At 48.7% G+C, this 807,671-nt stretch overlaps 1 protein-coding gene across 1 annotated transcript; it reads right to left on the bottom strand.

Moving 5' to 3' along the window:
- Positions 1 to 185,216: 185,216 nt before the first annotated feature.
- Positions 185,217 to 799,572, bottom strand: IPO5 (importin 5). The gene is made up of 26 exons (XM_085622105.1): positions 799,415 to 799,572; positions 777,539 to 777,619; positions 773,738 to 773,930; positions 757,421 to 757,523; positions 712,074 to 712,170; positions 680,213 to 680,317; positions 658,858 to 658,980; positions 658,636 to 658,756; positions 628,412 to 628,499; positions 606,263 to 606,369; positions 568,503 to 568,627; positions 568,332 to 568,421; positions 553,432 to 553,605; positions 552,537 to 552,755; positions 527,090 to 527,173; positions 509,687 to 509,819; positions 509,469 to 509,590; positions 508,527 to 508,623; positions 507,960 to 508,132; positions 480,393 to 480,504; positions 422,370 to 422,425; positions 405,145 to 405,267; positions 318,852 to 319,071; positions 261,264 to 261,492; positions 215,863 to 216,004; positions 185,217 to 185,920 (listed from the first exon to the last, which is right to left on the bottom strand). Exons 1-26 carry the CDS (start codon positions 799,490 to 799,492, stop codon positions 185,834 to 185,836), a joined length of 3,282 nt encoding a protein of 1,093 aa, XP_085478231.1. The 5' UTR covers positions 799,493 to 799,572; the 3' UTR covers positions 185,217 to 185,833.
- Between the last annotated feature and the right edge of the window lie 8,099 nt (positions 799,573 to 807,671).

Here is an 807,671-nt window from a genome sequence, read left to right as displayed (position 1 = left end):
TATACACACACAGACACACATATATATATATATCATTCATTCAAATAATCTTTATTTCGGTCAAAAAGGCCATAAAAGATACATATAAAACAATCATTAAAAACCTCATTCCTAATATAAAATAAAAAAAATACACTGTCACTTTCTATAGAAAAAATGCACAACATTAAAATTTAAAAAGATAAAAACAACATATAATTTTTTTTTAAATATCTATAGAATACGAGACAGATTGGTAAAAGAAAATGCATTTGGGTCTCTATCTGTTGATGTATGACCTACGCCTTTGCCACATGGCATTTAAGTAACGGGAAACAGAAAATACCACTGATTGGGAGGTGTCACTTTTTAAAACCCTATATGCTTGTTCATACTGCCTGAGCCCCAGGTTTCTGCATAATTGAATAAGCCATCGCTGTCTAATGTTCTTATAGGATGGACAAAAAAAGAAAACATGGGGAACAGATTCCACATTTACACCACAGGCTGGGCATTCTAGCAATTTGTCGCCAGACCATTTGGATGTAAAAGACCTAAGAGGTAGCGTGCCATGCCTAAATTGTACATACAGTTTCCTTGCTTGGGTGGGAACAATTTCATCCAAGAAGGACTCAAATTTGTAAACATCTTTGTACATAAGAAACTCTAAGGTTCGGGATCCCGGTACTGAGCTAGAAATAACTTCGTCGTACCGATGGTTAAAATAAAGATTCTTCAGGTCAGCTCGGGACAGATTCATACATGTTATCTCTGGATTACTCCAGAGGCCCGAAAGACCCAACCGATTACTCTCTTCCCTCATGTAAACCAACCATTGGATTTTATGTGATTGATGATATCTCATAAATTCCATTAGTTCCTTTCTAAAATATCTCAATTCTGGGGTAGTCCATAATCTGCACCAGTATAATAGTGGTCGAAGACCAATTACCTCATTTATAGCATTGATATCTAAATCCATTCTAAGTGGAATAAGAGGAGTGCTGGCTGGTAGGGACAATAAAGATCTCAGAAAGCGGTTTTCCACCATAAGAATATCTTCAGTTCTGCAGTGGCCCCATAACTCTGCACCATACAGGATGGCCCCTCGGGCTTGCGCTTTGTAGATTTCCAAAACAGGGGCCACAGGTTTGGAGGTAGATTCCCGATGTAATTTTTGCACCCCCCTGTTAACTGTGCCAGTCTAAGTTTGGCCTTGAGTATCTGTGGGCCCCACTCCATGTTGTCATTAAGGGTGATCCCAAGGTAGTCAAATACAGCGACCCTGTCTAAAACTATGCCATTCAAAGATGGGATGGAACGAATAGTCTTCGGTGGATTACCGATCATATATTTTGTTTTTAAGATGTTAATTTCCAGCCCTCTTATCTTACAGAAACTGGCAAAGCTATCCAGGGCACGCTGAATTCCCATCGGGGATTTGGACAAAAGGAGGGTATCGTCTGCAAACATTAGGGCCGCTACTTGCTCGCCGCATAACTTGGGCGCATCGATGTTTTTAGTAGCCCTAAGGTGAGCAATTAGGGCATTAACAAAAAGGCGGAATTGTGTGGGTGCCAAGACACATCCCTGTCTTACACCCCTATTGACCACAAACCTGGGAGTTAGTACACCATTTTTTCCGCTTCTGACCTGTGCATAATTGTCAGTATGGAGTCTCCTCAAGATATTTAAAAGATAGGATGGTATCCCCATATCTGCCAGAATATCCCACATGATGTCCCGGGGTACCAAGTCAAAAGCGGTTTTAAGGTCGACAAAGATAAGGTAGAGGCTGCCACCCTCCACCTTAAGTCTTCCAGTACAGGATTTGCAATCTACGGAGTTGGTCAACAGTTGATGTTTTTTCCCGAAACCCAGCTTGATAAGGGCTGAGTATCTCCGATTCCTCCATCCAAGTCTGAATACGATCTAATATTATTCGGGCAAACAGCTTTTGACTCACATCGATCAGACTGATCGGGCGGTAGTTTGCTGGGATTAATGGGCATCCCTTTTTAAATATAGGGATGATTTCTGCTCCCAACCAACTTTCTGGTATGGGCGAGCCCTGCAGTATGGCATTGAACAGAATACAGAGATACGCAGCCCACATCTCTATCTGGTCCTTGTAAAGGTCTCCCGGGATTTTATCTATGCCAGGGGCTTTCCCTGTCGGGAGTCTTCTTATTGCTCCTTCCACCTCCAGCAATGTAATTCTTATGTCCATTTCTACATTATAGATGGTTGCTATCGGGATATCTACTAATCTAGACTTTGAGTAAATATCGCTAGTCTGAACTGCTAACAAATCTTTAAGTTCTCCATTTTCCTTAGAGTACAGTGCCCCAAAGTGCTCTATCCATCTTTCTGGTGCAATATTCAGCTCTGTGGCAGTAAATCCTTTACTGCTGCCAGTTCTTACAATTGCCCAAAATTCCCGGAGATTTCTACTCCCCAGCGCATTTTTTATGTTCTCCCATCTGTTACTTTCCCATTCTTGCTTTGCCGCGGCAGTTACCAGCTTATATTCCTGTCTCCTTAATTTAACTAAAGATCTTGACGGAGATTTAATTGCCTCAATTAATAAGGACTTTTCTGCTTTGCAGTTATTATCAAACCATGAATGAATCATTTGGTTTGACCTACGTCCAGACATTGCTGGATTAAGTAGATCACCCAGAGCACTAACCAGTTTCTGATGTATTATAGTTATTTCAGACCCCCCCTCTTGTCCAGTTTCATTAAAATCATTAATTTCCAAAAAAGACTTAGTGATAATTGAGTACAAAGCACTCATTTTATCCAGTGATTGTTTTACCACGGGCCATTTCAGTCTTCTCCTATTATTTGTAAGATTCAATTCGCTAGTCTGTCTTAGTATGCCCCCCACTGAGATGCCAGGATCTGGCAATCTCAGATTTAGTACCAGGGCGTTATGATCGCTGTCACATCGAGATAGAACTTCAAAATCAATTACCATAGGCCATGATTTGGTCTCTACCATGATGTAATCTATTAGTGATGATTGACCAGGACGGTTGAACGTGGCCCTTCCCATGGTGTCAGAGTGGGTCCGACCATTGCAGGCTTTCAGAGAATGGGCCATTGTTATCGAATTCAACTGAACTACTAACTATGTCCAAGTTTTAACTGGAGGACTTTGAAGCTCGGGTATAGCCCATTGTTCATCTTCTTCTAAGTTAATGTGATTGCCTATAATGGACAAAGGTTCACATTGACAATTAAAATCACCAGCAATGATCAGTTGGGAATTTCTAGATACTGTAGGAATAAAAGTATCCAAAAATGTCAGAGTCTGAGATTCTTTACCAAGACTAACCGGACGTGAGTAAACATTAATAAGGGTCAACCTGAAATTAGTCGGAAACTTAAGCGTAATACATTGTATGTCTACAGTTGGGGTGGCTAGTTGTGTAACCACACACCCCAAATGTGTCGCAACCCATATGGAAAGACCCCCAAAGGGCCTTCCCCTTTTCCCCATCAATGCTAAATGGTTAAAAGAGGCAAAGCCCGACCTTACTATTTCTTCCCTCGCCCAAGTCTCCTGAAATATACATACATCAAATTTGTCTATAAAAGATCCCCAATCGGGGCAATCAGTTTTTTTTGGCAAACCCGCCACATTCCAAGACAAGATCTTAATTTTATCTAAATTAGTTGATTCACCCCTTGGCAGATGTATGAGAGTTGGGTCCGTGTCTGTCACATTAATCTTTTGTAAAATATTGATTTTAATTAACCCCTCCTGGGTGGGACTACCCTGATGTTGTTTTTCTACATGCTCCTCCATATGGGCTACCGTTTGACTCTGATGCTGTGTTAACTCCGGGAGCTCGTCCAAATTTCCCATTCCTGATTTGAAATCATTATGGAGTACAATGCATCCCAGTCAATCGATCTCCTCGAGGGGGGTAAATCTATTTGTTACCGGTATATTATATAGCGGGAGAGCACTTGGTGTCATCCTGTAAAAGTCCCCACGCCGGTTACCACAATCCCAATAGGAGTAATCTTCAGAAATATTCCGGGGAAGAGGATAAAAATAATCTAATGGCAAGGTTTTAATGGTAGTCTGGGGGTCCATAGGGTGCATCGGATAATTTAGCAATCTGTGGACAACTTCTGGATATTTGAAGTTGATTATCACACAATCTCCTTGTGTAGTTTTTTTAGTTTGGCCCACCCATGCCACCCGACGCACCATTAGAATCTCATTGGTCCTAGTATATGGAAATTGTTTGTACCTGACCAGCCATGACAGAGTTTTATTTCTAAGATCTAATTGTGACTCGTACTGGTTGTGTTTAAGTTCGGGTACTCCAGCAAGAATATGGGACTGCCGCTGGGGGTAAGTTAATTATTGGAAGTAAGAATTTCTGTTTTTCTTTCTGACGGGTGACCACATCTCTATTTTCCTCCATTGCTTTATTACTCCTCACCTCCATGTCAATTGGTTTTACTCCTTTACCTAAGGTTTGACTTGGGTCAGCATTTCTCGTTCTCATTTGTAGGTCAGTGGTGTTATCTCTCATGTTGCTTATAGCAACTACCTCTTTAGGTATTGGTGGGGCCAATGTCGTATGGGGACTTGGACTTTTGTGTACTTGTTGGATTTCTTTAGGAATCTGATGGACCTCAGCCCTAATATGCTGCCTTTGTGGTGAATTACTATTAACACTCGGTTGCTTCGGCAACTGAATTTTACTCACACTAGTCATTAAGTTTTGGACATGATCATATAGCGGAGCAATTTCTTCCTTTATAATAATCCTACATTGTATAAGGAGGTCTGCTAATAGTGCTTGGGCCCAAGGGGGATATGTGTGGTGTCCCATCATTCTATTATTACTATCGAGATCACTGTCTAAGCCTGTATCAATTAAAGATTTTTTCATACTACCCTTCCCTCCTTTTTTCCCCTTAGTCTTAACCTGTCTTTTTTTATTTTTACTGCTTATCTTAGATATGTTAGGATTGACTTCTTCAACTGAATCTATTTGTAGTTCGATGTTTTGTAAAGGAAAACAGGTTACAGAAGGTTCAGTACAATTAACTACAATAGGTGAAATGGGTGTTACCAAAGTTGAACAGTCCGGTGTAATTGATAAGCGTCTTTCTGTAAGTTCAATCTCCGAATTCACTGCCCCAATAGCTTTTTGCAACATCAAATCAATTGCTGTGGGCATCATAACTGAAGTAGTGTCAAGGGTGGTATGAGAGGCTTTATCAGTAAATGCACGCTTCCTTTTTATACGAGCAGGGATGCCACTAATAGACATTATAGCAGTTACCTTTCTTTCCAGAGGTCAAAATACTAAAGGGAATGGCCCAGCCCAGCCACCTCCGGTCAGTGACGGGCAAGGACGGGCCCGCCCTTGGCCCGGGCGCCGCCCGCACGCATCCCGCACCGCGGAGAGTCTGTGGCAGTTTTGTTAATGCTGGACTCCTCCCCCTGCAGCTGTTATCAATCGAGTAGCAGCGCTGTGTACCCTGGGACATGCAATCCCACCAGGGGCTATGCAACTGTGCTCTGCAGCCAAAAGATGAGGCACAGCCTTTTCAGAGAGAGGTCGCTGACTCCAGCACTCCGTCAGCACCGTGAAGACAAGAAAGAGGGGACTCAGACCCCCGTTTTCGCTGAGAAACACCTCCTGCGCCGCGGAGAGTCTGTGGCAGTTTTGTTAATGCTGGACTCCTCCCCCTGCAGCTGTTATCAATCGAGTAGCAGCGCTGTGTACCCTGGGACATGCAGTCCCACCAGGGGCTATGCAACTGTGCTCTGTAGCCAAAAGATGAGGCACAGCCTTTTCAGAGAGAGGTCGCTGACTCCAGCACTCCGTCAGCACCGTGAAGACAAGGAAGAGGGGACTCAGACCCCCGTTTTCACTGAGAAACACCTCCCCATATATATATATATATATGTGTGATCAAGGCCACTTGCTGGCCGAAACGCGAAATGGCGGAGGTGCAGGGCGCTATCTAAATAAACCTCAATAGCACCAAACGTTCGGGTCTGCATTCGTCTTTATTCTATGCGAATTCAACTGGCGAAGTAAGAAGAAATACATATATATATATACACATACACTGTATTCCAAAGATTTATGCAGTGGAGTAAGAATGTGCCAAGGGCCCTAAAACGCAAGCAAGGAAAATGGGGGACCCATCACTTGGTTTGGTAGTAAAATAGCTATAATTGTGTGCAGTAAGCACCGCGGCCCTGGTGCCCCTGCACACGCTACACTATTGATAGTGTCCATTAAACCGTGGGAGAATAGTCAAACTATTACGCAAAATTAGACCACTTCAATCATTAACTACAGGAGAAATAAAATTAGTTTCTTTCCCTGACAAATCGACCTGCTCAGTGGCTTGCGTAGAGTTCTGGTCAAATGTAGTTCCAGCTATCATAATTAAAGAACAAGACATTCTTCATAAAAACAGATTCGATATTGTCATAGTCAAAAAGGCCAGCTCCGCCTGTGACCAGCTGAGAGATGACAAAGAAATTATAGATAATACTAACAATAATTTCAACCAGCAGTGCGCGGGAGGTGAAAAAAGGAAGCCCGTGAAAGACAGCTCGCTGCTGATCTCTATAAAAGATGGAGTAAGGCAAATCTGGAATAGTTCTGATTCAAGGCAAAAGCCGCTATTGGATGAAAATTCCTGGGCTTGGATAGCGGGATCTCTGAACAGGAATTAGCCGGGCAAGGAATTGAAATTGCCTTTTTAGAGATAGACAATTAATAGTGTCATGGAACATCGCAGGAAAGACTACTGACAAGATGCTTTCTATTCTGGAAAATTCACCTTCTATTGTGTTACTGCAAGAGACATGGTCCTTGGAGACCATCTCTCAAAAAGAATATTTTGTGTTTGTTAAAGAAGCAGAGGCCTCTAGAAGAGGCCACGCAAAAGGAGGCCTTGCAATCCTTCTGAGAGAGGAGGTAGGCTGGGACCCGGAAGAAATTGAGCTCTCACTTCCAAATGTCCAATGCATTAGCATCAAGTGCTGGAAAGAAAGAATGGAGCCTTCATCAAATCTCTTACTTTTTAATATTTATTTCCCGCCAGGAACCTCAAAAGATTATTTCTTGACCAAAGCATTCAAGAAAATCGAATTAATCTTAGAAGTCAGGCAATATCCCATGATGATAATGGCTGGGAACTTCAATGGAAAGATTTCAAACGCATTGCTTAATAACAGGGGGAAATCTCCACAAGAAGTAGCATGTTCAATACCAACTCCCGTCTTTCCCGATAAGATAAAAGTAGGTAAAAGGGGGAATATGCCCTTGTCATCTATCGAAGCAATTAACGGCGTTATAATAAACGGGAGAATTGATGGTGATACTCCGACGGCATACACCAGACTGGGTCCAATCAAGTCCTCAATTATAGATTATTTTATCTGTAGTTTAGACCGATTATCGAGGGTCTAATCATTTTTCACCAAATATACCCACGAAAGCGACCATGCATTACTTTCTGTAGAAATTGATGTCTTCACATAACATACATCTTCGTGGTCTCTTTGCTCTTTGGAAGGACGGGCAGTTATAAATCACAAAACTGGTAGGATCCACTGGAATTCCGAAAAAATCAGTAAAATAAACCATAAAATCTCCCAAGTTCTGCTAACAGTGAATAGTGTAGGCAATCATATAAACAAATTTGAAGCTACCATTCAGTCGGTAGTTGCCTCTCTCCAAGGAAACACAGCAAGGCGTGAAAACGTTAAAATACGTCAAAAAGGAAAACAAGCTGATAATAATTCTCAACAACTAAATAAATTAACTAGAATTCAATTCCGTTCTTTCTGTGTGGTAAGACAAGGTGAAATAAGGAAACTGAAAAAACTCCACCAACTGAAAAAGGAGAGAGAAAGGCAAGCTCTAAATGATCTTGTCTGGGTCGACATCCAATCTGCAGTGAAACACAGAAATAATAAAACATTTTGGAACATAATCTCTGTACAAATGGGGATACGGATATCTGCTCAAGCCACACCAGTATCATGATCTGACTGGGAAAAGTATATTCGAAGGCTTTCTAAACCTAATCATCTGATCTTCCCCAGACAGTATCAAACGTTGAAGAACCAATGCGAGCAGGAACCAATGAAAATCTCAGCCACACAAATTTCTACTCTTATATCCTCTGCCAGGTCATCTGCAGCAATGGGACCAGACAAGATCCCAATTAAAGTTTTACAAAAAAACACAGACGACTGGAGTAAATTCTTAGCCCCACTCTTCCAACATTGCCTGAAAAGTTCAAGAACGAATCCTGCAAACTACAGACAAATAGCTCTTCTCGACGCCACCGGTAAGATCTTTGCAGCTTGCGTTTTGGAACACTTAAAAGACTGGGCTTTTTCGAGAAAAGTGATCCCTATGTCCCAGGCTGGGTTTCGCCCAAAGCATTCAACATTGGATAACATCGCTGTGTTCCAAACTGTACTTGACAAATATGTTACGTTAAATGCCCAAACTTTATATTGTGTTTTTATAGATTTTTCGACTGCTTTCGATAGTGTAGATAGATTGACCCTATGGAGAAAATTGGCGAATCTGGGGATTCCTATAGATCTTTTAATAATAATAATTTCCCTTCATACATCAACATGGTGTAGAGTCCAAATGGGGGGAGTAAAAGGCCTAACTTATTAGCCCCCCTATTATTCTCTATATTAGTGATTTACCGGGGTATCTCTCCCAAATTAAAAATCACCCTCCGAAATTAGCACAAGTTGACCTACATTGTTTAATTTTAATGTATGCCGATGATATCGTTATACTCGATCGTACTCCGATAGGCCTGCAAAGAAACCTGAACGATTTAAATCAATATGTAACTGAAAATTTCCTGGTGCCAAATATTACTAAAACTAAAGCTCTCCCTTTCAGTGGCAGAAGGAAACCTTTATCTTATATATGGTCATTCATTAGGAGGTGAACCAATCGAGACAGTAAAAGAGTATGTGTCTATTTGGGTCGTATTTTTACATATAATTTACAAGACACAGCCCACCTCCAACATTTAAGTCGGAAGGCAGAATCCCACGTTGGGGCTCTACAGAGACGGTATAATTCTACGGGAAATAGACATTTTATGCCAATGCTGGAGGTTTATGGCATGAAAATCCCTCCGATTCTATCATATGCCATGGAATACACACAAATTAAAACATAGCAATCTATAAAAGTAAAGGAGGGAACCATACTCCGAAAATTGGTAAAAGTATCGCAGTCGGTACCAGTCCAAGCTCTCCGTCTCGAGCTATCTCTACCTGGAATTTCTGCTGGAGTAATTTTCAATATCATAAGGTGGGCATACAACCTCTTACATGCAGCGCCAGACACATTAAGGCATTTGTTAAAACTGGAGACTTTGAGAGACGGCGTCTGGGTATACTTTCAATAGGAATATGTTAAAAGCCTTTGAGGTTTCACAATGCACTGTTGCACTTTTACAGGAGTGGTCTCCAGCGCTCTTGAAATTGTTTTTAAAACATTTGGCCCCTAGAATCAGCTTTGAAATGGATAAAGATTATTGCATTCAATTGAAGCATTATAAATCGTTCGTAGAAAATGTAGAATTTAAAACCGATGCTCCCTATTTACGATTTCAACTAGAGCACGGGGTAAGGCGCTGTATTTTGCTTTTACGTTTGGGTATACTTCCGTTAGCAACATTCTTAGCTAGCTGGGACAGTACAAATAACTCCAAAGGCATATGTGAATTGTGCAAAGGTGGTCCACAAGATTTGCTTCACGTTTTATTAATCTGTCCTAATGTGAGTGTGGTAGAGGCTCGACGACGATATATAACCCCAATTCAACTAAAGTATAATGCTATCTTGGCCCATGATTTAATTATGTTGTATAATTCTCCAGTCAATGAATTTGTATGCCATAACTTGTTTAAGTTTTTAAAAAGTTTCTTGAAGCTGTTCTATAGGTAAAGCACACAATCTTAACATCTTTAATTTATTTTATTGAATGTTGTAGAAGTAGACGATAAAACATTATTACTTTTTCGTTCTATAGTGTGTCTTAAAAGTTTTACCATTTTAATTATTTTAAACTCAATAATAATCATTTTATATCTGTATTTGTTGATCTCAGTTGAGGACTGAATCAAATAAACTACTGATTGCATTTTGATAGTGATTATGGATTTATCATGGAGTTGAATATACATATTTATTTAGTTTGCATATTTATAAACGCAAACATGCCCCAGGGGCATTAAAACACTTTGCAAGAGAACAAGAATGCGAAAAAGGATAGACATAGGAAAAGTGTTTTATAAGCCTAACAGTGCCGGCCCAGTTTCACCATTGAGCTCAGCATAAACCACAAAAACTGTTTGGTCACTTTTGAATTGTTGTAGCAAATTTCATGCAGATTAATCTAGAGGGGCATATTTATATGGGATTATTATTAACATTTGCATTTTCAAATTACACGTTTAGGAATTATTTTTGCTCAGACTCATAGCAAACAAATCTGCACAAAATTACAGCAGGTGGAAGGGTATTGAAGGACGAGTACGGAACAAGAATGGAGGGAAGGGTGGTAAATTGATGGCTTTTTCATGTTGTTTATTTCAGTTCTATCATCCTGTTTCTATATCTAAATTGATAATTACAGAGTTGACAATCCAAAAGTCATTAAAAATGTATTCAAATCTAAAGTCTACTGAGAACCCCCGCAATTCCGGGTACAGTAACGCAGATCAGTGCTCACTCAACTTTCTAAAGGGGTACCATATGACTACTGGGTCCCGTACGTGTTGTGACCATAGACATTTGCATAAACACTGGGAATCAGGCAGAACATCTCCAGTGAGAATGTCATTGTTAGACTTGGCATCTTTTGGTGTGTTTACCCTGACGTTTTTGCTTTCTGACCTCCCAGTTTTGACTCTATTTTTGCTGGCGTAACGTTTCTGCGCACTTTTCGCACTGCTGATCAGTGGTAAAGTGCAGGTGCTCTGTGTAAATTGTGCTATCGATTGGTGTTTCCATGATTGGATATTTGATTTACTTGTTAGTCCCTAGTAAAGTGCACGGAGTGTGCCAGGGCCTGTGAATCAAATGCTACTCGTGGGCCTGCAGCACTGATTATGCCACCCACGTGAGTAGCCCTGAAAAAGTACCTCAGACCTGCCATTGCAGAGTCTGCGCGCAGTTTGTGCACACACTTGCCAGTCCCCAACCTTCCCTTTTCTTACATGTCAGGGATCCCTAAGGTAGGCCCAAGGTACACCTGTGGGCAGGGTGCAACGTATGTGAAAGGTAGGACATGCCCTGGTGTGTGTAACATGTCCTAATAGTGAATTACAGTCAATTTTGTTTTTCACTATTGCAAGGCTACCAGTTCCCCATAGGACAGAATGGGAGGTTTCTTTATAACATCTTATAAACATAACTGGCCCAGGGAATTCGGTAAGAAAATAAAATTTAGTATGCTCGAACTCAGAATCTAAAGATGCATCTTTTAGTGAAGGTGCTTTTTACATTCTGCGTTTGAAAATACCACTTTTAGAAAGTGGGTATTTTCTTGCTCAGTCATCCCGTGTGCCTCTGCTGGAATATGGATTGCCTGTCTGGGTTTTGGATGACAGACGGCTGGGGGGCCAAAGGGGCTCCAGATAGTCTAGGTAGGTCAGGAAAGGGTTGAATAGACCTGGGCTACGATGGGGGAAGGGGGAGGAGATTTCCTTGCACTTCAAAGGGCCTGGTCTTCCTCTGACAAATGTCGTCTCCACCTCCTGCCAGGAATTCACACCAGAGAAGGCCCAACTGGTTCTGGCCGGGCACAGACACCCTCTGCCTGAAGGATCAAAGGATTTTTAGATACAAATACTGGGTCGCAGACCCCTGAACTTTAGAACTCATGTGGATTTAGAACTCATCTGGATCAAGAAGACTGCCAAGAAGAAGAGCTGGAGAAGCTGTGAAAAGGAACGACTGCTTTGCTGGGTGCTTTGCCGGGCTTACCTGTAGTGGCTGCTTCTGTCTTGGGTAGTGAAAGGCCTGGACTTTCTGCAACCTAACTTGTGAGTCTCGCCAAGGGCTTGAGGTAGAGTTTGCCCCCTGTTCACAAAGTCTCAGGAACAGCAAAGACTTCAAGTTCTTCGACCTGCAGCACTGCCGACTCCGTGTCCTGAAGGCACCGCAGAGGCCACCTCTGCAACGCCGCACCGCAACCCTGGTCTCACCGACGACGCCTGTTGAGCCGCCACCGGCCGCTGCTTGCCCCGCGACCTGTGGCTACTGCACTCCCCACCGCCTTGCTTCACGCCGAAGCTTTGGCATCGCAGAGAGCACAGCCGCAACGCCGCACCGCGACCCTGGTCTCACCGACAAAGCCTGTTGACGCTGCCACCGAGCCGCTGCATGCACCGCGACCTGTGGGCATCGCACTCTGCACCGCCTTGCTTCACGAGGACGCCGTGGCCTTCCCGACGCCGCCACTTCCCGATGAAATCGACGCCACTGCTTGCACCGTGGTTCAAGGGCACCGCTCGTAAGTCACAGGACGCACCGCCCTCATTCCGCACCGCAGCCTTGGCCTACCGACGCCGGCACCATCGGCTCCAGTTCATCAGCTGACGACAGCGCTTCAGCAACGACGACGCCGCTGCTTGCACCGTGACCTGCTAGCACCGTGGCGAACGCCGCCTTTATCTCGCACCGTAACCCTGGTCTCACCGACGCCGCCATCTGCCGCTGCCACCGAGCTGCTGTTCGCACCGCGACCTGGGGGCACCGCACGCCGCACCGCTGCACTTCACACCGCAGCACTCGACGCCCACCGACGCCAGCGCTCCTGATTCCACCAAAGAGGAGCTCGACCTGCAACGCGAGTGACTTCAAGGGTCTCAGCGCCCTGCATTTCTCGCAGGTACTGTTTGCGGGTCTTCCCAACACCGTAGCTGGTCCGTGACCCTGCGACCAGCCAGAACTGTTGGATTTGTTGTTCATGACGCCGTGGTAGCCCAGATGGAGCTATCCACACAAGGAACTCTTTTTAATCAGCATATTTTGGAACGGTAAACTTTTAAGTATAGTATTGTAGATTTTTATCGTATTTGGTCTTGTCTTAAAGTATATAAAAATTTTGGCTATTTTTATAAACTGGTGTGGTGTCCTTTTGTAGTGCGTACACTGTATTACTGTTGGTTATGTGCAAATGCTTTACACACTGCCTCTAAGATAAGCCTGGCTGCTCGTGCCAAGCTACCAAGGGGGTGAGCAGGGGTTATTTTAGAAGTGTAACTCCCTTATCCTCACTAGAGTGGTGGTTTTTGCCTGGCTTTGGCCCATGCCCTAGCCTACCAAACATCCCATTTCTAACAGTCATCATCTGGAACACTAAGTCCCTTTTTAGGTCGAGCCTAAGGGCAGCGCGCATGCTGTACTGGAGTATGTTCTTGAAGCCTTGCCCACTCTCTCCCCTTATTTGTAATTGGCTTATGTCATTGTCCTTCGTAAATGCTGGCTTATGATTCGTACATAGGCTTGTTAGTCCCTCCTTAGTGCCGCCTTGTCTTCACTTGTAACCTCCCACGAGGACTAGCCCTTTTATTCCGGTTGTTACACAGTCTGCTTTATAAGTTGGTGAGCCCTACTTTCTTTAATGCTCTTCCCCTATTCCACTCACGGCATCGGAGCAACCGTCTGCTTTGTTTTGAATAGTCATTTATTTTTATTCAAATCACGGTGCGGCCCGCTTGATAGTGGCCGCACTTATTTAATTATTAAAATATGCAGCGCGGTCCACATTCTCTTTAGCGGCCTTTCAAATAATTATAATAATTTAATTACCAGCGTGGGCCGCTTTCGCTTTAGCAGCCACGCTAGAGAGCTTTTGAATTTTTTTTTTTTAACTCTGGGTGAAAGCACCATACGGGCTTACACTATAATGGTGGCCACGCCCCTTTGTTTAGACGCTGCTCACGGTAACCTGAATATGCGAGCAGCGTCTAAAAAAGGGGCGTGGCCACAATTATAGTGGTCTCGTATTTGCGAGAAATTGAGCTCTTGGCATTAAAAACAACAATGCCTTTTATATATGTGTTCCTTTTAAAAACACATAAATAAAAGGCATTGTAATTTTTAATGCCAATAGCTTAAACGCTCAGAAATGTGAGACCTATTACATCGAAAATGCTTGTTGATATTTGACAGTACTAAATACCCTCCCCTTACATATGGGGACATATCAGGCAGGCTATACTGTGCACACCTGATGAGCCTAGAGTACATTGTCGAAGCCTGTGGTGACCCCCAGTCTGCTGCTCCTAGCAGTTCACCACTGAATCACCATCACTTTCAGCCATCACTTTTGCCTTTAATTAGCCCGCAGTGATCCTCACTCTGCTACCTCGAGTGGATAAATACTGAATCACCATCACCTTCACAATACAATTCTAACATGGCAGCAGATCACTCTCAAAGTGATGCTTTCCTGGCCTGCAGACCACAGCTCATCTTTAGAAGTGGTGCAATGTGCTGCGAAAGGATACAAGCGTGAGTGAGACCCCCACCTTCCTTGGCGCTTTTTTAATTTACCAACTATGTTCCGGTCTATTGCCATTCATGCGATCTTCCGTTTTTGTTACCTTGGGAGCCCACTCTCTCCAACCAGCTCACCACCAAGCACTCAAATCGTAGCTGCACTATACTTCTTATCTCTTCGAGGCTGTCTGCCTCAACATCTGGGATAGTGTTATGACTGCCAGACTCAACTAAATCCATCAGGCTGATCATCCTACAGTTGGAAGAGAAAGCAGCAACCATTCTCCCATAGACACCTTGCAACACTGTGTCTCAATGTCTAAATAATTATTGCTGTGGACTGCTCCATCCCCGATATACATCACTGATCTATGACTGAGCTACTATTACCTGATATCTTGACCACAAAGCACTTCATTTATTGTAATACTTTGCTTTGTGCTACACCCCAAGTACCCAACTGCATCTCTGAAAATCAATAAAGCCATGAGAGAACAATACAGCTTGCTGCAAGGGTTTGAACTGTTCTAGATCTTATAAACCAAACTACAGACCAAGTTAAACTTGAGATTAAACCAACTCAATAATAGCACATGAGCCACTGACCCTAATTCTAGACTCAAAATCTAGACATGAATAGCAGAGAAAAAAGAAAAAGAACAGAAGGCAGGCACTAAAACAACCAAACCACATCCTGCTATCCCAGAATCTACAGTCAAAGAGAAGGTAGACTCAAGCATCAGCTTGGAGATGATAGTGAGAAAGCTCACAACCCTACTAGAACTTGTTCAAGGGACTTAGATTAACAGTACAAGCACAAGGAGATGATGGACAGAGCACTGAAACTTTTCAGACACTCACCCCCAGTCACAGATCTGGGTTGAATCCATCGTCGTTCTTTAGCTCACTTTGCTACCCCAGTTTGGACCCAGCCATATGCAAATCAGTCTTGACCCTGTTCCTTTCAGGAACAGTCCATTCAGAACTAGCATGCCAGGTCCTCCCTGGACCGAAAACAAGAATCCTGGGGCCAGTTTCGGGGTACCACCCCTCATCAGCCTGGCTAGCTTGAATCCAGTGACAAAGTGAGCGAGGGACCCACATTTGGGCATACCCTGCCAACTTAGGGAAAACAAAGCAAACACAAGGAGATGATGGACGGAGCGCTGAAACTTTTCAGACATACCGTCTAGAGTAATGATTTTCAAAACACCAATATAGCATCATGTTGAGACAATTCTATCCCAATTGAGGAAAGTACAAAATGTCATTTGAGAAGGTGAAAGAATAAACATCTTGCAGTAAACTCCAGAGATACTATAATGAAACAATGAGGCTTCCTTGCGCTAAGGAAGAAACTGAAAGAAAACATCCCTTGCTCTTTCATGGGACCATCAAGATTTACAATTGTGAGAAAAGGGAAAACATACATCTTCATGGAACCAGCTCAGCTAGAGACCTATCTAACACCAACCCGGATGATGGTGCACTCTCCCTCGAATGGTGGATGAACGACTGTGCCAACACCATCGCGCCGCTGAAAAACCCCACCAACAGAGGCACCAGCAGAAGAGTCAGCTGGTTCACCCCGGAACTCCTCGACTCCAAACGCACCTGCCGGAAACTGGAAAACACACGGAACAGTAACAAGATGCCAGACAGCCACACTGCCTACAAAGACGCCATCCGCAACCACCACCACCTCATCAGGACTGCCAAAAGGACCTCCTTCACAGACCGCCTTGACAACAATGCACACAACAGCAAGGAGCTCTTCACCATCGTGAAGGAACTCTCCAACCCCAGCTCCAACGCCAACGACATCCCACCATCACAAGCTCTGTGCGACTCACTCGCCACCTTCTTTCACCGGAAAATCACCGACATCCACGACAGCTGAGGACCCCGGACGACCCCTGCCGACCACACCGCACAGAACCCACCGCACCCCACCACCCACGACAACCTGACAACCTGGGCCAACGTGAGCATCGAGGACACAATCAAGACCATGGGATCAATCCACTCCGGTTCCCCATCCGACCCCCTCCCACACCACATCTTCAACAAACCCAGCAAGTCCATCGCACCCCACCTGCACAAAATCATCAACCTCTCCTTCGAGACCGCCACCTTCCCTGAGAACTGGAAGCACGCAGAGATCAACGCCCTACTGAAGAAACCCAAAGCAGACCCGAGCGACCTCAAGAACGTCTGGCCCATCTCCTTGCTCCCGTTCACCTCGAAGACAACAACATCCTAGACCCATCACAATCAGGATTCCACAGCAACCACAGCACCGAGACCGCCCCCATCGCCGCCACAGACGACATCAGGATCCTGCTAGACAACGGCGAGACGGCGACCCTCATCCTCCTAGACCTCTCCGCCGCCTTCGACACCGTCTGCCACCGCACACTACGCACGCGCCTCCACGACGCATGGATCCAAAACAAGGCCCTGGACTTGACCACCTCCTTCCTCTCCGGCAGAACTCAGAGAGTCCGCCTCCCCCCGTTCCGCTCTGAGGCCTTCAAGATCATCTGCGGCGTCCCACAGGGATCCTTCCTCAGCCTGACGCTGTTCAACGTCTACATGGCACCACTAGCACGCCTCGCCCGACAACACGACCTCAACGTAATCTCCTACGCCAACGACACTCAGCTGATCCTCTCCCTCACCAAGGACACCCTCACCGCCAAATCCAACCTCCACCAGGGAATGAAGGCTGTCTCTGACTGGATGAAGGACAGCTGCCTCAAACTGAACACAAACAAAACGGAAATCCTCATTCTTGGGTCCAACCCCTCCGCTTGGGACGACTCTTGGTGGCCCACATCACTGGGGTCCTCCCCGGCCCCCACCGACCACGCACGCAACCTGGGAGTCATCCTCGACTCGAAACTCTCTATGACCAAACAAGTCAACGCAGTCTCCTCCACCTGTTTCACACCCTCCGCATGCTCCGCAAGATCTTCAGATGGATCCCGACAAACACGAGGAAAACAGTCACCCAGGTCCTGGTCAGCAGCAGGCTCGACTACGGAAACGCCCTCTACGCCGGAACCTCGTCCAAGCTCATCAGCAGACTACAGAGAATCCAGAATGCCTCTGCACGCCTGATCCTCGACGTCCCGCGCCGCGACCACATCACCCCCCACCTGAAGAACCTGCACTGGCTCCCCGTCGACAAAAGAATCTCCTTCAAGCTCCTGATCCACGCACACAAGGCACTCAACAAAACCGGCCCAGCCTATCTCAACAACCGACTGTCCTTCTACGTACCCAACAGAAAACTCCGCTCCGCTGACCACACCCTGGCCGCGGTCCCACGCATCCGGAGAACTACTTCCGGAGGCAGATCCTTCTCCCATCGTGCCGCCAAGACCTGGAACAACCTCCCCCTCCACCTACGTCAAACCGAAGACCTGCTGACCTTCAGGAGTCAACTCAAGACCTGGCTCTTTGACCACTAACAGCTCCCCCCTCCAGCGCCTTGAAACCCGCCCGGGTATGTAGTGCGCTTTACAAGTTACATGATTGATTGATTGAACAAACAACATTGAAGCAAACTTTACTCGCTATGGTATAGCATCATCGATAATTAAAGACTCAAGTCAGATAACATGCAAGCAATGATGAGTATAATATGGTGGTTATTGAACCTGCCAAATAACATATTTGTGTGTATTACTACATGTATTATTAAGTACCCCATTGGACATACACCCTGAGATGCAAGATAGCTCAACTAGATAATGCCTCCTGTCCATATTACTGGAAATATATACAAACCATTATATCTCAATTCTCACATTTGTCTTTATGTTAGTTACCAGGTCAGATATACATTGTTTATATAAAATAACTGTGCCCTGGTGTTATTTCTTATTCTGGACTGACCGTGCTCAACAACAAATCACAGGTTTTCGATGTCTGCATATCTGTTGGTTACTGCATGTACTGTGACGATTTCAGTTCTTACTTTATTATGGTTACTGTTTGGCTTCACAGGTGTACTCCTCTTGTTACAAATATAAGAGAGGAGACACTGGAGGTGGGCTGTTTCTAAAGCCCCCAATGCTTCTGCTTACTCATACTGGAGGGATGGGGGAACGGGTGGGGATAGATGCGATCTTGGGCGGGATGGTTGCTTCTTACTTATCCCCACTGTCTTCTCTTCTCTGCTTTTTCTACTTTAATCTTTATTCATCTATTCTACTAGACATGCCTTGAAAAATTATATACACCAACTACTGTCTTTAACCACGACTTACCCATCGCTTAACAATGTTCTTGTCTGTACAAGACATCATTGTAGTTCAAGATAGGCCCACCAGTATTTACTGCAGAATAGTTGATATTAAAATCCTTTCACTCAACACTAAAGGCCTCAATCACCCAGTCAGGAGAAATAAGATTCTTGATTACTGTGCTAGACTCATAAGCAATATTATCATATATTGAAGGAATACAAAATTGAAAATAATGAGGCTGTACTGATCAGAATTGATTGGATGGAAGAATGTACTTGTAGTCCTGAAGCTAAAAAAACAAAACCTGTCATTACTGTTATCTCGAAAAAATAAAAACTGAAATGTAATCTCTTCCGAGTTTGACTCCGAAGGTAGCCGGCTTATAATGAGATTACAAAGAGATACGACAGATCTATGTGTAATCAATATCTTTGTACCATCAGTGGATCACCCAGAATTTCGGATCTTCGTTAACAAACAAATAACGTCTCCCAGATGGATCATACCTTACGTTGGGAGGTGACTTTAACTTCTCCATGGATGGGATGCAAGATAAACCCTCCAAAGGTCAGTTTAGATAAACTAGATAAACACAGACGGATGCAGGGTCTCTTCTCCTCTCATAATCTTAAAGATCTTCGGAGACTTCTTAAACTAACAGGAAAAGATTACATACTCTAGTCTGCCCGTCACCACAGCTTATCCAAAATGTATTATATAACAGCAACTGACCCACTCTTTCAAGTAATATACGTCCCAACAATAGAACTCAATCATTTCAGACCAAGCATGTATCACAATTAAACACAAGGCATTGCCAACACATATCTCAAAGAAATCATGGAAACTAAACAAAGAACAACTAAATGATCCAATCGGTATCAACTCTATCAAAAAGTCTATCACGGCCTTTATGAGAGGAAATGAGGACTCTACTTGCACGTAAGTACTTTGGGACTTATTGAGCTATGAGGATTAGAAATCAACATCTAAAACAAAGAAAATCTCATGTGTCGCACAAAAGTCTCCACACTACGGTTGTATTTGAAATGTAATTCTTTTACCACGTGCAATTACCGTGCTCTATCCCCCTGTTTTCCTTATAGTTAGCATGCATGGCCCCATCTTTATTGGCACCATATTGTTTCATAGCCAAGATCAAGTGTCTGTCTCTGTGAGGCTTGCCTCCACGAGCAGGCCACCCCACCTCACTCATTCGCCCCCTTCAAGGTTGGAGCTTTCCTAGTGAATGTGCTATTCATTGTTATGTGTTTTTGCTATTAGATGTGCCTGTTCTCACAGTTTTGCATGGTTGAGAGCTGCTGCCTGGCCTTGAGACCAAGATAGCGTGTTCTTTGGCAGGTGGCACAGCCCATCTTATGTGTTCCCCATTGTTCGCGATGGCCTGACCTAGAAAATTCCAGTTTGGGGGGGTCTCTGAAAGTGTAAGAAATGTATAACTGATGTGACAAGAGGGAGAAAAATCAGACCCCTCGACAGTTCTCTTCAGAGGCTGATCAGATTGGGCTCCGCTGCAGTATATAGCGGATAAAGTAATTGGTTTTTATGCTCTGCTTTCTGACCGACTCTTCATTATTTGGGAAGGCATATAGGTGGTCGTGAGCGGCCCGAGTGACCCATTTTGGGTCACTTCCTTCACTACTAGAGGACATCAAAAAATGAAGGCATGAATAAAATAAAATCCTTAGCTCCAGTAAACAAAAACAAAAGATATTTGTCGGAGAAACAAGGCGGGTATAATACTAATTGGAAATAGAAAAACAATAAACGATTATTTTATTTATTTATTTATTTATTATTTTTTTTTTGAAAACCTTTATTGACAGTTCAGGCAAAACAAGTATGGGCCTACAACCCCCCGGGGCCGGCCGCTAAGCAATCAGAGCAGTAACAACAAGTATAAACACAGGCAGCACTTCGGGGAGCAAAATCGTACTGCTAATACTGTGAACAGTGTAAGTAGGGCACCAGGAGAAAGAGGTTTTCATTTTATGATGAAACGAGGCAGAAGGATCAGGTGACAAGCAATTTTAAAAAACAACGATCACGGATATGCGGAGTAATGAACGTTAGCGATTTACAGCAATCTATTCGGTCAATGGCGCAAACACAAGAACATCAGGATGGGGAAACACATAATATACAGTTGCGCCCGCAGTCACCCGCCAGAACTCCCCAAGAACACCCCGGAAGTTGTGAACACATGGAACGGCAACGAGGCATAGCAAAAGGAGGTGTATCACGCTGATCCCAGAAAAGAAAACAAAAAGAATCAGAGAAGAAAAAGGAGGCCATGGAAAAAAAGATGAAAGAATACAGAATCCCCTCCCCCAACCCCCCACCCTGCACCTCTGCAGATGAGTACGGCCCCCCCCCCAGCAGTGTGCCTGTCGCCCTGGAACCAGACCCGAAATGTAGGAGAATAGGGAAAAAGAAGTAGGAAAGGACCCCCACCAGACGGGGGGGTAGAGAAAGTATTTATAAACTGGAGGAGGGCCTTCATAACAGACCCCCGGCTTCTCCCTCCCGCACGGTAAGGTTCCCCTAAAGTGAACAAGGAACAGCACAAAAACAATCGTCTCTAACCTCGATGGGGAGCATTATGCACCTATTGTGCCAGTAGCCATGTCAGGAGAGCACACCACCCCATGCCCGCCCGTCCACTAGGCGACCACCCCCGAGGGGCTAGCCTCATCCCTGACCACTCTTTGGAATTCTGCCCATGCCGACCCCTCGACCCAGCACCATACCCAATGTTCCTAGGCAGAGGAATGTCCAATAACAACAGAGAAGCGACGCACACAGGTGGGGTGGAAGTCTCTGAGCATCAACACAGTCCGCCGCTTGAGGAAACAGGCTTCCCAGGGCTGCCTTAGGATCTGCTCCGCACGCAAGGTTCAGGAAGGCAGAAGCAGCCAAAGCAGACATTAGGTGCTGGAGTTGTCTCTGGGTCGCAGGAGGGCATGCACGGGATGAGGCCACCAAATCCCCCTCAGGTCCGACGACTCCGGGAAAGATCAGGCCCTCAGAAGGTCGAACACACTGTAGCATACTGGCCGGGGCGTCCAGTCGTACACTAACCTCAGGGGTGGCCGCCACAGCGTCCTCCTGCGCGCAGTGTGGGTAGACTCTGTGTTCGTGCGGACAGGCGGGCCGCCACTGCCCCAACTCCGACGCCACACCATCAAGCTTACTCCCCAAGATCACGAAACCATGAGCCAAGGAGGAGTGAAGAGCACCGATAGCCTCGAGGAGGTCGCCGTACCCCAGCTCAGCTCTTTGTGATCTCGCCGCCACACTCTCAAAAATCGTACGCTCACAGGCCCGCTGCGGCCCAGCGGACAGGATGGTAGGCTTCATCGACCCAAGATGGCCGCCAAGTATGCCCGACCCTCACCGGGGCCGGGACCCCGGGACAAGCGTCGCGATGTCCACGTCGCGGGTGACCGGGTTCCGGGGGCAGGCAAAAAACTATCTGTGGTCACGGGCAACAGTCGTCCCCACCACGGACCAGCTCCCGCAGAAATCCGGGGGCGGCCCGCAATGATCGGGGCAGGATACGGACGGCGGCCGGGCAGCTCACCATCAAGGCAGGGGCAGCCACCGGAGGATCCAAGATTTGCGCCCCCGGTTATGCACTCGGTCAGCTACACTGGGCAGTAGAAATGACCACGCCGAGGTGCAGGCCGAGTTTGGCACCGCTCCGGTGGGCCGACTCCACCCAGTCACCACCAGCCGCTGTTGTCACACTGCCACCCGGCCACGGCGTCCACTCGATGTCCCGGCTCCAGGGTCGCACAGGCCGCAAGGTTCAGATGCAGTTTTCTCCGGCGATAGCACTGCTAGAAGCCTCGGAGTCACACAGTCGGGAGCCCCTCTCCTTCAGAGACAAGACCACGTAGCACAGGTTGAGGATCTCAGGCAGGATATTCGTGCGGGATGCGGAGGTTCACGGAGCCGGGAGTCTACGCTGCCGTCCCGGTCGCCATCTTGGCTCCTCCCCCAACGATTATTTTATTAATGACTATAGAAGATTGTTTCCTTCACAAAAAAAGGCAGAAAAAAAATAGCAAGATTCCATACTTACAATTCTAAGATATACAATCCAAGCTCACCAATACACCAGGAGTATTGTTTAGACATTTCTAGACCTTGAAAACTGGAAACAAGTGAGTGAAGAAGAACGATTGCTCCTAAATATCAACAAATTGAGCCCATCACAGTTATAAAAATCACTGACTCACTTAAATCAGGAAAAGCACCCAGACCCAACTGCCTCTCAGAAACAATCTTTACATCTTGTTAAGGGGTACTGATTAAACCTGTGGAAAAAATTTCTCACTTTACACTGATGTGAGAGAACGGAAGGTCTTTGGTCAAAGCTACTATAGTAATTATAAACAAAGATGTAAGACACACTCCTCACCAAAGACTACAGACCAATCTCACTTATTAATATGGACTGTAAAACATATGCAAACTGTTGGCTACAAGCTTGGAATCATTCCTGTAAAAAAGTTCATGAAGGACAGATTCACAAGTGACATCACCTGCCTCTTCTTTGTATTATAGAAAAAGCAAAACAGTTGGTGATCTCAACTGCAGCTGTGGCGCTGGGCAAAGAAAATGCCTTTGCCAAGGTGTCTTGGTCTTTTGTGAGTTAAATGCTACAAGAACATGCATTGGGTGACTCCTTTATCTGATTGGTCCTTGTCCTGTATGCCACACAATCCCCTCTGAGTCAGAGTAAATGACCTCCTGGCGGACCAGTGGCCTAACAAAACCCCCGCAGCCCCCGTGGTGCGGGGGGGACCCGAGCACCGGGGGCCTCCTCTGGCAGGTTCCTGGCCTGAGATCTCCAAACTGGATCCGGAGTGTCGGGGATCCCCTGCATGTACTTTGCAGGGGGCCCCCTCACGTTTCGTTACGCCACTGTGTCGGACTCCTTCCATATGGGTCAAGGCACTCAATAGGGCTGCACTTATCAGTGCTCCTGTTCTTACTTACCATAGAACCATTTTACAAATCATCAGGAACAATCAAAGAATTCAAGGCATAACTTTTGGGCCAAACACTTAGAAAGCAGCCACTTATGTCGATGATGTGCTAGTGCTTTCAGTGATGCACACATTGCTACCACAGAGCTCTTGGGTACTATCCAGGCATAGGCTAGAGTCCCTGGATACTCAAAGAACTTGGACAAGACAGAAGTACATCCCCACAATAATCTATGCAACTCTACATGCATAGAGGGCCTTGATCAGAAATGGTGACCAAGCCATACTAAATATTTAAATAAACCGGCTTAACAATAATCTAAAAGAATCTGTGAGGCAGAATGAGACTATCGCTCGAACTAAAATCAAAAACCTATCCCAGTCCCTTATTTCCCACCAGTTAGCGACAAAACGGCAGGATTTAGACCGAACTCCCCAGTGCATGCGTGCACTCACTCCAAACTCCTTGTAACATGTAACATGAAAGGTGAATAACACTGTGTATTAATGAAGTACCATCGTATAACTGCAAATCGCGATGGTTCGCTTTGTCCTGTTGGACGCCAATATCTGTTACTGTAGTTGGAAATATTTGTAAAACTCAATAAAAACATTTTTATTAAAACCAACTAAAATCAAACACCTACTGGTCTTGTGGTCCTCCAAATTCATTACCTGCAATCAAACTTATATCTTCCAATCTCCCTCTGAGACTATTTAGTGACATTTTTTGTAATGATAAATCGGGAGATTAAAAATTCATATGGTCTGATTCAATCAGAATATCCTTTAATAAATGAAGCCTAAAATATGAACACAGACAGCTGAGTCTTGCTGATTTCTATATATATCGGTCTGCCCTTCTAATCAGACAAGGCAAATACTGGTTCCAAGCTATGACACATTGGATGTCTCCATGGGTATCAATTGAGCAGTCTGTCTCGCTCATCCCCTCCAACTAGCCTCCTCCTCACAACCTAACCTATAAAATCACCACACTCAGGAGATCCATTCGCAGCTACCAAGAACCCTTTATTGCTACTAGACAAGGAGCTCCTAAACAGGATGTCCAAATCTAACTCTCTCTCTCATCCATCTGATACAATACCCAAATCAGAATGGAAGGGCAATGCATCTTCTGAGCCTGCTGGGCAGATAAACGTATAGTAGCTCTCGGTGTCAAGGGTTCCTCAGCCTTACAAGATTTGCTGAGCTACCAGCTTCATTTTATCAATAAAACCATATAGTTTAATGAAAACTTGAAGCTAAAAGTCTTAACTTCAAAATTGGCCAAACTATGTATCATCCACCCTACAAAAACTCACCATCAGCAGCTATTTAGCCTAAAAAGTGTCTAAACTTTTAACACGTGCACCAGGACTCTGCGGATCCGCCAGCCAGTGAAAATCAAAATCTGGTGCTGGCCGGTATGGCGACGATGCAAAATGAGGGAGTAACAGAGCACGTAGGGGCAGAGGTGTAAAAGGACAGAGTGCCTGGAGAAGACAACTTGGCCGAGTGACCGCGGCCTGGGGTAGTTGGTAATGCCTAGGATACTTGCAGCCTGTGAAGTCACACACTGGGAGCCTCTGATTGCTGCACCCCATCTGCTGGGAGCCAGTAGTCCAGTATGCAATCCAAGCAGATGAAACTTCTTTAACTTACAGAGGTCCACCCCATCCCAATGCCATGAGGAAAAGGATGAACAGAAGACCATGGTAGTGCCAGCCTGACCCAAGGGGAATGTCTGCTATGGGATATGCTGCTGCAATAGGCAGCCACAACCAAAAATGTGGAGTGGAAAGTATCCTAAATAGAAAACAGCCTGGAGGAATTGAAGGGTAGGATGGCGCAGACAAAGGCCAAAGTGGATGGGCTTGAGAAGCAGCGAACAAAGTTGGAGGGAAGATAGGCGAAACAAGACGAGACCCTCCAGCTGCAGAGAGCATTCAGAGAGTGCGCTGTACCATCAGTGATCCAACCGTAGTGTGAAATGGAGGTGCTGGATGATGCAGGTCGAACTACGAAACTGAAGATCCTTGGTGTGCTTCCTCAGCCCTAATCTCAAGACATCAGGAAACTGATGTTGTAATCCCCACTGTTTGAGGTGTTGGGATCAGGGGCACACACAAAAATGGAGGTCTACAATGCTCTTCACCTCCCAAATAAAGGAATTGGAGAGGAAATGCCTAGATCCAGAACTAATATACCTAAACTGGGATTACCAATACAGTGTGAGGTTGTTGCCCGTGCAGCCTCCAAAAAGAGAGGCCTACAATATCCAGACAACAAGATGTTGGTGTTTACTGTCCTTAGCATAACCACCCAAAAAAGTGGTGGTGTTAGATGCAGTTTATGAAAAAAAATAACTGCTAGCAGCAGGGCACAAGGCCTCAGTGTGATATCCAGCCAAACTTCAAATTAGGTATGAAGAGAGAACCTATCACTTTATGGATCCACATGCGGCTGGAATGAGAATATAGACTCCAGCATGTGCAAAGACTGCAGCATCTGTAAAGGCAATACGTGTGGCCAGATGTACATAGACTTCCGTTTGCGATTTCCTAAGAGGGAATTTTTGAGATTCGCTATTAGGAAATCGCAAACAGCTATGTACAACAGTGTGTTTTACACAGCAATTCCCAATGGGTCGCATGGGACCTGCCTCATTAATATTCATGAGGCAGGTCACACTTTGCAACCCATTGGGAATGGCTGGCACTCACAGGGATGGTGGCCTGTTGAGGTCAGCAGACCACCATGTCTGTGACTGCTTTTTAAATAAAGCAGTTTTTTTACTTTGAAATGCAGCCCGTTTTCCTTAAAGGAAAACAGGATGCATTTAAAAAAGTAAAATTAAAGTTTCCTTTTAATGTTTTAAGAGTAGGCAGTGGTCCGAGGGACCACTGCGTGCTCATAAAAAATGTTGGTGCCCGCATTCACAAAGGGGAAGGGGTCCCTTAGGGACCGCTTCCCGTTTGCGAATGGGTTACTACCAACTTGAAGTTTTGCAATTGTATTCCCGGTCGCTAAACATTCCTAAATACGAATGTAACACGCCCTTGGCATGCCCCTTCCTAATAGCGCTTTATACATTTAAAAATGCTTTTTTCAGCTCACAAACAGCCTTATTCTTTGAATCGGGCCGTTTGCGAGCTGAAAAAAGCTTTGTACATCTGGCCCGTGATGTTTTCCAATTTTCTATTATTACTGTAGTTTGTATGTCTGCTCGGAGTGTCAACTGCTGTAACAGCAAAATCACAAGATGTATCTCTGCCCAACGGTAGCTCTACAAAGTGTGTTCTTGGTTTCCTGGGACGTCTCAGTGCGAACGGTGCCATCCCCCCCTCCCCCCCACCCCCCCACGGCACTGACTTTGGGGGAAGAGAGGGGTGCAGTGTTTTCAAGTACAATATGGTTTTAAAAGCATCTGCTGCTGCGTTCCTTGCCTCCAGCAATTTTCAGGCAACCATAAAAATGTCAAGATAACTGTGCCGATTGATGGGCCTGCTGCAGAGAGATCGGAGTTTTGTGTACTGGAACCTTTGACTCATAAAGTTGTGCAGGAGGTTAAAGTGCCTGCTGCAAAGCACGTGTACCATGCAGATCACACAATGCATACAATGTAAATAGGTCCGTGAGTTACTGCTTCTGTCAGAGAGCCCCTTTTGTTCCTTGCAGTTTATAAGTTTAAGTCCTAATACAGAACAGTGAGCTATTAACTGTCATCAAAGATCTGCATACAAACAGCAAGGTATAGGAAAGAGCGTTATGATTTTCCCCCAGTCTTTCATTATCTTAATGTTGCAAAAAGGGTTCAATTCTTATTAGTAAAGCCAACCCCCAACCATGAAGTTATGTTTTAAATTCTGAGTTTGTGCTTCTGCAGACCAAAAACTCTTAAACTGTACTTTCTACCAGTAAGGTAGAATTATGACTCCTACACCTTATAGTCCTCTGTCTGATAACATTTCCTATACACTGATTTACACACTTATGATTCATTATCTCTGTGTAATGTGATTTAAAGTGCCCCGACAGCTTACACTGGTATGAGTGGCACTATAAAACAAAAGAAATGCATGAGAGAGAGTGGTTATGGAGACTTGAGGGCACAGTTGATGGGTGGTAGTGAGTGAATCTGGGGAGTAGGAGGTCATTTGGGGCACCAACAGTGTCGCACCAGGCGCCACCAGGGCTCAAGCCAGCCCTGTTGGTTTCTCAGACACCACAGAGGTCACTAGGTCAACTATCAACTGTCTCAAAACCCGATCAGTTTGAATGACATCCTCAACCTGTGGTCAAACATCTGAGAAGAACACAGAGTCAGCTGAATCACATCATCCTTGCAGCAAGAACAATCCCTGGCACATGAAAGGAGCATATAAAGAACAGACTCTAAGAATAAACCTGTGCAACTTGTGCAGATTTGTTGAATTTCCTAATAAGGACTACAGTAATAAGAAGATATTGTCCCGATAATCGATGGGGGTGGGAGGGGGGCAGAATTCCAAATCTTAGGAGCATTCTAAGAGATGGATTGCTCTAGTGTCTTTCTGAATGAGGGGATTTCAATACAGATAGAGCCTATACTCCGCCTTTGGCACTGGCCACCTAAAATGGTCATCTGAAACCAGTGCTTAATTTGTAAACAAAATAATAATAAGTGCCAGGGCTCTGGTCAGGAGGCCACTGCAGTTTGCACCACACATTGCCCCTGCCATACTGCCAATGATAGTACCAACAGAACTACTAATCCTCACACCCTACAAGTGTAACAATTCAGATTTTTTTCAGGCCCCCAAAGCAATAAGAATGGCTTGGGCGGCAGGTAATAGTCATTTGCAAGGTATATTGAATTAATAATTACCTGTTATTGTGGTCATCTCTAAATTAGTCAAACAGCGCCACCTTGTGGCAGACTCACAAGCTCCAGTGTTGACAGTTAAGTGCCGATGCCGAGCACCGGAAACCACTGGCTCAAATCAGCACTGTGACTGGACCTGAAACCCAGAGAGGTTGGAGAGCCAGAATGAAATGCTGTGAGGGCAATGCATGCTAGCTTATAGATGCTTCTCGCCTCGATGGAAAGCTAGTTTAGTATGAACAGGATGGGGGAAGCTGCCATTGTGTCATTTTGAACCACTCTGTAATTGCCAGAAAATACATTAGAACTGACTTCCGGTGCACTAGGAAACATTGTCGTGTTAAAGAGCAGGGAAAGGAACAGAGAGGTATTTTTCAAAACAACAGATAACGTTGTGGAGGATTTGAAAAGCTCTGGTCTGTTGCCCGTTGTGTTTTTATGGTTATGGTTTAAAATGTATTTTAATTATTTGTTGTTTTCTTCTCATGGAACTTGCCACAAAGCTTTTTAAGCACATAGGTTTTTATTTGAGCCAATTAAATAATGTTGATGTGTTTGTTATTATTGTTTATGGTGGACTGAACGACTGAGGGGCGGATGGATTGATGGGCGGATGGGTGCTTGAAGAGTGAGGAGATTAATGTAGAAGGTGTAGATGAGTGGATGGATGAATGGATATTCCATTGATCTGGAAAATGGACAGACAGATGGATCTGGGTGTTAATATGTATGTAGGTAGATGTATGGATGGATAGATGCATGGATTGGAACATTGATGGATGGGTGATTGAACAGATGGGTTCTTGGTTAGATTGACGGACGGACTGATCTGGGTAGGTGAGCGAAACCTGGTGGGTGCATAGATTGGTGGCTGGATTAATGGATGGCTGGGTTTGGATGGATGGATCTTGCTGGGTGTATGGATGGATGGATCTAGGTGGGTACATAGGATACATGGATGAATAGATAGGTATGCACAATAAACTTTATTGGCATTTTCAATAGAACGAAGCACATATCTTTGCGTCCTCCTGCAGCATACCTTCTCAATCGGAGAAAACATGTGGACAAATCAGGACAGTGGCACAACTAGAACAATAGGCAGTCGCAAATACGTTTCCATTGGCCATCCTCTCGGTAAGCCCTTACCACGTGTCTGTCCCTCCTACATCTTTCACAGCATAATTTATCTGGGAGCCCCAGGAATAATAATAATTTGCATGGACCCTATATTTTCCGAAGCTTGTGAGGGCAGGTTTGGCGCATGTATACCAAGATCTCAACTCTTATGCAGTGGCCTAGGCTGCGTGCCCAAGTTTCTATGTCTAGACGAGTCGCTCTATGCCATTTGTGTGCAATGTCTTGAATTGCCACTATGACACTGATGTGTAGAAATGTTCTGGTTTACTTATTTGTTTCACTGTCCAGTAGAATATTGAGCAGGGCAGATTTGGTGTGTGTGATCAAGAGATCACCCTAGCCCTTGCAACACTGTGTAGGCCACACTTTGCAAAATGATCTGTATTGTAGGGAAGAGCCAGGTTTTGTGCAGAAAATCACACTCTGCAGCATTATATCTTAAGCATCAAGGAAAGGTGTCACGCTGGAAGATACAGGGTTTCCTCTGTCAAGTAGATGTGGTGGAGGTACTTTAATTTGATTAATCTGATTTGATTAAGTGGGGGAGGTGATGGCGAATCCTGCCACCCACTGGTGTCTGGTGGGTCTGAAACACCCGACTAGGAAGGTTTTGTGGCAGTGGTGGCAGGGGTGGTGGTGGATTGACCCGCCCGCTGGTCTCGGGAGCCACCACGGTTGGCTCCATGACCGCGGCTGCGCTGGCCGGCGGTTCTGAAAGGAACGCGCTTGGGCACCTCGACCCTGACCTCGAAAGGAGCAAAAAGCAGACTCCGAGGGGGGTGCGCGTGGTGGCGAGACCTAAGGATTGGGCCGTAGCCCGAGAGTCCTTAAAGCGTTCCAGGGTGCTATCCACCTTGTCACCAAAGAGGCGTGTGCCATCAAAGGGCACGTCCAACAAAGTGTTCTGGACATCCCCGGAGAAGCCAGTAGTTCTGAGCCAAGCTTAACGGCGGAGCGCCACCTTTGTGGAAAGTGCCCTGCCGAGGGAATCGGCCATGTTAAGTCCACAACGGAGAGTGAATTTAGCAGCATCTCTCCCCTCGGTAATGGCCTGGGAGAGCACCGCCCGAACTTCCACAGGGCACTGAGGCAGCACCTGTGCCACGGTGTCCCACACAGAATGTGAATAGCGGCCTAACAGGCACGCAGTATTCACCGCCCGCGATCCGGAACTGGCAGAAGTGGAAATCTTTTTCCCAAACTGCTCCAGTTTCTTAGATTCCTTGTCCGGAGAAGCAGAAGGGAATGCGCTCGGCGAGGCAGAAGGCTGGACAACCAGACTCTGAGGCATCGGGTGTTGAGTGAGAAAGCTGGGGTCGCCCGGCGCCGGGCGATGGCGGCATGCCACACCCTTATCCACAGGAACCCCTGTGTTAGGTTTGTTCCAGGTGCTCAACAGGATGTCAGTAAGTGCGTCGTTGAAGGGCAGCAGCGGCTCCGCGAAGGAGGACGCTGGCTGCAGCACCTCAGTCAGGAGATTGGTCCCGATAGGCACAGAAGGGAGCTCGAGGTTCAGAGCCTCAGCCGCCCTACGCAACACCACAGAAAAAGTCCCCACCTCCTCCATAGCCACGGAAGAAGGGGACAGTGTACCAGGGTGTGGAGAGAAATCCAGATCGCCTGGACCTTCCATATTACCCTCCCACGCCGGCTCATCCTCGCATTGAGCTGCGAGAGGGTCCTCAGACTCCCTCCCAGTACTCCCCTTCATCCACCGGCTGTTGAAGAGGCCGGTAAGGATGATGTGCCCGGGGAAATGGGATAAACTCCCCACCTGGAATGGAAATTGGGGGATAATAGACCAATCCAGGTTCGACGCAGTCCGGCGCCGGAGACGGCGCAGAGGCCGGAGCCGGTTGCGCCGCAGGGTATTATGCCGGCGTAGCCGGGGCCAAAGGTGACGGCACGGGGGCAGAACCGCCCCACGGGTCCACGGGGCCCGAAGGCACTCCGGAGGGATCCGACATGGGAAACAAACGGCACATGGCCGACAGGAATACCTGTATTTCTTCCTGCGTCGCGTGTGGACCGGGGAAAGGTGGGTAGGCCGCAGGCAACGATGGAGGCTCCACCGTAGCCGTGGGGGAGTGACCACCCGACCCCTTCACTGCGGCCCGCGACCGGTGAGGGGTAGACGAAGAGCGACGTTGTTCTTCGACTTTTTATGGTGCCTTGACTTACCTGTCCCCGAGTCCGACGAGCGATGGTGTCAGCTCCGCGACCGGTCCCTCAACCACCCACTGGAGCGGGACCTCGATCAGCGCAGAACCGATTGCCGGGCCTCTATCAACTTTCGGGAACGCTCCCGCAAAGCTTTCGGCACCATGGCCCAACAATCGGGGCATGCCTCGGGGTCATGGGCGTGCTCCAAGCAGAAGAGACACACGTCGTGCGGGTCCGCCACCGATATGTTCCGATGACAGTGCCTACAGGACTTAAACCCGGGCAACCCTACTGCACCAGGGGTCGAGTACTCGACAAAACAAGAGAAACAAGTTCTCAAAATCCAATTTAAAGTTATAACTAGGAGTACCGCTCTCTCTCGGTCCTGCGCTTGCTGGCGCGGAAAAAGAAAGAACTGACATCAGCGCGCGTCGGAGTAGCTCTGGCAACGTCATCTTGGCGGCTACGATTGTAATTGTAATTTTAATTGTAAAATCACTTATATAGCGCATGGCTACCCGTAGGCATCCCAGCGCTCTTGGCACACAGTGACCCTGGGCTGATCCGATCTGCATTCCTACGATGCCAGTGATGTATGCAGAGCTGCACGACGACGCCTACTGACGCGCAGGGGTACTGCTGACGAAAACTTTCCGGATCCAGTCTGACGCCTGGGGATATTCTAAGGTAAGGAATCTATCACTAATGTGTCTCTTTCAGATTTGTTTTACAAACTGACAGCTGCCAGAAGATGAGCTTTTAAGAGACAAACTGTTGTGTGAATCTGATGGCTGTGGTTTATGTACTTTAAGTTGTTAATGGCTACATTACATTAATAACAGTACTTTCACTATAGAGTCTTTAATGTAAAGCTTTTGTTTCTTTGAGTTGATTCGTTTTTTTCCTATCTTTTGGAAACCATATTTAAGAAAGTTGATTGTAATTTTCTTTCAAGATTAAATCAATATTATTTTGATCCATTGCCGCTGGGCCCCTAAAAAGTGTGGAGCCCATTAGCCAGTGCCTACTTTGCCAATTTGGTAATCCGGCACTGTGCGTTTGTAAGCATATGCACTCTTCTATCTGTGTCTCCTGTACCCTTTGCATCCACATAAACTAAACTCTAACTTGTCCTCCAGGGTTGGGAGAGCAACATCTCAATGACCGTTAAAAGCAGTGGTGGCTGGCACGGTTCGGGGGTGGCAGGGCAGAGGAGGAGGAAGGGGGCAAAGTAAAGAAGAAAAAGGAAAACTTACCTTACCTCTTCGCCGCTCCCTTGTCGCAGTCCCTACGCTCAACAGGAACCAGGAAGCACACCCAGGCTCCCCTGACCAATCACAATGCTGCAATGCAGAGCAGTTATTTGGTCTGAGCGCCGTGGTTCGGCACTCAGCCACGGAACGGGGGCCTGGGCATGTTCTCCATGCAGGCTGCATTGCATGCAAAGTGCGCATGACTGTTTGGCCAGCTCGAGAGGGCCGGCCAAACAATCATTGCGCACTTAGGAAGGTGCCACTACTGCTCCCCAGCTCCGAGAGCAGAGCAACCGCCCCCACCTGTCAAGCCACAGCAGGAACAAATAAAATGATAATAACAACCAGTTATTATCATTTTATTTTTCCTTTATTTCCACTGCTGGAAGGAGTGGGGCGACGCTCCTCCGCCTTAGTGGAGTCGCCGCCACTGAACAAATGCCAAGGGTACAACACTCTCTCAACATCTTTTATACCCACGTGGAGCTTTGGGGGGTGTAAATCTATGCTAACAATAAAGAAATGATTTATAAATATTTTTATTGGGTTTTGGGAGGCTTTTACATTGATCATAAAGAGGATACACCCTAGGAATTTTGTTAGATTCTGATCCTATAGAGTTTTCACTGAGTGTCGGTCTTGGCTGTTGCCTTCCTGTCCTGCCAGAGCCAGGGCTGTGGTTGGTTTCTTGATATGCGACGTCTTCAACATCCTGCGGGGTCACAGTTTAGGCACCTGGCCCAGCCCGAGGAGTGTTCTTTATGAGCAGCTCTAAATTTATCTTCCCAGTCCCAAGCCTCTTCCGTGTTAGAGAACAAGCACAACATGAACACAAAAACAGCGGTTTAATAATTTTAGATACATTAATAATCACTAATGGGTGCCACCCAAGCCATTCCTATAGCTTTGGGGGCCTGGAACAGTATGCACTGTCACACTTCTAGTTGTGCTGGCACTGTAATTGGCAGCGCTGGCAGGGGCAATGCATGGCGCGAGCTGCAGAGGTCTCCCGACCAGGGCCCTGGCACGTCTTGTTTTACAAATTAACCGCTGATGAGATGTGCTTTGAACTGGAATGTAGCGCCGATCACAGAAGGATTATCAAAGAGCTCAATACACATTGGCACTTATTAAGTCAAGATAAGATCTTCGATGCCCATGAGCATCCATCCTTAACGTACAAAAAATTACCCATTCTGATAGATAAATTGTTTGATTGCTAATTTGAAATGCCGAGAACACTAGAAAGAAAATGACTCCCTCCCCCGCCCAAGGACTTTTATGCTTGTCGGCGCTGCAAGATGTGCATTCGCAAAAAGCTCTACAGTCGTTTTAAATTAATATTAAAAATAAACCATTTGATTACGAAATTCGTTTGTTTATTAACAGTTTAGCAACTTTTGTGGTGTCGTTTGTATTAAGCCCTTGTGGTAAGCAATGCAGTGGGAGCAGAATCATACGTCTAAGAATACGCATTGTTTGTGAAACATGTCAAAATCATTGAGAATAAAGGAGATCTCAGCTATGCCACGATGAACCGTTTTAAAGAACACATGAGGGTAAAAGAGACGGCTTTACATTTTTTTGCATTCGATCACAAACTATACGGCGGTTTGACAGAAGTAACATGGACCTGTTGGCTAAATCTGAAAAGAAATTCTTATTTAAGTCTGTGGGTTTTACGAGTTTCTGTGATACAAAGTAGAGAACCTTGCTGTACGGCGTTGTTAATGAACTTGCTGAAATATATCCAGTAGATGGCGCTAAAGACTGAAAGAAACCTTTTTGGACCTCTCCGTAATATGATAAAGAACATCTTGCTTTTGCGAAACTGGGTTTTAACAATGTGACGTAATAAGTTTGATAAGGCGAACCAATAAGAAGTGAATGACTAATTATTTAATTTGACATTTTGAATTCTAGAATTTTATTGAACTGGTTTAAGAATATTGATCAATAATGCCTTTGCAATACTTGTATTTAACTGTGTCTTGAAAGGCAGGGGGTGGTTTACCGACTCCTACGTGCACGTGACTGTTTACTGTTTGGCCGGCCCTCTGTGGAGAGCCAGTCATTCGCACTTTTCCTGTTCTCCGCGCAGGCTGCATTAGAGCCTGCATGGAGACCATGCCCAGCTTCCTATTCCCTGGTCTGAGCGTCCTGGTTTAACGCTCAGCCAATCACAATGCTGCATTGCAGCGTTGGGATTGGTCAGGTGAGCCTAGCTGCGCTTCCTATTCCTAGAGTCCGAAGGAGGAGAGCTGGAGCAGAGACGTGGGACCCGGAGACAAGATAAGAGTTTATTTATATATTTACATTGCGCACACACCCCCTGCCCCGCCACCTATGAGCCATGCCGGCCGCCACTGCACTTGTGTTGCTTTCTCTCACCCATATGCTTCTGTCTCTGGGCTCCACCTTGCTCTCTTTTGCCAATGTTCTCTCTCTCTTTTGTTGCTTCTCCCCTGCCCGCCTGTTGTGTTGCTTCTCCTTGATCTAACATGTTGCTTCGCCTCCCTCCCCAACCCGCTCATCCATTATACTTTTTTTTATAAGTCTTATTAGCAGGCCCTGCCACACCTTCAACAGGAGAGTATTAATACTTCTCTAGCACTGACCCTTCTCAGCAGAACAGTTCTACCTCCAATGGGCCAACCTAACCCTCCCAAGCAAGCCACTGTGGAATTGTTTGGCACCTTCTCATGAGGAGATTTCATATTTATTATAAGAATATTGAGATCTTTCAAGAGGGCGGATATTCTTTCCAGTAGGGTTGGCATTTTGTGTCAAGTAAAGACATCTCACACTTGAGGCGTCTCCTTCCATCGGTCACGCGGATTGTTTTTCAGCTTTCAAGGCAGGCATTGCGGAAGATGGGCTGGTGGAATAGATTGACTCGGGAGACCCCATTATGGCACAATGGCAGCTTTCCGCAGTTGCTGAGTCTCTCCGGTTTTCGCGATTGGGACAACATCGGGATATCTACTCTGGGGAATGTTCTGCGCGGCATGATTTTGAAATCCTTTCAAGACATCCAGACGGCTTTCCAGATGCCAAAGACTCAGTTCTTTAAATATTTGCAATTTCGCATGTTATCGCTCCCAGCTTGGAGGGTCTGGACTCGCTGCCGGAGTTTATCCCTGTAGAAGCTAAGGTATTTATGGGGGACCTCCTAGACCATAAGATCTCCAAAATCTATCAGTCCCTAGTTACACACTGTTCCCCTTCTTTGCAGCGTCTGAAGAAGACCTGGGAGGGTGATGTGGGTCAGATGGAAGAAGAGGACTGGACAGAAGCTTTGGCTTCCCCGCGTGGGGCAGCTAATTTAAATACCTCCACTGGTTTATTTTACCAGGGTTAGACTCTGGAGGGCGGGCTTGGTGGCTTGCCCGCTGTGTCTCCGCTGCGGGCATGAAGAGGGGACCCTGATGCACACTATATGGCACTGCACAGCGCTGGCACGATTCTGGAGGGGGGTTCTGGTCTGCCTCTCTGAAGTTCCGGGGTGGGAGCTTCCTCACTCATCGAAGCTTGTTCTCCTTCATGTGATGGAAGGGATCGGGGGCAACATCTATAAGTGACATCTCATGCTCCTAGGCTTTACCTTAGAGAAGAGAGATATAGCTAGAGCCTGGAAGGCGGTGGTTGCCCCCTCGGTCTGGATTTGTAAAAATGGTCTTTACTTTTGTATGGGCCTCGAGCTCCTCATTTTTGAGGCTAGAGGGTGTCCTCGGAAGCACTATAAGATCTGGAGGCACTGGGCGGATTATCGATGCCTGGAGCTGGAGCCGCCACCGGGGGCCGGGGCCGAGACCCAGAGTAACCTGTTGGCCTCTCCCGTTCCTTGCACTTCCTTATGTGTGGCTCGCAATTCCGCAGCAGAAAATGGTATTGTGGATGTTGAGCTCTTGTGTAGATTAATGGCAGTCTGGGCAGTGATATGTTGTTCCGGAATAAGGAGACGGTGCGCAGGGAGGTGGGGAAGTTGGTTGTTTGCAGGGATTGATTTTATTTGTAATGCCTTTCATATTCTCCCGTCTTTAAATTATCAAAATGGCGAAAGTCAATTTTTGTATCTTACATGCGGCAGCTGTCTCTGGGATTCAGAGGTCTGCATCATATGTGCTATTTTGACAAATAAAATCTGTTTAAAAAAAAAAAAGATATCTCACACGTTTGAAAAGTCCTGTAATGGGCAATCCCTGGAGACTTTATGCTTCGATCTGTCCCTAAACTGAGCATCAGAATGCTGCAGAGTTGGCTATATTGTTTGTGAGAAAGTGGCTCGGTATATACTGTTCCCAAATAGGTACAGTGTGTACAGAGTCCACAGTCCCCAGAGGTTTGGTAGAGGCTAAAGTTAGATATAATCTTACTCTCTAAAGTGGTAGCTTGGTCGAGCAGTAAGGCAGTATCAGAGGACAGTGTAAAGCATTCTGTTGTACACACTCAGTCAGCAAATGGTTTCACACACTCAATAACTGAACTCTATGCCAATGGTTTATATATATAAAATATATGCTTGTTTTATTTTAGAACCAACAATAGGTATTAAAATATGCTTTCTCGAATGAGATGCTTTAGGTAAATACTTTTGCAATATGCAATTGACTTTTGTAAATAATTACAAGTTGTTGCAATAGGCAACACAATTCTAAACACAATAATGCATTGAGTTCAATGGAAGTTTCAAGTTATTTGCAATAGATTACTTTCCGGATTACTTTGGTGATTCCAGGACTGGATCCTAGATTCAGTCCTGGGACAGTACTTAGAAACAAGTGATAAAAGTCGACTTGGTTACTACTAGGATTTTTAAGTAATATTTTGCTATTTTAAAAGTTGACAGAAGAAATTTCATAGATAACAGTCAATGATTCCCTATGGAAGAAAATTCAAGTTGCAGGTATAGTATGTTCTCGTTACTTTTGTAATCCAGTACTGGGTGCCTAGACTCAGTACTGGGACCTTTATCCAAAACAGGTAAGTAATTACGTTTTCATAATTTGTACGATTTTTAAAGAATATTTCAAGTTTGCAGAAATCGACACTTTAGAAGAAATTTCACAGAAAACCAGACAATGATTCCCTATGGAAGAAAATTGGGTTACTGGTAAGTACGGTTGTGAATATCTTTCAGGGTCAGTGCTGGGCACCAAGATCCAGCACTGGGAGCTCACCTAATAGCAGGTGAGTGTTTTCGTTTTCGTTACTTGGCTGATTTTTGGTGAATATTTTAAGTTTTGAAAACTCCACACTTAGAAGAAATTTCAGAAGAAACCAGTCAATGTTACCCTATGGAGAAAATTGAGTTATCGGCTTACAGGTAAGTACTCGACTGGCAAAGTTAAGGTTCTGGGCACAGACTCAGGGGTCTCCCAGGGTCAGGTAGGTACAGTTGTTACACCCTCAGCGGCACAGGGGCAGCCGGGTGCAGAGTGAGTTAGGCCCAATGTTATCCTATGGGAGGCAGGGGGGGCCTTGGTTGGTGGCTGCTGACTAGCAGGCCACGCGGCTGTGGGAGCTGGGCTCCTGGTCACTTGCTCAGGGCAAATGGGGAAGTAGATAGGTGCAAAGGTTACACTGCCAGGGCCACTCAGGCGGCTGGGTGCCGAGTGCTTTTGAGCCTTCAGGCGCTCAATTGGTTTCAATGGGAAAGCTCCGGTTTAGAAAAAGACTGCAAGCTCGGGGACGAAGATTCTTCAGGTGCCACCACCACTTCGAGAGGTAAGTTGGGTAGTTGGAGGATAGGTAGGTACCCAGGAGTTGGGCACAGGGGGCCGCAGGGCGCCGGGTGCAGGGGTGACTTTTGGTGTCAGGAAATCTTACCCTCTGTTGATCGCGGTTGGGGGGGTACCTGGTTCTGAGGCTGCAGGCGTCATCAGGAGCGTTGAGGGAAGTCCTTGGGTGTCGGACTCAGGGTCACAGTCGCCGGGGGGTCGTCCTCGTGGTCTTTGTCACTCCGGCACAGGCCAGGCTTGGCGGGTGCATAGTGTGCAGGGTTCGCGGTTCCGGCTGATGCCAGGGATTAGGAGCGGATTTTGAGTAGAGCCTCTACTCATGGGAGTCCCAGGTGCTTAGATCCCAAAAGGTTTCCAGGTCCTCCGGGGTTTGTGAGGTTGCTGGCCACAAGAGATGCTGGGATGGAGCAGGAGCAGGTTCGAGGGTCGACAGGCTGGTAGGGCTGGGGCCAAAGCAGTTGGTGTCTTCCTCTTCTTAGCAGCTGCAGGGCAGGTCTTCTTTCTTCTTGCTCTTCTTGGTAGTTCAGAATCGGGAAACTGGGGAAGGAAGGTTCAGGGTGCCCCTAAATACTAGATTTAGGGGCGTTACAGGTAGGTAAAGGACAGGGACCAATGGGTTACTGTCTTGGGATGGGTACACCCCCTATCCTGCGTCTCTCCTGTGGGAGGGGGGCAATAGCCTAGTCCTGATTGGGTAGGGCCTCCCATCTTCAAGATGGCGAGTGCCCGGAGATGTGCTTCACCTTGCCTCCCCCACCTGAGGGGTGGGGTTGGCAGGCTGGCAAATCCCCTGTCCTTATTTGGGGTTTCCGGCCAGGCTTCCCGCCAGAGTGGGGGCTGCCAGTGGCCTGGGGAAGCTCACAGAGGCGGCATGCCTTTGAAGCTTCCCCCTGGCCATCCTTGGGGAGGAGATTTAGCACCTCGCTCAGGATGTGCATTGTTGCAGGCCCAGGAGAGCAGGGGCTCTCCTACCCAGGGGTCCAGCATCATGTCTGCTGTGTGGCAGCCTAGACAGCCTCCCAGACCAGACGTGGATTGTAGGTTAGGTTTCAGGGGGCATCTCTAAGATGCCCTCTGGCGTGCTTGGTATATTAAATCCCACACTGGTATCAGCGCGGGTTTAATGTGCTGAGAAGTTTGATACCAAACTTCCCAGTCTTCAGTGTTGCAATTATGGTGCTTTGGAGTTCGTGTTTGACGAGCTCTCAGCACCATGTACTCTTAAATGGCAGCACTGCACTTACAGTGCCCAGGAATAGACCTGGGTACTGTAGGGGCACAGGGCTCATGCTCCTGTGCCCACACCACTGGCATAGGGCACCCAGCTAGAGGGGTGGCTGATGTATGCCAGGGGAGTGTAGGTGGCGGACATGGCACACAGGGATGTGTGCCATGTCGACTCTGTTTTGTCTTGTACCCAGACACTCAGTCTGCAAGGGCAGTGTGTGTGTGTTAGGGTACAGGGCCTCTAAGGGTGGCACAACAAGTGCTGCAGCCCTTAGAGGCCTTCCCTGGTCACAAGGCCCTGGGTACCGAGGGTACCATTTACCAGGGGCTGACATGTGGCCAGGGTTTGCCAATTTGGGTTTTAGAGAAGGAACATAGGCCCTGGGCACCTGATTGGCAGAAGTCCAGGGCACACTCAGTCAAAGTACATTCAGCAAAAAGTGGGGGCATACCATGCAAGAAAGATGGCACTTTCTCACACTGTTACACTAACTTGGATAGAGTGAGTGCCTAGTAAAGTCTGTCCTCGCCATGTTATGCGCCTTGCTCCCTTTTCCTGGATAAAGAAGTGCTCAATAGTTCAGCCTGATCTTGCCAAACGCGGCAGGTCTTACTGCTTCTTTTGGATATACATAGGCGGTGTCACTGGTTTTGTACATTCCAGCAATCATTTTGAGAATTTGTGTACCTTTACTCAGACGTAAAGTACGAAATAAAAGGTGACCCTGCACCGTTTGATAACTGATGCAGGCCTGTTTCAAAGTAGATGTCATATTTCAGTCCTCCTGATATATTAAAGTGCTACAGTTTATGAGTCCAGCGCCTCCCCACCAGATCACAGTTTCATAAGACACCAGTGACCAGGGCTGTGTAGGAGAGGTAACTCCAATGAAATGTTGTGTTGCTGTGTGATTTTCTGAAATTAAGATTTCAGGACACCCTTTCTAATTATATCAGTTGTATTCTATCAATCACTGTAACTTCATACAGCTAAAGCTCTCTTTGGATATAGTTAAGAATAATAACAATAATAGAAATACAGGTGGAGCATACTATGAGGAGAGGGGCCACATGCAGAGGGAGACGAGGGGAGAGAGAGGTAGTGAGAGAAGGAGAAAGAGTGAGACAGAAGAGGTGCTTAGAAAAAGCATGAAAGGGAAAGAAGACATAGGGGGAGAAAGCAAGTGAGGGACAAATTGATAAAAGGAGATAGCAAAGCACAAGGGAGAGTGTGCAAAAGTAACACAAAAAAGGAGAATACCAGTGGCAGCTCCTCCGCTAAATCGGAGTGTTGCCCCACTGCTTTTTGGCAGTGGAAATAAAGGGAAAATAAAATGAAAACAACAACGTTATTATCATTTTATTTATCCCTGCTGCTGCAGCTTTGCGGTCGGGCGGGCCTGCTCTGGTGACAGAGGAGCAGGGGGAGGAGTGGTGGGTACTCTAAGTGCACATGAATGTCTGGTCAACCAAACATTCATGCGCACTTTGCATGTTCTTCTCCCAGGCTGCATTACAGCCTGGGTGGAAAATATGCACAGGCTCTCATTCCCTGGCTGACCGCCGAACCACGGCGCTCAGACCAATCACAATGCTGCATTGCAACATTGTGATTGGCTCATGGGAGCCTGGGTGCTTCCCTTTTCCGGCCGGAGCGGAGGGATGAAGAGGAGGGACAACGAGGAGACGCAGGGATCAGGTATGTGTATTTTTCTCTATTTTTAACCCACCCCCAACCCTCAATCTGTGCCGGCCACCACTGGGGAATACATATAAGAAAGAAGGAACTAGAAAGCATAAAACATATATACAGAGGAGGAACAATATGTGTAAATAGGACTAATTAAAAGAGGGAGAGAAAATGGAAGGTGAAGTGAGGGCTGTGTTAGTGATGTACAAGACGGAGAAATATTATGATTGAGAGTGTTGGAGAAAGAATGGGAGAAAACGGGAGTGATGCAGTGAAAATTAGTGAGGTGGGGGAGAACATGAGAGAGTAGAAGGAAAATAGACATCTATAGAGGAAAGCAGAGAGAGATAGAGCAACAAAGGAAGAGAGAGGAAGAATAGGCAGAGTTTAAGAGGAAAGTTGATTGAGAAATAAGAGTGAGCATAAAGGAGTAAAATGAGAGCCAGAGGGGAATCGAAGATAAGATATGAGAGTCTTCAGGATGAATTGAAGGTTTATCAGGTTTTGAGCAATGCTAGTAGCCCAATGCACTTTCGAATGAAAACATGCACTCAATTTCTAAAAATGGTTGTAAGCCACTACCCAGAAATCCCCTTGCAATCCACTTGAAGCTCTATTAAAGTCTCACCGATGACAACTTTCCAACAGTGCTTTTTGGCAATTCTCTTAACAATGGCACTCCACCTTCCCATGTTACCTGCTATTATACTCTCTTTATGAGAAGTGTTGCTGCTCTCTTTTTTTAAAGGTATGGCAGTCTTGCTAGAAGGAGAGTTGGTATTGTCACTGAAAATTACACCTGATATTTTGAGAAGCGGTGGGTCTTTTACAGAGGTGATATGATGGATTTCTAATTTGAATTACAACTTGGCAGCCAATCAAACTGCCTGATACAAGGACATCTGACAATGGCGTTTGTAGCTCTCATCTGTAAACCCATTTTTTATATTACCAGTAAAGGTAGCAGGCCCTCAGTCCTTCTACATTCACCATGCAGAAAAATGTGTTTTCACAAGTAAAAGACCTTGAGGAGTCTAAGCAAGGATCCAGCTGCATACGAATGAGACCGGGGTGTCTAGTTTTGTGGAAGTTGGATATTTTTCCAAATGAAGGCATCATGCATGCAGGAATAAAGTGATGCTGAGAAGCTAGCATAGAGCAAGAGCCTTGTCTATAATTGTGAATTCACTACTCCATTGTAAAGTCTGATGATTCCCTAGACCACTCATGTTTTTTTGCTGGCGATAGAACTAATGTTCCCATCCAAGCCACAGGCCTTAGATGGACCGGCCCAAGCCGCCTCGCAGTGACCCACCGGCACTCATGTTTACCTGTCTTGTTGCTGACTGTCCGATGAAGATTTCATATTGTACAGACTCTTCACAACAAACGTCTTGTAGCATTGATGGGGCCTGCTTAAGTTGTAACAAAGGACCTGATTTAGAGCTTGGCAGATGGGTACTCCATCACAAATGAGACGGATATCCCATCCATCTTATTGCAAGTGCCCTTTTTTTTTTTAAATAATTTTATTATTTTCGATTATAACAGTACATTGCATTAGTATTCGAGTACACAATTGTGCCACATCATATAACAATTTCGCACTGGACGTTAAATCCCACCCCTCTGCAGCACTTCTGTGCAGTTTTCCTTTTCCGACATCCACACCCCGAAAGTTCGTCCCAAAATCCCTCTCATCAGTCAGAGTCAGAGGCTTCATCTTCTGGCATTGGTGGTGGTTCGCATATGCCCCCTCTATATTTATTCCATGCCCCCCACACTTTATCCCATTTTCGGGGGCACCCCCGCCTGATGAACACTGATCGCTCAGCCAGCATAGCCCTATCCATGTCCCTTCCCCATACAGACCGCAACGGCACCTCCCCCGTACCCCATTTTTGGGCTATGTTCCGTTTAGCTATCACAATCCCCAGCGTAGCTCAGCTCTGAGCCTGACGGCTAAGGTCATTAGGTTCCCACACATTTAGCAGGCATCGCCTAGGCTCCGGCACCAGCAACACTCCCCCCGACTGGGATAGCGTCCGCATCACCCGCCTCCAGTATTCTTGGATTATGGGGCACTCCCATATGGTGTGAAAGAAGGTACCCTCCTCCCCGCAGCCACACAAGCAGAATGGGTGCGGTGCCCTACCTATTCTGTGTAGAGTGTGTCTGGTGTAATATGAACGATGGAGAATCCGGAGCTGCACCAACCTAAGCCTAGAAGGTATCCCCGCCTCCCGTGGCGACGCCAATGCCTCCCGCCATTCAGGGTCGTCAAATTCTCCTACATCGCTGGACCATTTCTCACGCAAGGGTCCCATAGGGTCCGGCAGGTTATTTATTAGCTTACGGTACGTCAGGGATCTGGCCTTTTTGGGCATGTAATCTGTTAGCAACCTGTCCTCCATTGGCGATGCCTCTGGAACAGCAGTGCCTGGCTCTAGTTTCGACAGTAGGGCGTGTTTAATTTGCGTGTATCGGAACCATTCCGATGGCGCCAGTTCGTATTGTTGTTGCAGGCGTGTGAAGGGAACTACTGCACCCCCATGCCACATGTCGCCCACCGTGGAAATTCCGATATCGTCCCAACTATCGAAGCCCTTGCTGTTCCTAAGCCTCCCAAGCCGCTTCGTATCCCACAGAGGCGTGAGCTGGGTCAAAACTCCTCTCCACCCCAGCCTAGTCTGGGCTGCGTGCCATATGGCCACAGTCTGCCTCAGAGGGCCGAAAAATTCTGGGGTTAGCCTCCCGTCGTACAAGGGCGCTAACATACCCCTTGTTCCCAGTATGTCCCTGTCCGCCTTAAATGCGGGGTCGTATTGTGAGACGTGGAGCCATTGGCTGATAACCTTCAGTTGTGCCGCCCAGTAATAAAGCTGGATGTCGGGAAGCGCTATCCCTCCGTCGTACCAACCGCGGGTCAGTTTGGACTGTGCAATACGTGCCGGCTCATTATTCCACAGGAGCCTGGTCACCTGTGCCGCAATTGTGCGAAAGTACGCCGGCGGTATTTGGTACGGCGTGTTTTCCAGCACGTAGACGAAGCGGGGCAAGGCCATCATCTTAAAGAGCGCTGCTTTCCCCAACAGGGTCAGCGGTAGCGCTCCCCAATGACGTGCATCTCGCTTGAGACGATCCAATGGGGGCCGAAGATTTTTTTGGAAAAAATCCGCCTGATCTACTGTGATATATATACCCAGATATTTAAATGACCCTTCCGCCAACCTAAGCGGGCAGTCTGCCGGTAGTTGCGGTGGAGGGCCATGCAACACATACATGACAGACTTGGTCCAGTTTATCGTGTACCCTGAGGCTTTGCCGAAGTCTTCACAGATGTTGAGCAGCGTTAGTATGGAGCGGCGCGGGGAGGCCAGATACAGCAGCACGTCATCTGCGTAAAGGGAAACTCGGTCTTCCCAATCGTCCGACCATTTAAGTCCCCGTATCATGGATTCCCAACGTATCCACGCCGCCAGAGGCTCAAGTACCAGGGCAAATAACAACGGCGATAAGGGACAACCCTGACGCGTGCCCATTGGCAATAACATGAGCCACCGGCTTGGTGTATAGAAGCCGGGTCCAGGCACAACATTTGGGCCCAAATCCCAGGTGTTGGAGCACTGCGAATAGAAAGGGCCATTCGACCATGTCGAACGCCATGTGAGCGTCCAGCGATAGAAGCACCGCTGGTTCCCCCACACAATCCGCCCGCGCCAGCGCACTGTGTAACCGCCTCAGGTTATGGGACGTACTTCTGCCGGGCATAAAACCAGACTGATCTGGATGTATGATTTCCGACAGATGCGGAGTTAGCCTAGACACCTGTAGTTTCGCCAGGATCTTAGCATCCGCATTGAGTAATGAGATGGGGCGGTAAGATGTACACTTATCCGCCGGCTTGCCCGGCTTTGGTATCACCACTATAGTGGCTGTGCGCTGATCAGGCGGGAGTTCACCTTTTTGCAGACTATCCACAAACATGTTGAGCAAGTGAGGGGCAAGTATCCCCACCGTCCGTTTGTACAGCTCGACCGGTATGCCATTGGGACCTGACGCCTTACCCGACTGCAACGCTCCTACCGCAGCCTGTATTTCTTCCACTGTGAGATCGGCTTACAAGGCCGTCACTGCTTCAGGGGCAAGTCTGGGCATATCCAAATCATTAATATATGTCAGCGCCTCCTCCACCGTCATGGAGGAGGCGGAAGAGTAGACCGCTTGAAAATGACCTGTAAGGATGCGCACTATTTTGCGCGGGTCAGTTGCTACCTGCCCTCCTTCGGAGCTAATCTGCGCTATCCACCTAGTGCTTCTTTCCCTTCTATCTAACCATGCCAACAGCTTCCCAGTCTTGTCCCCGACATCATAAATCTTGTGCCTTGTGGCTTCCAACTGCTGTCTGGTACGCTCCGCGAGGTGCTCCTTATACCTTGCCTGCGCCGCTCGCAAGTTGCGGGAGGTCTCAGGAGTCGGGTTTGCAGTCTGTTGTGACTCTGCCGCAGTGAGGTCCACCTCTAACGATTGCAGCTCAAGGTGTTTCTCGCGTTTGTGCGCTGTAATGGATGCTATAGCCTGCCCTCTCAGGACTGTTTTGTATGCCTCCCAGAGGGTAGTTGGGGAGTCGACAGAAGAGGCGTTTTCCTGAAAGTACAGGCTCGTCGACTTCCCAATTGCATTATGAATTGCGGGGACCTGGAGATAACCTGGGTGGATTGAATAAATACGGCGTCTAGTCAGTTGATAGTGTGTATACTGTAGGAGTATCGGGGAGTGATCCGAAATGCCCCTGGGCCTGATTTCCACGCTTTCTATATTCTGGAGACCGCCAGCCGAACCTAGGAAGTAGTCTATCCTTGTTCAGCTATTATGCACCCCCGAGTGATACGTGTACTGATGTAGTGTTGGGTGATGTAGCCTCCATATATCCGTTAGCCCGAGTGTTTCAAAGAAGCTCCCGAGTCGGGATGTCCCCGTGCCACCGGACCGCGCTGGGTAGCGATCAAGTAGGTCGTCTATAACCGCATTAAAGTCTCCGCCCATTATGAGCTCCCCCTCCGGCAGATCAAGCAGGAAACCGCTCAGCGCAGGGAGCACCGTGGAGTGTAATGCAGGGGGAATATAGACCGAGACAATATTTAAGTGCCGCCCTTCCAACTGGGCGAGGATCGCTGCAAATCTCCCTGAGCCATCAGTTTTAACTTTGTGAATGATTAGTGGGGACTGTTTTTTCACCATTATGCCCACCCCTCGGGAACCGGAGGAAAATTCAGAGTGTGCTACCATCTTATATCAGCACCTGTCCACTGCCTTACTAGTATTGCCTGTGAGGTGGGTCTCCTGCAGCCGAACCACCGCTGGGGAGCACCTCTTGAGACTCTGTAGGACCAGACCCCGTTTAATGTTGTCACCTAAACCGCGCACGTTCCTCGTGAGCAGAAGAGAGGCTGTATCGGAGTTAGAGGGATCTTATCAGACTGTCCTTGCGCTATATCAGCTATCACAGAAGCTGGGGTAGTGGAGAACTGACAGTGTGGATGTATCGGTGCAGATCGTGCATGCTATGCTAGGTGCTTGTACTGTTTGTTGAAATACCATTTGCATCATTAACGTGAACTTTTGTAAAAATCCTTTAAACAACCCCCTACCCCCCCACCCCCTCCCTGCCTCCCTGCCATACGGACTCCGAACTGCCCTCCACCCCAACTCAGCAGAGTGCTCAAAGCCTAAACCCCCGAACATTACTTGCGTGTAACGGAGTGGGAGGTCCGAGGAAGACCAGGTACTTCCCCAATTCCACAGTCCAACTGTCCAACTGTTAAAGCATTACTGAGTAGGCACCGCTTGTTCCAGTAGACCTCCTAGTTCCCTGCACCTCCGTAGCTCAAGAGAGGCACATAATATGTTACCATAGTGCATCCTACAGCCGGTCCGAGTCCTCTCCTCGACCATGGTCGCCGATGTCCTCCGTCCCCCCCGGGCGCCGCCTCCGCCTCCGCCTGTCCGAGCGCCCAGAGCTGCCCACTTGCTGCCATCCCTCGAGCCAGTCATACGCTTCCTCCGGTGTCTCAAAGAACCATGTCTTCCCATCCGCCACCACCCTCAGTCGCGCCGGAAAAATCATGGAGTAGGGCAATTCCCGGGCTCTCAATTTCTTCTTGATCTCCAAGAAACTCCTCCGTCGCGCCGACACTGCCGCCGTGAAATCCGGGAAGAAGGAAACCGTCGAGTTCTGTATGCGCAGGGGCGGCGCCACCCGGGCCGTTTGAGGAATGGCATCCCTGTCACGGAAGTTAAATATACGAGCCAGCACTAGCCGGGGGGGCGCCCCAACTTTGGGCCTACCTCCGGGCACCCTAGGTGCGCGCTCCACCGAGAAGAAGGAAGAGAGGTCCCTTGGTTGCAATTTAGTTTTTATCAGTTCTTCCACGTACAGGTCAATGGCGGGATTCCCTTCACTTTTGGGAATTACCGTGATTCGCACGTTGTTACGCCGGGAGCGCCCCTCCTGATCGTCCATCTTTGTCGCCATGTGCTTGTTTTCTGCCTCCAGTTGGGACACTTTTTGGAGCAGGAAAGTAGTGTCTTTTGTCAGAGCGGCTGTCACTTGCTCCACTTCCGTGACCCTGGTCGTCATTTTCTGAAGATCTGCTCTGAGGAGGGACACATCCGTGGAGATGGACCCCACTGTAGTCTGCACCTTAGTAAGAGCCGCCATAATGTCCTCCAGCGTCACTTTAGGCGCCCCGGCCTCCTCTCCGACCTTTTCCGCTCGCCCATTCTTCTCTGACATTGTGGAGGCGTCTTTAGTATAAGCAAATTTGTCCAGTTTACTCTGCTGGTGTGTATGAGTCCCTTTCCCACTCATCTCTGGGCAGGTGGATGCCGTCCCAAGAGTTTTCGCGCCTCACCGGCAGTTTGGGGGGAGCAGGGGGCCCCGGGCAGACACCCCCACGCACCAGACAGCTGAAATTGCAGCGACGTCGCAGCCCTCAATTGGCAGCACACCTCCCTCACCAGTAATCCGGCTGCCGGCTCACCTCCCAAACGCCAGCTCGTATCCTCTCCAGCCCTCCGATCGCGCCGTGCGACCCACGTGGCCCACCTGAGGGCGTCAGCGCCCGGGGCGAAGGATCTCCGCAGCCGGTGGGACCACGGATCGAGCCTCATCCGCTTCCTTCGCGGACCATGGCCCCAGGGCAGGGGAAAGTATTGCTCCGTCGAATTATGCCGGCGCCAGCCCCCCGTCAGGGCCGCCACCTGATGCCCGCGGTGCGGTCTCACGGTGCTGCCGCGGGGCGATTCCAGGTCAGAGCGGCGCAGCTATCTCCAGCGCCCCCGGCGGGCAGGCCGGACGCCCTCCTCAGCGCTCCCGGGCCCGCAGCCAAATCGAGGCCCCGGTTGCAACCGGTGGCCCAGGCCTCAAACTTCAGGACGGTGCCGTCCAAGTTCCAGAGCACGGAGGAGCCTCCAAGACGCCTCAGACGGTGTCGCTACCTTCAGGCTTGCAGCTCATGCTGTTTGGGGACAGTTTCTGTTACGGATGAGTGTCCGGATGAAAGGAGAGTCGGCCTCACCCTCGGAGCTCCTTCAGGCTGCGGCCATCTTGCCCGGCAGCTAGCCACGCCCACCCGCAAGTGCCCTTTTTAAAAACTGGCATGCAAAATGCAAAACTTCACTCTTCTTTAATGTGGCCAGAGTTCCCCAGATTATTGCCCAAGGCAAAGTTTAGGCCCTCAGTCAATGATGATTTGCTGCTGCAGGCATTCCAACACACACAGGGCAGAAATAGCAAAAATTGCTTTTAAATAAGAAATACAAGAAACCTACAGTTGCACTGAAAAAGAAGGTACTCACTGGTCAATTCTGCTTCACAAGATCCCATTATTTGAAAACACTCTATTTGAATAGAGTAATGCCAATAATTCATAGTATGCATTAAGACCTATACTTATTTCCCTGTTCTCTCCACAAATATCAGTGATTGAATCCACCCCCAGGATACCTCTCTTTTGTCTTGTCATTACTGGGGGCCAGGCACCCCAAAATATGCACTCCTGGCTACAGGCCTGGCTAAGACTAAGCCCAACATTTTGTGTTGGTTGGGGGTATTATTTATTGGAGATCTAAACCGATGTATTTGCTGCAAAAAGCTACTTTAACATTTTAAGAATATCCTCTGAAATACTTATGGAACTAACCTGACACGGAGAACCCTTTGCTTTCTGAAACCTAGTACGTTGTTCACCATTTTGAATCCAAGGGACATATTGTCTCTCCGAGTTGAAATACATCATAGACTGAGTTCTCCCAATCTGTTTATTTGTAAGGAAGGACGAAAGATGTTGCACCGCCGCGGTTTAATCCAGAAATAGGACTTCAGCATTTTCAATCTTACAATATCCCACAAGTTTAGAGAGTGGCAGAATCACATCTCTATAATTCATGGTCTTTGCCACTACTGCCCCTGGGGTGATCCCAGTGAAGCTGGAACTCCCTGCGCTTTCACTACCACAAAGAAGTTAGCCCTTGTTGTACTATGCTTCACATTAGCCATTATTTCAGGTAGGGCCGCATGTTCGAGCCTCCTATATTTTCTTGCAGGGTGACCACGCCTAGGTTATTATGCTTGATTTTCCTTCGGAAAACCTTCCACATTGTGTTCCAGAAACTGGACTCATTCTGTTGAATCATTTCTTTTTTTATACCTCTGTTTATTGACTTTTGAGTATAATTTTCATTCTGGCTGGCAAGATCAGCATATATGTAAGCTGCATGCCTCTCTCAGTTTACGAATAATTTCAGAGAATGATTTTCGCTGGTTCTGCATCTGTAGTTATCATCTGGATATATGGTAACAGTCTCTCAGTCGAGCTTAAAAGAGGACTGGAGTCTGGCATGTTTCAAAATAGTGTCTCGGTTAGCGTAGTTAAAAAATCTGGCAATTATCAGTCAGTGGGGGACCTGTGTGCCCTCTCGATAACAAAGCATGCTGAAAGTGCATATGTGGGCATCAATGTCTTAAGCCAGGTAATGAGAAACATTTCTTGATTGGTGCCCTCTGCGACCTCTGGTATCCTGACAAATCGAAAGTTGTTTCAGCTTAAACGTTCCCCTGCGTCTTCTGCCCTGTGTTCATGGTAGCTCACTTTTTTTCATCTCGGCTCTAGATGGTGCACATGCCATGCGCTCTTTCTAGTGTTGTGGGCTTCAGCTCACCAATAGGCTTGCCATCTGCTGGCTCCCACCTTGCTACGTTATTCCTTCTCCCCATTGGTCCATGGCATGCATGTGTCATGCCTCTTACAGTGTTTAGCCCTTCCTGAGAGCAGTGACCAACTACTTCTAAGCATCCAGGACTTTTTTGCATTTCTCACCCAGAGTGAGACGGGTATGCCCAGACGTGTGTCCTGTGCTCTCCATGCCACGGGAGTCAAGCTAGCCTAGCTGATGAGGGCTGAAACCCCGAAACCGGTCCCCTGATGCTTGTTTCCAGTCCAGGGAGGACCTGGCCTGGCAGTTCGGACTGGACTGTTCCCATTAAGATCAGAGTCAAGACTGATTTGCATATGGCTGGGTTCAAACTGGAATGGCATGGAAGCAATAAAAACAATGGATTTAGGCCCAGATCTCTGTACTGGGTTGAATGTTTGACATTGTTCAACATTCTTCCCATCAATTGTTCATTTGCCACCTGAGTGGGATGTGTATGCCCAGACGTGGGTCCCATGCTCTCCATGCCACTGGAGTCAAGCTAGACTTGCTGATGAGGGGTGAAACCCTAAAACCGGTCCCAAGATGCTTGTTTTTGGTCCAGGGAGGACCTGGCCTGGCAGTTCGGGTTGGACTGTTTCAGTGGGGAGCAGGGTCAAGACTGATTTGCATATGTCTGGATTTAAACTGGAAATGCATGGGGAGCAAACAAATGATGGATTTAGTCGAAGATCTCTGTACTGGGGTGAATGTTTGACATAGTTCAACATTCTGTCCATCAACTGTTCTTTTTGCCATCACAACTGAGACTTTTTTTCGCAGTATTATCAGTGCAGCTCACAACGCTTACATATGCCTGCCTGAAAACTCTGCACTGGCTGCCCATGCGCAAAGCAGCTAAGTTTAAGCTTCTCTGTCATATTCACAGGATTTTGCACAACTCTGGTCATTTGCTTCTAAGGCAGATCTGGTTGTAAACCTTGCCCTGGCCGAAGCTAAAAGGATTAGGAGGGCAGAGCAGGTGATCGCTCCTTTACCCACTTGGGAGAGGCTCACTTGAATGCTCTCCCTTTGGATCTCCGCCTTACTGAGGATTACCTCTTATTTAGGTAAAAACATGGGGGGCATATTTACTAGGAAATGGCACTGCGCTGCGAGACGTTTTGCAGCGCTGCATCATTTAAAAAACATACAGATGTGTAGGACTTACAAGAATAAGGCGCACCTCTGTGTTTTCCCTTGCACTGGCACTAACAATAGCTGCCTAGCGCCAACACAGACACCCTTACGCTATAGTGCAAGGGTGCCTGTATTGTGGGAATGATTTCCTGCAATACAGACACCCTTGCAACATAGTACAAGAGTGCCTGTGTTGCAGGGAATCATCCCTGCAATGCAGGCACCAATGCAGGCACCCTTGCACTATGGTGCAAGGGTGTCTGTGTTGCAGGGAATGATTGTTTATGTGGAGGAAGGGACACCTTCCTGACCATAAACAATCTTTAAAGGTGGTTTGCTCTTTCTATGTGTGCTTCAGAATGCAGCACACATGCAATGAGCAGAAACAAGGAGAAATAAAAGTATTTCTCCTTGTTGCTCCAATCTAATGCCTGTTTTTGAATGGTGTTAGTTTTTTGGCACTGCTTTAAATTTACACATCCTTGTAAATCTGGGGCAGTGTTAAAAAGCAATGGGTGTTGCAGTAGAACCCATTGCATGCCCCTTTCATGCAGATACCTGCGTGGAAGGGTACCATATTTACAAAGCGGAGTTAAGCCACGCAAAGTGGAGCGACTTGGGGCTTTAGAGCAGGCCCTGACCGTAGCTACTCCCCCGACCACATCAAAGGACAGAGCGGATCTGCTCCAATAAATGACATGGTTCAAACGTCCAGACCACTGCATTTGCCCAGTGAGAGCGCGTGCGCTGTTTCACATGCCCGTCCACTCCCAACCAATTAATGCTCGATAATCATGCCAAATAAATCTGAGGAGGCTTGCTAGGGAGCCACTGTCCCTTTAGTCTCCACCGACGTGTCCAAAATATAGTTAAACGATCATTTGTAACATCTTCACTGTCTTAATCGCTGCAAACAAATTCCTCAGCAGTTGAAATCAGTAGCCAGACTGTTCCTTGGCATGTGACACAGTTACACAACTCAACCCTGCAGCTGTTAGTCACTTCGTGACAGATGTATGACCCTTACAATTTCTGAGTCACAAATTGTGTTGTTTTGCGACTCGCAAATTGTAATTTACAACAGTGTCTCAGACACTTTGCGATTCCTCATGGGGTTGCAAATTGCATGCCTCATTAATATTCATGAGGCAGATGCAAATTGCGACCCCATTGGGGATGGCTAGCATTCCCAGGGATGGTGGCGTGAATGTTTTTAAATAAAGCAGTTTTTTTATTTATTTTTTAAATGCATCCGGTTTTCCTTAAACCGATGCCCTGCTTTGCGACCACAAAAAATGGTCGTACATCTGGCCCTTCAGTCAGTGTTATTAAAACAAAAGTCTGCGCCGGGAGGGTGGAATTCGTGCTCTGGCCGCCTGCTCCAAGGCAAACCAATAACCACAAGAGCTTTTGTCCACCACGGTTTGCTGACGAAGGTACAGTATTCGGAGAACTTTCACTGCATGTCGCAAATTCCACAAAACATTAAACAAGCGAATCAGCATGCAGACCGAAAACACAAAGGAAAAGGACTGAATTCAAGTATACACCACATTAAATCACAAGCAAAAAACGGCACCTAAGGAAATGTTGACAGCAATGATACGGCCCACTCGATGTCCTAAAAATACAAGCGTCTGTATGCTATTTACATTTGTAAAAGTTTAACTGTCATTATTGTAAAGACCTCGTAGCACAAAACCACAAGAGAAGAAACTGGAAGAGGGATATTAATAATGGTTGAGTGCTTGTTTCAGGGAGCAGAGTCCACTGCACCTTAAACCCTACAAACACGGGAGTATACAATTTCTGTCTCACTTGCCCTGTGCAGTGTGCTTTGTACTAGTTTAGGTTTGGTCTCTGGCCTAAAACCTTAGCGCCCACAAGTTTGCGCCACTTCTGGGATCTTTCTGCAGAAGTCATGTTTAGGCTTGGCTGCAACGCGGCCAGCAGAGGGAGCCTTCTGTACGATACTTCACGGACTGTATGTGCTCCTCGGATTAACGCATTGCACTTTGTCTGTAGCCTTAATATCATGTCAATCAAAAAGGAGGGGTACTAGGAGCAAGATTAAGGACCAGAACCCATGCTTCCATAAAGCAATGCATAAATACAAAAGGGGGTAACTGTTCCTATAGAAAGAGGTAAAGTCTAATGTAAAGTATACACTTTATATTAGACTTTATGTCTTTCTATAGGAACAGTCACCCCATTTTGTATTTATGTCCTAATATCATGCCCATGTAAATGATGGAAAAACGCAGAAGCCAAGCACAGCACTGTGGCGTTAATTATTACAATCTCCAGTGGTGTTGATGGCACACAGTAAAACACCAGCATATGCTGAACATTTATAATCGCAGCATGGGGTTGATAATATTGTGCACCGATAGCAAGATAGCGTGCACCGCAATTTGCTGCAGCACCATGGTGCTCCCCCTACTTTTTAGGTCTCGCCTGAGCAAGCGTGCATGCGCTGCAAGGCTTTAGTAAGGGCTTTAAAACTCTGAACACAGGCTCGTGCATGTGCTTTTTTTAAAAAAAATCTCCCCCTATTGGCCTTTGCATGCGTCTTTCTAAGACAGACAGCACGCAATTGGCCCAAGGCGGGTGCATGTCCCGCCTTCTCTAGTCCCTGGCCTAGGGTCCTCGGGAGCGAGCAGCAGCGCCATCTGTTTCCAATTATTGCGTCTCGCGGTTGCGTTAATTGGAAACAGATGGTGCTCGCGCTGGCCCTGGTGCACTGCAAGCTGCATTCCTGACATTCCTCGTTTCCCTCACCTTGGATCCCTCTGCACACACGCCCCTCCCCCTCTCCTTTTCCTTGCAAATGAGGTCGGCAGTAATCCCTTGAAATTGGTCGTTGCCGGGCGCTTAACAAATGGTTGGTTGTTTAATGGCGCGAGTCAGCACCCGGGAAGGTTAACGCAGTGACAGAACAGACGTTACCTGCAATAATAACTGTAATACAGGGGGGATTATCGGCACGATTAACCTTGTTCTTCAGCATAATACCTGCAATCATTCCTGCTCAGAAAGAAGCCGTCACTGTTCTACCCAGTGCCGCCGCGGTAGACTCTCTCGGGGAACTCACTCCTGGAAGCTGTGAGCCGGCTTCGAGAAGCCGCTAAAGCGGATGGTTCGAAGCGATATATCAGCACACCTGCAGGCCCGTCCCTGGCGCTGCATATCACATCAGCAGACAACTGGCAGGGCCGCTTTCACAGCACCTAGTGATTGATTAACACTGTATGCTGCGAATGGCGTTATGGACTGAACACCTTCGGCAGAAATCTGAGCTAAACGTGCTCGCCACAGACCCCAATCTATGTTTAGGATTAATGTTCTTTACACTCACTGGCACGGTGTCACTGGCAGGGTGGCCCAGAGCGTTGAGCGCTCGCTGCTGACAAACTCGGTGTTCTGAAGGTTATTGTGCTGAATGCTGACAGCAGACTCAGCCGTTCATCCTTCTGAGATAGGTACATTAAGTGCCATAAACTAAGCAGCAGTAATAACGTATGCTTTACAGCACTTAGAATAAAGACATTGGTTATAAGTGATGTTGCTCAGTGGCTTAACGCACCTGCTCGAGAGATGAATGTTTAATCTATGGGTCACGTGTGTATTCCAGAAAGACATGCGAGTAGAATAATGAACATTCTGAAGAAGGATTAGAGTAACCCGCAGGTCAACTCACAACTGGGTTTTATAAGTGCAAGTACAACAAATCTAGAAGACATTTTTTATGTTAAAATCTTTTTTAATCAGGTTTTTTAGTTGTATATAATGTCGTCTTCGTTTGTATAAAGGTAACAAAAATGCTTAACACTTTTTATTATAACTTTTCAACATAATGCACAGCAGCCACAATGCTCTACAACATAGCCAAAAGTTCTGGCTAAACACATAAGGTCCCAAAGGCGAGACCTATTGGCTATGCCAATGCTTGTTTTCTTTCTTTTTAGATCCCAGCTCTCGAAAAGAGACCGGTTTAGAATTTCATCTCCTAAAATTTCGTTTTTTTTGTATCTGGCCATAGACAGCATTAGATGTGTTTTGCTATTGAGGATAATGCTCCTGACCCACAACATTTTGCGGTAGTGAGGAGCTTCCTCCTCCGGCATCCATAGATCAACACACTAGCTGCCATCAGGGCACTGCTTAACTTTCACATAGTGCCACAGAAAGGGCTGCAAATATTAGTATGCAAACACACACATTACACAGGCACACCCTAAAAACGAATAACATGCACATTTTAACACAGGCACACATTACACATTCGTAACCTCACAAACATACTGCTAAAAACATTCAACGCCAAAATATGGGAGCAACGCCACGGCAGAGTGATTGGATTTGCCAATGCTCATTTATTCAGGCGGGCAACATCTGTGGTTAAGGTACGAACCGTGCCCTCTGCCGTGGAGATGGTCTGCTTGGCTTCTGTAACTCTATCCACACTTTAAACAGATCTTGGCAGGGCAATCCCAGCTCTAGGCCAAACCCCACTACATCCGTGTTTCCATGGTGGAACACATCTCGCATATAGCTTGCAGGATTTGCTCTGGGGTGAGTTGGTGGCTTCTATTGGGGGGTTCCACATCTCCTGGTGCCTTCAATGTGGCGGTGGCATATTTGTATATTTTGGTCTGCTGGGTTGTTGTCACTTGAGTTTTCCCCAACACTGGAGTGAGGTGGGGGGGGGTTATCTGTGTCGTGGGTGATTCCAGGAATTGGTGATAGCCTGAGTTAGTTGCCCTTCTGTCTCAACTCCCCTCTCAATCAATCAAACAGCATTTGTAAAGCACAACACTGTCACCCCTAGGGGTATCTGGGATCTGTGTTCCTTCAAAAAGCGAGGTCATGAGTCTCAGGGGCAGCTCCTCCTCAATGGCAGAGGAGCATCGCACAACTGGCTCAAAGCCAGCAGCTGAAAAATAAAACAATATTTTACTATCATTTTATTTTTCAGTTGCTGGCTGAGCCAGTGTGTTTGTAGGGAAGGGCAGGGCTGGGCCATGAGAGGGAGGAGGAGGAGTAGGAGTAGAGTGGAATGGAATGCACTTCTAAAAGCGCAAGTGTGTTCGGCCAGCCGTTTTAACTTGACCAAACACACATGCGCAAGTAGGTTTCTTCAAACCCAGCTGTATTGCACAGTCAGGTTGGAGAACCAGCACAGACTCTCTGTGCCTGAGTGAGTGTTAAACCAGCCCGCTCAGACCAATCCCTGTGCTTCTCTCATAGCACATGGAGTCTCTGCTGCTGTCCCAGTGTCTGCTAGGACTAGAAAGCAGAGGAAGATGGAGGCGCGAGGCGTCCACAGCTTAAGGTAAGTTAAAAAAAATATATATATTTTTAGTAACCCCCTGTTTGCTCCCCATCCTGCATTGCCCCCGCCCCCTCTACTCATCCCACCACATTTTGCTTGTGGCGGCCAACACTGTCGAGTCTCTTTCTGAAGTCTGCCAGCAAGGGGTCTGCACGGAGCTGGAGGGGAAGGTCGTTCCAGGTCTTGGCAGCAATGTGGGAGAAGGAGCGGCCACCGCTGCGGCTGCAACAGATGCGTGGAGTGTGTGCTAGGGCGAGTGAAGAGAAAAGCAGGTGTCTAGCGGGTTGGTGGAAGTTCAGTCAATGGTTGAGGTAGGCCGATCTTAGGTCATGGAGGGCTTTTTAGGCGTGCGTGAGGATCTTGAACTGGCATCTTTTCTGGATTGGGAGCCAGTGGAGGTCCCTCAGGTGGGCGGCGATGTGTGTTTGGGCTGGTCCAGAATAAGTCTGGCTGCAGCGTTTTGTATGGTCTGGAGTCCTCTAAGGAGCTGGATGGAGATACCGGCTTAGAGGGCGTTGCCATAGTCGAGGCGGCTGGTGACAAGGGCCTAGATGACAGTCTTTCTGGTGTTTGTTGGAATCCATCTGAAGATTCTACGGAGCATGCCAAGTGTGTGGAAGCAGAAGGAGGCGACTGCATTAACTTGTCATTTCAAGGTCAGTTGGCTGTCGAGGATGATGCCAAGATTATATGCGTAGTTGGTCGGTGTGGGTCCGAGTTCTGCAGCCCACCAGATGTGGTCCCATGTGGAGGTGTTCTTTCCAAAGATCCAGCACTTCAGTTTTGTTGGAGTTGAGTTGGAGGCAGTTGTCTCATCCATTCTTCTACATTGGTCAGTGTTGCAGAAGTTGGTTTTGGCGTTGGAGGGGTCTTTGGTGAGCAAGAGGATCAGTTGAATGTTATCTGCATAGGAGAATATGTTGAGCCCGTGGGATCTGCAGACGTCTACGAGGGGGGATGTTAGACTTGGCATCTTTAAGCGTTTTTCCCCTGAGATTTTTGCTTTCTGACCTCCCGGTTCTGACTCTGTACTGGCTTAGTGTTTCTGTGCACTTCTCTCACTGCTAATCAGTGGTAAAGTGCAAGTGCTGCTGTGGTAAAATGTGTTATGGATTGGTGTTTCCATGATTGACCTGTTTGATTTATGTGTCAGTCCCTAGTAAAGTGCACTGCACGTGCCAGGGACTGTGAATCAAATGCCGTTGGTGGGCTGCAGCATGGGATTGTGCCACCCCCACAAACAGCCCGTAAAAGGTAACTCAGACCCGCCATTGCAGAGTCTGCGTGCAGTTTGTAACTGCCATGTCTACTTGGCCAGTACACACACTTGCCAGTCCCTCACCTTCCCTTTTCCTACATGTCAGCCACCCCTAAGGTAGGCCCAAGGTACCCCTGTGGGCCGGGTGCAGTGTATGTGAAAGGTAGGACATGAATCACAGAAAAATGTGGAGGGTCCAAGGGAAAAGTTTAAAGACCTGCGAGAAGTGATTCCCCATATACAAAATCAAAGCACAATACTTCTCGGGTCTAACAAAGTGAGGTGAAAAATGTGTCTCTCAGTAAAGCCCCTCTGGAGAGCAATCCCTTTCAGGACGAATGCCCTCATCCATCATAGGTGGCATGCTTCATCATATGGGCTTCTCCTCCCAGTGGGAAAACCTAGTCCCACTGCGGGTTACAACTCCCTCACTGTGAGGTAGGAGCTCTGGGATGTTTTTTTCCGAATGTCCTAAGATGTTCAGGATGCTAAGATCCCATATGTGAGTGCTAGGCGTTGTGAGGGTGCAGTGCTAGATGTGATTGGAAGGATAGATGTGAATCTAAAACTACCTAGTGGGGACAAAAAACTTTTTATTGGCTTGTCCCAACTGGCAGGATTAAAAAGTAGTGCAAAGCAGTGTAAATTAGACTGCTAAAATGGTAAGGTCGGTCGACATGTTTCAGCCTATCTGGTCTTTCAGAGTGTCCAGGCTTTCATCAGGACCATAAGAAATCAACAATGCTGCTGCAATATGTGAGGAAAATATAACTAATTAAAAAACTAAAATAGTGATACCAAATCAGTAATCCAATGTAAAGCTCGGTACTACTGGAACTTATCTGTGAATGTGAGACACAAAAAACAAAGTGCAACAAGTCAAACAACATTACAATACGATTCTCTTATTGTCAACGTTTGATGGACATGGATTAGGAGCATGTCCATAGGGTACTATTATGGTACCTATTACAACTCTACTCACCAAAATCGGTGGATAGGTAGACCCACCTCTACCTGGTAACAACTCAGGGAAGGGGACCCACTCTGCAAGAAACAAAGGCCATGTATTACTCGTATGTGGTGTGAACACGTCTATAAGGAAGACGGTAAGTGTTGGCGGAAAACCTCTAGTTAAGATAATGCAACAGGAGGACTCTAATTTTTGACTCATATTTTGAACAAAGAACAAAAGGACTCTACAAAGTCTGCTTTGCCATGTTCGTAGGAGGCCAGGGTTGATAGTACTTTCATGCTGCTGTGTTTGGACAAGGTTTCACTGAGGTCGTCAAACCCGCCTGACTCTGTGTTGTTGAGAAATCTGACCGAGTGGCATGCTATTAAGCGCGCCGCATTTAAGTATAGGCGTATGGCACACAGTGATAAAAATTAAAGGTGCCCTGCTATTGCTAGCCGCTTGACCCTATGACTTGTAATGCTTAGGCTCGCAAAAGTATGTTACTCCTGGATGTGTGTTGAGTAAACACAGATAGGTGTCTATTACCCCAACTCCATCTTAAAAAACACGCTATCGAATTGAACTAAATATCAAGGTTAATATTATTCAAAGTGATGCATAGAAATAGAGGCTCGTAGCGCTCAACAATTCGCCTCGTGGTGCCTGGGCTATTCTCTGTTATTACTTAATGCCTAGCACCAATGACGTTTGACAAAATATGGCCAGAATGAGATGATGCTCGCAACAGTATATCGATACTGGATGCGTGTAGGGGTAAAAACAACGTCAGGTTTGAAAAGCCCCAAACATATCTACTCAAATGACGCTAACAGATTTAGACTAAGAATGATAATATTAAGCATAATGCATCTAATTAGACGCTCGTAGCGCTCAACATTTAACCATGAGGTGCCTGGGGTATTCCCTGCTGTTAATTCATGCCCAACAACATATAGGTATAGCGACCATGGCTATCTTGAGATAGGTTTGAATGCACGATTGTCTTGAAGGCAATCCGCTATAAGTTCGCCCTCTAAAAACTAAATATATTAGTCTTCCATAAATACAATCATCCACAACCTAGTGCCCAACTTACCTGTCCGTCTGTACCCCGTTGTGGTACATGAGCTGCAACCGGAGGCACCGACGGGAGGGTTTCATCGCACTTAAATACGGATAATTATGTCCAGTCATCGCGGAATATGTCCATCACGGAGTAAACAAAATACTGGCCTGCTCACTCGCAGAACACAAAACACTATTCCTCGCGCACAAGCGTTGATGAGATCGGGCACACACTGTAGGCACCCTTGGGTCCTTCACCTAATATTGGGTCCCAGACCCCTATCTTTTAGAACTCTTTTGGATCAAGAAGACTGCCAAGAAGAAGAGCTGGAGAAGCTGGGAGGAGGAACTACCACTTTGCTGTGTTGGCCTGCAGTGGCGGCTTCTGTCTTGGGCAGTGAAAGGACTGAACTTTCTGCAATCTACTTTTGTGAGTTTCTCCAAGGGCTTGAGGTAGAGCTTGCCCCTGTTCAAGAAGTCTCAGGAACAGCAAACACTTCAAGCTCTTCTGCCCTCAGCACTGGGGACTGTGTGGTTTGTGCTGCAACAGAGGAAAAAGCAACCTGACGCCGTCTATGACGCCGCTGCCGACTCCGTGTCCTGAAGGCACCGCCGCAACGCGACACTGGTCTCACAGACAACGCCTGCTGATGCCGCCACCGAGCCGCTGCTCGCACCACGACCTGTAGGCACCGCACTCCGCACCGCCTGGCTTCACGACGACACCTTGGCCTCCTCGCCGCTCCATGCCAAAATCAACGCTGCTGCTTGCACCGTGGTTCGAGGGCACCGCTCGTAAAGTTACGACGCACCGCAGCCTTGGCATCCAGACGACAGTGCTCCAGCAACGACGATGGCGCTACTTGCACCGCGACCTGCCAGCACCGCATTCACTTCGCACCACAACCCTGGTCTCACCGACGCTGCCATCTGATGCCGCTGCTCACACCGCGACCTGAGGGCACCTCACGCCGCACTGTTGCACTTCGCCCCGTAGCACCAGACGCCTGCCGACGCCAGCGCTCCTGATTTCAACAGAGAGGAGTACGATCGGCAACGCTTGTGACTTCGAGGGGCCCCAACGACTCCTGCGCCGACCTCCGGAACTGATGTCTGCAGACGCCGTGCTATCGGAAGCTCAACAAGAGGTCACCAATGCCCTGCATTTCTAAAAGGTACTGTTTTGCAGGTATTCCCGACACCGTATCTGGCCTGCGACGCCACGGTCAGCCAGAACGGTTTGGATTTGTTTGTTCATGACGCCGTGATAGCCCCGGACGGAGCTATCGACTTCAAGGAACTGTTTTTCAAGGTTATTTTGATAACTGAAGATTTCTAATTACTGTATTGTGGATTTTTATCGTTTTGGCCTAGTCTTAAGTATATACAAATATTGGCTATTTTTCTAAACTGGTGTGGTGTCCTTTTGTAGTGCTTACACTGTATTACTGTTGGTTATGTGCAAATGCTTTACACACTGCCTCCAAGATAAGCCTGACTGCTTGTGCCAAGCTACCAAGGGAGTGAGCAGGGGTTATTTTAGGAGTGTAACTCCCTTATCCTGACTAGAGTGGTGGTTTCTGTCTGGCTTTGGCACATGCCCTAGCCTACCAAAAATCCCATTTCTAACAGGGCACATGTAGATGTTGAACAGGGTCGGGCTGAGGGATGATCATTGTGGTACGCTGCATATGTCTTTGGATGCAGAGTTGAAGGGAGGCAGTCGGATGCTTTGTGTGTGTCCTGTGATGAAGGAGGTGATCCACTTGTGAGCATCTTGCTGTTTACCTATGTTGTGAAGTCTGCCGCTTCATCGTTCCCCTGCCGGGCACATCACCCACTGTGACCGTGTCTTTGCTGCTGCACAGTGTTGTCTGTGTCGGATTGGGGGGACCCCTCAGGTTCTTGTTTAGGTTGCCACAGGTGGGGTGTATGAGCCCAAATGGTATGGGGGCAAGGGGTTCTTCAGTTCTGCTGCTTCAGAGAGGGAAGGCAACCCCTTACCCATTTTGGGAGAGTTGTGGTCTAGTGCACCCAGTAGTGTTTGCCAGGCCTCTCACCACTGTGTCCTGAGAGGGCGGAGAATACCCTGCAAGACTCTGAGGGTCAGGGAAGGTCTCGGTCATCCTTTGGGTGATAAGTGTCACTGGGCGGGGAGAGCACAGAGGCCACACATTGCTTTGTCTCATGGAGTGTGGTGGCTAGGCCATGTCCCAATTGCTGACTGCTGATGCAGTGCTCACCAGTCCTCCATTATTCAGCTTGAGTCAGTGGGGGGCAGAGGGGATCTCTGCTGGCTTCCTCCGTGTTAAATCAGTATCTATGGCGGCAGCTAGCAGCCCCACATCATGACCAGGAGAGGTCCAAGACATGTCCACGTAACCCCCAACTTCCTTTTTTAGGGAGGTGGGGTTTATTTTCCTTGCAGTGCCTTGGGACCGTGACTTGACTTGCTGCAGCCTCTCATTTTAATCTTTACGGAAAATAAGAAAGAACATGTGGAAGTTCTCAAAGAAGTCTGCAGTCGTGCAAAAAGGACTTGCCACTGAGAAATGCAATATTTTCAACGAAAAATTCTACTATTTGGGACACTTCATATCTGCTAATGGAGTGTGTGAGAAAGTGTCCTCTTTCTTGCATGGTATGCCCCCACTTTGTGCTGAATTGCTGATGTTCTTTGAATGAGTGTGCCCTGGGCTCCTGCTAATCAGGTACCCAGGGCCTATGTTCCTTCACTAAAACTGCATTGAAGCCTACACCCAATTGGTATCTCTGGCCACATGTCAGCCCCAGGTAAATGGTATCACAGGTAAGCCAGGGCACTGTGACCAGACAAGGCCTCTAAAGGCTGCAGCACCTATTGTGCCATCCTTAGAGGCCCTGTACCCCGACACTCACACACTGCTTTTGCAGGCTGCGTGTCTTGGTGCAGAACAAAGTGAGGAGTCGACATGGCACACATCCGTGTGCCATGCCCAAAAACCACTGCCCTGGCATACATCAGTCACCCCTCTAGCAGGGTGCCCTATGCCAGTGGTGAGGGTACAGGTGCATGAGCCCTGTACCCCTACAGTGCCCAAGTCCATTCCTACGCACTATAAGTGCAGTGCTGCCATTAAGAGAATATGGTGCTGGGAGTTTGTCACTACGAACTCCACAACACCATAATGGCTACACTGAAGACTGGGAAGTTTGGTATCAAACTTCTCAGCACATTAAACCCACACTGATGCCAGTATGGGATTTAATGTAAAATGCACAACAGAGGGCATCTTAGAGATGCATCCTGAAACTCGATCAACTTCTAGAGACCTGACTGAGTGGCTGCCTAGGCTGCCACCACTAGACATGTTTCTGGACCCTTGGGTCGAGAGCTGCTGCTCTCGGGGGCCTGAAACAAAGCACATCCTGGGACGAGGTGCCAAGCCTCCTCCTCCAGGATGGGCAGGGTTCACAAAGGAGAAGCTTCAAAGGCATGCCGCCTTTGTGAGCCTCTCCAGACCATTTGCTGCTATCAGCAACTGGTCCCCACTGGTTCTACCCCCCACTTTGGGCAGGAGAACCGGCGGGAAAAACAAGTGAGGAAGAGAGGTGTGCCCACCTCTGCCAACTCCACCCCTCAGCTGGGGGAGGCGAGGTGAAGCGCAACCTCGAGTCTCTGCCATCTTGAGAATGGGGGGACCCAGCCAACCAGGGACGGGCTCCTGCCCCCCGCCCCCCTCCCACTGGAGAGTGGCAGAAGAGGGGGTGTGCCCACCCCAGGGAAGGGACCCATTGGTCCCTGCCCTTTACCTACCTGTAACACCCCTACATTTAGTATTTAGGATGCACCCTGAACCTTGCTTCCTCAGATCCTGACAAGAAACAAGAAAGAAGATAAGAAGGACTGAAGAGCCATGCAGAGCTAACAAGAGGACGACGCCCACTGACTTGGCCTCAGCCCTACCAGCCTGTCTCCCCCTCGAACCTGCTCCTGGTGTGTCCTGAAGCCAGCAACCTCAACAAACCCGGAGGACCTGCCTGCCTTCACTTCTAAAGACTGCAACTCCTGTGAACACCAGATTTGTTCAAACTGCAGCTTCTGGCACCAGCCAGAGACCGCGAATCCAGCCCACTCTGCACCCGCCGAACCTGGCCCGAGCTAGAGTGGAAAAACACCACGAGGAGGTCACCTTGCTGATCCTGACCCAAGATAGGGTGACCCCCGACCTGCCTCAAGCCGACAACTGCAGCCTAAATCCAGAAGGCCCCCCTAGCCGAGACCAGGAGCTGGTAAGACGGTCCGACCCAAAAGGCACCTCTGCACCCGACGCCCCACGGCCGTGTGTGCCTAAACCGACGGTGCCTAGCCAACCCTTAACTTCCCAACTTATCTCTCCAAGTGGTGGTCGCACCCAGAAGTCCTTCGTCTCCCTGCCTGCAGTGCTTTTGCAAACCGGAGGTTCTCCATAGAAAACAACAGGGCGCCCGACGTCAAAACCGCACTCTGCACCTGGCCGCCCCAGTGCCGCTGAGGGTGCACCTTTTGTGCTACATTGTTTCCCCATTTGCCCTGACCTTAACCCTAGGAGCTTTGCTCCCACAACCCAGTGGCCTACTTGCCAGCAGCCACCAACCGGAGGCCCCCTATTCCCCATTGGATAACATTGGTCCTCAACACTCTGCACCCGGCCACCCTAGTGCCGATGAGGGTGCAACAACAGCACATTACTGACCCTGGGGGACCCCGGAGTCTAACCCCAGAACCTTAACTCCCACAGTCTATTACTTACCTGAGAACTGTTAACCTGTTTTCCCTCCATAGGAGAACATTGACACTTTTTCGCCAAAAAGTTTTTAAGTGTGGCGTTTTGAACTCTGAAAATATTCTTTAAAAATCACACGAATAACCAAAACATATTTTCTCACCTGTTTCCAGGAAATGTCCCAGTGCTGAATCTAGGCATCCAGCACTGAGTTAGAAAAGTAATGTAACAACTAACCTGTAATTTACTGAAAAAGCCTATTCATTTCAATGTAGTGCATTTGCTAAGTGTTGCATACTACTGCTCCCCTGTAAATCAAATAAAGTACAATTTCTATTGCATTTTCAAACTGTTCTATATCCAGTAACTTATTACTGAAAAGTCATTAATGCTTACCTGTGCCAGGCTTGCTTGGTTCTAAAAGTAAACAGTATATTTTTATACAAAAACATTTGGCCTAGAGTACAGTTCTTGAGTGTGTGAATTCATTTGCTGACTGAGTGTGTACATCAAATGCTTAACACTGTCCTCTGATACTGCCTTACTGCTCGACCAAGCTACCACAGAGAGTAAGGTTGTATCGAACTTTAACCTCCGTCTACCTCTGGGGACAATTGGACTCTATACACACTATACCTCATTTTAGTGTAGTATATATAGAGCCAGTTTCCTACAGAGTGGTTCTTAAGTAGTTGCTTGTTAAAGCCATTAAGGAAGCACCTCCTATGGATGACAAGAAAAAAACTGTTATCCTTTATGGGCTTTATGAATATTACTCTAAATGTGTACAAGACTTTGCCACACTTATGAAATCCTTAAGGCAATTACTTTGCAATGATGAAAAGTTTGTGCGGGGCGAAAATCAATAAGATGCCGTATTAGACGGTAAAGGAACAACTAACTTCTGCCCTCATGCTACAACCATTTTCAGCAGGCAAACAGTGTGTTTTACAGTTGAAGCCCAGTGCTTATTCACTGGGAGCAGTGTTGTCACAGAAGAATGGCAACAACAATAACTGGCTTGCAGCTTATGCTTCCAAAACCTTGAATGAAACGGAAAGACGCTATGCAGTGATTGAGAGGGATCTGCTGGTTTGCAGGTGTGTCATTCATTATTTCAGACATTTTATTTGTGGCAGCTGGTTCATATTGCTAATTGTCCATAAATCTCTTGTACGTATATTGTCCCTGGGAGGAGGATTGTCAGCCACTGCAAGGGTTACACATCTGTGTTCTAAGGTGCAATAAATAATACACTTTCAGTGTAGTTTACATTCCAAGAAAAAAAAGAGTATTACAGCAGATTGCCTTTCACGTTTACATGCTTTTATGAGGAGTGTGAGAAGTTTATGGGGAGGCATTGGACATGGTGACTTGAGTTGGGGAAGTATGTGCTTTACCTTGCGTTTCCTTAACAGAAAAAGATGTGAATCAGGAGATGCCAAGGACGAGGTTCTTAAAAAAAGTCAAACAGTACATAACAAGGGGTTGGCCTGCAACAAAAGTTCTTAAGGGTTCTTTACATTCTTTTAGGCACGCTTCTGGAGAATTGAGTGTGGTGGAAGGATTAGTCTTCCATAGCAATTTGTGCGGGAGTACATGCCTGTATTCTCAAGGCTATTCACCAAGAACACATGTCAGCCTTGAAGAGTTTAGTGAGAGACCACTTTGGTGGACAGGGATGGACTTAGAGGATGAACATTTTGTTAGAAACAAGGAAGAATATTCAAAGTGTGCCAAATGTTTAAATGTTCCACCCCTCCCTTTCCAATGGTCCACTGGTGAGAACACGATTGGCAGAATTTGGGCCTGGATATAGTAGGTTAGTTTAAGAAACTACAACCTTCACTTAAATCTGCCATGGTAGCAAATGATTATCATTCTAAGTTGCCCGAAGTACGATTTACTTACCTTCAGTAACGATGTATCTGGTAGAGACAATTCTAGCCGCAGATTCCTTCATGTAAAATTATCCCCAGGCTTGAGACTGTATCTGGAAACTTTTTTGCCACAGCATCCCTGCGTGCCAGGGGCGGGGCGACACCACGCAACTCCGCTCAGGCATCGTCCGAGCACGTGACGTCAGCCAAGTCACAAAAGCCCCACCCGGCGCGCCCACCTCAGTTTTCTCCGGAGAACTTTTCTGCGCCGCACCGCGGAGCCACCAGGTAAAACTGTGAGAGCAGGGGAACAGTGTGCGAAAGAGTAGAAACAAAGAATGAAGACAAGCGACACTATAAGGAGCAGTGCCACACAGCCACCCCCAAAGGCAGGGGCAGAGAAAATAACAGAGCAGAGCCCCAAGCAACCACCCTGTAAACACAAACCGCCCACCCCCCGCCCCGCCCCCCCCCCCCCCACCGCCCCTGGAGGCAGGGAACATATGTAAAGGCAAGACACCTGCAGCAGGTCCACAACTCCCACCCAGAAGGAAGGGGGGGGGAAGGGGGGCCAGCCCCAGAACAGACAGGGCAGCGACCACCACCACAACAAGAACAACCATCACCACCACCACCACCCTCCAAACCACCCCAGCACAGAGGGCAACCAACCCCCAAGAAACCAGGGCCGGCCTAGCCAGGTGACCCCCGCCCCCCCCCCCAGATAGAGGAGGCAGAGGGGCAGGGGCCCCCAGCAGCAAGAGGAGGGAGGGCAGAGTGTGAAGGGGGAAAAACCCCCGAGGGAGGGGAAGCCCGGCCACGGGGGCACAGAGCACCATAACCCCATGCTCCCGAAAACCAAGGGGAGGAGGGAACAGCAACAAGACGGAGCAACCCGCCAAGAGCAAGAATGCACTCACTAGAGGCACAGCTGCCCACCAGGAGGCGAGTGCCGAGACCAACCCACGGGTCCTCGCAGAACCGGGGAGGAAGGGCGGGCCGTGAAGGAATCTGCTGCTAGAATAGTCTCTACCAGATACATCGTTACCGAAGGTAAGTAACTCGTACATCTGATAAGAGACTACTAGCCGCAGATATGTTCACGTAGAATAGATACCCTAGCAATACCCACAGGGAAGGACTGTCTGCGAAAGGTCCCCCCCAGCCATAACAGGACAGAGGGTCACCCACGGAACCGGACCTGCGGACCGGGTAACAACCCGGCCCCTCGCAGGCAAGAGGCCCATAAGCAGAACACCACCGACCCTAGAGGGATGGAGGGAGAAGAAGCGAGAGAGAGAAGAGAGGGAGAATAGAGGGAGAGGGAGAGGGAGGCCCCACTCACGACAGAGGAAAGAAGGGCCAGGCCAGAGAGGCCGAAGCACCCCACACCCCCTCAAGGCATGAAACTTCCCTCCAAGACAAGGAAAGGGCCAGAGGACCCAAGGAAACAAGGGAAAAGAAGGCCAGGCCACACCAGATGGGAGGGAACAGGCCAATCAGAGCAGCGCTAACAAACTACCGCCAGAAACAAGACAAAACGGCCCAGGGCCCAGAAGGCCGAACGGGCAACACCCGAGAAGGGAGAGCACAGTACAATCAAAGCAGGGAAAAAAAGAGACAAGCGGCCGGACACGCTCCACGAGCGGCCGCGCACACAACCAAGAAGCAAAGCAACATACATAACGCCATGGAGAACAGGCACCAAAGGGCCACCAGAACTCCCCAGCAGACCGTAAGCTGTATAACAGCTACCACTACCCCACACAGGGTACGGCAAGTCCCAAGACATGGGAACCCTCTTTGGAAGAACGTCCGCAACAGACGAAAAAACAAAAGAGCCACAGGGAAACACCCTGCGAACGGCTTAACATCAGCCCAAGAGCAACAGGAGGCCTAATCTCTGGCCGACCTGCCAAGAATTGCAGCACAAAAAACACACAGCAAACAAGGGCCGTCCAGCAGCCAACCACGCCAAAGGTCTCGCAAGAGAACGCAATGGCTATTACACTCCATCGCAAGCGCAACCACCCCAAAAGGGACCAGAATCAGCTCTACTCCTCAAACCGAGGAGGAGGAGGAGGAAGCTCCGCCAGCAACCTCTGGATGGCAGAGTCAGCTGGTGCATGGAACAACCGATGACCATCAAACGGGAGATCAATGAGCCGCTCCCGAACATTCTCAGGGAACACACCATCCCGGAGCCAAGCATGGTGACGGAGAGCAACTGAGGAAGCCATGGCCCGGCCCAGCACCACCGAAATGTCCAGAGCTGAGTGAAGGATGAATGCCGCTAGCTCCCGGCCCTCCACTGCAAGTCCACCTGAACAGGCTCCTGAGAAGGGGCGGACCCCACAGACTCAACCGAGTCCCACAGACAAGAGGAAGCCCTAGCCAGGACACACAAGGTGTTCAGGGCCCGCAGGGCTGCACTGGTCGAGGCGAATATGTGGCATCAGCATGATTCCAGCCAGCGGGCCTCCCGGGAGGGTGGAGTCAGTAGGGTCGGCAGGGAAGGAAAGGCTGTCCGCAAAAGAGGACTGGCAGAGGGGTGGAGGGAAAGGCATGCGGCGCCGGAAGGTGCCGGTGTAGAAGGTGGCGAGGCACCGGATCCCTTGAAGCGGGACGCTCCTAAGCCCCCGTCAGGGATAAAAGGAGCGATCCCTCAGAGGGAAGCAAGAGCTCCCTCCCACCAGAGCCCTGGTGCAGAACCTCCAAGAGGTGTTCCGGGGGAAAATGAGCAACGGGATCACCCATGCTCAGGATAGCCACGGCAGTGGACACCGCGAGAACAAAAGCCGCACCCACCTCTGTAGGGCCCTGCGGCGGGGAAAAGCAGTTCCTCCGTGGGCGACGGCTGCAGACCAAGGCGACCATCTCCCAAGCCCAGTGAAACGGGCAGGGGCCAGACCTGGCAGGCAGGAGGGGCTGAGGAATGGGGGACCTGCCGCTCCTCCGGCGAGCCCAGCGGTTCCAGACATGGCGGGGAGCCATCCTTTGACGAGGCCGGTGAAAAAAACATCACTCTGCAGCCAGTCTCCGGGGAGGACGATACCAGTATGCAGGCAGCCTCCGGAGAAGAGGGGGCGTCAGAAGACGAATCCGCAACCCGGCGCCTGTCAGGAGCCGTGGAGTCCGCCGCCTGAGGCAGAGCTCGGACACCAGCCGGCGCCAGAGGAGACGCCACACGGGACTCGAAGTCACACTGCGCCGGGGACCAGAGCGGAACCGGAGTCACAGTGGACAAGGGGCGACACCGGAACGGCGCCGACTCGACCTCCACCGAGGCAGCTGCCTGTGGGGGGGGGGGGGGAACGAGAAGGACCAGGGAAGCAACACGAAGCCCTCCACCAGCCATGGCCCTGCACACTACCGAGGTGGGCCGGCGAGCCCCGCGGCTCCGCCAGGGCCGACCCAACCTCCGACCCATCCGCCTGCGAGGCAACCGCCTGCGCGGGGGAATGAGAAGGGCCCAGAGGAGGACGAGGGGTGCGTGCCCAGCCTCGGCCCAGAGCGGGGCGAGGAGAGTTCACGGACCCCCTTGGCACCGCCCGGTCTGGCCGTAGCGGCGTCATCGCGACCCGAGCCCCGGTGACCTCACACGACACCACAGGGACTCCCGCAGGAGTGTGCGGTGAGGCAGAGACGCCGCGGGGTGAAGGAGGGACCCCAGAGGAGCAGCACCCCAACAGCACCACATCCTCCAAGTCTGGATCCGACTCAGTCGGTCCCGGGGCCGGAGCCACCGCATAAGGCCCCGCGCAAGGCAGGGGAACCGCAGACGCCCCAGAAGGGGAAGGAGGAGGAGATACCAGCGACGCCTGCAAAGCCGCCGTGTACTGCTCCATCCGGACTCCTGACGCTCCATCGTACGAGTTACTTACCTTCAGTAACGATGTATCTGGTAGAGACGATTCTAGCCGCAGATTTCTTCACATAGAATTATCCCCAGGCGTGAGACTGGATCCGGAAACTTTTTTGCCACAGCATACCTGCACGCCGGGGGCAGGGCGACATCACGCGACTCCGCCCAGGCGTCGTCCGTGCATGTGACGTCAGCGAGGTCACATAAGACACGGCGCGCCTACATGAGTTTTCTTCTGAGAACTTTTCCGCACCACAACACGGAAACACCAAATGAAAAACTGTGGAAGCATGGGAACAGTGTGCGAAGAGCAGAAAAATTGAAAAGAAACTGTGACTAGCAGCACCCCCAGAGCAGTGCCAACACCGCAGATCCCAAAGGCAGGGAAAGAAGGAAGAACAAGCAGAAACCTGTGCAGTCACCCTGCCAGCACATAGACAACTCCCCATCCCTATGCCCCGGAGGCAAAGAACATGCGTAAAAGTCATGGCACACGTAGTAAACCAACTCCCCCCATCCTGAACAAGGAATGGGACCAGTCCCAAGACGGGGACAACAAACTTCCAAGGCACCCCAACCTAGAGGGCAACCACCCACAATGGACAAGGGCAAGACATGGCCAGATGACCCTTATCAGAGGATAGGAGGGGAGGGAGGACAGGGATAGAAAGCAATCCCCCCCCAAACCTGGAGTAGCCAGAGCAGCAGGGAACCGGAGCACCAGAACCCCATCCTCCAAGGAACCAAGGAGGAATGAACCGCCCCCAGACGGAGCCACCCGTCAAGAACAAGGAGGGCACTCACAGGAGACACAGCCCCCCCACCGGGAGACGAGTACCGAAGACCAACCCAAGGGCCCTCGCAGAATAGGGGAGGAAGGGGGGCCGTGAAGGAATCTGCGGCTAGAATCGTCTCTACCAGATACATCGTTACCGAAGGTAAGTAACTCGTACATCTGATGGAGACTACTAGCCGCAGATTCCTTCATGTAGAATAGATACCCTAGCTATACCCCCTGGGAAGGAGGGTCTGCGAAAGGACCCCACCAGACAATGCAGAACAGAAGGCCCCACAGGGGGACCAGACCTGTGGACCAGGTAGAATCTCGCCCCTGCCAGGCCAAGGGACCCCCCATAAGCAGAACCCCACCGACCCAAAGGGGATGTAGGAGGGAAAGAAGGCTGAAGAGGCCCGTACACTCACAGCAGAGGAACCAAGGGCAAGGACGGAGATGTCGAAGCACCCAGCTCCCCCACAAGGCAACATAGCTTCCACCCAATGCCAAGACAGGAAAAGCGCAAGGAGAAGAAGCCTAGAGGGCCCAAGGAAATGAGGGAAAAGAAGGCAACCCCAACTCCAGATGGAGAGCAGCCTGCGAGCCAGAACAGCGCCGACAGTCAAAGCCACCAGAAGCAAGGAGAACAGCCTGAGGCCCCAGGAAGGCCGAGTAGGCAACAACTGGCAAGGGAGAACAGAACATCATCCAAGACCTCAGGACAGGAGCAGGGAGAGGAGATGATGCCCGCGCACACCACTACGAGTGGCCGCGCACACGCCCTCAGGAAGCAAAGCAACCTACCTAAACACCATGGAGAACAGGCACCCGAAGGCGACCAGAACCCTCTAATAGAGCGCAAGCTATATGACAGCTACCACTACCCACCTAGGGTAAGACCCAAAATAAGGGAACCCTCTTTGGAAGAACTTCCGCAGCAGAGGATAAAACAAAAAAGCCACAGGGATAAAAATACCCCTGCTGAAGGCTTGACAAGCAGCCCAAGAAAAGCAGAAGGCCCAAACTCAGGGCCATGTCTGCGCAATAACTCCTGCAAAAACCACACACAATAAACACAAGGGCCGTCCAGCAGCCAACAAAGCCAAAGTCCCCAGAAAGGACGTAAAGTCCAGAAAACACACTCTACAGCCAGACCAACCAGCCTAAGAAGGCCCAGAGTCAACCCAACTCAGAAGTCACTGAGGAGGGGATGGAAGAGGAGGGGAATAAGGTGGTGGAGGAGGAGGAGGAGGAGGAGGACGGAGCCCCACCAAAAGCCTTTGGATAGCGAAGTCGGCCGGGGCATGGAACAACAGGCTGCCATCAAATGGAAGGTCGACAAGTCGCTCCCTAATATTTTCAGGGATCCCTCCGTCCCGAAGCAAAGCATGGCGATGGAGAGCGACTGAAGATGCCATGGCACGTCCCAGCACTTCTGAGACGTACAGAGCAGAGCGGAGAATAAACGCCGCAAGCTCCCGGCCATCCAATGCATGATGCCGCAAGTCCACCTGACCAGACTCAGAAAGTGAGCCACTGGGTCACCCACAGCCGTGGACACCGCGTGAGCAAAGGCCGCACCCGCCTCCGTAGGGTTCCGCGGTGGAGAAAGCAGCTCCTCTGTGGGCGACGGCTGCAAACTAAGGCGGCCGTCCCCGAGGCCAAGCGGGACGGGCAAGGGCCAGACCGGCAAGTCAGAAGGAGCCGAAGAATGAGGGACCTGCCTCTCTTCCGACGGACACCTTTGCCTCGGGAAGGGTGGGGAGCTGCCCTTTGACGCCGGTGAAAAGGACACCACACAGCGACCAGTCTCTGGCGAGGACGACACCAAGATACAGCCTGCCTTCGGAGAAGGAGCGTCTGAAGACTAATCCGCGGTACGACCCCTGCGCGGAGCCGTAGAGTCCGCTGCCTGAGGCAGGGCGCCGGCACCATCCGGAGTCACCGGACAAGGTACCTCCAAGTCACCCCGCACCGGAGATCGGAGCGGGGGCCGGAGTAGAGCTGGAGCTGTGCCGGCCCGACCCCCACCGAGGCAGCCACCTGCGTGGGGGAATGGGACGGGCCCGGGGAGTGGCACGAAGCCCTCCGCCGGCTGCGGCCCAGAAGGAGGCGAAGATCGCTTGGCAACCCAGATGGTGGTGCCAGGGACGATACAACCTCCGACTCGCCCTCCGACGAGGCAGCAGCCTGCGGGGAGGAACGAGAGGGGCCTGGAGAGGGACGCGGGGTCCTCCCTCGGCCTCGACCCGGAGCGGGGCGAGGAGAGTCCACCGACACCTGTGGCTCCGCACGGTCTAGCTGCTGACGGCGCTGTAGTGGCGTCACCTCAGCCTTAGACAGGACAACCTTGTCGAAGGACCGAGAGGGGCCCGGGAATGCGTCCTGAGCCCCGGCGACCTCCCGCGACACCACAGGGACTCCCGCAGGAGTTTGCGGCGAGGCAGAGACGCCGTGGCCTGAAGGAGGTGCCCCAGAGGAGCCGCACCCCAACAGCACCACATCCTCCAAGCCTGGATCCGAACCAGTCAGCGCCACGGAGGGCCCTGCGCAGGGCGAGGGATCCGCCGACGCCCCAGGAGGGAAAGGAGGAGGAGGAGCCAGCGAGGCCTGTAAAGCCGCAGCGTATGTCTCCATTTGGACTCTCTACGCCCCAGCACCGGGAATCGGTGGATACGACGACACATGGGGCCGCATCACCCGCGGAGAGTCCACACCACCGCCCCGGGGACAAACTGCGACACTTACCCACCGAGGAGCGACGCTCACGGGACATCGGAAAAGGGCGAGGTTGACGACCACGGCTGTGTCTGGAGCTGTCCGCCGAAGCAGACCGAGGGGAGGACGTCGACCTGGAGAGATGCGCAGAGAGAAGTTTCATCTTGCGCTCCCACTGCGACTTTGGCTTCAACTGTTGGCACGCCGCACAATCTGTGGTGCCGTGATCCTCCCCCAAACATCACATACAAATGAGGTGAGGGTCCGTCGCCGACATAGGACGCCCACAACTCGTGCAAGTTTTAAAGCCCGAAGGCATTTGCACACTGTTCCACCAAAGAAATGGAATAAAAAAAAAAAAGAGCCTAAACATGCCCGAGCAAAGACCGGATCCGCGTTGCATGCGGAAAAGGAAAAAACTGACGTAGGTGCGCCGGGGGGGGGAGGGTCTTATGTGACCTCGCTGACGTCACGTGCGCGGACGACGCCTGGGCAGAGTCGCGTGATGTCGCCCCGCCCCCGGCGCGCAGGGATGCTGTGGCAAAAGTTTCCGGATCCAGTCTCACGCCTGGGGATAATTCTACGTCTAGGAATCTGTGGCTAGTAGTCTCTAGTAGTCTAGGGCCGCATCACTCACGGAGAGTCCATGCCTCTGGTAGGCCGAAACCCGGCCCCGGTGACAAAATGCGACACTTACCCACCGGTGAGCGACGCTCTTGCGACATCGGGGAAGGGCAATGACGGCGACCACGGCCGTAGCTGAAGCCGCCCGCCGAGGCAGATCGAGGGGAGAAGGCCGACCTGGAGAGACGCGCCAAAAGAAGTTTCATGTGGCGCTCTCGCCGTGACTTCGGCTTCAGCTGCTGGCACGCCTCACAATCCGCAGAGCCGTGATCCTCCCCCAAACACCACATACAAATGAGATGAGGGTCCGTCGCTGACGTGAGACGCCCACACGACGTGCAAGCTTTGAAGCCCGGAGGCATTCGCACACTGTTCCACCAAGTAACGAAGGAAAAAGAGGGCCCGACCAGGCCCGTAGCAGACCGGATCCGCGTTGCACGTGGAAAAGGAAATAACTGAGGTGGGCGCACCGGGGCGGGTCTTCTGTGACCTCGCTGACGTCACGTGCGCGGACGATGCCTGGGCGGAGTCGCGTGGTCGCCACGCCCCCAGCATGCAGGGATGCGGAAGCAAAAAGTTTCCGGATCCAGTCTCACGCCTGGGGATAATTCTACGTGAAGGAATCTGCAGCTAGTAGTCTATCAGATGTTACGTTTGTACAGAACAATACCACATCCATAGTCATCGAGTTCCTAAAGGTAGTTTGGGGTAAAGAAGGATGTCCTAAACCTCTAGACCCTGAAAAAGGGGTACAATTAAAGTCACTGGAAATTACAGAGTTTTTAGTAGCACAAAATATAAACTATTTTATCACTGCCCTGTATGGCCCATAAACTAATAGGAAGGTGCAGAATTTTAACTGCTATCTCAAGGAGAGTGTGCATCTTGCAGGTAAACCCCTTATTTCTACAATGAGGAAAAGACTTTAGTCATACCGCATTACACCTAATACTGTGACTGGTGTAAGCCTTTCTTTTTACTTAAGGGAAGGCAATCTGTTTCTGATCTGTATCGTTGGTAGTTAAGAAATACACTGTCAATTTTTGTTAATGGGAGAGAAAATGTAAACCTCAGCAAAATTAGAAATAGAGTTGGTAAACATTAAGATCGATCCTGTGTAGGTTGTGATGTATTAAACCAGACCAAACGCCAGTGATATCCAGGTGGGATATATATAGTCAGGATTAAAATACCAGGAATTGTTAAGCATGGGATATTCTAAATGTTCAAAGCCTATTCAGAAAGTCAAGGTTAACTAGGTTAGTGTAATTACTCAGGATGGTAGGTGCTGGAGTGTCGGGCATCTAGCCAAATGTGACCAGTATGGTATCAGGACTGAGAGTAATATTGTCAGGGCAAATGATACGAAAAAACATTAATCGGGTGATGTAGATTGTGATTCAAGCGACAAAGGGAAAAAATGTCTCCTTCTGTTCAACTTGTAGAGAATGTTACCCATTCTCCAGAACAAATTGTTCCAACTCATGAAACACCTGACAATGTAATTCTTCTGAAGGTTCAATTGCCCAATGTGTAAAATCACCTCCAAGAATCAGAATACCATCTTGGAGAATCAACAAGGAGTAAGGTTCATGAGATTTGTTGCATGGTTTCTATATCATTTTAAAGGGAGAAAACGCGATGATTTTTTTTATTGCATGATTTAGCGGTTTGTCCTCAATTCTCCCTTACATTGGTATGGTCGGTTAGAATGCACCGTTTGGAAGTAAAGGAGACTTATTTGGCTCTATCTTTTCAGGCATTTTAACATTATGATTAATAAAAATGGAGACTTGGTTAGCTTGAGCATATTGTTGCGTGTTATACAACAGACTCAGCAGTACATACAATGCTAACCAGGTTTCCCTCCCAACTGATGCCAATTTATCACAATCTAGAATTTGACCTAGCCTGGACAGTATCCTGTTTCGATCATGGAGCGGGGTGACCACAGATGCCTCTTTGATATGCTCCAGGGAGCACAAGTAAGGAAATTTGAGGACTGTAAGAAAAGGTTTGGTCTCTCAGAGAATGAGAGGTTCAGATGCCAACAGCTATGCCACTGTGTCACCCAACCAGAATACAAACTTGCCAGTACCAGACGATTGACACGTTTTGATGAAGATGTCACAAAATTCAAAAGTAAGAAGGGTCTGTTATTGGAACTGTACAAAGTGGTGACAGCCCCAATGAAAGATAAAATAGTGGGGGGAAACCTTAAAGAGGGAAATATCCAAATAAAGTGGGAAATTTGTGAAGAGGTATTAGGAAAAAGAACATAGCAGTAAAACACATTGTCCACCTTTAAGGCCATGACGAGGGTGTAGGAGAGTAGGGTCTGCTTTCTATGTTCACCCTCACTTTTTGCTTTTGCTCCACTGGTTTTCGACTTAGATGTGGCTGTGGGCCTGCTAATCAGACCCACAGCCCAGCTGTTCTCTCTCTAAACTATTACTATGTACTTTAGGTGCATAACCCAATTGGATAGGATCACCTTATTGGCCCCTGTACCCTTAGGTACCCAGGGCATAGGTGTACCCTAGGCCTACCAGGGGCTGCAGCATGTATTATGCCACCCCTGGCCTGGCCTTCCATTATGACACAACTGGCTGATCACTCAGCTGGGGCAAGGTCGTGTAATCACCCCTTGCTTAGGTGTAGTATTCCTATACCTACCTTATATATAGACACATGTGTACCTATCAGCCACTCCTATGGCAGGCCTTAACAATCCTGGAGGCAGAGTGCTTGGTAACAAGAGAGATGGTGCTCTAGCATGAGCTGAGCCTGTCTGCAGCTTTCCGAACCATGTCCTTATAGCTGTTCTATGATATAGCCTACCATATACTCTTAAAGTACCTTATAATCTTATACGGTTATGGTAACTATGGTTTGGCTTTATCAAAACATGTCGTGTAAGGTGTCTAACACTTTGGAATAATACCCCCATACCATTTCTGGCAATGAGGATATTATTCCTCCCTTCTAGAGGGAGAAGACATGTTGAAACCTACTTACCCGGTTAAAGTTAACCAGAGCCCCAGCATCACAAAGTGGATGCTGCTGCCACAGACACCAGTCTGACCTCCTGCTGCTGGGAGTCCTTCCAGCGAGGGAGGCTTGGACAATAGGTTTCCTGCCTCGGGAGGTGCGAGCACCACCCTAGACAGGATTTAGTGTATTGGGGCAGGGAGGGTTGAATGAAACAAGACACTGCCTGGGGCACACAAGGTGTCCCATGCATAGTCCAGTTCAAACCGGTGCTGGGGCACTCCAGCCCCAGCGCGAAACTGGACAAAGGAAAGGGGGTGTAGCCACCCCCCTTCCTAGTCCCACCCATAGGAGGGACCTTGCAGGTAGCCCAGCCCACTAGCCCAGTATATTAGTAGCTAGTTGGGCCCTGCTAAATTAGATTAACCTGAATCTGCAACTTGAACAGAAACTCTGGACCTTCAACATTCGACCTCAGGAAGAAGACTGAAGAAATCTCCCTTGTGGCCAAGGAGTGACCACCCTGGGCAACCAGGCACCATCCAGCGACCGCTGCTTGCTTTGCGTCTGAATCCTACGAGGGACGACTGCAGAGACTGACCAGCGCCGAGACTTCCAGACACCTCTGAACCAGATCCACATCTCCAGCGAAGCTGAGACCCGTGGAGGCGACGAGGGACGTGGGACCGGCGACTTGGGAAAAGTGGCTAGTAACTGACTAGCGCAACTTCTGAGGCATCCTCGAGGCTGTGCTTGGGGAATTGAGAAGCCCCACTCCCGAGCACCATCTGCAAAGAAGATCAGCTCCCCACACTTCACGTGTTCTGCGTGGGGCCCTTCTGCACCTGTGTTGCTCGACGTGTTGTCCGGTTGCTGGCCCATTGGCTAGTAGCCTCTGCGACGACGAAACTTTACTTTCAACTTGCTGGTCCGGCTCCTCCAGGCTGGCACCCGCTCCTCTGTGAAAGAGAAGCACCCCAGACCTCCCTGGTCTGCACCAGAAGCAAGTCCTCCATCCTGCGTGGGTTCCGCTTGCCAAGGCTTGGTGGGTCCTGACTCGACTTCGACGCCGCCGACAGCAAGAGCCTTCGTGGGACAGCTCACCTCCTGGTCCTGGCCGTCCTCGACGTCTCCTGGTACCCGTGGCTGCTGCGACAAGCTTCACCTCTTCACCTGCATCTTCACAACATCGCCTGGTTCCTTCCTGGTTCCTTCCCGGCTCCTGGCTGGTGACCTAGACTCTGTCCCTTCTGCTTGCAGGTTCCTTCCTTCTTGATCCCCACCTTGGGATCCACCAGACACTCTTCACTGACTGCCTGTCAGCAACTTTCCTTCAGGCATCCATAGAAGTCCACGACGAAACCAGATGCAAGTTCACACCTATGCACCCGCAGCCCGTGGCTAGGTAACTTGGGTACTTCGGTGCTCACAAGGGTATTGACTATCCTAGGGTCTAGTTTCCGAGTCTCGACTTTCTAGCTATACCAGAAGTGTCCTAAAACTGCTCATTTCTAACTGCTAGTGATTCGATCGACTTTTACGCTTTACGCGTGAGTGTTTCCACTCTGCACCTGAATCCCGTGGGCCTCCCACTTCCTAACTGTTGGTAGTATAGTGTAGCCCCAGCGATTCCCTAGGCCTATCCTGTGTTTGTGACAGTGGTCCTTATACCACTTACTTAGTATATGGTTTGCGTAGCCCCTAGGGCCTAACTGTATTACTTACCTGTGTGACTTAATTTATGCTTAAATAAGACTGTGTTGTACTTACCTCGAATCTCATAAAGAGTGCTGAGGGTTTGCCTAGAATAAATACATTCTATTTTTATATATATCTGTTGTGGTGTCCTTTCATTTGGTATTCAAGGGATTACATATGGTATAACAGCTGGCTTCACATGCCATTCAGAGTTTAGCCTAAGACTGCTCTTGTCCATGCTACCACTAGGATAGCTGGTCTATAAGGTTGACTTTACAACCAATCACCATAAGGGTTGTTTGGACTGATACAAGGTGTACACTAGAACTAGTGACATCATATATCAGGCCAACTTCTCACAGAGGGCACCTGTACAAGTGAAGCAGAATGCTTGCAGGGTAGTTAATCTTCGTTTGAGAGGATGTGGAAGAGTTGGAGACCTGATTGCAGAAAATGGGAGTTTATTGAAAAGGTCTTGCTGCAATAAAGGATATAATGGGATTTTCGATATCTGAAGTGTCTGTTACAGTCATACTAGGCCTTAGGTCAGTTGAGTAGGAGAATACAAATTTAAAAGAATGGACAATTGTACATCGGGTGATTCCAGGATGATAACAGCAAGGATGTGAAAACAGATCTCCGTCTCGCCATTTGCGGACATAGAAAATGTAGGAAACTTTAGAAATGGAGAGACTGTCACACCACTTAAAGATATATTTTTTTGCAAAATCACCATTCGGTATTGCTCTACATCACGGGTACTCATAGTACGGCCCGCGGGCCTGGCCAGCCTTTATTGGTGGCCCGCGGACATTGTTGCCATATGCCAGTTCCTTCCTGGAAGTAAACAGAGAAGATGGCCGCAGGAGCATACGTAGTAAATACGTATTCAATACAGATTCTATGTCAGGACCGGAGGCTTCTGATTATGCGGTCTCAATTTCTTTACTGACTCACAGCAGCCAATTGAAAGTAAACTACACAGGTAAAAAACATCACATCCCATGAGGCTTTGAACCACGCCTCCTCATATCAGCCAACAGCAAGATGTCAAAGTATACAAAATAGAGAGACACCATCTTGGCTTCCTCTTTCTTTGCTGCTCCGCAGTCAAGATAAGTGTCTTTATTTTGTCTACTTTGACTCTGTATTGCTTGCTATTTGCTTATGGATCACTTTATTAAGGTGTTTTGAAATATTCATATGGAGTTTATGTTGTTTGCTTACTGCGTCTTGATACCACTCTGTGCAGCGCAATATCTTGCTTTACTGCCGAGCGGTGCTTCGCTTCGTGTTCAGAGGGACTTGGCCCCCCCCCCCCCCGTTGGGAGCGAGACACATGCCGGAGCCCGGCCGGGCTGCCAGCGTGCGTCTCGGAAGCTCGCACGCGCATGTGTGTCCTCCATTCACTGCCGGACCGACGCCCTGCCCCAGGCTGAATCGGGGAGTTACGCAGCAGGCTCTGGAGCCATTACGGGCCGTTTTGTTTTTTTTCAACAGATAAGGCAGCGAGTAGGCTCAGCTTTGCACAAATATTAACCCCTCAATTACCAGAGAATCTGGGAAATAATTTTTGGCACCTCTGCTCTGCGCAGGCAGGTGGGGGTTTTAACTCTCTCCATTAGTCCTGCGTTATATTTGATATTTTGACTGGATTAGTATTATATATTGGCTCCTTTGCCTCGGCATTGCTCCCACCGACACCCTACCTTGCTTTTGGGCTGATAACTGTGCTTCCCACTGGGGAATTTCTGATTGAATATTTATAATATTCACATGGATGATGGCAGAAAGCGAATTCTACCAAGAGGAGGTAGCTGCGTGTGAGGACCAGGGTGATGATGAATACTTTTATGACGAGTCAATGGAGGACATTATTGATAAAGTTGGATGCCACGCTTGTTAAAAAGCGCTTTCCTCCGCCTTGTTGCCTATAGCCCAGAAGTTAGAACTTCTTGTTCCTCCTAATCATACCCCCCCCCCCCCCCCCGGGCCTTCCTCAGTCCCAGCGCCCCTTCCCACACCGTAACCCCCAGGTCTTCCTTGGCCACATGTTCACACGTATTCGAAGCTCTGCAAATCCAAAGAACAAGCTCAGGATGGCGCCCCCGCCCTCCCCCTCTTCTCCTATTCATATCCCCAACACCACTACCGATACAGACACCGACACGGACTCGTCTCAGGGGTCTAGGCCTCGCAAATGCGCTAAGAAGCGCAAACACTCATCTCCCCCCCGTCCAACCCTCCCCCTTTATGTTCGACCCCTCAGACATTGTCCACCCACGTTCAGCTGATTGGGTCCCTCCCCCTGCGGTTGCAGACTATATGCAAACACATTTACGTAAAAGCTTTGAAGTACTGGGTATTTTAGACCCAGCGGTGCAGGGGCACACACCCTATGACTTCTGGGTTCACCCTGTTCCGGACCTACAGAAACACAGAGTCTTCTGGGTGAAGTCAAAGAATCGTTTATTGGCTGCAGACCAATGACAGGTATCCTAGAAGTACAACAGCGTGTATGTTCTCAGGAGACTGCTGAAAATCATAGGAACGGACTTCTCCTTAAGTACAAAATATCATGCTCCAGGCACACATTCCTTGGTTTACGATATGGCCATATAAAGGTATACATTACAAACGAAAAAGCAGAGTCATGATGACCATCCCACATTCCAGTTCGGCCAGCCCACAATGATTTACACAGTAAGGTTCAGATCCCACATCGTATGTCAATAGACCCCCCAATAAACATGAGCATCTCCTGTTTTGGGAAACAAGTCATAAAGCAGGAACAAGCAGGTGTGGAAGAGATTAGCCAGGAGATTGTGTAGAATGAAAGGGTTTTATGACGGGTCAAGCCCTGATGCTAATCACAGGTGGATGGAGGAAGGGGAGCTCGTGAGACCGGTTTGGCCTGGGGCAGCAGAGCCAGCTGCCCAGGTCACAGAGAAGTCAGAGGGAAAGCCCATGTACTGTGAGGCCCGTATTTACTCCATTATAGCCTATGTGAGGGCAATGACAAGATGGCCACTGCTTCCAAAATGGAACCCGCGTAGTGAAGCTGAATAACGTGTACACAGTGCATTCATAGCTAGAACGATATATAAAGCACTCGTACATGCCGCATTTACCATTTGCGGTTCGCTAATACCAAGATAGACAGGGGTAGGGCCCTGTCCCCTACGCGGTCCCGAATATTAAAGTACGACAGACCCTCCTTTTGCCCTTACATAGGCAATCACTATACTCATCTTAATCCGAGTCTAGGTCAATGTTCACGAAGTCATGGAGATGTTGCTGTAGCATCATCCTATTACTTAGCTCGTCCCTTGATACAGGTTTCCTTACACATAAGGTAGTACAGAGGCCACATATCGCGGGAGCACACTGTATACACAGACAGAACAGGAAAAGAATGGCTAAGATCATTCCAATGACCATCAGAACTTTCCAACCCCAGGCAGATATCAATTCCCAGAACCACCCCACCAGTGACCAATCTCCCTTATCCACGTGTATGGCTTCAGATATTTTATGGAGTTTGGAGATGGCTTGATACACTGTTGGAGCATTATCTGGTATGAAAATGCAGCAACTGGATTGGATGACCTTGCATACCCCACCGCGGTCTGCAAGAATAACGTCTAGAACCATGCGGTTCTGCAAAGTCATAAGGCGATCCGCTTGGAGCTCAGCTGTCAGATTACTAAGGGCACCAGCCGTTACATTGACAGTGGATTCAACCACACGTGTCAGCTGTCTCAGGTTCCTACTATTGACCATAGGTCCCCAAAACGGCAGGAAACCCAGGAAGAAGTCTCCCGCTTCCTGACCGGCAGTGTCCTCCTTACTAATCACACCTCTCACAACTCTGGTCTTGTGATAGTCAGAGGCAGCAGTAAATGTCGGCGGTAGCAAGTTCGCAATATAACATGTGCCCGAGAAATCAGGGGGCAGCCATGTATATGCTCGGTCATGACAGATGAAATATGTGCCCTTGGCAGCCAAAAACGCAGGAGAAAACTGTGACGGGAAGGTGTACGTTTCAGTACAGTCACTCCTTCCCAGTAGAGCTCTAGGATTCTGACCATTACCCTGTAAGCAGAACCGACCCATGTGGGGTACGACCCAGATTGGAGATGAGATTTTTCGCTGTCTTTCACCCAGACTAATACTATACCCCGTCGCGTTCCATCCTACATAAGGTCTCAGCTCTTCTTTGGGAATGGATGAGTATGCATCAATATCCCTACTCATATCGGCAACTCCTTTCATCAAAGCCTTATTATTGGTGATAGGTCTGATGGAACGCAGTTGGCGAGGGGAGTATGTATCTAGAGCATAGAGAAACATGGTTTGGAATGCCCAGGACGATCCATTGTAACTGTACGGCAGCACCAGGTAGGGAATACCTTTGTTAATGGTATGGGGCATTAACCCACACACCCAGCAATTGGTCGTATTCATTACCAGTTGGTGCTGGTGCAAGAGCTGGATAAACGAGTTATTTACAAACTCTGATCGTCTGGTCTGTTCGTGCTCAGGCAAAGGGTGAAAAGAGTGAGAGGAGGCAGTAGAAGGAGATATAGGCTGTTCAGTGGGTGCAATGGGCTTTTGAGCGGAGAAGAACACAAATCCTACAATAAACATTATTATACTACACAGTGTAAAAAGGCACAAAAAGACAAAACATTTACTTTTTACAATTCTACACATCCTTGCGTTAGAGTTCATTTCCTCAATCGGTCTCTCCATCTTAAAAAACTCCATCCTCTACTCGGGCCGCTCGCGGCGGATGAGTTTCTTCTGCTAAGGAGTACGCCTGTCAGTCCAGGGAAACGCCCTAGACCAACCAGAACCGTTGACCTAGCGTCTTCGGCCTGTACCCCAAAGTCTTGGCACCGCGACCCTGCGGCAGAACCCGGATGGTGGTTCGAAAAACAAAAATCAAGAAAGTCCTTCAGATGGGAGAGCAAAAAATGTCAAAAGGAAAATAGTGAGGAAATCTTTATTTGTCCATGGGCCTAGGTCTCAAATTATAGCGGAGACGGCCAGGTGCTGTTTGGTCTTGAAACAAAAGTTCAGGCTCAGTGGTGTCCAGTCGAGTTGATGGTGGCACAGCTTCCTGCAGAATATTGTCACTCTCTTGGTCTGAAACAGTGCCTCTTAAGCGTGCGTCACTGAATGGTATGGAACGAGGTACAGTGTCTGTCTCTGAGTCGGCGATACCCTCCTTGACCCACTGGTCATATGGCAGAGGCAAGGGGACTACTTTACAGTGGGTACCATGAATCCAGTGTTTCTTCCCTTTCACTCGCACTGCTGATCTTGTCGAAAGAAGAACAAGATGAGGGCCGATCCAGCGAGGCTCGTCGTTGCTCTTGCGCTGGAAACTTCGGACTAGCACCCACGTACCAGGGTTGATAGGGTGTCCAGGAGGTTCAGAGGCTTGGGGAAGAGTATCATGTACCTGTTGGTGCAAAACACGCAGTTTAACAGTCAAATCATACAGGTAATCGAGCAGTACTGGATGTTCTATCTCACTGAACTTCATGGGCCTCGGTACACCCCATACATTGGCAGGACGGCCAAAGACAACCTCATAGGGACTAAGTCCCACTTGTGAGTGTATGGTCATTCTGGTGGACAGGAGTGCTAGAGGCAGAGCGTCAGGCCATTTAAGACCGGTGCTCGCCTGGATTTTGGCCAGCTTGAGCTTTAAGGCTCCATTGTAGCGTTCTACTAATCCAGCTGATTGGGGGTGATTTGCAGCATGGAACTTCTGCTTTATCCCTAGCCCTTCACATACATTCTTCATCACTTTACCCACAAACTCACTTCCGTTATCACACCACACCATTCTTGGCATCCCAAACCTAGGGAAAAACTCTTTCACAAGGGCTTTGACTGTGGATAGGGCAGTGTTATCTTTCAGAGGATAAGCCTCTATCCATTTTGAGAAAGCACAAACAACCACCAGTACATATTTCAGGTTGTTGCATCTTTCCATGTGAATAAAGTCCAGCTGCAAAACTTCAAATGGACATGATGGGGGTGCAAAGTGACCAGCTGGAGTTGGGGTTCCCCTACCAGGGTTGTACTTCAAGCATACTATGCAATTCTTGACCACATTCTCTGCACACTTGGGAATCCCAGCATTCTGCCATACTGGAGCCAACAACTTGCATATACCTTTCGTACTGATATGTGCCATTCCATGTGCCATAGTAACCACTGGAAGCACATATGCATCAGGCAACAACCATCGCCTATGTTCTGTCAGATCAATCCAACAACCATTCTCATCCAACTTACCCATACTTTCTCTCCACTTGCTTAACTCTTCCTCTGTGGCTTCAGCTTGAAGCGACTTCACACTCTCTATTGTGTTCTCACACATTCCCACATCATTAACCCATCTTGCGGGACCTGCAACATACATTCTAGTCTTCACATTCTGTGCTGTTTCTTTCGCGGTCTCATCAGCAAACGCATTCCCACGTCCAACATCATCTGTGACTTTCCTGTGCGCACTGCATTTCATGATCGCAACTTGCAACGGTAGGGTCAGTGACTCAAGGAGATCATTCACCAACTTGCCATTCTGAATTTTAGCTCCATGCGACGTCAGGAACCCACGCTCCTTCCACAAACGCCCAAAATTATGAGCCACGCCAAAGGCGTACTGGCTATCTGTGTATATATTCACTCTCATTCCTTCGGACAACACACATGCTCTCGTGAGGGCGATTAATTCTGCTGCTTGGGCCGAATTATGTGGCACTCGTGCAGTTTCCACGACCGTGTGCAAAGTCGTGATAGCATATGCAGCAGTCGTGTCACCATTAGGGAGCTTGAAACATGACCCATCTACCCATAAAGTGCCATCACACTCAGTCAGGGGAGTATCTTTTAGATCTACTCTCCCTTTCGTCTCTTCTTCTGTTCTGAACAGACAGTCATGTTGCTCAATCTCATCTGAGTCTGCTGGAATTGGCAACAATGTGGCTGGATTCAGCGTATTGCATCTTTTTATGTGTATATGATTAGCTAACAGTGTAAGTTCATAACCTGATAACCGCGCACTAGTCAAGTGTTGCGTCTTGGTCCTATTTAATAATGTGTCTACAGCGTGTGGAACCATAACGATCAATGTGTTGTCCATTACCAAACCAGCAGATTGTCGGATAGACATCGCTGCAGCAGCTGTCGCTCTCAGACAGCTTGGCAATGCCCTCGCTACAGGGTCCAAGGTAGATGAAAAATATGCGCATGGGCGCGGTCTGTCGCCAAAAGGCTGTGTTAACACTGACAACGCACATCCATCTTTCTCGTGAACATACAATGTAAAAGGTTTGCTGTAGTCAGGAGTACCCAACACAGGTGCTGAACATAATGCATTACGCAATTCCACAAAACTTTTCTGGCACTCTTCAGACCATGGGATAGGATTCGGTGTGTCTTTGCATGTTAAGGCTAACAAAGGTTTTGCCAATAAAGAAAAACTAGGGATCCAATGCCTACAGTATGAAGTGATGCCCAAGAAAGCACGTACTTCTCTCTGTGTTTTCGGCACACTCAACTGTGCAATGGCTTGAATTCTTTCTGGGGTCAGTTTCCTTCCCTCCTTCGATAAGAGATGACCTAAGTAGGTCACTTCTTGTCGACAATATTGCAGCTTAGAGAGAGACACTTTGTGATGGAAAGCGGATAAATGGCGCAACAGTGACAATGTGGCTTCTTTACAAATCTTCTCAGTATCCGCAGCGATCAGTAAATCGTCCACGTACTGAATCAGGATAGCGCCACTAGGTAAAACAAGTGCATCAAGCTGCGCTTTCAAAGCCTGACTGTATATGGATGGACTCTCACAGTAGCCCTGTGGAGCGCGTTTGAAGCGGAAGCTTCGGCCTCCCAGACTAAAACCAAAAATATCTCTGCTCTCTTCTGCAATTGGGATACTAAAGAAAGCATTCTTTAAATCAATCACTGAAAACCATGCAGCAGAGGCTGGAATCATTGTTAACAAGGCAGTTATATCGGGGACAACCGGAAACTGTGGCACAACAATCTTATTAACCTCTCTGAGATCAATCACAAACCTGTAAACAGGTGGCTGTGAAGGATCCGTTCGTTTTAAGACAGGTAAAATCGGACTATTGCAAACGTTGCCTCTTGTCTCTTCAATCACACCCTTATTAATCAAGTCGCTGACAATGTCTAACAATGCTTTCTGCCCTTCATTAGAGATCTTGTACTGGGGAATACGTGGCAGTCTGACATTAGCCTTTAAAGTCACCACATATGGCGGTATCTCCAAGAGGCCCACATCATTGGGACCAGTAGCCCAAAGGGCATCCGGAAGGGATGACAATTCAGGCGGCATTGCATTTTTAGACAAATACATTGGGGAAATCACTTTCTTGCCTAATGTAAGTTGTACTCCTGAAGGAGAACAATACAGTGTAGCGTGCAATCTTTTCAACAAATCTAATCCCAGCAAATTCTCACCACAACCTGTTGTCAGAATCAGGGGTGCTTTCAGCTCGCAAGGTCCAACAGAAAGTGACATGGGACTAGAAATCGGGTTCCTAACTGGGGCGCCAGAAAAACCTACTGAAACATTTATATCGCCAGACAAAGGTGCGCCAGGGAGTTTTGAATGCATGATTGAACTCTTTGCAGCACCAGTGTCTAGCAGAAAAGGCTCCGTTATATTTGCTGTAGTCACCTCAACATACGGTCCACTCTGATCCACTGGCACTGAAACAACTCCCTCTCTCTGTCTATGGCTGTCCTAGTAATCATTACTCTCTGCATCACCGTCCTCTGCATAATAATCATTATTATAATACTGGGCCGTATTACTAATCGCGTTAGCTTGCTGATCAAAGCTATTGATGGTATTTTGAGGCGGCAGAGGACGCGCGTTCTGGGGAACACTTCCACGCCCTCTGCCTCTAGGAGCTTGCTGACCACCCCTACCTCTTGCGCCATACGCATTACCGTTCCGCTGCATTAATTTAGGGCAACTATATTTGAAATGACCTTCCTCTTTACAGTATGAGCATTGGTTGGGACCTACAGGGACACGTGGTTGATAATACCCGTTCATTTGCTGGTTGTTCTGAAACTGTTGGGGTTGGTGATAGACACCTTGGGGTTGCCTATAATTATTCTGACCTCCACGTGGCGGATAGGCCTGCTGTAAGAGGACCTTTGTCTTTAGTTCCTTCGTTTTCTTTTCTGTTCTATCTTTCTCGTCCTTATCTCTGTTTTCATAATACTGTGCAGTAGCCAGTATTTGCGCTGAAGAAGAAACAGCCCAAGAACTTTCTGAATCTTTTAACTTTTTACACAGGTCAGGAAGTAAATTCTGCACAAACTTATCCACAAACAGCCGTTGGCCACCCTCAGTACTCATATCCTGCCCACTGTGGTCAATAAATGTTTCTTCAAACCTAGTAAAGAAATCTGACACTGTCTCATCTTTCTTCTGCTTGCATGCAGATAACTTGTCCCAATTTACGCGCATTGCAGGCATTATTGTCTTCATATACGTGATGATTCTACCAGGCAATTCAGCTACTAAAGGTTCTGGTTTCGCACCACCAGTTTGTCTAGCATCAGCAGCAACAATGTTAGCCCATGTATCCCCTAGTTCTGCATTGTGATCTACATTACGAATTGATCCCCATAGAGGCTGTGGAACAACATTACCAAACAACATGTCTATGTCGGCCAGATTCATAATGCATGACCCTGCCGTCTGTGACAACTCTTTATAATAACCTGCTGGGTTTTTACGGGGATCAGGCAAGGACTGCTTAAGCGCTAACACCTCAGAGCGCTTCCATGGAACATGCACCCAAACACGCTGGAAATGCGCTGCCACAGCGGGGTTACCACCGACAGCTGCAACCGCTTCCTTCCATACCGGGGGAACTTCTCTCATAGGGTATTGTCGCGCTTTCGCCCTTTTCCCCACAAGGACATCTTGTTCAAACAATGATTGTTGGCAATCATCATTCCTGAAGGACAATACAACCGCAACTGCTTTATCTACTTCGCGGTCCACAATTATACCAGTTCCAAAATCGAACCTCACTCTACACAACTCCTGCGGGTTCGGATTTTTACCACTATCCTCCAATTCTTCACAGAGAACTTCGCACATTTTCTCAAACACATATCTCTGTTTCGGGGCATCCCATTGATGGAAAACGTTAACAACTGATTCCACATTATACAGTGAAGGAAAAACGATCCATCTACGCGCCATGTTATCTATTACCTTTTTCTCATCGGGGTTAGGCAATTGGCTGCGCAACTGCTTACGCTGTAAACCAGGAGTCGCACCAGACGACTCAAAGAGAGGAGACATTAATGTAGTAACCACATTAGCTAAGCGCTGTCGCGCTGAAGGAGAAGCTGAGGCGAGAACAGGGGGAAAAACAGGGGGAAGAAAAGAGGATGTAGAGACAGGTACTGGAGTGGTGGAAGGAAGAGTGTTAGGGGAGGCAGTTGCTGTATTAGACAAAGTCGCAGGAAGTGCGGGGGCAGTTGGAAGCACAACTGGCGGCGCTTGAGAGGGCTGCGCTACAGGGATAGCAACCGGCTGCAAAGCAACTGGCGGTTGCGGCAAGGCTTGCAGTATATGCACTGGAGGCGGCATATTTACAAGCTGGGGAGGCGCCGTGGCAGTTTGAGCATACGGGGGTGGCGAACTCAACAGATGTGACATCAGGGGATCTTTCTCCTTTTCTTCTAACTCATTCTGCTTAGAATGTGGTAAAGCTGGGTAACATTTGTCAATTCCTAACTTACGCTGCCTGTGCAATTGCTCGCTCATCTGTTCCTCCTCATGGTCTTTAAATTGTACAGCTGCTTGCATTACTGACATACCTCTCTCTCTCTTATTCTTTTTTGCTAGCTTAATTTCCTTTTGTTTGGCTTCCTTTCGCCATAAGCGGAAAGAGTCAAACATCGCCGGCCGGGCTTTCTTCTTAAACAATTTAATTTCCAAATAATCTAAAATATCGGTATCGAAACTACCATTTTGGGGCCATTTTAAAACACCATCTTTCCTGGTGTAGTGGATCCACACTTTGTTATATGCAATGGGGCCTACGCCATGTTTTACATAGAGCTCATAAGTTGGAGTTCCAACCGGAGGAACCGGACATGATTCCTCTAGCTGGAAATATTTTCCACAACCCAAACAGAATAATCTACCAAATAGTCCAGAACCAGGCATCTTTGCTCACTAGTCTAGATCCAAACGTCAAAGGATTATCGAATACGATATTCTCGTGAATACACGAGTCCTCTGGTTTTGGCGTTTGCAAACTCCAAAGTACCAAATTACCAAATCAAACGATCCCGAAGGATACCAAAAACAAATGGGAGACGCTCCACTTATACTTAACTGAATATTGCTGATCGATGGCGTCACCAGAAGACTCTCTCGATTGTTTCGCTCTCTCAAAACTCGTCAAGGGTCCAAAACAGGTCGATTAATCAGGGCAGCAGTCCTTCGTAGCCGTCGGGACGCGGAGAACCCCGCAGAAAAGACTTTCGGACCACGTCGACATGCAGGGGTCGATGAAGTGGCGGCCTTCCTCCGGAATTTCCACACGAAGCTCCTCACGAACCTCTGGTTTGGACTGGTACCGCTGAAATCGTCCCGAGTTGGGCGCCAAACTGAAGTACTGGGTATTTTAGACCCAGCGGTGCAGGGGCACACACCCTATGACTTCTGGGTTCACCCTGTTCCGGACCTACAGAAACACAGAGTCTTCTGGGTGAAGTCAAAGAATCGTTTATTGGCTCCAGACCAATGACAGGTATCCTAGAAGTACAACAGCGTGTATGTTCTCAGGAGACTGCTGAAAATCATAGGAACGGACTTCTCCTTAAGTACAAAATATCATGCTCCAGGCACACATTCCTTGGTTTACGATATGGCCATATAAAGGTATACATTACAAACGAAAAAGCAGAGTCATGATGACCATCCCACATTCCAGTTCGGCCAGCCCACAATGATTCACACAGTAAGGTTCAGATCCCACATCGTATGTCAATAGACCCCCCAATAAACATGAGCATCTCCTGTTTTGGGAAACAAGTCATAAAGCAGGAACAAGCAGGTGTGGAAGAGATTAGCCAGGAGATTGTGTAGAATGAAAGGGTTTTATGACGGGTCAAGCCCTGATGCTAATCACAGGTGGACGGAGGAAGGGGAGCTCGTGAGACCGGTTTGGCCTGGGGCAGCAGAGCCAGCTGCCCAGGTCACAGAGAAGTCAGAGGTAAAGCCCATGTACTGTGAGGCCCGTATCTACTCCATTATAGCCTATGTGAGGGCAATGACAAGATGGCCACTGCTTCCAAAATGGAACCCGCGTAGTGAAGCTGAATAACGTGTACACAGTGCATTCATAGCTAGAACGATATATAAAGCACTCGTACATGCCGCATTTACCATTTGCGGTTCGCTAATACCAAGATAGACAGGGGTAGGGCCCTGTCCCCTACGCGGTCCCGAATATTAAAGTACGACAGCTTTGATAAAGATGTGAGGGCTCACCTAAAATCTGAATGCCCCCGTCCAGATTTAGCCCATAAAGTGGCTGTTACCCCAGACATTGACTCTTCTATGACCACCTTCTTAAAGTACAAAAAGGATCCAAAGAAAGGGATTGACCGCGCCCTTCGGGCGTGACAAGATAAGGTGCTAGACCTTTCAGGACCCCAAGCCAAAATTCTTGAGTTAGCCCTCCAGGTACAGGAGACAGGGGCCGCTATTCACCCCTAAGTCCTGACTGGATGGGCTCAAAGAGCGATCTGTAGGATTGGTAACGCTAACTGCGCCTTGGTATCCGAACGGCGCAAGTCTGTCCTGCTTAGAATTGACCCTCAGTTGGTGGAGTTCGCCTCGTCTGAACCGGGCCTGCTAGCGGAAGGACAACTTTTTGGCGACAAGTTTGTAAAGGACATTGCCAAATTTGTGAGCACCATCGCCTCCTTGGATAAATCACAGTCCTCATTGAAGAGTGTTTCATCAGGTCTCTGGTAGGGCTGGGCGTGGCAGAGGACGCTCGACTGGCCGCTACACCAACCCCAGTCCTCAGAGAGGTTTCGCGCCCAGACGCAGGGGTTACACCCAGGAGTCGGAGCAGGCCGGTTTCTATCCCTCCAGGTCTCGAGGATACAGGGGCCGCTTCAACAGGTGTTAACCAAGGCTACAAAAACTGACTCCCAGTCTTCTGGTAAGTCATGCGAGTCCGACGATTCCCCTTGGGGGCAGGTTGTTGCATTTTGTTGTAAATTGGGCAAATCGCACCACAGATGTATGGATTCTTCAGGCTGCTCAAGGTTACCGTATAGAACTTCTGGGTTCCCCGTGTCAGACGACCCCTCCTCGTCCTCTCCTCTTTTTCCCTTCAAGAACAGATTTTTAAAGACTCCGAACTTCAGGAGCTTTTGGCCAAGCGGGCTATTGCCGTAGGATCCTTCATTCCCGGAGAATTTTGCAGCAATGTCTTCCTGGTACAAATGAAAGGAGGAGGTCAACAGTTCGTTTTAAATCTCAGAGATTTCAATCCATTTGTAGTCTACAGGCATTTCAAGATGGAGGGCATCCATCTTCTGAGAGATCTCCTGCTGGAGAGGGACTGGATGGTCCGGTTGGACCTGAAAGATGCCTACCTCACGGTCTCAGTTTGCCCCTCGCATCAGAAATTCCTTCAATTTCAATGGAAAGGGCAATGGTATCGCTATTGCACACTCCCCTTTGGCCTGTCGTTAGCCCCGTGGGTCTTCACCAAGCTATTGAAACCAGTAGTTTCCCGTCTTCGGGAAATGGGTGGGCGCTTGATTGTCAACCTCGACGATATGTTAATCCTGGCTCAAGATCGAAATCTTCCCCTCACTCACTTGGAGTGCACGATGTCCCTTTTACAGGATCTGGGATTCGCCATAAACATCAAAAAGTCAATAATTCCGAACCAACAGATAGAATTCCTAGGCTTTCAAATAAATTCAGTCTCTGCGCAACTTCTCCTCCCATTGACCAAGATCAGGTCTATCAGAAGGGAAATCAAAACCACTCTGTCCAAACAGATGATTTCTTTGAGAGTACTAGCGAGAATAGTGGGCCTTCTGGCCTCCTCTATCCAGGCCATCTTCCCGGGCCCTCTGCATTATCGGGCCCTTTAGCGCCTCAAGATTTATTACACTCAGAAGAAGTTTCATTACGACCACCTCATTCCCTTGTCTCCAGACGCACGAGAAGAACTTCTTTGGTGGCTGGAACACATGACGGCCTGGAATGGAAGGGCGATTTTTGGCACATCCCCAGACGTCATTGTCGAGTCCGACGCCAGCCGCTGGGGCTGGGGCGCTCGATGTGGAGACTTTGCCACCGGCAGATGTTGGTCTGCAGACGAGTTAAAGTTGCACATCAACTGCCTCGTGTTACTAGCAGGCTCCTTTGCGATAAGGTCAATATCGCCCCTGAAAAGCAATTGTTGCATCCTCCTCCGGATGGACAATGTGTCAGTGGTGAGATATATCAATCGCTTAGGGGGAACGAAGTCCCGTATGTTGGTCAACATAGTAAAGGAGTTCTGGCACTTCTGCCTAGAGCACAAGATCACTGTCATAGCAGAGTACCTGCTGGGCAAACTCAATCAGGTGGCAGATTGGAATTCCAGGTTCCTCAGGGAGTTCAGCGACTGGAGGCTTCACCCCACGCTGTTTGCGGAGATCATGAGTATACAAGGCATCTGCAAGATAGATTTATTTGCCTCTCGCCTCAATACTCGGCTTCCGTTGTTCTTCAGCTGGAGACCGGACCCGATGGCGATGGCAATGGACACGTTCCTTCACCAGTGGGGATCGCAGAGGAATTATGCGTTTCCTCCTTTTGCCTTGATCCAGAGAGTGGCGGCCTTCGTCCGTCGTCAGACGGCCTCAATAGTGTTGGTGACACCGTTATGGAAGTCTCAGTCGTGGTTTCCCACACTATTGGAGTTGTCTGTGGATCTCCCTTTTCAACTTCTGATTTTTCCGACGCTTCTCCAGGACCCAGTGGGAGCTTGCCACCCCCTGGTCCTGCAGAACCAACTATCTCTCAGGGTGTGGACGCTCTCAGGAGACATGAGAGCATTAAAGGCCTTTCACAGGCAGCTGCTGGCTTTATACAACAAGCTTGGGCTCCATCCACCAGGAAATGATATTCAGCTTCCTGGAAGCGATGGGTGGGTGGATGCCTTCAACGGCAGGTGGAACCCGTGGGATCGGATGTAACAGATTTTGAACTTTGTCTGAATGTGCGGAATCGGGCCTTGCCTACAGGTCAGTTAACTTCAGGTCCGCAATTTCGGCAGGCCACGATTCTATTGATGGCAAACCAGTGGGGATGCATCCCCTGGTATGCAAACTTCTCAAAGGTGTCAGGGTGGCTAATCCCCCTCTTCCCAGATATTCAACCTTATGGGATGTTTCTAAGGTTCTCTCATTACTTGAGTCTTGGCCAGATAATCCAGACCTCTCCTTGAAACAGCTTTCTGCCAAACTCACCATGCTGTTATGTTTAATCTTCTGTCGCAGAGTATCGGATGTACGGGCTCTGGACCTGGCAGGCAGAATGTTTTCTCCACAGGGTGTCTCTTTCATCATCACGAGACGGACAAAAACAATGTCACGTTCGGTAGAGTATCCTGCTTTCCCTCATAATAATAAATTATGTGTCTTGCAAGGTTTGAAATGTTATGAGGAACGCACTCTTGCGCATAGGTCTGATCCCTTGGGTCAGTTACTATTAGCCGTTCAAACCAGTATCAGCTGCCACCTTGGCTAGGTGGGTGATGTCAGAAGCAGGCATCGATATTTCGGTGTATGGTGCTTATTCTGCTAGAGGTGCTATGGCCTCTAAAGCTTACATGTTGGGATCTCGCTTAGAGGATATCCTGAAAGCGGCTGACTGGTCTATTGATTCTATGTTCAAAGTTTTTTATTACAAGCCTATCTCTCATGTTTCTTCGGTTGTTATTGATGAGCTTTGAACCAGCATAATCAGAAGCCTCCGGTCCCGACATAGAATACAAACTTTTCCAGCTATCGTGACAAGAATTTTAGATTCTATTAAGGACACGGATGCGAGGATTATCCCACCCGTTGGGACAGTTTATATCAACTGTTAAGTTGTATTATTATGTTAATAACAGTATTAATTGCTCACCCTAAAAGATTCAAAATTGTGGGTTCCCTATTTTCAACCTGGTTTCTATTTTCAGGAAATGACTAACAAGAATTGACGTGTTATTCCGGCTGGAGCTGGATCACCTCCTTGTGAGAAGATCGATGTCGATCACTGGACTGTTGCATTATATTCTCTGTTGAGAATGAAAAGGAACGGTTTGTCTCTCCGTTGAGTTGGAATTGTGTTTTGGTTCGTACTTCTAGACTGGTTTTTCGCAAAAAAGAGAGGAAGCCAAGATGGTGTCTCTCTATTTGGTATACTTTGACATGTTGCCATTGGCTGATATGAGGAGGCGTGGTTCAAAGCCTCATGGGATGTGATGTTTTTTACTTGTGTAGTTTAATTTCAGTTGGCTGCTGTTAGTCAGTGAAGAAATTGAGACAGCATAATCCTCGCCTCCGTGTCCTTAATTCTTAATAGAATCTAAAATTCTTGTCGCAATAGCTGGAACATTTTGTATTCGCTAAGTTTGCTCCTGCGGCCATCTTCTCTGTTTACTGCTTGCCTCTGATTGGCCCGCCTCTGTGACGTCACACATGGCACCCGGCGGGAAGCACAGGCTGTGAGAAAGTGGCTCTGTATATACTGTTCCCTAATAGGTAGAGGGTGTACAGAGTCCACAGTCCCCCAGAGGCTGATAGAGGTCAAAGTTAGGTATGACCTTACTCTCAAAAGTGGTAGCTTGGTCGAGCAGTAAGGCAGTACCAGAGGACAGTGTAAAGCATTTATTGTACACACTCAGTCAGAAAATGGTTTCACACACTCAATAACTGAACTCTAGGCCAATGGTTTATATATATAAAATATATGCTTGTTTTATTTTTAGAACCACAAAGGGGATAAAAATATACTTTCTCAGAATGAGAGGTTGAATATAAATACTTTTGTCTTAAGCAATAAATTTATGTAAACAGTCACAGTTGGTTGCAATAAACAAACCTATTTCCTAAACATAACAATGCATTGAGCTCAATGGTAAATTCAGGTTATTTGTAATAAATTACTTTTCAGATTACTTTTGGAATTCCAGGTCTGGCTCCTAGATCCAGCCTTGGGTCAGTATTCAGAATCAAGTGATGAAAGTCGACTTAATAACTAATGATTTTTAAATAATATTTAGCTGTTTCAAAAGTTAGCACTTAGAAAATATTTCAAAGAAAACATTCAATGGATCTCTATGGCAAGAAATTCAAATTGCAGGTAGAGTACTTTATCGTTACTTTAGTAATCCAGGTAAGTAATTTCGTTTGCAGAAATGGTACGATTTTACAAGAATATTTCAAATTTGCAAAAATAGACACTTAGAAGAAATTTCACAGAAAAGCAGACAATGGTTTCCTATGGGAGAAAAATGAGTTAGAGGTAAGTATAGTTGTGGACACTTTTCAGAGTCAGGGCTGGGCACCAAGATCCAGCACTGGGAGCTCACCTAGGAGCAGGTGAGTAAATTCATTTTTGTCACTTGGCTGATTTTTGGTGAATATTTGCAGTTTTGAAAAGTTCACACTTAGAAGATTTTTGAAGAAAAAGTCAATGTTACCCTAGGAGGAAAATGAAGTTAGCGGTTTAAGGGTAAGTACTCGACTGGCAGAGTTGAAATTCCGGGCATAGACTCAGGGGTCCCCCAGTGTCAGGTAGGTACAGTTGGTTCACCCTCAGCGGTTTCAGGACGGCCGGGTGCAGAGAGAGTTAGGCCCAATGTTATCCTATGAGGGATAGGGGGGCCTTGGTTGGTGGCTGCTGTCTGGCAAGCCACGCGGCTGTGGGAGCTGGGCTCCTGGTCACTTACTCAGGGTAAGTGGGGAAGTAGGTTAGTGTAGAGAGTGCACTGCCAGGGCCACTCGGGCGGCTGGGTGCAGGGTGCTTTTGAGCCGTCGGGCGCTCAATGGAAATCAATGGGAATGTTCCGGTTTGGAAAAAGGCTGCAAGCTCGGGGACGAGGATGCTTCAGGTGCCACCACCACTTCGAGAGTTAAGTTGGGTAGTTGTAGGTTAGGTGGGTACCCCGGGATTGGGCACAGGGGGCCGCAGGCCGCCGGGTGCAGGGGTGCCTTTTGACGTCGGAAATCTTACCCTCTTGTTGATCTTGGTTGGGGTGGCACTCTGTTCTGAGGCTGCAGGCTTCTTCCGGAATGTCGAGGGGGGTCCTTGGGTGCCGGACTCGGGGTCACAGTCGCCGTGGGGTCGTCCTCAGGGTCATTGTTCACTCCGGCACTGGCCAGGCTTGGCTGGTGCAGTGTGTTGGGTCCGCGGTTCCGGGCTGCTGCCAGGGGTTAAAAATAGGTTTCTTGAGTAGAGCCTCTACTCATGGGAGTCCCAGGGGCTTAGAGCCAAAGGGTAGCCAGGTCCTCCGGGGTTGGTGAGGTTGCTGGCCACGAGAGATGCCGCGCTGGTGCAGGTTCGAGAGTCGACAGGCCGGTAGGGCTGGGGCCAAAGCAGTAGGGGTCTTCTTCTCTTTTTAGCAGCTGCAGGGCAGGTCCTTGTTCTTCTTGCTCTTCTTGTAGTTTTCTATCTGGAATCTGGGGAAGGAAGGTTCAGGGTGCCCCTAAATACTAGATTTAGGGGCGTTACAGGTAGGTGAAGGCCAGGGACCAATGGGTCCTTGTCCTGGGGTGGGTACACCCCCTATCCTGCCTCTCTCCTGTGGGAGGGGGGCAGTAGCCTAATCCTGATAGGGTAGGGCCCCCCATCTTCAAGATGGCGAGAGCCCGGAGATGTGCTTCACCTTGCCTCCCCCACCTGAGGGGTGGGGTGGGCAGGCTGGCACATCCCCTGTCCTTGTATGGGGTTTCCGGCCAAGCTTCCCGCCAGAGTGGGGGGTTGCAGTGGCCTGGGGAAACTCCAAGAGGCGGCATGCCTTTGAAGCTTCCCTTTGCTGATCCTGGGGGAGGAGATTTATCACCTCACCCAGGATGTGCATTGTTGCAGGCCCGGGAGAGCAGGGGCTCTCCCACCCAGGGGTCCAGCAACATGTCTGCTGTGTGGCAGCCTGGGCAGCCTCAGAGCAGACGTGGATTGTAGGTTAGTTGTAAGGGGGCATCTCTAAGATGCCCTCTGAGGTGCTTGGTACATTAAATCTCACACTGGCATCAGTGTGGGTTTAATGTGCTGAGAAGTTTGATACCAAACTTCCCAAACTTTAGTGTTGCCATTATGGTGCTGTGGAGCTCGTGTTTGACGAGCTCTCAGCACCATGTACTCTTAAATGGCAGTACTGCACTTAGTGCCCGGGAATGGACCTGGGTACTGTAGGGGCACAGGGCTCCTGCTCCTGTGCCCACACCATGGGCATAAGGCACCCAGCCAGAGGGGTGACTGACATATGTCTTGGCAGTGTGGGTGTTGGGCATGGCACACAGAGATGTGTGCCATGTCGACTCTTCATTTTGTCCTGCACCCAGACACTCAGCCTGCAAAGGCAGTGTGTGTGTGTGTAAGGGTACAGGGCCCCTAAGGGTGGCACAAGGAGTGCTGCAGCCCTTAGGGGCCTTCCCTGGTCACAAGGCCCTGGGTACCTAGGGTACCATTTACTAGGGGCTGACATGTGGCCAGGGTTTGCCAATTTGGAGTTTGTGTGTTTTAAGGAAGGAACATAGGCCCTGGGCACCTGATTGGCAGGAGTCCAGGGTACACTCAGTCAAAGTACATTCAGCAATTTAGCAAAAAGTGGGGGCATACCATGCAAGAAAGATGGCACTTTCTCACACAGGCCCTTTAAAAGTCAGCTGTAACTAGCGCTTTTACAGCTGACTTTTAAAGGACCTTTTGGGGAGCTTCCTGTGTCCGTGGTGACGAAGTCCTCGCAGCCCACAGAATCTTCACTGCAGCCTGTAATCTCCCGGAGAATCTTCAGTGTCACTTTACCTGCAGGTACGTTTAACAATGCCAAGTTTTAAGGGCCTCAACTACACACCTTTGTACGTCACCACTTTATTTAGGCAAAATGCTTCGTGCTGAGACAGGAAAAGATAGAAATAAGACTTTCATCAACAGAAACGGGAACCTGCCTGCCCAGGATCTCCATTTGCATAAGCCCCCAGTTTGTCAGTGCCCTAGTATTTGATGCATGAGCACTGACATTAATGTATTTTTAATCTCCCTGTTTGCCGAAAATAAGCAATGTTCACAAGCATACACTTTCCCGAAGTATGTACGGCCTGGAGTTAGAACAGTAAATAATTCTTGCCTCAAATATTTGGGGGCATTTCTAAGCCTCTCCTCCCAGCTTCAGGAGAAGCATAGAAATACAGGCACTTCCGGGAGGCACAGACAGACGGGACATCTCGGATGGTTAAAAAACCGGCATAACTGCCCACAGAAAAAACTTACCGAAGAAAGTGGAAAAGGTTAAAGTCAGCTTCAGTTTACCGAAGGATTCATTTCCACGTCTCTTTCTTTTGAATATGTTTTATGATAACACTGCAGTTCTCCACATAGATAAATCATGGCGCATTTTCCTTAAAACATATTTAATGAAGAAAAGCCTTGGACGACAGAAGGATGCGAGTGGATGCATTGGGGCCCCCTGCTGGCAGTGCAGCCTGTGCTGCAGCATTTGAAGGCCTATCGGGCACATACAGTGCTTTTTCAGCTAGGCTGGGGTCAGAGTAAGTAGGGTTTCGCATTAGGTCTGCCTAATACGACGTCTCAGGGAAGTGTTTTATGTTGACGTTAACCAGGTGTTTGTTCAAATCCGGCATCTGTTCTCCGTCATAGAGGGAAAGAGCATTGACAAAAGCCAGTAGGTCAGGCTCTGTGATCTTGCAGTGAATACAGCCATCCTGTTCACTGCGAACTTCCCACTGAACTCAAAACTGCTCTCTGCAAAAGTGGCATCGTTAAAGCAATGCTTCGGGGTAACACGCTGGTAGGACGAGCAGTGTGCGACAAATTGGATTTTGGCATCATTAAAGCAAGCTCTTCTTTCCCAGCAGAAGATCTTCCTTTGCCAGATGCAGGAATCCAAGGCTGTTGCAGAAGCGTCTTTCAAAATATACCACTTGCTTGCCAAACATAAAAAAACATTTACAGATGCAGAGCTGGTGAAGAAATGTTTCCTTTCAGCAGCCAAAATTTTATTTGACAACTACACTAATAAAGCCACGATTTTAAAAGAAATCGGTGCATTGCAGCTATCGGATTCCATATGTGCACACAGAATAGAGGCATTGGGTCAAAACGTCCAGGAGCAGGTGATCAAAGCAGTCAGAGTCACCGTTCTTCAGCATTGCCATGGATGAGTCCACAGACATAGGCGATGTGGCCCAGATATTAGTTTGGGTGAGGTATCTGGACCAATCGCTTCTTCCCAAAGAAGAGCTCCTGTGCCTTCTACCACTGCAAGGGCACACAAGAGGAGAAGATATACTGGACAGCATGTGCAACTACTTTAAAACAAATGACATACCACTGAACACTTGTCAGCATATCAACAGATGGGGCTCCTACCATGGTAGGCCATGACAGAGGCTTCGTATCTATGCTTAAAAAGAAGCCCATAGGCCAGACTGATCGACTACCACTGCATTATTCACCACGAAGTATTGTGTGCAAAATTAAAGCATGGAGAACTGAATTATGTCCTAAAAGTTGCAGTGAAAATTAATTTTATCTGTGCCAAAGCTCTGAACCATAGACTTTTTAAAGCAATGCTGCAGGAATCTGAAGCGGAATATACAGACCTCTTGATGCACACTGACGTGCGATGGCTAATCAAAGGGAAGGTTCTGGAGCAGTTCATCGCATTGCTTCCTGAAATTGAACTCTTTGTGAACAGTAGAGGCCGATCATTCCCAGAACTAACGGATGTGAAATGGCTTATTATGCTCCATTTTCTTTCAGATCTTTTCATACATTTTAATGCTCTCAATTTGACCCTGCAAGGTAAACAGCTTGTGGTATTTATGCTTTTGAAAGTAAGCTTGTGCTATTCAAAGAACAACTGGATGATAGTGACTTCACCCACTTCACAAAATTGTTGGCTGTGATGCTGAGGTTTCCAGATGCACAAGAAATGTTGTCAAAGCTAGATCATGGTGCATGTCTTGAAGACATTTCTGGGGAGATCAAGCGCCCATTTTCTCAATTCAGAGCCCTCACTCCTCTGTTCAGGCTGGTTGAAAACCCGTGGATGGTGAGTGCACTAAATCTTGACGTTTTGCCCTTATTAGCATGGAAAGGGCTCAAGCAGAAATAGACCTGATTGACATGCAGCACAATTCAGCGCTCGAAGCATCTTTTTTGGGGCAAGCACCAGAAGAATTCTGCTAAATTGTGCCTTCTGACAAGTTTTCTCTTCTTTTTACAGTGGCCCATAAGGTAATTTGTATGTTTGGGTGAACATATACTTGTGAATGTTCATTTTCCACAATGGGACTGTTGAAGAGCAAACTCAGAAATAAACTTACAGACATGCATCTGGATCAGCTCTCAAGGCTTGCCGTTTCAGACTTGGTACCAGATTACAGAAAACTAATTAGTGACCTGAAATGTAAAATAAGTTCGTAGTGTTCGTCTTTGACATACCCATTTTTTGGACTCTGAAGCCTGTGCTGCAATGGGCATGTGCTGAATATCCCGTTACTGCAAATTGACATGCAATCCCACTTAAGATTGCTATTGTCTGATGATAAAAAATTATTATACAAATGTGCTCCTTGTAGATACATCTGCTTTGGAAATACAGCATTGTCTAGTAATGTTTCGAAACGGTAGTGATTTCTTCCCCCTCTAGCCCCGCCCCCACTGGTGCAGCCCTCGGCCACAAACGACACTGCAAATTTGGCCCCAGAGAGAAAGTTTGTGAGTACCCATGCTCTACATGAACAAGGGATGCAGAAAAGCTACCTATCTGCTGGACTCAAGAAGCTACACCTGTTTGATTGACGGTATGGTATGTGGGGGAAAGCATGGGAAACAGGCCATACAAGACTGTTAGGAGAGGTGAACACATGGACGACCTCCATTAGGCACCTACCTAAAACATTGTCTGCTCATGCACTTGTTTTAGTGATAAGTATTCCTACACATACCCCACCCCCAATTTCAATGGAGATTCCAAGCGTCCTCCTCATTAGACCAGTTTTTTAAAGGAGTGAGGGCGCGATTGTAGACTACTTCGATAACAATGTGGGCTATGTACACGGTGACAATACTATATGGAAGGCATTTAAGGTGACACTAAGGGGTGCATGTAGGGGTCTTTAGGCTGGGGTTCTCAAATCCATACGCTCCCGTCTCAAACACATAGAATCCCTACTATTGGAACTAGAGAGGATGTAAGAATCAGCCCCTGGTCCGATACTCCTCAGGATTCGGGCGACGCTATATGGGGTCCACCTCTCGACGTCACCAACTTCCTGCACTAAAGGCACGGAAGACTGGAGCAATCAAGCGAGGGAAGGGAAGGATGGGAACAGCGGGGAGTAGAACCTGTAAAGAAAGAATTAACATACAAACAAATAACATAGATACACTGCCAAATCAGTTAACTACTCTCAATAATTCTCGCTACCAATTCAGCAGTTCTATTAAAGTATTTCCTTAATTCATCTTATACACGCACACCAACACTCGTTTGTGCAAACACTCACACTTGAGCCTGCTGACCCAAAACAAATAGTATCCCCCGTATCTTTGGGGTATTTTGGTGAAACTATATATATAGGTAGGACAATTAAAGAGGATCTGTCGTCTCCTCCTCTGATCCTTAAGTGTAGAGAATTATCAGGGTGCTGTGGCTGGGTACCTCTAAAGCGTACTGAACACACCCCTCTGGGAGGCCCCCTATCAGAGAACCTATATTGTCTGTTCTACTGTTCCTGTAGGAGATTGCCTGATGGCTGCCGAAAATGTCCCTTCAGCGCTGGCCCCTATGCTAATTGTCAATGACCCCCAGCCAGGACAGAAACAATGAACAGGTCCTAAACTAAGTACTGTACATGGCGGTTACTTCACCGCTTTATTGCAGACACCCACACTGGTGAAATAATATCCAGACCTTTCAGGTAAAGTAATTTCAGGGATTCTGTCTTTTACCCGTAGATTAGGTCCATAACCCCCTCAATTGCGACCCTGTGACGGTATGCTAAAGAGATATCAAACTCCTCTGGGGATTAACACATGTCACCACTGATACTTGCAGTTATTGGATACTCCGGATTCCGTCTTACTCCTACACGCTACCTTCGCGTGTAACGCGGACTCCAGCTGCAACACTTCTTTGGTGCCGAAGTGAATCGAAAATAGCCTTCGGTCCGGCCTCGTAACAGCAAGCCAGTACAGTCTGTAATGCCCCCCTCCAGGGATTGCGGACTCCGCCGCCTGTGACTTCGATGCCGATCTCTTCGGCCGACGCGACCAAAATGCGGGAAAAACAACCGTAACAAGTTCCCGCTCCTCAAGTCTTCAGATTCGATAATTACGCACAACGTCGTGCGTGCGTTCAGGGCGTTTTATGCCCATGGCTCCTCCCAATCATGCACATGGCATTCTGGGAATTGTAGTCGTGGCAGGCGCTCTGAGCCCAGATCCTGACAGAGAACACATGAAATCATCCCAAGCTTGGCCACATTGGTGGAGATATGGGAGAGGGTCACTGAATACAATGACACGGCAGAACAGGTAGTCCAGCACATGTCAAGGAGGTGGAAAGCCAGAGTTTATGGTGAGGGAGGCAGGCCAGGCCACACTTTAGCCAGCAAAATTAAAGAGCCCTGGGCGAGGTCACATATAGTTGAGGTTGCAACTGAGGCTGGCGCATTGTGCCATGATACGCCGGGTGTCATTAACGCCTTTGTTAGCTTTCATGAGTGCATGTACGCCAATGGCAGGTCTGCAGAGGAGGAGGAAACAGCGGACTACCTTGAGGACTCTGCTTTGTTGTTGGTTTCTCAAGGTCACAGAGAATTCCTGATGCAGCCAATTACTATAGAAGAAATAAAGGAGGCTATCTGCACTCTAGCTAACGCAAAGCAACTGGGAGTGATGGAATGCCTGGGGAGTTTTATAAAGAGTATGTTAATATATTGGTGCCATATCTACATCCAATGTATTTAGAATCATGTCAAAAACAGATTCTCCCATCAACACTCCGGGAAGCCCTTATAGTCACTTTAATCAAAACCCGATAAATCCCTACAGAAGTGTGAGTCATATAGACCTATGTCCCTCAAACAGATGTCAAGGTACTCGCCAAACTACTAGCCATACGGCTCCGACTCCTGCTACGGAACATGGTCCTCCCAGATCAAACGGTCCACGGCACAATCTGCGCACCTTATTCATGGTGCTCCATCAATTGGAACCCACACTATCGGACGCTGCAGAGGCTTTTGACTCCATCCAATTGCGATTTATGTTTGGGATACTACACCGAATGGGAGTCCCACAAGCCTTCTCGTGCTGGATTAAATTGTATGCTGCACCTGTGGCGAGAGTGAATAGGCACACATCCAGGACCTTCCCGATATTTAGAGACACACATCAGGGATGTCGCCTCCTACTCGCAATAGCGTTGGAGCCATTGGCGTGTATACTGCAACAGTGGCATGCAAATGCAGCACTGCACTTTCGCCAGCGACTGTTGGCCATATCGTTGTACGCTGACGTCATGGTGCTGTATGTGAGGGACCCTGGATCCAACTTAGAACCCCTTATGCCAGAATATCTATGATACAAATGGCACTCAGGCCTGGGTATAAATTGGTCGAAGTCAACAATATTTACCCTGGCACGGGACACCGTGCCACAAGCACTGTAATACCCTCTAGTGTGGTGTGACGACCCTGTCAAATACATGGGGATATGGGTACACAGAGATCCAAATTAAGTCATAAGCTACAATTATGGAAGGGCAATCTAAGGATTTAAAAATCAGGTATCGAGTTGGTCCAGGCCCCCCGCTGTCTTTTGCAGCCAGAATAGCACTTATGAAAATGGTAGTGTTGCAGAAATGTCTTTATTTGTTTACAAATATTCCTATACTCCTGAAGCAGATTTTTTTCCCCGTACAGTACACTCCCGATTAATTAGGTTGGCATGGGCAGGGAAGCAACCTAGGATAAGCTGCGATGCATTGACACTACCATATAGTCGGGGAGGGTATGAAGCCGCATTTCTGCAACTATATTATCTATGGGTGCACGCGCACTTTGCCCATTAATGGCAATGCCCACCAAAACCCACTCAACACATGGCAGTAGAAACGGACGATACCCATCTCATTCCTCTCAAAACAATGATTCCAAACACTCATGCAAGTCTGCCACAGAGGGAGAAAAATACAGTAGAAAGCACCACGCAAGCGTGGAGAATGTTGGGACAGAGTGCAGATAGACCCGCTCTATGCACCACACTTACCACAAATGTTGGGGGCACTCCAGCTGTTGCTTACAACTGATGTGTAGGCATTTCAATACATGATTGTACAATGCATCCCAGGTGGATAGGCGACCGATCCCTTTGGGACTGCTTGACAAATGGAATACCACACTTGCAACCCTGCTCGGTACTGAACACTTGTACACTAAGGCAAATTAACTTTAAACTGTAACCTTAGAATCATCCACTTTAAATATTTACATCAAATGTACTATATACCCAGATTCAGCGATGTAATTTTGGGCTCCGGGAGGCAGCAAACTGTGTTTGATGCGGAGCACCGGATGCTGATTTTTTTTTTACAGCTGGCATGGAGTTGCCCACTGGTTCACCTATATAGAGGACGCATGAACTCTCAGAGGTGGTTCTGGAAACAGTAGAGTGCGCTCCTCAAACCTGCCTAATGGGTCGGGTTGACCTCTACAATGAGCAAATCGCGAACTGGCGGCTATAGCACTGTTGTTGGCAAAGAGTAGGGTCGCCATACACTGGGGTAAAAATATTTCTCCAAAACCAACACTGGCTAAAAGACGTGGCATACTGCCATGCTCAACTTGAAAGTTATGTTGAGGAACTCCCCCAAGCATCTCGACCAAAGGGTATATGGAGCAACTTCACCACATATCTACTAACTGTCCAGAATGAAAGGTAAAAATGTGAGTCTAAATAAACCTTGAACAGAATTTAAAATGCTGTATAACTTGATTTGAACAATGTGGGTTATTACTGATGTACTGTGATGATACATTGATACCAATGTTTGTTGTGATATGTTACTGGAAAAAATGCATTAATAAACTAATAATAAAAATACATGACTGTTAGGCTTGGCTATGGGCTGTAGCAATTCTGGCCTCTCTAGAAAGAACACTGAAATAGGGAACGTTCGGAGTAAGGGAGGTGGGAGTTAGGATAGGCGAAAAAATGATCTAGGCTTATTAAAAGACCTGTAGTGCGAGACACAATTTCAACATCTGGTTGTTATATACATTTTTGTCTTTGAATAAAGTGGTTTAAAAAATTTGGGAATCCAATGGATACAGACTCAAGGAAAAATCAATCAACACTAAACAAGTTAAGGTCAAATAGCTGTGCTCCAGGACCAGCTTCCATTAGTGCACATAACGTATCAAAGTGAAGGAATTCACTTGATAGAAATTTCAGTGGTAGATCCTGCTGCTTCAGCTGTTCATACGTGTTGGGTAGCAGCGGTCATGAAGTCATAACCTAAAATTGACCCACATGTCACACTACCATTAAAGGCATTTCTCGAAAGTCGAGCCACACCATCAGGATTCCGAGGGAAGTTTAAATCCTCCCTGCGTCACGAAAGGGCACAAACGCTCTCCATCACGACAGTGGGAGACTGACAAATTCCTAATGAATCTATAATTATTCGCTTAATTACAGAAGCCACAAAGGTAGTCCTTCTGTTGGCTTCACAGATACAGATTACCAGGACCCTGTACCAATTTAGTCAGCAACATCTCAGACTTTGTTGCATCCCTTATCGTTAATGCCAGCGCCTTCTTCCTCCTTGCAGACCTCAACTTTCACCTAGAAGACTGCACTGACCCAAAGTCTACTAGAAAACCCTGGAAACATGGGCCTCACTCAGCCCACTACAGAACCCACCGACACTTCTGGAAACCTATTCAATCCAATTTTTACCTCAATCAGCAACATCACAGCCAGCAACTATGAACTGGACAGAACACACCCATATCCATTTCAGAAAAGCCATCCCGTACCATCACAGACCTACCACTACTGGAATCATCCGCTGCAGCTTGAAAAGCATCTCAGAAGAGTAGTGGACCTCCGCCCTCTAAGAGAATCAACCCAAGCACTCCAGCGACTTGCTGAAAGCCGTCAAAAACCTCAATAGCTGGATCACAGCATGCGCCAACACCCTGACTCCCCTGAAGTACAACCCAACGTCAAGAGCCTGACCACAGGCTAGCTGGTACACAGAAGAACTCAGGCTGCCAAAACAACTGCAAGCAACTGGAGCACAAATGGAGAAAAAGGCAAGACAATGCTGATAAAGACATCCTCAAATCTGCCCTAAGAAACTACCATCAGCAGATACAGAACACTAAATGCACAGCTCTTGCAGATCGCACTAGTGCCAACACTACCAGCAGGAAGGAAATCTAAGCCATGATCAAAGAATTCTCCACGCCTCCAGCAACATCAACCCCTTACAAGACCTTTCCAACAAGCTCTTTGAAAAATTCTGTAACAAAATCACCTCTATATACAGCAACTTCGACCCTCAACCAGACCTCGCCACCTTTGTAACTTGGCATCCCATTACAGTTAATGAATGAACCCTGACCTCGTGGCCTGCCATCACTACCATTAAAATCGCTGTCAGCTTGAAGCCCATTCACTCGGGCGCTCCATCTGTCCCTTACCCCCACCATAACTTCACAAAAGGACTCCTACCAATCAGCAAAGCACTAATACCTATCCTCAATGCCTCTATCAACTCGGCCACATTCCCAGACACCTGGAAACATGCCACCGTCATGGCCCTGTTCAGGAAAAACATCTGCTGACCCAGCCATGTTTTCTAACTACAGGCCCCTCGCCCTTCTACCACACCCAGCAAAGGTCTTGGAGAAACTAAACAACTGATGCCTCATTGACCACCAGCTCCTCAACACCACACATTTTGGATTCAGGCCCAACTACAGTATAGAAACAGCACTCATCGCCGCCACAGACAACATCCACATGATCCTTGAAGAGGAGACATGGCAGCCCTCATTCTCCTGGTTCTCTCTACAGCATTTGACAGTCTCTCACTCCATCTTCATTAGGCTTCTGCACGAGATTGGCATCCAAGGGCCCGCTCTCCGCTGGATCTGTTCCTTCTTAACAGATAGAACACAAGGTGTGAGCCTGGCACTTTATTCCTCTGAAGCCCACAAACTCATCTGAGGAGTGCCTCAAAATTAATCGCTCAGCCCCACCCTCTTCAACGCATACATGACCCCTCTGTCCAACGTAATCTGCACGCACACAAAATCAACATCCTCTCCTACACAGACATGCAACTCATACTCTCCTTCTCAGACAAGACCACCCAACACAAGAAAGTTCACCGCCTGCATGTCTGAAGTTGCTAACTGGATGAAAGACAAGTGTCTCAAGCTCAACAACAACAAGACCGAGGTAGTGAGCTTTGGCAAGAACTTACTATGGGACTCCAACTGGTGGCTGGCTGAACTCAGAGTCACACCAAGAACCTACGCCAGAAACAATCAACAGCAAACTGGCTATGACCGAACAAGTGAACGCTATCACTGCATCCTGCTTCCATACCCTGAAGATGCTGAGAAAGATCTTCAAATGGCACCCAAACAACACTAGAAAAACTAATTCATACCCTAGTTGCCATTAGATTGGAAAATAGGAATACCAATGTGAGGAAGCATTTCCCAAACCCCCTACATACCATATTTCTGACCGACACCTCCCTCAGCTGACTCGCGATTCCAAAGAAAGACCTTTGCAAACAGAAAAGACAATTAGTAAAAATAAATCACCAACGAAGGACTATCGTAATCTTGGACAGAGAGGTGAAGTCAGTGGGAACAGCAACCAATCACCGGATCCTGGAGGGAGTGAAAACGACAGGACGGAAGGAGAGTGAGGAGAGAATGGGAGCCGTATTTGGAAGACAGAACAAAATGAAAAGCGAGACACCTGCCGGGACTACTGATCAGAGGGAGGAAGACTCGGAGCCTGCCGAGGTCTCCGACCTGTGGAGTGAAGAGTGGTGGATATGTACCGAGTGAGCAGATGAGCAGCCGCAACTCAGAAGAGTTGCGGCGTAGTGAGACATTGCAGCAGGAAGGGTTGGGAATGTATTGCAGGAGGGAGGGAGGCATTGGGGACATGGTGAAGGGGAGCACCATATTGTTTTTTTTGTTTCTGCGTCGTATCACGGGGGAGTCTCTCCCGGCCATCCCTTTTTGGTCCTCTTATACTACCGAAGCCCAGACAGTGGGCGGAAGCCTTAATTAAGTTAACACATTGTCACCCTGGTATATAGTTAAATCCTTAAGTTCCAAAAGGAAGGCACTTAAACCCTAAAACACTGGATAAGGATTACCCAAATTTAGAGAGGAAAAGTTGGGGTATAAACTGCCTAAACTAGTTTTTATCATGGTTTTGATTCAATAACAATATTACAAGGCAATGAAATCAAACTTAGATGATAGTTACAACATTTAGAAAGTGACTTGAATGCATGCCTGTGTACCCATATGGGTCCTTTTCTCCTTGTACATTAGGTTTTATATAGTGGAGTCCACCATGATGAAAGGTTGGCCATCTATGATGTGACTCTTTTCCCCATTCTCCCCAGATTTTCATGTATTTTTGTGGCAGCCTTGGCATTTATATAGCAGTGTGATCTGTCCTTATTTTATGTCCATTCTGAGATCATTGGTACCTCTGAGCAAGCCCATTTCTTAGCAATGCCCCTTTGGCCACAATGAATCCCTGGTTCATCAGAAGCGTCTGGTATTTGTTCAGATCTGATGCCTCCCACATTCCCAACAATACCAGGATACTGCGGTGTCTATTGATTGATCCACTGTTCTTCCTAACACTCGGCTTATCTTCTGCCAGTTGCTTTGTGTCACAGGACTTTCCCATAATGTGTAAAAAGATACCTTTTGCCCCCACATCCTCTATAGGTACCTGTTGCTCTGTGCCCTCCCACATTTACGCAGGTATTTTCTTGGGCAATGGACTCTATTGAGGTCCTTGAGTTGTACCATCTTATAAATGGCATCTATCAACACTTCCGTAGGGGACCTGAGGACCTCCACCTACATGTCATGTTCAAGTTTTCCCAATGTCTTACTCTCACTTACTTCATAAGTTGTCCAGCCACCCCTTTTGTGTTGACCATCAAAGTGGTGTGTTAAGGATTTTGCACTCTGTTACATATTCGTCCAGTAGTCTCTTTTCTAAAGGCGAGTACTCCACAGCCTTGTCATGTGTCCATATGATGGTGCACAATGCATGCCTAATTCAAAGATCTTCATAGGTCTGCGCTTTACGCTGTAGGTGCGCACAAGGGGAAATCCCATTGGTGTACCATACTTATTTCAACGTGATATCCAGATTCATCCAGTTTGTCTGAATCCCTCAAGGGTAGCCACTGCTTGAGGCTACCTGGTACACACCCATAACAGTGTTTAGGTGGGAGCAAACTGTTTTCCTAACCAGTTTTCTTGTCAGTAGAGGCTGCTACAGTGCAGTAGTGGTGAGGCGGGGGATGAAAAAGAAAAAAAAGAAACATCTACTTACCTGCCGCCTCTCCTCCGTCTTACGTAAAACACAGGAAGCACACAGGTTCCCCATAGCCAATCATGTCGCTGCTGTCACCAGCATGACCGCAGAATCAGGATTGGTTTGAGTGCCGTGGTTAGGTGCTCAGACAGGGACTGGGAGCCCGTGCATGGTCTCCACCCAAGGTGGGTAAACAGCCGGGTGGAGAACATGCTAAGTGTGCATGACTGTTTGGCTGACCCAAGACGGCTGACCAAACCGTCATGCACACTTAGAAAGTGCCCATCCCGCCTCCCCCCTTCTCTTTGAGCTGCCCAGCCCCGCCTGGCACTACTTCTGCAAAGAGAACATGCAATTACCCTTTGGTACTGAAGGCATTTCTATCCATTCTGAAGGCTGGTTCATCTAAGGGGTGTGTACCATATTATTTACTGTGCCAAGTGGGGCTGCTTCATAGTATTTTTGCAATGCTAGGGAGCACTATTCTTCGGATACTGGTCTGTGTAGTGTCTTTAGTGATAATCTTGAGTGAGACGTAACCTGCCCAGAGTAATCTCCTTGTCAAGTCCCTCCAAAAACTTTGTGAGGATCATATGGTATATGATGTATAAAACGTATATGAATCTTGGGAGGGTGATCATTTTAGGAGTGCTGCCCTGCCTAGCAGCGACAGTGGAAGCCTGACCCCGAGAGCTATATCATTGTCAAGTTGGTTTAGAGCGGGTCAAGGTTGCCATGTGTAGTATGTTTTTTCATCATGCGAAATTCATATGCCTGAAATGCTTATATTCCCCTCTACGGAGTAGAGAGGTCACTTCACTTGGCATTCAATGCCCCATGGAGAAAAGTAGCATTTTCTCCCAATTTATGTCAAGCTTCAAAAATCTTTCAGATGTATCAAATATGCATTCAAGCTAGTTAAAATGTTGTCTGATTTGGCTACGTACAATAGTTTACAGTCCGCCTAGAGCAAGACTATCATGACAGTTGGCATCTCAGACCCACCTTCTTATTTAGGCATCCTTTCAAATCTATTCTGCCAATGGCTCAAAAATGAATGCATTGGGGACAGCCTTGGCTTGTCATCCAATTGGAAACATTCAGGACTGTGCTCTATTAACCGTCACCCTGGCTTTGGTTCCGAATATAGAAAACAAATCTATGATAGAAAGTATGGACCAAACGTACAAGTTACTTACCTTCGGTAACGATGCATCTGGTAGAGATGATTCTAGCCTCAGATTCCTTAACGTAGAATTATCCCCAGGTGTGAGACTGGACCCGGAAAACTTTCTTTGCCCCAGCATCTGTGCGCCAGGGGGCGGTACCACGCGATCCCACCCTGACGTTGTCCACGGGCGTGACATCAGCGAGGTCACATAAGCCCCACCCCGGCGCTCTGACGTCAGTTTTATTCGGAGAACTTTTCCACGCCACAACGCGGAGCCATCACAAACAAAACTGTGGAGAGTACGGGAACAGTGTGTGAAGAATTAGTGAAATAGAAAAGAGAGAAACGAAAAGGTGAGAAACATGACCAGTTGGAAAAGTGCCAATACGAAGGTACAAACAGCCATAGCGGCGAAAGCCATAGCAGCGAGAGAGCAGAGCACCGCTCTGTGGAACACCCTCTCCAGCCAAGGTGACTGCCTCCAAGGAGGCAGAAAGCATAAGGGAGAGCACAATGCACAACATTGAAGGGCAACAAGCCCGGAACAGAACAGCAATTCACCCCTAGACGACACCATCAATGAGGGCCGTATCCCCTGAAAGGAGCGAAAAGGCAGATGTAGAGGCAAAACAACCCTCAACATAGTGGACTGCAAGGGAATCAGAAACCCTATACAAGCAAAAGGGAGAAGAGTAAAAGGAGGCCCGACACCAGAGAAAAAACCAGGGTGTAGGGATGCAGAAGGACACATGAACCAACAGACCATGTATCATAAAGGAAGGGGTGGAACAATCAAGCAGAACGAAGCATCCTGCCCGGGAGGAACGAAGGCGGACACCCACAGAAGACAAGCCACCCGGAGGGAGAGAAGTGCAGAAAACCAACTGAAGGTCCTCGCAGAACGGGGAGGAAGGGCAGGCTGTGAAGGAATCTGCGGCTAGAATCGTCTCTACCAGATACATCGTTACCGAAGGTAACTTGTACATCTGATAGAGACTACTAGCCGCAGTTTCCTTAACGTAGAATAGATACCCTAGCCATACCCAGAGGGGAGGAGGGCCTGCGAGAGAACCTCCCCAGTATTAGAACACAGGGCCCCAGCAGGGGACGTGTCACAGGGACAAGGGCGGCCAAGCCCCCACCAAGCAGAAGTAAGCAAGAACAAGGCGAAGGGAAGACTAGGAGACCCCAAGCCCATTCAAGGTACAACGGCCACAAACCCCCGTAGGGACAGAGATTTGCAGAAGAGCACCCAGGCGGAAAGAACGACCCCAACTCCAGGGAGAAGAGGCAGGGCCGAAAGCAGGGCCTGCTGCAGGAAAACCGACAGTGACAGAAAACAGCAGAACAGGCATCATCCGCAAGGAAGCAGGCAAGGCAGGAACAGCTCCGCAACCAAGGAACGCAGGCCTAAGAAGAAAGGCGCAGGCGCGCAAAGCCCCAGCAGAACAAGAGGCAGGGGCACAAAGTAGCACAACAAGGGCCACGACAGTGGGCCAGCACAAGCAGGCGTGCACAGCCGGAAGCGGACAGCACCATGGAGCAACGCACCCAGAACAAACCAGGCGCAGGCCGAGGCCAGGAAAATGCAGAACAAGCCCCAAAGGAGGATCGTGCAATAGACACACACCGGCCCACGAAGAGAAATGGAACCAGCCATAAGAGAAAAAGGGGAAGACACAGAAGATGGACCAAGCCACCAACCAGAACACAGGAAAGCCAGGAGAATCCCAGCCCCGCTGGAACACCAGGCAGAGGACCAGCCTGAAACGCCGGACAGGAAGGCGAGAACGCCACAACACCATAGACAGCATGGCAAACAGGCATGCAATGTAGTGAACACCGAGACCAACGGAACCCGGAGCAGCGCAAGCTGCGCCCGTACAAGACACAAGATACCACACCAGCAGAATACAGTGAAGCCAAGAAAGGTAGGGAACCCGAAAAAAGGGGCAACCATACCTCCCCAGCGCAGGACAGAGCTAAGCAATAGCTACAAGCACCCCACATAGGACATGATACGTCCCACTAAAACATGGGAACACCTCATAGGGAAACACCCGCAGCAGAGGACCAGAACATAAGGTTAGGGTGTGATACGTCCCAAGAAACATGGTAACACCTCTTAGGGAAAAATCCCGCAGCAGAGGACAGAACATAAAGGACCTGCAGATAGAACCACAGACTGCTTGTCAATCAGCCAATCAAAAAACACAAAGAAGGCCCAACCTGAGGACACAGATGGGGGGGGACCACAACCACAAAAACCACAAAATCAGAAGGGGCTGTACCAGCAGCCAACAGCACAAAAGGGGTCAACCTAAGGACCCGAAGGCACGCCAACCCACCAGAACAGAGACGGTCCAACCAAACAACGCCGCCCATAAAGCAGCAGAGGACCGACAAGCCAAGTTTACGGAGGGGGAGGAGGACGGAGCCCCGCAAGGAGTCGCTGAATGGCAGCATCCGCATGGGTGTTAAACAAGAGCACCCTATCAAAGGGCAGGTCAACAAGACACTCCCTCACATTCTTAGGAAAAAGTCTATCCCTCAGCCAAGCATGACGACAGAGCCACTGAACTGGCCATTGTGCGGCAAAGAGCATCAGAAACATCCAGGGCCGAACGAAGAATGAACGCGGCCAGCTCCTGGCCATCTAGCACATGGCGTCGGAGGTGGGCAGAGACATCGTCAGGAGAGGCAGAAAACAGAAGGGACTCCACGGAATCCCACAAGCTGCAAGTAGCCCTGGGCAACACACTGTAGTGGAAGAGCCACTCTTGTAGTCTGGCACCCTATGATGATTTCCGACCACCACCATTTTAACTGACTTTAGTGTGTTATTTTACCCTAACCTTAATGTACGATGGCCCTGCATATACTTGCTTCTCTTCCGTCCTGTAATCTTGCTGTCTTTCTTTGACATGGCCTCATGTCACCCTGCTTTCTGACTTTACCTTGCTTCAAACTTTTCTGTGTGCACAGTGGTGCTTGTAAGTTGTGCGGATGAGAATTATAGGAGCTGACTATTGCCTTTGACAGGGCCTCATGTCTGATTCTGCCTTGCTGCTGGGTGCACAGCAGTGCTTGCAAGTTGTTTGGGTTATTCAGATTCAAGGTCTTGCTGTTTTCCTGAGCGATTGTTTTTGTTTAAATGTACTCTGGAAGGCCTAGTGAGAGCTTCGTCAAGACAGAGGCTGGAAGAAGTGCGAATGGAGGAAGGCACTTGAGAGCTCCTTACTGCCATGGAGATGCTTGCTTGGAACTTGGCCAGTTCTGGTAAAATTCCTTTGGTGGTGGGAGGAGGTCTTTCACGAATCTTCTAGTGTGTTTAAAGCTGAGGGTTGCAGGCTGAGAAACTGGGAGTTTGGATTCCGAGTGAGGGCAGACTTGTCTATCTTGGATTAAACCCCGATTGCTGAGCTGTGTGTGAAGACTTCCCCCGGCCAGAAGTGGGCAATGTATGCATCAGGTGATGTATTGAGTTTTGTGGTAATTGCCATTGTGATGTGAGCCAGTGACTGTGATCGTTTGAGGTGTTTGCTTTGTGGTGTGGGAGATGCACATCCAGAGTGATCCTCTAATATATAGATATGGCTGAGATTTATTGACGACATTTTCTTTGTGTGGGAAGGTGGAGAACAAGAACTTTGAGTTCCTGAATGAACTTAATGAAAATGCTCTTAACTTAAAATTTACCATGCAACACAGCCAAGAAACTGTTGATTTCTTGGACATTAGATTGACAGTAAAAGACAACAAACTAGAGACAGATCTATTTAGAAAGAGTACTGCGGGGAAACTCAGTACTATATGCAACTAGTTGTCATCCTCAGAATTTTAGGTGGAGCATACCCTTCGGTGAGTTCCTCCGTGCCAAGAGAAACTGCAGCACGGAGGAATCATACGAAAGAAACAAAAAGGAAATGTCAAAGAGATTTCTAGCCAGAGGGCACCCCTATGCAATGCACAAAAAAGGTGAGAAAAGAGCAGATGAAATTAACAGAAGTGAGGCACTTTACAAAGCACCTAGGAAAAAACAATCGGAGATAGATTCACCCATTAGACTTATCACAACCTTCAATTCCCAATATAATCAATTTAATCAGATAATCAAAACGAGATGGGACATCTTGATCCAAGACAGGGTACTGAAAGAAAAGTTAGGCCCATACCCTGCAATAACTTACAGAAAGGGAACCTCTATTGAAGAAATGATTGTTAAAAGCCATTTCAGTAATTTGAAACCAACATGGTTGGACAAAGTAGGAGGGTTCCATCGATGCGGTAAGTGTAAGGCATGCAGCCATAGTGAAAATGTCAAAGAAGTTGTCCTAGAGAGATCCAAAAGAAAGTGGTACATTCGCAAGAACATACAGTGCAGTACAGACTTTGTAATCTATGTAATCACTTGCCCATGTGGTAAGTGGTACATAGGTTCAACAACTTTCCCAGTGAAAAAGAGAATATTGGAACATTGGCGTGCTGTAGGAAGGTGGATATCTGACTATGGTTACCCCCAAATTTTTGCCTAGTGTCTAGCTGGTTTTTCGACTTAGTTGGCCTGAGATCCTGCTATTCAGGATCTCAGCCTGGCTGTTCTCTCTTTAAAATGGACTCCATGTACCCTAGGTACATACCCAATTGGTTGGATCACCCTGTCAGCCCCTGTACCAGTGTACACTAGGTACCCAGGGCATTGGTGTACCCAAGGCCTGCCAGGGGCTGAAGCATGTATTATGCCACCCCAGGCTTGGCCTAACAATTTGACAACTGGCTGATCACTCAGCTGGGGTAAGTTGGTGTAATCACCTCTTACTTAGGTGTAGTATACCTATACCTAACCTTAAATGGGACACCTGGTAACCTATAAGTCACTCCTATGGCAGGCCTTAACAATCCTGAAGGCAGAGTGCTTGGTTCCATGTGAGATGGTGCTCTGGCATGAGCTGAGCCTGTCTGCAGTGGTCGGAACAACTTCCTTCTACTATTTCCAGATATCGTCATACCATATACTCAAGTGCATTATGAACCTCGCGGTTAAATGCTATCTTTGGTTTGGCTTTATCAAAACATGTCGAGTAAGGTGTCATACGAATTGGAATACTAACCCCTCGCCAATTCTGGCGACGGGGTTAGCATTCCACCCTTCTAGAGGGACACGACATGTACAGTACCTGAAACCCAGGTAAAATCAGACATAGCCTCAGCTCCACAAAATGGATGCTGCCACCACAGACACAAGTCTGCCCTCCTGCTGCTGGGAGTCCTTCCAGCTTGGGAGGTGTGGACAAAGGGTTTCCTGCCAGGGGAGGTGCATGCACCACCCCAGACAGGATTTTGTGTATTGGTCAGGTAGGGCTTGAAAGAAACCAGACATGCCTGTGGCTGACAAGGAGCATTGGTGCATATGCCAGTTCAAACCGGTCCTGGGGCACACCAGTCCCAGGCCTGGGGCGAGCTGGACAAAGGATTGGGGGTGTAACCACCCCCCTTCCTGGTCCCACCCATAGGGAGGGACCTAGCAGGTAGTCCGGCCCCTAGAATCCGCTTAAAGGTAGGAGCTGTGTCCTAAGACTTCAGACATCCTGGAATCAACTTGAAACTAAGAAGAAGACGGGAACTTCGACATTCTGCTGCACAGAAGACTGAAGGAAATCTCCCCTGTGGTCAGGGAGTGACCACCTTGCTAACGCAAGCACCATCCAGCAAATCAACGTCTGCTTTGCCGCCGCCTCCCGCCGGAGCCCGAGCCCAGAGACTGACAAGACCTGGACCTCCAGACCTCTCACCGCCCGATCCACAGTCCCTGAAAAGAGGAGACCCGTGGAGGCACCGAGACACGTGGAGCCAGCCATCTTGGAAACGACGACGACAAGCTGCAAGCGCAACAACCGAGGCTCCCTCCAAGTTGTGCTTTGGGATCTGAGAAGCCCAACCCTCGAGCAGCATCTGCACCAAAGGTGAGCCCTCCAGCATCTCCACGATCTGCGTGGGGCCCTTCTGCATTTTGCCACTCGACGCGCCTAACCGGTTGCTGGCCTGCTGGCTAGTAGCCATCTTGGCGACGAACTTTACGAAATACACCGCTGGTCTGGTTGCTCCAGACTGGCCCTTGCTCCCCTCCAAAGGAGCAGTCCTTCTGACCTTGCTGGTCAGAACCATCAGCTTATTTCATCTCCTACAACAATTGCTTTTGCCAAGGCTTGTTTGCTTCGATCAAGTCGCCGACACCGCCGACAGCGAGAGCCTGCGTGGGACAGCTCGTGAACCGACTCCTGGACGTCGTCGACCTCCAGGGACCACGTGGCTGCAGAGACAAGCTACACCTTTCTTCCTGTTTGCACCCGACATTGCCTGGTACCCACCTGGTGCCACGCTGGTCACTGGCTAGTGACTGAACACTGTCCCCTCTGCTTACAGGTCTTCAACATCTCCGATCCACTCTTGGATCCACCGCATCTCTCCCGGACCGACCGCCTGCAGCATCTTTGTCTTCAGGCTCCACGGAACAGATAGAAGAAACCCGACGCACTTCGAGGCCTATGCACCCGCTTCCTGTGGGTGAGGTAAAGCTGGCACTCCTGTGCCCAAGTGTAGTATTACATCTCTAGTGCCTGTGTTCCAAATCTTGAGTTCCTAGTCCATCCGGAAGATCCTCTTTGCAGTAACTTTGTACTTTTTACGCACCCATTGAAACCTATGGGAGCACGCGTGTGACTATTTGCTCTGCACACGTCACCCGTGGACCTCCTGGTCACTAACTGAAGTTAGCTCCTTGTAGGCCCAGCGATTCTAGAGGCCCTAGGCCTTTTCCCTTTTCTGTTCGTGGTACTTATACCACTATTTTAGTATATGGTTCGAGCGGCCACCAGGGCCTATCCATATAAAGTGCAACTTCTGTGTATTCTACTATAATCTTGTTTGACGATTTGTGCTCCTGTGCTCATAAAGAGACTAGGGGTTACTTTGAGAAATAAATACATATATATTTTCAATATATATATCTGTGTGGTGTCCTTTCATTGGTATAAAAGGGGGTTGCATTTGGTAAAACAGCTGGCTTAACACGCTTCACGAGTTTAGCCTCAAAGACTGCTTAGCCTACGCTACCACTAGGGCAGCTAGTCCGAAAAGGTTGACTTACAACCACACCATAAGGGTTGCTTGGCATGGTACAAGGTGGTCACTTACTAGTGAACATCATATACCAGGCCAACTTCTCACACGTGCCATTACCAATAAGGACTTTAGTTACAGTACAGCAAGACATTTCCACAATGAACATAATGGAGACTGGACAAAGGCTAAATTCTTTGCCCTTGATACCATTACAAAGAACCCCAGAGGAGGGAATAGAATCCAAGCCTTACGCAGAACAGAATCGAGATTCATCCTGCAAGCTGGAAGTGTAGCTCCTTTTGGGATGAACAATGACGAAGAGATGCACGTACATCTTTAAATCAATTAACTTAGATCAATGTAGCCTTCGTTTTCTACCCTTTAGAAACTCCGGTTCCTTTTCATAGGAGTTTAGTTTCGGTTTTTTATTTTTGAGCCAGTTTATTTTAGTTTTACATGTGTACTTGTAATAAACTTGAGCATTTAATTCCCTGTTATCTGTAATTTTTGAGAATTTTTACACATTGCTTTCATGCACATTCTCATTGGTTGTCATCATGGCACATGTGTTTTGGAATATATTGAATGCAAATATTGAGATGCATTTCTGCCTAACCTGACTTTGTTTTCTACGACCGAAAGTCTATCAATTGCCTTAGCTACGCTTTGTCTCATAATCTGAAATTGGAGTATGTATTATCATTTTTGGATTCTGTACCTGTATTATGATTAAACCTTTGTCCCCTTTTTTATTTTTCCCCTCTAGACTGGACCTGTGAAGCCCACAAGCACTACCGTTACCGCTAAGTGATACGAGCACGGAGTCTTAGGTGGTTGTCTTACAATCACCTTCTCCTTTTCTTTTGTACTCTTAGGAACATGGGCCACACTTGTGTTGCACCTTTTTGATTAAAGATATGTGCACCTTATACAAATATATATATATCCTGTGTGTATATATAGTGGGGACTGTTTATAGAGACAAAGGTTCTTTACTAAATCTCCCTTCACACTGAGTATTCTCATTGGGAATTGGGGTACTATACCCCGAATTTTCTGATTTCTTGACATTAATAACGAAAAAGTGCTTTCCTTCTGAAAGAGAGGAAAACTAAATATCTTAAAAAAAAGGCGATTGCTCTATCAAAGACAGCGAGCAATTTATGTTTATATGAGGTTTGAAATACAGTCTAAACAAGATATGTTTAACTATACATTCCGAATTTAATTGACACTGTGACCATGAGATGCATATGTAAATCCTTAAGGAAGAATAATTGTAATTACGTAGATCTTCACTATCGCATGAATACGCTGTTGTGCATGAATTTATATAAATATTGTTTACTATTACAGGGTTGAGGGATTACATTGTCTTACAAGTCTTTTGTTTATGTCTTTTGATTTCCCTTAAGAGACTGAACTCTGAACTTATGGTCATGTGACCAAGAGCTTGTTTGCTCGAAACGCGTCTTTTTTTGCCCTATTGAATAAATCGAACATTATCTAAAACTGGATTTGTGTGGCTCGTGCTTGCAGAAAGAAGGTACTTGCGAGCTTTTGGTGGATATATATATATATATATATATATATATATATATATATATATATATATATATATTTTTTCACTGAAAAAACCATAGGCTTCACACACGTTATAGTTAAAAATTAGCATTTAAAAAACCTTGCAAATTCACTGAAAAAACCATAGGTTTCACACATGTTATAGTTAGCTGGACATTTCACTCGTACAAAACCATTGAAATAACCCCGTTATAGTTAGTTCAGCTAACTATAACTCGCGCAACCGCAATCCACTGCTGAGGACGTCACATATTACATCACTCATGACATGGTCAGTGACATCACTCATAACATCATCCAGTGAATGTGTTTTTCTGAAAAATGTATATTTTTTATATATGTATATCTAAAGGTTAATGGAAGAATAAATGGGTAAATAAGTGTCTAAATGGATGTTTTTTTTAATAAAATTAATTGTATAACTGACTTATTACCAGTATCTTAGTGAATACAGTGATGTAATATGTGACGTCATCAGCAGTGGATTGCGGTCGCGTGAGTTAATGCTGATTCCTAACTATAACGTGTGTGAAACCTATGGTTTTTTCAGTGAATTTGCAAGGTTTTTTTAAATGCTAATTCCTAACTATAACGTGTGTGAAACCTATGGTTTTTTCAGTGAATTTGCAAGGTTTTTTAAACGCTAATTCCTAACTATAACGTGTGTGAAACCTTTGTTTTTTTTTTAGTGAATTTGTAAGGTTTTTTAAATGCTAATTTATGTATGTATTATATTTTTTATATATTTATTTTACAATAAACTACCTATGTATATAGTTATAGATTGACTGTATCCTGTAATATGGAATGGCAGCTCTTTTTTTGAATTTGGATAAAGTTGAACAGCATAGTTAATATCTTCTATAAACTTATAAACAGTTTAAAATGTATTTTTTATGGGTTTTTCACGGTGCGTGCACCGTGCGCGCACCCCACGATTTTTTGAAAAAAAAGTAAGTTTTTTTCACCCTTCGGGGTCCTTCAGGGACCCCCTGACAAAGGCTAGGGGGTCAGGAACTCTCTACCCTGCCCCCTTTTCACGTTCTCCACCTTTCTTTTTCACTGTCACACACAAAATGGCGTCCGACACTTCCTGATTTCGACCGATTGGAATGTTGACTGACATCTAACCACCAATCAGAATTACGCTCGCGGACATTTGGTGCGCACCCCGATATTTATGTACTTTTAACTGCAATTTTATCAGGAACTACTGAACAGATTGACACCATATATGCAAAAGGCACATGCCTGACCTAAGGACTACCTCTTTGCCAAATTTCCAGTAATTCTGTTCAGCCGTTCGGGCTGTGCCTTCGACTAAAGGTCCTATGGGAAAATGCATGGGAAAAACGCATTTTGGGACCCCCCTTTTTTCTCAGCCCCCGCTTGACGAATCACCTCGAGACTTTCAGGGTAGGAGCTGAGCGGAGCACCCCATTAGTTTTGAAAGTTTCACGAAGATAAGTCAACCGGCGCCAAAGTTATTAAAAATAGAATTTTCAGATTTCCTATGGGAACTCGGTCCTAACTATAACTATCTACTGGCGACCGCCAGTAGATTATATATAGATTATATATATATATATATATATTTGTTCCAATGTGCCTTGCGCAAGGCACATTGATTACTATATATATATATATCTTTCAGGAAGTCCAGTGTATCTTATCTATATCAGTTATTGCTGGTTTATTAATCAGTATTATAGTTTGCTCAGTTATTGATTCATGCCTTTAGATTATAGGTTTGCTACATACATTTGAATCTTATGCATTTGGTATCTGAGATACCCTTTGTTTAGAGAGTATTATGTAATAAACCCCAAGCCTTATTCTAAAAAAAGTGATAGTCTTTGCATTCTGTTAAATAAAACCCCTTTTCAAAAAGGTGCTGTTTGTTTTGTGTTGAAGTCTTGCTGTGCCAGGGGTGGTAAGACATGCTCAGTGGTATATTTGCCTCCCAGGTGGGAGTGCAGGGATTGGGTGTGGCTTATTGGTGAGAAGCCACATTCAAAACACACACAAAGCGTGTTGAGCGCACGCAAAGCAGCACTAGAGGAAGCGAAGAGATTCCACCCCCATGAATCTAAACACCAGGACTCCCGTGACGGAGGAAACCCCACCAAAGGCAGGAAAGGCAGTCTGCAGAAGATGGCCCTGGATAGAAGAGTGGAAAGAAAGGCAGACTGGGTCGTGCGGAGCAGGACGGTGGTGGTGGTGGTGAAGGAGCGACTTGGGGACCGGATCCCCCCCCGCGCAGGACGCCCCCAGAAGAGAATTATGGAGCGAAGCTTCGAAGGGAAGAAGCAGCTCCCGTCCACCTGATGGAGAACCTCCAGCAAATGGTCCGTAGGGAACAGAGTGGCAGGGTCGCCCAAGTGCAAAATGCCGGCAGCCGTGGAAATGGCCAGGGCAAAGGCCGCACACGCCTCCGTAGTGCGTCGGGGGGCAGGAGCAATTTCACCGTGGGCGACAGCTGTAAACTAAGCCTGCTATGCCCGAATCTAGCTGGAGGAAGAAATGGCCAGCCCCGGAATGGTGGAAGATTGAGAGATGAGTGGGTACCTGAGGCACCTCTGGTGAAGGCTGAGGCCACAGGGACGGCGAAGAGCCCTCCCTGGAAGACACCGGGGAAAAAGCCACGACACGGCGTCCCATCTCCGGGGAAGAAGAAACAAAAAGTTGACGAACCTCCGGAGAGGAGGGGGCCTCCTGAGACAAGTCGACGGCCCAATGCCGTGGAGTCCGCCACAGGTGTCGGCGTGACGTCCAGCGTCACTGGAGGGGACACCGAGACGACCTCCTCCACCACTTGCACCCCAGGAAATTGGGGCGGGGCTGGCTCCGGTGCAGCGAAAGAACGGCGCAGAAAAGGCACCGACTCGACCTCCGACGAAGCAGCCGCCTGCGTGGAGAAACGAGAGGGACCCGGGGACATGCCCCGGTCCCTAGCCAGCACCCGTGGCACCAACAGCTTCAGGCAAGACTGCCGCCTGTCCAGAAGACCGAGGGGAACCGGGGGACAAGCCCAGAGTCCTGGCGACCTCCTGTGACACCACAGGGACCCCCTCGGGGGTTTGCGGCAAGGCACCGTGGGCGGAAGAGGGGAACCCCGCAGGGCCGCACCCTGACACCACACCTCCAACACCTGAAGCCGAACCAGTCGGCGCTGGAGACTCAGCGGAAGGCCCCGCACGTGGCAAGGGATCCGCGGGCGTCCCGGGAGGGGCCAAGGAAGCCTGCAGAGCCACAGCATAAGCCTCCATTTGGGCCCTAGTCGCCCCGGCGCCGGGAAACGGAGCGTAGGGTGGCGACGAATGAGGCTGCATCTCCCGCAGAGAACCCGCGCCCTCCGCAGAGCGGGGACCAGGCCTCGGGAACAAGCTGTATGACTTACCGACGGGCGAGCAACGCCCTAGGAGCCTCGGTGACGGGCGATGTCAGAAGCGAAAGCGGCAATTCGTGGACCCTTCCGTGGGAGACGGACGCAGAGATGATACAGACCTGGACAACCGGGCCGAAAGGAGCTTCATCCGGCGCTCCTGCCAGGAATTAGGCTTCAGATGCTGGCAAGCGTCGCAGTCCGTGGAATCATGGTGCTCACCCAAACACCACATGCAAATCGGATGAGGGTCAGTCACCGACATGTGACGCGCGCAAGACTTGAACGCCTTAAAGCTCGAAGGCATTCGCACACTGTCCCCACCACACGAAGCGAGAAAAGAGAAGGCCTGAGAACAGGCATGGACACAATCCGGATCCGCGTTGCACGCGCAAAAGAAGGGAAACTGATGTCAGCGCGCCGGGGTGGGGCTTGTGACCTTGCTGACGTCACGCCCGCAGACGTCAGGGCGGGTCGCGTGGTACTGCCCCCTGGCACGCAGAGATGCTGGGGCAAAGAAAGTTTTCCGGGTCCAGTCTCACGGCCGGGGATAATTGTACGTTAAGGAATCTGCGGCTAGCAATCTATCAGATTGCATCTTTTCCAGTACTTAAACAGGAATGGTGTAATAGTTAGTCCTGCCACAAAACGAGGCTCATAATCGTAGGAAGACTTGTTGATTCACCACAGTCATTTAGTAGATAATCAATTGGCATGGACTCCCGGTAGAGTCCAGGGTAAAAGATTCGAAGAGGACTTTAGGGACGTCATATTAAGATCACATTACAACTATCTAGGAAGGTAGGATCCTTCTACATTGTTACCCCCACTTTTTGCCTGGTGCTAAGCGGTTACTGACTAGTCTGACTGGGATCCTACTAATCAGGACCCCAACCTATCTGCTTTCTCCCTTAAACTGCTGTATTTAGTACTTTAGGTACATCCCAGATTGGATACTGGGGTACCCTTATAAGCCCCTAGTATATGGTTCTACGGTACCCAGGGCATATGTACCAGAGAGGTCTCCCTTGCGCTGAAGCATGTAATATGCCACCCATGAGAGACCATTCAAAATGGAACTACAGGCCTGCCCATTGCAGCCTGTGTAAGCAGGCGCTAGCACCACTTACTAAAGATATAGGCTTCCTATATTTAGGGTCACTGCACTTAAAACCCATAAGTCCCCCCTATAGCATGCCTGATCGCAGGGTGATGGGTTCTAAGCGTGAGGGTGCCCTTGCATGAGCAGGACACCCCTACAGCTTAAGGAGTCCATTATCCTGGGTTGTAAGTGAAGCAGCCACATACCATATAGAGGGGCACCGCTTAATCACACGATGACCATATCGAAACTGGCTGCAACAAGACTGGACGGCTGCTGGATGGAGGGCCACGCCTCTGTGTAGCCAGGTGACCGCTGCTCCATCGACCCGCCCACCGGAATGGTGGAATCGGCATTCCTGCTGTCCGCGTTTCTGCTGCGTTTCTGCTGTTCGCGCTGTTGCTCCTAACGAGGAGGAAGAGAGGAGGAGAAGTCGTAAAAATCCCGCCGCCTTGCCTGCTGCCTGTGCAGAGGTTGCCGAGGGTCGGAAGGAGGAAAGAATGGAACGGTGCGGTGCAGAGGGGTCCGGTGAGCGAGCCGGCATGCTGATGACTGAATTATGAGACTGACTCGGAGATGCTGTAGACATTGAGCCTCTCAGGTGTTTCAGCTTCCGCATTTTCGCCGCGGATATTGTGGAGGCGAAGAGGAATCCAGTATCCAGTATCCGGTATCCGGTGTCTCGGTAAGCGGTGAACAAGCCGGGGAGGCACCGTGCTCACTCTTTCCTGCGAATCGTGCAAGGGGAAGGACACTGTGCAAGTTTATCCCCGTCTTGACTTTCCCCACCCCGTATTACCTGAAAAAAGCCCCCCCTCGACGCTATGCCATACTGAAGTAACGTAGGTGTACTGGGGTGAGACCGTTCCAGATTTAATTCAAATTAATGTGAACACCTGCTTTGAGGGTTTCCAGAAGGTGGGGTGGATGGAAATTTCACTGCCTTTGTTGCCGCTGGCGCTGTGGTCTGGGAGAACAGCGGCGATTGGTGTTCAGAGAAGGAGGAAAGAACGTAACGGCCCGGCATGGAGGAGTCCAGCGCCTAGAGAAGGAGGAGGAGAAGGAGGGAAAAAGGAATAAAGGGGGAAGAGCAGCAGAGGAATCTTTTTTCTTCTTTTTCTGAAAGGGAGAGGAAAAGGTTAAAGAAGAACTGTGGACTGAGAAGTTCTGAGGTAATTAACCACAAAGATAAAAGAGGGGAGCTTAAGATATGGGCAAACCACTGAAACAAGGAGGCACGGCCATAAAACTCGACAGCAGCACGGTCTAAAACCAAAACTCGGCGAGCCTTGGCTAAAGAAAGTACACGACTAGCCACCAAGGGAATCCGAGAAATTAATATTAACACTCAAGGGCTTGACAGCACTTTGGAAAGCTCTGAAGAAGAACAATCCCCTGTCATATCCCCGGAAACCGAGGTGACAGGGATCGATGCAGATAATGTGGTTCCAGATAGCCCAAGGGCTAACTCGAGTGGGGCCAAACAGTTTCCACTGTTTTAAAAAAAAATTATCCCTCCATCGCCCTTGATAGAGTCAATCCTAGATCTATCTAAAACTGGGCCAGTTGAACCAGTACCTCTCCCAGCTGCCCTAGGTTCCCCAAACGCAGAAAAAACTCGAATCAATAAGGATACTGTCCATCGAGTTATCCCAGAAGGCACAAAGGATGAAGATCATAGCCAGGCTAGCTATCAAAAACATGAATCTAATATCTTACCGGCAGTAGCTGATCTTCTAGAGCAGGAGTCAGTATTACAGAATGCAACCCTGCCTAACTCCCTAGCAAGAAGCTATACCCGGGGGGGCAACCATTACCACAGCTGAAAGGCAGAGCTATCCCGATCAGACGGATCAGTCTATCGATACAACTAGTACCCATCAATTGGATGTCAGGGACATGCTAAATTTAATATTAGACGAAGTTCGCGAAATTAAAAGAACCCAGAAACTGGAAATTGCGGCTTTACATGCACGTCTGGTAAAGATCGAGGAGGTAATGTCTGGATTTCCTGTCAAACTCCAGGAGGCTGAGGCTCGGATCTCAGTGCTGGAGGACCAAGTCAGTACGGTCTTGTGTGAGGTGAAGGAAGCGACAAAAAAGAGGAAACACTTGGAAAATAGACTGGAGGACATTGAGGGCCATTCACTAAGATCAAACCTAAGAATAGTGGGGGTTCCGGAAGGCATTGAAAATGCACAGACGCTACAATGGGTCAATACATTCATTAAGCAGACTGTGCTTCCTGAATTTGAAGGGGACCTCACAATCACCAGGGCTCATCGGGTCCCTGCACATCCTTTTCCGAACTCTACTATGCCGCGAACAATCCTGCTAAATTTTGCTGATCATCGAATCAAGGAGAAAATTTTGATGAAAGCTATTCAGCAGAGACAGTTTTCTATCAACGCAACCTCAAAATGTCGTATATTTGCAGACATGACTGCTTTAGCAGCACGAAGAAGGAAGGAATTTGTTAAACTCCTCCAGTTATTTAAATCTCATGGAGCCCAAGCCTCAATAGCTCAGCAATCCAAACTTAGAGTGCTAGTAAAGGGCAAATTTTTTATTTTTTCAGATCTGGAGGAGGCACAGGCGTTATTGAAGGAGATCTCGCAGGGTTAATAATTTGAAGAAGCACATTTCGCTATAAAGGAAAGAAGGGAAGAGGTTGAAATAGGCAGGGGGTGCCAAGAAGAGAGGGCTAAAAGAGCGGCATGATGGCTCTGCTTAATTCTGTTTTGTTTGTTCTTTTTTTTTGGTTTTGAGGTTCTGGTGGGGGGGGGGGGGTCACGGGTAGAAGGGTCACCCGGGTGTAATACCATGAAACCCATGAACAAAGGAGGGAAGGGTGAAATGTGGTTGGCGTGGTTGGGGTATCCACATTCTAAGGGGAGGAAGGGAGGGGGGTGGAATCGGAGCAAAAAAGAAAAGGAGCAGGAGTAAACGACATAGGAATTATAGGATTAGAAATTTAAGTTTATCTGTAACGAGAAATCTAAATGAATTTTAGCAATTGCAAAATCTTATCAGTCAACGCCAATGGAATGTTAAATAAGCAAAAATACGGCGCTCTCATAAAATGGTTAATTTCATTTGACCCCCAAATAGTATATTTTCAAGAGACTCGCCTAAAATCAAATTCTCCAAAACTTTTTTTACCCAGATTTTTCTCCCACGCTTTCTTCGCATCAGCTGGTTTGGCTCAGAGGGGAGTTGCAATTTATCTTTCTAGAAAAATACCCTGGGAAATTCTACAAGTTCAGAGAGACACACAGGGGAGATGGATATGGGTAATGGTTAAAATACAGGGAAAAATTTTCAATCTTGTTAATTACTACGGTCCTGTTACTGACGAGACTGAAAGTCTGATCAAAATCCATGAGTCTTTGAGGGGAATCCCAGGACAGAACATACTAGGAGGTGATTTTAATTTTATACAAAACTTGAGGAAAGATACATCAAATAAAAATAAAAAATAATTAAAACCAAATACTTTAAGAGTGGTGGAGGCCCTCAAAAAAGAATATCAACTGGTAGATCCTTGGCGAATTAGGAATCCGGAAGACACAAAATTCACTTGTTATTCATACCGCTTTGCCACTGCATCTCAAATCGATTTTTATCTTATATCAAGATCTCTTCCAATTTTAAAAATCGATAGCGGGTGCAATCCTTTTTCTGACCACGCCAGAATCGAACTTGCGATTGTAATAGATGGTGGGAAAGGGGAGCGGCCAAGGTGGCAGCTCGACCGTACTCTCCTCCAAAACCAGAGGATTTCAGGGAATGGATTTTGGAATTTTTTAACTTAAATTCCAACACCGCTAATGTGTTTTCGGTCTGGGGTGGGTTTAAAGCTGCTGCCCACGGTCAGATTATTGCCTTTACGGCAGCCCAGGCCAAAGCAAGATCCCTCAAAATAGCTCAACTTCAGGCTACAGTCGAGAAAGAACATTCTTCGGGATCGGAAATGTCCCAACGAATTCGAACAGGCAAAAACCATCTTGCGGGATTTTTTCATTTTAGAAGAGATCTGTAGTTCCAAAATGTACCAGCAAAAGGTCTATGAAGAAAATCAGTTAATAGGTAAATTGCTAGCAAATGCAACAAGGAAAAAACAGGAGTCAGCATTCATTTTAAAGATACAAGACCCTCAGACCGGGGGAGATGAAGTCGACAGGGAAAGGATCTCACAGATCTTTGTTAAACACTACCATAGTATTTACTCAACGGAATATTCAACAGCCGACGATATGATTTGTAATTATTTTTCCAAAGTCGCAATTCCTAAACTTTGAGAGTCGGGTTTCCCAACTAGAATCAGAGATCGAAACAGCAGAACTATCCACCTCTGTAAAAGAAACCGCCGGGGGAAAAGCATGTGGGCCAGATGGATTTCCCATCGAATTTTATAAACTATTCTTAAAAGAATTGCTGACCCCTCTGAAACAACTATTTAGTAACATTAAAGAGGGAGGTCGCATACCGGCAACTTTTAAGGAGGCGACAATTGTGTCATTCGTGAAGAAAGACAAAAATCCCGAAAATATTAATTCCTACCGGCCCATAAGTCTTTTAAATTCGGACTATAAAATTTTAATGAAAATATGGGCTAAACGTTTTACATTTGCGGCTCAAGAGGTGATTAGTAGTGACCAGACCGGATTTATAGCCGGTAGATCCATGGCAGCCAACACCGAATTCTTAATTCAAGCTTTAGACTATTTTAATACCAACTTGACTCAGGCATGTATCGTCATGGTCGACGCGGAAAAAGCTTTCGACTTAGTCAATTGGAGCACCCTGTTTTTTACCCCAAGACAATTTGGATTTCCAGCCCAGATTGTTAATATGTTACGTAACATTTATGAAGACGCCTCGGCCCAAATTTTTATCAACATGAAAACGGCCGGCTCGATAAAAATTAATAGAGGGACCAGGCAGGGATGCCCTCTTTCACCGTTGCTATTTATCTTTTTCATTGAACCCTTAGCAATTAAGATTAGAAATAATACGGCTATTCGATCTCCGGTTTTCCGAATGCCCAAAATCAAATTATTTGCCGACGACATTATTTTATATCTGAGGCCCGATAAAGAAAATATTGAGAGTGTGTTAACAGAATTTAGAGAATTTGAACTAATTGGTGGTTATAAAATAAATTCCAATAAAACGGAAATACTAGCTTTAAATACTGATCTTAATTATCTTCCATCGGACTTAAGAACACAAGCAGCCAATAAAGATCCGATTAGGTATTTAGGAATTTATATTAACTCTTATTACCACCAGCTCTATGAATTAAATTACATCAGGATGAAAGATAAAATCAAGAAGCTTTTTGACCAGTGGCTTTTATTACCACTCTCAATTGTGGGTAGGGTATCTCTTATCAAAATGTCAATACTTCCGTTGCTTATATTTTTATTTAGCAATATCCCTATAAAAATCAAGTTCTCTTTTTTTAGAGACAATGTTCAGAAGTTTCGTATGGGGGAAAAAATGTTCTAGGGTCAAATTGCCAATAGTACAATTATCCACCTCACAGGGCGGTCTAGCCCTACCAGTTGTGAAAACATATTATGAGGCCGCCTTTTTAGATATAGTGGCGGGACTGATGGGATTGACATCCAAGCGAGATAGCTTCTTTTTGGATAAAATGCTACAGGAAAATAGCTCCAACTTACAAGTGTTCCTAAAAACTTCCAAATATCCCCAAAGAAACCCGATATAAGACCTTAAGGGAATATTCTTTTTTTTTTTTTTAAACCTTTATTACAGAATGCAAAAGATATACAAGGATGGGCCTACAACCTTCAGGCCGGCCGCTAGCAAACAGTGGGAGCATGGACACAATTATTAAACACAAGCGACAAGTGAGAAAGGTCCCAGAAGTCGAAGGAAGCGTTGGCGGCCACACCGTCCGGAGCCCCCAACTGGCGGTTCCATTTTTTATAAGAAACTACAAACAAATCCACAAGGCATCAAAAGTCAAAGCAGCATTATGAGCTTCCCTGGGGAGGACCCTACCGATCCACAGGAATAGGGGGGGGGGACGGGCCAGGACAGAAACAAAGTGAAAACGATACCCAGAACCAAGGGAACAAGCAGACTAGGGAGACTGGGCCACTGCCAAATCAGGCGTCAGCGACGGGGTGCAAATCCCGCCACGATAGGAGTTCCAGGGGCCCCACACTTTCACCCATTTCCCAGGCTTACCTCTCGCCACATACACCACCTTCTCCCGAAACATACACCAATCCATGTTGTCCTTCCACACCGAGACCGTTGGTGACCTCTGGGAGCCCCACAATTGGGCTATGTCACGCTTGGCAACCATATATCCCAGAGTCACCCACCACGTCTGCGGCGCCGTGTAATCAGTCGGCTCCCACACATTTAGCAGACATCTCCTAGCCTCGGGAAACAGCGTCACATGCGTGACCGCTTGCAACACCGCATGTTCATCACGCCAGAATCGCGCCACCTCCGGGCATTCCCACAAAGTATGGAAGAAGGTCCCCAGCGAACCACACCCACGCTTACACAGCCCATCTACGGCATATCCCATACGCATCAGACACGGCCCCGTAACGTAGACCCTGTGGAGTATTTTGAGCTGGACGAAACGAAGGCGGGTCGGTATGGCCACCTCTTTCGGGGAGGCCACCGCAGACACCCAGTCCTCGTCATCCAGCTCCAATCCATCGGCAACCCATGCCTCACGAAGGCCAGTCAGCAGTCCCGAGCGATCGTTGATGAGCTTTTTTATAAATCAATGAGATAGTGCCATCCGGTACATGCCCATCTAGCACTTTATCTTCCAGAGGGGAGCACTCCGGGATGGACGCCACATCCGGGAATACAGAACACAGCGCGTGACGAACCTGTACATACCGGAAGTACTCCCTGTCTTGCAACTGGAATTCCGCCTGCAGCACATCGAACGTTTTGAATCCCCCCCTCGTCCAGAGATCGCCCACCCTACTGATGCCTATCATGTCCCACTTCTCAAAGCCTTTCGAGGTCCACAAGCAGCCCAATCGCTCAGATGCATACAGTGGCGTCGCCCGGGTCAACCGATCCTTCCACCCCATCGCCAAGTTTGCCGCGTGCCACACCCGTACCGCAACCCGCGTAGGACCCGTCAGGCGTGCGTCGAGCGATCTAGAGTAGAGCGCACGATTGTAGTCGCCACCCGGCAGTAACAATTTATCCATTTCAAAAGCCGGGTTAAGGGCGGGCCCATAAAGGCCGTGGTTTATCGCAGCCAGCTGGGAGGCCCAGTAATACCGTTTGATGTCTGGGAGGGCGACCCCCCCGTCATACCACGGGAGCGTCAGCTTCGCGAGGGCGATACGCGGCCTCCCATCCCAAAACAGGTGGCGCTGCAGACCCTCCACCTCCCGAAAGTAGCGTGCCGGGACGACGTCCATCGTGTTTTGTAGAGCGTATAAGAAACGTGGCAACGACATCATCTTAAACAGTACCGCACGGCCGAGCGGCAAGTGCCTCCAACGCGCCACATCCTCCTTCAGGCGCTGGAGGGGGGGGGGGGGATGGGGAAGTAAGTTCTGGTTATATCGGGCCGCAGCGTCAAGGGTAATAAAGATACCCAGGTACTTAAATCCCTGCGGAGCAACCTGGATAGGACAACCCCGCGGAAGGATAGGAGCCTCCCCCGAGAGGACATACACACAGGATTTAGCCCAGTTGATGACTAAGCCGGAGTTGCGGCCAAATGAACGCAACACATCCACTAACACAATCAATGATTCACGCGGGGAAGCAAGGTACAAAAGAATATCGTCCGCGTAAAGGGAAACGCGATCCTCATACTCGGGGGTCCATCGGAGACCATGAATCGAAGGGTGCCACCGCAGCCACTCCGCCTGGGGCTCCAAGGCAAGCGCAAAGAGGAGCGGCGACAGCGGGCAGCCCTGCCGCGTGCCCCTGCCCAGTTCAAAAGGAGCCGATACTCTACCATTCATCGCCACCTGCGCCAGCGGTCCAGAGTACAACAATTTCACCCAGCCAATGAATCCCGGGCCAAACCCAAACTTAGCCAGCGTCGCCCAAATATATGGCCACTCAAGCGTGTCGAACGCCATAGTGGCGTCCAAGGACGCCAAAATGGCTGGCTCTCGTATGAATGGGACCCTCGCGAGCACCCCATGCAGACGCCGCAGGTTGAGCGCGGTGTTGCGATGAGGGATAAAGCCGGACTGGTCCTGATGGATCAGATCGCACACCACGCCAACCAGCCGATTCGCCAGCACCTTGGCGAGAATTTTCGGCTCCACATTCAACAGAGAGATAGGCCTAGAAGACGTGACCCGATCCCGCAGCCTCCCCTCCTTATGAATAACCACAATAGAGGCAAGACGCTGGTCCAGCGGGAGGGAACCCGCCAACCGGGCCGCGAGGAACATATCACGGAGATGCGGAGCCAGCGTATCTGGTCGTAATTTGTACAATTCGATGGGAAGGCCATTAGGACCCATGGCCTTGCCAGAGGCGACCGAACGTATGGCGAGGGCAATCTCATCAGATGTCGGAGCCGCGTCCAACAACAGTTTATCCTCCTCCGAAAGGGAAGGCAGCGCAATGTCTTTAAGCAGGTCATGGGAATCCTCTTCCGAGCGGGAAGATACCGGGGAATACACCCCACGGAAATACTCAGCGAAACAGGCAACAATTTCCTCCGGCTCAGTGACACACACACCATCCAGTCTCTCAATCGACGGGACCACTCGACTCGCTCTCTCCTTTTTATCCAGCCACGCAATCAGTTTACCAGCCTTATCACCCACATCATACAGCCGCCCCTGTTGCTCTCTACTCAGGCCCCTGGCCGCCTCCGTGACTAGGGCCTTGTAGTCTGCCTGTTTGAGTCTGAGAGCATGCAGTTTGTCGTCCGTGACCCCACACTCCAGATCACCCTCCAACTCAGTTATCTCAGATTCGATACGGGTCACCTCCTCCCGCTCGCGCCTCCGGGAATGGGAAATGAGGGATAGGGCCTCCCCCCGGAGTACCGTCTTGAACGCCTCCCACAAAGAAACAGCAGACGACACAGACCCCACATTGTCTTCAAAATATCGCTCAAGAGATTTAACCAAATCTGCGCGAATTGTGGGGTCACGCAGGTACCAGGGGTTGATCGGGACCACCCTCCCCTCCCCCCTCGGGACAATGTCGAAGTGCAACAGGAGCGGGGAGTGATCTGAAATACCCCGAGCCAGATGTCGCACCTCCCCAACCCTCCCCGCCTGTGCTGCTGGAATCAGAACATAGTCAAGCATCGAAAGACTGCCATGAGCCCCAGAATGAAAGGTGTATTGCATCTGCGTAGGGTGTTTCAGCCGCCAACAATCCACCAGCCCCAGGGTATCCAAGAGGCCATATAACCAAGCCTGGGCGCGGGGGAGATCCCTGGGCGGGTGACGATCCTCAGTTCCGGAAATTACAGCGTTAAAATCCCCCCCTACCACTAGGATGCCCTCCGGCAGGCCAAGAAGAAGGCGCCCCAAGTCAGCGAAAGTAGTCGTCTGCAACCCTGGCGGGACATAAACAGAAACCAAAACAATCACTTTACCCTCCAGTCTACCCACCAGAGCCGTATATCGTCCCCTATCATCATGGAGCACCTCATCAACCTCCAACGGGAGCGAGGTTTTAACCATAATGCCCACACCCCTCGAACCAGATGTGAAGCCCGAGTGAGCTACAAGGCGATAGCCCCGTCTGTTCATGGCACGAAAGGAATTTCCAATGAGGTGTGTTTCCTGCAGAAATACTATATCGGGTGAAATCCGTTTTAAGAACTGCAGGACCACCCCCCGTTTTATCCTGTCCCCCAGTCCATTAACATTCCAGGACAAAAGGCTCAGTCCCCTACCCCCCATCATGGCCAAAACCGATCAGTCTCCCCCCAGAGAGCACTTTAAAGATAGCACAACAATACTCCTGCCTTGTGGTATAAATAAACAATATCCAACCCCAACCCAACATCCCCAACAAAACTCCCCCCTCCCTGCACCCCTGCATGAGCCCAAACAGCCCCCCCAACTTGCAGTGTGCCTGTCGCCCCTGTATAAACTAAACTACAAAGACCCCCTAGGGGAGGAAAGAGAACCCCCTCGAGACACAGCACAACCTCCAATGGAGGGGAAACAAGACACAACAGTCAAGAGACCCTAAGCTTGGCCGAAAAGTGGCATCATCAAGAATGAGCCCCAGTGTCAATACCTCATACCCGGTCCGGTGGGCACTCTCCTCCCGCTGCCCCCATCCCATCCCGATCATGTCCCCCAGACAAAGTGTCCAACCAGTCCCCGGCCGTCTCAGGACGGTCAAAAAAGTGAGTGCGACCATCAGCCTCCACACGCAGCCTGGCCGGGAAAAGCATTGCGTATTTTAAGTTCATGTCTCGAAGCCGCCGCTTGACGCCCATGAAACTCAGTCTCTGCTTCTGGACCGCCTGCGTGAAATCAGGATAAAAGTTCACCTCCATGTTCTCCAGCTTAAGCGGCCCTTGCAATCTGGAAGCCTGCAAAATCGCATCCCTGTCCCGAAAGTTGAAGATACGGGCAATAAGAGGCCGCGGGGGAGCTCCGACCTTCGGTCTACCGCCAGGAACCCTATGGGCCCTCTCCACCGCAAAGAATTTACTCAGTCCTCGAGGCTGGAGATGGGTGGAAATCAGGTCCTCCACAAAGGGATCCGCCGCCGCATCCTCCCGTCCCTCAGGCACTCCGATAATACGGACGTTATTCCTCCGGGCCCTGCTCTCGGAGTCCTCCAGGCGCCGATCCGTGAGCGCACTTGCCTGCCGGAGCTGGCGCACCTCCGTCTGGAGTGCCGCTACCTCAGTCGTAAGGCCCGACGCGGTATGGGCCAAAGAGTCAACCCGGTCATTTGTCTTAGATAGATCTGCTCTCACAAGGTTGACATCGATGAGGACCGCATCGAGTTTGTGCGCCAAGGTGTCGAATTGTTGGCCCACTGAGGTCTTCATCTCGGCAATGGCGCCCATGACGTCCTGCAAAGTCAGATCCGTAGGCAAATCCGGGGCATCCGGGGGGCACTCGGAAGACTTATGCGATCCGCCGGGAGACCCCTTCGGGAGGGTGTAGCGATCCATAATGTTGACTTGAAGTGCCGTGCCACGCCGGGTCGATTTGGCCTTCAGCCGATCTCCATCCTGCTTCGTGGCCATCGTCGTGTAGCTCGCACCCTCACTAGTCACGCAGTGGAGAGCAAGCAATCAAGGCCGGAGGCCACCTCAGGAAGGCGCAGCGGGTCCCCACAAACAGGCAGGCAGGGTCCCCCAGCGAGGCCACCACCACACAAAGAAGCGCCGTAATCCCACTCGCGATGACGGCAAGGGGACTCAAAAGCGAAAGTGTGGGGTACGCGACTCGCCGGGCTCGTCCTGCCGTTGTTATTCACTTCTCCACTGGATCACCCCCAAACTCGAGTCCGGGGTCAGGAGAGAAGCAGGCCGCAAACTTCAGTCGATGCTTATCCCGGCACCCGGGGTCCGATTCAAAAACGGAAAACGGGTACCACCTCGGCTCAGGTTCACCGACACAGTCCCCTCAACCGATTCAGGATGAAGACAGGATAAACGTAGGAGGTTGCGGAGGTCCTCGGGAGCCTCGCACCTACGCGGCCATCTTGGTTGCGCGCTAGGCTCCTCCTCCCTTAAGGGAATATTATTTTAGACTTCAGTGTTTTTTAAAAAAAAATAGACTCCTCCGGCATGCAATTCTTGAGTCTGAGGGAATGTTTAGATCTCGGGCTCCAATTGAATAAAAATCATTTAATTAAATGGGAAAAGTGTGGGCTAAAAGAATTAAGACACTTTTTCATCCTCAATCGAATGATTTCGTGGCAAGAGGTGATGTCTAGAGCTAACAGCCCGAATAGACCTATTTTTTTTCGAATATATACAGATTGTATATTTTATAAGGAAAATACATGGCATTATTAATTCTCCATCCGAACTAGCGGTAGCCCTATACGGGGCCAAAATAATGGGTATAGGGAATTGGTATAGGCTGCTACTTCAACAGAATCAAACGCCACTAGTTGAAAGCCACGCAAGAAAAATAGACCACATGACACAATGCAGTCTTCAATGTAAGGACTGGGAGACGATCTGTCGTTTAGGCAATAAAGCATTAAGAGCGGCTAACTTTAAAAGGATGGCCTTTCTATCACGTTGGTTAGCCTATTTGACACCGGAGGCCTTGGGGAAAAGATACCCGGAAGTCGAAAATAAGTGTTTCAGCTGTCTTGCTAATGGTCAGGGTGGCTGGCACCATATTTTCTTCTCTTGCCCGAAATTAGAAGTATTTTGGAATGCAATTTGTGGATCTTGGAAGGGCAATCGGGATAAGTACTCAGCCAGAGGCCGAATTGGCTTTGTTCGGCATCGTTTAAAAATAGAACGATAACTAGTAGGGCTGAGGAGACCTTTATATTTATTTCTTGCATGGTTGCCCGTTCCTTAATTCTACAGAATTGGAAGTCCACCGATGCTCCCTCTCACTTGAAATGGTGGATGAAAATGAGAAGAACCTGTAATTTTGAAAGAGCATATGCAAGCCGGGTGGGTGCCATTAAGAAATTTGAGAAAAACTGGAAGTATTTTAGTGATCTGGAAAAAGATAAAGGAAACTGAATAATGTCTGGGTCATGTTGGTAATAATTGTAGCAGTTTCTACAATCAATTGTTTTTCTTTGCGATTTTTGCACTTCCTCAATCGAATCTATTAATATTTGTGGGGTTTTTTTTGTTTTTTTTTTTAGGGGCAAAGCTTAGGAAATTGAATTTTATTTTGTTATAAAGTATAGCAGTCCCTGTAGATTGCTGCACTAGCACCTCTTTAACAATCTATACTTGAAAAGCACTAGCACTTTCCTTTATGCAATTGCTGCTACAATGATAGATATCACGTCTTTTCCTATAGCACTTTACTGCTGTTTGGTATAGTGAGTTCCCTCCCAAACATGGTCGAGATTTTTGATCATTATTTTTTAGTAATATAAGGGAAGGAATGAAGGAACTTGCTTGGGAAGGCTATCCTATATTTTATAAATGGACGCACTCGCACTTTGTCTCCAAATGACTATACTGGAGAAGCACTAGCACTTTTCTATATACAATTGCTGCTCACGAATTACGGATTTTATATCTCTCCCTATAGCACTTTATTGTTTGCTGTTTAGTATATTATGTCACTTCCTTAATATGGATGAGATCTCTGATTATTACTTTTAGTAACATAAAGGAAGGAACTTAGTTGGGAAGGCTATATAACACTTTTTAGAGGTTTCAATTATTGTATTTTTGTATTTATCACATCTTGTCATCATAAATTGTATTCTGTATATGGATGCTATAACGTTGCTCTGCTCTATATAAAAAAAAATATATATATAAAAAAAAAAAGAAACTGGCTGCAACAAATCCCATCATATTTGGTATCAAACATGTTGAAATCATACCTCCACACCGTAAACTGTGTGGGAGGTATGATTCCAAGCACTGGAAGAGCCCTCCGTTAAGCTCTGTGTTCCTGGTGCCAGCCTTCTAGACCCAGACAGCACAAAATGGTTGCTGCCGACTAGACACGATTCTGCCCTTCTGCTGAGCCAAGCTTGAACAAGGGAAGGCGGAATAGTTATCCTGTCACAAGGAGGCGTGACCACGTCCCAGGCAGGATTTAGTGTATTGGGACCTGGTGAGTGCCCTTGCCAGTGCCACAGAGTCTGCACGAGCAGCACTTTTGGTGCCCTCCGTGCATAATCCAGTTCAAACCAGTCCTGGGAGCAGTTGGCTCCTGCTCTGGCACGAAACTGAACAAAGGACATGAGAGTAACCTTCCCTCTGTCCAGACCCTGCCCTAGGAGGCTGCCCTGAATCGTCCCAACCCTTTCCTTAGGGTACTTAAGGGGCTTACCTGTGGTTGGGTGTAAGAAAGTGGCTCTGTATATACTGCACCAAAGTAAGGTTGTGTGCACAGAGTCCACAGTCCCCAGAGGTTTGGCAGAGGCTAAAGTTAGGTATAACCTTACTCTCTAAAGTGGTAGCTTGGTCGAGCAGTAAGGCAGTATCAGAGGACAGTGTAAAGCATTTGTACACACTCAGTCAGCAAATGGTCTCACACACAAGAACTGAACTCTAGGCCAATTGTTTTGTATATAAAAATATATAGTTTTATTTTAGAACCACAAGTAGGTATCAACATACTTTCTCAGAATTAAATGCTGTAGTTTTATACTTTCAATAAGCAATATACTTTTAAAAGCAATAGTTACAGTTGTTGCAATAGGCAACACAATTCAAACACAATTATAACATTGAGCTCAATGGGAGTATTTAAGTAAATGCAATTTCAATTACTTTGCGCGTGATTTTCTTACTCAGGGTTGGATCCTGGATTCAACCCTGGTGCATTTCCTGTAAACAGTTGAAAAATAGTTTGTTACACAGTCGATTTTTAAGGAATATTTGTATGTTTCAAAAATTGACAGAAGAATTTCTGGCAAAAACCAGGCAATGTTATCCTATGGAGGAAAATCAAGTTAGCGGTAAGTACAGTTGTAATTACTTTGCAGGGCCAGTGCTGGGCACCAAGATCCAGCACTGGGATCTCCCTGATAACAGGTGAGTGTTTTCGTTGTTCGGCTGATTTTTAGTGAATATTTTAAAGTTTCAAAACTCGACAAAAGAATTTCCAGGTGAAACCAGTCAATGTTACCCTATGGAGAAAAAGTGAGTTATCGGCTTTCAGGTAAGTACTTGACTGGCAGAGTTAAGGTTCTGGGCATAGACTCCGGGGTCTCCCAGGATCAGGTAGGTACAGTTGTTACACCCTCAGCGGCACAGGGGCAGCCGGGTGCAGAGAGAGTTAGGCCAAATGTTAGCCTATGGCGGGCAGGGGGCCTTTGGTTGGTGGCTGCTAGCAGGCAAGCCACGCGGCTGTGGGAGCTGGGCTCCTGGTCACTCACACAGGACAAGTAAGATGGGATAGAGCTTGCACTTCCAGGGGCACTCGGGCGGCTGGGTGCAGGGTGCTTTTGAGCCGTCGGGCTCTCAATGTATTTCAATGGAGAAGCTACCAGATGAACGAAGGCTGCAAGCTTGGGGACGGCGATTCTTCAGGTGCGACCACCACTTCGAGAGGTAAGTTGGGAAGCTGTAGGTTAGGTAGGCACCCAGGAGCTGGGCACAGGGGGCCGCAGGGGTGTCTTTTCGCATCGGGAAATCTTACCCTCTGCTGGTCGCGGTTGGAGGGGTCCCTGGTTCTGAAGCTGCAGGCGTCAGGAGCACCGAGGAGGGTCCTTGGGTGCTGGATTCTTGGTCACAGTCGCCGGGGGGACGTCCTCATGGTCTTTGTCCACTCAGGCACAGGCCGGGCTTGGCGGAGTATGCAGGAGTCGCGGTTCCTGGCTGGCACTAGGGGTTTGTTACTTGCTTTGAGCAGATCCACTGCTCGTGGGAGTCCCAGTCTTTTAGATGAGCAAGGCAGTCAGGTCCTCTGGGGTTTGAAGTTGCTGACCACTGGAGACACCGGGTTTTAGCAGGAGCAGGTTCGAGGGTCGACAGGCCTGTAGGGCTGGGGCCAAGTCAGTTGGGGTCGTCCTCTTGTTAGCAGCTGCAAGGCAGGTCTTTCTTGTTGTTCTTTCTGGTTTTGGGATCGGAGGAAGGAAGGTTCAGGGAGCCCCTAAACACTAAATTTAGGGGTGTTACAGGTAGGTAGAGGTCAGGGACCAATGGGTCCCTTCTCTGGGGTGGGTACATCCCCATAACCTGCCACTCTCCAGTGGGAGGGGGGGCAGGAGTCTAGTCCTGATTGGGTAGGGCTCCCCATCCTCAAGATGGCGAGAGCCCGGAGTTGCGCTTCACCTCGCCTGCCCCACCCCACCTGAAGGGTGGGGTTGGGACATGCATTGTTTAACCCACGAGGGTGGATGGCTCTCTACGCAGGGGTCCAGCAACAGGTCTGCTGGGTGGCAGCCTCTCAGTCAGGTTGTTGGTTAGGTTCACGGGGCATCTAAGATGCCCTCTGTCGTGCATTCTACATTAAATCCCACACTGGCATCAGTGTGGGTTTAATGTGCTGAGAAGTTTGATATCAAACTTCTCAGTCTTCAGTGCAGCCATCATGGTGCTTTGGAGCTCGTGATGACTACCTCCCAGCACCATATACTCTTAATGGCAGCACTGCACTTAGTGCCCAGGAATGGACCTGGGTACTGTAGGGGTACAGGGCTCATCCACCTGTACCCTTACCACTGGCATAGGGCACCCTGCTAGAAGGGTGACTGAGGTATGCCAGGACAGTGTATTTTGTGGGCATGGCACACAGGGATGTGTGCCATATCGACTGTTTTGTTCTGCAACAAGACACTCAGTGTGTGTGTGTCAGGGTACAGGGCCTCCAAGGGTGGCACAATAAGTGCTGCAGCCCTTAGGGGCATTCTCTGGTCACAGGGCCCTGGGTACCATTTACCAGGGGCTGACATGTGGCCAGAGATGCCAATTGGGTTTAGGCTTCATGCAGTTTTAGGGAAGGAACACAGGCCCTGGGCACCTGATTGGCAGGATCCCAAGGCACAATCAGTCAAAGTACAACAGCCATTCAGCAAAAATTGGGGGCATACCATGCAAGAAGGATGGCACTTTCTCACAGTGGGTCCCTAGATTCATCATGGGACAAGATTCAGATCAGACATCACTTCTACCGTCTGAGCACTCTGGACTTCGTTTGGGCTCGAATTAGTCTCCCTTCCAGTTTGCTGCATCGTCTGTGTACCATACAGGAACCTTCCAAGGCCTGTGGTCATCCAAGAAACCTGAAGGAATCTCTTAAAATGAGGGAGACACTTCCCTGCATCTGCAGGCACCGAAACGAAGCAGACCGGTCTACTGATCCTAGGCTCCCATGGGCTCCAAAAGGCTCAGCAACACAGGTGGTGGTTCTTCACATCCCTCGAGGCCTGCCCTGTCCTCCCACCAAGTTTGAAGAACTGAACCCTTGTGCACTGCGTCGACTTGCAGTTGCAAAGGCTTGTTGGCATCCTTCCACCATGATCTTCGGGCTCCAAGTAGCCCCGACCTCAAGCATCTACAGTGACTAAGATCTTTGCAGTCACCGCATCACTTGCACCGTAGGCCTGCATCTTTGGTGAGCTGCTCGGGGTCCTCTTGCGACTCCAGTGTCTCCGGCCTGTGGGTCCTCTTGGGGGACATCTTTGAATTCTTTGGGCTCCCCTGATTGTTCGGGGCCTGCCCAGACTCCCCTGCTTGTGGCGAGTCACCTGGACCTTGCTGGTCCAGACACTGCACATTCTTCGCTTTTCCCCTCAACTCGCAACAGCTCGTGAATAGCTCCTGGTTTTCCACAGCATCGGCTGGTCCTTACAGCTGCAGCTTCTAGGTCAGTCATCTCTCCTGCAGCACACTCGAAATCTGTGGGCATTCGTCGTCCGTGCCTCCTGGGAGCATTGACTCAGTCCCCTCTGCTTACATGTACTTCTCATCTTGAATCCACCTTTGGGTTCCACCGGACACTTTCACCTTCCCCAGCAGCAACATCTTTCTGAAGTCCTCCACTAGGTTCGACAGAGGTTTCAGACACCACTGCACACCTATGCACCCAGCTTCCCTGGTCTAGGTATACTGGTTCCTAGGGTATCCACGGGTGGGATGGCTCTCCAACCCTCTGTCTTCCACAGGGTTTCTTCAGGGTCCACTGGGTAGGGTCCTTCTTTAAAATTGGAACTGCGACTTACCAATTGACTTGCATTGATCCCGCAGTCATGTTCACAAACTGCACCCGGCCTCCTGGTTACTTACCTTGGGTCGTTCCTTCGGTCCCCGGCAATTCTACGTCTTCTGGGTATAGTCTTGACTCAAGTTGGGATTCGCATACCACTATTTTAGTATATGATTTGGTCTCCCCCTGGTGACCACTGTGCATTACGTGCTAGTTACCGGTTTCTATTGAAAAGTATTGTGTGCATTGTGTACATCTCTGGCTAGGAGATATCTGTATGTGTTAGTGTCTTTAAATAAATACATATTTTTATAAATACACTGTGTGGGTCCTTTTCACTTAATCTATAAGCTTATATTCTGGTAGAACATGCTGCTTTACACTCTTTCAAGACTAAGCCTGAAGGCTGCTCTCCACAGCTACCACTTAGAGAGCTTTCTAAGGTTGTCTAAGGCCACAAAAGTCACCATAAGGGTTGTCTGGATTGGTGAAAGGTGCCCACTTACATAAGTGTACACCATATACCAATCCAGCTTCTCACACCAGGTTTGAGCTTAGATTTGACAAAAAGCCTTGATAAGAGAATTACAGGAGTAGGTCTCAACACCACACCACGTAACACACCCTACTTTCTCACACATACCAACAAACAGGTGGGGTTAACCGAGCGGAGGGTCAAGCTGGTAGGATAAAAGACATTTGCCGAACATTTCCAATCGCTTAGATTCCCTATCAAAGGGAGTGGTAGGAATTGTGCAGGGATTACAGCAACCGGTGGAAGCTTGCACCTCTAGACTTTCCAGTGAGAAGTACTGTAAAATAAAAGCTGGTCTCCCGGAGCAGGGGGATGAAGCCTGGCAATTTGTCTATTGACTGAGAGGGCAAAGTTTGGCCCATGCCCCCAATAGGTATCAGTCAGTACCTCGTTAAAGGAAAGAAGGGGCTCAGAAGAAGTTTGACCCAAAAGGAGGACCTCCTTTAAGACATTTATTTTAACCTCCAAGTTGGGGAGCTGCAGGTCAAGTTCTTCAGCCACCCTCAGCATCACCACAGCATACAAAACTCTTCTGTGGCTTGTCCAGTGGAAGAAAAAAATATCTTCAGGGAGATAGAGGCCACTAGCCTTTTAGACATCCTCCTTTTGTCATCTTTGTAGGGCTGAGAGACTTCATCACACGGGTCAATCATCAAATTGAGACCCTAAAAGGGAATGTTGTCTAGGCTGCTGGTAAGTCAAGCTGGGGAAAAAGCCCCTCGGTGGATTTGGGTGAGACTGCATAGGTAAGACTGGCATCTGAAAGGATATTTAGAGTGGCTTTTTCAGGTGGTGAAGTCTGCACTGACGGAGCCTGTGTGGGTTGTGGCACCGTTAACAGAACATCAAGTGCCAGAGGCAATGTAAGAGTGGAGGGTCCACTGGCGCGGAGGCTGAACCTACTGGCAGCATGAGTGGAAGGCCTCAACTCTTTAGGACCTGAAGGTGCACCAGGGGGAGTTGGCAGGAATCCAAAGAGCTTAAGCATTACTGCACGGAACTCTACAATCTTACGCATGGCTGAAGGACCTGGAAGCTCGGATTGTGCCGGAACCAGCAGTGGAATCAGCTCTAAAATCAAAAGACTTCGAAAGATCAAGACGGGTGACGCTGCTGTTCAGGCAAATGAGTGGTGTGAGGGAGAGGAACCCAGCTTCAACTTCTTCCGATTTTTGGATGCTTACCCGAGGACTTGAAGTGCAGAACAAGTTACTTACCTTCAGTAACGCTAAATCTGTAAGAAACATAGGTTAGTTATAGATTCCTAATTACCCCCAGGTGTCAGACTGGATCCGGAAAGTTTAGTCAGCAGTACCCCTGCGTGTCAGAAGGTGGCGTCGGTCGACTTTGCGCTAGTCGTCGTGGTCGACGGGATGATGTCACAGTAGCTACATAGACGCAGACCTCATGTGCCGACATCAGTTCTGTACACTACTTTCCACGCCAGAAGCGCAGAGCCATGCAAGACCACTGGTGCACAAAACTAGGGCCCTGAAGAACAAGTTACTTACCTTCGGTAACGCTTTTTCTGGTGGATACAGTATCTGCCTGTGGATTCCTCACCTTGTGAATATCCCCTGCGCCAGCAACGTTCGGAAACTTTTGTAGCAGTCCACGCCGATGTGGTCGAAGACGACGTCACAGAGACACGGCTCCGCTCGCGACTCCGCTGACGTCACCGGCAACGTAACACCACCTCATTGGCGTGATGACGTCAGTTCCGCCCCTTTTTTCCGTGCCTTCGAGGCACACGGACGGACTGACAGCAATATGTACATAAACAGCATACACAGTACACAATATGCATATTAACCCCTTGAGTGCCCATGACGCCCCGCCCGCTAATTCAACGCCCGGCACAGGGCGGGGAAAGGGCGGGGCACACAAGGGGTTAACACACAGTGTAGAGAATAGAAATAACATCACTTCCTTGACAGCAATAAACCAATTTGAAACCATCAATAGAAATACAGCATAGAAATACCGATATAGAATCACTGGTATAGAAGGATGGACAACGGGGAGGCGGGTGGGTGAGTGAGGAATCCACAGGCAGATACTGTATCCACCAGAAAAAGCGTTACCGAAGGTAAGTAACTTTTTCTTCTGATGGATACATCTGCCAGTGGATTCCTCACTTTGTGAATAGATTCCACAGCAGTCCCCACTCCCGGAGGAGGGTGTCCACCCTTCTACACCAGAACGTCCTGAAGGACGGAACGAGCAAAATGTCCGTCCCTCCTCACCTCGGTGTCCAAACAATAATGTTTTGCGAAGGTGTGAAGGGAGGCCCAAGTTGCCGCCCTACAAATGTCCTCCACAGGAACCCCCCTAGACAAAGCAGAGGTGGAAGACTTTGCTCTAGTGGAATGAGCTCTTAAACCCTCCGGAGGCTCCTTACCAGCCAAAGAGTAGCAAATCTTGATGCACAAGACAATCCACCTGGAAAGGGTGCGCTTGTGCACCGCTCTACCTTTCCTGCAGCCAGAAAAGCCCACGAAGAGCTGATCATCAACCCTGATGTCCTTTGTCCTGTCCAGGTAAAAGCTCACCGCCCTCTTAGGGTCCAAACGGTGAAGTCTCTCCTCCTCCTTGGAAGGATGAGGGGGAGGATAAAAAGAAGGAAGGGTAATGGATTGTCCCAGGTGGAAAGGAGTTACCACCTTAGGCAAAAACGCAGCCCTGGTCCGGAGTACCATTCGTTCAGCATGCACAGTCAAGAAAGGGGGGTTTGAACTAAGAGCTTGAAGCTCACTTACCCTCCTTGCCGAGGTAATTGCGATAAGGAATACTGTCTTGAAAGACAGCAGCCTCAAGGGACACTTATGTAAGGGCTCGAAGGGAGAACCCATAAGATAGGTTAATACAAGATTTAAGTCCCATTGGGGCACAATAAAGGGAGTAGGAGGAAACTTATTTGTAAGACCCTTTATAAAACGAAGAACAATAGGTGACTTGAACAGTGACGGCTGATCCGGCAGGCATAGGAATGCCGACAAAGCCGATAAATATCCTTTTACTGTCGCCACAGCAAAGCCTTGCTGAGCAAGAGAAAGGGCAAACTGCAAAATGTTAGACAAACGAGCCTTTAAAGTATCAATTGACCTCTCCCCACACCAGAGTACAAATTTAGACCATCTATAGGAATATATGGATTTGGTGGAGTGTCGCCTGGCCGATAAAATAACATCCACCACATCTGGCGGGAGAGAGAAAGAATTCAGGTTGCCCCGTTCAATCTCCAGGCATGAAGGTGTAAGCTCTGGAGGTGGGGGGTGTAGAACCTGCCCCTCCGACTGCGAGAGGAGATCTGCCCTCAGAGGGAGACGGAGCGGAGGGCACGAGGGGAGGTGGAGAAGAGCTGTGTACCAAACCCTTCTTGGCCAATCCGGGGCGACCAATATAACTTGGGCCCGGTCTTGGCGAATCTTCCTCAGAACCCGAGGAATCAAGTGTATGGGAGGAAACGCGTAAAGGAGTCGTGAGCCCCAACTCAACTGAAACGCGTCCCCTAACGCTCCCTGCAGCGGATACTGGAGACTGCAGAATGACGGGCAGTGAGCATTCTCGTGAGTGGCGAACAGGTCCACCCGAGGAGTTCCCCCACATCTGGAAGACGTGACGAACCACCTCCGGATGAAGCCTCCACTCGTGCTCGGCGGAGAACTGCAGACTGAGACTGTGTGCACGCACGTTCAACACCCCGGCCAGATGATTTGCCATCAGACAAATCCGATGGTCCTGAGCCCAGGACCATAGACGCATGGCCTCTCTGCAGAGACAAAGAGACCCCACCCCTCCCTGTTTGTTTATATACCACATCGCGGTCGTGTTGTCCGTCAGGACTTGAACAGACTGACCGCGAAGGGAAGGGAGGAAGGCCTTGAGTGCCAAACGAATCGCCCGCAATTCCAGAAGGTTGATGTGAAGCAACCTTTCCTCCGGAGACCAAAGACCCTTGATCTCCAGATCCCCCAGATGAGCACCCCACCCTAAAGTGGATGCATCCGTTATCACTGTGGCCACAGATGGAGGTAAATGGAAGGGCTTCCCTTGGGACAGATTGCCCTCCACGCTCCACCAAGACATTTCCGCTGCAGCTTCTCTGGAGATCCTCACAGACTCCCTGAGATCTCCCTTGTGCTGATACCACTGCTTGCGGAGGCACCACTGTAGCGTCCTAATCCTAATGTGCCAGCGTGCATGGTTGACCAACAGGATGCAGGAGGCGAACAGACCGAGCAGGCGAAGGACCTTCAGAACTGGAACGACCGCTCCGTTGAAAAATAAAGGAATCATTTCCTTATGTCGAGAATACTCTGTGGAGGAGGGAACGCTCGACACACAGTAGTGTCCAGTACCGCACCTATGAACAGTTTGCGCTTAGAGGGCACCAGGTGAGATTTGGGCACGTTGATCGAAAAACCCAATTTGTACAACAGCCGAGTTGTATCCTGCAGATGACGCAGTACCTTCTCCGACGACTCCGCCAGTCGTCTAAATAAGGGAAACCTGAAATCCGCGACCTTCTGAGATGGGCTGCCACCACCGCTATCACCTTTGTGAAGACCAAAGGTGCCGAAGTAAGACCAAACGGGAGGACCGCAAACTGATAATGTTCCGACCCTACCGTAAACCGGAGGAACTTCCTGTGCGACTTCAGGATGGGGATGTGGAAATACGCATCCTGCAAGTCGAGCGACACCATCCAGTCCTGATTCAGCGCCTGAAGAACCTGCGCAAGGGTGAGCATCTTTAACTTCTCCTGTTTCAGGTAAAAGTTCGGGATTCTGAGGTCAAATATCGGACGCAACCTGCCGTCCTTTTTCGGATTCAGAAAATACCGGGAGTAACATTCCTGACCCCTCTCCTGCTCCGGAACCACCTCTATCGCACCTTTCTGAAACAACTTCAGGACTTCCTCCTGCAGGAGAAGACTGTGGTCCTCTGAGCAAGCCCCTTGGCAAGGAGGGTAATTTGGAGGGAATTCCCGAAAGGGAAGGGCGTACCCATTTTCTACAAGATCCAGAACCCAGAGATCTGTAGTTACAGATTACCAATCTTGTAGAAAATGGGTAAGCCGGCCCCCCACAGGACCAGCATGATCCGGAATGTCGAATCTAGGGCTGCTTTGCGGAGGTGGGAGGGACTGAGGAAGAGGAGGAGGAGAGTTGACGGCCACGTGAGCGACCCCTAACTCTTCCTCTGTATCCCTTGGACAAAGCCTTGCTGTTGTTGCTGCAGCTGCTGGACTGGTCTGTAAGAGCGAAAAGTCGCCCTTCCAAAGCCTCTATACCTTTTGAAAGTTCCTCTCGGCTGGGATTGAAGGCCCAACGACCTAGCCGTAGCCTTACTCTCCTTGAATCGTTCGAGAGCAGCATCCGCCTTCTTCCCGAACAAACCAGACCCATCAAAAGGCAAGTCTAATAAAGTTGACTGCACATCAGAGGAGAATTCAGAGGACTTTAGCCACGCACCCCTCCTGGTGGCGACCGAAGACCCCATGACCGAGTCTGCTGTGTCCAGACCACTTTGGATAACTTGGCGAGCAGCCGCCTGGGCATCAGTCAGTACTTCATTGAAGCCGGCCCTATCCTCTTCTGACAGCTTTGGTGCCAACTTCTTTGCAGAGTCCATAAGCGCATGGATATAGTGCCCCAACAAACACGTTGCATTTGACGACTTAAGAGCCATACTGGCTGATGAAAAGACCTCTTTGGCCGATTGGTCCACCTTCTTGGCCTCCCTGTCTCCTGGAACCTGAGGAAATGCCCCTTTTGATCGTCCCGAACAAGCCGCCTGAACTACCAAGCTTTCAGGCGAAGGGTGCGAAGTTAAAAATTCAGGATCCCCCGGAGCCACTCTATACCTCCTTGCGACTGCCCTGGAGACTGCAGGAGCTGAAAAAGGTTTGCGCCATACCTCTAGCACAGGTTCCATAATAGCCTCGTTAAAGGGTAGCAAGGGTTCCGAGACCGCAGTAGGTGAATGCAACACCTCAGTAAGAATATTAGATTTAAATTCTGTTGTTGGTAATTGGAGATCCAACAATTCCGCAGCTATTCTAATCACCGCATGATACGGTGCTGCTTCTTTAGAGGGTTCATCCGATGGTGGAGTGATCTCCCACTCTGGAGACAATTCCAGTCCACTTGCCTCCTTTAACTCTTCAAACACATCATCAGATTCCACCAACTCTCCCTCTTCAGCCTCTTCCAACAGAAAGCGTCTCTCATCCACCACTCTGTGCTTCCCTCCTTGTACGAATCCGGATCTGTGGCGTCGTGTTCGAATCCAACGGCGCCGGCAGCGGCGTCAAATGCGGATCAGCCGGAGCAGCCGGCGTCGAACGTAGTCGAGTCGGCGCCAGTGAAGAGGGAAGCGGCGTCGATGTTCTCGGCGCCGGTAGCTGCCAAGACGGCGTCGCTGGAAAGAATGGCATAAACGGAGCTTGAGGGTAGACCTGCGGCACTCCCAAATTGAAAGCCATCGGACCCATAGGTGCACCAGGGTTATACATTGCCCTTGAAAACACCCCATACATAGCATTTAGGTAATGCGTAGGGTCCTGACCTGGCCAGGAAAAGCAGGATACTGGTCAGGTAACACCGGACTCGGGCCTGCCGGCACCGACGGTGGAACAAGCGGCATCACAGTCTCACCCGGAGCCTGACGATCCTCATCCGGGACCGGAGTCGGAGACGGAGGACTCGCTGGAGCCGGAGATGGAACCGGCGTCGGGGATGACACCGGCACTGGAGAAGCAGCCGGAACCGGCGAAGTCACCGGAGAAGGAGTTGGAGGCGAAGCCGGGACTGGAGAAGGAGACACTGACTCTCTCTGACGTCAAGTAGGCGACTTAGTCTTCGAAGCCGAACCTTTATCGGAGTGATGATGCGAAGAATGCCTCCTCTTCTTTTTATGCTTCTTACGTTTTGAAGCATGCCCCGAAGTCGACTTGGACGCTGACCTCGACCTGGATCCAGACCTCCTTCCTCTTTTTTCCTTCTTCATTCGGGTGATGAAGAGCTTTGCCTCTCTTTCTTTAAGCGCCTTCGAGCTCATTTTACGACGGCTTGAGCAACCTTCCACATCGTGGTCCGAAGACAAACACCAAACACAATCGTCGTGCGGGTCGGTGATAGACATGTGCTTGCCACATTCTCGGCAAGGCTTGAAACCAGACTTCCTCGCTGACATTTTCAAAGAAGAACAGAGAAATTACAGTAAATACACAAAGTAACAAGTAATGCCACTAGTAACGATTCCCGAGGGAACTGACGTCATCACGCCGATGAGGTCTTCTTATGGAGCCGGTGACGTTAGCGGAGTTGCGAGCGGAGCCGTGTCTCTGTGACGTCGTCTTCGACCACATCAGCGTGGACTGCTACAAAAGATTCCGAACGTTGCTGGCGCAGGGGATATTCACAAGGTGAGGAATCCACTGGCAGATGTATCCATCAGAAAGGAAGTCCTTAACCCTAGAAGTCAGTTCGCAGAACGGGGAGGATGGGTGGGGCGGTAAGGAATCTATAACTAACCTATGTTTCTTACAGATATATTGTTACCGAAGGTAAGTAACTTGCTCATCTGAAAGAAACAGTTATAGATTCCTTACCTTAGAATAGATACTCCAGCAATACCAACCCAGGAGGTGGGTCGGTGAACCAAGTTCACACCAGAAAGTCCTGGAGAACAGAAGGCCAAAGAAGCAGTCTCTCTGGACTTGGCTGTCCAGGCAGTAGTGTTTGGTGAATGTGTGCAGCGAAGCCCATGTAGCTGCCTGACAGATGTCATTAAGGGGGACTCCCCATCCTAAAGCAGTGGTAGCTGCAGTCACCCTAATGGAATGGGCGCCTTCTTTGCCAAAGAATAGCAAGCTTAGATGCATATAACGACCCCCCTGGAGATGGTCTGTTTGTGCACGGCTCGACCTTTCTTAGCGCCCACATAACCAACAAAGATGGTCGTCCAACCGGAATTGCTTTGTGCGATCCAAGCAGAAGGAAAGCGCTCGTTTTGGATCCAGACGGTGGAGCCTCTCTTCCTCTTTTGAAGGACGCAGACAGAAGGTGGGCAAAGTGATGGTTTGGCAAATGTGGAAAGAATTAACCACCTTGGGAAGAAAGGAAGGTCTAGTTCTAAGGACAACCTTGTCCGAATGGACGGCCAGAAAGGGAGGCTTGGAAGAAAGCTTGTAGCTCACTCACCCTGCGCGCAGAGGTGATGTCCCCCAGAAAGGCAGTTTAAGTGAGAAGCCTGAGAGGACAGTTAAGTAGTGGCTCAAAGGGAGCGCACATAAGATAGGTAAGAACAGAGTTCAAGTCCCACTGGGGCATTACGAAGGGAACAGGAGGAAAAAGATAAATAATGCCCTTAAGGAATCCATTTACAACAGGGGACTTGAAAAGAGAAGGCTCATCAGGAAGCCTAAGGAAGGCTGAAATGGCCGAAAGGTAGCCTTAGAGTTCCCAGAGCAGAGCCCTGCTGGGCCAAGGAAAGGAGAAACAAAAAAACCTCAGAAAGAGGGGTGGAAAGGAGATCCCCAGCCTTTGCTGTGCACCATGCCACAAATTTGATTCATCTGCAGGCGTATACAGTCTTAGACTTTGGGAGGCAGGTCGAACGTCAACTGCAGCTGCTCAATCTCGCAAGGAGGTGGAGGCTGGACAGGTTCGGGTGGAGGACCGTCCCCTGCAGCTGCGACAGAAGATCCTCCCGCAGAGGAAGTTGGATCGGAGGATTGATGGCCATGTTGAGCAGCTCGGGATACCAGACTCTTCGTGCCCAATCTGGAGCCACAAGAATGACTTGGGCCCGGTTGCGCTGGATCTTCAGCAAGTTGGGCAGAAGTGGTATAGGCAGAAAGGCGTCTAGACCGCAATTCCACTCGTGATGAAAAACGCCACCTAGCGAGTGCCGCCTTAGAATTTCCAACGCGCAGAACTCCTGACATTGCGCATTCTCTTCGGTGGCGAATAGATCTAACCAAGGCTCTCCCCACTGCTGAAAGACCTTGCACCACCTCAGAGTGAAGACGCCATTCGTGATCCATCACGCACCTGCGGCTGAGTTTGTCCGCGCTGGTGTTCAAGGAACCTGCAAGGTGTTGAACCACCAGGGATATGCCCTCATGTTCAAGCCATGTCCAGAGGCCGAGGGCCTCCTGACATAGGGTTCACGAACCCACCTGCCTTGTTTGTTGCAGTTCCACATGGCAGTGGTGTCCGTGAACACCTGCACTACTCTTCCCCTGACAGAGGGAAGGAATGTTTTGAGTGCAAGACGAATCGCCCAAAGCTCCAGAAGGTTGATGTGGAGTCCGGACTCCGCCAGAGACCAGAGGCCTCGGATCACTGTCTCTCTCCCCCCCCCCCCCCCCCCCCAATGTGGCAACCCAGTCCCAGAAGTGATGTATCAGTCACCACTGTGAACTCTGGTTGAGGTAGGGAGAGGGATCTGCCGTCGACCCAATCCTGGTTCGTTAGCCACCACTGCAATTGGTGTGCAGTGACCTCTGAGATCTGGCCACAATTGGCCAGATTCCCCTGATGTTGCGCCCACTGGAACTTCAGGTCCCACTGCAGAGCCCGCATATGCCATCTGGCATGGTCCACCAGCAGGATGCTGGAGGCAATCAGACCCAGCAGCCTGAGGGTCATCCTGACCAAAACCCGGGATAGAAGCAGAAAGATCTGAATCATAGCCTGAATATCCCAGACTCGCTGTTTGGGAGGATAAATCTGAAACTGCGTCGTGTCCAGAACCGCTCCGATGAAGAGGAGCTTCTGAGAGGGGGTCCGGTGTAACTTCGGCACGTTGATGGAAACCCCCAGCGAATACAGGTTAGCCGTAGTCTGGAGGTGGGAGGAGACAGCCTGGGGCGAGCATCTGCATCAGGAAGGTAGTGGCCCAGCCACGTCATAAGTGGGCCATTTTAACATAGATTGCCAGATACGTGAGCTATTTTATATTTTACACTGTTATTTGCCTTTGCTTGCATTTGTACAAGCCTACTCATTCATGTATTCTAAAACAGATTTTGAGAGTGGGGTGTGTGATGATTTGGGGTCCAAAATGGGGTAAGAACCTTTTATTTCCTGTAATTTCTCCAGCAGGTCTAGTATTCTCTAAGCTAGTTTACTTCAATGTTGTAAAGCTCAACAAGCAGTGGGTGAAATACCCATTTCACCTTTCTCTATAATGATAAAGCTATACTTCTATTTAGAAGGCTTGGGAAATCTAACTAGTCAAGTCCCCAAAAAGGGAAAGGTACAGCAACAATCTTGAGTTCGCTGACGGCACAGTTAAACTTCACGGTCTTGTATTCAGAATCCTAGCTATAAGCAAACCGCTTTATATTTACTTAAAAGATATGGCCTATTAATGGTAATTTACCAGAAGAACATGTTACTTACCATCGTTAACACATTATCTGGTAGAGACAGGATCTAGCCGCAGATTCCTTACTTTAGAATCCTACCAAGAGACTGGATCTGGAATTTATTTCCTACAGCTTGTCCACGTGCCGGCAGAGGGAGTTGTACGACTCCGTATTGACTGTCCACTGGGTGTGACTTCAACGGAATACATATAACCCCCGGCAAACGTCAGTTTCTTCTCTATTTTCCGCACTTGAAATGCAGACACACAAAACTAAAACGGTCTATTGAACAGTATGCTTAAATAAAGGACACTCGTGTCAAATGAATGCCAAATTTATTATATCAATATCACAATAAAAATCTTGATGAAAACATTTCTACATCCACTGGTCACTCGATTCTCTCCCTTTTTCTTTAAAAAAAAAAAGAACCCAAATAAAACGAGACCGAAAATGACAGTTTGCGGGGAGGATCTAAGGAATTTGCGGCTAGATCTTTTCTACCAGATAATGTGTAACCATAAGTTAAGTAACTTTTTCATCTGATAGAGACATCTTGCTGCAGATTCCTCACTTTAGACTCAAATGACATCCCCGGAAGAGGGACTGCAAACTAACCATGAAAAATCTCTAAGACTAACCCGGTCCAGAACAAGAGAATAGACCAGAAATGTATGATAATGTTGGTGAGCAGAACCATACTAAACCATATGAAGTCCCTTTGAAGGGCCCATAGGTAAATAAAGTTGCAAGACATTTAAACCATGGGAATAATCTACCCATGTCAGTAAGACCAAACCGCTTTAGAAGCTCTCACCTCACAAGAACTGTAGATATAACCACAGTAATAAACATATATATGAAGACATAGGAGCAACATGACCAAACGCCCATGTATCCACCAAAGAAAAGGTTATATTAAAAGATAGTAAATAGACAATAATTTGCAGGCAACAGTGACATAACAGTATGTGAGTATAGTGGAATCATACCCATAGAAAAGCAACAGCATCAAAAACATCAGGGTAATGCAAATTGCCTAAAAGACCACCATTAAACAATGGTAGCATAAGATGGACTAAGATAAAGAATAAAAAGAAATTATACGGGGGGAGGAGGGGTAGCCGACAGAGGGGATAAAGCAGTCATGCCCGGGGATAATTGTGACCCCTTCCTGTACTCCCGAATATCACAACCGGAATGGCCGAAACACACCAAAGTGGTAATCCAGTGTTGGAGGGAGGCCAATAAACTACTGGGCTGGGCAATTGACAGGCAAAACCCCATTGTGGGTGGGTAATCTTTGAAGTGAAGTGGCTGCGCTGTCAGGTTTTAAAGGATGGAAACTGATAGGCATAGAATATCTGGGAGATGTATGGAAAGGGTATTCCCCCCTTACGTTCGAAGATCTCCAAAAAGAGTACGACTTGCACCAATTGCAGAGGTACCCACATCGGAGACTCTTCCACGTTCTGCGCACACCTATACACAGTGGGGTTTCAATTCCAAACTACTACCCGTTAGAAGATAGGACACTATTGGATGCCGTTAAAGAAAAACCAACCTCCACGATTTATCGTAAATTGATGAACACCACACCAGACCCCTGATTGCTCTTAGAGAAGCCTGGGTCAAGCATCTAGGGACCATAGACTAGGACTGGCAAGAGACGGTTCAGAGCCCTAGGGAGGTTGCCATACGCTCCAGATTTCGTCTAGTACACCTCAATATTCTTCATCACACATACTAATCCTCGCACTCACTTATACTCCTGGGGTAAGGCACTGACAGCGCTGTGCGTCAGAGGATGCGGGGAGGAGGGGACCTTCATGCACATTCTGTGGGATTGTCCAGAAATATCCAGATTCTGGCAGGGATTCACAGACATTATGACAGAGGTGGTGGGAGAGACTGTTCCATTATTGCCGAAATGGCTTTTATTACTGATTCGAGACGATGCTGACTGGTCCAGATACGAGAGAATATGGCTGGCTCTGTCAGCGGGTGCAGCAAGGCTCAATATTGCCAGGAGCTGGAGGGCACCTTCACCTCCGCAGGTGGAGGAGTGGAAACGAAATCTTGATTGGTGCCAGAGGGCCAAAGAAATAGTGTATAAAAGTAGGGGAAGAGTAAAAACAAAAAAAAAAAAAAAAAAAAAAAGAAGAAAATCGGAAAAAAAGTGTGGATGCCGTGGCATAAGTATAGAGGGTTGAGGGCAGGGGACTAGAGAGGCATCGGAAGGTAGCAAAACTGCCCGGTTTACTCATAAACATACTGTCATCGATTCTGTGTTCGATAACTGATGTACTTATGGAAATTCTTATGCATTATATGGTCTTTCAGGCTTTGTTAATAAAAGTTTAAAAAAAAAAAAGAATAAAAAGAAATCTTAATAACCTAACTAAAACAAAGGTCTGACAACACCTTGCTTTATGAATAAAGACCATCTACAGACGGTCTGGTAAAAGAACAAGTTACTTACCTTCGGTAACGATACATCTGTAAGAAAAATTAGTTAGTTATAGATTTCTTACCTGAGAATTACCCCCAGGCGTCACACTTGATCCAGAAAGTTTTTTAGTCCGCAGTACCTCTGCGCGTCGGAAGGTGGCGTCTGTCGGCTCTGCGTCAGTCGTGGTCGCTTGGATGACGACGCAGCAGCTACTCAGACGCCACCCTCCCGCGTTGACGTCAATACTGTACACAACTTTCTGCGCCAGAAACGCAGAGCCATGCAAGACACTGACTGGTGCACAAAACTAGGGCCCTGAAGGGATGTCCTCAACCCTAGAAATCAGTTCGCAGAACGGGGAGGATGGGTGGGGCGGTAAGGAATCTATAACTGAGAAAGTGCCATCTTTCTTGCATGGTATGCCCCCACTTTTTGCTGAATGTACTTTGAGTGTGCCCTGGGCTCCTGCCAATCAGGTGCCCATGGCCTATGTTCCTTCCCTAAAAACTGTGCTGAAAACCTAAACCTAAATTGGCAAACCCTGGCCACATGTCAGCCCCTGGTAAATGGTACACTAGGTACCCAGGGCCTTGTGACCAGGGAAGGCCCCCAAGGGCTGCAGCACTTATTGTGCCACCCTTAGAGGCCCTGTACCCTGACACAAACACACTGCCCTTGCAGGCTGCGTGTCTGGGTACAGAACAAAACCGAGTCGACATGGTGCCATGCCCACAACACACACTGCCCTGGCATACATCAGCCACCCCTTTAGCTGGGTGCCCTATGCCAGTGGTGTGGGTACAGGTGCAGGAGCCCCGCCTCTACAGTGCCCAGGTCCATTCCTGGGCACTAAGTGCAGCGCTGCCATTTGTGAGAAAGTGCCATCTTTCTTGCATGGTATGCCCTCACTTTTTGCTGAATTGCTGAATGTACTTTGAGAGTGCCCTGGACTCCTGCCAATCAGGTGCCCAGGGCCTATGTTCCTTCCCTAAAACACAAATTGGCAAACCCTGGCCACATGTCAGCCCCTGGTAATTGGTACTCTAGGTACCCAGGGCCTTGTGACCAGGGAAGGCCTCTAAGGGCTGCAGCACTCATTGTGCCACCCTTAGAGGCCCTGTACCCTTACACACACACACTGCCCTTGCAGGCTGAGCGTCTGGGAACAAGACAAAACAGTCGACATGGCACACATCCGTGTGCCATGCCCACCACCTACACTGCCATGGCATACATCAGCCACCCCTCTAGCTGGGTGCCCTCTGCCAATGGTGTGGGCCCAGGAGCAGGAGCCCTGTGCCCCTACAGTACCCAGGTCCATTCCTGGGTACTGAAGTGCAGTGCTGCCATTTCAGAGTATATGGTGCTGGGAGCTCGTCAAACACTAACTCCACAGCACCATAATGGCAACACTGAAGACTGAGAAGTTTGGTATCAAATTTCTCAGCACATTAAACCCACACTGATGCCAGTGTGGGATTTAATGTACCAAGCACCCCAGAGGGCATCTTAGAGATGCCCCCTGAAACCTAACCTACAACCCACGTTGGGCTGAGGCTGCCACACAGCAGACATGTTGCTGGACCCCTGAGTAGGAGAGCCACTGCTCTCCTGGGTCTGCAACAATGCACATCCTGGGCGAGGTGCTAAATCTCCTCCCCCAGTATGGGCAGGGGGAAGCTTCAAAGGCATGCCGCCTCTGTGAGCTTCCCAAGGCCACTGCATCCCCCCACTCTGGCGGGAAGCTTGGCCGGAAACCCAAAATAAGGACAGAGGATGTGCCAGCCTGCCAACCCCACCCCTCAGGTGGGGGAGGCGAGGTGAAGCACATCTCCAGGCTCTCGCCATCTTGAAGATGGGAAGCCCTACCCAATCAGGACTAGGCTACTGCCCCCCTCCCACAGGAGAGAGGCAGGATAGGGGGTGTACCCACCCCAGGACAGGGACCCATTGGTCCCTGCCCTTCACCTACCTGTAACGCCCCTAAATATAGTATTTAGGGGCACCCAGAGTCTTCCTTCCCCAGATTCCAAAATCCGAAGACGAAAGAAGACCTGCCCTGCAGCTGCTAAGAAGAGGAAGACACCAACTGCTTTGGCCCCAGCCCTACCGGCCTGTCGACCCTCAAACCTGCTCCAACCCGGCATCTCTTGTGGCCAGCAACCTCACAAACCCCGGAGGACCTGGCTACCTTTTGACTCTAAGCCCCCTGGGACTCCCATGAGTAGAGGCTCTACCCAAAAACTACTTCTAAACCCTGGCAGCAGCCCGGAACCGCGAACCCAGCACACACTGCACTCGCCAAGCATGGCCTGTGCCGGAGTGAACAAGGACCACGAGGACGACCCCACGGCGACTGTGACCCAGAGTACGGCACCCAAAAACCTCCCTCGACACTCCTGAAGAAGCCTGCAGCCTCAGAACCAGGTGCCCCCCCCCCCCCGCGATCAGAGGGTAAGATTTGCCGACACCAAAAGGCACCCATGCACCCGGTGGCCCCAATCCCGGGGTAGCTACCCATCTTCCAACTACCCAACTTACCTCTCGAAGTGGTGGTGGCACCTGAAGAATCTTGCAGTCTTTTTCTAAACCGGAGATTTCCCATTGAAATCAATTGAGTGCCCGAAGGCTCAAAAGCACCATGCACCCAGCCGTCTGAGTGGCCCTGGCAGTGCAACCTCTACACCCATCTACTTTCCCACTTGCCCTGAGTAAGTGACCAGGAGCCCAGCTCCCACAGCCGCGTGGCCTGCTAGTCAGCAGCCACCAACCAAGACCCCCTACCTCTCATAGGATAACATTGAGCCTAACTCTCTCTGCACCCGGCCGCCCTTGTGCCGCTGAGGGTGAACCAACTGTACCTACCCGACCCTGGGAGACCCCCCCCCCCCCCACGTCTATGCCCAGAAACTTAACTCTGCCAGTCGAGTACTTACCTTTAAACCGATAACTCAATTTTCTCGATAGAAGAAATTTCAGGAAAAGCCAGTCAATGTTACCCTAAGTGTGGACTTTTCAAATCTTAAAATATTCACCAAAAATCAGCCGAGTAACGAAAACACTCACCTGCTCTTAGGTGAGCTCCCAGTGCTGGATCTTGGTGCCCAGCATGGACTCTGAAAAATACTTACAACTGTACTTACCAGTAACCCAATTTTCTCCCATAGGAAATTGATTCTTTTTCAGTGAAATTTCTTCTGTCAATTTCTGCAAATGTTAAATATTCTTTAAAAATCGTATATTATCTGAAAACGTAATTACTTACCTGTTTTGGATAAAGTTCCCAGTACTGAGTCTAGGCACCCAGTACTGGATTACAAAAGTAACGAGAACATACTATACCTGCAACTTGAATTTTCTGCCATAGGGAATCATTGACTGTTTTGTATGAAATATTTTCCAAGTGTCAACTTTTAAAATAGCAAAATATTGTATAAAAATCATCACAGTAATTAAGTCGACTTTTATCACTTGATTCCAAGTATTGACCCAAGACAGAATCCAGGATCCAGTCATGGAATTCCAAAAGTAATCCTAAAAGTAATCTGTTGCAAATAACTTGAAATTTCCATTGAGCTCAATGCATTGTTGTGTTTAAAATAAGAGTTGCCTATTGCAACCACTTGTAACTTTCTACAAAAGTCAATTGCATATTGCAAAAGTATTTATATAAAGCATCTCATTCTGAGAAAGTATATCTTAATACCTATTGTTGGTTCTAAAATAAAACAAGCATATATTTTTTATATATAAACCATTGGCCTAGAGTTCAGTTATTGAGTGTGTGAGACCATTTGCTGGCTGAGTGTGTGCAACAAATGCTTTACACTGTCCTGATACTGTCTTACTGCTCGACCAAGCTACCACTTAAGAGTAAGGTTATATCTAACGTTAGCCTCTGCCAAACCTCTGGGGACTGTGGACTCTGTACACCCTGTACCTATTTGGGAACAGTATATACAGAGCCACTTTCTCACACCATTTAAGTGTAAATGGTGCTGGGAGATCGTCAACACGAACTCCACAGCACCATGATGGCTCCACTGAAGACTGAGAAGTTTGGTATTAAACTTCTCAGCACATTAAACCCGCACTGATGCCAGTGCAGGATTTAATGTACAATGCACAACAGATGGCAGCTTAGAGAACACCCCTGAAGAACAAGTTACTTACCTTCGGTAACGATGTATCTGTAAGAAACATTAGTTAGTTAGATTCCTCACCTTAGAATACCCCCAGGCGTCAGACTGGATCCGGAAGATTTTCCGTCAGCAATACCCCTTGCGCGTCGCTAGGCGTCGTCTGCGGCTCCGCGTCCGTCGTCGGCGTCGGAATGACGTCAGAGTACTTAGACGCCGCCCTCGCGCGCTGACGTCAGTTCTTGTACATAGCTTTCCGCGCCAGGAACGCAGAGCCATGCAAAGACCGACACTGGTGCCAAAAATCAAATCTAGGGGCCTGAAAAGGATAACCTTAACCCTAGATGTCAGTTCGCAGAACGGGGAGGATGGGTGGGTCGGTGAGGAATCTAACTAATGTTTCTTACAGATACATCGTTACCGAAGGTAAGTAACTTGTTCATCTGAAAGAAACACGTTAGTTAGATTCCTCACCTTAGAATAGATACCCAAGCAATACCATCCCCGGTGGTGGGTCTGCGAACCAAGATCACACCAGAAAGTCCTGGAGGACAGAACGGCCAAAGAAGCCATCCCTCCGGACTTGGCTGTAAAGGCAATAATGCCTGGCAAACGTGTGTAGCGAAGCCCACGTTGCCGCCTGACAGATGTCCTGCAAAGGGACACCCCGCCCCAAAGAAGTAGTAGCCGCCGTGGCCCGAGTAGAATGGGCGCGCAGCCCAACAGGAGGGTCCTTTTTTGCCAAGGAGTAACAAATTTTGATGCACAAAACGACCCACCGAGAGATGGTCCGTTTGTGCACAGCTTTCCCCTTCTTAGCACCCACGTATCCAACGAAAAGTTGGTCGTCCACCCGGAACTGCTTTGTGCGGTCCAAATAAAAGGAGAGCGCACGTTTTGGGTCCAGACGGTGGAGCCTCTCTTCCTCTTTGGAAGGATGCGGAAAGAAGGTGGGCAAGGTGACAGACTGCCCAAGATGAAATGGAGTCACCACTTTCGGAAGAAAGGAGGGACGAGGCCGAAGGACAACCTTGTCCGGATGAACAGAGAGAAAAGGAGGCTTTGAAGATAAAGCCTGGAGCTCACTCACCCGTCTAGCCGAGGTGATGGCTACCAGAAAAGCAGTCTTAAGAGTCAGAAGACGAAGAGGACAATTGTGAAGAGGCTCAAAGGGAGCGCACATCAGGAATGTCAAGACAAGATTCAAGTCCCACTGAGGCATTACAAAAGGGACAGGAGGGAACGTGTGAATAATGCCTTTTAGAAAGCGTGCAACTACAGGGGACTTGAAAAGAGAAGGCTGATCAGAAAGCCGCAAGAAGGCAGAGATGACAGCAAGATAACCTTTCAGGGTACCCAGGGCAGAGCCCTGCCGGGCCAAAGAAAGAAGAAATAGTAGAACCTCAGAAACAGGGGCGGAAAGGGGATCCACAGCCTTTGCTGTGCACCATGCCACAAGTTTGTTCCACCGGCAGGCGTATACCGTCTTTGTGGAGGGACGCCTGGCTGCCAGAATGATATCACAGACTTCAGGAGGCAAGTCGAATGGCATCAACTGCCGCCGCTCAATCTCCACGCATGGAGGTGGAGGCTGGACAGGTTCGGGTGGAGGACCGTCCCCTGCTGCTGCGACAGAAGATCCTCCCGAAGGGGCAGACGTATCGGAGGATCGGTCAACATACTGAGTAGCTCGGGATACCAGTACCTTCGTGCCCAGTCCGGAGCCACCAAGATGACTTGGGCCCGGTCGCGCCTGATCTTCAGCACTCTGGGCAGAAGTGGTATAGGCGGAAAGGCGTACAACAGACCGCAACTCCACTCGTGACGAAAAGCGTCGCCGAGCGAGTGCCGCCTTGGAAATTCCAACGCGCAGAACTGCTGACATTGCGCGTTCTCTTCGGTGGCGAATAGATCTAACCAAGGCTCTCCCCACTGCTGAAAGAGACCTTGCGCCACTTCGGAGTTCAGACGCCATTCGTGATCCATCATGCACCGGCGGCTGAGTTCGTCTGCTCTGGCGTTCAGAGAGCCCGCCAGATGTTGAACCACTAGGGTGACGCCCTGGTGTTCCAGCCACGTCCAGACGCGCAGAGCCTCCTGACAAAGGGTCCACGACCCCACCCCGCCCTGTTTGTTGCAATACCACATGGCGGTGGTGTTGTCCGTGAACACCTGCACGACACTTCCCCTGACAGAGGGAAGGAAGGCTTTCAGTGCAAGCCGGATCGCTCTCAACTCCAACAGGTTGATGTGGAGGCGAGACTCCGCCGGAGACCAGAGGCCTCTCCCATATGGCCACCCCATCCCAGGAGGGACACACCCATCACTACGACATGCTCCGGTTGGGGAAGGGAGAGGCTTCTGCCCATGACCCAATCGCGGTCCGTGAGCCACCACTGCAACTGCTGTGCAGCGCCCTCCGAGATCAAGACATGGTCGGACAGGTTGCCGTGATGCTGGGCCCACTGAAACTTCAGGTCCCACTGCAGAGCCCGCATGCGCCGCCTGGCGTGATGCACTAGTAGGATGCAGGAGGCCATCAGCCCCAGAAGCCGCAACACTAGCCTGACCGAAACCCAGGATAGAGGCCGAAAGATGGGAATCAGGGCCTGAAAATCCCAGACCCGCTGTTCCGGTGGATAGACCCGGAACTGCGCCGAATCGAGAACCGCTCCGATGAAGAGGAGCTTCTGAGAGGGACTCAAGTGTGACTTCAGCACGTTGATGGAAAATCCCAGCAAATGCAGGAGATCCGCCGTAGTCTGGAGGTGGGAGACTACTGTCTGGGGCGAGCCCGCCTTCAACAACCAGTCGTCGAGATAGGGGAAGACTGGAACCCCTGATCAGCGCAGATGAGCTGCGACCACCGCCATCACTTTCGTGAACACCCGAGGGGCACTGGTGAGGCCGAAGGGGAGCACGGTAAACTGAAAGTGCTCTTGGCCCACCGTGAACCGCAGGTAACGCCGGTGGGCCGGCAGGACGGGGATGTGAAAATAGGCATCCTGCAAGTCCAACGCTACCATCCAGTCTCCGGGGTCTAGGGCAGCTAGAACCTGAGCCAAAGTTAACATCTTGAACCTTTCCTTCCGGAGGAAGGCATTGACGTTCCGGAGGTCCAAGATAGGGCGGGGGCCCCGTTTGCCCTTCTTGGGAACCAGAAAGTAGTGGGAATAACAACCACGACCTACTTCTGGGCTTGGAACGCGCTCGACGGCCCCCTTGGTCAAGAGGGCCGAAACTTCCTCGTGGAGAAGATTCAAATGATCCCCCAAGATACGGTGGTGCTGCGGTGGCATGGCTGGAGGGGTCGTCTCGAAGGGGAGGGAGTAGCCCCTTCGGACGATTTGCAGCACCCACCTGTCCGATGTGATGGACCGCCAGTGGAGCAGGTGATGGCAAACTCTGCCGTCCACTGGCGTGGAATTGGCCTGAAAGCTCGGACTAGGAAGGCTTTGAGGCGGATGCTGCCGGGGTGGATGTGGGCTGACCTCGTCGTCCTCCAGAACCGCCTCGGCGGAAACCACGTCCGCGCGCAGGTTGGTTCTGCGGCTGGTGGCTAGGCGCACGTGAGGAGGCACCCCTTCCTTGGCCACGAAAGGCGGAAGTTTGCGACCGCGGGGCCGAGAGGCCCAAGGACTTGGCCGTAGCCCGGGAGTCCTTAAAGCGATTCAGCGCACTGTCCTCTTTCTCGCCAAAAAGGAGAGTGCTCTGGACATCGCCCGAAAATGACGTGGACCGCAGCCAGGCGTGACGTCTAAGCACCACTGGGGTAGAAATGGCCCTACCCAGCGAGTCCGTGGTGTCAAGCCCACATCGGATAGCATGTCGCGCTGCATCCCTCCCATCGGCCAGAGCCTGGGTAAGTCGTGTCCGGACCTCCTCCGGACACAGGGGCAGCGCGTCCTCCACCGCATCCCACAGAGAGTGGGAATAACGGTCCAAGAGACAAGCGGTGTTCAAAGACCGCAGGCCCAAACTAAGGGAGGAGAACAGCTTCTTGCCGAACTGTTCCAGTCTCTTGGAATCCCGGTCCGGCGGGGCGGTCGGGAAAGAGGATTGGGAGGTAGAGGCCTGGATAACCAGGCTCTCAGGGGTAGGGTGTTGGGACAGAAAACTGGGGTCGCCCGGAGCAGGGCGGTGGCGCCTGGCGACGTTCCTGTCCACAGGAGGAACTGTGGAGGGCTTGGACCAGGTGCCCTGCAGAACGTCAATGAGGGCCTCATTGAATTGCAGCAGAGGCTCAGTGGAGCTTGCTGCAGACTGAAGCACCTCAGTAAGGACGTTAGTCCTCACAGCCACAGCAGGCAGCTCGAGCCCAAGGGCTGCGGCCGCCTTGCGCAGCACCACAGAGAAAGCAGCGCCCTCTCCGAAGCCACAGTCGGAGGAGAGACAAATCCAGTGTCTGGGGAGGTATCCAGGCCACTGGCCTCCCCCAGTTCATCTGCCCAGTCCTGTGACAGTTGAGCCTGAACGGCCAAAGGATCCTGGATCCCTCCCAGTTGTCCCCATCATCCGATTCCTGGTATACAGGAGGAAGTAACGGAGCCGGGCGAGAGACATAATGTGTCTCTAGCGGCGCCGAACGCGGCGTCCATCGACGCCGTACCGGCGCCGGGCCCGGAGTGGGGCTGAACTGGGGCTCGACGTCGAGCGGAGTCGACGTCGGGGGTGGTACCGGTGTAGACGCCGGCGGAGGAGGCGTGACGAGGTCGACCGGCGTCGGCAGGGACTCGGGAACGGGTCCCTCGGGCGCTTGCGGCGTCGAGGCCGGAGCCGTCAACGGCGCCGGAGCCACCGGCAGGCAAGGCAGCCCAGTCGGGTCTGCGGGGCCCGAAGGCGCGCCAGCGGGCGTCGACGGCGGAGCCAGGTTCCTCATGGCCGAGAGGAAGGCACTGACTTCCGCCGGCGTCGCGTTAGTCCCAGGGACCGGAGGGTATGGGGACGGGCGCGGCGCCTGCGGCTCCGCCGGAGCCGCAGGGGTGGAACCACCCTGACCCTCGGCCGAGTCGCACGACCGGCGAGGGGAGTCCGAAGAGCGGTGTCGCCCCTTGGACTGCTTCGACTTACCCGAAGACTTGGATCCCGACGACCGATGGTGACGTCGGCTGCGGTTCCGCGACCGATCCTTGGACCTCCTCCTGGACCGGGATCGAGAGGTGCGCGGAGCCGAGTGGCGAATCTCGAGAAGCTTATGGGACCGCTCCAGTCTAGCCTTTGAGGTCAGGGCCTTGCAGTCAGAGCACGACTCCACGTCGTGGTCGAGGCCCAAGCAGTAAAGGCACCGGCGGTGATGGTCCGTAACCGACATCAAGCGGCTACAGTCAGCACAGGCTTTAAAACCAGGCATACTACCGGCACCGGAGTCGAGACAAGATCAAACAGGATAAAAAAAAAAACTTAGTCAAAAATTGACTAAAGGGGTAGCTCTCCCGGATCTGCGCTTACTGGCGCGGAAAAAAGAATAACTGACGTTAGCGCGCGAGGGCGGCGTCTAAGTACTCCGACGACGTCATTCCGGCGCACGACGCCGACGACGGACGCGGAGCCGCAGACGACGCCTAGTGACGCGCAAGGGGTATTGCTGACGAAAAATCTTCCGGATCCAGTCTGACGCCTGGGGGTATTCTAAGGTGAGGAATCTAACTAACGTGTTTCTTTCAGATCCTAACCTACAATCCACGTCTTGTCTGAGGGGCTGTCTAGGCTGCCACACAGCAGCACAGCAGACATGTTGCTGGACCTCTGGGTAGAGAGCCATCCGCTCTCCTGAGCCTGCAACAATACACATCCTGGGTGAGGTGCTAGGTCTCCTCCCCCAGGACGGGGAGGGGAAGCTTCAAAGGCATTTCGCCTTTGTGAGCTTCTCCAGGCCACTTGCTGTACTCAGCAACTGGCCCCTACCGGTTCTAAACCCCCACTCTGGCAGGAAGACTGGCCAGAAACCCCAAGGAAGGACAGGGGGTGTGCCAGCCTCTACCAACCCCACCCCTCAGGTGAGGGAGGCGAGGTGAAGCACATCTCTGGGCTCTCGCCATCCTGAAGTTGGGGGAGCCCTGCCCAATAAGGATTAGGCAACTGTCCCCCCTCCCACAGGAGTGGCATGATAGGGGGTGTTACCCACCCCCAAATTTAGTATATAGGGGCACCCTGAACCTTCCTTCCTTAGATCCAGATTCCGAAATGGCAAAGATCAAGAGACAAGACCTGCTGTGCAGCTGCTCACAAGAGGAAGACACCAACTGCTTTGGCCCCAGCCCTACCGGCCTGTCAACCCTTGAACCTGCTCCTGCTAAATTCCGGCATCTCCAGTGGCCAGCAACCTCACAAACCCTGGAGGACCCAGCTACCTTGTGACTAAGCAACTGGGACTCCCACGAGCAGTGGTACTGCTCAAATCAAGTAACTGACCCCTGGCCATCAGCCAGGAACCACGAACCCTGCACACTCTGCACCTGCCAAGCCTGGCCTGGAGTAAACAAAGACCCCGAGGACGTCCCCCCGGCGACTGTGACCCCGAATCCAGCACCCAAGGACCCACCTCGACGCTCCTGACGCCTGCAGCCTCAGAACCAGGGACCCTCCAACCGCGACCAGCCGAGGGTAAGATTTCCTGACACCAAAAGGCACCCCTGCACCCTGTGCCCATCTCCTGGGTGCCTACCTATCCTTCAACTACCCAACTTACCTCTCGAAGTGGTGGTCACACCTGAAGAATCTTTGTCCCAGAGCTTGCAGCCTATGCTCGTTTTTGAGCTTCACCACTGCAATCCATTGAGCACCCGACGGCTCTAAAGCACCCTACACCCAGCCGCCCGAATGCCCCTGGCAGTGCAATCTCTACTCTACTTCCCCATTTGCCCTGAGCAAGTGACCAGAAGCCAAGCTCCCACAGCCGCGTGGCCTGCTAGCCAGCAGCCACCAACCAAGGGCCCCCTGCCTCCCATAGGATAACATTGGGCCTAACTCACTCTGCACCCTGCTGCCCCTGTGCCGCTGAGGGTGTAACAACTGTACTTACCTGACCCTGGGAGACCAGAGTCTATGCCCAGAACCTGAACTCTGCCAGTCGAGTACTTACCCAAAAGCCGAATACTGTTTTCTTCCATAGGGTAACATTGACTGGTTTCACTTGGAAATTCTTCCAAGTGTGGAGTTTCTAAACTTTAAAATATTCACCTAAAATCAACCGAGTAACGAAAACGAAATTACTCACCTACTATCAGTAGAAATCCCAGTGCTGGATCTTGGTGCCCCGCACTGGCCCTGAAAAGTAATTACAACCATACTTACCGCTAACCCAATTTACTTCCATAGGAAACCATTGACTTTGTCTGTGAAATGTCTTTTAAGTGTCGATTTTTGTAAACTACAAATATTCTTTAAAAATCGCACCAACTGTGCAAACGTAATTACTTACCTGTTTTAGATCGATGTTCCAGTGCTGAACCTAGGAGTCCAGCACTGGATTACAAAAGTAACGAGAACATACTTTACCTGCAACTTGAATTTCCTTCCATAGGATAACAGCCTGGTTTTTCCTGAAAAAGTTTGTGTGTCGATTTTGCAAACTTAAAAATATTCGTAAAAAAAATAAAATACAAAAAAACCCCGTATAACCAAAACACATTCTTTCAACTGTTTACAGGTGGTGCCCCAGTGCTGGAACCAGGAGTTAGAAAAAGTAACAATAACCCCACTTACCTGCTAAGTGAAATTCCTCCCATAGGATAACATTGGTGATTCGAAGTGTGAACTTTTAAAATACCAAAATATTGCTTAAAAATCACTACTGTAACCAAAACGCTTTTACTCAACTGTTTACAGGAAATGTCCCGGGACTGAATCCAGGATCCAGTCCTGTGGTTAGAAAAGTAATCCTCAAAGTAACTAGAAATTCCCATTGAGCTCAATGTATTATTGTGTTGCCTATTGCAACTGTATATTGCATTCAAAAGCCTACTGTATACTGAAAGTATTTATATAAAGCCTCTCATTCAGAGAAAGGATATTTTGAAATCTAATTTTGGTTCTAAAATAAAACAACCATATATTTTTATACAAAACAATTGGCCTAGAGTTCAGTTCTTGAGTGTGAGACTATTTGCTGACAGTGTGCAAGAAATGCTTTACACTCTCCTCTGACACTGCCTTACTGCTAGACCAAGGTACAACTTTAGAGAGTAAGGTTATATCTAATTTTAGCCTCTGCCAAACCTCTGGGGACTGTGGACTCTGTATATACTGTTCCCAAATGGGTACAGTGCGCACAGAGCCACTTTCCTACAATAACTAATGTTTCTTACAGATATATTGTTACCGAAGGTAAGTAACTTGTTCATCTGAAAGAAACACGTTAGTTATAGATTCCTTAACTTAGAATAGATACCCTAGATCTGCGAACCAAAAATCACACCAGAAAATCCTGGAGAACAGAATTGCCTAAGAAGCTGTCCCTCTGGACTTGGCTGTCAAGGCAGTAGTGTTTGGTAAATGTGTGCAGCGAAGCCCACGTAGCTGCCTGACTGATGTCGTTGAGAAGCACTCCTCGCCCCAAAGCAGTAGTTGCTGCTGTCGCCCTGGTGATATGGGCACGCAGACCCACTGGAGGCTCCTTCTTTGAAAGAGAATAGCAGGCTTTGATACACAGAACGACCCATCGGGAGATAGTCCGCTTGTGTACGGCCTGACCTTTCTTGGCGCCCACGTACCAGACAGAGCTGGTCATCCATCCGGAATGGTTTGTAGTGATCCAAATAAAAGCAAAGTGCACGTTTTGGGTTCAGACTGTGGAGCCTCTTTTCCTCCTTCGAAGGATGCGGAAAGAAGGTGGGCAAAGTGAAGGTCTGCCTGATGTGGAAGGCAGTGACTACCTTGGGCAGGAAGGATGGACGAGTCCTGATGATAACTTTGTCTAGATGCACAGATAGAAAAGGAGGCTTAGAAGAAAGCACCTGGAGCTCACTCACTCGTCTGGCAGAGGTGATGGTCACCAGGAATGCAGTTTTGAGAGTTAAGAGCCTCAGAGGACAGGTGTGAAGCGGCTTAAAGGTAGCGCACATTAAATAAGTTAAAACTAGGTTTAAGTCCCACTGAGGCATAACGAAAGGAATCGGCGGAAACAGATGAGTTACGCCTTTCAAGAAACAATTTACCACCGGGGACTTGAAAAGGGAAGGCTGATCTGGGAGCCGAAGGAAGGCAGAGATGGCAGAGCGATAGCCCTTGATAGTTCCCAGAGCAGAGCCATGCTGAGCCGAAGAAACAAAAGAACCAAAGAAAGAGGAGCAGAGGGGGTGGGGTCAACAGCCTTTGCTGTGCACCATGCCACAAATTTGTTCCACCGGCAGGCGTATACCGTCTTAGTGTAGAGACGCCTGGCTACCAGAATTACATCACATACTTCGGGAGGCAGGTCTAATGACGTCAACTGCCAATGCTCAATCTCCATGCAAGGAGGTGGAGGCTGGACAGGTTCGGGTGGAGGACCGTCCCTTGTTGCTGCAACAAAGATACTCCAGAAGAGGCAGACTGGTCGGAGGATCGATGGCCATGTTGCGCAGCTCAGGATACCAGACTCTCCGTGTCCAATCCGGAGCCACCAGAATGACTTGGGCCCGTTTGCGCCAGATCTTCAGCACTCTGGGCAGAAGTGGAGTACATCAGACCGCAACTCCACTTGCGACGAAAAGTCGCCTAGCGAGTGCCGCCTTGGAAATTCCAACCCGCAGAATTGCTGACAATGCGCGTTCTCTTCAGTGGTGAATAGATCTAACCAAGGCTCTCCCCACTGTTGAAAGAGACCTTGCACCACCTCAGAGTGAAGACGCCATTCGTGATCCATCATGCACCTGCGGCTGAGTTCCACGGCCCTGGCGTTCAGCGAACCTGCCAGGTGTTGAACCACCAGGGATATGCCCCGATGTTCCAGCAAAGTCCAGAGGCGGAGGGCCTCCTGACAAGATCCACGACCCCACTCCGCCCTGTTTGGTGCAGTACCACCTGGCGGTGGTGGTGTCCGTGAACACCTGCACTACTCTTCCCTGGACTAAGGGAAGGAATGCGTTGAGTGCAAGACAAATCACCCGAAGCTCCAGAAGGTTGAGGTTGATCCCAGACTCCGCCGGAGACCAGATGCCTCTGATCTCTGCCTCCTCCATGTGGCCACCCCATCCCAGATGGGACGCGTCCGTCATCACCGTGTTCTGAATGGGGACGGAAGAGGGATCTGCCGTTGACCCAATCCTGGCTTGAAAGCCACCACTGCAATTGTCGTGCAGTGCCCTCCGAGATCTGGACGCAATCGGACAGATTCCCCTGATGCTGCGCCCACTGGAACTTCAAGTCCCACTACAGAGCCCGCATATGCCACCTGGCATGATCAACCAACAGAATGCATGAGGCCCAGCAGCCTTAGGGTCATTCTGACTGAAACCCAGGATAGAGGCTGAAAGATCTGAATCATAGCCTGAATATCCCAGACTCTATGTTCGGGAGGATAGACCCGAAACCACGTGGTGTCCAGAACTGCTCCGATGAAGAGGAGCTTCTGAAACTGAATCAGGTGTGACTTCGGCACATTGATGGAGAACCCCAGCGAATGCAGGAGGTCGGACGTAGTCTGGAGGTGGGAGACGACTGCCTGGGGCGAGCCCGCCTTCAACAGCTAGTCACCGAGATAGGGGAAGACTGAAATCCCTTATCTGTGCAGATGAGCTGCGACCACCGCCATCACTTTCATGAACACCCGAGGGGCACTGGTAAGGCTAAAGGGGAGCATGGTAAACTGAAAATGCTCGTGACAAACCGTGAACCACAGGTAACGCCAGTGGGCCGGCAGGACGGGGATGTGAAAATAAGCATCCTGCAAGTCCAACGCTATTATCCAGTCTTCCGGGTCGAGGGCAGACAAGACCTGAGCAAGCGTCAACATCTTGAACTTCTCCTTCCGGAGGAAGCGGTTGATGTTCCTAAGATCCAAGATAGGACGCAGGCCCTTGTCCTTCTTGGGAACCAGAAAGTAGTGGGAACAATCACAACCTAATTCTGGGACAGGAACGCGCTCAATGGCTTCCTTCGCCAATAGAGCCATAACTTCCTGTTAGAAAAGGGCCAGGTGATCTTCTGACATGCAATGGCTTGGCTGGAGGGGTAGCCTCAAATGGGAGGGAGTAGCCCCTTCGGACTATCTGAAAAACCCACCTGTCTGATGTGATGGTGCGCCAGTGGGGGAGGTGATGGCGAATCTTGCCGCCCACTGGCGTTTGATGGGCCTGAAATGACGGACTAGGAAGGTTTGGAGGCTGTGGGGTGGGGGGTTTTGGTGGACTGGCCTGCCCACTTGCCCCCGGAACTATGACGGTTGTTCTCACGTCCCCAGCCGTGCTAAGGTTGGTTAACTTGCTGCGGCCTGTGGCTCTGGGCGGGACATAGCGGGGCACCCTTTTTGTAGCCATGAAAGGGGTGAAAAGCAGACTGCACAGGGCGGGTGGAGAGGCCCAAGGACTTCGCAGTAGCCCGTGAGTCATTGAAATGCTCTAGAGCGTGGTCTGCTTTGTCTCCAAGGTGTTCTGGACATCCCCTGAAAAGCCAGTTGATCTCATCCAGGCTTAGCGACGAAGTGCCACGGATATTGAAATGGTCCTGCCTAGAGAGGAGTCGGCGGTGTACAGCCCACAACAGATATTGATGCTCGCTGCATCCCTCCTGGCAGCGACAGCCTGGGAGAGGACTGCCCGAGCCTCCTCCAGACACTGAGGCAGCACCTGTGCAACTGTATCACACACCGAGTAGGAATAACGGCCCAAGAACATCCGGTGTTTACCGACCGCAGTCCTAAGCTGGCGGAAGAGAAAATGTTCTTTCCAAGATGGTCCAGCTTCTTGGATTCCCTTTTCGGTGGAGCGGTAGGAAATGCACTCTTGGAAGTGGAGGCTTGGACTACCAAGCTCTCCTGGGGGGGCTGTTGGGAGAGGGAAATGGGATCACCCGGAGCCGGGCAATCATCCTGTCCACAGGAGCCCCCGTGTTGGGCCTGACCACGTGCCCAAAAGGACGTCGGTGAGGGCCTCATTTAACGGCAGCAAGGGCTCCGAAGAGCTCGCAGCCAGTTGAAGCACCTCTGTCAGGTGGTTAGTCCTGACCGCCACCGTAGGAAGGTCGAGGTTGAAAGCTTCGGCAACCCTACACAACACCACTGCATATGATGCTCCCTCCTAGCCATGGTAGGAGGAGAAAACATGCCAAGGTCAGGGGAGGTGTCCAAACCACTGGCATCCCCCAGTTACTCTCTCCAGTCCTGTTCACTGTCCAACTGGTCAGTCAGAGGGTCAGTCAGAGGGTCAACCGACCCCTCCCAGTCCTCCTCCTCTGGGTGCCATTCTCGTCGAAAAGGGACCCCAGGAGTAAACAAGGACACAGATTGTGTCGTGCGGCGCCGGTCTAGCTCCACGTCGGGATGGAGGCCGGGGTCGACGCTGGCCGGTGGGCTGACCGGCATCAAACGCAGTAGTGCTGCTGGAGAAAACCGCAACAGTGGAGGCATAATCAGGTCAACCGGCGCCAGTCCAGGCCTAGATCCAAGGGGGCTGTACCGTGCCGGAGCGGGAGTCTGCGGGGGGCCCCCATAGGGGAGTCTGTGGGGGCCCCCATAGGGGAGTCTGCGGGGGGCCCCCATAGGGGAGTCTGCGGGGGGCCCTGTGAGAAAGTGCCATCTTTCTTGCATGGTGTGCCCCACTTTTTGCTAATTTGCTGAATGTACTTTTACTGAGTGTACCCTGGACTCCTGCCAACCAGGTGCCCAGGGCCTATGTTCCTTCCTTAAACCACACAAACTCCAAATTGGCAAACCCTGGCCACATGTCAGCCCCTAGTAAATGGTACCCTAGGTACCCAGGGCCTTGTGTCCAGGGAAGGCCTCTGAGGGCTGCAGCACTCATTTGTGCCACCCTTAGAGGCCCTGTACCCTTACACACACACACACACACACACACACACACACACACACACACACACTGCCTTTGCAGGCTGAGTGTCTGGGTGCAGGACAAAATGAAGAGTCGACATGACACACCTCTCTGTGTGCCATGCCCATCACCTACACTGCCATGGCATCTATCAGCCACCCCTCTGGCTGGGTGCCTTATGCCCATGGTGTGGGCACAGGAGCAGGAGCCCTGTGCCCCTACAGTACCCAGGTCCATTCCTGGGCACTAAGTGCAGTGCTGCCATTTAAGAGTACATGGTGCTGAGAGCTTGTCAAACATGAGCTCCACAGCACCATAATGGCAACACTAAAGACTGGGAAGTTTGGTATCAAACTTCTCAGCACATTAAACCCCCCTGATGCCAGTGTGGGATTTATTGTACCAAGCACCCCAGAGGGCATCTTAGGGATGCCCCCTTACAACTAACCTGCAATCCACGTCTGCTCTGAGGCTGCCACACAGCAGACACGTTGCTGGACCCCTGGGTGGGAGAGACCCTGCTCTCCCGGGCCTGCAACAATGCACATCCTGGGTGAGGTGATAAATCTCCTCCCCCAGGATGAGCAAAGGGAAGCTTCAAAGGCATGCCGCCTCTTGGAGTTTCCCCAGGCCACTGCAACCCCCCACTCTGGCGGGAAGCTTGGCCGGAAACCCCAAATAAGGACAGGGGATGTGCCAGCCTGCCCACCCCACTCCTCAGGTGGGGGAGGCGAGGTGAAGCACATCTCCGGGCTCTCGCCATCTTGAAGATGGAAGGCCCTACCCTATCAGGATTAGGCTACTGCCCCCCTCCCACAGGAGAGAGGCAGGATAGGGGGTGTACCCACCCCAGGACAAGGACCCATTGGTCCCTGGCCTTCACCTACCTGTAACGCCCCTAAATCTAGTATTTAGGGGCACCCTGAACCTTCCTTCCCGAGATTCCAGATTCAAAAGACTACAAGAAGAGCAAGAAGAACAAAGACCTGCCCTGCAGCTGCTAAAAAGGGAAGACGACACCAACTGCTTTGGCCCCAGCCCTACCGGCCTGTCGACTTCCGAACCTGCACCAGCGCAGCATCTCTCGTGGCCAGCAACCTCACCAACCCCGGAGGACCTGGCTACCTTTCGGCTCTAAGCCCCTGGGACTCCCATGAGTAGAGGCTCTACTCAGAAACCTATTTCTAACCCCTGGCAGCAGCCCGGAACCGCGAACCCAGCACACTCTGCACCAGCCAAGCCTGGCCAGTGCCGGAGTGGACAAAGACCCTGAGGACGACCCCACGGCGACTGTGACCCCGAGTCCGGCACCCAAGGACCCCCCTCGACATTCCGGAAGAAGCCTGCAGCCTCGTAACAAGGTGTCCCCCCAACCGCGATCATCAGAGGGTAAGATTTCCCGGCACCAAAAGGCACCCCTGCATGCGGCGCCCTGCGGCCCCCTGTGCCCAATCCCGGGGTACCCACCTAACCTACAACTACCCAAATTACCTCTCGAAGTGGTGGTGGCACCTGAAGCATCCTCGTCCCCGAGCTTGCAGCCTTTTTCCTAACCGGAATATTCCCATTGATTTCCATTGAGCGCCCGACGGCTCAAAAGCACCCTGCACCCAGCCGCCCGAGTGGCCCTGGCAGTGCAATCTCTACACTAGCCTACTTCCCCCCTTGCCCTGAGTGAGTGACCAGGAGCCCAGCTCCCAAAGCCGCGTGGCCTGCTAGTCAGCAGCCACCAAACCAGGCCCCCCCTATTCCTCATAGGCTAACATTGGGCCTAACTTTCTCTGCACCCGGCCGTCCTGAAACCGCTGAGGGTGAACTGACTGTACCTACCAGACACTGGGAGACCCCAGAGTCTACGCCCAGAACTTCAACTCTGCCAGTCGAGAACTTACCCTTAAACCGCTAACTTGATTTTCCTCATAGAAGAATTTCCAAGAAAAAGCCAGTCAATGTTACCCTAAGTGTGAACTTTTCAAAACTCAAAATATTCACCAAAAATCAGCCGAGTACCAAAAACGAATTTACTCACCTGCTCTTAGGTGAGCTCCCAGTGCTGGATCTTGGTGCCCAGCACTGACTCTGGAAAGTACCCACAACTATACTTACCTTTAACTCATTTTTCTTCCATAGGAAACCATTGACTGCTTTTCTATGAAATTTCTTCCAAGTGTTGATTTCTGCAATTTCTAAATATTCCTCAAAAATCGTATAACATCTGAAAACGTAATTACTTACCTGTTTTGGATAAATGTCCCAGTACTGAGTCTAGCCACCCAGTACTGGATTACAAAAGTAACGATAACCTACTGTACCTGTAACCTATATTTCCTTCCATAGGGAATCATTGATTGTTTGCTCTGAAATATTTTCTAAGTGCTCACTTTTGAAATAATTAAATATTAGTTAAAATCACTACAGTACCAAAGTCGACTTTCAACAGCTGATTCTGAGAACTGACCCAGGACTGGATCTAGGATCCAAGCCTGGAATTACAAAAGTAATCTAAAAAGTAATCTGTTGCATGTAAATTGAATTTAGCATTGAGCTCAATGTATTGTGTTTAGAAATAGAGTTGCCTACTGCAACTATTTGTAACTGTTTACTTGAAAGTCTATTGCATATACAAAAGTATTTTTATGAAACATCTCCTGTCGAGAAAGTATATTTTAATTCCCAAGTGTTGGTTCTAAAATAAAACAAGCATATATTTTTTTATATACAAACCATTGGCCTAGAGTTCAGTTATTGAGTGTGTGGAACTATTTGCTGACTGAGTGTGTACAACAAATGCTTTACACGTCCTCTGATACTGCCTTACTGCTCGACCAGGCTACCACTTTGGAGTGTAAGGTTATATCTAACTTTAACCTCTGTTAAACCCTTGGGGTCTGTGGACTCTGTACACCCTGTACCTATTAAGGAACAGTATATACAGAGCCACTTTCTCACAGGCCCCCATAGGGGAGTCTGCGGGGGCCCCCATAGGGCAGCCTGCGGGGGGCCCCATAGGGGAGCCCGCGTGATCGGGCCGCCAAAAGATGGCATGCATTGCCCCGTAGAACTTAAAAAGCTTGGCGGGAGGGGCACCACCCGTGTCCCTCGTCAGGTCGGCCAACTGACGAGAAGTCACCGACCGATGAGAGGAGAAGTTGAAGAGCGACGATGCTTCTTCGACTTCTTATGCTTCGACTTACCCGAACCCGAATGCGATGACTTGGACGAATGGTGGTGGCTCCGCGACCGGTCCCTTGACCTCCCTCGCGACCAGGACCTCGAACGGCGCCGACTGCCTGTGCTCAAGCAGCTTTCGGGACTGCTCCTGCAAAGCCTTCGGCACCATCGACTGGCAGTTGGAGCACGACTTTGGGCCCTGGTCGCGCTCCAGGCAAAAGAGGCACACGCGGTGCGGATCCGTCACAGACCTCATCCGATGACAGGAACTGCATGGCTTTAAGCCGGGCATCCCTTGTGCACCAGGAGTCGAAGAGTCGAAAAAGAGAAAAAGTCAGTCAAAAAGTGACTGGAGGTACCGCTCTTCCCAAATCTGCGCTGGCTGGCGCAGAAAAAGACAGAACTGACGACAGCGTGCGAGAGCAGCGTCTAAGTACCTGCCGCGACGTCATCCCGGCTACCACGACGCCAACGACGGACGCGGAGCCGAATGACGCCACCTTACGGCGCGCAGAGGTACTGCCAACGAAAAAACTTTCCGGATCCAGTCTGACGCCTGGGGGTAATTCTTAGGTAAGGAATCTATAACTGACGTGTTTTTCAGTTTCTAAAATTTTAAAACTGGATTTAAAAATAAAAATCTGATCACTGAGAAAATCAGACAAATATGTCTAACCCTCTAGGAACCACACTTTACGTGTGAACCCTACTAGCTGCTCCTAGAGAAAGGAAATAAGGAAAAGAGCTGCCTACCAGCAACTATAGACAGATGCATCATAAAAGCAACTGTCCCTTAAGAGAGCAAAGATCCTGAATGTCGGGAATAAAAGTATTCTACTCAGTGTAGAAACCTCCAGGCCCATGCCTCTCCCCCCTCAAGCATCAATCTATATTAATTTGCAGAGAAGAACTGGTACATCAGAGAGAAATGTTCAGGACTAAAAAAGGTTTAGTAATAACGCACAGCATTATGACATTCCTGAAAAAGGCAAAATAAACAACCTTTTCCAATAGAAGGAATAGAATCACGTAAGATACTATACCCGTTTGTAGATCTACAATATGATCTAATACCAAGAAAGTCGGCAATGACTAATGGTGAAAAACATGAACATGCCCAATATCATGGGCCATAAGACAGAACCTGTATAACAATACAACGCCAAAGCTTCGCAAAACAAACATATGATAATAATGTTTTACATACAGCAGACACAGAACTTCATATATTTCGTAAACGGAAGGCAAGTACAGGGCAACAGCCAAAGCCACATCAATAATAATGTAGGCTACCACATACCTTCTGTGGAAATGTCAGAAGAAATTTTGGGATAGACACCCTAATGCCATACCCTACAAACACATAATAGACAATAGGCATATTAAGAGGGTCTTCGTACCTAAAGGACAACTCATACCCCAAGGCTCCAGTGGGGTACAAATTAAAAAGTACCACAGAGAACTAATCCTACACATGGAGTAGAATTCAGTCCACTTAAACGTGAGACAAATAATGCATAAGCCAAGTAAACATACACATATATACACGAACCAGGGTGCCTTGCAACAACACGCCCACTGAGGCGGGATTAAGAAAAACCATATCACCTGCTTAATCAAGTGCACGCTTTCGCCTTTCCCACTAACGCCATGCCATGAAGAAGGGACAAGCTCTCGAAACGCGTAGGCAAGAGGCGCTTCACTACGCTGTGGGATGCTCTGTGAGTCCGCTGCTGCCTCTCGAATTAAAGGATGAATCATACGTTGTGTGGGTGTCGTCATTTGCATGGCAAAGTACATTTGGAATATGTGGTGGCCAGCCAGGGTCACGAGGACAACCCCGCTGCTCTTGCGGATCCGAGTGTTGCGAGTCAACACAATATGCGGAACAACGTGCCTGTTCGATTGGGGCATCACTAAAGCAGTGGAAGCAACAGAGGATCGCCAGCGACCCACTGGGGAGAACAACAAAGGGATTCAGCAAAGCAGCACCCACTATGGACTGTCATTATTGCCCAGAACTACACGAACCAGGGTGCCTTGCAACAACACGCCCACTGAGGCGGGATTAAGAAAAACCATATCACCTGCTTAATCAAGTGCACGCTTTCGCCTTTCCCACTAACGCCATGCCATGAAGAAGGGACAAGCTCTCGAAACGCGTAGGCAAGAGGCGCTTCACTACGCTGTGGGATGCTCTGTGAGTCCGCTGCTGCCTCTCGAATTAAAGGATGAATCATACGTTGTGTGGGTGTCGTCATTTGCATGGCAAAGTACATTTGGAATATGTGGTGGCCAGCCAGGGTCACGAGGACAACCCCGCTGCTCTTGCGGATCCGAGTGTTGCGAGTCAACACAATATGCGGAACAACGTGCCTGTTCGATTGGGGCATCACTAAAGCAGTGGAAGCAACAGAGGATCGCCAGCGACCCACTGGGGAGAACAACAAAGGGATTCAGCAAAGCAGCACCCACTATGGACTGTCATTATTGCCCAGAACTACACGAACCAGGGTGCCTTGCAACAACACGCCCACTGAGGCGGGATTAAGAAAAACCATATCACCTGCTTAATCAAGTGCACGCTTTCGCCTTTCCCACTAACGCCATGCCATGAAGAAGGGACAAGCTCTCGAAACGCGTAGGCAAGAGGCGCTTCACTACGCTGTGGGATGCTCTGTGAGTCCGCTGCTGCCTCTCGAATTAAAGGATGAATCATACGTTGTGTGGGTGTCGTCATTTGCATGGCAAAGTACATTTGGAATATGTGGTGGCCAGCCAGGGTCACGAGGACAACCCCGCTGCTCTTGCGGATCCGAGTGTTGCGAGTCAACACAATATGCGGAACAACGTGCCTGTTCGATTGGGGCATCACTAAAGCAGTGGAAGCAACAGAGGATCGCCAGCGACCCACTGGGGAGAACAACAAAGGGATTCAGCAAAGCAGCACCCACTATGGACTGTCATTATTGCCCAGAACTACACGAACCAGGGTGCCTTGCAACAACACGCCCACTGAGGCGGGATTAAGAAAAACCATATCACCTGCTTAATCAAGTGCACGCTTTCGCCTTTCCCACTAACGCCATGCCATGAAGGGACAAGCTCTCGAAACGCGTAGGCAAGAGGCGCTTCACTACGCTGTGGGATGCTCTGTGAGTCCGCTGCTGCCTCTCGAATTAAAGGATGAATCATACGTTGTGTGGGTGTCGTCATTTGCATGGCAAAGTACATTTGGAATATGTGGTGGCCAGCCAGGGTCACGAGGACAACCCCGCTGCTCTTGCGGATCCGAGTGTTGCGAGTCAACACAATATGCGGAACAACGTGCCTGTTCGATTGGGGCATCACTAAAGCAGTGGAAGCAACAGAGGATCGCCAGCGACCCACTGGGGAGAACAACAAAGGGATTCAGCAAAGCAGCACCCACTATGGACTGTCATTATTGCCCAGAACTACACGAACCAGGGTGCCTTGCAACAACACGCCCACTGAGGCGGGATTAAGAAAAACCATATCACCTGCTTAATCAAGTGCACGCTTTCGCCTTTCCCACTAACGCCATGCCATGAAGAAGGGACAAGCTCTCGAAACGCGTAGGCAAGAGGCGCTTCACTACGCTGTGGGATGCTCTGTGAGTCCGCTGCTGCCTCTCGAATTAAAGGATGAATCATACGTTGTGTGGGTGTCGTCATTTGCATGGCAAAGTACATTTGGAATATATACACACATATACACATTCAAAAACGCTCACGACAGCATACAAACAATACTCCACAGAGTACAGTGTATATACTATAATGGTATCCCTCGAGCCTAAACTCTTCTCCAGAGTAAATCAAACTGAACCCTGTAGAACAGACTCAGATAAACACCATAGTAGAAGTTAAACACTGAAAACTCATTGCCAGAGTCCAGCACTTCTGCAGCTAGCAGAATAATTAAGAAAAACACTTTTTGTGGAACAACTTTTATAATCCCAACTGCCCGGGTTTAAACACACTAGGAATCAATACATCTTTGCATTGAGCAAAACACTATCCTGGATGTACCAGATGAAACATATCTACATCTCAGTCGTGTAGATAACTCTAAAAAAAAACAAAATCAAGCTTACAAAATAACTCAAGTGGGCTTATAAGATCGACCAGCTCTGAATCGCCTTAAGGCCCAATCAGCCTGTTCACCAAATAAATGGATACAATCAAGCCACATTTTTTAGGCTCTCCTGCACAGACTTCGAAAACTCCGCCATGCATGCCTGAGCAACAGCTCATCCACAGAATCAGTGGTGTCCAAGCTACATTTGATTTTAAATCTTGCTGTCTCCCGGCCATCTTGCTCCACCTGCATTAACTGGCTTCCTCTGACAGAGAAGGTAGCCTTTGCGTCACGGAGTCCCAACCAGCACGAGAAAAACTGCCCATAACACATGTAGTGTTTAGAGCTCTCAAAGTTGAGCTTACAGAAGAAAATATATTCCTCCCACAGCCTTTACAAACATCTGGATTCTTTGCCTGATGGAACCAAAGGAAGGGCATTAGGGTCAGAGCAAGCTGTAGCAGCTTGAACCACCCACCCTTTCGTAGTGGGCTGTCACAGGAGACAAAGAGGGACCCCAGGGGCAGGTCGAGACAGAGACCCCCAGTGGCAGGTCGATGCCTATAGACCACAGCCCGGTCAACTGGAGCTCCTCATGTGTTTTGCCCAAGCTCCTAATAGCAGGTCACACATACTCATTAAATGAGAGCACAGGCTTTACTCCTGTCTCACCTTGATGAAGAAAATTATTCAAGGGATCCGTGGACAATTCCACTGAGGGAAATTGCCAACCCAGCACCACCGCTGCTTTCAATAGGTTGCTTGTTTCTGGTCCAGGGAGGACCTGGCCTGGCAGTTCGGGCTGCACTGTTCAAATGAGGAACAGGGTCAAGACTGATTTGCATATGGCTGGGTCCGACCTGGGGTGGCATATTGAGCAAAAGAACAATGGATTAAACCCAGATGTGTGACTGGGGGCTAATGGTTGAAAAGTTTTAGCACCCCATCTATCATCTTGTGTTGGCTCTCTTCAATATTACAGTCAAGAATGAACTTTCCTCCATTGCTATACCAAGTGGAGAAAGTAAATCTGAAACTGGAGAGGACGCTAATCCACTAACCTCCCCCCAGTCCAGTAAGCCAATTGTCCTCCACAGTAGACTGGACAGCATACAAAGGGTTTTGAACCTCAATATTCTCTCCTTCAGTTTGTATTGCTGTAGGAAAAACAGATAAGGGCTGAATATGCCAGATGAAGAGTCGTCCAAAGAAGACGGAACTGTCAGCGCCACACCCAGCGCTGTCTGGCGGCAGAAATAGGAATGAGATCGGCATCAATCAGCAGCGCTGACGTCACTGGCTGAATGGACTCTAAAGCACAAAGGTCGATGCAGACTGCCACAGCCGACTTAGACAGCTGAACAGACACCGAAGGTGTAAATCCCGAAGGACTGTGCACTGATGCAGTCTCGAATCTGATAGCGGAGTCAGGACCCTCTGTCACCGAGGTTAGGTCCAGCCAGGTTATCTCCTACCTCCTTGGGGCCAGAGGGCGCATCAGAGGAAGAAGGAAGACTGATGCCCAAAATATTCCTGCATTTGGGCTTCTGTCGCCCCGGTTCTAGGATATTTAGGGAGGCACTTCACAAACTCGTAAATGCTCCTCAGCCGACGGTTGGGAGACTGCATAAGACTTACGTTTTGACTGTTGGGTTCTTTAATCTTTCCTGGACGTAGATGACCCCTTTCCAAACGACTCCTCGACCAGTCCCTAGACTTTGGTGGGGATTGAAGACGCCGTGGGTTTTCAGAAAAGCGCACTGCCAGGAGTTTCAGGACGCTCTACCAATGCCTTTCTCAGAGGCACCTCAAACAGTAGGCATATCCATGATATACATTGGTCTTTCAGAAGTTCTGCAGGGTTTAAACTCACGACATGGCTTGAAAAAGTGCAGTTTTCTTGACAAGATGTCATGACGTGCCTGAGAAAACTGCCCTTAACCACTTTGGATCTGCGTTGCAAGCACAGGACAAAAGAAACTGGCATCGGCAAGGGGGTTATACGGACTTAGTTGACATCACATCTGGTGGACGACATAGATATGGAGTCACGCGACGCCCTCTGCCGGCGTGTGGACGTTTGATAATCTCGCGCCAAAAGGAGGATTCTAAAATAAGGAATGTGCGGTTAGATGTCCATCATATCTTGAGTAAGCATTAATGTCCAATGGTGGTAGTACTAAGTCCAAGCAACCTTTTCCCCAAATATTACATGGCTTTCCCTTATTCAAACAGTTTGGAAGCAAACAAAATAGAGGACTTTCACAGTAAGGTAGATAATGAAGCCCATCATGAATTAAAAGTTTGACATGTGAAAATATTTATTTTAAATACAAAAAATGTAATATGATAGATGCCTGTTATTTTGAATGACAATAAAACATTCAAGAGCTGTACACAGTCTACTTGTTAAATTAAAAAAAATTAAACTTAAACCAGTGGTCAAATTTCGATGAGCAAAATGTCTACATAAAATTGTTCCATATAACACTGCAAATCAGTTCATTAAAAACATTTTGAAGCCAATTGTTTTCCGTGGCAAACAAAAACAACCCGACTGCTTTATCAGTTTGAGCGCAAACTACGGAACATTAAAATGTTGAGGTTTTTGAAAGAAAGTTGCTACAGGCTTGATTTACAAGTGGGTCACCAGCAGGAAAAGTTTAACAAATACTGAATGTAAATAACTCACATTTGAAAACTGAATGTTGGAAATTATAAAATGGACTCCCAAACGTACAGACATCACAGTACGCTCGCAAAATCTCTGGAACTATGTAAATGAGAATGCTAATACAATTCAAAGAAAATGTCAATAGTTCATAGCCCTGAATCTCCTTCGCAATGCAGCTTTTACACACTTAGATGTGTGACTTTAGTATTAAATGTAGATGCCACTGAAATAAAGAGCTCAACTAACTGAACAAGTTTAAAACAAAAATGGGTGTAAAGATAAATACTGCTAATACAGTGTAAGGGAACGTGGACAACATTCATCAAAGACCCCAAACTTAAAATTAATTTAACATCTTGGTGCTAACAAATTCTTCCTGCTTGGAAGAAGGACTCCCAACATTAATTGTGAGCATCAAACTTAAATGAGTAAATCAGAAATGCACATAACTTTCACACAAAATTCATTTTGTAATTCAACGTTATTTATTGAGGGGTGAAGGACATAGTCAGACATGCCAAAGACACTTCACATTCAAGAACTGGAAGCTGAATTGCTTTCCACATTGAGTCACTACACAAGCCCTTTGCAAAAAAGAACTAAATGTGACATCAATAGGAAATCTTCAGGTTTATTTCCTTAACTTCACTTTAACTTTGGATTTAATATTTTGCTGGGTAGAAAGTCTATTTCTACCATCAAAGTATTCACACTCCATTGAATGCATTTAACACCAGATGTACCAATATGATTTTCTGCTACAACGCACATCACTTCTTAGGAACTTCTAGCTTTGTCAAATGACATAATTTCCACTCTGTCCTCATTTAGGTCATACTGGGAATTACTTATTTTAAAAAAATACTCTGCGTGGTTTGTAGGGCTTTACAATGAACTTTAGTCCTAAACACGAGTCTTTAAAATTCATTTGCTTCTTGCTACGGACAACTTGTGGTCTGCATAAGAATGGCCTACAAACATTACAATTCTTTTGCTCAAAAAAGAAACAAAGAAACCTAAACGAGAGGGGTATGATTTATTGAGTTAGTTATCTTAGATATCTTGTACTGATATTAAGGCTCTTCATGCAATGCAAAGGAGGTCCTGTAAAGCCTTCAGCTGTGTTGTATCCAGTTGTGATATGCATTCTGTCCACAATCCCCCAGAACCCTAGGGGAAGAAAAAAAACGACATTTCATAAACCTCCAACCAAACATTTTGTACAGCACATTTAGTTAAACTGAGCGTACAGCATGTCAACTATACAGTACTGAAATCCGTTTGACTTTCTTGATTCTGATAAAAGAAATAACCCACTAATAATGCGGAGGAAAAAAGGAAATCCAACTTCGTTCTGACCGTACTTTAAAAAAAAAAAAACTCCCTCACATTTTATTCTCTATTACTAAGATGTGAATTACAATTGAATGCCATTAGCTGGTGAAGCAAGAAAGACTAAGTGCACCACTGCAAGAGACATTGTTATTCCACCTCCCAGACGCCTGGCGGTTAAATACGAGCAACTCAAGGACCTAGTGTAAATGCTTACCTCACATCTGAGTTTTGTAGGCTGATGAGAACTATTCAAATGCTGTGATAATACTGCCACAGGTGTACACAACTTAGTAAATATAAAAAACACTCCAGCATGCCACCAGACTTACCCTCAGATATCAAACCAAGGCCATCAGTCACAATTCTAGAAGTATTGAACAAATGAATTTCCTTTAGTAACACTCTTCCTGGTAGACACTCTACCCGCATATTGCTCACCGTTTGAATGTTCCCCCAGGCATCACACTGGATCCCAAAAATCTTCAGCAATACCCTAGTGTGCCAACAGCTGGCATCACCTGCTTTGGGTCAACACTGTTCCGTGTTAGAAGTGACGTGCGTGGGTCTATACAGTGCCAACTATGTATACTGGCATCAGTTGCACTCTGACTTGCCCGTGCCCACAGATAAGAAGCTTAAATCAGAATGGTTGAGAAGAGTGTGCAGAAATATAATTTGGGACCTTGGTGGAAACTAGTCCTGTTCACAGAACAGGAAGGATGGGAGAGATGGTGAAGAATCTATGGTTAGAGGGGCTACCAGAAAGAGCATTACCGAAGGTAAGTATCTTGTTCTTTAGATAGAGACTTCTAACCAAACATATTATTTATGCTTGGAAGAACAGCTCTCACTCCCAAACTCAAACTTAAATGAGTAAATCAGCTAAGCACTTAACGTTGAAATACAAAATCTATTTTGTGTGAAAGTTATTTGAGGCGTGAAGGAAGTAGTGTCAGGCATGCCAAAGATAGTTTGGCAGAAAGAGCGTTACCAAAGGTAAGTAACATTCTACTGATAGACTTCATCTTTTGAAAAAATACCAAAGTAGAGCCTCCCAAGTAGTGGGTCTTTGAACTGGCTCCAACCAAAAAGTCCGCAGGAAGGAAGAGGCAAGATGCTCACCTTGAAGTATCTGGTTATCCAAACAACTGTTTCATGAATGTATTCCGTGAAACCCACATAACCGCTTGGAAAATGTCCAAGACCGGTACCCTGCATGCTAACATAGTGGTAGCTCTTGTAGACTGAGCTCACAACCCTGTCAGGGCTTATTTTTTGCAAATGTGTAGCAGGTCTTAATGCAGAGTACAATCCAGCGAGGGACTCCTGTTTTTGCACAGCCCTTTGGTCCAGTGAATCTGAGCAAGAGCAGATCGCCCACTCAGTTTTCTCTGGTACAATCAGCATAGAAGCCGAGAGCCACTGGAGTCTCTTCCTCAGAGCGGTGAGTAGGATTAAAGAAAAAGTTACTTACCTTCGGTAACGATGTAACTGTAAGAAACATTAGTTAGTTAGATTCCTCACCTTAGAATATCCCCAGGCGTCAGGCTGGATCCGGAAAGATTTTTGTAGCAATACCCCTTGCGCGTCGCTAGGCATCGTCTGCGGCTCCGCGTCAGACGTCATTCCGGCGCACGACGCCGACGACTGAGTACTTAGACGCCGCCCTCGCGCGCTGACGTCAGTTCTTATACATAGCTTTCCGCGCCAGGGACGCTGAGCCATGCAAGAGACCGACACTGGTGCCAAAAAATCTAGGGCCCTGAAAGGGAGAACCTTAACCCTAGATGTCGGTTCGCAGAACGGGGAGGCTGGGTGGGTCGGTGAGGAATCTAACTAACTAATGTTTCTTACAGATACATTGTTACCAAAGGTAAGTAACTTGTTCATCTGAAAGAAACACGTTAGTTAGTTTCCTCACCTTAGAATAGATAACCCAGCAATACCAACCCCGGAGGTGGGCCTGCGAACCAAGATCACACCGGAAAGTCCTGGAGAACAGAACGGCCAAAGTGGACATCTCTCCGGACTTGGCTGTCCAAGCAATAGTGCTTGGCGAACGTGTGCAGCGAAGCCCACGTCGCCGCCTGACAGATGTCCTGCAAGGGGACTCCCCGTCCAAGGGCAGTTGTCGCCGCTGTGGCCCGGGTGGAATGGGCTCGCAGCCCAACAGGAGGGACTTTTTTCGCCATAGAATAGCAGAGTTTAATACACAACACGACCCATCGCGAGATGGTCCGCTTGTGCACAGCTTTACCCTTCTTCGCACCTACATATCCAACAAAAAGTTTGTCGTCCACCCGGAACTGGTTTGTGCGGGCCAAATAAAATGACAGCGCACGTTTTGGGTCCAGACGGTGGAGCCTCTCTTCATCTTTTGAAGGATGCGGAGGCGGAGAGAAGGTGGGCAGCGTGACAGATTACCCGATGTGAAAGGGAGTCACGACTTTAGGAAGGAAAGAAGGACGGATCCGGAGGACAACCTTATCCGGATGAACCGAAAGGAAGGGAGGCTTTGCTGAAAGAGCCTGGAGCTCACTCACCCGCCTAGCGGAGGTGATAGCCACCAGGAAGGCAGTTTTCAGAGTCAGTAGACGAAGTGGACAGTTGTGAAGGGGCTCAAAGGGAGCACACATCAGAAAAGTAAGAACAAGGTTCAAGTCCCACTGAGGCATTACGAATGGAACAGGAGACAACAGGGGACTTGAAAAGAGAAGGCTGATCAGGAAGCCTTAAGAAAGCAGAGATTGCAGCAAGATAACCCTTCAAGGTGCCCAGAGCAGAGCCCTGCTGGGCCAAAGAAAGAAGAAAGAGGAGAACCTCAGAAAGAGGGGCAGAAAGGGGATCCACAGCCTTTGCTGTGCACCATGCCACAAATTTGTTCCACCAGCAGGCGTATACAGTCTCTGTGGAGGGACGCCTGGCTGCCAGAATGACATCACAGACTTCAGGAGGCAAGTCAAATGGCATCAACTGCCGCCGCTCAATCTCCACGCATGGAGGTGGAGGCTGGACAGGTTCGGGTGGAGGACCGTCCCCTGCTGCTGCGACAGAAGGTCCTCCTGAAGAGGCAGTCGTATCGGGGGATCGATGGACATACTGAGTAGCTCGGGATACCAGTACCTTCGTGCCAAATCCGGAGCCACCAAGATGACTTGGGCCCAGTCGCGCCTGATCTTCAGCACTCTGGGCAGAAGCGGTATAGGCAGAAAGGCGTACAACAGACCGCAACTCCACTCGCGACGAAAAGCGTCTCCGAGCGAGTGCCGCCTTGGAAATTCCAACGCGCAGAGCTGCTGACATTGCGCGTTCTCTTCGGTGGCGAATAGATCTAACCAAGGCTCTCCCCACTGCAGAAAGAGACCTTGCGCCACGTCTGAGTTCAGAAGCCATTCGTGATCCATCATGCACAGGCGGCTGAGTTTGTCTGCTCTGGCGTTCAGAGACCCCGCCAGATGTTGAACCACCAGGGTGATGCCCTGATGTTTCAGCCATGTCCAGAGGCGCATAGCCTTCTGACAAAGGGTCCACGACCCCACCCCGCCCTGTTTGTTGCAATACCACATGGCGGTGGTGCTGTCTGAACACCTGCACGACACTTCCCCAGACAGAGGGAAGGAAGGCTTTCAGTGCAAGTCGGATCGCCCTCAACTCCAATAGGTTGATATGGAGCAGAGTCTCCGCCGGAGACCAGAGTCCTCTGATCTCCGCCTCTCCCACATGGCCCCCCCATCCCAGAAGGGACGCATCCGTCACTACAACATGCTCCGGTTGGGGTAGGGAGAGGGATCTGCCGCTGACCCAATCGCGATTCGTGAGCCACCACTGCAGCTGGTTCGCAGTGCCCTCCGAGATCAGGACATGGTCCGACAGGTTGCCTCGATGCTGGGCCCACTGAAACTTCAGGACCCACTGCAGAGCCCGCATCCGCCACCTGGCGTGCGGTACCAACAGGATGCCGGATGCCATCAGCCCCAGAAGCCGCAGCACCAACCTGACCGAAACCCAGGACAGAGCCCGGAAGATGGAAATCAGGGCCTGAATGTCCCGGACCCGCTGTTCCGGCGGATAGACCCGAAACCGCGCCGAATCGAGAACCGCTCCAATGAAAAGGAGCTTCTGGGAGGGACTCAGGTGCGACTTCGGCACATTGATGGAGAACCCCAGCGAGTGCAGGTCGGCCGTAGTCTGGAGGTGGGAGACGACTTGCTGGGGCGAGCCCGCCTTCAACAGCCAGTCGTCGAGATAGGGGAAGACTGGAACCCCTGATCTGCGCAGATGAGCTGTGACCACCGCCATCACTTTCGTGAACACCCGAGGGGCACTGGTGAGGCCGAAGGGGAGCACGGTGAACTGAAAGTGCTCCTGACCCACCGTGAACCGCAGGCAATGCCGGTGGGCCGGCAGGACGGGGATGTGAAAATAGGCGTCCTGCAAGTCCAACGCTACCATCCAGTCTCCAGGGCAGGCAGAACCTGAGCTAAAGTGAGCATCTTGAACCGGTCCTTCCGGAGGAAGGCGTTGACGCTCCTGAGGTCCAAGATCGGGCGTAGGCCCCATTTGCCCTTCTTGGGAACCAAAAAGTAGTGGGAATAACAACCACGACCTACTTCTGGACCAGGAACGCGCTTGACGGCCTCTTTGGCCAAGAGGGCCGAAACTTCCTCTTGTAGAAGATGCAAATGATCCCCCGACATACGGTGGTTCAGCGGTGGCATGGCTGGAGGGGTCGTCTCGAAGGGAAGGGAGTAGCACCTTCGGACGATTTGCAGCACCCACCTGTCCGACGTGATGGAACGCCAGTGGAGCAGGTGATGGCGAACTGCCGCCCACTGGCGTTAAATGGGCCTGAAAGCTCGGACTAGGAGGGCTTTGAGGCGGATGCTGCCGGGGTGGATGTGGACTGACCGGCACGTTGACCTCCAGTACCGCCTCGGCGGAATCCACGTCCGCGTGCAGGTTGGTTCTGCAGCCGGTGGCTGGGCAGACGCGAGGAGGCGCCCCTTCCTTGGGACGAAAGGCGGAAGTTTTGCGGCCGTGGGGCCGTAAGACCCAAGGACTTGGCCGTGGCCCGGGAGTCCTTGAACCGAGCCAGCGCACTGTCCGCCTTCTCACCAAAAAGGCGAGTGCCATCAAAGTGCATGTCCATGAGGGAACTCTGGACATCCCCCGAAAAGGACGTGGACCTCAGCCAGGCGTGACGCCGAAGCGCCACCGTGGTGGAAATCGCCCGACCCAGCGAGTCCGTGGTGTCAAGTCCACACCGTATGGCATGCCGTGCTGCATCTCGACCGTCAGCAAGAGCTTGAGTGAGTCGTGTCCGGGCCTTCACCGGACACAAGGGCAGCACGTCCTCCACCGTATCCCACAGAGAGTGGGAATAACGGTCCAAAAGGCAAGCGGTATTTAAGAAACAGTCCCAAACTCAGGGACGAGAACAGTTTGTCAAACTGCTCCAACCTCTTGGATTCCCGATCCGGAGGAGCGGACGGGAAGGAGGATTGGGAGGTTGAGGCCTGGATAACCAGACTCTCGGGGGTGGGGTGTTGGGAGAGGAAACTGGGGTCGCCCGGAGCAGGGCGGTGGCGCCGGGTAACGTTCCTGTCCACAGGAGGGACTGTGGAGGGCTTGGACCAAGTGCCCTGCAGAACGTCAATGAGGGCCTCATTAAACTGCAGCAGAGGCTCAGTGGAGCTTGCTGTCGGTTGAAGGACCTCACGGCCACAGCAGGCAACTCCAGCCCTAGGGCTTCGGCCGCCTTGCGCAGCACCACTGAGAAGGCTGCACCCTCCTCCGAGGCCACAATCGGAGGAGAGATGAAACTAGCGTCCGGGGAGGTATCCAGACCGCTGGCATCCCCCAATTCCTCTGCCCAGTCCTGAGAAAGTTGGGCCTGAGCGGCCATAGAGTCATCTTACCCCTCCCAGTCGCCCTCGTCATCCGATTCCCGATAAACAGGAGGAACGATCGGAGCCGGGCAGTAGATGAAGTGTTCACCAATCGGCGCCAGACCCGGACTAAACTGGGGAACGACGTCGTCCGGGGACGGCGTCTGAGGTGGAACCGGTGCCTGCGCCGGCGGAGGAGGCGTCGTGAGGTTGACTGGCACCGACCGAGATCCAGGCCTGGATCCCTCGGGGACCTGCGGCGTCTGGGCCGGAGCCGGCACGCGCGGTCGCCCAGTCGAACCTGCGGGGCCCGAAAGCGCGCCTACAGGCGTCGACGGCGGAGCCAGGCCCCTCATGGCTGAGAGGAAGGCACTGACCTCCGCCGGAGTCGCGTCAGTCCCAGGGAGCGGCGGGTATGGGGCCAGACGTGGCTCCGACCGAGCCGCGTGGGGGGGTGGGGGTGGGGGGGTTGACCACCCTCGGCCGAGTCGGGGGGGGGGGGGGGGGGGGGGGGGATTGACCACCCTCGGCCGAGTCGCGCGGCGGGGGGAGTCCGAAGTGCGATGTCGTCTCTTGGACTTCCTGGAGTGCTTCGACTTACCCGAACAGCGATGACGATGGGTGTGGCTGTGGCTCTGCGATCCTGGACCGAGAGCGGCGCAGAGCCGAGTGCCGAAGCTCGAGAAGCTTACGGGACCGCTCCCGCCTAGCTTTCGATTTCAAGGCCTGACAGTCGGGGCACGACTCCGCGTCGTGGTCGGCCCCAAGGCAGTAAAGGCACCGGCGATGGTGATCCGTCACCGACATCAGGCGATGACAGGCGTCACAGGCTTTAAAACCAGGCATCCTACTGGCACCAGAGTCGAGTCAATAGACCAAAAAGAGTCAAAAAGGTAGTCAAAAAATGACTAGGGGTAAGCTCTTCCCGGATCGGCGCTTACTGGCGCGGAAAAAAGAAGAACTGACGTCAGCGCGCGAGGGCGGCGTCTAAGTACGACGACGTCATTCCGGCGCACGACGCCGACGACGGACGCAGAGCCGCAGACTATGCCTAGCGACGAGCAAGGGGTATTGCTACAAATATCTTTCCGGATCCAGCCTGACGCCTGGGGATATTCTAAGGTGAGGAATCTAACGTGTTTCTTTCAGATGAATGCCAGGAAAGCAAAGTAATCAACCATCGGGAGGAAGGGGAGACAGTTTACAGAACCAACTTGTTGGGGTAGAAGGTGGTGTAGGCTGTGTTGACCGACTGACTAAATCCCTTACCTGCCAAGCTAACTTTATGGCGACAAGAGAGATTGTCTTGAAGGTAAGGAGCCTGAGGAAGCAACAGTGTAGAGTCTCAAAGGGTGCACACGAGAAGTGGGGGGCTAAATTTAAATCCTATTTGGGCAGAACATACAGAGAATGGGTAAATATATTGTAACCACTTGAGGAAACGCATCACAACTGGTGATTTTGCCTTTTTACGGTTGAACCAGCCCTCCCTGTTCAAAAGAGCTGAAAAGAGACCCTTTGACAGTGTCCAAAGTAATTCCTTGCTGGGCTAAGGACACAAACCACAAAACTTCAGAGAGCTTGGAACGGAATGGGTCAATCTCTTTGGAAGCTCAACAGAACACAAACTTATCTTGGCAGCCAGCATTTTTCAACCAAATCTGTATACTCCGGTCATTGGGATGACAGTGACTTAGAGTAAAGGTCAAAGGAACTCAACTGTCGCTGCTCAATCACCAAGCATGGAGATGTAGCTTGTGCAGGCTCAGGTGCATAAAGCTGCACTAGTGCTGCAAATGAATCTCCCTGTTGCTGTGCCCACTAGGACTTGAGAAAACACTGCAGTGCCTGTATTTGCCACCGGATATGCTTGACCAGCAGGATGTTAGAGTCCATAAGTCTCAGCTGCCTCAGTCATCCTCACAGAGATCCAGGGCATAGGCTAAAACATCAGGATCATAGCCCAATTTCCTGGACTCTCCGCTCCAGGGGTGTAGGTGCAAAACGAGTCCGGTTTCTAAAGCACATTTATAGTGAACCCCAAAGAGGACAGGAGGTTTGAAGTAGTATGAAGGTGGTCAACTACTGCCTAGTCTAGAATCGGCCAGAGGCCTCCGTTCTTCTTGGGGATCAGAAAGTAGAACAGCGAGCACACCCTGCTTCTGGCCCAGGCCAAAAGGGCTAGCACTTCCTGCTGCAAAATGGACAGATTGTGCTTGGACAGATGTTGGGTAGGTGGCGGAAGGTGCAGCTGGGAAGAAATGAAAGGGCGAACCTTTTCTGACAATTTGCAAGATCCACTCATCTGATATAACCTCTTGCCAACTCGGATACCAACCAACTGGCAGAGGAAAAGAGATGCTTCTCAAAAGGTCTCTACGGGTATAGATTCCTTATTGGAAGGAGTGGTTGGGAAGTTATTAGGTAAGGACCAGCTAGTAGAAGTCGGCACCACAAGGCTCTCTAGAGAAGGGTGCGAAGCCGAACAAAAAAAAAAAAGTTGCCAGGAGCAGGGCGATGGTGCTGAGCAATCTGCCAGTTGACTGGAGGATCAGTGCAAGGCCTGGCCCAGAACCCAAGAAGAACATCTGTGAGGGCCTCACTGAAGGACAGAAGGGGCACATAGGTGGTCTGACCATGCTGGAGAGTTTCTGTAAGAATATTTGTTTTCACCTCCATGGTGGGGAGCTGGAAATCGAGGATTTTGGCCAACCTATGCATGAGCATAGCTTACGAGGCAGATTCTTCTGTGGCTGGGCAGGAGGTGTAGTTTAGCTAGGTCTACAGCGAAGTGCCCTCTTGCAAGTCTCTGTATAGGGTTCAGCGAGTTGGTCCATTCTTTTCGCAGTTATCCGAATCCATGCCAAAAAGTGAATGTAAGGAATGGTGCCTGCCTTGTGGAGGTTGAAGTACAAGCAGAAGCACCTCAGTCGGAATCAGGCACAACGTTAGTGGATTCAGCCCTGCATAGACTCAACATCTGAGAGGATAAATCAGGACCAACCCCACGGAAGGAGATGTTAAGTCTCCAAATACAGTTGGAGCCCGAAGTCAGCATAGGCACAAAGTGCAGCGTTGGAATGGGCTCGGAGGGTCCAGCTGGTGCAGAGGGCAAACCCACTGGTGGTGCCCCAAAAGAAGAGCCTCTCGACAGTGTGGGGCCTCAAGGCGCACAAAAGGGAGTCAAAGAGCCAGAGCATAGCTGCACAGAATTTGTTGAAATGGCGATATGTCCTGAAATTCAGCCTGTGAAGAGACCAGCTGTGGAATTGGTTCTCAAGTCTGCTGACTTCGAGAGCGCTAACATGACGGTTGGCACTGTCTGAGCATTGTCAGGGTAAAGCGAATGGGGGGGGGGGGTGGAGGGAGGGTGGAACTAAGTTCGGCTTCTTGAGCTTATCAGACTACTTTGCACGTGATTAACAGCAGCCCTATGAGCCGCTCTGGGAATGAGACTAGGCCTTAGAACGCTCATGACAAGTCTTTTTTGTGCTTGGCTCCCTGATGGACTTGGGATTCATGGATGCATGCTCCTCAGATCTTGGAGTTGAGGTCCGACCCGGACAACCCAGGTATACCTGGTAGGGATCTGTCTCAGATCTCCTTGCAACAGTCCCTACAGGATTTAAAACCTTTTGTCTTGGAGGGTGAAAACCCTTAACACAGAGGAGAAAATGTTTAAGTTAGCTAAAAAGACTGGGAATAGAGCTAGGTCACACTTGACACCTTATATCCCTCTAGGCAGATGACCCATTATTATACCTTGGAGCTCCCAAGACGTCCCTGGCGATTTGATTGGACATGGTCCTTGGCCTGTGGTGGGAGACTGATCCTTTTTGCTACATGGGCATAGAACAAGTTACTTACCTTTGGGAACGATATATCTGTAAGAGTTATAGTTATAGATTCCTTACCTTAGAATTAACCCAGGCGTCAGACTGGATACGGAGAATTATTTGACAGCAGTACCCCTGCACGTCGAAAGTTGGAGTTGGTCGGCTCCGCATTAGTCGTTGGCATTGTGGTCACCGGGATGACGTTGTGGTAGCTACTTAGACGCCGCCCTCGCTTGCGGACGTCTTTTACACAACATTTCACGCTAGAAGCGCAGAGCCATGCAAGACACTGAACACTGGTGCATAAATCTAGGGCCTTAAAAGGCATTCCCGGACCATAGAAGTCAGTTCACAGAACCTTGGAGGATGGGTGGGACGGTAATGAATCTCTAACTAATCTAGGTCTCCTACAGATCTATTGTTACCGGAGGTAAAGAACAAGTTACTTACCTTCGGTAACGCTTTTTCTGGTGGATACAGTATCTGCCTGTGGATTCCTCACCTTGTGAATATCCCCTGCGTCAGCATTCCACGAAACTTTTTTCCCCCAGCTCTACGCCAACGTCATAATACCTCTGCTCCGCTCGTGACTCCATGACATCACCGGAGCCTTAAGAGCCACGTCAGCATGATGTCAGTTCCACCCATTTTTTCCGTGCCTCCGAGGCGAACAGGTGGACCGACAACAGATTCAAAGTATACACAGTAGCCAACATTCGAACAAATATACACAGTACATGTACAAAAAGGAAAGCTAAGGAACATAAGCATTGCCTATAAGTGTACCAGATAGAAAGAAGACACTATGTAAAACACGTCAAACAAGACAACCTTTAAGGTATACAAAGGTGGACAACGGGGAGGCGGATGGGCCAGTGAGGAATCCACAGGCAGATACTGTATCCACCAGAAAAAGCGTTACCGAAGGTAAGTAACTTGTTCTTCTGATGGATACATCTGCCAGTGGATTCCTCACCTTGTGAACAGATTCCCACAGCAGTCCCCACTCCCGGAGGAGGGTGTCCACCTTCCTATACAAGAAAGTCTTGCAAGACAGAGCGCGCAAAGGGGCCCTCCCTCCTCATCTCAGAGTCCAAGCAATAATACTTTGCGAAAGTATGGAGGGAGGCCCAAGTCGCGGCTTTACAAATGTCTGCCACAGGAACACCCCTGGCCAAAGCAGAAGTAGAAGATTTAGCTCTAGTTGAATGAGCTCTAATACCCTCAGGTGGAACCTTACCAGCAAGGGCGTAGCAGATCTTGATGGCTAGGATGATCCATCTGGACAGAGTACGCTTGTGCACAGCTTTTCCTTTAGAATGTCCAACATAGCCCACGAAGAACTGATCGTCCAAACGAAAGTCTTTCGTTCTGTCCAAGTAAAAGCTCACAGCTCTTTTTGGGTCCAGTCGGTGAAGTCTTTCCTCCTCCTTGGAAGGATGAGGAGGCGGATAAAACACAGGGAGAGTAACAGACTGCCCCAGATGAAAGGGAGTAACTACCTTAGGTAGGAAAGCCGCCCTGGTCCTAAGAACCATCCTTTCAGCAGGTAAGGTTAAAAACGGGGGTTTAGAACTAAGCTTGAAGCTCACTCACCCTCCTTGCCGAGGTTATGGCTACAAGAAAGACCGTCTTAAAGGACAAAAGCCTCAGAGGACAGCTATGAAGAGGCTCAAACAGGGACCCCATCAAGAAAGTTAAGACAAGATAAAGGTCCCACTGTGGCATTACAAAAGGAGTAGGTGGAAACCTGTTTGTAAGGCCTTTGATAAATCTTAGTACAATAGGAGATTTAAATAAAGACGGCTGATCTGGAAGATCTAGAAAAGCCGATAAGGCCGATAGATAGCCTTTGACCGTGGCCACAGCACAGCCCTGCTGAGCCAAGGAAAGAGCAAACTGAAGCACATTAGAAAGATGGGCTTTTAAAGGGTCAATGGATCTCTCTCCACACCATTTAACAAACTTAGACCACCTACATGAGTAAATGGACTTAGTGGAGTGTCGCCTGGCCGTTAAAATAACATCCACCACATCAGGCGGGAGAGAGAAGGAACTCAGGTTGCCCCGTTCAATCTCCAGGCATGAAGGTGCAGGCTCTGGAGGTGGGGGTGAAGAACCTGCCCCTCCGACTGCGAGAGGAGGTCTGCCCTGAGAGAGAGACGGAGCGAGGGTGTTATGAGAGGTGAAGCAGATCTGTGTACCACACCCTTCTTGGCCAATCCGGAGCGACCAAAATAACTTGGGCCTGGTCTTGGCGAATCTTCCTCAGAACCTGAGGAATGAAGGGTATGGGAGGAAACGCGTAAATGAGTTGTGAGCGCCAACTAAACTGAAATGCGTCACCCAACGCCCCCTGCATCGGAAACTGGAGACTGCAGAATGACGGGCAATGCGCGTTCTCGCGGGTGGCAAATAGATCTATCCGAGGAGACCCCCACGTCCGAAAGACGTGACGAACCACCTCCGGATGAAGCCTCCACACGTGGTCGGCTGAGAACTGACGACCGACTGTCCGCACGTATGTTCAGCGCCCCGGCCAGATGCTTCGCCATCAAGCAAATCCAATGATCCTGAGCCCAGGACCAGAGCCGTAACGCTTCCCTGCAGAGACAATACAACCCTACTCCTCCCTGCTTGTTGACATACCACACTGCGGTAGTGTTGTCCGTCAGGACTTGAACCGACGGACCGCGAAGGGAAGGGAGAAAGGCCTTGAGCGCTAAACGTACAGCCTGTAATTCCAGAAGGTTGATGTGAAGCAACCTTTCCTCTGGAGACCAAAGACCCTTGATCTCCAGATCCCCCAGATGAGCACCCCACCCCAGGGTGGAGGCATCCGTTATTACTGTGGCCACCGATGGAGGAAGATGAAAGGGCTTTCCTTGAGACAGATAGCCCCCCACGCTCCACCATGAAAGATCCGCTGCAGCTTCTCTGGAGATCTTGATTGACTCCCTGAGATCTCCGTTGTGCCGATACCACTGCCTGCGGAGGCACCACTGGAGTGCCCTCATGCGCCAGCGTGCATGGTTGACCAACAGAATGCAGGAGGCAAACAGACCGAGCGGACGAAGGACCTTCAGGACTGGACAACCGCTCCATTGTGGAATAAAGGGATCATCTCCTGAATGTCGAGAATTCTTTGAGGAGGAAATGCTCGACACAGTAGTGTCCAGTACCGCCCCTATGAACAGGTTGCGTTGAGAGGGCACCAGGTGAGATTTGGGCACATTGATCGAAAAACCCAAGTCGAATAACAGCTGAGATGTTACCTGCAGATGTTGCACCATCTCTGGGGACTCTGCTTTCAGAAGCCAGTCGTCCAGGTAGGGGGAACAATGGAATCCCCCGACCTCCTGAGATGAGCAGCCACCACTGCCATTACCTTCGTTAAGACTCGAGGTGCGGTAGTAAGACCAAACGGAAGGACCGCAAACTGGCAGTGTTGCGACCCAACCGTAAAACGGAGATACTTCCTGTGCGACTTCAGGATTGGGATGTGGAAATGCGCATCCTGCAAGTCGATCGACAACATCCAGTCTCCTTGCTGCAATGCTTGAAGAACCTGTGCAAGGGACAGTATCTTGAATTTCTCCTGTTTCAGGTAAAAATTCAAGCCTCTGAGGTCCAGCATCGGACGCAATCTGCCGTCCCTTTTTGGGAATAAGGAAATACAGGAAGTAGCATCCCGGACCCCTTTCCTGCTCTGGAACCACCTCTATCGCACCTTTCTGAAGCAATGCAAGAACCTCCTTCTGCAGAAGAAGCAGATGGTCTTCTGAACAAAAACCTTGGCAAGGAGGGTAAGGGGAAGGAAACTCCCTAAAGGGAAGGGCGTACCCATTCTCCACGAGGTTCAAAACCCAAAAGGTCCGCCGTGACCGATTTCCAACCTCGCAGAAAGTGGGACACCCGAGCCCCCCACAGGTCTCACATGATCTAGGATGGGGGATCTAGGGCTGCTTCCCTGAAGCTTCATTAGGAGCAGAGGAGGCAGAAGATGAAGATGGGTTGCGGCCAGAACCTCTTTCCCCTTTGTCTACCTCTATACGACCTATAGAGGGGATTTTGCTGCTGCTGAGGTTGCCGGAAGGTACGAAATGAGGACCTCCCAAATAGTCTAAATTTTCTGAATCCAAATCCCTTAGCAGGAGTCTGTACACCGAAAGACTTCGCAGTAACCCTGCTATCTTTAAACCTTTACAAGGCGGAATCGGCCTTCTCCCCAAACAGTTTCTCTCCATCAATAGGCAAGTCAATTAACGTGGCCTGAACATCCGCAGAAAATCCGGAAGAACGAAGCCAAGCTTGCCTCCTAGTGGCTATCGAAGACCCCATAATTCTAGCCACAGAATCAGCTGTGTCTAGACCCGACTGAATAACCTGCCTTGCAGCAGCTTGAGTGTCCGTGACCACCTCCATAAAAGAGGCTCTCTTCTTCTGGCAGCTTAGGGGCTAATAACTTCATAGAGTCCATCAGTGCATGAACATAGCGCCCCAATAAACAAGTGGCATTGGTCGATTTAGGAACCATGCTTCGAGACGAAAATAACTTTTTGGCTGTTTGATCAGTCTTCTTAGAATCGCTATCCGCTGGCGTTTGAGGGAAGGCGCCCGACGATTGCTTCGAGCATGAAGCTTGCACCACAAGGCTCTCTGGAGAAGGGTGAGAAGAAAGAAAGCTTGGATCCCCCGGAGCCACCCTGTATCTCCTTGCCACTTGTCTGGATACTGCAGGCGAAGAAAGAGGCTTGCGCCAAACTTCCATCACTGGCTCTAATATAGCCTCATTAAAAGGTAACAAAGGCTCTACAATTGACAAAGGTGAATGCAGAACTTCAGTCAAAAGATTCGGTTTATATTCAGCAGAGGGTAACTAAGTCCAGCAACTCTGCAGCCTTTTTGATGACCGAATGATAAGGGGCCAATTCTTGTGCTGGTGAAGACCTAGCAGAAGAATGCTCCCACTCCGGAGTAGTATCAAGACCGCTAGCATCCTGAAGGCCTTCAAAGTCATCAGAAGATCCATCAACCTCACCTTCTTCCACTTCCGCCCTATAACGCTCCTCTTCCAAAACCCTCTGGGCCTCTCTTCGAGAACGGATCCGAGGACCCAGCGTCGGTGGCGCCGTACGCGGAGTCGACGGCGCCGGGCGTGGAGCAGATGAGTCGGCATCGAGGGAGGCTCCGAAGAAGGCAAACGATCCAGACGAAGCCGAGATAGATCTCCAGACAGCACCGGGAACTGCCATGAAGGAGCCATCAGCAAGAAGGGCATAAAAGTAGCTTGAGCATAATGCTGCGGCACTCCTAAAGTGTATGCCATAGGACCCACGGGGCCAGATGGGAAGGCAGCCCTTTGAAAAATCCAATACATCGCATTGAGGAAATGCGTTGAATCCGCACCTGGAGTCGGGAACTGCGGGTATGGGATTGACCCTGGATCCGGTCGAGGAGTACCAGGAACCCGAGTGTCCTCAACTGGTGCCGCAGGTTCAGCAGCACTGGAGAAGGCTCTTCCTCCTGATCCGGTTCGGCGTCAGAAGCTGGAGACTCCACTGGCGCCGGTGACTGCGCCGGAGACCGCTTCGGCGAAGGTGACTTCTCTGGAGACATTCGAGAAGGGGAAGCAGATGGAGATACAACTTCCTTGCTTCGACGGCGACCACGAAGCCTTACTCCGACGTCGAGAGCTATGCTTCCTCTTCTTATGATGTTTTTTCGACTTCGAAGAGTGTGAAGTCAACGACTCCGGCCTTTCTTTCTTCGCCTTGGCCATGATGAGTTTCGCCTCACTCTCCTTCAGGGCCTTAAGGTTAATCTTTCTACAGCTGGAGCAGTCCTCCACATCATGATCTGAAGAAAGACCACAAACAATCCTCGTGGGGGTCAGTCACGGATATGAGGCCCCCACATTCCCTACAAGGTTTAAAACCTGACTTTCTTGTCTAAGACGTAGCTTATCCAGAAACAGTAACCCACTACAAGACTACCAAGTAGCAGGAGAGTGCTGGAAAACTGTTACGCGTTGACCGTGCGGAAAAAAGGGAACTGACGTCATCACGCCGACGTGGCTCTCTTATGGCTTTGGTGACGTCATTCGGAGTCGTGAGCAGAGGTATTATGACGTCCACGTCGGCATAGAGAGCTGGGGAAAAAAGTTCCATGGAATGCTGGCTCAGGGGATATTCACAAAGTGAGGAATCCACTGGCAGATGTATCCATCAGAATAACTTGTTCATCAGAAAGAGACAATTAGTTATAGATTCCTTACCTTAGAATAGATACCCCAGCAATACCAACTCAGGAGGCGGGTCTACGAACCAAGTTCACACAACAAAAAGTCCTGGAGAACAGAAGGCCAAAGAAGCAGTCTCTATGGACTTGGCTGTCCAGGCAGTAGTGTCTTCTAAACGTGTGCAGAAATGCCCACGTAGCTGCCTAACAGATGTCTTGGAGGGGAGACTCCTTGTCCCAAAGCGTAGTAGCTGTCGTTGCCCTGGTGGGATGGTCGCGCAGTCCCACTGAAGGCTCCTTCTTTGCCAAGGAATAGTAAGCCTTAATGTACGAGTTACTTCCTTCGGTAACGATGCATCTGGTAGAGACGATTCTAGTCGCAGATTCCTTCACGTAGAATGATCCCCAGCTGTGAGACTGGATCTGGAAACTTTTTTGCCACAGCATCCCTGCGCGACGGGGGCGGGGCGACATCACGTGACTCCGCCCAGGTGTCGTCAGCGAGGTCACATAAGACCCACCCCGGCGCACCTACGTCAGTTTTCTTCGGAGAACTTTTCCGCACCACAACACGCAACCACCAGATAAAAACTTTGGAAGCATGGGAACAGTGTGCGAAGAGCAGAAAAATTGGAAAGAAACTAACTAACACCACCACCAGAGTAGTGCCAACACCTCAGAACCCAAGTGCAGGGAAAGAAGAAAAAGCAGAAACCTGCGCAGTCACCCTGCCAGCACAGACAACCTTCCATCCCTGTGCCCTGGAGGCAAAGAACATGCGTAAGCGCCATGGCACACGGAGTAAACCCCCCCCCCCTCCCCCCTTCCTGAGCAGGGAATGGGACAAGTCCCAAGACAGACAAACTTCCAAGTCACCCCAACCCAGAGGGCAACCACCCACAAGGGACAAGGGCAAGACACGGCCAATGACCCTTATCAGAGTATAGCAATGGAAGGAGGACAGGGAGAGAAAGCAATCCGCCCCAAACCTGGAGAAGCCAGAGCAGCAGGGCACCGGAACCCCATCCTCCAAGGAACCAAGGAGGAATGAACCGCCCCCAGATGGAGCCACCCGTCAAGAACAAGGAGGGCACCCACAGGAGACACAGCCCCCCACCGGGATGCGAGTACCGAAGACCAACCCGAGGGTCCTCGCAGAATAAGGGAGGAAGGGCGGGCCGTGAAGGAATCTGCGGCTAGAATCGTCTCTACCAGATGGCAAATGCTACTTACCAGTATGCATCTGTTCTTGGCATGTAGAGCTGCAGATCTACACACTGTGCATAGATTGTATAGCAGAACCCATCCCTAGCGGCGACCACCAGTATGTGTTGCAGTGGTTTGAAACAATGTTTTGAGTACAGCCTGGCCCACACTAGCTTGTTACTTAGCCTGCACATCTACACAATACTGTTTAGTGAAAGTGTGCAGTGTTGACCATGTAGCTGCTTTGCAGATATCATCTAAGGGGATGTTCCCTAAGAATGCCATGGAAGCCCCTATCTTACGTGTAGAGGGGGTTTTAGGGGGAACAGATCGCGTTAGTTTTGCTTTGTGGTAGCAAATCTGAATGCATTTGACCATCCACCTAGCTATCCCAGATTTGGAGATGGGGTTGACTTTATGTGGTGGTGAGAAGGAAACAAACAGTTGTTTGGTCTTACGAAAGGGTTGTGTTCTCTCGATGTAGTAGAGTAAGGCTCGTTTTACATCTAATGTGTGGAGAGCCCTTTCTGCAACGGTTTGTGGTTGCGAGAAGAATACAATTAGTTCTACAGATTGGTTTAGGTGAAAAGGAGAAATGACTTGTGAGAAAGTGCCATCTTAATTGCTGAATGTACTTTGAGTGTGCCCTGGACTCCTGCCAATCAAGTGCCCAGGGCCTATGTTCCTTCCCTAAAACACAACAAATTGGCAAACCCTGGCCACATGTCAGCCCCTGGTAAATGGTACCCTAGGTACCCATGGCCTTGTGACCAGGGATGGCCTCTAAGGGCTGCAGCACTCATTGTGCCACCCTTAGAGGCCCTGTACCCTTACACACACAGCAGGTTGAGTGTCTGGGTACAAGACAAAACAGTCGACGTGGCACACATCCCTGTGTGCCATGCCCACCACATACACTGCCATGGCATGCATCAGCCACCCCTCTAGCTGGGTGCCCTATGCCAATGGTGTGGGCACAGGAGCAGGAGTCCTGTGCCCCTACAGTACCCAGGTCCATTCCTGGGCACTAAGTGCAGTGCTGCCATTTAAGAGTATATGGTGCTGGGAGCTTGTCAAAAGCGAACTCCACAGCACCATAATGGCACCACTGAAGACTGAGAAGTTTGGTATCAAACTTCTCAGCACATTAAACCCACTGATGCCAGTGTGGGATTCAGTGTACCAAGCACCCCAGGGCATCTTAGAGATGCCCCCTGAAACCTAACCTACAATCCACGTCTGTTCTGAGGCTGCCACACAGCAGACATGTTGCTGGACCCCTGGGTAGGAGAGCCCCTGCTCTCCTGGGTCTGCAACAATGCACATCCTGGGCGAGGTGCTAAATTTCCTCCCCCAGGATGGGCAGGGGAAAGCTTCAAAGGCATGCCGCCTCTGAGCTTCCCCAGCCCACTGCAACCCCCACTCTGGCGGGAAGCTTGGCCGGAAATCCCAAATAAGGACAGGGGATGTGCCAGCCTGCCAACCCCACCCCTCAGGTGGGGGAGGTGAGGTGAAGCACATCGCCGGGCTCTCGCCATCTTGAAGATGGGAAACCCTGCTCAAACAGGACTAGGCTACTGCCCCCCTCCCACAGGAGAGGCAGGACAGGGGGGTGTACCCACCCCAGGACAGGGACCCATTGGTCCCTGCCCTTCACCTACCTGTAACGCCCCTAGATCTAGTATTTAGGGGCACCCTGAACCTTCCTTCCCCAGATTCCAAAATCCGTAGAAGAGCTAGAAGAAAGAAGACCTGCCCTGCAGCTGCTAAGGAGAGGAAGCCACCAACTGCTTTGGCCCCAGCCCTACCGGCCTGTCGACCCTCGAACCTGCTCCAACCCGGCATCTCTTGTGGACAGCAACCTCACAAACCCCGGAGGACCTGGCTACCTTTTGACTCTAAACCCCTGGGACTCCCATGAGTAGAGGCTCTACTCAAAATCTACTTATAATCCCTGGCAGCAGCCCGGAACCGCGAACCCAGCACACACTGCACTCGCCAAGCCTGGCCCGTGCCAGAGTGAGCAAAGAGCACGAGGACGACCCCACGGCGACTGACCCCGAGTCCGGCACCCAAGGACCTCCCAAGACACTCCTGAAGAAGCCTGCAGCCTCAGAACCAGGTGCCCCCCCCCCCCCCCCCCCAACTGCGATCAACAGAGGGTAAGATTAGGCACCCTGTGGCCCCCTGTGCCCAATCCCGGGGTACCTACCTATCCTCCAACTACCCAACTTACCTCTCGAAGTGGTGGTGGCACCTGAAGAATCTTTGTCCCCGAGCTTGGTCTTTTTCTAAACCGGAGATTTCCCATTGAAATCCATTGAGTGCCCGAAGGCTCAAAAGCACCCTGCACCCAGCCGCCCGAGTGGCCCCGGCAGTGCAACCTCTACACCTAGCTACTTCCCCACTTGCCCTGAGTAAGTGACCAGGAGCCCAGCTCCCACAGCCGCGTGGCCTGCTAGTCAGCAGAAACCAACCAAGGCCCCCCCTATCCCTCATAGGATAACATTGGGCCCAACTCTCTCTGCACCTGGCCACCCTTGTGCCGCTGAGGGTGAACCAACTGTACCTACCTGACCCTGGGAGACGCCAGAGTCTATGCCCAGAACCTTAACTCTGCCAGTCGAGTACTTAGCTTTAAACCGATATCTCAATTTCCCCCATAGGGTAACATTGACTGGCTTTTCCTGAAATTTCTTCTAAGTGTGGACTTTTCAAAACTTAAAATATTCACCAAAAATCAGCCGAGTAATGAAAACTAAAATACTCACCTGCTCTTAGGTGAGCTCCCAGTGCTGGATTTGGTGCCCAGCACGGACTCAGAAAAATACTTACAGCTGTACTTACCAGTAACCCAATTTCCTCCCATAGGAAATTATTGATTCTTTTTCAGTGAAATTTCTTCTAAGTGTCAATTTCTGCAACCTTTAAATATTGTTTAAAAATCGTATAATATCTGAAAACGTAATTACTTACCTGTTTTGGATAAAGGTCCCAGTACTGAGTCTAGGCACCCAGTACTGGATTACAAAAGTAATGAGAACATACTATACCTGTAACTTGAATTTTCTGCCATAGGGAATCATTGACTGTTTTCTGTGAAATATTTTTTAAGTGTCAACTTTTAAAATAGCTAAATATTGTCTAAAAATCATCACAGTAATGAAGTCTACTTTTATCACTTGATTCCAAGTATTGACCCAGGACTGAATCCAGGATCCAGTCCTGGAATTCCAAAAGTAATCCTAAAAGTAATCTGTGGCAAATAATTTGAAACTTCCATTGAACTCAATGCATTTTTGGGTTTAGAATTGTGTTGCCTATTTAAACCACTTGTAACTTTCTACAAAAGTCAATTGCATATTGCAAAAGTATTTATATAAATCATCTGTATATTTTAATGCCTATTGTTGGTTCTAAAATAAAACATTTTTTATATATAAACGATTGGCCTAGAGTTCAGTTATTGAGTGTGTGATACCATTTGCTGGCTGAGTGTGTGCAACAAATGCTTTACACTGTCCTCGGATACTGCCTTACTGCTCGACCAAGCTACCACTTTAGAGAATAAGGTTATATGCAACTTTAGCCTCTGCCAAACCTTTGGGACTGTGGACTCTGTACACCCTGTACCTATTTGGGAACAGTATATACAGAGCCACTTTCTCAGACACTTTTTGGAAGAAAATTGTAAATGTTATCCTAGGGAGGAAAAACCAGGTTATCGGTTTGCAGGTAAGTAATCGACTGTGGGAGTCAAGGTTCAGGGGTTAGACTCCGGGGTCCCCCAGGGTCAGTGATGCACAGTTGCACCCTCAGCGGCACTAGGGCGGCCGGGTGCAGAGTGTTGAGGCCCAATGTTATCCTATGGAGGATAGCGGTCTCCGGATGGTGGCTGCTGGCAAGCAGGCCACAGGGCTGCAGGAGCAAAGGTCCTAGGGTTAAGGTCAGGGCAAATGGGGAAAAAGTAGCACAAAAAGGTGCACCCTCAGCTACACTGGAGCGGCCGGGTGCAGAGTGCTGTTTTGACGTCGGGCGTCCTGTTTTCTATGGAGAACCTCCGGTTTGCAAAAGCACTGCAGGCAGTGAGACAAAGGACTTCTGGGTGTGACCACCACTTGGAGAGGTAAGTTGGGAAGTTAAGGGTTGGTTAGGCACCGCCGGTTTGGGCTGAATATGCTACTTACCAGTATGCATCTGTTCTTGGCATGTAGGGCTGCTGACATTCATAGCTGTGCATAGATCGCCGCCTAGTGTTGGGTCCGGATGTTTGCACGTTGTTGTCCTGGAAGAGTCTTCGAAGTATCACGAGCTAGGTGACTCCTCCCCTGGACCACAGTGCGCATGGGCATCTTCTCCATCCTTAGATTGTTTTTCGCCATTGTGGCAATGATGGAGTAGATACAGAAAGAGATGACCATGCTATACAGTAATTCTGAGAGCTGCAGCTGCTACAGGCGCCGGGGAGGAGGGTGGGCGATATGAATGTCAGCAGCCCTACATGCCAAGAACAGATGCATACTGGTAAGTAGCATATTCAGTTCGAGGCATGTGGGCTGCTGAATTCATATCTGTGCATAGAATACATAGCAGTACCTCCTATTAGCGGCGGCTGCCCGTGCCAGCTGCAGCAGTCTGAAAAAGGGTCTTGAGAACAGCCTGTCCTACAGCTGCCTGCTGTTTTGAATGTACATCTACGCAGTAGTGTTTGGTAAATGTATGTATAGTGGACCATGTGGCTGCTCTACATATTTCCTGTAAAGGAATGTTTCCCAGGAAAGCCATGGACGCCCCTAACTTTCGTGTTGAGTGGGCTCGTGGGGGAATCGTTAATGTGCGTTTTGCTTTTTGATAACAAATTTGAATACATTTAACGATCCATCTGGCTATACCTGCTTTGGAAATGGGGTTGCCCTTGTGTTGTGGAGAAAAGGCAACGAAAAGTTGTTTTGTCTTCCTAAAGTCCTTAGTTCTGTCTATATAGTACATGAGGGCCCTCTTTACATCTAGTGTATGGAGCATTCTCTTAGCGACATTTTGTGGATTTTGAAAGAAAACAGGCAGTTCAATAGTTTGATTCATGTGGAACTGCGATATTACTTTAGGCATAAATTTGGGGTTGGTACGTAGTACGACCCTGTTTGCGTGAACCTGTATGAATGGCTCTTGAATGGTTAGTGCCTGGAGTTCACTAACTCTTCTTAACGAAGTGATTACTACTAGGAAAGCTACTTTCCAGGTGAGGAATTGAATCTCACATGAGTGGAGAGGTTCGAAGGGTGGACCCATCAGTCTGGTGATGACCAAGTTGAGGTTCCACACCGGTGCTGGTGGGTATCTTGGGGGAATTACTCATTTAAGTCCTTCCAAGAAGGCTTTGATGGCAGGCACTCTGAATAAAGAGAGGTGCTGCCTGTTTTGGAGATAGGCTGCCATTGCGGTTAAATGGATACGTATTGAGGTGTATGCCAGATTGCATCGGTATAGGTGTAAGAGGTAACAGATTATGTTTTGAATGGATGCGTCTAGCGGGTTAATGTTATTGTTGTTGCAGTAAATGACAAACCTCTTCCATTTAGCTGCATAGCAAGCTCTGGTAGTGGGTCTCCTGGCCTCCTTGATGATCTCCATACAGTCAGGTGGCAGGTTTAGGTAGCCAAACTCTAAGACTTCAGGAGCCAGATTGCCAGGTTCAGCTGTTGCGGATCTGGGTGCTGAATTTCACCATGGCTCTGCATTAGGAGTGCAGGTTTGATCCGCAGCCTTTGATGCGGCACCACGGAAAGTTCCAGAAAGGTGGTGTACCATGGCTGGCGCGCCCACGTTGGAGCAACTAGGATGAGTGTGTGAGTGCTGTCGCAATTTGCGTGCCACCAGCGGTATTAATGGCGCTGGGGGAAAAGCGTACGCAAATCTGCCGGACCAGTTCATCCATATCGCATTGCCCTGCGACTGTGGAAACCTGGCGGCAAAGCTTTGGCATTTTGCGTTTTCGTTTGTGGCGAATAGGTCTATCTCTGGATGACCCCACTGCTGGAAGTACGGTTGGAGTACTGATGGGTGTAGCTCCCACTCGTGCATCTGGTGGCTGTGTCTGCTGAGCAGATCCGCCATCTGGTTGTCCTTGCCGGGGAGGTGTTCCGCCATGAGGAATATGTTCCTCTGAATGGCCCACTTCCACATGCTCTGAGCCAGATGAGACAACTGTGGAGAGTGTGTTCCTCCCTGCTTCTGTATGTAGTACATGGCAGTCATGTTGTCCGTCCGGATCAACAAGACTTTGTTGCACAGGTGTACTTTGAATGCCTTCATGGCTAGGAAGATTGCCATCAGTTCCAGAAGGTTGATGTGCATCTTCTTTTGTTGTGTCGTCCATATCCCTGCACTGTGTAAGTGAGTACATGAGCTCCCCAACCCTGGAGAGAGGAGTCCGCTGTCAGTATTATTTGTGGAACATGCTCTTGGAACGGTCGGCCCTTGCAAAGGTTTTGTGGATTCCACCAATGCAGAGTTGTATACCCGACCGCTCACCAACACTAGGTCTTTTAAGTGTCCGTGAGCCTGATTCCATTGACGTGCCAAGCACTCCTGAAGCGGGCGCATATGTAGTCTCGCATGCGGGACTATGAAAATGCAGGAGGCCATCATGCCTATCAACTGCATGAACACTCGCGCAGGAAGGGAGTGTTGAGGTTTGAACTTTGAGATCAGCAGTTGCATGCTGTTGATCCTCACTAAATTTGGCTGAGCTGTGGCTGCCAGAGTGTTTATGGTCGCGCCCAGGTACTGTCGTACGTGCGCGGGTTGGAGATGTGATTTTGGGTAATTTAGTGAGAATCCCAGACTGTGAAGAAGGTGGATGGTGAGGGACATGTGGCTGGCGCATTGCTGGGCTGACTTTGCTTGAACAAGCCAGTCGTCCAGGTAAGGGTAGACGTGAATGTGTTGTCTCCATAGATGTGCAGCCACTGTAGCTAGGCACTTGGTGAAAACCCTGGGTGCTGTTGTCACGCCGAAGGGGAGGACTTTGAATTGATAGTGCTGTCCCTGAACAGTGAACCTGAGATATTTCCTGTGTGATGGGTGTATGGGTATGTGGAAGTACGCATCTTTGAGGTCTAGTGTGGCTAGGAAGTCTCCCTGGCTGAGCAGCGGGAGAACCTGCTGTAGGGTGAGCATATGGAAATGCTCTGACAGAATGTAGTGGTTGAGGGGTCTCCGGTCTAGTATGGGTCTGAGCGACCCGTCCTTTTTTGGGCTTAGGAAGTACAGAGAGTACACCCCTGTCCCCTGCTGGTTGACGGGCACGACCTCTATTGCACCCTTTTGCAGCATACTTAGCACTTCCTGCTGCAATAACGCTAAGTGCTCTACGGACATAGGACGGTGCTTTGGCGGTATGTTGGGTGGAGTGGAGGTTAATTCGAGACCGTAACCGTGCTGGATAATGTCCCTGACCCACCTGTCTGTGGTGATGGTTTTCCACGTGGACAGGAACCGCTGGAGTCTCCCCCCCGACAGGTGTTATGTGGTCGGGGGGAAGGGAGAGGGCGTCACTGTTTGTTTTTGGGTGAGGACCTGGTGTTGCCGTAACCACGTCCTCTGCCCTTGGTGCTGGAGCCACGATATCCACCTCTGTTGGCTTTATCGTAGGTACTCTGTGTGCCCCCTTTAGTGTATTGCTGCTGTGACCCCTGGCCTCTAGCTGCTCCTAGTCCCGGGGCGACTAAAGGAGCCACTACGAAATTGCTGCATTTGCAGAGCCCCCATTGACTTCGCAGTGTCAGTGTCTTTCTTTATTTTTTCTAAGGTGGTGTCAACTTCTGGGCCGAATAAGTAGTCGGGGTTGACTGGCTGATTTAGGATGTTGTTTTGAATCTCTGGTTTGAATCCGGAGATTCTTAACCAAGCGTGTCGGCGTAACATGGCGCTGGTGTTAATTGCCCTTGCTACTGTGTCGGCAGCATCCAGTGCGCACTTAATGGATGCGTTGGTAAGAAGTTGTCCCTCTCTGATGAGGAGCTCTGCTGCCTCTTTATATTCATCTGGCAGATGCTGGAGTAGTGATTCTAGCGTGTTGTAGTGTGAACGATCATAGCGGGCCAGGAGGGCCTGTGTATTGGCAATGCGCCAGATGTTTGCTGCTTGAGCTGCAATTCTCTTGCCTGAGGTCTCCAGCACCTTGGACTCCTTGTCTGGGGGAGAAGCATCACCTGTTTGCGAGTGGGCTCGTTTGCGAGCGTTAGCAACCACCATGGAGTCCAGAGGTAACTGACCTCTAATGTACATAGGGTCTCCGGGCGCATGTTTGTATTTTTTCTCAATCCTGGGGTTAAGCACCCGTGCCCTGGTTGTTTCTTTGAAAAGGTCCTTTGCAGGTTTGAGAACACCTTTCAACATGGGCAAAGTTTTGACAGTTGTCTCGGAGGAGGCGAAAGTGTCCACTAAGAAGTCTTCCCCAACCGTGTCAGAGTGGAGTTGTACTCCATGATTGGCGGCAGCACGTTCTATGAGGGCATTGAAGGCAGCAGTGTCCTCTGTGGGAGATGTTTTGGCGCTGTAAAGCTGCATGTCCTGGGTATCTGTCGCGGCACCCTGGTCTGTAGGGTCATCCCATGCTTGATCTGGGTCCTGCTGCTCTTCAGGATCGATATCCCCAGGGTAGGTGGTATAATCACCCATGTAGTCCTCCATGGCGTCTGTTTCGGAGGGCGTAGGAGAAAAGGACTGGGGATCCTGATAGGAGGTTTGCAAGCGTTCATACAGAACCGGTTCCGACTGCTGGCAATTTGTGCTTCAGAGGTATTGTGTAGGAGTCCAAGGCCTTCTCTGACGTGATCTTCCGTTTGCGGAGCATCAGTCTGCCAGTGTCGGCGTCGATGAATTGTGGCTGTGAAGGCTCAGAAGGTGAGTGTCCAGTAGATGGGGACTGTGTCTGGCGGACACAGTGTCCAGTAGATGGGGACTGTGTCTGGCGGACACGTGTTCGGATCTCGAACATCTCAGCGCCGTGGATGGCGGCAAACCAAAGTGATGTTGGTTGGCGCCGAGGGTGCTTTTGGAGCCTTGTTCATGTCGGGGCCCGACGTGGATCGGAGGGCTGCCCGTTCCCTGATGCGTTGCAACGACGCCGCGACTTGTTGCACCGAGAACGCCGAAGGTTCTTTGGTGCCGGTCGGTACCATGGAGGTAGGCGTCGACTGCTTTGGAGCCACAGGGTCATCGATCCGAAGAGAGGTATCAGCGGTCGTTGGAGTCGATGACTTGGCGTGTGCCGCCGTCTTCGAAGTGGACTCAGATGGAGCGGCCATTTTGACTTTGGTGGTCGGGGCCGACTGCTTCGGTGCCATGGGCCGAGGCGCTTTTGTGGGACCGAGGGCCTTCCTTTTCGGGTCGGTACCGATATCCGCTGCAGCGAGTTCGGCGCCGAAATCCCTCTTAGTGCGTTTGGAGCAGACTGTGTTGGCGTCGAAGGAGTGGAGGTCTTAGAGGGCTTCGAGCCGACCACGGCCAGTTTCACTTTTGGTTTCGGTGGAACTGGTGCGACGATTGGTTTCGGTTTCGTTGAAGGGAATCCAGTCGTCTTTGGTAATAATGGCTCGTGTTGGATGTTCAAGGCCGGGCCCGAAGAACTTTGGGATTGATCTCGGGTAAGGCCCGGAGGCGATCCCTTGACCTGAGCTGTAAAATGATGCACTTTGACGGCCTCCGTATCGACGGGTAGGCCTGGCTCTTCGCTAGAGCTATCTTCTTCGGCCCCAAAGGCCTCATCGTAGTCTCCTACCTCGTCGACGGCTTCTTCCCTGTGAAAAAGCACTTCATCGGCGTCTTCCGATCGGGAATAGTGTTCGGAAGCGGGGCTGGAGTCTACTTCTTCCACGCTCTCAACATCCTCGTCCTCGGTGCTGAAGATGTTGGCCGGGGCAGGCGCCGATTGCTGCGCTTCTAATCTCGCTGCCCGTCGATTCCGGAGAGTCTTCTTCGATCGGAATCTGGCACAGGCCATACATTTTGATTCGTCGTGATCCGGTGAGAGACATTTGTTGCATACCGGGTGGACGTCGATGTGTGGGCATTTGGCGTGGCATACAGGACACCGTTTGAATGGGGTCCTCGATTCCATCGATGTAAGGTCGATGTTCGGACCAAACGGATCCGAAAGGCTGGAAGAAGTTTCTAAACTAATTAAGAAAGCAGTCGATACCGAACGGGAACAGTACCGACGAAAACTAAAGGCCTTGTGGCCTTAAACTAAATTTTCCTAACTTGAGCTAAGATAAGCACATCCGAACCCAATGGCGGAAAAAAACAATCTAAGGATGGAGAAGATGCCCATGCGCACTGTGGTCCAGGGGAGGAGTCACCTAGCTCGTGATACTTCGAAGACTCTTCCAGGACAACAACGTGCAAACATCCGGACCCAACACTAGGCGGCGATCTATGCACAGATATGAATGCAGCAGCCCACATGCCTCGAACACACAAGGCCGTGGGGCCTCTGGTGCAGGGGTGCCTTTTGGGGTCTGATCTTTTTGCCAGCTCCTGGTCACGGTTAGGGGGGCCTTCTGGATTTAGGCTGCAGGCGTCGGCTGGAGGCAGGTCAGGGGTCGCCAGATCTCAGGTCAGGATCAACGGGGTGACTTCATGGTGTTTTTCCGCTCAGGCCGGGTTCGGAGGGTGCAGAGTGGGCTGGATTCACGGTCTCTGGCTGGTGCCAGAAGCTGCAGTTTGAACAAATCCGGTGTTCATAGGAGATGCAGCCTTTAGAAGTGAAGGCATGCAGGTCCTCCGGGTTTCTTTTAAATCCTTTATTAAACAGCTTGCACATATAGATCATACACCGCCCCAGCAATAGGGGTAAATAAGGCCCAGAGTACAATATCCTGATACAAGCTGACGTTTCCTTGCAGTTACATATCAAAACAAACATAGAACCCCATCAAACAGTGTGCACGCAAGCCATGGCTTTTCTGCAGTGACGGTCCACGAGCAGTTTTTCGGACGGAGACGACTTTTTGATCTTTGGAACAGGGCTAATTGTACTTGTGGTCCAATGTTTTAGGGAAGACTCGAACCTGGCTGAATCTTGTTCCATGTCTGAACCGGTTTTGTGGCTGGATATAGATTCCTCTTGCGCTACTGAACTCTCTTCCTCCTGTTGACAGAAGGTGTCCGGTGAGTAGTCTCCTTGTCTGCGATGCATTACTTGGTGATGGGCACATCGATCCCAATGTGTCTTTTTGGATCAAAAAGATTTGCAGGCCTCACAGGTGTCCTCTTGATTGGGCGAGAGGCCTAGGTTGCAAACGGAATGTTGGTTGTGAGAGAGTATTTCCTATGGCAGCTCATTCTCTGATAAAATCTGTCGAAGTTAAAGAGGCCAAGCTGGGCGTAGCACATAGGCAGTGGAAGCGAGTTGAAGAACATGGACGCGCAAATTGTTATTTGCTCAGAACGCAAGAGTAACTACAAAATTGAGAATACCTTTGATTGAAGGATCTACTGGCGAACTGAAGGGAACCCGAAAGTCTAAAACCGGCGTGTGAGAGATTACATCAAAAGTAGTCGGCAGAAAAAAACTAACAATGGAGTCAATGTCCATGTGCAGTATCACCTACAGAAGGAGACACAACCTCGTGACTAAAATATTTCTTTAAAAAAAAACAAAAAGACATGTAATCTGAGCCCAATACTGGATGGCAGACTTGAGCAAAGCATGTTTATCTACAGCACACATGCCTCGAACCTTAATGTTTCAGTAGGTAGTTTATCCTCTGTAATGTCCATAATACAGCAAGCTAGAATTCTATAAGGCTACTAAATAAATCCCTGTGCTGAATAAGGTCTGTTGCTCTGCTTACTGAACCTTGCCTGCAGATTAAATTATATCAAAGGTCACAATTAATTCAGATAGAGGGGACTGGACTCCAGGAGACTGTCAAAGTCTACTGCTCTACTAACAGTCTGCTTACAGTCCTAAATCTAAGCAGGAGTGGAAAGAAGGGGGTAAGCTACACATGAAGGGAAACATGAGAGAGATAAGCACACAAAAATTAGTGTAAGGGAGGATGCGTTTGGAAGAGGGAAGCATTACACAAAGGAGAGAGCTAGAAAACACATGCATTCTCATGATGTGCTGAAAAGTAAAATAGTCCCCTAAAATTGAGCACTTTAAGAATAAAAGTCAACTAAACAAAACGATGGTCACGAGGCGATGGTCCTTGGGAATGAAACACTATGGATAAGGCAAGTCATTGCAGAAGAAGCAAACACACGCTAGTGACGAAGCAAATCAATTGTAATGGGTCTTTTACAACTACACAACTATAAAGCTGTCTGGTATGTGAGACCTAAAAAAAGGACATAATTAGCTTTTGCCACATCTGGTGCCCATCAAAAGATGGCAATCATAACGCTAAAGGTGGTGTGCTGTGGGCGACAGCAGGAATTTAAATTAATAGCCTATTTTAGTTAAAACAACTAAAAAGGTTCACTGGGATTTCACAATAAATTCCTAAATTAAGACAGCTACAGTAAAGCAGTTTAAAATATAACTAAATTCTAATTGTAAAGCAGGTGTTATATCTGCAGGCAATAACGTACGTACCTGTACTTGGCGAACTACATTGGCTAGCCGTTTGCCACATGCATCGTCGTTCTTCAGTGAATCATTAACAAAGCCATCGGAGATTATTCTTAGAATTTTGGGCAGATTGGAGTTATTGGGTCCCAGGACTGTTGGGTGATTACTAATGAAAACAGAACACAATAGACATTACGAAACAATAGCAATTACAATAGTATAGATAAACCAGTTGCACACATTAACTGGGGTTAGAACCTTTGGGGTGCATGTAGGTCAAGTATAATGTAGTTATCACTGCACGCAGGGCTCACTGGCCATGAGCCACTCCAAGACATGTGAAAGACACATTAGACTGTGCTCAGTATAAAGAGACCAGCCCTTCCTTCAATCACACTGCACCATCTCCACATTACAACAATTTCAAGTGGAAAGCATTCAATTTCCATGTCAGAACATAGGATTTGATGGTGGGTCTTAAGATGGAAAAGGCAGACATTGGCTCCGATTATAAGCTGGATGGAGCAGTATTCCTCGTGATATCCTTACACCCAGCCAAAACCATAACCGGCTAAGTCCATCCCCACCCAGATTACTCGGGTGCAAGAACTTTAGACCAGATTTTACCGGCGAGAAAATCCAACTGATAATCACAAGGCAAGTATGTAATACTCCCTCTGGTGTACTCTCCAGCCCTGCACACAAAGGGTAAATGAAAGCAGATTAAACCCTCGTATGGGATCACCACATGCAGATTTGGAACTGAGATTCTAGGTCTGCATGTTACACCCCCCATTCTGGGGGCCAATACTCCCAACGCACGAGTTACTACTTGTGTAACGATATATCTGTAAGAGACATTAGTTAGTGATAGATTCCTTACCTTAGAAATCCCCAGGCGTCAGACTGGATCCGGAAAGTTTCGCTTAGCAGTACCCCTGCGCGTCAGTAGGTGGCGTCGTGCGGCTCCTCGTCCGCCACTGGCGTTGTAAGCGCCGTGATGACGCCACGTTGAGTACTTAGGGGCCACCCATGCGCGCCGACGTCAGTTCTGTACACGACTTTCCGCGCCAGGAACGCAGAGCCATGCCAGATACTGACCATTGGTGCAGAAAACTAGGTCCCCAAGAGGGATGACCTTAACCCTAGTAACCAGTTCGCAGAACGGGGAGGTTGGGTGGGGCAGTGAGGAATCCATCACTAACTAATGTCTCTTACAGATACATCGTTACACAAGTAGTAACTTGTGCATCTGAAAGACACGCTAGTGATAGATTCCTTACCTTAGAATAGATACCCCAGCAATACCAACCCCGGTGGTGGGTCTGCGAACAAATTACACCAGCAAGTCAGAACAGAACGGCCAAAGAAGCCGTCTCTCTGGACTTGACTGTCAAGGCAGTAATGCTTGGTAAACGTGTGCAGCGAGGCCCATGTAGCCGCCTGACATACGTCCTGCAAAGGAACACCGCGTCCCAAGGCAGTAGTGGCTGCAGTCGCCCTGGTAGAATGGGCACGCAGCCCCACAGGAGGCTCCTTAGCAAAGGAGTAACATGCTTTGATGCACAGAACAACCCATGGCGAGATGGTTTGTTTGTGCACAGCCCGACCTTTCTTGGCGCCCACGTAGCCAACAAAGAGCTGGTCATCCACCCGGAACTGCTGTGTACGCTGCAGATTGAAGTCAAGCGCACGTTTTGGGTCCAGACGATGGAGCCTTTCCTCCTCCCTTGAAGGATGCAGAAAAACAGGTGGGCAAAGTGATGGTCTGCCCGATGTTGAAGGGCGTGACAACCTTTGGCAAGAAAGAAGGACGGGTCCTTAACACCACCTTGTCCGTATGAACAGAAAGGAAAGGAGGTTTGGAAGAAAGCCTGGCGCTCACCCACCCTCCTGGCAGAGGTGATCGCTACCAGGAAAGCCGTCTTGAGAGTGAGAAGACGCAAAGGACATGTATGAAGGGGCTCAAAAGGAGCGCACATTGGATAGGCCAAAACGAGATTCAAGTCCCATTGAGGCATGATGAATGGCACGGGAGGAAACGTGTGCATAATGCCTTTGAGGAAACAGTTAACAACCTGAGACTTAAAAAGAGAAGGCTGATCAGGAAGCCGGAGAAAGGCAGAGATGGCAGAAAGATAACATTTAAGAGTGCCCAGAGCAGAGCTCTGCCGGGTAAAGGAAAGCAGGAACAGAAGAACTTCCGAAAGAGGGGCAGAAAGGGGACCCACAGCCTTCGCTGTGCACCATGCCACAAATTTGTCCCACTGACAGGCTTATACCATTTTAGTGGAGGGACGCCTGGCTGCCAAGATGACATCACAGACTTCGGGAGGAAGATCGAAAGCTGTCAACTGTCGCCGCTCAATCTCCACGCATGGAGGTGGGACAAGTTCGGGTGGAGGACCGTCCCCTGCTGCTGCGACAGAAGATCCTCCTGAAGAGGCAGCCGGATCGGGGGATCAATCGCCTTGCCGAGTAGCTCGGGATACCAGTATCTTCGTGCCCAATCCGGAGCCACAAGGATGACTTGGGCCCGGTCGCGGCGAATCTTCTTCAGCACTCTGGGCAGAAGTGGTATAGGCGGAAAGGCGTACAACAGACCGCAACTCCGCTCGCGATGAATAGTGTCACCGAGCAAGTGCCGCCTTGGAAATTCCAACGCGCAGAACTTCTAACATTGCGCCTTCTCTTCGGTGGCGAACAGATCTAACCAAGGCTCTCCCCACTGCTGAAAGAGACCTTGCACCACGTCCGAGTGAAGACGCCATTCGCGACCCATCATGCACAGAGGGCTGAGTTTGTCCGTCCTGGCGCTCAGAGAACCTGCCAGGTGTTGGACTAGTAGGGACATGCCCTGATGTTCCAGTCATGTCCAAAGGCGAAGAGCCTCTTGACATAGGGTCCACAATCCCATCCCGCCCTGTTTGTTGCAGTACCACATGGCAGTGGTGTTGTCAGAACACCTGCACTACCCTTCCTTTGACAGAAGGAAGGAATGCCTTCAGTTCCAGACAAATCGCCCAGAGCTCCAGAAGATTGATGTGGAGCCCAGACTCCGCCGGAGACCAGAGGCCTCTGATCTCCACCTCTACCATTTAGCCGCCTCATCCCAGGAGTGACCATCTGTCACCACTGTTTACTCTGGTTGGGGAAGGGAGAGGGAACTGCCGTTGACCTTATACTGGTTTGATACCCACAACTGTAATTGGATTGCAGTGCCCTCTCAGAGCTTTTGACTCAATCGGAAAGATTACCCTGATGCTGCGCCCAGTGGAACTTCAGGTCCCACTGCACAGCCCACATATGCAACCTGGCAAGGTCCACCAGCAGGATGCAGGAGGCCATGAGGCCCAGCAGCCTCAAAATCATTCTCACCGAAACCGGGGATTGAGGCTAAAACATCACTGCTCAGGAATATAAGCCCAAAACTGCGCTGTATCTTAAGCCGCTCCGATGAAAAGGAGTTTGAGTGTGAATTAGATGCGACTTCGGCACATTGACAGTGAACCCAAGTGAGTGCAGGGGGTCCGCCGTAGTCTGGAGGTGGGAGAGGACAGCCTGGAGCGAGCCCGCATTCAACATCCAGTCGTCAAGATAAGACTAACTCCTGATCTGCACAGATGAGCTGCGACCAAGGTCATCATTTTCGTGAAACACCCAAGGGGTGCTGATAAGGCCAAAGGGGAGCACGGTAAACTGAAAATGCTCGTGGCGTACCGTGAATCATAGGTATCTCCTGTGGGATGGCAGGACGGCGATGTGGAAGTAAGCGTCCTGCAAGTCCAACGCTACCATCCAGTCTCCATGGTCAAGGGCAGACAGGACCTGAGCTAACGTCAAAATTTTGACCTTTGCCTTCTGGAAGAAGCAGTTGACGTCCCTGAGATCAAAGATAGGACGCAGGCCTTTTTCCTTCTTGGGTACCAGGAAGTAGTGGGTCTAACCACCATGACCTACTTTTGTGACAGGGACTCGCTCGATAGGTCCCTTGGCCAAGAGAGACGTAACTTCCTGACAGAGAAGGGCCAAATGATCCTCTGAAGTGCGATGGAGTGTTGGTGGCATGGAGGGAGGGGTAGTCTTGAAGGGGAGGGAGTAGCCCCTTCGGACTATCTGCAAAACCCACCTGTATGACGTGATGCATCAGTGGGGGAGGTGATGGCGGATCCTGTCAGTCACTGGTGGCACTGAAAGGTCAGACTGGGAAGGTTTGGAGGCTGCTGCAGAAGGGGCACTTGTGGACTGGCCCATCCGCTGGCCCCCAGACCCACAGCACTGGGTCCCACGTCAGACTGCGCAAAGGCTGGGTTGCTTGCGCCTGCCAGTGGTCCTGGGTGGAATGTGGTGGGGCACCCCTTCCATAGCCACAAAAGGCAGACTGCATGGGGCGAGAGGTGGCCACGAGGCCCAAGGATCTGGCCATAGCTCTAGAGTACTTAAAGAGCTCAGGCACATTGTCCACCTTGTCGCCATACAGGCGACGGCCATCAAAGGGCATGTCCAGAAGGGTCAATTGGACATCTCCGGAGAAGCCAGTGGACCTCAGCCAGACATAGCGCCTCAAGGCTACGGACATAGAAATCTTTCTACCCAGCGAGTCGGTGGTATCTGGCGGCACGGGCCTCCTCCGGGCACTGTGGGGCAGCACTTGCGCAATCGTGTCCTACACAGAGTGGGTGTACCAGCCCAAGAGACTTGCGGTGTTCACCGACCGCAGTCGTAAGGTGGCAGAAGAAAATATCTTCAAGATAATCCAGCTTTTTGGATTCCCTATCTGGGGGAGAAGTAGGGAACGCGCCATTGGATCTTGAGGCTTGGACCACCAAGCTCTCGGTCGAAGGGTGTTGGGAAAGGAATATGCTACTTACCAGTATGCATCTGTTCTTGGCATGGAGAGCTGCAGATCTACACACTGCATAGATCGCCATCTGGTGTTGGGCCCGGATGTTTGCAGCTGTTTTTCTCTTGGAAAGTCTTTGGAAGTCACAAGGTATGTGACTCCTCCTTTGGATCATATTGCGCCTGGGCTTCGGCTCCATCCTCAGATTGTTTTTCGCCAGCGGGGAAATGATGGAGCTTTGTAAGAAAGAGGAAAGATGCCCATGTGTGCTGTATCTAAATAAGATAAAACTGGAACAGATAAAGGTTGCCGGGTGGGCGTGTGTAGATCTGCAGCTCTACGTGCTAAGAACAGATGCATACTGGTAAGTAGCATATTCTGTTCGAGGCATAGGAGCTGCAGATTACACACTGTGCATAGATTATATAGCAGTACTCGCTCCTAGCGGCGACCACCAGTATCTGTTGCAGTTGTTTGAAACAATGTTTCAAGGACAGCCTGGCCCACACTAGCTTGTTGCTTAGTTTGCACATCTACACAAAAGTGTTTAGTGAAAGTGTGCGGTGTAGACCATGTAGCTGCTCTGCAGATATCATCTAAGGGGATGTTCACTAAAAATGCCATGGAAGCCCCTATCTTACGTGTAGAGTGGGATTTAGGGGGGTGTGAGAAAGTGGCTCTGTATATACGGTTCCTTAATAGGTACAGGGTGTACAGAGTCCACAGACCCCAAGGGTTTAACAGAGGTTAAAGTTAGATATAACCTTACTCTCCAAAGTGGTAGCCTGGTCGAGCAGTAAGGCAGTATCAGAGGACAGTGTAAAGCATTTGTTGTACACACCTAGTCAGCAAATAGTTCTACACACTCAATAACTGAACTCTAGGCCAATGGTTTGTATATAAAAAAATATATGCTTGTTTTATTTTAGAACCAACACTTGGAATTAAAATATACTTTCTCGACAGGAGATGTTTCATAAAAATACTTTTGTATATGCAATAGACTTTTTAGTAAACAGTTACAAGTAGTTGCAGTAGGCAACTCTATTTCTAAACACAATACATTGAGCTCAATGATAAATTCAAATTATATGCAACAGATTACTTTTTGGATTACTTTTGTAATTCCAGGCTTGGATGCTAGATCCAGTCCTGGGTCAGTTCTCCGAATCAGCTGTTGAAAGTCGACTTGGGTACTGTAATGATTTTTAACTAATATTTAGCTATTTCAAAAGTTAGCACTTAGAAAATATTTCAGAGCAAACAATCAATGATTCCCTATGGAAGGAAATGTAGGTTACAAGTACAGTAGGTTATCGTTACTTTTGTAATCCAGTACTGGGTGTCTAGGCTCAGTACTGGGACATTTATCAAAAACAGGTAAGTAATTACGTTTTCAGATGTTATACGATTTTTGTTGAATATTTAGAAATTGCAGAAATCAACACTTAGAAGAAATTTCACAGAAAAACAGTCAATGGTTTCCTATGGAAGAAAAATGAGGTAAAGGCAAGTATAGTTGTGGGTACTTTTCAGAGTCAGTGCTGGGCACCAAGATCCAGCACTGGGAGCTCACCTAAGAGCAGGTGAGTAAATTCGTTTTTGGTACTCGGCTGATTTTTGGTGAATATTTTGAGTTTTGAAAAGTCCACACTTAAAAAAGATTTTCCAAGAAAAAGCCAGTCAATGTTACCCTATGAGGAAAATGAAGTTAGCGGTTTAAGGGTAAGTACTCGACTGGCAGAGTTGAAGTTCTGGGCATAGACTCAGGGGTCCCCCAGTGTCAGGTAGGTACAGTCAGTTCACCCTCAGCGGTTTCAGGACGGCCGGGTGCAGAGAGAGTTAGGCCCAATGTTATCCTATGAGGGATAGGGGGGCCTGGGTTGGTGGCTGCTGTCGGGCAAGCCACGCGGCTGTGGGAGCTGGGCTCCTGGTCACTTACTCAGGGCAAGTGGGGAAGTAGGTTAGAGTAGAGTTTTCACTGCCAGGGCCACTCGGGCAGCTGGGTGCAGGGTGCTTTTGAGCCGTCGGGCGCTCAATTGATTTTTATGGGAAATCTCCGGTTTGGAAAAAGACTGCAGGCTCGGGGACGAGGACTCTTCAGGTGCCGCCGCCACCACCACTTCGAGGGGTAAGTTGGGGGATAGGTAGGTACCCCGGGATTGGGCACAGAGGGCCGTGGGGCGCCGGGTGCAGGGGTGCCTTTTGATGTCGGAAATCTTACCCTCTTCTTGATCGCGGTTGGGGTGGCACTCTGTTCTGAGGCTGCAAGCTTCTTCAGGATAGTCGAGGGGGGTCCTTGGGTGCCGGACTCGGGGTCAGTGTCGCCGTGGGGTCGTCCTCGTGGGTTTAGTTCACTCCGGCACCGGCCAGGCTTGGCGGGTGCAGTGTGGGCTGGGATCGCGGTTCCGGGCTGCTGCCAGGGGTGAAAGGTAGGTTCTGAGTAGAGCCTCTACTCATGGGAGTCCCAGGGGATCAGAGTTCAAAGGTAGCCAGGTCCTCCGGGGTTTCTGAGGTTGCTGGCCACAAGAGATGCCGGGTTTGGAGCAGGAGCAAGTCCGAGGTCGACAGGCCGGTAGGGCTGGGGCCAAAGCAGTTGGTGTCTCCCTCTCCTTTGCAGCTGCAGGGCAGGTCTTCTTTTCTTCTCGCTCTTCTTGTAGTTTCGGAATCTGGAATCTGGGGAAGGAAGGTTCAGGGTGCCCCTAAATACTAGATTTAGGGGCGTTACAGGTAGGTGAAGGCCAGGGACCAATGGGTCCTTGTCCTGGGGTGGGTACAACCCTATCCTGCCCCTCTCCTATGGGAGGGGGGCAGTAGCCTAATCCTGATAGGGTAGGGCCTCCCATCTTCAAGATGGCGAGAGCCCGGAGATGTGCTTCACCTCGCCTCCCCCACCGGAGGGGTGGGGTGGGCAGGCTGGCACATCCCCTGTCCTTGTATGGGGTTTCTGGCCAAGCTTCCCGCCAGAGTGGGGGGTTGCAGTGGCCTGGGGAAACTCCTAGAGGCGGCAGGCCTTTGAAGCTTCCCTTTGCTCATCCTGGGGGAGGAGATTTATCACCTCACCCAGGATGTGCATTGTAGCAGGCCTGGGAGAGCAGGGGTTCTCCCACCCTGGGGTCCAGCAACGTGTCTGCTGTGTGGCAGCCTGGGCAGCCTCAGAGCAGACGTGGATTGTAGGTTAGTTGTAAGAGGGCATCTCTAAGATGCCCTCTGGGGTGCTTGGTACATTAAATCTCAAACTGGCATCAGTGTGGGTTTAATGTGCTGAGAAGTTTGATACCAAACTTCCCAGTCTTTAGTGTTGCCATTATGGTGCTGTGGAGCTCGTGTTTGACGAGCTCTCAGCACCATGTACTCTTAAATGGCAGCACTGCACTTACAGTGCCCGGGAATGGACCTGGGTACTGTAGGGGCACAGGGCTCCTGCTCCTGTGCCCACACCATGGGCATAAGGCACCCAGCCAGAGGGGTGACTGACACATGCCTTGGCAGTGTGGGTGTTGGGCATGGCACATGTCGACTCTTCATTTTGTCCTGCACCCAGACACTCAGCCTGCAAAGGCAGTGTGTGTGTGTGTAAGGGTACAGGGCCCCTAAGGGTGACACAATGAGTGCTGCAGCCCTTAGGGGTCTTCCCTGGTCACAAGGCCCTGGGTACCATTTACTAGGGGCTGACATGTGGCCAGGGTTTGCCAATTTGGAGTTTGTGTGTTTTAAGGAAGGAACATAGGCCCTGGGCACCTGATTGGCAGGAGTCCAGGGTACACTCAGTCAAAGTACATTCAGCAATTTAGCAAAAAGTGGGGGCATACCATGCAAGAAAGAGGGCACTTTCTCACAGGGGGGGGGACAGATAGCGTTAGTTTTGCTTTGTGGTAGCAAATCTGTATGCATTTAACAATCCACTTAGCTATCCAAGATTTGGAGATGGGGTTGCCTTTGTGTGGTGGTGAGAAAAACACGAATATTTGTTTGGTCTTACGAAAAGGTTGTGTTCTCTCGATGTAGTAGAGTAAAGCTCTTTTGACATCTAGGGTGTATAGAGCTCTTTCTGCAATGGTTTGTGGCTGCGAGAAGAATACGGGCAGTTCCACAGATTGATTGAGGTGAAAGGGAGAAATGACTTTAGGAAGGAATTTTGGATTAGTTTGGAGAACTTTATGATGCATTTGCAGAAAGGGTGCTTGAATGGCGAGTGCTGACCCTTCTGAGCGAAGTAATGGCTACAAGGAAAGCAGTTTACAATGTTAAAAATTGAAGCTCACATTTATGTAAAGGTTCAAATGGAGGCCCAATTAGTCTTGTGAGAACTATGTTTAGGTTCCACACAGGTGAGGGTGGCACTCTGGTGGAAATTATTCTCTTAAGGCCTTCCATGAAGGCTTTTATGGCAGGTACTCTGAAGAGTGATAGATGCTGTCTATTTTGTAGATACGCTATGGCAGCAAGGTGTAGTCTAATAGACGTGTAGGCTAGGTTGCATCTTTGTAGGTGTAGTAAGTAGCCTATGATGTGTTGGATAGAGATATCTAAGGGATTGACGTTATTATTGTGACAATAGGTCACGAAACGTTTCCACTTTGCTGCGTAGCAAGCTCTAGTGATAGGTCGTCTAGCTTCTTTAATGACGTTCATACAGTCAGGGGGAAGATTAAGGTAACCAAATTCTAGGATTTCAGGAGCCAGATCGCAAGGTTGAGCGGAGCTGGGTCCGGGTGTCTGATCTCTCCATGGTTCTGGGTTAAGAGGCGTGGAGAGAGGTAACTTTTGGTGTGGGACTACGTAGAGTTCCAGCAATGTGGAGTACCACGGTTGTCTGGCCCAAGTCGGAGCAACTAGGATGAGGGTTAGTGAATGTTGTAGTTTGCGCACCACTAATGGAATGAGTGGGAGAGGTGGAAAAGCGTACGCAAATCTGCCCGACCAGTTCATCCATATCACATTGCCTTTGGACAATGGGTGTGGATATCTGGCGGCGAAGCTTGGGCATTTGGCGTTTGTGGGCGGCGAAGAGGTCTATCTGTGGTTGCCCCCACATTTGAAAGAATGGTTGAAGAACTTGTGGATGAAGTTCCCACTCGTAGATCTGTTGTGTTTGACGGCTCAACAGATCTGCAATGGTGTTGGACTCCTGGGACATGTTGGGCTAGGAGAAATTTTTTTTGAGGTATGGCCCACCTCCATATGCTCTGTGCTAGGTGAGAGCTGCAGAGTGTGTGCCTCCCTGTTTTTGGATGTAGTACATGGCTGTCATGTTGTCTGTGCTGACTAAGACAGCCTTGCCGGAGACGTGTGTTTGAAAGGTTTTTAGGGCTAGGAATATGGACAGTAACTCCAGATGGTTGATGTGGATTAACTTTTGTTGAGGTACCAGCTTCCCTTGGGGCGACCCGGAGGAGGAGCTAGTGGAGTGCGGTCCATTGCGGTTGTTTATAACTTTTGTTGAGGTGTCCACCTGCCCACAATGGTGTGATGTAGTAGGTGAGTTCCCCAGCCGAAGAGCGATGCGTCCGCAGTTAGAACTATTTGAGGAACCGGCTCTAGGAACGGTCACCCTCTAGGTTTTTGGTGGTCCACCACTGCAGAGAGCGATGGGCACGACCGTGATAATTGACCCTGAGCCTGGTTCCATTGGCGTGCTAAGCACTCTTGGAGAGGACGCATCTGGAGTCTTGCATGAGGTACTATGAATATGCAAGAGGCCATCATCCCTAAAAGTTGCATAAACACTCTGGCTGGAAGAGTGTTGTGGTTGAAATTTGGCGCGAAGAGCCTGTATGCTTGCTATCAAGGGGTCGGGTTAAGAAGAGAAGATAGCCTGTCTTCATTCAGCAGAGGAAACAAGGCCAGGCGCAAAGAGGCCAAACGCCCCTCACCCACGCGAGGCAACAAAACCTCCCCCCCAAGGCCAAGGCAAGGAAAGGAGACCCGAAGGAGAATAGCAACCTAGAGACTCCAAGGAGAAGAGGCAGAGCAAAGGCAATCCCAGACAGGACGGCACCAGCAGCAAGAAGCAGGCGGAAGCCGAAAAGGGGAACTCAAGGTCACCCAGGAAGAATCGTCCAACACCCCTCAGGGACAAACAGCGACCGCAAGAGGGTCCAGAAGTCAGGGACCATCCCCCCCACAGGGAGAAAACATATAACCGAGTGTAAGGCCCACTGGAAGCAGCGGAGAAGGCAGGATGACAGTCCCACTAAAGCCCCAGGAAGGCACAACGGTGCAGAAACAACAAAATGGTGGCACTGGCAAGCACCGCCAGACGCCAGGGACACCACAGAACGAAAAAGCAAAAAGGCAAAGAAAGTGGTTGCATCCGCAACATACCATAACGCCACGAAGAGCAGAAGCCCGCAGGCAACCACAACTCCCCAGCACACACCAGGGCTATATAACAGTCAACCCTGCCCCACATAGGGCATGTCATATCCCAAGACATGGGAACCTCTTAGGAAGAAACTTCTGCAGCAGAGGACAACAAAAAAGACCTGCATCAAAAAAACCCAAGCAGCCAGAGGGAAAACACAGAAGGCCCAATCTCAGGCCCAGCATGTTGTAAAAAAACCCAAAGGAAAAACAGTCAAAAAGGACTGGCCCGCAGCCAACAAAACCACAGCCTCAGCAAGGAGGACTTAAGTGGCCATGAAGTACACAGAACAGACAACTGGGGCGACCCACCCCAACAGAAGAACAGCTCCAAGAACCAGATCAACACGCAGGTCACTGAGGATGGGAAGGAGGGGGAAGGAGGAGGACAAAGCCCCGCCAAAAACCTCTGGATGGCTGAGTCCGCAGGAGCATGGCACAAAAGAGCACAAACGAAGGGGAGGTCCACCAGCCGTTCTCGAACATTCTCCAGTAACACAATGTCCCGAAGCCCGGCATGGGGACGAACGGCAAAGAAGCCATGGCACGACCCAGCACCTCCGAGATGTCCAGAGATGAGCGAAGGATAAACGCCGCTAGCTCCCAACCATCCAAGACATGGGGTCTCAAATCCACACAGGCACCCTCCTGAGATGCGGCAGACATAAGGGACTCCGCCGAGTCCCACAAGTAAGAAGTGACCCTAGCCAAAACACACTTAAGGGCTCGCAGAGCCACACTGGTCGAGGCAAACATTGAGACCACAGGGGTCCAGCAAGCGGGCCTCCCGTGACGGGGGAGACAGCAGCGGCAAAGCAGGAAAGGCAGACTGCAAAAGGGGGCCTCTGGTCGAAGAGAAAGGCACACCGGATCACGCGGTGCCGGATGGTGGCGGTGCAGTAGGTGCTGGGGCACCGGGTCCCCCGTGGCAGGACAGCCCCAAGTCCCCAAGAGAGAAAAGTGGAGTGAACCCTCGAAGGGAAGCAACAGTTCCCTACCACCAGAGCCCTGATGGAGAACCTCCAGAAGATGATCTGCGGGGAAATGGGTAGCTGGATCACCCATGCGCTAAGTTCCCAAGGTCGTGGAAACAGCACGGGCGAAAGCCGAACCCGCCTCCGTTGGGCCCCGCGGAGGGGAAAGCAGCTCCTTGTTAGGTGATGGCTGCAAGCTAAGGTGGCTATCCCCCAAGACAACCGGAAGGAAGGGCCAAGGCCAGAAGGAAGTAAGAGGGACCAAGGAGTGGGAGGGACCTGCGGCTCCTTCGGCGAAAACCGCGGTCGGAGACCATGAGGAGCCGCCTTTAGAGGAAAGCCACGACACGGCGGCTCGTCTCCGGTGAGGATGACACCAGCAACCGCCGAACCTCTGGAGAAGAGGAGGCGTCCATAGAAGAGTCAACAACCAGATGTCGGCCTGGCGCAGTAGTCTCTCCAACCTGAGACAGGACACTGTCGTCATCCAGCGCCAGGGCGACCTCCGACACGGCGCAGGAAACCGGAGCGGCGCCGACCTGACCTCAGACGAGGCAGCCGCCTGCGTGGAGGGACGAGAAGGGCCCGGGGAGGGACGAGGAAATCCCACCAGCCGCAACCTGTGATAGGGCAAGATGGGCCCCCCGCCGACCCCTGTGGCGCCGCCAGGGCCAGCAGCCGCCGGCGCTGTAGCAGCGTCACCTCAGCCTCGGACAAGTCCGCCGCCTGTCCAGAGAGGGGTTTGGGGGTGTGACCCGAGCCCCGGCGACCTCCCGCGACACCATAGGGACTCCCGTGGGAGTTTGCGGCAAAGCAGAGTCACCGTGGTCCAAACGAGGGACCCCCGAAGGGCCGCACCCCAATGGCACCACATCATCCGAGCCTGGATCCGAACCAGTCTGCGCCGGAGCCGCCGGGGAGGGCGCTGCACACTGCAAGAGATCCGCCGACGTCCCACGAGGGGGAGGAGGAGGAGAAGCCAGTGAGGCCTGCAGAGCCGCCGCATACGTCTCCATCTGTGCTCTGGTCGCCCCCACGCAAGAAACGGCGGATAAGGAACGCGTTACTTACCTGTAACTGCGGTTATCCAGTATTGGTATCTTTCATAGATTCACATGCCTGAATCATTCCCCGTCGTCGGGAATGGGAGTCACCGGTAAATAACAAAGTAATGTCCAGAAGACATAAGACAGCCATAGGCCTCAGAGGCCTTAGCTTAGTAAGCTATCCACGTCCTTATGTAAAAAGGACCACATTTTGGCCAGAGCCAATCAGCTAACACCACCCTCTAGAACCTTCCTGGTAGGAGCTCTAGTCCCTCAGATTTTCGTGAGCACAGTGCTAAGCAGCTGTATACTGAGAGATCCGAGAGAGCCCTTCCAGGGGAGGCGGGTGGGTTGCATGTGAATCTATGAAAGATACCAATACTGGATAACCGCAGTTACAGGTAAGTAACGCGTTCCTTATCCAGTATTAGGGTATCTTTCATAGATTCACATGCCTGAATCAGAGTAGCAAGCAGTGAAAAAAAACACATTTCGAAAGATATGGATAACATACAGGTATTAGATAACCACATCTATCTGAGATAAACAACAGTGCTACTGTAAAGCAATGAACAAGTAATGCATACATTATAGTGCGAAATGTGCATAAACTCAGGATGGTGGGATGAAAGAAAGGGCTCACCTCTATTTAAAAAGATGACGTAGTACCGCTTGGCCCACTGACGCATCCTTCATGATCTCCGCATCCAGGCAGTAATGCTTGGTGAAGGTATGCGGCGTCTTCCATGTGGCCGCTCTACAAATGTCCACAATGGGCACCCCAGCAAAAAGAGCCATGGAAGTAGACATGGCCCTTGTGGAGTGGGCACGGACCGTTGTTCTCAACGGACGTCCTGCCTGTTGGTGGCAGAAAGAAATGGCCGAAGAAATCCAGCGGGAAATGCTCTGTTTTGTGAGCGGAAGCCCTCTTCGAGGTCTGCTGTAGGCTATGAATAGCTGATTTGATTTACGAAAAGATTTCGTTCTCTCAATGTAAAATTTCAAGCAACGCTGAATGTCTAGTGAATGTAGAGTTCGTTCCGCCACTGTCTGTGGATTTGGGAAGAATGATTGTAAAACAATAGGTTCGTTGAGGTGGAAGTGAGATGGAACCTTGGGAATGAAAGCTGGATTTGTGCGGAGAAGGACTCTATCCTTTTTGAATTGCAGGAATGGGTCCTGGATAGAGAATGCTTGGAGCTCTCCCACTCGCCTTGCCGAGGTAAGAGCTAGTAGAAGTGCCACCTTCCAGGAAACAAATTTAAGGTCAGCTCTGTGGATGGGCTCAAACGGGTGCTTCATTAGTTGAGCTAGAACTATGTTAAGGTGCCAGGCCGGTGGAACAGGCTTTACTGGAGGGAATGTGCGAAACAGTCCTTTCATGAATTGCTTTATGAGTCTATGAGACCATAAAGAGGGGCCGGAAGAAGATCTTCTGAAACGTGAGATTGCAGCTAGGTGAACTTTAATGGAGGCATGAGCAAGACCAGATTCTGCCAGATGTAAAAGGTAGGGTAAGATTTGTCCTGGGGTGGAAGAGAAAGGATGCAACTTATTCGTCTTACACCAGATACAGAATCTTTTCCACGTGAGTGAGTAGGTCTTGTTGGTACTATCTGCTCGAGCCCGAGCTAGAATTCGTCTGCAGTCTGGAGTCTGGAGGAATGTCTAGGCCCCGAAACTCTCTGAACTCAGGAGCCAAGCTGATAACCTGAGAGAGGCTAGATCCGGATGTTGAATCTGCTGATCGCTGAGCGTCAGAAGAGATGGAAACGTTTTCAGCCTGATCGGAGGTTCCTGGGAGAGGAGGTGAAGTTCCGAGAACCAGTGTTGGCGTGGCCAAGCTGGGGCTATCAATATCAAAGTGCAAGGTTCCGCCTTCATCTTCCGTAGTACCCTGGGGATCAGGGGAAATGGCGGAAAGGCGTATGCAAAGACGTTGCACCATGCTATCGAAAAGGCATTCCCCAGGGATCCTGGTTGGGGATGCCAGCTTGCAAAGTATTGGCATTTGGCGTTGCGTTGGGTGGCGAATAGGTCCAGCTGAGGTGTGCCCCATTGGGCGAAGATATTGTTGAGGACCTGCTGATCCAGTTCCCACTCGTGGCACGCTGCCTGCCTCCTGCTTAGATAATCTGCCAACACATTGTGGGTGCCTGGAACATAATCTGCTCGGAGAGAGATGTTGTGGCAGAGCAGCCAGTTCCAGATTTTCTGCGATTCGCGCGAAAGTGTCAGTGAACGAGTCCCTCCCTGCTTGTTCAGGTAGTGCATTGTCGTGGTGTTGTCTGTCCGGACAAGCACTACTGAGTTCTTTATCCTCGGGAGGAAAGCCACTAGAGCTAGGTAGACTGCTCGGAGCTCTAAAAGGTTGATATGAAGCATTTTCTCCGAAAGGGACCACTTTCCGCTTATCTGTAGCTCCTGAAGGAAAGCTCCCCAGCCTTCCAAGGAGGCGTCCGTGGTGATTATATGAGGAGTAGCAGGAAGCAAGAAAGGCAAGCCTTGCGAAAGGTTCCTGGGGCGAACCCACCATTGCAGAGCCTGTTTGATCGCCGGGGTTACTTGGATGACGTCGTCGAAAGACCCTGTACACTGGATCCACTGGTTCGACAGAGCCTCTTGTAGGGGTCGCATCCGTAAGCGGCAATGTGGGATTAATAGAATGCAGGAGGACATCATCCCGAGGAGGGATTTGAAGAGGCGCACCGAGAGTGTCTTTCTTGTCATTACCTGGAGTGCCAGGGATTGAAGTTTGTCCTGGCGTTCCTGTGACGGGAATGCTTTCCTGTGGATGGTGTCTAGTGTGGCTCCCAAAAATTGCATGCATTGGGATGGTTGCAGGACAGATTTGTCGTGGTTGAGAGTGAGCCCCAGTGACTCGAAGAGTGTCAGACAAGCGTTGGAAGATCTCATCACGCCTTCTTGTGATGGGGACTTGATAAGCCAGTCGTCTAAATACGGGAAGACTTGGTGGTGGAAACGGCGTAGGTACGCCGCCACTGGTGCTAGGCATTTGGTGAAAATGCGTGGCGCCGATTTGAGCCCAAATGGCAGAACCCGAAACTGGTAATGCCTGCCCGCCACCATGAAACGCAGGAACTTCTTGTGGTTGCGGTGTATTGGGACATGAAAATAGGCGTCCTGAAGGTCCACCGACACCATGTAGTCGTTTGCGTTGAGTAAATGCAAAACCTCCTGTATGGTAATCATTCGAAACGACTGTTTTTTCAGAAATTTGTTGAGATTTCTGAGGTCCAATATGGGTCTCCATTTTTTCTCTTTCTTTCGGATGAGAAAGAAATGGGAGTAGAACCCTCTCCCTCGTTGGCTTAGGGGAACTTTCTCTATAGCTCCCTTTAGAAGCATAATCTTTATTTCTTGGAGTAATGGGCGTAGGTTTTTGTGAGCCCTTTGGCGGGGAGGAGTTTGAGGAGGAATTTGTATGAATTCCAGGGAATGGGCGAATTGTATTAATTGGAGGACCCATCGGTCCGTAGTTATCGTTTGCCAATTTTTGAGAAAATGGGAGATTTTTCCGCCAATCTTGTAGGGTGGAGACAAGTTTGTGACCGGCTGCATCTGGAAGTCATTGCCGCCGCGTGGCACCCTTTTGTCTTCCTCCTCTGTTACGAAAGGAAGTTTTGTGGTAAGACGACTGTTGTCGCTGCTGAGATTGTGGACGGTACTGCTGGGAAGAGGAGAAAGAGGAACGCTGTTGAAAGTCTCCTCTGGAGGAAGTCTGACCTCTTCCTCTGGACCCACGAAAGGAAGGGTTCCGAGATTGCAGAGACCCCAGGGCTCTGGCAGTATCTGTATCTTTTTTGATACCTTGCAATGCCTCGTCAATAAGAGGACCGAATAGAAGCTGGCCATCATAAGGCATGTCCAGGACTTTTGTCTGGACCTCCGGCCTGAAAGAAGTTGCCTTGAGCCAACCCTGGCGCCGGAGAACAGCCGCACCAGCCAGCTGTCTAAAACCTGTGGAAACAATATCCATTGCACAGTCTATCAGTTCCGTGGCAGATCGTTCACCCTCCAACAGAATCTTCCTTGCCTCTTCTTTTAAGTCAGAAGGCAAATCCGCTAGATATGGGGCAATGTCCGCCGCCCACATTTGTCGGTTGTACCGTCCCAATAGTGCAGTAGCGTTGGAGGCACGCACTGTCAAGGCTGACATAGAGGAGAGACGTTTCCCTATGTTATCCATACGTCGCCCTTCTTTATCCGGCGGCGCTGTCAACAGCGCAGCTGGGTTGTTTGCCCTCCTCTGCGCAGCCTGAGTGATAACCGAGTCCGGCTTTGGATGGCCTGTAAGACAAACCGGAGCCGTGTCCGGAGCTTTATATTTCTTGTCCAGGCGTGGTAGAACCGGTGGCACTGATGAAGGGTTCTGCATTATCTTTATGCCCTGGTCCCAAATATAATCAATTATCGGAATTGCCCGGACGGACTTCTTGAAGGGTTCCTTAAAGTCATATAAGAAACAGTCTTGTTGATGCGAAGGCATCGGGATCTGGAAGCGCTGGGCCGCTCTTTCAATGATGTTGTGGAAACCGCCGATGTCGTCGGGCGGTGAGTCGGCTGTTGTAGGGACAGGCGAAACAGGAGCCGGAAGGATGTAATCGTCCCATTCATCTTGTTGGGATTGGACGTCCTGGAGTTCTCCTTCCTCAGGTTCCTCCTCCTCCTCCTCCTAGTCGTCCGTGGTGGGCCGAGGCGGAGGTTCCGTCCTCTCCAAAAGCAGTGGAGGCGGTCGTGGCCGTGGAGTGGAAGGCCCCGCAGGCATCGGTGGAGGTGCCGGAGTCGGAAAACGCTGCTTATAGTCCGTTATTAAGAGCTGAAGGTCTGTGACCAAGGCTGCCGGTAGACACACCATGGAAGGTGGAGGCGGCATGTATTCTTGATGAGGAACCTCCTCATAGTCCTGGGGATTGTCTTCGTAATCCGAGACATCCTGGTACTTTACATGGAGCTGTGATGGACTAGTCGCCGCAGGAAAGAGACTAGCGTCGTCCGAATCCTCCTCTTCAAAGAGGCGAGTGGGAGGCAAGGTTGAGACCTTACTGGGCGAAGTGAGGGCCGGAGTTAATGCACGCTTGGTTATTTGTACATGCACAAATGTACCCTGGTCGTCCGTGTCCATACCCCTCAAGGGGCTCGATGGTATAGCTGTAACCGACGTTACAGGTATCAATGCCGTCGACGAGATCGTCGTCGGGGTCGTCGTCAACGACGAGGATGATGAAGACGGTCTCCTCGTCGACGAGGGCGTCGACGGTGATATTCTCGTCGACGGTACCGTCGTCGTCGACGGTGTCTTCGTCGTCTGTGTCTTCATCGACGATGATGAAGCTCTCGTCGACGGTGTCGTCGTCGACCCTCCCGTCGACAGCTTACTCGACGACGACTTTTTTATGGCTAACGTCGACGGAATTGTCTTGCCTGCCGTCGACGATGGAGTTGTCGTCGTCGAGGACATGGAAAGGGATGTCATCGTCGATAGAGTCGTCGTCGACGATGTAACTGAAATCGGTCGATGGAGATTTTCTCGTCGACGCTACTGTCGACATTGTCGTCGACGAGGTGGCAATAGGCTTTTTGAAGGTGTGGGGCATCACCTTAGGAGACGAGCTCCCTGGAACAGGCGAATCCTGGACCTCTGAAGACTTTCTGCGTCTTCTTTTGAGGTGGCTGCGACGAAGGGCCCGGCGATGCCACCCTTGGTCTTTTAGATGAGGAGTGAGACGCAACTGAGGAACTCTCACTCTCCTCAGAGGACACCACATCCTCCTTGTCCTTTAGCCTTTGCAGCCAGATTAAAAGGCGCCCCTCTCGGTCTTTCAAGGTCTTAGAAGAGAAAGTCCGACATACCTTGCAGTCCTTAGAACTGTGACTGGGATAGAGGCAATACAAGCAGTCCTTGTGTTGGTCGTCGATATGTAGCCTCTTCTTTCCGCAAGAGGCGCAGGGCCTGAATAAACCCTTCTTAGGTGTATCAGCCATGCTGAAAATCCAGAAAGTTGAGAAGAAATACTGTCAAATCCAAAGAAATGAGCAGAGCTCAGTGGAGACTCCCTTAGCACGACGTGCGGTAGAAAATCTGAGGGACTAGAGCTCCTACCAGGAAGGTTCTAGAGGGTGGTGTTAGCTGATTGGCTCTGGCCAAAATTTGGTCCTTTTTACATAAGGACGTGGATAGCTTACTAAGCTAAGGCCTCTGAGGCCTATGGCTGTCTATTGTCTTCTGGACATTACTTTGTTATTTACCGGTGACTCCCATTCCAGACGACGGGGAATGATTCAGGCATGTGAATCTATGAAAGATACCCTAATACTGGATAAGGGGACAACACGTGGGGCCACACCACCCGTGGAGTGTCCACGCCCCCTACAGGCCGGAACCCAACCCTCGGGGACAAACTGCGAAACTTACCAAGAGGTGAGCAGCGCTCGTGACCTGGGAGAAGATCGGAGGGTGCGAGGTAAGCCGCAGGTCCGAGAACCCTCCGCAGGAGCAGGGCGCGATGACCAGGCCGACGTGGACACAAAAGCAGAGAAGTTTCATCCGGCGCTCCCACCGGGATTTTTCTTCATCTGCTGGCACGCCTCACCATCAGTGGAGTCGTGGTGCCCCCCCCAAACACCACATACAGATGGAGTGAGGATCCGTCGCCGACATGAGGCGACCACACGATGAGCAATTTTTAAAGCCCGAAGGCATTCGCACACTGTTCCCACACATGCAGCAATAGCATAAGGGAAAGGCCTAAACAGGCCCAGAGCACAAACGTGATACGCGTTGCACGCGGAAAAGGAAAAAAACTGATGTAGGCACGCCGGGGTGGGACTTGTGACCTCGCTGACGTCACGTACATGGACGACGCCTGGGCGGAGTAACGTGATGCCGCTCCCCCCGGTTACAGGGGATGCTGGGCAAAAAAGTTTTGCGGATCCAGTCTCACACCTGGGGATAATTCTACATGAAGGAATCTGCAGCTAGTAGTCTCTATCAGGTCAAAACGAGATTCAATTCCCACTGAGGCCTGATGAAGGGATCCGGAGGAAACGTGTGCGTAATGCCTTTAAGGAAACGGTTAACAACCGGGGACGTGAAGAGAGAAGGCTGATAGGGAAGCCTCAAAAAGGCGGTGAAGGCCGAAAGATAACCTTTGATAGTGCCCAGAGCAGAGCCCTGCTGGGCCAAAGAAGGAAGGAACAGAAAAACTTCAGAAAGAGGGGCAGAAAGAGGATCCACAGCCTTTGCTGTGCTCCATGCCACAAACTTGTTCCACCTGCAGGCGTATACCGTTATAGTGGAGGGACGCCTGGCTGCCAGAATGACATCACAGACTTCGGGAGGAAAATCGAAAGCAATCAACTAAAGCCGCTCATTCTCCACGCATGGAGGTGGCGGCTGGACAGGTTCGGGTGGAGGACCGTCCCCTGCTGCTGCGACAGAAGATCCTCCTGAAGCGGCAGACGGATCGGGGGATCGATTGCCATGCTGAGTAGCTCGGGATACCAGTATCTTCGTGCCCAATCCAGAGCCACAAGGATAACTTGGGCCCGGTCGCGCCGAATCTTCAGCACTCTGGGCAGAAGTGGTATAGGCAGAAAGGTGTACAACAGACCGCAACTCCACTCGCGACAAAAAGCGTCACCGAGCGAGTGCCACCTTGGAAATTCCAACGTGCAGAACTGATAATGCGCGTTCTTGGCGGTGGCGAATAGATCTAACCAAGGCTCTCCCCACTGCAGAAAGAGACCTTGCGCCACACGAGTGCAGAGGCCATTCGTGATCCATCAAGCACCTGTGGCTGATTTCGTCCGCCCTGGCGTTCAGAGAACCTGCCAGGCGTTGAACCACCAAGGTAATGCCTTGATGTTCCAGCCATGTCCAGAGGCGCAGAGCCTCCTGACATAGGGTCCAGGACCCCACCCCGCCCTGTTTGTTGCAATACCACATGGCGGCGGTGGTGTCCGTGAACCCCTGCACCACACTTCCCCAGAAATAGGGCAGGAATGTTTTCAGTGCAAGTCGGATTGCCCGAAGCGCCGAAAGGTTGATATGGAGCCAGGACTCCACCGGAGATCAGAGTCCTCTGATCTCCGCCTCTCCCGAGTGGCCTCCCCCATCCCAGGGGGGACGCATCCATTACCACTGTGTGCTCCGGTTGGGGAAGGGAGAGGGATCTGCCACTGACCCAATTGCGATTCGTGATCCACCACTGCAATTGTCATGCAGTGCTCGAGATCTGGACATGAACTGACAGGTTGCCCTGATGCTGCGCCTGATGCTGCGCCCACTGGAACTTCAGGTCCGACTGCAGAGCCCGCATATGCCATCTGGCATGTTGCAGTAGCAAGATGCAGGAGGCCAACAGGCCCAGGAGCTGGAGGGTCATCCTGACCGAAACCCAGGACAGAGGCTGAAAGATCAGAATCATAGCCTGAATATCCCAGACTTGCTGCTCGGGAGGATAAACCCGAAACCGTGTCGAATCCAGAACCGCTCTAATGAAGGGGAGCTCCTGAGAGGGGCTCAGGCGCGACTTTGGCACGTTGACTGAGAACCACAGCAAATGTAGGAGGTCGGCCGTAGTCTGGAGTTGGGTGACGACGGCCTGGGGCGAGCGCGCCTTCAACAACCAGTCGTCGAGGTAGGGGAAGACTGGAACCCCAGACCTGCGCAGGTGAGCTGCGACCACCGCCATCACCTTCGTGAACACCCGAGGGGCACTGGTAAGGCCAAAGTGGAGCACGGCAAACTGAAAACGCTCCTGGCCTACCGTGAACCACAGGTAACGCCGGTGGGCCGGCAGGAAGGGGATGTGAAAATATGCATCCTGCAAGTCCAACGCTACCATCCAGTCTCCAGGGTCAAGGGCAGCCAAGACCTGAGCCAGAGTCAGAATTTTTAACTTCTCCTTCCGGAGGAAGCCATTGAAGAGCCGGAGGTCCATGATAGGGCACAGGCCCCCTTTATCCTTCTTGGGGACCAGAAAGTCATGGGAATAACCACATCCTACTTCTGGCCCAGGAACGCGCTCGACAGCCCCTTTGGCCAAGAGGGCCGTAACTTCCTGCCGGAGAAGCACCAAGTGATTCCCTGACTTGCGGTGACACCGAGGCGTAATGGCTGGAGGGAAGACTGAAAGGGAAGAGAATAACCCTTGCAGATGATCTGCAACACCCACTCGTCCGATGTGATATCGTGCCAGTGGTGGAGATGGAGGCAGACCCTGACACCCCCCGGCGGGGGGTGCTCCACAAAGCTCGGATTAGGACGGTTTGGAGGTAGAAGCAGCAGGGCTGAGGTGGACTGCCCCCCACGCAAATTCCCAGAGGGGCCCTGCGGAAACCGCGTCCGCGGCCTCGCTGAGGCTGGTTCTGCACAGGCTTGGTGAAGTAACGTGCATGGGCGCCCCTGCCTAGGCCACGAAAGGAACGAGACCCAGGAGTGGCCGGGCTCTTCGCGGAAAGACCCAAGGACTTGACCGTCTCCCGCGAGTCCTTAAAGCGCTCCAGCGCACTGTCAGCCTTATCACCAAACAGGCGAGTGCCATCAAAGGGCATGTCCATGAGAGAGCTCTGGACGTCAGGCGAGAACCCAGTGGATCGCAAACAAGCGCGACGACGCAGCGCCACAGTTGTAGAAATCGCCCTGCCCAACGAGTCAGCGGTGTCCAAACCACACCGAATGGCGAACTTAGCTGCATCCTTACCCTCAGCAACTGCCTGGGAAAGCACAGCCTGGACCTCCTCAGGACACTGAGGTAACACCTGAGCAACCGTGTCCCACACCGCATGGGAATAGCGGCCCAACAAACAGGCGGTGTTCACCGACCGCAGCCCCAAGCTGGCCAACTAGAACAACCGCTTACCAAACTGCTCCAGCTTTTTAGAGTCCTTATCTGGTGGCCGTGGGAAAGGCACTCTGCGACGAAGCCTGAATGACCAGGCTCTCAGGCGTGGGATGAGTGGTCAGAAACGCAGGGTCACCATGCGCCGGGCGTTGACGACTGGCGACATTCTTATCCACAGGGGCCCCTGTAGCCGGCCGCGACCAAGTGCCCAACAGGACGTCGGTGAGGGCGTCGTTGAAGGGAATCAGTGGCTCCAACGAAGTCGTCTGGAGCACCTCAGTAAGGAGTTAGTTTTGAGGGCTACCGTAGGAAGATCAAGATTGAGGACCTCAGCAGCCCGACGGAGCACCATTGTGTAGGAAGCGCCCTCCTCCATCGTAGCCGGGGAAGAGGCAAACCCCGGGTCAGAAGAGACAGAGGTCGCCGGCGTCCTCCAGATTGTCCACCCAGTCCTGCTCGGAGTCACATTGACGGGCAAGAGGGTCCTCGGATCCCTCCCAGTCATCCTCCACCTCCGCAGCAGGAGGAACTGGTCCCGGCGGCAGAGCCGGAGCGGGGACAAACGCCATCTCCCAATGCGGATCCCAGGCAGGGACGAAATGGTCCTGGAATCAGGGCAAGGGGGGAACAAACGGCACCCACGGCGGAGCAGAGGGCGGCGCAGGGGCTGGAGCCAGCAGCACTGGACCTTGTGGTGCCAGGGCCGGAGCCAACTGTGTAGGATCCTGTGGAGCCAAAGCCAGATCTGCCGGCGGGCCAACAGGATCTTGACACGGGACCTGAAGGCGCGCCGGCGGGAGTCCGGGGCCTAAAAAGTCAGTCCATGGTGGCAAGAAACTCTTGCACCTGTTTGGGAGTCGCCGACGGACCCGGGTAAGGCAGGTAGACCGCGGGACTCCCCTGTCTCCCTCGTCCGCATCCAAGGACCGACGGGGGGACGTCGGAGAGCAAACACGCTTCTTCGACCTTATGTCGTTGCTTACCGGAATCCGAGGGCGAAGACTTGGATCCCAAGGAGCGACAACTGCGGCCCCGCGAGAAGTCCCAGGAAAGGGACCTGGAGCGGCGTTGGGACGAGTGCCGGACCTCCAGCAGCTTCCAGCGCCTCTCCCTCAAGGCCTTCGGGACCAAGGCTAGACAGTCCTGGCAACACCGGGAGTCAATTCAATTCAATTCGGCTTTATTCGGTACAAATTAATGACCATAAAAGCATACACAATCACAGAATCAAAATATACAAAATATGAACGACTTATAGCAGACATAATCATACGCTTAAAAAACACTATGATTAGTTAAAACAAAGATTTCATTTACACATTTAAAATTACATTTCGACATCTAAAAAAACACATGCTTTTCCTCGAATTGATGTATTGGTTTAAAAAAGTAGCAGTATAAAAACAAATATCCGCAGATTGTAAGTTAAAAATCAATTTCATTGCGTGCTCAACCGTACGTGTTCCATATTTGATAAACATGGGTTTTAACAGGGCAATACGAAAGTTAGAGTACAGCTTACAGAATAATAAAAAGTGCATTGTGCTCTGCTTGGAAATCCCGTCACATCTACAGGGTCCTAGTGGATATTTTTTCATTAATCGGATGAGCCACCAAGTGGTGCACTATTCCCAATCTCAGTCTGGTCAGCACAAATTTATGTGTCGGCCTGGTGACAAGGGTTAAATACACCGGAAATCCGTCCATGGCCAAATATCTGTTATAAAACATAACAGTGGACAAAGTACCAGCAATAACAGTTCTCTTCCTCTCAGCAAAAGCTAGAAAGACCCTTTTTAACTCAGCCTTGGGGATCAGTAAAACAGCGTTCGGATCAGTTACAATATTCAGGTTAAAAATATCTGAGAAACACACATTTAATCCAGGGTATTGCTATGGCTTTATCTAATCGCAAACAATCCTGGATAATAGACCTGGTGAAGGACTTTTCCTCATTTAACCAAATAGACCGCCAAACCATCAGAGGTCTAAGTGACAAAAGGTCAAGTAGGTAGTTCACAGATAGTTCCTGATGACATAAGGCATTAGAGGCCGAAATGGGAAGACATAAAAGTTTTTTAAGGAAAAAGTTCTCTTCCAGCTGCAATTCATATGCGCAGCTGTAACCCCAGATTCCTGCCCCATATAATGCAATTGATACACATCTAGCCTGATAAATTTTTATCTCTGGTTCTACGGTCCCCAATTTTCTGAGCAAATCTGAAAATTCCATGGGCATTTCTAGCCATTTTATTGCGTATGTTATTAAATTCATGTGTCCACTTTTTATCATTCGAAAAAGTTATTCCTAGATAACAGAATTTGTCCACTTGCTGTACTTTTAACTTGTCAATAAAAAACCCTTTCACTACATGTTTAGATTCATGGTTGGTCTCCAGGCAGTAGAGGCAAACATCATGGGGGTCTGCCACCGACATGTTGCGACGGCAGGCCCCACAAGACTTAAAGCCAGGCATCCCTACGTGCACCAGGAGAAAAAAGGGGAGACAAGTCTCAAAAGAGTAGTCAAAAAGTGACTAAGGTACTTGCCCTATCCAGATCTGCACTTGCTGGCGCGGAAAAAGAAAGAACTGACGGCAGCGCGCATGGGTGGTGCCCAAGTAGTCGCCGTGATGTCATTTCAGCACTCGCGACGCCAGTGACTGACGCGGAGCCGCACAACGCCACCTACTGACACGCAGGGGTACTGCTACAAAAGACTTTCCAGATCCAGTCTGACGCCTGGGGATATTCTAAGGTAAGGAATCTATCACCAACGAGTCTTTCAGATATGCAATTAAATTACTTCTCGGATTACTTTTACTAACATTGCTGGATCCTAGATTCAGCACAGGGGCATTTCCTGAAAACAGTTGAGTAAGTAAGTTTTAGTTAGAGGTACGATTTTTTAAGAATATTATTGTATTTCAAAAGTTGACACTTAGAAACATTTACACATAGAATCACCAATGTTATCCTATGGGAGGAAATTCACTTAGCAGGTAAGTTACTTTAACAATACTTTTCTTGTTCAGTGCTGGATACCTAGATTCAGCACTAGGACATTTCCTGAAAACAGTTGAGAAAATGCGTTTTGGTTAGTCGGGTGATTTTTAAGGAATATTCTCAGTTTTCAAAAGTCGACAATTTGAAACTTTTTGGGAGAAAAAGTGTCAATGTTATTCTATGAGGAAAAAGAGGTTATCGGTTCCCAGGTAGGTAATCTGTCTTTGAGTTAGGGTCCTGGGGTTAAACTCAGGGGTCTCCCAGGGTCAGTGATGCATTGTTGCACCTTCAGCGGCACTCGGGTGGCTGGGTGCAGAGTGTTGAGGCCCAATGTTGTCCTATAGGGGGACTCCGGTTGGTGGCTGCTGGCAAGCAGGCCACGGGGTTGTGGGAGCAAAGCTCCTAGGGTTAAGCTCAGGGCAAGTTAGGGACCAAGTTAGCACCAAAAGGGCACCCCCAGTGGCACTAGGGCGGCCGGGTGCAGGGTGCTGTTTTGAGGTCGGGTGCCCTGTTGATTTTAATGGCGATTCTCCGGGACAAAGAAACACTGCAGGCTCGGGACGAGGATCTTCCAGGAGTGACCACCACTTCGAGGTGGGATGTTGAGGGTTGGTTAGGCGCTGCTGGGTTAGGCACAAGACCGTGGGGCGTTGGGGTGCCTTGGGACGTCGGATTATCTTACCCACTCTGGTCGCGGTAGGAGGGGGTCCTTTGGATTGAGGCTGCAGGCGTCGGCTTGAGGCTTGCCGGGGGTCGCCAGATCTCTGGTTAGGATCGCCAGGGGGACCTTCTTGTGGTATTTTTCCCCTCTAGCTCGGGTTCGGCGGGTGCAGAGTGGGCTGGATTCGCGGTTCCTGGCTGGCACCAGAAGCTGCAGTTCAAACACGTCCGGTGTTCACGGAAGAAACAGCTTGGAAAGTGAAGGCAGGCAGGTCCTCTGGGGTTTGAGGTTGCTGTCTTCTGGACACGCCGGGGTTTTGCAGGAGCAGGTACGAGGGGAGACAGGCCTGTAGGGCTGGGGCCAAGTCAGTGGGTGTCGACCTCTTGTTAGCTCTGCACATTTTCTCGTCCATCTTTTTCTTATGGTTGCTGGATCTGAGGAAGGAAGGTTCAGGGTGTCCATAAATACTAAATTTAGGGGCATTACAGGTAGGTAAAGGGCAGCGACCAAATGGCCCCTTCAGTGGGGTGGGTCCACCCCCTATTCTGCCAACCTCCAGTGGGAGGGGGGTAGGAGCCTGTCCCTGGTTGACTGGGTTCCCCCATCCTCAAGATGGTGGGGACTCTAGGTTGTGTTTCACCTCGCCTCCCCCACCCTAGCGGTGGAGTTGGCAGAGGTGGGCACACCTCTCTTCCTCACTTGTTTTCCGTCTGTTCTCCTGCCCAAAGTGGGGGGTAGAACCAGTGGGGACCAGTTGCTGAGAGCAGCAAGTGGTCTGGATAGGCTCACAAAGGCAGTATGCCTTTGAAGCTTCTCCTTCGTGATCCCCTGCCCATCCTGGGGGAGGAGGCTTGGCACCTCGTCCCAGGATGTGCATGGTTTCAGGCCCTTGAGCGCGTCAAGCTCTCGACCCAGGGGTCCAGAAACATGTCTGGTGGTGGCAGCTTAGTAGAGTTTCAGGGGGCATCTCTAAGATGCACTCTGTGGTGCATTTTACATTAAATTCCACACTGGCATCAGTGTGGGTTTAATGTGCTGAGAAGTTTGATACCAAACTTCCCAGTCTTCAGTGTAGCCATTATGGTGCTGTGGAGTTCGTAATGACAAACACCCAGCACTATATACTCTTAAAGGCAGCACTGCACTTACAGTGCCCATGAATGGACCTGGGTGCTGTAGGGGCACAGGGCTCATGCACCTGTACACTCACCACTGGCATAGGGCACCCAGCTAGAGGGGTGACTGATGTATGCCAGGGAAGTGGTTTGTGGGCATGGCACACAGGGATGTGTGTCATTTCGACTCTTCGCTTTGTTCTGCACCAAGACACGCAGCCTGCAAAGGCAGTGTGCGAGTGTCAGGGGACAGGGCCTCTAATGGTGGCACATTAAGTGCTGCAGCCCTTAAGGGCCTTCTCTGGTCACAGTGCCCTGGGTACCTGTGGTACCATTTACCTGGGGATGACCTGTGGCCAGAGATGCAGTTTGGGTTTAGGCTTCAATGCAGTTTTTAGGGAAGGAACCCAGGCCTGGGCACCTGATTAGCAAGAGCCCAGGGCACACTCAGTCAAAGCACATCAGCAATTCAGCAAAACATGGGGGCATACCATGCAAGAAAGAGGGCACTTTCTCACAAGAACTCTCCTCTGCTGCTGCAACAGAAGATCCTTTCGAAAAGGCAGGCTCAACTGCTCGGTATACCAAACTCTGCAAGCCCAGTCCGGAGCCACAAGGATGACATGGGCTTGATCGTGCCTGATCTTCTTGAGAACTCTGGGCAGGAGTGGTACAGGTAGAAAGGTGTAAAGGAGGCCTGAGCTTAACTCAAGATCAAGAGCGTCTCCGAGAAAGAGCCACCTTGGAAACTCCAGTGTGCTGAAGTGCTGACATTGCCACAGCTGCAGACGCGTAAACCGATCTAACCAAGGCTCTCCCCACTGCTTAAAGAGACCTTGCACCACCTCCGGATGGAGACGTCATTTGTGACCCGCAAGGTATCTCCAGCAGAGTTCGTCCGCAATGGCATTCAGAGACCCCTGCCAGTTGTTGAACCAATAGCAATAAGCCCTGATATTCCATCAATGTCCAGACACGCAGGACCTCTTGACAAAGGGTTCATGAACTCACCCTACCCAGTTTGTTGCAATACCACAGGCCAGTGATGTGGTCTGTGTACACCTGCACTAGACTTCCATAGGACAGTAGAAAGGCTTTCAATGCCAGCTTGATTGCCCGAAGCTCCAGTAGGTTGATGTGGAGTCCGGATTCCGCCCGAGACGAGGCCTCTGATCTTCACCTCTCTCAGATGGCCACTGTAGGAAGCTGGCTCTGTATATACTATACCAAAGTAAGGTAGTGTGCACAGAGTCCAGTGGAAAAATCAGAATACTAAAGGCAATTTAAGAGTTCTGTCGTGTGATCAGGTGGTAGGTAACCAAGTAGTCCAACAAATGCAAGTTTAATATCCCACCGCTGATCCACCAATGTAGGAAACGGACATATATACACATATATATATATATATATATATTTTTTTTTTTTCCACACAAGTGTCCCGCACGGAAGGAGCACCTTTCCAGCCGGTGCACACGTCGAGATCAGGACACGATCTCGGTATTAATTCCACACAATTGAAAAAAGACGCGGCACTCCTCTCGATGATAGAGATGTTGGTTTAATCTCAGATAGTAACCCTCCTTACGCGTTTCGAACCGTAGTTCCTGGTCACGGTAGACTGTTACAATGGTCCCTTTTCCCTTTCTTGGTTTTATACAGTTACTTCAAAATGCCATTAATGTTGCATTGTGGGTGTTGTAGTTAAACAAAATGCAAAATATACGGAATTAACATCATTCCTTACTGAAAAGTGCTACTTATACAGATAAAGTGGGTATTGTTACTTCAATGTCTTACTAAGTGTATAGAATTAATTGCTGAGTGCAAAACACCTACAGTGCAAGTGATTGATTTGTTTATATACAAATAATGTGTCATTGTAAATGGCAAATATTTGAGGCTGAGTGCCCATAAGTGCAGCAAAGTCTGCTGTTATGTGTGTCTGTATGGATACAAAGCAACCTGTAAACACAAATTAGTATACAGTTTCATGAGAAAATTGTTGTTATTATGTCATGTGTGTGTGATAATACAGCGAGATTATTTACTGATACAGTTCTAGCCAGATGTTACTGTTATTGAAACGTTGTGGTGGAGTTGTAAAAAATGGTTGATGAGGTCTATAAATGTACATAAAGTTCCTCGTCCCCATTGAGGCCCCACGGCTGTTTCGTTTTGAACCTCATTATTAAGCGCGATTCAAGTCTGCGTAATTTTTGGGTGCGATTGCCACCTCGTTCACTTAGGGGCACTGTGATCAGTCCCGAGTACTTTATGTCCAACCATGATTTTCCCACATGTAGTGACATATGTCTGGCTATTGCATATGTCGTGTCTTGGTTCTGAATAGCACGCACATGTTCTAATATGCGCTTCTTGAGGGGGCACGTTGTACTACCAATGTACTGTTTTCCGCAAAAGCATTGGAGGAGATACACTACAAAGGTGGATTCACATGTGATGGTCTCTCTTATCTGGAAGTTCTTACCAACCGGATCATTGATGTTTTTAAGGTTTTTTCCAATCTTACAGGCTTTACAAGACAGACATTTGGTGAAGCCCTTCGATCTTGATTGTAGCCAGGTTTCAGGTTTTGTGGCTACAAAGTGACTCCGTACCAAGTGATCCGAGAGGTTAGGCGCTCTCTTGTATGATATCTGTGGATGTTCTCCTATAGACATGCCAATGTCGGGATCTTTTTGTAGTATGTTCCAATATTTGTTGAGTACTTTCCTGATCATAGGAGTTTCCTTACTGTAGGTGAGTATCAAGCGTGTTTGGTTGTCTTCTGTTGATCCTTTTGTCACATTTGATTTCTCACAGTTGGTTAACAGTTCCATTCTGCTTTTGTTCTTCATTTTCAATTCCCCTCTAACGGGGAATTGAAAATGAAGGGTTACTATCTGAGGGTTACTATCTGAGGGTTACTATCTGAGATTAAACCAACATCTCTATCATCGAGAGGAGTGCCGCGTCTTTTTTCAATTGTGTGGAAAAAAAAATATATATATATATATATATATATATATATATATATATATATATATATATATATATATATATATATATATATATACATATATACATACACACACAAACACACACACACACACATTACACCAAAATGAGGTATAGGGGTATAGTGTGTATAGAGTCCAGGCGACCCCAGAGATTGGCCCAGAGTTCAGTTCTTTATTGTATGAATGCATTTGCTGACTGTGTACATCAAATGCTTAACACTGTCCTCTGATACTGCCTTACTGCTCGACCACTACCACAAAAAGAGTTTAAGGTTCTAACTTTAACCTCTGCCTACCTCTGGGGTCACCTGGACTCTATACACACACTATACCTCATTTTGGTGTAGTACACAGAGCCAGTTTCCTACAATGGTGGCAAGACTCAGGCAGTTGAGTATCAGGTAGGCATAAGAAGCAGACAGGTGGGGGGCTGGGGTCAGTCTACCTTTTTGTCACAGGGCACTTTCTGAAACAAGCAATGGCATAGCCAGTAGGTCTCGCTTTTGGGACCCTATAAGTATTTAGTTATGCAGCACAATATCCTTGGTGCAATAACATCAACTGTTGCATGGCTAAAAACTTATAAGGTCCAAAAGGGTAGACCTAATTGGCTATGCCAATGCTTGTTTTTAGAGGCCTGGCGTGCAGTTTTAAATGTAGGCTGGTAAGAAAGGTGCCAACCCGAGGTGCAAGGTCTAGAGAAATAAGATAGGAAGAGAGGTGTGTTATAATGAGCTAGCACAAATAGAAAGGTGAAGCACAGAATGACAGGTCAGGTAAACAAAGTAGTGAGGCAGAGAGGCATTTAGAGCCGGTGGAATGAAAAATAGAAAGATATGAGAAGTAGAGAGTAAAGAGGTGCAGAGGAGGTAGAGAGATGAGGCTAATACAGAGGAAGGGCGAGGGAGAAATAGAGAATGATGAAAAGAACGGTAAGTGCTGTGGGGCACTGAGATTTATTGAAGGAGAGGTTTGACGTACAGAGAGAGTTTAAAGGTTAGAGCAATAGTGTGGTTGGTACGTAGCCATGTATAAATAGACAGGTACAAAGGGAGTGTTTAGGTAAAGGAATGAGACATCGGACAGAAAGGTGCGACAGAGAAAGAAATGTATTGGGTGGTATAAAGAAGTGACAGCTATTCACAGAGTGTGGTATGTAGAGACATACTTTACATCACACTGTACAGTCTGATGCCTGAGAAGAATTGAAGACAGATTGCAAACATACTGTTTTTGACTCAGTCTTAGATTCTAGATTTCCCAAACATGTGCGCTACTTGCTACCCATCTACCGGGGATCACTTCCCTTTTGTGGTATCTTCCACAGGTGTGAATATTTTAGCATTCAGCAAGGGCATATTTATTTTCAGATTTTCCAAAAAAGTGAGTGCCATTCTGCCATATTGTATGGTTCATGATGTCTTTAGAGATGCTTCCCTTCAGATCTGCCCCCCACACACATTGCACAGGAGATGGCTCAAGGAACTTAAAGGTCGAAAGGGATAGAAATGCTAACATTCTGCCATTATCAGGGTGGTGCGTATTTCACGTGTTGCCCAAATTGCCTCCAGAACTCCTTTAAGGGAAATCCTCTGGATGCTACAGACCTCTGTAGTACAGGAGGTCTGTTGTCTCCAGCAGGCATTCATCCCTGCACCATCTAAATGAGAGTAGCCAAAGAGTATATCTGACTTTGGCATATTCCCACGAAGTGAGATGTGCAAAGATGCACACAATAGCAGTCTCCCAGAAAAATGCAAGCCATTCTATTGAATTATGGGCTTGCACATTTGTTGAAGCTGGCGCAAAGTTTCAGAACATATTATGCATCACTTCTTTGCACAAGGGTTAAAGTAATTGAATAAGCATCTGTTATTCAGCGCCAAGATGCCTACAGCTGAACGTGCGGTGGCACACTGCTGAATCTAATTACAACCTGAATATGGGGGTGCTTATTACTGGACTAGAGAGCTCCATCTGGCTTTGTAATCACCTCCCCCTGTCTACTATGGGGCGGATGGCCCTGACTAAGATAGTATTACTCCTGCATTGCCTGTATGCCTTCCAGAATTCCTTCTGTTGTATCCCTCGTGCCACTTTCACCACCCTGAATAGTTTGCTAATATTTCTGATGTGGGCTGGTAAGCAGAGCAGGGCGAAACTAGAGGTGTGTGTTGAAACTGGATACGGACACTGGTGTCACACAGTATACTGTCAAACCACATTTTGATGTAAAAGTGACATTTTGGGAATTCACAAAAATTCATTAAAAAACAACAATTTCTCAAACCCTTATATTTTCGGCAGTAAACACGGATGCTTCTATGAATCGGCCCCACAGAGTTTCAGGTAGAAATACAAAAGTAATAGACAGATTTTACGATGCAGAAAATGGAGAGAAATGCAAAAAGTGGAAGAGAGACAGAGAAAGAGTTAGTAAGAAGAGATAGGAGGAGGCAGAGAGTAAATGATACGAAAGTACGCGGAAGCATGAACAGTGCGGTAAAAAGACAAGCCGAGAGAAAAGTAGAGACAGAGGCTTAGATAGAGATTGAGCGGGCGGTGGGAGGAAAGTAAGGGCTGGGAGAGCAGGCGAAGACTGAGCTACATGAAGTGATAGAAATATAAAAAGAGTGAAGCTCAGCCAAGGGCGGGGGAGGGCAGAAGAGGTAACGAGCGATGACATGAAAGGGTGCCCGGAGAGAGGCGCCTAATTACCCATGACAACAAAGGAAAGTCAGATGGGGGCTGCGCGCGTTCACATGCACGTGCACTCAAGCTTGTGGCCAGCAAAAGCCTGGATAGCACTTTGAAAATTCACTAATTAAATGTCTCGCCAGAGCAGCTGCGCTGCCTAGCGAGACCTAAAAAAGTAAACAGAGCTCAGTGCTGCAGGATTTTCACTGAGTAGCTGGAAAAACAAACACAACTGTCACCTTTCGGGCATTATAGGATAAAGGCATGGCACTAGTATTCCCTTGTTATGCTTTTAATGCAGCCATTTGGCTAACAAAGACTTTGTATTCCCTTGCAAGCTCTCTCTTCAATAAAGGATTTGTGTCACATTCTGTGCTCTGTTTTTCAGAAATGCTTGTCTGGTAAGAGGTTTATTGAAGGAAAACAAAGTAAATTGGGCAGTTTTAGCCGTTAATATAGGCTACATTGACATCTGTAAATATATGTCTAATAAAGTACTATGTATGTATTTTATGATAGATATGGATAATGTTACTTACACAGTAAGCATCTGTTCTTGGCATGTATTAGCTGTAGATTCACAAGCTTTGCATACTCCCGCCATCCAGTGTTGGGTCCGGATGTTTGCAATTTTTTCTTCGAAGTCTTTCCAGTCACAAGTTAGGCGACGACTCCTTTCGGTGATAGTGCGCATAGGCATAGACTCCATTATTAGACTGTTTACCCGCAGAGGGTGAGAAGAGAGTTAGTAAAGGTAGAATAGATATGTCGACGAGTATGCATGTAAAGTAAGAAAACTACAATAGGTATAGGTACCCGGCAAGGCGGGTGGGCGCATGTGAATCTACAACTCTACATGTCAAGAACAAACGCTTACTGGGTAAGTAACATATGTTTGAGGCATGTGAGCTGTAAAGCACATGCTTTGCATAGACTATACAGCAGTAAACTCCCAAAGCGGTGGCTAACCTGTAGCAGTTTGAAAAAGTGTTTTAAGTACTGCCTGGCCTACATTAGCTTGTTGCCTCGCTAACACATCTACACAATAGTGTTTGGTGAATGTGTGCGGTGTAGACCATGTTGCTGCCTTACAAATGTAAGCTAGGGGAATATTTCCTAAGAAAGCCATAGCAGCCCCTATTTTGCAGGTGGAATGCGCCCTAGGAAGTATTGTCAAGGTTCTTTTTGCTTTCCAGTAACATGTTTCGATACATTTCACGATCCATCTTGCATTGCCTGATTTATAACCGATTGCCTTTTTGTGGTGGCGAAAAAGACACAAAGAGCGGCTTTGTCTTACGAAAACCTCTTGTTCTTTCCACATTATAGTAGAGCTCTTCTAACATCTAGTGTGTGTAGAGATCGTTCTGCTACAGAATCAGGTTGAGGAAAGAACACCGGTAACAACTGCTTGATTGACATGAAAAGCAGAAACCACTTTAGGAAGAAATTTGGGATTGGTTCGAAGAACCACTTTGTCTCTGTGAAGTTAAAAGAAAGGCTCTTGTATAGTTGGTGCCTGGAGTTCACCAACTCTCCTTAAGGAAGTGATTGCAATAAGAAAAGCAACCTTCCATGAGAGAAATTGTAGTCGACACCTGTGCATTGGTTCAAAAGGTGGACCCATTAGCCTCTTAAGGACTATGTTTAAGTTCCATACTGGTGGAGCTGCTCTAGGTGGTATTACTCTTTAGTCCTTCCATAACAGCTTTAATCACTGGTACTCTGAATAGAGATAAGTGTCTGTTTTGTAAGTATGCAGCTACTGCTGCTAAATGCAATCGAATGGATGTGTAGGCTAATCCAGTTTGCGGTAAGTAAGATAACAGATGATGTTTTGAACTGAAGCATCAAGGGGATTGATATAATTATTGTTACAGTATATAACAAATAGTTTCTACTTTGCTGCATAACATGCCCTAGTAGTAGGTTTCCTAGCCTCCTATATTCATACAGTCTGGTGGTAATTATAAATAACCAAACTGACTTCAAGGGCCAAATTGCTAGGTTGAGTTCCTTGGGATTTGGATGCCGGATTTCTCCATAGCTCTGAATGAGGAGACTGGAGTTGAGATGCAGCTTTTGGTATGGAACTACTGAGCTCTAACAGGGTGGTGAACCAAGGTTGAAGTGCTCATGTGGGAGCTATGAGAATGAGTTTGAGGGATGATTGTCTGAGCTTCTGAACTACCAGCGGAATGAGCGGGAGAGGCGGAAAAGCATAGGCAAATATCCCTGACCAGTTCATCAATAGGGCATTGCCTTTGGAGAGCTGGTGTGGGAACCTGGAGGCGAAGCTTGGGCATTTTGCGTTTTGAGCTGTGGCGAACAGGTCTATGTGAGGAAATCCCCATTCCTGAAAGTAGGGAAGAATTTGGGGATGAAGTTCCCACTCGTGGATTTGCCGTCTGTCTGCAATTTGATGGTTTACTCCTAGGAGATGTTCTGCTAGGAAATTCATTTAGTGATGTATAGCCCATTTCTAAATGGCTGGTGCTAGGTGTGACAGTTGGAGTGTATCCCCCCCCCCCCCCCTTTGTATACAATACATAGCTGTCATGTTATCTGTGCGGACTAAGACAGTTTTGACTATTAGGTGAGTTTGAAAGGCTTTAAGCACTAGAAACACTGCTAGTAGCTCTAGGTGGTTTAAACAGAGGCTCTTGTACGAGAGTCCATAATCCTTGGATTGTGTGACTTTGTAATTGAGCGCCCAAACCAGTGTGCAATGTGTCTGCTGTTAGCACGGTCTATGGAATAGGGTCAAAAAAGGGCCGCCCAATGGATACATTTTGTGTGTTCCCCACTGCAGAGAGCGATGGGTGTGGCATTCTACCAACACTAGATCGGTCACCTGACCCTGCGACTGGTTCCACTGACTTGCTAAGCATTCCTGAAGGGGAAGCATGTGAAGTCTTGCATGGGGAACAATTATAATGCAAGTCACCATCATCCCAAGCAGTTGCATGAATACTTTTGCTGGCAATGATTGGTTGGGCTGAAATTGAGTGAGAAGGGACTGAATATTGTGAATCCTCGCTGTATTGAAAGAGGCTAGAGCTTTGAGAGCGTCTATCGTGGCACCCAGATAAGTTTTCGTGTTGGAGGGCTGTAGCTGAGACTTCAATGCATTCACTGTAAACCCTAGTTGGTGAAGTGAATATGGGTTTGAGTGTGTTGGAGAGATTTGGTAAATGCTGGCTTTGCTGAGCCAGTCGCTTAGTATGGGAAGACATGGATGTGCTGCGATTACTGCCAGGCATTTGGTAAATACCCTGGGAGCAGTGGTGACTCCAAATGGTAGTACTTTGAATTGGTAAGGATGACCCGCTATCATGATTGAGGTATTTGCGATGAGCGGGATGAATTGGCAGAACAAAAAAGTTACTTACCTGTAAACTGTGGTTCTCCAGTATTGGTGTATTTCATAGATTCACATGCTTGAATATTCTCCGAAGTGGGAGTCCCACGGTACATAACATAGCAATGTAGCAATAACTATAGATCGGTAAGAAAAAACCATAGAGTAGCATTGAATCAGAGTTTTTAGATAGAACTTGTCACTTTTACAACATATTACAGTCATTGTGAATAGTCCAAACTCCAGCCAATCAGGCGCTAGCACCCTCGAGAATGTTCTCCTCAGCGGCTCAGGCCCTCAGATTTTCGTAGCACAAGTGCAACAAAGAGTCAAGGAGAAGAGGAGAGCCTCTGAGGGGAGGAGGGTGGGTCGCATGTGAATCTATGAAAGACACCAATAGTGGAGAACCACAGTTTACAGGTAAGTAACTTTTGTTCTGCTCCAGTATTGGGGTGTCTTTCATAGATTCACATGCTTGATTAAGAATAGTAAGCAGTGATTCCAAGATGAAGCAAGGTACATATAAAATCATAATACACAGTACAACGAGATACTGAAGCATAAAGACAAAAAATGGTACCTTGTATACAGGAGGAGGGAGGCAACAGAGGCTCACCTTACGAGATTACGTAGGACCGCTTGCCCCATGGCTGAATCAGCGTCGTCAGCAGCTTCCAGACAGTAATGTTTGGTAAAGGTGTGCCTGCTGGGCAATGTTACAACCCTGCAGATGTGTTGAAGAGGCACACTAGCAAATAGCGCAGTAGAAGAGGAAACTTGTCTGGTAGAATGCGCTCGAACATTTGCAGTAAGTGGCTTCCCAGCTTGCTGATGGCAAAAGGCAATTGTAGTAGATATCCAGCGTGCAATAGTCTGTTTGGTGACTGGATGCCCCTTCTGCATCCGTCCGTAGGCCACAAAAAGCTGATCAGACTTACGGATACTAGCTGTCCTTTGCAGATAAAATTTCAGACATCTCTTGATATCTAAAGAATGGAGACCCCTCTCTGCTGACGTTTGAGGATTAGGAAAAAAAAAGTTTTTGAAATGACTGGCTCGTTAAGATGGAAATCGGATGGCACTTTGGGGATAAACGCTGGATTAGTGCGGAGCAATACAGAGTCCTTGGTGAACTGAAGAAAAGGCGGTTTAGTAGTAAACGCCTGTATGTCACTGACTAGACGTGAAGTAGTGAGAGCCAACAGCAGCAAAGTCTTCCACGTAATGAATTTGAGATCGACTTTATGGATGGGCTCAAACGGCTCCATGAGTTGAGCCAATAGAATGTTCAAATGCCAAGGAGGAGGCGGTCGACAAATTGGAGGAAACATCCTAAAAAGACCCTTGAAGAACTGTTGAATGACTCTGGAAGAGTAAAGAGGTGGAACCATCCTGTTGAAATCTTGAGATTGCAGCCAGAAAAACTAAGAGTAGAATGCGAGAGGCAATCTTTTGCTAGATGTAAAGAGAAAGGCAAAAGTTGGTCTGGTGTAGAATGAACAGGATGCACCTGAGCAGCATCGCACCACAGACCGAAACGCTTCCATTTGAGCTTGTATGTTTTCACAGTGGAGGCTGCCCTAGCCAGAACTTCCCAGCAGTCGGAAGAAATGTTTGAATTGGCAATCTCCTAGTGCTCAGGTTCCAAGCCGCTAATCAAAGATGCTGGGTCAGAATGACAAACCTGTCCCTGATCCATGGTCAGAAGGTCCGGAAGTGGACAGAGCAGAATCAGGTCACCTGGGAGCTATTAGAAGAATGCAGCAAAATTATTCCTTTTCCGAAGAACCCTGGGGACCAGAGGAATCAGCGGAAAAGCGTAGGCATATATTTTTGACCAGTTCATCAAAAAGGCATTCCCGGGGGGAGGAGCCTAGCGCGCAACCAAGATGGACGCGTAGGCACAGGGCTCCCCGGACCCTTGCCGCTCCTCGCAACTTATCCTGACATTATCCTGGATTTGTGAACGGATTCTGGAAGATGAACCTTGGCTGAATCCATAACTCTTTTCAGAACGAAAATCGGACCTGGGAGACCTGAAATATAGCGTCTTGCATTTTGGAGGCCCACCTGGAAGCTGTGCCCGGTGCTTTGGTGAACTGTCGGGCCGGGGAGTAGTTGAACAACAACGGCATCGGAGCCTTGCCAATGACCGCGCCCCCCACTTTCGGTAGCATGGTGCATACGCCTTTCCGCCATTTCCCCTGATCCCCAGGGTACTACGGAAAAGGAATAATTTTGCTGCATTCTTCTAATAGCTCCCAGGTGACCTGATTCTGCTCTGTCCACTTCCGGACCTTCTGACCATGGATCAGGGACAGGTTTGTTGCTGGACCCCTGGGAGGGAGAGCCCCTGCTCTCCTGGGCCTGCAACAATGCACATCCTGAGCGATGTGCTAAATCTCCTCCCCCAGAATGGGCAGGGGGAAACTTCAAAGGCATGCCGCCTCTGTGAGCTTCCCCAGGCCACTGCAACCCCCCACTCTGGCGGGAAGCTTTGGCCGGAAACCCCAAATAAGGACAAGGGATGTGCCAGCCTGCCAACCCCACCCCTCAGGTGGGGGAGGCGAGGTGAAGCACATCTCCGGGCTCTTACCATCTTGAAGATGGGGAGCCCTACCCTATCAGGACTAGGCTACTGCCCCCCTCCCACAGGAGAGAGGCAGAATAGGGGGTGTACCCACCCCAGGGACCCATTGGTCCCTGCCCTTCACCTACCTGTAACGCCCCTAAATCTAGTATTTAGGGGCACCCTGAACCTTCCTTCCCCAGATTCCAGATTCAAAAATACAAAGAAGAGCAAGAAGAAAGAAGACCTGCCCTGCAGCTGCTGAAAACAGGAAGACACCAACTGCTTTGGCCCTAGCCCTACCGGCCTGTCGACCCTCAAACCTGCTCCTGCTCCAACCCGGCATCTCTTGTGGCCTGCAACCTCACAAACCCCGGAGGACCTGGCTACCTTTTGGCTCTAAGCCCCTGGGACTCCCATGAGTAGAGGCTCTACTCAAAACCTACCTCTAATCCCTGGCAGCAGCCCGGAACCGCGAACCCAGCACACACTGCACCAGCCAAGCCTGGCCAGTGCCGGAGTGAACAAAGACCACGAGGACGACCCCACGGTGACTGACTCCGAGTCCGGCACCCAAGGACCTCCCTCGACACTCCTGAAGACTGCAGCCTCAGAACAAGGTGCCCCCCTACCGCGATCAACAGAGGGTAGGATTTCCCGATACCAAAAGGCACCCCTGCACGCGGCGCCCCGTGGCCCCCTGTGCCCAATCCCGGGGTACCTTCCGATCCTCCAACTACCCAACTTACCTCTCGAAGTGGTGGTGGCACCTGAAGAATCCTCGACCCGAGCTTGCAGTCTTTCTAAAAACCGGAGATTTCCCATTGAAATCAATTGGGCGCCCGAAGGCTCAAAAGCACCCTGCACCCAGCCACCCGAGTGGCCCTGGCAGTGCAACCTCTACACCTATCTACTTCCCCCACTTGCCCTGAGTAAGTGACCAGGAGCCCAGCTCCCACAGTCGCGTGGCTTGCCAGTCAGCAGCCACCAACCAAGGCCCCCCCCTATCCCTCATAGGATAACATTGGGCCTAACTCTCTCTGCACCCGGCCGCCCTAGAGTCGCTGAGGGTGAACCAACTATACCTACCTGACCCTGGGGGACCCCTGAGTCTATGCCCAGAACCTCAACTCTGCCAGTCGAGTATTTACCTTTAAACCGATAACTATTTTCTTCATAGGGCAACGTTGACTGGCTTTTTCCTGAACTTTCTTCTAAGTGTGGACTTTTCAAATCTTAAAATATTAACCAAAACTCAGCCGAGTAACGAAAACGAAAATACTCACCTGCTCTTAGGTGAGCTCCCAGTGCTGGATCTTGGTGCCCTGCACGGACTCAGAAAACTACTTACAACTGTACTTACCCGTAACCCAATTTTCTTCCATAGGAAATTATTGACAGTTTTTTTGTGAAATTTCTTCTAAGTGTCAATTTCTGCAATCTTTAAATATTATTCAAAAATCGTATAATATCTGAAAACGTAATTACTTACCTGTTTTGGATAAAGGTCCCAGTACTGAGTCTAGGCACCCAGTACTGGATTACAAAAGTAACAAGAACATACTGTACCTGCAACTTGAATGTTCTTCCATAGGGCATCATTGACTGTTTTCTTTGAAATATTTTCTAAGTGTCAACTTTTGAAATAGTTAAATATTGTTTAAAAATCATTACAGTAATTAAGTCGACTTTCAACACTTCATTCTAAGTACTGACCCAGGACTGAATCTAGGATCCAGTCCTGGAATTCCAAAAGTAATCCTAAAAGTAATCTGTTGCAAATAACTTGAAATTTCCATTGAGCTCAATGCATTGTTGTGTTTAAAATAGAGTTACCTATTGCAACCACTTGTAACTGTTTACAAAAGTCAATTGCATATTGCAAAAGTAGTTATATAAAACATCTCATTCTAAGAAAGTATATTTTAAACCCAATTGTTGGTTCTAAAATAAAACAAGCATATCTTTTTTTATATATAAACCATTGGCCTAGAGTTCAGTTATTGAGTGTGAGAGACCATTTGCTGACTGTGTGTACAACAAATGCTTTACACTGTCCTCTGATACTGCCTTACTGCTCGACCAAGCTACCACTTTAGAGAATAAGGTTATATGTAACTTTAGCCTCTGCCAAACCTCTGGGACTGTGGACTCTGTACACCCTGTACCTATTAAGGAACAGTATATACAGAGCCACTTTCTCACAGGTAAGCATTAAATACCTTTACAGTAATACGTTGCTGAATGTAAAACAGTTTGAAAATGCAATTGTACTAGGTTTGATTTACAAGTAATGCAGTAGGTTGCAATACTTAGCAAATACACTACATTGAAATTAATAGGTTTTTTTCAGTAAATTAGAGGTAAGTTATTTACGTTACTTTTGTATCTCCGTGCTGGATAACTAGATTCAGCACTGGGACATTTCCTGCAAACAGGTAAGTAAATACGTTTTGGTTATTCGTGCAAATTTTAAAGAATATTTAGATTTCAAAACTCCACACTTCGAAGTGTAATTGTCAATGTTATCCTATGGAGGAAAAACAGGTTATCGGTTTAAAGGTAAGTTGTCGACTGTGGGGAGTTAAGGTTTTGGGGTTAGACTCAGGGGTTCCCCAGGGTCAGTGATGCACTCGTTACACCCTCAGTGGCACTAGGGCGGCATGGTGCAGAGTGTGGAGGCCAAATGTTATCCTATGGAGGATATGGGGTCTCTGGTTGGTGGCTGCTAGCAAGCAGGCCACACGGCTGTGGGAGCAAAGTTACTAGGGTTTAGCTCAGGGCAATTGGGGTTGCAGGTCAGCACAAAAGGTGCACCCTCAGCGGCACTGGGGCGGCCGGGTGCAGAGTGCTGATTTGGCGTTTGGCGTCTTGTTTGCTATTGAGACACTCTGGTAGAAAGAAACACTGCAGGCTCGGGGACGAATATCTTCTGGGTGCGACCACCACTTCGAGGTTAAGTTGGGATGTCTTTGGTTGGCTAGGCACCGTTGGTTGGGGCACACAAGGCCATGGGGCATCGGGTGCAGGGGTGCCTTTTGGCGTTGTAAAGACTTACCCCACTCTTGGTCGCGGTAGAGGGGATCCTCTGGATTGAGGCTGCAGGCGTCGGCTGGGGTCTCTAGGCTGGTTCTAGGATCTCAATCTTGGGTCAGAATCTCAGGGGAGACCTCGTTTTTTTCCACTCAAGATCGGGCTGGGTTCGGCGGGTGCAGCGTGGGCTGGATTTGCAGTGTCCGGCAGGAGCCAGAGGTTGCAGTTGAACAAATCCGGTGTTCACGGGAGAAGCAGTCTAAGGAAGTGAAGGCAGGCAGGTCTTCCGGGGTTTTTGAGGTTGCTAGCTGCAGGACACACCGGGATTTCGCAGGAGCAGGTTCGAAGGGAGACAGGCTGGTAGGGTTGGGGCCAACTCAGTGGGCGTCGTCCTCTTGTTAGCTCGGCACGATTCTTCAGTCCTTATCCTGTTGTCGACATTTCTGGATCCGAGGAAGTAAGGTTCAGAGGTGGTGCCCCTAAATACTAGATTTAGGGGCATTACAGGTAGGTAAAAGGCAGGGACCAATGGGTCCCTCCCCTGGGGTGGGTACACCCCCTATTATGCCACCCTCCAGTGGGAGGGGGACATGTACCTGTCCCTGGTTGGCTGAGTCCCCCCATCTTTGAGGGGTGAAGTTGGCAGAGGTAGGCACACCTCTTCCTCACTTGTTTTTCCCGCCGGTTCTCCCGCCCAAAGTGGGGGTCAGAACCGGTGGGGACCAGTTGCTGAAAGCAGCAAGTGGCCTGGGGAAGCTCACAAAGGCGGCAGCCTTTGAAGCTTCCCCTTCATGAACCTTGCCCATCCTGGGGGAGGAGGCTTGGCACCTTGACCCAGGATGTGCATTGTTTCAGGCCCCAGAGAGCAGCAGGCTCTCGACTCAGGGGGTCCAGAAACATGTCTGGTGGTGGCGGCTGAAAGCAGCCACTCAGCCTGGACACTAGAAGTGGGTTAGTTTTTAGGGGACATCTCAGATGCCCACTGTGTGCATTTTTTATTAAATCCCACACTGGCATCAGTGTGGGTTTAATGTGCTTAGTTGATACCAAACATTTCAGTTTTGAGTGTAGCCATTATGGTGCTGTGGAGTTCGTAATGACAAACTCCCAGCACCATATACTCTTAATGGCAGCACGGCACTTACAATGTCTAAGAATAGAATTAGACACTGTAGGGGTACAGGGCTCATGCACCTGTACCCGGACCACTGGTATGGTGCAACCAACTAGAGGGGTGACTGATCTATGCCAGGGCAGTGGGTTGTAGGCATGGCACAGCCATGTCGACTCTTCACTTTGTTCTGTACCAAAACACGCAGCCTGCAAAGGCAGTGTGAGAGTGTAGTGGTACAGGACTGCTAGGGGTGGCACAATAAGTTCTGCAGTCCTTAGATGCCTTCTCTGGTCCCAGTGCCATGGGTACCTGTGGTACCATTTACCAGGGACTGACCTGTGGCCAGAGATGCAAATTGGGTTAGTTTTGGGGAAAGAACACAGGCTCTGGGAACCTGATGGGCAGGGACCTAGGGCACAACAAGTAAAAGTGCATCAGTAGTGTGGCAACAAGTGTGTGTGAGTGTGTGTGTGTGTGGGGGGGGGTTACTTCAACAGACACTTTCCTACAGAGCCCGACAATCCCAGTGTTTACTTTGATCAGAATGATCTGCCCGCATCGCAGTCCTGTGCTGGTCTCTGGAGCACAACAAACAAGTTGCACACTTCGTGTGAGTCGGTTCGCGAAAACTTGCCGTGGCACCGAGGGCAGAATTTGAATGGAGTCTGTTCCATCGACTGCGAAGTGGACCGACACGGTTAGGCTGGACAGCCTTCCCGAAGATCTTCGATCGAAATAGTGGTTTTACTTGATGGAGAAGTGGGATACGCATTTGAAACAATACAGATGTGGGTAGAGTGGATTGCGCACTGAGGGGAACCCGAAGAACGGCTTCGAACCAGAGCGCAGCAATACACGTCCAAACCGGATGGCGGGAAAAAACAAACTAACAATGGAGTCAATGCCCATGCACACCATCACCGAAAGGAGGAGTCACTTACCTCATGATTGGAAATACTTCTTCGAAGAAAAACAACTTGCAAACATCCGGACCCAACACTAGATGGCAGGAGTATGCAAAGCAAGTGATCTATAGCTCACGTGTCTTGAAAATATAAGAATGAATGTGCGATTGACTCCTCTTCCACCAGGCTGTTCATTGAAAGAGGGCTAAGGTTTCATTACACCAGCAGTGTCAAAGGGGTTGATCAATTTTCCACTAAGTGGCAGGCACCCCAGATGTCTGTATTTTAGGGATACATGTCCTCTTCCCCACCTCAAGAGGTCACATTCCAAGCTACAATTTACTATTTTACCTGGGTCAGGCTCTCTCCTAGAATGGAAAGAAATCCTAAAGCACTAATACAGTTTGGTTCATCTTGCAGATTCTCACATCATTGGGGAATGTGATATTACTCTACCTCAAGAGCCTCCATTCAAGTTCTCAAGATCGGGGAATGCAGAACAGAACACGGACTACCTTTGTCGTTGCAGGAGTCAACGTACACAAAACCAAACCTCTGCTTCTTCAAGAGGAAGAGCCTCATCATCTTGTAGTCATACCTCTACCACAAGGATGTTTCTGAACAGGGTCCTGGGAAGTAGGGATCATGTCTTTTGGCAGATATTGCTCCAGATGTGGTAATTCAAGCATACAGAGCTATGGACCATGGAGAATTTTAGTAAAATCTACTGAATCCATCCTGTAAAGTAAGATCTCTTAAGCTTCAAACTTCAATCACTTGACATCTTGCAGTCCAAATCTGTATCGATGCCACACTTCCCTGAATTGTTTTAATGAAGAACCTCACCTTTCAATCAAGTCACACAAGTAATTAAAGGTGTGAACAGCTTCTTCTTTGTCTTCTTGTAGTGGTAGCCAGGATAACCAATGAGGAAGGACTTCATCCACATTTACACATTCAGGCCTAAACTTCATTATCTTCCCAACTGCTGAAATGCAGTTCTCTGTGGCATTGATATTTTCTTTGGTTTTTGAATCTGGAGCCTGTATCACTCCAACCATTTGTGGAAGGGCCTCTGTAGAATTTGCAAATACAGTTTAGTTAAATAAGACCGTTACTGATATAAGCATAACAAACACTGCAAACATACAGAAGAAAATATTTACAGGCAATGAAATACAGTGCAGGCCCGTCCATAAGCTTTTAAACACTAAAATAGGCCAGATATGCTACCCATGTCAACACACTCACTTTAGTTGCCCCCCCTCTCCCCCCCCCACGAACATTACTAATAGAACGGCTGCAATGTCCACAACCACGAAACATATTAGATTATACTAGAATATACAAGTCAACAGCCAGAGCTGTGTGGGTCTCCTAATCTACGACAAGCAAACACTGAAGAATAAATTGCTATCTGTAGTCCTGGTTCCGTACTGCAAGAATATTATGCCCTTTATAATTTCAGTGAATAATTCCCTCCTATGTTAGTGGACTTCAGAACGGAAAGGTCATTTTTTAATTCAAATACATTCCTAGGATACACAACCAGGACAAGCAACCATTTCTTCAAAATCATAGGATATTGTTTGGTGGCCAAATGTTACATAGCAAGTGAGAAACTGAACACCCTTGCGGCTACCGGGCAGAAAGCAAAAGCTGTATACACAAGCAGACCCCCTACCTCTGATATTGCAGACTGGTTTGCCACGTTTTGTGGCCAAAAAAACCCCATAAAATTGCTGCCAAAAATAGCAAAACTTGCAGCATTTTTGCGACAAGCACACAATGTGCCTGTCGAACAAGTTACTTACCTTCGGTAACGCTTTTTCTGGTGGCTACAGTATCTGCCTGTGGATTCCTCACCTTGTGAATATCCCCTGCGCCAGCATTCCACGGAACTTTTCTTCCCCAGCATTCCACGTCAACGTGGGCGACGTCATAATACACCGGCTCCGCTCGCGACTCCGATCGACGTCACCGGAGCCATAAGAAGCCCACGTCGGCGTGATGACGTCTGTTCCCTTTTTTCCGCGCCTTCAACGCGCAACGGTTTTTTCTCCAGTGCTACTTTGTAGTTTGGTCGTGTATCTCTGTTTATTCGACTATGTCTTCGACTAGGAAGTCGGGCTTTAAGCCCTGTAGGTAGTGTGGAGGCCTGATGTCGATAACGGATCCTCACCAGAATTGTGGATGGTGCCTCTCCTCGGAACATGATATGGAGAAGTGCGGATGCTGTAAAAGCATGAACCCGAAGGCACTCAAGGAAAGGAAGACCAAGCTCTTCATGAAGAAGATTGGTGAGGAAAAAAGAGGGAGGAAGAAGGAGAGATCGAAGAGAGAGTCATCGACTTCGAGGTCGTCGAGGTCGAAGAAACACCATAAAAAAAGTAAACATTCTAGACGTCGATCCTCGAAGTCCAAGAAATCGAAGTCGAGGTCGGCTTCGTCTCATCAACGTCTGAGTAAAGGTTTGTCTCCTTCTCCTTCACCTTCAAGGTCTCCGGAGGGTTCTCCTTCGAGGAAGCAGACTTCGAATCAGTCTCCGACTAAGTCTTCGGCTCCGTCTAAGACGTCGACTCCGGTTCGTGTGGAGTCGGATGCTTTTATGCATGAGGAGCAGGAAGAGTCGGTTCCAGTACCTGAAGATTCTGAGGCTCCAGTGGAGGTTATTGCGGAGCCGGTGCCGGAGGCCCCACAAGAGGTTCCTTTGCCTCAGTTCCCGGCCCCAGGTACGGATTCGGCAAATTTCTTGAATGCAATGTATGGCATTTTTAATAGGGCGGCCTACCCATCCGGAGCACCTGCTGGTCCCGTGGGTCCGATGGCCTTTACAATGGGGGTGCCACAGCAGTATGCTCAGGCCCCCTTTATGCCGATGGCGCCTTCTTGGCAGTTTCCGGCGCCGTCTGGGGATCCGATTCGACCTCGGAAGGTTCGGCAGGCTTCGGAGCCTCCTTCGACGCCGAGACTGGCTCCGCCGAAGCCGACTCCATCGACGTCGAGGCTGACTCCATCTGCGCCGTGTCTGCGCTGTGAGCAAACCAGCACCATGCGGCAAGCACTAACTGGAAAGGGGGATGTGTGATGCCAGACAGTGCAGACTAATTTAAACATGCGTTCTCACTGGCACCATACTTGCATCTCTTGCCGGCATACTCTGCTGGAGGGACCCGATTATGTGGGTCCTTAACCCCCAACCCCATTTAAATGTAAGGTGAGAGGCTGGTGGAGAGGGCTACTTAACACCTCCCTGCAGCAGCATGCATTTCACGTTGGTCTGTGCATGAGGTTGATGCAATGGTAGGAGGGGGCAGGGATGGCAGGAAAGGAAAGAAAAAGTGGAGGTGTCTGGGGTAGGGTCTGGAAAAAATGTGATGGGGGGGGGGGGGTGGGGGGTTTGGGGGTGATTAGCAGGTTTTTTTTTTTCTTTTATGCTTCTTGAAGGCCAGCTCTGCCTCCAGGAAGCTTGTAGTGCTGTTGCCACCAACAGTAGGAGAGAGAATGAAAACAACTCTCCTGCCCACCCGCATTTTACTCACCCAGTGCAGCTCAATACAAGAAGGGTTTAAAACCGCTTATTTTTTCTTTTTAAGATTTTGCTGGACTTTTGTAAAAATCCAGAGACTTGCAAAATTCTCAATTTCACAATCTCTTTGCAAATCACAAGGTCCTGGAGGGTCTTACATCTTCGATTTTGATAGATGCCAAACTAACCAAATACATTTTTCAAGGTGACTTGACGGACAATGGAATCTGCTTTTTGCATCAGAATCAAGGCAGTAATGCCTGGAGACAACATGGACTGATTTCCATATGCTGCCTTGCATGTCTCCAAGAGGAATGTGTCTAATGCAAGCTGTGGTGGCTGCCATACCGAATGTATTTCATATTTTATTTGTTGGCAATTGGTATTAGACAGTATTAACAAAGCTTCAAGTATCAAGATGCATGCAATGTATATAGGTATACGCACATAGTACTTGCAGTTTAGCTGTAAAAAATGGTTCCGTCCAATTGCAGTCCCATTACAAACCCAATAGCTCCCCAGAATAACAAATAGACATATTGCCTTTTACACGGACATATTTAGGGCTGAAGGCAGAGTAATACAAGGGAAAGTCCCTATTTGGGGGGGGGAGTGCGTAGACCAGGAGTAGGCATCCTATATGTCTGGCGGGTGCTCTGCCGTCGTAGGGTAGGTAGAGTCTCTGCGTTGAAGACAGGAGGTAAAGGGTTCCCAAATATCTCTGGGGCGGGACCTCAGTGTCACAAGTTGCCAAAATTTAGACAATTGCTCTTGACAATAGGAGACATCGTTGAGCCACGCTAAGATTGTGGGGTCCCGCTGCCTACCCAAGTGCATCGCCACCCTATGTTTGGCCAATAAGAGCAACCTGGCGACACGCCTACAGGTGCTGTGCGGCACATTTTTCACATACCCAAGCAGACTGGTCAGCAGTGTTGCGGAAAGTGTCCTGTCGGCAATATTGTGCACAATGTTAAAGATCTCAGTCCAGAAAGTCACAACTCTGGGAAAATGCCATGCTAGATGTATTAAGTCAGCTTGTGGTGAGTGGCATCGTATACAGGGAGGGTCTACTGTCAATCCCATCTGCCATAGCTGTATGGGCGTTCAATATAATTGATTTATAAATTTGAAACGTATTAGGCGAAGCTGGTATTTTAGGGACAGCATTTCAAGTTGGCTACAGCAGAAGGTCCACTGGGTATCTGTCAGAAGGTTGTTCAGGTCAGGAGTCCAGGCTCTTGATGTGAGAATCGGGAAGGTCTGCTGCGTTTGTGTGTAAAGGTGTGTTATCAGTTTGTGCGGTGTCGAGATGGAATATACATATCCCACGCTGTCAGCAGCGGGGGTGCAGGGAAGGACCCATTAAGTGCGCAACAGGTGGCCCGCAGCTAAACGTATAGAAAATTTTGAGCAGCGTAGGGGCAGACTGGTCTGTAGCCGCTGGTGGAGGAAGGAAGTGGTCATCAGGATACAGATCCGCAAAAGTGTGTATGCCCATTGTGCACGCACATCTAATCGAACAAGTTACTTACCTTCGGTAACGATAGATCTGTAAGAAACATTAGTAGTGATAGATACCTTACCTTAGAATTACCCCAGGCGTCCAACTGGATCCGGAAAGTTGTCAGCAGTACCCCTGCGCGTCGGAAGGTGGCGTCGTGCGGCTAGGCACCAGTCGCTGGCGTTGTGGTCGCCGAGATGACATTGCGGCAGCTACCTAGACGCCGCAGTCGCACGCTGACTTCTGTTCTGTACACGACTTTCCGCGCCAGGAACGCAGACCCATGCAAAATACTGACCACTGGTGCCTTGAAACTAGGGCCCTGAAAGGGATGACCGTAACGAATAAGTTACTTACCTTCGGTAACTATGTATCTGTAAGAAACATTAGTTAGATTCCTCACCTTAGAATATCCCCAGGCGTCAGACTGGATCCGGAAGATTTTTCGTCAGCAATACCCCTTGCGCGTCGCCTGCGGCTCCGCGTCCGCCGGAATGACGGAGTACTTAGACGCCGCCCTCGCGCGCTGACGTCAGTTCTTGTACATAGCCTTCCGCGCCAGGAACGCAGAGCCATGCAAGATACCGACACTGGTGCCAAAAAAGTCTAGGGCCCTGAAAGGGATAGCCTTAACCCTAGATGTCAGTTCGCAGAACGGGGAGGATGGGTGGGTCGGTGAGGAATCTAACTAACTAATGTTTCTTACAGATACATCGTTACCGAAGGTAAGTAACTTGTTCATCTGAAAGAAACACGTTAGTTAGATTCCTCACCTTAGAATAGATACCCAAGCAATACCATCCCCGGTGGTGGGTCTGCGAACCAAGATCACACCAGAAAGTCCTGGAGGACAGAACGGCCAAAGAAGCCATCCCTCCGGACTTGGCTGTAAAGGCAATAATGCCTGGCAAACGTGTGTAGCGAAGCCCACGTAGCCGCCTGACAGATGTCCTGCAAAGGGACACCCCGTCCCAAAGCAGTAGTAGCTGCTGTGGCCCGAGCAGAATGGGCGCGCAGCCCAACAGGAGGGTCCTTTTTTGCCAAGGAATAACAAATTTTGATGCACAAAACGACCCACCGAGAGATGGTCCGTTTGTGCACAGCTTTCCCCTTCTTAGCACCCACGTATCCAACGAAAAGTTGGTCGTCCACCCGGAACTGCTTTGTGCGGTCCAGATAAAAGGAGAGCGCACGTTATGGGTCCAGACGGTGGAGCCTCTCTTCCTCTTTGGAAGGATGCGGAGGCGGAAAGAAGGTGGGCAAGGTGACGGACTGCCCAAGATGAAAGGGGGTCACCACTTTCGGAAGAAAGGAGGGACGAGGCCGAAGGACAACCTTGTCCGGATGAACAGAGAGAAAAGGAGGCTTGGTGATAAAGCCTGGAGCTCACTTACCCGTCTAGCCGAGGTGATGGCTACCAGAAAAGCAGTCTTAAGCGTCAGCAGACGAAGAGGACAATTATGAAGATGCTCAAATGGAGCGCACATTAGAAATGTGAAAACAAGATTCAAGTCCCACTGAGGCATTACAAAAGGGACAGGAGGGAACGTGTGAGTAATGCCCTTTAGAAAGCGTGTAACTACAGGGGACTTGAAAAGAGAAGGCTGATCAGGAAGCTGTAAGAAGGCAGAGATGGCAGCAAGATAACCTTTCAAGGTGCCCAAGGCAGAGCCCTGCTGGGCCAAAGAAAGAAGAAAGAGGAGAACCTCAGAAAGAGGGGCGGAAAGGGGATCCACAGCCTTTGCTGTGCACCATGCCACAAATTTGTGCCACCGGCAGGCGTATACAGTCTTTGTGGAGGGACGCCTGGCTGCCAGAATGATATCACAGACTTCAGGAGGCAAGTCAAATGGCATCAACTGCCGCCGCTCAATCTCCACGCATGGAGGTGGAGGCTGGACAGGTTCGGGTGGAGGACCGTCCCCTGCTGCTGCGACAGAAGATCCTCCCGAAGGGGCAGACGTATCGGAGGATCGGTAAACATACTGAGTAGCTTGGGATACCAGTACCTTCGTGCCCAATCCGGAGCCACCAAGATGACTTGGGCCCGGTCGTGCCTGATCTTCTTCAGCACTCTGGGCAGAAGTGGTATAGGCGGAAAGGCGTACAACAGACCGCAACTCCACTCGTGACGAAAAGCGTCGCCGAGCGAGTGCCGCCTTGGAAATTCCAACGCGCAGAACTGCTGACATTGCGCGTTCTCTTCGGTGGCGAATAGATCTAACCAAGGCTCTCCCCACTGCTGAAAGAGACCTTGCGCCACTTCGGAGTTCAGACGCCATTCGTGATCCATCATGCACCGGCGGCTGAGTTTGTCTGCTCTGGCGTTCAGAGAGCCCGCCAGATGTTGAACCACTAGGGTGATGCCCTGGTGTTCCAGCCACGTCCAGAGGCACAGAGCCTCCTGACAAAGGGTCCACGACCCCACCCCGCCCTGTTTGTTGCAATACCACATGGCGGTGGTGTTGTCCGTGAACACCTGCACGACACTTCCCCTGACAGAGGGAAGGAAGGCTTTCAGTGCAAGTTGGACCGCTCTCAACTCCAACAGGTTGATGTGGAGGCGAGACTCTGCCGGAGACCAGAGGCCTCTGATCTCCGCCTCTCCCATATGGCCACCCCATCCCAGGAGGGACGCATCCGTCACTACGACATGCTCCGGTAGGGGTAGGGAGAGGCTCTTGCCCGTGACCCAATCGCGGTCCGTGAGCCACCACTGCAACTGCTGTGCAGTGCCCTCCGAGATCAAGACATGGTCGGACAGGTTGCCGTGATGCTGGGCCCACTGAAACTTCAGGTCCCACTGCAGAGCCCGCATGCGCCGCCTGGCGTGATGCACTAGTAGGATGCAGGAGGCCATCAGCCCCAGAAGCCGCAACACTAGCCTGACCGAAACCCAGGATAGAGGCCGAAAGATGGGAATCAGGGCCTGAATAGCCCGGACCCGCTGTTCCGGCGGATAGACCCGGAACTGCGCCGAATCGAGAACCGCTCCGATGAAGAGGAGCTTCTGAGAGGGACTCAGGTGTGACTTCGGCACGTTGATGGAAAACCCCAGCAAATGCAGGAGATCCGCCGTAGTCTGGAGGTGGGAGACTACTGCCTGGGGCGAGCCCGCCTTCAACAACCAGTCGTCGAGATAGGGGAAGACTGAAACCCCTGATCTGCGCAGATGAGCTGCGACCACCGCCATCACTTTCGTGAACACCCGAGGGGCACTGGTAAGGCCGAAGGAGAGCACGGTAAACTGAAAGTGCTCTTGACCCACCGTGAACCGCAGGTAACGCCTGTGGGCCGTCAGGACGGGGATGTGGAAATATGCGTCCTGCAAGTCCAACGCTACCATCCAGTCTCCCGGGTCTAGGGCAGCTAGAACCTGAGCCAAAGTTAACATCTTGAACCTTTCCTCCCGGAGGAAGGCATTGACATTCCGGAGGTCCAAGATAGGGCGTAGGCCCCCTTTGCCCTTCTTGGGAACCAGAAAGTAGTGGGAATAACAACCACGACCTACTTCTGGGCTCGGAACGCGCTCGACGGCCCCCTTGGCCAAGAGGGCCGAAACTTCCTCGTGGAGAAGATTCAAATGATCCCCCGAGATACGGTGGCATGGCTGGAGGGGTCGTCTCGAAGGGGTGGGAGTAGCCCCTTCGGACGATTTGCAGCACCCACCTGTCCGATGTGATGGACCGCCAGTGGAGCAGGTGATGGCGAACTCTGCCGCCCACTGGCGTGGAATGGGCCTGAAAGCTCGGACTAGGAAGGCTTTGAGGCGGATGCTGCCGGGGTGGATGTGGGCTGACCGCGTCGTCCTCCAGAACCGCCTCGGCGGCAACCACGTCCGCGCGCAGGTTGGTTCTGCGGCTGGTGGCTAGGCGCACGTGAGGAGGCACCCCCTTCCTTGGCCACGAAAGGGGCGAAAGGCGGAAGTTTGCGACCGCGGGGCCGAGAGGCCCAAGGACTTGGCCGTAGCCCGGGAGTCCTTAAAGCGATTCAGCGCACTGTCCGCTTTCTCACCAAAAAGGCGAGTGCCATCAAAGGGCATGTCCATGAGTGCGCTCTGGACATCTCCCGAAAAGGACGTGGACCGCAGCCAGGCGTGACGTCTAAGCGCCACCGTGGTAGAAATCGCCCTACCCAGCGAGTCCGTAGTGTCAAGCTCACATCTGATAGCATGTCGCGCTGCATCCCTCCCATCGGCCAGAGCCTGGGTAAGTCGTGTCTGGACCTCCTCCGGACACAGGGGCAGCACGTCCTCCACCGTATCCCACTGAGAGTGGGAATAACGGTCCAAAAGACAGGCTGTGTTCAAGGACCGCAGGCCCAAACTAAGGGAGGAGAACAGCTTCTTGCCAAACTGTTCCAGTCTCTTGGAATCCCGGTCCGGCAGAGCGGTCGGGAAGGAGGATTGGGAGGTAGAAGCCTGGATAACCAGGCTCTCGGGGGTAGGGTGTTGGGACAGAAAACTGGGGTTGCCCGGAGCAGGGCGGAGGCGCCTGGCGACGTTCCTGTCCACAGGAGGAACTTTGGAGGGCTTGGACCAGGTGCCCTGCAGAACGTCAATGAGGGCCTCATTGAATTGCAGCAGAGGCTCAGTGGAGCTTGCTGCTGACTGAAGCACCTCAGTGAGAACGTTAGTTCTCACAGCCACGGCAGGCAGCTCGAGCCCAAGGGCTGCCGCCGCCTTGCGCAGCACCACAGAAAGCTGCACCCTCCTCCGAAGCCACAGTCGGAGGAGAGATGAATCCAGTGTCTGGAGAGGTATCCAGACCACTGGCCTCCCCCAGTTCATCTGCCCAGTCCTGTGACAGTTGAGCCTGAACGGCCATAGGGTCCACAGACCCCTCCCATTCGCCCACGTCATCAGATTCCTGGTAAACAGGAGGAAGGATCGGAGCCGGACGATAGCCATAATGTGTCTCCAACGGCACCGTACGCGGCGTCCATCGACGCCGTAACGGCGCCGGGTCCGGAGCGGGGCTGAACTGGGGCACGACGCCGAGCGGAGCCGGCGTCGGAGGTGGATCCGGTGTAGACGCCGGCGGAGGAGGCGTGACTAGGTGGACCGGCGTCGGCGGGGACGGGTCCCTCGGGCACTTGCGGCGTCGAGGCCGGAGCCTGCGACGGCGCCGGAGCCGCCGGCATGCAAGGTTGCCCAGTCGGGTCCGCGGGGCCCGAAGGCGCGCCAGCGGGCGTCGACGGCGGAGCCAGGTTCCTCATGGCCGAGAGGAAGGCACTGACTTCCGCCGGCGTCGCGTCAGTCCCAGGGACCGGCGGGTATGGGGACTTGCGCAGCGCCTGTGGCGCCGCTGGAGTGGAACCACCCTGACCCTCGGCAGAGTCGCGCGACCGGCGAGGGGAGTCCGAAGAGCGGTGTCGCTTCGACTTACCCGAAGACTTGGAGCCAGACGATCGATGATGACGTCGGCTGCGGCTCCGCGACCGATCCTTGGACCTCCTCCTAGACCGGGAACGAGAGGGGCGCGGAGCAGAGTGGCGAAGCTCGAGAAGCTTACGGGACCGCTTCCGTCTAGCCTTCGAGGTCAGGGCCTTGCAGTCCGAACACGACTCCGCGTCGTGGTCGAGGCCCAAACAGTAAAGGCACCGGCGGTGATCCGTAACCGACATCAAGCGGTTGCAGTCAGCACAGGCTTTAAAACCAGGCATCCTACCGGCACCGGAGTCGAGACAAGATCAACAAGCATTTACAATGCAATAGGTCTCGCATTTACGAGAGATTGAGATATTGGAATTGTAAATGACAATGCCTTTTAATAATGTTTTGGTTTTAAAAACATAAATAAAAGGCATTGTCATTTACAATGCCAATAGCTTAAAGTCGCGTAAATGCAAGACCTATTGCATTGCAAATGCTTGTTCATTTTGGTGCCCAGAACTGTTTTCTGTCCCAGTCCGACCCCCCAGACATATAATCTACTCTATAAATTCGCCTGGCAGCAGCGGACAGCCAAATGCCACGGCACGTTTGTGCGTAAAGGTCTGCGACTGAGTTGGGTGGATTCAACTCTATATTGTGTGCCAGGCTCTTCTATCTACCACCACGGTCTGTGGGTCAGGCTCTGCCATTCGAACACCCTCTAACTCAAGTGTGTACCCGGCCTTGCAGCTGTGTACCACGCAGATCTTCACTATGTCCGTTTGCCCGGCATGCCCCACTCGTCTTTCTAGTGTCTTTCTGCTAGCTCTGCCCAGATATAGAGTGCGCCACCCCTGAGCAGCACCTGGCATGTCTTCAGAACTCAGGCATTCCTCGTATTCGCATATGATATAATTGGCTTTGATGGACGGGGTAATCTGGTGGAATTTCACAAGCCTAGTGCTCGTGATTATTAACATATTAAAATGTCGGTGTGTGTGTTTAAGCGTGTGAAATGTGTGCCCCATGGGCTACTGTGGTTGCTGCAAGCCTGATAAACTTCTTCTGAGGGAGGCGTGTTCGGACTGTTGGATGTGACTGGCACCCTGTGTCAGGTCCGGCCTCTGCCCTAAGTAGTTCCAGGCGCGCCCCTCCAAGCCGGTCATCGGAGTTCTTCCGCCCCCCTGGAAAGTGTTTAGGAAACAGAAGTGCTAGGGATGCGTGTGAGCATATTCCGGACACATTTCTCATACCTTGAAGACGTGTGTATCGACAGCCCTAGATGGATGCAGACAGGAATTGATGATGGAGACGGGAGGGGCGGCGCGCAGACAGCAGACACGTGAAGAACATCTCTTCACAGCCATTCTTAGTACTGGCCGAGGAGGCTGGCTGGGTTCAGCCTCCCCATCGGTGCTGCATACTGAAACCCCTGGGTGGGGTGACCTACCTTAGGCCTTACACCGTACAGGACACACACTTTATAAAAACCCCAGCGCAATAGAAGGCAGCACATCATTCATGTCACCTAGAGGACATGAATGAAGCTGACTCCAGGGCTTGGATGAGGCACGCAGGATGCGAAAGGTGAAATGCTTTCGGTTTGTCTGCCTTCCTGGTTTCTGTTTACCCCACTGACACTTCCTCCTGTGAAGAAGAGCTGGGCCCCACCCCCTCCCCAAAGCCAGAACCGGCTCCTGCTGCATTCCTCACTCCGGGCTGGAGGAGTCATGCCCTGTAGAGGCACCGTGGAATGTCGTGTAGTGTAAGGCCCCGCCCCATCCAAACTGGTTCTTCAACAACCTGCCCAGAAGCTGTAGGGTCTATTCCCGTCTGTTTTATGCCCCTGGGAACACCACTGAGGCTGGGAGCAGGCCAGCATGTCACCCGCGGGTCAAGTTTGTCTCGGGGAGCTGCAGCCGTCCCGGGCGCGATTCCGCATTATCGGGAGGCAATGTCTGTGTGCAGAGCAAACACCGCCATCTGGCATACAATGTTATCAGGCGGGGGCCATCTCCAGCATCACTTCAGACAAGGAGCGTAATCGGGAGGAGGCCGCCGAGCTGATAGGAAGCAGGGCGGGGGGAGAAGGAAGGAGGTCTCATCTTTGTGAGATGTGGGAAAGGAAGAGGGGGGAGGGTTGAGGCTGACATTTCCGTGTCTCCACACTTGCTGTTGCTCCCAGACTTGAAAAGACGAGATAAATTGCTGCCCGTAGTACATTGTTCCAGCTGAAATATTATTGCAAACAAGCGGCCCTCGGCCGCGTAAGTGAAAGTGATCGGGATCGCGATCAAACACATCAAAGCGGCCGCGAAAGTGAAAGCAAATGGTGTGCAGGCTGCCAAATGGTGCGCGCGACGGCGCACATGCACTGTATTTGGAGGCCTGAAAGCACTCGTTTGCACTTCCAGATCCCCCATTTACAAAAGCTCTCGCGAGAGCAGCGCTAAAGCGCTGTCTCAGGCGAGACCTAAAAAGGATCAAAAAACTTAGTCAAAAAAGACTAAAAGGGGTAGCTCTCCCGGATCTGCGCTTACTGGCGCGGAAAAAAGAAGAACTGACGTCAGTGCGCGAGGGCGGCGTCTAAGTACTCCAAACTAGTAAGTAGCATTTTCCGTTCGAGGAATATGAGCTGCAGAATACATACTTGTGCATGGACTGTATAGCAGTGATCTCCCTTAGCGGTGGTCACTTGTGTCTGTTGCAGTGGTTTGGAAAAGTGTTTTAAGAACAGCTTGGCCTAAGAAGCTGGTTGTTTCGCCTGCAGGTCTACAAAGTAGTGTTTGGTGAAGGGGTGTGGCGTAGACCATGTTGCTGCCTTACAAATGTCATCTAAGGGAATGTTCCCAACGAATGCCAGGGAAGTCCCTAGTTTGCGTGTTGAGTGCGCTCTGGGGGGGAATTGTTAATGTGCGTTTTGTTTTTTGATAGCATATTTGAATACATTTGACTATCCACCTGGCAATTCCAGCTTTGGAGATGGGATTTCCTTTATGAGGTGGTGAGAAAGCTACAAACAGTTGGTTTGTTTTCCTAAAGGGTTTAGTCCTGAGCAATGTAATAACGTATAGCTCTTTTGACATCTAGTGTGTGAAGAGCACTCTGCTACAGAATCTGACTTTGGAAAGAAAACGGGCAATTATACAGATTAAGATGGAAAGCGGAGATTACTTTGGGAAGGAATTTTGGATTTGTTCTGAGAACCACCTTATTAGGATGTATTTGTAAGAATGGTTCTTGTATGGTTAAAGCCTGGATCTCACTCTTCTGAGAGGTGATCGTGACTAAAAATGTCACTTTCCATGTAAGGAACTGCAATTCACATTTGTGTAGAGGTTCAAACGGAGGACCCATGAGCCTAGTAAGTACAATGTTTAAATTCCACACTGGAGAGGGTGGGATTGTGGGAGGAATTATCCTTTTAAGTCCTTCCATGAACAATTTGATAGCAGGCACCCTAAACAATGACAAATGTCTGTTTTGTAGGTAAGCGGCAAGGGCAGAAAGATGTAGTTTTATGGATGTATATGCTAGATTACATCTTGTAGATAAAGCAAGTAGTAAAATAATGTTTTTAATTGAAGCATCCAGTGGGTCAATTGTGTTATTGCAGTAATTGACAAATCCTTTCCATTTGGCTGCATTGCAAGCTCTAGTAGTAGGGCGTCTAGCTTCTTTAAGAATGTTAATACAATCTGGTGGTACGTTGAGGTAACCGAACTCTAGGACTTCAGGAGCCAGATTGCCAGGTTCAGTTGAGCTGGATCTGGATGCCTTCTCGCCATGGTTCTGTGTATAGTTTTGGGGAGAGCTGTAGTTTTTGGTGTGGAACTACGGAGAGTTCCAGGAGTTTTGTGAACCATGGTTGCCGGGCCCATGTTGGAGCAACTAGGATCATTTTGAGAGACTGTTTGAGCTTGCGTACTACTAATGGAATGAGTGGGAGTGGCGGAAAATCGTATGCAAATCTGCCTGACCAATTCATCCATATCGCATTGCCTTTGGACAGTGGGTGTGGATACCTGGCGGCGAAGGTCGGGCATTTTGCGTTTACGTGTGTGGCGAACACATCTATGTCTGGGTGGCCCCACATGTGTAAAAACTGATGAAGAACTTGTGGATGAAGTTCCCATTCCTATCTGCTGTGTCTGACGACTGAGCAGATCCGCAATCTGATTGTGTACGCCTGGAAGGTGTTCTGCTAAAAGGTGTATCCTTTGTGGGATGGCATATCTCCATATGTTTTGCACTAGTTAAGAAATCTGCAAAGAATGTGTCCCTCCTTGTTTTTGTACAGAATACATGGCTGTTATATTGTACGTGCGGACAAGGACAGTTTTGTTGATGAGATGTGTCTGGAAGGATTTCAATGCTAGAAATATTGCTAACAATTCGAGTAGATTGATGTGGAGCACTTTTTGTTGAGGGGTCAACCTGCACTGAATGGTATGGTTTAGGAGAGGAGCTCCCCAGCCGGTGAGCAATGCGTCCGCTGTTAGCACTATCTGTGGAACTGGGTCAAGGAACGGCCGCCCTTTGGAAAGGTTTTGTGGGTTCCACCACTGCAGAGTGAGATGTGTGAGGCTGTCTACCAACACCAGATCTGAAAGTTGACCTTGAGCCTGGTTCCACTGACGTGCTAAGCATTCTTGTAAAGGGCGCATTTGAAGTCTTGCATGAGGTACTATGAAAATGCAAGAGGCCATCATCCCTACGAGTTGCATAAATACTCGAGCTAGTATTGAGTGTTTGGGCCGAAATTTTGTTATGAGATTTTTGTATACTGGCTATCCTGACTGGGTTGGGGTATGCAAGGGCTTTGGAAGGGTCTATTGTGGCCCCTAGATACTGATGTTTGTGGGATGTCTGGAGATGTGATTTGGTGAGGTTTATTGTGAACCCAAAGTTGTGAAGCAGGTAAATTGTGCAGTAAGTGTGGTGAACACACTGACTGTATGACTTGGTTTCTATTAGCTAGTCGTCCAGGTATGGAAACACATGAATTTGTCTTCGCTAGTGGGCGGCTACTACGGCCAGACATTTTGTGAAGACTCAGGGTGCTGTGGTCATACAGAATGGGAGTGCCTTGAATTGATAGTGTTGACTGTCCACTACAAACAGATATTTCCTGTGAGCAGGGTGTATAGGAATAAGGAAGTAGGCGTCCTTGAAATCTAGAGTGGCAAGGAAGTAGCCTTGTTGGAGCAGTGGGAGGACCGGTTGAAGAGTGATCATGTGAAAATGATCTGACTGTATGTAGACATTGAGTGGTCTGAGGTCCATTATCGGTCTGAGTACCGTCTTTTCTTTGGGATGAGAAACTAAAGGTAGTAAACCCCCGTGCCTTGAAGCTGGAGGGGAACTGGTTCTATTGCATGCTTCTGAGGAAGTGATAGAACTTCTTGTTTGAGTAGCGTTAGATTTTCTTTAGACATTGGACGTTGTTTCGGTGGTATATTTTGGGGAGTTGCAGTAAGTTCCAGGCAGTAACCATACTGGATAATTTGTCTTACCCACCTGTGTGTAGTGATTGAGTTCCAGACAGGTAGGAACTGTGATAGTCTACCTCAGACCGAAGTGGAATGGTCTGGAGGGAGAGGAGGGAAGTCATTGCTTGGTAGTAGGGGAGGTTCGGTTGTTACCTCGACCTCTCCCTATGTTATTATTTCCTCTGTACCCCCCCCCCCCCCCCAAAAAAAATATCCCTGGAGGGATGTTTGTGTAGGAGTCTTGTAGGAGGAGGAACTAATGTGTGCCAATGTTCTTGGATCCGCCCCTATAGAAGGAGCGCCGAAAATAACCTTGTGTGGTCTGAAATTGTAATGATCCCATAGATTTTGCAGTGTCCGTCTTTTTTCATTTTTTTCTAGAGCTGTGTCCATAGCTGGGCCAAACAGGTGTTCTTGATCGAACGGCTGATTTAAAATAGTTGTCTGCACTTCCTGTTTAAAACCGGAAATACGTAACCATGCAGGTCTACGGAGTAAGACACTGGTGTTAATAGATCTAGATGCAGTGTCCGCTGCATCGAGGGCACATTTGATAGATGCATTTGTAATTAATTTGCCCTCCTGTGAGAAAGTGCCATCTTTCTTGCATGGTATGCCCCCACTTTTTGCTGAATTGCTGATGTACTTTGAGTGTGCCCTGGGCTCCTGCCAATCAGGTACCCAGGGCCTATGTTCCTTCTCTAAAACTGTGTTGAAGCCTAAACCCAATTGGTATCTCTGGCCACATGTCAGCCCCTGGTAAATGGTACACTAGGCACCCAGGGCCTTGAGACCAGAGAAGGCCCCTAAGGGTTGCAGCACTTATTGTGCCACCCTTAGAGGTCCTGTTCCCTGACACACACACTGCCTTTGCAGGCGGCGTGTCTTGGTGCAGAACTAAACAGTCGACATGGCACACATCCCTGTATGCCATGCCCACAACACACACTGCCCTGGCATACCTCAGTCACCCCTCTAGCAGGGTGCCCTATGCCAGTGGTGTGGGTACAGGTGCATGAGCCTTGTGCCCCTACAGTACCCAGGTCCATTCCTGGGCACTAAGTGCAGTGCTGCCATTAAGACTATATGTTGTTGGGAGGTCGTCAACACGAGCTCCACAGCACCATGATGGCAACACTGAAGACTGAAGTTTGGTATCATGGTATCAAACTTCTCAGCACATTAAACCCGCACTGATGCCAGTGTGGGATTTAATGTACGATACATGACAGAGGGCAACTTGGAGTTGCCCCCGACCCTAACCTACAATCTACGTCTTGTCTGAGGGGCTGCCTAGGCTGCCACACAGCAGACATGTCGCTGGACCCCTGGGTAGAGAGCCATCCGCTCTCCTGGGCCTGCAACAATGCACATCCTGGGCGAGGTGCTAGGTCTCCTCCCCCAGGATGGGCAGGAGAAGCTTCAAAGGCATGCCGCCTTTGTGAGCTTCTCCAGGCCACTTGCTGTACTCCGCAACTGGCCCCCACCAATTCTGACCCCAACTCTGGCGGGAAGACTGGAGGGAAACCCCAAGGAAGGAAGGTGGTGTGCCAGCCTCTGCCAACCCCACCCCTCAGGTGGGGGAAGAGGAGGTGAATCACATCTCCGGGTGCGCGCCATCTTGAAGAAAGTCCTGCCGTGCAGCTGCTAACAAGAGGAAGACACCAACTGATTTGGCCCCAGCCCTACAGGCCTGTCGACCCTCGAACCTGCTCCTGCTAAACCCCGGCGTCTCCAGTGGTCAGCAACCTTAAAAACCCCGGAGGACCTGACTGCCTTGTGACTAACTGGGACTCCCACAAACAGTGGTACTGCTCAAAGCAAGTAACAAGCCCCTGGATTCAGCCAGGAACCGCGACTCCTGGTCACTCTGCACCCACCAAGCCTGGCCTGTGCCGGAGTGGACAAAGACCACGAGGACGTCCCCCCGGCAACTGTGACCCCGAATCCAGCACCCAAGGACCCACCTCGACGCTCCTGACAACGCCTGCAGCCTCAGAACCAACCGAGAACAGCAGAGAGTAAGATTTCCCGACGCCAAAAGGCAACCCTGCACCCGGCCCCCTGTGCCCAATCCCAGGGTACCTACCTATCCTCCAACTACCCAACTTACCTCTCGAAGTGGTGGTGGCACCTGAAGAATCTTCGTCCCCGAGCTTGCAGTCTTTCTAAACCGGGGATTTCCCATTGAAATCAATTGAGCGCCTAAAGGCTCAATAGCACCCTGCACCCAGCCGCCCGAGTGGCCCTGGCAGTGCAACCTCAACACCTACTTCCCCACTTGCCCTGAGTAAGTGACCAGGAGCCCAGCTCCCACAGCCGTGTGGCCTTCTAGTCAGCAGCCACCAACCAAGGCCCCCCTACCTCTTATAGGATAACATTGGGCCTAACTCTCTGCACCCGGCCGCCTTTGTGCCGCTGAGGGTGAACCAACTGTACCTACCTGACCCTAGGAGACCCCTGAGTCTATGCCCAGAGCCTTAACTCTGCCAGTCGAGTACTTACCTTTAAACCGATAACTCAATTTTCTCCATAGGGTAACATTGACTGGCTTTTCCTGAAATTTCTTCTAAGTGTGGACTTTTCAAAACTTAAAATATTCACCAAAAATCAGCAGAGTAACGAAAACGAAAATACTCACCTGCTCTTAGGTGAGCTCACAGTGCTGGATCTTGGTGCCCAGCACTGACTCAATACTTACAACTGTACTTACGAGTAACCCAATTTTCTCCCATAGGAAATCATAGACTGTTGTTCTGTGAAATTTCTTCTAAGTGTCAATTTCTGCAATCTTTAAATATTCTTTAAAAATCGTATAATATCTGAAAACGCAATTACTTACCTGTTTTGGATAAAGGTCCCAGTACCGAGTCTAGGCACCCAGTACTGGATTACAAACGTAACGAGAACATACTATACCTGCAACTTGAATTTTCTGCCATAGGGAATCATTGACTGTTTTCTATGAAATATTTTCCAAGTGTCAACTTTTAAAATCGCAAAATATTGTCTAAAAATCATCACAGTAATTAAGTAGACTTTTATCACTTGATTCCAAGTATTGACCCAGGACTGAATCTAGGATCCAGTCCTGGAATTCCAAAAGTAATCCTAAAAGTAATCTGTGGCAAATAACTTGAAACTTCAATTGAACTCAATATTGCAACCACTTCCAACTTTCTACAAAAGTCAATTGCATATTGCAAAAGTATTTATTTAATGCATCTCATTCTGGGAAAGTATATTTTAATACCGATTGTTGGTTCTAAAATAAAACAAGCATATATTTTTTATATATAAACCATTGGCCTAGAGTTCAGTTATTGAGTGTGTGAGACCATTTGCTGGCTGAGTGTGTGCAACAAATGCTTTAGACTGTCCTCTGATACTGCCTTACTGCTCAACCAAGCTACCACTTTAGAGTGTAAGGTTATATCTAACTTTAGCCTCTGCCAAACCTCTGGGGACTGTGGACACTGTACACCCTGTACCTATTTGGGAGCATTTGGTATACACAGTCAACAAATGGTTTATATAAAAGATATGGTTATTTTATTTTAGAACCAACAACAGGTATCAAAATATACTTTCTCAGAATGAGAGGCTTTAGTTAAAAACTTTTGCAATATGCAATTGACTTTTGTAGGTAATAGTTACAAGTTGTTGCAATAGGCAACACAATTTCAAACACAATAATACATTGAGCTCAATGTATAGTTTTAAGTTATTTGCAATAGATTACTTTCAGGATTACTTTTCTAATTCCAGGACTGGATCCTAGATTCAGTCCTGGGACAGGTCTTGGAAACAAGTGAGTAAATTTGTTTTAGTTACTGTTGTGATTTTTAGGCAATATTTTGCCATTTTAAAAGTTGACCCTTAGAAGAAATTTCATAGATAAACAGTCAATGATTCCCTATGGGAGAAAATTCAAGTTACAGTTAAGGAATATGCTACTTACCAGTATACATCTGTTCTTGGCATGTAGAGCTGCAGATCTACACACTTTTGCATAGATCACCATCTGGTGTTGGGCCCAGATGTTTGCAGTTTGTTTTTCCTCTTGGAAAGTCTTTGGAAGTCACGAGGTTGGTGACTCCTCCTATGGATGGTATTGCGCATGGGCTTCGGCTCCATCCTCAGATTGTTTTTCGCCAGCAGGGAAAGATGGAGCGTAGTAACAGTGAAGAAACCCATGTGTGTTGTATCCAAGTAAGATAAACTGGAACAGATACAGGTAGCCGGGGAGGCGTGTGTTGATCTGCAGCTCTACATGCCAAGAACAGATGCATACTGGTAAGTAGCATATTCCGTTCGAGGCATATGAGCTGCAGATTACACACTTTTGCATAGACTACATAGCAGTTCCCAACCTTAGCGGCGACCACCGGTATCTGTTGCAGTGGTTTGAAATAATGTTGAGTACAGCCTGGCCCACACTAGCTTGTTGCTTAGTTTGCACATCTACACAGTAGTGTTTAGTGAAAGTGTGTGGTGTTAACCATGTAGCTGCTTTGCAGATATCTAATGGGATGTTCCCTAAAAATGCCATAGAAGCCCCTATCTTTCGTGTAGAATGGGCTTTAGGGGGAACAGATAGCGTTCGTTTTGCTTTGTGGTAGCAAATCTGTATGCATTTTACAATCCACCTAGCTATCCCTGATTTTGAGATGGGGTGGCCCTTGTGTGGTGGAGAGAAAGAGACAAATAGTTGTTTGGTCTTTCAGAAAGGTTGTGTTCTCTGGATGTAGTAAAGTAAGGCTCGTTTGACATCTACTGTGTGAAGAGCCCTTACTGTAAAGGCCTGAGGTTGCGAGAAAAATACTGGTAATTCTACAGATTGGTTTAGGTGAAAAGGGGAAATGACTTTAGGTAGGAATTTCGGGTTGGTACGGAGAACAACCTTGTTCTGGTGCATTTGAAGAAAAGGTTCTTGTATGGTAAGTGCTTGCATCTCACTGACCCTTCTAAGGGAAGTGATGGCTACCAGGAAAGCTGTTTTCCATGTGAGGAATTGCAGTTCGCATTTATGCAAAGGTTCGAAGGGAGGCCCCATCAGCCTTGTGAGAACGATATTTAAGTTCCACACAGGTGAGGGTGGTACTCTGGGGGGAATTATTCTTTTGAGGCCTTCCATGAAGGCTTTAATGGCAGGTACTCTGAAAAGTGACAGGTGCTGCCTGTTTTGTAAGTAAGCTGTGATTGCTGCGAGGTGTAGCCGAATGGAGTTATAGGCTAGATAACACCTTTGTAGGTGGAGTAAGTAGCATATGATGTGTTGTATAGACACGTCTAGAGGATTGATTGTGTTGTTATGGCAATAAACAACAAATCTTTTCCACTTGGCAGCGTAGCAGGCTCTAGTGGTAGGGCGTCTAGCTTCTCTGATGACGTTCATACAGTCAGGGGGAAGGTTTAGGTATCCAAATTCTAGGATTTCAGGTGCCAGATCGCATGGTTGAGCTGAGCTGGGTCCGGGTGCCTGACCTCTCCATGGTTCTGGGTTAGGAGGCATGGTGAGAGGTGTAGCTTTTGGTGTGGTACTACCGAGAGTTCCAGCAGCGTGGTGTACCACGGTTGTCTGGCCCATGTTGGAGCTACTAGAATCAGTGTGAGGGAGCGCTGTTGTAGCTTTCGCACCACTAATGGAATTAGTGGGAGAGGTGGAAAAGCATACGCAAATTTGTCTGACCAGTTCATCCATATTGCATTGCCTTTGGACAATGGGTGTGGGTATCTGGCAGCGAAGCTTGGGCATTTTGAGTTTGTGGGTGGCAAAGAGGACTATCTGTGGATGCCCCCACATTTGAAAGAACGGATGAAGAACCTGTGGGTGAAGTTCCCACTCGTGGATCTGTTGTGTCTGTCTGCTGAGCAGATCTGCCACTGTGTTTTGGACACCTGGGACATGTTGAGCTAGGAGAAAGATTTTGTGGGGAATTTTCCATCTCCATATGCTCTGTGCTAATTTAGAGAGCTGTGGAGAGTGTATGCCGCCTTGTTTTTGAATATAATACATGGCCGTCATGTTGTCTGTGCGAATGAGGACTGCCTTGCCTGAAATCCGTGGTTGAAAGGATTTCAGGGCTAGAAAGATTGCTAGTAACTCCAGATGGTTGATATGGAGTAACTTTTGTTGCGGCGTCCATGTGCCCTGCACTGTGAGGTGTAATAGATTAGCTCCCCAGCCGGAGAGCAATGCGTCAGTTGTTAGTATTATTTGGGGAACCGGGTCCAGGAACTGTCGACCTTTGGAAAGGTTTGCGGCGTTCCACCACTGCAGAGAGCGATGGGTGCGACCATCTACCAACACCAGATCTGTCAGTTGCCCCAGGGCCTGGTTCCATTGGCGCGCTAAGCACTCTTGGAGTGGACGCATCTGGAGTCTTGCGTGAGGCACTATGAAAATGCAAGAGGCCATCATCCCTATCAGCTGCATAAACACTCGTGCTGGAAGGGAGTGTTGAATTACGAATTTGTGTCGTGAAGCCTGAATGCTTGCAATCCTGGCCGGATTGGGGTAGGCTATTTCTTTTGAGGTGTCTATGGTGTCACCGAGGTATTGTTTTATGTGGGATGGTGTTAGCTGGGACTTTTGGTGGTTCACCGTGAAGTCTAGTTGGTGAAGTAGTTGGATTGTGGTAGCGGTGTGGTGTACACATTGGTTGTATGAAGTGGCTTTTAATCAGCCAATCGTCCAAGTATGGGAAGACGTGAATGTGCTGTCTTCTGAGGTGTGCCGCCACCACCGCTAGGCACTTGGTGAATACCCATGGTGCTGTTGTGACTCCGAACGGGAGCACTTTGAATTGGTAGTGTTGTCAGGCCACTACAAATCTGAGGTACTTTGTGAGCATGGTGTACTGGAATGTGGAAGTATGCGTCTTTCAAGTCCAGTGTGGTGAGAAAGTCGTTCTGGGAGAGGAGCGGAAGTACCTGCTGAAGCGTTACCATGTGAAAATGGTCTGAGTGTATGTATGTGTTTAGGGGCCGGAGATCTAGAATAGGTCGTAGAGTCTCGTCCCTTTTTGGCATCAGAAAATATAGGGAGTAAACCCCCAAATTTTGTTGATTGGCAGGAACGTGTTCTATTGCCTGTTTTTGTAGGAGGGAGATTACCTCCTGCTTTAGCAATGTGGAACGTTCTTGTGACATTGGGCGTTGCCTGGGTGGAATGTTTGGGGGTAGATGTTAATTCCAGGCAGTATCCTGACCGAATAATTTGGGTCACCCATTTGTCTGAGGTGATGGTCTCCCAGACATGAAGGAAATTTGTGAGTCTGCCCCCGACTGGAGTGGAATGGTCTGGGGGGAGCGGGGGGAAGTCATTGGGTAGTAGGTGTGGCAGAACGGGCGTGGTTTGTTTTGCCTCTGCAGCCGCCTCTTTGGTAACCTTTTGTAAAGGTGGTCTGAGTAGGGGACTTGTACGATGTGGACGCTGCGTCTGAGGAGTAGCCTCTGGATGCACTCCGAAAGGATGAGCAGCGAAAGGAGCATCTGGGCGGGTGAGACTAAGGCCCCCATGGATTTTGCTGTATCTGTGTCCTTTTTCATCTTTTCTAAGGCCTCATCCACCTTTGGCCCGAATAGATGTTCCTCGTCAAATGGATGGTTAAGGATGGAGGCTTGTACTTCTGGTTTAAACCCAGATACCCTTAACCAAGCAGGACGACGGAGAAGGACGCTGGTGTTTTAATGGCCCTGGAGGCTGTGTCTGCTGCGTCTAGGGCACACTGTATAGAGGTGTTTGTGATTGTTTTACCCTCTTGAATCAACTCGTTGGCTTAACTTTTATATTTTTCAGGGAGATGTTGCATTATGCTCTCTAATTCGTCATAATGAGCCCTGTCGTATCTGGCCAGCAGTGCCCGAGTGTTTGCTATACGCCATATGTTGGCGGCCTGGGATGCTGTGCGTTTGCCTTAAGCATCTAGCAGTTTTGATTCCTTGTCAGGTGGTGGTGCATCGCCTGACGTTTGTGAGTTTGCCCTTTTACGTGCCGTAGAGACCACTAAGGAATCTAGTGGCGCTGGTCCTCTAATTTAAGAGGGATCTGAGTGAGCAGATTTGTACTTCTTTTCGATACGTGGATTAAGGACCCTGGCTCTAACTGGGTCTTTAAAAACTTCTGCTGCATGCTTTACCACCCCTTTGAGCATGGGCAGTATGGCGGTGGACCTCTGTGTAGTATCGAATGTGTCTAGGAGGAAATCTTCCACCACAGGGGCATTATGCATGTCCACCCCATGATAATGTGCTGCTCTTTGCAGAAGATGGTTAAACCCTAGGTAATCTTCAGGTGGAGATGGTCTAGAAGGGTAAATATAGTCTTGTGGGACGTTGGGGATATCTGGTATATGGTAATCGTCCCATGGATCGGGAGATCCTGTAGGGGTGGGGTATTGTGGCACATCCCCTGTATCATAATACGAGTCCCCATGATCGTCTGGAGACGGAGTAGGAGAACGATGAGGTGGGGGTGGAGGTGGGGAAGGAGGAGGAGGTGGAGGAGGAGGGGGAAGGGGAAGGTATTCTGAATGGAGAGGTAGCAGAGTCCTTCCTCTTTGGAGGTGGAGGCGGAGCAGGCTTTTCCAAATGTCTCTTCTTAGTAGAGCGCGTCAAATGTCCAGTTTTTGGATCCTTGGTAAGAGTTTTTTTGCAAGGGATCCGGTGTAAATAACTCTGGTGAGGTAATTTGGTCTGTCGGCGCCGAAGGCGTTGGGCCGATTTTTTAGGTTTTTCCATGCCGGTTTGATGTTTACAACCCGGCTTGGGACCCTCTGGTCTCTTGGTCGGCACCGAGATGTGCTTCAGCTTGGAAGTGTCGGTGCTGATTGCCTTGTGTGATTTGGTCGGCACCGAAGATGGCGTCGGTGCCGAAGGGCTGGGCTTCGACCCCGAGGGTTTCGGTGCGGAGCTCAGTGTTGAGGTGGAGGCCGTCTTCTTTTTCGGTGCCGAAGTGTTTTTCTCGGCACCGCTGGCAGGCTGGCTCAAGCCAGAGCCACCGGAAGGCTTACTTGGCTTCATCACCGGGCCCGAAGGTGGGGTGTGTGAAGCAGTGTCTCTGGTCTTGCCTAGGACCGGAGGGGAAGGCGTGACCGAAGCCTTTTTGGGTGTCGGCGCGGGTGTGGGAGGGGTAGATTGGTACTCACGACCCTCTGCGCCGGGGTGATGTCCTCCACATCGGACTCGTCGGCCTCGGAAGCGCTGACTAGGTCTTCTTCGGCACGATCATGTTCCGGATCGTCGATGTCGTCTCCGAAGATATCGACTGGAATGGACGTCGAGGAGTGTGCCATGTTCCTTCTGGCTCTTCGGTCCCGAATAGTGTTTTTGGATCGGAAAGACTTACAGGCCGGACAGTCTCGAGCCTCGTGTTCCGGGGAGAGGCAAAGGTTGCATACCTCATGAAGATGGGTGTGGGGAAATTTGGACCCACATTGAGGGCACTTTTTAAATGGAGTTCTTTCCATGAGCCGGGCCGGAGCTTTGGTAGGCCCGAAAACAGCCGTCGACGACTGGAACCGAAGGTTTGTGTTGATGAGAAGGCGCGTTGAGTGAAGAGATCGTGATCGAAACAATACAGCGATTGGGGTGAGGATTGCGCGTCTATCGTCGAACTGGAAGCTGTTCGGAACCGGAGCGCGAAGATCACATCCGAGCCCGATGGCGGAAAAAAACAATCTGAGGATGGAGACGAAGCCCATGCGCAATACCATCCAAAGGAGGAGTCACCGACTTCGTGACTTCCAAAGACTTTCCAAGAGGAAAAACAAACTGCAAACATCCGGGCCAAACACCAGATGGCAAATGCAAAAGTGTGTAATCTGCAGCTCGTATGCCTCGAACAGTACGTTCTTGTTACTTTTGTAATCCAGGGCTGGGCTCCTAGGCTCAGTACTGGGACCTCTATCTAAAACAGGTAAGTAATTACGTTTTCACAGTTGGTACGATTTTTAAAGAATATTTGTAGTTTCCAAAAATCGACACTTAGAAGAAATTTCACAGAAAAACAGTCAATGATTTCCTATGGAAGAAAATTGGGTTAGTGGTAAGTACGGTTGAGAGTACTTTTCAGGGCCAGTGCTGGGCACCAAGATCCAGCACTGGGATCTCTCCTAATAGCAGGTGAGTATTTCCGTTTTTGTTACTCGGTTGATTTTAGGTGAATATTCAAGTTTTAGAAACTCCACACTTAGAAGAAATGTCAGAAGAAACCAGTCAATGTTACCCTATGAAAGAGAAGTGAGTTATCGGCTTTTGGGTAAGTGCTCGACTGGCAGAGTTAAGGTTCTGGGCACAGACTCCGGGGTCTACCAGGGTCAGATTGGTACAGTTACACCCTCAGCGGCACTGGGGCGGCCGGGTGCAGAGTGAGTTAGGCCCAATGTTATCCTATGGGAGGCAGGGGGGCCTTGGTTGGTGGCTGCTGACTAGCAGGCCACGCGGCTGTGGGTGCTGGGCTCCTGGTCACTTGCTCCAGGAAAATGGGGAAGTAGGTAGGAGTAGAAGTTACACTGCCAGGGCCACTCGGTCGGCTGGGTGCAGGGTGCTTTTGAGCCTTCAGGCGCTAAATGGATTTCAATGGGAAAGCTCCAGGACGAACCAAGGCTGCAAGCTCGGGGACAAAGATTCTTCAGGTGCCACCACCACTTCGAGAGGTAAGTTGGGTAGTTGGAGGATAGGTAGGTACCCAGGAGTCGGGCACAGGTGGCCGCAGGGCGCCAGGTGCAGGGGTGCCTTTTGGTGTCGGGAAATCTTACCCTCTGTTGATTGCGGTCGGGGTGGGGTCGAGGGGTCCCCTGGTTCCGAGGCTGCAGACGTCAGGAGCGTCGAGGTGAGTCCTTGGGTGCCGGATTCGGGGTCACAGTCACTGGGGGGACGTCCTTGGGGTCTTGGTCCACTCCGACACAGGCCAGGCTTGGCGGGTGCAGAGAGTGCAGGGTTTGCGGTTCCGGGTTGATGCCAGGGGTTAGAAACTTGCTTTGAGCAGAGCCACTGCTCATGGGAGTCCCAGAATCACAAGGTAGCCAGGGTCCTCCGGGGTTTGTGAGGTTGCTGGCCACAAGAGGTGCCGGAATTTAGCAGGAGCAGGTTCGAGGGTCGACAGGCCGGTAGGTCTGGGGCTAAAGCAGTTGGGGTCTTACTCTTAGCAGCTGCACGGCAGGTCTTCTTTCTTCATGCTGTTCTTTGCTTTTTCGGAATCTGGAATCTCCAGAAGGAAGGTTCAGGGCGCCTCTTAATACTAGATTTAGGGGCGTTACAGGTAGGCAAAGGGTAGGAACCAATGGGTCCCTGCCCTGGGGTGGGTACACCCCCTATCCTGCCACTCTCCTGTGGGAGGGGGCAGTAGCCTAGGGCTCATGCTCCTGTGCCCACACCACTGGCATACGGCACCCAGCTAGAGAGGCGGATGATGTATGCCAGAGCACTGTAGGTTGTGGGCATGGCACAGGGATGTGTGCCATGTCGACTGTTTTGCCTTGTACCCAGACACTCAGCCTGCAAGGGCAGTGTGGTTGTGTTAGGGTACAGGGCCTCTAAGGGTGGCACAATAAGTGCTGCAGCCCTTAGAAGCCTTCCCTGGTCACAAGGCCCTGGATACCTAGGGTACCATTTACCAGGGGCTGACATGTGCCCAGGGTTTGCCAATTTGGGATTTTAGGGAACGAACATAGGCCCTGGGCACCTGATTGGCAGGAGTCCAGGGCACACTCAGTCGAAGCACAGTCAGCAAAAAGTGGGGGCATACCATGCAAGAAAGATGGCACTCCCCCCCCCCCCCAAAAAGTGATGAGACTAACCTTGCCCTAGGGAGTCTTCATTGTCTAAGTGGAAGAACCTGGAAAGTCCATCTGCGTTGGCATGGGCAGTCCCTGGTCTGTGTTCCACTTCTAGGTCCATTCCCTGTAGGGAGATGGCCCACCTTAGTAGTTTTGGATTTTCCCCTTTCATCTGCATTAGCCATCTGAGAGGTCTGTGGTCAGTTTGAACCAGGAAGTGAGTACCAAACAAGTATGGCCTCAACTTCTTCAGGGACCAAACCACAGCAAACGCCACCCTCTCAATGGCACTCCAACGCTGCTCTCTGGGGAGTAGCCTCCTGCTTATAAAAGCAACAGGTTGGTCTTGACCATCATTGGTCTGGGATAGGACTGCTCCTATCCCTAGCTCAGAGGCATCAGTCTGCACTATGAACTGCTTGGCATAATCTGGAGCTTTTAGAATTGGAGCTGAGCACATTGCTTCTTTCAGGGTGTCAAAAGCCTTTTGGCAACTAACTGTCCAGTTAACCTTCTTGGGCATCTTCTTCGAGGTGAGTTCTGTGAGGGGGGGGGGGGGGGGGGGGGGGGGGAGGGGTGTCACAGTGGACCTATATACCTTCACAAACCTTCTGTAGTACCCAGTCAAGCCAAGGAATGCCATGACTTGGGTCTGGGTTATTGGAGCTACCCAGTCCAGGATGGCCTGGATCTTGGGTTGTAAGGGTTGTACCTGGCCTCCACCTACAAGGTGGCCCAAGTATACCACAGTGCCCTGCCCTATCTGGCATTAGGATGCCTGGATAGTGAGGCCTGCATTTTACAGCACCTCTAAAGCCTTCCCAAGGTGGATCAGGTGATCCTGCCAGGTGGAGCTAAAGACAGCAATATCATCAAAATAGGCTGCACTAAAGGATTCCAACCCAGCCAGGGCATGGTTCACAAACCTCTGGAAGGTGACAGGTGCATTTTTTAACCCAAAAGGCATCACAGTAAACTGGTAATGCCCATCAGGTGTGGAGAATTGAATATGCTACTTACCAGTATGCATCTGTTCTTGGCATGTAGGGCTGCTGACATTCATATCTGTGCATAGATCGCCGCCTAGTGTTGGGTCCGGATGTTTGCACGTTGTTGTCCTGTAAGAGTCTTCGAAGTATCCTGAGAGAGGTGACTCCTCCCCTGGACCACAGTGCGCATGGACATCCTCTCCATCCTCAGATTGTTTTTCGCCATTGTGGCAGTGATGGAGTAGATACAGAAAGTGATGACCATGCTATACAGTATTTCTGAGAGCTGCAGCTGCTACAGGCGCCGGGGAGGAGGGTGGGCGATATGAATGTCAGCAGCCCTACATGCCAAGAACAGATGCATACTGGTAAGTAGCATATTCAGTTCGAGGCATGTGGGCTGCTGAATTCATATCTGTGCATAGAATACATAGCAGTACCTCCTATTAGCGGCGGCCACCAGTGTCAGCTGCAGCGGTCTGAAAAAGAGTTTTGAGAACAGCCCGTCCTACAGCTGCCTGCTGTTTTGAGTGTACATCCACACAATAGTGTTTGGTAAATGTATGTATAGTGGACCATGTGGCTGCTCTACATATATCCTGTAAAGGAATGTTTCCCAGGAAAGCCATGGATGCCCCTAAGTTACGTGTTGAGTGGGCTCGTGGGGGAATCGTTAATGTGCGTTTAGCCTTTTGATAGCAAATTTGAATTCATTTAACGATCCATCTGGCTATACCTGCTTTGGAGATGGCGTTGCCTTTGTGTTGTGGAGAAAAGGCAACGAAAAGTTGTTTTGTCTTTCTAAAGTCTTTAGTTCTGTCTATATAGTACAGGAGGGCTCTTTTGACATCTAGTGTATGGAGCATTCTTTCTGCGACATTTTGTGGATTCTGAAAGAAAACAGGCAGTTCAATAGTTTGATTCATGTGGAACTGCGATATTACTTTAGGCATGAATTTGGGGTTGGTGCGTAGTACGACCCTGTTTGCGTGAACCTGTATGAATGGCTCTTGAATGGTTAGTGCCTGGAGTTCACTAACTCTTCTTAACAAAGTGATTGCCACTAGGAAAGCTACTTTCCAGGTGAGGAATTGAATCTCACATGAGTGGAGAGGTTCGAAGGGTGGACCCATCAGTCGGGTGAGGACCAAGTTGAGGTTCCACACCGGTGCTGGTGGGTGTCTTGGGGGAATCACTCGTTTAAGTCCCTCCAAGAAAGCTTTGATGGCAGGCACTCGGAATAAAGAGAGGTGCTGCCTGTTTTGGAGATAGGCTGCTATTGCGGTCAAATGGATACGTATTGAGGTATATGCCAGATTGCATCGGTATAGGTGTAAGAGGTAACACATTATGTTTTGAATGGATGCGTCTAGCGGGTTAATGTCATTGTTGTTGCAATAAATGACAAACCTTTTCCATTTAGCTGCATAGCAAGCTCTGGTAGTGGGTCTCCTGGCCTCCTTGATGATATCCATACAGTCAGGTGGCAGGTTGAGGTAGCCAAACTCTAAGACCTCAGGAGCCAGATTGCCAGGTTCAGCTGTTGCGGATCTGGGTGCTGAATTTCGCCATGGTTCTGCGTTAAGAGTGCAGGTTTGATCCGCAGCCTTTGATGCGGCACCACGGAAAGTTCTAGAAAGGTGGTGTACCATGGCTGGCGCGCCCATGTGGGAGCAACTAGGATGAGTGTCAGTGAGTGCTGTCGCAGTTTGCGTGCCACCAGCGGTATTAATGGCGCTGGGGGAAAAGCGTACGCAAATCTGCCGGAGCAGTTCATCCATATCGCATTGCCCTGCGACTGTGGATGTGGGAACCTGGCGGCAAAGCTTTGGCATTTTGCGTTTGTTTGTGGCGAATAGGTCCATCTCTGGATGACCCCACTGTTGGAAGTACGGTTGGAGTACTGACGGGTGTAGCTCCCACCCGTGCATCTGGTGGCTGTGTCTGCTGAGCAGATCCGCCATCTGGTTGTCCTTGCCGGGGAGGTGTTCCGCCATGAGGAATATGTTCCTCTGAATGGCCCACTTCCACATGCTCTGAGCCAGATGAGACAACTGTGGAGAGTGTGTTCCTCCCTGCTTCTGTATGTAGTACATGGCAGTCATGTTGTCCGCCCGGATCAACACGACTTTGTTGCACAAGTGTACCTTGAATGCTTTCATTGCCAGGAAGATTGCCATCCGTTCTAGAAGGTTGATGTGCATCTTTTGTTGTATTGTCCATAGTCCCTGCACTGTGTAATTGAGTACATGAGCTCCCCATCCCTGGAGAGACGCGTCCGCTGTCAGTATTTGTGGAACAGGCTCTTGAAACGGTCGGCCCTTGCAAAGGTTTTGTGGATTCCACCAATGCAGAGAGTTGTATGCCCGACCGCTCACCAACACTAGGTCTTTTAATTGCCCGTGAGCCCGATTCCATTGACGTGCCAAGCACTCCTGAAGCGGGCGCATATGTAGTCTCGCGTGCGGGACTATGAAAATGCAGGAGTCCATCATGCCTATCAACTGCATGAACAGTCGCGCAGGAAGGGAGTGTTGGGGTTTGAACTTGGAAATCAGCATTTGCATGCTGTTGATCCTCACTAAATTTGGCTGAGCTGTGGCTGCCAGAGTGTCTATGGTCGCACCTAGGTACTGTTGTACGTGTGCGGGTTGGAGATGTGATTTTGGGTAATTTAGTGAGAATCCCAGACTGTGAAGGAGGTGAATGGTGATGGACATGTGGCTGGCACATTGTTGGGCTGACTTTGCCTGAACAAGCCAGTCGTCCAGGTAAGGGTAGACGTGAATGTGTTGTCTCCGTAGATGTGCAGCCACTGTAGCTAGGCACTTGGTGAAAACTCTGGGTGCTGTTGTCACACCGAAGGGGAGGACTTTGAATTGGTAGTGCTGCCCCTGAATAGTGAACCTGAGATATTTTCTGTGTGACGGGTGTATGGGTATGTGGAAGTAGGCATCTTTCGAGGTCTAGTGTGGCTAGGAAGTCTCCCTGTCTGAGCAGCGGGAGAACCTGCTGTAGGGTGAGCATATGGAAATGCTCTGAGAGAATGTAGTGGTTGAGGGGTCTCGGGTCTAGTATAGGTCTGAGTGACCCGTCCTTCGTTATTAAAAAGTACAGAGAGTACACCCCTGTCCCTTGCTGGTGGACGGGCACGACCTCTATTGCACCTTTTTGCAGCATACTTAGCACTTCCTGCTGCAATAATGCTAAGTGCTCTGAGGACATAGGACGGTGCTTTGGCGGTATTGTGGGTGGAGTGGAGGGTAATTTGAGACAGTAACCGTGTTGGATAACATCCCTGACCCACCTGTCCGTGGTGATGGTATTCCACGTGGACAGGAACCGCTGGAGTCTCCCCCCGACAGGTGTTATGTGGTCGGGGGGAAGGGAGAGGGCGTCACTGTTTGTTCTTGGGTGAGGACCTGGTGTTGCCGTAACCACGTCCTCTGCCCTTGGTGCTGGAGCCACGATATCCACCTCTGGTGTTTTTATCGTAGGTACTCTGTGTGCCCCCTTTATTGTATGTTTGCTGTGACCCCTGTCCTCTAGCCGCTCCCCTATTTCCGGGGCGACGAAAGGAGCCACTACGAAATGTCTGCGTTTGCAGAGCCCCCATTGACTTTGCAGTATCTGTGTCCTTTTTGATCTTTTCTAGGGTGGTGTCAACTTCTGGTCCGAATAAGTAGTCGGGGTTAACAGGCTGATTGAGGATGTTATTTTGAACCTCAGGTTTGAATCCGGAGATTCTTAACCAAGCGTTTCGTCGTAGCATGACGCTGGTGTTTATTGCCCTCGCAGCTGTGTCGGCAGCATCCAGTGCACACTTAATGGATGCGTTTGTGAGAAGTTGTCCCTCTCTGATGAGGAGCTCCGCTACCTTTGTGCTCGTCTGGTAGATGTTGGAGTAGGGACTCTAACGTGTCATAGTGTGAGCGATCGTAGCGAGCCAGGAGCGCCTGTGTATTGGCAATGAGCCAGATGTTTGCTGCCTGGGCTGCAATCCTTTTGCCGGAGGTCTCCAGCACCTTGGACTCCTTGTCCGGGGGAAGAGCATCACCAGTTGTCTGCGAGTGCGCTCGTTTGCGAGCGTTAGCAACCACGATGGAGTCCAGAGGTAACTGGCCTCTAATGTACATAGGGTCCCGGGGCGCAGGTTTGTATTTTTTCTCGATCCTGGGGTTTATCACCCGTGCCCTGGTTGTTTCCTTGAAAATGTCCTTTGCTGGCTTGAGGACACCTTTTAACATGGGCAGTCTTTACAGTCCTCTCTGAGGAGGCAAAAGTGTCCACTAAGAAATCGTCCTCAATTGTGTCCGAGTGGAGTTGCACTCCATGATTGGCTGCGGCACGTTCAATGAGGGCATTGAAGGCAGCAGTGTCCTCTGTGGGAGATGTTTTGGCGCCATAAAGCAGCGTGTCCTGGGTGTCTGTAGCGACACCTGGGTCTGCAGGGTCATCCCAAGTTTGATCTGGGTCCTGCTGCTCCTCAGGATCTAGATCCCTGGGGTAGGTGGTGTCATCACCCATGTAATCCTCCATTGCGTCCGTGTCGGAGGGCGTCGGAGAAAAGGACTGGGGATCTGGATAGGAGGTGTGGAGGCGTTCATATAGAACTGGTTACGATTCTGCTGGCAGTTTTTGCTTTAGAGGGATTCTGTAAGAGTCCAAAGCCTGGTCGGAAGTGACTTTCCGCTTTCGGAGCATGAGCCGGCCGGTGTCGGCGTCGATTAATTGGGACGGTGAAGGCCCAGTAGGAGAGTGTCCAGTAGATGGGGACATTGTCTGGGTGACACGTGTTCGGATCTCGAATAGGTTTGGTGCTGTGGACGGCGGCAAACCAAAAGTGATGTTGGTTGGTGCCGAAGGTGCCTTTGGAGCCTTTTTCGGCTCGGAGCCCGAAGTGGACTGGAGGGCTGCCTGTTCTCTGATACGTTGCAAGGACGCCGCAACTTGTCGCACCGAGAACGCCGAAGGTTCTGTGGTTCTGTAGAGGTAGGTGTGGACTTCTTCGGTGCCACAGGGTCATAGAGTCGAGGAGAGGTAGTAGCTGTCGACTGCGTCGATGACTGGACCATAGTCGCTGCCTTCGAAGTGGATTCCGATGGAGCGGCCATTTTAACCTTGGTGGTCGGGGCCGATTGCTTCGGTGCCGGGGGCCGAGGCGCTTTGGTGGTACCGATGGCCTTCCTTTTTGGATCGGTGCCGATATCCGCTGCAGCGAGTTCGGCGCCGAAATCCCTTTTGGTGCGTTCGGAGCCGATGGTTTTGGCTGGCGTCAAAGGAGTGGAGGTCTTCGAGCCGACCAGTGCCAGTTTCACTTTCGGTTTCGTTGAAGGGAAACCAGTCTTTTTCGGTAATAATGGCTCTCGCTGGATGTTCGAGGCTGGGCCAGAGGGCGGGGCCGAAGAACTGCGGGATTGATCTCGGGTAAGGCCTGAAGGCGATCCCTCGACCGGAGCCGTAGACTGACGCACTTTAATAGCCTCCGTTTGGACGGGTAAGCCCTGCTCTTCACCAGAGCTATCTTCTTCGGCCCCGAAGGCCTCATCGTAGTCCCCTACCTCATCGTCGGCTTCTTCCCTGTGAAAAAGCTCTTCATCTGCGTCTTCCGATCGGGGATCGGGAATAGTGTTCGGAGGCGGGGCTGGAGTTTGTTTTCCACGCTTTCAACATCTTCGTCCTCGGTGCTGAAGATGTTGGTCGGGGCCGGTGCCGATTGCTGCGCTTCTAATCTCGCTGCTCGTCGATTCCGGAGAGTCTTCTTGGATCTGAATCGGGCACAGGCCATACATTTCGATTCGTCGTGTTCCGGAGAGAGGCATTTGTTGCGCACCGGGTGGACGTCGATATGTGGATATTTTGCGTGGCAAACAGGACACCGTTTGAATGGGGTCCTCGATTCCATCGTCGATGTAAGGTCGATGGTCGGAGTAAACGGATCCGAAAAAAGTTGTTAAAGTTGCTAAACTAGCAAGTAAGCTGTCGATACCGATCGGGAACAGTACCGACGAAAACTAAGGGCCTTTTGGCCTGAAACTAAATTTTCCTAACTTGAGTCAAGATAAGCACATCCGAACCCAATGGAAGAAAAAAACAATCTGAGGATGGAGAGGATGCCCATGCGCACTGTGGTCCAGGGGAGGAGTCACCTATCTCAGGATACTTCGAACTCTTTTCCAGGACAACAACGTGCAAACATCCGGACCCAACACTAGGCGGCGATCTATGCACAGATATGAATTCAGCAGCCCACATGCCTCGAACGCGGGTTTCTCTTTTGCTCCTGGGGCCATGCCAATCTGCCAGTACCCTGCAGTTAAGTCCAAGGTACTGAGGAATTTGGCTGCACCCAATTTATCTATCAGTTCATTTGCTCTTGGAATAGAGTGAGCATGTGTCTTGGTGACAGAGTTGAGCCCCCTATAGTCCACACAGAACCTCATCTCTCTTTCCACCTTGTTGATGAGCTTTGGGGACCAGAACTACTGGGCCAGCCCAGGGGCTCTCAGAGGGCTCAATGACCCCTAACTCCAGCATCTTGCTGACTTCAGCTTTGATGCTTTCCTTGACTTGGTCTGACTGGCGATAGATCTTGTTTTTGACAGGTGCATTGTCACCAGTGTCCACATCATGGGTACACCAGTTTGTCAGACCAGGGGTCAGGGAAAAGAGGCTAGCATACTGTTGCAAGACTTGCTTGAAGTCAGTCTGCTGTTGGGCAGAGAGGGTGTTTGAAAAGGCTACACCATCCCCTGACCCATCTTGTGGGCTGTAGGAGAGGAAATCAGGGAGAGGTTCACACTCTGCTTCCTGTTCCTCATCAGTCACCATCAGCATGGTGATATCAGCCCCTTCATTGTAGAGTTTAAGGAGGTTCACATGGATAACCCTTTTGGGTGTCCTGCTGGTGCCCAGGTCAACTAAGTAGGGGACCTCACTTTTTTTTCTAGGATAGGGTAAGGGCCACTCCATCTATCTTGGAGTGCCCTTGGTGCCACTGGCTCCAAAACCCACATCTGTTGCCCAGGTTGAAATTCAACCAGTGCAGCTTTTTGGTCATACCAGTGCTTCTGAAGCTTCTGACTGGCCTCAAGATTTTTGGATGCTTTTTCCATGTACTCAGCCATTCTGGACCTTAGGCCAAGCACATAGTCCACTATGTCTTGTTTGGGCTTTTGGAGAGGCCTCTCCCAGCCCTCATTTACAAGAAAGTGGTCCCCTCACAGGATGACCAAACAGAAGTTCAAAGGGTTAGAAACCTACTCCCTTCTGTGGCACTTCTCTGCAAGTGAAAAGCAGGCATGGCAACAGGACATCCCATCTCCTTTTGAGTTTTTCAGGGAGTCCCATCATCATGCCTTTCAATGTCTTGTTAAGTCTCTCAACAAGGCCATTGGTTTGTGGATGGTAGGGCGTAGTAAACTTGTACTGCACTCCACACTCCTTCCACATGTGTGTCAGGCAGACATGAAGTTGGAACCTCTGTCTGAAACCACCTCCTTAGGAAACCCTACCCTGGTGAAGACACCCAGGAGGGCCTTGGCTACTGCAGGAGCTGTAGTAGTCCTAAGTGGAATTGCTTCAGGGTACCTAGTAGCATGAGCCACTACTACTAGAATGAATTTGTTCCCTGAGGCGTTGGGAGGTTCAAGTGGACCCACAATGTCCACACCTACCCTTTCAAAGGGCACCCCACCACTGGTAGTGTAATTAGGGGGGCCTTTGGGTAGCCACCTGTCTTGCCACTGGCTTGAAAGGTAACACAGGAGCTGACAAACTCCTTCACCTTTTGGTGCTCCTGGGGCCAGTAAAAGTGACTAGCTAGCCTTTCCCAAGTTTTGGTTTGCCCCAGATGTCCAGCTAGGGGGATGTCATGAGCCAAAGTTAGGAGGAACTCCCTGTGCTTCTGTGGCACTACCACTCTCCTGGTGGTGCCAGGAGTGGGGTCTCCCGCCTCAACATACAGTAATCCCTCTTCCCAATAAGCTATGTGGGTACCACTGACATCTGTGCTTCTGAAACAGCTTGCTGCCTCAGGCTTTCAAAGAGTGGGACAGTCTTGCTGACCCTGGGACAGCTCTTCCCTAGGGACCCTCTAAGGGTCAAGCTCCATGGGCTCAGTTCCCTCAGGGGTCCCCCAGTCTTCTTACCTTTTGTCTTGGTTGGTTGGGCCATTATTTCAGGCTCCAGACCTACTTTTTCACCCTTCCTCTTGCTCTGGTTTGCGCACACACACCAATTCAGGGATGCCCAGCATGGCCGCATGGGCCTTTAGCTCAACCTCAGCCCAGGCTAAGGTTTCCAGATCATTTCCTAGCAGACATGCAGCTGGCAACTTTGGAGAGACCACTACCTGTTACAGGCCAGTACCCCCCCCCCCCCCCAGGCCTAATGTCACCATGGCCATGGGATGACTAGTGGCGACACTGTCAGCATTGGTGACTGGGTATGTTTTCCCAATCAAATATTGCTCAGGGGAAACCAGAGTCCTTCACCATAGTGACACTGGAACCTGTATCCCTCAGAGCTTCTACCCTAGTTCCATTCATCCAGGGGTACTGCAAATATTTCTTTAAGTTGGGTGGCCACACAGCTACAGTGGCAAACTCCACTTCCCCAGTGTGTTCCCAGATTTGCTCAGGGCACACTTCTGATCCCATCTGTAAACTTGCTGCCCCAGGAGTAGCTGTACTGGGTACCGTAGGGGCTTTGTTGTGGGGGCAAGATTTATCTACAGTTAGGTGTCCTGACCTCTTACAGTTATTACACCAGGCCTTTAAGGGATCAAAGATCTTCCCCCAATAGGGTTGAGGCACATAGGGAGCAGTTTGGGTCCCACCCCCCTGAACAGGTTTTTAGGGCCCTTTGGAAGACTCAGACTATCTTGGGGATTCTCACCACCTTTCCACTGGGGAGGCTTTGTGACCACCTTCTTCTGGTCACCCCCAGCGGCTGTCCTGGTCACCCTAGTCTTGACCCAGTGGTCTGCCTTCTTTCCCAATTCTTGGGGAGAAATTAGACATAGGTCTACCAAATGCTGATGCAACTTTTCTTTTGTGCAGTTACTCAATATATGTTCCTTCATGAACAAATTGTACAATCTAGTAAAATCCTGCACACCATGTCCAGCTAACCAACCACCCAGTGTCTTTACTGAGAAGTCTACGAAGTCAATCCAGGACTGGGTCTGGGTTTTGTGAGCCCCCCTGAATTCAATTCTATACTCCTCAGTAGTGAATTCAAATCCCTCAATCAGAGTCTTCCTCATGAGGTCATAGGATCCTGCCTCTGGCCAAGAGAGGGTCAGAAGCCTGTCTCTGCAGTTACCAGAGAACAGGTCCCACAGGAGTGCCCCCCAGAGAGGTTTCTTTACTCTTCTTATTTCACAAGCCCTCTCAAAGGCTGTGAACCATTTGGTGATATCATCACCTTCCTCAAATTTAGGGACAATCCCTTTGAGGATTTTAGGATCAGAAGTTTCCTCCCTATCCTAGTTTTTATTATTGCTGCCACCATTGATGGGTGCTAAACCCATCTCTCCTTTCTTTTTCTAGGACCAGGAGCCTGGACTCTAGATCCAACCTTTTGGCCAGCTTTGCTAAAAAGCTGTCCTCTTCACTGGTGGGTCCCCCAGTGAGCTCTCTGGTACCTGGTTCAACTGTGTGATCTCTAGGTTCCCAGATACTAATTCTTGGATTATAGGGTATGGGGGCCCTTTCCTCCCTAGGGAATAGTGTAGGGGGGTTATTACCCTCCTCCTCCCTTTCCTCATCTGACTGGCCATCACCATGTTCAGATGGGTGGTCCTTAGCATACTCAGCCAAGAGCTCCTGGGGCCCCAGTTTGGTTGGATGCAGACCCATTGGTAATTTTTTAAGTTTGCATAGGGACCTCAATTCCTTGAAAGACAAGTGTAAGTAAGGTGTTGCGAGAAAGTGCCATCTTTCTTGAATGGTATACCCCCACTTTTTGCTGAATGTACTTTGCCAATCAGGTGCCCAGGGCCTATGATCCTTCTCTAAAAACCTCAAACCCAAATTGGCAAACCCTGACCACATGTCAGCGTCTGGTAAAAGGTACCCAGGGCCTTCTGACCAGGGAAGGCCTCTAAGGGCTGCAGCACTCATTGTGCCACCCTTACAGGCCCTGTACCCACACACACACACACACACACTTGCAGGCTGAGTGTCTGGGTACAAGACATAACAGTCGACATGGCACACATCCCTGTGTGCCATGCCACCACCTACACTGCCCTGGCATACATTAGCCACCCCTCTAGCTGGGTGCCCTATGACAGTGGTGTGGGCACAGGAGTATGATCCCTGTGCCCCTACAGTACCCAGGTCCATTCCTGGGCACTAAGTGCAGTGCTGCCCTTTAAGAGTACATGGTGCTGAGAGCTAGTCAAACACTAACTCCACAGCACCATAATGGCAACACTGAAGACTGAGAAATTTGGTATCAAACTTCTCAGCACATTAAACCCACACTGATGCCAGTGTGGGATTTAATGTACCAAGCACCACGGAGGGCATCTTCGAGACGCTCCCTGAAACCTAACCTACAATCCACGTCTGGTCTGGGAGGCTGCCTAGGCTGCCACACAGCAGACATGATGCTGGACCCCTGGGTAGGAGAGCCCCCGCTCTCCTGGGCCTGCAACAATGCACATCCTGGGCGAGGTGCTAGGTCTCCTCCCCCAGGATGGACAGGAAGAAGCTTCAAAGGCATGCCGCCTCTGTGAGCTTCCCCAGGCCACTTGCTGCCCCCACTCTGGTGGGAAGCCTGTCTGGAAACCCCAAATAAGGACAGGGAATGTGCCAGCCTACCAACCCCACCCCTCAGGTGGGGGAGGCGAGGAAGCACATCTCCAGGTGAGCGCCATCTTGAAGATGGAGAGGGACAGGATAGGGGGTGTACCTACGGTCCCTGCCCTTTACCTACCTGTAACGCCACTAAATCTAGTATTTAGGAGCACCCTGAACCTTCCTTCCTTAGATTCCAGATTCCGAAAAACAAAGAGCAAGAAGAAAGAAGACCTGCCGTGCAGCTGCTAAGAAGAGGAAGACACCAACTGCTTTGGCCCCAGCCCTACCGCCCTGTCGATCCCCGAACCTGCTCCTGCTACATCCTGGCACCTCTTGTGGCCAGCAACCTCACAAACCCCGGAGGACCTGGCTACCTTTTGGCTCTAAGCACCTGGGACTCCCATGAGCAGAGGCTCTGCTCAAAACCAGCTTCTAACACCTGGCATCAGCCCGGAACCGCGAACCCTGCTCACTCTGCACCCGCCAAGCCTGGCCTGTGCCGGAGTGAACAAAGACCCTAGAACGCCCCCCCCTGGCGACTGTGACCCCGAATCCGGCACCCAAGGGCTCACCTAGACACTCCTGAAGCCTGCAGCCTCAGAACCAGGTGCCCCCCCAACTGCGATCAACAGAGGGTAAGATTTCCCATCACCAAAAGGCACCGCTGCACCCCGTGGCCCCCTGAGCCCAATCCCGGGGTACCTACCTATCCTCCAACTACCCAACTTACCTCTCGAAGTGGTGGTAGCACCTGAAGAATCTTCTTCCCCGAGCTTGCAGCCTTTGTTCAACAAGGAGCTTTCCCATTGAAATCCATTGAGCGCCCGAAGGCTCAAAAGTACCCTGCACCCAGCCGCCAGAGTGGCCCTGGCAGTGCAACCTCTACACCTATCTACTTCCCCATTTGCCCTGAGCAAGTGACCAGGAGCCCAGCTCCCACAGCCACGTGGCCTGCTAGTCAGCAGCCACCAACCAAGGCCCGGCCCTGCCTCCCATAGGTTAACATTGGGCCGATCTCAGTCTGCACCCGGCCGCCCCTGTGCCGCTGAACAACTGTACCTACCTGACCCTAAAATTCACCAAAAATTACCAGAGTAACGAAAACGAAAATACTCACCTGCTATTAGGAGAGATCCCAGTGCTGGATCTTGGTGCCCAGCACTGACCCTGAAAAATATTCACAACCGTACTTACCATTAACCCAATTTTCTGTGAAATTTCTTCTGTCTATTTTTGCAAACTATAAATATTCTTTAAAAATCGTACCAACTGTGAAAACGTAATTACTTACCTGTTTTAGATAGAGGTCCCAGTACTGAGTCTAGGAGCCCAGTACTGGATTACAAAAGTAACGAGAACATACTTTACCTGCAACTTGAATTTTCTCCCATAGGGAATTATTGACTGGTTTTCTATGAAATTTCTTCTAAGTGTCAACTTTTAAAATAGCAAAATATTGCCTAAAAATCACAACAGTAACGAAGTCGACTTTTATCACTTGATTCTAAAAACTGTCCCACAAAGAAACACAATTTCAAACACAATACATTAAGCTCATTGCAAGTTTTAAGTTATTTGCAGTTGATTCCTTTCAGGATTACTTTTCTAACTTCAGGACTGGATCCTAGATTCAGTCCTGGGACAGTTCTTGGAAACAAGTGAGTAAATTCGTTTTAGTTACTGTTGTGATTTTTCAGCAATATTTTGCCATTTTAAAAGTTGACAATTAGAAACTTTCTGTTCAAATTACCAACGTTATCCTATGGATGGAATTTCCCTTAGCAGGTAAGTGGGGTTATGGTTACTTTTTCTAGGTCAGTGTTGGATCCTAGATCCAGCACTAGTGTATCACCTGTAAGCAGTTGAGAAACTGCATTTAAGTTACACAGGCGATTTTTAAGGAATATTTATAAGTTTGCAAAAATCGACAGAAGAAATTTCATAGAAAAACAGTCAATGGTTGCCTATGGAAGAAAATTCAAGTTACAGGTAAAGTATGTTCTTGTTACTTTTGTAATCCAAGGCTGGGCTCCTAGGCTCAGTACTGAGACCCCTATCTAAAACAGGTAAGTAATTACGTTTTCACAGTTGGTATGATTTTTAAAGAATATTTGTAGTTTGCAAAAAATCGACACTTAGAAGAAATTTCGCAGAAAAAGAGTCAATGATTTCCTATGGAAGAAAATTGGGTTAGTGGCAAGTACGGTTGTGAGTACTTTTCAGGGTCAGTGCAGGGCACCAAGACCCAGCACTGGGATCTCTCCTGTTTGCAGGTGAGTTTTTCCGTTTGTTACTCGGTTGATTTTAGGTGAATATTTTAAGATTTAGAAACTCCACACTTAGAAGAAATTGCAGAAGAAACCAATCAATGTTACCCTATGGAAGAAAGGAATACGCTACTTACCAGTATGCATCTGTTCTTGGCATGTAGAGCTGCAGATCTACACACTTTTGCATAGATTGCCATCTGGTGTTGGGCCTGGATGTTTGCAGTTTGTTTTTCCTCTTGGAAAGTCTTTGGAAGTCACGAGGTCGGTGACTCCTCCCTTGGTTCGTATTGCGCATGGGCTTTGGCTCCATCCTCAGATTGTTTTTCGCCAACAGGGAAAGATGGAGCGTAGTAATAACAGTGAAGAAACCCATGTGTGTTGTATCCAAATAAGATAGACTGGAACAGATACAGGTAGCCGGGGAGGCGGGTGGGCGTGTGTAGATCTGCAGCTCTACATGCCAAGAACAGATGCATGCTGGTAAGTAGCATATTCCGTTCGAGGCATATGAGCTGCAGATTACACACTTTTGCATAGACTATATAGCAGTTCCCAACCTTAGCGGCGACCACCGGTATCTGTTGCAGTGGTTTGAAAAAGTGTTTTTAGTACAGCCTGGCCCACACTAGCTTGTTGCTTGGTTTGCACATCTACACAGTAATGTTTAGTGAAAGTGTGTGGTGTTGACCATGTAGCTGCTTTGCAGATATCATCTAATGGTATGTTCCCTAAAAAAGCCATAGAAGCCCCCATCTTTCGTGTAGAGTGGGCTTTAGGGGGAACAGATAGCGTGCGTTTTGCCTTGTGGTAGCAAATCTGTATGCATTTTACAATCCACCTAGCTATCCCCGATTTAGAGATGGGGTTGCCTTTATGTGGTGGAGAGAAAGACAGTTGTTTTGTGTTCTCTGGATATAATAAATTAAGGCCCTTTTAACATCCAGTGTGTGTAGAGCCCTTTCTGCAACAGTTTGAGGTTGCGAGATAAAAACCGGTAATCCTACCGATTGGTTTAGATGAAAGGGGGAAATGACTTTGGGTAGGAATTTTGGGTTAGTATAGAGGACAACCTTGTTCGGGTGCATTTGGAGAAAAGGTTCTTGTATAGTAAGTGCTTGTATCTCACTGACCCTTCTAAGGGAAGTGATGGCTACAAGGAAAGCTGTTTTCCATGTGAGAAATTGCAGTTCACATTTATGCAAGGGTTCGAAAGGCGGTCCCATTAGCCTTGTGAGAACGATTTTTAAGTTCCACACAGGTGAGGGTGGTACTCTGGGGGCAATTATTAGTTTGAGGCCTTCCATGAAGGCTTTAATGGCAGGCACTCTGAAAAGTGATAGGTGCTGTCTGTTTTGTAGGTAAGCGGCAATTGCTGCGAGGTGTAGCCGAATGGATGTATATGCTAGGTTACACCTTTGTAGATGGAGTAAGTAGCATATGATGTGCTGTATAGATACGTCTAGAGGGTTGGTGGTGTTGTTATGGCAATAAACAACAAATCTTATCCACTTTGCAGCGTAGCAGGCTCTAGTGGTAGGGCGTCTAGCTTCTCTGATGACGTTCATACAGTCAGGGGAAAGGTTAAGGTATCCGAATTCTAGGATCTCAGGAGCCAGATCGTAAGGTTGAGCTGAGCCCGGGTGTCTGATCTCACCATGCCTCCTAACCCAGAACCATAGCGAGAGGTGTAACTTTTGGTGTGGCACTACAGAGAGTTCCAGCAGCGTGGTTTACCACGGTTGTCTGGCCCATGTTGGAGGTACTAGAATCAGTGTGAGGGAGTGCTGTTGTAGCTTTCGCACCACTAATGGAATTAGTGGGAGAGGTGGAAATGCATACGCAAATTTGTCTGACCAGTTCATCCATATCGCATTGCCTTTGGACAATGGGTGTGGGTATCTGGCGGCGAAGCTTGGGCATTTTTTTGTTTCCGTGGGTGGCGAAGAGGTCTGTGTGTGGATGCCCCCACATCTGAAAGAACGGGTGAAGAACCTGCGGGTGAAGTTCCCACTCGTGGATCTGCTGCGTCTGTCTGCTGAGCAGATCTGCCATGGTGTTTTGGACTCCTGGGACATGTTGGGCTAGGAGAAAGATTGTGTGGAATTGCCCATCTCCATATGCTCTGTGCTAGGAGAGAGCTGTGGAGTGTGTGCCGCCTTGTTTTTGAATGTAGTACATGGCCGTCATGTTGTCTGTGCGAATAAGGACGGCCTTGCCTAAAACCTGTGTCTGAAAGGATTTTAGGGCTAGAAAGATTGCCAGTAACTCCAGATGGTTGATGTGGAGTAAGGAGTAGTTTCTTACCTGTAACTCCAGTTCTGTAGTAGGGGATCTCTGTGTATAGTCATAATCTATGAATAGTCCCGCCCATGTGCGGGGACCCCGGAGCAATCAAAATATCTCTTAAGCTGTCCTGCATTTGCAAACCTGCAAAGACACTTAAGAGACAGACAAAATAATACAGCCTAATAACATGGCTGCACTGGCCAGCACTTCATCTGAAGCTAACACAAAAGCCAAAATAAAGTTTAAATGTCATTTTTATTCACATCTGACATGTTCCTTTATTGTTACAACAAACAAATGATGGACGGAATGCTGACAATGCAGACATTCTCCCCCAGTCAAGAGATCTGGGTTAAATCCATCGTTCTTTTGCCCACTACGCCACCCCAGTTCAGACATGGCCATATGCAAATCAGTCTTGACCCTGTGCCTCATGGGAACAGTCCAGCCCGAACTGCCAAGCCATGTCTTCCCTGGACCGGAATCAAGCATCCTAGGACCGGTTTCTGGCTATCAGCCGTCATCAGCCAGGATAGCTTGACTCCAGTGGCGTAGTGAGCACGGGTCCCACGTCTGGGAATACCCATCCCACTTAGGGCGAGGTGAGCAAAAAAACGATGGATTTAGGCCCAGATCTCTGTACTGGGGTGAATGTATGACATTGTTCTGCATTCTGTCCATCAATTGTTGTTTTTGCATGTTCCTTTATTGTAACACACTCCCTTCACCAAAATCCCTTTAAACAATAGAGAGGAAGGGGTGGACAGACCAGCCCTATAGGCTGTCATTATGTGTCTGCTAAAAGGATACCGTGCCTTTAAGGAACTCTCCAGAGACCCCCGGTATCCCAGGATGCACAGCCAAAGCAAGTTACTTTCAGTTCTTTTTGAAGGTGTACAACAGGCCTGATACTGTCAGGTTACTCCACCGGGGAGGAGGGAGAGTCGCTTATGACTATAACAGAGATACCCCTACTACAGAACTGGAGTTACAGGTAAGAAATGACTCCTTCTGTAGTAGGGGATCTCTGTGTATAGTCATAATCTATGAATAGAATGGCAAGCCCATCCCAACGAACAAACAGCGGTGGAGTAAAAACCCAACACCAACAAATCACTGTGCAAACAAATTCCTCAGCGAAGCCTGTCCAACCTGCGCATCCGCCCTAGCATCAGAATCCAGGCAGTAATGCTTTGTAAACGTATGGACCGACTTCCAGGTGGCAGCCTTACAAATGTCAGCAATTGGAACATTCCTAAGCAAAGCTGTAGTAGCTGCTTTGCCCCTAGTCAAATGCGCTGTAGGCTTACCCCCTAACGTCTTATTAGGTTTCTGATAACAAAGCTGAATACAGGACACAATCCATCTGGAGATGGACTGTTTTGAGGTAGCTAGACCAGTTCTTACTGAACCATAATTTACAAACAGTTGATCCGACCTGCGGATGTCTTTTGTCTTATCTAGATAGAATTTCAACACCCTACGCACATCTAGTGAATGCAGAGACCTCTCCGCCGGAGAGGAGGGATGCTGAAAAAATGTAGGCAACATTATGATTTGATTTACATCGAAATCTGATATCACTTTAGGCAAAAATTTAGGATGAGTACGCATCACTACTTTAGAAGCATGGAATACAGCTCTTGACAACACAGAGCCTGAATCTCACTTACCCTCCTGGCCGATGTAATGGCCACAAGGAAGGCAGCCTTCCAGGACAAATGCTGCAAAGAAGCCTTATGAATGGGCTCAAAAGGCTCCCTCATTAATCTGGACAACACCACGTTCAATTCCCATGGTGGAGAAGGTCGTCTAACAGGGGGAAACACCTTACGCAAACCCTCCAAAAAATCTTTAATCACAGGGATTTGAAAAAATGAGGTTTGGGAAGGGCCCTTTCTATACGCAGTCAAAGCTGCAAGATGAACTTTAATAGACTGAAAGTTAAGCCCAGATTGAGCTAACTGCAGCAGATAAGGCAAAATAACATCTTTACAGGATGTAGGGTCAATGTCCTTTGCCTTGCACCATAAGCAGAATCTCTTCCACTTATAGGCGTAAGAAGTCCTCGTAGACTCTCTTCGCCTCTTTCAAGATCTCCATACAGTCCTGAGGTAGGTTCAAGTGTCCATACTGCACTAGCTCAGGAACCATGCTGCCAAACTCAAGGACGAGAGATTGGGGTGAACCATCTGTCCTCCGAACTTCGTGAGAAGGTCCGGCCGACACGGCAGGCGCCGGTGAGGCAGAACAGACCGGTGAAGAAGGTCTGTGAACCACCATTGCCTCGGCCACTCCGGCGCAATCAGGATCATCCTGGCTCTGGATTGCGACAGCTTGATCAGCACCGCCGGAATCAGGGGAATGGGCGGAAAGGCATAGAGAAAGCTGTTGGACCAGCTGATCCATAGGGCATTCCCCCAGTGTCCCTGGTTGGTAGTACCTGGACGTGAAGTCGCGGCATTTGCTGTTTTCTGCCGTAGCGAACAGATCAATATCCGGAGTGGCCCACTCTGCGAAGACGTCTCTGAGCACATCGTCGTTTAGCACCCACTCGTGATTTTCTTGAACGAGCCTGCTGAGCTCAACGGCTTGGGCATTCTGCACTCCCGGCAGATGGGTTGCCGTGATCGTTAGGTCCCTGGCCACCAGCCAATTCCAGATAGTCTGTGCCTCCCGAGACAGCATGCGTGAACGGGAGCCCCCCTGCTTGTTGAGGTAATACATGGTAGTAGTATTGTCCGTCTGAACTAGCAGGGAGTTCGTCTTGAAGGAGGGATGGAACGCCTTCAGGGCCAAGTGTACTGCTCTGAGTTCCAAAAAGTTGATGTGGCAAGTCGTCTCAGTCTGTGACCATATCCCCTGAATCTGAAGAGGGCCCGAATGCGCTCCCCAGCCCTGGAGAGACGCATCGGTCACTATGGTCCGGACCGGAATATCCTTGTGAAAGGGAGTCCCCTTGCAGACATTCTCTGAGGAGCACCACCATTTCAGAGACTGCAGAGCGTGTTGGGACAGATGAATCTTGTCCTCCCAACGCCCCCGCCTCTGGTCCCATTGATCCTCCAGACATTCCTGCAGAGGCCTCATATGCAGACGTGCATTGGGGGTGAGAAAGATGCAGGAAGCCATCGACCCCAGTAAAGAGGACACCGTCCTCACTGTAGGAGAGCGGGCTGAGAGGAGGTGCAGGGCCTTCCCACGGATCGATAAGCGTCTCTCCTCCGAAGGACACACGCTTGCGTTCAAAGTATTGACTGAGGCCCCCAAGTACTGGAGACACTGCACAGGGATCGACACTGACTTAGACATGTTGATGTGCAGTCCCAGGCGATGAAGCAAGGCAGCTGTCCTGTTGAAATGACGCTGGGCTTCCTGGTACGTGGAAGCTTTGATCAGCCAATCGTCCAGGTATGGATACACAAACACTTTGTTCTTCCGCAAGTGTGCTGCCACCACCGCCATGCACTTGGAGAACGTCCTTGGTGCAGACTTCAGAACAAACGGGAGTACTGTATACTGGTAATGGTTGTTGCCTACCAGAAATCTCAGGAACTTGCGATGCTTTTGTGCTATCGGCACATGAAAGTAAGCGTCCTGCAGATCTATGGCGCACAGCCAGTCTCCTCGATGGAACTGAGGGTAAATCTGATGCAGGGACAACATACGGAACTTTTCTCTGCGGATCCACTTGTTTGCTTGACGCAGATCTAGAATAGGCCTGAATTCGTTCTTGTCCTTCTTTCTGACTAGAAAGAACCTGGAGTAAAGACCTTTTCCTTTTTGCCTCAAAGGAACAGTTTCTATCGCCTTCTTTAACAGAACGTCCGCCTCCCACTGTAGCTCTCGCACCATGTAGGGAGAGTGCACTGGTGGAATCTGTGGAGGCAGGCTGGTGAAACGAAGACTGTATCCATTGCAAACAATATTCAGCACCCACTTGTCCTGAGTTATTGTCCTCCACTCTGCCAGGTAGTATTGAATACTTCCCCCCCCCCCCCACCGGAGCGGGTAACGGATGAGGGGGGAAGTGACATTTCAGGGCTTAGACCCTGCCGGGCCTTTGTTCCCCGACGAGGATTGATGCTGGCCTCTGCCCCTTTTGAAAGGACTGCCTCGGGAACTGTTGTTGCTGGTGTTGTTGCTGTTGACCAGACTGACGCCCGTGGCCGCGCTGCTTAGAGTAACACCTGCCATAGGAACGGAATGACCTCTTCTGTTCCTTGGGTTTTTCCAACCCCACGGCCTTCAGGGTTTCTGCTTCGGCCTTCATGCGGGCCATCTCGTCATCCGCATGAGACCCGAACAACGTCGTGCCAGAGAAAGGCAGGTTAGCAATCTTCTGCTGCACCTCAGGTTTAAGAGAGGTAAGCCTCAGCCAGGAATGTCTCCTCATGTGTACTCCATGACAGTACCCATGGGCCGCCAGCAACGATACATCCCCCGCCGCACTGATCTGGTTGGAGACCATCATGCCCTCGTTACACACCTCCTGGAAGTCCTCCCTTTTATCCCTAGGCAGGGAGGCAGCAAACTGTTGCAGAGAGTCCCAAAGCGATCGGTCATAGCGACCCAGCAGAGCGGAAGAGCTAGCAGCCTTCATAGTCGTGGCCGACGTAGAGCACATCCTCCTCCCCAAGGAGTCCATCTTGCGACTCTCCTTATCCGGAGGAGCCGTGGAAGAGGGCGTCGTGGAGTGTTGTTTACGAGCCGCAACCACAATGGCAGAGTCCGGGGGAGGGTCCACCCTGTGGAACGCCGGGTCCGAATCAGGGGCCCTGTACTTTTTCTGCAACCGTGAGGGAGCAGACTTCACCACGGCTGGTGTCAAGAAGACCTCCATGGCTGGTTCCTCCAAACCTGGAACCAGAGGAAGGAGGGGCCGTGACAGGTGAGCCTTGTGCAATGTCTCAAATATCACAGAGGTAGTGGGAACCGGGACTGCTACTGAGATTCCCAATTTCGCCGCCCCCCTCATCAGTACATCCTGGAAAGTGGCAATATCATCCACCGGCGAGATTCGAGTAGGCGGTGTTTCCGACAACGAGGGGGAGAGCCGTCCATTGCCAGAAGAGTCCGTATACCTCGTGCCTCTGGAACGAGATCTACATCTCCGTCGTCCATGCCTTGTGTTAGTGGACGATCTGTGTCTGCTCCGTGACCTCCGGCGAGATCGAGAGCGTGACCTCGGTCTGCGTGGAGCCTTAGGAATTGCCGGCAGCCGAGGAGACGGCGGGAGCTGTGGCACCGGCGGTGGCGTAGGTCGCTTAGGAGGAGGAGGCTTCTGAGGCAGCGGCTGAGGGAGAGGCTGCGGAGCTCCATCACTCCTTGCAGGAGAACCCGGACCAGCACTGTCCGGACTCCTGTCCACCCTTCTCTTCTTGGCGGGCCTGTCCCGTGCTGAAGTGAACGAGGGGTAGCGCCTTCTCCTCCTAGATCCACGACTGGAGATCGTAATCACCGAGGACGTGTTACCAGATGTCCGACGTCGAACTGAGCGTTGACCTCGTACGGCGTCTCCTCGCCGTTCGGCCTCCCCCAGACGTCGAACGGTGGCCCCTCGACGTCGAACGGCAGGTCGACGGAGAGCCTCTCGACGTCGACCGATGCCTCGACGTCTATCCCCTTCGCCTTGACAGCGATCTGTGCCTCGACGGCGATCTGTGCCCCGACGTCGATCTCCTCCGCCTCGACGGCGATCTGTGCCTTGACGGCGATCTCCTTCGTTTCGACGGCATTCGCCGGCGTCGATGTAGTCAGCGTCGATCCATGAGTCGACGGCGAAGGAGACGAGCGGGGTCGCCTCGACGGCGAGCTGCGCTGTCTGTGGGGCTCGGTACGACGTAGATGGTGTGGCGAATCCTCGACGGCGACCTAGTCCTAGGTCTCGCCGGCCCCTCTCTCGACGTCAAACGTCGAGAACGCCGAGATCCAGAGCCCTGGATCGACGGCGAACACACCGGTGCTTTACCTCTCGCCGTCGACCGCGACCTACCAGCCAGTAGGTGTCGTTTCTGCTCCTTTTTCCGCCCGGAGGTCCCTCCAGCGGCTGAAGCATGGGCAGAGGAAGGGGAATGAGATCCTCCATGCTCCGAAGCCCCACCTGTCCTCTGCTTCTCCTGTCCCTGGAGGCGAATCTTCTCTGTCCCTCAGGGTCCTCTTGGAGAAGGTCTTGCAGATGTCACATGTAGCAGGGACATGTGAAGAGGACAAGCAGAGGATACAGACATCATGTGGGTCCGTCTTGGCCTTTTTCCTCCCACACTCAGGGCATATATCAAATAAAGCCATGCTAAGAGTGGGTCAAACTGCCCCAAATTGCAGGATGCAGTAGAGAAAGGCTCTAGACGTCGAATGAACAAACTATTTATCAAAAAACAAAAATTTTATCCAAAAATCCACCCAACAGGGTAGAGCTCAAGCTCCAGGGTCCTGCAAGCAGGAGCCGGAAAAAAGAACTGAAAGTAACTTGCTTTGGCTGTGCATCCTGGGATACCGGGGGTCTCTGGAGAGTTCCTTAAAGGCACGGTATCCTTTTAGCAGACACATGACAGCCTATAGGGCTTGTCTGTCCACCCCTTCCTCTCTATTGTTTAAAGGGATTTTGGTGAAGGGAGTGGGTTACAATAAAGGAACATGTCAGATGTGAATAAAAATGACATTTAAACTTTATTTTGGCTTTTGTGTTCGCTTTAGATGAAGTGCTGGCCAGTGCAGCCATGTTATTAGGCTGTATTATTTTGTCTGTCTCTTAAGTGTCTTTGCAGGTTTGCAAATGCAGGACAGCTTAAGAGATATTTTGATTGCTCCGGGGTCCCCGCACATGGGCGGGACTATTCATAGATTATGACTATACACAGAGATCCCCTACTACAGAACTTTTGTTGCGCCGTCCATGTGCCCTGCACTGCGAGGTGTAGTAGATGAGCTCCCCAGCCGGAGAGCCATGCGTCCGTTGTTAGGATTATTTGTGGAACCAGGTCCAGGAACGGTCAACCTCTGGCAAGATTTGTGGTGTTCAACCACTGCAGAGAGCGATTGGTGCGACAGTCTACCAGCACCAGATCTGTCAGTTGCCCCTGGGCCTGGTTCCATTGGCGCGCTAAGCACTCTTGGTGTGGACGCATCTGGAGTCTTGCGTGAGGCACTATGAAAATGCAAGAGGCCATCATCCCGATCAGTTGCATAAACACTCTTGCTGGAAGAGAGTGTTGAGGTATGAATCTGACGCAAAGCCTGAATGCTTGCAATCCTGGCAGGATTGGGGAAGGCTATGGCTTTTGAGGTGTCTATGGTGGCACCAAGGTATTGCTTTGTGTGGGATGGTATTAGCTGGGATTTTTGGTGGTTCACCGTGAAGACTAGCTGGTGAAGTAGTTGGATTGTAGTGGCGGTGTGATGTACACATTGGTTGTAGGACGCGGCTTTTATTAGCCAGTCGTCCAAATATGGGAAGACGTGAATGTGCTGTCTTCTGAGGTGTGCCGCCACTACCGCTAAGCACTTGGTGAATACCCTTGGTGCTGTTGTGACCCCGAATGGGAGCACCTTGAACTGGTAGTGTTGCCCGTCCACTACAAATCAGAGGTACTTTCTGTGAGCATGGTGTACCGGAATGTGAAAGTATGCGTCTTTCAAGTCCAGTGTGGTCAGAAAGTCGTTCTGGGAGAGGAGCAGAAGTACCTGCTGAAGTGTTACCATGTGAAAATGGTCCGAATGTATGTATGTGTTTAGAGGCCGGAGATCTAAGATAGGTCGTAGAGTCTCGTCTCTTTTTGGCATCAGAAAATATAGGGAGTAGACTCCTAAATTTAGTTGACTGGCGGGGACTTGTTCTATCGCCTGTTTTTGCAGGAGGGAGATTATCTCCTGTTTTAGTAACGTGGAATGTTCTTGTGACATTGGGCGTTGCCTGGGTGGAATGTGGGGGGGGGGGGGGGGGGGAGATGTCAAATGTGGGTCACCCATCTGTCTGAGGTGATGTTCTCCCAGACGTGAAGGAAATTTTGTAGCCTGCCCCCGACTGGAGTGGGATGGTCTGGAGGGAGAAGGGGGAAGTCATTGGGTAGGCGGTGTGGCAGAGTGGGCGGTATTTGTTTTGCCTCTGCCTTTATTGTTATTGCCTCTATATCCGCCTCTTTGATAACCCCTTGTGAAGGTGGATTGAGCAGGGGATTTGTAGGACGTGGACGTGCTATCTGAGGAGTAGCCTCTGGCCGTGCCCCGAAAGGAAGAGCGGCGAAAGGAGCGCCTAGGAGGGTGTGACTGCAAGGCTCCCATAGATTTCGCCGTGTCGGTGTCGTCCTTCGAGGGCCTCATCTACCTTTGGACCGAATAGATGTTCTTGATCAAATGGATGATTTAATATGGAGGCCTGTACCTCAGGTTTAAACCCTGAAACTCTCAGCCAAGCATGGCGATGGAGGACGCCGCTATTGTTAATGGCCCTGGAGGCTGTGTCTGCTGAGTCTAAGGCACAGCGTATAGAGGTGTAAGTTATGGTCTTACCCTCTTGAATAATTCATTGGCCCTATTTTTGTATTTTTCTGGGAGATTGTGCATGATGGTTTCTAGTTCATCATAATGCGCTCTGTCGTATCTGGCCAATAGCGCTTGAGTGTTGGCGATACGCCATATATTGGTTGCCTGTGACGCAGTGCGCTTTCCTGACGCGTCCAGTAGCTTTGACTCTTTGTCAGGTGGTGGTGCTTCGCCTGACGAGTTTGACCTTTTCCGTGCAGTGGAGACCAGTAGGGAATCCAGTGGCGCTGGCCCTTTGATATAGGCAGGATCTGTGGGGGCAGCTTTATACTTTTTTTCTATGTGTGGGTTAATGACCCTAGCCCTGACTGGGTCTTTAACCCGTTCCCTGTTCATGACGGAACCACTCCGTCATGAGCCACGGGCGCAGTGTGCTCATGACGGAGTGGTTCTGTCATGCTGCGGCCGTTGGCGGCCGCTCCGCCCACGCGGCACTGATTCCCCGCCTGTGTGGGCGATCAATGCAAGTGGGCGGAGTCATGACGGAACCTCTCCGTCATGAGCACAGCTCGCCCGTGACTCATGACGGCGTGGTTCCGTCATGAGCATGGCAGCGCCGTGCTCACCCCGCACCCCCCCAGCGCCGCGGCAGAATTCGTGCCGCGGCGAAGGGGTTAAAAACCTCTGGCACATGTTTTATTACCCCCCTTGAGCATAGGTAGTATGGAAGTAGACCTATGTGCGGTATCAAAGGTGTTGAGGAGGAAATCTTCCTCCACTGGGTCAGTGTGTAGCTCTACCCCGTGATAATGTGCCGCCCTCTGAAGTAGGTGGTGAAAACCTAATGAGTCCTCTGGTGGAGATGGCCTGGATGGATAAAGGTCATCTTGTGGGACATCTGGAATGTCTGGATTATTATAATTGTCCCATGGGTCTGGGGATCCTGTAGGGGTGGGGTCTTGTGGCACATCCCCTGGATCGTAGTATGGGTCCCCCTGATCATCATGGTCTGGAGACGGGGTCGGAGAGCGATGAGGCAGGGGTGGAGAAGGCGGAGGTGGAGAAGGCGGAGGTGGAGAGGGTGGAGGAGGAGGGGAAGGCCCTCTGAAAGGGGAGGTAGCACAGTCATTCCTCTTTGGAGGCAGTTTGTCCAAATGTCTCTTTTTAGAAGAAAGTGCCAAATGTCCAGTTTTTGGATCCTTGGTAAGTGTCTTTTGCAAGGGATCCGGTGTAAACAGTTCCTGAGAATGTTTGTTCCGTCGGCGCCGAAGGTTTCGGGGCCGATGACTTTTTAGGCTTGTCAGTGCCGTGCTTTTTTGGAACCTCCGGTTTTTTGATCGGCGCCGAGGTAGGCTTCGGCACGGTAGTGTCGGTGCAGAGGGCCTTATGGTGTTTGGTCGGTACCGAAAGGCTGGGTTTCGACACAGAGGGCTTTGGTGCGGAGCTCGGTGTCGAGGTGGAGGCTGGTTTCTTTTTCGGTGCCGAAGTGTGTTTATCGGCACCGCTGGCAGGCTGGTTCGAGCCCGAGCCACCAGAAGGCCTATTAGGCTTCTTCACCGGGCCCGAAGGTGGGGTGTTGGAAGCAGTGTATTTGGTCTTACCTAGGCCCGGAGGCGAAGGCGTGACCAAAGCCTTTTTAGGTGTCGGCGCGGGTGTGGGAGGGCGTGTAGTACTCACGACCCTCTGCGCCGGGGTGATGTCCTCCACATCAGAGTCATCGGCTTCGGAAGCACTGACTAGGTCCTCCTTCGATGTGCTGCTGTCCCGGAGCTTAGACGTCGTCCCCGACTGGAATGGAGGTCGAGGAGTGCGCCATGTTTCGTCTGGCCCTTCGATCTCGAATAGTCTTTTTCGATCTGAAAGACTTGCAGGCGGGACAGTCTCGAGCTTCGTGTTCAGGGGAGAGGCAGAGGTTGCACACCTCATGAAGATCGGTGTGCGGGAATTTGGACCCACATCGAGGGCACTTCTTGAATGAAGTTCTTTCCATCAGCCGGGACCGGAGTTTGGATAGGCCCGAAGGCCGCCGTCGACTACTGGAATCGAAGAGAAGGTGATTGAGGAGATCAGGATCTGAACAATACAGCGAGGATTCCGCTTCGATCGAACTGGAAATGTTCGGAAAAGGAGCGCGAAGTTTTACATCAGAGCCCGATGGCGGAAAAAAACAGTCTGAGGATGAAGCCGAAGCCCATGCGCAATACGAACCAAGGGAGGAGTCACCAACCTCGTGACTTCCAAAGACTTTCCAAGAGGAAAAACAAACTGCAAACATCCGGGCCCAACCCCCTGATGGCAATCTATGCAAAAGTGTGTAATCTGCAGCTCATATGCCTCGAACAGTGAGTTATCGGCATTTGGGTAAGTACTCGACTGGCAGAGTTAAGGTTCTGGGCACAGACTCAGGGGTCTTCCAGGGTCAGGTTGGTACAGTTGTTACACCCTCAGCGGCACTGGGGCAGCCGGGTGCAGTGCGAGTTAGGCCCAATGTTATCCTATGGTTGGTTAGTGGCTGACTAGCAGGCCACGCGGCTGTGGGAGCTGGGCTCCTGGTCACTTGCTCAGGGCAAATGGGGAAGTAGGTAAGAGTAGAAGTTGCACTGCAAGGGCCACTCGGGCGGCTGGGTGCAGGGTGCTTTTTAGCCTACGGGCGCACAATGGATTTCAATGAGAAAGCTCAAGGACGAACAAAGGCTGCAAGCTCGGGGACGAAGATTCTTCAGGTGCCACCACCACTTCGAAGGGTAAGTTGGGTAGTTGGAGGATAGGTAGGGACCCAGGAGTCGGGCACAGGGGGCCGCAAGGCGCCGGGGTGCCTTTTGAGGTCTGGAAATCTTACCCTCTGTTGATCGTGGTTGGGGGGGGTCCCCTGGTTCTGAGGCAGCAGGCGTCGTCAGGAGCGTCGAGGTGGGTCCTTGGGTGCCGGATTCGGGGTCACAGTCGCCAGGGAGACGTCCTCGGGGTCTTTGTCCACTCCGGCACAGGCCAGGCTTGGTGGGTGCAGAGTGTGCAGGATTCGTGGTTCCGGGCTGATGCCAGGGGTTAGAAACTTGCTTTGAGCAGAGCCACTGCTCAAGGGAGTCCCAGATGCTCAGAGTCACAAGGTAGCCAGGTCCTCCGGGGTTTGCGAAGTTGCTGGCCACAGGAGGTGCAAGGATTTAGCAGGAGCAGGTTTGAGGGTCGACAGGCCGGTAGGGCTGGGGCCAAAGCAGTTGGTGTCTTCCTCTCAGCAGCTGCACGGCAGGTCTTCTTTCTTCTTTGGTTTTCGGAATCTAAGGAAGGAAGGTTCAAGGTGCCCCTAAATACTAGATTTAGATGCGTTACAGGTAGGTAAAGGGCAGGGACCAATGGGTCCCTGCCCTGGGGTGGGTACACCCCCTACCCTGCCACTCCTGTGGGAGGAGCGCAGTAGCCTAGTCCTGATTGGGCAGGGCTTCCCATCTTCAAGATGGCGAGAGCCCGGAGAGCTGCTTCACCTCGCCTCCCCCACCTGAGGGGTGGGTTTGGCAGAGGCTGGCACATCCCCTGTCCTTACTTGGGGTTTCCGGCCAGTCTTCCCGCCAGAGTGGGAGGTCAGAACCGGTGGGGGCCAGTTGCTGGGTACAGCAAATGGCCAGGAGAAGCTCACAAAGGTGGCATGCCTTTGAAGCTTCCCCCCCCCCTGCCCATCCTGGGGGAGGAGACCTAGCACCTCACCCAGGATGTGCATTGTTGCAGGCCCAGGAGAGCAGGGGCTCTCCACCCAGGGATCCAGCAACATGTCTGCTGTGTAGAAGCCTAGGCAGCCCCTCAGACAAGACGTGGATTGTAGGTTAGGTTCAGGGGGCACCTCTAAGATGCCCTCTGTCATTCATTGTACATTATATCCCACACTGGCATCAGTGCGGGTTTAATGTGCTGAGAAGTTTGATACCAAAATTCTCAGTCTTCAGTGTTGCCATCATGGTGCTGTGGAGTTTGTGTTTGACGAGCTCCCAGCACCATATACTCTTAAATTGCAGCACTGCACACAGTGCCCTGGAATGGACCCGGTACTGTAGGGGCACAGGGCTCATGCTCCTGTGCCCACGCCACTGGCATAGGGCACCCTGCTAGAGGGGTGGCTGATGTATGGCAGTGTAGGTTGTGGGCATGGCACGCAGGGATGGGTGCCATGCCGACTGTTTTGTCTTGTACCCAGACACTCAGCTTGCAAGGGCAGTGTGTTTGTGTTAGGGTACAGGGCCTCTGAGGGTGGCACAATGAGTGCTGCAGCCCTTTGAGGCCTTCCCTGGTTACAAGGCCCTGGGTACCTAGGGTACCATTTACCAGGGGCTGACATGTGGCCAGGGTTTGCCAATTTGGGTTTTAGGGGAAGGAACATAGGCCATGGGCACCTGATTGACAGGAGTCCAGGGCACACTCAGTCAAAGTACATTCAGCAAAAAGTGGGGGCATACAATGCAAGAAAGATGGCACTTTCTCACAGGGGTAATCTCGAAGGGGAGTGAACAGCCCCTCTGGACAATCTGCAGAACCCACTGGTCCGATATGATAGACCACCAGTGGGACAGGTGACAGCGGATCCTGCCGCACACTATACAGGTGAAAGGGGGGCAGACTAGAAGGGCTTGGAGCCGGAGGCTGCTGGGGGAGTGGTGGACTGGCACAACCGCTCAGTACCCGACCCACAAGGGCCTGTAGGTACCATGTTCTTGACCATGCAGAGGCTACAAAGCTTGTGTGCCGCAGTGTGAGCGGGTACAGGAAGCCTCTTCCATGGCCACTTTAGAGCAGAAGGCAGATTGGGGGTGACGAGGGGCCATGGAAAGGCCAAAAGATGTAGCCACAGCTCTGCAGACATTAAGGAGCTCCAGCGCGTTCGACTTCTGCGACTGCTTATAACATTTATTATTAGTAAAGTGCATATAGATAAATAAAGCAAAATGTAAAAGTAAAACTTTTACAACTTTCTGTAAACGCGAAGGAGTTGAAATTGGAGTCATTATCCTCAGATTGATTTGTGAGAGCAGTGTAAGCGCATCAAATGGAATGTAATATGGACGATGAGTGGCCTCAACGGAATTCAGAAAAGCCCCATCCTTCCCATTAAAATGTAGTTTTAGTTTAGATTTGTTTGTGAATTCAATAACATTTCATAGTTTCTGTATTTCTCATTAATAATTGTTTCTACATATTTTGTGTATCGTTTTGCAGTTCAAATTTTAAATACTTAGAACAGGTCCCCAGCTTCCAGTAATGATTCTTTGGGGGGCACTAGATTCAAGTAATGATTCACAGGGTGTCCTTGGGTTCCAGTAATGATTAAATGGTGGGTCCATAGAAGTCAAAAGGTTAAGAACCACTGGACGAAGGGGTAGCACTTCTATGGATCTATGCTGACTGATGGGGAAAGAAAACCAACGTCAGTGCGCTGGGGTGACTCCTATATAGGCACCGCGCATGCCACTTTCGGCACGGACGACACCAACGCCACAGAGCAGAATGACGGAACCTACTGGCTGCTCACGAAAAATATCTGGATCCAGTCTGACATCTGAGGAGAATTTGAAGGTAAGGAACCTAAGGTAAGGAATATGCAGCTGGAAGTCTATCAGATATGTATATCTCTTGGCAGTAGTGGGGGCATGTGAGGTTCTCTTTCATAAACCCTGAGGAGTGCAGGTCTCCGGCATTTCAATCAAAACTCCTGTTCATAAACAGGAGTACCAAGAGCAGAAGAAACTTGAGTGCAAATTTTAATTCTGTGTACAGCATGTTTCTTGTAGCTGGAGAAAGATTCTCTTGCGGTGTGCCATCTGAAAGCACCACATGATGCAATATGAAGATTTTAGTTAACATAGTTCTATGGGCTGTTCGTCCTAGCACAACTGATTTCTTGATGTCTTAAATGCATATTAAAAAAAAATGCTTACCTGTGCAGAAAGGCCGGTAGTTTTCACCACCAAACTGGGCCATGACTCCGATGCCATATGCGGATGCTTGCCTGACTTCTGGGCTGCTATCACAGATAGACTGCAGCATCGGTCTTAAGAAGTATTCTACATATTTGAAGGAGGCAGGACTGCAGTGCTCTATAATGTCATCAAATATACACAATCCCCACTGTCTGTCTGGCCAGGGTCTGTGAGAACACTGAAAGAAACAGAACAAGGTTACTTTCAAGTCCGTATTATCCATATCAGACATGTTTAATGGTAAAACAATTACTTTCCAATAATGTGTGGTGTGAATGTATTTGTAGTTTGAGATTTTTCAATTGCATAAATGATTCGCTTTCTGTATATTCAGAATTTTGCAAATTTCTGACTTACATAAACTAATTTGCATTTAAACTAGGAATGGCAGACAGTAAAGAACAAGTTACTTACCTTCGGTAACGTTTTTTCTGGTGGATACAGTATCTGCCTGTGGATTCCTCACCTTGTGAATATCCCCTGCGCCAGCAACGTTCGGAAACTTTTGTAGCAGTCCACGCCGATGTGGTCGAAGACGACGTCACAGAGACACGGCTCCGCTCGCGACTCCGCTGACATCACCGGCTCCATAAGAAGACCTCATCGGCGTGATGACGTCAGTTCCGCCCCTTTTTTCCGTGCCTTCGAGGCACACGGACGGACTGACAGCAATATGTACATAAACAGCATACACAGTACACAATATGCATATTAACACACACAGTGTAGAGAATAGAAATAACATCACTTCCTTGACAGTAATAAACCAATTTGAAACCATTAATAGAAATACAGCATAGAAATACTGATATAGAATCACTGGTATAGAAGGATGGACAACCGGGAGGCGGGTGGGTCAGTGAGGAATCCACAGGCAGATACTGTATCCACCAGAAAAAGCATTTCCGAAGGTAAGTAACTTGTTCTTCTGATGGATACATCTGCCAGTGGATTCCTCACCTTGTGAACAGATTCCCACAGCAGTCCCCACTCCCGGAGGAGGGTGTCCACCCTTCTACACCAGAAAGTCCTGAAGGACGGAACGAGCAAAATGTCCGTCCCTCCTCACCTCGGTGTCCAAACAATGTTTTGCGAAGGTGTGAAGGGAGGCCCAAGTTGCCGCCCTACAAATGTCCTCCATAGGAACCCCCCTAGACAAAGCAGAGGTGGAAGACTTTGCTCTAGTGGAATGAGCTCTTAAACCCTCCGGAGGCTCCTTACCAGCCAAAGAGTAGCAAATCTTGATGCACAAGACAATCCACCTGGAAAGGGTGCACTTGTGCACCGCTCGACCTTTCCTGCAGCCGGCAAAGCCCACGAAGAGCTGATCATCAACCCTGATGTCCTTTGTCCTGTCCAGGTAAAAGCTCACCGCCCTCTTAGGGTCCAAACGGTGAAGTCTCTCCTCCTCCTTGGAAGGATGAGGGGGGAGGATAAAAAGAAGGAAGGGTAATGGATTGTCCCAGGTGGAAAGGAGTTACCACCTTAGGCAAAAACGCAGCCCTGGTCCGGAGTACCATTCGTTCAGCATGCACAGTCAAGAATGGGGGCTTTGAAATAAGAGCTTGAAGCTCACTTACCCTCCTTGCCGAGGTAATTGCGATAAGGAATACTGTCTTGAAAGACAACAGCCTCAAGGGACACTTATGTAAGGGCTCGAAGGGAGAACCCATAAGATAGGTTAATACAAGATTTAAGTCCCATTGGGGCACAATAAAGGGAGTAGGAGGAAACTTATTTGTAAGACCCTTTATAAAACGAAGAACAATAGGTGACTTGAACAGTGACGGCTGATCCGGCAGGCATAGAAATGCAGACAAAGACGATAAATATCCTTTTACTGTCGCCACAGCAAAGCCTTGCTGAGCAAGAGAAAGGGCAAACTGCAAAATGTTAGACAAAACGAGCCTTCAAAGGATCAATTGATCTCTCCCCACACCAGAGTACAAATTTAGACCATCTATAGGAATATATGGATTTGGTGGAGTGTCGCCTGGCCGATAAAATAACATCCACCACATCTAGCGGGAGAGAGAAAGAATTCAGGTTGCCCCGTTCAATCTCCAGGCATGAAGGTGTAAGCTCTGGAGGTGGGGGGTGTAGAACCTGCCCCTCCGACAGAGGAGATCTGCCCTCCGAGGGAGACAGAGCGGAGGGCACGAGGAGAGGTGGAGAAGATCTGTGTACCACACCCTTCTTGGCCAATCCGGGGCGACCAATATAACTTGGGCCCGGTCTTGGCGAATCTTCCTCAGAACCCGAGGAATCAATGGTATGGGAGGAAACGCGTAAAGGAGTCGTGAGCCCCAACTCAACTGAAACGCGTCCCCTAACGCTCCCTGCAGCGGATACTGGAGACTGCAGAATGACGGGCAGTGAGCATTCTCGTGAGTGGCGAACAGGTCCACCCGAGGAGTTCCCCACATCTGGAAGACGTGACGAACCACCTCCGGATGAAGCCTCCACTCGTGCTCGGCGGAGAACTGCCGACTGAGACTGTCTGCACGCACGTTCAACACCCCGGCCAGATGATTTGCCATCAGACAAATCCGATGGTCCTGAGCCCAGGACCATAGACGCAGGGCCTCTCTGCAGAGACAAAGAGACCCCACCCCTCCCTGTTTGTTTATATACCACATCGCGGTCGTGTTGTCCGTCAGGACTTGAACAGACTGACCGCGAAGGGAAGGGAGGAAGGCCTTGAGTGCCAAACGAATCGCCTGCAATTCCATAAGGTTGATGTGAAGCAACCTTTCCTCCGGAGAACAAAGACCCTTGATCTCCAGATCCCACAGATGAGCACCCCACCCTAAAGTGGATGCATCCGTTATCACTGTGGCCACCGATGGAGGTAAATGGAAGGGCTTCCCTTGGGACAGATTGCCCTCCACGCTCCACCAAGACATTTCCGCTGCAGCTTCTCTGGAGATCCTCACAGACTCCCTGAGATCTCCCTTGTGCTGATACCACTGCTTGCGGAGGCACCACTGTAGCGCCCTAATGTGCCAGCGTGCATGGTTGACCAACAGGATGCAGGAGGCGAACAGACCGAGCAGGCGAAGGACCTTCAGAACTGGAACGACCGCTCCGTTGAAAAATAAAGGAATCATTTCCTGTATGTCGAGAATCCTCTGTGGAGGAGGGAATGCTCGACACACAGTAGTGTCCAGTACCGCACCTATGAACAGTTTGCGCTTAGAGCGCACCAGGTGAGATTTGGGCACGTTGATCGAAAAACCCAATTTGTACAACAGCCGAGTTGTATCCTGCAGATGACGCAGTACCTTCTCCGACGACTCCGCCTTGATCAGCCAGTCGTCTAAATAAGGGAAAACTGAAATCCGCGACCTTCTGAGATGGGCTGCCACCACCGCCATCACCTTTGTGAAGACTCGAGGTGCCGAAGTAAGACCAAACGGGAGGACCGCAAACTGATAATGTTGCAACCCTACCGTAAACCGGAGGTACTTCCTGTGCGACTTCAGGATGGGGATGTGGAAATACGCATCCTGCAAGTCGAGCGACACCATCCAGTCCTCCTGATTCAGCGCCTGAAGAACCTGCGCAAGGGTGAGCATCTTGAACTTCTCCTGTTTCAGGTAAAGGTTCAGGATTCTGAGGTCAAATATCGGACGCAACCTGCCGTCCTTTTTCGGAATCAGAAAATACCGGGAGTAACATCCCTGACCCCTCTCCTGCTCCGGAACCACCTCTATCGCACCTTTCTGAAACAACTTCAGGACTTCCTCCTGCAGGAGAAGACGGTGGTCCTCCGAGCAAGCCCCTTGGCAAGGAGGGTAATTTGGAGGGAATTCCCGAAAGGGAAGGGCGTACCCATTTTCTACAAGATCCAGAACCAAGAGATCTGTAGTTACAGATTCCCAATCTTGTAGAAAATGGGTAAGCCGGCCCCCCACAGGACCAGCATGATCCGGAATGTCGAATCTAGGGCTGCTTTGCGGAGGTGGGAGGGACTGAGGAAGAGGAGGAGAAGGAGAGTTGACGGCCACGTGAGCGACCCCTAACTCTTCCTCTGTATCCCTTGGACAAAGAGCCTTGCTGTTGTTGTTACTGCTGCTGCTGGACTGGTCTGTAAGAGCGAAAAGTCGCCCTTCCAAAGCCTCTATACCTTTTGAAAGTTCTTCTCGGCTGGGATTGAAGGCCCAACGACCTAGCCGTAGCCTTACTCTCCTTGAATCGTTCGAGAGCAGCATCCGCCTTCTTCCCGAACAAACCAGACCCATCAAAAGGCAAGTCTAATAAAGTTGACTGCACATCAGAGGAGAATTCAGAGGACTTTAGCCACGCACCCCTCCTGGTGGCGACCGAAGACCCCATGACTGAGTCTGCTGTGTCCAGACCACTTTGGATAACTTGGCGAGCAGCCGCCTGGGCATCAGTCAGTACTTCATTGTAGCCGGCCCTATCCTCTTCTGACAGCTTTGGTGCCAACTTCTTTGCCGAGTCCATAAGCGCATGGATATAGCGCCCCAACAAACACGTTGCATTTGACGACTTAAGAGCCATACTGGCTGATGAAAAGACCTTTTTGGCTAATTGGTCCACCTTCTTGGCCTCCCTGTCTCCTGGAACCTGAGGAAATGCCCCTTTTGATCGTCCCGAACAAGCCGCCTGAACTACCAAGCTTTCAGGCGAAGGGTGCGAAGTTAAAAATTCATGATCCCCCGGAGCCACTCTATACCTCCTTGCGACTGCCCTGGAGACTGCAGGAGCTGAAAAAGGTTTGCGCCATACCTCTAGCACAGGTTCCATAATAGCCTCGTTAAAGGGTAGCAAGGGTTCCGAGACCGCAGTAGGTGAATGCAACACCTCAGTAAGAATATTAGATTTAAATTCTGTTGTTGGTAATTGGAGATCCAACAATTCCGCAGCTTTTCTAATCACCGCATGATACGGTGCTGCTTCTTTAGAGGGTTCATCCGATGGTGGAGTGATCTCCCACTCTGGAGACAATTCCAGTCCACTTGTCTCCTTTAACTCTTCAAACACATCATCAGATTCCACCAACTCTCCCTCTTCAGCCTCTTCCAACAGAAAGCGTCTCTCATCCACCACTCTGTGCTTCCCTCCTTGAACGAATCCGGATCTGCGGCGTCGGCGGCGCCGTGTTCGAATCCAACGGCGCCGGCAGCGGCGTCGAACGCGGATCAGCCGGCGTCGAACGAAGTCGAGTCGGCGCCGGTGAAGAGGGAAGCGGCGTCGATGTTCTCGGTGCCAGTAGCTGCCAAGACGGCGTCGCTGGAAAGAATGGCATAAACGGAGCTTGAGGGTAGACCTGCGGCACTCCCAAATTGAAAGCCGTCAGACCCATAGGTGCACCAGAGTTATACATTGCCCTTGAAAACACCCCATACATGGCATTTAGGTAATGCGTAGGGTCCTGACCTGGACCAGGAAAAGCAGGATACTGGTCAGGTAACACCGGACTCGGGCCTGCCGGCACCGACAGTGGAACAAGCGGCGTCACAGTCTCACCCGGAGCCTGACAATACTCATCCGGGACCGGAGTCGGAGACGGAGCCGGAGGACTCGCTGGAGCCGGAGATGACACCGGCACTGGAGAAGCAGCCGGAACCGGCGAAGTCACCGGAGAAGGAGACACTGACTCTCTCCGACGTCGAGTAGGCGACTTCGTCTTCGAAGCCGAACCTTTATCGGAGTGATGATGCGAAGAATGCCTCCTCTTCTTTTTATGCTTCTTACTCTTAGAAGCATGCCCCGAAGTCGACTTGGACGCAGACCTCGACCTGGATCCAGACCTTCGGGCGATGAAGAGCTTTGCCTCTTTCTTTAAGCGCCTTCGAGCTCATTTCACGACAGCTTGAGCAACCTTCCACATCGTGGTCTGAAGACAAACACCAAACACAATCGTCGTGCGGGTCGGTGATAGACATGTGCTTGCCACATTCTCGGCAAGGCTTGAAACCAGACTTCCTCGTTGACATTTTCAAAGAAAAACAGAGAAATTCCAGTAAATACACAAAGTAACAAGTAATGCCACTAGTAACGATTCCCGAAATCCGTTGGCGTCGTCGGCACGGAAAAAAGGGAACGGACGTCATCACGCCGATGAGGTCTTCTTATGGAGCCGGTGACGTCAGCGGAGTCGCGAGCGGAGCCGTGTCTCTGTGACGTCGTCTTCGACCACATCGGCGTGGACTGCTACAAAAGTTTCCGAACGTTGCTGGCGCAGGGGATATTCACAAGGTGAGGAATCCACTGGCAGATGTATCCATCAGAATTGTTCTGTTCATTTTTTTGAGGTCAGGACTTTTGATTAGTTTATAGCCCATTGCAATACGACTGATTACAGTGAAGAGCACATGGTTCAGGACTTCACCTCTATACCCCCACCCAAACATACTTTTTTATATGCTTACTTTGTCCTTCGGATGTCTTTTCAGGCCCTTGACAACTTTTTTTTCCCTTCAGTTGATAGCTTTCCTTAACCTACCCCTGAGGCTCCAGGCATTTCGAATGTTTGACAAGAGGAGATGGTGGGGGTGTAGGTATATCCTCCACCCTCTCCTCTCTTGTCAAACAGCCGAAATGCATGAAGGCTCTGGGGAAGGTTAAGGAAAGCTATCAACTGAAGGGGAAAAAAATGACAAGGGCCTGAAAAGACATCCAAATGACAAAGTAAGCGTAAAAAAAAGGAAAATGCTACTTCCCAGTATGCATCTGTTCTTGGCACGTAGAGCTGTAGATTCATATACTTGTGCATAGATCGCCATCTGGTGCTGGGCTCGGATGTTTGCACTTTTTGTCTTTGGAGAAGTCTTTGTAGTCAAAAGATAGGCGACTCCTCCCTGGGGCGATAGTGCGCATGGGCATCGACTCCATCTCCAGATTGTTTTCGCTATGAAGGGTTATGATGGAGTTAGTAAGAAATCGAAGTTGTCCATGTGTGATGTATCCAAGTAAGATAGTACTGGAACAGATCGAGGTATACGGGGAGGCAGGTGGGCGTATTGAATATGCTACTTACCAGTATGCATCTGTTCTTGGCATGTAGGGCTGCTGACATTCATATCTGTGCATAGATCGCCGCCTAGTGTTGGGTCCGGATGTTTGCACGTTGTTGTCCTGGAAGAGTCTTCGAAGTATCCTGGGATAGGTGACTCCTCCCCTGGACTACAGTGCGCATGGGCATCCTCTCCATCCTCAGATTGTTTTTCGCCATTGTGGCAGTGATGGAGTAGATACAGAAAGTGATGACCATGCTTACAGTAATTCTGAGAGCTGCAGCTGCTACAGGCGCCGGGGAGGAGGGAGGGCGATATGAATGTCAGCAGCCCTACATGCCAAGAACAGATGCATACTGGTAAGTAGCATATTCAGTTCGAGGCATGTGGGCTGCTGAATTCATATCTGTGCATAGAATACATAGCAGTGCCCTCTATTAGCGGCGGCTACCAGTGCCAGCTGCAGCGGTCTGAAAAAGAGTTTTGAGAACAGCCTGTCCTACAGCTGCCTGCTGTTTTGATTGCACATCTACACAATAGTGTTTGGTAAAGGTGTGTGTAGTGGACCAGGTGGCTGCTCTACATATATCATGCAAGGAATATGCTACTTACCAGTATGCATCTGTTCTTGGCATGTAGAGCTGCAGAGTTGTACACTTAGCATAGATCGCCATCTGGTGTTGGGCCCGGATGTTTGCAGTTTGTTTTTCTTCTTGGACAGTCTTTGGAAGTCACGAGTTTGGTGACTCCTCCTTCGGTCCGTACTGCGCATGGGCTTCGGCTCCATCCTCAGATTGTTTTTCGCCAACAGGGAAATGATGGAGCGTAGTAATAACAGTGAGAAACCCATGTGTTGTATCTAAATAAGATGTACTGGAACGGATACAGGTAGCCGGGGAGGCGGGTGGGCGTGTACAACTCTGCAGCTCTACATGCCAAGAACAGATGCATACTGGTAAGTAGCATATTCCGTTCGAGGCATATGAGCTGCAGATTGTACACTTACCATAGATTACATAGCAGTACCCAACCTTAGCGGCGACCACCGGTATCCGTTGCAGCTGTTTGAAAAAGTGTGTTTAGTACAGCCTGGCCCACCCTAGCTTGCTGCTTGGAATGCACATCTACACAGTAGTGTTTTGTGAAGGTGTGCGGTGTAGACCATGTGGCTGCTTTGCAGATGTCATCTAAGGGTATATTCCCTAGAAAAGCCATAGAAGCCCCTAACTTTCTTGTAGAGTGGGCTCTAGGAGGAACAGATAATGTTCTCTTTGCCTTTTGATAGCAAATTTGTATGCATTTTACACTCCACCTAGCTATCCCTGATTTAGAAATGGGGTTGCCTTTATGTGGTGGAGAGAAGGAAACGAACAATTGTTTAGTCTTCCTGAAGGGTTGCGTTCTTTGTATGTAGTATAGCAACGCCCTTTTCACATCAAGTGTGTGTAAGGCCCTTTCTGCAACAGATTGGGGTTGCGAAAAGAAGACAGGTAATTCCACTGATTGATTGAGGTGGAAGGGGGAAATGACTTTGGGCAGAAACTTCGGATTTGTGCGAAGTATGACCTTGCTGTGATGCATTTGTATGTAGGGTTCCTGTATGGTGAACGCTTGTATTTCACCAACCCTTCTAAGGGAAGTGATCGCTACAAGGAAAGCTGTTTTCCAGGTGAGAAACTGTAGCTCACATTTGTGCATTGGTTCGAAGGGCGGACCCATTAGTCGTGTCAGAACTAAATTTAGATTCCATACAGGGGAAGGTGGTGCCCTGGGAGGAATTACGCGTTTAAGGCCTTCCATGAAGGCTTTAATAGCGGGCACTCTGAAGAGTGATAAATGCTGTCTGTTTTGTAGATAAGCAGCGATCGCTGCTAGGTGTAGGCGTATGGATGAATATGCCAGGTTACACCTGTGAAGATGGAGCAGATAGCATATGATGTGCTGTATGGATGCATCTAGAGGGTTGATTGTATTGTTACGGCAGTAAATTACAAATCTTTTCCACTTTGCGGCATAGCATGCTCTAGTGGTAGGGCGTCTGGCTTCCATGATGATGTTCATGCAATCAGGGGGAAGGTTAAGGTATCCGAATTCTAGGATTTCAGGAGCCAGATCGCCAGGTTGAGCTGAGCTGGGTCCGGGTGCCTGATTTCTCCATGGTTCTGGGTTAGGAGGCATGGGGATAGATGTAGTTTTTGATGTGGTACCACTGACAGTTGTAGTAGCGTGGTGTACCACGGCTGCCTGGCCCACGTCGGAGCTACCAGAATGAGTGTGAGGGAGTGCTGTTGTAGCTTCCTGACCACTAATGGAATTAGTGGGAGAGGTGGAAAGGCGTATGCAAATCTGCCTGACCAGTTCATCCATATCGCATTGCCCTTGGACAATGGGTGTGGGTATCTGGCGGCGAAGCTTGGGCATTTTTTGTTTTCGTGGGTGGCGAAGAGGTCTATCTGAGGATGCCCCCATTGTTGGAAGAATGGGTGAAGAACTTGTGGATGCAGTTCCCATTCGTGTAGTTGTTGCGTTTGTCTGCTGAGCAGATCTGCCATGGTGTTTTGTACGCCTGGAACGTGCTGTGCCAGGAGAAAGATGTTTTGAGGAATTGCCCATCTCCATATGCTCTGGGCTAAGCGGGAGAGCTGGGGAGAGTGTGTCCCCCCCTGTTTTTGGATATAATACATTGCAGTCATATTGTCTGTGCGAATGAGGACTGCTTTGCCCGAAATCTGTTTTTGGAAAGATTTTAGGGCTAGAAAGATCGCCAAGAGCTCCAGATGGTTGATGTGGAGCGATTTTTGCTGTGGCGTCCATAGACCTTGCATGGTGAGGTGTAGAAGGTGCGCTCCCCAGCCGGAGAGCGATGCGTCCGCTGTTAGAGTCACCTGAGGAACCGGGTCCAGGAACGGCCGCCCTTTGGAAAGGTTTGTGGTGTTCCACCACTGCAGAGAGTGATGTGTGCGGCCGTCCACCAACACCAGATCCGTCAGCTGACCCTGGGCCTGGTTCCACTGTTGTGCTAGGCACTCTTGAAGTGGACGCATGTGGAGTCTTGCATGGGGCACTATGAAGATGCAAGACGCCATCATTCCTATGAGCTTCATAAACACTCTTGCTGGAAGAGAGTGTTGAGGAAGGAATGTTTTGCGTAAGGCTTGAATGCTTGTGATTCTGGCTGAGTTGGATAGGCAATACCCTTGGAGGTGTCTATAGTGGCCCCGAGATATTGCTTTGTGTGAGATGGTATGAGGTGGGACTTTTGGTAGTTCACCGTGAAGCCTAGCTGGTGGAGCAGTTGGATGGTGCTGTTTGTATGTTGCACACATTGGTCGTAGGACGCGGCTTTTATCAGCCAGTCGTCCAGGTAAGGGAAGACGTGAATGTGTTGACGTCTGAGGTGTGCTGCTACTACTGCTAGGCATTTGGTAAACACCCGTGGTGCGGTGGTGACCCCGAAGGGGAGAACCGTGAATTGGTAATGTTGCCCGTCCACCACGAACCTGAGGTATTTCCTGTGAGAGGGGTGTATTGGAATGTGAAAGTATGCGTCTTTCAGATCCAAGGTTGTGAGAAAGTCTCCCTGGCAGAGGAGTGGGAGGACTTGCTGTAGGGTGACCATGTGAAAATGGTCTGAATGTATGTAGGCATTTAGAGGCCGGAGGTCGAGAATGGGTCTGAGGGTCCCGTCTTTCTTTGGTATTAAGAAATATAGGGAGTAGACCCCTAGATTTTGTTGATTGACGGGGACCTGCTCTATAGCGTGCTTTTGGAGGAGTGAGAGTACCTCTTGTTTGAGCAGTGTGGAATGTTCTTGAGACATTGGACGGTGCCTTGGTGGGATATTGGGTGGGGTAGATGTTAGTTCGAGACAGTACCCTGACCGAATGATTTGGGTCACCCATTTGTCCGATGTTATGGACTCCCATACGTGGATAAAGTTTTGTAGTCTGCCCCCGACCGGAGTGGAATGGTCTGGGGGGAGCGGAGGGGAGTCATTGTGCGGGGGGGGTGGCAGAACGGGTGTTGTTGGTTTTGCCCCTGCCCTTATTGTTGTTACCCCTGTAACCACCTCTCTGATTGCCCTTTGAAAAGGTATTTTGAGGAGGGGACTTGTAGGAGGTAGAGGCGTTATCGGTGGAGGAGCCTCTGCCTGTGCCACGAAAGGACGAGCGTCGAAAGGAACGTTTGGAGGCTTGTGTTTGGAGTGCCCCCATAGACTTTGCTGTGTCTGTGTCTTTCTTCATCTTTGAGCGCTTCGTCTACCTTTGGCCCAAAGAGTGTTTCCTGGTCAAAGGGGTGATTGAGTATGGATGCCTGGACTTCAGGCTTGAACCCTGAGATCCTGAGCCAGGCGTGGCGGCGAAGCAGGACACTGGTATTTATGGCCCTAGAAGCAGTGTCGGCTGCATCGAGGGCACACTTAATGGAGGTGTTTGTAATTAGTTTACCCTCCTGTATCAGGTCATGAGCCTTGTGCTTGTATTTTTCTGGAAGGTGCTGCATAAGAGCCTCTAGTTCGTCATAGTGTGCTCTATCATATCGCGCAAGCAGTGCTTGTGTGTTTGCAATGCGCCACATGTTTGCAGCTTGGGAGGCGGTGCGTTTACCAGACGCGTCCAGAAGTTTAGATTCTTTGTCTGGCGGTGGGGCATCTCCTGAGGATTGGGAGTTAGCCCGCTTTCTAGCTGTGGAGACAACTAGGGAATCTAGGGGAGCAGGGCCCTTGATGTAAGCAGGGTCTGTGGGTGCCGCCTTATACTTCTTCTCTATTCTAGGGTTCAGTACTCTGGCTCTGACAGGGTCTTTGAACACCTCTGTAGCGTGCTTGGTGACACCCTTAAGCATGGGTAAAATGGAAGTGGATTTGTCTTGTATATCAAATGTATCCAGTAGGAAGTCTTCTTCTACTGGTTCACTGTGCATATCCACCCCGTGGTAGTGTGCTGCTCTCTGCACTAAATGGTGAAACCCTAAGGAGTCCTCTGGAGGAGACGGTCTTGATGGGTATAGGTCGTCCTGAGGTACATTGGGTATATCAGGGTTATTGTAATCCTCCCATGGATCTGGGGTCCCTGGTGGAGTGGGATCCATTGGGGCGTCCGCCGGGTAATTGTCCGGATCCCCATCATCCGGATCTGGGGATGGGGTCGGATCGTAGTGAGGTACAGGTGGCGGAGACCTGTGAGGTGGAGGCGGTGGAGGAGGTGGAGGGGGTAGGGGAGGCGGTGGTGGGGAGGGCACTCTGAGGGGAGAAGTAGCAGAGTCCTTCCTTTTGGGTGGAGGAGGAGGAGCCGGAGCATCAAGGCGTCTTTTCTTGGTAGTTAAAGTCAAAAGCCCAGTCTTTGGATCTTTGGACAAAGTCTTTTGTAAAGGGTCTGGTGTAAACAGAGCCAATGGTGTCGAGTCGTCTGTCGGCACCGGTGATTTCGGAACCGGGGGTTTCGATGGTCTGTGTGCGCCATGCTTGGAGGTCTCCGGGTGTTTCGGCGTCGAATGATGTTTCAGCGCCGGAGCATCGGTGCCGACGGATTTGTGTTTGGTCGGCACCGAGTGTCCAGGCTTCGGCACCGGTGGTTTCGGAGTCGAGCTGGATTTTGTAGTCTTCGGTGCCGGATGCTGTTTTTCGGCACCGGGTGTTGGCTGGCTCGATCCCGAGCTGCCATGAGACTTTGGGAGCTTCGACACCGGGCCCGAAGGTGGGGTGATCGAAGTTTTGGTTTTGGTTTTGCCCAGGCCGGCAGGCGAGGGAGTAACCTGAGTCTCTTTGGTTTTCGGCGTGGGGGTGGAAGGGGGCATAGTACTCACGGCCCGCTGCGCTGGTGTAATGTCCTCCACGTCGGAGTCGTCGGCCTCGGAAGCGCTGACGACGTCTTCCTCCTGCTCGGTGTGTGTTTGCCCCGAAGCTTCGGCGTCGTCTCCGAAGATGTCCGGTGGAGCTGCAGAGGATGAGTGCGCCATGGTGCGTCGAGCTCTTCGATCTCGGATGGTCTTCTTCGATCGAAAAGACTTGCAGGCGGGGCAGTCTCTGGCCTCGTGTTCCGGAGAGAGGCAAAGGTTACACACCTGATGGAGGTCGGTGTGGGGAAATTTAGACCCACATTTTGGGCACTTTTTGAACGGAGTCCTTTCCATCGGCCGGGACCGGAGTCGCGGAGGGCCCGAAGGCCGGTGTCGATGTACGGGATGGAAAAAGTGCCGCTTCGAGAGATGAAGATGATGAAGGAACTCGAAGAATCGAGGATTTTCCGTCGAGGCTGGAACCGTAGAAGTTCGAAGCCGGAGCACGAAGTATCACATCCGAGCCCGATGGCGGAAAAAAACAATCTGAGGATGGAGCCGAAGCCCATGCGCAGTACGGACCGAAGGAGGAGTCACCAAACTCGTGACTTCCAAAGACTGTCCAAGAAGAAAAACAAACTGCAAACATCCGGGCCCAACACCAGATGGCGATCTATGCTAAGTGTACAATCTGCAGCTCATATGCCTCGAACAGGAATGTTTCCTAGGAAAGCCATGGAGGCCCCTAACTTACGTGTTGAGTGGGCTCGTGGGGGAATCGTTAATGTGCGTTTAGCCTTTTGATAGCAAATTTGAATACATTTAACGAACCATCTGGCTATACCTGCTTTGGAGATAGCGTTACATTTGTGGTGTGGGGCAAAGGCAACGAAAAGTTGTTTTGTTTTCCTAAAGACTTTAGTCCTGTCGATATAGTACATGAGGGCCCTCTTTACATCTAGTGTATGGAGTGCTCTTTCTGCGACAGTTTGTGGGTTTTGAAAGAAAACAGGCAGTTCAATAGGTTGGTTCATGTGGAACTGCGATATCACCTTGGGCATGAATTTGGGGTTGGTACGTAGTACGACCCTGTGTGTGAACCTGTATGAATGGCTCTTGAACGGTTAGTGCCTGGAGTTCACTAACTCTTCTTAAAGAAGTGATTGCTACTAGGAAAGCTACTTTCCAGGTGAGGAATTGAATCTCGCATGAGTGCAGAGGTTCGAAGGGTGGACCCATCAGGCGTGTGAGGACCAAGTTGAGGTTCCACATTGGAGCCGGTGGGTGGCTTGGAGGAATTACCCGTTTGAGTCCTTCCAAGAATGCTTTTATGGCCGGCACTCTGAATAAAGAGAGGTGCTGCCTGTTCTGGAGATAGGCTGATATTGCGGTCAAATGGACACGTATAGAGGTGTATGCCAGATTGCATCGGTATAGGTGTAAGAGGTAACAGATTATGTTTTGGATGGATGCGTCTAGCGGGTTAATGTCATTATTATTGCAATAAATGACAAATCTTTTCCATTTGGCTGCATAGCAAGCTCTGGTAGTGGGTCTCCTGGCCTCCTTAATGATGTCCATACAGTCAGGTGGCAGGTTAAGGTAGCCAAATTCTAGGACTTCAGGAGCCAGATTGCCAGGTTCAGCTGTTGCGGATCTGGGTGCTGAATCTCTCCATGGTTCTGCGTCAAATGCGCGGGTTTGATCCGCAGCCTTTGATGCGGCACCACGGAAAGTTCGAGAAAGGTGGTGTACCATGGCTGGCGTGCCCACGTTGTGCAATAAATCACAAACAGTTTCCACTTTGCTGCATATCTTGCTCTAGTGGTAGGACGCCTAGCTTCTTTAATGATGTCCATGCAGTCTGGTGGGAGATTGAGGTAGTCAAACTCGAAGACTTCAGGTGCCAGATCGGAAGGTTGAGTTGACTGGGATCTGGATGCCTGATCGCTCCATGGTTCAGAGTAAGAAGCTTGGGTGAGAGGCGTAGCTTTTGATGCGGAACTACTGATAGTTCCAAGAGGGTTGTAAACCATGGTTGTCAGGCCCATGTTGATGCAAACAGGATCATTGTGAGGGATGCGGTTTGAGTTTCCGAACCACTAACGGAATGAGTGGGAAAGGCGGAATAGCGTAAGCAAATTTGCCTGACCAATTCATCCATAGCGCATTGCCTTTGGACAATGGGTGTGGAAGCCTGGACGCAAAGCTTGGGCATTTTGCGCTTTAGTGTGGTGAATAGATCCATTTCTGGGTGGCCCCACATGTGAAAGAATGGAAGAAGAACTTGAGGATGAAGTTCCCATTCCTGGATCTGCTGTCTGACGACTGAGCAGATCTGCAATTTGATTGTGTACTCCTGGCAGGTGTTCCGCAAGGAAATATACGTTTTGTTTAATGTCCCATCTCGATATGCTTTGAACTAGGTGTGAAAGCTGCAGTGTGTTGCCCCCCCCCCCCCCTGTTTTTGTATGTAGTACATTACGGTCATGTTGTCTGTACGGACCAGGACAGCTTTGCCTACCAGATGGAGTTGAAAGAAATGTTAACGCTAGAAAAATTGCCAACAATTCCAGGTAATTTATGTGGAGTTATTGCCGAGGGGTACAGATGCCCTGAAAGGTATGATTTTGAAGATGAGCTCCCCAGCCAGTGAGCGATGCTTCTGTTAACACTATCTGTGGAACCGGGTCGAGGAACAGCCTCCCTTTGGAAAGGTTTTGTGTTCCACCACTGCAGAGAGCGACAGTGCGGCTTTCCACCAACACCAGATCTCTTAGCTGACCTTGAGCCTGGTTCCACTGACGTGCTAAACACTCCTGTAAGGGACGCATTTGGAGTCTTGCATAAGGGACGATGAGAATGCAAGAGGCCATCATTCCGATTAGCTGCATGAACACTCGAGCTGGTAATGAGTGTTGAGGGTGAAATTGATATTAAAGCTTGCATTTTGCTTAACCTGACTGGGTTGGGGTATGCTAGAGCTTTTGAAGTGTCTATTGTAGCTCCTAGATGTGTGCTGGATGGTTGGAGGTGGTATTTGGTGAGGTTCACCATGAATCCCAAGTTGTGAAGCAGCTGGATTGTTGTGTGTGTGCTGCACACAGCTGCTGTGTGACTTGGCTTTTGTGACCCAATCGTCCAGATAAGGGAACACGTGAATATGCGGTCTTCGTAAGTGAGCCACCACTACTGCGAGGCACTTGGTGAAGACTGGGTGCTGTAGTCACCCCGAGCGTGAGGACTTTGACTTGATAGTGTCCGTCTGCCACGAACCGGAGACATTTCCTGTGAGCGGGGTGAATGGGAATATGAAAGTAGGCATCCTTTAAATCCAGAGTGGAAAGAAAGTTGCCTTGTTGAAGCAGTGGAAGCACCAGTTGGAGAGTGACCAAGTAGAAGTGGTCTGACTGAATCTAGAGGTTTAGCGGTCTATGGTCCAGTATTGGCCTGAGAGCACAGTCCTTTTTTGGAATTCGAAAATAGAGGGAGTAAACACCTGTGCCTTGATGAGGCAAGGGGACTGGTTCTATTGCATGTTTTTGTAATAGCAAGAGAACATCTTGTTTGAGAAGAGTCAGATGTTCCGAGGACATTGGGTGTTGTCTGGGAAGGATATTTGGAGGAGTAGAGGAGAGTTCCAGGCAATAACCATACTGGATAATTTGTCTTACCCAGTTGTCTGTTGTGATGGAATTCTAGACACATACGAACTGTGAGACGCCCCCCCCCCCCCCCGTGGAATGATCGGGGGAAGTGAAGGGAAGTCACTGCTTGGTGGTAGGGAAGTTGCGGGTGTTGCCACCGCAACCTCTTCCCTTACCATTGTTACCCCTGAACCCCCCTCGAAAATCCTCTTGGGGAGGTAGTTTGATTGGGACTTTTGTATGATGAAGAGGGATGCTCTGAGCCGGTGGTTTTGGAGCCGGCCCTGTAAAAGGAGCGACAAAATAACCCTCTAGGGGAAGGTAATTGCAAGGCCCCCATGGACTTGGTAGTCACAATCCTTTTTCATCTTTTCTAAAGCTGTATCCACTGTGGGCCCAAAAAGATGTTCTTGGTCAAAAGGCGGATTAAGAATAGTAGATTGCACCTCCTGCTTCAATCCGGAGATTTTAAGCCAAGCCTGCCGGCGTAATAAAAACGCTGGTTTTAATATCACGAGATGCGGCATCAGCCGCATCGAGGGCACATTTGATAGATGTATTGGTTATTAACTTACCCTCGTGTATAAGGTTGTTAGCTTTGTTCTTATATTGGTCAGGGAGAGGTTGCATAAGCTTTTCAAGGTCATCATAGTGAGCTCTGTCATATCTGGCCATCAAAGCTTGGGCATTGGCAATCTGCCAATGATTTGCCGCCTGTGACGCGATGCCTTTACCGGATGAGTCTATCAGTTTTGATTCCTTATCAGGAGGAGGGGCGTCGCCTGTGCTTTGTGAATTAACCCTCTTGCGTGCATTAGACACCACAACAGAATCTAAAGGGACCTGACCTCTGATGTAGATTGGGTCATTGGGAGCTGCCTTATATTTTTTGTCCACCCTGGTGTTGAGGATCCTGGCTCGGACTGGGTATTTAAACACTTCTGGTGCATGTTTGAGCATGCCTTTTAGCATTGGCAGGGTGTGCGTAGACTGAGGGTGCAAATGTTTCTAATAAGAAGTCTTCTAAGAGATCAGAGTGTAGTTGCGCCCCACGGTATTGTGCAGCCCTATTAATTAGTTGCGCAAACCCAATGTTATCTGGCTGTGATGGCCTAGAGGGATAGAGGTCAAGATCATTGTGTGGATCTGGATCGGCATTATAATCATCCCAAGGATATATATCGTGTGGGATTGTATGTGCATTATCATCCCTAGCTGTATCGGTGATCCCCACCTATGTCATTATCTTCATCCTCTTGTGGTTGAGGTGAAAATGTATTTTGAGGGGAGACTGCTGGAGAAATTAACAAATTTGGATCAGGTGAAGGAGGAGAGAAAGGTGGAGAAGTAGCATTTTCCGTTCGAGGCATGTGAGCTGTAGATCCCATGCTTATGCAGAGACTATACAGCAGTATCCCCTAAGCGGTGGCTGTCCTGTAACTGATGGGAGTTGTCTGAAATAGTGTTTAAGTATTGCTTGTCCCACATTAGCTTGTTGTCCAGCTAACACATCCACGCAATAGTGTTTGGTGAATGTGTGAACCATGTTGCAGCTTTGCAGATGTCAGTGATAGGGATATTCCCGAAGGCGGCCATAGTAGCTCCTAGATTATGAGTAGGGCTCTCGGTTTTCAGTTTAAACGGATTTTTACATATAAATACAGACAGAAAACAAGTTTTCCTTTGTCTGTATTTAAATGTAAAAACGGGAAAATACTACTGCCATGCTCCAGCAGAGTTGCCTCTCCATGCTCTCTTCCTGATTCCAGGGCTGTGCCTGCCTACAAGTAACATCAAACGTTTTTGCTGATGCCCAGCCATTTATTTCCGGGGCTCTGTACAGCCCCTGGAGTGAGCTCTTCACCAGCCTTTAGTAAACAAAAGTAAGTGCCCTCGGGGAAGAGGGGAGGGGGTGGGGCTGGAGTCGGTGGCTATGCAGTTTTGCGGGTGGCAAAAACAGGATTCAAATGCCAGCACCCCCTGGGGTGCAAAAGCCTAGCTACGTCAGTGAAGTGTTGCAGAGTTTTGGCCAGACTGCAGAGCAACACTGTATGTGTGGCTGCAAGAACAATCTGGCCACAAACTCAAAGCCTTTTTACGCCACTAACTGGAGTGTTTGCAGAGTTTGTGGCTGGACTGCATAGCTCATAACCGTTGCGGTCTCTTATTTTTTTTAACTGGTCAAGACAAGGACAGTGTCCACTTCTGCTGCCCCCCCCCTCTTTCTTACTCTTCTTCCCTCTTTCTGCTGCACTTCTCCTCACTTGTAGAAAACCAGGATTGTTCTTTCCTCTCCTTTCCGTCATTAGCTCCTCTGTGAAATGGATCCAAAAAAAAGGAGAAACACGTTTGCTGCAAATGTCTGTCTGGAATTTTTCTACACCAAAATGCAGCCTCATGAGGAGAGAAAAAAGGTTAAGATGCAAACAATGAATACATAAGGATAAGTTACTTACCTGTAATCCTAGTGCTCTTCCAGGGGTATCCTCATCAAAGTCATAAGCACTGAATATTCCCGCCCATGTGCGGGGACCCCGGAAATAATAAAAATTAATTATATATGAAGAATATATATATATATATATATATATATATATATATATATATACATACATACATACACACACACACACCTCTGTATATGTATACACATATATTATTTTTTCCAAGCAAATGTAGCCCCCATAGAAGACTAAAGAATGTAGATATAATTATCCAATAGTGCACCATAGGTATAAAAATACACCTAAATCTTTTTTTTTAAAAAGGTAACACTCATAACAAAGGAAAAAAGAGCACTGTGCAAAACACAGAATCAAACCTTGTTAGCCTGCAGGCTGCATTGCAATACAATACCATAGAGACTGAAAAGCCTTGTACAGGTAAAAACTGGCACCGTGCCTTTAAGGCAGCCCTGACTCCAATATCCCATCATGCCTCAGGGGTGACAGTTGGGTCAGTTCTTTGCAGGACTGTAGTCCTACATACAAAGATATATTTCCTCCATGTTAAATAATACAAAACTCAAAATTGCCTGGGGAGGCGGGTGGGTTGCTTATGACTTTGATGAGGATACCCCTGGAAGAGAACTAGGATTACAGGTAAGTAACTTAACCTTCTCTTCCAGGGGATCCTCATCAATAGTCATAAGCACTGAATAGAATAGCAAGCCCACCTTCCACCTGCAGGCAACTGAGAACTGCACTATACATGGAGTAATAAATCATTGACAAGTTTAGTTATTGAACAGATTCCTCAAGGAGGCTTGCCCTACTTGAGTGTCTGCTCTGGTGTCCGAATCCAGACAATAATGCCTCGTAAATGTGTGGACAGATCTCCAAGTGGCTGCCTTGCAGATCTCGGAGAGTGGGACATTCTTGAGAAAAGCAGCAGTATCCGCCTTCCCTCTTGTGGAGTGCGCTTTAGGTCGAGCGGCCAGTGGCTTCTGCGCTAGCTGATAAGCCAATTTAATGGCTGACACAATCCACCTAGCAATGGAACACTTAGATGCAGCAAAACCTGTGCGGACAGCACCATAGTTAACAAATAAGTGGTCAGCCTTCCTGACAGCCTTAGTCCTATCTAGGAAGAACTTTAGAACGCACTTGACATCTAAAGAGTGCAACGCCCTCTCAGCTGGCGATGAGGGGTTGGGAAAAAAGGTAGGTAAGGAGATAGTCTGGTTAACATGAAAATCTGACACCACCTTTGGTAAAAAAAAAGATTGAGTTCTCATCACTACCCTATTCAGATGAAAAATAGTGTAGGGCTCTTTAGAACAGAGGGCCTGTATTTCGCTCACCCTACGTGCTGAAGTGATAGCTATCAAAAAAGATGTCTTCCACGTAAGGTGCTGCAAAGTAGCTTTATGTATGGGCTCGAAAGGTGAACTCATAAGTTTTGATAGCTCCTAAGGCGGCGAGGGAGGCCCTACTGGGGGGGGGGGGTAGACCTTTTTGAGCCCCTGCAAAAAATCCTTAACCACCTGCAGCTTGAAGAATGACTGCTGCGAAGGGGAGCGCCTATATGCTGTAATGGCCGCTAGGTGAACCTTAATGGAAGAAAATTTCAACCCCAGTCTGGCTAAGTGAAGGAGATAAGGCAAAATCACATCCTCCTGACATTTTGTAGGGTTATACTGATGTTGCATACACCATACATAAAAACTCTTCCACTTACAGAAATAAGTGTGTCTTGTAGAAGGCCTCCTAGCCTCCTTCAGTATGGTCATACACTCCTGAGGAAGGTTTAAATGGCCATACTGGAGGACTTCAGGAGCCATGCTGTTAAGGTCAGCAAGGGAAGATTGGGATGGTAAATCTTCCCCTGCATCTTGGTTAACAAGTCCGGTCTGCACGGCAGGCGCTTGTGAGGTCTGATCGACATGTGGAGGAGATCCGTGTACCACCACTGCCTCGGCCAGTCCGGTGCTATGAGGATCATCTTGGCAGACGAGTGTTGCAACTTGGTCACCACCTTGGGGATCAGCAGGAGCGGCGGAAAGGCGTACACAAATGTCACTAGCCAAATCGATCAAAAGGGCATTCCCTATGGATCCTGGTCGATGGTATCTTGAGGCGAAGCCTCGGCATTTCGCGTTGTGTTCGTCCGCGAAGAGATCTATTTGCGGACGTCCCCACTCCTTGAAGATGCCCTCTAGTACCTAGTCGTTGAGTACCCAGTCTGGATCTTGAAAATGACGACTGAGCAAGTCCGCTTTTACATTGAGCTCTCCTGGCAGGTGCACTGCCTTTATTGAAATGTTCCTTGCTAGGCTCCAGTGCCACAGGGACTGAGCCTCCAGCGAGAGCGTCCTGGATCGAGTACCCCCCTGTTTGTTCAGGTAGTACATTGTGGTGCTATTGTCCGTTTGTACTAGAATGGGACTCGTCCTGATAGCTGGCAGGAATGCTTTGAGGGCTAGGTGGATTGCCCTGAGTTCTAGCATGTTGATGTGGTACAACCTTTCGCTGCTTGACCACCGTCCTGGAGTCTGTAGGGATCCCAGATGCGCACCCCAACCCTCCAGGGATGTGTCGGTGATCAACGTCTGGGATGGGGGTTCTTGATGAAACGGAAGCCCCACTTGTAGATTGAGTGGTTTCAACCACCACTTGATTGATTGCCTGGCCGCTGAGGAAAGAGACTGGTTCCTCGCACAGTGAATTCCTTTGGTCCCATTTGTCCTCCATATCTTGTTGGAGGACGCATCCTCAACCTGGCATTGGGCACCAGGAATATGCAGGATGCCATGGCCCCAGCAGAGACGAAATCTGTCGCGCTGTAGAGAGCTTGTTGGTCATAATCTGCTTTCCTTTGTAGATCAGGGATGACCGTCTCTCCTCCGAAGGAAACACTTTTCCTACTGCGGAGTCTATAGTTGCACCAAGGTAGTGTATCCTTTGGGTTGGTGTGAAGTTGGATTTCTTGAAGTTCACCCTGAGCCCCAATCTGTAACACAAGTTCAGGCAGCGTTCCAGCTGTGAGTGCACACTCTGAGGCGATGGTCCTTTTATCAGCCAATCGTCGAGATAGGGATAGACGAAGACTCCTGTGCGCCTCAGTGCAGCCGCTACTACTGCCATGCATTTTGTAAATACTCGAGGGGCCGATTTCAGGCCCAATGGTAGGACCTTGAATTGATAGTGAGAGGTCCCCACCATGAACCTTAGGAATTTCCGATGAGACTGTACTATGGGAACATGAAAATACGAGTCTTGCAGATCCAGCGAGCACATCCAATCTCCTTGCCGGATATATCTGGTGAAGCGCAAGCATGCAAAACTTTTCCCTTTTGATATGCTTGTTTAGTGTCCATGAGTCCAAGATGGTTCTGAACTCTGCTTTTGCATTTCTTTTTTGGATCAGAAAATATCTGGAGTAGACTCCTCTTCCTCTCTGCGCCCTGGGGACTTTTTCTATTGCTGATTTGAGCAGCAGGGTCGCTACTTCTTCTCTTAACATCTTGAGGTGTTGAGATGATTGTACCGGGTGGATCGAGGGAGGACGACTCCGGAAACGAAGCGAGTATCCAGGTCGCAGTATATTCCGAACCCATTTGTCCTTTGTGATGGATTGCCACTCTGGGAGATGGTGTGCAATACTTCCTCCCACCGGAGCGGTGGACGGCATTGGAGGAAGCAGGCTCTCGTTGCTTTCCTTGAGCCTCGTTTCCACCACCGGCCTGGCGGTTATTTCCACGTCCCCTGGATGATCTACGGGACTGAAATTGCTGTTTCTTTTGCCCTTGTTGATCTTGGTTTTTCTGCCAGTGAGGGGTTTGAACCCTCTGCTGGTAGCTACGCCTATCGGTTCCCCTACGGCGACAGAATTCTTTCTGTTTCTCTAAGCCCACGGCTTTCATGGTGTCGAGTTCTGACTTCATCCGAGCCATCTCTTCGTCCGCATGAGAACCGAAAAGCGATCTACCCGAGAAAGGCAGATTTAGAATCCTTGCCTGTGTTTCCGGTTTCAAAGCTGTCAGCCTGAGCCAAGAGGACCTTCTGGCGGAAATCCCGTGAGCATATGAGTGCGCTGCCAACGTTGCTCCATCCGCTGTTGCGCTGATCACTTGGTTTGAAACTAGACTGCCCTCGCGCAGGATCTCTTCGAAGTCCTTTGTCTTCGGAAGGCACTTTTTCTATAAATCGCTGTAGGGAATCCCATAGTGATCTGTCGTAGCGCCCCAGAAGCGCTGAGGCACTAGCCACTTTCAGACTCGAGGCCACCGAGCCACATACTCTTCTGCCCCAAGAGTCTTGCGATTTACTGTCTTTATCCGGCGGCACTGTGGATGATGATACCACTGAATGCGTTTTTCTGGCAGCAGCTGTAATCCCAGAGTCCGATGGAGGGTCCGCCTTGAGAAACAGAGGATCCTCGGGGGCTGGACGGTATTTAAGAATCCGCACCGGTGCAGATTCGATAGACGCTGGCGTTAGGAAGATGTCCATTACTGGTTTAAGCAACCCAGGGACTAAAGGCAACAATGGACAAGACACCGCTCTCTCATGAAGGGTCTCGAAGATGACCGAAGAGGTGGTTTCTTGAACAGGCATGGGAATGTTCAACTTAGTCGCCCCTCTGCACAGCACATCCTGAAAAGTGGCGATATCGTCCACTGGCGACACTCTAGATGGTGGAGTATCTGTGAGTGTGGGAGAGTAATCCCTTCTGGACGAACAGCTTGACAAGGAAGATGAAGGAGACCTCCGTCGCCTTCTCCCCGATCTGATTGATTCTCTCCTCTGAGAGGTAGACCTGGATCGCCTTCTGGGCGAGCGTGAGCGCCCTCGCAATTCTCTTCCTCGAGAATGGGATCTTGCTGGTCGTAATGTTTGATCCAGAGTCCTTAGCCTTGTTAAGGACTCCTTAACTGCCTGAATCATGGAAGGATTCGGAGACATTTCCCTGATGGGGCTCTGAGGTAGAGCATGGCCCTCGTCTTGAGATGTATGCTCCACCGGAGGAACTGGAGAGACACCCAACAGTTCTGGTGATCCGGATCTTGATCTTGAGAGGCTGAAGGGGGAATGGAGATCGGACGCGATGAATCGTGCTCCGATGTGGTATATATCACCCTATGAGGAGACTTGCGTCTTGATACTTTCCTAAGCGTCAGACGAATGTGTGACGTCTCCTGGTATCCCACCTCGGGGGACCGTCTCGACGGTGATAGGCCTATCACCGGAGACCTGGACTGGACCGGCGATGTGTCCTGCCTCGACGTCGAGAGCCTTGTCGTCAACGGAGGGCTTGTCCTGGACGGAGGTCTAGAACCAAACTGTGAATCTCGCCTCGACGTCACCATCTTCTCCGGAGATCTGGAGAACTTAGACGACGGAGGCACCCGCCTCGACGCCGACCCCGACGGAGGCACCCGCCTCGACGCCGACCCCGACAGAGGCACCCGCCTCGACGCCGACCCCGACAGAGGCACCCGCCTCGACGCCGACCCCGACGGAGGCACCCGCCTCGACGCCGACCCCGACGGAGGCACCCGCCTCGACGCCGACCCCGACGGAGGCACCCGCCTCGACGCCGACCCCGACGGAGGCACCCGCCTCGACGCCGACCCCGACGGAGGCACCCGCCTCGACGCCGACCCCAACGGAGGCACCCGCCTCGACGCCGACCCCAACGGAGGCACCCGCCTCGACGTCGACTGTTGTGCCGATGAACTGTGCCTCGGCGTCGACAGCACCTTCGAAGAGGATCATCTTTCTCTTGACGGCGAATCATGTCTCTACGTCGAAGATCTTGCAGGATCTTTTGACACCGATCTTTGCCTCGGCGTCACCGTTGATTTCGACATCGAACGCCTGTGCTCTTCCTGCGACGTCGACTTCTCTCTTGGTGTCGATTTTGACGTGGAGCGATGTCTTGACGTCGAACAGTGTTTTCTCGACGTTGATCGGCGATGAGCCTCCTTCGACGTTGAAGGATGTTTTCTTGACGTCTAAGTAGCCGACGACGAACAAATGCGCTTCGCCGCCGGATCGAGCGTCGACGTGGACTTTCGTTTGGAAGCACGACTCCCCCTGGACTCCTCACCTCTCAGCGACGATCCCGCCGCTGGAGTCTTTGACGCCGAGCCCGACGCCGATGGAGAACAGACAGGGACCAGCTGCTTTGACGTCGACCGCTCCGAAAGGCCATAAAGCCTAATTCTCTCTCTTCTTTCAAAGTCCTCTTTGAAAGGTCCTTGCAGTGACGGCAGGATGCAGGAGAGTGAGACTCTGGTAGGCAGACAATACACACCTCGTGAGTGTCTGAAGAGGCCTTCTTTTTGCCACAGGATGGACACGGCATGAATAAAGGCGGCATTTTTCTGACAGAAAAAGTTGTTAAATTTAGTCAGAAACCACAGATATACGCTTCCCTGACAGTTTACCAGAAGAAGTCCCAAAAATTACTAGAAAAGTAACAATTCTTGACTGAAAAGTCAAAAAAGAAGAGCTGAATTCCAGGGTCCTGACAGAAGGAGCCGGAAAGAACAACTGACCCAACTGTCACCCTGAGGCATGATGGGATATAGGAGTCAGGGCTGCCTTAAAGGCACGGTGCCAGTTTTTACCTGTACAAGGCTTTTCAGTCTCTATGGTATTGTATTGCAATGCAGCCTGCAGGCTAACAATGTTTGATGGTTCTGTGTTTTGCACAGTGCTCTTTTTTCCTTTGTTATGAGTGTGTTACCTCATTAACAAAAAAAAGATTTCGGTGTATTTTTATACCCATGGTGCACTATTGGATAATTGTATCTACATTGTTTAGCCTTCTATGGGGGCTGCATTTGCTTGGAAAAAATAATATATGTGTATACATATACAGAGCTGTATATATATGGTCTTCATATATAATTTTTATTATTTCCGGGGTCCCCGCACATGGGCGGGAATATTCAGTGCTTATGACTTTGATGAGGATCCCCTGGAAGAGAACTAAATAAAACAAGACAGAGTAGTCGCAAAGTGGCCAGTTTGGTTTTATTTATACCCAAACACATTAGCGCCACCTTTCAGAGTTTGCAAGTGAAGCACTACTTTTCTTTTCATATCGTTAGCTTTTCAAGCAAATACACTCATTGATTTCTGAATAATGAGTGTAAAAGCATTATGGTGTCTTCCCTGTGAGTGTTTGCTTTTTTCCAGTACGTTGTTACTTTTTTTTCAGGTAGCATATTAGTCTAGTCTAGTGCATATTTAAATTGAGTTGCTTCCAGGTGTTTATAGCGGGGCACAATTAGGTTGTAGCTGAAGTTAGTGCGTTTCTCTCAGTGAGGCAGTATGGTTCACTGAGGGGGAGGATGTGGCACTCTACTGATGACAGAAACTGCAAAGCTCTGAGACAAATGGCTTGTGATAGCACTTAAGCGTATTTGGGACATTCTGCAAATGGCAAATTTATCAGATGAATGTATTGTGTTGGCCAATAACAACGAGTGCATGTGTGAATTGTCAATTTAAATAAATGTGGAAAAATACTAGCTGCAGTGTCAACTTTTGCTTGTGGCCAATATAAATGTGGATAAATACAGATAAAATGCCCCAAAAATATATATGGATAAATACAGACGGAAATGGTAAAAAAATAAATACCATAAAACTGGGAGCCCTAATTATGAGTGGAATGTGCTCTAGGAGGTACCGTTAGAGGCCTTTTGCATAGCAAATCTGAATACATTTAACAATCCACCTAGCAATAGCTGATTTGATATAGGATTGCCCTTGTGAGGTGGTACAAAAGCAACGAAAATTTGTTTGGTCTTCCGAAAAGAGTTTGTTCTTTCAGTGTAATACAAGAGGGCTCTTCTAACATCTAAGGTGTGTAGAGCTCTTTCTGCAGCAGCCTCAGGTTGAGGGAAGAAAACAGGTAATTTAACCGACTGATTAATGTGAAATGCAGATACTACCTTAGGTAGGAATTTGGGATTGGCACGAAGAACCACTTTATCTTTGTGTAGCTGGAAGAAAGGTTCGTCTATGGTTAGAGCCTGAAGTTCACCCACTCTCCTTAATGAAGTGATTGCAATGAGGAAAGCGGTTCTCCAAGTAAGGAACTGTAGGTCACATTTGTGCATGGGTTCAAATGGTGGGCCCATGAGCCTTGTAAGGACTATGTTAAGATTCCACACTGGGGCAGATGGAAGTCTTGGTGGTATAACTCTTTAGTCCTTCCATAAATGCTTTGATTACAGGCACACTAAATAGCGATAAATGTTGCCTATTTTGAAGATAGGCTGCAATTGCAGCGAGATGCAGTCTGATGGATGTATAGGCCAATGATGACTGTAAATGTAAGAGGTAGCTGATAATGTTTTGCATGGAAGCATCCAGAGGGTTGATGTTATTGAAATAGATAACAAATCATTTCCAATTGGCTGCGTAGCAAGCTCGTATGGTAGGCTTTCTAGCTTCCTTAATAATAGTCATACAGTCTGGTGGAAGGTTCAGATAACCAAACTGACTTCAGGAGCCAGATCGAGAGGTTCAATTGTTTGTGATCTGGGTGTTTGATTTCTCCATGGCTGTGTGTGAGGAGACTGGGAGTTAAATGTAATGTTTGATGCGGTACCAGAGAGAGTTCCAACAGAGTTGTGAACCAGGGTTGACATGCCCATGTTGAAGCTACCAGTATTAGTGTGAGGGATGTTTGTCTGAGTTTCCGAACCACTGATGGAATGAGTGGGAGAGGCAGAAAAGCATAAGCAAAAAACCCCAACCAGTTCATCCATAGAGCATGGCCTTTGGACAACGGGTGTAGATACCTAGAGACAAAGCTTGGGCATTTTGCATTTTGGGGTGTTGCGAACAGATCGATGCGAGTGACTCCCAAAGCTTGGAAGTATGGGTGAAGAACTTGAGGGTGAAGTTCCCATTTGTGTATTTGATACCTTTGTCTGCTGAGGAGGTCCGCAATCTGGCTGTTGACTCCTGGGAGGTGTTCCACTAGGAGACATATTGTGGTGAATAGCCCACCTCCAGATGTCTTGGGCTAAGTGGGACAGTTGGAGAGTGTGTACCCCCCTGTTTCTGTATGTAATACATAGCTGTCATGTCAGTTTGAACCAAGACAGCTTTGCCAGAGAGGTGATCTTGAAAGGCTTTGAGAGCTAGAAAGATCACCATCAGCTCTAAATGATTGAAGTGGAGCCACTTGCTGGTGGCTCCACAGGCCTTGCACTGTTTGTTGTTGAAGATGAGCTCCCCATCCAGTTAGGGACGCGGGCGCTGTTACTGTCTGTGGAACTGGGTCTGTGAACGGACGTCCTTTTGACAGATTTTGTTTGTTCCACCAATGCAGAGAGCGAGGAGTACGGCCACTTACCAACACTAGATTGGTTAATAGACTGTGTGACTGGTTCCACTGACTGGCTAAGCATTCTTGAAGTGGATGCATGTGCAGTCTGGCATGGGGAACAATCATGATGCAAGAAGCCATCATTCCCAACAGCTGCATAAACACATGAGCTGGAAGTGATTGAGTGGCTTAACATTTGCAAATTAGCACCTGAATGTTTGGAATTCTGGCAGCGTTGAGAAACGCTAGACCCCTTTGAGTATCCAGAGTGGCTGCAAGGTAGTTCTGAATTTTGTTTGGCTGAATATGTGATATTAACACATTGACTGTAAAACCTAGTTGTTGAAGTAACTGAATTATGGAAGTATGGTTGCAGCATTGTTGGAACCTGCTGGCTTAGATGAGCCAGTCGTCCAGATAGGGGAAGACATGCATGCTTTGTCTTCTTAGATGCGCAGCTACCACCGCCAGACACTTTGAAGACTCTGGGGGCAGTGGGGACTCCAAATGGGAGTACCTTGAATTGGTAGTGTTGACCTGCTACCAAAAATCAGAAAAATTTGTGGTGAGCCGGATGGATTGGAATATGAAAGTAGGCTTCTTTCAAGTCCAGAGTAGAGAGAAAGTCGCCCTTTTGAAAAAGGGGTAGAACCTGTTGAAGTGTTACCATGTGGAAATGGTCTGACTGTATGTAAAGATTTTGTTCTCAGATCTAACATTGGTCTGAGAGAACCGTCCTTTTTGGGAATTAGGAATTTATTTCAAATGTTTTATATGGCGCTGGCTACACCCAGAGGTATCGGAGCGCTTTACATGAGTAGGTAGAATTGTTTTAAAACAGTTACATAATAACAGTTTCAGGTTGTAAGGAAGTGGGTTTCTGTTGCAGAACCCCCCCCCCACTTTTTGCCTGATAACTGATGCACTTTCCTTGGGGTGCCCTGGGCTCCTGCCAATCAAGTGCCCAGGGCCTGTGTTCCTTCCCTAAAACTGCCTAACAGCCTAAACCCAATTGGCATCTCCGGCCACATGTCCGCCCCTGGTAAATGGTACCCTAGGTAGCCAGGGCCTTATGACCAGAGAAGGCCCCTAAGGGCAGCAGCACTTATTGTACCACCCTTAGAGGCCCTGTTCCCTGAAAAACACACACGCACCACACACTGCCTTTGCAGGCTGAGTGTCTTGGTACAGAACAAAACAAAGTCGACATGGCACACATCCCTGTGTGCCATTGTGAGAAAGTGGTTCTGTATATACTGTTCCTTAATAGGTACAGGGTGTACAGAGTCCACAGACCCCCAGGGTTTGACAGAGGTTAAAGTTAGATATAACCTTATTCTCTAAAGTGGTAGCTTGGTCGAGCAGTAAGGCAGTATCAGAGGACAGTGTAAAGCATTTGTTGTACACACTCAGTCAGCAAATGGTCTCACACACTCAAGAACTGAACTCCAGGCCAATGGTTTATATATAAAATATATGGTTGTTTTATTTTAGAACCAACAATTGGAATTAAAATATACTTTCCCAGAATGAGATGCTTTATATAAATACTTTTGCAATATGCAATTGACTTTTGTAAACAGTTACAAGTGGTTGCAATAGGCAACACTATTTTAAACACAATAATGCATTGAGTTCAATGGAAGGTTTATGTTATTTGCCACAGATTACTTTTAGGATTACTTTTGGAATTCCAGGACTGGATTCTCGATTCAGTCCTGGGTCAGTACTTGGAATCAAGTGATGAAAGTCGACTTAATTACTGTGATGATTTTTAAACAATATTTAGCTATTTTAAAAGTTGACACTTAGAAAATATTTCAGAGAAAACAGTCAATGATTCCCTATGGCAGAAAATGCAAGTTACAGGTATAGTATGTTCGTTACTTTTGTAATCCAGTACTGGGTACTTAGACTTAGCACTGGGACCTTTATCCAAAACAGTTAAGTAATGACGTTTTTAGATATTATACGATTTTTAAAGAATATTTAAAGATTGCAGAAATTGACACTTAACAGTCAATGATTTCCTATGGGAGAAAATTGGGTTACTGGTAAGTACAATCTGAATTGGGGTAGTGAGGTTTCTACTGCGCAGAGTCAATAGGTTGAATCTTGACAAATCCAAAATTTGCATCAAAAGGGAAATGTGATCAGCCACCACCCCACGCTGTAAATTGCAATTGCAAGCAATTGCTAGAAATCAAAACAAAAGTTCATTCTCTGAGCAATAGTAAAACGGTATCAGTATTAGTTTCACATCAGTGTTTCAATCATAAGTTTCGAAATAGTGGAAAAGTCCAATATCCATTCAAAATCTTTATTTTTCAATTCTCGTAGTTGCTCACGGAGGACTTGTTAAACCACAAGTTCCATTCTTGAATCATACAGCAAACACGTGTTTCGTCTATGGTTACAAAATTCCATAAAGGCTTCTTCAGGGCTGTAACGGATAATTATACAAAAACATTACCATCTACCTCATACCTTATCATACTATAAACCTCCACCGAAGAGAAAAAGAATCATACAGCGGAAACCGAGAAAAAAGTCATAGATAACTTTAAATGTGCAGAGGGTTACCAACCACCAAAGGGCTAAGATATAAAACCATAGTCAGCGTAGCAGTACCAATAAGTAGATCACCACCAAACATTAAAATTGTAAACATTGTGAGACGGGCACCACACTAATGAGATCACAACCAAAAAACGCCCATATTTAAAGCGCCATATATTAAGGACTACCAACCTTAAACAGATATAGTAGATGATATCCTTGAGTCTTCAATGTCTAAAAAACGATAATCTTTTCTTATATATAAAATTCTGGGAGGGAAGAACAAACGAAACCTATGATTGGCAAAGTAAACCACATCATAGACACTAACTACCTTAGGGTAAAGAAAAGAATAACTCACCATATGTATACAAATTCATCCCACTTTCCAAAGGTATTATTCACCAAGAGAAATAATTCCACGGGCATCGTATCCCCAACATCCTCCTATATAATATCACCTGATACAAGAAGAAACATTCCCTGAGTTAGGAGCCCCCTCTCGAATACTGATAATGTCACCTAAAATCAATGTGTAATGAACTGCTAAGGTTACGTAATTCAACATAAGTTCATGTTTATTCCTAAAAGGTCCGCATAACGCAACAGTTCCCATAAGTATATATTTAACGAATCTCCCGCATCATATCAGCCCTACGATATGATATTTATCTTATATTAAAATTAGGTCCTCCCTCTCAATTCCCTTAAGAAAACACGACCAGCAACAGGATAAAAACCTCAGAACTGAGGTTTTTAGTCTGTTGCTTGTCGTGTTTTCTTAAGGGAATTGAGAGGGAGGACCTATGCGGACCTTTTAGGAATAAGCATGAACTTATGTAGAATTACGTAACCGTAGCAGTTCATTACACATTGATTTTAGGTGACTACATCAGTATTCGAGAGGGGGCTCCTAACTCAGGGAATGTTTCTTCTTTTATCAGGTGATATTATATAGGAGGATGTTGGGGATACGATGCCCATAAATTATTTCTCTTGGTGAATAATACCTTTGGAAAGTGGGATGAATTTGTTTACATATGGTGAGTGATTCTTTTCTTTACCCTAAGGTAGTTAGTGTCTATGATATGGTTTACTTTGCCAATCATAGGTTTTGTTTGTTCTTCCCTCCTAGAATTTTATATATAAGAAAGGATTATCGTTTTTTAGACATTGAAGACTCAAGGATATAATCTACTATGATATCTGTTTAAGGTTGGTAGTCCTTAATATATGGCGCTTTAAATATGGGCGTTTTTTGGTTGTGATCTCATTAGTGTGGTGCCCTTCTCACAATGTTTACAATGTTAATGTTTGGTGGTGATCTACTTATTGGTACTGCTACGCGGACTATGGTTTTATATCTTAGCCCTTTGGTGGTTGGTAACCCTCTGCACATTTAAAGTTATCTATGACTTTTTTCTCGGTTTCCGCTGTATGATTCTTTTTCTCTTCGGTGGAGGTTTATAGTATGATAAGGTATGAGGTGGATGGTCATGTTTTTGTATAATTATCCGTTACAGCCCTGAAGAAGTGTTTATGGAATATTGTAACCATAGACGAAACACGTGTTGGCTGTATGATTCAGGAATGGAACTTGTGGTTTAACAAGTCCTCCATGAGCAACTACGAGAATTGAAAAATAAAGATTTTGAATGGATATTGGACTTTTCCACTATTTCGAAACTTCGGATTGAAACACTGATGTGAAACTAATACTGATTTACTATTGCTCAGGGAATGAACTTTTGTTTTACTGGTAAGTACAGTTGTAAGTATTTTTCAGAGATAGTGCTGGGCACCAAGATCCAGCACTGGGAGCACACCTAAGAGCAGGTGAGTAATTTCGTTTTCGTTACTCGGCTGATTTTTGGTGAATTTTTCAAGATTTGAAAAGTCCACACTTAGAAGAAATTTCAGGAAGAAGCCAGTCAATGTTACCCTATGAAGAAAATAGAGTTATCGGTTTAAAGGTAAGTACTCGACTGGCAGAGTTTAGGTTCTGGGCATAGACTCAGGGGTCCCCCAGGGTCAGGTAGGTACAGTTGATTCACCCTCAGCGACTCTAGGGCGGCCGGGTGCAGAGTGAGTTAGGCCCAATGTTATCCTATGAGGGATTGGGGGGCCTTGGTTGGTGGCTGCTGACTGGCAAGCCATGCGGCTGTGGGAGCTGGGCTCCTGGTCACTTACTCAGGGCAAGTGGGGAAGTAGGTAGGTGTAGAATTTTCACTGCCAGGGCCACTCGGGCGGCTGGGTGCAGAGTGCTTTTGAGCCTTCGGGCGCTCAATTGATTTCAATGGGAAATCTCCGGTTTAGAAAAAGACTGCAAGCTCGGGGACGAGGACTCTTCAGGTGCCACCACCACTTCGAGAGGTAAGTTGGGTAGTTGAAGGATAGGTAGGTACCCCGGGATTGGGCACAGGGGGCCGCGGGGCGCTGCGTGCAGGGGTGCCTTTTGGTGTCGGGAAATCTTACCCTCTATTGATCGCGGTTGGGGGGCACCTTGTTCTGAGGCTGCAGGCTCCTTCAGGAGTGTCGAGGGAGGTCCTTGGGTGCCGGACTCGGGGTCACAGACGCCGTGGGGTCGTCCTCGTGGTCTTTGTCCACTCCGGCACTGGCCAAGCTTGGCTGGTGCAGTGTGTGCTGGGTTCGCGGTTCCGGGCTGCTGCCAGGGATTAGAGGTAGGTTTTGAGTAGAGCCTCTACTCATGGGAGTCCCAGGGGCTTAGAGCCAAAAGGTAGCCAGGTCCTCCGGGGTTTGTGAGGTTGCTGGCCACAAGAGATGCCGGGTTGGAGCAGGAGCAGGTTTGAGGGTTGACAGGCCGGTAGGGCTGGGGCCAAAGCAGTTGGTGTCTTCCTCTTTTTAGCAGCTGCAGGGCAGGTCTTCTTTCTTCTTGCTCTTTGTAGTCTTGAATCTGGAATCTGGGGAAGGAAGGTTCAGGGTGCCCCTAAATACTAGATTTAGGGGCGTTACAGGTCGGTGAAGGGCAGGAGCCAATGGGTCCCTGTCCTGGGGTGGGTACACCCCCTATCCTCCCTCTCTCCTGTGGGAGGGGGGCGGGAGCCTAGTCCCGATTGGGCAGGGCTTCCCATCTTCAAGATGGCGAGAGCCCGGAGATATGCTTCACCTAGCCTCCCCCACCTGAGGGGTGGGGTTGGCAGGCTGGCACATCCCCTGTCCTTATTTGGGGTTTCCGGCCAAGCTTCCCGCCAGAGTGGGGGGTTGCAGTGGCCTGGGGAAGCTCACAGAGGCGGCATGCCTTTGAAGCTTCCCCCTGCCCATCCTGGGGGAGGAGATTTAGCACCTCGCCCAGGATGTGCATTGTTGCAGACCCAGGAGAGCAGGGGCTCTCCTACCCAGGGGTCCAGCAACATGTCTGCTGTGTGGCAGCCTAAGTGGTACAAAAGGGGGTGGTGATGGACGGAGCATCAGAACCAATCAAACACTCACATCCAGTCAACAGATCTGGGTTTGATCCATCACCGTTCTTTAGCCCACTCTGCCACCCCAGTTCAGACATGGCCATATGCAAATCAGTCTGACCCTGTGACTCATGGGAACAGTCCAGCCCGAACTGCCAAGCCATGCCTTCCCTGGACCGGAAACAAGCTTCCTAGGACCGGTTTCTGGCATTTCAGCCATCTTCAGCCAGGCTAGCTTGAATCCAGTGGCAAAGTGAGCAAGGGACTCACGTCTGAGAATACCCTGCCAACTAGGCAGCATCAGAACAGACATGGATTGTAGGTTTAGGTTTCAGGGGGGCCTCTCTAAGATGCCCTCTGTGGTGCTTTGTACATTGAATCATACACTGGCATCAGTGTGGATTTAATGTGCTGAGCAGTTTGATACCAAACTTCAGTCTTCAGTGCTGCAATTATGGTGCTGTGGAGTTCGTGTTTGACAAGCTCCCAGCACCATACTCTTAGCTGGCAGTACTGCACTTACAGGACCCAGGAATGGACCTGGGTACTGTAGGGGCACAGGGCTCCTGCCTCTGTGCCCACACCACTGGTATAGGGCACCCAGCTAGAGGGGTGGCTGATGTATGCCAGGTCAGTGTAGGTTGTGGGCATGGCACACAGGGATGTGTGCCATGTCAACTCTGTTTTGTCTTGTATCCAGACACTCAGCCTGAGTGTGAGTGTGTGTGTAGGGCCTCTAAGGCTGGCACAATGAGTGCTGCAGCCCTTAGAGGCCTTCCCTGGTCACAAGGCCCTGGGTACCTAGGGTACCATTTACCAGGGGCTGACATTTGGCCAGGGTTTGCCAATTTGGGTTTTGGCTGTTAGGCAGTTTTTAGGGAAGGAACACAGGCCCTGGGCACCTGATTGGCAGGAGCCCAGGGCACAACAAGGAAAAGTGCATCAGCTATTAGGCAAAAAAAGGGGGGGGGGGGGTTACCGCAACAGAATCCACTTTCTTACAGCCATGCACACAACAAACACTGCCCTGGCATACCTCAGTCACCCCTCTAGCTGGGTGCCCTATGCCAGTGGTGTGGGCACAGGTGCATGAGCCCTGTGCCCCTACAGAACCCAGGTACATTTCTGAGCACTAAGTGCAGTGCTGCCATTAAGAGTATATGGAGCGGGGAGGTCGCAAACACGAACTCCACAGCACCATGATGGTTCCACTGAAGACAGACGTTTGGTATCAAACTTCTCAGCACAGTAAACCCACACTGATGCCAGTGTGGGATTTACTGTAAGATGCACTACAGAGGGTATCTCACTGACCCTTCTAAGGGAAGTGATGGCTACAAGAAAAGCTGTTTCCCATGCGAGAAATTGCAGTTCGCATTTATGCAAAGATTCGACGGGCAGTCCCATTAGCCTTGTGAGAACTATATTTAAGTTCCACACAGGTGAGGGTGGTACTCTGGGGGAAATTAGTTTGAGGCTTTAATGGCAGACACTCTGAAAAGTGATAGATGCTGTCTGTTCTGTAGGTAAGCGACAATTGCTGCGAGGTGTAGCCGAATGGATGTATATGTGAGAAAGTGGCTCTGTATATACTGTTCCCTAATAGGTACAGGGTGTACAGAGTCCACAGTCCCCCAGAGGCTGATAGAGGTCAAAGTTAGGTATGACCTTACTCTCAAAAAGTGGTAGCTTGGTCGAGCAGTAAGGCAGTACCAGAGGACAGTGTAAAGCATTTATTGTACACACTCAGTCAGCAAATGGTTTCACACACTCAATAACTGAACTCTAGGCCAATGATTTGTATATATAAAATATATGCTTGTTTTATTTTTAGAACCACAAAGGGGGTAAAAATATACTTTCTCAGAATGAGAGGTTGAATATAAATACTTTTGTTTCAAGCAATAAATTTGTGTAAACAGTCACAGTTGGTTGCATTAAACAATCCTATTTCCTAAACATACAATGCATTGAGCTCAATGGTAAATTCAGGTTATTTGTGATAAATTACTTTTTAGATTACTTTTGGAATTCCAGGTCTGGATCCTAGAACCAGCCTGGGGTCAGTATTCAGAATCAAGTGATGAAAGTCGACTTAATAACTGTAATGATTTTTAAATAATATTTAGCTATTTCAAAAGTTAGCACTTAGAAAATATTTCAAAGAAAACATTCAATGGATCTCTATGGCAAGAAATTCAAATTGCAGGTAGAGTACTTTATCGTTACTTTAGTAATCCAGGACTGGGTGCCTAGACCCAGGACTGGGGTCCTTATAAAAAGCAGGTAAGTAATTTCGTTTGCAGAAATGGTACGATTTTAAAAGAATATTTCAAATTTGCAAAAGTAGACACTTAGAAGAAATTTCACAGAAAAGCAGACAATGGTTTCCTATGGGAGAAAAATGAGTTAGAAGTAAGTATAGTTGTGAACACTTTTCAGAGTCAGGGCTGGGCACCAAGATCCAGCACTGGGAGCTCACCTAAGAGCAGGTGAGTAAATTCGTTTTTGTCACTTGGCTGATTTTTAGTGAATATTTGCAGTTTTGAAAAGTTCACACTTAGAAGATTTTTCAAGAAAAAGCCAGTCAATGTTACCCTATGAGGAAAATGAAGTTAGCGGTTTAAGGGTAAGTACTCGACTGGCAGAGTTGAAATTCCGGGCATAGACTCAGGGGTCCCCCAGTGTCAGGTAGGTACAGTTGGTTCACCCTCAGCGGTTTCAGGACGGCCGGGTGCAGAGTGAGTTAGGCCCAATGTTATCCTATGAGGGATAGGGGGGCCTTGGTTGGTGGCTGCTGTCTGGCAAGCCACGCGTCTGTGGGAGCTGGGCTCCTGGTCTCTTACTCAGGGCAAGTGGGGAAGTAAGTTAGTGTAGAGAGTGCACTGCCAGGGCCACTCGGGCGGCTGGGTGCAGGGTGCTTTTGAGCCTTCGGGCGCTCAATGGAAGTCAATGGGAATGTTCCGGTTTGGAAAAAGGCTGCAGGCTCGGGGACGAGGATGTTTCCGGTGCCACCACCACTTCGAGGGGTAAGTTGGGTAGTTGTAGGTTAGGTGGGTACCCCGGGATTGGGCACAGGGGGCCGCAGGGCGCCGGGTGCAGGGGTGCCTTTTGACGTCGGGAATCTTACCCTCTGGTTGATCGCGGCTGGGGTGGCACTCGGTTCTGAGGCTGCAGGCTTCGTCCAGGATGTCGAGGGGGGTCCTTGGGTGCCGGACTCGGGGTCACAGTCGCCGTGGGGTCGTCCTCAGGGTCTTTGTCCACTCCGGCACTGGCCAGGCTTGGCTGGTGCAGAGTGTGTTGGGTCCGCGGTTCCGGGCTGCTGCCAGGAGTTAGGAATAGGTTTCTCGAGTAGAGCCTCTACTCATGGGAGTCCCAGGGAATCAGAGGTCAAAGGTAGCCAGGTCCTCCGGGGTTTTTGAGGTTGCTGGCCACAAGAGATGCCGCGCTGGAGCAGGAGCAGGTTCGAGGGTCGACAGGCCGGTAGGGCTGGGGCCAAAGCAGTTGGTGTCTTCCTCTTTTTAGCAGCTGCAGGGCAGGTCTTTTTTCTTCTTGCTCTTCTTGTAGGTTTCTATCTGGAATCTGCGGAAGGAAGGTTCAGGGGGCCCCTAAATACTAGATTTAGGGGCGTTACAGGTAGGTGAAGGCCAGGGACCAATGGGTCCTTGTCCTGGGGTGGGTACACCCCCTATCCTGCCTCTCTCCTGTGGGAGGAGGGCAGTAGCCTAATCCTGATAGGGTAGGGCCTCCCATCTTCAAGATGGCGAGAGCCCGGAGATGTGCTTCACCTCGCCTCCCCCACCTGAGGGGTGGGGTGGGCAGGCTGGCACATCCCCTGTCCTTGTATGGGGTTTCCGGCCAAGCTTCCTGCCAGAGTGGGGGGTTGCAGTGGCCTGGGGAAACTCCAAGAGGCGGCATGCCTTTGAAGCTTCCCTTTGCTCATCCTGGGGGAGGAGATTTCTCACCTCACCCAGGATGTGCATTGTTGCAGGCCCGGGAGAGCAGGGGCTCTCCCACCCAGGGGTCCAGCAACGTGTCTGCTGTGTGGCAGCCTGGGCAGCCTCAGAGCAGACGTGGATTGTAGGTTAGCTGTAAGGGGGCATCTCTAAGATGCCCTCTGGGGTGCTTAGTACATTAAATCCCACACTGGCATCAGTGTGGGTGTAATGTGCTGAGAAGTTTGATACCAAACTTCCCAGTCTTCAGTGTTGCCCTTATGGTGCTGTGGAGTTCGTGTTTGACGAGCTCTCAGCACCATGTACTTGTAAAAGGCAGCACTGTACTTACAGTGCCCAGGAATGGACCTGGGTACTGTAGGGGCACAGGGCTCCTGCTCCTGTGCCCACACCATAGGCATAAGGCACCCAGCCAGAGGGGTGGCTGACATATGCCTTGGCAGTATAGGTAATGGGCATGGCACACAGAGATGTGTGCCATGTCGACTCTTTGTTTTGTCCTGCACCCAGACACTCAGCCTGCAAAGGCAGTGTGTGTGCGTAAGGGTACAGGGCCTCTAAGGGTGGCACAATGAGTGCTGCAGCCCTTAGAGGCCATCCCTGGTCACAAGGCCCTGGGTACCTAGGGTACCATTTACCAGGGGCTGACATGTGGCCAGGGTTTGCCAATTGGGAGTTTGTGTGTTTTAAGGAAGGAACATAGGCCCTGGGCACCTGATTGGCAGGAGCCCAGGGCACAACAAGGGAAAGTGCATCAGCTATTAGGCAAAAAAAGGGGGGGTTACTGCAACAGAAACCCACTTTCTCACAGTATATGCTAGGTTACACCTATGAAAATGGAGCAAGTAGCATATGATGTGCTGTATAGATGCGTCTAGAAGATTGATTGTGTTATGGCAATAAACAACAAATCTTTTCCACTTTGCAGCGTAGCAGGCTCTAGTGGTAGGGCGTCTAGCTTCTCTGACGACGTTCATACAGTCAGGGGGAAGGTTAAGGTATCCGAATTCTAGGATCTCAGGAGCCAGATCGCAAGGTTGAGCTGAGCTGGGTCCGGGTGTCTGATCTCTCCATGGTTCTGGGTTAGGAGGCATGGTGAGAGGTGTAGCTTTTGGTGTGGTACTACCGAGAGTTCCAGCAGCGTGGTGTACCACGGTTGTCTGGCCCACGTTGGAGCTACTAGGATCAGTGTGAGGGAATGCTGTTGTAGCTTTCGCACCACTAATGGAATTAGTGGGAGAGGTGGAAAGGCGTACGCAAATTTGCCTGACCAGTTCATCCATATCGCATTGCCTTTGGACAATGGGTGTGGATATCTGGCAGCGAAGCTTGGGCATTTTTTGTTTTCGTAGGTGGCGAATAGGTCTATGTGTGGATGCCCCCACTTCTGAAAGAACGGGTGAAGAACCTGTGGGTGAAGTTCCCACTCGTGGATCTGCTGTGTGTCTGCTCAGCAGATCTGCCACGGTGTTTTGTACTCCTGGGACGTGTTGGGCTAGGAGAAAAATCTTTTGTGGAATTGCCCATCTCCATATGCTCTGTGCTAACAGAGAGCTGTGGAGTGTGTGCCCCCCTGTTTTTGAATGTAGTACATGGCAGTCATGTTGTCTGTGCGAATGAGGACTGCCTTGCCTGAAATTTGCACCTGGAAGGATTTTAGGGCGAGGAAGATCGCCAGTAACTCCAGATGGTTTATGTGGAGTAATGAATATGCTACTTACCAGTATGCATCTGTTCTTGGCATGTAGGGCTGCTGACATTCATATCTGTGCATAGATCGCCGCCTAGTGTTGGGTCCGGATGTTTGCACGTTGTTGTCCTGGAAGAGTCTTCGAAGTATCCTTGGATAGGTGACTCCTCCCCTGGACTACAGTGCGCATGGGCATCCTCTCCATCCTCAGATTGTTTTTCGCCATTGTGGCAGTGATGGAGTGGATACAGAAAGTGATGACCATGCTTACAGTAATTCTGAAAGCTGCAGCTGCTACAGGCGCCGGGGAGGAGGGAGGGCGATATGAATGTCAGCAGCCCTACATGCCAAGAACAGATGCATACTGGTAAGTAGCATATTCAGTTCGAGGCAAGTGGGCTGCTGAATTCATACCTGTGCATAGAATATATAGCAGTGCCCTCTATTAGCGGCGGCTACCAGTGCCAGCTGCAGCGGTCTGAAAAAGGGTTTTGAGAACAGCCTGTCCTACAGCTGCCTACTGTTTTGATTGCACATCTACACAATAGTGTTTGGTAAATGTGTGTGTAGTGGACCAGGTGGCTGCTCTACATATATCATGCAGGGGAATATTTCCTAGAAAAGCCATGGAGGCCCCTAACTTACGTGTTGAGTGGGCTCGTGGGGGAATAGTTAATGTGCGTTTTGCCTTTTGATAACAAATTTGGATACACTTAACTATCCATCTGGCTATCCCTGCTTTGGAGATGGCGTTACCTTTGTGGTGTGGGGCAAAGGCAACGAACAGTTGTTTGGTCTTCCTAAAGGGTTTGGTCCTGTCGATGTAATACATGAGGGCCCTTTTGACATCTAGTGTGTGGAGTGCCCTTTCCGCGACAGTTTGTGGGTTTTGGAAGAAAACGGGCAGTTCAATAGTTTGATTCATGTGGAACTGCGATATTACCTTGGGCATGAATTTGGGGTTGGTACGTAGTACGACCCTGTTGGCATGAACCTGTATAAATGGCTCTTGAACTGTTCGTGCCTGGAGTTCACTAACTCTTCTTAAAGAAGTGATCGCTACCAGGAAAGCTACTTTCCAGGTGAGGAATTGAATCTCGCATGAGTGGAGAGGTTCAAAGGGTGGACCCATCAGGCGTGTGAGGACCAGGTTGAGGTGCCACATTGGAGCCGGTGGGTGGCTTGGTGGAATGACTCGTTTGAGTCCTTCCAAGAATGCTTTGATGGCAGGCACTCTGAATAGAGAGAGGTGCTGCCTGGTTTGTAGATAGGCTGATATTGCGGTCAAATGGACACGTATAGAGGTGTACGCCAGATTGCATCGGTATAGGTGTAGGAGGTAACAAATGATGTTTTGGATGGATGCGTCCAGCGGGTTAATGTCATTATTACCGCAATAAATGACGAACCTTTTCCATTTGGCTGCATAGCAAGCTCTTGTAGTGGGTCTCCTGGCCTCTTTGATGATGTCCATACAGTCAGGTGGCAGGTTGAGGTAGCCAAACTCTAGGACTTCAGGAGCCAGATCGCCAGGTTCAGCTGTTGCGGATCTGGGTGCTGAATCTCTCCATGGTTCTGCGTCAAATGCGCGGGTTTGATCCGCAGCCTTTGATGCGGCACCACGGAAAGTTCGAGGAAGGTGGTGTACCATGGCTGGCGTGCCCACGTAGGAGCAACTAGGACGAGTGTCAGGGAGTGTTGTCTGAGTTTGCGAGCCACCAGCGGTATCAACGGCGCTGGGGGAAAGCGTACGCAAATCTGCCGGACCAGTTCATCCATATCGCATTGCCCTGCGACTGCGGATGTGGGAACGTGGCGGCAAAGCTTTGGCATTTTGCGTTTTCGCTTGTGGCGAACAGGTCTATCTCTGGATGACCCCACTGCTGGAAGTACGGCTGGAGTACTGATGGGTGTAACTCCCACTCGTGCATCTGGTGGCTGTGTCTGCTGAGCAGATCCGCCATCTGGTTGTCCTTGCCGGGGAGGTGTTCCGCCATGAGGAACATGTTCCTCTGAATGGCCCACTTCCACATGCTCTGAGCCAGATGAGACAACTGTGGAGAGTGCGTTCCTCCCTGCTTCTGTATGTAGTACATTGCGGTCATGTTGTCCGTCCGGATCAACACGACCTTGTTGCACAGATGTACTTTGAACGCCTTCATGGCCAGGAAGATTGCCATCAGTTCCAGAAGGTTGATGTGCATTTTCTTCTGTTGTGTCGTCCATAGTCCCTGCACTGTGTAGTGGAGTACATGAGCTCCCCATCCCTGGAGAGACGCGTCCGCTGTCAGTACTATTTGTGGAACAGGCTCTTGGAACGGTCGGCCCTTGCAAAGGTTTTGTGGATTCCACCAATGCAGAGAGTTGTATGCCCGACCGCTCACCAACACTAGGTCTTTCAACTGTCCTTGAGCCTGATTCCACTGACGTGCTAAGCACTCCTGAAGCGGGCGCATATGTAATCTCGCGTGCGGGACTATGAAAATGCAGGAGGCCATCATGCCTATCAACTGCATGAACACTCGCGCAGGAAGTGAGTGTTGGGGTTTGAACTTGGAAATCAGCATTTGCATGCTGTTGATCCTCACTAAATTTGGCTGAGCTGTGGCCGCCAGAGTGTCTATAGTCGCACCCAGGTACTGTTGTACGTGTGCGGGCTGGAGATGGGATTTTGGGTAATTTAGTGAGAATCCCAGACTGTGAAGGAGGTGAATGGTGCGGGACATGTGGCTGGCACATTGCCGGGCTGACTTCGCTTGAACGAGCCAGTCGTCCAGGTAGGGGTAGACGTGTATGTGCTGCCTCCGTAGATGTGCCGCCACAGTAGCTAGGCACTTTGTGAAAACCCTGGGTGCTGTTGTCACGCCGAAGGGCAGGACTTTGAATTGATAGTGCTGTCCCTGAACAGTGAACCTGAGGTATTTGTGTGAGGGGTGAATGGGTATGTGGAAATACGCATCCTTGAGGTCCAGTGTGGCCAGGAAGTCTCCCTGCTTGAGAAGCGGAAGGACTTGCTGGAGAGTGAGCATGTGAAAGTGCTCGGAAAGAATGTACCGGTTCAGGGGTCTTAGGTCTAGTATAGGTCTGAGTGACCCGTCCTTTTTCGGTATTAAAAAGTAGAGGGAGTACACTCCCGTACCTTGCTCGTGGACGGGTACGACCTCTATAGCGCCTTTTAGAAGCATACTTTGCACCTCTTGCTGTAAGAGCGTTAAGTGCTCTGAGGACATAGGACGGTTTCTTGGAGGTATTGTGGGTGGAGTGGAGGTTAGCTCTAGACAGTAACCGTATTTGACAATATCTTTGACCCACCTGTCCGTGGTGATGGAGTTCCACGTGGACAGGAACCTTTGTAGCCTTCCCCCGACAGGTGTTATGTGGTCGGGAGGAAGGGAGAGGGCGTCACTGCTTGTTCTTGGGGGAGGACCTGGTGTTGCCGTAGCCGCGTCCTCTGCCCTTTGTACTGGAGCCACGATATCCACCCCGGGTGTTTTTATCGTAGGTGGTTTGGGTATTGCCCTTGTATGTCTGCTGTGACCCCTGTCCTCTACCTGCTCCTCTATTTCCGGGGCGACGAAAGGAGCTGCTCCGAAAGGACTGAGTCTGGAGAGCCCCATGGACTTTGCAGTGTCCGTGTCCTTTTTTATTTTCTCAAGGGCTGTGTCAACCTCCGGCCCGAATAAATAGTCGGGGTTGACAGGTTGGTTTAGTATATTATTTTGCACTTCAGGTTTGAACCCGGAGATTCGCAACCAGGCATGTCGTCGCAGCATGACGCTTGTGTTTATGGCCCTGGCAGCCGTGTCTGCAGCATCTAGTGCACACTTGATGGAAGCATTTGTGAGTAGCTGTCCCTCTCTGATAAGAATTTCTGCACCTTCTTTGAACTGGTCAGGGAGATGTTGGAGTAGTTGCTCCAATGTGTCATAGTGCGCTCTATCGTAGCGAGCGAGGAGCGCTTGAGTGTTGGCTATGCGCCATATGTTGGCAGCCTGGGCGGCAACTCGCTTGCCAGAGGTCTCTAACACCTTGGACTCTTTGTCCGGGGGAGGAGCGTCACCTGTCGTTTGCGAGTGTGCCCTCTTGCGAGCATTCGCAACGACAATGGAGTCGAGAGGTAATTGGCCTCTGATGTAAGTAGGGTCCCCAGGTGCTGATCTGTACTTTTTGTCGATCCTGGGGTTTATCACCCTTGCCCTGGTGGGTTCCTTGAAGATGTCCTTGGCTGGTTTGAGGACCCCTTTCAACATGGGCAGAGTCTTTACATGCCTTTCTGAGGAAGCGAAAGTGTCCATAAGGAAGTCGTCTTCCACGGTGTCAGAGTGAAGCTGCACTCCATGATTATTTGCAGCACGTTCAATAAGAGCGTTGAACGCTGCAGTGTCCTCTGTGGGAGATGTTTTCGCTCCATAGAGTTGTGGGTCCTGTGCATCTAGAGGTGCACTGGGGTCTGCAGGGTCGCCCCAAGTTTGATCAGGGTCCTGTTGGTCATCAGGGTCCATGTCTCCGTGGTAAGGGACTTGGTCATCCATATAGTCTGCCAACGCATCTGTGTCGGAGTGTGTGGGAGAGAATGATAGAGGATCCTGGTAGGGCGAGTCGAAAGATTCGCAAAGCACAGGTTCTGAGTCCACAGGCAGCTTTCTTTTTAGTGGGATCCTGAAAGGGTCCAAGGGTGGCTCTGAAGTTATCCTCCGATCATGGATAATCATCCTGCCGGTGTTGGCGTCGATGTAATGTGACGGAGACGTCTCAGCAGGTGTAACCGTGGTATGGGTGACCCGTGTCCTGAGTTGGAACATTTTCGGGATCGTGGATGGCGGCAGGCCAAAAGTTATGTTGGCTGGCGCCGAAGAGGCTGCTTGAGCTTTTAGTGGGCCGGAGCCCGACGTGTCCTGGAGGACCATTTGGGTTTTGCTGCCTTGTGCTTGCTGCAACGGTTCGCACTTGAAGCGCTTTCGAGGCCTTAGCGCCCACCAGGTTTGTAGAGGCGGCCGTGGACTTTTTCGGCGCCGGTGGGTCATCGGGTCGGAAATGGCCGTCGACGTTTTCGATGCAGGAGGCTTTGGTGTTGCCGTGGAAGCGACGTGAGACGCAGCAGGCAGTATGACCTTTGGTTTAGGAGTCGATGGCGTCGGCGCCGCGAGCCGAGCAGGTTTGATGGCACCGAGGGCCTTTTTCCGTATGCCGACTCCGACATCGGCCGCTTCAAGTTCGGCACCGAAGTCTCGTTTGTTGCGCTCGGTGCCGATGCGTGTCGCTGGCGTCGAAGGTGTGGAAGGCCTCGATCCGACTAGCGCCACTTTCGGTTTCGGTTTCATTTGTACCAGTGCAGCTTTCGGTTTCGGTTTGGTAGAAGGGAAACCAGCCGGTTTAGGTAATAATGGCTGCCGTTGAACGTCCGAGGCCGGGCCAGAGGGCGGGGCCGAAGAACTGCGGGATAGGTCTCGGGTAAGGCCCGAAGGCGATCCCTCGACCGGAGCCATAGACTGTGGCACTGGGCTCTCGTCAGTCTGAACGGGTAGGCCTTGCTCGTCATTGGAGCTACTCTCTTCGGCCCCTAAGGCCTCATCGCCGTCTCCTACCTCGGTGTTGTCTTCATCTCTGCGAAAGAGTGATTCGTCGACGTCGTCCGAACCGGAGTCACGTTCGGAACCGGGATTGGAGGGTAGGATTTCCAATTCCTCGACATCTTCGGCGTTGAAGATGTCTGCCGGGGCCGGTGCCGCGTGCTGCGCTTCGAGTCTCGCCGCTCGTCGATTCCGTAGAGTCTTCTTGGAACGGAACCGGGCACAGGCCATGCATGTCGATTCGTCGTGGTCCGGCGACAAGCATTTGTTGCACACCGGGTGGACGTCGATATGGGGATATTTCGCATTGCATACCGGGCACCTCTTGAATGGTGTCCTCGACTCCATCGTCGGTGTCGTCGATGGTCAGGTAAAAAGCGAAAAGTTGTTTCCAAAGTTAGTAAGCTAACAGGTAGAGTCGAAACCGATCGAGTGAACAGTACCGACGCGAACTAAAGGCCTTTTGGCCTCGATTCAAAGTTTTTCCTAACTGGAGTTAAGATAGCACATCCGAACCCAATGGCGGAAAAAAACAATCTGAGGATGGAGAGGATGCCCATGCGCACTGTAGTCCAGGGGAGGAGTCACCTATCCAAGGATACTTCGAAGACTCTTCCAGGACAACAACGTGCAAACATCCGGACCCAACACTAGGCGGCGATCTATGCACAGATATGAATTCAGCAGCCCACATGCCTCGAACCTTCTGTTGCGGCGTCCATGTGCCCTGTGCTGTGAGATGTAACAGATGAGCTCCCCAGCCGGAGAGCGATGCATCTGCCGTTAGGTTTATTTGTGGGCCCGGGTCCAGGAACGGTCGACCTCTGGAAAGGTTTGTGGTGTTCCACCACTGCAGAGAGCGATGGGTGCGACCGTCTACCAACACCAGATCTGTCAGTTGCCCCTGGGCCTGGATCCACTGGCGCGTCAAACACTCTTGGAGTGGGCGAATTTGGAGTCTTGCATGTGGCACTATAAAGATGCAAGAGGCCATCATCCCTATGAGCTGCATAAGGAATATGCTACTTACCAGTATGCATCTGTTCTTGGCATGTAGAGCTGCAGAGTCACACACTGAGGATAAGATCGCCATCTGGTGTTGGGCTCGGATCATTGCAGGTTGTTGTCTTCGGAAGAAGCCTTTGGTCACGAGATAGGCGACTCCTCCCCTGGACAACAGTGCGCATGGGCATCCACTCCATCGTCAGATTGTTTTTCGCCATGATGGGAAAAGATGGTGTATAGGAATGAAAGAAAGGATGTCCATGTGCGATGTCTAAGTAAGACAAATGCTGGAACAGATACAGGTCCCGGGGAGGCGGGTGGGCGTGTGCGACTCTGCAGCTCTACATGCCAAGAACAGATGCATACTGGTAAGTAGCATATTCCGTTCGAGGCATATGAGCTGCAGATCACACACTGAGGATAGACTATATAGCAGTGTCTCCCCTTAGCGGTGGTTACCTGTATCCGTTGCAGCAGTTTGAAATAAATTTTTTAGGACAGCCTGGCCCACTGAGGCCTGTTTGGCTTGCACAGCAACACAGTAGTGTTTAGTGAAGGTATGTGTGGTAGACCACGTGGCTGCCTTGCAAATGTCTTCTAAGGGAATGTTACCCAAGAAGGCCATAGAAGCCCCTATTTTGCGCGTGGAGTGCGCCCTAGGGGGAACTGTAAGAGTACGTTTAGCCTTTTGGTAGCATATTTGGATGCACTTAACTATCCACCGGGCTATACCGGATTTGGAGATGGGATTGCCTTTATGTGGTGGTGCGAAAGCAACAAAGAGTTGTTTTGTCTTTCGAAAAGGTTTTGTCCTGTCGATGTAATAAAGCAAGGCTCTTTTAACATCTAAGGTATGTAGGGCCCTTTCAGCTACGGAGTCTGGGTTAGGGAAAAAGACCGGTAGCTCTACCGATTGGTTAAGGTGGAAAGGGGAAATCACTTTTGGAAGAAATTTAGGGTTTGTCCTAAGAACTACTTTGTTACGGTGTAGTTGTAAGAAAGGTTCCTCTAGCGTACGGGCTTGTATTTCACTTACTCTTCGTAGTGAAGTGATTGCGATAAGGAAAGCTATTTTCCATGTTAGGAACTGTAATTCACATTTGTGCATAGGTTCAAATGGGGGACCCATAAGTCTTGTTAGAACAACATTGAGATTCCACACTGGGGAAGGTGGTAATCTTGGGGGAAGAATTCTTTTCAGACCTTCCATAAACGCTTTGATGGCTGGTACCTTAAAGAGGGACAGGTGTTGCCTATTTTGCAAGTAGGCTGCCAAGGCTGCTAGGTGTAAACGTATAGAGGAATACGCTAGATTGCATCTTTGCAAGTGTAGTAGATAGCAAATGATGTTTTGGATGGAAGCATCCAATGGATGTATGTCATTATTAGCGCAGTAGATGGCAAATAGTTTCCATTTTGCGGCATAACATGCTCTAGTAGTAGGCCGTCTGGCTTCCTTTATGATATTCATACAGTCTGGAGGGAGGTTGAGGTACCCGAACTCTAAGACTTCAGGAGCCAGATCGCTAGGTTCAGCGTTTGAGGATCTGGGTGTCTGATTTCTCCATGGTTCTGGGTTAATAGATCCGGGGAGAGGCGTAGCTTTTGATGTGGAACTAAAGATAGTTCCAGAAGTGTGGTGAACCACGGTTGACGTGCCCAAGTGGGAGCTACCAGAATTAGTGTTAGCGACTGTTGTTTCAGTTTGCGTACCACAAATGGAACGAGTGGGAGAGGCGGAAAAGCGTATGCAAATCTGCCTGACCAGTTCATCCATAAGGCATTGCCCTTCGACTGTGGGTGTGGAAACCTGGCGGCGAAGGTTGGGCATTTTGTGTTTTCGGGAGTGGCGAACAGGTCTATGTCTGGTTGTCCCCATTTTTGGAAGAATGGGAGTAGAACCTTGGGGTGTAATTCCCATTTGTGGATCTGCTGTGTGTGGCGACTTAGGAGGTCGGCCACTTGGTTGTGGATTCCTGGGAGATGTTCTGCTAACCGGTAGATGTTTTGGGGAATTGCCCATCTCCATATTTGCTGTGCCAGTTGGGACAGTTGGAGAGAATGTGTCCCCCCCTTGCTCCTGTATATAATACATTGTCGTCATGTTGTCTGTGCGTATGAGGACAGTTTTGTTCTTTAGGTGTACCTGAAAGGATTTTAGTGCTAGGAACACTGCTAGGAGTTCTAGGTGATTGATGTGGAGCAGTTTTTGACTGGTCCATCTGCCCTGAGTGGTATGTTGAAGGAGGCGGGCTCCCCACCCCGTGAGAGATGCGTCGGTAGTCAGCACAACTTGTGGAAGAGGCTCTAAGAACGGCCGCCCTTTGGACAGGTTGATGGTGTTCCACCATCTCAGTGAGCGAAGTGAGCGACTGTCCACCAACACCAGATCGGTAAGTTGTCCGTGAGCTTGGTTCCACTGTTGTGCTAGACATTCCTGTAAGGGACGCATTTGAAGTCGTGCGTGTGGGACTATGGAGATGCACGACACCATCATGCCTAGGAGCTGCATGAACACTCTTGCTAGAAGAGATTGATGAGTTTGAAATTGAGAGATGAGATTTTGTATACTGGTTATCCTGGCAGTGCTGGGATAAGCTATGGCTTTGGATGTATCTATGGTTGCTCCTAGATACTGGTGTAAGTGGGAGGGCTGTAGATGGGACTTGGGGTAGTTGATAGTGAATCCCAAGTTGTGGAGGGTTTGAATAGTGCGATGAGTGTGGAGAACGCATTTTTGGTGGGTATTGGCTTTTATGAGCCAATCGTCGAGATAGGGGAAGACATGGATCTGTTGTCTTCTGAAGTGCGCTGCCACGACTGCTAAGCACTTGGTGAACACTCTGGGTGCTGTTGTTACTCCGAATGGGAGAACTGTAAATTGATAGTGTTGCCCATCTACTACAAATCGTAGATATTTTCTGTGAGCGGGATGCATAGGGATGTGACAGTACGCGTCCTTGAGGTCCAATGTGGCGAGGAAGTCTCCCTGTTGTAATAGTGGGAGGACTTGTTGGAGGGTGGTCATATGAAAATGATCTGATTGTATATACTGGTTTAGTAGTCTGAGATCCAGTATGGGCCTTAACGTTTTGTCCTTTTTGGGAATGAGGAAGTATAGGGAATATACTCCTGTTCCCTGATGTTGAAGAGGGACTGGTTCTATCGCATGTTTTTGTAACAGGGATTGAACTTCTTGTTTGAGGAGAGAGAGATGATGTGAAGACATTGGACGTTGTTTGGGCGGTATGTTTGGGGGGGATTGTATTAGTTCGAGGCAGTAGCCAGACTGGATAATTTGTCTTACCCACCTGTCTGAGGTGATGGAAGTCCAGACAGGTAGGAATTGTTGGAGCCGCCCCCCGACCGGAGTGGAATGGTCTGGGGGGAGTGGTGGCAAGTCACTGTTTAGTGGCTGGGGAGGTGCGGGTGTTGTTGTTGCCCCGCCCTCGACCTTTGTTATGGTTTCCCCTATAACCCCCTCGAAAATATCCTCTGTTAGGGGATGTTTGTCCAGAATTTTTAAAGGTGGACGGGGTCTCAGTTCCCAGATTTTGAGGCTCCTCTATAAAAGGAGCGACGAAAGGAACCCCGGTTTTGAGGAGACTGCAGTGCTCCCATAGATTTGGCAGTCTCATCTTTCTTCATTTTTTCTAATGCAGTGTCCACTGCAGGGCCAAATAGCTGCTCTTGGTTGAAAGGTTGAGCTAGAATTGTGGTTTGAACCTCCGGTTTAAAACCGGAAATACGAAGCCAGGCATGTCGTCTGAGTAAGACGCTGGTATTTACCGCCCTAGAAGCAGCGTCTGCCGCATCTAAGGCGCATTTAATGGAGGCATTAGATATTAATTTGCCTTCTTGAATGAGGTCAGTAGCCTGGGATTTAAAGGGCTCAGGCAGATGTTGCATAAGGTCCTCAAGTTGGTCATAATGCGCCCTATCATACCGGGCTAACAGGGCTTGGTGTGAGAAAGTGGCTCTGTATATACTGTTCCCTAATAGGTACAGGGTGTACAGAGTCCACAGTCCCCCAGAGGCTGATAGAGGTCAAAGTTAGGTATGACCTTACTCTCAAAAGTGGTAGCTTGGTCGAGCAGTAAGGCAGTACCAGAGGACAGTGTAAAGCATTTATTGTACACACTCAGTCAGCAAATGGTTTCACACACTCAATAACTGAACTCTAGGCCAATGGTTTATATATATAAAATATATGCTGGTTTTATTTTTAGAACCACAAAGGGGATAAAAATATACTTTCTCAGAATGAGAGGTTGAATATAAATACTTTTGCCTTAAGCAATAAATTTTTGTAAACAGTCACAGTTGGTTGCAATAAACAATCCTATTTCCTAAACATAACAATGCATTGAGCTCAATGGTAAATTCAGGTTATTTGTAATAAATTACTTTTCAGATTACTTTTGGAATTCCAGGTCTGGCTCCTAGATCCAGCCCTGGGTTAGCATTCAGAATCAAGTGATGAAAGTCGACTTAATAACTGTAATGATTTTTAAATAATATTTAGCTATTTCAAAAGTTAGCACTTAGAATAATATTTCAAAGAAAACATTCAATGGATCTCTATGGCAAGAAATTCAAATTGCAGGTAGAGTACTTTATCGTTACTTTAGTAATCCAGGACTGGGTACCTAGACCCAGGACTGGGGTCCTTATCAAAAACAGGCAAGTAATTTCGTTTGCAGAAATGGTACGAATTTAAAATAATATTTCAAATTTGCAAAAATAGACACTTAGAAGAAATTTCAAAGAAAAGCAGACAATGGTTTCCTATGGGAGAAAAATGAGTTAGAGGTAAGTATAGTTGTGAACACTTTTCAGGGTCAGGGCTGGGCACCAAGATCCAGCACTGGGAGCTCACCTAGGAGCAGGTGAGTAAATTCGTTTTTGTCACTTGGCTGATTTTTGGTGAATTTTTGCAGTTTTGAAAAGTTCACACTTAGAAGATTTTTGAAGAAAAAGCCAGTCAATGTTACCCTATGAGGAAAATGAAGTTAGCGGTTTAAGGGTAAGTACTCGACTGGCAGAGTTGAAATTCCAGGCATGGACTCAGGGGTCCCCCAGTGTCAGGTAGGTACAGTTGGTTCACCCTCAGCGGTTTCAGGACGGCCGGGTGCAGAGAGAGTTAGGCCCAATGTTATCCTATGAGGGATAGGGGGGCCTTGGTTGGTGGCTGCTGTCTGGCAAGCCACGCGGCTGTGGGAGCTGGGCTCCTGGTCACTTACTCAGGGCAAGTGGGGAAGTGGGTTAGTGTAGAGAGGGCACTGCCAGGGCCACTCGGGCGGCTGGGTGCAGGGTGCTTTCGAGCCTTCGGGCGCTCAATGGAAATCAATGGGAATGTTCCGGTTTCGAAAAAGGCTGCAGGCTCGGGGACTAGGATGTTTCAGGTGCCACCACCACTTCGAGAGGTAAGTTGGGTAGTTGTAGGTTAGGTGGGTACCCCGGGATTGGGCACAGGGGGCCGCAGGGCGCCGGGTGCAGGGGTGCCTTTTGACATCGGGAATCTCACCCTCTGGTTGATCGCGGTTGGGGTGGCACTTGGTTCCGAGGCTGCAGGCTTCTTCCGGGATGTCGAGGGGGGTCCTTGGGTCACAGTCGCCGTGGGGTCGTCCTCAGGGTCTTTGTCCACTCCGGCACTGGCCATGCTTGGCTGGTGCAGAGTGTGTTGGGTCCGCGGTTCCGGGCTGCTGCCAGGGGTTAAAAATAGGTTTCTTGAGTGAGCCTCTACTCATGGGAGTCCCAGGGGCTTAGAGCCAAAAGGTAGCCAGGTCCTCCGGGGTTGGTGAGGTTGCTGGCCACGAGAGATGCCGCGCTGGTGCAGGTTCGAGAGTCGACAGGCCGGTAGGGCTGGGGCCAAAGCAGTTGGTGTCTTCTCCTCTTTTTAGCAGCTGCAGGGCAGGTCTTTGTTCTTCTTGCTCTTCTTGTAATTTTCTATCTGGAATCTACAGGAGGAAGGTTCAGGGTGCCCCTAAATACTAAATTTAGGGGCGTTACAGGTAGGTGAAGGCCAGGGACCAATGGGTCCCTGTCCTGGGGTGGGTACACCCCCCTATCCTGCCTCTCTCCTGTGGGAGGGGGGCAGTAGCCTAATTCTGATAGGGTAGGGCCTCCCATCTTCAAGATGGCGAGAGCCCGGAGATGTGTTTCACCTCGCCTCCCCCACCTGAGGGGTGGGGTGGGCAGGCTGGCACATCCCCTGTCCTTGTATGGGGTTTCCGGCCAAGCTTCCCGCCAGAGTGGGGGGTTGCAGAGGCCTGGGGAAACTCCAAATGGCGGTATGCCTTTGAAGCTTACCTTTGCTCATCCTGGGGGAGGAGATTTATCACCTCACCCAGGATGTGCATTGTTGCAGGCCCGGGAGAGCAGGGGCTCTCCCACCCAGGGGTCCAGCAACGTGTCTGCTGTGTGGCAGCCTGGGCAGCCTCAGAGCAGACGTGGATTGTAGGTTAGCTGTGAGGGGGCATCTCTAAGATGCCCTCTGGGGTGCTTAGTACATTAAATCCCACACTGGCATCAGTGTGGGTTTAATGTGCTGGGAAGTTTGATACCAAACTTCCCAGTCTTCAATGTTGCCATTATGGTGCTGTGGAGCTCGTGTTTGACGAGCTCTCAGCACCATGTACTCTTAAATGGCAGCACTGCACTTACAGTGCCCAGGAATGGACCTGGGTACTGTAGGGGCACAGGGCTCCTGCTCCTGTGCCCACACCATAGGCGTAAGGCACCCAGCCAGAGGGGTGACTGACATATGCCTTGGCAGTGTAGGTGATGGGCATGGCACACAGATGTGTGCCATGTCGACTCTTTGTTTTGTCCTGCACCCAGACACTCAGCCTGCAAGGCAGTGTGTGTGTGTGTGTGTGTGTGTGTGTGTGTGTGTGTGTGTGTGTAAGGGTACAGGGCCTCTAAGGGTGGCACAATGAGTGCTGCAGCCCTTAGAGGCCTTCCCTGGCCACAAGGCCCTGGGTACCTAGGATACCATTTACCAGGGGCTGACATGTGGCTAGGGTTTGCCAATTTGGAGTTTGTGTGGTTTAAGGAAGGAACATAGGCCCTGGGCACCTGATTGGCAGGAACCCAGGGTACACTCAAAGTACATTCAGCAATTTAGCAAAAAGTGGGGGCATACCATGCAAGAAAGATGGCACTTTCTCACACTTGGGTATTGGCAATACGCCTGTGGTTTGCCGCCTGTGCGGCGACTCGTTTGCCTGAGGCCTCTAAAAGCTTAGACTCCTTGTCCGGGGGAGGCGTTTCTCCAGTTGTCTGTGAGTTAACACGCTTCCTGGCATTTGACACGACCAAGGAGTCTAAAGGGAGCTGAGCTTTAATGTATGCAGGGTCCTGCGGGGCTGGTCTGTATTTTTTTTTCGATGCAGGGGTTGAGAACCCTAGCTCTAACAGGGTCTTTAAAGACTTCAGTGGCATGCTTTATAACCCCTTTAATCATGGGCAGTATGTGAACAGCTTTTTGTGACTGCTCAAAAGTATCGAGGAGAAAGTCCTCTTCAAGGGCGTCCGTGTGCATTGTGACGCCATGGAATGTTGCTGCCCTATTTATGAGTTGGCCAAACCCCAAATGGTCATCAGGAGGGGAGGGCTTGGAAGGGTAGGTAGCGGGGTGAGGCATGTCAGGTATTGGGTAAGACCAGTCATCTACTGGTGCTGTGTCTGGGAACGTGAAAGGGTCGAATGAGAAGGAGATAGTAAAGGTAAAGGAGAAGGAGGAGGAGGAGGGGGATGGGTTAGGAGGTAACACAGGAGAGGAAGGACGATGTGGTGAAGTAGCACAGTCCTTCTTCCGTATGGGAGCTGGAGGTGGTGTGATGCCCAGCTTCCGTTTTTTGTATGGGACTGCAGTCACATGTCCGGTTTTGGGATTGATGTAGATCCGCTTTTGATTAGGATCTGGGCGAAAAAGTTCATCCGGCTCCGAAAGTGGTGGTGGTGATGGCCGTTTCGGATCTTTATGAACTTTTTTCGGTGTGGACGGAGTTTTCGGTGCCGATGGATTTTTCGGTGCCGAGGGACTTTTAGGCATCGATGTCGAAGAACGTTTCGGTGCCGGTGGAGACTTCGGTGCCGAGGAACGTTTTGGTGCCGAAGGAGATTTCAGTCTTTAAGCCTGTTTCTGTGCCGACAGTGGAGTTTTCGGTGCCGAAGGTATTATAGGCACAATAACATGAGGTTTGCTCAAGCCCGAGCCACCTACAGGCTTAGATGTCTTTGGAGCCGGGCCCGAGGGCGGGGCTTCTGAAGAGGATTTTCGGTCGCGACTGGGCCCAGCTGGCGGAGTCTTGACCAATGTCTTTTTGGATGGGGCAGTGGCAGGGGCAGGGGGGGTGGTACTCACACGCTGCCCTGGAGTGATGAGGTCATCGGAATAGTCGGCCTCGGACAAGATCGAGATCTTCGGTGTCATCTTCAGGAACATCCTGAGCAAAGATGTCCTCCGGTTCTGGAGCTGGTTTAGCCATAATGTGGCGTCGAGCTCTTCGGTCCCGGAGGGTCTTCTTGGAACGGAAAGCGGCACAAGCTGGACAGTTCGATTCGTTGTGTTCCGGCGACAGGCAGAGGTTGCAAACCTCGTGGTGGTCACTGTGGGGGAACTTAGCTCCACACTGGGGGCATTTTTTAAAGGGTGTCCTGTCCATCAGCCGATTCCGGAACCGGTCCGAGTTGATTTCGATGTCGATGGAATGAAGATTGAGAAGTTATTTCGATTGCTGGAAGTTTTCTGCTGGAGCGGAAAAAAGTTCATCCGAACCCAATGGCGGAAAAAAACAATCCGACGATGGAGTGGATGCCCATGCGCACTGTTGTCCAGGGGAGGAGTCACCTATCTCGTGACCAAAGGCTTCTTCCGAAGACAACAACAACCTGCAATCATCCGAGCCCAACACCAGATGTTGATCTTATCCTCAGTGTGTGATCTGCAGCTCATATGCCTCGAACACACTCTTGCTGGGAGAGAGTGTTGGGAGAGGAATTTTTGACGCAGCGCCTGTATTTTTGCAATCCTGGCAGGGTTGGGATAGGCTATGGCCTTTGAGGTGTCTATGGTGGCACCGAGATATTGTTTTGTGTGTGATGGTACCAGGTGGGATTTTTGATGGTTCACTGTGAAGCCTAGCTGGTGAAGTAGTTGGACTGTAGCGGCGGTATGCCGCACACACTTGGTAGGTCGTGGCTTTTATCAGCCAATCGTCCAGATAGGGGAAGACGTGAATGTGCTGTCTTCTGAGGTGTGCAGCCACTACTGCCAGGCACTTGGTGAACACCCTTGGTGCTGTTATTACCCCGAACGGGAGCACCTTGAACTGGTAGTGTTGTCCGTTTACGACAAACCTGAGGTACTTTCTGTGAGATTGGTGTACTGGGATGTGAAAGTACGCGTCTTTCAAGTCCAGAGTGGTGAGAAAGTCGTTCTGGGAGAGAAGTGGAAGAACCTGTTGGAGGGTTACCATGTGAAAATGGTCCGAATGAATGTAAGTGTTTAGAGGTCTGAGATCTAAGATAGGTCGTAGGGTCTCGTCTGTCTTTGGAATTAGAAAGTACAGGGAGTAGACCCCTAAATTTCGTTGATTTATGGGGACCTGCTCTATTGCTCCTTTTTGCAGGAGGAAGATCACCTCGTGTCAGTAGCGCAGTATGTTCTCGCGACATAGGGCGGTGCCTGGGTGGAATGTTGGGGGGTGTAGATGTTAATTCTAGGCAATACCCTGACTGAATGATTTGTATCACCCATCTGTCTGAGGTGATTGTCTCCCAGGCGTGAAGGAAATGTCGTAGTCTGCCTCCGACCGGAGTGGAATGGTCTGGAGGAAGCGGGGTAAAGTCATTGGGCAGGAGGTGTGGCAGAGCAGGCGGTATTTGTTTTGCCTCTTCCCTTGTTATTATTGCCTCTGTATCCGCCTCTTTGATAACCCTTTGTGAAGGTAGACTGAGGAGGGGATTTATAGGACGTGGATGCACTGTCCGATGAGTAGCCTCTGCCCCGAAAGGAAGAACGGCGAAAGGAGCGCCTGGGAGTCTGTTTGTAGGGCTCCCATAGATTTCGCCGTGTCTATCTTTTTTCATTTTTTCCAGGGCTTCATCTACTTTAGGGCCAAATAGATGATCTTGGTCGAATGGGTGATTTAGTATAGAGGCTTGAACCTCTGGTTTAAACCCTGAAACCCTGAGCCAGGCATGGCGACGGAGAAGGACACTGGTGTTTATGGCCCTGGAGGCTGTATCTGCCGCATCTAGGGCACATCGTATCGAGGTATTGGTTATTATTTTTCCCCCTCTTGAATGAGTTCATTAGCCCTAGTCTTGTACTTTTCAGGGAGATGGTGCATGATGGTCTCTAGCTCATCATAGTGCGCCCTGTCGTATCGGGCCAACAGTGTTTGCGTATTGGCAATACGCCATATATTGGCCGCTTCTGACGCAGTGCGCTTCCCTGACGCATCTAGGAGCTTGGACTCTATCAGGTGGGGGCGCCTCGCCTGACGCCTGAGAATTTGAGCGCTTCCTGGCTGTAGATACCACTAGGGAATCTAATGGTGCAGGGCCCTTAATGTAATAAGGGTCTGTAGGGGCGGCTTTGTACTTCTTGTCTATCCGAGGGTTTAGGACCCTGGCCCTGACTGGGTCTTTAAAAACCTCAGGGGCATGTTTAATTATGCCCTTTAACATAGGTAGAATGGCAGTGGACCTATGTGTATCATCAAAGGTGTCTAGGAGGAAGTCCTCTACTGGGTCGGTATGTAATTCCACCCCGTGGTAGTGTGCCGCCCGTTGTAACAAGTGGTGAAAACCCAAGGAATCATCAGGAGGGGATGGCCTAGATGGATAAAGGTCATCCTGTGGGACATCTGGGATGTCCGGATTGTTATAATCATCCCATGGGTCTGGGGATCCAGTAGGGGTGGGATCTTGTGGCACATCTGCTGGATCATAGTAAGGGTCCCCCAAATCGTCTGGGACAGGAGACAAGGTGGGGGAACGATGAGGTGGAAGGGGTGGAGGTGGAGAGGGTGGAGGAGGTAAAGGAGGTGGTGAAGGCACCCTGAAAGGAGAGGTAGCAATGTCCTTTCTCTTTGGAGGTGGAGGTGGAGCCGGCTTGTCCAAGTGTCTCTTTTTTGAAGACAATGTCAAGTGTCCGGTCTTTGGATCCTTGGTGAGGGTTTTCTGCAAAGGATCCGGTGTGAAGAGCTCCTGTGACACTGGTTGTTCGGTCAGCGCCGATGGGTTCGGGGCCGACGGCTTCTTAGGTTTGTCGAAGCCGTGCTTCCTGGGAACCTCCGGATTTTTGGTCGGTGCCGAAGGGGGTCGTGATGTTTGGTCAGCGCCGGAGCAGGTTTCGGCACCGAAGACTTCGGTGCCGGGTTTGGTGTGGAGGCCAATTTTTTCTTCAGTGCCGAAGGGTGTTTGTAGGCACCGGTGGCCGGCTGGCTCGAGCCAGAGCTGCCGGAAGGCTTAGAAGGCTTCTTTACCGGGCCCGAAGGTGGGGTGTGAGAAGCAGTGTCCTTGGTCTTGTCTAGGCCCGGAGGCAAAGGTGTGACCGAAGCCTTTTTCGGGATCGGCGTGGGAGGGGGAATTGTACTCCCGACCCGCTGCGCCGGAGTGATGTCCTCCACATCTGAGTAGTCGGTCTAGGAAGCGCTGACGAGGTAGTCGTCCTCCTGTTCGATGTCCTGCTGTCCCGGAGCTACGACGTCGTCCCCGAAGATGTCGACTGGAGCGGAGGTGGAGGAGTGCGCCATGTGTCTAGCCCGTCGATCTCGAATGGTCTTTTTTGAGCGAAAAGTCTTGCAGGCGGGACCGTCTCGGGCCTCGTGTTCTGGGGAGAGGCAGAGGCTGCACACCTCATGGAGATCGGTGTGGGGAAACTTGGACCCACATCGAGGGCACTTCTTGAAGGGAGTTCTTTCCATCAGCCGAGACCGGAGCAGGAATAGGCCCGAAGGCCGCCGGCGACCACCGGAAAAGTGCCGAAGAGAAGATGAATAAGATGATTTATGTCTTTGAAGAAGCTCGATGAGCGAGGATTTGTGCGTCGATCGGTGAACTGGGAAGTTCGGAACCGGAGCGCGAAGTTTTACATCCGAGCCTGATGGCGGAAAAAAACAATCTGAGGATGGAGCCGAAGCCCATGCGCAATACTAACCAGAGGAGGAGTCACCGACCTCGTGACTCCCAAAGACTTTCCAAGAGGAAAAACAAACTGCAAACATCCGGGCCCAACACCAGACGGCGATCTATGCACAGTGTATAATCTGCAGCTCATATGCCTCGAACCGCTTTTTCTGGTGGATACAGTAGCTGCCTGTGGATTCCTCACCTTGTGAATATCCCCAGCGCCAGCATTCCACAGAACTTTTTTCCCCAGCTCTCTACGCCGACGTCATAATGCATCGGCTCCGCTCGCGACTCCGTATGACGTCACCGGAGCCATAAGAGCCACGTCGGCGTGATGACGTCAGTTCCACCCATTTTTTCCGTGCCCCCGAGGCGCACAGGTGGACCAACGACAAATTTAAAGTATACACAGTATACAACATACAATCAAATATACATAAACAAACGGAAAGCCAAATAAAACAAGTATTTCCTACCAATGTACCAGAAAGCATAATAACATCTCAAACAAGACAACCTTTAAGGTATACAAAGGTAGACAACGGGGAGGCAGGTGGGCCAGTGAGGAATCCACAGGCAGATACTGTATCCACCAGAAAAAGCGTTACCGAAGGTAAGTAACTTGTTCTTCTGATGGATACATCTGCCAGTGGATTCCTCACCTTGTGAATAGATTCCCACAGCAGTCCCCACTCCCGGAGGGTGTCCACCTTCCTATACCAGAAAGTCTTGCAAGACAGAGCGCGTAAAGTGGCCCTCCCTCCTCATCTCAGAGTCCAAGCAATAATGCTTTGCGAAAGTATGGAGGGAGGCCCAAGTCGCGGCTTTACAAATATCTGCCACAGGAACACCCCTGGCCAAAGCAGATGTAGACGATTTAGCTCTAGTTGAATGAGCCCCAATACCCTCAGGAGGAACCTTACCAGCCAGGGCATAGCAGATCTTGATGGCAAGGATGATCCATCTCGACAAAGTGCGCTTGTGCACCGCTCTTCCTTTGGAATGACCAACATAACCCACGAAGAGCTGATCGTCCAGACGAAAGTCCTTAGTTCTGTCCAAGTAAAAGCTCACAGCTCTCTTTGGGTCCAGGCGAAGTCTTTCCTCCTCTTTGGAGGGATGAGGATGTGGATAAATAACGGGGAGAGCAATAGACTGCCCCAAATGAAACAGAGTAACTACCTTAGGCAGGAAAGCAGTCCTGGTCCTAAGTACCATCCTTTCAGCATGTAATGTTAGAAAAGGGGGTTTAGAACTAAGAGCTTGAAGCTCACTCACCCTCCTTGCCGAGGTTATGGCTACAAGAAAGACCGTCTTAAAGGACAAAAGCCTCAGAGGACAGCTATGAAGAGGCTCAAACGGGGATCCCATCAGAAAAGTTAAGACAAGATTAAGGTTCCACTGTGACATTACAAAAGGAGGAGGAGGAAACATGTTTATAAGGCCCTTGATAAACCTTAGTACAATCGGAGATTTAAATAATGACGGTTGATCAGGAAGACATAGAAAAGCCGATCAGGCCGAAAGATAGCCCTTGACCGTGGCCACAGCACAGCCCTGCTGAGCCAAGGAAAGAGCAAACTAAAGCACATCAGAAAGATGGGCTTTTAAAGGGTCAACGGATCTCTCTCCACACCATTTAACAAACTTAGACCACCTACATGAGTAAATTGACTTGGTGGAGTGTTGCCTGGCCGATAAAATAACATCCACCAAATCAGGCGGGAGAGAGAAGGAATTCAGGTTGCCCTGTTCAATCTCCAGGCATGAAGGTGTAAGCTCTGGAGGTGGGGGTGTAGAACATGCCCCTCCGACTGCGAGAGGAGATCTGCCCTCAGAGGGAGACTGAGCGGAGGGCACGAGCAGAGGTGGAGAAGATCTGTATACCACACCCTTCTTGGCCAATCCGGGGCAACCAAAATAACTTGGGCCCGGTCTTGGCGAATCTTCCTCAGAACCAGAGGAATCAAGTGTATGGGAGGAAACGCGTAAAGGAGTCGTGAGCCCCAACTCAACTGAAACACATCCCCCAACACTCCCTGCATCGGATACTAGAGACTGCAGAATGACGGGCATTGCGCGTTCTTGCGGGTGGCGAACAGGTCCACCTGAGGGGTTCCCCACATCTGAAAGACGTAACGAACCACCTCCGGATGGAGCCTCCACTCGTGATCGGCGGAGAACTGCCGACTGAGACTGTCCGCACGTACGTTCAGCACGCCGGCCAGATGATTTGCCATCAGACAAATCCGATGGTCCTGAGCCCAGGACCATAGACGCAGAGCCTCTCTGCAGAGACAATGCGACCCCACTCCTCCCTGCTTGTTGACATACCACATCGCGGTAGTGTTGTCCGTCTGGACTTGAACCGACAGACCGCGAAGGGAAGGGAGGAAGGCCTTGAGCGCCAAACGAATCGCCCGCAATTCCAGAAGGCTGATGTGAAGCAACCTTTCCTCCGGAGACCAAAGACCTTTGATCTCCAGATCCCCCAGATGCGCACCCCACCCTAAAGTGGATGCATCCGTTATCACTGTGGCCACCGATGGAGGTAGATGGAAGGGCTTTCCTTGGGACAGATTGCCCTCCACGCTCCACCAAGATAGATCCGCTGCAGCTTCTCTGGAGATCCTGATCGACTCCCCGAGATCTGTTGTGCTGATACCACTGCCTGCGGAGGCACCACTGGAGTGCCCTCATGTGCCAGCATGCATGGTTGACCAACAGAATGCAGGAGGCGAACAAACCGAGCAGGCGAAGGACCTTCAGAACTGGAACAACCGCTCCATAGTGGAATAAAGGGACCATCTCCTGAATGTCGAGAATTCTTTGAGGTGAAGGAAATTCGACACATAGTAGTGTCCAGTACTGCCCCTATGAACAGGTTGCGTTGAGGGCACCAGGTGAGATTTGGGCACATTTATCGAAAAACCCAAGTCTGTTAACAGTCGAGCTGTTACCTGCAGATGATGTTGCACCATCTCTGGGGACTCTGCCTTCAGAAGCCAGTCGTCCAGGTAGGGGAAAATCGGAATCCCAGACTTCCTGAGATGGGCTGCCACCACTGCCATCACCTTCGTGAAGACTCTAGGTGCGGTAGTAAGACCAAACGGGAGGCCCACAAATTGGTAATGTTGCGACCCAACCGTAAAACGGAGATACTTCCTGTGCAACTTCAGGATTGGGACATGGAAGTACGCGTCCTGCAAGTCGAGCGACACCATCCAGTCTCCTTGCTGCAACGCTTGAAGAACCTGCGCAAGGGTCAGCATCTTGAACTTCTCCTGTTTCAGGTAAAAATTCAAGACTCTGAGGTCCAGTATAGGACGCAATCTGCCGTCCTTCTTGGGAATCAGGAAATACCGAGAGTAGCATCCCTGACCCCTTTCCTGCTCTGGAACCACCTCTATCACACCCTTTTGAAGCAAAGCTAGCACCTCCTTCTGCAGAAGAAGTAGATGGTCCTCTGAGCAGTAACCCTGGCAAGGAGGGTAAGGGGGAGGAAACTCCCGAAAGGGAAGGGCGTACCCAGTCTCCACGAGGTTTAAACCCCAAAGATCGGTTGTAACAGATCTCCAACCTTGCAGAAAGTGTGACACCCGACCACCCCCACAGGTCTTACATGTTCCAGGATGGGGGATCTAGGGCTGCTTCCCTGAAGCTTCATTGGAAGCAGAGGAGGTAGAAGATGAAGAGGGGTTGCGGCCAGAACCTCTCCGACCGCTTTGTCTCCCTCTATGGGACCTATAGAGGGGATTCTGCTGCTGCTGTTGCTGCTGTTGCTGAGGCTGCCGGAAGGAGCGAAATGAAGACCTCCCAAAACCTCTGAACTTAAGCCCAAATCCTTTAGCAGGAGCCTGCAGACCTAAAGATTTTGCAGTCACCCTGCTCTTTAAACCTCTGCAAGGCGGAATCAGCCTTTTCACCAAAAAGCCTCTGTCCATAAAAAGGCAAATCCACCAAGGTGGCCTAAACGTCTGTAGAGAAGCCAGATGAACGAAGCCACGCTTGCCTCCTAGTGGCTATAGATGACCCCATTATCCTTGCCACCGAATCAGCCGTATCAAGCCCCGACTGAATCACCTGCCTTGCAGCAGCCTGGGTGTCCGAGACCACTTCCATAAAGGACACCTCATCACCTTCTGGCAACTTAGGGGCTAACGATTTCATTGAGTCCATAAGAGCATGAACATAGCGCCCTAGCAAGCAGGTGGCATTAGTGGACTTAAGCGCCATGCTCCCAGAAGAAAAGGTCTTTTTGGCCGCCTGATCCGCCTTCTTAGACTCCCTATCCGCAGGAGTGAGGAAAAGCCCCTGAAGCATGCTTCGAGCATGAGGCCTGTACCACCAGACTTTCTGGAGAAGGGTGTGAAGATAAAAAACCTGGATCCCCAGGTGCCACCCTATATCTTCTCGCCACCTGCCTGGAGACCGCCAGCGAAGAGAGTGGCGTATGCCAGACGTCCATAACTGGCTCCAAAATAGCCTCATTAAAGGGCAGCGAAGGCTCACTGGTAGAGGTAGGCGAGTAACCCCTCCGTCAGAAGGTTAGGTTTATACTCCTCAGAGGGAAACTGCAAGTCCAGCAACTCCACGGCCTTCTTTATCACAAGATGGTAAGGAGCCAGTTCCTGCGGTGGAGAGGACCTAGCGGAAGCATGCTCCCACTCCGGAGTCATATCCAGGCCACTAGCCTCTTGAATCCCTTCAAATTCGTCGGAAGATGTATCCACCTCACCTTCTTCCATCTCAACTCTATAACGCTCCTCCTCTAAGACCCTCTGGGCCTCTCTCCTTGAACGAATCCAAGGAGCCGGCGTTGGCGGCGCCATACGTGGAGTCAGTGGAACCGAACGTGGAGCCGGAGGTGTCTGGGTTGGAGGCGCCGGACGCGGCGCCGAAGGAGTCCGCAACGGCGTAGAGGAAGGCTCCGAAGGTCGATCCAATCTAAGCCGAGATGGATCCCCAGACGGCGCTGGAAACTGCCACAAAGGAGCCATCGGCAGAAAGGGCATAAACGGGGCCTGAGCATAATGCTGCGGCACTCCCAGAGTATGCCATAGGACCCACGGGACCAGTAGGTGCGCCGAATGGGAAGGCAGCCCGTTGAAAAATCCCATACATTGCATTTAAAAAATGCGTCGAATCCGCACCTGAAGTCAGGAACTGCGGATAAGGAAATAATCCCGGATCCGGTTGAGGAGTACCTGGTACCAGAGCCGCAGTGTCCTCAACAGGCGCCGCAGGATCATCCGGCTCTGGAGAAGGCTCTTTCTCTTGCTCGGCATCCGAAGCCAAAGACTCCACTGGAACCGGTGACTGTGCCGGCGAAGGAGATCCCTCTGGAGACTTAGACAGAAGGAGACACATCCTTACTTCGACGTCAAGGCAAAGTCGATCGACGCCTTGCTCTTCGAAGACCGGCGCCAAGAGGAATGCTTCCTCTTATGATGTTTCTTCGACTTCGAAGAATACAAAGTCGACGACTCCGGTCTCGATCTTTCCTTCTTCCTACCTCTCTTCTTCTTCTTAGCCTTGGCCATGAAGAGCTTCGCCCCCCTCTCTTTCAAGGCCTTGGGATTCGTCCTTCAGCAGCTGGAACAATCTTCCACGTCGTGGTCAGATGAAAGGCACCACAACCAATCTTCATGGGGGTCTGTCATTGACATGTGGCCCCCACATTCCCTACAGGGTTTAAAACCAGACTTCCTAGTCGAAGACATGACAATTTTCTCCAACAGTAACCACTAAACGACTACAAAGTAGCAGGAGAGTGCTGGAAAAACCGTTGCAAGTAGACAGCACGGAAAAAAGGGAACTGACGTCATCACGCCGACGTGGCTATCTTATGGCTCCGGTGACATCATACGGAGTCGCGAGCGGAGCCGATGCATTATGACGTTGTCCACATCGGCGTAGAGAGCTGGGGAAAAAAGTTCCGTGGAATGCTGGGGATATTCACAAGGTGAGGAATCCACTGACAGATGTATCCATCAGAACTACAATCCACGTCTTGTCTGAGGGGCTGCCTAGGCTGCCAGAGAGCAGACATGTTGCTGGACCCCTGGGTAGAGAGCCATCCGCTCTCCTGGGCCTGCAACAATGCACATCCTGGGTGAGGTGCTAGGACTCCTCCCCAAGGATGGGCAGGGGAAGCTTCAAAGACCTGCCGCCTTTGTGAGCTTCTCCAGGCCACTTGCTGTACTCAGCAACTGGCACCTACCGGTTCTGACCCCCCACCCTGGCAGGAAGACTGGCAGGAAACCCCAAGGAAGGAAAGGGGGTGTGCCAGGCGAGGAAGCACATCTCCGGGCTCTCACCATCTTGAAGATGGGAAGCCCTGCTTAATCAGGCCTAGGCTACTGCCTCCCTCCCACAGGAGAGTGGCAGGATATGTGGCGAACCCACCCCAGGGAGGGGACCCATTGGTCCCTGCCCTTTACCTTCCTGTAACACCCCTAAATTTAGTATTTAGGGGCACCCTGAACCTTTCTTCCTGAGATCCAGATTCCGAAACAAGAACGAAGAACAAGGAACAAGACTTGCCGTACAGCCGCTAACAAGAGGAAGACACCAACTGATTTGGCCCCAGCCCTACCGGCCTGTCGACCCTCGAACCTGCTAAACCACGGCATCTCCAATAGTCAGCAACCTCAAAAACCCCGGAGGACCTGACAGCCTTGTGACTAACTACCTGGGACTCCGACGAGCAGTGGTACTGCTCAAAACAAATAACTGACCACTGACATCAGCCAGGAACCGCGAACCCTGCACACTCTGCATGCGCCAAGCCTGGCCTGCGCTGGAGTGAACAAAGACCTCGAGGACGTCCCCCCGGCGACGGTCACCCAGAATCCAGCCCCCAAAGATCCACCTCGACACTCCTGACGCCTGCAGCCTCAGAACCAGGGACCCCCTCCAACCGTGACCAGCAGAGGGTAAGATTTCCCAATACCAAAAGGCACCCCTGCACCCAGCAGCACCCTGTGCCCAACTCCTGGGTGATTACCTATCCCCCCAACTTACCTCTCGAAGTGGTGGTCGCACCTGAAGAATCTTCGTCCGAGCTTGCAGCCTTTGTTCGTCCTTGAGCTTCTCCATTGATATCCATTAAGTGCCCGACGGCTCAAATGCACCCTGCACCCAGCCGCCCGAGTGCCCCTGACAGTGCAACCTCTACTCTAATCTACTTCCCCATTTGCCCTGAGCAAGTGACCCGGAGTCCAGCTCCTATAGCCGGGTGCCCTGCTAGCCAGCAACCACCAACCAGAGACCCTCTGCCTCCCATAGGATAACATTGGGCCCAACTCACTCTGCACCGGGCTGTCCCTGTGCCGCTGAGGCTGTAACAACTGTACCTATCTGACCCTGGGAGACCGAGTCTATGCACAGAACCTTAACTCTGCCAGTCGAGTACTTACCCAAAAGCCGATAACTCACTTTTCTTCCATAGGATAACATTGACTGGTTTCACTTGGAAATTCTTCTAAGTGTCGAGTTTTGAAATTTTAAAATGTTAATCTAAAAATCAGCCGAATAACGAAAACCAATTTACTCACCTGCTATCAGGAGAGATCCCAGTGCTGGATCTTGGTGCCCAGCACTGACCATGCAAAGTAATTACAACCGTACTTACCGCTAACTTTATTTTCTTCCATAGGATAACATTGCCTGGTTTTAGATAGATGTCCCAGTACTGAGCCTAGGAGCCCAGCACTGGATTACAAAAGTAACGAGAACATACTTTACCCGTAACTAGAATTTTCTTCCATAGAAAACCATTGACTGTTTTTCCTGTGAAATTTCTTTTAAGTGTCGATTTTGCAAACGTACAAATATTCGTTAAAGATCGCCTGTATAACCAACGCATTCTTTCAACTGTTTACAGGAGATGCACAAGTGATGGGTCCAGGATCCAACACAGAGTAAGAATAAGCAACAATAACCCTACTTACCTGCTAAGTGAATTTCCACCCATAGGATAACATTGGTGATTCTATGTGAAAAAGTTTCTAAGTATCAACTTTTAAAATACAATAATATTCCTTAAAAATCACAACTGTAATCAAAACGTTTTTACTCGACTGTTTACAGGAGATGTCAAAGGACTGAATCTAGGATCCAGTCCTGGGGTAAGAAAAGTAATCCAAAAAGTAATCACTTGCATTTAAATAGAAATTCCCATTGAGCTCAATGTATAATTGTGTTTGAAATTGTGTTGCCTATTGCAACAACTATCTATTGCATTCAAAAGTCTATTGCCTATTGAAAGTATTTATCTAAAGCATCTCCTTCTGAGAGAGTACATTTTGATACCTATTGTTGGTTCTAAAATAAAAACACCATATCTTTATATATACAAACCACTGGCCTAGAGTTCAGTTCTTGAGTGTGTGAGATCATTTGCTGACTGAGCTGAGGGTGTACAACAAATGCTTTACACTGTTCTCCGATACTGCCTTACTGCTCGACTAAGCTACCACTTTAGAGTGTAAGGTTATATCTAACTTTAGCCTCTGCCAAACCTCTGGGGACTGTGGACTCTGTGCACACTGTACCCATTTGGGAACCGTATATACAGATCCACTTCCTCACACAGGTACGTAGATTACTGGGGAAAACGGAGTAACAAAGGTATGGATCAGGTGTGGGGAAGAAAAAGCAGGCAGAGATTTGAGGGAGGGAGAAGAAGAGGAAGAATAAAGGGTGGGGGGGAGGGAAACAGGGCGACGAGAAAAGAAAGTGTCTAACGATCGGGAGGGTAGGTGCCGGTGAGAAGGTGGCTCTGTATATACTGTTCCCAAATAGGTACAGGGTGTATAGAGTCCACAGTCCCCAGAGGTTTGGCAGAGGCTAAAGTTAGGTATAACCTTACTCTCTAAAGTGGTAGCTTGGTCGAGCAGTAAGGCAGTATCAAAGGACAGTGTAAAGCATTTGTTGCACACACTCGGCCAGCAAATTGTCTCACACACTCAATAACTGAACTCTAGGCCAATGGTTTATATATAAAAAATATATGCTCGTTTTATTTTAGAACGAACAACCGGTATTAAAGGAATATGCTACTTACCAGTATGCATCTGTTCTTGGCATGTAGAGCTGCAGATCTACACACTTTTGCATAGATCGCCATCTGGTGTTGGGCCCGGATGTTTGCAGTTTGTTTTTCCTCTTGGAAAGTCTTTGGAAGTCACGAGGTCGGTGACTCCTCCTTTGGATCGTATTGCGCATGGGCTTCGGCTCCATCCTCAGATTGTTTTTCGCCAACAGGGAAAGATGGAGCGTAGTAATAACAGTGAAGAAACCCATGTGTGTTGTATCTAAATAAGATAGACTGGAACAGATACAGGTAGCCGGGGAGGCGGGTGGGAGTGTGTAGATCTGCAGCTCTATATGCCAAGAACAGATGCATACTGGTAAGTAGCATATTCCGTTCGAGGCATATGAGCTGCAGATTACACACTTTTGCATAGACTATATATCAGTTCCCAACCTTAGCGGCGACCACCGGTATCTGTTGCAGTGGTTTGAAATAGTGTTTTTAGTACAGCCTGGCCCACACTAGCTTGTTGCTTGGTTTGCACATCTACACAGTAGTGTTTAGTGAAAGTGTGCGGTGTTAACCATGTAGCTGCTTTGCAGATATCTAATGGGATGTTCCCTAGAAAACCCATAGAAGCCCCTATCTTTCATGTAGAATGGGCTTTAGGGGGGGGGGGGGGGGGGGGGGGGGGAACGGATAGCGTTCGTTTTGCTTTGTGGTAGCAAATCTGGATGCATTTTACAATCCACCTAGCTATCCCTGATTTTGAGATGGGGTTGCCCTTGTGTGGTGGAGAGAAAGAGACAAATAGTTGTTTGGTCTTTCTGAAAGGTTGTGTTCTTTGGATATAGTAAATTAAGGCTTGTTTGACATCTAGCGTGTGTAGAGCCCTTTCTGCAACAGTTTGAGGTTGCGAGAAAAATACCGCTAATTCTACAGATTGGTTTAGGTGAAAAGGGGAAATGACTTTAGGTAGGAATTTTGGGTTGGTATGGAGAACAAACTTGTTCTGGTGCATTTGAAGAAAAGGTTCTTGTATGGTATGTGCTGGTATCTCACTGACCCTTCTAAGGGAAGTGATGGCTACAAGAAAAGCGGTTTTCCATGTGAGAAATTGCAGTTCACATTTATGCAAAGGTTCGAAGGGCGGCCCCATTAGCCTTGTGAGAACGATTTTTAAGTTCCACACAGGTGAGGGTGGTACTCTGGGGGCAATTATTCGTTTGAGGCCTTCCATGAAGGCTTTAATGGCAGGCACTCTGAAAAGTGATAGGTGCTGTCTGTTTTGTAGGTAAGCGGCAATTGCTGCGAGGTGTAGCCGAATGGATGTATATGCTAGGTTACACCTTTGTAGATGGAGTAAGTAGCATATGATGTGCTGTATAGATACGTCTAGAGGGTTGGTTGTGTTGTTATGGCAATAAACAACAATTTTTATCCACTTTGCAGCGTAGCAGGCTCTAGTGGTAGGGCGTCTAGCTTCTCTGAGGACGTTCATACAGTCAGGGGGAAGGTTTAGGTATCCGAATTCTAGGATTTCAGGAGCCAGATCGCAAGGTTGAGCTGAGCTGGGTCCGGGTGCCTGATCTCTCCATGGTTCTGGGTTAGGAGGCATGGTGAGAGGTGTAGCTTTTGGTGTGGCACACCGAGAGCTCCAGCAGCGTGGTGTTCCACGGTTGTCTGGCCCATGTTAGAGCTACTAGGATTAGTGTGAGGGAATGCTGTTGTAGCTTTCGCACCACTAATGGAATTAGTGGGAGAGGTGGAAAAGCGTACGCAAATTTGTCTGACCAGTTCATCCATTGCCCTTGGACAATGGGTGTGGACATCTGGCGGCGAAGCTTGGGCATTTTTTGTTTTCGTGGGTGGCGAAGAGGTCTATCTGTGGATGTTCCCACATTTGAAAGAACGGGTGAAGAACCGGCGGGTGAAGTTCCCACTCGTGGATCTGTTGTGTCTGTCTGCTGAGCAGATCTGCCATGGTGTTTTGGACTCCTGGGACATGTTGGGCTAGGAGAAAAAATTTGTGTGGAATTGCCCATCTCCATATGCTCTGTGCTAGTTGAGAGAGCTGTGGAGAGTGTGCCGCCTTGTTTTTGAATGTAATACATGGCAGTCATGTGGTCTGTGCGAATGAGGACTGCCTTGCCTAAAATCTGTCTCTGAAAGGATTTTAGGGCTAGAGAGATTGCTAGTAACTCCAGATGGTTGATATGGAGTAACTTTTGTTGCGGCGTCCATGTGCCCTGCACTGTAAGGTGTAATAGATGAGCTCCCCAGCCGGATAGCGATGCGTCTGTTAGTATTATTTGTGGAACCGGGTCCAGGAACTGTCGACCTTTGGAAAGGTTTGTGGTGTTCCACCACTGCAGAGAGCGATGGGTGCGACCGTCTACCAACACCAGATCCGTCAGTTGTCCCGGGGCCTGGTCCCATTGGCGCGCTAAGCACTCTTGGAGTGGACGCATCTGGAGTCTTGCATGGGGCACTATGAATATGCAAGAGGCCATCGTCCCTATCAGTTACATAAACACTCTTGCTGGGAGGGAGTGTTGAGGTATGAATCTTTGACGCAAAGCTTGAATGCTGGCAATCCTGGCCGGATTGGGGTAGGCTATGGCTTTTGAGGTGTCTATGGTGGAACCGAGGTATTGCTTTATGTGGGATGGTGTTAGCTGGGACTTTTGGTGGTTCACCGTGAAGCCTAGTTGGTGAAGTAGTTGGATTGTAGTGCCGGTGTGGTGTACACATTGGTTGTAAGACGTGGCTTTTATCAGCCAGTCGTCCAAATATGGGAAGACGTGAATGTGCTGTCTTCTGAGATGTGCCGCCACTACCGCTAGGCACTTGGTGAATACCCTTGGTGCTGTTGTGACTCCGAATGGGAGCACCTTGAACTGGTAGTTTTGCCCGTCCACTACAAATCTGAGGTACTCTGTGAGCATGGTGTACCGGAATGTGAAAGTATGCGTCTTTCAAGTCCAGTGTGGTGAGGAAGTAGTTTTGGGAGAGGAGCGGAAGCACCTGCTGAATCGTTACCATGTGAAAATGGTCTGAATGTATGTATGTGTTTAGGGGCCGGAGATCTAGAATAGGTCGTAGAGTCTCGTCCCTTTTTGGTATCAGAAAATATAGGGAGTAGACCCCTACATTTTGCTGATTGGCGGGAACTTGTTCTATTGCCTGTTTTTGTAGTAGGGAGATTACCTCCTGTTTTAGTAATGTGGAATGTTCTTGTGACATTGGGCGTTGCCTGGGTGGAATGTTTGGGGGGGTTGATGTTAATTCTAGGCAGTACCCTGACCGAATAATTTGGGTCACCCATTTGTCTGAGGTGATGGTCTCCCAGATGTGAAGGAAATTTTGTAGTCTGCCCCCGACCGGAGTGGGATGATCTGGAGGGAGGGGGGAGGGGGGAGAGAGAGAGTCATTGGGTAGGCGGTGAGGCAGAGAGGGCGGTGTTTGTTTTTCCTCTGCCTTTATTGTTATTGCCCCTATAGCCGCCTCTTTGATAACCCCTTGTGAAGGTGGACTGAGTGGGGGATTTGTAGGAAGTGGACGCGCTATCTGAGGAGTAGCCTCTAGACTTATTCCGAAAGGAAGAGCGGCGAAAGGAGCGCCTAGGAGGGTGTGACTGCAGGGCTCCCATAGATTTCGCCGTATCAGTGTCCTTCATTTTTTCGAGGGCCTCATCTACCTTTGGGCCGCATAGGTGTTCTTGGTCAAAGGGATGATTTAGGATGGAGGCCTGTACCTCAGGTTTGAAACCTTATATTCTCAGCCAAGCATGGCGACGGAGGAGGCCGCTAGTATTAATGGCCCTGGAGGCTGTGTCTGCTGCATCTAAGGCACAGCGTATGGAGGTGTTAGTTATTGTCTTACCCTCTTGAATTAATTCATTGGCCCCATTTTTGTATCTTTCCGGGAGGTGGTGCATTATGGTTTCTAATTCATCAAAATGCGCCCTATCGTATCTGACCAATAGCGCTTGGGTGTTGGCGATACACCATATATTGGCTGCCTGTGACGTAGTGCGCTTTCCTGACGCGTCCAGTAGCTTTGACTCCTTGTCAGGTGGTGGTGCTTCGCCTGACGCCTGGGAGTTTGACCTCTTCCGTGCAGTGAAAACCACTAGGTAATCTAGTGGCGCTGGCCCTTTGATATAGCAGGATCTGTGGGGGCAGCTTTGTACTTTTTTTCTATGCGTGGGCTAATGACCCTGTCCCTGACTGGGTCCTTAAAAACCTTTGGCGCATGTTTTACCACCCCCTTGAGAATAGGTAGTATAGAGGTAGACCTATGTGCGGTATCAAATGTGTCTAGGAGGAAATCCTCCTCCACTGGGTCAGTGTGTAACTCTACCCCGTGATAATGTGCCGCCCTCTGAAGTAGGTGGTGGAAACCTAGTGAGTCTTCCGGTGGAGATGGCCTGGAAGGGTAAAGGTCATCTTGTGGGACGTCTGGAATATCTGGGTTATTGTAGTTGTCCCATGGGTCTGGGGATCCTGTAGGGGTGGGGTCTTGGGGCACATCCCCTGGATCGTGATATGGGTCCCCCCTGATCATCGTCTGGAGACGGGGTCGGAGAGCGATGAGGTGGGGGTGGAGAAGGTGGGGGTGGAGAAGGCGGGGAAGGTATTCTGAAAGGGGAGGTAGCAGAGTCCTTCCTCTTTGGAGGTGGAGGCGGAGCCGGTTTGTCCAAATGTCTTTTTGGAAGAGAGTGCCAAATGTCCAGTTTTTGGATCCTTGGTAAGAGTCTTTTGTAAGGGATCCGGCGTAAACAGTTCCTGTGACAATGTTTGTTCCGTCGGCGCCGAGGTCTTCGGGGCCGATGACTTTTTAGGCTTGTCTGTGCCGTGCTTCGCACTGGGTTTGGGAACCTCCGATTTCTTGATCGGTGCAGAGGTGGGCTTCGGCGTGGAAGTGTCGGTGCCGAGGGCCTTATGGGGTTTGGTCAGTACCGAAGATGGCGTCGGTATGGAAGCACTGGGTTTCGACACCGAGGACTTCGGTGCGGAGCTCGGTGTCGAGGTAGAGGCCGGTTTCTTTTACGGTGCCGAAGTGTGTTTGTCGGCACCGCTGGAAGGCTGGCTCGAGCCCCCGGAAGGCTTATTTGGCTTCTTCACCGGGCCCGAAGGTGGGGTGTGTGAAGCAGTGTCTCTGGTCTTGCCTAGGCCCGGAGGCGAAGGCGTGACCGAAGCCTTTTTGGGTGTCGGCGCGGGTGGGGGGGTATTACTCACGACCCTCTGCGCCGGGGTGATGTCCTCTACATCGGAGTCTTCAGCTTCGGAAGCACTGACGAGGTCCTCTTCGGTGTGCTGCTGTCCCGGATCTTCGACGTAGTCTCCGAAGATGTCGACTGGAACGGAGGTCGAGGAGTGTGCCATGTTTCGTCTGGCTCTTCGGTCCCGAATAGTCTTTTTCGATCTGAAAGACTTACAGGCCGGACAGTCTCGAGCCTCGTGTTCAGGAGAGAGGCAGAGGTTGCACACCTCATGAAGATCGGTGTGGGGGAATTTGGACCCACATCGAGGGCACTTCTTGAATGGAGTTCTTCCCATCAGCCGGGACCGGAGCTTGGGTAGGCCCGAAGGCCGCCGTCGACTGGAAGCGAAGATTTGTTGATGAGAAGGTGATTGAGGAGATCGCGATCAAAACAATACCGCGATGTGAGTGAGGATTGCGCTTCGATCGTCAAACCAGAAATGTTCGGAACCGGAGCGCTAAGATTACATCCGAGTCCGATGGCAGAAAAAAAACAATCTGAGGATGGAGCCGAAGCCCATGCGCAATACGATCCAAAGGAGGAGTCACCGACCTCGTGACTTCCAAAGACTTTCCAAGACTAAAAACAAACTGCAAACATCCGGGCCCAACACCAGATGGCGATCTATGCAAAAGTGTGTAATCTGCAGCTCATATGCCTCAAACATACTTTGTCAGAATGAGATGCTTTATATAAATACTTTTGCAATATGCAATTGACTTTTGTATAAAGTTACAAGTGGTTGCAATAGGCAACACAATTTTAAACACAATCCTGCATTGAGATCAATGGAAGTTTCAAGTTATTTGCAACAGATTACTTTTAGGATTACTTTTGGGATTCCATGACTGGATCCTAGATTCAGTCCTGGGTCAGTACTTAGAACCAAGTGATAAAATTCGACTTGGTTATGGTTATCATTTTTAGACAATATTTAGCTATTTTAAAAGTTGACACTTAGAAAATATTTCATAGAAAACGGTCAATGATTCAAGTTGCAGGTATAGTATGTTCTCGTTACTTTTGTAATCCAGTACTGGGTGCCTAGACTCGGTACTGGGACCTTTATCCAAAACAGGTAAGTAATTACGTTTTCACAATTTATACGATTTTTAAAGAATATTTAAAGTTTGCAGAAATCGACACTTAGAAGAAATTTCACAGAAAAACAGTCAATGGTTTCCTAATGGAGAAAATTGGGCTACTGGTAAGTACGGTTGTGAATATTTTTCAGAGTCAGGGCAGGGCACCAAGATCCAGCACTGGTAGCTCACCTAATAGCAGGTGAGTATTTTCGTTTGTTACTCGGCTGATTTTTGGTGAATATTTTAAGATTTGAAAAGTCCACATTTCAGGAAAAAGCCAGTCAATGTTACCCTATGAAGAAAATAAAGTTATCGGTTTAAAGGTAAGTACTCGACTGGCAGAGTTGGCATAGACTATGGGGTCCCCCAGGGTCAGGTAGGTACAGCTGGTTCACCCTCAGCGACTCTAGGGCAGCCGGGTGCAGAGAGAGTTAGGCCCAATGTTATCCTATGAGGGATAGGGGGGCCTTGGTTGGTGGCTGCTGACAAGCAAGTCACGCGGCTGTGGGAGCTGGGCTCCTGGTCACTTACTCAGGGCAAGTGGGGAATTAGGTTGGTGTAGAGGTTGCACTGCCAGGGCCACTCGGGCGGCTGGGTGCAGGGTGCTTTTAAACCTTCGGGCGCTCAATTGATTTCAATTGGAAGTCTCCGGTTTAGAAAAAGACTGCAAGCTCTGGGACGAGGACTCTTCAGGTGCCACCACCACTTCGAGAGGTAAGTTGGGTAGTTGGAGGATAGGTAGGTACCCCGGGATTGGGCACAGAGGACCGCGGGGCACCGCGTGTAGGGGTGCCTTTTGGTGTCGGGAAATCTTACCCTCTGTTGATTGCGGTAGCGGGGGGCACCTTGTTCTGAGGCTGCAGGCTTCTTCAGGAGTGTCGAGGGAGGTCCTTGGGTGCCGGACTCGGGGTCACAGTCGCCGTGGGGTCGTCCTCGTGGTCTTTGTTCACTCCGGCACTGGCCAGGCTTGGCTGGTGCAGTGTGCTGGGTTCGCGGTTCCGGGCTGCTGCCAGGGATTAGAAGTAGGTTTTGAGTAGAGCCTCTACTCATGCGAGTCCCAGGAGCTTCGAGCCAAAAGGTAGCCAGGTCCTCCGGGGTTTGTGAGGTTGCTGGCCACAAGAGATGCTGGGTTGGAGCAGGAGCGAGGGTCGACAGGCCGGTAGGGCTGGGGCCAAAGCAGTTGGTGTCTTCCTCTCCTTAGCAGCTGCAGGGAAGGTCTTCTTTCTTCTTGCTCTTTGTATTTCGGAATCTGGAATCTCGGGAAGGAAGGTTCAGGGTGCCCCTAAATACTAAATTTAGGGGCGTTACAGGTAGGTGAAGGGCAGGGACCAATGGGTCCCTGTCCTGGGGTGGGTACACCCCTTATCCTGACTCTCTCCTGTGGGAGGGGGCAGTAGCCTAGTCCTGATAGGGTAGGGCTTCCCATCTTCAAGATGGCGAGAGCCCGGAGAAGTGCTTCACCTCGCCTCGCCCACCTGAGGGGTGGGGTTGGCAGGCTGGCACATCCCCTGTCCTTATTTGGGGTTTCCGGCCAAGCTTCCCGCCAGAGTGGGGGGTTGCAGTGGCCTGGGGAAGCTCACAGAGGCGGCATGCCTCTGAAGCTTCCCCCTGCCCATCCTGGGGGAGGAGATTTAGCACCTCGCCCAGGATGTGCATTGTTGCAGACTCAGGAGAGCAGGGGCTCTCCCACCCAGGGGTCCAGCAACGTGTGCTGTGTGGCAGCCTAAGAACAGATGTGGATTGTAGGTTAGGTTTAAGGGGGCATCTCTAAGATGCCCTCTGGGGTGCTTGGTACATTAAATCCCACACTGGCATCAGTGTGGGTTTAATGTGCTGAGAAGTTTGATATCAAACTTTTCAGTGTTGCCATTATGGTGCTGTGGAGTTCGTGTTTGACGAGCCCTCAGCACCATGTACTCTTAAATGGCAGCACTGCACACAGTGCCCAGGAATGGACCTGGGTACTGTAGGGGCACAGGGTTCCTGCGCCTGTGCCCACACCATTGGCATAAGGCACCCAGCTAGAGGGGTGGCTGATATATGCAATAGCTGTGTAGGTGATGGGCATGGCTCCCAGGGATGTGTGCCATGTCGACTTTGTTTTGTCTTGCACGCGTGTGTGTGTGTGTGTGTGTGTGTGTGTGCGCGTGCGTACACACACACACACACTAAGGGTGGCACAATGAGTGCTGCATCCCTTAGAGGCCTTCCCTGGTGGGGTACCATTTACCAGGGGCTGACATGTGGCCAGGGTTTGCCAATTTGGGTTTTGTGTGTTTTAGGGAAGGAACTTAGGCCCTGCGCACCCGATTTGCAGGAGTCCAGGGCACACTCAGTCAAAATACATTCAGCAATTCAGCAAAAAGTGGGGGCATACCATGCAAGAGAGATGTCACTCTCACACATGCGCACTATCACCGAAAGGAGGAGTCACTTTGTGAGCGGCCCAGCTGTCATGTCTGCATCTTCTGCAGAGAAAAAACACAAAGAAGCGATTGTGACCGCTGCCATCACACGCCTCAAAGCACCTATGCACTCGTGTTCCAGACCCAGAGTCTAAGGGAGGTGATGGTGTCCACATGGTCCACAGAGCCACGCTCGGGTGTGCCCAGACTAGATAGCCATTCGCCACCTGCAGCCTCTTTCTGCAGTCCCAGTTCATCAGCGAGAGACTCCAGCACCGGATCTGACGCCAAAAGACACTGCACCTGAGCCCCAAGTCCTAGAGGTGAATCCAGGGTGTCCCTCTGTGCCCATGGATCTTAAGGGTTGAGCCCCCATGTAGGTACCCCCGGACTGGTACCCCAGTCCCTGCTTGCAGCCTTTTTGTAACCAGACGGTTCTCCCACTGAAGTGTATGGGGCACCCAACGCTGTGACACCTCTGCACCCAGATGACCCAGAGGCCCCCCAAGGTGACCTGTTGGTGTGGCCTTGGACCTTACCCTATACTCACCTCAAGTACAGGCAGACAGCCCCGTAATTCGGTGAGAAGTGCCCAAATGCAATACAGGTTTTTCCTCTATAGGATAACATTGCCAGTCCAGAAAATGCATTGCGTCATTTTTCTGAAAACTGTAAAAATTCCAAACTCTAAGAGTACTTACCCGAATCAAATTATTTTGGTATCTAAATTTATATAAAAGTATGCGTTTTTATAAATTGGTGATTGATTTGAGTGTGTCTTATTTACTGTGTGTTTAATAAATGCTTAGCACTACCCTCGATATGGTAAACGGTTCGCCCACACTACCACATAAGCAAGCATTTAGGGTGTTATTTGTTCCTCTAATTCTTTTGGGATTTGCATGGACTCTTTGTACGCTAGACCTCTTTTTGGTATAGTGTATAAAGAGCCCGCTTCCTATAGGTGTGCTATTGGCGTTGGAGAAAGTGGATAACAGAAACCTCACGAGCCAGGCGCGACTTCAATAGGGGTCGAACCATTGCATACTCTACGCCCGAGGACAATTAAGGTCTCATCTTCCAGCGTCAACTGACACTGCATCAGCATGCTGGGAACCGGTGTGCCAGAGGTGGAGTGGAAAGCCGAGCCGGAAACAGCCCCTGTATGGGCTCGGAGGTCCAGATGGCCGAGATGGCGAACCTTCCAGTGGGAATCCAGTTTGAGAACCTCTCTGCTATGTGGGGCTCGAATGTGCACCAGAGTGAGTCCGTAAGATCTGAAGTCTGAGCATGTCCTTGCATAAATATTTGCTTTGGATTGGCAGACAGTCCCAGAAAATACAGTAGTGCTGGAATAAGTTGTGGTATAGGTACAGAGGTGGAATGACATGGAGCTGTATGGTGCAGCCCCAGTCTTCTGGGGAGAGAGTGACAGGAAGGGGGCAGAGTTCATCTTAGATGTGTTTTTTCGTTGACTTACTCGAAGATTATGTTTGAGATGAAAACCGACCACTGGAACTACTCTGGCAATTTCTAGATCTGGAACAGGACTAAACTTTCAACCAGTCTCATAACGAAGTCTTCCAGTTCTTGGCGATGTAGAGTTTTGATTCACGGTATTGTATGGCCTTCAGGTTATTAGACGCACAGTCGCTGTAGGCCAAAAGAGTCGTGGCTTGACTCCAGACTTCACAGGCACATGTGGGGAGGATCAGTCAGGCATTTGCTAATTAGTTCTTACAGGGCCTAAAACAGGTTTTGGGAAGTGAGATGTCCCTGGCACACTGTAAAACAATACCTTAAATCTAGGCAAGTGTCAAAGAGGCAGCTCCGAATCTGCGTCTGGTGGTGTGGAAAGAGAGGAACATCCGTGTGAGCAGTGATTATATGAATATATATATATATATATATATATATATATATATATATATATATATTCACTGAAAAAACTATGGGTTTCACACACGTTATAGTTAGGAATTAGCATTTAAAAAACCTTAGAAATTCAGTGATAAAACCATAGGTTTCACACATGTTATAGTTAGCTGGACATTTTACTCGTAAAAAACCAATGAAATTCCCCCGTTATAGTTAGTTCAGCTAACTATAACTCGCGCGCCCGCAATGCACTGCTGATGACGTCACATATTACATCACTCGTGACATGGTCAGTGACATCACTCATGACATCACTGATGACATCTCAAATGACATCACTGACCAATGAAATTCCCCCGTTATAGTTACTGCAGGCAACTATAACTCACGCGACCGCAATCCTCTGCTGATGCTAATACTGTATTTAGACACCTATTTACCCATGTCTTCTTCCATTAATCTTTAGCTATACATATATTACAAATATTTATTTTTCAGAAAGACACATATGTCATCAGTGATGTAATATCTGACGTCATCAGCAGAGGATTGCGGTCGCGTGAGTTATAGTTGCCTGCAGTAACTATAACGGGGGAATTTCATTGGTCAGTGATGTCATTTGAGATGTCATCAGTGATGTCATGAGTGATGTCACTGACCAGGTCACGAGTGATGTAATATGTGACGTCATCAGCAGTGCATTGCGGGCGCGCGAGTTATAGTTAGCTGAACTAACTATAACGGGGGAATTTCATTGGTTTTTTACGAGTGAAATGTCCAGCTAACTATAACATGTGTGAAACCTTTGGTTTTTTCATTGAATTTCTAAGGTTTTTTAAATGCTAATTCCTAACTATAACGTGTGTGAAACCCATGGTTTTTTCAGTGAATTTGCAAGGTTTTTTAAATGCAAATTTTTTTTTTTCTTCTATTTTTTTTAAACATATTTTTTTAAATTTTCTTACCTTTTATAAAGACTATGGTTACATTTTTAAAATTCTTTAATATGTTTTTTTTAAAATATTTTTTAAAATAAACATGTAAAATTTATTTGCAGTACATTTTTTCTATTTTTTTTATTATTTTTTTTAGTACGCGTACCGTAAGCTTACGGTAAGCGTACGGTTTACGCAACGCCCGTAATTTTTCTACGCTGCTTGCGTATAGTTACGCAATTTGCGTAGCCGCGCGTACTCCGCGTGGGACGCGTGCGCGCGTACGCTACACGCGCACGTTACGCGGAAGTGTCGGGTAGTGACTGTTATGCGCATGCGCGCAAGCGCGTGTCTTTTTTATACGCGCATGCGCACTTTTGCCATAAGCGTACCGTAAGCGTACGGTAGGTCATGTGATCATGAAACACAACTTTTGATTGGTTGAAACTACTTTCAGTTCTAGAACTCTCCTACACCACACCCATTCCTCTCATTTCTGCTTGTGATCCCTTAGGAGAAGGAGCTGGGTTGTCTTTGTGATACGGTGGCAGAACAGCAGAGCTCTTCTGAGAGTGAGGCTAGCACTAGCAGCACTACCTTGAGGCAGAGAGCGAGGAAACAAAAGCCCTCTTATGTATGGGATTATTTTACTTTTCCTGAAGGCCAGCAAAAGGTAAATGCACCTTTAGTAACTTGTAAGCTGTGTAAGCGTGTACTTTCAAGAGGTAATCCTGACAAGAAGTATTCCTTTGGGAATCATACCATGAAGAGACACCTCAAGGATGTACACAGAAGGACACATGCTCGACTTTTTGGAGGTAACTCTTCAGAAAGTCAACCAAGCACATCCACAGCAGCTCAGCCTGGACCATCATCTGCAGGGCTGACTCCTTCTTCTGCAGGTCAGGTGAGCCCTTCATCTGTGGGGGGAGCATCTCCTTTTGCTGGCCCTCTGGAAATTAACCCTCGATTTCTGAGGGTTGATATTCGATGCGCCTCTTGTCATGATCTAATTTGTCATAGGGAGACCAGTGTTTCCCTAGTGAACCTCAAAATAGATCAGCACACTTGTCGCTTTGACTAATTTTCCCAGTCTTTCTTTCCTCTGTCCCTGCATGAACACAACGGCTCTTTTAAGAGCCAACCTTATCTTTCATCTTTTTTTTACATATGTTTTTTAAAAACTTTTTTTATTTTATTTTTTACCGTACGCGTACGGTACGCGTAATTTTTTTTTTTTTTTTTTTTAAAAACACTAAAAATCAATTATCACATTACAAGGTCCTTGAGAGACTACAATTATTATTATTGACTTACCATACCCACTCAAAAAAATATTTATTCATTTGTTTTAAAAACAAAAATTGCTTTAAAATGGTTCTAGTTTTCGAAATTTTTCTATATCAATCTGAAAAAAAAGAAAAAAGTATTAATATTTTTAAAACATTTTATAATACAGTACACATATTTATATATTTTTCAAAAAATATTTTTGCCTTATTTTTGCTGTTTTCAGAATATATTGCATTTCACTATAAATTGTGAAAGCAATTGCATTCATCATTTTACAGCGGGCAAAAAAAAATAACAATCTCAAAGATTGTATTAAAAAAGCCCAGAATCTCTTTTTACTTAAACTTAACATTATAGAAATGCATAATATTCTAAAAAAATATCATCTAATACCAATATTTCTTTGCCAATTTGAATGCACACTTACTGCTCTTTTTTTTTGGCAAGTTAAAATCACTTTTACAGACTGACACATTATGAAACCACTTTTTTGGTTTTTTTAAAAAGCCCATGTCCAAACTGCTTTTTCAGACCACCACCATGTGTAACCTGGGTGGCTGCCTACATTCCAGCAAGGGCAACCAGCCTTAGTGATGCTGAATGTATTTGCATTACAGACTGAAACCTGAAAACCCCACTCGCTTGTAAATACTGTGCATGATTATACATGGCAAGCAGCTGGGTGTGTGCTAAGAGTCTGCTTCTGCACCAAAAAAATCGCTCCCCCTTTTTCCTACTAATGCAACTGTGAAATCACCTGAGCAAAACGCAATAAATCTCTGCCTGTAATTCCTATTTCCACACAGAGTCATGTTTTCACATTAGTCCCAAAACGAAATTTCTTTGCCAATTTGAATGCACACTTACTGCTCTTTTTTTTTGGCAAGTTAAAATCACTTTTACAGACTGACACATTATGAAACCACTTTTCAGTTTTTTTAAAAAGCCCATGTCCAAACTGCTTTTTCAGACCACCACCATGTGTAACCTGGGTGGCTGCCTACATTCCAGCAAGGGCAACCAGCCTTAGTGATGCTGAATGTATTTGCATTACAGACTGAAACCTGAAAACCCCACTCGCTTGTAAATACTGTGCATGATTATACATGGCAAGCAGCTGGGTGTGTGCTAAGAGTCTGCTTCTTCCCCCAAAAAATCGCTCCCCCTTTTTCCTACTAATGCAACTGTGAAATCACCAGAGAAAAACGCAATAAATCTCTGCCTGTAATTCCTATTTCCACACAGAGTCATGTTTTCACATTAGTCCCAAAACGAAATTTCTTTGCCAATTTGAAAGCACACTTACTGCTCTTTTTTTTTTTGGCAAGTGAAAATCACTTTTACAGACTGACACATTATGAATCCACTTTTTTGATTTTTTTAAATGCACATGTCCAAACTGCTTTTTCAGACCACCACCATGTGTAACCTGGGTGGCTGCCTACATTCCAGCAAGGGCAACCAGCCTTCGTGATGCTGAATGTATTTGCATTACTGAGTCCAACCTCAAACCCTTAAACTATTCTTTTTTTTCCAGTACACCTTAATTTATCGTGAAAACATAGTCCATATTATTTTACATGTTCCTCACATTTAAATTTCTCCCAAAACAGAAAATGATAAACGCAACTTCAACAAAAGGATTTCCATTTCTATTATTCATTTCTTAATTTACCATATACATCTCCTCTCAAACTCTAACCTCACCTTTAAAATTAGTTAGTTGTGAAAGAAATGTGGCACTCAAACAGCAGATTAGCAGAGCCAGGATCTCAGAGCTGTACACCTCTCTCCTCTCAGCAGAACCAGATAATGGCAAACTTTCCCTCTATTTTTCCACACATATACATGTAAGTTTCAAATCTCAGTGCTTCCCCCTTTTTTTCAAATTTAATCACACATTTCTATTGGTTGAAAACCAACCCTTTTCCAAAAGTACCCTGCCCCCAACTTGACTTCTGCCTAGTACCCTTCCCCCAACTTGACTTCTGCCTGCTACCATAGCAACAGCTCATGGAACACTGCTGTGTGGAGTTAGGTCAGAAGTTCGCCACACAATGTTTCAATTCCACAGAGCAAGAGTGCTTGACTTTTCAAACCTAACAGCAAATCCATAGTACTGTTCTTTGGTAACACATTTTTTTGTACCAATACAAAACATGCTTCTATTAATTTACACATACAGCCTAGTTTTTATTCTAGAATGGTATGAAACAGCCAATCAGTTCTTTTTGTTTTGAAAAAAATATGTATGCCTCCATTTCCAAACTGTCTTTCTTTTCATATTGCCATTCTACTGAAAGACACCTCCTGAGTGCATCCAGTTCTCCTTTGAAGATGTTCACAGTGTGGATTGTAGGGCACAGCTATGTCTTCTGGAGTGAAAAGTTTGCAGAGAAAACAGGTATGGTGAGAGACCTTGCTTTGCCAAATGTAGACATTAAATGGATTGGTCAGAGAGGGTTAAAGTGGCACCAATTGATGCCATTGGTGAAATCCTTCATGCAAATCCAACACCCTGACCTCATAATAGTGCACTGTGGTGGCAATGACCTAGGCACTTTGACTGGGGTAGGTCTGGAAATGCTTATGAAGGACACCTTTGCACAACTGTTTTCACTTTTCCCTAAAACTGCCTTTGTGTTTTCCAACATATGCCAAAGGCAAAAATGGAACTGGTCCAATCATTTCTGTCCGCAGATTGACAAAGCAAGAAAGCACGTCAACAAATCTGTTTCTGCTTTCCTCCGTGACTATGGTATGGGTTCCATTTACCACAACAACTTGCGTTATGACATGCAAGACATTTATAGAGGAGATGGTGTGCACTTCAATGATGAAGGGAACAGAGTCTTCCTCTTGAACCTTAGACTCTGCATCGGTACTTACTTGTAGGTACCACTAAAAAAATGACTTCATAAACACAACGGCTCTTTTTAGAGCTCCCTAATATCTAAACTCTTAAATCTGCATTTCATTTCTTTTTTAATTTATTTTTTTTTTCCGTACGCTTACCGTAAGCTTACCGTACGCCTACCCCGTGATTTTTAAAAAAATCAATAAATGTTTTCTTTGAACTTTACAGTCCTTCTTTGACCCCCTCACAAATGTAAGGGGGTCTGTAACTCTCCTCCTTGCCCCCTTTTCTTGTTTTCACTCTTTTTTTTTCTGAGTGAAACACACAAAATGGCGGCCGCCGCTTCCTGGTTTCGGCCGATTCGAATGTTTACTAAGATCTAACAGCCAATCAGAATCGCGCTCGCGCACGCCACCGTACGCGTACGGTAAGCTTACGGTACGCGTACCGTAAGCTGGCTCAGATATATATATTGATTTAAAGGCTATTTTCTCAGAATCTACTGAACAGATTTACACCAAACCTACAAAAGGCACTTCCTTGACCTAGGGACTACCTCTCTACCAAATTTCTAGTAATTCTGTTCAGCCGTTCGGGCTGTAGCCCTGTCTAAAGGTCCTATGGAAAAATGCATGGGAAAAACGCGTTTTGGGACCCCCCTTTTATCTCAGCCCCCGCTTGACGAATCCCCCCGAGACTTTCAGGGTAGGAGCGGAGCGTAGCGCCCCACCTATTTTGAGAAATTCGCGAGGATTCATCGACCGGCGCCAAAGTTATTCAAAATAGAATGTTGCGGATTTCCTATGGAAAAGGGGTCCTAACTATAACTACCTACTGGCGACCGCCAGTAGGTTATATATATATATATATATATATATATATATATATATATATATATATATATATACACACACACACACATATACACATACATACACACACTGCACATTATTTCCAGAGTGGAATAGAGTCCGTGTGGAGCCGCACGGCCTGCGAGCACACAGAGGTACTGCTGAGAAGTTTCCAGATCCAGTCTGATACCTGGCAAATATTAAAAAAGTGAGAAATCTGCATGTAGAAGTCTCCACCAGAAGCTCCAGACAATCTATCTAGAGACGCGTCTCTTCTGCACAGAGAACCTCACAAAACGCATCATCCACCTGATCCTTGGAACGATTAATGAAAAAGCTAAGAGCCCTCTTTGGATCTAGGCAATGAAAACTGGCATGGTAGTGGACTGTCCTTTGTGTAAAGGCATAACGCCTTTCCACAAAGGAACTTTTTGGGAGAAATGCCGCTTTAGACTTTAACACTAGCTTGTCCAGGAAGGTGATGTTTTATGGTTGCTGGATTGACAGTGCTTGTAGTTAACATAACGAGCTGACATTGTTGAGGAAACCTGTCTTTAAGATGAGCATTGGCTCAAATGAAGTGCACATTAGAATAATCAGATTGAAATCCCTCTAAGGCATCACAAAAGTTGATAGGAACTTATGGGTGAGCTCTTTTAGAAAATGCATCACAACAAGTGAGTTGAATAAAGACAGCTGATTGGGTAAACTTAAAAAGGCTGAAAGAGCAGAGATGGAACCTTTAACTGCTGCCACAGCAAGGCAGTTTGGTTAAGGATTAACAAAAAAGTAATTAGTCACACAACTGTGCCCACAAAGACTGGATATTTTGGTAAGAACACCAGACAAACTACTCCAAGCATTACACATAGATTGTTTTACACGAGGGCTGCCTGGCCACTAAGATAACACTACTTCAGAATGGAGATCAAAAGCAATTAACTTTGCCACTCAGCCTCAAAGCATGTTAGAGGTTGTGCAGGCTCGGGTGTAGAACCCCGCCTTGTGCTGCTGCAACAGGTGGCCCTCCCAAAGAGGCAGCCGGTTTGGAGGACAGGTGCTCATGCCCAGGAGTTCTGAGTACCACACTCTGTTTGTCCAGTCTGGAGCCACTAGGATGACTTGGGCCTGGTTATTTAGGACCTTCAGAACTTTGGGCAGGAGGGGCAGGTATGCCTTCAGGAGTCCCGAGCTCCAATACGAGCAAAAGCAGTCTCCCAGGAAGAACAGCTTTGGGAACTATAAATCGGAAAAGTTAGGACATCACCACGTTCTCGGTGGTGGCGAAAACAAAATCAACCCGGGGTTCTTCCAATTGTTGCCCGCCATTCCTGATATGCTGGGCAAAGTATGCAGAGTTTGTCCATCTGGCTGGTTTAAAGATCTTGTCACATGTTATATGACCAGGGAAATGCCCTGATAACAATTTTCAGAGGAGCACAGCCTCCTGGCAGAGAACCCACAACTGCCCCTCCCTGCCTAGTTTGCTGAAAAATCACATGGCAGTGATGCTGAACAGTAGAACCTGCAGCCACTCCCTCCTGATGGAGGGAAGTAACACTTTCAATGACAAATGAATTGCCTGCATCTCCAACAAGTTTATGTGGAGGCAGGTTTCTGCTGGAGACTAGAAGTCACTGACCTCAACTACTGCCAGTGGCACCTACCAAAGTATAAGGGAATTGCTGAAGAAAATTCTCCTGATCTAGTCGGGCACTCAGGGGTACAGGGTGCCAGACTAGGGAGACCACAGGGTTTCTGGGACCGCAATGACTTTTCAGTCAGCATACTAATTGTAAAGTACTTCCTATGTGTCATACAGCGAGTCTGCCTTTTGAGAACTAGTTATTGCCATAAACAGCGATAAAGGAGTTCCTGCATGTGCTTGAGGAGTTGTCCTCATTAACATTAGGGAACTCGCACTTGAGATCACACAGGCGCAAATGGTGTAAAAACAGGTGTAAACATCCACTGTGGCTCTGGGTCATTTCATTAATATGGCCGTAAATCTTTTGAGTGAGAAGAAAACAAAACTGAGATTACTGAATGAATAGACAATCAAAATGTTTTCATACTTACAATTAAATTTACTATCAAAGGAAGCAGCTGTTCAAACCACGGGAGAACTTTTTCTTTGTAGCTGCTGAACAAGGAGTGTAAAACATCAGAGACCTTGGTGAGGACATACACATCACTATCATCCTGTTAAAAGAAGTATTGAAAGATCAGATCACTGCAAGCATATTAGATATTCTGTGGTAATAAGGCAGAAAAAGAACACCATTCAATTCAGTCCACCAACTGTTATATCTATGCCACTGCTACCTTCAGACGTGAAACCTTAATTTTGCGAGGAAATGGGAGTTCATTATATGGTGTGGTTGTGCAACTTCACTGTGTAATAAGCTTACCAACCCCTTTAGGACCAGTATGTTTTTTTTGTCAAACCTTTAGCTCAGCCCCGGGTAGCTATTGCTCTGAGTAGCAAGTTTACACAAAGGAACAAGTGTAAAGCATTTAAACAGCACCAAAACAACTGAAAAAGCAAGACACTCAAGAAATCAGAAATCAAATTACCCAAACTCAGCAAATTCCACGAGCGGAACGGAATTTACCGCCCAGGCCTAATAAAAAACTATTAGTTATAGATTCCCTACCTTAGAATAGATACCCCAGGAATACCAACCCCAGAGGTGGGTCTGTCAACTAAGTTCACACCAGAAAGTCCTGGAGAACTGAACGACCAAAGAAGCAGTCTCTCTGGACTGGACTATCCAGGCAGTAATGTTTAGTGAACGTGTGCAGTGATGCCCACATGGCTGCCTGGCAGAGGTCACTAAGGGGGACTCCACGCCCCAAAGCAGTAGTGGCTGCCGTAGTCCTAGTGTAATGGGTGCAGAGTCCTCCTGGAGGCTCCTTTTTCGCCAAGGAATAACAAATCTTAATGCAAAGGATGATCCATCGAGAGATGGTCCGTTTTTGCACTGCCGGACCTTTCTTGGCGCCAACATAGCCAAAGAGTTGACCGCCCACTCGCAATGGTGTTGTGCGATCCAGATAAAAGGATAATGCTCGTTTTTGATCCAGACGGTGGAGTCTTTCCTCCTCGGAAGGATGCGGGGGCGATACGAAGGTGGGCAAAGTGATAGTCTGTTCTATGTGGAACAAGGTAACCCACTTTGGGTAAAAAAGAAGGCCTAGCTCGAAGAACCACCTTGTCCGGATGGACAGCTAAGAAAGGAGGTTTCGAAGAAAGAGCCTGCAGCTCACTCACCCTGGGAGCAGAAGTGATGGCAACCAGAAAAACAGTTTAAAGTCAAGAGTCTGCCCACCATGCTACAAATGTGTTCCATCTACAGGCGTATACTGTTTGAGTAGAGGGATGCGCCTGGATGCCAAGATGACTGACTTCAGGAGGAAGGTCGAAAGCTGTCAGCTTTCGTTGCTAAATCTCTATGCAAGGAGGTGGAGGCTGGACAGGTGGTGGGGGGGAGAGGGATGATCATCTCCTGCATCAGCGACAGAAGATCCTCCCGAAGAGGCAGTCTGATCAGAGGATCGATGGCCATGTTCAAGAGCTCAGGATACCAGACTCTTCGTGCCCAGTCTGAAGCCACAAGAATAACCTGGGCCTGGTTGCGCTTGATCTTCAGGACTCTGGGCAGAAGTGGTATAGGCGGAAAGGCGTATAGAAGACCACAATTCCACTAGCAACGAAAAGCGTCGCTGAGCGAGTGTCGCTTTGGAAATTCTAACGTGCAGAACTGCTGACATTGCGCGTTCTCTTCGGTGGTGAACAAATCTAACCAAGGCTCTTCCCACTGCTTAAAGAGACCTTGCACCACCTCTGGGTGAAGACGGCACTCGTGATCAATCATGCACTGGTGGCTGAGTTCGTCCGCCCTGGCGTTCAGAGAACCTGACGGGTGTTGAACCACCAGGAACATGCCCTGATATTCCAGCCACAACCAAAGGCTAAGAGCCTCTTGACATAGGGTCCACGACTGTGAGAAAGTGGCTCTGTATATACTGTTCCTTAAGAGGTACAGGGTGTACAGAGTCCACAGTCCAAGGGTTTAACAGAGGTTAAAGTTAGATATAACCTTACTCTCCAAAGTGGTAGCCTGGTCGAGCAGTAAGGCAGTATCAGAGGACGTGTAAAGCATTTGTTGTACACACAGTCAGCAAATAGTTCCACACACTCAATAACTGAACTCTAGGCCAATGGTTGGTATATAAAAAATATATGCTTGTTTTATTTTAGAACCAGCACTTGGAATTAAAATATACTTTCTCGACAGGAGATGTTTCATAAAAATACTTTTGTATATGCAATAGACTTTTTTGTAAACAGTTACAAATAGTTGCAGTAGGCAACTATTTCTAAACACAATACATTGAGCTCAATGATAAAATCAAATTATATGCATCAGATTACTTTTTAGATTACTTTTGTAATTCCAGGCTTGGATCCTAGATCCAGTCCTGGGTCAGTTCTCAGAATCAGCTGTTGAAAGTCGACTTTGGCACTGTAGTGATTTTTAACTAATATTTAGCTATTTCAAATGTGAGCACTTAGAAAATATTTCAGAGCAAACAATCAATGATTCCCTATGGAAGGAAATATAGGTCACAGGTACAGTAGGTTATCGTTACTTTTGTAATCCAGTACTGGGTGGCTAGACTCAGTACTGGGACATTTATCCAAAACAGGTAAGTAATTACGTTTTCAGATGTTATACGATTTTTGAGGAATATTTAGAAATTGCAGAAATCAACACTTAGAAGAAATTTCACAGAAAAACAGTCAATGGTTTCCTATGGAAGAAAAATGAGGTAAAGGCAAGTAATGAGATGTTTTATATAACTACTTTTGCAATATGCAATTGACTTTTGTAAACAGTTACAAGTGGTCGCAATAGGCAACTATTTTAAACAATGCATTGAGCTCAATGGAAATTTCAAGTTATTTGCAACAGATTACTTTTAGGATTACTTTTGGAATTCCAGGACTGGATCCTAGATTCAGTCCTGGGTCAGTACTTAGAATGAAGTGATGAAAGTCTACTTAATTACTGTAATGATTTTTAAACAATATTTAACTATTTCAAAAGTTGACACTTAGAAAATATTTCAAAGAAAACAATCAATGATTCCCTATGGATGAAAATTCAAGTTGCAGGTACAGTATGTTCTTGTTACTTTTGTAATCCAGTACTGGGTGCCTAGACTCAGTACTGGGACATTTATCCAAAACAGGTAAGTAATTACGTTTTCAGATGTTATACGATTTTTGAGTAATATTTAGAAATTGCAGAAATCAACACTTAAAAGAAATTTCACAGAAAAACAGTCCATGGTTTCCTATGGTAGAAAAATGAGTTAAAGGTAAGTATAGTTGTGGGTACTTTTCAGAGTCAGTGCTGGGCACCAAGATCCGGCACTGGGAGCTCACCTAAGAGCAGGTGAGTAAATTCGTTTTTGGTACTCGGCTGATTTTTGGTGAATATTTTGAGTTTTGAAAAGTTCACACTTAGAAGAATTTCCAAGAAGAAGCCAGTCAATGTTACCCTATGAGGAAAATGAAGTTAGCGGTTTAAGGGTAAGTTCTCGACTGGCAGAGTTGAAGTTCTGGGCGTAGACTCAGGGGTCTCCCAGTGTCAGGTAGGTACAGTCAGTTCACCCTCAGCGGTTTCAGGACGGCCGGGTGCAGAGAGAGTTAGGCCCAATGTTAGCCTATGAGGAATAGGGGGGCCTGGTTTGGTGGCTGCTGACTGGCTGGCCACGCGGCTTTGGGAGCTGGGCTCCTGGTCACTCACTCAGGGCAAGTGGGGAAGTAGGCTAGTGTAGAGATTGCACTGCCAGGGCCACTCGGGCGGCTGAGTGGAGGGTGCTTTTGAGCCGTCGGGCGCTCAATGGAAATCAATGGGAATGTTCCGGTTAGGAAAAAGGCTGCAAGCTCGGGGAAGAGGATGCTTCAGGTGCCACCACCACTTCGAGAGGTAAGTTGGGTAGTTGTAGGTTAGGTGGGTACCCCGGGATTGGGCACAGGGGGCCGCAGGGCGCCGCGTGCAGGGGTGCCTTTTGGTGTCGGGAAATCTTACCCTCTAATGATCGCGGTTGGGGGGGCACCTTGTTCCAAGGCTGCAGGCTTCTTCCGGAATGTCGAGGGGGGTCCTTGGGGGCCGGACTCTGGGTCAGTCGCCGTGGGGTCGTTCTCAGGGTCTTTGTCCACTCCGGCACTGGCCAGGCTTGGCTGGTGCAGAGTGTGCTGGGTTCGCGGTTCCGGGCTGCTGCCAGGGGTTAGAAATAGGTTTCTGAGTAGAGCCTCTACTCATGGGAGTCCCAGGGGCTTAGAGCCAAAAGGTAGCCAGGTCCTCCAGGGTTTGTGAGGTTGCTGGCCACGAGAGATGCCGCGCTGGTGCAGGTTCGGGAGTCGACAGGCCGGTAGGGCTGGGGCCAAAGTAGTTGGTGTCTTCTTCCCTTTTTAGCAGCTGCCGGGCAGGTCTTTGTTCTTCTTGCTCTTCTTGTAGTCTTTTTAATCTGGAATCTCGGGAAGGAAGGTTCAGGGTGCCCCTAAATACTAGATTTAGGGGCGTTACAGGTAGGTGAAGGCCAGGGACCAATGGGTCCTTGTCCTGGGGTGGGTACACCCCCTATACTGCCTCTCTCCTGTGGGAGGGGGGCAGTAGCCTAATCCTGATAGGGTAGGGCCCCCCATCTTCAAGATGGTGAGAGCCCGGAGATGTGCTTCACCTCGCCTCCCCCACCTGAGGGGTGGGGTGGGCAGGCTGGCACATCCCCTGTCCTTGTATGGGGTTTCCGGCCAAGCTTCCCGCCAGAGTGGGGGGTTGCAGTGGCCTGGGGAAACTCCAAGAGGCGGCATGCCTTTGAAGCTTCCCTTTGCTCATCCTGGGGGAGGAGATTTATCACCTCACCCAGGATGTGCATTGTTGCAGGCCCGGGAGAGCAGGGGCTCTCCCACCCAGGGGTCCAGCAACGTGTCTGCTGTGTGGCAGCCTGGGCAGCCTCAGAGCAGACGTGGATTGTAGGTTAGTTGTAAGGGGGCATCTCTAAGATGCCCTCTAGGGTGCTTGGTACATTAAATCCCACCCTGGCATCAGGGTGGGTTTAATGTGCTGAGAAGTTTGATACCAAACTTCCCAGTCTTTAGTGTTGCCATTATGGTGCTGTGGAGCTCGTGTTTGACGAGCTCTCAGCACCATGTACTCTTAAATGGCAGCACTGCACTTAGTGCCCAGGAATGGACCTGGGTACTGTAGGGGCACAGGGCTCCTGCTCCTGTGCCCACACCATGGGCATAAGGCACCCAGCCAGAGGGGTGGCTGATATATGCCATGGCAGTGTAGGTGATGGGCATGGCACACAGAGAGGTGTGTCATGTTGACTTCATTTTGTCCTGCACCCAGACACTCAGCCTGCAAAGGCAGTGTGTGTGTGTGTGTAAGGGTACAGGGCCTCTAAGGGTGGCACAATGAGTGCTGCAGCCCTCAGAGGCCTTCCCTGGTCACAAGCCCCTGGGTACCTAGGGTACCATTTACTAGGGGCCGACATGTGGCCAGGGTTTGCCAATTTGGAGTTTGTGTGGTTTAAGGAAGGAACATGGGCCCTGGGCACCTGGTTGGCAGGAGTCCAGGGTACACTCAGTAAAAGTACATTCAGCAATTTAGTAAAAAGTGGGGGCACACCATGCAAGAAAGATGGCACTCACAACGACCCCACCCCGCCCTGTTTGTTTCAGTACCACATGGCGGTGGTGTTGTCCATGAACACCTGCACTACCCTTCCTTTGACAGGAGGAAGGAATGCCTTCAGTGACTAATTACCCGGAGCTCCAGAAGGTTGATGTGGAGCCCGGACCCCTCTGATCTCCGCCTCTCCCATGTGGCCGCACCATCCCAAGAGTGACGCATCTGTCACCACTGTGAACTCTGGGAAAGGAAGGGAAAGGTATCTGCCGTTGACCCAATCCTGGCCCGTTAGCCACCACTGCAATTGGTGTGCAGTGCCCTTCGAGATCTGGACGCAATCGGAAAGATTTCCCTGATGCTGCACCCACTGGAACTTCAGGTCATACATATGCCACCTGGCATGAACCACCAGCAGCCTCAGGGTCATTCTCACCGAAACCTGGGATAGAGGCTGAAACATCGATATCAATGCACAAATATCCTGGACTCACTGTTCTGGAGGAAAAGCCGCAAACTGTGCTGTACCCAGAATTGCTCTGATGAAAAGGAGCTTCTGAGGGTGAATCGGGTGTGACTTCGGTATGATGGAGTACCCCAGCGAATGCAGGAGGTCCGCCATAGTCTGGAGGTGGGAGAAGACAGCCTGGGGCAATCCAGTCTTCATCAGCCAGTCGTCGAGATAAGGGAAGACTGGAACCCCTGTTTTTTGTGAAATTTCTTTTAAGTGTCGATTTCTGCAATCTTTAAATATTATTCAAAAATCGTATAATATCTGAAAACGTAATTACTTAACTGTTTTGGATAAAGGTCCCAGTACTGAGTCTAGGCACCCGGTACTGGATTACAAAAGTAACGAACATACTGTACCTGTAACCTGAATTTTCTTCCATAGGAAGGGTCTACTTTTAAAATAGCTAAATCTTGTTTAAAAATCATTACAGTAATTAAGTAGACTTTCATCACTTGATTCTGATTACTGACCCAGGACTGAATCTAGAATCCAGTCCTGGAATTCCAAAAGTAATCCTAAAATTAATCTGTGGCAAACATGAAACTTCCATTGAACTCAATGCATTATTGTGTTTAAAATAGTGTTGCCTATTGCAACCACTTGTAACTGTTTACAAAAGTCAATTACATATTGCAAAAGTATTTATATAAAGTATCTCCTTCTGAGAAAGTATATTTTAATTCCAATTGTTGGTTCTAAAATAATAAAATGCTTGCAGGCAGGCCACGCGGCTGTGGGAGCTGAGCTCCTAGTCACTTACACAGGGCAAGTGGGGAAGTAGAACAGATGCTGCACTTCTAGGGGCACTCTGGCGGATGGGTGCAAGGTGCTTTTGAGCAGTGTGGCGCTCAATGTATTTCAATGGGAAAGCTGCAAGACTAACAAAGGCTGCAAGCTCAGGGACGGAGATTCTTCAGGTGCGACCAGGTAGGCACCCAGGAGCTGAGCACAGGGCACCGGGTGCAGGGGTGTTTTTTGACATCGGGAGATCTTACCCTCAGCTGGTTGCGGTTGAGGGGCAGGGGGTCCCTGGTTGTGAGGCTGCAGGCGTTGTCCGGCGCATCGAGGTGGGTCCTTGGGTGCTGGATTCTTGGTCAGTCGCTTGGGGGAGGGGGGGGGGGGGGGGGGGGTCTGGGGTTGTTGCTTGTTTGAGCAGAACCACTGCTCGTGGGAGTCCCAGTCTTTTAGAGGAGCAAGTCTGGTCCTCTGGGGTTTTCGAGTTTGCTGACCACTGGAGATGCCGGAGTTTAGCAGGTTCGAGGGTCGACAGGCCGGTAGGGCTGGGGCTAAGTCAGTTGGTATCGTCCTCTTGTTAGCAGCTGCACGGCAGGTCTTTCTTGTTTCAGAATATGGATCTGAGGAAGGAAGGTTCAGGGTGCCCCAAAATACTAGATTTAGGGGCGTTACAGGTAGGGAAAGGTCAGGGACCGATGGGTCCCCTCCCTCGGGTGGGTACACCCCCAATCCTTCCACTCTCCAGTGGGAGGGGGGGCCAGAAGCCTAGTCCTCATGGGGTAGGGCTCCCCATCCTCAAGATGGCGAGAGCCCGGAGTTGTGCTTCACCTTGCCTCCCCCACCTGAGGGGTGGGGTTGACAGAGGCTGGCACTCCCCCTTTCCTCACTTGGGTTTTCCTGCCGATCTTCCCGCCAGAGTGGGGGTCAAAACCGGCGGGGGCCAGTTGCTGAGTACAGCAAGTGGCCTGGAGAAGCTCACAAAGGCGGCATGACTTTGAAGCTTCCCCTGCCCATCCTGGGGGAGGAGACCTAGCACCTCGCCCAGGATGTGCATTGTTGCAGACCCACGAGAGCAGATGGCTCTCTACCCAGGGGTCCAGCAACAGGTCTGCTGGGTGGCAGCCTCTGTCAGGATGCTGGTAGTTGGTTAGTTTCAGGGGGCATCCCTCTGTCGTGCATTTTACATTAAATCCCACTCTGGCATCAGTGTGGGTTTAATGTGCTGAGAAGTTTGATATCAAACTTCTTAGTCTTCAGTGTAGCCATCATGGTGCTGTGGAGTTCGTGATGACGATCTCCCAGCACCATATACTCTTAATGGCAGCACTGCACTTAGTGCCCATGATTTGACCTGGGTACTGTAGGGGTACAGGGCTCATGCACCTGTACCCACACCACTGGCATAGGGCACTCAGCTAGAGGGGTGACGGAGGAATGCCAGGGCAGTGTGTTTGTGGGCATGGCACACGGGGATGTGTGCCATGTCGACTCTGTTTTGTTCCGCACCAAGACACTCTTGCGTGCAGAGGCAGTGTGTGTGTCGGGGTACAGGGCCTCTAAAGGTGGCTCAATAAGTGCTGCAGCCCTTAGGGGCCTTCTCTGGTCACAGGGCCCTGGGTACCTAGGGTACCATTTACCAGGGGCTGACATGTGGCCAGAGATGCCAATTGGGTGTCTGCTTCATGCAGTTTTAGGGAAGGAACACAGGCCCTGGGCACCGGATTGGCAGGAGCCCAGGGCACACTCAAAGTACATCAGCAATTCAGCAAAAAGTGGGGGCATACCTTGCAAGAAAGATGGCACTTTCTCTCACTCAGTCTCCTGTGCCTCCTTCAGGGATGACTCCGCCCCCCCCCCCCCCCCCCCCCCCCATTTCCAGGAGCCGGCACGTCCCCTGTCCAACTTTGTAAGTTCTACAAGGCCCTCCACCTCTTTGAGCAGGCAGACTACTACGGCTCACCTATGGGCCCCGCGGAGCCAGTCAGGGGTCCTGGGCATTCGATGGTGATGCCGGATCCAGACTGACACTGGCTGATCTTACCCGACCTTCCCCCGGCATCTATCCAGGCAGCGATGACTGTGCCCCCGGTCGACTGTCCCCATCCTCGCCCCTGAGATGGAGCCAGACCGGCGTCGGTCGTCATTGGATCATATGCCAGAGGGTACTTTTGTTCTGTTTTTAATCCCTGGTGTTCCCTGTCGCCCAGAAGGTGGTGGTGAGGACTGGGAGGGGTCGCTGGACCCCTTAGACCAGCTAGTAGAGCTGGACTGGAGAGAGCACCTGGGTGATGCCATTGGGGTGGACACGTCTCTAGAACATGGCATGCTTTCTCCCCCTACCGTAGCTACAGAGGAGAGAGCGTGGTGAGAAGGGCGGCCAGGATAGTCAGGTGGGGATGTCAGTTCTTTCTTCCGCGCCAGCCAGCGCATATCCGGAGAGAGCGGTACCCTTAGTCACTTTTTGACTAAAACTTTTTTTCACTTTTGTCGACATCTTTTTCGTGTAGTTCGACTCCTGGTGCACGTAGGTATGTCCCATCGTCTGACCCGCTTCAAGCCTTGGGACTCCTGCCACAAGCTGATGTTTCACTGATCCGCACCTCGTGTGGCTTTGGTGCTTTGGAGCATGACCACGACCCCAAGTCATGTCCTGACTGTTGGGCTATGAATCCGAAGTCTTTGCGGGAGCTGTCCCGAAAGCTTCTAGAGGCCCTGCAGTCTGCTCTGTGCTGCTCAAGGTCCCGGTCAAGAGGAAGGTCGCAGGACCGACACCATTATTAGTCATCAAGAGGCTGTCATTGGGTAAGTCGAAGCACAAGAAGGCAAAGAAGCATTCACTCTTTGCCTTCTCCCAGTCTGTCCACTGGCGTGGGACACAGATGGTCATCGTCCTCCGGCTCCACTCTCGGAGCCTGTTGGGACAGCTCTGAGCTTCCCTGGAGCCAGAGCGTCCCCTGCCCAGCGTTGTGCTTTTTACGAAGCCCTCCATTCCATCTTTGGGCAACCTGACTCCGCCGGCGGGCCTTTTGGCCCTGCCGACTTGGCTGGGGGCTCTAGGTCTTTGATGCTGGCGGCTCTGACTGCAGGGCCCCCAAACATCCAGGCCTGGATCGGCGCTGTCCAACCTCGGTACCTTCCCTGGCGCTGATCCCTCTGACGACGCCTCCGCCACCTCCGATGCCGGTTGCGTCTCTGCCCGGCGTTGAACCCGGCCTCCCCCTCGACTTAGACACAGAGCCGGACTGGCGTCGACCGACGCCAGAGGATACTTTTGTACCGCTGTTCTTCCCTGGCGTTCTTTATCACCTTGAGTTGTAGCCAGAAGATGATGATGATGAGGAGGACTGGGAGGGGTCTGTTGACCCTCTGGCAGACCAGCTCGAAGAGCCGGACTGGAGAGAGGAGTTTGGTGATGCCAGTGGTCTGGATACTTCCCCAGACCTTGGTATGCTTTCTCTCCCTACCATGGCTCAGGAGGAGGGAGCTTCCCACGCTGTGGTGTTGCGTAGGGCGGCTGTGGCGTTGGGCTTCCCACGGTGGCGGTCAGGACTAACCACCTGACTGAGGTGTTTCAGCTGGCAGCAGCCTCTTTGGAGCCCTTGCTGCCTTTCAATGAGGCCCTCACTGATGGCCTTTTTGTTCTCCTGGTCCAAGCACAGCACAAGGCCTTCGTGGATAGGCTGATCGCCCGATGCCCAGCACTGGGCGACCCACTATTCCTCTCCCAACACCCTACCCCCGAGAGCTTGTTGGTCCAAGCCTCATCTTTGAAAGGAAGCGCTTTCCCGACAGCTCTTCAAGATGAGGAATCCAAGAAGCTGGACTATCTTGGAAGAATGTTTTCATCACCAACTTAGGACTGTGGTCAGTGAATACTGCATGTTCCTTGGGCCGTTTACACACATTCAGTGTGGGACACGGTTGCTCAAGTGCTGCCACAGTGTCTTTGAGGAGGCCTGGGCTGTGCTCGCCTGCACTGTTGCTGAAGGCCGAGACGCAGCACAGTTCACCATCGGTGGGGACTGGATAATGTGACTCGCTGGGTAGGATGATTTCCACGTCAGTAGCCCTGAGACGCTGCGTCTGGTTGAGAACCTCTGGCTTCTCTGGGGATGTCTGATCTACCCTTTTGGACATGCTCTTTGATGGCCGGGGTCTGTTTGGTGACAAGGCAGACAATGCACTTCAAGGACTCCAGAGCTACTTCCAGGTCCTTGGGCCTTGCAGCGACTTCTCATCCCATTCAATCTGCCTTTTGCCCCTTTCGTGGCCACGGAATGTGTGCCCAACCACGTTCCACACAGGGCCACACAAGCCAACCAGCATCTGCGGGGACGTGAAACCCAGCGCCACCAGTTGCCAGTGGGCGGCAGGATCCGCCATCACCTCCCCCACTGCCACAACATCACGTCGGGCAGGTGGGTTTTGCAGATAATCCAAAGGGGCTACTCCCTCCCCTTCGAGACTACCACTCTCTCCATGCCACCAACACTCCATTGCATGTCGGAGGATCACTTGGCCCTCCTCAGTCAGGAATTTACAGTTCTTGGGCAAGGGAGCTATCGAATGAGTCCCTGTCCCAGAAGTAGGTCATGGTTGCTATTCCCACTACTTCCTGGTACCCAAGCATGATAAAGGTCTGCGTTCTATCTTGGATCTCGGGGACGTCAACCGTTTCCTGCAGAAGAAGTTCAAAATGTTGACATTAGCTAAGGTCCTGTCTGCCCTAGACCCTGGAGACTGGATGGTAGCGTTGGACTTGCTTACTTCCACATCCCCGTCCTTCCAGCCCACATGCATTACCTACAGTTCACGGTAGGCCACGAGCATTTCCCCTTTGGCCTTAACCAACGCCACTTGGGTGTTCTAGAAAGTGACGGCGGTGGTCGCAGCTCATATGCTAGCACCTCCCCAAGCAGGAAACCTATTGTCCAAGCCTCCCTTGCCGGGATCACTCCCAGCAGCAGGAGGTCAGACTTGTGTCTGTGGCAGCAGCATCCATTTTGTGATGCTGAGGCTTTGGTTAGAGTTCAACAGCAAAGTAGGATTTTAACATGTCTCTCCTCTAGAAGGGAGGAATATCCTCATCACCAGAAATGGTATGGGGGTATTATTCCAAAAGTGTTAGACACCTTACACGACATGTTTTGATAAAGCCAAACCATAGTTACCATAACCGTTTAAGATTATAAGGTACTTTAAGAGTATATGGTAGGCTATATCATAGAACAGCTATAAGGACATGGTTCAGAAAGCTGCAGACAGGCTCAGCTCATGCTAGAGCACCATCTCACATGTTACCAAGCACACTGCCTTCAGAATTGTTAAGGCCTGCCATAGGAGTGACTGATAGGTACACATGTGTTTATATACAAGGGTAGATATAGGCATACTATATCTAAGCAAGGGGTGATTACACGACCTTGCCCCAGCTGAGTGATCAGCCAGTTGTATCTGATTGGAAGGCCAGACCAGGGGTGGCATAATACATGCTGCAGCCCCTGGGAGGCCTAGGGTACACCTATGCCCTGGGTACCTAGGGTACACTGTACAGGGTCCAATAAGGTGATCCTTACCAATTGGAATGTACCTAGGGTACATGGGAGTCCATTTTAAAGAGAGCAGACAGCCCGAGGCCCTGAATGGCAGGATCTCAGGCCAACTAAGTCGAAAAACCAGCTAGACACTAGGCAAAAAGTTGGGGGTAACCATAGTCAGATATCCACCTTCCTACAGGGTACACGAAGATGCCACTGCGACGCAGTGCGGCTGCACCACCGCCATGCACTTCGTGAACACTCTGGGGGCTTGACTTCAACCCGAAGGGCAGAACTTTCACCTGGTAATGAGAGGATCCCACCAGGAATCGTAGGTATTGTCTGTGATGCTGATTGATCGGGACGTGAAGTATGCATCTTGCAGATCCAGCGAACACACCCAATCCCCCTGCCTGAGATGAAGATATATTTGATGGAGAGCCAACATGCAAAACTTCTCCTTTTAGAATGATCGGTTGAGTGTCCGCAAGTCCAGAATTGCCTTTTGGCCCTTTTTCTTTACAAGTAGTATCTGGAGTAAACCCCTTTCCCTCTGAGATACTGGCACCCTCTCGATGGCGGACTCTGCGAAGGGTGGCAACTTCTCTCTGCAAGAGCTTTAATTGGTGACACGGTGGAACTGGAGGGATTGGGGGGGGGGGGGGGGGGGGGGGGGGGGGAACGGTGTGGAAAACGTAGAGTACCCATTCTGCAGCGTAGCTAACACCCACTGATCTTTTGTGATAGCTCATCACTCAGATGATTTGCGATACTTTTCTCCCCCCCCCCCCCCCCCCCCCCCCCACGTAGACAGAGTTCTCTTCTGCTGCCTCACAGGCGACCTACCGCTTTCAGAGGCCATAAAGTCTAATCCTCTCACTGTCATTGATGGTACTTCGACAACTTCATACAATGATGGCAGTTAGAAGAGTGAGACTCGAGGAGGCAGAGAATACACACAGGGTGTGTATCTGTTCTGGCATTCTTGCCACAGGAAGGGCAAGGATCGAATAAAGAAGCCATTTTTAATGAAAATAAACCTTTTCTGGAACACAAAAAAGGTATCACTCTCAGGCAGAAAGAAGTCGAGTGAAAGCACAAAAAGTCGAAAATCAGATATTTTTTGACAAAGTCAAAAAGGAAGTTCAAGTGCTACTTGCCCTCGTGTGTGTGCATATATATACAAACACAGATACAGTCTTTATGTGTGCAATTTATATTGTTTAGCCTTTTAGCCTCCAATTGGAGGTGCATTGGTATGAGAAAAAGTGATTATATGTAGATAGATATATATATATATATCTATCGACACAAACGCTGTACTCCGTCAACTCCTTTGACAAACAGCAGCCACGGACACCAATAAGCTTCAATACAATCCTTTATTCGTGCAAAGTAGCACGAATAAAGGATTGTATATAAGCTTATTGGTGTCCGTGGCTGCTGTTTGTCAAAGGAGTTGACGGAGTACAGCGTTTGTGTCGGTTTATGGAGGATAGCCACCTCGCTGCGGACCACCATCGCAAGTGAGTAGGGGGAAGGCTGTTTACGGCGTTCGCGCTGTGTTTTTGGTTTCGATTATTTCCGGGGTCCCCGCACGTAGGTGGGAATATTCAGTGCTTATGACTATTGATGAGGACCCCCTGGAAGAGTAATTCTTGTAAGTGTTGGTTTTTGAAAATACAAATATTCCTTAAAAATCGCCTGTGTAACAAAAACGATTTCTTTCAACTGTTTACGCGAGATGCACCAGAGCTGAATCCAGGATCAAGCCCGGAGTAAGAAAAACCTATGCAAAGTAATTGATATTGCGTTTACTTTAAAATTCCCATTGAGCTCAATGTTATAATTGTGTTTAAATTGTATTGCCTATTGCAACAACTAACTATTGCATTTAAAAGTGTATTGCTTATTGAAAGTATTTAACTAAAGCATCTCATTCTGAGAAAGTATTTGGATACCTACTTGTGGTTCTGAAATAAAAATATATATATTTTATATACAAAACAATTGGCCTAGAGTTCAGTTCTTGAGTGTGTGAGACCATTTGCTGACCGAGTGTACAACAAATGCTTTACATTGTCCTCGGATACTGCCTTACTGCTCGACCAAGCTACCACTTTAGAGAGTAAATGTTATATCTAACTTTAACCTCTGACAAACCTCTGCCAAACCTCTGGGGACTGTGGACTCTGTGCACCCTGTACTTTACCTTGGTACAGTATATACAGAGCCACTTTCTTACACGGAGCCTTCGAGATATGACGCTCCGGGTCCCGCATCGAGTCAGCCGATCAATGGGGAGATGGCGTAGAGCGCTGGTTCTTTTTCCCCTTCTTGTGCTTCAACTTACCTGAAGATTTCGAAGACTGAGTGATGAGGAATGGGGGCTATGCAAGCGGCCTCGAGACCTTCCTCTCGAACGAGACCGGGAGCGATGCAAAGCTGACCGCCGGGCCTCCAAGAGCTTTCAGGACTGCTCCCGTAATGACTATATTCATGGCATCACAGTCGGAGCAAGACTTTGGGTCATGGTCACACGCCACACACCAAAGGCGCATGAGGTGCCGGAGATCCCAGACATCAGCCTGTGACAGGCCCCGCAAGGCTTGAGCCCGGTCTGGCGGTGGGATATCCCTCACTCACCAGGAGACGAAGACTCAAAAAAGCAGTCAACAAAACGTCAAAAAGGTTTAGTCAGAAAGTGGCTAAAGGGGTAGCTTTCTCCGGATCTGCGCTAGGCTGGCGCGGAAAAAGAAAACTGACTTCAGCACGCAGGGGCGGCGTCCAAGTAGACACCGCAATGTCATCCCGCCGCTGGACGCGGAGTCTGACACCACCTAACAACGCACAGGGGTACTGCTAAGAAAAAATTCTCCAGATCCAGTCTGATGCCTGGGGGTAATTTTAAGGTAGGGAATCTAGAAGGTAAGGAATCTAGAAGGTAAGGAATCTAGAAGGTAAGGAATCTAGAAGGTAAGGAATCTAGAAGGTAAGGAATCTAGAAGGTAAGGAATCTAGAAGGTAAGGAATCTAGAAGGTAAGGAATCTAGAACTGTCTTTCAGATCCATTGTTACTAGCCCTCAACGCAGCTCATGAAGCAGAACTTGGCTGCTTGTCCTAGGTATACTTAGAGAGAAGTGTTGTAAGGGAGCACTTCGCCATTCAGTCAAGTGTAAGACAATTGTGGCCAAGTCTCTTCCGGCCCCCCCCCCCCCCCCAAATAACCTAGCGGTTGGCAAATTCTGCTTCGCAGACAGTTTGTCACTCCTCGTTAGGCAGCATTCCGGCCAAATTCAGCCAACCGCTGCGTGACGGAGTTTTTTCTCACACGTGGTTTGCTAACAGTAAGTTGGAGCAAGCTCTGGCATCCCCTAACATGATTTTTAGTTGCCAGGAGGGCACCTGGTTAGATTTCCCCAACACGGGCATTCGCAGTGAGAAAGCTGCCGCTCCAGTAGAAAATCTACACTAGCTTCAGGCAATCAAGTACACAAGCAGTACACTCTGGCGTACCGCATAGTGCCTATCAGCGCAGTGTGCCTAATTCTACCAGTTTGTCAAACTCCACGAAATCTTGGTGTTTTTATGCAACTCCACGGAATTCCACTGAGTGAAACTCTGCAAGTTCTGCCGACCCCAATAAAAAAAAAATTTAAAAAAACACTATTATCTTAACATTGAACTGCCCAGGAACCCTAAAAAAAGGCAAACCCCAGAACTCTGAAGTACAGACAACACAATGAGTCCTAACACTAAAGCAGCAGTCCATTTATCCATTCGTAAACCATAAAGTTCCAAACATGTAAATAGGAATTCTGCATACTGGCCTTCACATGACCGGAAGGCCTGGAGGTTTAGCCAAGGCTAACTAAGTTTCGCAGAGACATGCATAGGACTTTCATTCCAACACAGATCATTAAAGGAACTAATGCTGAATTTGTATTTAACAAAACGAATTCTGTAATGGTTAAAGAGTAATCTCAATTGACTTCACTCCATGCATCCCTTGCTAGCAATAGTGTGCTGAAGCAGCACTGGTCCCCCGATAGCATGAGCACAACTGCACACAGAGGAAACTCATGCACGACTGCCCACTAAACTAGGGAGAACATGGTTTGAGCAGTGATGCTCTAAAAAGGAGTAGAGACCAATGACGCAAACCAAATCAGTCCCTGCTGCTGTCCTGGTCCCAGAAGAAGGATGGGGTCACAATTCAGTGATTATGAAGTGCCTATTAAAATCCTCTGGATGAGAACATTGTTTTCCTACCCCTCTGCACACATCTGCATGTTTTGGCTCAACCTACTCCAACTTGTAAATAACTCAGTGCCAGTGTACAGCAACAGGGCTGAGAATGATACCATTGCTGCCAGATAAGTCGTTCTAAACAGTGTTCTTGATCCAGTACCCTCCACATCAATTCCCCAACACTACTTCTGTAGTACAACCATGTACCTTCACCATACCCTGATGGATACTGGGAAACTGTACCATCTATATCATCTTCAAATTGGGGCAGTCTGACTCATTAAGCTCTCCACAATATTATAAAGTACTCCTCTGACCTAAGCTCCTGTGCTGGTGCAATTATCCGCAGGACAATTATCCATTGTTCCCATGTTGGTGCCTTCTGCATATCATGCAAAGTAAAATCACTCAATTCTTTCCAAGCTAAAACACAGATCAAATGCATAGAACAGTATTTAAGTATTATACATGAATAAACATATAGACCTCAGTGCACTTTAATTGTTCTAGTTTGTACTCATGACTCAGCCATTATCAGCCTCCAAGAGTTAACGTACCTCATCCTGAAGAGACTCTTCAACTTGCTCATCATAGTCCTCATCTTGCCTCTTAACTATATTAAGAGAAAGGCTTCGTGTTAGAGTTACAGCATTTAGTGAACTAATTTGGAGCAAATTTTAAGATTCTTATGAGAAAGAATAAGGAATATGCTACTTACCAGTATGCATCTGTTCTTGGCATGTAGAGCTGCAGATCTATACACTGTGCATAGATCGCCATCTGGTGTTGGGCCCGGATGTTTGCAGTTTGTTTTTGTTCTTGGACAGTCTTTGGAAGTCACGAGTTCGGTGACTCCTCCTTCGGTCCGTACTGCGCATGGGCTTCGGCTCCATCCTCAGATTGTTTTTCGCCAGCAGGGAAAAGATGGAGCGTAGTGATAATAGTAAAGAAACCCATGTGTGTTGTATCTAAATAAGATAGACTGGAACGAATACAGGTAGCCGGGGAGGCGGGTGGGCGTGTATAGATCTGCAGCTCTACATGCAAAGAACAGATGCATACTGGTAAGTAGCATATTCCGTTCGAGGCATATGAGCTGCAGATTATACACTGTGCATAGATTATATAGCAGTACCCAACCCTAGCGGCGACCACTGGTATCCGTTGCAGTGGTTTGAAAGTGTCTTTAGTACAGCCTGGCCCACACTAGCTTGTTGTTTGGAGTGCACGTCTACACAGTAATGTTTTGTGAAGGCATGCGGTGTGGACCATGTGGCTGCTTTGCAGATGTCATCTAAGGGTATGTTCCCTAGAAAAGCCATAGAAGCCCCTATCTTTCTTGTAGAGTGGGCTTTAGGTGGAACAGATAATGTTCTTTTTGCTTTGTGATAGCAAATTTGTATACACTTTACAATCCACCTAGCTATCCCTGATTGAGATGGGGTTGCCTTTATGCGGTGGAGAGAAGGAGACAAACAACGGTTTAGTCTTTCTGAAAGGTTGTGTTCTTTGTATGTAGTACAGTAAAGCCCTTTTAACATCAAGTGTATGTAGAGCCCTTTCCGCAACAGATTGAGGTTGCGAGAAAAAAAACGTTAATTCCACCGATTGATTAAGATGGAAGGGGGAAATTACCTTGGGCAGAAATTTTGGATTTGATGCGAAGTATCACCTTGCTGTGATGTATCTGTAAAAAGGGTTCTTGTATAGTGAACGCTTGTATCTCGCTAACCCTTCTAAGGGAAGTGATCGCTACGAGGAAAGCTGTTTTCCAAGTGAGGAACTGTAGCTCACATTTATGCAGTGGTTCGAAAGGCGGACCCATTAACCTTGTAAGAACTACGTTTAGATTCCACACAGGTGAGGGTGGTGCCCTGGGCGGAATTACTCTTTTAAGGCCTTCCATGAAGGCTTTAATAGCAGGCACTCTGAAAAGTGATAAATGTTGTCTGTATTGCAGGTAAGCAGCAATTGCTGCTAGGTGTAGACGGATGGATGAGTACGCCAGGTTACACCTTTGAAGATGGAGAAGATAGCATATGATGTGCTGTATGGATACATCTAAAGGGTCGATTGTATTGTTACGGCAGTAAACAACAAATCTCTTCCACTTTGCGGCATAGCATGCTCGAGTGGTAGGACGTCTGGCTTCCTTGATAATGTTCATGCAATCAGGGGGAAGGTTAAGGTATCCAAATTCTAAGATTTCAGGAGCCAGATCGCAAGGTTGAGCTGAGCTGGGTCGGGGTGCCTGATTTCTCCATGGTTCTGGGTTAGGAGGCATGGGGACAGGTGCAGTTTTTGATGTGGCACCACCGAGAGTTGTAGTAGTGTGGTGTACCACGGCTGCCTGGCCCATGTTGGAGCTACCAGAATGAGTGTGAGGGAGTGCTGTTGTAGCGTCCTTACCACTAATGGAATTAGCGGGAGAGGTGGAAAGGTGTATGCAAATTTGCCTGACCAGTTTATCAATAAAGCATTGCCTTTGGACAATGGGTGTGGGTATCTGGCGGCGAAGCTTGGGCATTTTTTGTTTTCGTGGGTGGCGAAGAGGTCTATCTGAGGATGCCCCCACTTGTGAAAGAATGGGTGAAGAACTTGTGGATGCAGTTCCCATTCGTGCATTTGCTGAGTTTGTCTGCCATGGTGTTTTGTATACCTGGGACGTGTTGTGACAGGAGAAAGATTTTTTGTGGGATTGCACATCTCCATATGCTCTGAGCTAAGCGAGAGAGCTGGGGAGAGTGCGTCCCCCCTGTTTTTGAATATAATACATTCAAGTCATATTGTCTGTGGGAATGAGGACTGTCTTGGCTGAGATTTGTTTCTGAAACGATTTCAGGGCCAGAAAGATCGCCAATAACTCCAGATGGTGGATGTGGAGTAACTTCTGTTGTGGCGTCCATACACCTTGTACTGTGAGGTGTAATAGGTGCGCTCCCCAGCCGGAGAGCGATGCGTCTGTTGTTAGAATCACCTGAGGAACCGGTCCAGGAACGGTCGCCCTTTGGAAAGGTTTGTGGTGTTCCACCACTGCAGAGAGCGATGGGTGCGACCGTCCACCAACACCAGATCCGTCAGCTGTCCCTGGGCCTGGTTCCACTGGCGTGCTAGGCACTCTTGGAGTGAACGCATGTGGAGTCTTGCATGAGGCACTATGAAGATGCAAGATGCCATCATCCCTATTAGTTTCATGAACACTCGTGCTGGGAGAGAGTGCTGAAGGAGGAACCTTTGGCGCAAGGCTTGTATGCTTGCGATTCTGGCTGAGTTGGGATAGGCTATGGCTTTTGAGGTGTCTATAGTGGCACCGAGGTATTGCTTTGTGTGAGACTGTATCAAGTGGGACTTTTGGTGGTTCACCATGAAGCCTAGCTGGTGGAGTAGTTGGATGGTAGTGTTTGTATGCTGCACACACTGGTGGTAGGACGCGGCTTTTATGAGCCAGTCGTGCAGGTAGGGGAAGACGTGAATGTTTAGTCTCCGGAGGTGTGCCACCACTACTGCCAGGCATTTGGTAAACACCCGTGGTGCGGTTGTGACCCCGAAGGGGAGAACCTTGAACTGATAATGTTGGCTGTCCACCACAAATCTGAGGTACTTTCTGTGAGCAGGGTGTATTGGAATGTGATAGTATACGTCTTTCAAATCCAGTGTAGTGAGAAAGTCGTCAGAGGAGTGGGAGAACTTGTTGGAGTTACCATGTGAAAATGGTCTGAATGGATATATGCATTTAGGGGCCGGAGGTCTAGAATGGGCCGTAGGGTCTCGTCTTTCTTTGGTATCAGAAAGTACAGAGAGTAGACCCATAAATTTTGATGATTGACGTGGACCTGCTCTATAGCTTGTTTTTGCAGGAGGGAGAGTACCTCTTGTTTCAGAAGTGTGGTATGTTCTTGTGACATCGCACGGTGTCTGGGTGGACTATTGGGGGGGGTAGAAGTTAGTTCGAGACAGTACCCTGACCGAATAATTTGGGTCACCCATTTGTCTGATGTTATGGTCTCCCAGGTTTGAAGGAAGTCTTTTAGTCTGCCCCCAACCGGAGTGGAATGGTCTGGGGGGAGCGGGGGAAAGTCATTGTGTGGGCGGTGTGGCAGAACGGGCGGTGTTGGTTTTGCCCCTGCCTTTATTATTGTTTCCTCGATATCCACCTCTTTGATAGCCCTTTGTGAAGGTATTCTGAGGAGGGGACTTCTAGGACGTGGAGGCGTTATCGGAAGAGTAACCTCTGCCAGAGCCTCGAAAGGAGGAACGGCGAAAGGAGCGTCTAGGGGTGTGTGATTGTAGTGCTCTCATCGACTTCGCCGTATCTGTATCCTTCATTTTTTCCAGGGCTTCGTCTACTTTTGGGCCAAATAAGTGTTGTTGGTCAAAAGGGTGGTTCAATATAGATGCTTGGACCTCTGGTTTAAAGCCTGAGATCCTGAGCCAGGCGTGGCGGCGAAGCAGAACACTGGTGTTTATAGCCCTGGAAGCTGTGTCTGCTGCGTCAAGTGCACATTTAATAGAGGTGTTGGTAATAATCTTTCCCTCTTGTATCAGATCATGAGCCTTATTTTTATATTTGTCTGGGAGATGTTGCATGAGAGCCTCCAGCTCATCATAGTGCGCTCTATCGTACCTCGCCAGCAGCGCCTGCGTGTTGGCGATACGCCACATGTTGGCAGCTTGCGAGGCCGTGCGTTTGCCTTGGACTCCTTATCGGGTGGTGGAGCCTCACCAGATGACTGAGAGTTGGAGCGCTTCCTAGCTGTGGATACCACTAATGAGTCTAGGGGCGCAGGTCCTTTAATATAGGCAGGATCTGTGGGGGCTGCCTTGTATTTCTTTTCTATTCTGGGGTTTAAGACCCTAGCCCTGACTGGGTCTTTGAAAACCTCTGTCGCATGTTTGGTCACCGCTTTAAGCATAGGTAATATAGCGGTGGATTTATCTGCTATGTCAAACGTGTCAAGTAGGAAGTCTTCCTCAACTGGATCACTGTGTAACTCCACCACATGATAATGTGCCGCCCGTTGAAGGAGGAGGTGGAACCCCAGGGAGTCCTCTGGTGGAGATGGCCTGGATGGATAAAGATCATCCTGAGGCACATCTGGGACATCTGGATTGTGATAATCCTCCCATGTGTCTGGTGTTCCGGAGGAGTGGGGTCCTGCGGGGCATCTGGTGGATCATAGTATGAATCCCCTTGGTCATCAGGGTCTGGAGACGGGGTTGGAGAGCGATGAGGCGAAGGTGGGGGCGGAGATGGAGGGAGTGGAGGAGGTGGAGGTGGGGAGGGTACTCTGAATGGGGATGTGGCAGAGTCCTTCCGTTTTGGCGGTAGAGGAGGAGTTGGCTTGTCTAAATGTCTTTTCTTGGAAGACATAGTTAAATGTCCAGTCTTTGGATCCTTTGTTAAAGTCTTTTGAAGAGGATCTGGCGTGAAAAGCTCCTCCGGCACAGAGACCGATGTTTTCGGAACCAACGGCTTCGTTGGTTTATCCGCACCATGCTTTCTCGGGACCTAGGGTTTTTTGTTCGGCGCCGAGGCAGGCTTCGACACGGAAGCATCGGTGCCGAGGGATGTTTGGTCAGCACAGAGAGGCCAGGTTTCGACACCGATGGCTTCGGAACGGAGCTTGGTGTGGTTTTCTTCGGTGCCGAAGGGTGTTTTTCGGCGCCGCTAGGAGGCTGGCTCGAGCCCGAGCCGCCAGGAGACTTGTGATGCTTTTTTACCGGGCCCGAAGGTGGGGTGATGGAAGCGGTATGCTTGGTTTTCCCTAGGCCCGGAGGCGAAGGGGTAACCGGAGTCTCTTTCGGTATGGGCGTGGGAGTGAGAGGGGGTAGAGTACTCACGACCATCTGCGCCGGTGTGATCTTCTCCACGTCGGAGTAGTCGGCCTCGGAAGCGCTGAAGACATCGTCCTCCTGTTCGGTGTGCTGCTGTCCCGAAGCTCCGGTGTCTTCTCCGAAGATATCAGGTGGAGCAGAGGTCGATGAGTGCGCCATGGTGCGTCGAGCTAGTCGATCCCGAATAGTCTTTTTCGATGGAAAAGACTTGCAGGCGGGGCAGTCTCGGGCCTCGTGTTCGGGAGAGAGGCAGAGGTTGCACACCTGATGGAGATCGGTGTGGGGAAATTTAGACCCACATTTTGGGCACTTCTTGAAGGGAGTCCTTTCCATCGGCCGAGTCAGAGGTTGGCCCGAAGGCCGCTGCCTGGAATCGAGGAAGTGCCGAAGAGAGAGATGAAGAAGCCGATTTCGTCTGAAGAATCTCGATGGACGAGGATTTTCCGTCAAAGGTCGAACTGGAAAGGTTCGAAGCCGGAGCACGAAGTATCACATCCGAGCCCGATGGCGGAAAAAAACCAATGAGGATGGAGCCGAAGCCCATGCGCAGTACGGACCGAAGGAGGAGTCACCGAACTCGTGACTTCCAAAGACTGTCCAAGAACAAAAACAAACTGCAAACATCCGGGCTCAACACCCGATGGCAATCTATGCACAGTGTATAATCTGCAGCTCATATGCCTTGAACACATTTTAGTAAAGATACAGACCATTTGTTTGGGTCTTTAATTTGAATTCCAACAGTGAAACAAGATGTAAATGGCATACACAAAAAAGTCAATTTAAAAAAAATTCAACTGAAAAATGTTTGACTTTCCCCACAGAGCATGCACGAAAATCAGTTTAAGATGATCCCGCCCAAAAATTTAGGAAAAAAAACCCGCAATCCAACCTCCTTTACCCTAATGACATCTATGGAGATGCCATGAATCCATGGTGTTTAAAGTTAATAGTTCAACCAGTCACCAATATCATGTGAAAACAGTCCAAGGAGTACAATAAATAGCTAAGGAACCAACCAGGTTCTATGTTTAACAGGGCAAATGTAGTGGGCCAGTATGAATTATAAAGATCCAGAAGTACATATACTCTATAACCCTTCCAATGTGACTTAATGGTCAACATCTGGATTCTACAGTGACACCCAATGGAGTCAACAAATAAGCGGTCACTAGACATTTAATGTTATGCTTCAACAGTTGCAATCTCTGGAACAGTATGGGCACATGTAACCCACATCAGTAGCTCCCTGTGTAGGAAGTAGTCATCTCGCAGCTTTAGTGTTCGAGAGGAACCACTTCTGTAGGAGGGTATAATCCCACTACAGCATCCTACAAGTTCACTATTATGGTATTGGAAACCTTTATGTTGGCATGCACTACAGATCCAGTTCAAAACCTAGGCAGATTTTATAGCGGAGGAATTCTAACAGCACATTACTACACATAGTCTGTGGACAAGCAAACTAGAATTGGGCTGATGTTGGGCACTGTAGTTGCTAAAGCACTAGGGAAGTACCACACAAATACTTCTTAAAGTATTTTAAAATGTTACAGGACACTGCAGGACACTCGGACAACAGTTATAATAATGAACAAATGGCATAGACCTTTTAAATAGACCTTACTTCTCAAATCTTGAATACATTTTGCTTTGTGGTTTTTCACATGTGATAAACTGTACTGTTTTGACATGTGTTAAAGCAGACTAATCAAGACAATGTATGAACAAAAATTTTAAACAAATCAGCTCAGCCATCTACCAGTCGTAACAAATTTACCAACTTTATTTTCACTTAACATTTCAACTAAGAACCTTTTAATAAGTTAAGGTTTTGCGCTCAAACAGAAACAAGTTATTTCCTTACTTGACAAGTAGTGAAATAATTTGAAAATGGTCTCAAAAGGAAAAGCTTAGGTCATGTACTTATGTGCTGAGAAAGTCTCAATACTGAGGTTGGCCTACAGTTTGATGGAGGTTTAAACAAATTAAATGTAATGCACTGAAGATTCTCAACCAGACAACTGGAAACAATGCACAGCACTTTAATGTTGTGAACTCCCAAGGCAGACTCCATTTTGAAAACTTTAAGTTAGCCTGTCTGCCTTTGGTTCACATTCAGTATGTCATTATCTTTTGTAGAACCTGTGAAAGTGCCATTTCATCTAAACAGGGTCTTATTCTAACATCAAGTGACAAAAGTCTGCCACAAACTACACAATATTTACGTTTCAAAGTTTCACAGTAGACATAAAGGATGAACATGCAGGCAGAGTTCACATATTTTCATCTTCTGGTTTAGACCAGTTGCATCTCTAATTTTGGATCGTTCCCAAAAGATTTTGCAATGTATACTAAAAGTCTATAAACTAGATGCACAAGTTACTTACCTTCGGTAACAATATATCTGTAAGAAACAGTTATAGAAATACCCCCAGGCGTCAGACGGGATCCGGAAAGTTTTTCTTCAGCAGTACCTCTGCACGTCGGAAGATGGCGTCGGTCGGCTCCACGTCCGTCGCGACAGCTACTTCGACGCCGCACTCGCACGTCAGTTCTGTACATGACTTTCCGCACCAAAAACGCAGAATCATGCAAGACAGACCATTGGTGCACAAAACTAGGGCCCTGAAAGGATGTCCTTAACCCTAGAAATCAGTTTGCAGAACAGGGAGGATGGGTGGGTCGGTAAGGAATCCATAACTAACTAATGTTTTACAGATATATCGTTACTGAAGGTAAGTAACTTGTGCATCTGAAAGAAACACGTTAGTTATAGATTGCTTACCTTAGAATAGATGCCCCAGCAACACCAACCCCGGCGGTGAGTCTGACAACCAAGATCACACCAGAAAGTCCTGGAGAACAGAACGACCAAAGAAGCAATCTCTCCAGACTTGCTGTCCAGGCAGTAGCGTTTGGTTGAACGTGTTCAGCGATGCCCACGTAGCCGCCTGACAGATGTCATTCAGAGGCACTCCTCTTCCCAAGGCAGTAGTGGCTGCCGTCGCCCTGGTGGAGTGAGCTCGCAGCCCAACAGGAGGCTCCTTTTTAGCCAGAGTAAAAAGCCTTAATACACAACACGACCCATCGAGAAATGGTGCGTTTGAGTACGGCCCGACCCTTCTTTGCACCCATGTAGCCAACAAAAAGTTGATCCACCCGGAAAGGTTTTGTGCAATCCAGATAGGAGAGCGCACGCTTTGGGGCCAGACGGTGGTGCCTCTCTTCCTCCTTTGAATGATTCGGAGGCGGAAAGAAGGTGGGCAAAGTAATGGTCTGCCCGATGTGGAAGGCAGGGACCACCTTCGGAAGAAAGGATGGACGGGTCCTGAGAACCAACTTGTGCGAATGAACAGACAAGAAAGGAGATTTGGAAGAAAGAGCCTGGAGCTCACTCACTCATCTAGCGGAAGTGATGGATACCTGGAAAGCTGTTTTAAGTGTTAAGGGGCGTAAAGGACAATTTTGAAGCAGCTCAAAGGGAGCGCACATTAAATAAGAGTACAAGATTCAAATCCTACTGAGGAATAACAAATAGAATTGGAGGAAAAAAACATGCGTTAAGCCTTTCAAGAAACGGTCAACTACCGGGGACTTTAAGAGAAGGCAAATCTGGCAGACGAAGGAAAGCAGAGATGGCAGAAAGGTAGCCCTTGATAATGCCCAGAGATGAGCCCTGCTGGGATAAAGAGAGAAGGAACAAGAGCAATGTTCCCTCTAATTTTTTTCCTCTGTGTGCGGCAGTGTAGGGTTTCGGTGCGCTGCAGCCATGACTGTGCGCCAGGAACCAGACTGCGAGTGTGGGTGCAGCGCCAAATATCACTCCAACCTTTTGCTTATAAAGCAAAAAGACGGTGCATTTCCACACATACAGCACCACGTTAATGGTCTTAAGGCAGGCTTTCAATTTGGATACACACGCCATGACATGAATTGGTTACACAGGCAAGTACACTTTGGGTTTAGAAAAAGACAAGACTCCAATGGTGGTACCATCATAAGATTTTACTGTTGTAGGTGTAATGTTATTTGTTGTATTATATATCTGGACGCAGAGACAAAGATGCAGCAAAATACCAGCCAGGCAGCACACTAAGCAGAACTTCCTTAACTTAGGTGTTACCCAAGAAATGCAGAAAGTCCAAAAGCATGATGTGTAAAGCGTGATGGTGCTCAAACTGGTATAGGCCGCCCGCTCTGTCAGAGGGCACAGGAACAAAATTATTGGCCACGCCGGCAAATTATTTCCAAGCAGCCCGGGACGGCCGACTCAAGTCCACTGGGCGAGGGAGAGTACACTGCTGCATCATGCAGTCAGGACACTGCAGGGTGAGAGGGCCATTCGTCACCAGTGGAGAGTCACACAGCCGAGGGGAAGAACTATAGAACGAACACAGTAAGTGTAACCACCAGCCACTCACAGTATACCAGTCACAATGAAATTAATTTAATTTTAGGAAAGCGCTCGATCTTCTTTCTTTGGAGGTTCCCGGCTGCCTACTGAGGAACGTCAAAGCCATAAGCCATACACAGGGCAGGGTAGTACGCACGACTTGCTATGGCTGCTGTAAACTTTAGAACAAGAATTGGTGAATTACCTGCTGTGTATTCTAGCACCAAATCTTAATGTTTAGCCGAATAGATCTGCCTTTGACAGAATTAGGCACAGGATCAAGACTGATTTGTATATGGCTGGGTCTGAATTGAGGTGGCGAAGTGAGTTAAAGAATGATGAGGATTTAACCCAGATCTGTGACGGGGGGGGGGGGGTCTGAAAAGTTTCAGCGCTCCAATCATCTCCTTGTGTTTGCTGTGATCCACAGTAAGAACTGAGCTACAACTATGAGCTAAGTGGTGGGCAATTAAACATTGTTTTTCTTATTGTGGTGCTAGCTGCAGGCACAGAGAGAGTGTGGGTTTGGGGTCATAGTTCACTTGGTGCCTCAGTGGCAATATACTGTGTGCGTGCTTACCGGACTTCAGTGTTGTCAGCGTCGGTGACTGACATGGCAGCTACGTTCAGCCCAGACTCACGTGGCATCACCATAACAGGCAGCAGGCACCACCAAACAGACTGTCCAGCAGCCTCTGTGGCAGCACTCACTGGAGATCGAAATAGAGCAAGTCTGAGGGCTGAATGTGGGCCATTGTGAAAATTGTCCTGTTAAATGCAGCAAGCCCAAAAGCACGACGTGTGCTTTACAAGTCGTGCCTTTGAACTTGATGCATTTCATTTCTTAATAGAGCGCGGCTGAGGGCTGATTGTGGGCACTCGTGAAAGTATTCCTGTTAATTGCAGCACCTTCCTGTGCTGTAATTAACAGGAATATTTTCACACTGGCCCACAATCAGCCCACAGCCGTTGTCCATTAAGAAAGAAATGTAGCAAGTGCAGGAGACACATACTTTAGAACTTTACCCCGCAACCTGAAAATTACCGTTTTTCGCGCCGCCTACGTTTTAAAAACGGCGGCGCACACGCTCTCCCGTGATGTGTCTGCGCTTCACTCAGGACACTGCGCGCTCAGGGTCACGGAGGTGCACCTTACAAGGAACACTGTCTGCATCAGACACTAGAGCCAAGCAAACCCGTAAAACACCAGAATATCTTGGACGAAACATTGTCATTCAAAAGCATTGTGACCTAAATGTAGACTACCAAAGTATTGTGAAGGTAAGTATATATCCTTTTACTATATTTAACTCTAAATAATCTATTTCTTGATTTTCAATATATTGCTCATATTTTTGTAGGGCGGGGTATCTGTCTTTAAAATTCTGACTTACTGGTTGCATCTTTAATAGCTAGCGGGGGACAGAGAACTATTACTGAGAGGATGTCTGAAATGAACCAGCCCGCCTTCCAAGATGAACCAGCTATTGTGATGTTGACAGCCTCAAATTAAAACTGTTCCCCTCTCACAAGCACTTACTAATTCATATCTGATGTACTATCTATTCTTCTCCCAGCCAACAGAAAGTCTCCCACCTCTAATCTTCATGCTATGGTGAAAATTCTACATCAATATCTTGTGGAAAATTGCTCAAAGTCACTTTTCATTTAGGCAATTTTCCTGCGAACTGATTGTTTCGTGAAATTATTTTAACCTTTGCTGTTATTGGTTTATAGTCCTTATTTGGTTCAGGTCAGTCCAATATATATTCTAATGGATTTATTTTGTCTTCCCTTTTCTGTGCAGAAACCACCCCAAGGATTAAAGTACAAATAAACTTGAAATTGACTGTTCCCTACTTGGGCTGTTTGAGGCAATGCAGACAACTTTACACAATACTCAACAAGGGCATTGATATCCACCAGACACACTGTGAATGTATTTCACTTTTCATTTGTGCTTTCATTCCTGGTCACTGTTTGACCGTCTATCTCTTCCTTCTTTTCCCTTATGGTGGTTTTGATGGTCTAGCTTTCAGGGGTGGCTGGCACAGATAGGAGCGGCAGGGCACAGATAGGAGCGGCAGGGGGGGGTGGGGGGGGGGGGGGAAATAAATCGACAGAAGACGGGATAGGTAAAATTAAATAAAACCACTTACCTTGCGCTTGCCGCATCGGCAATGCAGATAAGTGGTTTTATAAATGTTTATTTAATTTTACCTATCCAGTCATCTGTCGACTTATCCCTCCCACCCCACCTCACCGCTTTTACCTGTGCTGTCCGCCCGCGCCTGCTAGCTGAACAGCTGTCACCAGGCAATTATGTGAGAATGGCAACAGAGGGGCTTTGGCTCTGCCCACATGTTGGTAGCCAGAGGTATATGTTTTGGTAGGGCAGACGTGCTTCCAAACAAAAGTGTAGCCCTCCCCACAGTTGTGATAATTTTATTTATCCAGCTGCTGAGCCTGCTTGACCTTTCAGAGACATACAATTCTGTAAAAAGTGTCTTAGATAACTGATAGTTCATGGTGCTTTTCTCTGGCAGCAGCACAGATGGGAGTAGGGCAGTCTTTAACCTACATGAATTCTTAGGTCTGGCTTGATTGTGCAAACGACACCTGAACTTCTAACCTTCACCAATAATATTCTACATTTCTTTACGTCCACACAAATACATAGCCATTCTAGTGCTATTTACTTGAAATGATTCACCTTTTTGTGTGGCGTTTTATATAGCGGAGGTATCAGAGCGCTTTCCATGAGCACCGGTTAGGTTACATACAGACGCATTCATTTTTGTTAGGCACGGGGAGATTAAATGATCTGCCAAGAATCACAGAAGGTTGAGCGGTTCGGCCGAGACTCAAACCCGGTTCCTCAGCTCCAAGGTCGACCGCCCTAGCCGTTATGCCACATTCTCTCCACATTACTGTACAATATGCCTTAAAAGCTAGACCTACTGGCATTGCCAATGCTTGACTATCTCTTGTACTGAGTTAAAGTACAACTAAGTATGGGTGGGCCCCACCTGCAATAACCGGGGTTGGGAGGGGTGTGAGAGGGGCAGAGAGCGAGCGAGAGAGAGGGTGAGAGGGAGAGAACGCGTTACCAAGGCAATACACAGACTCGCAGGGATTACAGGTCAGATCGCTCAGTCGGTTCATGTGCAGGCTGCACACATCGGTCTGTAACCTGAAAGACAGGTATGACTCCCGGCAGTTGGGCACACCCTTTCATCCTTCTACACTGCGCTCTGAACAAGCTGAGTTGAGCAACAGTGACATCTTCTAGTAACTCGAAGAGCGCAAGTGTTATGTGCAAAAGGAGCACAAGTCACCTTTGCAAACAAAACATCACAAAAAAACAGCGCAGCTGCAAACTACTCAAAATCTATCAGAAGTTCCTGATAAAAATCAATTAGGAAAGAATTGTAAATCTTATAAAACTAGAAAAATCTGGACAATAATCAACAAATAATAAAAGCGTCACAAGGAACCCACTAAGGAAAAAATGCAAGATACCCCTCTCCGAACAAACATTCCATTCCCTAAAAACTCAACCTGGCGAGCGCGATGGCGAGCGCCCGGAGATGTGCTTCACCTCGCCTCCCCCACCTGAGGGGTGGGGTTGGCAGGCTGGCACATCCCCTGTCCTTATTTGGGGTTTCCGGCCAGGCTTCCTGCCAGAGTGGGGGCTGCCAGTGGGCTGGGGAAGCTCACAGATGCGGCATGCCTTTGAAGCTTCCCCCCCTGACCATCCTGGGGGGAGGAGATCTAGCACCTCGCCCAGGATGATGAAGGCTGAGAAGTTTGGTATCAAACTTCTCAGCACATTAAACCCGCACTGATTCCAGTGTGGGATTTAATGTACCAAGCACCCCAGAGGGCATCTTAGAGATGCCCCATGAAACCTAACCTACAATCCACGTCTGGTCTGGGAGGCTGACTAGGCTGCCACACAGCAGACATGTTGCTGGACCCCTGGGTAGGAGAGCCCCTGCTCTCCTGGGTCTGCAACAATGCACATCCTGGGAGAGGTGCTAAATCTCCTCCCCCAGGATAGGCAGGGGGAAGCTTCAAAGGCATGCCGCCTCCGAGCTTCCCCAGGCCACTGCAACCCCCCACTCTGGCGGGAAGCTTGGCCGGAAACCCCAAATAAGGAAAGGGGATGTGCCAGCCTGCCAACCCCAACCCTCAGGTGGGGGAGGAGAGGTGAAGCACATCCCTGGGCTCTCGCAATCTTGAAGATGGGTAGCCCTGCCCAATCAGGATTAGGCTTCTGCCCCCCTCCCACAGGAGAGAGGCAGGATAGAGGGTGTACCCACCCCAGGACAGGGACCCATTGGTCCCTGCCCTTCACCTACCTGTAACGCCCCTAAATCTAGTATTTAGGGGCACCCTGAACCTTCCTTCCCCAGATTCAAAAATACAAAGAAGAGCAAGAAGAAAGAAGACCTGCTGTGCAGCTGCTAAGAAGAGGAAGACGCCAACTGCTTTGGCCACAGCTCTACCGGCCTGTCGACCCTCAAACCTGCTCCTGCTCCAAACAGGCATCTCTTGTGGCCAGCAACCTCACAAACCCCGGAAGACCTGGCTACCTTTTGACTCTAAACCCCTGAACTCCCATGAGTAGAGGCTCTACTCAAAATCTACTTCTAATCCCTGGCTGCAGCCCGGAACCGCGAACCCAGCACACTCTGCACCAGCCAAGCATGGCCTGTGCCGGAGTGAACAAAGACCACGAGGACAACCCCACAGCGACTGTGACCCCCCAAGTCAGACACCCAAGGACCTCCCTCGACACTCCTGAAGCCTGCAGCCTCAGAACCAGGTGCCCCCCCAACCGCGATCAACAGAGGGTAAGATTTCCCGACACCAAAAGGCACCCCTGCACCCGGCGCCCCCCTGTGCCCAATCCCGGGGTACCTACCTATCCTCCAACTACCCAACTTACCTCTTGTGGTGGTGGCACCTGAAGAATCCTCGTCCCCGAGCTTGCAGTCTTTCTAAACCGGAGATTTCCCATTGAAATCAATTGAGTGCCCGACGGCTCAAAAGCACCGTGCACCCAGCCGCCCGAGTGGCCCTGGCAGTGCAACCTCTACACCCACCTACTTCCCCACTTGCCCCGAGTAAGTGACGAGGAGCCCAGCTCCCACAGCCGCGTCGCCTGCTAGTCGGCAGCCACCAACCAAGGCCCCCCCCTACCTCTCATAGGATAACATTGGGCCTAACTCTCTGCACCGGGCCGCCCTTGTGCCTCTGAGGGTGAAGAACAAGTTACTTACCTTCGGTAACGATGTATCTGTAAGAAACATTAGTTAGATTCCTCACCTTAGAATATCCCCAGGCGTCAGACTGGATCCGGAAAATTTTTCGGCAGCAATACCCCTTGCGCGTCGCTAGGTGTTGTCTGCGGCTCCGCGTCCGTCGTCGTGCGCCGGAATGACGTCGTCAGAGTACTTAGACGCCGCCCTCGCGCGCGGACGTCAGTTCTTGTACATAGCTTTCCGCGCCAGGAACGCAGAGCCATGCAAAGACCAACACTGGAGCCAAAAAGAAAATCTAGGGGCCTGAAAAGGATAACCTTAACCCTAGATGTCAGTTCGCAGAACGGGGAGGATGGGTGGGTCGGTGAGGAATCTAACTAACTAATGTTTCTTACAGATACATCGTTACCGAAGGTAAGTAACTTGTTCATCTGAAAGAAACACGTTAGTTAGATTCCTCACCTTAGAATAGATACCCAAGCAATACCATCCCCGGTGGTGGGTCTGCGAACCAAGATCACACCAGAAAGTCCTGGAGGACAGAACGGCCAAAGAAGCCATCCCTCCGTACTTGGCTGTCAAGGCAATAATGCCTGGCAAACGTGTGTAGCGAAGCCCACGTTGCCGCCTGACAGATGTCCTGCAAAGGGACACCTCGTCCCAAAGCAGTAGTAGCTGCCGTGGCCCGAGCAGAATGGGCGCGCAGCCCAACAGGAGGGTCCTTTTTTGCCAAGGAGTAACAAATTTTGATGCACAAAACGACCCACCGAGAGATGGTCCATTTGTGCACAGCTTTCCCCTTCTTAGCACCCACGTATCCAACGAAAAGTTGGTCGTCCACCCGGAACTGCTTTGTGCGGTCCAAATAAAAGGAGAGCGCACGTTTTGGGTCCAGACGGTGGAGCCTCTCTCCCTCTTTGGAAGGATGCGGAGGCGGAAAGAAGGTGGGCAAGGTGACAGACTGCCCAAGATGAAATGGAGTCACCACTTTCGGAAGAAAGGAGGGACGAGGCCGAAGGACAACCTTGTCCGGATGAACAGACAGAAAAGGAGGCTTTGAAGATAAAGCCTGGAGCTCACTCACCCGTCTAGCCGAGGTGATGGCTACCAGAAAAGCAGTCTTAAGAGTCAGAAGACGAAGAGGACAATTGTGAAGAGGCTCGAAGGGAGCGCACATCAGGAATGTCAAGACAAGATTCAAGTCCCACTGAGGCATTACAAAAGGAACAGGAGGGAACGTGTGAGTAATGCCTTTTAGAAAGCGTGTAACCACAGGGGACTTGAAAAGAGAAGGCTGATCAGGAAGCCGCAAGAAGGCAGAGATGGCAGCAAGATAACCTTTCAGGGTGCCCAGGGCAGAGCCCTGCCGGGCCAAAGAAAGAAGAAACAGTAGAACCTCAGAAAGAGGGGCGGAAAGGGGATCCACAGCCTTTGCTGTGCACCATGCCACAAATTTGTTCCACCGGCAGGCGTATACCGTCTTTGTGGAGGGACGCCTGGGTGCCAGAATGATATCACAGACTTCAGGAGGCAAGTCAAATGGCATCAACTGCCGCCGCTCAATCTCCACGCATGGAGGTGGAGGCTGGACAGGTTCGGGTGGAGGACCGTCCCCTGCTGCTGCGACAGAAGATCCTCCCGAAGGGGCAGACGTATCGGAGGATCGGTCAACATACTGAGTAGCTCGGGATACCAGTACCTTCGTGCCCAGTCCGGAGCCACCAAGATGACTTGGGCCCGGTCGCGCCTGATCTTCAGCACTCTGGGCAGAAGTGGTATAGGCGGAAAGGCGTACAACAGACCGCAACTCCACTCGTGACGAAAAGCGTCGCCGAGCGAGTGCCGCCTTGGAAATTCCAACGCGCAGAACTGCTGACATTGCGCGTTCTCTTCGGTGGCGAATAGATCTCACCAAGGCTCTCCCCACTGCTGAAAGAGACCTTGCGCCACTTCGGAGTTCAGACGCCATTCGTGATCCATCATGCACCGGCGGCTGAGTTCGTCTGCTCTGGCGTTCAGAGCGCCCGCCAGATGTTGAACCACTAGGGTGACGCCCTGGTGTTCCAGCCACGTCCAGAGGCGCAGAGCCTCATGACAAAGGGTCCACGACCCCACCCCGCCCTGTTTGTTGCAATACCACATGGCGGTGGTGTTGTCCGTTAACACCTGCACGACACTGCCCCTGACAGAGGGAAGGAAGGCTTTCAGTGCAAGCCGGATCGCTCTCAACTCCAACAGGTTGATGTGGAGACGAGACTCAGCCGGAGACCAGAGGCCTCTGATCTCCGCCTCTCCCATATGGCCACCCCATCCCAGGAGGGACGCATCCGTCACTACGACATGCTCCGGTTGGGGAAGGGAGAGGCTTCTGCCCATGACCCAATCGCGGTCCGTGAGCCACCACTGCAACTGCTGTGCAGTGCCCTCTGTGAGAAAGTGGCTCTGTATATACTGTTCCCTAATAGGTAAAGGGTGTACAGAGTCCACAGTCCCCCAGAGGCTGATAGAGGTCAAAGTTAGGTATGACCTTACTCTCAAAAGTGGTAGCTTGGTCGAGCAGTAAGGCAGTACCAGAGGACAGTGTAAAGCATTTATTGTACACACTCAGTCAGCAAATGGTTTCACACACTCAATAACTGAACTCTAGGCCAATGGTTTGTATATATAAAATATATGCTTGTTTTATTTTTAGAACCACAAAGGTGGTAAAAATATACTTTCTCAGAATGAGAGGTTGAATATAAATACTTTTGTCTTAAACAATAAATGTGTAAACAGTCACAGTTGGTTGCAATAAACAATCCTATTTCCTAAACCTAACAATGCATTGAGCTCAATGGTAAATTCAGGTTATTTGTAATAAGGAATATGCTACTTACCAGTATGCATCTGTTCTTGGCATGTAGAGCTGCAGAGTTGTACACTTAGCATAGGTCGCCATCTGGTGTTGGGCCCGGATGTTTGCAGTTTGTTTTTCTTCTAGGACCGTCTTTGGAAGTCACGAGTTTGGTGACTCCTCCTTCGGTCCGTACTGCGCATGGGCTTCGGCTCCATCCTCAGATTGTTTTTCGCCAACAGGGAAATGATGGAGCGTAGTAATAACAGTGAGAAACCCATGTGTGTTGTATCTAAATAAGATGGACTGGAACGGATACAGGTAGCCGGGGAGGCGGGTGGGCGTGTACAACTCTGCAGCTCTACATGCCAAGAACAGATGCATACTGGTAAGTAGCATATTCCGTTCGAGGCATATGAGCTGCAGATTGTACACTTAGCATAGATTATATAGCAGTACCCAACCTTAGCGGCGACCACCGGTATCCGTTGCAGCTGTTTGAAAGAGTGTTTTTAGTACAGCCTGGCCCACTTTAGCTTGCTGCTGGGAGTGCACATCTACACAGTAGTGTTTTGTGAATGTGTGCGGTGTAGACCATGTGGCTGCCTTGCATATGTCATCTAAGGGTATATTCCCTAGAAAAGCCATAGAAGCCCCTAACTTTCTTGTAGAGTGGGCTTTAGGGGGAACAGATAATGTTCTCTTTGCCTTCTGATAGCAAATTTGTATGCATTTTACAATCCACCTAGCTATCCCTGATTTTGAGATGGGGTTGCCTTTATGTGGTGGAGAAAAGGAAACGAACAACTGTTTGGTCTTCCTGAAGGGTTGCGTTCTTTGTATGTAATATAGCAACGCTCTTTTCACATCTAGTGTGTGTAAGGCCCTTTCTGCAACAGATTGGGGTTGCGAAAAGAAGACAGGTAATTCCACTGATTGATTGAGGTGGAAGGGGGTAATGACTTTGGGCAGGAACTTCGGATTAGTTCGAAGTATGACCTTGCTGTGATGCATTTGTATGTAAGGTTCCTGTATGGTGAACGCTTGTATTTCACCAACCCTTCTAAGGGAAGTGATAGCTACAAGGAAAGCTGTTTTCCAGGTGAGAAATTGTAGCTCACATTTGTGCATTGGTTCGAAGGGCGGACCCATTAGTCGTGTAAGGACCAAATTTAGATTCCATACAGGGGAGGGTGGTGCCCTGGGAGGAATTACTCGTTTAAGGCCTTCCATGAAGGCTTTAATAGCGGGCACTCTGAAGAGTGACAAATGCTGTCTGTTTTGTAGATAGGCAGCGATCGCTGCTAGGTGTAGGCGTATGGATGAATACGCCAGGTTACACCTGTGAAGATGGAGCAGATAGCATATGATGTGTTGTATGGATGCATCTAGAGGGTTGATTGTATTGTTACGGCAGTATATTACAAATCTTTTCCACTTTGCGGCATAGCATGCTCTAGTGGTAGGACGTCTGGCTTCCATGATGATGTTCATGCAATCCAGGGGAAGGTTAAGGTACCCGAATTCTAAGATTTCAGGAGCCAGATCGCCAGGTTGAGCTGAGCTGGGTCCGGGTGCCTGATTTCTCCATGGTTCTGGGTTAGGAGGCATGGGGAAAGGTGCAGTTTTTGATGTGGTACCACTGATAGTTGTAGTAGCGTGGTGTACCACGGCTGTCTGGCCCACGTCGGAGCTACCAGAATGAGTGTGAGGGAGTGCTGTTGTAGTTTCCTGACCACTAATGGAATTAGTGGGAGAGGTGGAAAGGCGTATGCAAATCTGCCTGACCAGTTCATCCATATCGCATTGCCCTTGGACAATGGGTGTGGGTATCTGGCGGCGAAGCTTGGGCATTTTTTGTTTTCGTGGGTGGCGAAGAGGTCTATTTGAGGATGCCCCCACTGTTGGAAGAATGGGTGAAGAACTTGTGGATGCAGTTCCCATTCGTGTAGTTGTTGAGTCTGTCTGCTGAGCAGATCTGCTATGGTGTTTTGTACGCCTGGAACATGTTGTGCCAGGAGAAAAATGTTTTGGGGAATTGCCCATCTCCATATGCTCTGGGCTAAGCGGGAGAGCTGGGGAGAGTGTGTCCCCCCCTGTTTCTGTATATAATACATCGCAGTCATGTTGTCTGTGCGAATGAGGACTGCTTTGCCTGAAATCTGCTTTTGGAAAGATTTTAGGGCTAGAAAGATCGCCAAAAGCTCCAGATGGTTGATGTGGAGCGTTTTTTGCTGTGGCGTCCATAGACATTGCATTGTGAGGTGTAAGAGGTGCGCTCCCCAGCCGGAGAGCGATGCGTCCGCTGTTAGAGTCACTTGGGGAACCGGGTCTAGGAACGGCCGTCCCTTGGAAAGGTTTGTGGTGTTCCACCACTGCAGAGAGTGATGTGTGCGGCCGTCCACCAACACCAGATCCGTCAGCTGACCCTGGGCCTGGTTCCACTGTTGTGCTAGGCACTCCTGAAGTGGACGCATGTGGAGTCTTGCATGGGGCACTATGAAGATGCAAGACGCCATCATTCCTATGAGCTTCATAAACACTCTTGCTGGTAGAGAGTGTTGAGGAAGGAATATTTTGCGTAAGGCTAGAATGCTTGTGATTCTGGCTGAGTTTGGATAGGCAATACCTTTTGAGGTGTCTATGGTGGCCCCGAGATATTGCTTTGTGTGAGATGGTATGAGGTGGGACTTTTGGTAGTTCACCGTGAAGCCTAGCTGATGAAGCAGTTGGATGGTGCTGTTTGTATGTTGCACGCATTGGTGGTAGGACGCGGCTTTTATGAGCCAGTCGTCTAAGTAAGGGAAGACGTGAACATGTTGACGTCTGAGGTGTGCTGCTACTACTGCTAGGCATTTGGTAAACACCCGTGGTGCAGTGGTGACCCCGAAGGGGAGAACCTTGAATTGGTAGTGTTGCCCGTCCACCACGAACCTGAGGTATTTTCTGTGAGAGGGGTGTATTGGAATGTGAAAGTACGCGTCTTTCAGATCCAGTGTTGTGAGAAAGTCTCCCTGGCAGAGGAGTGGGAGGACTTGTTGTAAGGTGACCATGTGAAAGTGGTCTGAATGTATGTAGGCATTTAGAGGCCGGAGATCCAGAATGGGTCTGAGGGTCTCGTCTTTCTTCGGGATTAAGAAATATAGGGAGTAGACCCCTAGATTTCGTTGATTGTCGGGTACCTGCTCTATAGCGTGTTTCTGGAGGAGCGAGAGTACCTCTTGTTTGAGCAGTGTGGAATGCTCTTGGGACATTGGACGGTGCCTTGGTGGGATATTGGGTGGGGTAGATGTTAGCTCGAGGCAGTACCCTGACCGAATGATTTGGGTCACCCATTTGTCCGATGTTATGGACTCCCATACGTGGATAAAATCTTGTAGTCTGCCCCCGACCGGAGTGGAATGGTCTGGGGGGAGCGAAGGGGAGTCATTGTGCGGGTGGGGTGGCAGAACGGGTATTGTTGGTTTTGCCCCTGCCCTTATTGTTGTTGCCTCTGTAACCACCTCTTTGGTTGCCCTTTGAAAAGGTATTTTGAGGAGGGGATTTGTAGGAGGTAGAGGCATTATCGGTGGAGGAGCCTCTACCTGTGCCACGAAAGGACGAGCGTCGAAAGGAACGCTTAGAGGCTTGGGTCTGGAGCGCTCCCATAGACTTTGCTGTGTCTGTATCTTTCTTCATTTTTTCGAGCGCTTCGTCTACCTTTGGGCCAAAGAGTGTTTGCTGGTCAAAGGTGTGATTAAGTATTGATGTCTGGACCTCAGGCTTGAACCCTGATATCCTGAGCCAGGCATGGCGGCGAAGCAGGACACTGGTGTTTATGGCTCTAGAAGCAGTGTCTGCTGCATCGAGGGCACACTTAATGGAGGTGTTTGTGATTAGTTTGCCCTCCTGTATCAGGTCATGAGCTTGGCGTTTGTATTTCTCTGGAAGGTGCTGCATAAGAGCCTCTAATTCATCATAGTGTGCTCTATCATATCGCGCAAGCAGTGCTTGTGTATTTGCAATGCGCCACATGTTTGCAGCCTGGTAGGCGGTGCGTTTACCAGACGCGTCCAGAAGTTTAGATTCCTTGTCTGGTGGTGGGGCATCTCCTGAGGATTGGGAGTTAGACCGCTTTCTAGCTGTGGAGACAACTAGGGAATCTAGAGGAGCAGGGCCTTTGATGTATGCAGGGTCTGTGGGTGCCGCCTTGTACTTCTTCTCTATTCTAGGGTTTAGTACTCTGGCTCTGACAGGGTCTTTGAATACCTCTGTAGCGTGCTTGGTGACACCCTTAAGCATGGGTAAAATAGCAGTGGAACGATCTTGTAGATCAAATGTATCCAGTAGGAAGTCTTCTTCCACTGGTTCAGTGTGCATGTCCACCCCATGGTAGTGTGCTGCTCTCTGCACTAAATGGTGAAACCCTAAAGAGTCCTCTGGAGGAGACGGCCTTGATGGGTATAGGTCGTCTTGAGGTACATTGGGTACATCAGGGTTATTATAATCCTCCCATGGATCTGGGGTCCCTGGTGGAGTGGGATCCATTGGGGCGTCCCCTGGGTCATTGTCCGGGTCCCCGTCATCCGGATCTGGGGATGGGGCCGGATCGTAGTGAGGTAAAGGTGGAGGGGGTGGTGGTGGGAGGGGGGGTGGCAGTCGGGAGGGTACTCTAAGGGGAGAAGTAGCTGAGTCCCTCTTTTTGGGTGGAGGAGGAGGAGCCGGAGCCTCAAGGCGACGCTTCTTAGTAATCACAGTCAAAAGGCCAGTCTTTGGATCTCTGGACAAAGTCTTTTGTAAAGGGTCTGGTGTAAACAGAGCCAATGGCGCCGAGTCGTCTGTCGGCACCGGCGATTTCGGAACCGGAGGTTTCGATGTTCTGTGTACGCCATGCTTTTTGGAGGTCTCCGTGTGTTTCGGCGTCGAATGCTGTTTCGGCGCCGGAGCGTCGGTGCCGACCGATTTCTGTTTGTGTTTGGTCGGCGCCGAGTGTCCAGGCTTCGGCACCGGTGGTTTCGGAGTCGAGCTGGATTTTGCAGGCTTCGGTGCCGAGTGGTGTTTATCGGCACCGGGCGTCGGCTGGCTCGATCCCGAGCTGCCGTGAGACTTTGAGTGCTTCGACACCGGGCCCGAAGGTGGGGTGATCGAGGCTTTGGTTTTGGTTTTGCCCAGGCCGGCAGGCGAGGGAGTAACCGGAGTCTCTTTGGTTTTCGGTGCGGGGCTGGGAGGGGGCATTGTACTCACGGCCCGCTGTCCTGGTGTTACGTCCTCCAGGTCGGAGTCGTCGGCCTCGGAAGCGCTGACGATGTCTTCTCCAAGTTCGGTGTGTGTCTGCCCCGAAGCTTCGGCGTCGTCTCCGAAGATGTCCGGTGGAGCTGTCGAGGATGAGTGCGCCATGGTGCGTCGAGCCCTTCGATCTCGGATCGTTTTCTTCGATCGAAAAGACTTGCAGGCGGGGCAGTCTCGAGCCTCGTGTTCTGGAGAGAGGCAAAGGTTACACACCTGATGGAGGTCGGTGTGGGGAAATTTAGACCCACATTTTGGGCACTTTTTAAACGGAGTCCTTTCCATCGGCCGGGACCGGAGTCGCGGAGGGCCCGAAGGCCGGTGTCGATGTACGGGATGGAAAAGTGCCGCTTCGAGAGATGAAGATGATGAGGAACTCGAAGAATCGAGGATTTTCCGTCGAGGCTGGAACCGTAGAAGTTCGAAGCCGGAGCACGAAGTATCACATCCGAGCCCGATGGCGGAAAAAAACAATCTGAGGATGGAGCCGAAGCCCATGCGCAGTACGGACCGAAGGAGGAGTCACCAAACTCGTGACTTCCAAAGACGGTCCAAGAAGAAAAACAAACTGCAAACATCCGGGCCCAACACCAGATGGCGACCTATGCTAAGTGTACAATCTGCAGCTCATATGCCTCGAACATTACTTTTCAGATCACTTTTGGAATTCCAGGTCTGGCTCCTAGAACCAGCCTTGGGTCAGTATTCAGAATCAAGTGATGAAAGTCGACTTAATAACTAATGATTTTTAAATAATATTTAGCTATTTCAAAAGTTAGCACTTAGAAAATATTTCAGAGAAAACATTCAATGGATCTCTATGGCAAGAAATTCACATTGCAGGTAGAGTACTTTATCGTTACTTTAGTAATCCAGGACTGGGTGCCTAGACCCAGGACTGGGGTCCTTATCAAAAGCAGGTAAGTAATTTCGTTTGCAGAAATGGTACGATTTTAAAAGAATATTTCAAATTTGCAAAAATAGACACTTAGAAGAAATTTCACAGAAAAGCAGACAATGGTTTCCTATGGGAGAAAAATGAGTTAGAGGTAAGTATAGTTGTGAACACTTTTCAGGGTCAGGGCTGGGCACCAAGATCCAGCACTGGGAGCTCACCTGGGAGCAGGTGAGTAAATTCGTTTTTGTCACTTGGCCGATTTTTGCAGTTTTGAAAAGTTCACACTTAGAAGATTTTTGAAGAAAAAGCCAGTCAATGTTACCCTATGAGGAAAATGAAGTTCGCGGTTTAAGGGTAAGTACTCGACTGGCAGAGTTGAAATCCCGGGCATGGACTCAGGGGTCCCCCAGTGTCAGGTAGGTACAGTTGGTTCACCCTCAGCGGTTTCAGAACGGCCGGGTGCAGAGAGAGTTAGGCCCAATGTTATCCTATGAGGGATAGGGGGGCCTTGGTTGGTGGCTGCTGTCTGGCAAGCCACGCGGCTGTGGGAGCTGGGCTCCTGGTCACTTACTCAGGGCAAGTGGGGAAGTAGGTTAGTGTAGAGAGGGCACTGCCAGGGCCACTCGGGCGGCTGGGTGCAGGGTGCTTTTGAGCCTTCGGGCGCTCAATGGAAATCAATGGGAATGTTCCGGTTTGGAAAAAGGCTGCAGGCTCGGGGACGAGGATGTTTCAGGTGCCACCACCACTTCGAGAGGTAAGTTGGGTAGTTGTAGGTTAGGTGGGTACCCCGGGATTGGGCACAGGGGGCCGCCGGGTGCAGGGGTGCCTTTTGACGTCGGGAATCTTACCCTCTGGTTGATCGCGGCTGGGGTGGCACTTGGTTCTGAGGCTGGAGGCTTCTTCCGGGATGTCGAGGGGGGTCCTTGGGTGCCGGACTCTGGGTCACAGTCGCCGTGGGGTCGTCCTCAGGGTCTTTGTGCACTCCGGCACTGGCCAGGCTTGGCTGGTGCAGAGTGTGTTGGGTCCGCGGTCCCGGGCTGGTGCCAGGGATAGCAAATAGGTTTCTTGAGTAGAGCCTCTACTCGTGGGAGTCCCAGGGGCTTAGAGCTAAAAGGTAGCCAGGTCCTCCGGGGTTGGTGAGGTTGCTGGCCACGAGAGATGCAGCGCTGGTGCAGGTTCAAGAGTCAACAGGCCGGTAGGGCTGGGGCCAAAGCAGTTGGTGTCTTCTCTTTTTAGCAGCTGCAGGGCAGGTCCTTGTTCTTCTTGCTCTTCTTGTAGTTTTCTATCTGGAATCTAAGGAAGGAAGGTTCAGGGTGCCCCTAAATACTAGATTTAGGGGCATTACAGGTAGGTGAAGGCCAGGGACCAATGGGTCCTTGTCCTGGGGTGGGTACACCCCCTATCCTGCCTCTCTCCTGTGGGAGGGGGGCAGTAGCCTAATCCTGATAGGGTAGGGCCTCCCATCTTCAAGATGGCGAGAGCCCGGAGATGTGCTTCACCTCGCCTCCCCCACCTGAGGGGTGGGGTGGGCAGGCTGGCACATCCCCTGTCCTTGTATGGGGTTTCCGGCCAAGCTTCCCGCCAGAGTGGGGGGTTGCAGTGGCCTGGGGAAACTCCAAATGGCGGCCTGCCTTTGAAGCTTCCCTTTGCTCATCCTGGGGGGAGGAGATTTCTCACCTCACCCAGGATGTGCATTGTTGCAGGCCCGGGAGAGCAGGGGCTCTCCCACCCAGGGGTCCAGCAACGTGTCTGCTGTGTGGCAGCCTGGGCAGCCTCAGAGCAGACGTGGATTGTAAGTTAGCTGTAAGGGGGCATCTCTAAGATGCCCTCTGGGGTGCTTAGTACATTAAATCCTACACTGGCATCAGTGTGGGTTCAATGTGCTGAGAAGTTTGATACCAAACTTCCCAGGCTTCAGTGGTGCCAATATGGTGCTGTGGAGCTCGTGTTTGACAAGCTCTCAGCACCATGTACTCTTAAATGACAGCACTGCACTTACAGTGCCCAGGAATGGACCCGGGTACTGTAGGGGCACAGGGCTCCTGCTCCTGTGCCCACACTATAGGCGTAATGCACCCAGCTAGAGGGGTGGCTGACATATGCCTTGGCAGTGTAGGTGATGGGCATGGTACACAGTGATGTGTGCCATGTCGACTCTGTTTTGTCCTGCACCCAGACACTCAGCCTGCAAGGGCAGTGTGTGTGTAAGGGTACAGGGCCTCTGAGGGTGGCACAATGAGTGCTGCAGCCCTTAGAGGCCTTCCCTGGCCACAAGGCCCTGGGTACCTAGGGTACCATTTACTAGGGGCTGACATGTGGCTAGGGTTTGCCAATTTGGAGTTTGTGTGGTTTAAGGAAGGAACATAGGCCCTGGGCACCTGATTGGCAGGAACCCAGGGTACACTCAATCGAAGTACATTCAGCAATTTAGCAAAAAGTGGGGGCATACCATGCAAGAAAGATGGCACTTTCTCACAGTGGCCAGTCAGCATGTACTGGCAAGCGAGACGCCCTCTCGATCTGGTGCTACGTGGGACACCTGCAACTCTGGGTTGGAGCACTGTCTGCAACGCGTCGCCCCCCGGTGCTACACATTTCCATGAGGAGGTATTTGGCACATGGGGAGAGAGGAGGCAATATTCCATTGCCTGATAAGGGGAGACCGGAATGGACTGGAAATCACTGCGGACAACTGCAGTAAGTGGGAAGTCAGCTGCCAATCTGATTGGGACATCACATGTTGTATGAGAAGCCCCGTAACTGTATGGGCTCCCACAGAGGACTTCGTCACCCAGAATGCAGTTGCATGGGAGGAGAATGCGAGGTGGCTGGCAGTCCGTATGGCGGAGGAGGGGCAAGAAACCATCTGACAGGAAGTGGTCACAGTGGAGACCTATAATTGAAGTGACCCCCAAGAAAGATTAGCCAGAGAAACGGGCACTGATGAAGCTATTTTTAAAAGCAGAAACGCGTCTGCCGAGCGTTTCTTTGGACTCTGCACACTGAGCTTAAAAATCAATAAAGCCTGTTTCAAATTTTTCCCCGGAGCGGTCTCGCACTCTGTTCCTACCTGAAGAGAGCCTGGGTACGTGGGTATATGTATATATATATATATATATATATATATATATATATATATATATATATATATATATATATATATATATATATATATATATATATATATATATATATATATATATATATATATATATATTCCATATGCTCCGGGATCCTGCACGTGGGTGGGGATCATTCATAGATTAGGACTATTGGAGTATCCCCTGGATGAGAACTTGAAACTTCCATTGGACTCAATGCATTATTGTGTTTAGAATTGTGTTTGTACAAAAGTCAATTGCATATTGCTAAAGTATTTATATAAAGCATCTCATTCTGAGAAAGTATATTTTAATGCCTATTGTTGGTTCTAAAATAAAACAACAATTCTTTTGAATCCCTAGCACACGTAAATAAGTGTTTACAACATTATTTTAGATTTCGGAAGTATAAACATCTAACAAGTAATTGCAGAGGACATGAGTCAGATCTTCTTTCTTTCTTTATTATAGAAATGTTCCTTAGAAACTCCACAGCCAACACGCGTTTCGTCGTTATGGGAAGGTTGGTCCCACGACTTTCTCAAGGCTGTACAAGCAAAGAAACAGCAATGAAGAGTAATATAGTCTTTCATATATTCCCAAAAGAGGGGTTACTTTGTACGTAAAACCATGATTGTAATGTCCATAGAAATTAAAAAGGCAATAATACATCAAATCCAACAGGAAATCAGACAAAGAAATGAAAACACAAGTGAGTTTAATAGAACTATGATCCCAAAGGAAGGAGAGAGAAAAGGAAATGATAAATGTGAGTGAGATGATCCTATAGTATGGGTTTGAAGTCGTGATCCACGCCATACGGGTGAAAGAGTCATGTGAGTTAAGTGAAAACCGAGCAAATGAGCAGAACAAGAAAGAGTAGAAAGCCCATGAATGGCGCACTTCCAAAGTGCCATTGAAACCATACAAAACCGTGAAAACTCCTGTGATAGCACCCTTAGTGACAAAATTGTATTCAAATACCCATTTCTTCTCGTTTCTTGTGTCTATAATAATCAGAAATATAAACAAAACCACATCAGAGGGAATTCACATGTGGTATGTCCGTGCCTAAAACCCGTTATATTATTATTATAGGTACATACTCGAAGCGTGGTACAAATTCCGGACCACACGGGGTTCTGTTCGTGGACAGTGTAAAGATATAATCTCTTGTAGATTCCTCCTAAGTTACGAGGTCTATCCAGCGTGCTGTAGACAGAAATAAATAAATAACCGCGTCGGTCTATGTGAAACACACAGCGGCAGCATATAACAACGTCAGTAGACTAGCCGTTTAGAAGATATCCTCCCAAAGTGGGCTGGAATTGATCAAGTTCTCTGTCAATATCTATTCAATTAGCAATCCTCTACTATGTTTCCTTCACTCGCAAACATCCCTATGTCAATTCCATTCAAAATAACAATCCTTTCCTACGCGCCCTCTACACGCAAGACTCCTGTGTCACAAAAAGAGTGCGTGTTTCCACGTTCTATCAGTTCTTACCTTTTAACACGAATTCATTCTCGTTTTCCCCAAGTACACCGTCCCTTCGATAAATTGTATAAAATGGTCGAGCTGAGTGCAGCTAACCTCTTCCCGAGTGTTGACGGCAAATGAATGTAATCCCGCCAGCCGCAAGAAGCCACTCCCATTTTTAAAAAAACGTCATGTCTCATCTGACATAAGCATAAAAGACAGACTACCAGTAGTCTCCCCCGACCTATCAAACGATCTTAGTCTGTCTCGATTTGAGATTTAAACCGGTTATTAAAAACCCCCGTATTCAATAAAAAACCAGTCCTTGTTAAGTACGCGGTGAAAAAGTGCACGTCCGCCGCGATCAAATAATGGGTGCTATCAGTTGGTGAAGTAATTTCATTATATCGATGTGCTGAGTGCGTTTCTGGTGTCACGTCCTCATGTCTCTCCAACAGATGCGGTCATTACAATAAATCAGTATAAAATAATCAGTGCATCTCGTATCGGCCTGTAAATCATTGGAAACATTGTGCATACTATCCAAGAACATAAACATTGGACATCAACTCGCAAAAGGGTCATTTTGCATTGCACAGATACAAATCTTGGCTGTACTTTGCAATTTAACTATTCAATGTCATTATTTCTCGTAGGTAACAGATCTGGTAGGTGCTTGGTAGATCTATCTACAAAGGGTCAAAGACTCCAGCACAGTTGTAATCCTATCTGATCTCAGACATCTCACCAGGGTCCCATGCTTCTTAAATAAAGACCTGTGAATTCATCTGCCCAAGAAATAGTGTAGCTCCTGATCAATATTCAGGCCGCATTCTGTACTTCTCATTTTCAAAATCCAGAGTGCTTCTCTCTTTCTCAGTGTCAGCTCCCTATTTCCACCCCTAGGGTGTCTAGGTATATGGTCTATTCCGTAAAATGTGAAACTCCTTGTCGCGATTTGGTCAGTGCAAATGGATATGTGTGCCGCTAGAGGGTATCTCATATCTCCATTTTTTACTGCCCGTATGTGTTCCCCAATTCTGTCCCGTAGTTGTCTGATAGTACTTCCAATATATTTCTTGCCACATTTACAAACAATGGCATATACCACAAACTTGGTAAGACATGTAATGTCTGCCCTAATTGTGTATGTTTTGCCACCAGGTCCCTGGAAATCCTTTATCTTGGCATTGGACCACTTGCAAGCTATACAGCGACCACAACCATAGAATCCCCATGAATGCTGACTAAGCCAATTGGTGTTAGTTCTAGTTGTCGGATAACTGGGACTTAAAATATTCTTCAGAGAGAGCCCCCGTCTGTAAGTAATATTTGGTTTCTCTGTGATTGCCTCTTTCAGGGATCTATCTGCTTTGAGTAGGTGCCAGTGTTTATTTAGACTCTTTCTGAGTGTCCCCGACCAGTTAGTATAGCCTGTCACTAGTCTAATTTTGTCATCACCCCTTGCCTCTACCACTCGATCTTTCAACGTTTCTTCCCTCTTTATCTGGTCTATCCTCTGTTCAGCTCTCTTCAAGGGGTGATGACAAAATTAGACTAGTGACAGGCTATACTAACTGGTCGGGGACACTCAGAAAGAGTCTAAATAAACACTGGCACCTACTCAAAGCAGATAGATCCCTGAAAGAGGCAATCACAGAGAAACCAAATATTACTTACAGACGGGGGCTCTCTCTGAAGAATATTTTAAGTCCCAGTTATCCGACAACTAGAACTAACACCAATTGGCTTAGTCAGCATTCATGGAGATTCTATGGTTGTGGTCGCTGTATAGCTTGCAAGTGGTCCAATGCCAAGATAAAGGATTTCCAGGGACCTGGTGGCAAAACATACACAATTAGGGCAAACATTACATGTCTTACCAAGTTTGTGGTATATGCCATTGTTTGTAAATGTGGCAAGAAATATATTGGAAGTACTATCAGACAACTACGGGACAGAATTGGGGAACACATACGGGCAGTAAAAAATGGAGATATGAGATACCCTCTAGCGGCACACATATCCATTTGCACTGACCAAATCGCGACAAGGAGTTTCACATTTTACGGAATAGACCATATACCTAGACACCCTAGGGGTGGAAATAGGGAGCTGACACTGAGAAAGAGAGAAGCACTCTTGATTTTGAAAATGAGAAGTACAGAGTGCGGCCTGAATATTGATCAGGAGCTACACTATTTCTTGGGCAGATGAATTCACAGGTCTTTATTTAAGAAGCATGGGACCCTGGTGAGATGTCTGAGATCAGATAGGATTACAACTGTGCTGGAGTCTTTGACCCTTTGTAGATAGATCTACCAAGCACCTACCAGATCTGTTACCTACGAGAAATAATGACATTGAATAGTTAAATTGCAAAGTACAGCCAAGATTTGTATCTGTGCAATGCAAAATGACCCTTTTGCGAGTTGATGTCCAATGTTTATGTTCTTGGATAGTATGCACAATGTTTCCAATGATTTACAGGCCGATACGAGATGCACTGATTATTTTATACTGATTTATTGTAATGACCGCATCTGTTGGAGAGACATGAGGACGTGACACCGGAAACGCACTCAGCACATCGATATAATGAAATTACTTCACCAACGGATAGCACCCATTATTTGATCGCGGCGGACGTGCACTTTTTCACCGCGTACTTAACAAGGACTGGTTTTTTATTGAATACGGGGGTTTTTAATAACCGGTTTAAATCTCAAATCGAGACAGACTAAGATCGTTTGATAGGTCGGGGGAGACTACTGGTAGTCTGTCTTTTATGCTTATGTCAGATGAGACATGACGTTTTTTTAAAAAGGGAGTGGCTTCTTGCGGCTGGCGGGATTACATTCATTTGCCGTCAACACTCGGGAAGAGGTTAGCTGCACTCAGCTCGACCATTTTATACATTTTATCGAAGGGACGGTGTACTTGGAGAAAACGAGAATGAATTCGTGTTAAAAGGTAAGAACTGATAGAACGTGGAAACACGCACTCTTTTTGTGACACAGGAGTCTTGCGTGTAGAGGGCGCGTAGGAAAGGATTATTTTGAATGGAATTGACATAGGGATGTTTGCGTGTGAAGGAAACATAGTAGAGGATTGCTAATTGAATAGATATTGACAGAGAACTTCATCAATTCCAGCCCACTTTGGGAGGATATCTTCTAAACGGCTAGTCTACTGACGTTGTTATATGCTGCCGCTGTGTGTTTCACATAGACCGACGCGGTTATTTATTTCTGTCTACAGCACGATCGATAGACCTCGTAACTTAGGAGGAATCTACAAGAGATTATATCTTTACACCGTCCACGAACAGAACCCCGTGTGGTCCGGAATTTGTACCACGCTTCGAGTATGTACCTATAATAATAATATAACGGGTTTTAGGCACGGACATACCACATGTGAATTCCCTCTGATGTGGTTTTGTTTATATTTCTGATTATTATAGACACAAGAAACGAGAAGAAATAGGTATTTGAATACAATGAGTTTTCACGGTTTTGTATGGTTTCAATGGCACTTTGGAAGTGCGCCATTCATGGGCTTTCTACTCGGTCTTGTTCTGCTCATTTGCTCGGTTTTCACTTAACTCACATGACTCTTTCAACCGTATGGCGTGGATCACGACTTCAAACCCATACTATAGGATCGTCTCACTCACATTTATCATTTCGTTTTCTCTCTCCTTCCTTTGGGATCATAGTTCTATTAAACTCACTTGTGTTTTCATTTGTCTGATTTCCTGTTGGATTTGATGTATTATTGTCTTTTTAATTTCTATGGACATTACAATCATGGTTTTACGTACAAAGTAACCCCTCTTTTGGGAATATATGAAAGACTATATTGCTCTTCATTGCTGTTTCTTTGCTTGTACAGCCTTGAGAAAGTCGTGGGACCAACCTTCCCATAACGACGAAACACGTGTTGGCTGTGGAGTTTCTAAGGAACATTTCTATAATAAAGAAAGAAAGAAGATCTGACTCATGTCCTCTGCAATTACTTGTTAGATGTTTATACTTCCGAAATCTAAAATAATGTTGTAAACACTTATTTACGTGTGCTAGGGATTCAAAAGAATTGTTGTTGTTTTTCTTTGTAGAGTTTGTGGTTCCTCTACACCCAGTAGCACCGTCATAGAATAGCGTACAAAACACAAGTGCTAATCGGATGAGGCGCTGTGAGAAAGTGCCATCTTTCTTGCATGGTATGCCCCCACTTTTTGCTAAATTGCTGAATGTACTTCGATTGAGTGTACCCTGGGTTCCTGCCAATCAGGTGCCCAGGGCCTATGTTCCTTCCTTAAACCACACAAACTCCAAATTGGCAAACCCTAGCCACATGTCAGCCCCTAGTAAATGGTACCCTAGGTACCCAGGGCCTTGTGACCAGGGAAGGCCTCTAAGGGCTGCAGCACTCATTGTGCCACCCTCAGAGGCCCTGTACCCTTACACACACACACTGCCCTTGCAGGCTGAGTGTCTGGGTGCAGGACAAAACAAAGAGTCGACATGGCACACATCACTGTGTACCATGCCCATCACCTACACTGCCAAGGCATATGTCAGCCACCCCTCTAGCTGGGTGCATTACGCCTATGGTGTGGGCACAGGAGCAGGAGCCCTGTGCCCCTACAGTACCCGGGTCCATTCCTGGGCACTGTAAGTGCAGTGCTGTCATTTAAGAATACATGGTGCTGAGAGCTTGTCAAACACGAGCTCCACAGCACCATATTGGCAACACTGAAGCCTGGGAAGTTTGGTATCAAACTTCTCAGCACATTGAACCCACACTGATGCCAGTGTAGGATTTAATGTACTAAGCACCCCAGAGGGCATCTTAGAAGATGCCCCCTTACAGCTAACTTGCAATCCACGTCTGCTCTGAGGCTGCCCAGGCTGCCACACAGCAGACACGTTGCTGGACCCCTGGGTGGGAGAGCCCCTGCTCTCCCGGGCCTGCAACAATGCACATCCTGGGTGAGGTGAGAAATCTCCTCCCCCAGGATGAGCAAAGGGAAGCTTCAAAGGCATGCCGCCAGTTGGAGTTTCCCCAGGCCACTGCAACCCCCCACTCTGGCGGGAAGCTTGGCCGGAAACCCCATACAAGGACAGGGGATGTGCCAGCCTGCCCACCCCACCCCTCAGGTGGGGGAGGCGAGGTGAAGCACATCTCCGGGCTCTCGCCATCTTGAAGATGGGAGGCCCTACCCTATCAGGATTAGGCTACTGCCCCCCTCCCACAGGAGAGAGGCAGGATAGGGGGTGTACCCACCCCAGGACAAGGACCCATTGGTCCCTGGCCTTCACCTACCTGTAACGCCCCTAAATCTAGTATTTAGGGGCCCCCTGAACCTTCCTTCCTGAGATTCCAGATAGAAAAACGACAAGAAGAGCAAGAAGAACAAAGACCTGCCCTGCAGCTGCTAAAAAGAGAAGAAGACACCAACTGCTTTGGCCCCAGCCCTACCGGCCTGTCGACTCTCGAACCTGCACCAGCGCGGCCTCCCACGTGGCCAGCAACCTCACCAACCCCGGAGGACCTGGCTACCTTTTAGCTCTAAGCCCCTGGGACTCCCACGAGTAGAGGCTCTACTCAAGAAACCTACTTGCTATCCCTGGCACCAGCCCGGGACCGCGGACCCAACACACTCTGCACCAGCCAAGCCTGGCCAGTGCCGGAGTGGACAAAGACCCAGAGGACGACCCCACGGCGACTGTGACCCAGAGTCCGGCACCCAAGGACCCCCCTCGACATCCCGGAAGAAGCCTGCAGCCTCAGAACCAAGTGCCACCCCAGCCGCGATCAACCAGAGGGTAAGATTCCCGACGTCAAAAGGCACCCCTGCACCCGGCGCCCTGCGACCCCCTGTGCCCAATCCTGGGGTACCCACCTAACCTACAACTACCCAACTTACCTCTCGAAGTGGTGGTGGCACCTGAAACCTCCTCGTCCCCGAGCCTGCAGCCTCTTTCCAAACCGGAACATTCCCATTGATTTCCATTGAGCGCCCTAAGGCTCAAAAGCACCCTGCACCCAGCCGCCCGAGTGGCCCTGGCAGTGCCCTCTCTACTCTAACCTACTTCCCCACTTGCCCTGAGTAAGTGACCAGGAGCCCAGCTCCCACAGCCGCGTGGCTTGCCAGACAGCAGCCACCAACCAAGGCCCCCCTATCCCTCATAGGATAACATTGGGCCCAACTCTCTCTGCACCCGGCCGTCCTGAAACCGCTGAGGGTGAACCAACTGTACCTACCTGACACTGGGGGACCCCTGAGTCCATGCCCGGAATTTCAACACTACCAGTCGAGTACTTACCCTTAAACCGCTAACTTCATTTTCCTCATAGGGTAACATTGACTGGCTTTTTCTTCAAAAATCTTCTAAGTGTGAACTTTTCAAAACTGCAAAAATTCACCAAAAATCAGCCAAGTGACAAAAACGAATTTACTCACCTGCTCCTAGGTGAGCTCCCAGTGCTGGATCTTGGTGCCCAGCCCTGACTCTGAAAAGTGTTCACAACTATACTTACTTCTAACTCATTTTTCTCCCATAGGAAACCATTGCCTGCTTTTCTGTGAAATTTCTTCTAAGTGTCTACTTTTGCAAATTTGAAATATTCTTTTAAAATCGTACCATTTCTGCAAACGAAATTACTTACCTGCTTTTGATAAGGACCCCAGTCCTGGGTCTAGGCACCCAGTCCTGGATTACTAAAGTAACGATAAAGTACTCTACCTGCAATTTGAATTTCTTGCCATAGAGATCCATTGAATGTTTTCTGTGAAATATTTTCTAAGTGCTAACTTTTGAAATAGCTAAATATTATCTAAAAATCATTACAGTTATTAAGTCGACTTTCTTCACTTGATTCTGAATACTGACCCCAGGCTGGTTCTAGGATCCAGACCTGGAATTCCAAAAGTAATCTGAAAAGTAATTTATTACAAATAACCTGAATTTACCATTGAGCTCAATGCATTGTTATGTTTAGGAAATAGGATTGTTTATTGCAACCAACTGTGACTGTTTACACAAATTTATTGCTTGAAACAAAAGTATTTATATTCAACCTCTCATTCTGAGAAAGTATATTTTTACCCCCTTGTGGTTCTAAAAATAAAACAAGCATATATTTTATATATACAAATCATTGGCCTAGAGTTCAGTTATTGAGTGTGTGAAACCATTTGCTGACTGAGTGTGTACAATAAATGCTTTACACTGTCCTCTGGTACTGCCTTACTGCTCGACCAAGCTACCACTTTTGAGAGTAAGGTCATACCTAACTTTGACCTCTATCAGCCTCTGGGGGACTGTGGACTCTGTACACCCTGTACCTATTAGGGAACAGTATATACAGAGCCACTTTCTCACATTGGTGGATCAGCGGTGGGATACAAACTTGCATTTGTTGGACTACTTGGTTACCATCTGATCACACGACAGAACTCTTAAAAATTGCCTTTAGAATTCTGATTGGTTTTTCCAAAATTACTAAAAGTCTTGCTAGGGCCTTGCTTAAGTCCCATTAGAATTTTAGAAAAATAAAAGTCACTATAGTCAGGGTAGAGGGTTAGAACTGTCAGGTTAGAATGTCTCAAACAAACCCAGCTATTAGTGATAATAATAACATGGACCTGGTGGAGGAGCTCGACCTCACACCTTACTTACACTTGTCTTTCAAGGAATTGAGGTCCTTATGTAAACTCAAAAATTTACAAATGGGTCAGCATCCATCCAAACAAGGGCTCCAGGAGCTCCTGGCTGAGTATGCTAAAGACCACCCATCTGAACATGGTGATGGCCAGTCAGATGAGGAAAGGGAAACAGGGGAGGAGGACAGCAACCTCCCCATACTATTCCCTAGGGAGGAGATGGCACCCATACCCTCCAACTCAAGACATAGCATCTGGGCACCTAGAGACCACACAGGTGGCTCTGGTCCCAGAGACAACACTAGGGGACCCCCCAGTGAAGAGGACAGCCTTGTGAGGCTGGCCAAAAGAATAGATCTAGAGTCCAGGCTCCTGGCTCTAGAAAGGGAAAGGAGAGAGATGGGTTTAGCACCCATCAATGGTGGCAGCAATAATAAAAACAAGGATAGGGAGGAAACTTCTGACCTTAAAATCCCCAAAGGGATTGTCCCTAAATTTGAGGAAGGTGATGATATCACCAAATGGTTCACAGCCTTTGAGAGGGCTTGTGATATCAGGAAAGTAAAGAAACCTCTCTGGGGGGCACTCCTGTGGGAACTGTTCTCTGGTAACTGCAGGGACAGGCTTCTGACTCTCTCTGGGCCAGAAGCAGGATCCTATGACCTCATGAAGAAAGCTCTGATTGAGGGATTTGGATTCACCACTGAGGAGTATAGAATTAGATTCAGGGGGGCTCACAAAACCCAGACCCAGTCCTGGATTGATTTTGTAGATTTCTCAGTGAAGACACTGGATGGTTGGTTAGCTGGACATGGTGTGCAGGATTTTACTGGATTGTACAATTTATTCATGAAGGAACATATTTTGAGTAACTGCACAAATGAAAAGTTGCATCAGCATTTGGTAGACCTAGGTCTAATTTCTCCCCAAGAATTGGGAAAGAAGGCGGACCACTGGGTCAAGACTAGGGTGACCAAGACAACCACTGGGGGTGACCAAAAGAAGGTGGTCACAAAACCTCCCCAGGGGAAAGGTGGTGAGAATCCCCAAGATAAAAAGTCTGAGTCTTCCAAAGGGCCCCAAAAACCTGTTCAGGTGGGTGGGACCCAAACTACTCCCTATGTGCCCCAACCATATAGGGGGAAGAACTTTGATCCCTTAAAGGCCTTTTGTAATACCTGTAAGAAGCAGGGACACCTAACTGTATCTTGCCCCCAAAACAAAGCCCCTAAGGCACCCAGTACAGCCACTCCTGGGGCAGCAAGTATACAAATGGGATCAGAGGTGTACCCTGAGCAAATCTGGGAACACACTGAAGCAAGTTTAGTCTCCTTGGGAGAAGTGGAGTTTGCCACTGTGGCTGTGTGGCCCCCCAACTTGAAGAAATACTTACAGTACCCCTGGGTGAATGGAACTAGGGTAGAAGCTCTGAGGGATACAGGTGCCAGTGTCACTATGGTGAAAGACACACTGGTTTCCCCTGAGCAATACTTGATTGGGAAGTCTTACCCAGTCACCAACGCTGACAGTGTCACCACTAGTCATCCCATGGCCATGGTAACATTAGGCTGGGGGGGGGTTACTGGCCTGAAACAGGTAGTGGTCTCTCCAAAGTTGCCAGCTGCATGTCTGCTTGGAAATGATCTGGAAACCTCAGCCTGGGCTGAGGTTGAGTTAAAGGCCCATGCAGCCATGCTGGGCATCCCTGAATTGGTGTGTGTGCAAACCAGAGCACAGAGCAAGAGGAGGGGTGAAAAAGTAGGTTTGGAGCCTGGAATAATGGCCCAACCAACCAAGAGGAAGGGCAAGAAGACTGGGGGACCAGCTTCTGTACAGCCAAACACTCAGAACCCCTCTCCCCCTGGAGAGGATGTAGATACCTCTGAGGGAACTGAGTCCATGGAGCTTGACCCTTACCAGGTTGAACTCTTGGGCCCAGGGGGACCCTCTAGGGAAGAGCTGTGCCAGGGTCAGCAAGACTGTCCCACTCTTGAAAGCCTGAGACAACAAGCTGCTTCAGAAGCCAGGGGAGATGTCAGTGGTACCCATAGAGCTTATTGGGAAGAGGGATTACTGTATGCTGAGGCAAGAGACCCCACTCCTGGAGCCACCAGGAGGGTGGTAGTGCCACAGAAGTACAGGGAGTTCCTCCTAACTTTGGCTCATGACATCCCCCTAGCTGGACATCTGGGGCAATCCAAAACTTGGGAAAGGTTAGTGAGTCACTTTTACTGGCCCCAGATGCACCAAAAGGTGAAGGAGTTTGTCAGCTCCTGTGTTACCTGTCAGGCCAGTGGCAAGACAGGTGGCCACCCAAAGGCCCCCCTCATTCCACTACCAGTGGTGGGGGTCCCCTTTGAAAGGGTAGGTGTGGACATTGTGGGTCCACTCGAACCTCCCACAGCCTCAGGGAACAAATTCATTCTAGTAGTAGTGGATCATGCTACTAGGTACCCTGAAGCAATTCCACTTAGGACTACTACAGCTCCTGCAGTAGCCAAGGCCCTCCTGGGTGTCTTCACCAGGGTGGGTTTTCCTAAGGAGGTGGTTTCAGACAGAGGTTCCAACTTCATGTCTGCTTACCTAACACACATGTGGAAAGAGTGTGGAGTGCAGTACAAGTTTACTACACCCTACCACCCACAAACCAATGGCCTTGTTGAGAGGTTCAACAAGACATTGAAAGGTATGATCATGGGACTCCCTGAGAAACTCAAAAGGAGGTGGGATGTCCTATTACCATGCTTGCTTTTCGCCTACAGGGAAGTGCCACAGAAGGGAGTAGGTTTCTCACCCTTTGAACTTCTGTTTGGTCATCCTGTAAGGGGACCACTGTGTCTTGTAAAGGAGGGCTGGGAGAGGCCTCTTCAAGAACCCAAACAGGACATAGTGGACTATGTGCTTGGCCTAAGGTCCAGAATGGCTGAGTATATGGAAAAAGCATCCAAGAACCTTGAGGCCAGCCAGGAGCTCCAGAAGCACTGGTATGACCAAAAAGCTGCACTGGTTGAATTTCAACCAGGGCAACAGGTGTGGGTTTTGGAGCCAGTGGCACCAAGGGCTCTCCAAGACAAATGGAGTGGCCCTTACCCTATCCTAGAGAGAAAGAGTGAGGTCACCTATCTAGTTGACCTGGGCACTAGCAGGACACCCAAAAGGGTCATCCATGTGAACCGCCTTAAACTCTACAATGATAGGGCTGACATCACCATGCTGATGGTGACTGATGAAGAACAGGAAGCAGAGAGTGAGCCACTCCCTGACCTCCTATCCTACAGCCCAAAAGATGGGTCAGTAGATGGTGTGATTTTCTCAGACACCCTCTCTGCCCAACAACAGACTGACTGCAAGCAAGTCTTGCAACAATATGCTAGCCTCTTTTCCCTGACCCCTGGTCTGACAAGCTGGTGTACCCATGATGTGGACACTGGTGACAGTGCACCTGTCAAGAACAAAATCTATCGACAGTCAGATCAAGTCAAGGAAAGCATCAAAGCTGAGGTCAGCAAGATGCTGGAGTTAGGGGTCATTGAGCCTTCAGAGAGCCCCTGGGCTAGCCCAGTAGTTCTGGTCCCCAAACCTCATCAACAGGGTGAAAAGAGAGAGATGAGGTTCTGTGTGGACTATAGAGGGCTCAACTCTGTCACCAAGACAGATGCTCACCCTATCCCAAGAGCAGATGAACTGATAGACAAATTGGGGGCTGCCAAATTTCTCAGTACCTTTGACTTAACTGCAGGGTACTGGCAGATTGGCATGGCCCCAGGAGCAAAAGAAAAGACAGCATTCTCCACCCCTGATGGGCATTATCAGTTTACTGTGATGCCCTTTGGGTTAAAGAATGCCCCTGCCACCTTCCAGAGGTTGGTGAACCATGTCCTGGCTGGGTTGGAGTCCTTTAGTGCAGCTTATCTTGATGATATTGCTGTCTTTAGCTCCACCTGGCAGGATCACCTGATCCACCTTGGGAAGGTTTTAGAGGCTCTGCAGAGTGCAGGTCTCACTATCAAAGCATCCAAATGCCAGATAGGGCAGGGCACTGTGGTGTACTTGGGCCACCTTGTAGGTGGAGGCCAGGTACAGCCCTTACAACCCAAAATCCAGGCCATCATGGACTGGATAGCTCCAACAACCCAGACCCAAGTCAGGGCATTCCTTGGCTTGACTGGGTACTACAGGAGGTTTGTGAAGGGGTATGGGTCCATTGTGACCCCCCTCACAGAACTCACCTCCAAGAAAATGCCCAAGAAAGTTAACTGGACAGTTAGTTGTCAAAAGGCTTTTGACACCCTAAAAGAAGCAATGTGCTCAGCACCAATTCTAAAAGCTCCAGATTATGCCAAGCAGTTCATAGTGCAGACTGATGCCTCTGAGCTAGGGATAGGAGCGGTCCTATCCCAGACCAATGATGAAGGCCAAGACCAACCTGTTGCTTTTATAAGCAGAAGACTACTCCCTAGAGAGCAGCGTTGGAGTGCCATTGAGAGGGAGGCCTTTGCTGTGGTTTGGTCCCTGAAGAAGCTGAGGCCATACTTGTTTGGCACTCACTTCCTAGTTCAAACTGACCACAGACCTCTCAGATGGCTAATGCAGATGAAAGGGGAAAATCCAAAACTACTGAGGTGGTCCATCTCCCTACAGGGAATGGACTTTGAAGTGGAACACAGACCAGGGACTGCCCATGCCAATGCAGATGGACTTTCCAGGTTCTTCCACTTAGACAATGAAGACTCCATAGGACAAGGTTAGTCTCATCACCTTTCGTTTGGGGGGGGGTTGTGTGAGAAAGTGCCATCTTTCTTGCATGGTATGCCCCCACTTTTTGCTAAATTGCTGAATGTACTTCGATTGAGTGTACCCTGGGTTCCTGCCAATCAGGTGCCCAGGGCCTATGTTCCTTCCTTAAACCACACAAACTCCAAATTGGCAAACCCTAGCCACATGTCAGCCCCTAGTAAATGGTACCCTAGGTACCCAGGGCCTTGTGACCAGGGAAGGCCTCTAAGGGCTGCAGCACTCATTGTGCCACCCTCAGAGGCCCTGTACCCTTACACACACACACTGCCCTTGCAGGCTGAGTGTCTGGGTGCAGGACAAAACAAAGAGTCGACATGGCACACATCACTGTGTACCATGCCCATCACCTACACTGCCAAGGCATATGTCAGCCACCCCTCTAGCTGGGTGCATTACGCCTATGGTGTGGGCACAGGAGCAGGAGCCCTGTGCCCCTACAGTACCCGGGTCCATTCCTGGGCACTGTAAGTGCAGTGCTGTCATTTAAGAATACATGGTGCTGAGAGCTTGTCAAACACGAGCTCCACAGCACCATATTGGCAACACTGAAGCCTGGGAAGTTTGGTATCAAACTTCTCAGCACATTGAACCCACACTGATGCCAGTGTAGGATTTAATGTACTAAGCACCCCAGAGGGCATCTTAGAAGATGCCCCCTTACAGCTAACTTGCAATCCACGTCTGCTCTGAGGCTGCCCAGGCTGCCACACAGCAGACACGTTGCTGGACCCCTGGGTGGGAGAGCCCCTGCTCTCCCGGGCCTGCAACAATGCACATCCTGGGTGAGGTGAGAAATCTCCTCCCCCAGGATGAGCAAAGGGAAGCTTCAAAGGCATGCCGCCAGTTGGAGTTTCCCCAGGCCACTGCAACCCCCCACTCTGGCGGGAAGCTTGGCCGGAAACCCCATACAAGGACAGGGGATGTGCCAGCCTGCCCACCCCACCCCTCAGGTGGGGGAGGCGAGGTGAAGCACATCTCCGGGCTCTCGCCATCTTGAAGATGGGAGGCCCTACCCTATCAGGATTAGGCTACTGCCCCCCTCCCACAGGAGAGAGGCAGGATAGGGGGTGTACCCACCCCAGGACAAGGACCCATTGGTCCCTGGCCTTCACCTACCTGTAACGCCCCTAAATCTAGTATTTAGGGGCCCCCTGAACCTTCCTTCCTGAGATTCCAGATAGAAAAACGACAAGAAGAGCAAGAAGAACAAAGACCTGCCCTGCAGCTGCTAAAAAGAGAAGAAGACACCAACTGCTTTGGCCCCAGCCCTACCGGCCTGTCGACTCTCGAACCTGCACCAGCGCGGCCTCCCACGTGGCCAGCAACCTCACCAACCCCGGAGGACCTGGCTACCTTTTAGCTCTAAGCCCCTGGGACTCCCACGAGTAGAGGCTCTACTCAAGAAACCTACTTGCTATCCCTGGCACCAGCCCGGGACCGCGGACCCAACACACTCTGCACCAGCCAAGCCTGGCCAGTGCCGGAGTGGACAAAGACCCAGAGGACGACCCCACGGCGACTGTGACCCAGAGTCCGGCACCCAAGGACCCCCCTCGACATCCCGGAAGAAGCCTGCAGCCTCAGAACCAAGTGCCACCCCAGCCGCGATCAACCAGAGGGTAAGATTCCCGACGTCAAAAGGCACCCCTGCACCCGGCGCCCTGCGACCCCCTGTGCCCAATCCTGGGGTACCCACCTAACCTACAACTACCCAACTTACCTCTCGAAGTGGTGGTGGCACCTGAAACCTCCTCGTCCCCGAGCCTGCAGCCTCTTTCCAAACCGGAACATTCCCATTGATTTCCATTGAGCGCCCTAAGGCTCAAAAGCACCCTGCACCCAGCCGCCCGAGTGGCCCTGGCAGTGCCCTCTCTACTCTAACCTACTTCCCCACTTGCCCTGAGTAAGTGACCAGGAGCCCAGCTCCCACAGCCGCGTGGCTTGCCAGACAGCAGCCACCAACCAAGGCCCCCCTATCCCTCATAGGATAACATTGGGCCCAACTCTCTCTGCACCCGGCCGTCCTGAAACCGCTGAGGGTGAACCAACTGTACCTACCTGACACTGGGGGACCCCTGAGTCCATGCCCGGAATTTCAACACTACCAGTCGAGTACTTACCCTTAAACCGCTAACTTCATTTTCCTCATAGGGTAACATTGACTGGCTTTTTCTTCAAAAATCTTCTAAGTGTGAACTTTTCAAAACTGCAAAAATTCACCAAAAATCAGCCAAGTGACAAAAACGAATTTACTCACCTGCTCCTAGGTGAGCTCCCAGTGCTGGATCTTGGTGCCCAGCCCTGACTCTGAAAAGTGTTCACAACTATACTTACTTCTAACTCATTTTTCTCCCATAGGAAACCATTGCCTGCTTTTCTGTGAAATTTCTTCTAAGTGTCTACTTTTGCAAATTTGAAATATTCTTTTAAAATCGTACCATTTCTGCAAACGAAATTACTTACCTGCTTTTGATAAGGACCCCAGTCCTGGGTCTAGGCACCCAGTCCTGGATTACTAAAGTAACGATAAAGTACTCTACCTGCAATTTGAATTTCTTGCCATAGAGATCCATTGAATGTTTTCTGTGAAATATTTTCTAAGTGCTAACTTTTGAAATAGCTAAATATTATCTAAAAATCATTACAGTTATTAAGTCGACTTTCTTCACTTGATTCTGAATACTGACCCCAGGCTGGTTCTAGGATCCAGACCTGGAATTCCAAAAGTAATCTGAAAAGTAATTTATTACAAATAACCTGAATTTACCATTGAGCTCAATGCATTGTTATGTTTAGGAAATAGGATTGTTTATTGCAACCAACTGTGACTGTTTACACAAATTTATTGCTTGAAACAAAAGTATTTATATTCAACCTCTCATTCTGAGAAAGTATATTTTTACCCCCTTGTGGTTCTAAAAATAAAACAAGCATATATTTTATATATACAAATCATTGGCCTAGAGTTCAGTTATTGAGTGTGTGAAACCATTTGCTGACTGAGTGTGTACAATAAATGCTTTACACTGTCCTCTGGTACTGCCTTACTGCTCGACCAAGCTACCACTTTTGAGAGTAAGGTCATACCTAACTTTGACCTCTATCAGCCTCTGGGGGACTGTGGACTCTGTACACCCTGTACCTATTAGGGAACAGTATATACAGAGCCACTTTCTCACAGGCGCCAGTATACCTATGACCAATACCACAGTTACCGACTAAACCTAAAATAAAACAAGCATATTTTTTTTAAATATACACACATCATTGGCCTAGAGTTCAGTTATTGTGTGTATTGACCATTTGCTGGCTGAGTGTGTGCAACAAATGCTTTACACTGTCCTCTGATACTGCCTTCCTGCTCGACCAAGCTACCACTTTAGAGAGTAAGGTTATATCTAACTTTAGCCTCTGCCAAACCTTTGGGGACTGTGGGCTCTGTACACCCTGTACCTATTTGGGAACAGTATATACAGAGCCACTTTGACACGCTGAAGGTGCAACAACAGTGCATCACTGACCCTGTGAGACCCGAGTCTAACCCCAGAACCCTAACTCAAAAGACCGATTACTTACCTTGAAACCGATAACTCATTTTTCCTCATAGGATAACTGACACTTTTGAAAACTGCAAATATTCCTTAAAAATCAGCCGATTAACCAAAACGCATTTTCTCAACTGTTTTCAGGAACTGTCCCAGTGCTGAATCCAGGATCCAGCACAGAGTAAGAAAAAGTAACGATAACATAACTTACCTGCAAAGTGAATTTCCTCCCATAGGATAACATTGGTGATTCTATGTGAAAAAGTTTGTCAACTTTTGAAATAAAATAATAATCCTTAAAAATTATACCTTTAACCAAAACGCAATTACTCACCTGTTTTCAGGAAATGTCCTGGGGCTGAATCTAGGATCCAGTCCCGTGGTTAGAAAAGTAATTAACTGCATTTTACTTAAAAAGCCCATTCAATTGAATGTACTATACCTGCAATGTGTTGCAAACTGCTTTCTTAAACCTGTAATCAAAATCAGTACCAGTTATAATGCAACTCTGAACTGTGTTAAAACAAGTCAATTACTACTGCAAAGTATTTACATGCTTATCTGTACCAAGCTTGCTTGGTTCTAGAAATAAAACAGTATATTTTTTTTTATACAAAACAATTGGCCTAGCGTTCAGTTCTTGAGTGTGAGAGACAATTTGCTGACTGAGTGTGTACATCAAATGGTTTACACTGTCCTCTGATACTGCCTTACTGCTCGACCAAGCTACCACTTTAGAGAGTAAGGTTCTATCTAATTTTAAGCTCTGCCAACTCTTGGACTCTATACACACTGTACCTCACATTGGTGCAGTATATATAGAGCCAGTTTCTTACAGTCCTAAGCTGGCGGAAGGACAAGTTACTTACCTGTAATCCTAGTTCTCTTCCAGGGGTATCCTCATCAAAGTCATAAGCACTGAATATTCCCGTCCATGTGCGGGGACCCCGGAAATAATAAAAATTATATATGAAAAACACATATATACAGCTCTGTATATGTATAAACATATATTATTTTTTCCAAACCAATGCAGCCCCCATAGTAGGCTAGACCATGTAATGAATGTAAACATTCCTTTTTTTTTTTTAATGAGACAAACCTCATGAGAAAGAAAAGAAAACACTGTGCCAAACACAGATCAAAAACATGGTTAGCCTGCAGGCTGCATTGTAATACAACACCATAGAGACTGAAAAGCCTTGCAGACAAAAACTGGCACCGTGCCTTTAAGGCAGCCCTGATCCCAAGATCCCATCATGCCTCAGGGGTGACAGTTGGGTCAGTTCTTTGCAGGACCCGTAGGTCTAAACACAAAGATCTACTTCTTTCAGATTTATGAATAAAATCCTCTCATTTGCCTGGGGAAGGGGGTGGGTTGCTTATGACTTTGATGAGGATACCCCTGGAAGAGAACTAGGATTACTGGTAAGTAACTTATCCTTCTCTTCCAGGGGATCCTCATCAATAGTCATAAGCACTGAAAAGAATAGCAAGCCCACCTTCCACCTGCAGTCAAATGAGAACTGCACTGAAATGAATAAACAACCGAGATAGTCAGTTGTTGAACAGATTCCTCAAGGAGGCTTGCCCTACTTGAGTGTCTGCTCTGGTGTCCGAGTCCAGACAATGTCTTGTGAATGTATGGACAGATCTCCAAGTAGCTGCTTTGCAGATCTGAGAGTGGGACATTGAGAAACGCAGTAGCCGCTTTCCATCTTGTGGAATGTGCCTTAGGTAGAGGTCACAACGGTTTTTGAGCTAGTAGGTAAGCCAATTTAATGCTGGACACAATCCATCTGGCAATAGAGCGTTTAGATGCTGCAAAACCTGTACGGACAGCACCATAATTTACAATTGGTCAGACTTTGATAGCCTTAGATTTATCCAGGTAGAATTTGAGAACTCACTTAATATCCAAAGAATGTAACGCCCTCTCCGCTGGCGAGGAGGGGTTGGGAAAGAAAGTTGGCAGCAAGATAGTCTGATTTACATGAAAATCGGACACCACTTTAGGTAAATTAGATGGATGAGTCCTCATCGCCACTCTATTAAGGTGAAATACCGTGTAGGGTTCTTTTGATCAAAGGGCTTTTATTTCACTCACCCTACGTGCTGAGGTAATAGCTACCAAGAAGGCTGCTTTCCACGTAAGGTGCTGTAAAGTAGCCTTATGTATGGGTTCAAAAGGTGGACTCCTAAGCTTTGAAAGAACCAGGTTCAGCTCCCAAGGAGGCGAGGGAGGCCTTATTGGGGGGTAAACCTTTGAGGCCCTGCAAAAAGTCCTTCACCACTTGCAGTTTAAAGAATGAATGCTGAGTGGGAGAGCGCCTATAGGCCGTAACGGGCGCTAGGTTCACTTTGATGGAGGAAAATTTCAATCCCACCCTGGCTAAGTGGAGTAGATAAGGTAAAATCACTTCCTCTTGACCTTTTGTAGGGTTATATTGATTTTGAATACACCATATGTAAAATCTCTTCCACTTACAGAAGTATGAGTGTCTTGTAGAAAGGTCTCATAGCTTCCTTCAATATGGTGTGAGAAAGTGGCTCTGTATATACTGTTCCTTAATAGGTACAGGGTGTACAGAGTCCACAGACCCCAAGGGTTTAACAGAGGCTAAAGTTAGATATAACCTTACTCTCCAAAGTGGTAGCCTGGTCGAGCAGTAAGGCAGTATCAGAGGACGTGTAAAGCATTTGTTGTACACACCTAGTCAGCAAATAGTTCCACACACTCAATAACTGAACTCTAGGCCAATGGTTTGTATATAAAAAATTTATGCTGGTTTTATTTTAGAACCAACACTTGGAATTAAAATATACTTTCTCGACAGATGTTTCATAAAAATACTTTTGTATATGCAATAGACTTTAGTACACAGTTACAAATAGTTGCAGTAGGCAACTCTATTTCTAAACACAATACATTGAGCTCAATGATAAATTCAAATTATATGCAACAGATTACTTTTTAGATTACTTTTGTAATTCCACGCTTGGATCCTAGATCCAGTCCTGGGTCAGTTCTCAGAATCAGCTGTTGAAAGTAGACTTTGGTACTGTAATGATTTTTAACTAACATTTAGCTATTTCAAAAGTGAGCACTTAGAAAATATTTCAGAGCAAACAATGAATGATTCCCTATGGAAGGAAATATAGGTTACAGGTACAGTAGGTTATCGTTACTTTTGTAATCCAGTACTGGGTGTCTAGACTCAGTACTGGGACATTTATCCAAAACAGGTAAGTAATTACGTTTTCAGATGTTATACGATTTTTGAGGAATATTTAGAAATTGCAGAAATCAACACTTAGAAGAAATTTCACAGAAAAGCAGTCATGGTTTCCTATGGAAGAAAAATGAGGTAAAGGCAAGTATAGTTGTGGGTACTTTTCAGAGTCAGTGCTGGGCACCAAGATCCAGCACTGGGAGCTCACCTAAGAGCAGGTGGGTTTAGTTCACTCCGGCACCGGCCAGGCTTGGCGGGTGCAGAGTGGGCTGGGATCGCGTTTCCGGGCTGCTGCCAGGGGTGCAAGGTAGGTTCTGAGTAGAGCCTCTACTCATGGGAGTCCCAGGGAATCAGAGTTCAAAAGTAGCCAGGTCCTCCGGGGTTTCTGAGGTTGCTGGCCACAAGAGATGCCGCGCTGGAGCAGGAGCAGGTTCGAGGGTCGACAGGCCGGTAGGGCTGGGGCCAAAGCAGTTGGTGTCTTCCTCTTTATAGCAGCTGCAGGGCAGGTCTTTGTTCTTCTTGCTCTTCTTGTAGTTTCGAATCTGGGATCTGGGGAAGGAAGGTTCAGGGTGCCCCTAAATACTAGATTTAGGGGCGTTACAGGTAGGTGAAGGTCAGGGACCAATGGGTCCTTGTCCTGGGGTGGGTACACCCCCTATCCTGCCCCTCTCCTGTGGGAGGGGGGGCAGTAGCCTAATCCTGATAGGGTAGGGCCTCCCATCTTCAAGATGGCGAGAGCCCAGAGATGTGCTTCACCTCGCCTCCCCCACCTGAGGGGTGGGGTGGGCAGGCTGGCACCTCCCCTGCCCATGTATGGGGTTTCCGGCCAAGCTTCCCGCCAGAGTGGGGGGTTGCAGTGGCCTGGGGAAACTCCTAGAGGCGGCAGGCCTTTGAAGCTTCCCTTTGCTCATCCTGGGGGAGGAGATTTATCACCTCACCCAGGATGTGCATTGTTGCAGGCCCGGGAGAGCAGGGGCTCTCCCACCCAGGGGTCCAGCAACGTGTCTGCTGTGTGGCAGCCTGGGCAGCCTCAGAGCAGACGTGGATTGTAGGTTAGTTGTAAGAGGGCATCTCTAATATGCCCTCTGGGGTGCTTGGTACATTAAATCTCACACTGGCATCAGTGTGGGTTTAATGTGCTGAGAAGTTTGATACCAAACTTCCCAGTCTTTAGTGTTGCCATTATGGTGCTGTGGAGCTCGTGTTTGACGAGCTCTCATCACCATGTACTCTTAAATGCACTGCACTTACAGTGCCCTGGAATGGACCTGGGTGCTGTAGGGGCACAGGGCTCCTGCTCCTGTGCCCACACCATGGGCATAAGGCACCCAGCCAGAGGGGTGACTGGCATATGCCTTGGCAGTGTGGGTGTTGGGCATGGCACACAGATGTGTGCCATGTCGACTCTTCATTTTGTCCTGCACCCAGACACTCAGCCTGCAAAGGCAGTGTGTGTGTGTGTAAGGGTACAGGGCCCCTAAGGGTGGCACAATGAGTGCTGCAGCCCTTAGGGGCCTTCCCTGGTCACAAGGCCCTGGGTACCTAGGATACCATTTACCAGGGGCTGACATGTGGCTAGGGTTTGCCAATTTGAGTTTGTGTGGTTGAAGGAAGGAACATAGGCCCTGGGCACCTGATTGGCAGGAGTCCAGGGTACACTCAGTCAAAGTACATTCAGCAATTTAGCAAAAAGTGGGGGCATACCATGCAAGAAAGATGGCACTTTCTCACATATGGTCATACAGTCCTGAGGAAGGTTTAAATGGCCATACTGGAGGACTTCAGGAGCCATGCTGTTAAGCTCAGTGAAGGAAGGTTGGGATGGTAAATCCTCCCCTGCATCTTGATTTAGGATATTGTTCTGAATCTCCGGCTTGAAGCCTGAGATTCTCAACCATGCATGCAGTCTTAACATGACGCTTGTGTTGATTGCCCTCGCCGCTGTGTCGGCGGCATCCAGTGCGCACTTGATGGATGCATTGGTAAGTAGTTGTCCCTCTCAAATGAGGAGCTCCGCTGCCTCTTTATATTCATCTGGCAAATGTTGGAGTAGTGACTCTAGTGTGTCATAGTGGGACCTATCATAACGGGCCAGGAGTGCCTGTGTGTTGGCAATGCGCCAGATGTTGGCTGCTTGCGCTGCAATCTGTTTGCCAGATGTTTCCAGCACCTTGGACTCCTTGTCTGGGGGAGGAGCATCACCTGTTTGTGAGTGGGCTCTTTTGCGAGCATTAGCAACCACCATGGAGTCTAAAGGTAACTGACCCCTAATGTACATAGGGTCTCCGGGTGCAGGCTTGTATTTTTTTCAATTCTGGGGTTTAGCACCCGCGCTATGGTTGTTTCTTTAAAAATGTCTTTGGCAGGCTTGAGAACTCCTTTTAACATGGGCAGAGTCTTGACAGTTCTTTCGGAAGAGGCGAAAGTGTCCACCAAGAAGTCTTCTTCGACAGTGTCAGAATGGAGTTCTACTCCATGATTGGCAGCAGCCCGTTCGATGATTGCATTAAAGGCAGCAGTGTCCTCTGTGGGAGAGGTCTTGATGTTATAAAGCTGCGTGTCATGGGTATCGGGTGCAGTACCCTGGTCTGTGGGGTCATCCCATGCCTGATCTTGGTCTTGCAGGTGATCATCAGGATCGATAACCCCAGGGTAGGTGGCATCATCCCCTACATAGTCCTCTACTGCGTCTGCCTCTGAAGGCGTAGGAGAAAAGGACGGTGGATCCTGATGGAAGGGTTGAAAGTGTTCATGAAGCACTGGCTCGGACCCTGCTGGCAATTTGTGTTTGAGAGGAATTTTGTAGGAGTCCAATCCCCTCTCTGGTGTGATTTTCCTCTTGCGGAGAATCAACCTACCAGTGTTGGCGTCGATAAATTGTGGCTGTGAAGGCTCGAGATCTGTTTGTCCTGTGGACGGGGACTGTGTTTGGTGGACACGTGTCCGAATCTCGAACAGTTTCGGCGCCGTGGGCGGCGGCAACCCAAACGTGATGTTGGTCGGCGCAGAGGGTGCTTTCGAAGCCTTGTGCGTGTCGGGACCCGGCGTAGAGTGGAGGGCCGCCCGTTGTCTGATGCGTTGCAACGATGCTGAGACCTGTTGCACGGTGATCGCAGATGGCTCTTTGGAGCCAGTCGGCACCTTGGAGGCAGGCGTCGAAGCGGCCCCCGACTTTTTTGCAGTGATGGGGTCATCGATCCGAAGGGAGGTATAGACGCTTGTTGGAGCCGATGACTTGGCAGGCACCGCTGTTTTAGACGTCGACGCAGACTTGGTGGTTGGGGCCGATGTCTTCGGTGCCAGAGGGCGAGGTGCCTTGTGGGGACCGAGGGCCTTTTTCTTCGGCTCAGCACCCGTATCCGCTGCAGTGAGCTCGGCACCGAAATCCCGTTTTGCGCGGTCAGAGCCGATGACCTTTGCCGGCGTCAAAGGAGTGGAGGGCTTCGAGCCGATCACAACCAGTTTCACTTTCGTTTTCAATGGAACTGGTGCGATGGATGGTTTCGGTTTCGCTGAATGTAATCCAGTAGTCTTCGATAACAATGGCTCTTGCAAAATGTTCGAGGCCGGGCCTGAAGGCGGGGCCGAAGAACAGTGAGATTGATCTCGGGTAAGGCCCGAAGGCGATCCCTCGACCGGAGCCTTAGGACGACTTATTTGTTCGGCCTCCGTATCGACGGGTGGGCCTAGCTCCTCGCTGGAGCCATCTTCCTCGGCCCCAAAGGCCTCATCGTAGTCTCCTACCTAGTCGACTACTTCTTCTCTTTGAAAGATCACCTCATCATCGTCTTCCGATCGGGAATCGTGTTCGGAAGCGGGGCTGGAGTCTACGTCTTAGACGCTCTCGGCGTCCTCGTCTTCGGTGCTGATGATGTTGGTTGGGGCAGGCGCCGATTGCTGCGCCTCCAATCTCGCTGCCCGCCGATTCCGGAGAGTCTTCTTGGAGCGGAATCGGGCACAGGCCATACATTTCGACTCATCGTGATCCGGTGAGAGACATTTGTTGCATACCGGGTGGACGTCGATGTGGGTATTTCGCGTGGCATAAAGGACACATCTTGAATGGAGTCCTCGATTCCATCGTCGACCGAAGTTTGATGTTCGGACCAAGCGGATCCGAAAAGCTGGAAGAAGGTGCTAAAGCACTAAAGAAACTAGTCGACACCGAACGGAACAGTACCGACGATAACTAAAGGCCTTTTGGCCTTAAATTGAATTTTCCTAACTTGAGCTAAGATAAGCACATCCGAACCCAATGGCGAAAAAAACAATCTGGGGATGGAGAGGATGCCCATGCGCACTGTGGTCCAGGGGAGGAGTCACCTATCTCGTGATACTTCGAAGACTCTTCCAGGACAACAATGTGCAATCATCCGGACCCAACACTCGGCGGCGATCTATGCACAGATATGAATTCAGCAGCCCACATGCCTCGAACTTAGGGGCACCCTGAACCTTCCTTCCCCAGATTCCAGATTCCGAAACTACAAGAAGAGCGAGAAGAAAAGAAGACCTGCCCTGCAGCTGCAAAGGAGAGGGAGACACCAACTGCTTTGGCCCCAGCCCTACCGGCCTGTCGACCTCGGACTTGCTCCTGCTCCAAACCCGGCATCTCTTGTGGCCAGCAACCTCAGAAACCCCGGAGGACCTGGCTACCTTTGAACTCTGATCCCCTGGGACTCCCATGAGTAGAGGCTCTACTCAGAACCTACCTTTTCACCCCTGGCAGCAGCCCGGAACCGAGATCCCAGCCCACTCTGCACCCGCCAAGCCTGGCCGGTGCCGGAGTGAACTAAACCCACGAGGACGACCCCACGGCAACTGTGACCCCGAGTCCGGCACCCAAGGACCCCCCCTCGGCTATCCTGAAGAAGCTTGCAGCCGCAGAACAGAGTGCCACCCCAACCACGATCAACAAGAGGGTAAGATTTCCGACATCAAAAGGCACCCCTGCACCCAGCGCCCCACGGCCCTCTGTGCCCAATCCCGGGGTACCTACCTATCCCCCAACTTACCCCTCGAAGTGGTGGTGGCACCTGAAGAGTCCTCGTCCCCGAGCCTGCAGTCTTTTTCCAAACCGGAGATTTCCCATAGAAATCAATTGAGCGCCCGACGGCTCAAAAGCACCCTGCACCCAGCCGCCCGAGTGGCCCTGGCAGTGAAAACTCTACTCTAACCTACTTCCCCACTTGCCCTGAGTAAGTGACCAGGAGCCCAGCTCCCACAGCCGCGAGGCTTGCCCAACAGCAGCCACCAACCCAGGCCCCCCTATCCCTCATAGGATAACATTGGGCCTAACTCTCTCTGCACCCGGCCGTCCTGAAACCGCTGAGGGTGAACTGACTGTACCTACCTGACACTGGGGGACCCCTGAGTCTATGCCCAGAACTTCAACTCTGCCAGTCGAGTACTTACCCTTAAACCGCTAACTTCATTTTCCTCATAGGGTAACATTGACTGGCTTTTTCTTCAAAAATCTTCTAAGTGTGGATTTTTCAAAACTCAAAATATTCACCAAAAATCAGCTGAGTACCAAAAACGAATTTACTCACCTGCTCTTAGGTGAGCTCCCAGTGCTGGACCTTGGTGCCCAGCACTGACTCTGAAAAGTACCCACAACTATACTTGCCTTTACCTCATTTTTCTTCCATAGGAAACCATTGACTGCTATTCTGTGAAATTTCTTCTAAGTGTTGATTTCTGCAATTTCTAAATATTCAACAAAAATCGTATAACATCTGAAAACGTAATTACTTACCTGTTTTGGATAAATGTCCCAGTACTGAGCCTAGACACCCAGTACTGGATTACAAAAGTAACGATAACCTACTGTACCTGTAACCTTCATTTCCTTCCATAGGGAATCATTGATTGTTTGCTCTGAAATATTTTCTAAGTGCTCACTTTTGAAATAGCTAAATATTAGTTAAAAATCATTACAGTACCAAAGTCAACTTTCAACAGCTGATTCTGAGAACTGACCCAGGACTGGATCTAGGATCCAAGCGTGGAATTACAAAAGTAATCTAAAAAGTAATCTGTTGCATATAATTTGAATTTATCATTGAGCTCAATGTATTGTGTTTAGAAATAGAGTTGCCTACTGCAACTATTTGTAACTGTTTACTAAAAAGTCTATTGCATATACAAAAGTATTTTTATTAAACATCTCCTGTCGAGAAAGTATATTTTAATTCCAAGTGTTGGTTCTAAAATAAAACCAGCATATATTTTTTATATACAAACCATTGGCCTAGAGTTCAGTTATTGAGTGTGTGGAACTATTTGCTGACTGAGCGTGTACAACAAATGCTTTACACGTCCTCTGATACTGCCTTACTGCTCGACCAGGCTACCACTTTGGAGGTAAGGTTATATCTAACTTTAACCTCGGTTAAACCCTTGGGGTCTGTGGACTCTGTACACCCTGTACCTATTAACGAACAGTATATACAGAGCCACTTTCTCACATACAGTAACCAGCCCCGAAACCAAACCTGAGCATCAGAGCGGGTCCAAAAATAACAGAACATGGCCACCAGAGTTAGCGCAGGTCGGACAAAATACGGGAGACCGCCGAATCTGCATGGCGGTTAAAAGATCCACTCCATTGAACGGAAGATCCCTGAGGACATCCTGAATATGATCAGGGAAGCGACTGTCACGCAGCCAAGCATGGCGACGTAAAGTCACAGCACGAGCCAGGACACTTCCCATAGAGCCAGTTGCGTCCAGGGAAGACCGAAGTGAAAATTGCGCCATGCCTCTTCCATGCAGAAGAATGCGGAGCAATTCCGTACGTGACCCTTCTGGAATAGAGGGGAGGAGGTGAGCAACTGAGTCCCAAAGAACGGCAGATACGCGTGCAAACACACAGGCTGTATTTAAAGCCCGGAGGCCTGCGCTAGCGGAGGCGAAAAACCTGCGGCAACAGTCATCCAGCCACCAAGACACTCTTGTGAGAGGTAACAATGGTGAAGAGTGCAAATCAAAAGCTGCCTGCACAACCAGGCCTTGAGCAGGCGGGTGAAGAGACAGAGGGTCACCTGGTGCCCGGCAGTGCCTACGGACAATAGCACGATCAACCAGGTCACCCGAAGAGGGCCTAGACCAAGTGCCACGCAATGTGTCAAATAGCAAGTCCCCGAAGGGTAGCAAAGGTTCTACTTCAACAGGCTCCAAATGGAGCAGATCCAATAAAGGATCAGAAAGTATAGGCACCATAGGGGGTTAAAGGCCAAGCACAGGAGCCGCCCCCTGAATAGCTAGCACTAGACTCAGTTGCCATCCGAGTAGGAGAGAACAAATGGTCAGTAGGAGACGGTTGAAGGCTAAGTCTACCACTTGAAATGAGGAGTGGCAAAGGCGGAGATTGACCAGAAGGCCAGGCTACAGAAGGAACTTGCACCCTGGCACCTTGATCAGGAGAGTCCAGGGAAGTTCCAGGATCAACAGGAGGAGACTTAGGTGGGAGCACCGGCGTTAACGGATGCGGGTGGGGGGGGGGGGGGGGGCAGGACATCTAACGGCGCCGTAGAGGAGTCCCCAGGACACCGACCTCCTCCCTGGAGAGAGTACAAGGCGCCGAGCCTGTTGCAGTACCTGGCACCAAGGTTGGCGCGGGGAACTGTACAGGGCTATGTGCTGAACGACGGGGAGGGCTGTGCTCTGGGCACTGGCTTGTCGGCGTCGCAATCACCGCACACAGCCGGCGCCGGGGAAACGTCCGCAGACGATGACCCGGCCCCAGTGCCTGCAACCTCTGTGGGGGACGAAAACACACCAGGGAGAGGGGGCGACTGAAAACAAGCCTGGAGTGCCTTAGAATAGGCCTCCATTTGTGCACGAGTTGCCCCAACACCCGGAGAGGGTGGATACGGAGGGCGCTGTATGCCTTTAACTGGCTTACTACGAGAGGAATGGCCGGTAGCAGCATGGGTAGAAGATCTCCGTAAGAGACGCTTCTGCTTAAGCTTACCTGGTGTCACACGGCGGGAGTATCCTCGGGAACCAGACAGCCGCCCGGCCAGCAATTTCATGCACCACTCCCTCAACGACTTTGGCTTCATTCGTTGGCATACGTCACAGTCAATGGAGTCGTGGTGTACACAGAGGCACCACATACATATGAGGTGCGGGTCAGTGCCAGACATCTGATGTGCACAGGGTTCACAAGCCTTTAAGCCGGAAGGCACTGCACACTATTCCACCCCCCCCCCCCCCCCCCCCCCCCCCCCCCCAACACACACGGTGTCGAGAGGGCCCAAAAACCAGGGCAAGGAACTGCTGGTTTCCCATGATCGGCGTTTGAACGCGGAAAAGAAGAAAACTGACGTCAGCGCGCCTCTAGTGGCATATGTAGCTCCACTGACTTCATGTCCAGGGACAACATCAGGGTGGAGCCAGACGGCGAAGTCCGCCCCCCCCCCCCCTCCCCGCAGAGGTGCTGCTGCGGGAAAGGTTTTCCGGATCCAGTCTGATGCCTGGGGATATTCCCAAGTTAAGGAATCTGCGGCTAGACGTCTATCAGATCAGTACCAGCTCTTACAGTAGTTTCAGGGCACAAGTCCTAAACGAGAAGGCCTGGCTGAGAGGAAAGAGGAACAAAGGGAGTTTTACGATGTGCCCTCAAGACAAATGGTGGGGCGGGCACAGGAATGCAGAAGCCTCCCTGCGTGCGCTGCTGCTAGCTCCCAAGATCCCTAGGCCATGGGAGTGAAAGTTTAGAGGGAAGGCAGGACATGCACCTGTCTGTGTGTGGCTTTCAATAATAAAAGCACGCAAATGGCAAAGGCCAATGGGATGTGTGGAGGAGGCAGACCCACAAGGAGAAGTCTCTTGGAAGTCTGAAGTGATTCCAAGAGGCCTTCTCCTAGGCGACACCTAAAAATGACTGAGGTACCGCTCTTCCCGGATATGTGCTGGCTGGCGCGGAAAAGAAAGAATTGACTTGAGCGCGAGGGCGGCGTCTAAGTAGCTGCTGCGACGTCATCCCGGCAACCATGATGCCACCTACCGAGGCGCAGAGGTACTGCTGACGAAAAACGTTCCGGATCCAGTCTGATGCTTGGGGGTCATTCTGTGGTAAGTAATCTATAACCAACGTGTTTCTTCCAGATAAACCTCTTGAATTGACCACTGAATTGTAGACTCTCTGCACCTGATCACCACGAGAGATCCCGCTAGACTGCTGGAGTATCCACGCCTGTGCCAAGTTTCAATCCGATGAGCGGACCCGAGCCCAGATCATGTGTATCCCTTCTGAAGGAACACTCTGTTAAACACAGTTGATCCACTAAACAGGTTCAGTGCACAGGGTCCCACGACACTCAAGAGCAGGTTTCGCCAAAGTCAGTCCTGGAGGGCCAGATCCATGTCAGATTTTGAAAATAACTATAAATGGTGATGTGCTAAAAATCTGGCATTGATACGGCCCTCCAGGACCGACTTTAGCAAACACTGCTTTAGAGGCAAGTTAGCTATTCCATGCTCATGATGTACTGTATCGAAGTAGCTTTACATTGGTAGGATGCTATGAACATTCTAAAAACAATCGAACTATTCATTTTATTCTTGCTGCTTACAACATGCATAAGACCAGTTTTTATTATATACTGTGTAGTAGTTATTTATGTACTAAGCAACAGAAAGAAACTGACTAAACCCTTTTAAAAATAGTGTCCTTTTCTTAGTGCAATGCTCAAGTGCGCTGTTCTAAGAACAAAATTGGGTTTGAATTCCCACTGTGTCCTGAACGCTTCATGGGACTATTAGTAACCCAGAAACTAACACCACATCTGTGGGACTTCAGTGGGTTGTAGGGGGCTGCAGTAACCTGGACTTCCTTACTCAGTAATGGTGCACTAAACGAAGTCCTTGCACTCGTGGAATCCAAACTCTGAAGAGGTTGGCCCTAGGCACCAGGATACACAACATTAAGATCCAATGCTGCAGAATATATGCAGACCAAATGAAAATACCATTTAACTTATGCTGCACTATAATTTTGCTTATATACACATGAATAAGCCTTGGTTAGTTAGTGACGGATTCCATTTTAAGTACATGCAGATCATAACTCCTTTGTTCTCAAGGTTAAAGTAAACAATGTGACTGGAACCTCCACTATAAAATTCTTCTACCTTGAGTGTTTGTACAAAAGGCACCAAAAAGGATACCGTCCTTCTGTACAAACCGCACAATTACAACAACCTAATGCAACATTTCAGAAACTGAAATGTGAACTTACCCTGCCTCAGTTCTTGATTTTTGAAATGCTCTTCCAGCTTGGCTTTCAGGATACCTCCAAGTTCTTCGAAGTGTTCGTTGTTAAGGCACCCAGGTCCCATTACTTCAATGCACTAACATACAAAGGTTAAAAAGACATCAGCTACCTTTGTGGGACAGTAACAGTACTCAATTTCTAATTTCACTAGCTTTTATGCAGCCTAATACTATTCAGCAGAAGGTCCTTAAAGACAAATGCACTCGTGTCATTTGACATTTATTTGTACTTTCGTGCAAATCTGAAATAAAATGATTGAACTGAATAAAGACATTGTGCTAGACATGCGATAAGACAGTCAACAGTGGTCAATATCCAAGTTACTGCTGTTGACACCAAATAGTGAAAAAGTGAATACTTGCAACAATAGCTATCCAGCAACACAACCATTATAAATTCACAGGATTTAATTGTCTGTCAGGGATCAAATGCTCAGCAGAACAGTTACATTTAATGGAAAGTAGGCACACTTGAGCTCCATTCACCAGTGACCATCACAGGCCAAATCCTCTTGGCACCAGTGAAAGTTAACAAAGTTAGCAATTGCAGGCAAGTAAAACAACTTTTGGTGTGGTCCTTTGAAGGGTAGAACCAAGATTCAATTCTGCACTCAAGGTGCACTACCAGCTGCACTAGGGCGGCAGGGGGTGCATAGGTGCCAACGCAAGTCAATGGGGACTAGGGGCACATCGGTGGGAGGTTGCTCACTGGCAGGTAAAGTGGCCTTCGAGGACAATCTTCAAGAGTTAAGATGAGTACAAAGGGGGACCAAAAGAAACCAAAACCATTTCACCAACGGCACAGAGGTGGCCAGGTGCAGGGTGCTCACACAGTGTCGGATAGCCAATGCTAGCCTATGCAGATCGTTGGTTCTGGTTTCAGACTCCGACCAGGATGTCTCATCGATGGAACCAACATTCAGAGGAGGAAGTTGAGATGGCAGCCGACGGGAGGAGGGGGGGGGGGTGGGGTGGGGGGGGGGGGATAGGGGACAGTTGGGTTCGGTCACCAGGGCGTAGGATACAGGGGTGTCTTTAGAAGTCTGGTTTCTCCTTACCAGTCAAGGGGGTCTCGAGGCCGCTGGGGAACAACTTCTGCACCAGTGGGCCTCCTGGACTCGGACTGTGGGCGTCTGGTGCAGAGGTAGGTCTGGAAGGTGACACTTCGTTGTTCTGCAGGGACTCCAAGTTCTTTTTGGAGACAGAACCGCTGTCTTCGATCTTGAGGTTTTTTTCAAAATTGATCAGTCCTCCGAGTTTGTGGAGGTCGCTGGTCTACAGGCTCGAACTAGTCGTGCTGGAGGAAGGTCGTCATGGACTGCTGAGCTGGGCTCAAGGGTGCCCCATAATATTGTATTTAGGGGCATTACTGGGGTAGCAAGTGTGAGAAAGTGGCTCTGTATATACTGTTCCCTAATAGGTACAGGGTGTACAGAGTCCACAGTCCCCCAGAGGCTGATAGAGGTCAAAGTTAGGTATGACCTTACTCTCAAAAGTGGTAGCTTGGTCGAGCAGTAAGGCAGTACCAGAGGACAGTGTAAAGCATTTATTGTACACACTCAGTCAGCAAATGGTTTCACACACTCAATAACTGAACTCTAGGCCAATGATTTATATATATAAAATATATGCTTGTTTTATTTTTAGAACCACAAAGGGAGTAAAAATATACTTTCTCAGAATGAGAGGTTGAATATAAATACTTTTGTCTTAGGCAATAAATTTGTATAAACAGTCACAGTTGGTTGCAATAAACAATCCTATTTCCTAAACATAACAATGCATTGAGCTCAATGGTAAATTCAGGTTATTTGTAATAATTACTTTTCAGATTACTTTTGGAATTCCAGGTCTGGCTCCTAGAACCAGCCTGGGGTCAGTGTTCAGAATCAAGTGATGAAAGTAGACTTAATAACTGTAATGATTTTTAAATAATATTTAGCTATTTCAAAAGTTAGCACTTAGAAAATATTTCACAGAAAGCATTCAATGGATCTCTATGGCAAGAAATTCACATTGCAGGTAGAGTACTTTATCGTTACTTTAGTAATCCAGGACTGGGTGCCTAGACCCAGGACTGGGGTCCTTATCAAAAGCAGGTAAGTAATTTCGTTTGCAGAAATGGTACGATTTTAAAAGAATATTTCAAATTTGCAAAAGTAGACACTTAGAAGATTTTTGAAGAAAAAGTCAGTCAATGTTACCCTATGAGGAAAACGAAGTTAGCGGTTTAAGGGTAAGTACTCGACTGGTAGAGTTGAAATTCCGGGCATGGACTCAGGGGTCCCCCAGTGTCAGGTAGGTACAGTTGGTTCACCCTCAGCGGTTTCAGGACGGCCGGGTGCAGAGAGAGTTGGGCCCAATGTTATCCTATGAGGGATAGGGGGGCCTTGGTTGGTGGCTGCTGTCTGGCAAGCCACGCGGCTGTGGGAGCTGGGCTCCTGGTCACTTACTCAGGGCAAGTGGGGAAGTAGGTTAGTGTAGAGAGGGCACTGCCAGGGCCACTCGGGCGGCTGGGTGCAGGGTGCTTTTGAGCCTTAGGGCGCTCAATGGAAATCAATGGGAATGTTCCGGTTTGGAAAGAGGCTGCAGGCTCGGGGACGAGGATGTTTCAGGTGCCACCACCACTTCGAGAGGTAAGTTGGGTAGTTGTAGGTTAGGTGGGTACCCCGGGATTGGGCACAGGGGGTCGCAGGGCGCCGGGTGCAGGGGTGCCTTTTGACGTCGGGAATCTTACCCTCTGGTTGATCGCGGCTGGGGTGGCACTTGGTTCTGAGGCTGCAGGCTTCTTCCGGGATGTCGAGGGGGGTCCTTGGGTGCCGGACTCTGGGTCACAGTCGCCGTGGGGTCGTCCTCTGGGTCTTTGTCCACTCCGGCACTGGCCAGGCTTGGCTGGTGCAGAGTGTGTTGGGTCCGCGGTCCCGGGCTGGTGCCAGGGATAGCAAATAGGTTTCTTGAGTAGAGCCTCTACTCATGGGAGTCCCAGGGGCTTAGAGCTAAAAGGTAGCCAGGTCCTCCGGGGTTGGTGAGGTTGCTGGCCACGTGGGATGCCGCGCTGGTGCAGGTTCGAGAGTCGACAGGCCGGTAGGGCTGGGGCCAAAGCAGTTGGTGTCTTCTTCTCTTTTTAGCAGCTGCAGGGCAGGTCTTTGTTCTTCTTGCTCTTCTTGTCGTTTTCTATCTGGGATCTGGGGAAGGAAGGTTCAGGGGGCCCCTAAATACTAGATTTAGGGGCGTTACAGGTAGGTGAAGGCCAGGGACCAATGGGTCCTTGTCCTGGGGTGGGTACACCCCCTATCCTGCCTCTCTCCTGTGGGAGGAGGGCAGTAGCCTAATCCTGATAGGGTAGGGCCTCCCATCTTCAAGATGGCGAGAGCCCGGAGATGTGCTTCACCTCGCCTCCCCCACCTGAGGGGTGGGGTGGGCAGGCTGGCACATCCCCTGTCCTTGTATGGGGTTTCCGGCCAAGCTTCCTGCCAGAGTGGGGGGTTGCAGTGGCCTGGGGAAACTCCAACTGGCGGCATGCCTTTGAAGCTTCCCTTTTGCTCATCCTGGGGGAGGAGATTTCTCACCTCACCCAGGATGTGCATTGTTGCAGGCCCGGGAGAGCAGGGGCTCTCCCACCCAGGGGTCCAGCAACGTGTCTGCTGTGTGGCAGCCTGGGCAGCCTCAGAGCAGACGTGGATTGTAGGTTAGCTGTAAGGGGGCATCTCTAAGATGCCCTCTGGGGTGCTTAGTACATTAAATCCCACACTGGCATCAGTGTGGGTTTAATGTGCTGAGAAGTTTGATACCAAACTTCCCAGTCTTCAGTGTCGCCATTATGGTGCTGTGGAGTTCGTGTTTGACGAGCTCTCAGCACCATGTACTTGTAAAAGGCAGCACTGTACTTACAGTGCCCAGGAATGGACCTGGGTACTGTAGGGGCACAGGGCTCCTGCGCCCACACCATAGGCATAAGGCACCCAGCCAGAGGGGTGGCTGACATATGCCTTGGCAGTATAGGTAATGGGCATGGCACACAGAGATGGGTGCCATGTCGACTCTTTGTTTTGTCCTGCACCCAGACACTCAGCCTGCAAAGGCAGTGTGTGTGTGTAAGGGTACAGGGCCTCTAAGGGTGGCACAATGAGTGCTGCAGCCCTTAGAGGCCTTCCCTGGTCACAAGGCCCTGGGTACCTAGGGTACCATTTACCAGGGGCTGACATGTGGCCAGGGTTTGCCAATTGGGAGTTTGTGTGTTTTAAGGAAGGAACATAGGCCCTGGGCACCTGATTGGCAGGAGCCCAGGGCACAACAAGGAAAAGTGCATCAGCTATTAGGCAAAAAAAAAGGGGGGGTTACTGCAACAGAAACCCACTTTCTCACACAAGCCCCCCCCAGCCCAAAGGCCAGGAGACTTCTGCCAAAGCTGGGAGAGTCTACCTAGTCTTTCAGGCGAGGAAGAGTTGGGGAAGTGGTTTGAAAGTTGCAGGGCCTACTCTGCCTTACATCCTTCTGCCTAGGTCAGTCCCTTTGGGGAGCTGGCCTGTCTTATTAGTTTCAGGACCTAACTCCCAAGGCTCCTCTCCTTGTCTTTTACTGTTCTGGTCCCATCTTTCTATTTTGGGTTTAGAGGTGTATACCTCGGTAGTTTCTAACTTAGCCAGGGCTAGGCCCAGCTTACCCACAGAGGCTACCCACAGCTTGAGCAACCCCACCATGACCAATAAGGTCAGGGGGCCTGACTTGCTATTTGGCAGGGGGTTAGGCCACCATGCCAAGGATAGGGCTGCCATGAAGGCTAACACCCAGCAGAGGCTGCTGACAGCTGTCAGTGCCCAGTACCATACCTTTAGCTCCTGACTGGCAAGTGAGGGGGGCTATTTTATAGTTCTCTTTGGGTCCTGGCTGTTGGTCTGTTTGAGGATAGGGGGTCCCTACTCTTGGTAGGGAACACCCCTCCTCTACCCCTTGTTCTGCCACCTGAGGAGCCACTAATTCAGGCTGGACAGTTGCCTGACTAGTCAGGTCTTGCTGTTGGCTAGGGGGGGGATTTACCAGTGCCATTGTGGGAGTTTTCCCTTACTGGGATAGAACCTCCCTGGCTCGCTGGAACTGTGGCTAACAGTTGCCCACCTTTCCTACCCTGTTTCTTCTCACTCTTTTGGGACTCAGCTGCACTGACTGCAGGTTGAGCCCCCACAGGTTCTTTGGGCGAGGCCTGGCATTGGGCCAGCACCTCTCTTTGGCTCAGTTCCACATCTAAGTGATCATTCCCCAAGAGACAATCAAGGGGGAGGTTTTTACTGACTATCACTTTCCTCCATCTAAGGGACCCAGCTGTGGCTAGGGGCACTATAGCCACAGGCCTAACAGTGACTCCCCCTGGGACAGTCCTTACCCTTCTTGTTTCCCCTGAGACATATTGGTGTGGGAATACCAACCTGTCATGTACCACAGTGTGACTGGCACAGGTATCTCTCAGGGCAGTGGCTGGGATTCCATTCACCAGTAGGTGGAAGTGTCTACTTCCTTCTGGGATCTCCAGCTTGTTTCTTGGGCCCATTCCCCAGTTGAAAGCTAGGAGGACTTCCTCATCTGAGGACCCTCCCTCCCAAGCTACACTGGCAACCCCTGGGGCTACACTAGTCACCCCTGGAGCTGTACTAGGAACCTTATTTTTAGGACAGCTAGAGTCCTGGGTGTGGTGTCCAGCCTTCTGACAGTTGAAACACCATATTCTGTTGGGATCCCAATTCTTACCTTGGTACCCTGGTTTAGTTTGTGAGGTGTCTTTGGGCCCACCCTCCTGGTCAGGTTTTTGGGGGGCTACCTGGGACTCCTTTCTTTTATCCACAAGGGGTTCACTCTCTTTCTTCTGGGGAGGTTTTGGAACCCCTTGGTTCTGGTCCCTCCCAGTGAACGTCCTAGTCACCCTAGTCTTGACCCAGTGGTCTGCTCTTTTTCCCAATTCTTGGGGGGATTTTAGACCTAGGTCTACCAAATGCTGATGCAACTTTTCATTTGTGCAGTTACTCAAAATATGTTCCTTCATGAATAAATTGTACAATCCAGTAAAATCCTGCACACCATGTCCAGCTAACCAACCATCCAGTGTCTTCACTGAGAAATCTACAAAATCAATCCAGGACTGGGTCTGGGTTTTGTGAGCCCCCCTGAATCTAATTCTATACTCCTCAGTGGTGAATCCAAATCCCTCAATCAGAGCTTTCTTCATGAGGTCATAGGATCCTGCTTCTGGCCCAGAGAGAGTCAGAAGCCTGTCCCTGCAGTTACCATAGAACAGTTCCCACAGGAGTGCCCCCCAGAGAGGTTTTTTTACTTTCCTGATATCACAAGCCCTCTCAAAGGCTGTGAACCATTTGGTGATATCATCACCTTCCTCAAATTTAGGGACAATCCCTTTGGGGATTTTAAGGTCAGAAGTTTCCTCCCTATCCTTGTTTTTATTATTGCTGCCACCATTGATGGGTGCTAAACCCATCTCTTTCCTTTTCTAGAGCCAGGAGCCTGGACTCTAGATCTATTCTTTTGGCCAGCCTCATAAGGCTGTCCTCTTCACTGGGGGGACCCCCAGTGTTGTCTCTGGGACCAGAGCCACCTGTGTGGTCTCTAGGTGCCCAGATGCTATGTCTTGAGTTGGAGGGTATGGGTGCCATCTCCTCCCTAGGGAATAGTATGGGGAGGTTGCTGTCCTCCTCCCCTGTTTCCCTTTTCTCATCTGACTGGCCATCACCATGTTCAGATGGGTGGTCTTTAGCATACTCAGCCAGGAGCTCCTGGAGCCCTTGTTTGGTTGGATGCTGACCCATTTGTAAATTTTTGAGTTTACATAAGGACCTCAATTCCTTGAAAGACAAGTGTAAGTAAGGTGTGAGGTCGAGCTCCTCCACCAGGTCCATGTTATTATTATCACTAATAGCTGGGTTTGTTTGAGACATTCTAACCTGACAGTTCTAACCCTCTACCCTGACTATAGTGACTTTTATTTTTCTAGAATTCTAATGGGACTTAAGCAAGGCCCTAGCAAGACTTTTAGTAGTTTTGGAAAAACCAATCAGAATTCTAAAGGCAATTTTTAAGAGTTCTGTCGTGTGATCAGATGGTAACCAAGTAGTCCAACAAATGCAAGTTTGTATCCCACCGCTGATCCACCAATGTGAGAAAGTGGCTCTGTATATACTGTTCCCTAATAGGTACAGGGTGTACAGAGTCCACAGTCCCCCAGAGGCTGATAGAGGTCAAAGTTAGGTATGACCTTACTCTCAAAAGTGGTAGCTTGGTCGAGCAGTAAGGCAGTACCAGAGGACAGTGTAAAGCATTTATTGTACACACTCAGTCAGCAAATGGTTTCACACACTCAATAACTGAACTCTAGGCCAATGATTTATATATATAAAATATATGCTTGTTTTATTTTTAGAACCACAAAGGGAGTAAAAATATACTTTCTCAGAATGAGAGGTTGAATATAAATACTTTTGTCTTAGGCAATAAATTTGTATAAACAGTCACAGTTGGTTGCAATAAACAATCCTATTTCCTAAACATAACAATGCATTGAGCTCAATGGTAAATTCAGGTTATTTGTAATAATTACTTTTCAGATTACTTTTGGAATTCCAGGTCTGGCTCCTAGAACCAGCCTGGGGTCAGTGTTCAGAATCAAGTGATGAAAGTCGACTTAATAACTGTAATGATTTTTAAATAATATTTAGCTATTTCAAAAGTTAGCACTTAGAAAATATTTCACAGAAAGCATTCAATGGATCTCTATGGCAAGAAATTCACATTGCAGGTAGAGTACTTTATCGTTACTTTAGTAATCCAGGACTGGGTGCCTAGACCCAGGACTGGGGTCCTTATCAAAAGCAGGTAAGTAATTTCGTTTGCAGAAATGGTACGATTTTAAAAGAATATTTCAAATTTGCAAAAGTAGACACTTAGAAGATTTTTGAAGAAAAAGTCAGTCAATGTTACCCTATGAGGAAAACGAAGTTAGCGGTTTAAGGGTAAGTACTCGACTGGTAGAGTTGAAATTCCGGGCATGGACTCAGGGGTCCCCCAGTGTCAGGTAGGTACAGTTGGTTCACCCTCAGCGGTTTCAGGACGGCCGGGTGCAGAGAGAGTTGGGCCCAATGTTATCCTATGAGGGATAGGGGGGCCTTGGTTGGTGGCTGCTGTCTGGCAAGCCACGCGGCTGTGGGAGCTGGGCTCCTGGTCACTTACTCAGGGCAAGTGGGGAAGTAGGTTAGTGTAGAGAGGGCACTGCCAGGGCCACTCGGGCGGCTGGGTGCAGGGTGCTTTTGAGCCTTAGGGCGCTCAATGGAAATCAATGGGAATGTTCCGGTTTGGAAAGAGGCTGCAGGCTCGGGGACGAGGATGTTTCAGGTGCCACCACCACTTCGAGAGGTAAGTTGGGTAGTTGTAGGTTAGGTGGGTACCCCGGGATTGGGCACAGGGGGTCGCAGGGCGCCGGGTGCAGGGGTGCCTTTTGACGTCGGGAATCTTACCCTCTGGTTGATCGCGGCTGGGGTGGCACTTGGTTCTGAGGCTGCAGGCTTCTTCCGGGATGTCGAGGGGGGTCCTTGGGTGCCGGACTCTGGGTCACAGTCGCCGTGGGGTCGTCCTCTGGGTCTTTGTCCACTCCGGCACTGGCCAGGCTTGGCTGGTGCAGAGTGTGTTGGGTCCGCGGTCCCGGGCTGGTGCCAGGGATAGCAAATAGGTTTCTTGAGTAGAGCCTCTACTCATGGGAGTCCCAGGGGCTTAGAGCTAAAAGGTAGCCAGGTCCTCCGGGGTTGGTGAGGTTGCTGGCCACGTGGGATGCCGCGCTGGTGCAGGTTCGAGAGTCGACAGGCCGGTAGGGCTGGGGCCAAAGCAGTTGGTGTCTTCTTCTCTTTTTAGCAGCTGCAGGGCAGGTCTTTGTTCTTCTTGCTCTTCTTGTCGTTTTCTATCTGGGATCTGGGGAAGGAAGGTTCAGGGGGCCCCTAAATACTAGATTTAGGGGCGTTACAGGTAGGTGAAGGCCAGGGACCAATGGGTCCTTGTCCTGGGGTGGGTACACCCCCTATCCTGCCTCTCTCCTGTGGGAGGAGGGCAGTAGCCTAATCCTGATAGGGTAGGGCCTCTGATCTTCAAGATGGCGAGAGCCCGGAGATGTGCTTCACCTCGCCTCCCCCACCTGAGGGGTGGGGTGGGCAGGCTGGCACATCCCCTGTCCTTGTATGGGGTTTCCGGCCAAGCTTCCTGCCAAGAGTGGGGGGTTGCAGTGGCCTGGGGAAACTCCAACTGGCGGCATGCCTTTGAAGCTTCCCTTTTGCTCATCCTGGGGGAGGAGATTTCTCACCTCACCCAGGATGTGCATTGTTGCAGGCCCGGGAGAGCAGGGGCTCTCCCACCCAGGGGTCCAGCAACGTGTCTGCTGTGTGGCAGCCTGGGCAGCCTCAGAGCAGACGTGGATTGTAGGTTAGCTGTAAGGGGGCATCTCTAAGATGCCCTCTGGGGTGCTTAGTACATTAAATCCCACACTGGCATCAGTGTGGGTTTAATGTGCTGAGAAGTTTGATACCAAACTTCCCAGTCTTCAGTGTCGCCATTATGGTGCTGTGGAGTTCGTGTTTGACGAGCTCTCAGCACCATGTACTTGTAAAAGGCAGCACTGTACTTACAGTGCCCAGGAATGGACCTGGGTACTGTAGGGGCACAGGGCTCCTGCGCCCACACCATAGGCATAAGGCACCCAGCCAGAGGGGTGGCTGACATATGCCTTGGCAGTATAGGTAATGGGCATGGCACACAGAGATGGGTGCCATGTCGACTCTTTGTTTTGTCCTGCACCCAGACACTCAGCCTGCAAAGGCAGTGTGTGTGTGTAAGGGTACAGGGCCTCTAAGGGTGGCACAATGAGTGCTGCAGCCCTTAGAGGCCTTCCCTGGTCACAAGGCCCTGGGTACCTAGGGTACCATTTACCAGGGGCTGACATGTGGCCAGGGTTTGCCAATTGGGAGTTTGTGTGTTTTAAGGAAGGAACATAGGCCCTGGGCACCTGATTGGCAGGAGCCCAGGGCACAACAAGGAAAAGTGCATCAGCTATTAGGCAAAAAAAAAGGGGGGGTTACTGCAACAGAAACCCACTTTCTCACAGCAAGGTAGTACCTAATGAGCTGCTGACCTCAGGGTGACTACACCCTTAGTTTGCTCACCCCACGTGGAGAGGGGGGGCACAATCACTGACCAACTGGCGGGTGCCTTCCATCTGCAAGATGGGCACTGTTGAGTGGGCCTCACCTCTGCTCCCCCAACTGAGGGGTGGGGTTGGGAGAAGTGGGCACACCTGGGCTGTCCTGAGTTCCCGCCTGTCTTTCTGCCGAAGGGAGGGGTGAGACAGGAAGGGGGGCCTGCTCCTGATAGCAGGCGAGGCGGAGGGTCGCGTGCCAAAGGTGGCAAGGCCTTCGACGCTTCCCCTGCCACAGATTGCTCTTCCTGACCTGGGAGGGTGTGAACACCTCTGCCCAGGAAAGGCTTTGTTTCTGGGAACAGGGAGCGAAGGCTCCCACCCCAGGGGTCCAGAAACCAGTTTTGTGGTAGCAGGCTGGTGTTCGCCAGTCAGGAACCCCACCAGTGGTTGGTTTGGTTCAGAGGTCTCCCCTAGAAGGGATCTTTGAGTGCAGGGGATAATAAATCGGACACTGGAATCAATGCAGGTTTATTATTCGGAGGATTCAGTAAAGCAATCATGGTGCTAGGAAACTCAATGAACAGTTTCTAGACCACATGCTCAGTATGGCTTTACTGGGCACTTAATACCCAAGATTGACCTCAGATGATATAGGAGACTGTCTGCTCAAGCAGACAGGTCCTCACATGAGCTATAGTGCACCCTGCCTCAAGGGCGACTTACCTTCGGCCTTACGCAGTGCTGCACAGGCATTGGCAACAGGGATGTGTGCCATTTCGACTCCACTTTTAACCACCCCAAAACACACAGGCTGCAATGGTAGTGGGGCAGGTTTGTGGTGAGGGTCTCCAAGAGTGGCATAATGCATGTTGTAGTTCTCAGAGGACTTTCTCTGGCTACCATGCCCTTGGGACCACAGGTACCGCTTACAAGTGATTTACAGGTAGGTCAGAGTTGTGCCAATTGTGGAAACAATGGTACAGGTTAGGCAAAGAACACAGGCCCTAGGAACCTGACTGGCAGGGACTCAGGGCACACTCAATCCAAGCACATCTAGTATCTGGCAAAAAAGTTAGGGAGTAACCATGCAAAAAGGGCACTTTCCTACAATAACCCATCATTAAAGCTACTCGTTTTGAGTTGCCACTCTTGCAGACGTCCTGCAGTAAACGTTCATGGGATTGTCACACTCCCCATTCGAAGAAGTCAAGCGTCATTTAAAATGTCAATCCTGTCATGGTAGCTGCATCTTCGCCTCATGGCAGACCTTGATGCCTTACTCATCTTCAGCTTCTACATCCTTGAACTTCAATCACATCTTGCCATCTCAACCATCTAGTTGCTCTACCAGTGCAACCTGATCTTCCATCTCCTTCAGTCATACGTATGACTTGACAAAGGTTGCCTCCTGCCACAGATGTTATAGACAGCTGGTTGCTTTATGCGATATCAAAAATCTGATATACCATGTTCAGGGGTTCCTTTATGAGTGGACAGGGGCTTGCCATGCATTCCCAAAGTGTTCTATCAGGGGGTAAGGGGTCGAGCAGCCTTCGGGTTCACAGGAGTGCAACCCATTTGCAAAATACACACAATGATTAATAAATGGCAACAGAACTGAAGAAGCAGAACTACACCAATTTACAAAAATACCAAGTACCTTTATATAGGATTTGGCATTAAAAGGAATCATTCAGGTAAGTACATTTATACGTATAAATTATTTTTCACTTTAAAAAGTAGACACAGCAATTTCTGAGTTCTGCAATGTTATCCTATGGACACAGTACATCGACTTACAGGACCAATCTCCAGAAGTTAGGGTGAGTGGTGGGCAAGATTCAAGGCAGCAGCAACAGTACACCACAGCCGCATGAAGGATGCAAATCGGTTCCAGGAGCCCAATGCGTTTCAATGGGGCTCGGTCTCTGTATAGAGGCTGCAAGCTCTGGCTAGGAAGCCAGTCGGGCTCAGGCCTTACGATACAGGGGGGGGGGGGGGGGGGGGAGATTACTTGGTCCTCTTCTCTAAGGCCCAGGTGCCTTTAGGGATCACGTTTTTCTTTACCAGGAGCAGTCGAAGTAGAGGGGGGCCTGCATGCAGAGGCTGCAGGTGATGTCGGGGAGTCCAGGAGCAGTGAAGCCACAATACACTCAAGCTCTGGAGGGCTGGGGAACCTCGTTGGCACCGGCTGCCCACTTCAACACTGGCCGGAGAAGACTGGTGCAGGGACGGCTTCAGGTGTCAGGTTTTGGCGGCTCTTCCCTTTTGGGGATTCTTTAGAACAGGTCTGCTGTTCACAGGAAGTCTTCAGTCTTTTTCGAAGGCAGGCAGTCCTCCCAAGTTTCTGAAGTCACAGCTGCAGGACAAGTCGACTCTGGTACCATTATTGACTAAGGATGCAGACAGGCCAGCAGGGTTGGTACAAGGTCAGCTGCTACTTCTCTTTTATGCCTCTGTATTTTCTCTTAGGTTGTCTGAACCTGAATTCAGAGGCATTAGGGAAGTGTAGGGTAGTAGCCAGTGGGCTTCAGACCCTTGAGGTCACTATGCCCCCTATATGACCATTTCCTGTGGGAAGGGGGCATAACCCCATCATAGAATTCCTAAGTGTGCCATCACAAAGATGGCTACTTTTGAGAAACCATGTCTACCACACAGTAGTCCATTGTGAGAAAGTGGTTCTGTATATACTGTTCCCAAATGGGTACAGTGTGTACAGAGTCCACAGTCCCCAGAGGTTTGGCAGAGGCTAAAGTTAGATATAACCTTACTCTCTAAAGTGGTAGCTTGGTCGAGCAGTAAGGCAGTATCAGGACAGTGTAAAGCATTTGTTGTACACAGTCAGCAAATGGTCTCACACACTCCATAACTGAACTCCAAGCCAATGGTTTATATAAAAAAATATATGGTTTTATTCAAGATGCAAAAACAGTTGAAGAGGGGTGAAACCCCGAAACCGGTCCTAGGATGCTTGATTCCGGTCCAGGGAAGACCTGGCTTGGCAGTTCGGGCTGAACTGTTCCCATGAGGCACAGGGTCAAGACTGATTTGCATATGGCCATGTCTGAACTGGGGTGGCGTGGTGAGCAAAATAACAATGAATTAATAAACCCAGATCTGTGACTGGGGGTGAATGTTTTACCAATGTGCAACATTCCGTCCATTATCTTGTGTGTTTTGCTGTTTTATTTTAGAACCAACAATAGGTATTAAAATATACTTTCTCAGGATGAGATGCTTTAGGTAAAGACTTTTGCAATATGCAATTGAATTTTGTAAATACTGGTTACAGGTTGTTGCAATAGGCAACACAATTCACACAATAATGTATTGAGTTCAATGGAAGTTTTAAGTTATTTGCAATAGATTACTTTCAGGATTACTTTTGTAATTCCAGGACTGGATCCTAGATTCAGTCCTGGGGCAGTTCTTAGAAACAAGTGATAAAAGTCGACTTAGTTACTGTTGTGATTTTTAAGCAATATTTTGCTAATTTAAAAGTTGACACTTAAAAGAAATTTCATAGACAACAGTCAATGATTACCTATGGGAGAAAATTCAAGTTGCAGGTAAAGTAGGTTCTCGTTACTTTTGTAATCCAGTACTGGGCTCCTAGGCTCAGTACTGGGACATCTATCTAAAACTGGTAAGTTTTTCAGGGTCCGTGCTGGGCACCAAGATCCAGCACTGGGATCTCCCCTAATAGCAGGTGAGTATTTTCATTACTCGGTTGATTTTTGGTGAATATTTTAAGTTTTAGAAACTCCACACTTAGAAGAAATTTCAGAAGAAACCAGCCAATGTTACCCTATGGAGGAAAATTGGGTTATCGGAATTTAATTGAAATTAAATGTATAGAGCGCAGCATATACCCAAAGGCGTCTTGGAGCTATGCATGATCTGAGAGCATACAGAAACATGAAGAAAGCTGTAATAAAATTAAAAAGTTTAGGCGGTTTGGGTAAACACTAAGGTTTTCAGGCCTTTCCTAAAATGGATCAAGGAGGGAGCAGATTTTAAGGTGATGGGTCATGTATTCCACAACATGGCTGCTGATCTGAAGATGCTCCTGCCTCCCAAAGTAGCCTTTTTGGAGGGGGTGATTACCATGTTCCTAGCTGTTCCAAATAGAACCATGCGGTCCGGAACATACCATTTTAGTTTATTCCTAAACTGTGATGGTCCAAGGTTGTGCAGTGATTTTTAAAGCCAGGCATAAGACTTTAAACTGACATCTCTGCCTGAATGGGAGCCAATGTAGTTTTTTTATGGCTTCTTTGGCAGAGACGTTTTTAGGGATATTCAAAATGAGGCGTGCAGCCACATTTTGTACAGTCTGGAGCCTGTTGAGCAGGCCCGAATTGATGGTAAGGCTATTGCAATAGTCTAGCTGGGAAAGGACCAGGGTCACTGTTTTTAAAAGATCCTCTGGTATAAATTGCTTTATTTTGTTAATTAGTCTAAGACACAAAAGGAAATGGCTGTGATTTTGTTGATTTGGGCCTTAAATTTAAGTTCTTTACCGATAATACCCAAGTCCTTGGGTTTAGCCGCGGGCGTTGGAAGCACTCCAAGTGCAGGTGGCCACCAGTCAGGTGTCCAGAGAGTGGGTTTATGACCAAAGATGATGACCTCTGTCTTAGTTGCTTTCAATTTTATACCGTTGACGTCCATCCAATCACTCACATTCTTCATACAGATCTTAAAGGCTTCACCCGGTGTCTTTCTTGATTTGTTAAAGATACCACAATCTGTGTATAGTCAGCATAGGAAGCCAAGATGAAGCCTGCTTTTTTTTTTTATTATTGAAGCAAGTGGTGCAACATATAGATTAAAAAGTGTGGGACTCAGGGCAGAGCCCTGTGGAACTCCACATGGCTTTTGGGTAAGTACTCGACTGGCAGAGTTACGGTTCTGGGCACAGACTCAGGGGTCTCCCAGGGTCAGGTAGGTACAGCTGTTACAACCTCAGCGGCACAGGGGCAGCCGGGTGCAGAGTGAGTTAGGCCCAATGTTATCCTATGGGAGGCAGGGGACCTTGGTTGGTGGCTGCTGACTAGCAGGCCACGCGGCTGTGGGAGCTGGGCTCCTGGTCACTTGCTCAGGGCAAGTGGGGAAGTAGATAGGTGTAGAGGTTACACTGCCAGGGCCACTCGGGCGGCTGGGTGCAGGGTGCTTTTGAGCAGTCGGGCACTCAATGGATTTCAATGGGAAAGCTCCTGGTTGAACAAAGGCTGCAAGCTCGGGGACGAAGATTCTTCAGGTGGCACCACCACTTCGCGAGGTAAGTTGGGTAGTTGGAGGATAGGTAGGTACCCAAGAGTTGGGCACAGGGGGCCGGGTGCAGGGGTGCCTTTTGGTTTCGGGAAATCTTACCCTCTGTTGATCGCGGTTGGGGGGTACCTGGTTCTGAGACTGCAGGCGGCGTCAGGAGCGTCTAGGTGAGTCCTTGGGTGCCGGATTCGGGGTCACAGTCGCCGGGGGAATGTCATCGGGGTCTTTGTTCACTCCGGCACAAGCCAGGCTTGGCGGGTGTAGAGTGTGCAGGGTTCGCGGTTCCGGGCTGATGCCAGGGATTAGAAGCGGATTTTGAGCAAAGCCTCTGCTCATGGGAGTCCCAGGTGCTTAGAGCCAAAAGGTAGCCAAGGTCCTTCGGGGTTTGTGAGGTTGCTGGCCACAAGAGGTGCCGGGATGTAGCAGGAGCAGGTTCGAGGGTCGACAGGCCGGTAGGGCTGTGGCCAAAGCAGTTGGTGTCGTCCTCTTAGCAGCTGTACGGCAAGTCTTCTTTCTTCTTGCTCTTCTTTGTTTTTCAGAATCTGGAATCGAAGGAAGGTTCAGGGTGCCCCTAAATACTAGATTTAGGGGGCGTTACAGGTAGGATAAGGGCAGGGACCAATGGGTCCCTGTCCTGGGGTGGGTACACCCCCTATCCTGCCTCTCTCCTGTGGGAGGGGGGCAGTAGCCTAGCCCTGATAGGGTAGGGCTTCCCATCTTCAAGATGGCGAGCACCCGTAGATGTGCTTCACCTCGCCTCCCCCACCTGAGGGGTGGGGTTGGCAGGCTGGCACATCTAGTCCTTATTTGGGGTTTCCGGCCAGGCTTCCCGCCAGAGTGGGGGCAGCAAGTGGCCTGGGGAAGCTCACAGAGGCAGTATGCCTTTGAAGCTTCCCCCTGTCCATCCTGAGGGAGGAGACCTAGCACCTCGCACAGGATGTGCATTGTTGCAGGCCCAGGAGAGCGGGGGCTCTCCTACTCAGGGGTCCAGCAACATGTCTGCTGTGTGGCAGCCTAGGCAGCCTCCCAGACCAGACGTGGACTGTAGGTTAGGTTTCAGGGGGCATCTCTATGATGCCCTCTGGGGTGCTTGGTACATTTAATCCCACACTGGCATCAGTGCGGGTTTAATGTGCTGAGAAGTTTGATACCAAACTTCTCAGTCTTCAGTGTTGCCATTATGGTGCTGTGGAGCTCGTTTTTGACGAGCTCTCTGCACCATGTACTCTTAAATGGCAGCACTGCACTTAGTGCCCAGGAATGGACCTGGGTACTGTAGGGGCACAGGGCTCATGCTCCTGTGCCCACACCACTGGCACAGGGCACCCAGCTAGAGGGGTGGCTGATGTATGCCAGGGCAGTGTAGGTGGTGGGCATGGCACAGGGATGTGTGCCATGTGGACTCTTTGTTTTGTCTTGTACACAGACACTCCGCCTGCAAGGGTAGTGTGTGTTAGGGTACAGGGCCTCTAAGGGTGGCACAGTGAGTGCTGCAGCCCTTAGGGGCCTTTCCTGGTCACAAGGCCCTGCGTACCTAGGGTACCATTTACCAGGGGCTGACATGTGGCCAGGGTTTGCCAATTTGGGTTGTGTGTTTTAGGGAAGGAACATATGCCCTGGGAACCTGATTGGCAGGAGTCCAGGGCACACTCAGTCAAAGTACATTCAGCAAAAAATTGGGGGCATACCATGCAAGAAAGATGGCACTTTCTCACACCCATCTTAAGGGTGGTACTGGCCTGGAGGTGGCATACCTGCCCGACTAGCTAATTTTCCACCTGTTAAGGTGCCAAGGGGGCCCTGGAAAGGAGAGGTGGTTTTCTTTCCTTTGAGGAGTTACATTCACATTCCAAAGGTGGCAGCTTCTTTGAAGCTCGCCGGCCCAATAAAGCTAAAGCAGCAGGTCATCTGTGGGAGAGGGGTGTTAAACCCACTTCTGAAACAGGCTTTTACTCTAGGTCTCCAGGGAGCAAAAGGCTCTCGCCCTATGTCAGATCAGCATTCAGGTGTCACAAACCAGTCAGCAAGTGCACCAGTAGCTGGTAGGTTTTCTGGGGGCCCCTCTAAGGTGCCCTCTGGGTACATGTATTGAGAAATCACACACTGGCATCAGTGTAGGTTTAACAATAAGATAATTGATACCAAACATCCCTATTTTCAGTGAAGCCATCATGTAGCTGGGGAACTTGTTTCCACCAGTGTCCAGCACATGTTTTAAAAGGACTTCCCTGGTCACTTGCACTGCCAGTAATCGGACTGACCAGCTCTGGGGCATATCTGCTCATGCAGGTATGCCATCACATGTAATATTCAGCACTCTGCCTTAAGGATGTTAGGCTTGATGTAGGGGTGACTTACAAATATTACATGCAGTGGTAGGGGACATGGCACACAGGGATGTATTTTCACTTCTGTTGCACCAAGACATCCTGCAATGGCAGTCTAGCATGTGCTTGGTAAGGGGTTCCCTTAGGGTGGTGCAATTTGTGCTGCTGCCCTTAGGGGCCCTCTTTAGTACCTCAGACCCTAGGTACCAGGGTACAATTTACTAGAGGCTTACAGAGGGTGCTAAAGGTTTTGCCGGGGGGGGAGGGGGGTAGATAATAGTACATTTTTAGAAAAAGTACACTGGTACCGAGGACCTGGTCAGCAGGAACCCATTACACTTCAGTCAACATTGCATCAAATACCAGGTAAAAAGAGGGGTGGAGGGTACTGTAACAAGAACCCAGCTTCCTACAGATATTTTCTTGGATGCTGCAGACTTGGAAGTTTCATATTATATGCCATCGGTTTGGGAATTAATTGCTTTTTAATCACTTCTGGATACATTTTTTGTGCTATTCTGCATTGTTGAATTAAGCACAATGCTTTCACCTAGCTTTTTCATCCGTGTGGATCTACAGCTCTACATGCGAACAGATGCATACTGGTAAGTAGCATTTTCTGTTCAAGGTATATGAGCTTTAGATCACACACTTCTGCATGGATTGCATAGCAGTACTCCTCCTTAGCAGCAATTACCAGTGTCTGTTGCAGTAGTTTGAAATAGTGTTTTAAGTACAGCTTGGCCCACACTAGCTTGTTGCTTTGCCTGCACATCTACACAATAGTGTTTTGTGAATGTGTGCGGTGTAGACCATGTAGCTGCTCTGCAGATATCTAAGGGAATGTTCCCTAAAAATGCCATTTAAGCCCCTTTCGGGTAGAGTGGCGTTTAGGGGAATAGATAACGTACGTTTTGCTTTGTGATAGTAAATTTGTATACATTTGACAATCCACCTTGTGATCCCAGATTTTGATATGGGATTGACTATGTGGTGGTAAGCATACAATGTTGTTTTGCGAAAAGATTTTGTCTTGTCAATATAATAGAATGCTCTTTTTACGTCTAGAGTATGAAGAGCTCTTTCTGCGACGGTTTGTGGTTGCGAGAAGAATACTGGCAACTCAACAGACAGATGAAAAGGAGATAACTTTAGGAAGGAATTTGTCCTGAGAACCACTTTGTTATGATGGAGTTGTAAAAATGGTTCTTGAATAGTTAGTGCCTGTAGCTCACTGACTAAGATGTAATGGCCACAAGGAAAGCGACTTTCCATGTAAGAAATTGTAGCTCGCATTTATGCAGAGGTTCGAATGGAGGGCTCATTAGTCTTGTGAGGACAATGTTTAAATTCCACACTGGTGAGGGTGGTACCCTAGGACGAATGATTCTTTTAAGGCCTTCCATAAATGCTTTAATGGCAGGTACCCTGTTGTCTATTTTGTAAGTAAACTGCTATGGCAGTGAGGTGTAACCCAATAGATGTGTATGCTAGATTACACCTTTGAAGATTTAGTAGGTAACATGATGTGTTGAATAGACATCTAAAAGATTGATGCTGTTATTACAGTATATTAGAAATTTTTTCCACTTTGCTGCATAGCAGGCTCTAGTGGTGGGGTGTCTAGCCTCTTTGATAACATTCATGCAGTCAGGGGGTAGGTTAAGGTAACAAAATGTTAAGACTTCAGGTGCCAGATCGCTAGGTTGAGCTGTGCTGGGTCCGGGTGTCTGATCTCTCCACGGTTCTGTGTTAAGAGGCGTGGGCAGAGGTGTAGCTTGTGGTGTGGGACTACTGATAGTTCCAGCAGTGTTGTGTACCATGGTTGTCTGGCACTCATCCTAGTTGCTCCAACATGGGCCAGTGAGTGTTGCTTCAGTTTGCGCACCACCGATGGAATGAGTGGAGGCGAAAAGCGTAGGCAAATTTGCCAGACCAATTCATCCATATCGCATTGCCTTTGGACAATGGGTGTGGATAACTGGCGGCGAAGCTTGGCCATTTTGTGTTGTAATATGTGGCGAAGAGATCTATCTCTGGCTGCCCCCACATTTGGAAATACGGTTGAAGAACTTGTGGATGAAGTTCCCACTCGTGAATCTAGTGTCTGACGACTTAACAGATCCGCTATGCTATTTTGTACTTCTGGAACGTGTTGGGCTAGGAGAATTTGAGGAATAGCCCACCTCCATATGCTCTGCGCTAATTGAGAGCTGTAGGGAGTGTGTCCCGCCTTGTTCTTGTATATAGTTTATGGCTGTCATATTGTCGGTGCGGACTAGGACAGCTTTGCCTGATATTGGTTTCTGGAATGATTTTAATGCCAGGAAAATTGCTAGTACCTCCAGGTGATTGATGGGAGTAATTTTTGAGGTGTCCATTTGCCTTGCATGGTATGATGTAATAGATGAGCTCCCCAGCAGGTGAGTGATGAGTCTGCTGTTAGTACAATCTGTGGAACCGGCTCTATGAACTGTCGCCCTTTGGAAAGGTTTTGTGTGTTCCACCACTGCAGAGCGCGATGCGTGCGGCAGTCTACCAACACCAGATCTGTCAGCTAACCTTGAGCCTGGTTCCAAAGACGTGCTAAGCATTCCTGTAGGGGACGCATGTGGAGTCTGGCATGAGGTACTATGAATATGCAAGAGGCCATCATCCCTATGAGCTGCATGAACACTCGAGCTGGAAGAGAGTGTTGAGGTTGGAATTTTGTAATGAGACTTTTTATGCTTGCTATCCTTGGTGGACCTGGATATGCAAGGCCTTTTGAGGTGTTTATTGTGGCACCAAGATACTGTTGGGTGTGGGACGGTTGTAGGTGAGACTGAGGTTTATGGTGAATCCTAAGTCGTGAAGTAGTTGGATCGTGGTGTGTGATTTACACACTGGTTGTATGACTTGGCTTTTATGAGCCAGTCGTCGAAGTACGGGAAGACGTGAATTTGTCATCTTCTTAGGTGAGCTACAACTACTGCTAGACATTTTGTGAAGACTCTGGGTGCTGTGGTGACTCCGAATGGGAGAACCTTAAATTGGTAATGCTGACCCGTCCACTACAAATCTGAGATTTTTCTTGTGAGCGGGGTGAATGGGAATATGGAAGTAGGCGTCCTTGAGATCTAGGGTGGTAAGGAAATCTCCTTGTGTGAGCAGTGGAATAACCTGTTGAAGTGTGACCATGTGAAAATGGTCTGATTGTATGTAAAGGTTTAGGGGTCTGAGGTCCAGGATGGGTCTCGGGGTTCCGTCCTTCTTTGGAATGAGGAAGTACAGGGAGTAAACTCCCATGTTTTACTGATGCTGGGGATCTGGTTCTATTACATGTTTTTGCACTTCTTGCTTTAGCAGCGATGAATGTTCTGTTGACATTGGGCGCTGTCTGGGTGCAATGTTTGGGGCGTAGAAGTGAGTTCTAGACAGTAACCATTTTGAATGATTTGTCTCACCCACCTGTCAGTAGTGATGTTGCTCCAGACAGGCAGGAATTGTAGCAGTCTTCCCCTGACCGGAGTGGAATGGTCCAGGGGGAGTGGAGGGATGGGTGGGGGGTGGAGGCGCCGCGAGTATTGTTATTGTTGCCTCGGCCTTTATTATTGCTTCTGTAGCCTCCTCTGATCACCTCTGGTAAAGGTTGTTTGGGTGGGACTTTTGTAGGACGTGGAAGGGTTGTCAGAGGAGTATCCTCTGGAGGTGCCCCTATAAGAGGAGTGACAAAATTAACGTCTGGGAGCTTGCAACTGCAAGGCTCCCATTGATTTAGCCGTGTTGGTGTCTTTTTTCATCTTTTCTAGAGATAAATCCACAGCAGGGCCAAATAGATGTTCTTGATCAAATGGTTGGTTAAGTATGGTATTTTGAACTTCTGGTTTAAACCCTGAAATGCGTAGCCATGCAGGTCTACGTACAAGGACACTTGTGTTGATGGCTCAGGAGGCGGTGTCTGCCACATCTAGAGCACAACGAATGGAGGTGTTTGTTATAAGTTTACTCTTGTATGAGGTCGTTGGGTTTTGCCTTGTATTTGTCTAGGAGAAGTTGTAATAGGGTTTACAACTCATCGTAGTGTGCCCCATCGTATCTAGCCAGCAAAGCTTGTGTGTTGGCGATACGCCATATGTTGGCTGCTTGTGACGCTGTTAGTTTACCAGAAGCATCCAGGAGTTTTGACTCCTTGTCAGGAGGCGGAGCATTGCCTGATGTTTGTGAGTTAGCCCTCTTTCTGGCGTTGGACACCACTAAGGAATCCAATGGTATTTGCCCCTTGATGTAAACAGGGTCTGCTGGGGCAGATTTGTATTTTTTCTGTTTTCTGGGGTTAATAACCCTAGCCTTAACAGGAACTTTGAACACCTCAGGTGCGTGTTTAATTACCCCTTTTAACATAGGGAGAACAGAAGTGGACCTTTGAGATGTATCAAACGTGTCCATTAGAAAATCCTCCCCCACAGGGTCTGTATGTAGAGCTACCCCGTGGTATTGTGCGGCTCTGAACGAGCTGGGTGATTCCCATAGTGTCCTCTGGAGGGGAAGGTTTAGAGGGATAGCTGTCTTGTGGCACATCAGGGTCATCTGGTGTGCCATAATTGTCCCATGGGTCGCCTGGGGTGTAAGGGTGACTAGGATCCCCTAATGGTTCGTCTGCACCCTCGCCCCCGTCCCCAGAAGTGTCATCGTCCTGAGGTGGAGGAGATGGTGAGGGGAGTGGAGAGAGTAGGGGAGTGGTGTAGAGGAGATGTTGCAATTTCCCTCTTTGGTGAAGATGGAGCCGGTACAGGCATGTCCATTGTTCTCTTCTTGGAGCCGAGTTAGTTGACCTGTTTGAGTCTTTAAGAAGTTTTTTGCATTGGATCCGGTCGAAAAAAGATCTTCTTGTGGAGGTTGGTCTTTTGGTGCCGATTTTTCCGGTTCCGAAGGTTTGTGTGGTGCCGAATCTGGAGCAGATTTATGCTGTTTAGGCTTGGAAACGTGAGATTTTTTGATTTCTGAAGGAGCCTGTGGAACCGGTTGTTTTTCAGTTCCATTGATTGAGAACCTGTACTCTTCGGAAGTGGCTTTTTACTCAGTTCCGATGACTCTCGCAGTCGAGGGGTCTGTACCAGTAGGTTTCGGTGCCAGGTGCGTCGTTGGAGCCAGTGGTCGGCATAGAGGTAGAAGACAGTTTCTCTTTGGGTGCCGGGGATTGGGTTTCAGCCCCCACGGCAGGCTGACTCGATCCAGAGTGGCCTGAAGGCTTATGTGTCGACTTTTGTGTCAGGCCCGAAGGTGGGGCGTCACTACTTGCGACCCGCTGCCCTGGGGTGATGTCTTCGATGTCGGAGTCGTTGGCTTTGGAGGCGCTGACGAGGCCTTCTTTGACCCGTCCCTGCTCTGGTACATCGGCGTCCTCCTGGAAGATGTCAGGAATGGATGTCGACGATAGAGTCATGCTTCTTCGAGCATGATTATCCCAGATAGTTTTCTTGAAACGGAAAGAGGCACACCTATCCCGTGACTTCCAAAGACTTTCCAGGACAAACAACAAAGTGCAAACATCTGGGCCCAACACCAGATGGCGATCTATGCACAAGTGTGTGATCTACAGCTCATATGCCACGAACATAGTATTTATGCCTGATGCCAAAGCAACCCAGGGGATGGAACACCTACAGATTTTCCAAGGAGATTTGAGTCTACTACATGCGGCAGGGATTCCAGATGAAGGTTATACACTGGTGCGACCAGTTACACATGCTTTCACAGAACACCATAAAAACCAGATTACAACTTTGATTCAAGGCAAAGGACAGTAGCAGACAGGAAAATATTGTGTAGTGTTCCAGAGGTGTGTTAAAGGCAGTCTAGGAAACTCATACGGGCACTATGGTGCTGAAGTAGGCTTAGCTAGTGGCCAGGAAGAGAGGTTTTTCAATAGAGACCGATTCCATCAATAATTTGATTATATGAACACCATCTAATAGGTTGCCACTCAGTCCACTCATGTTTCGTATTACTATTTTTTGTTTGTTACATTTATTCACAGTCTGCTCTAGAGTAGGTGTGAGAAAGTGCCATCTTTCTTGCATGGTATGCCCCCACTTTTTGCTAAATTGCTGAATGTACTTCGATTGAGTGTACCCTGGGTTCCTGCCAATCAGGTGCCCAGGGCCTATGTTCCTTCCTTAAACCACACAAACTCCAAATTGGCAAACCCTAGCCACATGTCAGCCCCTAGTAAATGGTACCCTAGGTACCCAGGGCCTTGTGACCAGGGAAGGCCTCTAAGGGCTGCAGCACTCATTGTGCCACCCTCAGAGGCCCTGTACCCTTACACACACACACTGCCCTTGCAGGCTGAGTGTCTGGGTGCAGGACAAAACAAAGAGTCGACATGGCACACATCACTGTGTACCATGCCCATCACCTACACTGCCAAGGCATATGTCAGCCACCCCTCTAGCTGGGTGCATTACGCCTATGGTGTGGGCACAGGAGCAGGAGCCCTGTGCCCCTACAGTACCCGGGTCCATTCCTGGGCACTGTAAGTGCAGTGCTGTCATTTAAGAATACATGGTGCTGAGAGCTTGTCAAACACGAGCTCCACAGCACCATATTGGCAACACTGAAGCCTGGGAAGTTTGGTATCAAACTTCTCAGCACATTGAACCCACACTGATGCCAGTGTAAGATTTAATGTACTAAGCACCCCAGAGGGCATCTTAGAAGATGCCCCCTTACAGCTAACTTACAATCCACGTCTGCTCTGAGGCTGCCCAGGCTGCCACACAGCAGACACGTTGCTGGACCCCTGGGTGGGAGAGCCCCTGCTCTCCCGGGCCTGCAACAAAGCACATCCTGGGTGAGGTGAGAAATCTCCTCCCCCAGGATGAGCAAAGGGAAGCTTCAAAGGCATGCCGCCAGTTGGAGTTTCCCCAGGCCACTGCAACCCCCCACTCTGGCGGGAAGCTTGGCCGGAAACCCCATACAAGGACAGGGGATGTGCCAGCCTGCCCACCCCACCCCTCAGGTGGGGGAGGCGAGGTGAAGCACATCTCCGGGCTCTCGCCATCTTGAAGATGGGAGGCCCTACCCTATCAGGATTAGGCTACTGCCCCCCTCCCACAGGAGAGGCAGGATAGGGGGTGTACCCACCCCAGGACAAGGACCCATTGGTCCCTGGCCTTCACCTACCTGTAACGCCCCTAAATCTAGTATTTAGGGGCCCCCTGAACCTTCCTCCCGGAGATTCCAGATAGAAAACGACAAGAAGAGCAAGAAGAACAAAGACCTGCCCTGCAGCTGCTAAAAAGAGAAGAAGACACCAACTGCTTTGGCCCCAGCCCTACCGGCCTGTCGACTCTCGAACCTGCACCAGCGCGGCATCCCACGTGGCCAGCAACCTCACCAACCCCGGAGGACCTGGCTACCTTTTAGCTCTAAGCCCCTGGGACTCCCACGAGTAGAGGCTCTACTCAAGAAACCTATTTGCTATCCCTGGCACCAGCCCGGGACCGCGGACCCAACACACTCTGCACCAGCCAAGCCTGGCCAGTGCCGGAGTGGACAAAGACCCAGAGGACGACCCCACGGCGACTGTGACCCAGAGTCCGGCACCCAAGGACCCCCCTCGACATCCCGGAAGAAGCCTGCAGCCTCAGAACCAAGTGCCACCCCAGCCGCGATCAACCAGAGGGTAAGATTCCCGACATCAAAAGGCACCCCTGCACCCGGCGCCCTGCGACCCCCTGGGCCCAATCCCGGGGTACCCACCTAACCTACAACTACCCAACTTACCTCTCGAAGTGGTGGTGGCACCTGAAACATCCTCGTCCCCGAGCCTGCAGCCTCTTTCCAAACCGGAACATTCCCATTGATTTCCATTGAGCGCCCTAGGGCTCAAAAGCACCCTGCACCCAGCCGCCCGAGTGGCCCTGGCAGTGCCCTCTACACTAAGCTACTTCCCCACTTGCCCTGAGTAAGTGACCAGGAGCCCAGCTCCCACAGCCGCGTGGCTTGCCAGACAGCAGCCACCAACCAAGGCCCCCCTATCCCTCATAGGATAACATTGGGCCCAACTCTCTGCACCCGGCCGTCCTGAAACCGCTGAGGGTGAACCAACTGTACCTACCTGACACTGGGGGACCCCTGAGTCCATGCCCGGAATTTCAACACTACCAGTCGAGTACTTACCCTTAAACCGCTAACTTCGTTTTCCTCATAGGGTAACATTGACTGACTTTTTCTTCAAAAATCTTCTAAGTGTGAACTTTTCAAAACTGCAAAAATTCACCAAAAATCAGCCAAGCGACAAAAACGAATTTACTCACCTGCTCCTAGGTGAGCTCCCAGTGCTGGATCTTGGTGCCCAGCCCTGACTCTGAAAAGTGTTCACAACTATACTTACCTCTAACTCATTTTTCTCCCATAGGAAACCATTGTCTGCTTTTCTGTGAAATTTCTTCTAAGTGTCTACTTTTGCAAATTTGAAATATTCTTTTAAAATCGTACCATTTCTGCAAACGAAATTACTTACCTGCTTTTGATAAGGACCCCAGTCCTGGGTCTAGGCACCCAGTCCTGGATTACTAAAGTAACGATAAAGTACTCTACCTGCAATTTGAATTTCTTGCCATAGAGATCCATTGAATGTTTTCTGTGAAATATTTTCTAAGTGCTAACTTTTGAAATAGCTAAATATTATTTAAAAATCATTACAGTTATTAAGTCGACTTTCATCACTTGATTCTGAATACTGACCCCAGGCTGGTTCTAGGAGCCAGACCTGGAATTCCAAAAGTAATCTGAAAAGTAATTTATTACAAATAACCTGAATTTACCATTGAGCTCAATGCATTGTTATGTTTAGGAAATAGGATTGTTTATTGCAACCAACTGTGACTGTTTACACAAATTTATTGCTTAAAACAAAAGTATTTATATTCAACCTCTCATTCTGAGAAAGTATATTTTTACCCCCTTTGTGGTTCTAAAAATAAAACAAGCATATATTTTATATATACAAATCATTGGCCTAGAGTTCAGTTATTGAGTGTGTGAAACCATTTGCTGACTGAGTGTGTACAATAAATGCTTTACACTGTCCTCTGGTACTGCCTTACTGCTCGACCAAGCTACCACTTTTGAGAGTAAGGTCATACCTAACTTTGACCTCTATCAGCCTCTGGGGGACTGTGGACTCTGTACACCCTGTACCTATTAGGGAACAGTATATACAGAGCCACTTTCTCACAGTAGGACATTAATTATCAACTTTAACTTCAAATGCATTTCTTGCGTGTGTTCATCCATGGAGGAAAGGGTTTCAGGACTCCAATACACACAAGCCTGTAATCATACAAGACTAAGTTACCAAGTATGCACCACCACCACCACCCCAGTAGGGCTTGGGAGGTACGTGGCCTGCAGTCCACCTTACTCCCTGGCTTAACATTGTCCAAAGCTACACAGGTTTTGGGAGAGAGGGGGTCTAAAACTAGGCAATTGTTGCGGAGGATTCTGCAAAAAATGTACTGACAATACTAAAAGTTCATAGCATGATCTGATTATTGAGAACTCAAAGAAAATGTGAACATCAAGTCAGTGTGGCATGTCCTTTCTTGTGGCCTTCCTTAACAGCACTGGTACACAGGCAGTAGTGTCATATCAAAAATCAGAAGGAAGAAGGTTTCCACTGCAATAGATACCAGAAAACCCAACTAAATTCAGAAAAATGAATGAAAAATCACCAAAGTATTTTACTGTTAAAGCAACTCACCTTCGCAAAAGAGTGCATCACTTCTGAGAGAACGTCTGAATCTGGCTCTGTTCCAATACCCTTGATAAGAGCATCACACATGAAATGCCACATTTGTGTCAAATAATCCGGACCACGCACTCTTGCACATTCAAGGAGCAAAGGCATTGATTCTGCAGCAGCAACACGGACACTTTTGTTTAGTTAAGGAAAAAGTGAAATGGTGTCAACCTCATGCTTAAACAATATGCAAAGAAAATGCATTAATTACTGGCAAATTACAAAGGCCATCAGAAACAGCACCAGTCCTCAGTAAGGGCCATGTATCTTTCACAAACTATTACTACCCTGTAACTAAGCTGTAGTAAAAAGGAGGAATGTGTGTAATCAGTGCAAATTAAGATGGTAGCTGTGGACAATCATGCTACATAAAATCAGCATAACATGGGCACAGGATTCACTTTTGTAATAAAGGATCAAAAGAGCAATTCCTTCTTAATGTTGCATGACTTTAGTGAACCATGAAGTTCAAAAAAGCAGAGCGGCAAAAGATGTACAAAAACAAATAGTAAACATGAACAAGGATATCATCATGAAAGTAAAATTTAAGCAGCGGCACCATAAGCTTCACAACTTGCTCTGTATACTCCACAAAACCTTCTTTCAGTTCCTTAGCGTAACAAACCTGCAAACAAAAGGATTTAGTTTTTAACCTTTGCACTTCAATTTTAAAGTGCAACAAGAAACCTTCACTTTATACAAAGCAGCAACAAGAAACCTTCACTTTATACAAAGCAGCAAGGAGAAAAGCATTAGAGATACACTCAAGTGAGACGATATACATAGATTTATTTTGCACATTAAAGTGTGGTATTATGAACAATAAATCTCATCCAACTTCAGAGCTGTGACTAACTACATTACAATTCAAATGTGTCACTTTTTTCTTTTACACTTCTAAAGATGCAAAACTAGCCATCCCCTGTGGGGCAATCTACCATTAACAATCAAAGCGCATGAGGTAAACCGATTACCTTTACTTGTTTAACACCGCAATTATGTCATTTTACCAGTTTTCCTAGGTTTCACAATGCCATGAAATGAAGTATAAAACAATGAAGAGCATAGGTGACCTGAAGTTGTACTGACCATTTTGGGGAATTGTTAAAACATGACAAATCCAACATACATTACTAAGTCCGTGTGCAGCCATATGCAATTCCATGTTATGTCCCTTATCAATTGCCTAATAGGAAGAAGGAAAAGCTTCAAATTATGGTAGTGTTTATTTGGACATGAACTTTCTGGAGGAGTAACCTTCACCAAGTTTATAGCAATAGGCTCACGGTTTCATTTCTTTTTACTTAGTCTGCAATGGAAAACTAAGGCTTTCATTGTAAAAGTTGCACATTACAACCTTAAGGAAAACCAATCTAGCTGTAATATTTGAATGCAACACTATAACCCCTCTTTAAGCTTCCTTTACTCAGAACTCTAGACTAAGTTGCCAAGTCACAGTTGAATACCTACCAACATTTGGCAAGCAGTTGCTTTTTCTTCAAGGCCTGCAGTTTTGATGCCAAAGCTCTGCTGATCTCCAAGGTTTACAAATTCCCAGCCATCATCATCACTCATGCTCTCCATGTCTTGTGCTGTAGGAGAGGCATTATAAGGGTAAAAAGACATTCATGAACAGTAAGGGACTATCATCTGCCAACAAGGTTTTTTAAATGGTTACTGGCACTTACTGTCGAGCAGTGCAACTTCAGGCTTAATGGAGGCAGTCTTCATCAAGGGTCCCATGACAACAGGGAGGTATTGCTGAAACTCTTTCCCTAGGATCTTGCACATTCTTGCCCACGCAGAAATCATGTAAGATATCTAAGGTTAGAAACCATGTACAAGTGACTATCCACAATCCTCTGCACTTATCTAAGCAACTACAAAAAGCAGATAGCAGGGAGACTATGAAGTTGTTAGACCATTATATAATAACAAGCTACTTACCGTCTTAAGACTTTCTGGTAGATGCTGTAACTGCAGAGCACTCACTTTGTGAATATCCTCATGTGCCAGACTGGATCTAGAATTCTTTTCTAGCATTGCCCCCACACAGCGTCAGGTGGCGCCACGCGGTGTTCTGAATATGCTACTTACCAGTATGGATCTGTTCTTGGCATGTAGGGCTGCTGACATTCATATCTGTGCATAGATCGCCGCCTAGTGTTGGGTCCGGATGTTTGCACGTTGTTGTCCTGGAAGAGTCTTCGAAGTATCACGAGATAGGTGACTCCTCCACTGGACCACAGTGCGCATGGGCATCCTCTCCATCCCCAGATTGTTTTTCGCCATTGTGGCAGTGATGGAGTAGATACAGAAAGTGATGACCATGCTTACAGTAATTCTGAGAGCTGCAGCTGCTACAGACGCCAGGGAGGAGGGTGGGCGATATGAATGTCAGCAGCCCTACATGCCAAGAACAGATGCATACTGGTAAGTAGCATATTCAGTTCGAGGCATGTGGGCTGCTGAATTCATATCTGTGCATAGAATACATAGCAGTACCTCCTATTAGCGGCAGCTACCCGTGCCAGCTGCAGCAGTCTGAAAAAGAGTTGAGAACAGCCTGTCCTACAGCTGCCTGCTGTTTTGAGTGTACATCTACACAGTAGTGTTTGGTAAATGTATGTATAGTGGACCATGTGGCTGCTCTACATATTTCCTGTAAAGGAATGTTTCCCAGGAAAGCCATGGACGCCCCTAACTTTCGTGTTGAGTGGGCTCGTGGTGGAATCGTTAATGTGCGTTTAGCTTTTTGATAGCAAATTTGAATACATTTAACGATCCATCTGGCTATACCTTCTTTGGAAATGGCGTTGCCCTTGTGTTGTGGAGAAAAGGCAACGAAAAGTTGTTTTGTCTTCCTAAAAACCTTAGTTCTGTCTATATAGTACATGAGGGCTCTCTTTACATCTAGTGTATGGAGCATTCTCTCTGCGACATTCTGTGGATTTTGAAAGAAAACAGGCAGTTCAATAGTTTGATTTATGTGGAACTGCGATATCACCTTGGGCATGAATTTGGGGTTGGTACGTAGTACAACCCTGTTTGCGTGAACCTGTATGAATGGCTCTTGAATGGTTAGTGCCTGGAGTTCACCAACTCTTCTTAACGAAGTGATTGCCAGTAGGAAAGCTACTTTATAGGTGAGGAATTGAATCTCACATGAATGGAGAGGTTCGAAGGGTGGACCCATCAGTCTGGTGAGGACCAAATTGAGGTTCCACACCGGTGCTGGTGGGTGTCTTGGGGGAATTACTAGTTTGAGTCGTTCCAAGAAGGCTTTGATGGCAGGCACTCTGAATAAAGAGGTGCTGCCTGTTTTGGAGATAGGCTGCTATTGCGGTTAAATGGATACGTATTGAGGTGTATGCCAGATTGCATCGGTATAGGTGTAAGAGGTAACAGATGATGTTTTGAATGGATGCGTCCAGCGGGTTAATGTCATTGTTGTTACAATAAATGACAAACCTCTTCCATTTAGCCGCATAGCAAGCTCTGGTAGTGGGTCTCCTGGCCTCCTTGATATCCATACAGTCAGGTGGCAGGTTTAGGTAGCCAAACTCTAGGACTTCAGGAGCCAGATTGCCAGGTTCAGCTGTTGCGGATCTGGGTGCTGAATTTCGCCATGGTTCTGCGTTAAAAGTGCGGGTTTGATCCGCAGCCTCTGATGCGGCACCACGGAAAGTTCTAGAAAGGTGGTGTACCATGGTTGGCGCGCCCATGTGGGAGCAACTAGGATGAGTGTCAGTGAGTGTTGTCACAGTTTGCGTGCCACTAGCGGTATTAATGGCGCTGGGGGGAAAGCGTACGCAAATATGCCAGACCAGTTCATCCATATCGCATTGCCCTGTGACTGAGGATGTGGGAACCTGGCGGCAAAGCTTTGGCATTTTGCGTTTGTTTGTGGCGAATAGGTCTATCTGTGGATGACCCCACTGTTGGAAGTACGGTTGGAGTACTGATGGGTGTCGCTCCCACTCGTGCATCTGGTGGCTGTGTCTGCTGAGCAGATCCGCCATCTGGTTGTCCTTGCCGGGGAGGTGTTCCGCCATGAGGAATATGTTCCTCTGAATGGCCCACTTCCACATGCTCTGAGCCAGATGAGACAGCTGTGGAGAGGGTGTTCCTCCCTGCTTTTGTATGTAGTACATGGCAGTCATGTTGTCCGTTCGGATCAACACGACCTTGTTGCACAAGTGTACTTTGAATGCCTTCATGGCTAGGAAGATTGCCATCAGTCCCAGAACGTTGATGTGCATCTTCTTTTGTTGGGCTTTATATAGTCCCTGCACTGTGAAAGAGAGTACATGAGCTCCCCAACCCTGGAGAGAGGCGTCCGCTGTCAGTATTATTTGTGGAACAGGCTCTTGGAACGGTCGGCCCTTGCAAAGGTTTTGTGGATTCCACCAATGCAGAGAGTTGTATGCCCGACCGCTCACCAACACTAGTTCTGTTAATTGCCCGTGAGCCTGATTCCATTGACGTGCCAAGCACTCCTGAAGCGGGCGCATATGTAGTCGCGCGTGCGGGACTATGAAAATGCAGGAGGCCATCATGCCTATCAACTGCATGAACACTCGCGCAGGAAGGGAGTGTTGAGGTTTGAACTTTGTGATCAGCAGTTGCATGCTGTTGATCCTCACTAAATTTGGCTGAGCTGTGGCTGCCAGAGTGTTTATGGTCGCGCCCAGGTACTGTTGTACGTGTGCGGGTTGGAGATGTGATTTTGGGTAATTTAGTGAGAATCCCAGACTGTGAAGAAGGTGAGGGACATGTGGCTGGCACATTGCTGGGCTGACTTTGCCTGAACAAGCCAGTCGTCCAGGTAAGGGTAGAAATGAATGTGTTGTCTCCGTAGATGTGCAGCCACCGTAGCTAGGCACTTGGTGAAAACCCTGGGTGCTGTTGTTACTCCGAAAAGGAGAACTTTGAATTGATAGTGATGTCCCTGAATAGTGAACCCGAGATATTTCCTGTGTGATGGGTGTATGGGTATGTGGAAATACGCATTTTTTAGGTCTAGTGTGGCTAGGAAGTCTCCCTGGCTGAGCAGCGGGAGAACCTGCTGTAGGGTGAGCATATGGAAATGCTCTGAGAGAATGCATTGGTTGAGGGGTCTCAAGTCTAGTATAGGTCTGAGCGACCCGTCCTTTTTTGGGATTAAGAAGTACAGAGAGTACACCCCTGTCCCCTGCTGGTCGGTGGGCACGATCTCTATTGCACCTTTTTGCAGCATACTTAGCACTTCCTGCTGCAATAATGCCAAGTGCTCTACGGACATAGGACGGTGCTTTGGCGGTATGTTGGGTGGAGTGGAGGTTAATTCGAGGCAGTAACCGTGCTGGATAATGTCCCTGACCCACCTGTCTGTGGTGATGGCTTTCCACGTGGACAGGAACCGCTGGAGTCTCCCCCCCGACAGGTGTTATGTGGTCGGGGGGGAAGGGAGAGGGCATCACTGTTTGTTTTTGGGTGAGGACCTGGTGTTGCCGTAACCACGTCCTCTGCTCTTGGTGCTGGAGCCACGATATCCACCTCTGTTGGTTTTATCGTAGGTACTCTGTGTGCTCCCTTTAGTGTATTGCTGCTGTGATCCCTGGCCTCTAGCTGCCCCTCTAGTTTGGGGTCTACGAAAGGAGCCACTACGAAACTGCTGCGTCTGCAGAGCCCCCATTGATTTCGCAGTGTCAGTGTCCTTTTTAATTTGAGGGTAGTGTCAACTTCAGGGCCGAATAAATAGTCGGGGTTGACTGGTTGATTTAAGATGTTGTTCTGAATCTCCGGCTTGAAGCCTGAGATTCTCAACCATGCGTGTCGTCTCAACATAACGCTTGTGTTGATTGCCCTCACCGCTGTGTCGGCAGCATCCAGGGTGCACTTGATGGATGCATTGGTAAGGAGTTGTCCCTCTCTGATGAGGAGCTCCGCCGCCTCTTTGTATTCATCTGGCAAATGTTGGAGTAGTGTTTCCAGTGTGTCATAGTGGGAACGATCATAACGGGCCAGGAGCGCCTGTGTTTGCAATGCGCCAGATGTTTGCTGCTTGCGCTGCAATCCTTTTGCCTGATGTCTCTAACACTTTAGACTCCTTGTCTGGGGGAGGAGCATCACCTGATTGCGAATGGGCTCGTTTGCGAGCGTTAGCAACTACCATGGAGTCTAAAGGTAACTGACCCCTAATGTACGTAGGGTCTCCGGGTGCAGGCTTGTATTTCTTTTCAATCCTGGGGTTTAGCACCCGTGCCCTGGTTGTTTCCTTAAAAATGTCCTTTGCAGGTTTGAGAACTCCTTTCAACATTGGCAGAGTTTTGACAGTTCTTTCGGAAGAGGCGAAAGTGTCCACCAAGAAGTCTTCTTCGACAGTGTCAGAATGGAGTTCTACTCCATGGTTGGCAGCTGCCCGTTCTATGAGGGCATTGAAGGCAGCAGTGTCCTCAGTGGGAGATGTCTTTGTGCTGTAAAGCTGTGTATCATGGGTATCTGGGGCGGTACCCTGGTCTGTAGGGTCATCCCATGCCTGATCCGGGTCTTGCAGGCGCTCATCAGGATCGACATCCCCAGTGTAGGTGGTGTCATCCCATATAGTCCTCTACTGCGTCTGTCTCTGAAGGCGTCGGAGAAAAGGACTGGGGATGCTGATGGGAGGGTTGTAAGAGTTCATGAAGAACTGGTTCCGACCTCGCTGGCAATTTGTGCTGGAGAGGGATTCTGTATGAGTCCAATCCCCTCTCTGGTGTGATTTTCCGCTTGCGGAGCATCAGTTTACCAGTGTTGGCGTCGATGAATTGTGGCTGTGGGGGCTCAGAATCTGTGTGTCCAGTAGACGGGGACTGCGTCTGGCAGACAAGTGTTCTGATCTCGAACATCTTCGGCGCCTTGGACGGCGGCAAGCCAAAAGTGATGTTGGTTGGCGCAGAGGGTGCTTTCGGAGCCTTGTGCGTGTCGGGGCCCGACGTGGATCGGAGGGCTGCCCGTTCACTGATGCGTTGCAACGATGCCGCGACTTGTTGCACGGAGAACGCAGAAGGCTCTTTGGAACCGGTCGGCACCTTGGAGGTAGGCGTCGACTGTTTTGGAGCCATGGGGTCATCAATCAGAAGAGAGGTATCAACGGTCGTTGGAGTCAACGACTTGGCGGGCGCCGCTGTTGTCGACGTCGATGCAGATGGGGCAGCCATTTTGACTTTAGTGGTCGGGGCCGACGGCTTCGGTGCCAGAGGCCGAGGCGTTTTGTGGGGACCGAGGTTTTTTTTCTTCGGCTCGGCACCGATAACCGCTGCAGTGAGTTCGGCGCCGAAATCCCTTTTATGGCGTTCGGGGCAGACGGCTTTTGCTGGCGTCGAAGGAGTGGAGGGCTTCGAGGCCTTCGAGCAGAGGACAGCCAGTTTCACTTTTGGTTTCGTTGGAACTGGAGCGACAATTGGTTTCGGTTTCGATGAAGGGAATCCAGTCGTTCGTCAATAATGGCTCGTTCGGAATGTTTGAGGCCGGGCCTGAAGGCGGGGCCGAAGAACTTTGAGATTGATCTCGGGTAAGGCCCGAAGGCGATCCCTCGACCTGAGCCTTAGGATGACGCACTTTGTCGGCCTCCGTATCGACGGGTGGGCCTAGCTCCTCGCTAGAGCTATCTTCTTCGGCCCCAAAGGCCTCATCCTAGTCTCCTACCTCGTCGATGACTTCTTCCCTTTGAAAAAGCACCTCATCTTCGCCTTCCGATTGGGAATCGTGTTCGGAAGCGGGGCTGGAGTCTACTTCTTCCACGCTCTCGGCGTCCTCGTCTTCAGTGCTGAAGATGTTGGTCGGGGCAGGCGCCGATTGCTGCGCTTCTAATCTCGCCCCCCGTCGATTCCGGAGAGTCTTCTTCGATCGGAATCGGGCACAGGCCATACATTGACTCATCATGATCCGGTGAGAGGCATTTGTTGCATACCGGGTGGACGTCGATGTGCGGGTATTTTGCGTGGCATAAAGGACACCGTTTGAATGGAGTCCTCGATTCCATTGTCGACGGAAGTTCGATGTTCGGACCAAACGGATCCGAAAAGCTGGAAGGTTCTAAAGTAGGAAAGAAACTAGTCGATACCGAACGGGAACAATACCGACGAAAACTAAAGGCCTTTTGGCCTTGAATCGAATTTTCCAAAATTGAGCTAAGATAAGCACATCCGAACCCAATGGCGGAAAAAAACAATCTGAGGATGGAGAGGATGCCCATGCGCACTGTGGTCCAGGGGAGGAGTCACCTATCTTGTGATACTTCGAAGACTCTTCCAGGACAACAACGTGCAAACATCCGGACCCAACACTAGGCGGCGAGCTATGCACAGATATGAATTCAGCAGCCCACATGCCTCGAACATCTCGCCCCAGAAGGGACATCGGCGCTACATATGCATGCAACCCCTTCTCGCTGGTGTCCGTTTATTTCAACTCTGTCCAAACTGTCAGACACTGAGCTTATTAACTGATCAGATTGGATTCTACTTAAAGATGGTGCAAAGAGTCCATTCCACTGAACAAGGAGGGAGGGTGATTAAGAATTTACAGGTTTATGAATCCACAAAAGTTACCGACGGTAAGTAAGAACAATAGTTACTTACCTGTAATCTGTGGTTCTCCAGTATTGGTGTCTTTCATAGATTCACATGCCTGAATCATTCCCCGTGGGAGTCCCACGGTACATAGAAAAGCAATAGTCATGCATATAATAACCAAAAACCTTGGTAACCTGAAACTAGGAAGTAAAGTAGCCTAAGCTACAAGGAAAAAACTTCCACACCTAGGACTATCACAGTCATTATGTCCAGTCCAAACTGCAGCCAATCAGGCGACAGCACCCACCAGAATGTTCCACAGAGACTCAGGCTCTCAGATTTTCTCGCACAGAAGTGAACCAATACATAACAGCCTACAAGCCTACAAGCCTACGAGGGGTGGTGGGCGGGTTGCATGTGAATCTATGAAAGACACCAATACTTGAGAACCACAGATTACAGGTAAGTAACTATTGTTCTTCTCCAGTATTTGGGGTCTCTTTCATAGATTCACATGCCTGAATCAGAGTAGATAGCAGTACGTAACATGCTCAAAAGATGTTGTTCTTGTATTATAGACAATGTACATTATCAAACGGTATAACTATAGAGAAATACATGTGTGCTTCAACATATGCAGAACAATTTCAAGATATAGAAACAGTATGGAAAAAGCGTCTTATAGAAAAGCATAGTGGAGGAGGGAGAACAGAGGCTCACCTTATTTGAAAAGATTGCGCAGAACAGCTTGTCCCACTGATGCATCTGCATCGCTTGCAGCTTCCAAACCGTAACGTCTGGTAAAAGTGTGTCTGTTGAACCATGTTGCCGCTTTACAGATCTGGTGAAGAGGCACACCGGCAAAAAGAGCTGTGGATGAAGAAATTGCTCTTGGGGTCGCTTGCAATGATCTTCCCGCTTGATCATGGCATAAACAAATTGCAGCAGAGATCCACGAGCAATGGTTGGTTTTGAGACCGAATGTCCTTGCCGTGGTCTGCCATATGCCACAAATAGTTGGTCTGATTTGCGTATTGCTGCTGTCCGTTGCAAGTATAACTTGACATCTTTTGATGTCAAGGGAATGCAAAGCCCTTTCTGCAGCTGTGAGCGGATTTGGGGAAAAAAAAAGTCTTTAAAATTATAGGTTCATTAAGATGGAAATCCGCTGGAACCTTTGGCATGAATTTTGGGTTAGTGCGCAGTACTACAGATTTGGATGTAAATTGTAGAAAAGGTGGATGAATAGTGAACACTTGGCGGTCACTAACTCTTCTGGTTGATGTTAAAGCTAGTAACCAGGAAAGGAACTTTAAATCCACCTTGTGAATGGGTTCGAAAGGGCGCCGCATTAGTTGTGTAGAACAAGTTACTTACCTTCGGTAACGATGTATCTGTAAGAAACATTAGATTCCTCACCTTAGAATATCCCCAGGCGTCAGACTGGATCAGGAAGATTTTTGTAGCAATACCCCTTGCGCGTCGCTAGGCGTCTGCAGCTCCACGTCAGTTGTTGGCGTCGTGCGCCGGAATGACGGAGTACTTGGACGCCGCCCTCGCGCGCTGACGTCAGTTCTTGTACATAGCTTTCCGCGCCAGGAACGCAGAGCCATGCAAGAGACAGACACTGGTGCCAAAAAATCTAGGGCCCTGAAAAGGATAGCCTTAACCCTAGATGTCAGTACGCAGAACGGGGAGGATGGGTGGGTCGGTGAGGTATCTAACTAACTAATGTTTCTTACAGATACATCGTTACCGAAGGTAAGTAACTTGTTCATCTGAAAGAAACACGTTAGTTAGATTCCTCACCTTAGAATAGATACCCAAGCAATACCAACCCTGGTGGTGGGTCTGCGAACCAAGATCACACCAGAAAGTCCTGGAGGACAGAACGGCCAAAGAAGACATCCCTCCGGACTTGGCTGTCAAGGCAATAATGCCTGGCAAACGTGTGCAGCGAAGCCCACGTCGCCGCCTGACAGATGTCCTGCAAAGGGACTCCCCGTCCCAAAGCAGTAGTAGCCGCCGTGGCCCGAGTAGAATGGGCTCTCAGCCCAACAGGAGGGTCCTGTTTTGCCAAGGAATAACAGATTTTTATACACAAAACGACCCACCAGGAGATGGTCTGTTTGTGCACAGCTTTTCCCCTTCTTTGCACCCACGTAAGCCAACGAAAAGCTGGTCGTCCACTCGGAACTGTTTTGCGCGGTCCAAATAAAAGGAGGACGTTTTGGGTCCAGACGGTGGAGCCGCTCTTCCTCTTTGGAAGGATGCGGAGGCGGAAAGAAGGTGGGCAAGGGCACAGATTGCCCAAGATGAAAGGGGGTCCCCACTTTCGGTAGAAAGGAAGGACGAAGCCGAAGGACAACCTTGTCCGGATGAACAGATAGAAAAGGAGGCTTGGACGATAGAGCCTGGAGCTCACTCACCCGTCTAGCCGAGGTGATGGCTACCAGGAAAGCAGTCTTAAGAGTTAGAAGACGAAGAGGACAATTGTGAAGAGGCTCAAAGGGAGCGCACATCAGAAATGTTAAGACAAGTTTCAAGTCCCACTGAGGCATTACGAAAGGGACAGGAGGGAATGTGTGAGTAATTCCTTTAAGAAAGCGTGAAACTACAGGGGACTTGAAAAGAGAGGGCTGATCAGGAAGCCGTAAGAAGGCAGAGATGGCAGCAAGATAACCTTTCAAGGTGCCCAAGGCAGAGCCCTGCTGGGCCAAAGAAAGAAGAAAGAGGAGAACCTCAGAAAGAGGGGCGGAAAGGGGATCCACAGCCTTTGCTGTGCACCATGCCACAAATTTGTTCCACCGGCAGGCGTATACCGTCTTTGTGGAGGGACGCCTGGCTGCCAGAATGATATCACAGACTTCAGGAGGCAAATCAAATGGCATCAACTGCCGCCGCTCAATCTCCACGCATGGAGGTGGAGGCTGGACAGGTTCGGGTGGAGGACCGTCCACTGCTGCTGCGACAGAAGATCCTCCCGAAGGGGCAGACGTATCGGAGGATCGGTCAACATACTGAGTAGCTCGGGATACCAGTACCTTCGTGCCCAATCCGGAGCCACCAAGATGACATAGGCCCGGTCGCGTTTGATCTTCTTCAGCACTCTGGGCAGAAGTGGTATAGGCAGAAAGGCGTACAACAGACCGCAACTCCACTCGCGACGAAAAGCGTCGCCGAGCGAGTGCCGCCTTGGAAATTCCAACGCGCAGAACTGCTGACATTGCGCGTTCTCTTCGGTGGCGAATAGATCTAACCAAGGCTCTCCCCACTGCTGAAAGAGACCTTGCGCCACCTCGAAGTTCAGACGCCATTCGTGATCCATCATGCACCGGCGGCTGAGTTAGTCTGCTCTGGCGTTTAGAGAGCCCGCCAGATGTTAAACCACCAGGGTGATGCCCGGGTGTTCCAGCCAAGTCCGGAGGCGCAGAGCCTCCTGACAAAGGGTCCACGACCCCACCCCGCCCTGTTTGTTGCAATACCACATGGTGGTGTTGTCCGTAAACACCTGCACGACACTTCCCCGGACAGAGGGAAGGAAGGCTTTCAGTGCAAGTCGGATCGCTCTCAACTCCAAAAAGTTGATGTGGAGGCGAGACTCCGCCGGAGACCAGAGGCCTCTGATCTCCGCCTCTCCCATATGGCCACCCCATCCCAGGAGGGACGCATCCGTCACTACGACATGCTCCGGTAGGGGTAGGGAGAGGCTCTTGCTCGTGACCCAATCGCGGTCCGTGAGCCACCACTGCAACTGCTGTGCAGTGCCCTCCGAGATCAAGACATGGTCGGACAGGTTGCCGTGATGCTGGGCCCACTGAAACTTCAGGTCCCACTGCAGAGCCCGCATGCGCCGCCTGGCGTGATGCACTAGTAGGATGCAGGAGGCCATCAGCCCCAGAAGCCGCAACACTAGCCTGACCGAAACCCAGGACAGAGGCCGAAAGATGGGAATGAGGGCCTGTATATCCCGGACCCGCTGTTCCGGTGGATGAACCCGGAACTGAGCCGAATCGAGAACCGCTCCGATGAAGAGGAGCTTCTGAGAGGGGCTCAGGTGTGACTTCGGCACATTGATGGAAAACCCCAGCAAATGCAGGAGATCCGCCGTAGTCTGGAGGTGGGAGACGACTGCCTGGGGCGAGCCCGCCTTCAACAACCAGTCGTCGAGATAGGGGAAGACTGAAACCCCTGATCTGCGCATATGAGCTGCGACCACCACCATCACTTTCGTGAACACCCGAGGGGCACTGGTAAGGCCGAAGGGGAGCACGGTGAACTGAAAGTGCTCCGGACCCACCGTGAACCGCAGGTAACGCCGGTGGGCCGGCAGGACGGGGATGTGGAAATATGCATCCTGCAAGTCCAACGCTACCATCCAGTCTCCAGGGTCTAGGGCAGCTAGAACCTGAGCCAAAGTCAACATTTTGAACCGTTGCTTCCAGAGGAAGGCATTGACGTTCCGGAGGTCCAAGGTAGGGCGCAGGCCCCCCTTGCCCTTCTTGGGAACCAGAAAGTAGTGGGAATAACAACCACGACCTACTTCTGGGCTCGGAACGCGCTCAACGGCCTCTTTGGCCAAGAGGGCAGAAACTTCCTCTCGCAGAAGATTCAAATGATCCTCCGAGATACGGTGGTGCTGCGGTGGCAAGGCTGGAGGGGTCGTCTCGAAGGGGAGGGAGTAGCCCATTCGGACGATTTGCAGCACCCACCTGCCCGAAGTGATGGTACGCCAGTGGAGCAGGTGATGGCGAACCCTGCCTCCCACTGGCGAGGAATGGGCCTGAAAGCTCGGACTAGGAAGGCTTTGAGGCGGATGCTGCCGGGGTGGATGTGGACTGACCGGCACGTTGTCCTCTAGAACCGCCACGGCGGAACCCACGTCCGCGACCGCGTGCACGTTGGTTCTGCGGTGGCTAGGCGGACGTGAGGAGGCGCCCCTTCCTTGGCCACGAAGGGGGCGAAAGGCACTATCCGCCTTCTCACCAAAAAGGCGAGCGGCATCAAAGGGCATATCCATGAGGGTACTCTGGTCATCCCCCGAAAAAGACGTGGACCTCAGCCAGGCGTGGCACCGGAGCGCCACCGTGATGGAAATCGCCCTACCCAGCGAGTCCGTGGTGTCAAGTCCACACCGTATGGCATGTCGCGCTGCATCTCGCCCGTCAGCAAGTGCCTGGGAGAGACTTGTCCGGGCCTCCACCGGACAGTGGCAGCACATCCTCCACCGTATCCCACAGAGAGTGGGAGAAACCGTCCAAGAGGCAAGCTATGTTCAAAGACCGCAGGCCCAAACTCAGGGAAGAGAACAATTTCTTGCCGAACTGTTCCAGCCTCTTGGATTCCCGATCCGGAGGAGCGGACGGGAAGGAGGATTGGGAAGTGGAGGCCTGGATAACCAGGCTCTCGGGGGTGGGGTGTTGGGACAGGAAACTGGGGTCGCCCGGAGTAGGGCGGTGGCGCCAGGCCACGTTTCGATCCACAGGAGGAACTGTGGAGGGCTTGGACCAAGTGCCCTGCAGAACGTCGACTAGGGCCTCATTGAACTGCAGCAGAGGCTCAGTGGAGCTTGCTGACGGTTGAAGCACCTCTGAGGATATTAGTCCTCACGGCCACAGCAGGTAACTAGAGCCCCAGGGCTGCGGCCGCCTTGCGCAGCACCACGGAAAAAGCTGCACCTTCCTCCAAAGCCACAGTCGGAGGCGAGATGAAGCCAGCGTCCGGCGAAGTGTCCAGACCACTGGCATCCCCCAGTTCGTCTGCCCAGTCCTGTGCAAGTTGACCCTGGAGGGCCATAGGGTCCTCAGACCCCTCCCAGTCGCCCCCGTCATCCAATTCCTGAAACGATCGGAGCCGGACGGTAGATGAAACCTTCATCCATCGGAGTCTGTTGCGGTGCCGTGCCGGCGTCGGGTCCGGACAGGGACTAAACCGGGGAACGGCGTCATCCGGAGATGGCGCCGGAGGTGGAACTGGTGTCGGCGCCGGAGGAGGCGCCGTGAGGTCGACCGGCGCCGACAGAGATCCAGGCCTGGATCTCTCAGGGACCTGCGGCGTCGGGACTGAAGTAGTAGACGGCGCCGGAGCCGCCGGCACACGAGATCGCCCAGTCGAGCCTGTGGGGCCCGAAGGCGCGCCAACAGGCGTCTACGGCAGAGGCAGGCCCCTCATGGCCGAGAGGAAGGCACTGACCTCTGCCGGAGTCGCGTCAATCCCAGGGACTGGTGGTTATGGAGCCGGACGCAGCTCCTGCGGCTCCGGGACCACCCTCGGCCGAATCGCGCGAGGGGAGTCCGAAGAGCGGTGTCGCCTCTTGGACTTCTTGGATCGCTTTGACTTACCCGAAGACTTCGAGCCCGACGAGCGATGATGGCTGCGGCTCTGCGACCGGTCCTTGGACCTCCTCCTGGACCGAGAAAGTGAGCTGCGCGGAGCAGAGTGCCGAAGCTCGAGAAGCTTACGGGACCGCTCCCGCCTAGCCTTCGAGGTCAAGGCCTGACAGTCGGAGCACAACTCCGCATCGTGGTCGGCCCCCAGGCAGTAAAGGCACCGGCGATGGTGATCCGTCACCGACATCAGGCGATGACAGGCGTCACAGGCCTTAAATCCAGGCATCCTACCGGCACCAGAGTCGAGTCGACAAAGACCAAAAAGAGTCAAAAAATGTTAGTCAAAAATTGACTAAGGGGTAAGCTCTTCCCGGAGCGGCGCTGTCTGGCGCGGAAAAGAGAACCGACGTCAGCGCGAGGGCGGCGTCTAAGTACTCCGACGACGTCATTCCGGCACACGATGCCGACGACGGACGCGGAGCCGCAGACGACGCCTAGCGACGCGCAAGGGGTATTGCGGATGAAAAATCTTTCCGGATCCAGCCTGACGCCTGGGGATATTCTAAGGTGAGGAATCTAACGTGTTTCTTTCAGATTGGAAGCTTGCACCTCTGGCTTGAAACCTGAAATTTGTAGCCAGGCATGCCGACGGAGGACAACGCTGGTGTTAATTGCCCTAGAAGCGGTGTCAGCTGCATCTAGGGCACAGCGAATGGAGGTGTTAGTTTTACCCTCCTGGATTAGCTCATTGGCTCTATTTTTGTATTTGTCAGGGAGGTGTTGCATTATGGCTTCTAGTTCATCATAATGTGCCCTGTCGTATCTTGCCAAAAGCGCGTGCGTGTTTGCGATGCCTGGGATGCAGTGCGCTTGCCTTATGCGTCCAAGAGTTTGGATTCCTTATCAGGTGGTGGTGCTTCGCCTGATGCCTGAGAGTTTGCATGCTTTCTTGCAGTGGACACTACTAGGGAGTCTAGTGGTGCTGGCCCTCTGATGTAGGTGGGGCCTTCTATTTCTTGTGAATTCGAGGGTTGATGACCCTGGCCTTGACAGAGTCTTTAAAGACCTCCGGCGCGTGCTTGAGCATGGGCAGGATGGAAGTGGCCCTGTGTGTTGTGTCAAAGGTATCTAGGAGGAAGTCCTCCTTCACGAGGTCAGTATGGAGATCCACACAGTGGTAGTGTGCAGCCCTCTGGAGTAGTTGATTAAACCCCATTGTGTCTTCCGGAGGGGATGTCGAAGGGTAGAGATCATCCTGCGGGACATTAGGGATGTCTGGAATATTAGTCGTCCCATAGGTCTGGGGAGCCTGTAGGAGTGGGGTGCCCTGTGGGTTGGTTGGTCGGTCGTCATGATCATAATCACCCGGAGAGGGTGTGGGAGAATGAGGAGGTGGTGGAGGAGCTGGAGGAGGTGGTGAAGGTATTCTCAAATGGGAGGTAGCAAAGTCTTTCCTCTATGGAGGTAGAGCTGGGGAAGGCTTGTCCAGCGGTCTCTTTGATGCTGAGCATCAAATGTCCAGTCTTAGGGTCCTTGACCAGTGTCTTTTGTAAAGATCAGGCCTAAACAGGTCTTCAATGAGTGGCCGATCCGTCGGCACCGAAAGCTTCGCTTTGGGCCGTAGGTCTTTTAGTCTTGGAGTCAGCATCAGTTTGTTTTGAACTGTGAGCTGAGGAATGGCTGGTTGTTTACTCAGCTCCGAGATGACTTTCGGCTTGGAGGTGTGGGTGTCGATGGCTTTTTGTTTTTTGCTCTGCTCCGGGGACGGTGTCGGTACCGAGGAGCTTGTGCTTGTTTTCGGCGCAGAGTGCTTCAGTGTGGAGCTCGGTGCCGAGGAGGAGGCCATTTTCTTTTTCGGCGCCGGTGCGGAGGAGTGTTTCTCGGCACCGACGGTAGGCCGGCTCGAGCCCGAGCCGCCGGAAGGCTTGAAAGGCTTCTGCACCGGACCTGAAAGCGAGGTGTGGGAAGCGATGTCCTTGGTCGTGCCTAGGCCCGAGGGCGAAGGCGTGACCGAAGCCTTTTTGGATGCCATAGAGGGGGTGGGGGTGGATGTTGGTACTCACAACCCTCTGTGCCGGAGAGATGTCCGACATCTGAGTAGTCTGCCTCGGCGGCGCTGACGAGGCCCTCTTCGGTGTGCTGTCCTTCTGGAGCCTCGACGCCTTCTCTGAAGATGTCGTCAGGGATCGCTGTCGACGAGTGTGCCATGGTTCTTCTCGCCCTTCGGTCTCAAATGGTTTTCTTGGACCGGAAGGATTTGCACGCCGGACAGTCTCGAGCCTCGTGTTCAGGGTAGAGGCAGGGGTCGCGGAGATCGGTGTGGGGAAATTTGGACCCACATCGAGGACACTTTTTGAATGGAGTCCTTTCCATCAGCCAGGACCGAAGCTTGGGTAGGCCCGAAGGCCCTCGTCGACGACTGGAATCAAAGACATGGAACGATGAGTCGCGTCGAGTGTGGAGATCGCGATCGAAAACAATACCGCAAAAGAAGAACTGGAAACTGTTCGGAACAGGAGCGCGAAGATCACATCCGAGCCAGATGGCGGAAAAAAAAAAATCAATCTGAGGATGGAGCCGAACCCCAATGCGCAATACGATCCAAGGGAGGAGTCACATACCTCGTTACTTCCAAACACTTTCCAAGAGGAAAAAGTGCAAACATCCGGTCTATGCACAGTGTAATCTGATATATATATATATATATATATATCTAAAGGTCAACATGATTGTAAGTCGGAGTTGGGCTTCTACAATTTTTTTTTTTTCATATGGACATGCAGTAACAGGATTCTCCGTTCCTGAGAGCAGAGGCCGCCCTGCAGGGTTGGGGGCCCCCGGTAAAATGGAGATCTTTGTTTGGATAATACGGAGGGGGCATGACCTGCTTGCTACTGTGCCAGCAAAGTGGAATTCCGTGGTATTCTGGCTACATTAGTGAGAAAGGGAGAGGAGGGAGGTATTCCTCTTTCTGGAGATTCCGCAATTCATGTACATAAAGTTTTTGTGGCAGCAGAATTATGCACTTTGCTTTTTTAAACTGTACAGTGTGCACCACGAACTATGGCAGTATTTTCGGACTTTGGTGTGATTAAAATGTGCTAAACAGAATGAAATTTAAAAATGCATCACAGTACGAACTTTAAATATCAATTACGGTGCACCCTGGGGCCTGTAGGAAGTTGTAGCAGGCCATGTGACCACAAGGAATTAAATGCACTCACCTGTGACCAAGGCAATTTCGGTGAAACGCGTAAGGATTAAGAGTGTCCTTTTGGCTGCCACATTTGATGAATAAAGGTCAACATGATTGTAAGTCGGAGTAGGGCTTCTACAATTTTTTTTTTCGTATGGACATGCAGTAACAGGATACTCCGTTCCTGAGAGCAGAGGCCGCCCTGCAGGTTTGGGGGCCCCCGGTAAAATGGACATCTATCTATATATTTATATTTTTTATATATTTTTTTGTTTCCACATATAAGTTATATACGTTTCCGGGATCCCGCGCTTGGGCAGGAATATTCATGTGCTTGGGGAGGAGCAAGAGGGGAGTATCTGGTGAGGTGTGAGAAGAAAGGCAGGTCATGAAGAGAGCAACAAGGGATTGGTGGGAGGCAAGACAGGGAAAGGAGAAAGAAGCACAAGAGGGAGAGAACAGATAACATAGTAGGATGGGTGGAAAAGTACATGAGAAACACATTGCAGAGCAAAGTTGTGCTTTTCTGCAAATGACCACATGAGAGAGTTGTAAAACATGCACTCTCATGGGAGTACTTAATCAAAAAATTGTTCCCTAAAAGCAGCAAAATCAACAAGGTGGTAATGAGGCTATGCTAGAGGGGAGGGACAAACAAGGTTAACAAGAAAAGCCATCCAATAAGAAGCAAGAAAATGAGAAACAAAGCCAACCAATGGTAAACAATGGGCATCCAAAAGCCCCCTGAAGTTCTTGCTAAGCCCACAATAGGTCTTTTCAACCAGACAGCTTGTGCTGTCTGGTAGGCCTTGCGCTGTCTAGGAGGCAAGACCTTAACAGAAAGTACAGCAAGTAAAGCGAGCCAGTTGGACACTTCCGGCAGACATTTAGCTTAAATGCTTAATTGATGGTTCACATTTAGCTAAATTTCTTGAACTGCATTTGTAACAGGAAAACAGTTTAGTTAGCTTTTCACTACAATATCTATTAAATTGGGTTATTTTAACAATAAATAAGAGTAGGACTCACTTGAGGATCGTCATCTTCCAGATCACTAAAGTCAGTTTGAGTCTTGAGTAGCAATTGCATTACGTCAGAAGCATCCTGCATAAACTGTAAGGAGAAACAAATGGCATCAGGGAAACTTCACTCACGCAACCTATTTTGAGGGGATGAACATCCCCTCTGCTACAAGAACTACTACAGTATAATTCTGATGCAAAAGAGGGCACAAACATAGCAAACAAAAGAAAATTTTAAGAAGTTAAAGAAAAAACATGTACCTTTAGTTAATCTGACCGAAAACACCATCCTAAAATAGCATGTACTATCATACAGCTGCTAATATAGTAAACCCTGCAACAGCCACATTGAAACCAGAAACCAACCTATGGCATTATGTCCTACAGAGAAATTTTTGGGAGGACACAAAGCCAACCTTCATTTAGGAGACATTCTAACCTAACTCTTATCACTATATAATTATGTTTACCATTAAGCCCTTATTGAAGGACATGCATGTTTTGCATGGGGAACTAGATTAAGAGTTTGGACGTCTGATGGGACAAATGCTGACCTATAGGACTACCACGAGGACACTATGGGGGAAAGAGACACTTAGATGCTCAAAGTTGTGCATTTATTGTACATTAGGAGGAAGGGCAATAGGAGTGGGACCTTGATGTTACAGGGGCCTTACAAGCTGCAATAGCATCAGCCTGCTCAATCTCAGAAACAAGCGGGTAGCTGAAATAAGGAGGTGTTGGATTCTGAATAGAGCAAAGTACTGGCATATGCAAGCGAACTGTCACAAAATGCAAGCTTCAGTTTTATGCAGTTAAACTTTCTTCATAGGACTGATTTGACCCTCATAAGAATAGTTAAAATATACCGCTCAGGAGTCAGATGTAGGGCTGACAAGATGGGCTTCACACAAAGTATGGGAATGTGATGTACTTGAAAGAAACTGACAACCAACGTGGAGGATCTGGAAGAAGTTATTAGCCGCACGACTGCAAAAGGAATAGACAGTTGTATACTGGAAATATATCCCAGGTCGAAGGCAGAGAAAGTTGGCACAAAATGTATAGAACTGGCTTTGGTAATAGCCAAAAGATATCTGGCGATCTCAAGTGTCACACTGCTCCCTCAAGTCAGTGCCTCCCAAATTTTAGATTTGCAACCCAATTTTTAGAGCAAGAAACTTCACCCCTCACCTAACATTAATGTACATCAAGTGTAGGAAACTGGCTTAGTATATACTATACCAAAGTAAGGTATAGTGTGTACAGACTTAAGGTGGTGTAACGGAATAAGGCGCTCCTACAAAATTAAACAGATGTTTGTTAAGACTGATAATACTGCGGTGCCATCAAACAATGGGAAAAATAACCAATTTCCCAAGAGAAAGACAAATAAATCACAGATTATGCTGATGCACACGCTCCATGTCCATATACAGTATACAAGTTCCTGAGATAGCACAAAATTCAATTGGGCTCCTGATCTTTTAGTCTTCTTTTATTTCCAAATTCTTCCATTCCCAACGCATTTCGTCGCTACGGTAATCAACAGTGCGACTTCCTTAGGGCTTAAACTTCAATTAGGTCATGTATCTAACGTATTCGTGTATGAATTCCAACTATAATGTGACTCTACGTTTGCTGTAGGAACAGGTCCACAAATTGCGATAGTCGCTCTGTCGGTCCCCCTATTCCCGATACAATAGGCCTCCCGGGTGGAAATGGGAGGGCCTTGTGAATTTTAGGTAATGTGTATAAGCAAGGATACCGTGGGCGGTTAACGGTTAAATACAAGAATTAATCTAAGACTGTTTTCATGCCATTTTTTCAAAAGATCATTAATCTTTATTACGGGAGAAAACATGGGATTATATGCTATTCTCTCATAGCAATGCAAATTATTCAACTGGGGATGTATTTCTTGATCATAGTCTGTCCTATTCATAACAACCATGTTGCCTCCTTTTTCTGCTTTTCTGATTATCAAATCAGAATTATCCATCAATGTTTTCAATGCCTTGTGCTCACAACTGGTCAAATTATCCTTAGAGTTCTCAAAGGGTTGTCTTGATCTGTCTATAGACTTACCTAAATCTCTGGTAACCAAAGTATGAACAATCTCAATATTGTTATCACTCACTAAGTTAGGAGACCAACGAGATTTTGCTTTTAAACCACTAGATATTGAAAGATCAGGTCTAATGTCTAAATCCTCCAAAACCCTAATTGTGACTGGATCTTCTTCAAGTTCCGTAATTGAAAGTAATTAGCGATGTGTTACTAGAGCTCATAGGGGTTGGATCAAGAGGTGGTTTACTTTTGTCCGTGGTAATCATATTTGAGAAAAAAAAAGACTCACTATTATAGTCCACCTCATCTCTTTAATTTACGTGCTTTTTTGCTTAATATCATTTTGATGATTTTGTAGTACTCCCTTAAGAATATCATAATTTTTCGCTGTGACGTCTGTCGCGAACAAAAGTAAACCACCTCTTGATCCAACCCCTATGAGCTCTAGTAACACATCGCCAAGTACGATATCTACAAGTGGGAGCGACGCAGAGGGTGGTGCTGGAGCTCTGATTAGACAACTACCCCCTTTGAGGAGCTCTTCTTTCCTACAAGAAGTGAATCGTATAAAAAGAGGGAACAGGGAACAGGTCATGAGAACAGGCAGCATAAGAAAATCAGGAGGGGGAAGAGAAGTGGCAACAGAAGGGAGCAGGGATGAAAACCCGCTCTTGGGACAAGAAGCAGTAGATACACAGAAAGGGAATGATGCAGATGTCGTTAAATTTATCTGCTTATGAGCTCACGGAGATGATTACACTCTTGAAGAAAGGTTTGGGATTCTGTCCTAGGTCTAAAGGAAATTTATGTGATACCAAAATTGATTTATTCAGATTTATTAGAAGTTTAAAATTGAAAAAATACTTTGCTTTGAATCCTAAACCAAATAAAAGGATTTCGAGTTTAACCAGTAACTCAGTGTCTAATGTACCAACTATTGAGGATATTCGAGATACAGTAACATTAATTTCAATTACGGAACTTGAAGAAGATCCAGTCACAATTAGTAGGGTTTTGGAGGATTTAGACATTAGACCCGATCTTTCAATATCTAGTGGTTTAAAAGCAAAATCTCGCTGGTCTCCTAACTTAGTGAGCGGTAACAATATGAATATGCTACTTACCAGTATGCATCTGTTCTTGGCATGTAGGGCTGCTGACATTCATATCTGTGCATAGATCGCCGCCTAGTGTTGGGTCCGGATGTTTGCACGTTGTTGTCCTGGAAGAGTCTTCGAAGTATCCTGGGATAGGTGACTCCTCCCCTGGACTACAGTGCGCATGGGCATCCTCTCCATCCTCAGATTGTTTCTCGCCATTGTGGCAGTGATGGAGTAGATACAGAAAGTGATGACCATGCTTACAGTAATTCTGAGAGCTGCAGCTGTTACAGGCGCCGGGGAGGAGGGAGGGCGATATGAAGGTCAGCAGCCCTACATGCCAAGAACAGATGCATACTGGTAAGTAGCATATTCAGTTCGAGGCATGTAGGGCTGCTGACATTCATATCTGTGCATAGATCGCCGCCTAGTGTTGGGTCCGGATGTTTGCACGTTGTTGTCCTGGAAGAGTCTTCGAAGTATCCTGGGATAGGTGACTCCTCCCCTGGACTACAGTGCGCATGGGCATCCTCTCCATCCTCAGATTGTTTCTCGCCATTGTGGCAGTGATGGAGTAGATACAGAAAGTGATGACCATGCTTACAGTAATTCTGAGAGCTGCAGCTGTTACAGGCGCCGGGGAGGAGGGAGGGCGATATGAAGGTCAGCAGCCCTACATGCCAAGAACAGATGCATACTGGTAAGTAGCATATTCAGTTCGAGGCATGTGGGCTGCTGAATTCATATCTGTGCATAGAATACATAGCAGTACCTCCTATTAGTGGCGGCTACCAGTGCCAGCTGCAGCGGTCTGAAAAAGAGTTTTGAGAACAGCCTGTCCTACAGCTGCCTGCTGTTTTGATTGCACATCCACACAATAGTGTTTGGTAAAGGTGTGTGTAGTGGACCAGGTGGCTGCTCTACATATATCATGCAAAGGGATGTTTCCTAGGAAAGCCATGGAGGCCCCTAACTTACGTGTTGAGTGGGCTCGTGGTGGAATCGTTAATGTGCGTTTAGCCTTTTGATAGCAAATTTGAATACATTTAACGATCCATCTGGCTATACCTGCTTTGGAGATAGCGTTACCTTTGTGGTGTGGGGCAAAAGCAACGAAAAGTTGTTTTGTCTTCCTAAAGATCTTAGTCCTGTCGATATAGTACATGAGGGCTCTCTTCACATCTAGTGTATGGAGTGCTCTTTCTGCGACAGTCTGTGGGTTTTGGAAGAAAACAGGCAGTTCAATAGTTTGGTTCATGTGGAACTGCGATATGACCTTGGGCATGAATTTGGGGTTGGTACGTGGTACGACCCTGTTGGCGTGAACCTGTATAAATGGCTCTTGAACGGTTAGTGCCTGGAGTTCACTAACACTTCTTAAAGAAGTGATTGCTACTAGGAAAGCTACTTTCCAGGTAAGGAATTGAATCTCGCATGAGTGTAGAGGTTCAAAGGGTGGACCCATCAGGCGTGTGAGGACCAAGTTGAGGTTCCACATTGGAGCCGGTGGGTGGCTTGGAGGAATTACTCGTTTGAGTCCTTCCAAGAATGCTTTGATGGCAGGCACTTTGAATAAAGAGAGGTGCTGCCTGGTCTGTAGATAGGCTGATATTGCGGTCAAATGGACACGTATAGAGGTGTACGCCAGATTGCATCGGTATAGGTGTAAGAGGTAACAAATTATGTTTTGGATGGATGCGTCTAGCGGGTTAATGTCATTATTATTGCAGTAAATGACGAACCTTTTCCATTTGGCTGCATAGCAAGCTCTGGTAGTGGGTCTTCTAGCTTCCTTAATGATGTCCATACAGTCAGGTGGCAGGTTTAGGTAGCCAAACTCTAGGACTTCAGGAGCCAGATCGCCAGGTTCAGCTGTTGCGGATCTGGGTGCTGAATCTCTCCATGGTTCTGCGTCAAATGCGCGGGTTTGATCCGTAGCCTTTGATGCGGCACCACGGAAAGTTCGAGAAAAGTGGTGTACCATGGCTGGCGTGCCCACGTTGGAGCAACCAGGACGAGTGTCAGGGAGTGTTGTCTGAGTTTGCGAGCCACCAGCGGTATCAACGGCGCTGGGGGAAAAGCGTACGCAAATCTGCCGGACCAGTTCATCCATATCGCATTGCCCTGCGATTGTGGGTGTGGGAACCTGGCGGCAAAGCTTTGGCATTTTGCATTTTCGCTTGTGGCGAATAGGTCTATCTCTGGATGACCCCATTGCTGGAAGTACGGTTGGAGTACTGATGGGTGTAACTCCCACTCGTGCATCTGGTGGCTGTGTCTGCTGAGCAGATCCGCCATCTGGTTGTCTTTGCCGGGGAGGTGTTCTGCCATGAGGAACATGTTCCTCTGAATGGCCCACTTCCACATGCTCTGAGCCAGATGAGACAACTGTGGAGAGTGTGTTCCTCCCTGCTTCTGTATGTAGTACATGGCGGTCATGTTGTCCGTCCGGATCAACACGACTTTGTTGCACAAGTGTACTTTGAATGCTTTCATTGCCAGGAAGATTGCCATCAATTCCAAGAGGTTGATGTGCATCTTTTGTTGTGTTGTCCACAGTCCCTGCACTGTGTAGTTGAGTACATGAGCTCCCCATCCCTGGAGAGACGCGTCCGCTGTCAGTATTTGTGGAACAGGCTCTTGGAACGGTCGGCCCTTGAAAAGGTTTTGTGGATTCCACTAATGCAGAGAGTTGTATGCCCGACCGCTCACCAACACTAGGTCTTTCAACTGTCCTTGAGCCTGATTCCACTGACGTGCTAAGCACTCCTGAAGCGGGCGCATATGTAGTCTCGCGTGTGGGACAATGAAAATGCAGGAGGCCATCATGCCTATCAACTGCATGAACACTCGCGCGGGAAGGGAGTGTTGGGGTTTGAACTTGGAAATCAGCATTTGCATGCTGTTGATCCTCACTAAATTTGGCTGAGCTGTGGCCGCCAGAGTGTCTATAGTCGCACCTAGGTACTGTTGTACGTGTGCGGGTTGGAGATGGGATTTTGGGTAATTTAGTGAGAACCCCAGACTGTGAAGGAGGTGAATGGTGCGGGACATGTGGCTGGCACATTGCTGGGCTGACTTTGCTTGAACAAGCCAGTCGTCCAGGTAAGGGTAGACGTGTATGTGCTGCCTCCGTAGATGTGCCGCCACAGTAGCTAGGCACTTTGTGAAAACTCTGGGTGCTGTCGTCACGCCGAAGGGAAGGACTTTGAATTGGTAGTGCTGCCCCTGAACGGTGAACCTGAGGTATTTTTTGTGTGAGGGGTGAATGGGTATGTGGAAATACGCATCTTTGAGGTCCAGTGTGGCCAGGAAGTCTCCCTGCTTGAGCAGCGGGAGGACTTGCTGTAAAGTGAGCATGTGAAAATGCTCGGAGAGAATGTAGCGGTTCAGGGGTCTGAGGTCTAGTATAGGTCTGAGTGACCCGTCCTTTCTCGGTATTAAAAAGTACAGGGAGTACACCCCCGTACCTTGCTCGTGGACGGGTACGACCTCTATTGCACCTTTTAGTAGCATACTTAGCATTTCCTGCTGTAAGAGCGTTAAGTGCTCTGAGGACATAGGACGGTGTTTTGGAGGTATTGTGGGTGGAGTGGAGGTTAATTCTAGGCAGTAAGGAGTAGTTTCTTTTCTGTAACTCCAGTTCTGTAGTAGGGGTATCTCTGTTATAGTCATAATCTAGTGAATAGTCCCGCCCATGTGCGCGGACCCCGGAGCAATAAAAAATAATCTCTAAAAGGTGAAAACTCATGCAGACCTGCATACACCTTTAAGAGAGAATTTAATTTAAAGACAGATAATGCAGCCTATACCCACAGGCTACACTGTCCAGTACTTCAACTAGAATTCCACCAAAATCCACAAACAGCACTGCCTGTCCAGTTTTTCTCCACATAGGAAAAAACCCTGCCTCTACCAGCAAAAGCCTCTGGAATGATAGAGAGGAAGGAGTGGACAGACAAGCCCCATAGGCTGCCATTATGTGGCTTGGAACAGGATACTGTGCCTTTAAGAAAACTTTCCAGTTTTCCAGAACTTTCCCCAGTATCCCAGAATGCCCAGCAGGTCCCATTTACTTTCAGTTCTTTTTGAAGGCGTAGCACGCCAGACCTGTAGCATTCTACATATGAATAAGTATCTCTCCACCGGGGAGGAGGGCGGGCGCTTATGACTATAACAGAGATACCCCTACTACAGAACTGGAGTTACAGAAAAGAAACTACTCCTTCTGTAGTAGGGGATCTCTGTGTATAGTCATAATCTAGTGAATAGAATGGCAAGCCCATACCCACACAACAAAAGCGGTGGAGAACACATAAGACACTACCACTACTGTGCGAACAAATTTCGCAGCGAAGCCTGCCCAACCTGAGCATCTGCCCTGGCATCCGTGTCCAGACAGTAATGCGCAGCAAAGGTATGGACCGACTTCCACGTGGCCGCCTTACAGATTTCCGCAATCGGAACATTACGCAGCAAAGCCGTCGTGGCAGCTTTGCCCCTGGTGGAATGAGCCTTAGGTTTACCCCCTAAGGTCTTATTAGCCTTTTGATAACACAACTGTATGCAGGACACAATCCACCGAGAGATGGACTGCTTAGAGGTCGCAAGACCAGTCCTGACTGAGCCATAATTAACAAACAATTGGTCAGACCTACGAATATCCTTGGTCTTATCCAGATAAAATTTCAACACCCTTCGGACATCCAGGGAATGGAGAGCCCTTTCCGCTGGTGAAGAGGGATTCTGAAAGAACGTAGGTAAAGTTATGGTCTGATTGACATGAAAGTCAGAGATAACCTTAGGAAGGAACGTAGGGAGAGTACGCATCACAACCTTAGCAGCATGAAACACAGTATAAGGTTCTTGACAACATAATGCCTGAAGTTCACTCACCCTGCGGGCCGATGTAATGGCCACTAGGAACGCCGCCTTCCAGGATAGGTGCTGCAATGAAGCCTTGTGAATAGGTTCAAAAGGCTCTCTCATCAGTCTGGACAGCACCACATTCAAGTCCCAAGAAGGCGAGGGAAGTCGGACAGGAGGGAACACCTTCTTCAAGCCTTCCAAAAAATCCTTGACCACAGGAATCTGAAAGAAGGACGTCTGTGAAGGGCACTTCCTGTAAGCAGTCAAAGCAGCCAGATGAACCTTAATGGAATGGAAATTAAGGCCAGACTGCGCCAGATGCAAAAGGTATGGAAGGATGACATCTTCCTTACATGTTGTCGGATCAAAGTTCTTGGACTTACACCAGATACAGAACCTCTTCCACTTGTAAGCATAGGATGTCCTAGTGGAAGGTCGCTTAGATTCCTTCAGAATGTCCATACAATCGTCTGGTAGATTCAGATGACCATATTGCACTATTTCAGGAGCCATGCCGCCAAACTCAAAGACGAGAGGTTGGGGTGCACCATCCGCCCCCCGAACTTCCTGAGAAGGTCCGGCCTGCACGGCAACCGCATGTGAGGAAGGAGAGACCGGTGAAGAAGGTCCGTGAACCACCACTGCCTGGGCCACTCCGGGGCGATCAGGATCATCCGCGCCCTGGACTGGGACAGGTTGATGAGCACCGCCGGAATCAGGGGAATGGGTGGAAAAGCGTACAGAAAGCTGTTCGACCAATCGATCCATAGCGCATTCCCCAGCGTCCCCCGCTGGTAGTACCTGGATGCGAAGTCTCGGCATTTGCTGTTTTCGGCGGTGGCGAACAGATCTACGTCTGGAGTCCCCCACCTTGCGAAGACTTCTCCTAGTACTTCGTCGTTTATGACCCATTCGTGGTTTTCCTGAATCAGCCTGCTCAAGGCGTCCGCCTGAGCATTCTGCACCCCTGGCAGATGCGTGGCCGTGATCGTCAGTCCTCGGGCCAGCAGCCAGCGCCAGATCGCCTGCGCCTCCTGCGACAGAGTGCGCGATCTCGACCCCCCCTGCTTGTTGAGGTAATACATCGTGGTTGTATTGTCCGTCTGTATCAGCAGCGAGTTGGTCTGGAAGGACGGAAGGAAAGCCTTCAGTGCCAAGAAGACAGCTCGGAGTTCCAGGAAATTGATGTGGTACGTCTATTCCAAAGGAGACCACTTCCCTTGAATCTGCAGGTCCCCGGAATGCGCACCCCAGCCCTGGAGAGAAGCATCCGTCACCACATTCGTCGTGGGAATGTCCTTGTGGAAGGGAACCCCCTTGAGGAGGTTTTCCGCCGAACACCACCACTTCAGAGACTGACGAGCATGTAGAGACAGTCGGATCTTGTCGTCCCAAGAGCCTGTCTTCTGATCCCACTGATCCTCCAAGCACTCCTGCAGTGGTCGCATCTGTAGACGTGCGTGCGGAGTGAGGAAGATACAGGAGGCCATCGATCCCAGTAGAGACGACACCTTCCTCACAGTCGTCGATGGAGCAGTCCTGAGGTCCTGAGCCTTCCGAAGGAGTGATAACCGTCTCTCCTCCGAAGGAGACACGCTTGCTGACCGCGTATCTATGGAGGCCCCCAGGTACTGTATGCACTGTACCGGAGATGGGACCGATTTGGACATGTTGACGTGTAACCCCAGCTTGTTCAAGAGCTCACACGTCCAACGGAAGTGTTCTGGCGCTTCCTCGAAGGATGACGCCTTGATCAGCCAATCGTCCAGATACGGGTAGACAAACACCTTGTTCCTCCGCAGGTGTGCCGCCACCACCGCCATGCACTTCGAAAAAGTCCTGGGAGCAGACTTTAGCCCGAATGGCAGTACTGTGTATTGATAGTGATTGGCGCCGACTTGGAATCGCAGGAACTTCCTGTGCTTCTGTGCTATGGGCACATGGAAGTACGCATCCTGTAGATCTATGGCACAGAGCCAGTCTCCCCGTTGCAGCTGAGGGTAAATCTGGTGCAACGATAGCATGCGAAACTTCTCTCTGCGAATCCACTTGTTTGCTTGTCGCAAATCCAGAATGGGCCTGAACTCGTTCTTGTCCTTCTTGCGAACGAGGAAGAACCGAGAGTACAGACCTCTTCCCCTTTGAGACAAAGGTACTTCTTCTACCGCCTTTTTTCTCAACAAGATGTCTGCCTCCGCCTGGAGCTCCCTCAGCTGGAAGCGAGAGCTGACCGGCGGAATCGCTGGAGGCGGGCTGATGAACCGAAGACTGTATCCATTGCAAACAATATTCAGCACCCACTTGTCCGGAGTAATTTTTTCTCCACTCTGCCGGAAAAAATCGAATGCTTCCCCCCACTGGAGTGGGTAACGGTTGAGGGGGAAGTAACAGCTCAGGGCCGAGACCCGGCCGGGCCCTTGTTTGTGGTAGTAGCCTGCTGGCCACCTCTACCCCTCTGGCGCTTCTGGAAGGGCTTGCGGAACTGCTGCTGTTGTGGCTGCTGCTGTCCTGAGCCCTGCCCACGCCCTCGGCCAGACGACCCGAACCTCCTCTGGAACGGTCGTTTCTTTTTCTCGGCCTTCTCTAACCCGACGGCCGTCAGGGTTTCCGCTTCAGCCTTCATGCGGGCCATTTCATCGTCCGCATGCTTCCCGAACAGGGTTTCCCCCGAGAAGGGCAGGTTGGCCACTCTCTGCTGCGCCTCCGGCTTGAGGGACGTCAGGCGCAACCAGGAATGGCGCCGCTGGTGGACGCCATGACAGTAGGCGTGGGCGGCCAATAGCGATATATCCGCTGCTGCGCTGATCGTTTGGTTAGAAACCAGCATGCCTTCGCGCACCGTCTCCAAGAAGTCCTCCTTCTTGTCTCGTGGCAGGAGGTCCGCATATTGCTGCAGGGATTCCCACAGGGCCCAGTCGTAACGGCCCAACAACGCCCCTGCACTCGCCGCCTTCATCGTGGTGGCGGCGGTACCACACACCTTCCTGCCCGCAGAGTCCAGCCAGCGGCTTTCCTTGTCCGGTGGCACCGTGGAGGCCGGGGCGGTCGCATGTTTTCTCGCCGCCGTCACGATAACCGAATCCGGTTTCGGGTCCCCTCTCAAGAATGACGGATCCGACTCCGGGGCCCTATATTTCTTCATGAGCCTGGACGGAGCGGCCTTCGCTGTTGCGGGAGTGAGGAACAGTTCCAAAGCTGGTTCCACCAGTCCAGGCACGAGAGGCAGGAGGGGGCGAGACAAGTGTCTTTTATGAAGCGTCTCAAATATCACGGACGTCGTGGGTGTTGGAACCGTCACCGTGATATTCAGCTTCGCAGCCCCTCGCAACAGCACCTCCTGGAACGAGACCAAGTCGTCCACCGGCGACACCCTAGTCCCCGGGGAGTCCGACAGCGTCGGGGAAAGGTCCCTGTCCGAGGAGCGCGACCTGGACCTATACCTTCTGCGGCGTCGTCTAGAGTCTGACGAGGATCGCCCTCGGCTCCGCGATCGTCGCCTCCTGTGAGAGCGGGAGCGCGACCTCTTCGGCTTAGGCCTGTCCGCCGGTCTCGCTGGTCCAGGCGACCGTGGGCGTCGTGGCTTCGGGGTCCCTTGCGGCGGAGTCGGGTACCGTGGAAGGGAAACCGACCTCGGGGGGACCGGCGGCGGCACCGCAGGAGTGCTTGGCAGCAACAGAGGCCGGGGTGGCGGAGACAGAGTCCGCGGCCGCGGAGGAGGCGGTGGAGACGGTGGTGGAGGAGGTGGCGGTGGTGGTGGAGGAGGAGGAGGCGACGGAGACCTCCGAGGCGGGGTATACACCACTGAGTACACCGATCCCGGCGACTCTCTCTTCCTCGACGGCGACGTGTGCCTCGACGGCGACGTGTGCCTCGACGGCGACGTGTGCCTCGACGGCGACGTGTGCCTCGACGGCGACGGCGACCTTCGCCTCGACGGCGATCTCCTGCTCTTCATCGACGGCGAGCTGCGATCCCTCGACGCCGAACGACGACGCCGGGTCTTCTCTCGACGTCGACCGCTGGACGCAGTCGAAGACGGCGTCGTCGCCGACGACGCCGATTTAGTCGACGGCGGCCTATTCAGGTCCCTCGACGGCGATAGTCGACGCCGTTTCTCCCCAGAGCCCTGGGGAGACGCCGAACAGACGGTGGTCATCCTCCTCGACGTCGCCGGGGAGCGGGAGCGCTTACTGGTCTTCCTGCCCCTGGGGAGCCCCCCAGAGGCCTCAGTATGGGCCAAATCAGGCCCTCCAGACCCACCTGGTGCCTTCAGTCTTCGCTCCTCCAGAGCTTGAAGCCTGCTCTTCATCCTGTCCCTCAGGGTTCTTGCTGAAAACGAGTGGCAGATGGTACAGCTTTCAGGCACGTGGGACTGGGGAAGGCAAGCTATGCACACCTCGTGTGGGTCAGTTTTAGCCTTCTTTCGACCACATTCCGGGCACTTGTCGAACAAGCCAGGCATGTTGACAGTACCAGCTACTAAACACAAGAAAAAGTGACAAAAATTGCCAAAATCTCAATGAAAAACCTTGAAAAAGGTAGAGCTCAATGCTCCAGGGTCCTGCTAGCAGGAGCCGGAAAAAAGAACTGAAAGTAAATGGGACCTGCTGGGCATTCTGGGATACTGGGGAAAGTTCTGGAAAACTGGAAAGTTTTCTTAAAGGCACACTATCCTGTTCCAAGCCACATAATGGCAGCCTATGGGGCTTGTCTGTCCACTCCTTCCTCTCTATCATTCCAGAGGCTTTTGCTGGTAGAGGCAGGGTTTTTTCCTATGTGGAGAAAAACTGGACAGGCAGTGCTGTTTGTGGATTTTGGTGGAATTCTAGTTGAAGTACTGGACAGTGTAGCCTGTGGGTATAGGCTGCATTATCTGTCTTTAAATTAAATTCTCTCTTAAAGGTGTATGCAGGTCTGCATGAGTTTTCACCTTTTAGAGATTATTTTTTATTGCTCCGGGGTCCGCGCACATGGGCGGGACTATTCACTAGATTATGACTATAACAGAGATCCCCTACTACAGAACCGTGTTTGACAATATCTTTGACCCACCTGTCCGTGGTGATGGAGTTCCACGTGGACAGGAACCTTTGTAGCCTTCCCCCGACAGGTGTTATGTGGTCGGGAGGAAGGGAGAGGGCGTCACTGTTTGTTCTTGGGGGAGGACCTGGTGTTGCCGTATCCGCGTCCTCTGCCCTTTGTGCTTGAGCCACGATAACCATCGCGGGTGTTCTTATCGTAGGAGCTTTGTGTGTTACCCTTGTTGTAGGTCTGCTGTGACCCCTGTCCTCTACCTGTTCCTCTATTTCCGGGGCAACGAAAGGAGCCGCTCCGAAAGGACTGCGTTTGGAGAGCCCCCATGGACTTTGCAGTGTCTGTGTCCTTTATTTTCTCTAGGGTGGTGTCAACCTCTGGCCCGAATAAGTAGTCGGGGTTGACAGGCTGGTTGAGGATGTTATTTTGTACCTCAGGTTTGAATCCGGAGATTCGCAACCAGGCGTGTCGTCGCAACATGACGCTAGTGTTTATGGCTCTGGCAGCTGTATCCGCGGCATCCAGTGCACACTTAATGGATGCGTTTGTGAGGAGTTGTCCCTCCCTGATGAGGATCTCTGCTCCTTCTTTGAATTGGTCAGGGAGATGTTGGAGTAATTGTTCTAATGTGTCGTAGTGTGCTCGATCGTAGCGAGCAAGGAGCGCCTGAGTATTGGCAATGCGCCATATGTTAGCTGCCTGGGCCGCAACCCGTTTGCCGGAGGTCTCTAACACCTTGGACTCTTTGTCCGGGGGAGGAGCGTCACCTGTTTGCGAGTGTGCCCGTTTGCGAGCATTCGCCACTACTATGGAATCCAGAGGTAACTGGCCTCTAATGTAGGTAGGATCCCCAGGCGCCGACCTGTATTTCTTGTCGATCCTGGGGTTTATTACTCTTGCCCTGGTGGGTTCCTTGAAGATGTCCTTTGCTGGTTTGAGGACACCCTTCAACATGGGTAGAGTTTTTATATTTCTTTCTGAGGATGCGAAAGTATCCATGAGAAAGTCGTCCTCGACGGTGTCAGAGTGGAGTTGCATATCATGATTGGCCGCAGCACGTTCAATGAGGGCGTTGAATGCGGCAGTGTCCTCTGTGGGAGACGTTTTTGCTCCATAGAGTTGCGGGTCCTGTGTATCCATAGGTGCACCCGGGTCTACAGGGTCATCCCAAGCCTGGTCAGGGTCCTGTTGCCCTTGAGGGTCCATCTCTCCGGGGTAGGGGACGTGGTCACCCATGTAGTCCTCCAAAACGTCTGTTTCGGAGTGTGTGGGAGAGAAGGACTGTGGATCTTGGTAAGAGGAATGGAGTGGTTCGTAAAGAACTGGTTCCGAAGCCACTGGCTGCTTTTTCTTAAGCGGGATCCGGTAGGAGTCCAAAGCTGGCTCGGAAGTTATTCTCCTCTTGTGGAGCATCATCCTGCCGGTGTCGGCGTCGATGATGTGTGATGGAGACGTCTCTGCAGGAGAGCGTTCGGCAGGCGTGATCGTGGTGTGGGTGACCCGTGTTCTGATGTGGAACAGTTTTGGGGCCGTGGATGGCGGCAGGCCAAAAGTGATGTTGGCTGGTGCCGAAGAGGCTGGTGGAGCTTTTATCGGCTCGGAGCCTGGCGTGTCCTGGAGGACTGCTTTGTGTTTGATGCATTGCGCAGCAACGGGCCGCACCTGGAGCGCCATCGATACCTTTGCGCCGACCGGTTCTGTAGAGGCGGGCGTGGACTTCTTCGGCGCCAGTGGGTCATCGAGTCGAGGAGCAGTAGTGGCCGTCGACGTAGTTGATGAGGGTGCCTTTGGTGGTGCTGTCGAAGCGGTGTGAGACACAGCAGGCAGTTTGACCTTTGGGGTCGGTGCCGATTGTTTCGGTGCCGGGAGCCGAGTAGGTTTGGTGGCACCGAAGGTCTTTTTCCGTGCGTCGGCGCCGACGTCGGCTGCTGCAAGCTCGGCACCGAAGTCTCGTTTGGTGCGGTCGGTGCCGACGGGTTTTGCTGGCGTCGAAGGTGTGGTGGGCCTCGATCCGACCAGCGTTACTTTTGGTTCCGGTTTCTGGGGAACCAATACAGCTTTCGGTTTCGGTTTGGAAGAAGGGAAACCAGCCGTTTTGTGTAGTAATGGCTGCCGCTGAATGTCCGAGGCCGGGCCAGCGGGCGGGGCCGAAGAACTGCGGGATAGGTCTTGGGTAAGGCCCGAAGGCGATCCCTCGACCGGAGCCATAGACTGGTGCACTGGGATATCCTCAGTCTGTACGGGTAGGCCTTGCTCGTCACCGGAGCTACTCTCTTCGGCCCCTAAGGCCTCATTGTAGTCTCCTACCTCCGTGTCGGCTTCATCTCTGTGAAAGAGTCGCTCTTCGACGCCTTCCGATCCGGAGTCGTGTTCGGAAGCGGGGCTGGAGGGTAGGTTCTCCACGTCTTCGACATCTTCGTCCTTGGCGCTGAAGATGTTGGCCGGGGCCGGCGCCGCTTGCTGCGCTTCGAGTCTCGCTGCTCGTCGATTCCGGAGGGTCTTCTTGGATCGGAATCGTGCACAGGCCATACATGTAGACTCGTCGTGATCCGGTGAAAGGCATTTGTTGCACACCGGGTGGACGTCGACATGGGGATATTTCGCATTGCATACAGGACACCGCTTGAATGGTGTCCTCGATTCCATCGTCGATGACGGGTCGATGGTCGGGAAAGATGCGAAAAAGTTGGTTCTGGAAGTTAGTAAACTAACAAAGATACTATCGATACCGATCGGGAACAGTACCGACGCGAACTAAAAGCCTTTTGGCCTGGAAAAACTTTTTCCTAACTTGAGTCAAAATAAGCACATCCGAACCAAATGGCGGAAAAAAACAATCTGAGGATGGAGAGGATGCCCATGCGCACTGTAGTCCAGGGGAGGAGTCACCTATCCCAGGATACTTCGAAGACTCTTCCAGGACAACAACGTGCAAACATCCGGACCCAACACTAGGCGGCGATCTTTGCACAGATATGAATTCAGAAGCCCACATGCCTCGAACTTGAGATTTTTCATACTTTGGTTACCAGAGATTTAAATAAGTCTATAGACAGATTAAGACAACCCTTTGAGAACTCTAAAGATAATTTGACCAGTCGTGAGCGCAAGGCATTGAAAACATTGATGGATAATTCCAATTTGATCATCAGAAAAGCAGATAAAGGAGGCAACATGGTTGTTATGAATAGGACAGACTATGATCAAGAAATATATTCCCATTTGAATAATTTGCATTGATATGAGAGAATAGCATATAATCCCATGTTTTCTCTCGTAACAAAGATTAATGGTCTTTTGAAAAAATGGCATGAAAACAGTCTTAGATGATGAATTCTTGTATTTAACTGTTAACTGCCCACGGTACCCTTGCTTATACACATTACCTAAAATCCACAAGGCCCTCCCATTTCCACCAAGGAGGCATATTGTATCAGGAATAGGGGGACCGACAGAGCGACTATCACAATTTATGGACTTGTTCCTACAACAAACGTGGAGTCACATAGTTGGAATTCATACACGAATACGGGAGATACATGACCTAATTGAAGATTAAGCCCCGAGGAAGTCGCACGGTTGATTACCATAGCGACAAAACGCGTTGGGAATGGAAGATTTCAGAAATAAAAGACTAAAAGATCAGGAGCTCAATTGAATTTTGTGCTATCTCAGGAACTTGTATACAGTATATGGACATTGAGCGTATGCATCCGCATAATCTGATTTATAGTGTGTACAGAGTCCGGTGGATCCCCAAAGGTAGGCAGAGGTAACAGTAGATAATACCTAACTCTCTATTTGTGGTAGTGTGGGCTAGCAGTAAGGCTGTATCAGAGGGCAGTACTAAGCATTTATTGTACACACTTAGGCAACAAATGATTTCACACACTTAAGACTGTACTTAGACCAATTTGTTTGTATAAAATATTAATGAGTTATATTTTATTTCTAGAACCAAGCTAGGCCTGGTGCAGGTAAGTGAAATACTTCACAAAAATACAGTTGTATGTACTTGTTTTGTATACAGATAGGTCAATTATTTAGAAACTGTTGAGATTACCCTTCAGTTACTTTTCAGGTACTGAATGATTATTTTTTAGATTACTTTTCAGTTTACTTTTCATACTCAGAGTGATATGCCTAGATTTCACACCAGGACATTTCCTAGATAAAAGTTAAGTAAAGCAGTTTCTCAAAAAAGTTCCTTAGGTTCCGCCATACTTGGAAGTTTTTCAGAGGACGACAGTCAATGCAATCCTATGGAGGAATAGGGCTATCGTTTTGCAGGTAAGTAAACTGTCTTGAGGGTGGAGTTTCTGGCGTTAGGACAAGGGTTCCCCCAGGTTCAAGCATGCACTCTCAAAGCACCCTCAGTGGCACTAGGGCGGCTGGGTGCAGAGTGCTGATGCCCAGTGTTATCCAATAATGGATTGGGAGCCTCCGGTTGGTGGCTGCTCACAAGCATGCCACAAGGTTGAAGGAGCTAAGCTCCGGCTATAGATTGGTTCAAGTTAGCACCCAACGTACACCCACAGCGGCACTAGGGCAGACGGGTGCAGGGTGCTGTTTTGGCATCGGGTGCCCTGTTACTTTCAATGGGGATTCTCCGGTTTGAACAAACACTTCAGACTCTGGCATGAAGATCTTCTAGGGTGCGACCACGGGTTGGAGAGGTAAGTTGGGATGGCTGGGATGCTGGGACAGGATCAGTTGTGCCACCCATGCCCCTGGGGCATGCGGGGCAGGGGTGAATTTTGGCGTCAGATTCTTACTGGCTCTGGTCAAGGTGATCCTCCAGAAAGGGGCTGCAGGCATAGTCTGAAGACTATAGACAGGTCAGGGATCACTAGATCCCAGGGCAGAATCGCCAGGGAGACCACCTCGTGGTGTTGGGCATCTCAAACTTGGGCCATGGGCGTCTGGTGATGAGTGGTGTGGACTTGCGGAGTCTGTTGGTGAGCAAGTTCGGTACTCACAAGAGAAAGTCTGGTTGGGGAAGGCAGGGAAAGTCCTTCAGGTTCTAGGGGGCTACTGGCTGCAGCACACCCCGGAATTTCGCTGGAGCAGGTCGAGGTCGGGATAGGCCAGTAGGGATGGGGCCAAATCAGTTGGTGTCATCTTCCTTCAGCACGGCTCTTAGGTCCTTCTCGTTTCTTATGGTCTGAGGAGGCAAGGTTCAGGGTCGCCCCAGAATACTACATTTAGGGGCGTTTCAGGTAGGGACCAATGGGTCCCTTCCTTGGGGTGGGTGCACCCCCTATTTTGGCATCCCCCAGTGGGAGGGGGGCATAAGCCCAACTCTGGCTGGGTCCCACCATCTTCAAGATGGCAGGGATTGAGTTGTGCTTCGCCTCGCCTCCCCCCTCTGAAGTGGGGTTAGCAAATGTGGGCACACCTCTCCTATCTTAGTTTTCCTGGCGATTCTTTCGCCCAAAGTGGAGGTCAGAGCAGGTGGGGGCCAGTTGCTGGGAGCAGCAAAAGGCCTGGGTCAGCTTACAAAGGAGGCAAGCCTATGAACCTTCCCCTTAGTGGACCCTGCCCATCCTGGGGGAAGAGGCTTGACACCTCAACCTAGGGGGTGCTTTTAGAACCCTGAGAGCACCAGGTTCTCGACCCAGGGGTCCAGAAACATGTCTAGTGGTGGCAGTTGGCGTGCAGCCACTCAGCCAGGACACTTGAGTCGAGTCATTTTTCAGGGGTCATCTCTAAAATGCCCTTGGAGTACATTTTTACATAACATTCCACACTGGCAGTGTGGGTTTAATGTGCTGATCAGTTTGATATCAAACATCCCAGTTTTCAGTAAAGTCTTTATGGAGCTGTGGAGTTTGTAATGGCAAACTTCCAGATCATATACTCTTTATGGCTGTACTGCACTTACAATGCCCAAGAATAGACTTAAGCACTGTAGGGTACAGGGCTCATGCCACTGTACCCTCATCAATGGTATAGTGACCCTGCTAGAGGGGTGGCTTACCTATACCAGAGGCAGTGGCTGTAGGCATGGCACACAGGGATGTGTGCCATGTAGACTTAACTTTTCTCTGCACTAAAACACACAGCAGAGCGTGAGTGAGCGCGTGTGAGCATGTGTTAGGGTACAGGGCCTCTAAGGGTGGCACAATATGTGCTGCACCCCTTAGAGGCCTTCCCTGGTCACAGGGCTCTTGGTGCTCATGGTACCTTTTACAAGGTACTTACATGTGGGCCAGTAAAGTGCCAATTTGGGAGTACAAAGTACAGTTTTAGGGAAAAAACATAGGCCCTGGGTACCTGGTTGGCAGGAACCCAGGGCACACTCCAAGTGCATCAACATTAGGAAAAAAGTGTGGGGGGACGATGCAAAAAAAAAAAAAAGGGGGGTACTTTCCTACATGAAGTGGAGCAATATTTCAACATAACAATAGCTTTGTAAATGTCCCAACCTGGACCACTCCCTTCGATATCAAACTGTGGCAAAGATACTGATCTTCCCATATAAGTGGCAGATGGTAAACTGTACTACAGTCTGCAGCTGAAAGTTGAGTGCAGAGCTGTGGCATTCCTTCATTAAAATAACAAGACTTCTGAAAAATCTTGATACCAGTGATTTTAGCAAATTTGAGAAACCCTTTCCTGGAGTAGAGTATGGGGTAAGGTCTCAACCATTTGTGTTTTAAACGAAGCCCAAAGTGAATTTTAAATACATTTCATATGCTGTGCATACATCCACCATCTAGTGTTGGGCTCAGATGATTACAAATTGTTTTTATTCCAAGAAGTTTACTTCGAGTCACGAGGCTGTGTGACTCCTCTTGGTAAAACTGCGCATGGTCATCGACTCCATTGCCAGATTGTTTTTCCGCAGCTAGGTGAGAATGAAGTTGTAGAATCAGTAATGTGATGTCCACGCGAGTAATGTGATGTACAATATGTAAACTGCAGCCTACACAGTTTGTTGAGGAGGGAGGCGCATTTGAATCTACAACACTACATGCCAAGAACAGATACTAACAGTGTAAGAAACATTCTGTTTGAGGCATGTGTGCTGTAGATACACATGCGGGGCATAGACTGTAAAGCAGTCTCACCCTAAGTAGTGGTTAACCCATGGGGGTTGCAGTCATTTGAAAATGTTTAGTACAGCTTGGCCAACATTTTCATGTTTACGGGAAAATACATCCACACAATGTTTTGTAAAATGTGTGTGGAGTAGACCATGTTGCTGCTTTGCAAATATGAGCAATTCGAATGTTCACAAAAAATTTCATAAAAGCTCCTATTTTGCAAGTAGAGTGAGCTTTAGGAGGAACAGGTAGAAACATTTTAGCTTTAGCATAACAAGTTTGGATACATTTCACTATCCATCTAAAAATTCCAAATTTGGAAATGGCATTTCTTATATGTAGAAGCGTGAAATCAATAATTACTTTAGTCCTGTCAATATAATACAATAAAGCTCTTTCAACATCTAAAGTATGTAAAGTGCTTTCTGCAACTGAGTCAGGTTGTGTAAAGAAGACAGGTAATTCTATGGATTAATATCAAAATTAGAAACATCCTTTGGAAGTTTGGGTTTGTTCTAAGCATTAGTGTGTATGAAGCTGGAAGAACGGCTCTAAGGTTAATTCCTAAATCTCACTGACCCTTCTAAGTGAAGTGATAGCAATTAAAAAGGCAACCTTCAAAGACAAGTTTAGAAATTGGCAACAGTGCAATGGCTCAAATGGAGGCCCCCACAAGTCTTGCTAGTACAATGCTCTAAAGTTCCATGCTGGTGCAAGTGTAAGCTTTGGAGGTAGGATTGTCTTAAATCCTTCCATAAAAGCTTTAATAAACGTATTTTAAATAAGGACACATGCTGTCTATTCTGCAAATATGCAGCAATAGCTGCCAAGTGTAATTGTATTAAAGTATAAGCTAACCCTGTGATCTGCAAATGCGATAAGTATTGTCTGTGCTTGTGCATTTAGGGGTTTAACTTGTTGCTGGCAGTATAGAACTAATATTTTCCATTTAGCTGCATAACATTATCTTCCATACATTGCTGTGGTAAATTTAGGTACCCAAATTAAGACTTCAGGAGCCATTTCACAAGATTCATCTCCTTGTGATTGGGGTATCTTCGTATACCTTGCTCTGTGTGAGAAGGTCCAAGTTGAGGTGAAGCTTCTCATGTGCGACTAGGGAGAGCTCCAATAGTGTTGAAAACCATGGTTGGCAAGCCCATGTGATTGTAGGTCGGATTGTAGGGAAATACTCTGCATGCCTTCACCACGCATTCCCCCCACCCCCAGTTTTCCTTTTACAACGTGTATGTTTTTACAACATATGCCATTACCCCGCATTGTTTGTGTATATAAAACAATGTATTTTTGGGGGGGAAACACTCCACACCCCCCCTAAATTACCTTAAATGCGTGGTAAAGACATACATGTAAAAACATACACGTTGTAAAAACATGTGTGCTTAAAAATGCAAGGTAAAGTCACATGTGTGAGAAAGTGCCATCTTTCTTGCATGGTATGCCCCCACTTTTTGCGGAATTGCTGAATGTACTTTGACTGAGTGTGCCCTGGACTCCTGCCAATCAGGTGCCCAGGGCCTATGTTCCTTCCCTAAAACCCAAATTGGCAAGCCCTGGCCACATGTCAGCCCCTGGTAAATGGTACCCTAGGTACCCAGGGCCTTGTGACCAGGAAATGCCTCTAAGGGCTGCAGCACTTATTATGCCACCCTTAGAGGCCCTGTACCCTAACACAAACACATTGCCATTGCAGGCTGGGTGTCTCGGTACAAGACAAAACAAAGTTGACATGGCACACATCCGTGTGCCACGCCCACAACCTACACTGCCCTGGCATACATCAGCCACCCCTCTAGCTGGGTGCCCTATGCCAGTGGTGTGGGCACAGGAGCATGAGCCATGTGCCCCTACAGTACCCTGGTCCATTCCTGGGCACTGTAAGTGCAGTGCTGCCATTTAAGAATATATGGTACTGGGAGGTTGCCAACACTAACTCCACAGCACCATAATGGCAACACTGAAGACTTTGATACCAAACGTCTCAGGACATTAAACCTGCACTGATGCCAGTGTGGGATTTAATGTACAAAGCACTACAGAGGGCATCTCCAAGATGCCCCCTGAAACCTAACTTCCAATCCACGTCTTGTCTGAGAGGCTGCCACACAGCAGACATGTTGCTGGACCCCTGGGTAGAGTCCCCCCGCTCTTCTGGGCCTGCAACAATGCACATCCTGGGCGAGGTGCTAGGTCTCTGCATGCCGCATTTGTGAGCTTCTCCAGGCAACTTGCTGTACTCCGCAACTGGCCCCCACCAGCTCGGACCCCCACTCTGGCGAGAAGACTGGCGGGTAACCCCAAGGAAGTAAAGGGGTGTGCCAGCCTCTGCCAACCCCACCCCTCAGGTGCGGGAGGCGAGGTGAATCACATCTCCGGGCTCTCGCCCTCTTGAAGATGGGAAGCCCTACCCAATCAGGATTAGGCTACTGCCCCCCTCCCACAGGAGAGTGGCAGGATAGGGGTGTACCCACCCCAAGGAAGGGACCCATTGGTCCCCGCCCTTTACCTACCTGTAACACCCCTAAATTCAGTATTTAGGGGCTCCCTGAACCTTCCTTCCTCAGGTCCTGAATCCAAAACAATCATGAAGATCAAGAAACACGAAGACCTGCCATGCAGCTGCTAACAAGAGGAAGACACAAACTGATTTGGCCCCAGCCCTACCGACCTGTCGACCCTCGAACCTGCTCCTGCTAAACCCCAGCGTCTCCAGTGGTCAGCAACCTCAAAAACCCCAGAGGACCAGCCTGTCTTGTGACTCTAAAGAAACTAGGACTCCAACGAGCAGTGGTCCTGCTCAACAACAAGCAACAACCCCCGGCACCAGCCAGGAACCGCGAACCCTGCGCACACTGCACCCACCAAGCCTGGCCTGTGCCTGAGTGGACAAACACCAAGAGGACGTCCCCCCAGCGACAGTGACCCAGAACCCGGCACTCAAGGACCCACCTCGACGCTCCTGAAAATGCCTGCAGTCTCAGAACCAGGGACCCCTCCAAACACGCCCAGCTGAGGGTAAGATTTCCCGACGTCAAAAGACACCCCTGCACCCGGTGCCCTCCCTGTGCCGACTTCTGGGTGCCTACCTATCCTCCGACAATCCCAACTTACCTCTCGAAGTAGTGGTCGCACCTGAACAATCTTCGTCCCAGAGCTTGCAGCCTTTGTTCGTCACTGAGCTTCTCCATTGAAATCCATTGAATGCCCGACGGCTCAAAAGCACCCTGTCCCCAGCGTGCCCCTGGGAGTGCAACCTCTATCCTAACCTACTTCCCCACTTGACTTGAGCAAGTGACCAAGAGCCCAGCTCCCACAGCCGCGTGGCCTGCTTACCAGCAGCCACCAACCAAAGGCCCCCTGCCCACCATAGGATAACATTGGGCCTAACTCTCTCTGCACCCGGCTGCCCATGTGCCGCTGAGGGTGTAACTGTACCTACCAGACCCTGGGAGACCCAAGTCTATGCCCAGAACCTTAACTCTGCCAGTCGAGTACTTACCCAAAAGCCGATAACTCACTTTTCTTCCAACATTGACTGGTTCCTCTTGGAATTTCTTCTAAGTGTGGAGTTTCTAAACTTAAATATTCACCTAAAATCAACCGAGTAACGAAAACAGAAATACTCACCTGCTATCAGGAGAGATCCCAGTGCTGGATCTTGGTGGCCAGCACTGACCCGGAAAAGTAATTACAACCGTACTTACCTATAACTTGATTTTTCTCCATAGGTTAACATTGCCTGGTTTTTGTCGATTTTTGAAACTTACAAATATTTGCTAAAAATCGCCTGTATAACAAAAACGCATTCTTTTAACTGTTTACAGGAGATGCAGCAGTGCTGGATCCAGGATCCAACACGGAGTAAGAAAAAGTAACGATAATCCTACTTACCTGCTAAGTGAATTTCCTCCCATAGGAGAACATTGGTGATTCTATGTGAAAAAGTTTGTCAACTTTTAAAATACAATAATATTCCTTAAAAATCACAACTGTAACAAAAACGTTTTTACTCAACTGTTTACAGGAGATGTCCCAGGACTTAATCTAGGATCCAGTCCTGTGGTAAGAAAAGTAATCCAAAAAGTAATCTATTGCATTTAACTAGAAATTCCCATTGAGCTCAATGTTATATTGTGTTTCCTACTGCAACAATTAACTATTGCATTCAAAAGTCTATTGCCTATTGAAAAGTATTTAACTAAATCATCTCATTCTGAGAAAATATATTTTGATACCTATTGTTGGTTCTAAAATAAAACCATATATGTTTATATACAAACCATTGGCCTAGAGTTCAGTTCTAGAGTGTGAGACACCATTTGCTGACAGTGTGTACAACAAATGCTTTACACTGTCCTCTGATACTGCCTTACTGCTCGAACAAGCTACCACTTTAGAGAGTAAGGTTATATCTAACTTTGACCTCTATCAGCCTCTGGGGGACTGTGCACACTGTACCTGTTTGGGAGCAGTATATACAGAGCCACTTTCATACAGTGACATCCCACAGGCACGAAAGTTCACCCTGCAGCTCGCTAGCATTCAGCTGACACCAACCAGCAGAGCACAATCAGGGAGAGGCCATCTAGGGTACCATACTGCTCCTTCACCACTTTAAGGAATCGTAACCTAGTGTTTAGTTGCAAAACAGGCTGCTCAATCTACTGCACAAGAAAACTTCCTACCTCACCCTCGCCAGATGTGAAGGGGTCATGATTGACCCGCAGACATCGCTTGCTTGAAAAACAAGGGTTGGGGAACAGGTATTTGCCTCTTGAATGTTGAGCACTGTTTAAAGTCCGATATCAGAGACTTGCTTAGGTGTGAAAGCAAGTTCAGAATTGAAAGACGCGCACCAATATGCAAGGAACCAAAGAAGAGCTGTTGAAGCTTCAAATATTTACATCTGGGGAGCACATAAAAGTGGAAGAGACCTCGCCAGTGAATGTTAACTCCTTTATGGGCCTGGAAAATTTCCAGTGGTTCTGCTTCCATAGCTGCAGATTGCATTATAGCTGCACCTAGTCAGTTGGTGGGTGCTACTGCAAAAAACCTAGGAAATATTGTTCCCAGCCAGACATACTACCCACATATACAATTTAACATTAATTGGTGTGGCCTACCTTTAAAATAAAACTATTTTTGTGCATCATAGTCTAGGGTGTTCTGCAACACACACCTACATACGTTTGTGAATATAAAGGATTCCATGATGGAGAAATAAAAGCACTGATGCAAAATTGGTGAGTGCTTCACAAAATAAAAGCGATCACTCACTAAACCAGCATTATGAAAAGGCAGTGCAACTTACCTTGTCTTTGCCAACAGCAAGACCAATGAGGCTGATGCATTCAATCGTCTTCCCTCTCAAAAGTCTGAGCTCTTTTTGAACAGCATTTTCAACAATATGTTTAAGGGAAGGCATAAACAGGTCGTAGTATGGGACAAACTTCTCCTCTGCTGTATCAGCAACCGAGGCAATTGAAGTAACAACCTGTTCAAGCACTAACTTTGTTCCTTTTTGTATCAACTGGAAAAAAAAAAAACACAGAAGAGCATCAGTCAAGTAGGCTTTATAGTGTTGATTTCGGTGTTAAACGTTTCTGTGACACAGCCAAGCGCGAAGGAACCACTGTGAAACCTAGGCTTACAATAATAAAGACAACAGGCTTGGCAAGAAACAGGTCTATTTATTGAAGCAGGAGGCATTGCAGTGGTCAGGCAGCACATAAGTTAACTGCAGCACAGGAAACCGTGCTAATTTTCAATATGGCCTAGTAAAGGTATAGACCAGTGTCAGCCATGGCACAGGCTCCCAGCAGAACCCAGACAATAGTGGCACGTACCATTTCTAAAATCCTAGTCGGTAAGGGCAACGATGCACACATCCTCTCTATATGAAGAAAATCATCCAAGATTGCTAGAAGGGTTATCTTTTTTAACTGGCTTTGAAGTACCATTTTTCAGGCAATGTAGGGAGACAGGTTTGTCTTTCTACCACCTAGACTATTAGCAACAGGTTTTTTTAAACTGCTTGTTTAAATGTAAGGGTTATAGTACAGCCACGCTATTTCAGGTTGACCAGAGGACAGTCAATTGCAAAGAGTGCAGAATATAAATTAGACCCATCAATGGAATCACAAATAGTCTGAGCAGAAATTGGACAGCTAAGGATGCTACGAGACAGAAACCGAAGCCCAACTTACCTCCTGTAACTTAACCACCATGATAGAGTGAAGGTGATTTACAAGATTATCTAGATATGGAACAAGCAGAGTCTTTGGACAGTCCTCCGTGAAGTTGATGAGCGCAGCAGCTGCATGTGCCTGAACACGAGGGTTGGCTTGGTCTTCCATAGTCTGCAGAATGGCTACAATTACCTGAAACATCGCAATACAAGAATTACTAAAAAGATTATAGTATGTTTTTCATAGAATTTCAGCACAATGCAGGGTCCAAGTCATTGCTTCAAGAATGAAATATGATACACCGGTCCCTGCTCATGGTTTCTGTTATACTTAGTTGGAACTTAGTCTGACTCCACAAGGAGTGCTCCAAGATTGCACGTGTTTCAACAGATCTACGGGTTGAAAAAGCACCAAAACTGCAACCCAACGTAGTAGTGGGTGGCAGGTTACCCACTGTACCAGGCAATGGGGCAACTGGAGGTGTACGAGACCAAGCTAGTAGCAGGGGCACAGGCCTCAATGGTCCTGGAGTGTTTCAGACTAACATTGTGTGCCTGGTGCCCTCTGATGCTACAGTAGGGTTTTCACAATGTGACGAGATAGTTGCTGGATGTCTTTATCCACAGTCGATGTGACAACCCAAAAGCTTTTAGTTACCCATGTCCCTGCCCCAAAACTATCTGCCAAATAGGCTAAGAGGGAGGTAGAAAACACCATCATGACCTTGTGAAACCAGTACCTTCTACACTGAATCCTGCCATACCCGCAGCTTCAATTTCCTGTCTTATTCTGGCCATAAAAACCAAGGAAACAAAACCGTCTAACATAACTTGATAAACTGTATTTGCACACCCTGCAGACTGGATAATGTTTACAAGTTCGCATTCTGCTTGGATGTAGTAGTTTAGCACTAAATCCAAAAGCTAAAATACCAAGCCGCTCCCTTTGGTGAGTTACCACTCTAGGTTGTGAGGATGAGCAAACAAGGCTTACGTTAGGAGGTGGAAGGGGTTAAAAGATGGACACAGCTGGATACTCTTCAAACACTTCGATGTTTCCTGTCGCTACTACAACTACGAAGAGAAATAACACTTATTTACAGGTTTGTGGATAGAATAGGTTGAATTAAAAAATATGATAAAGAACAATTGTTACTTACCTGTAAACAGGTGGTTCTCCAGTATTGGTGTCTTTCATAGATTCACATGCTTGAATATTCCCCGTCGTCGGAGTGGGAGTCCCACGGTAAATAATATAGCAATATATATAGCCATAATATACATATATATATACATATACATAAGTAATCCTATAAAAACAGAGATATAAGTAAGTAATAACATCAAGAATGTCCCTATATGAAATTTCCATAGAGATACATGGAAAGAGAAAAAAGACATTCGTAGTCTATCTCTGTCATTATGTTAGTCCAAACTACGGCCAATCAGGCGCCAGCTCCTCTCTAGAACCTTCTCCTCAGAGCTTCTCACCTCAGATTTTCGTAGCACCAAAGTGACCTTAGAGTGTATGAGGAGAAGAGAGCCTCTGAAGGGAGGAGGGAGGGTCGCATGTGAATGTATGAAAGACACCAATACTGGAGAACCACCTGTTTACAGGTAAGTAACAATTGTTCTTCTCCAGTATTGGGGTGTCTTTCATAGATTCACATGCTTGAATATAGAATAGCTAGCAGTAACAATCATCATTGTTTCCATGATCACAGAGCCTTGAAATTATAATGACAATCAATCTTCTCATGCATATGACAGTACTGAATAACTGTAATTGTATAAATGCATCATATGTCAATTATAAATGGAAACAATATGGAGGCGGGAGGAAGAGGCTCACCTTATTTAAAAAGATTTCGTAGCACTGCCTGTCCTACTGCAGCGTCCTCTTCGCTTAAAGTTGCCAAGCAGTAGTGCTTAGAAAACGTGTGTCTGGTCGACCACGTAGCTGCTCTGCAGATATCTTGCAAAGGTACTCCAGCAAATAAGGCAGTCAATGATGATACTGCCCTAGTGGAGTGCGCTCTCACTTAAGACTGTAGGGGTTTATTTGCCTTTTGGTGGCAGAAAGCAATAGCTGCCGAAATCCATCGAGCAATGGTCGGCTTAGTAACCTGACGTCCCTTATGACAACGTCCATGTGCTATAAAAAGTTGATCGGATTTTCGAAACGAACTTGTCCTACTGATGTAGAATTTTAGGCATCGCTTCATGTCCAAAGAGTGCAATCTTTGCTCTGCAGGTGTCTGAGGGTTGGCAAAGAAGGTCTTTAATATTACTGGTTCATTAATATGAAAATCAGTAGGCACCTTGGGTAGGAATGATGGATTGGTGCGTAACACTACAGCATCCGGTTTGAACTGCAGGAACGGAGGTTTGACGGTAAAAGCATGAATGTCACTGACACGACGTGAAGACGTTCATGCCAGAAGTAGTGCAACCTTCCAAGTTAGATATTTTAGGTCGGCCTTGTGAATGGGCTCGAACGGAGGTCTCATCAATTGCGCCAACACAACGTTAAGATGCCACAACGGAGGAGGGCGTCGAATTGGCGGGAATTTCCGAAACAAACCCTTAAAAAATTGGCGGATTATTCTTGAGGAACAAAGGGAATTTGAGCCATCCTGCCGAAAACGGGAAATTGCTGCCAAGAAAACCCGTAGGGTTGCGTGAGACAAACCAGAATTAGCTAGGTGCAAGAAGAAAGGTAGTAATTGGTGCGCCCTGGAGTGTATCGGGTGGACTCCGTTAGCAGCACACCAGTGGCAGAATCTTTTCCATTTGAACTTGTACGTCCTGATTGTAGAGGGTGCTCTTGCTTGGGCCAAAATATCCCTACAATCCTGCGGGCTGTCTAGATGGGCGAACTCATGGTGTTCAGGTTCCAGGCCGATAAGCTCAGTGAGGAGGGATTTGGATGACAAATTCTCCCTTCGCTCATCGTGAGCAGATCTGTCCGCTGTTGCAGGAGGATTGGTTGACATTGGGACATCAGAAGCAGTTCTGAGAACCACGGTTGTCGGGGCCAGCGTGGGGCTATTAGAATCAGGTGGCAAGGCTGTCTCTTCATTTTCCAAAGGACCCGAGGTATGAGGGGAATTGGAGGAAAGGCGTACGCTGTGAGAAAGTGCCATCTTTCTTGCATGGTATGCCCCCACTTTTTGCTAAATTGCTGAATGTACTTTGATTGAGTGTACCCTGGGTTCCTGCCAATCAGGTGCCCAGGGCCTATGTTCCTTCCTTAAACCACACAAACTCAAATTGGCAAACCCTAGCCACATGTCAGCCCCTGGTAAATGGTATCCTAGGTACCCAGGGCCTTGTGGCCAGGGAAGGCCTCTAAGGGCTGCAGCACTCATTGTGCCACCCTCAGAGGCCCTGTACCCTTACACACACACACTGCCTTGCAGGCTGAGTGTCTGGGTGCAGGACAAAACAAAGAGTCGACATCGCACACCTCTGTGTGCCATGCCCATCACCTACACTGCCAAGGCATATGTCAGTCACCCCTCTGGCTGGGTGCCTTATGCCTATGGTGTGGACACAGGAGCAGGAGCCCTGTGCCCCTACAGTACCCGGGTCCATTCCTGGGCACTGTAAGTGCAGTGCTGCCATTTAAGAGTACATGGTGCTGAGAGCTCGTCAAACACGAGCTCCACAGCACCATAATGGCAACACTGAAGACTGGGAAGTTTGGTATCAAACTTCTCAGCACATTAAACCCACACTGATGCCAGTGTGGGATTTAATGTACTAAGCACCCCAGAGGGCATCTTAGAGATGCCCCCTCACAGCTAACCTACAATCCACGTCTGCTCTGAGGCTGCCCAGGCTGCCACACAGCAGACACGTTGCTGGACCCCTGGGTGGGAGAGCCCCTGCTCTCCCGGGCCTGCAACAATGCACATCCTGGGTGAGGTGAGAAATCTCCTCCCCCAGGATGAACAAAGGGAAGCTTCAAAGGCATACCGCCATTTGGAGTTTCCCCAGGCCACTGCAACCCCCCACTCTGGCGGGAAGCTTGGCCGGAAACCCCATACAAGGACAGGGGATGTGCCAGCCTGCCCACCCCACCCCTCAGGTGGGGGAGGCGAGGTGAAACACATCTCCGGGCTCTCGCCATCTTGAAGATGGGAGGCCCTACCCTATCAGGATTAGGCTACTGCCCCCCTCCCACAGGAGAGAGGCAGGATAGGGGGTGTACCCACCCCAGGACAGGGACCCATTGGTCCCTGGCCTTCACCTACCTGTAACGCCCCTAAATTTAGTATTTAGGGGCACCCTGAACCTTCCTCCCTTAGATTCCAGATAGAAAATTACAAGAAGAGCAAGAAGAACAAAGACCTGCCCTGCAGCTGCTAAAAAGAGAAGACACCAACTGCTTAGGCCCCAGCCCTACCGGCCTGTCGACCCTCGAACCTGCTCCTGCTCCTGCTCCAGCGCGGCATCTCTTGTGGCCAGCAACCTCAAAAACCCCGGAGGACCTGGCTACCTTTGAACTCTGATTCCCTGGGACTCCCATGAGTAGAGGCTCTACTCGAGAAACCTATTCCTAACTCCTGGCAGCAGCCCGGAACCGCGGACCCAACACACTCTGCACCAGCCAAGCCTGGCCAGTGCCGGAGTGGACAAAGACCCTGAGGACGACCCCACGGCGACTGTGACCCCGAGTCCGGCACCCAAGGACCCCCCTCGACATCCTGGACGAAGCCTGCAGCCTCAGAACCGAGTGCCACCCCAGCCACGATCAACCAGAGGGTAAGATTCCCGACGTCAAAAGGCACCCCTGCACCCGGCGCCCTGCGGCCCCCTGTGCCCAATCCCGGGGTACCCACCTAACCTACAACTACCCAACTTACCCCTCGAAGTGGTGGTGGCACCGGAAACATCCTCGTCCCCGAGCCTGCAGCCTTTTTCCAAACCGGAACATTCCCATTGATTTCCATTGAGCGCCCGAAGGCTCAAAAGCACCCTGCACCCAGCCGCCCGAGTGGCCCTGGCAGTGCACACTCTACACTAACTTACTTCCCCACTTGCCCTGAGTAAGTGACCAGGAGCCCAGCTCCCACAGACGCGTGGCTTGCCAGACAGCAGCCACCAACCAAGGCCCCCCCTATCCCTCATAGGATAACATTGGGCCTAACTCACTCTGCACCCGGCCGTCCTGAAACCGCTGAGGGTGAACCATCTGTACCTACCTGACACTGGGGGACCCCTGAGTCTATGCCCGGAATTTCAACTCTGCCAGTCGAGTACTTACCCTTAAACCGCTAACTTCATTTTCCTCATAGGGTAACATTGACTGGCTTTTTCTTCAAAAATCTTCTAAGTGTGAACTTTTCAAAACTGCAAAAATTCACCAAATATCAGCCAAGTGACAAAAACGAATTTACTCACCTGCTCCTAGGTGAGCTCCCAGTGCTGGATCTTGGTGCCCAGCCCTGACCCTGAAAAGTGTTCACAACTATACTTACCTCTAACTCATTTTTCTCCCATAGGAAACCATTGTGAGAAAGTGGCTCTGTATATACTGTTCCCTAATAGGTACAGGGTGTACAGAGTCCCCAGTCCCCCAGAGGCTGATAGAGGTCAAAGTTAGGTATGACCTTACTCTCAAAAGTGGTAGCTTGGTCGAGCAGTAAGGCAGTACCAGAGGACAGTGTAAAGCATTTATTGTACACACTCAGTCAGCAAATGGTTTCACACACTCAATAACTGAACTCTAGGCCAATGATTTATATATATATAAAATATATGCTTGTTTTATTTTTAGAACCACAAAGGGGATAAAAATATACTTTCCCAGAATGAGAGGTTGCATATAAATACTTTTTGTCTTAAGCAATGAATTTTTGTAAACAGTCACAGTTGGTTGCAATAAACAATCCTATTTCCTAAACATCACAATGCATTGAGCTCAATGGTACATTCAGGTTATTTGTAATAAATTACTTTTCAGATTACTTTTGGAATTCCAGGTCTGGCTCCTAGAACCAGCCTTGGGTCAGTATTCAGAATCAAGTGATGAAAGTCGACTTAGTAACTGTAATGATTTTTAAATAATATTTAGCTATTTCAAAAGTTAGCACTTAGAAAATATTTCAAAGAAAACATTCAATGGATCTCTATGGCAAGAAATTCACATTGCAGGTAGAGTACTTTATCGTTACTTTAGTAATCCAGGACTGGGTGCCTAGACCCAGGACTGGGGTCCTTATCAAAAACAGGTAAGTAATTTCGTTTGCAGAAATGGTAAGACTTTAAAAGAATATTTCAAATTTGTAAAAATAGACACTTAGAAGAAATTTCACAGAAAAGCAGACAATGGTTTCCTATGGGAGAAAAATTAGTTAGAGGTAAGTATAGTTGTGAGTACTTTTCAGGGTCAGGGCTGGGCACCAAGATCCAGCACTGGGAGCTCACCCAAGAACAGGTGAGTAAATTCGTTTTTGTCACTTGGCTGATTTTTGGTGAATTTTTACAGTTTTGAAAAGTTCACACTTAGAAGATTTTTGAAGAAAAAGCCAGTCAATGTTACCCTATGAGAAAAATGAAGTTAGCGGTTTAAGGGTAAGTACTCGACTGGCAGAGTTGAAATTCTGGGCATAGACTCAGGGGTCCCCCAGTGTCAGGTAGGTACAGATGGTTCACCCTCAGCGGTTTCAGGACGGCCGGGTGCAGAGTGAGTTAGGCCCAATGTTATCCTATGAGGGATAGGGGGGCCTTGGTTGGTGGCTGCTGTCTGGCAAGCCACGCGTCTGTGGGAGCTGGGCTCCTGGTCACTTACTCAGGGCAAGTGGGGAAGTAAGTTAGTGTAGAGTGTGCACTGCCAGGGCCACTCGGGCGGCTGGGTGCAGGGTGCTTTTGAGCCTTCGGGCGCTCAATGGAAATCAATGGGAATGTTCCGGTTTGGAAAAAGGCTGCAGGCTCGGGGACGAGGATGTTTCCGGTGCCACCACCACTTCGAGGGGTAAGTTGGGTAGTTGTAGGTTAGGTGGGTACCCCGGGATAGGGCACAGGGGGCCGCAGGGCGCCGGGTGCAGGGGTGCCTTTTGACATCGGGAATCTTACCCTCTGGTTGATCGCGGCTGGGGTGGCACTCGGTTCTGAGGCTGCAGGCTTCGTCCAGGATGTCGAGGGGGGTCCTTGGGTGCCGGACTCGGGGTCACAGTCGCCGTGGGGTCGTCCTCAGGGTCTTTGTCCACTCCGGCACTGGCCAGGCTTGGCTGGTGCAGAGTGTGTTGGGTCCGCGGTTCCGGGCTGCTGCCAGGAGTTAGGAATAGGTTTCTCGAGTAGAGCCTCTACTCATGGGAGTCCCAGGGAATCAGAGTTCAAAGGTAGCCAGGTCCTCCGGGGTTTTTGAGGTTGCTGGCCACAAGAGATGCCGCGCTGGAGCAGGAGCAGGAGCAGGAGCAGGTTCGAGGGTCGACAGGCCGGTAGGGCTGGGGCCAAAGCAGTTGGTGTCTTCCTCTTTTTAGCAGCTGCAGGGCAGGTCTTTTTTCTTCTTGCTCTTCTTGTAGGTTTCTATCTGGAATCTGGGGAAGGAAGGTTCAGGGGGCCCCTAAATACTAGATTTAGGGGCGTTACAGGTAGGTGAAGGCCAGGGACCAATGGGTCCTTGTCCTGGGGTGGGTACACCCCCTATCCTGCCTCTCTCCTGTGGGAGGGGGGCAGTAGCCTAATCCTGATAGGGTAGGGCCTCCCATCTTCAAGATGGCGAGAGCCCGGAGATGTGCTTCACCTCGCCTCCCCCACCTGAGGGGTGGGGTGGGCATGCTGGCACATCCCCTGTCCTTGTATGGGGTTTCCGGCCAAGCTTCCCGCCAGAGTGGGGGGTTGCAGTGGCCTGGGGAAACTCCAACTGGCAGCATGCCTTTGAAGCTTCCCTTTGCTCATCCTGTGGGAGGAGATTTCTCACCTCACCCAGGATGTGCATTGTTGCAGGCCCAGGAGAGCAGGGGCTCTCCCACCCAGGGGTCCAGCAACGTGTCTGCTGTGTGGCAGCCTGGGCAGCCTCAGAGCAGACGTGGATTGTAGGTTAGCTGTAAGGGGGCATCTCTAAGATGCCCTCTGGGGTGCTTAGTACATTAAATCCCACACTGGCATCAGTGTGGGTTTAATGTGCTGAGAAGTTTGATACCAAACTTCCCAGTCTTCAGTGTTGCCATTATGGTGCTGTGGAGCTCGTGTTTGACGAGCTCTCAGCACCATGTACTTGTAAATGGCAGCACTGTAATTACAGTGCCCATGAATGGACCTGGGTACTGTAGGGGCACAGGGCTCCTGCTCCTGTGCCCACATCATAGGCATAAGGCACCCAGCCAGAGGGGTGGCTGACATATGACTTGGCAGTGTAGGAGATGGGCATGGCACACAGATGTGTGCCATGTCGACTCTTTGTTTTGTCCTGCACCCAGACACTCAGCCTGCAAAGGCAGTGTGTGTGTGTGTAAGGGTACAGGGCCTCTAAGGGTGGCACAATGAGTGCTGCAGCCCTTAGAGGCCTTCCCTGGTCACAAGGCCCTGGGTACCTAGGGTACCATTTACTAGGGGTTGACATGTGGCCAGGGTTTGCCAATTGGGAGTTTATATTTTAGGGAAGGAACACAGGTCCTGGGCACCTGATTGGCAGGAGCCCAGGGTACAACAAGGAAAAGTGCATCAGCTATTAGGCAAAAAAAGGGGGGGGTTACTGCAACAGAAACCCACTTTCTCACAACCATTGTCCGCTTTTCTGTGAAATTTCTTCTAAGTGTCTATTTTTGCAAATTTGAAATATTCTTTTAAAATCGTACCATTTCTGCAAACGAAATTACTTACCTGTTTTTGATAAGGACCCCAGTCCTGGTCTAGGTACCCAGTCCTGGATTACTAAAGTAACGATAAAGTACTCTACCTGCAATTTGAATTTCTTGCCATAGAGATCCATTGAATGTTTTCTTTGAAATATTTTCTAAGTGCTAACTTTTGAAATAGCTAAATATTATTTAAAAATCATTACAGTTAGTCGACTTTCATCACTTGATTCTGAATACTGACCCAAGGCTGGTTCTAGGAGCCAGACCTGGAATTCCAAAAGTAATCTGAAAAGTAATTTATTACAAATAACCTGAATGTACCATTGAGCTCAATGCATTGTTATGTTTAGGAAATAGGATTGTTTATTGCAACCAACTGTGACTGTTTACACAAATTTATTGCTTAAGGCAAAAGTATTTATATTCAACCTTTCATTCTGAGAAAGTATATTTTTATCCCCTTTGTGGTTCTAAAAATAAAACAAGCATATATTTTATATATATAAACCATTGGCCTAGAGTTCAGTTATTGAGTGTGTGAAACCATTTGCTGACTGAGTGTGTACAATAAATGCTTTACACTGTCCTCTGGTACTGCCTTACTGCTCGACCAAGCTACCACTTTTGAGAGTAAGGTCATACCTAACTTTGACCTCTATCAGCCTCTGGGGGACTGTGGACTCTGTACACCCTGTACCTATTAGGGAACAGTATATACAGAGCCACTTTCTCACATACGCAAATAGATTGCACCAGTTTATCAAAAGGGCATTCCCCTGCGAGCCCTTGTGGGGATGCCAGCTTGCATAATTCCGGCATTTCCGGTTCTCCGGCGTAGCAAAAAGATCCAGTTGTGGACGACCCCATATTTGGAATATCCTCTCTAGAGTGGGTTGGTGTAATTCCCACTCGTGGGTCGACGAGGAGGACCTGCTTAGGGAATCCGCTAGGATATTGGCTACTCCTGGTAGATGTACTGCTGTGATCATGATTTGATGACTGAGAGACCAGTCCCAAATTCTTTGAGCTAACCTGGACAGACTTGGGGATTTTGTTCCGCCTTGTTTGTTGACATAGTGCATACAGGTTGTGTTGTGTGTTTGTATTAGCACTGATTCTCCCTGGATCAAGGGCAGAAATGACTTGAGAGCAAGGTAAATTGCCATCAACTCCAACCTGTTGATGTGCCAAGTTCTTTGCTGTGCTGACCAGCTTCCTTTTACGGAGACATCTTCCAAATGTGCACCCCATCCCTCTAATGAGGCGTCTGTCGTGATTGTCCTGTCCGGCGGCACCGACAGAAAAGACATGCCTTCTGTGAGGTTGGCTGGATTTGCCCACCATGCGAGCGCTGACCTCATTTGATCTGTGACACGTACCATATCGTGGAACGAACCCGTGACCTGACGCCACTGAACGTCCAGTGCTTCCTGAATAGGACGTGTTCTCAGCCTGCAATGAGGAACTAAGGCAATGGAGGATGACGCCATCCCCAGAAACGATTTTAACAATCTCACAGAAACTGACTCCTTTGATCTGATTAACACCACCAGCCGTAGTATCTTTTGCAGACGCTCTTGGGAAAGAAACGCTCTTGCTGATACCGTTTCCAGAGTTGCTCCCAGAAAATCCCTTTGTTGAGCAGGATGAGGTTGGGATTTTGCTGCATTTATCGACAGACCTAGTGAGCGAAACACGTTCTGGAACAGAAATATGTGTACTAGGTGAGTGCTTGACTGGGATTTTAGGAGAAAATCGTCCAGATATGGAAAAATCTGCACTCCCTGAAGTCGCAGAAACGCTATCACTGGAGCTAGTACCTTCGTGAACACACGAGGGGCCGAGCGCAGACCAAACGGTAACACCTTGAATTGGTAATCGTGTTGACCCACTCGAAAACGCAGGAACCTTCGATGCCTTTGTAATATCGGAATATGAAAATAGACATCCTGGAGATCTATAGTTGCCATGAAATCTTCCTGCGAGAGTAGACGCAAGATGTCTACTAGCGTCATCATACGAAAGGATTGGCTCTTTAGGTATTTGTTTAGTGCCCTTAAATCGAGGATGGGCCTCCACTCCCCGTTCTTCTTTGTGATCAGAAAGAAACGGGAATAAAAACCCTTTCCCCTTTGCGATACTGGCACCATTTCTACAGCTCCCTTCTGCTGTAGAAGTCGAACTTGATGTAAAAGTTCTTTCATGTGAGCAGGTGGTGGTCCGGAGGGTGGTGTGGAAGGAGGGAATTTGGTGAATTCTAAGGCGTGTCCTTTCTTCACAATGTCCAAAACCCAACGGTCCCTTGTGATGGAGGACCATTGAGAAAAGAACAGAGATTCGACCTCCAACCATGCATGTCCGGAAAGAGTCACTGTCCCTTAGATGCGTTACCTCTGTATGAGGATTTCCCTCTATACGACTTAGAAGCCTGCTGTCGGGAAGATTGCTGTTGCTGGGTATTGGAATATCGGTTGGATCCTTGATTATAGGGTCTGTATTGATTATTACCCCTTCGAAAATTGGAGGAGGAGGAGGTGCCGCGTCCGCGTGCACCACGAAAATTCTGCCTTTGAAATTGAAGGTTTCCTAAAGATCTAGCTGTCTGTGTCCTTCTTTATGGATTGAAGTGCCTCATCAACATGAGTTCCAAACAACGCTTCGCCGTCATAAGCCAGGTTAAGAATCATGGATTGTACTTCCTGACGAAAGGATGTCGATTTTAACCATCCTTGCCTGCGCAGAACAGCCGCTCCGGCAAGCTGACGGAATCCCGTGCAGGCGATGTCTACTGCACAATCAATTATCTCCGTCGATGCTGCTTCTCCTTCTTGAACCAACTTCATTGCTTCCCCCTTAGAAGGCTCCGGTAACTGTTGCAGTACTTCTGAAATGTCAGCCCACACTTGTCGGTCATAGCAACCCAATATGGCCAAGGCATTAGCTGCTCTTACCACAGTAGAGGCCATTGAAGAGAACTTACGCCCTATGGCATCCATTCGACGTCCGTCACGGTCCGGTGGTGCGGTGACAGTCGACGTCAGATTCTTTGCCTTACGTTGCGCTGCCTGCGTAACGACGGATTCAGGTTTAGCCTGTCCCGTGAGGCATGCTGGGGTTCCTATTGGTGCCTTATATTTTTTCTCTAATCGAGGCACCTGTGCCGGCAAGGTATTCGGTGCTTGCATCAACTTCTTGCCTTCCTCCCAAATAAATTCCACAATAGGAATAGCATGAGTCTGTTTAAACGAGTGACTTTTGAAATCATAGAGGAAACAATCTTCCTCTCTGCGCTCAGTTGTTAGTTTAAAACGTTGCGCCGCCCTCTCCATTAATTGATGGAAATTTGCTATGTCCACTGGAGGTGAATCCCCTGTGACTATCTGAGAGGGGGATGGTGTCTGTACTTGGTAATTGTCCCACTCCGCCATATCCTCATCATAGTCATCCACATCCCCATCATCATCTGGGAGTTCACCTTCTGTTTCTTCCTGCGGAAGCTGATATTGAGGCAACCACCTCTCTGGGACCTGTCTTGGTGGTGCAGACGGCAGCAGAGGTACAGGATTCTCTATTGGTATCGGTGGTATAGTTGGAACCACAGGAGTTGACGGGACCTCAGAACTTTGTGGAGGCAGCGGAAAGCGTTGATTATAGTCATCCAACATGCGTTGGAGATTAGTTATAAGCGACAAAGGAAGAGTCGCCTTTGGCTGTTTCGCAGGCACCTGCTGTATGTACACTGGATCTTCATCCTCACTGCTGTCCTGGCATTTAATTATGAGGTCGGATGGGCTTTGCGCCGTTCCAAAGGACTCCGGCAGACCCTCGGACTCCTGATCAGAATCCGTAGCAAATAAAGGCGATGGAGGCTGCACCTCTGAAAGCGATGCTGAAGATGCGTGAGGTAGCTGTTCCCTCCTTGACTCTTGGGCAGACGCTACTTTTTTCAACCTTATCCTTATGAAAGAACCTGCCGTTGACTGCTGTATGGTAGACACTGTGGATGTCTTCGGAGAAGGCTTCGTCGACGGAGCTGTCGTAAATGGAACGATTGTCGACGGAATATGCGTCGGTGAACCTTGCGCCTTTGAAATCGACGTCGACGGAACCGTCGTCGACGGAATCGTCGTCGGAATCGTCGTCGACGGAGCCGCCGTCGACGGACTTGTCGTCGTCGAGGTCTTGGTCGACAAAGTCGCAGTCGACGATCCCGTCGACGGAATCTTTTTCTTCTTCGACGACGGAGTGGGCGTCGACGAGTTCGACGACGCCTTCGTCGACGACACAGGTAGCGTCGACGGTACCTTTGCCTTCGTCGTCGACGATGTAATGGGCAAAATTGAAGTCACAGCCCTTGTACTAGTGATGGTCCCCGTCGACGAGGATAACGTCGACAGAACGCTCGTCGACGACGAAGCAGCTGATGCCGTCGTCATAGTCACCGTTGACGAGCCAGATATCGCCGATCTCGTCGTCGGCAGCATCGTCGACGAGGCGGACAGTCTTTTTCCTGAGGACTGTGAAGTAGACGCCTCTTCAGCCTGAGAACTGTGTCTCTTAGGTGACAAAACAGTAGGTGCGACAGCAGAAGTGGTAGCTGTCAGAGTCAAAGAAAGCTTCTTTTTCTTGAGGAAAGGAGATGGTAACTCCTGCACACTACTGCGCTTAGAGGCTGGTTGAGAACGGCCAGAATACATACTTTCCACATCAGAAACTGGGTTGTCCTTATCCTTCAGTCTCTGTAGCCATATTAACAGGCGGCCTTCTCTATCCTTTAAAGTCTTTGTAGAAAAGGTTCTACAAATTTTACATTTTGCCACCTCATGGTCTGGGTACAAACAGTAAATACACTTACTGTGTGGGTCCTCAGAAAATAGACGCAGCTTTCCACATGAAGAACATGGTCTAAACAAAGATTTCTTACTGGAAGACATTCTGACTGAAAAAACTGAGCAGAGCTCAGGGAGACTCCCTGTCACACGACGTGCGGTAGAAAATCTGAGGTGAGAAGCTCTGAGGAGAAGGTTCTAGAGAGGAGCTGGCGCCTGATTGGCCGTAGTTTGGACTAACATAATGACAGAGATAGACTACGAATGTCTTTATTCTCTTTCCATGTATCTCTATGGAAATTTCATATAGGGACATTCTTGATGTTATTACTTACTTATATCTCTGTTTTTATAGGATTACTTATGTATATGTATATATATGTATATTATGGCTATATATATTGCTATATTATTTACCGTGGGACTCCCACTCCGACGACGGGGAATATTCAAGCATGTGAATCTATGAAAGACACCCCAATACTGGAGAAATCAAGGTGCAAGATAGTTCAGTGGTCACAAAGCCGCCAACATTTCTTTTGCGGTTCTCCCAAGCTGGATATAGCCAATACCTTGTGGGGCTGCACACTGTTAAACTGTAAATTTCTGATCCAACCAGGTCCGTTTTTCACAGGGACTTTCCCCCAGCAAGGATTTGTCTTTGATAAGTATAGGAAGACGCACCTCTGGGTGACGTACATGTACTGATACAACTTTTCATATCAGGCTGGACAACTAGGGGACTGAAGCCTTATCAGCCATTTCCAATAATCAAGTCTCCAAAGAACTCAAAGCCTAAAAACACACCACACCCACCCAAATAAAGTCAGTACCATTCGAGATCCAGTGTACAATAAATAGTGAGAGGGGTCTTGTCACAGATATTCGTTTATGGCATATTTTCCAAGTGGTTTCTATCCAATTCAACTGTACTACACGTATGGTACATTTTTTCAAATTAGAGACACCTCTGTACAGCACAGATATTATAACTTATTGAAATAAATTAAAATGCACAATCCCACCATGATAATTTTCTGTTTATGAACAAAACATCCACTATTTTAAGATGTTCAAAGAGAATGGAGCAAAGAAGGGAAAGGCCAGTTTCTTAAAATCCATACTTAAATGTGCCTCCTTCCTCCGTTCAAAATCGACAGCCATCTACGGACAGGGATAGGCCACAGTATAATTTAATTTATAATTGTCCCATGGCTATATTTTCACTCTGTTCAACTAATGCTCGCAGTGTGAGGAATTCACACTGGATGGTGCCTTACCTTTTCATGGAATTTCTTTTGAAAACCAGGTGCAAAGTCCGTTGCCATTTGTCCAACAGCATTGCAGGCTGCATACCTCACTCTTGGGTGCTGAAAAACAGTTTTCATATCAATTACGTATAAACACAAAACTTTAGAAAGAGAGAAAATTATTAATATAGATAATCTTACAGCATCCTGTAGGAAAAGCAAGACAAAGTTTACTATCTCGCTGAGAATTCCTTCCATTTGCTGATGGCAACCTTCTCCGATAGCTGACAAGGCCATTAAACCAGCATGCCTGTACTTCCAGTCAGCTGCAAGTAAACAGATGTGAAAAAAGGTTCATGGATCAACTAAGCAGTCGGTAAAATGCAATAAATACTTTTAATATGTCAACTCAAACTCTTTGTTAAGCTACCCATGAGGTCTCTTTTGGTATCCTGGGGCAGAATGCCAAGTATGTCCTACCTATTACTTGTATCCCAGGGAAAATCAATACCACTTTACTCCATTTGGATAACAAAACTAATCTATTTAGCCACTGGACCTTAGGGGTACCAAAGTTCAGCATCAGGGACTGACACGGTTCTAGGGATTAAAAACACATTAACAGCAGACCAGTAAATAGCAAATAAACTATGTCTAGTAAGTGCTGTAACTCAATTAAAAGCGCTGCAGTAAAATGTAGATCACGGAAGATACTTATTAGGACCAATATAAAAATTCATACGCAGTCACCTATGATCAATTTTATACAAAGGCCTGTGAATGGCTGTAGTCAGACTGCTTTGGGACTCTTGCTTAGCTCCTCAGACTGTCAACAGATATAAAGATATAAAGTATTCAGCAATGCATGATTAGTGTGCCCTCAGCTCTAGCACCTAAGATGGACAAGGAAGAGGTACAAGAGCCCCACATTGTACTTTCCACAGACTCGCACAAGAAAAGAATGTGTCTTGGCCCAAATCTGTTGTGGCATCTCCTTCACTAAACGAAATGGTGTTTGAGGGTGCCAGATCCAGCAAAGCAGATGTTCAGTTATAGCAAGCTAACCAGGATCCGGTAGCCTGAATTCTGCAGGATGGCATCCATAAAGGAATCATCAGTCTTTCAAGGAATTTAATGAAGGGAGACAATAGTAGGCAAGCACAGACCAAGAAATGGCCTGGGGCACCAAAAACTTGAGGGTCTCTTATTTCAAAAGGCACTGGTTATGATCAGACTTTGCCAATGGCGCCCAGGTGACTGGCCACCCACTGTACCCAAATGCTCACCCGGTTCACAATGAGAGCTGGGCTTTAAGGTGAGGTTGCAATCAGGATGTTTTAATTGTTTATCTATGGAAGCGTTAAGAATATAGATTGTTCAAATGGCTCCAGGATCAAGATGAGACATATCCAAAAGAACACAATCATAAGGCAGACTGCAAAGGAAAAACCTGTTAATCAGTGGCAGGATGGCAACACATACGGGCACCTTAAGGTTATGGGATATGTCCGGGACAGTCCAGATGGACAGATGTGAAAGTGTAGATAAGTCTTTTGAACCCTAAATGATGCACTCTGGTATCGGATGCTAGGAGGCATGGCTCAAAAGGTTCCTGAGCCAATCAGCCCATTGTAAATTCAATACAGGGGTCAGCTCCTTTGCTACTTTATTTACAGCAGCAATATGCTGCAGAGTCCAAGGCATAAGGGAGTTACTGAGAAGGCTCCTGCTTTGGTCAAAAATCTCATCACTAGAGTACAAAGATCTGATGAAGTAGGAGCTACTGCCTTAATGGGGCAAGTATTTATTCCACGCTAGAGTACAGAAGTGAGGCACAAGCCAACAACAAACTAGAAAAGCTGGAAGTAAAAATATTTCTCCAATCTAAATAAAATACATCCTGTGGGGGTTTTCCAGGCAGGTACATTAGGTCAATCCCATCCAAAGTGGTCTTAACAGGTTGTGTTCGAACCAGAAAGAGTGCTGGTTGCTAAGCAACAGACTGCAAAATACAGGAAAAGGGAAGTGTGTTTTACTAGAGGGAAAAGATAGGCATTTCAATAAGTGGACAAGAAAACTCATCCAGCCTACAACATCTCAATTTATAAGGCAGACATCAGAAGAGCAAGAAGGACAACATGGTCATGTTGGACAAAACAAGCTTGTAAGGAAAAGGAAAGTTGCCCATTTGGAGGTCTAGTTCCAAATCCGGTGTACTCTCTGAAACCATAAAGGGTAGCAAATCTGGAAAATGCTTGCGATCCTCCAACACATTCGTAACTTTTTTTTAATTTGAAAATCATTCAAAACAATCATGATAGGAGACACTTTCACCCATATTGGAACGCATCAAAAGAGCCTTGCCCTGTTTCCATGCAAATAAAAATAAAAATTAAACCAACAGTCCATTTTTGTTGAAGTTATGAAATAAGAAACTATCCCTCAAACAAATGCTTACAAGAAGCCATTGCAAGGAGCTCCATAATTTGAAAACCTGTCCATTTCTCTTTGAGCCATCTCAGTTTAGAGAATTGAGACCTCTCTACCAGACTAGGAGGATATACGAAGCTTTATTAGTATATATTGGGACGGGTCGCAGGATATTGTAACTGAACAATGTATGTACTGAATTAAAAGTGAGTCGTATAGATTCTGAAATTCGGTATAATATTGCTTTAGTTCATTATGCAAGTGTCAAATCTTGAAGTAAAACATTGCAAGACGATTTTTAGGCTTGGCTATAAACTGCAAACTGGGGCTGTCAAAAAGACTGTTTATCCTCTTTGGTATGATGGATGTGAACTTAATCCATGTGTCAGCAGCACGGGCAACTTTAAAAGAACATGGTCTCAAATTTCTGGTAAAGCGTATTATACAAAGGGAGTATGGTGTTCACGCAACCTATTATTCACAGGTTAGGCACGGCTATACCCAAGATCAGAATTTGTTTTAGTTTTGTGGCTACTCTTCCTGCTTAGTCTCTATTGTAAAGAGTTGGGTCAATTATTATCTTTGTTGATCTGGCAACGGTTAGCAAAAACGCTCAACTGCCATTAGTCACGTCGCATGATACAGAATGAAGGCCAGGTAGATGCAGATCAAATTTCAGTGTATATTTTAAACTGTTGAGGTGCAGATTAGTGGTAGAACTGAATGCTGATTCTGTAACTCCAGTTGGTATTTCAGAGGTTCACAAGTGTTCATTTTTTAACAGACACTCTGGGCTACTTGTAGATAATTTTGCGTGTATTATGTGCATCTAAAATGATTTTTCACTAACAAAAACAAAAATAAATCCAGCAGGCAAAGCAGGGTGTGGTCTCCAAGACCTTCAGTGCAATGGAATGCAATCTGTGTATATTAGTGCAAAGACATTGTAAGGAAGGTCTCAAAGGTTGAGACAAAATAAAAAAATAAAATAATTAAAAAATCGAATATGCTACTTACCAGTATGCATCTGTTCTTGGCATGTAGGGCTGCTGACATTCAGATCTGTGCATAGATCGCCGCCTAGTGTTGGGTCCGGACGATTGCACATTGTTGTCCTGGAAGAGTCTTCGAAGTATCACGAGATAGGTGGCTCCTCCCCTGGACTAGTGTGCATGGGCATCCCCTCCATCCTTAGATTGTTTTTCGCCATTGTGGCATAGATGGTGTAATACAGTGAATGATGACCATGCTAACTAGTAATTACTGAATGCTACAGCTGCTACAGGCGCCGGGGAGGAGGGTGGGCGATATGAATGTCAGCAGCCCTACATGCCAAGAACAGATGCATACTGGTAAGTAGCATATTCGGTTCGAGGCATGTGGGCTGCTGAATTCATATCTGTGCATAGATTATATAGCAGTCCCTCCATTTAGCGGCGGCTTCCCGTGCCAGCTGCAGCAGTCTGAAAAAGAGTTTTGAGAACAGCCTGCCCTACAGCTGCCTGCTGTCTTGTGTACATCTACACAGTAGTGCTTGGTAAATGTATGTATAGTGGACCATGTGGCTGCTCTACATATCTCCTCTAAAGGAATATTTCCCAGGAAAGCCATGGAGGCCCCTAACTTTCGTGTGGAGTGGGCTCTTGGAGGAATTGTTAGTGTGCGCTTAGCTTTTTCATAGCAAATCTGTATACACTTAACGATCCACCTAGCTATTCCTACTTTGGAAATGGGGTTGCCTTTGTGCTGTGGAGCAAAGGCAACAAACAGTTGTTTTGTTTTCCTGAAATTTTGTGTTCTGTTAATATAGTACAGGAGAGCTCTTTTGATATCAAGTGTGTGGAGCATTCTCTCTGCTACATTCTCAGGATTAGGATAAAACACTGGTAGTTCTATGGATTGGTTCATATGGAACTGCGAAATTACCTTGGGCATGAAAGTAGGGTTGGTGCGCAATACGACCCTGTTGGCATGAATCTGTATAAATGGCTTTTGAATGGTTAGTGCTTGAAGTTCACTAACTCTTCTTAGGGAAGTAATGGCAACTAGGAAAGCTACTTTCCATGTTAGAAATTGAATCTCACAAGAGTGTAGAGGTTCAAAAGGTGGTCCCATCAGTCTGGTGAGGACCACATTTAGGTTCCAGACTGGTGAAGGAGGGTGTCTTGGAGGAATCACATATTTGAGTCCCTCCAAGAAAGCTCTGATGGCAGGCACTTTGAACAGTGAGAGGTGCTGCCTGTTCTGAAGGTAAGCTGCCAGGGCGGTTAAATGTATACAGATGGAATAGTATGCTAGATTGCATCGGTATAAGTGTAATAGATAACAGATAATGTTTTGCGTCGATGCATCCAGCGGATTGATGTCATTATTTTTACAATAAATGACAAATCTTTTCCACTTAACCGCGTAGCAGGTTCTGGTAGTGGGTCTCCATGCCTCCTTGATGATATTCATACATTCTGGAGGCAAGTTTAGGTAGCCAAATTCTAAGATCTCAGGAGCCAGATCGCCAGGTTCAGCTGTTGCGGATCTGGGTGCTGAATCTCGCCATGGCTCTGCATTAAAAGCGTGGGTGTTATCCGTAGTCGTTGATGCGGTACCACGGAGAGTTCCAGAAACGTGGTGTACCATGGTTGGCGTGCCCACGTTGGAGCAACCAGGATGAGCGTCATGGAGTGTTGCGTCAGTTTGCGTGCCACCAGCGGTATTAATGGTGCTGGGGGAAAAGCGTACGCAAATCTGCCTGACCAGTTCATCCATATTGCATTGCCCTGCGACTGTGGATGTGGGAACCTGGCGGCAAAGTTTTGGCATTTTCGTTTTCCCTTGTGGCGAATAGGTCTATCTCTGGATGACCCCACCGTTGGAAGTACGGTTGGAGTACTGATGGATGCATCTCCCACCCATGTATTTGGTGGCTGTGTCTGCTGAGCAGATCCGCCATCTGGTTGTCCTTGCCCGGGAGGTGTTCCGCTATGAGAAAGATGTTCCTCTGAATGGCCCACTTCCACATGCTCTGAGCCAGATGAGACAACTGTGGGGAGTGTGTCCCTCCCTGCTTTTGTATGTAGTACATGGCGGTCATGTCCGTCCGGATCAACACGACTTTGTTGCACAAGTGTACTTTGAATGCCTTCATTGCAAGGAAGATTGCCATGAGTTCCAGAAGGTTGATGTGCATCCTCCTTTGCTGTGTCGCCCATAGTCCCTGCACTGTGTAATTGAGTACATGAGCTCCCCATCCCTGGAGAGACGCGTCCGCCGTCAGTATGATTTGTTGGACAGGCTCTTGGAATGGTCGGCAATTGCAAAGGTTTTGTGGATTCCACCAATGCAGAGTTGTATGCCCGACCGCTCACCAACACTAGGTCCTTCAATTGTCCGTGAGCCTGATTCCACTGACGTGCCAAGCACTCCTGAAGCGGGCGCATATGTAACCTCGCGTGCAGAACTATGCCTATCAACTTCATAAACACTCGTGCCGGTAGTGAGTGTTGAAGTTTACATTTTTTTATGAGCAACTGCATGCTGTTGATCCGTACTGAATTGGGCTGTGTCTTGGCTGCCAGAGTGTCTATGGTCGCGCCTAGGTACTGCTGTACGTGGGTGGGTTGAAGGTGGGACTTTGGATAATTCAGGGAGAAGCCAAGGCTGTGAAGAAGGTGAATGGTGTGGGTTACGTGGTTGGCACACTGCTGGGCCGACTTTCCCTGGATAAGCCAGTCGTCCAGATAAGGATAGACATGTATGTGCTGTCTCCTTAAGTGCGCCGCCACTGTTGCCAGGCACTTGGTGAACACTCTGGGTGCCGTTGTTACTCCGAAAGGGAGGACTTTGAACTGGTAATGTTGATTGAGAACAGTGAACCTGAGATACTTACTGTGTGATGGGTGTATGGGTATATAGAAATACGCATCTTTGAGATCTAGTGTTGCGAGAAAGTCTCCCTGTTTGAGCAACGGCAGCACTTGTTGCAAGGTGAGCATGTGAAAATGCTCTGACAGAATGTAACGGTTTAGAGGTCGTAAATCCAGTATGGGTCTGAGAGACCCGTCCTTTTTGGGGATCAGAAAATACAGTGAGTACACGCCTGATCCCTGTTCTTCTGCTGGCACGAGTTCTATGGCTCCTTTTTGGAGCATACTGAGAACTTCCTGGTGGAATAAATGCAAGTGCTCTGCGGACATAGGACGGTGTCTTGGTGGTATGTTTGGTGGAGTGGATGTGAGCTCCAGACAATAACCGTACTGGACAATGTCTCTCACCCACCTGTCTGTAGTGATGGACTTCCAGACCGGTAGGAACTCCTGGAGTCTCCCCCCGACCGGTGTTACGTGGTCGGGGGGCAGTGACAAGGCGTCACTGTTTGTTGGTGGCGGAGGACCTGGAGCTGTTCCCTCGGCCTCTGCCTTTGACGTTGTTTCCACGGTATCCACCTCTAGTATTCTTATTATAGGTGGTCTGTGAACCTCCTTTAGTGTACTGCGACTGTTGGGAGTTCTGGTTTTTAGATGGTCCTCTGTTGCTAGAGCGACGAAAGGACCCACTCCGAAACTGCTGTGATTGCAGAGCCCCCATAGACTTTGCAGTCTTGAGGAAATATGAATTTTGTGATCAGTTATGTCCCCTATCGTAGACCCCAACGGCTCCATGTGCATGCTATAAGTACATGTATGTTCCCTCCAGTTCCAGTTTTGAAGACGCAAATACATGTGCGTCCACCGTCAACATGTCCTCTTTCAGATCCGCCATGAATGGGTCAGATATTCCATTCCTAAGTATGAAAGGCCACCGACTTTATGTGGTTCACTTTCCACATTTTACAGATTCAGGCGAGTAGGCCCTGAATTCTGCCATCAAGCCTTTTCCTGTCTTCTGCCTCTGAAAGCTCCAGTTTGAGCCTGCATCTGTATCCATGAACTTTGTCCTACTCCCTGCGCGGCTAACGGTGCCTGATCTAGCCTGTTGCCTGCCAAAAACTGTATTTCACCTTCAAGATTATCTGCTCCGCTCCTCATCCGATGCATTCCTGTCTAGTAGTTTAGGTAAACATTCTTCCAGCTACCGTGCTAAGGGCCAGGCCTCGCTGTCCTCATGCAAGTAATTCATAGCCCCTGTTACCATGGAAGATTCCTGCCCCCTCGCATCTCATGTAGACACTTAGACGCTTGTACACGCACTAACAGTCAGTGTAGAATAGATTTCATCCGAGAGACCTTTCCTTTTGGATAATACAGTTCTTTAAACATAAGATATTAGATATGATTTGGGATTAGGTTGACATGACCCCCCAGACTTCTGTCTCCACATGTAGAGCTAAATGTCAAGTCCCCTTCACCCTCTAGTTGCACGTCAATCACACGTCATGCGGCTGCGCACGCATCTCTGCCAAATATTTCTGCTGACATTGCAGGATTCTCTTATGGATCCACCCACTTGTGACATGTATAATGACGTTTTCTAAGTTACGCCTATATGTCCGCCTTTTTTAGTTACGTATGCATATTTTATCTATCTTATCAACTGTTACGCCTCCTGCATCTGTTTCACTGTAATGCATTTCTTATAAAAATGATTACCTGTCAATAATGTATTGCCTTCCTTCCTGAACCCTCATGGTGATGGAATTTGAAGCCTGCAGTTCGAACTGTATTTCCTTTGTAGAGGAATAAAGCCTTTTAGAACCTCTAATACCACGGATTCTGCCTCTTATATTTACTGAGTTATTCTTACTAGACTTTACCGCATAAAAAATAGTACCGGTAATGAAATATTTACCACATAAATTGGCGCCCGAACAGGGACACTTTCTCATCTCACGCGCCGGAGGTGCGTTGCAGGCCCGGTCTCCTGCCACAGTTGAACGGACAAAAACGCGTACCCGCAGGATTTCCTGTATCTCCCTCCGGCCAAGCGGGGGCGACTGAGGCTGCGATCAACACCCAGACGAGGCGGTGAGAAGTGCGAAGTATCCCGACCAGAGCCTAGCTGAGAGAGCAAGATCCGAGGTATACAGAGGCCCACCAGGTTCCGAAGTTCCGAATCCAGTCGAGTCCAGTCCGGTCCAGTTTCAGTTCAGTTCCGAGGCCTTCCGTTCCGAGCTACCCGGTGAGTACTATTGCCGGGGAGCCATTTAAACGTGCACATAGTCTGTGCCGGTCAAGACGGGTTTGGGTACACAAATCCGGTCTGCACTGTTCCAGCAGTGTATCTGTACTGTTTAGCAGTATATCTAGTATGTCTTGCATATAAATAAGTATTATCTAGTGTCAGTATTATGTCAGTAACTAGTTTCCTATTAGTTATCATTATTCGTTAAATGTTAAATGTTAAATGTTTTAATACGTTCTATACATTGTGGTGTGAATGACTGTTCATTACTGTGTTTATTGTATTACGTGTGTTCAAGATTAAGTAACCAGATCTAAAAATGCCGCTCTTTTCAAAATTAAGACAGATCAAAACTAGAAAAGGGGTACTCGAAGAAGCTGTTCCCATCCCACCTAGGGACACTCCAGGGTACTTTATGTATCATAAACATGGCCTAGATGCAGTATTATTTCTTGATTTATGGGTGGACTACACCAAGGATTTACCAGAAAGTCAGAGATGGCCCGCAGCGGGGACCTGGGATGCAGATTGCATCATGAGAGTAGAAGAAGAATTATGGAAAAAGAAAGCCAGACAGTCACAAAAAGATGCCATTGAATTATGGCGTAAAGAATCATACAGACGTACAGAAAAAGCGCTCAGACAGGAAGAGAAAGGTAGGGAGAATTCAAATAAAGCCCGAGAAAATCTATTAATTGAGGAAGGTACCCGAGTAAAATCAGAACAAGTAGATAGACAACAAAACACTCTTATGAATGGTATGTATCCTCTTCTGGCCGAAGGGTTACCTAAGGCTACCCCGGAAATACCAAAAGACTTGACTCCCCCATTGCTCCCGATAAAAGCGCATCCCAAAACGCATCCTAAAACAGCAAAGGACGTTTTCCTTTCCTCCTATTTAGATGACGTAGCTCCCGAGTATGCTAATACCATACCACACACACCGCATGCCGATGGTGTTCAACATCAAGAGCATCCGTCTGTATCCCCGCAACAACAAACTCCTACACAAGTTCCAACAGGTCCGTCCGTTTCTACTGTTTTTCCCGCATCTACAATTTCTATCTTACGTCCAACGAATCCTTTCTTGCCCAGCACCTCAGATGGTGCTACAGGAGGTACGACTGACATATTTGCCACACCGCCGCGAAATAAACAGACCCTTAGAGATTTAGCACTCCAACGTACACCCCAACTAGCGACATCCGACATGTTTAAAGAACATCTTGTGGATTGTAGATACGATCCAGTGCCAGGTAAACAGGACAGATTGCTAATATCATCACTGCGTATACGACGAGCTACATTGTATTTAATGACGATACCAGGAATGGTTGAACACCTAGACAATATATATCACTTTGTCCAAACAGGGCGAGGTCCAGAAAGTATTAACGAAGCTATGGAATACCAGAAAGTGGATGTACAAAGACAACTACTACGTTTTTTCATAAATTGCGTGATTAGGAACCAAGACAGGCCTGGGGCAGATCATGATACCATACAAAAACTTGCCAAATGGGGTCAGAACATATCAGACGAGAAACATGATAAACAGGCATGTATAATCGCCATGTATCGAAAGATCCGCAAGGAAGTAGAACGAATACATAAAGAAAGACGAGAAGCAGACAGAATTGAATCAGAGGAAGAGGAGGAGCAAGAATCAGAACAATTAGAAACGATAGCTTACGTAGGTAGAGGAAGACCCCATAATAATACTAGAGGCTTTAATGATCCGATACGTCCAGAATGTAATAGACATTTTCAAACCCCTATGTTAAATACAAGGTCCCCTGAACACCTATTCCAAGCCGCTAATAAATTACTCCGAGATCGAAGGGGGTACCATATGCTCGATTCCATGGACAAACAAGAATTAGCCAGGTCAGCAGTACAATGGGCTGACAGTCCCAGCAAATACAGTGATGATGCACTAGCACACACGTTTCTGAATCTTGCCCCAGACGAACAGCGGTTAGCTAGTATATACATGATTCAACACCTCCTTATATTATATAAAAGCCAACACTCCGATCCAGGACCCTTACCTGACATATTGACAGAACTACTCACGAATAAATGGAGAGGGTCAGGTACTGATTTAATTAAAGAAATTCTAGAATTTCGAAACCAGTATATAGCTTTCGTGTGCCCAGAACACGTTCCAGTTCCCACTATGGGAAGAAAAATGTATCACATAGATAGACAGAATCCGTTACGCGAAGTACACCCAATCAGAGGTGAAGGTAATAACTTTACACGCGTGTTTGTGTACACGCCTATAACTAAAATTGAATTATTGGAAATGAAGAAAGTAGTACCCAGCCATGACAAGGATCCAGCAGGTTTCCACCGTGAGATAAAAGACATGTTACTCATGGGAGAGTATACCTACCCCGACATTATGAAAATACTGAAAGTATTAATGCCTGTGTGTTTACGAGAAACTCAAAGAAAAGGAATGGGAGGTGGGAGACCAAAAGATAGATTGGACAGCATTAGAAAACGAAGAGAAGGCCCGAGCTGCAGGAGCAGGGCTTGGGGAAAAGACTACAGCACTACCAGGATTACTAGTGCAGGTATTGCCACGTTTATTAACTACGAAAAAAGAGGACTGGGGTGCAATCTCAGCCTGTAAACAAAAGCAAGATGAAGACACTAGTGATTTCTATTCCCGATTTGAAAAATGTTTTGGTATAAACAGTGGCATAAAAGCAAGTAGCGAGTCATATCCACATCTGTTTGAGACAAAATTAGTTGAAAATTCTCTGCCGCAAGTCAAGAATAGAGTATTGAAATTTGAGAGTACCTGGCAAGGTAACACCCCGTCACAGATGTTACAGATGTTACAATATCACCACAATAGAATTAGAGAAGAACAAGAACATGAACAAAGACGTATGAAAGATACGAAAATGAAAATGCTTGTTGCTCAGTCAGTTCCAGCCGATGGTCATCAAAAGGGTGATTCAACAGGTCCAGTTAAAGGGACATGCAACTATTGTAAACAACAAGGTGTGAGAAAGTGGGTTTCTGTTGCAGTAACCCCCCCCTTTTTTTTTGCCTAATAGCTGATGCACTTTTCCTTGTTGTGCCCTGGGCTCCTGCCAATCAGGTGCCCAGGGCCTATGTTCCATCCTTAAAACACACAAACTCCCAATTGGCAAACCCTGGCCACATGTCAGCCCCTGGTAAATGGTACCCTAGGTACCCAGGGCCTTGTGACCAGGGAAGGCCTCTAAGGGCTGCAGCACTCCTTGTGCCACCCTTAGAGGCCCTGTACCCTTACACACACACACTGCCTCTGCAGGCTGAGTGTCTGGGTGCAGGACAAAACAAAGAGTCGACATGGCACACATCTCTGTGTGCCATGCCCATTACCTATACTGCCAAGGCATATGTCAGCCACCCCTCTGGCTGGGTGCCTTATGCCTATGGTGTGGGCACAGGAGCAGGAGCCCTGTGCCCCTACAGTACCCAGGTCCCTTCCTGGGCACTGTAAGTACAGTGCTGCCTTTTACAAGTACATGGTGCTGAGAGCTCGTCAAACACGAACTCCACAGCACCATAATGGCAACACTGAAGACTGGGAAGTTTGGTATCAAACTTCTCAGCACATTAAACCCACACTGATGCCAGTGTGGGATTTAATGTACTAAGCACCCCAGAGGGCATCTTAGAGATGCCCCCTTACAGCTAACCTACAATCCACGTCTGCTCTGAGGCTGCCCAGGCTGCCACACAGCAGACACGTTGCTGGACCCCTGGGTGGGAGAGCCCCTGCTCTCCCGGGCCTGCAACAATGCACATCCTGGGTGAGGTGAGAAATCTCCTCCCCCAGGATGAGCAAAGGGAAGCTTCAAAGGCATGCCGCCAGTTGGAGTTTCCCCAGGCCACTGCAACCCCCCACTCTGGCAGGAAGCTTGGCCGGAAACCCCATACAAGGACAGGGGATGTGCCAGCCTGCCCACCCCACCCCTCAGGTGGGGGAGGCGAGGTGAAGCACATCTCCGGGCTCTCGCCATCTTGAAGATGGGAGGCCCTACCCTATCAGGATTAGGCTACTGCCCTCCTCCCACAGGAGAGAGGCAGGATAGGGGGTGTACCCACCCCAGGACAAGGACCCATTGGTCCCTGGCCTTCACCTACCTGTAACGCCCCTAAATCTAGTATTTAGGGGCCCCCTGAACCTTCCTTCCCTAGATTCCAGATAGAAACCTACAAGAAGAGCAAGAAGAAAAAAGACCTGCCCTGCAGCTGCTAAAAAGAGGAAGACACCAACTGCTTTGGCCCCAGCCCTACCGGCCTGTCGACCCTCGAACCTGCTCCTGCTCCAGCGCGGCATCTCTTGTGGCCAGCAACCTCAAAAGCCCCGGAGGACCTGGCTACCTTTGACCTCTGATTCCCTGGGACTCCCATGAGTAGAGGCTCTACTCGAGAAACCTATTCCTAACTCCTGGCAGCAGCCCGGAACCGCGGACCCAACACACTCTGCACCAGCCAAGCCTGGCCAGTGCCGGAGTGGACAAAGACCCTGAGGACGACCCCACGGCGACTGTGACCCCGAGTCCGGCACCCAAGGACCCCCCTCGACATCCTGGACGAAGCCTGCAGCCTCAGAACCGAGTGCCACCCCAGCCGCGATCAACCAGAGGGTAAGATTCCCGACGTCAAAAGGCACCCCTGCACCCGGCGCCCTGCGGCCCCCTGTGCCCAATCCCGGGGTACCCACCTAACCTACAACTACCCAACTTACCCCTCGAAGTGGTGGTGGCACCAGAAACATCCTCGTCCCCGAGCCTGCAGCCTTCTTCCAAACCGGAACATTCCCATTGATTTCCATTGAGCGCCCGAAGGCTCAAAAGCACCCTGCACCCAGCCGCCCGAGTGGCCCTGGCAGTGCACTCTCTACACTAACTTACTTCCCCACTTGCCCTGAGTAAGTGACCAGGAGCCCAGCTCCCACAGACGCGTGGCTTGCCAGACAGCAGCCACCAACTAAGGCCCCCCTATCCCTCATAGGATAACATTGGGCCTAACTCACTCTGCACCCGGCCGTCCTGAAACCGCTGAGGGTGAACCAACTGTACCTACCTGACACTGGGGGACCCCTGAGTCTATGCCCGGAATTTCAACTCTGCCAGTCGAGTACTTACCCTTAAACCGCTAACTTCATTTTCCTCATAGGGTAACATTGACTGGCTTTTTCTTCAAAAATCTTCTAAGTGTGAACTTTTCAAAACTGTAAAAATTCACCAAAAATCAGCCAAGTGACAAAAACGAATTTACTCACCTGTTCCTGGGTGAGCTCCCAGTGCTGGATCTTGGTGCCTAGCCCTGACCCTGAAAAGTACTCACAACTATACTTACCTCTAACTCATTTTTCTCCCATAGGAAACCATTGTCTGCTTTTCTGTGAAATTTCTTCTAAGTGTCTATTTTTGCAAATTTGAAATATTCTTTTAAAATCGTACCATTTCTGCAAACAAAATTACTTACCTGTTTTTGATAAGGACCCCAGTCCTGGGCCTAGGCACCCAGTCCTGGATTACTAAAGTAACGATAAAGTACTCTACCTGCAATTTGAATTTCTTGCCATAGAGATCCATTGAATGTTTTCTGTGAAATATTTTCTAAGTGCTAACTTTTGAAATAGCTAAATATTATTTAAAAATCATTACAGTTATTAAGTCGACTTTCATCACTTGATTCTGAATACTGACCCCAGGCTGGTTCTAGGATCCAGACCTGGAATTCCAAAAGTAATCTGAAAAGTAATTTATTACAAATAACCTGAATTTACCATTGAGCTCAATGCATTGTTATGTTTAGGAAATAGGATTGTTTATTGCAACCAACTGTGACTGTTTACACAAATTTATTGCTTGAAACAAAAGTATTTATATTCAGCCTCTCATTCTGAGAAAGTATATTTTTACCCCCTTTGTGGTTCTAAAAATAAAACAAGCATATATTTTATATATACAAATCATTGGCCTAGAGTTCAGTTATTGAGTGTGTGAAACCATTTGCTGACTGAGTGTGTACAATAAATGCTTTACACTGTCCTCTGGTACTGCCTTACTGCTCGACCAAGCTACCACTTTTGAGAGTAAGGTCATACCTAACTTTGACCTCTATCAGCCTCTGGGGGACTGTGGACTCTGTACACCCTGTACCTATTAGGGAAGGAATATGCTACTTACCAGTATGCATCTGTTCTTGGCATGTAGAGCTGCAGAGTTGTACACTTAGCATAGGTCGCCATCTGGTGTTGGGCCCGGATGTTTGCAGTTTGTTTTTCTTCTTGGACCGTCTTTGGAAGTCACGAGTTTGGTGACTCCTCCTTCGGTCCGTACTGCGCATGGGCTTCGGCTCCATCCTCAGATTGTTTTTCGCCAACAGGGAAATGATGGAGCGTAGTAATAACAGTGAGAAACCCATGTGTGTTGTATCTAAATAAGATGGACTGGAACGGATACAGGTAGCCGGGGAGGCGGGTGGGCGTGTACAACTCTGCAGCTCTACATGCCAAGAACAGATGCATACTGGTAAGTAGCATATTCCGTTCGAGGCATATGAGCTGCAGATTGTACACTTAGCATAGATTATATAGCAGTACCCAACCTTAGCGGCGACCACCGGTATCCGTTGCAGCTGTTTGAAAGAGTGTTTTTAGTACAGCCTGGCCCACCCTAGCTTGCTGCTGGGAATGCACATCTACACAGTAGTGTTTTGTGAATGTGTGCGGTGTAGACCATGTGGCTGCCTTGCATATGTCATCTAAGGGTATATTCCCTAGAAAAGCCATAGAAGCCCCTAACTTTCTTGTAGAGTGGGCTTTAGGGGGAACGGATAATGTTCTCTTTGCCTTCTGATAGCAAATTTGTATGCATTTTACAATCCACCTAGCTATCCCTGATTTTGAGATGGGGTTGCCTTTATGTGGTGGAGAAAAGGAAACGAACAACTGTTTGGTCTTCCTGAAGGGTTGCGTTCTTTGTATGTAATATAGCAACGCTCTTTTCACATCTAGTGTGTGTAAGGCCCTTTCCGCAACAGATTGGGGTTGCGAAAAGAAGACAGGTAATTCCACTGATTGATTGAGGTGGAAGGGGGTAATGACTTTGGGCAGGAACTTCGGATTAGTTCGAAGTATGACCTTGCTGTGATGCATTTGTATGTAAGGTTCCTGTATGGTGAACGCTTGTATTTCACCAACCCTTCTAAGGGAAGTGATAGCTACAAGGAAAGCTGTTTTCCAGGTGAGAAATTGTAGCTCACATTTGTGCATTGGTTCGAAGGGCGGACCCATTAGTCGTGTAAGGACCAAATTTAGATTCCATACAGGGGAGGGTGGTGCCCTGGGAGGAATTACTCGTTTGAGGCCTTCCATGAAGGCTTTAATAGCGGGCACTCTGAAGAGTGACAAATGCTGTCTGTTTTGTAGATAGGCAGCGATCGCTGCTAGGTGTAGGCGTATGGATGAATACGCCAGGTTACACCTGTGAAGATGGAGCAGATAGCATATGATGTGTTGTATGGATGCATCTAGAGGGTTGATTGTATTGTTACGGCAGTACATTACAAATCTTTTCCACTTTGCGGCATAGCATGCTCTAGTGGTAGGACGTCTGGCTTCCATGATGATGTTCATGCAATCAGGGGGAAGGTTAAGGTACCCGAATTCTAAGATTTCAGGAGCCAGATCGCCAGGTTGAGCTGAGCTGGGTCCGGGTGCCTGATTTCTCCATGGTTCTGGGTTAGGAGGCATGGGGAAAGGTGCAGTTTTTGATGTGGTACCACTGATAGTTGTAGTAGCGTGGTGTACCACGGCTGTCTGGCCCACGTCGGAGCTACCAGAATGAGTGTGAGGGAGTGCTGTTGTAGTTTCCTGACCACTAATGGAATTAGTGGGAGAGGTGGAAAGGCGTATGCAAATCTGCCTGACCAGTTCATCCATATCGCATTGCCCTTGGACAATGGGTGTGGGTATCTGGCGGCGAAGCTTGGGCATTTTTTGTTTTCGTGGGTGGCGAAGAGGTCTATTTGAGGATGCCCCCACTGTCGGAAGAATGGGTGAAGAACTTGTGGATGCAGTTCCCATTCGTGTAGTTGTTGAGTCTGTCTGCTGAGCAGATCTGCTATGGTGTTTTGTACGCCTGGAACATGTTGTGCCAGGAGAAAAATGTTTTGGGGAATTGCCCATCTCCATATGCTCTGGGCTAAGCGGGAGAGCTGGGGAGAGTGTGTCCCCCCCTGTTTCTGTATATAATACATCGCAGTCATGTTGTCTGTGCGAATGAGGACTGCTTTGCCTGAAATCTGCTTTTGGAAAGATTTTAGGGCTAGAAAGATCGCCAAAAGCTCCAGATGGTTGATGTGGAGCGTTTTTTGCTGTGGCGTCCATAGACCTTGCATTGTGAGGTGTAAGAGGTGCGCTCCCCAGCCGGAGAGCGATGCGTCCGCTGTTAGAGTCACTTGGGGAACCGGGTCCAGGAACGGCCGTCCCTTGGAAAGGTTTGTGGTGTTCCACCACTGCAGAGAGTGATGTGTGCGGCCGTCCACCAACACCAGATCCGTCAGCTGACCCTGGGCCTGGTTCCACTGTTGTGCTAGGCACTCCTGAAGTGGACGCATGTGGAGTCTTGCATGGGGCACTATGAAGATGCAAGACGCCATCATCCCTATGAGCTTCATAAACACTCTTGCTGGTAGAGAGTGTTGAGGAAGGAATATTTTGCGTAAGGCTAGAATGCTTGTGATTCTGGCTGAGTTTGGATAGGCAATACCTTTTGAGGTGTCTATGGTGGCCCCGAGATATTGCTTTGTGTGAGATGGTATGAGGTGGGACTTTTGGTAGTTCACCGTGAAGCCTAGCTGATGAAGCAGTTGGATGGTGCTGTTTGTATGTTGCACGCATTGGTGGTAGGACGCGGCTTTTATGAGCCAGTCGTCTAAGTAAGGGAAGACGTGAACATGTTGACGTCTGAGGTGTGCTGCTACTACTGCTAGGCATTTGGTAAACACCCGTGGTGCAGTGGTGACCCCGAAGGGGAGAACCTTGAATTGGTAATGTTGCCCGTCCACCACGAACCTGAGGTATTTTCTGTGAGAGGGGTGTATTGGAATGTGAAAGTACGCGTCTTTCAGATCCAGTGTTGTGAGAAAGTCTCCCTGGCAGAGGAGTGGGAGGATTTGTTGTAAGGTGACCATGTGAAAGTGGTCTGAATGTATGTAGGCATTTAGAGGCCGGAGATCCAGAATGGGTCTGAGGGTCTCGTCTTTCTTTGGGATTAAGAAATATAGGGAGTAGACCCCTAGATTTCGTTGATTGCCGGGTACCTGCTCTATGGCGTGTTTCTGGAGGAGCGAGAGTACCTCTTGTTTGAGCAGTGTGGAATGCTCTTGGGACATTGGACGGTGCCTTGGTGGGATATTGGGTGGGGTAGATGTTAGCTCGAGGCAGTACCCTGACCGAATGATTTGGGTCACCCATTTGTCCGATGTTATGGACTCCCATACGTGGATAAAATCTTGTAGTCTGCCCCCGACCGGAGTGGAATGGTCTGGGGGGAGCGAAGGGGAGTCATTGTGCGGGTGGGGTGGCAGAACGGGTATTGTTGGTTTTGCCCCTGCCCTTATTGTTGTTGCCTCTGTAACCACCTCTTTGGTTGCCCTTTGAAAAGGTATTTTGAGGAGGGGATTTGTAGGAGGTAGAGGCATTATCGGTGGAGGAGCCTCTACCTGTGCCACGAAAGGACGAGCGTCGAAAGGAACGCTTAGAGGCTTGGGTCTGGAGCGCTCCCATAGACTTCGCTGTGTCTGTATCTTTCTTCATTTTTTCGAGCGCTTCGTCTACCTTTGGGCCAAAGAGTGTTTGCTGGTCAAAGGTGTGATTAAGTATTGATGTCTGGACCTCAGGCTTGAACCCTGATATCCTGAGCCAGGCATGGCGGCGAAGCAGGACACTGGTGTTTATGGCTCTAGAAGCAGTGTCTGCTGCATCGAGGGCACACTTAATGGAGGTGTTTGTGATTAGTTTGCCCTCCTGTATCAGGTCATGAGCTTGGCGTTTGTATTTCTCTGGAAGGTGCTGCATAAGAGCCTCTAATTCATCATAGTGTGCTCTATCATATCGCGCAAGCAGTGCTTGTGTATTTGCAATGCGCCACATGTTTGCAGCCTGGTAGGCGGTGCGTTTACCAGACGCGTCCAGAAGTTTAGATTCCTTGTCTGGTGGTGGGGCATCTCCTGAGGATTGGGAGTTAGCCCGCTTTCTAGCTGTGGAGACAACTAGGGAATCTAGAGGAGCAGGGCCCTTGATGTATGCAGGGTCTGTGGGTGCCGCCTTGTACTTCTTCTCTATTATAGGGTTTAGTACTCTGGCTCTGACAGGGTCTTTGAATACCTCTGTAGCGTGCTTGGTGACACCCTTAAGCATGGGTAAAATAGCAGTGGAACGATCTTGTAAATCAAATGTATCCAGTAGGAAGTCTTCTTCCACTGGTTCCGTGTGCATGTCCACCCCATGGTAGTGTGCTGCTCTCTGCACTAAATGGTGAAACCCTAAAGAGTCCTCTGGAGGAGACGGCCTTGATGGGTATAGGTCGTCTTGAGGTACATTGGGTACATCAGGGTTATTATAATCCTCCCATGGATCTGGGGTCCCTGGTGGAGTGGGATCCATTGGGGCGTCCCCTGGGTCATTGTCCGGGTCCCCGTCATCCGGGTCTGGGGATGGGGCCGGATCGTAGTGAGGTAAAGGTGGAGGGGGTGGTGGTGGGAGGGGGGGTGGCAGTGGGGAGGGTACTCTAAGGGGAGAAGTAGCTGAGTCCCTCTTTTTGGGTGGAGGAGGAGGAGCCGGAGCCTCAAGGCGACGCTTCTTAGTAATCACAGTCAAAAGGCCAGTCTTTGGATCTCTGGACAAAGTCTTTTGTAAAGGGTCTGGTGTAAACAGAGCCAATGGCGCCGAGTCGTCTGTCGGCACCGGCGATTTCGGAACCGGAGGTTTCGATGTTCTGTGTACGCCCTGCTTTTTGGAGGTCTCCGTGTGTTTCGGCGTCGAATGCTGTTTCGGCGCCGGAGCGTCGGTGCCGACCGATTTCTGTTTGTGTTTGGTCGGCGCCGAGTGTCCAGGCTTCGGCACCGGTGGTTTCGGAGTCGAGCTGGATTTTGCAGGCTTCGGTGCCGAGTGGTGTTTATCGGCACCGGGCGTCGGCTGGCTCGATCCCGAGCTGCCTTGAGACTTTGAGTGCTTCGACACCGGGCCCGAAGGTGGGGTGATCGAGGCTTTGGTTTTGGTTTTGCCCAGGCCGGCAGGCGAGGGAGTAACCGGAGTCTCTTTGGTTTTCGGTGCGGGGCTGGGAGGGGGCATTGTACTCACGGCCCGCTGTCCTGGTGTTACGTCCTCCAGGTCGGAGTCGTCGGCCTCGGAAGCGCTGACGATGTCTTCTCCCAGTTCGGTGTGTGTCTGCCCCGAAGCTTCGGCGTCGTCTCCGAAGATGTCCGGTGGAGCTGTCGAGGATGAGTGCGCCATGGTGCGTCGAGCCCTTCGATCTCGGATCGTTTTCTTCGATCGAAAAGACTTGCAGGCGGGGCAGTCTCGAGCCTCGTGTTCCGGAGAGAGGCAAAGGTTACACACCTGATGGAGGTCGGTGTGGGGAAATTTAGACCCACATTTTGGGCACTTTTTAAACGGAGTCCTTTCCATCGGCCGGGACCGGAGTCGCGGAGGGCCCGAAGGCCGGTGTCGATGTACGGGATGGAAAAAGTGCCGCTTCGAGAGATGAAGATGAAGGAACTCGAAGAATCGAGGATTTTCCGTCGAGGCTGGAACCGTAGAAGTTCGAAGCCGGAGTACGAAGTATCACATCCGAGCCCGATGGCGGAAAAAAACAATCTGAGGATGGAGCCGAAGCCCATGCGCAGTACGGACCGAAGGAGGAGTCACCAAACTCGTGACTTCCAAAGACGGTCCAAGAAGAAAAACAAACTGCAAACATCCGGGCCCAACACCAGATGGCGACCTATGCTAAGTGTACAATCTGCAGCTCATATGCCTCGAACCAGTATATACAGAGCCACTTTCTCACATTGGTGGATCAGCGGTGGGATACAAACTTGCATTTGTTGGACTACTTGGTTACCATCTGATCACACGACAGAACTCTTAAAAATTGCCTTTAGAATTCTGATTGGTTTTTCCAAAATTACTAAAAGTCTTGCTAGGGCCTTGCTTAAGTCCCATTAGAATTTTAGAAAAATAAAAGTCACTATAGTCAGGGTAGAGGGTTAGAACTGTCAGGTTAGAATGTCTCAAACAAACCCAGCTATTAGTGATAATAATAACATGGACCTGGTGGAGGAGCTCGACCTCACACCTTACTTACACTTGTCTTTCAAGGAATTGAGGTCCTTATGTAAACTCAAAAATTTACAAATGGGTCAGCATCCAACCAAACAAGGGCTCCAGGAGCTCCTGGCTGAGTATGCTAAAGACCACCCATCTGAACATGGTGATGGCCAGTCAGATGAGGAAAGGGAAACAGGGGAGGAGGACAGCAACCTCCCCATACTATTCCCTAGGGAGGAGATGGCACCCATACCCTCCAACTCAAGACATAGCATCTGGGCACCTAGAGACCACACAGGTGGCTCTGGTCCCAGAGACAACACTGGGGGTCCCCCCAGTGAAGAGGACAGCCTTATGAGGCTGGCCAAAAGAATAGATCTAGAGTCCAGGCTCCTGGCTCTAGAAAAGGAAAGGAGAGAGATGGGTTTAGCACCCATCAATGGTGGCAGCAATAATAAAAACAAGGATAGGGAGGAAACTTCTGACCTTAAAATCCCCAAAGGGATTGTCCCTAAATTTGAGGAAGGTGATGATATCACCAAATGGTTCACAGCCTTTGAGAGGGCTTGTGATATCAGGAAAGTAAAGAAACCTCTCTGGGGGGCACTCCTGTGGGAACTGTTCTCTGGTAACTGCAGGGACAGGCTTCTGACTCTCTCTGGGCCAGAAGCAGGATCCTATGACCTCATGAAGAAAGCTCTGATTGAGGGATTTGGATTCACCACTGAGGAGTATAGAATTAGATTCAGGGGGGCTCACAAAACCCAGACCCAGTCCTGGATTGATTTTGTAGATTTCTCAGTGAAGACACTGGATGGTTGGTTAGCTGGACATGGTGTGCAGGATTTTACTGGATTGTACAATTTATTCATGAAGGAACATATTTTGAGTAACTGCACAAATGAAAAGTTGCATCAGCATTTGGTAGACCTAGGTCTAAAATCCCCCCAAGAATTGGGAAAAAGAGCAGACCACTGGGTCAAGACTAGGGTGACTAGGACGTTCACTGGGAGGGACCAGAACCAAGGGGTCCCAAAACCTCCCCAGAAGAAAGAGAGTGAACCCCTTGTGGATAAGAGAAAGGAGTCCCAGGTAGCCCCCCAAAAACCTGACCAGGAGGGTGGGCCCAAAGACACCTCACAAACTAAACCAGGGTACCAAGGTAAGAATTGGGATCCCAACAGAATATGGTGTTTCAACTGTCAGAAGGCTGGACACCACACCCAGGACTCTAGCTGTCCTAAAAATAAGGTTCCTAGTACAGCTCCAGGGGTGACTAGTGTAGCCCCAGGGGTTGCCAGTGTAGCTTGGGAGGGAGGGTCCTCAGATGAGGAAGTCCTCCTAGCTTTCAACTGGGGAATGGGCCCAAGAAGCAAGCTGGAGATCCCAGAAGGAAGTAGACACTTCCACCACCTACTGGTGAATGGAATCCCAGCCACTGCCCTGAGAGATACCTGTGCCAGTCACACTGTGGTACATGACAGGTTGGTATTCCCACACCAATATGTCTCAGGGGAAACAAGAAGGGTAAGAACTGTCCCAGGGGGAGTCACTGTTAGGCCTGTGGCTATAGTGCCCCTAGCCACAGCTGGGTCCCTTAGATGGAGGAAAGTGATAGTCAGTAAAAACCTCCCCCTTGATTGTCTCTTGGGGAATGATCACTTAGATGTGGAACTGAGCCAAAGAGAGGTGCTGGCCCAATGCCAGGCCTCGCCCAAAGAACCTGTGGGGGCTCAACCTGCAGTCAGTGCAGCTGAGTCCCAAAAGAATGAGAAGAAACAGGGTAGGAAAGGTGGGCAACTGTTAGCCACAGTTCCAGAGAGCCAGGGAGATGCTATCCCAGTAAGGGAAAACTCCCACAATGGCACTGGTAAAGCCCCCCCTAGCCAACAGCAAGACCTGACTAGTCAGGCAACTGTCCAGCCTGAATTAGTGGCTCCTCAGGTGGCAGAACAAGGGGTAGAGGAGGGGTGTTCCCTACCAAGAGTAGGGACCCCCTATCCTCAAACAGACCAACAGCCAGGACCCAAAGAGAACTATAAAATAGCCCCCTCACTTGCCAGTCAGGAGCTAAAGGTATGGTACTGGGCACTGACAGCTGTCAGCAGCCTCTGCTGGGTGTTAGCCTTCATGGCAGCCCTATCCTTGGCATGGTGGCCTAACCCCCTGCCAAATAGCAAGTCAGGCCCCCTGACCTTATTGGTCATGGTGGGGTTGCTCAAGCTGTGGGTAGCCTCTGTGGGTAAGCTGGGCCTAGCCCTGGCTAAGTTAGAAACTACCGAGGTATACACCTCTAAACCCAAAATAGAAAGATGGGACCAGGACAGTAAAAGACAAGGAGAGGAGCCTTGGGAGTTAGGTCCTGAAACTAACAAGACAGGCCAGCTCCCCAAAGGGATTGACCTAGGCAGAAGGAGGTAAGGCAGAGTAGGCCCTGCAACTTTCAAACCACTTCCCCAACTCTTCCTCGCCTGAAAGACTAGGTAGACTCTCCCAGCTTTGGCAGAAGTCTCCTGGCCTTTGGGCTGGGGGGGGCTTGTGTGAGAAAGTGGGTTTCTGTTGCAGTAACCCCCCCCTTTTTTTTTGCCTAATAGCTGATGCACTTTTCCTTGTTGTGCCCTGGGCTCCTGCCAATCAGGTGCCCAGGGCCTATGTTCCATCCTTAAAACACACAAACTCCCAATTGGCAAACCCTGGCCACATGTCAGCCCCTGGTAAATGGTACCCTAGGTACCCAGGGCCTTGTGACCAGGGAAGGCCTCTAAGGGCTGCAGCACTCCTTGTGCCACCCTTAGAGGCCCTGTACCCTTACACACACACACTGCCTCTGCAGGCTGAGTGTCTGGGTGCAGGACAAAACAAAGAGTCGACATGGCACACATCTCTGTGTGCCATGCCCATTACCTATACTGCCAAGGCATATGTCAGCCACCCCTCTGGCTGGGTGCCTTATGCCTATGGTGTGGGCACAGGAGCAGGAGCCCTGTGCCCCTACAGTACCCAGGTCCCTTCCTGGGCACTGTAAGTACAGTGCTGCCTTTTACAAGTACATGGTGCTGAGAGCTCGTCAAACACGAACTCCACAGCACCATAATGGCAACACTGAAGACTGGGAAGTTTGGTATCAAACTTCTCAGCACATTAAACCCACACTGATGCCAGTGTGGGATTTAATGTACTAAGCACCCCAGAGGGCATCTTAGAGATGCCCCCTTACAGCTAACCTACAATCCACGTCTGCTCTGAGGCTGCCCAGGCTGCCACACAGCAGACACGTTGCTGGACCCCTGGGTGGGAGAGCCCCTGCTCTCCCGGGCCTGCAACAATGCACATCCTGGGTGAGGTGAGAAATCTCCTCCCCCAGGATGAGCAAAGGGAAGCTTCAAAGGCATGCCGCCAGTTGGAGTTTCCCCAGGCCACTGCAACCCCCCACTCTGGCAGGAAGCTTGGCCGGAAACCCCATACAAGGACAGGGGATGTGCCAGCCTGCCCACCCCACCCCTCAGGTGGGGGAGGCGAGGTGAAGCACATCTCCGGGCTCTCGCCATCTTGAAGATGGGAGGCCCTACCCTATCAGGATTAGGCTACTGCCCTCCTCCCACAGGAGAGAGGCAGGATAGGGGGTGTACCCACCCCAGGACAAGGACCCATTGGTCCCTGGCCTTCACCTACCTGTAACGCCCCTAAATCTAGTATTTAGGGGCCCCCTGAACCTTCCTTCCCTAGATTCCAGATAGAAACCTACAAGAAGAGCAAGAAGAAAAAAGACCTGCCCTGCAGCTGCTAAAAAGAGGAAGACACCAACTGCTTTGGCCCCAGCCCTACCGGCCTGTCGACCCTCGAACCTGCTCCTGCTCCAGCGCGGCATCTCTTGTGGCCAGCAACCTCAAAAGCCCCGGAGGACCTGGCTACCTTTGACCTCTGATTCCCTGGGACTCCCATGAGTAGAGGCTCTACTCGAGAAACCTATTCCTAACTCCTGGCAGCAGCCCGGAACCGCGGACCCAACACACTCTGCACCAGCCAAGCCTGGCCAGTGCCGGAGTGGACAAAGACCCTGAGGACGACCCCACGGCGACTGTGACCCCGAGTCCGGCACCCAAGGACCCCCCTCGACATCCTGGACGAAGCCTGCAGCCTCAGAACCGAGTGCCACCCCAGCCGCGATCAACCAGAGGGTAAGATTCCCGACGTCAAAAGGCACCCCTGCACCCGGCGCCCTGCGGCCCCCTGTGCCCAATCCCGGGGTACCCACCTAACCTACAACTACCCAACTTACCCCTCGAAGTGGTGGTGGCACCAGAAACATCCTCGTCCCCGAGCCTGCAGCCTTCTTCCAAACCGGAACATTCCCATTGATTTCCATTGAGCGCCCGAAGGCTCAAAAGCACCCTGCACCCAGCCGCCCGAGTGGCCCTGGCAGTGCACTCTCTACACTAACTTACTTCCCCACTTGCCCTGAGTAAGTGACCAGGAGCCCAGCTCCCACAGACGCGTGGCTTGCCAGACAGCAGCCACCAACTAAGGCCCCCCCTATCCCTCATAGGATAACATTGGGCCTAACTCACTCTGCACCCGGCCGTCCTGAAACCGCTGAGGGTGAACCAACTGTACCTACCTGACACTGGGGGACCCCTGAGTCTATGCCCGGAATTTCAACTCTGCCAGTCGAGTACTTACCCTTAAACCGCTAACTTCATTTTCCTCATAGGGTAACATTGACTGGCTTTTTCTTCAAAAATCTTCTAAGTGTGAACTTTTCAAAACTGTAAAAATTCACCAAAAATCAGCCAAGTGACAAAAACGAATTTACTCACCTGTTCCTGGGTGAGCTCCCAGTGCTGGATCTTGGTGCCTAGCCCTGACCCTGAAAAGTACTCACAACTATACTTACCTCTAACTCATTTTTCTCCCATAGGAAACCATTGTCTGCTTTTCTGTGAAATTTCTTCTAAGTGTCTATTTTTGCAAATTTGAAATATTCTTTTAAAATCGTACCATTTCTGCAAACAAAATTACTTACCTGTTTTTGATAAGGACCCCAGTCCTCTGCCTAGGCACCCAGTCCTGGATTACTAAAGTAACGATAAAGTACTCTACCTGCAATTTGAATTTCTTGCCATAGAGATCCATTGAATGTTTTCTGTGAAATATTTTCTAAGTGCTAACTTTTGAAATAGCTAAATATTATTTAAAAATCATTACAGTTATTAAGTCGACTTTCATCACTTGATTCTGAATACTGACCCCAGGCTGGTTCTAGGATCCAGACCTGGAATTCCAAAAGTAATCTGAAAAGTAATTTATTACAAATAACCTGAATTTACCATTGAGCTCAATGCATTGTTATGTTTAGGAAATAGGATTGTTTATTGCAACCAACTGTGACTGTTTACACAAATTTATTGCTTGAAACAAAAGTATTTATATTCAACCTCTCATTCTGAGAAAGTATATTTTTACCCCCTTTGTGGTTCTAAAAATAAAACAAGCATATATTTTATATATACAAATCATTGGCCTAGAGTTCAGTTATTGAGTGTGTGAAACCATTTGCTGACTGAGTGTGTACAATAAATGCTTTACACTGTCCTCTGGTACTGCCTTACTGCTCGACCAAGCTACCACTTTTGAGAGTAAGGTCATACCTAACTTTGACCTCTATCAGCCTCTGGGGGACTGTGGACTCTGTACACCCTGTACCTATTAGGGAACAGTATATACAGAGCCACTTTCTCACACAAGGTCATTATATACACGATTGTCCAGTCCTGAAACATAATATTGCCACAGGTAGAACCCAGGAAAGACCACGTCCACCTAGACAGGATCAGAATCAACAACAAATCCCTCAGCATGCACAACTTAGGTCAGCTCCGCAACAACTAGCTCCGCAACAGGCAGCTCCACAACAGACCGTAGCACCACCACAAGCGCAGCCTATTGCTGCAACACAAGCAACAACGCAACAGATGTATCAGTATGCACAAGCAGATTATCCAGATTATCAGCGATACAAATGAAATAGCCTAGAGAGGGAAGTTGGCTTACCCCTTATCGAGGTTCCTGTAGATCAAGAGGGACCTTATGTACATAGTGAACTATTAGGGGAAGACAGAAAGTTTTTACTTGATACAGGGGCAAGCAGAACAACTATACGACGCAGTGAAGTTCCAGGGGCACCCCTCTCAGGCTCACAGAATATTTCCCTTGGATTCTCAGGAAAGCCTATCATTAATGAAGTAACGCAACCCCTTCCACTTACGGTTGGTCCATTGACACGTACTACAGATTTATTGCTTACTAAATCATGTCCAGAAAACTTGTTAGGTATAAAAACATTGAAAGCTCTAGGAGCTATAATATGTTGTTCTCCGGAAGGAGTACGACTATTTTTACGTGACTTCAAAGGTCACTACGTGTCCAGAGACATGGATCACCGGCTGCAGAATTTACCTACACATTTATGGGCACAAGGCCCCACTGATGTTGGTTGCATGAACATTACACCATATCGTGTCACACTAAAAACAGGAGTAGTACTACCACGAATGCGACAATACAAGTTACCACCAGATGCTGTTGTGGCTTTGCTGCAAATCATTGACGAGCTCATTGCACAAGGAGTGGTTGTCGAAACCGACTCCAATGTATGTAATTCCCCGATAATTCCGATTCTTAAAAGAACGGATCCAAAAGCACCACCAGTATATCGATTAGTTATTGATCTGCGCGAATTAAATAAATGTATTGTACCACAATACCCTGTGGTCCCAGATATCTCTTCATTACTAACAGCTATTGACTCAGAAGCAACGTTCTTCACTGTAATTGATCTCAAGAATGCTTTCTTTAGCGTCCCAATAGATCCGGAAAGTCAATATCTGTTCGGATTCAGTTTAAATGGACGAAGTTTTAAATTCACACGCGCACCTCAAGGATTTACAGAAAGCCCCAGCATCTATAGCCAAGCACTGAAACGAGAACTTGACAGTATCCACATGCCAGTCAACACTGCCTTGCTTCAATATGTCGATGATCTGCTGATCACCGCCCGAAGCGAACATGAATGTGAAACAGCGTCACTGACGGTTTTGAAATTTCTGGCTGACAAGGGGCACAAGGTGTCCCCTTCTAAGCTGCAATTCTGTGTCCAGCGAGTTGTTTACCTTGGGCACTCGCTGTCCAAGGAGGGAAGACAGCTTACACCCGACCGCATCCAGTTAATTGCTCACATGCCACCACCCAAGACACAAAAGGAGGTGCGGGCTTTTATAGGTCTCACTTCATACTGTAGGCAGTGGATCCCTCAATATGCATTTCTAGCAAAACCACTCATCCAGTTGACAACACAGGAGGCAGCCACATAGACTGTCCTCCCTTGGACTCAAGAACATACACATGCTTTTGAAAGCTTAAAGAAAGCTTTATGCCAAGCACCTGTTTTAGCAACACCATGTTACAGTAAACAGTTTACACTCTTTGTTACAGAACGCGATGGTACTGCCTTGTCAGTACTCACTCAGGAACAAGCAGGATCACACAAACCATGTGCTTATTTCTCTAGTACATTAGATCCAGTAGCTCAGGCTCTTCCTGCGTGCCTGAAATCGGTGGCAGCAACAGCTTTAGCAATCAGACAAAGCGATGCCATAGTGTTAGGACATCCATTGACAGTACAAGTACCACACGCAGTAGAGGTTCTCTTGAACCGCACACAAACACAACACTTGACTATAGCGAGACTCACCGGTTACGAATTGACATTGTTTCAGCCACACATAGAAATCAGACGTTGTAATACGTTAAATCCTGCCACACTTTTGCCAGTAAATGGAACAGATCCATTAGCACATGATTGTATTGAAGTCATTACTATCACGACGAAACCCAGACAAGACTTGACAGATATCCCTTTATCAGATCCAGACTTGACATTGTATGTAGATGGTTCATGTATGAGAACAAGTACAGGAGAGTTAGTGGCCACTTACGCAGTCACAACAGACACTGAAGTCATTGAAACAAATTGCATTAACACTTTGTCAGCTCAAGCAGCAGAGCTCATCGCTCTAACACAAGCCTGTATTCAAGCCAAAAATAAGAAAGTCAACATATACACAGATTCACGTTATGCATTCGGAGTCGTCCATGACTTCGGCGTACTGTGGCGAGAGAGAGGTTATTTAACTTCTCACGGTGCCCACATCCAACACGGACCCCTCATCCAAGCCCTATTAGACGCGATTCATCTACCTACTGCAATATCGATTATGAAATGCAAAGCCCATACAAAAGTTACCGATATCATTTCTCAGGGTAATGACCTAGCTGACAGAACAGCTAAACAGACTGCTCAGAACCAGACTCATACAACTGACGCGACAAAGACAATAGTTCCGACACCAACACATTGCAGGACAGTTAAGGATCCCGCCCTTGATGTAATTGACATACAGACACATGCTACACCAGAAGAAATAAAGAAATGGACTGAATTAGGAGGGATCCAAACGGATCAAGGATGGATGACGAAGGAAAAATCTATATGGTTTCTTCCCGACTCCATGGTTCAAGTCATCATTAACACAATACATAGTCCAGCGCACCTAGGAGAAAAAGCTATGCTAGACAGCATTCAACACATTTGGTTCAACAAACACTTGCGAGCAGCAGCCAAACAGAAAGTACGTACCTGTATGATATGTTGTCAGTTTAATCCAGGTAAAAGCATCCCCGTAGAGCAGGGTGGATTTCAACCTCCCGATCATTCTTTTGAAGTCCTCCAGATGGATTATATCCAGATGGAACGATGTCGAGGATTCAAATATGTTCTCGTAGTTGTCTGTGCTCTTTCCCGTTGGACAGAAGCCTACCCGGTTTCAGATTACACTGCCCCGACTACTGCCAAACAGTTAGTTCGAGAATTCTTCCCACGATATGGTTTGCCACGTGTTGTCTACTCAGATAACGGCCAGCCATTCTCATCCGAACTGATGAAACACGTTTCACTTTTGTTAGGTTACCAATGGAAATTCCACTGTGTCCGACATCCCGAGGCAGCAGGTCTCGTGGAACGTCATAATCAAACCCTGAAAATTAGATTGTCCAAAATATGTAGAGAAAAAGGTGTCGATTGGATAGTAGCCTTACCAGTTGCGATCTTTTACATGAGAATGGTAGCACATTCTCGAACAGGGCTATCCCCGTACGAGGTGATCTTCGGTAGACCACCAAATATGTGGGGGACGCCTATACCTCGCAAAATCACTGATGTTGACTGTAATATGCTGACAGATTACCTGGCTTCCTTGATGTCTGCACTACAATCTTGTTGTTCACAGGTAGCTGCAGCTTTTCCCGATAACACTGAGGTGAAGCCCCATGACGTGGTTCCAGGTGACCTGGTTCTGGTACGGAATTTCGACCGGAAGACCCAACTGGAGCCTAGGTGGAAATCGCCTAAACTCGTTCTACTAACAACAAGGACAGCCGTGAAGATCGAGGGACGTAAAGGGTGGTTGCACTCGAGTCATATCAAGAAATTTTATGGACTACCGTCCAGTGTGAACACTCAGCCCTGCATTCCCTCACAGACAGACTCAAAGCTCCCCTTGGTTGAACCCACGAAAACGGAACTTTATAAACTGAAATTAAGGTCTAGCAAGTCAGACAATTTGATTGTTTAAGTCCTCTCCAAGGTGAATCGGTTGAATTTGTCTCTGACATGTATCCTCTAGACCGGAATAGAGAAAGAAATCAACAGATGCAGCTTAAAAAGCATGCGTATTGTAAATCACTTCGTAGTCATTGCACAGTAACATTATTAATTTTGTTTTTTCTAAGTTTTCTGATCATTATAACTAGTGTACTGCTTCATATGTATTACCCTATTTCTAAACGTGCTTACAATGTTACTGCTGAACATTTTTAGCGAATTACCTCCGCATGAGTTGTCTTATAGATTTGCGCTGCGCAACAACACATTCATTAGTATGTTACATCATTCCCATCAGACCAGCAATGCTACAAATTGTTGGATATGTGGTCGACTCCCTCCCTATCAGAACTATAAGGGAGTTTTGCCCCTCTTTCCATACACATGGGCCATAGTAAATGCACCACTGTAATAAAATTCAGTGATCAAGGCAAGTCTACGTTTAGAGCTTCCCGTCATTCTTACTTCATATGTGGCCAGACCGCATATATACGTCTACCTCTAGACTGGGATGGTACCTGTTACATAGCATTTCTTCTGCCACCTGTCTTCCTAGCCCCTCCTGATTATCACAGAAATACCCATTTAGTACACAATAGACAGCAGAGAGATCTCCCGATTGTCGATTACACTGAAACGGCATGGGAGCAATACACAGATTTCAATAAAGGTTTCTTTCCCTATATAGGTACAGTCACTAATAGTAAGCTGATACGTAGATTAACTAGAACCCTTGAAGCAGTAGTGAACGAGACTACTTCCGCCTTAGGCAATTTAACCGAAGAGCAGTCTGCTATGCGGATTGTTGTGCTTCAAAATCGTCTTGTCCTTGACGTCATCCTGGCCGATAGGGGCGGAGCTTGTAGGGTCATCGGATCAAGTTGCTGCATTTTCATACCAGAAAATTCGCCGTCAGTATATAAAGCCATAACCCGCCTTCATAAGATTATAAGCCAGATACACCAGAGTCCAGGCACCTGGACTTGGTCCGGTTGGTTCTGGAGCGTGTTGTCAGCCTGGGGATGGAGGATCCTATCCTTCCTAGGTATTGGCTTCCTCATACTATTCAGTTGCTGCTTATGTCTACAATGTGGGCCAGCGATTTGCGGCCTGTGTGCCACATCGTGTATCCCACATCCAAGTTTTCGTTCAAGATCCCGGAAGAAGAAAGAGGAACAAATGATGCTATATGAACAGATCGATGGATTGATGAAGATCGATATCTCCTGAGGGTCCGTAGGGGACAAGGAGGGAATGAGGAAATATGAATTTTGTGATCAGTTATGTCCCCTATCGTAGACCCCAACGGCTCCATGTGCATGCTATAAGTACATGTATGTTCCCTCCAGTTCCAGTTTTGAAGACGCAAATACATGTGCGTCCACCGTCAACATGTCCTCTTTCAGATCCGCCATGAATGGGTCAGATATTCCATTCCTAAGTATGAAAGGCCACCGAGTTTATGTGGTTCACTTTCCACATTTTACAGATTCAGGCGAGTAGGCCCTGAATTCTGCCATCAAGCCTTTTCCTGTCTTCTGCCTCTGAAAGCTCCAGTTTGAGCCTGCATCTGTATCCATGAACTTTGTCCTACTCCCTGCGCGGCTAACGGTGCCTGATCTAGCCTGTTGCCTGCCAAAAACTGTATTTCACCTTCAAGATTATCTGCTCCGCTCCTCATCCGATGCATTCCTGTCTAGTAGTTTAGGTAAACATTCTTCCAGCTACCGTGCTAAGGGCCAGGCCTCGCTGTCCTCATGCAAGTAATTCATAGCCCCTGTTACCATGGAAGATTCCTGCCCCCTCGCATCTCATGTAGACACTTAGACGCTTGTACACGCACTAACAGTCAGTGTAGAATAGATTTCATCCGAGAGACCTTTCCTTTTGGATAATACAGTTCTTTAAACATTAGATATGATTTGGGATTAGGTTGACATGACCCCCCAGACTTCTGTCTCCACATGTAGAGCTAAATGTCAAGTCCCCTTCACCCTCTAGTTGCACGTCAATCACACGTCATGCGGCTGCGCACGCATCTCTGCCAAATATTTCTGCTGACATTGCAGGATTCTCTTATGGATCCACCCACTTGTGACATGTATAATGACGTTTTCTAAGTTACGCCTATATGTCCGCCTTTTTTAGTTACGTATGCATATTTTATCTATCTTATCAACTGTTACGCCTCCTGCATCTGTTTCACTGTAATGCATTTCTTATAAAAATGATTACCTGTCAATAATGTATTGCCTTCCTTCCTGAACCCTCATGGTGATGGAATTTGAAGCCTGCAGTTCGAACTGTATTTCCTTTGTAGAGGAATAAAGCCTTTTAGAACCTCTAATACCACGGATTCTGCCTCTCATATTTACTGAGTTATTCTTACTAGACTTTACCGCATAAAAAATAGTACCGGTAATGAAATATTTACCACAGTCTCTGTATCTTTTTTGATCTTTTCTAGGGTGGTGTCAACTTCGGGGCCAAAAAGGGAGTCAGGGTTGACAGGTTGATTGAGTATCGTTGTCTGTATCTCTGGTTTGAATCCTGAGATTCTCAACCAAGCATGCCTTAACATGACGCTGGTGTTAATAGCCCTAGCTGCAGTGTCCGCTACGTCAAGAGCGCACTTAAGGGAAGCGTTGCTTATGAGCTTCCCTTCTGTAATAAGCGACTCTGCTCCTTCCTTAAACTGATGTGGGAGGTGCTGCAGCAGTGTCTCTAGGGTATCATAATGCGCCCTGTCGTATCGAGCCAGAAGTGCCTGAGTGTTGGCAATTCACCAGATGTTAGCTGCCTGTGCAGCAACTCTTTTTCCTGAAGTTTCCAAGACCTTAGACTCCTTGTCAGGGGGAGGAGCATCACCCGTTGTCTGTGAATTGGCTCTCTTCCGAGCATTGGACACCACCAACGAGTCCAAAGGCAACTGGCCTCTTATGTAGGTAGGGTCCACAGGAGCTGGCCTATATTTTTTGTCAATCCTAGGGTTTAGTACCCTCGCCCTTGTGGTCTCCTTAAAAATGTCATGAGCCGGTTTTAGGACCCCCTTCAGCATGGGCAGAGTCTTAACAGATCTTTGAGGTAGAGAAGGTATCCATCAGAAAATCATCCTCAATAGGATCAGTGTGGAGCTGTACATCATGATTTTTAGCTGCTCTCTCAATCAAGGCATTGAAAGCAGCAGTATGCTCAGGAGATAATTTTACCACATATGCCGGTGTGTCTGGAGCAGTATGTGGGTCCCCTGTACCAATATCGTCCACCCAAGGTTGGTTTTGATCTTCAGGGTCAGTGTCCACAGGATAAGTGTCCTCAGCATCACCAGCATCCCCTGCATCCACATCAAATTGTGTGGGTGAGAATGACTGAGGCTCCTGGTCATAATATTGAACATGTTCTAGTAGAACTGGTGATGTGGTCCTCTTCTTCAATGGAATTTTGTATGGCTCCATTGATTTCTCTGGCAGTATCTTTCTTTTAAATATTGAAAGTCTACCAGTCTCCGCATCCATAAACTGCCTTGGCTCCTCATCTTCCTGTGGTACTTCGACAGCTCCCTGTCCCATTGGCATTCCTGTTGGTGCTTCGACAGGTTTCTTCGGGTCGACCCCTTTTTGCGGCTCGGGACCCTTCTTTGCGTCGAACATAGTCGGTCGTACCGCCGATGGTAGTCCAAATTTTATGTGCGTCGACGCGATGTGAACTGTGCTGACCGTCTTCGGCTGCGGGGGTGCTTTTGCGCCGAGCATGGAAGCCGTGTCGTGGATGCGGAGTAACGACTCCGACACCTTCTTCTTTAGGAAGGGAGACTGTGTTGTTGATTCGACACGTTCCTTCGATACCCTTTTGGACGTAGCATCTAACCCCGAAACAGACGCCGTGTTCTCGACACGAGGACTGGGATGGGTCGGCCGTCGCGAGTCGCTCGGTATTTTTGTCGACGATCCTCGGCGCCGATTTTTTCGGGTCGGCAACCTTGACCTTGGTTGTTGGCGCCGCCTTCGGCTCGACGTCCCCATGAAATCTGTGCGTCGACGGCCTTCTTTTGTTTGTTCGGCTCCGAGGCCTTGTTGCCGATGACTCTTTCACTTTCGGTTTCGAGTTAGGTGCCTGTGCCTTCAGTTTCGATTTAGTTTGATCGAATGATGGCGCTTTCGATACAGACGGTTCTTTAGGGTAGTTCGTAGCCGGGCCTTTATGCAGGGCTGTAGAACGAGAAGAATGATCTTGGGTAAGGCCTTGTGGCGATCCCTCGACCTGAGCCTTATCGAGTGCCTCTCTGGGCCCTGTACCAACATGTAGGCCTAGCTCATCTTTTGAGCCATCCTCCTCGGCCCCAAGGGCCTCCTCGTCGTCTCCTACCTCGACGACACCATCTTCCTGTTAGTCTACTATACGCTCGTCTTCGGCATCATAGTCTGATTCTCGCCCCGAAGCCGGATCCGATGGCTCCCCCCGAACTTCAAGGTCCACGACCTCCTCATCTTGTGTCCCGAAGATGTTGTCCGGGTTCGGCGTCGCTTTCTGCGCCTCGAGCCGAGCTGCTCGACGAATGCGACGGGTCTTCTTCGATCGAAACCTGGAACACGCCATACAGGTGGCTTCGTCGTGGTTTGGAGAGAGGCACATGTTGCACACCGGGTGTACGTCGAAGCGAGCATACTTAGCGTTGCAGAGAGGGCAACGCTTAAAGGGGCTATTCGATGTATTTGGTTACATCGTTGATGATCTACTCGAGAACGCCCTCGACAAATAGACTTGGCGCCGAACGAAAACAATACCGACGAATGTAAAGGCCTAAATACTCGAAGAGCTAAGATTAGGACACCCGAACCCAATGGCGGAAAAAAAACAATCTAAGGATGGAGAGGATGCCCATGCGCACTGTAGTCCAGGGGAGGAGCCACCTATCTCGTGATACTTCGAAGACTCTTCCAGGACAACAATGTGCAATCATCCGGACCCAACACTAGGCGGCGATCTATGCACAGATATGAATTCAGCAGCCCACATGCCTCGAACCTATCTCCTTGACAATTGCTGGAGAGGTCTCCCTTTAGAACACTTTCTAAAATGGACTCCGAGGTCATCACTATTCTAAAGAGGGAATATTCTTTAAGACCTTGTAGGAAATCTTGAAAACACATGAAATTAGGGTTGGGGCAGAAGAGAACATATGTTTGGGTATGCATAACTTAACATGAAGGCCGCATCCTGCCAAAGAAAGTAAACAAGGTAACAATTATGCTTCTTAGCTAGTTGTTAGGGTTACTTTCTTTTTCAGACACCACATACAGAACCTCTTCTACTTGAAAGTGCAGAATAATCATAAGGGGCAAGTTTGGCTTTCTTGACCTCAAGAATGCTAAGGCTGTTATAAGGAAGGTAGTTTTGGCCTTACTAACTACAGTTAAGAATAAATGGTCAACTTCAACAATTGCACGCTGGGATACAAGATACTGCCTCAAAAATCGAGACTTTGCTATGCTTCAGTTGTGGCTTATTCTAGCAAATGTTATGAATGCGGGGTTTGAGTCAATGTGGATCAGGTGAAATATTTATTCTCTTTCATCACCTAAGTTTTCTTTATTTGCATCTGGATCTGATTTCTGAGCACCCATTTCAAATTTCCCCTCTTACTGAAAATGGAAAAATGAATGTGTGAAAGGTTGTTTACAGAAGACTTTGCCGATTGGGCAGCAGAGACGCACTGCAGTTTAATAGCCAAGTATATACCCATGGCACTGGACTCAGGGTAGAGAGGACAAACAGTTAAAGTTTGCTCTACGAGGTGGAAGGAGATAAAAAAAATCAAAAATCAGGAGGACACAGCAAATACTACATGTTCTACCAGTAATTTACTCAAGAAAAATTACATGTTTTATTAACAAATTAAATTAAATACAGCAGCTGAAACAAAGAAACAAAAAAGGGCGCTCACTCTTCTGCCGGATGATAACCCAACATGCAGTTGCTTAGTGTGAATCGCTAGTGCTTTGTTGACACTGACACTAAAGAAAATGTTATACTATGTGTCCTTTTTGCTTCTGGGACCAGAAGCGTTCAGTTCCACAGGGACTAAATTAATTCAAAGGGGTCTAAAATTTTGGAAAGGATATGGATAAATGCACTGCTGACCAAACTCTGGTTGTGGTCCAACCTTGAATACTCTTCCAGTACTAAGGACTGAGGAAGATGAATCACCTCTAAGTAATAAACAGGGACCGGAATAAAAAGATATCAACTAAATATGTAGAACCCAAAACCCCACCATTCAAACAACGAAGACACCCACCTAACAAAGTCGTTGGAGCTCTTCCATTGGTTCTGGCATCATGTCCTGGTGACCCAGGTTCAAGTCAGAATTACATTCCAGGAAAGGTAAATAACTGCTATCCAGCTACCTGCTTACTCCCCAATATTCAGGCCCGGTGTACGTAGGACTAGATTAACTAAATGAGCCAGTTCAGTAAACTGGGGCAAGGATGCATTCTCTTTTAAGGAGTCTATCTTATAGACCAACAGCATGCTCAGGTTTTTTCTGACCACAATCAGCCCCCCCCCAAACAAATCCTAGTTACAAGTGCAGGAGAACAGGGTCTGGTCTAAAATCTCAGTAAAAACTGCATCTTCACCCACTTGATATACCAGGAATCCAAAAAGGTTAAGAAAGTAGGTGGAACGGTTGTAGAAGCAGGACCACTTGCTGGGCGTTTCCAGACCAAATGATTCTCCATAACTGTGGGTATGCAGCATTGGGCTATACCATCACCCTACAGGCACAAGATGAGCTGGGGGATCAAGCAGGCTTACATTTTGATGACCGAGAGGAGTTCAAAACTGATGATCTTCGGTTTGCTAGATTCTTCCTAGGCAACAGATGTGGCAACCTCATTGCTCCTGGATACTCTGTCCATTTAGCGTCCTCATGCATGCAGTAGTCAACCGGGCCTTGTGCAGCTCTTTCTGTAGATAAGGTAGATTACCTCTGGCAGGCCAACTCTGTGGTAGCCACTGTTCTACAGGTCACAGTGCAAGTGGACTTGGCAGGCCTCTTCGGACCAGTCTGGAAGGAGAATGGCAACCACATTGGGCACTCCCTCCCTATCTGGCGTTTTCCATTCCTACCATTGGGCATTAAATCCTCCTTGGTTTTCAGATGACAAAGAGCTAACCAAGTATTGACAAAGGAATTCAATGCTTTGGGAAAGTACGTTTTCGGGGATTATCAAGTTGAATGTCATTTATGGATTGTAAGAATTCTTGTCAAAATCTAATAATTTTTTTTTTTTTCCAAATAGGAAAGTCTGCACAGTGCCCGCTTTGAGAATTACTTACGGTTCTGCAGCATCTGCATGATGTGTTCTTTAATCATTGGTAAGACAATTTTCCCGCCAAGTCCACATGCCATTCTATCCAAGGCACTTTCACCAGCAACTGCATTGCTGTAACAGAAACATGAGGAGTGAATATATAACATTTGATCAACTACTTCTACATCATTATTTACCATTTGTGTATTTTAGTCATACCTAGTTGAGAACTACCACAGAAATCCAACTTCTAATACTAATGCTTTTCTAATACTAATCTTTTAGTGTATTCACACATCATTTCTCTATTAGTCTACCACCATCCTCTTGCAAACCATACGTTTTATCATACAGACCAAAACTGACATGTCATGTGAAGGATGCAAATGTTCCATAGATGTCATACAGTGCTCAGATACCAACTAACCGCACAAGAAAAAATATTAACTTCAGTAAAGAAATCTTATGGGGCAAGTCTAAAGACTGCGTGTCAACTGATCACAATGAGCTAACCAGTAAAGTTAAAGCTCCTGATCTTCCTAGTTAAAATAAAATTAATTCAAGTAGGCCATGTGAAATCTATTTGGGTGTTTAAATTCATATTCAGTCGCAACTAACATTGCGACCATCCTAATGGCTAATATAGCCTTAATTAAGATGGTCATACTACCCAGATGTCTATCTTACAGGGGACCCTATTTGACATTCTGAGACGCTTCTTCACGGTCCAAGATAAATAGTAGAACTACTGTGGGATACCGGGGAAGAGGGTTAGTTTATCAACATTAAAGCGTATCTGGAGGAGGGGTGTGCTGGAGGTCCCATGCTTTGAGTATTACTTCTTAGCCTAGCAACTCTAACATAATGAACATGAAAACTGGGAGTGCAGGCTACTGGGGGAGGGGGGGGGGGGTAGGGTGGTCAATACTCACTACCCGAGGCTTTAATAACAGGATCAAAAGAATCAACTTGGTTGCCCCACAGTCTGTATGGTATGTGGAGCCTGGGATCGGACAGTTAAGTCGGTGTTGTGGAGAGCCGCATTTGTACCGGACATGAATATTTTGAGCACAACTCCGGGCTCCGGCCATTTTGAGGATGGGGAGCCCTTCCCAATCACAGCTAGGCTCCTGCCCCCCTCCCACCGTAGAGAGGAGCAGGATAGGGGGGTGTACTCACCCCAGGACAGGGACCCATTGGTCCCTGCCCTCACCCTACCTGTAACGTGTGAGAAAGTGGCTCTGTATATACTGTTACTTAATAGGTACAGGGTGTACAGAGTCCACAGACCCTAAGGGTTTAACAGAGGTTAAAGTTAGATATAACCTTACTCTCCAAAGTGGTAGCCTGGTCGAGCAGTAAGGCAGTATCAGAGGACGTGTAAAGCATTTGTTGTACACGCTCAGTCAGCAAATAGTTCCACACACTCAATAAGGATTAGTTACTTACCTGTAATCCTAGTTCTCATCCAGGGGTATACTCATCAAAGTCATAATCTATGAATAATCCCCGCCCATGTGCGGGATCCCGGAGCATATAGAAAATACATATATATACATATATATATATATATACACACATATGTGAAAACATAAATGCAGCCTAATAATGTTCAAAACATGGCAATGCTGTAAATTACATATTTTTGCATAGTAGTGCCCCCGTAACCCGTAAGGAAAAAAGGAAGCATCAGGCAAATTATAACAGCACTGCTTTATTGCCATAAAGCAACATGTAATTGTAGGCATTCGCCAGTAGGCTGCAGTAGAGTATCAAGAAACCAAGCAAACTGACACCCTGCCTTTAAGGCATTAGAGTAGGGGGACCGTGCCTTTAAGGCCTGCCTGTGACCCCCTGCTCCCATGATGCACTACAGGTGGCAGTTGGGCCAGTTCTTTTTGGCGGTGCCTCCGCACCCGAGTAGATCTGTCTTCCATACATTACTTATTTAAAGAGAAAACATTGCTCGTCCGGGGAGGTGGGTGGGTCGCTTATGACTGATGAGTATACCCCTGGATGAGAACTAGGATTACAGGTAAGTAACTAATCCTTCTCATCCAGGGGATACTCATCAATAGTCATAATCTATGAATAGAGTAGCAAGCCCATACCCAAAGTCTCGCGGAAGAGCAAACAGTTAAAAAACAAACAGCAAAACACATTTTGCATTTACAGTTATGCAAACAGGTTCCTCAGAGAAGCCTGCTCCACCTGGGCGTCGGCCTGCGCGTCTGAATCTAGGCAGTAATGGCGCGTAAAAGTATGGACTGAGCGCCATGTAGCCGCTTTTCAGATCTCAGACATGGGAACGTTGCGAAGGAGTGCTACAGTAGAAGCTTTCCCTCGAGTAGAGTGTGCTCTAGGTTTACCCTGTAGAACTTTGTGGGACAGTTGGTAAGCCAAAGCTATACAAGAGACAATCCATCTAGAGATAGACCTCTTGGCCGCAGCCAGCCCGGTATTAGTGGGCCCATAGTTAACAAAGAGCCTGTCTGACTTTCTAAGAGTAAGGGTCTTAGCTAGATATAATTTCAAAACCCTCCGGAGGTCAAGAGAGTGTAGAGCTCTCTCCGGGGGAGTGGTCGGCTGAGGAAAGAAGGTGGGCAACGTGATCACCTGATTAATATGGAAGTCCGAAACCACCTTGGGCAGGAAGCTCGGATGAGTACGGAGCACCACCCTATTAGCATGAAACACAGTGTAAGGTTCCTTGCAGCAGAGGGCCTGAATTTCGCTAACCCTACGGGCCGAAGTGATGGCTACTAAGAAGGCAGCCTTCCAGGTCAAATGTTGCAAGGAGGCCTTATGAATCGGCTCAAAAGGAGCTCCCATCAGCTTAGAGAGAACGATATTAAGCTCCCAGGAAGGGGAAGGAGACCTTACAGGTGGGTAAACTTTCTTAAGCCCTTCTAAGAAATCCTTTACCACTGGCATCTGAAAGAATGAGGTCTGGGTAGGAGACTTCCTATAGGCTGTAATAGCCGCTAAGTGTACTCTGATGGACGAGTACTTTAACCCAGACTTCGCCAAGTACAGTATGTAGGGGAGAATAACCTGTTCTTGACCCCGGATCGGATCAAGGGCGTTCTCTACACCAGAAGCAGAATCTTTTCCATTTAAAGCCATACGACTTCCTCGTGGAGGGCCTCTTTGCCTCCCGAAGAATGCTCATACAGTCCGATGGAAGATCTAGATGTCCGTACTGGATGAATTCAGGAGCCATGCCGTCAAGCGGAGGGAGGGGAGATTGGGGTGGAACACTCTCCCCTTGTCCTTGGTCAGCAAGTTCGGCAGGCATGGCAACCTCCTCTGTGGTACCTCCGACAGCTGGAGTAGATCTGGGTACCACCACTGCCGGGGCCACTCCGGTGCTATTAGGATCATCCGAGTTCTGGCCCTGTAGAACTTCTGAATCACAGCCGGGATGAGAGGGAGAGGAGGAAAAGCGTAAAGCAATGTCCTCGACCAGCTGATCAAAAGCGCGTTCCCCTGCGACCCTCGTTGAGGGAACCTGGAGGCGAAGACGGGGCATTTCTTGTTGTCCGCGTCTGCGAACAGATCGATGTCCGGTATGCCCCACAAGCGGAAGATGTCTTGAGCGACGTCTTCGTCGAGCACCCAGTCGTGCGCTTCGACGAAGTCTCTGCTGAGGCCGTCCGCCTGCACGTTCTGGGTCCCTGGCAGGTGAACAGCGACGATCGTCAGGTTTCTCGCCAGAAGCCATTTCCAGATTGACTGGGCCTCCAGAGACAGGACCCGTGATCTGGTCCCTCCTTGCTTGTTAAGAATAGAACATAGTCGTGGTGTTGTCCGTCTGAACCTGAACATAGTCGGTCTGCAGGGATGGGTACAGGGACTTGAGAGCGAGATGGACTGCTCGGAGCTCCAAGAAGTTGATGTGATAGCTCTGTTCGGTAGCGGACCAGAGACCTTGTACTTGAAGCCGGCCCATATGAGCCCCCCAGCCCTGCATGGAGGCGCCTATGACCACTGTCTGTGTCGGAGGCGCCTGATGGAAAGAGACGCCGTGAAGCAGATGGGAGCGCTTCATCCACCACCGGATGGAATCCTTGGCGGCTTGATGAAGGGTAATGTGATCTTCCCAGCGGTCGGACCTCTGCGACCACTGATCCTCTAGGTCTTGTTGCAGAGGACGCATGTGCAGACGTGCGTTGGGCACGATGTAGATGCACGAGGCCATGGATCCCAGGAGAGATGACACTTGTCTGGCTGTGGGATATTCCGTGCTGAGAAGCGTGCGGCTTTTTTGCAGCATGGAGGATAACCTCTCCTCCGAAGGACACACGCTTGCGCTTGAGGAGTCTAGAGAGGCGCCCAGGTAGTGGATCCGCTGAGTTGGATTGAGGATTGACTTCCTGTAGTTGACCTGAAGGCCCAACGAGTGTAGAAGGTTTAGGCAGAACGAGAGAGGACTCTGGAGTCGAGCCGGAGTGGAACTTTTTAAGAGCCAGTCGTCTAGATAGGGATAGACGAATATCTTCAGTTTGCGGAGAAATGCAGCCACCACCGCCATGCACTTTGAGAATGTTCGTGGCGCGGACTTGAGGCCGAATGGCAGGACCTTGTATTGATAATGTTGGCGAAAGATGCGAAATCTGAGAAACTTCCGATGTTTCGCTGAGACAGGAATGTGGAAGTATGCATCCTGTAAGTCGATGGCACACATCCAGTCCCCCTGGTGTAGATGTGGGAAGATCTGGTGCAGTGCTAGCATCCTGAATTTTTCTCTTCTGAGAAATCTGTTGAGTAGGCGGAGATCGAGGATGGGTCTGTAGTCCCCGATCACTCCTCTTTTCTGAAGAAGAAAATACCGGGAATACACTCCCTGATTTCTCTGCCTGTTTGGAACGTCCTCTATGGCGTTTTTGGAGAGGAGAGTGGCAACTTCGTCCTTTAAAAGCTTGTTTTGGCTGGGAGGGAGTGGCTGTTTCCGTGGGGGTACCTGCGGAGGGGGAGATTTGAACCTCAGCAAGTAGCCACGCTCTACAATACTCAGCACCCATCTGTCGTTTGTAATTGTATTCCACTCTGCCAGGTGAGCGGTGATACTTCCTCCTACCGGAGTGGCGAACAAGCGCGGAGGAAGTAAGTTTTCACTGCTTGGGAGGTTGCTTGTTAGAGGACTGCTGCTGTTTAGCATTTCCTCTTCCTCTGCCCCGGCCCCTTTGCTGAAACTGGGACCTCTGTTGGTTTTGAGAGGACCATTGGGGCGTTTGAACGCGCTGGTGAAAGGCACGTTTGTCGCCCTGGCGAAAGCGCTTGCGGAACTCTGCGTTTTTCCGGTCCCACAGCCTTTACGGTGTCCAATTCCGTTTTCATCTTGCTCATTTGGTCGTCCGCATGAGCTCCAAATAGCGATGATCCATTAAACGGCAGGTTAAGAATTCTTTTCTGCGCATCTGGTTTGAGGCCCGTTAATCTGAGCCAGGCCGAACGGCGGGAGCAGATGCCATGGGAGTAGCCATGCGCGGCTAGGTCTGATGCATCCGCCGCTGCGCTTATTTCTTGGTTGGCCACCAGTCCGCCTTCATGGAGGATCTCCGTGAAGTCCTGCCTGTCCTCCCTAGGCAATTTCTCCACGAATCTGGCCAGGGAATCCCATAGGGAACGATCATACCTCCCCAGCAGGGCTGAAGCGCTAGCGACCTTCATGTGCGAGGCAGAGGTGTTGCACATTCTCCTGCCGTAGGAGTCCATCAGCTTGCTGTCCTTCTCAGGGGGGACAGAAGCAGATACTGAGGCTGTGTGAGACTTCATGGCCGCCGCCACTATCACCGAATCCGCTGGCGGGTCCGCCCTCAAGAATAAAGGGTCCTCGATCGGAGCCTTGTACTTCTTTGCTATTCTCGAGGGGACCGAGCCCGCTGTAGCCGGTGTAAGGAACGTGGCCATCGCTGGTTCTAACAATCCTGGCACCAACGGGAGCAGAGGTCTGGGAGCTGACCGATGGTGTAAAGTATCAAAGATCACAGAAGTGGGTGCCTGAGGGACGTGCAGTGCGATGTTCAACTTCTGCGCCCCTCTACCCAGGACGTCCGAGAAAGTTATAATGTCATCCACCGGGGACACTCGCGATGGAGGCGTGGATGAAAAAGTAGGAGTAGTCACGGACTGAGGATCTTGTGGATGAAGTCCCAGTGGACGACCTGGTGCGTCGCCTCTTGTGGGAGCGTTCGCTATGGTGAGCCCTTGATCCTGATCTGCGCTTGGACGGAGATCTTGGACGTTTTGGCGCGGTGCGACGGTCCCTGGAACGAGACCGGCGTGGTGAAATTGGCCTTGGATCCCTCGGAGGCGATTTACTCTTGCGCGGTGGGGAATACATGCGGGAGCAGTCCGATCCCGGACTCCGACATGTGCCAGCGCCCACATCTCGTAACCAACGCGGTGACAGTCCAAACCGCTCTGGAGCCTCGGGTGATCTTTCCGGAGATATTTGCACGATGTGCAGTCCCGGAGATGATGACTGTTCTCCTGGGGACCTCTCCGCGGGCGGTCCAGTTTTCGCCCTAGACGTCGAATCCCTTGACGTCGACGACGTCTGCGTCACCATCGGCAAGTGTGAGGTATGCCGTTCTGGTCTCGACGGCGGTCTCGACGCCGATCGCGGAGACCTCGACGTCGATCTCCTCTTCTCTGGCACCTGACATCGGCTGTGTCTTCGACATACACCTCTCTCGACGTCGACTGGGCGACTTCGCCGTCCACCTCTCTCGACGTCGACTGGGCGACTTCGCCGTCGACCTCTCTCGACGTCGACGTGGTGATCTTGACGCCGATCTCGACGTCGACCTTCTATGTCCCCGAGTGGGGGTAACCATCGACGGCGACCGGCCCACACGCGGCGGAATGTAAGTCGCCGCATCTCTCGACGTCGACCCCCTCGAGGGTGGCGGAGAGTGTCCCGACGTCGACGGAAGCCTCGACGTCGACGGAGACAGTCCAGATGTCACTAGACTAGCAGCCTTCAAGCCCGAAGGGCCGTCTCTCGACGCCGACTTACTTTTGCGCGGCGGAGACTCTTGATGGTGGGATGAATCCCTCGACGCCGAAGTTCTCTGCCTTTTCGCCGGCATCCTCGACGTCGACCCTCTTGGACTCCTGGTCTTCTTGGAGCCCGGGGAGCTGGTATGTCGCCGTTTCTGTACTTGCGTAGCTGAAGGTGGTCTTGATGAGGAATGCTCGCCTTCACGACGGCTTCGTTCCTTCTCCAGTCTTGCATGCAGTTTAATGCGCTCTCTGTCCCTCAGAGTGCGCTTTGAGAACTTCTGGCAGTGGGGACACTGGTTAGGATCCTGTTTTGATGGTAAACACACAATACACACCGAGTGTGGATCCGCCAGTGCCATTTTATTACCACAAGAAGGGCATTTCCTAAATAAAGGAGACATTCTGACTGGAAAAAATTGGAAAATTCACTGGAAACCAGCAGAATCAGCCCTTAAAAACCAGAAAACGTCGAAAAAAGCTTGAAAAAGCTGTAATTCAAAATTTCAGTCAAAAAACTGAAGAGCTCAAGCTCCAGGATCCTCACAGAAGGAGCCAGAAAAAGAACTGGCCCAACTGCCACCTGTAGTGCATCATGGGAGCAGGTGGTCACAGGCAGGCCTTAAAGGCACGGTCCCCCCTACTCTAATGCCTTAAAGGCAGGGTGTCAGTTTTCTTGGTTTCTTGATACTCTACTGCAGCCTACTGGCGAATGCCTACAATTACATGTTGCTTTATGGCAATAAAGCAGTGCTGTGTTATAATTTGCCTGATGCTTCCTTTTTTCCTTACGGGTTACGGGGGCACTATGCAAAAATATGTAATTTACAGCATTGCCATGTTTTGAACATTATTAGGCTGCATTTATATGTTTTCACATATGTATGTATATATATATATATATATATATATATATATATATATATATATATATATATATATATATATATATATATATATATATGTCTCACGATTTCCACAGCGTCTATGCTTTCTTTGCAGCAACACAGGGACACGGACCACGGAATAGTGCCAATAATTGTTCTTTATTTAGATGCCACCATAACGCGTTTCAACTCCTGCGAGTCTTGATCACATGGTAACGGTGTTTAGCGGCAAAGACACTTTTAAACTTGCAACGTGCTCCGTGATTGGTTCGCACAAATCAATGGGCATAGAAGAGGTATTTCACTTCATCATTTTACAAATTCATTAACTGGCATTGATACGACGTTATTGCGTTTTTTTGATATTCCAACAATTCAACAATTATTTTTCACCTTAAAGACAATTATATCTATATATCTTAATAACTTGTTGATTAAAAATTGCATAAATGCGATTTACATTCTTAAAACATCATCAAAGGCCTACCATTTGTCAGAGTACTGCATCGTGAGTAATGCGTTTTTTTGATATTTCAACTGTTCAACAATTATTTTTCACTTTGAAGACAATTTTATCAATATACCTTAATAGCTAGTTGATTAATAATTGCATAAATGCGGTTTCCTTTTTTTTGAAACATCATCAGAGGCCTACCATTTGTCAGAATACTTCATCAAAAATAATGCCAATTATTCGAAATAAGAAGCCCAGTGATTACACTTGTGCAAATAGTGCTATAAAGTGCTGTTCTAGTGAAAAGTAAAATGTGTCAGTGCATGTGTAGAATAAAAAATAATAATAAACATAAAATACACAATTCGAATTTTTCCTTTGTTCTACAAATTTATATATGTGTGAAAATTATACTTAGTTTCACTGATGTCACTATTGGAAGTATTTTCCTTTTGGGTATTGTGTCAAAATGAGTTTGCTCTGAACTTATCCTGATTAATGTCTAGTACTGGCAGGTTCGAAAAATGCATGGGTTAGTATGTATATAGTTCCCCTATGTAACACTGGTGTGGCACTCGAACATATGTCGCAAATATATGGTGCAAAATTGCGTCTACATAAATATAAACATAAACATATAAATATATAAATAAATATATAATATATAAATATATAAATACATAAACAAACAATATATATACACCAATATTTACAATATCCAAATTTTACACATGTTAAAATTCCTCATAAAATTACGTAAAATTCTATACAATACTAAAGTCATTGTACGGTTTATAGAAGTTCGTGCTGGCCCAATAGGAGGTTTATTTATATACAGGTGTAAAGGTCTTCCGTGATGTTAAGACCACCTGGGGTCTTTGTATCGAGGTTCAGTATGTACTGAGTTTCTAATTTTCTTAATTTAACCTCTCTATTACCACCCCGTCTACTTGGTGGAATACAGTCTATTAGGAAGAATCTTAAATCCTGACTTTTTGAGTTGTGGTATTCACGGAAATGTCTGGCTGCCGGATATGTGTTATCATGATTATTGATAGCTCTAATATGTTGGAGAATCCGTTTGTGTGCTTGTAGCTTGGTGCTACCAATGTATTGTAGCCCACAGGGACATATTAGAACATAAATAACATATTCCGTCTTGCAGGTAAGTAGCTTTTTTATTTTAACCTCCTCCTTGCCGAAGGGTGTTGTGTATGTAGTTTTATTTATGCCTAACTGGCATGCCTTGCACGTTTTACATCTGTAAAAACCATAGTGTGTTTTTAGCCAGCTACACGATTCAATTATTTCCGGACTTGTGTTTACAAGCTTGTCCCTCATAGACATTCCTCTTCTATATGTGATGGATGCTTTAGTGGGCAAACTCTCACCTAGAACTGGGTCGCTAAGGACGATTGGCCAATTGTTCTTTATGCTTTTCCGTAGCTCTTTATGTTGGTTATTGTAGTCTACAATAAAGCGAAATTCACATTTGTCACTGTCCTCTCTGGTGTTTACTGCTAAGAGCTTCGCTTTAGGCCTGATTAAGTCTAGGCGATCACTATTCATAGATTTTGTTATTGCCCCATCTATGGTTTTGTGGGAATATCCCCTGGCAAGGAATCTTTTCTTGGCGAGTGTTTGTTCTTGTCTGAGGACTAACCCGTCACTATTGATACGTCTTAATCTAAGCATTTCCCCATAGTGAATGCTGTTAATTAGGTGTCGAGGGTGGGCACTAGAGTTATGCAGAGTTGAATTACCTGCTGTCTTTTTACGATAAAGTTTAGTTTGAATTATGTTTTCATTAATGTAAACGGTGGTATCTAGAAAATTGACAGTCGAGTTACTGATAGTGCCTGTGAATTCAAGATTTAAATTGTTGTTGTTAATTAATTTAAGGAATCTTTCTGCCTCACATTGTTCACCCTTCCAAACTATGAACAAATCATCTATAAATCTTAACCAGATGATAATGTTGTTTTTCATATTTTCCTTGAATTCGCTGGCCAAGACCAGCTCCTCCCACCAGCCCATGTGGAGACACGCGTAGCTGGGGGAGAAGCTGGCTCCTATCGCCACTCCTGTCAACTGCTGGTAATGCATGTTGTTGAACATAAATACATTGTTATTCAAACAAAATTCAACCATATCTGTTAGCATTTTGCTGTGGTTAGTCAATTCTGCCGTCCCACCACTCAAGTAATATCGGAGTGCCTGTAGTCCATCACTGTGCTTGATACTCGTGTAGAGCGATGTTACATCTAATGCCATCATTAGATAGTCCTCTTGCCATTGAATGTCCTTTAATTTGTGGAGGAAATCACTTGTATCTCTTACATAAGATCTTAAACCTTGTACATGACTTTGCAAATAGTAGTCCACATATTGCGAGGTATGTTCCAGTAAACTTCCACGTGCCGATATTATTGGTCTGCCAGGTGGTTGAGTTCTATTCTTGTGGATCTTTGGAATAAAATACATGGCTGCTGTTATTGGACTGTCATTTTTTAGGAAGTTGTATTCATCCTTGGTAATGAGGTCCTTAGTTCTCCAATTTGATAGTTTCACATTGTACTGCTGGTATATCGTTTTCAGATCTGCTCCATTGATTTTAGTGTAACATCTTCCATCATTGAGTTGTGATAATGCTTCCTTATGGTACTCAGTTTTCTTCCAGATTACAATGTTACCCCCCTTGTCTGAGTTTCGTATGACAATAGAGGGTTCATTACTCAGTTTGGACATTAGTTTATTATAATCCGCTGTACTCTTTTTATATTTCAATTTTTCGTTGCGTACCCTGTGATGTAGTTTTTTGATGGCCCCAATTAAATGTTCATTAAAAACATCAATAGAGTCTCTCTGACTAATTGGTACAAAAGTAGATTTGGGTTTGAAAGGTGATGGGATTTCCGCTCCTTCCCTTCCAATGTTACCAACCAGCTCTGCCATTGTGTCATTATCGGGTTGTACATTGCCCTCGCTCCATAAGTCATTGAGGGTATCCAATAGTATGCTTTCATGATCGGTTTCCGTTGCCCTGGTTGTTGTTGTTTTTTCCGGGTTTTCAGGATTTGCTTTTTTTGTTTTTGTTTTCTCTTTTTCTTGTAGCAGAAAGTGTTTTTTTAGTTTTAGTTTTCTGATACTCCTGTAAATATCCATCCTCGTTCTCGAATAATTGAAGTTACTCTCCGGGCAGAAAGATAGGCCTAAGCTTAGAATTTGTTCCTCCGCTTTGGTTAAATCAATGTCAGATCAATTGATGATTGTTTGCTTTGTTTCATCATTTAAATTCACCTTCTCATCCATCGTCCCCTGCCTCTCCTTCTGGGATTTGATGGCCCGAATTCTCGCCTTGCGCCTCTGCCTTCGTTTGTAATTTCTTGATTTTCCATCGGTTGGGTTCGTGGGCGCAGGGTTTGCCTTCTGTCCATACATAAAAAATTAATTTCATCACCTGGCTCCGGCACCGGTTCAGATATTCCAACCGTTTTGTCTCTTAATTCCGAGTCTGAACCGCTATCAATGGCGGAGCTTAAATCGGAATTGTATGTAGGGGTGACCAGGTTTTCTCTTGTTGTTTTGTCTTTTGTTTGTTTTTCCCTTTGGTTTGCCCTGGTTCTTCTTAGAGAATCGTATTTTCTAGAGAAGGTGAATATCTGACCCAATTCATAGTCTTTCTTATCTCTCATGAATTTATAGGCTTTCCTTTCCTTTATTTTGTCTTCCTCCCTTTTCAGGCGTATTGACATTTCCTTTCGTAATTTATCAGTTAGCGCTTGGTTCGCCTCAGTTTTTTCGTAATTTGAGATTTCCTCATTGAGTTTATCAATCTGTTCCAATAGTGTAGTGCGGTCAATCTCAGCATATTTAATTAAGATTAGGACCAAATTCCTGGATGATTCCAAATTGCATTGTGCCCATTCCTGCATCATTTTCGGGTTTGGATTCTCATAACTCGGGGCAATGAATATTCTGAGGCCGCGTGGTATACGACCCACATCAATGTAGCCTTGTAGTGATTTTGATTCCCACCACTTGCTCTGCTCCTGGCGCATGCATTTTTCCAACTGTCTGTACTTATCATTGAGCGTATTACCACTTTTACTGTTATCCGCGATGTTGATTTGTGGCATTGCTTCCGTAGTGACTGCATCAGTGAACATATTAAAAGCCGCCGCTTCTCTATCCTTAAACGTGTCACCGGACATCATAATTTCTATGGTATTGTTCACGCGTTCTGGGATTATGCTTTTTTGCTTGTGCAGGTTAATACCGTCCCATCCGCGTTCAAGGCACACAACCGCTAACCCCTTATTAACGCTCCGCTCGTAGTCTCGCCTACCTTGCCTTTACCGGTTTCCGTCGCGTCCTCCGACTCGGCTTCCTCCGGTGACAGCTCGGTAACGGTTTGACTTGAATCACTCGTTGTAGGGGGGTCAGACAATCCTAGTCCTTCCGGACTCTCCTCGTGTTTCCTTTGCCGAAGCTCCGGATATGGTTTCTCTTTCCGTTGTCGACCAGTCGATGTAGCGGGGGTCCGTGTAGAGCCGGGTGAAACCTCCCGGTTCACATATCTCACGATTTCCACAGCGTCTATGCTTTCTTTGCAGCAACACAGGGACACGGACCACGGAATAGTGCCAATAATTGTTCTTTATTTAGATGCCACCATAACTCGTTTCAACTCCTGCGAGTCTTGATCACATGGTAACGGTGTTTAGCGGCAAAGACACTTTTAAACTTGCAACGTGCTCCGTGATTGGTTCGCACAAATCAATGGGCATAGAAGAGGTATTTCACTTCATCATTTTACAAATTCATTAACTGGCATTGATACTACGTTATTGCGTTTTTTTGATATTCCAACAATTCAACAATTATTTTTCACCTTAAAGACAATTATATCTATATATCTTAATAACTTGTTGATTAATAATTGCATAAATGCGATTTACATTCTTAAAACATCATCAAAGGCCTACCATTTGTCAGAGTACTGCATCGTGAGTAATGCGTTTTTTTGATATTTCAACTGTTCAACAATTATTTTTCACTTTGAAGACAATTTTATCAATATACCTTAATAGCTAGTTGATTAATAATTGCATAAATGCGGTTTCCTTTTTTTTGAAACATCATCAGAGGCCTACCATTTGTCAGAATACTTCATCAAAAATAATGCCAATTATTCGAAATAAGAAGCCCAGTGATTACACTTGTGCAAATAGTGCTATAAAGTGCTGTTCTAGTGAAAAGTAAAATGTGTCAGTGCATGTGTAGAATAAAAAATAATAATAAACATAAAATACACAATTCGAATTTTTCCTTTGTTCTACAAATTTATATATGTGTGAAAATTATACTTAGTTTCACTGATGTCACTATTGGAAGTATTTTCCTTTTGGGTATTGTGTCAAAATGAGTTTGCTCTGAACTTATCCTGATTAATGTCTAGTACTGGCAGGTTCGAAAAATGCATGGGTTAGTATGTATATAGTTCCCCTATGTAACACTGGTGTGGCACTCGAACATATGTCGCAAATATATGGTGCAAAATTGTATGTATATATATATATATATATATATATATATGTATGTATATATATGTATTTTCTATATGCTCCGGGATCCCGCACATGGGCGGGGATTATTCATAGATTATGACTATTGATGAGTATCCCCTGGATGAGAACTGAACTCTAGGCCAATGGTTTGTATATAAAAAAATATATGCTTGTTTTATTTTAGAACCAGCACTTGGAATTAAAATATACTCTCGACAGGAGATGTTTCATAAAAATACTTTTGTATATGCAATAGACTTTTTAGTAAACAGTTACAAGTAGTTGCAGTAGGCAACTCTATTTCTAAACACAACAATACATTGAGCTCCATGATAAATTCAAGTTCTATGCAACAGATTACTTTTGTAATTCCAGGACTGGATCCTAGATTCAGTCCTGGGTCAGTTCTCAGAATCAGTTGATGAAAGTCGACTTTGGTACTGTAATGATTTTTAACTAATATTTATCTATTTTAAAAGTTGACACTTAGAAAATATTTCAGAGCAAACAATCAATGATTCCCCATGGAAGAAAATTCAGGTTATAGGTACAGTATGTTCTCGTTACTTTTGTAATCCAGTACTGGGTGCCTAGACTCAGTACTGGGACCTTTATCCAAAACAGGTGAGTAATTAAGTTTTCAGATATTATACGATTTTTGAATAATATTTAAAGATTGCAGAAATCAACACTTAGAAGAAATTTCACAGAAAAACAGTCAATGGTTTCCTATGGAAGAAAAATGAGTTAAAGGTAAGTATAGTTGTGGGTACTTTTCAGAGTCAGTGCTGGGCACCAAGATCCAGCACTGGGAGCTCACCTAAGAACAGGTGAGTAAATTCGTTTGTGTCACTCGGCTGATTTTTGGTGAATATTTGAAGATTTGAAAAGTCCACACTTAGAAGAAATTTCGGGAAAAAGCCAGTCAATGTTACCCTATGAGGAAAATGGAGTTTGCGGTTTAAGGGTAAGTACTCGACTGGCAGAGTTGAGGTTCTGGGCACCGACTCAGGGGTCTCCCAGGGTCAGGAAGGTACAGTTGGTTCACCCTCAGCGACTCTAGGGCGGCCGGGTGCAGAGAGAGTTAGGCCCAATGTTATCCTATGAGGGATAGGGGGGGCCTGGTTTGGTGGCTGCTGTCTGGCAAGCCACGCGGCTGTGGGAGCTGGGATACTGGTCACTTACTCAGGGCAAGCGGGGGCAGTAGGAAAGTGTAGAGTTTTCACTGCCAGGGCCACTCGGGCGGCTGGGTGCAGAGGGCTTTTGAGCCTTCGGGCGCTCAATGGATTTCAATGGGAAATCTCCGGTTTGGAAAAAGACTGCAGGCTCGGGGACGAGGACTCTTCAGGTGCCACCACCACTTCGAGAGGTAAGTTGGGTAGTTGGAGGATAGGTAGGTACCCCGGGATTGGGGACACAGGGCCGTGGGGCGCCGGGTGCAGGGGTGCCTTTTGGGGTCGGAAAATCTCACCCTCTGTTGATCGCGGTTAGGGTGGCACACTGTTCTGAGGCTGCAGGCTTCTTCAGGATTGTCGAGGGGGGTCCTTGGGTGCCGGGGTCCTTGGGTGCCGGACTCTGGGTCACAGTCGCCGTGGGGTCGTCCTCATGGGTTTAGTTCACTCCGGCACCGGCCAGGCTTGGCTGGTGCAGAGTGGGCTGGGATCGCGGTTCCGGGCTGCTGCCAGGGGTGAAAGGTAAGTTCTGAGTAGAGCCTCTACTCATGGGAGTCCCAGGGGGTTTAGAGTCAAAAGGTAGCCAGATCCTCCGGGGTTTGTGAGGTTGCTGGCCACAAGAGATGCCGGGTTGGAGCAGGAGCAGAATCGAGGGTCGACAGGCCAGTAGGCCTGGGGCCAAAGCAGTTGGTGTCTGCCTCTTCTTAGCAGCTGCAGGGCAGGTCTTCTTTCTTCTAGCTCTTGTTTGGATTTCGGAATCTGGGGAAGGAAGGTTCAGGGTGCCCCTTAATACTAGATTTAGGGGCGTTACAGGTAGGTGAAGGGCAGGGACCAATGGGTCCCTGTCCTGGGGTGGGTACACCTCCTATCCTGCCTCTCCTGTGGGAGGGGGGCAGTAGCCTAGTCCTGATTGGGCAGGGCTTCCCATCTTCAAGATGGCGAGAGCCCGGAGATGTGCTTCACTTCACCTCGCCTCCCCGACCTGAGGGGTGGGGTTGGCAGGCTGGCACATCCCGTCCTTATTTGGGGTTTCCGGCCAAGCTTCCCGCCAGAGTGGGGGGTTGCAGTGGCAGCTCACAGAGGCGGCATGCCTTTGAAGCTTCCCCCTGCCCATCCTGGGGGAGGAAATTTAGCACCTCGTCCAGGATGTGCATTGTTGCAGACCCAGGAGAGCAGGGGGCTCTCCTACCCAGGGGTCCAGCAACATGTCTGTGTGGCAGCCTAGGCAGCCTCAGAACAGACGTGGATTGTAGGTTAGGTTTTAGGGGGCATCTCTAAGATGCCTCTGGGGTGCTTCGTACATTAAATCCCACACTGGCATCAGTGCGGGTTTAATGTGCTGACAAGTTTGATACCAAACTGATCAGCCTTCAGTGTTGCCATTATGGTGCTGTGGAGTTCGTGTTTGACGAGCTCTCAGCACCATGTACTCTTAAAGGGCAGCACTGCACTTAGTGCCCAGGAATGGACCTGGGTACTGTAGGGGCACAGGGCTCATGCTCCTGTGCCGACACCACTGGCATAGGGCAGCCAGCTAGAGGGGTGGCTGATGTATGCCAGGGCAGTGTAGGTGATGGGCATGGCACACAGGGATGTGTGCCAGGTCGACTGTTTTGTCTTGTACCCAGACACTCAGCCTGCAAGAGCAGTGTGTGTGTTAGGGTACAGGGCCTCTAAGGGTGGCACAATGAGTGCTGCAGCTCTTAGAGGCCTTCCCTGGTCACAAGGCCCTGGGAACCTACGGTGCCATTTACCAGGGGCTGACATGTGGCCAGGGTTTGCCAATTTGGGTTGTGTGTTTTAGGGAAGGAACATAGGCCCTGGCCACCTGATTTACAGGAGTCTAGGGCAAACTCAGTCAAAGTACATTCAGCAATTCAGCAAAAAGTGGGGGCATACCATGCAAGAAAGATGGCACTTTCTCACAAGGGGTCACCAAGTAACACAGCCTGCACAGGGGTGGCTGGGTGCAGAGTGCAAATGAGTCGAAGGGTGCCCTGTAGAACTCAATGGAGATCCTCTGTCTGAAACCAAGGCAGCAGGCTCAGTCCAGAAGGCTGGCTGAAGTTCTCCAACTAAGGACGGTAAGTTTGATAATGGGGGATGCCGGGACACCGCCAGTTGGGCACACCAAGGCCGGAGGGCTGCGGGGTGCCGGGGTGTCTTTAGGCATCGGGTTTTTCTCACTGGATATGGTCGAGGGGACCCTTCAAGATGAGGCTGCAGGTGTCATGTGGAAGTTCAAGAGAGGTAGTCCAAAGCTGGATCCCAGGTCAGGATCGCCAGGGAGACTTCACTGATTCAGTGGGATGCCTGGACTCAGGCTTTGAGCATCGGGTGCAGAGTAGTGAAAGTGTTGTGGATCTGCCTGAATCCGGAGTCCTTGGGTTAGTTTCTTTCTGGATAAAATCGGTGTACACGGTAGAAAGTCTTTGTTGAAGATAGCTCAGGTCTCCGGGGTTCTTCAAGGTTAACTGCGGGCTATGTCGGTTTCTCGGAGCAAGGACGTTAGAGGAGACAGGCTAATAGGACTGGGGCTAAGGCAGTCGTCGTCTTCTCCACTGCTGCACGGCTCTTCGTTTCTTCATAGGTTGTTGAATCCAAGAAACATGATTCAAGGAGGCACTTAAATACTAACTTTAAGGGCATTACTGAGGTTGGAGGGCAGTACCCAATGGATAATGTTCCCTAAGGTGACTACACTCTTTAGGTGCCCACTCCCTTAGGGGAGAGGGCACAGCCCTATTCCTATTGGGCCCATTTCTCCAATTCAAGATGGTTTGGCACACCTACTTTGGGCACTCCTACTTTGCTTACTAATTTTCTCACCGGTCCTGCTGCCAAAAGTGGGGCTGGGACAAGGCGGCGGGCATCTCCACTAGTTGGAGTTACCCAAATCAGCATAACACAAGGCGAGAGCCTTTGAGGCTCACTGTCAAGTGTTGCTGTTCCTGGGGGAAGCACCTTCACCAGAGCAAGCTTTGCTTCTGAGCACAAAGACTGTCACCCCGCGAGATCAGAAACCTGTCTGTTGGTGGGTGACTGGCAGGGACCAGTCAGCCAATACAAAAGAAGCTGGTCGTCTAAGATGCCCTTCGAGGGCATTTTATAATAAATCCAAAACTGACATCAAGGTGGGTTTATTATGTTGAACGGTTTGATAGCAAACATCTCACATCTTCAATAAAGCCACCATGGAGCAGTGGAGATGACAAACTCCCAGCCCAAGTACTCAATATAGCTTCACTGCACTTACAATGTCTGTGACTGGCACACACTCTGTAGAGGCATATTGCTTGGGCAGCTATGCCCTTACCTGTGGTATAGAGCACCCTGCCTTAGAGCTGTGAGGCCTACTAGAGGGGCAACATACCTATGCCACAGGCAGTGTTGTGTAGGCATAACACCCAGGAAGCTTTGCCATGTCACCTCTTAGGTTAACTACACCAAAACACAGCCTGCAATGGCAGAGTGCACGTGTCTGGTGTGGGGAACTTTAGGGTTGCACAATACATACTGCAGTCCTAAAGGACCCTCTCTGGTCACAAGGCCCTTCATACCAATGGTACCTTTTACAAGGGACTTACAAGTGGGCCAGAGGTGTGGCAATTGTGGAAACAATGGTACAGTTTAGACAAAGAACATGCACACTCAGTCAAAATGCATCAGAAATCTGGCGGGGGTACTTTTTGCCAGATTTCTGATGTACTTTGACTGTGTGTGGCCTAAGTCCCTGCCAATCAGGTTCCCAGGGCCAGTGTTTTTCTCCTAAAACTAACATTGTTACCACAATTAGCACAACTCGGCCCTACTTTTAAGTGCCTTGCAAAGGGAACCTATGGTACAAAGTGCCTGGTAGCCAGAAAAAAATCCTTTCAGGGCTGCAGCATGCATTATGCCACACAGAGACCTCTAACCACAAACATACACCACTTCCATTGCAGCCCGCGTGTTTTGGTGCAGTTAAAAACCATGTGCCATGTTTACCCAGCACTGCAGGAGGCATAGGTAAGTCACCATTGAGGCAGGGTGCAATATACCTCATTTGAGGACCTATCTGCATTAGCAGACAGGCCCCTCTAATATCTAAGGCCATTTAGATATTTTAAGTGCACAGTAAGGCCATACAGAGTGTATGGTCTAAAAACTGGTCAATACGAGTTACCTAGCACCATAATGGCTTTACTGAATCCTGGGAGGTTTGGTATCAAACATCTCAGAATCATAAACCTGCATCGGTTCCAGTGTCAGATTTATTATTCCATGCACTCAGTGGTCCCTTCTAGAGATGACCCCTGGACCAAGCCAACCACTGGTGGGTTCCTGACTGGTAAACACCACCCTGCCACCACAAGACACGTTTCTGGGACCCTGGGTTGGGAAGCTTTCGCTCCCTGGGCCCAGAAACAAGGCCATGCCTGGGGAGAGGTGTTCACACACCCCAGGTCAGGAAGAGCCATCTGTGGTAGGGGAGCTTCAAAGGCCTTGCCGACTTTGCAACACAACCCCCAGCCTTTCCTGCTATCAGGAGCAGGTCCCCTTCGTATTCCCCCCCCTCCTTTTCGGCAGGAAGACAGGAAAAATTACAACGGCCCAGAAGGGGTTCCCACCTCTGCCAACTCCACCCCTCAGGTGGGGAGGCAAGGTGAAGCACACTCTTCAGTGCCCACCATTTTGCAGATGTGACGCACCCTCCAATCAGGGTTAGGGATTGTGCCCACTTCCCCACGTGGGGTGAGCACACCACAGGTGTAACCACCCTAAAGTCAGTAGCCCATTCACTACTGACCCAGAGACCCCTAACACACCCCTTAAATACAGTATTTAGGAGGCAGCCCTGAACCCAGCTTCCTGCAATCTACAAATAAGGACAGAAGAAGTCACAGCAGAGGAGACTGTAGAGAAGACCTGACTTGGGCCCCAGCCCTACCAGCCTGTCTGCAGTTTCCAGAGATCCTGTGCCAAAAGTTGACCTTTCCTGCAGCCAGCAACCTACAGAACCCCTGGGAGGACAGACTGCCTTCAACAAAGACTGCATCTCCTGCGAACAAGCAGCTCTGTTCAAAAGAAACTCCAAAGAAAGACACAGAACCTGCTGAGGAAGAAGAAACTGGACGCCTAGAACTACCACTGCACTGGTCGCCTACAGCCAGAGTCCAAGTGGCCCACCAGTCCCAGCAGGGTACTCCAGTGCTTCATAGTCGGAGTCCACGGTGGGTTGCTACCTCCAGGACTCCCAGACTTTGCCAGCAGCCTCTGTACGGGCACCCCCCCCCCCCCCGACCACCACTTCACATATATACACACATCTTTTACACTATTCTACACTAGAAGACTCACACCCACATTTCATAAACGGCATTTTATATAAAAGATCTCCAGCACAGAGCCCCCTTTAAGGGTGGCTGTCTGGCAACGCAGCACCGACCCGAGGAGCTTCCCCTATGATGAAGCATGACACCCTTCTGGGTGTGTGAGGGCTCTTACTCCTGAGGGATCAATCCGGCTGTGCCCCTCCGAATTAGTCAGTCCATAATCTATTCCATTTCCTTAACCTGCATCCTTCTATAAACAGAACTGCATACCCTTGTTGCTACGGCCAAAGGGAGAAATCAACCCTGTATCAGGGGGGGAAGAGTCGAGCCCACAGGTCACCTTTAGATCCATGTATAAGCTGGCATTGCTATAATGTGAGGGCATATCATCCTCATCACCACTGTCATCTCAAAGTGGTGTACTCTGGTCAGAATCCGAACCAAAAAGAGCCTTTGAAGACTACTCCATAGAAGTGGCATTATATTGTCAGAACGAGTGTGTGCAGGAACGGTGTGCGTTGAAGTAGTCAGAGTGACCTCAATCAGGGCAGGACACAAGAGTCTGCACCGCCCCCCTCTAGCGACAGAAATGTCCGTGAAAGAGTTGATGAAAGGGGGACCAGTGCATGTCTTGGATCCAGAATGAGTCAGTACCTAAATCTGTGCAGAATCCAAGAGACCGGTTCAAAAAATCAGCAGCATGGCCTCCTTTAAGATCTGGACTTGAAGAGTTGCTAAGGTCCAGAAACTTGAGTGCATCAGGATCAACTGGGGGGCTGCTTCCTCAATCAAGGATGAGGAGTGAGACTGACTGGCACCTCAATGCCTTTGTAATTTCTTTAGAGTGGTAACATGGGGTTGAGTCCCACTTCACCCATTTACATTTCCTCTTCAAACTGGCATTTGACTTAGACAACTTAAACCGGAAAACGAAAAAATATCTGTTGCAGAATCCGCCTTGAGAGGAGCAGGTTGATGCCCTTGACTTGGAGCTGGATGTTGAATGTTTGCCAACGACCGCTTACCTTCCTGATTGTGGCTCGCCTTTGGGTACATAAGGGCATACTCACTGCATAACTTGGAGTTATGCTCAAGCCCAAACACCAAAGGAACACCTTATTTGGGTCAGTTACCGACATCTGTTTGACAGTCACTGCATAGTTTGAAACCTGTAGTTTTTAGGTGGGGGTATCAGTTCCTGGCTCACTAGAATCAATTTGAAAATATTCAAGAACCAATAGAAGATTGGGAAAGAAGCTCTGGATCCGCGCTAAACAGTGCAGAAAGAAAGGAACCGATGTTGACACAGCGAGGGATCGCACATGCGGCTCCACTTTGTCACTTCCAGGGTGGGACAAATGCAACATGGAGTCACATGGTTCCGCCTAACAGTGCTACTATGAAATCTTTCAGAACCCAGTGTGGCGCCTGTGGAATATTATAAAGGTGAAGGAGGGGTAGAGGAGGGGGAGAGGGGGGGGGGGGGTAGGGAGATCTCAAAACCTAGGTCTATAAACCACTTAGAAAATTGCATTTATATCAGAGTATAAATAAGAAGGAAACTTACGAACACTGGAAACAAGTGGGAAAAGAACAAAACAAATCGAGAAATCAACAAAACATACAACACGAGATGCAAAGAGACCGGGTTGATCACAGCAACACTGCAGTGGCACAACTGCCAGTGGCCTGGGATAAACAAGACAGAATGTTTGTATGCAGAGTAGTTTGCTACTTCATAATGCTCATCACAACAAGTATGCTTTACCTGTCAAAATCATCATCTTCAAGCTCATCAGCATTGGCCCATTCTTCGTCATCTTCTAAATCAACCATCATGGCCAACATCTGAGGGACTAAAGTAACAAAAACAAAAATGTCAACCAGTAGGTTTCCAATCTTCACAAATTGTAATTCAATAACTTAATATTTAGATCAGAAGAGGCCATGGCAGAATAGTCTTTTCATCGTGACAATGAAGTCTAGTTTTTAGACCAACAAAGTCAAATTATAATAATGCTAATAACCTGTAACACTTGACTTGCATATTAACCATCACAGGCACATATTCTTGGTGCAACAGCATACAAGACAACCAAACCCCCCCCCCCCTAACATCTGTTCCATTGAGGAAACGGGACTTCAGCCGAGATTCCCCCCCCCCCCCCCTGCAGCCCTCCCCTGCAACTTCAAGGAAGCCGCTTTGTTTTTTTGAGCAAGAGGGTTATTTTCCAACGGTGCTGCAACCTCTCCTTTAGTAGAATAAGCACCCAGGATTAGTAGAGTGTTAGTCTTTAGCAAGACATTAGGTATGCACCTGTGGGTACTTACTGAATGAGAAACATGCTCTTAATGAAAACACTTTACATAAATACTACTCCTGATTTTTTTTCCTCCATTCTGTCTTTACACACCTCTTGGCAGGAATTCAGAGGAATTTTCAAAATGTAATTTGGAGGGGGAAAAAATAACTTAAATGGACATTTATAGTGTTTACAAAGTAGAACTTTGCCATCTCAAAAATCTTTTAGTTTTCCTCTCCAGAATTGGAATCTTATCAGCCACACCTTTCCAACGCAAGTGTGGTGCAACTGCCAATTTGGGAATCAGCAGTATGGTTTCTATATCCTTTGTCTTCGGCCATAATATTCGGATGTCCTTCTGTGAGAAGACTAGTGCACCAGTAAACAGCTGCTATTAACTCCACCTTCCCCTACTGAAATGTCCTACTCAAAATAGCGTAGTTGCTAACCCCACCCACTTTTCCTCTTTCTACCCTAAACATGCTTGCCATGAAAATCAGTTAAACCACTTCCTTATTTAGAAGGCTCTTACTCATACCAAAGGAGAAGTGTTAAGGAATACAGAAGTTATGGATCTCATTTTGATGAAGACACTATCAATGGCGCGGAGTGCTTGTGTGCCATGAACCTGGGCAGACCTCATGGGCACCAGCCTGCTCTTTCAACATGTGCCCAGGGGCTTTAAAACCGCTTTTAGATTAAGCCGGACACCCTTATAAATTAGTAAACATCCTGCTTTCTTCATGCCAGAGAACTTGAGTACCAGTGCACTTTGTTCAGGTTAAGTAAAGCCATTAAGAATCTCGCGCATCAGTCCAGGATATCCTCCAAAGAGCCTTGAAGTTCCAGGACCGGAGATAAACAGCAAAATGACTCGCAGCCTTTCCCAAATCCCTCCTAGATTCCCTGGTTATCGACTCACAGTTCCTACTGAACTCTACAGTGAAGGACTCAATTAACCGGTGACAATTTGACACCCACTGCATCTGGCCACCTTAAGGTGACACACTGGCCTTCCCTACCAAACAGGTACAGCCCCTTTTGCGCATAAAATAATGCGCAGTCAGAGTGAAGCAGAAGTACACCATGCTAGCCAAACAAAAGCACTGCTTCTGCCTACAGGGACCACAAGGACTCTGAGGAAGTGCCCTCTTTCTTGCATGGTATGCCACCACTTTTAGCTGAATTGCTGATGTACTTTTGAGTGTGCCCTGGGTTCCTGCCAATCAGGTACACAGAGCCTGTGTTCCTTCCCTAAAACTGCATTGAAGCCTAAACCCAATTGGCATCTCTGGCCACATGTCAGCCCCTGGTAAATGGTACCTTAGGTACCCAGGGCCCTGTGACCATAGAAGGCCCCTGAGGGCTGCAGCAATTATTGTGCCACCCTTCGAGGCCCTGTACCCTGACACACACACACTGCCTTTGCAGGCTGAGTGTCTTGGTGTAGAACAAAACCGAGTTGACATGGCACACATCCCTGTGTGCCATGCCCACAAACACTGCCCTGGCATACCCGTCACCCCTCTAGCTGGGTGCACTATGCCAGTGGTGTGGATACAGGTGCATGAGCCCTGTGGCCCTACATTACCCAGGTCCATTCCTGGGCACTGTAAGTGCAGTGCTGCCATTAAGAGTATGTGGTGCTCGGAGGTTGTCATTACCAACTCCACAGCACCATGATGGCTACACTGAAGACTGAAGTTTAGTATCAAACTTTTCAGCACATTAAATCCCACACTGGCGTCAGTGTGGGTTTAATGTACAATGCACGACACAGGGCAACTCAGAGTTGCCCCCTGAAACTAACCAACAACCCGTGTCCTGATTGAGAGGCTGCATAGGCTGCCACCCAGCACACAGGTTGCTGGCCCCCTGGGTAGAGCCATCCGCTCTCGTGCACCTGCAACAATGCATATCCTGGGGCAAGGTGCCAAGTCTCCTCCCCCAGGATGGGCAGGGGAAGCTTCAAAGGCATGCCACCTTTGTGAGCCTCCCCAGACCACTTGCTGTACTCAGCAACTTGTCCCCACCGGTTCAGACCCCCACTCTGGTGGGAATACCCAAGGGAGGAATTGGGTGTGCCAGCCTCTGCCAACCCCACCCCTCAGGTGGGAGAGGCTAGGTAAAGCACGACTCCAGGCTCTCGCCATCTTGAGGATGGGGAGCCCTACCCAATCAGACTAGGCTCCTGCCCCCTCTCCCACTAGAGAGTGGCAGGATAGGGGATATACTTACGCCAGGAAAGTGACCCATTGGTCCCTGACCTTTCCCTACCTGTAACGCCCCTAAATTTAGTATTTAGGGGCACCCTGAACCTTCCTTCCTCAGATCCCGAAACAAGAAGAAGAAAATAAAGACCTGCCGTGCAGCTGCTAACAAGAGGACAACACCAACTGACTTGGCCACAGGCCTACAGGCCTGTCGACCCTCGAACCTGCTCCTGCTAAAACCCCAGCGTCTTCAGTGGTCAGCAACCTCGAAAACCCCGGAGGACCAGACTGCCTTGCTCATCTAAAGACTGGGACTCCCACGAGCAGTGGTTCTGCTCAAACAAGCATCAACCCCTCTGGTGCCAGCCAGGAACCGCGGAACCAGAACACTCAGGAACCGCGAATCCAGAACACTCAGGAACCGCCGAGCCCGGCCTGTGCCTGAGTGAGCAAAGACGAGGACGTCCCCCCAGCGACTGACCAAGAATGCAGCACCCAAGGACCCTCTCGACGCCTGCAGCCTCAACTCCAGGGACCCCCCCCCCCCCCCCAGCGCGACCAGAAGAGGGTAAGATTTCCCAACGCCAAAAGACACCCCGGCGCCTGCGGCCCCCTGTGCCCAGCTCTTGGGTGCCTGTGAGAAAGTGGCTCTGTATATACTGTTCCTTAATAGGTACAGGGTGTACAGAGTCCACAGTCCCCCAGGGTTTGACAGAGGTTAAAGTTAGATATAACCTTACTCTCTAAAGTGATAGCTTGGTCGAGCAGTAAGGCAGTATCAGAGGACAGTGTAAAGCATTTGTTGTACACACTCAGTCAGCAAATGGTCACACACTCAATAACTGAACTCTAGGCCAATGGTTTATATATAAAAAAATTTATGCTCGTTTTATTTTAGAACCAACACTTGGATTTAAAATATACTTTCTTAGCAGGAGAGGTTTCATATAAATACTTTTGCAATATGCAATAGACTTTTGTAAACAGTTACAAGTGGTTGCAGTGGGCAACTATTTTTAAACAATACATTGAGCTCAATGGCAAATTCAAGTTATTTGCAACAGATTACTTTTTAGATTACTTTTGGAATTCCAGGACTGGATCCTAGATTCAGTTCTGGGTCAGTTCTCAGAATCAAGTGATGAAAGTCGACCTAATTACTGTAATGCTTTTTAAACAATATTTAGCTATTTTAAAAGTTGACACTTAGAAAATATTTCAGAGAAAACAGTCAATGATTCCCCATGGAAGAAAATTCAGGTTACAGGTACAGTATGTTCTCGTTACTTTTGTAATCCAGTACTGGGTGCCTAGACTCAGTACTGGGACCTTTATCCAAAACAGGTAAGTAATTACGTTTTCAGATATTTTACGATTTTTGAAGACTATTTAAAGATTGCAGAAATCGACACTTAGAAGAAATTTCACAGAAAAACAGTCAATGGTTTCCTATGGAAGAAAATTGGGTTACGGGTAAGTACAGTTGTAAGTATTTTTCAGAGTCAGTGCTGGGCACCAAGATCCAGCACTGGGAGCTCACCTAAGAGCAGGTGAGTGATTTCGTTTTTGTCACTCGGCTGATTTTTGATTAATATTTTAAGATTTGAGAAGTCCACACTTAGAAGAAATTTCAGGAAAAAGCCAGTCAATGTTACCCTAGGAGGAAAATGAAGTTAGCGGTTTAAGGGTAAGTACTCGACTGGCAGAGTTGAGGTACTGGGCACAGACTCCGGGGTCTCCCGGGGTCAGCTAGGTACAGTTGGTTCACCCTCAGCGGCTCTAGGGCGGCCGGGTGCAGAGAGAGTTAGGCCCAATGTTATCCTATGAGGGATAGGGGGGCCTTGGTTAGTGGCTGCTGACTGGCAAGCCACGCAGCTGTGGGAGCTGGGCTCCTGGTCACTTACTCAGGGCAAGTGGGGAAGTAGGTTAGAGTAGAGTTTTCACTGCCAGGGCCACTCGGGCGGCTGGCTGCAGGGTGCTTTTGAGCAGTCAGGCGCTCAATTGATTTCTATGGGAAATCTCCGGTTAGGAAAAAGACTGCAGGCTCGGGGACGAGGACTCTTCAGGTGCCACCACCACTTCGAGGGGTAAGTTGGGTAGTTGGAGGATAGGTAGGTACCCCAGGATTGGGCACAGAGGGCCGTGGGTCGCCGGGTGTAGGGGTGCCTTTTGATGTCGGAAATCTTACCCTCTTGTTGATCGCGGTTGGGGTGGCACTCTGTTCTGAGGCTGCAAGCTTTTTCAGGATAGTCGAGGGGGGTCCTTGGGTGCCAGACTCTGGGTCACAGTCGCGGTGGGGTCGTCCTCGTGGGTTTAGTTCACTCCGGCACCGGCCAGGCTTGGCGGGTGCAGAGTGGGCTGGGATCGCGGTTCCGGGCTGCTGCCAGGGGTGAAAGGTAGGTTCTGAGTAGAGCCTCTACTCATGGGAGTCCCAGGGGATCAGAGTTCAAAGGTAGCCAGGTCCTCCGGGGTTTCTGAGGTTGCTGGCCACAAGAGATGCCGGGTTTGGAGCAGGAAAAAGTCAGAGGTCGCCAGGCCGGTAGGGCTGGGGCCAAAGCAGTTGGTGTCTCCCTCTCCTTTGCAGCTGCAGGGCAGGTCTTCTTTTCTTCTCGCTCTTCTTGTAGTTTCGGAATCTGGGGAAGGAAGGTTCAGGGTGCCCCTAAATACTAGATTTAGGTGTGTTACAGGTAGGTGAAGGCCAGGGACCAATGGGTCCTTGTCCTGGGGTGGGTACACACCCTATCCTGCCCCTCTCCTGTGGGAGGGGGGCAGTAGCCTAATCCTGATAGGGTAGGGCCTCCCATCTTCAAGATGGCGAGAGCCCGGAGATGTGCTTCACCTCGCCTCCCCCACCTGAGGGGTGGGGTGGGCAGGCTGGCACATCCACAGTCCTTGTATGGGGTTTCCGGCCAAGCTTCCCGCCAGAGTGGGGGGTTGCAGTGGCCTGGGGAAACTCCAAATGGCAGCCTGCCTTTGAAGCTTCCCTTTGCTCATCCTGGGGGAGGAGATTTCTCACCTCACCCAGGATGTGCATTGTTGCAGGCCCGGGAGAGCAGGGGCTCTCCCACCCAGGGGTCCAGCAACGTGTCTGCTGTGTGGCAGCCTGGGCAGCCTCAGAGCAGACGTGGATTGTAAGTTAGCTGTAAGGGGGCATCTCTAAGATGCCCTTTGGGGTGCTTAGTACATTAAATCCTACACTGGCATCAGTGTGGGTTCAATGTGCTGAGAAGTTTGATACCAAACTTCCCAGGCTTCAGTGTTGCCAATATGGTGCTGTGGAGCTAGTGTTTGACAAGCTCTCAGCACCATGTACTCTTAAATGACAGCACTGCACTTAGTGCCCAGGAATGGACCCGGGTACTGTAGGGGCACAGGGCTCCTGCTCCTGTGCCCACACCATAGGCGTAATGCACCCAGCTAGAGGGGTGGCTGACATATGCCTTGGCAGTGTAGGTGATGGGCATGGTACACAGTGATGTGTGCCATGTCGACTCTCGTTTTGTCCTGCACCCAGACACTCAGCCTGCAAGGGCAGTGTGTGTGTAAGGGTACAGGGCCTCTGAGGGTGGCACAATGAGTGCTGCAGCCCTTAGAGGCCTTCCCTGGCCACAAGGCCCTGGGTACCTAGGGTACCATTTACTAGGGGCTGACATGTGGCTAGGGTTTGCCAATTTGGAGTTTGTGTGGTTTAAGGAAGGAACATAGGCCCTGGGCACCTGATTGGCAGGAACCCAGGGTACACTCAATTGAAGTACATTCAGCAATTTAGCAAAAAGTGGGGGCATACCATGCAAGAAAGATGGCACTTTCTAACACCTGGGGAAAATCCTAGAGGCGGCAGGCCTTTGAGGCTTCCCTTTGCTCATCCTGGGGGAGGAGATCTATCACCTCACCCAGGATGTGCATTGTTGCAGGCCCGGGAGAGCAGGGGCTCTCCCACCCAGGGGTCCAGCAACATGTCTGCTGTGTGGCAGCCTGGGCAGCCTCAGAGCAGACGTGGATTGTAGGTTAGTTGTAAGGGGGCATCTCTAATATGCCCTCTGGGGTGCTTGGTACATTAAATCTCACACTGGCATCAGTGTGGGTTTAATGTGCTGAGAAGTTTGATACCAAACTTCAGTCTTTAGTGTTGCCATTATGGTGCTGTGGAGCTCGTGTTTGACGAGCTCTCAGCACCATGTACTCTTAAATGGCAGCACTGCACACAGTGCCCGGGAATGGACCCGGGTACTGTAGGGGCACAGGGCTCCTGCTCCTGTGCCCACATCATGTGCATAAGGCACCCAGCCAGAGGGGTGGCTGACATATGCCTTGGCAGTGTGGGTGTTGGGCATGGCACACAGATGTGTGCCATGTCGACTCTTCATTTTGTCCTGCACCCAGACACTCAGCCTGCAAAGGCAGTGTGTGTGTATGTGTGTGTGTGTGTGTAAGGGTACAGGGCCCCTAAGGGTGGCACAATGAGTGCTGCAGCCCTTAGGGGTCTTCTCTGGTCACAAGGCCCTGGGTACCATTTACTAGGGGCTGACATGTGGCCAGGGTTTGCCAATTTGGAGTTTGTGTGTTTTAAGGAAGGAACATAGGCCTGGGCACCTGATTGGCAGGAGTCCAGGGTACACTCAGCCAAAGTACATTCAGCAATTTAGCAAAAAGTGGGGGCATACCATGCAAGAAAGAGGGCACTTTCTCACATGCGCTCTTTACGACCATGTTGTAAGCCCCAATATCATCTGGCGGCGAAGGCCTCCAAGGATAAGTCTCCACGGGCTCTTCTGGATTTTTGGCGTCGAGGTCCTGCCATTCCAGGTCTTGCGTCGTCGACTGCGTCGAGCCGTAGTTAGATTGCGGTTGCTCCTCTTCTTCTCCCTCATAGTAGAGATCATCTTCCTCTTCTTCGGGAGGTTGACTGCTCTTCGGCGTCGAACTCGTCCTGCTCTTCGACCTTGAGGATAACCGTCGGTGGTTTTGTTGGGATTGTGAATTTCTTGATCTTCTCGTCGAATTCCTTCTTCCTTTGAAGGATGCTCTCCATCTCCGCCTCGAGCCTTCTCTTTTTCTTCTCCATTTCGGAGGCATATTCGGCGTCGAGCGCTGGCCTTTGACTGAGCTTGCGTCGACGCGACATTGTCCTTCGTCGTCGAACGCCCAACCTCGTGGGCCGGTTTTGACTAACTTTGTTTTTCGGCGGCCTTCGGCACCTGGGAGTCCTTCTCGAAGGATCCGCTGGGCCTTTCTTCCTGGGATCCACTCACGGTCGTCGAAATTTTCAGCGCCGGTGTTCCTTTCGAGGACTTAGACTCTGGTTTTCGAGAGTCAGTCTCTGGTTTTTCGGGGCCCTTTCGGGGTTTTTGTGCTAGACGTCTCTACCTTGTCAGACGTCTTCTTATCGGTCTCTGCGACCGTGAAGTCATCAGGTCCCTCAGCGACGTTGTCATAGTCGGTGGAGAGGCCCAGGTCATACAGAGACGGGGCCTTACCCTTGCCTTCCATGTTGTAGTTGGCTCTCCTCTGCCTCTCTCTCACCCGGAGTGTCTTCGGTGTGAAGGCTGAGCAGGCGTTGCAGTCTTTGCTCTCGTGGTTGTGAGAAAGTGGCTCTGTATATACTGTTCCCTAATAGGTACAGGGTGTACAGAGTCCACAGTCCCCCAGAGGCTGATAGAGGTCAAAGTTAGGTATGACCTTACTCTCAAAAGTGGTAGCTTGGTCGAGCAGTAAGGCAGTACCAGAGGACAGTGTAAAGCATTTATTATACACACTCAGTCAGCAAATGGTTTCACACACAATAACTGAACTCTAGGCCAATGGTTTATATATATAAAATATATGCTTGTTTTATTTTTAGAACCACAAAGGGGATAAAAGGAATATGCTACTTACCAGTATGCATCTGTTCTTGGCATGTAGAGCTGCAGAGTTGTACACTTAGCATAGATCGCCATCTGGTGTTGGGCCCGGATGTTTGCAGTTTGTTTTTCTTCTTGGACAGTCTTTGGAAGTCACGAGTTTGGTGACTCCTCCTTCGGTCCGTACTGCGCATGGGCTTCGGCTCCATCCTCAGATTGTTTTTCGCCAACAGGGAAATGATGGAGCTTAGTAATAACAGTGAGAAACCCATGTGTGTTGTATCTAAATAAGATGTACTGGAACGGATACAGGTAGCCGGGGAGGCGGGTGGGCGTGTACAACTCTGCAGCTCTACATGCCAAGAACAGATGCATACTGGTAAGTAGCATATTCCGTTTGAGGCATATGAGCTGCAGATTGTACACTTAGCATAGATTATATAGCAGTACCCAACCTTAGCGGCGACCACCGGTATCCGTTGCAGTGGTTTGAAAAAGTGTCTTTAGTACAGCCTGGCCCACTCTAGCTTGCTGCTTGGAATGCACATCTACACAGTAGTGTTTTGTGAATGTGTGCGGTGTAGACCATGTGGCTGCCTTGCATATGTCATCTAAGGGTATATTCCCTAGAAAAGCCATAGAAGCCCCTAACTTTCTTGTAGAATGGGCTTTAGGCGGAACAGATGTTCTTTTTGCCTTTTGATAGCAAATTTGTATGCATTTTACAATCCACCTAGCTATCCCTGATTTAGAAATGGGGTTGCCTTTATGTGGTGGAGAGAAGGAAACGAACAATTGTTTAGTCTTCCTGAAGGGTTGCGTTCTTTGTATGTAGTATAGCAAAGCCCTTTTCACATCGAGTGTGTGTAAGGCCCTTTCTGCAACAGATTGAGGTTGCGAGAAGAAGACAGGTAATTCCACCGATTGATTGAGATGGAAGGGGGAAATGACCTTGGGCAGAAACTTCGGATTTGTGCGAAGTATGACCTTGCTGTGATGTATTTGTATGAAGGGTTCCTGTATAGTGAACGCTTGTATTTCACCAACCCTTCTAAGGGAAGTGATAGCTACGAGAAAAGCTGTTTTCCAGGTGAGAAACTGTAGCTCGCATTTATGCATTGGTTCGAAGGGCGGACCCATTAGTCGTGTAAGAACTAAATTTAGATTCCATACAGGGGAAGGTGGTGCCCTGGGAGGAATTACTCGTTTAAGGCCTTCCATGAAGGCTTTAATAGCGGGCACTCTGAAGAGTGATAAATGCTGTCTGTTTTGTAGATAAGCAGCGATCGCTGCTAGGTGTAGGCGTATGGATGAATATGCCAGGTTACACATGTGAAGATGGAGCAGATAGCATATGATGTGCTGTATGGATGCATCTAAAGGGTTGATTGTATTGTTACGGCAGTAAATTACAAATCTTTTCCACTTTGCGGCATAGCATGCTCTAGTGGTAGGACGTCTGGCTTCCATGATGATGTTCATGCAATCAGGGGGAAGGTTAAGGTATCCGAATTCTAAGATTTCAGGAGGTTAAGGTATCCGAATTCTAAGATTTCAGGAGCCAGATCGCCAGGAGCCAGATCGCCAGGTTGAGCTGAGCTGGGTCCGGGTGCCTGATTTCTCCATGGTTCTGGGTTAGGAGGCATGGGGATAGGTGCAGTTTTTGATGTGGTACCACTGACAGTTGTAGTAGCGTGGTGTACCACGGCTGCCTGGCCCACGTCGGAGCTACTAGAATGAGTGTGAGGGAGTGTTGTTGTAGCTTCCTTACCACTAATGGAATTAGTGGGAGAGGTGGAAAGGCGTATGCAAATCTGCCTGACCAGTTCATCCATATCGCATTGCCCTTGGACAATGGGTGTGGGTATCTGGCGGCGAAGCTTGGGCATTTTTTGTTTTCGTGGGTGGCGAAGAGGTCTATCTGAGGATGCCCCCACTGTTGGAAGAATGGGTGAAGAACTTGTGGATGCAGTTCCCATTCGTGTAGTTGTTGCGTTTGTCTGCTGAGCAGATCTGCCATGGTGTTTTGTACGCCTGGAACGTGCTGTGCCAGGAGAAAGATGTTTTGGGGAATTGCCCATCTCCATATGCTCTGGGCTAAGCGGGAGAGCTGGGGAGAGTGTGTCCCCCCCCTGTTTTGGGATATAATACATTGCAGTCATGTTGTCTGTGCGAATGAGGACTGCTTTGCCCGAAATCTGTTTTTGGAAAGATTTTAGGGCTAGAAAGATCGCCAAGAGCTCCAGATGGTTGATGTGGAGCGATTTTTGCTGTGGTGTCCATAGACCTTGCATTGTGAGGTGTAGGAGGTGCGCTCCCCAGCCGGAGAGCGATGCGTCCGCTGTTAGAATCACCTGAGGAACCGGGTCCAGGAACGGCCGCCCTTTGGAAAGGTTTGTGGTGTTCCACCACTGCAGAGAGTGATGTGTGTGGCCGTCCACCAACACCAGATCCGTCAGCTGACCCTGGGCCTGGTTCCACTGTTGTGCTAGGCACTCTTGAAGTGGACGCATGTGGAGTCTTGCATGGGGCACTATGAAGATGCAAGACGCCATCATTCCTATGAGCTTCATAAACACTCTTGCTGGAAGAGTGTTGGGGAAGGATTGTTTTGCGTAAGGCTTGAATGCTTGTGATTCTGGCTGAGTTTGGATAGGCAATACCTTTGGAGGTGTCTATAGTGGCCCCGAGATATTGCTTTGTGTGAGATGGTATGAGGTGGGACTTTTGGTAGTTCACCGTGAAGCCTAGCTGGTGGAGCAGTTGGATGGTGCTGTTTGTATGTTGCACACATTGGTGGTAGGACGCGGCTTTTATCAGCCAGTCGTCTAAGTAAGGGAAGACGTGAATATGTTGACGTCTGAGGTGTGCTGCTACTACCGCTAGGCATTTGGTAAACACCCGTGGTGCGGTGGTGACCCCGAAGGGGAGAACCGTGAATTGGTAATGTTGCCCGTCCACCACGAACCTGAGGTATTTCCTGTGAGAGGGGTGTATTGGAATGTGAAAGTATGCGTCTTTCAGATCCAAGGTTGTGAGAAAGTCTCCCTGACAGAGGAGCGGGAGGACTTGTTGTAGGGTGACCATGTGGAAATGGTCTGAATGTATGTAGGCATTTAGAGGCCGGAGGTCCAGAATGGGCCTGAGGGTCCCGTCTTTCTTTGGTATTAAGAAATATAGGGAGTAAACCCCTAGATTTTGCTGATAGACGGGGACCTGCTCTATAGCGTGTTTTTGGAGGAGGGAGAGTACCTCCTGTTTGAGCAGTGTGGAATGTTCTTGAGACATTGGACGGTGCCTTGGTGGGATATTGGGTGGGGTAGATGTTAGCTCGAGACAGTACCCTGACCGAATGATTTGGGTCACCCATTTGTCCGATGTTATGGACTCCCATGCGTGGATAAAGTTTTGTAGTCTGCCCCCGACCGGAGTGGGATGGTCTGGGGGGAGCGGAGGGAAGTCATTGTGTGGGCGGGGTGGCAGAACGGGTGGTGTTAGTTTTGCCCCTGCCCTTATTGTTGTTGCCTCTGTAACCACCCCTTTGGTTGCCCTTTGAAAAGGTATTTTGAGGAGGGGACTTGTAGGAGGTAGAGGTGCTATCGGTGGAGAAGCCTCTGCCTGTGCCACGAAAGGAGGAGCGTCGAAAGGAACGTTTAGAGGCTTGTGTTTGGAGTGCCCCCATAGACTTTGCTGTGTCTGTGTCCTTTTTCATCTTTTCCAACGCTTCGTCTACCGTTGGCCCAAAGAGAGTTTGTTGGTCAAAGGGGTGATTGAGTATGGACGCCTGGACTTCAGGCTTGAACCCTGAGATCCTGAGCCAGGCATGGCGACGAAGCAGGACACTGGTATTTATGGCTCTAGAAGCAGTGTCGGCTGCATCGAGGGCACACTTAATGGAGGTGTTTGTAATTAGTTTACCCTCCTGTATTAGTTCATGAGCCCTACGCTTGTGTTTCTCGGGAAGGTGCTGCATAAGAGCCTCAAGTTCGTCGTAGTGTGCTCTGTCATAGCGCGCAAGTAGCGCTTGTGTGTTTGCAATGCGCCACATGTTTGCAGCTTGAGAGGCGGTGCGTTTGCCAGACGCGTCTAGGAGTTTGGATTCCTTGTCTGGCGGTGGGGCTTCTCCTGAGGACTGGGAGTTAGCCCGCTTTCTAGCTGTAGAGACAACTAGGGAATCTAAGGGAGCAGGGCCCTTAAGTGCCGCCTTGTACTTTTTCTCTATTCTAGGGTTTAGTACCCTGGCCCTGACAGGGTCTTTGAACACCTCTGCGGCATGCTTGGTGACACCCTTAAGCATGGGTAAAATAGATGTGGATTTGTCCTGTATGTCAAATGTGTCCAGTAAGAAGTCGTCTTCCACTGGTTCAGTGTGCATGTCCACCCCATGGTAGTGTGCTGCTCTCTGCACTAAATGATGAAACCCTAAGGAGTCCTCTGGAGGAGACGGCCTGGATGGGTATAGGTCGTCCTGAGGTATATCGGGTATATCAGGGTTATTGTAATCCTCCCATGGGTCTGGGGTCCCCGGTGGAGTGGGATCCATTGGGGCGTCCGCCGGGTAATTGTCCGGGTCCCCGTCGTCCGGATCTGGGGACGGGGTCGGAGAGTAATGAGGTAAAGGTGGCGGAGACCTGGGAGGGGGAGGGGGTGGAAGAGGTGGAGGAGGCAGGGGAGGCGGTAGTGGGGAGGGCACTCTGAGGGGAGAAGTAGCAGAGTCCTTCCGTTTGGGCGGTGGAGGAGGAGCCGGAGTATCAAGGCATCTTTTCTTGATAATTAAAGTCAATAGCCCAGTCTTTGGATCTTTGGACAGAGTCTTTTGTAAAGGGTCTGGTGTAAACAGAGCCAATGGTGCCGAATCGTCCGTCGGCACCGATGATTTCGGAACCGAGGGCTTCGATGGTTTCTGTGCGCCATGCTTTTTTGGGGCCTCCGGTTTTTTCGGCGTCGAGGGAGTTCTCGGCGCCGGGGCCGACTGATTTGTGTTTGGTCGGCGCCGAGAGTCTAGGCTTCGGCACCGGTGGCTTCAGAGTCGAGCTGGATATTACTTTCTTCGGTGCCGGATGCTGTTTTTCGGCACCGGGCGTCGGCTGGCTCGATCCCGAGCTGCCGTGAGACTTTGGAGGCTTCGACACCGGGCCCGAAGGTGGGGTGATAGAAGCTTTGGTCTTGGTTTTGCCCGGGCCAGCAGGCGAGGGTGTAACCTGAGTCTCTTTGGTTTTGGGCGCGGGGGTGGGAGGGGGCACAGTACTCACGACCCGCTGCGCCGGTGTGATGTCCTCCACGTCGGAGTCGTCGGCCTCGGAAGCGCTGACGTCTTCCTCCAGCTCGGTGTGTATTTGCCCCGAAGCTTCTGCGCCGTCTCCGAAGATGTCCGGTGGAGCTGCAGACGATGAGTGCGCCATGGTGCGTCGAGCTCTTCGATCCCGGATGGTGTTCTTCGATCGAAAAGACTTACAGGCGGGGCAGTCTCTGGCCTCGTGTTCTGGAGAGAGGCAAAGATTACACACCTGATGTAGGTCGGTGTGGGGAAATTTAGACCCACATTTTGGGCACTTTTTGAACGGAGTCCTTTCCATCGGCCGGGACCGGAGTCGAGGAGGGCCCGAAGGCCGGTGCCGATGTACGGGATGGAGAAAGTGCCGCTTCGAGAAAGGAAGATGATGATGAAGAAACTCGAAGAAACGAGGATTTTCCGTCGAGGCTGGAACCGTAGAAGTTCGAAGCCGGAGCACGAAGTATCACATCCGAGCCCAATGGCGGAAAAAAACCATCTGAGGATGGAGCCGAAGCCCATGCGCAGTACGGACCGAAGGAGGAGCCACCAAACTCGTGACTTCCAAAGACTGTCCAAGAAGAAAAACAAACTGCAAACATCCGGGCCCAACACCAGATGGCGATCTATGCTAAGTGTACAATCTGCAGCTCATATGCCTCGAACATATACTTTCTCAGAATGAGAGGTTGAATATAAATACTTTTGTCTTAGGCAATAAGTTTATATAAACAGTCACAGTTGGTTGCAATAAACAATCCTATTTCCTAAACATAACAATGCATTGAGCTCAATGGTAAATTCAGGTTATTTGTAATTAATTACTTTTCAGATTACTTTTGGAATTCCAGGTCTGGCTCCTAGAACCAGCCTTGGGTCAGTATTCAGAATCAAGTGATAAAAGTCGACTTAATAACTAATGATTTTTAAATAATATTTAGCTATTTCAAAAGTTAGCACTTCGAAAATATTTCAAAGAAAACATTCAATGGATCTCTATGGCAAGAAATTCAAATTGCCAGTAGAGTACTTTATTGTTACTTTAGTAATCCAGGACTGGGTACCTAGACCCAGGACTGGGGTCCTTATCAAAAACAGGTAAGTAATTTCGTTTACAGAAATGGTACGATTTTAAAAGAATATTTCAAATTTGCAAAAGTAGACACTTAGAAGAAATTTCACAGAAAAGCGGACAATGGTTTCCTATGGGAGAAAAATGAGTTAGAGGTAAGTATAGTTGTGAACACTTTTCAGGGTCAGGGCTGGGCACCAAGATCCAGCACTGGGAGCTCACCTAGGAGCAGGTGAGTAAATTCGTTTTTGTCACTTGGCTGATTTTTGGTGAATTTTTGCAGTTTTGAAAAGTTCACACTTAGAAGATTTTTGAAGAAAAAGCCAGTCAATGTTACCCTATGAGGAAAATGAAGTTAGCGGTTTAAGGGTAAGTACTAGACTGGCAGAGTTGAAATTCCGGGCATGGACTCAGGGGTCCCCCAGTGTCAAGTAGGTACAGTTGGTTCACCCTCAGCGGTTTCAGGACGGCCGGGTGCAGAGAGAGTTAGGCCCAATGTTATCCTAGGAGGGATAGGGGGGCCTTGGTTGGTGGCTGGTGTCTGGCAAGCCACGCGGCTGTGGGAGCTGGGCTCCTGGTCACTTACTCAGGGCAAGTGGGGAAGTAGGTTAGTGTAGAGAGGGCACTGCCAGGGCCACTCTGGCGGCTGGGTGCAGGGTGCTTTTGAGCCTTCGGGCGCTCAATGGAAATCAATGGGAATGTTCCGGTTTGGAAAAAGGCTGCAGGCTCGGGGACGAGGATGCTTCAGGTGCCACCACCACTTCGAGAGGTAAGTTGGGTAGTTGTAGGTTAGGTGGGAACCACGGGATTGGGCACAGGGGGCCGCAGGGCGCCAGGTGCAGGGGTGCCTTTTGATGTCGTAAATCTTACCCTCTGGTTGATCGCGGTTGGGGTGGCACTATGTTCTGAGGCTGCAGGCTTCTTCCGGAATGTCGAGGGGGGTCCTTGGGTGCCGGACTCGGGGTCACAGTCGCAGTGGGGTCGTCCTCAGGGTCTTTGTCCACTCTGGCACTGGCCAGGCTTGGCTGGTGCAGTGTGTTGGGTCCGCGGTTCCGGGCTGCTGCCCAGGGTTAAAAATAGGTTTCTTGAGTAGAGCCTCTACTCATGGGAGACCCAGGGGCTTAGAGCCAACAGGTAGCCAGGTCCTCCGGGGTTGGTGAGGTTGCTGGCCACGAGAGATGCCGCGCTGGTGCAGGTTCGAGAGTCGACAGGCCGGTAGGGCTGGGGCCAAAGCAGTTGGTGTCTTCTTCTCTTTTTAACAGCTGCAGGGCAGGTCCTTGTTCTTCTTGCTCTTCTTGTAGTTTTCTATCTGGAATCTTGGGAAGGAAGGTTCAGGGGGCCCCTAAATACTAGATTTAGGGGCGTTACAGGTAGGTGAAGGCCAGGGACCAATGGGTCCTTGTCTTGGGGTGGGTACACCCCCTATCCTGCCTCTCTCCTGTGGGAGGGGGGCAGTAGCCTGATCCTGATAGGGTAGGGCCTCCCATCTTCAAGATGGCGAGAGCCCGGAGATGTGCTTCACCTCGCCTCCCCCACCTGAGGGGTGGGGTGGGCAGGCTGGCACATCCCCTGTCCTTGTATGGGGTTTCCGGCCAAGCTTCCCGCCAGAGTGGGGGATTGCAGTGGCCTGGGGAAACTCCAAGAGGCGGCATGCCTTTGAAGCTTCCCTTTGCTCATCCTGGGGGAGGAGATTTCTCACCTCACCCAGGATGTGCATTGTTGCAGGCCCGGGAGAGCAGGGGCTCTCCCACCCAGGGGTCCAGCAACGTGTCTGCTGTGTGGCAGCCTGGGCAGCCTCAGAGCAGACGTGGATTGTAGGTTAGCTGTAAGGGGGCATCTCTAAGATGCCCTCTGGGGTGTTTAGTACATTAAATCCCACACTGGCATCAGTGTGGGTTTAATGTGCTGAGAAGTTTGATACCAAACTTCCCAGTCTTCAGTGGTGCCATTATGGTGCTGTGGAGCTCGTGTTTGACGAGCTCTCAGCACCATGTACTTGTAAATGGCAGCACTGTACTTACAGTGCCCAGGAATGGACCTGGGTACTGTAGGGGCACAGGGCTCCTGCTCCTGTGCCCACACCATAGGCATAAGGCACCCAGCCAGAGGGGTGGCTGACATATGCCTTGGCAGTGTAGGTGATGGGCATGGCACACAGAGATGTGTGCCATGTCGACTCTTTGTTTTGTCCTGTGCCCAGACACTCAGCCTGCAAAGGCAGTGTGTGTGTGTAAGGGTACCGGGCCTTTAAGGGTGGCACAATGAGTGCTGCAGCCCTTAGAGGCCTTCCCTGGTCACAAGGCCATGGGTACCTAGGGTACCATTTACTAGGGGCTGACATGTGGCCAGGGTTTGTCAATTGGGAGTTTGTATTTTAGGGAAGGAACACAGGCCCTGGGCACCTGATTGGCAGGAGCCCAGGGCACAACAAGGAAAAGTGCATCAGCTATTAGGCAAAAAAAAAAAGGGGGGGGGGGGGTTACTGCAACAGAAACCCACTTTCTCACAGTGGTCGACTGGCAGGCAAAGGTTGCAGACCGGATGTTGGTCCTTCTGCATGTATGTGGTGGCAGTTACGGCAGAATTTAAAAGGTGTTTTGTCCATTCCTGCGCTCAGTGTCCCTGAGTGCGCATTCTCCGTTGGACGTCGAAGATCGAGGTTCTCCTCCTCCTTAGTCGTCCCGGCTCGATGTTCTTCCTGTCTGTAGTCTCCTTTAATTTTCCTTCGATGAAACTCGTGCTCTTCTTTCTTCGTTAAACTCTGGAGCTTCTCGGTGACGATCCAGACCCAACGGCGGAAAAAAGAATCTGAAGATTGCGCCCCAAGGTGGGACTTCCGCAGGAAGCATGCCGACGTCCCGAGAAGTACACCAAATGGTGGGACGTCGACGCCCACCAGGGCTACAAAAAAAAAGACAAAATAAAGACTACGATTCCGGACCCAACCACCAGACCACGGAATAATGCACAGCATAGTGAATCCAGAAAGATTCACGTTGCAAAGCTCCATGTACCTCTGATCGGTCACTTTGAAACAGATTTAGAATATAAACGACATCTGTGGGGATGTGGGAAGCGGGGAACATTAGTCCATCTCCTCTGGGAGTGCGAGCACCTACAAGGCTATTGGTCTCAAGTATTGGACGAAATCGACAAACATCTGCACACAGACCTTCCCAGGTTCCCCGCCTATGTTCTCCTGGGTGTCACGAACCCACTTGCGTATCCCCTGAAGATTAGGAGAAGGTGACGGATAGCGATGGCCACTCAAAACAACATTGGAGGTCCACCCAGATTCCCATTCACACATGGTGGCTCCAGCAAATGTGGCACATATTGGGGATGGAGAAGATCTCGCTCACTTTGGCAGAGAAAGGTTCGCCATTTAGCAAACTTTGGCAGCCATTCCGGACACTCATAGCCCAAGAGTTCCGGGAATTAACATGCCTGGGGCATCGTGTCTAGAGGATGGCCCCTCTAGACAACTACAGAGTAGATCCGGCCTTAAGGGTGTCACGCAGTGCTAACTAATCTATAGTGGACAGGGGTGGGGGCTCTTCGTTGCCGTTTTTCCTTTCCCTCTCTCATCGGGGTGGGTTTGTAATGGTTATTTGATTATGCCACTATATGAACACATTGCACATTTTGAGTTCAGTGTAACTCACATGTGAAGCTTGATTTTCATTAGCTTTATTGGCTGTTATGTCATGAATAATTAAAAAGATTTAAACCTAAATAGAACCTATACTCCAGACATTGAATACCATTCTAGTACCCTGTAGAAAAACTCACAACCGGCAGAGACAACATCTTAAACTCTTTCCTCAATTATTGGACCATCAACATCCGTTCTATTGCAAGATTCAATCGCTAGATGATTTCTCACTTTTCTCATTATGCTCATGTAACTCTGGCTTGATATTCAAAACAATTAAAGGTAGTCTTCTGTAAGGTGCATCTTAAATTCAACTCAATCCCAATAGCTCTTCAAATACATTTGTTTGATTACCATGTCTCACTCCTCATCTCAACTGGTCTCATTTGTAGCTGTCATTTAAGCGGTTCAGAGTAATCCACCAACCCTTCTCTAATTACACAAAAAACATGCAACGTTTACTTCCATGATTAATAGGATTAATATGCTGCAACTGGAGTTCAAATTCTGGTGTCATAGCTCAGCATTTTTCCAATTGTTCTTCACTAATTCTTAAACTGAAAGTCTTTTAGAAAGGGTTTATTTCAATTGCTGTTAAAGTGGATTGCACAGATTCACGAAACACAAGGCACTTTTTTCCCCAACATGGCCACAGACTCTTGGACAATTTGTTTAATAAATGATGGCAAAATAACTGGGCTTCATTTGCAAAATTAGGAAGGAATATGCTACTTACCAGTATGCATCTGTTCTTGGCATGTAGAGCTGCAGATCTACACACTTGTGCATAGATCGCCATCTGGTGTTGGGCCCGGATGTTTGCAGTTTTTCCTCTTGGAAAGTCTTTGGAAGTCACGAGGTCGGTGACTCCTCCTTTGGATCGTATTGCGCATAGGCTTTGGCTCCATCCTCAGATTGTTTTTCGCCAACAGGGAAAGATTGAGCATAGTAATAACAGGAAAGATGCCCATGTGTGTTGTATCTAAATAAGATAAACTGAACAGATAAAGGTAGCCGGGGAGGCTGGTGGGCGTGTGTAGATCTGCAGCTCTACATGCCAAGAACAGATGCATACTGGTAAGTAGCATATTCCGTTCGAGGCATACGAGCTGCAGATTATACACTCGTGCATAGATTATATAGCAGTACCCTCCCTTGGCGGCAACCACCCGTATCTGTTGCAGTGGTTTGAAATAATGTTTTGAGTACAGCCTGGCCCACACTAGCTTGTTGCTTAGTTTGCACATCTACACAATAGTGTTTAGTGAAAGTGTGCGGTGTTGACCATGTAGCTGCTCTGCAGATATCTAATGGGATGTTCCATAAAAATGCCATTGAAGCCCCTATTTTGCGTGTAGAGTGGGCTTTAGGGGGAACGGATAGCGTTTGTTTTGCTTTTTAGTAGCAAATCTGAATGCATTTGACAATCCACCTAGCTATTACTGACTTGGAGATTGGGTTGCCCTTGTGTGGTGGAGAGAATGAGACAAACAGCTGTTTGGTCTTGCGGAAAGGTTGTCTTCTCTGTATGTAGTAGAGTAAGGCTCTTTTGACATCTACTGTGTGAAGAGCTTTCTGCAACGGTTTGTGGTTGCGAGAAGAAAACAGTTCTACCGCTTCGTTTATGTGAAAGGGAGAAATGACTTTAGGGAGGAATTTTGGGTTGGTACGAAGAACAACCTTGTTATGGTGCATTTGCAGAAAAGGTTCTTGAATGGTAAGTGCTTGTATCTCACTGACCCTTCTGAGGGAAGTGATGGCTACAAGAAAAGCGGTTTTCCATGTTAGGAATTGGGAGTTCACATTTGTGCAGAGGTTCGAAGGGAGACCCCATTAGTCTGGTGAGAACGATTTTTAGGTTCCACACAGGTGAGGGTGGCAGTCTGGATGGAATTATCCTTTTAAGGCCTTCCATGAAGGCTTTAATGGCAGGTACTCAAAAAAGTGATAGATGTTGCCTGTTTTGCAGATAAGCTGCTATGGCTGTGAGGTGCAGTCTAATAGACGTATAGGCTAGATTGCATCTTTGCAGGTGTAGTAAATAACCTAGGATGTGTTGAATGGACACATCTAGGGGATTGATGGTATTGTTGTGACAGTAGACAACAAAATGTTTCCACTTGGCGGCGTAGCACGCTCTAGTGGTGGGTCGCCTAGCTTCTTTGATGACGTTCATACAGTCAGGGGGAAGATTGAGGTAAACGAATTCTAGGATTTCAGGAGCCAGATCACTAGGTTGAGCTGAGCTGGGTCCGGGTGTCTGATCTCTCCATGGTTCTGGGTTAAGAGGTGTGGAGAGAGGTGTAACTTTTGGTGTGGTACTACAGATAATTCCAGCAGTGTGGTGTACCACGGTTGTCTGGCCCAAGTTGGAGCTACTAGTATGAGAGTGAGGGAGTGTTGTTGTAGTTTGGCACCACTAAAGGAATGAGTGGGAGAGGCGGAAAAGCATACACAAATTTGCCTGACCAGTACATCCATATCCGATTGCCTTTGGACAATGGGTGTGGATATCTGGCGGCGAAGCTTGGGCATTTGTGGGTGGCGAAGAGGTCTATCTGTGGATGCCCCCACAGTTGAAAGGACGTGTGAAGAACTTGTGGATGTAGTTCCCACTCGTGGATCTGTTGTGTCCGTCTGCTGAGTAGATCAGCCATAGTGTTTTGGACTCCTGGGACATGTTGGGCCAGGAGAAAGATTTTCTGGGGTATGGCCCATCTCCATATACTCTGTGCTAGCTGAGTGTGTGTGCCGCCTTGTTTTTGTATGTAGTACATGGCTGTCATATTGTCTGTGCGGACTAGGACTGCCTTGCCTGAAATCTGTTTGGAAGGATTTCAGGGCTAAGAATATCGCTAGTAACTCCAGATGGTTGATGTGGAGTAACTTTTGTTGAGGTGTCCATCTGCCCAGCATGGTGTGATGTAACAGGTGAGCTCCCCAGCCAGAGAGTGAGGAGTCGGTTGTCAGTATTATCTGAGGAACCGGGTCCAGGAACGGTCGCCCTTTGGAAAGGTTTTTGGTGGTCCACCACTGCAGAGAGCGATGGGTACGACCGTCTACCAACACCAGATCTGTTAATTGATCTTGGGCCTGGTTCCATTGGCGCACTAAGCACTCTTGGAGAGGACGCATCTTGAGTCTTGCGTGAGGTACTATGAATATGCAAGAGGCCATCATCCCGATTAGTTGCATAAACACTCGAGCTGGAAGGGAGTGTTGTGCTGTAAATTTTGCGCGTAGAGCCTGAATGCTTGTGATCCTGCCCGGACTGGGGTAGGCTAGCGCTTTTGAGGTGTCTATGGTGGCACGGAGGTATTGTTTTACGTGGGACGGTTTCAGATGGGACTTTGCGTGGTTTACCGTGAAGCCCAGTTGGTGAAGTAACTGGATAGTGGCATGCGTGTGTTGTACACACTGGTTGTATGAGCTGGCTTTTATTAGCCAGTAGTCTAGGTATGGGAAGACATGGATGTGTTGTCTCCTGAGGTGTGCTGCCACGACTGCTAGGCACTTGGTGAATACCCGTGGTGCTGTTGTGACTCCGAATGGGAGTACTTTGAATTGGTAGTGTTGGTTGTTCACTACGAATCTGAGGAACTTCCTGTGAGCGTGGTGTACAGGAATGTGGACATAAGCGTCTTTTAGGTCTAAAGTGGTCAGGAAGTCGTTTTGGGAGAGCAGGGGGAAGTACCTGCTAAAGTGTTACCATGTGAAAATGGTCAGTGTATGTATGTGTTTAGGGGCCGGAGGACTACAATAGGCCGTAGAGTCTCGTCCCTTTTTGGTATGAGAAAATATAGGGAGTAAACCCCCAGATTTCGTTGGTTGGTAGGAACGTGTTCTATCGCCACTTTTTGTAGGAGGGAGATTACCTCCTGCTTTAGTAATGCTAGATGTTCATGTGACATTGGGCGTTGTCTGGGTGAAATGTTTGGGGGGAGGGTAGACATTAGCTCTAGGCACTAGCCTGACCGAATTATTTGTGTCACCCATTTGTCTGAGGCAGGGGTCTCCAACCTTTTCTGTAGTGGGAGCTACTTCTGATCAGTGAAAATCATCATGAGCTACTAAATGCTGAGCAACTCGCGAATTGTTCCCAGAGTGCCCCCACTCCCAGCTTCATTGACTAAATGGCCTCTACAAGATGGAGCTACCCATTTAGTATATGCAATGCACATCATGAAACCAGAAAACCTATCCCAGCCTCCCTCTTCAACAAATTGCGTGATCCTGGCCTCTGCAGTCACCAGCTAAGCACACTACAATCATAAGAAAATATACAGAACCTGCAGAGCTGAAAGCCATAAAGTGAACATCTGTCTCTCATACCTGGTCATCTACTACACTGCTCCATCCCATACCACAGTAAAGGCACCTCTGTGGTCATCACGCATGACACTGAAACACTTCCACATAGGATCACAAAACAATGACAACACCATACCAACCACACACCCTACATGGCACAGCTTGCTGGCCATGTAGGTAAGTACCTCGGTGCCCCACAGCTCTTAATATAAATGCTGCGATACACCTATTTTATTACATTGTGCCTTCTTTTTCTTTATTACACATAACAGTAACTTGAAATGCTTGAGTTCAGGGTGTGCACTGTACAAAATTCTCCCCTAACAGACTATAAAGTTGTTACACATGACCTGCCTCTTAGTACATTAATATAGCATTGTCATAAAGGAAGGTGGCAGTCCATGACTGTTTCATCTTTAAAAACTATCACTTTTAAAAATGCATTTTAATGCAGTGGTGTAATTTGATGCTCCGATGAAATGCTTCACCATGTTGCAGAAATAAAAGTTGGTAATTTTTTTATTTAAAAGATACTATTTTTGTATGACCTTTGTGTCATTATTTTCAATATTTTCATACCAGTGCTCGTCAAAGGAAGGGGTCATACACCTAACTTGTTCATGTCTCAGCTTTCCCTGTCCATTGGTGGCAGAAAAATATAGCCACTACAGGGGTTGGGTACTTTTTCAAATGGCATACATTTAAAGTGAAGTTTTGAGCCTTATGTTTATTGTGCCATAAAATTTACACTTCATTTTAAATTTCTCCCATTATTTCATTAAATTAAAGAGGGATTTTGTTTTAAAATAAGGGACCTCTTCCAAGTTGTCCCTAGGCACAAATAGAAACCAGGAAATTATTATATACTTCACTCATCATTTCATTTAATTTTATTGAAAAGAAATGTAAAATGATGTTCCTGGGTCCGGTTTGTGGCCAGGAACAACTTTACAGCTGCCAAGTTTTCAGGTTGCCTAAGTTTGAATTTTAAGCAATAATATCCGTAAACAAATATATACCACAAATAACCCAGCTCTGAAACTGATGTGTAACCCCTGAAATGGAAGGTCACGAATCACAGTGTCTGACCTTAAAACAGAGCAGGCCTCAAAAAATTTTAAAAAGTATTACCTAACTTACAGTTCAAATAACTTCAATTATATGCTCTCCCTTCAAAGAGGAAAGTATATTCTTTATTTAGTTTCAAAATAAGGTAGTTTGGTCATAGACTTAAACTCACTGCACAAAATGAATGGTTTTGTGAACATTAGTAGAAGGCGACACTGTCTATTTCTTTAAAAAAAAAATAGGATTAAGGAAGGTTGAGATGCATACTTTACTTTATTGTTATTAAATAGTAACCATTTTTTCAGCCCAAGACGTTTCAAATAAAGGTTCACATTGGACAAACACTCTCTACCACATTGACAGGTCATTTGTTTTATCTGTGAGTGAGCTGTTCTTAAGTATACAATGTTTAGTTTATAAATACAGATGCCTCTCTGTGAAATACTACACAGCGAGCTAAGGCCAAGCATAATTCAAAAACGATTACACATGTAGGCCGCACCTCATGGCCAAGGTTTTTCAAACTACTTAAGACTTGTTGTGAACTAAACATATGACTTCCCTATTTGGTTCTGAACAAAGTGCACCCAGGTGATTATTTGTAGACTTACCATAACTTGGCCTTACTGCTGGTGCATGCTGTGCTGATCTGCTGGGATCGTACGTACAACAGGGGCAGCGGCTCTCTGTCTGAAGGTGGTATCATGTCAAGGACACTGCTGGCTGCGGGCATCACTCGTCCCTCTGTGGCCTCAGTCAATGCTGGTGCTCTGCTGCTGGCGTCACGCTAGGCAAAGATGCACGGACGTCTCTCTTGATTAGGCCTGGGGCTCCGGAGAGTGCACAGACTGCATGCTGCCTGCCAGTGCAGAGGAGTCATTTAAACTGCAGCAGCACTCTTTTAAAGACAGCTAAGCGCTGCTGGTAACGGCGTTATTATACAACAGGTGTGTGCCGCAGCCTCTCCAAAATGTAGGCCTGTCAGGAGAGGGCCCCTGATCTATACGATCTGGGGGCGACAGTGTGCCTTACGCACCCTCCACCTCCCACATGAGGGCTCATGTCAGTGTTCCTCCTGTTTTCACGGGGCGGCAATCATTGTCTGCCAGAGCTTGGGGTGGATTAAAAAGTAAAACATGCATCTTCCGACACCTAGTCCATACAGCCCCAAAGAGCACGACTTCCTCCTTCCCAAGTGGTGAAAATGTACTATTTGAACTTGAGCATAGCAGCGGCTGGCACTAGGAACAGCAAATTTAACCTGCAGTTGCCATTGTCTACTCTACTCCACTCTGCGCGCCTTGCCAGAAATAAAAGGCAAAGCACCGCCCCTCTGATCCATGTGTGGGCACTGCTGGGTGATGGTCCTGCTGTGACAGGCCACGTGGTATCAAGGAGGCCGCAGCAGGGTGGAGCGAGTCTCCATTTGATTGAATCACGCAGCCAGTCCCAAGGCCACAGCGATGTACACATTGCAATACGCATTGTAAGTCTCGAGGATAGGCAATCTGACATCACCTGCTTCTCCCCGCCCTAGATACCTTAATAGCCAATGGCAGCAGTGTGACATCAGACGTAACATCGGCAAGAACAGATAAGCGGCTAAAAGGCCTAAAAATAAACATAATGACAACGATAGGATACAAAAGTGAGCATTGGCCGAGAGCTACTGGCGGGTTGTTGGCGAGCTACCGGTAGCTCGCGATCGACCGGTTGGAGACCCCTGGTCTGAGGTGATGGTAGCCCAGACACAAAGGAAATTTTGGAGTCTGCCCCCGACCGGAGTGGGATGGTCTGGGGGGAATGGAGGAAAGTCATTGGGAAGGTGTGGAGGCAGAGTGGGCGGTGTTTGTTTTGCCTCTGCCTTTATTATTGTTGCCCCTGTAGCCGCCTCTTTGGTAACACCTTGTGAAGGTGGATTGGGTAGGAGCTTTGTATGAGGTGGAAGCGTCAGAGGAGTAGCCTCTGGATGTGTTCCGAAAGGAGGAACGGCGAAAGGAACGCCTGGGAGGGTGTGATTGTAAGGCTCCCATAGATTTTGCCGTGTCGGTGTCTTTTTTCATTTTTTTCTAGGGCCTCATCCACTTTTGGGCCAAACAGATGTTCTTGGTCAAAGGGATGGTTCAGGATGGAAGCTTGCACTTCTGGTTTAAATCCTGAGATCCTGAGCCAGGCATGGCGACGGAGGAGGACGCTAGTATGGATGGCCCTGGAGGCGGTGTCAGCTGCATCTAGGGCACAACGGATGGAGGTATTAGTGATGGTTTTGCCCTCCTGAATTAACTTGTTTGTCCTGTTTTTGTATTTGTCAGGGAGGTGTTGCATTATGGCTTCCAACTCGTCATAATGGGCCTGGTCATATCTAGCCAGTAACGCTTTTGTATTGGCGATACGCCATATGTTGGCAGCTTGTGATGCAGTGCGCTTGCCGGATGCGTCCAAGAGTTTTGACTTTGTCAAGTGGTGCTTCGCCTGACGCCTGGGAGTTGGCCCTCTTCCGTGCTGTGGACACTACCAGGGAATCTAGCGGTGCTGGCCCTCTGATGTAGGAGGGATCTGTAGGGGCGGCTTTGTATTTTTTGTCAATGCGCGGGTTAATGACCCTGGCTCTGACTGGGTCTTTAAAGACCTCTGGCGCATGTTTTACAACTCCTTTGAGCATGGGCAGTATGGAGGTGGCCCTATGCATGGTGTTGGCAGTATCGAGGAGGAAATCCTCCTCCACGGGGTCGGTATGGAGATCTACCCCGTGATAGTGTGCAGCCCTTTGGAGTAAATGGTTGAACCCCAATGAGTCTTCTGGTGGGGATGGTCTCGAAGGATAGAGATCATCTTGTGGGACGTTAGGGATGTTATAGTCGTCCCATGGGTCTGGGGAGCCTGTGGGAGTGGGGTCCCCTGTAGGTAAATCATGGGGCACGTCCCCCATGTCATCATGTGTGTCGTCATGATCATCATCATCATCCGGAGGGGGTGTTGGGGAATGATGAGGAGGGGGTGGAGAAGGGGGAGGGGGAGAAGGTGGAAGGGGTGGAAGAGGTGGGGGGGGGGGGGGGGAGGCATTCTGAAAAGTGAGGTAGTCCTTCCTCTTTGGAGGTGGGGCAGGTTTTTCCAGCTGTCTTTTTGATGCTGAGCATCAAATGTCCAGTTTTGGGATTCTTGGTCAATGTCTTTTGCAAGGGATCCGGTGTAAAGAGTTCTTCTGAAGGTGGTTTATCCGTCGGCGCGAAGTAGTCGGGCCGTTGGTTTTCTGGATTTAGTGTCCTGTTTGGAAGTATGCGGCTTGGAAAGGGCTTTTTGTTTGGTCGGTGCCGAGATGGGTTTCGGCTTCGAGATCACTGTGCCGGTGGCCTTGTGTGCATTTGTCGGTTCCGGGGATGGAGTCGGTACAGAGGAGGTGGATCTGGGTTTCGGCACAGAGTGTTTCGGTATGGGCAGGGGTGTGGAATTTATTAAAATATCTACTTGTCCATGGGGCAGGTTGCTTCATAAATCTACTTGTCCTGTAACAAAATCCACTTGTCCCATTGGTGCGGCGACAAATTATGGCAGCAATCTCATTATATAAGAGCTCTTATATAGCCTCTCTGATTATGCCAGGGCTCATACCATAGTAGTGTTTTAATACTAGCAATCCCTTTATGTTGCTACGTTTCCGCAGATCTACATACTGGGACCGAAGGTAGTGGTAAACAATAGATTAAGGGTTGGAATGTCCTTTTGAGTCTGTGCGAACCTACTAACTTGCATGTTTTAAGGGTTTTCAACAACTCTTCTCTAATCTTTTCCAATACATGTTGGAAATTTACTCTTGACAATGGCAGAAGTAAACCTTCTTCCAGAAATGGAAAAAAAGTGGTTGGAGGGAAAATAAACTTGCAAACAGGTTTTCGCATGAGCAAATCTACACATGCATATTTGCTCATGCTAAAATGCAGTTCACAAATATTTTCTAGGAGTACTATCTCTTGCCCTACTGCTGTAAATTCTTGTTAATTCACGAAAGCCATATTGCTGCCCTTAATGCAAGGACATATACCAAGGGTGCACCTTTGAGACTTTCTTTAATAATGGGGCCCCTAGTTTGGTCTGGTGTTAACCATGACCTTTTGTATTTATCAAAATTCTCTCTCTGTATCGGCTGGCTTCACGGTGAGTGACAGCATTCTGCTCTTTCACAAGGAGCATATCGGCACACAAATTAGTTTTGTTCAGTGCCAGTAACTAATGTGGCAGTGTGTGCTTTTTTGAGACCAGAAACAATTTTTGCTTTTACCAATGTTTGTTATAATGATGAGGGTCCAGCAGCTCTTACATCAATAAGGTTTTACAAAAACCATGCCAACACAAGTCACGCATTGCCAAAACGAAAAAGCTGACCACCATTTCAGACCTATTGTCTTTGCCAATGCTTGTTTATTTTTAGGTTTCCTAAAATCTTATTGAAACTGGTTACACTGATTTTCTAATATGAATATTTTGGAGAAATACTAGCATGCATCAACACATTTTACTAAATGATGCTGCAAAGAAATGGTACCTAACATTTTACAGCAGTTTAGCAAAAAAAAAAAAAGATTCCTACTTTCATTTTTTAGTAACATTTTATATTGAAAGCAAAGATTCAATAATCTTGCTTTCAAGCTTCTGCAAATATTTGCATCTAATCAGAGAGCATTCTGGGAGCATTATGCATAGCCTCATATTGCTAAACTTTGAACCCGTTTGTACACATTTTTATACTGGAACCACTGTCAGTAGTGCAGTCAGAACTTACATTTACTGAGAGCGCTCACCCTAATAAAGGCTTTCAATTAATGAACCATAAATACAAGTTTGAACAGCATTAACATATGCACACAAATATTAACTTAACTGCAGGCAGTGCCCTTCCCTGATACTTAATGGGGTACTGCAAACTGGCAGCCAAAGGGTTTGTGCTGCAGGGGGTTGGGCCTGCTTGTCCCAAGGACAAAATGCAAATTAAAACTTGTTGCCCTTGACCCCAAACAATATGTCCTGGGTGTCGGGCTATAGGAATTCCACATCCCTGATGGGGCTCGTGCCGAAGGAGGCCATTTTCTTTCGGTGTCGGTGTGGAGGAGTGTTTGTCGGCACGGACGGTGGGCTGGCTCAAGCCAGAGCCGCCGGAAGGCTTAATCGGCTTCTTTACCGGTCCCGAAGGAGCGTTGTGGGAAGCAGTGTCTTTGGTCTTACCTAGGCCCGGAAGCAAAGGCGTGACCGAAGCCTTTTTCGGTGCCGGCGAGGGTGTGGGGGGCAAATTGGTACTCACGACCCTCTGTGCCGGAGTGATGTCCTCCACATCTGAATCGTCAGCTTCGGTGGCGCTGACGAGGCTCTCGTCGGTGTGGTGTTCTTCTGGAGCGTCGACGCCCTCTCCGAAGATGTCATCTGGAATCGCCGTCGACTAGTGCGCCATGGTCCTTCTTGCTCTTCGGTCTCGAATAGTTTTCTTTGACCGGAAGGACTTGCACGCCGGACAGTCTCGAGCCTCGTGTTCAGGGGAGAGGCAGAGATTACATACTTCATGGAGATCGGTGTGGGGGAATTTGGACCCACATTGAGGGCACTTCTTGAAGGGAGTCCTTTACATGAGCCAGGACCGGAGCTTGGGTAGGCATGAAGGCTGGCGACGACTGGAATCGAAGATCATGATCGATGAGAGCCGCGTCGAGTGTGGAGATCGCGATCGAAACAATACCGCGAATTGGGGCGAGGATTGCGCGTCGATTGAACTGGAAACCTGTTCGGAACCGGAGCGCGAAAATCACATCCGAGCCCGATGGCAGAAAAAAACAGAGGATGGAGCCAAAGCCCATGCGCAATACGATCCAAAGGAGGAGTCACCGACCTCGTGACTTCCAAAGACTTTCCAAGAAGAAAAACAACTGCAAACATCCGGGGCCAACACCAGATGGCGATCTATGCACAAGTGTGTAATCTGCAGCTCATATGCCTCGAACCTATTTATATACTGTTACAACTGGTGAGGAATAAATTAAGGCCATGCATATTTTAATAAGAAAAAACCTGAACCTTAAGAGGGCATGCATTCTTCATATCACTGTTTAGAGTGTTAATGAAGACTGAAACCACACGCACTGAACTAAAGCCATACCAGTTTGCTCCGTCGAAAGCTTATTTTCATTACAAGCTTCCATTGTCAAGTCAAAACTCAAGCAGACTGGCTGTAATTGATGAAATTAAGTCAAGAAAAAAGTGCACTATACTTACTAGTCTGTGAAAGAATACTTGTATGCTTCCTCAACATAGCCGCAGCAGTCTCAGAAAGTGTCACTATCACTTCAAGTGCCAACTGTCGTTGCATATTACTCAGGGTGGTATCGGCGCACAACTGCAAGCAAAGAGTCAAGGTAAGAAGTAAAAACACTCAGGTCGGATAGGGCTGTACCAAACATTAAAGGAAAACATGGGACACATTCTAAGCAGATGTACCTTCAGACTCAACTGTAATGTAGGCTCCAGGTGTGGGCGCAGATATTTAGGAACTGTATCTGCAATCTCAACCAAGGCTTTCAGTACCAGATCATCGTTCTGGTAACAAGATTCATTGGCAGCCTAAACAAAGACAATGAAACGCAAACATTTTATTTAGATAGAACAAAGATACGAACACAAGATAAAGGAGTTGTCATCTGCAAGATGCTTTGCTTGCACGTAAACCAAAACACGATAATTGATTGCAACGTACAAAGTGCTGTTTTGTGCGAGCAGGCACTAAATGCATAAGAAATTAATCCCTGCCTGTGTAATACACATTAAGCAGTTTATTAGGTTACACAACTGCAGTACTGAAATTAACAAAATGCTCCATTTGTCACGTTGCAAGTGCCAAATTTAATTCGCAAAGATGGGAAGTGCACCAATCATAAGCCAAATTACATCAACTAGAACACAGCATCCATATTACTGAAAAAATTGAATGAAAATGTAGAATTCTCCAGTCACATTGTACCATCCATGTCCCGCCCAGTCATTAAGAGGTTTATGTTTTGTGCACTAGGGCTTACGGTGGCCCTGTGAGATAACTGGTATATAGGCCAACATATCCAGGGGGGGGGGGAATCAGTCGACACTAAGCCCTTAGTTTATGTTGTCCAAACAATGCACAGTTCCTACGGATTGGTAGGAACTACAAGACAAGATAAACCCGAAACAGAGTCTTCTTGCAACCTATGAAGACTCCGTTTCGGGTTTAATATGACCTGACGAAAGTGTTTACAATTACGCAAGTCACAGGATCCAGGGAGTTAGTTGACCAATATACTTTAAGGAATCTATAATACCCGGCTGGCTTACATTGCCCCCTATTGATGCTTGACGATTCATGGATATTATTAATGGATTTATCAACTTGTGTTTAGCCTTGAAAAAGTCAGTTTTGGACGAAACACGTGTGCTGTTGTGTGCACATATCTGGATTTTGTAAGAAGATATATTAAAGAAACGTGCAAGCGAAATTCCAAAGCTATTGCTGGACTTTAATTTCTGACACGCTCAAACATTGTGGATACCAGCTTCTCTGGTTTATTATAATTGATGTGTGCCTCAGCAATTGTGTTAAAAGTTTGTGAAGTCTAGAGAGCCCTTTGTCTCTTTTGGATTTTCGATTTATCCTCCAAAGGCAGATGGGGATTATCTGCTTGAGAGCACCTTGGATACTAATTCTATGGGAGTTAAACTATTGTTTACATATTTTAGTGGATGTGCATGCAAATGTTCTGGCAAGCTTCTGCTTGGGTCTCTGTGTGAAAGGTTTGATCTCCAGGTTGCAAGGTCCTCGTCTGAGTTACAGACACTACTCCACACAGACTACCCCGCGCACTTTGGGGAGCTGGTCCATCGTATCTTTAACAGGTCTGATACTAAAAGAATAGCGCACTTTTTCAAATGTATCTGCTCTGGTTAGCACCTTTCAGATGATATTTGGACTTCTGCCATCTTTCATACACTCAGAGTTGGGAAGCAATTGGAGGGCTTTCGCTTGTACTGCTACTAATGGCGGGAATATTGATTTTATTGTATCTGCCCTGCAATGGACATCCCAGTTCAACTCTGAATGGAGACAGCACTGTTAGTGCTGCGTTGCTGTGAGCGCATGATACACTACTTCGGCACACCTCTGCTTCAAGAACTAAATAAGCACTGGTTCTTGTTGCTCAGGCAGGTCTGGCTTGACTGCATACAACTTGTCTTACATTGTCTGCTTTGCAGCCACGAATGCGTACTGGATATAGGTCTTGGATCAGAATTGTTTGCCCCACCGGACATTGAAGTACTGATGGACCCCTTAAAGGTCCATATGTATTGCTGTCCTCAACGCATTCCATAGATGATGAATGCATTCTTAGAGCCATCCTGGGATGCTTCAGTTCCTAGTGATTTGAACTTTGGATCTGCAGAAATTTCAGGAGGCAACGCCTCCCTCAGCGGCTGCTCTGGGAACTAGATTGAATCACCTTTGCTCCATAAACATGCTAAGAGGGGAGCCTCTGGGAAGGTCTGTGGATATGGGCAACAGCACTGTTGCGTCTACCACTCAACACAAACAATTGGCCTTCTCCGTGTGGGAACAATTTGGCTTCTTTTTAAAACAAAATGTACCAAAACAGCTTTTCTAGGCACCATGGCTTTCCAAGTGCTTGGGATCTCAAATGATATGACTTAAATGCATATTTTATTGGGAAGCCCGCTTTCAGATACTTTTAAGAGTAGTTAAATGTTTTTAGAATTCTCAGCTGGCTTTTTAGATAGCTTTTAAGATCGATATGAGGAGTGCGTGTTATATTCCAGAGTTAGGCCCATGTAGCGCACGCAGCAGCATATTTCTTACATTGTCCTCATAAGGAAAATGCTACTTACCAGTATGCATCTGTTCTTGGCATGTAGAGCTGCAGAGCCACTCACTGTGCAGAGACTGCCATCTGGTGTTGGGCCCGGTTGTTTGTACTTTGTTGTTGTATTTGAACAAGTCTTTGGAAGTCACGAGATAGGGGACTCCTCCTTTGGACTATAGTGTGCATGGGCATCGACTCCATCTTCAGATTGTTTTTTCGCCAAGAAGGGAAATGGAGTTTTGTAAGAAATAGATGCCCATGTATGTTGTATCTAATTAAGATAATACTGGAACAGGTAAAGGTAGCCAGGGAGGCGGGTGGGCGTGTGTGGATCTGCAGCTCTACATGCCAAGAACAGATGCATACTGGTAAGTAGCATTTTCCGTTCGAGGCATATGAGCTGTAGATCACACACTGTGCATAGATTGCATAGCAGTACTCCTCCTCAGCGGCGACCACCAGTATCTTTTGCAGTAGTTTGAAATAGTGTTTTGAGTACAGCCTGGCCCACATTAGATTGTTTTGCCTGCACATCTACATAATAGTGTTTTGCGAATGTGTGTGGTATAGACCATGTAGCTGCTTTGCAGATATCTAAGGGAATGTTCCCTAAAAATGCCATTGAAGCCCCTATTTTGCAGGTAGAGTGGGCTTTAGGGGGAATAGATATTTACGTTTTGCTTTGTGATAGCAAATTTGTATACATTTGACAATCCACCTTGCAATCCCTGACTTAGATATGGGATTGCCTTTATGTGGTGGTGAGGATACAAAAAGTTGTTTTGCAAAAAGGTTTTGTTCTGTCAATATAGTAAAGGAGTGCTCTTTTTACGTCTAGTGTATGAAGAGCTCTTTCTGCTACCATTTATGGTTGCGAGAAGAACACTGGCAACTCAACAGATTGGTTGAGATGGAAGGGAGAGAACTTCAGGAAGGAATTTCTTCTGAGAACCACTTTGTTATGATGGAGTTGTAAAAATGGTTCTTGAAAAGTTAGTGCCTGTAGCTCACCGACTCCAAGAGATGTAATGGCCACAAGGAGAGAGAAACTTTCCATGTAAGAAATTGCAGCTCTCATTTATGCAGAGGTTCGAATGGAGGACCCATTGGTCTTGGGGACGAGGTTTAGATTCCACACTGGCGAGGGTGGTACCCTGGGAGGAATTATTCTTTTGAGGCCTTCCATAAATGCTTTAATGGCAGGTACCCTGAACAATGACATATGTGGTCTGTTTTGTAGGTACGCTGCTATGGCAGCGAGATGTAATCTAATCGATGTGTATGCTAGATTACATCTTTGAAGATGCAGCAGGTAATTTACGATGTGTTGAGTGGAGGCATCTGAAGGATTGATGGTGTTGTTCCAATATATAACAAATCTTTTCCACTTGGCTTCATAGCAGGCTCTAGTGGTGGGGCACCTAGCCTCTTTGATAACGTTCATACTATCAGGTGGGAGGTTGAGGTAACCAAATTCTAGGACTTCAGGAGGCAGATCACCAGTTTGAGCTGTGCTGATCTGGATGTCTGATCTCTCCATGGTTCTGTGTTAAGAGCTGTGGGAAGAGGTATAGTTTTTGGTGCATTACTAATTTTAGTTCCAGCGATGTGGTGTACCATGGTTGTCTGGCCAATGTTGGAGCAACTAGGATCAGTGTTAGTGACTGTTGCAGCTTGCGCACCACAAATGGAATGAGTGGGAGAGGTGGAAAAGCGTACGCAAATGTGCCTGACCAATTTATCCATATCGCATTGCCTTTGGACAATGGGTGTGGATATCTGTCAGCGAAGCTTGGGCATTTTGTGTTGTAATGTGTGGCGAAGAGATCTATCTCTGGCTGCCCCCACATTTGAAAATACGGTTGAAGAACTTGTGGATGAAGTTCCCACGCGTGAATCTGTTATGTCTGACGACTTAACAGATCTGCCATGTGATTTTTAATGCCTGGAATTGGGCTAAAAGAAATAGGTTTTGAGGAATAGCCCACCTCCATATGCTCTGTGCTAGTTGAGAGAGCTGCAGGGAGTACGTCGCCCCCTGTTTTTGTAAATAGTACATTGATGTCATGTTGTCGGTGCGGACTAAGAGCTTTGCCTGATCTGTTTCTGGAATGATTTTAATGCCAGAAAGATTGCTAGTAACTCCAAATGGTTGATGTGGAGTAGTCTTTGCTGAGGTGTCCATGTGCCCTGTATGGTGTGATGAAGTAGATGAGCTCCCCAGCCGGTGAGCGAGGAGTCTGCTGTTAGCAATCTGTGGAACCGGCTCTAGCCACAGTAGCCCTTTGGAAAGGTTTTTGGTGTTCCACCACTGCAGAGAGCTATGTGTGCGGACGTCCACCACCAGATCTGTTAGCTGACCTTGAGCTTGGTTCTACTGACGTGCCAAGCATTCCTGTAAGGGGCGCATCAGGAGTCTTACATGAGGTACTATGAATATACAAGAGGTCATCATCCCTATTAGTTGTGGCTGGAACTTTGTTATAAGGGTTTGCATGCTTGCTATCCTGGCTGGACAGGGATATGCAAGGCCTTTTGAGGTGTCTATTGTGACACCTAGATATTGTTGGATGTGGGACGGTTGGAGGTGAGACTTTGTGAGGTTTATGGTAAACCCCAAGTCGTGAAGTAGTTGGACTGTGGTATGTGTGTGATTTACACAGTGGGTATGCGACTTGGCTTTTATGAGCCAGTCGTCAATATGGGAAGACATGGTTTGTTGTCTTCTTAAGAGGGCTGCTACGACTGCCAGACATTTTGTGAAGACTCAGGGTGCTGTGGGGACTACGAATGGGAGAACCTTGAACTGGTAATGCTGACCGTCTACTACAAACCGGAGATATCTCCTGTGAGCAGGGTGAATGTGGAAATGGGCGTCCTTGAGATCTAAGGTGGCAAGGAAGTCGCCTTGTTTGAGTAGAGGAAGGACCTGTTGAAGAGTAATCATATGAAAGTGGTCTGATTGTATGTAGAGGTTTAATGGTCTGAGGTCCAAGATGGGTCTCAGGGTTCCGTCCTTCTTTGGAATGAGAAAGTACAGGGAGTAAACTCCTGTGTTTTGGTGATGCAGGGGAACTGGTTCTACTGCATGTTTTTGTAGGAGGGAAAGCACCTCCTGTTTTAAGAGCGTTAAGTGCTCTGTTGACATTGGGCGCTATCTGGGTGGTATGTTTGGGGGAGTTGAAGTGAGTTCTAGGCAATAGCCGGATTGGATGATTTGTCTCACCCACCTGTCTGTGGTAATGGTGTTCCAGACAGGTAGGAACTGTAGCAATCTTCCCCCGACCGGAGTAGAGTGGTCCAGGGGGAATGGAGGAAAGTCATTGTTTGGGGGTAGAGGCAGTGCGAGTATTAGTAGTTTTGCCTCTACCCTTGTTATTGCCCCTGTAGCCTCCTCTGTAGTAGCCTCTAGTAGATTAGGTCTGGGTAGGACTCTTGTAGGAAGTGGAGGGGTTGTCCGTGTTAAAGCCTCTAGAGACGCGCCTATAAGAGGAGCGACGAAAGAAACTTCTGGGAGCTTGCGATTGCAAAGCTCCCATTGATTTGGCAGTGTCGGTATCTTTTTTCATCTTCTCCAAAGATGAATCTACACTAGGCCCAAATAAGTGTTCCTGGTCAAACGGTTGGTTTAATATGGTAGTTTGGACTTCGGGTTTGAAGCCCTAAATGCGTAGCCACGCATGTCTGCGTAAAAGGACACTGGTATTAATAGCTCGGGATGCGGTGTCTGCAGCATCCAGAGCGCAACGAATGGAGGTATTAGTTTGCCTTCCTGGATGAGATCATTGGCTCTTGTTTTATATTGATCTGGAAGGTGTTGTAGTAGGGTCTCTAGCTCGTCATAGTGTGCCCCATCACACCTAGCCAGCAAAGCCTGTGTGTTGGCAATTCTCCATATGTTGGCTGCTTGGGACGCTGTTCTTTTACCAGATGCGTCCAATAATTTTGACTCCTTATCAGGAGGTGGAGCATCGCCTGTGGTTTGGGAGTTAGCCCGTTTACTGGCGTTGGAGACTACTAAGGCATCCAAGGGTAGTTGGCCTTTAATGTAAACAGGGTCAGTTGGGGCAGATATATACTTCTTTTCCACCTTGGGGTTAATGGCTCTGGCCCTTACAGGATCTTTAAACACTTCAGAAGAGTTTTTGATAACCCCTTTTAGCATTGGGAGAATGGAAGTGGACCTTTGAGATGGAGAAAAAGTGTCCATAAGGAAATCCTCTTCTACAGGGTCTGTGTGCAAATTCACGCCGTGGTATTCTGCAGCTCTGTGTATGAGCCAAGTGAACCCTATAGTGTCCTCTGGAGGGGATGGTCTAGATGGCTATATATCTTGTGGTGCATTAGGGACATCGGGTGTGCCATAATCTTCCCATGGGTCCTCTGGGGTGTTAGGGTGACTAGGTTCTCCTAAAGGGTCATTATCTTCTTCCTCTCTGGAGGTGTCCTCATCCTCCTGTGGTGGAGGAGATTGTGAGGATAGTGGAGATGGGATAGGAGAGATGTAAGGTGGAGAAGGTGAAGAAGGAATTCTCAAAGGAGAAGTGGCAATGTCTCTTCTTTGGGCGTGGAGCTGGTACAGGTTTGTCCATTTTCCTTTTCCTGGAAGGACTAAGTACAAGTTGACCAGTCTGTGGGTCTATTTCAAGAGTTTTTTTGGGTTGGATCAGGCCGAAAAATCTCCTCAGGAGTGTTTCGGTGCAGATTTTCTCAGGTCTGATTGTGTGGCACAAGTGTGAGTGGTTTTCTGCTTTTTAGGCTTGGAATCGGGAGTTTTCCTGGGCTCTGGGATTTTCTGAACCGACTTTCTTTGGTTCTGTTGATTTTTTTCGGATCCGAAGGTTGAGCGCCAGTGGTCTTCGGAGCCAGTTGCTTGCTTGGTTCTGACTTTTTTTTTTTACAAGTTTGAGCGTCAGTCTTTGGAACCGGTTGTTTGGCTAGTTCCTACGATTTTTTCAGAGCCGAGACGTCGATACCAGCGGATTTCGGTGCCGAAGGCGCGGATGTGGAACCAGGTGTTGGTGCAGATGAAGACCATGGTTTCTTCTTTGGTGCCGGGGAGGTGTTTTCGGCACAGACTGTAGGCTGACTCGATCCAGAGTGGCCTGAAGGCTTATGTATCTACTTTTGCCAAGCCCGAAGGCGGGGTGTGGAAAGTTGCCCCAGTGTGCACCTAGGCCCGAAGGTGAAGGTGTGACCGAAGCATTGTTGTGAATGGGTGTGGGGGAGGGGGTCTACATCAGTACTTCCGACCCGCTGCCCTGGAGTGATGTTTCGATGTCGTAGTTGTCGGCGCCGGAGGCGCTAATGTTGCCCTCTTCGATCTGCTCCTGCTCCGGTACATTGATGCCTTCTAGGAAGATATCGTCCGGTATTGATGTTGAAGATCGAGCCATGCTTCTTCAAGTTTGACTATACCGAATTGTCTTCTTGGAGCGGAAAGAGGCACAAGCTGGACAGTCTTTGGCATCGTGCTCGGGCAAAGGCCAGAGGTTACACACCTCGTGAAGATCAGCGTGTGGAAACTTCGATCCACATTGAGGGCACTTTTTGAAAGGAGTCCTTTGCATGAGCCAAAGGCCTAATGGCGCAGCTAGGCCGGAAGGCCTGCGTCGACAATCTGAATCAAAGAAATCAAGTGGAGAGATGTGCGTTGAATGGGAAACGCTATCGAAACCATACCGAAGAATGGGTGAAGGATTACGCGACAAAAGGTAGAATAGTAACGACACCGAACTGGAGCACGACAAAAAACAAACTGAAGATGGAGTCAATACCCATGCACACTATTGTCCAAAGGAGGAGTCACCTATCTCGTGACTTCCAAAGACTTGTTCCAATACAACAAAGTGCAAACATCCGGGCCCAACACAAGATGGCGATCTACACACAGTATGTGATCTGCAGCTCATATGCCTCGAACATAACATTTCCATCTGTGACCTTTTGCACATATTTGCATGCACAACAATGTGGGTTTAATGTCTCGTAAACTAAACGTGTTTATTTACATCTAGCTTTGAAGCTTATCAAAAACGCACTGATCATCATGTTCAAGGTCTCGTTTTGCACTATGTACAAATATCACTATCTTCGTCCACGGGGTGACAGGGCTATCTACATATCCATAACATAACTAACCTATGCGCACATCGCAAGGCTGCTTTCTATTACAAAAGATGAGCATTCCGATAGATTAGTGAAGGAGGCACTTCGACTGACAGAGGGTCCTTGCATGCAGCGAAATCACCATGCAGAGGTCTGACATCTCGTGAGGGGAGTCCAGTTTGTGACCATGACGGGGTCCTTCACTCTATCCCATCAGGTAATGGGGTTGGATAGTCCCTTTGTGTGTGGTGGGGGGGTATGGGAGGATTCTTAGCTCTACACCTACACACACTCTAGGTACACTTAGAGCCTTGTTTTATATACATTGTCTTAGCACCATGACAGCTATATTATTTACACTTTTGCTGTTTGTAATCACGTTTATCGGCTTCTGTCTACTAATCATTGCAGCACACGTATTATATGCAAGAATAACATTGGTTCAATAACTTATTGAAAACGTCCCACTGTGTATTCTCTGTATATTTCTCTGAGAAGTGAGCATGAGTGACTGAGCGAGCGGGGGGGGACCACTCCGCATGTCTCGTCCATAAGCAAACCATGCCGTGAAATGGAGGTGATTTCCGACCGAGCCAGTACGACGCACGATTTGGACAGCCAGATCGAGTCGGAGCCTCCGGCACGTAAACGCTCCAGGAAGCAGACTTCGGGGGTCCGTGCCAGACCCCCCTTCACCCATAGCCTTACGAGTCGATCACCAGGGGGGCAACCACATGCATGTAAGGTGCGGGTGGCACAGATGCGTCCCCACTACAGGGGGTGCCCTTGTGCGCAACTTACCTTTTTCGTCAATGGGAGCCTATGTACGCGTCGTACAACAGGCTCCCATTCGCTTCAATGGGGCTCCAAGCGATCCGTGTCCATCAGCGCTTGTTTGCATCGTACTCTGGCGCTCGGAGCCAGAGTCGGACGAAGCTGTCTCCCAGCGAGATCGGAATCGGATCCTGAATGTAATATTTTCAAGTTACCCCTACAGCAGGCCTTACAGCCGTAAGGCAGGGTGCATTACATTACATGTGAGGACAAAGCTGCATGAGCATATAGGCCCCTGTGCTGACCAGTTCAATAACTAGCAGTACAAGTGAATAGGCAAGTCATCTTAAGGTAGGTGCTGGGCACTGGTCAAAACAAGTTTCCCAGCTACATAATGTCATCACTGAAACCAAAGGTGTTTGGTATCAAGCACCTTGTATTAATACATTCACAGTAATTGATTTATTAACACATGCACCCAGAGGGCACTTTAGAGGAACTCTTTTTCACAAGAGAGTGAGAGAAGCAGCTCAGTTGCAATCTGCCAGATACTATAATATCACAAAAGGCAACTGCTGTTATCTGTTCTCCGAGAGGATATACAGATTTCCGGAATCATTTATTCGGATCCCTCAGTAAAAAACGGATTCCGGAAATCTGTATATCTCAGAGAACAGATAAGGAGTAGTTTCTTTTCTGTAACTCCAGTTCTGTAGTAGGGGTATCTCTGTTAGTCATAATCTAGTGAATAGTCCCGCCCATGTGCGCGGACCCCGGAGCAATAAAAAATAATCTCTAAAAGGTGAAAACTCATGCAGACCTGCATACACCTTTAAGAGAATTTAATTTAAAGACAGATAATGCAGCCTATACCCACAGGCTACACTGTCCAGTACTTCAACTAGAATTCCACCAAAATCCACAAACAGCACTGCCTGTCCAGTTTTTCTCCACATAGGAAAAAACCCTGCCTCTACCAGCAAAAGCCTCTGGAATGATAGAGAGGAAGGAGTGGACAGACAAGCCCCATAGGCTGCCATTATGTGGCTTGGAACAGGATACTGTGCCTTTAAGAAAACTTTCCAGTTTTCCAGAACTTTCCCCAGTATCCCAGAATGCCCAGCAGGTCCCATTTACTTTCAGTTCTTTTTGAAGGCGTAGCACGCCAGACCTGTAGCATTCTCCATATGAATAAGTATCTCTCCACCGGGGAGGAGGGCGGGCGCTTATGACTATAACAGAGATACCCCTACTACAGAACTGGAGTTACAGAAAAGAAACTACTCCTTCTGTAGTAGGGGATCTCTGTGTATAGTCATAATCTAGTGAATAGAATGGCAAGCCCATCCCCACACAACAAAAGCGGTGGAGAACACATAAGACACAACCACTACTGTGCGAACAAATTTCGCAGCGAAGCCTGCCCAACCTGAGCATCTGCCCTGGCATCCGAGTCCAGACAGTAATGCGCAGCAAAGGTATGGACCGACTTCCACGTGGCCGCCTTACAGAGTTCCGCAATCGGAACATTACGCAGCAAAGCCGTCGTGGCAGCTTTGCCCCTTGTGGAATGAGCCTTAGGTTTACCCCCTAAGGTCTTATTAGCCTTTTGATAACACAACTGTATGCAGGACACAATCCACCGAGAGATGGACTGCTTAGAGGTCGCAAGACCAGTCCTGACTGAGCCATAATTAACAAACAATTGGTCAGACCTACGAATATCCTTGGTCTTATCCAGATAAAATTTCAACACCCTTCGGACATCCAGGGAATGGAGAGCCCTTTCCGCTGGTGAAGAGGGATTCTGAAAGAACGTAGGTAAAGTTATGGTCTGATTGACATGAAAGTCAGAGATAACCTTAGGAAGGAACTTACGGTGAGTACGCATCACAACCTTAGCAGCATGAAACACAGTATAAGGTTCTTGACAACATAATGCCTGAAGTTCACTCACCCTGCGGGCCGATGTAATGGCCACTAGGAACGCCGCCTTCCAGGATAGGTGCTGCAATGAAGCCTTGTGAATAGGTTCAAAAGGCTCTCTCATCAGTCTGGACAGCACCACATTCAAGTCCCAAGAAGGCGAGGGAAGTCTGACAGGAGGGAACACCTTCTTCAAGCCTTCCAAAAAATCCTTGACCACAGGAATCTGAAAGAAGGACGTCTGTGAAGGGCACTTCCTGTAAGCAGTCAAAGCAGCCAGATGAACCTTAATGGAATGGAAATTAAGGCCAGACTGCGCCAGATGCAAAAGGTATGGAAGGATGACATCTTCCTTACATGTTGTCGGATCAAAGTTCTTGGACTTACACCAGATACAGAACCTCTTCCACTTGTAAGCATAGGATGTCCTAGTGGAAGGTCGCTTAGACTCCTTCAGAATGTCCATACAATCGTCTGGTAGATTCAGATGACCGTATTGCACTATTTCAGGAGCCATGCCGCCAAACTCAAAGACGAGAGGTTGGGGTGCACCATCCGCCCCCCGAACTTCGTGAGAAGGTCCGGCCTGCACGGCAACCGCATGTGAGGAAGGAGAGACCGGTGAAGAAGGTCCGTGAACCACCACTGCCTGGGCCACTCCGGGGCGATCAGGATCATCCGCGCCCTGGACTGGGACAGCTTGATGAGCACCGCCGGAATCAGGGGAATGGGTGGAAAAGCGTACAGAAAGCTGTTCGACCAATCGATCCATAGCGCATTCCCCAGCGTCCCCCGCTGGTAGTACCTGGATGCGAAGTCTCGGCATTTGCTGTTTTCGGCGGTGGCGAACAGATCTACGTCTGGAGTCCCCCACCTTGCGAAGACTTCTCCTAGTACTTCGTTGTTTATGACCCATTCGTGGTTTTCCTGAATCAGCCTGCTCAAGGCGTCCGCCTGAGCATTCTGCACCCCTGGCAGATGCGTGGCCGTGATCATCAATCCTCGGGCCAGCAGCCAGCGCCAGATCGCCTGCGCCTCCTGCGACAGAGTGCGCGATCTCGACCCCCCCTGCTTGTTGAGGTAATACATCGTGGTTGTATTGTCCGTCTGTATCAGCAGCGAGTTGGTCTGGAAGGACGGAAGGAAAGCCTTCAGTGCCAGGAAGACAGCTCTGAGTTCCAGGAAATTGATGTGGTACGTCGATTCCAAAGGAGACCACTTCCCCTGAATCTGCAGATCCCCGGAATGCGCACCCCAGCCCTGGAGAGAAGCATCCGTCACCACATTCGTCGTGGGAATGTCCTTGTGGAAGGGAACCCCCTTGAGGAGGTTTTCCGCCGAACACCACCACTTCAGAGACTGACGAGCATGTAGAGACAGTCGGATCTTGTCGTCCCAAGAGCCTGTCTTCTGATCCCACTGATCCTCCAAGCACTCCTGCAGTGGTCGCATCTGTAGACGTGCGTGCGGAGTGAGGAAGATACAGGAGGCCATCGATCCCAGTAGAGACGACACCTTCCTCACAGTCGTCGATGGAGCAGTCCTGAGGTCCTGAGCCTTCCGAAGGAGTGATAACCGTCTCTCCTCCGAAGGAGACACGCTTGCTGACCGCGTATCTATGGAGGCCCCCAGCTACTGTATGCACTGTACCGGAGATGGGACCGATTTGGACATGTTGACGTGTAACCCCAGCTTGTTCAAGAGCTCGCACGTCCAACGGAAGTGTTCTGGCGCTTCCTCGAAGGATGACGCCTTGATCAGCCAATCGTCCAGATACGGGTAGACAAACACCTTGTTCCTCCGCAGGTGTGCCGCCACCACCGCCATGCACTTCGAAAAAGTCCTGGGAGCAGACTTTAGCCCGAATGGCAGTACTGTGTATTGATAGTGATTGGCGCCGACTTGGAATCGCAGGAACTTCCTGTGCTTCTGTGCTATGGGCACATGGAAGTACGCATCCTGTAGATCTATGGCACAGAGCCAGTCTCCCCGTTGCAGCTGAGGGTAAATCTGGTGCAACGATAGCATGCGAAACTTCTCTCTGCGAATCCACTTGTTTGCTTGTCGCAAATCCAGAATGGGCCTGAACTCGTTCTTGTCCTTCTTGCGAACGAGGAAGAACCGAGAGTACAGACCTCTTCCCCTTTGAGACAAAGGTACTTCTTCTACCGCCTTTTTTCTCAACAAGATGTCTGCCTCCGCCTGGAGCTCCCTCAGCTGGAAGCGAGAGCTGACCGGCGGAATCGCTGGAGGCGGGCTGATGAACCGAAGACTGTATCCATTGCAAACAATATTCAGCACCCACTTGTCCGGAGTAATTTTTCTCCACTCTGCCGGAAAAAATCGAATGCTTCCCCCCACTGGAGTGGGTAACGGTTGAGGGGGAAGTAACAGCTCAGGGCCGAGACCCGGCCGGGCCCTTGTTTGTGGTAGTAGCCTGCTGGCCACCTCTACCCCTCTGGCGCTTCTGGAAGGGCTTGCGGAACTGCTGCTGTTGTGGCTGCTGCTGTCCCGAGCCCTGCCCACGCCCTCGGCCCGACGACCCGAACCTCCTCTGGAACGGTCGTTTCTTTTTCTCGGCCTTCTCTAACCCGACGGCCGTCAGGGTTTCCGCTTCAGCCTTCATGCGGGCCATTTCATCGTCAGCATGCTTCCCGAACAGGGTTTCCCCCGAGAAGGGCAGGTTGGCCACTCTCTGCTGCGCCTCCGGCTTGAGGGACGTCAGGCGCAACCAGGAATGGCGACGCTGGTGGACGCCATGACAGTAGGCGTGGGCGGCCAATAGCGATATATCCGCTGCTGCGCTGATCGTTTGGTTAGAAACCAGCATGCCTTCGCGCACCGTCTCCAAGAAGTCCTCCTTCTTGTCTCGTGGCAGGAGGTCCGCATATTGCTGCAGGGATTCCCACAGGGCCCAGTCGTAACGGCCCAACAACGCCCCTGCACTCGCCGCCTTCATCGTGGTGGCGGCGGTACCACACACCTTCCTGCCCGCAGAGTCCAGCCAACGGCTTTCCTTGTCCGGTGGCACCGTGGAGGCCGGGGCGGTCGCATGTTGTTTTCTCGCCGCCGTCACGATAACCGAATCCGGTTTCGGGTCCCCTCTCAAGAATGACGGATCCGACTCCGGGGCCCTATATTTCTTCATGAGCCTGGACGGAGCGGCCTTCGCTGTTGCGGGAGTGAGGAACAGTTCCAAAGCTGGTTCCACCAGTCCAGGCACGAGAGGCAGGAGGGGGCGAGACAAGTGTCTTTTATGAAGCGTCTCAAATATCACGGACGTCGTGGGTGTTGGAACCGTCACCGTGATATTCAGCTTCGCAGCCCCTCGCAACAGCACCTCCTGGAACGAGACCAAGTCGTCCACCGGCGACACCCTAGTCCCCGGGGAGTCCGACAGCGTCGGGGAAAGGTCCCTGTCCGAGGAGCGCGACCTGGACCTCTACCTTCTGCGGCGTCGTCTAGAGTCTGACGAGGATCGCCCTCGGCTCCGCGATAGTCGCCTCCTGTGAGAGCGGGAGCGCGACCTCTTCGGCTTAGGCCTGTCCGCCGGTCTCGCTGGTCCAGGCGACCGTGGGCGTCGTGGCTTCGGGGTCCCTTGCGGCGGAGTCGGGTACCGTGGAAGGGAAACCGACCTCGGGGGGACCGGCGGCGGCACCGCAGGAGTGCTTGGCAGCAACAGAGGCCGGGGTGGCGGAGACAGAGTCCGCGGCCGCGGAGGAGGCGGTGGAGACGGTGGTGGAGGAGGTGGCGGTGGTGGTGGTGGTGGTGGTGGAGGAGGAGGCGACGGAGACCTCCGAGGCGGGGTATACACCACTGAGTACACCGATCCCGGCGACTCTCTCTTCCTCGACGTCGACGTGTGCCTCGACGTCGACCTGTGCCTCGACGTCGACCTGTGCCTCGACGGCGATCTTCTCGGCGTCGATCTCTTCCTCGACGGCGACCTCCGCCTCGACGGCGACCGCTTTCTCGACGGCGACCGCTTTCGACGGCGACCGCTTTCTCGACGGCGACCGCTTTCTCGACGGCGACCGCTTTCTCGACGGCGACCTTCGCTTTCTCGACGTCGATCTCCTTCTCTTCATCGACGGCGAGCTGCGATCCCTCGACGCCGAACGCCGACGCCGGGTCTTCTCTCGACGTCGACCGCTGGACGCAGTCGAAGACGGCGTCGTCGCCGACGACGCCGATGTAGTCGACGGCGGCCTATTCAGGTCCCTCGACGGCGATCGTCGACGCCGTTTCTCCCCAGAGCCCTGGGGAGACGGCGAACAGACGGTGGTCATCCTCCTCGACGTCGACGCCCTCGACGTCGACGGGGAGCGGGAGCGCTTACTGGTCTTCCTGCCCCTGGGGAGCCCCCCAGAGGCCTCAGCATGGGCCAAATCAGCCCCTCCAGACCCACCTGGTGCCTTCAGTCTTCGCTCCTCCAGAGCTTGAAGCCTGCTCTTCATCCTGTCCCTCAGGGTTCTTGCTGAAAACGAGTGGCAGATGGTACAGCTTTCAGGCACGTGGGACTAGGGAAGGCAAGCTATGCACACCTCGTGTGGGTCAGTTTTAGCCTTCTTTCGACCACATTCCGGGCACTTGTCGAACAAGCCAGGCATGTTGACAGTACCAGCTACTAAACACAAGAAAAAGTGACAAAAATTGCCAAAATCTCAATGAAAAACCTTGAAAAAGGTAGAGCTCAATGCTCCAGGGTCCTGCTAGCAGGAGCCGGAAAAAAGAACTGAAAGTAAATGGGACCTGCTGGGCATTCTGGGATACTGGGGAAAGTTCTGGAAAACTGGAAAGTTTTCTTAAAGGCACAGTATCCTGTTCCAAGCCACATAATGGCAGCCTATGGGGCTTGTCTGTCCACTCCTTCCTCTCTATCATTCCAGAGGCTTTTGCTGGTAGAGGCAGGGTTTTTTCCTATGTGGAGAAAAACTGGACAGGCAGTGCTGTTTGTGGATTTTGGTGGAATTCTAGTTGAAGTACTGGACAGTGTAGCCTGTGGGTATAGGCTGCATTATCTGTCTTTAAATTAAATTCTCTCTTAAAGGTGTATGCAGGTCTGCATGATTTGTCACCTTTTAGAGATTATTTTTTATTGCTCCGGGGTCCGCGCACATGGGCGGGACTATTCACTAGATTATGACTATACACAGAGATCCCCTACTACAGAACAGCAGTTGCCTTTTGTGATATTACACTTTAGAGGAACCCCCTGAATCAAACTAGTCCTCTAGTGTACTGGCCGACTGTTCGTCCAGACTGCCACCACTGACTAGTTTGGCCCCCCTAGGAGGTGACAGCCCTGCTCTCAGGGAACTGAAACAATGCCTGCTCTGTCAGGAGGTGTTTACACCTCCAAGCAGGAGAACTGGTGATCTGCCCATCAAGGAAGGAGGAGGCTTCAAAAGGCTCTGCCGTCTTTGGGGAATCCTTGGGTCACAGATCAGTCAGGGGAGATGCCACCCCCTGCCCTGGGCCCATCTGGCACCAGGACAGGTGGGAAAGTTAGCTATGCAGGAGGCGTGTTGCACCGCCACGCTGGGCACACCTCGAGGGTGAACAGGGTGAAGTGAACACAAAATTAGGAATTCCACCATCTTGTGTATAGTGGAATTAGGAATTCTTGGGCAGGGTGATACCCACTCCCCAAAGGAAGTGGTCATCCAGGGGGATGTAGGGGCCCCTGGGGTAAGTAGCACAATGGCTACTACCTCTCACTCCCCTTAACACCCCTAAATTAAGTATTTAGGGGACCACCTGAAACCAGGACATCAGATTTTGACAGACACATAGGAACAAAGACTGCTGACCCGAGAACAGAGGAGCACGACTGACTGTGCCAACCCAACCAGCTTGCCTGCTGCACCCAACCCTTATGGACCAACAGGCTCGTCCAGCCGCTGTGCAGACTAAAAATCCCCGAGGGCTGCCAGTGCTTTGCCAATCACCAGAGAAACTACCTTGAGTAGAGGATCTACTCCATTGCAGCCACTGGGACCAAAAACAGTACGGTTCGGTACACCATCCTGCCACTTAGACGACAGGCGCTGTAGCTGCCCAGGAAGAGGTAGCTGCGCTCCCAAAGGTCAGATCCATCCTTCCTTCAAGTGTGGTAATGCCAGGACCATCCAGAGCCGCAGAGCACCAATACCTGGGGTACCGGACCCCTTGCAGCAAACCACAGCTTGTTGTGCCCAACCAGACACCAACAAGGGACAGTTGTCCTCCTGGCCCCTACTGAAGAAACCATGGAAAAAGAGTGCGTCTCCGACCGCCGCCACTACACCTCATAGCACCTCTGCACCCAGAGTCTGGAGGAGGTGACTGTGCCCACAGGGTCCTGAGACCCCCAAGATCCTGGACTTCGTCACCGCCTGCAGCCTCTTTCTGCAGGCCCCTTCTAACCACGAGTGACTCCAGCACCAAACGAGACACTAAAGGACGCCACTGCACCTGAGCCCAACAAGTGGCCCAACAGTGTCCCTAAGTGCCCAAACAACGCAAAGGTCGAGCGCTCCCCAGTCCCACCTAGCAGTCTGACGCACTGTTCCCCATTGAAGTGAATGGGGCACCCGACGCCGTAACACTTCTGCACCCGGACGCCCAGAAACCTCCCAAAGTGACCTGTTGGGTGTGTCCTTGGACCTTGCCCCATACTCATCTAAAGTCCAGGAGAAGGGTCCCATAAGTCGTTGACAAGTGACCGAATGCAATACATGTTTTTCCTCCATAGGAGGACATTCGTGCTCCAAAAATTGCAGTCAACTTTTGAAAAGTATAAAAACTCATAACTCGCAAGGTGCTTTCCAGATTTCAAAGAGCTTGGTATATACACCCATATAAAATCAGTTATTTTTTATAAATTGGAGTTGGATTTATTAGAGTGTGTAGAAGCTGAAATAATGGAGCAAGATGTGAAGGTGGATGTGAGGAACTGGCCAGAAGGTAGGTGCCAGAATCATATGAGCTACTGATTGAATTTTATATGACATGGTACTGCCCCTAAACTAGTAAAGGGGCTTTAATGAGTCCAGGATTTCTACCAAGCAATGAGGAAGGCGGCAAAGGTTACATTAAAAAACACACATGAGAATGCCTTATAAGTAATCCCCTACTGACGGATGTCAATGTGGATTACAAAATCCTAAACAAAATCTTAGTGAACAGATGACTCCCTAGAGGGAGCGATATTGTTCACTATACTCAAATTGTGTTTATCCGAGCGTAGCACTATGTCCAACATCAGTTTTTGTATTGTCCAACATTGAAAAAGCTTTTAAATTGCCTACAGTGGGACCTTTTATAGGCTATGGTGATTCTCACATGGCTGGGAAACAATTGTTTGAGATGGACCAAATTATAGACTAGCCTATTAGCCATAGTATAAAAACTGGCACGGTTACAAGAACACTGCAACATGGACAGGGGCACGAGACGGGGCTGCCCACTCTGCCCAGTATTCTTTGTCTAACCACTGGCTCAGACGATTCAACAGGGATAGCGCCACCAGGGGATACAGATTGCCGATCCTTATTCATTTTGCTTGTAGAGGATGTGTTGCTCCATCTGCATGAAGAAGAAACAGATGTGAAGGGCACAATTAGAGCTGTAGAAGATATAAGGTGTCTGCTTGATTTGTCCTAATTTACCCTCAATCCAGACAGGAAGGGAGACTGACGGAAAGGGCAGGTTGTGTGCACTTGGTACTGTCAAAGTGGGAAGGAACCAAAAGTGATAAAACAGCTGGGTGCTCAGATTCACAGGTCTGAACGTAGATTGCTGAAAGGGAACATTGTGGCAGCAATGGCTTCAGTCTGTTGCTCTTTAGAATACACTGCTGGTCTTGGGGAGAAAAGCTTTGTCAAAAATGATTATGCTGCTGGGATTTCTATACTTCTTTGCTTCCTTCCCTATGAAGATCCCTAGATCAATATTCTGCAAAATGGACCATATATTAGTCTCTAAATTCTGGGGAATGAAAAGACGCAGAATAGCGCTAGCAAAGGCTCCAGACAGACTAGGGGTACTGGTTGCTCCCAACTTTGAGCTTTATCATTTGCTGCTCAATTGCACAGAGTATGCAGTGTCTTTTGCTGGGAGGGAGCAGCAGTGTGCGACCCTGGCAAACCCACATAGGCCCACTTAAAACAACTGCTACTTGACCCTTTCAAGAAAGCATTGGTTACACTATGAAAATAACCCATATCCTTACTCATGGTTTGGCCACATTGCAAGAATCGGAGACTACGAGGATAGAGCGAGAAAGGCCTTCCAGTGGTCAGCATTTTATTTGCAAGGGGGCTGTAGCCTGAATTTTCAGGTACTTCAAGAGGAGCATGATCTGCACAATGGGCACTTATTGGTACATGGGGATGATATACGGGTAATGGAAAAAGGCACAGAGGAACCTCCTGAACATAAGTGTGTGATACACATGTGCTTGGTCAGGGCTAATGCGATCATGTCTATGTATCGCTTGTGAAAGCTGTGGGAGTGATTTATTAGCACTGCGCTGCAAATGGGTCGCAGACATTGGCATACCAATTTCCGACAGACAGGGTGTCTCCATGTTAAAGTGATATTGCAAGGTCTCCAGGGATGCTAGGTTTCAATTAATCCAGAACTACTACATCATATATATGCATCACCCCTAGAAGAATCAACCATGTGTTTCCTGATGCCCAGAAAGGGTGCCCCAGATGCATGGAAGAGGACGAAGACTGCTTTCATATGGTCTAGAGGTCATTGCTTAGATCTTTTTGGGCCAAACGCAGGTCATTAATACTACAAATTACGACCTTCCTTGTACCCAAATGGTGTGCATATTGGGCCATTTTCCTGAATTAAGGCCAACCATGTGACTAGCAGATTCATAGGCTCTGCTCTGGTATCAAAATGGCTTATCACAATGAACTGGAAGAGTTTGATTGGTCTTGAGCAGGATAGATAGAGAGAACGAACTACCTGTGGTGAATGTCAAAGTGGTAATCTTAAATGAGAAAAAAGGGGGCTGTGCCATATTGCAGTAGCACACAAGAGATTAGATTGTAGGTGGTTGCCCATATATAGACCACAATAGCCATCTGCGGGCACCATGGAGTGCCAAGATTAAAGATTAGCAAAGAATGCTTCACGGCTGCATGGAGAGAATACCACCCTGCCCCAAAACAGCAGGAATAGTACTGTAATATACCTGCAAACTGTACTGTGTATGCCACTGTCATGTATAAACATACACAGGACCCGACCTACACCAAATGTTTTGATTAGGTTTGACTGCAGACATAGGGCAGGCAAGTGGAGTATGTAGTGCAACGTGTAATTCTGCTGTGTATTTATCCCCAAAGTCTGTATTAGCGTGTTGCACTTACCTGAACGATGGTCTTCAATGATAAAACACTTATAAAGTAATAAAAACTGTAATACATTTTTAAAAAAAAAACATTTTTAAAGAGGGTAAAGCCCAGGATTCAAATGCAACCAAGCAAAGCTAGTTCAAGAAAGAATCTACCCATCTAGGGGAAACACAAAGTACATTAAAATGACATGTTCTCAACATCCATGTTCAGATGCCATTGAAGTGACAGACCAAGCAATCAAAATAACTCTGGTGCTCTTTATACAATCATATCAAGTGTATAGTTGTTTTTCCACTCAGTTAATATGCGTGCTCAAGCAAGTGTTTCATTTACAAAATGTTTTCCTTTGACATACAATTGCTTCCATTGCATTCTTGCATAAGTTACAGAGGCAGGGCCGTCGTGAAACCAACAGCAAATGCTACATAAAATAAAAACCTGAAAGAAGCTTTCATACAAATGCTTTTAAAAATACAAAGAACTGCAGTCAGCCCCTTAACATTTACCCCACACGAAAAGCTATAAACAAATACTGAGAAAAAGAATGGCAAACAGGGGGCATCCTACTGTTAGTACTCAAAGGTATTCATACTTGTAAAGAAGCTTTATGGATTGTTGGTAAGGTCTTTGAGAAGTTAAGTTAAGAAGAGGGAGTGCTACAACACTGCTACATTAGAAGAGCGTGTTAAAAGCGTGCAGTGCAATTAAACCATAAAAAAACGCAAAACAAGAGTAACCACTTTCAATGTTCATTGAAAATTAAATTGTTAATTTGTGCCATACCTGTAGTATGCCCGGAAGCAGATCTGCAAAGTGTTTCAGAAGAGGGACGTTGTGCTCGTTGGCCAGCACAAAAGCAGATGCCGCCCTCGCAGCTAGTGTCCTGATCTGAGAGAGAAACCACATAATCAATAAATGAAGGGGTTTCAGTACACAAGATATCCGAAAAGTAGTCGTTTGCATACCACTATACTGAGAAAAAGTTATTGCACATAAAACAAGTTCTTCAAAGTAAGACGCTAAGAGGGCGAGAGATGATGCACACACTTCCGTTCTCCTCAATGAAAAGTGCATTTGGTCCATACAGGTGCTATCTACAACTGACAGACCAGACTGTTTCAGCAACAATGAGCAATTGGAGTAACCTTTTTACTTCCTCCCATTACTATTAGTCAAAGATTTTCCTTTGTCCCTACTCCTTAGAACAATTCTAACCGGTGGCAGGACTGGAAAGAAAAATCAGTTATTTACCTGTGTTGCAAGGTCATCCGGTGCCCTGGGCACCCTCCAACTTTTTGCTGACTGGTACTGGTGGTAGCTGACTGACCCTGTGTTCTGCCTAACCAGGCCCAGGGCCAGCACTATGATGACACGTTGAATACAGTGAAAACACGTACATACACTAGGGTACACTGTGATTTAGGGTACCCCTGTGATTGATATGACCTCCCCTATAAGGCCCTAGTACATATAGGGCAGGGCAGTTTAAAGTACCTTTAGGTCACTAGTATAGATAGGGCAGGGCAGTTTAGAGGCAAGTAGCCTTTTTCTGTACTTGCATGTGTGCACTGCTGGAGCTCAGTCTAAAATCAGCCCTGTGTTGCAGGAATGCTTTTTAAATGCAAATTATGCTTTGTTTGGGGCAATTAAAGAAGAATCTACAATGTTCGGGTCTCCCCTAGGAGTTCCGGGAAGGGGGGGGGGGGGGGGGGAAGGGGGGGAGGGGGCTATGACAGGTCCGGTACTTATAAGGAGAATCCTTATAAAAAGGCTTTTATATGCCCTGGGGTTAGTGAAATTACTACAATGTGGGGAGTGGAATGTGCAAAGTGCTTCCCAAAATCGACTTTTGTACTAGGAGCACTGAAATGAGGATCTGCAATATTTCATATATTCAGAACACCTAAACTCTTTCCTAGATGTTCCAGGGGTGGGGGGTCCTGTAGGTATAAGCAGGGACCTTATTTTATAGGCCCTGGTATTGGAGAAATTATAAAGTTCATTTTTCCATTGCAGATCCCCAGCCCATAGGTTAACACTGGAAAAGGTTATTAGTTAATAACTGGAGAAACTAGGATTGAAGAACTCAGTAGAACGGCAATGATAAATCCAACAATATGGTATTGTTGAATGTATTCGAAACTGTACAGAAAAGTTAAGACTTTCTTGTCTGTAAGACAATTCAGCTCTCTACTGCTCTGCCTTTATTGGTCAGAGATAAGTGGGTGAGCCTGGCTGCTTTGAAGGTGATAAGTGACCCCTGGGGTTAGGAAGCCTCTGAGGGTGGAGAGGTTGTTGGGCATAGTAATGCCAGAGCCAGGGGGAGGGATAGTAAATGTTCAAGGGAAGGAGAAAATAAGCTAAAGTCAGTTTCATTTACAACTCTCCTCTTCGAACCAAAGGCAGATACTAGGTTTAAGAAAGATGCAAGGGGGGGGACACTATGAAGATTAGCCATCCTAGGTGTGTGTTTAGCCAGCTTTTCTATCTGTGCTGAAAATTCTGACATTGAATTTTGGAAGAATAGTGGTTTATGGGAGAGCATTTTGCCACACTTTGGAGGGAGTGGTCATGCTCTGGGGTGTTGACCTGCATAGGAGTGCCCTCCTGCTTGACCCCAGAGGACACTGAATAAGGATCTGAGAGGGGCAGTGCCTCTCAGATCTGCTTTAGAACCCTAAGAGAATCAGAAGGGCCCACGCTGAAGAGTTTGATGTGCATTCCCCAGGCCTGCACTCTGAAGATTGCGCCTTTTTTCACCATCTGAAACTATAGCCATGTGGATCAGACCTGCTTCCAAAGGACTTAAGAGTAGACTCCCTGAAAGCTACAGGTTAACAGAGCTGACCTGGACCATCACCACAAAGAATACCCAGCCTGGAGTACTTCCAATGGATTTGTAAGGGTTTTGTCCAAATGGATTGTGGGAATTGAAGTCACTTTCGAGGACCCGCAAGAATTTCAGGAAGGAGTTCTAACATGATCCAGCCTGCTGGAAGGGACTGCACAAGACTGGTGCGAGATCCTCCAGAACAATGTGTCCCTGTAAGAGGCAACGAAATGACCAAAAGTAGCACGGTTGGTTTCTAAGCACTAGAAAGGGACTAATCTTTAAAAATTAATCTCTCTGGTTCCCTACAGTGGATTTTTTTTGTTTTGGTGCCATTTAAAAGATAAAAATATTGCCTATTTTATCAACTGGTTTTGGATTTTTTATTGTGTGTTGGGTCTTATTTACAAAATTGGTGTTTATAAATGCTTTACGTACCTGTCTTTGAAGATAAGCCTGCCTGCTTGCAGCGAAGCTACAAAGGGTTGAGCATGGGAATAATTTTCTAAGACCTATTCTGAGCCCTATATCAAGTCAGTGGTATTATTGCCAGGATTAAATGCATATCTGTCACTACTAATAATCCACTTAGCAACAACCTGTAAGAAATATGCTACTTACCAGTATGCATCTGTTCTTGGCATGTAGAGCTGCATAGCCACACACTTAGGATAAGATCGCCATCTGGTGTTGGGCTCGGATGCTTGCAGGTTGTTGTCTTCGGAAGAAGCCTTTTGGTCACGAGATAGGTGACTCCTCCTCTGGACAACAGTGCGCAGGGGCATCCACTCCATCCTCAGATTGTTTTTCGCCATGATGGGAAATGGAGTGTGTAAGAATAAAGAGAAAGGATGTCCATGTGTAATGTCTAATTAAGACAATGCTGGAACAGATACAGGTCCCGGGGAGGTGGGTGGGCGTGTGTGGCTCTGCAGCTCTACATGCCAAGAACAGATGCATACTGGTAAGTAGCATATTCCGTTCGAGGCATATGAGCTGCAGATCACACACTTAGGATAGACTATACAGCAGTGTCTCCCCTAGCGGTGGTCACCTGTATCGGTTGCAGCAGTTTGGAATACAGTTTTAAGGACAGCCTGACCCACAGAAGCTTGTTGTTTGGCTTGCACATCAACACAGTAATGTTTAGTCAACGTGTGTGTTGTAGACCATGTGGCTGCCATACAAATATCTTCTAAGGGAATGTTTCCTAAGAATGCCATGGAAGCCCCTATTTTGCGTGTGGAGTGCGCTCTAGGGGGTACTGTTAGAGTGCGTATTAGCTTTTTGGTAACATATTTGGATGCATTTAACTATCCATCTGGCTATCCCCGATTTGGAAATGGGGTTGCCTTTATGTGGTGGAGAGAAAGCAACAAACAATTGTTTGGTTTTGCGGAAAGATTTGGTTCTGTCAATGTAATACAGCAGGGCTCTTTTAACATCTAAGGAATGAAGAGCTCTTACAGCTACCGAGTCCAGATTTGGGAAGAACACTGGTAGCTCGACTGATTGGTTAAGATGGAATGGAGAAATGACTTGGCAGGAATTTTGGATTTGTTCTAAGAACCACTTTGTTATGATGTAGTTGTAGGAATGGTTCTTGTATGGTTAAAGCCTGGATTTCACTTACCCTTCGAAGGGCTGTGATAGCAATAAGGAAAGCCACTTTCCATGTAAGGAATTGTAGTTCACATTTATGTAGAGGTTCAAATGGGGGACCCATGAGCCTAGTGAGAACAATATTTAGATTCCACACTGGAGAGGGTGGTAATCTGGGAGGAATAATCCTTTTAAGACCTTCCATGAAGGCTTTGATCGCAGGCACTTTAAATAGTGACAAGTGTTGTCGATTTTGTAAGTAGGCAGCTAATGCCGCTAGGTGGAGACGTATGGAGGAGTACGCTAAATTACATCTTTGCAAGTGTAGTAAGTAGCAAATGATGTTCTGGATGGATGCATCCAGTGGGCGTATATCATTGTTAGTGCAGTAAATGGCAAATCTTTTCCATTTTGCAGCGTAGCAGGCTTTAGTAGTAGGCCGTCTGGCCTCCTTTATAATATTCATGCAGTCTGGTGGTAGGTTGAGGTAACCGAACTCTAGGACTTCAGGAGCCAGATCGCTAGGTTCAGTTGATATGGATCGGGGTGTCTGATTACTCCATGGTTCTGGGTTAATAAGGACGGGGAGAGGCTCATTATTTGGTGTGGAACTAGAGAGTTCCAGTAGTGGTGTGAACCAGGGTTGACGTGCCCATGTGGGAGCTACTAGTATCAGCTTGAGAGACTGTTGCCTGAGCTTGCGTACCACGAATGGAATGAGTGGGAGAGGCGGGAAAGCGTACGCAAATCTGCCTGACCAGTTCATCCATATCGCATTGCCCTTCGACTGTGGGTGGGGAAACCTGGCGGCGAAGGTTGGGAATTTTGCGTTTGTGTGTGGCGAACAGGTCTATGTCTGGTTGGCCCCATTTTTGGAAGAATGGAAGTAGGACTTGTGGGTGTAATTCCCATTCGTGGATCTGTTGGGTTTGTCGACTCAACAAATCGGCAATCTGATTGTGAACTCCTGGAAGGTGTTCTGCTAGCAGGTAGATGTTCTGGGGGATTGCCCATCTCCAAATGTTCTGTGCGAGCTGGGACAGTTGGAGAGAATGTGTGCCTCCTTGTTTCTGTATGTAATACATGGCTGTCATGTTGTCCGTCCGGATGAGGACAGTTTTGTTCTTTAGATGTAATTGGAACGATTTCAATGCTAGGAACACTGCCAGTAGTTCCAGGTAATTGATATGGAGCACTTTTTGTTGAGTGGTCCATTTGCCGCGAGTGGTGTGTCCTAGGAGATGGGTTCCCCACCCTGTGAGAGATGCATCGGTTGTCAGCACTATCTGTGGAAGAGGCTCTAAGAACAGCCGCCCTTTGGACAGGTTTATGGTGTTCCACCATTTTAGTGAGCGATGTGAGCGACTGTCCACTAACACCAGATCCGTAAGTTGTCCGTGAGCCTGGTTCCACCGACGTGCTAGACATTCTTGCAAGGGACGCATTTGAAGTCGTGCATAAGGCACAATGAAGATGCAGGACGCCATCATGCCTATGAGTTGCATGAACACTCTTGCTGGGAGAGAGTGTTGGGATTGAAATTTTAAGATAAGAGCTTGTATATTGGCTATCCTGGCTGGGCTGGGATAAGCTATGGCCTTGGAGGTATTTATGGTGGCTCCCAGATAGATGTATGTGGGAGGGTTGTAGTTGAGATTTGGGATAGTTGATGGTGAATCCCAAGTTGTGTAAAAGTTGAATAGTTTAGTGAGTGTATAGAACGCATTTGTTGAATGAATTGGCTTTTATAAGCCAATTGTCGAGATATGGGAAGACATGAATTTGTTGTCTCCTAAGATGCGCTGCTACTACTGCTAGGCATTTGGTGAATACTCTGGGCGCAGTTGTCACTCCGAACGGGAGGACAGTAAACTGATAGTGTTGCCCGTCTACCAGGAATCTTAGATATTTCCTGTGAGCAGGATGCATGGGAATGTGAAAATAGGCATCCTGGAGATCTAGTGTGGCAAGGAAATCGCCTTTCTGTAATAGTGGAAGCACTTGAAGAGTGATCATATGAAAATGATCTGAGTGTATGTACCGATTTAGGAGTCTGAGGTAGAGTATGGGTCTTAACGTCTCGTCCTTCTTGGGGATTAGGAAGTATAGAGAGTATACCCCTGTGCCCTGATGTTGGAAGGGAACTGGCTCTATTGCGTGTTTTTGAAGCAAGGAGAGAACCTCTTGCTTGAGGAGTGTAAGATGGTCTGGCGACATGGGAAGCTGTTTGGGTGGTATATGTGGGGGGGGTATTTGTGAGTTCCAGGCAGTAACCATACTGGATAATTTGTCTTACCCACTTGTCTGTTGTAATGGAATTCCATACAGGTAGGAACTGTTTGAGTCTTCCCCGACTGGAGTGGAATGGTCTTGGGGGAGTGGAGGAAAGTCACTGTTTAGTGGCGGGGGAGGTACGAGTGTTGGTATTGCCTCGACCTCGTCCCTTGGTGTTGTTTCCCCTATATCCTCCTCTAAAATATCCTCTATTGGGGGATGTTTGTGTAGAGGTTTTGAACGTGGAGGAGGTGTCTGCTCCAATATTTTTGGATGCTCCTCTGTAGAAGGAGCGTCGAAAGGAGCCACGTGGCTGTGGAGACTGCAATGCTCCCATGGACTTAGCAGTCTCTGTGTCTTTCTTCATTTTTTCAAGTGCAGTATCTACTGCTGGTCCAAACAGTTGCTCTTGGTTAAATGGTTGGCTAAGTATGGTACTTTGTACTTCTGGCTTAAAGCCTGAAATACGTAGCCATGCATGGCGTCTAAGAAGTACGCTTGTATTGATTGCTCTAGAGGCAGTGTCTGCGGCGTCAAGTGCACATTTAATTAAGGCATTTGAGAAGAGCTTTCCCTCTTATATAAGGTCATTTGCCTGGGTCTTGTATTGGTCTGGTAGGTGTTGTATGAGATCTTCTAACTGATCATAGTGAGCCCTATCATAGCGTGCCAATAGGGCTTGTGTGTTGGCAATACGCCAATGGTTAGCTGCTTGTGCTGCTACTCTTTTGCCCGAGGCTTCTTCTAGTTACGATTCTTTGTCTGGGGGCGGTGTATCTCCTGTTTGGGAGTTAGCCCACTTCCTTTCGTTGGAAACTACCAAAGAATCCAGAGGGAGCTGTCATTTAATATAAGAAGGATCTTCTGGGGCAGGTCTATATTTTTTCTCAATTTGAGGGTTAAGAACCCTGGCCCGTACGGGGTCCTTAAAAACTTGTGGCGTGTTTTATGACCCCTTTAATCATAGGTAAAATTTGAACTGATTTCTGAGACTGCTCAAAAGTGTCTAAAAGGAAGTCTTCCTCGGGTGCATCTGAGTGCATGGTGACGCCATGGTAAAGTGCTGCTCTGTGTACTAGTTGTCCAAACCCGAGGTGGTCATCTGGAGGGGAGGGTTTGGAAGGGTATGTAGTAGGATCAGGTACATCAGGCAGAGGGTAAGCCCAGTCGTCCAATGGTACAATATCCGGATTTGTGAAAGGCTCATTAAGATCATCCGGATCACCCCCTCCCCCTAGGTAGTCATCCTGTGGAGGTGGTGTATGTGAAGGAGATGGTGGAGGTAATGGTGGTGGAGGCGGGGGGGTGGGGTAAGAGGTCATACAGGAGAAGGCGGAATGGGTGAAGTAGCTGAGTCCTTCTTTACAGGAGCTGGAGAAGGTGTTGTGTCTAGCTTCCTCTTCTTACATGGCACAGCAGTGACATGTCCAGTTTTTGGATTAATATAGATCCTTTTTTGCGTTGGATCTGGGTGGAAAAGTTCTTGGTCTTCAGGAACAGACTTAGGCGCCAATTTTTTTGGTTCCGATCTATGTTTTGGGTGATCGGTAGAGTCTTTAGGAGGTGTAGTATAGACCTTAGCCGGTTGTCTCGGTGCCGTTGAGGGTTTCGGTGCCGAAATGGAGTCTTTAAGCTTGGGAGCTTTCGGTGTCGGCTTGTCTACGGGCCTCGATGGTTTCGGTGCCAAAGGTGCCGGAGCCAGTGCCGAGAGGTCTTGTGTCTTCGGTGCCGAAGGTGCTGGGGGTACAATAATATGTTTGCTCCGGCCCGAGCCACCTGAAGGCTTGTATTTCTTCGGAGCCGAGCCCGAAGGCAGGGCTTCTGAAGGTTGTTTTCGGTCACGCCTGGGGCCTGCAGGCGAAGTCTTGACCAATGCCTTTTTTGGAGGGGTTGGGGTAGGGGCATCGGTACTCACGCGTTGCCCCGGAGTAATGGAGTCGTCGGAGTCGTCTGCTTCTGATATAATGTGAAGTTCCTCAGAATCTTCTTCCGGGACATCGGGGCCATCAAAGATGTCCTCTGGTTCAGGAGCTGGTCTGTGTGCCATGATATGGCGTCGAGCTCTCTGATCCCGAATGGTCTTCTTGGATCGGAATGCGGCGCAGGCTGGACAGCTGGACTCGTCGTGTTCCGGCGACAGGCACAGGTTGCAGACCTTGTGATGGTCACTGTGCGGGAATTTTGCTCCACATTGGGGGCATTAGGCGCGGATAGGTTTAATCGCCCGCGTCGACGTCCGGAACCGGCCCGATGAATTCGATGTTGAGTAAAGGTGTATCGATGAAAATTATAAGGTCTTTCGCTTGGAAAAGCTTGGTTTATAAGTTTTCTACCGGAGTGGAAAAGTTTCATCCGATCTGAGGATGGAGTAGATGACCATGCGCACTGTAGTCCAAGGGAGGAGTCATCTATCTCATGACCAAAAGATTTCTTCCGAAGACAACAACCTGCAAGCATCCGAGCCAAACACCAGATGGCTTATCCTAAGTGTGTGATATGCAACTCATATGCCTCGAACCTGTAGTACTCCAGTATTGGGATCTTTCATAGATTCACCTGTTTGAATCATTCCCAGTCGTCGAGATGGGAGTGCTCAGTATATTAAAACAGCCATTTAAAGTTAACAATCTAGAAAAGGCCATAGGCCTCTTTAGTTTTTAACATACGAGTCATTTGTAAAAAAAGAAAAAACAAACAAATCAGATTGCCATACCCTCATGAACACAGAGAGAAGCACCAGCCCTTCACATTTAAGTGTAAGATAAATCTATGAAAATCAAGAGAAGGTGAGCTCCTAAAGGGAGGAGGGTTGTTTGCATGTGAATCTATGAAATATTCCAATACTGGAGAACTACAGTTACAGGTAAGTAACTTATTTTGTTACAACAGTATTGGAACACATCACATCTTTAAATCAGATTACATAGCAGTTAAAAGCACAAACCAAAGAGTAATCGAAACAATGTATCATTTGTCCTTAGATTGTTACTATTATATTCTTTTAATTGAATTTTTTTTTTTATTAGGGTTTTGCATGCATTTTACCACATTGAACTTTCACAGGTATAAAAGTTAATCATTTTAGCACATCATCATGAACCTTTGCTCAGCCTGTAGTGGGTGGGTACCGTAGTCCATTAGCCACTGAATCCTCCTGTTATGACCCGAAAAACATGTCTCCCACAGGTGTGTTCTGACAGACCCATATGCATATCATCGCAGTAGTGCCTATATTTCCCATCTCGTTCGGGGTCAACTCTGTCTCCCTAATTTTGTCTATGCATCGTTCCCTTCTCTCCCAATATAACCGGCAGGTCATGCAACTAGGACAACGGCGTGTGAACTGCCGACGGGAGCAACTGCCACCTTCGGGGTGGCTTGGGAAGGGTCCTAGGGAGGGGGGGGGGGGAAGGGAGCCTGAAACTGGAAAGAAGGGGAAGCAGGGAGTGAATCATGAAAGGGGGGGAAGGGTGCGGGGCTGACGAACAGGAAGTTCCCGTGGTGGATTGTGCATGGACTGATGGTAAGTGCGTGTGGCGCGCTCTGGGGCGAACTAGGGGGAGGGGGGCAGGTCTACCGTTAGACGCGCTACAGGAGACGGGGTCCGCACTCGTCCTTCGCATCTAGGTGTGCTACCTGCCTATTGAGCCATCGGCACCCTCTATTGGTCCAGGGTGATCAGGGGAGGCAGGAGAAGTGTGGGGGGTGGGTTGTGTCCTGAATGTCTCCCGCTGCGTACTTCTGCTTAAAAAGAATGAGGAGTTGTGCCCATTCCATAGATATCGGATGTTTGTGGGCACCCTTCGCCTCCTCCTCCCTCAACAGCTCTTCCTCTGCCGCTCCCCATTTGAGCAATGCACCCGACCAAGCCGGACCCGATGTCCCCGCTGGAGCCCTACAATGCATCGCAATGTTCCTCTTCGCGAGGAGAATGGTGTGAGAAGTTGGCCTGATATGTAGTGCTCACTATTCTAGTGATCACTGTGTATCATTCCAAACGACCCTTATTGATGATTGGTTGCAAGTCAACCTTTTAGACCAGCTATCCTAGTAGCGTGGATACGAGCAGTCTTAGGCTAAACTCTAGAGGGCGTGTTAAGCCAGCTGTTTACCATCACATATACCCCTTGAACACCAAGTGAAAGGACACCACACAAGTTGTTATGAAAATAAAAGGGTATTTATTTATAACAAGACTACCCTGGCTCTTTATGAGTCAGGGAGCTACGCACACTACAAAACTCTTAGGAAAATACTTCAGTTGCACAATTTACACAAATGCCCGAGGGGCACGAGAAACCATCTACACTAACAGTGAAATGCGAATGGTTAGAGTCTGGAGGTACTGATTCCGGAGGGTTCCGATCAGTGGGACTAAACGAAAAAGGAACTGGACACTTGTAGAGCGAACCTGCGATGGAGCACCGAGATGCTCGATTTACCTAGCCCGGAGGCTGCGGCTGCGTGAAGTTCGTCAAGATGTCGGGAGTCCTCGTGTAGTCTCAGGAGCCTGAAAGAAGAAGTTGCTGGCAGGCGACCAGTGACGATGTTCAGAGCGATCCAAGCCTGGATCGGTGATGAAGGAAAACCTGAAAGCAGAGGGGACTCAGTTCTCAACCGCTAGCCAGCGATCGTGTGGGTACCAGGAGGGTACCGGCTGAAGTCACCTCGACCAGGTGAGTGGGTGACGTCGGACTCGGCTGTTCCTCGGACCAGGAGGCGCGGCGGCGACCAGGATGGAGGGCGAGCTGTCCCACGAAGGTGTCTGCTGTCGATGATGCTGGGCCCAGGAAGGGGCAGCGGATCTTGGCAGTGGCCACCCAAGCGGGGGAGTCACGATGGCGTCGGGAGTGGACCAGGAGGGTCCGGGGTACTCCTCTGTTGAAGGGGAGCAAGTGCCAGTCTGGAGCAACCAGACTAGTGATGAAAAATAATCTTGGAGCGTCGTGAAGAGGGCCACAAGCCGGACGGCAAGTGGTCGGACAACGCGGTGAGCAGCAAGGAGCGGAAGGGCCCCCCACGCAGATCTCGCGGATGCTGGGGAGACAGACTTCGATGCTGGAGCTGCTCAGGGTTTAGGGCTTCTCAAACCCTAGGTGCACTCACTCGAGGGTCCCTCGGTGGGCGTGCTAGATAAGCGTCGTGCAGGTTCTGAAGATAGCCGGTCCCGCAGGTCTCGTCACACCTACGACTCTCAGCTGAGCTGATGAGGGAGGTAAAAGGTCAGAGATGGCAGGGAACTCGGGTCTCGTCGAGCTGGGCAGTCTTGATCCGTAGGAGAGACTTACAGCAAACCGCAAGCGCTTAGTTGGTGCCTGCTGGTGCAGGGTGGCTACTCCTTAGCCACAAGGGAGAGTCTTCAGAAATAGTCAAGAGTTCCTTTCGTGGAAAGTGGTTCGTGATTCGGAGGTATCCGATTATCTGATTATCCAATTTGGGAAGGGGACTCGCTCCTACCTTTATTCTAAGAAAAAGGGGTTGGCCCGTGACTAGGTTCTACCTATGGGTGGAGCCAGGAGGGGGGTGGTTACACCCCTATCCTTTGTCCGGCTTCGCGCCAGCTCAGGGGCTGGTGTGCCCCCGAAACTGGTTTGAGCCGGGCTATGCACAGTGAGCACCGGGGTGCCACTGGCAATCACCTTCCTTTCAGCCCTGCCTACCTGGGATACACAAACCCTGTCTGGGACGGTGCTAACACCGCCCTCGACAGGAAACCCTTTGTCCAAACTCCCTTCGCTGGAAGGTCCCCCAGCAGCAGGAGGTCAGACTTGTGTCTGGTGGCAGCATCCATTTTGTGATGCTGAGGCTTGAGTCAACTTTAACCGGGGTTCAGGGTTACTTCCATGTCGTGCCCCTCTAGAAGGGGGGAATGCTAACCCCGTCGCCAGAACTAGCGAGGGGTTCGTATTCCAATTCGTATGACACCTTACGCGACATGTGTAGGTGATGCGATGCCAAAGTTAGCAAGTAGTTGGCCCGCGTCACCATGGAACGGCTATTAGGACTTGGTTCCGCAAGCCGTCGACGGGCTCGGCTCGCGCCAGAGCACCATCCCACATGACTCCCCGCACTCTGCCTTCAGGATTGATAAGGCCTGCCATAGGAGTGACTGATAGGAATCCATGTGTCCATTTTAGGGTTAGGTGTAGGAATACTACACCTACAGCAACGGGTGATTACACCACGTGGCCCCAGCTGTCGTGCAGCCAGTTGTGTCAGATTTGGGCGGCCATTCCAGGGGTGGCATAATACATGCTGCAGCCCCTGGTAGGCCCTGGGTACACCGGTGCCCTGGATACCTGTGGTATGCTGAGACAGGGACTGACAAGGCGGCCCAGTTTCCAATTAGTGGATGCACCTAACGTACATGTGTGTTAATTTCGAGAGAGAACAGCTAGGCTGTGGGTCTGATTGGCAGGCCCACAGCCGGAGAAAGTCGTAAACCAATGAAGCAAAAGCAAAAAATCTGGGTGATCATAGGATTGCAGACCCTACTCTCCTACAAATGGCCAATAACATGAACTTCCATTGCACCTTCGCGGTTTTCTTCCTCGGGGATATCCCCAGCGCACATTCCTCCCAGGTGGAGGCAGTCGGGATTTCGGTTGTAGATCGAACGGCCTGGTGCACCCCAACCCAGAAACATATGGATGGACAGGCCCAAAACATATGTTTAAAGTCGGTGTCTACCAGTAGACAGCGGGGGCATCCGAACCGAGTATCGGGGGTAAAACCGGTGGAGCTTGTCCGGAGTGAGATACGCCCGGTGTAAGATATTGAATTGAATATTTTTGAATCGCGCATTCCTGGACACCTTTTTTGGGAATTCCAGAGCTTTTCGCCACTCTGCGTCATTGAATACTCGGCCTGCATCGTCTTCCCACGTTTCCCGGAGTTTGTCCAGGGAGACGTCCGTCGGCTCCCGGATCGCTTTATAATGCCAGGCGATTAGGTGACTGCCTGCTCCCATTCGCAGCACAGTGTGCAACACCGGATGCGTCGGGGGTTCCCCCATCACGTAGTTTCCAGAAGTGGCTACTACTTTCCAATATTTGCCTGTGTCGCAGGAACTGTCCCTGGGGGAGGTCATACCACTCCACCAGCTGTGCGTATGTCCTCAATTGCCCCTCCTGGAACAACACCTCCACCTCTGTGATGTTATGGTCCGTCCATACTTGGAAGGCCCTCGCAGTGTAGTACCCGCTCCGCTGGGGGAAACCCACCAGGGGGAGTAGAGGGGAATATAGTAGCTGGCCCCTGGACAGACTGTGTATCCGCATCATGCATCTGCGGGCTATGACGACCTGCAGTGGGTGCGTGCGCGCCGGTTTAGTACCCGGCAAGAGCATTAGTCGGATCGTAGCCTGCCTCTCTCGGTGATAGTCTCCTCCACGTGCCGTTCCGTCCTCCAATGGAACAGCCACTGGAGCTGTGCCGCGAGGAAGTACGATTCGAAGGACGGTGCTCCCAGGCCTCAGTCTGTTGTGGGTAGGTACAATGTGCACAACGCCACTCGATGCCGGCCGCCTCCCCATATCAGGGTTGCTAACAGCGTGTCTAGTTCCCGAAAGAAGGAACGCGGCGGGATTATAGGAAGGTTTGCAAAGTAATAGAGCATTCTCGGCACCATAATCATCTTTGCAATTGCGACACGTCCTATGGGTGCTAACGGCAGAGTCTTCCAGAATCCCATCGCCGAGCGCAGGCTAGTCAGCGCCCTTCGGTGATTTCCCTCGAAGAGGTCTCTGGGGGGAGTGGTATAGGCGCACCCCCAAATATCTGGGGGCCGCCTCATCCCACATCAACATCTGAGTGCCCAGTGTTATCGCTAGGGGCCCTGTGTGGGCACCCAAAGGAAAAACGGACGATTTCTCCCAATTGACCTTAAGTTCCGAGGTCTCTCCGAACTCCTGCAGTGTCGTCCAGATTGACGCAAGGTCGGCCGATATGTCACGGACATATATCAGGAGATCGTCCACATACAATGACACAATGGGTGACATCCGCAATGGGAATCCCCCACGCCTCCCCCTCCCGACGCAACCGTATGGCCAGGGGCTCCATCGCCAGGGCGAAGAGGGGAGAGGGGACATCCCTGCCTGGTCCCGCGGGTCACCGAAAATGGAGCAGATATGAGTTAGCAGAGTCGCATCCTGGAGGTGAGGCCCACGTACAAAAGCTGGGTGTAGGCCAGCAGCATGGGTCCGATACCCACGCACCGCAAGACCTCGAACAGGTAAGGCCATAGCAGGGTATCGAACGCCTTCTCCAGGTCCAGAACCAGACACGCCGCCCGAGGATATCGTTCTTCCGTCTGATCCTGGATATGAAAAAGGCGACACAAATTATGTGAGGTGTTACGCCGGGAAATGAACCCACACTGGTCCGGGTGCACCAATGTTGGGAGGATTTGACTGTATCGCTCCGCTAAGATTTTTCCGAGGATCTTGCAGTCGGTGTTCAGGAGCGTTATCGGCCGGTAGGAAGCCGGGAGCGCGGGGTCTCTGTGTGGCTTCAAGAAGGTCACAAAGATCGATGTCCGCATCGAGTCTGGGAGCATTTTGCGGGCGAACGCCTCCTCGTATATGGAGGCCAGACGCGGCGCTAACTGTGTCGCGAACATGTGGTAGTACTCGACCGGTGCCTTCGCGCGTGCTAGGGCCTTAATCGCCTGTTTCACATCGTCTGGTTTGATCTTTTTGTCTAGCTCCTTCCCGACTGCGGGGGAGGGGGGGAGGGGGGGATCTTGGACAAGGACGACCGGCCTAGGAAACAGACGAGGTTCCCCCGATGGTCCGACCCGCGGGGACCGGTATAAGGCCGAGTAGCATCCGTGGAAGATGTGCAGGATATCAGCCTGAGCGTGTTTGAGCTGCCCGTCTGAGGCCATGAGTTCTGTTATAGGGTGTGGTGTTGTGTCTTGTTTAGCTAGCCAAGCTAGGAGGGATCCCGCTCTATTCCCCTCTCGGTGCGTCCTCGCCACATATGCCCGAAAATTGTATTTGCGCAGGTCTCGCAGCGTTTCTGCGTGAGAGGATTTGGCTTCCGACAATTGCGCTGATGGGGCGTCCCCCTGATCTACCCTCTTCGATATTTCCACAAGCTGGGTCTCCGCCCTCTGCAAGGCCCTGTCCAGCACTCTCCTGACCCCCACCACTTGCTGGATGCAGTGCCCTCTGGCGCTCACCTTAAATGCGTCCCACTCCAACTATCTCGTGGTGGCCGTGTTGTCATTCTGCCGAAAGTGGCCCTGCATATACTCCTCAAGGGTTTGGCGGAATACCGGGTCTGTGAGGCACTCCCGGGGCATCCTCCATGTTGGGATCGGGGGGTGAGGTGGTTTCCATCTGAGGACCGCGGTGTGCGCGTCGTGATCAGACACTATTCGGCCTAGGTAGTCTGAGTCTTGTACTTTGGGTAAGAGCGACGTTGAGCATAGGAACCGGTCTAAACGGACCCGCAGATCGTGTGGGATCGAATGAAAGGAGAAGAGCTTTGTGGTGGGGTGGCGAGTCCTCCAGATATCTGCTAACCCCCAGCTGTCTGCCCAGCTGCGGAGGCCTGCGGATTGCTTGTACGAGGATGAGTGGGCCTGCGGGGGGGGTGTGATCTGTCTAGGTGTGGGTCAAGGGTGCAATTGTAATCCCCTCCCAATAGCCATGGAACCGACGTGTGGTGCGCCAATGTGCTTGTGAGTCTGCCCCAGTATCCCTCCTGTTCTGTGTTGGGACGTATATGCTCCCTATCAGTAGTTGCTGGCCCTCCAGCAGCCCCGTTAGTATCGCGTAACGGCCTTCTCTGTCGAGGAGTCTGCTTTGCTCTCTAAATGGTACCCCCGGTCTGATCCATACTAGCGCGCCCCTAGCAAATGCGGAGTAGGTCGTGGCACATATTATGCCTCGCCACTTTCTCCGTAGCCGGTCCACCTCCCCTGCTGTCAGATGCGTCTCTTGTAAGAGTGCTACTTGGGCCTTCGGTCTCTTGATGTAGGCATAAATAGAGTACCGCTTGCGGGCGGTATGCATTCCCAGGACATTCAGTGTCAGGAATTTTATGTCTGTGTTAGGATAGTCGTGAGACATGTTGTGAGAAGTCAGGTGTATGCATCCGTGTTGTATTGTGGACCCCACAGCCGCCGTGCCCGTCCCCTCGCCCGCCACCTACCGTCCATCTGTGCACTGTACCGTCCATGAAGGTCGCCTTGCCCGCTCTGGGAATTGTGGGGAGGGAATAAGTAGGGTAGGGGGGTAAACTGCAACAGTGGAAAACAGTCCCAATACTGGGGGCGCATCGTGCGAGGCGATGTGCCCAAACTGGATTTCATGTTGAAACTTTAGTTCGTAACTGTGGGGGTGGTGGCTCTGGTATCTGCCCACTCTCGCTCTGGGGGCTGCCCGTATATTGTTGATGTCTATATGAGTCCTGCCCGGTGTCGGGCTCATTGGCTATTCTGCTCAGTCTGGTCCGTAGGGCCGTGCTTGTCCGTTTCCCCGCTGATCCGATCCGTTGATAACTTGTCATACGAGTGTGTCCGTGGTCTGGCGGGTCACCACAGGGGGCGTCATCGAGCCCTCCCGAGACCTAGGAGTGGCGCTCTTCTCGTCATCCGAGCTGAAGATGTGAGGACCACGTTCCGTGTCCGATCCTCTGTCTTGGGGACTCATAGTGGCCACTGCCTGGAGAGCTTTCCGACGTTCTGACTTTTCAACGTCGAGGAGTTCATTCTGGGCTGGTGTGAGGCCGGCGGCGCCCCCGCCGCTTTTTGGTGACCCATGGTGGGGGGGGGGGTACCCTCCCCACGTTGATAGTTGTGTCCACTTACTGGTTCCCGCCTTCGGGTTGGCCTGGCGTTTCCGTTCTCTCGTCAAGCGGGTCTCTGTAAGGCGGCCTCCCTCTAGCTGGATCCTGTTGCCCTGTGGGTGAGCGCACCACCAGCGCCCCCCCCAGATCACCGGCGCTCCAGATTCGAGGGGCGATCCCCGGCCCCCGCTGGAGCGTTCGTGGTAGTCTGCGTCTGTTGCCTCCGAGTGTCCCCGGGACCGACCTGCCCTCAGTGTGTAGGCGAGATCTCCGCTATTGCTGGTCCCAGGGAGGCGGGGTCGATCCAGTTCCGTGGAGTGCGGGGCTCTCCTGTGGAGTCTCTCGCGCCGGGTGAGTCCCCTGCGGGTTGTCTGCTATCGTGGAGGCAGCGCTGTAGACCCCACACTCCCTTCGTGCTCCTCAACCGGACTGTCCCCCAAGCACGGTTGGGTGCGTATGGCCGGGCTCTGCTGTACGCTGTACGCTCCACGCCTCCCCGCCGTTCCTGCCACCGATCGAGTCAAGCAGTTGTGCGTGGTACGGGGCTCACCTCGTTCCTACGCTGGTGACCCGGTTCAGAGCTCCGCACGCCCTTTGCTGGGTGTCCGCGGGCGCCTGCTTGGACTGTTGCCGGGGTCCATCGACCCGGTCTGTCTCCGAGGGTAGCGGGCTGCTCTTCCAGCCACCATCAGATGATCAGCCTGTATGCGGGGCAGGGGTCCCCAGTTATCTCCACGCATCGATCGCCCAGGTCGGGGCTCACCTGCTGTGTAGGTCGCGCTGCCTGGCTGCTTGCACCCCCGCATGGGTCCGGCCTCTCTGCTCACTTCAGCCTTCGGACCGTCCAGGTCGCCTCCTCGGGTCCAACCCTGGCCCCACAGCCACGAGACACTGGTGCGGGTGGCCGCGAACGCTGGCGGGGTCGATTGTCTCTCAGAGCCTCCGTAGTCCCCCTGCCTCACTGCCGCTCCTCCAGAGACGATCACCCGTCCGCCATCTTGTCTGCTGCCGGCGGGCACCCGTGCGGAGCCTCCGGCACCTCCGTAGCCACAATCTCGGGGACTCAAAGCCTACCGGAGGTGTCGCCTCAGTTTCTGGGCTCAGTCCGACTATTTCCAGGGTCGGTGGGAACCCGGGGCAGGTAGCACTGTCTCGTGCACGGGCAGCCGAGCGGGAGCCTCAGAGAGAGGAGTCCGCCATCTTCGCTGGCTCGGCCACGCCCACTATTATATTCTTTTATATCTTAAACATAGCATGTTGAAAAACCGCTATAAAAGCAAATATCCATTAACATGTAATATACAAATTCAAAATATGAAGGAGAATACAGTACTGAGGAAAAGATTTGCATATTTCAAATATACATTCTCAGATGCTTCATATAAATACTTTTGCAATATGCAATTGACTTTTGTAAACAGTTACAAGTGGTTGCAATAGGCAACACTATTTTAAACACAATAATGCATTGAGTTCAATGGAAGTTGTTATTTGCCACAGATTACTTTTAGGATTACTTTTGGAATTCCAGGACCGGATCCTAGATTCTGTCCTAGGTCAGTACTTGGAATCAAGTGAGAAAAGTCGACTTAATTACTGTGATTATTTTTAGACAATATTTTGCAATTTTAAAAGTTGACACTTAGAAAATATTTCATAGAAAACAGCCAATGATTCCTTATGGCAGAAAATTCAAGTTACAGGTATAATATGTTCTCGTTACTTCTGTAATCCAGTACTGGGTGCCTAGACTCAGTACTGGGACCTTTACCCAAAACAGGTAAGTAATTACATTTTCAGATATTATACGATTTTTAAAGAATATTTAGAGACTGTAGAAATTGACACTTAGAAGAAATTTCACCAAAAAACAGTCAATGATTTCCTATGGGAGAAATGAATATGCTACTTACCAGTATGCATCTGTTCTTGGCATGTAGGGCTGCTGACATTCATATCTGTGCATAGATCGCCGCCTAGTGTTGGGTCCGGATGTTTGCACGTTGTTGTCCTGGAAGAGTCTTCGAAGTATCCTGGGATAGGTGACTCCTCCCCTGGACTACAGTGCGCATGGGCATCCTCTCCATCCTCAGATTGTTTCTCGCCATTGTGGCAGTGATGGAGTAGATACAGAAAGTGATGACCATGCTTACAGTAATTCTGAGAGCTGCAGCTGCTACAGGCGCCGGGGAGGAGGGAGGGCGATATGAATGTCAGCAGCCCTACATGCCCAGAACAGATGCATACTGGTAAGTAGCATATTCAGTTCGAGGCATGTGGGCTGCTGAATTCTTATCTGTGCATAGAATATATAGCAGTACCCTCTATTAGCGGCGGCTACCAGTGCCAGCTGCAGCGGTCTGAAAAAGAGTTTTGAGAACAGCCTGTCCTACAGCTGCCTGCTGTTTTGATTGCACATCTACACAATAGTGTTTGGTAAATGTATGTGTAGTGGACCAGGTGGCTGCTCTACATATATCATGCAAAGGAATGTTTCCAAGGAAAGCCATGGAGGCCCCTAACTTACGTGTTGAGTGGGCTCGTGGGGGAATCGTTAATGTGCGTTTAGCCTTTTGATAGCAAATTTGAATACATTTAACGATCCATCTGGCTATACCTGCTTTGGAGATGGCGTTACCTTTGTGGTGTGGGGCAAAGGCAACGAAAAGTTGTTTTGTTTTCCTAAAGACTTTAGTCCTGTCGATGTAGTACACGAGGGCTCTTTACATCCAGTGTATGGAGTGCTCTTTCTGCGACAGTTTGTGGGTTTTGAAAGAAAACAGGCAGTTCAATAGTTTGATTCATGTGGAACTGCGATATTACTTTGGGCATGAAGTTGGGGTTGGTACGTAGTACGACCCTGTTGGCGTGAACCTGTATGAATGGCTCTTGAATGTTTAGTGCCTGGAGTTCACTAACTCTTCTTAACGAAGTGATTGCCACTAGGAAAGCTACTTTCCAGGTGAGGAATTGAATCTCACATGAGTGGAGAGGTTCGAAGGGTGGACCCATCAGTCGGGTGAGGACCAGGTTGAGGTTCCACACCGGTGCTGGTGGGTGTCTTGGGGGAATTACTCGTTTAAGTCCCTCCAAGAAGGCTTTGATGGCAGGCACTTTGAATAAAGAGAGGTGCTGCCTGTTTTGGAGATAGGCTGATAATGTGGTCAAATGGATACGTATTGAGGTGTATGCCAGATTGCATCGGTACAGGTGTAGGAGGTAACAAATTATGTTTTGGATGGATGCGTCTAGCGGGTTAATGTCAGTATTATTGCAATAAATGACGAACCTTTTCCATTTGGCTGCATAGCAAGCCCTGGTAGTGGGTCTCCTGGCCTCCTTAATGAGGTCCATACAGGTGGCAGGTATAGGTAGCCAAACTCTAGGACTTCAGGAGCCAGATTGCCAGGTTCAGCTGTTGCGGATCTGGGTGCTGAATCTCTCCATGGTTCTGCGTCAAATGCGCGGGTTTGATCCGCAGTCTTTGATGGGGCACCACGGAAAGTTCGAGAAAGGTGGTGTACCATGGCTGGCGTACCCACGTTGGAGCAACCAAGACGAGTGTTAGTGAGTGTTGTCTGAGTTTGCGAGCCACCAGCGGTATCAATGGTGCTGGGGGAAAAGCGTACGCAAATCTGCCGGACCAGTTCATCCATATCGCATTGCCCTGCGACTGTGGATGTGGGAACCTGGCGGCAAAGCTTTGGCATTTTGCGTTTTCGCTTGTGGCGAATAGGTCTATCTCTGGGTGACCCCACTGCTGGAAGTACGGTTGGAGTACTGATGGGTGTAACTCCCACTCGTGCATCTGGTGGCTGTGTCTGCTGAGCAGATCCGCCATCTGGTTGTCTTTGCCGGGGAGGTGTTCCGCCATGAGGAACATGTTCCTCTGAATGGCCCACTTCCACATGCTCTGAGCCAGATGAGACAACTGTGGAGAGTGTGTTCCTCCCTGCTTCTGTATGTAGTACATGGCAGTCATGTTGTCCGTCCGGATCAACACGACCTTGTTGCACAAGTGTACTTTGAATGCCTTCATGGCTAGGAAGATTGCCATCAGTTCTAGAAGGTTGATGTGCATCTTCTTTTGTTGTGTTGTCCATAGTCCCTGCACTGTGTAATTGAGTACATGAGCTCCCCATCCCTGGAGAGACGCGTCCGCTGTCAGTATTATTTCTGGAACAGGCTCTTGGAACGGTCGGCCCTTGCAAAGGTTTTGTGGATTCCACCAATGCAGAGAGTTGTATGCCCGACCGCTCACCAACACTAGGTCTTTCAGTTGCCCGTGAGCCTGAGTCCATTGACGTGCTAAGCACTCCTGAAGCGGGCGCATATGTAGTCTCGCGTGTGGGACTATGAAAATGGAGGCCATCATGCCTATCAACTGCATGAACACTCGCGCAGGAAGGGAGTGTGGGGGTTTGAACTTGGAAATCAGCATTTGCATGCTGTTGATCCTCACTAAATTTGGCTGAGCTGTGGCTGCCAGAGTGTCTATGGTCGCACCCAGGTACTGTTGTACGTGTGCGGGTTGGAGATGTGATTTTGGGTAATTTAGTGAGAACCCCAGGCTGTGAAGGAGGTGAATGGTGCGGGACATGTGGCTGGCGCATTGCTGGGCTGACTTTGCCTGAACAAGCCAGTCGTCCAGGTAAGGGTAGACATGAATGTGTTGCCTCCGTAAATGTGCAGCCACTGTAGCTAGGCACTTTGTGAAGACCCTGGGCGCTGTTGTCACGCCGAAGGGAAGAACCTTGAATTGGTAGTGCTGCCCCTGAATAGTGAACCCGAGATATTTTCTGTGTGATGGGTGAATGGGTATGTGGAAATACGCATCTTTGAGGTCTAGCGTGGCTAGGAAGTCTCCCTGTTTGAGCAATGGGAGGACTTGTTGGAGGGTGAGCATGTGGAAATGCTCTGAGAGAATGTAGCGGTTGAGGGGTCTCAGGTCTAGTATGGGTCTGAGTGACCCGTCCTTCTTTGGTATTAAAAAGTACAGGGAGTACACCCCCGTACCGTGCTCGTGGACTGGTTCGACCTCTATTGCGCCTTTTTGCAGCATACTTAGCACTTCCTGCTGTAATAGCGCTAAGTGCTCTGAGGACATAGGACGGTGTCTTGGCGGTATTGTGGGTGGAGTGGAGGTTAATTCTAGGCAGTAACCGTGTTTGATAATATCTTTGACCCACCTGTCCGTGGTGATGGTGTTCCACGTGAGCAGGAACCTTTGTAGCCTTCCCCCGACAGGTGTTATGTGGTCGGGAGGAAGGGAGAGGGCGTCACTGTTTGTTCTTGGGAGAGGATCTGGTATTGCCGTATCCGCGTCCTCTACCCTTTGTGCTTGAACCACGATATCCACCCCGGGTGTTTTTATCGTAGGTACTTTGGGTGTTGCCCTTGTTGTAGGTTTGCTGTGACCCCTGTCCTCTACCTGCTCCTCTATTTCCGGGGCGACGAAAGGAGCCACTCCGAAAGGTCTGCGTTTGGAGAGCCCCCATGGACTTTGCAGTGTCTGTCCTTTTTTATTTTTTCTAGGGTGGTGTCAACCTCTGGTCTGAATAAGTAGTCGGGGTTGACCGGCTGATTGAGGATGTTATTCTGAACCTCCGGTTTGAATCCGGAGATTCGCAACCAGGCGTGTCGTCGTAACATGACGCTAGTGTTTATTGCTCTGGCAGCTGTGTCTGCGGCATCCAGTGCACACTTAATGGATGTGTTAGTGAGGAGTTGTCCCTCCCTGATGAGGATCTCTGCTCCCTCTTTGAATTGGTCAGGGAGATGTTGGAGTAATGTTTCTAATGTGTCATAGTGTGCGCGATCGTAGCGAGCTAGGAGCGCCTGAGTATTGGCAATACGCCATATGTTAGTTGCCTGGGCTGCAATCCTTTTGCCGGAGGTCTCTAGCACCTTGGACTCTTTGTCCGGGGGAGGAGCATCCCCAGTTGTCTGTGAGTGCGCCCGTTTGCGAGCATTGGCGACTACGATGGAATCCAGAGGCAACTGGCCTCTAATGTAGGTAGGGTCCCCAGGCGCCGACCTATATTTCTTGTCGATCCTGGGGTTTATTACTCGTGCCCTGGTGGGTTCTTTGAAAATGTCCTTTGCTGGTTTGAGGACACCTTTCAACATGGGTAGAGTTTTGATATTCCGTTCTGAGGATGCGAAAGTATCCATTAGAAAATCGTCCTCGATTGTGTCGGAGTGGAGTTGCACACCATGATTGGCCGCAGCACGTTCAATAAGAGCGTTGAATGCGGCAGTGTCCTCTGTGGGAGATGTTTTTGCGCCATATAGCTGCGTGTCCTGTGTATCCATATGTGCACCCGGGTCTGCAGGGTCATCCCAAGCCTGATCAGGGTCCTGTTGGCCGTCAGGGTCCATCTCTCCGGGGTAGGGGACGTGGTCACCCATGTAGTCCTCCAAAACGTTGGTTTCGGAGTGTGTCGGAGAGAAGGACTGTGGATCCTGGTAAGAGGTATGGAGAGGTTCGTAAAGAACTGGTTCCGAATCCACTGGCAGCTTTTTCTTTAGAGGGATCCGGTAGGAGTCCAAAGCTGGCTCGGAAGTTATCCTCCGCTTGTGGAGCATCATTCTGCCGGTGTCGGCATCGATGATGTGGGATAGTGACGTCTCCGTAGGAGAGCCTTCGGCAGGCGTGATCCTAGTGTGGGTGACACGTGTTCTTATTTCGAACAGTTTGGGTGCCGTGGATGGCGGCAGGCCAAAAGTGATGTTGGCCGGTGCCGGAGAAGGTTTTTGAGCTTTTTTCGGCTCGGAGCCTGAAGGGTCCTGTAGGGCTGCCTTTTCTTTGATGCGTTGCAAGGACGCTGCAACTTGCCGCACCTGGAACGCCGGCGGTTCTTTGGCACCGACCGGTTCTGTAGAGGCAGGCGTGGACTTTTTCGGCGCCACGGGGTCATCGAGTCGAGGAGAGGTAGTAGCTGTCGACGGCGTCGATGATTGTGCCTTTGGTGCTGCTTTCGAAGTAGTGTGAGACGCAGCAGCTATTTTGACCACTGTGGCTGGAGCAGATTGTTTCGGTGCCGGGAGCCGAGGCGGTTTGGCGGCACCGATGGCCTTTTTCCGTGTGTCGGCGCAGACGTCGGCTGCTGCGAGCTCGGCACCGAAGTCCCGTTTGGTGCGGTCGGTGCCGACGGGTTTGGCTGGCGACGAAGGTGTGGTGGGCCTCGATCCGACCAGTGTTACTTTCAGTTTCAGTTTCTGTGGAACAGATACGGCTTTCGGTTTCGATGAAGGGAAACCAGTTGTTTTGGGTGGCAATGGCTGCCGCTGAATGTCCGAGGCCGGGCCAGAGGGCGGGGCCGAAGAACTGCGGGATAGGTCTTGGGTAAGGCCCGAAGGCGATCCCTCGACCGGAGCCAGACTGACGCACAGGGATATCCTCCGTCTGTACGGGTAGGCCTTGCTCGTCACCGGAGCGACTCTCTTCGGCCCCTAAGGCCTCATTGTAGTCTCCTACCTCGGTGTCTGCTTCGTCTCTGTGAAAGAGTCGTTCTTCGATGTCTTCCGATCCGGAGTTGTGTTCGGAAGCGGGGCTGGAGGGTAGGTTCTCCACGTCTTCCACATCTTCGTCCTCGGCGCTGAAGATGTTGGTCGGGGCCGGTGCCGCTTGCTGCGCTTCAAGTCTCGCTGCTCGTCGATTCCGGAGAGTCTTTTTGGATCGGAATCAGGCACAGGCCATACATGTGGACTCGTCGTGATCCGGTGAAAGGCATTTGTTGCACACCGGGTGGACGTCGACAAGGGGATATTTCGCATTGCATACAGGACACCGCTTGAATGGTGTCCTCGATTCCATCGTCTAAGTCGGGTCGATGGTCGGATATGATCCGAAAAGAGTTGGTCTTGAAGTTAGTAAACTAACAAATAACTATCGATACCGATCGGGAACAGTACCGACGCGAACTAAAGGCCTTTTGGCCTGAAAAAAGTTTTTCCTAACTTGAGTCAAGATAAGCACATCCGAACCCAATGGCGGAAAAAAACAGGATGGAGAGGATGCCCATGCGCACTGTAGTCCAGGGGAGGAGTCACCTATCCCAGGATAGTTCGAAGACTCTGCCAGGACAACAACGTGCAAACATCCGGACCCAACACTAGGCGGCGATCTATGCACAGATATGAATTCAGCAGCCCACATGCCTCGAACATTGGGTTACTGGTAAGTACAGTTGTAAGTAGTTTTCAGAGTCAGTGCTAGGCACCAAGATCCAGCACTGGGAGCTCCCCTAAGAGCAGGTGAGTATTTTTGTTACTTGGCTGATTTTTGGTAAATATTTTAAGTTTTGAAAAGTCCACACAAAATTGAGTTATCGGGAAATTTTTTAATATGTATAAATCAAGTTAAAAAAGGAGTACAGATACAGTAAATTTCAGCAATAAATAATGAATGAGGAAGTCTTAAATTTATCCCACATTTCATGAAAAAACATCTATTCCAATGAGAAAGACAATGACATATCTCCTAATGAGAATAATAATCAATTGAATATATTGAAAATTATGGAAATAGATGGGAAAGTTGACGTTTCGGTCTTGAATGGGGTCAGTCCGTCAGACCATCTTAAGGACAGTAGTTATTGCATCTAAAGAGTGACCCTTTTCTTATTGAACTCAACACGAATAGTCCCTTTCGTAGAGCTAGAATTTTCACCGCTAGTATAAATATAGCAGAGCGGATTAACAATTCTGGATCAGTCAGATTTTGTAATGGCGCTTTCAAAGAAAGGGAGATAGTGATCTCTCAACTCTTGATTTCTGAACTGTGTCTCAAGAATTAATTATATAGCGTGCGGAAAAACCAGCATCACCCCTCAGCAAACAGACGATCGTCTGTTTACTGTTCATCTGTACTCCCTTTTTTAACTTGATTTATACATATAAAAATATTCTATACACTTCATACAAGATATTCCCGTGTTTGTGCTTTTTATATATTTACTAATTCTTTTGATTTAATCGATTGATATTGTGGTGGTTGTTCTAAGTATACTCCCCCTTAGAGAAACTCCTTGACGAATAATAGCATATTTCATTTTGAAACAAAATCCCTTGTAGTCACCATTTATGGCACTATCCATCTGCATCGAGCCGCTTTACACGTTTTGCTTTTCTCCTCGAGCCCCTGTTTCTCAGTAGCCACTTTTATCTAGCTGCTTTAAACCTTTGACACTGTCCCACATCCCCTGTAGTCTTCTTACCTTTCTTACAATTCCCCAAGTAGCTTTAATAGAACATAACACCTGTTAAAGAGCAGGTTAACCCAAGACTTGGATCTATTGGTGCTACAATAACATGTTTATTATTACTAAATGGTACTCATTTTATGGACCTTGGAAGGATGAAAGGCTAAGTGGACCCGCCGGGATTTGAATCCATGAACATGAGGTCAAACAGATCCCTGGAGTAATATGCATTAGCTCACTGAGCCACTGACTCGATGTTACATCCATTCTTGTATATCTTCACTTTCTCCTCCTCGCTTTACATACATACATATACATCCCTCCCCCTCATTTTCCACGCCAAAGAACCCTTCCCGAGACCGCTTTCTACCCTACTGCTCCTCTGAGGCTGAACTGAAGCTGTCCAGCGCCAAGAGCTAGGCGGACAGCCCTCGGAGCGCATGGCTTCGGCGTTTACAAGACCTCCTCGCAAGAAGCTGCTTAGGAAAGGGGGAGGGGCTCACACTGTCCAACTGCGCTCTCAACCCTTCTCAGTAACTTCCACCCATCCTCCTCTCCCTCCGCTCTCCCACTCTTGTATCTGCATCTCTGCTCCTTCGCACCAGCCCCCCCCACTCTTCACCTCAGCTTAGTGCTCCCCTCTACACGTCACACTCCACCGTCATCCTCGCACACAGCTGTATTTTCATATATGGGATTCGTACATACATTCCTGTGGTATACTGTACATTTTAGTTTTGTGAATACATTTTATAACTTTGTTTTTTAACCACATTTGATGTGATATACTGTCTGTACAACATGGTTTGTTTGCCAGTTTCTGCCCTCCTGTCCCTCTACCCTCTTCTCCTTCCACTACTTCAGCCCCCTCTTTCTACTCCTACACACTTTCCTCTGTCGCAGCTCCCTTTCCTCCATGGCTCTTCCCTCCATGGCTCTTCCCTCCATGGCTCTTCCCTCCATGGCTCTTCCCTCCATGGCTCTTCCCTTTCCTTTCCTTTCCTCTTCGCTTAGCTCGGCCCTCTTCCCTCTCTCCGCCTCACCTCGGCCCTCTTCCCTCTCTCCGCCTCACCTCGGCCCTCTTCCCTCTCTCCGCCTCACCTCGGCCCTCTTCCCTCTCTCCGCCTCACCTCGGCCCTCTTCCCTCTCTCCGCCTCACCTCGGCCCTCTTCCCTCTCTCCGCCTCACCTCGGCCCTCTTCCCTCTCTCCGCCTCACCTCGGCCCTCTTCCCTCTCTCCGCCTCACCTCGGCCCTCTTCCCTCTCTCCGCCTCACCTCGGCCCTCTTCCCTCTCTCCGCCTCACCTCGGCCCTCTTCCCGCTCTCCGCCTCACCTCGGCCCTCTTCCCGCTCTCCGCCTCACCTCGGCCCTCTTCCCGCTCTCCGCCTCACCTCGGCCCTCTTCCCGCTCTCCGCCTCAGCTCGGCCCTCTTCCCGCTCTCCGCCTCAGCTCGGCCCTCTTCCCGCTCTCCGCCTCAGCTCGGCCCTCTTCCCGCTCTCCGCCTCAGCTCGGCCCTCTTCCCGCTCTCCGCCTCAGCTCGGCCCTCTTCCCGCTCTCCGCCTCAGCTCGGCCCTCTTCCCGCTCTCCGCCTCAGCTCGGCCCTCTTCCCGCTCTCCGCCTCAGCTCGGCCCTCTTCCCGCTCTCCGCCTCAGCTCGGCCCTCTTCCCGCTCTCCGCCTCAGCTCGGCCCTCTTCCCTCTCTCCGCCTCAGCTCGGCCCTCTTCCCTCTCTCCGCCTCAGCTCGGCCCTCTTCCCTCTCTCCGCCTCAGCTCGGCCCTCTTCCCTCTCTCCGCCTCAGCTCGGCCCTCTTCCCTCTCTCCGCCTCAGCTCGGCCCTCTTCCCTCTCTCCGCCTCAGCTCGGCCCTCTTCCCTCTCTCCGCCTCAGCTCGGCCCTCTTCCCTCTCTCCGCCTCAGCTCGGCCCTCTTCCCTCTCCGCCTCAGCTCGGCCCTCTTCCCTCTCCCCGCCTCAGCTCGGCCCTCTTCCCTCTCTCCGCCTCAGCTCGGCCCTCTTCCCTCTCTCCGCCTCAGCTCGGCCCTCTTCCCTCTCTCCGCCTCAGCTCGGCCCTCTTCCCTCTCTCCGCCTCAGCTCGGCTCTCTTCCCTCTCTCCGCCTCAGCTCGGCTCTCTTCCCTCTCTCCGCCTCAGCTCGGCCCTCTTCCCTCTCTCCGCCTCAGCTCGGCCCTCTTCCCTCTCTCCGCCTCAGCTCGGCCCTCTTCCCTCTCTCCGCCTCAGCTCGGCCCTCTTCCCTCTCTCCGCCTCAGCTCGGCCCTCTTCCCTCTCTCCGCCTCAGCTCGGCCCTCCTCCCTCTCTCCGCCTCAGCTCGGCCCTCCTCCCTCTCTCCGCCTCAGCTCGGCCCTCCTCCCTCTCTCCGCCTCAGCTCGGCCCTCCTCCCTCTCTCCGCCTCAGCTCGGCCCTCCTCCCTCTCTCCGCCTCAGCTCGGCCCTCCTCCCTCTCTCCGCCTCAGCTCGGCCCTCCTCCCTCTCTCCGCCTCAGCTCGGCCCTCCTCCCTCTCTCCGCCTCAGCTCGGCCCTCCTCCCTCTCTCCGCCTCAGCTCGGCCCTCCTCCCTCTCTCCGCCTCAGCTCGGCCCTCCTCCCTCTCTCCGCCTCAGCAGCCCTCCTCCCTCTCTCCGCCTCAGCTCGGCCCTCCTCCCTCTCTCCGCCTCAGCTCGGCCCTCCTCCCTCTCTCCGCCTCAGCAGCCCTCCTCCCTCTCTCCGCCTCAGCAGCTCTCCTCACTCTGCCGTAATGCTTGTTACTCATTGAGATGTGCGCTTGCCATCCCTCAGAGGTTTGTAAAGCCAGCAACACATTTATTAAGACTAGCTTTTGTTGCAAAATTTCATGTTAGTTATCGTTTAGGTTCACTCTACGAAAACCTTTATCTAGATTTTTCTTGCGTTTCTTTTTCAGATTTCATTTTATTACTCCCAACTCATTTCTCTGCATGTACCGATTTTTAGGTCTAAGCCGACCAGAAAGCGAAGCCATCTGCTTTGCTAAAGACATCTTGGGGACTTTCAGCTAGTTGACCTAGGAATCCATTCCGACCGTTGTTTATCATTGCCTTTGTTGTTTTTAACTCACATTTTATAGCTTTCAATTTGCTGGTTTTATTTGCTTTAGGCTATCCAGCTCGAGTCTGTGCCCCCCCCCCCCCCCCCCCCTTGCCCTAACCTTGTTTACTGTATTCTTCCATGAACTCACTTTCTGTAAACTGGCCTTTAAATCTTATTTGTAGCTCGTCACATTTTCTGTGCATTCAAAGAGGAGGTTGGGAGCTTGTCATTATGAACTCCACAGTACCATAATGCCATTGTGGGATTTAATGAAAAAAGCACTCAAAGAGCATCTTAGAGATCCCCCCCTGAAAAACAACCATCCTCTGGTGGGTTCCCTGACTGGTACACACCAGCCTGCCACCACAAGACACGTTTCTGCACCCCTAGGGTGGGAGCCTACGCTCCGAGCCCAGAAACAAAGCCTTTCCTGGGCAGAGGTTTTCACACCTTCCCCAGGCCAGGAAGAGCCATCTGTGGCAGGGGAGCTTCATAGGCCCAAGCATTTGTAATGCAACCCCTAACCTCTCCTGCCATCAGGAGCAGGCCCCCTTCCCATCTCCCCCCCCTTTTCGGTGGGAAGACAGGTGGGAAAAATTAGCCAGACCAGAAGGTGTGCCCACCTATGCCAACCCCAACCCTCAGGTGGGGAGACGAGGTGAAGTCCCCTCTTCATTGCCCACCATCTTGCAGATGGCAGGCACTCTCCAATCAGGATTAGGGCTTGTGCTCACTCCCCCACGTGGGCTGAGCACACCCAGGGTGTAGTCACCCTAAGGTCAGTAGCCCATTGGCTGACCTCGAGATCCCTAAAACGCCCCCTAAATACAGTATTTAGGGGCAGCCCTGAACCAAGAAGGCAGATTCCCACAGCCTAAGAAGAAAAAGGAGGAAAGAAGACGCCCAGCAGAGAAGACTGCAGAGAACAACACACTTGGCCCAGCCCTACCGGCCTGTCTGCAGTTTCCAGAGATCCTGTGCCAAAAATAGTCTTGTCCTGCAGCCAGCGACATCCAGAACCCCTGGGAGGACTGACTGCCTTCAACAAAAACGGGATCTCCTGTGAACAGCAGCTCTGTTCTGAAGAAACACTAAAGAAAGAATCAGAGCCTGCGGCGGAAACAGAAACCAGACTCCCCTGGAGCCACCATTGCACCCTTCGCCTACGGCTTGAGTTAAGAGTGGCCCACCGGTCCCAGCGAGGTCCCTGGGCGCTCCAGAGTCCGAGTCCACCATGGGTTGACCCCTCCAGGACTCCCAGGCGTCGCCTGCAGCCTTTGCACGGAGAACAAGTGGCCCACTAAGGTGAATTCCGACCTCAAAAGACACCCCTGCATCCAGCGCTCCACGACCTGGAGAAGAAAACCCGAGGTGCACCTACGCCCCGAGCCCTCCTGTGAAGGGCAGGAGACGTCAGCCAACGCTGAACACCGGGTCATGACCGTCAGGGCGACTTCACTGCACAGGTGAGAAATTCAGGCTGGTGTCGTTGGCGTCTGGTGCAGTGTGGGCTGGAGATGCAGATCCGGCTGGCTCCGAAGTCTTTGGAGTAGGTTTCTTCTGGACAGGTCCGCCGTCCTTAGGAGATTGAAGTCTTTATTGAAGGCAACAGTCCTTCCCAGGGTTTTGGAGGTCGTGCTGCAAGAGAGGTCGCAGGTTTCGTCGCAGATGGAAATAGGTCAGTAGGGCTGGGCCATGGTAGTGGACTTCCGGCTTCTGCTGCAAGGTGTCAACTTTCTTCGTAGGTAGTCGCAGATCTGGGGGAGCCACCTAAATATTAAGGAGGAGTTTTAGGGGAGTAGCAGGTAGGGCCAATAGGCACCTCACCTGGAGTGACTACACCCTGTATGCTACTGCCCTGTGGAAGGGGACATAAAACTAGCCTTGACTGGAGGAGTTTCTCCCCTGCGCCCATCCTCAACATGGAGGGGACTGAAAAGGGGTGGGGTTGGCAGAGGTGGGCACACCTATCTTTTTGAACTGTCCCACCAGTTTTCCTGCCAAAAGTGGGGATGTTACCACAGGCCTGCCATCTGCTGCTAGCAGCAGAGGTTGGGGTCGCATTACAAAGGCGGCAGGCCTTTGAAGCTTTCCTCTTCGGGCACTGGCACATCCTGGGGGAGGAGGCGTGACATCTGCCTAGAATGTGCATTGATTTTGGTTTCAGAGAGCAGGGGACCAGGGGTCTGGGGGTGGCTGGATGCCTACAGCCGGTCAGACCACGCCAGGGTTAGTAGGGTTTCAGGGGGCACCTCTGAGGTGCCATCTGGGTATACATGGTACAATAAATCCCACACTGGCATCAGTGTGGGTTTATTGAAAGGAGTACTTTGGTACCAAACACTCCTGTATTCAGTAAAGCCATCATGAGGCTGTGGAACTCAAGTAATCAGCCCATGTACTCTCTATGGCTTAACTGACACAATATTAGGAAATGGTGCCCAATATTGTATGGGCATATCTGCTCATGCAGATATGCCCTCACGTGTAGTATAGTGCGCCCTGCCTTAGGGCTGAGAGGCCTGCTAGAGATGTGACTTACCTATGCTGCCAGGTAGTGTTAGCCGACTTAGCACCCATACAGGGTGCCCGTCGACCTGGTTGTTTCCTCCCTCACAGGGGGATGCAGGCTGCAAAGGCAGTGGCACTTCAGGAAAGGCTGATTAGCCATTGTATCAAGTTATCTCGGCTCCAATTCAAATCAAGGAGGCAGAGCTAGAACAGCCAGTAGGAAAGTGTAAGCTCAATATCATTTATAGCAGCAACTTCAAAAACAGAGCAGCCCTGTTGATACCAAAAACAAGTGTGCACAGCTAATTAGATTATGAAAGCAATGCAAGACACTAAAGAATTCAACTGGCATTACTAAAGGTAAATTACCGTTGGATTTTCTTGATCCTGCATACACTGAACCAGCATCCGTTTGATGACGTCCATGTAATGTTGTTGTTGATTTCCAAATATGCCAGGGAAGTTCCTAAATTGAATTAAAAATGCAGTTCAGGATGGTTAGTGTGGCACTGGTTGCAAAGTATTTATATAATACAAAATTTAACAAATAGAAAAAAAGACCCTGGACAGCAGTAACCCACGTATGAAATTGCATCAGGGGCAGACAATGGACAATTTCTAATGTGGTGAAGTGCTGAACCCACGTGTGAATATATTACAAAGCAGACAAATTCATTGGGACTGCCCTTTTTGTACAATTCTAAAAAAAGTATAGATCTACATATTTACCAAGTTTACATGAAGCAGGCGAGACAACTAAGGCCAGACCAAAAATCATTCAAAAATACATACATTGTGGGGCTTTAGGATCATGCCTCTGCATAAGTTGTCCGTTCAACTGTCAATCACATGTTGCTTCTGGTCACCAAAGCATACAGCCAAAGCAATCGGTTAGCCCACTACATCCACTTGCTGTCTTACACTGACTGACAACATTTTGCCTTATCATAGGAACTTATGCCTCAAAAGTGTACTGGAGAATCCAGGCTGTTAGGCAGATACTTTGCCAATCCCTTTTCGCTCTCCAATCTTGCTCTTAATTTTTGTTGTAAACTATCCCTTTCGGTTACAGAACTAAGAGTACCTTTTGCTTTGCATTAATAAGAAGTTTCCAGTGCAGCGCATTAAAACTAAGGTAGCGTTTTATACCTTGTCAAAGTATACCAGTCTGCTATGAAGCACCCCGTTGTTTTAATTATATACTGCTTAAAATGGTTTTTTTTTTTACTACCAGCATATTGTTGCCGTTTTATTTTTTGCAGCATGTGTATGCACACTAAAAATAAAAACAATAAAAAACGTCGCCATCTTGTCAAAGCAAGACCAATTGGCTTTGCCTGTGATGGTTATGTATCCAATTATCAACTATCTTGTGGAAGACCTCAGTATTCAAAAGTGTGCTTCTAACTGTCGACCAAGTGATTCTGAGATAAATACTTTCAAAGTCTAAGTAACATTTGACCATTTATTGCTTTATACTTTATCCACAAGTTAGTAAAGACCTATACAAGAAAATAAAGTAAAGTGTTGCAGAGAAGATCACAAGCCCCTTCGTATCAATGACCAGGAGACGATATACAGAGTAGGCTCTCCTAGTTTTGAGTGTTCAAAAAACTTTAACAGCCTGTCTGACAAAGTGATCAGTCATGAAAATGTATACAAATGATTGCAAACCAAATTAAGGCATGGATTGCTGCAATCCGTGGGTGATCTTACACACATCCCACTTCCATCCGTCAACCTCCCACAATCCACACCCTCATAATGCAAATACTTTCCCAGATGCAAGATTCTACAAGGAGGAAATAGACTGCAAGTATCCACATATAGAGAAACTCTGAATGGCTAATTCTAGCAAATATATATTTGAAGTTTGTTTATTTTAATACTATTGATGGCATCGTCCACCTTCTACACTTCATTCACAAGTTGACTAACATGTTCAAGATTGACGTACAGCAAGTGACAGCCCATTCACATCTGCCCTTTACATACAGAACTACTAGTTGCATATTAAAACTCATTTGCTCTTCAGATTCCACAATGATTATTTTTGTTTAGGATGCAAACTCGCCCTTCAGACAGCACTGGTCATCGATAAACTAAAACTGCTGCAGCATGAGAGATTATAACCACCTTCTGCAGAAGAACTGTGGACTAGTCTAATTCAGGACTAACATTGAGAGCAAATTATAGGTGTGTATGAGGGAAAGGCATTAGTTTTAATACCGGTGCCCAAGTCGGTTTATGCACTGCTTTGATGTTGAGTCATGGGAAAAGGAAGTAGTTTTCCATTGTTGCTTCAAAATAAAAGAACACCACGTCACACGAACAGTACTCCCAGAGAGCCTGTTAGTGCAAAGTGGCCATGTGCTCCTAAAAGAGGTCAGAGAATAGTTTACAGTTTTAGGGCGGTAGAGAGGAAGATGGGGTGATGGTGGGAGATGACCTGGATTTTCTGAAGCCCACTTTTCAAAGGACTGAGGTGTATGAAAATAGTTCTAATATATACAACTGTGCAACGAAAATACCAGTGAATGCAAAACCAACTCAACTCAAGTTTCAAGTTCTCAATTTATAAATAAAAATAAATAAAGCCATGGCCACGGTTTCCGCTTTGCGTCTCACCTTCAGCATAATGAGTTTATTCAAAATGAGAGATTTTGGGTACAGCTGTATCCATTTCAAGCACTTTCATTATCATTTGTCAGGTTAAATTAGAGGTCAGTGAAAGGTGCCAAGCAGAGCGCCTGGCTTGGAGTATTTCACATCAGTTTGAATTCACAGCTCCCACCGGTGCCATTTACTCCGCTCAAGACTGAGGTTAGTTAACAGCAGAGTACGTCCAGCCAATAAAACTACTGTTGCAAAGAGAAATATCATGGAGGGCAGGCACAAAATTAAAGCTGAACCCCACCCAAAACATACACATGGCACCTGAAGTTATGAATGGAAAATTAGAAAGTGTATTCAAACGTAAATGCGAATGTCATCTAAACTGATATTGAATACCCAACAGGGGTTCTGACTTTTGGAATTGTGAACAGGTGTGACTTTACTGGCTGAACAGCCACCAAATCAAGTTCTTTGATGCACATAGATGCTCTTTGTTTCAGAGAGAGGTCACAAGAAAGGGCCCTGGACACATCCCAGGAGGAGATGGGGCTGATAAGGGAATCAAAGGACATTGCTGGAGACATGGGCTAACCTTTTGATAAACATCACTGGCTGACATACAGGCATGGACTCTAGTCACTCCTATGGCCTGTGCTGCGGGGCCATCAGCATTGGAGACGCCCCGGTTGTGGCAAATGGCTTTCAAGAGGGAGAGGGCGGAGGAGTGAGCTCTCCAATAGGAAGCAGACCCCTACAATAAACTTCAAAGCGTCAGACTAAATCACATTTGGTGTCTGGAAATGGACTACAAGACCTCCAAAATTGGCAACTGTTAAGGAGCTAGTCAGGTTAAGCAAGGAGAATCTCTGCAAGATTACTGCTTGTGACCAAGACTGGGGACCAAGGTCTGCTAGTCTCCCTGCTGAGTGAGGAGACATGATGCTGTGAATCAAAAACCACCTACTCTGGTGCCTGGAGCACCAGCGCCTGACTACTTGCCAAGACCAGTATCCCAAATGAGGAGTGTGTTGGAGGAAGAGTCTTCCCGTGGGGAATCCTGTCAAGTGGATTCCCTGAGATAGTTGGGAGAACTGCTACTGCACAGATGGGGGTCGTTGCCCATGTGCAAGACAAAAATCGGCAACCCTCGTGTGAGGGAAGGGCCACTTAAGTGAGCCGTGGATTCTGCTGTACCGATTGGGCCAGACCCAGTGAGGATTCAGTGACCCATATCCCAGGAGGTGCTGCCAATGCCGTGTGGAGTGGGTTGTAACCCCTATCCCTGTAAAGCCAGGAGGGGGTCGCCATGCAAGCATCTGCTGTGCAGATTGGTCTGTGCCCATGTATACTAGAGATCTGGTGGCCCTGTATGCCAGAGGGTTTTCGTCCTCTGGAAATGCCACCCTCTTTTGCGTACACAAAGGGGGAAAGCGAAGGTGTGATTGCCATTTGCTTCACTGCGGTGGTAGCATCTTTGAAGCGGAGCCACCAGTGGCCACCAACCAGTAGTCAGACTGCTGGAGGAGGTCACATCTCCCACAAGAAATTCTTTGTTGCCCAGTTTACACTTCTCTGGAGGTGGGGCAGCATCTTGTCTTGGTTAACAAGGGTTGGCGATAGACAAGAAAGTAACAAAGGTTTGGTCAATTAAGTATCAACTTTCTAAAGTCATTTTTCTATTAAAAATAACTTTAAATCCGATATCAGCAATGAGTCTGGTTTAACATAATTAATTTGACTCCTTGACATAATATCTTTGGTGCTCTCAGATGAAAGTTAACACTTAGCGCAGTGGTTAGTGAAACTCTGATAGTCAATAGGAAATTTCGCGTTGTCAAGGAAGGTTAAACACTAAAGGAACATGGCCTTTAATACTTAGCACCCTGCCTGGTGGACTATCAAGGCCTTTCCTAGGAGTGGCTTAACATTAAAAGCATTTGCAATGCAAATGGTCTTGCATTTGGGACCTTAAGTGTTTAGCCATGCAGCACCTTATCCTGGGTGCTGTGCAGACAGGGACTGAAGAGCTATAAAATTACCATACACTGGGCCATGCAGTGCGATTCAGGAATACATGCTTCCCTTAGGAAACATTTATACACACATTCCTAGGCTTTTTAACGCACAGAAAGACAAGTGCCTCGATGCACGTGAAGAGCACCACTACAATATTGTGTGCCACTGTAAAGTAGCATGAAGTAACATTATACAATCATGTACCTTCCCTCTTCTGCTTCACTTTGGATCATTGATGCAACAGAAAGGCAGTAAAAGTGCTACTCAAGATCCAACAAGACGCACACAGAAGACTTACTATAATCAGCTTATTATGGGCCAAGATGCAGTTTTATGGCACCTGATGTTTTGGGGTAAATTGGCAACACAAACAAAATCCAGCTTTGAAGATGGCATTTTGTGTGACACGAGAATTGCAACCATGTCTATATGCTGTTCGGTGAACAAAGCTAAAAGCAATACTTCCTCTTGAAGAAAATATGCAGATAATGTAACCAAAGTAGGCAGAAGGCAAAGTGAATTCGAAAAACAGTAAACATTTATCTCCAACCCCCCCCCCCCAAAAAAACAAAACAAAAAAAAAAAACTTGAACAAGCGAAATGTTACCGCTGTGAATGGCAGTAGTTGAGCGTCAGAAAAATTGGAACAGACTAAAATCAGTTGTGAAAATGGCCTGATTGTATGGAGTATTTTAAGAGGCTATCACAAATCTGTGTGAAATATTAGGGTAACAAAGCTAAATTAGAAGCGTGCATATACTGAAAGAAGGCAAATGATAAAGTTAACGCATTAATGTGCATTATAGCCAGGTATCCAGTCGGACTTTAAGTGGTAGTGCCACATACCTGGCTGTAGTGGGTAAGAGAAGGCCCTAGTTATGCCCAGATTACGAGTGCCCCTCAGGGTTATTAGCTACTTATTGCACCCAATACAATCCGACACAGAGTTAAGGATATGTGCGTTAGACATTTTGCCTTAAAAACATGGCTTAAACACGCATATTTTAGTTCATTCCAAACCATATTCCATATGGTTCAATAATTACCTTGCATTTTTCTTATGGCAATTCCGGCAGGTTCGACCTGCCATCATTTTACAGGGGCTGTGGTTTGTATCATATCTGGTAATTACCGGGTGTAATAAAGTCGGCACAACTCAATTCCGAACCTGCACAGGGGTCTGTTCCAGCCCTCTTGGAATCAGCGCCTGCCTTTTGCAGTAGGCTTTCTCACAGATATTATGCACTAACTTATGTATTACATCAATAAAATACAAAAAACGAAGGTGTTGCAAGAAATAAACGAGTTGTTTAAAAACGTTTTTTACTTTTGTGAACAAAAAATGTGGCATTAACAATTTAATTGAATACTGCAGATTAGGTTCCAATTCTTTGATACGCACGGCAGGTAATTCTAATCATTAATACAATACCAGTACCTTATCCATCGTGCTGTAGTGGTGGCGAGCCAACAGCATAACAGAGCGACGAGGTTCTGCCTGGGCTGTAAGAGCCCAGACCTGAAAATGTTCGGCAGGTAAATGGTGCTACAAAACACCATGTAAAAATATGAAAAGACTGTTCAAAATTCAAAAAGCAAATGTCTTGAACATGCCACATGAGAGCTCGGACGGTTTGGGGCTCAAGGGTCCCAGAGGACCCCGAGCGGTGACCAGCATCTGGCCCGCGACTGGACAAGCTTAATAGCTCACCTACGTCTATCCTGCGGTTATACAACAAAGCAGCAGAAAATGGCGTGTGAACATTTCTAGTTTCTGCACTTCTTCTAGGATCAATAAACCAACAGCATGGATTTCTGCCCATGGAGTAAGTCTGTTTCTTGAATACCACTCCAGCCGCAATTCCATTCTGGCTCGATCCACTTATGAGAGAATTACTAACAGCAAACATAGGATACCCGCTAGACAAGGTGGTCCTGCTTGTGGGACTGCCGTGGTAGGAGGCATTGTCATATTGGCTGCACCAGAGGTGACCGTCCCAAGATTTTGCCCATTCCTTATAAGATTAGCACCACCTCCATCTATTTGCTGTGATCAAGGGGATAAATTGACATGGAGGCAATTATCTGGCTGGATTGCTGTGGATTGGTTCAGGTCACGGATTATTACTCAATGAATGAGTGGGGCATCACTCCAAGAGAACTGCAAGCAGTGCGTGTGCCAGCAAGCACACGGTGAGGAGAGGGCAGAAAAAGGAAAGTAGTGCACGCAAACAAAACATATGGCCCACATCTAAAGGATCCATGTAGCAGGGTCAGTAGCCAGATCGGGAACACAGCCACAAGAAGGGAAACTATGGAATGTGTACAGGCGGACCAAGCAGCCAATGAAAAGCAGTGGGCAAGTGATGGGCTTTTTCAATCTACACAGAGAAAACAAAGCATGCCTCGCAGAGCAGCACGCAGACTCTAGGCTGGACCTAAATAGGAAGGCTTTGACCTGGCAAAATAATTTTGTCTGCCATGTCGAGTTAGCAATTTTAATGTCCTGAATTAATTTGGGGGGGGGGGGGGGGTAATTTCTGACGGACTTCTTGATTTGTCAGTTCCAAGATACTCAACTGGATTGACTTACTACTGGTGACCTTCAAGGGTACATTCTGGGCCGATTTAAGTTTTTACTCAGCTCACGCACCATGTTTCTTAATAGCTCATCTTACTTTGTCGAATTCAAAAAAAGAGGAGCTGTAGGGTCCCACAAAGTTCTTCACTAAGAGCCACACTCTTCAACATGTATTTGGCGCCTCTGGTCATTTTGATTGCCTCTTCTGGTATTAAATTTTACTTCTATGCAGACAATACTTAAATCATCTTGTGTCTGGAGGATGGACAGAATTCCATCCAGGACCATTTCAAATGTTGCCTCGAGGCAGTGGTTAGTTGGATGAACGCCAATACTGAGGTTTTAGTCTTTGTTCACTATTCCTACTACTTGTGGCCTCAGTCTATGTAGGAGAGTAGGATCTGCACTTATGTTGCCCCCACTTTTTTTCTGATGTATACACTGGTTTCTGACTATAGTCTGGCTGGGTCCCTGCTAATCAGGGACCCAGTCTCTGTTCTCTCTAAATGACTTGGTGTGCATATTAGATGCACTAGTGATTGGATACTGTGGAACCTTATGAGCCCCTAGTATATGGTACCTTAGGTACCTAGGGCATATGCACTTCACAGGCCTACCAGGGGCTGAAGCATGTATTATGCCACCCCTGGGAAGCAGACTAAATTTGACACCACAGGCCTGCTACTGCAGCCTGGGCGAGGTAGTGTTAGCACTCCTCACAGAGGTATAGGTTCCTATATCTCACCATACACACACACATATAAACCTATCAGCCACCCTTATGGCAGGCCCGATCAATCCTGAGGGCAGGGTGCTTGGTTTACAATGTGAGGGGGTGCCTCTGCATGAGCAGGGCCCCTCTGCAGCTGGCAGAGTCTATTCTCTGTGGCTGTTTGTGGATGCGGTTAAACCATATACTCTTAATTGCATTATAAATGCTATCTTTGGAATGACTGCATCAAAACGTATTGTGTTTGGTGTCAAACAACTTGGAATCATACCCGCATCAAAACGTATTGTGTTTGGTGTCAAACAACTTGGAATCATACCCCCACATCAGTCCATGATGTGGGAGCATGATCCCACCCTTCTAGAGGGGAAGTCATGTACCTACTGTGGTAACACGGTAGAAATCTGAAAGAGCGCTGGCATCACAAAATGGATGCCACCAGCACAGACACTGGGCTGCCCTCCTGCTGCTGACTGAAACTCGCAGTGGAGGAGGCCCAACAATAGGCATCCTGTCACAGGGAGGTGTCACCACCTTCCAGACAGGATTTAGTGTATTGGGGCTGGGTGGGTGCACTCCGAGAGTGCTTTGAAGTCCTGCACTGGGGGAGCAGTAGGCTCCTCTTTGTATATGCCAGCTCAAACCGGTTCAGGGGCTACCTGTCCCTGCTCTGGCGTAAAACTGGACAAAGGGAAGTGGGTGTAACCACCCCCTACCATGAGCCTCCCAGAGGAGTGGTCATAAAGCTAGTCCCTCCCCTACCTTCAGTATAAGATCGGGAAACCTTGCCATTGCAAATCAGATAACCCTGGACGACGCTTTACAAGAAGAATCCTGGTCCTTCGACGTTCCACTACCTTTGGAAGACAGAAGAATCTCCCTTGGAGTAAAGGAGTGACTCCCCTGCTTGGCAGGCACCAAAACCTGAATCAACGGTCACAAACTTTCCCGCTCCCGCCGGAGTCCGAAGTCCCTGCAGCCCCGGAAGTGGATTTCCTGACCTCGGCCATTGTGAGTCCCCAGCAAAGCAGAGGCAAGTGGACCCCACGAGTGACGAGGAACTGCAATACCTGGGAACCGTGCACTATTGTCGAGTGCAACCCCTTCATGACGTTCTACGGACTTGTGCTTTGGACCATTTGTGGCCCAAGCCTCCAGCAGGTTGTGCAGCGAAAATCAGAGGCCTACCCCGTCCAGAGTGATCGTGGGCTCCTGTGAAGCATTTCCTCAAGAGGAGTCTTTGCGATCCCTTGCCCGTTGGCTTGTGGGTCCCCCGAAGTCTTTATCGACTCAAAGGGCTCCCCTGGTTGCTCCAGGCCTGCCCTCACTTACCCTCGCTGGGTGAGTCCCTCAGACCTCGCTGGTCTGCACCATTGACTAAATTCACTTTCCACGAGACTTGCTGTTGCCAAGGCTTGTTGGCTCCAATCCGGTTGCCGACACCGCAGTCAGCTGCAGACTTCGTGGGACACTCCAAATCCAGCTGCTGGTCATCGTCGATCTCTCCTGGTCATCGTGAGCAAAGAGTCAAAACACCCTTGATCACCTGAAATCACCCGACATCCGTGGGCATTCATCTTCCTAGTCCCGGGTCACTGGCAAGTGACTGAACACTGTCCCTTCTGCTTTCAGGTCTTCTTCATCTTGAACCCAGCCTTGGATTCTACCGGACACTTCTTCAGTCTTCGCAAGCAGCAAATCTTCTTTGGCTTCCATAGAAAACAGCGACGCGATCCAACACCAAAAGACACCTATGCACCCGGCTTCCCTGGGTGAGGTAACTCGTGCACTCCGGTGCCCTAGTGTGTGTTGGCCCTCGAATTACTTACCTTGTATGTGGCTTGCTTGTAGACATCCTCGAAGTACCCTTAAACTTTAAAAATCCAACCGCAACTTGCTTTATTGTAATCAATAGGGAACCCGCGGCTGTGTTCTCACACTGCATGCGTCTCTCATGGGTCTTTTACTTACCTGCCTTGGGTGGATTAGTGAAGCCCCAGCTATTCTACAGGCCCTAGGCCTTGTCCCCTTGCAAGTCGACTTTCCTAAACCTCTTTTTTAGTATATGGTCTGGTACGCCCCTAGGGCCCCAGCCATATTTGTGCTTAACATATTGTGAAACGTTGATATCTGAATGTGTTCCTGGCTTCTAATCTCATAAAGAGATATTAGAGTGTGTCTAGAAATAAATACATATATATTTGATATATATACAAACACCTTTGTGGTGTCCTTTCATTTGGTAATTCAAGAGATCATAAGGTAAAACAAGCTGCTTTACATTCCTCCGAGACATAGCCTGAAGGCTGCTCTCCACAGCTACCACTAGGATAGCTTTCTTTAAAATGTTGTCTTAAACCTATCTACCATAAGAGTCGAATTGGACTGGTGCAAGGTGGCCACTATAACTAGTGACCAGCATATGCCAGGCCAACTTCTCACAGCTTCTAAGCGGTGTTAGAGGATGGCGAGTTCCAGCCGTTTGAGTTGTGTATCATTCTAGAAGAAAGTGCAGATGGTGTTGGGGAGTAGGAAGGAAAGAGGAGGGAAGGAATAAAAGATGGAGCACGAGAAAAACTGGAGAGAGTTCGCGAGTCCGGAAAGAGGCTGGGGAAGGGAATACAAAGCGATGGAGAGAGGATGACAAACAAACAAGCACTGACCAGCAGCGGCGGGCACCAAATGGACTGCGCAGGCGGAAGTCAGCAGGACTGCTTCACGGCACGCACCCAGCATCTGCGAAGGTACGAGCGAAAAGCAAAAAATAAATAAAAAAAACAGACACGCAGCGTTTCCCTTGCAGGGGCACCATCTGTTGCAAGATAATTACAAACAGATGTCGTCAAAGTTCGCTCCCGCAAGGGAAACGCCAAACGTGCAATACTTCTATTTTATCTAGAAAAAAAAGGTGTTCCTAAAAGGTGAAGCCAGAGTGAAAGTGACCAATGGTGAACAAAAGTGCCTAAGTGCTATGTACAGAAATATATACATGTGGCTGATAGGAATAATAGAATGTTTGAAAACAACATCCATTAAACATATGCTGATATCCACAATCAAATTCTTAAAAACCGGTTAATCCGCTTCACAGATCCGGTCCCTATGATCAAACGACAGCGGAGTGCCTGCTGACTCTGCTGATACAAAAATCGCTGCCCAAAACAGCCGTGAGCCGGAATTCGCCAGCGAAGATCTGAGGCCTAAACGGAAAGTGCAGCCGGGCGGTGAAGTGCCCCCAGTTGCCACCGACGTAACGACGCAAGGCCGTAGGCTTCTGACACACAGCCGGGAATGAAACTGAAGCTGTAGCTGGCCCGCTGCAACGACTGCGGGGGCCGAAGAAGCAAGTAGCGACAAAAGACCTCACAGGGGTGTGCCCGACACGTTGCAGAGTGCTGGCAAGCAGGAGGAACCCGAACGCACCACACTCCCTGACCCCAAGCACTGAGCTGCGGCCTCCTGTGAACGACCGGACCGGCACGCTTGCACTTCTCATAGGCTCTCCTGGTTCCGGGCGGAGGAGTGGCGCGGTCTCCACTACAGAGGTGAGGCGGTGGATCGCTGCTGAGACGAGGACTCCATCGGGCCTACGCCAGTCTGCATCGGGAGGGGCATGATCATCCCGTGAACCCTCTGGGAGATCGTCCACACGGCATTCACTTTTCCTGCCCTTTACACCATTCATCTAACAGGGGCACCGTTCAGCCCGCGGTCCACGCAATCTTTACGGGCTTCCTGTGACGACCTAGGCACGGCCTACTGACTGCACTTGGGGAATATAAACTCTAATACGGGTCCTGAGAGGGGACATGCATTGTAGTCGCTAGCTGCACCTTGGGCCCGGGGGGCTCCGCAGGTGCGCACCAACAGGATCACCGGCACTGAAACCTTGCAGTAAAGGCTGGTCTGACTCCTGGCCACTGCGGAGCAGAGAGCAAACTCTGAAGGCCTACAGAAGACAGCGCGGCCTGGTGTGGGAAAGGCGCGAAGGCCGGCCGCTATGTCTGGGACAAAAGGGTCCAAGGCGGCCCAAAGTAGTAAACTGGACCGCTTTGCGATTCCCAAAACTATGCCTCAGGACCTCTTAGCGAGGGACAGGGCGACGGGTGACTCGGAAGAGAGGTGCCCCCCGAATGGACTCTTAAGGTGGCCATTTCAGGGGTCCAATCCTCTCTGGAGCAAAGGATGGACAGGATCTCCGCAGAGGTGACACTCATCAGGGCGGACCTCCATAAAATCAACGAAATGGTCAAACAACTGAAGGTCAAAACAGAGAGCCTGGGGGAGGACACTTCACAACTTCAGAGTGAAGTCCGACTGCTTCAGAATTTCAGAAAATTCGCGGAGTGTAAGTTGGATGACTATGAAGGCCGATCACGTTGTAACAACGCAAGAATCCTAGGGTGACGGAACGGGTGGAGGGACAAGCGCCAGACCTTTTTGTAGACCTCATCCTTAAACACCTGCAGCCTCAGGGCCTGTCAAAATTCTTTGTGATTGAGAAAGCACATAGGGTCCCGGGAGAGTGGGGGCCCGAATACCAGGGCTCCCCCACGACCGCTGCTCGCGCAGTTACTGAACTTCCGCGACAGATGTGATTTTACAAAACGCCAGAGGGCCTGTCGCTCCGGCTTGAGAGCGCTGAAGTTTCCTTGTTCCCTGATTTTACACAAGTAGTCCAGAGGCAGCGTAGATCCTTTCTAGCTGTTAAAAAGTAGCTATGCGATGGAGTGAAGTACGCCATGCTTTTTCCAGCACGACTCCGGGTGGAGAATGAGGGGAGGGCCTGGTTCTTGGACACTTCAGAGGCTGCAGTGGAATGGCTGGCGAGGGGCTGAGACCATAACCCCCGCTGAGACACCAGAAAAACCCTGTTGGAGGGGAACCCCTGATGACCTGGGAAGATACACTGGCATCACAGGGCAATGGGAGGGACGCACTCACTGTCATGTCAGTCTATGTGCCACCGGGTCTACAGAGCCACACGTTTAGGGACCAGAGGGCATGCTGCTCTTTTCCAAAAGGAGAACTGATGGTGGGGGGAGAATTTTAACGCGGTAGTCTGCGGGACACAAGACATCCCCCCCACACAGACATTGGGGTGTCGACCAGATAGCTACCCGATTTCCTGGAGGTCTGGGCCTCGCTGATGCATGGAGAACATATCACCCTGACACTATCCAACACACGTTTTATTCTGGGGCACACAACAACCTCTTGAATAGACTGATTGTCCCAGCCTCCCAGGTCAAAAACATCCAAGAGGTTAGGCACATGGCGAGAGGCATCTCAGATCATTCCCCACTATGGGCTCAGCTGACGCCGGGGGGGAGGCAGGCAGAGTGGCTCCCATTAACCCATGGCATCTTCGCGACTCAAAAGTATGTAAGGCCCTGCTTCAGGCAATAGATCATTATTTTCAATAAAATGAGAGCACAGTGGACTCCTCCCGAACATTGTGGGAAGCCTTTAAAGTTGTCATACGGGGGCAAGAGCTCTCTGATAGCTGGCACTCGAAAGGAGAAAGTGAAAGACCTAGGTGAGACAGAAGAGGCAGTCCTTAAACTGGAAAAGGAACTAGGAGAGGACGTTATGCAAGAAAAGCTCCACACTTTACAGCTCAAGAGGGACGAATAGAAGGCCATAGCAACAGACAGGGCTAAATCAAAGGGGAGAGAGAAGGCGGGTAGGGTATAAGACCTAGGAGATAAGGCGGGGAAGCTTCTAGCGTGGCTGGACAAGAAGGAACTAGCGTCCCGCCTGGTGCCGGAGTTGAGGGATGTAGATAGGCGATCCATAACGGACCCACAAGCTATTGTCGACACATTTGCAGACCATTTTAGCGACATCTACCACACGCACACCTACTATACTGAAGCAGACTCAATCCCTCCTCAGAGATATTGCCCTTCCGGTCCTGTCAGATCAGGACAGGAACTTCCTTGACAGTGACTTTACAAATTACGAAATCACATTAACAGTTAGATGCCTCAGGTCGGGTAAGGCGCCTACCGATCGAGCTTTATAAACAAGCCCCTAGACAAGTTAGCCCCACACCTGCGAACTATGTTTGCAGACAGTAAAGAGCAGGGAAAGCTTCCCCTGGACCGGAGAATAGCCACACTCTTCACCATTCACAAGGAGGGTAAACCCAATATAAATTGCGCTTCATACAGGCCTATCTCCCTCCTTAATGGAGAACCCAAAATCCTTGCTAAGCTCTTGGCTAATCGTCTGGTCAAATTTAGTGACATTGTGCACCCTGACCAGTCAGGCTTCATGCCCCAGCGTAATACAGCGTTGAATCTCCGGAGGGTACATGGGTAGACTCGCGACAATACAAGAGCCGCCGGTCATAGTTTCCCTAGATGCCTCAATGGCATTAGATACTATTGAATGGCCTTACCTCTTCGCGGTACTGGTGAAGTTGGGTTTTTGACTTGAATTCATCGGCTGGATTAGGCTTTTATACTTCGAGCCCCTGGCGCAAGTTGTAGTGAACAACAAGAAATCGGAGGTGTTTGAACTAGGTCGGGGGACCCGCCAGGGGTGCCCACTGTCCCCCCTTCTATTGGCTCTTGCATTGGAGCCACTTGCTGCTTGGATTCAGAGGGATCCAGTCATACGCGGCCTACGATGGGCGGAATCATGGGAGGACCGAATTTCGCTATACGCAGATGATATCCTTTTATTCCTCCCCCCCCCCCCCCAGAGTGTCTGATAGCGGTGTTTGACATTAGCAAGTTTTGGCAGATTCTCCGGATATTCCATAAACTGGAGTGTAATGCCAAACTTAGATCTCCCCTGGACCAAGGTATGTACTGTCACTTTCCCAGGGAGAGAATATCAGTTCCAAACTTGTGTATATGTTAGTTATATTCCATAGCACTTCCCAAGATGGGCAAACTTTCAACACTCCCCCCAAAGGCAAGGCAAGAAAACAATATATACACAGACTTTGCACATCACTTGCCAGGAGTAGAACAACTTCCTATAACACAATTACCTGCTAGAAGGGAATTCACCAATCCTTCTACAACAGAAAACTTGGCCAAGAAGAGTCCACACCTCCTGCTACAAGGAAAAGACGAATTGGTATATCTGGGATGTATTCATTAGTAAATAGCACCACAAGGTAAGCCAAATGCACCTATCGTAGCAGACTAACATATCAATAGTATGATTGAAACACAATCAAGGCAAACATTTATGTAGAAATATACATGTATGGATATAAGAATCAGAAAATAAGAAGGAAAGGAGAGAATCAGTAAAAAATCAAGAGGCAGTTAGTAGCCGAGACACCTCACCTACTGCTCCATCATTTCACCCAACTTCGCTCAACGGGAGTCCATTGCTTGAACCGGGCGAAAGCTCAGAGGTGAGACCAGCCTCCACTCTTCCGTGACAGCACGTCTGCTCCACGGCGTGAACTTCCACAAGGCCAGTGTAGGCTCCCCTTTTTAATACAAACTCAAACACAGCGAAGCTTCTAGCAAGCCTCGCCCCCTCGTTCTCATGAGAGCCCGTGCCAGCCTGCTCCAAGGCCACCGCAATGGTTTATCAGGCCTTTGCTATGGCTCCAAGACAGACCATGTACATTCCTCTGATAAGAACCAGTTCTCTCTAGTCAGAAAAATGTGAAAAACAGGAGGCAGAGCAGACCATGCCTTCTTCTTCGTGCAGGCACAGAAAGTTAGTTAAGCCATGCACACAAAGGCCCAAAGCAAGATGGAATCAGAAAAGCAAGGATGACATGAAACCATGTCAAAGGCAATAGTTAGCACCTATAATTCTCATCCACACAACTTACAAGCACCACTGTGCACACAGAAAAGTTTGAAGCAAGGTAAAGTCAGAAGGCAGAATGACATTAAACCATGTCAAAGCCAATACGTCAAAGTCATAATTCACCTAAACCAAACAACATTATACACTTAATCCCTCAGTATCCAACATTGAGCACATGTGTGCACCACCACCCACAACACTGCACCTCAACATCCCATACCTTCTATTCTTGGCAAGACTATTCCATTAAAAGACAGCAAGATTACAAGACAAAAGAAGCAGGCATATGCAACCCATCCTACATTAAGGCTAGGGTAACATAACACACTTAAGTCAGTACAAAATGGTGGTGGTTGAGGGTCATCATAGAGTGTCTGACAACAAAAGTGGCTCATTCACTACACTGGAGTAAGTCCATTTTTTATATTCTCCACGGTGCCCATCCAAGGGTACCCAAGGAATGCCCTATACAAATCACCACAACAGGTTTTAAATACCTGGGGTATTTGTGACATCGAACCCACACCTCCGCTACGCTAACAACATGTGACCGCCCCTGCAAAAACTGAAGGAAGACATCTCAGCCTGGAAGACCCTTCCGCTATCCCTGCTGGGTAGAGCAGCGTTATTTAAAATGATGTCCTTGCCCCTCTTCCTTTACACATTGCACAACTACCCTGATCTAGTGCCCTCTAGTTACTTCGGAGAAATAGAAAATAGAGGGACTACAGGGAGAATTGCTGTGGGAAGGGAAGCCCAGAATTGCACTGGCCAAACTCGCCCTTACCTGGTATGATGGTGGTATCTATCTCCTGGACCTCAAAAAATATTACTGACCTTTCCAACTGGCAGCCATCAACCATGGCAACTATCGCCCCATGAATGATCCAGGCTATGCCATGGACTGCTGGCTCCTTCCAGGAGGAAACTATAATAGAGCCCTCTATTCTAGACCGCGACGTTTCCCGCTTACTGGACCTATAAAACATTCTGTGCATGTCTGGCACGCAGTAACAAAGTTTGGGATGGGAGCGAAAACTGCAGCTGGCGACACAGCTCTGGGACTCGGAGACACTTGGGGATCTTTGGAAATCAAAAGGGATTCGACAAGTGGGATGTTATCGGGATCTCGACTATCGGAGACCTATGGGCAAAGGGAGAAGTAATGTCATTTGACCCCATGCATCAGAAATACAAAATCACACAGACTGAGTATTTGATATCTTTAGGTCCGTCATGCCCTACAGTCTTGTATTCCTAAAGGGTCCACCAGTGAGAAAGTGGCTCTGTATATACTGTTCCCAAATAGGTGCAGAGTGTACAGAGTCCAGTCCCAGAGGTTTGGCAGAGGCTAAAGTTACATATAACCTTATTCTCTAAAGTGGTAGCTTGGTCGAGCAGTAAGGCAGTATCAGAGGACAGTGTAAAGCATTTGTTGTGTACACAGTCAGCAAATGGTCTCTCACACTCAATAACTGAACTCTAGGCCAATGGTTTATATATAAAAAAAATATGCTTGTTTTATTTAAGAACCACAATTGGATTTAAAATATACTTTCTCAGAATGAGATGCTTTATATAAATACTTTTGCAATATGCAATGGACTTTTGTAAACAGTTACAAGTGGTTGCAATAGGCAACACTATTTTAAACACAATAATGCATGGAGTTCAATGGGAGTTTCATGTTATTTGCCACAGATTACTTTTAGGATTACTTTTGGAATTCCAGGACTGGATCCTAGATTCAGTCCTGGGTCAGTACTTAGAATGAAGTGATAAAAGTCAACTTAATTACTGTGATGATTTTTAGACAATATTTTGCCATTTTAAAAGTTGACACTTAGAAAAGATTTCATAGAAAACAGTCAATGATTCCCTATGGCAGAAAATTCAAGTTACAGGTATAGTAAGTTTCCGTTACTTTTGTAATCCAGTACTGGGTGCCTAGACTCGGTACTGGGAACTTTATCCAAAACAGGCAAGTAATTACGTTTTCAGATATTATACGACTTTTAAAGAATATTTAAAGATTGCAGAAATTGACACTTAGAAGAAATTTCACAGAAAAACAGTCAATGATTTCCTATGGAAGAAAATTGGATTACTGGTAAGTACAGTTGTAAGTAGTTTTCAGAGTCAGAGCTGGGCACCAAGATCCAGCACTGGGAGCTCACCTAAGAGCAGGTGAGTATTTGTTACTCAGCTGATTTTTGGTGAATATTTTTAGTTTTGAAGAGTCCACACTTGGAAGAAATTTCAGGAAAAAGCCAGTCAATAGTGATCGGTTTAAAGGTAAGTACTCGACTGGCAGAGTTGAGGTTCTGGGCATAGACTCCGGGGTCTCCCACGGTCAGGTAGGTACAGTTAGTTCACCCTCAGCGGCACAAGGGCGGCCGGGTGCATTGAGAGTTAGGCCCAATGTTATCCTATGAGAGGTAGGGGGGCCTTGGTTGGTGGCTGCTGACTAGCAGTCCACACGGCTGTGGAAGCTGGGATCCTGGTCACTTACTCAGGGCAAGTGGGAAAGTAGATAGGTGTAGAGTTTGCACTGCCAGGGCCACTGGGCGGCTGGGTGCAGGGTGCTTTTGAGCCTTTGGGCGCTCAATTGATTTCAATGGGAAATCTCCAGTTTAGAAAAAGACTACAAGCTCGGGGACGAGGATTCTTCAGGTGCCACCACTTTGAGAGGTAAGTTGGGTAGTTGGGAGGATAGGCAGGTACCCCGGGATTGGGCACAGGGGGCCGCGGGGTGCAGGGGTGTCTTTTGGTGTCTGGAAATCTTACCCTCTGTTGATCGCGGTTGGGGGGGGGGGGGGGGGGGGGGGGGACTCACCTTGTTCTGAGGCTGCAGGCTTCTTCAGGAGTGTCGAGGGAGTTCCTTGGGTGCCGGACTCGGGGTCCCAGTCACCGTGGGGTCATCCTTGTGGTCTTTGTTCACTCCGGCACAGGCCAGGCTTGGCTGGTGCAGTGTGTGCTGGGTTTGCAGTTCCGGGCTGCTGCCAGGGATTGGAAGTAGATTTTGAGTAGAGCCTCTACACATGGGAGTCCCAGGGGCTTAGAGCCAAAAGGTAGCCAGGTCCTCCGGGGTTTGTGAGGTTGCCGGCCACAAGAGATGCCGGGTTGGAGCAGGTTCAAGGGTCGTCAGGCCGGTAGGGCTGGGGCCAAAGCAGTTTGTGTCTTCCTCTTCTTAGCAGCTGCAGGCAGGTCTTTCTTCTAGCTCTTCTTCAGACTTTGGAATCTGGAATCCGGGGAAGGAAGGTTCAGGGTGCCCCTAAATACTAGATTTAGGGGCGTTACAGGTAGGTGAAGGGCAGGGACCAAAGGGTCCCGGTCCTGGGGTGGGTACACCCCCTATCCTACCTCTCTCGTGGGAGGGGGGCAGTATCCTAGTCCTGATAGGGTAGGGCTTCCCATCTTCAAGATGGCGAGAGCCCAGAGATGTGCTTCACCTCTCCTCCCCCACCTGAGGGGTGGGGTTGGCAGGCTGGCACATCCCCGGTCCTTATTTGGGATTTCCGGCCAAGCTTCCCGCCAGAGTGGGGGGTTGCAGTGGCCTGGGGAAGCTCACAGAGGCGGAATGCCTTTGAAGCTTCCCCCTGCCCATCCTGGGGGAGGAGATTTAGCACCTCGCCCAGTATGTGCATTGTTGCAGGCCCAGGAGAGCAGGGGCTCTCCTACCCAGGGGTCCAGCAACATGTCTGCTGTGTGGCAGCCTAGGCAGCCTCAGAACAGACGTGGATTGTAGGTTAGGTTTTAGGGGGCACCTTTAAGATGCCCTCTGGGGTGCTTGGTACATTAAATCCCACACTGGCATCAGTGTGGGTTTAATGTGCTGAGAAGTTTGGCACCAAACTTCTGGTGTCTTCAGTGTTGCCATTATAGTGCTGTGGAGTTCGTGTTTGACGAGCTCTCAGCCCCATGTATTCTTAAATGGCAGCACTGCACTTAGTGCCCAGGAATGGACCTGGGTACTGTAGGGGCACATGGCTCCTACGCCTACACCATTGGCATAGGGCACCCAGTTAGAGGGGTGGCTGATATATGCCATGGCAGTGTAGGTGATGGGCATGGCACACAGGGATGTGTGCCATGTCGACTCAGTTGTGTCTTGTACCCAGACACCCAGCCTGCAAGGGCAGTGTGTGTGCGTGTGTGTGTGTGTAAGGGTACAGGGCCTCTAAGGGTGGCACAATGAGTGCTGCGGCCCTTAGAGGCCTTCCCTGGTCACAAGGCCCTAGGGAACCATTTACCAGGGGCTGACATGTGACCAGGGGCTGACATGTGGCCAGGGTTTGCCAATTTGGGTTTTGTGTGTTTAGGGAAGGAACAATGGCCCTGGGCACCTGATTGGCAGGAGTCCAGGGCACACTCAAAGTACATTCAGCAAAAAGTGGGGGCATACCATGCAAGAAAGATGGCACTCTCACACCACCCCCCCCCCCCACAATACACACCCCTCGAGGATAGACTACTCGAAGGCTATCTACCAGAGAAAACGGTCTCGCTCACATAGGAGAAACTGATAAACACTGGGACTTCCCTCCAAGTAGTAAGAGGTGGGAGGGTGATGACCTCGTACTGGATGATGAGGAATGGCAGGAGGCATTCGCCTCTCCGCAAGAGGTAGCAATCTCGGCAAGATTGAGGCTTGTTCAGTTGAAAATAGTTCATATATGTCATGTCACTGGGCCCTGTTTGGTTCGCATGGGGAGGGCACAGGGTGGAGAATGCAGACGACAATGCGGTGGGGAAGGCACGTTTATGTAGATCATATGGGAGTGCGAGTACAATCAATCATATTGGAGAAGGGTACACACTGTTCTCAGTGAGGTGCTCAAATTGGATATCCAACTAGAAGCGAAGAGGTGCCTCCTAAACGTATGGGAGCCCACAGATCTGAGAAGAATGGGTAAGGTTTGGGTTACTCTCCGCCTCATGGTGGCAAAACGGACCATAGCCCAACTGGGGGGAGCCACAACCCCGCCAACAGTAACAGACTGGAAAAAGCACATGGACTGGTGCATGTTTCGTGAAAAGACTGTATACCTCACTAGAGGCTGCCCGAAGAAATGTTCACGGATATGGGGGGCCTGGAAAACCTACCAAGGGAAGATTTGTACTCCACCCCGTGAGTCTATTGACTACCTGCCATCGCCTTAATTGAAACATTCATATTGTTGTTGCAACGCAGCTCAACCCATACCATGAACCATACTGTGACTGATTGTAGTTTCCTCTTGTGTATAATGTCAATTTATCAAATGCTATTTTGCTGATCTATGTTAACTAATAAAAAGAATTATAAAAAATAAAAATTATAAAAAACATGGTCCACATATGTTTTGTCGATATTTTCGCCCCTGTGCATATACGTTTTTTTAGAACAGGGTCATCATCAGGACGCAAAATGTATATTCTGGAGACACCAAAAGATTGGGGCAGGAAGTCCCACCATAAAGTGAATTTCAAACACTAGTTTGTGGAGCAACTTCAAAATGGACAATTAACTGGATATGGATTGTGACAGAAAAAAATAAAAAAATAAAATTAAAATAAAATCGCAATCTTTACAAGGTTTTGAAACACTTCAAAGAACACCCTTGAATGGTGTTTTGACCCACCGGAGATCAAAAAGGTCAGACAGTTTACCACGGTTGGTCTAGAATGAGACAGTTGAAACCAGGTGCATTAATCATCCAAAGTGTGAGGGGTCAGACCAGGGTACCCAACCCCATTCATACCAAACCCACATTCCAATGGCAGGACATAAAAAGCGAGACCTAAATGCATGGACATGGAATGTCAATGGCCTAGGCAACAAAGTAAAGTGCACACTAGTCCTTCAATATTTGCGAAGGTATGCTCCCGACCTAATAGTTTAAGAAGAAATGCACCAATAGGGCAACAACTATAAAGCCCTTGATGGCTTTGGCTACAAATTACTGCCACACACGGGCTACACCACAGACTCATAAGCCACAGGCATACTCGTCAGAAAGACTTATTCACCCTCTTACACACTTGGCAAGATCCTCAGGGATGTGTGGCCTTGACTGGGACCTGGGAAGGCATAACATTAAACATTTGCTCTCGCTACATGCCACTGAGGTACCACTCCACGACATGGCAGGAAGTGGGTACCTTACTTCAAGAAATGCCTCCGCATTGGCTGAGGTGGGGCCACCATCATCCTTCGTGTCGGCGTTGGTCTTGACAGACTTGAGGGAGCACAACCCTCAACAGCAATACACATTTCTCAGCCACACGCGGCAGCTTCTCCCAGCTGGATTACATCTTTACGCATCATGCCCAGGCGGGAGCTTTCAGGGCAGCCACACATTATGCACATGGTATCTCGGACCATTCCCCGGTGGGAGTTCTGCTGAAGGGGCTGGTGCGTGACTGCGGCGATCAAGGCTAGACAAATGGTTTGTCCGAGACCAGGAATTAAGGAGAAACTCCGATCCACCACGGATCTTTATTTTCAGGAGAATCAGGGGACAGTCACCTCTGCACTATGGAAGGCATTCAAGACGGTTCGTCGAGGACAAGTCCAGGCTTTGATAGGTGGAAAGAAGAAAGAGACCAAGACTGAATGTGAGGCAATCGAAAAATACATACCAGCCATAGAGAAAAAGTCTTGGCAGCAAAGGTTGGCCCCTCCCTCCACCAACTGCATTTACACAGGCAAGATTTAATGGTCCTGGCCACTTATCCCTGTAAGGTGCGGGTGCACCTATGTTCCCCCGAGCACAGTGTCTTGTATCAAGCGCACATCCTGTGAGAGAACATGCAGATAATGAGGGGCACGCATTCAGCAACAAGTGGCTTCTGCACTTGTTGCATTCCTTTTGTTAGAAGAGCGCGGCTGCGGGGTGATTGTGAGCCTTTGCAAAAGTGTTCTATTTGCAGCACCTCGCGCACTGCAATGAACATGAACACTTTCTCTTATTCTGCACAACCTTAACTGAACTTTTGGTTTGTATAATTCTGGCTCGCTTAGGTTTCTTCAGAAGATTTGGGCTTGCAGTGATAATCCTTTACAGCATTGTTCAGAGTGTAATTTACTTGAATTGGATTTCTAGTTTGCAGTCCAGTGATCGAATTCCTGGTCCTTATTGGATGACTGCTTGGAACCCTTTTATCTGATCCCTCTCAGGACGGAATTGGAGGACCATGGGAGTGGTACGAATAAGAAAGAAAAGAAAAACTCATAGGCCCAGAAACGCTACAACAGGAGAATGACTCAGACTGGTGTCAGAGAAGAAGTGGTTTATCGGAGCCGTGGCAGTCTTAAAAAAAACAAGCATTGGCATGGCCAATAGGTCTCGCCTTTGGGACCTTATAAGTGTTTTGCCAGACCTATTGGTTTTGCCAGACTTTGTTTTACCCTATGGTCATAGGTTTGAAATCTGATGGGCCGTTCAGCTTTTCATCCCTCTGAAGTCGATAAAACAAATATCATTAACATCGGTTATCTATCAAGCACACTAAAGGTCTCCACATCAATGGATGTGTGTTCTATAAATACGCCTGTTACATGTAAAGATAGAGATAAGACCAAAGAAAAAGAGTTGTTCTCATGCTTAAGAAATCTTGGAACATATTCTTAAAACCATTGAATAATCCAAGAAGATGGGGAGAAGGAGGTAAGACCAAAGAAACAGTACAAAAATATTTTCTGCGGTTTTATTTTTCGTAGAGAGGGGGTTGAGTGTGCCTTATCTGAAGACACCAGAACACACGAATCCGACGGAACTAAACATTACATCTATTAGCACAGGGTGCTCATATCAGTCAATGCTATTTTATCAATGCAAACTCTTTATGGTGTCTTTCTTCCACGAAGCCCGTGCCCCGCACCCATGGAACAATGTGGCACACTAGTTTAGGAAAACAGCACTACACTGCACAGGCAGGCGCGAGACTAGACTAAAAGACACTGCACTGAACAACACAGCAGCAACACACTTGACAACACGATGACACCATCTGGCTTGACAACAGGCACACGCAGGGCGAAACTAAATGTTGAGAATGCTCTTAATATAATACTTCGAGACTGACAAAACACATAGGTACGTAGCTGTTCTTAGAACAGCAGGTGCAGTGGCACCAGGGCTCTGGGGTATAAAGTGCCCATCTCACGTCAATTGACACTATATTTTGCTCTCGCACAAAGAGGTGGAGGTCCAATTTTCTCCTGCTTGCACTGTGGCCCATGTAGTCCCACGGAAATCAAACAAAAAACCCCGTAAATAGCCATTGCAAAAAAGTCCAGAGTTTCAAAGCGCAGCCCTTCCTGCGGGCGGAACATACACTTGGCAGCCGCTGTTTGTTGAAACCAATATCCATGTAAAACGGTTTCTTTTCTAATCACTCTAATAGTCTAATCGCACGGTGTGCTGGAAAAACTGCAAGTTAATGGGTGCCCTGTCTGAGTGTATTTGCGTGCAGAAAACACACATCACGGAGGGCAACGAAAGAAAGAGGTGGGGACTCTAGCCACCAGCATCCTGAAAGGAACCCAGGCTGCCCCCCTCCCCCACTTCAACGGACCCCACAGCGCACCAGGACAGAAACTGGGGTGCGGGGCAGGGGTAGCGCGCGAGAGAGAAAACTTAACACACACTTTAGACAGATGTGTGCAAGAGGGGAAGAATCTTATTGCCCCATGTATGTGCACCCTACTGAGAAATACTAATATTTGCTGAGAGAAAACATTGTTTATACAAAATAAGTTGCCACAAAAACGAGGAGTCCCGTTCAAGAGTATCAAACTGCATGCATCACGTAGGCATTTTTTCAGTCATGCAACCTGCTCCTCATACTGAAATGGCGGTACTATCCTAGGAAAGGCACTGAAGTCCGCTAAATCTCCATCCAAATGGCATACATATCGCTGTAGAAAAGTTTTAAAGAGTGTGCCAAAACTCTCTCTCAAAGTCATTACGCACATATGCTGATAACCAGGTGGTGCTCTACCATGTAAAGCGCGGCTTCGGATGAAATGGGTTACACAGGAGTTTTGGAAATACTTTTGCCTGACAACTTTACGCAAAGCTGCTTCCACAGTCCACTGTAAGCACGCCCTGTCTTTTGAAGGTCCGCGCAGACAGACGCAATATTGACTGAAAGGCGAGACTGCGGGGCCATGTGTTCGCCCCTATGTACCCTGGAGTGGTTGAACACACAGCCAGCCTTATGACGACAGACATGGTTCTGGGGTCCCGAGAAGCCCCCACTGCCCGAACATTTCTGCTTCACCTTCCAGTCTTCGATCCCCTTGCGAGCCAGGCAGGCATTCACCGAGCCAGGCAGGCATTCACCGCAAAACTGTCCCCTGCGAGGAAACAGCGAGACAGGCATTTGTGTGAAAGCAGGAATGTGGTGCAGCAATTCTGGTGCCGTATTGTCATAGGTGTACATGGGCAACTATCGAGGGTTGCTAATGTATCCTCATCATACATTAGATGCTCCACAGCGCACTTGTAAGTTGGCAAACGGCACAGGTTTAAACAAGCTGGCGGAGAGGAGGGGCAGAGGACAACGTTCGACTCTACACAGATCAGTAGCGATGGCCTCCTCAGATTACTGGCACTGGAGGTCTCTGCATGGTCACCTGCTAGCCCCCTAGTGGTGCGCGCAAAAAGCAGAAGCGAAAGCGCGGCGCCTTGTGTGTAACCTGACACACGAGGAATGCAGATGGCGCACACCACTACTCGCTAACTCAAGGCAAAGGCTGTGGGAGTGACTATTTGTTAACAAGCAGGAAGTGGGATAAGGGAGGGGGGGTAGGGCACATCGCGCGCACTAAGGAAGGCAGGCTGGCAAATGGTGTGACTTTCGCGGCCGCTTTGATGTTCTCAGTGGCCGCGCGGCTCACTGAGAACATCAAAGCTGCCGTGATAGTGATCATGCTGGCTGCCAAATGGTGCGCGCGCCCAGAGCACATGCACTGTAGCTGGAGGCCTGAAAAGCCACTAGTATGCACTTCCAAATCCCGACTTACTAAAACTCTTGCCAGAACAGCGCTAAAGCGCTGGCTCAGACAAGACCTAAAAAATGGGAAGAGGTGTGGGGACCGACTAGAATTTAGGGGCACCGATCCATGACCAAAGCAGGGAGGGAGTGGGATGGAAGGGTGTATGCCTGAATAATATTGCAAATATTGAAAGTCCTATGTTGACATCAGGCCGTACAAGCACAGATTGTGATTACACCATGGATTCATCTGTTGGAATTGTAAGACCTATCAACTGTAACTTTACTCCGATTGGGAGCGATGTTACTCTTCTGCATGCATGATCTGATGAGTAATGTTCAAATTAAACGTTTAAAAAAAAGTTCTCTAAATTTCACTAAGTGGATAAATAAAGGCTCCTAATTCGCCATCTCGGAAAGAGACATACTAGACAACTATATGGTTACCTCGCTCTGACTTCCAGTCTACCATCCTGACAGCTTGAATGATGAACTAATTGGAAAGTCTGTTCAGAAACAAAAAACTGTATGCAATCCATAAACTGGCATTATAGCTTGTGTACACCCTGGTCACATCCATTCCACCATTTGAAATACTCAATATACCCTTGTAGAAAGAAATAAGATATTGGTGATGGGACACACTTTATGACACAAACTGTAGATTGTTCAAATGTCAGGATGTTTTTTCTCCTTTTCCTTTATGTATGGTAAAAAACAAGATGGTAAAGTAATATTTAAGGGGAAAATTGATAAATGCATCATAATTTCATTGTTGATGAACCAACTTGTCTGGTTCATTAAAAATCTTCTGCAAGTTATTTTCTTCCTTATTTTTTATAAGTCGACTCTTGGTTTTGGGGACCTACTTCACGACCCACAGGAGTGTACAGATTGAGGGAGCTCAAGATAAAGGGGATTCCAAAGTAGATTGCTGGTCGGGGCTTCCCAGCAAGAGAGATTTAAACCAAGCCTTTCACCACCCTAGCACAATGCCATTTACCATCAAGTTAAAGTGCTTTGCAAGCAATAGTCAATGTGAGAATAGAGAACATGCCTCCACAATTAGCAGTCGAATCATTGAAAAATAATTACGAGCAGCATCGAGGCTTTTCATTATTTGGATACTACAGGTCAAAATGTACCCGATACAGAGTAGGGCCAAGACACGTTCCTAAAGTGCACAACAGCATCGGCAAAGCCAATCGGTTTCACCTATGCAAGAGCTATAGCTTTGCCACTGTTTTAGCCCAGTTGTACACTAGTGTGGCTGCTGTTCAGCATGGCTAGAAGTTAGGGGGGGGGGGGTTAAAGCAGATGGCACGGAGTGTTGTAAAGTGGAGTGGTGTAAAGAGTTATGGATTGCCTCAGAATTCAGTAGTGTCATGGAGTGGTAGAGTGGCCTAGAGTGAAGTGGCGTAAAGCACAGTGATGTAGGTTAGATTGGCGTGGAACAGCATTGGTTTTGAGCAGTTCAGCATGGAATGCATTGGTTTTGAGCGGTTTGGCGAAGGGTAGAGTAGACTGCAATGATGCAGAGTGGCATAGTCTGGAGTGGTGCAGAATATAGTGCAGTGGCCAGGAGCAGAGTAGAGTGGACTAGGGTAAATTGGAGTATGTATGGTGTGGTAGCTTAGTGCCAATACTGACAGATCTTCAATTGAAAAGATCTTAACATTTGTATAGACCTACAGTTTTACTAATTGAAGTGCACAGCCAATAAACTTTAAGTTTTGGAAATTTCACCTAGTGTACTGCTTTGTTTGGATCGTATTCAAATATTTGTTTCCAACACTTTACAATTACCCCAAAATTTGCTTAATTTGTGATGTCCTAATTCTGAAATAGATCTGTAAAGTTCATTTACATTTTGTTGTCTGCTGCACGAAAAGCACCTTACAGACTTCTAACCAGCACACTCGGCCGTCAGCACGGTTGTCACATAACTCCTCTCTCTCTGAAGTCAAGAGAAAGAAAGGGAACACTAAGCTACCTGGAAGGCAAAGCCTGGCATTTGACTTCAGTCTGACTGCACAGCAAATCTGACAAGAGAACAATATTTAAAGAAATAAAATACTGGTAGAAGAATAGAGTAAGGGGTAGGTGTGAGAAAGTGGGTTTCTGTTGCAGTAACCCCCCCCCCCTTTTTGCCTAATAGCTGATGCACTTTTCCTTGCTGTGCCCTGGGCGCCTGCCAATCAGGTGCCCAGGGCCTGTGTTCCTTCCCTAAAATACAAACTCCCAATTGGCAAACCCTGGCCACATGTCAGCCCCTAGTAAATGGTACCCTAGGTACCCAGGGCCTTGTGACCAGGGAAGGCCTCTAAGGGCTGCAGCACTCCTTGTGCCATCCTTAGAGACCCTGTGCCCTTACACACACACACTGCCTTTGCAGGCTGAGTGTCTGGGTGCAGGACAAAATGAAGAGTCGACATGGCACATCTGTGTGCCATGCCCATCACCTACACTGCCAAGGCATATGTCAGCCACCCCTCTGGCTGGGTGCCTTATTCCTATGGTGTGGGCACAGGAGCAGGAGCCCTGTGCCCCTACAGTACCCTGGTCCATTCCTGGGCACTGTAAGTACAGTGCTGCCCTTTACGAGTACATGGTGCTGAGAGCTCGTCAAACACGAGCTCCACAGCACCATGCTGGCAACACTGAAGGCTGGGAAGTTTGGTATCAAACTTCTCAGCACATTAAACCCGCACTGATGCCAGTGTGGGATTTAATGTACTAAGCACCCCAGAGGGCATCTTAGAGATGCCCCCTTACAGCTAACCTACAATCCACGTCTGCTCTGAGGCTGCCCAGGCTGCCACACAGCAGACAGGTTGCTGGACCCCTGGGTGGGAGAGCCCCTGCTCTCCCGGGCCTGCAACAATGCACGTCCTGGGTGAGGTGATAAATCTCCTCCCCCAGGATGAGCCAAGGGAAGCTTCAAAGGCATGCCGCCTCTTGGAGTTTCCCCAGGCCACTGCAACCCCACACTCTGGAGGGAAGCTTGGCCGGAAACCCCATACAAGGACAGGGAATGTGCCAGCCTGCCCACCCCACCCCTCAGGTGGGGGAGGAGAGGTGAAGCACATCTCCGGGCTATCGCCATCTTGAAGATGGGGGGCCCTACCCTATCAGGATTAGGCTACTGCCCCCCTCCCACAGGAGAGAGGCAGGATAGGGGGGTGTACCCACCCCAGGACAAGGACCCATTGGTCCCTGGCCTTCACCTACCTGTAACACCCCTAAATCTAGTATTTAGGGGCACCCTGAACCTTCCTTCGACAGATCCCAGATTCGAAACTACAAGAATAGCAAGAAGAACAAAGACCTGCCCTGCAGCTGCTAAAAAGAGGAAGACACCAACTGCTTTGGCCCCAGCCCTACCGGCCTGTCGACCCTCGAACCTGCTCCTGCTCCAGCGCGGCATCTCTTGTGGCCAGCAACCTCAAAAACCCCGGAGGACCTGGCTACCTTTGAACTCTGAGCCCCTGGGACTCCCATGAGTAGAGGCTCTACTCAAGAAACCTATTTTTAACCCCTGGCAGCAGCTCGGAACCGCGGACCCAACACACTGCACCAGCCAAGCCTGGCCAGTGCCGGAGTGGACAAAGACCCTGAAGACGACCCCACGGCGACTGTGACCCCGAGTCCGGCACCCAAGAACCCCCCCTCGACATTCCGGAAGAAGCCTGCAGCCTCAGAACAGAGTGCCACCCCAACCGCGATCAACCAGAGGGTAAGATTTCCGACATCAAAAGGCACCCCTGCACCCGGCGCCCTGCGCCCAATCCCGGGGTACCCACCTAACCTACAACTACCCAACTTACCTCTCGAAGTGGTGGTGGCACCTGAAGCATCCTCGTCCCCGAGCTTGCAGCCTTTTTCCAAACCGGAACATTCCCATTGAGCGCCCGACGGCTCAAAAGCACCCTGCACCCAGCCGCCCGAGTGGCCCTGGCAGTGCACTCTCTACACTAACCTACTTCCCCACTTGCCCTGAGTAAGTGACCAGGAGCCCAGCTCCCACAGCCGCGTGGCTTGCGAGACAGCAGCCACCAACCAAGGCCCCCCCTATACCTCATAGGATAACATTGGGCCTAACTCTCTCTGCACCCGGCCGTCCTGAAACCGCTGAGGGTGAACTAACTGTACCTACCTGACACTGGGGGACCCCTGAGCCTATGCCCGGAATTTCAACTCTGCCAGTCGAGTACTTACCCTTAAACCGCTAACTTCATTTTCCTCATAGGGTAACATTGACTGGCTTTTTCTTCAAAAATCTTCTGTGTGAACTTTTCAAAACTGCAAATATTCACCAAAAATCAGCCAAGTGACAAAAACGAATTTACTCACCTGCTCCTAGGTGAGCTCCCAGTGCTGGATCTTGGTGCCCAGCCCTGACTCTGAAAAGTGTCCACAACTATACTTACCTCTAACTCATTTTTCTCCCATAGGAAACCATTGTCTGCTTTTCTGTGAAATTTCTTCTAAGTGTCTATTTTTGCAAACTTGAAATATTCTTTTAAAATCGTACCATTTCTGCAAACAAAATTACTTACCTGTTTTTGATAAGGACCCCAGTCCTGGGTCTAGGTACCCAGTCCTGGATTACTAAAGTAACGATAAAGTACTCTACCTGCAATTTGAATTTCTTGCCATAGAGATCCATTGAATGTTTTCCTTGAAATATTTTCTAAGTGCTAACTTTTGAAATAGCTAAATATTATTTAAAAATCATCAGTTATTAAGTCGACTTTCATCACTTGATTCTGAGTACTGACCCAGGGCTGGATCTAGGAGCCAGACCTGGAATTCCAAAAGTAATCTGAAAAGTAATTTATGACAAATAACCTGAATTTACCATTGAGCTCAATGCATTGTTATGTTTAGGAAATAGGATTGTTTATTGCAACCAACTGTGACTGTTTACAAAAATTTATTGCTCAAGACAAAAGTATTTATATTCAACCTCTCATTCTGAGAAAGTATATTTTTATCCCCTTTGTGGTTCTAAAAATAAAACAAGCATATATTTTATATATATATAAACCATTGGCCTAGAGTTCAGTTATTGAGTGTGTGAAACCATTTGCTGACTGAGTGTGTACAATAAATGCTTTACACTGTCCTCTGGTACTGCCTTACTGCTCGACCAAGCTACCACTTTTGAGAGTAAGGTCATACCTAACTTTGACCTCTATCAGCCTCTGGGGGACTGTGGACTGTACACCCTGTACCTATTAGGGAACAGTATATACAGAGCCACTTTCTCACAGTAGGCAAGGGAAGGGACACAGCCTAAAACAAATGAAGCCAGAAAGCAAGTAAATGTGAATTACAAACTCAGTGGTAAGTAACGGGCGGAATGCATTCCCAGGGAAGTTTTCCGACTGCCCCCAAGAAGTCGTTAGCAAAGAGACAGCGTAGCGTCTGGTAGACTTAGCCATAACAAGCACTGGCATAGCCAATAGGTCTCGCCTTTGGGACCATAAGTGTTTAGCCATGAAACAGTTGCATAACTAAATACTTATAAGGTCCCAAAAGCGAGACCTATTGGCTATGCAAAGCGGCCGTGAAAGTGATCGAGATCTCGATCAAACATCAAAGCGGCCGTGAAAGTAATCACGGTAAAACGCTGCGCGCGCACACATGCACTGTAGTTCTAGGCTGGCCTGGTAGCACTTTTTGGAGCCCTCAATAAATCTCGCCAGACCAGCGCATGCGCTGGGTCAGGCGAGACCTAAAAAAGGGCTACTTGCATCAAAATGGGACGAGTGGCCTTGTTCAAGCACGCAGCAAAGGCCTGCTACTATGTGAAGATTGAAGGCAGCTGGAGAACGTGCAGAGAAGCCATTACCCCCCCCCCCCCCCCCCCGAACAATAAACTAGGATGAAGTACTGTAGCCTACATCTAAGTGTGGGGCCACTGGATATTGCCTAAAGACCACATACTATGCATTTTCTACTTTGTAGTGATGTGAAAGATTATAAGTCACTAGTGTTATGTGCTGATAAAGCGGTCAAACGACAGTTGTCAAGATAAGATGCCCAGCAATTAATCAGAGCACAAAAGAAAAAAAAAACATCCAGTTAAAAGTGAAACAAAAGGGATCATCATCGAAGGAAGATACCATTAAGGAGGATATGTAACCAATGTTTAGTCGACTCAAAGGAATAAGTACAGGAAATCGTAGACCGGGAGACACTGTTTGCAATAACTGGAGTACTACTTGCAAAACATAACAAGTTCGAAGTAGCACTATCTGCAATGGTATTTGCATAGCATATAGGTTTAAGAATGCCACCAGTAGTAGATGGCCCACACAATATACCAAGCAAAAGTAGAGATTGGGCTACAAGCATTGCAAATGAAAACATGCACTGGGGTTGGAGAATAATCTGTTAACAGCATATCCTACAATTAAACAAATCAAATGATGGTGTTAGGACTGACAAGCATCTCAAGCAAAGGAGCATCCAGTGAAGAGAAAGAACAATTGTTACTTACCTGTAAACAGGTGGTTCTCCAGTCTTTCATAGATTCACATGCTTGAATGTTCCCCGTCGTCGGAGTGGGAGTCCCACGGTAAATAATATAGCAATATATACAGTCATAATATATATAAGTAATCATATAAAACAGATATAAGTAGGTGATCAACATCAAGAATGTCCCTATATGAAATCTCCATAGAGATACATGAAGAGAGAAAAAAGACATTCGCAGTCTCTCTGTCATTATGTTGGTCCAAACTACAGCCAATCAGGCGTCAGCTCCCCTCTATGAACCTTCTCCTCCGAGCTCCTCACCTCAGATTTTCGTCGCACCAGAGTGACTTTAGAGTGTATGAGGAGAAGGGAGCCTCGCATGTGAATCTATGAAAGACACCAATACTGGAGAACCACCTGTTTACAGGTAAGTAACAATTGTTCTTCTCCAGTATTGGGGTGTCTTTCATAGATTCACATGCTTGAATATACAATAGCTAGCAGTAACAATTACCATTGTTTCCATAATCATACGACAACTGAAATCGTAATGACAATCAACATCCTTATCTATATGATGTTATTCAAAGTCTATATAAGTGCAAATGACACCATTATTCAACGTAAATGGAAACAATATGGAGGAGGGAAGGAAGAGGCTCACCTTATTTAAAAAGATTGCGAAGCACTGCCTGCCCAACTGCAGCATCCTCCTCGTTTAAAGTCGCCAAGCAGTAGTGTCTTGTAAAAGTATGCCTGCTCGACCATGTAGCTGCTCTGCAGACTTGATGTAAAGGCACTCCAGCAAATAATGCGGTTGAGGATGACATTGCTCTAGTGGAGTGAGCCCTCACTGGCGACTGCAAAGGCTTGTTCGCCTTTTGATGGCAGAAGGCGATGGCTGCTGAAACCCAACGTGCAAGGGTTGGTTTTGTAACTGGTCGTCCCTTGTGAAACCGTCCATAAGCTTTGAAGTGTTGATCAGATTATCGAAAAGAAGCTGTTCTGCTGATGTAGAACTTTAAACACCGTTTCACATTCAGGGAATGTAACTTTTGCTCCGCAGGCGTTAGAGATTAGCAAAGAAAGTTTTTAAAATGACTGGTTCGTTAATATGAAAATCTGAAGGCACCTTCGGCAAGAATGTTGGATTAGTGCGTAATACTACAGACTCTGGTTTGAACTGTAGGAAAGGAGGATTTATTGTAAAAGCGTGGATGTCACTGACCCGACGTGAAGACGTTAGTGCTAGAAGAAGAGCCACCTTCCATGTCAGATACTTCAAATCGATTTTATGTATTGGTTCGAACTGTGGTTTCATTAATTGTGCCAACACGATGTTAAGGTGCCACAATGGAGGAGGGCGTCTAACAGGTGGAAATTTACGAAACAACCCTTTGAAGAATTGATGCATTATCCTTGAAGAACAAAGGGAAGTTGAACCATCCTGACAAACGAGAAATTTCCGCCAGAAAAACTCTCAAGGTTGCATGAGACAGTCCGGACTTGGCCAATTGTAAGAAGAACGGCAGCAATTGTTCTGGTGTAGAGTGAATTGGATGAACCCCAGTAGATGCACACCAATGGCAGAATCTCCTCCACTTCAACTTGTACGTTTTCACCGTAGAAGGGGCCCTCGCCTGAGCCAAGATGTTTCTACAGTCCTGTGGAATGTCTAGATGGGCAAATTCACAGTGCTCAGGTTCCAATCGGATAAGCTCAGTGATGAGGGATTCGGATGACAAATTTTCCCCTTGCTCATTGTAAGTAGATCTGCACGAGGATGTAGAAGGCTTGGTTCACATTGGGAAAGTAGGAGTAATTCCGAAAACCATGCCTGTCGAGACCATCGTGGGGCTATGAGCAGTAGATGGCAGGGCTGCCTCCGCATCTGCCACAGAACTCGAGGTACGAGAGGGATTGGGGGAAAAGCGTAGGCAAACAGATTGTAGAAGTTCATCAAAAGGGCATTGCCCCGTGACCCTTGATGGGGATGCCAGCTAGCATAATCTCGGCATTTCCGGTTCTCCGGTGTGGCGAAGAGATCCAGCTGTGGACGACCCCATCGTCGAAATATCATCTCTAGAGTCGGCTGATGTAACTCCCATTCGTGGGTCGACGAGGAGGACCTGCTCAGAGAATCCGCTAAGATATTAGATACCCCTGGTAGATGAACTGCTGCAATTGTGATGCGATGGTCGAGAGACCAATCCCAGATCGACTGAGCTAGTCGCGACAGTTTCGGAGATTTTGTTCCGCCCTGATTGTTGATGTAGTGCATGCAGGTTGTATTGTCCGTCTGTATTAGGACTGTTTCTCCTTGGATTAAAGGAAGGAACGACTTGAGAGCTAGAAATATAGCCATGAGTTCCAACCTGTTGATGTGCCAGGTTTTTTGACACATCGTCCACTTCCCCTTTACTGAGAAATCCTCCAAATGAGCACCCCATCCTTCTAGAGAGGCGTCTGTTATTGTCATGTCTGGCACTACCGACAGAAATGAAATTCCTTTTGTTAAATTTAATGGTTGTGTCCACCATTTGAGTGCCGAGTCCATACGGTCTGTGACGTTTACAACGTCGTTGAACGACCCAGTAACTTTACGCCATTGGACGTCTAGTTCCTCCTGATTGGTTGTGGCTTTAATCTGAAATGAGGGATGAAGTTAATGCATGATGACGCCATCCCCAAAAATGACTTTAATAGTCTTACTGAAACGGACCTTTTTGATCTTATAAGGAACACCAGTAGAAGAATCCTTTGAAGACTGTCTTGGGAGAGAAACGCCTTCGTTGACACTGTATCCAGTGTTCCTCCTAGAAATTCCCTGCGATGAGAGGGTTGTAGAGGGGACTTTATGGCATTTATGGATAGTCCTAAGGAGCGAAACACCTCTTGACAAAGACGTGTGTCCCGTAGAAGTTGATTTTCCGATTGTGATTTTAGGAGACAGTCGTCCAGATATGGAAAGATTTGAACACCCTGGAGACGTAGGAAAGCTACCACAGGAGCGAGCACTTTTGTGAACACTCAAGGGGCAGATCGTAGACCGAATGGTAACACCTTGAACTGGAAATCCTTTCGACCTACTCGAAAGCGTAGAAATTTCCAATGTCGATGAAGTATGGGGATATGAAAATATGCATCTTGGAGGTCGATAGTCACCATGAAATCTCCTTGTGAGAGTAAACGCAAGATCTCGACAAGCGTCAACATACGAAAAGATTGTTTCTTTAGATACTTGTTGAGGGCCCTCAGATCTAGTATTGGCCTCCATTCCCCATTCTTCTTGGTGATAAGGAAGAATCGGGAATAAAATACTTTCCCTCTTTGAGATCTTGGTACCACCTCTATGGCTCCCTTGCGTATTAACAGTTGAACTTGATGAAAAAGTTCTTCGATATGCGCCGGCGGTGGTCCGGTAGGTGGCGTGGGTGGGGGAAATTCGATGAACTCCAACGTGTGACCTTTTTCTACAATGTCCAGAACCCAACGGTCCTTTGTTATGGAGGACCATTGAGAACGGCACAGTGAGATTCGACCTCCAATTTTCTGGAACTGACAGAAGTCATTGTCTTTTGGGATTGGAACCTCTGTACGAGGATTTTGTTCTGTAATTTTTGGAAGACTGCTGCCGAGAGGACTGTAGCTGATTGTAGGTATACCGATTGGAACCCTGGTTGTATGGTCGGTATTGATTGCTTCCTCTCCGAAAATTAGAGGTGCCGCGTCCACCCCGAAATGGCTGCTTTTTAAATTGCAATGTACCTAGAGAGCAAGCAGTCTCTCTTTTTTGATCGATTGGAGAGCTTCATCCACATGATCTCCTAATAAAGATTCTCAGTCGTATGCCATATCCAATATTTTTGCCTGCACTTCCTTGCGAAAAGATGTAGAGCGCAACCAACCTTGCCTGCGCAATACCGCCGCTCCAGCGAGTTGACGGAAACCTGTACAAGCGATGTCCACTGCACAGTCGATTATTTCTGCAGATGTACTCTCTCCCTCTTGAAGAAGCGTCACAGTTCAATCCTAGATGCCTCAGGTAACATTTCAACCAAAGCCGCTATATCCACCCATATTTGACAGTCGTAACGACCTAAAATGGCTAAGGCATTAGCCGCTCTTACAGTGGTGGAAGCCATTGATGAAAATGTTCGCCCTATGGCATCCAAGCGACGTCCATCACAATCAGGTGGTGCAGTGATTGTAGATGCAGGGTTTCTAGCCCGACGTTGCGCTGCCTGTTAAATACAGAATCTGGTTTTGACTGACCAGTGAGGCATGCTGGAGCTCCTACTGGCGATTTATACTTTTTCTCCAACCTAGGTACCTGTGCCGGAAGGCTATTTGGTGTCTTCATTATCTTTTTGCCCTCATCCCAAATGAACTCGATAATAGGGATTGTATGCGTCTGTTTGAAAGGCTGATTTTTAAAATCATAAAGAAAACAATACTCTTCTTTATGTTCCGTTGTTAATTTGAACCGTTGGGCCGCTCTATCCATCAACTGGTGAAAACTTGCAATGTCGACAGGTGGTGAGTCTCCAGGTACTACAGGAGAGGGAGATGGTGTTTGGGCATGGTAGTCATCCCACTCCGCCATATCATCATCATCACCATTGCCACCATCATCCAGGATCTCACCATCTTCCTTGTCTTGAGGAACCTCCTCATCACTGTCATGATGAATTAATGTCCGAGCCGATGATTGTCTCAGCGGAACTGAAGGTGTTCTAACCGGCACTGGCTCCGACACAGGTGTTGGCACCACTGGAACTACAGACTCTTGTGGTGATAAAGGAAAACGCCGATTATAATCATCCAACATGAGTTGGAGATTTGTAATAAGCGACAATGGTAATGTCACAGTTTGTCCTTCCGTAGGAATTTCTTCCTGATAAAAGCGTTCCTCGTCCTCACTACTTTCATCCTGGCATTTTATTATTAAATCTGATGGAATGTGTGCCGTCCCGAACGATTCAGGTAAACCTTCTCCTGACTCTTGATCTGAATCAGTTGCGAACAAAGGTGAAGGAAGTTGGGAATCATCTAAAGGTATGACCTCACCTAACATTCTGTTGACCACTTGGAGGCAACGGCAACAAAGGCACAGCGGCAAAGGACGAAGTAGTCGCTGAAGGCACAGAAGAAATATTTGTATTCATTGACCTCTGCGCAGAAGTTGTCCTCTTAATCTCTATTTTCACAGATGAGATTGCCGTCAACGGGGTTGAAAGCACAGAGGTCTCTGTCGGCATCTTCGTCGACGGAACCATCGTCGACGGAACCATCGTCGACGGGAACGACAACAAGGTGGATTAGTCACTTACCTGTAATCCTAGTTCTCTTCCAGGGGTATCCTCAAAGTCATAAGCATTAGAAAATTCCCACCCATGTGCGGGATCCCGGAAACAGTATATTATATGTGCCCCATATATATATATATCCATACATATATACCTATATGTATACACAAGCAATTGCAGCCCATAAACCCTAGAGCTGAACCATGCTGTAAGGAATTTCCACTATACATAACAAAATAGCATTATAAACACGAGAAACATTATAACTTGTTTAGAAACTGTTTTAATGCTCAGAAAACAGCAGAAATTCTTAGAAAACACTGAAAGCATAGGAAGCTCCCAGGCTACATTGCAAATACCCAGTCTAAAAAGACTGAAAAGCTAACTAATAGCTGCATAGCAAAAAACTGACACCGTGCCTTTAAGGCACACCTGACCCCCACCTTCCCATCATGCCTCAGGGGTGGCAGTTAGGTCAGTTGTTCTTTGCGGAGACTGAAAAGTCATGGCACAAAGAAATAACCTCTGAAAACGATCACACCTTTGCCCGGGGAGGCGGGAGGGTTGCTTATGACTTTGATGAGGATACCCCTGGAAGAGAACTAGGATTACAGGTAAGTAACTAATCCTTCTCTTCCAGGGGATCCTCATCAATAGTCATAAGCATTAGAATAGAATAGCGAGCCTCACCTAATCCCCCTGCGGGCAAAGGAAAGAAAACAGAGAAGGAACAGTATGCTTAGATAGACCCAGCTACCCAAAAAGGTTCCTCAAGGAGGCTTGGCCTACTTGGGCATCCGCCCTGGAATCGGATTCGAGGCAGTAGTGCCTGGTAAAGGTGTGAACGATTTCCAAGTGGCTGCCTTGCAGATCTCTGCCATTGGAACGTCATGCAAGAAAGCTACTGTGGCCGCTTTCCCCCCTAGTAGAATGAGCCTTAGGGGCCAAAGGTAAGGGCCTTTCCGCCAGCTGGTAGGCTAGGGTAATGCAGGAAACAATCCATCTGGAAATGGATCGCTTAGCTGCTGGGAAGCCTGTTCTCATGGCGCCATAGTTGACAAACAGTTGATCCGTCTTCCTAATGCCTTTGGTATTTTCCAGGTAGAATTTAAGTACCCTCTTGAGGTCTATGGAGTGGAGCGACCGCTCAGCCGGGGTCGCTGGATTCGGGAAGAAGGATGGCAGAGAAATGGACTGATTAATATGAAAATCAGACACTACCTTAGGGAGAAAAGATGGATGTGCCCTTAAGACCACTTTGTGCTGGTGAAAAACTGTGTACGGCTCTTTAGTACAGAGCGCCTGGATGTCGCTTACTCTGCGTGCCGATGTAATGGCTACCAGAAAAGCGGCCTTCCAAGACAGATGCTGTAAGGAAGCTCTGTGGATCGGCTCAAAAGGTGGGCCCATCAACTTGGACAACACTAAGTTCAACTCCCACGGAGGAGAAGGGTTTCGAACAGGGGGGTAAACTTTCTTCAACCCCTGTAAGAAGTCCTTGACCACCTGCATCTGGAAAAAGGAAGGTTGACTGGGAGACCTCCTGGAAGCTGTAATGGCAGACAAATGGACCCTGATGGATGCATACTTCAAGCCTGATCTAGCTAAGTGCCGAAGGTAAGGAAGGATGACGTCCTCCTGCCCCTTTGTAGGATCAAGGTGATTCTCCCTACACCAAATGAAGAACCTCTTCCACTTAAATGCATAAGACGCTCTCGTGGAGGGTCGCTTCGCTTCTTTTAGAATATGCATGCAGTCAGGTGGTAGACCTAAATGTCTGTATTGCAGGACCTCAGGAGCCATGCTGTTAAGTTCAGTGAGGGAAGGTTGGGATGCAGAATCCTCCCGCCCATCTTGGACAGCAGGTCCGGCCTGCAAGGCAGTCGCCTGTGAGGCCGCACTGAGATGGAGAAGGTCCGGGTACCACCACTGGCGCGGCCAGTCCGGAGCTATGAGGATCATCTTCATGTCGGATCTGAGCAGCTTGGATACCACCTTCGGAATCAGAGGCAGGGGCGGAAAGGCATAGGCAAATGTCCCTGACCAGTCCATCAAAAGAGCATTCCCCCTGGTCCCTGGACGGTGGAATCTGGACGCGAAGGCGTGGCATTTTGAATTTGTCGTCTGCAAACAGATCGATTTCTGGACGACCCCAACAATGGAACAGGTCTGCCACCACTTCGTCGTGCAGCACCCAGTCTGGCTGATCGAAGTGCCTGCTGAGTGCGTCTGCCTTGATATTCAACTCCCCCGGAAGGTGCACTGCCACTACCGAGAGGTTCCGGGCGAGCAGCCAGTGCCAGATCGCCTGTGCCTCCAGGGAGAGGGGGCGTGACTGAGTCCCGCCCTGTTTGATCAGGTAAAACATGGTCGTGGTGTTGTCGGTCTGCACCAGGACTGAATCGGCCTGGATTGCTGGGAGGAACGCCTTTAGAGCAAGGTGGACTGCCCGAAGTTCTAGCATATTTATGTGGTAGCCCTGCTCTTTTGTAGACCACTGACCCAGTATTTGGAGGCACCCCATGTGGGCCCCCCAACCTTGCAGCAATGCATCTGTCACCACCGATTGCACCGGAAGTGGCTGGTGAAACGGGACTCCCACCATCAGATTGTCCTGACGAGTCCACCATGCAAGGGAAGATTTCGCCACCTGGGAGAGAGAGAGAGAGAGATTCGATCTCCCCAACGGCCTGTGGACTGATCCCATTGGTCCTCTAGAGCTTGCTGCAGAGGTCTCATTCGCAGTCTGGCGTTGGGAATGAGAAAAATGCAGGACGCCATGCATCTGCTGCATAAGCCTGCATTTCCGCTTCATTGAAGACAGTCTCTCCCCCGAAGGATACGCTTTTCCCACGCTTGTGTCCAGAACGGAGCCAAGGTAGTGGATGGACTGAGTGGGCTGCTGCACGGACTTTGCCATGTTGACATGAAGGCCGAGAGCGTGCAACTGTCTCAGACAGATCTGGAAGTCTTTCTTCACCTGCTGCTGGGATGGAGCCTTCAGCAACCAGTCGTCTAAGTAAGGGTAGACGAACAGACCCTGCTTGTGTAGGCAGGCCGCCACCACTGCCATACATTTGGTGAAGACTCGCGGAGCCGAATGGAAGGACTTTGTACTGATAATGCTTGCTTCCGACCACAAACCGCAGGTACCTGCGGTGATGTTTCGCGATTGCAATGTGGAAGTACGCATCTTGGAGGTCCACCGAACACATCCAATCCCCTACTTGCAGATGTGGACATATTTGATGAAGCGCCAACATACGGAACTTCTCCTTGACGATGACTTGGTTTAGGAGACGAAGGTCCAGAATCGGCCGAAACGTGTGCTCTTGATCTTTTTTGGGCACAAGGTAGTACACTCCTTTTCCGACCTGTGAAGGAGGAACTTTTTCTATGGCCTGTTTTTGCAGAAGGGCCCTCACCTCCTGTTGTAGCAGTTTTAAGTGGCGAGGACGGGACCTTTTTGGCGGGATGTCTTTCGGATGCGCTCGAAAACGTAGCGCATATCCATTTCGCAGGATATTCAGCACCCAGCGATCTTTTGTGATGCTGTCCCACTCAGCTAGATGTTGTGACGCACTTCCTCCCACTGGAGTGGGCAACGGTCGTAGAGGAAGCCACAGCTCATGACTTTCCTACTCTTGTGGCAGTGGAGGACTGCTGCTGGTGTCCACCTCTGCCCCTGCCGGATTTTCCACCTCGAAACTGCGATTTTCCTTGGGGTTTACTCTGAGACCACTGAGGGGTTTGAACCCTCTGTTGAGGCCCCTTGCGTTGGGTGGGTCGAAAACTGCGCTTGAATTCCTTTTTCTTCTCCAAGCCCACAGCTTTGAGGGTGTCCAGTTCAGTTTTCATGCGCCCCATCTCCTCATCCGTGTGAGTGTCGAAGAGGGAGGTGCCAGAGAACGGGAGGTTTAAAATCCGTTGCTGCGCATCTGGCTTGAGCCCCGTCAGCCGCAACCAGGACGACCTCCTGGCGCACACGCCGTGTGTGTAAGAATGGGCTGAGAGTAGCGCACCATCCGCCGCGCTAATCGACTGATTAGCCACCAGAGCCCCTTCAGTGACAATCTCTTCGAAGTCCTTTTGGTCCTCCTTGGGGAGCTTGGACTTGAATCGCTCCATCGAGTCCCAGAGAGCCCTATCGTATCTGCCCAACAGCGCCGCCGCGCTGGAGATTTTGAGGGAAGCCGCCGCGGAAGAGCAGGCCCTGCGTCCCCAGGAGTCCTGGGTTCTGCTCTCCTTATCTGGAGGAACGTAAGAGGAGGTCGACGCCGTCTGACCCTTTCTTGCAGCCGCCACTATTACGGAGTCCGCAGGCGGGTCCATCTTCACAAAGACAGGATCAGAGGTAGCTGGCTTGTATTTTTTGAGGATACGAGCCGGAACCGCTTTGACAGTCGCCGGGGTGAGGAAGGTGTCCATGACGGGTTCCATGATTCCTGGGACCAAAGGCAGTAGTGGACGAGAGGCAGACTTCTGGTGAAGTGTTTCAAAAATCACCGACGTGGTGACTTGGGGGACTGACATCTCAATCCCAAACTTCTGCGCTCCCCTCTGCAGCACCTCCTGGTAGGTGTTGATGTCGTCTATGGGCGAGACCCTGGACACTGGGCTGCCCGATAGCGTGGGTGAATAGTCCCTGATGGAGGACCTGGTGGACGAGGAAGAGGACGATGATGGTGACCTCCGCTTCCGGCGATGATCACGAGCCCGTGGCCCGTGATCCGGATGAATGCCCCTCCCGCCTGGGGGAGCGCGATCTGCGTCGCCGGCTGTCAGGCGACTTCGGACGTGCTGGTCTGGGAGGACTAGCTCTGTCCACAGCCTCCACCAGCCGTTGCAGCGGAGAGTCATGCACTTGACTGACATATTCCCGCAGCCTCCTTGTAGCCCCTGAGTCCTGCCAATTATGTGCTGGCAGCAGCCATCTGGGCGACAGAGAAATGGTCCCTCGAGTCTGAGGGGGAAGACCTACGGGGTTGGCTGGCAGGCTCTCGTGGAATTGTCGGTTGTGGAGATGCCCCTGAGTGAGAGGAGGAATGGGGCGAAGCAGACTGTCACCAGGACCACCGACCTGTCCGAGGCCTGTCTCGACGTCGAGCGTGGTCTTGACGTCGATCCGTGGCGTCGCCTTCTTTCTCGCCGGGACTCTTCTCTCGACATCGAACGACGCCTCGATGTGGACCAGCGGCCATGTTCAGTGGGCGAAGAACGCCGCCTCGACGTCGAATGGCGATGTGAAGCCGACGACGGAGGCCCTCTCTCCCTAGACGCCGAACGCCGTGGGGACGCCGGCGGAGATGCCGCCACTCTCGACGTCGACGCGGATGGCAACCTCGACGCCGAACGCCGTCTGGATGACGACGGCGAGGATTCTGCTCTCGACGTCAAACGCTGATGGAGCCGCGACGACGGAGGGGATCGTGCCCTCGACGACAGAGGGGTGACACTCAGACGCCGGTCGTCGCCTGGTTGATGACGGCGGAGGGTCCATGCTCATCGACGCCGATTGTCGTCGAGATGACGGCGGAGGTTCCCTGCTCCTCGACGCCGATCGCCGCTGGGTTGGCGACGGCGGAGGTTCTCTGCTCCTCGACGCCGATCGTCGCTTGGTTGACGACGGCGGAGGTTCCCTGCTCCTCGACGCCGATCGTCGCCGAGTTGACGATGGCGGTCTGGACTTCGACGTCGACAACGTACCTGCTCTCGTCGGCGAGCCCGCTGTCGAAAGTCTCTTCTTGGAAACACGACCTACCGGAACATCTTTCCTCAGCGCCGATCCAGACGCTGAGGCGGAAGGACTCGAGGACTTGCTTCTAGATGTATCTCTAGGCCTCTTGGAGCCCTTCCTCACCGGAGATCACCCTCTGGATGGTTGTGCCAGGCCATAAATGCGAATTCGCTCTCTGTCCATCAAAGTTCTCTTGGACAGGCTCTGGCAGTGAGTACATGTCTTGGAATCATGATCCTCCGGTAGACACAGGATACAGACCCTATGAGAGTCAGTCCTGGCCTTCTTCTTCCCACAAGCAGGGCAAGGATCGAAAAGAGATGGCATTTTAAGTTGGAAAAAATGCCCAAAACTGCCTAAAAAAGACAGCCTCTTACTTTCTTAGATGTAAAACGTCGAAGTAAGGGAAAAAACAGTTGAAAAACAGACAATATTTTCTGACAAACTCAGAAAAAAGTGGAGCTTTGTTGCCAGGATCCTTTCAGAAGGAGCCGGAAAGAACAACTGACCTAACTGCCACCCCTGAGGCATGATGGGAAGGTGGGGGTCAGGTGTGCCTTAAAGGCACGGTGTCAGTTTTTTGCTATGCAGCTATTAGTTAGCTTTTCAGTCTTTTTAGACTGGGTATTTGCAATGCAGCCTGGGAGCTTCCTATGCTTTCAGTGTTTTCTAAGAATTTCTGCTGTTTTCTAAGCATTAAAACAGTTTCTAAACAAGTTATAATGTTGTTTCTCGTGTTTATAATGCTATTTTCTTATGTATAGTGGAAATTCCTTACAGCATGATTCAGCTCTAGGGTTTATGGGCTGCAATTGCTTGTGTATACATATAGGTATATATGTATGGATATATATAAGTGGGGCACATATAATATACTGTTTCCGGGATCCCGCACATGGGCGGGAATATTCTAATGCTTATGACTTTGATGAGGATCCCCTGGAAGAGAACTTCTTTTTCTTCGTCGACGGAGCACTCGTCGACGCATCAATCGACAAGACAGATTTTGCAGTCTGACGACGATGATGATGGTAGCGTCAACGAGATCTTTTCCTTCTTCGTCGACGACGATGCAATAGGCAACACTGACGACACAGTCTTTATAGTACTGATAATCGTCAACTACGTTAACGTCGACGGGACTGCCGTCGACGACTGATGCTGACGTCGTCGTCAGAGTCACTGTCGACGAGCAGGAAACGGCGGATTTCGTTGTCGGAAGTCTCGTCGACGATGAAGCCAATTTTTTCCCAGAAAATTGGCAAGTCGATGCCTCAGCAGCCTGAGAACTATGTCTCCTGGGCGATATCGCAGTAGCCATGGAAGAGGACATGGCAGATGTCATAGACAGAGACAGATGTCATAGACAGACATTTTCTTCTTCTTAAGGAAAGGAGAAGGAAGATCTTGTACACTACTGCGTTTTGAGGCTGTGTGGGAACGGCCAGAAGTAAAGCTTTCTACATCAGAAACCACTTCATCCTTATTTTTCAGTCTCTGGAGCCATAACACGAGACGGCCTTCCCTGTCTTTAAGAGTTTTTGTAGAAAAAGTTCTACAGAATTTACATTTACCCACTTCATGATCCGGGTAAAGACAGTAAATACACTTACTGTGTGGATCTTCTGAATATAAACGTAGCTTTCCACAAGAGGAACAAGGTCTAAACCGAGACTTCTTACTTGAAGACATGCTGAAGAGAAAAAACTGAGCAGAGCTCAAGGAGACTCCCTTTCACACGACGTGCGGTAGAAAATCTGAGGTGAGGAGCTCTGAGGAGAAGGTTCATAGAGGGGAGCTGACGCCTGATTGGCTGTAGTTTGGACCAACATAATGACAGAGAGACTGCGAATGTCTTTTTTCTCTCTTCATGTATCTCTATGGAGATTTCATATAGGGACATTCTTGATGTTGATCACCTACTTATATCTATACGATTACACATATATGATTACACATATATGATTACACATATATGATTACACATATATGATTACACATATATGATTACACATATATGATTACACATATATGATTACACATATATGATTACACATATATGATTACACATATATGATTACACATATATGATTACACATATATGATTACACATATATGATTACACATATATGATTACACATATATAATGACTGTATATATTGCTATAATATTTACCGTGGGACTCCCACTCCGACGACGGGGAATATTCAAGCATGTGAATCTATGAAAGACACCCCAATACCGGAGAAACTGGCTCCCTTTACTCTGCCCTGCATCAATGACCATTACAACAATAATCATTACAGACACATTCAATGGGAGGCCCCTTTGTAAGAATTCAAGATTGCTTCAAGGAAATTTAATAAAATCAAATATACTTCCACTTGTGTAGAAAACTTGCACAAATAATGCTTGCATATCAACTTCTTACTTTGAGTCTTCAATAAGCAAGTCACGTACCAAAAGATATGCAATGCAGCCTCTCGTAGTCCTACATTCTGAGAGCTGACTGAATCGAACAGGAACTTAAGCGCTTCCGGCCACTGGTTGTTACCATCTTCATCTAGATAACAAATCATGAAATGTAGATAAGCAACACTTGCATCTGCATGACAAATGCTAAATCTGCAACACAATGAAAGGCCAACCTGTGAAAAACAGTTGCTACATGGTTCGGATTCTGAAGGCTTAGTGAGAAACCGGCATGCAACCAAAGCCTTGGAGGCTGCGTGACAAACATTTTCCAAAAACTATATAGTGTACTGGACAAGCAGACCTAGTGCACGACTTATCAATTGAGGGTTCAAATTGAATCTTATTTTCCAGACCGATTCAAAGTGGCACAAACAATTAATAATTTACTTGGTCTTAATGCATCTTCACTTCATTTTTAACTTGACTTCTGAGACAGATTTACTGACTATGAAAGAAAATGGTTCGCTAAAATAAATTAACTGAAAAGGTGAAACCGGACCTTACTGGCACAAGATGCCAAACCCACGCCTCAGCTTTTCTCTTGCTATACTACAACCATAAAGCAGGAACAGTAGGTGCGACATCTGAAGGGAGTGGAATTGAAGATCAATGTTCTAGTGTCTCAATGGTCCATAAAGAAAACACATTTACTTACCTACAGGCTTCGTCCTCCAGCACTAGCCTTGCACAAAAGACAGACTTAGAAAATGTTTTTACGCAAACGTTAATAGGCAAGGTGCCTTAGTCTTGGCATAATAACAAAAACAATGTCTCAACCGGTAATCATTAACAAAGACAAATACAAAAAGTGTATAAATAACTTTCGGAAGTGAAAGAAAAGAAAGGGAGACCAAGAGCAGGTTTTTTTAGAATATAAGCGGTTATTTGGAAGTAGTCATATCAGCACTACAGTACAATTTACCTTAAAGTAACCATAACAACCAGGTGTGCACTGAACGTGCTAGTGTTGGTGAACGGTGTACTGACACAAAAGGTGAAAAATAGCGTGAATGGCGGAAAAATAGTATAAACTAGTAGTTCTGAGGTCAACGATACAAGACAGATCAACACAAGTAAAGTATTATGATTTAGGCAGAACTGATTGACCCCCATGGAAGCCGCAATTTACACGGAGTGGTCAACATCGTATCGACCTGTTCAATATGAGGTCATCTTCAGGACGATGGTTACTAAATCACGGATAGTGCGGAGAGAAAAATGCTGCAGTAATCCAGACTGCAGGGTTGAAGGATGTGACAGTCTGGTAAAGGGGCAACTGAATGCACTCTGGTAAGGTAAGTGGGCAGTAGATGGATCCTAGGGGTATTCAATCAAGTGCAGGATGCAGGCTCAACCTCTGTGCTGGAGCGGCGCTACCCAGCATGGAGCAGAATGAATCCGGGAGGTTAGCGGAGAACGAATTGCCGCTGCTTTGGAGTCGGGTGCCCTGTTGATTTCAATGGGGATTCTCGGTTTTGTTTTTTAGCTGCAGGCTCGGTCCAGGAAGACTTCCGGGAGGAACCAACTGATGGGCAGGTAAGTTGGAGGGCTCTGGGACGTAGGTGCACCTCAGGTTCTTTTCTCCACGGCGCAGGGTGGCTGGATGCAAGGGTGTCTTGAGGTCAGATTTCACCTTACTCTCCACTCACAGTTGGGGGTCTGTGCAGAGACTGCAGGTGACTTCGGGGAGTCCAGGAGGGGTCAATCCACAGTGGACTCAGACTCTGGAGCGCTGGGGGACCTTGCTGGGACCAGTGGGCCACTCTAACTCTGGCTGTAGGAGACGGGTGCAGTGATGGTTCCAGGCGTCTGGTTTCTTCGTCCGCAGTCTGTCTTTGGAGTTTCTTTTGAACAGAGCTGCTGTTCACAGGAGATCCGGTCTTTGTTGAAGGCAGCCTGCCGGCCCACGGGTTCTGGAGGTCACTGGCTGCAGGACAAGGCGACTTTTGGCGCAGAATCTCTGGAAACTGCAGATAGGCCAGTAGGTCTGGGGCTAAGTCAGTTCTTGTCTGCAGTCTCCTCTGCTGGGCGCCTTCCTTCGTAGGTTGCTGGAATCTGCCTTCTTGGTTCAGGAACGACCCCTAAATAATGTATTTAGGGAGTGTTTTAGGGATCTGGAGGTTAGTAGCCAATGGGCTACTGACCTTAGGGTGACTACAACCTTTTCGTGCGCAACCCACATGGGGGAGTGGGCACAATCCCTAGTCCTGATTGGAGAGTGCCTGCCGTGCAAGAGTGGGTTTCATATCGCCTCCCCTACCTGAGGGGTGGGCACACCTTCTGGGTTGTGCTAATTTTTCCCTCCGAAAAGGAGGGAAGACAGAAAGGGGGCCAGCTCCTGATTGCAGGAGGGGCGGGGGGGGGGGGGGGGGGGGGGGGGGGGGGGGGAAGAGTCGCATTACGTAGGCAGCAAGGCCTTTGAAGCTCCCCTGCCACAGATGGCTCTTCCTGGCCTGGGGGAGGTGTAAAGGCTTTGTTTATGGGTTCAGGGAACGAAGGCTCCCACCCCAGGGGTCCAGAAACATGTCTCGTGGTGGCAGGCTGGTGTATACCAGTCAGGGAACCCACCAGAGGCTGGTCATTTTTAATGAGGCATTTCCAAGTGCGTTTTTCTTAAAATCCCACACTGGCATCAGTGTGGGTTTAATGTGCGGAGAAGTTGGATACCAAACTTCCCAGTAAAGTCATTATGGTGCTGTGGAGTTCGTAATGACAACCTCCAGCACCATATACTCTAAATGACATTACTGCACTTCGTGTCTAAGAATTGTTTTGGACACAGTAGGGGTACAGGGCTCATGCACCTGTACCCTCACCACTGGTATAGTGCACCCAGCTAGAGGGGTGGCTGACCTATGCCAGGGCAGGGGGTTGTAGGCATTGCCCACAGGGATCTGTGCCATGTTGACTTTGTTCTGCATCAAGACATGCAGACGGGGGGGGGGGGGGAATACATGTTGCAGCCCTTGGAGGTATTCCCTGGCCACAGTGCCCTTGGTACCTTTTACAAGGGACTGACGTGGCCAGAGAGGTGCCAATTGGGGGTACAAGGTACAGTTTTGGGAAAGAACACAGGCCGTAGGAGCCAGATTGGCAGTAGTGCATCAGTAGTTAGGCAAAAAGTGGGGGGTTACTGCAACAGAAACCCTGCTACCTACAATATACCAATGTTTTATTGAGTGTTGTGTAATAGACATTTTATATATACACACACTGTGTGGTTCTTTTCGTTTAACTTGCACTACAGGATTAGATCTGGTAAATAAGCTGCTTAACACGCCTTCTGGATAAGCCTGAAGGCTGCTCTCCACAGCTACAACTTAGGGGGTCTTAGACAACCATAGAAAGTCCTCTAACACCACAATGAGGGTTACCTGGATTAGTGCAAGGTGCTTCACTTTAGTGTGCACCATATACTAAGCCAGCCTCCTACACTGACCGATATGCAATGCTAAACAGCTGTGCACGCCTCACCAAGGGAGGAACTCTGCATTTCCAAGTAATTTGAGTGCAAAAGATACAAATAACTTACTATTAGTCACAAGTTATTCATCTCGCATAGAAAGTGTTAAGTGGAAAAATTTTGCAGACTGGACAGAGTCAAATTGAAAGGGTGTGGTAGTGCCTTACTCCCAGCACCACTGGGCTGGCAATACACAAATGGAAAAAACACCCAAGGGGCAGCATGTTCATGCATTCTTGAGGTAAATGTAGGTGAAGAAAGTCAAAACCATCAGGATTCATGCCACTTTCCTGATTGAACTCAGACCATGGTATGGTAGAGAAAATTAATCTTCCCGTTAGCCTAGCCCTTATGACCTGCTCACTTTTCATGCAATGCTAACATGGAGCAGGTCTAGAAACAATGTCCATCTTACCCAAGTCAGTCATTAAGATCTGCCAGCAAGAGAGGAAGGGGTGGGTGGTTAAGAGGTCAACAAAAATAAATCAACTCCAATAATTGGTCTTAAAGACCTTAACCTTTGCTCTCTCTCCCCCACCTCCGCTCCATCATCCTCCAATTCTTGACACTCAGAAAATACTTCCTGTGTTACTTAATAAAATCGTCACAATTTACATTGCTGTAAACTGTGCCAAAAATGATTGCATGTCCAACAGCATACATGAAGAGGTGCCGGTGTTCAATTGGTTAACGTGGGAGGCTTTGTGCCTTTCTGCCTAAAGATCTATCACACTGTAGTGTTAATTGACACCAGCATCTGCTCTTAAACTGTGAGAGAGCAAACTACCAGCAAAAGCCGCGCCTCACTGAAATGCAACACAATTATATGGAGGATATTTATTTGCAAGCCAATGGCCTCTGACTGATAGCATGCTGGTGACTGTCCTCCATGCCCCATGGGGCAACGCAAAGGACAATTCTGCCAGCAGATTGGTATCCAATTATGGAAATGAACTCCCTCTGGAACCAAGGAAGGTCATCCAACATTTGGCATTTAGTAAAGCGATTAATGTTTAAATTAGTTTATCACTAGGGTTTCTAATTTATACTTTTCATGTACTCTTGTGGTGTTAGACTACCCTCAACAAGTAACAAAATGTATCAAACTGTGGAAGAAATGGAAGGCTAGCACATAATAAGAGTAACCCCAAAGACCCCCACAGTCTCTTGCCTTAAATAATTTCTTTATGATCTAGAACTACCAACCAACTCATTCTAAAGGAGACTCTAGACATCTCCAAGGAACAGACCATCACCCTAGATTCCATTACACTGTGTGACTGGTCCGACCACCACAGCATCCTCTTTTATATGAACAGGGAGGTGGTGTTGAAGAAGGCTCAACCTCTGAAATTAAAGATATGGAAAAGAGACCTCCGGTCAATAAACCACAACGATCTCGCTGCCCACTTTAAATCCGTCCTCTCCTCCCAAGCTGACTTGGTAGAGGTGCAAACACTCACTGACGCCTACAATGTGACGGTGGCCAACATCATGGATGACATTGCTCCACTCCAACATGCCTCTTCAAAAATATCCAAACCGTGGTAGAATTATAACTTAAACACTGAACGCCGCAACCTTAGGACAGCTGAAAGCTCCTGGCGATCAAACCCCTCCTCAGACCAACTAAACTCCTTAGAGATATCAGGAGCCTCTACAACAAGCAGATCAAGAAAGCCAAGGCGGACTATTTCAGATTACAACTAGACCAAGCAGCAAACCACCCCAAGAAACTTTTTGAATTGGTCAAACAGCAATCAGTTATTGGTCCAAACCTCTCAGACCCGGGAGGCAACCCTCCCTCCTGCGAAGAATTGGATGCTTTCTTCACGGAGAAATCTCGACTCCTCTCCACTGACCTCGCTTCCAAGAAGGCCCTATTACCCTCCTCTATTACAGCCGCACCCGCTGACCTCTTTGAAAAGTGCAACCCGACCTCCATGAACACCAAGAACAATGCATCATGGAGCTCCTTTACCCCATAGTGAAAAAGACATTTGCAAAATTCTTCAGACTATCAACCCGTCCAACCACTTTGGTGACCCGCTGCCTCCTGCCATCTTCAAAGAGATCACGGTCATTCTCATCCCCACCTGGACTAGGATTGTAAACGCTTCCTTATCTCAAGGCACGATCCCCGACTGCCTAAAAGCAGATCAGGTATCATCTATTTAAAAACAAAAAAAAAAAAAAGCTGATAAAATGGATCTCAATAATTTCCGCCCCATCTCCAACATCCCCACCCTAGCGAAACTCCTAGAAAAATGTGTACAATCCCAACTCTGTGCTCACAGAGAACTATCAACTTCTAGACCAGCATCAATCCGGTTTTCGGAAGGGGCACAGTACCGAATCGGTCCGCTCACACGTTATGGATGACATTCTGAAAATGCTCGTCCAAAATGAATCCGGTCTACTTATCCTCCTTGAACTGTCCTCCGCTTTCGACACGGTTAATCATATCAATCGCCTATCCATCCTGCAAAACAGAATGGGTTTCTCGGATCTGGTGCTACAATGGTTCTTATCCCTCCTTCATCACAGAACACAGAGTCAAGGCAAACCATTCTCTCCCAGCCCTCTCCAGTTCACATGGGGGTCCCTAAGGGTCCGCCCTTTCTCCTATCCTATTCAACCTCTTCTTGGAACCTCTTGCTAACTCACTAAACTCCACAAACATTCTCTTACACATGTATGCCGACGACACACAACTATACCTGAAAATCTCATCCCCGGATAACATCTCACTCAATACTATCCTAGCGTCTACTCAGAATTGGTTAACCGAGAACCATCTCCTGCTCAATACCTCCAAAACTGAGTTCCTGTTCATCTACCCTCCGAACCACCTACCCAAGCTAGATCTCTGGCTGACTCACCTCACTGCCTTCAACTGCACGTCGATCATAGACTCCGCCAAATCTCTCGGAGTTACCTTGGACAAGCACCTGAATATGAATACTCATATCAGCAGTGTATGTAAGGGAGCAAACCACTTGAGGACTCTCAGAAATACCAAACCTTTCCTTCCACAAAGGAATTTCAAGCAGGTGGTCCAAGCGCTTGTCTTGCTGAGGCTAGACTATGGCAGTGCTACCCTCTGCGGCCTTCCCAAATATGCCCTGGCTCCATTAAGGGCCTCACTGAACACTGCGGCTAGACTGCTGACAGGTTCCAAATGAAACAAGCACATACCCCCAGTCTTAAAATCTCTCAATTGGCTACCCTTTGAAGCATGAATTCAGCTAAAGATTGCAGTTCTAGTGCACAAAGCCATCCACTTCAAGACTCCCAGGTACAAAAACTTGAACTATCCTGTGGGGAGAGCGCTTCAAGAAGCACCACAACTTTCCTCCTGAAACCTCTAATCCTTAGCAAAAAGAACATCACTGAGCCTTCTCTGGTGCTGCCCCAAAGATATGGAACTCTCCCCCACCGAAATATGCAGACTCTCCTCGACGACTGAGTTCAAAATGGAAGCTAAGAGATTTCGGATGATCACATTCCTACCTTAAGTGGCTAGGCTCACTTGAGTGGTTGACTTTGCTGCTATCTCCAGGGTTACCTCCATTTGATATGGCTCCTCTTTACTGCATATTTTCACCCCCTTTTGTTGTTTGCATTCATCACTTTACTGTATTTTCCTTTCTCAATTGATGTTGATACCTCACTCATGTCCTCTCCTTCATACTACCGTAAAGCGCTCGGATATCTTTCGGGATCTTGTTCGCGCTATATAAAACTTTATAAATAAAATCTACCTTTTGTGAATCTATGCTCACACTACCAGTCTTAGCCAACCTGGGTTTGCAACTTATTTATAAAAGAAAGACAAAAACAAACAAATCAGATCAGACAGAAAAACTGCCCTGCGAACACGAGGAAACAAGGCCAGATGAAGTGATAAGCAGTGGGTTTAGTGAACTTGCCAATTAAAAAAATCCCAAAAGGCTTCTTTTGCACATCTGTAAATGGTTTGCAAACACTTCACCCAATGGGGAAAACTATAGTAAGTCTACAACATGGCATGAGAAAGAAAGCACTTGACCAACTTCTGCTTTTACGGGAGGCACGTAGATTTTTTGTTCTTCATATTCTAATATGACAAATTACATCAACGGTTACCATTAAAATAGATATCCTGCAAGAAGGGAACAGAACGTATTTCCACTCGCAATTATTCAGTATATAGATCATAGTCACACCCATGTATAAAATAAATACTTTTAAATATAATTATAAGAATTCCTAATAAAAATTATCCTATCTAAAAAAACTTTTTTTATCAGATAAAGCGATGAATACCAATTCTATCACGGCTTTCAATCTTCAGATTAATTTCTCCATAAAAAAACCTTTTTAAAGTATTCATATATCTCCCAATAGCTATTGCAATGTCAAGGTTTAGCATATCTACAAGAAGTTCTACAGCATGTGCATGGGTTCCAATACTATATTTTAAAAAGATGGGACTTAAAAACTGTTTCCGCAGAGCTAACACCTTTGAGCAGTCCACCAATATATGCAAAATATCACATGTTGTGCCTATCATACATGTACATTTGCCATCAGGTTGCATCATTTCTATTTATACCTTCTCATTTATCGTCCAGGAGTTAATACCAATTCATAATCTTAATACTTCACATCAGATCAAACGATTTGGTAATGTATCCAGGTATGGGAACCAGACTTCCTTCTGCCAACTACTTAACATAAATTACATAAATTGCACCTATTTTTTCTTAGATACACCCAGCCTTCCTTCCTAGACTGTTCCTTCCCTAGAGTTCAGAGTTCACCCTTAGTAGCTTCTACGTGTAGTGCCTGTTGACATTCTCACCACAACTTGGCGACCCAATTGGAAAGGTCTGGTACATATGAATACTTTGGCTTAAAGAGCTTACCAAGTTTACTTCTTAGGCACAGCAAAGGTACCACAAGTTATCCTATCGAGATTCCAACAGCTACATTCTAGAATAGCCACCACTTTGTGCTCAAATACATATTTATATGGCGTTCACTCTGCCACTGGCATGGCTTCACAGTCATGCAGTTTTGTGCTTCCCACCCACGATTCAAGGACTCTATTGCAGTCTGGATCTGTGGTTTGTAGTAAGTGTAAGGCAATGCGAAGGTATTCATTGTTGATAAATTAAACATGTTAATTCCTGACAGAAGCTAGAGGTCCAGGTAGTTACATTCTTCTGATTTCTTGGTTTACGCACTGCACAACAATTTTGCATATGCATGTGAATTAATCACAAGTAAACTTGCCAGTGGAAATGTGAGTATTAACTATTTCCTCCGTTGATATGGTTTAAGCAGCAAAGAAAGCATTTTAATTCAAGTTGGTCATGAATACTGTCCGTTCTACTACTGTTAAGGGAAAGGTACAAAGCACTTTAGCTTCTAATTTCTCACTGGATAATAGACCTTAACAGTAGGTGATGGCAACATCAAAAGCAATGCAACAACTGTCTAGTTACAAATCTAGCAGTCAGGAGCTAACCGGTGCCCTCAATTCAATCCATTGACAAGCAAAAGCTAGCACTTGCCACTGGACAGGTGAGATCATTTTGCAACTTCATGCTATCACCGTGACTCCCAGTCACCCACAACAGGAAACCACTTTCCACCAAATCATATCAATCCTCTTAGGACTGCCTCTATCACCACTCTCAAATGAAACACTTTGTAGTAGGATAGAAATAATCCGTAAACAAAAGCGAAGAGGATGCAGTCTCCACCTGCATCCATTCTATCTCACCCTGAAGACATGAGCCATCTGGAAAGTTCAATTTTTGAAACCACATTCCTGGCATAATAAAGAACTCAGTATGCAAATAGGAAAAAACTAAAGATAACCCTGCAAACCTGCAGCTCCCAGCCCCTCAGACAACTAAAGCCACGTACTAAAAGGTCAACCATCACCAAAGTATACAAAAGTAGAAGCAAAGATTCTCTCAGTTACACATTATCAAACTGATCACAAATCCACCTCCCTCCTGCAATAGTTCAGGTAGCAGCACCATTCTTCTGATCGTGATTCAGTACAAACATACTCTACATAAAGAGCATTCTGCATGCCACCACATGACCCAAAGACCAACAAATAGTATCCCCAGCACTTAAACTGCAATCGCTAATTCTGCCGTCCCACATCTTGAAAATATGCCATGTCAATAAGGCTAGCAACCAACACTCCTCTAGCCAACTAAAACATCAGCATCTGGCAAGCTAATGCAACACCCTATGTCAAGACACAGCCAGATTGGAGATCTATGGGTGCAAAAAGGAGGAAAAGCCTTCAAGTTATGCGCCCATTTTAAAGAACAACCCCCTCCCCCACCAAGACTTGCTCCTTGTATTAATCAGTATCGAGAGTAGAGCTTATGTATAAGCACACAACTGCATGTCAAATAAGTTCCCTATATTGCATTAAGGAATATGCTACTTACCAGTATGCATCTGTTCTTGGCATGTAGAGCTGCAGAGCCACACACTTAGGATAAGATCGCCATCTGGTGTTGGGCTCGGATGCTTGCAGGTTGTTGTCGTCTTCGGAAGAAGCCTTTTGGTCACGAGATAGGCGACTCCTCCTCTGGACAACAGTGCGCATGGGCATCCACTCCATCCTCAGATTGTTTTTCGCCATGATGGGAAATGGAGTGTGTAAGAATAAAGAGAAAGGATGTCCATGTGTAATGTCTAATTAAGACAATGCTGGAACAGATACAGGTCCCGGGGAGGTGGGTGGGCGTGTGTGGCTCTGCAGCTCTACATGCCAAGAACAGATGCATACTAATAAGTAGCATATTCCGTTCGAGGCATATGAGCTGCAGATCACACACTTAGGATAAACTATATAGCAGTGTCTCCCCTAGCGGTGGTCACCTGTATCTGTTGCAGCAGTTTGGAATAGTTTTTAGGACAGCTTGGCCTACGGAAGCTTGTTTGGATTGCACATCAACACAGTAATGCTTAGTGAAGGTGTGTGTGGTAGACCATGTGGCTGCTTTGCAAATATCTTCTGAGGGAATATTCCCTAAGAATGCCATGGAAGCCCCTATTTTACGTGTGGAGTGCGCTCTAGGGGGAACTGTAAGAGTGCGTTTAGCTTTTGGTAACATTTGGATGCATTTAACTACCCACCTGGCTATACCTGATTTTGAGATGGGGTTGCCTTTATGTGGAGGAGAGAAAGCAACAAACAGTTGTTTGGTTTTGCGAAAGGGTTTGGTTCTGTCGATATAATAAAGCAAGGCTCTTTTAACATCTAAAGTATGAAGGGCTCTCAGCTACGGAGTCTGGATTAGGGAAGAAGACTGGCAGCTCGACTGATTGGTTAAGATGGAAAGGGGAATGACTTTTGGCAGGAATTTTGGGTTTGTCTTAAGAACCACTTTGCTACGATGTAGTTGTAGGAATGGCTCTTCAATAGTTAAGGCCTGTATCTCACTTACCCTTCGCAGGGATGTGATTGCGATAAGGAAAGCCACTTTCCATGTAAGAAATTGCAGTTCGCATTTGTGCATAGGTTTAAATGGAGGGCCCATGAACCTTGTTAGAACAATATTTAGATTCCACACTGGAGAAGGTGGTAATCTGGGAGGAATAATTCTTTTGAGACTTTCCATGAAGGCTTTGATGGCTGGTACCTTGAATAGTGACAAGTGTTGTCGATTTTGTAGGTAGGCTGCTAACGCTGCCAGGTGTAGACGTATGGAGGAATACGCTAAATTGCATCTTTGCAAGTGTAGCAAGTAGCAAATTATGTTTTGGATGGAAGCATCCAGTGGACGTATATTATTGTTAGTGCAGTAAATGGCAAATCTTTTCCATTTTGCAGCATAACATGCCCTAGTAGTAGGTCTTCTAGCTTCTTTTAGGATATTCATACAGTCTGGTGGGAGGTTGAGGTAACCGAACTCTAAGACTTCAGGAGCCAGATCGCCAAGTTCAGTTGCTGTGGATCTGGGTGTCTGATTTCTCCATGGTTCTGGGTTAATAAGGCCGGAGAAAGGCGCAGTTTTTGATGTGGAACTAGCGATAGTTCCAGAAGTGTTGTGAACCAGGGTTGACGTGCCCAAGTGGGAGCTACTAGAATCAGTTTTAGAGACGGTTGTTTGAGCTTGCGTACCACAAATGGAATGAGTGGGAGAGGCGGAAAAGCGTACGCAAATCTGCCTGTCCAGTTCATCCATATTGCATTGCCCTTCGACTGTGGGTGTGGAAACCTGGCGGCGAAGGTTGGGCATTTTGCGTTTGTGTGTGGCGAACAGGTCTATGTCTGGTTGGCCCCATTTTTGGAAGAATGGGAGTAGGACTTTGGGGTGTTATTCCCATTCATGGATTTGTTGAGTCTGTCGACTTAGGAGATCGGCAATCTGGTTGTGAACCCCTGGAAGGTGTTCCGCTAGCAGGTAGATGTTTTGGGGAATTGCCCATCTCCAGATGTTCTGTGCGAGTTGGGACAGTTGGAGAGAATGTGTCCCCCCCTGTTTTTGTATGCAATACATGGTCGTCATGTTGTCTGTGCGGATGAGGACAGTTTTGTTCCTTAGATGTACTTGAAAAGATTTCACTGCTAGGAACACCGCTAGAAGTTCTAGGTGATTGATATGGAGCAGTTTCTGTTGAGCGGTCCATTTGCCCGGAGTGGTGTGTTGAAGGAGATGGGGTCCCCACCCTGTGAGAGATTCGTCGGTTGTCAGCACTACTTGTGGAAGAGGCTCTAATAACGGTCGCCCTTTGGACAGGTTGATGGTGTTCCACCACTTCAGTGAGCGGCTGTCCACCAACACCAGATCGGTAAGTTGTCCGTGAGCCTGGTTCCACTGTTGTGCTAGGCTTTCTTGCAAGGGACGAATTTGAAGTCGTGCGTGAGGCACAATGGAGATGCAAGACGCAATCATGCCCAACAGTTGCATAAACACTCTTGCTGGAAGAGAGTGTTTAGTTTGAAATTTTAAGATGAGGTTTTGTATGTTGGCTATCCTGGCTGTGCTGGGATAAGCTATGGCCTTGGAAGTATTTATGGTGGCTCCCAGATATTGATGTATGTGGGAGGGTTGCAGTTGAGATTTGGGATAGTTGATGGTAAATCCCAAGTTGTGTAAGGTTTGAATAGTGCGGTGAGTGCGGAGAACGCATTTGTCGAAAGTATTGGCTTTTATGAGCCAATCGTCGAGGTACGGGAAGACATGGATTTGTTGTCTCCTGAGGTGCGCTGCCACTACTGCTAAGCATTTGGTGAATACCCTGGGTGCAGTTGTTACTCCGAACGGGAGGATAGTGCTGTCCGTCTACCACAAACCTTAGGTACTTCCTGTGAGCAGGATGCATGGGGATGTGAAAGTATGCGTCCTTGAGGTCCAATGTGGCCAGGAAGTAGTCTTGTTGAAGTAGTGGGAGGACTTGTTGGAGAGTGATCATATGGAAGTGATCTGAGTGTATGTACTGGTTTAGTAGTCTGAGGTCGAGTATGGGTCTTGAGGTCTCGTCCTTTTTGGGGATTAGGAAGTATAGGGAATATACTCCTGTACCCTGATGTTGGAGTGGAACTGGTTCTATTGCGTGTTTGTGAAGCAAGGACCGAATTTCCTGTTTGAGGAGTGTAAGATGGTGTGGTGACATTGGACGGTGCTTGGGTGGTATGTGTGGGGGGGTGTTTGTGAGTTCGAGGCAGTAACCAAACTGGATAATTTGTCTTACCCACTTGTCTGTTGTAATGGAATTCCAGACAGGTAGGAACTGTTGGGGTCTTCCCCCGACCGGAGTGGAATGATCTGGGGGAGTGGAGGCAAGTCACTGTTTAGTGGCTGGAGAGGTGCGAGTGTTGGTATTGCCCCGACCTCGGCCCTTGGTGTTGTTTTCCCTATATCCTCCTCTAAAATATCCTCCGTTAGGGGATGTTTGTGCGGAGGTTTTGAAAGTGGAAGAGGTGTCTGTCCCAACATTTTTGGAGGCTCCCCTATAGAAGGAGCGTAGAAAGGAGCCTCGCGGTTGTGGAGACTATAGTGCTCCCATTGACTTAGCAGTCTCGTTATCTTTTTTAATCTTCAAGTGCAGTATCTACTGCGGGCCCAAATAGTTGCTCTTGGTTGAATGGTTGACCAAGTATTGTTGTTTGTACTTCCGGCTTAAAGCCTGAAATACGTAGCCATGCATGGCATCTAAGTAGTATGCTTGTGTTGACCGCCCTAGAAGCAGTGTCCACAGCGTCTAGTGCACATTTGATTGATGCGTTAGATATGAGTTTACCCTCTTGGATGAGGTCATTGGCCTGGGATTTGTACTGATTTGGTAGGTGTTGTAAAAGATCTTCTAACTGATCATAATGAGCCCTATCATATCGGGCTAATAGGGCTTGTGTGTTGGCAATACGCCAATGGTTAGCAGCTTGTGCTGCAACTCTTTTGCCCGAGGCCTCTAAAAGCTTGGACTCTTATCTGGGGGCGGTGTGTCTCCTGTTTGGGAGTTAGCCCGCTTTCTTGCGTTTGAAACTACTAAAGTGTCTAGAGGGAGCTGTGCTTTAATGTAAGCGGGATCTTGTGGGGCAGGTCTATATTTTTTTCTCAATTCGGGGGTTAAGAACCCTAGCCCTGACAGGGTCTTTAAAAGACCTCTGTGGCGTGTTTTATGACTCCCTTAATCATGGGCAAGATTTGAACTGATTTTTGAGACTGTTCGAATGTGTCTAGAAGAAAGTCTCCTTCGGGTGTATCTGAGTGCATGGTGACTCCATGGAAAAGTGCCGCCCTGTTTATCAGCTGCCCAAACCCTAGGTGGTCATCTGGAGGGGAGGGTTTGGAGGGGTATGTAGTGGGATCAGGAATATCAGGTAAAGGGTAAGCCCAGTCATCTAAGGGTGCCGTATCCGGGAGTGTGAAAAGGATCATTAGGATCGTTAAGGTCATCCAGATCACCCCCTCCCCCTAAGTCACCATCCTGTGGAGGTGGTGTATGTGAAGGAGATGGTAGAGGAGAAGGAGGTGGGGGAAGGGGGGGGGGGGGGGGGAGGGGGGAGGTGATATAGGAGAGGAAGGACGAATGGGTGAGGTGGCAAAGTCCTTCTTCTTTATGGGAGCTGGAGAAGGTGTTGTGTCCAGCTTCCTTTTCTTCTATGGCACAGCGGTGACATGTCCCATTTTCGGATTGATATAAATCCTTTTTTGCGTGGGATCAGGGCGAAAAAGTTCTTCATTGTCCGAAAGAGGCTTTGGTGCCGACTTTTTTGGTTCCGATCTATGTTTTGGGTGATCGGTAGAGTCTTTTTGGACTAGACGGTTGTTTCGGTGCCGATTATGGTTTCGGTGCCGATTATGGTTTCGGTGCCGTCGGTGATTTTGGTGCCGTCGGGGATTTTGGTGCCGTCGGGGATTTCGGTGCCGTCGGGGATTTCGGTGCCGTCGGGGATTTCGGTGCCGTCGGGGATTTCGGTGCCTGCTTCGGTGCCGAGAGGTGTTGCGTCTTCGGTGCCGAAGGTATTGTGGGCACTATAACATGTGGTTTGCTCAAGCCCGAGCCACCTGTAAGCTTATATTTCTTCGGAGCCGGGGCTACTGAAGACGATTTTCGGTCGCGACTGGGGCCAGCTGGCGGAGTCTTGACCAATACCTTTTTTGGGGGGGGGGGGGGGGGGGGGGGGGGTAGGGGCACTGGTACTCACTTGTTGCCCCGGAGTGATGATGTCATCGGAATCGTCCGCTTCGGATACGATTTGGAGGTCTTCGGAATCTTCTTCCGGGACATCCTGGGCGAAGATGTCCTCTGGTTCTGGAGCTGGTCTGGCCATGATATGGCGTCGAGCTCTTCAGTCCCGGATGGTTTTCTTGGATCGGAATGCGGCGCAGGCTGGACAGCTGGATTAGTTATGTTCCGGCGAGAGGCACAGGTTGCAGACCTCGTGGTGGTCACTGTGGGGGAACTTTGCTCCACATTGGGGGCATTTTTTAAAAGGGGTCCTTTCCATGAGCCGTATCCGGAACCGGTCAGATTAAATTTCGACGTCGAGTAGTAGAGATTTTTCGCTTCGAAAGCTGGATTTTCAAAAGTTTTCAGCCGGAGTGGAAAAGTTCATCCGAACCCAATGGCGGAAAAAAACAATCTGAGGATGGAGTGGATGCCCATGCGCACTGTTGTCCAGAGGAGGAGTCACCTATCTCGTGACCAAAAGGCTTCTTCCGAAGACAACAACCACCTGCAATCATCCGAGCCCAACACCAGATGGCGATCTTATCCTAAGTGTGTGATCTGCAGCTCATATGCCTCGAACATACATTTTCAGATTAACAGGGTGGTCTACATTACATTAGTCTGAAATTCCCATTTTCTAAAAATGAAATGCAGACTAGGCTAAAACTACAAAGTGAGCAGGGGAAATGCTTCACAGAACTCTGCACAGAACAAAATACTGCTTGGCGACTGGCTTCAATCACACTGGCAAGGAAATACAGTAGCAAATGTATTGCACAAAATAAAAATAAAAAGTCAACCTCAAGACCGATTATTCAAACAAATATTGCAATATAGAATTAAAACTGCCGCCTGTGCAATTTCAGCTACACACTTCTACTCGGGGGAAAAATAAAAACTCGGAGAAAAAAAAATAAGGAAAAGATGTATCAGATAAATTAGTATTTAAACAATACAAGAGAACAGCAAACACTAACCGGAAAGACGGCAGACCAACAACGTCATTATAAAGCACATCGAAATAGAAACCTTCTATATTCTAACTTTAGACAGTTTAGACTTTATAACACAGTGACTGCATAAACCGCAAAATACAAATATTGAGAGAAGAATGATAGTTATACTGCATACATTACCGATTAAGTTACGGGCAAGTTCGGCTGCAATGTCACAGACTTTTTTCCTTATGCTGGTTTGCGTTTCAGCCTGAATGACTGATATCAGTTCCGTTTTGATGACATTCTGGACATCGGGTGGAAGAGTAGGGTAGACCTCCTCGAAAGAAGAGGACAGCAACCGTCGCAAAAGGACGGCAGCCATCTGTCTAGCCTGTGGACAAAAGTAGAGATAAAAATCACAAGTTCGCAGAAGGAAAGTCAACCACAAAAAAAAAAAAAAAAAAAAAAAAAAACACAAAATACTTTTAAACAAAGCCATATTCCATCAGGCTGCCACTCGTCAAGTTCACAGCACAATAAGCTGCTCAATACCATTAAATCATGCCTAATATTTAAGTGGGTCGTCTAGTTTTCTTAATTGTTTATTATTATTTCAAGGGAGTCTTTTGCAAGCACGTATCCTAGGACAATTGATCACCACATGTACAGAGTACTGGAACCCTGTTATGTCTATTTGTATAGCACTCTAATCAGCCATGAGAGTATCCAGGCACTTAGCAGGTGGGTAGGCGAGTGACTCCCTGGTGAGTTTATTAGAAGAGCCAGGTTTTCATCTTCTTGTGGAATTTGACAAGCGATGATGGGACTCTGATGTTATGTGGGAGGCCGCTCCATGCTTAGTTAATATGTAAAAGAAAGCCTGGCCTCCTACTTTGGTTTTGTGGATATGGGGCACGTGCAGTAGCGACAGTCCAGCTGAGGTGTCTGGGCTTTAGGTGAAAGTATCCAGCTGTTGGGGAGGTGGGGGAGGGGGGTTGGCTGTACCAATGTTGTGTACAGCTTTGTATGTGTGTGAGAAGAACACGAGTGTATGGGGAGCCAGTAAAGGTGTGGGATGATGTGTGCGGTGAGGTACATTGAGGCTGAGCCTTGCTGCTGTGTTTTGAGGTCTGTTTAGGAGTTTTAGCGATTTCTGCATAGAGTACGTTGCCATAGTCAAGTTTGCTGGCAATCAGGGCTCGTGTAGCCGCTTTACTAGTGCTCTCTGGTAGCCACTTGATCTTTTGCAGCACTCATGGTACAGAAGCAAGTGGAGGTCATTGCATTCACCGGGGCTGTCATAATGAGGTGGTCATCCAGGATGATTTTAATGTTCCAGATGTGGCTGAGGTCCAATGGCCAGGTAAAGTCCCAAGTAGAGGTTTTTCTTCCATAGACCACCACTTGTTTGGTCTGTGCCGAGTTTGAAGCAACTGGATCTCATCCAGGTGAACACCAAGGTTATGCAGATGAAAGTTATTTGTCAAGAGTCTGGCACGACTGGGAGAAAAAAAAATGATCTGTGGGTGTCATCTGCTAACAAAAGTATATTGATGTGGTGTGTTCAGATGGGGTCATCTAAATGTTAAATAAGGTTGGACCAAGGGAGGATCCTTCGGGGGGGGGGGGGGGGGGGGGGGGGGAGAAAGAGACTCCACAGATGAGGCTCTTGGCTTACAACGTGTAAGGTGGAAGGCAGACTTGGTTCTATCTGCCAGGACAGAGAGTTGAAGTGGAGGGCAGGTCCTCGGTGCCTGTTTTATGTATGAACTGGATCAGGGTGGTGCAGGAGACTGTGTCGAAGGCTGCTGAGAGTTCAAATAGTATGAGGCCCGCTGTTCCTCCACAGTTGAGGATCAACTGGATGTCATTGGTTGCTGCGATGAGGGCTATCCAAGTGCAGTGGTTGGGCCGGAAACCTGATTGTGTGGAGTCTAGTACTTTGTGTGGGTTGAGGGAGTGAGCTGCTGGTTTTCTTCCAGACCTTAGGTGGGTAGGATAAAAGGGAGATCAGGTGGTACTTTGCTAGTTGAGTTCAGTCTGCCGAATGTTTCTTTAGTAGTGTGTTTCCAAGTATCTGGAAACGTTGCGGTGGTGATAAGAGTTGTTCAGGATGTTGGTGAGGACTTCACCGATTGGGGAGGAGCCTATGCTGTAGATATGGAGGGCTGATTTTTTGGGCTAGGTAATCAGGGAGTGTTAGACTTAGCATCTTTGGCGTGGTCTCTCCTGACTATTTCCCTATACCTCCTGTATTTCTGATGCTGTGTGGGATTTCAGAATTGCTGGCTTAGATGCTTTGGGTACTTTGCCACTGCTGATCAGTGTCAACGTGCAAGTGCTCCCTGTGTAAATCTCCTTGATTGGCATATATTTTCTTTGCTGGTAAGTCCCCAGTAAAGACCCCGGAGTGTGCCAGGGCCTGTAAATCAAAGGCTACTAGTGGGCCTGCAGCACCAATTGTGCCACCCACCTAAGTAGCCCTGCAAATGTAACTCAGACGTTCCACTGCAGTGTCTGCGTACAGTTTTGAACTGCCATGTGGACCTGGCAAGTGCACCCACTTGCAGGGCCCTAATCTTCCCTTTTCTTACATGTAAGGCACCCCTCAAGTAGTGCAGTGTATGTGAAAGGTAGGACATATACTGGTGTGTGTGAGAAAGGTAGGACATACTGGTGTGTGTGAGACATGTTATGATAGTGAAATACTACCAATTTCGTTTTTCACTATTGAAAGGCTATCTGTACCATAGGATAACATGGGAGATATTGTGTAACATCGTAAACGTACAACTTCCCATTGAGACAAGATAAAGGAATAAAGTTCAGCCTCTCTGAACTCAGAATTTAATAACATCTTTTAGTAAATATTGTTTTTAAATTGTGTGTTTGAAAATGTCACTTAGAAAGTAGGCACGTTCTTGTTTAACCATGCTGTGTGCCTCTGCCTGTTTGTGGATTGACGGTCTGGTTTTGAAGTGACCGGGGCGGAGGATGTGCATTCACTTCAGACAGCCAAGGAGGTTGTTAGAGGTGTGCCTGGCACTTCATGGATGAATCCGAGCTGAATAGACCGTGGCGGCATTTAAGAGTAGTGGGAAGAGTTTTCCTTGCTCCTGAATAGGGCCCGTCTCCCTTGCACAATGCTGTCTCCACCACCTATGGTCATACTGCACCAGTGAGGAAAGAACTGGTTTGGACTGGGCTCAGAGACCCTGGCACAAAGAACAAAGACAAAATGGGATATAAGCAATGGACCTTAAACCCCAGAACTTTAGATTACTTCTGGACTCAAGAGGAACCTTTGCCAAGGAGAAGAATTGGAGAGCTGTGAGGAGTACTGCCCTTTTGCTGTGGGGTTGGCCTCCAAGAACTCGCCGACTTAGCAACGATTCACCGTGTGCACTTGGGCGGCAACTCCTTTTCTTTAGACGCGGCTCGCCTAAAGAAAAGGGTGAGGCAGCTATTAAAGTGAAAGCACGGCATTGGGCGCTTTTACAAAAAAGAAAAATGTGTTTCTCTAGTTGACAAACAAGTTTTTTTTGTAAAAGCGCCCCATGCCGTGCTTTCACTTTAAGGGCTGCCACGACCCTTTAAGGCAAGCCAAGTCTAAAGAAAGTGGTACAGCCGCCATTAAAGGTAAAGCACAAAACGGGGAGCTTGTACAAAAATAAAAATTGTTCCTAAACAAAAAGATAGAAACCTACAGTGTAAGGAAACTGTAAGCGAGGAGCACCGGCCAACTATAAACAGAAGTGATGTATCGGGAACACCGGACAATAAGGAGCCAGGAAACAAGAGCAATAGAATATTTAACCAGCGACAAGCAACCGCTTAGATTACACTCCGTAGCGCGATTACAGCAGGTCTTGCAGACAGTGCACGCGCGCTGATGCTCGACCTAAAAAGCACCATTGCGTGCCTTTTAGTTACTCCCAGCATTCACACAAAAACACAAACTTTGAGGATTTGCAAAGTAACTTATTTTTTTAAACATACCTCTTCGGCAGCAGCAGCATTCCTGATGGCTTGTAAAAGGAATGTGATCTTGGAAGGCCCAGGGATGGTCTCATAGGTTTCCTGAGGGAAATTAAGAAATTATTACTGGTGCATTTTAACTACCATGGACTAAGGCACTGTTTAAGTACTCAACCACAAGCAAGAAACTGAATTCAATAAAGGGTCACAATGTGTGCAGCCGTACATATAATCCATTTCAAAGTAAACAGTATTTTTTGAGTTATGGATAAACATTGGTGAAATGCTTGAATTCTCACCATTTGGTTACTGAATAGCAGCAAGAAGTTAGGCAAGACATGCTAGGCACCCTCCAATCCAATATAGTCTAGCAGGGCCAGGGTTTATAACCCCCACGTCTCATTACTCCACCTCAGCATGCAAAAGGTGGTTCTCAAATACACTTCCACCATCTTGTTCGACAATCAAGACAGAATATTGCAGACCAACTGCAGATCAAGCACTACTGAAGTTATGGATTTGCTTCAATTTACAATACCCACCAAAAAGACTGATTTTTTTTTTTTTTTAAATGAGTGTAACAAACTGTTTAAATACCTATACGACAACCGATACCCTTGCCCTAAAGTCAGGGGCGTAGCTTGGTCAGTAAGACCGGAATGGGGAGGCGGGGGGGGGAGCTTCATATTTCCTAACAATCACACTGGCATATAATGCAGGACGCATGTAGGGGGCTTTATTGCCAGGGAAAAGGGAGAGGAATGCGGATTGGTAAGAGTACCAAGTGAGAGGAACACAAACTTTTGAGGCCTTTCAAAACAGATGAGCGTGTGTGTGTATGCAAAAATCCCAGGTGAGATCCGACAGACACCTCACCATAGCCGACTGATAGCAACTGTACACAACTATTCATAAGAAAATTCATTTATATGAAACTACAACCTTGCCTAAAGCTCCAGAGTCAAGATCCTCCGGAGATCACCAGTCAGAGAAAGTAAAATGCACTAGATAGACACAAGAAGTTAAAGACAGGCAGACTTAACTCTTATTTACTCCCAACTAGCAAGTGGGAATTTAGATAAGTGTATTTTGTCCAAGTAGCTTTTACCTCTCCGATTAGTCTGCTCTGGTACTACACTCCGCATCCCCCCCCCCCGAACAAATTAGCACAATCTTCAAGTGTGTTCCGTATTCAGACCAATGAATGAACCATTTGATCTGGGCTATGCGAGTTTGATCTACCACAGCAGGCAAATGCCACTTTAGGCACCATCACATAATACAAACCATGCAGCTTCCTTGGAATCATGCTTGTAGTTACCATTACAAACTACTTTTAGTGGAAATTAGTAGTGCCGGATTAGTGCTCCTGAGGCGCAAGCCGGGAGTTTGGTTTTTAAAAATCGTTTTAAACGTTTTAAACATTACTGTTGATAATTGTGTCACTTCTCCTACCTGGATACTTTTTCACCGCACAGCCGACTGAAGCGCTGTCACGGTGATTGCCGCCATTGACAGAGAAGCCCTCGAGCCTGGCCACGCCCTCTGACGCTCGGCCACGCCCCCTCCCTCTTCCTCAAATGGGATGGTTTCCTCGGCCGCGCAGCGGACGCGCGTAGCGGGCACGCCACCGGCGCGCCAAAGGCAAGCCCGTCTGCGCCCGTCCGCGAACGACCGGGGACAGGGGCCACCTCCCCCGGTCCCTCCCAAATGCGCAGGAAATACCTGAGCGCAGGTACCTTACTCTCTACGACCACCTCTCAAACCCAGCTGTGGTCAACCCCACCATCCTCTGGACCTTCCCAACTGTTGTTTATACTGTAAGACCAGGTTTAACACCCCTCAACAGAATAATGAGGTACAGAGTTACACTATGCTTCTTTTAAACTGCAGATCACTTATAAAGCATAGAACGGAAATCTCGCTAATGATAGATGATCTAATGCCAGATGCTGTCTTTTTAACTGAAACCTGGCTTACTCCCGATTCCGAACCAGACCTGATACAAGCACTTCCCCCCCCGGCTATCAAATTTCTCGCAGGGACCGTTTACAAGCGAAAGGTGGAGGACTTGCAATCATCCATAAATCTCTCTATCAGTGTAACTGCACTTCGGACCCCTTCCCAGACTGTGAAAGCATGTCTTTTTCTCTTAAATTTTCCCCCAACAACAGCTTCACAGGAACACTTATCTACCGCCCCCCAGGTCCTCTGAAACAATTTCACACTACACTACCCTCCTTAACAGCGGAATCAGTTTTGTCCCCCACCAATTTTACCTTGCTGGGCGACTTTAATATTCATTTTGATAACAATGCAGACAGCACCACAAATGACCTTATTGCAAATCTAGCTGCTGTACAACTGGAGCAATTAATTCAAACTCCTACTCATAACAAAGGACATTTGCTGGACCCGGTATTTAGCAACTGTGACAATCTCAGGGTAGGTCCAATCACCCCCCTCCCATGGACGGACCACTTTCTTATCCCTCTCATCTGGTCCATACAGAAATCTACTCCCTGTATCCCTCGTCCACGCAAAATGAGAAACTGGTCCAGGCTTCCACGAGAACAGTGGGCCAGGTCCCTGTCAGCCTCAAGACCCTCCTTCTCTCAGAATCCCTCGAAAGATAACAAGGAATTCGATAACTGGATTCGGAAATCCATCGACTCCATACTCCCTATTCGCAAAGTCACCTTAAAGAGACCTCAGGAAACAGCCCCTTGGTACACAGACGAACTTAGAAGTAAAAAACGACTTTGCAGGAAACTTGAAAGAAAGTGGCGTCTGGGGTTTGATACCTTAGATAAAGTCAAGTACAGGGAAGCCATTAAAGCCTATCAAACTGAAATAAAAACGGCACAGTCCTCCTATTTTTGTGTCAAAATTATGAAAGCCAGGTCCAAACCGAGAGAGATCTTTCAAATAGTCAAGAGCCTTACTAAGCTCCCCCTCCCTGCAGTCCCAAATGATGACCCCATCTTGCGCTGTAATGAACTTGCGGAGTTTTTCTACCAGAAAATAAACAACATTTACGGAACATTTACAGCTTCATCCCTGGAATCTCCCAGGGCTGAACATCAGTGCCCCGCTAAGGCGGAAAGTCAGCAACAAATCATGCTGGATCATTTCCCCCTATTGGACCTGGAATCCCTAGAATATACTACACTTCTGGTAAAGTCAGGGTCCCCAAATGACCCAGCTCCACCCCACATCATGACTACCGCCAGTGAGGTGATTCTTCCTACTCTCTTGGAGCTGCTTAATAACTCCCTGATAAAGGGTAGAGTGCCTCCAGCCTGGAAGCAAGCCATGGTGAGAGGACTCCTGAAAAAACTTAACCTAGACCCCACCAATTACAATAACTACCGACCCATCTCTCTTCTGCCCTGGGTAAGCAAGATTCTTGAGAGACACATTAATTTCCATCTCACAATGTTCCTCGAATCTAGCAACCTACTTGACGCCTCACAGACAGGATTCCGCCCCAAACATGGGACGGAGACTGCCTTGTTAACTGTGGTGGAAGAAGACGAGACAGATCTTGGATCGAGGGGGGGGATCAGTGGCAGTGATCCTCCTCGATCGGAGCGCCGCGTTCGACACAGTAAGTCACAAAACCCTGCTGGGCCGACTGTGCGACCTAGGAATAACGGGAGATGCCTTGGCCTGGTTAGAATCCTTTCTTAGTGAAAGGACCTTCCAAGTTTTTGACGGAGATTTTATCTCCGCAAGTAAGCCTTTGGATTGTGGGGTACCACAGGGCTCATCATTAAGCCCTACGCTGTTTAATGTATACATGAGACCGCTGGCTGAGATCGTCCGTCCTGTCGGCATTAAGATAGTCACTTATGCGGACGATACTCAGCTAGTGGTCTCTCTTGCACAGAAAAACAGAGGGTCAGCACAAGCCAACCTAACATCCTGTATGGAAGAGGTTAGGAGATGGATGATGGCATCCTCTCTCAAACTTAACGGCGACAAGACCGAGCTTATGGTGCTTGGCCCCCCAGTCTTGCCCACTATTGATCACCTATGGCCCACTACCTTAGGCCCACCCCCCAGTCCGAAAGATAACATCAAGAGCCTGGGGGTGTGGCTTGACAAGTCCCTAACCCTTAATACCCAAGCCACAAAAATTTCTGCTACCTGCTTCGGGATTATCAGGATGCTGAGAAAAATCTTGCCATGTCTGCCGTTCGAAGCCAAACATAGTTATTCAAGGCCTCATTCAATCCAGGCTGGACTTTAACAACGCCCTCTATTTAGGGGCTCCAGAATACGTGCTGCAAAAACTCCAGCGCACCCAGAACTGCGCTGCACGCACGCTGCTACAGATTCCATGTAGAACATCAACAGCGCCCGGTTGGAGGACCTTACACTGGCTCCCTGTTAGGGAGAGAGTAAAATTTAAAGCCATGTGTATCTCCCACCAATCCTACTGGAGAACCGGGCCAAAAATCAATCACTCCCTGCTCTCCCCCTACTCCCCCGGTAGACATCTCCGATCTACTCATGCATTTCTGGCAGTAATACCCCGGATCAGGAGGTCAAGAGCAGGAGGAAGATCCTTCACGTTCAATGCTGCTAAGATGTGGAATTCCCTCCCTCCACACCTTAGGTCAAACCCCAACTTGTCATCCTTCCGTAAGGAGCTTAAAACGTTCCTTTTTAATAACTGCTAGCCCCCATGTGTTTCTCCTCAAAGCACTATCCTCTCTATCAGCGCCTGGACGCCTCAGGGCAGCAGTCGCGCTTAATAAAACCCCATTTCATTTCCCCCCCCCAAAAAAAGTACCTTGAGAACTGAACTGGTCTGCTTTAGAGACCGTTTAGGCTGTTCCTGGTGATTAGCTTTTAACCTAAAACCATGTGCACAGGGTCTAAACTAACAAGCATTTGCAATGCAATAGGTCTCGCATTAGTAAACGTTTGAGTTTTTGGAGTAGCAAATATTAATGCAACATTACTAGCTCTAATTTTGTTACTGTAGACCTATAGAGTGTAGTGGGGTACAGTGAAGTGGTGTAGTATAGAGTAGAGGTAATTATAGATTGTAGTGGAGTTGAGTAGTTTAGCGTGGAGTGGTGTTGAGTAAAGTGGAAGAAAGTTTATAGAGTGGGATTGTGTGTGCGCTTGTATTATGATTGTGTGTGCTTGTATTTTGATAAAATATAGTAATATTACGTAGGAATGAACGTATGAGAAATATAGGTTGGTGGTACTACATTTGCTGTACCAATTTATTTATAATGTGTTTTGTTGTGCAAGGTGACTTTACTTGTAACTGCTTCTTTAGTTGCCTGTTTGGGCTTTAAGCAGTGCATATAAAACAAGCTTCACGTTCATTTCCCAGTTTATGGGATCAGTGTATCTGGTTTATGTGATTGTACCAGCATCCCAAAATAGACTGCTAAAATGTAGAGCCCATGACTGCAACTAGTGGTGCTGGGTAAGATACTGTACTATTTGAGATGCTGGCATCAGGATCATGCACTACAACAGACTATTTGGAATTAGTGGTATTGTGCTACTTGTACAATGTATTTTACCTGAGTACTGTGGTAATCTATTTTGAGTTGGATTGTTACCGGCCCTCATTTTGTAAACTATTATCCCAATCTGTGAAATCTTGGCACATCCCTTTATCTGACTGTCAAGTGACTAAGGCTGCCGTATAATTTAGAGCACCTGGGATGAGCTATTGCCGACTCCCGATGAAAAGCCAAAACACAGTAACAAAGGTCAGTCCTCAGAGCGCGCTCAGTCCTTGCTCCCTTCTCAGCTCACATCCACCCATGCAGCCAGGCTGCAGAGCTGGGACTGCTGCGTTGAAACTGTCCACATAAAGATGTTGCTTTTTCCAAACTGAGGAATGGAGGTGAGGGGAGAGGCGAGAGGCCGCCAGAGGAATGTGTCTTACAGGCTGGGTCCTCGGGCTGCCAATGACAGGAGTCAGAGGGTGGAAACTGTGGGCTGGGCCAAGAGCTGGGAAAGCTGAGGGAGGAACAGAGAGGCATTGGGAGGAACACGGACTGCTCGCAGCCCTCACTCAGCACTGAGCTCTCGCGGGCAGCAGACACCCACCACTGAGTGTATAGGAGCACAGGGTGACACTCACACGCCGGGTGTAGAAACAGACTGTCCGCAGCTCACGCGCACTCTACAGAGACCTCGCGGTAGCAAAAACATCCCTCGGTGAGTGTACAGGGGCGGCTGTGCCTAGGGCCTTCACTGACTGCTCCCTGTGAGCCGTCACTCTGAGGGAGCAAATGTGCCTCAGTGAGTGCATAGGAGCACGGGCTGTGCCTAGGGCCCTCAATGACCGCTACCCGCGAGCCCTCACTCTGCAGAAGCCTCGCGGGCAGCAAACATCCCTCGAGGAGTGTAGGGGGCGGATGTGTCTAGGACACTTACTGACTACTACCTATGAGTAGTCACTCACTGACCCTTTATAACAGCGCAGTCTGTCCGTACTCTTTAAATAGCCAGGCAGATAGGATAGAAAACACCCGTCACTGAGTGCACAGCGAGGCAGGGTGTTAACAGGGCCCTCACTGTCTGCTGCGGACAGTCTGTTTCAATGCACAGAGTCGCAACGCTGCTCTCAGCCCTGGCATGGCCACTCCTGGCAGCAGATCACGCCTGATCCGGCAAGTAGACTGAAGAGCCACAGCTTGGCCTCCAAGTTGCAAACACCTGCATTGACTGCTTGCCACCACATGCGGCATGCATACAGTGCCCCAGAGCCGTCCTAACTCGGAAACAAATCCTCCTTCACTATAACCCTTGCATAGGCTGCAAATGTCCATGAAGATGGCTGCACCTAGGGGTGAATGTCAGGAAAAGAGCTGCAGACGTGACGTGTGGGAGCAGAGGGTGGGCCCGTGGGCTGCAGCAGGAATGAGGAGTGCAGTCAGTCTGCCTCTACTCAGGCTCGGATGACTTCCCCTCTGTGATATCTGGAGCATCAGGTTAGTCAGAAAGCTCCACGCATGGAAGGTGCCCTCAGGTCTTGGAGCGAGGGGGCGCGTGAATCACCTCTGAGAGAGCGGGGTACGGTCTGCTCGACCATGAGCCATACCGATGCAGACTGACTAGCAGCCCCATCCCCGTGCGCACCAGAGGCATTGAAATCTATCAGTGCACCTTCAGACCGGTGTTCTTTCTGGAAATTCATTTGAAAATTGTGCAGAGTAAGTTACCCGCACTTGCTCGTCTGATGTATACACAATTTAACAGTTTCACTGTAAAGAAGAATATCTCGGTAGACTGTTTAAAAACCTAGCAACAGCCCAACTCTTTCCTTCTTTCACTCAGTCGCTTCCCTGTGAAATTGATCCAAAAAAAGAAGAAGCTCGCGAGTGGTGCACGCGCCACAGCGAGCCATGTGGTTTCAATTATCACGCCCATGTCTGGCCAAGATAATTGAAACCACATGGCAGCATTGTGCATAATAGACACCAATAGGCCATGAGCGGAGCAATGCGCCCACCTTTGGCCAACTGCATGCAGTCTTTGATAAAAAGACGCACACAAAGGCCAATAGCATGGGCCAAAAGGAAAAGCACACGCACAAGAGCGTGTGATTCCTAGGTCAGTTTTCAAACCCCGTACAAGAGGTCTCACTGCGCGAGCACTGCTGCGCACTACAACGCTAGGCACGAGACCTAAAAAGGACGGTTACAAGATCAAGGAGAACCATCACCAGATGCTGGACAGTCATGCTCTACTGAAAAGGCCAGCTTTTGTTTAGAATATGCAGCCCATAACCTTAACCTCACAGTTAATAAATCTAAACGTATGCGACACAGAAAAACCTAATTTAATTTTGACATGTAACAAAAAAAAGTTTGCCTTGAGAAAAGTGCACCCAGTGGTTTGGTGACAAGATGATTCACCTTTAACAATACCCTAAAGTAAATGTTTATGTAAGAGTTTCAGTCTCACACTGGAAGGACTTCAGGTTCTACCCCTTCTTACAAAGCTGCTTAAAGTTGATGTAGTTTTAGTGGATCAGTTTAGGCACATGTGTCTTAGGGTCCCATCACCATCTCTAGGGGTGGAGGCCTGGACTGACTTTAGTATTCCCAAATCCAGATTCGTCATTTTCTGCCAGTCAGTTGTAGATTACTGGCGTTTAAGATCACTATCCATTTGGAAAACTGGTCATTCACTTTCCTCTAGAATGTGCTGGTATACAGAGAAACATTTTGGGAGAAGAAACGATTTGCGATGGTACAGCAACCAGGTCCTTAGCAGAAAAGCAGAGCCAGATCACTCCATCACCACGATTTAGGATTGAAACATAATTGTGACACACCCCATTAGGTTTTTTGTTTACATTACAGTACAACACCACTTGATCTCGATGTGGAGGACTCCGTTCTAGAGGCTTTGATTATTTTAAGTGCTCTGAAAGCTTAAAGTTGTGCAGAAATATTCTTTATTTGGAGTTAAGTTTTTTTTTCTGGTTACCCTTCACCAAAAGCTGTATTTGTTCAGTCTTTCACCAACAGTGAACCGAACTTTTAACAGTGTTAAGAGAGGTCAGCGTAAAAGAGGCTCTTTGTATATCTCTAGGAGCATCACAGTCTGAACTTGTGAGTACATTTTGCTGGCCCACTCACTCCTGGGTAGAGTGGCAATAATTGCTGAACTTTTTTTTCTATAAAAAAAGGTCTTCCACTGTGGAAAGATATTGTTAGGAAATTGCTTTATAACTGCTCCCTTATAGAGGCGAAGCAACATGCCTTCGGCAGCCATATATCTCCCTTGTTCCAGGCATGTTTTACCACCAACCTGAATGGTTCTCATCAGACTGACTGTTTAAAAATGAAATGGGAAACTGAGGAGGCAGCACTTCCTGGTCAGTAATCATTTACGCTCGATCAGCAGTAATGTACTCCAATTACATTCTTAACTCACAATCCGTAAGGGCGCACTATTTTTTCCACACAAATCTTCTTAATCTTGGCCATTTTTTTCTGTTGAATACATACAGCCTGGTTAGCTGAAATGGTCCAACAGTTAATACATTGCCCTTAACAACAGTTACCACAGAAATACACTACTGCCTCAATAAGGTTAATTGCACCTTGAGAGTTTTAAGTGCTATAGGTAACACAAACTTCAGTCATGAGTGTACATTAAAAATGAAGAGCACGCTAACAAGGTGGAACAGCATGGCTCATCCACCTCATCATGCTCAAAGGGGTCATCAATGCTGTGAGAATTTTGAAAAGGCGGGACAGGTGAACAGCAGACTACGCCTTTGTCTAAAGTGCTAAAATTAAGATTTCTTGGCTAATGTACCTATATTTTAGGTCTGACCACTTTGTTTTTTGGACTGCAATCCGAGGGTATTCTAGCAGTCACATCTTACTCAAAGTCCTTTTTCCTTCCATCATGACTGTTATACCAGACCAAGACTGACTTGAAACCTTCCTGAAAAATCTTTCCTGTGGCCGGGATTTGCTCCGTTGTTCCCCCCCTCCCCTGTGTTATCTCCCAGCGAGTGTCTCCTTGTGGCCGGGCTTCGCTCCGCCGATCGCTGACACCGGACTTCATTTCCCAGCGGCCCCGCTGCTACAGAGGACGCCGACGACGCTGGTAACGAGCGCCAGGAGGCGAATAAAGATACAGGCGGAACCTCGTCCCGTGGGACACGCCGGGAGAAGCCCGGGACAAGGGCGGGACCGTCTGTGGCCGTCAGAGGCCAGAGGAGGCCAGGCTGGGCCAGCCCCTTGACATTTCTAGTAGGACTGAGGACATAAAACCATCGCTAAGTGAGCCTTATTGAATTTCTATATTCGACTGGTTGTCTAGTGATTTTATTGCTTCGACTAAAGTGTGACTACAGTGTGGTAGGACATTTGTCTGTGTGATAGTAACTATTTAGCTGCTACATGGCCAAATCCATTGTTAATCCCAAAGGGGGGGTGGGGCTGGGGGGGCTGGGACCTTGGATGCCTATCTTAAGCGGGCAGAAACAGCTGTGGCCAAGGAGATAGAACTTGTAGACAGGAGGTTATCACTTGATCCATTTGGTCACAACCTGATCCACATATCAACAATAGAATCAATAGGAGGTATCCAGGCTCCCATCGAATCCCTACAAAGTCCAATTACACTATCCAATGATGTTTTAACACCTGTGACACACAACAAATATTTCCTGTCCACTTATTCATAGTTCCCCCCCCCCCCTTCCCCTCCCAACACACGCACTAGGCAGTCACGGGTTGAGCTCGACATCAGAGCCAAAGATCTGCTGGGGAAGCGGAAGGCGAATAGTGCCGCAAAGGGTAGTAGGCTAAATGCAAAACAAGCTAGGAAAAAGAATTCCACACTTGGCCTGGGTTGCCAAACAGAAAGCCAAACGACTCAGGTAAATCACCCCAAGACCTATGAAGGGGGTAATACAACAACATCTGTAACAGATAACCTCATGGAGGGTAACAAATTGTCAGAATTTATAGGAGCGCCTTAAGGCACTCATTAACCCTATGATGGAAAAACTTGATTCAATTGATTGTAGATTACAAGCCCTAGAAAGACACGTATCAAACCAACAGGGGCCCACAATTGGGATCAAACCGATTGAAGCATGTTCTGCTAGTGCTCCCACTCATATACCAACAGCCACTAGCTTAGCTATTGGCTCGAGTGAACCTAGAGAATCTGCAGCCGCCCAGACGACACAATTATCAAACATCTTAACTTCAGCCAGTGGAGTTAAGCTTGGTTGTGGAGGCTCCAGGGGTAGCTTACATCATATAGACCATATTCCCCAAAAAGAAACAAGACTCCATCTTTCCCCAGAGGCGTGCCCATATTCCATTATTTTGGCTAACGTCCCTAAAACATTGGATGGTAAAGAGGAACACTGGTCTACACTTGAAAATAAAGCACTCCACTTTTTGAACAACAGAACAGTGTTAGGTGAACATCTCTAACAATTTTAAGATAAGAAGGGTGGACTGGGTGGGAAAGACCAGGAAGGGTATGGAGGGAGATTGTGTTGTTGTGAACTTTGCCTCCCCCCCCCAATTGGTAGATCACATTCTGAGGCAGGCAGGATCACTGAGGATACATCAAGATCGTATAAATATACTACCATTGGGGTATTTTTATCCACCCAGCATAACTGCCGCCACTAGGAGAGACCATGCCCTTCGGGTTGACCCTTATATTAGTTTTACACCAGTAAGTAACAGATTCGAGGCTTTGAGTTCACTAGACATTAACGACTGACTCCCACACGGACAAGATCAGGACCCACGAGGAACCAATAGGGTTAACCCCTATAGAGCGAGTCTACATAGGTCCACACGAAACAATTCCCCCTGCATTAATAGACACAGCCCAGACAAGTGGACTAACCAATATCAATAGTCCTGTGCAAGAGGTTTTTCAACTAGGGGGAAAGAGGCCTACAGGATGTTGAATTACATGGTACCCAAAATCGGGATGATGATACTGTTTTTTCATCATTAGTCTCCTGGAATGTGGCAGGGTTCAGAAACAAGGTAGTGTCATCAGACTGGTCAAATTTTCTTGATAGCAATGATATCATACTATTCCAGGAAACTTGGTTGAATGCTTTAGAATATAGACCAGGTTACCTTAGTTTTTATGTTCCTGCTATTCCTAGCCTCCGTGGAAGAGCAAAGGGGGGACTTTTAACATGGGTCAGACAAGATAGTAGGTATAACTTAACTCAACTGGACTCAAAAAGTAATGGATATACAACTAATTCAAGTTCAGTATCCTGGATCAAAGGACCTTTTTGTTTTTAATGTTTATGCCAGAGGGATGCCGGGGGGTAAGCCCTCAAACACTGTCGAGGAACTAGATTTACTCCGACACATATTGTAAAAAAGGCAATATAGTAGCTGGTGATTTTAACTGCTGCTTTGAACCTCTAGACAGCAATGATATTGATCTAACCCTAGAAGAATATTGTACATGGAATATTCCCCAACTGACACTTCTGCCTATCAAAAAATGGCCAGAGGCCGCACTTCAGCTAAAGGTTCTTTGCATCGGACAAGGGCTACATGCAATTAATGGCAGATCTGCTTCTGATAAACACGGGGCTTTTACGTTTAACAGGTTACGAAAAAGCCGTATCGACTATATACTGACTAATAAAGAGTATTGGCCCAGTATCAAGGATATGGCAGTAGTGGAAAGGGTCGAAAGTGATCATGACCCCTTACTCCTATCGTTTAAATTATTCTAATCTTACAGTCAGGAGGTTTCTCCCGTGAAGGTCGATATTGTCCAATCAAATGATACTAGGCGTATCAAATGGGCAAATTGTATAAGGAATGAGAGACAGATTTTAACTATAAGGAACTGGACCACTACGGCGACAATTGCCCTACAAAATTGCATCACTCAAGAGGAGGTTATTGCAAATGTAAATACGATCCACACAAATTTTTTTAACCAACTCAGGGTTTTCTTTACGAAACAGACTCGTATTAAATCTAATAGGCCACCTAGAAAGGAGGATCAATGGTATGGGAAATCATGTAGGGCTGCATACCAGGCCTTGACTGAGGCAGTAAAAACAAAAGAGAGATTGTGTTAAGAATGCCTGTGTTGCTTATAAAAAAGCCCAATATGATGCTAAACGCGCCTGGGACCAAGATTATTGGAGGGACCTCCACTCTGCTAGTAAAGAACGATCAATGTGTACCTTCTGGGATATGGTTAAGTGGGGCAGGGGGATAAAAAGGGAAGAACCAATAAACTACGTCCCGCCTAACCTCTGGGTTTCACACTACGCGTCCCAGTTTGCATCTTCTGAAATGGACGGCGGGACAAGTAAAGATTCTACCTCCCTTATTAAGGATATAATTCCCCTAAAGTTTGAGCTAACTGAGGTGCGAAAGGCACTGAATTCCATTCCTAGAGGTAGAGCACCAGGTCTGGACTCGGTCCCAGCTGACCTGTTAACGCATGATAAGGAACTTTGGGCACCATACATTCAATGTCTAGCCAATGGATCACCCATACCAAACACCTGGAAGGGCGCCCAGATCATACCGATCTATAAAAAGGTAGAGCGCTCAGATCCAGGAAATTATAGGCCCATAAGCTTGATAGACTGCATACAGAAGGTGGTCGCTAGGCTTGTCCTGCAGAGAATTCAAGAGTGGATTGAGGAGGAGGAAGTACTGTCACCACTCCAGGCAGGATTTCGCTGTCACACAAGCACCATAGACCAAGTTTTTAGGTTCCTGTTAATATATTGGCGGGTGGTTTTGTTGGGGGGGCGGGGGGGGGGAGGGTATGTTATTTGCAGCTTTTGTTGATCTTAAATCAGCCTTTGATTTGGTTCCACGAGCAAAAATGTGGGCTGCTTTTAAAGATCAAGGTATGCCAATTGACATTCTGACCTTTTTAATGAAACTTCATGAGGATAATTTTGCCCAAGTTAGATGGAACCAATCGGGTAGTGTCACAGATAAATTCCCAATTGCCAGGGGAGTACGCCAAGGGTGCGTACTAGACCCGACCCTTTTCTCTTTATACATCAACAGAGTGATCAACTATTTTAAGCAACATCCTACCGACGCTCCAAAGCTGGATGGCAAGTTGATCCCTCTGTTGATGTTTGCAGACGACACTATTAATCTCAAAGACTCAACAGGGTTTACAAAAAGCCATTGATGTGTTTGAGGTTTTCTGCAAAGACCACAGGCTTATAGTAAATGTAAGCAAGACGAAGTTCATGGTTTTACAGAACTCTAAATACATAAGAGGAAATGTGCAAATGAACGGGGTCAAACTAGAGCAGACTAAGGTTTTTTCGTACCTGGGTATAACCCTTGCATCAAAGCTAGATTGGAAACCGCACACTACCCAGTTGATTATAAAGCATGCACAGTTAACTGGTGCATTAATAAAAGAGCTCCATTCCTCATATACCAGGCCAATGATACCAGCACTAAAAATATATGACGTAAAGATAGGATCGGCAATTCTCTATGGTGCAGAATTGTGGGGATTAAGTAACCTCACCCCGATGACTAGGGCCCAAAATAAGTTTACACGTGTAATTACAGGTCTTCCCGTATCTACTCCGCTGATTCCCCTCTTTTATGACCTAGGTGTCCAACGTCTAGAGGATATTGCCCGATATAGACCTGTGGCATACTGGAGGAGACTCTGGGTTACCCCAGAACTCTCACAGTATGCTCGGGCTTTTCTGGACGTCAGAGGAGCTGATAAGGCGCAAAACATTTCATGGATGCGGGAGGTCAAGTTACTTTACTCTGCTATGGGCCTAGCCAGTTTATGGGAAGACCCAACAGCACATATTTTTCCCTCTAGGAAAATCTTAAAAGATCTATACTGGCGTGTGGTCTCAGCAAAACGATTTTGTTCATGCATAGGTCCGTCACTAACTGCGGATTTTTTTGAAAGCTACTGGGACTGTATTACAGTTGTGGAGGACAGAAAGATACCACCAATTTAGGGTGGGCACACTTCCTATTAACTCCTTTGTTGCTAAATGGAGAGAAGGCCCTGACCCTGGCTGTCCCTTCTGTCCTACACAACGGGAAAGTATTGCGCATATCTTATTTATCTGTCCGGAGTATAAAATTCCCAGGCGGTCTTGGCTTAAACCTATTTGTCTTCAATTGGGCTTCCGGACAGGTGGTAAGGCCTTGCGGTGTCTTAAAACTAATGCCTCCCAACCTGTGATTATCGCTGTTGCAAAATTTCTCCATTGGATATGGGTAATTCGTGCACGTAAATTACGTCTCTCGTGAATACCTCAGTCATTTTTTGTATAAACTCCTTTTATATTATAAGCTTTTAAAATATTTTATATGTTTTATTAACAATGAGATGTGCATTTATAACTGTAGTTGATATGTACGTTACATTCTACGATGGATCCAAATTTTTTCTCCCTTTAGGTCTCGCCTAGCTATTGCGATAGCAATAGCTATGCGAGACTATAGTAAGGGGCTCCAAAAAGTGCTCCCAAAAGCGGATTGCATGGCGAGCACGCGCCCAATCACGTGCATCGTGCCACCATGCAATCCGCTTTTGTGAAGCGCTTCAGCCCACTGGCGATGGGCGTGCGGTTACGCGCACAATGACGAGCAGAGGCGCCATATGGCTTTCCCCTCTCGTCATGGTGCGCGCACATCGCACACCACTCGCCAGCCAGCCTGCTTTCACTTTTGCGCCTCAATGCTCCTCCCCCTCCCCCACCACAGAGCGCGTCTCGCGGCCCCTTCCTGTATGCGAGGCTCGCCGGGGCTGCGCTTGTTCTTTTTGCGAATGCACAACTTGCAGAACATTTGCCACAATACACTATGAGGAGACTTGCTGGAACAGAATGCATTTTCTGTGCAAACACAGTCTCCCACTGATATTTTATGAGACCTTTTTATGCACAATGCGTGCTTGCTTAAGAAAAAGTGTGCAAAATAGCGTAATGCGAAATTTTACATTTTGTGCAAAGCAGTTTTTTAAAATGTCACCAGTGAAATTAACATTTCACCGAGGCAAATATTAATTCAGGATTCTACATGCAGCTTAATTGTTAAGCCTTTCTACCCACCCATACAGTAACGCCATAGCACCTAGCCCCATCGGCGCATTACAAAAGAAGTGGAGCTGATGAATGGAGGCCTTTGTAGCACGGGTCGGCCTGCACGGGAAGGGGAAGGCTGTCGGCAGCACTCACCACACAAACATGAATGTCCTGGCTCAGCAGAAACGAGGGGACAGACATTGTGCACCCGGACTGGTGTACCAGCAAATGTTGTCAAATCGTGTTAGGCTTCTACAGCGCACAAAGTCCACAGCGAGATGAGACAAGGCTTTCGTTCCCATCAACCCCCCTCCCACATATGTAGCTAGGTAAATGCCTTTGCGAATATAAAAACCAGCCGGCTGACCAGGGTGCATGTATAGTAGCAAATACTGATAAATCACTAATGGATGAACCGTTACAGCCAAAGTAAACCAAAAGCTAGAGTATTTGAGAAGCAAAGAACCGAAAGGAGGATAAACTGTGTGGTGAAGCTCTATTGTGCCATCTTTGGGAGTCCATATATCCTGTTTGGTTCATATGGTTCTCACCCATAGGTTTAAAGAAAATGCCATTTAAGGCGAAGACAATGCATAGAAGAGGAGTTGGCCTAAGGGCTAGGGCGGTCGACCTCGACTTTGGGGAACTGGGTTCGAGTCTCGGCAATGACGCTGAACATCCTGCGATTCTGGGCAAATCACTTAATCTCCCCGTGCCTAACAAACATGAATGTGTCCTCGTGTAATGCAACTGGTGCTATGTAAAGCGCTCCGATACCCGATGCGGGTCAAGTTCCTGCTATATAGAACTCTGTAAAAAAAAATTATATATATATATATATATATATATATATATATATATATATATATATATATATTATAGAATGCTTGGTGGCTTAGGAGCACCTCAGTGTGATTTAAATCATAGAATCTGCTGATGATGTGTGTAGGTCTGTGTTTGTGGCTCTGGCATCCAGCAGTTTTGTTAGTAAATTAGTATTTGGTGGTCTGACACTCAGCAGTGATGTGTGTGATGGGGACCAGTCGCGGCCGGTATGACTCGGAGTTTCTTTTAAAAAAATGTAACGTTAATTTACCTTACCTTTGCCTGCCCATCCCACGTTGTCTGTGTCGTCCTACAACTGGAAGCAGCCGCAGGCAGCCTCCCTCCCCTGCCCTAAGCCAATGACAACGCTGCAAACCACTGGTAAACATTGTACGTTGCTGTTTGGGGTCTCATAATAAAATCCATTTACGAATATAGGTCTGTTTGGGGGGCAGGAGGTGAAATCCAGCTGTGTGTTTTTGCTTAAGAGTTTAAAATTCATCAGTGAAGTTGGTTGCAGGCCAGTAAATGGATCCTAAACTCCAGCTGTGCAGTTTGTAGCTTTTGTTTCGGGGCAGGATTCCAGCCGTGACGATTGTAGGTTAGGGTTAAGATTAGGCCTGGGTGAAATTCTATTCATGCTTATTGAAATTACACAGAACACTAATTTGCACAAAAACGTCTCACCAAAAGAAAAATTCTGCTTTAACCATTCTCCTGCACTTTGCAAGACCTTTGTTAAAAAGGTGCCCGCTTGTTTAAAAAAAAAACAGTGATGCGAGATTTTGGCAAACCCCTTTTTGCTATGAAAGCATTTATGGATTTTGGTGAAATTTCGTGCAAAAACATTATGCTGTTTCGCGCAGCCCTATTATCTAGTAGTCACTGTAGTTCTCATAGTGCAGAATCGACCTCTGTTGTTTGTGGTTTGCGTGCAATGCAATGTCTCGCAGTTACGAGAGTTTCAGCTATAGGCATTGTAAATAACAATGCCTTTTATTTATGGTTTTAAAACAAAAACAAAAAACGCATTATTATTTGCAATGTCAATAGCTCAAAGTCGCGTAAATGCGAGGCCTATTGCATTGCAAATGCTTGTTAAAATGATTATAATATTTTAATGATGTCTTATGATTGAAAATCGAAATAAAGACTTGAAATTGAATTGACTTGGTCACAGAACAACTGGAAGTCATCTAAAACGTTTTAATAAAATTGACCACATTGTAAAGGTAATGGTCTACCCAAAATTCCAGGGGTAGCTATGCGACATCATGCAGCAACGGACTTCCAGTGACATTACACAGTTGACCATGTGTCACACACTTGTCCTTTCCAGGGCCTGTTATCTGCTGCGGAGGCGACAGGAAAACTTAAAGCAGGAAAACTAATAGAAGTCAACACAGCGTTTACAGTCTTAACACTCTATTAATGCCAATGACTTAATTAGTGGACACCATGGGTATCCATGAAGCGGCAGAGGGAGTAACTCTTACCAAGAATGTATGTAAATATGTAATAAGTTTGTGCAGCCCACGCTGCGTCCTCAATGTAGTCATGTTTACAGTGTGCAACCATGCAGAAACAAACATTCTTATACAGCAAAGATTTTATAATCATTTCGTTGTGAAAGAAAGTCAGCACAAATAGAACCAACATTTTCAGATCCAAAACGTATTAGAGTAGATAGAAAATTAAAAGAAATAAAGCCAAGAAAACGGGCCAATGCCACACTGTCACTTTTCTTCCAAAGTCAACCCATAATCTGTGTGCAGAATATGAAGCTGAATCCGGGTTCTTTCTCGTTTAGTGATGAATTTAGTATTTAATTATTAACTGTACATTTTACATTTAGTTTTAAATTACAGATGAAACTATTTTAACCAACCAGGGCCTTGCCACCACTTAGGCATCTGCCCTTTCCGTGCCATTGTTCTAAATGATCAGATTTGCTATTCTAACACCAATCCGGGAGCTAGGGCAAAGTGGTTCTAACAGTACCTTGTAGCAATGGCGAGAGCCCACATTTGACTTTCCCACCTAACTAAACACTTTTTAAATGAATCTCCAAAGTGAACGCAATTCAAACTAAGTGTTTGAAACTATGTGCTCAATGTCTTACCAAAGACCATTCAACTGAGTTGCAACGAAATTATGCCGTATAGTACACCTATAAACACACCATATTCAAAAGTATTTGAGATACCTAGCCGGATGTGATGAATGAAGAAAGAAATGGTCACTAAAACATCCACTACCTTAAAAAGTAAAACCCTTAAGTGCCAACAGCATCTCAATAGAATGAAAAAGAAAATAGAAACTATAGGTAAATGGAATAGGCCTGTATAATTATTCAACACTGTCGTAACTGAAGGAGGGCTGAAGGTCCGACACGAACTGAAATTAAAAAAAATAAACTGGGGGGGGGGGGGGGAAGAATTAAAGAATCCAGTGACAATACACAGCAATCTTTCAGAAGCACACCAAAACGCGTGTACTGAACAAATACCACTCACTGTACATCGTAAGGCAGCATACACACAAATGCAATTTGCATGGATTAATCGGACTGTGTGTGAAATAGAACAATTTATATTTAGCAGACAGCACATACTTCCTCAATCGTCTCTGGAGCCTCACTCAAAAAGGCAGTGTTAAAGCAGTAAAAATATTCTTAATGCTAAATACTGTAATTGGAGAAAGTCGGCCAGCCTATTTAGGACACTGTTGTCACTGAAAACAATAGTTACTCTAGCCTTATAAAAGAAAGCGCTGAACTGCTGACCACTGGTGGGGTGAACGCTGATAAAAGACCATGAGCAGCCACTCTCGGTGGGAGGCTGCGGTAAATGCAAACCATGGAATTGAATTCAATTCAAGAGAGATACCCTGCTAGGTCCAACAATAGATTTAAGCACGCCTCAAAGGGGACGGAATTAACCCAGATTACCAATCACAAAACCTTTTTCTGATGCAAAGTTATGAATGGAAAGTTTTAGCTGATAATGGAGAAAAGTTCTGCCTGCGGAAAGTAGAGGGCTCCACATGTTTGACACTTACTGAAACAAAGTGAGCATTTTCGGTCAAAGAAATAAAACATAAGACGGGTGTGCTCCTAACCATTTTCAATGACTGACCCAGTACAAATCATATAGAAAATCCATGGAATCTTCCAAGGCTAGACAGCCAGCGTCGTGCCACACTGACAATCCATCCCTATATTTTCAACTTGTTGAGTTGTGAAGACGGGACTAAACCATAAACGTAATTCCTAGCTTTGCTTCAGCTTTGAGGAAATTATTCAACCTTACATGAACAACGCAAATTTATGACTAAACCAAGCAAAGCGAAAAGAAAGCCACCTACAAAAGAAAGGCACAGCACATTTTTCTGTACTGTGCATACCTAGATTAACAGTAGAAAATAATGAGCTGAATACACAGTATCTCCTGGGACCAGTTCTCATCAGATGACTTACAAATTGCATACTAAGTTACCCATACCAGTAATGTGGGAGTAATGACATACTGTCCTATACGTGACAGCAGTGTGCGTGGCCAGCCAACGGTAGGCCCCGGGTCGGAAGCCGCAGACGCTTTAACCAAAGTAAGCTGAAAAGGCGGGCAGACGAGCTTGTTCGAGTTGAAAGAAGCGAACAAACAGGAAAGTTATGCATTGGTGTAGATCAACATCCGGAGTTCAGACACGCTTTGAATGAAGCAGTTTAAAAGGATGCCTCAACTGAGGTCCTAAACCCTTGAACACTATCCGCATATTTAACGTTTATGTAAACTCTGACCATACCAGTTAAATCACTCTTTATACATTAGCCAAGATTTGTAATGGCCAGTATACGCTATAATGGTGCCTTTTTATTTTCGAGCAGATCATGACCAACGAGTGAGCATCTACTACAGAAGTGTACCGCCCATGAGCCTGTCTGGTTATGGGTCGGCAGGCAAAATGCAACCATGCCATGGGTAATTCAACCGGCTACCAACAAATGCCGTAAATCTGGACATATGTGCCAGAAGTGGACACTTTAAATGATCTGGCACGACGTGTAGTTATATGCAAATAACGACAACGGTCGGGAAAGATTTTTAAGATTAAAAATCAAAGCAATAAAAAATAAAATAAACTCAACTGCAAGAGATTAACAATTTAATTACTGTCAAATCAACTGAAACAGGAGCTTCATAAAAACGGCGCAAAGTAATTAGTGACGATGGTGAACATGAGTGCGCTGGTGCCAATTACATAGAATAATCCATCAACAGTATTGACTAAACAGTAAAACAATTTCCAGGCTCAATGACTCATGTCCAGTACAAGTTGGGTACCACACTATGGCAGTCAAAAATGTATAAAGGTCACACGTGATTATTCTGTGATCCTGTGATAGTGACGTTACTTCCTCTACTTTTGTCCCGATGAAGACGTACTACATTGTTGACTGTCAGAATGCAGGACATGTACTCGAAATTTTAATAATTTTGCTTTGAAAGTGTTTTGCTACTTAGTCAACATTGGTGGTGGATTCTTTGTGTAATGAGCAAAAGCGCGCTAACGTTCACCATTGTCATCAATCACTTTGCCGTGTTCTTCTTCCACTCAACTGATGCGATAATAACAGTTTAATCTCTTGAACAGGAGTCATATTTGTTGTTCTGCTTTAGAATTGGAGCTTAAACATCTTTAAAGATAGCACGCCTATCGTTGTTTGGATACAGTGAACCAAGGGTTATCGGGTGGATCCCCATATGCAAATAACGAAAATGAACGGGGTGGACCCATATTTTACTTGCATAGGTGATTAAGCAGCGTCACTGTCACCTTTGAGTGTACGAAATAATACACAGATCTTGTGACTGTCCCTGCAGAAAGATGCGAAAGCAACACCCCTAGAAGCCACTGATAAATAGTACGAAACGCTGAGGAACAGAATCTCTCACCCGGCTTCAACCAACCAAGCCATGTCCTTTACGGAGGCGCCCCCACCCCATGAGCAAAGAATGCTTCAGACAACGTCCACGTTAGGTTTGGACTTGCGCTTACTTCCTCCGTCTGCCGTACAAGTGTGTCCCGCACAGACAGAAGGGCCCTCAACAAGTTGTAAGTGGACCTGTATCGCTCGTAGGTGCCAAGCCAGCGAGGTTTCATGTAAACCTTCAACCAGTTCCAACTTATTAAACAAAACCATTACTTTAAAGGATCTGCTTATAACTGGAAACCACAAGTCCCAGAATGCAAAGTGCTCTCCTTCTAAAAGCACCAGAACTGACTGAAGGTGTCACATGACTCGAAAACACTTGACAACTAGAAAGGAGTACAGACAACTGCAATGCTTTATTCAGAGGCTTTGGGGCATCACACAGGGGTTGTGCCGAAACCACTAGGATGGAGAACAACACGCGGGCAGGGCCGTTACCGGCGCTCGCAAGGTTCTCATCCGCACGTGGACTGCTTCCCCATTGGTTGAGCGTCTCAGCGCGCCTCACCTCGGCCTGCTTGCGTGCTGCGTTGTCCGGGCTGAGCAGGCTGCCCAACAGAAGGAAGAACTGCTGCTGCTCCTCCATGGCTGCCTAACTCAGAGAGACTGGAGCAGGGGGAGAGACGGGGGACACCGGCGCGGCCGCCGCGACCTCTGACCTCGCGCTGCCCGTTCATTGGCCAGCGCCCATACGTCTTTGCCTGTTTATTGGTCGCATGTGGTAAAGGCTGCGGTCACCACTATTGGCAGAAGAATTAGTACGAAGCCGACGCGTATTCTGATTGGACGAGGGGACTCGAGACGGGCGTTGAATGGTCCTGGTCGCGGCTGCCAGGCCTAGGAGGGTGGGAAGTAGCTCTCTAGGGGCGTGGAAGTGTCGATCTGGCGGGGAAGTTGGTGACGTCTTCGCGCAGAAATGCTGCCGCTGTCCAAAGCGCGGGAGAAGCTGGGGCCGCCGCCTCGCCCTACTCATCATTGGCGCGCGCGAGCGCGCTGTAAACGGCCGTCGCGTCATTCGCGTCCCCACTGTGACGAGCGGGCGCGAGACCACTGCGTCACATAACTAGTCTGGACTCTTCAGGCAATAGTCTACGGGCGAAGTGTAAGGTTTGCGCTTACATTTGGAGCGACTGTTTTAGTCTTGCTTGGCTGACGTTGATGCGAAACTGAAACTAGGCTGGGCTGCAGTACATTACATCCCATTGACTTATGTCCCCAAATAGCTAATGACATATTTTTGGGTAACACCTGAAATGAAATTATGTAAAGGGAAATTTATAGGTATGCTTTCCATTCAGGTCCCTCTGAAGTCCGACATAATTGACCTGTTTCCACCAGGCATCCTAGGACAGAGGCGCAACTAGAGCCAAATTTCGGTGGTGGGGGGATTCTTCCAGCAATAGGAAGAGTGGAGATGCAGAGGTTCTAAGAAGGGGTGAAAAAACAACAAAGCCTCCTTAATAAATAAATGGTATTTTAAAGACCTGTGAAGTACTCTGGTGCTGCAGCAATAAGAAGACGGACGCCAAACCAGCCATCCCACAGCAGCTCAAAAACTGTTCAATGCTCATATAGTGTGACTTATCAACAGTCTCGCTAAGGGACACCTGCGCCCTACAACAGCGTACTAGCTTGCAAATGTACAGACGTGGGAGCCGACAAATGGGCTTCTAAAGCCATAGCCGCAACCTAGTGATATAAGGAGAGGCAGCGTGAAAGGCATATCTCACACAGATGCCGGTATTGCCTCACAGAGGTAAAACTGCGGACCCGATGGCTTCTACACGGAGACATGCGTGCTGACGGAGTAATTCACAAAATGGCTGCCAACACTTCCTGGTTTCAACAGTTCACAGCCTATGAGCCACACGCTCGTGCTTGTAACCCCTCAGCCAATCACATGTCAGAATTCTTCAAATTTCGATATCTGTAAAATTTGATATTTCTCAAAAACTATTGAATGGATTTACACCATTTAAACAAAAGCGTGCTTTCTGGACCATCACCTTTCTCCCTGCCAAATTTGGCGTAATTCTGTTCAGCAGTTTCACCTGTAGTCTTCTGTAAAGTTTTGTATGGAAATTCCATGGAGATAACACGTTTTAGGACCCTCTTTTTTTCTCAGCCCCTCCTACACCATTCACCCCCAAACATTCAATATAGGAGCTAATCAAAAAAAGAGAAACTTTTTGGATAATTTCATAAAGGTTCGTGAAACGACGCCAAAGTTACAAGCACATAGAAGACTCCAGGAGGGCGGCCGCGCAACCCACCTCCCAACATAAGTGAAGCCCCGGGGCTGCGCGGACCCCCGCAACCCCTGCGCGTCCCTGATATTATTTTTTAAGAAATACCCCCGCAACCTAGCCCACCCAAGGGCCTCATGAAATATACAACGCGAGATCCCAGCGCAAATTTTTGCCGATTTTTTATTTTTATTTTTATTTTTTATGATGCTTTGGGCCCTGGGGGTCCTCCTGGGACCTAGTGGGTCAGGGTTTTTCTACCCAGTGCCCTTCTCATGTTTTATACCTTTGTTTCTCCGTTTTCGAGTGACTCGCTTCTACCGAGCCACAAGATGGCTGCCAACATTCCTGGTTTGGAGTGCTAGCAGCCAATCACAGTGAAGCTCGCGCAGGCGACTTAGGCTCTGCCCAGATATCAAAACTTTAATTTTTCTAATTTCTCAGCAACTACTCAACAGATTTACACCATTTTTAAAAAGGTCGATTTCTGACCCAAGCACGACCTTTATGCCAAATTTGGAGTAATTTGGTTCAGTAGTTTTGGCTGTAGCCCTGCACAAAGTTTCCTATGGGAAATTGATTTTTTGACTCTTATTTTTTGAATGTCTCAAAAACTACTGAACGGATTTACACCATTTAAGAAATCACCTGTCAGTAGTGGGGGAATTCTCGGGGGAGGAAAGTCTGGGCGAGTCCGTGCATTGTAAGGGTGATCATTCAAACCTCCTGGGACATTTTAGCAAGGGTATCACAACGAGGCAAAGAGTGTCTGACGAGGGGATAGAAAGGGGAAGGGAGGGACAACTAGATGGGGAAGGGGGAGAAGGGCAACCTGCAAGATTGTCAGGACGTTTTGAAATGGGTTGCAGGGCCGATCTGAGAGCTTTAGCAAGGGACTTCTGGACTGATGTATCAATACCTTCTTTCAGGCCCTCATCATAATAATAATCCTTGTCTTCATTTGGGCCATAGGTTTCAAGGCCCTGATCAAGTGCCTTATAATCAGACATGGAAACCGGAGGGGTAAGCCTCACAATCAAAATCCCAGAGGGAAGCAAGGGTCTTCAGAATTATATGCAGGAGGAAAGTGGGTGAAAAGACCCTGATTATTATAGCCCTGTCAAGCTCAGCTGATCAGGACATCAATGGAGCAATAGCTGGCCGCAGGACATCAAGTAATGTACAGGAAGAAAGTTCCACAAATTATTCTGGCCACAGAACAGGGAAAAAGCCTTCACTTAGCCAAGTTCAAATTGTTATTATCCAAACATGCCCCAAAGCTTCAAAAACCTGCCGGAATTTCCTATTGTTGCAGCCTGGGAAGAGGCAGCACCCGTGTGTATATTGGGAAGCTGCTGAACGCAAGATAAAGACGTCCTAAACTCTTTCCCGGAGGTATATGCATGTAGCCAAATGGGTTATACATGCAAGCTCACTTCCAGGAGGGGTTGCTGCCTAATCTGCAGCTGCGCGTAAAATAGGGAATAAAGGAAGGGAATCGGGTGCAACACGCACCCTGAGGGAGGATGAAAAGGGGACCAAAGAGCGGTGTCGCTACCAGAATAGGAGCGCAGCGCCGGAGGAGGAAAACTGCAATGGTGTTATGAATCGCAATCTACCCCAATATCGGCTTGGGTAGTCTCCTAACCTTTTACCTACATTTACCCTGCCATTGTACTGCATAACGGTTTTTGGTGCTGACTTTTTACCTAGTTAGGTGCTGCATAAATGTCATGTGGTTTCCCCCAAAAACTAGCCTCATTTATTATGCATGAGGATTCTCAGGATCACAGCAGAACTACCATCCTCTGCATAATAACTGTGTATAAGGTTCAACACTATAGTCATCCTCGGCCAACATGACACAGCAAGGTAGAACCCCTGAGGGTACCTTTTGGGTATATAAGCTCCATATCTTTGCTGGGGCAGGCAGATGAGAAAGACTTCCATGCTGACACACAGACACTCCAGCAGGCAGTGGTCTGACATCCCTTGCGGGGTGTCTGTCTCGAGACCAAGATGGGTTCCTTCGCTCTCCCACATAAGGTAATGGGGTTGGCTGTATCCTAAGGTGATTCTTGGCTATACACCTACATACATGCTAGGTACATTCAGGTACATCTAGTTAGGGTTAGCATTGTAGGAGTACACATCATTACTGTCATGTATTTATATGCCAGCATATATCTACTGTTTTAGCATGATGGTAGAATTCTACCATTTATTTACTCTGTTGGTGCTTATACCAGTATACATCTGTTTCTGTCATATGGTTGTTGCAGCACACGTATTTTACGCTAATATGACGCTGGTTCAATAAATGCTTATTGAAAATATCCACATCGTTTATTCTGTGTATTTCTCTGAGAGAAAAGTGAGCACGAGTGACTGAGCAGAAAGTACTGTACTGTTTCCACGATCCCTGAGGGAACAGGGTTGTCGTTAGATAGTTGCCAGAAACTATTCTCTCCTTGATAAGAGGGGTTCATAGTGGCACTGTAAGCTAGCTGGTATACAGGTGAACATATCCGGTGGAGGTGTCTGGAATCAGTCTGAACACCAATCCCACAGTTCATGTTGTCTAAACGCGCAGATCCTATATAGATTTATAGGAACCACACAACAATGGAAACGAGGGACAAACAACCCATACAGCACTAACAGCGCGATCTCAAAACTACAGTAATAAAGGCAATATCCATACGGAACATAGTGAAAAAAACACAGAGTGAATTACAAAATGGAGAAGCACTTCTCTTGTCTGCTGGACAACAAAAAAAGAGGAAGGAAAGATGATGCCTCTCTATTTTGTAAGATATGCCTATACATTTTTGGTAGGTCGTTGACGAGGCGTGGTTCAACGCCTCATGGGATATGCAGTTGTGTTTTACTGTTTTTTTATTGGGTGCTATGTTTTGAGTAATAAAGATAAAGAAAGCATAATCAGTGCCTCCGGTCCTGCCATAGAATTGACTTGATGCTTGTACTGAATTATGGTGAGTGCAAGATAGGAAATTAAGACTTCTGTGTGTCTGAATCTATAAGTATAGCTTTCAAGCATATAGGTGTACTGGTCCACATCCAAATAAAGGGAAAGCTTAGGGGCCTGTATTAGTTAGGGAATTCTATGGCAGGACCAGAGGCTGAGATTATGCTTGTCTTTGCCTCATGGTAAAATACAGCAGTCAATCAACACATGTTGAAGTTTAAACTACATTTTCCATAATCACAGTAATATATCACACCAAAGTTCACCAATCATCATGTCAGTAACCGCCACAAATACAACAGACATAACTCCTGCTGCATCTTTCTTTGTTGCTCAGCAGTCAAATGCTGTCACTGTTGTCTGTGTAAATATTGAGAATTCTGGCTTTATTAATTGCTTGGTTTCATTGTGCTGACCTATTTATATGTATACACGCTATCTGTGCTAACAATGGCACCATTACTTATTTGATAGTGTTTCTCGACTCACAGTGGGATAATTGTTTAAGCCACACAGCATAGTTGTTAGACCTGTCAGCCTTAGGGCGGTCTTCCCCAAACGTTTTGCCTTTCCCCTCCATTTTTGCAAAAATTAGTTTTTGTGGGCCTTAGGGCTCTGCGCACTTTACCACTGTTAACCAGTGCGCAAGTGATTGTGCATACTCCCCTAAACATGGTAAAAATGGCATACACCATTTTGGCAAATTTAATTTAATTCCCTTGTAGAATGATATACCATATTCCTAGGGCCTGTAAATTAAAGGCTACTTGCGTGCCTGTAGCACTTATTACGCCACCCTCTTAAGTAGCCCTTTAAAACATATCCCTGGCCTAACATTGCAGCCTGAATGCAGTTTTAAACTGTCAATTCGACTTGGCAATATATCCCTCTTGCTGCACCTTATACCCCCATCTTATTACAAATAAGTCACCCCTTGGATAGGCTCTAGGTATCCCACAGGGCAGGGTGCATTATACAGTTTAAATGGTTCTGGTAGTGTAAAATTCCTGAATAAATTTGTCACTAATGTGAGGCTTAGGTTTTCCATAGGATAATATTGGGTTGACTTATTACATTTAATAAGTGCTAACCTTTGAATGGGAACAGATAAGCATTTCATGTTTGGTACCTATACAATTTCTACTAAAATAATCTTTAATGGTAAAGTCGTATTTTAAATTACAATTTTGAAAATGCCACTTTCATAAAGTTATTAATAATAATGGGGTGTCCCAGTAACATGCAGAACCTGTGGAATTACAGTAGTATAGAAGCAGCGGTTCTGCCACAAAAAGTGTAACTACTTTCTGTGAGTAAAGTATGTCCACAATAATTTGTCCCCAACATTTTTTGGGGACTATCAATTAATGTTACATAAAAAGACACGACTGACAGACATTAGAAATTACAACAACACAATTTTTTATAGAATAGTCGATATATTTAACTATCATATATACCTTATGTGCTAATACATCAAAAAAATAATGAAAGAACCAGACAAAGTACAGACTGTGGACAATGTTTGCGACATATAAAAAATGTGCCTCTTAAATAACACAAGTGCTAACACAATGGACAATCAAAGACATTCAACACAATTAACATATATGTACTGAAATTTGCTTTTGCGCCCAAATGTAGTAAATGTCCTTTTAAAAAGACGTGGTTTTCATCCTGTCATGTACATGTCTATTTGGGCATAGTACTCTTTGTTCATATCACGTCGATGTTTTGACCCCCAGAAAACGAGTGTGGTTGAACAACATCAACATAGAGTCTTCCTCAGGACTAGAAAAACAGTGGTGCATCGCTTGCATAGTAAGAAAAATGTATACTAGATGTCAGTGTGTTTAAATAAGCTAAAGCCTTTGTGTAAGGTAAGCATTGCAGAGTTAATCTCACCAGCTAAGTCAACTTCTCAGGAAAGACGGAATACGCGTGTCATCCTCTCTTATTGGTAAAAACCTGCTTTGTGAGAAATAACAAGCGCTTACAAAGATGCGCAAAATATAGGCAAAATAAAGTGGCCCTTATGGGAAGTATAATTGGTGAAAAGGTGGATTACTATGAAAACTGCCTACCTTAATGTGCGGATGAAAACATTTAATCTGCTTCAGAATCATAAAGGAGCCAATTGTGTGCTTCCTCTGTATTGCGTTACTTTTGAATAGGCATCCAAACTCTAGGAGCAAGAAGTACTTCCCAGGTACCTTGAGTAAAAGCAAAGAATTTTTTTTTCAAAATCAGACTGATTTTAAACATGTTTAAATACTCCCAGAGTAATCTGAAAGCATTAACCTGTCGCTCGCAGGTTAAAAGCAAGCTTACTGCCGGCGTGCTGAAAAATCAGAAGTGCTCGGTCGTAATGTCCCCTGTCTCTGTGAAAGTGACGAGAGATGCGCTCTAAACTGAAGGTATTTGAGCAGTGAGACACCACGTCAACGCACACGACTTTGAAACAAGCTGTTAATTACCCACCGTCTGACGTCAATTTCATTCCTCAAGGTTGCCGGAGCAACCAAGAAACATTCTATGATGATGACAGCCAGGTGTAGAGTACGCGATGCTTAAAAAACTAGCTTGTAAAAACCCTAACAAAATCTAAATGCGATCCGTAAGCGTTATTATTGGTAATATTCTATCAACAAGAGGAAAGCATATTGTGCGAACCCACAATGTTTCGGATACGTAAAGACTCTGTAGTATGTATCTAAATTGCACATGAATGCATGTGATACAACAATACATTAACATTGACTGCAGGAATGATGTTTTATGTGTGAAAATCAAAGTTTGTTAAATGCAACCAAAAAATTGAAGTAGGTTATTTAGTTCAGGACTAACACAAGATATGACTTATATCTTATACATGTATCATTTAACCCTTTACATCTTTGTTGAGAAAATGTAACACATAGTTGCTTGTATTCACAGTTAGGTTACAACATAGTCATTGAATGGTTTACAAGTATTACATGATTAAGGCAACATTTTACAGCTTATGGCATGGCAAATTTGTTGGATTAGAACATATGCACATTATATCATAGTTTATAGGTAAAAAATAGGAAATGCCTTAATCATGAGTTATTTATGAGGCACATTTTTTATATGTCACAAACATTGTTCACAGTCTGTACTTTGTCTGGTTCTTTTATTATTTTTTTGAGGTATTAGCAAATTCGGTAAATGATTTTTAAATATATTGATTATTCTTATTCTTTCAGACAAATGGTGTCGTTGTCATTTCTAATGTCTGTAAGTAGTGTGTTTTTATGTATCATTAATTGATAGTACCAAGACATTTTAGGGGACAAATTATTGTGGACATACTTTACTTACAGAAAGTAGCTACCCTTTTCGTGGCAGAACTGCTGCTTCTATACTACTTTCAGAAAGTTGGCATTTTCCAGTCCTTTGCCAATTGGTGCCTGCAGACTGTCCTAGGTCACATGACTGGGTGTAGTGGGCAGTTAGACTTTGTGAATTCCTCCCAGACAGTCACACAATCAAGGCATTAGGTTTGC

Source organism: Triturus cristatus, chromosome 8 (assembly GCF_964204655.1).
Source record: "Triturus cristatus chromosome 8, aTriCri1.1, whole genome shotgun sequence".
NCBI classification, from domain to species: domain Eukaryota; kingdom Metazoa; phylum Chordata; class Amphibia; order Caudata; family Salamandridae; genus Triturus; species Triturus cristatus.
This window is presented reverse-complemented; position numbering and strand designations above follow the sequence as displayed.

Coding starts and splice junctions, on each gene's coding strand:
- IPO5 (XM_085622105.1), bottom strand. CDS start 799,492: ATGGAGGAGCAGCAGCAGTTCTTCCTTCTGTTGGGCAGCCTGCTCAGC. Junction 680,318..712,073: donor AGGATCAAGAAAATCCAACG/GTAATTTACCTT, acceptor TTTCTCTCTCAG/ATCAGGACACTAGCTGCGAG. Junction 261,493..318,851: donor CTACCGGCCTTTCTGCACAG/GTAAGCATTTTT, acceptor CAAATTCTACAG/AGGCCCTTCCACAAATGGTT.